The 991,777-nt window shown below is 40.5% G+C and overlaps 163 protein-coding genes, 2 non-coding genes and 1 pseudogene across 260 annotated transcripts; 81 read left to right on the top strand and 85 right to left on the bottom strand.

Annotated features, from left to right (window-relative positions):
* Positions 1 to 22,153: 22,153 nt before the first annotated feature.
* Positions 22,154 to 25,279, bottom strand: LOC108043332 (actin cytoskeleton-regulatory complex protein PAN1). Of its 2 annotated transcripts, none has more exons than XM_017121999.2 (5): positions 24,922 to 25,279; positions 24,719 to 24,860; positions 23,678 to 24,348; positions 23,463 to 23,616; positions 22,154 to 23,378 (listed from the first exon to the last, which is right to left on the bottom strand). In XM_017121999.2, the coding sequence occupies exons 1-5, from the start codon at positions 25,160 to 25,162 to the stop codon at positions 22,562 to 22,564; spliced, it is 2,025 nt and encodes a 674-aa protein (XP_016977488.2). In that variant the 5' UTR covers positions 25,163 to 25,279; the 3' UTR covers positions 22,154 to 22,561. The 2 variants fall into 2 exon arrangements, with proteins under 2 accessions (XP_016977488.2, XP_016977489.2); XM_017122000.2 differs by having other exon boundaries at positions 23,484 to 23,616.
* Positions 25,280 to 25,580: 301 nt separating this feature from the next.
* LOC108043318 (guanine nucleotide-binding protein subunit beta-2) lies at positions 25,581 to 28,657 on the top strand. Its single transcript, XM_017121975.2, has 6 exons — positions 25,581 to 25,720; positions 26,287 to 26,732; positions 26,797 to 26,998; positions 27,654 to 27,783; positions 27,876 to 27,962; positions 28,120 to 28,657. Exons 1-6 carry the CDS (start codon positions 25,652 to 25,654, stop codon positions 28,224 to 28,226), a joined length of 1,041 nt encoding a protein of 346 aa, XP_016977464.1. The 5' UTR covers positions 25,581 to 25,651; the 3' UTR covers positions 28,227 to 28,657.
* Positions 28,658 to 28,746: 89 nt separating this feature from the next.
* On the bottom strand, positions 28,747 to 34,294 carry LOC108043325 (chitin deacetylase 1). Of its 5 annotated transcripts, none has more exons than XM_017121986.2 (6): positions 34,216 to 34,294; positions 34,046 to 34,116; positions 32,126 to 32,237; positions 31,872 to 32,002; positions 30,953 to 31,102; positions 28,747 to 30,437 (listed from the first exon to the last, which is right to left on the bottom strand). In XM_017121986.2, the coding sequence occupies exons 2-6, from the start codon at positions 34,095 to 34,097 to the stop codon at positions 29,287 to 29,289; spliced, it is 1,596 nt and encodes a 531-aa protein (XP_016977475.1). In that variant the 5' UTR covers positions 34,098 to 34,116; positions 34,216 to 34,294; the 3' UTR covers positions 28,747 to 29,286. The 5 variants fall into 5 exon arrangements, with proteins under 5 accessions (XP_016977475.1, XP_016977476.1, XP_016977477.1 ...); XM_017121987.2 differs by lacking the exon at positions 31,872 to 32,002 and adding an exon at positions 31,415 to 31,527; XM_017121988.2 differs by lacking the exon at positions 34,216 to 34,294 and adding an exon at positions 32,707 to 32,778 and having other exon boundaries at positions 34,046 to 34,111.
* A 5,859-nt stretch (positions 34,295 to 40,153) lies between these two features.
* Positions 40,154 to 47,956, bottom strand: LOC108043324 (chitin deacetylase 1). The gene is made up of 4 exons (XM_017121982.2): positions 47,588 to 47,956; positions 46,373 to 46,551; positions 45,678 to 45,927; positions 40,154 to 41,575 (listed from the first exon to the last, which is right to left on the bottom strand). Exons 1-4 carry the CDS (start codon positions 47,640 to 47,642, stop codon positions 40,428 to 40,430), a joined length of 1,632 nt encoding a protein of 543 aa, XP_016977471.1. The 5' UTR covers positions 47,643 to 47,956; the 3' UTR covers positions 40,154 to 40,427.
* A 3,320-nt stretch (positions 47,957 to 51,276) lies between these two features.
* Positions 51,277 to 55,244, bottom strand: LOC108043329 (mucolipin-3). Its single transcript, XM_017121996.2, has 3 exons — positions 54,608 to 55,244; positions 52,999 to 53,849; positions 51,277 to 52,839 (listed from the first exon to the last, which is right to left on the bottom strand). The coding sequence occupies exons 1-3, from the start codon at positions 54,986 to 54,988 to the stop codon at positions 52,101 to 52,103; spliced, it is 1,971 nt and encodes a 656-aa protein (XP_016977485.2). The 5' UTR covers positions 54,989 to 55,244; the 3' UTR covers positions 51,277 to 52,100.
* Positions 55,245 to 55,620: 376 nt separating this feature from the next.
* LOC108043333 (serine incorporator 1) lies at positions 55,621 to 58,392 on the bottom strand. 3 transcript variants are annotated; one of them, XM_017122001.2, is made up of 7 exons: positions 58,253 to 58,392; positions 57,226 to 57,781; positions 57,051 to 57,160; positions 56,808 to 56,991; positions 56,538 to 56,747; positions 56,093 to 56,255; positions 55,621 to 55,996 (listed from the first exon to the last, which is right to left on the bottom strand). In XM_017122001.2, exons 1-7 carry the CDS (start codon positions 58,286 to 58,288, stop codon positions 55,858 to 55,860), a joined length of 1,398 nt encoding a protein of 465 aa, XP_016977490.1. In that variant the 5' UTR covers positions 58,289 to 58,392; the 3' UTR covers positions 55,621 to 55,857. The 3 variants fall into 3 exon arrangements, with proteins under 3 accessions (XP_016977490.1, XP_016977491.1, XP_016977493.1); XM_017122002.2 differs by having other exon boundaries at positions 56,093 to 56,246; XM_017122004.2 differs by having other exon boundaries at positions 56,093 to 56,234.
* Positions 58,393 to 58,470: 78 nt separating this feature from the next.
* Positions 58,471 to 60,135, top strand: LOC108043319 (gastrula zinc finger protein xLCGF3.1-like). Of its 2 annotated transcripts, none has more exons than XM_017121976.2 (2): positions 58,471 to 58,553; positions 58,611 to 60,135. In XM_017121976.2, the coding sequence occupies exons 1-2, from the start codon at positions 58,477 to 58,479 to the stop codon at positions 60,001 to 60,003; spliced, it is 1,470 nt and encodes a 489-aa protein (XP_016977465.2). In that variant the 5' UTR covers positions 58,471 to 58,476; the 3' UTR covers positions 60,004 to 60,135. The 2 variants fall into 2 exon arrangements, with proteins under 2 accessions (XP_016977465.2, XP_016977466.2); XM_017121977.2 differs by lacking the exon at positions 58,471 to 58,553 and having other exon boundaries at positions 58,611 to 58,622; positions 58,852 to 60,135.
* An 817-nt stretch (positions 60,136 to 60,952) lies between these two features.
* On the top strand, positions 60,953 to 69,863 carry LOC108043321 (failed axon connections). 2 transcript variants are annotated; one of them, XM_017121980.2, is made up of 5 exons: positions 60,953 to 61,676; positions 65,323 to 65,661; positions 66,882 to 67,216; positions 67,282 to 67,384; positions 67,719 to 69,863. In XM_017121980.2, exons 1-5 carry the CDS (start codon positions 61,269 to 61,271, stop codon positions 67,770 to 67,772), a joined length of 1,239 nt encoding a protein of 412 aa, XP_016977469.1. In that variant the 5' UTR covers positions 60,953 to 61,268; the 3' UTR covers positions 67,773 to 69,863. The 2 variants fall into 2 exon arrangements, with proteins under 2 accessions (XP_016977469.1, XP_016977468.1); XM_017121979.2 differs by having other exon boundaries at positions 66,873 to 67,216.
* Positions 69,864 to 71,475: 1,612 nt separating this feature from the next.
* LOC108040649 lies at positions 71,476 to 82,099 on the top strand. The gene is made up of 9 exons (XM_044457990.1): positions 71,476 to 72,409; positions 72,867 to 73,360; positions 73,424 to 73,482; positions 73,558 to 73,681; positions 73,742 to 73,922; positions 73,991 to 74,183; positions 74,787 to 75,884; positions 81,440 to 81,580; positions 81,692 to 82,099. The coding sequence occupies exons 2-9, from the start codon at positions 72,886 to 72,888 to the stop codon at positions 81,920 to 81,922; spliced, it is 2,502 nt and encodes an 833-aa protein (XP_044313925.1). The 5' UTR covers positions 71,476 to 72,409; positions 72,867 to 72,885; the 3' UTR covers positions 81,923 to 82,099.
* Positions 75,940 to 78,278, bottom strand: LOC108043330. The gene has a single exon (XM_017121997.2). The coding sequence runs from the start codon at positions 77,955 to 77,957 to the stop codon at positions 76,902 to 76,904; it is 1,056 nt and encodes a 351-aa protein (XP_016977486.1). The 5' UTR covers positions 77,958 to 78,278; the 3' UTR covers positions 75,940 to 76,901.
* A 457-nt stretch (positions 82,100 to 82,556) lies between the features above and the next one.
* Positions 82,557 to 86,837, bottom strand: LOC108043328 (mediator of RNA polymerase II transcription subunit 15). Its single transcript, XM_017121993.2, has 7 exons — positions 86,592 to 86,837; positions 86,207 to 86,534; positions 83,989 to 86,148; positions 83,745 to 83,924; positions 83,497 to 83,680; positions 83,218 to 83,436; positions 82,557 to 82,896 (listed from the first exon to the last, which is right to left on the bottom strand). The coding sequence occupies exons 2-7, from the start codon at positions 86,527 to 86,529 to the stop codon at positions 82,855 to 82,857; spliced, it is 3,108 nt and encodes a 1,035-aa protein (XP_016977482.2). The 5' UTR covers positions 86,530 to 86,534; positions 86,592 to 86,837; the 3' UTR covers positions 82,557 to 82,854.
* An 877-nt stretch (positions 86,838 to 87,714) lies between these two features.
* LOC108043326 (1-acyl-sn-glycerol-3-phosphate acyltransferase gamma) lies at positions 87,715 to 91,612 on the top strand. 2 transcript variants are annotated; one of them, XM_017121990.2, is made up of 5 exons: positions 87,715 to 87,806; positions 89,252 to 89,438; positions 89,496 to 90,031; positions 90,768 to 91,125; positions 91,207 to 91,612. In XM_017121990.2, the coding sequence occupies exons 2-5, from the start codon at positions 89,258 to 89,260 to the stop codon at positions 91,299 to 91,301; spliced, it is 1,170 nt and encodes a 389-aa protein (XP_016977479.1). In that variant the 5' UTR covers positions 87,715 to 87,806; positions 89,252 to 89,257; the 3' UTR covers positions 91,302 to 91,612. The 2 variants fall into 2 exon arrangements, with proteins under 2 accessions (XP_016977479.1, XP_016977478.1); XM_017121989.2 differs by lacking the exon at positions 87,715 to 87,806 and adding an exon at positions 88,961 to 89,090.
* Positions 91,613 to 92,067: 455 nt separating this feature from the next.
* LOC108043327 (1-acyl-sn-glycerol-3-phosphate acyltransferase delta) lies at positions 92,068 to 94,696 on the top strand. 2 transcript variants are annotated; one of them, XM_017121992.2, is made up of 5 exons: positions 92,068 to 92,169; positions 92,909 to 93,080; positions 93,438 to 93,973; positions 94,058 to 94,415; positions 94,475 to 94,696. In XM_017121992.2, exons 2-5 carry the CDS (start codon positions 92,915 to 92,917, stop codon positions 94,552 to 94,554), a joined length of 1,140 nt encoding a protein of 379 aa, XP_016977481.1. In that variant the 5' UTR covers positions 92,068 to 92,169; positions 92,909 to 92,914; the 3' UTR covers positions 94,555 to 94,696. The 2 variants fall into 2 exon arrangements, with proteins under 2 accessions (XP_016977481.1, XP_016977480.1); XM_017121991.2 differs by lacking the exon at positions 92,068 to 92,169 and adding an exon at positions 92,212 to 92,336.
* Positions 94,697 to 95,191: 495 nt separating this feature from the next.
* Positions 95,192 to 101,409, top strand: LOC108043322 (roquin-1). The gene is made up of 4 exons (XM_017121981.2): positions 95,192 to 95,312; positions 96,512 to 96,674; positions 96,743 to 98,941; positions 99,172 to 101,409. Exons 2-4 carry the CDS (start codon positions 96,513 to 96,515, stop codon positions 99,316 to 99,318), a joined length of 2,508 nt encoding a protein of 835 aa, XP_016977470.2. The 5' UTR covers positions 95,192 to 95,312; position 96,512; the 3' UTR covers positions 99,319 to 101,409.
* Positions 101,410 to 103,339: 1,930 nt separating this feature from the next.
* On the bottom strand, positions 103,340 to 104,600 carry LOC108043320 (alcohol dehydrogenase 1). The gene is made up of 4 exons (XM_017121978.2): positions 104,436 to 104,600; positions 104,156 to 104,383; positions 103,920 to 104,093; positions 103,340 to 103,731 (listed from the first exon to the last, which is right to left on the bottom strand). The coding sequence occupies exons 1-4, from the start codon at positions 104,526 to 104,528 to the stop codon at positions 103,447 to 103,449; spliced, it is 780 nt and encodes a 259-aa protein (XP_016977467.1). The 5' UTR covers positions 104,529 to 104,600; the 3' UTR covers positions 103,340 to 103,446.
* A 1,030-nt stretch (positions 104,601 to 105,630) lies between these two features.
* On the top strand, positions 105,631 to 107,174 carry LOC108043338 (trichohyalin). The gene has a single exon (XM_017122008.2). The coding sequence runs from the start codon at positions 105,682 to 105,684 to the stop codon at positions 107,044 to 107,046; it is 1,365 nt and encodes a 454-aa protein (XP_016977497.2). The 5' UTR covers positions 105,631 to 105,681; the 3' UTR covers positions 107,047 to 107,174.
* A 284-nt stretch (positions 107,175 to 107,458) lies between these two features.
* On the bottom strand, positions 107,459 to 110,173 carry LOC108043334. The gene is made up of 3 exons (XM_017122005.2): positions 109,440 to 110,173; positions 108,466 to 108,586; positions 107,459 to 108,136 (listed from the first exon to the last, which is right to left on the bottom strand). Exons 1-3 carry the CDS (start codon positions 110,171 to 110,173, stop codon positions 107,459 to 107,461), a joined length of 1,533 nt encoding a protein of 510 aa, XP_016977494.2.
* An 819-nt stretch (positions 110,174 to 110,992) lies between these two features.
* Positions 110,993 to 111,794, top strand: LOC108043335 (annotated as a pseudogene).
* A 1,683-nt stretch (positions 111,795 to 113,477) lies between these two features.
* On the top strand, positions 113,478 to 117,834 carry LOC108043337 (tubulin polymerization-promoting protein homolog). Its single transcript, XM_017122007.2, has 3 exons — positions 113,478 to 113,599; positions 116,901 to 117,303; positions 117,470 to 117,834. The coding sequence occupies exons 2-3, from the start codon at positions 116,908 to 116,910 to the stop codon at positions 117,650 to 117,652; spliced, it is 579 nt and encodes a 192-aa protein (XP_016977496.2). The 5' UTR covers positions 113,478 to 113,599; positions 116,901 to 116,907; the 3' UTR covers positions 117,653 to 117,834.
* A 732-nt stretch (positions 117,835 to 118,566) lies between these two features.
* Positions 118,567 to 119,651, top strand: LOC108043346 (fat body protein 2). Of its 2 annotated transcripts, none has more exons than XM_017122016.2 (3): positions 118,567 to 118,738; positions 118,797 to 119,195; positions 119,262 to 119,651. In XM_017122016.2, exons 1-3 carry the CDS (start codon positions 118,595 to 118,597, stop codon positions 119,550 to 119,552), a joined length of 834 nt encoding a protein of 277 aa, XP_016977505.1. In that variant the 5' UTR covers positions 118,567 to 118,594; the 3' UTR covers positions 119,553 to 119,651. The 2 variants fall into 2 exon arrangements, with proteins under 2 accessions (XP_016977505.1, XP_016977504.1); XM_017122015.2 differs by having other exon boundaries at positions 118,794 to 119,195.
* On the bottom strand, positions 119,607 to 120,889 carry LOC108043345 (probable tRNA N6-adenosine threonylcarbamoyltransferase). The gene is made up of 3 exons (XM_017122014.2): positions 120,713 to 120,889; positions 119,964 to 120,649; positions 119,607 to 119,906 (listed from the first exon to the last, which is right to left on the bottom strand). The coding sequence occupies exons 1-3, from the start codon at positions 120,825 to 120,827 to the stop codon at positions 119,664 to 119,666; spliced, it is 1,044 nt and encodes a 347-aa protein (XP_016977503.1). The 5' UTR covers positions 120,828 to 120,889; the 3' UTR covers positions 119,607 to 119,663.
* A 51-nt stretch (positions 120,890 to 120,940) lies between these two features.
* On the top strand, positions 120,941 to 124,016 carry LOC108043344 (coiled-coil domain-containing protein 186). The gene is made up of 7 exons (XM_017122012.2): positions 120,941 to 121,754; positions 121,823 to 121,942; positions 122,000 to 122,063; positions 122,127 to 122,281; positions 122,344 to 122,486; positions 122,561 to 122,741; positions 122,956 to 124,016. The coding sequence occupies exons 1-7, from the start codon at positions 121,059 to 121,061 to the stop codon at positions 123,898 to 123,900; spliced, it is 2,304 nt and encodes a 767-aa protein (XP_016977501.2). The 5' UTR covers positions 120,941 to 121,058; the 3' UTR covers positions 123,901 to 124,016.
* On the bottom strand, positions 122,781 to 122,853 carry Trnam-cau. The gene has a single exon. It is a non-coding gene; the product is annotated as a tRNA-Met (tRNA).
* On the bottom strand, positions 123,975 to 124,682 carry LOC108043347. Its single transcript, XM_017122017.2, has one exon. The coding sequence runs from the start codon at positions 124,591 to 124,593 to the stop codon at positions 124,027 to 124,029; it is 567 nt and encodes a 188-aa protein (XP_016977506.1). The 5' UTR covers positions 124,594 to 124,682; the 3' UTR covers positions 123,975 to 124,026.
* Positions 124,683 to 124,863: 181 nt separating this feature from the next.
* On the bottom strand, positions 124,864 to 126,350 carry LOC108043342 (uncharacterized protein CG45076). The gene is made up of 2 exons (XM_017122010.2): positions 126,300 to 126,350; positions 124,864 to 125,977 (listed from the first exon to the last, which is right to left on the bottom strand). Exons 1-2 carry the CDS (start codon positions 126,343 to 126,345, stop codon positions 125,031 to 125,033), a joined length of 993 nt encoding a protein of 330 aa, XP_016977499.2. The 5' UTR covers positions 126,346 to 126,350; the 3' UTR covers positions 124,864 to 125,030.
* Positions 126,351 to 127,416: 1,066 nt separating this feature from the next.
* Positions 127,417 to 133,850, bottom strand: LOC108038064. 2 transcript variants are annotated; one of them, XM_044457698.1, is made up of 5 exons: positions 133,718 to 133,850; positions 130,481 to 132,291; positions 129,184 to 130,083; positions 128,511 to 128,809; positions 127,417 to 128,445 (listed from the first exon to the last, which is right to left on the bottom strand). In XM_044457698.1, exons 2-5 carry the CDS (start codon positions 132,278 to 132,280, stop codon positions 127,842 to 127,844), a joined length of 3,603 nt encoding a protein of 1,200 aa, XP_044313633.1. In that variant the 5' UTR covers positions 132,281 to 132,291; positions 133,718 to 133,850; the 3' UTR covers positions 127,417 to 127,841. The 2 variants fall into 2 exon arrangements, with proteins under 2 accessions (XP_044313633.1, XP_044313632.1); XM_044457697.1 differs by lacking the exon at positions 129,184 to 130,083 and having other exon boundaries at positions 127,422 to 128,445; positions 130,481 to 132,289; positions 133,717 to 133,850.
* A 5,556-nt stretch (positions 133,851 to 139,406) lies between these two features.
* LOC108038065 lies at positions 139,407 to 139,819 on the bottom strand. Its single transcript, XM_017114782.1, has 2 exons — positions 139,787 to 139,819; positions 139,407 to 139,691 (listed from the first exon to the last, which is right to left on the bottom strand). Exons 1-2 carry the CDS (start codon positions 139,799 to 139,801, stop codon positions 139,407 to 139,409), a joined length of 300 nt encoding a protein of 99 aa, XP_016970271.1. The 5' UTR covers positions 139,802 to 139,819.
* A 521-nt stretch (positions 139,820 to 140,340) lies between these two features.
* Positions 140,341 to 141,235, bottom strand: LOC108039457 (retinin). The gene is made up of 2 exons (XM_017116477.2): positions 141,194 to 141,235; positions 140,341 to 141,083 (listed from the first exon to the last, which is right to left on the bottom strand). Exons 1-2 carry the CDS (start codon positions 141,203 to 141,205, stop codon positions 140,523 to 140,525), a joined length of 573 nt encoding a protein of 190 aa, XP_016971966.1. The 5' UTR covers positions 141,206 to 141,235; the 3' UTR covers positions 140,341 to 140,522.
* A 98-nt stretch (positions 141,236 to 141,333) lies between these two features.
* Positions 141,334 to 141,813, bottom strand: LOC108039458 (protein dpy-30 homolog). Its single transcript, XM_017116478.2, has one exon. The coding sequence runs from the start codon at positions 141,758 to 141,760 to the stop codon at positions 141,413 to 141,415; it is 348 nt and encodes a 115-aa protein (XP_016971967.1). The 5' UTR covers positions 141,761 to 141,813; the 3' UTR covers positions 141,334 to 141,412.
* A 442-nt stretch (positions 141,814 to 142,255) lies between these two features.
* LOC108039459 (trimeric intracellular cation channel type B) lies at positions 142,256 to 143,709 on the bottom strand. Of its 2 annotated transcripts, XM_017116479.2 has the most exons (3): positions 143,360 to 143,709; positions 142,731 to 143,003; positions 142,256 to 142,663 (listed from the first exon to the last, which is right to left on the bottom strand). In XM_017116479.2, the coding sequence occupies exons 1-3, from the start codon at positions 143,644 to 143,646 to the stop codon at positions 142,375 to 142,377; spliced, it is 849 nt and encodes a 282-aa protein (XP_016971968.1). In that variant the 5' UTR covers positions 143,647 to 143,709; the 3' UTR covers positions 142,256 to 142,374. The 2 variants fall into 2 exon arrangements, with proteins under 2 accessions (XP_016971968.1, XP_044313976.1); XM_044458041.1 differs by lacking the exon at positions 142,256 to 142,663 and having other exon boundaries at positions 142,803 to 143,028; positions 143,368 to 143,709.
* Positions 143,710 to 144,783: 1,074 nt separating this feature from the next.
* Positions 144,784 to 145,320, bottom strand: LOC108037742. The gene is made up of 2 exons (XM_017114392.1): positions 145,242 to 145,320; positions 144,784 to 145,185 (listed from the first exon to the last, which is right to left on the bottom strand). Exons 1-2 carry the CDS (start codon positions 145,251 to 145,253, stop codon positions 144,784 to 144,786), a joined length of 414 nt encoding a protein of 137 aa, XP_016969881.1. The 5' UTR covers positions 145,254 to 145,320.
* A 1,464-nt stretch (positions 145,321 to 146,784) lies between these two features.
* Positions 146,785 to 147,590, top strand: LOC108036931. The gene is made up of 2 exons (XM_017113345.2): positions 146,785 to 146,796; positions 147,274 to 147,590. Exons 1-2 carry the CDS (start codon positions 146,785 to 146,787, stop codon positions 147,544 to 147,546), a joined length of 285 nt encoding a protein of 94 aa, XP_016968834.2. The 3' UTR covers positions 147,547 to 147,590.
* Positions 147,591 to 147,930: 340 nt separating this feature from the next.
* Positions 147,931 to 148,560, top strand: LOC108036930. The gene has a single exon (XM_017113344.2). It carries the CDS (start codon positions 147,995 to 147,997, stop codon positions 148,364 to 148,366), a length of 372 nt encoding a protein of 123 aa, XP_016968833.2. The 5' UTR covers positions 147,931 to 147,994; the 3' UTR covers positions 148,367 to 148,560.
* A 1,047-nt stretch (positions 148,561 to 149,607) lies between these two features.
* Positions 149,608 to 150,367, top strand: LOC108036932 (calphotin). The gene is made up of 2 exons (XM_017113346.2): positions 149,608 to 149,710; positions 149,774 to 150,367. Exons 1-2 carry the CDS (start codon positions 149,699 to 149,701, stop codon positions 150,365 to 150,367), a joined length of 606 nt encoding a protein of 201 aa, XP_016968835.2. The 5' UTR covers positions 149,608 to 149,698.
* Positions 150,368 to 151,379: 1,012 nt separating this feature from the next.
* Positions 151,380 to 152,046, bottom strand: LOC108036928 (A-kinase anchor protein 14). Its single transcript, XM_044457800.1, has 2 exons — positions 151,980 to 152,046; positions 151,380 to 151,923 (listed from the first exon to the last, which is right to left on the bottom strand). Exons 1-2 carry the CDS (start codon positions 151,989 to 151,991, stop codon positions 151,465 to 151,467), a joined length of 471 nt encoding a protein of 156 aa, XP_044313735.1. The 5' UTR covers positions 151,992 to 152,046; the 3' UTR covers positions 151,380 to 151,464.
* Positions 152,047 to 154,556: 2,510 nt separating this feature from the next.
* Positions 154,557 to 155,018, top strand: LOC108036933. The gene is made up of 2 exons (XM_044457801.1): positions 154,557 to 154,668; positions 154,750 to 155,018. Exons 1-2 carry the CDS (start codon positions 154,657 to 154,659, stop codon positions 154,975 to 154,977), a joined length of 240 nt encoding a protein of 79 aa, XP_044313736.1. The 5' UTR covers positions 154,557 to 154,656; the 3' UTR covers positions 154,978 to 155,018.
* A 469-nt stretch (positions 155,019 to 155,487) lies between these two features.
* LOC108036934 (A-kinase anchor protein 14-like) lies at positions 155,488 to 156,097 on the bottom strand. Its single transcript, XM_017113349.2, has 2 exons — positions 156,037 to 156,097; positions 155,488 to 155,974 (listed from the first exon to the last, which is right to left on the bottom strand). The coding sequence occupies exons 1-2, from the start codon at positions 156,046 to 156,048 to the stop codon at positions 155,576 to 155,578; spliced, it is 411 nt and encodes a 136-aa protein (XP_016968838.2). The 5' UTR covers positions 156,049 to 156,097; the 3' UTR covers positions 155,488 to 155,575.
* Positions 156,098 to 156,473: 376 nt separating this feature from the next.
* Positions 156,474 to 157,083, top strand: LOC108037992 (A-kinase anchor protein 14-like). The gene is made up of 2 exons (XM_017114676.2): positions 156,474 to 156,541; positions 156,604 to 157,083. The coding sequence occupies exons 1-2, from the start codon at positions 156,530 to 156,532 to the stop codon at positions 157,009 to 157,011; spliced, it is 420 nt and encodes a 139-aa protein (XP_016970165.2). The 5' UTR covers positions 156,474 to 156,529; the 3' UTR covers positions 157,012 to 157,083.
* Positions 157,084 to 157,538: 455 nt separating this feature from the next.
* On the bottom strand, positions 157,539 to 158,227 carry LOC123037426 (neuropeptide-like 3). The gene is made up of 2 exons (XM_044458013.1): positions 158,145 to 158,227; positions 157,539 to 158,034 (listed from the first exon to the last, which is right to left on the bottom strand). The coding sequence occupies exons 1-2, from the start codon at positions 158,154 to 158,156 to the stop codon at positions 157,771 to 157,773; spliced, it is 276 nt and encodes a 91-aa protein (XP_044313948.1). The 5' UTR covers positions 158,157 to 158,227; the 3' UTR covers positions 157,539 to 157,770.
* A 2,884-nt stretch (positions 158,228 to 161,111) lies between these two features.
* Positions 161,112 to 161,527, bottom strand: LOC108040368 (uncharacterized histidine-rich protein DDB_G0274557). Its single transcript, XM_017117824.2, has 2 exons — positions 161,516 to 161,527; positions 161,112 to 161,456 (listed from the first exon to the last, which is right to left on the bottom strand). Exons 1-2 carry the CDS (start codon positions 161,525 to 161,527, stop codon positions 161,112 to 161,114), a joined length of 357 nt encoding a protein of 118 aa, XP_016973313.2.
* A 6,558-nt stretch (positions 161,528 to 168,085) lies between these two features.
* LOC108040366 (neuropeptide-like 3) lies at positions 168,086 to 168,588 on the top strand. Its single transcript, XM_017117822.1, has 2 exons — positions 168,086 to 168,097; positions 168,168 to 168,588. Exons 1-2 carry the CDS (start codon positions 168,086 to 168,088, stop codon positions 168,522 to 168,524), a joined length of 369 nt encoding a protein of 122 aa, XP_016973311.1. The 3' UTR covers positions 168,525 to 168,588.
* A 666-nt stretch (positions 168,589 to 169,254) lies between these two features.
* On the bottom strand, positions 169,255 to 169,922 carry LOC108040365 (larval/pupal cuticle protein H1C). The gene is made up of 2 exons (XM_017117821.2): positions 169,865 to 169,922; positions 169,255 to 169,787 (listed from the first exon to the last, which is right to left on the bottom strand). The coding sequence occupies exons 1-2, from the start codon at positions 169,874 to 169,876 to the stop codon at positions 169,371 to 169,373; spliced, it is 429 nt and encodes a 142-aa protein (XP_016973310.2). The 5' UTR covers positions 169,877 to 169,922; the 3' UTR covers positions 169,255 to 169,370.
* A 1,021-nt stretch (positions 169,923 to 170,943) lies between these two features.
* On the top strand, positions 170,944 to 171,573 carry LOC123037388 (pupal cuticle protein G1A). The gene has a single exon (XM_044457714.1). It carries the CDS (start codon positions 171,003 to 171,005, stop codon positions 171,471 to 171,473), a length of 471 nt encoding a protein of 156 aa, XP_044313649.1. The 5' UTR covers positions 170,944 to 171,002; the 3' UTR covers positions 171,474 to 171,573.
* Positions 171,574 to 172,201: 628 nt separating this feature from the next.
* LOC108040367 lies at positions 172,202 to 172,594 on the bottom strand. The gene is made up of 2 exons (XM_017117823.2): positions 172,531 to 172,594; positions 172,202 to 172,481 (listed from the first exon to the last, which is right to left on the bottom strand). The coding sequence occupies exons 1-2, from the start codon at positions 172,549 to 172,551 to the stop codon at positions 172,266 to 172,268; spliced, it is 237 nt and encodes a 78-aa protein (XP_016973312.1). The 5' UTR covers positions 172,552 to 172,594; the 3' UTR covers positions 172,202 to 172,265.
* Positions 172,595 to 173,931: 1,337 nt separating this feature from the next.
* Positions 173,932 to 174,527, top strand: LOC108047375 (cuticle protein 16.5). Its single transcript, XM_017127529.2, has 2 exons — positions 173,932 to 173,993; positions 174,057 to 174,527. Exons 1-2 carry the CDS (start codon positions 173,982 to 173,984, stop codon positions 174,525 to 174,527), a joined length of 483 nt encoding a protein of 160 aa, XP_016983018.2. The 5' UTR covers positions 173,932 to 173,981.
* Positions 174,528 to 175,546: 1,019 nt separating this feature from the next.
* On the bottom strand, positions 175,547 to 176,017 carry LOC108047381 (protein transport protein sec31). The gene is made up of 2 exons (XM_017127534.2): positions 175,980 to 176,017; positions 175,547 to 175,919 (listed from the first exon to the last, which is right to left on the bottom strand). Exons 1-2 carry the CDS (start codon positions 175,989 to 175,991, stop codon positions 175,590 to 175,592), a joined length of 342 nt encoding a protein of 113 aa, XP_016983023.1. The 5' UTR covers positions 175,992 to 176,017; the 3' UTR covers positions 175,547 to 175,589.
* An 8,056-nt stretch (positions 176,018 to 184,073) lies between these two features.
* On the top strand, positions 184,074 to 184,921 carry LOC108047373 (cuticle protein 65). Its single transcript, XM_017127527.2, has 2 exons — positions 184,074 to 184,124; positions 184,190 to 184,921. The coding sequence occupies exons 1-2, from the start codon at positions 184,113 to 184,115 to the stop codon at positions 184,568 to 184,570; spliced, it is 393 nt and encodes a 130-aa protein (XP_016983016.1). The 5' UTR covers positions 184,074 to 184,112; the 3' UTR covers positions 184,571 to 184,921.
* A 3,908-nt stretch (positions 184,922 to 188,829) lies between these two features.
* LOC108051074 (extensin-1) lies at positions 188,830 to 190,226 on the top strand. Its single transcript, XM_017133063.2, has 2 exons — positions 188,830 to 188,904; positions 188,963 to 190,226. The coding sequence occupies exons 1-2, from the start codon at positions 188,887 to 188,889 to the stop codon at positions 189,641 to 189,643; spliced, it is 699 nt and encodes a 232-aa protein (XP_016988552.1). The 5' UTR covers positions 188,830 to 188,886; the 3' UTR covers positions 189,644 to 190,226.
* Positions 190,227 to 191,216: 990 nt separating this feature from the next.
* Positions 191,217 to 192,041, top strand: LOC108047378. Its single transcript, XM_017127532.2, has 2 exons — positions 191,217 to 191,315; positions 191,382 to 192,041. Exons 1-2 carry the CDS (start codon positions 191,304 to 191,306, stop codon positions 191,898 to 191,900), a joined length of 531 nt encoding a protein of 176 aa, XP_016983021.2. The 5' UTR covers positions 191,217 to 191,303; the 3' UTR covers positions 191,901 to 192,041.
* Positions 192,042 to 194,633: 2,592 nt separating this feature from the next.
* Positions 194,634 to 199,582, top strand: LOC108047377 (calphotin). Its single transcript, XM_017127531.2, has 5 exons — positions 194,634 to 194,724; positions 194,799 to 195,305; positions 196,902 to 197,581; positions 198,628 to 198,700; positions 198,770 to 199,582. The coding sequence occupies exons 1-5, from the start codon at positions 194,713 to 194,715 to the stop codon at positions 199,448 to 199,450; spliced, it is 1,953 nt and encodes a 650-aa protein (XP_016983020.2). The 5' UTR covers positions 194,634 to 194,712; the 3' UTR covers positions 199,451 to 199,582.
* On the top strand, positions 196,748 to 197,719 carry LOC108047374 (extensin). Its single transcript, XM_017127528.2, has 2 exons — positions 196,748 to 196,837; positions 196,902 to 197,719. Exons 1-2 carry the CDS (start codon positions 196,820 to 196,822, stop codon positions 197,613 to 197,615), a joined length of 732 nt encoding a protein of 243 aa, XP_016983017.2. The 5' UTR covers positions 196,748 to 196,819; the 3' UTR covers positions 197,616 to 197,719.
* Positions 199,583 to 199,863: 281 nt separating the features above from the next.
* LOC108047380 lies at positions 199,864 to 200,293 on the bottom strand. The gene is made up of 2 exons (XM_017127533.2): positions 200,229 to 200,293; positions 199,864 to 200,159 (listed from the first exon to the last, which is right to left on the bottom strand). Exons 1-2 carry the CDS (start codon positions 200,235 to 200,237, stop codon positions 199,905 to 199,907), a joined length of 264 nt encoding a protein of 87 aa, XP_016983022.1. The 5' UTR covers positions 200,238 to 200,293; the 3' UTR covers positions 199,864 to 199,904.
* Positions 200,294 to 201,491: 1,198 nt separating this feature from the next.
* LOC108047372 (glycine-rich protein) lies at positions 201,492 to 202,242 on the top strand. Its single transcript, XM_044458099.1, has 2 exons — positions 201,492 to 201,525; positions 201,720 to 202,242. The coding sequence occupies exons 1-2, from the start codon at positions 201,514 to 201,516 to the stop codon at positions 202,092 to 202,094; spliced, it is 387 nt and encodes a 128-aa protein (XP_044314034.1). The 5' UTR covers positions 201,492 to 201,513; the 3' UTR covers positions 202,095 to 202,242.
* A 487-nt stretch (positions 202,243 to 202,729) lies between these two features.
* Positions 202,730 to 203,259, bottom strand: LOC123037449 (cuticle protein 10.6). The gene is made up of 2 exons (XM_044458233.1): positions 203,223 to 203,259; positions 202,730 to 203,158 (listed from the first exon to the last, which is right to left on the bottom strand). The coding sequence occupies exons 1-2, from the start codon at positions 203,232 to 203,234 to the stop codon at positions 202,730 to 202,732; spliced, it is 441 nt and encodes a 146-aa protein (XP_044314168.1). The 5' UTR covers positions 203,235 to 203,259.
* A 4,131-nt stretch (positions 203,260 to 207,390) lies between these two features.
* Positions 207,391 to 208,227, bottom strand: LOC123037437. Its single transcript, XM_044458082.1, has 2 exons — positions 208,187 to 208,227; positions 207,391 to 207,941 (listed from the first exon to the last, which is right to left on the bottom strand). Exons 1-2 carry the CDS (start codon positions 208,196 to 208,198, stop codon positions 207,672 to 207,674), a joined length of 282 nt encoding a protein of 93 aa, XP_044314017.1. The 5' UTR covers positions 208,199 to 208,227; the 3' UTR covers positions 207,391 to 207,671.
* Positions 208,228 to 209,432: 1,205 nt separating this feature from the next.
* Positions 209,433 to 210,069, bottom strand: LOC108052954 (vitelline membrane protein Vm26Ab). The gene is made up of 2 exons (XM_017135514.2): positions 210,024 to 210,069; positions 209,433 to 209,946 (listed from the first exon to the last, which is right to left on the bottom strand). Exons 1-2 carry the CDS (start codon positions 210,033 to 210,035, stop codon positions 209,719 to 209,721), a joined length of 240 nt encoding a protein of 79 aa, XP_016991003.1. The 5' UTR covers positions 210,036 to 210,069; the 3' UTR covers positions 209,433 to 209,718.
* Positions 210,070 to 210,496: 427 nt separating this feature from the next.
* LOC108052959 (transcription factor HES-1) lies at positions 210,497 to 210,854 on the top strand. Its single transcript, XM_017135519.2, has 2 exons — positions 210,497 to 210,511; positions 210,594 to 210,854. Exons 1-2 carry the CDS (start codon positions 210,497 to 210,499, stop codon positions 210,852 to 210,854), a joined length of 276 nt encoding a protein of 91 aa, XP_016991008.2.
* A 1,244-nt stretch (positions 210,855 to 212,098) lies between these two features.
* On the bottom strand, positions 212,099 to 212,644 carry LOC108052956 (vitelline membrane protein Vm26Ab). Its single transcript, XM_017135516.2, has 2 exons — positions 212,607 to 212,644; positions 212,099 to 212,539 (listed from the first exon to the last, which is right to left on the bottom strand). Exons 1-2 carry the CDS (start codon positions 212,616 to 212,618, stop codon positions 212,180 to 212,182), a joined length of 372 nt encoding a protein of 123 aa, XP_016991005.1. The 5' UTR covers positions 212,619 to 212,644; the 3' UTR covers positions 212,099 to 212,179.
* Positions 212,645 to 213,987: 1,343 nt separating this feature from the next.
* LOC108052951 (toll-like receptor 3) lies at positions 213,988 to 215,760 on the top strand. Its single transcript, XM_044457769.1, has one exon. It carries the CDS (start codon positions 214,000 to 214,002, stop codon positions 215,719 to 215,721), a length of 1,722 nt encoding a protein of 573 aa, XP_044313704.1. The 5' UTR covers positions 213,988 to 213,999; the 3' UTR covers positions 215,722 to 215,760.
* A 674-nt stretch (positions 215,761 to 216,434) lies between these two features.
* Positions 216,435 to 216,782, bottom strand: LOC108036947. The gene has a single exon (XM_017113359.2). The coding sequence runs from the start codon at positions 216,749 to 216,751 to the stop codon at positions 216,473 to 216,475; it is 279 nt and encodes a 92-aa protein (XP_016968848.1). The 5' UTR covers positions 216,752 to 216,782; the 3' UTR covers positions 216,435 to 216,472.
* A 313-nt stretch (positions 216,783 to 217,095) lies between these two features.
* LOC108052955 lies at positions 217,096 to 217,496 on the top strand. Its single transcript, XM_017135515.2, is given in 2 exon segments — positions 217,096 to 217,307; positions 217,310 to 217,496. Coding segments are annotated over 2 exon segments (276 nt in total). The 5' UTR covers positions 217,096 to 217,136; the 3' UTR covers positions 217,415 to 217,496.
* An 812-nt stretch (positions 217,497 to 218,308) lies between these two features.
* On the bottom strand, positions 218,309 to 219,090 carry LOC108036948. Its single transcript, XM_017113360.2, has 2 exons — positions 219,082 to 219,090; positions 218,309 to 218,752 (listed from the first exon to the last, which is right to left on the bottom strand). Exons 1-2 carry the CDS (start codon positions 219,088 to 219,090, stop codon positions 218,309 to 218,311), a joined length of 453 nt encoding a protein of 150 aa, XP_016968849.2.
* A 114-nt stretch (positions 219,091 to 219,204) lies between these two features.
* On the bottom strand, positions 219,205 to 219,850 carry LOC108036949 (kininogen-1). The gene is made up of 2 exons (XM_017113361.2): positions 219,620 to 219,850; positions 219,205 to 219,558 (listed from the first exon to the last, which is right to left on the bottom strand). Exons 1-2 carry the CDS (start codon positions 219,629 to 219,631, stop codon positions 219,334 to 219,336), a joined length of 237 nt encoding a protein of 78 aa, XP_016968850.2. The 5' UTR covers positions 219,632 to 219,850; the 3' UTR covers positions 219,205 to 219,333.
* A 3,941-nt stretch (positions 219,851 to 223,791) lies between these two features.
* LOC108052960 lies at positions 223,792 to 224,110 on the top strand. Its single transcript, XM_017135520.2, has 2 exons — positions 223,792 to 223,800; positions 223,868 to 224,110. The coding sequence occupies exons 1-2, from the start codon at positions 223,792 to 223,794 to the stop codon at positions 224,108 to 224,110; spliced, it is 252 nt and encodes an 83-aa protein (XP_016991009.2).
* Positions 224,111 to 226,104: 1,994 nt separating this feature from the next.
* LOC108036950 lies at positions 226,105 to 226,442 on the top strand. The gene is made up of 2 exons (XM_017113362.1): positions 226,105 to 226,122; positions 226,194 to 226,442. Exons 1-2 carry the CDS (start codon positions 226,105 to 226,107, stop codon positions 226,440 to 226,442), a joined length of 267 nt encoding a protein of 88 aa, XP_016968851.1.
* A 1,937-nt stretch (positions 226,443 to 228,379) lies between these two features.
* Positions 228,380 to 229,324, top strand: LOC108036952. The gene has a single exon (XM_017113363.2). The coding sequence runs from the start codon at positions 228,380 to 228,382 to the stop codon at positions 229,322 to 229,324; it is 945 nt and encodes a 314-aa protein (XP_016968852.2).
* A 3,986-nt stretch (positions 229,325 to 233,310) lies between these two features.
* Positions 233,311 to 234,445, top strand: LOC108052953 (myb-like protein AA). The gene is given in 2 exon segments (XM_017135513.2): positions 233,311 to 233,968; positions 233,971 to 234,445. Coding segments are annotated over 2 exon segments (960 nt in total). The 3' UTR covers positions 234,273 to 234,445.
* A 12,232-nt stretch (positions 234,446 to 246,677) lies between these two features.
* Positions 246,678 to 248,817, bottom strand: LOC108052952 (gamma-glutamyl hydrolase). The gene is made up of 2 exons (XM_017135512.2): positions 248,626 to 248,817; positions 246,678 to 247,726 (listed from the first exon to the last, which is right to left on the bottom strand). The coding sequence occupies exons 1-2, from the start codon at positions 248,790 to 248,792 to the stop codon at positions 246,874 to 246,876; spliced, it is 1,020 nt and encodes a 339-aa protein (XP_016991001.2). The 5' UTR covers positions 248,793 to 248,817; the 3' UTR covers positions 246,678 to 246,873.
* Positions 248,818 to 249,626: 809 nt separating this feature from the next.
* Positions 249,627 to 252,143, bottom strand: LOC108052963 (gamma-glutamyl hydrolase A). 2 transcript variants are annotated; one of them, XM_044457815.1, is made up of 5 exons: positions 252,044 to 252,143; positions 251,216 to 251,989; positions 250,958 to 251,008; positions 250,668 to 250,897; positions 249,627 to 250,600 (listed from the first exon to the last, which is right to left on the bottom strand). In XM_044457815.1, exons 2-5 carry the CDS (start codon positions 251,422 to 251,424, stop codon positions 249,975 to 249,977), a joined length of 1,116 nt encoding a protein of 371 aa, XP_044313750.1. In that variant the 5' UTR covers positions 251,425 to 251,989; positions 252,044 to 252,143; the 3' UTR covers positions 249,627 to 249,974. The 2 variants fall into 2 exon arrangements, with proteins under 2 accessions (XP_044313750.1, XP_016991011.2); XM_017135522.2 differs by lacking the exon at positions 252,044 to 252,143 and having other exon boundaries at positions 251,216 to 251,833; positions 251,896 to 252,012.
* LOC108052964 (iron-sulfur cluster co-chaperone protein HscB) lies at positions 252,099 to 253,314 on the bottom strand. Its single transcript, XM_017135523.2, has 3 exons — positions 252,851 to 253,314; positions 252,687 to 252,799; positions 252,099 to 252,626 (listed from the first exon to the last, which is right to left on the bottom strand). Exons 1-3 carry the CDS (start codon positions 253,070 to 253,072, stop codon positions 252,239 to 252,241), a joined length of 723 nt encoding a protein of 240 aa, XP_016991012.2. The 5' UTR covers positions 253,073 to 253,314; the 3' UTR covers positions 252,099 to 252,238.
* Positions 253,315 to 253,415: 101 nt separating this feature from the next.
* Positions 253,416 to 254,072, bottom strand: LOC108052966 (mediator of RNA polymerase II transcription subunit 10). The gene is made up of 2 exons (XM_017135526.2): positions 253,833 to 254,072; positions 253,416 to 253,769 (listed from the first exon to the last, which is right to left on the bottom strand). Exons 1-2 carry the CDS (start codon positions 253,952 to 253,954, stop codon positions 253,490 to 253,492), a joined length of 402 nt encoding a protein of 133 aa, XP_016991015.1. The 5' UTR covers positions 253,955 to 254,072; the 3' UTR covers positions 253,416 to 253,489.
* Positions 254,073 to 254,117: 45 nt separating this feature from the next.
* On the top strand, positions 254,118 to 255,122 carry LOC108052965 (programmed cell death protein 5). Its single transcript, XM_017135525.2, has 3 exons — positions 254,118 to 254,314; positions 254,589 to 254,709; positions 254,777 to 255,122. Exons 1-3 carry the CDS (start codon positions 254,252 to 254,254, stop codon positions 254,998 to 255,000), a joined length of 408 nt encoding a protein of 135 aa, XP_016991014.1. The 5' UTR covers positions 254,118 to 254,251; the 3' UTR covers positions 255,001 to 255,122.
* Positions 255,047 to 257,153, bottom strand: LOC108052962 (protein disulfide-isomerase TMX3). Its single transcript, XM_017135521.2, has 4 exons — positions 256,911 to 257,153; positions 256,608 to 256,846; positions 255,852 to 256,475; positions 255,047 to 255,797 (listed from the first exon to the last, which is right to left on the bottom strand). Exons 1-4 carry the CDS (start codon positions 256,948 to 256,950, stop codon positions 255,408 to 255,410), a joined length of 1,293 nt encoding a protein of 430 aa, XP_016991010.1. The 5' UTR covers positions 256,951 to 257,153; the 3' UTR covers positions 255,047 to 255,407.
* A 922-nt stretch (positions 257,154 to 258,075) lies between these two features.
* On the top strand, positions 258,076 to 260,723 carry LOC108052967 (U3 small nucleolar RNA-associated protein 4 homolog). Its single transcript, XM_017135527.2, has 3 exons — positions 258,076 to 258,305; positions 258,374 to 260,207; positions 260,504 to 260,723. Exons 1-3 carry the CDS (start codon positions 258,169 to 258,171, stop codon positions 260,621 to 260,623), a joined length of 2,091 nt encoding a protein of 696 aa, XP_016991016.2. The 5' UTR covers positions 258,076 to 258,168; the 3' UTR covers positions 260,624 to 260,723.
* A 4,242-nt stretch (positions 260,724 to 264,965) lies between these two features.
* Trnam-cau lies at positions 264,966 to 265,038 on the bottom strand. Its single transcript has one exon. It is a non-coding gene; the product is annotated as a tRNA-Met (tRNA).
* An 8,193-nt stretch (positions 265,039 to 273,231) lies between these two features.
* Positions 273,232 to 274,245, top strand: LOC108052949 (histone-lysine N-methyltransferase Suv4-20). The gene has a single exon (XM_017135508.2). The coding sequence runs from the start codon at positions 273,232 to 273,234 to the stop codon at positions 274,243 to 274,245; it is 1,014 nt and encodes a 337-aa protein (XP_016990997.2).
* A 12,860-nt stretch (positions 274,246 to 287,105) lies between these two features.
* Positions 287,106 to 287,807, bottom strand: LOC108052948. The gene is made up of 4 exons (XM_017135507.2): positions 287,763 to 287,807; positions 287,551 to 287,709; positions 287,328 to 287,492; positions 287,106 to 287,273 (listed from the first exon to the last, which is right to left on the bottom strand). The coding sequence occupies exons 1-4, from the start codon at positions 287,805 to 287,807 to the stop codon at positions 287,106 to 287,108; spliced, it is 537 nt and encodes a 178-aa protein (XP_016990996.1).
* Positions 287,808 to 288,187: 380 nt separating this feature from the next.
* On the bottom strand, positions 288,188 to 288,889 carry LOC108052946. Its single transcript, XM_017135506.2, has 4 exons — positions 288,845 to 288,889; positions 288,631 to 288,789; positions 288,411 to 288,575; positions 288,188 to 288,355 (listed from the first exon to the last, which is right to left on the bottom strand). The coding sequence occupies exons 1-4, from the start codon at positions 288,887 to 288,889 to the stop codon at positions 288,188 to 288,190; spliced, it is 537 nt and encodes a 178-aa protein (XP_016990995.1).
* A 440-nt stretch (positions 288,890 to 289,329) lies between these two features.
* On the bottom strand, positions 289,330 to 290,026 carry LOC108052958. Its single transcript, XM_017135518.2, has 4 exons — positions 289,999 to 290,026; positions 289,777 to 289,925; positions 289,545 to 289,718; positions 289,330 to 289,488 (listed from the first exon to the last, which is right to left on the bottom strand). Exons 1-4 carry the CDS (start codon positions 290,024 to 290,026, stop codon positions 289,330 to 289,332), a joined length of 510 nt encoding a protein of 169 aa, XP_016991007.2.
* A 1,020-nt stretch (positions 290,027 to 291,046) lies between these two features.
* On the top strand, positions 291,047 to 314,411 carry LOC108053699. The gene is made up of 3 exons (XM_044457740.1): positions 291,047 to 291,163; positions 313,876 to 314,193; positions 314,256 to 314,411. The coding sequence occupies exons 1-3, from the start codon at positions 291,047 to 291,049 to the stop codon at positions 314,409 to 314,411; spliced, it is 591 nt and encodes a 196-aa protein (XP_044313675.1).
* A 646-nt stretch (positions 314,412 to 315,057) lies between these two features.
* On the top strand, positions 315,058 to 315,707 carry LOC108053698. Its single transcript, XM_017136413.2, has 3 exons — positions 315,058 to 315,117; positions 315,177 to 315,494; positions 315,549 to 315,707. The coding sequence occupies exons 1-3, from the start codon at positions 315,058 to 315,060 to the stop codon at positions 315,705 to 315,707; spliced, it is 537 nt and encodes a 178-aa protein (XP_016991902.2).
* Positions 315,708 to 321,726: 6,019 nt separating this feature from the next.
* LOC108053696 (G-box-binding factor) lies at positions 321,727 to 348,320 on the top strand. The gene is made up of 5 exons (XM_044458242.1): positions 321,727 to 322,976; positions 339,267 to 339,712; positions 346,501 to 346,589; positions 346,745 to 347,312; positions 347,377 to 348,320. Exons 3-5 carry the CDS (start codon positions 346,501 to 346,503, stop codon positions 348,190 to 348,192), a joined length of 1,473 nt encoding a protein of 490 aa, XP_044314177.1. The 5' UTR covers positions 321,727 to 322,976; positions 339,267 to 339,712; the 3' UTR covers positions 348,193 to 348,320.
* Positions 344,874 to 346,428, top strand: LOC108053695 (protein arginine N-methyltransferase 1). The gene has a single exon (XM_017136410.2). It carries the CDS (start codon positions 344,950 to 344,952, stop codon positions 346,426 to 346,428), a length of 1,479 nt encoding a protein of 492 aa, XP_016991899.2. The 5' UTR covers positions 344,874 to 344,949.
* Positions 348,321 to 351,675: 3,355 nt separating the features above from the next.
* On the top strand, positions 351,676 to 352,360 carry LOC108039322 (cytochrome b5). Its single transcript, XM_017116282.2, has one exon. The coding sequence runs from the start codon at positions 351,809 to 351,811 to the stop codon at positions 352,166 to 352,168; it is 360 nt and encodes a 119-aa protein (XP_016971771.1). The 5' UTR covers positions 351,676 to 351,808; the 3' UTR covers positions 352,169 to 352,360.
* Positions 352,176 to 356,962, bottom strand: LOC108039318 (ATPase family AAA domain-containing protein 5). Of its 6 annotated transcripts, none has more exons than XM_017116273.2 (4): positions 356,708 to 356,962; positions 355,771 to 356,613; positions 353,252 to 355,717; positions 352,176 to 352,669 (listed from the first exon to the last, which is right to left on the bottom strand). In XM_017116273.2, exons 2-4 carry the CDS (start codon positions 356,490 to 356,492, stop codon positions 352,402 to 352,404), a joined length of 3,456 nt encoding a protein of 1,151 aa, XP_016971762.2. In that variant the 5' UTR covers positions 356,493 to 356,613; positions 356,708 to 356,962; the 3' UTR covers positions 352,176 to 352,401. The 6 variants fall into 6 exon arrangements, with proteins under 6 accessions (XP_016971762.2, XP_016971763.2, XP_016971764.2 ...); XM_017116274.2 differs by having other exon boundaries at positions 355,771 to 356,595; XM_017116275.2 differs by having other exon boundaries at positions 355,771 to 356,588.
* Positions 356,963 to 357,396: 434 nt separating this feature from the next.
* LOC108039321 (probable trafficking protein particle complex subunit 2) lies at positions 357,397 to 357,967 on the top strand. Its single transcript, XM_017116280.2, has 2 exons — positions 357,397 to 357,527; positions 357,587 to 357,967. Exons 1-2 carry the CDS (start codon positions 357,441 to 357,443, stop codon positions 357,917 to 357,919), a joined length of 420 nt encoding a protein of 139 aa, XP_016971769.2. The 5' UTR covers positions 357,397 to 357,440; the 3' UTR covers positions 357,920 to 357,967.
* A 149-nt stretch (positions 357,968 to 358,116) lies between these two features.
* Positions 358,117 to 359,423, bottom strand: LOC108039320 (translocon-associated protein subunit beta). Its single transcript, XM_017116279.2, has 3 exons — positions 359,303 to 359,423; positions 358,735 to 359,110; positions 358,117 to 358,597 (listed from the first exon to the last, which is right to left on the bottom strand). Exons 2-3 carry the CDS (start codon positions 359,107 to 359,109, stop codon positions 358,400 to 358,402), a joined length of 573 nt encoding a protein of 190 aa, XP_016971768.1. The 5' UTR covers position 359,110; positions 359,303 to 359,423; the 3' UTR covers positions 358,117 to 358,399.
* A 1,008-nt stretch (positions 359,424 to 360,431) lies between these two features.
* Positions 360,432 to 362,844, top strand: LOC108039324 (phosphoglucomutase). Its single transcript, XM_017116284.2, has 4 exons — positions 360,432 to 360,569; positions 360,642 to 360,888; positions 361,300 to 362,518; positions 362,583 to 362,844. The coding sequence occupies exons 1-4, from the start codon at positions 360,492 to 360,494 to the stop codon at positions 362,719 to 362,721; spliced, it is 1,683 nt and encodes a 560-aa protein (XP_016971773.1). The 5' UTR covers positions 360,432 to 360,491; the 3' UTR covers positions 362,722 to 362,844.
* LOC108039323 (WASH complex subunit homolog 5) lies at positions 362,799 to 366,926 on the bottom strand. The gene is made up of 6 exons (XM_017116283.2): positions 366,618 to 366,926; positions 366,458 to 366,560; positions 364,953 to 366,398; positions 363,513 to 364,894; positions 363,072 to 363,443; positions 362,799 to 363,012 (listed from the first exon to the last, which is right to left on the bottom strand). The coding sequence occupies exons 1-6, from the start codon at positions 366,737 to 366,739 to the stop codon at positions 362,859 to 362,861; spliced, it is 3,579 nt and encodes a 1,192-aa protein (XP_016971772.2). The 5' UTR covers positions 366,740 to 366,926; the 3' UTR covers positions 362,799 to 362,858.
* Positions 366,927 to 368,061: 1,135 nt separating this feature from the next.
* Positions 368,062 to 376,065, bottom strand: LOC108039317 (transcription initiation factor TFIID subunit 4). 7 transcript variants are annotated; one of them, XM_017116265.2, is made up of 11 exons: positions 375,920 to 376,065; positions 375,151 to 375,398; positions 374,481 to 374,974; positions 373,379 to 373,540; positions 372,585 to 373,175; positions 371,122 to 371,682; positions 370,827 to 371,054; positions 369,478 to 370,374; positions 369,248 to 369,421; positions 369,062 to 369,187; positions 368,062 to 368,962 (listed from the first exon to the last, which is right to left on the bottom strand). In XM_017116265.2, exons 3-11 carry the CDS (start codon positions 374,826 to 374,828, stop codon positions 368,804 to 368,806), a joined length of 3,246 nt encoding a protein of 1,081 aa, XP_016971754.1. In that variant the 5' UTR covers positions 374,829 to 374,974; positions 375,151 to 375,398; positions 375,920 to 376,065; the 3' UTR covers positions 368,062 to 368,803. The 7 variants fall into 7 exon arrangements, with proteins under 7 accessions (XP_016971754.1, XP_016971755.1, XP_016971758.1 ...); XM_017116266.2 differs by having other exon boundaries at positions 375,151 to 375,387; XM_017116269.2 differs by lacking the exon at positions 375,151 to 375,398.
* Positions 376,066 to 376,910: 845 nt separating this feature from the next.
* LOC108048001 (zinc finger RNA-binding protein) lies at positions 376,911 to 382,723 on the top strand. Of its 3 annotated transcripts, XM_017128448.2 has the most exons (6): positions 376,928 to 376,983; positions 377,205 to 377,304; positions 377,398 to 378,782; positions 379,253 to 379,753; positions 381,515 to 381,705; positions 381,782 to 382,723. In XM_017128448.2, the coding sequence occupies exons 3-6, from the start codon at positions 377,411 to 377,413 to the stop codon at positions 382,334 to 382,336; spliced, it is 2,619 nt and encodes an 872-aa protein (XP_016983937.1). In that variant the 5' UTR covers positions 376,928 to 376,983; positions 377,205 to 377,304; positions 377,398 to 377,410; the 3' UTR covers positions 382,337 to 382,723. The 3 variants fall into 3 exon arrangements, 2 of the variants coding, with proteins under 2 accessions (XP_016983936.1, XP_016983937.1); XM_017128447.2 differs by lacking the exon at positions 377,205 to 377,304 and having other exon boundaries at positions 376,911 to 376,983; XR_006417469.1 differs by lacking the exons at positions 376,928 to 376,983; positions 381,782 to 382,723 and adding an exon at positions 380,297 to 380,515 and having other exon boundaries at positions 377,206 to 377,304; positions 381,515 to 381,623.
* LOC108048003 (MRN complex-interacting protein) lies at positions 382,678 to 383,418 on the bottom strand. The gene is made up of 2 exons (XM_017128450.2): positions 383,313 to 383,418; positions 382,678 to 383,255 (listed from the first exon to the last, which is right to left on the bottom strand). Exons 1-2 carry the CDS (start codon positions 383,361 to 383,363, stop codon positions 382,812 to 382,814), a joined length of 495 nt encoding a protein of 164 aa, XP_016983939.2. The 5' UTR covers positions 383,364 to 383,418; the 3' UTR covers positions 382,678 to 382,811.
* A 171-nt stretch (positions 383,419 to 383,589) lies between these two features.
* LOC108048002 (integrator complex subunit 9) lies at positions 383,590 to 385,798 on the top strand. The gene is made up of 3 exons (XM_017128449.2): positions 383,590 to 383,695; positions 383,747 to 384,904; positions 384,962 to 385,798. Exons 1-3 carry the CDS (start codon positions 383,687 to 383,689, stop codon positions 385,757 to 385,759), a joined length of 1,965 nt encoding a protein of 654 aa, XP_016983938.1. The 5' UTR covers positions 383,590 to 383,686; the 3' UTR covers positions 385,760 to 385,798.
* Positions 385,753 to 388,921, bottom strand: LOC108048000 (isoleucine--tRNA ligase, mitochondrial). Its single transcript, XM_017128446.2, has 6 exons — positions 388,753 to 388,921; positions 388,418 to 388,694; positions 388,158 to 388,362; positions 386,902 to 388,104; positions 386,508 to 386,844; positions 385,753 to 386,453 (listed from the first exon to the last, which is right to left on the bottom strand). The coding sequence occupies exons 1-6, from the start codon at positions 388,915 to 388,917 to the stop codon at positions 385,800 to 385,802; spliced, it is 2,841 nt and encodes a 946-aa protein (XP_016983935.2). The 5' UTR covers positions 388,918 to 388,921; the 3' UTR covers positions 385,753 to 385,799.
* Positions 388,922 to 389,301: 380 nt separating this feature from the next.
* Positions 389,302 to 391,875, bottom strand: LOC108047996 (ATP synthase subunit beta, mitochondrial). Its single transcript, XM_017128441.2, has 3 exons — positions 391,764 to 391,875; positions 391,305 to 391,702; positions 389,302 to 390,950 (listed from the first exon to the last, which is right to left on the bottom strand). The coding sequence occupies exons 1-3, from the start codon at positions 391,792 to 391,794 to the stop codon at positions 389,448 to 389,450; spliced, it is 1,932 nt and encodes a 643-aa protein (XP_016983930.1). The 5' UTR covers positions 391,795 to 391,875; the 3' UTR covers positions 389,302 to 389,447.
* Positions 391,876 to 393,109: 1,234 nt separating this feature from the next.
* Positions 393,110 to 394,650, top strand: LOC108048006. The gene is made up of 4 exons (XM_017128453.2): positions 393,110 to 393,933; positions 393,989 to 394,265; positions 394,326 to 394,519; positions 394,580 to 394,650. Exons 1-4 carry the CDS (start codon positions 393,110 to 393,112, stop codon positions 394,638 to 394,640), a joined length of 1,356 nt encoding a protein of 451 aa, XP_016983942.2. The 3' UTR covers positions 394,641 to 394,650.
* A 4-nt stretch (positions 394,651 to 394,654) lies between these two features.
* LOC108048005 (H(+)/Cl(-) exchange transporter 5) lies at positions 394,655 to 400,450 on the bottom strand. 2 transcript variants are annotated; one of them, XM_017128451.2, is made up of 10 exons: positions 400,044 to 400,450; positions 398,914 to 399,250; positions 397,910 to 398,076; positions 397,648 to 397,851; positions 396,960 to 397,592; positions 396,686 to 396,903; positions 396,057 to 396,617; positions 395,838 to 396,001; positions 395,568 to 395,781; positions 394,655 to 395,504 (listed from the first exon to the last, which is right to left on the bottom strand). In XM_017128451.2, exons 1-10 carry the CDS (start codon positions 400,128 to 400,130, stop codon positions 395,414 to 395,416), a joined length of 2,676 nt encoding a protein of 891 aa, XP_016983940.1. In that variant the 5' UTR covers positions 400,131 to 400,450; the 3' UTR covers positions 394,655 to 395,413. The 2 variants fall into 2 exon arrangements, with proteins under 2 accessions (XP_016983940.1, XP_016983941.1); XM_017128452.2 differs by having other exon boundaries at positions 400,393 to 400,411.
* Positions 400,451 to 400,900: 450 nt separating this feature from the next.
* LOC108048008 (threonine aspartase 1) lies at positions 400,901 to 402,957 on the top strand. Its single transcript, XM_017128457.2, has 3 exons — positions 400,901 to 401,099; positions 401,167 to 402,152; positions 402,225 to 402,957. The coding sequence occupies exons 1-3, from the start codon at positions 401,072 to 401,074 to the stop codon at positions 402,306 to 402,308; spliced, it is 1,098 nt and encodes a 365-aa protein (XP_016983946.1). The 5' UTR covers positions 400,901 to 401,071; the 3' UTR covers positions 402,309 to 402,957.
* Positions 402,958 to 403,173: 216 nt separating this feature from the next.
* Positions 403,174 to 404,646, bottom strand: LOC108048007 (uncharacterized protein DDB_G0271670). Of its 2 annotated transcripts, XM_017128456.2 has the most exons (4): positions 404,478 to 404,646; positions 404,068 to 404,390; positions 403,715 to 404,011; positions 403,559 to 403,646 (listed from the first exon to the last, which is right to left on the bottom strand). In XM_017128456.2, the coding sequence occupies exons 1-4, from the start codon at positions 404,608 to 404,610 to the stop codon at positions 403,644 to 403,646; spliced, it is 756 nt and encodes a 251-aa protein (XP_016983945.2). In that variant the 5' UTR covers positions 404,611 to 404,646; the 3' UTR covers positions 403,559 to 403,643. The 2 variants fall into 2 exon arrangements, with proteins under 2 accessions (XP_016983944.2, XP_016983945.2); XM_017128455.2 differs by having other exon boundaries at positions 403,174 to 404,011.
* A 659-nt stretch (positions 404,647 to 405,305) lies between these two features.
* LOC108047998 lies at positions 405,306 to 406,373 on the bottom strand. The gene is made up of 3 exons (XM_017128442.2): positions 406,207 to 406,373; positions 405,839 to 406,149; positions 405,306 to 405,784 (listed from the first exon to the last, which is right to left on the bottom strand). Exons 1-3 carry the CDS (start codon positions 406,334 to 406,336, stop codon positions 405,470 to 405,472), a joined length of 756 nt encoding a protein of 251 aa, XP_016983931.2. The 5' UTR covers positions 406,337 to 406,373; the 3' UTR covers positions 405,306 to 405,469.
* Positions 406,374 to 406,914: 541 nt separating this feature from the next.
* LOC108047999 (protein phosphatase 1 regulatory subunit 12B) lies at positions 406,915 to 437,284 on the bottom strand. 23 transcript variants are annotated; one of them, XM_044458128.1, is made up of 21 exons: positions 437,103 to 437,284; positions 435,780 to 436,480; positions 427,302 to 427,414; positions 426,690 to 427,244; positions 426,459 to 426,547; positions 425,674 to 425,787; positions 425,208 to 425,298; positions 424,102 to 424,485; positions 423,368 to 423,469; positions 423,171 to 423,299; positions 422,422 to 422,638; positions 420,260 to 421,081; positions 418,903 to 419,047; positions 418,597 to 418,839; positions 417,958 to 418,055; positions 417,729 to 417,788; positions 411,871 to 412,013; positions 411,716 to 411,806; positions 411,219 to 411,305; positions 409,297 to 410,219; positions 408,035 to 408,141 (listed from the first exon to the last, which is right to left on the bottom strand). In XM_044458128.1, the coding sequence occupies exons 2-20, from the start codon at positions 436,032 to 436,034 to the stop codon at positions 410,103 to 410,105; spliced, it is 3,855 nt and encodes a 1,284-aa protein (XP_044314063.1). In that variant the 5' UTR covers positions 436,035 to 436,480; positions 437,103 to 437,284; the 3' UTR covers positions 408,035 to 408,141; positions 409,297 to 410,102. The 23 variants fall into 23 exon arrangements, with proteins under 23 accessions (XP_044314066.1, XP_044314067.1, XP_044314068.1 ...); XM_044458127.1 differs by having other exon boundaries at positions 435,780 to 436,304; XM_044458129.1 differs by having other exon boundaries at positions 435,780 to 436,297.
* Positions 437,285 to 438,332: 1,048 nt separating this feature from the next.
* LOC108038542 (death-associated inhibitor of apoptosis 1) lies at positions 438,333 to 453,854 on the top strand. 6 transcript variants are annotated; one of them, XM_017115469.2, is made up of 2 exons: positions 438,333 to 438,566; positions 452,250 to 453,822. In XM_017115469.2, the coding sequence occupies exon 2, from the start codon at positions 452,318 to 452,320 to the stop codon at positions 453,617 to 453,619; it is 1,302 nt and encodes a 433-aa protein (XP_016970958.2). In that variant the 5' UTR covers positions 438,333 to 438,566; positions 452,250 to 452,317; the 3' UTR covers positions 453,620 to 453,822. The 6 variants fall into 6 exon arrangements, with proteins under 6 accessions (XP_016970958.2, XP_044314244.1, XP_016970888.2 ...); XM_044458309.1 differs by lacking the exon at positions 438,333 to 438,566 and adding an exon at positions 443,253 to 443,290 and having other exon boundaries at positions 452,250 to 453,854; XM_017115399.2 differs by lacking the exon at positions 438,333 to 438,566 and adding an exon at positions 444,870 to 445,241.
* A 1,778-nt stretch (positions 453,855 to 455,632) lies between these two features.
* Positions 455,633 to 457,738, bottom strand: LOC108038273. Its single transcript, XM_017115069.2, has 4 exons — positions 457,615 to 457,738; positions 456,709 to 457,267; positions 456,237 to 456,586; positions 455,633 to 456,070 (listed from the first exon to the last, which is right to left on the bottom strand). Exons 1-4 carry the CDS (start codon positions 457,679 to 457,681, stop codon positions 455,685 to 455,687), a joined length of 1,362 nt encoding a protein of 453 aa, XP_016970558.2. The 5' UTR covers positions 457,682 to 457,738; the 3' UTR covers positions 455,633 to 455,684.
* A 671-nt stretch (positions 457,739 to 458,409) lies between these two features.
* On the bottom strand, positions 458,410 to 458,751 carry LOC108038362 (male accessory gland serine protease inhibitor-like). The gene is made up of 2 exons (XM_017115175.2): positions 458,673 to 458,751; positions 458,410 to 458,609 (listed from the first exon to the last, which is right to left on the bottom strand). Exons 1-2 carry the CDS (start codon positions 458,749 to 458,751, stop codon positions 458,410 to 458,412), a joined length of 279 nt encoding a protein of 92 aa, XP_016970664.2.
* Positions 458,752 to 459,957: 1,206 nt separating this feature from the next.
* On the bottom strand, positions 459,958 to 460,321 carry LOC108037784 (male accessory gland serine protease inhibitor-like). The gene is made up of 2 exons (XM_017114466.1): positions 460,236 to 460,321; positions 459,958 to 460,172 (listed from the first exon to the last, which is right to left on the bottom strand). Exons 1-2 carry the CDS (start codon positions 460,312 to 460,314, stop codon positions 459,958 to 459,960), a joined length of 294 nt encoding a protein of 97 aa, XP_016969955.1. The 5' UTR covers positions 460,315 to 460,321.
* A 4,190-nt stretch (positions 460,322 to 464,511) lies between these two features.
* LOC108041382 (boophilin-H2-like) lies at positions 464,512 to 464,845 on the bottom strand. Its single transcript, XM_017119296.2, has 2 exons — positions 464,764 to 464,845; positions 464,512 to 464,705 (listed from the first exon to the last, which is right to left on the bottom strand). Exons 1-2 carry the CDS (start codon positions 464,843 to 464,845, stop codon positions 464,512 to 464,514), a joined length of 276 nt encoding a protein of 91 aa, XP_016974785.2.
* Positions 464,846 to 466,306: 1,461 nt separating this feature from the next.
* LOC123037395 (kunitz-type serine protease inhibitor homolog beta-bungarotoxin B5-B chain) lies at positions 466,307 to 466,647 on the top strand. Its single transcript, XM_044457738.1, has 2 exons — positions 466,307 to 466,391; positions 466,454 to 466,647. Exons 1-2 carry the CDS (start codon positions 466,307 to 466,309, stop codon positions 466,645 to 466,647), a joined length of 279 nt encoding a protein of 92 aa, XP_044313673.1.
* Positions 466,648 to 466,709: 62 nt separating this feature from the next.
* Positions 466,710 to 477,229, bottom strand: LOC108044777 (palmitoleoyl-protein carboxylesterase NOTUM). Its single transcript, XM_017123917.2, has 4 exons — positions 476,824 to 477,229; positions 470,263 to 470,683; positions 469,211 to 469,723; positions 466,710 to 469,152 (listed from the first exon to the last, which is right to left on the bottom strand). The coding sequence occupies exons 1-4, from the start codon at positions 476,896 to 476,898 to the stop codon at positions 468,098 to 468,100; spliced, it is 2,064 nt and encodes a 687-aa protein (XP_016979406.2). The 5' UTR covers positions 476,899 to 477,229; the 3' UTR covers positions 466,710 to 468,097.
* Positions 477,230 to 490,490: 13,261 nt separating this feature from the next.
* LOC108050635 (transcriptional repressor CTCF) lies at positions 490,491 to 493,392 on the top strand. 2 transcript variants are annotated; one of them, XM_017132407.2, is made up of 4 exons: positions 490,491 to 490,612; positions 490,732 to 491,127; positions 491,186 to 493,098; positions 493,158 to 493,392. In XM_017132407.2, exons 2-4 carry the CDS (start codon positions 490,734 to 490,736, stop codon positions 493,251 to 493,253), a joined length of 2,403 nt encoding a protein of 800 aa, XP_016987896.1. In that variant the 5' UTR covers positions 490,491 to 490,612; positions 490,732 to 490,733; the 3' UTR covers positions 493,254 to 493,392. The 2 variants fall into 2 exon arrangements, with proteins under 2 accessions (XP_016987896.1, XP_016987897.1); XM_017132408.2 differs by having other exon boundaries at positions 490,491 to 490,616.
* A 205-nt stretch (positions 493,393 to 493,597) lies between these two features.
* Positions 493,598 to 499,531, bottom strand: LOC108050636 (geranylgeranyl pyrophosphate synthase). 2 transcript variants are annotated; one of them, XM_017132410.2, is made up of 7 exons: positions 499,197 to 499,531; positions 498,835 to 498,989; positions 496,215 to 496,323; positions 495,892 to 496,152; positions 495,730 to 495,832; positions 495,530 to 495,657; positions 493,598 to 494,913 (listed from the first exon to the last, which is right to left on the bottom strand). In XM_017132410.2, the coding sequence occupies exons 1-7, from the start codon at positions 499,260 to 499,262 to the stop codon at positions 494,755 to 494,757; spliced, it is 981 nt and encodes a 326-aa protein (XP_016987899.1). In that variant the 5' UTR covers positions 499,263 to 499,531; the 3' UTR covers positions 493,598 to 494,754. The 2 variants fall into 2 exon arrangements, with proteins under 2 accessions (XP_016987899.1, XP_016987898.1); XM_017132409.2 differs by having other exon boundaries at positions 496,215 to 496,359; positions 499,197 to 499,530.
* A 446-nt stretch (positions 499,532 to 499,977) lies between these two features.
* Positions 499,978 to 500,702, top strand: LOC108050638 (signal recognition particle 19 kDa protein). The gene is made up of 2 exons (XM_017132413.2): positions 499,978 to 500,155; positions 500,226 to 500,702. Exons 1-2 carry the CDS (start codon positions 500,091 to 500,093, stop codon positions 500,644 to 500,646), a joined length of 486 nt encoding a protein of 161 aa, XP_016987902.1. The 5' UTR covers positions 499,978 to 500,090; the 3' UTR covers positions 500,647 to 500,702.
* A 127-nt stretch (positions 500,703 to 500,829) lies between these two features.
* On the top strand, positions 500,830 to 502,326 carry LOC108050637. The gene has a single exon (XM_017132411.2). The coding sequence runs from the start codon at positions 500,965 to 500,967 to the stop codon at positions 502,180 to 502,182; it is 1,218 nt and encodes a 405-aa protein (XP_016987900.2). The 5' UTR covers positions 500,830 to 500,964; the 3' UTR covers positions 502,183 to 502,326.
* A 481-nt stretch (positions 502,327 to 502,807) lies between these two features.
* LOC108043604 (major facilitator superfamily domain-containing protein 8) lies at positions 502,808 to 506,234 on the top strand. 4 transcript variants are annotated; one of them, XM_017122382.2, is made up of 6 exons: positions 502,808 to 502,883; positions 504,200 to 504,479; positions 504,535 to 505,041; positions 505,100 to 505,251; positions 505,313 to 505,912; positions 505,980 to 506,234. In XM_017122382.2, the coding sequence occupies exons 2-6, from the start codon at positions 504,288 to 504,290 to the stop codon at positions 506,158 to 506,160; spliced, it is 1,632 nt and encodes a 543-aa protein (XP_016977871.2). In that variant the 5' UTR covers positions 502,808 to 502,883; positions 504,200 to 504,287; the 3' UTR covers positions 506,161 to 506,234. The 4 variants fall into 4 exon arrangements, with proteins under 4 accessions (XP_016977871.2, XP_016977870.2, XP_016977872.2 ...); XM_017122381.2 differs by having other exon boundaries at positions 502,809 to 502,852; XM_017122383.2 differs by having other exon boundaries at positions 502,829 to 502,890.
* Positions 506,221 to 508,953, bottom strand: LOC108043606 (RNA-binding protein lark). 2 transcript variants are annotated; one of them, XM_017122386.2, is made up of 4 exons: positions 508,799 to 508,953; positions 507,666 to 508,469; positions 507,324 to 507,562; positions 506,221 to 506,785 (listed from the first exon to the last, which is right to left on the bottom strand). In XM_017122386.2, the coding sequence occupies exons 2-4, from the start codon at positions 508,365 to 508,367 to the stop codon at positions 506,668 to 506,670; spliced, it is 1,059 nt and encodes a 352-aa protein (XP_016977875.2). In that variant the 5' UTR covers positions 508,368 to 508,469; positions 508,799 to 508,953; the 3' UTR covers positions 506,221 to 506,667. The 2 variants fall into 2 exon arrangements, with proteins under 2 accessions (XP_016977875.2, XP_016977874.2); XM_017122385.2 differs by having other exon boundaries at positions 507,666 to 508,548; positions 508,799 to 508,951.
* Positions 508,954 to 509,532: 579 nt separating this feature from the next.
* LOC108043607 (N-acetyltransferase eco) lies at positions 509,533 to 513,184 on the top strand. Its single transcript, XM_044457657.1, has 2 exons — positions 509,533 to 512,692; positions 512,751 to 513,184. The coding sequence occupies exons 1-2, from the start codon at positions 509,643 to 509,645 to the stop codon at positions 512,950 to 512,952; spliced, it is 3,252 nt and encodes a 1,083-aa protein (XP_044313592.1). The 5' UTR covers positions 509,533 to 509,642; the 3' UTR covers positions 512,953 to 513,184.
* A 110-nt stretch (positions 513,185 to 513,294) lies between these two features.
* On the bottom strand, positions 513,295 to 530,194 carry LOC108043603 (CD209 antigen-like protein E). Of its 2 annotated transcripts, none has more exons than XM_044457660.1 (3): positions 530,125 to 530,194; positions 513,495 to 514,609; positions 513,295 to 513,437 (listed from the first exon to the last, which is right to left on the bottom strand). In XM_044457660.1, exon 2 carries the CDS (start codon positions 514,467 to 514,469, stop codon positions 513,558 to 513,560), a length of 912 nt encoding a protein of 303 aa, XP_044313595.1. In that variant the 5' UTR covers positions 514,470 to 514,609; positions 530,125 to 530,194; the 3' UTR covers positions 513,295 to 513,437; positions 513,495 to 513,557. The 2 variants fall into 2 exon arrangements, with proteins under 2 accessions (XP_044313595.1, XP_044313594.1); XM_044457659.1 differs by lacking the exon at positions 530,125 to 530,194 and adding an exon at positions 516,327 to 516,410.
* On the top strand, positions 520,599 to 523,230 carry LOC108038926 (chorion peroxidase-like). Its single transcript, XM_044457658.1, is given in 3 exon segments — positions 520,599 to 520,855; positions 520,858 to 521,094; positions 521,097 to 523,230. Coding segments are annotated over 3 exon segments (2,466 nt in total). The 5' UTR covers positions 520,599 to 520,615; the 3' UTR covers positions 523,086 to 523,230.
* Positions 530,195 to 530,658: 464 nt separating the features above from the next.
* On the top strand, positions 530,659 to 531,729 carry LOC108037376. Its single transcript, XM_017113932.2, has 3 exons — positions 530,659 to 530,797; positions 530,979 to 531,334; positions 531,532 to 531,729. Exons 2-3 carry the CDS (start codon positions 531,041 to 531,043, stop codon positions 531,727 to 531,729), a joined length of 492 nt encoding a protein of 163 aa, XP_016969421.2. The 5' UTR covers positions 530,659 to 530,797; positions 530,979 to 531,040.
* A 6-nt stretch (positions 531,730 to 531,735) lies between these two features.
* Positions 531,736 to 532,619, top strand: LOC108037377. Its single transcript, XM_017113933.2, has one exon. The coding sequence runs from the start codon at positions 531,736 to 531,738 to the stop codon at positions 531,907 to 531,909; it is 174 nt and encodes a 57-aa protein (XP_016969422.2). The 3' UTR covers positions 531,910 to 532,619.
* A 157-nt stretch (positions 532,620 to 532,776) lies between these two features.
* Positions 532,777 to 536,824, bottom strand: LOC108037372 (structure-specific endonuclease subunit SLX4). 3 transcript variants are annotated; one of them, XM_017113925.2, is made up of 5 exons: positions 536,718 to 536,824; positions 536,109 to 536,632; positions 534,993 to 535,925; positions 534,877 to 534,921; positions 532,777 to 534,817 (listed from the first exon to the last, which is right to left on the bottom strand). In XM_017113925.2, exons 1-5 carry the CDS (start codon positions 536,762 to 536,764, stop codon positions 532,956 to 532,958), a joined length of 3,411 nt encoding a protein of 1,136 aa, XP_016969414.2. In that variant the 5' UTR covers positions 536,765 to 536,824; the 3' UTR covers positions 532,777 to 532,955. The 3 variants fall into 3 exon arrangements, with proteins under 3 accessions (XP_016969414.2, XP_016969416.2, XP_016969417.2); XM_017113928.2 differs by having other exon boundaries at positions 534,714 to 534,817; positions 534,877 to 534,916; XM_017113927.2 differs by lacking the exons at positions 536,109 to 536,632; positions 536,718 to 536,824 and having other exon boundaries at positions 534,877 to 534,916; positions 534,993 to 535,153.
* Positions 536,664 to 537,204, bottom strand: LOC108037373. The gene is made up of 2 exons (XM_017113929.2): positions 536,984 to 537,204; positions 536,664 to 536,926 (listed from the first exon to the last, which is right to left on the bottom strand). The coding sequence occupies exons 1-2, from the start codon at positions 537,106 to 537,108 to the stop codon at positions 536,764 to 536,766; spliced, it is 288 nt and encodes a 95-aa protein (XP_016969418.2). The 5' UTR covers positions 537,109 to 537,204; the 3' UTR covers positions 536,664 to 536,763.
* A 367-nt stretch (positions 537,205 to 537,571) lies between these two features.
* On the top strand, positions 537,572 to 539,834 carry LOC108037371 (major facilitator superfamily domain-containing protein 1). 2 transcript variants are annotated; one of them, XM_017113923.2, is made up of 2 exons: positions 537,572 to 537,704; positions 537,775 to 539,834. In XM_017113923.2, exon 2 carries the CDS (start codon positions 538,027 to 538,029, stop codon positions 539,455 to 539,457), a length of 1,431 nt encoding a protein of 476 aa, XP_016969412.1. In that variant the 5' UTR covers positions 537,572 to 537,704; positions 537,775 to 538,026; the 3' UTR covers positions 539,458 to 539,834. The 2 variants fall into 2 exon arrangements, with proteins under 2 accessions (XP_016969412.1, XP_016969413.1); XM_017113924.2 differs by having other exon boundaries at positions 537,577 to 537,704; positions 537,761 to 539,834.
* A 401-nt stretch (positions 539,835 to 540,235) lies between these two features.
* On the bottom strand, positions 540,236 to 542,809 carry LOC108037370 (RINT1-like protein). The gene is made up of 5 exons (XM_017113922.1): positions 542,585 to 542,809; positions 541,704 to 542,531; positions 541,398 to 541,623; positions 540,547 to 541,339; positions 540,236 to 540,469 (listed from the first exon to the last, which is right to left on the bottom strand). Exons 1-5 carry the CDS (start codon positions 542,723 to 542,725, stop codon positions 540,283 to 540,285), a joined length of 2,175 nt encoding a protein of 724 aa, XP_016969411.1. The 5' UTR covers positions 542,726 to 542,809; the 3' UTR covers positions 540,236 to 540,282.
* Positions 542,810 to 543,166: 357 nt separating this feature from the next.
* LOC108037374 (guanine nucleotide exchange factor DBS) lies at positions 543,167 to 545,436 on the top strand. Its single transcript, XM_017113930.2, has 4 exons — positions 543,167 to 543,395; positions 543,456 to 544,013; positions 544,071 to 544,624; positions 544,684 to 545,436. The coding sequence occupies exons 1-4, from the start codon at positions 543,263 to 543,265 to the stop codon at positions 545,335 to 545,337; spliced, it is 1,899 nt and encodes a 632-aa protein (XP_016969419.2). The 5' UTR covers positions 543,167 to 543,262; the 3' UTR covers positions 545,338 to 545,436.
* On the bottom strand, positions 545,309 to 546,412 carry LOC108037375 (uncharacterized protein F13E9.13, mitochondrial). The gene is made up of 3 exons (XM_017113931.2): positions 546,294 to 546,412; positions 546,141 to 546,223; positions 545,309 to 546,087 (listed from the first exon to the last, which is right to left on the bottom strand). Exons 1-3 carry the CDS (start codon positions 546,367 to 546,369, stop codon positions 545,419 to 545,421), a joined length of 828 nt encoding a protein of 275 aa, XP_016969420.2. The 5' UTR covers positions 546,370 to 546,412; the 3' UTR covers positions 545,309 to 545,418.
* A 7,908-nt stretch (positions 546,413 to 554,320) lies between these two features.
* Positions 554,321 to 616,778, top strand: LOC108043413 (BAI1-associated protein 3). Of its 3 annotated transcripts, XM_044457578.1 has the most exons (13): positions 554,321 to 554,559; positions 555,090 to 555,335; positions 573,822 to 573,957; positions 594,721 to 595,313; positions 598,563 to 598,812; positions 601,705 to 601,945; positions 603,788 to 603,956; positions 606,632 to 606,938; positions 607,731 to 608,243; positions 608,751 to 609,224; positions 611,589 to 612,978; positions 613,491 to 613,737; positions 613,815 to 616,778. In XM_044457578.1, exons 4-13 carry the CDS (start codon positions 594,884 to 594,886, stop codon positions 613,904 to 613,906), a joined length of 4,113 nt encoding a protein of 1,370 aa, XP_044313513.1. In that variant the 5' UTR covers positions 554,321 to 554,559; positions 555,090 to 555,335; positions 573,822 to 573,957; positions 594,721 to 594,883; the 3' UTR covers positions 613,907 to 616,778. The 3 variants fall into 3 exon arrangements, with proteins under 3 accessions (XP_044313513.1, XP_044313515.1, XP_044313514.1); XM_044457580.1 differs by lacking the exons at positions 554,321 to 554,559; positions 555,090 to 555,335; positions 573,822 to 573,957 and adding exons at positions 588,608 to 589,459; positions 589,516 to 590,202; XM_044457579.1 differs by lacking the exons at positions 554,321 to 554,559; positions 555,090 to 555,335; positions 573,822 to 573,957 and adding an exon at positions 588,608 to 590,202.
* Positions 616,779 to 619,532: 2,754 nt separating this feature from the next.
* Positions 619,533 to 635,135, top strand: LOC108053677. Of its 2 annotated transcripts, none has more exons than XM_017136389.2 (5): positions 619,533 to 619,698; positions 620,331 to 620,475; positions 632,971 to 633,086; positions 633,142 to 633,564; positions 634,251 to 635,135. In XM_017136389.2, the coding sequence occupies exons 3-5, from the start codon at positions 633,064 to 633,066 to the stop codon at positions 634,768 to 634,770; spliced, it is 966 nt and encodes a 321-aa protein (XP_016991878.1). In that variant the 5' UTR covers positions 619,533 to 619,698; positions 620,331 to 620,475; positions 632,971 to 633,063; the 3' UTR covers positions 634,771 to 635,135. The 2 variants fall into 2 exon arrangements, with proteins under 2 accessions (XP_016991878.1, XP_016991877.1); XM_017136388.2 differs by having other exon boundaries at positions 620,328 to 620,475.
* Positions 635,136 to 635,379: 244 nt separating this feature from the next.
* Positions 635,380 to 636,377, top strand: LOC108053671 (mediator of RNA polymerase II transcription subunit 4). The gene is made up of 2 exons (XM_017136383.2): positions 635,380 to 635,695; positions 635,759 to 636,377. The coding sequence occupies exons 1-2, from the start codon at positions 635,459 to 635,461 to the stop codon at positions 636,296 to 636,298; spliced, it is 777 nt and encodes a 258-aa protein (XP_016991872.2). The 5' UTR covers positions 635,380 to 635,458; the 3' UTR covers positions 636,299 to 636,377.
* Positions 636,378 to 637,039: 662 nt separating this feature from the next.
* LOC108053674 (cell division cycle protein 27 homolog) lies at positions 637,040 to 640,600 on the top strand. The gene is made up of 3 exons (XM_017136386.2): positions 637,040 to 637,618; positions 637,677 to 637,752; positions 637,822 to 640,600. Exons 1-3 carry the CDS (start codon positions 637,595 to 637,597, stop codon positions 640,434 to 640,436), a joined length of 2,715 nt encoding a protein of 904 aa, XP_016991875.1. The 5' UTR covers positions 637,040 to 637,594; the 3' UTR covers positions 640,437 to 640,600.
* Positions 640,601 to 640,753: 153 nt separating this feature from the next.
* LOC108053675 (meiotic recombination protein P22) lies at positions 640,754 to 641,957 on the bottom strand. The gene has a single exon (XM_017136387.2). It carries the CDS (start codon positions 641,874 to 641,876, stop codon positions 640,902 to 640,904), a length of 975 nt encoding a protein of 324 aa, XP_016991876.2. The 5' UTR covers positions 641,877 to 641,957; the 3' UTR covers positions 640,754 to 640,901.
* Positions 641,958 to 642,395: 438 nt separating this feature from the next.
* On the top strand, positions 642,396 to 643,260 carry LOC108053681 (39S ribosomal protein L50, mitochondrial). Its single transcript, XM_017136394.2, has 3 exons — positions 642,396 to 642,475; positions 642,530 to 642,630; positions 642,692 to 643,260. The coding sequence occupies exons 1-3, from the start codon at positions 642,443 to 642,445 to the stop codon at positions 643,119 to 643,121; spliced, it is 564 nt and encodes a 187-aa protein (XP_016991883.2). The 5' UTR covers positions 642,396 to 642,442; the 3' UTR covers positions 643,122 to 643,260.
* Positions 643,252 to 644,768, bottom strand: LOC108053680 (nuclear receptor coactivator 5). Its single transcript, XM_017136393.2, has 2 exons — positions 644,280 to 644,768; positions 643,252 to 644,221 (listed from the first exon to the last, which is right to left on the bottom strand). The coding sequence occupies exons 1-2, from the start codon at positions 644,699 to 644,701 to the stop codon at positions 643,528 to 643,530; spliced, it is 1,116 nt and encodes a 371-aa protein (XP_016991882.1). The 5' UTR covers positions 644,702 to 644,768; the 3' UTR covers positions 643,252 to 643,527.
* A 969-nt stretch (positions 644,769 to 645,737) lies between these two features.
* On the top strand, positions 645,738 to 646,929 carry LOC108053679 (60S ribosomal protein L18). The gene is made up of 4 exons (XM_017136391.2): positions 645,738 to 645,806; positions 645,871 to 645,900; positions 646,187 to 646,273; positions 646,339 to 646,929. Exons 2-4 carry the CDS (start codon positions 645,898 to 645,900, stop codon positions 646,813 to 646,815), a joined length of 567 nt encoding a protein of 188 aa, XP_016991880.1. The 5' UTR covers positions 645,738 to 645,806; positions 645,871 to 645,897; the 3' UTR covers positions 646,816 to 646,929.
* Positions 646,930 to 646,945: 16 nt separating this feature from the next.
* Positions 646,946 to 648,573, bottom strand: LOC108053678 (folliculin). The gene is made up of 3 exons (XM_017136390.2): positions 647,309 to 648,573; positions 647,137 to 647,239; positions 646,946 to 647,081 (listed from the first exon to the last, which is right to left on the bottom strand). The coding sequence occupies exons 1-3, from the start codon at positions 648,468 to 648,470 to the stop codon at positions 646,961 to 646,963; spliced, it is 1,386 nt and encodes a 461-aa protein (XP_016991879.1). The 5' UTR covers positions 648,471 to 648,573; the 3' UTR covers positions 646,946 to 646,960.
* A 527-nt stretch (positions 648,574 to 649,100) lies between these two features.
* LOC108053673 lies at positions 649,101 to 649,863 on the top strand. The gene is made up of 2 exons (XM_017136385.1): positions 649,101 to 649,628; positions 649,681 to 649,863. The coding sequence occupies exons 1-2, from the start codon at positions 649,111 to 649,113 to the stop codon at positions 649,820 to 649,822; spliced, it is 660 nt and encodes a 219-aa protein (XP_016991874.1). The 5' UTR covers positions 649,101 to 649,110; the 3' UTR covers positions 649,823 to 649,863.
* A 1,685-nt stretch (positions 649,864 to 651,548) lies between these two features.
* LOC108053672 lies at positions 651,549 to 652,517 on the bottom strand. The gene is made up of 2 exons (XM_017136384.2): positions 652,000 to 652,517; positions 651,549 to 651,751 (listed from the first exon to the last, which is right to left on the bottom strand). The coding sequence occupies exons 1-2, from the start codon at positions 652,515 to 652,517 to the stop codon at positions 651,610 to 651,612; spliced, it is 660 nt and encodes a 219-aa protein (XP_016991873.2). The 3' UTR covers positions 651,549 to 651,609.
* A 55,925-nt stretch (positions 652,518 to 708,442) lies between these two features.
* Positions 708,443 to 744,241, top strand: LOC108050078 (Down syndrome cell adhesion molecule-like protein Dscam2). 9 transcript variants are annotated; one of them, XM_044458266.1, is made up of 22 exons: positions 708,443 to 709,053; positions 715,226 to 715,558; positions 715,639 to 715,800; positions 716,645 to 716,791; positions 716,914 to 717,031; positions 719,002 to 719,450; positions 720,073 to 720,217; positions 724,587 to 724,738; positions 726,875 to 727,147; positions 727,754 to 728,041; positions 732,374 to 732,493; positions 733,148 to 733,321; positions 733,441 to 733,591; positions 733,657 to 733,937; positions 734,009 to 734,494; positions 735,044 to 736,360; positions 736,967 to 737,254; positions 737,309 to 737,458; positions 738,201 to 738,364; positions 738,836 to 738,962; positions 739,840 to 739,930; positions 741,617 to 744,241. In XM_044458266.1, the coding sequence occupies exons 1-22, from the start codon at positions 709,005 to 709,007 to the stop codon at positions 742,050 to 742,052; spliced, it is 5,901 nt and encodes a 1,966-aa protein (XP_044314201.1). In that variant the 5' UTR covers positions 708,443 to 709,004; the 3' UTR covers positions 742,053 to 744,241. The 9 variants fall into 9 exon arrangements, with proteins under 9 accessions (XP_044314201.1, XP_044314197.1, XP_044314196.1 ...); XM_044458262.1 differs by lacking the exon at positions 741,617 to 744,241 and having other exon boundaries at positions 739,840 to 741,589; XM_044458261.1 differs by lacking the exon at positions 741,617 to 744,241 and having other exon boundaries at positions 733,994 to 734,494; positions 739,840 to 741,589.
* A 97-nt stretch (positions 744,242 to 744,338) lies between these two features.
* LOC108050076 (RNA-binding motif protein, X-linked 2) lies at positions 744,339 to 745,522 on the bottom strand. Of its 2 annotated transcripts, XM_017131565.2 has the most exons (2): positions 745,028 to 745,522; positions 744,806 to 744,972 (listed from the first exon to the last, which is right to left on the bottom strand). In XM_017131565.2, the coding sequence occupies exons 1-2, from the start codon at positions 745,293 to 745,295 to the stop codon at positions 744,941 to 744,943; spliced, it is 300 nt and encodes a 99-aa protein (XP_016987054.2). In that variant the 5' UTR covers positions 745,296 to 745,522; the 3' UTR covers positions 744,806 to 744,940. The 2 variants fall into 2 exon arrangements, with proteins under 2 accessions (XP_016987053.2, XP_016987054.2); XM_017131564.2 differs by having other exon boundaries at positions 744,339 to 745,522.
* A 1,685-nt stretch (positions 745,523 to 747,207) lies between these two features.
* LOC108050080 lies at positions 747,208 to 762,467 on the top strand. Of its 3 annotated transcripts, none has more exons than XM_044457618.1 (8): positions 747,208 to 748,371; positions 757,776 to 759,664; positions 759,722 to 760,031; positions 760,097 to 760,394; positions 760,453 to 760,662; positions 760,722 to 760,893; positions 761,345 to 761,566; positions 761,640 to 762,467. In XM_044457618.1, the coding sequence occupies exons 2-8, from the start codon at positions 757,793 to 757,795 to the stop codon at positions 761,853 to 761,855; spliced, it is 3,300 nt and encodes a 1,099-aa protein (XP_044313553.1). In that variant the 5' UTR covers positions 747,208 to 748,371; positions 757,776 to 757,792; the 3' UTR covers positions 761,856 to 762,467. The 3 variants fall into 3 exon arrangements, with proteins under 3 accessions (XP_044313553.1, XP_044313552.1, XP_044313554.1); XM_044457617.1 differs by having other exon boundaries at positions 761,622 to 762,467; XM_044457619.1 differs by lacking the exons at positions 761,345 to 761,566; positions 761,640 to 762,467 and adding an exon at positions 761,227 to 761,326.
* Positions 762,468 to 762,573: 106 nt separating this feature from the next.
* Positions 762,574 to 771,608, bottom strand: LOC108050081 (protein melted). Of its 2 annotated transcripts, none has more exons than XM_017131577.2 (10): positions 770,848 to 771,608; positions 766,385 to 766,540; positions 766,077 to 766,328; positions 765,192 to 765,993; positions 764,376 to 765,130; positions 764,083 to 764,320; positions 763,806 to 763,975; positions 763,617 to 763,745; positions 763,249 to 763,530; positions 762,574 to 763,186 (listed from the first exon to the last, which is right to left on the bottom strand). In XM_017131577.2, the coding sequence occupies exons 2-10, from the start codon at positions 766,487 to 766,489 to the stop codon at positions 762,929 to 762,931; spliced, it is 2,991 nt and encodes a 996-aa protein (XP_016987066.2). In that variant the 5' UTR covers positions 766,490 to 766,540; positions 770,848 to 771,608; the 3' UTR covers positions 762,574 to 762,928. The 2 variants fall into 2 exon arrangements, with proteins under 2 accessions (XP_016987066.2, XP_016987067.2); XM_017131578.2 differs by having other exon boundaries at positions 763,806 to 763,957.
* Positions 771,609 to 772,887: 1,279 nt separating this feature from the next.
* On the bottom strand, positions 772,888 to 774,843 carry LOC108050083 (acyl-CoA-binding protein homolog). Its single transcript, XM_017131580.2, has 3 exons — positions 774,746 to 774,843; positions 773,909 to 773,940; positions 772,888 to 773,258 (listed from the first exon to the last, which is right to left on the bottom strand). The coding sequence occupies exons 2-3, from the start codon at positions 773,921 to 773,923 to the stop codon at positions 773,010 to 773,012; spliced, it is 264 nt and encodes an 87-aa protein (XP_016987069.1). The 5' UTR covers positions 773,924 to 773,940; positions 774,746 to 774,843; the 3' UTR covers positions 772,888 to 773,009.
* A 312-nt stretch (positions 774,844 to 775,155) lies between these two features.
* On the bottom strand, positions 775,156 to 775,811 carry LOC108050077 (acyl-CoA-binding protein-like). The gene is made up of 3 exons (XM_017131566.2): positions 775,737 to 775,811; positions 775,626 to 775,664; positions 775,156 to 775,479 (listed from the first exon to the last, which is right to left on the bottom strand). Exons 1-3 carry the CDS (start codon positions 775,809 to 775,811, stop codon positions 775,234 to 775,236), a joined length of 360 nt encoding a protein of 119 aa, XP_016987055.2. The 3' UTR covers positions 775,156 to 775,233.
* Positions 775,812 to 777,528: 1,717 nt separating this feature from the next.
* On the bottom strand, positions 777,529 to 778,400 carry LOC108050074 (acyl-CoA-binding protein). Its single transcript, XM_017131562.2, has 2 exons — positions 777,986 to 778,400; positions 777,529 to 777,921 (listed from the first exon to the last, which is right to left on the bottom strand). Exons 1-2 carry the CDS (start codon positions 778,055 to 778,057, stop codon positions 777,682 to 777,684), a joined length of 312 nt encoding a protein of 103 aa, XP_016987051.1. The 5' UTR covers positions 778,058 to 778,400; the 3' UTR covers positions 777,529 to 777,681.
* A 259-nt stretch (positions 778,401 to 778,659) lies between these two features.
* On the top strand, positions 778,660 to 779,021 carry LOC108050075 (acyl-CoA-binding protein). Its single transcript, XM_017131563.2, has one exon. It carries the CDS (start codon positions 778,707 to 778,709, stop codon positions 778,959 to 778,961), a length of 255 nt encoding a protein of 84 aa, XP_016987052.1. The 5' UTR covers positions 778,660 to 778,706; the 3' UTR covers positions 778,962 to 779,021.
* Positions 779,022 to 779,043: 22 nt separating this feature from the next.
* LOC108050073 (Bardet-Biedl syndrome 1 protein homolog) lies at positions 779,044 to 781,592 on the bottom strand. The gene is made up of 3 exons (XM_017131561.2): positions 781,307 to 781,592; positions 779,881 to 780,948; positions 779,044 to 779,513 (listed from the first exon to the last, which is right to left on the bottom strand). The coding sequence occupies exons 1-3, from the start codon at positions 781,584 to 781,586 to the stop codon at positions 779,044 to 779,046; spliced, it is 1,818 nt and encodes a 605-aa protein (XP_016987050.2). The 5' UTR covers positions 781,587 to 781,592.
* Positions 781,593 to 782,091: 499 nt separating this feature from the next.
* On the top strand, positions 782,092 to 784,135 carry LOC108050082 (protein male-specific lethal-3). The gene is made up of 6 exons (XM_017131579.2): positions 782,092 to 782,291; positions 782,404 to 782,582; positions 782,642 to 783,205; positions 783,260 to 783,756; positions 783,813 to 783,897; positions 783,950 to 784,135. The coding sequence occupies exons 1-6, from the start codon at positions 782,190 to 782,192 to the stop codon at positions 784,065 to 784,067; spliced, it is 1,545 nt and encodes a 514-aa protein (XP_016987068.2). The 5' UTR covers positions 782,092 to 782,189; the 3' UTR covers positions 784,068 to 784,135.
* Positions 784,109 to 818,615, bottom strand: LOC108050071 (formin-J). The gene is made up of 11 exons (XM_044457650.1): positions 818,052 to 818,615; positions 800,468 to 800,878; positions 799,522 to 799,696; positions 793,994 to 794,027; positions 791,035 to 791,182; positions 789,488 to 790,521; positions 788,676 to 789,026; positions 788,230 to 788,609; positions 787,357 to 787,921; positions 786,623 to 786,756; positions 784,109 to 786,556 (listed from the first exon to the last, which is right to left on the bottom strand). The coding sequence occupies exons 2-11, from the start codon at positions 800,648 to 800,650 to the stop codon at positions 784,608 to 784,610; spliced, it is 4,953 nt and encodes a 1,650-aa protein (XP_044313585.1). The 5' UTR covers positions 800,651 to 800,878; positions 818,052 to 818,615; the 3' UTR covers positions 784,109 to 784,607.
* Positions 818,616 to 820,234: 1,619 nt separating this feature from the next.
* LOC108042036 (pupal cuticle protein Edg-78E) lies at positions 820,235 to 820,774 on the bottom strand. The gene is made up of 2 exons (XM_017120149.2): positions 820,695 to 820,774; positions 820,235 to 820,635 (listed from the first exon to the last, which is right to left on the bottom strand). The coding sequence occupies exons 1-2, from the start codon at positions 820,704 to 820,706 to the stop codon at positions 820,264 to 820,266; spliced, it is 384 nt and encodes a 127-aa protein (XP_016975638.2). The 5' UTR covers positions 820,707 to 820,774; the 3' UTR covers positions 820,235 to 820,263.
* Positions 820,775 to 826,018: 5,244 nt separating this feature from the next.
* LOC108051138 (pupal cuticle protein Edg-78E) lies at positions 826,019 to 827,045 on the top strand. The gene is made up of 2 exons (XM_017133125.2): positions 826,019 to 826,090; positions 826,155 to 827,045. The coding sequence occupies exons 1-2, from the start codon at positions 826,079 to 826,081 to the stop codon at positions 826,653 to 826,655; spliced, it is 513 nt and encodes a 170-aa protein (XP_016988614.2). The 5' UTR covers positions 826,019 to 826,078; the 3' UTR covers positions 826,656 to 827,045.
* A 1,333-nt stretch (positions 827,046 to 828,378) lies between these two features.
* On the top strand, positions 828,379 to 828,996 carry LOC108051139 (pupal cuticle protein Edg-78E). The gene is made up of 2 exons (XM_017133126.1): positions 828,379 to 828,435; positions 828,513 to 828,996. The coding sequence occupies exons 1-2, from the start codon at positions 828,424 to 828,426 to the stop codon at positions 828,882 to 828,884; spliced, it is 384 nt and encodes a 127-aa protein (XP_016988615.1). The 5' UTR covers positions 828,379 to 828,423; the 3' UTR covers positions 828,885 to 828,996.
* A 9,744-nt stretch (positions 828,997 to 838,740) lies between these two features.
* Positions 838,741 to 864,148, top strand: LOC108039649 (GTP-binding protein Rhes). Its single transcript, XM_017116718.2, has 5 exons — positions 838,741 to 839,029; positions 857,964 to 858,747; positions 859,438 to 859,631; positions 860,547 to 860,730; positions 862,338 to 864,148. Exons 2-5 carry the CDS (start codon positions 858,230 to 858,232, stop codon positions 862,744 to 862,746), a joined length of 1,305 nt encoding a protein of 434 aa, XP_016972207.2. The 5' UTR covers positions 838,741 to 839,029; positions 857,964 to 858,229; the 3' UTR covers positions 862,747 to 864,148.
* On the top strand, positions 840,890 to 842,010 carry LOC108039648. Its single transcript, XM_044457737.1, has 5 exons — positions 840,890 to 841,138; positions 841,191 to 841,335; positions 841,397 to 841,675; positions 841,737 to 841,878; positions 841,976 to 842,010. Exons 1-5 carry the CDS (start codon positions 840,921 to 840,923, stop codon positions 842,008 to 842,010), a joined length of 819 nt encoding a protein of 272 aa, XP_044313672.1. The 5' UTR covers positions 840,890 to 840,920.
* On the top strand, positions 849,939 to 851,777 carry LOC108039652. Its single transcript, XM_017116721.2, has 4 exons — positions 849,939 to 850,632; positions 850,691 to 850,835; positions 851,207 to 851,332; positions 851,397 to 851,777. The coding sequence occupies exons 1-4, from the start codon at positions 850,484 to 850,486 to the stop codon at positions 851,775 to 851,777; spliced, it is 801 nt and encodes a 266-aa protein (XP_016972210.2). The 5' UTR covers positions 849,939 to 850,483.
* Positions 851,786 to 854,351, bottom strand: LOC108039651 (lysozyme). Its single transcript, XM_044457959.1, has 3 exons — positions 853,989 to 854,351; positions 853,124 to 853,333; positions 851,786 to 852,012 (listed from the first exon to the last, which is right to left on the bottom strand). The coding sequence occupies exons 1-3, from the start codon at positions 854,302 to 854,304 to the stop codon at positions 851,792 to 851,794; spliced, it is 747 nt and encodes a 248-aa protein (XP_044313894.1). The 5' UTR covers positions 854,305 to 854,351; the 3' UTR covers positions 851,786 to 851,791.
* Positions 864,149 to 870,016: 5,868 nt separating the features above from the next.
* LOC108039647 (collagen alpha-1(XVIII) chain) lies at positions 870,017 to 937,732 on the bottom strand. 10 transcript variants are annotated; one of them, XM_044458177.1, is made up of 24 exons: positions 937,644 to 937,732; positions 936,769 to 936,947; positions 917,035 to 917,144; positions 915,893 to 916,431; positions 892,365 to 892,460; positions 891,744 to 891,782; positions 891,576 to 891,647; positions 891,219 to 891,285; positions 890,973 to 891,118; positions 890,019 to 890,156; positions 887,791 to 887,937; positions 884,384 to 884,497; positions 881,603 to 881,845; positions 879,952 to 880,029; positions 879,601 to 879,847; positions 878,292 to 878,446; positions 878,128 to 878,220; positions 875,710 to 875,832; positions 874,221 to 874,247; positions 873,614 to 873,628; positions 873,117 to 873,247; positions 872,393 to 872,572; positions 872,093 to 872,326; positions 870,017 to 871,476 (listed from the first exon to the last, which is right to left on the bottom strand). In XM_044458177.1, exons 3-24 carry the CDS (start codon positions 917,123 to 917,125, stop codon positions 871,377 to 871,379), a joined length of 3,075 nt encoding a protein of 1,024 aa, XP_044314112.1. In that variant the 5' UTR covers positions 917,126 to 917,144; positions 936,769 to 936,947; positions 937,644 to 937,732; the 3' UTR covers positions 870,017 to 871,376. The 10 variants fall into 10 exon arrangements, with proteins under 10 accessions (XP_044314112.1, XP_044314114.1, XP_044314115.1 ...); XM_044458179.1 differs by having other exon boundaries at positions 937,604 to 937,720; XM_044458180.1 differs by having other exon boundaries at positions 936,769 to 937,076; positions 937,644 to 937,708.
* LOC108045927 lies at positions 900,243 to 901,552 on the top strand. The gene is made up of 2 exons (XM_017125417.2): positions 900,243 to 900,779; positions 900,932 to 901,552. The coding sequence occupies exons 1-2, from the start codon at positions 900,534 to 900,536 to the stop codon at positions 901,394 to 901,396; spliced, it is 711 nt and encodes a 236-aa protein (XP_016980906.2). The 5' UTR covers positions 900,243 to 900,533; the 3' UTR covers positions 901,397 to 901,552.
* A 4,701-nt stretch (positions 937,733 to 942,433) lies between the features above and the next one.
* On the top strand, positions 942,434 to 944,108 carry LOC108051712 (differentially expressed in FDCP 8 homolog). Its single transcript, XM_017133889.2, has 2 exons — positions 942,434 to 943,244; positions 943,298 to 944,108. The coding sequence occupies exons 1-2, from the start codon at positions 942,503 to 942,505 to the stop codon at positions 944,005 to 944,007; spliced, it is 1,452 nt and encodes a 483-aa protein (XP_016989378.2). The 5' UTR covers positions 942,434 to 942,502; the 3' UTR covers positions 944,008 to 944,108.
* LOC108051691 (protein KRI1 homolog) lies at positions 944,023 to 946,895 on the bottom strand. Its single transcript, XM_017133871.2, has 4 exons — positions 946,725 to 946,895; positions 945,160 to 946,661; positions 944,934 to 945,097; positions 944,023 to 944,873 (listed from the first exon to the last, which is right to left on the bottom strand). The coding sequence occupies exons 1-4, from the start codon at positions 946,840 to 946,842 to the stop codon at positions 944,123 to 944,125; spliced, it is 2,535 nt and encodes an 844-aa protein (XP_016989360.2). The 5' UTR covers positions 946,843 to 946,895; the 3' UTR covers positions 944,023 to 944,122.
* A 256-nt stretch (positions 946,896 to 947,151) lies between these two features.
* Positions 947,152 to 947,760, top strand: LOC108051785 (autophagy protein 12-like). The gene is made up of 3 exons (XM_017134009.2): positions 947,152 to 947,307; positions 947,362 to 947,498; positions 947,558 to 947,760. Exons 1-3 carry the CDS (start codon positions 947,232 to 947,234, stop codon positions 947,678 to 947,680), a joined length of 336 nt encoding a protein of 111 aa, XP_016989498.1. The 5' UTR covers positions 947,152 to 947,231; the 3' UTR covers positions 947,681 to 947,760.
* Positions 947,698 to 948,832, bottom strand: LOC108051774 (NADH dehydrogenase [ubiquinone] 1 beta subcomplex subunit 5, mitochondrial). The gene is made up of 4 exons (XM_017133997.2): positions 948,659 to 948,832; positions 948,359 to 948,588; positions 948,030 to 948,136; positions 947,698 to 947,964 (listed from the first exon to the last, which is right to left on the bottom strand). The coding sequence occupies exons 1-4, from the start codon at positions 948,741 to 948,743 to the stop codon at positions 947,826 to 947,828; spliced, it is 561 nt and encodes a 186-aa protein (XP_016989486.1). The 5' UTR covers positions 948,744 to 948,832; the 3' UTR covers positions 947,698 to 947,825.
* A 298-nt stretch (positions 948,833 to 949,130) lies between these two features.
* Positions 949,131 to 954,040, top strand: LOC108051747 (rho GTPase-activating protein 68F). Of its 4 annotated transcripts, none has more exons than XM_017133963.1 (6): positions 949,131 to 949,242; positions 950,476 to 950,639; positions 951,900 to 952,025; positions 952,095 to 952,130; positions 952,188 to 952,383; positions 952,468 to 954,040. In XM_017133963.1, the coding sequence occupies exons 2-6, from the start codon at positions 950,603 to 950,605 to the stop codon at positions 953,504 to 953,506; spliced, it is 1,434 nt and encodes a 477-aa protein (XP_016989452.1). In that variant the 5' UTR covers positions 949,131 to 949,242; positions 950,476 to 950,602; the 3' UTR covers positions 953,507 to 954,040. The 4 variants fall into 4 exon arrangements, with proteins under 4 accessions (XP_016989452.1, XP_016989466.1, XP_016989460.1 ...); XM_017133977.2 differs by having other exon boundaries at positions 949,171 to 949,188; XM_017133971.1 differs by lacking the exon at positions 949,131 to 949,242 and adding an exon at positions 949,299 to 949,393.
* Positions 954,041 to 954,303: 263 nt separating this feature from the next.
* Positions 954,304 to 956,399, bottom strand: LOC108051737 (eukaryotic translation initiation factor 3 subunit L). Its single transcript, XM_017133953.2, has 4 exons — positions 956,254 to 956,399; positions 955,650 to 956,128; positions 954,616 to 955,588; positions 954,304 to 954,556 (listed from the first exon to the last, which is right to left on the bottom strand). Exons 1-4 carry the CDS (start codon positions 956,284 to 956,286, stop codon positions 954,422 to 954,424), a joined length of 1,620 nt encoding a protein of 539 aa, XP_016989442.1. The 5' UTR covers positions 956,287 to 956,399; the 3' UTR covers positions 954,304 to 954,421.
* A 427-nt stretch (positions 956,400 to 956,826) lies between these two features.
* Positions 956,827 to 967,942, top strand: LOC108051714 (neurexin-4). 2 transcript variants are annotated; one of them, XM_017133916.2, is made up of 12 exons: positions 956,827 to 957,258; positions 959,049 to 959,165; positions 962,687 to 962,883; positions 963,032 to 963,173; positions 963,251 to 964,429; positions 964,494 to 964,619; positions 964,966 to 965,169; positions 965,230 to 966,159; positions 966,219 to 966,398; positions 966,466 to 966,810; positions 966,871 to 967,008; positions 967,068 to 967,942. In XM_017133916.2, the coding sequence occupies exons 1-12, from the start codon at positions 957,153 to 957,155 to the stop codon at positions 967,256 to 967,258; spliced, it is 3,855 nt and encodes a 1,284-aa protein (XP_016989405.1). In that variant the 5' UTR covers positions 956,827 to 957,152; the 3' UTR covers positions 967,259 to 967,942. The 2 variants fall into 2 exon arrangements, with proteins under 2 accessions (XP_016989405.1, XP_016989394.1); XM_017133905.2 differs by lacking the exon at positions 962,687 to 962,883 and adding an exon at positions 961,833 to 962,029.
* Positions 959,204 to 961,015, top strand: LOC108051719 (L-aminoadipate-semialdehyde dehydrogenase-phosphopantetheinyl transferase). The gene has a single exon (XM_017133930.2). It carries the CDS (start codon positions 960,016 to 960,018, stop codon positions 960,883 to 960,885), a length of 870 nt encoding a protein of 289 aa, XP_016989419.2. The 5' UTR covers positions 959,204 to 960,015; the 3' UTR covers positions 960,886 to 961,015.
* An 84-nt stretch (positions 967,943 to 968,026) lies between the features above and the next one.
* On the bottom strand, positions 968,027 to 975,807 carry LOC108051727. Its single transcript, XM_017133942.2, has 3 exons — positions 975,549 to 975,807; positions 970,344 to 970,881; positions 968,027 to 969,286 (listed from the first exon to the last, which is right to left on the bottom strand). The coding sequence occupies exons 2-3, from the start codon at positions 970,776 to 970,778 to the stop codon at positions 968,927 to 968,929; spliced, it is 795 nt and encodes a 264-aa protein (XP_016989431.1). The 5' UTR covers positions 970,779 to 970,881; positions 975,549 to 975,807; the 3' UTR covers positions 968,027 to 968,926.
* Positions 975,808 to 977,741: 1,934 nt separating this feature from the next.
* LOC108051702 (opsin, ultraviolet-sensitive) lies at positions 977,742 to 988,716 on the bottom strand. Its single transcript, XM_044457814.1, has 4 exons — positions 987,966 to 988,716; positions 980,414 to 980,919; positions 979,401 to 979,726; positions 977,742 to 978,773 (listed from the first exon to the last, which is right to left on the bottom strand). The coding sequence occupies exons 2-4, from the start codon at positions 980,641 to 980,643 to the stop codon at positions 977,881 to 977,883; spliced, it is 1,449 nt and encodes a 482-aa protein (XP_044313749.1). The 5' UTR covers positions 980,644 to 980,919; positions 987,966 to 988,716; the 3' UTR covers positions 977,742 to 977,880.
* Positions 988,717 to 991,777: the final 3,061 nt, after the last annotated feature.

The raw sequence follows: 991,777 nt of genomic DNA, 5'->3' as shown, positions 1-991,777 counted from the left end.
CCCCACATCAACTTCTGACATTTTGTGTAAATAAACCGTATGGGAAACATTTTTACTTTTGGCTTTGGCATTTTGTTGTTGTTTGTCGGACACTGTCCTGGACAAAAGTATCTTGGAAGTAGTCTCTTTCTTTTTTGCCCCTGCAGCTGGGTTTTTGCACACCGTCTACTTAATATAGCGCATTACGGTGGTATTTATTGGGCGCGAAGTGGCGAAAATATTTCAAGAGTGAGATGTTTTCGAAATTGGAATTTAATAGGCCATTGCCTTTCCACTATGGTATTTTGACTTAAAAATATTCCCCATTTGGAGCATTTAAACAAATTTTAAAAGTAAATTTCCAATATCATATTTTTGTAACTTTCAGTAACTATTCGAGATATACACGAAAGTTCAATAGCACATGAGTTCAAAGAAAAAGCAGTTCTTAAAATAACTCTCTATAAAACTTTCATAACTTTGGTTATACGCTATTGATCCCAAGCTTTCAAAAGAATCCTGTAACATATTAAAGGTAGGACCTGTGTGGAGAAGATGGCCAAACTTTATTGACAGAGATATTCAAAGAAAATTAGGAAATATTGTTTTGTTATTTTTAAAATTTCTTTACTTGTCCCACTGTTAACTGACGAACAAACTACGTACAAACAGAAATAGTTGTCACACAATATTACTACAAACAGCAACTGAAACTACAACAAGTATTATAGCAACAGCACAGGAGCAACCTACAACAACCACTGTGAAGAGGGGACAGTATAAAAAGCTTAACCCATCTGCGCGCAACTTTTTATTTCGACCTCGTTGCCTTTGCTGTGATTTCCAATATGCCGGACTAACTAAATAAAGTATTTTCCTTGCAATTTACTTGGATGGTCAGAACCACGGGGAGGGGTTCTAGAGATTCGTGTAAAAAATGCGAAAACCTTTCTGACATGTTTATGGGGCCCTGTCTGTCAAATCGAGGCAGTTGACACCACTCGCTCCCCTCTTCTTTAATTGGTGGCTAGTAAATTTTCTTTTTACCATCTTTGGGCCGGGGGATCTACTCGGGAAGATTTCTTCTAATTTTTTGCTCATTAAATTTACATTTTAAGAATTCCTGTGCGAGCAGAGGAGTTTGCACTTTATAATTTCCAGCAGCCTGCCTCTCGGTTTATTATCCATCTCTGTCAGTGGGAGGGAGCTCGCGATGTTTTGGAGTGGGTGGAGTATAAGGGGGTGTGGTAAGTGGGAGCAAGAGCTCAATATGCATTGAGAAAAAAAAACTAGAGAAAGTCACTAGTATCATATCCATGGCAGTTTTTTTTAGTACTATCATAATATTTCTTGTCTAAAATTAAAAATAAATTATTAATATTTAGAATAAAATGTGTTAGTAGGTACAATGAACACTTGAAATCATTTAATGAACATTAAATACCTACGATACTGATTAACCTTTTAAGATTTAAATAAGTTTATTAAGCTGTTCAAACTAACTCCTAACAATATTTTAAACCGCTAAACTTGTTGTTCTAGGTACTGAAGATACATTTTAGAGATCTCAAGAATATCTTGAATACCGATACTTCGAAAATAATAATATTAATATATGATAATAAGATTGGCCCGCAATACTAGAAAAAACATATTTATTTTAATTGTTTAATAAATAAACTTTTATTTTACAAACCTTAATGAAAATGGTAGTTAAATAAACCTATTACTAGACCTACTATGTAAATCATAAGAATAATATTTTTCACTGTACGAGGAGTTAAAGCGAGGGATGGAGTTGGAGGGAGAACCCGAAGTTGGTGACTGTGAAAAAAAAGAAAGGAGTCCCACCAGAGTGCGAGGAATTGGGAGTGCCAGAGTGAGACAGCTAGGAGGGAAACTCGGGAGTTCGGAGCGCATGCGCCGACGTTGGAGGTAGCCTACATTATATGTCTATTTCTTGTACATAGAGTGGAGCTCCCTTGCATCCCCCCCTTTAACTTCTCCCCCGAAGAGGTAACTAAGTCTTCCTTCGACTGCTGACTGGTAACCAGTAACTGGAAACTGGCGACTGGTATCTGGGATCTGGAGGCAACTGGCGAAATCGTAGGGCGAGTGCCATGTACAGAGGGACTTGTACTGCATTTCGGGTTGGCAGTAGATTTTTCATTTTATTTATGTGCTGCCTTCACTCTGCTGATTGCCTTTACTTATTTCCACTTCCACCATCATCAGCGCGTCTTATTCTTCTCCTTGTCAGTTTGTCAGCTTCCCAGCTACAAAATTAAATACTTGTCTCTGGTCCGATTTCTTTTTTGTTATCTTTCGGGTGTGTGGGCGCGGCTCTATATATAACCAACTGTCGTCTGTCTTGGCCACCTCCTCCTCTTCATCCTCCCAATCCTCTGGATAGTATGTACTTTGTACAACTTGGCCTGACAACTAATTTATGTAGTGGCCGAGCAGCTGCTACAACTTTAGCTTTGCTCAGTTCTTTAATAATCTTGCTTTTTTATTTTCGCAAACAATTTCTCATAATTCAGTTTGCCAAGGTGACGTGATACAGTCTTATAAGTTAAGAGTCCACTTATGGTGCCACAAAATTAGAGATTAATTAGTGAACATTTTATGGTTTATATATTATCTAGATTCTTATTTCTTATTCTTTTAAAAAATTAATGTGATAATGTAGAATTTTAGATTTCCTTTTTAATTTATCAATTTATGATTGTTGCTTTTAAAGATCAAACATCATATAAAAACGTTGTTAAAATATCACCAATTCTATTCGCGCCTTTTTTATTAAAAGCGCCAATAATCGATTTAAAGGATTACTAAAGTACCGCTCTGTTTTTTGTTAAACTTTGACAGATAATTTTCAAAACATTTTTTTTGTAAAAATTAAAATCTAATAAAATAAGTAAAAAAGTACATATAAGTTCCAGCTAGGTATAGGAAAATACACCGGATACAAATATAAATTTCCATATTTATAACTTTTGAAATACTTTCCTATGAGTTTTCCTTGCCCAGCCTTTTTTGATTTATCGACATTATAAGGCAGTAATCCTGTCTCGAACGACAAACAGAGCCATACATAATTCCTTTGCTATCTCATCCTCCACACCTGCTTTCCCAGAAAAATTCTAGGAAAATCCGGGTAACGCCTCCGAATTAATTGAAACCGCAGAACAAGTGCCAAAACCGTTCGGCTGTCAAATCTGCCACAGCCAATCCCTCGAACGAACCACCAAAAAAAGTACCAGTAAGGATAGAACCGAAAAAAAACACAGATGGGTCTAACATAAAAAACAAGTGATAAAAAGAAAAAGAGAACCCGGAAACAATCCCCCGCAAATCCCAGACAAATGTGTTGGCGAAAGAGAATAAAAATCGACCAATACTTTGTACTTTTGCCATGTAAATATGAATGGAAATGAATTACAAGCGAAATAAATGTACGAAAAAATAGCATGAAACAAAGCGAAATCGTAAAAAAAAGTATACCCGCAGGATATGGAGTGGGTGTGAAAGAGGAAAAGAGAGAGAGCTAATATGGCTTTTGGTTCGGTCTTTTTTTGGGATTGGGTGTTGGGTATTTTTTTTGCGGTTTTCGGTAGCACACAGTCGCAATGTTGACATGTTCCAAATGCAATTTTAACAGGATTTGCAAGGACACATTTGCACAAAGTGACAGAAAAACGCAGCGCAGCAACAACAAAGTCAACTTTGTCAACCCCATGCCTCCCATCCCTCATAAAAGTCCCTGCACTTGGAGAAAAATGTTTCACTAATAAATAAGGTGAATGAGTTTTTTAATTGTAAATAATTGCATAAGTTTGATATTGTAAATATTTATTGGAAAGAGGAAAATCGTTGCATTAGTAAGATAGATTTATATAAATTAAAAAATAAAGTCCTTGTAAGGATAATTTTATAAAAACAATTCAGAAACTCTAACCTGAATTCTATGCCAATTATATATCTTGTCTTGTTTTTTTAATATTTGCATGCACGTAGATATATTAGACTAAAGACATATTTTTTTAGAACTTCAGGAAGTTAGTTTGGTTTACCATTTATTAAGTGTTAAACCTAACTATTAAAATTGAGGCTTCTTTTACATTGTTTTTCTTTTAGTGTGTGCCTGTTTGATGTGCGTGGCTGGCATAACTTGCGGCTTAAAGGGATCAACTTGTCATGTTTTTGTCGTCGGCATTGATTTTCCACTTTCCACGACCTGCGACCCAAGCAGACCAACCCTCACCTCCTTTGCAACTTCACCCCCCTCCCCGTTTTTCCGAACGGTTTGGGTCATCTGTTGTGATGTGGTCTTAACGCTTCATCAATATGCTTTTCCCGACGTCGCTAATTTTGCGCTTTAGTCAACCTCTGAGCCTGCTACGTGTGGCAGATTTATGTCTCATCTATGCGGACTTTCTCCCAACGCCTGCCCACAGCCGAAAAAACAAGTGGACATCGGTCGTCCTTTCGGCATCTCCCTGAATTCATGTGCATGTGGGTGTGTTTAGTGTTAATCCGTCAATGATAAGCTCAATTTGTTGTGGTCACTCCAGTGACAATGGGCCGTTTGCCCATCGTGGGTGCAAAGGATGGGCAAAGACCATTAAAGTTGTATTGCAGACGCTTCGAGATGGGAGATTTATCAGGCGACTGTTTGCGATAGATATGTTAATATATGTATGGTTTTAAATAAGACTATTTTAATTTATTTAAAAAAAATTAGTTTGATCTATAAATTTGTGACATTTATACTTTAAAGTATACATTTTTGAAATCAAAAAAGTTATAATTTGTACTTCTAAAAACTTAAAATCCAAACCTCTAATACTTTGCATTAATAAGCAAAACCGTGGAGGTATAATTATTTAAGACAAAATCTGTTTCTTATTTATAAGGCATTTTTCTTTGTTTCTGAAAAGAAATACACTAAAGCCACCCATTTCGTGTCACGCCATAGTCCGAGTAAAGTTTTTTCCCATGATTTTCCAAACTCCTTGCTGAGCTGAATCTCTCCCGTAATTATAAGTCCTTCTCTAGTGGTCGTCCCACATGCATCATCTTAATTTTAGTTTGCAACTAGTATTACTCATCCGGAACACATGTGCCATCATAGTTGTAGAAGCACTGACTATACGGTGTCACAGCCTGCGAAGTAATTTAAACTTTGCCTATGACAACAGGCCTTTGTTTTCGGAGGCGAAAGAATCCATGCGGGATTTATCGCTCGAAATATTCTATATATGACGCGAAGCGACTATATTATAAAAGTTTTTGACACGTTTAGTGTTAGTCAGGGGCTTGATGAAGTTTTTTTTTTCTATGGAAACTTTTTATTTATGCACACGTGCTCCTGATGACATTTCACCCAAATTCAGGGTGCGTTCCATCTTTAAAGGACCGCAAATGAACCAAGAAAGGAGGGCCGCCTGGCCACTAATTGGCTTAGTGAATTAAAATAACTTGCCAATAGTTTTGCGGTCCAGAGAGTAAGAGAAAGGGAGAAAGTAAGGAAGCGGAGCTGTTGACAATGTCTCGCTGTCATTGGAAAATTTATGACACTCTGTGGCTAATTTACCAGATAAAGGCCATTGTGTTTGCCTTTGGCCTAAGCCCAGCAGCAAAAGTGGCAAAAGTCAGCCGAAGGATTTTCCCATTGCCAACACGATAAGCCCCTCAAGATGGGGGTCCTTTGGCCACTTAAAGCCTTTTCTGGCCAATTCGATACGTTGGCCTTGCCAGATCTCATATGTCAAATCGCCGGACGGCAAGTGTGTCTAATTATACAAAATTATTTATAATAGCTGGCCACAGTCCTGGTTTCCCCATTTTTCCCTTTCTCTTTCCGAAATGAAAAGTTTCCTATGTGTTTGCTTTGGCACCGAAACAAACAGATTTTGGAATTGCGTAAAAACCTAATTAAATGCGAATTATTCATGTTGAAATTAGGCTGTGGGGGAGGGTGTGGTGCCGTGGATTACTGTGGGTGGGTGGCTGTATGGTGATGCATTGGCACAAAACACTCACATATAGCCAAACAAAAAGCAGTCTGCGATGGCTCCATATGTTGCCAGAATGAATTTGTTAAAATTTTCTTTGATTAATTGGTGGTCAAAAGTTCAACGGCAACATCTGGAATTGCCTATTAAGGGGTGAGTTGGGGAAAAGGGTTAAGAGCCAAGATTTCTTAAACTGCTAAGGATTTTATTAAAATATGTGTTGATTGAATTCTAGCTGGCTACAATATTTTTAATTTATTTAAATCTAAGTATTTGTCTTATAAGACAAATCAGAAAAAAATAATAGGTAAAATTTCTGCATCTATAAATTACTTCACATTAGTTACTCTAGCATTTAAGTTTCTTTAGTTACAACATGTTACGTTTATATGTAGTATTTTTTATTAAGCTTAAGAAAAGGTTTTAACAGATTGGAATACTTAATATTTCATAATTTCCATAAGAGAAGCTTTTTGAAAAATATTATTATCATTATTAACTAAATTGAAACACCGTTTAATAAAAGATCTAATTTAAATTATTACCAAAAGAACATTATATTGTTTTAAGACCTATAATACAGTAAAATAAATAAAATTTACGTTTTTCTTACTTCCTAAGACCCCTGTCTAGATATTTTCACGCCAAACTGCTCTTTTATTTGGCGTCAAACATTAAAGATAAACAACAGGAGGCACCATCAGTTGTTGGTAAAGGATCTGCCCTGGAGTTTTATGTGGTGAGGCAAATTTAAAGTAATCAGCATTCCACATTTCACATAAAAACCAAATGCAAACAGCCGGCTAAACAGTCGAGTATGATGTTGATGATGACTCGTGACTTGCGACTTGCAAAGGGTTGTGTCTGAATTCCCCTCTGCCACCCTCGAAATTAATATTACACCAATAATAATGAGTGCAATTAGCAGTGGAGTGAGTGGGGAATGGCTGTAACAGCTTAATGTGTGTCAGTGTAAAATTAAATTCACGCTAATCTGGCAAAGGAGCTGGGATGCCATTGGTATTGCCCCAGACGGACAAATTAAATTGTCGTTTTATTGTTTTGCCTTGTTAAATATCTCAAATATTCCCCGCCGTCGCCGTCTGGCCAATTTGGTTTTGTTTAGATGGGGTTAAGACATTCCCATATATAACTCACTAATCCCCCTAACCTTACCACCTCTCGCTTTTCATCTCTGTGTGTGTTGGTACACTTGAAAAAATTCAAACACGGAAACGGAAAAGGTAATTTTAACAATATAAGTCTTTCTAACAGTATTAAAGATAAAAGCATCTTAAGAAAAAATGTAAAATAAGAATCGTAACTTTTTCTTTATTTAATGCAATTAATATAGTAATTTTATATTTTATATTATTCAAAATGTTTTTAGAAGGATATAGAATAAGTGATTCACATATAATAAAATATAACAAAACATTTCATTTATTGTAAAGCCAAAATAAATGGGATAATTATATTCCTTTGAAAGGATGTAATTGAAAAACGAAGATGACAGTAAAAAGTATATGTCTTTATCAATGTTCACTATTCTTTGGAAAATAAAGTTCTCATGACCATCTTTAAACACGGACTTATATTAATTCAGCGAAAGTTAAGTATGTTCTTAATTGTGGTCACTGTTTAAGTGTTTTTTCTAAGTGTATGAGGGGTGCTTCCCCCTTTTCATGCGTGCGGCAGTTTGAAGTTGCTCCCTTTGGTTGGCCTCAAAAAAGGTGGCACCATATGGCAGAACTGCCCGTTGTTGTTGCCGTTGCTGTGGCTCTATGAGTTATATTTTTCAATGTTGAAATTGATTTCCGATTTGGTTTATTGTTGTTGGCTTGCTGCTCATTCGATCACAAACAGAATGTGGTTGGCCACACGTCCGCGCCTTTGTTTATTTTTGTTGCCAAAGGGGCGTCGAAAAGTGGGTTGAGTTTTTTTGGCTCTTTGTTCTCGCTTTGAAATTAGTAAAATATGATTTGCTATTTTTTCGCCCGATTATTACATTGCTTTATTGAAAAACAATTGAAATTGTGTTGTTCATAGTACGCCGAATCTTTATATTTGCAATCTTCTGTTTAGATAATATCGCGCCATATGTTAGATATTTGTTTTCTTTTTAAATTGCTTGTTGTAAGGTCATATTTAATTAATATGGTCGAAAATTAAAAGAGCACTTGATTTTTGTGGATGGAAAACTTACCAATATAAAAATTTAGTCAACTTATATTGATTTTTTAAAGTCTAAAATTATTCAGACTACTATTTTTCCTAATTATTTTCTTCACTTATTTATTAATTTATTGAATTTATGTGAGCGTTAAAAATTATATACATACTAGTATTTTTATTTAGTAATTTATTAACTTACTTATCATTTATTAACTTATTTAAATTGAAAAAAAAACTTTTCAAAATCACACTATAGTGTAATATAGGTAGTAAGGCAATATTTATTTTGTAATACCTATTATTTGTTTTTCCAACTCTCAAATATGTTGCCTTCGAGCATCAAAGCCTATTCAGACTTAATCAGCAGTGGCACCATTCCGTCTATATCGATTATTCCTTGACTTTATGTCAATTGTTGGATCCCTCGCTTAGTTAATAACGTCTGATGGCCAGGAGTGCTCTCAAATGTTGTCAGTTTATGGGGCATGAAGGCATTTAAAAGCGCAGCCCGGCTGCACCGAGAGTCGCAACGAGCCGACAGCAATCCAGTGGCAATCTAGCAGCAATCCGACCGTTGCAACCTCAAACCCGACAGCAACTTCTCAACCAGGAGCAACATTAGCGATGTGTCAGTCGTCCAGTGTCGTCATATTGTTGCAATGATGCCTCTGGCCCGTTATTGTTATATTGTCATTAGCATTCCGTGAGATATGTCGGGATGATTTGGATCTGTTTGGGCTATTGTGCCCCCCTACTGAATTGCATTTAGCGTCAGCTTTGTCTGATTGCAAGTGTAAATGTTCCCATTTCCCCCATCCGAAATCCCCTGCGAAGCTCATTTTCAAGTGTCAATTTTCAACACCAACCCCCCAGATTTTCCTTACTCATTTTCCCACTTCCATCTCCTTCCACAACTGACAACAATTCGCGCCCTTGATAACGAAGAGTAAAAAATCTACGAAAATCCCTTAAATTCAACGCGCTTTGACCTTTTTTCTCCTGGCATTCACAAGTTTCTTTCCTCTCCGCCTTTTTTTCGGGTGCTTTACCAAACATTTTTATCTTTACTGCTTTACACATTTAATTTGATTTCTTTTTGAAGTTTGATGCGAGCTCACACTTTATAAATGAGTGAGCGGCATGTGGAGCGTAGTTTAAAAGGGGTCGAGATTTATAAGTTTTTAAAAATATCTTAAATATATTGCATTTAATTAAATAGTATAACAAAGATTAAATATTACAAATATTAATCAATGTGTTTTATTTTTAACATCAGAACCATTCCTAGATTTTCATATTTATTATCAAGAAAAAATTGAATTATTATTAAACAAATATTGATAATGATTTTGAGGTTACAGAACAAATTATTAATTGGAATGGGTAAAGTTCTTAATTTTAATGAAGCCTATAGTTTTATAATCCCCACAAGACGCCCATGTCCATACTGGATATAAAAAATGCCACAGGTGTTGCCACTTTGCCGCTTAGCTGCTCATTTAGCGAAGCCCCAGCTAATTGTCCAAGAATTCTCTGCATTTTTTTCACTTCCAACATTATTTAATTAAATTTGCTGGCAAGAAGCTTCTTTATGCTGATTAAGTGGGAAAAAAGCGGAAAGGCCAGAAAATCTTTGAAGATTCGACAGCGGCTGAAGGAGGAAATTAAAAATTACCACATCGGTTCAAGTCTTTAACTGCGATGATTTTCTTTTCCCCTTTCCTCCATACTTTTCCGGATCTGTATCTGCTTCGTCTATCCTATATCTGTATTTTTCACCCTGGCCTGGCCACTTGCAAATTAAGTAAGTCAACAAAGCACTTTGCGGATTTGACGTCATTCGCCGACTTATCTGCATAAAATGTCCGAAAAGAAAAAAAATCCCCGAAATGGGAAGTGCCAGTGATATGGGTGTGAAGTCAGGGAGTTATTTTATTTCTCCAATTCTATTTGCATTGCGGCTAACGCAGACAGTCGGATTGTCCCAATTTGGTATGCGAGAGCCTAACGAACTTGAAGTAATGCGTTTGAAATGTAAAAAACGTGCAATTTATGTTAAAAATTTAAGCAAACAGCAGCGCGAAGAAAGATTTTTAATTAATCATTTGCCATTTTTTGCCCTCGCCTGCCTCCTTTTCTATAAACACAAACGATGTGTATATATCTCGGATGTATTTGAGTTGTCTATGAAATTGGCATTAAAATCAACATTGGCCCTCGTGTTGTGTTGTACAACTTTTGTACTTTATTTTCTTGACTGCGGCCAGCCGACCAATTAAGAGGACAGGCAGGCCATCAGTTCGTATAAATCGCATTAAGCTGCAAGGACGAGGAGTGTCCAGCTGTTCGATTTGTTTCGATTCGGTTTCGGATTCTTAATTGCCTGGCGATTCCGTCCCACCTTCTCCCCCTCCCCCTTCGCCTTCTCGACTTGCTTGAATGCGTTTTAAAAATGGCTTAAAAAATGGTCGGCCAAACCAAAAATGGTGTTTATTAAACGAATGAATGCGTAAATGAATGAATGTTTCGACAGCCCGCGGAGTAATATGGCAGCAAGCCGCCGACGGCCTCTGATTTATGATGTTTGCAATTTATTATACAAAAAAAATATGGAGAAAAATGGCCTGAAGTTAATGCGTTTTATAAACAATAATTTTAATATTGATGCGTTTAAAATGACTGCAAATATATAGTAAAAGTGCCGAGACTGGCAGGGTGATTAAATCTTTGAAAGCTTATGGGTAACTCTAGTTGAGTTCTCTTCTATATTATTTAATTTGAATTATAGAAAGATTTTAATTTGTGCATATTACAAATCTTTCAATAATGTATTATAATTTTCTTTTCAATATATTTAATATTCTAGTAATTGATAGACACAGAAATAAACACTCCAATTGCATTTTATATATAACCAATCTGCCCATTTGTTATCCCAAAAGATACTGATATCTTTGGAATGTGAAACGACCTGAGGAATGCTCTCCCTCACATCTTTCAACCCATCAATTCAGCCTGAGTAACGATTGTTTAATTGCCCATATGGTCTTGGCATAAATATATCACTTTTACGCTATTTCTAGAAGTCCCCTTTTGGTTCGTGCCCTTGCCCTTCGGCCTGCTTTGTGCCCCTTGAAATCGTCAGCGAACTTTTGAACTCCACGCCGCCTCACAATCCCCTTGCACCCTCCCCCCATTTCCCCTCCCGAATGTCCTCCTCTTCAATTGTCGTGCGTTGGCCACTGCTTCTTTTGGGGCTGACTTAACCCCAAAGAGACCGTTGCACTTTTACGTGCGATTGTCACACCACTTGCTGGCAAGTAAGTACAATCCCCTCCCCCAATTCCCTGCACTGAAAAAAATTACGAACTATAATTAACTCACCAATTTATTCAATTTATATTTAAATTTTATTTTATTGTTATTATTATTTTGATTGCCTTCACTTTTTTCTTGCAACAATTATTAGCAATATCCATTTAAATAGTAATATTATATTCGGGGATAATGTGTGTTTCAAGAAGATCTTGAAAATAGTTAAACGAAATTGAAATTTCCACTGGTATAATCAGTAGCTAAATTATGTAACCCTGATTATGAATTTTGAATAAATGTAAAACAAAACCGAAAATCAAATTAAAATAAAGGAAAGGTTGATTTATCTAAAACTAGTCCCTGTGATACTATTCAAAACTGGTTTTATAATTAAATAAAACTCAGCAATATAAGAACGAGGTTTCTTTTTCATCTTAAACCTTAAAATTTTTTTTATTTCAAGGTATTCTGATATCAAATAAAAAAGTTACAAAACAACCGAACTTTCAAATTACAAAAACATTAATATATATTTAACCTGTTGATAGCAAGCTTTTCATGTCAAGTAAGAAAATGTCTGGTTGTAAACCGCAATTGTAAACTTTCGAGTTCTATTTTTGTCAGTGCATTCTACCTTCTCCCCTGGAAAACCCAGGTCTTTGTGTGAAGCGTCCTTTTTGCCGCTAAGGCTACTCGTGTTGTTGCTGCTGTGTAAAGTAAAAATGTAAACTTGCAAGCCGCCAAAGCGGCCCCAAAACAAGAGTACCAAAAAAAGGCTGAAAAGGGGGTAAAGTGGCAGTCGAAAGGGGTGGGAGGGTGAGGGGAGGGGGAGTTGGCCAAGACAGTCCTAGCCAAAGCGACGTCGCTGCCTTTGCCGCCGCTGGTTGTCGTTGTCGGCTCACGACTGACATGGAGATATTTGCATATAAAATTGGTAATATGCAAATATTTTGATTGTCTTTGACTTTGTGCCTGCGCTTATAAAGAATCTTTGAGCTTGGTCGGGATTCGGCCTTTTTTTATTTGGTCGAGTTGCAACAATTGAGCGCACAGTTGGAATTCCTCGGATCGCCTCCGATTCGCAGCCGGACACAAGAGCAGCAGCCAAAAACTGGAGCAGACACAACGCGTTACACTGAAAAATCAATATCATAACTATAATGGATTGTTAGTTAAGATCTTACAAGACATAATCGTATTAAATGTTGTTCTCCAAAAGAAAGTGAATTTCTATTAAAGATTAGTCTACTGATTCAAAATTGTTTTGACACTTAAGTTGTTTTTTTTTTAAATAGTAATGGTTGCGAAAATTAAACTTTTCAAAATATGTTTTGGAATTAAACGATGTTTAAAAAAAAAATATATTATTTAGAATATTTTAAGGATCCAGTCGCTACTACAGTTTTAAATTTTTAAATCATGACTGACTTAAATTTAATATATTTTATTGTTTTGACTGCATGCATTATCCAATCTTTCACTAGTATTTTTGATACATATAATCTGATGTATATCTTAAAACAATTTTTCTTTTCGACTTTGTTAAATATTTTCTTCATATCTCTCACATCATATTTTTTTCAACGTGTACTATTTGCAAAAAGGGGTCGGAAGTCGAGGGGATTGGGTGGCATTGAATTGGCATAGTTGTTGTCAACTTGAAAAATTATTATCGAACACCTGTGTGTGTCTGTGTGGATTTATCAGCTTCTGGTAGTTGTAAGCGATTATATTTGCCTTTTTCCAGGGAAACGGGAAAAACAATATTTGTCCCTGTCGTAGTTTTTCCATACAATGGAGCTTAGAGCTGGGAGCGTATGTAAATTGATTTTGGGCTAGGTATTGGCCACCGGCGAAAGAAAAGTGTTGCCCATGGGGAATTAATTAGTCCGAGGGGGATGCAAACCCACTTCGCAAAGGTGAGTCTGAGTCTGAGTCTGAGCCTGATTTCCTGTCCTTCTCCCAACTTTCCTCCCCTCGAAAGTGTTTGCGGCAGACACTCTGACGACAAGACAGGGATACGATGATGATGATCATGGTGATGCTGATGGAGGATTGAGGATGAGGAGGAAAGCGAGGAGAAGGGAATACGGCAAACGAAGTTGTTGACAAAAATTGAATACAATACGAGGGGCAAGCACCTAAGCGAAATGGTCAGACAGGCAATCCAAATCGAACTGCGGCCAGTACAGTGGTTCGCATGAAATAAATGGTATTATTCCAAACTGATAAAGGTAAGTACTAAAACGAAACTTAATTTAAAGAAAATCAATGTTTAGCTAAGAACACCAATGGATTTGAAATTTTATAACAAATTCAACGAGGTATGGCATTCCCAGATCTTATCATTATATACAATGGTTTTGATAAAAGACCCGAAAAATCGAGCTTATTTTTTCCGGATATAGGCTATTAAAAACGTATATTAAAAACACATTTTTTGAAGGGTTTTTATTGTAACTTTGCCAAAATAAGGCGCACAGCGAAAAGAATGACTGTTTTGTGCAGCTGAGAACCTATACAATCAATTCAAGGTCCGTTTGTTAAAATTTATTTTTTTAGCGATTTTCGCATTTTTTATAAGGGGTAACATCATAGATTTCTGCCAAAATTGGCCAAAAATTAAATTTTTCAGCTGTGAATGTCAATCGATTGGAAATTTTGTAACGAATTCAACGATGTATGACATTCAAACATTTGACCATTATTTTCCAGGGTTTTAATCAAAAAACTAAAATTTTAGTTGATTTTTTACTGATTTTTACCTTATTTATGATTTTTGTGATCTAACTTCCCCAAAATACGACGAACAGCCAAAAGAATGACTGTTTTGAGCTCTTGAGATCCTAAACTATCGATTCGAAGTTGGGTTGGAAAATTTTTTTCTGTTTGTATTTATTTATTCCAGGTAACTTGAACTTTAAGAAATCCGAGATACCATAATAAGGAAAGTATTGAACTGTAGTCCAGAACTGGCTTGAGTATTAAATTTGTATGTATGTTCAAGCGAACTTATGGCCCACTGTGCAATACATTCCCCTCCCCCAAAACTCCTGCTGCCGACTTTCCGAGACAGCTTGGCTTGGCTTGGCCTTTTGACTTTGCCGTATCGAAAGCATCGGGCGCGGACTTTGGCGGAATGTTAAATGCTAAAAATGAACAAATAATGACGAATGCCGTCGAATACGTTGTCCAGGAGTCCTCGTCCTCATCGCTTTTGCAAAAGCCGCTTGCGATTTTCGCTGGAAATCAATGCGAGAGGGGGTGAAAAAACGCTTGAAGATTTATGCCCGCGCCATTGCGCATCATAAGCTGTCAAAATGCTTTTTCGGCGATTTATTAGCGCAAATTGAGTTTTAAAAGAAGCTGCGACCGGTGGAAAAATAATGCCTGGTCTAGAGGCCCGTCGAGGATTTATAGTTTGGCGACAAGTGTCGGGTTTTGCGTTTGCTGGATACCGAATACCCATGCTGCTGTCGATGCAAAACACACTCACAATCTGTCTGCAACCCATCTTCGGCCCGAATCGCAGCTGCTGGTCATTTATGTAAAAATCTTTTGGTCGAGTCGCGACTGCTGCTACTGCCACTTGACTGCCGGCATGTCAACAAATAAATCGTCATGTAAAAATGGCATTTTAAATTGTTTCTGACGTTTGTACAGTGGCTGTCAATGAAATGAAATGCACACACAGCGAAATCCCCGATAGCCGTCTCAATATCGTACTTTGCCTACCGAGGTTGCAGTTGCAATCGCAATTGCAGTTGCAATTTCCATTGCAGTTCCAGTTGCACTGGCAGCGGCAACTTAAGCAGCACTTTCAATATGCATTCAATAGTCCCGGTGACACATGCAATTGCTCTCAGTTCGACATTGCCAGATGTTGTCCGACTCGCCATGATCATAAACTAAATCGAACTGAAAGCTACAATGGCTCATTTCTGCTAGTTGTTGAAGCTGCAGTTGATTAATGATAATGAGGCCGATTTCAAGACAAATTTATGGCTATAGGATATCGCATATGAAAAGATTTTCATGCATTTGCTAAACAACTTTTAATGCATTAGTCGTAGAAATTATTTCTCAATTTTGTTATATACAGAATTATAATATAATATTTAATATATTTATTTATTATATATATTTTTTTACAAAATCGCTATGAGTGAATACTTTTTCGTATTATTATTCATTTTTTAGCTTAGTATTAGTATAAGTATTTTTGGTTATTAGCAACAAGAACACTTATGTATAAGTACATTACGCATACGCCACGTATGACCTCGTTTAATAGTTTTCCCATTTCCCGTGACTTTGACCCACCATAACAAGGTTTTCCTAAAATCAGCCCACTCATTTATCAAGCTTAAAAGACTTTCATGTAAATGTTTGTGGACCCCCCGCAAAGTGAACTCTGATTACTCGCAATTTTTTCGCACAACCGAAGAAGGAGAAAGTCTAACCCCTGGCAAAACAAAAAGTCACATAAAATTAATAAGGATGTAAGGAGGTTGTAAGGAGTTGGCAAGGAATATGGGTAATGGGCAAGGATACCAGGATGTGGGCGGTAGTTGGAACGCATGCTAAATTATAACGATATGAATTATGATATTAATTTCAATGCGGCGGCGTTTATTAATGTGACATGTAATGTGCCTGTTATTACCTTAAGATTATGATTGCTTGCCGGCCTGTGTGGTTGTGCAAAGGTTCCACTCACATGTGGCGACACGGGGTTCCCCGCTGGGTTTTCTGTGGCTTGTGCCTGCCTGCAATGTGTGGCATTTTCATTTAAATGGCTGCCCACAAAGGTAATTGAAATGTGGCCCTGTGTCCCTTCCTGCTGCTGCCGGTAGTTTTTGGCCCTTTTCCCCCCAACTTGTTTGTCTTGGCAACACCTTAAAGAGTTGAGCTCCACTCAGAAAGACCCAGCAAGCGGTCCGCTACTTGTTTTTATCCATACTTTTCTTCATCAACATCATCATCATCATCATCATCCTCCTGATTGTTTCACTTTTCAGTTCAGCGGTGTCTGAGCTTCGGTTTGTTTTTTTGTTGATTTTGATGTTGTTTTGCCAATGGAGAGGAGGAAAAGGAGATGTCTCGCCTAAGTGGCCTCATTTTGACATCTTTCTCGACCCGCAAGGATCGAGGTGAGTGATACATGCGGGCCTTGTCTGCAATAAATACTTAATGCCTTCCAAAAATACACACATTAAAAGTCGGACTTCAATGCATTGACATCTTCATCTGCTGCGACATGCGATTCCTTCGGTTCCTTGGGCTCGCTCCAGCAGTTTGGATTCCACATCTCCTTTGGCCGGTTTTCATTGCCATTTTTGGTATTTCAATTAAATTTTTTTATGACAACATCAAAACTCTATCATAATTCTAAATGGCCTGACATGAGCTTTTCGTTTCTCTGCGCGTGTGTTTTTTCCCTGTTGATAAAGATTCTTGGACAGTTTTTGGGACAGAGGGTGGGATGAGGAGTATTATGTTAAGATTATAAAAAAACTTAGGAATTATTGTATTAACAAAACTAGAATTAGTATATTGTGATCCAAAATATGATAGCTGTTATTTATTGTTGTATAAATAAAATACAAGATTAAAACCATCCATTTTAAATTTAAGTTTTAGCTCAAAAAACTCATATCTATTTAATGAATTAAATTGAGCATGCAGTTTTCTACATTTCTCATTTTTGGTCTGCAAATGGTTACTAATAATGGAAAATATATCAAGAGATTGTAGATTTTAAAACTTAATCAGTATTTAAGGAGATTTACAACCTATATATATTCGAAATATTATGTGTATATATTTTTTCAAGCCATAAATAGTTCTTAATATAAATAAACTATAGAGACGTAGGCAAAGTGAAGTAATTGATGAGTTGAGAACATATTTATTTCGTGATATACTCGATCACTCTGCTAGACATCCACGTAAAACTTAATTTAGCATAATTTCAGAACATCTTAATTGAAGATTTACAAAATCTATTAAAACTCTTGATCCTGCCCTCCTCCTGGAAGTTTGTTTTTATTGTTACCTTGATGCTTTTTGTCAGTAATTGTAATGGGCTGGACAAAGGCTGCGGCACTTGGGCCCGAAACTCGGAAACAGGAGAACTGACTGGATGGATCTCTCCGTTTTTTGCTCGTTTAATGATGTGTGAGCCTGGAATTTTGCGCGCGGTGTCTGTGAAGTGGTGACTGGGACTCGGTGACTGGGACTGCGACTCGAAACTTTAGACTCGGGACTGGCATACCAATTTATAATTTCTTTTAATAAAGTTGACATTTTGCCAGAGCCGATGATGATGGTTTTTGTGCGTCTGCAACGAGTGGATCATGGATCATGATCATGGAGATGGGTATGGGTATTGGTCCTGGGATGTGGCGATGATTGTTCGATGCGTGCTTTTGGGTCTTCAGTTTTCAGGTGTTGGAGCTTGTCGCGCCTGGCATTTTGGCACTTTCGCAGCTTGATTCCAAAAACCCGTAGTTCGTATCCCCTACCCCACAATTTCCCCCCTCCATATGTATGGTTTCTGGGATATCCTGTGGCATATGCGGGAAAAGTCACCCCGCTAAACGGTTTCCAAATGCCTTCCGCTCTACACACACGTGTCTGCAAATTCCGCAAATATCCGTTATCCGTTTCCTTTTGTCTGAGATTTATTTGTTCCATTCTCTGGCGCGTTATCAGCATGTGCAAATCTTCAAAATTTAAAAATAAAATACAACGAAAAAATCACGAAATTTCTCCAACCCCCTTTCGTTGAGCACTAGAAAGTTGTGTTCCATGCAATGCTTTGACCATATTAGCACCCAATTCGCTACTTTCCACCCCACGTAACTTGTGTGCGTTTTATCTGTTTTCCCGGAGAGAAAAAAGGATGCGATTCGCTTTAAACTAAGGCACTAAGCACTTTTACCGCTGTTTGTCTCGCTGCCCAACTTTGTCAAGCGCACATAACAAAGTGTTATGTGTCTTGTAACTAACACTATGCGGCCTGGACTTTGGAACAAACGTACCCCCTGAAAAAACGCTGTGCTTAGCGCTACACAGTGGGACTAAAACAATTTATATAGTGGTAACAAAATATATCAAAATAAGTATTATATGTTTATTTTTTTATTCGTACTTAATTATCGTTTAATTTATAGACATTTATATTAATAAATGCCATTACTTGTTAAAATGTAACCTAAAATGGTTAAATGAGTCATATAATCTTTTAATTGTTTTATTGTCTCAATTGTTAGAATCCCTTAATTTTAGTTAGGGTAGTTAAAATTAATTTTACAGATACAAAACTTTAAAAATTGAAAGTAATTTAATTAAAACTATAAATCTGCTACGAAAGAGATTATATGAGGTTATGATATTATATTTTTATTTTGGAGTAGTATATTTTTGGATTAAATACCAAATAAAGTGATATTAACATTTTAAAAGTTTTAGTTTTAAAATATTTAATAATCCTTATGGTTTGGTTTCACTGTGCCACCAGTTCTGCTGCCCACCTTCCCCATCTCCCGTATCCCCGCATCTTACATCCTCCGTCCCTCGTGGGGTGTGAAAAAAAGTACATTTTTCAAATGCTACATTTTGCGTTGCCTGCTTTTCGGGGCGAGTGAAAGTGTGGACACTTTCCGGCTTGGCATCTCTCACCCCTTCCTCGATTTATTTTTATAGTTCGGCCAGAGGCGAACCCGAAAAACAACCCACCCAGCCCACTACCTGCCCCACCCACTTTTTCGGCAGTGCGGTCGTTTTGTTTTCTGGCCCATTTGCGGGGCAAAGTTTTGCATGAAGTTGTAAATTTGGCGATTAGCACCCCTCGTCGGGTTTTCGAAGTCGGAGATGGATATGGTTATGGAGATGGAGATGGAAATGGTTTCGAGGCCATTTCTAACAGCCGCACACAAAAGCTTCTTGACAAGATGCGCGTCGGCTGATAAGTTGCATGTGAAATTAGCATAGGTTTCGGACCCGGCTCCACACCAGCAACATCCACAGCACAGCAGCAACATCAACGGCACAGCAGCAACATCGAACGGGCGACGATCTTGTCGCTAAGCTTTATGAATAAAACATTTTCGGCGGTGAACGTGGTCAACAGTAGCTGCCAGTGGCACGTCCATTTGGCCAACTCGGCACTCCGACTCCGGGATCCGAACTCTCGAGTCGCAGTTGCTACAAATGTTTTACAAGCTTTTCAGCGCTTTGCTGTTGCCATTGTTGCTGCTTGTCCAGTTCCCGGAAACAATTCAGTTTAACAGAGAGACAGCAAAAAGGAGTTGGGCAGTTGGGTAGATGGGTAGATGGTAGATGGGCGGTTGAGAGATGGAGGAGGGAAAAGTGCATCGCATATCGGACAATAAATCGTGAATGGTTTCAGCCAAACCGAATGCCGATGCCTCGATTTCGATTCACTGCGCCACTTGCATTTGCTTTATGATATGAGGCCTGTCGCTGACATTTGGCTTGACTTTATTTATGATAACAGTTTGGCTGCGAAAGGAGTTTGGGGCAACAGCACAACATTCACTCAACAGTTTGTCAGCATTTTGTCTTTCCATCTTTCCATCTTGCCATCTTCCTGACCCAAAGCTGCAGGCGGCTCCAGCTTTTTGAATTTTTTCATCATTTTTCTTGGGCAGGAAATGAGTTTCGAATGTATTCTTATTTTTTATCTCTTCTTTTTTTTTGGTCTTGAATGCCTGTGGGCGTGAATGCGGTGAGGCGTCTCCGTAATCGTGGCAAATTTGATATACTTAATGCCAAGGATGGACGGTTTCTGGAATGAGTTGCAAATTGGTTTAACTGTGTCTGAAACTCCTGCCGAAGTGTTATACTTGCCGAGCTGCCCCCAAGCAATAAAAATATGTATTTTGATGTGCTTTTTATGATTTCTCTTCGGGGATAGAACGAACCCGTTAAATGAGCCGCGAAAATAGTTTCCGTGGCCTGGAAATTGCTGGGAAAAAGGTTCGTAATGTGATAAGGTGAGTGAGAATAAATATTATTGCGGATTTACTTCTCGGTGTGAAAATGGCCTTTAAGAGTTGCAAGTGGTTTAGTATAACATGATGATATAGTAAATGATGCAAAAATGTAAGACAGGCAGTTGAAGGAGATATAAATATAATATAAAACCGTTTGCAAAATAAATTGAAAAAAATATAAATATTGAAGATTTTGCAGATTACTACGTTTTTGTAAGTTTAATAAGATCGTTCAACAAATGCAGTAAAATAGGTCACTGTGTGGATTTTTATTAAGCCATATAATTTTGCAAATAAAACCAGGGAACTTTCCTATTCTTTCAGTAATTTTAAGTTTGTAGTGTCTTCTAATTAAATTTATACAAACCTTAATAAGGTACACAATTTAATTTATACGTAAAAAGTATGTCGAAAAGTATTTAAGCCAAATAATTACCAATTTAAAAGCAAAATAAATGCATAATATTATACTAAATATTTAAAAAAAAAATGTTCATCTCTAAACGTTAACGTCAAAAAAGTTTGAATTAGTAAAAAATATTTCAGCTTAAAACTCAGAAAACTGATACATACTTAAAGATTGTCTAGGTACACGCTCTTCCAATCAATCCACCTGCCCCATCGATTTGCAACCCAAACCCACATAATTTTAATTAAAACACGCGCACTCAACCATTTAGCCAAGAATGGAAATTAATTTGCGAGAGCAAACAGAGTTAACCGAACCAAAACCCAGAGCCACCGAACCAATGGCCATTGGTAATGGCCACATGGTAAAGGAATCAATCAGGCGTGTAGCCCATGGCAAATATTTCCCATTTCCAGATCCCGAAGTGCGCCACGTCTGATTAGCCCCGGCAATCGGAATGGAACTTCCGCCTGAAAATGAAAATGTTTATTAAAAAATTTTCACTTTTACATAAATTTTTCGAAGCGGTAGCAGAATCAGTAGCAACAGCAGCAGGTAGCAGCTGGTGCCATCTGCCATCGGGGATGGCCACACCCAGTGTTTTCCAACTTTGGAACCGCCCCCGTTTTCCGACTTATATACGGACAGCACTACGGTTGTCTCACTCGAACCTTGCACCCATTGGATGCGTCACGCGAACCGGTTTCTGCCCAATGCCAAAAGGGAGACCATTTTCGGTGGCACGAGCAGAGAGCTTACTTATGTGTACAGATTTATATAGTCCGTGTACATGGGGGAGCTACGTACTCCTATATACAGTGCTGGGATCCGGGGGTTGAGTCGACTGTGCTCCAAGTGCTCCACTCGAAGGCAGCTGCTCCTACGCTTTGTCGTTTGTCTAAATGTTTGTGTTGAACTGCGGGGGAATCGACTATGCTGGGTGTGGATTGGGGTTGTATGTGGGTGAATGGGGGAATTCCTGGTTGAGAACGGGTCTTGGGAAGGGGGTCACCTTACCCGAAAGCAAGCTACATCAACTATCAGTTATAACTACCAAATACATTGATTTCTATGCGCTGTATAAGGTAGAATTTGGATGGAGGGTTCTTCAGCGGCTCTTTTGTAAAATACACTGCCAAAAATACAGGCAATTATCATAGGAAAAAGAAGGAAGAATAACTTAAAACTCTTATAAATAATAATACTTACATTTCACAAAGTAATTTACAATATTTAAGGTTGCTTTAAAAATATATTTTTTTTTTGCTTTGACATTGTACGAATTGGTTACAATCGATTTTGGTTACAATTATTTAAATAATAGTTCAAATTTTTAGTTCCGTTTCCGTCAAAACCGGAATCATCCTAAGCTAATAAACACTATTTCCTTACGTTTTTGTTGGATTTTGGTCTATGTACACGTAACATTTTAAGTTTCGCCTTTGAGCTGCTTAACCAACTGATTTTCGCATTAAAATTTCGCACAAATTTAAAAGAAATTTACAAAAATATCAACTCGTCTAGAAATTAGAAAAAACACTTTTGAAATAACACTTAAAATCTACAATAAATCGCCCTGAAACCGTTGATGGTCCGCTCAAGCTCCTTCTTCTCTAGGAAGCCAGAGGTCACTGGAGGTGCTAGTGATTCCTCAGTGCCTCGTTAATGACACGCAGAATATCGATTTGCAGTTCGGTAAAAGCCACCGGCTCCAACCGAGCATTACGTATCTTCATGGCCACTGCCTTGAAAAACGCACCAACCTCATCATCGTCTCCAGAAATGTGGCCATTGCTGGGAGGAAACTCCATATGGCTGGGCTTGTTGGGCGTAATGGGTGCCGAGTGATAGCGCGAGGTGGAAGTGGAGCTAGGGGTAGTGGCAGCATTCTGGTAGCGAGGAGTAGTAGGCGTCTGTATCTCCAATTTTTGATATTCTCCAGTTGATTGCAGCTGCTGATGCTGATCCAGGCTGGAGGCTCCCTCGCTGAGCTGCTCCTGTTTGGTCATGGAACTACCAACGCTATGAACAGCCATATAAACGGGTCCCTCATCGTGCTCATAACTCATAACATGCTGATCTTGTTGTTGCGGAGTTTGCTCCGCCGCCGTTGTGGTTTCCATCTCCTCATCATCGTCATCTTCTTCCTCATCGTCATGATGTGCATCTCCGTTGATGTAGTTCTCGATGTCCATGTCATCGTAGGAGGCCACACACAACGCACTGGCCTGTTGCTGCTGCTGCTGGTGTTGGTGATCCTCCTGCTGCTGCTGTTGCTCGGCCTTGTGTGGTCCCGTCAAATGAGGCAGAGCGGGCATGTTGAGCTGGGAACTCGATGAAGATGACTCCAAGGTGTTTTGCTGCGTTGGCGGCGAGTGGGAGTGGCCCATGTGATCCTCCAGTTCTCGTACCGAGTCACCTTTGGGTAACAGCATGCTAAGTTGTGAGTCGGCATCCCTGAAAGGCAAAAATAAATCATTATTAAGTCTGGTTTTAGATTAAGATTTATGATCGGTTTGGCCGGTATATGCCAACTCTTACAGCGTCTTTTGTTGTATGTACTTTTGCAGGAAACTGAGCGAGTCGTAGTGCTTCCAACGCGAAGTGGCGTCTATGTGCATGAGTGTTCTTAGTCGCTTGTGCTCACGTGCATATTGGTCCCTTAAAGCCTTCCACTTCAGTCTACACTGTTTCACTAAAATAGTTAATAGTTAAATAATCTGAATCAATCTGTCTATTCTGTCTATTAAACTTACCTGACTTCTTAAGCTTTCTGGCAATCTCCTCCCACACCTCCATCTTGAGCTTTGCATTGCGATAGTTCTCGTTGCTGTAGTTGTAGATCATGTCCTCCTGCTGGATCAGCGTGATCAGTTCCTTTTCAAAGTAGCTCTCCATGTTTAGGAAGGTGTGTATGGGATCGTCGTCCTCCTCTTCGGCATTTGTCGATTGATTGTGCGCTGCCGAAGTGGCGGATACAGTGGAAGTAACTGTTGCTGTTGAGTTTGACTGATTGGCGGCATTGACACAGTCCACCAACTCGTTGTAGAGAGTGTCCACTACAGTGGTTGAGTTGGCGGTTCCACACTCCACGATGATTGATGGGGTAGCACCGCCTCCCGCATCCGTCAGATAGTTCCAGTTGCTCTCCGGCTGCGACTGCAATTGCTGTTCCTGCTGGTGCAACACGGCCCCAATATGGCTGGCCAAGAAAGTGGCTGCGGGCTTCTTGTCAACTGAATTGGCCGAGCTAAAGCTGCAGTTGTCCAGCAGCGTAGTGGCACTGGCATCTTCAATCTTAATGCTGCCGGAGAGGTTGAGGTTCTGGCTACTGCTGTTGCTGCTGAAGGAGGTGCTCAGGGGCAGCGATATTGGTGTTGCTGTAGTGACTATGCCATTGGCGGTCTGTGCAGATCTTCCTCTGTAACTAGAGAAAACAGTGCGGTTAGTTGGAGGTGTCAATATAAGGGTTATAGGTTTAAATTAAACATTAGTAGCCATATACAAACATGGGTTTTTAGACCAACAAAGGTAGAATAATATTAGTTCATGCCCTAATTTCTTTTGATCAGATTCCATACTTTAGTAGCAGTATAACAATATTTAGAAAACTTTAGAAAATACACCTTTATCTACAGTTAATTAATATAAAAGTGTTTCAAAGCTCAAGTAGGTAGTGTAGATTATAATCTCATTTAGTTAGGAATGACCGGAAAAGCCTTGATAATAATTTCTGAATATATTTCTTGAGTTATAGGGGTTTGTTTTTAGGTCACTTTACTGGCATTCCCACTTACTTCCTTGCCAGCGCATATGGACGCAGGAAGTCCAGTTCCTTGAAGTACTTCCACTTGACGGCTTTGGCGCAGGCTTTGGCGCGTTTAAGCTCCCTGCAGTACTGATCCCTCATGGCCTTCCACTTGGACTTGCACTGCACATCTATGGAAAGGGATTGGGAATCATCTTGGAAGGGGCAATCACAATTGGGACATGCACTTACCTGTCCAGCCCACATTGCTGCCGATCTCCATCCACTTCTCATCCTTGGTCTTGGTGCTCCGGTAGTTGGGGTGCTTGGGATTGTAGAGCGACTGCTCCTGGGAGACCAGCGAGATGAGGATCAGCTCCTTGGGAATGCTGACCACATTCTCGCCCAGACTCGCGTCTATGCTGAGATTCACGAGCTGCTGCTGCGGCTGCTGGTGCTCCTGCAGCTGGTTGGCACATGGCAGCGTCTCCATGGTGTTCCCTACTTGGCGTCCATGCTGGCGATGTGTTTATTTGGGCAATTGTTATAAATAAAAGCAGGGAAAACAAAAATGAGGTGACCGAACAGCTGAGTCTGGAGAGTTGTGTAATTAGAGGGACCAGATTCGTCTCGGCCATATAAACGCATTTCCTCGTTCAAACAAAACCCTTCATTGTGGCCGACCTGGTAACCCTAATCATTTCAGTGTTGTAAAACATGTGATTTATTCTGCTAAGTTGGCAGCCCGCTTATACGTTTTATTTTAATTTTTGGCGCCCAAAATTGCCTTTGTATATATTTGTATTTAACTGCTAATCCAATTAGTTAATTGCATTACCGATGAGGAAAAAAGAAAACATCATAACGAGCAGGCGAAAAAAATTGTTTAACACTCAGTTTATTGTGCGACGCGGTGCGGTTTAAATCTAAAAGCATTCTTCTTGCAAATATTGCGGCCGTTCGCTATAATTAATGCTCAATCATGCCAAAAATTGATGCCGAAACACAGAAACTCTACGACGAAATCAATGGCATGATTCAGAAGTTTAAGGTGACAAAATCCTTGGGATACACACTACTAACTGACAAAATTTTGAAGCTAAGAAGATGAGAAAATGAGAAATGAGATAAGAAAAAAAAACAGGGATTAAAACTTAACCTAATTACAAAAGTTTATGCTAAAAAATAATAACACTTAAATAACACTAACTAAAAAAATAAACAAATTAAATCCTGACCTATTTTGAAAGCCTTTTTCCAAATTAATATACTAACATCACAAAAAAAAAGCAACGAAATAAAATGAGCACATACAAAAAAAGAGAAAAAAAAATTAGTATTAATCAAATAAACTATTACCTTTAAATGTCTTAATTAAATTAAATACACACATATAATAAAACTATATTTAATAATTCAAATTAAATTACAAAACTAAAATATTGGGTTGAAAATTACGTAACAGATTAAAAAAAGAATTTAAAAACATAAATGTTTTAAATTCCTTGAAACATAACATAACATAAAATCCGATCATTTCCTTTATGAAAGGATATTAGATGAATACTTTAGTAATCAAACAGATTTTCATGCGTATTTTCCATCTTTAATTGTTAGGATGACCAAAAAGCGAAAGCGGATTGCACGCTGGCCGACAAATGCGGCGACATGGGCGATGTGCCCAAGATTCGCTTCTCCTCGAAGAAGATCCTCAAGGGGCACATCAACAAGGTGAATTCGGTGCATTTTGCCGGTGACTCGCGTCACTGCGTCACGGGATCCCTGGATGGCAAACTGATCATCTGGGACACCTGGACCGCCAACAAGGTGCAGATCATCCCCTTGAGATCCGCATGGGTGATGACGGTGGCCTTCTCGCCGTCGGGCAACTTTGTGGCCTGCGGAGGAATGGACAACCAGTGCACCGTCTACGATGTGAACAACCGAGACGCCTCCGGAGTGGCCAAGATGGTCAAGGAGCTGATGGGCTACGAGGGATTCCTCAGCTCCTGTCGTTTCCTGGACGATGGTCATTTGATCACCGGCTCGGGCGATATGAAAATGTGGGTTATTATTACATATAAATCACTAAAATGTTTAAAATGCAACTTATTTACTGGCCAACAGCTGCCATTGGGATCTGGAGAAGGGCGTCAAGACAATGGATTTCAATGGACATGCTGGAGATATCGCTGGCTTATCGTTATCCCCCGATATGAAGACTTATATCACCGGCTCTGTGGATAAAACTGCCAAGTTGTGGGACGTACGTGAACAGGGTCACAAGCAGATGTTCTTTGGCCATGACATGGATGTGGCCTCCGTCTGCGTGAGTACTTTTTTTATGTTCTGAAGGCAGTAAAAAGATTGTCTGAAAAACAATGTTGATTCAGCATGTCTTAGGCAGGAAACATAAAAAAGTAGCTACATTTAACGTATAATTTAAAATTTTTTTACCAGTCTGTTTAGCATAATTTTAGTTCTTACAAAAGAAATTCAATATATTTACAGTCAAATTTTTAAAGTTTGAAGTAAGTAAAAGACGTGTGGATTCTTTTATTTAAACACATTTTCTTTAAAAACTTATTTTAATCGTTCTTACTTTTTGAATTTTGTGTAATCTATTTTTCAATTTTTAAAGTTAATTAGATAATTTTACTAAGTGAATTAATTAAATTTGCCCTTAAAGAAATGATAATATTCTAGACTGGCTTAGCAATAAATAAAAGAATTGAAACTTTGTTTAAAGACAGATTGTAATAATATTAAAGTATGGTGATATTCCAATAATTAGTTTATGCCAAAAGTGTGCTGTTAAAATTTAACATAAAATGTTAAATATAACATGCGTCTTAATGAACTTATATAATACTTTATAATGTTACTATATAAAAGCTGTTTTAAAAAAATACCCAATTTATATCTTTAATATGTTTTCATATATATAAAAAAAATATATATCTCTTATTTCTTTCCCATTTTAGTACCATCCCAGTGGCAATGGGTTCGCCTCCTGTTCGGAGGATCAGACGGCGCGCATGTACGACCTGCGGTCGGACCAGCAAATCGGGCAGTATGAGCCGCCCCAGAAGAACACGGGCTTCACTTCGTGCGGTGGGTTATAGTTCTTGTTACCATTCTCGTTCTCCTTCTTGGTCGCCTTGACTTTTGAGGGGTTTTAATCTGATTTTCTTTGTGCCCATTAGCTCTATCGACCAGCGGGCGCTACCTCATGTGCGGCGGCATTGAGGGCAACGTGCACTCGTGGGACACAATAAAGCAGCGGCACACGGGTGGGTATTTGGGATTGGGTATTTGGTATTTGGAAGTGGGAGTGGGTACTGCACTTGGCGGATTCCATGATGAGGAATGGGGCTGGGCAGACTAATGCTCAGACTGCCACTTGACTTATATCGATTTGTTGACTTTTCTTCTTTCTTTCCATTTCAGGCACACTGTCTGGTCACGAGAACCGCGTCACTTGCATCAGCCTGTGCCCCAATGGCATGTGTCTGTCCTCCACCAGTTGGGATCAGCAGGTGCGTCTGTGGCTCTAATCGACTCTGATCTTGGTTCAATATCGTCCAAAACTAAAGGCAACGTTTACACGTGCGATTTATTTGCAAATACAAAATGGGCAGTTTTCATAATGTGCATACAAGACTTTTCCGATTTTCACTTTACCAAGAATTGACAACTTGAATTTAAATGAAATTGAATTATACAAATTTAGCTAATTATTATTGATTTGCAGTTGAATTTTGAAGGTGAAATCAAGAAAGCATTGTAGGACACTAAAACCATTGCTTAATAGTAATATTTGCAAATTAAGAAAAGTATGCAATTATAAAATTTGCATTTGCAAGTAAAGTGGGCGTCTAATTATAATAATTAATTACCTAATTAACTAACGGGAATGTAGCCTCAAGTAATTAGCAAGTGCAAATTAAATGCGCCATAATAAAATGTATGAAGTAGTACCACCAAATCAAAATATTTGTATTTATTTAATTCTCATTACCTCATTAGCAATTCATCATTATAATTGAAAAAAGAAATCCCTGAATTAAAACCACATTTAATTTTTATAGTTTTTTATATTTTTTATATGTTTCTTATAAAAAATACTTATACAATTACGAAGATATTCTTGCTGCTGCGATTTTTGGCGCTTGGTTTTTGTTTGTTTGTGAAAATTGTCTTTGAGCTGGTCAAAGATGCAGCGAAGTAAATTAAAACAAATCACTTTTAAAATCAACAGAAGTGGTAGAGTAACAGGAAGATAGATACAGATACAAAGAAGTAGGTAAAGATACAGAAAATAGGTAAAAGATACATAGAAAGATATAGATACAGAGAAAGTGGAAGGCAGACAAGAGTTGGTGGGAGTCGAAAAATAGAATTTACATAAATAATAGCGGAAAGAAACTGGGGTTTTAGGATCACACAAGAAGCAAGATGCAACAAATTGAGTATTTCTGTAGATGGTTCAACATATTCCCGCATGTACACAGTTTGTTAGGGCTTTCATTGTTTTTAGTTTATCAGACTCTCGGTGGAACTACTGTGAGTTGTTCTCCTGTTTGGGAAGATTATAGAAGGCTGGGCGATCGGGGCTTAGACGGAGAAGCCATCGCCGGTGGGATCGAGGATCCATGGGTAGTTGTTGGGGCACTCCATGCAGGTGAACAGACGCAGGGTCTCTCCAGGCAGCTCCCTGGTGGTCAGAGGACACGCATTGGGCAGGGAGCAGTAGGGCTGGCCCTTCACATCGCACTTCTCCTTCCACTCCTGGAAGTCGCGCAGCGAATTCAGCTCGGTGGGGTTCTGCATCCACTGGATCACCTGCAGATTGGTCACGAAGAACACATCATTGCGTCCCAGCATCTCCTCGATGAACTTGATCAGCTCGTCGCGGTACTCCTTCTTCGACTTCAGCCACGAGGCATGGAAGTGCAGGCCCAGAGGAGCCCTGTTGCTATTGTAGTGACGGTTGAAGTTGTGACGCAGCAGGCGAGCGAACTGATCTCCGCTGGCCACGTTGGAACACGAGTCGACCATGTGGCAACCGGGCAGGGACTCGTCGAAAGTAGGGTCATCACGACGATCCAGCTCGTTCATCACCATCTCCCAAACGGGATGGCTTCGCGACGGGCAGTTGTGCGCATTGCCATTGCACTTGTGCGGCATCCTGAAGTACAGGGTATACGGCCAGATGGGCACACGTCCCAGGGAGGCGGTGATCGAGGCATCATACACGAAGAACTGGTCGGCCATCATCTCGAACTGCTTGTTGCCACCCACGCGCAGGTAGGGAGCCCTCATTCCGATGATCGAACCGTCGGTGATATTGGCGAATCGCTCCACAATCAACCGGGAACCGGCCATCTCGGCCAGCCAGTCGTCGTAGCTGCCGCCGGTCCAGTAGTTGGGGTCATCCTTGTGCGTCAGCGAGAACACGGAGATCTCGTGGCCACGACGATGCAGATCCTGCACCGCCGAGTAGTTGGTGTACTTGTGGGACACAAAGAAGGTGCCCTTGATCGAGCAGCCATTGGGATTCTGGCGCTGGCCATTGAAGATGTCCTCGTACAGATCGATGTTGTCCACATTGACGGCGCCGTTGAAGGTGATCGTGATCATCTGGGGCACCTGCTGGGGCTCAATGCCGCCGGGAATACGGGTTCCATCCGCCGAGCAGAAGCAATCGGGCAGGGCGCACTGCGTGGGATCGCACTCGGGGGCACGGTTGGGATCCTCGTCGACAGCTGTAAATGGGAAATAAGTAAAGGGTAATTTGCTGTAAGGAAGGTTTGTTGTTTGCTTCCCTTAAAATTATTATTGGTTTATGATAACTATCTAGTTTTCCTATTTTTCTGATTTTTTTCACTTTATCGAACAGAATAAATGGAGTTTTATTTGTGACTTACATAAATTAAAAGTCTCTTAAAACGATTTTTTTTTTGCAGCTTTAAGTTCACATACAAATGCTTAAAATTCTCTCAAAAAGCAAATAAAAATGGTGCCGATAATATAAATAAATACTGATTCCAAGTCCCTTTAGAAAAACATAGATATACAATAGAAACCAATTTAAATTTGCACGCCGAAGCATATTAATGAAAGCTCTAATGTTTACTTTGCTTCTATAAACTTTACGCAGGAATGTATGCTATATTTTTTGTAACTGGTATGTCACATATGCTTCCTCCTTGATTTGGATTTCTAACCAAATTTTATAGAGAAACCCCAAAAATAAGAACCAAAGATGAGATATACTTACAGCAGGCATTCTCATCGGACTCGTCCTTGCAGTCGGGCTTGCCGTTGCAGAAGAGCTCCTTGTCCAGGCACTCGCCGTCGCCGCAGGACAGCTTTCCCGAGGGACAGATGGGCTCATCCGTCTTCAGGATGGGCTTGGCCTTGCGAGGCTCTGTGGAAATTACACTTGATTAGCTAAGAGCTTATTGGCCGATCTTCAAAGCCAAGGTGTTAGTGACAACAAATGTCTAAATTTCGAAATGAGAAGTATTTACATGAGTGTGATGGAGTTAGCACAGGTGGTATTAGTTTCGAGCTGGTGGGTTAGGATTTTGTTTCTCTTTTTGGATCTACCAAAGTTCCGGAAGTCTAACATTGCTGAACTACTGTATGTACAGGTGTTGGTATTTGTTTGGTTTTGAATTTGATTTTAATTTAGATTTTTTTGAGTGGTTTGCCTGGGCTAGTTGGTCGTCACACTTACTCTCTTTCTCGTCGCAATTGGTCACCTTGGCCTTCCAGTCGCAGGTCTGCTTGATCACGTCGAAGGCCAGACCCGAAGGACACTGAATTTCTTTCAAACCCGACTTGGTACATCTACAAAATAAAGTTCATGTTCTAATTTCGTTTTGGGCGTTGCTAGCTAAGAGAACTTTGGCACCGATTCGGGGTTGGGTTTTCTGGGTGTTTTATTTTTTTATATATTATATATGCAATGACTCGATCGATTCGGGTATTCCCCGGTTTTAGTGACACACACAAAGAGAGAGAGACACACACACACACATCAGGGAGGGTGAGATACAGATAGACAGACATATAGCGATAGAGGAGAGTGGGGGGTGGATAGTAGGCATGGGGTCGAGGCTCTCGGGAAGTATCTTGAGCCGTAGGCTCATCCGCAGCGGATGCGGATGATTGAACTGGGTGGCGTCACTTACTCTCGAGCACATCGCAAGACTTCACATTCGACTTCCAATCGCAAAGTTGGCGCAATACATCGAATGCCAGGCCGCCGGCGCAGCGAATCGGCGCCAAACGCCATGTGCCATCTTCGCCGGCACTGTCGCACCTTTCGATACCGATACAAGAAGGTTCAAAAATACGTTTTGTAGGAGATGTATTTCGGTGCTTTGCTTTGGCCATCTCAACCGGACGATCGGACAATCTTCGCTAGCCTAGAGTTTCGGCTTACCTGTACACCTCGCGGCAATCGCCGTCGGTCTCCAAACGGAAGTACTCATCCGCAGGACGATCGGCGCACACCTCCTCAACATCAACTCCTTCCAGTTTGTCCTGGCCATGTGCTATAACAATTATAAAAAAAATTGGGAGTTAAAAATGAGTGTCGTTTTAAATAAGTTATATAACTGCGTTAAAGAAAAAAGAAAATTTATAGAGATGATTTTAACAAAATATATTTTATTGGCTATGAAAAATACTTCTTGTTTTATATTAGCAATAAATTGTACTTGTACTTTTTCAGCCAGAATTAACATGAATCGGATGATTTATTTCTATCATGCTGAAATGTTTCCAAATCATTTAATAGTTTTCATTTAATTTGTGTTGGAATAGAATTAAAGCCAACCAAATCTGTAATTTGTATGTTTTGATTGAGTTGAACCAAGTTATAGAGTAGCGTCCTCGGTCTTTAAAAATCAACTCAATCTTTTATTTTGAAAATCTTAGAAATCAGTAATAAGTTTCTCGAAAATGTAAAGGTTTTTAGAAATTAAAGCAGTATATTGAATTCTTTATCAATTTTATAATCACGTTTTCTTTGGTATCTTCGTGATGGGTCCAGATCTCCGTTGGGCACAAATGAATTTTTTACATATATAGCATCTGGTTGAATAAAAATTTGTTTGATATTATCATGCCATAAAAATATAGGATGCATTTTTGACGAACATTGGTTAGACACATATATACATGTATATGAATGGTTTATTTACAAGGTATTGGACAATTTTTGTTTTGCCTTTTGTCAATTTTGCGTTTTGGGTTGTAAGAAAAGAAAACAACAATGGATACTTTAATTGTTAAACATTTACAAGCTTTGAGAAAACCTCTAGTATTTGCAATAATTGCCTTTAGTTTGAATTTGATTTCAATTTGTCTTGGCCAACATTCTTATTTCTGCTGAAATTGTATATCTTTATGGGTGCCATTAATCTCCGGCTGTTCTATGAGTTAATCGCTGGTCTGGACCACTATAATTGGCCGCACCTCATGGGTTAACTGTTAACTTACTCCCAACACAAACGACTTTCAACCGGTTTTGTGTGCCGTTTGTGTGGAAATACGAGTACAACTTCTAGCCGACCAAAACAACTCTCATTTTTGTTCATAACCATTTTGTCTTTTTTATCCCATCTCGTCTCGTCTCGTTCGGTTGAAAACGAAAGGGCAAATGAAAGCGGTAGATGATCCCATTTATAGACGCAGATCCACATTCGTGCGGGTACCGCTTTTCTGGCCACTTGGGAATGCCGATGGAACTGGTGGGTCGGATCGGATCGGATTGGATCGGCTCGGATCATAATGGATCTTATAATATCGGTTTGTCATGTAAGGTGTCCGACCAAACGGGTTTGTGCATTGGCTAACCGTTGATTTTGGTTATTGGAAACCCGTTTTCGGTTTAACATTAAAATGATATTGCATAAACAACGTTGGCGAGTCCAACAAAAAAAATAAAACATAAAAAGTATTAAAACGGAACCGATGGCAGGCGGCTGGTTTTTTTTGTTCGTTTCCTATGCTAATTTCGTTTTATGGCCAACTCCGGTTTCGTCCTCATGCCACAGTTTTATTTATCTCTTTTTCCGCCATCTCTTACATCACTTTGACTGAAGGATAAGTTTGATCGATTGCATGCCGCTAATGACTTGGATCAACTCTGATTTTTTTTTTGATTTTTTATCGAATGTTTTCAAGTTTATTTGCCTTGGCCAACGACCGAGGCGGAGTCGAGTGTTTTGTTTTTATTTATTTATATTTTTCTTTGGCAACCTTGCGAAAAGTGGCAAAGTTTCCACCGCCAAAGGTCAACTGCTTAACTCTAAGTACTAAGTTTCAAGTACTAAATGGAACTAATTGAAGTACTCACCAACTGCAAGGCAGAGGCACACAACGCTCAAAATTGGCCACCAACGCGCCATGATTGATTCCAGAGCTCTTCTGCGGGGGCGGAATTTAATAAAAGTTAGCAACACAAATCACATTCGGAACTGATATAGGATGGTATAGGTGTACTTTGAATAACAACTATCTACTAACTTTAGCCCAGACTCTGAGTGGGAATGCTTGGATCGAATGGAAGTGGAGTGAACGGAGGCACTCTTCCAATACACAGCCACGCTTACACTAGGTGTTGGCCACCAGCAACGAGTTCTATTTATTAAGCCGTGGTGTCTTGGCGCTGTGGTGGATTTCCGGCCCAACCCACCATCATGATGGTGGTGCGCCGGCGCAAGAGCTTTTGCCGAGGGGTAAATCGACCACTTCGGGTCGTGTGGATCGTATCTTTCAAAATGCCAAGGTACGCAGGCGTATCATCGTCTCTCCGTCTTTTCTTCGATGTGTGAAGAAAGGCTAATTAGCATTTACAGGCGCAGGTGGGAGCGGGATTCGTCTGTATTTTTACGATCGATTGTGCGGGGGATTTGATTTTGATTTTTTATGTTTGTTTTTGACAGATCAAGCGAACTGCACCCCATGGGCTTGTTTACTCCGCTAGTTAGTAATCCGCTTAGACATAAATCAAATCCGACTGGCCCATCAATCTTTTTTGCCACTGACCCTGAATTTTCAAGTGTTTTGTTTTTGAACATCTGCGACTTCTCTATCTCTTTATATTCTATCGAAACTATTATACAAAATCTCGATTTCGTAACTGTTTTTTTTTCTTTTTTTTGTTGGTTTCTTCTCTTCCTAAACTATTTTCTTCTGCACGTTTATTGTCTAGTTGATTGTTATTTTCACCCAAACGCAATGGGAATACCAATGAGGACACCTGATGCATATAAAAAAGGGGTTCGGTTCGGTCTGGAAGTTTCCCGATTTGTATGCCAATCGCAGCTGTCGCATAAAATTCTTGTTAACGTGGCTAAGACACTAAAAGGTTATTAAACCTCCGTCGACGACTCGAGTGTTCCAGCAAAAGAGAGTCTTATTTCGAGTGCCGCTGACTCAGAGGGATTTAATTTGCCTGCACTCCCTGCCGAAGATCATAAGTTTTTAAATTAATGATGCCGTTGTTAACTGTTTTGTTAGCCCCCTTCTTTATTTTTCTTATTTTTATTTTTTGCACTCCCCAATGGCTGTTATGTAAAGCAGATGGAGGAGATGCAGGCGCAGCAACAACAAGGCGGTTTAAGGGCCACATGCCAGCCAACCTACCAACTGTCTGCTGCCTGTTATTCAATAAGCCATCCAAAGTGACTACCAAAACCCGTAAGTGTGAGCAAAAAAAAAAAAAACAGCAACAAAACGGAGCATGTTTGCGGATATGAAATTGTTGGGGACACTTTTGTATAAATGGTGGGCATACACAAGCCTCAAGCACCCTGTAACGGAAAAAGGAGGGTCAACAGAAAATACCAATATTTGCTCAATAAATAATGCATTGAAAAAGTCATAATCCTGAGTAGAAGGAAGATATTACTTGAACTTAATTTCCTTATGTTAAATGTTATTGCATACAAAGCTATAAGAATTTATAAAAGATATACCATGAAAGTGCATTTTTTTATTTAATACAGACAAAAGTTTACTTTTTTATTAAATTTGTGTAAACCAAAATACATAAACCCATACATAAAAATCTTAAATCTTTTAAAAAATATTTATAAAATTATTGAAAATGAAATTTATTATTTTACAGTTTCTTATAAAAATACAACTTAAAAATACTTTTTTTAATAATTCCTTTTTTAAAGAACTTATGAAATCCATTTCAAAGCCATGTATATAACTTGAAGCTTCCCCACGACATTTGCCAAGATCCATTGATCATGAGTATCATTGCTGGCTCGTGAAGTATTTTTTTAATATGTCTACATATGTTTATTTGTAGACTGCTTCACTTAGCCACAGATCACTTGAGCGACAGATTGACCAACGGACAACCAGTATAGAATATACCCCAGAGCAATGTCAATTAAGTTTTATTCGTGTCCGATCTAGAAGGAATCGAATGGTGGCGTGTTAATGCAATTTATTCGAGTATTTCCAGTATACTGTCTATACAGCACATTGTATAGTTATTTCCTGAACTTGAAAACGAGTTCTGTCGTGTCGCAAAAGAGAACATAAGTCAAATGAGAATGCAGAAAGGCCAACATGGCGTATGAGTGTTTTATTGTTTTTTTGCAGCGGGTGCAGTGGAAAATTCTCGGAATCGCAACTGATCACAATTATATTTTAATTGCCATTGGGGCCAATTGGCCAATGGAGTACAACTGGAGTGGCAGCGGTGAAGGTTGCCAATTGGCACGAAGATGCTGCAAAAAGCTGTTCACCTTCTTCTGTGCGAAATGCCGATTGCAGCAATTTCTTAGTTACAATTAATTTCAGCGCTGCGCTGGTGATATAATCCCTCAACCGCATCTCACCGAAAGCCAACAAAAATAAAAATAAAAACAAAAACACTGATTATTATTATTATTACTTCTCGTCTTCTTCTTGCCGTTTAATCAACTGTTAAAACTGGTTTTTCAATTAGAGTGAAAATGTTGATGATATGATGGGATGGCACCCCAAAGCGATGAGCAGATGAAGAGTGAAAATCGTTTTATTTTATCATCATCTTTTTTTTTTTTCCATGGGTTTTACGGATTTACATAATTTAGTTGCCCTCGATTTTGGTCGATTTGTAGTTGTTGCCGCTGCGATTGTTTCTTGCCTTTGATTTGATTTAAATTTGTAAGCGTTTTAACCTTTTTTTCGCAGCTGTTTTTTTTTTGTGGCGTTGGAAAGGTCGTCGATACGAGTTTACAGAGTGAGTGACACACTTTTGATTTGAAAAGAGACAAGAGCCAAATGCCACAAGTTAAGCCAAATCAGCAACGCCCATGGGCTTTTCCATAGTCCTTCGACCAATTAACGCGAATTATTTTGCATACGAAATGAAAACTCAAGCTATTTTATATGGCCATCTGTTTGGGCCTATCATATGCAAATCAGAGTATACAATTTCATTTTTTTAGAATTCAAATGTTTTGGTATCTTAAATTTAGAGTCGCATCTATATTTTATTATAATGAAGTGCAGGGGTATGTTTTAATTATAAATTCCATGAAACGAATAAAAACGAATAATTATAAAATAACTTTAACTTTAGTTCACAGAAATAGATGACGTCTGTTTTAATTTTATGTCTTGAATTGGTGAGTGATTGGGTTTTTTTATTTGTACCAAATTTGTATTTTTTTATTAAATAATTTAAGCGTTTAGTAATTATTATTTGGTGGAATTGATTATTTTTATTTGAACAAACATGTATAATCCATGTAAATTTTGCTACTTGGCCTTACTTTATAAACATTGTAAAACTACAATACAACCAATATAATAGTAGCTTTTTTATAGTTATAGTATTTCTAAACTTTAAACCAATTAAAGTTGTTCTTGAGCAGCAGAATATTGTAGGCTAATAAACATAGAAAAATATCGTTATTTAGGGGAAAAGAGAAATTGCTTTTCGGAAAAAAAAACTATACGAAGCGGAATTGTTAATGAAGGAAATGGTGGCCAAGACAATAAACCGGAGTCGAAGTGGAAGATGAGCCTGTAAACTGTAAAAGAAATGCATAACCATAAAAGATACCAATAACACGAGCTGCTGGGTTGCATAACTCCGCTCCACCCTTGCCCCTTCCCCCCACCTTCCCCTCTCCCACCAGCGGATCCCCCTTTCCGGTGGCTATATCTTCAACTCCGATCCGTCGGGGTAGCGTTTAATTTATGGCAAGCCGAGAGCATCGAAGGCCTGCAGCAAATAACGGACTTTCTTTTTAGTTTGTCTTCACTTTATATATTGAAACCAATCTGTGCGAGTGTTTGCCTTTGACTTTCAATTTCCATTTCCATTTGAAAACTCATCAGCGGCGATCTGTTATTTTTTCATTTTTTTTTGTATTTATTGCCTAGAGTTTGCCATCTTCATTATTATGCAATTATTGTGTGTTTCGGCGATGTCGGTGTCTTGAGTTTTTCACAAATGGCCTGTCAAAATTTGCGATGTCTTTTGCTGATCAACCGACAGCTGCAGCGAAACCAACCACTTATCACACACCTGGAAGCTGATGGCATATTACCTTGCCGCAATGACGTCACCCGATCTTACACATTCCAATGAATAAAGTCGCGATACCCAGAACAAGGAAGCGAATTCGAGAATTAAGTATACGACTAGTTGGCTAGCTGGGGCGTCAACTTGTCGAACAGTGGATTCAAATCGCAGAAAACTTACGAAAAATTGGCCACTTTTATTTAAAACTAACGTTTATCTTGGGTAAATTGAATTGACTTTCATTCAAGTGACCAATTGGTATTTAACCAAATCCAAAAGCATTAAATTATGCAGTATTTTAAGTATATGCCAACGGTTTTTTAAAAATTATAGCTCTAGTTCTGAATGAAACCGGTTAATCCAGCACGTTACTCTATATTTAAGTGTGATTATGAATTTGAGATTCTGATAAACAGGATTAGATAATTAATTTCATTCAATGCATACTCTTTAAATTGACAAATTCATAGGGAAACTTATTGAACATAAAAGAAAGTGAGTGAAGCCGACAAATAATATTAATAATTTAAAGAAGAAGAAGATTTTAATTATTTTTTTTATTGTCAACAAAAGGCAACACAAAAAACCAAGTCAATTATTAATTCATAAACAATTTGATGAGTTCATTTAATTTATAATTAATACTTTTCAATCTAATAAAAGTTGTATTGTACGTATACACTTGCAAATCTGTTGATAAATCATAACACAACTTAACATAATATTACTATTAGATAACAAATTGATTTTAAAGCTCATTTTTTCTTAAAATTTCCTACTATGTGCAGATATTATTATTATATTTTGATATTTGACCCACTGTGCCGACCAGCCTACCTGCGAATTGTCGTCTCGTGTGCAATTTATGCAAATCGCCCACTTTGCAACTAGTTCACTTACCTCGGCTCGCAAAAGTAAAAGTTTGCTCGGGTTACAATCATACACACCTGAGCGTAGGGAACTTGTTTTTTGGGCCACTTTTTGAGACTCGGAGAGCCGCTTACCTTGATTGGTGATAAAACTTATTTATGCGTCGCATTCGTACAGAAAAGATACATACAACAAATCCGTATTTATTTATTTGGCCTGCAAAAATGTGTAAAGCATATAAATATAATATGAATTCATATGTGCCTGGTATTTCCAGCCAAAAAATTTGCAATGCCTAAAATTAATTAGCAGCTTTTTCGATTTGTTTGGTATTGCGCAAAGAGCCGTGGGGCTCAGTCAGGCCGAACCAAAACCAAATCGAATCAAATCGAATCGAATGGAATCGAATCTCATCGATCCGAACCGAACCAAACCAAACCAAAAAAAAAAAAAAAAGAAAAGGCCAAGAACCTGTTTTACCATCTCCACAACCAAATCAATATCCAAATCTCCCTCTGCATTGATTTGTGCGCATATGAATTAGCAAATCTCGATGCCTTTTCATACTTTATGTCTGTATAGTATAGACCAATATATCTAATTCTAGACCGGATCGGTGTTAGGTGTCCGAATAGTGACCGAATAAAACCTGTCTCGGCATAGGCGAAATTTACATATGAAATGCACTGAACACCAAAAACGCGTTATTGTTATTCAAATTTGTTTCTTATTTTTTTTCCCTGTCGGATAATTCCGAAAACTGGTTAGTAAGTCAGTGGGTAGATGGCATACAAATTAGACTGTTATTTATTTTTTTTTTTTTCAGTTTTTGGCTTCTTAGAAATCATATTTCTCTGTTGCTAGCTAGATAAGATGCTCGATCGTTTGCGGAACAAAAGAATCGAGATTAAGAAATCCATTATTTTTGTTTTTTTGATTTTTTGTGGTTTTTTCGTTTTATTTTTTCATTTTTTTATTATTTAAATATACACATACAAATTAACGTAAAACTACAAAAAAGAGTGTAAACACAAGTTCGGATGTTGTGGCTTGCAGTTTTTTTGAATATCTTTTGTTGGTTTTCATGTCGAATTTTCATGTTGAATTAACGTAACCGTAACACAGCAAAGACTTGCCTCGAAGTCAGTCATTAATAAAAGAGAACACTCTCGTAAAAGTCTTGCAGGAAATTCAAATAGTCGATAATAGTCGATCGATCGAGTGAGTGTGTGTTGTAGGGTTTGGTGTGAGGTGTGTGTTTGGGTTTGGATTAGGGTTTGGATTGGGGTTTGGGTTTGTAATTGGTTTTGGGACTAAGACCGCTGACTTAGAAGAAACCATCGCCAGTGGGATCGCTGACCCATGGGTAGTTGTTGGGGCACCGGACGCAGGTCTGCAGGTTGATGGTCTCCCCGGGAACCTCCTTGGAGGTCAGCTTGCAGGTGTTGGGCACCCAGCAGGCGGGCTTGCCCTCCACCACGCACTTCTCCCTCCAGGGCTCGAAGTTCTTCACCTCGCTGATGGTGCGCGGATTCTGCATCCACTGGATCACCTGGGTCATGGTCACGAAGTACACGTCATTGTGGTTGGCCAGGATCTCGTCGATCCAGTAGAGGAATGCATCGAGGAACTCGGGATTGTTCTTCAGCCAGGCGGCATGGAAGTACAGACCCAATGGAGCCCTGTTCTGATCGTAATGGCGATCGAAGTTGTGGTTCAGGAAGTTGTAGAACTGGTCGCCGGTCAGGATGTTCGAGCAGGAGTCCACCATGGCACAGCCGGGCAGGTACTCATCGTTGGCGGGATCCTCGCGACGGTCCAGCTCGTTCATGACCATCTCCCAAACGGCATGGGATCGGGTGGGGCAGCTCTGCAGGTTGCCGTGGCAGCGGTGTGGCATCCTGAAGTACATGGTGTAGGGCCAGAGTGGGGGATTCGACAGCGGAGCAGTGATGGTGGAGTCGTAGAGGAAGGCCTGCTCCTCCATCATGGTGAACTGGTTGTTGCCACCCACTCGCAGGTATGGAGCTCGCACTCCCACCACCGAGTTGTCCGTGATATTGGCGAACTTCTCCGTGATAATCCTCATGCCGGCCATCTCCTTGGCCCAGTCATCGACGGTGGCATTGGACCAGAAACGCTCCTCATCATTGTGCGTGATCGAGTGCACGGCGATCTCGTGTCCTTTACGGGCAGTTTCCTGCACGGCGGAGTAGTTGGTGTACTTGTGGGACACGAAGTAGGTGGCCTTGATGTCGCAGCCGTTGGGATTCTTGCGGTTCTTGAACATCTCCTTGTACAGCTCGATGTTGTTGTTGTTGATGGCATCGTCGAAGGTGATGGTGATCATCATGGGCACATCCTTGGCGGGCAGGTCGCCGGGAATCGAGGTGCCGTCCTCCGAGCAGAAGCAATCGGGCAGGACGCACACGGCGGGATCGCAAGGTGGGGCGCGATTGGGATCGTTGTCGATATCTGCGGGAGTATACAAAATATGGATTTAGGATTGCGAAATTTTCCAATTATGATTTGAGAAGATTTTTCAAAATATATTGGTTTTATTGATCCTAAACTAGCGACTTCAAGTTCCTATAAAATGGCCTTTTACTAGTTGTAAAGGTAACGGTTAACACACTGTCGAAATCATTGATTCTATCAGAATTAGTCATTAAAATAGGAATATTCTACAATACAGATATTCTAATGTAATTTTCTTAAATATAATACCGTATGTAAACACATCCCAAACAGAATATATGGTCTTCCAAATAGAGAATACCCATAATCTAAGTGACACACATTTTGGAGGCTAGAAATTTCTTTCAAGCCCTATGGAAATCTTTATTTGCTTTTAAAATCCTCAGCAGCCTAAAAAATAATTTCCTAGAATGTTACCTTCTTTCTATAAACAGAAAACGCAATTTATTTTTATTTTCCAGATTTTCTCTCCCAATCAAATCAATAAAAACGATCACCCTGGCCGCAGTTTTCTTCGGTATTATTTGTTATTGACAATTGGTATTCTGTCCGCGTTCACTTAGCCGGCAAAGGTTCAGTAAACTTTTCATATAAATATTTAAGCAATTAGCTAACTGTGCGGGGGGATTGGGATAGCGAAGGGGTTAGTTCAATGAACCGACGCGGTCTGGAAAAGCAATCAAGAGAGGTGGGAAAACCGAAACGCAAAGTGAATGGAAAATGTCTACACACAATCCTCAAGTCAGTTTTTTTTATATATATACCTATGTTTCTTTCATTATTATTTTGAATTTTTCTTGGTTTTTGTTTTGAGCAATTTTCAAGTGTTGTTAATCAAGCGAGGCTGCTTTGAAATGCAGGGAGCGTTCACTTATTAGCCATACCCTTTCCCCTAAATAATCCATAGCCACCCACATGTTGGCCATTCGTTTATCGGCCAAATGCAAATGATGGCTATCTGCTTTGGGCCAAGTCAATTGGTAAGCCTTGCACTTGCCGAATCAATTGCGAAAGTTTTCAAAGATATTCGCCGTAATTATTGTTGCGGCTGTCTCATTTGGCATTTGGATTTGGCCAAAGTGAAATGGCAGACATCGTGTGGCATGCAAAGGCCAAAGTATTTTGTCCATCAAGTTTTTCACTCTTTTTTTATCTGTTTTTTTTTTTTGCCGGCTTTGTCTCTTTTTGTTGACCTTTTTGTGTGTTGCCTCCGCTTTCTTTCCCCGCTTTTTTCACATTTGCCAATAATCTGTCGCTAAAGTCGAGTGTTATGTCATCGTGGACCGGTTCAGCATTCGGTATTCATTGCTTACCAGATACCCTGGCATTATTGACTTTTTTTAGGGCTCTTCCTTTATTTCTTTTATTTATTTTTGCAAAGATTGGTGGCTGAGATACCCGAACGTATGTAAGCTGGCTCATTATTACTGAAGAGGATGTTGTATGGATTATAGTCGTAAGACGAAGTCAGAGCAAATGAAGATGCTCGAAAAATGATGATGGGGAATTTTGTTTTGTCGAAATTCTGAGAATCAATAAGGCTAAGTGAGAATCTATTCATTGAATAGATTTAATAGATTGAATTCTCGGAAGGCTTCCTCTTTGTTTTTAGTTTATTTATCTTTGTGCTTTTGCATGAATCATGAAGTCCATAAACAAAATGTATTTTAGAGAAATATCATCAAATTTTTGAGTTATACATATATACATAAAATCACTTAAGTAACCAGTCGTCATTCGTTTTTAAAGATATAATAAAATAATAAAAAAATAATAATAAATATTTATGAATGGCAATAGTCAAAATCTTCTTGCTTAAGGTTGTTACTTACATAAAAAACATAAATATTTTTTGAAACTGCGTTCATAATCTATATATTTCTTGCTGACTTTTATGCTTTTGGATTTCAACATTTCAATTTAGATTTAATTTGCTGTATAAATATTTTTTTAATTTTAAAACCTATCAATTATTTAGTGTTGTGATATTATTGAATTTTATGTGTTGTGTGAAGCAACGCAATGTGAGAGTTATATGATTTTCTTAATGTATAATATATTTCTTAATTACAAGTTACTATTCTTTCAAACCAATTTCGTTAGGCTTATGACTCTTTTATGGCTATTGCCCAAGGAAAATCTTTCTACCTGCTGCACTATTTACCAACTTTATTGTTACACTTTCCTCATTACTTTGTCGCTGGCAAACTGAAAAACTACAATGTATGACCAGTTAATCGCTATTTTAATCGCCTGTTATTTATTTTGGCTCCCGGAGACGTGAGCTTCCTCATTTGGGCCCAAAGGCAAGTGGGCTAAACTTGGACTGGAGTTATTCAATTGTTTACGATCACGGGTATGGCTTTATGCTCGGCTGAGCATTTCAAAAGCTGCCGGCAGAAGTGCAAATTTTCGCATTTTATAAATATCCATTGCGATTTGCAATCGCAGTTTGGGATCTAAAAGAAGCGAGGCTAAAGAAGAGGTCTAATGGCTTGATTTGTTTGGCATTTAATTAGCTCGTTAAGTCTGCATTTATATGCCAGTTTAGCCTCTTGGGAAATGTCGTTCGTGTACGGCGAATTATGAGTACATAAATTTATATGTAGGATTGCTAACTCTTTAAGTTTGCTATTGGTATTATTAAAAATTAGTTGCGGTTTTTACGCGGGCTGCTGTTTCGATCTTTTGTTGCCATTATTATTATTATTATTTTGTATTTATGACTGTGTTTATTTTGCCTTTGCTTTGCGGCTTTTTGCAATTGCTAAAAATACCCAGAGCAAATACAACAAACGCTTTTTTTCTTTAAGCCGCTTATGTAAGGCTAATTTACACATGAATCGAACCACCTATGGAGAGGCATTTTGTTTTGCTTCGATTTGATTTCTATTAAGTCCAAGGTTGCCACTATTACGATGTTGTTAATTAATGGTTTAATATTTTTTCACACATGCTTTATTTTATTTTTTATGTTTTGTGCCTGTGAGCTGGCAACCAACGGTGTCTGACATTTTATTTCCATTTCACACTTGACATTTCCATCCAAAAGTCGGTTTTCATTAGAGATTGGGGTTCGTTTCGAGTGGAGTGGAGTTGAGATTGAGACTGAGACTGAGCTAAGGGCTTTACGAAACCGGTTCGTGGGATCTGTGCAACATATCCGTTGCATGTGGGCGTCATTGGAATCCCCAAACCCCCTTCCAAACACACAACAAAAATGCAGACACTTGTGTGTACCGTTGTCAGAGTTTTCGAGAGTGGAGTTTTAAGTATCCCTCCTCCACTGAGGTAATGTTTTAAATGCCGTCAACCGGTTTTGAGGTGCGACTGGGGAATAACTGAAAGAAATTCGACTTGGCGCCGGGCCAAAGATAAAACGGCATGGTATTTGGTTAAACCCAAACAAAGAAGTATACGATCGTTTTGGATCTGCCATTATAAAATCAGTATTTAAAAGTTTTTAATTGCCGCTTTTTTATATTGCTGGCATTTGATCCATTTGTAAACTGTTCAATCTGTCGATCTGAAAACGTATCACTTTTTTGTATGTGTTAATAATATAGACCCCTTGAAGCCTACTATTATCTGAGCCGATGTTGTAATAACATCGGAAAGCCAATCCTATAAACAACACTTGGCGGCGGCTTACTTCTATTGACGCCCCTTCAATTTTTGCTGAATCACAGGGAATTATTGTTGTCAAATGTCAAATTTAAATGAAAAAGTGCCCCAAAATATTTGAACGAGTGATCATTGTGTTTACTTTTGGACCCGCATTATCCGCTATTTTTGATCAATTATTTGTGGTAATTCCATTTTATTGATCCTTGGCGGTAATAGTTAACTTAATACTTAATAATTGTAATTTAGGTGCGTTTGCATTACTCAAAGAAAATATATACTAATATATCTATTACATGCACTAATATAACAGGGCATAGTCAAGGCACTCGACTTGTTTAAGTAGGTTAACTGATCTCTAAACAACTTTCTAAATAATTAAATTCAAAAATGTATAAATTAGAAGATAAGTCATTAGTTATCTAACTTTTTAGAACCAATAATAATAAATGAGGTAATAATATAATGTACTTACCACAGGTGTTCTCATCGGATCCATCTGAGCAATCCTTCTCGCCGTTGCAGAAGAGACCGCGCTCAATGCAGTTTCCATCGCCGCAGGCGAGGAATCCGTCCTGGCACAGAGGCTCATCCGTGTGGAGCAGGGGCTTCACGCGACGCTCCTTGTTCTTGGACTTGCAGTTCTTCACCGACTCCTTCCAATCGCAAGTCTGCTTCTCAATATCGAAGTACAGACCAGCGGGGCAACGAATGGCTTGCAGGCCCTATAAACGAATGGAAAAAGGAACACAAAAATATGGAAATTATAAATCTGGTTTTAACAAATTCAGTACCTTAAGTGGATTAAGTTGTATGTGATAATCTCATTTGAATTAATTGTTATTCAGAAGTATTTACATCTAATTTGCTGTCAGATGAACAATATTGGATGTAGTATTATTTTAATGAGAAAATATTAACCCAGTTAACGTTTCACTTTTTGATCAATTTAAACGGGGTTGAAATGGTTCAAGATGAATAAAACATTTGAACTTTTATTAATAGTATTTTTATTGTTTTGTGATCTAAGAAAAGACAATATTTCCCTTCGTTAAACAAAAAAGTGATGAGCTTCTTTTATATGCACTATACGAATATACTTTATTTTTGATAAATTTTAAGAGCACCTATTATTTGTTTAAATTAATAAAAAAGTAAAGGCCAACTCACCGATGAGGTACACTGGATGACATCGCGACAGTTGTCGCCCTCGCCGGCCACCAGGCGGAACCACTCGCCGGCGTCCTTGTCCTTGCAGAGCTCCTTCTCGAAGGACTCCTCCTTCTTGGTCTCCTCGGTGGTGGCCTGTCGCCTGAATCTCAGCAGAGGATCGCTCTCATTGGCTGTGGCTGTTGGGTAAAGCGAGAAAAAAGAGGGAAATGGCTGTAGCAAAATAGTTGCAGTTGCAAAACCGGAAGAATTTCTACGGCGAATGTGGGTTGGGTTGGGGTTTTGGGGCATGAGGCTTGAAGCTTGGGGTTGGGTCCACCATGTCGCCATGGCCTGGCACTTCCTGTTACCAAAACACAGATACGGCTGGGCTGGATTCGACTCCTATTCGAGCTTATAGACAAGGCATGCGGTCGGGCTGGTTGGTATAATGTGGATGTGGATGTGGTGTGTTGGCCGAAAAAAAACACGTTTGGCATTATGAAATACGATGTCACCAGAGAACCGAAAGCGCAGAAACAGAAATAAATGTCTGTGTACAAAATACAGAAATACAAAAATACGAAAAATACAGAAAGCATTCCGAAACTCGTTGCGCCTGCGCTATAACTTTGACATTTTGCATCTTGCGACTTGGCAACAGTCGAGTGGAATTCGAAACCGAGATGTCGAGGGAGTCGCCGCATTTGCATAACCGTTAATTGACAGTCAGCAACAAGGCAATGTTTATGCTGCGACTTTAATCATGATCGATGGCCTGTCAAAGTCAAGTCGATTCGGATTCCGATTCCGATTCAAATCGAATCGAGTGGAGCTCAGAAAACTGCATTGACAGTGCTCAAATGTCAACCTGAATGGGTTTCTCCGCGGCTCAAGGTTCACGTTTTGGGTACCTAGGTCCCTTAAGCAAATGAAAGTTGTTTTCCGAACTCGTCCTTTTTTTTTCTCGCCTTTTCGCATAATCAAGGTTACCACATTCACATCTTGACAACGGCTTTTCAATTTCATTTTGATTTTCCTCTTTGTTTTTTCTCTCTTGTTAATTATTTTTTTTCGATTTTTTTTTTGCTCTTCTGAAGGCCGAACCAGTCGAGCAGTTTTTAATTGATGTCTTGACAACTTCCGCCAGCCAAAATGCAAATTGCAGTTCAATAATTAAAACTTATGACTATGTTTGAGAGGCATAAAATATACGTATTTTATTGGAGACCTTACCTTCGTTAAAGGCCGCCAAAGCCAAAACGGCAAAAACCACAAAAAGTTTTGCCATCTTAGGTTGGACTTGGGATTCGATCAGTAGATGTCCGTTGTCGCTGCACCGTTTTTATACAGAGTTTTTTTTATTTTGTTAACACACTTATATGGGGAAAAAACACTTGTTCGGAGTTTGGTCGACGGAGAGCAAGTTTTGTCCTTCCGATCGCTATCAAAGCTCCATTTACACTGTTTGCTACGATGCCGCGCACAATTTCTCGAACCCCTCTCTGACACCAAAGCCCCAGACGAAGTCAAAATTGCTTCTTTTATTACACGGTGAGATCTGTGGTGAGTTTTGGAGAGCTTTCCTGCAGCTCGACGATCGGCAATCGGCGATCGTGGATCGTGGATCGGTTGGCGAAAGGGGCAGCCCCGAATGGGATCCACTAAAGCTCTGGAGCTGATCACTGATCACTGCTCTGATCAACTGGCAAGCCCGGCTTTTTTTTTGGTTGCACAAGTCTTGGCCCGATCGTGACCGGATCGTGGTCGAAAAGAAGAGAGAAGTGCGGCACGTACGCGTTCACTCTTTTATATGCAAAATGGTGGCGGCTTTCGACTAGCACATCGGCGAGGTGAGAAGTGAAGCCGCCGTTGTGGATTGCAAGTATGTGCAGAGTTTGGAAGCGCACTCCCCGGTTTGTTTTTTCTGTTTTAGCCATCAAACCATTATGCAAATGGCACCATTGGCCATACATAGTGGCGGTACTACCATCAGTTTCCAGAACGTCTGCGAGGCCTCTTGACTAACCCTCTCTATTTGCTGGTGGAGTGTTGGATGTGTGTCAGGCGTAACACTCCGACTGGGCGTGCCCACACAGTCACAAAAAATAAATGCATTTTTAATCATCCTACATATACGCATCAACGTATTTATGAGTTTGCTTTTTATTTGGCAAACTCATTTGCTTCGGGTATTTTAACTGTTCAGTGGACTTGGTAACTGGTTGCGGACAGGGCGTATGGGTGATGTTATAATTCTCTTTAAGGAGTATTTTATAAGTATAAAGCCATAACTTAGCTTCATGCTTTTTTCCTGGTTTTAATAATGTGTATCTAAATTTTAAAAATTAATTTCCTGTTTTTTTCCTGGCTTTAATATAATATTATTATCCAAATTTTAATAATTTTAATAACTTATTTTGAGCTATTCAACTATAAAATGGGTTTCCTAACAGAATTCTACAATGCCAATATCTGGATAATATAAAGGAAATGTATGTCAACAATATTAGTAATCAGCAAATTAGCATGTAAATCCATTATAATCCCTTATATTATGTTTCTATTTTATTTTCAAATGTATTTCAAAGAGTCTTTAAACTTCGTATTGCTAAAATATAAAAAAAAGAAAGATACATATTACGAATTGTATTTTATTTGTTGGCTAAGTAGTTCCTCTCCGTCGTCTGGTCGTTCCAATTTAAAAGCTGTTATTTTTTTTTTACCCACAGCGACCTTGATCATTTTAAAGCCAAATTAAAGCCATTTATGGCCCACAGAGTGATACGTAGTGGCGCGACGACTGCCAACTGACAGAGAGGCGTCTAAAGGCGTGACGAACTGCCACCAACTTGAGCGTTTTTCTACCATTTTTTTTTTTGGTCCGCTGCCTGGTTGGTGGCTTCAACTTTAAAGTGTGCCAAAGTGTTTTGCCGTTCGACGAGAGACCTTTCTGAATTGTCATTGTCTATTTTTGCCACTCTTGACATTTGCATAGAGGAGTAAGGCTGACTGCCTGCCTCTCGGCTTGAATTTCCAATTAAGATTAAGTAAAATAAGTCTTTGGCTTGAACGGTTTCCGCTTCAACGCATACACAACATAACATCTGCCTGATGGAATTTACGTCAATTGGAGAACCAGTTTTCCATTTCATTAAAATGTGATCATCTCGTTTTCAGCGAATTCTTGCAAAATATTCAATAAATTCATGCTTAAAACCGCAAAACTTAACGATGGGGTAAATTAATAAATTCGCAATTATTGGGGAACCACTAAGCTCCATTCCCTTTTATTACTTCATATTTATTTATCTTTCGTATTAAATCGATTACAAATCAAACGAAATGAAATCCTTTCCCCATTTAAATGTATAATGTAGATTTACAAATGTATTAAAATCTATTCCCTGATTTTATTGAAAATCATCAGAAAATGTACCAATTTCGATATATTGTAGCTATAGAAGGTAAAATATAGTACCTCAATTGTTATAAAATTAGAGATGTCGTATAAAACGACAATAGTCTAAATCATTTGCAGTGATCTTAAATAAAAGAAATGCAGATTTTTAGAGAATCGCATCACAAGTCTTTAGAAGTATGCCACTTTGGAATCGGATAAAATTTGGTAAAGTTATGGACTTTAGAAGTCCAATTTTGAGTCATTATTACAAGACATCGGAAAATTCGAAAAAACCAACATGAAAATGGGTCTAAAATTTGATCAACAATTAGTTGAAAAATTACAATGCAGATTTTTAGAGAATCGAATCACAAGTCTTTAGAGGTATGCCACTTTGGAATCGGATAAAATTTGGTAAAGTTATGGACTCTAGAAGTCCAATTTTGAGTCACTGTATTATAAGACATCGGAAAATTAGAAATAACTTAACATGAAAATGGGTCAAAAATTTGATCAGCGTTAAATTGAAAATTTTGAATGCAGTTTTTTAGAGAATCGAATCACAAGTCTTTAGAGGTATGTCACTTTGGAATCGGATAAAATTATGGACTCTAGAAGACCAATTTTGAGTCACTGTATTACAAGACATCGGAAAATTAGAAATAACTTAACATGAAAATGGGTCAAAAATTTGATCAGCGTTAAATTGAAAATTTTGAATGCAGTTTTTTAGAGAATCGAATCACAAGTCTTTAGAGGTATGCCACTTTGGAATCGGATAAAATTTGGTAAAGTTATTGACTCTAGAAGTCCAATTTTGAGTCACTGTATTACAAGACATCGGAAAATTAGAAATAACTTAACATGAAAATGGGTCAAAAATTTGATCAGCGTTAAATTGAAAATTTTGAATGCAGTTTTTTAGAGAATCGAATCACAAGTCTTTAGAGGTATGCCACTTTGGAATCGGATAAAATTTGGTAAAGTTATGGACTCTAGAAGACCAATTTTGAGTCACTGTATTACAAGACATCGGAAAATTAGAAATAACTTAACATGAAAATGGGTCAAAAATTTGATCAGCGTTAAATTGAAAATTTTGAATGCAGATTTTTAGGGAATCAATCCACAAGTCTTAAGAGGTATGTCACTTTGGAATTGGATTAAATTTTGCAAAGATATGGAATCTGGAAGTTCAATTATGGCACCCCATTTTTTCAGTCATCGAAAACATAGAAATAACTGACATGAAAAAGAATCAACAGGGAGACTAGTTTGTGTAGAAACGGCCTTTTCAATGCAAAGAAAATGTGTCACGTTCGACATGTCACGTATCCACAACTCATTTTTTGTTAATTCAATTGAAAAATTTGTTAACCCTTGTAGAGAGTGTTTTTAAGTAATTTAATATATAGCATAATAGATAAAATAATGTATTAAATAATAATATAATATATATGTATTCAATGCATCTACATTAGATTTCTTACCTCATATCCACGATTAGAGCGTTATCAAAAAATTTGAGTTCTGTAAACAGTTTATTGGTTTCGTAATTTTTGGTTATAAATACAAAGATTTCCTTGTACACATAAAATAACATTACCTAATGTTTTCTTAACTAAGGATTCTGTTTAAATAACATAGATCGACAAAAAAAACCTATTCGGAAATCATTTTTTCTTAACCTGCAAAGTGATTTTGTCGACCAGTGTAAATTTCTAGAATTATTTGCTGTGACTTTCAGATTTGTACGTAAACTCGTTTCGGATGCATTTGTTCCCATGGAAGATCTTGATCAAACCCATGTCGATATCCCTGGCAAAAATAGTTCCCTTTATTACAATTTCTATTGTTCTCCGATTCTGGTTCCGCCTTATATCACACACTTAATATCTTGCGTTACAATAGCAATTTTGCGGCTTTGTGGTTTCGCAAAGCACAGCATTGATTGATGGTGAATTTTCACATTCGCATTTTCGGTTTTCACTTTCACATAAATTATATATATATAGTTTTTAATATTAATTGTTTTTTTGGTGTGGAATATTTTTGATTTATATGGGTAGAAAAAAACTGTCTTTTTGTCAAGATTTATATAGCAGCAAATCAAGTTGAAAGCAAACCTGCGAAAGTGAAAATTGAAACATGCCCAATGTTTGTGATCAGAGCAGCTGCTTTTGGAATTTCTCAAAGGTACGTACGTTATGGTTTCTCTTATCTCGGTTCAAGTGCTTTGGCAAACTAACAAACTAATACAAAAAGCTAACAACAAGTACAACTACACACATAAAGCTGACAAAACAACACAGAATAAAGCCCTGCGACTAGGTATGGCGCACCCATTTACTTCATAATACTCGAAAGGCTGGTGTAGCCGCTATTGGGCTGCACGGGATCTTGGTCACGTTGACATCTTCCGCAGCAGCAAATGCTCTTCACCACATCCACGAATCTCGTCTGTTCGAAGTCATCCAGATCGGTCATGAAGACACCGGAACTAATGTCCTCGGCAGTCCGGGTGCCGACAAAAGCCTTGAGATCGGTGGTGGGGAAGCCATCCTTGTAATACGCCTTAATCGTATCGTAGGCATCCATGATGACGGCAATGAACAGCGACAGGACCACATAAATGTACAGAGAAATGAACGAGTACAAGTAGATCTGGCAGAACCACCACAGCCATGTCGCCTTGCTCGAAAGCGTGGCAAAGGTCGCGAACATATCATCGCCGTTGATCAGCGCAAACAAACACTCTGAAGTGGTGGCCAGCGAACGGAACTTCATGTGGTAGGGCCCAAGAATCAGCCAGCCGCAGAAGACGAATCCCGCATAGATTAACAAGGCGGCGATAAGGAAGCGTAGAATCTTTGGTGCCGCTTTCTTCAGCGTTAGTATTACAACGTTGTAGGTCTTAAAGAAGCCGAGATATCTCAGCACTCCGAACCAAACGAGCAAGTTGCCAATACCCAAAAACAGCGAGCAGGTATCCCATTGGTCCACCACCAAGTACCTTCCCTCGATTTGCTCTTTCAGAGCTGATCCAATAATCAAAAGGACGTCATTGAAAATGATCATGATGTACCTGTAAAAAATATATATATTATAGATTATTTGTTGTATCTTTTTAAAGGTTTTCACTAGGCTTAAAAGTGCATTACTCTGCCTGGGCAAGTATTGTTTCATTTCAATATTGGTCTTTCGAGTAATGCATTCTTCTTAATTCCCTTCTCGCTATACATACCAAAAGTTAACAAACTCCAGCCGCCCATCGAAGCTCAGCTCTTTGCCAAAATGCGACCGGAAAAAGTTGACTGTAGTACATCTCAGCAGGTAAGCCCTCCACAATGCCCTCGTGCAGAGGGCAAACGATAATGCGCAGGTTAGTAGGACGAATATATTGAGTACGCTTCGCAGCATGGAATCGAAATTAGCCTCCGATATGAAGTCAGTGGCTCCATGGCACTTTAGTCGCGTCGCCTCCGCATCCAGTGAGAGCAGCATCTGCCCGTCGTGGTCTCGATTGTTGAACATTATGGAAATGTCGAATCGGAAACAATCGGGAGCAGACAAGGGGCCACCGTTGGACTTAAAATTCACCGTCTTAATCTTAAATGTCAACTGTGCGGAGACGAGCGAAGCAAAATTGACCTCCACATCGCGCTCCTGCAGATATTTCTCCACCCCAATGGTGGTCACGTTCGGTGGCAGCCACTCGCACAGCTCGTCGACGTGTGGATCGAAAATGTACGACTCGTTAAAGCCGAATATGGTGCCCTCCCGGTAGTTCTGCAGGCACAGCTTTAGCGGCGGCATCGTGTTGTTGTGTGTGGGGTAGTCATAAGGTCCAATCGAGCGGCTCACATTGGCATATCCATCAACGGCATACTGGACAGTGTCGAAGAACTCCGATTTTAGGTACAGGGCAAAAGGACCCACCGCTGGCGGATAGCTCTCCACTTCCCGTGAGGAATCCCAGCCTCGCAGGAAGAGGTGCGAGAAGGCAAATCGGTTATCACCTGTATAGTTGATGTGGTTATACCGCGAGTGGGCAAAAAGGCACAGTTGCATCGTCACCAGAAAGATCTTTACAATCTGAAAAGGTTTAGGAGTGAAAGTAATTAACTAATTTGAATGCTAACATACATTGTTATATAACCCAGTTCATTCATTTTAAAATACATAGTGAATATTGTAGTGCTCTTATCTAGTTGCGGTCTCAAGCGTCAGAACCTTATATAGGAGGCATTTCAGTGATCTAGAAAAGCTTATCTATAAATAAATACCAAATTATGCTAGGGCATGCGTCAGTTTTTATTTATTGGCTATATGCAGCGATATCTGATTTTGGTTTAGAATAATCATGACTAGAAGTAAGAATTGTTTTTGGTTCATTCTATTAATCATTTTAAAGCAATTAAAAAATCCCCCCAGAATCGAACATTTATAATTCATTAAATAACATTTAAAATTCGTACGAGTGCGCCCACACGAAATGTATAGCCATAAAATTCTTTGAAATTTCCTATGCGATTACGTATTGTTCTAACTATAGTTAAACCCTATAGATAAGGCATCGATAAGAAAGAAGGAGCTTTACAATGCAAGCAAAATAATCAAGAATGTGTTGACTATACGCCACTTTACATGCTCAGAAACCGAACAAACAATAAGATTGGAGAAGGTTCATTTAAGGCGGCTGTAAATTGAGCAAGCCGCCTAAATAAAGTGGTTCGGATGTGTCACCCGAGATCCGCCCTCCAATCCCCTCGCATCACGCGACATTGTCAATTAACTGGCTTTTTATCCAGATGCGAATCGAAATTAAAATCGAAACCCGGAAGTGTTCTCACCTGCACAACGAACTTGTAGGGAAACTTTCGCTTGGCCTGCCACTTCTCGATGGGATTCATGAAGTAAAACTGCAGTTTCCTACGCATTCGCTCCTCCTGATAGGATGCGGCCGAGGATCCGGGGAACTCGGGCTGCTCCTCGCGCCCCTCCACGGACTGGGGAGCACTGCCACTGGACATGGTATTGGCTGTGGGAATAGTTATGGGCATGGGCACCACAGGGGCCACTGGAGTGGACTGGAGCAGCACCTGGCGGCGCAGGATCCTGGGGTTCACATACTCCTCGTCGCTCTCCGGTGGCGATTGTTGGGCAGCCTCATAGCTATCCGTACGGCGTTTCACGGCCGGAGCAGCGGGTGCTCCGGGGCCGTAGCTCTGCATCTCGATGCGCTCCTCCTTCGTCGCGAGGTCGAATCACCTGCGTTGTTGTTCTCTGTGCTAGCTTTCCTTTGCCCGCCCAGTCGACATGCAAAAGAAAGAATCCGCACAGGCGCAACAAGCAATCGGGGGAGGGGGTGATAAATATAGCTATTTAGCAATTAAGACGCGACTCTTGCCAGCGAAATTAAATTAAATACTGGCCAAAAAAACGAGAAAATTGCTTTGTTTTCAACCATCAACTTAGAGGTGGAACACGAATCGATGTTTATTGGATTTGATAGTATCGATTACAGAAATATGGCAACGCCATTTATTAGCGGGTGTCCACAGCGCAGACTCAAACCTAATCGGTTAACCGCTTCTATTAATTCTTATCAATAATAAGAATTTAAACATAGCCCTTCAATATCCAAGATCAAAAGTTTTAAGTCCTTAAAACTAATTAAGACTTTTACAACGACACAAGTTAACATAATATTAAACTGAAATCGAAGCTCAAAAAGAAAGCATTTAATTTACACTTATGAAAAACCGTACAATCAGCTTAAAATAACTTTGAAAAATATCCTCGAGGTGGAAAAATGTTGAGGATTTGACAAGATCTTGCCAACGAATTAAATGAAAGTCAATAATTTGGTTAAGTTCTGTTGTATTCTGTATATATTTAATACGGATAGATTATTTTTTATATATATTAATAACTTTTGCAATTTGAGAATAAGATCAATGAGTGACACCACAATAAGAGTCAAAATTATGTTTGATTAATCTTCATTAGCTTCAGAAACTAATTTCTCTTCGTTCCATTTTGGCATTCTCGTTTTGCTCGGTTAAGCACCATTCCTAGACAATTAATACAATTAAAGCGCCTAACTAAAGTCGCGATTTGTGAGGATTATGGGGGCTGCAAGGCTCCAGCCATAAATGAAGACACCCAGCCAACTGGAGATGATCTTAACCCACATGGAAGCCTCGTTGCCGTTGAACAGCTCAATATCCGAGTTGGGTCTGAAGGGATAAATATCGAATTAGATTGGTTTATGTGGTAAATGTTCAATGGATATATATTTTGAGGGGTCGAGTAGTATTTACTCTTCTACTTACTTGTACCAGTTGGTCAGGGTCATCATAACGTAGAGCGAGGCGCAGACGAAGACCACGTGGAACATGGACCAGGAATAGGTGACGCCCTCGGTCTCGTTGTCCGTGCTCGGCTTTCCATTGGCATCCGGGCCGGCCTCTGTGTCTGATAGAGCTTCTGTTAAAACTACATTAATCAGAGTGCAAAGAGGAACGGCGAGTGGCCATATTTTTCACACAGTTTCAAATACCAAGTAACCGAGTTGATTAGTTGGGTTAGTCGGAAAATAAATCAAGAAAATAAAGCGGCAATAGCAAACAAGTGTTAATAATCGGTATTAGCTTGGGGTTTTTTGTACAGCGATAAAAATGAAAAGTGAGGGCGATCGAATGCGTGATGGAAACTGTGGAATTGTGGAAATGGCTGCGAATGCGGACGGAGCACTGGGAATGGAAACAAAGCACCTACCACGCTTCTCGCTATTATCATGGGTGATCTTTGAAACCTCCACCGCCGAACTGATGCAGTTGTAGAGGATGCACAGAAGCCACACAACCAGTCCAATGATGTTGGTGGTGTCGAAAGTAACCCTGGAGTTGTGGCTGGGCGGAGCCACAGTGGTGGTGGCATTGCCGAAACCCTCCATCATTCCAAACATTCCGGGATTGCATTCTTTTTCTATGGGTTTACAAGATAAATTATAAACTATATTATATATTTTGCCGTAGTTTTGCCTACCCGGATTGTTGGCCACTGCGGACCAGGTCAGATAAACCGTGTATAAGGTAACCAAGGAGCTCTGCAATAGACCGGAATGGGGCAAACGCTCCTGCACAGCTGGCAAAATCGATATAACGCTGATCACCAAACAAAAGATGAGATTAATGGAGATAAAGAACTTGTTGATGCCGCAGCCAGTGCTCTAACAATAAAGACATCAGTTAAAAAAGCAAACAAATTAGCTTCACAATTTACACTCACAGTGGTGAAGTAGATATAAAGCAGAGTAATCCCAGTCAGCGATAAGATATAACCCAAGAGAGTGACCCCGGCTAAGGCATAATAATAACCACGACTGTTTTCAGCGCTCTCTGGAAAAAACGAATAAGTTAATTAGAAAGATGAATCATTAAAAATGTTTTAAAATACGCCTTACCTATCCAATTCTCCGCCAGCGAATGCGCGAAATCTACAATAATGACCAGCTGTACGAGTATGAAGGCCAGGCCACCTATAAGACCCACCCACATCATGGCAGGACCAAAGGATCCATCCGGTATGAAGATCGCACCAATTGCAGCGCCAAAGCAGATCAGGAATTTCAGGGGCCAAAAGTTGTTCTGGATGTGGGATCGCGGATCCCTGGAGCTCTTCACCCCCAGCATAATCAGCGACATTAAAGCGAAAAAGCAGGCCATTCCAAAGCAAATCCTATAGACAGCCATATAACCCAGAGCATATTCGCAGTCGACTTGCAGAGATCCTCCCGAAAAAGTGTCAAGTGTCTTGGAGCTGTACGTGGAGGTCGAATTGATGCAGAAAGGCAGCTTCTTCAACGTGTCCTGCAATCCTGGAGACAGGGCAATTGCCCCCAGAACAGTGCCAACCAGTAAGATGAAGGCGTACATGAAACGCGAGGAGGAGGCGTTGGTGCAACTGGGACAGGCGGAGCAGCACATGCTGGCTGCAGTGCCTCCGCAGCACATGGCGCACTGGAAAAGTTATGAAAAAATATATTACATTTTTAGATCATAAAAAAGATGTAAATAGAGATTTTCTATTTCAATGACTGTTTTTTTTCTATTTTGTTTTAACTAATATTCAGACCTCATTGATTCATTTATGTATTTATGTTCTATAATGGACTTGGAATATTTTATATCAACATTATGCGGCAAGATGAATCATATTTTCTTGAGAAATTGTGTACATACTTTATGTAGCGCTTAATCAGAAAGCTAGATACCGCAGAATCTTTAAAACTCAGTATAGATTTAAGAGAGAACAATCATCACCCATGAACTTCAGTGAAACATATATGATATTAGTAACTCAATGCATGAACAAAAATATAAATTCCTTAAAACATATGGCTGCCTTTATTGATTTGTAACCAGGTGACCAAAATTACAAATGGAAATTACCCGGTTCATTGGCTACTAATTTGCAATCTCTTTACATACCTGGGCGGCCGAGCAAAGGCCCAAAACAGCTCCCATTGTCGCCGAGATGTAGTTAGGTTTTCACTTTCGTCAAATTGCGTTTTTATTAAATTAAACAAATCTTTGTTTGTGAAAATATGAGCTAGAGCTGGGCTACCCACTCCCGATAGTTTTGATATCGGAGGATATCGAATAGTAAGACAATGTAAAGGCGATTGTATCGATAGCATAGGCTCACATCTCGAATGCACAACCATGGAAGTAAACAATCCGACCTGAGAAATATCCATATTTTAATAAATATTGATATTCTTACACAACCGTAAAGAAATTCATTGAATTTACAGTGCATATCAATTACATTATTATTCATTTTTAGAGCGATGGAATCGTATGTATGCCGAATTTGTCTAAGGACTGGCAAAAACATGGTCAGTATATTTAAAGAGGCGAATGGACTGGGAATTTCCTTTGCCTTTATGATTTCTGACTGTACTGGCTTTAAAGTTGATAAAGGGGACCGATTTCCCAAAGCCATTTGTACCTCCTGCCAACAGGATGCAAAAAATGCATTCGAAATCAAGCAAACTTACGAAAGGAGCCACCAGGTCTTTTGTCAGTTCATGCAGAATTCAAAGGAGGACTTACTCCTGGAAGAAGTGTACAATGTATCAAATTGCGAGAGTATAGTATCAAATGATGGTGAAGAACCTTATAGGAACGTCGCCCAAATTGCGGAAGAAAAATTCGAAGACCTGCGATGCACGGAAAAACCACAATGCTTTTTGAATATCTACGATTCACTTGCAGAAAACTTGTTTTTAGACTCCAATATCGACGATTATGCAGATTGCGATCCTTCAAATGCTGAGACGGATGATGACAATAATGTTAGTAAAGGAAGCGATGAACACCCGCAAACCCACGAAGGAGAAAGACAGCTTAAAGTCTCAAATGCTCTTACAATTAATTCTAAACTAACTGACACACGAGAGCGACCTTTTAAGTGTTCCAAATGCTCAAAGGCTTTTCTCAGTAAATCAAATCTCCTAAATCACGTGCAAGCACACAAGGGAGAACGACCGTATAAGTGTACCTACTGCCCAAAGACTTTCAACAAGACGTCAAATCTTCGGTATCATGTGCGGAGGCACACGGGAGAACGACCGTTTAAGTGTACCTACTGCTCTAAGGGTTTTATAACAAATTCACATCTTCAGAAACACCTGCGAATTCACACAGGAGAGCGACCCTTTGGGTGTTCCTACTGCTCAAAGGCTTTCTCCAGGAATTCGACTCTTCAAATACACCTGCGAACACACACGGGAAAACGACCTTATAACTGTACACACTGCTCAAAGGCATTCTCCAGAAGTTTTACTCTTCAAGTCCATATTCGGTCTCACACGGGGGAACGACCTTATGAGTGTACCCACTGCCCAAAGGCTTTTACAAGTTTATCACATCTTCAAGCACACTTAAAAATCCACACAGGAGAACGACAATTTAAATGTTCTAATTGTTCAAAGAGTTTTATAAGGAAGTCACAATTGCAGAGACACGAGTTAATCCACACAGAAGGAGGACCATTTAAATGTACTCACTGCCCAAAGAGTTGTAAACTTAATTCACATCTTCAGTCACACTTGCGATTGCACACAGGGGAAATAATGTCCTTTAAGTGTTCCCACTGCCCGAAGATTTTTACCCGGAAGTTTAATTTGAAAAAACACTTACGAGTCCACACAGAAGAAAGCCCTTTCACAGCTTAACCAGACTCAAGTCTAATACGACAAATGTGTTTCCATTCTGTAAAAAATCACTCCATTATTAATTGTTATTAAGTATTCGAAATTGTGCAAAAAAATACAATTTTAGAATAGCACAAAACAAGGGATAATAAACAAAACCACCCAGATTTTAAGCTGAGTTTTCTGTCCTTTCTGCATTATTTTGTGTTTTCTAAATTAAATAATTATTATAATGGTCCACAATTACAAATTCTATAGCATATGCTGGAAATTATTAAAAACTAAAAATTCTTTAGCATATGCTAGAAAGTATTAAAAATTAAAAATTCTCTAGCATAAGCCTGACAATTTTTAATTGTGGAACTGAATCTTCCTAAATTCAAATTTGGACTGAGATATATCTCGGGTATACTTTAAAAATCATATTTATCTTTGTATCTTTGCAGTCCAAAATAAATATTGGAGGAATTGTTTTTAAAAACTCCATTTTTATCTTTTGGTTATTGAAACTAACTTACAAAACGCCCAAAAATTCAGAGATTTAGCCTAGACTGCCTAAATGAATGAATTATAAAACCTCCCAGCGGAGTTCCGAACCATGGCTTGAGTCGGCAACGATTGTTTCTATATGCCGTTAAATCGATTGCTAAGTCCGTTTTCATTTCAAATTTTCAAAAATAATAAATACATTTAAATATTATACAATTAATTTTCTTAATTGTATATTTATATATTTCGGCAGATTAGCAAACATTATTTACAGTGCTGTATATGGGGTAAATGGTGCTTTACAACTGGTGTCAAATCGTTAACAGTGCACAAGAACGGGAGGAAGATTTTCGATACCCGTTAGAGACGGAAAAATATCGATGGTGCCCAACAAAGCATCGATATCAACGATATTTTAAAAACATCGATGACATCGATGTTGGCATCGATATTTCTTCATCTCTAAAGTCGCCTCCGCAACGCTAAGTCCGCTCTCATTTCAAATTTTCAAACTCCCGAGAGCGGTTGGAAAGGAAAGCGGCTCCTGAATCCATCCGAAACCGAATCGAATCGCATTCAGTCAAGATCCTGCATTTGCCGTGGAACTGAAAATATCCGAATTTGAATCGAAGCGCAGTGGTGGTTTTCTCTCTCTCTCTTTCTCTCGCGTGTGTGTATGTGTGCGAGTGGCAGGAAAAGTGCGAAGCCGAAATCTGTTTAGCTGAAAGAAAGCGCAACTTCAGTTAGCAAGCAAAAGTTGTAAAAGAAAAGCCAAAGCAAAAAAAAAAACAAGAAAAATGGCAAGCGAAGTGGCCCAAATACCCGCCGAGGAAACGCCCGCAGTGGCGGCGTCGGAAAAGCCAGAAGAGCCGGAAAAGCCCGCAGTGGAAAAAGTGGAGGATGCCGAGGACAAGAAGGACGAGGCCGGTAAACAGCAGCAGGATAACGAGGAGCCCAAGAAGGACGAGGCCGGAAAACAGCAGCAGGATAATGAAGAGCCCAAAAAGGAGGAGGTGGCGGCCAAATCGGAAGTGGCTACGAAATCGGAAGCCCCACCCGCCCAAAAATTCAATGTGCACAAGACCAACTTCGAAAAGGACATTATCTATCTGTACCAGTTTTCGCGCACCCCTCTGCTGCCCTCTTTGTCGCCGTATTGCTTAAAGGTGGAGACCTGGCTGCGTCTTGTAGGCCTGAAATACGAGGTAAGTTCGGAGAACTAAGTAAAATCTATGAAAATCCACAAAAAATATCCTTTTAAAACCCAGATTATCCTGAGCAAACCTACTTTAACATCAGGATAACTCTAGAAAATCCCAGAAAAACCTAAATAGAACCCAAGAAAACCCAGGAAAACCCGAAAAGAAACCCAGATATCCCAGATTTTCAAGACATTTTTGCGGTACAGATTTTTTCCCAGCTCCTGCGGGAGAGGAAGAGAGCGAGAGAGCCAGCGCCGCCATCATGGTGTGCTAAGCCTGCCCGTGTGTGTGTGTGACCTGCCCTGCCCCGTAACTGAAAAAGGGATACATTTAGCCTGCCCTCTCTTTTCCTCAGTCATGTGTGTGTGAACCTGTAGCCTGGTCCTGTATGGGTGTGTGTGCACAGCGTATACATAAAATTTGTGTGTGCGCCGACGCCGCCGCTGCGTCGCTGCTTTATGCTCCACTCTGGCCCCCTCTCTGATTCCATCCCCCCACACTCCCCTTTCGCAAAAGTCGTGCTTCAAATTTTGCACTTGCCGACTCTCTCCTTTTGTCTCGCTCCCTCTCTCACCGTCTGCTCTTTGTCTTTTGTTGCTGCACTGTTTTTTATTTCACTTTTCTCTCGACTTCTTTTTGCACTGGTAAAAAAGTTAATATGATATGATAAGATGATTTTGACATACACAATGTCAAAAAAAACTATCTATCTTTAAATAAACATCTTAAAGCCAGAAAATTAGTTTCTATCCAGCCCAGGAATCCATCTTAGAATTCTTAGGGTATCAATCATAAATTATGAAAAATGTTAATGTTTCCCTTTCAAACCGATATGTTTTTTTCTGTGTACAGTAGCAGCAGCAGCAGCTTGTAATTGCTTTTAATAAAAATTGATGCAGTTTAAGATGGACTCAGAAATAGCTGTCTTCCTCTCCTCCTCGTCCTCCTTTTCCCTTTCTTTTTCTTATCCGTTAAGTAGCTGTAATAGTGTGGGAGGGAGAGGCATACAAACAACTGTCAACGACTTCCAATGGTGCCTTCCATTTTAGTTTGTTTTTTTTATTCTTCACTTTTTAAAGCGCGCGATGCGGTTTGCATATTTTTCATAGTTTTATAGCAGAGGAAAAACTTGTATATATGGCTTGGGGAGAGGGAGAAATGGGTGCGGTCACCCGCACAAAAACTGGCGACGCAATTGCTGTTTAATCTTATTAATTACATTGGTTAATGAAAAACGAGCCCCTTGTGAGGAATGTTAATTGATGCCTTTTCCAGATGCCGATAAGCAATCGCCCCCATATGTTGCATTCCACGAATGCGAGGAGGAAAAGCAATTATGATTGACAGTCCGTCAGTTGGCCCGCAGCTGGAAATTACTTTCCATTTTCATTTTTCCCATTTCCACTGATAAGAAGGCAGCCTAAAAACACAAAAAAATGGAAGAGTTCAACAAACTGGAGACCTTTGACATTTCTGGTTTGTTGTTGCAGCGCATTAATCATAAAAAAGGGAGGGTGACTGTAAATGCAACTGACTAAGCCAGTTTTCCCCCCTCTCGCTTTGCTTTTTTATGCCCCCCGCTGCTCGGCTGCATTTTTTCTTTTCCTCCTTTGTATACACATTCATCAGTGTAAACAAGAGCAGAAGTTGTTTCTTTATTGATGATAAACCAAATGCATTTTTTTCACACCACATTGAAGGCGGCGCCCATTAATAAACACAACAACAACGCATAAGTTTCGCTTTTGAGGCGGTGGCCCGCATTGCTGGCATTCCTGAGTGTCGCGTTAGTAAATTGTGCAATTAATTTACATTTTCTCTGCCATATGCATACGAGCACAGACTGATTAAAATTCAAATGGAAATGCTGGCGCGCCATTTCATTTGTGCAATATTGCCAGTCTACAATTTCAAGGTATTCTGGCAACGCTGCTGTCTTTCCTGCTGCAACTGTACATGTGCGAATGTGTGCGTGTGATTGAGAGGAAATGGAGTTTTTATTTTCTGTCGTTTTTGTTGTTTTAGGTATTGTAGCTGCCTTTGTTTTAATTAATAAACCGCATATTTGCATTAAAACAACACACAGTGGACGGCCTTTGTTGTTGCTCACTCGCTCCAGTGCAATTCTCCCGCTCTCGCTCTCATTGGAACGTTTGTGCAAGGGTGTGGATACACACACACGCACACACAGGCTGCATAATTGCATTGCTGTTGCTTCTTCTTGCCTGATTTTCTACACTGCCAAAAAGCCGAGGGGGAGCCATTGCCTTAATTGGCAAAATGATTTAATAAAAAAATAAATATTTGCATTGTGCGTGGGCACAAGAAGTAGAATAAGAAGATGGAGCTGAATAAGAGGAAACAGCAGACAGGCTGCCTTTTTTGTGGATCATTGGAATTGAAAAATGCGGACTCCACCCTTTTTGCAGAGCGTTGCGATGCTGCCGCTGGAAAGCGAAAATGAAAATCTCTCTCCGCTCTCTCCTTTCTTTGCTCTCTCACTCTCTAGCGGACAACCACACCCTGCCTCTCCCTTTTTTGGCAGAGGGCGCGAAAGCATAAAATATGCCAACGGCCCGTCTCGCTTTTTTGTTATGGCCGTTGTTTCTAATTAGAAATTATTATGTAGATTTGTGCAGCCAAGCTGAAAACGAAAAGGTTCAAACCGGACACCCGCCTATAACTGTCACATAGCTTACGGTAACGCTTCGTGTGGACGTGTGTACACACTGGAAGGCATTGGAATATGTCCAAATGTTCGAATAGCGGGCAATTGGAACAGAGTTTTCCCTCCCGCTGTGTGTGCGTTATAGGGGTGTTGGTTTTTGGGTGGGTTTTCTGTTTTCGAGTCCGGGTTTTGGGTTTTTGGGTTCCTGGGAGGTACAGCTAGCTTTTCATGTAGTGGTTGGTTTTTCAGCATCTGCTTGGCATACATAGGAAATACCCAAATACACACGCAAACAAACGATTGCCGGCTAGATGTATGTCATGAGCGCCATCTAGCGGCCGGATTTCTTGCGGGGGAGTGAACTACATTTCGCATTAGTCATGGCTGTAAAAAAAAGTTCCTTGTTCCATATGGCCATCTCAAGTTTATGAGTATCCTTAACATCTGGAATGTTACGAAAATAGTTTATTGCTTTTTAAAATAAAATGCTTCAAGGAAATAATACTAAAACCTTTCTGATTCTACGGTACAATATTATAAAATAGGAAGTTTTGTATTACTGAGATTATAATTATAATTTTTTAAATATTTATCCATTAATCAGTTTGGTCAAAATGTTAATCAATAATTTTAATTATTTGTGATTTTCAGTTAGAAATAATTTTTAGATTTTATTGGAGCAATTCACAATCTTATAATGAGACTCATAAAAATCACTCTTTGAACCTCTGCTTAGTTATAGTGTACACTCAGGCTTTTTATATATGTAAAAAGAAACCCCAAACAGATATGACACAATTAAGAACTCTGGTGAAATTCCTATTTAGTAATCAAGTAAAATGTGTTCTCATTTAATACCGGGAATGCTGTCCGCAGATAAAGGGTGGAGTAAACAATTGCCCGCTCCCTCACATTCCTTGGACGATTACTCATCCCATGTAAAAATAAATAATATGAATCTTCGCTTCTTTCTCTTTATAGAATGTCGATCATAAGATGCGTTTCCGCTCCAAGAAGGGTCAGCTACCGTTTATCGAACTGAATGGTGAGGAAATCGCCGACTCGGCCATCATCATCAAGGAACTGTCGTCCAAGTACGAAAAGAATCTGGACTCGGGTCTCACCGCCGAGCAGAGGAATGTGTCGTACGCCACGATTGCCATGCTGGAGAACCATCTCATCTGGATCATCTTCTACTGGCGCGCCAAGTATCCGGACAATGTGCTCAAGGGCTACAAGGTCAACTTGCAGCACGCCCTCGGCCTGCGGCTGCCCAACTCGATTCTGAACTTCTTCTTTAAGATCACCTTTGGTCGCAAGGTAACTGGATAGTTTGAGATATGGCGGTCATGATCATGGTCCACGATTTTCACTTTCCCAGAATTTGTATGATTTTGATTAGAATATTCATTGGAACATTGCATACTTTTGGTCATTATTGTAATTAGTTCTACTGAGGTTTTTTTTACTACCAATTATAGTCAATATTTTCTAACTATAACACTCTTTCACACGTACTTCTAGTTTTAAAACCATTGGTTTAAATATTTTTCTAGGATTTCTTTGTTGGTAAAAGTAACGTTGCTTTGGTATATTAAAAAAAACTAATATTTTAATTTTTAATTGTACATTTAATGAATACATTTTTACCTACTAAGCTAATACGGATAGGGTTTTTATATAAAATTTTACTAATGTAGGTACAATGTAACGAAAAATTCATTTAATTATAAACAAATTACAAGTAGTGTGTCACCATTTGTTGTCTAAGTCAGTTTACAATATACTGATGATTAAGTCTGCAACAGTGTTTATCGAAATCAAACAAAATAAGTGAAAGTGAAAAGCGGAAGATGTTGCCTGCTAGACAAGTAGAGAAATATATTTTTTTTTATTTAAAAGTAGCTGTTTTCGATGGTTTCGAATATTTCAAAACGCCAGCTGCTGAGCCTCCAGTAGTTCCTAAAACCGAAGATATCCGCGATTTGTTTAGATTAAAAGTGTAATTGAAAACCAAAAAGGTTCACGAGTTGGCTGGCGTTTTGGATTAGGCGGGGATGGATGGGTAGTGTAAATAAACAATACTTGAAAATTGAAATTAAAGAAGCGGTGGCGTATTATATTGCACCTAGGAGTAAAAAAAACCAATTCCAAACACCACCACCATCCCCACACATAGTTTATCCCGAAAACTCCGTTGGCATAAACAAAAAATGCCTGGCGGGATGCATTTGTTTATATCTCGATCGGTTCTCACATAACCAACCCAAAACCCAAACGGGAAATCGAAAGGAAAACAATCGTTATTTTACCACTAACTCTTGCATGGTTTTTCTCTTTTTTCTTTTTCGTTCTTTTTTGCATACTACTTTGGTTTTGAACATCTAACTGTGTAATGCGTATTGCCCCCCGATCCCAAATAACTCACATCACTACCACCAACACCCCGATTCCGTAACGTATGCTTGTGCATCCCCCGTAACCCCCATCCGTAACTGCTGTACGGCAAAACAACTATTCAACACAACAAGTGGTTCCAGGGCACGAAGAAGCTGAAGGCGCATGGCATCGGCGTCCACAGCGCCGAGGAGATCGAGGAGTTTGGCAAGAACGATCTGAAGGTGCTCAGCGAGATGCTTGACTGCAAGCCGTTCTTCTTCGGCGACGAACCCACCACCCTCGATGTGGTGGCCTTCGCGGTTCTCTCGCAGCTTCACTATCTGTCCAAGGACATTGCGTATCCGCTGCGCGACTACATGACCGAGAAGTGCCCCAACTTGATTGGCCACGTTTCGCGCATGAAGGACAAGTGCTTCCCCGACTGGGACGAGATCTGCACGAAGCTGGACCTCAATGCGCACATTCCCAAGCCAGAGTGAGTGCTCATGGTTCGAAATCCTGATTGCAATGTGTTTTCTAATTACATTTTTTTTACTTTAGGCCCGAGACCAAGGAAGGCAAGGAGGGTGGTGAGCAGGAGAAATCAAACGAACAAGAGGGCACCGAGGGCGACAAAATCGAGAAGGAGTTGGAGAAGGACAAGGTAAGGCCTACATCTTAATCTTAGACGGTCTTTTACGTCGAATAATCTAGGGCCTATTAATGTAGATCTTTTGTTGATCTTTTAAAGATAATACTATTAATTTCTCGCCAAAGAAAAAAGAACATACAAATAACAAAAAAAGAATTAATGCATTTGTTCGTTTAAATTAATTTTTTTTTACCGATTTAAAAATTTTTAAGTTTTGCTCATTATTTTATTATTCAGAGTTTTTACAAAAAAGGTCTAGTTATTCAATTCGACGAAGAAAGAACTTCTAGGCATAATCCAAACCACTTTTCTTCCCATACTAAACAATGTCCTTAATCTTTTCCAGTCAAACGAGAAAGAGTCGACCGAGGAGAACAAAGAGAAGGAGGAAACAAAGTAAATTCGCCGTTAGTTATATGCGTACATATATCTAGTATATGTGTATGATCGAAGGAAACAAAAAACACCCACATACACACACATTATATATATATACATATGTAGTACGATACTATATAGTAAGGCCCTATATAGCTAGGTGCTGCTCTCTCATATATAAGCATTCAGACATCAGAAAACCACTCAAAAAACAAAAAAAAAAACAAAGAAAACACCCATTTACAAACCTAGGACAACTGTAAAGCAAAAGCAGGCAAAAACCATCAGCAAGAGAACGATCCACTAAGTAACGAGAAAAACAAAAAAGCATATACAATAACGTAACGTAAAAACTTTGGACATCTTTTTTTATATATTTACACGACGACGTTTGTATTACAAGAACAAGAAACAAAAAGCAAAAAATTTAAGAAAACGTAAAAAAAACCGTAAAAACCATTTAGTATAAAATTATAAAAGTTTATACGTATAAATATTAAGAAGATGAATGAAAGCGATGAGAGCGGGGGGAGAAATTATAAAAAATTAGTTAAAGAACTCGAATAAAACAAAGAACAAGTGAGCAAAACGTGAGTAAAAAGAGTGAAGCCAGATAGGAGGAAAAGTTAGGAAGGTGTAGTACAGCATACAATACGCATTAATCATTAGTTTTCATTCAAAAGCGATCTATATAATACACTCATCCACACTCACTCTCACAGACACTCACACACATATAGCATATGCAGCAACAATTGCAACTCGATGGTATTGTTTACTCTTCCAAAATTGATTAAGCTTAAAGTAAAGAAAAGATCCGCAACCAATACGATAGAAGGATATGATATGATATGACATATATAGTGATGGTTAGAAGGGATGGCATGCAATGGGAATGAGAATGAGATTGGTTTAGGAACGATATAACGGAAAGACGGCAATTAAGTTTATTTTTTATATATATATGATTGCAAATAGTAATTTTGATTCTCGTGTGCAAATAATTAAACAAAGCGGATAAAATTTATTACTTATAATTATATATATAAAACCTTATATACGCCCATTATGCATAAAGATGTGTATAAAAAAAAACAAAACAAAACAAACAACAAAACATAAAAAACTGTATGTTGGTTCTTTTATTATATTATATTATATTTTATTTCTATAAATATTATTGTAATTGTACTGTGTATTATGATTTTGCTAACCAAAATCCCCTTCTATGAGAAGCTAAGAGCGTTGATCTATCGATGTTTTCACCACCATACACAAAATCAGACTAATTCGAACCAAAAAAAATACTCGGCCATCCATACGAACAAAATTTATTTTTTAATTTGTACGAATTTGTAACTACTTATGTATATTCTCTTTTGGTACGTCCACTAAAACAAAATTTTGTAAGCCTCAAATATTTTTTCTACTGTCTTGTGTTTTATACGATATAATTTAATGATATTGATTATGCAAATATATATATAAATATGAACATAATTTCTACTGTAATTAAAAACGCTGCTGACAACAAAAACGAACGACAAACTCATAGAAAACACAACAAACATCTAAGGAGATGAAGAGTGAAAGAACTGGAAGAATTCTCCGCGGAGAGGTCACTGTCTCTCTCCCTTGTTCTCCGAATCTCTCCACTTTCTCCCTTATCCAGTCGGCCTCCCATTCATTCACGGATTCCTCGGTGTTTATTGTTTTCCTTTTTTTTTTTTGACTTCTCATAAAAAAAAACAAATCATCATCAGCCACAGATGGAGAATGAATGAAATCTTTTAATAGGGTAAAACTCACACAACTAAGAAATAAAAAAATAAAAACGAAAACAAAAACAAATACAGAACCCATTGAGGCGCGACAGAAGCAGTGAAAACAATTTAGGGGAAGGTCAAAAAAAAAGAAATAAGAAGCTGGAGAAGACGAGCGGGCGATCGATCGATCCACGAAGAAAATCTCTATAACGATACGATTTGTAGACTACGCAAGTATTTTTATGTATTAAAGGTTATGTTGTAAGTTTTTATCACAATATTTGTATTGTAGCTCAGTGTTTTATATGATTATATAAAATGGATAAAGAAAAACAAAAATGAAAACGATAAACCGAAAAGAAACCGAAACCATAAAAGCGTAAAAAGCAGAAAAGCAAACCCGGACAGAAAGAAAAATTATTGTATTACATACATCTTATATATAATAAATATGCTTCTTAATAAAAAAACAAAAAAAAAACAAAACAAAGCCCAAATGCGCCAAACTGATTTACGACGGAGGCTTACACGGTGGACACGCACTGTCCCGATAAAGAAGTCGCATCGGTCGACTTTAAGCCGGGGTGGCTTTACTTGCCCACACTACGGGGCTACGGCTGTACGGGAAACAGAAGAAAAATTTAATTATGACACCCGAGTTATCTTTCGACGTACACCCCTGATAACTCTAATTCAAGTTTGCTTATTCATATCTAAACAGTCATAGTAGCCCTCGGTTATATTTATTTCGCCCGATAGCAACCCAGAGAAACCCCAGACCCACGAAATTATTTTGTGTGGTCACTGTTTTCGTGGTCAACAATCAGGCTAGATGAATCAGTTTGGGGCACTATTAATTGATATGATTTTTTCCAATTATAATTGATCTCAGTTAAGAAGTTAACCAAAGCTGGCAATTCAATTAGGTGAAGTGAAGTACTCACAGACACAGCGCTGAACTTTATTCCCCAGCTCAAGGTCACAAAGGAGACCCAAAAAGTAAATAGTTTTACAGCCTTATATATATTTGCACCCAGATATGCCAATCAAATTGACATTCAATTCAATCTGACCCAATATAACGGTTGACGGGGGCGATAATCGATATTTGACCTAGGCCAATAAATTTTCCACCTCCCCCATTTTACTAGAGTTGGAAGTTGTCTAATCAACATTTAATTTGATGTTCGATTCGAACGCTTCGAAGCCATCAAATATCAAACAAATGGCAGGGGGATTTTGGGGGCTCTAAGTCCCCGTCGACTAATCAAGGCAAACACATCGATGAATACCAGGCCCACCCACCCCACTCGCCCCTCTATTTCTGTCAGCGACATTTCTGGCAATTTATTGAAGACGAATTCCAATCAGAGCAAATCATGCGAATATGGCAAACGGAATTTATTACGCCAAGCGTGCAAGGCCCGTAAAAAAATAAAAGGTAAGTGTGATATCGTTTGGATCCATCTATCTGACTCGCAGTTACAGTTGGGGTCAAAGTTGTAGCTGTTATTATTTTATTAGCTTCGGATATTTTACCCCAATAAATTTTGTTTTTCTTAGAGGTGTTCAGTATTCAAGAACTACGAGAAAAATGGTTTTGGGTTTGGGCACTGTTACGATCTTCAAATAATTTGTTGATTACCTAAACAGATAAAAATAAGATATGGCTAATTTATCGAATTTCTATTAAAAACCTTTTATGTGTTCTATTTTGTATAAGCGTATAGTATAAAAACTTCATGTAAATGTCGAAACTTTAAATATTATGCACGATTTGAAATGTAAAAGAGGCTTGATAAAAATCAACAAAATAATTTTGGTTTTTATTTTCGTATCTTATCAATAGATGTTAAATCGTATATGTAACGTATTTTGATAGCAATTAGGTCAAGGACTTAAATGAAAATGATTCTCATATTTTTGCAGGTATAAGTACTTTTTTATACATTTTATTTTTTAATACCAGATATTTGCTTAAAAACATAACTTAATCTAGATTTACCATAGTCATTATTGTTTAGTAAAATGAATATACATATTGCTGTGCTTAGGATCAGTGTTTGTACTTAAAACCTTTTTAGGAGATAGCTCCCATTGAGTTATTGAAGGACTAATTTTTTATCAGTTTCTAAATATTTGATCGCATCTGTATACACCTATCACTCTGACAAACACACTTATCCTGGGAAAGCGTATAACGGTAACGTTTGTCCTTTGTGGCAAATTTTTTTCCAGCTGCCAGAGGGAAGGGGGCCACTAAAGCGAGAGGGCGACAGTATTGGCGTGCATATTGCATGCGGCGACAGGTGGGTGGAAGGGAGAGGGCACGAGGGGGGTGTGCAAAGAGATAGATAAGTAATTCCATGGAGCATGCAGCGCGGTTGGATGTCGATTGGGAGTTCAGAGGCTCCCAGCATTGAATTGGTGTTAAGCACGAACCGAACGAAATGGAAATGGAAATGAGAGAACGAGACTGAGAATGAAAATCAGCAGTTGTCATTGTCATTGGAATTGGTTGTGGAAATGGGGGAAATTGGGGGGATGTGGGCGGTCCCAAAGGCAAAAAGGGAGATGAAAGACACGCCATCGAAAGGAGAGTCCACCTGAGTTCATCCAGTTGCCGCTGTTCACTGCAACTGCTCGGTTCGGATTCGCTCCTGCTCTTTTCACCGTTATTCCGGGAGAGTTTATCCGGGGAATTTTCCGGTTATCCAAAAGGGGCCTTCGTGTGATTTACCTGTGATTACAACAAACTGATCGTGCTGAAATCTAGTGCATTAAAATATAATGGATATACTAAATTAGAGCACCGTATCGACATCTAACTAATTGTGGAGGCTATCCCTCATTAACCGATCGTGCTGAAATTTAGTACCGGTGTGATATAGAGGTTTAACATTAGGCTGTACCAAATTAGAAATTCATTACTCATTGCATGTTACTTAAAATCTTATAAATTCGTAGTAACTTCACTTTGAACTTTTTAATTAACAATTAAAATGTTATTATAAATTAACAGTTAGGCGGTGAATATATTTTCTATGTACTGCTACTTCTAGTGGAACGAAATTAAATCGTTGTAACATGAAATTCCTGGGCAATAAATATTTTATATAATCACGGCCTCATTTTTGTGAATTTGCCTGTTTTAATAACCCACCTTAGATAAAAGTTGATTGTTTTTAGATAGTGGATAACACTTATCACGATAAATTGATATTTTCAAACATGTTGCAAATGTATTATAAGATTCATTGAAATAATAACATTGAATTTTATACCGGTTAATTAAAGCTAATATAACTTAAAGAACATAAATTAAATCATATACGGACTTACAAAATTAGATCATTCTAAACATCCGTCATGTCCAATCAACTATTTTTCCTGAGCTTGGCGGACATATTCTCGGTTTACCCGGCCATTTTCAAGGAGCAGAGCAAGAAGCTAAAGAAGACGAAGCAGATCTATCTGCCCAGCGATGAAGAGTGGCAGGACAAGATGTACTACATGCTATTGGAGATCCAGCGCCACGTGAACGACTCGTCCGATGATACCCTATCCCTACACGACATAAATAAGAAGGAAAAACCTATGTTTGATCCGCTGCGCATCACCAAGATCCTTTCTCCGGGAGTAAGTCCAAATGGACGACGAAGCAGGACCCTGAAATACTGCCATTCCACTACGGTCAAGGTCAAACTGAAGGCTGGAGCTCGTTGGACATTGCCCACCATTGCCAATGCTGCAAAACTTCTTCGCAAACCACCGATTTTAGTGAACTTTCAAAATGAGCATGAGATGCGATTGGCCTTCTCCTTGATTTACGATGTTTTTAGATGTAGGTCCTCAAGATAGGATTGTATTTCACGGTCATCTAAACATTTTGTTTTGTACCTTTTAGATAAGGTTGTTATGTCGAATGCCTTGAATGATGTCTGCTTTTTTGAACAACACAAGGAGGTTAGTGGAGTTTTCTTTATAAAAGTATCGTTTTTTTGGGGATTGGATTTTAAGCTGGATATTTTTCTTTCTTAGTACAAAAACGACGAACAAAGGATATGGTTAATGCTCTTCGAACTCTACGATCGTCAGTTCAAAGGTCGTAATTCCGAGGAGAAAGATCTCCAAGCGAGTCTTTACAAAGAGTCGGAAGTGACTGGTGGGTGTAAACACATATTTCAATATGATAATGTTTGTACTCACCCTAATCTTGAAACAGACCTCGCTGATGTCCTTTGGCAACATCGTGTTCGACTGGCAGCATCGATTTCCCGGATGAGGATTCGGGTGGGAGCTCTTAAGCTTTCCCAACTGCTACCCATCCACCTCCAGAATGAGAAAGTGGCCATCGCAGCTGCTAATCCTGTGGTCACCGGTTGGATTAATCCCTTTTTAGTGCGGTTAGTGAATAAAAATTACATGTTTTTTATTAGAAATGTATAACAAACTTTATAAATTTAATTATTAGAAACAAAGAAGAGGCGGATAAGATCCTTACCGAAATGGGCTTTACTGTCCACGGACCGGACGATGAGGAACAGCTTCTGGTGCAGCACTGTAAGTGGGACAATATATGTCCTCTGGTCATATCCTGTATTCCCAAGGACCGCAGCGAGTTCACTAAATCCGTGCTGATGACTAAGCATTACTTTATAATGCAGGTAAGTCAATTAAAATGTGTTACCAACTATTATATATATTACTATTTTTAAAACTTATTTGTGTGGCAAAGAATCCCAGTTTATATCCTTTTAAAGTATATAAGCTTATGATTATCGTCAACTCAAATGTTGACATTGACTGCCTTAATCAAAGCATTACTATTATCACAAATATTTATTTTTATAATACCATTAAGCTGTCAGATATTACGTATTTAATTTATCTACCAAGGTTTTTTATTTTAAATATAGATTACATAATCTTATAAACAAATACTACCTTTATAAGTACAGTTTTAATAAGAAAACGATACCGTGATTACATTAAACGCTTATTTCCTGTTGCAACTATAAGTAACAAGCTGAAAGTTAGTTTTTCCCGGAAAAAATGCACGTAGACAGCTTGCATTTTCGGTAAGTCAACACTGCGTATGATCAATAAACATTGAAACCAAATCTGGTCGAAATAAAAAACAATGCCCAATAAAACTATTTTCGTGTAATTTAATACTTCACAACTTGAGAATGTTTACACTTTTTTTGGGTTTGCAGAAGTTCCAATGCACTTTTTTAAATGTTTACAAACATTAATGTTTTTTCCAGGACAAGAACTTTACTTTTGGTCCGGCCATTATGTCCAAGTTGATGGATTACTTTGAATTGGATGGCGATATATTGCAGACGCATATAGGTTCCCCTCGATCCACCGCATATTTGGCAGCACTTTTCTACTCCATCAATCGGGTGAATAACTTCTATGTTTATGGAGCCGGTGCAAATCTGAAAGAGTACCGTCGTTATATGGAACTCATAGGGGTTAACAATATCCGACTGTTTGGCGATGCATTCACCTCGTTTCCTATGGAATCTAATCGATTTAGAACGGTTGTGGGAATATTCGCCACTCCACCAAACTCTTTTAGTGCCATTTCGGATCCCATCGATTTGATTTGTTCGAGGGGTGGAGATCTGAGTATGCTGGAGGTGCTAACGGAATCGGAGGTCAGCGATGAAGGTCGCCAGCGGGTGGCCATGATCCTCGAGGAGCAGCTGCTGACCCTCACCATGTCGATGTCGCGACCCCAAGTCCAATTCGTCCTGTACCAAACGCACTCCATTGTGGGCACCGAAAACGAGGATATGGTGAAGCACGTCGTTGAATTGATTAATAAATTGGCCTTGGAGAAGCATCGCAATGCCTACAAGGAGCAGAAGCGATTGGAGGCTATAGCCGAAGCGGAGGCAGCCAATATTCCCGCGGCTGCAATGAGCAAGGATTCGCCCAGGAAGAAGGATAAGCCCTCCACGCAACCGGAACTTCCGGCTCCGGGAACGCCGGCATCAACGGCACCTCCTCTGCCAAGAGTAGATAGCATTGATCTGATAGTTACCCCCGATATCGATGAGTTTGTGCAGGATATAGTCCCAGATATATGCATCAATCAGGATAATTGCATTAAGCAGCAGACCACGGGTAGTTATTTATCCCTGGTTCGCCGGAAAACCTTGACTCATCTGAATGAAAAGTACCTCATTCGTCGGGCGGAACAGAGAGGACTCTTTGGAAAGACCGAAAAGGAAGCCAAGGATAAGTCCAGACCCAAGACTGTGAAACTTCAGGAACAGCAATCGGAACCTGCACCCCAGGATTTGGGTTACGATTCTAGGAACTCTGCCCATCGATCCAGTGCCCAGCAAATAGTGAGTAAACAAATTCCGCCAAAAATCAAACCCCTGACCGTCAAACACAGAAGAAAAGGCTGTTAGACTTTACACTTTATTGTTAACAAAAACAAATTTGAAGGTGGGCGATTGTTGTTAAAATAGGGGATTTGTGGGAGATATATAGGGGTAATGTGACTGAGGCTGAGGTTGAGGTGTGGGGCTATGTACACTCGAGTCTTATGAGCTAATAATTAACATGTCCATACTGTCTGCGGATTGATCATCATCGATAGACACGCGATCGATGTCATCATTATTGAACATCATACCTCAGATCATTTTGATCGGCTTCATTATCTTGTTTATCGACAAGATCATTTCCATCAACTCTTCGTCGTTTTTAAATACTATTATGTCATATACTTTTAGATATTTTAATCGTTAATTTTTAAGCATATTAAATGTATCCCTTTAGTTTTGTTAACAATTACATTATTTTAATTATATTAAATAACATTATTATAATTTTTGTACCTCCTTTTATATCCACATTGTTACTTTTTTAATTGTTGTTCATTTTGTTTAACAGTATGCACACTTTCTATAATTTGAATGTCTTTACTTTCTATTATTTGTATTATCTTCATCTATATTCACATCATTTGTATTATTTGCATGTGCAATCTTATACATTATCATTCATGGAGGTATTTAATTTGTTGCATTGTTTTTTATAATATTAACATTTGTATTATTTAATTATTCACATCATTATCATATTAAATTTGACTGATACTGATATATTTGTTATGTTTATCTGTAAGTACAGAACATCAGCTCCATCTCATTGCACAGTATTGCTCACATTACTATAATCTATATTCACATCCTATAATCTTCGACCACATCATCATCAGCATTAGAGGGTGAGGTTTTAGGGTAATTAGCATGAGGTGGCAAGCACTTTGCCTTGGCTTAGTCACAGGCTCCAAGGGATTAGGTCATGCTCGATCTGCTTATCTCATACTTAGATTGGGAGATCGGATAGCCATGCTACTTCTTCCAAGCACTCGCGGATGAGGTCTTCGCATAGTTCTGGCTCTTCTGCTGCTGGTAGTTCTGCTTAATGTCCGCCTTCTTGCCACTCGCATAATTGGATGCCATGCCGGAACCACTGTTGCTGCTGCCATTGTAACTGAAGCTGGACTTGAAGGTGGGATTGCCGATGCTCTTGAACATGGGATGATTCTTGCCGGCGCCCACTGGCGGTGCCGACTGATTGTAGTAGCTCTTTTGGGAGCTACTCTGCAGCTGTCCCTTGTCCGAGGACATTTGGCGGGCATAGGAGGAGAGGCCCAGACCCACGGCGCCCATGCCCACGCCCAGTCCCACGGTGCCCACGCCCACTCCGCCCATGCCCACGCCGTAGGATTGCTGCTTGTGGCTGGTGCTGAAGGTGGCCGCCTGGCTATCGCTGGCCAGCGATCCACTCTGCGTGTAGAACTGCTGTTGCACCTCCACTATGTAGCGGTAGGCCTCCTCCATGCTCTTCGGATTTCTACGCAGGATCATCGAGTGGGTGGGTTCGGGCAGGTGATCCCTAAACACCTGCAGCGTGATCCTCTCAATATCCTCGAGGCCATACAAAGTGTCGTTGTGCGTTAGCTTTCTATTGATCAGTCTGTGCTTCAGTTTGGCCATCTTCTGGTAATACAGCTCTATGTTCGAGTCCACAACAGCACTGCGTATCTTGTGTATCAGCGAATAGCTGGACTCCCTTTCCGCATAGTTATACAGCAACTGATCCTTGAGTTTCAGCCAGGATTCGGCTTTCAGGAGGTGGCCATTTGCAGACCCATTGCCATTGCCAACGGGAGCACTCATTTGACGTGTGAAAACGGCTTCTCTTGCTCGTTCCGTGCACTTATTTTTTATATGTCCTATTAGCTGAGCTTTATAGTAGTCATCGAAACTATTTATGGCCGGCATTAGGGCCTCGATTTTCTGCAGAAACTGGGGCAGCTTGCCAGGATCAGTGCCATCGAAGTTCTCCACCAGCTTCAGGCGACTAAGGACCTGATTGTATTTGTTCACAAACTCGGGATCCATCGTGGTAATATCCCAGTTTTCACCGCAGCGTTATGCTATAGCTTTACCGTTATTACCGATCGATGCGTTCGCAGCGACGTTTCGGGCGCGACTGCTTTCAAAATTCGAAATCACCGCCAGCTACTGCTGCCGCCGCGTCAATAATTGTTGTGTATGGAAAAACAGATTTTAGATTCTTACAAATGTATAAATTAACATTCATTAACATGAATTTTACTTGCAAGACCCTCTCCGATCCAATCCGACAATGACAACGGAACGGTTGCGAATCCGAAATCGACACGAACCGTGGTCGAACCGACTGAACTGAACTGAACTGAGCTGAGCGGATCCGAACCCGAACAGAAATCAACTGGCAGAATAAAAACAGAACGGAACACAGCGCCCGCCATTCATTGTGGTGGGAGTTGTGGTGCCCTATACATTTGGAGTAGGCTGGGGTGTGCTAAGCCTTTCAGGTGGTACGACACGGACCATTAGAAATCACAAAGCTTTTAGTCCTTAAAACATTTTTAATATGTGGATCCTAGATAAGGCATTCTAACATCGATAGTTCAATGTCCGAAAGTAAATTAAAAGTTATTCCTTAAAGGTACTTATACCATATATGGTTCCCAAGATTGTAGCATTCATTTTAAATGCAACTTATAAGATTTTAAAATTGTAGATATGGTTTAAGAGAAAAGATTATCCAAAGAAAGATTAACTTTTACAAACAATTAGGAATTGTTAAAAAATCGTAACCCTCTTAAGATTTCTTAATGTTGTATACAAAATTATTTTTCGAAATGATCTAGATTTTTTTTTCATAGAGAATCGTTTTAAGTTTCCTTGTAAAAAAGGAATATTATTTTAAAAAGGAATACATTTTCAATAAATATTTCACTAGTGTATAGTCCTTTCGTTTGTTAAAATCATTGCATACCTTTTGGCGACTGATTGGAGATGACATTAGAAAATCAAATCGTTTTCTGATCCAAATATTTTATTGAACCACATACAATTTTGTATGTAGGTGACAATTTGAAGTCTAAATCTTGTTGCGTGGTAATACAATGGGTATCTGAGAATCGTCACGCTTTCCCCTATTGTTGCTATTTGTTTACTGTTGTTGTGTTGTGTGCCCGGCGCTGAATCATAGGCACACACAAGCCCGGCGACACCCTGCGACCGATCGTGCTTAGATATAGCCGGGCAGATAGAGAAGGAGATAGTGCCAGCCCAACGGACACGGGCCCACAAAAACCCCGTAGCACGCACATACCCCTAATACAACATCAAACACAACAACGAATTTCATGAAAAAGCGCGCACAAATCGCTTTAAACGAAGCGTTAGATTTGTTTGTTTTTCCGTTCGCTGTTTTGGTTGCCGTGTTAATTGTCAGAGGGCAAATGGCGAAAACAATAAATAAATAAATAGAGAAAGTGCATGCGAGGATAACAAAACTGGGTTTTTATCGACAGGCAGTCGAAATGCACATGCAGCAACCTTTTAAATATTACACATACGCAGTGATTGACAACAAAAAAATGCGACTTTTCAACTTTATTCACATGCAAATTGTTCGAAAGAGCAATTGCATTCAAGGTCCTTTCATAATTTCAGATTTTTTCGAAGAATCTAATTGTGCACCTCACGCTGCACCCTGCACTCGATTGCTCATCGCTTGATCTGCACTCAATCGACCCCAGCAACATCTAATTCAGCTCGATTGCCTCCAATCTTGACACGTGCACTTGGAGAAAAATGTTTACTGAAATTGGTTAATTAATATATTTATTTGTTTACTCTTCACTGAATTTACTAGCCAATACTTTATCATTTAATAATATTTTACAGCCTTTGACTTGAGTATTATTTGGAATTAGGAGAAGGCTATTGTGACAATGAATCATTTTAGAACTCAACTTTTGATACAAAAACATTCTTAACAAAAATTGTTTAAATTTAATAACAAATTTGTATTAATTTATCATTGAAGTGATTTTTACAAAAAAAAAACAATCAATATTCTATATTTTCATTTAACTTCTATCTACAACTTCTATCTACAGACTTTTAGATAGGAAAGTTCGAGTTATAGAATCTCGACTGTTTCTGGTTAATGGTATTTAAATAGTTCTTAACACGTAATTTCTCGCGGTGCACTGCTACTCATACCAGCGCACACCTTTATTAGAGCTGGCACTGCTTGGCGGTTACCACCGCTTAACCCTCCACCGCCCCCTGTCCCATCGATGGGTCGCCGCTTTTAAGGTCTACTGCGCCGGCGTGCGCGGTTCAACTAATTAGCAACAATTTCTGAGCGTTAGCGGCTTGTAAAACTGTTTAATAATAGCAAAAACTTGTCGGCGTGTAGTCATCGCCGAGGACAAATCACAAAGAAGCCGAGAGACAGGGAAGGGGGCGGTAGATTAAGGGGTAGCGGGGCGGGTTCCATTGGGGTGCTAATTTAAATCGCGTCTCTAAACTGATAAGCGGATTTAATTGCTATCAACTTCGAGTTGGATGACTTCGCTTTTGCCTGTCGCTTTTGCTCACTGCGACAACAATCCGCACCGCCTTGCAACTGTAATTTTTATAGTTATTATTATGTAGACAACAAAAGCGACTTGCTTTGCCGCTTTGATAAGCAAGTTCAGGGACTCCCCCACCACCCACTTACCCACCCGATCCAACAGAACCCCACCCAAACGATCCCCACTTATAAATATCAGAGCTATTGTGGAGTTTTCCGACCCTAAGATAACGATTACTTGCTGAAAGGTGATTAATCATATTGTAGATATTGGCGATATATTATCATTTCATTCACAACTGTTAGTAAAATTTAAATGATAACGTTTTTAGCAAACTTTCTGATATGGCTTATATACACTCCTCAAAACAAATGTTTACTTGAGTTTTATTTAAAAATAAATAAACAAACTCATAAATCTTGTGTTTATGAATCTAATAAATACCCAATCATAATGATTTGATAAAAAAACTTGTATTTTGTGTTTTTTCTTAAATAGATCAAATATTTTTATTAATAAAGGAATCTTTTGGAACGTAGTTTTTCCCCAATATTCCTAGTTTTTAAAATAGAAATTTATAAGATGTTTCAAAACCAACATTAAAGAAATAATTCCCTATTAATGAAAAATAAATATCTATCAATATTCTGTTGAAGTGCTCCAATTAGGCACACTTTTTAATGCAAATGTAACGCATAAATACGTATAGGCCTCCCAAATATGGCTTTCAATGTTCGTATTATTTGCTAGAGCCAGGTGTCTAAACTAATAACAATATAGAACCGAGTATCGGCCATAACTTAAATGAAACCCAGCTCGACTCGAATCATTTGCAAGCCAAATTTGGCGCGAATTCTTTGCAAACATTTTGCGCATATTAATTGTGTTCTCAAAATGTGTTCAATTGTTTGGAAAACTAATTACGTGCGCGCGCCATTTTATTTTATTTTATTTTCGCAGCTCCAGCGTCTGCAGCGATCGACGAGCGCCAGCGCGATCCGTTCGCACCTGACCAAGGTATCATCGACATACCGCCGCCCCATCGCCTTCAACTTTATACGGCGCGAGTGCAAGCGTTTCTACGTTTTGCCCGTCTACATGGTGAGTGTTCTTTCCCTTCAGTCATCTTTTAGGGTCCAATAATATTTACAGCCCCCACACACACACAACACACCCACTACTAAAACCACCCACTGGCAATCCCGATTTCAGAACAGCACCAAACAGAGCATTCGATTATGGTGGCAATACGCGTACAAATGCGTCACGCCCTCCGCCTCAGCCGATGCGGCATGGAATCCGAATCTGAAGTTTAGACTACACTGTAGCCGCCAGCTGCGCATCCGGAAATTGAGACGTGGTCCGTGGTCCAGGAGGCAGCCACTCCGGTTGCATATCAATGACATCAAGCTATTGTGCCAGGTGCGCAGGCGAAGTAAATAAAGCTTTAGGGCTTCTAGACGTAATTCCTAGTTAAATTATGGTTTAATCAAAATTCCACAGAAAATTCTGTTTGAAATTGGAACTTAAAATCTTGCCGCCTTTCGAGGGCATTGCCATACACTTGAAACTTATCGATAAAATGTCAGTGTTGAATAAAAATTCAATACAAATTTTAAATAAAATAATATTGAATTTTTTAGTATATAAAATAAATATATATTAAATCGAATTTAAGCACACATCTGATACTCTTTATTTAATTTTAGTATATAACTAGTTGAATGCATTATTCAGCTTGATAAATTAATTTTAAGTCAAATAAATTTTGGAACAATTAAAAGTTGTTAAAAATTAAAACTAAATGTAATAGTATTGTTTATTTTATCAGAAGCCAGGAGTTGTATATAAAGGAATAGAAAATAAATATATATTGTAATTTAAATATAGCAACCAAAGTGAAAATCAAACTAAATATCTAACAAATTAAGGAACATAATTTGAATACTTTAATAGAACCAAATCAACATTTTAGATAGATTTAAAAATTACATTTCTTTTATTTAATGGAATAATAATATTAACAATAAATGAAATAGGTTTGTTCTGGAACCGAAATAAAATTGTTGTCAAAATGTAAATTGCAAAAAGAGTTTATTAATTTAAGTTTCACGATAATTCCGATCTGAATTTTTTCCATAATATAATAAGTTGTACAGAGTAATCATGAAGTATTTGATTTATTTGTAGGATGAGCGGTGATTGAGTACAAGTACAAAAATTTATTTAATGAATTTTGAATTGTTCGTCAATGTCCTGTATCCTTAAATGACTTACGCGGCTGAGTAAATGGATTAGGGTATATGCGATGCGATACGCTATAGTATAGTCATAGTTTATAGACATAGAATGTTGATATCCTAAGGGCAATCCACCTAAATAGCACAGGTTTGATAATGTGAGTCCCATGCACGCAGCTGAAATGGATGTATTAAAAATAAAACATTTTTATTAATATTTTTTGTGGTGTCGGATAAGACAAAATAATTGTGGTAGGTAAGTTTTTGAAATTGTATATATGTTAATCTTCTCACCAAATTCCGGCCGAATTTAGAAAACGTTTATATATTAAAGAATGAATTTTTAAAGAATATGGGAATTTGATTAAACTGATTTGATTGTTTTGGACAAAAGTAATGTTTTTTTTTAAACGGCCAAACTTATATGAATTTACGCTCGGAAGATATTTCTGTATCGCTTTCATTCATCCTACAAAATAACCGGAAGGTGCGGCTCACCTGGCATTCACGACTGCAGTACCATTGACTCTGGCAGCCGGTGCACAAGTAGGTGGCTTTACGCCGCTTGCATTCGTGGCAGCGTTTATGGTCCTTGCCGTTAGATGCAGCAGCGGACTTGGGTATCTTCTTATCGCCTGTCGTCTTAATCTTGTCTATCTTGCGTTTAATATCAGCCAATTCTTCATCTTTGCGGTAGACGGAATGTGATGCCTGGTACTGTTGAGTATAAATATGAATTTGATGTACATGCACACATTTATTTCAATTTTTTCTTACTTGTTGTTGACGCTGAGAGACCATGGGACTGCTGTTAAACAGCGGTTTGAGCAGTGATTCATTGTCAAAGTGATTGTCCAGGGAAAGGTTATTTAAAGGCTTTCCCGAACCCATAAATTTGTTGTAGGAAGAGGAGGAAGTGGCGGCCAAATTTGGGGTGGAGTTGACCATCTCTTGGTGGTATCTAATTGAAATAATTGAATATTAGTAAGAAGAAAACCAAAGGATCTATAGCATAGTCTTCCCACCTGTCTTGCGAGTGAAATAGTTTTGGCCGCTTAGCAAGTGGAGCTTTATCTGTATTAAGTTCTCGCTGATATTCTGGCGGTGGCTGACGTGCAGGCAAGGAATTTCTTCTGAATTCCTGGCGCTCCTCCTCAAAATTACGAAAAGATACAGGCGGTGCTTGTTCCCTCAAGCCCATTGCTCTTAAAAAAATAACTGGATATTAGAAGAACTCTCTTAACTGGCAATTAAATATTCGAAACTCACCCGCGCAGCAAACGGATGTTTTTCTGGTTGAGTTCTGCGTGATTCAGACATAACTCCACCGCCGACAGACCGTACTTGGAGCCCATCGGCGATTGCTGCTCGTCAACGAGCATTGTTTGCATCTCTAGCAGTTCTTCAGTGCTGCAGCTCTTGTTGAGGAGGGCTGGCAGCATTTCCTTAATGATTGACATTCGTTCCGAGCGTTCCAATCGTGCACGCAGCTCCTCTTTCACGCAACGAAGGTGGAGCAGGCGATTATATTCCTCCTCTTTCTGGGATATTAAATTGTCTAGTACCTTCAGATCCGCAGTGATACTCTCCCGCTCTTCTGAGAATGCTTTCGGTTCTGGGCGAACGGAGTTTACCCTCTCCGTCATGATGGTGTCTATTTCTTCGAAAAGTTCTTTAATGCGATAATGGAAGTTGGCATTACTGTTATTGAGATCAATGTTGGTCTTTTGGCGGGTGCTCGAAGAAGATGGCTGCGGTGATTGCGGCACCTTTGTCTGAGTTGAAACTGTCTCCGAGCGACGTGGTTGGGGCTGCTGGGGTACCACAAAACTTGGGGGAATTGGTGGAGGCAAGTGGGGTTGCACTTGATACGGCATTTGAGGTTGTGGTGTCTGAGTTTCCCTTGGTGAGGCCAACTGCTGAGGCGGAACTTCCCTTGGGGAACTGGCCAACTGTTGAAGTGCACCTGATCTTTGTAGTGCTATCTGCTGTGGTGCAACTGATCTTGGTAGTGTCATCTGCTGTAATGAAGCTGATCTTGAGGGATCTAGCTGCTGCGAAGGAACTAGCTGCAGCGGAGGAACTAGCTGCGGTGGAGGAGCTAGCTGCTGAGGAGGCGCAAGGTTCTGCGGAGGTGGAGCTAGCTGATGCGGAGGAGCTATCTGATGTGGAGGAGCTATCTGCTGTGAAGGACCTGCTTTTGGTGGAGCCATCTGTTGTGGTGGCGCTGATTTTGGTTGAGCCATTTGTTGTGGTGGCGCTGATTTTGGTGGAGCCATCTGTTGTGGTGGAGCTGATCTTGGTGGAGCCATTTGTTGTAACGGAGTCTGACGCGCTGGAGACGTCTGTACTAGATCTTTCAGAGGTGGAACTGCCTTTAATGGAGCAACCTGAGCTGGAAACCTCTGTGCGGAAGCAGCGACCTGGGATATAGCTGCATACGATGTAGCCAATTGGGGTAAAGGTGTCTGCTGATTTGTAAAGTTCTGCATATTGAGCTTTATGTTATTTGGCAGCTTCTCGTTGGAATAGGATATCTCCATTGGAGTTGCTGTCGGTGAAGGAGTATTTAAGCTGTAGGAGACGTTGGCCAAATTGTCATTCTGCTTGGCGGCAGACGAAAGTGCCAAAGAGTACGGTGTGCTAAGTTTAAGATTAGGTTGATTTTGTAGGGGATTAGCAGCTGGAGTGACAGACGTTTGGAGATTTAATGGTGGATCCATCTCTTCTGGTTTGAGTTCCTGCTCCGTTAAGAACTCAATGGTATCATCATCTTCATCCAGATTCTCCACGACATCGGGAATGGGACACTTTTCGGTACTTGTAGGCGGTGTCACTGACCGGCGTCTCTTGAGAGTGGCATTAACAACTAGGGACTCGGCAACCTCTTGCTCATCCTGCTGAACCAACGTCTGATCCTGAAGTGCCTGCTCCAACTCGAGGCTGGCAGAGAGCTTGTCCAAGTCGTAACCCGACTGCTGTGGCTCCTTTTTCTTTAAGAACTCTTCGAGGACAGAGGCACCGTTTTCGTTGCTAGCAGGTGGGTTGGCTTTCAGATTCTCCGGCATATCGTAGTTTATTTGAAGCGGTGCCGCAATCCTAGGTATATTTTCCTTGGTTGGCGTAACCCTTGACCGCTGATTTATCTCTGGTTTCTCAGGGGATTCCTCGTTTTCCGTGTCGTCTAGACAAATGAGTTCCGGCGAACGACTGACACTGCGCCTACTGGAGAAGCTCCGACTGCGACTGCGACTGCGACTACGACTACGACTACGGCTGTGGCTACGGCTACGACTGATGCTCCTGCTGTCGTAGCTCCTACGCCGCCTGGAATAGCGAGCCTCTTGCTGCAATCTGTTCCTTCGTTTGGGCAGCAAATCCATCAGACCCTCAAAATAGGTATTGTAATTTATTTTATTGGGTCGCAGCCTATGATTGATAGGGGCATTTGAGATTTGAAAGGTTTTTTAAATGGATTTTTACTTACCAACGCATGCTACGGCGCTTGAAGTAAAGATTGGGCCAGCGGCGCCGCTGCAATTGCAATTGCCGGATCCGACGAAGAGTTTCGGCCCGAGTGGAAGGCGGTTCCGGTGCGATCTCTGGCATTTCATCCTTGTCTGACGAAACCGGAGGATCTGCTGTTCCATTTCCGGGTTTATCCGATCCGGAATCTTTCAGTTTGGTCTTCTGGGGACGCTGCTTGCTAACCGCCGCGTCCATCAAGGCGTCGTATTCCTCTTCCCCGTGGCTATATTCGTCGCTGCTCAACTGGGAATTGGAGGAGTCGTAGATCTCTACGTTGGACATCGCGGCTGCAATTGGACCGAGTTCAGGTATGTACATCTGGGAACTAACTCCCCAAAACTCACGCGCTCACGTCTGCAAATTTCGCCCAACAAAAAAGCGTCTGCCGGCTGAATTTTTCGTTCCCCCGTGACTCTGCTTTTTGCCGCTGACGAAAACCACTTAAAACCTTGGCCAAAAATCCTAAGAAGTTAAATTCGGGTTTGTCCCAGTTTTTAAGCGAATACTTTCAGCGAAAAACCAATTTCCAATTGCAAAAAAATGAATTTGTCGCTTATTTCGCGAAACAGTTTTGACAGGCATTTAGTATAGACGCAAACCTCAAGTGTTGCCAGGTAGCAGAAGTCTTTGAAAAAATACCTACTTTATATACCGTTTTTCATGAATACCCAACAATTATTTTTAAAAACAAGGGAACCCAATATCACCAGGGGGTGATATCAATCATTTAGGAGCGACATACAAAAAAATTAATTTTTGAATTTTATAATGTATATAAAAAAAATAATATATTTTTTGGCAAAAACAAAAATAAAAATGCAAAATAATCATTATTTTTGATTAAATAAATAATCGTTAGAAATAATGGAAAATAAATTTTAACTCGAAAATTCAGTTTCTCTTTGCTTATTTTAAATGATTTTTTTTTGCATAAAAAGACTCCTAAGGTACTAGCAAAAAATATATTTATATACTCGTACACTTGATATAACCAATACTATAATGTTTTTTATTTTAAAATCAACAATTTAAAGACATTAAATTTAAAAAGTTGGCTTGTACTTGAATTTCGGTATTGGCTAGCCAAACCCCTACATTACATATTCAATGGTTTGTCATCTCGCTTTATAATGCAAACTACTTATCGTAATGGGTTTCATTTTAAGTGTGGTGATATATTGCATTGCAATCAGGGCATTAAACTAATAAATGTATGGTTTTTAACAATTTAAGGCTGTTGAATTTTTTTAATTTAATTAATTTTAATTAACCTAATTGTTTACATTTTCATAGAACAACAGGCAAGAATTTAATAAAGTGCATAGACTTACTTGTTCAAAAGTAAAAAAAAAAATTTTATGAAATTAAAAAAAACTTAATATATTTTTTAATCATAATTCTAAGCATCGTAACTTGGTAATACTGCTGAAAAATACCAACACCAGGAAATACCACGTTTCCTCTTCTTCACCGGTGCAAACGTGATTGCACACAAACGGTCATACCGTTTGGCTTACAAAAGAAAACAAATCAATTCGCACAAAAACATTGCCAAAAAGGTAAATGGCGGGCACGACGGCGCCAAGCTAATAGTATATAGTAGTGTCCAGTGTTTTGCAACTTGTTTCTGCCCAGCGATAATTGTGAGCAAGAACAAGGCCCAGCGGATGGGTGGCTGCTCTGTACATGTACATGCATTACGTACATATGTGTGTACCAGGGAATAACCGATAAGAGAGTGATAGCCCTGCGGGCGGACTTTGTTTTTGATAATAGTGGGTGGCGATGAGATCGCGGATCGTGAATCGCTAAAGCGAGTGATAATCGTAAAGCTATCCACGTCACGCCACACACACTCGCACACGTGGGTCACCTGAGTATATACATATATACATATATATTTATATATACTTATATTTGTGTCTGAGCAAGAACTCTATATATAAAGTGAACGATCGAAAAAGTAAACTAATTTTATGCAAGGGGTTCATCAATCAACGCTGGGTTCACCAATTGAGTGCAACAATAATACAATCAACTTGATTCAGCTGATTTTGGGTTTATATGTATAGGGTTTTTTTGTACTTGCGGTTACTATGGGACTTTGAAAAAGTATCTCTTAATATGACGTTTAATAATTTGTGTCCTTTTAAGCCATTCGTTTCTAATATTATGACTCAATCCATAATGAAGATTTTCCAAATATATTCATTCCAAATTCATAATTAAAAGGTTATAATGTTCCATTACCCTTAACAGATTAATTCAGTTCCTAAAACAAAGAATACTCAATAAATTTTATCTCAAAAATGTTTTAAAATTGTAGTGTTTGGGTTTTAAAGATCAAAAGTTTAACGGTTATTTTCACACACCATAAAAATGGTTGTAAAATATTAAGAGGTTTTTGAAAGACCTCCGTTTACTAAAAGTAGCACTAAAATAACTTCGTTCCCTCCCCATACTAATTAAACACTTTTGTTCCCTATTTAAAATACCCAAAGTGCACATACTTTCAAGATTATTTACTTTCGCGAGCTTCCACCGTGAAGTATCTGCGATGTGCTCTATAATGACTACCCGTCGAACAGCCGGACTTTGTCCACAGCGGCTATAGCTATTTCCAAGGGAGAAGTCATCGATTGCCCGGCGAAGGCTGATTAGATTCCTCCTACGGCTGCCGTTTTAGCAAAAGTTATAGTAGTCCCAATATCTGGGGAATATCTCTGCGGTTCGGTGGTTGCCCCAGTCCGTCGACAGCTGGTGGTGCAGGTGGTTGCCTTCCCGCTTTTCACGCTTTCTTTTAACTTAGCCGCGTGCTTTTGGCCCAAGCTAACTCAACTCGAGTAAGTGCGTTACTTTGTTTAATGGTCATAAACATGGTGTTTCATCCGAGGGTCTATAAAGTGGGGTTTACGAGCACAGCGCTACTAGGGGAACAACATGCAATTAAAATGTTGATTACGTAAAGGTTGCAATTTTATTGGTTACCCATTGCTAATTTTAGATCAAAATGGTGTCGCTGGAGAAGCTGAAACAATTGAGACTGATCCACCTGTGCATCGCGCTCACCTTCTTCACCAGTGGGCTGTGCATCAATTTTATCCAGCTGCTGCTGCACGTGTTTATCAAACCCATAAACAAGCGATTCTTCCGCAAGTTGATGTACTATGCCTGCTATTCGATGTATTCCCGTGAGTATATCCGAAACAGATTGCCGAAAAATGTATTTAACTAAGCTCTTCCTTTAGAAATTATATTCGTTGCCGATTGGTATGCCGGCAGCAAGATGACCGTCTACATGGACAAGGATGACTTTGAAAATTATGCTGGCAAGGAGCATGTCCTTCTACTCATGAACCACAAATACGAGATCGACTGGCTCAACGGCTGGATGATCTGCGATAAACTGGGAGTCCTTGGAAACTGTAAGGCCTATGCTAAGAAGCCTATCCGTTATGTGCCCATCATTGGATGGGGCTGGTGGCTCGCCGAGTTCGTCTTCCTTAACCGCAACTTTGACCAGGACAAGACCATCATCACTGAGCAGCTCAAGGTGGTCTACTCCTATCCCGATCCCACCTGGCTTTTGCTCAACGCGGAGGGCACCCGTTTCACTCCCGCCAAGCACGAGGCATCCGTGAAGTTCGCTCAGGAAAGGGGCATGACGGTGCTGAAGCATCATCTGATCCCACGCACTAAGGGATTCACCGCCAGTTTGGCACCCATCCGGGGTCTTTGTCCCGTCATCTACGACATTAACCTAGCGTACAGGCCAACAGATAAGGTAAATAATATTACGAGCTTTCTAATATCAAGTTTTCTAAACTTAAAACTATATAGTTTAGTTGATTGACTTAAAGATTACATTAAGTAATTCAGAGTTATATAATTACTTATATACTAATACTGTAATATTGTTTTATTAATGCAGAATTTTGCATTGGCCACTTATATATTTTCGATTAGGTTTATCACCCAATTTGATAACGCAGTTGATAGCTTCTCGCTTATCTAATCTTTTTTTAATCTGAATATCTTGTTGCTACCACTTTAAATAATCCTGTCATGTTTTCTCAAGAATGGTTCTTTAAATGATACCGATCAGTTTTGGTAAGATAACATTTCAAGTGAAAGTTAGGTAATATATATATTTATTTGGAAGCTGTTATATAAATGCTTATTTTAACACAAAGCTACACAATAATTTACATAATTGAGTTTAGTTCTTAATTTCTGAAACGAAATTAAATGCATGTCTATTATGTTAATTAAGAGAATAATTTGTACTTAGCAACAAATCTGAATAACTTTTTACTCTAATGATAAGTGCATGAGACTCAGTAAATTGCTATTTATAATGCCTATAAATAATACTTGTGAATTCAGTTAAAGGAGATTATAAAGTTATCGTCGGTTCGTGCAATCGTAAAACTGGCATATAACGTTACTAATAGCGGTGCCCTTTATCTTATATAGTGTTATTTCAAGGTTAAAAACACAATATTATGTTCTTTTTTTAGGTTCCTGCCACCATGCTGAGCCTTCTGCATGGAAAGCCGGTCGAGCCTCATCTTCTTATGAGACGTATCCCCCTGGAACAGGTACCCGAAGACGAGAAGGAGGCCGCCGCCTGGCTGCAGAACCTGTTTGTGGAAAAGGACAAGATCATTGACAGCTTCCTGGAGACGGGCAGCTTCTTCAAGACGTCTGGCATTAAGGAGGTGCCGGCATACGTGAACAAACCCAGGCTGTGTTCGCTGGTCAACTTTGCCTGCTGGGCGACGTTCTCGCTTTTCTGCATTTTCTACTATCTGGTTACTTCCCTGCTGGCGGCCAACTGGACGGCCTTCATCACTGCTCTTTCCGTGCTGGGACTCTGTAAGTTCAGATTGGGCGTTACGGGGATTACCACTTTCCAATCATTTTCTAATTAATTTTCTGGCTTTATTTCAATTTCAGTTTACTGGCTTATGGGTCAGGCCATCAGGAAGACGCAGATTAGCAGGGGATCCAGTTATGGAGCTGGTGGTGCATCCAAGTCGAGCACAAAATAACTTTCGATTTCGCATTTAGTTTCGATTGTCGTCGAACTCAATTATCTACAAGTGACTTTGTCAAGGCAGTCCTCTCGCAAAATCTCTCTGCTAAATGGATCAATTCGCGATTCCTTACCGGACGATTTAAAGTGTTTTTTGAACAGATGTGCATGTTTTTTGTCTAAGTTTATGGTTACGAAGTAACTCCCGCGCACTGGAGCCATCAATTTGCGTACGTAGTTGGTAGTTGTACACTTAAGTGGAAATTTAGTTGTTTGATCAATTGTATTTTGGCGAGCATTGCAATAATTAAATTAAACCGAACGTGAGAAGTTGTTTGTTTCTGATAAGGCAAGCAGTGCGCTGATAAGGGGGTCACAGCTGATGAGTGTGGGCGTTCAAGCAGTGCACCAAAAGAGTGACCCTAACTCAAAATACCAATGGTATTTCTAAAGTTTAAACGTTTATTAGAAAAACGTGGAAATTAAGTTAAAGAATAAATTAAAAATTTAAAATAATTACAATATAATTTTTCAAAAATATAAATATTACGTTTATCGCAATTGTATTGTTATCATTTATCTTGATCACCCTAGCACTAAAATGTACAAAAGTCCTTTGTTTAAGCTTTAATAAATATAATCAACCAGATGCAAGCGTAGAGGAAAATTAACTGCCCTCTATTTAACGATAACATTTACTTCCATATCGTATACAAATAAATTTGTATATATTAGCATGTTGAACACTTTCGGTTGTTTATCAGATTTAACGATCAGAAGCAGCGCACGTTCCGTTAGTTCAACTGCTTGCCCTTAGCTATATAGTACAACCACATTTATTCGGAGATAAGAAGTCCGCCGGGTTTCCTATTGACTGATAACAGGTGATTAATAGTGTTAGTTATAGGGTTCTCGTGTGTATTATCGGCCTATTATATCTCTAGGGGCCCGGACGCCTAGAACAGTCAATTTCATTCAGTCCAATTCTGCTGGTTGGTAGAACAAGTACCAACTTCCTGGTCTCTAGTTTGTTAAGATTGAGCAAAGATAGGTAAGTGTGTGTGTGTTAGTGCAAAAATGAAACAGTATAATTTCGAAAAACTGAACTCAAAGAAAATGTTAAGGATTCTATAACCGGAGGATCATTAATGAAAACCTATTCATCCAAATATGTTATTAATAGACCTTAAATCTAAACAATTTTTCTTATATCACTTTGAGTTTCGACACGAATTTTGTAACAAAATAATTTGAAAATCATTGTGAAAATTGGGGCTATTCATGGGGCTACTCATGGTGAATTTGACATATTATACATACGTTTAACAAATATATAATTCTATCAATGAAAAACTAAAATTCAAAGATAAGGAGTTAAGTGCTCACATAATAGAGTTCTTACTGTACTGATCAGTGTGTTTTCTATGTATGCGTTTACGGTACTATAATTTAAGCAGTTTAATTTTGTCATGACACATTGGGAGCAAAGTTTTAGTGGTGCCATAATTAAGTCGATATCGCGCTGGACATATTTATTAACTGCATTGCAAACAGAAATTTCTAAGTGTATTACGTAAAGCTGACCTTAATTGATTGATTTTATTTAAATGTGCCTATTTTTAGCTTAGGATGTCGCACCTTAGAGGATTGGGGCGCCTGTTGATCGCCGTGACATTCTTCACAGCCGGCTTTATCATCAACATTGGCCAGCTTTTGCTGATCATACTTGTAAGACCCTTTGACAAGCGCCTTTCCCGGAGTCTTGCTTACTACCTACACTACTCTTTCTACTGCAGTAAGTATCGCGAAAAAGCTATGTTCATCATTATCTTACCGTTAAAAAAAATAATTGTATGTAGCAAATTTTTGTCCTGATAAGGAAAAACTGTTACGTCGTACGCCTTATAGAATAAATATAATTCTGATATTTTATTGCTGTAGTTTAAATTGAATTGAAAATTTTGATTTGATTTTGACTATATCGAAAGTTTTTTTTGAAAAAAACGTTTCTTATTATATGTAAGTTAATTTCAATATTGTTCTAAAACCATCGAATTTTAAAACACAATTTCAAAACCATTCTTTCGAAAGTCAAAGTTTTAGCTCTATATATATTTTATGAACGTTTTTAAAAACATTTTCCCTATTTCAGTCTTGGTCTGTGTGGCTGAGTGGTATGCAGGCAGCAAACTTAGGGTCTATATCGATCCAGAGGACGAAGAAAAATTCTTTGGCAAGGAACACGGACTGCTACTCATGAATCACACGTACGAGATTGACTGGCTGACCGCTTGGATGATTACCGACAAGCTGGGAATTCTGGGAGGAACCAAGGCCTATGCCAAGAAGATGCTCCGCTACGTTCCAGTCTTGGGATGGGTATGGTGGATGGCCGAGTTCATCTTCCTGGACCGCAACTTCGAGAAGGACAAGGTGGTGATCAAGACGCAGCTAAAGGAGGTCTTTTCCTATCCGGATCCGGTGTGGCTACTGCTCAATGCTGAGGGCACCCGCTTTACTGCTGCCAAGCACGAGTTGTCCGTGAAATTCGCCCAGGAACGAGGTCTCCCCTTGCTTAAGCATCACTTGGTTCCGCGCACAAAGGGATTCACCACCAGTCTGCCCACCATGCGAGGCATCTGCCCTGCCATCTATGACATTAATCTGGCTTTTAAGCGAAATGCTGAGGTAAGGGTGCCATTTAAAACTTAACTTTCTTAAACTTTCAAGATAAAATATGAACTTAATAATTAACATTTTTTTATTTTCTAGCCAAGACCCACCATGCTATCCCAGTTAAATGGCGAGCCCGTAGAGCCGTACATGTACATTCGTCGAGTGCCACTGGATAAGGTGCCGGATGGTGAGAAGGAAGCCGCCGCCTGGATGCAGGACTTTTATGTAGAGAAGGACAAGATCATCGACAGCTTCCATGAAACCGGTAGCTTCTTCAAAACTTCTGGAATAAAGGAGGTTCCTGAGAAGATCTTCAAGCCGCGCCTATGCACCTTGCTTAACTTTTTGGGCTGGGCCTCTTTTTCTGTCCTCTGCATTTTGAACTATTTGGTCAGCTCCCTTGTTGCGGGCAACTGGATTGGCTTTATCACTGTTTTATCCGTCTTGGGAGGATGTAAGTTAAAAAATGCATATTTTTGAATTTTTGTTATATATTTCATAATTTATTTTCAGTTTATGCCCTCATGGAATACGCTGTTAATGCCTCGAAGATTAGCAAGGCCTCCGCTTATGGGGCTGCTGCTAAGAAATAGACTTTTCTCCCAGAGTTTTGTAAACTCGGCGACATTTTATAATGAGATGGATTACATCTAATTAGTACTCGACTGCAAAACCTTAGAAATAATGTACATAAAGTCAAATGTACAAAGACAAAAATAAAAGTGTTTAAATGAATTGGTTTTACCTTGTGTTTACTGTTTAAAGGCATGATTAGTTAATGAGCTGTAAATATGCGATCTAACCTTGATACGATTGATTGCATCACAAGCTTAAATCGAAATATTTGCGACTACAGCGTAAATCAAGCTAAAAGCATAAGAGATTAAATCCCTTATATAAACTAAGACAGGGGCATTAAATTAATTCAATAAAAATTTATTCATTAACTATATCTCTATGCTACTAATAGATAAAGTACTATAATTTAAGAAATTTATTAAGTTTATAAAAGGGCTTTCATTTTTAAATTAATTTTTACTGGTTTAATATACTAAATTAGTGTATATTCAAGAAATATAAAAAATTCTTTAAAAAACTTTTTTTTAAATATTGATAGTCAACGGGACTACGATAACGGTTTTTCACAATCAGCTGAGAGCATCTAGTAAGACCCTTTACGCAAGCAGTTCAAAACTACATCGGCCATTTTCAGCCAGCCGAATTCAGTATTCCGCCGCTCGTCATCTGCGGTCATACTGATTGCAACTTCCCAATTTTTTACAAAAAAATCCAATGAAAATTAAAAAACATATTTTCGTACCTTTAATGCAATAATATGTGCATTTTGAAGGTGAGTCAGTGCATCGCCAGTGCCGATATCAGCTTTTAAGCGACTCTCCATCGAATTTTGCGAGCAGAGTGAAAAAGTGAAACGTAACGAAAAAAACTTTGGGAGAGAGTTTTGTGGAGTTCAGTGTTTTTCCTGGGGGATACTTGGCATTCAAGGATATGCCCAAAGGATTGGAAACCTACTTGTGAGGTTAAAGAACTATAAATCGCGTAGAATTCTAGTCAAAATTCCCCTTTGTTCGCGATTTAAAAGAAAGCGGATGGCTGATGACGTTGAAAGCGAGTTACGTTTGTGTTTCCCAATTAAAAAGGTTTGCTTGTGTGTGTGATGGGGTCTCCAAGGGGCTCGAAAGGATCTTAAACGATCCACTGAATCCTTAAACTACGGAAAAAGTTCTCCAGGAAGTGCAACTTGGGCATATATATATGCGTTCTATACATATGATATACTTGCATGCGTGTACAAATGCCCCCGCACACGAAGACCAAAGTGTGTGTGTGTAAAGGTGTGCCTGTGTGTGTGAGCGACAGCTGACGTTGGGGTTATTGCAAGAAGAAGAAAAAAACGAAATCGAAACTTTTTTTATTGTGCTACTTTTGGATCGGTGTAAACGGAATATAACTCCATCTTGACTCACGTCACTTGTAATTTTACATCACTTCTGCAATACCATACATTTTTAGGCCTTGTACCTACCGTTGTCACATTTATGATTATTCTTCATTTATTCTTTCTAAAAAAAATAAGGCTTTTTATTTGAAGTTTAAGTTATCCATATAAGGCCATTTGGATCTCAATATCACTTAGAAACGATTTTTTTTGATCTACCATCTTACATCCTTTAGGTACTAGTTGCCTAAATCTATCCACCTATAAGATACATTAGATAGTATGAATTTATTGTCATTATAAAAAAAACCTGTATTTATTACTTAACTCATTAGAATTTAAAATGATTTTATCTTAATTTTATTAATTTAAAAAGCTTGAATACTTGCAAATATTTTTTGTAAAAAATAAAAGGTTTACAAAGTGATAATCTTAATCTTGTAAACAACCATTTTTTTAAGGATTACTGTTTAGTTCATAATAATTTTATATCTCTAAGGTGACTACTTAACTTCGTTACCGGCAGTTGATGTTCCTTTTCCTTTGGCTTAATCATTTTAATTAATGTTTTATGGTTGTTATATTCACAGCATGCCGATTCAGGCTCCCTCATGGACAGATTTTCTGAACTGTCCCATCTGCTGCAATGAATTCGCGGCTAGCCAGCGATGCCCGGTCAGTCTGGGCTGCGGGCACACCATCTGCAAGCTATGCCTGACGACCCTCTACAACCGGCAGTGTCCCTTTGATCAGGTGAGTTCGGCTTTACCCTTATTCAAAATCTCCAATCCTACATTCTATTTCTTCCACCTGTTTCACAGACCGTGATTGTCAGTGAGATCGACAATCTGCCCATTAACCATGCTTTGCTCCAGTTGGTCAAGGACTCGGAGCTCCTGGAGCTGGGACCACCACCGCCCAGTGTGCAGAAACTTGAGTCGGAGAACCTCAAGTGCTACCAGCTGGGTCAGCGATGCATCGAGGAGCTGGCCTTGCACTTGAAGTCCTTCCTCAACCTGAACGGAAACGGCAATCTCCTAACTCGACCCATGCAACGGAAACTGGTTACCCTGGTCAACTGCCAGCTGATGGAGGAGGAGGGACGGGTTAGGGCCCTTCGGGCAGCCAGATCACTGGGCGAACGCACAGTCACCGAGCTGATTCTGCAGCACCAGAATCCCCAGCAGCTAAGCTCAAATCTGTGGGCGGCGGTGCGGACGAGAGGATGTCAGTTCCTTGGACCGGCCATGCAGGAGGAGGTGCTTAAACTGGTGCTCCTGGCGCTGGAGGAGGGATCGGCCTTGTCCCGCAAAGTGCTGGTCATGTTCGTGGTGCAGCGATTGGAACCACAGTTTCCGCAGGCCTCCAAGACGAGTATAGGACATGTAGTGCAGCTACTCTATCGAGCCAGCTGCTTCAAGGTGTCCAAACGGGAGGCAGACTCATCGCTGATGCAGCTTAAGGAGGAATTCCGCACCTACGACGCCCTGCGCCGCGAACACGATGCCCAGATCGTCCAGATAGCTACCGAGGCGGGTCTGCGGATTGCCCCGGAACAATGGTCTTCCCTGCTGTACGGCGACGTGATGCATAAGAGCCACATGCAGAGCATCATCGACAAGCTACAGACTCCCAGTTCCTTTGCCCAATCAGTTCAGGAACTAGTCATCGCCCTGCAGCGGACTAGTGATCCTGCGAAGCTGGCCAGTCTGCATCACCACCTCAAGTACCTGGCTAACATCGATCCCTGTGCGGAGGTGGCTCCCTGGCCGGATTTGGCTGAGGCCCTGGATGCAGTCCGCCACTCGGTTGTGGGACTGGTGAACTTTCTTCAGCACCATGGCGTGCGCAAGGCGCAGGACGGCATCAGTGGCGGTGGCAGTGGTGGCACAGCGAATAGCAATCCCAAGTACAAGATCAGCCTGTGCAGGGACTTGAATGTGCGAAGGGTGTGTCCCAGAGGTGCTAGCTGTACCTTTGCCCACTCCCAGGAGGAAGTAGAGCGCTATCGGGCCCGAAACCGTGGTAAGCATTTGAAGACACCACTAACCCTGCAGGGACCACCATCCATGGTCGGTGGAGCCATCAAAAAGCCACTAGGAGAGCAAGATGGACCAGTCTTGGGTGGGCCGCCAATCCTACCAATGTCACCCATGCACTATATGGGTTCTCCCAGGAGTTATCTGGAGCCCAGTTTGGGTCTATCGCCAGGAGGACTGCCACCGCAGCAGCCGCCACAACCGCTGCTCCATCCCTCGCATCACAGTCCCATTGCCCGACTTATGGTGCCCGGTCGCTATGATCCTCGCTTCACCGGCTACGGCGTTGGTCAGGCGCGGAATCCTACGCCCAGAGAGTACCAAAACAATCCGGGAGCTCCGCCACAACGCAATGCCAACCCACCGAACTTCAGTGTGAACAGCAACGTGCACAAGGGCTTTATGGTGCCCGGCGGCGGCGGGGATGTCTTCCATTTGGGCAATCCATGGGAGCATGCCTACATGGCTCAGCAGCAGCAGCATCCTCCACAGCATCCCCCACAGCAGCAGCCACCGTCCAGCAAGCCGAATCCCAGCCGACCGTTGTCGATTTTAGCCGCAACAGCTGATACCTCATTTTATGAAAAGAAACCGCCGAATAGTGTTAACATAGATCTGGATAGAGTTCCAGAGACCGATGTGGATGCACTGCCTCTGTTCCGGCGATCCAACAACAATCACAATAACAACAACAACAATAGCAGCTCCAACAACAATAACAATAATCATAGCTCGTCGCTGCTGTTCTGGAATAATTCGGGCAAAGAGTCGGCGAACTTTGTGCGATCGGATTCCATATTGGATGACGATGCATCCACATTTGATGTGCCCACCGGCTCCTCCATGCTAAGTCGCTACGGTCCAATTTGTCCCAAGAGCAGCACAGGCAGCAACTGGAACAACTGGCTGCTGGAGAACGACAGTGATCTGGGATATGGGGGCTACAAGAGCGACAGGAACGATAACTTCAATACCAATAAGGTAGGTGTGGTTTATTATGGTCCAATAATCGGGGTGTGAATATTTATTTATATTTCTGTAATCTATTCGTTTTATGGTTTACGGGCCTGGTCACAAGCACACCCTAAATTCCTATAGATAAACGACTTCTTTTTGAGCTGTCATTGAACACTGGAAGTACTTAGCATTTTAGGATTTAGCTGACTATCAGTTTTTTAATCTTTTGTATTTTTTATCTTCCCAAAAAACAGCAGCAGCAGCCAATGTGGGGCAGAAAGCCACAGCTGATGTCAGAGGATAGTTTCGAGGGCGGCATCGACAGTGGGATGATGCTGCAGTTGGAGAAGAACCTGGTGGACATCGTTGATCCCGATGACAGTGGGATCAAGGTGGACTAGCTGCCAACCGGCTCACTCAGCCACAGGATATTTCTATATAGGTGTTTATATAGATCGAATGGGAGGGAAGATAATATGTATAATGCAATCATTTTACACATCGTTAGAGGTTTGTACCGCACAGTTCAAACTTTGGTAGAATTTCAAATGTAATTGTAGTTAAAACTGATCCGACTGATCCGTTATTGGATCGGAGCCAAAACAAAACATCAATTGGGTTGGGTACCGTCTATTAGAATCTATTAAATAATTGTCTACTTAGTTCATTGTTCAAATTTTGTGGAAATGTGTTTAACCATGTTCGTGTTATGTTTCAAATTTGGGGATTGTGTCTAGCAATTGAAAAAAAAAAACTAAAAGCAAAGAAAAACAAATTCAACTTAGATCGTAAAACTTTGTGTCTAGCTTAGAATTGAGCTCAGACTCGTAGATCTGCTATAAATACAATCCGTAGAAACCCTTAAAAATGGTGATCAGAGGGATGAGGATGAGATATGCAAACGCTTGTTGAGATCAGGCAACATCCAGATTTGTATGGCAGCAAAGATTTTAAAGCAATTTTCTCAGAAGAAATAGAAGCTGTGGACTAATTAACTGAATCATGATCACAAGACTTCGAGATCTAAGTAAAACTCAAATTTCTAACCAAAATCGTGTGTATCATCCCCCTCATTATTTGTGATCAAATTTTGATTGATTGTGTAACGCTGTATACATAGATATAAACATATATATTTTTTTTAATTATAAACTATTTCAAAACGCTATTTTTATATATACAAAAATCAGCAGGGCCGAAAGGACCTGAAAATCCTTTCGCTCTCAAAACACAATCACACACATACACTAACACGCATACACACTGAGCCACGGGACACGAACGATCATTTCTATGTGTGTGAAATGAATGTTTATATTTCTTAAAGAAATTTTAATAACGCTATTGTGCGATGTTGTTAACTATTGTACTATATATTATTAAATTTATTGAAAATAAATTAAAATCACGTCCCCTTCTCCCTTTTTGTAAACTGTGAGAAAAGTAAAGTAAAGAAAAATTGACGAAAAGAAAAGTTAAATGTCAGTCAGGGCTTTGAGAACATTTACACATACCTACTCTATGCAAATATAAATTTATATTTATATCTAGAAACTAACCAATTTGTGCGCTCTATTATTAATATTATATATTAATGTCAGTTGAGCCCGCGTTTTGCTTTCAAGACTTTGTGCATCATTTTGATTTAAAGCAAAAATGAAAGATTTTGTAACTTGTATTTGTTAAGCGATGAAATCAGGAACCTTATATATTACTGCGCTTGATCATAGAAGAATATAACATATATATCTTTACAAATATATTTATTGTTAATGAGTTTCGATGCCGTGTGTGTAGTAGAATCCATGTAAAAATATATTCCCCGCCCCCGGGGAGTACGTGTTCAGTTGTGAGCTAGATAAAATTGATCGAAACAATTTTAAACAAAAACATACATTTAAATGTAATTTCCTATTACTCAGAAACTAAAGCATTCAATGTATAGAAGCGAAACAGGGGAGGTAATTGAGATTTCTTCAATCTATTTGTCTCCTGTGAAATGTGAAAATATAGAAGAAGGCTGGGTGGAGAGGCGTCTAACTGCGTACTTAAGTCCCGATTTAGATTCAGATTCAGATCCAGATTAAGCGTCCTCCGCCCGGCCTTTGGCTGTGGTGAAGTTTTTTTTTAGCTTAAACCCAATGGGTTCAGTTCATAATAACGTATTTGTTGAGTTGAGTTTTGTAACTTTATAATTTACAATCAGTCCAGCAACCCGCCAAACCCTCAAAACTCCAAAACTTCAAAACTGACCGAGGCTCTTTTTTATACAGATCGTGCCGAGCAATTCACACGTACACACAGACATTTTCTATTTACACACACTTATTTAAATGCATATATATTTATACATATGTTAATTAAATGTATTTTTGGTATTATCACTCAATGTTTCTACCCTAAGCAAATTTCAAGTTCTGTTAATCAAAGTGGAAAAAAATATAAAAAAAATTATTTATTTTATTTACAAATAAATTTTCACAAAACTTTTAGTTGTTTCGGTTTTTATTTCTACCATTATTTTAAGTTTGAGATGAAAGATAATGTGCGAAACATATCAAAGCGTTGAAAAGCGAAGAAAGCAACCGAGAAACTTAAAAAATAACCACCAGCAAAGTATAAGGAACTAAGAACACCAACAGCAACCACCAGATAGGAAATTGAATGGAATACAATACGAGATCCTATAGTTAACACAACTAGATACAGACAATCCGCTTAAATTAAGAGATAAACGTAAACTATGGTACGATTATAGGCGCTTCTGTTCCTCAACTTAGGGTTAGTGATGATGTTGAACGACCAAGGTCGAATAGATACGTACAGACGATTTTGCAGTAGCTCAGATCCAATAAGTCTATTAAAACCTGCCAGGAAACCGCTTGTCGAACCACCCAAAAACATCCTTGATAGAACTGCACTGCAATAGAATAAGTAGATAGCCAGGGGACTCTCTTTCAGCGCATCAAATGTGTTATGGCGAGGACAATACAATACTCTCAATTTTAATTGTACATCCCATTCCAAAGTCGAAGCTCAACAGAGTATGCTCCCTGTAAGGTCAAAGGTCCCGACTCTGCAAACGAATTGTTGCTGTTTTTGGTGTAATTTATAAGTTGAAGATCCTTGAATTGTGATGATGAGAAATTTACAGTTAACATGCGAAACTAATCCCAGTTCAATGGGAACGAACAAATGTCTTTATATTAAATGCTAATTAAAACTAACTATATACGAGTATAATAATGTATCTAAATACACACACCACCCAAATTGGAAGTATAAATCAGAGAGGCGTATATTGTATCATAGAACTATGTAAGCAGAGATTGTATTTTACATGCATTCTAGGGCTAAAAAAGCTAAAGTCTCCCAACAAATGGGAGACGTGTTTCTTCTTCAACCGATATCCAAAATACCTTTGGGTCTAGGTCCATGTTTATGGTATCCCAGAAAAGAAGAAATTTAATATTTATATCCGCTTGTCCATTCCTCGTAATCATGTATAATAATTCTAGTTGCTATTAGTTTAAACATTCTTTTTATTCCGATTTTAACGCTGCTGGCAGCTTGAAAATTGGCAACTATAAGTAATAACCATTTAGTTCCCTTACTGTATTCCAGATACCTGATCGAAAAACCACTTTCAAAGTTTAATTTGAGTATTAATTGTTAACTCTTCCAGATTATTCCCATAAACTCTAAATTCATTTTCTAGGGTATCAAAAGTTTCGGAGTACCGAAAGCCGACATCTCTTCTAGTTTTGTGGAATGTTAACCGATAATGTATGTTCTTGGATGTGCTGAATATGTATATTTATCTTCAAAATTCATTGTAAATGTTAGATATTGAAAACCAAAAAAAAAATAAGAAAATTAAAACCAAACTCAATTTTGTGTGTGTATGCCTGAAATTTAAATAAAAGAAACTTAATCGAATTCTTTAAATCAATTGGATATGACTAGATATGGTTCTGATTGCTTTGGCAATCTGATCTGTTCTTGCGGTTATTGTGGGTTTGGAAAGGAAAGCTTAAGCAATTTTATTTATTAATCACTTAAAACAGCAATCGAATATGCAAGCTAATTTTCCCAAAAAAATTTCCTTTCATACAATCAAAAGCTGACGATTGAACCTTAAGTTTTTGGTATTATCTTATTTGGAGGCTGAGATTTTAAAAAATCTTCTGTAGAAAGGTAACTTTTCATTTAGTGCTAATTATACTTTATGAATAGTATAAGATTGTTTTATACTATAAAGTAGTAAAGCTTCTTAAATTATATTAATTATGTTGTTCTATTTTTAGAGTGAAGTTTTAGACTGCCAAAATCAAATTGAGTGAAACTAATAGCAATAACGATAACTTGATGTAGTATTGTTCGCTCGGCAATCTAATCTATTCTGCGGTCCATGTGGTCTTATTAAGTATAGAACAAGCTTGATTAAATTTTTATTTAAAGATCACCAACAAACTGAAAGAGATTACATATTTAAGTGTATATACATTAGAAGCAATAACAATGAAAAACTAATCGCTCAGCTGGGGCTTCCACATGACTGGCATATCCACCTCTTGAGATTCACCCAACTCCAGCATTAGAACTGCTCCATTTTGGGCCGTCTCTATAGCTCGTACCAAATTCCTAGCGCAGTCCTCCGGTTTCTGCCGCTGAATTTTGTTGAACATAGCCACCATGGGAGTTTCGTAAGTGAATGTTGTCTTGCTACCAATATCCTCTAAAAGTCCAGTATCCGTAAATCCCGGACAGATTGTAATGAAGCCAACGCCAGAGTGAGCGTAATAAATGGGGTTCTAAAAAGGTTGAAATATTATTAAAATGTAAATAACATAGGTTATTCTTCAACTCAATTCATATTAATTTTGAATATTAATATTTATCTTGCAAACTAATTTGGTTTCACATTGCTTAAAAGGTCAACACATTAATAAATACAAAACAAAATCTTATAGTTCTATCTAGTGGAAAACTCATTACTTACAGCCATTGCCCTAGTAAAAGTGGTAAGACCCGTCTTGGCCGCCGAATAAATGGCCATTAAAGCCGTGGGCTGGAGTCCGGCCACCGAGGATATATTTACTATGAGTCCACCTCTACCACCTTTCGCCTTATCCATGTACTCCAAGGCGGTCAAAGTGCTGTTGATTACTCCCAGCTTTGGGAAAGATAAATAAGTAAAGCTTTTGTCATGTAAAATAAGCTCATCCACTCCCTTACCAGGTTAATTTGAATAGTCAGTTCGATTAGACGATCGTTCATTAGTCCACTGCCATTGACGACCACGTCGAAGTGACCCAATCTCTCGGCGGTTGCCTTATAAGCCGCCTCTATATCCGACTTCTGGGTGATGTCCAGTTTTTGGTAGAAAATATCCGTGTTGGGGTTCTTGTTTTTCCACTCAGCCAAGACCGCGGCATTCTCAACCAAATCAAAAATGGCTAGAGCCTAATGAAGATAATTAGTTTTTATTTTGTTTGTTGCTTGGAGGAAAACCCACCTTTATTTGCCGTTGCAGAAGTTCTTGCACACATTTCTGGCCTATACCGCCGAATCCACCAAGGTAAACCACATTTTTGCCGGTCAAATCCATGTCGCTCTGTTGAAATTGATTTGCTCTACCAGATTCCGTGCAATTCAGTCGGCGGCAAGTGGCAAACTGATTATTGTTAGAGTTTTCGATCCCTTGTCCATACGATCTGAAAAGTGCTAACGACCCTCTTGCTACTGCTCTCCAAAGCTTTTTGGGATACTTTGCTCTCGGAGAGCAAATTAAATAATATTCTTTCAATTATAACTGTATAAGCTTAGTAGTGCTGGCAATATGACTTTTTTTCTTGGGTTAACTATTTTAGATCATTTAATCGTCTTTAACTTACGACATTTTTAATACGATATTAGGTACAATTTATATTTCTTGAATTATACAAGAATTATTGGTCATAATTAAATGAATAATTTAATTAAGATTATTTGTGTCGTGATCTAAGTATTGGTTAAAACAGCAGCACTGATGTGAGCCGCTAATTAATACATGCATGTATGTATAAATTATAATAGTTAGTATTACTGCGCATTTTAAAATGATTAACATGAGTTAAATTGCAAAAAAATGGAAAAGCAAAGTTTTTTTTATCTCGTCCACAAACGACGTTATCACAAACTTTATCATAAACATTTTATTGTGACTGGACTTTTTTTTACCAAACTTTTTGAGTAATATGATGATGATAAATTCCTCTACACAAAACTGAGTGATACGTATTCAAATAAAAACTGATATTTGTAATATTACTCCCTATATACAAAGAGCCACTTATTTAAGCACTTCACGTATCTGTGTCAGCCAGGCGTTATTGAAACCTTTGAGTAATCGAAGATGGCTGTTTATCCCGTAAATGCAACAAATCGACTTCCCCCATTTGTTTTCCGCCCGAATCCAGGTTGCGGTTGCCACATCCGTGGAGACACAGATCTTTGCTGGAAGTGTCGCCCAATTGCGCAACCAATGGATCCGTGTCTCAATATTAAGTTCACTATTGCAACATCCGTGCGGTAGCGAACCGGCAGCCCCAAAAGCAATCGACACCAATCGGATCGTGGCGGATCGACTTGCGGATTTCGAGGTCATTGTGCAGACTGGGCGGTGGGTGGCGCCTCGAATTACCATTACCCGCAGGTGGTATAAAACACCCACCGAAGACTAACTGCAGCATCAGTTCCACAAGAGCAATCAGAAGAAGAGGATGCACTGCTTCACTTGGACGATTCTAGCCGGCCTGTTGGCCCTCACCTCAGCTGCTGGATTGCCCCAGAGGGCGAGCAGTGGTTACCAGGAGCAGGACACGGCCAGAGCCTTCTACTCCTACGGCTATAGTGACGACAACGCGGCCAGGGCGGAATACTCCTCAAGAGATGGCACCTCCCGTGGCTTCTACTCCTACGTGGATGCCGACGGCAAACTGCAAACTGTTCGATATGAGGCCAATGGCATTCAGGGTTTCAAGGCCGAGGCGAGTAACCAACCTCAAGCTCCCGTGGATGAGGGCAAGGCTCCACTGCCAGTAACCGATACGGAGGAAGTGCAGCAGGCTCGTCTGTCCCACCTCAATGCTCTGAGGGAAGCGCGGGAGAAAGCTTTGGCTACCAGTTTGCGTGAGGAGGCGGACAGAAGACAGCTGCAGGATCAGAACAGGAACAACGGGGAGGATCAGCAGTCGGGAGAGCAGAGCCTGACCGATGAGGATGCGGCGATCTTGGAGAGGGTTAGAGCCGAGCTCTCAGCTATGTTGGCCGATCGTCAGCGATCGAGCAATCTTCCCAGGAACAGGGAAGATCAGGAACTGCGACAGGAGCAGGATATCCGACTTGAACAGAGACAGGAGCAAAGGCTGGATCAGAGACAGGAGCAGAGGTTGGATCAGAGACAGGACCAGAGGCTGGATCAAAGGCAGGAGCAGCGACAGGATCTGAGGCAGGAGCAAAGGCAAGATCAGCGAGAAGATCGCCGAAAAGATCAGCGAGAAGATCGTCGACAAGATCAACGAGATGATCGTCGACAAGATCAAGGAGAAGATCGGCGACAGGATCAACGAGAAGAACGGCGACAAGATCAACGAGAAGATCGCCGACCAGATCAGCGAGAAGATCGGCGAGAAGATCAACGTGAAGATCGGCGACAAGAGCCAAGGCAGGATCAAGAATCCCGGCAAGATCAGCGTCAAAATCAACGGCAAGATCAGTCCCGAAACCAAGAAACCTTACGAGAATTGATTAACAACCGGGAGAATGATCGTCAGATCGATCGTCAAAGCTCACAGCTTCTCCAACTGCCGATATCCTCCGATCGTGATGCGGATGATGTACGCCTGCGCACTGTTTACTCCCTGGCCGATCTCAGTTCCAGCAGCTACCTGAAACTCGGCGACTTGGCCAGTACCGAGAAACTGCTCGAGGATCGCTTGGACAGCAGTGATCTTCGTGTGCCGATCAGTGCCTACTACACCCTGGTTTCCCCCAACACCAAGTATAGCGTGACCACGCCCACGGAGCTGAGAACCCTTCGTCCAGTGGCCCTCAGTCGCAGTTTGTTGGTAAGCAAACGCACCTGAAGGATCGATGCTACGGATGGTGGAGATGGATCAAGGCCGGCTTATGATCGTGGAATAGAATGAGGTGTACCTATGACGTGTTTCCTAAGAATAAATGCAAGACAGAGCACCATTGTGCCAAACTTAAATTTTCTTTTTATTTTCCAAGTGTGGGTTTCGTTGTGAAAAAGTAGTTAAACGTTTGATTTTTATTGTCAAGAAAAAAAGATGATTCTAGGAAAAAAGTTCCAAAAGGGATAAGTAAACTACTAGAGTCATCAAATCGTGTTTTGACATATCGAAGAAAATAGATTTTGTAAAGTATAAAAATTAAATTCATAGAACAAATAAAATATATTGATTTTCAATTTAAGTTTGCATCATTTATTGCTCAACAATTAACAGAATTTTTCACAGAAGTTGAATCTCAAGATTAGGCCAATGGCAGGTAGTTTCTGGAGGGAACTTGAGCCTGGGTCTTGGCCTGATAGTTGTAGACGAATCCTGTGGTGGGCTGGTAGACATATATCGGCTGGGAGCGAACGGCGATGGAAGATGGAGGTGCTAGCACCACGACCTTCTTCTCGGCGAGCAATTGATTGCGCAGCTTCTCGGCTTCGAAACGCTTGAAGAACGCCACCTTGGCAGCAGCTACCTCGGGAGTATCCTGAACGGGCTGAGGACCGACGGAGGAGTCGCCGGCTAACCTCAACTTGGCCTGGTTATGGGCTTCCAGATGCTGAGCCCGGAGAGCAGCCACCTCCGGTGTTTCCCGATTGGCCTGCTGGTTGGGCAGATTGGAGGTCACATGGAAACCCTCGGCATCGGCGATGTAGTCCACAGTCTGGGTTTCACCATGGGCATCCACATAGGAGAAGGTTCCCCGGATCACACCATCCAACGTGCGGGTTTCGTGCTTGGAGTACAGTGGAGCCATGTAACCGTATGCATACTGACCATGCTCATCCTGGGTGTGATACTGACTGATCGTATCCGAACTTGGTGGTGCTCCATACTCCAAGGTCGGTGATCCTGTGGCCAAAACAATGGTGGTGAAAATCAGACAAAGATTGAGGAACTGCATCTTCTTAAGCGTGATATTTGTGTATTTCTTTTAATGGGAATCGATTTAAGGCGCTGCTAGTGTGGTCGACTAGTACTCGCTCTAGAGAACTCTGTGCTGGGATCGGTTGGGGATTCTGCTTTTTATAGGCGGCGCCTCCTGCCCAAAATTTACAATTTCGTGCGTTCTCAGGAAGGTCGTCCGGTTGGGTTTTACTTTCATATTCCACCAGCCTGGATTATTGTTCCTTTTTCCTCTTCCTCTGCTTCCTCACATTTTCGTACATAAATATTTTGTCGATTTCGATTTCAACAAGTTCAGCATAAATTTGAGCACAAAAGCCGCAATTTGTTTTCATCTGTGGCAGGGGCAACAACACGTCCCGTATCGTATCGTATTGTATCGGATGTGGACATGCTCGGAGACAACCAACAACGTTCCGCAATGCCGCAATGCAAGAACTTAATCAGGCTGCTTTTCAGTGAGTCTGGATGTGCACTGAAAGAAATAGAACCACAGAAAAAAGCCTATACATTCGTTCATACTTATTGAATGCAAAGAATATTGTTTTATGAAGTGAACTTTTTTCGCAGCATTGATTAGAAAATATTTAGTTTTTATTTTTAGAGAATATAATGTTTTTTTTTTGTATTTTTAAACAAAAGAATAACTACTAGAAATGTAAATGCATTATATTTCCAGAAGAAATTTACAAGTATTTTCTCTCAGTGTAAGCCTGGGATTGTCGAAGAGGGGTCAAGGAACCGGGTTGGGCTATAGGACATGCCGGCTACCATTTCCAGTTTCAGTTATTTCGGTTGTTGCCTTTATGCTGCTATTAAATTTAATTGAAATCAAAATTCGCCTTACATTTATGAAGAATTTATGCTGTATGCGGTATGTGATGGGTTGGACTGGGGCCAAAAGGTTGAGGTAGGACAGGGTCTTAGTGAGCGGGTTCCGGTCCTGGGGTTAGGCTGCCAAAGGGTTAAGTTCAACCGGATTCTGATGCTCAGGTAAAACCAATTTAATACAAAGTATCTTCCACCTAAGGGCTTGATACTAACAAATGAAATTAAACGTTAAGGGATTTTAAGAAATTTGATTAGCAAGGCATTAAAATGTTAAAATAAAGCTGCAAACAATGTGTTTAAGGCTTGAGAGATTTCTAGGCCAGTTTAAGAAGGTTTTAATTTAAATTGAATTCCAGAATAAAATTCAATTGAAGACCCAAACAAAAACCCCACAGACTGATTGACAATTTTTATTTAAATTCGAAGTTCTTTTAAATGTTGATTTAAATCGGGTGAAGACTGCATCCCCTCAGTAGTAGAAACCAGGGGTGTAGTACCGGGGAATGGTGTATCCGTAGACAGGAGCAGGAACCACCACATGGTGGCTTCTGGCCACTGGGATTGGAACCTTGGCCAGCAGCTGGTTGCGGACACCCTCATCCTCGACGCGTTTCAGGTGCAGAGATTTGGCCGCCGCCACTTCCACGGTGTCAGCAACGGGATGAGGCAATTGGACATGGCCACCAGGAGATCCGGATACGGGTACGGAGTGGTCGTGATGCTCCACTGGATGGTGTCCCTCGGGCTGAACACTTCGGGCGCTCTCCACCACAGTCGGGTGGTGAATCTCAACGGGATGCTGGCCAACTGGATGCGGAATGACAGGATGTGGCACCACCGCGGGATGCTCCACAGGATGTTCCACCGGATGCGACGCACTTCTGGGACCAATTCCAAGCGACTCCTGGGGCACTATGGCCTTTGGCAGATTAGTGGCTGCCACATGGAAACCTTCGTTGTCGGCCAAATAGTTAACGGTCTGGAGTTTTCCCTCGGCATCCACGTAGCTATAGGTTCCTTGAGTGGTTCCGTCAATGGTGCGGGTCTCCTGCTTGCTGGACAACGGTTCCGAGTAGCCATAGGCGTACTGACCAAACCGATCCTTGGCGATATACTGCCGCTGGGTGGGCGTGAACACGGCGGTTCCCTCGGCGGAGTACGCATACGGATAGTAAAGGGCCAGGCCGTGGGCCAAACTCAGGCTTCCCAATAACAGAAGTGGATACTTCATGGTTGAGCAATAGAGGATTCCTGCAGGTGAGTCTTGTTCGTAAGTTCACCGGTAACTGTTGGTTCTGAGCCTAGCTCTTCATCCTTTTATACCCAGCAGGTTCTTGTGCATGTTCTAGGTCTGGTTTTGACCGAGGTTCTTGGCGGCCAGCTCCTGCTGTCCCTGCTGATTCTAGTATTCTTCAACACTCGGAAAAAATGCATTGATTACCATTTAAAAAAGAAATTATATTGTATTCCAATCTTTTATATCCAATGGCAACCTAGCTTAGGATCAGTTTTGTAACTAAGCAGTTTTTGTATAAATTATTGAAATAAAAAAGTAGATATAATTATGACAATCGTTAGACCATTTATAAAATAAATGATTTAAATTGTGAATGTTTTAAAATTTAACGTTTTTTAAAATTGATACATTTTTTTCAGAACCTTAAGTTCTCAAATTTTAAAAGCGGAAGATATGATTTTAAATTTAATATCCTCAGAATTTTATCATATTTTAATCCGGTTTCTGAAATGTACTGAAAAAGTTTTAAAATGTTAAATATGTATCTACTCTATTTATAGTATTTATGATTATAGATGAGTTAGTAAAATGTTGAAATAAACATTAATAATTGATTATTAAGTGGTTTTAATTTTTTCTCCAAATGTATCCATCAGATGCACTTCAATGCAAACGAGGCGATAGCGTTGTCTTGTCCACTTGTGTCGTTAACGGACATTGCAGCTCCGCCTTTCACTCCCCCTTTTGGGATCGCCTCCTCCTGAAGGCGGTGTCAATTTGCTTTAATTGTGGCCAAGGCTGGAGTGGGCTCAAATGAGGGAGGATGAGGCATCTCCTCCGCTGGTGGAGCAATCGCTGCCTGCCATCTGCATCTGCATCCGAATCAAGGGCCTTGACTGGGAGTACCATCAAGGCCAAAGACCGCATCCAGCCCAGCGTGTAATTGATATGCAATTGTTGATGCTGCCGCCGCATTGTGGCATCTCAGCCTCCTTTTTGTGTCCGCACGCTGCAACGGGGCCACGACAACAACATCAACAACTGTGGCAACAACCGGCGACGACAACAACGGCATCTCAAGGTGAGTGAAGGCCAAGGGCCACATTTGGCCCCAACTTGGACACTGGAGTCCTGAGTTTCAGTGGCGACAGCAATGGGGGTTTTTTTGGGTCTTCAGCTCAACCGAAATTTGGGTTGTTACTGAAAAATCTTAGGATTTCTTTCCTTCTATGCGTAATGTATTTAAGAGCGAATTCTTGAAAAGGAGGATTAAAATTAACAGCTTAAATAACTATTATCAAATACTAGAACATGAAAATGATTGAACTAATTTGTATGATATACAAACACTCTAAAAAAAAATTCCAATAAAATAATTAAGCGTGCCAAATTAGATTAAATTAATTAAATAAAGTTTATGTGGATAATCAAATTATATGTAGGCAGCTTGTAATAACAGCAAATAAACCCCCCTAGAAATATGCCCTAAGTCCGCCCCTGATGCATCTGCAGCTGCATTGGTATCTCCTGCTCCTCCTTCGCTTGGGTTTTATTTTTAGCCGCGGCTTTATCGGATGCCGCAGATCTGTGGTGCTTAAACTTCGCTCCCGATTAGGAGGAGGAGCAGCTGCAAGAACCACATTGGCCTTGACGGACCCGGCTGATAAGTGCGTTTTAATGTTAGCCCCGTTGGCACTTAGTTTCAATCAAAGCCCAATTCTCGCCATTCCTGCCAGCCTTAATGATCTCGTTAGTTCTGGCCTGGAATTGAAGTCGGATTGGCTATCTGGTCTGGTTTACCTGGTGCCATTCCTTGGCCCCCTGGCGTGGGCTGTTCACTGATTTGTGAACCATCATCTGGTCTTTGGACTGCCTCTCACTTCGCGGCTAATTAGAGTTGTACTAAAGATAGGCTAGGTGGCAAGACTCTTGTTTGTATTTATTGGGCTCTGTTTTTATGCCTTCGAAAGAGCCTTTCATTAACATGGGATAGAATTAATTTAATGTCTTTGTTTTATATTCGTAGATAGTTATTTCTTTGCAATTAAAGTTAATTTAAACTTGTATGTTAACTTGTAAATTAATAATAATACTGATATTAAAAATCAAGCTTTTAAAATTGTTTATTAAATTTAATAACTAGGCATAAAACATAAATGTTAAATTCTATTTTCTAAATTATTATAGATCTTAATTAATAGTCTCCCCAGGGTATTCAAGCTCCGTTTGCCAAGTTAGTCTTATATTCTTTGTATTCTACTTTTGGGCCAGAACTATGACTTCATCATGTGGCCCGTGGTTAACAAAACTAACCAAATAGCTCTGACAGTCAGTTCCCATAAATCAATGTCAAACGTTTCTTTTCGTTTAAGGTTTGTTTTGGGTTTTGGTCCGTGGTTTGTTATTTCAGATTGTGTTTAATCATTTTATCGTGTGCGAAGCAATTTCCTTATGATTTCCTTTTGACTTTTACTTTTTCCTGATTGCCCAAAATAGAAAGGTTCAGAGAACCCATTTACCACATAAGCCGGCTAACAAAACTTAATCGCTGGAAAACCTCGAAACAAAAACTCATTTGAATACTTAAGCATGAGCTCACTGGTTAGTATAGCCCTAGTCACACCCCCTAAACACCTCGAAGTACTATGTAGACCCCCTACCCCTCATAAAACCCCTCATTATTCGAATTGCCAGGCACTTGTTGTGCGTGTTTTTGTCAAAAATTTCACGCATCGTTTTCTGCTTTGGCGGCAGACACATACAAATTGACTGTTTTACTAGCTCAGACTATATAGAAACCCCTTCCTCCCTCTTCTACTACATAAATTCAGTAGAAGCTTTAAGCTTTTTTGCCAGAATTACACTCACAACAAACCAAAAGTTTGAGTTTAACTTGTTGGCCTGATAAGACTTCGGGACCTAACGTCACTTTTGTTATTCTGAGTTGTTTTCATTTCTTGTTTAGTTTTTTTTTTTTTGATAAATGGCTTTGTCGTGTGGCTTTCGCTGTTAGTTTCGGTGTATACAATTTTGTGAAATGAAGTCATCGCTAGGAAAAAAATTGGGGGTCAGTATAAGTGTGTATAAAATCCATCTTTTTCTTTATCTCAATCAGAAAGTTGGGGATTTAGGTTTGCTCATATTTTGTTTTGCCTTCTTCCGTTTGATAAAGTATTGTAGAGGATGTTCTTGCCTTTAAGTTTTTATTTCACTCAACGAAAGCTCACTCAAAACAAAAATATCACTCATACGCCGCTTGGGCCTTTGCTAGCCAGTGACTGCGCATTTGTCCAAACAGTTGAGTTTCGACATCGCCAGCATTCGCGCGTTTGCCTTAAAGTAGTTGAAAAATATCCAAAGAATAGAAGAAACACTTTGTTGGAAATTTATTCTAGAGTTTTGATAAATTTAAAAAAAAATGTAAGTTGGAAAAACACAAAGGAAAATCATAAAATTAGCTTGTTGATTTTTTGAACGTTATATCCTTAACCTTTGAGCAGCCTCCAGACTAAGGTTTATATTTTATTTGAGGCGAAGGTTTTATAGCAGGCATTTCAAGAGCAGATTTTGACCCACTTACCGCCAATCGCGTTCCCCTTTTCTTTTGTTCCTGTGGCATCATTGTTTTCAATTTCCGTTTGGAGGACTTGTATTAGGCACAGTTTCCCCATTTCCGTGTGTATATATGCGTGTGTTTAAATCATCAGTCTGACATTCCAGCCCCAAACCCCCAGAAACCCCTTCTCCAAACTGGCGCTTGCGCGTTTCCCAGCTCCCAGTGATGTCATCTGGGCTAGTGGTGATGTAGGTATAAATTACATACACATATTATGCCCAGAGCATAAGTCCCCTAAGTCAATGATTTCTCCATTGCGTTGCGTGCTGTATCAGAATCCCCTTTGCTTCCTGTTTCGTGCCCCCCAACAAAAATATAAAAAAATCATTTTAATTTATGCATTCAGTCCGAGGCGCTAATATTCCCAAATGTTTATATACACACACATATATAAATATCTGGTGCAGTATTTCATGTTTATCCCCCAGCCATTCCATTTATAAATATAAAACAAGATGACCCAATTTTCCCTTTATTCATTTGTTCTCCGTCGGTCCACTTGAGGTAGGTTGGGTTAATAATTATGGCCTACCACTTGCCCTCCTCTTCAGGAAGTCCATTATTTTCCACATTTGGCTATCTATAACCCATTCATATTCCTATTCAAATTTAAGCCATAAATATTCCCAATTAACTTTTACCATTTTGGTTAAAAAACTAATTAAAATGTTGGCAACGAATTCGCAATGGTCGACTGGAGCTGGATGAGAACTTGTTCCCCAGATCAGAAATACAGAGAAAGAAACCAAGACAGAGATGGGAAAATGAGAAGAAACAAATTATTTATGGTCTGACAGCCAAAGCGGATTATTTCTGATTTAGACTATCCACGCTCCCCATCAGACTGCCTGATTTTCTGCGGTCATGTTCACGAGGGGTATGATGACTATGAGTTGTCAAAGATAATTTAAATAATAAATAATAATAACAAATATAAAATATAAAGATAATTTAAATAATAAATAATAATAACAAATATGTAGTATCCAAATTTGTTCAAAACATATCCTGTGTCGCAATCTTTGAACAATCTTCAGATAAGTTTTTCCGGTTTGGAGTGAGGTAATTTATTACGTCCTTATAAATCATAGATGGATTGTATATTCTTAACATATAAAAAATTGTTTTTCTTAAAACAATATTAATGAATATTAGTCATATTTGTTACTCTTTTTTAAAAACTACGTTGTTCAGAGCATTCTTTCTTCGTTGTACTTTAATATATTTTCATCTTTAAGCTCTTCTTGCATATTCCAACTTCTTTTGTGGTGTAGTTTGTCAACTTTTCTTGTTTCTCAGTATTTATGGGTTCCAATTACAAGTTGGGGCGGAGTAAAGGGTTTCATTAGTCTTCCCCGGGGACGGGTTCGGTAATTTGTTTCGTCTTGAGCGGAGTTCAAGTTCAATGACCCTGGTCCAATAAGATGATTAATGACCGGAGGACTTGCGATGCATGCAATGCTCTCAATTAACCAGTTGGATTGAGTAGATGAATTCGATGGATTATCTGGGGAATATGGGCTATGAAATTGCCTCACCCCAGAGCTAGTTTAGAACTGATCCCAAAGCAGCGTAATCGAAAGCCGGCGTAATGAGGCGATGACATAAGCAATGACTCGATTCACTCATTATTCGATGGGGGGTGGTATAGTATAGTGTTTGACATGCTCGACGTACTGCATCAAGGTCACGGCGATTGGGTGCACACAAGTATATACCCCTTCCTTTTCGATTTGTTAACATCTGTCCAGGCACAAGCCACAGCATCATATCTCACGGTTAGAGGACCCCAAACTGGTTGCAGTCCCATCTTATCGCCGCCTTAAATGGTTCCCCAAACATCTTCCAACTCTCCTGGGGCTCAGACTTTCAACCTTAAGTGGTGCGTAATTAATGGCCCCGCCAATAAATGCTCACGTTTTATTTACTGTTTATGGCAGGATGAGGATTCAGTTGCCCAGCCATGCATTTACGACTTCGTGTTGGGTAGCCTGTAAACACGACGACAATTTATGCTACTAGCAATTTTAAAGCTAAATTATCATCCAAATTTATGCCACGTTCGATGGCCAACAAATTAAGTGAGGTATTTTGGGAAATAGGTTGGGGAAAATTAACTGTTTGCTTTAAATAAGTAAATACAAATTGTTTTTTGAAGCGTTGTACATATTCAGTTTTAAATAAAACCCTAGGGGCAATACTGTTGATACCCAAGATTGAAGCAGTAAAAGATATTTTTTATATTTTGTCTTCTAAAAACCATCTTTCAAGATAATTTTACCCAAAGGCAATGTAACATCAACCAATCAACCAATGTTAACTGTATGTTTAAAGCTAATCATAATAGATCTCGCAAGCTACCGCTAAGTTCTGACCCCCTTCAGAGAAACCTATGTGAGCCCAACCTGTTGACTATTTATTTTTGTTTATTTGGGCTTAGCAAAAAGACGATAATTGGCTTTGTTAGGAGATGGGGGAGCCAAACAGATGACGCCATTTCATTATGGCAAATCTCCCAATTTTGCCTGTGGTTTTCCACCTCTCAAAAAACATCTGAGAGAGCTTTGGTCTAGCTTTGGGTGGCTATTGCTTTGTTATTGTCCAGTATAAATTTTAATATCATGACGATGGGAAAGTGTGTAAAATACAGATAAGCTTCTCGTAAAGATACGAATGGGAATTGAAGCTTGTGAGTTGACAAAGACAGACTAGACCCACCGCAATGTTGGTAAGCGTTGTGGCCCACAGGTAAGAAACTACGTAGGTCGTTTACTTAGTAGATTACGCATAAAAGGAACAGTTGCGTGATAGCAGAGACCACAACAAAGTGGTAAATGAAAAACTGACCTTTCAGGCTATGCGTATTATAAACTTTTAATGACCCTCCTTACTAAAAACTCCTTATTAAAAACAGGAGATATTTCGACCAGAGCTGGGTAATTTTTCTAAAGCCCCTTGACTTTAATAACAAGTTTAAAGGTCTCAAAGGTTATTATTAAATTACTTATTTTCAAATTTCAATATTTCCAATATTTTCTCACAGTGTTTAAAATAGTATAATCTTAACGAAAATAAATAATATCATTTCTTCCAAATATTTTGCAGATCCACCATGTCCGAGGCAGCAGCAGCAAATGGCAGCCCCTCTCCGGCTCCCACTCCCGAGGTTCCGGAGGCCGAGTTGGCCCAATTGGCTCTGGAGGATGAGCCCAAGGTTAGCTTTTCGGATCAGTTTAAGGCCTTCTCCAAGTTCGGGGACTGCAAGTCCGATGGCAAGCTGATCACGCTCTCGCAGAGCGACAAGTGGATGAAGCAGGCCAAGGTCATCGACAAGAAGATCACCACCACGGACACAGGCATCCACTTCAAGAAGTTCAAGGCCATGAAGATCTCACTCATCGACTACAACAAATTCCTGGAGGATTTGGCCAAGACGAAAAAGGTGGAGCTGTCGGAGATCAAGCAGAAGTTGGCCGGCTGTGGAGCTCCAGGAGTTGTTTCCGTTTCGGTTAGTTTTTTAAGATTTAAACTGAAAAACAATTCCTTACAAAAGATTACTTTACTATCAGCCAATCAGTTAGTTTAAAATCATTACTTTTTGGTCCTTTCATAAAAATTGTTCTGCTCTTTTTTCTGTTTATACTGAGAATAACATATTATTTTCGTTTTTCTAGGCTGGAAAGGCCGCAGCTGCCGTGGATCGATTGACGGATACTAGCAAGTACACCGGTTCCCATAAGGAACGCTTCGATGCCACCGGAAAGGGGAAGGGAATCGCCGGCAGACGGAACGTGGTCGATGGATCCGGCTATGTGAGTGGTTACCAGCACAAGGACACCTACGACAACGCCCACTAAATGGGGAACCCCCAAATTTAAAACCGCCCACACACTCACTAAAAATCTGTCTTTCTAACTTTTGTGTTTTCTTAGTTAATGTCTCCCATTTCGTTTGGTAGCTGCAATAATTTATCTTTGTGTACATAATCTAAGTTTGTGATAATTTAAGTGCTTACAAATAAATTAATATATTTTGATTATGCTTTTGAGTTTTTTTATTATGTTTTTCTTACGTTAACCTTAGATACGTAAAACTCTGATGCGGCCCAAAAAAAGTTCAAAAGCAAATCCCAATCAAATTTATATAACTTTCATGGTATTCGAATCCATGTTTGCTAGTTTTAAGATAAGAGATAAACTTTTAATATTGAAATTTGTGAAAGAAATTTAATTATCATATATGGAAACCAAAGATATACGACATACATATACATACATACGTGGATATGTTTTGTTCTCATAAGAGTTTTGCTTAAATAAATACACTTAAAAATGTCTATATTGATTTCTTATAAAACTGGAAGCCATTCCTAAATGGAATCGAAAATATATAATTATTTAGAAAACTAATTCCTTCATGAACAAAAATATTTACATTATATATATTTTGAGGTAAAAAAAAAGTAAAAGTATCTATTGTTTCGATCTCACTGGAAAATGGTTATTAAGAGATCAATGCTTTATCTCTGAAATGGAATTATCAATGATGCAAAGCTGACATCTCAAAAACCAGAGCGCTGTGAAGCAGACTGAACGCTACAGCGACCAGATGGCGATGGAAATCGATATGGCGGCATGAGTTTGCATAATCCTAACCCAGAGCAGGTGGAAAACTAGCTATTGATTGCAGCCGAACCAAAGTCACTCAAAGATATATCATATATCCCTCGGAAAATTGCTATAAAAGCGGCGGTCGGCGGTATTCCAAGTCAGCAGCGCAACTGAGGAGCTCTGAGCTTGATGAAGCCACAAGGAATACACCCAACTACTACAAATATCAGCCAGCCAAAGATGTCCTTTCGCGGCAAGAATGCAGTGGTGACCGGCGGAGCTGGAGGCATCGGTCTGCAGGTGTCTAAGCAGCTGCTGGCCGCCGGAGCAGCGGTGGGTTAATTTCCCTGCCTAATGAATAGTCATTCCTTAAACCTTCGTCTCCCAGAAGGTGGCCATCATCGATCTGCAGGACAACTTGGAGGAATTTGTGAAACTGAGAGCCGCACATCCCACGCAGAGCGTCATGATCGTCAAGATGGATGTGGCCAATAAGAAGGGTGTGGAGGCCACTTACGAGGAGATAGCCAAGACCTTCGGCAACATTGATATTGTGGTTAACGTGGCTGGCATTTTCAATGATAAGGATGTTCAGAGGACTCTGTTGGTGAATCTCGGTGGCATTATCAACTCCACGCTGAGTGCTTTGCCTTACATGGGCAAGGATAACGGCGGCAAGGGTGGCATTGTGGTGAACATGAGCTCGGTGGTGGGCTTGGATCCGATGTTCATCATTCCCGTTTACGGAGCTACTAAGGCGGGCATCATCAACTTTACCCGGTGCTTGGCGGTAAGACGAATCTCTTAGATATCTCGCATATTCTTGAATATACTTTCGCTTATTTTTTCTCACCAGAATGAAAAGTACTATCAACGTTCTGGCATCAAGTTTGTTACTGTCTGTCCTGGAGCGACGATGACAGATATGTTCACCAACTTCACGGAGAAGATCATCTTCCCGGAGACCAGTGACGAAACCTACAGGATCCTGGATAGGTTGAACAAGCAGAGTGCCGCTGATGTCTCTCGCTGCATTCTAAATGTCCTGGAGAAGGATAAGAACGGAGCTGTCTATGTCATCGAGGGCAAGCGCGTCTTTCCTTTGGAGATGAAGCCCCAGTGGACGGGCAAGGAGCAGGCCCTCTGAGCAGGGATAAATTCCTCATATCCTAACCACATACACTATAAACATCTGAACAAATTATGGAAATTAGGTATTTAATAAACAAACGAAGCACACTGTAAAGTTATTTTTCGATTAGTCGTCGCGCCAGCTGACTAGCACTTCGTCAGTGCGGAAACGCTGCGTCACAAAGGCCTCTTCCAGGGGCATCCGGGTGCCAGAACGGAACATCTCTGCTCCGGCGTGGGCAATCATCAAACCGTTGTCTATGCAGTAACGTTCATCGATGGCGAAGAGTTTTCCATTACGCTCTTCGCACATAATACGCATCATCTCCTGAAGTCGCTCATTGCAGCCCACGCCCCCAACTATAAGGACCTGGAGAAGAGGTGGGTTAGCTACGAGTACTAATAACGAATAGGAATTACAGCCCACCTCATTGGAGCCACAGTGGGCCATAGCTCGCTCTGTGATCTCCACCAGCATAGCGAATATGGTCTCCTGCAGCGAATAGCAAAGATCCGCTTGGCTGTAATCTATTACTTCCGCTTCCTGCGGCTTCTTCCTCTTATTCTGCCTCTTTCCCGGTTCAGCCAGATCTTCGATGTAGGACAGAATCCCGGAAAAGCTCACATCCATGCCTTTGACCACATAGGGTAGTTTAATATAACGATTGCTTTGCTTGGCAAGCTGCTCGATGTTGTAACCCGGACTGGGATCGTTGGACAGCTTGATGATGCGGGCAAATCGATCCAGGCAATTGCCCACTGCAATGTCGATGGTTTCTCCAAAGATGCGATATCGCTTATTGGAGTAGGCAATAACCTGGGTATTTCCACCACTTACATAGAGCACAATGGGATTCTGCGCACCGGTGATCAGACGACCCATCTCGATGTGTCCAATGCAATGGTTCACGCCCAGGAGAGGAATGTCCCACAAAAGCGACAACGTACGGGACACAATAGCTCCTACCAGCAGAGGAGGGGCCATACCTGGCCCTTTTGTATAGCAAATCACATCCAGATCCGAGGGTTCAAGTTGGGCCTCCTTTAAGCTGGCCTTCACCAAGCCCAGGATAGCTTCTCTGTGATGCTTGGCCGTCTCCTTGGGCAGGAAACCTGTTGCATAGAATATCATAATGAAATCTTTATAAAAGCCGGTTAAGTAGGATCTTGATATACCTTCTCCTGGTGGCGTTATATAAGTTCTCCGTACATTAGCCAGCACTTCACCATCCTTTATAATGCCTATGCCTATTTTATTGGCACTGCCTTCAATGCCCAAAGCGCAAACCATGCTTTAATTCTAGTAAAATAAAAACAATTTCAATGTAAACAAAAAACAGTATGACCCTTTTTCTGAAAAGAGAATTTTGGTGGATGTAAATTATGTTCACACTGAAATAAGAGGGTAGTCAACCTTAATATACAAACAGCTGTTTTGCAAATAGCAAACTTTGTTGTATAGCTAAAATACGCGAATTTCTTCGTCAAATTTGAATTAATGATAAAATAATTAAAACAAATAATGGAGTCAGCGCAGGCCGCAAAGCCGGCTGAGGTGGAAAGTCCAGACAATATGGAAAATGGAGATTCTGCTCGGCATTTAGACAACTTCGAAGAGAAATCAAATGAAGACGTGGAACTGCAAGCGGATTTTATTGACCAGCAGCTGGAAGAAAGTGCCCCAAAAAGTGGACAGGATGAAGCCAAAATGGAGGAGGATCTCAAGGCAGCCGTCTTGGAGCAATTGCCAATTGAAGAAGGGGAGCTGACCCTGCGATTCAAGGATCTGCAGGCCCAGGAAAAGGAGGAGGAACTGCATCAAAATCCTTCGAAGCCTTCCCAGAACGACATCCTGTCCCATGTCCACTGTTTGGCCCAGTTGGAGGAGCAGCGTCGCAACTACGAGCAACAGTTTGAGCAACTGCGCACCTCCATTAACCAGAAGGACAACATGATCACCCTCATCCAGCGGGAAAACGCTATCCTGGGCAAGGAAAAGCAGGCCTGCCGCAAAGAAATGGACATGGCCAACAAGGAAAAGGAAGCCACCGTCATCAAATTTGCCATGAAGGAGAAGCTACTCATCGATGCCAAGAAGGAAAAGGAGGCGGTGGAGAAGCAACTGGCCGAGGCTAAGAAGGAGGTCAAGAATGTGTCCACCAGATTCCTGGCTGTAAGCGAAGAGAAGTCTCGCATGACGTATATCATCGATGAAAAGGTGGGTTTGAGTTTACACTTATGGAAGTTGGACTACAGATGAATAACCTCTTATCTTGGTCTTATCAGTGCAACGAAGTCAGAAAGTACCAACGGGAGTGCGAAAAGTACAAAATAGAAATGAGTCACTTGGAGTCCAAGCTAAAGTACCACATAAACAAACTAAACATCGAAACGGAGGCCAAGGCGGTATGTGAAGATAATCCAAGCTTTTCGCATTTTTTTTAAACTTGATTTCTATTTTAGGTTGTTGAACGCAAATTGGAAGAGGAAAAGAATGCTCCGAATAAGCTGGAGGAAAAAGCTAATGGTAAGATGTATTTTTAATAAAATAAGTTTAAAAATGTCTTACCTATTTCTTTTCGTTTAATAGAGAAGCTTAAAATGGAATTTGAAGCCAACACAATACTCTTGAAACACGAGATCACTAGCAAAACTGATGCTTTGGATAAAGTCACCAAAGAGCAGCAAAGACTAAGTGAAGCGAACAAGGAACTGCAGCAACAGCTTCAGGAGATTGCATCTGCGGTAAAGTCAAGTTATGCGCACTAAAATATGGCTTTAAATTAATTCGTACTCCTTATATGCAGCATAACCAGCTCACTGAGGAATTTAATCGCTTGAGGGAGCTGCACAATTCCGTGGAGGCTTCCTACAGCGATGAGCTGCTTAACTCCGCTAAACTCAGGGGACAACTAGACGAACTTCAGCTTTTACGAACTCAGAACACTATGTACGTTTTAATAAAAGCGTAATTATGACTATTATTTATTTGAAATGAAAAATTTGTACTTCTTTCCGTTCCAGAAACGAAGAAAAACTGTCGGAGGAGCTAAGGAGGGTCCAGCAACTAGAGGCTTTGGCCCAAGAAAACGATATCGACCTGGAGCAACTCAAAGATAAGAAACAGGAGTTACTTACCATCAACAAGGAAATGAGTGAGCTAATTGTGCGACTGCAGAACGACATTTGTTTGGCCGAGGCCAAGGTGAGTAAAATAAGAGTAAAAAAGGAAAAAAAATGTACATGCCCCGGGTGAGGCTCGAACTCACGACCTTAAGATTATGAGACTTACGCGCTGCCAACTGCGCCACCGAGGCTATGAATATCCAAAGATTCTAAGCAGCTCCTAAAAATGTCGATATCAAAAGAAACCTTATGCAGGCAAAGGATCTAATAATTTACTCTCTGTTTATATGCAGGCCCAAGGCTTAGAGGCTGAGAACAAGTTACTCAAACAGGAGAAGCTCAGCTACGATTCCAAATACAATCAACTGGAGCAGCAACTCAGTTTGGAGGCGGTGGAGAAGGGCGAGGAGCGCCTGCTGTTGGCAAAGCATTTATCCGAAAAGACCAAATTGTACGAGCTGACCAAGCAGAAGCTGGAGGATGTCCAAGGGGACTATGAAGCCATCCAGCACAAGCATGCCACCGTGGTTAAAGAACTTCACCGAGAGCTGAACAAGTTCAAAAGGGGGATTACGGATTCCAAGACACCTATCAGCTACTGTAGCAATTGTCAGCAGGCGATTAATGGTTACCCTACGGAGAATCCTCAGCAACGCAGTCATAGTCGCTCCAGTAGCCATGGTAGCTTGCACAGCGGCAGCCGCCGAGCCAGCGAATCGTCAGAATCGGAAACGGTGGCCAGTAGTGCCACCACAGTTCAACAGCCGCCACCGCAACAAGATCTACAAGCGGTTCCGTCCAAAAAAGTCCTTGTGGAGAGGATACTGCGTTTGCAGCAGGCCACTGCCCGCCAAACGGAACGCATCGAGTTCCTGGAGAACCACACGGCCGCTCTGGTGGCCGAGGTGCAGAAGAAGTCCAAGGTGGTGCAGCACTATATGCTCAGGGATCAGACCGCCGGCGCATTAACCACGTCGCGGAGCGATCAAAACAAGAGCGAACTGGTCAAGTACGGAAATGGGATTATGGCGGCCATCTATGGAGGATCCTCGAAGGCGGGAGGCGAAAACAAGGCCATGTCTTTGGAGCTTTCTCTGGAAATCAACAAAAAGCTGCAAACAGTGTTGGAGGATACGCTGCTGAAGAATATTACGCTAAAGGAGAACCTCGATGTGTTGGGTCTCGAAGTGGACAATCTCACCAGGAAATTGCGCTCCCTGGAGGTCAACGGGAAGTAATGCCAGTCTTCTTACACATTGTATTCCATTCCAGAGTCTAACCCGTGTATAGATAGTGTACAAAATGTATGAGCTTAAGTTTAAGTGTATAATATATGTATTTAATATTTTAACAATGTCCCAGGTTTATAATAATCCCTCGTAAAGTTTGGCGCTTACGGGTTTGGGCTGTCCGACACCTAACTCGAAGTTAATAGAGGGTTTCTCACCATCCTTGGCTAATCTGGACAGTTTGTTGTGGGTTACTTTGTGATGCACCTTCATCTGGGGATTGGGATTCCCCGTCTCCTCCGATACCAGCTCGCGAAGCAGAGGTGGCAGATCAAGTTTGGTGGGCAGCACCACTGGTTCCAACTTCTTGTTGTTGTTCAGGTACTTGCCCTCCTCACCCTGGGGCACCAGTTCGTAGTCCGCCTTGTAGCTGGTGCTGTAGATCTCGACGGGCTTGGGCTGGGTTACTCCCCGCCAGGTCTTCTCCACGGTGACCCGGACCTTGCGGATTTCGCCGGGCTGTTCGTCCACGGATTGCACCTTCAAAATCCGCATGTAGCAGGGCTCCGGGTATCGCTGGAACATGTTACGTATGAGCAGGCGACCGACTCCCCAGTTGGGCAGATCCGAAACCAGCTCCCACAAGGTGTTGCCGCGGAAGTCCGTGGTCCGGCCGATGTACTTGATAATCTTTTGGGCCATCTCGTGTTATTTAACTAGTTTCTATTGAATTTTTGGTAGAAGTTAAGGAAACCGTGAGTTTGCCATTCACCAAGAAGGTCGAACAGCTGGGCCGGCAGCTTAACAGAGCTGTTAGAAGTTAACAGTCTTATGTTGTGGGGAGAAATTTTGTAGGCTGGCAATACTGCGTGGCAACGAATTTATTTTTGAAAAAAGTGTGCCGAATAGAAATTTGTAAAAGTTTAACCCCTTTTCCCTATTAAATAAATCATTCGTTTTTAAATATTTTATTCCTTAAAATTTAAAAGTAATTTATTTGGTTAAGAAATCCATTTGAATGTGCTGACAACTCACAGCCACGTAAGTCTGACTTGAATGCGTTTATTTTATTTACATAAATATTGTTTTCAACTTCAATTCGTGTTTTAACTATTCTCAGTGCAAATGATTGTCCCTCACTAATACGGAGTTCTGACATGTTCGCTTAGTTCCTCGCCGCCAGCTGTGTGGCCAACACCAGTGGGCTCCTGGTGCTCGTCGTAGGACTCATCCCCTCCGCTAAAATCCTGACCATCGTGTCCGTGAGCCGAGGGATTGGTGCTCTCGTGCAATTCAATTGTGGCATGCTGGGCCGCCTTGGAAGCATTCACCTGGGCTGCAGCTGCTGAATTGGCCGCCTTCAAAGCGGATTCCTTGGTGGCCGCATAGTCCACTCGCGCCTGGTGCAACTGCTCCTCCACCTGCTCCAATCGATTCTTGGACTGCCCAACCATCTGGGATTGCGAGGCCAGTTGATTGTTCACCTCCGTGGAGGTCTGCTCCGCCTGTTCAGCCACGGACTTGGCATTATTCACGGCTGCTGTGAGCACGGAGATGTGATGATGGGCCGCTTGAGCCGTCTGCTGGGCCAGTCTAGAGGAGATCTTGGCCGCCTTCAGTTGCTCCAGTTCGCGGGAGAGCGATCGTTGTGCCTCGGCTGCCTGCTGCTCCAATTCCTGGAGCACCACTTGCTTTCCCACCAGCGCCGCTTGAGCAGTGGCCGCCGCCTGGGAAGCGGCTTGAGCCAGGGTATTCTGGGCTATGTAAGCCGCCTGCTTGGCAGCCGCATGTTGGTTGCTCACCGCACTGTGCGCCTGATCCGCCGATCCCTGGGCAATGGATCGCAGGCCACTGCCAATGCTGTAGCCCCCGGATCCCTTGCTCGTAGATGACGATGATCCACCTCCTCCGGATGGACTGTAGTAGCTCTTGGGGCTGTGTTGTGGCTTCTCTGGCTCCGGAGGATCCACTGCTGGGTGGTGGGGTTCAAAGTATCCACCCTGGTGGATTGGTGGCGGCTGCTGGGGTCTGTAGTGATACCCATTCCTCTTGTGCAGGCGTCCCATCACATGGGCCAAAAGAGCCACTAGAAGGATATCGAGAAATATAATTCACTTTCACAGAGATTTTTGTATCGTGTTATTAAATATTAATATTAATTTAAAAAGTATTTACAGAGTGATATTGTGTTTTGTAATATTTCGAAATAATAACATTCTAAAGAAGTTTCTATTAACCACTTTCTTTTTTAAACGAAAGATTTGATTTTAAATTTCACTAAATATTAGGATACATTTATAAACCAAATCGTCTTCTATGGTTTAATTTAGTATTTTTTATGTTTATATGTTATGTTAAGTTATTTTTCACATCGAATCACTTTTGTAAAAGGGTATTTCCCGGCTTACCCAAAACCAGCTGGCCGAGAAAAAGACGTAATCCTTTGCCGAACATCTCGCTATCGCTGCTGGAACTGCATTGAACTTCAATTTCTTTGGAAGTGCCCAATTTATAAGTCTCTCAGAGACGCCAGCCGAGCATAAAGTTTTTCAAGTTGCGGAAAGTCGGTTGCGGTTTTTAAATTTAACTGATCATGGGCATGTTATGATTTTCATACTCCCAGCTATTTGAATATCTCTGCCCACTATATGGAGTTAAGTCCACACACATTGCACCTTCACACCCATTTCTTTTCATCCCATTGAGGAAGCTAGGCGACCACTTTTGGGTCCAAGATTCGGTGGCGTCTTTTAATGCTTCGCTGGCACGCTTTTTTTGACCAAACGGACAGTGTAAAGCGGTCGGCCCCTACAGTTTGTTAATGTCTAAAATTTAATTTGCATTTTATGTGCTGCACTACTTTGTAATTGAACTTTAAGTGGCGCTTTTGGCGGGCTCCGCAGTGCATCGATGCAGAGAAAGCCATTTCGGGGATTACGTTTTCAGGCAGATTAACTAGCTAACGAAATTCGGCAATTTACGAACAGGGGAAGTCTGGGCAAAGTTTTTCAATCAAAATTTGAATATAATTTTAATTTTAAAATTATATAATAATACTATACACTGTTGCAGTTACCATTATTACAGAGTTTCTATAAGCACTGAAATTACAAAAAGAAAATGTACCTATCAAAAATTTATTTTAAAAAAATTGCATTGGTAAATCGAATGTAGGTTTCTTAAAATCTTCAATATTGGAAAGAAGTTCTGAGTTTAATGTCATAATTACTTAGATTAACACAATTGGTCCTTCTTTCTTCAACCCTAATAGTCCAATGTTCTTCAACCTGATTTCAAACTAAATTATTGGTCATCACAAAAATCAGGTTTTACCAAACCTATTGCTAGAAAATATCAGTAAACATTCCAACTTAATAATAATCAGAAACCCCAAAAAAACTTTGTCCCCTCACAACGATAAAACTCATTTTCAGTTTTTTTTTATAAATTATTTTTTATTTAAATACATAATTATAAATTTATTACAAATATATAAATAAATTAATTATGACAAACACTATTTTACAAGACAAAATCGGAACTCAGATGTACAAGATACAAGTTACAATTAATATCAACAAGTGGTGACGCGACGGCTGTGCGTCTTCAATTGAGTAACAACTGTGGGCCGCTAATGAGTGGGTCAACAAGTGAAGTGAACTGAAGTGAAGGGGCGACTGTGGGCGCATAATATAGTATGTAACAAAATATAACAGGTAATCAAAGAGACAATCGTAATAAATAAGAGTGGCGACGCTGATAAATACGATGACGAATGCGACAATCGAAACAATTCGAGAGTAAGCAAAAGTTTGTAGTGATGGCTTCGCTTAGAAGTGGAAAACGAACTCGTCGGAGGAGGAGGCGTCATCTGGTATTGATTCAGAGGGATTCGCATGGTAGGCGGTCACCTCCTGCTCCTCCTCCTTTTCATCATGGTGCTCCGTTAATCATTGATAGCTTTGGGTGATCTGTTGGATCCAAGGCAGATAGGCAGAGACCTTCACGTAGACTCCAGGAACATTCACCTGACCGCATCCAATGCCCCAGGACACCACACCCACGACGTGCATGGCGCCATTCCTGTCGCACACCAAAGGACCACCGCCATCACCCTTGCAGGCATCCTTGCCCTCCTCTCCGCCGGCGCACACGAATCCGGGATTCAGTTTGTAACTATAACCCAGACGGGTGTTCCTCAGCTGCGATTCGCATTGTTGGTGGGACAGGATTGGCACATCCACCTCCTTCAGGATGTTCTGGTACTTTCCGTGCTCTCCAAAGGCATCCTTGCCCCATCCGGTGGTCCAGCAACGAGCTCCAGTGAAGTCGGAATACTTGTCGGGCAGACAGGCGGGACTGATGTGGGGATTCTTGGTGAAGTCAACGGGCTGATCCAGTTTCAGGACGGCCAGATCGTTGTCCAAGGTGCCAGCATAGTACTCGGGGTGGATGTGCACAGAAACCACATCGCGTTCGATGTAGGGGAAGAACTCCACATCATGGTTCACATCCCATTCGCCCAGACGCACACGAAGATCGAAGCCATTTTGACTGGATTAGAGAAGGTAGGAGGTTAATCCACTGATAGAAAGTGGTTTTAGGAATTATAAACTTACGATTTAATGCAATGGGCAGCGGAGATGATGTGCTGGGCATCGATGAGAGTGCCACCGCAGGCGTAGATCGACTCCTTGGGGTCCTTCTTCAGGATGGCCACATGCCAGGGATACTCGCCGAACTCACTGTCTCCGTCCACGTACACGGGATTCTTGATGCGACCGGTGATGCCGGCGGCGTTCCTCACTCCACAACGACCGAATTGCTGGGGAGGAGCCTGGGGGCGAAGGGGACGACGGCAGCAGACCTCGTTGATGCGGCAGGTCTTCTCCACGGGACGGTTGCCATAATAAGCGCGCTAAAAAATATCAAAGATGGGGATACAAATTAGCTAGATGTCAGGGAATTGGGTAGTATCTTATCTAATGTCCAAATTCACATCCAATCTAAAGTGTTCTAGCTTCCTTAAGGTAGAATCTTTGTTTTGATTCCTATCTTTATCATATTAGATACTTGCAATTTTAAAATATTTAAAATTTTCTACTCGAACGTAAAGATCTGTAGATATAATTACTATTGAAATCAGTATAGCGATGATATAAATTTGTTGGATGTTTTAAATGTGTAACTCTATATCCATTTTGGACATTTTTGATTTAAGGACATTTATATTATTTTTTCTTTGAATGTTCAAGCTTAAAACACTGAAATCCTTGATCAACACATGGTTACCTGCTCCTCAGGAGCTGCTCCCGCCCACACACCATCCTCAACGCTCCGGCGCCTGCGATCCCTGGGGAAAGTGATCCGATCACTGCCAGCTGCTCCACCAGGAGCAGGAGTGGGAATGTTGTAGAGAGGTCCCAGGTTCAACTGCTTGCCCCGACGACCGGAGTTCGATGACCAGGAGGAGGGTTCACCACCGCTCACATTGGCACTTCGTTCCACATGTTGCGAGTACTCGCCAAAGCCACCGAAATCGGGACTAGATCCAGGATATATGGAGTTGAAGGAGCTCTCATAGGGAGACGATTCGTGGTGATGATGATACTGCGTAGGTGCAGACGGGCCACTGTGATACTCAAAGATCGGAGTACTTGGCACCATTTCCACACTGAAATGGGGACCAGGACCAGATCCTCCATAGAAATGGGGATGCGAGTGATGGTCGTGGTGATCGTAGTAATCATGGTGACCGTGGTGATCGTAATCGTGGTGCTCATAGCCACTATAGTGATCGTGATGGTGGTAATGAGTGCTATACGCTTCAGTGGGTTTCCGTTTAAAGAAATCTCCCACTTTCTGGATAAGATTCGCATTCGGAGTGACATGGAGATTGACCAGCGGCTTCACCACCTTCTCGCCATATTCTGTTTTGGCCACCTGCACCGATACCAGGGGATTCACATTCACCAGACCGAGATTCAGACCGTTCGGTCCCACTGAACCAAAGTAAGGGTTCTGGGCGGGTACGTGATCGCCCAGGATATTCGAGGGATAACCTCCATATCCGCCGGTAGGATAGGGAAGACCAAAGCTCACACCATAGGTGGGCAGCACTTTCCGTTGGATCAGTTCGATGGCCTGGAGAGCCGGCAATGCCAATGGAGATCCTCCGAGCGGCGACTGTCTCTATTTTATTCAAGGGGAAAACATAAGAACGCTAGAGGTGGAGTTCCATTTCCGTTTGCCGGATGCAGGTTGCAGGTTGCAGGCGTGCGATCACAAGGGTCGTGCTTGGTTAGCTTAGTTCTGGTTTAGTTCTGGGATTAGTGACTGATCTAATCGGAACCGATTTGCACTCTGGTATTTTAGTTGAGCTTGGAGCGTTGAACGATGGGTGCATTTGTCAGATTGGTTGATTGATAGGTTGATTGGTTGACTGATTTATTGGTTGATTGGATGTGTGTGTGTTTGTGGGGGGAGTAGCTTGGCTATAACTCTCGATTAGTGGTCCATGTGAACCATGTGTGATTTGGCATTAGTCGGGCACTACCTAAACTAAGACTTGGGTCTTCTATACACTTACCCCTTGAGCATCGAGCGAGAGATCGCTGGCCTCCTCATCCTTCTGGTCAGCATCAGCCTGGCGACGAGTGCGCTTCTTATCATCCTTGTCCGACTTCTCCTCAGCCTTCTTTCCCTCGACAGGAGTGGTGGCATTGGTGGCCAAAGCATCGTCACTCAGAGCCTCAATGTCCTTGCCCAGGTTGCGGGGATCGATGGGCAGAATGAGATCCTCCTTGCGACCAATGCGATCGGCTGCTGGGCACTGGGAGATGGGCACACACTGGCAATCCACGATCTGCTGGCGGGAGGTGTCATAGCCGCCCTGGTATTGTCCTTGTCCTTGTGCCTGGTAACCACCAGAGATGCCATTGTACTGGTTAGAGGCTCCACTCTGCAGCTCCTTCTTGTAGTAGTCGGGGTTCTGACTGTGATAACTGGAGCTGGGCGATCCACTGAATCCTCCAGAGCCACTGTTGCCAAAGCTTCCCAGGCCGGAGTTGGGTTTGTACAGATCTCCAGAGTTGGGCTTGTACAGATCTCCAGAATTTGGTTTGTACAGATCTCCAGTGGGTTTCTGAGAGAGACCAAAGCCGCTCTGCGAAAGGAGTCCACCCTGAGAGGCGCCATTGAAGCCAGCGTTAAAGGCATTCGACTGGGAGTAACTGGATCCGGAAGAACTCTGAACCGAGGGTGTGTAGGTAGCCGAAGATTGGGCCAAGGCACTGAAGTCCGTGTTGATGGTCTGGCCAGCTCCAATGGGAATGGGGACACTTGGAACCTTGGCTCCCTCACCTCCCTCCACATGGTGGTAGTGATGGTGCACATGCTGCTGCAGGGCATCGATGGGTGCTCCCACCACCACTTTGGTGCTGGAGGAAGTGGCTGAGGAGGAGGAAGCGGAAGACTGCTGCGAGTAGAAGCCATTGGGGGCAGAGCTGGCACCCTGGATACCACCTTCGGGATTCTCAAAGTTGTACGGGGGAACTCCATTCGAGGCACCAGTGAAAACGGGTCCGGCACCCAGAGAAGGACCTCCGGTGTAGATGGGTCCTGGTGGCTTGCTGTCGTAGATCAGAGCACCGGGAGGTGGCTTCGTGTAGGTGATGCCATCGGATGAGCCATCAATAGCAGACGGTGGAGGATGCTCCAGGTAGCCGCCAGGTCCAGTTGGCCTATAAGGTCCAGACATTGGCTTGTAGGGTCCCTCGTATCCAACCTTTCGTGGAGGTCCGAATGAGTTCACAGAGCTGGGAGGAGGTCCAAAGGAATTCAGGGAGCTTGGGGGAGGTCCGTAAGATCCCATTGGCGGACGACCGTTGAAGTAACTGGGTGGTGGCATGGGCTTTGGGGGACCATAAGGTCCACCGCTGAAACCAGATGGCGGTGGTGGGCCCTGGGCGTAGATCGTCGAGTAGAAGGGACGCTTCTCCTCCACATCACAGCTCATCAGACCCAGGCCGCAGAGTTTATCACGGATAAGATTGCGGGCCTGCATATCATTTCCCTGCTGCAGGGCCTGATCGATATTTCCATCGGCATAGACGGCATCGTATTCTCCAAGATTGCGACCTTCTCGGCGGGAGTTGATCAGCTTTTCAATGACCTCATCGATCTGGCTGGTGGTGCTGTTGCTCTGGATGGGTTCGTGGACCAGGTAGCGTCCCTGAATGTCGGCTTGTTCGGCGGGCTTTGTATCCACAGATCGGCGACTGGGCATGGCATCCTCCATGGGCGCCCACTCGTTGCCCCAACTAGACTCCTCGGCCAAGGAGGCGGTGGCCAGCAGCACAACTGCCAACAGGCTAGCTCTTATTCTCATTGTGGAGATCTATAAAGGTAAGAAAACATTTATAAATTAGTTTAAAAGTTCTATAAGGATTTCCTGTCCATAAAAGATTATCATCATAACGTATTGACAAACTATTAAAGTTGATTATTCGTATTTGGAGTGAAAATTAAATGAAGAGGTTTAGTCATGATTGGTTATGACATAACTGCCAAGCTTGACACCATTACCCCAAGTCATTGTGCCAGTTTACATTTCTCCACCCATACACCTATCTCTCCTGCCATCTTCGACTTAACCAATCCGTAACGAAACCGAATCCGAAGCCGAAACCGGTTCACATCACGAAATCTTCACCGTGACTCAGACTCTCGTATAAGACTTTTACTTTCGTTGGAGGTCGCAGACCGTCGCACTTAATTGCTTGATTTTGTACGTTACTTTTGCTCGAAAGGCAAGTCGGAGAGGAGGGAAAAGCAGCCGCTACCTGTAATTTATGAGGTAATTTTCCTCCAGATTTAGCAAGCCTACGTATGCAATCCGAATAAAAGCGACCATCGCTCAAGTTGATCTTTCGCCCTGACAGTTGCTTTCCGCTTCGTGTATCTTTATTTGTAAAATTCACTTTTCTTTTCAGCCTTTTTTATGGTTGTTTGCATTGCAGTTATGTCACCGGTTCAGAGCGAGGGCGGATTTTATAAAAGATCGGGTACACTTAGATAAAAATTGGGGGAATAACATTTGAAACTGGAGTACTAAGAGCAGATTTGAAATGGGGCATGCTGTAATGCTTACAAATAATTTGTAGTTAAAAAAAACTTATAAAGCCTTAGCAGTAAAATCAATTTTTAAGATCTTGTTTGAATTTACAAAAGATGCATCACTTAGTATAAGATTTTTTCTTGAATATTAAAAGGACTTCATAAGGAGTTAAAAGAGGAAATGTATAAGTTCTTGGAAAACCCTTTAAATTTATTTAGATTACGATTTAGTATTTTAAATAGCTTTGTAACTAGCTCCATTATTTTAATACTAAACATTTGATTTTCTTTGTGTTTTGTTATATTTTTAAAGTACATCCAAATCTAATTTTCATGTTATGTAAATGAATCTTTGGATGGCGAGCTGGGAAACTCTTTGGGCGGAAGTTGTGTGCAGCGTTGCATTGCAAATTACCGGCAACTCTTTTGCTTGGATTTTCTTTGGCGAGAAATGCTCGTAAGCGATGCTAAATGTTGATCGCTGGAGGTTGGGAAATTTTTTAGGTTTTTCCTTTGTTTTCGCAGTGAAAGTTTCACTCTTTCTATTGGCTTTATAACGGGAAGGCTTTTGACCAACAGTTTTGATTAAACATATATAACATCCATAATTGTATATGCTGGTGTCTGGCAATTAATCGCTACTAATTTTAATTAGTTTGCGTGGTGTTCACTTGAGTTCACTTTCGTACTTTGCTTCACTTCACTCACCTTTTTATGTCAAGTTTAATAATCCAAATAGGTAATTTTCGCTGTTGTTTCTTTTTGATAATCCTTATGCAATTTATAGAGTCTGTTATCCTTTCACTTCACTCACTTCTGCACCGAATGTGCTTTTCGTTGGTCTGCAGATCGTTCACTGATTTCGCTTTCGTTGGCCGCGCACATTTTATACAAAAGTTGCGCATGCGCAACGTCGACGTCAAGCTCCAACGTTGCGCTGTCTCTCTCTTTGGGGTCTCCATCTCTTTCCCACCTTCAGATCGCCTAAGTTTGCGAATCGGGAGCCCAAAACAAAAGGCACAAAAGCGGCAACGGCGACAATGTTTGGCAACCTCTCTTTCTCACTGTTAGTCGTGATTTTTGTGGGTAATCATTTTTCGTCTGGGTTTTTTCTCAAATACCCAATTCTACTGAACTACTGGAGGTCACTAAACGAGGGTCTAGGCGGAAATATCACTTGGGTAGCTTTATTATCAGTATCAAAACCCGAAAACTATCACACTGAATCATAAAAACCTTTACCGCTCTTAAAAATTAGTAACTATGTTAAACATCCAAATTGGTCTTTGTATTTTTTACCATTTTCTTAAGCGGGCTCTGACCAAATTTTGAATAACCAAATTTAGCTTCCCGGAAAGGCGTTGCTTGAGAAACCGGGATTATGCAATTCTGCAATTATGAATTGGGTCAGAGAGGAGCGACCGAATAATAAAAACAACATCATGAAAAGGGTTAAAATTGGGCATTGCCTCAAACCGGATCTTTTGGCATACATTCATCTTTCCCCATCTCTTTTTTCCCTCTCTTTTCGGGTGCAATTCAGTTAATATCGTCTGGTTTTTAACCCATGGTCAATGCAAACGTCATCAGTCGGTCGTTCGTTTCGTTTTCGTTTTGCTTAGTGTTCAAAACCTAGCTGAATGTGAATCAAAAGTGCTTGGCGGAATTACCCGAAGTTCATAAAAATTAGAGACATTCCCCCTAACTTAATCACGATGATCACGTTCGCGTGCCACTACCTTAAATCCCGATCATTAAGTTTGTGTGTTGTGTGTGGTCAGTGCTGTTCGAAGTGACTCTCATTGTGATTCAGTGGATCCAGTGGCTTCGACTTGTGTTACTGACCTTGGTTCGATGAGCTGGAGTCGTTTATCTAGCCCCACTTAAGTGGCGTTTTATGTTAACCATTCCAAGAAAGTTGATAATGAACAGATATTCGAAAATTATGCTAATCATTTTGATTTGCCGGAGTTGCTATTGTCGCCACTCTGGGTTGTTTGGCAAACACCTCTCGGCTATTTGTTCGTGATTAATTCGTGGAGTTTTTATCAATCAGCGTGTGGCGTAGTTTTTGACCATCGGGTTTTTTATGACTCATTTTTCGAGCACTTTGGGCTTTTCGAGTATTGTTTGAAGGAGGTGCGTCGAACCTGATTCGCATCGCATTTTAATTCCGTTAACGATAGTTTGGTTCACCCTTTAATTGGGCATATGGATGAATTGAGGTTTAGTAGAAAGGAAAAATTATTTAAAATTGCGGAAAGGAATACAACTATATTTAAAACTTTACAAAAGAAAAGAATATCTACTTTTAACATTAATTTCATAGAAAAGCAAATTTAAATTGATTTTTTTAGTTCACAGAATAAATTAAACTTTCTAAACATGTTAAGAAAACATGATTTTAAATTGTTGTAATTTATTGTTATTTATAAGATCGATAATAAATTGTTTTGTTATCTTTCAATAGTCACATTTTACAATAAATTATAGAGCTGATATCCCATTGATAACCAAATTATTATATGTTTAATAAAAATATATAATCTGTTTTAATAAAACATATAGTGTATAATTTACTGCGGTTTGCTGTTTCTTTAATCATTTTTTCCTGATAAAAATAATTTTGGCAGTTAGCTGAAACTAAGCTATTGGTAAATCCCAGTAGTTGGTGAACTGAACTTGAACTTGGACCTCGCCGGTGACAACTAATGCCAGCTGGAGAGTGTGTAATCCGATGGGGTTACAGGTTCAGGGGCTCGCTATTGGAACTTCATTTGAGATTTGGCATATATTCATTTCTATTTATGGTTCGCTCCAACTTTTTGCACATTTCTTAGGCAGGAGTATTTCAACATGACTTATGTTAATTATGGCCAGCTTGTTAATTGTTTGCCCAAATGGATTTGTGTGGGAATCGTGTTTGCTCCACTATGCTAGCTTCCCTTGGCCGAAGCACTATCTCTTTCTCTCTCTCTGAACATACCTTTCCCTCTTTCTCTTTCTCACACAACTTGTCGCAGTTCAAGTCCAAAAGGCAAAAAAACAAAAATTGTCACTAACTCAAGGTCGGTTTATCGGCTCCCCGGCTTAGATTTGTGTCAATTGCTCAACAAGTTGAGGTCTTCCACCCACACGCACCATTTGGCTAAAAATTATTTGGCAATCTCTTTAAGTCGCCCATTATTGGTTGAGTATGGATTTAGAGCTTTGTCTTTGCTAGGATATAAATTAAGCCGAGCCCCAAAAATATTTTTATTAGTCAAATTTAAAACTTAAAAATCTCCTATGTTTATTGTAACTTAAGAAGTAACCAAAAAGTTTTTTTAAAATGCAAGTAAATCATTTATCTACCTCCTACCTTTTTTTAATGATTTTTGTTTAGGTTATTATACTTAACATTTGGCATGAGTATGACTTGTAAACTGCTTTTAATATTAAATTGTGATTTGAAAATCTGGGATGTTAAGTAAACAACCATTTCCCTATAATTTTAAAATATTATTTATAACTAAAACAACCATTTTTATGATTTTTTTGGCTTATTGCCTCTTTACTTGTAAATATAATATTAATTTTTTCCTAGTGCCAACAATTGCATTCCGCATTTTAATTTCGCCAATGCTGGAAAATCCCGAGAAAACCGAAGTTAAGTTTTCGGTCTCTCATTGTTGGCCTATTCAATTCTTGATTGCTTTGGCTTTAACAGCTTTTGGGCCTTGGGGAAACCCCAGTCAAGTTTGTGGCTAGCATCGCTTGGCTGGCTTTTCTGTGCTCTGGGGCTTGCATAACAATGCAGCAGTGTGCGATGCAGTGAGCCGGGCTTATGATTCATATGCGGAGTCGATTTGTGGTAGCTTCGATTTGGTTTTCTTTGACTGGCTTATGTGCCTGGGGTTTGAATGAGTTTTTCGCTTTTGTTTTCGTCTTCGTTTCGTGTTGTTTTTTGCGAAATTGCCTGTAATAAAGTCGATGCGTATGACTATGTTTATTGTTGTATTATGATAATCATTATAGTTGGCCAAAACCGTCAAGGTCGTTCACCCACATTGTGTGATTTGCATACGGATGAGTGATAAACGGCTTTTAAGGGCGGAGTGAGTCATGTCCCCAACAGACAGCTGTTACTCCCTTTTATTCCCCCTGGTTATTACATAATATCCCGAATTATTTCACCCGCATCAAATGCGCTGTTATTGCTGCCCCCTTTCACTGCTCTTTTACTGCCTGGCTCATTTAACACGGCTTATTGTCTTCATCTCGGCTCAAACAAATTTACCTACAAGCTCTGAGCATTTGTAAATTAATTTGAAAACCGCTGCTTGCCACACCGGAAAGTTGCGTGGAGGGGGTGTTTTTTATGCCACAAAACTTCCGTTCTTCCCCTGCCCCCGAAAAATGTTGGCTTTAAGTGAAAGCCTCTTCCCAAAAAGTTATCTAATAATTTCGCTTTAAGTTGAAACTTCTGGATTACATCAAATATTTAATACGTTTCGGGCTGAGTTCTGGGAAAACTTGATTTTTGCGGCGGTCTCACTTATGCTAAGTGGCTTGTCTTTTGATTTGATCAGACGGAATTTCATTCTCCGCCTTTCGGGACTTAAGTTATTAAATTTTTTCCGGACCCCCCGAGAAGGCAGGTCCTTTTAGTGCGTTGAGTGGCCAAGAAGACAGCATAACGATGCATTCAAATGGCGTTTGTGGTAGACAAACAAACCGATTACACAGCAGTCGAGCACCCAAATCACCCACTGTGCCCTATTACCCCAATCAAAGCCCAGACCCAGGGAGATGCAATGAACCTAGAGAGCTGGAAGGGATTGGGAAGGAGACCCCTTCGGGGGCCATTCATTGTCCGACTCTTCGAGGCATTCTTTTGGGAGGCCGCTCGGCTTAAAGTGGTGTGAGCCCAAAAGGCGGCTATGCCGCACTGCAAAACAAAACGCATGATGACGATTGCGATGATGATGATGTTGGTAAATCGAGAGGTGGAGCAGAGGAATATCTACGCCTTTTTCGAATTGCATCATTGGGCTGCCTTCGATTCCTGCAAATGACAAGTATTGAGTGCCCGGAAAAGACAAAGCACTTGTGCATCAATCGATAAACTGTTCGCCCCACCTTGATGCTTTAACCTTTATGCAGCAGTCTTGTGTAATCCGATAATGCCCGACTATACTATATGACAGGGTACTACTTACCCCTCTCTAAGCTTTCTGCGTCATTTTCCTCGGTGAGTTATTCACACGGTTAATTGGCATCAATAAATCCTTTGGTGATTGCATAACCTGTAGGGCTTTACTCTGACAGGAGGTAACCTTTGGCCTTCTCTGGAGTTCAGGGTTTTCAATTTCATTGTTTGCACCGTGTCATTTGAAACTCTATTATCTCAGTCTTCAGAAGACAGTAAACCAAGTATCCAACGGCTTCCATTTGTTATCTTTCGATATAACACGAAGCCAGAACAATTTCACACATTGGGTGAAAGCCCTCACTCAATTAATCTTTATTACTTCTAGGCTTTTCAGGGAGCATACACCGCTGGGTTTTCGGCTACTGACCCGGGGTCATTCCCATCGAAAATTCTGACAATTGAAGAAGATAGAACAACAGCCTCCAAGGGCCTGGAAATAATGCAGAAACATTTGCGTACGGCACGTCAATCATCCGTGCACCAATGCACCCCAAAATAGACTAGAATTAGGGTATGTGTGCTATGGGTTACCCATGCATTAGATTTGGTTGTTACGAATGTTTTATACTAAATATAAAAGATATAATCTTCTTAATAATTTTAAATAATTAAAGTGTGAGGAAAGATAACGCTGTGTTATAGAAGAAATTAAAATATAACCAACGTATGACCTCGAGTAATCCAATAGCTACAATTGAAGTGCATTTATATAAAATTGTATTATTGATGCCAATAAAGAATTCGAACATAATCCATAAGAGTTATATTTCATAAGTTCACATTAGTATGATTATTGTTTACAAACTATTCACTTACTTGTTCTTAATGTAGTTTATACAGAACTACAAAATATAAATGTTCCTATCACCCCAGGCCTTAAACCCTGCTCCCTAAATTCCGAAACCCCCTTAGAATCCTTGAGAACAGGATACCAACGCAAAGCTTGTTGTGTGCGTTTGTTTGCTCATCTGGTGACGTCGGTTGAATAATATTCTGCCACCCCACACTCAATCAGAAGTGCAGCGTAGCGCGAAATCTAATTGGCAGTCGTCTCCTTTCAAGCCAATTGCGATTAGCCTACACAATCCACAAACAATGCAGTCATTTTAGGGGTTTTTGAATTTGTTTTGTTTTATTGTTCAAATCGAAAGTATGGTAGTCAAATTATTAAAGTCCTTATTTAGGATTCTTGGTGTGCAGTGAATTACTTTCTGTACAGGGTGTTGGCCTCATTAAAAAGCGGATAACTCCAGGTGGGATAGTGCAGGTAGGAGGTCCTGAAAGTAGGAGCCAGTAGGGGTGTAATCCTGGGAATACTGCGGTGCACGATGGTGGAGCTCTGGTGGGAAACCGCAGTGGGCACATGATCCACCAGATGACCCACTTTGGCCAAAGTCGGTTGGTGGTGCAGTGTCATCAAGGGATGGTATAAATGCAACTCAGCCCTTGCAAGTGCCAAAAGGCAAAACAGGAGAGCAAAACATAAGTTCTGCAAAGATTAAAGAAGTTTAATTTAAAGTTAAAGATTTAATTACAATACTTAATCTCCAATTCCCTTTATCCTCTAGAAATGTTTTTACTTACCAATCTTTGTGACATCTTCTTGCTTCAGTGCACTTCACTTGACTGTTGTTCGCTGGCCACACAATCCTCCGCTTTTATAGTCCAGCAAAGAACGCCAGATTGGAGAATGGACTAACCATTCTAAATGAGTGGTCCCAGCCCTTGAACATGAGAAGAGACTTGGGCGTCAACCCAGACCATGTGTCAGCCTAATCCTCCAGAGATCTTGATTGCACACAATCGAAGAGTTCTGCGGGAAAAAGGGGGGCGGTTGTGGCATATTTATTGTGGTCGTGGGCTGGCCTCAGTGTTTATTTTATTGATTTCCTGTCGCACCGACAACGCCCAAAGAATCCAGCCACAGACAAGTGAAAATGCAATCAGTTCACAATACGCAAAATACAGAACAATCATTTTACATAAGATGGGTTGAGAGATAGTTTTATACGGGTTAACAAGTACATTTAAATTGTGAGTATAAAATGTCTAAAAGAAAGTAATTTGAAATGGAATTTTAAATTAAATTAAATTCCAATAAATTAGCGAGTTCCAATATTAGTTGCAATGGTAAGCAATTTAAATGCAAATGCGAAATCTTTATTAAAAGCACACTACAGAAGAATTCTACAGAAAATGGCAGAAGAAAGAAGACAGAGAAGAAACAGAGTTTTTTGGGTTAACAGGTCCAGAAAGGGAATTAATAGTAGACGTATTATAGATTTGGCGAGTTCATCTTGTTGATCCTTGACTTAGATCCTTAGTTGCGGATCAGGACCACTCGGGGATCGGAGGCGACGGTCCACAGGAGTGGTGGCTGCTGGCGAACCACTTGGGTGGTGCGAACAGCCGGAGCCACAATGGGTGTGACCAACCGGCGGTGATCGTGCACCACCGTCTGGCTCTGATGCGAAATGGCAGTGGGCACATGCTGCACCACCTCACCCACCTTGGCCACAGTTGGCTCCTGGATGGTCAATACGGTGCGCAGTCCATTACGAGCAGCCAGGATCAAAGGAAGAGGCACGGAGATGGGGATACCCGATGAAACCAGACGGGCATCGATGGGATCCGAACTGCCACTAGATGATTGCGAGAGTTGTTCCTCCTCCCTCTCCTCGGATTGCTCCTCGGGCTGGCTACCAGATGATACCACGGATCCCGAACTGCCCTCGGCCAACTCAACGGAATCCTCGCTGGCAATTGGAAGCAGCTGCGAGGACTTTGCCGAGCTGAGGGCCACCAGATTCGAGGGCCACTCCAAACTGGCTGCCTGGGAAGCTCCGGCAAGGACGAGCACAATGGCCAAGACGGGCAGGTTCTGATAAAAGATTTCACAGGATAGTAAAAAAATATCTTCCCCATTTCCAAAACAGAGTACACTATATTTAAGAGTACCCTATATTTAAATCTCAGGAAGAAACAACTCACCAATCTAAACATGATTATAGAAGTCTTCCTGCAAATCTGTAAGCTAACGAATGAATGATGCAGTTTGAGATTAGATCTGCTTTTATAGTCTCAAAACCCAGAGTTAATCTACACGCATCATTGCCCAAAGAAATGCATCGTTGATTAAACTAAACGTCGAACCAGAAACATTTAATCATCGGATAATTTTAAATTTGATTGGGTTACACTAGATATCGATCAGAGTATATTCTGTGGCAGCTTGATGTCACACTTGTGCTTGTTGTAAAGCCAGAACTTCTCCAGATATCCGATGGGATCGCGGGGCATTTCGCGTGCTAATCCCAGCATACCCTCCGTCAGAATGGGTATCACCTCCTGTTCGAGATAGATTCGTTGGTCGGCTGAGGACTTATAGCTCCCAGCTCGGGGACATTCCTTGACCTCGGTTCCCTCTGGCTTGGTTTCCTTCATGGGCTTAACGACATCCGGACACAGAATCGATCTAATGGCAGAGGGATTCTTTTTCGACTTATCCACGCTTGTCTTGCTTTTCTTGCGAGGACTAACTTTTCGTTTGGTTGACATTTTAAAGGTCTGGTTTGGTCAGGAAATGAAATAATATTATATTTGGAAGAGAAAGATAAATGAAAGGTAACTTTTATATGAAAATTTTTTCTATGAGTTGACTTCGTTTTTTATACCATGTAGGATATACTATTGTACATAATTTTGATATACATTCTACAACAGTTAACTTAGTTTTAGAATTTCTGAAAAATAAACATAATAAAATATTAGCTTATAATACTTTCTTTTATTGTTATGGCTAAAATAACCGGATAGGAAAATTAATTAAGTTTTAGTTTAAATGTGTGGATTTATTCTCGAACAGAAATTTCACGGTACAGCTGGACGAGCACACTCGAGCATCCACCGTCCCGTGGCCGTAACCCAGCACCTCCCCCGCTGCTCCATCCCCTTGTCCACTGTCCACTGTCCACTGTCCGCGAATGCTTCTAAGCTGATTAGCATACGTAACCCGATCAAGCGAGACATCTGCTGCAGTTCTCCAATCGCTTGGCTGGACGAGGCGGTAACTTAAGCCGCTTAAATCATACGCCCCCACCCCACTCGCACCCCCCTCAATCTGGTGGAGAAGTGGGGGAGGGGGTTAAGATTACGCAATACCCACGAGGGCTTCAATCGAATTCAGAGAACGCCCACGTTCGCCGGACTTCAGGCTTCGGCAGGCGTTGAAAGAACTTGCTCAAATCCCTCGAGAGCCCGCCAAATAAGATATATCGTATCTGGTGCTCCAATAGCCATATAAAATGGTCCGTTCGATAGGTCAGCGACAGGAACTTCAAGGCAATGGTCATCACCAGGGTGTAGACTATTAGACTATGACGCGAGAGACCCAGAATCAGAGGACTTTGGTAGATCTCCAGGATGAAAAAGCAGGACAGGATCAGCGCCAGCTTCGAGTTGCTGTAAAATATATAAATAAAATATAATATATATTAGATTTATGTTTATTTTTTCCCTTACAACTCACTTGTTTAGCTTGAGGTAAGCCAACTGGTTGTGCTGACATCTGTTGATCAAAAGACTAGCCACCGGCGTCAGAGCCTCTGCTCCACTTCCCATGACAGTACCAACTATTAGCATTGGAACAGGAGCATTTCCATACACTTGTCCTGCCAAATGAACTCCTCGGTCGATCAGCTGAATCTGGCTGATCGTCGACATGGCGGTGGCCAGGATGCGAAAAGCCATTGTGCTGGCCAGATTGTATGCCAGATCAAAGGGACAGTAAAAGATGCAGTACCTATTTGTGAGAAAAAGTAGTTTAGCTTAAAATTTGACAACAATAAAACTTCATAAAAATTGCCCACCCAAAATTCCAAATTAAGAACGCAAAAACAACAAGTATTTAATCCCTAACTATGCGAATAATGGGGAAAATGTGGAATGTCATACCTCATTGAACTCTTAATGGTATTAAAAATAAATTGACATTCAAAAAAGGAAATGTAGAATTTTTTAGAGAATCAAACATTAAGTCTCAGGAAGTATGTCTCTTTAAAATTGGCCCACATTTAATAATGTTGTGGAATCTATAAGTTTTGTTTGAATTGAAAATTCACATTTAATTGTTCTAAATCTTTATCAGATAACTCTCACCAGATAACCGAGCTAAGCAGGATATCTGCGGTATTGCAGAGTGGTTCCAGAGGCAGACTGCCGAGCAGCAGGTTTCCCAGGATATCGCCTGCGTAGTTCAGCAACAGGTTGGCCAGCCACAGGACGAAGGGTTGCCACTCCAAAGCCTTGCTTCCGCCCCCTTTTAACCTCAACGATCCTGCACAAACTCCTAGTTCGTCCCGCAACTGCTGGGAAATCAGGGAATAGTGCAGGATGCGGAAGACCAAGTGGTTCGGAAGCTGCTTCAGGATCAGCCGGCCGTTCATCCCTCGCTCAGCTGTCCTTCAGTATTTATTTTGGAGTCCTTCGGTTGACTCTGAATTTTGGCTACTGAGATATTTATACCCGTTACTCGTAGAGTAAAAGGGTATATTGTATTCGTGCAAAAGTATGTAACAGCTAGAAGGAAGCGTTTCCGACCCTATAAAGTATATATATTCTTGATCAGGATCACTAGCCGAGTCGATCTAGCCATGTCCGTCTGTCCGTCTGTCTGTCCGTCTGTCCGTCTGTCCGTCTCTCCGTCTGTCCGTCTGTCTGTCCGTATGAACGCTGAGATCTCGGAAACTATAAAAGCTAGAAGATTGGCATTTTGCATGTAGATTTTAGGAGTTCCTACGCAGCGCAAGTTTGTTTCAAAAAAGGTGCCACGCCCCCTTTAACGCCCACAATCGTTTATATACGATTTTAAAAATTTAAATATTTCGGAAAAGTAAAAATGCAGTTTTATTGTGTTTATCAATACCTATCGAAATGTAGAAGAAATTTTTCAAATCGGACCATTCGTTAAAAAGTTATGCGTGATCAAAGTTTCTATCTCCATCTCCCTCGCACTCCCTTTACCTGAGTAACGGGTATCTGATAGTCGGGGCACCCGACTATAGCGTTCTCTCTTGTTTTTTATTATATTATAAAAAAGCCAATTACGCCTTAAAAACTAATAATAGCGAACAGAATTTGCGTAAACGAAAATATTGACAAGCGAAACTTGGGTGTCTACTTTTGTGGAGATGTGTAAATGCAAAAACAAAAAAGAATAGTGCGGTTGATAATTTATGGACATTATATACCATTTGGATTTATAAACTTATAGTTTTGTCTTCTTGAATTTAAGCAAAATAATATAGACCTTTTATATTTATATTTTGGTTTGAATAACTTTTTTTTTTAAGAACAATTTTCAAGTCTGATTAGCACTTATGAATAAAAAGAATCTAGATTGTCTAATTTGTATGTGTGAAGTAATGTTTAAACATGTGTTGAAAATTAAACTTTCCATTGCAAGTCATATTATGCTTAGGAATTGAATGATTTACAATATTTCTCATTATGTTTATGACAAGTTTATAAATGAGATGGGCTTATATCATATGTATTTTTTAGTGAAATCCCAATTGTCCAATCTAAACTGGTGACAGGCTGCGTGGTCCTGGGACGAGGGAGTCGAAGCTTATGTTCCGCACGGGCTTAATCCTTGGCAGCATCTGGTGCACCACCGGGTGGGCGGCGTAGGTGAGGTGGGCGGGTGTCTGGCTGGAGATGGTGGGCAGCTGCTCCTCCTCCTTCTCCTGCCCCTGGAAGAACCTCTTGACCTGATGCCTACTTGCCCCTGCTAAGTGATGGTTGACAATCCTCGCTGAGGGAACGACCAGTTGCTTCTGGGAGTGGAGGATTAGGGGCTCCGCTGAGGACAATCTGGTGAAGCTCTGGTGGGAAACGGCACTGGCCAACTGGCCGTTGGAATGCAGGATTGTGGTGGCTGCGTGACTGCGGCTTAGGCCCCAGGTGAATAGGAGGCAAACAATCTGTTGGGATTGGGAGTCAGGTGGAATGTATGGACACCAGGACGCAGATTACTCACCGTGATGTGCATGATGGTCACTTGAGTGGGCAACTAATTACCGTTAGACAAGTGCCGCTGCCATTTATAGCCGGTCTTGGCCAAGAGGACGGACTCCTTGACCAAGAGGTCGCCCTGTCTTCGCACAGAGAGATTTATGGGCCATTTTGTATGCAGCTAATTAATTAATCAAAAAGTACTCCGATCCGACAGCCTCTCATGAGCTGCGTGCACTTAGAGCTTCCATTACGCGCCTCCGGCTAATCGCCAAATCATATGGCCGACTGACTGACTCAACTTTTGCCGGATTGCCGGAGACTGTGCGAAGCCACGACGGCAAATTCAACTATTGAAACGTCAAGTGAAAAATACATTATTTGAACCGCAGTTTCAAATACTCTACTTTTTAAATTGAAATCCTACTCAGTTTCAATCTACTTTATATATTGCCTGGTTAAAAAATGTTCGCTATAAATATGCTGAGCAGATAGTGTAGTATGACATTTAGCTCATTAGAGAAATATCTGTGAACTTAATACTTAATGACCAAAATTAAAACATATCGTTTAAATATTTTTTTCTGGGAAAATATTGTAGGTTTCATGGATTTTTTTTAAGACGATTGTTTTTAATACAATTAATTCCAAAAATTACTTTGGATCAGAAATTTGTAGCTCATAATTAGGATGACTCCTATTCTTTAAAACAAGTGGTTAAAGATACATTCAAGTAATATAAGACATAAATTATTATCTTAATAAAAAAAAATTATATTCTAACATTATTTTAGTAAATTGCTAGTTTTTAATAGAGATTTTGTTTATATTATTTGTGTATCACGTCAGGAGCAAAATCACAGTAATGATATATCGTATAAATTGTAGCTACTAAGCTAATAAATAATACATATTTTTAATTACAACCTAATAATGTAAAATGATAGATCAATAAACTGGAGTTCACTTCACTAGAGTATTATAGCCCGAGCGAACAGCACAACCACAAATGTTGGTGGTGCGGGGGGCGAGCGGCGGAGGTGCGAAGTGGATCAACCTTCAGCGAGTTGCGCAGACGCCGTCGCATGTTGTAGGCTTTGTTGTTGCGGTGCTATTACTACAATATTTGCGGCGTTCGGTATTTATTTATATTTGATTTTTCTGTTTTTTTTTTCGGTTTATTTCTTTACGTAAAGCTGCGTCCAAGTTGAGACACTCCCACAATTGCAAGATAACCGCGACTGCGCGCGTGTTTCCAACGCTTCGATCGCAGATCGAGCATTTATCCAGGGGCTGTGTGAGTGGGGGTGTATCGATATGGCCACCCCCTCGGCATGCTCCACGCCCGCCTCTGTTTTGGGCCAGCAACTGCTCCACCGCGATTTCATGGCACAGCAATTCACACAGCACTTCAGTTTGACTTTGCCACTCGCTCCGCTTTGTGTTTGCTTCTCGAAAGGGGAACCTCCAGTCCTCAATTCGATTCGATCCGCCCACCTCAGTTCGACGGTGGTGTTCTCAGTGGCTTGCCGTCTTTGTAATCGCCCCATTAGGCTTGGATCGTTACCATGCGGCATCTGGTGAGTGGGATGATCATCCTCTATGGGATCAGGGTGGTTCGATTTGATGGTAAACGAAGAAGTATTAATATCCTACAAGCGATGAGTAATCTTAATAAGTTTGAGACCTTTAATAACTTTGCAGTTGGATAACAATTATAAAACTAAATGTTATAATGCCTATAAACAGTAAATTAAAAAAAAAATGTTCAAGGCTGATTTTTTAGCCGTAAAATGTCTTAAAACGTTAAATTCATGTTAATATCTTAAGGCCTTAAGATGATATGTGCCTTTATGGACTTCTTCTTATAGCGAACAGTGATTACACAATTCTTAATGTTAACTCGAAAACTAACTTAACTTGTTAATAAGGCCTTTACAAACTTAGTTACTAATTTCTTAAGAATACTTTTAAAGTACTTTCGTTAATCACAAATCGATCTACCCTTTTCGCCATTTAATTACTTAACTAATCCCAGATCTTATCACCCTATTTAGGTGCTTTTGGCCGTAATCTACGTGGCTCTAGTTTTGGCCAAACCGGCAACGGAGGCGCCTCGTCTTCTGATCGACTCGGCGCCCTCGGTGGTCTCCTATCAGGGATCCTCCCAAGCGCAGACCCGCTTCGTCATCGCACCAATGGGTCGATCTTTGGGTTATGTGGAACCCACGAACCTTAATCGAACTTTCCACACGAAGTCAACCCAAGAGGGAGGAGCCACGGGCTACGAGCAGCTGAATCTGAGTCCAGTTTATGTGCCCAACAGTTAGACAATGAAGTGGTTTAGTTTAGGCTAGTTAAATGTGTGAATAAAGGCTGCGTTTATAACAGTATAACATTGCTTATTTAGATTATTCTTATGTTTCTTATCTAATAATTAATATTTATTTATCCAAATTTTTGGATCAAAATCTATTGCTGATATTGTGAGTTTGAATTCAACTTTAGGTTTTAGATTGCATACTCAGTAAGACTTATTTCGTAATATAGATAACTAAAGTTATATATGTTAAACTGGATAGAATGTGATTCCGCCATAAGGAATTATTATTAATTGGTTTTCTGTTGACCAAGACTACTTTTTGTATTGCCATGTAAGCTTCTTGGAGATTTGATTTAAAACCCAGTGGGCTGTGATATAACGTTTGAAAAGCCAGTCTGATAAACACATCGAAAGTACATACTCTGGATTAAATAAGATAAAGAGCAACAATAAGCATGTGGAACAGCAGCTGCCGCGATGTTCGGCTGCCCAGTGCGAAGATGATGATACACCAGGTGCAGGCCGTGGAGGAGGATGCCGAGGAACCCGCCCTGGAGTTCCACGAGAACTGCAACCAGGCGTGGCGCGCCCAGTTCCGACACCCCGGGATGGCCAATGTGGCAATCGGTTTCGAGTTCATGAACGCGCCCAGTCGCCACATGACCTTTTCGCTTAGCACTCAGGATGATGATACGGAAAACCAGTTGATCGGTAATTCCTCTTCCAGCACCTCTCAAATGGGGCCCACTCCGCAAATCTCCCAGCTCGAATATCTGCCCTACATGTTCAGCTCGGAGGGCGAGAACCTGATGCAGCATCTATCGTAGTCCAAAAAAAATAATTTTCCCTACCAAATTCCCAATGTGTTTGCCAACAACATCTGATCCGATTTCCCATCACCAGGATACTCCAGCCTCAACCAGCGCTGTCGCATCTGAGCTCTGATGGATCTGGAATGGATCCACGAGGCCCCAATGTTGGGTCATTTATATCACCTCGTTTGTCTCTCAGTGCTTGGAATAAAATTGCATTTCATATTTTTTTTATACCCTTGCAGAGGGTATTATAATTTTGGTCAAAAGTGTGCAACGCAGTGAAGGAGACATCTCCGACCCTATAAAGTATATATATTCTTGATCAGGATCACCTCCTGAGTTGATATAGCCATGTCCGTCTGTCCGTCTGTCCGTCTGTCCGTCTGTCCGTCTGTCCGTCTGTCCGTCTGTCTGTCCGTCTGTCTGTTTCTACGCGAACTAGTCTCTCAGTTTTAAAGATATCGAACTGAAACTTTGCACACACCCTTCTTTCCTTTGCACGCAGTATATAAGTCGGAACGGCCGGGATCGGACGACTATATCCTATAGCTGTCATATAACTGAACGATCGGAAATGCCATAACTTTGGTGTTTGTAAAGTTAGGAAGTTGAGATTTTCTATAGGTTTTATTTTGGGCCAATCAATCTGACCTACCGAATTTCATGAGAATCGGCCGACTATATCTTATAGCTGCCATATAACTGAACGATCGGAAATGCCATAACTTTGGTGTTTGTTAAGTTAGGAAGTTGGGATTTTCTATGGGTTTTATTTTTAGCCAATCAATCCTACCTATTAAATTTCATAAGGATCGGCCGACTATATCCTATAGCTGCCATATAACTGAACGATTGGAAATGCCATAACTTTGGTGTTTTTAAAGTTAGGAAGTTGGGATTTTTGTTGAGTATTAAGAATGCATATGAATAATTTTGGAGAATATAATTTTCAGAGTATTCTGCAAGGGTATATCAACTTCGGCTCCGCCCGAAGTTAGCTTTCCTTTCTTGTTTCGGCCTGACACCAGTCGAACAACCTTCGACTGGGCTCTGAACCTGAACTAACAATTCGTTTTTGGGTGAATTAATCTTTGGGTTATTGTTGGAACTTTGAAACCTTTTCGCGCCTAACGACAATTGATTGTCGGCTGGTTTCGCAGATGTTTAGTTTAGCTCTGGGTTCAAGTTCAATGTAACTCAAACGAGTTTGCCAATTGCTTGTTTGTTGGCTTTCTTGAAGGACAATCTGGCTGGCAAATTTTTGGCCATATAAAGCCGTAGACTTAATTTGAAATCAGCATCAGTCACTCGTCGACTTCAAAGCACCACTCAAACCAACTCAACATGTTCCGCTTCGTGAGTATATGATGAAAGGACTTAAGGATCTATGGCAGGATCTAATTTGTTGTTCAACCATAGATTGCCATCTGTGCCCTGGCCACCATTGCCGCCGCTGCTCCTGGATTCATTGAGGAGCACCATGTGGCCGTGGCTCCAGTTGTGGCCAAGGTGGGTGCCGTGGTGCACAGTGCCCCGGTGGCCACTTCCCACCAGAGCTTCACCCAGTTCCACAACCAGGCGGTGCTCACTCCCGTGGTGAAGCATGTGGTGCCCGCTGTTCCCGTGATTAAGACTGTGGTTCCCTCTGTTCCCGTCTACAAGACTGTGGCTCCAGTGGTTCCAGTGGTCAAGCATGTGGCTCCGGTCTACCCAGTGGTTCCCGTTGTCAAGCATGTGGCTCCCATCGTTCCCGTTGTGAAGCATGTGGCTCCCGTTGTTCCCGTCATCAAGTCCGTGCCCGTGGTGCAGCACCAGACCTACGTGGCTGCCCCCGCCGTCCACCACGTGGCCCCCGTGTCCGTTGTGAAGGCCCTGCCCCACGCCGTATCCCACCAGAGCCACACCCAGGTGCACCACCAGAAGACCTTCATCCCCCCGGTGGTGGCTTCCGTGCCAGTGGTCAAGACTGTCGCCGTGGCCGCTGCCCCACTGGCCCATGTCTACCACCACTAGGAAACTGTTTGATCGGACGGATTGTTATAATTGCTTCTTTGAATAAATTGGATTGTTGATATTATAAATTGTGAAATTTATATACTTTGCTAAGGGGAATGAAAAGATCCAGTTTTTGGCAAAAGCTAAATTTGAATAGCTGATCGATTTGATCCAATTCAATTAGCATCTAAATAACCAATTTGAATGACTTTTATTTGAGTGTCATTCATTAGTATTCAACGTCAAGCTCAAATCAGTAGCTCAGTGCAAATATTTTAAATGAAAGAAAACATAACAAAACCGCAAAGATGCCAGCGGCAAAGCCAAAAATAAATTATGCAAGTCAATTATATTTTTTTTTCTTGTCTGACTTTCTCGGTTAAAATTTCGAAGTGTTAGCGCTGAAGTTTTTCTGTTTGAAACTTTATATGTGATCCATATATACAGAGGCTTTTGATAGTCTCGGAATGTTCTATTTATGGATTAAAAGAAAAGGATATCAAGATGGTTTATTTAGAGAGAGATTTGAAGGAATAAAGTAAACAAACTAAATTGATTATATACAGATTTGGGTGGGCAGTATCCCAACATTTTCATAACAGTTACCAAGGCTATATTTGACCAATTCTGCGCAGATAATCGCGTTATATCGATTAAGACTGCAATATTGCCGACTCATAATTAAACAGAATTGATTGACAACGTGTTGAAAATTGTTAATTGATATGCTGTTCTGTTGAGATATTTGAAAAAAACTAAGGACACACTTTTTTTATCATACAGTTTTTAATTAAATTATCAGAGCTTGCTGACTTTCGGAAATCAAAGGTTATTTTTTATTGCTTACAATTATTTAAAGGCAACTGATAACTTAAAAAATCAAATCAAATCAATGCTCATTACTGAAATAGGTTGAAAACAAAGCTACTATCCATTACTCTCTATACTCTAGCATTAAATATCAATAGCTAAAAATTTAATTAGATTAACAACTCCTTCCATATTTTTAAGAAAACAAATAACACATAAATTATTTTCAATCCATTGTTTTATTGGTTCTAATTTTTTTCGTTTAACAATTTTGTCGTGACCCTATTAAAGCACTTTTAGTCAATTCACTTGTGGTAGGCGGAGTAGACAACTGGGGCACTGTGCACAGAGTGGACCAGAGGCTGGACCTGGACGGAGTGGACAAGTGGGGCAGCTGGGATCACAGTCTTGACCAGAGGAGCAGCGGGGACCACAGTGTGGAGCAGAGGAGCAGCTGGCACCACAGTCTTGATGAGGGGAGCGGCTGGGATGACAGTCTTGATCAGAGGAGCGGCATGGACAACTGGGGCAGCATGGACCACGGGGGCAGCATGGACAACTGGAGCAGCATGGACAACTGGAGCGGAGTAGACCACTGGCACCTTGCGCACCAAGTTCACATTGCTCTGGTGGGTGATGGCCGAGGAGGCGCTGGTGTCCACGTAGGCGGTCTTGGCCAGAATCGCTGGCTGGACAATCGAGTGGGTCTCGGCAATCAGACCGGGAGCAGCGGCGGCCACAGCCAGGCAAGCGAAGAAGGCAACCTGCAAAGGACACAATCGGTTCACACTTTCCATTATCCAATTCCTTGAACACTTACGAATTTGAACATTTTTGGAGGTTTGGTTTTTTTTTGGGGGGTTTGCTTGGATTGCTGAATCGATTGCAACTGCTGATGATGACAGGCCAAACGCTGGGCTTTTATAGTTGCCTAGTTTGGTCCAAACCTCAATTGTTTGTCGCTAAGTACTCGGCTGAACTTGAGACCCGAACCGGTTTGTGTTTCAAATAATACACTTATTCGGGTTTTCAGCTGGCTTTCTGGCTTCTAAGCGCTTATCAAAGACGCAGTTCGTTAACTGACCTAGGTTCCAGTGGCTTTGTGTGGGTGAGATCGAGCGACTGGAGGAGGAAGTCGAGTCGGGAGAACAAGCCAGGCCAATCAATCGACAATGGGCCAAGTAATTGGCCTTAGATGCGGTCGCTTACGCAAATGAGACTGCCTTCAGATAGGAGCACATAGAGTGCGTGGGTTATCCTTGCACTTCCACTACCCGAAGATGCTACATCCTCCTCCTCGCTGGCCTTTCACAATCACTTGATACGGCAGTAATTGAGTTGCACTCACATTATTCCCCCCAAGGAGTCCATCCCGTGGATGTGTGTCCTCTAGGATGCTCGTTATGTGACCTTTTACCACATAACGCTAATGAATGAATGTGGCAATGTGTAAAAGCGTAACTAATATCGATGAAAACTCGATAAGGATTGTGCACATAACATGAGTAACATTGGCATGGATTGTACTGATAATTAAAGGTTATGACAGTTGTCAGTGAAAGGACCTCGTCTTGGTAATGAACCAAGCACATGAGCTAAGAATAAATGTGACCTTTTAAAATCATGTAAGAAGATATAATTCAAGCCAACTTGGTCAAAAGGACTTAGACAGTAGCAAATTACCTTGAATTGGTTATGAATAAAGCACATGGTCTAAATATAAATGCAAACTGTTCAAATCAATTGTTCAAGCAGTTCTGGGAAAGACGGTCAAACTCTTAGACAAAATGATGTAATATTTTTGGCAATGCAAGTCGACTATGAGATAAGAGCAAATTTAGGTTCTTGGCTTGGAATTCTGGGAAACAAAAATTAAATCAAAACAGAAATTATGTCTTGGCGAGCGTGGAAGTCGTACTTGTTATATATAACATTTTTATTGAATACTTTCCTTTGTTCTTATAAATATACGCAGAATAAAATGACTAACTAATTTATTGGAATATACTGAAAAGCATGGAAAGGCAACAGAAAAAAAAACATATACGAAAATAAAATCATTATTATGTTAAATTACGTAAGAGTAAAGAACGCAGTACTTAATCAGATCCCCGAACTTGACCCAAATCAGAACCCTCGAAGCCATCGACTTTGCCCTTCATTAAACGGGCCACAAACAAAAGCGCAATAAATTATATGCGTACGTCTGCATTCAAATTGAAGCTGGAGCAGTCGGAATCCGATTGCAACATCGACGGGTCCAGTTGATGGCTGCGGCTTCTCAAGTGATTCATGGCCAGGCCATAAAGACCCGGCTACCAACTGCAGTGAGCAGCTAGCAGCCAGTAGATGTTAAGTGCCTGGTCGAGTGACAGATAAAGACCCCCGATTCGGTCCCAGATTCAGTCCCAGTCCCTATGTCAAGGCCATCCGCCGGACAAGCCCCACGCGCACTTAACCCACAATTTCGAGCTGGACGTTGTTGTTTCGACGGCGTCTGTGTCATTGTGTTTTTGGTTTTTTGGGGCTCGACTTTTGGATCGAGCGACAGTTACACGTACTTAAGATAAACATCTGGCGGTGGTAATGTGAAAAATGAATACCCAGAAAATTATACACAGATCCAGATTGAGATTCAGTCCGTGCTCTCGTAAATCCTAATTTGAGGTGTCTGTAATTTTATGGAATGATGCTTGCCGATCGTTCGTACAATTCAATCAGTCATCGCAGGATAAGATACACAAGTTGTTGTTTTTATTTATTTGTAAATATGTTTTGTTAATGCTACAAGCTTTATTTTATGGATTGAGTCACATGCTAATGCGGTTTAACATATGTATATGTTAATTTAACTTATTAATTACCAACTTTTACCAGATTTTTTAACAAATAAATTAATTTTTTTAATTAATACGAATTTTGCAATGTAATTTAATTGTCAAAGCTTACCTTTTTTGGAATTTTTATTAGTACATCGTTTACATCTGTATGTTTATATAAATTTAACTTAGTTTATCATTCTTACTTCATCATGTTTTAAAAGTATAATGCTTTGGGTTGATTGACATTTAATCTGATAATTTGTTTACTTTATAAATAGCAGAGAAGAGTTTTCTATATATTAACATTGTTTCACAGTTTCTTGCTGTTTTTGTTTTTCAAGACAAAAAGAATAAACTCTTGTTGTTCGTCTAATTTTTATACTTACGTGTCTTATAAGTTTTGTTGTATATTTTGCTTTAGACTCATTGTTATATTTTAGGGATCAGTGATCTGATCAGGTCAACAACTGTTTTCTGGTCTATTCAATCGTTTTGCTAAATAGGCCCGTTGTAAGACCTTCGTTAAATTGAGCATGTCATTTGTCATTTTGGCAAATCAATTGACAAATTTGCTATATAAACGTTGCGTAGGCCTCAGTGGGTCATGAGTTCTTACTGGAGTTTCGCAGAGCCAAATTCAAACTAAGACTAGATCCAATAATCAGCTGCCTCAATATGCATAGAATGGTGAGTAAAACAAAATATGAAATATTTATTTTATTTTTACGTTTATAAATTTATATGAAATTTATTTAAATATTTTTGTAGTTGCTCTACACCTTGGTTATCGTTGCCCTTGCTTTGGTTCAGGCCTGCCAAATCCATCATAATCTGACATTTCCTGCTGCGCTCAAAGTTTCCGACTGTTCTGGCCACCAAATCAGATTTCTTAATCGGAGTTTGACAAGGGATCTGCCCACATTAACCTCAGGCATCTATATGTCTCCTCGGCTTGAACTTTGCTTTTATGGCAAACCTTTTACGTTAGGCCACTAACCATGCATTGTTGTTGCTCTTGTTATTGCTTAAATAAATTGTTGTAAATTATTTATCCCATCAAAAAAAGTTGCGAATGTTTTCTATTGGGTAAATTTAGACTTTTGACTTCAAATTGAAAGTGAAGTTTTTATCTTTTATGTCGTTTTCAATATTTGTTATTTCATCTGTCTTAAATATTAAATGAATGACTTGTGAAATCAAGATTGTTCTATATTTGTAAACTTAAATTATCTGTTACAAAGTTCTAAAAAAATATTTAATATCACTTTATTTAATTTTCAGCATGAGATAAAACTAAATGCACGCGACGTGTATTATTAAATACCTATGAAAATTATATTCTTATTAAAATGAACAAATAAATCAGGCGATTAATTTTCGGAGTTACCATGCCATTGTTTTATGATTATTGAATAAATTGAGGTTTGCTGCTGTTCTTGTAAATTATAGTTATCGTTTTTCTCAATAACTTTATTTTACTTTTTAATATTAAATAAAATACAAATATTTTTGTTATTTAAGGATCAATAATACTTTTCAGATTTTTATTTAGTTTTTTTATACAATTGGTTAACAAACAATCAAATTAAGGGTTTTAATGGTGCAGGGTGTAGGCCAGAGGAGCGGAGTGCACCACCGACTTCACGAGTGGGGCAGAGTGGACCAGAGGCACGGAGTGGACGACGGGAGCGGCGTGCAGGGAGTGCACCACTGGAGCGGCATGGACAACGGGCACGGAGTGAACCACTGGAGCAACGGGCACGGAGTGGACAGCCACCGCGGGATGGGAGTAGGTGGTGGTCTTCACGATGGGGGCAACCACCGGCTGCACCACCGCCTTGCTGTGCACCTGGGTGATGCTCTGGTGGGAAACCGCCGAGGGAGCAGAGTGCACCACCGATCCAACCTTAGCCAGGACGGGCTCATGCACCACATGGTGGGTCTCAATCAGTCCAGCGCTGGCGGTGGCAACCAGGAGGGCAACGATGGCGATCTGTAATTTAGAACCTTTGATTGCTTAAAGTTCTAGAGGATAATGTTTCTTGTGTTACTCACGAATTTGAACATTTTGGTAGTTGATTTGTTGAAGCAACTGCTGGTTGTTAGCTTGAAAAGATTCGTGGGATAACTGGTGATGTTTGGGAACAGCAAACCTCACTTATATAGAACCCCGAAAGCGCAGCTCAAATAAGCCGATGCTTCAAGCCCAACCACTGACCTTCAGTACGCCCCTGCATGACCCGACTTTGATCATATTGAGAGTCGAAATCGAGGCGAAGTCAGCTCATTATGATTACTCTTTGCTGCAGCAGCCGTTGTCGATTGCCGATTGCCAAAAGCTCGGATCGCTGGAGCCCGAAGTCTGAAGTATCTCGTGCCTTATCAAAAGCCCCTCAAGGTGGACAACTTCCGAGCCGAAGTCTCTGTCTGTTTGAGCCCTTAGCCTGCGTTGGTAAGTCGCTATAAAAGCCTCATCTGCAGGTTCCACCAGCATCAGTCATCTCTTTGAGCTTACCTCAAAAACAACCAACCAACAAACCCACTCAAGATGTTCAAATTCGTAAGTCTAGGGGATATTTAAGGAAAAAGAAGATCTCAATTAACAATATGTTACCAATCCAGATTGCTGTCATCGCTCTCCTGGTCGCCACCGCCAGCGCTGGACTGATTGAGACCCACCATGTGGTGCACGAGCCCGTCCTGGCCAAGGTTGGATCGGTGGTGCACTCTGCTCCCTCGGCGGTTTCCCACCAGAGCATCACCCAGGTGCACAGCAAGGCGGTGGTGCAGCCAGTGGTTGCCCCCATCGTGAAGACCACCACCTACTCCCATCCAGCGGTGGCTGTCCACTCCGTGCCCGTTGTCCATGCTGCTCCAGTGGTGCACTCCGTACCCGTTGTCCATGCCGCTCCAGTGGTGCACTCCCTGCACGCCGCTCCCGTCGTCCACTCCGTGCCCCTGGTCCACTCTGCCCCACTCGTGAAGTCGGTGGTGCACTCCGCTCCTCTGGCCTACACCCTGCACCATTAAGGATTCAAATGTGATACAGTACTTACGATTTTTTGTTTAAATAAATGTTTTTAGTTTTTCAATAACAAGTTATTTTCTGGTGTTTTTACATTTCTGGATTGGAGGGCTTCAGCATTAAGTAACCATTTGACAACTTGTGAAATTACTTTGCCTTTGTCAACATCGTTCTTTTTATATACTTGCTTTATAGCTACCTGTTTCCCTGTGGCTTTTTATTAAATTAAACATTGTCATAAAAAAAGATGAATTTGGTTAGCCATTAAATGTTCAAACGGATGTTTTGGAAAAATAAAGTATACCGAACAATACATAAGTCATATACCCTTTAACATTGTTTTTTCATTTAATAAAAAATAAAAATATGGTTAATATTTAAAGTCATCAAAATATAGTGGTTCAATCAAATTGATTGTTTTGTATATCTCCCACTCTTATACAGGTCTTATACTTACTTTTTGCTTGAGAATTTTTAAAGCCTACTTTTAGGCTGCTTCAAACGTCAGGTTATAATAAAAGAAACTAATAACTTTTACGCTCGCTATAACAAGTATGGTAGGTAATTTATTGCTTGGAATGTATTTTAGTGTCTAAACATTTTTTTGTGATTTTTTCTTCTCATTGCTGGACTTGCTTGCTTTATAAACAGGGCACAGGATGCGTGATTGAAGTAATCCGCAGGGAAATGGCTAAAGTTGAACAGGAGCTGGATGGCTGGCGTTTTGGGTGAGATATTATGGGTGGCTGGATCCAGCAGAAGGATTAACCGATCACAACGGGTCCCAGGCCGTGGATGCTCTTGACCAGCAGCGGGGAAGGATGCACCTGGGTGATGGCGGCATGGGAAATGGCTCCGGGCACCACGCTCACAACCTGGGGAGCGAGCAGATGAGGTCCGGCCACGACGGTGGGTCCCCAGAGTCCAGGTGCCACCAGTCCAGGGCCAATTAGTCCAGGAGCAGGAGCGGGCACAGGAGCAGGAGCTGGGGCAGCAGCAGCCAGGCTAAGGAGAGCAACGAAGACGCACTGGAAAAGGAGGAAATACTATTATCAGAAGGTATTTCTTACGGTTTAAAAACCCCTTTTAGAATTCCTTTTTCATCATTATTTTCCTTTTCCCATTTTAAGCCACTTACCAGCTTGAACATTTTGTTTTGTCGATGGTTTGCAACGATTTGACATAGAACTGCACTCCCGACTGGCCTATTTATACAGATTAATCAGAACTGCAGTTGGGGCTCTCTAAATGGGTCGCCAACACGCCTCTGCACTCTGCACTCATTTGGCCCGGCAACAAACACATTTTCCACAGCCTTAAAGCCAAGTTAAGCCACATAGAACCAATCTGAATCGAACCGAATGCAAAACCTTCCGGGGGCAGGTTCTCGTCTTTCACTGTCACACAGTCAAAAATTAGTAATAATAAAAACAATAAATAATGTGAAACAACAAATAATATGAAACATTCAATTAGAGACTAATTTACTAGGAGTGGGAAAGTTAAGATTATTGAAATTTTTGTCTCTCAAAAACCCAAAGAAATGTGTTTGAATCTCAAGGTATAATTTCAATATTTTTTAACTGTATTAGTTATGTATATTATATTATATTTCTTTAAAAAATTAACTAGACTACGTTTAAGTAAATTAAATTAAAACTGACATATTCCTATTATTAATCATTATATTTTTATATACATAATTGTTTTGTTTTTTAGAAAGAACAGAATATCATATTGTAGTTCCTAGAGATTCATATAAACATCTATGTATTTTTACAGTCCCAGAATATTGTGAAGCTATGCTACTTTTTTCCAGTGCACTTGTGCAGGTTCTCCCTCAGTTGACTGACCACTTCAAAGCGATCTGATTCGATTGGATTTCGCCGCCTTATGATTTATGCAATGCGAGACATGTTCTAAGTGGACACAATCCCCCTTCCCCCTTCAAAAATCTCACTCGGGGCTATGCGGCGTATACTTGACACTGTTGCATGCGTCGCACAATTAAGCAGACAAATAAATAGAATCATGTCAGGGGGAAAATATGTAATGTGAGCCCAGCGAAAAGAATCAATTCAAGCGGCTTAGTTGAGGGAATAAGAGGCTTGCTCTTTGCACTTTTGGCTTGCATAAATTAAGTCCCCAACTTGGCGAAACGTTGATTAATGTGACTTGCCAATAACACCGGCGGGCATGGCAGTTGCTAGTTGGTCAGCCAACTTGCCTCCGGGCTCGGCCAATCGACAGAGATTGTCTCCAAAGCGATTTTGTCTTGTGCAATAGTGCGACACTAGCACATCAGACACATTTTATGATCGCTGTCGGGGGCAGTGAGTTATTACAATGCCGTCATGCAGTACAGATCAGGAAATATATTTCCATTTTGAGAGAAATCTTTTCTAAAGGATTTTAATTTCGGTAGCTACTGGTTTATGAAGGTTTAACACATTTCACAGCATATTTATTTCTGAATTCTAATTATGCTTATCTTTAAAATTGTATACAAATTACATTGCAAATATTTATTGGCATCTTAAAACAAATATAAATCCCAATGCTATCGGTTTCCAACAATAAAAAGACCACACCTTTTTATCTCAACGTCTTTCCTACTTTTGCTTTTTTTTCGTTTGTTTACATTTAATGAGCTACCGAATCACGTGTCTCTAAAATAATACAAAAACCGCAGTTACCTTGCCGAATCTATTTACTTATTATTTTATTTTATTTGCCTCGTTTGCCGGTCAGCGAACCACTCCGAAAAGTTGGCTTAAACCATAACCGATTTGCGGCTAATTTCGGCGATGAAAAGGCAGGCCAAAACAAAAAGCGAAAAGTTTTCAGGGTTATAGTTTTTGGTAGTTGCTGATTGATATTGATTTTAATTTGATTTTAATGCACCAAACAAGGAAGTATTCATTTTGTGTGGTAAACAGAGGCGTACTATAGTTAAACCCTTCTATAGAAACCCTCTGAGCAACACCTCTGATTTTGCTAAAGCCCACTATCTAAGTATTCATTGCAAATTGATGTTTATGTCACATTAAATGTTTGAATATCCCATTTGACTGGCTTTATGGCAATGTTTGCCGATTAAGCTAATTCTGAATGTGAATATATCGCTGGGTGTGTTCAGTGTGGGTAAAATACAGGGGCAATTTGCATTGGCTTATGCAAAACGCTTGGGCAATTGCAAAAGCTAAATAGACTTGAACTTGAAATAAATCTGGATCCCTTCTGGGTACATTTTCACAATGAAAATGGATTGCAACAGTGGCAACAACAGTGGCAACTATTTATCACCTCTCTTGGCCAATACCAGAGATACCCCCTCCTGTCCCGCCTGCATAGGCATTCATCATCTGCTTATGCACTGATTTGCATAACACAGAAAAAGCATTTGGTTGCCACATGAAGTGGCAACTTGTGTTGTCAGCATGGGAAATGTGCCATCCCCCAACGAATGTATCGAATGGTTTTTTCGGTTAATTGCGATGGCAGAGTAATTATGTCACCTCGATATGGGGAAGTGATTTTTCTGCGGTCTCGCGACTCAAATATCCAATCTCATTTGACGTCACTTCCTTTATTTGGTTCCTACTTAAAAAAGAAGATTAGTATTAAGTGATTATCCAAATAATTAGTTGTGCTATCAAATTTATTAAGTAATTTGATAAGGTAGGAAAATAAAAGTTGATTTCTCTTTGTGATTGGAAAATTCGATAGAATCCATAAGAAATCTTTGTCTTAAATATTTCAATGTTAAATGTTTTTAGTCGTAGTTCCAATTGCTTATATTTTATACTGTTTTGAAACTGTTTTACTGTCTAAGCTCAAATTATTCTTTTCCATTTCTGTGTACTTCTTTATCCCAAATTAAAACGAACATTTTAGATATTGTTTCTTTTATGTACAGTATTTAAGATAGAGGGAATAGCATATTCAGCAGCTTACAGCGAAACTTCCTTTTGGACTTTACATTTTAACAATCGACACACGCAATCATACACAGCATTCAAAGGTTGCATCATCCCCGTCGTCGTTATCGGTAGTCAGTGTTATCGTTATCGATCGTCAGTCATCGTCAATTGCCAATCGTCGATTAGTGGAGGTGGTAATCGTGGAAGTCGTGGTGGTGGTGCAGATGGAAGGGATCGAACGGGTGGTAGGCCTTGATGATGGGCGCAGGATGGTAGGCCTTGATGATGGGCGGATGGACCACGGTCTTCACCACCGTGGGCAGAAGTACAGGCTTGATAATGTGGTGCGGCACACTGTGCACCACCGTCGAACTCTGGTGGGAAACGGCAGCGGGCAGATGGTAGTGCAGCGGTTCCACATGGTGGTGGTGTGGATAGTAGGGTAACTCCGGATAATGATGGTGGTGGCCGTGCAAGAATCCAGGACGAGCTGCCGCCAAGGCGCAGATGGAAAGTAGTGACACTATCTATTGATGGAATATCCTTAGACTGGTTCTTCTCAAGAGTTAATCCGCGATATCCTTACCAGTTTCATCATCTTGTTGTGGGTGGGTGGCTTAATCCTTGGTGGTGGGTCTCGGTGGCTCGCTGCCTGCAACTGATGCCACTCGATGGAGTGGAGGTGGCTTTTATTCACTTGCCACCTAGCCACCAACAACAGCTGCAGATGCAGATGCTCTTGTTGCCATATCCGCCGCTGCTGAGAGGCTTCAATGTTGTGGAACTTTGCGTTTGCATCCGCAGTTTGCAGTCTACCAACTGCAGTTGTTGCCGTTGTAATTGCAGCTCGTTTCGTTTTCATTTCAATTGTTGTTTTTGCGTTGTCTGCTTTTTTCGCACAGAGTTTTGTCAAGCGCCGCATTGTTTACCCGCAGCCATCGCTCCGTGTCTCAGACGCTCCATCCATCGACCCCTTCCAATCCCAAGTGCTGAACTCTGCCACGGTTGGGTTCAATGAGGTGGCAGACACTTTAGACAATGTTGCCATGGGTATGCTCTAACGTAAATAGCTCTCAATGGGACAAAACATCTAAAAAACACACATGTTTTATTCAAGTTTAAGGAACCTACAATTCCTGAATCTCAGTTCGCTTTGTATTCTTTCTGCTAGTTGTCTATTTTTCTATTTTACCTTAAGGGAAAAACAGGCATTTTTCTAGATTAAAACTAAAAAAAAGTTATTTATCTAAACATTTAGTTAGCTTTTAATTATCAAATAAATATAACATTGTATTACTGCGCAATGCATATTTATTATTTCCTTAATTTCTTTAAGCTTTTAACATTATTTATATATCTAGTAAGCCTTCCCATCTTTGAAACAAGTACTATTAAGTTTGAGTTATTTTTAACCAGTCGTAACCCTTTACTATCGCTGGTGTACTTTAATTAATTAAAGAGTAGCTGCTTATGGGTTCAGATTTTGTTAACTTGCTATAACCTCTTTCCCAACTTTTTCCCATTGCTGATGTGCCTTAATTAATTGCAGAGTAGCTGCTTATGTGTTCATTCAGAAAGCTTATCTTAAGGTTGTCTTTTTGCCAGTCTTATAGTAATATCCCAGCGATTGTCGCCGTTCTCGATGCTTGTCTGCAGCAATTGGCACTGGTAATTGTTATTGTTGCTGCTTCTGCTGGCGATGTTGCTGCTGCAACTTCATTGCAATTTGCGCTGGCAATTCGCTCGTACCGTTAGACCAAGAGCAGTGGCAAAGTGTCTCTGTGTTTGCTTTTGTATCTGTGTATCACCATAGTAGCATAATTTATGCTAGTGTTACATTTGCCCCGCTGCGACCTTGACTACTCGCAAATTGCTGTTGGTTTTACAGCATGGCATTTTTGTTTTTCGGCTCCTCTGTTTTTGTTTCTTGGTCAGCGGAAATTCACACTTGCCAATTTAATTGTTGCATTTTTTTTCCGTGGAAATTAGTTGCCTATCTCTATGTCTATGTTATCTTTTTGTCTGAGAATGCGCCATACAAAATAGTTTTTTCTTTAAGTGTGTGGAAATCAAGATCTAGACATTGCTGTCGTCATAGAAGAACATACAGTTGCAATCAAAATAAAAGCTTTACAAATTTTTCCAGATTTTTAATTTAATTTAAATTTCTAAGACTTACTTTTATAAAAATGTTTTTTTAATTTTTGTTATCTCCGTTGTTTGAATCTATAAATTTTGTGAAAACCTTTGGATTATTCTCCCCGAATATTGAGAGGAGAACAACAATTAATAAACCAAAAAATGTGTATCTTATTATCATTAGACTTACTTAATAAAAGAGGCAGATGAACAAATAATACCATCCATGGTGTATAAATAGACCTAAAATAAAAGTTATAATAAAATCAACATATACTTTAGATAATTCTTACTTATAAGCCATATTCTATAAAAGTTGTACTCGCATTTGAAGCTCATCTTTGGTGCTATTATTTTGACTGAAGTTTACTTGGCTTCGCTTCTGTCTGCCATCGATTGTGATATTTAAGGCTTCCATTTGCGCCCTGTCATCTGCTGGAAAAGTTCACGAACGGCAGCAGATTCAGCGCCATGGCAAACTAGAACACTTGAGCCGAGAGCACGAGCTCATTAGAATGTCGTTTGGTATTTTGACAGCCAACACGGACGGCAAGTGCTGAAATGTCAGCCTAACAGGGAGTCGGGGTCTCGTAAATTAATCATGATTTGCATTTAGCGGGTAAATATTTACACAACCATTCGCTGGGGTCCCTGGTCAGCACTCCCCGAAAAATGGGGCCCAAAATGAATTCAATTGCTTGGCTTATCGCGACCAGGAAGCACTGCATCTAAACGGGTTGTATGCATGTTGCAACCTGGAGTGCACTCCACCCAAAAAAGTTCGATTCAGTTCAGTGGGTTAGTGGGGGCCCCCGAGTCGAAATAAACTCCACCATGGAATCTCGAGTTATTTTCAATGTTAGTGCAATTAAATTGTGAACCAAGTCAGGCATCCGCTGACGCAGCACTTCCAATTCTGTGCCGAGAATGCCGCGGCTCAATTGATGGACACATCTGACCTTAGCGAGTGGCCGATGGCCAATGGCCAATTGGTCGCCGGCCACCTGTTTCTCTGGGTACTGGATACTCGTTAAGTATCCGCCAGAGTGGCAGCGGCAGGCAGCTCAAGCTGTGACTTAGTCGAACGTAATTACTCGGGGGGCCAAAAGCAAATGAATTTTGTATGCAGCCGCCGCTCTACTTGCCGCAGCTGCAGCACATTTTTCATTTGCGTAATATGCTGCTCCTTCTGGCCAGTTTATCCAAGTTTCTGAGTGTCCGGCGCTCTGACACCTGAGTGAACTGTGCCAACAGGACAGGTCGGAGTCAGATCATTTGTGCCCGGGAGTGTTTGGCAACTACATCGCCAATCTGACAGATCGGGCTTGGCCAACAAAGCTCTTTTTTCCCGGCCCGCAAAAATATTCAATTTCACGTAACACATAATGGTCAACTAATTTTGAGTCTTGAGTGGGTTTTCTGGGCCGAGAGCGGAATGCTTTTGTACTTAAAGTTTATGGACTAGTTAATGGGTTAAGTTTTGAATTACATTGGTAGGCGGCTCACTCGCTCGTTAAAAAACACACCATGGGAGATTTTTTATTCTCGACATCTGACATTTTTATTATATTAAAAAACATGTTTATCTAAATTCAGATTCTTGAGATTGCACTAATAAAGGAGTCACGAAGTAATAAAAGATGTAATTGTATTTGATATTGTACCAACTACAGTTTAAGGCTATTAGTAATATTGATGAATAGGGGATAGGTGTAGTTCCATCCGCTTTTCAAATCAATAAGTTCTATTAACTTATTATAAAAATAAAAATTTTGCTTCATTCTCTTTAGAACTTAGAAAAAAGTCGGAGTCTTTTCTTAATTACTAAAATTGGTAGATTAGGTTTAATTTAAGTAGGGAAACTAGTTATGTTTAAAAATTCCTAATCATTTAAAGTATGAAGCTGCGTTATCATATTGTATTTTTCTTTACTTCCACTTCGTTAGCCGCAATTTTCCAATTAACTTCCAATAACTACTTCCTGATTTATGAATTCCATTCATTATTTACATCATATCAAACGCTATTCATATTCTTCCGTCTGATCTATACCGACCTTCTAGTCAATTGCCTGTATAAAAATAACAACAGCATAAAGGCAAATCAGAAGTTATAACTGAAAGACTCGGAAACACTGAGAATATTGAGATAATTAAGGAAAGAACAAGTCAGAAAAGTAATGACGTTTAAAAGACTGTCAACAAGTGTTTCTTTACCTCCGAGTAATTGATCTTTAAGCGCGACTTAATTGTTGTTCATTACGTTTAGACTGAGATCAGCTCGAATGTCTCTAATTAAAAGCGAAATTGAGTTTGGTGCTAAACGGCGATAAGAGTCGATCGAAACAGAGTTTTGCCCGGGGAACTGGTTCCCTGCATGATAATTGCCTGGCAATTTCTTAATGTGGTTAGTGCTCTTGTGTCTAGTGTTATGCAATGCACTGGCAGAAACAGTAAAAGAAACAGAAAAAACGGCAGAACTGTCACTTGCCTGCTGGCCATAAGGCGTACATTACCCCCAGAGCAGTATAAGCCCGAGATTCCATAAAAGATATCTGCCACAGATGTTGGCGCACAGCATGTTGGTAAAAACACATAGCCCGGATATTGCCAAGGAATTTACCAGAAATAGACTCAAATCTATTAAAAGTCACTCAAGAATTTCGGCTAACAAGGAGGTGGGGTGGGGGGTGTTACGTCGCCAGATCGAAACATTCATTAATCATGCTAAAAATTGCTGACAAATCACCATAACGGCGGCAAATACAACTCAAGTTGAACACTATTGAAAGTACAGTTGTGTTTGTTGCTAATGAACAGTGGCGAATGTGGAAAATAGTTTAAAGGGGATTGAAATAAATTTATGGTGGAAATTCTGTACCTATCATAGAAAGCGATTCTTCATTCATACAATTTTGACTCCCAAAAACCCCCTCTTTCATCCACCACTGTCCATTTACGTATGTGTGATCTGTGCGCCTGCGCAATCGCAATCGATGTTTGCTTATTACACAAAGCGGAACTCCAGACCAGTCCCGAGTGCGGTTCTATGTGGGATGTGGCTGCGGCTGTGGCTGTGGTGCCTTCTGGTGCTTTATCGCTGGCCCGTCTAGCTGGCCATTGTTATGCCAGACAATTGCAAGCCGAGATTAGCATAACCTGAAAAATACAAACGGATTAAAAGGGGTGGAGAAAGGCAGGGTGTGCTGAAGTTTGCCAAGAGCTAAAAAAGGTACGGTAAAATAAAGTAAGAAATTTTGGGATCACAGGGATATACATTAATTTTTTTCTAATTTTTCATCGGTACAGAAGAAGAAAACAAATTATTCTATAATCAAATATTTAGATGTGACAAACCTCTGTATGTTTTACAAGGATTTTAAAAAGGGTCCTGGAAAAGTCGTTAAACATCCATCTATTGGCATTTAGACGCAAAAACCAAATTTTCGGTTTTTGGATTAAAACCATGGAAAATAAAGGTCACATGAAAGAATGTAATACCTTGTTGAATTCGTCATAAAATTTCCAAACGATTGGCATTCACAGCTGTAAAAATCAATTTTTAAACAATTATCGCAAAATTTGATGATGTAAACCCTTAAAAAAAATGAAAAATTGGCAAAAAAAAAAATTTGTTCTAAATCAAGCCGGAATCGATAGTTTAGGTCCTAAGTTTCACGAAACAGTCATTCGTTTGACTGTGCGTCGTATTTTGGAGAAGTTGCAACAAAAAACTCTTAAAAAATGGCCAAAATTCGTACAAAATGTACTTAAGCTTCCGTTTTTTGATTTAAACCCAGAAAAATAATGGTCATTCTTTTTGCTGTTCGTCGTATTTTGGCTATTTTAGAACCAAAATGCCCCTATAAATATTTTCTTCAATAACTCTTGAATTGCACATTCCTTACTTTCGGCTTACCATTCTGCGTTAGTTCTGGATTTTTAATTAACTCCGTTGATATTATATAGAGTATTTATTTTTTCAGTCATTTGGCTGACTCAGAATCTTACCTATACCGAAAGTGAAAATAAGTCAACAAAACCCTCCGGAGCTTGCTAAAAACATGAAGATATTCATTTTTATTTCGTTTCGCATTCGTGGGCCGACGTGATGGGCAAACAAATTGCCCGGTGACTTTGCGCACATTCCTTTCCCAACCCGCCTCCAATGGCCTTCTCCCGCAGACGCAACAACCGGAGACACAAATCCCCCGGCCCAATCCCCCTTCCCCCTCCCCCTCTGCAGATTAGAGCCAGTTATGTTTTGGCCATGACAGATACACGCAAGTGCGTTTACATTGAACTTGGGCTACTTTGGGCGGGTTGTTGGTGTTGCTGTTGTGCCTGATGTTGCTGTTGTGCCTGATGTTGCTGCTGTGCGTGTTGCAGCCACGGGAAATTTTCACGGTCAACTGCGAGGAGGAAAATGACAAGTGTGAAGCACATTTTTAGCGACGCCCGTCTTGGCCTGAAGTGATGCAAGTGGCGGCTGCTGGCCAACTGCCCGAGTGGGCCAAAAGCCCAACGTCCGCGAGCCAGACATTTTATTTTGACTGGTTTCTGTTTCTTTTTTTTTTTTTTTTTGCAACCTAATGGGGTACGATGTCTTAGGTGGGCTGTGGCCACTCGGTCAGTTGGCCAGTTGGGGAGTTGTGAAGTGTGGTCAGAGGGGATTTGGCCAAAAGACAAAGCGAATCAGCTGCTGCTGCACATGCAAACTTTGGCAGCTCTGCCGCTCGATTCTCCTCCATTTTTCGTGTGCCGTTGCCGTTGGCGTTATTTTTCAGCTTTTCTTAACGATGCTTGAAGAAGGAGGAAAAAAGCAACAAAATTATTATTATTGTATTTTCTGCATCTTAAGATTCGGTTGCACATGGGCTCTGCTCGCATTTTGGCAGTATAAAAGGCGTTGCAAATTTGGAGCTGGCAACACAATTCGGCGAGGCGTCAACACAGACCAACAGTTCAGTAGTTCAGTAGGCAATAGCTAGCGCACCAGGATCGCAAGGATTAGCAAAATGTACAAGTTGGTAAGTTGGTTGAATGCTGTTCAAGTAACTATAACTCTGTGAATTAATATATATATATTACCACAAAAAGGTGGTGTTTTTCGCTCTGCTCGCCGTAGTGGCTGCACGTCCGGGTTACCTGGAGGCCGGACCGCTGCTCCACAGCTATGCCGCCCCTGCCATCATCCATGAACCGGCCCTGGCCAAGGTGGGCGCCATCATCAAGACCGTTCCCAGTGCCGTCTCCCATCAGAGCATCAGCCAGGTGCACAGTTCGGCCCACATTATCCAGCCGATTGTGGCCCCCGTGGTGAAGACCTATGCCGCTCCCATCATCAAGACCTATGCGGCCCCGGCTCTGCACACCACCCTCCTCTCGTCCCCGTGGGCCGGACAAGGTTGGTCCGGACATGGTTGGTCAGGACACGGCTGGGCACCGTCCTGGTAAATGGTGGCCATCAAAGGAGGTCCTGTGCGGCATTGCGTGGGCCAGCAACTAGGGCTTAACCTCACCCCGATCCCGTGCTTATTCTATTTACCCTGCTGTTTTGTTTTTCTTCTTTCACATTTCGACTGATGTAAATAAATCCATGTTTCATGCTCAAAATAATCCTGTGTATTTAAATTTCCAAGCGACTAGAATTTCCGAATGGTTGTCTAACAATGCGATTGTTGATTGGGATTCAATCTGCTAAAAAAAAGGTATACGGTTTTTGAAATAACTTTTTTTTATTGTGCAAAATAAGTAAAGCAATAAATTCAAGCAATCAAAGCTTAGCTTACCAAATTAAGCAGCATTTAAATACATTCAACGAATTACAATTTATTTTTCAATGGTTTGATTTTTGTCATATTTACAAAGTTTAAATTGTGACATCTTGGAAGTTCTCTGATATGCACTCAAAATCTGGTAAAATGCGGAAGGTGTCTTTAAGCAATAGAATAGTACATAAAATATTTAAAACTATAACATTTTGCTTAATAGTGACAGGAAAAATATTGGGAATCCAAAAATAAAATATATTTCTCATTCAAATTAAAATATTTTGTTGTAAGATGTTCATAGTGACCTCAAAGCTTATTGACTTAAAAATGTTATGTTAGCCCAACCTTTTTTTTTAGATTTGGTTGCTAAGATTATTGACCCAATTTATTCCAAAGAGAAAAACGAACATAAATTTTCTTTAACAATCACATTTTACTCGCAATTAAACTCGTTTATATACAAAAGGAATCGCTTTTTTCTAACCATCCAGATCGCTCGAATGAGCCCCCAAAAGTGCAGATCTCCCGATTACCAGCTGGAGTTGTAGACGACGGGAGATGCGGCGGCATAGGATGTGTGCACCACCGGGGCAGCAGCGGCGTAAGTGGTTTGGACGACTGGAGCAGCAGCAGCGTAGCTGGTGTGGACAACGGGAGCGGCAGCATAGGAGGTGTGCACCACTGGGGCAGCAGCGGCATAGCTGACCACTGGAGTGGACTTCACCACCGGGGCCACGATGTCCTCCACCACATGGGAATGGCTGTGCACCACCGACTGGCTCTGGTGGGAGACGGAGGTGGGAATGCTGTTCACCACTGCACCCACTTTGGCCAGAACTGGCTCCTGGACAATGGTTGTGGCAGCTGGAGCGGCATAAACCAAGGGGGACTCATAAAGATGACCGGGACGAGCGACAGCTACGGCAAGAAGAGCAGACAACACCACCTGGAGGATGATAAAAAGAGGAAGGTTATTATATGATTGCACTCCAAAAGATATATCTAGTTCTTTAGTTAACTCACCAATTTGAACATGTTTAAGGATTTTTGTTTCTTGGTCTGTGTTGTGCTGCTGAAGCGAACAAAGTTGACTGATAATTTGACAACCGAAAGTGCGGCCTTATATATGGTTAAAAGTTATTGTCCATCGTCGCCCCAACGCAGCTGCAAAGTCGGAAAGAGTGGTTTAATTAAAACATTTACGAGGCGAGCAGAGCGCAGTCGAAACCAAATGAGTTGTACAAATCTGCCCTCGCTGGGACAATAAAGCATGAGACTTGCAATTGGTCACTCTCAGACCCGAAACCTCAGAAACCATGAAGTACCCAAAAACCCAGAGCTCACGCACTGCACGTTGACCCTGACTCACGCCCTCAAAGTGCAAGTAATGCAGTCGCCGAGGAATCACAGTCTCTAATGGCAGTCAAGGGGGCCAAATGGCTGTGATTCGGTTTCATATTACACAGAAAAATATAATTTTTACTTCATTTGATCATCTCTTTGACGATTTACAGCTTGACAAATTAATAAGCGCACATAAATCGTACATATCAATATAAAAGGCTGTCATTATTTATTTTCAATAAAATGTTTAATAGATTTTATTTAAGTTTTGTGGTGATAAATGGTGATTAAATAAAATTGTTACAAATTCCAATTATATTTTTATGTAATTCCAGTAAGAATATGGTTGAAATATATTTCAAGAGTACCTTATGAAGTACATATGCAAAAAATACGTATTATAGTTTGTTTTCTAAAAAAACAAAGCAAAACACTATAAACAAATATTTTTCATATTAATGAAAACAAAACCATTGGTAAATGGAATTGTAAAATTAAAAACGAAATTTCCCATTATATTTTGATCTATTAATACTTTTTCCTACTCCTATTTTTCCGTGTACTCGAACACATAGCTCACTTGTCTCTGCTGCTGAGCCGTCCACCGACGCTAATTGTTTATTGATCGTTGGCCAGAATCTGATATGGGTTTAATTTCGAAATATTACGCGCTTTTGTGCGCCGGAAGGCCAAAGCCAAGTGGCTGCTGTATAAAAAGATAACTGCAGCCCGGCAATCAGCAACAGTTCTCGCAAGAAACTCAAACCGATCACTCGCATTCCCAAACAGTCAATACAGACCTAACCCATTTCCCAAAATGTTCAAGTTGGTGGTATTGTCTGCTCTGCTCGCCGTAGCCGCTGCCCGTCCCGGTCACCTGTTGGAGTCCTCCCCGCTGGTCTATGCCGCCCCAGCAGCGACGACCATCGTCCAGGAGCCCGTCCTGGCCAAGGTGGGAGCCGTGGTCAAGAGCGTGCCCACCTCCGTGAGCCACCAGAGCCAGTCGGTGGTGCACAGCTCGGCCCATGTGGTGGAGGACATCGTGGCCCCGGTGGTGAAGTCCACTCCGGTGGTCAGCTACTCCGCTCCCGCTCCTGTCGTCCACACCTCCTATGCCGCTCCTGCTCCCGTCGTCAGCTATTCCGCTCCTGCTCCTGTCGTCAGCTATGCTGCTCCTGCTCCAGTTGTCCACACCAGCTATGCCGCTGCTGCTCCCGTTCTGGCCACATCCTACGCCCAAGTGGCCGCCTCCTCCCCGCTGACCTACACCGCCACCGGTGTGTGGTAAAGCGATTCCAACTGCTCCCAGGTGACCAGGATGCGAGTGCATCGCTGGACGGTTTTGTGATACGAATTTTAAATAAATAAATGTTTTGCTTTGAAATCGATGATGGTGTTTTCTTCTTTGTCCATGTCATTAATCTTCCTGTAGGTTGCAATTTGAAGAGCCAATAATGCCCGAGTGTTGATACATCGATGGGTTATAAGCATATTGTATTGCAGATAAAAAATAGAGTATATAATAAATAAATTCTTAAATTGTGGTGTATTTATTTGTGGGAAAGGTTGCCAACACACACAACAAAACATTGAAACCTTGAAAAATTAAACACATTTTAGGTTGCTTCAATACATAAGGCATAGCTTCGGTAAATTAAAAAACATGACATTACATTTTGGAATTTTTGACGTCAATTGGTTTTACTGTTGACATTCCTCACTGCCAACTGGGTCTTGGCTTGTTTTCTATTCTAAAAGTGTCCTAGTTCATTGCCCTCTGTCACGTACACGCACTTCCTGCTGCACCTGTTTCTTAAATAAACATTGGACATATGTCTAGAACTCGACTCACATGTGGGTGAGAATTACTTTGGTGACAGCATTGGCATCCCACTGGTTTGAAAATTACTGACATTTCCGGCCAGTGAACTCTGCTTTGCATTAGCCATTTTGTTTATCAAGATGTCAAGGCTAAATCAAAATGTCATTGCACCCAAGTAAATTGTTGTGGGTGTGTAAGGCTCAAAAATGTATTTATTAGTATTCATGAAATTTTTAAAATGGCTGGTGAACATATTTTTCATCTGCTCGATTCCTTGGTTCGGAAGTTTGATATTAGGGGTATATTGAGGTTAACCTTGTCAGCTAAATCCGCCAAGGGTCCAAACACCATACTCAATGCTCCCCCCAAACTGTGATCCACTGCGGTTAAGTTTACATCCCGTCTCACTATCTCGTGACGATCGCGAACATATCCGCTGGTGCAGTGGAAATACATGAAGAGTAAGAACAACATCTGTACAGAAATTAGATAGTTTCCAAAGGACTTTCACATTTCTGCTTACCGCTTTCCACGGGAAATCCATTTGTAGTGCAAACTCTAGAGGCTCAAATCCAATGACTGGTGCATTGTCGAAGCTCACTGCTTTTATAGAACATTTTCTTCATTTCTAGGGACGTGTGTTCTTGATGCACAGGTGCACTCTTGATAAAATCGAGACATAAACACAGGTTTCATGGAAATAAACTATAATTCAGTGGGAAGGTTTTCTTACATTTGGTTAAATGAAACTTCAGAAGTACCCTGTAAAATCTGTGATTTTGTTTCAATTTATCAAGCCAATGTAAGAAATGTTAGTTTCATAAATATTCATAAAGTATTATTTAAAAAATTTTATAATGTTAAGATATTTGTCTTTAATTGTGGGTTTTAATAGCACTCAGGCCCACACTCTTTTATTATTAATTTCATATTTAAATAAACACAACTTACACTTAAAAGTATTTTAATGTATATATATTTATTTAATTTTATGTAGTCCTTAAAAAATCTATGGAGCATATGTTTCGTTTTGGGCTAACAAGGGAGTCGAAATAGGAAGGTGACTAGTGAGGTTTCCTAGATCGGTGATATTCGATAAGGTGTCTACATATCCACTGAAAAAGACCCAATTGGAATATGACAATGCAGTGAAGTTTGAATTTCTCTTTACAACTCCATGTGGGTTCTGATTTAATCCAATAACATATTGAGCGCACAGGCATAAAACGATCTGTGGAAAAGTTCGGGTTTCACTTAGTTAAATTGTAATTATAATTTATTATAATTCCATCTTACAATATTTAAAGCTACCTCCATTTCGCTCTAGTGTTGCTTGCAGTTCTATAAGCTGCATTTTGAGGAGCTTCTCTTTTATAGTGAATATCTATATAGTGGCAGTCTGTTTTTTAAGCACCCTGCTTACTTAGTGATGTATTCAAATGCATTGCCGATTCTTTGAATCGAAGTAAAAGTTTCTTGGAATGAAAGTATGTTTCTGTCATCGTACAACTGGCCTTGACTTGAGTCGGAAGCGGGTTTAGATTGGCTCGCAATTAGAAGTAATCTCGGACCCTTTATTCTCCCTCCACGCCAGAAATCGATCTTCGGGTGAGTACGTGAGTACGACTAATGAGTCCGAGTTGTGAAATGAAACCAAGAGTGGCTTTGGCAACAAGTGCGAGGCCGAAAATAAGTGAGGTAATGAGTGGCAGAGGAGAAGAAGGCGAGCCGAACAGAAATTGGCCGCGAATAATAATCTGGTTTATGGCCAGAATCAGTTCAGGCACGTTCGACTTATGGCTCATTGTATCCGCCTCAATGGACAAAAGCCGGCAAAGTGCGTATGTATGTGTGGTAGCTGCGAAAGTGAAGTTCAAGTATAAAAGACGTTGACAGTCCCTCAACTCAACACACTCGAAGTTTGTCTCCCTTTCAAGCGACACAAGTCGAAGAAGCCAACTACCAACTACCAAAATGTTCAAATTGGTAAGGATTTGAGAGGATCTGCAGCTCGATTGGATTACTAACTGGTATTTATCTATCCTCCAGTTCGTTCTCGCTGCTCTTCTGGCCGTGGCTGCCGCCAAGCCTGGTCACCTGGCTGCTGCTCCTCTGGTCTACAGTGCTCCTGCCACCACCGTCGTCCAGGAACCCGTTCTGGCCAAGGTTGGAGCCGTGGTGAAGAGCGTCCCCACTGCCGTCTCCCACCAGAGTCTCACCCAGGTGCACAGCAGCCCGGTGGTCGAGGATGTGGTTGCCCCAGTGGTCAGGACCACCGCTGTCCACTCCGCTCCCGTGGTGGCTGCCGCTCCGATTGTCAAGACTGTGGCCCCCGTCGCCTACTCCGCTCCTCTGGCCTACTCCGCCCCGGTGGCCTACTCCTCGTACTCCTCCCCCCTCACCTACTCCGCCCCCCTGAGCTACTCCGCCCCCGTGGCCTACTCCGCACCCCTGTCCTACGCCGCCCCCGCCCCCCTGCTGCACCAAGCCCCCCTCACCTATGCCGCCAGCTCCTGGTAAGGCGATGAGAACAAAAGATTTTGAACAGTACCTTGTTTACCAGATTGCAAAAACTGAAAACGAAGAAATAAAAAATATATGTGAATTCTAAAAAAATACTGTGGTTCTTAATAATCTATGGGAATTAGGGTAAGGCTATACAGAATATATTTATATGGCTTTTATAAGTTTTGATTTATCATCCCTCTTCTTTTAAACTAAACTAAAAAGGCCGAAATCCATACAAAAAATCAAAAAAATCTTCGGTTTTTTGATGAAAACCACAAAAAATAATGGTCATATACTGGAATGTCATACATCGTTGAATTCGTTATAAAATTTCCAATTTTCCCAAAAATAGATGATGTAACCCCTTATAAAAAATGCCAAAATCGGTAAAAAATTAAATGTTTCCAAATCAAACTGAATTTGACAGTTTAGGTCTTCAGCTGCTTAGTAAAGTCATTTATTTGGCTGTAAGTATTATTTTGGCTGAATTTAAGCAAAAAATGATTAAAAAATTCACTCAAGTTTCTGTTTCTTGATCAAAACCCAGGGAAGAAACTTTAATATTTGAAATAAAAATGTATTTTGCTAAAATAATGTTTAAAAAAAAACTATATCTACAAAATAACTAAATCTCTTATTTTTTGCATACCAAGTCTTTTAATTTTAACATTTTAAGACAACGTTTTACGACTCATTCAGAAATAGTTTAGAAATATGATCTACCATTTGGTATTAAAGTATAATTGGTATTTTAAAATTTGAAGTCGTTGAACAAATATTTTTCAATTTAGATTGCTAACTGAGCTAAGATTGGTGATGCTATGTCATTATCCGATCCAGTTTATTTAATCAATTTCAGTCAGCTGATTCAATTTTTACCTCTGCTGAAATGTGACTAAGACAATCCCTTCTGGGCTTTTAAAATAATCTACTCATGTAAGAACAAGAAAACAGCGGTTTTGAACTTGTCTTTTACTTTTATTTATTGCAAATTTTGTGAAAATTAAGATGTTTGAAATTTTGCGTTGGTGCATCATGAGATTTATAAAGGGAGGTATTCCTTTGTGGGCTCCTCTACTTCAGGTAAATGCTGGGATAACTGGCTCCTCCCCAGACCTCCGGCTCGTACCAACCCGCACTGCTGCCGGCGTAGCCCAGTGGGGCATAGGATATCGAGGTGGCAGGGGCATAGGCCGCCTTGAGGAGCGGAGTGTGGTCCACAATGGGTCGCCAGTAGGGACGCTTCTCGTGCACCACCGTGGAACTCTGGTGGGAAACGGCGGCGGGCAGGGCATAACTTTCATATCCCACCACACTGGGAGCATATTCCACGTGCTCGTAGCTGGGCAAATAACTAGGGCGAGCCTGGATCAGGGCAGCCATCAGTCCGCACAAAAGAAACACCTAAATAAGAGTCATATTACTATAGATACTCCTTTCTACTTTGATATCGTGGCAACTCACAACTTTGAACATCTTCGCTGGGGGAACTCTGCAACAATGTTTGGCAGTTGAAGAAGTCACCCGGGTTTTATACAACCCCGACCAAGGGAATTGGCTTCTTTACGTTAGAATTGGCACAAACAATCGAGCCATCATCTCAAATTTGCCTGTCTTTTTTTTTTCTTAGCTGTGCTTGTGTTTTCTGCGTTTTTCCTCAACCATATTCCCAGGCCCAGATGGCTCATTAGTGACCCATTTGGGCGTAACTGAGCGAGCGGCTTGGACCGAGGCGAGGCTGAAAGCGAAATAGGCAAATAAACAAGCCACCCACAAATGATACCTGCTGTAGCACCCACACCCACCAAATCCACTTTGGGTTCCTGTTCATTTCTTCTACTTGACTGAGCCAGATGTGGGACAGCATTCCAGCCATTAGCATAACTAACAGGCCAACTCTTTTCAGCCCGATTGACTGAGTTTTCCCGACTATTTTTGGGTGCCACCAACGCAAGTCGTATACCAAACACCATATGTCGTATATGGCCCATTTTGCCATTTTGCACGCCAAGATTCCCAGCCCATTTGAAGCGACCTTGGCTCTAATTTAATTAAGAAGAAAAACCGAAGCAGAAATGAGAAAAAAAATGCCCACAATGAGCTTGTTCAGAAGCGAGAGATACATATAACATGGCGCTGACAGGCCCCGAAACGATTTAATCATTGGCCAAGTTGCTCTTATTGTTGGCATACATGGCTGCTGCTACTGCAGAATGCCATTGTTACTGGATTCGGTCCACTTTGACTTTTGTGCCCCCCAGTCTTCGCCTTTGGTCTTGGTCAGCTTGAAAGTGTAAATCACTGGAGTGTTTAGCAGCAGTTGGCATAAGTCTTTGACTTGCACTTACCGCCGGGTGTAATATGTTTAGCTGCACAAATAAATAGCGAGATAAATAAGAAACAAACGAGAACGAAAGCTATCTTTGGCAAGTCGAAGCTTAAATACCCTTCCAGTCACACCCAAAATTTACAGCGAGTACTGCCCCTATGTATAATACTGTCTATAAGTCTATTTGTTAATTTGTTTTCTCAAATCAATTTGCAGAAATCAGACATTCTTTTGGCTGTGCGTTGTATTTTGCCGCAATTAGAACAAAACAATCTTTAGAAAAGGGCAAAATCCTTAAAAAAACACAAATAAATCTTCGGTTTTTTGATGAAAAGCCCAAAAAATAATGGTCATATAATGGAGTGTCATACCTCGTTGAATTCGTTATAAAATTTCCTATCGATTGGCATTCACAGCTTAAAAATTTCATTTTGGCCCAATTTTCCCAAAAATAGATGACTTAACCACTTATAAAAAATGCAAAAATCGTTAAAAAAATAAATTTTTCCAAAACAACCTGGAATCGAAAGTTTAGGTCCTCAGCTGCATAAAATAGGTATTCTTTTCGCTGTGCGTCGTATTTTGGCTTAGTTATAAAAAAACAAACTTTTTTAATGACCAAAATGCGGCAAAATCTACTTAAGTTTTGGGTTTTTTAAACAAACCCCCTGAAAATAATGGTCCAATGCTGGAATGTCATACCTCGTTGAACTCGTTATAAAATTTCCTATCGATTGGGATTCACAGCTTGAAAATTTTATTTTGGCCGAATTTTCCCGAAAATAGATGATGTTACCCCTTATAAAAAATGCAAAAATCGTTAAAAAAATAAATTTTTCCAAACCAACCTGGAATCGAAAGTTTAGGTCCTCCGCTGCATAAAATAGGTATTCTTTTCGCTGTGCGTCGTATTTTGGCTTAGTTATAAAAAAACAAACTTTTTTAATGACCAAAATGCGGCAAAATCTACTTAAGTTTTGGGTTTTTTAAACAAACCCCCTGAAAATAATGGTCCAATGCTGGAATGTCATACCTCGTTGAACTCGTTATAAAATTTCCTATCGATTGGGATTCACAGCTTGAAAATTTTATTTTGGCCGAATTTTCACAAAAATAGATGATGTAACCCCTTATAAAAAATGCCAAAATCGGTAAAAAATTAAATTTTTCCAAATCAAACTGAATTTGACAGTTTAGGTCTTCAGCTGCTTAGAAAAATTATTTATTTGGCTGTGAGTCTTATTTTGGCTGAATTTGAACAAAAAGTCCTAAAAAATATCAAAACCCTGGGAAGAAATGGTCATATGCTATCATACCTCTTTTAATTCGTTATACAATTTCCAATCGACTAGCATTTTATTACTGACCAAAATTAATATAAATCTAACTTGACCCAGTTATGCATGAAAACTTTTAAGCCCTCTTCAAAGGTATAATAAATAAGTAGACAATGTAAACTACTGACTTCTCCCATTTCGACCAATTCTTGGTTGTTGTCAAATAACTTTAAAAATTTCCTAAGAAATACTTGTCTACTTTTGAGCTGCGGTCTCAAAAATGAAGCTTGAATTTTAAGCTTTTACTAGCTTATTCAAGCTTTGTCTTTTTACTTAACCCATGATTGCCGATAAGCAGTTTTTGAACGACATACGATTTGGTTTTCTAGGAAATACCTAATCAATGGGGAATTTCTTACAATCAATTAGGCCTGACCAATCAATTCATTTAATGTCTTTAATTTGGCCTAAGTTAGTAAGGTCTTGTGGCTTAACTGCATAAGGAAATGAATGTTTCCACGAAGAACTTAAGCCCCAGCTAATCCACTTTTCCAACACAATTCCATACACAATTCCATACACAATCCCCCAGTAATTGGAATATTGACAAATGGACAAGCGTTTTTAATAGTCTGGCTAACAGAAATTGACTGTGTCCATTGGGACTGAGTCGAGTCTGCATTTGTATCTGTATATATGAGCTTGTCAGCATGAAACATGCAACTTAATTAGCTGTGCTAACCAAAGTTGGGTCTAAGATTTTTTGTTGTAATTATTGGTGCAAAGTAGCAACACTCTTAGCTGGCCTTATCTGCTCGTTATCGGTGGGACTCAGTTTGGCCTGGCTGAAACAGCATTGAAAATCGCTCATACGCCATGTAATTAGATCTGTAATAGCCACATCCGCCTGCAGGGTAAACGTTTGGGAAATGCCTGGTTTGGCCAGTTCTTGCGCCGCCTTCGAGTTTTTCTGTCAGCGCGTTTTTGTGGGGCGTGTGATCTGCATTGTCTTATTAATTTTAATGACTGAATTATACAAAACTCGACGCACAAGCAACTTTTTGCCGGTTGCAGCTTGCCAAACTCCAGAGCGCCAACAACTTCCTTGATTACACACAGAATTCGAAGTAGTTTTGTCTGCTAGGCGTTGTTGTTCTCAAATCGAATTCGTTTTGGTTTTGTTTTCTTGTAGTTATTTCGTTTTTTTTTTAATGTAATTTACGTACATGAATTTAATGTTTAGCTGCGGCTATCATTAAGTCTAATTGACTTTTTATCGCTTATTGTGTTCCCAGCTCATTTTTGCTTTTGTTTGTGAGAAATCCAAAGCAGAGCGAACTTGATCATGGCTAGCAGTTCATAAAGAGCGACCTAGGGATGGAAAAATATCTTTGTGTTGAGTTTATTTTAGTTGGATTATTGGTAATTTAAGACATACAGAGTATGGAATTAAAAATAGAGACTACTGTTGAAAAAGAAGGAGACGATGGCGCCTGAAAATGAAATAAAATGTTGCCTAAACTTTCTTTACTAAATCTCGTGATTGATTGATTTACCACCTCTAACTTAGATATAGATACTGCCCTCACAGGTGTGCAATCATGCTTGGATCTTGCCAAGTAATTTGATTTCAGCACAAGTTCAGGGTGAGTAACCAAACAAGTCACCGAATTGCTCTAGAACAATCTCAAATCAGACAGACAATAAGTGGTGGCAAAAAGTGAAAGTCAAATTAGATGCATTAGAACCTACTGGAGTGCTAAAACAATAGGTATAAAATCATGTAGAAAAGGGGAACGCGCAGTGCGCACCCACACGAGAACCAAATTCAATTAAAAAACACTAATCGAGTAACGAATTATTTGGACAACCCCTCGCATAAATCTCCGCAACTGGGAGTCAAACGATTTGCATACAATTTGGCGACACACAACTTTAATTTACGAGCGCCAAAAGGGGCGTGACTTGTTTAACGTGCTGTTTTTATTGTTGCAACTCAAATTCGAGACACTGAGCTCCGATTTAACTACTTAATTATGAAGCAGATTTCGGTGTATTTGCATTGGCGGCCAGTGAAGCTGTCAAATGATCTGTGACCAAAATAGTTTGAACATGCTGCAGGTTGATCAAAACAACAAGTATGCTACAAAAACAAATGCTTTGCGTGCCAAGAGCCGAATTGCGCAATGTCCCCCGTACAAAAAGAACTTCAAAGCAAAATGAAACCAACTTTGCAAATGATAATTGTTGGCCCAACCTCGAGTCGAAGGTAAAAAAAACAGCTCTGGCTTAGTGTAGTAGCCAAAAGAATGGTGGTAAAAGAGGGGGAGGATGGGGTTAATCCACCTTAGCTCGCTTTAATTCCATTAATGAAAACTCAGCTCTCTGTCGGCGAGTGTGTTTCTAGAGCTTTTCACAGCGGTGCCCGCCTGACATTTGCTTTATCGAAGGTGGAAAAACAAAGCGTTGATTGGTACCCTAGAAGCATAATCACGGAATGATATTTCAGACCCATTAAAAAATAACTGAAGCCAATCTAAGTTCCATATGATTTTAGTAGTTTAACTGTTTAATAATTTTCTAGATGAATATAAGTTAGACTTGAAAGATTATATAGTCTATAGGCATTTATTTTGTTACATATAAAATTGTCTCCAAGTTAAATTATAAAAACTTGTTCAGACAGTTAATAATAAGTTAATAACCCAACTAATTATACAAAAAACAGTAGCTTAAAATCCCTCTAAAGCTTCACATTTATTTGATCTTATTTTTGGAAGGTTTCCAGGGTAATTTACATTCACAAATTAGATTTTTTGTTGGTATTAATCATTATAAAACGAGTAATTGTCGGTGTTTTCGCTGTACACATTGTAATGTGCACGACATTGTGACAAAGGCTGGGGTAAGCACGACCTTGACCGAGTGGCGTCCAACATGTGGTATACTTAATACTTAATTGGCCACACTCGAGTCGCACAGCCAACGATCCGCAGATGGGAGTCAGCAGCAGGCTTTATGGGATATGGTATGCAAATTGGCATCCACCCAACCGACAATTATGCAAAACTATAACAAATTAAATAATAACTTTTTGCGGTCACATGGTGGCCAAATCAAATGCAAGTTAGCCGAACTAATCACCTATGCTCTGTTTGCCAAATTCCAGACCTCCAGACTTGTGAAATTTCCTTTAGCCAGAATTCGCCAGACAAATTTCAGGTCCGACTATTTCCCCAGAAAAGTCGCATAAATCATGAAAGGAAAAAATATTGAGCGGAGCCGCGAGTAGTTGAGTTTGGAAAATTGACGGCTTTTAATTTCGACTTTTGAATGATTTGTTGGCAATCAAAGTATTTTGGGCGTCGCTTGGGAAATGCGAATCCAAATCAGAGTCGAGTGCATGGATGTTGCCCAATGTCAGTCATACAGAATGCAATTGGGAGGCCATTAAAATGCAATTACAGGCTAGGTGGTCAGCTGCAATCGGAACCAGAGCCAACCTAAAAACCCAAGTCAAAACCACCGAGTGGGTGGCAGTTTTGGTTTCTGTGGCTGCGGATCGATCGATAGCCACGCAATTTGGCATCCTGTTTGGTGTCAATCAAGCCGCCTTCGATTTAGATTTATGCGACAATTTGGCTAGCATTTGCATAACGCCGCGGGTCGAAATCACGAGGTGTTGGCTTTTGGTGAAGGGTTCGGTTTAGTTTTGAGATTTGACTTGCTCTAAGCCCCGTTGATATGCAGATTGTCCATTCGGGTCCAATCAGCAATCAGATGCCCAGGGTCAAAGCCAAAGAATTGTCGCCATCGTAATTGTTAATTGATTTATGGGCCATAAACTTTAAGTCGCGCTTTGTTCGCCCTCTGAGAATTTCGGACTTTTGATACAAAACACCGATTCAAGGCCCGAAACATACATTTTGCAATTCTTTTCACGCCTCGTGTTCTGACTGATCTTGTGTGATATGATTTCAGAGCTGCCTAGGAATTAAGCATGGCTATTAGGAAATCTGGCAGGCCATTCGAAATGCAGGCAAATATGATTTACCTCTGTTTTCAATCGATTCGGCTCCCTCCACCCAAGTTACGCATGCGCCATGTGCGCGATAACAAATCAGTTAAAAATTAATGCATGCAAAATATAGGCGAACCAGCTGCCGCTTATTGGCCACCGACTGACCAACTGCACCAATCTCCACTTTATGTTTGTCAGTTATTAAAGTGAGTAATTTTTCATGGACCGCTTGAGTTTATTTGGTGCGTGGAGAGGCAGCTCCGATTGACCATTTGCATGTGAGCAACAGCATTTTCCACACCTACGGATCTCCATATCTGTAATGAGCTGTCAGTCAGTCAGTCAGCTGGTCGAGCTGATTGATAATCAAGTGCGTGTTAGCATTTAGAAAGGATTTACAGATCAGTAATCGGATAACCGATATGCCTAACAGGCTTAAAGGCTTTTACTACTACTTTAAAAAGTATATCAGACAGGGATATAAAATTAAATAAGACAAGTATTTATTTAATTAGACAGGCAATCAGAAAATCATTATAAATGACTTGGTAACGAAACTTAACTTAATAAAAAACTTAACAAAAAACAAGAAAGAAAAGCTAACTTCGGGCGGAGCCGAAGTTGATATACCCTTGCAGAATATTCTGTAAATTATATTCTCCAAAATTATTCATATGATGCAATCTTAATACTCATAAAAAATCCCAACTTCCTAACTTTAAAAACACCAAAGTTATGGCATTTCCAATCGTTCAGTTATATGGCAGCTATAGGATATAGTCGGCCGATCCTTATGAAATTTGATAGGTTGGATTGATTGGTTAAAAATAGAACCCATAGAAAATCCCAACTTCCTAACTTAACAAAAACCAAAGTTGTGGCATTTCCGATCAATCAGTTATATGGTGGCTATAGGATATAGTCGGCCGATCCTTATGAAATTTGGTAGTTCGGATTGATAGGCCAAATATAACACCCATAGAAAATCCCAACTTCCTAACTTCACAAACACCAAAGTTATGGCATTTCCGATCAATCAGTTATATGGCAGCTATAGGATATAGTCGGCCGATCTTTATGAAATTTGGTAGGTCGGATTGATTGGCCAAATATAAAACCCATATAAAATTCCAACTTCCTAACTTAACAAACAGCAGAGTTATGGCATTTCCGATCAATCAGTTATATGGCAGCTATAGGATATAGTCGGCCGATCCCGGCCGTTCCGACTTATATACTGCGTGCAAAGGAAAGAAGGGTGTGTGCAAAGTTTCAATTCGATATCTTTAAAACTGAGAGACTAGTTCGCGTAGAAACAGACAGACGGACAGACAGACGGACAGACAGACGGACAGACAGACGGACAGACGGACAGACGGACAGACGGACATGGCTATATCAACTCAGGAGGTGATCCTGATCAAGAATATATATACTTTATAGGGTCGGAGATGTCTCCTTCACTGCGTTGCACACTTTTGACCAAAATTATAATACCCTCTGCAAGGGTATAAAAACTATCACACAGAACCAGATTTAGCAGTAGAATTTTCTCAGCTGGAAACCGCTAGAAAACAATTGTCCATTTCCACGCTAAAATGAATGGAAATATAAAAATTTCCGTTACAAAAAAAAAAGCCAACAATAGCTGACAAAAACACAGAAAATACAAATTGAATTAAATGCCCAAAGAGGAGGTTTTCCATGAAAAGCTGGGATACGGTGGCTCAAAAGTTGGCGGTGGGTCTCTGAGCCAAAGTCGCCGCGTGACTGATCTCTTTCGCGATCTGCTGGTCGGCCAATGCACAAAGCTTCGGGCGTGTTTGCTCTCCCTCTCAGTCGCTCTTTGGGCCAAGATTTGTCAGAATATTTCTCATGTTGCGGGTATAAATAACAGGCAACTTGAGACGTCCAAGCATAGCACACTCAGCTCTTCAGTCAAGAAGTCAAAGCAACCCAAGACCAGCAAAATGTTCAAACTGGTAAGGCGAGGACTCAAAAGGATACCCACGATATTGGAGATTATTAACTGAGTTTTGTTCCGCAGATTGCCCTCATCTCTGCCCTGTGCGCCGTGGCCAATGCCGGAGTGATTTCGCCTTATAGCCATGGCTATGGACTGGGATACGGTGCTGCACTGGCTCCGGCTTATGCCGCTCCGGCCGTGATTGCCCACGCCCCGATCATCAAGAGCTACGCCACACCCATTGTGGCCCATCACCCGGTGGCCACGTCGTATGCCAACACCTACAAGGTGGCCACCAAGGCCTACCCCGTGGTCCATGCTGCTCCTCTGGTCCATGCCGCTCCTCTGGTCCATGCCGTCCCAGCCATCCACTCCACCTCCACCTACCACGGTGCTTATGGCGGCTATGGTGGCTACGGACTGGGATACTCCGGCTACGGACACGGAGGATACCTGCACTAAGGATCTACGATATGAGATACGAACAGCCCCCGTTGACGACCCCTGAATTGAGTTATTCCAGCGGATAATTCGCATTTTGCTGCCGTCAAAGTGTTGAATTTGCATTTCGTAGTCAGAGGCAGAAAAATATCGGGTCTATTCCCATAATTGTGTACAAAAACCCCTTAAATCCCAGAAACCCACTTAGAGACAGAGACACTTAGAGAAATAAGGATCACTAACGGGAGGCGGCGAGAGCGAGAGATTGACGGAAGGATCAAGTTTCGTTGATTTTGCTAGCACGGTGCAACTCAGTGCACTTGTGCACTTCAACACTTTCTGTAAATAAACGATAAATGACTCTAAAACGAATATAATTGTTTTCTTATTTTTTTGTTTAATGAATCCATAAAAGGAAATCTTCCAAACATTACTGTTCTAATGGGTTTCAAAGTTTAACCCTTTGAAAAATGGAAATGTTTGGTTTTACCTCGTCTTTTAGAATAAAGCGAATGAAAATCCTAGAATATAGGAAGTTCCTTTTAAATTTATTTTGATGGAATAACTATTGACTTTTCAAATTCTAGATGCTTTTTAGAATTCATAGTTTAGTATATATAGATATAAAAATTGTATAATTATATAGAGCAATTTGTTTTTGATTAATTCTCGACACTGATACTGAATGAAAAAATATTCAATAAAGAATCTGGGGTAGTTAAGTGTGAACTGCAAAGTTCTATGAGTATTTATAAGGATTCCAGATCGAATTGCAAATCGTGGCATCACGAATATTTCACACCCAACTGCTTGTTTGCTTTTGAATCACCAAACTATTAATTCAACCGGACTATTCCCCCGAATACAACTCCCATTCAGCATTCAATTGCACTTCAAATTAATTTTACTTGAGCAACTCGCTCGATTCATATCAACGCCCGATGTGTGTTTTGAAATTTCGCAGGAAAAAGCAAAATACCGAAAAAATTGTTTTATTGCAACGCCTTGCCCAGCCCACCTGCCCCTCCGCCCCGCTGCCCCTCTGCCCCCAGGCAATTATGAATGCGGAGAGACGAAAGACTCAAGCGACAAACGCGTGCGCCTTTTCAACAGGTTGACCAGTGAAAAGTGCGTTGAAATATAGTTTTATTAATGCCTGGCCAACTGTCACAGCTAAATGCTTTTTGCCTAGTTTCGTAAGTGAAAAATTGGAGCACATCAAGAGCTGCTGAGTGGTGAATTGAGCCACTTAATTACCTTTTTAGCCGGCCAGCTGATCCTGGCCCGAAAAAACAACTATAATTCATGCGAAAATTGAAAAGTCGTGTATTGATATTTCCCTGCTGGCGGAATTTAAATCGATTTACGATTTTATTTAATAAATATCATTTCGCAAAGTGGAAATGTTGTGCTGATGGGTGGGGTTTCTAAATTTAATTCATAACGCCCATAACAATAAGCCATTGTTGGCGGCTCTTCGACCTTGACAACCATTGTGCCCAGCCATAAGTTTAATTTGTCTCAGTTCAGTTCGGCATAAATTATGTCCCCTGTTCATAAACCATATCGTAGTTATGGACTTATGAAGACAGTATTACCGTTAGCTAGTCAAGCGATAATTTGGCAACGACCTTCAGCAATTTGCAGACAAAGGTGGGCCCAACTTCTGCTTCCTACATCTCGCAGGCCATTGAATATTCATTCGAGCTCGTCGGTTGACACTAAGTGGATGCATTTTGTGGCAGGTGCTCTCGTGGCACAGTTGCAGCTCTCATGGGATTCCCACAACCTCGCAAATGCAACACACCTGTTGTTGTTTATCTACCGCACTTCAGATTGAGTGGAAATTCGCGGTTTCTCTTTGAGTTTTTTTGGTTAGCCCACGAGTATGCTAAGCTTAATTAAATTATTCAAGCAGAATCAGCATTTTGTTTTGCTCCTGTTCTGAATTATTAACAAGCCACTGGTTCGAGCCAGGGCAAAGACCCTTGACAGAATTAAGGGACAAAACATCACATCCACAGGACTTGCAATTAAAACTTGCATTGAAACCACAATCCGAGCAGGGGGAAACTGGATTCCGAGAATGGGAAATTAATTTGAAAGGGTCGGGAAAGCTGATCCCTGGCCGCAGGAACTGCACGTACTGGGAAATGCACACGTTTTCATCTTGACCTTGACCAGGACATTGACTTGAAGGGAGCAGCAACCACACACTTTCTACCATAGCTCGTAATTATTTAGTTGTTATTTCCAAGAAGGATTTGCAACCAAGCTCTTGAATGTCATTGCCTTGAGTTCAACGACTGCCCTCACTGCGTATACGCAATGTGTACCTAAGAATTATATACAAGTCGTATACGTAATATTTTATTCCTTGTCTTCGAAGTCTTCCTGTATAAAATAAATTATTGTTCTAATATTTGTAAGACATGATGGTATTATTTCTTACATACTGAACACCTTGAATAAATTTTGCTGTATGGCATTATATTTTATTTAACTCTTTATTACATATTAGTATTCCTGGATTAAATTTTCATGGATAAGAAAATATGCATATATTTAAAAATTGTAGCATATTTTCCACCCGATATACAAACTGTATGCCCAATCAATTGAGTGAATCAAATCAGCAGAAACTTCAAAAGCTTGCAACAAAGTTTTTCCGAGGGGGAGCACTCACATTTGTCGCTGGCAAACACGTGCAGCGATTTAGCTCGCATTACATTACAATGCGGCTCCAACTCGAGAGCACCTGTTGCCACCGGCGGTGGAAAATCTGTGGGAAATGGGTGGAAAATGTGTGGAACTCGCGGGGCAACCATTCGAGGGCTGGGGCTCGGGCTCAAGAGCTGGGCGTGTGCTCCACTTAGCCCGGCAAGGGAAAATCTTCGTGGAAATTCCCGCTTTTAGTGCCCGCTTTTCGGTTCAGCGAAGGTGAACATATCGATTTCTGATTTAGCCACTTTGTTATGGTAATTTCGTTAGCCACCCTTCCTGCGTTTCCCTTGTTTTTCTGTGTTGACAATTTCGATGAGCGCGTGTCGCGCATTTGGCAGCCAATTTAATTGGCCACCCGTGCGGGAATTTCGGCTGTTTACGACAGATTCTCTTGAAGATTTTATGGGAGCAGTGCCTGGCACGCGTTGCCGACTTTCGGGAGGCTTCGAGCCGCAGTAAAATGCGCTGCCAACTTTCGGGCTTTTCCCGGCTAATTGAGAGCTTCGAACCTGGCTTTGTTGGCGGCGGTAATAAATCGACTTTTAACTGGCGTGTGATATTTTGGCATTTATATTTCGGCAACGGCCATCAATCAGAGTCATAAGGCATAAAAAGGTGCCTGGAACGTGATCGCAATGGGTTTCTTGTAGCTGCCCCTGCTGCTTGGTTGTTTTTCTTCTTGGGTTTTTGTTTTTGTTTTTGCAGCTGCTGGCGGCAGTAAAAGTTTCTGCAATGGAGCACGTGCATTCATAAATGTGATCCATGGATTTGGCAAATGAAGTGCACATGCTAATGGCTTCTGTAGTGGGTTGGCCTAAGCCGTTGCTCTTATCTTGAGATAATCCGAGTGCAGCGGGGTATCATAACATTTTATGATCATTGAGAAATGCAGTGGGCGTTAATGTCCTCATGTGAAACAGAAGTTATGTATGTCAGGCTATGGATTATACTGGAGTTATTCTCATAGTATATTTTTAATCTTTCATAATAACTACCTTTTTGTAATACTGCTATTAAAAGGAAATCAGAATCTTTGTTGAGTAATCGAGGAACTCTGCTCTCTATCCACACATTCCACATGGAAAATTTTTTCAAGCATTATATTTTTTATATTTATTATATATTAGAAATCATGTCTTTGAAAATAAAAGTTTTTGTGTGTTCAAAGAAAATTGAATAGTATTATTAGACTTAAAATTAAATAAGTTTTAGATTTCAATAGCATTCTACAAAATGTGTGCAAAAATGTATAGTATGTAATCACCTTAATGAACACATTAAAATTGTTGACCACCGGCTGTGATTCGTAACCCTCCTCCGAATTTCCCTTGAGGATGGGGCATTGCAAAACTTGTCGCATGCATTTGCCGCACGATTCGCTTGTCGATTGCACGTCGTGCGCAGATCCCTTAATGGAGTTTTTACTTATCGCCTCCTCTAGTTTCCAGACCTCCTTCTCCGCCCCCGAAATCAGCATAATGTGAGCGACGCAACTCTGATCGTGGTATATAAACCTGCAATGGTCAACCAAAATCGATTCATTACGTGTGAAAGTGTCGAAGAGAAGTGACTTAATACGGAAATCGAAAACGGAAGAAAGCATTACGAGAAAAATGAGACAAATTTCAAAAGCAAGTGTATAAAGGGTGGTTTTTAAAATTGTATAACAAATTAATTTCTTATATTTAGAGTGCTTTACTATGTGTTCTGATGTGTCTTGGCTCACCCGCCTTGGGTAGCTTCTTCCATGGTCCATCGACGGTGGGCGTGCCCGTGGGAGTTCCAGTGCCAGTGCCAGTTCCGGTTCCATCTCCAGTGGCTGTTCCTACTCCAGTAGCCGTTCCTACTCCAGTAGCTGTTCCTGCTCCTGTAGCTGTTCCCGTTTCGGATACAGTGACTGTGCCGGCGGTTTATAATGTTCATCAACCATTTAATACCTATGAAACTCCACATCATTATGCTTCTGCTCCCCCTCCTGCGATCTATAAATATGCTGCAACTTATGCTGAACATCAACCTGTCATTAAATATTCCCTGGGAGCTCCAGTGACCACCACTACTACTACATATACAGGATTTGCTGCACCACCGACGGCACAATTTGCTGCACCACCGTCAGTTCAATACGCACCATCAGCTCACTTTGCAGCACCACCATCAGTTCACTTTGCAGCACCACCACCAGTTCATTTTGCACCACCACCACCTCAGTTCATAGCCAGATATGCTGCCCCGCCCACCGGTTACCAGTTTGCCGCTGCTGCCCCCTCCTACGGAAGATACAAACTCCACTTTGGGGCACCACCTCATCATTCTCCGGCCGCCGTGTATGGAGCTCCCCCCTCCACATTCAACACTCAGGGCTGGTAACTCGGGTAACAGAAACCCCAGATGGGACCCGGCTCATTATGCATAACTATGAATGATAATTTCCTCAAATTAGCAATTAATTAAATCTAAATAATGTTGTTATGTTTCGTATTATCCGCGACTCGTAAATTTATGCGCAGAACGCGCAGCGTAGCGATTAAATTATGCTTATATTAAAACATTGGACTCCGCCAATTTTTGTCCAAGGCGAGGCATGACTTTGAGAGGGCCTGAACAAAGTACTACCAGATTTGCCGCTATTAACTACAACTTTTGACCAACTGACCTAACTCAATGAATAAAAGAGAGAAGGAGCAGAGCTCTCTGATAATTGGGTCAACAGCTTGAACTTTAAAGAGCCATTCAGTAAAAGATAGACAACTTAATTACTCTACAAACATGGGTTTTGAATAAATAAATCAAGCAAGCTGATGATTTCCGCATTAAACGATTGACTATTATTTTAATAGGTGTCATATTTTACAGTTTTCGAAAAAATGTTTAACTAAAAAAAGTTGTGTGATTTGAAAAATGTGTAATAACTTTAAGAATTCACAGCGATTGAAACTCGGCTTTAAATAACTGTGACAAGAAGGAAAGCAACATTTAATAAATAAATAAATTTTAAAATATTACATCATTACACAAAGATTATCAGACGATTCAATTATAATTATATTTCTAAAAAATAAAATACAAAAATAATCAATCATTTTTAATATATTACATCATTATTCAAAGATTATCAGACGATTAAAAATATATAAATTTCTAAAAAATACAGAAATATTATCCCACCTTTAAAAGTATATCTCAACATAAATGTTACAGTTGAAAGTTATTCCCCTTTTCGTTCAGTGCTTATTAAAATTAGATGCGCATAGATTTTGACTAAGTCCCGCCGGCTGAGGTCAATCTTTGACGAGAGACCCACACAGTCAGAGCGGCAATCAAAACAGCGAGATATAGACAACAATCGGGTCTTTAGCATGCAAATCTCGCACCGCTCCGTCAAAGTCCTCCGTTTTGGTTGGGGCTAATGGCTTTTATGTTTGTGCGGCATTTCTGGCTCCTGCTGTCACATGACGCTCGATTCGATTTGTGTTTAATAAGCTCAAATGCTGTCGACATGCCTGAGGTATGCAGATAAGTTAAGAACAGTGGTGGAGCCGCAGGGGGTTGGCCAAAATACAAGTCACCTCACCCTCTTCTTCAGTGATCTCATTAAGCCGCTGCTAATTCATGTAGTTGCATAGTTCGGATGCCAATAAAAATGACCAACATTGATTTATATGCAAGGCAGCCAAATATCAATATTATCAATAGACAAAACTGCTCGGCAACAGCTCGATTGAGCCACCAACAAATAAACAAAGTAAATAAACAAAGGCAACAAAATGCCAAAAAGCTTCGTCTTGGCCTGCACTCAAGTGTTGGCCCAAAGCATTCACTATAAAAAAGAGCCAAAAGAAGACCTGAAAAGAGTGAGAGAGTGAGAACCGATCGCAGCTCCTCCATACGCATATAAAAAGCATCTTCAGCTGGCTCACAAATTTTAATCAGCTGCCAAAGCTGTGCCAGTGAACATCAAATCTACGAACCGATCGCCGTTTAAATAGTGTTTCAATTAAGAACAAGAACTGAGAAAAGTGTGGTGAAAATGGCACCCAACGTGAGTGTTTGTCGATAGTGTTTGAATATCAACACAAAAGTTTAACTCTACTAAAACCACTTTCAGTTGACCTGTGTGGGGATTCTTCTACTGCAACTCATGAGCTTGGCTTTGGCCGATGTCTCGCACTTGGATTACTCCATTAAACCGAGTTCGCAGTTGGCCTACTACCACTATCCCGCTCCCAGTCGACCAGGTGTTCAGCGGACAGCCCAGAGAACCCAGTACCAACAATCCCAGCAGCAGCAGTATCCCCATGTGGCTACACAGTTTGCTGAACCCGCTCTGGAGCAGGCTGCCTTCACCCAGGCCTTGACCAGTCAGGGTTATGTGTTTGGAGCACCCTCGTCGTCACTTCAGGTGGCTCCATCGCAGCAGGTGGCCAGGTCTTCCGGATCGGTCACTGGTCGCTCCATCGCCTCCGCCGTGGATGCCAACTCGCTGAACCTCAAGTTGCCCGTGCCCTTTGGCATTGCACCACTGAATGTGGCACAACTGCCGCTGCAGGCTGGTGCCCCCTATGCCAGTGTGCCCCGGACTACAGGCCTCACTTCCTATGGCACACCGCAGATACAGAGGCGTTGATACATTCCTAGAATAATAATAAGTTTAATAGCAGAGCCAGAGCCATCCCGACTGATCATCAAACTGCGATGACTTCTCCTCTTAGTGAATATACACATACATTGATAATAAACTTGCCATCTAAGCTTAGTCTTTTGGTTGAGTGTCTTTTTATTGGCCATTTTTAGTCTCATTGCCATCGATGGAGACTGCATTTGCATAATGTTTTGAAGGTTGAGCAGCAGACATAAACACAAACGAAAAAAAAGGGTCTTCGTCCATTGGGTTTACACCTTTCACTCTCCTCCGATGGTTTAATGGTAGGCATTAACATACACACAAATCGGGCCAAGAGATCTCCATCATCCGCTCCTCATAATGAGACCTTAAACTTGGCATTGGAAATGGCTGTGAAAACAAAAGAAATCAAGCGACCGACTAAGTTTTGACGTATATTTATGAAAGCCAATTAAAGTCAAGTGTCATTGATCAGATCTGGGAACGGAACTGGGATTTGCTTATATTCATAAATATATTTATTGCAGGGGGGATAGAACCTGCTTTCCCACGAAAACAAAAACAGGAATTAGAATGTGATCTGCATAAATTTGGATTTCGAAAATCCATTAAAACAAACGGTACTGACGACAGCCAAATAATTCTTAAGAGGGATGGAGCATCTGAGGGGGCTCTAAATCAGCTTGCAATCCAATTAAAAAGGTTAACTAGGAAGTGAGCGGTTCGCACCGCTGTGAAGTGGAGTGCTGAAGACAAGAAGGTGATGGTGATGGTGATGGCTATGGCTATGATGAAGATGGGTAACCATATATTTCCGTGCTTGACTCACTGGAAAATCAAAGCGTCACCAGTCAAGAATTCCAGTCCAGAAATTGTCTTAACAAGTGAGAGGTCAGCCTCGGATTCAGATTGTACCACCTGTGGTTGTGATGTCTGCCAAGATTGGATCACTCAGATCAGAAGTGGCGGCAATGCGGATACAGAATACCACATACAGTATACAGTTACATGCGTGGGTCAACTATAAATATATATATATATATATCTGGCCCTCTCGACTCGTCATCGTCACAGCCTTGAGATCGGCGTCATCATGGGATTGGATTCCAGAAGCAGTGATGGAATATCGAATAAAAATATGCTCTGTCCAAGTGGAATTTTATTTATTACACTAAAATAAAAAAAATGAAGAAAAATTACATAAGATACAATGGTACGGCCCATATTGTATGTTATCATACTTATATGAACAGTGAAAAATTAAGTTTATTTCATAGATAATTGTATTTGAGACTTTCGTCTTAAAACTTTAATAAATGTTAATACTATGCATAAGAACAATTTAAGCTGTGGAAGTTAAACGAACCAAACTTTGAAAAAACGTTAGAAATTGAATAATTCAGATTTCATTTAATCTATAATTTTATCTCATGAACATATGTTAATATATGCGTTGATTAAAAAACAGCATCGCTCATAAATAAATCGCACTTATAATTAACTCATTATAAACACAAGAGACCAATCTTAAGAGACAAATAACTATCATTAATCTGCAATAAATATTTGGAATTCTCTTCCGAAAACGCCCCTTATAAATATTTGAAATAGCAAAAAACTGACTTTTATAAAGAGTTATTTTATATAATTGAGTGAGTTATAATAAACTTTATACGAGTGGGATAAGATAAAGTAAGTTCGATACGAAATCATTAAGACTTTTACTGTACAAATAAAAACATATCTGAATTGAATCCCTGAGACTATATTTTTGTGTGGCATTTCCTTAAGAGGTGTAAGCTTTGGTATATAGGAAAAATACCCCCAATCGTGAAGAGCACAACAATGCAATGGCAGATCATCCACATCAGATGACGACGATGCTGCTGACCAGGCCAGCACGTGACCGAGTCAAATGCGATGGCTCATTAAGTCCGCAAGCCGGTTTCGGCTGCTTGATCCCTCACACCCCTCACCCTCGTCTCGTTGGCCAATTAAACCACCTCGAAGTGATTGAGCCAGGCCAGTGGATGAGGCAGCTACATCCACATCACATCCTGCGGCCAGATGGCGCCAAGGTCAGGCCAACACGAAAACAAACGGAGCTCCGGCGGCAAGGATGAGAGGCAAATTTACGACCGCCTTTTATTGGCGGCTCTGCGAACCATTAAAAAGTGAACTAATGAGACATTTAGTGGTGCGGACTTGTGGCCTAAAGGGGGGTGGCGATTTTTATAGCCAATTTGGCTTAGATTGCGGCCAATTCAATGCAAGGCGGCGCACATTGATGGCCCAAACAGACTGCAAATTACGTCAAGACGGCCCAACCACCGAGGGGGTCTTCAGCTGCATACAAATGTGGATCACTCCACTCGAAAAAATAATTATTTATTTATTTAATATGATTTCTAATGTTAGTTTCTGTATTCCTTAATTTATTGATATAATTTAAGTAGTGCTGGGAAAAACAAATATGATTGTAGCTTGGAATTTGTGTATTAAAATATGTCTGGGAGTAGTATTATAAAAAATTACCATTTTTTTGTAGTGCAGTTAAATATCTGAGTGACAACTCGGACGACTTCCGACAATACATTGGGCAATTGAAGGCGGAGCACGTCTTGGCCAAATGGCGATCATGTATGCTACTTGGCACTCGACCAGGTGGGCCAGCAAAAGAAGCGACCAAAAGTCGGCTCAGACAGAATGTCCCCCAAAGAGCACGGATATGGGCACGAGCTATATAAGCTACTGAGCTGGCTCTAAATGAACATTATCGCTCAAGAGCTTTAGACAAACCCAACTCACCAGCAAAATGTACAAGTTTGTAAGTTGAACTGAGGGACTACTACTACCAAAAAAAAGCAGGATTAAGTTAATGATATTTTACCTATTTTCCAGTTGGTTCTCGCTGCCCTCATTGCCTGCTCTGCGGCCAAGCCAGGAGTGGTTGCCCCACTGGCTGCTCCTCTGGCCTACGCCAATGCTCCTCTGTACGCCGCCGGTGGCAGCAGCCAGGTGGATGTCCGCAACAACTACGACGGCACCCTGTCCTCCTACACCACCGCCCCCTTCGAGTTCACCGCCCCCTACTCCAGCCGCTATGTGTCCGGCATCCCAGCTGCTCCCGCCGTAGTGGCCAAGTACGCTGCTGCTCCTCTGGCCGCTGCTTACTCTGCTCCTCTGGCTGCTCCTCTGGCTGCTCCTCTCGCTGCTCCTGTGGCCGCTCCTCTGGCTGCTCCTCTGGCTGCTGCTCCTTACACCACTCCTTATGCCGCCGCCGCCTACTCCGCCTACCCCTACGCCTCTCCCTACTCCGCTCCTTACCTGGCCTCTCCCTACGCTGCCCCCTACGCTGCTCCCTACGCCGCCCCCTTTGCCGCCGCTGCCCCAGCTCCAGTGGTGGTCTAAGGACACAATAGCCTAACAAGCCAAACTATAGACAAATTTTGTAAACAAACTTGAAATTAAACAACCATCAAATAACTAATCATACAGTGTGTATTATTTCTATCGGGTAAACAGGTTTTAGTAATAAAGCAGTTACAATTGGTAATGGTCTCATAATTATTATTATGTATCGTAGATTAAAGAGTCTTCCAAATTAACTAAAAATCGTGTAACTTGTCCAAAAATAGTGACACATGCAAAATATACACTATTTTAATCCGCTGACAGACTGGGTAATCGATTAACAAATCTTTCCGGACGTTTTAGACAAAAAAAATTTTGTTGCCAATTTTCTAATTTTTTATAAGGTGTTACCCCTTAACTTTTGCTACCCTCGTTAACTTTTGCAAAATTTCCAAAAAAAAAAAAAATTTTTTTCTTGAATGCCAGTTAATTGGGAAACGAGCTCAACGAGCTCAACGATGTATGACTCTCCATTATTTGCATTGCTAAGGCCAACATACAATGTTTTTAAAGTCCAAAATGAGGAGTAATAGGATCAAAAATCAAAGATACTATTTATTGTGTTATTTTTCCTTGAAAAATGGCCAAATGAAGGCCCACAACTAAGCGGCGTACTGTGTTTCACAGCTGACGACACATTCTATCCCTTTCAGAATGATAAAAACAAAAATGTTTTCTTAATTTTTGCATTTTTTATGAGTTTTTGCCAAAATATATAGAAATAATATTTTTCAGATAAGAATGCCAATGATTGCGGCATCATATTCACACATTTGGCCATTATTTTCCATGGTTTTGATAAAAAAAACCGAATCAAGAGTTGATTTTTTCGGGAAATTTTTCAGTTGCGAATGCCAATCGATTGGGCATTTTATACTTACTCGCTTACTCGCGCACTGTGAAAACATTAATTTATAAAGATTTAATCATATTTTGGACGAACCAAGACTTACAGCTAAATTTCTTGAACTTTAAATAAACGACAATATAAATTGGTTTTAGGGAAGTTCAAGCCACAGAAGTTGATCAGTTTGTAAACACTTTTTGCTGTGATTGTGTTGCCACCTTAGGCGCAAAATCGATTGTTATTTATGGTCAAAGCAATATTTATGGGTTATCATAATCATATTCCACTTATGGGGAACTGTCAATGCCTGGGCTTGGTTTGGCCCCATGTTATATAATCTTGGGCCGTGCTTTCGAATCGCCCAAGAAGTTATTGGCCCCTCGATCGATGGCATTCGCAGTCACGACTTGCTGACCAACTAAAGCGGATTGGGTTACCTCACCTCGAAGCGAACCAACCCATTAGGTTGAGTGGGCCAAGTCGGCGCGAAAGTGAAGAAATGCAAGTGCAAGTCTTTTGAATAAAGACCCTCTCGATTCCCCTATAAATATTAATGGATCTTGACAATGGAATCACATTAACAGCCGAACCAACAGGTCGAGCACATCGATCGAGAAGCAAATCCCCCAAAGAAACCAAAACCACAAATCCCCCAAGCAAGATGTGGCAACTGACATGGGTGAGAGGATTTAAGGAAATCTATTATTTGGAGTTTGATTTATTTATTTATCTGTTTTCTTTAGGCCTTTGCCTTGGCTTTCCTTTTGGTGGGTGGTGAGGCCAAGCCCTCACAATTCTTCAATCATCACTTCAACCACTTTGATCCTCATCATGTGAATCACTTTGATCCTCATCATGTGAACCACTTTGATGGGCATCATCTGGATTCTCTACATGCTCTGCCACACCACTTGGATTACGCAGTGCAGGAATCAGTTCTTCCTCCGCCGGCTCCTTTGCTTCCTGCGGTGGCACCACCACCTGCATTTGCTCCTGCTCCTCCAGTCTATGGTCCTGCACCACCAGTTTATGGACCACCGGCTCCTGTATTGGCACCAGCACCACCTGTATATTCTCCTGCTCCTCTTTTACCCGCTCCTGCACCACTTTTACCCGCTCCTGCACCCCTTTTGCCCGCCTCGGCACCATTTTTACCCGCTCCACAGCTTTTACCAGCTCCTGCTCCTCTTTTACCAGCAACTGGTCCCTCCTTCCTACCCGCTGCTGCACCACTTCTGCCAGAGTTCCATGTGCCCAGTGTCACCCACCAAGTACTGCCACCCATCTTGGAGGCGGTGCCCTTTGCACCCACCTATAGAGCCATCCCCGGACCCAAAACCACCACCCACCGCGTGTCCATCGGGTATGCATTCCCCAAACTGCTGGCCGCACCACACGCCCACCTGAAAGCCCTGCCCCTGAAGTTAGCCCACCACCATCACCACTCGTTGTTCTAGGACAAGGATGAATACCATTAGGATGATGGAAGCCTCACCAAAGAGTCATCAAAGTCAGCTAGTAAATGTTAATCTACAAGTATACCTGCTAATTACAATAATTTATCAAATAATTATAGTAAAATAAAACGAATTTTAAAAGTATTTATGGTTTTCTTATAAATGGGATAAGATAAATAGTTAAATTAAATTAATCGAATTCTAAAAACCCAATCATGTTAAATGTCTGAAAATGTCTAGATATTGCACAAAACATTCTTACCAATTCGTACCAAAAATAGAAAAAACGCAAAGAATGTGACTACGTATGATAAAATCTTAGGCACAGTACAAATTAGGCAAAAGAAACATAACTGATATCTGATTCAGACTCTCATTACGAACCAGACGCGTCGTAATGTCGCCAAATGGGGTTTCAGTTATTCGGCTAACACTTACATACAGACAATTGGTAACACACATACACTTGCGGGCGTCACAAAATGTTGCTAGTGAATTTCCAACTGCACGCAACAAGAAATCAAATCCGAAATTCCAGACACAAACCCGGCCCAAACACGCGACAATTGTTGTAACAAAAAAAAAAAAAAAACAAAAGTGGTAATTCAATTAAATGATTTAGTCATAAGGCGGCAGGGAAACACGTATTTTGGGTAAATAATTGCAGCTCATTTCGTCGCACCACCCACACAAAAAAAAAAAAAAAAAAACAAAAATACATATCTGAAACCCGAAACTGTCATAAAGCGAACCCAACGAAATCTTGCCCAATATTAACCTAGGTTATGGTCGGAAATCGCGTGCAATTATGAAAGTTTTCGGGGGCGATCGACGTAAGAGGCGACCAATTGATTATTAAGTACATATGGTATATCGGCCCGATCCAGCAACGCCCTTCATCCGACGCCCAATATAGAAAGTCTTCCAAGGTGTTTTCGTATGCTTGTCCACGGATAATCCGTGGGCTACAGAATTATAAAAGCATTGGCCAGTGGCCAGTTTGATATCACAGTTCAGTCTGCCCTCAAGCTAATCACACCCAGTTGACCATCCCTAATCCAAGCAATATGTTCGCCAAGATTGTGGTGAGTTTGGCAGGATCTCGGTTGCTTTCGAGGGGTATTTCTAATTGGTTTTTAATCATTTTATTGCAGCTCGTTGCCCTCTGCGTGGCCTCTGCCCAGGCTGGTCTCCTGCCCTTCCATGCTCCTGCTGCCCTAGCCGCTCCTCTTAGAACCCCCTTCGCTGCTCCATTTGCTGCTCCTTTGGCTGCACCTCTGGCTGCTCCTTTGGCTGCTCCTCTGGCTGCTCCAGTGGCTGCTCCTGTGGCCACTGCCGGAGTGGTGGCTCCCTATGCCTCCAGCTTCAATGCCCATCGCATCAACCACGCCGTGGCCTACCCAGTGGCTCCTGCTCCAGCTCCGGTGGCCTTTGCCGCTCCAGTTCCCGCTCCTCTGCCAGTGGCTGCTCCTGCTCCAGTTGCTTTTGCTGCTCCTGCTCCTGCTCCAGTAGCCTTTGCTGCTCCTGCTCCTGCTCCAGTGGCCTTCGCTGCACCTGCTCCCGCTCCAGTGTCCTTCGCTGCTCCCGTTTCCGCTCCTCTGCCAGTGGCTGCTCCTGCTCCGGTGGCCTTTGCTGCTCCCGCCAAGGTTGGATTCGGTCTGCCCGCCTACGCCGCCGCCCCAGCTCCCCTTGGATTCCCCCCAGCTCCGGCGCCAGTGGCCTTCGCCGCTCCCGCCAAGTTTGGATTCGGACCCTTCGCCGCTCCCCTGGCTGCTCCACTTCCCGCGCCCCTGGCTGTGGCCCCCAAGTTCGCCCCCGCCCCGTACTTCTTCTAGGCATCTAAGGATCACAGGTTCACCCAGCTCACTCCCATCCGTCCTATTAGCTTGTAGAACTTAGCCCAAATCTTCATACCTAGAGCGCAGCAATGCTTGGCGAATAAAAAATTAAAACATTAATCAATATAATATCAAGTCTTTTCTTGGGGCGATTTATTTGATAGTTTTCGGTGATATTTCCTATCATAGCTACCTTGGGTTATACCTCCTAAAATCATGTTTCAAATGATTAATGCTTTGACAGATCAACGACATTTAACGGTTTGTAGATTTTAATGGTATGTGAAAAATTTCCTATAAACAGTTGTTATAACATACTTTAATATCGCTTTTCCGGTAAAAAGATAGTATCTAACTTATATTAATTAAAAGTTCATTTTTTAATCTTAATAGAAATACGTTTAATTATATTTTAAATATATTTCATATATATTATACATTTTATTCCGTGTTAAAACCTCTTATTCTTGACATGACCAATTCGCTGGAAAAGTGGAACATGCTCGTAGGGCGTGTGCGAAATGGGCACGGAATCGTAGGTGACGTGGGCAATCTTGGTGAGAGGTGCCACAATGGTGTAGCCAGGATGTTGATCCAACTCCTGGCGAGCGGAGGCAACCGGCAGGGGATGATGGTAGATCACCGGGTGATGGTAAATGACTGTGGCAGTCAAACCTCCACTCAGTAGGGCGAAAAACACGAAAAGCTACAGAACGATGGAAAGATAGTATTACCAATGGAAACCAAGAATTTAGTAAGAATTAACCCTGTTTACCTTGAGCATTCTCTGGTGAGATTCTGGCTGGAACTGCACTTCAACTAAACTGAATTCACCCGAAGGCCAATCAATTTATAGGCTCGTCTTCATCGCTGGATTTTCAATCCTCTTTAAAACAGTTAGGAACCGGTTGGTTGACAATCCCCTGAGATCCCCAACTGCATTTCCTTCGACACCGGGAACCTGTTGCAACATCTATATAGTGGGAGCACTACTCCACTTGGCCTTTTGTCCCCTTCTCTTCGAAAAACCCGTTTTCAAGTTCAAGTTTAAAGCGTCTACGCCGAAGATTGTCAAAGAGTCAGTGACTCTTTTGTGCACTTAATTATGGCCCATCGTTGGTTTTTGTTGTCTTACATTTCTCTGTTTTTGTTTGCTTATGGGTTTTGAGTTAGTTGGTCGCACGTCTTCGCATTTGCCTTTGTTTCCCCGTTTTGATGTCTTTTTTTTCCACAAATTTAATCATTGCCCAATCTTGTGTTTTTCATGCTATTTTATGTTCATTTTGGAGGTGTTAAGAATTGATTAGTTTGACTTTATGCGGCGGCGACTGGTGCTCTTTATGCTTAAGCTGTTATAATCGTTGTTTTAAGCTTCATACTAGGGCATACCCTATATAGAAGGTGGTTTAATGGTGTTTATTCATTAACTGAAGATTTACATAAAATAGTTTAAGTGGAAATGGCTTGCAATGTATTTTTCCAAATGTGTATATTTCCAAATTAAATTAATTTCATTAAAGTTAAGTTATACATTTTAATTTATATATATTTGGATTTTACCTTTTAAGAGTCTCGTAAAAATCAAGTTTGTTTTTTCATCTCACTCCTCACCAAACATCTAAAGCCCATTGACCCCAGGTTCTCAATCTAATCATATGATCTGATCGGAGTCACATGAATGAATCTATGGAAAGGCCACCCACAAGGCTTAAACTGCCCGCAGGCCAGGCAAAAAACTGGAACTGGAACCATTGTGGACTGGTAAATGCCAAACTCGATTGCAGGTTATACAATAGAGGCCCAAAAGGCGAAAAACAGGTGTTGGAATTTGGTTTTATTTACAGCAGCTAAGGATGGTTTTGTGGCATGCCGCTGACTTGGGCAACATTTTTATCAAATTAGACTTACATTGTGGCACTGTTCATTAAGTCATCGATGTCCATGTGGGGATGCAATCCAATGCACTGGGCGTTGGTATAAAAGAGCCGGGCTGGGATCAACTGCAGTGACACTTTTGGTTCAGCATCTGCAGCAGCAGCCGGAAAATTACCACCATCGAAATGTATAAAGGAGTAAGTAGTAAAAGGATATCCTAAAAGGATTACTTAAACTCTTCAGAGAGTTAATCATTTATTGGAAAGATATATATAAGCAAGGATAATACAAGGATATTCAGTTAATAATTACTTCTTATAAGATCCTAATGATGGAAAATTGATTGGGCATTTTTCTTAAAACAGCTAATATATAATTTTTTTATTTCCAGCTGATACTTGTGACTGTCCTCTGCCTAACGACCTGCAGCCTGGCAGCTCCTGCTCCAGATCCTTCACCAGAACCAGCTCCTGCTCCCGCTCCGTCACCCAGCATTGGACTTGGCATAGGTCATGGCTACGGTGGATATGGCCTGGGATTGGGTCTAGGAATCGGGCACTATGGAGGTCACTATGGCGGCCATTACGGTGGACACTTTGGAGGACTGGGATTAGGCTACCATGCACCCATCATCTCCAAGACGATCATCGGCGGTGGCTATGGTTACGGCCTGGGGCATGGATATCTGGGAGGCTACGGACATGGACTCTATGGAGGACATGGCTTGGGATACGGACTGGGTTACGGCTATGGCCATGGCTGGTAGAGATTCAGTTCTGCCAGGTCAAGTGAAGTCAAGCCAAGTGGAGCCAAGGCGAGCGTGCAACATGTGAGAGTTTTCAATCGAGTCATTTACTTCGCAGTACCCAAAACATAACGATAGCCTTAATCAGTCAATCACTCAGCAAGTCAATAAATCAATAAAGACAAAGCAACACTGTATAAAAAACTAGTTTCAATGGTCATGGGTTGTTAATTTAAATATTTATGGGCTTAGCTATATTTTTCAATCAAAATCGCAAAGTTACAACAAATATTGTAACCTAACAAGATAAAAAAGTAAAAAACATAGCCATAAAATTATTTAAAATTTAATTCGATGCAATATTTTAATGAGTTCGGTTTTTAAGAATTTAAAAATATGATTTCCCTTATAGATACAAATATAAATATGTCCCATACTTTTAACAATAAATACAACTTGTTTTTTTATTCAAACGAAATATATTTCAACACTAACCCACTTTTTCACACCTTTGATAGTTTAATTTAGTTTCACAAAAGCTCCGCTATTTTCTCTCTCTATCTCTCTTTTTCTCTCTGTGTATTTTCCTTCTCCTCTCTCCGATCCAAACGAAACGAAAGCATGCAGAAAACGATGTGGTACAGGATGGACTCCCCTTACCAACCATGAGCAAGTCCATAGCCAGGAGCAGCCAGAGCGGGATAGGCCGACTTGTAGCCCAATCCCAGGGGAGCAGCCAGAGGAGCATGGGCCAGACCGAGGGAGCCATGAGCCAGGCCCAAGGAACCATGAGCCAGACTCAAGGGAGCATGGGCCAGACCCAGGGAACCGTGAGCCAGGCCCAAGGAACCATGACCATAACCCAATCCGTAGGCCGGAGCAGCCAATGGAGCGTGCGCCAAGGCAGGCGAGGCATAGCTAATCCTGGGGGCCAATCCATAAGAGGCGATGGATGGAGCGGTCAAGGCGTGTCCATACGAGATCGCCGGAGCAGCTGCAGCCAGCGGCAAGGCCGGACCAGCCAGTCCACCCAGATATCCAGGAGCAGCAGCAGCACTGGCCAGGCAGAAGGCGGCAAAAACAAACTATTTCGAATAAAGGGGATATAGTTAAAAAGAACTATCTCTAAAGGACTTCGATTCCACTCACGTATTTGAACATATTGGGTTTTTGGTGCAAGTTGAACTCGTGGCAAGAACACAATGTTGAATAATGCCGCTGTCTAAGGCACAAATGCTTTTATAGCCCAAAGACCTGGCCAAAATGCTGCACGAGAACGGATCCAAGCTGGAGACCCAGAGACTTTTACTTTTGTTCGACGGAGAGACACGGCCCAAAACTGCGTCCAAGAGAGCCGCATGCAAAGCTGGCCGGTCGGGTATCGAGATAGTCGGGTGGCGATAGAGACCTGGGCCTGGGAGCCGCCACAGAACCGCCCTGCCCCTCCCGGTCCCTCCCTGCCCCTCCTGCCCCGCCTTGTGCAACGCGGATGTTTGCCTGGGCTGAGATTTCGACATACCCTTTCGGTGGGTGCTGCAAGATTTATCAAGGAGCAGGAAAGTCACCGGTATTCCTACGATACTGAGAACCCAGTAAAACTAAATAACCTCAAATGTCAGTTAAAACTTACTTAACTCTTACTAAATGATCTTTAGGCCAAATATATAGAGATATTATTATCTGCTAAAACTCGATTCTTAGTATCAATTATGTATGTGATCGCCGAACTAGAACTCAGCTTATCAGTAATATTCTTGTAAGAACATATACCACAACCATAACATTGATCTTAGTTGTTCATTACGAATAATGAATTATTACCTAATCAAATTTAGAATACCTATTATACCTTTTATTTACTTATATATATAATATACGATATATTAAGTTAAAATTTCATAGAAACAATGTCTTACTATTAAAAAACCGCATAAACTCCGTAAGGGTATCTTTACACAGTCTAATTTATTAGGTGATCATTTGATTATTTCTGATATATTTGACAATTAGACCTGATCTCCTAAATCAACAACTCATGAGAAGATCCTTAATTATAAACCAATTTTATTTGATGCCCGTATTATTTCAAAATAAATCTATTAAAAGTGTATTTCCATTGCGATCATTAATTACTTATGTTTTGATTTTGAATAGTTTCTGATAAATTTGTTTTGGTCTATTTACCTTATGCCGAAGCCGCGACAAGGTGTGTGTGAGAAAAACTTAAATTGCATTTTGTATCTTGCCTTTTTCGGTTCTTGTATGCATTTATTTTCGAGCAGGCAACAAGTTTCGCTCATTCCGCCGTTTAAAATCATTTAAATGAGTCGCTGCGAATGCGTGTGCCTATTATGCTGGTAGAAATTTTTGCAGTAAATGCTTGAGCATTCAGAGCCGAAGTCTTAATTACAACACAGACCGGCGATGAATGGGGCGTGGCAGGTACACACCTGTGCGTAAAACCGAAGTCAAACCAGATCCGCCTCGAGATCGTTTTATGTGGGGCAAAGCCAATGCGGCACATGTGCGATTAGAACAATAACCGATCGCAGGCAGGGGCGTGGGCAAGGTCGTTATTTGTCGAGCGGGCGGGGATCCTGGGATAAACTACGCCTCTGGCGGAGGTAACTTATGATCTGGTGCACCCATAACTCATGCGACAGCCGCAACAATGCCGAAGGAACTGCGGCTGCCAGTTAATTGCCGGCGACCCACTCTATTCATAATTTGCAGACAGCGTTTTACGCAAGCCCAAAGCACTTAACACTTATGAAAGGGGCGTGGTTTTGGAAGGGGGTAAAGGGGGTAAAGGAGGTGAAGTGGACCGGAGACTCCAGCACTTGTTGAAATCCCCGCCCTGCAGGCGATTGTCGTACCCACGAATGCATGCGTAAAGTTAACCCTTTATGGTCAAGTTAAATTAAACTCAATTAAATATGTACATATGTTTGATAGTAAACAATATTTTCTACATTAAGAAGAAGATTTCTGAACTCCCAACCAAATTAAGCAAAATAAAACAATTGAACTCTAGACTTCGATATTTAATTTTCAAAAGCACAACAAATTATTTTAAAAAGAATATATATAAAATATTCAACTTGGTTTTTGCTAGTTATCCCGATTTAATTACATAAAATAGGTCTTTACTACATATACCTAAACCTGTTACCATATTTGCCTAAGATCAACCAAAACTAATTTGAATAATTATGGTTTACCTACTTTATTTAATTTACACTTATAAATTGTTGTCAGCAATGAAACGAAATACAATTTTTAAAGTAAACCCTAAATCACTTTGTATTGTGAAATCGGCCACACGAGTCCCATAAGGGTTAAGCAGAAGGCTTAGCCTCGTCCAGAAAAGCCTGCAGGCAAATGGAAAGGCAAAAAGCTGGTGACAACAACAGGGTGCTCAGAGGGGTGAAAGGGGATGACCAGGGGGGAGGGGCCAGGTTCCCAATTCCAATGCGTAACTTTGGAGGGGATTTGCATACGCATACGCCGTGTGGGCGCTGGCGACTGGACTAGCCGAAGTTCTCCACCCGATTTGCGATTTTCGGTTGTAAATCAAACTCGCCAAGCATTTCAATTAAGAGCCTCCTGAGATCCGGCTCGACTCACAGTTAGTGGCTGGCTGCTATCTACACGGTGCGAAAAATCGCTGGCAATTAATTTTGTGGCACTTGTGCAACACAGCGATTAAATCAAAATGCAATTTATTGGGCACCCGAGTTGAAATGCGAGCGCTCACGGATCGGGTTTTTTATTGATGTCTCCGCAAATTGATCGCAGCAAGTTCTAATCGCCGCAGACTCGCCATTATCGTTTCAATGCTCTCGAATGACAGTGTACAACTGTCAATTAGACAAGATTGTTGTAATCGCTCGAACAGCGGGGGGTAATTATAGCATATGGGCCTAGAAGTCTCCTTGTTTATAAAGTGGATATGCGTAAGGCTAATTGGAGGTAGGTGGGACTTTATATTTAATTGTAAAAAGGGGTACCTATTACATATGTTTGTTTATAAACAATTTATTTGGGGAACACTATCAGTCCTTTTGAAATAGGTAGCGATGAGATTGCTACTTATTTTAACTTATAAACACACTTATTATATTCCACAAACAAATAAAATATATAACATTTTCAGATACTTTCCAGAATCAAAACTATTTTAATAGCAATATCCATTTAAGCCCACTTTAAGCAAGCCATTTGCAGAGTAGCCTGGGAAACGGAACGTTTAAGAGCAATTTCTGGGGCTTCGGCAATTATAAATCACCACGAGTTTCGCGAGGGGCACCTTATTAATGGGGCGTGACGATCGAGACAAAAGGCAGCGCTAAAATTTGAATTTAATTTTCTGACTGCAGCCACAAACAAGTAAATTAGTTCCAAGAAGTGCAACTACACGTGCAGGGCGTGACAAAGGCGTTGAAAACATCGAAGTGAAAATCAAATCAGCGACTCAAAGACTTGAATTAATTTGCAAAGTTTAGTTTTTAGCTAAATGTCGTTCTGTTGATTTGATTTTCATACTTTGTCGGTTGCACGCCGCCTATAATTAATGCCAAAGTTTGCAAGGCGGGTTGATTTGAGGCGTGGCTTCGCTTAGCTTATTGATTGTTTGTGATTAGCAAAATGCAATTTAAGCGGCGCCTTTTAATTGAGTGCAATATTCGCAGTGGCAGTGCCAGCCAACGACCTCTAAGCCCGGACACACGCAACTTGTAATCAACATGATAAACAATGCCGCCAGCTGGCCATATGAACTATGAAGGGCCACAGTAGTAAAGGGGTTCGAACTGCGTAAACAAAGCTCAAGGATTACCTCGAGGAACGTGGCAAAATGTCGATGAACCGGAATAAGCACACAAACAGGATAGAGTTGAAAACACTCTAAGGGCACTCTGTCATACGACAACAATTTTAAAAGAATAGTGGTTTAAATCGTACGCATAAGTTTCTAAAGGAAAGTTATATTACACAAAAATATTATCACGGATAATCATAATCTAACCGTTTAAAGTTAAACAGAAATAGATTTGAAATAGAAAAATTAAATCATTCAACACCTAATATTCGTGGCACCAAACTAATATGTTCTTAAACTAGAATTTTCAAAATGTAATCAAAAAACAATTTGCATCATTTATAATTTACGACTAATTTGTCGTTAAATAACTTCCATATTCTATAAGGATTGACTGTAATTTAGCTAGATCCTTTGACGTTCTCTACTTAAAGTTACAAATAAAACTAAATATATATTTTACATCGTAGCTAAGCCTTTCCAGGTGTCTTTCCAAAATAGATTTATCTTAAGTTTCCGATGAATATAGTGAGCTGGAACAAATGGTTTCCATGGCAAGCAATTCCCACTTCCCACTGTAAGATTAATTTCAAACGGAAAGAATAAGACTCGTTTCATTTCTCAGTCGGTCAGTGCGTGGGCCTGATGCATTGCGTTTTTATTTGTGTTTGCCTGCGAGCGTGTATCTCCATCTCCATTTGTATCTGAATCTGCGACAGTGACGATGTCTGGGGACACGCGTCACATCCTTGCGGAATCCCTTCGGCTGCCAGGACCTCTCACTTCTTCAGGATGGTGGCCACGGGGGCGGCGGCATAAACGGCGGGGAAGGCGGCGCTGTGGGCCACGCTGTGGGCACTGTAGCTGCTGGCGTAGGGGGCGACGTAGGGGGCGTAGGCGGAGGTGTAGGCGGCGGTGTAGGCGAGGGGGGCGGCAGCTGGCACCGAGCTGTAGGCCAGGGGGGTGGAGTAGGCCAGGGGGGCGTTGTAGGCCAACAAACCTGGATTGGCAGCAGCGGCGGCGAACAGAGCGCACAGGACGACGGCGAACTAAAGGATAATATTTGCACAAATTGTAAATTAAAGTAAATATACAAAATAAATTTCTAAAACATAAAATATTATTAAAATAAGTTTTAAAGAATTTGTTGTTCAACTTGTAATTCAAATATAAAAGGCTTATTGAATGATATTTTCTTATCTTTCAATGAACCTTCGTTTCATTTAGTATTCACATATCAGCACTTGATCCTGATTTTATTAATAATCCTTATATTAAATATATTTCCACTTACGAATTTCATCATTTTGCTTTGGTTGGTTGTGTTAACTTGGAAGTTAGACTTCTGATTGATGTCTTTGGTTGGGTTTGAAGTGGTTTATATAGTCAAATGCCCATTTTATCCTTGACAAAGCCCAGTTAAAACTCAAAGAAAAAACCCACAAAGTTTAAAACATTTCCATCACGTACCAGGTTAAAATCAGGGCCAAACATTTTGTCAGTTTTACTAGCACACTTAAAATTAGCAGATCAGAGTTTGGAATGCCTGCAGATAGTAGGAATTTCTGGTGAATTTATTTTCAATAAATGTTTTTATTCCTCCCCTACTCGAGCATTTCCGCGACTGGCGTCAGCAGCTGCCTGTTGCGGATTGAATTATCATAATTTAACACTCAATGCGTTTTGTGGACTACCGACGTGCGTGCCATCCCAACCGTCTTGGCCATCTTCGGAGTTCGGCTCACTCTTAACGTTTCAATTGTCAGCCACTCGAAAGCGCCGCTTTGCATTCTAATCGGGGATGCAAATAAAAATAGAAGCGGTTTATCCAGTATCGAAGGACGTCACCGAGTTGAACCTCTGGGTGAAGGTGGAGGACAACCGAGGCGGGGAATCGTAAACAACAGATCAAGGGCTTGTGGGTTCAATAAACCTGCAGACTAGTTGACCCTTCTAGTGTATTCTTGTGTAAACACGGCCATCACGACTAACAGCGCAGTTTCCTTTTGTTTTCTATTTTAATTGGTCAAATAGTGATTTAGAATAATGGCAACTAAAGGTGCACTATGATATTTTATGTTTTTTAAGTGTAGATAGAGGGTAAAATGAACTAAACGAATTATATATGAAAATTAAAATCATTCTGAACGATGCATATAATAAAACATTTAGAAACAACATATTTTAGGTTTTCTTTTATATCTACAAGCACTATTGTTTCCATTTTGGCGAATAATTTGTTGATCTAATGATTAAAACTAAGTTCATAAATTAATGATATTTGTTAACCGAAATTTTACAATCCCTTCTCTTGAATTGAAAATATACATCATGTTCAGTAATAATCCTGTCAAGTTGTTAAGCCTTGTATTTTTATAGCCAAACAAATTGTTAAAAGTTATTTGTGGTATAACATTTTATTTTTTTTTGAATAGTATTTCATACATTTACTTATTACAAGTGAATGCAGCCCAAAAGTATGTGATTATATATGCCACCCCACATTAAAGTTTAATAAATGTTAAAAGAAAATCCATAAATTCATTACGATTCACGCAAAATGCATTATTTATTTCAACAATAGTATTCCTTTTACATTGGTGTGTCCTGTTCCCGTGACTTAACTTTCAGCAGTCGGCAGAGGTGGGTGAAGTATAGAATCCGCCCAACTAATACCAGGGATGTAGATGTACATAGGTGTATAGCACTGGGGTGTAGTAAGTTGTTTAGATCTTTTCTAATAGGGAAGTATCCTTGTTGTAATAGATGATTTTTTCAGGTCGGGTTGAGCAGTCAGGGTTTTACGGGTCCTCAATCATTCCAATTTTAACGGTAGTAGGCGGCATAGGGGTAGGCGGAGTAGGCGGAGGCATAGGGATACGAGTAGGCGGAGTAGGCGGCTGCCACGGGGGCAGTGTAGGCAGCGGTGTAGGCAGCCGAGTAAGGAGCTGCTGCCACATAGGGCGAGGAGTAGGCACTGTAGGCCAGGGGAGCGGCGATCACCGCCGGCTTGGCAGCCACACAAGCCACGATGGCGAACAGGCACAGAGCGAACTATAAGTATTGGAAAAAAAAAACAATTATAAGTACTCCTTTGATCGCCGAAAATCCAGTTATCCTTTGATCCTTACGTATTTGAACATGTTGATTGGTTTTGGTTGGTTGTGAACGGTTGGTTCTCAAGTACTAGACTGATATCTCCTAGACTCCAGGCCCTCGGGTATATATAGCAGAATCGCTTGTGAAAATTCCAAGCCCCAAAACAACGAAGGTGATGCCTGGGCATTGGTATGCACAAGCCATCCCCAGATCGGTTCCAAGTCCATTTCAGAGCCAACCAAGGAGAATCTTGAGCATTATGGCTTTGCACTTTTGGTTTCATTTGGTATTTTTAAAAGCGTGACGAAAAGCGAAAAACAAATCGAATGTGAAGGTGTGTTTTGCATGCTAAACATTGCTGGATATTGATCCATCGATCGACTAAGTCTGGAAATGACCTACAAAAACTGCCGGGTTGAGTTCAGAAGTTTATAAAGCTGGGTTCTGTGCCTCAAAACATGTTTATTTCGTTTTTAGAACGTTGAGCAATCAGATCTTATCAGCTATGTACAGGAAATTAGTAAGTCTCAAGCGGTTCACCGCGGAGAAGTCGATGCAGTTGCTCAAAGATGATGAGGCCTCGCCATCGGTGGCCATTTCAGGTGGCGCTCCTCCTCCTGATCCACTTGGCATCGGCGGGTCAGATCCAGGATGCTGCCGAGGAGATCGATGTGCCGCCTGCCCATCGAGCTGCACCACCACCGCAGGCGGCTGGAGCTGCTGCACCACCGCAACCACTGGGACCACCACCACCACCTGTGGGCTCTGCACCGCCGCCGAATTATCCTTTGTTCTACCCAGCTGCGTGGCTGCCATTCGGACGCTTCAGCGCCTCCATTCCCGTCCAGGTAGTGGCTGCTTGAGGACCGCTCCTGCCACTCACCACAAAGTGGTCAAAGGACACTGTTGTCCTTCCTGTTGAATTGTTTTCCCTGTTACCGTTACTCGTCTTGTTATTGTCTTATGGTTTTGAATGAAATATATTTTTAGATACAAAATGCATAATTATTTACTCATGGTTTACGCAACTTTCAGTCGGCGATTTTAAATAGCCAACACGTGATTCTCCTACGATAAATGCTCTGTAGCAATTTTGAGAAATCTAACATTTTCCCATTTGCATTTTGTCAACGGATTATGACGCAACTCATCTGACATTTCCGCATTTTCAGTGGGCAGTCTTAGAATTTTATAGTTTGGAAATGCATCTTGTCATAGAAAATGACACTCGAAATATACCCTAAGTAAAGGAGTACTAAAAAACTTAATCTCGTGTTCATGTTTTCCGGAATTTTGACAGAAAAAATAACTACTTTTTGATATAACTTAGCCAAAATACGTCAAAAAGCCAAAGAAATGGCCGTTTTGCTTAGCTGAGAACCTAAGCTATTAATTCCAGTTGGATTTGAAAAAAATTTTTTTTTTTCATTTTTGAAATTTTTATATGTTTTCATGTTTTTTCACGAAAGTTGGTCAAAAATTAAATTTTTAAGCTGTGAACGCCAGTCTATTAGGAATTTAATAACGAATTCAACGATGTATGACATTCCAACATTGGACCATTTTTTTCCGGGGTTTTGATTAAGAAACACAAAACTCAAGTAGATTTTGCCGGATTTTGGTCATAAAAAACCTTTATTTTTGTTTAACTTAGCTAAAATACGACGCACAGCGAAATGAATACATGTTTTATGCAGCTGAGAACCTAAACATTCGATTTCAAGTTGGTTTGCAAAAATTTATTTTTTTTAAGATTTTTGCATTTTTTATAAGGGGTAACATCATCTATTTTTGGGAAAATTGGGCTAAAATTAAATTTTTAAGCTGTGAATGCCAATCGATAGGAAATTTTATAACGAATTCAACGAGGTATGACATTCCATCATTTGATTATTATTCCCAAGGGTTTAAATCAAAAAACCGAACTTAGAGTTGATTTTTTCGGGCTTTTCGGTATAAAAACAATACAGCTTCTTATGCACTTTTATGCAGAGGGTAGAATATAAAAAAATTTTGAATTTATCTATCTGTATCTATATTAATAATTGTTAATTTAATAATGTTCTGAAGACCAACCACCCTTTCTCAAAAGAATATTGTTTTAAGCTTTAGTTTGAATAGGTTTTATTTCCAGTCAGGGCTATTTTTAGTCAATTTCAAATCCATTTTGAGTCGTTGTTAATCCTTTTTACACAACAGTGGTGTAGCCAGCGGCGTATGGGTAGGCGGCATAGGGATAAGCCGAGTAGGCAGCGGCCACTGGAGCGGTGTAGGCAGCGGCAACCGGAGCGGTATAAGCGGCAGCAACAGGAGCGGTATAAGCGGCAGCAACAGGAGCGGTATATGCGGCGGCAACTGGAGCGGTGTAAGCAGCAGCAACAACTGGAGCAGCAGCAACGCCGTTGAAGTTGCGTGCGACGTACTGCGAACTGGTGGCGGTGACGACTCCTGCAGGGGCAGCTGCAACCACTGGAGCGGCAGCGAGGATGGCGGGCTTAGGCTCAGCCACAGAGGAGGCCACCAGGGCGCACAGGACAACGAGGGCGGACTGTAACAAATAGATAACCAGTTAAATCCTCTTCAGAACTCAGAGTATAGAAAACCAAAACACCTACCAGCTTGAACATATTGGTTTAGTTTGATTTGAGCTAGCAAATTGGACTATGACTTGATTCGCTGGGACATGCAACTTTTATACCCCATGGAACTCTAGGGGGATGCTTGAATTTCTGGGCACACACGGTAATCGGGCGAATGATTCTATATACCGCCTGCATGGGAATGCAGAGCGGCCTTTGAGTGCCTCAATTTGCCGTTTGGCTACGTGCCCGTCGTCCGGGGAGGTCGATCGGAATCCGAAACCGAATCTGAGTCCAAACCCAAACCCATCCATTATTTCGGGCACGTCCGCATTGTGGGCCCATAAACGTTGTCGCCGCGAAGGTAACCAGTAGCCCGATGTGATTGATATTACCAGACAAAGCTAATTGCCGATGAGTAACCTCTTATGCCAAGAGTTGGCCGGCAATCTATGCAAAGTCCCGCTCCAATCCGATTGCGATTGCGATTCCTATTGCATTGTTTCAGGGTTACGTTCCACGAATGCAATGTTTCCTTTATGCAACCGAAACCCACGCCCAGATCCTCTGTTGCCAAAATCTAATCTGTCTCACTGATGCAACGACTCAATCCTCGCCCACTGGTCAAAAAAACAGTTACGCGCCCACTCGTATCGGGAGGTCATTAAACTAAGTGGAGAGTTGCAATTGCGAGGGGGTCGACTGCTATCAGTGCGACTATAGTTAGCAGACAGCCTTTAATAAGCGTCAAGCTCAACTTACCAGCCATTCGGAAAAGAAACCAGACAGATAGAAGGGCTAAAACAGGCATTGTTATGAGCAGAGGGCGAGGCAGTAATACCCTTTACACAATCTAATATTACTTTCGTTTGCTGATTAACATCAAAACAAACTTGAGTTTCATAAGTCAAACTTCCGCAATTCAAAGGCTCATAAGTACTATTACGACACAAATAATAATCCGTATTTTAAATTATTATTTTTCGCTAATTGTTATAAAATATATTACATACAATTAACAATGTCATACAAATCCGTCTTAAGATTCTTAGTAGATTAATATGTAATCTTTAATCTTTGTTATTTTAAATTTTAAAGTTAAATGCATTTTAATCAAGAAATATGCCCCCAGTTTCTTAGCTCTTTTCTTTTATTGAGATTATTTTTACCCAGAAAAAGATTGGCAAACTTTACATTTCAGTTAATATGTAATATATCTCTTATAATAAGACTTTAAACAAAACAAAACAAAGTGCAGACCGACAATTTTTATCTTAAAACGGCGCTGGACTACTGAGAGCTCACAATCTTCGGGGAGTCAGATAAAGTCATTTAGTATATGCATTGATTGGAAGCTGGAGTGCAGTCTGCGAAATTGCAATGCCTTCAGTTTACAATGTTGATTGACGGCGAGCGGTTCGTGAAAAAAATGAATAAAAAACGAAGGATCCTCGAAACGATTTTTATCCTTATTCTAATGATAACGGGTAGCAGGGCGAATGGAGGAGATGTCCCTTTAAGATGCGATGAGTACGATTCCATGGGATTTATGGACGTGAACGAGGCTTTTTGCACAGTCACCGGATTCACGGTCACTCACAGTCAGAATATCGTGATCAAAAATATACCACCCGGCAACATGGTCAAGTTCATGAAGTTCTACGAGTCAACGCTGCTATATATGCCCTTCCATCTCTTCGAAACGTTTCCGTATCTGAAGACCCTGGACGTATCGAATACGAATATTTTGGAGCTCACTAGGAATGCGTTTAGTGCGGCCAGCAATCTGACCTACTTGAATCTGGCCTATAACAATCTGACCTCCATTCAGACATCTGTTTTCATCGGAGCTAATGTCCTGATGCGTTTGGATCTGTCCTATAATGAGATATCTTCGCTTAGTGTTAATGCTTTCTGTGGCCTGCAGACCATCAGTCAGATATTTCTCACAGGCAATCTGTTGGAGGAGCTGCACAATGATATTTTCAAGGATAATGAGTATTTGGAGAAGGTATCCTTCGAGGGCAATCGACTGACCAGCGTTCAACCGGAAGTATTTCGCAATATGAGGCGTATTAAGGAGGTGAATTTATGCAACAACCATCTGGTTTCTATCCATCCGGATACTTTTGCCGATGCTGCTAGCTTGGAGAATCTGGTGTTGTCATACAATGAGTTGAAAAGCTTCCAGTTGGCGGAGAAAAACATAGTTCATCAGCTGCACTTGGATTATAATAATCTGACGAGTTTGACCATTAATGCAACGCGATTTGTTCGCGCCAGTCATAATCAAATTTCGGAGCTGTATTTACACCAGAGTTTGCATATCGAAACGTTGGATTTAAGTGCCAACAAATTGACTAGCATATCCAACATCACAAATATCACCTACATGCTGTATCTGGATGTGTCGGATAATCCCATTGGTCCACTCAATGTCAGCACTTTTTCGCAACTCAAGAGACTCAGAGGATTGAATCTGCGAGGAACTGGCATTCGAGAGCTCATGTTTGGAATGTTTTCGAAGCAGAAGTACTTGGAGGAACTGGATCTGTCGTTTAACAACCTGACCAGCCTCAATCTGGATATGTTTGTGCCGTATTTGACGAATCTGAAAAAGTTCCTAATAGACGGCAATGGATTGACTGAGCTGCGAGGAAATCGCACGTTTTCTGACGCCTTTCCGCAACTTCAGAAATTGGGAGTTTCGAGAAACAGCTTCAACTGCTCCTATCTGCACCACCTGCTCATTCCGCCTTCGCTGCCCGAATCGGTGGTGCTGAATATCGAACCGGACTCCAATATGGAGGAGACGCCGCATATCCGAGATGTATCCTGCATCAGTCAATCCCAACAGGCGGTGAATGCCTCCTTTACCGCCGAGGAATCCCTTCTGGAGTCGCAGATCAACAAGTTGTCGAAGCAGTTGGAAATAGTCGTGTCCCATTCGAAGAACCTGGGACTTCATCTGGCCTTTATGCAGGTCTTCGCCTATGTCCTTGGAGGTCTGATCCTTGTGGGCGCGATGGCACTTGTAACTCTCAGGTACCTGAAAAATCGCCGAACTGGTCGATTCGATCGCAGCAGCATTGTCTTCCACTCCAGTGCCACAATGGAAGCTAACCTCACCCTGGGCAGTGCAGATATGTAGTATTAACACGAAACCTTAAGGCTAATGTTTGATGTAGTGCAGCAACAAAATTTTAAAGAGCATCCCTAAAATGTTTAAAATGATTTATAATGTACAAAAGTTTGCCTCAAAAATTTTCAACAATTTAATTAAAAACTAATAACCAATAAAACAAAAATATTTCCCATAGATTGTAAAATAAATAAGTGAAAAAATCTCAAATATAAAACATATATATAAGAAGTAATATTTACTTATAATGTAGTTCTTGCTTCCAAAGATCTTTAAATAAACTTCATACATTTTTTTGTATTTTAATAATGAACAAAGTACGGACTTGTATGCATATAGAAGATACACAATGCGAAACGCGGAAAAGAAATTGATAACGTACCAGTCGGGGAAGTGGAGAAATACTTGCACCAGAAAATTCACTTCCTGTATTCATTTGAGTTCTGATAACTAAGGGATATAAGCCCTTGAAAAAACAAAAGAGAGATCAGAAGAGAAAACAATAATAATGTTTCCTTGTAGAAATAAAACATCCAATCGAAATTAGAACTGCTTTTTTGATCACAATCATTTTTAAGCTGCTTGGGATTAGAAAGTCATTTTTAAGTCATTCAAAACAGTTTCTTTTTTTTTGGTTCCTGAAATTAAACTTTATAACAAATAAGTAATGCTTTTGTTCAATTTCAATAATTCTTTTATTATTTTCTTTATTTCGGTTTTGGTTGTCCTTTTGTATCCAGTAAAGCCTTGATGGTCCTTTCTACTTCTTCAGGAGCAGAGGAGCGGTGTAGGGAGCAGCCACATAGGGAGATGCAACATAAGGAGACGCCACGTAGGGAGAAGCCACATAGGGAGAGGCCACGTAGGGGGATGCCACGTAGGGAGCCGCGAAGTTTCCGTGGTATTCCCGGCTGTAGACAGCAGCCGCCGGAGCAGCAGCCACCAGAGGAGCGGAGTAGGCCAGAGGAGCCACGATTCCGGGCTTGCCAGCCACGCAGGCAATCAGAGCGAAGAGGGCGACGGCGAAGAACTTGAACATCTTGGGAGGATTGACTTGTTTTGATTTGCTGACAAACGAAACTGATGACAACTGCCGGATGAACGCGACTTTTTATACCCGAACCACCGCCCAGAATTAGCCTTGGCACTTAAGCTTGGTAGTTGTATTTCTTGGCCCACCATTTAATTAGCCAAAGTACTCGTACTCGAACTCATACCTAAAAGCGTTCGCTGAAGCCAACTGCGAATGTTACGTGACCGGCCTAAGCAACATAATTTAGTTTTTCGGCCGGAGACCTTGCAAGGTCGCTAGGCATTCGGTGGCGCATTGTGGGGCTATAAAAGCCACGACTCTGTACAGTTTCAGACATCAGTTGCATTTGTTCAATCCGACAAGTAAAACCAAATAAACCAATCCTCCCAAGATGTTCAAGTTCTTCGCCGTCGCCCTCTTCGCCCTGATTGCCTGCGTGGCTGGCAAGCCCGGAATCGTGGCTCCTCTGGCCTACTCCGCCCCCTACGTGGCCTCTCCGTACGTGGCGTCTCCGTATGTGGCATCTCCCTACGTGGCGTCTCCGTACTCCGCTGCCTATGCCGCCCCTACACTGCCGCCTACACCGCCTCGTACGCCGCTCCCTACACCGCCGCCTACGCTTCCCCGTACGCCGCCGCCTACACCGCTCCCCTCCTCCTGAAGAAGTAGATTCCCGAGGGAACCGTCAACATCCCAGGAAACCAGATGGACACTCGCAATGAAATTTGAATAAAACTCGCAAACAAACGAACTCATTTGTTTTTAAATCAGTAAACAAAAAGGGGTTGTATTCAGTGGCAGAAGTGGGGGCTTTAAAAACATCAGCAACAGGCATTCTAGAAAAAATGGGTATTTCATAAATAAAAGGGGTATAATAACAATAATGGTTGTCTCAACATTTATTAGTCTCTGTGACTTATTTAAAGAAAAATATCATATTAATTTGATTTTTTTTTCATTAAATCGGGTAATTTTTATACTTCTTACTTTACCTTACATTTTTGAATAATCGATTCGCCATCTAAATTGATTAATAATATACAGACATCATTTGTTTTGTGTAAATACATAACATTTTTGTCATAAAATGATATTTCTCATGAAAGGTAAATGATATATTTGACCTGCGTAATGCTACCAATTCAAATTTAAGTCATTCCCAAATGTCAGTGTAAATATATTTAGCTGTTTTGAACAAAAAACCACCACAACCGCAAGCTAATTGAACTCAGTGAACTGAGTGACAAGAGAAAAGGTTACAAACTAATAATAATTAGAGATAATTATCCGTGGCCCGTACACATGTTGTCAGGCGTGCTGCCATTTGCCATCCGGATACAACACACAGCGTTTAGACAATGCAACGTGCGGAGTTTAAAATTAGATACCTGGCGTATACGTAATCAGGGGCAAATCACAAACAGAACCAAACCGATTCGAACAATGGGCTTGCATTTATTTCGTATTGCATTATATAAAATTCAGTTTAATTTTAATTATAATGTCATGACCCCCGCCCAGAAGTATGCTATCATTTTTGTATTGATTTGGCCAATCGGTGTGTTAACCCTTAGTCCATGCATTGTAGTTGACCAGACTCCGAGTCTTACTGAAACCGATGCTATTGAACACCTGCAAGTTGGCTGACCAGCCCAAGGTGAATGAAATATTTCCAAAGGGGTCAAGAACCAACTTGTGTTTCACGGGCTTCTGTTTCTGGTGATTCTTTTTGCCATTACTCTGCAGTTGATTGAACGCACTGTACAGTGAAGTCGGTGGATTCTGCACAAACTGTTGCACGCCAATAATAAATTTGTGGACTTCACCGAAAAAATCATTTGGTGTGTATACTTTGGCGGGATCTTTAATAAATTGAATGGTTTCAATTGGTTCTTGAAATAGAGGTTCTTGGCTTAACTCCAAACTTCGGGGTACTTGAGTTGGTAGGAGGATGTACATCGGTTGACTCCTTTCCGCATTCGTTAAAATTAACCATGTGAAAATAATCTGTTCAAAGAAACAAAAATTTAGGGTAAAATATAAAAACATATTTGGCTTAGTTTTTAGATTTGATAAATAAATATTTTAACACGCGTAAAAAGAAAAGAAAACTTGTTTATTCAATTTACTTTAAATTTCTTTTGCAAAGATTTTTCGATTATTTTCTTTGTTCTTAATACAAAAAAAAATTATAATTTTCCAGCTTAAAATTTTGTTAAAATTACAAATGAGATAATAAATTTTAGCTGCTATCATAATAATAAATTCGCTTTTAAATGGGCTCTAAATTTTGATAATAGTTTCTTGTTTGCCCGACTTTTCCTGAGTGTACTTACAGCCAACATTTCTCAAGTAAGTCAGAACGATAACTAAGGCGCGGTAAGATAGCAACGGAGGCTTAAATAGCCCCTAGGATGGAGTCCCCCAACTCCCCAATTAAGCAAATTATGACACATAAATTTGAAACCAATTTTAGAACTTTATTCAAGGCATGTCCGTCAAAGAGTACGCTAAACTTCAGGGAATAGCTTCGGGCGACAGGTGATCTGCCGGCTGCTCGAGGACGCCCATTTGTGAGACGCCTTCTCCTAGATCCAGCCATAGCCATGACCATGACCAAGACCATGACCATGACCATGTCCATATCCACCGTAGCCGATGGGGTGCACAACGCTGTGCGAGGTGGTCCATATGGGCTGGTGGATCACCCGCACCGAGGGCAGACTGTGGTACGAGCTGGTCAGGATGGGCGACGAATGGAGCAGGCCAGGAGCGGCACAGCTCAAAGCCAGGCAGAAGGCGAGGAAAACGAACTGGAAGTGGAAGTTAGTCACTTAATTAACTCCTTTCAACTTGAGGCTGGGATATCCTTACCAGCTTGAACATTTTGAAAGGGTTTTGATTACTGAAGAACTGCTTGAACTCGTTGAGAAGCTGCCAAAAGATGGTTTGATGGCTGGCTGAACGCGTTGCGGGTTTATATAACGCGGCCCAGAAGGCAAGAAGGCAAGAAGCCCCAGCAATCGCTCGACCTTGGTCCGATACACAAGACCCTAAAAGTCTCTTTGAAATCTTAGCGGACGCGGAGTGCTCATATTTCCCAGCTCAAGAGCTCACTTGAGTGACTGACTTCGGTTTGCAGTTGCCCACCCACCGAAACTTGCAACACAAATGCGATTGTGATATTGGCAAATACGCACCGCAGAGGTCCAAAATAAAATATCAGCTCAGACTGCGCAATTTATCCGGTGAAAAACAAATCAACAACCCGCAAAAATACAAAAACATTCACTAGAATTATACATAATACGAAAAATAAACAATAAACTCATTTAATTGATTTCGGCGTGGGTGTTTGTTTTCATTGGTTCCAAGACAAAAGAAAACTTTTTCATTTTTCCCGCAGCACCCACACTGACCTTGAAAGCCTCCCCACAGAAGGCGGGAAAATTCCGGAAGTGCGTCTCAATACCGGACGCACTTAATTGTTTATTTTGGGCCAAGAGCGAGACCCAAACCAAATCGAAGGAAGTAAACAAACAGCAAAGAGATGCGAACATTTGCGACTTAGCAAAGATTGAGGAGAAGGAAGTACACTCAGAGCAATGGCATTTAGAGGTACAACTTTCTCTGGTTATCTACTTTAATTTATTCTGATGTATATTTAAGAAATGTTCGAATTGCGAGCAGTGATTTTGGAATTTAAAGAGTTATTTTTATACCCTTGCAGAGGGTATTACAATTTGAATTAAAGTTTGAAAAGTTTGAAACGCTGTGAAGGAGACATTTTCTAGTCCCTCAGTTTTAAGCCAATCTGCTTGAAACTTTCCAAAAAGTTGTCTTTTTATTGCATGCAGTATATAAGTCGGAACGAGCCTGATCGGGCCACTATATCATATAGCTCCCGTGGGAACAATCGAAAAAAAAAATTTTAAAGTATAACTGTTATTATTAATTTTGTTGTGTTCTTTGGGATTTGGCAATATTTAAATACTATTGGATTACGGTTTTAATTAAATTAAAATCGGATATCTATTTTATTAAGCTCCCATTGAAAAATCTAAAAATTAAAAAAATAAAAATGAAAAACAAATCTGAATTCAGTTGGTAAAGAAGATCAACGCATTCCATATATGTACATTAGGGCGGACCAAATTTTATTGAACATTTATAGGCCATTCTCTCAATTAGTTAAGAGTATACCAAAATATATTTTTTGGAAAACATGTGTTTTAGGGTCTGCAAATTGACAAAGCACTCACTTATAAAATGTATCACTGATCAAATAATTTGTTAAATGTGGAATTCGATACGTACAAGTAATTTTTATGGAAACATTGCTTCTAAAACAATAAAAAAATTTTTATTTGATAACTAGTATATAATATAAGAAAAATTTGGTTCTGGGGCTGAGTAAAAACTGCTCTCAATTTATTTATTTATAATTAATCTTTAATCACAGTGCTCCATATGAACTTGAGTACACGTAATAAAATTCCAAATTCCCCCTAATGACGAAATTTTGATAAGCGATCGAAAGCGAGCGTTATCGCTAACACAATCCTACAAATGTAAGAAACTAGCTATAGATACATATATTAAATCGGTTAGCTGAAAATCAATAAAAAAAATATAATACAATAAAAATACATTGTAAATATATATGATTACAAATTGTAAGTTTTATTGACGGAATCAAACTATTGACACTCTCTTATTTAATTGTGTTAAATAGTGTTAATTATTCCGACATTTCAACTGTATTCAAGATTCCCTATTTTTTAATAGTCTTAAACTTCTCGTCGTAAATGAAAAAACAGTTTCGGACAAAATGCGGTACCTTCTAGTACTCATCCTTTGCGGGATTGGCGGACTTACAAAATTCACAGAGGGACAGGTGAGCTTATTTGCTTATTCGTTTCCATGTTCACAAAGAGTAAATTATTTTTCTGTAATTTATGACAGCGTCTCAACAATTTTGACTTTGGCCCTGACTTGGGCAGCATGAATAGAAACGAAAAAAAAAAATTAATAGACCTGATAAGAGACTCTTCTTCAAAATATGACGAGATGAAACGGCTACAAGATGAAATGAGGGAGAAAATGTTTTTCAGAGTGATAATAGGTGAAAAGGCGTACCATATTGAAAATGATGAACGACTTACTTGGTCAGAAGCTTGGGATAAATGTACCAGCTATGAGGATACTTACCTAGTTAGTCTAAAAAATGAACAGGAATGGAGCGCTTTAAAGGAACACTTGGATTCGCAAAGAAGTTATTTTCTGGATATCAAAACCTCTAATTTAGAAAAAGAAACTTTCCTTAAATGGGAATCGGGCACACCAGATATACTGAATTCAACTGAGGAATGCGTGGAGTTGCAATCAGGAAACCACTTTATGAATAAAGTGAGCTGCTCTAACAAAAAAAATTATATATGCGAATTTAAATTGACTGCAGAGGAAAAAAAAACACAAGAAACGATTACAAATTATAATAATTGGGTAGAAGATGAATCAAAAAAAAAATTCTAAATGGCTGATGTTCAAAGTAATACTTTTTATAGTATTTGTAATAGCATACGTTTTACAGTTAGCAAATTCAGATTCTTAAAAACATTTTTTTAAATTAAAGTTTTGTATCGCTCAAAATTGTTGTTCTTAAATTTTTTTAAAAGAATTATGTGTTCAGGAAAAAAATACAATAAATACCCTATGCAACTTTTTGAAATATTTTGAATAAATTTGATACAATTTGTAATGTCCATATTTACTGTCTCACTCTCACTCGCAATTGTAAAGGGCAAGAACGACATTTGCAGCATTTTCCCCAAATTCATTTGACATTGCATTGTGTACCTTTTTCTATGGGAAAATCCTTAGCAAGCCGGCAACCAAGTGAATTTTGACGAAATACTAAGGAATCCAATGAAGCGCCAAGGATAATGGAAGGACTTCGAAGAACGCGATGAACAGCTGCTGACCGCACCATTAATTTTGTCATTTTGCAAACAAGTCGCTGTAAAAGATAAGTCGCGCCAGGTACGAAACTTAAGTCACTGAAGCGTAAGATACACACAACAGCAACAGGACAAAGATGCTGCGAGGCAAGTGGAGCAGTATGAAGATTTACAACAGGAAGGAATAAAGGAGCAGCATTAAGAAGTACCAGCAAAGGATAATTTTCCAAATAAGAGACATTCGATAAAATTCCATAGAAAACCTTAATCTGTCAAATGAGAACATTTTAACTAGTTTAATTTGTTTAACTTACATTTAAAGCAAGTAAACAACTTTTATGTTTTTTAACATTCATTAGTAGCGGGTAATTGAAGTGTAATTTTAATGAAAAGGTTCAACATTTTGTATAATGATTTCATATTTGGAGTTCTTTTCTCAACAAAGCAAGAACAAAACTGTCAACCTTTTAAAAAATGCATATTTTTGGTTAAATCTAGCTTAATTTTAATGACAGGTATTTATACAGCTTTTTTAATAATTGAATTCTTAATTTTATTTCTTTATAATATTTTTGCGTTAGTAAGAAAAATATGTTTGATTCACCAAACTATTTTTATTTTATTATAGAATCAAATTAAAATATAGCTACTTTACATTTTTAATATACTCCAAATCTGAGAATAGGATTTATTGACAAGACTAAATTTTAGGTAAAGGCTTTTGACTTTTTTGAGTGCAGGGAAGGCTTTGGTGCGAAATAGTAGGAGTTGGCTAGAGTACTCCATGGTAAGAACCCAAGCGGCATTGCTGGATTCACTGTCTTGTCAGAGGACTCACGACCATCCGATTCGCATCTGGGTTCTGAGTGGCAGGAACGAGTTCCGCTGGCAATTGCAATTGCAACTGGCCCATTCAAAAAGAGTTAAGGGCTTCTTTCATTTGCCGACTGCCGTCCAAATGCCTTTGACCTTGGCCACCAGCCAAAGTGAAGGTCCGATTGAGAGTGGGCAGCTATAAAAGGCGGGATCGGCCAGAAATGGGTATTCAGTTGGATAGGTGATCTCCAGTGAACTGCAACAAGAGAAATGAAGCTGGTGAGATCGCAAAACCATTCCCTTCCAACTATTTGTGTGTATTTCATTCTTTTCTATCCACAACCAGCTAATCTTCGCCTGTTTACTTGGTCTGGCTTTTGGCCACGAGGTGTACTACTATACCCCGACTTATGGGTATTACCCCGGCACTTTTGCCAGGACATCGCCTGTTCTACCCTTGGCCTATTCCCGATTGATTGCCCCGGCAGCCGCCGAATCGCATCTTTATCACAGCGTTGAGACACCCAATTCATTCCAGCAGCAATATCGCAGCGAATACAAGCCCCTGACCTATGAGTATCTCTACTAAATGGTGGAGAGCATCAAACCTTCGTAGGGGAACATTTCGGGCATTGTAAACAAGTGAAATTTGAATAAAGTTCGACCACTCATAATCGAAGCAGTTCAACACTGGATAACCCCTATTGTATGGAGCTGTCTGTGAAAACCACTTTCCTACTTCCCCCAATAACCAAGTGACCTGGCTCAACTCTTGAACTCATTCAGCCTCCTATTGTTCAGATATAAAGCCCCGACAATGGCTGGCTATATCGAATAACCCCGTCCTTGCTTTCAGTTATTCACCTATGCTCCGGGAGGCTTGTCTAAATTTACACAAATCTCAAATTGGCAACAAATCACGACTCGTGTTGTACGTCACTGGAGCAAAAAGAAGCCGTAGTGCAATGTGACTGAATGGAAAGCTGTGTGAAAGTACGTCCCCACAGATTGCTACCACAATTTTTGCACTTTGCTGCGTGCGTTGCAGATTTTAAAAGGAACTCCAGAACGTGACTTGAGGCTGTCACATGGCACCCACCATTGGGACATACGCAAATCCATGGGACGGAAACCAAATCCTAATCGAATCACCCACATTAATTAACATTTGATTGCTCGATGGCGACTGATACTCTGTAGGCATTTTCGTAGGCTGATAATGAACACCTAAACAGCTTTGACGACATTTCTATGTCCTTGGAACATAAGCTTATCATTTTTGTCGACCACTATAAATAAACAATTATTTAATTACATTTGCATTTAATTACAGCAGAAATAGTTAACTCATAAGGGATGTCTTATTATTTGATAATATGTTTGTTGTTTCGGAAAGACTTATTTAATCTTCTCAGGTTTTCTTTTACAAATTATTGTATATATTTAATATAACAAATTCAAATTTAATTAATATATAATCATAATGTTCGTTTGTATTGAAGAAAAATGGCAGAAAATGTCTAATAATTTTTACTTCGCAAAGAGACATTTTAACCACATGTTAAATTCATACTGAAAATAAACTAATCCTTTAAACAATAATAAACTTAAAAGCACACCGTTTTCGACACACCTAAAACCAAGAAAGATATTTTGCTTATATTATATTATAATATATTATATTATATTATAATATATATTTTGCCTTTACGTTTTTACGTAAATTTACGTTTGTTAATAAATTACCATCGCTTAAAAAGTATTTTATTTCCGATTGCCGACAAAGATACCTTCTTGCCATATAGCATAATCTCAAAATAATTACAGCGTATTTCCCTGGTGATCAATAGAAATGATGGATGATTACGAAACCAGACTGAGCTCGTGTTCATTATGCAAAGCTAATTAGAAGGTACTCGTGTGGTCAACTGAAACCGCTGATTGGGTGGAATGCCGGGGGAAGGTGGCAACGATATCTGTTTACTGGTGCCCATCATCCGCCAGGATTTCCAGACAGGAAAACCTGTTTCTGCAGGGTGAGCCCAAGGAGCACTGGTGGAATATAATCAGCATCTGCATCGGCAACTGGAAGTTCAAGGTTTTACAATGTCCAATTAATGGCTAAAGAAATCGCAGTCCATGGCGGGTAAATCTATTCGAACAACCAACTTACATTGCACAGCAGAAAAAGAAACACATAAAAAAATACGTTACATTATGGTCATTATTCTTCATAGTTTTTTAAAGGCGATTTAACTTTTAAACTTTCCATCACAAAGGTTGATTTTAAGGATATATATTATAATATAATATTAGTTTTTGGTAACTGGAAAATCTTTAAAATAAAATTTTTAGCTGTCTTTATAACTTGCTACTTTTTTTTGGCATGCTGCTGGCAAAATAATGAAGAGAATTTAGAACGGGCTGCAGGGAGTGGACCCCCAGCAAGTTGTTTACCCAATGTTAAAACAGGCTTTGGGTTCTGGGGCCCCCAACCTGCGATATAAAAGGTCTTTGGGAATGCAAAGAGGAGCTCAAAGTGAAAACGACACTGGACGACGTAGTTGGCAGGCTGTAGAGAAAATGCGCAATTATCTTTGGGTAGGCAGCCTTACTACCTTTCCTCAAGATTCCAATCCTCACCCAAGGTCGACCATCTACTCCCGTTGCAGTTAGCAGTGCTCCTGGTGGTGGCCACCACCTGCGCCAACTCCAAGCCCCTGGTCTCCTTCGGTGTCGGCTATCATCAGCCCTATTTGGGACCCCAGCCAGGACCCTACTACTACGGAGGTCCTTATCAGGGAGGCAGCTACTACCACAACGGACCGGGTCCCTATGGATACCCCTATCCGTATGCCAATCGCTATGGTGCCCTCGATGTCGGAATCGGTGCCCTGTCGCTTTCCTCATTTCTGCTTTGATTGCGAGTAAAAGCCAAAAGCCACAGCAAATAAATGCGAAAATCATACAAAAGTCTTTTCACTATTTTCCTCGGCACGCACTGTTAAGCCTTATTTTCATGTCCAGGTCAGGTTGATATATGTAAATATTGTGGGAGGTGGACTTCGAATAGAGTACGTGACATATCGGAGGCTCTGGTGACCCAGTGACTGAATTTCTGGATTTTAGTTTTCCTATCACAAAGCCCTGTAATTAGTTTTCACAGAGGGCTCTCAATGTGGGAGTTTTAATTTATGTTAGAGCCTTAAACGCAATATTCAGAATTATTAACAGCTTATAGGCTATTCGTATTTAAGCCAGAGTATTTTAAGCTGCGACCTTTTCGATTTGCCGATTATGCTAATCTCCTCGGCGGTGTCTTTTTTATTTATAGCTATTGTATCTTCAGGGGGCTCTGCATAACCGAAATGCGTTTGCAAAACGTGCAAACTCACCTTGAGTCTCTACAAGATTCTTCCTGTAAGGCTTAGCCACTAGCAGGACTTAAATGAGCTCATCTGGCCATCATCTCATCCTTACTCCTTCTTGGCGACTCGTGACTCGTGACTCTGGACACACGGGGATATGCTTGAGACACGGCACTAGCCACAACCTGTCTTAAGTTAAGTAATAAAATGTGCGACTAACTTTTTCATGTGAAGGTGTCAAGCGGGCCACACTGAACGAAAAAGCGAATAATTTACAAAATATTGAGTCTTGAGTTTTAAAGTTAAAATTTAAAAAAGTGTAAGTACTTTTATTTGTAATATTATTTATTTAGAATAGCTCAGTAATAATGTTATGGAAAAGAAGATTAGTTAATTCTATAACCCAATATTAAAAAATATTAAGGAAATCTTTTTTTCCCATTGTTTTTCATTTAATAAATTACAAAAAGTTATTTTGTCTAACTTTAAAATATAACTTTTAATTTATTGGAAAGTTCTCCTATGAAAATCTTTAATATTCTTGTATACGTTAAATCCTTAAAGGTTTAAAAAACAAAATTAAAAGTAAATTTGATGAAAAATGTTGAGACTATAAAATTCATCCTTGAATAATTTAAATTCTTTGATTGTAAGTATTAAATACATGATTTATCCTTAAGGAATTTATTAACAACTTGAGCAAGATAAATTTGTAGAAAACAAATAAGACTAAGTAAAATTGAAAACATTTTTGTTTATAAACAATACATAATAATCAACTATCAGGCGACCAGTAAATTCTGGTTAAAAAGCCAATCTCTGACGGCTTTTGCTATGTTTTCGAGCCCTTTTTCCTAGGCAGTCTTCTTCCCTAGTTAACTACCATTTTCTAATAGTGTTCACCAGGAACCCCGTCGCACGGGTGAATGACGTGCACGGATCACGTTCCCAATCACGCACAACAATGCTAAAAACTCAAAAGTGCAACCAGCGACGCCCAAAGTGTTGTTAGCTGGCTTTGTTGGCCCGGCCCAAAGGGGAAGCATCAGCAGTCACGTTGAGTGGAAAAGCCCAGAGCGAGCAACAGGTTTCTCGTCCCCAAACCGACTGGGAGAACTCCTTCGTGGCAGCGCCGTGTGTCCTTCTCGACGGCACACTGGCCACTGATTGCCGAGGCGGGTGTGTGTCAGTATGGCAGGCGAACTGGGATCGGGAACCCGAAGCAGTGTGGAAATGTCCTCGTGGGGGCGAAGGTTAGGATGCGAAGCTGCCACGACATTGAGCAGCTGTATAAAAGCGGGTGCCAAACGCCTGCCACTGGTAGTCTTCATCGAGACTTCAGCGGTTCGCGTTAGCCAGAAACCAGTTAAATTGGAAAATAAAAATTGAAAGCCAGAACTCGCTTCTCAAAGAGAACTGAAACATACTGTGCCAGTGCCAGAAAGTGAAGTTACAAAATCCAACAAATAATAAAAACACAAACTTTTGCCATGGATACTCTGTCACCCAACAATGGCTCCAAGTCGAGCTCCAGCGGCAGTTCGGCGGCCAGTTCCTCAATGGATCTGGGCAAGCAGCAGCAGAAGGAGAAGGTGCATCGCCATCCCAGGAATGGGCCCAAGAAACTATCACGCTCCCGGAGTTTGCTGCAGCTGCTCAGCAGGCACTTGGGCAGGCATTTCCACCATCAAAACCAACAGAACGAGACGGTCTACAGCAGCCAGGACGATATCAGGAGCAGCTCCACGGATTCGTTCAGTTTGAGCTACGAGCGGGGCAGCCACGAGTGTCCCATAAATGGTTCTTCGCTGGACTTGGAACACACTTCCCGGACTTCGAGCGCCTCGGCCTGCTCCAGATATTCACCCGGACTGGATTACTACGATCAGCAGGGACACATCTATGTGGAGGCCGTCTACAGACCGGGCAGCGCCATGGAGCAACTGCATCCGCAGCTGCACTTCGAGGAGGACACCAGCGAGGAGGGCAGCAGCAATGAGGCGGAGGACGAAGTGGAGCTGGGCAACGATGAGAATGAGAATAGCAAGCCGAGATCCGCTTCCGCCGCATCAGCCAAGTCGCCGAGACTGCATCTCAGCCGGATTTCCATCTCCTCCTCGGTGAGCCGCATGCTGCAGCACTTCTCCAGTCCCACGGGCAATGCCTCGATGCGCTCCTTGTCCTGCAGCAGCACTCCCCTGCGGCAGCCCAAGAAATCCCTGTCGCCGAACAACTCGAACAGCAGCAGCAGTAGCAGCCACTCCGCATCCAGCTCCAAGTCGTCCGGTGCTCCGGCTGCCAAGAAGGACAAGAAGCAGCAGAGCATCCTGCGGCCGCCAGTCCAGTACGTCTACATGAAGGGCATGTCGGGGCTTTATTCCCGAGTACCCAGTTATGCGGTCTGCTATCCCTACACCCTGCAGCATATGTACTAAGCAAAAAAGAAAAACCAAAAAAATAAGGGAGTAATACGAGAAAGCTGCAAGCTGGTTGGGGGTCTTGAACAATATACTTAGGAATTTCTAGTGATGTACGAGTAGTGCCTGAAAAAACCGAGATTTGAGTAGAGAAAAGCGAAACATGGGGGTTTACAACAAAATGAGCAGCAAACATATTTTATAAATGTGTCAAAGCTGAGTTCGCAAACACCCTGCGAACTGGGCCCAATATGTGTACCTAAAACCAAGCCCCGAAAATCAAAAAAAAACCTATCAATGTGCTACGATATACACCTTAGATGATCTAATTGTCTTGGGCTAATTTAGGGACTTTCAGTATACAAACGAAACTTAATTAAATTAGCTTAACGTAAAACAAAATGTTATTTAGAAGCCCTCACATATCTTTCGAAAGTAGCTCTTAAAAATACAATTTTGGAGTCCTTAAGTTGAACCGTAAAAGTATACTTTAAATGATAAACCCATTTTTGCACTTTTGAACTAGTTTATATTATACTTTGCACTGATTTCAATGACTATTCAAACCAAAACCAAATTTGACGAATTTATACAAAGAAAAAGAGAAAACCTATAAATTCTTTAAGAACACACTAATAGAGGAACATTTTACAATAATTCACATTCCAATAAAACGAAATTTTTTTAAAACAAACCAATTATTCTGAATAATTAAATATCATGATGAAATGTAAATGGTATAGTAGATGATAATGAAAAACTTAGCGAAAATGTTTAGAGCCTATATATTTTTAGATCCTAACTGAACAGAGATAATCTACCACTTAAGTCTAGCTGTCAATAAAATAAAATATACATGACTATAAAAAAAACCGATTTTAATTGCATTCAAGGTGAAGGGAGAACAAAGGGAATGAACCGAATTTCACTGGCCAAGGAGATTCGATTCGTAACGGTTTAGCGAAAGCTTAAGGACACCGTTAACGTAGACAAAAGCTCTTGCCGAAGATGAGAGAGGGAGAGAGAGTGGGGAAAGAGAGCCTGCGAAAGAGAGCACATCCTCCACGTGGCCTCCTTTTGTTTGGGTAACAGTCTGCGGCACTCTGTTCCCTGGGAACAGAGACACTTTGGTGCTGCCGATGATGTAGGCAAAGTCCTCAAAATCAAGTTTCCGAAGGACTCGACCTTATAGTTTTGACATACTGGCGCATATCCGTGTGACGTTAATCGACACCGCTGCACTTGGCGGGCGTGACAAACGAAAACGTTTAAAATTTGATGACACCTCAATTATTAAGGTTCCTCAAACCGAGGACGCCAAAGGTCCCATGCCCAAGCAATCATTTCGAGGTCATTGTATCTTTGAACACCCTTTTTTATAATAGCAACCCATAATAAACAAGCCTCAAGCTCAAAGGGTTGGATATCCTTGGCACAGTTTGTCCTAAAAAATCAAATTAAAATGCATGATTTATCCGCAAACAAACAAAAGCCTTTAACCCAAACAACTTTCTGTAAACAAAGGGATACAGATTCATTTGTCATCCGAATAGTTTTATGACGCAGTAAGGAAATGAATTTCATATATTTGGATTATTTTATTCGGAATAAAATTGCGTTTTAATAAATACATACCAGGAATGCGAATGGGATATGGTTGTGGATTTTGCTTCTAGTAGTTCCGAGAAAGAAGGTCAGAGTCAAAGATAACATACATACGTTCTAGGAATCCTGCATAATAAGTATTTTGCTATAACAAAATACTATCAAAAAACCAATTTAATTAAATTAAGAAAAAATATTCAAGAGCAGTTCTTAAAAAAAGGAAAAATTAAAAAAAAATGTACAGGCCAAATATTTTTTGAAGTAAAAATAAATATTCATTAAACAATAATAATCTCATGAAATCAAGTGTGCCATATGCCCACAAAAACAATTCAATAAACATTTAACAAGAATTACTATAAGTTTTCAAAGTCTATTTGAAATTCTGTGTCAATTTCTGGCAGGACAACAGATAAGCTCATTCATTAATCTGTTGACAAACTTGATTAAGTCGAAATGAGTTAATGCGCCGCTAAATGGATGCGACAAGCGCTTAACAAGTCTGCGACAATGGATCCCCAACTCCCGACTCATCGCATTCCAAATTGAATTCCGAGTTGTGTCATTTTGGCCAAAACAAAATCACTGGCCGCTCTGACGTCAGTGGGTGTCAACAATTGCGCCTCTAATTAGATGTTAATGGTGGAGTGGGTAAATCCTTACGCCGTCGACACCTCCTGATTCCTAGCTTTTAATACCCCCCATCTTTCGGGACTTCGTGCCATCCCATTTTATCATCTCAAAGTCAAAAACAAAGGACTTCATTAAGCCTCCTCCGTCTTAGCTTGTCTTAAAATGCGTTCACACAAAATTGGTATTCGACTTTATTTATAGCGCATTAAAATCAATTTTGGGCGCAATTAAATAAAAACCAACAACAACAAAGGACCAACAGGGGACCAGGCAATCCGAATCTATTTTTGACCCTCCACTTAAGTTAGGTGAAATTTTGATAAAGTATTGCTTTTGGGCCAAGCCCCTTGGTTTCTTAAGTACATTGCCTATAGCCCTTGAATACTGTCGTTGTCAAGGATATTTTTAGGCAAATCAAGCACAGGTCTCGCAAAAGTAAGCACCACCGACAGCCCTTCAGTGCTATTTTCGACAATAGCAAATTAAATCAACCAAGAAAGTCAAACGGAACAAAGTGAAATGAAAACGTCTGGCTGATTAATAATTTATAGCTCTGTGGGGCGAAAAAGGAAAACAATTAAAGGCAGTAGAACTCTGTTTCGAATAACAGATGCCTAATACCTCGTTTGATGGGTTATGCAGTATTAATTTATTTTATTTTAATCTTTAAAAATAAATTAGCATCCTGATTTTTAAATAACAGCCTATACACCGTCATAAACATAGCATGTAATAACTGTTTAATTTTACTATATTAACTTTATGATTCAAAAATTACAGTACAGAAATTTATACAATTTGGCTAAGATCCCTAAACTAAAAATTTGTAGTTTTCATATTGAAAATAAATAATTAAATGATGCTTACTGACTAAATTATTAGAAACATATTTGGTTAACTTCACACCTAAAATAGGCTTACGAAAATGTTACAAATAATATTGTTAATGGTTTACAATCTTTTCCTTTATCTTATTATTATTTTGCTCTTTCGGGATTGTTAAATAAATAGTTCTTCTCGAAAGTTTCTCGAATGCACTATACCCCCGATTAAATACCGGGTACATGGCCATCAAGAGGTAGCTGGAACTCAATCCCCGACTGCGTGCATTGACACCACCTGGCGGCCAGCGGCGCAAGCTGCAGAGGAAAATTGACGGTGCAAACAAAAAACAAAACAAACCAACAGCGGTAAACAAAATTCGCTTCCCGTTTTATTATTAGGCAACAATGCAGGAACAAAGGATGTGCAAGGGGGCAGGGGCAGGGTGTAGCGGGTACTTTGCAGAGGCGCCCGCTCTCTCTAAATCTCTCTCTCTGCGCTCTTTTACGCTCTCGTCAAAGGACACTTTGCAGAGTGCCGGGCGAGGCTATAAAAGCCAGCGGCTTCCGATTTGCCGACTCACAAGCGGCAGGACAACGTGCCCAGTCGGTTCTCTCTCACTCTCGCTGGATGAACGAAAGGTAAACAGTGGACAAAGACACCGGCTAGCATAACAAAGGAAGCGGAGAGCAGTTGACCGGAAGCGGAAGTGCAGACATTTGCAGTGTCCTCACAAACAAGGAAATTACTCATACGCACCAGTAAAATTACGCATACGCACGGTTGGCTGAAGCGGAAGCCAAAAGTTAACTCACTGCACTCTTAATAAGGAAATTACGCATACGCACGGGTGCCAGCTGCGTGGTAATACAAAAATTACTCATACGCCGGAGTGGCCTTAAATGCGATAGGTGGTTGCCTAACAAAAAAACAAAGCAAACAAAATGGGTACCCCGCATGTCTGCTTCGCCGATGAGCAGCAGCACTTGCAACACAAGACCGCCAGCAATGGCAGCCTGAACAACAACAACAATACCAGCAGCGGCGGCGGCAGTGGCAGCGGTAGCCAGTCGAAACTGGAGGTGGGCTACAACAACACCCCCTCGCCGGGCGGCAGCCTCAGCGTTTCGCCCACACCCCGCTACGAACGCAATCTGGGCTTCTTTCGGCAGCTGAGCCGCCGCTTCGGCCTGAGGTCGCAGGATGACCTAGTTCAGTCGGATGACGCAGCCAGCGTTGCAACATCCAGAGGAGTCGGCATCGCAGTGGCCGGGGTCACGACGCTCCAAGAGGAGGACGCGCACAGTTCATCGACCGACTCGTGCTCCTCGGGGCGTGGCCTCAACGCTCACCAGTCGCGACTGGAGCTGATGTCCATGTCGTGTGCCTCCAGCGAGACGAGCAGCACCCTGGACATCGAGGAGCAGCAGGAGCAACTGCAGCAACAGCAACAGCAGCAGCAGGCACAACAGCCATTGCAATCGAAGAGGAAGCCGATTAGCCGGGCAAGTTTCTCGCGTCTGCACCGCCGCTCCACCTCCTCGCTGCGTCGCGCCTTCGAGAGCCTTTCGCTGACCTCGCGTTCGCTGTCCTGCAGCGGCCCCTCCCCCCTCCGCCGCCGCCGCCACCCCCATCTGCATTGCCCCTCAAGTCGGCTCTCAAATCCGCCTCGAATGTGGAGCTGCACAGGCAGCAGCAGCAGCAGCAACATCAACACCATCACCACCAGTCAGCTGGCAGGTCATCATCATCGAGCTGCAGTTTGGCGTCCAAAAGCAAGGTGAAGCCGCCGCCGCAAAGGATCCTGCGGCAGCCCGTCTCCTACACATATCTCAAAGGGATGTCCGGCCTGCCGACGCAGCGGGTGCCGCGCAGCTCCGTCTGCTGTCAGTATGCCAGGCGCTAAGGATCTCCAACTAAGTCGTTTATCACCCAAGATAGCCAGGATTCAGCACTGAGAAAAAAGAAAGAGTAAGCGCAGTATCAGCATCCAATAATCAGCTAATTGAGCAATCACCTTTACTCAAGTATCCTTTTTTCCAATTATAATTCATAGGGTAAAAACATTTTTTAATACAAAAACAAAGTAAGCATATAAATTTATTTAATAAAGGTAACACATTAAGAACAATTTTAAGATTAAAAAAAAATAATTTGATTATTTTGCACTAAAATATTCTGTTGATAAATTCATATGCTTGGTTTTTAATATTACTTATTTAAATTAGCTTACTATACCAATATTAATTCTAGTTCATACTTTACTTTTAGACAACAACAAACATAGTTTTCTGAGGTTTTTAATGTTTCCATTATTTTTATTCAAAGTAGAATATTTAAAAAAATTGTAATTATAAGATCCAAAAATCCTTACAATAAGTTTAGAAAGCCTTTAAGGAAATGCCATTATTAGCAAAGGCTTACAAAATTACTAACCCCTTCAAATCATTATCAACCATTCAACTGCCCTACCCTTTTCCCTGAAATTCATTTCAAAATCTGTGATACAACAATCGTAACCCTAACCCCAACCCCAACCTCAGCCCTCCCATAAATTATTTCCTATTCAAGTCCATCATATCCGAAAGTCTTCAACAAAACATTGGCAGAATTGGTAAAGATCTAACAAACTTACATGATAAAGTTTTATAAAAATTTAAATAACTTTTGCACCTAATATATAAATTAAATCGTAGATGCGTAGAATTTGTCAGATATAGAGCCTATATACACACATTTGTCACCGCTTTGATTTTAGATCAAGATCATTACACGCATACCAAAGACTGTAAACGCAAAACAAAATTGAGATGAAATTAAGAAGTTTGATTGAATCGATTGGAAAAGTTACCATAGATTTCCTTTTTGTATAAATTCTTATACAATTCGTGCCTTTATCAAAAAGTCAAAGCAAAAGAGATTCACATAATAAACATTTGTTCCAAGAGAAATCACTTAAGAAGAATATATAATAAGTTTAAGTAAATTTCCTTTTAAATGTTAAATGGGATCAAAATTTGTCAAGCATTTATCTATGTTTCGCAATCCTAAGAGAATCAGCCCAAAAATCTCCTAAGAAACTTAAATTATTTACTTTAAGACTCTTTATTCAAATAAATCTAATTTGCCAAAAAGAATTAACACATTCCAAGAAAAATATAATAAACCAGCACTCCAGTAAGTAGAGTTCAGATGTAGATGATATATAGCAAGTCTAACAAAGCCGCGAAACTGACTTAAAAGTATTCAACATATACATTACTTTAGCCGTTATAGACATTTACAGTTTATAGAGAAAAATATTAAAGAAAATGCAAACCAAGGCCTAACTATATATATATATATAAATGCAAACGCATTGAATCGCAAGCCAAAGCAATAAAAGTTGAAGGATTATACAGAACAATATCAGCATTAATATACACATATATACAGCAGCATCTACTTATTAATAACTATTTACCTAAGCAGCAGCAAAAGCAGCAATGAATTGTAATCATCTGAAAGGCCCATAGCCACAAAGCAAAGAGAGTTCAATAAAAGTGAAATAATTTACACCAAAACTAAAGTATTTTTATTTGGGCTTCGAACTTCTACTTCATTGAAAGCCACTCAGACTTCAGTCCTTCAAATGGTTCCATCTTTCATTTCATAATATCATAATTTGTATAGCAGCTTCAGTATTCAGCCATCATAATTATCTTTTCCATGTAAACGAAACTTACGCCCTCATATACTGTTTACATTATATCTACTTCATCTTCTGGTGACACCAATCGAAAAGTTTTTCCATAAAAAAGTTGGCCAAAAATAGCTACAAATCAATGATGATGATTATGTAGAAACTGCAATTAGGAAAGTCTGGCATGGAAGGCGAGTCCCCAACGCTCGGGTGAACCTCCTATAATGGCCCTAACATCGAACCAATCCTCAACCCGTCGCCATCGAATAATATGTGTTGTGTCCAAGGAAAGTAGGTCAACGATTGAATTGCCATTAGGATTTCTCTGTTGCTCTGTTGCTCCGTCGCTACTCGTATTCGGTTGTCAAGACGCTGTATATCTTGACGGGGGTTTCATATTGAATTTATAATGAGTCTGAGGATGTCTGAAGGCGTTTGATTAATACGCTTCCAACCGAATTGGCAGACAATAAATATCGAATAACCCGAGCTCCAACCGCACCACACTGACAGTTTGATTTGACATCGGATCGGGAATGAGTTTGAATTTTGCATTTGATTGATTTGTGGCTGAGCGACAGATTTCAAATTAATAGCGGATTCCCGCTGGGAAATTGAAACCCAACAATCATCATAAAAATCCATTTGTTTGGCAAATCAAATTAACGAAATTAGCAGGAATATCAAGCATAAAGTGGTGGAGGCCGCTGGGAGATTGGCATTGTTTTTCCCCCATGCCGATTTAATGGCCCATCGACGTTTCTGCCGCTAAATGGCCGACACAGTCACGCACTCGATGGTCCTGCTGATTTGTTGTGGCCCAACAACAAATTACTGCGCGGCCAACACCGCACTCACACACTCAATCACTTAGGCGTCCTTCGTGACGTGACCGAAAAGTTGATGAAAAATGTCAGAATCTAAATATTTTCGCAACACATCCCATATCAGAAAAAATTGGCATACTCACTAGTCTGGGAGCTAAAAATATCCTTTGACCTAATTCTCGTTGACAGTCGACAAATGTAGGGGCATTAAAGTGAGATGAAAAGATACGCAACCAATTGTGGGACGACTATGGGGCGTATGTGTGATTTTTACAGCTGTGATTGTTGCTCATACGAAGCGTTGGCCGCTCTTTGCTTCGCATTTGCCATTTAAGTTGAAATTGCAAATGCTCGTAACAATAAAGTGAGCATCTCCAGCAGGCAGATGCCGCAGTCACGTAATCATTTTGACAGCATTCAGGACTAGTTCCCTCCTCGCATCCTCTGCGGTCGACTGTCTTTAATATCCCATTCCACAGCAGCCGCCTCTTCCGACCATAAGAATAGCTATTTTTAAGCATTTAATTAAGTGTCTGTGCTGGGGTGAATATTTTTAGCATTTTCTTTGCTATTTCTATACGGGTTTCGCTTGGGTTTCCACCCCAAACTGTGGGTTTAAGTTTCATCTTCGTACATACGGCAGCTGAAAGTTCCTTATATGCTTATTAATAATAAACGGAAATAATTTTTACATTCGTTTTTGTGGTGGAGTCTCGAGTTGCTCGCTTTATGGGCCCCTCAAGGTAACGCAAGGATTTCATGGAGGGAATCGAATGCGGGATTCCTTTTAACAGGTTACGCGGCATTAACTTCTCGCAGGCTTTTTTGGTCCCTCAGCCGCCAACTTTCTCCACATTTCTCCAGCCCCTTTCTCCGTATATTCATCGGAATGGGGGCTCTTTATGAGGCAGGCCGTGTTAATTTGCTGCACGCGCCGCGCATGAAAAGTTAAGGCGGTGGAGAGGGATCAAGAATGTGGTCAACTTGTTGCCACTCCGCTGATTTCAACTGATTGACTGCTGGAAATACCCTGAGAAGAACACAGATTTAAAAATGATCTATGCAAATTTGTATGTATAATTGTTAAATAATTTATTCACACAAAAATTAAAAAACTTAAAATACAATCACAAGTTCTTTTAAAATTAATAAGTTTCTACACATTTTACATTTAAACACCTTTTTCCCAAATAAATTGAAGCGCTATTCATATTTCATATTTCCATAAGCTTATAAAAGTTGTATCTCTTCTTAATTGTGTTTTATGATGTATTGCTTTTATTAATTTATTATCATTTTATTTTTCAAAGTCTCCCCAACTTATTTTAGTCTACTTGTAGGGTTAGAACATGCAGATCGCTGTGAACAAACAGTAACAAAATAATTAATCTTCTTTTTGGCTTTGCCACACATGAGGGTGAGAAAATATTGGAGGCGAAACACAACAGCGGAAACTTGAAGAACAATCTGAACTTGTGGCCTACTTTGTCAACTTTTTGACTGTCTTTTAGTGGCGGCCTTCACTTTTGGCCACCAAAAAGGGAAGGAAGAAGCCCTGCATCATTTTCATTTTTATTTCCATTACATTCCCTGTTTATATGACTGCCGACTTCCATGTCAATATTTACTTGTATCTTGTTTACCTTAGCCATCTCATCATCAACATCAGTATGACTTTCCCTTCCATCTTTTTACGCTTGCTCTCATATTTTTATTGTGTATTTTTATTGCTCATGTTTCCTGCTTGTTATCTTTGTTGTTCTTGCCGCTTCTTAATGGCACTGGGCCTGTAATTTCATTTTTCAAGTAAGAACTGTGTAGGGGAAAATTGAAATGAAATTTTCAAGAGTCCTTTGGTCCTTGGACTGCTATTTTTAGTTCGAATTAAATCATTGGTAATTGCCAAACATCCCACAAGCGTCGACGATTTTCGGAAGGCATCACTTATGCTAATTCGCACTTTGACCCAAATATAGGGCTACGTGAGAACAATCAAGTGGCCGCCTGGCAAATACTGTGCTATATTGTGTGGAGTGGCACTCGGGCTGGATATGTCTCTGATTCTCATTTGATATGCAGCCTGTGTGTCGGTAATTGAACTTAATATGCATACAAAATGTCTACATTTCACAGCGACAGCTGACAAGGAGTCCCAAGAAAATAGGCTTCGGAAATTGAGCAGGTTGTTGGTTGATTGACGAAAGGAAAGATTTACGCAAACACATAGAGGCAAATACATTTTGAAAAAAAACAAATAATTAAATGTTTTCATAGACTAATAACTAATTAATTTGCTAACAACTTTATTGAATACACCTAAGACTTAAATGTTTTACCAAGCAAGATAAATTGGTATTTTCTTTAAACCCAAGATATCCTGCACTTTAATTTCACATAGGTAAAAGAAAGCATTGCATAAATTATTTACATATTATCTGGACACTCCAGCATTTTAAGTTGGCAGGCCCTTTGAAGTACCTATTTAAGCAAAACATAAATAACAAGTTTCCCTTATTCTGCTCCCTTTTCGTAATTAGCCATGTACTCAGGCTCTTTAGGCCTATTCCCAGGGGAATTCAATTATTTATAAGAAGTGACCCAAAACGAATGCATAAGCTGACATCTGCAGTCAGTTCTCGGGAATAACGAGCTAAGCAAACTACGTGCCTGGACCGGCGGCCAAAAAGAAACCGAACTAGGGCAAAAATAAACAAAACATTTATTCCAAACGCAGTCGAGCGGCCAAAAGGAAGGTAATAGACCGCACAGCTAACTGGGCCAATGCACGTACCATTTGTCAGGGCGAAAGAAGGCCTAAAGGAGCGCAGTGTGTTCAGAGCTATTTTCCCACATTAATTAGTCTCCCACATAGACATAACATAATCACTGAAATTGGGGATAAGTGCGGTGGCTTTACTACTAATTTAAACAAATGGGTCATACATGTGGCATTCCGTTATGAGAATTTCTTTTAAGTTTTTAAAATTGGGAAGATATTCAAGTTTAATATTTGATATGTATCCAAGTAATAGTTCCATGATTTTCTCCTACTTACAAGTTAATATTTCCAAATTAATTAGAAGAAAAATGTATAGAAAGTTTAATACACTATTTATGTATTATTTGTTTACGTATTATTGTAATACTTATAACTAGGTCATTGGCTGCTTCTTTTTAATTAGAAGGGTTTTTAAAACCAATTGGAGAGGGAGAACTGGGAACTGTTTTCATTCACAAATCGGGTGATGCAGTCGTCGACGTTGCCATCGCCGGTCGAAGGTTAACGCCTGCCATGAAGGTCGTCCGATGACGATGACGTTTACCGCAACGGGAGCTGAGCCGAGCTGAGCTCGTTTCAGCCGGGCCAGGAATCCTTGAGCGGCTCCAGAGAAGAGAGGATGAGAGGGGGAGAGAGGTGGAACGACCTCGAAGCGACTGCCGGCGGAACGGACTTCGTTCCTGAAAGGATTTCATTCATAATTGCCGCAAGAAGCCGTTAAAGTGCCCATTCCTTCTGGATCACGCATCCTGTCCTCGACCTAGTTTTATCTACATGTGGGATGCCCTCGGGAAACCCCACGTACAAATTGGCAACTTTGTGTGCCTCATTGCTCCACACGTCGCCTGGCATTTAATACAATTTTCGAATTTGGCTCTGGTTCACTGGGCTACCAGTAGTTCGCCTTTTATTGAGCCAAGGTCCTTGGGAGGAACTGCCAATGTCTGGATGGGCTGGGAATATTCTGGGGCCACAAGGACATTCGCCAAACAAATTCCAAATAACTTGCGAATAAATCAAAGTTAATCGCCTGAGTATTAAAGTTCGGTATTTACCTTCCTAACGAGGTAGATATTGTCAGGATTTCTTGGAAACTAAATAATGCAGATATTAAGTTAATAAAGCCTTTGGAATAATTAAAAGTAATTCCATTTCGAGCCAGAAATATTTGCTTATGAATTTCTTCGAAGAAAACTTATACTAAGCTCATTAAGGAAGTGTGAAGAACAAGTGCCATAGCGAAATATTAAGATTGCTGTTGATTTTCAGGAATACCAGTGTGCCCTTTGGAGCACACTTATGGTAAATTTATGTGTTCTGACGTAAGCTCCCTTAATTAGCGAAAGTGCAAGGACAGCTGAATCGCAGAGTGCTTCATATGAATCCTGGGCAGTAAGTGACGCATGGCAGAGTCATAAAAAATCAATCGATTCCTCGAGAAAAGTGGATTCATATCTCAGCTGAATCTCTGGCTCCCAGCTTCCATTTTCCACCGCTCTGGCATTTTATGCATTCCACGCGTTTGCCGCAAATTGAATTTAAAACTCAATAATAATCAGTTTATTGCGAATACGACCAGTGGAGCGGAAAGTAGACATTTGCCTGGCGGTCTGGGGTCAAAGGGTGCTCTTGGGTGCTCTTGGGGGAGGGGTGGGATGTTGGGCTCTGGAGGAGTATCTCCGCTGTTACCGCTGCGATAAGGCAAATGGCAAGGGCATCTGCGCTAAGCATCGTCATCCGTGCACCTAACGAAGGTTCTCCAAATGGTGACGTCGGCACAGTATCCCCATCTCTTTCTCTATCTTTCTCTCTCTCTCCCACAGTCTATCCCTCTCTTTCGCTCTTACTCTATCTCTCAGTTATTTAACTGGGTCAGGGGCTAACAGCTCGTCGCCGTCGTTGTTGTCCTTAGAGTCGTTGACGTTTGTCGGTTGCGGTTTTCCGCCGCCATTTCCACACCTATTCGGAAAACCCCTTTTCCTACGCCGGAACTTTAAAGCGTCATACACAGGGCATAAAATAACTATTTGCAATATACTATTTACAACATACTTTTAATAGCTTAAAAAAAATGATATGCTACAAAAAAAAATATAGTGAAAATCCGTAACAAGATCACTAGTTCTTAATCCAGTTTGATCCATATTTAATTTGATACTTAACTTAGAATATAGTTTACAAATAAAATCAAATCATAAAAGTCTAGAAACTTATTCAGAAATTGAGTTTAGGCCATTCAATAAGGAATTGAATAAATTTAACATCAGACAGCGACACATTGGAGGACATTTTTGGGAAACCCAATTATGTCTAAGTGAACTTTTTTAAACTACACCAAATTATGTACAGCATCTGGAAAGTACTCGATAATTAACTTCTTATATGACATTTTATCTTTTTAGGATATTTCCTTTAAAATTTATCCCTAGCCCTTTTAAATCGTATCAAAATGCTTTCAGTGTAGGTGTGATCAGGCTTGTTCAGAGATGGCCTCCTCATTTTTGCCACATAATTGAATCGGCTGTGAATAAGGCCACCGGCTAGGGAACTGCATTTGGTACAGTTTCCTTGCTGCGGCTTCTGGTCTCTCGGTTTTTTTTTTTTTGGTTTATTTATATGCAAGCCACGCCCCCATCTGCCCTCGAAGCATTCATGTTCAGCTGAGCAGTCACCGCACCACCACTCGCACTTATTAATAAACCAAAAACCAAAGGCGTCATTCTGTCGCGTCGTGACTGGCATAAAAACCGGGCTAAAACGGATACTTGGATGCCGAGACATAAATAAAATGCAGCTAATTTGAATGCACCGACCTTGAGACGAGCACCCCCGCCCAAAGACAATTGCAACAATTGTGGCGCACAAGGCAAGGATTCTTTTCGATGTCTTGAGATCGCTTCAGCCAGAGGTCAGAGCTCGAAACAATCCGAAATCCTTAAGGACACTTGACCCACTGAATTTCTTAGAGACACCTTGGCGAGGTGACTGATGAGGATGATTAGATGAAGATGAAGATGAGGCCCACATCCTTGGTCTAATCCTTTCAAGGGATGCCACATGGGCGCGGACTTAACCCAAATACTCGTATGTTTGCAAATAATGAAGCTTTTGTGTTGGCCCGCTGTCGATTGGCCTTCGAACGTTGCAAGAGCGCGGATGACGTCACAAGCAGAGCACTCACACACACATATATATACATATATATAGAGCCGATTTGGTGGCTTTGCTGAATGTCACGCCCCGCCTTTCAGGTTATATTTAGTCAAACGCGAGGCGACAGCCCATAATTGCCGGAGCAATGTAAAAATAAAATACCAAAATCAGCAGCACCAAATAGGCCGATAGCATTTGGGCCTTTAGCATTTAAGAGGCTTACCGCACCACACGCGCCCATTCCATTAGACCAAAAACCCGGAGCCTCCGCACCACCGCCCCTAAAAAGTAGGCAACGAAAATGGGCCAAAGTGAACGACAAATGTTTATGGCCCAGTTGAAGCCAGAGGCCAACAAAAACACGATTTGACAAATGAGCGCATGAAAATGGCAATTTTAATTGTTAGGGGGCGGCAGATAGTTAAAAGCTGTATGGGCACCGGCAGTGAGAAATGATATGATCTTTAAGTGCTAAGGACGAAATTTCAAATTGAAAATAAGAAAATGAAAACAGAAGTGAGGCTTTAAAACCGAGGGACTAGTTTGCCTAGCAACGGACAGACGGACATTACGAGATCGACTCACCTGGTGATGCTGATCAAGAATATATTTATTTTTCGACCCCAAATTTAGAGAATTAAACCTCGATTATTTAGAAGTATGCCACTTCGAAATCGGATATCTGTTAGAAAAGTTATGGGCTTAGAAGTGCAGGTTTTGGGTCACTTTTCTACAAAGCCAATTTTCGAAAATTTGGAAAGGGGTAACATCATTAAAATGACGAAAAATCGACCCCAAAATACAAAACAAAGTGAAAACACAGATTTTTAGAGAATTTAACCACAATCATTTAGAAGTATGCCACTTCGAAATCGAATATCTGTAAGAAAAGTAATGGGCTTAGAAGTGCAGGTTTTGGGTCACTTTTCTGCAAGGCCATTTTTCTAAAATTTGGAAAGGGGAACATCATTAAAATGACGGAAAATCGAACCCAAAATACAAAACAAACTGAAAACACAGATTTTTAGAGAATTAAAACCCAATCATTTGGATATATGCCACTTTGAAATCGGATATCTGTTAGAAAAGTTATGGGCTTAGAAGTGCAGGTTTTATAGTCATTTTTCTGCAAAGACGGAAAAGTCGGAAAATCGACCCCAAAATACAAGTTATAAAAAATATATGTTTTAAGCATATTTTTATATTTATTTTTCCTATAGTAAACCAAAGGAAACGATGATTCTAATCTAATGTAGAAAAATAAAAAGTAAATAAATATTAAATACAATTTAGGACCCAGTGAAATCTAGCCAGAATCGTGCTCTAATTAGACAGCTTCAAAGTCACGCCCATTTGTCGGGTCAGTTAAAGGGATTATCAGAGTCCGGCTCACACGCACGCAAATATCACACACTCACACAGCCACACTCGACGGCATTTATAAAAGCTGGGTGTGTATCCGTATCCTTCAACTGCAGTTTAAATGCCAAATCAGCGTAAATTGTTCGTCTAGTGGGGGCTTACCAAATAACTGCTGGGATGAAGGAGGGGCACTAGTGGCCAAAGGACCTTTGGCTTCTGCAGAATTTGTCAAACTTTTGCTGTTGTGGTTGTTGTTGTCCTGCCCGCTGTTGTTGCTTTCGTAATGTCACTCGACGGCATCTGCAATGTCCTTGCAGCACGAGTTCATTGGCCCAAACGCCGAGCTGCAGCCTGCAGTTGCGCTCTCCTGCGAGAGAATTTTACCAGAGATTGGTAGTACAAGAGAGAGAGTTATCTGTGGGTGAGAGAAGCTAAGAAATGGGAGGGGGAGGTAGGGGCGGTAGAAAGCTGTTCCCGAGAGAGTGAGAGAGAAAGAAGGCCGGTTCAATGCACGGCAAGTAGGTTATAAAAAGGCAAAAGGCCGGCCCTACAAGAAACATAGCTATGACGTCATTGTGAAAGCCGCACAAACACACACACAAGAAGAAAAGTAGAAAAAAGAGAACGGGAGAATAAGTGGCAATCTGCAGTTGAGTGAGTGTATGTGTGTGTGTGTGTGAAAAGGCGGCTTAATTTTCAGTTGAGAAAACAGAAATATGCCAACTTTTACTTTTAGACTTTGGCCCGGACTACCTCAATTTTCCCACCCCCTTTTCCAACCCTTTTCTTTACCCATGCCCAAGTGTGAATGTGTGTCTCTGCAAGTGTGAATACACTCATCTATGTGAGTGAGTCTATAAAATGGGCACAAGGGCATTTAATGCGGCATTTATGCTGACAACTTTTTTTTCCAGTTAGGATCACACAATAACATAAGTACACATAAAGCGAAACAAAAGCAGTGCCAGTAAATATGATAGTAAAACACAAATATGCAAATCCATAGAGACTGTTGTTTATAAATGTCTCTAAATTTAAGAAAAAATGTTCAATATATATTGATTGTTTTTCAAAGAATTAAAAAATTTCTTTGGCATGACTTCAACTTATGTAAAATACCCAATTTTTCTTAATTAAAACATTCCATTTATGGAAGTTGAACTAATATTATTCAAGATTTATTTCCAAGCAATTTCAAGCCACCATTTTCCGTAAAGGACCAGAAATAAATAGAGAGTAAGGAAAGAAAAGTAAATCCAAGCACATGTTGCGACTTAATAGCAATGATTAACAAGTAAAGAAAAGGCTAGACAGTCACCTAGACTCATTAGCATGTGATTCCAGATCAAAAAGAAAATAGTCACAATAGAGGGGTAAAGGAAAAGCTAAAGGATGGGACAAAGGAAGCCAGACAGTGCGGAAAAGCCGGAGACCCAGACGCAGAGATACCAGGACATAACAATGAGAGTGCCAGCACCAAGAAGCCGCACACAATAATGGGAACCGGACAAAAACATGTGCCATAACAAGCTCCTCCACCGAAAGCAATAATTTGTGTTCACACCTCAGACTGAACTTTAACCGTGGCGCGGAAAAAACCCTATTAAATAACCAAGCCGGTGTCCGCCTAATGGAATATGCTGAGGAATTTACAAATAACCATAAGCCTGACGGGAAAAAATTCCGTTCTGTCATGCGCTAATTATGAGCAGCCAACCTTTTGACGAGCCGACCGAGTGGAAATTTTAAAAGTAAAAGCACCAAAATGGGCTTTCCAAATAATACACCCAATGAATGGACAAATTTTAAATCTTGGGTTAAGAAATACCCTTAAAAAAATAACAAAATCTTTTCTTTAAATAAAATGCAAAATGTTTAGGGTATAACAAAAATTCAGAGAATAAGTAATATAATGAAAACTAACGTATAATTTATGTTTTAGAACATTGAACTAAAGGTGCGTTGAAGTTGATAATCAAAATTAGCTGGCGCTTAATTTAATAGTTTAATTACTTAAAGCTTACACTACTTAAAACCAAATGCCTGACAATTCCATTTCCACATCACTTTAAAATATACATACTCTTGCCAAAGAAATACCCATAAAAATGAACAAAAATATTCCATTTGCTGAAGGAAAAACAGGAGGCAACAGAAAATAGCTTACCCCCACTGAAAATCCTTGAAAAACCGAAAAATAAAAGCGCGTACCAAAATTGAACGGAAAAATACAGCGTGAAATTTGCATGAGACAAATGTGGAAAAGTACTCACAACTACTCCATTCGCAGAGGAATAGAAATGGGAAAAGATAAATACAAAAATTTGTAGATAGGCAAAGGCAAAGACCGAAGATTCAAATCAATAAGTTATCCTTCGAATAACTTTCACAGGAGCACATAAAATGCAGGCCATTAACCGCATTGTAAACCAAACAAAAATGCATTTTAAGGAATCATCTCAATCAATAATTCCTGTAAATTTGAAATAACAACAAATTAGAAAAAAGTATGTATTAAATAAAACATTGACTTTATTTATTAAAATGCTGCATATGGCCTGAGTAAAATAATATAAATACAAATTAAGTATTGTTATTGGGTAACAGCGTTGGATATAACTTACAAAATTACAACATACAAATTCATCGATTAATAAATATTTTAGATCATTTTTTTCTTTTCTATTTATCACAAATCACCAGTTTAGGTAGATTTCACAGATTCGTTTCGATCTTCCGGATAGTCCACGTCCTTCTCAAAAAGATAGCACTGCAGCCAGTGGGAGATCTCTAATTGGCCGGAGAAAACGGGCTGCCAATTCCAGATGAGATGTCGAGCTTTTAATTTGGGAGTGTCGAATCGATTACTGTTGCGACGACATGCTTCAACAAATCGGCTGCCGAAAATTTGGGACAATTCGATCCCAGAAGCGGTATGCGCCAAGTAGTTGGAGTCCTTCGAGACAAAGAGCTGCTCAAAAGCAGCCCGCTCCGGATGAAACTGGCAGCCGAAGATGGGAAAACGACGGTGCTCGATTATTGTAATGAACTCCAAACCCTGCGAGTCACTCTGTGTGGCCAAGGGAATCCAATCGTTGGCTAGACCATAGGATTCCAAACTCTCTTTAGTGATACAATAGCGATGTTGATGGCAGGCAAAGGGTTGCTTTCCCATCTCCTCAGCCACGGAATCCGTCAGAGTATTAAGTAGCTGAGATTTGTGGTAATCCGTGGATAATTTAACCGGCATTGCCATCCGCATAGGCTTGCAATCAGTCCGAATCTTGGGTTCTCCGGCGGCATGGATTAGGAGCAACTGGAAGCCAAGACAAGTACCCCAAACTGGAAAATATCCGCCGGCATTATCCTGCTTTCTTGCCCTCTGATTCCGCTCCATGGCCAGCTGGTAAATGTGTTCGGCACTCTGGACACAATCGCTGGTCAGATCCGGATTGGCATTCCTATCAGCCTCGTCAATGAATACCGCTCCACCCGGCATAAGGATGCCATTTAGCCGGCCCATCATCGATTCGTAATATGCTCGATCCCGACCGATCCTGCAAGAAGATCAGTCATTGTCAATTATGAACTCATTATTTCACTATCTCTTAAAATACCCCAAATATGTTTAAAATATTCAAATGTTTACACATCATTAAATAAAATCGAAAGCAAATGAAAGTACCATAAATATGTTTAAAGTATTTAAATGTTCACACATCATAAATTAAAATCGAAAGCAAAAGCGTTCGATGGCTACAATAAATAAACCTTAAGTGTGAACACTTTTTCGCCTCATTCTTTAATCGCATTGCATTTTGAGAAATTGCTTGGCACGTCGCCCACTAAGATAATTATTTCTCTTAGCTATCGGGCGTTCGCGTTTTGGTACATTTGTTTATGCAATTTGTTTATCATTTAGTCTACTCAACCCACCCGATGGGCACTGCCAATGCCCCGGCCTCCAAGCGGGCAAATAGTCGTGTCACTTTTGGCCATAATTGTGGCCCAGTGACCTGGCCAAATCGATGCACATGATGCGAGGAGCGGGTTCCACTTTCTCTATCGATTTGTTTTCCAAATATGTAAGTCAATTCAAATTCAAACAGCACCGACAAAGGCCACTACGTGACTTTGGAAGATAAATGCTTGAAATGCAATCGGCTAATATAACAAAATATAAACGTATTAAACCATAATATAAGCATATAAATCGATTTTATACCCTTCACTTATTCAACCGTTGGCTAATCATAAAGCGTTGGTCGCAACTTAATGAGCAGGAAAATCTTTTTAAATGCCACTGATAATGCCACTTTTTTTAAGATAGTACCAATAATTATCAGTGGCAATTAAAAAGATATTTCTGCCAATTAGGTTCAAGTTTTATTAAGTAGTTTAAGTTCAAGTTTTTGTGTAAGTTGACGTTTTATCAATAAGTAATAAGAAGACTTACCAAATGGGTACTACATGGGCACCGGATGTTTCCAAAAATTTCACATAGGACGCTGCTATATAGCTATAGAACTTCCGACCATAGTGTTCCTGCAATTTACTGCTAATATCAATGCACAACACGCCAATTGTTGGTATTTGGTTGAGGGGTTCCCAACTCTCCGCCATCGTCGTTTTCCGCTTTGCGACTACGGCCGACTGAGTAGCCGTACAAATGCAAACTAAACGTAAATCCGAATACTTTCGCAACTTGGCAGAATCTCAATTGCAGCGAATGTGAAAAATGACTCTAGAATTTTGTGGTCTATTTTCGGGGATATTACACATTTTTAAAGATAGAAAACGAGGAATAAACAAAACGACTTTAGTTCCTTAGCACTTTATGTAGTAAGTCATATATATATACATGGAAACATACATGACCTGCACATAGAGGGTGTAGCTTATACCTCTTTCTCAAGAATACATATCAATTTTCCTGCTGAATTAAAGTATTAATTGCATTTAAGAATATTTAAAAAATAACAAGGAGGAACGCTATAGTTGAGTGCATCGACTATATGATAGCCGTTACTCATCTTAACAACTTTAAACTTTGCAGTCCAAACACCACGGACATGGCTTTATCGACTCGGCTACTCATCATCTTCAATAATATGTATATATAGGGTCCGAAACGCTTTCTTTAACCTGTTATTTACTTTCCAACAAACACAATATGCCCTTTTACTCCCGTACGCATTTCAGAACACATTACTCGAAAGCACTCACTTAATTGATCAACATACATATGTACTAAAGAGCTTAATGGCAATATAAAAGATTTGTGGTTTGCTTAATATATGTATTTGAATGCAAAATTAGTAACTCTGAATTAAATTTAAGCTTAATTCGCTGAAACTTTAGTGAAACTAGAATTCGAAGCTACTTTGACATTTGTGTTTTTTGTGTTTTTATTTCGATTTTACTATTAAAGGCCAAAAAGGCAAAGAAATAAACTTATTTATCAATTTATCATTTAAAACATTTATTATATAATCCCTTCTTATGAAATATATCTATAAAAAGAACCATTAATTAACCAATTGAGTCACCCTTGGCGACAAAGACAATCTCTTTTCATATTTTGCTGTCATGTAAATAGCTTGAACAATAATTGCAGGGTCTCGAATTTCACATCACATAGACAATAGCAAAGATAACAGTTTATAATCGATCAACGAGAATGAAAACTTAATTCGGTAAATATCTAGAGCGTAAACAAATTTCATTTCATTCTAGATATGAAACTATACGCTAACTTGAGCAAAGTTCATGCCACAAATTAACTGAACACTGCTAAACAATCAATTAATTATTTGATAGGATCAGCAAGGTAAGGAGTAATCCACTGAAGAGAGGTAGTATGCTGGAACTACCACCACCGCCATCGACAATAATGGGAATGTAGCCATTACCATTACCGCCCTCATCAGGGTCATCCGGAATCTCTGGAATGTCGGGAATTTCCATTTCGTCATTAGTGAACAAATATTGCTGGATGTAGGAGGATCCCAAAATCGAAGTGTACTCCGGCTTGAAGTTGTAGATTAGTGCCCTGGCCTGCTCCGTGGCATTGGCGAAGCTCTGATTACTTTTCCTGGCCTCATTCACAAAGAAATCGGCAAAGAATTGACCACTTATTACAGCAGCTGCGGTATGCGGAATACTGGCCTTAGTAAACTCATACATGGGCTTCTCCGGATGAAATTGTACTCCATAAAAGGGGTACTTTTTGTGTTCCATTGTGGAAATGAACTCAACGCCATCCCAGTCATGATTCAAAGACAATACACGCCAAGTCTCGTTTAAAAGATCCCTCTCAAAGTCCTTTTCCGTATAGCAAAACTGATGCCAATGATAGGTCACATTCTTGTTGACCATATTTGCCACTATGTCATCACTGATGTAGGCAAATAGACGGCTCTTGTTGAAGTCTAGGCGAAAATAAACATATTTACAACTTAGAGATGAGGTTATTTTCATTTATATTTCCAAATATACCTTCTTTAAACTCCATTGGTAGCGCAATTCCCTTTCCCTGGCAGTTAATACGATGCTCACTGCCGTCAGCCAGTTTGTAAACCATCAGTTCCATGCCAAGACAAGTGCCCCAAACCGGCATAAAGATTCCCTGATCGTTCAGTTCCATTGCCAACTGTACCAGATGTTCGCCGGCATCGGCATACCCGTTGCTCTGATTGAACCAAGTGGCACCACCGGGCAGCAAAACTCTATCAAAACATCAATAAATTTATAAGCGGAATCATTCCTGATATTTTATTTATACTGACCCATTTATCTTGTACATGAGATCTTCATAGTAGCTGCGATTACGTCCGATCCTGGGGAGGGTTTATGAAAATGGATTATTAATTGTTTTGGCAATCTTATCAAGACGACGCCACCAAATCAAATTTGATCTTATGTGAATTTATGTTCTATAAATAATTCAACCTTATCGAGGTTTGGGTAAATTTGCTAAGCAACGATAAGATCTCCCAATTTTTCACTGGTCAGTAAGCTGTCACTATATCTGTCTGCTCACTCACCAAACGGGCACTACTCGTGCTCCGGCACCTTCCAGATACTTCACATACGAAGCGGCTATATAGCTGGTCTTGTTATCAAAGTGTCGAGAGATCAAGCCATCGGTGTACACCTCCTGGGTGAGAATTCCAATGATGGGTGATGATATGGCTGCCGAAGCGATCAGCAGAGAGCCGATGGAAATTAGCAGGCTGATAAAGAGTTTTGGCATTTTTGATTCTCTGTGTTATATATCTTTACAACTTTAAGTTATCTCAGAGTTTTCCAAAACTCCAGAATCCAAAGAGGTTATTGTCCTGAGAAGTATCTTAATCTTAATGCTTCAAAGTATCTTAATCCAGAGATTAAAGTATTACTTCCTATGTAATATTTCCATTGTTTACTCTGCTTCACAGATAGTTCTTATCACAGATACCTCTATTGATTTCTGAAGTATTTTTAGCGAATTTCTTTCTCTAGATAGTTGGTTCAGAGTTATTTTTGTGGGTTGGTAATTATTTTATAGTATCGCTGCGCTTATCCAAGAGTTTTCCGTTTTCCAGAAGTATAGCCCAGATAGAACTAGGCTTTTCTACCACAGGGGAACCCAACCGCTGTCACCAGTTAATAAGAACTGTCCGCTGGAGCGGCAATCGATTCAAATTTATAGGTAAACACCGCCGATTATTTCTTTCATACTTACATAGGTTTTTGGCTTGTGTGAGTGGACATGAGTTTGCGTATGACGATTCAAGACTAAGTCCAATAGATAGTGGCGAGATTAATTGATATATTGACTGTGGAACAGGGTGCTCGATGAAAAGGGGAACTACTTGAAAAGGGGAACTTACATAGAAAGGTGGATAAAAACCTGTTTTAGTCGGTTACTAATTGAAAATTAGCTAATTTACTAATAACCGATGTATCGCTACTTTTATTCACGTATAAAACAAACTAAGTCATTGTTATTGTTTACTTAACAGCTGATAGCAACAGACTAAATTGTGCATGTGATAAGAATCGATTGTCGATCGCTTAATGATTTTTCAGCTGCCCAGCAAACTTTGCTGCTTCTGCTTGATGCCATTCTGAATACTCAGCAGGTACTTCATCTCCACAAGAGTTCCTTTGACTCCCTGAATATCTTTGGCTGCGAAGAGGGAGTTTAGTTTCTGGGCCATATCCTCTAGTTCCTTAACAACTTGGGCATTCAAGTCCTCTAGAGTTTGACTGTCTACCGCATCCTCCACTTCCTCGTTCCGTTCCATCATGGCCATTAGGAATTCCTTGTTTAAAGCGCTATTATCCTGGGGCATCTGCTCACCCTCCAATTGGAGAAGGTACTGACCGCGTTCAATGGGCGTGGCAAGGGTCTTATAAGCCTTGTTGATCAGGGAACTCCAATCCGCGGAGTTGGTTTGCTCACGGGAAGTTCTGCAAACTCAAGGACTTAAATGTAAATATCCAGGATATATTATTCTTAGCCATGCCTACTTATTACTAAATTTATCAGGATGCACTATTGTCTGCAGTTGGCGAAAATTTTTTGTTAACTTCTGGGACTCCAAGGAAAACTTGGTGGGAAAGCTCAACAAGTCGAAATAATTCTATAAAAATAATGGTTTCAAAAATGAAATTAAGCTTGCAATTATTCTTACTATTTCCGCATCCACATCTTGCAAATGTCCACAATCCGAACATATCATATTCTGCCTTAAATTTGACTTCTTTTGGCAATTCCAACAAGCCGGCGAGGATTCTACTGAAAATTGTCGAACTGCGTGCAATCGAAACCGTTCAAATTGAATACTATTTCTGGCGGGTGATAAATAATTTGTCACCCTCACAGCAGTCTTAAAGCCATTTATCACACACCGCATTTTGTACACTAAATTTAACCTTTTTATAAACAACTAAAACGTTTAAAAATTACACAAGCTGACGAAAACAACGGACAGCTGTTAAATAGCAAGTGTGGCAACGCTTTTTGAGTAGGGTTGTAGAGCTCGAAAATTATTTTAAGATTACTAAATTCATAAAATCAATTTAAAACTTTAAATAAGTTAATTTTACACTATCCCACAGAAACAAATCTCTGCTTTGTTTTGCAATACTATAAAAAATTGTTTGAAATAGATCGATCACCCTCACGAATATTCTTCAAATCAAATTAAGACTATAAGGGTATTCCTTAAAACAAGTATTAGATAGGAAACCACCGACTTGTATGTACATAAGTATAAAGTTTATTCCAATATGTGTATTAAAAACTATAATTTAGGTGGCCTTTTCTCGGCTTACATAGAGTCCTTGCGGTAAGCGCGATAGCTGTGCATCTCGTTGGGAAAGGTTTTGAACAATTCCAGAAGCAGATTTGACTTGAACTTCTTTAGACTTTCGATCTTGCCCTTGACCTCCTCGTTTTTGGCCAATGCCTTCTCCACACAGTCCTTAGTGTACAGCTGTGGATTCTTGTCCTGGTCGATGTAGTCGAAAAATACCTCAAACGGCACGTAGACGTCCTGCACCTGGGAACGTAGCTTATCGATCTCCTGGAGGCCGGTTACCAGGCTGTTACTATTGGTGGATACATTTGATATTAATAAAATTACAATTAACCATGCTATCATTTATCTTTACATCTTTTGGTTGAGAACGTTCTGCCCCTGTGGCTGAAAATCGCTGACGATGATGCGTATCTGTCGCACATTCTCGATGAACATCTCCAGCTGGGTCTCCAGGTTCTCCAGTGGAGCAGACATTTTAAAATGATTTTAAAGGCTTCTATTCTCTATTATTTCGTTTATTTGTTTGCTTTTCTGCGGTGATATATTATTTTCCTTTACTCCTTCTTCTTCTTCTCGAAATAAACCAGATAACTAGGGCTGCTACAACGCATTTATGAGTTTTGCGACTTATCGATAGCCTCCGCATAGCAAGGTCACACTGCTTGGCTGCACACTATTTGGTCAAAAAGTGCGTGATTTTAGTTTTTTGAAGGAAAAACTGAAGAATTGCCTTAATAACTGCCACACTTTATATAAAATTAAGAACTCAGAATGTCGGATGGAGATTTGGATGCCCTACGCGCCCAGCGCATGTCCCAAATGCAGTCGCAATTTGTAAGTAAAGTATTTTGGTAGGCTTTCAACCGGCTAGATTCCTCTAGAGAATTCTAAAAATAGCCATAACTTGGAGAAAATAGTGAAGATATAGATTTTAAAAATTATATTGCAATAATATAAAGACAACAATAAGGAGGTTTGAATAGTTTGTTTATATTCTTGTCGTGGTAGGTAGCTTTTAAGTCTTATGAGTCATCTTGTATAACTGAGACACCTGTTCCTTTAAAGCTCTATCCTTCAGTGACCTTTCAACCCTTTCTCCTGTTTTTAGGGCGGCGGCGGTGGCAATGATGCAGAAAAACAACAGGCTCAGCAGGAGCAGATGCGGGCCCAGGAGGAGATGAAGCATTCGATATTATCTCAAGTTTTGGATCAGCAGGCCAGAGCACGACGTTAGTGCATTAAACCTTTTCTAAATCTTATAAAAGTACGCTGAATAACACTTAAAATCTCCCACAGTGAACACCCTCAAAGTGAGCAAGCCGGAGAAGGCGCAAATATTCGAGAACATGGTCATCCGCATGGCCCAGATGGGTCAGGTGCGTGGAAAACTCGATGACGCCCAGTTCGTGAGCATCCTCGAGAGCGTCAATGCTCAGATGCCGCAGAGCAAGTCCTCCGTGAAGTATGATCGGCGTAGAGCTGCCATCGATAGCGATGATGATGATGATTACGGCTGCTGATCGGGTCGCATTCCCGCCCAACTCTTAATTTTAGTTGACCCCACTCTTCGCATCCGCTAAAACATGTTTATTACTTTTACTAACTTAAAACGAAAAAAAAGAACCAGACGCACGAATGCGAATTGATTTCATTGTGTCAAATGGCGATTCTTTAAGCAGATTTGGAAGTTCTCGCCCAGCGGAGATGAGATGACATAGGACTAGATTTGGCTTACATATATATACGGTAGAAAAGTTGCTCTAGGGGATGGGATCTGCTACGACTTCTTTTCGCTTTCTTCTCTTCGTACTCCTTTTGGTTTGCTTTAATTTTTTTCTCGGGATCTTCTACGAAACTTAAAATTCTTCTCGAGATCACCTGATTTACCTTCATCTAATTGCTTTCGGTCTTTCTGTTAGTGTTCTTTTTACTCTTTCTTTTCGTGATCTTCATCCTGATCATCCTCAGTGACCAAACAATCGCCACAGAAAATGGAATACATAATGAGCGAGAGGAATCCAAGCGGCAGACCAAAGATAACAGTGGTCAGCACGGGATTTCCCAGCCACATATCCCTAAGGGCTCTTCGCACTTCGAATAGCGCACGATTCACTCGCACAAAATACGTATCTCCTCCATATGCAATCGCACTATCATTACTAATGGATTCCAGGAAGAGATGCAGTGCCTGCGGGGTCATCTGAATGGGATCATCGTCTGGTAAGTAGTGGTGTTGGGTGCTCGAGTTAATCGCTATCAAATGCGGCGTAGGCAGTTGATCCAGAATGATGGAGTGTGCTATAGATGGCTCACCGATCTAAAAAGAAAAAGTTCGATAAATTCATAAAATGTGAGTATTTATAACTCTTACCCATCCGAATTGGAACTTCTCATGATATCGTGCCCTGTGTTTCCTTATCACGCCCTCGACCATGTCCCGGAACTCCAGTTCATGGGTGGCTATCTGATTGAGCTTATCCTCCTGCACAACAGCCAGAACTAGATACTTATTTGTCTTTAGCAGCTGATGAATGTTGAATCGAGTGACCTTCGGGAAGAGTGTGAACCTCTCAACATTCACCCACTGGAAAACGGTCTCGTTAACTTCATTAGGGTCCATTTCATGCGCGAGGTGTCCGTGCGGATAGAAGTGGTGCTGTTCCTCCTTGTAAACAATAACTGCTGGTAGTTTCTCAAAGTCAAAGTGCTGGGCTGCGATATCCTCACTGGTGGCATAGAAAAATCCATGCTCCTGGTAACCCTCCGCTGCAGCATAGTACGTATCCCACACCACGCCCTCCTGCTGGCCCACAAAAATAAAGAAGATCGTATGGGATCCCTTTAGCATGTCCACACTCTCCGTTCGCGTAACCAGCTGAACTGGAGGACCAGACATCCTCAAAGCATAATCGACCAGCTCATCACGACCGCGATCTCCATTGTAGGTGAACTCCATGTTGCCCTTGATGAACATGATGGTGGGATAACCACGAACCTAAAACAGATGTGATATTTAGAGGTTGTACTCATCAAAACCTAGAAATCAATGTAGCAGTAGTCTTTGATCCTTGGTTAAAGATTACTGTGACAATGTTTCTAATTATATTAAGTAGTTCCCAAATCGCACCTTGAACTCCTTGGCTGCTGCTGGATACTTGGTGCAATCTAGGCGACCCACCCGCACATTGGTGGCATGGAGCGCCTGAGCCACCAGAGCGAAGATGGGCTCTGTCTTTTTGCAGTAGCCGCACCACGGTGCATAGAACATGACCAGCCACTGACCCTCGTGTCGCACATCGATAAACCGGTCGCTAAGCTCCAGAACCCTCGAGGAAATCGCCGTTGATCCCAAGGTGACAAGAAAAGCTATTGATTTTTTAAATAATTCATAAACTGCCTTTGCTTTTTCTTTTTCTCCTTATTTATTTACCACTCAGGAGGCCGAAGGTCCATATAGAACTTGGCGTCATCTTTGCAGCTACTTTTATTTGTACTTCCAAGTGTGATTTCTCGATTCTCCTCTGCTATATCATGCTTTATGATATTTTATTGTTTTTTTAACTTAATTTAATTAGCTGATTGGTTTAATTTTCAGTTGAAGTTATTTTCCTTCGGGCAGCAACAACAAAAGAAAACATTCGCAAAAACCACCCCCGCCCTTAGAGTGACCAGATGCGGGTAGGTTTCCGAAACTGGAAATGGAAGATAACACTGTTTAACCCACTATGGTTCTATATAATATATACTTTACAAAAAAATTTACCTGTTGTGCCTTAAATCAATAGTATAAGCGGGTGAAAGTAGCGTTTTAAAATATAAATTATGCAAATTTTGAGCGCCCAAATGTACATATTATAATTCACCTTGAAACTTGAACAAATTTGGTTTGATGAGATTTTTGTGCATATTAAATTTATAGCTACAAGGGTATATAAGCTTAGGCTAGCTTACTTTCTGGTTTTTATATTTTTGCAGAGGGTATTATAATTTCAGTCAAAATTTTTATATTTTTGATCAGCATCACCAGGAGAGTCGATCTAACCATGTCCGTCCGTTTGTCCGTCTGTCCGTCTGTCCATCCGTCCGCCCTCATTTTTAAAGCTACATATCTGCTGGAAACATTCCCGAAAGTTATCTTTCTATTGCAGGCAGTATACAAGTCGGAACGAGCTGGATCGGACGATTATATCATATAGCTCCCATAGGTAAAATCGGAAAAAAAAAATTTTAAAAAATTATAACTGTTTTCAATTTTTGTTTTGTTCTTTGGTATTTGGTACTATTTAAATGTTATGGAATTACGGTTTTAATTAAATTAAAATCGGACAACAATATCATATAGCTGCCATAGAAATGATAAAAAAATGCACGACATAGCTTCATTGTTTTTAGTAATATAGGCATAGAAATCGAAATGTAGTCGATTTGTAATAACTGCAAGGGTATATAAACATCGGCGTGCCGAAGTTTTCTTCCTTTCCAGCTTTTGTCTGAATTTTAAGTATATGCGGCAGCACAAGGGTTATGCTAGTATATTTTCACCGAAGTGGCAACTCTCGCGGATTGTTTACTTCACGTTTTCGAACATCTGGCAACTCTTAGGCACACACGTGCAACTCCAAAGGAATTTTGTTTAATTTTTTATTGCTTATTTCTACGTATTTTAATTATTATTATAACTAAATACAATGAAGAATATTTCGAAGACGGATCCCCAGGGAAAGGGAAAGCATCAGTTGCACAATGTTCGATTCTACACGATAAAACCGCGTGGTATTGTTAGTTTGGCCTATAGCAAATTGAGCAAGTGCCTCGCTTTGAGTCGGTAAATATCAAAAATCACGAAACACTCCTTAAAAAGATGCAGATTACTAATCAGAACATAAATATTAGCGAAACCCCCATTATAGAGCTGTGGAACCTGGAGCACACCCCCTATTTGGATCGCGTTATTCATCTGCCACCCGAATCTCCAGTGGAATCTTTATCTTGGGCAGGAAATCGTCTGTTTTCCGTGGATCTGACGGGTAAACTGATTGAGTGGGATGTGGTAAACCTAAAGCCACGCTATGAGCACTCACCCACTGGAAATGCCCTCTGGAGTCTCGATGTCAACCACGCAGAAACTGAAATCGCCGTGGGTTCCGAGGAGGGTCACATCAACATCCTGAGCATTGAGAATGACGAAATCACCTATAAATCCCTCTTCAACAAGCAAAAGGGTCGCGTTCTCTGCATTAAGTTCGACAAATCAGGAACAAAATTAGTTACCGGCACCGAAGGATTTGTTCGCATTTGGAATGTCCTTAAGGGAACCACTCTCCACACAATGACTCTTTCCGAAAAGGATGTGATTGTTTGGTCCCTGCAGGTGCTATCGGATAATACCATTATTGCTGGCGATTCCGCAGGATTTATAACCGTTTGGAATGCAGAAAATGCTACGCAAATCGATTGTACACGAGTTCTAGATAAAAACGTATTTGCTATGGCTGTTAATGAAAAAGAGGACCGATTGATTTGCAGTGGAATGAAGCCACCTCTCATTCGCATTTTCAGCAAGACGAAGATCAAGCGAGAGGAATCCACCAGCGAGAGATGGATCAAATTTCTGCAGCGAGATGCCCACAAACACTATGTGAAATCCCTGTTGGTCATAGATGGTGAAATATTTTCTGGAGGATTGGATGGCATATTGACTGTCACCTCCAGCGAAAGGATGTCTGCACATCTTGCGCAGCACGCTCCTTTTCTTCAAGGATCCGTAGCTTCATTAGCCATCAGTGAAAAGCTATTGCTTCTACGTTATCCCAACAGTCTGCACCTGTGGCGCTTGGGTTCTTCGGTTCCACGTGAAGCGGAAAAGAAGAAGCACGGCGTACAGCCAGTTGGTCACTCAGAGGAACTTCTTTTGGAACAACCTCCCCAGAAACTGCTTCAACTAAATGTGAAAAAGGACAACTTCATACAGGCTGCTGCCATTTCACCAGATGCAAACTGGATTTGCTACTCTACTTTGAAGGAAATGCGTCTAAATCGTTTGGAGAGTGATCCCCTGAAGGTGGAGCGTCTGTCGGAGGATCTGCCCGAGGAACTCAAACCAGCCAGCCACATTATCTTCACGAAGCAAGGAAGACTGGCGCTTCTCGATCCCCAAAATAATCATCTTAATTGGTTTAATTTTAATGAAGATCAGCTTATTTTCCAAAATAGCATCGATTTGAGTGACCATTGCAAGAGTATCATTAACCATTTACTGGTTTCTTCAGATGGCGATTACATTGTTGCGGGAACCTCGGATAGAATAATATCAGTTTGGAAACTACATGGAAAAGAGTACAAGCACCTGCTGAACTTACCAAGACATCGAGCAGGAACGACTGCTTTATCCTTGCACGAGGGTCTTCCTCGGGTGGTGGTAGCCTACGCCAATGGCCAGCTCGTGGAATACGATCTGGTTAATCGGATCTTTACCTGTGAAACTGATGAGTACCTGATACCGGACACCATACACCACTGCATAAGTGGTATCACCTTGGATCCAAGGAATCCTAATATATTTTTGGTTCATACCGAAAGCAATTTATATGTTTTGGAGAGAAATGAGCATGTGGAGCCAAAGGAGCATGTGATCGTTAACAAGTCGAAGAAGTTGTCAGACGGAAAGCGATCCTCAGTTGATGGCGATTCAAAGGGTTTGAGCCTTAAAACGGAGCTGCCGCGACAGGTAAGATTGGGAGATCCTCCTTGAAGCTTAAAGACTGCTTCTCATTTTGAAGATTATCGTATAGATTATCATTTGTTTTAATAAAGCTCTGAAATTGACAAGTTCTTTGTTCCATATTGAACCAAAAACATATTTTATTTTATGAATATTAAAAATGTCAAGATGAAAGTTTAACAGTGGGCATAGAAGCTCTTATCCATTTTCAACACCATTCGACTATCCCATAAGGGCACTTAATCCTTTATTTCTCCCATTATTTGCGTACATTTTCTCACCTCTATTTCTCTTTTTTGCAGCACCTGGTGCACGTGTCTCGGCTGAGCTCTAACGAACTTGTCAACGTCAGCATTTCGACAAACAATCTGTTGGCTCCGCTGCCAAAGCCGTACCAGCGGAAGAAGTTTGGTGCCGGGTAAACGGAGCGCCGGAGGATAAAGTGGAGTGGAGCGTCTCCACTTAGGTTTACCCAGTAGTTTCCACTTAGTTACCAAATAAAATCAAAAAAGTAGAAAACAATGGTGGAGTGAATTTTTCGAAGGCTTGCTGCGCGGCTCGCACTCGGCATTCGCACGGAAATTTGTCAAATGTATTGCCAAAAATTTGTCTCCGCCGTCTCGTCGACGACGACAATGTCTCCCGGGCCCATTTCCCTGATTTCTTTTTCGTGGGGGCTACGTGGATTGTGCAACATTTCGTTTCGTTTCGTTTTGTGTCGCCGGCATTTACTGTAATTGTTGTTGCTGTTATTTTTTGGTTTTACACTGTCTAGCCAATGTCTAGACAAGTGCATACCACACAGACAGTCGAAAACACACGCACACAGAGGCGGCGTGCGAGGGGATTTTTGGGGGGAGTCCTGGGGGGACGTCGATGCACAATTCAACTTTTAGCTCAAAAACTCATTGGCCGGCTGGGTCTGCCGTCGTTCCACCATTGTGCTGCAAATGGGTAATGGGTGGGAGCTCTGAATCTCGGCATAAAAAGTCCGAGTATCCCGCAGCCATATTCGAATGCCAGGAGAGGCTTTTACTTGGGCTGGGTCATGACCACTTTGGGATCAGAAAGGTGATTAAAACTTTGCATTGGCAGCGCAAAATAAAGTTTCACTTCTGCATCACCGGAATTATAATAAATGAAAGGCTTTAAACAAAAGCTAATTTGGTGATCGTGGGCATTGCTTATAGATGCGGAAATATTTAACTTAATTTGATATATTATTTGTAAGCCAACATTAGCAGCACATTTCTTAAAATAAATGAAGAAAATATTATAAAAAACGTAGTTCTTACATGACATACTTTGTATAATCAAATTAATTTACTTGTACCTAATGAAATAAGAAATTTTAATTTCTGAGCATACCCACATTATAAAGTAAATCTAAACTTGAAATAAATAATTGTTAAAGCATTCAAAATTCGGCTTAGTCCTGGAAGAGGTGAACCATCTTGTTATGTGCACTGCAATGTGCAATTTTTTGGCTTTTGTTTTTTTCCTTTTTGCATACAATTTTTTGACCAGGATGAAAACCCCCATCCGCTTTTCCTCAGCTCCGTAACTTTTCCCGATTCTGACCATAACCGACCGGCTGGCTGACTGCGGTTGCGGGGGCGTGTCATTTTTGTGAGGCGACAGTTTTCGCATAGCAAAGCTAGTGGCGAACAGACATGAATAATGAGTGAATTGACTGAAATATTCAAACTGAGCATACAAACTATAAATGCACACATAACGCATACGCAACGTATGCCAATTTGGCTGGAAAACGCAAACCCAAAGTTCCACCCTTGGGCGCTTTTGTCGGCATTAAAACTCACTTAGCCGTTGAAAGGCGCTGGGCGAAAAAGGAGGAGTTTGGTGGAAAAGTTATGCAAACTACGCAATGCAAACTACGGGGAAAAGTCGGGCTGCATTTGAAGGAAGAAGTCGTGAGAGTCTGCCAAAGAAGTCTAGACAGGCAATGGGCGAAACTTTGGCGGTGGCGAAAAAAACTTTTTCCACATGGGGTAAAAGACTTAGAAGGTGTGGTGGAGAACGAGAGGTTAAAGAACAATGCCTCAAATTGACATTTAATTGGTTTGCAAATTAGCCAAGAAACGAAGCAACAAAAGAAGCAATGTTCGCATGGGAATTTGCACCTCAATTGCACTTTTCACCCTTGCATAATCAGGGATGCGAAGGGGATTACACATAAATAAATAAAATATCCGTTTCCGTATCATTTGTCAAAATTATTTACTAAAGAACTAAATATTCTAGTTTTTTATTATAATTAATTAAAATACTTCATTAAATTTTACTCACCAAAAACAATAATTACTGTTTGTTTCAATTTGAAAAATGTAAGCTAAACATTTTTGTGTACCAAAAGAATTAGGATAATTATTATAATAGTTGTTCGGTTACACCATGGAAAATTAAATAAACTAATCTTTTAACGGTTTGTATTCCAGCTTTTTTACATATTCTTCTCTTTTAAGGATTTTTGCATGAGTGGTCTCAATATCAGTTTTTGGTTGATTAGCTAAAGTAAAATCTTAAAATCTGTGTAAATCTTTCTAAATTTCAAAGCCGTTTGCATCCCTGTTATTTTCGTGTGAAACCCCAACCGATTTGAGGTGCTAATAAACAAGAACTCTTGCGGGGCTAAATTACAGCCGCTAATGAATGAAATGGGATAAAGCTTAATTTGCATTTAATAATATTAACGCGTGGGAGAGTGCAAGGGGTGCTAATTGGGGGATGGGTGGGCCAAAGGGGGTAAATGCTCGCATCAGCATAAATCGCATGCGGTTGTCATGACAGTGGTGGGAGGGCAACCAACTCAAGTCTAGACAGGGATCCATGGGATGCAACAGCAACCGACCAGAGGACAATATAAGGACAAACGTGTCCTGTCTGTCTGGTAGTTGTCGGGGGGTTAAACGGAAAGGAACGAGATCGGGAATGGGAATGGGAACTTAAGGGGTAACTGCTCTCTTGTCTGAGGCATCGTAACTTTTGGCCCAACACAAAACTTGATTGAATTTTATGCTCGCCAACAACAATGAAGCAAAAGCAATGGAGGAAAGCCAGCACTTAATTGGTCTGAAAGAAAACTCTTTGGGATGCCGCAACAAAAACACAGTATTAATGAAAGTGCAGCTGTGCAGGTGGTGAAAGGTCAACTGGGAGCTGGCGAACTCAAGTGGCAGCGGGTTCATAAAAATCCTTTTTATGACCAATTTTGGAGCATCAAACGTTTTTATTCTATTTTTGGTCATGATTTTCATTCATTGACACTTAACACACTTGAGAAAAATATGTACATTTTGTCATCACCAAATCTTATTTGTTTTTGTTTAATAATAGATTTTACAATTCAAATTATTAAACCATATTTAACAAATTATTATAAATAACAATGATTATAGTACTTACAATTTTGAATTTAAAGTTATATGTTTATTTAATTTTTTTTAAAGAAAAAGTAACAAGCATTTAAGATATTTTTTAGAAATTATTTGTTCTCTGGTTTCAAATTATGAAATATCGGAAGTATATTTTTTAGTGCATCAGCGAAGACAGGAAAACGTTCATTGAATTTTGTCCTTCGCTGAGCTGCCAAAGGACGAATGCACAATAAAGAGGGGCGAATAAGGAGTAGTGAGGAGCTTAGTTGAGGTTCCTTCGCCTCACACAAATACCAACAATTTGATATGCCTGACGCTTCCTGGCTTGTCTGGAGCAAGTTTTGCAGTTTCATTGCACTCGTCGGCGTCGAGTGCAATGTCATCCCGCACATCCTGGCGAGCACCCACCACCCACCGGCCACCCCTCTGCACAATCCTGCCAAGGAGTCAACTTGTCAGCCAACTACAATTTACGAGCATTTCACTTCGTTTGCTTCGATTTTCATTGCATACTTTTTGGGGCGGCAAATGAAGAGAGTTGAGCATTTGCAGCTCCAGAGCATTTTCCTCCGATTTTGTTGGTGTCGAGGAGTCCTTGGAAATTGCATTGCATTTCCCGTTGGATTAAGCTTAAGACTTAAAGTGTTCCCCCATGAATTTCAGATTACTACTCTGTTCCATCGAGTAATTCCTTCAGTTCTCTGTGGGACTCAACACTGTTATTTTTGCAAGTTAACTTAATTGCTGTTACTCAGTTTATTGTTGTTGTTGCTGTCGTTGTTGGTTTTCCTTCCAGATTTTTGCATAATGTGACTAACGTCATAATCTCCATAACGATGTTAGTCAAGTTTTTGCTGCCCTCGTTGCGGTTTTTGTAGATGTGGTATTTCTGCGGTCTATAGATTTAATGAGGGAAAATCATAATGTCTGCTGACCTCAGCCGACTTTGGGGTGCTCTTCAGATGTTTACAACCAATGTTTTCTTATAACATTTTTTTTATTTATTAAATTTATGTTGGAAAGATAATTAAAACCTTATTGATCATCAAAATAAATGAATTCTTGAATTTTATGCTTTTAGTTTTTAAAGAACTTCAAAGTTGAACTTTTATTTTTATAAAACTTAAAGTATAAGTTTGTTTAAAATTAAAAAATATTGAATATCTATACATTGAATAACTGATTTTTATATTGCCTTCGCAGGAAGACAAATTTTAATAAGTATGTCCTTCTTAGTTGTTACATTTCTGTCTACACGTTCAACAACAATGACATGTAAGAAATTATCAATATACATACATATATTAAAAGTTAAAATTTTAAATTCATATTAAATAAAAACATAAACTAATAGGAAAAAAGTACATGCCCCGGGTGAGGCTCGAACTCACGACCTTAAGATTATGAGACTTACGCGCTGCCAACTGCGCCACCGAGGCTCTAGTTATCTGCCATTTCTAAGTAGGCTTTATAAAGTGATTAAGAATTTAATTTTTAATGCATTAAGGAAAGCTCCATTTAATGATCTGAAAACGCAGAAGGAACACCTGAGCTCGAACTCATGTTTTCGCCCCAAACATAAAGTACAGGGTGCTTCGTGCTAAACAGCGCCTATTAAAAACGAACCACAACAACCGCAGCTAGAACAACAATTGCAATCATAAAGTGCCAACCGCACTCGCTTCTCAGCCGTGTTGTTGTTGTGTGTGATTTTTGTGTACGCGCTTCGCTTCGCAAGTTGCAACCACAATTTAATTAAGCCAACAGCAACCGCCCAGGAAGGCGGTGGGGTGAGGTGAGATGGGCGGGGCTGATGGACGCCGGTCCAGTAGATTGGACAACATTAGCATTGGAAACATTGTTGTTGATGTCAGGGCAATGTGTTTACTTTCTAGCTCAGTGCACTCAAAAAAATGTATGAGTATTAGTGTTGTTGAATGCCCATTAAAAAATAGTTTTAAAATTGTTTATATTAAAACTACAATACAATCGTTAATATTAAAATTATTTGAAAATAGGGACTTGTTTCAATTAGCATCTTATTCTTTAATAAAGTTAACAGCTCAAATGTACTTTTATAATTATTTAATGTTATTTGAAGATATACCTTTATATGAAGAACGATTTTTTTGGTAAAACTAATTTTTAAAATATACATTATTTTTTTATCTTAACTCTTAGATACAATTTTTAGATTTACTTATGCATACAATGTTAGTAGATGAAAATACATTACATAATTTAATTCTAAATATTGTTTTACTTACATAATTATGATAAATACGATTTTGTAAATTGATAAATTTATCATTAAATAAAATATTAATTACAATTTAAATTAAAATTAAAAAAAAAATTTTACTCACTTTTGACTTTTTTTTCATGTGCATCTCCATGTCCAGAAGTGACCAACTCCAGACCAGGCTATCACTTTAATAGACACGTTCTCATGGAGCCACCATTTCCTACCACTGCCCATTGGCTTCACCCCTTTATGGAAAGCTACTCGGCGGCGCCTCCTCGAGTGACCGCAAACAGAGAATGTGGAAAATGACTTGTCGTTGCTTTCCTTTCGTTGTTGTTGTTGCGGTCTATTCTGGTCGCCAGTGGTTGTCCCCTCCCCACCTCCCCTTTGCACCTATTACCATCTCTTTTTTCAATGCTTTTCCAGATGGTTGTTGTAATAATTTGATTAAATTGAACGCTTTAAGTGATTTGCATTTTAAATTTCAATCAATATGACGTGACTTCTAGTTGAGGCTGCAACAGCGCGACAGGATGCAACTACCGCCAATGCGTGATAGAGGGGGGAAGTGGGGCTTAGACAGGAGAAGACGGGGGGAGGGGGAAGAGGAAGTCTCTGTCTGGTCAACTGGCGCCAGGATAGCGCTCTAATGTACATTCATCAACGGGTTCTCCCCAGGTTCCTGCATCTATCGTTCTGACTTTGTCTTTGCCTTGTTATTTCTCTCTTTCCAGCATTGAATTAAGTTTTTTTTCATGTGGAAACTATTATTTCTTCGGAAAAAATCGATCTAAGTTTGCGGCCAAAGTCAAAGTCAGTTTTAAACAAGTTAAAACAAAGTTTGAGCTTTGATTAGATAAATTAAGCTGGAAATCAATATTAAAATTGTATATAACAAACTTTAAATTAAAGTAAAATACATTTGTAAAGAATACAAAATACATTGTTATATATAGGCAAACGAATAAACTTAGATAAACTTAGAAATAAACTAATAAATACATATAAGTTAACCGGTTAAGTTTCCTATAGAAGAAACTGCAATCATAATGCGCCAAATTAATTCAAATTATAGTTCCCATTCCATTCTCGTCCACACTTACATTACGTATACGCACCGTTGCTAGGACTGGAAAAATACGTGAAGTTAAAAACACAAGAATACAACTGCTCCAAACAGCAATCCAGGTACAATAATTGACAGAAATTTGTTATGAATAACCATCTCCTCCATCATAATAACGCTGGGCTGAACAATAACAACACCATCAAATTACTGGCAATGGATCCAGAGATCCTTGGAAGTCGAGATATTCTGCTCCTTTAGTTCTAGTTTCGCTGATTGCATTTTCCACATCAATGTTGATGTTGTTGTTGCTTCGCTGTTGCATAAAGTGCAGTCCTTTATTGTAATTATGTATTATTGTTGTTAGGAGACTGGATGTTGCTGGTTCTGCTGATGCACAGGGAAAAAAATTAATTTTAAAAATTTATTCAATGGAAAATTACGAATTTTTGTTTAAAAGGTTTGTTAGACTATGTTATTATAATGTAACATGAAATATTAAAATAATATAATGACTTTATTTTTATTTAAAAATCATGAAATTTATTATTGATCATTTAATTATTGTCAAAATTAAACAATACTCTTTTTTTGTAAATTTTTGCTTTAATCATTTAATCGCTGTCAAATTTAAACAAATTTTTTTAATTTTCTATAAGAAATCTTCTATGTTTACAGTGTATTTTCGCCATCACCAAGTTTGCGTAGTTTTCTCTCTTGGCTTACTTTTTTGTGTGGCCTGGCATTGTTCTTAGCCAGCCAACGTCGCCGTTGCCGTCTGGCAGTTTCCTGCGCTGCATCTTGCAGTGGCAACTTCCTGATTTTCCCAACCACGCCCCCTTTTCCTGTACCGCCCGTTGTGCATTATATTTGCCGAAATGCAAAGTCTAAGGACTTTCGTCTGAGTGGATTTTTGCCTGGCAGTTCCTTCCACGGTTTCATCATCATCATCATGAGCAGCAGCAACAGCGGTTTCCTCTTTCCTCGTTTTTTTGTTTTCTAATTCATGCAATTTTCACATTGCAAATTTTCTTTTTTTGGGCCAGGCGTTACTTTTGTGCGGGGCTGCTGCAAGTGGAAGATTTTCAGCGGTTGCTGGCACATTGTTCTTTTCGTGGGGAGTGCGAGATGGTGGGCGAGGGGGCAAGAGGATCGGCTGAGGTTGAGGGCGAGTGAGTCAGATGGGTCTGAAAATAGCCCAAGAATCCCCACACATAGACTCCCATTTGGCGACCCTATCCAAGAGAATGGGGAATTATTCTTTACGCCATCCCTTTCCATTCTTTGTGATACTTTTGTAGCCAGCTTTGGTTTTAATCGAAAACAATTCAGGATCAGAGGTCTTAGGTTAGGACTCCAGCAATTATTAATGGGAACAGAATTAATAAAAGTAATTATATTATAATTAATAATATTTGTTATCACTGTTATTGCCTGTAATTTGAACTACCAAACCAAATTCTCCAAATTCTATCAATTCTCTGAGTTAAAGTAGCTTAAACAAATATCAAATCAGTTCAGTACCAAATAAATTAAGAAAAGGATATATATAATGCACATTTTTCAAATGGTCTTTGTAAGTTTTAATTAATTCGCAACTTAATGATTGTTTGGAATCATTAACATTTTATTTTATAATACAAACAAAAAATTATATTGATTAAATGCATAAATAAAACTTACAAAAAGGAATTAAAGTCCCAATTAATTGATTATCTTGGCATTTAAAGAGCATTCCCCATTCGGCTTTATTGCCAGCAAATGTTTTATTTTTGTTTTCACCCTATTTGCTCCTCGGGCAGCACTTGTTTGTGCAACAATATTGCAGAATTCTTATTCTCTATTTAAATAGGAATTATGCTGCTTGTGTCTGCGTTGTTCATCCTACTCTACCCCACTGTTAGAGGGTATTTTTGGACCAGGTTGTTGTTCTTGTCGCCGATTCTGCGTCTCTCCCGATGATAGCAAAATAATGAGCAGGGCCAGACATTTGGACAGACGGGCAGACAGACAGAGACGAAGACGGGGGCAGGGGGACAGCTCTCGATCCTCGAAGAGAAAAACATTACGATGCACAGAACAAAAATATTTAAGTCACATTAAATGGAATTTTAACAACTCTTTCTGTCTTCTGTCTTTAATTACAGTTTAAATTCTTATTGTTTTCTTGTATTCCTGATCTTAAAGACATTTTTAAGAGATTTCTACTTACTTAACACACTTAATTTAGTTTAATAACAGTCAGTAAAATCAATTTAAAAAATGAAATATATCATTAGTATTGATATTTGAAAAATATGATCATATTTTTTTTTAGTGTGGCCCTTTAAAGATGGAAGAGAGTGGAGACTTTAAAGTGGAGATGAAAATTGAGGGAAGGAGTGGCAGCACGCTTTTCACGCTTGATTTTCCTGCGGCCGTTGTTGCAAAAACAGATGAAGAAAATGCTTTTCAATTTATTTTTAAGTACAAAAATAATTTTGCTACTTTCTAGTGTTTCTTTTTTTTGCGGTGCCCGCGAACAACAACAAAATGAGCGGTAAAAATAAAAGGCCCGTCTGTCGCCGCGTCGGAGTCTTATGCCGCCCAGACCCTCCTCCACCCCCCCTCTATATTCCCGACCAGTGCAGGGATATATATCGTCTATATAGACGCCGGGGCCTGAGTGTGCGAAATGTGTGAAATATTGGAGACAAACGGGCAGTTTTTATGTTAGCTGCGAAAAAAAATCGCATCTAGTTCAGTGCGGCGCAGGTTGGCGGCTAGATCGGATCGGTGAAAGCTATATAGCCATATGGTAACGGATATTACGGGGATAAGCGTCTTATCTCAACAGTAAATCCAAAGTTCACATCAAGTGATTTTATTTTTTTCACTTTTTTTGGCAACATTAAAGTACGAAAAACTTTAAAGTAATAATATACCGTAATAATTGCAATAATCAGAAGGTGTAGTTGCAGTGAGAGAGAAAGATAGAAAGTGAGTGAAAGCGAGAGCAAGTCCAAATACTTGGTTGTCATGTGTGAAATTCCTCAAGTAGTGTGCTCGATATTCGAGGCGTGACGTGACACGGGTTCGAAAGTCGTGCGTGAAATAGCAAAATAGTGCCGTGATCGGGGATTTCGAGGGGCATTTGCAGCGGTACTTCTTCCTCTTTGCCGTTGGGAAAACTTTTCCTGGGCCGGAATTCTTCGAATTTACGTTTGCTCAATGTCAAATCGAGCGTTCGACTTTCTGGTATGTACGAGTACGAATTTACCCGCTTATCTGGCAAATGCCAATGCTCGCTTTTTGGTGTTTTATCGATAACAGACGGCTTCTGTCGATTACATTCAAATTCCTGGGATTTACCCCCCGCCGCCCTGCTCCATATGTTGGAAATTGAAAATAAAAGCATTCGATTTTGTTTTTGCCGGCACAGAAATAAATACAAAAATGTAGCGTTTTGTTTAAAAATAAACTGGAATGTGTTTGAATTAGATGAAAATGCTTATGCTCATGTGAATGTTTTGGCTTATTGATATTGCTGTTATTGCTCTATGGTTTTTGAAATAGTGTTTTTCAATTATAAAAAAACTTTTATTATGTGGGAAAAAATTTACCCACTGTTAAAACCGTTCATTTATAACTATTATTCAAGCGTATTTTAAAAAGACCAATTTACAAAGATTTTATATAAAAGCATTTGTGAGCTATTTTCCAAATGTTTGGTTATTTATTCCAAAAATTAATTTAAAGTAACATTTAAAAGTTTGCATTCTTAAGTTTACTTAATGATCTTCATTTGATATGTGAATATTTTTAGCATTGAAAAAAAGTAATTTATTTTTATGAAGGAGACATTTTATTTTTACTGCCACATTCTTTAGCTCTGAGTTTACTTTGTATGGTAATTTCTTTTCATAAAGGCCCACATACATACCTTTCATTCCCATCACATTCAGTCCAGCTGGTGCCAGACAAAAAAAGGTCCAAAACAAACTCTGTCTCAAAATGATCTTGACTCACGCGAGCCTTTTTGTTCGAGGTCTGCCGTTGGAAGGCAGAAAACACTTGTCAGCACTTTATGGCCACATTTTGGGCTCGTTTTTTGTATTTCGTATTTTGCATTTCGGATTTGGTCTTCTTTCGTTCCTTTCTTTTTTTTTTGCTTTTTTTATTAATTATGACTCTGAGTCGGAGATCGTGTTTTTATGGCAAACATAAATTTCGACTTACGGTCTGAGCCAAAACGAAGTGGGGGAAGGAAAGTGAAGAGGCAATCAAATAAATTGCTGCGGCTCAAGAGGGCTCCAAAAAGGGGAAACAGTAGCTGCCGTCGAGTGTCCCTGTCCCGCCAACTTTATTTGTCTGTCTGGGCAACGAATGCAGATCAAACACAAACACTACAGCAAAGGTTGTTAATGATTATGATCGTGATCATGAGATATATATATATGGGATATAGCAGGATGATGACGATCGTCTCCGACACTTGAAAGGAATTTCAATAAAGCGAATACAAAAAGAAAAACAACGGACAAACAACAGAATCAGACGGAGATGATGAGGATGAAGTTGATGTTGTTGACGGTGATTCGTCTCCACAATGCGATCCATCTTAATGCTTTTGTTGTTTTGTGGCATCAATCTGTCTCAGACACATTGGGGTGCAACATTGTCGTTGCATTATCAAGAATAAATAAAAGGGACAAATGATCCTAAAGGAATAAAAGCTGAAATTATACAGGTCTTAAATGTCAGCTTTGATATTTAAGTTAAGCTTTAAAGGTCCAAAAACAATGTAGCTGTTGCTAAACTTTTTATAGTTCATTACGTATTGTATCAAGATTTTTTCTTGAATATTGATTTTAACATCGTTAGCAAGGCAAACAAAATATTTGAAATTTGAAATCGCTCTTCCCATATTTTTTTAAACTTTATTTTTACGTACAACAGACAATTAAAACCTTTCTGTCTTCTGTCTTCCGTATTCTATATTTTTATCTCTCCCATTCTTGTTGATGTTTTTATTTTCGATCTTATTTTCCTTGACTTGCTTGTAATTTTGCGGAATTTTTTGTTGTTTTTAATAAGTTGGGGCAAAAGTAAAGTGCATAACGAAGAAGTTGCCGCTTTCCTCACTTCTTTGTGTTCCTGTTGATCTGCTTTAAATATAGAAGTCGGCGATGATGATGATGATAATAAAAACGAAGTCGCAAAGAAGTGCAACATAAATTTCTGCAAAATATTACGCATACGCAACGTGCAACAACAACAATGCTTAAGCATTTGTACATACATTATTGTTGTTCGTGGTGCAGTTCTTGGGGTTATTTATGCCCACAGGGCGATGCTCAGACACTGTCTCCTCCTTTCACGCCCCCCTTTCTCTGATTCTCTCCCGCCCATGAGTCACTATGTATTTTCGTCGGGGGTTCGGGAGGAATCATTGTGGGACGGTGGATACTTTGCAACAGACTTAGGGACAGACTCGCACAAAACAAAAGCAAATGCAGCTAGTAAACGCGACAACAAGAAAAGAAACTGACAAAACACAAGAGCCAAGTGGGCGACCACACAGCATAAAAACACTGCAGGAAAATGGGAAAGCCTTTGATTTGAGCATGATGTAATTAAATCCACCACTTTTAAAATCTATTCGCTTTTGGGGTATTTTTATAGAATTTTAAACTTTTTAATCGATTTTAATTCAAATTTAAATAAGTGTCTAAGATATAAATTGTAATCAGATTTGAAAAGTTCATAATGGTTTAAGGAATTATAACCAAAATAAGTGTTTAAAAAACGTAATACTCTTCCCCCTCTTCAAATGAATCTAAGATTTCTTATTATAATTATATTATAAATAATAATTTTTTTATTTTTAACGGATTTTCAATGAAATGTCCTTTAATTATTAAATTAAAAATAATATTCATCTTAATCAAATTGTACATGCACATTAATATGTATTTAAAACCCAACTATAAATTCAAAAAAATTTTTTTCACGTTAGAAATTTTATAACAATTTGTTAATATAGAATTTTGTTTTCCTCTCTTGCAGCAATAATCACCGCATATTGATCAGTTACTAGCACCGCATTCGACCATGCGAATTGGGGGATTTCCGGACGAAAGCACGGCGTAAACAATCCGATCGCCGGCGGCGGACGACGCTGTGGCCCCCACGCATGCAGATGCAGCCAGTGGCGCCGCGGGGGCCCGCTGCACATTGTGGTGGGGCACAGTGGTTGTGATCAGCCTGGTGTTCGCACTGACCACACTGACGACGCTCCTCCGGCCGGCCTCAGTTTCAGCCTCAGCCCTCGCGGTGCCAATGCCGGGACCGGGCGTTCCTCGTCCCAACATCTTGCAGCAGGATCAGGATCAGGATCGGGGTTCCAGCGGTAACGTAGCACACCTATGGGCGTCGGTCATAGAGAAATTAAATCGCGTACCCGGAAAGCAGCTGAGACGAAGCGGTGACAAGTGTGTGAAATGCCAGACAAGCGAATCGATAACCAATTCAATATCGAATGCAACTGGAAGCGGCGGAGAAAGTGAAAGTGCCAACGAAAGTGCGCAGGTGCAGGGTGCTGTAAATAGTGGTAGTGCAATTTTGTGCAGTGTAAATAGTGCAAATAATACGCGTAAGTTAAATTTAATTCTGAGCAAGTCGCAGCAGCGAGGGGAGCAATTCGTTGTTGGCACAAATTTGCAAAATAAATTACCAGCATCGAGTGCGGATTGCCACTTAAGTCCAAGTGCCGAGACAAATATTCGTACAACCCCACCGCGATCCCCCCCCTCCACGCCGTGTCCATATAGTCATCGTCATCGCCATCGCCATCGCCATCCCCAGCATCATCATCATCATTATCGTCATCGTGGTTGTCGTTGTCGTTGTCGCGACGCGTCGCAGTCTGCATCTGCATCCGCATCGCCCGCGTCTATGGTCTTGCCATATCAAATTAATCAACGTGCTACATTGTTGCAGCAATCTGCAGCAGCAACATCAACTACATTGCCACATGTGCCCGGGGCAACAGCGACAACAACAGCAACAGCAACATCTCTGCGTACCGTGCCTCGTATTTTTAAACGCAAACGTGATACGGTCCAAACAGCAACCACTGCATCACCTTTGACCCCGCAGCAACATCCAACAGTCGCAGCAGTAACATCAACAACATCATCAACATCCACAACAACCACGCGAAGATCGCGACTGGAGTTCATACTTTACACGGAAGTTTATGAAGTAGAGGAGGATTCGGTTTCCCCCGGCGATTTCCATTCAAAATCAAACGTGGGCAGCAACGAATCCTTCCGGCAGAAATACGGTGAGTAGGTAATATATATGACAAAAGCAAAATACCATTATCAATTACCTTTAAATTGAAAGGTGGACTAATAAGAATAATTTAAATACTTACAGCAATATTTTAAACATTAGCTTTATGACAATTCAAGCATTAAATATGTAGGTTATTTTATATAATTTTAAAACAAACCCATTTCAAAAGACAATTTTATATTTAATAAAAAGTTATGAATCTGATTTTACTTACATGAGAAAAATGAGCTCCATAGTTTCTTCACCTGTCTAAAACAACATCCAAATGAAACAAATGTTCAAAAACAAACGAGGCATACCAATGCCAAAAAAACATATTCCACTTGCACGTCGCAATTGTTAAAAAAAGAGACTGAGAAAAAATAAACAAAAGGACAGAAAATAAACAGCAAATCGCAGCAACAATTGCCCTGAAATATTCCAGTACCAGACATCATATCTGAACATTTTTATGCCTTATGCGATGTGGCATTTGTCGTCAGCGAGAAGGAGGGAAAAATTCGGTGGGAAAGGGGGTTCGAGGGATATATGGATATGATGTGGGATTTTTAACACAGCTGGCTGGTTAACATAATTTTCGTGGGCATCTCTTTTTTTTCGTTTTTCCTTTTTTGCAATTCAACGGAAAATAAAGCGAACAACGACGGTAAAAACAACAGACTGACTGAGGGAAAGGGACGGAGAGTGAAAGAAAGAGAGAGGTGGAGATTGTGGAGAAGAAGAAATAAGAATGCAGCAGCTGTCGAAAGTGATAGACATAATGACTATCCAGTAATTAAGACAATGTTCAAACGGATTAATGAAAAAGATTACTTTGAGTTCCCCATCGACTTAAAGTAATATTGTTAAAAATGAAGCTGATAAAGGCTAAAAATATTTTAAACACAATTGGGGTTTCTTTCCAAAGAAATGATTATTGTATTATAACCAAGATATGTAACAGCTTATTTCTATGGATTTGTTAATGGACTTAGATGTCTTGTGGACCAGTAAATAATAATTACGACATGTTTATATTCGGACATAAAATTGATGAAATTGTAAAATTTTTGCTTTGATTTTTATTATGATGATCTTAAAATAAAATTACAAATCCTTTCAGTTAAATAACTAATACAAAATCTAAGTATTATTTAATTACCTATATACCCACAATTCTATTTGTACCACTCAAAAAAAAGTGGGCAGAAAAAAGAAGGCGACAGAAATCAACTTTTTCCAACGAATAAATTTCGAGTTTTCGATAGTCTCGGTCTGCCACAGACAGTGGTCGTGGTCGTCGTTGTTGTCGATGGTTGTTGTTATTATTGTCGTTGTACTTGTCCAGACGGTAAGATCTGGCCATCGGGGAGGGAGGAGGAAAGGGGCGGGGCAGAACGGTGGGAGAAGCGGGACGAGCGGGTTGGCGGGGGAACTGGCCCATTCGTGGGCTCCAACAGCGTCAGACTGTCTGGTATGCCACTTTGCCTGTGCAGCCAGCTCTCTCTCTATCTCTCTCTTTCTCTTTCCCTCTCACTCCCGCCCTCTCACTCTTTGGACAACTCCCCGTCTCTGTCTGCTTTGCGGTTGCTGCCTTTGCCACATGTGGCGTTGTCGAAAGATAGTTGTAGTTCTACACTCGAAAATAAAATTGATATATTCGAAAAAATCATAATTTCTTACAAGTTTTTCTAAGTTGAAAATTATTTAAAATTGTATATTGAAGTATCTCCTTTGTTTAATAAGCTGCACTCCCTGTTTAAGAAGCGTTGCATACTTTTTGGGGCTGTGTTTAGACTGCAAGTTTGGTTAAATAGGAAATCCGATTTTGCAATTTAGTAGGTGGCTAAAAATTAAGACAGTCAATGTCATTGTTTCCTTAAAAACAATAACGTCCATCTCTTTATGTTAAACGTTTGAATAGACAATAAAATAGTATATAATAACAACCCAAATTTTATGAAAATTAAAATGTTGAAAATTCTTAAAAATATATGAAATAAAATCCTGATTTTGGATAAAACATTTTTCAAAGTATTTTGCAACTTTTAGGTAAAATTAAAAGATTTTTTTTTGTTGTGTAGCTATAGTTTCGGTGTCAGCTGTCTGCCGTCTAACTCTTGCGCCTCTGTGTAGGCGTCATCGTAATCATCATCATCATCATTATTCGTAATCATCATCAGTTTCATCATGGCGCTTGGATTGGCCAATGCATAAAATTATACAGAGACATGACATGGTTTTGAATAATTAAACACAACGACATCAAGTCGAACTAAATGGCTGCCAGCACCAGCAGCGGATACTCCGAGTACTCTACCTCGTACTCCATGGTCGAAAACCAAATGAAGGGGGAAAGCCCCAGACAGACAGGAATGCAATGTCCTGAACTAACTGCCAAATCACTGGCCGGGAATTTCTCCATTTCCACGTTCCACTCTCTACTCGAGTTAAACTAATTAAGCTGGTTAATTCACTAAAGCGAATTACAGTTGCCTGCGCAAAGTAGGTTGTCATAAAAAGGGGGGAATGCTTCGCCTTTGGCGGGTTTTTAATAGAGTAATGTTGGAAATACATGCCATAAATTGATAGAAAGCAATATGATGATCAATCTTGGAGATCATTTTCTTCTTGAGGTTAATTAAAACACCAATATACTTAATTTTTATTATAAATTATTTATTAACCTGAAAGGGAAGTAATATATGAATATATTTAAACTGGTTTAAAAAAATTATAAGCGTATATTGTAACATAAGCTTAACTCATCAAAAATATTAAACAATTTTTATTTTTAAGATTTGGGGATAAACATGACAGAAATTCATTAAAATTCCGCATTTTAATTTTTTCAAGAGTTTTGGTAATTTTTATAACATGGATATTTCACACTTGAAACTGGACATCTGGGACCATAACTTGACCTATTGAAAACGGACTTACCAATGTAGCTTATTGTGTTTCTATGATGATCAAGCCTCCCTCCAATTTGGCAAATTTTTTTCAAGAAAACTTAAACCCAAAAAGCAGCCCAAAACTAATTTCGCCTCCAGACATTTGACATATTTTAGAAAAAGTAATGAAACTGAACAAAGAACCGAACTGACAAGAAACAAAAGACCCAAGAATAAAGGAAGGAAAGATGGCACAAGCGACAAAGTTGACAGACAATATTGACAGCCGAGAATTGTTCGCGCAGTTTGGCAGTGTTTGCCCAATATGTTGGATGTGGAAACCCATTGTTGCTGCGCTGCTACTGCTGCTGCAATGTTGCAGCACTGCAATTGAGGTTGCTAGTTGCTGGTTGCAAGTCGCTGCTGCTGTCGGCTCGTTTCAGTTGTTTGAGCTGTCAAAGAGGTCTGCCCGTCTGTTGTCTGCCGGCGTTTCCTGTTGTTTCCTTTTTCCCGTCTGCAGTCCGCAGTCTGCAGTCTAGACACAAGTCAAAGTCGAAGTCGGCTGAAGACCTGAACGAATCATAAAAAAAAAAAAAAACAAACAAAAAAAAGCAGAGAACAAGGCGAACCCTAAAGCTCAGGTGCATTCCCGCAAAATGGCATCAGCGACCTGGAAAGCCTCCGTGTGTGAGAAACTCAAACGAGAATGGCAACCAGAACCAGAACCTGAACCAAAACCGATGCCGAAGCCGAAGCTATAGCCCAAGCTAAGCCCATAGGTGAGAGCAGACCCAGACCAAGACCCAGTCCCCAAGAGCAGACATCGCAATCGACAATTCACATCAACGACAACGGCGATGTTGTCTGTTTGTCGTCTGGAAAGTTATGGGACAAAGTTGTCGCTGTCGTTGACTGTTGCAATGTTCTTTGAAAGGGTGTATTGACTATAAGACAGGGGTAATAATTTACATAACCATTGGAATTATTTTAAACAATATTTGGGTATTAGCCGTAGTTTGAATTATAGCGTTTAAGACCATGCCTTACTAAGTAAAAAATCGTACTTTTGTCCTTCAACAAATTAATGTTAAAATTTAAAAATTAAATAAATTAGTTAAAGACTCAAGATTAATGAATGGGAAAACGAATTTCAAGTAGCTATTCCTGTTAGGTAACAAATGTGTCTTTCTAAAACAAAAAGTTGTTTACCAAATTAAGAAAATAAATGTTACCCGTTAATTATTTAATAAATAAAGATATGAAATATGTATATTCTGACCAAATATATAGTTTTCTCCCAGTTTAAAACTAGATTTAACAAAATGTTGTCATTTGTATATGAAAAACACAAGCTTTAAGCACTTAAGTGTGGTATCTCCTAAGTCGGCTTATTATAAATTTAATTTAGTGACTTGGGTTATTCTTGGTCGCTATCTGTCGCTCAGTCGCGCTGTCTGGTGTCTCTCCGCGCTGACAGCCTTAGATCATAGGGCAGTTGATTTATGGCGGCGTTGAGTGGCTTTATGCTCACCTCAAATATGACACAAGGCGGACATAAGACTGAAAAAAAGACCCCTGCATTCCAGGTACATATATGTGCATCTACGTGCAAGCGGGCATGTCCGCGTGTCCAGCAAACGGAAGTTGTCCTTTTTTCACCCTTTCGCCGCCGAAAGAAAAACTCCCCTTTTGTAATCGCCGCCACTTTCCGTCTGTCCATTCACGCAACAAGCAAATTGTGGCAATTATTGTCGATGTACACTAAGGGAAAATTATCTTTTAATTTTTATATAAAATATGGGATTTCTTTTTACCAAATTCTTATGAACTATAGTCGACATAAAAATTCATTTGGGTGTTTCTTTCTTTTCCTTCTTTTCAGGATATAAACGTTATTAAAAGTAATAAATTATCACATCTTATTTATATATTTTTAAGTAATAATCTATATACAAGTATGTTACAAACAAATTAATACTAATTCATGAATTAGAAAAATATGATCCTACTTGTCTTTATTTTTCCTAGTTGTTCGTAATTGTAAGCGTACTAAGTTACATCGAATAGCTGGTTTTCTATAATACATACATATACATTTTCAATATCCCATTTATCTCAGTGTTTTCTGTGTGACAACGTGTGCATTTGCCTTGCTCCATATCCAGGGAATAGAAATAGAGACCGATGTCCACTGCATGTCTGCCCAGCGATGCGTGACGACATGTCGCCCCATTCCCTGCACCCCCACCCCCTGTTCACTCCCACTCCCCTTTGTCCTTCTGTCAATGCATGTTCCGTTTGGCAAACTTCCCCTAGACACCTCCACCCACTTGGAACACCCGCTCCTCCGGCGAGCAGTGCGCTTTTGTATTGCAATAAATGTAATTATGGTCTCGAATTGTATTCAAAAATACCCACTCTTTGCTCCGATGTCTGGCACATCATCCAAATCGTTGGGGTTCCCAGAAGGTGGTGCCTTGTGGCTTGACCACCTGCAATTTGTGTATGGCTCTCGGGCATTGATTTTGCCGGCAATCAGCAAAATAAATTGGTTATCAAAGTGAGGCCACTGTAAGTGGACGGTGTGTGAACCAAGTAGTAATAGGGCATATTTGAGCTTGGGGTTACAGACAGAGGTTAATAAAACGGACGAATAAGTGAAGGAGACACGATGAATAACAAATCAGATTTGAAACAGTTAGACACTGAACGCTAATTAATTTAAGTGGGGTTGGGTTGTATGTGGTATTAAGATAAACAAAAAATTAAACGTTTTTATTAGAAATACAAATTAATAATCATATTTCATGGGAACACAAAAAATAGAAAGAAATACAAATTAATAATCATATTTGATAGGAACACAAAATATTATTCATTATTTAGATACATAAAAACATTTCTTTATTTTAGTTTTTTAGAAATAATATTGGCTTAAGAAAGAAATATATTTATTTTTTTTATTTACTTACATAAATAAAGTTTTCTTAAATATGAGGTGGAAAAGATCTATATAAAGCAGAAATGAAAAATCGCTGTACAAAACCACCATCCTTAATGCACACCAACTAATCCGCGGCATTCTCACAGGACTTGAAGTGACTTAATAAGGGTCCTGGCAGATTCATTGACTGCATTTACCCCCTCAATCCCCGGGGATATCTATTCCCTTTTCCCAGTGAGCAATTGGATATCAAAGGCAATTTGCCACATTCTGGGGATTTGGTGTTAAATATTCAATTCCGTCTGCAGCGGACGTCTGCGTTTGCATCGCGTTTCCGTCTTCGTTTCATTTCGTTTCCCATTGCAATGGCATCATGATGCTGATGCTGATGATGATGGTGATGCTGATACTGGTGATGCTGGAGCCTGGAGACCTGAGACCCTACAGAAGGAGCTAGGGGACTGCCAAGTGGTCGAGTCTGTGGCCATTCGCTAACAAACAAACAACAAAACGTACACAAAGAATAAACTTTTGAATGGGTGAACAAAACGGGAGAGATTTTAGGAAAGTCGGAAAAATGCACAAGCACTCCAAAAAATAGAAAACATTATATTTTTTTATGAAAGTTTTTTTGTAAGCAGGAATAAATCATGTCACAATGGTGGACAATATTTAGTAAGTCAATTGACTTTTATAAGTTAAATTTTATTTGTTTTGTTAAATATTTTGAGAACAATAAAATAGTTCTATGTATGTTTTTCCTGACGCTTTGGTTTGGGAAAAGAATCATGCTTATAAATTTATTTTTCTGAAGGTAAATATTTGATTTTTTTTCTAATTCATTCTGGTTTAAATTTAATTAGAACTAAATAGGATTAACAAGTAGAAATAACTTTTACAAATTTTATGGTTATTATATTAAATTGTTATATTGCTTGCTATGTATTTCTGGAGTTCCCTACTTTTTGTTTAACGTAGTAATGATTGTTCTTTATTGTTTAAAAATTAAGTTAAACATTTTTCTTGAGTGTAACACTCTGAAACTGAAACTGGTGTAATGTGAAGCAGATGAAACGGACAGCGGCCAACGAACGAACGAGACGAACGATTTCAGTCAGTGGGACTGGATGGACATTTGGAGGCGTCGAACGGTGGAGAAAGAGTTTTGGTATGATGAGGAGGAGGAGGGGGGGTTTGGGGGCAACAGCAGCAGCAGCAGTCTGAGCAACAGAAATTGCAACCGATAATAATTATTTTTATGGAGTCTAGTCTGTGTCTAGACGATTTTTTTTTCTGCCTTTGCTGCTGCTGCTTACTTCACTTGCTTTCGACCTGGCTAGTATCAGCCCTCTCGCTCTCGCTCACACTGCCCCGTCTCTTTCTACTGCCGTCTAGCTATCTCCCTCCTTTTACGGCCTCTCTTCGGTTGACTCCCCTTACTAAATGCTCTGCTAAAGCTACTGTGTCATTGTTTTCGCTTTGATTCCGATTTTAACTGGTAAACTGGCATTTAACTGTTTTTCTGTTGCTGTTTGACAAACAAGGCAGACGGACTGGCGGGGGGGGAGGAGAGGGGCTTGAGTTGATGGGGGAGGGGTGTGTCAAGGGGGGCTCTTCAAGGAGCCCGAGTGAGACGACAAAACGGCGACGACTGCAATGAGATAGTGAACGTGAGCCAGGCATGACAGACTCCAGCTAAATGCGGCAACCGAAATGGACACAAAAGACAGCCGAAGGGGGGTAGTTTTTAAGGGGGGTCGGTAAAGGGGGCAGACAGTGAAACAAGTCAGGCAGTGAGCCAAACATGCGGAAATGTCAGATCAACCAAGCCAAAACTTAGCTCTCTACCATGATTCAAAACAAGGCCATTTACATAATATTACATTGAGAATATAGAAACAATGTCACTGATTTAAAAACCTAGCGTATAAGCATTAGTTCTTAAAATATTTATTTTCGTCGTCAAAAGAAAATAATTTTTCTACTTTTAACTATCCAATAAAAGTTAATTTAAAAGGTCTAAAAATAAACACTAATAAAATTAATTTACTGAAAGGCCTTTTCGAAAAATAACTAAAATTCCTTACAGAAAAGTGTGTAGAGAATTTCAAGACATTTTTGACTAGCAATATATATATCAGAGCTTTTCCAATATTTCTTACGTATTTTGTTGAAAACTTTATTTTTCAAATCAAATATAAGGATGTTAGAGAGTATTAAAAATGCGAATATTAATCGAGTATATTGAAAATTATATACAATAATTATGTCAAAAATATACATTATTTTGATTGGTCTTCATCAAGATTTGAATTAAAATTCTTAAATATAAATCAAGAAACTGCTCTTTAAGTATAAAAATAAAGGGATAGTGGACTATCCTAATAAGAGATGTGCAATATAAGCCAACTTGGTTAACTATTTTTCCACACCACTGTGGCAGGTCCACTTTGCAACTCCTGCTGCTGAAGGCGCTCCATCAACTGCATTTAGCTATTCGCTTCGTTGGGCATGAGAAAAATGTCACCTCCACAGCCTCGGGTCCAAAGAATAAAGCCTGGGGATTGGGAATCGTGGCTTGGGACCGAGACAGGGACAATTGTCTGGTGCTGTCCGCTCGTCATTCCGGCATTCTGATGCCTTTTTTTGGGTAGAGAGGAGAATACGTCTAGGCGAATATGTCTCTCGACACCTTTCGGTCGGGGCTTTTGTTGTGGCAGCTGCTGCCTCGAGATATTATGTTATTATGGCAATTATAGTTACACGACTTTGGCGGCATCTATGGCATTTTTGGCCCGACGACAGCTTGGCATGTCTGCAGTCTTGCCCCTCGCCCCTCGCCCACAACCCTGGGCATATATGTATGCCCCGACTTCTATCCCAGATTCCCGCAGATAAGAGAAAGGCAGGCTGACTGCATTGCAATTACAAACATTTTAATGCAATTAACACACACCTGAGACGGGTGGCAGTTGGATGGAGGGGGTGGAGGGGGTAAAGGGGTGGTTGGACCATCTCATTTGCCTGGCTCTTTTGCAATCCGAAACTTCTCAGGCCGAAAAAAAAAAAAATCAACAACTGCAACAAAATAAGCAACTTCAAAAGCCGAAAGGCGACATTCGGTGCGTGTGTCAGTTCCCTGGGCCAATCTCTTGATGACGCCGCCACCGCTGCAGTTACCTGACCCCCTTCCCCCCTGTCACCCTTCACCACCTCATTTGTGAGGTTTTCATTATGCCCTTTAAAGGGGTATGCAAGTCTGTTGGAGAGGCTCACTGAAAAAGGGTTAGGTTTAGAAGAGTGCTAGTAAGGGCCCTCTTAAATATGAAGAATTTAAGTTTATAACAAGTGCTTTCTTTATTTATTTTGTATTCAGCTACTCCAGTCTCATCTTATAATAAATATCTAAGACATCTTAAACCATATTACAGTTCCATAATAGTTTTTCAAGGTCATCACACATAAAACTCAAGAGGCCTTTAATAAATAAACACCATAAAGTGGGACGTTTAAGTTACCGTTAGAAATTTGCTAATATGATATAATTTTTACAGAAACAATGAACTTATGGATAAAGTTCTTATGTCAGAAACAAAAGTTAGAAAATCGTAAAAGTTTGATTTATATGACAGATCTCTTATTATTCTTTATTGATAAAATCAATAAAATTACTTTTGTAATTTATTCTTTTCAATCATAGAAATATAATTTAAATTTTAAAAAACCAAAATAAAAGGAAGGTAAAGTAAAACTCCGCAACTGTATTAAAAGAAAGTTATTTTTATTTTACTTTTAACTTATTCTCTAAAATGGAAATTTGATTTTATCGTTTTGGCAACGTTTTTGTGCTGTCTTAGGAATATATAAACACAAAATATAATAATAATTCAATGTTAGTTTATAATTAATTAATGACTTTAAATTATTTTTATTGGAATTGCTAGTGTATAAAAATCGTCGTATTCGCTGAGTAATCTCCCCCTTGATTTGCCGCTCCAGTTGTTATCAGTGGCTGTGGCGAACCGGCAGATACTCAAAACGTTGTCGTCGTCGTCTGTCGTCGGTCGGCGTCTTTTGTAGTTGCCGCCTTGGGCTGCACTTACATGTGAAAGGTGGGAATGGACTCGGCGAGGATCCTGCTGATGCCGGAGGAGGGGGGACAGGGGCCGGGGAACTCCCCTTAATGCCATGTCCAGCAAATCGTTTTGACCATAACCCCACCACCAGAAAACGAGCACAATCAGTTTGCGCTTCATTTCATCGGTTTAATATGCAACACAAAAAAATTGTTTGTCTTCATTATCGCTGGGGAAAAAGGAGACACACACACATCCTGGCGGCCTGCACACCCTTTTTTTCCCATCCACTGCAACTGTCGCCAGCGGCATTCGAGGCCTCTGATCATCTGCGGCTTCCTTCGACTTCGGCTGCATTGTTTTGGCCCGCCTTTGGTCTTGGGAATTGGGAATCGGGAACGGGGTATATTCGTATCGATTCACGTCAGAGCTCTGACGTCGCAACGTCAGCCAGACGTTCAATAATATTCAAATCAGACGAAAAAAAAAAATCTTGCGCCAAAAACATTGCTAAGAATCTGGGGTTTGTGCAAAGCAAAGCTAAGATACTCTTACTTAATTAACAAAATATATTATTATATATTTTAATATTATAAATATGTAAATATATAAAGGAACACATCAAATCTTGAAAGTAAACAATATGTGTCTACTAATAATTTAATTGCAAAATTATTTGAATTAATGCTATTTTATTTTGTTATATTCATACGTTGTTAACCTAACTCAAATTAAAGATTAAAATAAATAATACCATTATCTACTTGATCTTTTAATTTAAGTGCCATTTAAATATAGTATTATCATTGTTCTTAACTATACTTAAAGGGTTTTAAAAATTCTGATAATTCTATGAACTTAACTCTTTAATGCTGGTTAGATTAAAAATTATAAATTCGTCGGCTAGAATATAAAATGCCTATCTAATTTCTGCGAACTTAGTTTATTTATATCGCAGTTATGTAAACATTTTATACCATTTCGCATTCTGAAGGCATTATACCCGCATTATTTGCGTTCGACTAAGTGTAGCGTATAGAAAGCAAAAGCAAAATGAGGCAATAATACATTTATGGAGCTATCGTCTAGACATTTGGCAATGCCGCCAGTGACGAAAGCATTTGGATATCGGAATCGCGGTGCGATAAAGTGAACAAAGCCACAAAAAAGCGTTATCAATGTAATCAAATGATATTGATTATTCACTTCTGTCTGACTGCCCGACTACCTGCCAGCCCAATGCCGAATGTTAATGTTCTCCAGGTCTGCCTTCTGTCTGCCTGCCCCTGGCATTTGTGTAGAATTAATGGCAAATCATTTATAATCCGACAGACAAACAGTCGAAGCCACAAAGCTTCCACCTTGACCGTCGGCATCTGCAATGTATACAATTGTGGCCAGACGCTTAGCACTAAGAATTGTGAATGTCTTTTTCTTAAACAGCTAAAAATGTAATCGTTTTATAAAGATTATTTTGTTGTTCCCAAGGCAAGTTAACTTGTGTACATCTTTGTTATAGATTAACTAATTTAAATAATATAATAGGATAACATAAAATCAGAAATATTTTAAAACAATGTAAAGTATATTATTTATTTAAAGAATGCTAACTTATAATTATAGCTAAGAGCTAACAAATAATGGTAGTAGCCTAGTAGGCTAGTTCGCCAGTTGTAATTATATTTATTGGGGGTATGTTGATTACAATATTTAAGTCTAGTAGTGTGGTGAAATATATATATATTTAATCTAATTATATTACCAAAAACCAATTTGTTGTTTCCTTAATTATGATACAAATATTGTCACTGTAACATTAAGAATTGCGAAATTACTGAAGTGGTGCTAATATATTGACATCAGCTATATATATTACGCAATCCGCTAAAGATTGGGTCAGCCTGAGGAGTGGGAACTAAGGAACTTAGTCAAGCGATTAGCTTCCGTTTCAGTGACTGGCTGTGGATGACTTGGCAGCCTTGATAGCCCGGGGATTTCACTAATCGGCGAGTGGGGAACGAAGGTAGCCTGAATTTGTATTCTAGGTCATTAGAGGAACAAAAACACCAACAACGAGGCTCACAAAAAACATTTCTGAACCCCATGAACCAACTGGAAGGGGAGTTGGTGTCACTGGGACTGGCAAAGGCATGCCAGGGAATATGTTTAATTTATTATTAATGGACAGACCCACCTCCTCTCTTACGGAGGTTTTTTTGATGAATTATTTTGTATGATGCTTTCAGACGTTCCTGGAAAATACCTTACTACCAAAAAAATATGTATGTACGATATTGAATTGAATTAAATTTAACTGAGACCAAGCCACAAAGAAAATACGAATGGTATTTAAAAGCAAGATTTCAAGCATTAATGCATATATTTAATTTGCAGTTAGGGTATTAAAAAAACTTCAACAAAATATCTGCAATACGTAGAAATTTATAAACGGAATAAAACAGGTCTATACTTTCCCAAATCTTAGTAATTTATATAGTTAGCTTATATATTTATACCGATATATCAAGCTATAGTAACTGCAGTTCAGGTTGATATATGTCACATGGCCGAAACAGATCTGGGTTACAATTAAAATATACAATATCAATAATTCAAGCAGCAATCGAAGCTGATTTCGTTTTTTTAATAATAGGTCATTAATTTGATCAACAACCGTAAACATTTTGTTTTGTATTTTTAAAATCATTAATTCCTTAAAAGATTATAGTAATTGCTCGGTATTATATAAAAGTATAAGTATTATTTTTGAAACGTTGCCTAAGCTTAGATTCTCTATTGTATGTAAATTTTGTACACTTTAAGCATTAAAAATGTAAAAGTAAATAACCATAAAGTAAATCTTGACAATAAATATTACTTTAATAGATTTATTTTCAGTCAAAAAATATTAGCTTATACATAATTTTGTTGCAGAAAATTTGCCAATCCTCTCAGTATATTTTAGTTCTGTCTATCCGATATTCTTATGTACACATTTACAACCGCCCGAACAATATTGTATGCGGACCATTCGGTAAAAATTGCATAGTCGCCATTTAACATGGGCATGTATTTCCCAAAATTCGAATCGATATTTCCAGTCCAAAGATGATCCACAATTATATCGTGCTTGTAATTGTTAGTTGTTAGAATGTGTTAATTAATTTTTATAGATTTACTTACATTGTAGGGACATGTGTGGTTGATGTTGGAACTATCCTTGTATGTATCATACAGTAATTTTATAAGCGGATGCTTTTGATTTTTAAGGAACTTGCAGGCATTGAAGGTAACGTCTATGAAAAATGGCTTATACCCGTGATCGTGACGCATGAACTTCAGTGTAAGCTGCAAAAAAACCAACAAAATCAGGTCCATGACATTTAAAAAATATTTTCAAACTCACTGTGACATTATCCACTGGTGTTTGAAACAAATTTGAATAAATATCGACGTACTTATGAGTACGGTTTACCGCCTTGATGTAACATTTTGTGAAATTAACGAACTTAACGTCTTTTGAGCTGCACTTTAAATTGGTAAACGTCACATGGCTTAGAGTCGTCTAGATGGAAAATATGTTTATTTTTCTACACTTGTATCACCTCAGAGTTTTACCGTCAGAAGCCCCAAAATAGTTAATATATAAAGAAACATTCGCATTGTGATCTTCACCAGTTAAGTTCGAATGTTATACAATGTTTATTTTTTGGTTGAAAAGTTTGAACAATGGTTTCTCATAATGACCAAGCCGATTAACCATTTTTCAGATAATTACGGGGAATGCTTATACTGCTAGCGATATATTAAAATCAAATCAGTTCACTGACAAACCATTAAACAATCGATTACGACTTGTTAAATGTAGTTCAAATTTAAGCTTTACTAATTTCAGGTTCATTTTAAAAAGCAATTCTAAATTTTTAAGTATAAAAAGTTGTGTTTTAGTTTTAAATTTATTATACATTTTAAAACAGATATGACAAAACTGTATGTGTACTATTCAAATTGAACACAACTGTATTTAAATTAGTTGATGATAATTATTTTTGTCTGTCCGATATTCTTATGTATATATTCAAAAAAGCCCGATCAATATTATTTACAGACCATTCGGAAAAAAGAGCATAATCGCCATCCATCATCGGAACATATTTCGAAAAATCCGATTCCAAATTTCCAGTCCATAAATGATCCAAAATTATGTCGTGCTAAAAAATATATGGTTATTGTTTGTATCAATTATGTTTTAATAGAGTTACTTACATCAAAGGGACATGTGTGGTTAATGTTTGAACTATTCTTGTATATGTCATAAAACATTTTCACAACCGGTTGCCGTTGATTTTTGAGGAACTTACAAGCGTTGAAGGAAAGGTCTACGAAAAATGGTTTATAGCCATGATCGTGCCGCATTAACTTTACGTTAACCTGCAAAACGTAAGAAACTTTAGGCTCACAACTTTTCTTTTTTATTTGAACTTACTGTGATATTATCCACTGGCTTTTGAAAAAGATTCATATAAATATCGATGTATTTATGTGTACGGTTCACCGCTTTGATGTCGCATTTCTCAAATTCCATGAAATTTCTGTCCCTTGATCCGCACTTAAGATTCGTGAACGTCACATGGCTGAGGATCGTCTAGATGGAAGAACTAAATTTATTAACCTCCACTTTAATGCACTCTGAGTTTTACCTTTAGGGATCCCAAAATAAATAATGTATAGAGAAACAGTCGCATGATCTTTACCAGTTGGAATGAAAGTTAACAATATTTGATTGAATTTTTGAACCAAATGAGTTTTTCAATAATGACCAGTTACATTAACAATTGTGAAGTTAATTATGCAAGTTTAGTTCACTTAGAAAAACATTAACTGTTTCCATCAAACAAATGTTAAATAAATTACATGGAATTAAAGGTGTGCTATTTTATATCCCTTTTAAAAGTCATGTACGCAAAAACGAATTTTTGGAGTTAAGCGAATTATAGTTTAATAATTACCAGGGTTAGTTATAAATTTAAATTTTTCGTGTGGACAAATAATACATTTTAAAATAGAAATAAGAACCAAAACATTATGCAACAAAATTTGTATAGTTAGCTTTAAAATGAAATAAATTTAACAAAATTTAATTAAAGCATTTCCGAAATGCCTTTGGTATCCTTAAATAAAATCTTCAGTTTTTTATTTTAAAGTAAGCATTGATCAACAAGCGAGGCTTGTTTGGAATATAATACGTTGAGTAGAGGGCATACTCTCCATTGGGCACCGGAAGATATTGTAGGAACGCCTGTTCCAGATTGCCAGTCCAAAATTTGTCAACCAAAATATCATGCTAAATTGTCAACGGCTTTATTAGGATACAAAAATATCATTTTTTAATATACTCACATTGTAAGGGCAAGTATGATTAAAGTTTGAAGCATTGACGAACGTTGAGTGTATTTCTTTTAAAAATATCATTGATCGATGTTGTGGATTCTTCATATACTGGCAAAAATTAAACTTCATAGCCGTAAAAAACGGCCTATATCCATTGTCGAATCTCATAGCTTCTAATTTTACCTATAATGTTCACAAAAGAAGTTACTCAACCTCTTAGATCTTAGATATTAACACTTACCATTAGAGTATTGATGGGAAGTTTATTTAGTTTCAAATGTAGATCAATGTATTTATGCGTTCGATTCACTGCCTTTATTCGACATATTTCAAAACTTCCAAAATTGCTGTCGATCATTTCGCACTTCAAATTGGTGAAGCTGACATGACCTACAGAGCACTTCAAAGAAATAATTCTTAGAAATATAATGATTTTATAAAAGGCTGCTTACGGTTGCAAAGCAGCTCAAAAACACCCAGATCTTCCACATTTTTGGTTCTTTACTGAACTGAAACTTTTCATATGTTTCCACTTTAATCTTCGTTATCCATCTAGATTTAATGGTACCTAAGCAGTTTAATGATATCGCATCCATTAGCTTTTAATAACAATAGATAATGGCAGCACAAAAAATATGTGTTCGTATTTCGATTTAAATTGAGAAATTATACAATGTTTTGAGTAGGTTTTATTGGTCCACGAAAGTTTGTGATTACTAATAATTACAGTTTAAATTCCACGGAGGACAGGTCAGAATTTGCGCTCATTAACAATAATGTAAATCCGGTATTTGGAAGAGTTAACATATAGTAATAGCACTTTGATTAAATCAAATAAAAACTAATGTTTAATAATCTTCTGTTAAACAAAAGTGGAAAATTTTTAAATGTTAGTTCCAACGATTCCCATATTTCCTTTAATGAAAAAGATCATTATTCTTCCTGATTCAGACAAGTTTCTACAAGGTTTTTGGATTTACATATTTTTCGATCTAACCGGGCCAGAAAACAAATCAAAAAACAAAACCCAGACAAAACCGAAACAGAACCTGTAAAATTAATGTGCTGGCAGAAGAGATGACTTAAGTGAGGCCTGGCTGAGAAGTTGGAAATGGAAATAAAACTGGCCAGAAGAGGTAGCTGCCCCGCCACAAAAATACACTCCAGACAAAAGGAATTTTATTGGCCTTCACTTAACGCTCATAAATTTGTCTGCTGCGAAATCTGCGAGACGAGTCCAGAAAGCGAGGCAACAGAAATTAAAAGAATATTGTTTATAGTGCCACGCTTCCGCAGATGTCTGGTTGTCTGATGTCTGATGTCGGGAACTGGTTCGGAAACACACAGTTTGCCTTTCGAGGCGAGAGACGTTTTGTAAGAGTTTCCCATTTCCCATTAAAATATTGTTGCAGAATACACCAGATCCCACCCATTTCTTGTTCCCGCTGCCAGTGGCCGCGGGTGAGTGCCGAACTTCACGCACAAATCTGATTAAAACTCGGTCCCAGTTAATGAACCAAGACCCCGACTGTTGCCCTTCTTCCCCCTCTGGAGTCACAGTTCTGGAGTGCAGTTCGAGTTCGGGAAGTCTGCATCTGGATGGACTGCAGCAGGAAGATGGCCAGCCAGTAAGTCGCAGAGATAGCGAGCCGTCTAAAAATAGCCACCAGAACCACATGTTGGTCAAGTTTTTGACTCCTTTCCCCGGTTTTTAATACCCTCGCCGAAGAGGGTATAGCTGAACTACAATAAGACACATTTTTGAAGCTTATTTTTTAAGGATAGGTATTTATTTGATTGACTTTTATGTATGGATAATATTAAAAATTGCTATCTTACTTTAAATGTATTATTTAGAAAATATTATGTACTAATCCATATATATTTATATTTATATTCAATTTACTTTAGATAGAATTAATACAATATATAATTTAAGATATTTAACAATGATCATTATATACAATATATAATATTATAAAATTAGCTGGTTAATATTGAGAATTATATTTTAAGTACAACTTTACTATGAAACTTTATTTTATATAATAATTAAATTTACTATGAGACTCTATTTTAAATGATTTAAAGTGACATTTAACAATTGAAAAAAACAGCCTAAATACTCTTCTTATGGTATTATTTCCCAACTTTAGTTTTCCTTTCGGATGCCCATTTTTTGTTGCCTTGCCTAGCAAATGTTACCCACATCTGTCTCCATGCTGCAGTCGCAGTTTTAGTGGCAGTCCGAGTTCGAGACCTCGCTGCAGCACGAGTGCCCCAACCCACCCCAGCCCACCCCATCCTATCCCATCCCATCCAATCCAATCCCATCCAGTCGCCGGTGCAACAGCAACCATCTTTTAATAAATGCGAACGTGATCGCGTTTCGTGCGTCACTGCATGCCCAGACAACTCACACCGGCACACACACATACTGTATGCCATATACTGGAATATAAAGACCCGACTTTTCGAGGCGTTGCACCTTTGGCAAAGGTGCATTGATCGGGATTGGGATCGCTGTCTGGGCAAGTTTCTTCTGCTCCTCCAACTCCTCCTTGTCCACCTCCTTTTTTCCGCGGCCATTGGCTGCGCTTATTTTGTGTACTTCTTTTTTTTGTTGTTGTATTTTTTGTATTTTTCTTTCTTTTTGTTCATTTTGTAAAACGAAATTATTATTGTATTATGCACGCGTATACACAGCCAAGTATCCGGAGACAGAGCTTCTTTTCCCTTATTTTTTCCTTACATTTTTTTGTTAACGACGCGTGCGTCGAGAGCCGAAAGTGCGTTCAATGAACGCAATGCGGAGCAACGATCGGGAATGGGAATGGAGATGGGAATGGGATCGGGATTGGGATTGGGAATGGCCAGACGATAACGCCGGACATCGGGGGCCGATTGGGGGGGATAATGGGGAAGGGGGGCGGTCGATCTGGTGCGACTAACTTGAGTCAGCGGGAGTGTGTTTGTACGCCCTTGGCATGGAATGGCCATATCATAACCGGCTGGCTGGCACTTTTGTGAAATCACTTCGTGGAGCACTCCGATATGCAGCAGGGTCAATAGTATTATTAAAATAACATTGTATTGTCAACCAAGATAAACTGGTTATAGCAAATGAGTAAGTTAAACTGCGTTATAAAAATGTTAACCTTTTCATATCATATAAAGTAAACATTTATTTTTTTAATTTACTAGCCAGACTACACATTTTTCTATAGGTTAGTTTATTTGTAAGTCCTTACTGATATATCCTGGTACGTAGATATTTAAACCATAATTTACAGTTAATCTATAATAAATAAAACATTTTTAGTACTTTCTATATAGTAATGCCATTTTTGTTGGCTAATTAAAAGAGCAGTTCCAAGAAAAGTGTAAATTTTTATTTCATTTACACTTAAGTTGGGAGAGATAGTTGCAAAGATAAACCGCGGCTATCAGTGAATGACTCCAGCCAGAGATTCCAATGGGATTCCGTGGAAAAACGGCGACACGTGCGCATTGCCATTTGAAATTTGGATGCGACAGTGCGTTATCGCAATCGCAGGGCACATGCAGTTCATCGAACGAAAAGCGCTGATTACGACCCAGTCGAATCGAGTCGAGTTGAGTCGATGAATGGGCCTGGCAATCTGGATTACAGGGAGCCAGAGCCAGAACTCCTCCTGCCCTCCAACCGCCGACGACGGCTACCCACAAATCAGTAAATGAAATTAACTCGCTTTCAATCGAGCAACGTTTAAACACTGTCTGATGGCATCAATCGTGGCTACGTCGCCGTTGATAATAATAAACCAATAAAATTAATACAAATTGCAATTGTTGTGTGTGTTGTGGCTCGATTGGCGCGACACACTTCAATTGGTTTGCTCTTTTCAGCCTTTCTGCTTTGCGTTCGCCCGGCGTTCCTTCTTTTTTTTTTTATTTGCCTTTTATTACGCACATATTTATTTAATGCAGGTCTGTCTGTCTAGAGGCCCTTCCCCGCACTTCCCAATCCCCAGTTGTCCACCATTCTAGACTGTCATGTGTGCGTCTGCCGCGTTGCGTGTTTGTTTGTTTGTTTATTTTATTGTTTGCCCTTGTTTTGCTGCTCCTGCCGACGGCTGCAGCAATCGAATGTCTGGATGTATAATATACAGTAATATTCAGAGTGATTCAAGACTTCCAGAGGTGTTTTAAAAACAATGTGGGGAAATTGAATTTTGATTATTTGGCAATTACATTTTCTACGATCTGTTTTATTCAATTCATTGATTATTAAAAAGCAACGCAGTTATTTAAATATATTAATAAGTTAATAAAAATATTTCTCGTATGGTCTTTAAAGTTAAGACCCAATCGCAAAAATACCTTCAACTCATTTGCATAAACATTTACAAATTCGTAACTTTTCAAATTTCAGTTAACTGTTTACATACACCCAAATAACCCATGGGCGCAACATATAAGTAGCGAAAAACACACAAAAGTTCCATTTTAACCAAACAACAATTTTCCCCAAAAAAAGTCTTTCCAGGAAAATTGAAATCAAACAGTTTAGCATAAATGCGTATGAAAGTCTAAAGCTGTCATCAAACACATTTCTTATGTTGTCATTTATTTTCGAGGCATATTAAAATAAATAGCAAGGCTCAAAATACAAACACTCACAAACACACACACACGCGCGTGCGAAAATATCTAGGATCCTTTTTTATTCGAGTGAGGCCACGTGGTATTTGTTTAGGAGGCAAGAACGCATTTTTGCGGCATAACTTTCGATGAATTCCGGCTAAGTCCCGAAAATTTAACGTCATCAACAGCGACGAGGGAAACACGTTGCGTATGCTTTATTTTGTTGGGCCTGCCATACAAACACGTTACGTATACGCCACCGTCTGCGCCAGACCGGAAGAAAGAGTGGGATGCAGAGGGAAAGAGGGAAAGAGAACTCAAATATGCGTAGGCCGCATACATACAAACTCGACTGTGTCCTTGAGAATTATTCCCAGCACCTTTCCCACATTTTCCGCATTGTGGGCACTCCAAGTTTATCAGCTGCGTTCAGCTCTCAATTGTGAGCCGCCGGCTTTCTCGTGTTTCCCGCTTTGCTCCCTCTTTCCGAACCCCCCATTCCCCCCCCCATATTTTCAGGCTCAGCTTAACGCGTTTGAAGCGCATATCCTGCGTCGTCATCCTCGCTTATGCGTAGTTAGTTGTCTGCCGCTTTTGTGGCCTAAGCTTTTATTTTATTCTACGACCCGAACTCTTACTCCTTCTCCTGCTCCTGATCCTTGCTCCTCGTTAATCCCATACTCGTTGTGTCTGGTCCTTCCAAAATTCCGATGCCACAACGCACACACAGACAGACAAACAATTGTATAAGCGTCGAGTGGAGGAAAAGGACTCCGAGAAGGGGACAAACTGGAGTCTCCGGTGTAATGTAATTTGGTGGAATTCCATGGAAAATAAGGTAGATTTCAGTCACGCTACCCAAGTTTTGGATTATGAAATACATTCAGGCACTTAAGCTAAACAACCTATTACAGTAGCAATTATACACAATACGATGTGAAAACTGTTTAAATAAAATTTAAAATAAATATAAAGCGCTAGAAATAAAACCTAAATTTGTAAATAATATTATCATCAAAACATTGAATTTTTATAATAATGTAATGAAACCGACTTTTAAAATTCACATATTACAAAGCATTAACTATTTAAATTACTCAGTTTCTTAGTTATTGTAAATGTAACAATTTTCCACAAGACTTTTAAACAACTTGCCAAAAAGAAAAACAATTAAAACTTTGGCAGGCAAATTCATACATCACTTGATATTTACAAATAATGAATTCCTTGGCAGGCTGTTTCAAATATTTTCATATATGCTCACCATACTTAGCATATTCTTGGCCCAAATAGATTCCCAATATGTCATAAAAAGATAAATTGTCGTACCAATATTAGGGCATTTCAAAAGTCCATGTTGTCGGTCGCTTTTGTGGCAGAAATGTTTGCTGGCATATTTAGTCTGCGGATCTTGAAGGTTAAATATATGTAAACACACCTTTTGTATATCCCATGGGCATTATGCAGTCGCCAGTTGTTGTTGTCCCACTCTGCCCCCAGCCACGCCCCCACCGCCCCTCTGCCACCCCCTCTGCGGCTGTCTGTCTGCGCCACTGCCTGCCAGTTTGTCTGGCAGTTTTGACTTGTTTGCCAAATGGCGTACAAGATATTTATGCATATTAAAACAATTTGCTTATTATGCCTGAATAATTGAGTGAGCACCAGAGCCGACGAGTACTGAAATCCGTATCTCAATCTAAATTTGAATCAGACGGGGTATGAATATACAGTACATGATGCTTAAATGCTAAAATTATAAGCTTCGCACTTTTGTATGCATAAAAAATGTATTTGCATACAAACAATTGGATAAAAATAACTTACAGCTGCATGTATTTATGGTCATAGTAGAAGTTTGTTCATTATTCATTTCAATATGTTCAGATATGTTTTAGTAATATTATATAACAATGTTAGAAATATACAGCATTGAAAGAAGTATCAAAACAAAATGTTAAACAATTGTTGATATACTTATCATCGCATTGTGGACCAGATCTAAAAATATCTCAGCAAATAGAGGCAATATCTACTGTACTGAAAAGGGGGCGACAACGGGTTGGCTACGCAATATTTGCCAGGCATTACATTTGACAAAGTCTACGTCAAACGTCTAGGTCTACATCGATGTCTGGGCGGCGACATCGAAGCGCAAACTTCAACAAAGCGTTAATTAATACTCGCAAATGTTTGCGCTTCGTCTGGCAATAAAAAAGTTAAGCGAGACAACGGACCAAGGCAAATACACCCATTCCGCTCACCTCTTTTTTTTTTTTTTTTTTTGGTACCAGCAAGAGTCAGTCGCTAGTCGCTGAAAAAAAATAAAATAATATAATGCAGATAGGGAACAAAGTCCCGTCATAAGTCAAATAAAAAGCGCAGCGGCAACAACTGTGTCGGAAGTGGTGGAGTCATCCAATGAATAGGCGCGCACACAATTTTCCGCTGCTCGCGAAATTATTGTGGGCCAGATAAGCAGACAGGTGAGGGGAGGCAGGTGGGGGGGCAGGTGGGTGGGAAGGTGTGGCGAAAGGTGGGGCGGCAGGTGAGTAGGGCCTATCTAGTGGCAACAGCGGCGGAAGCTGAGTTACAGTTACATTGCCCACACAATGTAAAGTTCTCATGGTTTATGTTTGACAACTTAATGGACGAGAGAAATTGCTACTCGGGAATAAGCAAATTAAACAACTCTATGTTGCATTTTAAGAGCTGTATAACAGCTATGAATATTTAATAAAATAATAAATAATATCGCAGTCATAAGCTGTAAGGGGATAATACAAGTAATTTATGTGATATGAATCAAACATTAAAATTATAAATATAATACATTTATTTCCCTGTACATCAAAAAATGTTAGCCCTTTATGTAAAAACGGTAAAAGTAAAATTTAATGCAGATTTTTAGAGAATCGAACTACAAGTCTTAAGAGGAATGTTTCTTTGAAAAGTTATGGACTGTAGAAGTCCAATCATTGGTTAACGTTGTCAAGCCAAAGAAAACCTAAAAAAATAATCAACATGAAAATGGGTCAATCAATTTATCAATTGTAATATGACGAATTTGAATTCAGATTTTTGAAAATTAAATAAAAAAGTCTTAAATAGTATATATCACTTGAATCGGCCTGAATTTGCTAAAATTATAGACTCAAGAAGTCCAATTAAAAACCTAAAAATGGGCCAAAAAATTAATCAACGTTAAAATGACAAAGTTATAAAAATAAGTAAATAATCCTTGATGCTTAGGAACTTTTTGTTTTTATTTATCCAAGTACAGTCCCACAGCTGGATTCGCAATCGCAGTCGGGTCAGTGAGTCCGGCCGATCCGCTTGCCACTCGCAACAAATTTTTATTTGACGGCATCAATCAGTCTCCTCACCGTCTGCCCCCCAACCACCAACCCCCATCCATTCCCATCCCGACTCCGTCTGGTCGGCTTTCGGTCCCTTTTGTTGCCCCAAAAGCGATCCAAAGTGCAGCGGCAGACGGAGCAACGCGGACTCAGACTCACAAACAGACACAGACAGAAAAGCAGCCGCAGTCGCAGTCATTTTTAATGTCTCGACCCCAAAAGCAGAAAGGGAGAAATAAGAAGGTGGAGTGGTGAAGGCAAACGAGCGAATTGCAGACGAAGTACACTTTAAAAATTATACCTACCTGTTTCAGGTATTAGTTTAAAGACAAGTTTCTAGGAATAATTTGTTTTGTCATAAGACGCCTAATATTTGAAACAAGATTAATGGCCGTGTTAAACTATATTTTCAAAGATTTTAAGGCACAAACAAAATAAAATATATATGTTAATACAAAATTAGGCAAGTATAAACAGCCCTTTTTAAGAAAAAAATAAAAAAAATTGTTAGTTTTAACATGTTTTTAATCTGCAACTAAGACGTGGTTAGGATATCGGTAATTCTCTGCCAATTGAAATTTTCAGAGTGTAATGGTGGTCGCTTTTCTGCAGACGACGCCGGCAATCATCAATTTCTCAGTGTCGCATTAGTTTTCATTAATTTGAGCGGCGTCGGCGAGGCAAGCAGATGGACCAGTCGCAGGCCCACCCCCTGCTAACCCCCCTTCAGCCCGCCGCCACCCCCTTGTGGGCCAGACAACAATTGCAACTCACTGCAGCGAAGCAACAACAATTGGATCCGCTGGAAGCATTATTGATGCATTTGGCGAGCGGCGGCGACAGAGCGTCGACTGACGATGACGTTGACAGCGATGAGAGCGATGGCAGCGACGTTGCGAATGAAGTTGACGTGTGGCGGACTCGATGATCCTGGACAGGAGCAAAGGGATGTGCCACGGGCGCGGGCTGGGAGGGGGCACAGTCCGCTGCAGCTGCATGGCTGTCAGGGAGCAGACAAACTCATAAATAAAGCCACGTAACGTAACCAGGGGAATGGAAGAAAAAAAACAAAAGTCGGAGGAAGAAAAATCAAGAACAAAAACCAAGTAAAATTAAAGGAAGAAGCGGCCCATGAATGATTGCCAACTAAAATATCTTTTTACTTGATCTCATAACTCATGGTTCTCAAAAATATGGTTATAAAAGACTTCTTGTTTCTATAACACCATTATTTTGTTCTCTATCTTTTATTAATTTATATTTCTAAATAAATAAAAGGCGAGTAAAATAAATAATAAAATCTTGAGTAACCACGTTAATTAATTAAAATATTTTATTAACTCCCTGGATAAATTGTAGCTCAGACGAATAATTCCTGGCTCAGACAATTCCCAAAAACTCATCTCAATTTAGCTAAAATTTCGTAATGATAATAAGTTTCTTTCTTGGCCCGGCCAAAGCTCAACTTTGACATTTTCATTTTCCTGGAACATCAATCCGTATGCAAAGTCAGTAGAAGCAGCGGCGGCAACGGCAAACAAAAAGTGTTTGTAATTCATTTTAACTTGGCCCAAGGGGTCCGCAAAGTATTTCTCAATCGCAATGTGGACAGGGGCGTTGTGGGGTGCAAACCCTTTTGCCCCGCCACCCCTGTCTGTCTGGATGTCTGGCCAGACTTTCAAGGCAACGCTAAAAGGGGTGCAAAAGTCACTTCTTCGGTACTCTGCTCCTCAATCCCAATCTCAATCTCCCGCCCACCACAAAAATATTGAATTCAATTCCGAAAACTCAGCCGCAGCTTCTGTTGCTTTAAATGTCCAAAAAGATGACGATGATGAAGAGGGAAAAAATATAAAATAATATAAGGGCAAGGAAAGAAAAGAAAGGAAAATTTTTACAGTATTTTCTCGAATAAAAGGAGTGTTTGCTTGTAATGCTGGTAGTTAAACAATAAGTTTTAAAAAATGTATAAGGTAAATATACAGTTTTGGATTACAAAATTTGCTTTACATTTAGTTGCATCTATTAGACATTAAAGAATTTTCTTTTTCAAACAATAACAAATTTTAAACCAACGTTTTGTTTAAAAAAAAATCAACAGATGAAATGAATTTTTTTATTAGGCATTTTATCACGAAAATAATTTTTGAACAAAATCTTTAAACTTTGAATTTAATTTTATAGATAACATTATTTTTGTTTCTCAACATTATTTTTCACAATATTTAATTCACTCGAATAAATTTTATTCTAAAATAACTATTATTTTTTATTTTTAGTTCCTAAATTTCCAGGCTATATTGATTTTTAATTCTTAAATTTAGGTATCAACTAATATCCAACATTTTTTCCAACCATATAAATATCAATTGGCGAGCAATCACTGTACCATATTTCGTAAATTTCATTTTGCCAACTTGACTCGTTGAGAGAGGATGAAAATCGTCGCCGGCCTGTCAACTTTCCGGGGGGTGGGCCACAAGGGGGTGGTGCAGGGAGGAGTTGGGGTCCGACTGGACTCGTTCGTTTTTCAAGGTTAAGCACACACACACCCACACCCGCACACATACACTCCTACGATGGCGCAGACGGACCAATACCAATGCAGTAGCGCCAAGTGGCAGACGGCGAGCCAGACGAATTTGGAAAACGGGGGAGTTGGGGTGGGGGGTGTTGCCTCGTTGAGTGGGAGTGCATTTCAGCTTACGCTTCACTTAATTTTCGGGCTATAAATGTGCGACTTTTTGTGTGTCTGTGTTCGTGTCTGTGTGTCTGCGTCTATGCCCCCGATGTGTGTGTGCGTTTGCAGGCTCGAGGGTGCAATATTTTCGACTCTGGATGAGGATGAATGACGCGCCAAAGTTTCGCAACGCCTTCTGGCTTTGTTTGCACTCGCTCGTGTCCTCCTCGGTTTTTCTCCTCTTTTTTTTGTGTTTTTTATTTTCCTTTTTTTTTTTGCTTTTTGAGTGCCTTGCGGCGTTTTAGATTGTCGCCGACGTCGTCTCAAATTTTTGTATTTTTTAGTGTGTGCGCCAGAGTGCAACTTACATGTGATAATGTGATTTACTAGGTGAGTTCCCCAGAGTTGGGTGGAAAACAGGAGTAAGGGTCGCGCCAAATAGTTGATAACAAGTTGTAACTGATTGATGAAAGTAGTTGGTAAAGTTAATACAGTCTAGAAGAGTAATGGATAGTTTCTTAAGTATTTTATTGCAATCCATTAGTGACGTTCAGTTATTCAGATCTTGATCTACAAATGAAAATAAATGAAGTTTATTACATTTTCCTTAAAACTTTTATCTCAAAAACATTATTTCTAGCTTCAATGTCTGTTTCTTTTAAAATGTTAACTTTATACTAAAATTCAATAAAGTAAAACAGTGTCAAAAAAAAAAAAAAAATACATCTTCTAAATGGATTTGGCTTAAGGAACAACCATTAACAGTAGTTTCGTGAATCCCAGACACTAAAAAGAACATAAAGAAGCTCTTAACAGTTTGTAAAGCTCATTCGAAGCCAAAAAACCATCTCAAATGATTGCTCTTAAATTCCTTTTTTCGGTTTTCATCCCACTGTAGTCGAGGCCTCAAGTGCCGCCCGGCAAGCAGCAACAACAACGGCCAAAACAATAACAACAATGCAAAATCGGCAATAATAGACGCCGGTGCAGACATCGTCAGACGTCCTCGTTCGCCGTTCGCCGTTCGTAGTTCGTCGCTGCCGACGGCAGTCAAAGTCATAAACTTTATTTTCTGTTGCCTGCACAAAGGCGCAGCGCACGTAGCAATGTGCGAGAGCGAGATGGCATTCGTTGCACATGCGACGAGTGTCTCTCATGCTGTATACACTGAGAAAAAATAATTGGAATAACTTATTTAACTCCTTTTTTTTTGATTTCTGGCATATTTGTTAAAAATAAGATAATAAATATGTTCATGAAAATGTAGAAAATAAATACGTCCATAAAATAAACTTTTATGTAATTACTTAAAATAATAAAAGTACATAAAATGCAGATATATTTTCAATTAATGGAATTATTTCTTGGACAGGATGAGAACAAATGAGCAGAGATCAGCTTAATGTATGTTATACCTAATAGCTTTTTAAAATCTTAGAATATATGTATGAAAACTAAGGACTAAGCCTTAATTGAAAATTTATCTAGACAATGCTTAAAGGATGTTATACCTTTTAATACATTTTTTCATAGTTAATTGTGCAAAACTTTAAAAAAATTTAGGAATGGCCAATAAGCTTTGCCATAACTAAATTTGTATTATTTCTAAACAAAAATGTTGAAAATATAAATAATTTTCTTCAGTGAATCCCTTGTCCTACCTCTGCTGCTCCTCTCCCCTCCCATTCCCTTCCCCTTCCAATCCCACTACCGGTGTGTGGGCGGCGAAACATTTCATGCGTTTTGTAGTCTCAATTCGCTTGCAGTTCGACAGCAGCCGCCAGACATTTTGGGATTGGGTAAGAGCAGCGACAATGATGGAGGAGTGGGGACTCTGTCTGGCTTTTGAGGCCCTGTCTGGTGTGTTTTACTTTCCTTTTGTGCTTGTTGCTGCTCGGCATTATTGTGTATAATCAGCAGCTCTGATTGTGCTCCAGAATCGGAGACAGACGGAAAGTTACCTCCCCCATCCACGGCCGCCAGTGATATCTCCCCTAATTAGCTGGCCATTAAACATATGGCCACCGTATTTATCTAGCGGGCAACAGGTTCACAATTGAAATTCCATTCAAGTGCCGCAGTGAGTCATAACTCATCCACATGAGAGCTATTCCAACCCCTGTTCGCAGATAGGGTAGTTAATATCATGATTAATTCGCTGACGCCCGACGACCTTCAACCTGCCCGCAAACAACAAATGCCAGCCAACCAGACACATTTTCCAAATCAAATTTTCAAAAAAAAAAATATAGTAAAACAAAAAATAAAAAAAAAGGTACAACAGGCGAGAAAAAATACCAAAGTGAATTCCACCTTGGGCCCAGACGGTTAGCAACCCCCTCAAAGGCTGGACCAAGCCATCAACTTCAACCCATCCGAAAAATCCGAAAACCCCACCCACTTCCGTCTGCCTGTCTGTCTGGGTTTTGGCATTGAAAAGTTTCCCTAAATTTTTTGTGCTGGCTTTTTTGGTTTTGGTCGGTGGTCAGTTGGCTTGGGTATTTACGAAATGCAATTGCATAACTCAAAACGGAGGGTGAGCTAGGGAATGTCTTGCGATTAATAAGGTGGGTAAGGTTACCTAATTTATAAACACCGCAACTATAACATGTATACATTTTACATACTTACCATATATAATATACAATTTTGTAATACAAATACATTAAACAATTTGACAAAGTGATCTCAACATATTTTTCGGCTGTCAATTTTTTTAATTACCTATTTTGTTAAAAGAGATATTTTAAAACTGAATACATAATGGTCTGACCGCCATTAAATAAGATCAATAAGAGATGGTTTTCCTGCCAAGCGATATGCTGAATTTGCTATGTCTTAACTCGAATGAAATGTGGCCCGAATACTTTAACAAAAAAAAACCCGAAGAGGAAACAGGCCAAAGGAGCAAAAAAGGAGAGACAGAAAGAACAAACAGGCCAACGGAAGCCGAGGAGTCTTGGACATGTGAATGTGATTACATTGAAATTTATGTGCATTTGTAACGTGGCAACGTGCAACATGTGGAGCGCTTGAAAACTCTTTTTTTGTCGTCTAGATTGCAGGATGTTTTGTCTGCGATTCTTTGGGGGAGCGTCTTTCAATATCCTGTTGCCGGGCACTATAAATCTTGAGAACAGACACTCTCAAAACCCAAGCCTTATCAACTGTAAGATGCTAATTATACACAAGCTGCCCCAAAATGGCAACAGAAGCAGCCGCATCATCATCAACTTCATCATCGGCTACTGGGCATGCGCGACGTTCTCCAAGGACGGAAGAAATAAAAAAAACAGGTTTTTCCATGCCATTTAATTCATAACTCTTAATCGCCGGCCAATTAGAATAACAACTACCTTCTTTGGGAAATTTATTAAGCATAATACAATGTCTTTCGAACGTTTATCAATTGATTGCTTGCGAATGCAATTACACGATCCGAACTGAAAATCCCCTTCTGCCTTTAGCCCTTTGACTTTCAATTCAATGTATTCCTCGCAGTTTTTTTTTCGTTTTTTTTATGTCTGGCCGAGTCTCTTCGACCCTCCCCTCTGCACTGCAACAAAAATAGGCGTCTGACGTCAAAATGCAAGCCAGACGGAAAAAGGGAGGGGGACCGAGAAAGAGACCGAAAAACCGAGTTGGAGTCGCCTTTGAAATTTTGTTGGCGCGTTCAACAAAAAAAAATGTTTTTTGCTCAAAAACCTATTTCAACATACGACAACAAAAAGTACAATAAAAAAAATGGGAAAATTGTTTTTACCAGACGTCTGATACAATGTTGAAATGCCCTAACCATGTCATAAAAATTATATTTATAACGTATCTAAATAAAACCTTTTTTCATCTGCAAAACATTTATAATTTGTGTGAGGATTACAATAATAAGTAAACGGATGCTACATGCAACATTCTATCAGATTTAAGATATGGGAGTTCATTTTTGAAAAATTAAATTATATAGAACAAATAAAAAAGAAATATGCTGACAATTTTATAAAAAATTGTAATGTTAAGTAGTTGTAGTTTAAAACTCTTTGATGCTATAAAATATTTTAAAAGTACCCCAAAAATGATATTGAAACCCTTTGGCTTGGAAGTGTATGAGTTCGAAAAAAAACCTATCCAAAAAAAAAGCTCAAGAGCAGCAGCAACAACAACAGCAGCAACAGCAACAGCAAATTGTGCTCAGCAGACAACAAGGAAAATGCAGACGGCAACAACAAGCAAACGCAAATATCGGCTGATGACGACAGCGAAACACAAGGACAAGCACAAACACAAACACAAACGCAAACAAACACAAACAACCACCGACTGAAGCAGCAGACTTTATGGTTTGGCGTCGATGTTGTTGCTGTTGTTGTCGGTCTGCAGATGAGGAATACTTTTCAAGGTCACGCATAGAATTTCGGTATTTTGTTTCATGCGTCTGCTGCACACACACAAACAACACGGGCACGGAGTGAGTGAGAAGGAATGAGGCCAGACTGCGACTAACGCTATCCCTTTTTGGTCCTCGGCCCAGAGCTTTTAGCATACCCTGTAAATAAGAAATTTAAAGGGAGTCTAGGATGAATCAAAAACCAATCAGTATTCTTATGAAAGATCAAAATTTAGTTTTATATAGTTTTGTAATAGGTAAATTATGCCTAAAAGTCATTTATTTTTTTTGAAATATGATAATTTATTTTGCCCATTGTCAAGTTTCAAGGTAGCAACATAAATTCTAACGCTTTCTTGAGCCGTTAAGCTAAAAATCTTAAGATTACTTTGTTTAAAAAACCTAAACGAACAATTAAAATTCTACTTATACTTATCTTGTTAAAATAATTAAGAAAGACATCTAAACATTTTTGTTTAAGCTGCCAAGTCTGAAAGAAATTGAGATAAGTTTGTTTGAAGCTATAAAAAGTATAGGTCAAAGTACAACTTTCTTTCTTGCAACTTTTAAAATTATAACTAGTTTACTCACTAGCCAGATAATAATTTTACAAGGTGGTCTGCTGACTTCAAAGTGTGACTATTATCTATCTCGATTACGAAAGTCATCTATAAGATGGATCTGCTGACTTCAAAGTGTGACTATAATCTATCTCGATTACGAAAGTCATTTATAAGATACAAATGTATCTAATAGATAATTATCTTTCATATAGTAGGGTTGGTAGGTAGTTAGGTTCACATAGTTTAATACCAATAAGGTATCCCTTGAGTCGACTTCCCTTATAAATCCTCCAAAAATGTCCATGCATTTTGTGTGCTATATGTTGCATCGATGGGAGCGTAAAGAGAACCGGAGCCGGAGCATTTGAATCACTTTGAGGCGTCTGGTGACTGTGTCTCGCTGTCTGTACCCGCGTCTGTGTCTGACATTGAGCCACTTTGCGACCCGTCGCCTGTCTCTTGTCTCCTGTCTCCATTCTGCAGTCTCCCGATTCTCCCTTCTCCCCTCTTCCCACGGATTCCCTCCTCGTCGCCAGTCCCCTCCGTCTGGTGGCGAAGCTGTAATCGTGGGCACACAGAAAAAATACGTATTCCCTGTGGATCTGACCTTATGAGATCCTTATTTAATGCCATAATTCATACGAGCTTAAGCTTAAGTTTATATAAAGTTATTCGTTTTTCGTATCCTTCTTTAAATAGGATTAAAAAATTTCAAAATTACGACTTATAAAAGAAAAAGTGAGTATTTTCTAAGAGGCTTGCATAAATTAATTAAATTGAGCTTATCTATAAATTTCTGATTTAATTATTAATTGGAAAATCCATTTTTCGATTTAGTTTAATTTTTAGATCTTTTTAAATTAATAGATTAAAGATCAAATATAGAATACTAATATCATATTAAAATTAAAATGGCTACCTTTATGAAAATAAAGAAAAACAATGATATCCGATTTTATTAATTTAATTTAATTTTGAAAAGCGTAGATTATTTTCCCTGTGCAGGCTAAGGGTGTGGTGGGAATGGGATTTCGGGGATTGTTGGATTCCAACTGAAAAAATTGCCTTAAATGCGCTATTTCGTTGATTTTTTTGGCACTTGTTCTTGTTACTGCCTGTAGTTGTCCTTGAAGTCGCTCACGTTGCGACTGTCTTTCAATCGCCCTTCCCTTGCAGTCTGCCATCCCGCTCTCTCGCTTTCGGAATCTACCCGTCCTTGTCGCCTGGTAGGGATTTGAGTTGACTTTAAGGACTTCGTCGGCGCTTGGCTTGTCCTTTATTTCTTTTAATGAGACACTTGTGTATCCTTTGCACAGAAGGTACATACAAGTGTCCTCTTCTTAAGCTTTGTTCGACTTTTTCTCAGGTTATTTTGTCGTCTTCTTTCGCTTCTCTTCCTCGTTACACTGCAAATTAATATCCCACAAATTGTTATGTAATTGTCCATTTTGTAATAAGAAAACATTAAAACATTACAACTATTAAAAGAATATAGGTTCTAGTACCTTATGATTCAATTCCTTGCCATAAGAGATGTTCGTTTAAGCTTTATGTTGAAAAACTTATAATACAAATTATAATTTAAGAACCTTGTCTCCTAAAAGTTATTTTTTTAAGCAATAGTGTTAATAAAATATAAGTTTAAAAATCTATTGTTACAATTTTTTTTAAGATATGTATATATATAATAACACCCAAACGAATTGTTTATTAGGCAGTCTTTCTTCTCTGTCTGTTTTTCCTCTGTGTACGTTTTTCGTGACTTTTTTCGGCCTGGCATTTAATAGGATAATAAGCAAATAGGCTTATGTAAGGCAAGGAAAAAAGGACACACATACCCAGCGAGGAGCCGTTGACAATGACGTTACTCCGGAGAGTTGTGGGCACACAAATAAGAAGCCCGACAGTCAACAGTTCATCTGGGAGTTGGAGGAGGACGGCGGGGTTAGGTAAGTGAGGTGAGTCTCTGCCCTCTGGACTGTGGCCTCGCCTGCACTTATCGTAATTTTATGCACAGACCGCAGACGTCTGCCCAGCCCCTCCCCCACACCCCTGGCCACAGTGAGCTCACCTCTCAAGCGACCCCTGGTCCGCCAGCCAATTGCTCCGACTGCATTTTTTGCACTGCCCCCTTTGGACTCTGAGATTGTCTCGTCAAAAATTGATAGGCTGCTTGCAGATGGGCCCCGATGTTTGCTCGCACAGTGGTAAGGCATCTATAATACACAAATATTAACATATTAAACTGGAAAACTGAAGAAGCAATAAAAATCTAAGTTAATACATTTAGACAGTATTTTCTATTAACAAAAAAAGTTAGTACCATTAATTAACATCTTCCAGCGACGAAGACATATCTTAAATGTAATATTTGTATTTTAAGATTTTAGAGCTTTTAAAATGCAGCAATATCAAACGAATTCAATGCCAAAACACTTAATTTCTAAAAAACTAATATCAAAAGGAGCTCTAAGCCCTAAGAAATAATTATGTTCATCCGATTTTTTATTCACTTCCATTCCACTGTGCTTAATTTTTTTACATTCACTGAGAGGATGGAAAAAGCGCGCTCAAAACAAGCTGCAAGTCCCAATTCCAGTCCCCAATCCCAATCCCATGTCCATGTCCAGCTGCAAGACCAAGACGGCGACTGACTGTAATTATGGCCATGTCAAATATGGGCGACGTTGACGCAACAGCAACAGCAACATCAGCAACAGCAACAGCAGCAACAGCAACAACAGCCACAGCAACAGCAGCAACGAACGTTGCACCAGCAACATCAGCGGAGATGCAAGTGGATTTCGACTAAAAGCTGCGTCTTTAAGGATGCTCTCTTGAGGGAGCAGCAAATGGCGGGCAGCAGTTGATTGATGTGGTCTGGCTGCTGGAGAATTGCCATGGTCTCTGGACTGGGCCGAGTGCAGTTGAGGCTACGATCTGGCCCGAGTTCGTGTCCGTGTCTGATCTGCTGTGGGTAAGAGTCTGAGTCTCCATCTGACTCTGCATCTCGGTCCCAATCCAAATCGGTGCCTTCGCCCCTTTCCATGTGGAACACATGTTGCTGCTGCCTTTAGTTTTCCTGTACCCTTTAAACCCATAAAAATAAGGGTATATTATCATAAAATGATAATGATATGATATGAAGCGCGATTTGAGTAATGGTATAAAGTACTAAATGGCAATCTGATGAGGCAAAATAAAAAGTATCATTGTAATAGGGCTTCCTTTTGCTATTAAAAATTATGTTTTTAAGAAGAGTTAAATGGTATTTATAACAAGATTTTGGGAATGAACTTGGTTAAGATACTTGAAATCAAAGAAACATTGAAATCTTTATTTATTTAAATTTAAAATTAATGAAAAGGTTTGGAGTTCTTTGATTACTTACTAATTGTATAAATCAATGAAACCATGGCGTATGAGTAATAAGATCTTGGTTGATTGCCGTTTAGAATGCTTGGAAACTGCCAAAATAAAAATACCAAATAAATAATAAATATAAAACGAATATTGGTTATAATTTTAACCAAAACATATTTAAAAATTTTTGATCCTACAATTTAAAAAGTGAATATGACATTACAAATTAAGTATTTTTTATAGGGTGTATTTAGCGAAATACCAGGTACCTTCTAGCCCTTAAAATCCACCTCACAAACTTGTTTTCTGTTTTTTTTTTCCATTTTTGTTTTTGATTGGACATTGCCTTGATTAAATCACTTTTCAGTCACTGACAGTTAATCAAGGCGTAGGGCCAAGTGAAGCTGGGAGCGTAGATACGAAAAGGAAGGAATTTTCAAGGTGCACCATGGGGTGTTCGGTCGTGACTCGTCCTCTCCCTTTTCCTTGCCATCCTCTGTCCCACTCTGGCTCCTGGCCCTTGGCCATACCGCTCACTCTCACTGGCTGTCCGGACAACCGAGAAGCGTCGTCGGTCGTCGGTCGTCAGTCGTCGCCGCCATGCAACTTCCGCCTGCTCCAATTGTTTGCGCATACAAAGAAGCGACGTCGCATCGCTGCAACTGTGTGTGTGCTGTGCTCGTGTGTGTATGTAGGATATAATCCAAACAAACATATTGTTTTGTCTGCCACGGTCTGCAGTTCTACCCCCGCAGAAACCCCTCTGTCCCACTGCCAAGCCGCCCTTCTCCGCACCCCACATACAAAATAAAAAAAACCAAACCCTTCGCGATCCCGTCTGTTGTCGTCAGCACAATCCCCCCTCTCCCCGATCCCCTTGCATTTTTTGCAACCCCCTCACACCGCCCCTGTCTGTGTGTCGATTGTATTGGGCTGCAACAAAGCGTCGTCGTCGACGTCGTCTGAAGTGCATCGCAGGAGAGGTAAAAGCAGCAGAAGCAACGACAGCAACATCAGCAACATCAGCAGCAACAGCAACTACAACAGCAGCAACAACAGCAGCAACAACAACGGCAACTACAACAACTACAAAAGAAACAACAACAGAAACAACAACAACAGCAACTACAGCAACAACAGCATCAAAATCACCAGCAACAACATCAGCAGCAACAGCAACACCAACCGAAGCAACAGCAAAGCTCAGCATGCAATTTTTTGTAGTCGCTGCAATGCACTTGGGTTTTTTCGTTTTTCCTTTTTTTTTAGTTTTTATTTTTTTTGCCCTTTTTAGTTTTTGTTTTTCTCTGTCCAGACAGTGGGCAATTTTTGTGTCCAGAAAAGATCGGGGTTATGGGCTTATTGACAAGAGGCCAATGCCTTCTGCGGAATTGTGGCGTCGCATCAGTCAGCTTAGTGTCACAGCAAATGGCGACTAACTGGCCGATTTTACGCGGCTTCATATAAATAAATATATATATAATCAAATAATGACATAAGGTGAGAGGAATAGAAAAGTTTTTAAGCCACGTTAAAACCAATATATGACCCTTTATGCTATTTTAGGTTATTTAAAGTTTATCATCACTTTATTTCATTCCGTACTTTAGAATAAAAGATTTAATGTTCTATAAGAGTACTTTTATCAAAACGATTGACTACTTTCTTGGAATCTTATCACAAATTGGTTTTAATTTGTTGTAGACGTTATTAATCAAGTCTTCCTTTACTTTTTCTAGAAATAAAGCTCAATCTTTTTAAACTATCCAACGACCACGTCATTAAGTTTTTCTCTAAAAACTTTTTTTGTTTAATGAGCGCAGTTCAGCAAGTCATATGGCTGTTTAAAAAAAGTTCCATTCGGTTCAACAGCATTAATTATTCCCTTTCTATGTATTACTTTCACCCAAGCTTTGCATGTCTCATTTGTCCTGGCAAATCTGTTCCTCCGCTCCTTCGTCCTCATCTCGTGTTCTTCTTCATTAAACTTTGCAACAAAAGCACTTTTGTGTCAGTCAGTCCAGCCAGCCGTCGACTAGGGCCACCGGAGCTATTCTCCGGCTCCATCTCCAACTCCATCTCCTTCGCCAGTTCCAGCTCTGCTCCATTTTGAAGTTGTCTGCGTCTCAGACACCGGCGACAACAACACAGCGGCAACACCAGCGGCAGCAACACCGTGGTGCAGCCTTTTAGTTTAAGTTGTAGTCGTCTGGCCCCGGCCAGAAATACACTGTGGAAAATAGAACGATTAAAAGACCAGATCAAAGTCTGCACTTAAAACGGTTGTCAATGAAAATAAATTATATATTTTTAAGCATTCATAAATAATAATAAGCTTTAATAATATATAACTATTAGATAAAATCAAACTTCAGTTAAATTGGCGGACTAAAACATTTAGTACAAATTAACTAACAGCAAATAGATAATTCTCAATATATATTTTGGTATTCCAATAAGGTTAAAGAGGTGTTCGTCATTTTTTTGATTGTACAAATCTGAACGGAAGACTGGAGAGCGGAGTCTGGGTCTCTAACTGCGGCTTAAGTAGGTTGGCTGGCTAACCACCCTGTGTTCGGCCCTCAACCACCCACTGAACCGCCCAACCTCCCACAACGCCCCCTTTCTGCGCCCTCTGATGTGGCCTCTTCTCTCGCCTTCACTGCCTTCTGCTTTGTTATTCATATTATCCGGCAAATATTTGTCGTTGTCATACGAAAAATGTCTACAAAACGAACGAACGGAAAAAAAACACACACGCAGGGCGAGACAAGAAAAAGGGTTGCTTTGGCATCGACTACCCTACTCAGCCTCATACCCCCAACCCCCTTGCCATTCCCATCCCCCCTCCGCAGACCGAGTTGCAGACTGAGATTCAGATCCAGAGCCAGACTGCCGCTGTTCGTGCCCCTCGATCCGCACTAATGGCCGCAATTGTGGGCTGCCTCCGCGCCAGCTTCATCCCGACCCAAATTGTCTGGCAACAATCGCATGGATGTGCACTGATTCACCCCTCCTGATAACATCTTAATAGATTCTTTTGCCCGGCATCGGGTTCATTTGAATTTGAATTTGAATTCAGTGCGACTTTCGAAGGATTGCCAGTCAGTCTGTCAGTCAGTCAGTTTGTCAGTCATTGCATCAATGTCTCTGCGGCTTTCCAAGGTGTGTTGTCCAGGGGCCTTTGGCTGACTTCTTAGCGTTCCCATTTTCCCTCGTTTTGTGCCAGGATCTTTCGACTCCTTGTGCAATTTGTATAATGAGCATTTGCCACACAACTCCTTTGACTTTCAGCACCTTTTTGTGCCCGCTGGCTGGGCCCAACTGGATTTTATTGTAGGAATGAAGGCTCTTTCTTTCTTTTGATACATTTAACACTGCTCTTTCAATACAACCTTTTTTATTAACTTCGATTTGTGGCAATTGCAGCGTAATCGGTAACTATGATTACATTTAAGTTATAGGCAATTTGATTAAATTATTGTATTTTGAAAATTATTGAAAGTGTATAGCTGGTTTTTTGTATTTCCTGAAAATACTTTTAAAATGAATTAGTTTTTCTATATGTAATGTATTTTGTAATTAAATATGTAAAAATGACTGCAACGATATGTGTATTTAGTAAACATAGGTACATAAGTACCACAAAATAATTGTTAAGCATTTTTCCATTTGAATAATCTGTTTAAATACCCATATCCAATAACCATATACCAATATTTTCTGTTTTTAATTATAATCAAATATAATTGTTTTTGCCAGTTTTAAATATGAGAAATAAATTTTATAAAATTTATTCAACCTGTGAAAGTCATGCAGAACACACTAAAACTTTTCGGTATTCTAACATTATTTTTTACCTGGAGATTATGTGTAAGTCCAGTAATTATATTAATACGTTTTTGGTCAATCAAGTGTTTATTAATTAACAGGATTCTGCCACCTATAAACTCACGAACGTAATATGTGAGAGCTTCAACAAATCGTGGGTTACGATTAATGAGTGTCGCTTGAAGGCGATGAGCAGAAATAGAACTGTTTTTAATTTCAATGCCACATTTCATCATCCGGCTAGCCACATTGTTCAAGACTATAGATTGTTAAAAAGGGAAAGTGGGTATAAACCATGGCTGTACCGAAAAAAAATCGACAGCTGTCGATTTTTAAGGAAACCCTATGATGCGTTGACGATATTGATATACAATGCTTATAAGCCCTTTTCAAATATCAATCACACTTGCCCACTTAACGTAAGTACTTGAGTATTTAAAACTAGATAACCTTTTAATTCTTTTGTGTAATTTGCTTAAAGGGTGATATTCTAATAAGAGGAATGTATCTCACCACTGAGATTAGAACACTTCCGTATCCAACCGGCCAATATATGGTGCAATTGAATTGGCTTTTCTATCAGAAAGTTCAGTTTGTAACCAATATTAGTTTCGAATTCGTAGAAGATTTCTTTTGATGGTCCAAGGCATTTTTTGTCAATGCCGGAAGAGAAATAAAACTAACATATGCGTATAACCTTATCGCCTGTATTTATTGCAAATTTTAGAAGCTGGAGGAAAATTATGCACTTTTAAAAAGCGTTCATTTAAATATGAATTCGGTGCGACTTTCGAAGTGTGTCAGTCAGTCTGTCAGTCATTGCACCAATGTCTCTGCGGCTTTCCAAGGTTTGGCTGACTTCTAGCGTTCCCATTTTCTCCCGTTTTGTGCCAGGATCTTTCGACTCCTTGTGCAATTTGTATAATGAGCACTTGCCACACAACTCCTTTGACTTTCAGCACCTTTTTGTGCCCGCTGGCTGGGCTCAACTGGATTTTATTGTAGGACTGAAGGCTCTTTCTTTCTATTGATACTTTTAACTCTGCTTTTTCAATACAACCTTTTTTATTAACTTCGATTTGTGGCAATTGCAGAGTAATTGGTAACTATGATAGTTATAGGCAATTTTATTAAACTATAATATTTTGATAATTAATATGTATTTCTTGAAAATACTTTTAAAATTAATAATTTTTGTTTACAAAATGTATTTTGTAATCACCACAAAATAATTGTCAAGCATTTTTCCATTTGAATAATCTGTTTAAATACCTACATTCAAATAATTTTCTGTTTTTAATTATAAAAGGCACTAGTTCCATATAAATTTAAGCTTTTAAAAATAGATTATAATTGTTACTTGCCGGTGTTAAATATGAGAAATAAATTTGATAAAATGTATTTAACCTGTGAAAGTCATGCAGAACACACTAAAACTTTTCGGTATTCTAACATTATTTTTCACCTGGAGACTATGTGTAAGTCCAATAATTATATAAATAAGTTTTGGGTAAATCGAGTGTTTATTAATTACTAGGATTCTTCCACCTATAAACTCACGAATGTGAATTGTGAAAGCTTCAACAAATCGTGGGTTACGATTAATGAGTGCCGCTTGAAGGCGATGAGCAGAAATAGAACTGTTTTTAATTTTAATGCCACATTTCATCATCCTGCTAGCCACATTATTCAAGACTATAGATATTTTAAAAGGGAGAATGGATATAAGCCATGGCTGTACCGAAAAAAAATCGACGGCTGTCGATTTTTAAGGAAGCCCTATGATGCGTTGACGATATTGATATACAACGCTTATAAGCCCTTTTCAAATATCAATCACACGTGCCCATTTAAAGTAAGTACTCAAGTATTTAAAACTAGATAACCTTTTAATTCTTTTATGTTATTTGCTTAAAGGGTGATATTCTAATAAGGGGAATGTATCTCACCACTGAGATTAAAACTCTTCCGTATCCAACCGGCGAATATATGGTGCAATTGAACTGGCTTTTCTATCGGAAAGTTCAGTTTGTAACCAACGTTAGTTTCCAATTCGTAGAAGATTTCTTTTGATGGTCCAAGGCATTTTATGTCAATGCCGGAAGAGAAATAAAATTAATTTATAACAGATAACCCTCTCGTCTGTATTTATTAAATATTTTACAAGCTGTGGGAAAATTATGCAAAATATATAATAAATATCTATACCAGCACTTTTAAAAATTGTTTAAAAGCAAAGCACAAATAAAAAAAAACAAGAAATATATATCCTATAGACGCCAAATAACTGATTGATCGGAAATGCCATAACTTTGGTGTTTGTTAAGTTAGGAAGTTGGGATTTTCTATGAGTATTAAGAATGCATCATATGAATAATTTTGGAGAATATAATTTACAGAGTATTCTGCAAGGGTATATCAACTTCGGCTCCGCCCGAAGTTAGCTTTCCTTTCTTGTTTGTTATAATAATAGTAAAAGAAATTCTATATGTATGTAACTACGATTATTGAAAACGATTTTAAAGCATAATTATTATGGCATTTACATTTGCTCAGATATATCAAAGTATAATACTTATCAATTATAAAAAAATCATATTATTTAATAATTGAAACCATTCGCGGCAGTCCCAATTAAATAAAAATTATATTTGTGTTACAATAAATGCTATAAAATGTAGTTCCATCTGTTATTACGTTTATTCAATGTTTATAAATCATGCGGAGCTCTATAATAGTGGTTGCATCCCTAACATTTTTATTGACTTGTGGGATAAGTGTGAGTTTTATTTTTTACCTACATAGAAAAGAGATCTCTGAATAATATTTAATTTCCAGAATTCTGTCATATTTAAAATGACCAATGTGGTGTGCACAAGTCATAATAAATCGTGGGTGCGGGTCAATTTGTGTCGTTTGAAAGCGATTAGTCGATCCAAAGTAGTGTTCAACTTCAATGCTACCCTATTATACCCGACCTCCGACATCAGAGTGACTTACCGGCTCTTCAAAAAGGAAAGTGGCTATAAGCCCTGGCTAATTAATGTAGAGATCGATAGTTGCCGATTTTTAAGAAAACCCTATGACTTCATGGGTGTTATGATATACAACTTTTTCAGAAACTTTACAAATGTGAATCACACTTGCCCGTTATCCGTAAGTTTTCTATACATCCGATAATACCATCCTTAATATTTATTAATTTTCAAGGGTGATTTAATCATAAAGAACATGTATTTGACCACTGAACCGTTCAAGGGACTTCCTTGGCCCTCCGGCGATTATTTATTCGCAATGAATTGGAAGTTCTTTAGGAAGCCGCAGTTCGACACAAACGTCAGTTTTCAATTTATTGAAAATCTTTTGTAACTGAAAATCTTTTTCATCTGTTATGTTATGCCTTAATATTTAAAAATGCAATGGTCGGAGGAGTATAATATCCTCTGCTTAAAAATGGTTTTGTAATATAAAAGCATATATAAAATTGTTTTCATCTGTTTCTTTTTGAATTCTGATTTCACATTTCCGTTTATTTTTATAATCAGAATTTATAATTTAATTGCGTGACGCCTTCTCTTCTAATGTCGCCGTTTTCCACACGTGTTTTTAACAGAGAATTATTCATAAATATTAAAAATCAATTAATTTAAGCCAGTGGTATTTAAAAAGTGATCAAAAGTAAAATGAAAAATAGATGAAAATTATTTCTGTACTAGAAATTAATTCTACTTTCACTCATCGATCACATCCTCACCAAAGGACATCCGTATTCGTCAAAAGTGGCTTGTGGTTTTGGTCTGGCACAAAAGGCGTGCAATAACCCGTCATAAGCAGGCTTTTTGTAATAGACCTGTCGCCTCGACGGGCAACTCCAAAAGCCATCCTCAGCATATGTTAGACATTTATGTCTTGCTTTTCAACACCAGCCAATGGCCCGAATGAACCACCACCACACTGAGAGGAATTTTCTAAGATTTACAAAAATTGAATCGAATTCCTTAAATCAAAAATAACATAACTGAAAAATTCTTTATTTACAGTTGGATAATACAAAAGATAATAGCATAAAAACAAGAATATAAAAAATACTTAAAAGTTCAAGATGAAAATATAAAACAGTCCCCCTTGGCGTATACGCAATATTGCCACAATCCTAACTAATTTGCTTTAGTAACACCGTAATCTTTTGCAACTCAGTTTTAGTCTTAACTAAAGTCGTAATATTAATTTAAATAAACAATTATTTTAGGGAATTTATTATTAAAAACACTGGGAAAAGATTTGTTTTTGAAAATATATTTTTTTAACGCATTTGACATTCATTGGACTTTCTTGATATTTTTGAAAATAGAGTTTTAGCCATATAAGATACATCTGCAATCTGAATCCTAATCCTAGATTTCGATTTATCGCTCAGTGCATGATGCGCCGTCCCACCCCCAAGAAATTACGACCGCAACTAGCAAACGTTGCCGTTGGCCCTCGGCGACTATTATTACTACATTTACGACCCTGACGTCTGCTGTTTCTGCTGTAGGTCCTCCCCCTGCCCCTCCCCCTTCAGTTGGAGCCGCTTACTCTTCTCCAGCTGCTGCCACATCCCCGCCAGCGGTGTCCATAAAAATGGCATTGTAATGGGACTTTGGAGGCGTCGCCATCGTTGCCACAGCAGAGTCACTGATTGACACTTTTTATGTTTCAACTGCTGCTGCCGGCAAAAGTTCAATGAGTTATGATTCGGGCTCCAGCCCGGGGTCTTTGTATTGGCCATTGTTCCATCTTTAGCCAGTCAATGGAGGGCTTAATGAGCTGGCTGCCTTTGAGAGCGGAGAAAGGCGGCAGGAAATTCATTAGCGCGAAGGAATCTTCGGGGTGCCATTGGCCACGTTTGTACCTGTTGCATCCAATGATAAATCGAAGTTTGTGCACCGAGCGAATAATTCCTAAGATTACAAATTACTAAAAAATGTTACTGTGAAAAAATCATTTTAATAAGAAATCCTAAATATAATACATACCAAAATTGTTGTGCAATATTTTAGACACAGTTCTTTTATGTTATATTAATTATAAAATATTATTTTTTTTTAAATACCTTAAGCTAAGAAAATATAAATTATAATAACAAAACATTATTTAGTTGTTTTATTTCCAAATAATATGTTCCTTTGAATATTTTTTTTAAATTTATGTGCCCAAAGTTAGAAGACCTGTTTGAAATCTGCTTGTAAAAAACGATTTTGATCACCTGTCTCTGTATCCAAATGTTTTTCTCCGTGTGCTAACTCATCGATGCATCATCAATTGTGGCAAATTTTGAATGAACTGGGTGAACAGTCGTGTGTTTCGCAATCAGCATCTGTATCTGTATCTGAATCTGAACCGATGCCCGACTAGACTTATTGTCTGGCCAGCTTGTGAGGCGATGCGATTTGTGTGTGAGATGTGCCAACGCCATTTGCCTTTGCCTCCGCCTTTATTTTTTATATTTACTTTTTTTGTATATATATATTGTTCGCCGCGGCAGGCGGACTGGCGGTGTCTAAAAATATCAAAAGCAGCACCATCGCATCACATCACATCACATCGCATCGGTACAACATCGGTACATCGGTGCATGTAAGTAAGTGCAAACTTGTCTGCGATGTCTTTTGTTGTCTCGCCACAGTCTGCTTATCACAGCAAGCCAAACAGCAGCAGAAAAGCAGAAAAGGCTGAGGAATCGGTGGGTTGACGCTCTGCCAAAGGCAACAATGAGTCAAAAGTAGTATTTTTTCATCAGCCACAACAATAGCAAGTTAATGACTAACACTCTAGCATCCCGATAAATGCACACATGTGGGCGATCCCCTTTATAAAGGAGGAAACCAGGGTGCATCTCTTAGTTTCCCAGAAGTTGGCTAAATTGATAAGCGGTCGAAGGCTGCACTGATCGCAGAAAGGACAAATAAAAATTGTCAGTTTTTTTGGACCAGGATAAAGTGAAAGTTTAGTTCATATTATCACAGAAAAGAGATATTTTTAAAGTGTGCAGAATGATTTGAAACATTACAAACACTGACAGAAAATTATCACATAAATTAAAGTATTTAAACTTCAATAAACAAATAGTGAGGTGATGATTATCCAATTAATTGAGCTCATTGAACATAATTTGTAAGTTTTTAAATATGTATTGTGCTATTTCTGAAAAAAACATAAGTAAATTAAATAAAGTGTATTAATATTATCTTCGTAAACTCTTTAAAAGTCTAACAACTTTGTCTGGTGGATAAATTGTATTCTTAAAAAGTTTATATTAATATTTATGTTAAAAATGTATTCTGTGCCACAAAGTTTTCGAAAACAAGAACCCTGAATTGCGATTCTCGTGGCAAAGTTTAATTGATCGCCTGGGGGATGAGGTAATGGTGCCAAAGGGTGACTCTAGTACTTATTACGTATACGACACGTGCACCGCCTCAGCACTGGCTGACAATTAAAAATGCACGCATATGCATCTATTTCATTTATTTAATTGCCACAATTTATTTATAAATGCAGACAGACAGCTCACAGCCTTGGCACGATCACTTGATCGCATCGATCGAATCGATCCAACCGATCAATCGATTGCCCGGCCAGGTGGCTCAAAGCAGCCGCCAAAAAGTCAACAGAAAACAAATTGCCACCGCACACAACCTGCAGACCCAGAATTCGTCTTCCCCCCGCATAAAAAAAGAGGGGGAAAAAATAAAATAGGAGATACGTCAGCACATAGTAGATTATCAACATAAACAAAAATGTTCCGTCTCGTCGTATGTGTACACAATTATTCTTCTTTTTTTTTTTGTACATAAAATAATTTTTCCCCAACTTTTGGGAATATTCATGGTAGGAAAAAAATAAATAAACGTATTTCTTTGTATGCCAAAAAAAGCAAACACAGACGAGAGACGCGACCAAGTGCCAGTTTTGGGTGAGTTTTGTTTTTTTTTTTTCGGTCGACTGGGTGGGTTATAGGTGGTGCCGGTGGTGCTCAGGGGGGCGGTGGTGCAGGGGCGGCGTTCTCCTAGTAACCGCAGGTAGGTCGCCAGACATTGGCATACGTGAGAGACCCGGCCAGACAATGTTAATTAGCACTTCATGATAAGTTGTCTCAATTGTTGCCGTCGTCGGTTGTCGGCTGTCGGCTGAAAAGTGCGCAGCGGGGGTGCTGTAGTTACAGGGGCGGCCCACGAGGGGGACAGCACTGGCGGGGGCGGGGGTCGGTGATTGGTGGACCCCAGCGACACAACACATTCGATTAACAACAACCGGCTAGCCAGCAACAAAATAACAAATCCGCAGACATGCTAATACATTTGAAGTTTCTATTTTAAAACAAAGCAACAATGTCTGGCAAACAAAAATGATAATCAACTCAGTTCTAGAGATATGAGGTACCCAGTATTCATCTTAATTGAAAGAAATGTGTATGAAATATTTTAAGCGTAAAACAGTTTTTATTGCATAAGAAATAAATAAAATAATTTATTTCTTAACAAAATACGTAATTTTTAAATTGTAAGATCTTACTATTTGAAAACATTGTCCATTGTGATAATATATAAATACATTGGTATTTATACTAATTATAAGCTTAAATCTAAAAAATGGCATGATCATGTAAAGAATGTAAAAACATCCACATCTGTATAAATTATTGCAAGCAGAAATTGTGGATTTATTTTATTGAATTTGTATACATTTTGCTGCGATTTTTTTATTAGAGTGGTGATCAAAAATGCATATACTCCACAATCACCCAGTAATTGGGACACTAAAAAAATGTCGAATCCCGTATCATCAAAAGAATGTACATGTGAATCATATCATTAAAAATAAAGGCAAAACAAAAAATAAAACAAAGGCCAAATAAAGCTGCATAAATAAATTTAATTAACGTGCGGTTGTCGGCGCCCCTCCCCCCCCCCCGCAACACCACCACCCCGACCGCCCGTCTGACACTTTAATTTCTTGGACTTTGCACGGCGGCTCAAGTCGGCAAACAGAAAAACCGCAAAAAATCGAGTGACAATGAGCTAACCGAAATTCAGCTTAACAACAAAAAAGTGAAATAAATATTTATGAGCAAATAAATGTGTGGCAAGTGGAGAAAGATAAAAAAATGTAGACAAATTGTGTAGTAAAGGAAAAAGTAAATAGGAGATAGCACTCACACAATACAAAAACAAGAGAGAACGCTATAGTCGGGTGCCCCGACTATCAGATACCCGTTACACAGGTAAAGGGAGTGCGAGGGAGATGGAGATAGAAACTTTGATCACGCATAACTTTTTAACGAATGGTCCGATTTGAAAAATTTCTTCTACATTTCGATAGGTATCGATAAACACAATAAAACTGCATTTTTACTTTTCCGAAATATTTAAATTTTTAAAATCGTATATAAGCAATTGTGGGCGTTAAAGGGGGCGTGGCACCTTTTTGAAACAAACTTGCGCTGCGTAGGAACTCCTAGAATCTGCATGCAAAATGCCAATCTTCTAGCTTTTATAGTTTCCGAGATCTCAGCGTTCATACGGACAGACAGACAGACGGACAGACAGACGGACAGACGGACAGACGGACAGACGGACAGACGGACATGGCTATATCGACTCGGCTAGTGACCCTGATCAAGAATATATATACTTTATAGGGTCGGAAACGCTTCCTTCTAGCTGTTACATACTTTTGCACGAATACAATATACCCTTTTACTCTACGAGTAACGGGTATAAATATATGAATACAAATAATTTTATGAAATTAAAATTACGGTAGATAGGATCGAAATGCACAAGTACAAAAAAATTGAATATTGTTTTGATTTGGACAAAAAAATGTTACACATTAAAGTAAAATATAAATGCTTTCCTAAAAATAATATTTTCGTATTAGAGTCACAATTGATAGTCTAAATATTTGTAATTTAGTAATATAAATTTACAAAGGTTAAACAAAACAGAGAAAGCCTAACTAAAGCAATACTTAACAAAAAATTGCGAAGAAAAATAAAAATAAAAAAAGCCAAGCTTGTGAAGTAATTTTTGTAATGAATTTGCAATTCGCCAGTTAACTTTGCGCTTTCTCTCTATAATTTTCTCTCTGCTCTCTGGCTGCATTTCCTCCCCCTTTCTCCACCGCCCCCCCTGTTAACAGTAACATTAACAGCTGTGTGCTCTCGGTCTCTCACTCTTGGTCACTCCCACCCCCAAAGCCCGTTTCTTTGCCATCGTTTCGGTATCCTCTCGCTGGCGCTTTAACAGCACTATTTTCGCTGTTAAAAAGGTATTGGGGGGATGGGGTGCGGTGGTTAATATTTCTGCGCTTCTCTCTCATTTCATATTAAAACGGTCAGAAACTCTCCGACGCTGCGGACGTGTGTGTTGTTCGTTGTCCGCCAAATATACAACAATAAAATCCAGCGATCGCCAACAACAACAGCAAGATAATGTTTGTGTGTGCTTGTGTTTGTGCCTTAGTTAATTTGAAATCAAATGATTGATTCGAAACCAAACAAATAAATGGAAGTGTAGCAACAACAAGGCGACGTTACGTCATGACTGTCACTGTCGCTTTTGTTGTTGTGTTGGCATACTTTCAATGCTAGTGTGTGTATGCGGGAAAACAATTGTTTTGCGCCAAGCCAACAATAATTATTAAAATAAAACGAAAAGAGAGAGAGAGAACGAGACGGCAGGCACTCGAAAGCTTGGCCCCGTTCCATTGCCACTGCGTTCCAAATATTGTTTACAGTGGGACAACAGCGGCGAAAACATCTACATCTGCTGCGCTGCGGCGAAAACATCTATCTGCTGCGGCGTTTTTAAAGCGAAATCAGTCGTCAGTCAGTTCGGTTGCGGACCGGACGTCGTGATATAAAAATATAAAATAAATAAAATTCGCCCAAAAATGTGCACAGAAAAGTGTCTAAAAGCCAAGTTTAAACAAATTTAATATAGCGCAATTCCTAAATCAATTTTAATCGGGAAATATTCAAAGCAAAGTTTTTTACGCTCATTGAAACTTTGCGTATTAAAAATAAATGCAAACCAAGCTTAAAAACACCTAGAAAATCAGTAGGAAACCCCAAACAAAACAACAACAAACAAGCGTTAAGCATCAACAAGCAGCAACAAAACAAAAGTGAAACAAAATAAATACCAGCAAATAATAAATAAATAAACAAAACCACAGATACAACACACATACACACATACATAGCCAGCGTTCCTGTACTCAAAAGCATTCCTAATAGCCGCAAAAAAATAATAATAACAAATACAAAAGAAATAACACAAATTCAAAGCAGCAATAATAACACTAAAAAAAATTAACAGAGATCAACAAAAGCAACAAATAAAGTTAAAATTCAATTTACAACTGAAGAGCTACAAAATAAAGCCATGTTTATAAGTGTTGCATAGATAAATTCGTCAAAAAAAGTGTCACAAAAAGTGTCGAAAGAGAAGCCTCAAGCTTAAATAAATTTAGGAAATTTATGCCCTTAAAATAGCGCAATTCCTAAATCAATCTAATCTTCAAAATATAGTTAAAACCAATTTCCAACAAAATAAATCCAAGAAAAGAAAAGAAAAACGTCGAATAAAGGTGAGCAAGCATATTTACAAATGTATATAGGGGAAACACCTTCTTCAAAGACGATTAGCCATAAAAGTACAACGTAACTGAACTTCGGAGCTGCAAAAAGTGTGCCCAATATTCAGTAGCCGCACTGTAGGCGCTATCTAATTATATGCTATTCATGTTCTATCTTAAATCTGCTCTCTATAAATCGCATTCCGGCGACTTCCTGTCAACACTCACACACAAATAAAAACAAGAAAAACAATAAAAATTCACAAAAAGAGCAACAAAAATCCAGTCGCAAACTGTCCACTGTCCACAGAAATGCAATAAATTTTGAAATCAGCTCTGGTATTTTTTACTAGTTCTCACCAGACGACAGACATCACGCCCCCTCGCCAACAATTCCCCTTTCTACAAATAGACGTGCGAAAAAAGTATTAAGAATATATAAAACATTTGTTTTAAAGCAATTTTGAATGCTTTTAAACCCTTTAATAATTTTTGTGGCTGTCATAAACCATCTTGTAATAAATTAGTCGCGAGGCGGGAAAAAATAAATTATTATTTGGGGGTCAGAAATTTCACAAAAGGGGAAAATATAACAAATATCTGTATATTTTAATTTTGTTTGGGGTGTGTCTTTGGTGGATTTAAGGGGCTTAAGACTCATTTCCTTTTCACCAAAAATTAATTGAAAAACTTTGAAAAGAAATTAGATAAAATTTATATTTTCAAGTTAAATAAATTGGGACTTAATATAGGGGATTAATTATTCAAATTTATATGAATTGAATCTGCAAAGGAACACTGTCTATTCCAATTCTTTTAATGTTAGTGCTTAGCCCATCTTTGTTTAAAGGGATAACGTCATTTTTTAGCGGCCTTTAAGAGAAATAACTCTATAAAATTGTGATTTTCTCGCCTAAAAAGCAAAGTGCCTGGCTTAGCTTCGATTAAATCTTACCAACTCGGGCTTAGGTTGCGAGAAAAGCTAAGAACTTCCCAGAAGAGCTTTATCTTTTCTGCTCTATCGGAGCCACAAGGTTTTGGCTTCGGTTTGACTTTGGCTGTGGCTATGGCTATGGCGATGAAAACAAAGGCCCGGGCCATGGAGTTTTAATAGAGGAACCAGAACAAAACCAAGTCAAAGTCGCGTGTAGTATCTCCCCTCTCTCTCGGTAGGTGTCTCACACCCTCTCTTTCGCACAGCAGTAGGCAAATCACTTCCGTTCAATGAACCCATGCGTAAGCCAGCTCTTCATCAGCTCTTTTGCTTTTGCTTTTGCTCTTGCCTTTTGCTTTTCCTTTGCCATTGCTATGCTATTGCTATTGCCATTGCCTCTTGGCTATGCCACACACACTCACACACACAAACACTCACACTCGGCAACACACAGAGCCGCACATGTGGCTCAGTCTCAGTTTTTTCTCTTTGCTTTTTACATACAAATGTGGTAATAATAATAGAAGCGAGGGAAATGCAATATAAGAAATTGTTAACTTTTATTGTGGGTAATACTTTAACTCAAAAAAAGTATTAGATTTCAGTTAAAGTTTCTCCATTATAAGCTAGGTATGCACAAAATATTTAAATATTTAACTATATGTCTCTTTCTCTTGAATTTATCTTGCCATTAATGTTACAGCTTTAAAAAAAATAGGAAAATTGCTTGGGAAAACATTTTAATACAAGAAAAATCCCAGCGCTTCTATTATTTCTTTGACGACTGTAAGAAATTCCCACACTCGCCCACATAAAAGTAGAAGAGTTCTCATTGCTTTGTCGTCTTTGGTTTACCTTTACAAATTCACCTGGCCTCCCACCTCGGTTTTTCCCTTTTCCCCCCACCGAGCATAGGAATGTTACGCATACGCCTCGTATGCTGTCACGGAAAATTTGACTCACTTGGCCGGCACATTCCAAACATCTTTACGACTGGCCATTAATATGGTTATTATGTTTTTATGTTACACCCGCTACCCTTTCGAAAAATGCAAAATATTTGCGTAAAACCGAAGAAAATAAAGCAAAAATTTTAATTAAAAACTTCATGAGAAAATCACGAAGCAGCGACAGCAGCTCGATTGACCAGTGAATTAATCGAAAGCTAATTAAACAGCTGACGACATGGGCACACACATATATAGGGCCAAATCAAGGTCTTTTGTTTTTGCCATAGTGCCGTCTCTGTCGCGCGATATATGTATATCGCTCATACGCCCCATGGCCGCTTATCAAGCGTCTGGTCTGGTTCTTCTGTCTGCTTCTGCGTCGCTTCTTTGGCTTCTGGACGGAGTGAGAAAAGGTAGAGCCAGGCAGTCGGTCTTATCAGCTGAATTCTTTGCCGCTCTATTTTGTTTTTTTATATAAAAGAGCCAACACAAGCGCACAATGCGGAGATACCCATGGACTTGAGCACCTGTCCGACCGGGCGTCGACGTCAACAACACTTCCCGCGCCACCCACATGACCACCTCCACGAAATCAGCCACACTAAACACCATAGCTCTAGCAACACCACACTTGAAAAAAAAATCCATGGGAATTCCAGAAAAATAGGTCTGGAAATCACTATCTCGAAAAAACTCTGACATCTAGAAAATAATTAAATAATAATTTTAAAAATATGTTTGCCTTTTAAAATTCAGCTGTTTTTAGTAGTTTTCAATTTTATTTATTTTATTTTATTAACTTAACTCTTTGAAAATTAGTTTTTATATTTTTTTGAATCGAAAATATCTTTTTAAGAAAATTAAATAAATGCTTTTAAGAAACCATTATTTAAAACTACAATAGAATACAGAACTACAATCTTAAAAAGTGATTGAAACATTTTCTAAGTGCATCACCATAGCACCACTACAACCAGCAACCGAGCATGAGATTAGAGAACGGACGAGCGACGAACGACAACATTCCCCAAGGTCATTATTGGTCCTGCAGTGGAGCAGCCCAAGGGGGAGGGGATCGGGTGGGAGAGCCCCCGCTGCAGGCGGGTGGCGACTGATTGAGGGAGCCCCTGTTCCTTCGATAAGAAAATCACCAGCGAGATGTCCAGCCAGATAATCACGTGTTGCGGCGACATTGACGCCTGGTCATTGACTGACCCCCAATAATTTTGGAAACAATCGTAGGGTTATGATTATGGCTTCCACTCTCTGCAATCATATTTAGTCAGGAGAGCATTTTTAGTGGGAGCCATATAAAGAAAAAATTTTCATTGACCAATAATTTATTGAGAAAAAAATTGTTTAAAAAAATAGGTAAAGGCTCAAAAGAAGGTTTATTTATCGTTGAAGGTCGATAATGTAAAAATCTCTTCTATTGTATATGTGCAAAACCTAATTTAAAATTGGTTTGAAATGTATGTATTTCTGTATTGAATTCTAAGTAAGGTTTTTTCAATAAAACCATATTTCTTTGAACCTTTTTATTTACCATTTGCCTGACAAGATAACAAGCCATATTATTAACAGGGAATAAGAGGATTATAATATTATGTATGTGTGTAAAAAATGGCATTTGAATAATCCAATGACGAGTTGGGCATACCCGGTTTATGGCTCTCCCACTTCTACCCTATAAACCGAGCGAATCATTAGAGTTCATAATCAAGTTTACTCACACACACGCCGATTGAAAGCCTCATATATAGTCATCAGTTCATTCCAATCGGAATCGGCCAGTTGTCTGGGTCGAAGTCCGAAATTTGCTGCTTTATTTCGTTTCGTTTTTACTGTTTCTGCCGATTGTTGTTACTATTTTTGTTTTTTTTTGTTGTCGTTTCTTCGACTTTTTTCGCCATTTGTCGTCTTTTCCATTGTTTTCGTTGACGACTTTTCTACAGACATTTGTATATTTGTATATATTTTGATCTGCGTTTCTTCTCTTTTTGCCCCCAGTCTTATCTGACTTGTTGAAGTTTTTTGATATCCGCCAGACGCGAGACTTTTGCGCCTGCATAATTTTTCCCCCGACGCCTTCGGCTAATAAATGCTAATTTCTGTTAGTTTCTATAAAAAAAGTATTTTGAGTTTTGGGGGCTTTCTTTTGTCTAAAGTCTATACGCATTCCCAACATCTTATCAATTTTTTTTTTCATTCAGAAAAAAAATATAACAAATGGAGATTTACACAAGAAACAACAAAAATATTATATTTCCGAACCGGACAGACGAGCAGCGAAATCGCTAATCGATTGACATGCGGTCTTTGCCTGATTGTTTGGGAACGTCTCAAGAGTCCAGCTGAAAAGTTGAGATAGAGACTGGGAGATTCGCAGCGCTAGAGATAGAGAAAATGAGAGAGAGAGACAGCTGAGATTAGTCAACAAATTCAAATCAAATTATAGCAGTGCAGTGAAATCGGGAAAGGCTCTTTGCAAAAGTGAAAATACAAATGTTCTCCCAAATACTTAATTACAATATAAAAGCGAAGCTTCTCTCTTAAATAAGCAAATATTTTGATTATTTATTTGTATAGGTAAGTGTAACCATGATTTGCAAATATGAAACAAAAAATTGTTCAGTTCTGATAAGCCGGGAAAATAATCAAGTTATGGTATTTCGCTGAATCGAATGTATGCCGTTTTACGAAATTAGCATATTGATAAGAGTAATTGCCAAGCCGATCCTAATAGTGTGGTGATATTCCCTGTTTCTTTCATAACATATTTCATAAGTTTTCGAGTACTTTTACTCAAGCCTTATTTAATAAAGTTTAAGTGAAAATCATTTTTTGGAAACCTGGGAAGATATCCTTATACAATTGATTATTTCCATAAAATGTATTTATTTCTCAATAAATCTCTATGAGGCAGTTATATAACTTTTAAATTTATTTACCAAAAGGCTTTATCGACAACCACTTAGAGGAACACCCTTACTGCCTTAATATCCTTCTAGAAGACTGCAGAATCTACGAGAGGAATATGTCTGGGACTGAGAAGTATCCGATTACCCGGAGCGACCCTGACTTGTGCCACGTCATGCCACTCACTCCATTTGTTTGTGTGTGGTCGTGGTCAGTATTGGGTATATGGTGAGCAGTCAGCCAGACATCAGCGGATGCCGGCCTCAAAGGGGTGGTGCTGAGGGGGGGCAGGGGCGGAGCTGGGAGGGGGCCACCTGATAAGACCATGAAAAGGCGAGTTGGGCTCTAGAAATGAAACGGAAGCTGACTATCACTATGTGGAGCGAATGGGACAGATCTGAGTGTAGCTAAATCCCAGACACTTGACTAATATTCCCCCCTCCATAACTCCTCCCACTCACAAGCTCACTATATTTACCACACAATAGCGCGATAGCTGAAGAAGAAGAAAAAACGACAAAACTCTTTCGCTTCTTGGAAATTTGTCTCGACAATCAGCAGACTCCCAAGACCTAAGCAACATTCTTGGGTTTCTCACACAGTAAAAAATATTGTCTCAAATTTGATAGCCCAATTAAATTGAATACTTCAGACATATGTGAAGCTTAAATTTGATAGCCCAATTTAGATTAATATGTCTAAAGTCTATATGAAGCTTAATAATCTGATGATATATACTATAAATTAGAATTTAAGAATTTAAATTTAAAAAAAAACTGAAGTTATACATTTAAATTTGAATAATTACACTTTTAACATTTCAATTGCTAAAAATATATATATTGATATAAAACTTATTTGATTTATCCCAAAACAAATATTTATTGAATGGTTAAATATCATAAAAAGAAATCTGATATAATTTTTTTGTGTGCACTTTTATTTTTTGGCTTGGCAACCGCCCCCTGGCCACGCCCCCCGAGTTAAGCTTAGGGCCACTGGCTGCTTGTGGCCTACATTTCCATGAAGCACGAACCCATGACTTGAAGCTCCCCAAGTACGAATGTGTGTGTGTGTGTGTGTGGTTGTGTGTGCGGGGACTTCATCAATGATTTATTTGCGTTTCGCGTGTGTCTGTGTCCTGCTGAAACTTCCTGCTTGAATGTTTTCGGTTCCTCGCACACAAAAACCCATACCCCCGTTCGAAAATGTAGGTCAAATATTTATCTTCCGCCTGATATTACGTAAGATTATTTCTGTCTGGGGCCAAATCAGTTTTAGTTTTTTACCAGACAGCAATTAAGGCCCATCATAATTTTCTGAAAAAGGAAATCCCTTCAAAGCGCCGACACAAAAGCGCTAAAAACCCATTTATAATCGCCCCATGGCGTCATAGTTCAGTTAATACCTCCCGGCCATATATACTATAGGTGTTTTAATGTCTGGTCCCATCGCGAATCGATATGGAATCGCAATGGAAACGCACACGTGCAGTGGAAACTCGGAACTCTGAATCAATGAGCGATTACAAATGGAACGAAATAAAATAATACAAAAAAAACTATATGTCTGCTGATAATGCCTGCAGACAGGCGGCAGGGGGAGGTGGAGAAATCGGGGGGGGATCGAGGGCCTTGCCACACCGAATAATTCCACGTGCTAGAGCCCAAGCAAAACTAACCGCCGAAATGTTAAAATTTGAAATTCAAATTAAATAACAAGAGCCGGCGGCAATTTTTCGTTTCGTTCCTTTTTCTTTCTTTTTTGTTTTTCGTTCATAAAAAATCAAAATAAAATTCCGCAAAAATGTATTTTTATGTCTGGCTGTCGTCTCATATAGGCCTCGAAAAACATTTTTTTGTTGTCTTTTATGCAGATGAATGATCTCTGAGGTGGTTTAAAGGGGGGTGTGTATATATAAAAAATGTTATTTTGTTCAGCCGAAATGTCGGACACAATTTTCTGACCGCGCCAATGAGTGAGGGCGATGGAGGGGTGGACTGAAGAGAGCATAGTAAAAATAGACAGACAAATTGTCGCGTCATGGTAAAAACAACAAATAAAACAAAAGGGAAACAAAAATTCATTTAAAAATAAATTTGAAAACATTGTCAAATGCCTTTGTTGTTCTTTACTTGTGCAATGAAACTAGAAAAATACAATTAAAAACGAGAAAGGAAAGCTAACTTCGGGCGGAGCCGAAGTTGATATACCCTTGCAGAATACTCTGTAAATTATATTCTTCAAAATTATTCATAAGATGCATTCTTAATACTCATAAAAAAATGCCAACTTCCTAACTTTAAAAACACCAAAGTTATGGCATTTTCAATCGTTCAGTTATATGGCAGCTATAGGATATAGTCGGCCGATCCTTATGAAATTTGGTAGGTCGGACTGATTAGCCAAAAATAAAGCCCATCGAAAATCCCAACTTCCTAACTTTACAAACACCAAAGGTATGGCATTTCCGATCGTTCAGTTGTATGGCAGCTATAAGATATAGTCGGCCGATTCTCATGAAATTCGGTAAGTCGGATTGATTGGCCAAAAATAAAACCTATAGAAAATCTAAACTTCCTAACTTTACAAACACCAAAGTTATGGCATTTCCGATCAATCAGTTATATGGCAGCTATAGGATATAGTCGTCCGATCCCGGCCGTTCCGACTTATATACTGCGTGCAAAGGAAAGAAGGGTGTGTGCAAAGTTTCAATTCGATATCTTTAAAACTGAGAGACTAGTTCGCGTAGAAACAGACAGACGGACAGACAGACGGACAGACAGACGGACAGACAGACGGACAGACGGACAGACGGACAGACGGACAGACGGACATGGCTATATCAACTCAGGAGGTGATCCTGATCAAGAATATATATACTTTATAGGGTCGGAGATGTCTCCTTCACTGCGTTGCACACTTTTGACCAAAATTATAATACCCTCTGCAAGGGTATAAAAACAGAGCAACAAATGGATACGTGCAGAGTCGGCGTCTGGCATTTTAACTTTTGTTGTCTGCTTGTTTTCCTTTTGTCTTACCAAGAAATTTATGGTCTTGCAACATTTAGACAGATTAACTATCCGCCTCTCTCTCTCTTGGGTAATAAATGAGTTGACCCTGCTCGAAGTTGGACGCGCCAACATTAATTTCAATGAAATGCAATTAGCATAGATAGATCGAAATTCCAAGACGCCAGCTTGATTGTCTAGATCTCTCTGCTTTTAGCAAAAAACAAGAAAGGAAAGCTAACTTCGGGCGGAGCCGAAGTTGATATACCCTTGCAGAATACTCTGTAAATTATATTCTCCAAAATTATTCATATGATGCATTCTTAATACTCATAAAAAATCCGAACTTCCTAACTTTAACAACAACAAAGTTATGGCATTTCCAATCGTTCAGTTATATGGCAGCTATAGGATATAGTCGGCCGATCCTTATGAAATTTGATAGGTCGGATTGATTGGCCAAAAATAAAATCCATAGAAAATCCCAACTTCCTAACTTTACAAACACCAAAGTTATGGCATTTCCGATCAATCAGTTATATGGCAGCTATAGGATATAGTCGGCCGATCCTTATGAAATTTGGTAGGTCGGATTGATTGGCCAAAAATAAAACCCATAGAAAATCCCAACTTCCTAACTTAACAAACACCAAAGTTATGGCATTTCCGATCAATCAGTTATATGGCAGCTATAGGATATAGTCGGCCGATCCTTATGAAATTTGGTGGGTCGGATTGATTGGCCAAATATAAAACCCATAGAAAATCCCAACTTTCTAACTTTACAAACACCAAAGTTATGGCATTTCCGATCAATCAGTTATATGGCAGCTATAGGATATAGTCGGCCGATCCTTATGAAATTTGGTAGGTCGGATTAATTGGCCAAATATAAAACCCATAGAAAATCCCAACTTCCTAACTTTACAAACACGAAAGTTATGGCATTTCCGATCAATCAGTTATATGGCAGCTATAGGATATAGTCGGCCGATCCCGGCCGTTCCGACTTATATACTGCGTGCAAAGGAAAGAAGGGTGTGTGCAAAGTTTCAATCCGATAGCTTTAAAACTGAGAGACTAGTTTGCGTAGAAACAGACAGACGGACAGACGGACAGACGGACAGACGGACAGACGGACATGGCTATATCAACTCAGGAGGTGATCCTGATCAAGAATATATATACTTTATAGGGTCGGAGATGTCTCCTTCACTGCGTTGCACACTTTTGACCAAAATTATAATACCCTCTGCAAGGGTATAAAAAACCCCTCACGCCCCCAAAAAGGTACAGGGAAACAAATTTGTGTATGGTAAACAAAAATGTAATAATTTCGTACTAAATTGAGCCATATATTGGCAAAATTAACGAAGCCAGAGTAAATGAAATAGGAAAAAATTGTATTATATTTAAAATGAAAGCTATTTATTTTCCTGTGTAAGCGCACACTCCCCTCTCAGCTTTCATCTTTCAAGTGCTGCCGAGTTTGGGCAAAACGACTTGGATTACAATGGCAAGAGATTGACTTCAAAGTGGAAGCGCCGACACTTGTCGCGGCTAATTCTCCGTCTCTTTCCGTCTGCCTCGTCCCCTCTCTTTCCTTTGAGACTATGTCTGCCTTATTTGTTTATTGTAAGAAAAATCGATTCTCTAAGCAAAAATTTGTTTGTGGTAATTTACTTCCTAATTCACTATGTATTGATGAATTAGATTTCCTTTTTTTATGAACTGCTATTTCGCACACATATAATGCATTTTTTTTGTATTTGAGACAACAAAATGTTTAAGAATTCGGTAGCCAAATATAGCGAAAGGCCATACCCAACCCAGACAGCGTAATTGCCGGGAATTTTCGGCAAACATATAATTAATCTTTCCCCTGTCTGCCTCTGAATCATGACGAACAAAACTAAATTTTAAAAGCATTCCGAGCGAGAACTGGTGATTAACAAACGCGATTAATGAGCTTTATTGTTTCGTGGTCAACTAATCTGGCATACAAATACACCCATTGAGGCCTGACAGCAGTATATATGCGTTTAGTATATACGATACCACAAAATTGCGACTTATCAATCAATTAATATTATTTAAAAACCATTAATAGGCTTTCACTAATCATTTTGTTTGGCCAGAATCGGAAACTAAGCCAACAGTTTTATATAAACGTTCGTTGGTTGAAAATTATAAATTAGCCACACGCGCTGATATCAATTTGCACGCCTCAACTTTGTGATAGGCGATCGATAAAAACTAAATACGAAACAAAAAAGGTAGTAACAGCATTGAATCATAAATAAAAGTAACGAATAAATGCCAGTGACTGACTAATTGATTGATTGGTATACTAAAGAAAGTTTTTAGTTTCTGATAAGAGTTATAAATATGAAGAAATTAATTGAAATGGGCTTGCTTATCTGCAGACAGTTGCAACAGTAATGCAACAACGCAATTCCCGCGTGCTGTGACCCGTGGCGTATGAGTAATCGATGGGATTACGATTACGTATACGCCATGCCAAATGCCATATATCATTCTGAGCCAGAAAATCATCCGAGCCGAAGAAACTGGAGCGCAGACAGTGCTGTAAAACGCCAACATTTGACACACTTTGCACAGGGTGGTGTAAAATTTGCTACTTGAGGATATATTTTCTATTGTTCGGGAAAAGGGCCTACGAAATAAAAAAAAAATGGCAAACCCCCTTCCCCTCCCTATCCATACATGAACTAGATTTTTCGGTCTGAGAGCGCCATCCACCGCCCCCTTTTCGACACGCCCACTGACCCAGTTATATAGGGTAAGTAACCAGCGGTGGGGAACTACAAAATCTAGACAGAGGGAACCTAAACCAGGTCAATGAGTCATTGGCCGCAAGCAAGACGGGGAGAAAATAGAGGAGTCCACAGTGCAAAAAAAAAAACGAGAAAAAGAATAGGCAAAAACGTGGCAAGCTAAACATGTGAATCTCCCTGAAAGGCAAGTTTTTGCGTAATATTTCGAAGCCTCTGTCAATATTTGCCAGCCAGAGCGCCATCATAATCATCATCATCACCATCATCATTGTAGCCATCGTCATCTGCAGTGGCTCAGGCAAACAGAACAAAAGTCTACATCAACATCAATTTCTGGGGTGTGAGACGGGGGCGGAAGTGGAACCGAAGCCAACGTCAAGTCCAAATGGGGAAAAAACCAATCGGCAAATAAACAGAAAGACAAAATCAACAAAAAGTATGACACAATGTTGCAATAAGCCAGGGGAACAAGAATAAAGGAGCCGCAAAGTGCAGGAGGTTGAGTGTGGTTAGATACTTAGGCAAAGTATGGAAAAAGGAACACAGAATAATGCGTAAATTGTTTAAGTAGGTTTAAAAGTATATCTATGGATATATACCTGTACAAAATAGGAGCAAAAAATGGTATGGTATTTAACGATGGGAAAATGTCAATTAAAAAGGACTTACATTTAAATTAGATGAATTTGAATAGTTGATTTAAAAAATATATATTTATATTTACCTTTAGTTAGACAGAGTATACCATTTTAATTCATGGCTTAGCCAGCTTATGTATATTGAACACCTGTAATGCACCAAGAATTTGCCTACTCTATTATCAAGTCGCTGCTACGAAAAAGATGATGAAATCGCAAACACACTCAGAAAAAGCAATACGTTGCGTATACGTAACCGTTGAATTATTGCGCATACGAGGTGTTTGCACAATTTGCCACGTGATTTCCCATTAATTAAATGCGTTTGCAAATTATGAAATAAGTAAAAATACATTAAAACAGAGTAGGCCCAGACGTCAAAAGAAGCGAAAAGTAAAAAATAAAATTAAAATGGGATTCTCCGCCAGGTTGTGTTGTGCTGGTGAAATGCACCCGCTTCGCTTAAAGGTCAAACGACATCCTCATCATCGTGTTGATGATGACGATGATGATGATGGGAAAACGCTGCTGCCTGGGCGAGGTCGACGTCGCTGTTTTCTCTGTCTGCGGTTTGTTTCAGTTTTTATTTTGCCTCTTTGCATTTAGCTCATTCATTTGCATTCCCTGCCACTGCCTCTCGATTTGCCCGTTTTTCTGTCTGTTGCCGTGCGCAGTCTAGCTGCAAACAAAAAAGCAAAAAATGAAAAAAGGGTTGGCCTCTCACACGGGAATCAAAGAAAGGGATAAAAATGCTGACGGGTGGTGGCGAAAGAGCGGGCTTTCCTACTTTTCATCTTCTGCGCCAGACAACATTGTAATATTTTGCACAAGCTAGACCAAAAAAAATGTTGCCAAAAACAAATCAGCAAATATATAAATAAATAGAAACCCGATTGCAGACGAAGCTGACGTCAGCTGATGATGCTTCTGCTTTTACATCCTATATATTGGCTGTAGAAATCCCTTTTGCACCAATGCTAAACAAAATATTACACAAGTTGGGAAATTAAATCTAAACAGCCTTATATATCTATCCATTATTATATTTTTTCTTTTCAAGTTCAATATCAACCCAATAGTTTATGATTATATTTTTGTTTACGTTTGGATATCTGAAACCAGTTTTGATTCCCCCGATAAGTTCTACTTTTACGATTTCAGCTAAATTAAGCTAAATTTTCCATTTGATCCTAAACTGCTTAAATGTTTCTATTATTATTCTCTTTGTTTTTTGTTCGCGCATTATTAATTTTCTTATAAAATATTTAGTAGTGGTTAAGAAATTCTTTCTTGTAGTTTAATTCCCCTAAAACCTAGAAAACACTTTCTGTAGAAATCGCGTTTTAGTCCAACGCTATAAATCGCTTTTAAATTGCATCAAAAAATCACACAAGATGCCGAGAAAATCTAAACTTTAAACAACAAAGGCACACAATTTAACTGGATTTTTCAAGTTCAATGTCACCTCAATGTATTATGATTGTTAAAGCTTATGATAATGCCTCTAGTTAGTTTATGTACCCGCGTAGAATGCGACGATCCTCGCACAACCTTGACATCCAATCAAGGTGTCAATGGCATTGCCTTCAAATGTTTTTTTCGGGCCGGTATACCGGGCATTTTGGGGCTTTTCGGGGGTGGGACCAAGTGCTGCACTTGACTGTCATTAGCGCGGTGATCATAATCATTGAATTAATAACTTTTGTTGTGCGCCAGAGCGGGAAGGAAAGTTGATCGAAAGTGATCTTGTTTCGCGGCTTGAATCGCCCACTTAATCAAATGCAATTGTCATCACCGCAAAAGGACAGAGATTTGATTATGTAGAGACATTATCATCTCCCTCGGTCAAGGAACCTATTCAATTTGGATGGGTATGGAGATGGAGATAGTGAGAGATCAAAACAAGTTTCCCCACGATTTGTAAGCTTGCCCACTGTCCGTTCAATGTCCGTTCCACTATTAAAATAGCCATGAAAGCCGTTTGGTCGTGGCTATGGATCTCTGAAAGTGTTAGCCAACTGTCTGATCTGTCTGATTTGTCTGGTCGGGCTGGTCCGATTTGATGTGGTTTGGCCGGGTGCGAGGTCTGTTGTATACGAGTATATGCCGTCTGGGGTCTGCCATTCGCCGACTTGCGTCTGGTGTGATCAATTCAAATATTGAATCTGTATTCGCTCAATTATTTTAGCACTTTTTCAATAGTTGGCGGGCACACGTGCGTCAGAGGTCCAATCAAATAGAAACCGGCGGACAGTTGAACTGTTGCCAGGTAATCCTCTCTCTCTCTCTCTTTCCCCGCCCCGGTTTTATAGGGTATCAGGTGATTTGTCTAGCTGTACACCTGTATATATACATATTTTTTTTTTTAATGCATGTTTTGTGCGCGGCTCCAGACGTAAACGAAGTCCCCAGACGTGCTCAATCATTTCACCTGCGATAAAAATAATTGCAACAACCTGAAACGAGCGGCACAATTAAAAAATACAAAATAACGATCAAACTGGGGAGTGATCCAACTAACAATTACCCTATGAAAGCGGCTTTAGTCCCGCTGACTAGTTTTAACAATGTTAAGCTTTTATGATCTTAATGGCATATTAAAATACAACTATAAACGTAAGTTTATTAAGGCGCGTAAACTTAAAAATTATCATTAAAAATAACACGCTCATCAAAATACAAGTATAAGACTGTCTAGAAACTTTGACTAAAAAAATAAATTTATAGACTTAAATTTATGGAAATAGAACATGATTTGATGAAAATAATGATATGAAACTTCAGCAATTCTTAACTTAGGACAATTTAAATTTTTAGAATAATAATTAAGGCTTATATCTTTGACCTTGGCGATAATAATTGGGCTGAAAGTATAGGAAAATAGATGTCGACATCAGCTTTTGTCACGCTCCACAGTTCGTGGTACAGGGTAGCTGAGCAGGCAAAAATAATTATCAGAAAACAAAGGCCATAAAAGGCAGACCGAAAGCAAATGACAGCCAGCCAGGTTGAGTCACCTGAGACGGTTGAATCCGAGTGACAGCGGCTGGGAATGCGCAAAAGTCTAAAGTGCCACTTGTTGTTGTACCTGTTAATATAAGTTTTCTTTTTTTTTGTCGCTGTCTCGCCTGGGTTGAAGTCAGACGGAGAAAGAGTCATAGAAATTGTTGACATATTTTAATTGGTTGCCGTTGTTTTGTGCCTTTTCGCTACGTACATTTTAATTTCAGTTGATTAACTCTTGGCTTGTCTGGCATTTGTTGGCTAATTCGTTCATGTCTGGCTGGCTTCTTTTTGTTTTCGCATTTAATATATGTATGTACATTTTCTCTTTTTTTTCCACCGTCAGAAATCATAAATTAATGAAAATCCAAATATTTATGTTTTCATTCACCGATCGTGGGGAGACAAAGATAGAAACGTTTACATAGCTGCGTCATTTTTGCCCTGATGAAATTGCGCTGCGGATCGGTGTTGTTTTTGTAACCGTATATCACAGAGACAGAGCGTCATGATATTATTCACTATATGTAGTTGTAAAATCTTGTTGCGCAAGCTTTTCGCGTGTATCTGTATCTGAATCTGTATCCGTATCTGTGAGTTTGCTCTGTTACAGGGTCTGCGACCGCGACGGGTGGCCTCCGTCTGTCTGCCATTCTATCAGCAGTGTCTGGCCCGGCGATATCGTCTATATAATACCCATTACTAATCAAAGCGTTTTGGCTTTTGTAATGGCGATTTAAAAATAGCCCTAGATATTGAGGGGATTTTTTTTGTGAAAGCTTGTAATGCTACCAAAATAGAACTTGTAGTGCAAAAGCTGTAAGTGTAAGATTTAACCATGACAACCACTTTTGGCACAGTACTGCGACAATTGGATTATTTTTTTGTGGTCTGACACAGTTGAATTGGAATTACATTGTTAATATTTTATAAATATTAAAAAGTGAAATAATTTCTTTGCGTATTAAAATGATCTGAATATATCTCTGTGATCTTAAATGTTCTTAGACAAACAAATTAAGCGAAATATAATACTTTTATTTGATCATTAAACAAGCAATTCAAAAGTGTGCCTTATCTAAGAAATCCTTCACCTACTTTCCCCATTTTACAGGGTACTTCATGTGTCAATCAATCCCTTAAATGGTTTTTTTTTTATCGAACTGCTGTCCGCCTACATTTGCTGGCCCGCTCGCACTTACTACCGCCCGATCGCGCATGTGTGCTTGTATCACTTAAGTCGTCTGCTATCTAGTCTAGACGCAGTCGCCCGTATATACGTGATGTAGGCATATATGTATGCCTATCCGTCCGTAGTCGTAGACATTGCGCGGGGTCTTTCTACAGGGCGAATTCGGCGAGAGAGTCGAGAAGTCGAGAACGCCGCGCACCTTGTAGATACGGATACAAATACGTGCGAGTATCTACGAAATACAACAACTGGGCGACAGTTGCACGGGCTTTGCTCTTTTTTTTACATTTTGTTGCTCTTTCATTGTTATTTGGTCGGTGCTTTGGGCCGCATTCGATTTGTTTCATTTATTTATAGTAATTAAAAGCGTTCGTGAGTGGGAATAAGTTATTCAAATTAAACATCAAAAAAACCGAAAATTAAGATCGAATTTATAAGTTGTAAGTAAGTGAATGGGAAATGGAATGCTGTAGAAAACTTTGGAGGACATTCAATTGAAGGGGCTTTTTGTATAAAAATCAGTTATAAATATGACTGGAGTTGCAAAAGTAATGCAACATTTTAGATAAAACATAAAAATATATTTGAATGGTTTAAAATAAATTCAGGTTCAATAAAAATATTTTTAATTAGGATACATTATCCTCTTATTACAAAGAACTTTAAATTAACTTTTCAGCTTAAATAAAAGACTACTTACTTTCAAGTTAGTAAAGTGGTATTTATATAATGAGAAAATGATATAGCTTTATATATTACCAATTACTTACTGCTTATACATACATATAACCGATAGACGCACATTCAAAGCCCACGACTTATATTTATTTTCCGCTTTGCAATCGTTTTAGGTCGCTTGTTGCTAATCGCCATTAGTTTATCCGTGTGCCTGGCCTGTGGCAGTGTGTTGGTGGCCGCGATTGCCCTGCGCCGCTCAGCCAACGCAACAGCAACACTAGCAGCAGCAGCAGCAGCAACAGCAGCAACATCGACAGGAGCAACATCAACCGCAGCAACAACGCGCAGGATACGGCACAAACGTCGCTCGTCGCAACGACGGCGCAGCAACAACAGCGCGGTGCTGTCATCTGGGATTGGGATTGGCATCGGGATCGGGCTTGGACTGGAAACCAACTCGGCTCTGGCCCTGCCACTGGCAACACCATCAACATCGGGCTCCACAGCAGCGGATCACACGGCTATAGCAGCGGCAGCAACAACAGCAACAGTATCGACAGCAGCAGCAGCAACAGAAACAACAACACTTTTGCCAAACGAGCCGGAACATTCTGTACCCGTAAGTACTTACCCTTCGCATTAGAAAAAGTAAAGGAAAAGAAAAACAAGCGCAAGAAAATACGGGAAAGAAAAAGAAAAGAAAAAGTTTTGCAACTACCGATGGGTGGGAAATTGGGTGGCATGTCTGTCTCTAAAATGCACTCGTCGAAATTGTATAGGTAAATTAGAATGGATACGATTTTGTAGAATATTTTCTATGTAACATTTAACTAAATAGCCAAAATAATTAATAACTCGCTAACTCTTATATTCAAAGTAAATTTTCTTAAAGCATCTTAATTATATTTTTAAACATTTCAAAGTTTATCAAAACTTACAAAAGGTATGACTCAATATCTTCACAAAGGAATTTTCTTATATAAAAATATCATTGCCTACTTTCAGGTTTTTTAGCGACATTACAAAGATTTTTGTCTTAAATGTTTCGCTAAAAATAATTTGGTAATTTAAATGTACATTACAGTTATTACAAATAAGAAGCAAACAGGCAAAGGCAAAAATATGTTTATTACCAATACGTGCTGGGATTTCACTATGTTGCTTAGTTTACTAATTACCTCTTTAGCCCACTTAAAATAAATATGAGCTTTTCTCTCAGTGCGGCCATAAAAGCAAGGGGACACGTGTCGTAAGTTTCCTCTTTTCCATCTTTTTTCTGCACTGCCTTTTGCCTTTTGCGTTTTCCCTTCGCTCTTGCCAATATCCTATGCAGTCCCTTTTCGGCGAAATGGAGAGACAGTAGCAGACAGAAAGAGTGGGGAATGTGGGCGGAAAAGTGAGAGAGAGCCTGCTCATCGCTCACTCTGCCAATGCAGTAAAAGTCCTTGAAAAGTGGGAGTGAATGGGCGGGAAAGCTGGGTGGCAGCAGCATGGCAGACAAACCTAAATTGCTTTCGTCGCCGCCCACGCAAAAAGTCTTATGTAACTGCGCCTACACGGAATTATTCCCTTTACAGCTGCTACCACATCTCCAGCCCCTATTTTTTCGTGTGTATTCCGGAGTGTTATGCAATGTTTGTTAAATGCACAGCACGTCCTTTTTTTTGGAGGGGTCTCCATTTGGTGCCTGTATATGTACGTCTTTATTATAATGGACAAGACATATTCAATTTCTTTATCAGCGCTTTGCTTTGTCTATTTGCCCGACTTTAAATGCTTTCCATTTGTCTACATATTTTATTTATCTCCGCATTTGGTTATTGAATTTGCGCTAGACGCCGGCTTTAACCTTGAGGCCATGGGATTTAATTCAACGACAGAAAAAGACACTCTTCAAAATAAAAAACGCCGCCCCCACACGTGTGGATTTTGTGGATTTTACGTCGTGGGCTCATTGGGCCAAAGTTGTTAAGGCGGCTTTTCAGATTGTGGTTTTAAGATTTCCCAGAACGAGGGGCTGGTGATGGGGGAGTGCCGGTCCGTGTGACGCCCATTACAAAAGATTAAAGTCGGCAACTTTGACAAATTGTTACTCGCTTTGCTGACATCTTCCAGTGCGCATTTGCTCATTTTTCTCCACATCTAGAATCTTGTTTCATATTTTTTCTCGTGTTTAATTTGCCCACGCCAAATCAACATTATGAATAAAACACATCAGGTACGGTGGGGACTCAATAAATACAGACGTGATTGACGACAAATTATTATAATCATTCAAATCAAGCAAATTGCAAACAAATACTGGCATAATCAACTTATTGAAGCGAAATTATTTAAAGAATCGTTAAGAATATATTGATGAACATTCGTGTTCCTTTAAACCAATTCATTTTTGTACGTATTCTTCTCTAAAAGTAGGCAATAAAATATTTCTTTTGCATGTAAAATTTTTTTTCTTAATGAATGAAAGAGTTTTAGTATTAGTTTAAAATATAAAAGTTAGAAATTAAACTATTTGGGATTACCCCAGAAATATATATATCAAACTGATCATTCCTTTTTTGGGATTCCTGCGACGTACAAAGTAGTTCTAAAGTAATAATGATAAAAATCTAAAATTAGACAATTATTGCAAAGAGATAATGATAAGACGGAGAAGATTTATGGGGTGTCTTGAACAATAAAACCCTAAATAGAAGGAGAAGCGGGTTTTTACTGTAGCGCGAACATAATAAATGAATGTTTTCCCAACATTGTTCAGCCACTCTGAACCATGGGCAAAAAGCCATTTAGAAGCCCAAGATGCGGATGGTGGCATGGAAATGGAAGTGGATATGGATATGGATATGGAAGCGGTGGAGACAAGTGCGTGGGCGGGATGGTTGGGCGGCTGTGACGGCGGGAAATGCGAAACACAATTGCCGCTAATAACCCAAGGCGTTTAGCAGAAGCAGAGGGAAAAGGCAGCGACGTCGGCAGCGGCGTTGTGTTTTAATCGAATTTTATTTGCCGCCGTTAGCCAATGAATAATTCAAATTGATTATTAAAATGTGCGCATGTGTTGGAGTGTGTGAATTTCTGCACACTTATACATACCATGTAGGCGTCGACATTAGTAGCATTAGGATGTGGATGTGGATGTGTGAGAGCGGAGCGGGCTTTCATTAAAACCGTTATCTATGCCAGACGCACGCACCAGACGCAGACGTGCATAAATTAATTACAATTACACACAGCGCGTGAGAGCGAAACACGCACGCACACACATACAGCTGTTCCTGTTTCGGAACTTTTTGGCGGCCTCCTAATATTATTACTAATACTTTATCAAAATATCCCAATTTAAAATCTTATATATTTTTGGAGATTGATTTTATTTTACAACTGGAAAAATCTCTCCGAAAACCAAATTTATTCACTTATTGATTTGAGAACTTTCAAATCAATCTTTTATAATTAGCTTTATTCTTCCAAATTTAAAAAAAAAAAAATTTTTAAATATCAATTCATGTCGTGGAGCAAACCAAGTATCAGAAAGGTAATTTTAAGCTTCGGGTAGTTGCAAAATTTTGGGTTGGCCTAAACAAACACAGAGAAAGTCGGAAACTTTCAAGGATTCGAACAAGGCCAAAAGCAAACAGAAGCGGGCAGAGAACAACAACAAGGGTTTACCCTCAATATTATGTCACTTTACTTTATTCCCAAAAAAAAAGAACCAAAAAGATAAACAACAACAAGCGACAGATGCAGAGCAGTCGGGAAAAGCATGTTAACTTATGGCTGGGCTTAGGCCAACAAAAACAATAACAATAACAAAAACAAAGACAGACATTTCTCTTACGTCAGAGTCTGGCCCACACACACAAATGCACAAACGGAAAATGAGGTTATTGCCAATCCCGTCTGCAATGCTCGAGTAAACATTTTAACCTAATTTTTTTTGCCATGGGAGCGGGGTTTGGGGGGTTTGTGATGTGTTTGCGAGCGGAGACGCCCCAGACAATGTGATGCGATATTTTCTGATGCCTCAGATTACCCAAAAAGAAGGAAAAGATTGCAAAAAGAGTACAACAGTCTAACGTCAATAATGCAAACTTTGCATCTGCCATATCACAAATATTATTCAAAGCTCCCTACAGTTCAGGTATCATTGTGAAATTCAGTTTTTTGGTTATTTTGTGCATTATTACTAAACACCTTAAGGAAACTTTTAAAAATGGTTATAAGCTTTAGTTTCTAGCTAAACTAACATTTATAAAATATATAAATTCAGCATTTTTTTCAATTTTTTTAAGAGTTTTAAAATGGTCATAATTTATCATTATCATTTTTAAGTTCATTCGCACCGAGTTTATAGATTGCCTTTTTGCACCAGAATGGTGTTGAAGATTACTTGTTGGTATACCAACTTTATGGGCCTTAAAATGGTAATAATCTTGGTACCCAGAAAAAAATATTTGTCTATTAAAACTTAAAAACTTAGCGCAAGCAAATAAATGAATTAATTAATTATGAACTTATGAAAGGGTTTAAGGGTTGATAACCTTTTCTTCCTTATTACAAAGTATAATTGAAAATAAAATATAAGCATTAACTTGAAGTAGTAAACACAAATACTCAATAATATTTGTACTACAAATAATCAATGTTGTAAATCCAAGAGATATACAATTAGAAGCCACGAATTAAAATGATGTAAAACAATGAAATTCAAGTTAAATAAATTGGCATGTACAATCAAATTAAAAGAAACATGCTCTTGCAGAGCTCTGACCACAAAGTTTCACAAGTTTTTAATTTACAAAATTGCATTTGCATATTTGTATAATTTACAAAGTCTGCGGCCGCCGACGTCGCCAAAAATATTCGTGCTCTATTATTTGTTGTTCGCGCAGAGATTTGTCATTTCTTTCATGCTCGCTTGCACACATCAATCGCCAGGTGGTGCGGTGGGGCATGGGGGTTAAAGACACAAAAAAAGAGATAGAAAAAACCGAGAAAAAGGTGGCCAACGGAATGTGGAACATGTTGAGTAATGCGAATCGCTTTAGTAGAGAATAGTCATGGTGTAAAAATCGTGTATAAGGGAGATTTCAAATTATTACTGAACACTTAAAATAAAAAGATATTTATTTATGAAATGAAAAACATTTAAAAAGAACCGCACAAAAGAACATGATGCTCTTTAAACCCAATTTGAATTTCAGTTTAACTTTCAATACGAGGGTCGCCAAAAAAGCGATCGGAAACAGAGCTGGGCACATTATTCTTATCGATATATCGCTATAAATAAATGGTTGAAAAAGAGAGGTGCCAACACTCGGTTTTACAAATTATTTAAAAAAAGAAGCTGTAGGAAACAATTTAACAAAGACTAGAAAGATAAAATAATATAAATTCAGAACATTGCCCTATATTTCGTAACATTTTTTGTTATAGACATATACTAACATAAACTATTTAGTATTGAAAGCCATACTTATAAGGATACCAGAAATTTCAAAATGCAGTAGTTATTTTAAAGAAAATTTATAAAAACTTATCTATATGATAACTTCTCAAAGGATTGATCTTTAATGATCGTAATTGAATTCAACAAGTGACGTCACAATAATTATCTGCTGCGCCACCTTCTCTCATTTTTCCTCTCTCTGGCTTCCTAATTCGCTCCTTGTCTCTTAAGAACTTTTTGGCATTTTTTATTGAACTGAATTTACCGCTATGACGAAGAATAAAAAAGCACTCAAAACGGGAAATCAAACAACCAACGCTCGTAAGAAACCTGTAAAACTAAGTCTGGCCGATTTCCACAATAATCTGGATCAAAAATTAAATCCGAAGAAGAATAGCGAACAGATGGACTCGGCAAATTGGGAATGTTTTCACAAAAATGGTGTATTTGTTGGCGGAACTCGCGGTCGCGGCGTTTGTTGTGACAAGCTTCCCATTATTGCCAAAAATGTTGGAGATCCTACGGAACAGAATGTTACCAATAAATCAGCAAAGAATGTGGCTGAGCCAAAGAAAATACGGGGAAATCTGGATGATCAGAAGATTCCTAAGCAAAATGGGAATGCTAATGGTCGTCTCATAAACCAAAGAAATCAACGGGAAACTGGAAAACCCAACGAAGCTAGGATATCAGTATCGAGGACACCAAATCCCTATAATGCTTCTCATAGTCGGCCCAAGACCCTAGTGCGATCCACTCCACGGATTCCCACGCCTCCAAGATATGTGCCCCAAGAACTGAAGGAAGTGGATCGCATGACTTCAGCTGATTTCCGGCATGATTACGGTGCTCATCTGGATAATATGCGAACCCGGCAGAAGGGACAACAGCACATGCTTTTCTTTCAATCGGCTATACATCAGAATCGACACCTCTTCAAGGGGCATACGATTTTGGTGCTTTGCTGTGGAACCGCAACTTTGGCCCTCATGGCAGCCAAAATGGGAGCCAAAAGAGTTTACGCCGTGGATTACTCCAAGGTCACTTGTTATGCGGAGCTGGTGGTGCGCGAAAATCGCTATGAATCCATCATCAAGGTCTTCCACGGACGCATGAAGGATCTGAAACTACCGGGGAAAGTTGATGGTATCATATGCAACTGGATGGGTCACTGTTTACTCTACGAATCGGAGATAGTGGAGGTTCTTGAGGCACGTGATCGCTGGCTGAAGAAGGGCGGATTCATCCTACCCGATCTGGGATCGCTTTATCTCGTGGCTTCCGAGGAGCACATGCTGAAGAACGATCGATGCAATTGGTGGAGGAGTGTCTACGGATTCAACATGAATGCCATGCGTCGATATGCCCTGGCTGAACCACGCTATGCCAAAACGACCGGCGAGAAACTGTTGACCCTGGCTCATCGCATTTTAAGCATTGATTTAAAAAAAGCTAAAATAGAAGACCTTTTTATAGATCGAAATATAAGATTGAAGGTCAATAGAGAAGGCTATCTCGAGTGCTTTCTCCTCTTTTTCGATGTGGAATTCAGCAGTTCCCATATACCCATCAAGATGAGCTGCAATCCGTGCATTAGGTTGCCTTACAAATCGCTTTGGTTGCAAACCGTACTTTTTGTCGAACAGCCGTTTATAATGCGCAGTAACCTTCACTACACGGGTAACCTGAAATTCAAACCACTGAAACCAAATAACTTTAAGGAAATGGAAATACGTATTGAGTTCTACGAGGGTCTCGAATATGATGACTTATGTACTCGTCGGGTGGCCAAGAGATGGCTAATGTTGGAGCACTTTCAGACATTCAGTGAGGTGGAGAGCTGTCAGGATGAGCAGGGGGAGAATGGTGGCCACGATTTTTAGGTCTTGTCTAAGATTATTAATTGCACCCTTTTAATTAACTGTATACTAATGGTCTTTTCTCCTTTTTTGCAGATGCTATCGGTACAGACGGCCGGCTGCGCGGGAATGGAGCGGCTCGGCGTTCCGACCCGCACATCTTTGAGCACACCACCCGATGATAGGTAAGTCGAGGTCCCTGTTTTAAGGGCTTAAATGTAGTTGAAAACCTTGGATAGTTAAAAAGAAAAAATCAAATTCGTTGTGTTCCTAAAACAGCTTTTAACCTCCTAATCTTAAATACAAAATAAATACTAATTTGTAAACACTTCCATTTTAGGGATCAATTTAGATGTAGAATGCGCGTGGATGCGCTCCAGGCACGTGAGCTTCTGGCTGTACGTGGCGAGACTGTGATTCGTGGCGCCGGCAACAATCAGCACCAGCAACTTCAGCAGCAACACCATCTCCATCACAGCAGCATCAGCAGTAGTAGCAGCAACAAGCAACAACATTCCCACCACCAGCAACAACGCATGACAACTCCAAGCACGCACAGCTCCGGCGGAGGAGGAGGAGGAGGCGGTGACCACCACCAGCTGAGCAGCAGCAGCAGCAACAACAACAATAGTATTAGCAGTAATGTGGCGAGAGGCGGCATAGAAGCCACCACCCTCAAGTATGGGAACACGGGCAGCGGGAGCGGGAGCGGTTGCTACAAAGGCGACTGCGGCAACTCCTCATCCGGATCCTCGTGCAGTTCGCTGCAGAGCCACAGCAACGACCACCACCAACATTACCAGTACCAGCTGCAGCAGCAGCAGACGCCCCGCTGTCCCCATCACGTACCACTGCCGGACAGCGAGTACGGACAAGATCGACACCTGCAGATAAGGAGCAGCTATCAGGTGGGTCTCCGTAAAACCAATATTTAATTTCTTATACTAATGATTGCGCTTTAACCCCAAACAGCAATCGGAAATCACTAGATCGTACACTAAGCCGCCGCCCAACAAGACGGTGCGGGATGTGCCCGAGCAGATCTCGGCGGGCGGCTGCGGCATCTCCAGCTCCAGCTACCGTCTCACCACGCTCCAGGCGGCCTCCTCTACGTACACGCCCGCGGGCGTGTCAGTGTCCGCCTCCTCATCGTCCAGCAAGTCCAAGCCGAATGTCATAACCAAGTTCTTCTCACGGATCAGTTCGCCCAAATCGCCACCGAGCTGTACGATGTCCTCGGTCGCCTCTCCATCCCCTCCATCCTCCGTGTCCATGTCGTCGTCTGCCTCCTCGCTGGCCTCCTCCGCCTGTGTGTCCACCTCGTCGTCGGCTTCTTCCCTGGCGGCTGCGCCCCTGCCCACGCTGCCGATATCCAATGCTTCGCTGCTGAAGAGCACGGCCTGTGGCTACGGCACAAATCCCAGCGGGACGCATATCTACGCGGGATTGGGGCCCAGTACGCAACTGCTGACCAGTCTGGGAACCGGAGCGAGCGGCAATTGCAGCCCCGAACGGATACCCACACCGCCGCTGTCCGTCTCCGTGCCAATTGGAGCTGGCCTGCAGCCGCTGAGGAGCAGCAGCAGCGGGAGTAGCAGCAGCACCGCCAGCCTACCCGCCGTCGAGACAAGCACAACAACAGCCACCACTCAGTCTTCCTTTGCCGCCGGAGCGACGGGGGATTTCCCGCTGACCACGATGAGCCGCAATAATTCCAACTCTAGCATGATGAGCTGCCACTGCAGCTGCAATAGCCGGAATTGCAGCCACTGTGCGGCCAACTCATAACTGAGCTCGTGTTAAGTTTAACTACATTAAAATATAGGCGGTGGTGCAGAAACCACTGGAGATTTTAGAACATTAGTTAAGTTTTAAGTTTTTACTAGCCCTGCTGTAACGATAAATACTAAATGATTTGATCTTCCCAAAAACCAACGTCATTTAAAGTAAGCGGAGAGTGGGCCAAAGATAGTTAGAAAAGTTTCGTTAGATACAACAGTCATATTTAAAAATACATCTGTTTCCTTTTATTAAAAATATTTTGGAAATTTCACTAAAGATAATTATAAAACGATTTTAAAACGTTTTAATCCTCAAGTCAAATATAATATAAACCATTTTTTAACCGGGTACGCATTAGGACAACTTGAGCTGTAAAACCCACTATTTATTCTTGTTCCACTATCCCTAACTTTTTGATGAGGTATAAATTGTAGAGAGCAAAATATACACTTCTAAGGGATTTTCAACTGTTGTTATCGAATCTCCAGATATTTTTGCAGCACCTCCAATATATATATATATCTACAATATATACACATATATTTTTTTTATGTTAGCCTATGTTTATCTATTATGTTAAAGTTTAACAGATTTATTTAATGTAGGTCTGTCGCCAACTTTTGCGCTGGTACGAAAAGACTGTTTATTAGTCAGAATTTAATTTGTAAATTTGAGTAACAAGAGAGAAGGAAAGTTAGAGAATGAGAAATGGAGAAGACATATAGCTGCGCTGCCGCCTTTTGAGCACTCACCACAGACCATAAAAGGTTTTCTTTTAGTTCTGTAACATCATTTCCATTCATCGCTTGCTAATCGTATTGAAACGTAAAATTTTTGTAAAATCGAAGAAAGCAACTGACTTGAAAGAGACAGACACAATACCACAAATCTTGAAGAAGGGAAAGAGGAAAGTAAATAACAAAATATAAGTGAATATATAATTGTAATTTTATGAATGAATATTGTATACACTTTAGTTTGAATAACTCTAGTTTTAAATCAAAGCCAACCAACTCTTAACTATACTCTATCCCTACACCTATCCATATCCCCTATCCCCTATTATTATTGTACGCATGGCCCATGTGCTGGAACACACGAAAAACACACACAAACAATTTTTAGTTCAATTGAAATTTGTATTTGTATATTTGCTAACGGAATTACAATGTAAAAAAAAAACAAAAAATGAAATGAAATCTATGTAAACCAAATTGTAGAAAAATTTTCGTTTTTATTTTTATTTGGCTGATGCTAAGTTTCGGGATTCAGCGGGATTTTAATTTGAAATGTAAAATTTTGAAACTTAAACGATCGTTACTTTAACCATTATCGATAACAAAATGTAATCTGGCCGCGCCGGTGGATCCTGAATGTTGATATGCAACTCTGGTCGATCTTTGACAAGAGTGGCAACGCCGAACGATCAAGGCGGATTTTTCAAAAAAAAATTGTAGTCTTCTTTTTGTGTGTTTAGTTTAGGTTAAATAAAACGTTTAATCCCACTGCAATGTAAGTTATAAGCACACGTAATTGATTTTGGTACATGTAATTATTATTCGATCTTCACAATTATAATTTTGTGAACCAATTTCTTTCAAAAATATTACCGAAATTCTTTAAAGTGTAATTTCCAAGCATCCCATAAATATTACAATTTTAATTATCAAAGAGAAGAAAAAACAAAAAATGGTTTCAAGAACTTACGATCCATTAAATCAAATTTAAACCACATTTAACCAACAATTTAGATGAGAAATCGATGCGAAAAACTAGGAAAATATGATAACAAATGCATAATAATGGAAAACACTTTACTAAGCCAACAAGTCCTACAAGCCTACATTTTAGAATTTAAATTCATAACAATATAGTTCGATGTCTATGGATCAAAGAATACTTAAAGTAATGCAACCGGAAATAGCCCGAAATATCACAAGACCGAAGAAAGAACCGGAGACAATGAATAACTAAATTAAACACGTAGAAGTTAATAAATTAATTAGTTATAAACAAATTAAGTCCAGCTAAAATATCGAAGCGACCAAATTCGTTCGATCGTTAAATCAGCTACGCATATACACATTTATACAAATAATTATATACATACATAAATATAATTTACGTAAACAGGCCTAATTTCAACTACCTCCAAAACTGTTTTTTAAATTAAACAATTAAATTCTAAACGAAGATCAAGTCTACGAATTATGTTTAGCAAAAACTAAACGAAAACTAAGTAAATTAAATGAAAAACAAAACGATTAAATTATAGTAAATCAATTGATTGAATTACAATTTTTTAAAATTCAAGCAGATCGATTAATTCAACAAGAAATCAACAATCATTGACAAGTAATTAATTTTACACTTTATATATACGATATATATTACGATATCTGTACATTTAGATCGAGAATACAAATGAAAGCGCACACGAGCTGCGTTTTGAAAATGCAAAACCGTCGACTGATATTTATAACAAAAACCTAAATAAATAAAGAAGTAAAAAAAGAAAGAAAAAATATTAATTTGTAAATACACCGAATGCAAGACAATGCGCAGAGGAGCATTATGTTAATGTAAACACACCTACTCCCAACAGTTCCCAAAGTTTTCCAACCTATCCGTCTTCAAAATCTCCCAATCCCCAAGAAATCGAATATGTATTTCGATCCCCTGCAGGAAAGTTGCACCCAACACTAGCGAAATTTTTTAAAGCGCATTAAGCAAAACGTCTAAGATACATAAATCTATATAAAAATCGATATATATCTAAATACATATATATTAAATGAATACCAATTATTGTTGTTGTCTCATATAAAAAAAAACAAAAACCAATAAAACCGAAAACAAAAATTGAGAAAATGAAAGCAAATTTAAAATATATTTCCAAAATATATAGAATATAACTTTGAAAGCCAAAAATATTAAAAATAGTTTTTTCATTAAAGAGGGAAATTTGGTAACTAAGGGAAAACTTGTTTTGGCTTTGATTGACACCTATGAACCTTATCTCAGATTATATGAATCACTCCCTTAATGCATCATGCCGTTGTTATCAAAAAAGTCAATGAACGAAAGTGATACAGAGTAAAATCCCACCATAAATTTTATCAACTGCCCAGAAATCAATGAAAATTGGCCAAACTTATATTCTGGTGAATCACAAATTGTTTTTAGATTCTGCCAAAGATAGAACACCACTCCAGGCCAACATGCTCAATCAATTTGCATTAATGAGTTGCACAAATCCACGAAAACTTATTAGACACCACCTACTTTAGTAGGTCGCCTTGGCAAACGGCAAATTCTCACGTATTTCTTATCAGCCACAAGTCAGACAGATTGTGGAATAAAACAGCAAATAAGAATTGCCCGATTTGGGGAACAGCAGGGTAAGTACAACCGATCTAAACGATATTTTGCAATATTGGTAAATGTTAAACATAAGCAAGGTGGGCCATTGGCACGCGTCCAGTGCTAGCAAGTCCGTCCAACGGTTAACAGCTCCTAAAATTATAAAATCAAGTGCAGAACTTATCACACGACAAAATTTACAGCAACCATTAAAAAGTAGTCATCTACATCGAAAAGCACTCAAGCAATCAATTCAATTATGTCACAGTTGTACGAACTTTCCGAGGTTGCCCAGCAGAATGGCAAGAATGGCAAGCCCTGCTGGCTGATCATCAAGGGAAATGTCTACGATGTGACCAAGTTCCTGGCCGAACATCCTGGTGGTAGCGATGCCCTCCTCGAGTATGGCGGCAAGGATGCCACCAAAGCCTTCAAGAAAGCGGGACACTCCTCCGATGCCGAAAAGGACATGAAGAACTATAAAATCGGAGAAATAAATTCAGCGGAACCCATTCAAATCCAGCCCACGTCCATTGCTGCAACGAAACCCGTGGAGAACACAATATCCGGAGATCCAGAACCGGCCAAGAAGAGCTCTTCCGGTTTCTGCTGCTGTTAGTCATCGATTTACATGTTATTTAATTGATTTATTACTATAGTCCTAATTAATTTAGCATAATTAACTTGTAAATAGATCTAAACTCATCTCATATATAGCTACGCATCATCGTCGTCAGCACAAAACTATCCTATAAAGATCAACTCTGATTACCGCGATCTGAATAAATTGCAAACAAATTCGATAGAGCAACTCCACCAAATTCAAAAAATTAAACTAAGTCCCACCGCCAGTTAATCCTCTTGCGCGACTTCCGCGGGTGCATCACTGCTGGGCGTCACTTGGAACGCACTGCACGCTGCATCGAAGCACTCCATCGTGAAACTGGTCACGTTCGCCGTGTGGTTGCGCAGATAGTGATAGAATCTACTCGACTTCCGCTCCTGTCCAGCCCGCTCCTTCTCACTGCGGCAGATGTTGCGCAGGGTGGGCTCAAAGTCCAGCGCTTTGGACGAGGTGGAACGTAGAATTCCATTGCCCAGGTAGTCACAAATAGTTACCCTAAAACAATAAGAGAAAATTATTAGAGATTTAAGATACTTGGAAACGATCTTAAAACTATTGTGGATATTGCTCTTTGAATAAAAAAAAGTTTCTTAAAATGTCGTTTAATTTAACTAAATTACTTAAGATATTACCTTCCTTGTTTTATATCTTATCACTTCCCAGCAAACTTTATAAACGATTGTGCGCTTTAGGACAGACGTACGATCGGTCATTTGTATGACATTGCTTATAAACTACAATAGCAAACATATCTTGTGACTGGTTTTTTTATAACTGCTAAAAGATGGAAAAACCCGATTTTCTATTTCCATTGGTTAATCTTGACAGCTAAATAAGCATAAGCATTTTAAAAATCTGTGATAACATTTAAAACTGATAGTGTTAACACATAATTAAAAGCTTTTCGAAATCTTAAACTGATAGTAAGTTAGTATAGAGTTATAAATATTAATTATCATTCCCTTTAGTTGGATTACATTTTAAGTTGAAATGAAAACACCATCTATTGAAACTGTTGTTTTACAAATATGAAAAATTAATGATCGAATATTTCCTACATATTTTTAAGTAAATTACCTTTGAACTGGTTTGTCGAATAGGTTGTAGGGACAATCCTTGGCCGCTAGTCCAGTTTGGAGAGCCTGCTCCACCAGCAGGTGCGCGATATCCTCGGACGGGTGCCACTGCAAGCGATCACTGCAATCGGTGTCCATCAAAGCAGCCACCGAAATATTGTCATAAAAGGAGGCCAGTGTGGCTAGGGGTGAACTATGGGCATCGTTCTTTTGCCCTGTGGCGCTGCTCAGCCATGCTTTCTTTGGTGAGCGAGATTTTCGCTTGGCAGTGTTTCTACTTCCTCCACTTGGTGGCTGCTGCTCCTTCAGCAGCGGAGAATTAGATATAAGCTCGGGGAGATTCAAACGCAGAAGGCAAAAGTCCACTGGGAAGGGTATTCGATGCTGGACATTCTGCGGGCTTGTAAAGAACTCAAAAAATCGCTGATGAATGCGACTGCCATCGACTGTGGCCAGGCGGCTATTTGAGGTTTTTGTGGGCGATTTGATGGTACCCTTTCTACTCCCACTTGGATCTCCACCACTTTGAATGTAAAATTGCAGTTCCATTAGCGTCTTGCGTAGATTCTGCTGATTATACAGATACTGGGATATCAATTCATCCAGCTCAATGGGGCAGTTTTCTATAAGCGAAAGAACAGCTAGGAATCGGGAAATGTTCAAAGGATTCGGGGCCTGGAAATGAATGGTGTTCTGCAGCATCAGACGCTGCAGATGCGCGCAGTTTGGATCCGTGGCCACCACAATTACCGGCCTCTTTGAACTGGCAGCCAGAGTGTAAATGGCATCCGTAAAACCAGCATCCATGTTATCAAACAGGATATCGGCATCTTCTATTAGTATGAGGGATTTGCGAACTTCGGATGGTGGTTCCACTGCAGCTGCTTTCGCTTTGAAACCACTCTTTTGCAATTTTTGGAGCAGCTGCTGTGAGGATCCACCGCCCGTTTTGCTGTCTTTTCTTATCTGATGCGACTGCGTGGCCTCTTGGAGTTCCTGGATCAACTTCTTGCCCGTACGCTTCATCCCTGCATTGATCTCCAAGACATTAAAGTTCATATCATTTGCTAAAGTAAAAACTGCATTGGTTTTCCCACTGGATGAAGGTCCCACGAGCACCATTGTGTTGCTATTTGATCCCATAGACGCCGAATCGTTGCTCATATCGAAGGTGTCGTCCATTCCCTGCGAGTTGCGATTGCTGCCACCATTGCCACTCCAGCTCGACAAAAATTCCCGAAGCTCCTGCACTGGTGTTAGATTCACTAGAACTTGCTCGAACAGCAGTGGTTTGTACTTTTCGGTAAAGAGCAGCTCGCCATTCGGAGCCGAAGGTGGTGGCTTCGCCTCCTCGTCATTCTGAGCCATATGCTGCTCCATAGAACGGCGGGTGCGCCGAGTAACCACTAAGGATTCACCCATTTGCTGCGTATCCTGCGCACTGTCAATGGCGCTAAAGTGACGATACTTCTCCCTCATTTGATTATAGCACTTAAAAGTAGGAAATCGATCAAAGTCGTTCTTCCAGAGTTTCACAAAGCCGCGCTTATTTTCCAACTGCGGTAAAGTAGCGTAGTTGAATGTGTTCAAAATTTTACTGGAGGTGAAGTCCGCAGGCACACAGCTGGTCATGCTACTCGTTTTGGAACGTCGTTTGTTGGGAACCAAGGTTGTCGTAAATTCCAATTCGTCTTCTGCCCTTAAAGGAAAGGGTAACTCAAGTGGATCATGTTTGGATACAAATTTTTCGCAACCTATATGAGCCAGTCTTGGGAAAATCTCATAGCTCTCCTCGTACAACTGCTCGTAGGTTTTTTGACGGCTCTGGTCCTGACGAATTTTATCGGGAACCCCAGATTGCAGAAAAGCCATGCGTGCTTTCAAAACCGCAGGATCCGGGCTGGGCTTTGGCAACTGTCGTACAAAGAGCGGTGCTAGTTTCTTTGGCGTGGCAGCCGGGTTACTGCTGTCCAGATCAATAGTCTCTACCGATTCTTCGGCCTTTTGAGCCTTGGGCTTTTGTTGCTTGCCAGGACTCGTTTCCAGGTCGTAATCGTAGCGCGCCTTTCCCGCACAAGAGCGTCGTGGTCTTGAGGACGGCGTGGATTCAGTTTCTATAATAGGGGTCTCCTGCTGGCTCTTTCTGCGTTGTGTTCTTCGCTTAGGCGTCTCCATTGGAGGAGTTTCTATCGCTATGGTTACCCTTTCGGCTACCTCTTTGGGCGATTCCACCTTGGCAAAGTAGCCCAGCAGACTGTCACGTTTTTTTGTGGGCGATGAAAGCTTCGAGAGGAACTCCTCTGTTTCAGCATCTTGAGGTTTGGGTTTCAAGCTGATTGCCGCATCCACGGAACTGAGCCGTCGCGAGCGCGGCCTACCTCTTGAACGCTTTACAGTTGGCTCTGTGGGCGCTGAGGATGGTGCAGTTTCTTCCTTCTGGTCAGTCTTGGTCAGCATTTTTCTCAATCTAGAAGAACACACATTTTTAAACGTTCTAAGTCCCTTTAATACTTTACTCACCTCTTGGCTCGTTGCTCCATCTGCAGTTCGATAAACTCCCCGCGAGACTCATCCGCCAGTCTTCTCTTGGCTCCTCCTTTGCGTTCGTTCCACTCCTGGAGGAGCAGTTTTCGCTTTGTCGTTGGAGTGGCTGCTTCACTAGCGACCTCTTGATCTCCAGGGGATTCGGCGCCACCATCGTTAGCCCCTATAGAGCGATTCCTGGCATTCATCATGAACTCGAAGACATTGGTGGCTGGCTTGGGTTTGGATGCTGTCACCGGAGATGCACCCAGATTTTCCGGCTTTCCCGCCTTAGCGAAGTGCTTCATGATGCTCTGGTTCTCGGCCACTGGAGTGCTGCACTTTAGCGGACTGGAACGCCGTCGGCCACCGTTCTTGAGACCATTTTCTTGAGAGGATTTCTCTCGGAGTGGTTGCGGCTTCTCCTTGTCCGGTTTGCCATCCTTGGAGGGTTTCTTCTGATCCTCCAGGAGGGCTGCCCTTCTCTTTTCCTCCCTCTTTCGCTTGTGTTTCTCCCTGTGCTTCTGCTTCACCGAATGGAGCACCTCCTCCATGTTCTGCAGGATCAGTTTGGATTTGGCGCTGGGCGGTGCTCTCAAAACGAACGGGGATGTGGGCTCTACGAGATCCTTGCCAGCATTCCTGGTGGGAGTTCCTGGTGGACTCGCTGGGGCTGTAGTTGCAATGTGCTCACTTGTAAGACAATTTACATCGGTCATTTTCTTGGATCTCTTCTTCTGGTTTTATTTTTTGTTTTAATGCATATTGCTGAGTGTGTGCGTGTGTGTGTATGGTGTAGTTTTCTTTTGTAAAATCTAAGTACTTAAGCGGTTGATATAACTACAGATTATACGGAAGCCAAACTCATAAGATCGCAACAGAAGATCGGGGGGCAAAAAGCAAAAGACAACAATACAATAATAATGAGATCTACCTTCGTAGCGATTTTACGTTTTTCGTATTTGTTACACTCCCGCACACGCACACACACTGCCGCGATCGCACTCTCGTCGCGTTGGTCACGCTCCTCTGGCTGGCGGTATTGCGGCCCCAATGGATTCCAGCTTTCCAGTATCCAATTCAGGCGTTTATAATCATTTTATCTAAGTTTTCCGGTGTAAAAATTGGTCGCAAAATGTGCTAGGCGAAAAAAGGCGCGAACAAATGGTGTTGGTAAAGGTTAGGAGGGGGTGGTATTTTCCAATACTATTTGGTCAGGCGTTGGTATTTTTTTGTGTCATCAGTTTTTAAACCTCTTTGTTTTTTCAGTTATTTCACTAATTTGAGCAAGCTTTGTAACTCATCTGAGAATTTTATTTACACTTTTCAATGAATGAGAGAAAAAAGGCAATGGCAGTACATATATTAAACACATGGCTTCCATTTATGTGACCAGAATAGATCAGCCGACATACAGTTGCAGGCAAAATAATAATATTGTAAATATAATAAATAAATTATAAACAAATTTGAAAAATGTATATCACAAACTATGTACAACAACAAAAAAATGTTTACTGTAAGTAATTTCAATAGCATATTTAAATAAAAAAAATGCACTATTTCCATAGCCGCCACTGTTGAATGGTATATTTAAAATGACTGGTATTTTACCAGTATACGTTTTAAGATAATTGATATTTCTTCTTTGGTCACGCTTCGTGAAAATGTCCACCTACTACTTTGTTATTGTGGGTCATAATGATAATCCCATATACGAGAAGGAATTCAGCACGGTGAACAAGGAACTACGGGTTTGTGGTCACAATCTACCATTGTTAGAAATAGCTAAAAACCCCCTTTCGATTCGCAGAAAGAGGACCATAGGCACCTGAGCCAGTTCATTGCACATGCCGCCCTCGATTTGGTGGACGAGCACAAATGGAAAACGGCTAATATGCAACTGAAATCCATTGACAGATTCAACCAATGGTTCGTTTCCGCCTTTATCACCGCCAGCCAAATTAGATTTATTATCGTTCATGACAACAAAAATGACGAGGGCATCAAGAACTACTTTAACGAGATGTATGACACGTACATCAAGCACTCCATGAATGCTTTCTATCGAATCAACACACCCATCAAATCCCCTATGTTCGAGAAGAAGTCCGAGATCTTTGGCCGAAAGTATTTGTTATCCTAAATTTGTTAAAATCTGTATCTAATAAGTAATATAATCTTGGTATAATTAGTTCTCCCTTTCTTTTTATGCTCAAAAGTACAATTTGTTTTTACCATAAGCTTGCGGGAAGAACAACATAACGACGTTGGTTCAAAAACTAAACCAACAGAAATTATGGATTATCGCTATTTTTTCGAAGCCATTAAGTAATTTTCCAGTTTACATTTGTTTTTTATTTATTTAGAAAAGCAGACTAAGCTTAACTCTTGATGAACTTGTTTAATTCTCTTTACTCGATGCGTCCTCGTATCAAATCTAAAACGATTTAACGCTCCGTCTCCAGACGACAGTCCCAGACTGACGTAAACTAGATGTGTTGTGGGTTGAATGGATGAACAACGCATGGAATCGATTGGAAACTAAAGCAACAAAATTATACGGAATTTGTAATGGGTGTTCATTTAAAAATCTCTTGAGGTGAGGAGGAAACCGTTGCGCAGCTTAGTGCTTCTTGTTCTTGCCAGAGCGTTCGTATTTGCTCTTAGACTGGTGCCACAGACCCAAAGGAATGGCCAGAGAAGGCAGGGTCATCACGGCGAAGGCCACCCAGTCAAAGAAGTGGGAGGAGAAGCGCTTGTTGTACTCGTTCAGGTTGACAATGCCACCCTCACCGGGCTCGGAGCTGACGGCCAGTTGGAGCTGCAAGAATATATGGTTTTTCGGTCAAATAATCATTCATTTAATTATTTAAAATCTAAGATTTTCCACAGCCATGGATGAGATTTGTAAGCCGCTAAGATTTGATAAGGCTCAGAATGAAACATTGTATAACTCACCGTCTCTGACTCCTCGACGGCCTTGTAGGACACCTCGGCGGCGGTGAAGTTGAAGTAACCGAAGGCCTTGGGCCTCACCACCAGGACGTGGGTGAAGTTGGTCTGGGGAGCGATCCTGTCGACGACGGCTGTGGGCTGTCCTCCCACCACGTCGAAGGCCTCAGGGTGGAAACCGGAGTCTACCAATTGCACCTTGGTGGCGGCTCCACTGCCCACGTTGAAGATGGTGTAGCGCACCAACAGGTCGCTCTTCTCCACCAGATACTTGTTCAGGATCTGCTTGGAGACCAGGAGACGGGCACGGGTCTCGTCCTCCGACAGGCAGGTGCTAAATACCGCGCAAAGTGCGCACAGGGCTAGCAGGTGCTTGAACATTCTGAAATTACATATTACAGTAAATCAGAATTTCACGTTTCACTTTTTTGTTGACGTGGAAGGGTCGCCGAAAAATGGGTAGCCATAGGGTAGCATTTTCTGATGTATTTCCCCTCGATATATAACTTAAAGGTGGCGCTTGTACTCATTGCACATAAACATATACTTTTTATTTCATTATTTAACTACTTACTTGTACGTTGGTTATTTTACGAGTATTTCAATGCAACTAAACAGCAATCGTAGCAGGCGGCCGCTTTCTCGTTGGTTCGTGACGTGGAATGGATCCGCTGTCAAACTTCGTGCGTCAGGGTTGCCAGAGGTGCTTTGAAGTATCGATATATCGGGTTTCGACGGTATATTGATTAATTTTGGTATTTTATTAGTATAGTTTTTAAATAATTTAATTTTGTCAGTTACATTTACTAAAATAAAATCGACAAATAAAACCAACGAAAATACATGGATTCCTGCTTTATTAATACCTTAGCAAACTTTTAAGAACAGTCCTCAATTAAAAATGAGTTTTTTAACACTACCAATCTTTTCACAATTTTTCTGTGTTTCATAGTTTATTGGGATAATCCCAATTTTGTTACTCCAGCTGCAAGTACATATTAACCTTCAAATTTGTACCAATTTAAAAACACATACATTTGATATTAAGAGATATGAAATGTGTTGTATTTAATCCCATTTAATATTCTTATTTTGTTTTTTTTTTGTTTGATAGACGCAGTTATTCCCTGCGAGTAAATATTTAAAACAACTAAATGCAATGATTAAAAATCACGATTCGACAACCCTACCGCGCTAGTTCTGTTAACCCACTGTAAGATATTAGCAGCTGTAGTTTAAAATACGACTAAACAAAAAGTAAACAAACCCATTTATTTGGTTATTATGACTTTAGTTATTGTTTAGTTGGGCACTTGTTATTCATTTTAAAGTTTTTATTAGGCTCTAGTTTAATACTTGATTCAAATTTCGTTTAAAACAGCTGTTTGCCGGTACCTGGGAATGCCCTTGAATGACATTGCACCCTACGGCAAGCTTTTCGGCATATGAGTTCGCCCAATCTTAATGATTAAATTGCGATAAATCATGATGAAAAAGGGAAATTTAAGGGGTCTAGAAAAAGATAACCGAACGTTCGGTTTCTTTAAGGTTTAAATGACACACCCCCAACTTTAGATTATGTCTGACTAGTAGCACGCATCAATGATAGCGCTTATCGGGATCGTTATGGCCGAACCGCTTTGGCTTATCAGTGGGAGGCGAATTTCGCTGTGCTGTGCCTGACACTTGATTTTCATCGTACGCAAACGCGGTTCATTCGTCCAGTTGGAATTCAGCCAGCAGCCGGAAAACTCCAGTGAGACATGTCGCTAACGGTGGAAATTGTAGCCACAAAGCCCTATGAGGGTCAAAAGCCAGGCACCAGTGGATTGCGCAAAAAGGTGGGGTCCGAAAAAATAGTGCAAACCCCCGAACATCATTTCTAACTTGTGGAACCACTTTTCCGATCTCAGGTAAAAGTTTTCACTCAACCGAACTACACGGAAAACTTTGTCCAGGCCATTTTGGAGGCCAATGGAGCTGCTCTGGTGGGATCCACTCTGGTGGTTGGTGGCGATGGACGTTTCTACTGCAAGGAGGCTGCCGAGCTGATTGTTCGGTTATCTGCCGCCAATGGAGTCTCCAAGCTGCTGGTGGGTCAGAATGGTATCCTGTCCACCCCAGCCGTTTCCAGTCTGATCCGTCACAACAAGGCATTAGGTAAGTTTCCGAACATGCAGGTTCTACTGTGCTCGTATAGATTTTAATTGATAAGAAGCATCTTTACACAATCAACGGGTGACGGGCTGTTAAGTGACAGAGGTTCCTGGGGTCGAATATCAACTTCAGATTCAATCGGTTAACAGAGGCTTCGTTATTCCAGGCAACAAAGTTTGAATCGGTTAGAAACATAAGCAATGAATGAATTTATCTGTATCTTTTTTGGTTCTAAAAGAAACTGGTGGTTTAAAATTTTGTAAAAAACAAGCAAACAAGTAAAAATGTTAGCTATTTATTTTATTTACGGATTTATGGAAATTCGTAATAAATTATTCTCTAAAAGTTATTTAGATTATAGGCTTGTTTTTTATAAAGGTTATTAATGATTTATGTATTTACTATGTCCCTTAGGTGGCATCGTTCTGACCGCTTCCCACAATCCCGGTGGCCCCGAGAATGATTTCGGTATCAAGTTCAACTGTGAGAATGGAGGTCCTGCGCCCGACGCCTTCACCAACCACATCTACAAGATCACCACCGAGATCAAGGAGTACAAGCTTGTCCGCAATCTTCAGATCGACATTTCCAAGGTGGGTGTGACTTCATTTGACATCGCCGGAAAGCCCTTCACCGTGGAAGTGATCGATTCGGTGGCGAACTATGTGCGTCACATGGAGGAGATCTTCGACTTTGCCAAGCTGAAGGACTTCGTGAGTGGCAAGGCTACTGGAAAACCTCTGAAGATGCGCATTGATGCGATGAATGGAGTTACTGGCTCATATGTGCGCGAAATCTTTCTAAATCGTCTGGGGGCCACTGAATCCTCTGTGGTCCACACGACTCCCCTGCCGGACTTTGGTGGCCTGCATCCTGACCCGAATCTGACCTACGCCAAGGATCTGGTAGACACTGTGGCCCAGGGAGACTATGACATCGGAGCCGCCTTCGATGGTGATGGTGACCGCAACATGATCATCGGCAGCAAGGCCTTTTTCGTGACCCCCAGCGATTCGCTGGCAGTGATTGCCCACTATCTGGAGGCTATCCCATACTTCCAGAAAAATGGTGTTCAAGGATTCGCCCGCAGTATGCCTACCGCTTCCGCTGTGGACTTGGTGGGCAGGAAGTTGGGCAAGGAGGTGTTCGAGGTACCCACTGGATGGAAGTACTTCGGTAATCTCATGGATGCCGGAAGGTTGTGCCTGTGCGGCGAGGAGAGCTTCGGCACCGGATCCAATCATATCCGGGAGAAGGATGGAATCTGGGCCGTTCTTGCCTGGATCTCCGTGATGCAGCACACGGGCAAAGGTATCGAGGACATCCTGAAGCAGCACTGGTCTGTGTATGGACGCAACTACTTTACCCGCTACGATTACGAGGAGTGTGCCTCAGATCCTTGCAACGAAATGGTGTCCACCATGGAGACGACTATCACTGCCCCGGAGTTTGTCGGCAAGAGTTTCTCCAGCGGCGGAAAAACCTACAAGGTCAAGGAGGCAGATAACTTCAGCTACACGGATCCCGTGGACAAGTCGGTGGCCACGAAACAGGGTCTGCGCATTGTCTTCGAGGATGGCAGTCGCATTGTCGTGCGTCTCAGTGGAACTGGCAGCTCTGGAGCCACCGTGCGGTGAGTTACGATGAGATTAATTCAAAGTATTGCTTTTTATAATCTAAAAATAATCCTTTTGCAGCTTGTACATTGATTCCTATGAGAAGGAGAACGTGCTGGGTCAGGCCAGCGTGATGCTGAAACCTTTGATCGACATTGCCCTGGAGATCTCTCAGCTGCCCAAGTTTACCGGGCGCAATGCTCCCACCGTCATTACGTAAAGAGTTCCTGCCTTAAAAGGATCACTGAGATTACCAACCCATCCAACTAAAATCTCCACTTGTACCTCAGCGAGGCATTTCCTTGTTATGTTTTCGGATTTATTAAAGTTTGTGTAGCCCAAACTGAATGTTAGTCCTCATTTTAGTGGTGTCGATAAGTACTCGTACTCGCTGAGTATCATGTTGGGAATGCGCTGCTCCAGTACTCTCAGAGGTAAACGAGCAATGCGTATGAAGGCTAGCAGAAAATGTAGGGCGGTAACCACCTCGGGGCCCAGGATTTCCTTATCCCTAAAAAAGGGTGAGGATTATTTATATATTTCCTTAAATATCATGTTAATATCACTCACAATAATTGTGCCTCCGATACCGTCACCACATACTGACTCATGTAGGATATATACAGCATCTTAACGTTTTTGTGGTATTGTTGCAGGATCGTAAGTAGACCCACAATAAAAGGCACATTGTCAATGTTATCTTTAGCTGATTTCGGCAACAGACAATCGGTATTCGTGGAATGTTGCAGACGACCCAAATGGGCCATAGTGAAGAGAAACAGAAACAGCGACATGTTGTGAGTGTTCTTGGTAACCAGGAAGACCTGCTCCAGGGGCTCAAAGTTGCCTGTATAGAGGAGGGTTTCCTGCAGCTCGCTCAGCATAGCTACGCCCTGCTCATCGCAGAGGTCCTTGCTGAGGGAGAGTTCCAACAAAAGAGCCCTGCGGTGGTAAAATATATCCAAAGACATAAAACGTTAAATTTTTAAAAAATATTACAACTTTTCTTACTTGTTTAGAGTATCAGCCGTGTTCTCCAGCAGCTTGGCATCACATTTGCTGCTGAAGCTTAGCTCTCCGGCGATCTCCCGGCGGAGCAACTGCTTCTGGCCGATGGACAGCACCCAGTCTAAAAGCGTGGGCCACACCTTAAGCCAGCGTTGTGTATACGCTTGATAATACTTCAACGGTTGCTTGGCCACATCGGGCGTTGGAAAGTCCCGTGCCTCCAGTTCGCGAGTAAGGCTGGCTAAAGCGTCCACCCACATACGATCCGAAATTAGGTTTCGTTGTAGCCTTTCCAAGTTGCGCTTCAACTCATCCGCTAACATATGCGCGTAGAGGTGCTCCAATCCAACCATTCCTGCCGGTGCCAAAGCTTCTCGTAGTATTCCAAAGAATCCAGAACCGGCTAAAACTTCCTGGTGTGGAGCTTTTTTCTCATACCAAGTGCTCTTGTAGTCCAGAAAAATCGTATTTTTTGGATCCGTGCAGCGCAGGATCTCGTGGGCCAGCCGTCCAATAAAATTGTTAGAAGGATCTCCTAAAAGCGGCGGGAAGTTGGGAATGGGAATTATCTGACTTTGGTGCTCCGATTGAAATTCCTGCACTTTTTTTTTTAGAAAGCTATTGCACTCCTTCTCCACATTGTAGTTGATGATGCGCTGGGATTCCTCCAGCAGGATACGAAGTCCTTGGACTCTCAAATAGTCCTCTATATATTCAAATGATCTGCGATATCCTTCTATTGTTTTGGCCAATGCTTGCAGTTTTTGTTGGAGGAGTTGTACAGGAGTTTTCCCTTTTTCCGGTGTAAAAATCAGCCCTAGATTGTAGGCATTGGCCAGGTGATTCACCAGCTCCTTGCGTATCCCATCCTCCAGTAGTTGCTTAGGATCTAGTTCGATTACTCCCACTAGTGTCGTTTTCATCATGAGGATTCCCTTAGTGAAAACGGCTATGGAATTGGTTAGTTGAGCAACCTTGGCCCTTTCCTCGAACTGTGCGTAATCTTTCAGACGCTCCTTTTCTACTCGAGTGGGAAACTCTTTGATCACGTTCGTCAACAGATAGATGATCCTTGCCAAAATGCTGAACATGGTCTCTGGAACGATTTGCAGAACACGTCGTAGAAAGTTGGCAAGCTCTGTGCTGTAGTAGTTGGATACAGAGGCTAGATCCTCGCTCCTGGCCTGATTGATTCGCATCAGCGGCACCTCTAGGGTGCTGGCCAGCTTAAGGAATACCGACCGAATTCCGATCACCGCCTGCGGTTGTCGCTTGATGTGGTCCTGCATCAGGGGCGTAAAATCGCGTTGCAGAAGATGCCAGGCGTAGCTGAAATCGGTGATCATCTGGATTTGGATCTCAATATCTTCTTTCAGGTTGATTAACTGCCAACAAAATAAGAAGTTATTTTTATCACTGATATAATCCAAAAATTAATCTTACATGCGCCATTCGATTCAGCATGTCCCGTGTCTCCTGCAGCTGTTGCTTAACCAGCATGTTGGAATGAAGATTGTGGTACTCCTGTACCTCGTCCAGTGCCTGCATCACCTGAATGATCAGCCTTCCGGACTTTTGTGGCCTGCTCAACTCGAGTTTCTGCAGACGTCCTGCCACTTCTCCAAACCACTGCTGCAACTGCGGATTCTGCTCGATCTTGGTCAAAGGTCTGGAGCCGGCAAAGGCTTCACTTAACTCCTTTAGCCTCTGCATGGCCTCCTCCCTACTCTTCGTCCAACGATCCTCTCTAGTCTGCTGAATCTCCGTCAGGAATTCCCTCACACTCAGCTCCATTTGGCTGCAGTTGAGCAGCAGGTGATACAGCTTATTCCTATCGAACTGAAGTTCTTGGAGCACCATTTGTTGAACTTGTCCTGGTAGAGTGGCTGTGTAAGTAAATACGAAAACTTCCGTTGAGGTGTGAAGGCAAAACCAGCGGAGCAGGACATTCGACTGCCGCATCATCAGTATGATTTTGTTCACATGTTCCAAAACAAAGTCATCACTCAGGACTCCTTCACGAACAATCTCTTGGGTCTTTTGCAGGATCTTGCCTAACTGCTCCTTTTGCTGCTGACAGAGGGGTTTTATCGCAGCCGGATTTATCACATTTTCTATTGCAGATCGAGCAGCTTTAAAATCCAACCAGGCGTCCACCAGATTAACGGTGATGCCCATGTACAAGGATATAGTCCAGTTGTCGCAAAAGAACTTGTCCACAATCTCACGCATCTGGGAGCCTTGGGAATGGAGAACTTTTGGGCTGAAATACAAGCACACATACAACATAGCCGCTTGAGTGGACAAAGCCGTGGATCGATGAGCAGGATGCGGGTACAGGGTCAGCTGGTTGTATATATCATCGCAACGGAGGCGGGCCACCACCAGATCCACAAAGTTCTCATCGAAACGGAAGCGCGAGAAATAGGCCTCCGGATACCTGGGAACTACCAGGCTCGCAGCTGCAGCAGCCGCCTGTTTGCCACCCAAGCTCAGCACTTTAGTTGCCTCCGAGGGATGCGTATAGCCTGTGGATCGAAGGAGCAGGCAAACGTCATGGATATTACTCTCATCTCCGCTGGGCGTGGCATCTCCTCCACTATAGCGATAGTAGGCTATCAGCAGGCGTTCTCTCACATCTCCCGGAAGGTGGAAGTCGAGGAGAAGGAGAATCACGCCAAACAAATACAGGGATTCGCAGAGCAGTTGCCGGCCCTCCTCCTCCTGGAGAACAGTCTCCAATGTCTGCTGGATATAGTAGCCACTGTTCAGCTCCTCGATATATTGATGCAGATCGGATGCATAGTGGTGGATGCTTTGGAAGGCCAGATAAAACCGGGTGATCAGTGGAAGCTGGGCACGCACCTCGTCATCCAATTCGGTCAGCTTCTGGAGGAGATAAAGGGAATTTTACTTCATGCTTGGACAATTGTAACCAATATCCTTACCAGGCTCTGTTCGATCTTCTTCTCGTGATCCTCGGCCACTTTAAAGTAGCTGAAATCCAGAATAATCTCGCCATATTTTGCCTTATCTGCCTTAGTCTCCAATCTACAAAACCGAATGTCTTATATTAATCATCGTTTTAAAGCATTTAATGTATATTACCTATAAATACTGGGTACGTAGTCCTTGAGGCGCAGGATCTCTGCTATTATAGAATTTCCCACCGACACAATGTTCAGCAGATTCTGGCCACAGGCATTATTTTCGTCTAGGAACTCAGTCATTTTGTAGGGCAAAAATCATTTTTCAGGCTTCTGGAATTGCAATATCTATCACTCTGGAGAGAATTTTCTCGGGAAATATATATAAAGTTAATCAGCTACGTTGTTTTATTATAGTTAAGTTACTCCATGTATGAATATTTTCATTTGTTTTCCTTTTTGCAATTAATCTTATCTTTTCTGCACTAGTATGAACGTGTTTTATTATTTTGAAAATACTTACTTAAATCGGTCATACTAAACTGATTCCATAGGGCTGTCAACCATTTCGAGTTTTTCGGCGCCAAAATTGAAATCGATAAAGCTTTATATTAACAATCTGCAAACGTACAGACTCTAAAATCAGAAAACAATTAATTTCTTTGAAGAAAAAAATGTAAGCTTTCAGGTTTTCAATTAAAAAAGAGCAAAAGTATTTAAATAAATATATTAAAAAAGTGGCCAATCCGTTAGGTGTTTCTGGTTGAATCCAAATGTAAATTTGGTTCTGTTTATTTTGTGTTAGATTTTCATTCTATGGGGGCTACACAAAATATCAGTAAGATTAATTAACATAATAAATGAATATAAAAATATCAATAAAATTAATTAATTCATCTACATAAAATTTAATGATTTAACTAGCTAATTAACTGAGATACCGTTACATATTTCATCCGTAATAAAATAATAATTTGTATAAGAAAACACTGCGCACTTACATAAATTCTGCATTTTCCCACTAAAAATTTCCCGCGCTCAGTTTAAGTTTTCTGAATTTTTTCTTTTATTTTTTTGCTTAAATGTTAAAACATAATAATAATATATATTCAGTTATATGCCTACCAAACTATGCGCTGTGTTTACGGTTGCGTTTGCCTGCTTTTTTTTTATCATAATAATTTAATGTACACACAAAGAGTTTGTTTTAGAATTGTTCCTTTTTGCTTAGTTTTACTGAATTACATCAATTGTTGTCAATTTTTTTGTTAAGTTTTAATTTTTTGGGACTTTATTTTACAAGATTTATCTGGCTAATTGTATAAAATTTGTCTATTTTGTGTGTAGGCGGGGGTTGGATTGGGGACGTTAGGGAGTTGGGAACCGTGTTTCTTAATGGATGAACGAGCGCCACTAATAAAAACATATTTGATTTCGGTGTGCTAAGATGTCAGCGCTCGCGGCCCATCAGTTCCTAGCCATCGAGAATTCGTTAATTACGTTTGCGTTTACCTAGTTATCTAATAGAAAAATCGTAGCCTAGCATGTATTTACAATTTGTTGGGTTTGTTGTGGTCTTGATTAACGATTTGTTTTCCGTTTATACATTATAGGTAAATAAAAAATTACATTGTTTTGTTTAAACAACTAGAACTAATTCAATGTATGTTTTAAATGGATATTTTGTCGCTTCTTTTTTTGATGTGTTTTGTTTTGTTTTAGCTGTTGCTGAACTTGTTTAGATCTTTTGGTTTTAAAAACCATTTATCTGCAATTCGGTTTCGATTTCTCTTGTTTTTGCTCGCGCGCACTTTCTTTTCACTTAATATCTAGGAATTATGCTTCGTTTTCGTTTAACAAACTAAGCTAAATAATTAAATATTAATAATTATGTTTATATCGTTTAGATAAGGCCGTCAATGCAGTTGATGCAAACATTATGTTACAAATTACAAATCAAACGCCCGCTGACTGCGCGTTCTCTTTCTTTTATATTCCTCTCTATTATTTTATTTTCTTCGTTTACTTCACGTTACTCTGGTTTTGTTTTGTTTTGTTTTTGGATTGGTTTGGTTTAAGTTTTACAGACAATTTATTGGAAAAAATAAACGAGGTTTAAATTATGCTTAAAATCAAGTACGATTAGAATTTAGGATTTAAGTATGTAAACGTAAATATAGAAATTAAATAGGAGCGCCTAACTAAAAAGAAACAACAACAGGGGAGACGCGACGCAGTTAAATTTGAGGCTAAATTATATTGCAAATGGATGAAATCGTAAAGCTGGAAACACAACGACAACGACAGTCCACGGAGTAGGAGGATCAGCGAGGAGAAGACGGTGCGAATGATGGGCAACAGCAGCGATCACTTGAGGTATGTCTTGAACAGCACGGAGCTGCGACAGAACTCGCGCTCCTGCTCCATGTAGAATAGCATGTCGCGCAGGTTGACGCGCTTGATGCGCGGCCGTAACGTGGTTGGCGCAGATCCCGAACTGCTCATAGCTCCACCACCACTGGAACCCTTTTTTGGAGAAATCATAACTTAATTAATAATCATCCTTGGATTGGGCTAGATTTATATTCCGACTAATATCTCAACAAAGGATTTCAATGTACATACCACTCCCGAACTGACTGCCTCGCCGTCCAGCTTCAGCTTTTTCCGAGGACCAATCGCCTGTAACGCCGTCAGATTGGCATCTCGCTGACGCAGCTCCTCCATCTCGGCGCGCTGCATCTCCTTGGCCTAGACAATAAGAGAAAGACTTAAGCAAATGGCTCGAGGGAAAGGCGATTGCGCTCCTACCCTCGCCTTCATCTTGGCCTGCTCCGGATCCTCTACCCGCGAACGTGACTTCGCCGCCCGCAGCAGCATCTCCCTCTCCAACTCCTCGTGTCGCTTTTGCTCGGCTTTGTCCAGCTCCTCCAGGAACTTGATCTGACCGCGAACATCCTTGGCCGGCTCGTAGCGTGGATCCAACTGTTTGAATTATTTTATTATATAGTTTTCCTTTAACAAAATAGGATAAAACCCACCTTGATAACATCAATGCGGTGCTCCGCTATCACAGCCAACTTCTCCACAATGTTCTTTAGTCGTTCCTGGCATGCGTGCGATATCAGAACGGCCACATCCTGCGACGGCTCATCCAGGCCGGCTTCCGACGTAATAGCCCGTATCCGGGCTTGTAGGGCGGGCAGATTGAGAAACACCTCATCTTTGCAGGAACGAATCTGCGTACCGATGTTTTCCGTGCAGCCCAGGATTCGCTGCGACTCCTCCGCCAGATTAACGCCGCCCATGGCGGCCACGTCGTTGATATCATCGTCGCCGTACATCGACGAGGACATGGAGCTCGGCTGGAAAAACGAGTTGGCCGCCGCGGCTACCGCTCCGCTTGAGCTGTTTAACTTTCCGTCCATTTCCATTGCGTCGCGTTTCTTTTTGCCCAGCGTCTTGCTGATCGCCGGCGGTGGCCTCGGCATCGTCTTGGCTCCAATCGGCGTGAGCGACGCGTTGATCCGCTCCATATGGGGTGGATGCAGAGACTGCGCCTTGATCTCTACCAGCTTCGCTTCAAAGTGATTGTTGTTGTGGTTCAGTGAGTTTTGCATCTGCTCACGAGCTCGCAGTGCTTCAGGCGGAAGGTGGACCGTGGGCAACGACGGTATCGGCAGCGATGTGGTCGAGGCGGAGTTTAGAGTGGACAAAACGGACAGCGTGGGCGTCGGCGGTGGTCCGCCAGAGATGGCGGCCAGTGAAGGCGGGTGCAGGCTGGGCGTAATCGCTTTGATCTGCGTCTGGCCCACCTTGACGGCAGTGAGTTTGTTCGCGGTGGGCGCACTGTTTGGCGGCCGGGTGGTGGCCCGGATCTGGACCGATCCCGTGCGCGGTATGTGCGCATGCTGCGGTCCACGAATTTGCACAATATTCTGTGTGGGGGAAAGACGTGTTAGAGTTAGGAATTGAATTATTTTGATAAAAAATAAATAGCTGTTAATAATTTTGTTCAATACATAATAAACGGCATTGCATTTCTAGTAACTGATAAATTGAAATGGGACAAAGCTAGATGGATTTCCGTCCAATTTCAATCGAAAAGATAGTAAGCTTTTAGAATTTGAACTCAATAAATGTTCATGTGTGTATAAAATTATTGGTATAATATATTGTCGTGGGGATATCCCGTAAACAAGTTGAAACAATTGATAAGGGTGTTATTAATCTATTCATTAAGCTTTGTAAAATTTGTTCAACGTTTTTCTTAAAATCAGAATTTAATAATTTTAAAGTGTATAAGGTTTTACTATGTAACTTGTAAACAAGTCTTTTTAAATTATTTTTTATATAAAATGTATGATTGATATGCCAAATGTCAACTTACCGCCTGTCCAGGCACCTGTAACGACGGAATCTGGGTGCGAATTCCACCCGTGTTAATAAGACGCGGTGCCGTAGGTAGCCGGATGTTGGGCGGCTGCTTGGATATCGTCGTGTGGCCAATGGTGGGTCGCGGCGTGCCCAAGGCATTCGGTGTTATCATGCGCACTTGCGTCTGTCCAATGGTCGTTGTCTGGCTGGGACCGATGGGACGGATTTGCGCTTGTATTTTCTATAATAAATCGAAAAAGATAATGTAATACGGTACATGCGTTTGTTTAAAATTTTTCTTGACTTACAGGCAGCTGTTGAGAAAGTCCGGCCAGGCCGAGCACATGCTGCGGTGGCGGTTTGATGCCTTCAATTACCAGCTCCTTGGTGTAGAGCGCTTGCCGGAGCAGAGGCAAACTCTTCTTGAGGAATCCAATCAGGCACGGCTGCGGGCTGGCGTTGAGCAAGCGCTCCAGGCGGTCACAAAACTCCTCCGGCTCCACATTCGCATTGACCAGCTCCTGGATGAGGGTGCGCACATTCTTCTCCACCGGCTTCGGTTCCCGTGTCGACAATTCGATTAAATTGGCTAGAAACTTGCGACACTTTTCTTTGGTATTGCCCTGCTGCGTCGTCGTTGCTGCCGTCGTGCTGCTCACCGCCGACGCCACTCCACCCGCGGAGCTCACGTTGTTCACTTGCTGCTGGGACTGCTGGGCCGGTATCGTTTGGATTTGGGTTATCTGCGGCAGGTGCGGCGCCTGCGAATTAAGTTGCGTCAGGTGCGGCGGCTGCGATGAGTTCGCATAGCCACTGCTGGCCACCGAATTGACAATAATGTTGCTGGTGGCGGTCGTGTTGGTCATAGACTGCAGCGGAAAACAATACATTATTTATTAAATGGACCAAATATTATCATACATAATAGTGCAAAATTAAGACTAAAAAGCGTTAGAATAATTATTAAAATATTGTATAGTAGAATAAGGATGATGATGGTTCTTTTTTTTAAGGATGGGCAGGTTCTAGGTTCCTGTTCTCCAAATATGTGTGCAGGGGAGAGGGCTATGGCTGGGGCATGGATAATGAGATGAACTGCATAAGTAGTTACAGTACAATACCATTCCTTAAAATCATTTATTCGAATATAATTTGAGCAGTTATTATGAATTTAATACAAATTTAAGGTTTGATATATTTAAATTAAATATGGTTCAAAAAGACTTTAAAAAAATTAGCCCACACCTGTATTAAGAACTCTAGTAAAAAAAACTCTTTCAAAAGAAAGATTAAATTTGATTCTTAAAAAAATCTTAAATTTTCCAATTTGTTTGGATTCCTCTAGTGAATTTGTTTAGATAGGGAATTCTCAAGGAATGAAACAACAGCCCAGCACACATCGTTGGTTGGGGCAGCCCCAATAGCCAGGCCTATAACATGATGATTGGCCTAGAACAGCAACTCGTGGACAGCGCAAAACTAAATCGAATCGAAATAAGGAGTATTCAAAATACACAGACAATTACACAACGCAGCATGCATTACATTTACATATATATATTATATATGCAATTACATATGAGAATATTCTTGATAAATCAAAATTAAATGTTCGCAGATGACGAACCAAAACGTAACTGAAGCGTAGGCGTAGTTATATATATATATATAAATAAGAAGATCAAATCCAAATGCATAACAGACAAAGGAGAACAGAGGAGAGAAGAGCAAAAAAAAGTTAGAGGAATATATCCTGCTGGCTTCTCTTTACGTTTTGCTTGATCTTTATGGTGGCTGCCACATTGGCGGCAGCTGCTGCAGCGGCAGCCGCAGCGGATGCCTGTTGCTGTTTATGTTGCTGTTGGGCCTTGAGATGTTGCTGCTGTTGGAGCTTCTGTTGCTGCTGCTGTTGCTGGTTAGTAGCGGGTTTGTTGTTGTTGTTGGTAGTGGTGGTGGTGTTGGTGGTGGTGGTGGCATTGATAATACTATTATTATTATTATTGCTGGATGGGACTGTGGATGAAGTACGGACAATCGTTTTGCGCAGTGCAATGCTAGTGCTGGCGGTAGTGCTGGTTGTTTGTTGCTGCTGTTGCGATTGCTGCTGTTGTTGCTGTTGCTGCTGATGTTGTTGTTGTTGGTATCTACTTACAGCTGCAGCCGGCACAGTTTGCAGACGGATCTGTGTGGTTGTAGGATGGTTTGTGGTGCTTGTTGTGTTGCTGTTATTGCTGGTGTTGGTTATAGTCTGTGTCACCGTCGGCGGACCCGTCGTCGTGCCCACGCGCAACAGCTGGAATCCGTTATCCGTCTTGACCAGCAATGCCGGGGTCTGACCCGTATTAAGTGTGCTTAAAGTTATCTAAAAGTAAAGAGAGAAGACAGAGAGACTCGGTTTTCATCTGCTGGACCATGGTGTGTATGGTGTACATGGTGTATGTGAATGGTGGGCTGTGCACATGCGCGTGTGTGAGGAGTGCGGTTGGGTTAGGGAGCTCTGTGAGTTAGTAGAGAAGAACCCACCACAACAACCGTAGTAATAGCTTCACTATCCTTCATACTCACCGATGGACTCTGGGGTCTCACGCCTCCCATGTGGGAGTTGATCACCACACGACTAAGCGGGTTGGTGGGCACATTCTTCTGCTGCTGCTGTGAAGGCGCCTGGTGGCGCATGCCCACCACCACGCCCGCTGGCAGCATCGAGTTCAGCAGCGGTTGACCAGCCTGTGGAATACACATCATCATCATTAGTTAATCAATCGATCGCTACACTATCTTGTATTTCAAAGTCTATTTAGGGCAGTGGAAGCATTGAGAGGAGTTGCGGGATTGTAAGTTGGCCTACAGCATGCAGCATTTTGCGTTTATCGCTCGTCGGAGGGCCCAAAATAAAGTGGGCTTATGTTGTTTAACCGATTCTTGTTGTGCTGACCAAATTTGAAGGCGTGTGATCTACTATTTGTTCTATAAGCAAGCGTATAAAGCAAAAGTTCTACAAATATAATAGTATATATCTTGTGTAAAATAGGTGGGACTTGTGCTTGCGTTTGTTGGAAAAAAGGATTTTCGGGATTTTGACTAGGGATTCAATCTTATAGAATGTTTTCGGCATTGGGGTAGATTTGAAAGCTAATAGTGTTATTTTTAAGTTATATTTTCTCAGATGGAATACAAAGGAACGAAAATGAAGTAAAATATAGTGAATTCGGCGAGGAAATGTATGGACATTGTATTGGTAGAATGAAATTAATATTTTATAGATTGAATTCGGATTTTGAAGAATTTTCACACTAAATTATACAGAATTGTTTATTTTCCTTAATAACTTAAAAAGCTGTGTTATAAAGAGATAGATTTTTGATTAAGCCTAAAACGAGTAATGGATTTTAGAAATCTAGGAACGAATGCCTGGATTTTTGGTGTGTGAGAATGATGATTGGGTTTTACCCCATTTGGACAAGGATTTGGGATTTTCAAACAGCAGAGATAGCCATAGATGTAAGCGTAATAAAAGTAAAAGGTACAACCAAAGTGTGTGCGGCCACTACTATCCGATTTGAGCGTGGAGTTGAGGAAGTTTCGGATAAGGATCAAAATTGGACGACTGATACGGCCGACTTGCGATCGCCTAGCGCCCGAATGGGTTTAGCTTTAATGTGGATACCTGATTGATGGTCTTGGTCATGGTTACGATTCCTGCTGGTGCACTTGAGACTAGACCCGCCGGCAGGGTGACAGCATGGTGGTTGGATTTAATAACTAGGGTTTGTGTTTGGGTGGCACCTACGGATTGCTGCTGCTGCGCCTGCTGCTGCTGGACATGATGAACCTGCTGCAGACCCTGATGCTGACCACCGATCCCCGCCTGTATGGTCTTGATGGTGGTGGTGTTGGGCAGCTGTGCCGTGGATATGACGGCTCCAGGATTGCCGGCTATGTTGATGGTGCCATTGGGCAGCGGCTGGCTGGTGAAGGTGATGCGATTGCCGGCTGCTGTCTGGCTGGTGTTCATCGTGCTGTGTGGTGTTTATGTTTGGCGACTGTGTGTGTTCTTGACTTCTGTGTGTGATCCTGTTCCGATCAACTAGTGTCACACATCCTGTGCTGGCGATTCACACGTAACTCAGACTGTTGCATGCTGTGCGCTCCAGAAGCGAACTGCAAGGCAAGAGGAGGCGCTTATAGTATTTATACGAGGAGCGGAAAACGGAGGGAACAGGTAGGCGGAGGAACTGGATTGCAACTGCTACCTGTCTCCCGTCTACCTGGTGACCATAAACCAGATGCAGCCGAACACCTGGACGCGGGGAACACAGGTAATCTCGCGCATTCACCTTGGCCAAAAAAGCGGGTGCTCCGCTGATTTAGTGCTGCGCTGGCTCACTCGCACTCTCACTCTCGCCTTTCTCCTGGCGCATCCGTCGTCGTCGTCGCGTGTGTTGTGTGTTATCTTGCTAATTCGCTGCCTTTTGTTTGCCTTTAAAGGCTTTTCTTTTTCCACTTTTTCGATCGGCGGTTTTTCCTGCGCACACACACACACGCGCGCGCTCGCACGGACTGATTGTTGAGCACTGGAAGAATGCTTTATTTTGATTATTTTGATGTACAAAAAATTTGGCAGCGACGGTGCCAGAACGCCGCCATTTTCACGAATGCGCGTGCAAAGCGAAAATCGAGGGAGGCGGGCGTTGCCAGATAGCGGGCGAAAAACTCGTAACCGACGATCTGGCAATCCTCGATGTTTATGCGGGTGCGTGTTCGCAATCTTCGTTTATACGTCACTTTCAGTATTATATATTTATTTAAACACAAAAGTAGAACACTAAATTGTAACTATAAGCTCAGAAAAAATTATCTTTCTTCTGCATAAGTCGGCTACTTGAATATTAAAAAAAATAACAAAAAACCCCAGTTGCAACTTTTACATAGTTCCAGTGGCAATATGGAGCATCGTGCCAGTTGTAGTATTAGTAATTTCCACTTTAGTGGCCAGCGGGTGGTGGCATATACCCACGTCTGTGTGCGTACGTGTGTGTGTATCAGTTTTGTACAGCCTGCAACTGTCGGGAGCAATTTTTAAGGCTCTGCGGCCGATGCACTCACTTCAATTCATTTTGCGTTCAAACTCGGTGCACTTGGGCGCATTTTAAACGATTTCCCGTTGCGTTTCTCTGGCGTTTTAGCCGAAAACCGATTAAATATTGTTGACGACCGCCGAGGTACTAGAGCTGGGACAAAAATCGATGTTTACTCGATAGATTTTGGGCAGCATCGATTATTTCCCTGCAAGCATCGATTGTTTTTTACTGAATCCATATAAATACCGATAGCTATCGACGTCTCACTATACGAACAACATCACATCCCTAATACACAAACGTAAACAAATACAAATTATTTTTAACACGACCGAAATTAGAAAAATATAGGTGTTTAACACTAAGTTACGACAAGCCCACTCATTTTAGTGTTACCCAAAGATTGTTCAGGGAAACCACTCATATTTATTCGGCCAAAGGCTTGTACAGTGGGGACAAAGGAATCAATCATAAAATTTGATTCAATCCTTGTTCAAACATATTTAAAAATTAAAAAAAAACCCTATGTCATTTCGTTATGAGACTTTATTTTAAATGATAGGAGATTATGACGCTGCTTCTCTTAACTGGGTATTATGAAAATATTTTCGGATATCGCCCATCGGCTTTCTAGCAAGTTGAATGATTGATAATTTAAAATAAACACATACTCTCTTCATAATCAACACATTTTACCTTTTAAATCTAATATTTTTTATCATAAAAAAATATTAAACTTCCAATGTCTAGCAGCACTGACAGGTTAATGTATTTTCTAATTCGAAAGGCGCAATTACAAATGATACTTATCGATAGTTGTTAGCTTATTAAAAAAGTTCGACACTAGGTTATTCAAAATATATAATTTTTCCTTAAAAAAAACACCAACTAATGTTTTTTGATAATTTTGTAAAATGAAACAGATATTTTAAATATTTTTCTGAGTGGTATATTTTAACTGTCAAACTATCGATTTTTTTGACAGCCTAGTTTTTCGATATCTAGATAGTACCACCAATGCGGCAGCACTCTGTCCATCTCTACCGGCGCATATAGAAGAGAACGAAATTTTAATTTCACCGAATTGAGGTAATTAAAAATACAATAACTGTGCTGCAAGCATGTGCTGGTTTATCTAAAAGTACCATTCGAAAAGGGTTTCCCATGTGTGTTCGCTTCCATGTTGGATAGGCACGCGAAAAGTGCGTCTAAATTTGCAGGGTAAAAATCGATAGAGAAAAGCGAAAGAAAAAATGGAGGGGGCGCTTCTTTTCGACATGACGTGACTAAGACCACTTTGCCTATTACAGCTATAAACAGGCTATTACGGGGAAAGCACATATAAATTCCCGAATAAGTCCGCATAAATATTGACAGTAGTTGGATAGGAAAGTAAAGTTAAGAGCTAACGTAAGTAGCGCACACAACGTGGGGCTCCTCAAATGCAAATTGTGAACCACAAAAAACAGATTGACAACAAATTCGATTTCCGTATAATTGCAGCACACCGACGACAATGGCCAATAACAACTACGCCGGGTTCAACTACGGCGGCACCCAGTACAATACGGGTCAGGTCTCGTACCCGGCAGTAACCAATGCCACCTACGCGAACGCTGCCGCCTATCAGAACGCCGCTGTGGCCGCCGGACAGGGTGGTTATGGTGGAGCAGCTGGGGCAGGCGGTGGCTACGGCGACTACCGAAATGCCATGCAATCGTACGATGCCACCAAGACATTCTATCAGCAATCGTCGGCCAGCTACAACGCCTCCGGTTCGACAGCCTCGGTCAGCAAGACACACTATTCGGCGCCACCCGTCAAGAATCAGGTGAAAGGCAAGATGGACAAGTCTAATGGTGGACCAAAGCCGCCGAGCTCGGCTGCTCCGTCGGGCAACAATTACAGCGGCTATGATACGGCCCTCTACAATGCAGCTAGCATGTACGTGGCGCAGCAGCATCAGGGCAATCCCAACCAGAAGCCAAATGGCGGTGCCAATAACTGGTATCAGCGGAAGATGGGGCCAACCATTCCGGGGGCTCCGGCTTTGAGGGGTATGCGTCCGAAAGCGCCACCACGCCCCCAGCAGTTGCACTACTGCGAGGTGTGTAAGATCTCGTGCGCCGGACCGCAGACCTATCGGGAACATCTGGAGGGGCAGAAGCACAAGAAGCGCGAAGCCTCGCTGAAAATGTCCGCGAGTGCCACTAGTACCACCCAGAACAGGGGCAACAACTACCACTGCGAGCTGTGCGATGTGACCTGCACTGGCACGGATGCATATGCCGCCCATGTGCGCGGCGCCAAGCATCAGAAGGTGGTGAAGCTGCACCAGAAGTTGGGCAAGCCTATTCCCTCGGAGGAGCCCAAGAAGATGGGCAAGATCAATTTTGTCCCCGCCGCTGCTGGGGCTGGTGGATCAGCAGGAGCTGCTAGCGCCGCCAAGACTGATGGCGGTTCAAACGATAGCGATGCAGCCGGAGATCTCGATGATAACCTAGACGATTCACTGGGAGAAAACACGGACAACATTAAGCCGGTGGGCGGCGAGTATATCGAAGAGGTAAAGGACGAGGAGGGCAAGATACTGAGCTTCAATTGCAAGCTTTGCGACTGTAAGTTCAACGACCCCAATGCCAAAGAGATGCACATGAAGGGCCGCCGCCATCGGTTGCAGTACAAGCGCAAGGTGCAGCCCGATCTGGTGGTGGACTTCAAGCCCACTCCTCGTCAGCGCCGCCTGGCCGAGGCCCGTGCCAACCGGGCTATGATGTCCTCGCACCGTGGTGGTGACGACCACGATGGCAACTACTGGGAGGAGCAGCGGAACCGCCAATACAACGAAGAGTATGACTACAACAGCTGGATGTCGCGCAGTTTCGGAGGTGAGTTCATACACAATAATCCTTGGGGTGGCTTAATGCACCAGTTTAAACCACCCCTTTGTGACAAAAATAGCATCATTGCCAAGTGAAATCATAAATATTTTATAAACCCTTTCTCACCACAACGAGATGTCATCAATTGCGTAATAACATTTCAGGACGTTAATCGCAAATTATTAATTTCGATTCAGTTGAGATTTAATCATAAGCGAAACGTTTTTAAAACAAATTAGTCATATCTAGTTTAAATTCAATTGCAAATTTTAAAGGTTTTATAAACCCCCATTAATAACTTAATTAAAATTACTTAATAAAACTATATGACTCCAAGTAGTTTTATTAAGCAATTATTCTAAGCACATTTTAAGCACATTAATAACTTAATTAAAATTACTTAATAAAACTATATGACTCCAAGTAGTTTTATTAAGCAATTATTCTAAGCACATTTTTCAAAAATATCATTTTAGGTGCTCAGCGCTTTGGTCGCATGGGCAATGGACCGCCGCCACACTTCGGAATGATGCCCGGCGGAAATGTACGCCGACCGGAGAGCAGCGACGATCGCCATGCCATTGCGCGTCACGCCGAGATCTATCCCAAGGAGGAGGAGCTGCAGACGATCCAGCGCATTGTCTCACACACCGAGCGTGCCCTCAAACTGGTCTCTGATTCCTTGGCCGAGCAGCCCAGCGATGCCGGAGCGGCTAATAAGAAGGACAAGACCGACAAGCCTTCCGAGAAGGATGGGCGTGACAACCAGATCTTTTCGTTCCACAAGGACGCCGACAATGGTGGCAATGTGGTGCGCATTCTGAAGGGAGTGATGCGCGTGGGCTACCTAGCCAAGGGGCTACTGCTCCACGGTGACAACGCCGTCGAGTTAGTCGTTCTCTGCGCTGAGAAGCCGACGGCTGGTCTGTTGCAGCGTGTGGCCAACGTGCTGCCCGACAAACTCAAGGAGGTGGCAGGTAAGTGAGATGAGGCAGCTGCCATGGTAGTCCTTGCATAGCACTATTCTTAAATGACATTTCGGTTGTCCTATTGAGAGGAACAGATGAAAACTTTTTCCAGAGAAATGGCTTGAGTGAAAAATGCGGCTTAAAAGCATCACTGAATCAAAACAAAAAAAATAAATAAACACGTTCTAAGCTTGGCCAATTTCACTCTGACCAGCGCAGGTGAATTTGGCCAAATGGAAGCGGCTTAAACTAGTCAAATAAAACTAACAAAAAACGATTTTCGGAGCGCTAAAGATGCAAGATGAACGCAACTCACGATCCGTTCACATTCGCTATTTATTACGTTCACGTTCGACGGGCAATTTGTGTGGAAAAAGTCAGCAAAATAAATCAAATTTAATTAAATAAAATTATTGTACATATAAACTAGGACAACTAGAGTTGAGCCCTGTTGTTGCGGTGGATATAGATTGCCACGCCCGCCAAACCGCGCCCAACGCCCCAGTCAACATAGCAACTAATTGCGAATAAAAACGTATTTGCCGTTTTCAGCTTCTCTTTCTGCAGGATAAGTTTCGTGCCTCGAGCCTTAGCCTAGAAGCTCTGTGAGTCTAGAGTCTAAAGTGTGTGTCGTTCAGTTAGCCGTCTGTAGCCGTAGCTCAGCCCTCCCAGGTTGCTCCTCCTCCCGCTCGGCTGTTGCTGCTCTCTGCTCTGCTCCACTCCGCTCCACAAGCACAACCAACCAGCAACCACCAGCAGCGGATCGTCACGGTAACAAGCGCGGACTCGGAGCCACAAGTCAGCCAGCCTCCTGCAGTCTAATGTGGTGTCCTTGATGAACAATCAAACCAAACTCTTAACCAACTGAAATTCGAACCAAAGGAATATATTTATACAAAGTTTGCGCGTTCGATTCCGATTCTGATTCCGGATTAAACTTTGTGTAAATAAAGTCCTTTGATGGCCTGGCCAAGAAGTTGAACAACACAACAACACGCCTAGAAGCAATGCGATTGATCCACACACGAGACGCGATTGCCAATGCAAATGCAAGTGCTTGAGCCAAAATTGCAGCGCCGATGTGGCGCCTCATCTCTCACTCGAAAACAAGCAAATATATTTATACTCTATAATCTCGTATACATATATATGTCCAAGCGGCCGAATTGTGTGTATCAAGCTTGATTGTCAAATAGCAAATATATATAAATGCAAAAACAAAATTGCGAGCGAAATTTGAGTTGTGCACGGTGAATGGAGAATACTGAACGAGACGTCTGGTCAAAGTTAACCGCAGCCATAAATTTCGTTCAATATTTTAATGCAAACTAACCAACAAAACAAACAATTCAAGTCGAAATTCAGTAAAATACAGAAGTGCGCGCTCTAAGTGGAATTGCAACGGGTGGATGACGCCGAGTCCGAGTCTCGAGCTTGCAATTCCGTTTACGAGACCCGAAACGGAGATACCGATCCCAGCACGCAAGTCGAACGAATCTCCTGTTTGCTGGGAGACGAGCGAATACGAGGATCGTGGGAAGAAACAAACATTATTCGTGCTTTTCATACCGTGCATCAAGTCCCATTTGAACAATTGTTGCTAATCACTATTTTACAATGTATTACGTGAATTTTGCGGGCCCACACTGGAATTTTATTTCACCCACAATGTTTGTCTCTTTTTCCAAGTCGAATCTAGTATTTCAATTTTTTTGAGCTCCCTTAAAGGCGCCATTGTGACATTTTCTACTTTTGCTTTCTCGATTTCAGGCGACATTCAGGTCAATTATCGCGTTGAGGTCAACGCCGAGGATGCCGCATTAATCGTGCTCGACGAGGCTGTTTCGGTTAAGATTACACTCACTTCCCCTTTGCTGCGCGATACCAATCCAGGAGAGGTTTCCACCAGCGAAGATAACGAAAGCGATGTCGAATTCTTGGCTCGTGAGCCTTGTCTGCGTGTAAGTAGCCCAATGAAAAAACCTTTCTAACACTGAGTCTGTAGATTTTCTAACTAAAAATAAATATTCTCTGTAGGCTTTGGCTGATTTGCGCCACGCGAAGTGGTTCCAGGCTCGGGCCACTGGCCTGCAGTCGTGCGTTATGGTTATTCGCATCCTCCGGGATCTGTGTCAGCGCGTAGCCTCCTGGCAGGCGCTGCCTCAGTGGTCCTTGGAACTGCTCGTGGAGAAGGTGATCTCGTCGGCTGGCTTTCCAATCTCACCCGGCGACTGTATGCGCCGCATTATGGAGGCTCTTTCGTCTGGCTTCTTGATCAACGGACCCGGCTTGCTGGATCCCTGCGAGAAGGACCCGACCGACGCTCTGCTCGATTTGACCAAACAGGAACGCGAGGATCTCACTGTGTCGGCACAGCTGTTCCTGCGCTACATTGCCTTCCGCCAGATCTACAAGGTGCTTGGCATGGAGCCGCTGCCGGCCATGAAGTTTCCCATGCGTCCGTGGCGAGTCAACCGCAAGCGGCGCAGGTCATCGGGCAAGGCAGGAGGCACCCCCGGCGGGGAGACCGAGTCCAATGATATCGACGAGACAGGCTCTGACGAGAAGGTGGCCAAGAAGGAGGGCGCCTAGATGGCCGAAATAGTTTATATACACCTAGTTGGCTACTAATATTACAATTTCTCTCAAGATAAACAGGCGTCCAAGCGTCATTTAACTATAACCAACTCTTATCTCTCCACGAGTATTTAAACCAATTTGGGGTAAAAGGCAGGAGAGTTGCATGTGCAACATTTTTCCCGATTGGCGATTAGAGAACCCCCCTATACAGAAAACTTTAACTTACTATATTTAGCGGATCATGCAACTTGTATTTTTTTTAGCATTAGTGCAACGGAAGCAAATGTAATCAGTTAAGATGTTAACATCTTGGTTCTCACAAATCACACCAATACAATATATACATACATCCATACAAGAATGAAACGGATTTTAATAAAACGTAATGAACAACTATAATCATCAAAATTGGTTATTTTTTGAGGACCAATGTTATTTCTAATATATGTATTTTTATGGGACTTAAAATATAAATTCTGAGCAATGCTTATACGAAGTTGTTCCACTTCGAGCAGCTTTTCTTGTCTGGTGGCATACTTTCTGCAGGACGTTTTAAGGGTCTCGATACTTTGCTCCTAGAATTATTAAACATTTTCTCGGTGAGTTCTTGCTTTGCAGCTTCGATTTTCAGTGGTCCTGTAGAAGATTTGTTTGTACTCTCATCCACATAGTTGGCCCACTTATTTGTTGTCTTCTGAGGCGAAGTGTTTTCCTGTTTTGTGGGGCTGTTTTCCTTCTGCTCCAACTGTTGCTGGGCTGAAATAAATAAATTCTCCTCCAGTTCTTCCTCCATCATTCCACGCTCCAAGTTTAGTTGTTGAACCTTTGCCCGGCATTCTGGTCCTGATCCCCGGAAAAACTCCTTGATCATGTCCTGCTTTTGGCGGCAAATTTTGCATTCCCATTTCTTCGCCTTTTTTACCAAGTCCACCTAAATAAACAAGTATATATGAGGACTGGATTTTAATTGAGTAATTTGTTTACTTACTTGATACATTTTGCATTGCATGCATTGTAAAACACGAATTTGTTGGGACATTTTTGAATCGGCAGTAAACCAAATAAACAAAATAGACTTACAAACCAGGGATGGATAATCCAAAAATATGGAACCAGAACTATTTTTAATATATCAAATAAAATTAATAAATTACAACTATATTATATATTCAAAACATACATATAAATCAAGTTTAAAACTAACATTTTAATAAATGTGTTAAAAAACACATGTACCAAATTACCAGGGACTACTGGTTTCGGTTTAAAAGGAACCAGTCGGAAATAAGGCGCTCTTCATCCCTCGTGCAAAACATAAACAAACTTATAGCGTTTACTCATTGCGACTGGCAGTTTTTAAAAATGCGTTTGGTAAGTCATCTTGCCAATAAAATGAAACGGAAGTGACTCTCGACTTTGCAGTACTGCCTCAGCGGGGACCTGGCCAAGCCATGTTACATCATTACCTTCAAGGGCCTTCGGATAATGCTGGATTGCGGGCTCACGGAGCAGACGGTGCTGAACTTCCTGCCACTGCCCTTCGTTCAGTCCTTAAAATGGTCCAATCTGCCCAACTTTGTGCCCAGCCGGGATCACGATCCCCAGATGGATGGCGAGCTGAAGGACTGCTGCGGAAGGGTGTTTGTGGACTCCACGCCGGAGTTTAATCTGCCGATGGACAAAATGCTGGACTTTAGCGAGGTGGATGTAATACTTATCTCGAATTATCTAAATATGCTGGCCTTGCCGTACATCACGGAGAACACGGGGTTCAAGGGCAAAGTCTATGCCACGGAGCCAACACTGCAGATCGGCCGGTTTTTCCTGGAGGAGCTGGTGGACTATATTGAAGTGTCGCCCAAGGCTTGCACGGCGCGGCTGTGGAAGGAGAAGCTTCATTTGCTGCCCAGTCCCTTGAGCGAAGCCTTCCGGGCCAAGAAGTGGCGCACTATCTTCAGTCTTAAGGACGTCCAGGGCAGTCTGTCCAAGGTGACCATCATGGGCTACGACGAGAAACTGGACATTCTGGGAGCCTTTATCGCCACTCCTGTGAGCTCCGGCTATTGTTTGGGGTCCAGCAACTGGGTGCTGAGCACGGCGCACGAAAAGATATGCTACGTGAGCGGGTCCTCCACGCTGACCACGCATCCGCGGCCTATTAATCAGTCGGCGTTGAAGCATGCCGATGTGCTCATCATGACCGGATTAACGCAGGCTCCGACGGTCAATCCTGACACCAAGCTGGGCGAACTTTGCATGAATGTGGCATTGACAATCCGGAACAATGGATCCGCTTTGATTCCCTGTTATCCATCGGGGGTTGTGTATGACCTCTTCGAGTGTCTCACCCAGAATCTGGAAAACGCAGGACTCAACAATGTGCCCATGTTTTTCATTTCCCCAGTGGCAGACAGCTCCTTGGCCTATTCCAACATCCTGGCCGAGTGGCTCAGTTCGGCGAAGCAAAATAAAGTATATCTTCCAGACGATCCTTTCCCTCATGCCTTTTACCTTCGCAACAACAAGTTGAAGCATTATAACCATGTGTTTTCCGAGGGCTTTAGCAAGGACTTTCGGCAGGTAGGTTTAACATATTAAGAAATAAGATTCAGTGTTGTTAATTAAACTCTTTTGCAGCCCTGTGTGGTCTTCTGTGGGCATCCAAGCCTGCGCTTTGGCGATGCCGTGCACTTCATCGAGATGTGGGGCAACAATCCCAATAACTCCATCATATTCACAGAGCCGGACTTTCCTTATTTGCAAGTATTAGCGCCTTTTCAGCCACTGGCTATGAAGGCATTTTACTGCCCCATCGATACCTCTTTGAATTATCAGCAGGCTAATAAGCTCATTAAGGAGTTGAAGCCAAACGTGCTGGTCATTCCAGAGGCATATACAAAGCCACATCCCTCAGCCCCTAATCTGTTCATAGAACAGCCGGATAAGAAAATAATAACGTTCAAGTGTGGCGAGATTATACGATTGCCGTTGAAACGGAAGCTGGACCGTATTTACATCACCTCGGAGCTGGCACAAAAGATATCGCCGCGGGAAGTGGCTGCAGGCGTTACTTTCTCCACGCTGACGGGAGTTCTGCAAGTGAAGGACAAGGTGCACTGCATCCAGCCATGTGCGGACAGCATTAAAGAAGAGACCAGCTCGAGTACCAGCGCTCCGACGAAGGAAGACGTGCTGAAGAACGTCAAGTACGAGTACGGTAGCATCGATGTGGAGGCTGTGATGAAGCGGCTGACTCAGGATGGCTTCTCAAACATCAAGTTGGACCGCACTGGTGGCGCTCTGACTCTGAACCTTGTCAACGAGGACACGGTTATCAAATTCGAGGACAACGAGACGCACATTATCTGCGGTGGAAAGCCAACCACTCGTCTCAAACTACGGGACACCATCATGAAGTGCTTACAGAGTTTTTAAAAACATAAATATATTCCTTACACCTAGAAAACAACAAAACTTAATGCTTTACATTCATTATCGCAGAACAACGTTGACAGGTCTCCAGCTCGCAATCCTCGTCCAGACTAAATCGACGACAACGTGGACACAACGATGTCTGTAGTGTGGTTATGGCTATATCCAGCTCGTTATCATCGGACTGTATAAGTGTAACAGACCCCACTTGCAGTAACTCACATAACTCTGAATTTCTTAAAGTTTCTCCAAGAGTGGGGTGAAGTTCTAGCAGTAGCTCCAACTGGCTGCCTTTACGTCCTTTAATGGTCACAGCCAAATGCCAAGTATTTACCTCTCCAGCCTGCTGGTTGATGAGACGTTTCACATCGAGCGCCGCGTTAACCAGCTCAGTGGCTTTTGTGTCCTGCCATTCTGGTTTAGCACGAACACTCTGCTCATGGAAAGCTGCACCCGTGGCATCGTAATAGCTCCAGCTCTCCTCCACTAGGAAGGGAACAATGGGCCATAAGCTTTTGCAGAGTTGCTGATAGCAGTGGGTAAGCGTCTGACGAATGGCAAGCAATTCTTGATCGTCACCGCAGTAAAGACGATCCTTAATGAGATGCACATAGATGGCGGACACCTGATTGGCAAGGAAGTTTTGAACACAGGCCACTACGCGATTGTACTCATAGCCTTTGTAAAGATTCTCAACCTACAAAAGAATGAAAATATTATTTATAATAAGAGGATTTAATTAATCTCCTACCTCAGACTCAAATTCAACCAACTGGCTTAGCAAATAGCGGTTTAAAAAGCTCTTATCGGAAGTTTTTAACAGCTGTTCATTTGATTGTTTCTCTCCAATTACACCGTTTAGATATCTAAGGGTTCCACGGATCTTGCTCAGATTCTCAGCTGCCTGCTGCAGCAATTTGTCGCTGACCGTAATTGACATGTGCTGGGTTCCATGGGAGGCCACCCACCACCGCAGGGCATCTGTTCCATATTTTTTGGTTATCTGCTTGGGTGAGATGACATTTCCCAATGATTTGGACATCTTGTAGCCCTTTTCATCCACTGTAAATCCATGTACAAAGACGGCCCTTTAGGAGATGCACATTAAAAGAGTGTTTCCTTAGTTTTCTTAAAACTTTACTCACTTGTAGGGTGCACAACCTCGAGCAGCAATGCTCATTAGCAGGGAAGATTGAAACCAGCCGGTGAATTGGTCATAACCCTCCAAATACAAATCGGCTATTTTATCCTTCTTCAGCACTGCAGACCATGTGCTGCCAGAGTCGAACCAGATGTCCAAAATATCACTTCCCTTGACGAGATCTTTAGTTTCGTATCCCAGCTCGCTGAGTATATTAGGGGGTACCATTTCCTCCACCGACTTAGTCCACCAAAAATCCATGGATCCCTCCTGGCGCAACAGATTGCAGAGGTGTTCTATTAAAGCGGAATTAATTACCACTTTTCCAGTCTGCCGACTATAGAGAACGGGAATGGGAACACCCCACGCCCGCTGCCTGGAGATGCACCAGTAGGGTCGCTTCTGGAGCTGGGTAAGCAATGCCTTCTTGCTAGCCTCCGCATTGCTGCTGGGATAGATCTCCACGCTCTCCAGTGCCTCAGAGGCAGGCGCCTTTAGCTTCTCTGTATTGATGAACCACTGATCGCTAGCCCTAATTATTACAGGCTGCTTTGTGCGCCAGTCTATGGGATAGGAATGTTCCAGCTTGGCGGAGTGCACTACATCCTTTGCGATGTGCTCTAAGACAAGAGGGTTTCCCTGCTCCAGCACCGATTGTCCGCGTAGAAAATTGGGAGCTTCCTTCGTATAATTGCCGTCCTCGTTTACTAAGCATTTCACGGGTATTTTTTTGGTTAGACTAACCAGGAAATCCTCTGGTCCATGGGCAGGAGCAGTGTGCACCAAGCCCGTACCCTTGCTATCCTGTACATGACTAGCGTCGAAGAAAGGCAGATTAGACTGTTCTTTGTCTATTGGATGTTTATAAGTGAAGTTGCTCAAGGAGTTGCCACTCACATTCTGGACTATCTCACATTTGAGCTGTGTATTGGCTTCAAAGACTGCCAAGAGAGCTGAGGCAATGAGATATAGCTCATCCGGATGATTGTGATCCGATAACCTGACCAAAACGTATTCCAAAGAGGCATTGTAGCAAATGGCTTGATTACTCGGCAGTGTCCAGGGAGTTGTAGTCCACACCAGGGCATATATCTGCTTATCCTTGGCTTCTACATTCAACCCATTGGGATTTAGAGCAAATCTCAAATATACCGACGGACTTATGTGGTTCGGATCATATTCCAGCTCCGCCTCCGCCAGGGCTGTCCTAAAGGAACATTCTATTACATTGCTTATGCGTTAATAGTCTTCCCAACTTACCTGGAAGAAGGTGACCAGTAAACTGGCTTCAAATCACGATATACAAGTCCTCTCTCGTAAAGATTGTGGAACATTTGCAATTGATTGACAATAAACTCCGGCTGAATAGTCATATATATATCATCCTTCTGCCAGTTGGCCAATATGCCCCAGCTCCTGAACTCCTCCTTCTGCGATTTAATGGCCTCCAAGGCAAAAGCGCGAGCTGCAGACGATTGTAAGGGATTATAAATGAATCTCTATTCCAAGGAAGCACTCACATTTCTGCCGGATCTCCAGAGCATTCTGTCCCGGAGCGGTGCTAGTGGCCTTCAGTTCAATGGGCAAGCCATGGCAATCCCAGCCGGGAATGTAGTTTACCTGCTGACCATGTGCCACCCGCTGGCGCAGAGTGATGTCCTTTAGGATCTTATTGACGGCGTGGCCCATGTGGAGCTGTCCATTGGCGTAGGGAGGTCCATCGTGAAGCACAAAGGTGGGTGGTCCCTTCTCCGCAAGTCGCTGCTCCTGGTGTTGATACGAAACAGCAATCTTATTCTGCAAGATGTAAAACATAGGTAACTTATGATTTGGTAACTTCACATATTCAACTTACCTCCAAAACCAGACGCTCCTGTTCCTCGCGTTTGGCTGCTGTCAGACGATTGGGAAACTTGGTCTTCGGCAGATTGATAGTGTCTGTGTATTTTTTTGCATCTTTTTTAGCCGCTTTCAGTGAATATAAGCGATTTCCGATGCGAAAATTTAGAATCCGTAGCATTTTGTAGTCGAAGAAGAAGACATAAACGTAACAGCCGGCAAAGTGGAAAACATATGTTCATGTGGAACGTAAGCACTGTTTACACTGCACTATCATGTGGACTGTAAGTTCAAAAATTATTAGAAAATTTGAATTAAATGAAATACATTTTTAACGGTCTCAAGTCTTCTGACTTCGAGGGAAAATCTGTTGGTTCTCTCTGAATTTATAAAAATAACTACAAATTAATCTGACATCTGTATAACATAGCATGTGAAATTTATTAAGGAATCAATTTGTACCAAATTCTTCAGTTACGGATGTAGTTTCCCCAAGGAAATTAGTTTTAACCCTCAAATCGCATTGAAAAGTAAAAAAAATTGGGACCACATTTTTTTTGTTCAATTAAATTTTAATATGATTTGTTTATGAGTAAATTATTATTTGTATTTGTAAAATTACAAATCCTAACATTCTTAAAAATAATTAGTAAACTAAATCTTAGAAGTTTACTAATAAATCCCATTTTCGGTAAAACGGCGTCTTCAAATTCACTTATTTTTCTTTTCCGGATCTTTTGGCTTGTCATCCTTAGCCTCCTTTTTAGCCTCTCCTTTCGGAGGTTCCTCCTTCTTGCCCTTTTCTGGCTTGGCCTCCTTCTTGCCCTCTTCTGGCTTGGCCTCCTTCTTGTCCTTATCGTCCTTCTTGTCCTTATCGTCCTTCTTGGCCTCACCCTCCTTGGCCTTCGGCGGCGGTTCATCACCAGACATGCTGGCGGCCAGTTGGGTGGCCTTGGCCAGCACCTCTTCTGCATCGCCGACCATGTAAAAGGCGATCTCCGGGATGTCATCGTACTCTCCATTTAGAAGCCGCTTAAAGCCATCAACGCACTTCTCTACGGGTACCAGCTTCCCCGGATGTCCAGTGAAGATTTCGGCCACTTGGAATGGCTGCGAGAGAAAGCGCTGCATCTTGCGAGCCCTGGCCACGGTCAGCTTATCATCCTCGGACAGCTCATCCATTCCCAGGATGGCGATGATGTCCTGCAGCGACTTATAGGCCTGCAGGGTCTTCTGAACAGCTCGGGCCACGTTGTAGTGCTCTTCGCCCACAACATCGGGATCCAGGATTCGGGACGAAGAGTCCAATGGGTCCACAGCGGGATAAATACCCAATTCGGCAATGGGACGGGACAGCACGGTGGTGGCATCCAAATGCGAAAAGGTAGCCGCCGGAGCAGGATCACTGAGATCATCGGCGGGCACGTAGACAGCCTGAACGGAAGTGATGGAACCATTGCGGGTGCTGGTGATCCGCTCCTGCATGGTGCCCATGTCAGTTCCCAAAGTCGGCTGATAGCCCACCGCCGAGGGAATGCGTCCAAGTAAGGCCGACACCTCCGATCCCGCCTGGGTGAATCGGAAAATGTTATCTATAAAGAGCAGCACATCCTGCCCGTCAACGTCGCGGAAATACTCAGCGATGGTCAATCCGGTAAGGACCACGCGGGAACGAGCGCCTGGTGGCTCGTTCATCTGGCCAAAGACCAGCACCACCTTCGAGCTATCATCCTCCAAGGATATAACCTTTGACTCAATCATTTCGTGGTACAGATCATTTCCCTCACGGGTGCGCTCTCCTGCACCCACAAACACGGAGTAACCGCCATGGGATTTGGCTATGTTGTTGATCAGCTCCATGATGAGCACCGTCTTGCCCACTCCGGCGCCACCAAACAGACCAATCTTGCCGCCCTTGACATAAGGAGCAAGCAGATCAATCACCTTGATACCTGTGACCAGGATCTCAGGCTTCACGCTCAGATCAGTGAGCTCCGGAGCTTCGTTGTGGATAAAGGAGTAGTATTCCGACTTGATTTCACCGCGATCGTCGATAGGATCGCCCACCACGTTCAGGATGCGTCCCAGGACAGACTTGCCCACCGCCACACGGATGGGGTAACCAGTGTCGACAACCCTCTGACCACGTCGGAGACCCTCCGTGGAGTCCATGGCCACACAACGTACGATGTTGTTGCCCAGATGGTGGAAAACCTAAGCACAGAAAAAATGTAAGTTATATTTTATCTGAATTATGTGCATTGTAATTAATATACTCCCAAAATTAAATGCCATTTCTCATTTCAATCTTAAAATAATTCTTAAATTCATTAAATACGCGATTATTAATGAATAATATGAAAAACATTTTTAAAAATGATATTCCTATTTTACAAAGGTACAATCAGAATAATCAGTTCAATTGAAAAATTATTCATTATATGTAAAATGTACATATGTATGTATATACAAGTATAATCATAAATTAAATTAAGCTTTAAAAACCATTTTTGGTAATTTTTTTTATAAATGAGAGTTAATTATAATTTTACAAGTCTGGTGACTTACCTCCAGCACCAGGTTATCAATGGGTGAGTCCAGCACCTTGAGGGCATTAAGCACCTCCGGCACTTCCTCCTCGAAGTACACATCGATGACGGGACCAATGACGGCGTGGATAATACCCTTGCGACCCTTACTCTCCAGTTCTTTCCCCTTTCCTTTGTCGCCCGACTCGTCGTCCTCACATTCATCCTTCTGCTTGACCAGCTCGGTGTCCGTCTTGCATTCGTCCTTCGGCTCGGGCTCGCATTCATCGCTCGACTTGTCTTTGTCCTTATCATCCCACAGGGCCAAGGATGCGTGCAAGGAGCGGGCGTGGTTGGGAAACTGCCCAAAATTACCCAAGAATCTTCCACCCGGACCACCATTTGCCTGACTAATCTTTAGGCCAAACCTTGCACACGCTGCCATGGTTTTCGTATTTCAGAAAAAGCTGAGGCAATTCAATTGGTCTAGACGACTTACCTGTAGCCATTTTAGCCCATGCCACCAACATTTTTCTTAAGTTTTTTTTTTCTTTAGCTCCTTAAACGTCTTCGCTGCAAATTAATTTTGCTGGTAATGGCAGCTTTATTTGACAGATGTCATAGCCTACTACCGTGACTTTCAAATTATCCTAGGGATTTTCTATGGGTTGTCACCTATTGTACTGCAATTGTATTCCCTTTCCAACACTTGTCTTTAGATTGCCACTTTAAATATAAAAAAAAAACAATAAAATATTTATTTATGTTTTCTGATGTAACCCCAAATTTTCGAAAAATGGCTTTGCAGAAAAGTGTGAAAAAACTGCACTTCTAGGCTCATAACTTTTCTTACAGACATCCGATTTCAAAGTGGCATACTTTTAGATGATTGTGGTTATATTCTCTAAAAATCTGTGTTTTCAGCTTGGTTTGTATTTTGGAGTCGATTTTCGTCATTTTAATGATGCTTTTCGAAAAATGGCTTTGCAGAAAAGTGGCCCAAAACCTGCACTTTTAAGCCCATAACTTTTCTTACAGACATCCGATCTCAAAGTGGCATACTTCTAAATGATTGTGGTTTTATTCTCTAAAAATCTGAGTTTTCAGTTTGTTTTGTATTTTGTGGTCGATTTTCCGTCATTTTAATGATGTTAGTCCTTTTCAAATTTTCGAAAAATGGCTTTGCAGAAAAGTCTCCTAAAACATGCACTTCTAAGCCCATAACTTTTCTTACAGACATCCGATTTCAAAGTGGCATACTTCTAAATGATTGTGGTTGAATTCTCTAAAAATCTGCGTTTTCAGTTTGTTTTGTATTTTGGGGTCGATTTTCCGTCATTTTAATGATGTTACCCCTTTCCAAATTTTCAAAAAATGGCTTTGCAGAAAAGTGGCCCAAAACCTGCACTTCTAAGCCCTTAACTTTTCTTACAGCCATCCGATCTCAAAGTGGCATACTTCTAAATGATTGTGGTTTTATTCTCTAAAAATCTGAGTTTTCAGTTTGCTTTGTACTTTGGGGTCAATTTTCCGTCATTTTAATGATTTTACCCCTTTCCAAATTTTTGAAAAATGGTTTTTCAGAAAAGTGTCAAAAAACTGCACTTCTAGGCTTATAGCTTTTCTTAAAGACATCCGATTTCAAGGTAGCATACTTTAAAATGACTGAGGTTTAATTCTCTAAAAATCTGTGTTTTTAACTTGGTTTGTCATTTTTATGATGTAAACGCATTCTTCAGACAGTTTCCCTTTTAGCCATTTTTAAGGGTTGGCTATGTTGGTTACCAAGGCTACCCATAACCAAGTCCTAAAACCAAAACAGGAGTGTTTGCAAGCTCACAGAGAATGGACGTTTTATCGCATTACAGCTCTCCCGTGGTTGAATTTTTGGCTACCCAGCCGCTGGAGAAACAATACGCCCTGGTGGACAACTGCACGGGCACTGATCCACCGCCTCCAAGCAAAGATGCCACCACGGGAACGCAGGAGAAGGTGCATGCAGCCACACAAACAGAGCAAAAAGTGGTTAGCAGCAAGGATGTGGAATACGATGAGAGGGCTTTGGCCAAGTGGTTGCGTCAAATATGTCCAATGGTTGAGCGGGAGCTGATGAATCCCACTCCGCTGATGGAAGACCTCGCCATGAGCCAGTGCCGCTTGGAGGAGGAGTTGCAGGTTTACACCTACCAAAAGTTGGCCATGGGAGGAGCGGAGAACTCGCAGGGACTGGCCATCTGGCTGTGTGTTCACACCAATAATGCTCCTGTTCTCGTGGCCACCACGGTGGCTCCCCATGATGACTGGTGTGAGCATGTGGATCAGCAGCTTAAGCTCTTTGTCCCACAAAGGATGTCCAATGGAAACTTTGTGATTTTTTCTGAAGAAAAAACGTTGCCATTGAAATCCTGCCTGCGAAGTCTATGCACAAATCCTTTTAACAAGAACATGTTTGCGGGTTCTACAATGGATGGTGAGCTCTTCATCTGGCTATACGAACAGGCGAGGGGTTCCGATTCCAGCGTGGAGATCAAGCAGCTTCACAGTGTGTCCTCAACCCAGGGAGCAGCTGTGGCTCTCGACTGGCCGAGGGAACAGCTACTGATGGCCTGTTATGCCAATGGCAGCGTTCGCCAGTGGGATTTGAGCAGGCAGATGACACTGGATTGGGAGTGAGTGAGCCTGGTACATTTGAAATAGAACAACAATACTGATTTATTTCACTAGGTATTCCCTTCCCGCCACGGTTACTTCAGAGCCCACGGCTATGGTGGCACTGGGACTCGATGATTTTGTACTCGGCACCAATGATGGTAGCGTTTTCCGCTGCTGGAGCACCGGTCGCCAAGCTGCAGCCACTAAGCAGATCCAATTGTTGGCCCTACGACGACATCGTTTCATGGTGTCCACGCTGCTCCGAACGGAGATGGGAGGCAACCAATTCGTCCTCAGTTGCGATCTCAGTGGACAGGCCTTCTACCACGATATGCGAATTGTGGATGAGGTTAGTAGATGGCAAAAGGTTATCCTATCACGTTTGTACATTTACTCTAATACCAAACAGGATATGGCTCAGTTAATAGTGCAGATCCCATTGCCCTTTAAGAACGTCATCGCCTGCAGTCGGGATGGCAATATCATCTACTGCCCAGCCAATGATGGAGCACTAGAGGTACACAGGGTGAGCGATGGAGCCCATGCCCACGTCAAGGGAGGATTGCGTGGCAAAGGAAGTCTCATTCGAAGCAGCGACAATGGGTAAGTTAAATATACATGAAATAAGAAAATTCAAATATTGCTTAAAAACTACCCTTACAGCCGCTGGTTAATAGCTGGCATCTATGGCGATGAGTTCCAGATTTTCTACGTCGTGTATTAAAGAGTCACATTTAATTTCGTTCTCAGTTTTGAAATAATCGCTTATATTTGCATGACTGCTTATGTTAATATGTACGGTTTCATCTTCTCTTAGGGTTGCTATTTACACGAGTTTATTTTAAAATTTCTCAGATCTCTAACAAATACCACATGTAAATATAGACTATATATTGTATAAACAAGAGTTTCTTTGTGAAGAATTTCGAACAAAATGCATAAAAACTTAAAGCCATTTCGACAATATTGCGTAAAAATAAGACTGATTTTCTCCGGGGGATCTCGTTAAAACGGCGCAATTCTCAAGCGATTCACAAAATAAAATGTACTTTATATCAACTTCTAATCATTCCATAGTTTACACTCTTCATTAGGCTCGAGGTGGACATATAAAAGTAACATGTGGTGTGTAGAAAAAGTGTTATAATGACATAATTACAAAATGGCAATAAATGAATACACATCTTTTATAACCATTTGCCTAGAGTAAAATAAATTATGCAATTAACATTAACGAGATATACGATATATAAATATATAATAGAACTGCACACAATTTTGCTAAATCTCTCACGTTCGAACGTCCGATCCTAACTGTCCTAATCACGCGTTTCCACTCTTATCCACTTCAGTCCATTCTGCATCCACACGTTCAACTTTTCACTTAAGCTTAGATTGCAATCTGCATTTTGCACATATCAAATATTGTTGTTTGCGATAGTTCACATAATAATAACTAGAAGCAGCGCTCGCCCAGCTTCTGATTGGCTGATGAACTCAGTTGAAGAGCACTGTATTGGGGTCTTCGTTATCCATCTGCTTCACATGACGCAGCACATCTTTCTTGGTAATTACTCCGAGTAGGCGACTGTAATGGAACATAGTTTATAGTACTTACTCCATGTTTATCGACTTATTGTTAAAAACTCACCCGTTATGTGTTACTAATGTTTGTCGCAGACCCAGCTTGCGGAACATGTCCACTACCGTTTCCATTGGCGTTTGATCCGTCACTGTTATCGGCGCCATGTCTAGGATCTTCTTTAGTTTAAGCGGCTGGGGTCCCAGATTTTGAATGGGCTGGGTCGACGTGAATAATACTATGGAGCTGCTGCTGATGCCCTCGATCAGGCGTTTGCCATTGCCTAAAAAATATGGTATTTAAGGATCGAAAATAAGGATCGAGCTAAGTACAACTCACCTATAGCCAAGTTAAGATCTCTGCGCAGCACAAAGCCCACCAAATATTGATTCTCTCGGGACACCACTACAGGATAGCCATTGTGTTCGGTTTCTTTAAGCAGGTTCTCCACATCGTCCACCGTCATGGAGTCTTGTGTGATGACATTTAAAGTTTCATTGCGCCTGAAAGAGTTTTTATTAGTTAATTTAGAAAATAAAACCATATTTATGTACTTACTTTGGCTGCATCACATCTGCGGCCAGTGTTGTGTGCGCAAACTCTTCTTTGCTGTCTAGGAACGGATAACCATTCAGCGCTATGTGCGCATCGTAGATGCCTTGCCTGCCCAGAGCATCGCCCACCCACTTGGAGGCCATGGCAGCTGCCATCAGTGGCACAATATATCGTACTCCGCCTGTCAGCTCGAACATGATCACCACCAGGGAAACGGTCATGCGAGTGACACCACCCAATACAGCTGCTGCTCCCACCACCGCATACAGTCCTGGAGTAATGAGATTGCTGTCCGCACATTCGCCCGTAAAGAACCAGATGTTGGGATAGCTGTAGGCAAATTGCTCCACGCCAATGCCCACGATGCGACCCATGATGGCGCCCAGCAGCAGGGACGGAATAAAAAGGCCAGCCGGCACTTTCATGCCAAACGTAAAGATGGTCAGGGCCAGTTTTAGAATAAAGGTAAGCATCAGCAGCCAAATGGAACTGTAGACACCCGGACCTGGCTCTGTGACTTCAATGATACTGTTGCCCATCGTTATGTTCATGCGCTTGTACTCGCTAAAAGAAAATAGTTAAAAATAGTTAGAATTTTTATAAAAATAGCAATGGTTATTTTGAAAACTCACCACAATGGGTTGGTTACATCGCCGGGAGAGCACTTGCTGACCAACAGGAATATTAACTCGTTCATGTTCATGCGGGTAAAGGGATTGGGGTAGCAAATGATGCCAGTGACCAGGGTGACAAAGAGCACCTCCATGACGGGATACTGGCCCAGCTTGCTGAACTTCCTGTAGCGGCACCACCACAAATTGGCCTTGATGAAGAATGTTCCAATTACACCCTAATGGTAAAATCATGTCAATAAAATATTTTGATTTATAATTACATTTGACTTACCCCCATTATTCCCAGGAATACAAAAGGAATGAGTTCGAAGAATATCCAGGGCTTATTGTACTCAACGAAAAAGAGCACGGAATGCTCGTTACCAAAAGGAGTCAGCGAGCGAAGGACGAATGCGGCAATCAGTGCACAAAAGAAGGAGCGCCACAATGTCTTTAGCGGAAAGTAGTAGGAAACTTCCTCCAGGGAGAACAAAACTCCACCAATCGGTGCGCCAAAAGCCACAGAAACACCTGCCGCTGCTGCTGCCGATAGAATCTCACGCTTCTTGGCCTCATTCCGACCATATTTGGGGAATACGTGCGAGAATATATTGCCAATGCAGCTGGCAATATGAACCATTGGTCCTTCCTTGCCCAGAGTCAGGCCAGCGGACACGGACAGCATCAGGCCCACCGATTTGATCAGCAGCGTCCATTTGCCCAGGTAGCCGCGTATAATAAAGCCCGACAAGATGGTCTTGATCTCCGGAATACCCGAACCGCAGGCATACGGTGCAAACATTCGCACCAGAGATGCGCTGAGCGACGCGAATAACAAGGCCCACAGCACATACCAGATGTAGGCGACGATATATGGTCCGGTGCCATTACGATCCAGGCCAAAGATCTCTGGCCAGGTTTTCCACTGTAATAAAAAGCTGTATAATTGGTTTACTTATATAAATTATTATTGCACTCACCGTCGAACAGTTCCCTTCTTCGAAAACCGACTGCTTCGCCGGATAGCAACATTGCTCGCGATTAAACCAAAAGGCAGGTGGACAAATGCCATGCTTCAGATCCGACATCCAACTGGCTCCAATGTCTACCATGCCCGCCACACAGCCCGCGGCAATACCGACAAGCAAAACGCATAGCCAGCCAGATCCGGCATCAATGGACCCCTGAAAGAAGAAGATTGATTAGTCAAAGTTTTCTTTTAAAACATATTCGATTTTTTACCTTTATAAGATCCCACAAGGAGTCCTGCCGTTTCTTGACTATGTAGCGATGTCGCATTCGGTCACGAGCAATGTCCCGCTGCCAGTCGATGGTGTGGAAATCTTCGTACTGCCCAATGCCAGGAATATCATCTTGTACATCCGAGGAACCGTAGAAGGATAGTGCTCCTAAGGCAATAAACATGAGAATAGTAAGCATTTATGTTCTGACACTGAAAGCTCTGAGTCATATTGTCTAGATTGAGTGGCATTAAACTTTTAATTTAAATGGTTTTGATGTCAAAGTCCACTGAGGAACAGAGCTTCCCAGTTATAACCATATGCCCTGAAACTCTGAGTATTTTAATCGTGTTGCATTCCTATTTTGATACTACACACATGAATGTGTGTCTATTCTTTTCTTGAATGGCATTTGAGTGATTGTTTATTATTGGTAATAATAGTATTTTTCGACACGCAGATTATTTTATAAACATACATAGCTTATTCGTAATCATCGTAAACAGAATTTTTTTCGAGCTTGAGCTTCTATAAAGTTTAATATTTCTATTGATATTGATCGTTTTAGCGTGGCGTTAACATCATAATTTCCATGCGATTGAAATGATCATCGCATATGCGAATTGGTATTTACCCAACAAACACAATGAATTTAATGTTCATTCCGATTAATAACTTTTAATGGAAGTGCCAGCTGGCTCTTTGGACTATTCTGTGATTATTTTTTTCTAAATTAGCATCACGTGTGCAAACTATAGGCTTGTGTTGGTGCTTATTTGCCATATATCAATAATTTAACTTGAATCCAAGCAGTGCCGCCACAATTATGCATATGTGTCTGTATGCTAATGATCGTACGTATTAATTGAATTGCCTAGAGAGCGAGTACAGCAGTGTGCCACGCCACCGACGAGGTAAGGTGACGTCGCCTCACTCATATGATCATGATCTTGATTAACACCACAGACAGTGGATGCTTTACGCAATGGATATCTCTGAACTCACCGTCCATGGGATCGCCGAAGGCACTGTGAGTTGGCACATGCTGGTGGTGCATTGTCCGCTGATTGTGATGATTGCCGCCGCCGATTGAGTGTCCGAAATCTCGTTCGGTGTCCGATTCGGTTGCCGTTTCCCGGTGATAGCCGCTACTGCTTCCTCTTCCGCCGCCGCCGATCACGTCGCCCGGACTGGAGCGCGGTGTGATGTCGATCATGTCCTCGTCGTCGGTGCCCGTCGCCGTCAGCGAGGTAGTCAGTTTGGAGTGCTGGGCCAGCGGGTGGTCACGAAAAGCTCCGTCGATGTCGCCGTCGCCGCCCGTTCCGTTCGTATGTCCGTTGGACTGGAAAGAGCGAAAATGACAAAAAGCTATAAGATACGGTTTGACTATTTGGAGAGGTTGGAAAGCGCTTTGTTTACGCATTAAGTCTGATAAGATTAAGATCTCGGACAAATCGAGCTCGGTAATAATTATTCATACATATGTGTTTAATTCTATATCGTAGAACTACATTTGGCAACATTTCCGCCCCCTTATGCCAGATGTTGCTGGGTAGTTTCGAATAGAGAAACAAGCCAATCACAAAAAAAGCCCTTTATCTTGTAGTTTAAAAATAAATTTGAAACTATGCAAGATAATTGTAATTAGAATGAAAAGCAGCGGATATCCTGAAGAATTTGATTCATGAAACCAAACAGTTCGTTTAAAAACCTTAACTTTTAATATACCAAAAAGATTTTGTAATTTAGATCGTATATGTTTTTAAATCGCATATAAAAACATATATATATTTTTTTGAAGTTTCATAAATGATAACTTTTATTATTATATGTCTGAATATTTAATATTTTTTTCTTTAATAGAAAACCTGGCCGCTCCTATGAAGGAAGCGCTATACTTAGATGGGTATCTTTATTTAGGAAGCACTTCCAACAATTTAAACGTAAATTAAACAAGAATATTAATTTTTATACTGTGCACATTTAAATACAGATGTACCAGAACGTATTTTCCACCATATTTATCTAAAATTAACTCGTATTTCATGTTTCCCAACCGACATTTATTGTGGTGCGTAAGTAGGTAGGTGATTGGGGGAAATCCAATCCCCTTGGGCTTATCACGAACGGCGTACCTTTTTCATCACCGTTTGGTAGGCGGTTATGTAGCTGTTGCCCTCCGCGGCAGCCTCCCTGCTGCCCTTCAACGGAAACTTTTCCATGGCTCAATCCAGCACTACGTGAGTAATTCTCTAGCTATCCAAAATTTCTTGTTTTGTACTGTCTTTTCCGTCGCAGTCGAGTAGAGCAGCACGTCACTAAATACAAACACACACAAACTGTTGTTCGTGGGGCGAATCGAATCACTTTCTTTCCATTTCACTCGGTTCGCGGGAGTAGTTGATCGATCTCAGTGGCATTGAGATGGCTCGAACAGGTATTTGAACGATTATATAGTACACATAACATTGGTAAAGTGCTTACTTTGTGTGCGAATATTTTATTTGCAAAAATCAGAAATTCAGTATGACCAGAGCGGGAAGGAAACGAAATATTGATGTATCGAAAAAGGGACGATTGTGAATATATTCGATAGCAAGCCAGCTGTACTAATCGACCGTTAAAATAAATTATGAATTTTCAGGCATATTCCTATTTATATACATTAAATTTTACAAATTAATTTTGATTAGATATTTCAATATAAACATACAAAATATAATAGTCCCCCATTCACTTTCTGTCAATTTCAAATCAAATAAAATATTTGCTGAGCATTCGTTTTGCTATAGAAAGTAAAAATAAAGTTCAAATCAATTCATACTATTACATATACTTTTATTGATGAGAGGTGTGGAAAATTGATTTAATTATATTAGCAAATCACAATTTTAGTTGATTATATTGTTTCGGTGTTTTTTTAAGCCCTTGGATATACAAATCATTTAAATCAAGCAGTTAAAGCTTTAATTTAAGAACATTTTAAGTGCAATTGCTAATTTTTCTGTGTGCAGTTTTGGTGTTTTTCCAATATCAGAGAGATCGTGGTATATTTAGAGGAATCCCGCAGGGTCACTCTGGTCGCCGAGTTTGTTTACGCCGTACAGCGCACGGATTGCAGTTGGGCCAACAACAAGGCGCGAGCATAAACATCGATATTAACATGGCCGGCTTCGTGGCGGTGCACACAGGTTCGTATTCGGCCAAGGCGGTTCCGACCCGACAGCCAGATGATTGATGACCGCCATCCGTTTTCAGGGGCTGGGAACTGCATCGACGAGACCAAGTACCAGCGGGTGATCAAGGAGGCGTGCCTGCGGGCCACGGACATTCTGCGCAACGGAGGATCCGCCGTGGACGCCTGCGAGGCGGCCATTGTACGACTGGAGAATTGCGGCTACACGAACGCCGGCTACGGCTCCAATCTCTGCTTGGACGGGTCAGTGCAGTGTGATGCGGCCATAATGGATGGCTCCACTCTAAACTTCGGAGCATGCACCAACGTCAGCCGGGTAAAAAACCCCATCCAGTTGGCCAGACGCATCTGCGATGCCCAGTCCACTCCACAGCTCTTGGAACGCATTCCACCGATGATCCTCGCCGGCACTGGAGCGGAGCGCTATGCCGACGAAGTGGGCTGCTCTATGGTGGATCCCGCCGTCCTGATCTCATCGAAGGCCAAGTTCCAGTTCAATCACTACAAGAGCAAGTACGATCTGGTGGTGAACAGCAGATTGGGCAAAGCGGCCTCCGAGGAACCTGTAGCCGTCCCGGAACCCGGAAACGAAGTGGAACTGGCCGCCGCCCTGGACACAGTGGGTGCGGTGTGTGTCGATGGGGCGGGAAATACGGCGGCTGGATGCAGCTCCGGCGGTATACTTCTTAAAGTTCCAGGTAGAGTGGGCCAGGCAGCCACCTATGGAGCTGGCTGCTGGGCTACCGATACAGACGAACTGGCTATCGCCACCTGCACAACCGGCAACGGTGAGTACCTGATGAAAACGCTGCTGGCCAGAGAGATCTGCCACGGGGCCTTCAGCAGCGACTGTGCGGTGACCAGTCTCCATCGGACATTCAAGCAGAAGTTTCTCGACTCACCGCTGCTGCCCCGACAGCAGGATCTCTACGCCGGCGCACTGACCCTGCTCTATTATCCGGGCCAGAGCAGCGGCGAGGTGATGTGGAGCCACACGACGCAGTCGTTCTGTGTCGGCTATATGGCAACCAACCAGAGGGTGCCAAAGGTTCGTACGCCCATCCATCATTTTCCGATTTTGAATCTATATCTAGTTTGGTGTGTGTTTATCGTTTTGCAGTTTGTGCATTCGCCGCTGCCCACGTACAGCGTCCCCGGCCGGTCGTGCGTCGTCAATGGCCATAATTTCCATTTGCGCATTTAAATGTGGGCTGGCTGGCCAACTAGCGCCAGCGGCATCCCCCTGCTGCTCCTGGTCCTGCTGCTCTGCATCTGCAATTCATTTGATTTAATGTTTAATTGCCGCGACAATCGCTGCCAATGGCAAATGGCAGAAAGCGGCTGAAAGCGCCGGAGGAGGAGAGCCGGGACAGAATTATGTACATGCTGCTTTCTCTCGACGAAATATTAAGATAATTAAGAAAAAACTTTTATTGTAAATTCTCGTAGATTGTAATGTGTGCAGTACTAGTAGCAATGAAATAGGATTTCGAATATTGTTCTCCTCGTCGAACCGGGTGCGCTAGATAAATCAGCCAGCGGTTCGGAATATCATATTCGAGGGGGCATATGTTTGTATCCGTTTGTATATTTAGACGCGCTGACTTGTGTGCGCATCTGTGTGTTTATGTCCAAGTGTTTACGGCCATCAATGTACAGAACTTAACCCATTAATTTCAGCGAAACAGAAGCCACAGCATGCACACACAATATCAAGGTCTCTAGTATCATCAGTTGTCCTCAACATGAATATGTGATCATTGTGAAAATGCTTTTACTTTTAGCGTAAACCGATTTGTACATACAAACACAGATATGACGCGAACTTTTTTTAAATACAACATTCATACGTATTCATTTCTCCGTTTATGGGGTTTCGGCTAATAATCCCATGGTATTTCATGGCATATAAATTCCTAAACATCTCGAGGCTTTTTCAAACATACATACACCCCCAAACAAATGAGTTCCATTAGCTGACTGCCTAAGTTCGTGTCCTTGAATTTAGTAATATTTAAAATCGTAAGGTCACAACGTATAATCAGCAATAACTAATTCGTAAATGTACCGTAATTATTATTTCAGTTTTATTTAATGATTATTAAAGATTGTTTACAAATCTAATACTTTAAAAACTTTGAGAAAACCTGTTCTGTATTTATTGGAGATTTATCCGGAGGATTCTGTAGCAGTTGTAGTGGTAGAATCAGTCTCGGATTCAGCAGTCGTAGTAGATGCATCCGTGGAAGAATCACTACTGGTAGAATCAGTTGCGGACGGATCAGACGTAGTAGTGGTGGAATCAGACGTAGTTGAGGTTGTTGTGGTAGATGCATCAGTGGAATCACTACTGGTGGAATCAGTTGCGGTCGTAGTAGTAGTAGAATCAGTCTCGGATGGAGCAGACGTAGTAGATGTTGTTGTGGTAGATGCATCCGTGGTAGAATCACTACTGGTAGAATCAGAAGTAGTAGTGGTAGAATCAGTTACGGATGGAGCAGGCGTAGTAGAAGCGTCCGTAGAAGAAACAGTCGTAGAATCACTTGAGGAAGAAACAGTCGAAGAATCACTTGTAGAAGACGTTGTTGTGGTGGTTGTGGTTGTTGTTACCGAGCAGCTGGCAGGCTTGGTCTCCACACATTTGCTGGTGGTCGTGTCAAAGAACGGCTTCGAGGAGCCACAAGTCATGAAGAGGGCCACCCAGTCGGTACCAGATTTCTGGCAATATAGGTAACTGTTGCACGTGGAGTCGTCCGTGTTCCTTACGAAAAAGTAAGAGGCACTGGAACTGGCCTCGCCAACACTGCAAGCCTGCTGTTTTTCCTCAGCACTGGGCGTTGTAGCCGGAGCAGCTGTCGTGGTGATGGGCTCGTACACAGAATTGCTGCAAGTGGCGGAAATGTCCACCTGTAAAGAAATCAAATGTTACTCAAGATCGATTTCCATATCCCGAAAATACTCACAAATTCGGCGGCGCAGGCAGGCACACAGAGGGTATCATAAATAGAAAGTGCCTGGATAACACAAATCTCATCGGTACCACAGCTGTACACATTGGAAGTGAGTAGATCTCCGCTTGATGAGCAACGGGCATAGGAAGAGTTGCTCACACAGGCGTATTTGGCGTTAGTAGAACACACTTCGCACATGGCGCCGTTTGAGCCAGAGGTTCCACACACGTCCAGGATGGTTGAGGTCAACTGAGAGCTGCTCACACAGACCTCGTCGGAATTGGAACAAACCGTGCCATTGGGACACTGCACCACACTTCCAACTGGAGCATTTTCTAAGGACACAGGCAGGCATATTTATCTTTCAATATCTCAGAACCTAGGGTATCAAAAAGGATTACCCAAATATATTCAGGACTTACTCATGCAATTCTGATATGAGGTCTGATTGTGGCAGTACACATCGTTATCCGACAAACACGTTTGACAACTTTGGGCCGACGCGAAAGATACTCCCAATGCCACAATGGCCACAATTGCGATTATCCTCTGCATGTTTTTTCGAAACTCTTCGCGGTAATGTTGCTCAACCTGAACTAAGAACTGATATGATCCCAACCACGGATCGACTGCCTTATATAGCGGGCGAGCTTGCTCTGCTTCAACCTTCAACTGTTTATGGGACCCTTTCTTGATAATATTTTTGTCAAATTTGGTTCCGTCTGTGCCTGCCAAAAGTCTACCATCATAAAGAAATATAGAAGCGTTCTAAAAGAGGCGGTATTGCCTATCAGCAAATGACAACAACATGCTTATTTTATATACTTCTTACCGAGAATTAAGGTTAATAAACAGTACTATTATACGGCTTTTTTGAAGGTTCACTGATTATTTGTGGTTTAATAATAAATGTAATTATACAATTTTCCTATAATGTATTAGATGGTTAGTGAGCTAAATTTACGTTGATATACAAAATTCCAGCAACGAATTAAAATACTCTCTTTAAGTTGGGCTTATCTGCTAATAACAATAAATACAATGCTTTTTAAAATCTTATTTTCGGATTGTTAATCCCAGAAGCATTTAGCTATAAAGTTTTAACTTATTTTATGTGGTACTTGCTTTGCAAGATGTAGTTTGAACCATAAATTTGCTATTATTTATAAAATAAAAAAAAATTTCATTCGTATACTCACTTTAAAAATACCAATCAAAAACCACAAACCTTTATAAATATTTTTGTAAGATAAGATAAGATGGTTTTGTAAGTTATAATTACAACAATTTGTAGTTACATTATATTTTATTAAAGGAATAAAATATATTTTTAAGTTTTTAAAAAGTCGCCATTGTCATGCAATCGGCTTTATTTAAATAACAATGAATGTTTATAGTCTTCTAACTAGTCGGTTCAGGTGCAACTAGATGGTTTAGTTGCCACACATAAGGATTTAGCAGAGTCAAAGAACGGCTTGGTTGCAGGGCACGGCACATATACGGTGTCCCATTTAGCTGTTTTTTCATTTTTTTCGCAGTAGAGATAACTTCCGCAGGTATCCAAGGGGTATTTGGTCAGGAAGTACTTGGTAGTGGCTGGTATTTGTAAAGAAGTTTCTGCTGCGGAGCACGCACTTGCTTTTTCATCCGGACTGGGTGTAGTAGTAGTCGGAGCTGCGGTTGTCGTCGTCGTGTAGTCGACGTTGCTGCAAGTGGCTTTCAGGTTCAACTGCCAATAAATTATGATTAATTCAGATTTAGTTAACTATCTATAAGTACCCACAAAATCACGGGCGCATGAGGGCACACAGATGTTTTCATATTTGCTAATTGCTTCAGAAATGCACACTTCATCAGTGTCGCAGTTATAGATATTGGAGTCAATTAAAGTAGTGCCAGAACATCTAACGAATTGATTTTGGCTGACACAAGTGAACTTGTTAGATGTACACTGTCCACATCCGATTCCTCCAGAGGTGCCACACACATCCTGTATATCTTCATTTATCTTCGAACTTTCCACACACACGTCATTAGAATTAGAGCAAACCGTATCAGCACGACAGTTTATAACATTTCCAATAGGAACGTTGTCTGGGTGAAATCTAAAGTGTCAGCATTGAAGACTAAAGATAGATGTCCTTGACTTACTTATACAATTTCTATATGAAGTTTGGTTGATGCAGTAGACATCGGTGGTTAGGCACTCCTTACAACTCAGAGAAATCACAACTCCTAGGCCACATAAAACAATGGCCAAAATCGATATTATCCCTTGCATCTTCCTTGGGAAATTAAACTGGATACTCTCTGGTAGAACTGCAAGATAGTTTAATGACTTCGGCAATGCACTTGCAGTCTTATATAGCTGACAATACAAAAGCTCAAAGAAAATCTACTTTTAATTATGCCTGTATGGCTATTGTGATAATGCTGTTTGTCAGATTTTGACACAGGCGTCAATTTACATCAATAAAGTAATATTGAAGCTTTTCGCCAGTTGAGGTTTATCGAAAAAGAAGGGATAAAAAATATATATTTTTAAATTTTTCTTCTTCAAAATTGAATTATTTTTTAAAATTATTGACAATGCAGATTTATTAAAGAATTACCATAACATGGAAAATTAACACATTCCAAGCGAATTTCTAATCCCAACTTTAAGGTAGATCTTATCATGGGTAAAATAAATAACAGTGCTGAATGCTGTCAATAAAAAAATAAACCAAGCCACCTTGAATGAGAGATATCAGCGTCAAAATAATTGACAGTTTGTTATCTACACAAAAATAAACATTTCCGAGAAACTACAGTAGAATACCCATTTATCCTTGAAAAGTCCAATGAACAACAAATTAGTTTGCTTGCGATCACATTTATTAAGTTTCGTATTTGAATCAAATTTTCTTAAATATTTTCTCACACAATTTTACATATTACACAATTCACGTTTTTATGTTTGTTTATGCTTGATTATCGTTTCCATTTACGAGTAACACAAAATCTCTTAGGCGAATTTAATAAATAACAGAAATATGCGTATGATCATTTGTTTCGTTATAAGCGAAAGTAAAATATAGTACGATGTAAATGTATATAATACGTTTCGAAGTGAAGGAGAAAACTAAAAGTGTCTGCTTAAATTAAGGTACTCAAATAATAGAATAATTAGTGCATCTGGTGTAAAGCACATCTTGATCTATAGATTAGCGCCATGGAGCTTTAGCAACGAAGTCTCCTTAGTTTATGGGTGCACATACTATAGCTTTTGATGGCCCCACCGATGCCTATATATCTGCAGCACTAAACACAATTACAATTGGATGATAATGATTACACTTAGTAAGTTGACGCGTGGGCTGGTTTCGACACATCTCCGGACTCTCTCAACTGGCGGTCGGTCTGGTTCCTTGATGATATTACACATTGAAATGTTGAACTTATGATTCTGTTGCTTTAAATATATATTATGTAATGTGTATATATAATTTATATATGAAAAAATATATATATATTATGTATCATGTAGTTAAACTAATCTGTAATGTAACTAGGGCTCATTTGATGAATATGTTCTCAGTTTGTATGTAAAGGTTTTTGTTTTTCATTACATTTCTTGCGATCTTCTGATCGTTATACACTTCGCGTATGTTTATGTAAATATAGTTAAGCTTGATTTGTGTAAGTTTATTTATAATTTGCTCTATTTCGTATATAAAATTTGACCAAATACATTAGATTTTTTTTTAGATAAAAACGAACGAAACAATTCTCAACGATATTTGAAACATGGTTTCACCTAATTCTTAAAGGCCTAACACAAATAATAAACAAATTTTGAAATTTTCACGCGAATATCCCGCTTTCGCTTACATCGCATTTTGCTTTAACATTCTCTTCTTTTTTTCAGCCTTTTTCGAGCTGGTAAATAAAGTAAAATTGTTGCTTCTCGATGATATAGGTTCTCAGACATACATACACTGAAAGTAAAACATAATTTCATTTACTTAATTTGCTAATTACTCTAATCAACGCGGCATTCTCCTCCTTCAGGCGATGATTATCCGACTTGTAGGCATCAAGTTGCTGTTAAACGGATGAAATGAAATAAAATTAGTTTATAAATTATGCAGAAATCGAAATCAATATACGATTATGGCAGGGGAAGCACAGTTCTTGGGGTTAGGTGTGCATGGGGCATGCTTCGTTAATCTATTGGGGATGCGGTAGCCGCAGCCACAGCAGCAACAACAACAGAAACAACAACAAACAATTAGTAATTACCTAAAAATGGAACTCATCTGGACGGACGCCCTAATCTTGAGGATAAAACCAGTTAACATGCAACTTAACCACAAAACTACACTCGAAACATAGGCGCTTAGATAATTGTCTCTGCGGAATCTGATTCGTATGTTCTTTATGACGCGTGTCGTGTGCTGTGATAAGCGAGCTATAGACGATCTGTCATATAATGTCGAATATAATGATGGATCTCATGAAGTTGGATGCCTGATAGAAGTGTTCCGTAGACATACACCCACCCAATGTGGCGTATTCAAACAATAAACAGCAATAAGTTGAATAGAACGACAATGAGCAAAAGTTTTTGTTTATTTCATATATATATATAACTCAAGATCGGTCGATGGTGTTGTGGTCAAGAACACACAAAAGGATAAAGAAAGTTGCAGATAAAACTGGTAACAATATTAACAACAAGAGGTATAAATCCATAGTACAGTTTAATAGACATTATTTAAATAGTAGGGTATTAAGTAAGTATTGTTTATATGTACATTCAGAGTGTTTCAAAAAGTTGTCCACGGTCAATTAATATAGATAGGGTTTAAAAATGTTTAAAAAAGCACAATTTGGCAAACAGTTCTTAAATAAATATAAAATAGATTTTAACAATTTTATTTAAGCATTTACATTATATTCTAACTTATCAAAGTATGTGAAATAATTATAGCCCTCTTTAAGGAGCCATAGAAGATTAAAAAGAAAATAAGATCTAAGGAAATATTTGTTTCTCTTTTTTATTTAGCTTATTACAAACTTTTAAAGAAATTGAAACATCATTTTGAAACACTCCATGTTACAGTTATAGCTAAAATATATTTTATTATATTCTTTTTATGTGGTATGTGTATAACAACAAAACAACAGCCAGCTCATAATATTTGGGGCGCAGGTTCTTAGAATGGCTCAATTCAGTGTCAGTGGTGGGGCATTTACCGTTAAGCTTCCAGCATCACCAACTGGACCACTTCGTACTCCCCGATGTTCGACTTCTGGAGGAGACCCTATATATAGCCTCCATATCCTTGGGCCGCAATTCGCTGATGCTGTTAGTTCTTTTTTTATATTGTTTTGGTGGTGGGGACTTGATGATTGATCTCGTTGGTTTCGATGAGCTTTACTTTGATTCGAGTGTGGGCTAACTTTTGATTTATAAGTACTTATTAACCGTACAGTGGTCTGCAGTGTCCATATGATATAGTTCGATATATTAATTACATTATAAATTCGCAAACATTTTCTCCTAACTCATATTTAGGTTACCAAAAACGATCAAGCCGTGAGATTAATATTTAACTATTTAAAAATTAACTACTTTTGAAGTTTGCTGTTCTATAAAAGGGTTTCATAGTTGATAGTAACTCCCATGGAGTATATAGTAATGTTTAGGGTTTATATTACCAAGTGACCAGTCCTAAGCCAATGAGCTCAATGTGAACTTAATTTAGCTACGATACATTTAGTTATTGTGTTTTCGGTTATGCTATATATATCCATATAATATTGGTAACGACATCGAGGTGTGTTAAATATTGTTTAAAAAAAAACATGAGCAGGAAAAACATCGATGATTATTGATTATCGAAGATTACCTGAAGGACCATCGATGTTTTTCCAGCTTAAATAGAAACGGTATAACGATATTCGCGACATTGTGCTCGTGAGCAAGGGGGGCGTGAGAATTTTCTTTTGGGTGTATATGGGCTGGTGTGCTGGGCAATCTAAATGCTTTTGATCTGCGCCTATTTGGTCTTGGCCAGCTGACTCTGAGCCGAGGTGGTCAGCTTGGAGACGACCCGCGTGAGGGCCCGATTCTCGGCTCGCAGACGATCGTTCTCAGTCTTTAGCTTCTGCAATAGCTAAAATCACACATATATATAAAAAAAATAAGGAAAACAGCGGCGACGCAAGAAAAATAAGTGGAGAAAAACGCATGTTTTTATTTGAGCGATTGCGATTGCCGTGTATTGATTTTATCGACAGTTCGATTGTTTGTTCGATCGATGAGGCGCGTGGGAAGAGAGAGAGAAAAGAAATCAAATTTGAGTGAGCGTATTGAATGAGAGCGCTTTTGTTTTTAATTTTTAACAATTAGGTGAGTGCGATTGGTAGACGTATAACGGTAAACGTATAACGTATAAACGCATGGGAACAGTGACCAAAAATCATAAAAGGTGGCGAAATGACAGAGCGAGTGATGATTTTGAGATGATGACAGAGAAACATAATGGTCAGAAGATGAGAACATGTCTGATGTCTGGTTGTTGCTGTTGTGTGATATGAGAAAACGATATAAAACAAATATACATGATCTGATCACAAGGCGGAGGTGGGGCGAAAATAAATAGGCAACGGAAATCAAAGCGATCGCTTCAATGTACAGCGGTTTGGCACAAAAAATTATATATATACTATACACAGGTCTTGGCAAATCAATTTCAAATTAAATCAAGTGCCATGGCATTCACACACAGACAGCTAGTCAGCTAGGTGTTCTATATGGTGTATAAAGCGCATCTGGCCAAAAGGGTAAAGGCAATAATAAAAGTTCGTTTAAAATATAAGGGTGAGGAAGACGTTCGCTCCAACTCAGTGCAAAGGGGGTTTTATGAATTTGAGTTATAAGAACAGAACAGTTCAAGTCGAATTAATCAAAACGGGTTAATAAATCAAAAATTTCAGACATGCAGCATAGGTTGTTTTCGAGGTGTTGGTATCAAAACTTTTAGAGAAATCATAAGAGGATAAAACCAAAATAGCAATCAATTTCGAGTCCTGTTCTCAGAACACAAAAACAGCAAAACAGCGGCGGCAACGTTTAACGCTTATGGTTAGCAAAGGGACACTTTTGTAATTACCTTGAGCTCTTCTTCCAACTCGGAAAGCTTGCGTTCCATAGCTCTTCTTTCGCGTTTCTCAAGTTCAGATAGTGAATTTTTCGTTGTCTGCGAATGTGAAATGAAACAAGATGTTTTTTTTTTTTTTTTCTGTTTTTTCAATCGGGTCTTGGTTTTTTCTTGTTCAGTTTTGTTGTGTTGTTTTTGGGGTATTTTTGTTGTTCAAACAGATCGAAAAGATATATAAATATATACGAGAGCGGGGTGTAAAGAGCGAAAGAGAGCGCGAGCAGTAAGCTTCACATGAGGGGGAAAAAGAGGCAGCGAGGTGGGTGGTTTAAATGTGATAAAGAGATACATTTTTGTGGCATCCTTTAACTAAGTTTATGGTGTTGCGTGTTGTTTTGTTGTTGGTTACTGCTGGCAGTTTGATTTCTGTTTATATTTGTTTTACTGCTTTTTGGATTATAGTGGGCTGATGTGGGCGTGGCTTGTTAGGGGCGTGTTTCTGTACTTACGGCATTGGCGAATCTCTCGAGCGTTGCACGTGTCTGCACGGCTTCATCGTCCTTTTGCTTGAGCATCTGCTTCAGCTTATCATTCTCCAATCTAAGTGGGATTAAAGATTATTATGGGTTTATAGTTTTGAATCCTTTGAAAAGGCTCTACTCACTTGGCCGCTTCCCAGAGCGCCTTGTAGTCAATGCCATCGCCATTCTCCGCCTTGTCGTTACTGCTGGAGCTCTTCGACTCACTTGTGGTGGCCGTACTCGTGGTACTGCCCAACCGGGAGCGAGATGTTCGCTCACTGCCACTCTATAAGGTAAACAAATAAATAAAACGATTTTAGTAATAAATAACTATAGCAAGACTTAAGATCTATCAGTAATAAACACTTAGTTCCAGTTCTTATTATCTCTATGATTTGATCTTGCAATCCATGTTAGATCGGTATCATTTATATAGAAAGCTATTAATATGCAAGATTGTATTGCAACTGCTATGCAATCTTAACTTTCGTTGAGTTGAAAAAAGTTCTGAGATATTCTAGTGATAAATTAATAAAAATACCTTTAAAATATAAATAAAAAGTTATATGTGCTTATTTTTCTACCAACAACAACAGCAAGATAATCTCCAAACATATATTCACTTAACCAAAACACCGGCTTACTTCATATCCCTCACTCTTCTCCGAGGAGGCACTAATGGATCGCTGAGCGGCACTCTTTGATCGCGTGCGATTACGAGATTTGCGCTCCTGTTCCCGCAGAGAGTTACTCCTCGTGGCTGCAATGGCCGCCACAGTGGCTCCGGCACTGGTGACTCCATTGCTGGTCGAAGACCCACCGCCATAGGCTGCATTCAGGCTACTATTGGATGCCGACAGGGATTTGGTCTTCAGCAAACGGGAACTCTTGAACGAATTGGACGAACTCAAGCCCGGCGACTTGAAGCTGAGCGAGGCGGTGGTCACCCCCTTATCATAGCTGCTCGAATAGGGACTGACATAGCGATCGCTGGTGGAGTACGAAGATCCCGCCGAGGAATAGGAGCTGGGGTTGTACCTTGAACTATCGTAGCCACCATTGCTGCCTGTTCCATTGGAGGCGGAGGACGAGGACGTCGAGGACGAGACGGTGGACAGAGAGGAGGAGAGAGCAGACGCTTTAGACTGGCCATAATTGTGGCTTATATGCTTGCCCACCACCAGGTGGCTGTAATGGTGACCTCCACCGGCCATCGAAGCTGACGAAGCGGATGATGCGGTGGTGGGCTGCAGCTGCAGATAGTAGCGATTGCCCTGGTGCGTTTGCGTTTTAGTTGCTGGCGTGGCATTGGCCGCAGAAGCTATGGATGGGGCGTGGCATGTGGAGGCGGATGAGGTTACAGCCGTCGATGTCGATGATGGCCCACTGCTTGCGGTTGGCTGATGGGAATGCTGCTGATTCGAATAGTGGTTGTTGGTGCTGGTGAACTGCTGATGATGATGATGATGGTGGTGATACTTGGACGCCCCGTAATCGTAGCGACTGCCCGCATTACCATAGGAACTCCGACCAACACCAGTTGCTCCTCCGCCGCCGTACAAACTCTCCCGCGAATTATAGACACTGGCATAGGGACTCTGGTAACTGGAGGTGCCGCTGCTGCTGGGGAAGTAGCCCGTGCTCAAGGGACGACCAGTGCTGCTGGAACTGTTGTAGCTACTCCCATTGTAGTTATACCCCCCGGATGACCCGCCCGAGGGTGCCATCCGGGAACTGGAGGACAGCGATCGCCGGCGACTAGGCAGCGGCGCTTGGGTGCGTGATCTAGAGCGAAAGGACATCTCGCTGATGGACGCTATAAGGAAATGGCCCCCATTAGATTGTCTAGCATCTCGCCTGGCACTTCATAATTCAATCATCAATGCCAATGTGCAATTACGCTTAAATAGTCCAACCAAAAGGCACATGACTTCAATGCCCTTTCCTAGCAGAGGGGATTTTCCAACTGGCCACAGGTTTGCAAAAAAAAAAAAAAAAAAAAAAAAAAATCCCTTCATATGATAGTTTAATATAAACAAACAATCGATCTATTAACCATTAAAATACTCAATATAAAAGTGTTTATGGCAATGAATTTTATTAACGTCGAAATTTTAAAAGAAGATAATTTTAAAAGGTAATTTTATCTGATCCAAATTCAAGAGTAACTTAAGTTGTTTAAATAAGCTCTTAGTTGAAACTTAAATTATAGTTATCAAACTTATCTATTCTGAATGTTTTATTTACTACACTTAAAAAGAAAAACCTTTTAGGAACACTGACAGCTGCCATTCGAAATTCTCTTTGATTTCGGTTGCAACATGCTATTTAAAGACATGTATCAATCGAACAAGACCCCTGGGGATGATCCGCAAACTTCGATTCTGATCGATTTGTGTTCCATTTTTGGACGCGCACACAAAAGGCAATTACAATTATAATCAAAGCGAATACACAAAATGTTCATGAATTCGGCATAAACAAAAATAAAGGAAAACAAACAACTTTTGTGTGTGTTTACATGTGTATATATCACGGGTATATACACGAGGGATATTTCGATATGGAGAACGCAATATTGACATGTGGTTCGGGAATTGGTTTTGGCCGTGCACCGGGAAAACCGAAAATGACGTCAAGGCATAAATTTTGACAATTTTCTTGTCGGATTTCGACGCGTACCTCCACTAGCTGGCAGTGGATCTCGCCGGGATGCTCATGATGGGATTGAAAACACATACAAAACGTGATAAATGGGGCCGACTATCCCGCAGCCGGCCTGTGTATTTATTTGTTTCTCTAAGTTGATGCCTCTCATCCTCCACCCACGCGATACAAAACAACAAACATGAAACCGACCGTCAGACCAGAAAACGTTTTTCTTTTCAAGCAATTTTCCAATGCATATAATTTATGACGAACCGCTTCTGTTTCCTAGTAGATCTATTCTATGTATCTTTCTATATATAAGACCCTATCTATAGGACAATCGCACATGAATGAAGCGGCGTTTTAAACGTTTTTCCTCATTTATGACTTCTGTATTGTGGCAATTCAAACATTTAGCTTGGCTAATATCGCATAAAAAAGCATGAAAACGAAATGTTTTAAAAATACGATTTTCTGTTGTGTCATGCCGAAGATAAATGAACTAGCCGGGTCGCAGGGGCCTCATAAAATGGATTAACAAATGGAAATAAATTGGAGGAAGGATAAATTATGTGGTAACCACTTTTTAATGAACTAAAAAATGTCTTTATAATCAAATTAATCATTGGTAACAAGTTATAATGGTATTTAAGTACTCATTTAATAGTTTTATAAAAACTGAAATTAAATTTATTACAACACTCTTAAAAACTCGTATGAAACAATTGGTAATCTATATTTTTCAACTCTGTTAAACTTTGACATTTTAAGTCACGAAACAAAAAACAAATCAATTAAATTAAGCACGTTCACGAAATCAAATTAAAAACTTATCAAAATAGTTGACCATATTTGAAGAAGCCACCTTAGAGAGAATCAACTTGAAATGTCCAAAAAATTATGCGCAGTTAACCAAAAAAGGCAACGCGGAGCGATTTGATCAAGTGAAAAAACTGGCGAACTTGTTGTGGCTGGCAGTCAAATCATCAACTTCGGTTTGGAAAATCCCCTCCGGCCACAATGATCCCAGGGGTAAACTGAGCTAAGCGTATTGCAATTTATTTTTCCCCCAACAATTCTTTGACACGACGTTCGACAGGTCTTGTTGTGGTTTTTGGTCTCTCGTTGCACTTGACGTATTGAATTCTTGAGTTTAATTGGGATTTACATTAAGATTTAGACTTGTTTGATTGGATTAGCTTGGTTTGGATGATCTGAACTGAATCGAACTGAGATGATCCGCTGTGCTGGGCGCACAAAACTCAACTGTGTCGCTCGCAGGCGATTTGAAATGTTTTATTTGAAAGCGAATGATCGGAAATAAACTGAAAAGAGCAGCGAAAGAGCTGGCCACATAGAACTAAGAGCAAAGTGAAGAGAGGAAAAGCCGGGAAAAAATAAAACAAATCATGGGAATATATTTTGAACTCAATTAAACAAGAAACAAGAAATAATAAGAGCAGGGAAAGGAGCCAAATTTTCACTTGAAATTGCGCACAAAATATTCGCTGTTCGAGTTTTTCACCTGGTGGGCCCCGCGTCTAAATTTAGTAAATCGCACACGTATTTGGCCCAATGTCCGAGACGCAAGATTGTTAACTATGCTGGGGTCAGAAAATCAGGGGAACGCAAGAAAAGAGAGCACTACAAACTGGGCCAAAAGGCGAAGCACAGTCATTGACACATGACTGCACCGAAACAAGAAAAAGCGCGAGCATAGAAAAACCTATTTCTGTTTTGGTTTAAATTTAGCGTAAAGTGCGCGACAGGAGAATCCAATTTGGGGAGTTGCTGCCTTGCTGTCTTTGCTCCCCCTCCATAACTGGGCCAAAAACATTCCCCTCCCCACAGAGTTTACACTTTCGTTGAATGCATTTTCCGGCTATAAATACCGAATGACGATCCGTTTGCCGCAGGGAGAATGAGGAAGCAAATGCCTGCAAACTGTTATAAATTTAGCCACACATATTTTCGCTTTTCTGCAAAGTTCAACGTACGTGTGCCAGCTTTTCTTATTATTATTCGGTTCTTTATATATTGCCTTTGGTTTGGGTCGTGCCTCTGTAATTACCCAATTTGTTACAGAATGCAAACTGTCTACAAAGACGATTGTGAAAGTGATTTTCTCAGATGCATTTGCAAAAAAAAATAAATAAATATAAAATGCACACTTGACATCGTCAATCATAGATCGTCTGATGGTCTGCCATCGTTTTGGATTGATCGCCGGAGGAACCACATGTCGAAAAGTGCATATTATTTAATAGTTCACGGAAAGTATAAATACAAGCAGTTAAAGTTTGAAATTCTTGGAAAATATAGTTTTTAAAATGGAATTTTCTCATATTTTCTAAGGTATAAAACATATTTAGACATCCTATTACATCATTCACTTCATGGAAATGTATATTTCAGCACAATTTCAGACAAGGAAATGACCAATTAAATTCACTTTTAACGATTGTCTATGATGAGCAATAAATAACAATGAGGACGTATAAATTGCTTTGTTGAATATTTTAAACAAAGTGGTTATTGCTTAATATCTGTATTCATGTATTAACAAATTTTAAAATTAATTATTTAAACCAGCCTTTAAAAATCCAGCATTATATCTATTAATTAATTGTTGTCTATTCCCAATTTCTTGTTAAAATTCAGGCCATTCAAATCTTTGGTATTAATCAATGCTAAACCGAACATTAGATTTATGGTATAGCTTTAATTGTCCAATGAGCAAAACAATTAATAACTTTTTGTAGAAACAAGCAATTTGCACGTAAATGACAAGATGCACTCAGAAATGTTGTCAGTTTTTAATAATAGGCGACACCGGCGCTGACACTTGCTCAGATAAATTGTTAACAGGTTCGGGGCAGACTCGCGATTTCTTTGGACGCAAATTGGATGCGCACTAATAGTTCTGACCTCGGCCATGAAAGGATTTGCAGTTGCCTTGCACTTACACTTAAATTCCCACACGAAAATTCCGAACCCACAATGCCACGTGCGCACTTTCAAAGTGGCAAATCATAATTTCGTTTTTGGGTCGACCGCTAATTGGACCAGACATACGATGGGGAAAATTGTAGGCCAGATAAATGGGTGGGGGGCATCTCTTACCTACTTTGAAGGACGCGGAGCGGTCTAAAACTGTGACAAGGTGTGACGAAGGCAAAGGCAAGAAAAAAAGAAGAAAGAAAATGTAGTCAGGTGCAGCACGGAAATAAGCAGCTGACACAAGAATTCTAATTACTTGCCAAGGTGTGAAATATTTAATGGTATTGTTGTTGCTGCTGTTGTTGTTGTTGGTAGCTAACATATGCTAAGCACTAATTATCAGTAAACTCACCTCCTTTTCCTTCTCCTCGTTGTCGTTGTTGGACTCGCTTTGTCGCTCGGGATCCAGTTCCTGCAGCAGAACAAAAGAAATTTTCAATTTAGCATTTTCCTAATCTCCCGACTAATTAGCAATTTGGCTAAGAATAGTTGGCATACGGCTCTCGGGCCATGGACCATTTATTCTGACAAACTGCCTGGCAATTAGGCACACAAATGATGTATCCCCGAGCTATACTTACATCCATATCGATGTGCACCACGCCTGTTGATCTGCGCTTCGGCTTGCGTCGCCTCTGTATGACGGTCTGTGTGCGATTATCGTTCTCCTTGTCGTTATCTGTCGGATACAAAGTTCAAAATATACAAATAAATTAAAGGGAAAACTTTGAATTACTCCTGCATTGGAACGTCTGCTTTGGACTTTTAGACCATTTCCTTACTGTTACCTTGAAGAACTACTCAAATATCAAGTTTCATTTAATCTTTAACACAGACTTGTTTTTACACAACAGTGTAAGAAATCAATTAAATAAGAACATGATAAGAAATCATTAAAATAATATAAAATAATAAGCATAGCCAAGGACATTTAATTATATTTGGACAAATACATAATTTTGAGAAATTTGAAAGAACTTATCAAGCCTAATTTCCAAACCAATTTAAAATTAATCCACAAACTGCAAATCTTAAATGCATTTTTACTAAACATTATTCAAGCCTGTACAGGGATAACTAATTTAAATTTGTAAACAATATTTTTATCGCGGAGGCCAAATAAATTCAAATGAGTGTTTTTAAAATAAATTAAGATATTTCTAACGGCCTTAAGTCCTTGTAAAGTGCCTAAACTCTGCATTTCCCCGACTTGTCCTTACCCTTATCGTCATGGTTTGACGTGGCATTAGTTGCCGTAGCCGCGGCATGATTGGCACTGGTTGCAGACACTGAATTTGAGGTTGAGTTAATAGTCGTGGCCGCTACTGCATTCGCCCCCGCAGATGTTGCATTCGTTTCGTATTTGCGCGCTGATGGCGTTACATAGGCGCTGTTGTTTGTGCCCTCACTGGGCGCGGAAACAGGACGACCCACAGAGTTGAGCGACTGATTGGAAGCATTTACTGAAACGGAAATAAACATTAAAATATGAACCAAAGGTAAGCAGAATATCATAGATAACTTACGTGCATTGGGACCGCTGCTGATGCGCCGCTGGACACCAGTTGTGGTGGACAGATTAACTGCGGCCATCACTGCCGGAGCACTGGGTATAATGGTGCTGTTGTTTGGCGGATATGTGCCACCGCTGGTTATGTCCTCCAGCTTGAACTGCATGAAAATAAATTATATTACTGTGTGTTCAATTCAATTTCCAAAACACTTTGTTAAATATAAATTTATGTTTTGAAATGTTTCTCTATAATTGTCGTTTTGATTTGGTTTGTGTGCAATGTATTTGTTCTTACAAGAAGCTATGCCGTGTCTTGTATCATTCGAATGCAGCGGGAGTTAGTTTATACTAAACATTTAGTAGTAATTAACAAGAATCAGACACCATTTGCATTTAGGATCCATCAGTTAGAGCCCGCAACCCATTACCTAAGCTAAGCAATTTCTGTATTTCCTTGAACCATTTGAGTATAGTATTTAATTGAAAGAAAATGTTGATGTTTATAGAATAACATGCAAATAGTTGGTTAAACATTTATTTGAATTCAGTTCTTGTTAAATAGAAGTTCTGAACATTAAGTAGTAAAAGGCAACTGCTTAAACAAACAATTATAAATGCAAGCAAAATCAGCCAGATTAGTAAGACATCTTTCGCATTCTTTATGTAAATATTATTTATACATCAATGTTCATCAGCAGAAAGAAAGAAAAATTATGTTTGACTATATACACATGAAATATATGGAAATAAAGAATAAATGACTTCGTAAAATAATACATAAATTAAAGATAAGATAATGATTTATTTAATGATGCAGTTTCTTAGTTTCTTATGATACATATCAAGCATAATTTCTACGAGCAAATTAAAACATGAAATATTTCAAATGCCTAACTACAACTAAAATCTTAAAATAAATATTTCAGGCCGTAAACACTATAATAAAATACATATTTGTATTACCCTTGCAAAGCGATATGATTTCTTTTATGGCTCTTCATAGATGATTATTTTTTCATATATTTTAATTTTTGGTTAAAAAAATATAGGGTATGCGTTAATCTGGCAGCAACACTAAAATATTTTGTTTTCAAAGAAAGACTAAACTAAAGTTCAAAAAGCAATATAAAAACGATGTGGTTATTTATGATATCGACCAAAGCAAGGACAATTTCGACTTTGCTAAGCCGTAGTTCTCCATTAATTATACACACACTAATCAAAATAAGTCCATGCTACACTTAAAGATTAACAAAAATGTTTATGGCGCACACGGATTGGGCAACCAAATAGAAAAATGGTCTTGTCATATATTGTGGATTAGGCTATCGGATTCGCTTAGAGGGCTGAGTTGGGTAGTGTGGGCATACCTTGGAGCCGGCATCGAATTTCAGGCGCCAAGATGGACGCCGTTCTGCTGCCGAAGTTGAAGAAGTAGAAGCAGCACCACTCGCACCACCTGCACTACCACCCCCTCCTCCTCCTCCTCCTCCCGCGCTGCTGTCCGTTGTGCGTCGGGCGTATAGACTTAGCAGCGAGTCGCGGGCATTGAAATCCGGATGCGAGGACACGGGCGAGGCGGTATCGGACTTGGTTTCCGACTCCTGACTGCTGCACAGACCCCGCTTGTCCCGCAAGCGCACTGGACTCTCGAGGGCAGCGGGTGTGGTGGCCGCCGAGGATGATTTGATAGCTTCTGTGCTGGCAGCAGGAGCTGGGATCAGTGGAAGATCCGTGGGTCTAACATGCGGTGGCTCTTCGACCTTCTCTTCGCTGGAACTTTTGGCAACTGGGTCAGTCTTTTGTGGAGTTTTAATGCTCTCCACCTTCTCTGGGCTGTCGGGAAGTTTATCCCGCCGGGGCATTATCGTATAGCTGGCACTGACCACCGACTGATCATGATCCCCCTCCGGATCACTGTTGGCATCGCCCTCGCCCGAAATGGATCTTCGCACCGGAGTGGATAGTGTAAAACTAGCAGTGGTGTCGTTCAGACTTTGACCAAGTGGAGGATTGGCGGTGGTCACCACCTCCTCGATCTCCGTCTCATCGGTGGCCGTCGTTGTGGTGGGTATTATGGCTGGCGGTGGTGTGGTGGGCGGTGGCGGCGGTTGCGACTCGTCCCGCTGTTCATTGCTGCCGAGGATCAATGATGTTGGGGCTGTGGCCGATGATGCTGAGCTTGTATCGTTCTGTTAATAATATTAGTTCGGAACAAATAAAAACCAGTTGTCCTGACGCGATGGACGCGAGTGTGTTTCAAACAAAAATCAAAAAGGGCTCTCGCTATATACATATATATATATATAAATATCGATTGCATACTATAACGATACTTAGGGTGACCCGATTTGATTGCGCATGCAAATGGGACATGCAAAATGATAATCATCAACATATTCCATAGACATACAGTTTATTGCTATATAAATATATAGAGCCTAGTGAGTAGTACGAAAACTGAACAAAGAGATAACTTAAAAACTGTAACATAGATACGAGTCGGAATGGTAATTACGCTATGGTTCACTGATATGCAGCTGCTTGGAACTGATACGCCGATGATTGGAAATCATAAATATAAAGCTACGCTATAACGAGTACTCAACATTGATGAGGCGGGGGCGGGGCGGGTCAAAGGGGCGTGGGCGTGGCAGGGCGGAGCGGAGCTGGGCGAAGGCGCAAAACGCACAAACTGAACTCAACTTAATTGGTTAAGTGTGATATTGCGATCGATCACGAACGAATAATCAAACGGATGGCAACGTACGCTAAATGAGCACTGATTGATCGATTGGACTCTGATTGAAATGATGACAGCTTAGGGCTGCTTTTTATGGGATGAGACAACAGAATGCAGCAGATTCAAATTTGATGTGCTGAGATCAAGGTCTCTTTATATCAATCAAGGTGACTAAAGGCGTTGAAAGCCCGTTGAAGCACTTGATTTATTTATATTTAACAATAATAATTACAATAATTAATAGTTGAATGGCATAATAGCATACAAAATTTAATTTTTCTTTAGATTATTGATTGCCACCCTTAAATTTCAAGGTGTAAACAATGAGTTAAAATGCATAGCATACTTTTTAGGGCACATTTTGGACCTGTTGCATTCTGCATACTACATGTTATTTTCTAAACTACAATCACTATTACAGTTAAAAACTCACTCACACAAACAATTAATAAAATGATTCGTTAATTCTTCTTTCTATGAAAATGCTTGTGTGAGAGAACATAATGAAACACATAAACAGAAAAGGATATCCAAGAAATGGGGACACCATAACCATAAGCATTTATTTTTTCGGTTTTGATTTGGTGTGTATTGCTCAACGTTTGAGTGGGTGTGAACTGCATGTGGACATCGTGTATGGATCCTGTAATCCCATCTAAGATTACGGGTATGATCTACTAATGATTCTATGAAGAGAGCTTTCTCAAGTGTGGATGTTTTGGTTTGATTTTTGTTGTGACTTCGTGGATGATTCGGTTAGAGTATCCATTTGGACACTGGACTACTTACGCCGCTGTTGCTGATGGTGTTCGTAGTGGTGGTGCTGATATTGTTATTATTGTTGTTGTTGGCCATTCCCATGTTCTTCTTCTTGACCAACTCCTCGGCACTCTTGATCTCGTCCAGGGTAACGCCCTGGGTTGACCGGCGAGTCTCCCTCACGCGCTTGGCATGTGCCTTTCGCTGCGTTTCACTCTCCTCATCGCGTACCGGAGGCACAAAGGATCTACAAGTTGGGATAGAAATATACAGTTTAAGAAAAGGATTAAACACACAAAAAGATACAAAAATAAAATGCTGGAGGAACGTATTTCCTTCGAAAGTAAGTAGCAACAAATCGAGCTGTAGTCACTAAAATAACTCAAGCATGACTCTCCTTAGTTTATCGACAGTCTAGTCATATGTGTTTTATAATTTTAGGAAGAAAGTAATACGTTAGTTATTAAAGATTGAATGTTTTTCTTAAAAAAAAAAAACTTTCAAGATGTTATTTTTTATACGGGGTTAACCTTAAATCACATATAAATCTTCTTGAACCTTCAAAAACATTACAATTGAATCGTAATTTGATATGAACATTTTAACAAGAAATTAATTTTAAATAAAGACTGGTTTCTCCTTCAATACTTTCTTATGTTAATTTTGCGTACATCATGCTATACAAAACAAGGCTTTAAGGGATCAGAAATCGGGTTAGCAGCTGGCTAGCGGGGTTAGCTCAACGTCAACGAGAACAACACTTTATTATCTCTCATTACTTGAAGAAGTTTTTGATCATATTGCTGGTGGATTGTTTGGGCGGTGGCTTGGAGCTCTCCGCATCGCTGACACTGGCCGTGGAGGAGCTGCCGTTATTGCTCTTTTCTGCTATTTTCGCTGTAACTTGGCTAATCGATCGACAACGGAGTTTTTAAAAAGAAAATTCTATAAAAGATATACCACAAAATAAACTCACCTGCGAATTGGTGGGGTCTGTACAGTTGTCGATGGTGAACTGAGCGCCGTGTTTGCCGTGGCTGCAGTACTGGTGGGCGTGGCAATCGTAACGGTCGGTTTCCTGGGGGCAATTAAAATAAAAAGGTTTTACAAAAAGGGTTCATAACTCAAAGGGGAAAACAGCCAATAGAAAGTAGACGACATTGGTGCGTGGCCTAGGAAAATATGTTAAATAGTTTGGTGCAATGAGTTTGGGTTCTGAAGGTGTAGACGAGAAGAAGCTAAGCAAAAGCACAGTTAGGTTAATAGTTACAACAAATTAGGTTCGTGTTAACAGCTATGAGTAGGCGTGGATCCTTGAACTAGATCAGATTTACGGTATTTACTAGCTCTTATAAATTGATCAATAATAATATAATAAATATAAACCTGGTTCCTTAAAATATAATTGTCAAAATACTTTTTAAATTACATTACACAATTTTGTTGATATTTTTGGTGTTTAAACTCGTAGTTTTTGATATTTTGGATTTATCAGTTTTTGACTATCTTAAACGTTAATTGATTTGTGTAAGTTTTAGGTATGTTTTTAACTCTATTATTATAAAATAATGATTTAATCTATAAATTAATAGTAAAATTTAGTGAAAATACAAGCTAAACTCTCCTTTTCTAAACGTTAGCAACTTTTACTTAATATAACTAACAAATCTGATCTAGTTTTTTATGGGACGTGTTGTATGCAAAACAAACCTGTAATACATTGAGTTATCTTTGAGTGAGGCCGATCTTTGTACGCTATATAATTGATTTGTTGCCGATGCTGCTGCTGGTTGTTGTAGTTGTTGTTGTGGTGTGCTTGTGTTGTTGGTGTTCGAGTGGTTGAATGTACTGGTTGTTGTTGTTGTTGTTGTGGAGGTGCTTGTTGTCATTGTTTTTGTTGTGCCAGCAGCATATCCCAATAGCAGATCGCTTTTATTATTGTTATTGTTGTTATTATGATTGTTATTGCTACTTAGATTATTATTGTTATTGGAATTATTGGCAGCAGCGGCATTAGCATTCGCATTCGCCGGCAGTATGGGACAGGAATTGGCCTTTATGCGTGCCCGCAGCTCATTGTACTTTTGATAGAATCTGTCATTCGGATTTTCGGGCGATTTTCGAGTGATTTTTCGAGCGTTTTTACAGGCGTTTTTTCGAACGTTCGTGCGGGCGTACAGGTGGGCGGGCGGAGCGAGCAGGTGGGCGAGCGGGCAGGTTAGATTTTCGGGATAAGCGTTTTGATGAGTTTGTTGTTTTTGGTTGGTTGTGGTGCGTTGGTGATACAATTTGATTTTTATTTATTTTGAAGGGTGGGAAAAAAATAAAGCAAAACAAAAACTTTAAAATCAATACAATACTTTGTTTTCCCCTATTTATTGCTTTCTGCAGTCAACGCTTCACTTTGCCAAATGCGAATTGTGTTATGGAAAAAGCTCATTACTGGAAAGCTTGTGATTCATGGAGATTCAGGAAGCTTTCCCAGATCATGATACCACCAGTGGTAAATTTAAACAATTACCCATACAATTTGTTTTTATGTAGGTTATCAATATATGTATTCCGACAAAGGCTGAATGACTGGTTAAACATTGGAGCGTGAGTGTGTGTGATAATGATAAGCAAATGCAATCGGCAAAAGTGAAAAGCAAACTGCAAAATCAACCAATAAATTAAGACCTTTCGGTGCATTTTGGCCCATTAATGTTTGTATGTATACATGTATTATCATTATATATGTGGGTTATTCAGTGATGCGAATGTGTTTTTGTGTGTGAGCAGCACGCAATGTTTTATTTTATTTGGATTCAACTCACTTTTGATCATTCTCAAAGCTTTGCGTGCGTCGCAAAATGACGTCGTTGGCGGTTTCCGAGCTATTGCTGCTAAGCTCTCTATCAGGAACTTCTGCAAGTTAATTATCAAAATGATTATTACTATCAGATTTGATTATGGGTATTTGGTGCAGTGCGTTTTAGAGCTTTCAGATACCTAGGACTTTTGTAATCGCCAATATTTAACTCGATAGTTATTAAAATAAAGTTAACATTATATTTGCAGTTATATTCATTTAATTAAATTTGATTGCAATTGATCATCTTAAATGAGCTCTATTTATTTGATTTTTAATAAATAAAGGGTTATACTATTATGCAAATTAAATAAAAGTCTTCTTTATTTTGTAGAAAGATTTAACTATTAACTTATCTAGTAGAAACATATTTTTTCTAATATTTATCTTGAGCTTGTAAAACGCACTCCATGAACTTCAATTCGACTTACGATTATTAGTGGGACTGTCGTTGGGTGTGCGTGGCAGCTTGCGTCGCCAGGGCGCCTCCTCCTCGACTGGATGATCGGCTGCATGGATCTGCTGATTGGGCTTGACGTTCTCAGCTGGAAGAGCAATGGATAAACCAATTTTAATAAAAAAATCAAGACCCAAACACAAGTAGGAGAAGATTAGTGGCTCATGGACGGGCTTATCACAGACAGGGATCGACGAGGAACTACTCCTCAATCAGGACGCAAAACAAATGCCGACTACCTTCACTCTCGGAAAGACTGGTCGAGTGTGAGCTTTCCGTGGAATCGCTCAGCTCTTCTGTATCGCTCTGGCCACTGGCCACCACTCCTCCACCGCCATCATCATCATCGGCGGGGCTTGGAATCGAAGACTCAGCTTCGGCAGCCTCACTTGAGCCACTGGCAGCTGCAGTGTGCGTGATTTACAAGCAAAGACATTACACAAATACAGAGAGAGAGAGAAAGAAACACGATACAGATACAGAGAGAAAAAAGGGGTTCTACTGATGGATGATCATGATCATGAAGGCAAATTAAACAAGACAACGTAATCTTGAGTGACTAAAATACGAGAGGCAGTGGCAAATGTTTTACGATTAAATGCTCCAACAACACAAGATTAGCGCGCATGAGAACCTAAACAGGATAACAAACAGGACGAACACAAGAGTGTGTGTGTGCGAGAAATCAAAGAAAGCTTTTCGTTTATATTATGCAGCCGTGGTAAGGTAGGAGATAACTTAATATCGCAGTATACGCACCATCCTTTGTGGCATCAGTTCTCACTTCAACGCGCACCAGTTTGGTTGGCGTCTTGTCCACATGATTTTCAATCGTATCTGAGATTCTGCTAAAACGATAAACATTTCGTATTTTACACATTTTTACTTTTAATGTATCTTCTAGCAGGTTAAACTACGAATTATATGACACACAGTTTAACAGTTTGAAGAGCAGATTTAATTATAAAATTTGTTCTAATTTTTCCTCACCTGATTTGACTAGATGGTCGCCGCTTGTTGCGCTTGTTGGCCCGCAGTTCTTCCAGGAATTTGACTATTTTGCGATCGGCCACATCAATGCAGGACTGACCGGCGTAGTTGCGTATGTCCATGTCAGCCAGTGACTCCACGAGCATCTCGGCCGTTTCCCGCTGACCCCAATGCGATGCCGCGTGCAGTGGCGTCCAGCCATCGTTATCCTGACGATCCACATTGCCACGTCCGGCTAAAAGCAGTCCCAACACTTTCGTGTAACCCTTTGCGGCGGCTACGTGCAGTGCCGTGGCTCCTGTTTTCGGATGCGGTCTGTCCACCTCGGCGGCATCGCTCCTCAGCCACTTTTTGGCATCGTTCAGCATCGCCTGCTCTTCAGCCTTTCGAGCCTCATCCACATTTATGTTCAGCTCCTGCACCATCTTCTCCATGTAGTCAATCATGGCCATGTGCTGCACATCGATGGCCAGGTCCAAGGCCAGATCGCCATCGCTGTTCACAGCGGCCACATCAGCGCCATTTTCCACAAGATACCGAGCTATGCTCACAAACCTAGAAAATAAAAGTATATTAGAATGGAATAATTTGGATGTGGGGTGTATTACTCACCCGCAGGAGGCAGTGGCATGGAGGGGCGTCCACCCCTCGTTATCCTGTCGGTTTATGTCGGCACCTCGCTCCACCAAAAACTCCACCATATCCAGGTTGTCGTCTATACACGCCTGTAAAATATTAATAAAAGAAATACATTAGTCAATAAACAAGGAAACACGTTAAAACAATTGATATCCCAGTTTTATTTATAATTATTTAGAAAAACCCATTAACCTAATTTTCAATATTTTAAAAGTCTTGCTTCTTTTATAGCATTAAGAGTTCTGTTAAAAATTCCTTCCAGTTTTATTTTGAAATTAAGTATTCCTTTTTAAAACGACTGATGCAGTTAAACAATCTTTATTAGTTGAAACAAATAATTACAAAAACTATTAAAGTCTTGTCAATTTATCATAATGGAAAGAACAATAAAGTTTAAATTGAAGATTATAAATTTGTCAAACAAAGATGATAATTATGAAGTAAAAATAGTTAAATTGGAATGTGTGGGGCTAAACGAAATGTCAATGAGCTCAAGACAAGTTTATTGTAATATGTTGTTGGGTCTTCCCTATTGTAATTCAACTTCGAAAGGTCAAAACAACAATCATCGATCCTTGAAACGGTTCTTTTTTTGCCAAATGAAATGTATTTATTTACATTTTTATGAGCAGACAAACCATTCGATTTCCCGAACGGAATCGTAAATGCAGTGCATTAAAAGTTGAATCAACTTTCGTAGAAGAGTTGCGATGCGGTGTACTTTCGTTTTGTTTTTATAAGAGCTAGTAAAATGTTTTAAAATTTTTGTGTTTATCTTGCTAAAACGTTAAAGTAAACAGCCAGTAAAGACACAAGCCAAAGCAGAGAGTCTTCAGCATGGTTGGGTTGTTTATGCGGATTTCCGCTGAACCCGCCTAGACATCTTCGTTTGGTTTGATGGCACATGCACGGCACTGAACGATGATATCATCGCCCGCGACTACGGCGCTTCTTTGGTGCCGCAGCTATCTGTAAGCCAGCGAAGAACTCAACCCAACCCAACCCAACCCACCCGGCCCCAACCCCACAACAATGTCGGACTGAGTCGAATCGAGACAACAACGCCTCGTAGTTGCAAATGCCGATAAGCATTCTTTGGCGCAAAAGCAACAGCACAGCCGAAAGAAAAGAAAGTAAAAAAAAAAGAGGTTCACAACAAAAGGCGCTAACTCTATCAATCCACAGAACAAAAAATCTACCGAAATCACATTCCCCTATGGAATCTTATCAGTGATAAGATAGATATTCAAAGGCTATGTAGCTTGGCCAGTTGTCAAAATCACTCTATTAACATATTTTGCTTATCTGTAACACACAATAAAAGCATCAAACTTTTAAATTACAGATAATTATCAAAGGTGATATATATATTATGTATATTTATTGTTTACTGAAACTAAAGAATATTTTAAGAAAAGATCATAGAAGTTATAATGGTTATAATAAATTGTGGGGATTAAATAAGTGAACCACTTATCAATTAAATATTTTAATTTGTATGTTTAGGTGGACTTCTTAGCTACTGCTTTTTTTTCCGTGTATTACCCTTACCCTCCCCTTTCCCACCTTGATAACAGAGCACGTTTGAGGAGTGGGGGCATTATAAAAATCAAATGACCGATTCTTGTCTGTGTCTCTATATCTTTCTCTTCTTTTTCTTTCCTTGGCATATGTTAATTTAAATTTTTACTGGCCGGGCTTCAAAGTGACTTTTTTGCCGTTGCTTTTAAATCCAAAAGCAATTTCCATTTCGCAGTAAAACGCATAAAAAAAAAAAAGGAGGCTAGAAAGAGAGAGACGGCGGGTGGGCCAAACAATTTGTAAATCTGGAACGCAGCCAATTAATTAATTATGAACAATTTTGATAAACTGACCGACCGGCAGGAAAAGGGGGTTTGCGGAGCGGCAACGCCCACGCGTGACCATCCAAAATCGACTCGACGACAATGTCCAATGACTTTGTGGTATGCAAACATTTTTGACAAGAGATATTCCATCAGTGAATTCCCCCGATTCCCTAGACTTTGGGCCTTAATGTCAGAGCAACGGATTCTACGCTATTTCCATTTGCATTGCCAAACGAAAAGCAGTGAAAAAAGCGAAATGAAAAAAAAAACTGCATGCTAAGTTTAGCCTTTTGTTTTGGCACGCCATTGAGCGGCATTTTCAGCCGTTGCACGCCAAATGTTATTCACCTCGCCGCATTACGTATACGCCGCGTAGGCCAACAGCGACTTGTTGAGACGGCTTTCAGACTCTGGGCCGCCAGCTTAACGTGGCTCATTACGCGGTAGTTTGCCAGGCGCCGAGCTCCATTTGGCCCCCGCTTTGTTAACCATCAATGCACATAATTCTGGCTTATAACTCAATAGCCTGAACAATTCCTTTGATGAAGAGGCAGGCTCGAGAGTTCCGTTCAAAACACTGTTTGAAAGTACAGGCTAGGGGCTTTCAGTTTTGGTTTAACCCAATTTAATATTCAAGTCATAAACTTTAGAAGAATAAACCATTTTTCATTTACAAGCCCTTCCAATATGAATTACAATTATTTAAATTTCAAGACATTTTAACTGGTTTTTTAATGATATACAAAGAATAGAATTTTAGATTTATATACAATACTTTTGAATTTATTTTTAAATGTTTAATTCCATTCATGTTATCATCCCCAATTTATTTCCCCTTGATCATAGCAGATTAAGCAATTTATTGTATTTTAAAATACGTTTTAAAAAAACATTCGTTGCCACTCATTGACCTGCCCTCCCTTGTTTGCATATTTTCGTTTAAGCAACCAAATGTGTATTATAATCGAAATGCCAAAATAGACGACCGAACCGCTTGAGTTCAATAAATTACAAATTTGAAATAGCGCCACAAGATAAAAGTGCGAAGAATCTACATAAACCATATGATATATAGACATACATATAGACCAGTATTTATATCTAGTCGTGCCTATATCCAACCGATTTTGAGGCATTTGCTCTGTGTGAAATGTTCTAGCATATTGCAAAGTCTTTAAACAATTTTCTTCGTATCTTTTCCTTTTATTTTTTTTTAAAGAAAAGTTCTCATGTATCTCAATAGCTTTTCGCCACTAAAAATGCCTGGCATATTTTTGCCAAATTGTATAACGATTTATACAGCGCCGTATGAGTAGGCGCTTGTGGTCAGCCGAATTGTTTCCGACATTTAATATTTCTTTTTTGACTGGGCCAGGTGGAGCCAAGACATCTGGCTGGACTGGAGAGTGTGAAAAATAATGAACACAAGCGATTGCAACATGAAAAATAAACAAACGAGAAGAAAACCCAAACGGAAACAAGAATCTAGCCAATTTCCTTATGATTTCAAAGATTATGGCGTGCACTGAGAATTTCTCTCGTACTGTTTTTTATAATTTAGTACATAGCCATTGATTAAATCAATATTAAAATATTTATTTCTTTAAAAAGAACAAGTTTAAAACCACTTTTTAAAGAAGTGAATTACCTCACCTTTGAACGTTACAAAATATTAGCTTTTACTACTTGAAAGTAAAATCTTATCATTTTAATGTTTATTTGCTTTAGATTTCAAGTGTGAATAAGCTGATATGAAAATCGTTGTCCCTACACGCAAAATTTCACCCTACAAAGTTGTATTTTGTAATATATATTTATCTAAAGTAAATAACTAATTGTCAATACCAATTAGTCAAAAGAAATTCAAAGAAATACAATCTAACCATGTGGTATGTGTAATAAATATATTATAACAATTTATATTAAGAATCACGAGAATTTTTTAAAATATATATACAAGCTATAACATAAAATACATATATCATTTAATAAATTGTTCGGTCGAACTATTTCTGAGGTCATGTCGTCATGGGTTGGCAAAAAGTATAGTATTTTCCGAGAGTTCCCGCTGGTTTCATTTCGTTTATCCATAAAACAGAAGAGTTTAAATCGTGTGTGTGCGGCACGGCGCGTGTAAGCTAAATGTATAATAAATATAATCGGGAGGCGGCAGAATTGGCAACCAGAAACAAAGAAAAAGAAAAGATTGGATAGGCCTAAGATAGAGAAACTTGGTTGTAAAGCGAAACATATTTAATGGCATACATTTTGTGGCTGGCTATGGCTAGAAATGGTATTATGCAACGCACACATCAGATACTGGCAGATACAGATGCGGACAACGGACTGCAGACATCACATCAAATTGTATCTGGCATAGAGCGAATTTTCATTTTGATCATTCGCATTCGTTTGTTATTTTGGGTGTAAAACACGAAACGAGAAATAAATCAAATCAAGTGTAGCGACCGCATCCATTTATATACAACCTAACAGATACATCCAGAGATCATTCCGTATACACGCGCTGCTGATTCTTGAGGATATTCGATTTGTATCTGTGAGTCTGTAGCTGTGCGTTTCAACAGCTGTCCGTCCCGTCAGTCCGTCGAGAACCGGGCCAAGGTTAGAAAACACGTCAATAAAGCGCGTTAGCCGACAGCAACAAATCTACTAGCGAATGTCTCTCACAGTGCGTGCGTGTGTGTGTGCGTGTGTATTTTTATTTGGGAAAACTCACGCAGCTTTTCCCAACTCCCCGATCGATCAGGACTCGTCATCGATCCGCGGCTCACGATCGTCATGTCAACGGATCGGCGATTGTTACGATTATTATGCACTCAACACTGACTATAGCTCAATTTGAGAGAAGTCTTGACAGAATAATTTCTTAATTTATGCGGCGCCGTCTTGCCTCCCCTGCCCCTTATAAAAATCGAAATATATCAATTGCTAATTGGCAAAATGTATGTATATAAATCAATTCTTAATTTGTGCACATCATTGAAAGAGTCTGATTAATGAAGAAACATAGATTGGCACTCAGGGGGCAAGAAAACCAGATTTGATAGTTAAGAGCCTAATACAAATGGGTAAATTAAGCAAAACAGATGGAAATTTTTATCACAAAACAAACCCAACGACCGTTAAATAAATATAATTAATAAACTTTTTATAACCAATCAGAATAATTAAGTTTTATCAAATTAATACTTTTCACTGTGGGTAAGGTCGTTCCATTTGTCTCATCTTAATAGTTTCACCTCAAAGTTACAAAATGATTCATTTGATTATAATTAGTACGTATTTCGTAGAGCATATGGAATGAAATATACATATTGAGGTACTGCCCACGTATTTCCAAAAATTTCTATTTATAACGCTCATAACTAATTCAAGTGAAAAATGTGTGGACCATGAAATACAATTCTATAAAAGATACATATTTCGAAAAAACCTCACATTATCCTTGAACTGTATTTAAATGTAAATATCTGAGTCTGAACGCTTGTAAACACCCGTAATTTATTGCCATTTCTTTGATAATTTCCCACTTGTCCCCCAGCGGGTTTGAACGTCAATGCACGCCGCCAGCAAAATCAAAGTCAGCCAGCGGCATGGATACACGGTCACTTGCAACCACCTCCTCTATCCACCGTTTTCTATCTTCCTCTCCATCAGTCAACATCATATAAAGTCCAAGGTAGCGGGGCTACAGTGGGCCCAATTAACTGTTTTTCAATAAATTTATTCAAATCGTAGCAAATTGAATTGAAATTGAAATAAAATATAAACACTTGAATAAAAACACTAGTTATCAAATCTAAGTTCCACATTTTTGTGCTTAAGGGAGGTTATTTCTTATCTAAGCTCTAGTGCATTTTAGTTCCTTTTAAATTATGCGATTATAAATTTTATGACCAAAGGAAGGTCGATATTCCTTATCTAAACTCTGGTTCTTTTTAGTTCTTTAAAAATGTATGCGTTTAAAAATTAAATTAACTTAAAAATAAAAGGTCTTTTCAGTTTCTTTATTGAATACCAAAATACTGCTTTATTACCGAGCTTTTTAAGAGTTGTACACTTTGATAATCTTAAAAAAATCAAATTAAAGTCAAATCATTTATTTTTATATTAATAAATAAAATATGGTAACGATTTATGCTAGTTTCGGAACCACTGTAGCCTATCCCGTCTGCAGAAATCGTGTCGCATGCCATTGAAAATGTGGTGCAGGTGTGGTGCTCTCGTTGTCAATGCTTATGAATGGAAGGCCCAAACATTGAATGTGAAATTGGTGCGGCATGGGTTAAAACTACAAAGAAAGTGCGGGGGTGGACTTTTGCAACCATTAGAGGACTTGTAAGTGCAGGCGATAAGATAATTATTTTAATAAATGCAATCGAAATTCTGCCCTGCGGTTGAGCAAAAACGACAACAGCAGGTGGAGCAAATAGCCGCAGGTTGCGACCGCAGTTGCACCGCACACAATGTGGCAGGTAATTCAAAACGTTTGCACTGTTCCCATTGTTATTATTATTATTTTTGTGTTGTTGTAGTTGTAGTTGCTGTAATTACAGTGCACTCCCAGACAGTGAGCCCTCCCCGCGTTGCCCGCGTTGAGCAAATTAGCATCTGGTTAACAAGTGCGCCGCGGTTAAACGGTGAAAATCTACGACTCTTTGCTGGCGCAGCATAATTAGAATCAATTATATTGAATTGGAGCAGACAATGAGTGCAAGATGGGAGTGGACTGGCAACCGACTTCTTAATTGGAGAAAAGCCGTTGTTTTGTTTTAAACATTAAAGTAAGAATTTCGGTGATGACCCCAGGGAAAAGCTATCACTCGGTGGCATGTTTAAGTTTTTTAAATAAAGACCTTTGAGTTTTAAAATAAAAACTATCAGTTTTTAAGTTTCTAAATTAAAAACTATCAGTTTTTAAGTTTCTAAATTATAATCGTAATTAAGCATTAAATTGTCAAAAACTTTTAAATTGAAATATATTTTTGATTTCCCTTTATTATTATTATTTTAGTTTTTATCAGATCAGTATTTCACTCTTTCATAGAACAGAAACATAACATTTATTTATAAAGAAAATATATGTCTGACAATAGAGAAAACATTGTTTAACAGTTGGATTAATATCATTTATTTGCCGGCGAGAGTCATTAAATTTTTTTTGTTCGACTCTGTACAAAAACAAGTCAAACAAATGAGAGGAAAACTGAAAATGATTTTGCGAAAATCTTTGGGCTTTCAATATGTAAACTCGCTTTTATGTGTATGGGTATTGTATGTTTTTCTTGGTTGTTAAAAATAGAACATTTTGTATTTTTCTTATTTAATGCTTTTGGCCGTTGCCGTTTGCCTTTCGCTGGTTGTTGCTATTGCTGTTGCTGTTCTGGCCATTCGACTTGTAAATCATCGGCTTGCATTAGCCATGTATTTTTTGTATTTGTTAATATTCGAAATTCGAATTGTTGTTGCGGCGGCGGTGTTGAAACCGCAGAAAGAGCACGAAATACGCAACAAAAACAATGGTCGAGCGTCTAGCGATCGGCGCTGCACAGTGGGCCTAAAAAGGAGACCCCTCTTTGACCTTGATTAGGTCAATGGGATCCTTTAAAAGTTATGTAAGATTAAAGGCATTTAATTCATTCATTGCAACGTTACGAATAATTTTTAAATACATTTTTTTCTTGGAACTTGTTTACTGTTTACTATTGTCCTTTTCATTCCATGTCTTTATTTTTCTATCCTACCCATTCATAAATTTTACAAATTATGCTTTGACTACTCTTTCAAGTCAAATTAATACCTTAACTAAAACCCAATTGTGGAATAACTCTATCATTCTATACGTTATGATATTCGTATCACAATCTGATCAGTGGACCTTGGAGTTTGACCCACAGTACGGCCCACGTCAGCGCTACAGTTGGACGCAACAGTGTCGAAACTGCAGCCCCCTGCGCCCGTTCCACCCCCACCACCCCCTCGCCTGGTCGCGTGATCGCAATTGCAGCAGACTGACGCAACGTTTTGCCCCCTTCTATAAGGAAATCAGACACTGGCAAATAGGGGATGCAAAATGAATATACATAATTCATTCAGTGGTCACACATGCACCTAATGCAGGATCCAACCCCTTTTAGAGGATGTAAAAACTTTTGGTACCTTCTTGGAATTCCTACATTCCAAGTAATAGGTCACGAAATTTGGCCAATAGGTAATTTCTTGTTTTGACCTGTCATTATCTTTTTCATTTGTCCAATTTAAATCAATAAATATTTTAAATGAATTTTTTCTTGTGACTTGTGTGTGTTTGAGTACCTTTGAGAATTTAATTGAACTGTTCAAGAAATGTTGTATTTAGCATTGTTTTTTAGTTTGACTTTCCGCGAAATTTAATATGAACATTTTGGAATATCTATTAAACCAACACCAACTCTTTTGCCAAATTTGATGTCTTGAAATAAGCCATAGTTGTAATGCCACTTCTTGGATTTTATATGTGGATAGTGAGCTGTATAGATTTGATCCTTTTTCAAGAGATCTTTTTTCAAGAGAGAAATCCCTCATTAAAATTGTTACGAACCTGATGCAGGGCGGTAAGTCCGTCCACGTTGGCCGTGTTGATGTCGGCGCCCTGGTCGAGCAGCTGGATGACCTCGTCCTTGTCGCCGGAGAGGCAGGCGGCGAGGAAGACGCACCCGGAGCTGAACTTGATCCTGCGTCCGTGCTCGTGGCGGGGGGTGGGGGCGGCTCGGTTGGTGTCCGACTCCTCCCACCGCTTCAGCTGCTCCGCCCGCTTCATCATAGCTGAGTTGTTGCGCGCGTCCAGCGAGGACATCTTGGTGATCCTTTTTTAGACGATCCTTCAGATGATCCTGCTATTTGAGGCAGAGCGCGCGCTCTGTGAGATCCGACTGCTCCAGATGTATTCGTATTTATATGTTCGCTGTTTTTTCTTGTGTTTTTTTGTTATTGCTTTATTGCGTTTTGTTTGCACTGGGAATTTGATTTTGATTTTGCACTATTTATAGAAAATGCTTCACACTTTCGATTTTCGATCACAACTACACTTTGCTGTTTGTACTTCTGCTTCTTCTTCTCCTGCTTGCTGATTATTATTATTTTTCGATTTTTCTATTTTCCTTGCGTGTGTGTGTGTGCGTTTGCTTTATCAGCCAACTTCTTGTCGTTTTCTTTACCACTCACTCACACTAGGGCAATCTGGAACGCTCCCTCTCTCGCTTTCTCGCAAAACAATGCTATTTGTTGTTGTTTAACGCGCACCTTTGTTGTTGCATTCAATGGAAATTACACATTTAAAATGCAAAAAGAGAGGGAGAAAATTAGTGGAAGATAAACAGTTAAAAACATAATTTTTTGTATAAAAAGGAATATTTGTTAACTGCTTTATTCTTGGTTTTGCAATTGTTAAATTAAATTGTTAAGCAAACATATTTTCATATCAATTAAAAACACTTGCGGGCATTTTTACAGCCGCTTGTTTTTTTCACTTTGTTTATCATTCTCCTTTTCGCTCTCTCTCTCTTGCGCACTCACACACAGCCAGATAGGGCCTGCATACGCGGCATGTGTGTGTGTGTTACCAATTTGACATAAATTCAACAGCCGCGAGTAAATAGAACGAAAATGGAAGCCGCGTATTTTTTTCACGCACTCAATTTTGTAGCTTGTGTGATTTTATATAATTCTGCCAGCTAACGGAATGCACAAAAGTCCTCAAAATCGCCTATGTAATTATGTAAAGGCATTTTTACATCGCCCCACTCCACACACACTAGCTCGCACACACACACACTCAGGTACGTACGCCGCACACGCACGTAGAGAAAAATGGATTGCAGTAGAAACTTTTCACACACACCGAAAAGCCAAACGAAAAACGCACCTTTCCCCGCGAAATTTCCAGCTCTCTAGAGATTTACTGGCTGCAGGACGCTCCGCAGGGGCGCTCCTCCTCCGTGAGGCACTGGTGTTTCACTTTATTTTGCATATTTTCGCTAGCGTTCAAATCGAATTTCATCCGCACGAAGTTCACAGACCAAAAATTTTTGACGATTTAGAGGTGGAGAAATATGGATGTCATCGATGTTTTCAAAACATCGGATATATCGATGTTTGACAGGGCACCATCGATGTTTTTCCATCTCTAACTAGTCTTAAACTTTACAAAATGGTCACCCAAAAAATATAACCTCCGTTCTTACGCACGATTACCGATAACGATATCAATTATAATTCAAACTAAATACAATTACTTAAAAAAATATTAAAATGTACTGATTATCCCTCTAGATTCTGAATCGAATAATCACGAAACTAGTATATCGGAAGCTCCCAAAAATACTTCGATCCTCAAGAAACATCCATCACATAAATTTAATTTTACATTTTTAAGCCCAAAAAATAAACAAATATAGTAAATGGGTTCTGAATAGCAACTTAAATATTAATTTATTCAGTGCAAAAGCGAACAACACATTCATATGTTTTTGTAGCAAGTTAATTAACAAAAAATCTGTGGCGATAAGAACAAAATTTTTGGTATTAGCTTACATGTCGTATTCGTAATTTTTAACGTCTCGAAAGTTTAAGTATGTTATGGAATTTTAAAAAAATACTAAGAAGATAATAAAATACTAAATACTGCGATAAGACAGCTGGTGCGGAACATGGATAGATATCCATTTCTCGATCCAAAATTTGTCGGAGAATTTAGCAAAAAAGTGTGACCCCAAGCAAATCATATTTCCAAAGCTTACAGCTGTAACGGTTTTATACCCTCCAATTTTGAAATGTTTAATGTATAAAATCTGAAAAAGCTGCAACAATCTTACTTATTAGTTTGAAAAACTATGAAATAACCAGATGCTCGCCCACTTTACAACAGTGAGAGACAGAGCAACGGAAGCACTTACCCACCCTCCAAAATAATTGCGCATCGCCTGGGTGGCAAAATTTTATTCGTTCCACCCCGCTAATTTTCTCTCTTTCTCTCGCCTGCGCCCTCCCCTTCTCTAGAAAGCCAAGCAAAACAAAACAAATGAGAACGCAAAACAGACTAAAAACAAATACCTATAGGAAAGTAGGCTAGGCGGCTCTATAAAATAGTTTTTGAATAGTCGCAGCATGACACTCAACCCCAACGGACGACGCGTGCACATCGTCGAGTGGAATAATTTTATCTGTGCATTTGTAAAAACTTTGCCGCAATCAATTTAAGCAAGCAGTTTTGTAATCTTATCGTGCCGTGATAAACAAACTGAAAACAATTTATTTTGAAGGTCAAAAAACACAATAAATCAATTCAATGATAAATTGATAAGTTATCTAAAGCTTAAAAATGTATCTGGTAAGTGATATTTTAAGTGAATTATTTTGATTTTCTAAAGAGCAATTAAATCGAATTCGTATATATTTAGCATTTATAACATTATAAACAATATAAATGTTTCCCTTATTTTAAAATGTTTCCAAAGGATACTGTTTTGCTTTGTCTGCTTTTTTGACTTTTTTTATTAAAAAAGTCTATCGTCTAGGCGAACTCTTAAATATATTAAAGCTCCTCTAGAGTTAAAGGATTTATTTTAATATATTGCCTATTTGTAGGCGCTACCCGACTCCCTCTCTATTTTTTCTGATTTTTTTCCAACAACACTTTTGTTTTGTTTCTTCATTCATGTCCTCACTCACATAAACACCCCTTGGAAAATGCACACGCACACCACACTACACTCTTATACTCTCTTCTCTCTCTTCCTCTCTGGTAATTTCCAGTTCCTTCGAAACTGTATGCAACCTAGAATCTCTTCCTCTCTTTCCATTTGACTCTCAACCCGCCCCCTGAAATCTATCTATCCTGCTCTGACGCACACAGCCGACATTATTTTACTTTACATTCTAAATTACGCCATTGTACCTTTTATCTTTGCCGATGCTGAGCATCACATTTCATTCATGATGAAATCTACCCCACCCCTTTTGAAAACCCCACCCACTCGCAGAACGCGACTAGCTAGAATTTTCCTATTTGTAATTACTCATCAATGTCATTTCCATTTACAGAGCTGCGTAGGTTCCAAAGATTGATGGGTTTTCGCTTATAGAATACGCTGCTTACCTCACTCATTTTACTAGAACGAAATTCTACTTACCTATTTGCATTTGCATTTGCATTGCGTCATTGTGTGCTAAACTTAGCCAATGAGTTGGTACACTTATTCTAATATTTACTTCCGTTTTCTCTGGCGCCAAGCGCTGTCGAAAAGATAAGACTACGGTGACACAGATGTTTCTTTAAAACAATTGTCATAACAACCTGTAATCTTTTCCTTTTAACAGTGACTAGATTACTAAAAAAACTTTACGAGTCTTATTCATAAAATTATCAACCATATTCAACCGCAAGTGCTCCAACAATCTTCGGGTCCAATGTCTACGAATCGATCGTTCTTATTATTATTTAAAACAAGATTTACTTTCCTTATATAACTTTGAAACAAATTCAAAAACATTCGATATTCGGTAAAATCTATTAAAATCAAGATTTTTTAAATAACTTTTCAATAAGCAATAATTTAATATATTAAAGGAATCACAATAAACCAATAATAAAAAGGGCAATTCCAAATAAACATTCCTAAGTGTTATGTCAAGACAAGGGGACACATGTGTAACTTACAGATACGTAAAGTCTTGGGGTTCCCTGGGAATTGTCATATAAACCAGGGTCCCTGAAAATTGATTTTATTTATTTTTATTTAATCAATTCTATACATGAAACTTAAATGAAGGTTAATTAAGCTATTTTATTGGTTCATCTAACTTCAATTAAGTAATCTAAAGCAATTAAACACAAGGACTTTCGGAATACCATTAGAAGACAAACAAATGCAGTATCTTAATGACTGCTTGTAATAAGAACTGCTTGCTTACATTCTGTGTAGACTTCATTTTACATCGAATAAAAATAGTAAAATACGATCAGTTTCTCTTCCATCAATTTACTTATATTCATCTATATTTTTAAATTTTTTTAAAAAAATTTAAAATACATATAAAAAAGCTACTGGACTGTATTTTAGCTTATATATTATTATTGTTAAAAAAAATAAAAGCCAAGTAGATTCGAACTAGGAAGCAAATGTCAATGTTGTGAGTATCCAAAAATATTCTGCCTCTTAAAATAACTCTCTCTGTTAATTTGTTGAAACTTGTTTCAAAGTCTGTGATGCATTGTCGATGGTATTTATGACTTAAGCTCTATTCGGTCATCTACCAATTTAGCCAAGGCATCTTTGGATTAAAATTAATGGCTAACTGCCATACACAGTAGATCAGGGATCTTCATATGACAGCAACTGATCCACAGGACTGACCCATTATTGGGCTGTTCCACACATACCCCAAAGGATCTTGACAAAGGATCGAAGGCAGCTGGCGACGTCATGTGCCGCGCGATCCTTTCACTGGAAGCAGACACAATAAGGATAAGGGCCTGCCCCAGGAGCAGATGTTGGCTCACCAGCTCCTTTTTCGGCGATCCTCTGATCGGTTTATTGTTGTCTGCCCCGCTTGCAGCTGCCGGCACACGTTTGCAATTGTCGATCCAGTTTCTAGTCCTGATTTGAGGCAGGTAATTAAACAAGTACGGGCTGAAAAGGGACCGATAGGCAGCACATGTTGCAATAGGTAATAGGCAATCTAGTCGAATCGTGCCCAACCCGCTGTTATGACACCTTTTGCTTTTGCCAATCGCCGTGCAAAAGAAGAGAATGCAAAAATGGAAAACTGGTTTTTAGCCCGATGGCTGCATTTGGCTGTCAATTAAATAACCACAGACAAAGTTTGCAAAAGCCAGCTCAAAAATTACAGTCAAATGTCTGTAACACGTCCCTTTAGTCGTCCAAAAACCAACGTCGCTCGTTTATAATAAAACAGTATATTTATATTGCAAGATGCCTATATAAATATCTAGTGATTAATTATCTACTTTAAAAAAGGTGTTTAAAAATATACAAAGATACATTTTGTTTGTATTTGTAAACGATAAATCGAAACGTAAAATTTGTACAGCACACTTTTTGACATAATTTTTAAATTTTATCGAAGAAATCGAGATTTCATTGCGAAAATTATTCACTAAATATTAATTTTAAGTCATATTTGTAGAATTCTTTTCGGTAAATAGTAGAATATGAAAGGTTATCTATTAATTCTGATTAGCTAACTATTAGAAGGCAATGATGCAATGTAGATATACATAATATTATTCATAAGAGATTACCTTAAGAAAATGCGCTATAGAGTGCCAATACAGTAGATGAGATTAAGAGTATGGGTGAGTAATCAAAATCACAATAAACAGCAGCACCAACAAGAACGGGGCGAGTGCAACAACTTTAAAAGGCCTTGCAAGGCCGTTTGTCTCTGAGCCAGGGATTTTTCAGCTCAAACTTGTTCGCCGACTCAAGATCCAAACTTTGTGTGGTCATCGGAGTGATCTTTTGAAACAGAAAATAGCCAAAGTGCCGACGGCACTTCACTCTGCCACCATCCGCAAAAAGAATATATACATATATCGCCGCCACAGTTTAATTTAAGTTCCACCAAAAGACCGCCTGCGATAGTGTCGGCTTGCAACATGTCAAAGACGTCTAGACTCTTCATTTATAGGCAAATTTCTCAAATGCGTCGCGACATCTTCGTGGTAAATTTAACTGCGTGTATTTTTAAAATCCCAAAAGTTCAACCCGTTTGCGGGCGGACGCAATATGCACACGTCGCGCACTGTCGTCGGGGCACTTTCCATAAGTGATTCAAGTATGCAATCTTTTGTATTTCAGTATTAACGCTCGATCGTGTTGGCATTTCCTTTGCCTTTCTTACTTAAATATATGTGACTACGGAGCCATATCATGGGTGCTTAATTAAAAATGTTTTTGCTATCGGCAACCCACTGCATTTGATTAAATCTAAGAATAAAAGGGGTATACGTGCAAAGACCGTATCTTAGGCCAACAAAAAAATTACCGCATTGTAAAAAAATAATGTTCAGATAGTAAAAATAACCAATTGACTATTTAACTAATAAAAATGGGGTTAATTTAAAAAAAAATACAGAAATTAGTAAAACTACTTGCTTTTAATTTTAGAAAATATTGGAAAATGACTCGGTTATTATGGACGCAGCAAACAATGATAGTAAAAATAACTGTATCTATAGACAATACTGAGTAATATTGACCTAAGGTGTAATTAAAGAATGTCCGAACATAAAACCTGGTGACATATTACAAAAAAACAATGACTCAATATTATTACAATATAAATATTGGTGCTAAGTAACCTGACTTTCTGTGTAATCAAAACTGGCTTAACTGTGTCGGTTTTAATTTGTCACTACAAAAGTTTTTCTGTTTCAAAAGATCATTCAATCAATATTAAGAAATTTAGAATTTAAACGGTGGCGTTATAAATATTAAATTAAAGTGAAGTGCCGTCGGCACTTTGATATTATCTGTTTCAAAAGATCATTCAATATTAGGAAATTTAGAAATTTCTACACTTATGTGTTTAAACACAGTTATAGATTCTTCCAAATGTGTTTAAGCAAAAAATTCTTATTAAGAATCTACAATCTTGCAGACGGAAAATACCTGTTAAATCTGACCGGCAAGGCAAATGATTCTAACTCTATGGCCTGAGTTTAAATGTGATCGCCTATAAATCTGAGTTTGTTTTGGTATACATATCTGTGCTCACTCGGCATTGTGGCAAGTAAATATAAATGCTTTTATTTTGTGTTTATGTTTTGACTTATTTATTCTTTATTGGACTTAAGCAATATATGAACAAAAAAATGCGACAAAAAATAATATTATTATTATTTTGATTGGCTCTGCAAAGGAATTGGTTTTTTGGGCAAGCCAATCTGTCATTTAAAGAACATTAATAAGCTAAAAATAGATCTGACCGGCAGGGCAAATGATTCTTACTCTATGGCCTGAGTTTAAATGTGATCGCCTACAAATCTGAGTTTGTTTTGGTAGATATGCTCACTTGGAATTGTGGCAAGTAAATATAAATGTTTTTATTTTGTGTTTGGGTTTTTTGGGCAAGCCAATCTGTCATTTAAAGAACATTGATAAGTTAAAAATAGATAAAACCTCTTTTTTAACTTGCATGCAGTAATCTATGACTGACGCATAAAATACTTGATTTTGGTGTATTACATTTTTTTGTATATATTGTTATTTTAAAAATGTGGGGCAGGTCGACAAATTTTTGAAAAATTGTTAAAAAAGTTGTTCCAACACGTCAGTTTCTAGAAACTGAAATTAGAAATCCTTTACTCCTGCGTACCAAATGTTTTGAAACAACAAATTCTTATCTGGCTTTGGTGATAAGGAACTTTCAGGATATTTCCAGCTGCTTTATGGAAACCGAAGAAGAGACAGGTAAAACAAAATTTAGAGAGAGTGGGAAGGTGAGGTCGGAATGAGAATGAGGTGCATACACAAAAAAAACTGCAGCTGCTGTCTGCTCTGGCTCTCTTCTTCTCTCTTCCAGCAATGTCTGAAAGGTGCATTGACACGCGCCACATTCATATTTCGGCGCATGCTCTTCCAGGAGCATAAAAATCAATGATCCTGGCTGCTGCTTCTGCGGGTGGAAAAGGGACAACCATACTGCTAACAGTTGTACGGTTCTTACGGGTTGCGTATTAATACGAGTCGTAGTACAACGACACTATTCACTGCCCATTTAGATATTTAAATTTGCACTAAACAATACCCACTGGCCTAACTGATTTTAAATAAACTTATAAGCGTTGCCTTTGCAAGCAATAAAGGTTTCTACTTTTCAAAAATTACAGCTGGGAAATGGAAAGGCCGACGATACTTTACTGCAACTTGGTTGCTTCGGGTTTCGTGCCTCGACTCATGATACAATAACATAAGGTAGTCTCGTCGGCTGTCTAAACGTTCGGGTTTTGGTCAGTGCGTGTTCGTCTTTCGAAGGGAAAGGTTGTCTGCGGACGAATTTTTTAGGAAATTAACCCTTGAGCAACATGACATTTTGCAATGTGTGCCGCAAACACGTCGATGGCGTAAAGGCACCGAAATGTTTGGAAAAAAGAGCGCTGTGGGAGGAATCGCTGTGATACTTTTAAAATAACAAAGAATGTAAAAGAAACTTTAATAATCGCAACCGAAAATATTAGTATAAGTTTTTATGTCTAAACTTATACTAACATTTTCGGCTGCGATTATTAAAGGTTCGTTTACATTCTTTGCTATTTTAAGATTAGAATATATTTTAAAATTAAGAATCTCAACAAAAGACTCAGTATTCAGAGGCAAAAACAACGCCTAATTTCAAATTCAAAATTATTAAAAATTAAATTATAAAAAAAAATTAAACTCCTTTTATTATGAAAGGCAAAAAAAACCCCCTGAACCATATAAGGGTTAATCCACACATTCTATTGTCGCTCTGCTCGCACTTACTAAACAGTTGCCATTTCACTCGCACTCATTGTTTTAATAGTAGGGTTCCAAAATTTGCCGACGAGACTACCTTATGTTATTGTATCATGCCTCGACTCGTTCACTGTTTGCTCGCTACGTTGGCCGCTCTCGTTCGCTCATTTGTCCGCTCACTTCAGTTCGGAATCGAAACTCAAGACGTAAAGAAGCAATGGATTAGCTTTTCAGCGCTATCTTGATTATAAAATTATGCATTTAAAGCTAGAATAAAGTACAAAAATAAAGTATTTACCGGACTCAATTGTGATAGTTGGCTTTATAATTGTCGACAACAACAAAAGAACGCAAACGATAATAGCAATCGAGTGCTTGTCTAATTGTAACCTCGCTTTGTTTTTCCGTTCCTTTAATACACGGAAAATCAATAGTGACTGTGAAAGCGCATAATATTACGATTTCCATATCGCCGAATCTCATCGCAGAGGATATTTTTGGGAAAACTTGAGTTTTTCAATAAAAAGAGAAAAGCTGTCAAGGTGAGCATGAAGTCTATAGTGTACAGTGTAGTATTCGGAATCCTCTTAACGAATTTAACCCCAAAAATTTTATGAAAACGTGACATCAGAAGCAAGAGAGCAACCTAAAATATATTTTTATTTGCTTCGCTTTTCGTTAACACACTATCTTGGAAAAAACCACTCGCATACAAGTTCACAAGACAAGTTTGTCGTATTTGATTTGGTTGTTTATAACAAGTTTTCTTTTTAAGACCTATGTACTTTTGTAAACAAAAAATAAAGACAGAACCCATCAGTAAATAAATGTATATACAAGAGTGAAAACTTTTAATATAATTTCCAAGTTTTACTTGGCAATATAGAGCGAAAACGTTTTCTTACTTTCCGTCGGCTATGCGCCGTCTGTTTTGTGTTCCCGTTTTTGCTGCCCTGTCTCGCTCGCACCTTCAGCAACGAGAGATTGTTTCACAAAAAGATGGCGGCCGTAGAGTTGCCGAATACTTGCAATGTTGTTTTACTCCAAATTATTTACAAAATTACGAAGTTTTGTTTACCGAGCGAGTTCGGCGAATTTTTCTGTTTTGGTTAATACAAATTTTAAAGACATGCGGTTATTTGCGAGGCTTTTGAGGCTAAAGAAACCTAAAACTTTCCGACATATGGTAGCCCTCTTTTTCCATTGAATCATTTCATACGAAATTTCACACCCCGCAATTCCCTTGCGATCCACAATGCTGTTTAAAAACAACATTCTCAATTGGGTATAATCTGAATGATGGAGAATAAGGGGCGGTTTTTGTACAATACAATGCCATTAATTTTGTATTCATTCGAAAATTCGAACAACGCAATTCGCTGTTTTCGGCTATGGATAAAATTAAGCGATGACTAAAACATCAAAATATTTACCCAATTTTTAGCAGACTCGAAGGTCACCCTATGAGTCAATGATCAAAAAAGAATTTCATCCTGTTCTAATTAAATTTAATTTGCTTAATTTGATTTAATTTTCTGAAATATTGAGATCATATTGAACATGGTTTTTTTTTTAATTTTTTTTATTTAGTAAACTGAACAAAATTAAAAAAAAAATTGTTTTGAAACTTTAAATTTGGAAAATTAAATAAAAAACAATTTTTTCTGTGCATCAGAATAAACATGACGCGTTAGTTTACTCGGTATGTACACATACACTACTCCATACGATATACGATTACCCTTATGTGTAAGGCACTTCCTCCTTTACGCACACACTCACTGGCATAATCCGGTCCCAACTCACCACCGATTCCGGACTGTGGAGCATTAGCTTCTTTGTCTGGTACATCCGCTGCCAACGGAAGTGGTGCACTCATGCGTGTTTTCCACTCTGCAGAAATGGAGAGAAAAAGAGGCCAAGAATAATGGTCGAGAAACCATGGCCATAGAGACGATCCTAAAAACCGTTTGGGCTGTTGCCAATTTTCACTATGCTTCTTTTTGCGCCGACTGCAGTTTTTATTTTTTGCGCACTGTGCCGTTTTTTATGCTTCATTACTTTGAACTTTTGCGTTCATTTTTCGCCGAACAAAGAGAAAGTCTCGCCAGTCTCTCAGTTTCTGAGCTAAGCTCGGTTTCCAGTCCAATACAGTCCAACTTCAATATCTTGAAAATATATCTTTACAACAACTTGTTGTCTAGCCAAGTTATTACTGTTCATACAAATAAATCCATAGTTTTAAAAATATTAAAAAAAAAAACAACAACTTGCAAAGCCATAAATATAACCTTTTATAAATGAATCCAAATAAATTTGTTGTTACAGAATTACAAAAAAACCGAATAATTTATTAATTTTCCTTAACATATATTTGTTGGTATTAAGACATTCAAAATAATAAAAATATAAGAATAATATTAAAAAAGATATATAAAATATTCCTTATAGAGGGGTTATTGAGTTATGGCCTGTATTAATTGCTAGTGTAGTGCTACAACTTTTTCCATTATCGTTGCACCCACACAAACCATCGATGGTGGTCCCTGTGCCCACTTTCCTACTCCCACGAATCGGATCAAAACGAGAGGAGTCGAGACAGTTCGTTAATAAAACGATAGATAAGGTGCTTAATAACAACAAACAGTTCTCACGTAAATGCCCGGGAAGTAGAATGTTCCCGAAAATGGAATTTATTCTATTGTCCTCCTCCCGTCGTCCTAAGTTTCATTTGTTATCGCCAGCAGACGCGACGGCAATCAGCACATGAATGGAAATGGACCAAAGCGGGCCTTGAGAAAGGAGATGGAGTAGGGAATCTGGACAAGACCAAGCATAAGATGAAGAAAATTACATTTCGGAATTCCCGGAATTCTCAATGCTCTCAAGCTGAATCATCCATCGCGTCGCCAGCACGACCTTTTGAGCCTGGGCCGCGTGAAAAACGACCTTTCATCCATTATTTCCCTTAACGAGGCCCCCCCTGGCTTCTCCTGATATCCTCACTTTTCCATGAGATCGTAACCACATTCCAAGTCCCACAGAGATGCTGCAAAGATAAATGTTTTAACCTCTCGCTCGCACACGACTTAACTTTGGATTTGAGAACAATTTTCCTTAGGTTTTCCTAGGAAAAATGCTGGCGGCGTCGGCGGTTCTACGACTTTGAACTAAGCCGCCGTTACTTTTTTTTTGGACAATCGATCAACGTTCAATAGGGAAGAGGGAGAAAAAAGAGTGTAGCCGAGCCGATTTTAATGCATTCTTTAGCAGCTCGGATCGGGGCGCATTTATTATGATTACAATATTGCCCTTTGTTGGCGTTGGCCAGCATCCCAGAATGGTTGGTGTTGTTTTTAGTGTTGTTGTTTCATCTCTCTGTTTTCTTCTTGTATTATCGACGTCGGCGGTCGTTTTGTTGCTGCATTTCTTGGAAGGCCACAACACGCACGCACACACATATAAATATCATGCAAGAATGTTCTTTGTGTGTGTTGCATTTATTTATTTTTCTGCATTCTCCTGTATGCTTCTTTTTCTTCAGATTCTTCCACTTTGAGATCTTCCTCTTCTTGAGTTCTGATCACGATGACGACTCATGCAGGAGCAGGGGTTTCTTTCCTCTCGCTCTTTTAACCCCGGATTCGTGTTGTTTTTGTTGGTCTTGTCGTATCTGGTATCACCGCATTCCAATCTCGGTTTTTTGTCGAAGACAACAACAAAAAGAATGGTAAAGTGTTTATAATAGTTTCCCACAGTCGAGCTCATGTCTCCGGGGCTCCCAAGGTATAATCAAAACAGCTGTGTTCAATATTTTAGTACCAAAGTATTTTCCCAAAAGGTACCCAAGGTACATTTAAATTTAACTGGATTTAAGCATTGACAAATAAAACTAGAATTAGGGATCCAAGGAATGGTGTGTCTCAAGGATATAAAAAAAATGAATTGTAGGAACTGTAGTTACAGTCCTATTACTTTGCCCTCATCTGTAGTTACAGAACGTAGACCTTTTCCACGGCTTTGGACCTCTGCGGTTACCTTCACTTACTACAACGATAACAACAGCTTTACTTACAGACTGAGAACGGAATGACTAGCCTTCCCAATCAGAAAACTCGAAAGGCAGCTCGAACTACTCCATAGCGCTCCAACCAAACTCCAACTCCAGTTTAATTTTCTGTGGTGGAGTTTTTTAGAAAAGCTGCCCGACGGCATTCCATTGTAGATTCGGTCGTTCGGCCGTTTGGTTTTGGTCTTGTCTTTCGTGATCGTTTCTTCTTTCTGTTTGTTGCCTTGCCTCCTGGGCACAGCCTTTTGCTTTGGCCTTTGATTATGATTTTCTTTGCTGCGGAGTGGTATGGTATGTGGTGGTATATTCTTCTGGTCTCTGGGATCGAGTGTTGTTGTTGTTTCCATTCGCCGCCCAGGAGGCCTTGTCTTTTCAGTCGGTCTTCGGTTGGTGTTGGGTGAAGGCGCTGCTCACGGTTCTCAATCGCTTGATTTAAAGTAGTTCCTTGTTTTCTTCAAAATCTTAATTTATTTCGATAAAAAATTAATTCAAAAAGTGTATTGAGTTTTTTGTGTTTGTACGAAAACTGGTAAGTGCAAAAGTACCCTGCATATTTAGTGATTGCAAATGTTTGACTTTTGAACTTTTCACGCAATTTCCTGATAGCCCCGGCTAAGTTCCAATACTCGGTATATATTAAAATTGTTAATGGGCTTGGAATTCCACAATAACAAATAACAGACGTCCGCAGAGACAGCTGTAATTGCACTTTGTACTGGCTAGAGAAGCAAAACAAACAATAATAAGGGAGAATAAGGCCGAAGATTCTATACTCTTGCTGAGAAATTTTTACAATGGATTGATATGAAACTTGTTGGGATCAAATATAATCTCATTATTAAGCCAACTACAAACTTTCTATAAAATATCTTTTCAAACGGCAAAGATATTTAAGTTTGAAACCCCAAACGAATGGAGTTCATAGTTGGTAATGGTTACAACATTGATTTTGCACTGTAAAATAAAATGTTAATTCTCCTTGCAATATTGCAATACCTTTTATAAGGGTATACAAATTGCAATTACAATTGCAGACAGCATCTCAAGCTTTTTGTGTCCATGTCTGTGTGCTGATGGCTGCTCCACTTCAAAAACAATGCGCAATCTCTGCACAGAAACAGACCCCCATCTTCAGCATCCCCAGATCCAGCAGCATCATCATCAGCTAGTTCCTTCATATGTATATCCCGGACTCCAGAAGTCAGAATTTGTAATTTACAATTGCTTTTGTTTTTGGTTTTGCTGCACTTTGTGTACTTTTTTTTCTGGCTCTGCGCTGCACTCGGTTTTCCCTGTGGTTAGTTGTTTTTCCCATTGATGGTTTCGTCTTGGCACCACATGTTCGTCTCGCTTGCTCCACCAGTCTTCCAATATGCATTTATGCTGCGCTTTATGCTGCAAGTCGGGCTCCATGGTGGTGGTGCTGGAGTTACCGAGTGCGCCGTCGCCAGAGTGGTTTGACTGCATTCCATTAAAACTTTCTCACAGTCGGCTAGCTTGCAGTGCTCCACAGTGCTTGGCACTGCCAGCTAACCCACCAATGCCTCCTCCCCCTTCCCAGCACCACCATAGCCCCAACCGCTCGATCCGTTGCAATTGTTTCGCGAGTTTGGCTTGTTTGTGGTTGAAATTTGGACTTTGAACGGGGCCCCAACTCGGCGGTCGTGCTGCATTTGCTGGTGGCTCAGGCGAGAAAATGTCGAAAAACGGCTTACAATCTCCTTGGAGGAGACCACCGCAGATACAGTTTAGGTCCCCAGGCAGGGTTGGATTGCCATCGATAAGAAGCAAGTTAATGGTGTTTACCGAAAATTTTATCCTTGTTTGAAAAGTCTACCTTGAATATTCCCTTTAATATCTTCTTTATGTTTAAATAATATATATTAAAAGTTCCAGAATAGTTTGTTTATTTGCCCTTACAAAAATGTTATCCATTAATTCCAGCTGATTTAAATATATTTGTCTGCTCTTGTTTTTATGTTATTATTTTTTCGATTGCCAATAAATGATGGATTCACAAAACCAATATTGAATGAGCTTTTAATAAGGATAAAAAAAATCATTTACAGATATTATTATTGTTTAAAGTAGATAACTAAAAAATCCCTTATTTAGCCTATTTGAATACACTTAAATCTAAGTATTTGCTTTTCCTGTCATTAATATAATTGCCAACTCACCAACTGACGGGCAATTGAAATACCCGTGTGGGTTGCACTTCGATTAGCATACTGCTTTATCTGTTGCCGCTTGTTGTGACTACAAGTTTTTGCTATTATTATTGAAATTATTAGTTCGGTGAGTCAGAATCGAGAATAGTTATCGGGTAACGTCTGGCTGGCGCCACCCACCAACCTTCCATCCAAACCACCACCCACCACCCACTCACCCACTGAAGTCTGGTGGTGCTGTGCTGTGTGCAAAATACTAATATTCACTGTGCTTCGGCGCACTGGAAAAACGAGCGGTAGTATTATTGCGTACTCTATAATACACTACGTATATTTTTTCAGTCGCAACTCGGGAGTTTTTCCCGAAAGGAAAAACCACCCTCGGCTCGAGTGCGAGCGGGACAACCGCTGTGTTTTCCATCAACTAAGGGCTCTTAAAGTTCGTTGATGCTGCATCTCCAGTTTCTTGAACTGCGTTTCAGTTTTTCCTTGCATTGTACATACACACTCTGAAAAACGTAGAAGTGCGACGAAAAAGTGTCTGAAGTTTTGCTCAAAAATATTTTAGGTAACAAATATAAAGTATTTATAAAGCTAAAAAATATCCTCTAAGATAGGAAAATCGTGGTGCTTATTTTTAATGCTGTAGGCGAGATAAGAAATTTTTTGGCAATCTATAAATTAGTCATTCACTAAGTAAAGGTTATCATTTATTTTTCTTGGTATTTTTCCAGCATTGTACTACGAACCCTTTTTAACAAAAGATTATATTGTTCCGTGAAATCGAATGTTTCTTGCAAAAACATGTTTGTCATAGATGTTTTAAAGTGAAAATGTCAAGGAAAAATTATTCATATTCTAACATTACATTTGCCATTTCGTTTTCCCATTTTTTTTGTTTAATTCATTACGTGCTGTAATAATTGTGATTTATAAATTAAATTGACATTATAAAAAGTCAGGGATGGTTGCAAATTGACGAATCCATCCCTGACTGTTTATAGAATATATTTGTATTCCCATTGGCGTCTATCAGTTTCGTCGACCTTATCAATAATTGTCGTAGAAACAACCAGTCGGGCAAGTCTCAGCGGTCTATGAACACTGTGTTATTTACATGCCTGCCAGTTTGGAGCGCACTCTTCACAATGACGCGTGCTCGAACCGCATAGTACGCTCCAGAAGGAGCAATTCGGGGTCGGTTAGAAATCTCTAGGTCTACACTTATCTTTATCAAGTTGATAACCCATATCTTGACTTGCACAGTTTATATTTATACTGATTGCATTCCTTGTTTTCTTTCATTTCAGTTTGGAGCAACTGGAGAAATATTTAAGGATCAACAGTCTAGGAGAGATAACAACAACCGGAACGCAAAATGGCAAATGTGGTAACCAATCCCCGGTACATTCATGTACACTCCGCCCTCGAGCCACCAACGGTTACCGATCAGGTGGACAACAATACGAACGCGACGCAGCTATTCAAAAACAACATCTTCAGTATCATGAACGGTCTAAATCACGAAGAGGCGCGCCTAAAGACCTTCCTTGCCTGGCCGCTGGAGTGGCTCGACAAACGTCAATTGGCCCAGACGGGCATGTACTATACAAACGTCGACGACAAGGTGAAATGCTATTTCTGCGGTGTAGAGATCGGACGCTGGGAGCGGCAGGATCTGCCGGTGCCAGAGCATCAGAAATGGTCGCCAAACTGCCCGCTACTGCGCCGACGCACCACAAACAATGTGCCGTTAAACATCGAAGCATTGGACCGCATCCTGCCGGAGATCAGCTACGATATTTGCGGTTCCAACGACTCCACGACAGCGGTGGAGCTGAGGGAGGACTCCTACGCCGAAGGAAGTATCCCCATGTCACAGATAAACCAGTCGCATACGGCGAATGCTACAGCCACTGTCGTCGGAAGCGCTTCCCACCCGCCGATGAGCTCGATTGCCACCCAGGCAACGACAGCCACCCAGGCCAGTGGCGATGTCCAGCCGGAGTTGTGTCGCACCCCAGCCGCCAGTGGCAATTATTTTCCCGAGTATCCCGAGTACGCCGTGGAGTCGACACGGCTGCGCACCTTCGAGGCGTGGCCGAGAAACTTAAAACAAAAGCCGCAGCAACTGGCCGAGGCGGGTTTCTTCTACACGGGCGTTGGAGATCGCGTCCGCTGCTTCAGTTGCGGTGGTGGTCTCAAGGACTGGGACGACAACGACGAGCCCTGGGAGCAGCATGCCTTGTGGCTAAGCCAGTGCCGTTTTGTCAAGCTGATGAAGGGTCAAGTCTACATCGATACGGTGGCTGCGAAACCGGAGCCAGCCGAAGAGAAGGAGGAGAGTTCGTTAAGAGCCGAGGTGGCCAGCAGCCAGGTCACATCAGACGAGGCTTCCGAGGCGGCCAGTTCTGGGGATGTGCTCCCAGCCACGGCAGCCACCCGCATCTTAGAGAAGATTCAGGAGGCGTCAGCAGCTGTGCCTCCGTCCGCCAGCAACAGCGGTCCCTCCTCCATACCCGAGGAGAAGCTGTGCAAGATCTGCTACGGTGCCGAATACAATACGGCATTCCTGCCCTGCGGCCATGTGGTGGCCTGCGCCAAGTGCGCCTCCTCCGTAACCAAGTGCCCGCTGTGCCGGAAACCCTTCACCGATGTGATGCGTGTATATTTTTCTTAAGAACGCAAACACAAATAAATGTTAATCAAAACTTTAAAAAAAAATTATGTTTCAACAGGCGATCGCAACGGCCAGCTGTTGGTAAGCCTGGCAGCTGGCCGTTGCATATAGAAAGCCTGGTAGAAATAGAGAGAATAAATTGTAATATTAGTTTAGGTCACCACTTGTATGGGTTATTTATAATAAAACTAACATATAATCAATGTCGTTCGTCATGTGGGTGTGGGGATTAATTACAAAAGGCGTCGATGAGCTAACGCACAAGACCGGGAAGTCATCGAGGGGATTCACAAATGCCGATTGCGTCTGAAGAGTAATTACCCAAGAAACCAGCTGGCTTGGCTTTTCCGGAATTCTATAATATCGCTCGAGATTGTATAAGAAACATTTTTAAAATTAATTCTAAATTAAACATTGAACTCATCAATAATTCCATATAAGTCACAGTTTAAATGATAATGGTTTTTGACATGGGGACAAAGTATTTCTTTTTATTTCGTCCACCGACATACCAAGTTTTTTATCGATCGGTGAAATACTACCAGCAAAAAAGCGATTTAAGTTGGCTTCGCTGATAGTCGCTTAGTGCTTACTTCATAATATTGGTAAAAGATTAAACAGGTGGCGTACGCAGGAATTTTTTTTACTTATAGAAGAAATTTATTGAAGTAGTATTATTTTCACAAAGAAATAGGAAAAAATTTAATCTTTTGCGTTCTTTAATAAAAAAAAAGTAAACGGTGTAGATAAAGATAAAGAACAATCTAAATATCGGCTTCTTAGCCGACAGTTGACCCCGAATTTGCTACACTTCACCCTAGATAATAGCAATCTTTTTGTAATAAACATTGCGAAATACGCGACGATATATTGTTATTAATCTTATCAGGTATTTAACAATTTTAAAAATCCAACAATGATCTTACTATATGCACGTGTTGAACCCTTTGTTGGTAATGACTTAAATGCAGAGTCTCTTATCAGTCAATGGGTTTCTACGGCGCTTGCAATTAATCACCGCCCACGCCTAAACAAAGTGCATTCAACTGCATTTAAGTGCAGTGACAAATCTCATCTCTTTGTTGTCGCTTCAAGCCTTCAAATTTGCTGAAATTTCAGGTTTTTTGACGGAATGTTTTATTTTGGATTTTGAGATTCGCTTTTAAGTGATTTCCACCTCATCGGATAAGCTCGCAGTGCCTTTCAATTGGTTAACTGCGATCGGACAGATCCGGTTTCGGATTAGCCAAGGTAAGAAATACTGAGTAAGTGCGACTTATCGGTTGCATCACCATCACCCCCGTATGCATATGGATATGCAATCCATCGGTTTGCACACGTGCCGAATATCAGTCTTATTGGAATTTATTATTATGAAATGCCTTAATGAATGAAACATTTGCCTGAGTCATCTGTTCCTAGAACTGAAAGGAATGTCACTTGCTATTTACTAGTGGGTTTCAATTATCAGACATCATAATGGCATTTGTCAGTCGATGTTATGCAAATTACTGATCTAGTTGCGAGTGATCGTAAAGTCAGGCGCTGACCTTAGGTTGCGTGTGGTTTTCAATTATCAGGCGAAGGCCCCGGCAAAAACTGCCTTCAACTTGTGTGAGAAACTATAATTTTTCACCTAACCTCAATTAAAATTAGAAATGTAGTTAAAAAACTTGGAAAATAGAAAAAAATCTTTAATATTTTCCTAAAAATTTAAATTTAGCGGGTATGACTTGGATTGTATATTTAATGAAAAGGTTTTCTAAAATTGTCGATTTGGCTTGGGAATTTGATGCAGCTTTTGTATTCAGGTTCATTTACTTGCTTTTTGTTTCATTGCCTTTGAGGTTAGGTTGTTGCACTTGCTAAAACTCCAGATGGAAGCATTTACCAATATGGTTTATGAATAGGCTAAAGGACTGTCCACTTTTAAAAAATCATGCACTGAGCAAAATTCGTTTTATCTAAAAGAGTTATCACAACTTTTCCAGCCAAACCACTAATCGATATATATTGCTCTTAAAAATATCTTTTATTGGAATGTGGATTACGAATTTTATACTTTTCAACACAAATTGAAAATATCTAAATTAATGTAATCCTTGTTGGCCATGACAAACGCCTTGTGGGCATTCACCTGTATGGCCAGATCCACAATATTCGTATTGCTAAAATAGTCCATGGCCACGACGTTGGCATTGTTGCCCCAAGGACCTTTCAGCCACTGATTGACCTTGGGATTGAGGACCGCCGCCCGCTTCTTGGCCGTCTCAAGTTTCTGGGTGTTCAAGGTCTGCTCCATGCTCCTCACAGCAGTGAATATCCAACCATCGTCGCGCACCGGCGAATCTGGTTTCTTGCTGAAAAGCAGCTGCATGTAGTCCAGGGTCTGAGAAATGTTCATAAAGCTGGTGCTAAATCGTTGCCACGGTGGACAGAGCATAGTTGATTCTGGAAAGAAAGCAATAAAAAAATGGTTCTTTAAAAAAAAGAAAATTACTTCGAAAAACGTATATAAACAGATTCCTGGGACACCTCCGTTAATATATAATAAAATAAACATAACTAATTCTTCTTCAAAGTAAAATTCTACTTCTATTTACATCTGGTTACCTACCACTCGCTGGATAGGGCAATTCCTGGGTGGGGAACAGTATCAATATATGCCTATCCTGCTGCAGTATCTCCCGGATATTTCTATTAGCACAGTGGTCGTCCTTGGTGACATTGCGCCGGTAGGCCTCATAGCCCAGCTCCTGGCGAAGAAGGCGGTAAAGTGAACTATAGATCTCCGGGTGCTTGTAGAATCCGATCGGAAAACTGCTGAAATCCAGTACTATCATCTCCCCAGATCGCTTGACAAACAGACAAACATCACGCAGAATTCCGACCAGAGGAGTGATAAGCATGTTCTCGTTGGCTATCCAAAAATTGTCGGCTTCATTTTCGGTGTTCATGTTCTTGTAACTGGCAGGGAAAAAAAGAAATTATATTAAATTTTTTTACTTAGATTTAGGAAACTAACACAGATGTTTATGTTTTAGTCCCATAGTTTTTTATTTCTGACTCATAACTCGACTTAAACTCACCCAATGCTGAAATCCAGATAGCGAATGCCAAACACGAGCTGAGACCAAACATCGAATTGCTGGACCACCAGATAATCCCTGACCAGAATAGAATTACTCTTGTTGGAGCTTCCAAATACGGCACCCGAGGCATGAGTGCCCGGCAAAAAGATGTCCTTCAGCGGCAACCGATTGACGTCCTTGATCTGGGCCATCCAGTTGGGCTGAATCTTGAGGCAATCCACGGTGAGCAGCTCAGTGCCATTGTAGCTGGCCACAAAATGTGGCAGGCACTTGCCAGCGGGATACTGGGTTGCAGGTTGATCGCTAGCATCCTGCCGATTCCAGCCACCAGGGAAATGCAGTTTGCCCAGCTTGATGGGCGTTATCAGCTTGCCCGTCCTATTGGCAATCCCATCGATACGGAAATCGGGTTGGAAGTTGGAGGTGGTCGGATCCTTGGCGTAGATGCCAACCCACTGGGGCGGTCCATAGCAGTAGGGACCCCAATTGATCTCCAGGAGGGTGTCCTGCAGGGTCTTGCCAGTCAGCGAAACGGTGAGGTATACAGGACAATGCGCTGAAACAATTTTAAAGATGAATAATAAATTTAATATTAAGTAGAAGATTTAAATCAATGTTAAGTACCCATTCCTACACATGTTTATGATTGTTAATTGTTTTTTAAATAATTGTTCAAGTACCCAAAATTCTTATTGTTCAATGTGATATGTGATATTTTCAACGGAAATAATTAAGTAAAGTTTTACTCTACTCATAACAAATATTAATTATATTAGAATATTGTTCACACAAATTAAAGTAATGGATTGAATAAGTTTATTTATTATTTCTGAATTCGAAGTCAACGTAACCAAATTATGGCATTTGATTGATGGTATTTAAGTAACAGAACCTAATACATACCTTCCAGGGAACCAATTAGTAGAATTGACTGCAGGAAAGGCACAACTAATATTTTCATTTTGTTCATCTTTAAACTTGACACTCAATTAAAAATTACGTGCACTTTGAATGGATTTGGCGTGTTGTTTGCTCGGCAGCCAGTGCCGAATTGAGAACAGAGATACATTTCTCTGCATTTGGATCTCGTTTTCCGACAATTGAGATTCCCTTCCTCCACACTGCTCTTAACCGCCTTCTTTTGAGCTTAGTAATTGAGCGTTTTCGCATTCCCAGCTTTGAGATCGTTTGACCTGAGAGAGAAGTCCGAATTTCGGACTAAAGAACTTTTTTTGTAGTAGAAAATTTAATTTCTGACATTTATTTATTGAAGAAAGAAAATATTTTCGTAATCAAAAGGGTTTCCAAGACTCCAGAATAAACGTGATTTATAATATTGGTCAAAACTCAAACTTTTATAAAGTGGTAGAAAATTATTATATTTCTTCATAAATGTAATAGTTCTATTAGAACACACTCGAATTCCCATGTTTTCCATTTATATTTATACATATGTACCCCCTGTTATTAGTTGATTAATTTAAAAATTCTTCAGAAAATTCAAATCAAATTTCCACTTAATAAAATATGTGAATTAAAGTCAATAAACTTATTTTTTAATTTAAAGTTAACTGTATAAGGTTTTTTTAACAAATAAAAAACCAGAAGCTAAGAAAACAAAAGAGTTTAGTTATGCAGTTAAAATACATTTTATTGCATTGGGTCAGAGAAAAAAGAGGTGGAAAAACTGCGTTATTTTTATGTTCGATGAACGCAAAGCCTTTGACATTCGTTTAAAGTGCAGTAGCGGTTGAAATTGCCGCCACATCCATGGTACTGCATCCTGAAGCATTCGTTTGTGTGATGGTTATAGTACCACATCAGATCATTGGGCTCACTATTGCAGCCATGCAGATGGCGAACTCCTTCGTCCCTGCCGCCCAAACAGTTTTGGCGTTCTATTTGTAAATTAAATCAATATTTAGTTTACTTTAATTTCAAGTAATCAGTATTTAACTTACGGGGACGTCCTTGGCAACTCTGGGCTGAAGTGAGGGCCACAAAAAGGACCAGGCTGGATAAAATCAGGAGAAATTTCATTTTGAATGGTTCCTTTTCGAATGATCGATTTTAATTGATTTCCCGAAAATGAACGGGTGTTTTTATAAGGGAAAAAGGCCTATACATATAGAACATTTTTAAATAAACCATCGATCACACGTGCCAAGTTTATAATAGGCCAGATACAATGGAATTTAATTTTGCTTAGTAACCCCAATTGATGAGATACACGTGTTTATCGATTCGCTAATAAACAATACCAAGGCCCCAAAATGTTTTAAGGCAAAGCTGTGATCCACTTGAGTAATATATATGTATATAGACCTAGTCAGAAATGCATTTAAAAATGTTGTAATACAAAAATGCAGTGGAGTTTTTTAACCTCAATATTGGGATTTTTATTCATAAACAATGTTATATGTTTCAGTTTTGAAATATGTGGAAAATCAAATTTTTGGAAATTTAAAATCTTTATTTAGCTCAATCTCTTTTTGGTTATTTTAAAATTTTAGTAACAATCATTTTCGGACTTTCAACAAGCAAAAGATCAGTACTAAATGATTTGGTTATCTGATTTTGTTGATTACTATGTACAATTATTATGTACAATGTTTAAGTAATATTATTAAATTACAAACTTCTATAGTTTATAGAGTTCTTGACTTTATTAAACCTTAAAGACCAAGCTCAAATGTAACATTTTGCAATAATTCATTTCGTAGTTAGTTCCGACTGTAATTGGTTTTACACTCCCTCAAAATACAATATCAGTTTCGGTTTCCTCCGCAACCAAAGTATTTCATTGGCTTACAGTCATTGGCCCTCTGGTCGTAGTACCACACTTTGTTATTGTATCTCCATTGGCGCATTACTGATTGGCTGTTTGAAAATGTATTCAGTACTAATATAAAGTTTATTTACCTGAGCTTCCGGCGCAACACAATTGGTCATTGGCAGCCAATCAAAATTAAGACGATTTTCATTGTTTTCCTTGGTTTTGCTTGTTCTGCGTTTACTAATTTATTCATCTGAATTCTAAATGTCTGATGGCTAAACAATGAAAGAATTTACCAAGACATAATATAGTTCACTCAACTTACAATCCTTGTTGGATTCAAATATAATGTAGAATGAAACTAGCAATAGTTTTGTTTTTTATATTCATTTAATAACAATCGAAATTTCGATTTATATATAACTTGTATAAAATTTTGTTGAGCAGTTTCGTTTAATTAGGAGTTTGCTTTATGGGCGGGTAACGGGGCATGCTGCCTCACAGCTTCGCAGGGAGCAGTAGCGATTATTGTTGCCGTAACATCCTTTGTAACTCATCTTAATGCATTTTCCAGTGGGCCTGTTGAAGTACCACATACTGTCATTCGGCTGTGGATTACAACGGGGTCCTCCGGGAGCCTGCCTTGCTGCTCCTTCATCCCTGCCGCCGTTGCAATTCGGATTGGCTATTTCAAATTAAATGGAATATTTGAATCTGTTAAATTACAAGTTTTCGAGACTAAACTTACTGGGTGCTCCACGGCAAGTTTGGCCAGAGACGAGGGCCACATAGAGGACCAGGCAAGACAAAATCAAGAGAAATTTCATTTTTGACAGTTTATCTTTGAATAATCGTTTTCAACTGATTTTACAATTAATTGTTGCGGCTTTTATAGGGAAAAATCGGATGTATTAGCGAGTTTTTCCAGCTTTTTCGCAGTGCCGATTTTGAATAGGGAAAAGACAATGGAATTTAAATCAACAGCTTTTGTTTTTGAGCTCCATTTCTGTCAACAGTTCAGTTCACTTGAATCGACATTTTTAGTGTACTGTTTCCAGAGACAATATCAGTTACGTTTTATAATTTTTAACAGTTTGAATTGTTTTTGTACCTTGAAGGTATTATTTCAGTTAAAAGTTGGCACATTTCTGACCCTTTGAATTATATATTTGACAGTCAACTGTGGTGACCCACATTTAAACTTGTAGAATGCATAACTTAAGCCGATTTTTAAGTTAGAAACCTCGTAAAATTTGTGGTTTGATTCTTAAATAATTTGCGTTCAAATTTTTCGTTTTAATATTAATCAATTTTTTGACCCATTTTCATGTTTGTTATTTTAACTTTATGGACTTTCAGAGTCCATAACTTTACCAAACTTAACTCGATTTCAAAGTGGCATACCTCAAAAGACTTGTGGATTGATTCTCTAAAAATCTGTATTCAAAATTTTCAATTTAACGTTGATCAAATTTTTGACCCATTTTCATGTTAGTTATTTCTAATTTTCCGATGTCTTGAAATACAGTGACTCAAAATTGGACTTCTAGAGTCCATAACTTTACCAAATTGAATCCGATTCCAAAGTGGCATACCTCTAAAGACTTGTGATTTGATTCTCTAAAAATCTGCATTCAAAATTTTCAATTTAACGTTGATCAAAATTTGGACCCATTTTCATGTTAGTTATTTCTAATTTTCCGATGTCTTGAAATACAGTGACTCAAAATTGGACTTCTAGAGTCCATAACTTGAATCCGATTCCAAAGTGGCATACCTCTAATGACTTGTGATTTGCTTCTCTAAGAATCTGTATTCAAAATTTTCAATTTAACGTTGATCAAATTTTTGACCCATTTTCATGTTAGTTATTTCTAATTTTCCGATGTCTTGAAATACAGTGACTCAAAATTGGACTTCTAGAGTCCATAACTTTACCAAATTGAATCCGATTCCAAAGTGGCATACCTCTAAAGACTTGTGATTTGATTCTCTAAAAATCTGCATTCAAAATTTTCAATTTAACGTAGATGTAATTTTTACCCATTTTCATGTTAGATATTTCTAAGTTTTCGATGTCTTGTAATACAGTGACTCAAAATTGGACTTCTAGAGTCCATAACTTTACCAAACTGAATCCGATTCCAAAGTGGCATACCTCTAAAGGCTTGTGGATTGATTCTCTAAAAATCTGCATTCAAAATTTTCAATTTAACGTTGATCAAATTTTTGACCCATTTTCATGTTAGTTATTTCTAATTTTCCGATGTCTTGTACAGTGACTCAAAATTGGACTTCTAGAGTCCATAACTTTACCAAATTTAATCCGATTCCAAAGTGGCATACCTCTAAAGACTTGTGGTTCGATTCTCTAAAAATCTGCATTCAAAATTTTCAATTTAACGTTGATCAAATTTTTGACCCATTTTCATGTTAGTTATTTCTAATTTTCCGATGTCTTGTAATACAGTGACTCAAAATTGGACTTCTAGAGTCCATAACTTTACCAAATTTAATCCGATTCCAAAGTGGCATACCTCTAAAGACTTGTGGTTCGATTCTCTAAAAATCTGCATTCAAAATTTTCAATTTAACGTTGATCAAAATTTGGACCCATTTTTATGTTAGTTATTTCCAATTTTCCGATGTCTTGTAATACAGTGACTCAAAATTGGACTTCTAGAGTCCATAACTTTACCAAATTTAATCCGATTCCAAAGTGGCATACCTCTAAAGACTTGTGGTTCGATTCTCTAAAAATCTGCATTTAAAATTTTCAATTTAATGTTGATCAAATTTTTGACCCATTTTCATGTTAGTTATTTCTAATTTTCCAATGTCTTGTAATACAGTGACTCAAAATTGGACTTCTAGAGTCCATAACTTTACCAAATTTAATCCGATTTCAAAGTGGCATGCCTCAAAAGACTTGTGGATTGATTCTCTGAAAATCTGCATTTAAAATTTTCAATTTAATGTTGATCAACTTTTTGACCCATTTTCATGTTAGTTATTTCTAATTTTCCGATGTCTTGTAATACAGTGACTCAAAATTGGACTTCTAGAGTCCATAACTTTACCAAATTTAATCCGATTCCAAAGTGGCATACCTCTAAGGACTTGTGGTTCAATTCTCTAAAAATCTGCATTCAAAATTTTCAATTTAATGTTGATCAAATTTTTGACCCATTTTCATGTTAGTTATTTCTAATTTTCCGATGTCTTGTAATACAGTGACTCAAAATTGGACTTCTAGAGTCCATAACTTTACCAAATTTAATCCGATTCCAAAGTGGCATACCTCTAAGGACTTGTGGTTCAATTCTCTAAAAATCTGCATTCAAAATTTTCAATTTAACGTTGATCAAATTTTTGACCCATTTTCATGTTAGTTATTTCTAATTTTCCGATGTCTTGTAATACAGTGACTCAAAATTGGACTTCTAGAGTCCATAACTTTACCAAATTTAATCCGATTCCAAAGTGGCATACCTCTAAAGACTTGTGGTTCGATTCTCTAAAAATCTGCATTCAAAATTTTCAATTTAACGTTGATCAAATTTTTGACCCATTTTCATGTTAGTTATTTCTAATTTTCCGATGTCTTGTACAGTGACTCAAAATTGGACTTCTAGAGTCCATAACTTTACCAAATTTAATCCGATTCCAAAGTGGCATACCTCTAAAGACTTGTGGTTCGATTCTCTAAAAATCTGCATTTAAAATTTTCAATTTAATGTTGATCAAATTTTTGACCCATTTTCATGTTAGTTATTTCTAATTTTCCAATGTCTTGTAATACAGTGACTCAAAATTGGACTTCTAGAGTCCATAACTTTACCAAATTTAATCCGATTTCAAAGTGGCATGCCTCAAAAGACTTGTGGATTGATTCTCTGAAAATCTGCATTTAAAATTTTCAATTTAATGTTGATCAAATTTTTGACCCATTTTCATGTTAGTTATTTCTAATTTTCCGATGTCTTGTAATACAGTGACTCAAAATTGGACTTCTAGAGTCCATAACTTTACCAAATTTAATCCGATTCCAAAGTGGCATACCTCTAAGGACTTGTGGTTCAATTCTCTAAAAATCTGCATTCAAAATTTTCAATTTAATGTTGATCAAATTTTTGACCCATTTTCATGTTAGTTATTTCTAATTTTCCGATGTCTTGTAATACAGTGACTCAAAATTGGACTTCTAGAGTCCATAACTTTACCAAATTTAATCCGATTCCAAAGTGGCATACCTCTAAAGACTTGTGGTTCGATTCTCTAAAAATCTGCATTCAAAATTTTCAATTTAACGGTGATTAAATTTTTGACCCATTTTCATGTTAGTTATTTCTAATTTTCCAATGTCTTGTAATACAGTGACTCAAAATTGGACTTCTAGAGTCCATAACTTTACCAAATTTAATCCGATTCCAAAGTGGCATACCTCTAAAGACTTGTGGTTTGATTCTCTAAAAATCTGCATTCAATTCTGATCAAATTTTTGACCCATTTTCATGTTTCGATGACTTGTAAAAAGGTCACCCACAACTTGACACCTAGAGTCCATAACTCTATCAAATTTAAACAGATTTCAATGTGGCATACCTCAAAAGACTTGTGGTTTGATTCTGTGGAAACCTGCATTTTAATTTATCATTTTAACGTTTATACATATTCTTAAGACTTGTGGTTTGATTCTCTAATAATGTACAATCAAATTTGTCAAAATTCTTATCGCATGAATGTTCCTACGCGCAAAACTGTAGTAAACATTTGAACAACAATTTTCAATCCATCTCATGAAAACACATTCTTTATATTTTAAAAGCTAACTTTCTGACATACTCCTCTAGTTATATTAATATACACAGACCCATTATAAATAGTAATTGCATCCTCAAAGTATGTTATAAAATATTATATTATTTTGAAAAGCATTTTATTTTATTTCTTGTTTAAAAGAAGGCAACAACATTTAAAAATTTTAAAAAGGCAAGACTGGAATCATTTTTTTGTCGAGAAATTTAGCGTCTGCACTTTGTTTGACAATCTTGGACGCTACAATAGCGATTGTTGTTGCCGCCACAGCCGCGGTACCTCATCTTTTCGCAATTTCTGTTCCGGGAATTAAAGAACCACATTTCGTTCATGGCAGTCAGGCCGCACCAACGTCCATTGTTGTTTCCTTCATCCCGATTTCCAGTGCATAGCTGAGTAACTGCAATTTTTTTTTGAGTATGTTTCAAAGCTCAATCATGTTATCCTTCGGCACTTACACGAACGTCCTGGGCATACGTTCTGGGCTTCAACACAAGCCACATAGATCGTCAGGCAAACCAAGATCAAAAGGCACTTCATTCTGAATGGGTTAGTCTAAGGTGTTCGCATTCAACTGATCAATTGATCAATTTTCGTGGATTTTATAGGAAACAGCTCGAAAAAAAGAGCTATAAATAGGATTCTACTATAAAAGCGTGTTCTAGATTTTAAACAATACAAACTTTTAAAATAATCGCATATTTTTAAAGCTTAGTTTGTTTATCCTATTTGCTTAAAAAAATGTGCATTTTTTAAATGAAACGCTGTTTGCTTTTATGCATACTTTTAAACTTTTGATAAATATTAACAAAAGCTTGTTGAGCTTATTTTAGGAAGAATATTGTGTTGAAGGTAAGGTCGTATCGACGGCCTTGAGACGGTTCGACTTCAATCTGTGCTTTAAAATGTTTTTAGTTTTTCAGATCGTATTGGTAATATAAGTTGTATTTTAGCTTAAGGTAGCCTTAAAATTAGCAGGATTTTTTTGAGATGAAATATTTAGATTATGTTTATCATAAATTAATTTTAATTTATTTTAATTTAATTTTAAAGGCCAAAATTGAGGAATACACAAGCGGCGGCAGTCTTGAAGAGAACAAAATCGATTCTTATTTCCTCCGCATCCCAGAAACGACATTTTTTGGCATTCTTTGGCGTTGGTGTTGAAGTACCACATTTGGGACATGGAGCTACGAGCACAGTTCCATCCAATGGCATGTCCCTCACTTTTCGGACCAGTGCATTTCGGGGACACTAGAAATGATTTAAAATTAGCTGAATTACCAATCTAAACTTTTCTTGATGACTTACTTATTCGTCCACGACAGGAAACTTGGGCCCTGGTGCATCCCACATAAAGAACGATAAGGGCGAGTACTAGAAGGAAATTCATGATCAACCTTATCTCCTGTAATTTTTCAAAACTGAATTTTAATCTTTATATAGCGTCCAAAGTCATTAAAGCTGAGATCAAAAGCTCAAATGATTAATAAGGGCATTGACACAAGCATTTCGTAATTATACAGAAAATACAAACAAATTAGTTGTCATTTAATTATTATAATATTTATATTTGTATTTATAAAACACAGTTAAACACTTTTTATCTCTTAATCTGTCGATCTTAATATATTTTTAGACTATTTCAAAAAAGGTTCGATTGGAAAAAATTTACATATATCACTTAAGTGTTATATTGACTCCTTAAATACTTACTTTACTTTGTCCCCAAAATAACAAATTTTTAATTCTGATAAATCAATGTTAAATATTGGTTTTTTTATTGAAAAAAATATTTGTTCAGTTAAGGGCACGTGTATTTTGCACAATTCGATTCACCCACCATTCATGCATAAAACACATGTGTGCTGAAAATTAAGTTGAAAGGCAAAAAGAGAAATCGATGACAATATAATTGAAAGTGGGCCTTATAAAGACCGTGGCAGTAGAGTTAAGACCTTATTTCCACCTTGCAATATATGAAACGAAGTTACTGCCAAAATGCGACGTGCCACATTGATTCTCATTTCTGCTGTTATGGTGGTGTACTTTGTAGTTGTTGTGGCAGGATGCAAGGGCAAACCTGGTAAGTAGATATAAACTCCAAGATTACTGAGGATGTTTTCATTTGGAATTTGGATTTTATAGGATCGCCAAAGTGTGTTGGGGCACCAGATGGTGGTAATAATCGCAAAAGAAAGTGCAAAAAATCGGCCAATAACGATATGTGGAATTATAATGCGGTGACCAAAAACTGCACCAAAATTAATTACCTTGGATGTGGCGGTAATGATAATCGCTGGTGCACCAAAGTATTATGTGAGACCTGCCGATCAAGGTGAAATTAATGAAATAAGGAGATAATAAAACAACATTTAAAATAATTAATTATTTTTCTGGTTTATTCTTCTTCAAATATTGGTCGATTTCATCTTTTGAAAATGATAACCAGCTTATTTGAACAACGCTAACAAAAGCTAACAAGCTTGGAAATTGCATTACGTTTATGATTATCACTAAGTTTAAGTACAACAATTCTTAAAGCTAAACTTCAACCAGTTCTGTACAGGCTTAACATAAATTACTAGTTTTAAATAGTTTATTTTTGTGCGATTTTTCTCGTTTATCTAGAAATTCTTTACAAACATTGCTACAATTATTTATTCGATTTGTTCACTTCGCTTCTGGTTAGCTATTTTCGCATTTGTTTAATATTTATGTTTATTTTTGTTTTTGTGCTGTTGTATTCTTTGTTTTTTTTATTTTTTCATTAACGGAATGCGGGCGGTATTAAGTTAAGTATTTGATTTTCGTTGCACAGGTACGCAATGATTTATGTGAAGGCAGCTGTTAATCAATTTCATTCTTACTGATCTGAGGTAGGTATAATACAATGTATAAAAAAAAAAATAAAAAAATAAACATTGCGTGGGGCAATTGAAACAGTCTAGATTCCACACAAAAGTACAATCCTAAACGGGCCATAAAATTATCAAATAAATTACATAAACAGTTACGATTATTAAGCATATCTATGTAAACTATGCTATTATTATCAGTATACATATATATATATATAAAAAAAACATAAAAACAGTCTTGTGGTTGCATTTGTGTTTAGTTTCTCGTTAAGCAGATTTCATTTCTGTGATTGTGATTGCAGAATGCGAATGAATAAATATGTGGCGTGCGAATGTGAATGTGAATACGAATACGAGTTGCATTTCGAGTAGGACTATAAATAAATTCTGCTTAATTACTGGGTACTATGCGCATGTCTTTTTCTTGGTGTGTTCTAGGAATTGGAGCTATCTCCACTTATGTGAGTGTGTGTGTGTGTTTTGGGGTGGTGTTATGCAATATTTACAGAGCGGCCCCACCTACAAACTATATATACAGGCCACTTATTTACAGTAGGGTGGGTCGACTTATATTTAGACCCCCAAAAAGCTAACAAATCGTAGGGATGTACACTTTATCGTATTCACTTGGATTTTATGATGTCTCATTTTGTAATAAAAAAAATTAAGTACTTTAAAAGAAAGAAAATCAAATTTAAAAAATTATATAATTCAAAGGCCTATTGATTTTTTTTTTTAATGTGTGTTTTAACCTGGTAACTAATAATTTGTTTTAACTATTTTAATAAAGGACACCAAAGTAAGGACTTAAGAAATGTTTGGCATGCCCCTGAAAAATATATAAGATAAAAGCCTAAAGTATCTACACATTACCCCTACGATTTTGGTCACTATTCTGGATCCACCCCAATTTACAGGGTATTTGGTGAGTCTAGTTGGCCTGCTGGGTGAGCAGGTTGACCAACTCGGTGCGCTCCATGTTGTTGAGGGTGTGCATGTCGACGCCCAAGGCGGCGGCCACCGCCTCGATGTCCAAACCGAAGGCGGTGAGGAGCTCCAGGAAGCGCATCTCCTCGCCGGTCATGGGATTGGTGAGCGTGGGACAGGAGTGGTTGCACTGCGGCCAACTGCAGCGCTCCAGCAGTCGCAGTCCGCACTTTTCCGGCACTCGTGGAACTCGTTGCCGTTTCTTGGCCTTGCTGTTGCCATTGGAGGCGGAGGCGTTGTTCGAGGAGCGTGTCTTCTGGGGGGGTTCCCCCGTCTCCAGGACAACATTGGCAGCTCCTGGTTGCTCCTGCTGCATCTGCATCTGCTGCTGCTGCTGCGCCTTGCGGCGTCGCTTGCGTTGCTCCTGCCTCTGCTCAGGTGTCAATTGCTGACGACGTCGCTGTTTCCGCATCTCCCGATCATTACCATTATTCGACTTGGGGCTATTGTTCTTCTTATTCCTGCCCTCCAGCGCTCCATTGGCCTTCTTGTGCTGCTGTCGCCGGCGTTGTTTCCGCCTCTGTCGCTGCTCCTGCCGCACCCGCTTCCGCTCCTCCCGCTCCTCCTTGCTGAGGTGATTGTGTTTCCGCTGGCCGCCCGTTTGGGCCACGTTATTCTGCTTCTGGCGGTGCTGCCGCTGACGGTGCCGCTGGTGCCGCTGGCCATTGGCATGCGGCGGCAGCTGGGTGACCGCCGTCGATGGCTCCGTCGAGCGTTTCAGCTTGTCGTGCCGCTTGCGACGCGTCGAGTGCTCCCAGCAGCGCAAAGCCGAGGGCAGCGATATATCATCGATCTTGATATTCACCCAATCCCTTTTCGACAAGACCGCATGGCCTATGCAACTGGGTGCAAACACGGCACTCACATTGTCCAGCGAGGATCTCAGAGCACCACCCATCTCGTGGATGAAGTTCCATTGCTGTGGGGTCACGGGTGCTCCAACATTATCCGCTCGCATTTGGGCCTCGTCGAAAAGCCATTGGAAGACGAAAAGGGGAGCTGGTTGGGAAGTAAAGTGGGTTAAATAAAATTCGAAATATTCAAAAATATAACTTACTTTTCAATGTGGGATATAGCCTGTAGCCAAAGTAACACCTCCATGGCTCCGTGGGATGCGCTTTGGTGCACTCCTCGGGCAGCAGACCCTGCCACAGCTTCCAGCCCTGACGCACTGCCTCACTGGAGGCCACGGCCGCCGGCGTGTAAGGTTCCCTGTCCAGGAACCAACCCGAATCACTCACACCTCGCACAGTAACCTGCAGTTTCTTTTCGTTGACGAGGAAATCTCGGATGCGATCCAAATTGAGCATTACACCCAGACCTCCGGCTGAGGAGCCTACGAGGAGCAGTTCTCCACCCGGCACTCGTCCCAATCCCACCGGAATCAGTTCGGCGATCACCTGACGCAGGATCAGTGCTCCCATGAACCTCCAACTGTTCTCCGGATCCCGGGTATCCGGCTCCGTTCGCGTTCCCGACCACGAGTCACTGCTGCAGTACGGGATGAGCACGTGGTTGGCGTTGTGCCAGTAGGGATTCTCCTCCGGATGGGGAGACAGGATGCCTCCAACTGAAAGTGGGGAAAGTGGGGAAATAATTAGATATTGTTGGTGGTGCTCAAAATGCAGATATAATTTCATTGCTTATATTGTACTGATTGAGTGGTACTGATCTAATTATTGTTTTTCCTGTGATTTGTATATTTATGAAATTAATTTATGGATATTCTTTAAGTTACATGATGCTTTATTGGTAAAAAAAAAAAAAGTAGGAAAAATGTATTTTAGAAAATAAATAACAAGGCTTTAATTTAGATAACACAACAGATTTTATGTATTCCCTAATATTTACTGATTGAAAAAGAATATAGATAGTTGTGTATTACATATGTTATTAAAACAACTCAATCAAGCTACAATAAGGGAAGTAATAGCATTTATAGATATTTTCCCAATTATTAATGAAATCTTTTACATTTTAAATGTTTATTGCATGTTAAATGTCTATTTTTAAACAATTTATCAGTTCTGTTTTTTTAAGTAGGATATTTGTAATAACTTTTTAGGGACTGTAAACCCATCTTTTTAGTATTTCTAGTGGCAAACTCACCATCTCTCGTTTCGGGCCACTGCGAGGAGGTCATGAGGTGGCGCAGTCGCATCCACCTGGCGCGGCAGGACCTCAGATCGAAGCAGTGCCAGCCGCCCTCGAGGAAGACGATCCACTTCTTGGAGCTGGGCTGCTTTCGCAGGTAGTAGCCGGCATGGGTGCCGTCGTTGCAGGTGATGCTCGAGTTGGCCAGGACGGCGCGTTTCAAGGAGCGACTGTGGTCCCCGGATCCGCTGGCCGAGTGCATCACCATGTAGTTGCGCTGGATCATGTTCATGCTGGTCTCCCGCAGCGGATCCTTGTCCTGGAGACTGGAGGATGCTCCATCCAGGCTGCTAATGCTGCTGCTGCTGCCACTCGCAGTTGGCAGCTGACTAAACGTGGCCAAGAGCAGCAGAATCGTTAACAGCGGCGTTGCTGTCTGTGGGAGAGAATACAAAAAAGGAGAGTTGCTTTATGTACTTTTCCAGTTAACAACAATAACAGAGATGCTGTGCTGCTCTCCATCTCGCTTTGGGCCACAAACTCTGGGCTCTCTCTCTCGTGACCAGTTGGCTCTTATGTTTTTTTGGCGGAAAAACTTGCTTTGATCAAAATGCGAGCAAGAAGCTTTGCGATAAGATCAAAGAAATTTTTGCCGCTTGCCGTTTGGTTGTGTTATTTCCCACCCCCCTTTTTACCTTTACCCCTTCCCTTCCTTATTTGTTTGTTGTTTTTATTTTTCGTGTTTTTTTTTTTGTGGTTTTTACATAGAGAGAAACACAGAGACAGCCTCAAAGTATTTAGTCAAACATGGCGAGAAATTGTTGTTAATCATACGCCCCGTGGGCCAGTGCCAGTTCCAGTTCCAGTGCCAGTCAAACAAATTTCAATTTCACATTGTCATGGCCGCTGACGCGTGGTAATCAGCAGTTCTTGGCTTTGAACTTAAGGCCGTTTTTGTTGTTGTTTCTTTTTTACACACATCAATCAAATGAGCTATCTGGCGATTTGTTTTGTTGTTTCGCTGATTCTTCACATTTTTTTTTGTTGTTTAGCTATTTTCCAGCAATTTGTAAATAACACAATAACAATAACAATAACAGCAAAAACAACAACAACAAAAACATTTGCCGACAACATGGGCAACGATTTTAGTGTCTCAGTGTGTCAGTCTGTCAATTCTGTCTACGGTCTTGCCTCCGCATAAATAACCATTCAGAAATCGTAAAGAAATCTTCAATCAATGTTTATACAGGCCTTTGAAGTCCGCCGACTTCTGCCGCTGCCGCCGCCGCCAGCAACGACAATTTGCAGACAGAAATGCAAATGACACAAACACGAAACGAAAACACTCTGGCAATTATATTGGCCAAAGGCCTACAAAGTATAATTTGGACTGGCCAGCTCTGATCTAACGGTAGCCAGCCAGTCGTCATTGATATATATATATATTCGCCGATATCCAGTGGCTTAGCTATTTATAAAGCAAACAATCTGGTTCCCCAGATTCGAATGATATATGTGCATAATGTACGAAAACCTAATCTGAATACAGATAAATTAGTTTTAACAAAATCATTGACAAATACCTTAGTTGATAACATTTTAATAATAGTGAATTGATTTTATTTGACTAAGATATGTGGAAGCTTGATTTATGAAAGCCATAAATTTATTTTGTTGGATTTAAATAAATATGTAAGCTAATAAAAAGGCATATGTTTTATATTATATTTATTAGTTAATGTGTTGATAATTAAGTTAGACAAAGGAAACGAAAATAATAATTATTATTAATTTAAAAAATATTGTTATTTTATTAATAGATACACCAATCTTTATTTATTTATTTAACTTGTATATATTTTGTTTATAGCCTTTGCCTTTTAAACGAGCTTTGCTTTAATGTTTTACTTAAATTCGGATGAGTTTTTGATTGAATATGTATTTAAATGAACGAAGATTTATGTAAAGTACAAAAATAAGTTTTTATATCTTGGTAGAAAGGCCAGTTAAAGAAATTAAAAACTAATAGTTACTATTATTGAAAACAGGATATAAAATACATTTTCATTTTAAAATTTCCTTGTAAATATTTCGTTTATATACTCTTTGCCTTTTTTACCCACATATTTCGCTCCACTCTTCTAGTTCTCACCCCATCCCCCCTTTTTTTGGCCGCTCTGCACGTCTCTTACAACAGGTTTAGATACTTTGTGGCCCGTCTTAGCCGCTCGTCGTCTGATGTTTGCCGCCAAACAACGAATTTGACAAGAGCTCGCTCCTCAACATCAGATGAGTAGTTTCCATTGTTGATTAGTTCAACTGCGCCAACGACTGCGGCCACAATGAACCTCCAAAAAAAAGGCAAAATAAAAAGAACAACAAGTAAAATAAATATAAATAAAAAGATTTCACGTGTGCGTGCGCGGATTTACGTTTGAGTAAACACCGATACAGATACAGATACACCGCGAGATACGGGGTGAGCGTACGTTGCACTTGTTGTGTTTACCTGTTGAGAAAAAACGGCAGCGCCGCCGAATAAAAAACAGAGAAAAAAACGAAAACAGAGGCGGCGTGGCCAAAGGAAAAATGTTCACAAGCGCCGCTTAATTACCCTATATAGAGTCTTAAGTTGCGCTATTAATTGCGGGCAGTGCTTATTAATATTTTGCCTTATTTTCTCCCCCCCTCCCCCTTTCCAAAGTGGCGATGCCGACAAAGGAGCGCTACTCTACTCGATTCGAATCGAATCGAATGTCTGGGGGCTGGATGGCAGCCAACTACTTGTCGCGCCGATTATATTGTCAGTTTTTATTAATTGCTGCAAATACTCGGTCGCGTTTGCGACGCGATGGCGCTAAGCGTTCTTTATTTTTCCACGTTTTTTTTTTCATTTATTAAAAAAATCGAGTATACGCCCCGTTGTGACTGGAATTGATTTGATTCCATTTGATTCGATTGCGGTGGCAATCGACTGCGGCACAGTCGCCCGTCTAAGTGTTTTAATCGAATTGCAATTTGCATTAGGTTAGGGATTGCTATCAATTATATTTGCTGATAGTTGATTTAGTTTTTAAAAGGTTAGCCATTCATACATTTCAGTGAACTACAATATTAAAATTGGCCTTTGTTTTGGTTGCAAATATTTATTTTTTCTTTTGTTTATTTGTAAAGTGTGACTAGAAATAAAGTTTAAAGGTTAAGGTACGAACTTGACAGTTAAAATTAATCAAATTTGTGCTAATAAGAAAATTAATGTTCGAAATCCTAATAAGCATATTAATACATGAAAGCCTAATAAGAATTTTAATAGCCTTCAGAAATAACTGTAAGATTTCTAAGTCTGCTAAATAAAAGTCTTTGTAAGTCATAATTGCATTGGAATATAAAATATACTTTTAATAAAAAAAAGACTTGATTCTTTTTAAGAAAATAGTGGTTCGAACTAAGGAAGTTTTACTGTATATTTAGTTATCTTAGCACAATTCATAACGACCTTGTCCAAATCAAAGGGAGGCCGTCGCCGCTTGGATCTTAAAGGTGAAGGAAGCTCCACTTTAATGTTGTTGTTGTTCTTGGCGCACTTGCAGCGGCAACAACAGCAAAAACCAAAACAACAACAGAAACAACAGCAACCAGCAATAACAACAACTACAAACGGACTAGCGCGTTCTCAGTTACTCGCAGCTTATCGCAATACGCTTAAGTAAACAGCGGTCTGGGGCATAAATAAACTTCCGTTGCCGTTCTCATGGCACTTGTTATTGTTGTTGCTGCCATTGTAATTGTTGTTATTGTTGTTCCTGCTGCCAGTTTGTTTGATTTGCGTTTCCCCCCATCTCTTTCTCCGCCCAATATCTCCGTCTCTGTCCCGGTTTCTCTGTTGTTTGCCGGCTTCAATGGTTTCAGTTTGCGCGCGTAACCAGAATCGTTATGAAAGAGAGCGCGCTCTTCACAAAAAAAAAGACTTTAATAAATGGCATATAAATACACCAACAAATTTTCACGATTGTGATAACAATGGCAATATTTATCAATATAATTTCAAGGAAGTGTTATTGGATAAACGAGATGCTTTTGGTACTTATAGAATGTGATATTTTAGAAGCCGTTATTGTGCTAATCAACAGTTCTCCAAATAACTACTTGTATAAAAAGGAATTAAATTCTTTTGTAAATTCTTAAAAAAAAGCTTAAGTTAGACGGAAAACAAGTCATTTTTAAATTCAGTAAAATATATTAAACAAAATTTTTGTGTTATTTAGTATTTGATAATAAAGTTAAAAAAGTTAATCCCTATAAAACAATAAATTAATTGCTTTAAAATTTAAAGAATTCAAATAAGAAAAAGTTTATTCGTTGTATTGTATTATTATCTTAGTCAAGTTCAGATAAGTTATTATTTATTAAATATTTTCAAGGACCAAAACATTATTCCTTCTATAAGGTAGTGCAATGAATACCTTTTTGAATCCCATGTTCCCTGGTAAACTGCAATCTCTCCCACTTTTGCCAGCTTAATCCTTGACAGCTGGAAAAGATTGATTTGTTCTCCGATTCTGACCTGAATTGCGCTTTATTGTTGTAGTTAGCCTGCCTGTGGCTGAGTTTTAGAATACTTAAAGCCATGGCCTAGGCGCGCATAATTGCAGTTCCCGAAACCTGAACGATCCGCCTTATGGTTTCGGTTTTCTGCCTGACGGGCATAAAAATACACCTGTTTGCGGCAATTTAATACTTTTTATGGCAGGGAAATAACGCGGTGGCTGCTGTGCTGCTGTTGCTGCTGCGTTTCTGCTGCGTTGCTACTGCATTGCTGGCATGGCAAAGGCGCAGGTAATTCGGAAGCAGCCTCAAATGAAGCCGCAGGCCAGCGGGAATGGGAATGGGAAGGGAACGGGGAGTGGGGAGCGGCAACAACAAAAGCGAAGCCGCCGAAACGTGTAGCCAGTGCCAACAGCAGCGTTATTAGACCGGCCTGATCTGAGTATCTGTGTCTCTGCCGTAGTGCCGTATCTGCATCTGTATTTGTATATGTTTCTCTGTATTTTCGTATCTGTATCTTTGTGGATGTGCGCACGTCTGCCAAGCGGTCGCCGTATTGTTGTTGTTGTTGCTGCTGCCGCTGCGGCTGCTGCCCGCTGATCGCTTTTTACTCCGAGCGCGCTAAACCCGTGCCGTTTTCGGCTTTGTACTTTGCCGCCCGTGGACTCGTGTATGTTTGCGGCATGTTGCAAAGCAGATCGAAGCTGGCCAAGTAACACACAGAGAAAAAACGAATCATCTTCAACGCGATCCCAAAAGTGATTAGGATTTTGGCAGTTGTTTGTGGTTTCACCATGCTATTTTTATGAAAATAATCATGGACATCATAAATGTTACCACAGTTTTTCATTAGAGATGAAAATATGCATCTCAATTTTAACTGTATTTCATTAAAATAAATACATTTTCTATGATTCACAAGGTTAAATAAATTTATTTGTTTTATTATTTATTTCACTATTTTGGAAATCCCTTTGTCAATATCTGAGACAATTTAATTTGTCAATGAATTCTGTCTTGCTTTAATTGTTATTAAATTTAATTAATATAAGCCACTATGCTTAAAACAATGCTTTTTCTTCAATTGTTCTCTAGGTGGAAAACTCTGTGAATTACAAAAAATTTGATTTATTAATACCTGTAACTCTAGCTTATCTTGACATTTTAACTACTTCGATTGGGATTACACAATGTTGTAATAGTCACGCAATCATAATTTGGTATTTAAATTTACTCCTTCTAAAACAACCATCAGATTAAAGTTACTGGAAACTAAAAAAAAACGCCTACTTTATCTTGAAACACTAAGAAAATTGTTTTCTGTGCTGTTCGGGCCAACTACAAAAAGCCAAGGCATCGTCGTCGTCGTCGCACTCATTGATCTTAACTTTGAAAACAGTAGCTACTACGACTGTGGAGTGGCTGTGGATGTGGCCGGAGCAGTATGGCTTTGGGGATATGGGGTCTCGAGACTTCAAGCGAAGTGGGGCGCACGAAGGCGGCCTGCACTTTGTTGTTGCTGTTGCTGCGGCTGCTGCTGCTGATGAGGGTTTTTGGTTAGCTACACTTAAAGTCCCATTCCCCGCTCATTTCTGTCGGCCTTTTTGTTTTCGCTCCCCTTACCGCCACTGCTTATTTTTCTTCTGCTGTTTTTGTTTTCCGCCTTTTTCGCTGTGGCTTTTTTTTTGCGCACGCAGGCAAATTTAATCTCGTTTTTTATGCCCTTGCAAAGGATTTTCAAATTGATTTCGAGCGACTATGCTAATGTCGTAAATAAAGCTGTAGAGGGTTTTGGTTTCGGTTTCGATTCTCGGCCGAGTTCTCACAACTTGGCCAGCGGCTTAAGTCGGAAGCTATTAATTTTAATTGACGTGCTACTGTATTTTTCGGTTTTCTGTTTAAGCGGCAACTTTTGATATTCCCCCTACGGTTATATATATATATATTTTTTTATTAATATTTCACCGATCGCGCAGCAGCTTCATATTTCATTTCTGGGGCTACCGAATTGCGGCGTTGATAACTCACCTGCTGGGTCTTAATCCATTTATTTGTAGCTTCTCCGGCTTTAGCTGCCATTTTAGCGATTTGTTCGGCTGGCATTTTCGATTCGATTACACATAGATATATATGAATTTAAAATAGATTTTTGATGTTTGTTTTTTTTTTTGTTGTTCAGCACAGTTCTGAGCACTTTTTGGGGCGCTGCATTGTATGCGATCGGTATTGATTTTTGTTTTGGCACTTATCAACTTGTTGTGATTTCAATTTTGTTTTGGGCGGGGGTTCTTTTTTTGTTGTTGTCGTTTAACTGTGAAGTAATGTATTTGATTCGTTTCGATTTGTATTTTTTTTCTGGTGATATGTGATAGCACTGCGATGTTTAGTTATCTGCGGCACGGCACACGCGCTCAAAACGTCCGCTCACGTCGAATGCTCGCCACGGAATGAAATTTTACCTTGCGCTGGTTGATGCCGAAGTTGCTGCTACCGCCGCTGCCGCTGCCGCCGACGCAGTCGCTGCCGCTGCCGCCGACGCAGTCGCTGCCGCTGCCTCAGTCGACGCCGGCGCTCTCTCACGTGCTCACCGCTCACTCTCCGCATATCTCCCGCTCTTTCTCTCTCTCGGCGGCGGCATTTGTCCGCCTGCGTTTTTGTTTAGAATACGCAAAATAATAACAAAACTAATAATAAACTGCAGGGCAATGCAATTTGAGAGAATCGCGGGCAGCGCTGCGACTGCGACGGCGACTGAGAAAGCGGCAGTGGCAGCGGCAGAGGCAGCGAGTGCAGCTACTTGTTAATAACCGTATTAAGGTTCCCTTTGATCTGCTTAATCGAAAGCCGAAATGGATTTCGCTTCTGGTCTTCTCGCCCAAGTTCGTTGCCTAAGTCTTTTGTTTTTTTTTCTTTCCTTCGTGCCTTCTTTTTTCGGTTAATGCTAATTTAGTGTAATTGCAATTATAATGCAAACTCTCATAATTCGCTCATCGCATTTATTTTTGCTGTTTTGTTTCTTTCGACTGTGTTTTATGGCTTTTGGGCATTTCGTGGAATCGGACCAATTTTTGATATGGCCCTGAACATTCGCGATGCGGCTTAAAGACATAAAATCTCAATAAAGTAGCCAGCGACTTTTATCTAATTGTAAATCTAAAGGCAAATTCCCTCGTTTTTAACCGACCCTTTGCCGACACGCTTTTCTATATACGAAACTCAATTAATGACAGATCATTAAAAATTCTTTTTTTCGGGGCCTTTTGATTTTTGCCGTTTGGCCCCGAAATCGAAATACTTTTACGATTTTCCCCCCACCCGTTGCCATAAAATTGATTCGTTTTTGCAAAAATTTTATCACTGACCAAATTGATTTTAGCTGTTCGCCGCCGCAGCGCTGCTCCAATAGAAATTGTAGGCCTAAAGGAAGAAGGCAAAAAGTAAAAAAAATATAAAGAAGAAAAATGTCTGAAAAAATGATGTCCAACTGGCGGCGGCGGCGGCGAACTTAAAAGTGGCAAATAGAAAGGAGCCGACTTGGTCGACCAGTCCGATTCAGTGCAATATTTATGCATTAAGTACACGCAATTATTATGCGACAACGACGACGACGGCGGCAGCATCTCAGGAGATTATTGATGCTCGCATTGCTCATACGCAGCGTGGCCACTGACCACTGGCCACTAGCCACTAGGCGCTTGTGCCGTTCGGGCAATTAAAACGCCGCCAGCACGCGATGAATGCCATAAACATTTGACGCGCAATCAGCATCAGCAGCAGTTGCAGCAGCAGTTGCAGTTGCAACTCCTTTGGCTGTTCAGCAATTACAGCAGCACAAATTCAAAGACGCTTCAGCGGCATAATGATGATATTGCCATCGGGATGATGATCTGGCTGTGATGAGTGCTACTTTTACTGCACAGTAAAATATTTAGGTGCTATGAACATTTATATTAACCACAAATTAGTACATGTTAAAAATCAATTTAATATTTTTAATGCTAAGAGAAAGAAACCTTGACTTTAAAAACCCAAAAATATTATTTGGAATGTTTTTCTTCGGCGAATTTCCTTCAGAGTAAGTCCTTTTCTATTATCTAAGAAAAGCAATTTAGTACCAAGAGAATTTAGTGTACATTTGTGTTAACAATATCTTTATTTGTAATGCCCATCTCTTTTTGTTAACTTAAAATAATAATTTGCTTCACCAGACAAAAATATGACATTCCCATCGTAATATTACTCTGGCATTAAAAAGTTCTACTTTTACTACACTGAAAGATGTTGACCAAAAAATAATCATTTAAATTTATTTATCAGTTATCAGAACTCAAATTATAAATGCAATGTTGATTAGATCAAAGATGAAGATGAAACTTACTTTGAAATACAATAACGACAAAAAAAGAGTAAAGTTGATAATGAGTCGGGGAAATATCTATAATTTTTTGAGCAAAAATTATACAACATGAGAGTGCTCCAGATTTTGTTGCGGTGTGGGGCCAGGAAAACAGATCATGGGCGGACGGACATGGACATTCATTTCGCTTAAGCGCACTAACCGGGTAAACTGGTCGGTGTCTTTGATCCTGGCATTCTATTGTTCCGTTTCAAAGGCCACTATTATGTAAACAATCGGCGGCTTTGATCTTGGCCGCATCAAAGTGTTGCCGCCGCGTTTCATCTTTAGCCGCATGCAGCAAATAGCGAGCGGCAAGCAACAGCGCCAGCTGATGCCCCAGCCAAAAGATGATGATGATGATGATGATGAGGACGGCGAAGAAGCGACAGCCCCTGCGTAGTTAAAGCTGCCGATCTGCCGATCTGCCGCTGCCACCACTGAGCTATATAATTTCGCATAGGCCGAACTGATCACCCGGAGCACCTGGAAAACGGAGCTACAGCCTCATAACTTTGGGCATAATCTTCAAAGCGCCGACATCGCTTGACATCAATCGAGTCGGCCATCAGGCCGCTCTAATCCCAACAGATGGGCTCCCGGATCGCTGGTCGCCGATAAGCAATTAAAATTTCATTTAATGCACAACTTTATTATCGTTTCGGCCCAGTCACGGTCACGTCCTTTGATCCTTTCCCAGATTCCAGCCAGTACAGGACATGGACACTAACACGGACACGGACACCATCGCGCAACTGTTCCCGTTTTGCGAAATGCAATGCGGCATCGCACTGTGGGAAACGCAACAGGTGCGCCAAGGATCCAGGCATCCAATCTCCAGTCTGCAGCATTACTCATCAGCCGGCATTGCGGCCATCTCTAATTTCATCGGCCAGCGATCATAATTGCATTGCTCTCGATTGATGGAGGTCAGTGATGTTGCACCAGGCGATTTAGGGAAATTCTTTGCGGAATTTCCATAAAGAAACCATATTGTGTTATTAAAATGTGGAAAATTGGGTATTTGCTTCCAAACCCTAATTAATTATAAAGATTTTTAAAAAATAACCCCTTAATTATTTTCATCGTTTCGGTAAGTAAAACAATGATTTTTGAGGACTAATTTTTCATAAGTATTTTTCATTCCGGTTAAGAAATAATATTTTATTAAGATTAACAAAATTTAGTGGTAGTTTTTTTTTTACTTTTGGAAACCAAATATTATATTTACTACAGTAATTATTGTAGTTTACTCCAGGTTATTTATTTTTCATGCCAACTGTATAAATAATATTTGTAAAATACACCATTAAAACATTACTAAGTTCATTTCGTAATATAATATATTGGGGTGGATAATAATCCCGATAAGTATGCAGTAAAGTTGACTTTCGCTGGCTTGTTTGTGTTTATTTTCAATGTGTTTCAGGATTCTTAAACTTCCCCACAGCAGAAGCCAAATGGTCAGCTCTGGCTGCTTCCCAAAGGCCGCCAAAGTTGGCTGAAATGCTTTGAACACTTGGCCAAGGGGCAACAACTTTCTGGTGGCACTCTCTCGCATCGCACGCTCCACGTTCCACGCTCGTCGTGTTGTTGTTGCTGCTGCTGCTGCGGTCCACTTTGCGGCAAATTGCTGTTGCATGGCGATGATGTTGTTGTTGGCCGGCAACGAAGACGTAGACAAAGTCGGCGAAACAACAAAGCGAAAATCTCTGCATTGGGGCACACGCCATTCCCAACATCAAAGCGTGCCGCCAGCACAGATTTTCTGAGGTTACCGTCGCCACCGTTGGGGCAGCAGCAACATCACCAGCGGCAACATCAGCAGCAGCAGCAACATCAGCAGCAGCAGCAGCAACGCATGCGCAGAACTCCGCTCATTTGTGTTTTGAGGCGCATTGTGCGACGCGCGTGTTAAGTGGACTGTGAATATGAAAGGAAAGTTCCCAAAGGTACCAAATAAAAACAGTAAAGAACCGACTATGAGGTACCCCCTATTTACCATTTTTATTATGAACTATGTTGCATAACTGTATAAGGGAATTATCCGATTTTGACAAAGGTTTCTGACTTAACAAGTCTATTTCGACAAGAAATTGTAGTTTCCACATAAATATACTTGTTTAGGATCTGGTCAAAGCATAAAGGTTAGCTTCTTAGCTTTTTAAAGGTATATATCTTTCTTAGTTTCAGAGATCTCTGCAATCAAATGGATAAATGAGAAGGAGGAAATATTTAAACTATACTTATATATAGAACTATACTTATGTATATAACATACTATCTATGACTGCAATATACCCTTTTAATCTACAAGTAACGGGTATAAACATTTCTTGCCGCCAAATAAATGCAAGTCCAGCTCCTGCTCCTCTTTCCCCGACTCCTTTTCCCAGCATCCCCTCGTTCTTAATCAAGAAACGCATCGGCGGCGTATCACGGTAGCACTTTAAACGTAAATTGCTTTTAACATGGTTATTACAATCTTAACGTTTGTCTGGGCCACGAAGCACTTCAGGCAGCAGCGGCAGTGGCAGTGGCTGCGGCAACCTGTTGTTGATGTTGTTAGTGCTGCCGCTGCTGTTTGGTACAGGCAGCAATAGAATTCCGGCTAAGATCGCTCCGTTGATCTTTGTTTGTGTCTCTGGGACTGCAAATGCTGCTGCGACTGCCACTGCGACTGCGACTCGAACTGGAACTGGGTCTGGATTATGCTTTCGGAAGATTGTTGTAATTATGATTGCGCGATTATGTTTGGATTGAATTAGTTGTCGGTAGATTTTGCTTTAATCGAAATTGTTTTGTTCTTATATCCACCGCTCGCTCACGGTTTCCGTTTCTGTGGCTTCCATTGCTAATTAGTCGAGCGCACGGCAAGATCAAAAACGACATAAATTCGTACACAGAAAAAAGTTTTAAATTTGGGTTTCCAAAAAAACAACGTAATTTTACTTATCTCGCTTAAATGTTCATCCTTATATCTTAGCTTAATAATTTCAATTATTTTATTTAAGACAGTCAAAAAAGTGTAGTTGAGGTGGTTTCTTTTTGGACCAAATTTGGTACATAGAGAAAAAATGTATTTTAAATTGTTATAACATTTAAAAACTGTTATTTATCTATCTCTTTTTGATTATGACTTAAGCAAATAAGTATTTTGTTTTATAATTTTTTTAATACGCATTTTAATTTTAAACTGTATCATATTGAACAGACTAAAAAGTTACTTACAAAAAATGCATGTATGTATAAATCATAATTAAATAGATATATGTAACTTTTTTGATCGCAAGCTTATAAAAAATTGTGGCTTTTTAAGCAGTGCAAAAGCATTGATCGTATTGAAGTCCCCATATTAAATTTTAAGAGCCTGATAGTAATTTGGAATTTTCTCAATGTATGTTGAAATGGGAGAGCCTGCAAAAGCGGCAGGATTAAGTGCGGCGAGCGAGCCTTTTTGGGCGATAATCTTGCATTTTAAATATTTCGCAAGAAGCAACACGCAAATCCGCTGACTTGTCACACCTTCGGTCGCAGGTAGGTGGGCAACCTGGCATCCAGGCAACCAGGCAGCCAGGGAGGGACTTAAACGTAGCACCTTGTCAGGTGGTGCTGATGGCAATGGCAATGGCAATGGCGATGGGCGATGCCGATCCCGAGATGGTGATCAAAGCAACAGCCGCTGATTAAAGACAAAAAATGAAAACACGACACACACATGGCAAAAGGGGGAATTTGTCGCCTTTTGTGTAGCTGCATTGCAGCGCCGTCAAACGAAAGTATTTAATTTCAGGTAAATTTGTAAGATAAATAATTGTCGCTTACCTGAAAGAAATACGACGACAACGACGCGCTTCAAAGAACTTCATTGTGTTTTGCATATGTTGGCGGCGTGTGTGTTCGCCCTCACGGCAGAACTTTGGCCAAAAGGACCTTCAAAAGGTCCGCCGGTGGTGTAGATTATGGGACAGCGATGCCATTGTTGCAAGCGGCCTGGCCCATGTGCCGCATGCTGTGACCGGATCACAACAGCGGGGCACGGACGATCAATAATGCCCGGATCAGCCCTGCTCGGCAGATCAACGGCAGATCACTTTTGATGGCTCAAATTCACATGGAAATCGGCCAGCGAACAGATCCGAGATCCCAGTTTCGAGCGCCCTGAAATGTCAAAACACCCGCCACACACGACGAGCCATCATAACTCCGATTGAATCCTCAAGAATCTCACAGCTGGGGGCGATGATGACGAATCGGAAATGGAAATGGATGCGCCGATGCGTCGGCCATAATCAATAAGCCGAGAAATTTAGGACCACTTACAGTGCAGCACAGTGGGAAAGAAGTGGCTGTAAGTAAAATCATGGAATGTACCATCGAACGGAAATCATAAGATTGATTTTTTGAGACAGGAGCTATTTAAGGACATTTTAAGATCATATTTTATTTTATTTTTTAAACTAAATGCAACTAATTAGATACGTAAACCTAAATAATAACATTTTAAAGCATTACCAAATTGACGTCTTAATTTAATGATAATCTAAATATTCAACATAATTATAATATTTTAGAACGTGAAATTTTCTAAACGAGTAAGGAATAACGATATTATAAGGATTACATAAATAAAAACTTCTAAAATATATTTACATTATAGAATAACTAAGGGCCAGTTGAAAATCAACATTTTTATTTGACAAAATGTAAGACAGTATGGAAATACTCCAGTAAAACATTACTGTGTGATAGTGCATCCCACTGTGCAGAGGTCACGGCCTACGGCCCATGCCATTGTCTCCCACTGTGCACTCATCAAATTGTGCCGAGATTTACGAGGCCCTTGATTGAGTTTTCTTGTGCTTTGAATACGGCGAACTTCACACAGGACCACCGCACAGCGAACAGTGCGAGATGGGAGATTTGGGAAAACGGTTTCCTGGTAGTTGGCCATTGTGGTGTTCTGCTGCCCTTGCAGCCACTGCCGCAACTGCTTCTGATCACGATGCCTGCCCGATGGGGCATCGGACCTGGTCAGAACTTTAGCCGCGCTCCGTTGTTTATAAGATGACAAATTGCGCTGATATCGCAACATGTTGATTGAGCGCACACGCGGCAACATTGTAAGGCTGCGGTGAGGGCGGGTTTTAGGGGGGGGGTGTGCGCGATGGATTGGGCGGCCGGTGAGTTGGCCAGATCGTTTTCCAGTTCGGGGCCCCGGGGCCCAACGACCATCGTCCCGTTCTGTGCGCGTGCTCACTCGTTAAGCTCCATTTCGGGCCAAAGTCGGGGCTAAAGTTGTATCTCAAGTCCCGGGCTGCAGCATGAAAACCCAGAGAAATAAAGAAATAAATAAAACAGGCAACGGCATAAAACAGAATTTAACAACAACAAAAACTGCACGCAGAAAAATATTCCACTTTTTTTCAAAACCCAAATAGCCTAATATTTTTTTCTTTTCATAAACAAGTTAGTTTTAGAAATGTTAGTTACAATAAATAAGCAATACAAAGAGTATTCAAATTAAATATTCATAGAGTCAATGTTAAGTTAAAACACAGCCTTATTATTCTTATCTAAAAAACCATTAATGTTTTAATAAATTATCAAATAAAATTATTTTCAATTTCTTAAAGCAAGTAAATTTGGTTCATAAAACTAAGAAAGTTTAAAAAGTTGAAAGGACGTTAAGTATTTTTATTTAAATATATTTGTTTTTTGTTTTATGTTTTTATTTAGTTATGGATTTAAATGATATTGTATATGTATATATTATAGGCAACTATAAATATTATAACATTTAATGCAAGGCTGTTGTTTTACCCAAAAATATATAAAGTTTATTTTTCTGTGCATTGAGAGAGGAAGAGCGATCTGGATAGGTGGAGAGAAAAAAACAGAAACACAAAGAAGACTCGAGATGCCGACAAAGTAATAAACCAATTAGGACATCAAAGTGTTCAACCGACAGCGGCAGAGGCAGCGCCGTCGACGCCAACGCCGACGCAGACTGCGGCCGAGGCAGCGACGCCGGCAGAAAGCAATGATCACAGAGATTTGCGCTGATCCCGACTTTGATTCTAAGCTACTAAACGCAACCTACATATGTCGCTGCCTCGCCACGCCCCTCGGAGCCCACTTCTTTTCTATATCCAGAAACATCCTCTATTTCCTCTTTCATATGCCGAAAGAATGATTTCGTAGATGCTGAGAAAAACAGCTTTGATCTCTTCAAAAGGATCAAATTCATGAGTGACAATAGAAGTTACTGGAGATCCTTCTACTCTATAACGTTTTATTTATAGCCTCGCTTCCTTTAGCCTATATGCTTTTTAATATTGTGTTTTTTGTATTTACATATTCATTTAAATTTCGATTATTATTTTCCAATAATTTTCTTGTTAAGAACTCTAGTCATATATTAAATGTTAATACTTAATTATTTAACGACTATTTACCTGGAATTTTTTATAAGCTTATATTAAAGTTTAACAAAAATAATAGTCATCGATCAATACTATATTTAATTGAAACAAGATTTTTTAATATTCTTTATTACTGGGTTCTTTAGCCAGTTGGCCAAAAAAGTATTCCTTAATATTCTTGACTTTTGCTTACGATGTTTTGGAAGTAAGAATCTGGAATATATAGAGGTTAAATAGGTGTTCCACAAATCAGTTTCAATTTTATTTTTTATCTGTTTTTCACCCTATTTCTTTTTAACGAAAGACCTATTAAATGACTAACTCCATATTTTATCACATCCAATGCAAATTTGCGGAATTTCGCGATTCACCGAGACGATCCACTGGCGTCGTCATGCCGGCGCCTCCTCGTCGCATCTGCCACCCGCACATTATCGGCATTATGCAGATATCTCAATTCGTTATCATTTAAATCATCGGCACATGCGCGCCTACGCCAAACAGGAGCTGATCTGCGGCGGAGCTGGCCAAAAGCGGCATTCATTAAGAATTTAAATCGCACATAATTAAGGCTCAATAAATAGCCGAGCCGGCTTCAATATGGGGCATATATTATTAGCTGAGACCGATAAAAGGCGGAGACAACAAAAAAAGGCGAAGATAACAAACGATAACCGCAACAACAAACGGCATAATTAAATCATAAGACGTTGAGCACATCATTAAAATCGTTAAAATCGCTACTCGACTTGAAAACTGGCTGTGGAATCTTTTTTTTCTTTCTGTTAAACCATATAAATAAACATTTATAAAATATATGTTTATTTATGAACATTTTTGTTTATTAATTCAAATGGGGGTCTGTGTGTCGCCGATTTGATTGGATCATGTGGGGATCAGCGGCGTTGTTGATTTTGGCCAAAGCTCCACCCGCGATCGTTGGATGATTGAGATTGGGATTCAGGAATGGGGGGTTTGGGGGTTGGAGGTTGGGGTGGGGGGAGTTTGGGGTTGGCGGAGTGGAGTGATGCCACGGCACGTGGTAAACGAGATGCTTCAAAGGCGCCGGCCACGGCCCACCTAAACTCTTGAATACGAAAAGCTGGCTTTGGTCTGGCGGCATAGGCTTCGGCTTCGGCTTCGGCATCCAAGATCCAACATCCAGCGGCGGCATCAATATATAATCAGGCCGCTCCGTCAGCCTGCGGAGGCGATGTCCATAAAACTGGTTGCAAACGCACATAAACCATTTAAGCCGAAAAGAAATCGGCGCGCTGGCAACTCTAACGAGATAAACAACTCGAACTCGGAGCGCAGCGGAGCCCACTTTGAATGGTATGTATTTTGTGTTTTTTTTTTTTCTGAATTTCGGTGCGCTGCTGCTCGTAGTTTTTTGTGTAAGAAATCGATTTGGCTCTCGGTTATATTTCGCCTTTTCGAATTGGAATTTCAAAGGGGCCGCATTTCATTTCACAAAGTCAAAACAGTTAATTTATATCATGTCGCGACTACTGGTCTTACTGATTTTGCATTTTCGACACAGCTCCGGCTACCGTCTTTCGAAATTGAAATATGAAAATGAAATCAATTTGGGGCCAGAAACCTGATTAGCACCCCCCACTGCAGGCGGACATCGGATTGGGCATAGAAGATTGAAGTCGAGATTGGCGGCGAACGGAATGGATGAGTCTTGGATTTGGAAAATCAAGAGATCCCAAATTAGTCACATTATAAATGTACATACAGATATGTGCGGCCATAAATTTGCGTATATCTCCATGGCGTTCATTTACTGAATGGATCTGAAATCGAAAATGAAATTTCACACAGAAAAAAAAAAACTAAAGATATGACTTATTTTTAAACTATCTGTAAGGAGATAAAGTAATGTTTTTTACATTACATTTATTACATTTTAAATTTGTAATTACGTTATATTTAGATTCGGATAAACTTATATTTAGAAAAAAAAGTTAGTCTTGACAAAAATTTTTAATATTTTTCCTATTGTTCCAAGAACATCTCAGAAATTGGTAAACAAATCTTCAATTAAATTTAAAACTTTTCTCACAATAAAGACAGTCCTGATAATATTTAATTCTTTACTAGTGTAGTATTGTAACTTTATAAGCCTCTAATCTAATCTAAATGCAAATATTTGTCATGAAAGGACATTAAAGATGTGTTAGTATTGCCAACATTATATGTTTTGTGGGAATAAAGTGTCTATAATTAGTTATTAAAAATAAATAATAAAAGGCTTTAATGAGTACGAATTTTTTCCTGTGCATCGAACTATGCTGGATGAGATGCGGGGGATGGAGATGGCTGGCCTTGACGCTGCGGTGCGACTGCGTAACTGAGTAGCCGCCGCAGGACAGCCGCACTGCTGACACCGTCACCGTCACCGTCACCATCACCATCAGCATCAGCATCGCCATCCCATCAGCAGGTGCACCAAGTCAGCCCGGCTCAAAAGGTGCCGCTGAGCCTGAGCTAATTTCAAATTACACACTTCATTCGCCCGGGGAACTGGGACAGTGTATGGCGGCGACTGCGATTGGGATTGAAAACGGTATTGGTATCGGGACATGGGGTTCAGTAAGCCGCTTTTGAAGCCAACCACAATTGACAAGCGTGCCCCGCACCGCACCATTCCGCTCTGATCCTTGAGATCAAAGTCGCCGGCCGCCCGCACGCTCGTTCCTCGCTCCTCGTTCCACCATCCTCCATCCTCACTCCTCGCTGCTCAATCTCGATCAACCCAATCCTCCAGTGGAAAAGGTCCGATGTAGTCACTTGCCTAACGGTCGATCGATGGGCTCGTAATGTGCGTGCAAGATGGATTTTCGGGCACCGTGGGTGTGGCTTATTTTAAAGCAATTAGGTCCATAGTGAAGCGTGTCTTCGTCTCTGATGTACGAGGACACTTTCGACTATTGTCCGCGCCCCTTTCATCTCGCCCGCTAACAGATCATTTGAGCCGGCCATTTCGAGCCATTAAATTGATTAGTTGCAGCAGCGGGGGACGCTTGGAAATTACTCAAATCTCGTGATTGATACTTTACGGTGGCACTTATGCATGCTGTTAAGCAGCAAGGACTTTACAAATCGAATGCTGTTGTGTTTGTTTGGGGACATAACAGTTGACAGTTTAATCTTAAGCGCCTAAAATTGGTAACTAACTTGTGAAGTTAAGCTTTTTGGAATAAATGAACTTTTTTTGTTTTTACTACAAAGTACTTTATACATAATATAAAGATACATTTAAACAGCCGATAGATCGATTTTCGTTTAAATTTTTTAAAGACATCCCCTTTTTCAACTAGATGACAGCTCTATAAGTACAAGGCAAGTTAACCCACAGATAGAAATAAAAATAAAAACCTCAAAAGAGACATTTTAAAAAGGTTATTTAAAAATTATATTAATTAACAAAAAATTAATATAATATGTATTTTGAAACAATTTAACAAGGAGTATAAATTAGACCCTGGGTAAGAAACTTTCTGAAATGCAGAAATGAAATTTTAGAGCTTGAATGCCATTCAATTGGAAATTCCAACATTTGACCATTATTTTTCCAGAAAAAGAAAATTAATTTTATTTTTTTCGGGTTTAGATAATTTTTCAATAGTTTTTTGTTCTAACTTCTGGGAAATTTGAACGACAGCCAAAAGAGTGACTGTTTTAATAAGGGGTTACCTCATGATTTTTTCCGAAAATTCAACCAAAATGAAATTTTTTTACTGTGAATGCCAATTGATTAAAATTTTGTAACGAATTCCACAAGGTATCAAGGTATATTCCAACATGTGACCATTAGTTTCCAGGGGTTTAATAAGTTTAATACTTAAGTTATTATACCCGTTACTCGTAGAGTAAAAGGGTATATTGTATTCGTGCAAAAGTATGTAACAGCTAGAAGGAAGCGTTTCCGACCCTATAAAGTATATATATTCTTGATCAGGGTCACTAGCCGAGTCGATATAGCCATGTCCGTCTGTCCGTCTGTCCGTCTGTCCGTCTGTCTGTCCGTCTGTCTGTCTGTCCGTATGAACGCTGAGATCTCGGAAACTATAAAAGCTAGAAGATTGGCATTTTGCATGCAGATTCTAGGAGTTCCTACGCAGCGCAAGTTTGTTTCAAAAAGGTGCCACGCCCCCTTTAACGCCCCCAATCGCTTAAATACGATTTTAAAAATTTAAATATTTCGGAAAAGTAAAAATGCAGTTTTATTGTGTTTATCAATACCTATCGAAATGTAGAAGAAATTTTTCAAATCGGACCATTCGTTAAAAAGTTATGCGTGATCAAAGTTTCTATCTCCATCTCCCTCGCACTCCCTTTACTTGAGTAACGGGTATCTGATAGTCGGGGCACCCGACTATAGCGTTCTCTCTTGTTTTTTTCCTGATTTTGGACAATTTTAAAGAGTTATTTGTTCTAACTTCTTCTAAATACGAAACACAGCCAGGCAAAAGTCATTGGACTGCATTTTAACAAGATTTAAAACTTTTTATTTTTAGTATTTATTGATTAAACTCATATTTAGGAAAAAAAAGAAAGTCATAACATTTAATAGTGCAGCCGTTTTAAATTCAAAAATTATTGAATTCACGGTAAAAATGTATTAAACATAAAACATTTCATTTTCTCTTAAAACCGTTATTGATTAATCAAATATCTGCAGAGATAAATGCTAAAATCGAAAATAACGGTTATCAGCACTTGAAACCACGAATAAAACAGGAATTGGTACACCTTTTTTCATAAATCACAGTGCGCATAAACGTAGCAATTGCATACATAGGCATTCCAAACAGTGGGCGTATCGATATATCGATAACTACATCGGAACCCTCTCTAAATGATGCTATATGTCGCCATCTTTTATTAGAATTGGGCAGCTGTTTCGCCTGAAATCGTAAAATTAAGGCAAATAACGAATTCCGGCGTCCTTTTCAACTCCTTGTTTATTAGTAATTAAGTGCCGGCAAGTAATTAATGAACGGAGAACTTCGATTGATCTTGGCGAGAAATCGATAGGCGCCCTCTTCAGGGCCCCCGATCCGCTGTGCGTCGCCACTTCTAAAAAACCTTGTTTTTGTACAGAAATGCCGAGGAGAGGGAAAAAGGACGAGGACTCCGAGGATCTGCAGTCCTTCCTCAGCAATTTCCACAAAGAAATTGAGGGCAGCAGCGATGACAAGGTGGTGCACACAATCCTGAAGGCCATTCGCGCCGAGGATGGCGATTTGGACGAGGAGGAGGAGCAGGACGCGGAGGCTGGCAAGTCGAAGCCGGAGGAGGAGGAGGAGGCAGAGGAGGATGCGGAGGAGGAGGATGACGACGACGACGACGAGGATAAGTACTTCATAGATGACGAGGGCAACTGCTACATCAAGACGACGCCCAAGAAGCAAAAGGAGCTGCAGAAGAAGCTCAAACAGGCGGCAGCGAGGCCCGGAAGACCAACACGTTCCGTGGTCAGCAAAGCCACCAATAAAGGTGGGTATCCGTTGGCATAGATAACACTCTGATCACTTACATGCCTCTTTTTCCTTAGCCATCAATCTACGCCCGGCCAAATCGCCACCAAAAGCCGCCGCATCGAAAACTTCACCAGAACGCAAACCCATCAGCGTTCGTCCAGCGCGAGCAGCTGCTGTCAAGTCCAAGCAGATTGATTTACCACCTCCAGCGGCTCCAGCTCCCAAAGTACCAGCCACCAGGGGCAGGCCCAGGAAGAACCCCGTTGTACCTAAACTCGAACCCATGGATCTTGAGCGGGAGATCGAGGAGCTGGTGGATGATCCTGACATCAGTTCAGTGGTCAGCGATCTGGCGGACTATGCAGTGGACAGTGCTGCCGTAGAAGCAGCTACCTCTGTCCTAGAACCAAACGAGAATGAGGTGTACGATTTCGAGGACAGCGCTGCTGTAGAGACGGCAGATGATAAAAAGGACCTGGACTATGTAGTGAGCAGCAAGGAGGTGAAGCTGAAGCCAGCCGCCCAGAATGCGACTGCCTCGGGAAACAAGTACTCATGCCCGAACTGTCCGTACACGGCCAACAAAAAGTTTTTGATCTCCCGCCACTGCCGGAACCACGATGTCGTGCCGTCCTTCAAGTGCTCCATCTGCGAGAGGTCCTTTCGAACGAATGTGAGCCTGCAGAACCACGTGAACACACACATGGGCAAGAAGCCGCACAAGTGCAAGTCTTGCGAGAGCGCCTTCACTACCAGCGGCGAGTTGATCCGGCATACGCGCTACAAGCACACCAAGGAAAAGCCACACAAGTGCACGGAATGCAGCTACGCCAGCGTGGAGCTGACCAAGCTGCGCCGCCACATGACCTGCCATACGGGCGAGAGACCATTTCAGTGTCCGCACTGTACCTACGCCTCGCAGGATATGTTCAAGCTGAAGCGGCACTTGGTTATCCATACTGGCGAAAAGAAGTACCAGTGCGACATCTGCAAGTCGCGATTTACGCAGTCCAACTCGTTGAAGGCCCACAAGCTCATCCACAGCGTGGTGGACAAGCCCGTCTTTCAGTGCACCCTCTGCCCAACCACTTGCGGCCGGAAGGCTGATCTGCGCATCCACATCAAGCACATGCATACCTCGGACCAGCCGCTCTCGTGCCGGCGTTGTGGCCAGCAGCTGCCCGATCGCTACCAGTACAAACTGCACGTGAAGTCCCACGAGGGCGAGAAGTGCTACCGCTGCACACTCTGCAGCTACGCCTCGGTCACCCAGCGCCACCTGGACTCACACATGCTCATCCACCTGGACGAGAAGCCGTTCCAGTGTGGACAATGTCCGCAGGCCTTCCGCCAACGCCAACTGTTGCGCCGCCATATGAATCTCATTCACAACGAGGAGTATACGCCGCCGGAGCCGCGCGCCAAGATGCACAAGTGCCCCACCTGTTCGCGTGAGTTCACCCACAAAGGCAACCTTATGCGGCATATGGAGATGCACGACAATTCTGTGAATGCTCGCGAGAAGCAGCGCCGCCTGAAAATGGGCAGAAATCTGCGTCTGCAGAAGGATGGCACTGTCGTCGCGGTAGTCAAAGAGCAAGACTTCATGGAATTGGACGAAGACGGTGATGAGGACAATCCGGAGAGCTATGACCTGGCTGAAATTGAACCGGAGAACTCAGAGGAAGAGAACATTGAAGAGGAGGAAATCTTACCTGACAAGCCCACACCCGTTATTATTAACAAACAGGCCAGACTTGCGGGCTCCGACAACCAGCCCACGATCATCAATCGACGCCTTCGAGCCCACGGCAGCACCAAGACGTTCCATATCAAGGAAGAGCCGGACAACTCGGACTTTACAGTGGAACTTCAAGACGGCGGGGTAATGGTCGTTGAACTAGTTAACGGAGACGAGGAGGTGGTGGTTAAACGCGAACCGAGCGCAGCCTCCAAGATTAGTGCCAGCAACTGCTTTGGTTTCGAGGTAGGTTTAAAAACTAGTCTTGATTTCTGATCCATTAGTTAAAACTTTTTCTCATTTAGGAGGATGATGATTTTGATGAATTCCCGGAAAACGAAGTTACTGGAACTTCACAGGAGTTTCTGCAACTAATGGATATGATTGAGCAGGATACTTAGTCCCCTGAAAAACAAAATGTGGAGGAAAGTAATTAAGACTAACTTATGTACATACCAAGGATACGATAACGATTACACGTTACATTGTTTTCTAATTAAATACAAACTAAAAATGTTTAAAAATATATTTCACGGGTAATTTTGAGTTTTTAACCATAAATTTTGCAATTTTTTTTTGTTTTGCTAAAACGAATTCTGAACGTTCAGATTAGATTAGATTCTAAATGATTTAATGCCAATATATCGAAATAAGCAATAATGTATACCTTCATTTCAAGAGCCCAATTTTATTTTACCTGTAAATAGCCCACAGCGATTAATTATAAAGGATCCCAAACTCTTAATTTTTAGTTGACAACTTGGCATAAATATTTATTTAAATACATACATATTTCAATGTTTTCATTAGTGGTATATGGGCAAAATGTTAGGTGCGCTTGCGTTTGTTAGCTGCATCCGGGCGTGCACTGTAAATTCTCGGCTATTAGTTGTCGTTCCTACCATAAAATGTTTGCATAGTTTACAATTTGTTTTCATTTTCTCTTCAGCAATCTGGTTACTCCTCTTGTTCTTTTTTGTGGTTTCTCTTGCCGTTTTTTCAAGTGTATAACTACAATAAAAATATATATTTATATATAATATGTATATAATTTTTAGGTGGTGCAATGTGCAAAAATCTGCTGTGCAGTGCATCATTATCATTATTTCAATATATAGTTGTTTTCTTTTTGTGTTGATTTTGTAGTTGTTGCATAAAACGTTAACAATTTGTCGTTAATAGTACGTATGTATACGAATTGCCTTTGTATAACAATTAAAATGGAACAACGTCGATAAAGGAAGTGCACATTGAGTTCCGAGTGAGTTAGATTGAAAAATGACACTTAGAAATCGAAAATTGCTTGCAGAATCGAGTTACGAATACGAAACACACTTAGAAATACAAGAGCTAAAAAATTGCATATCCTATAATTAAGTTAATGCTCCGCGAGATTTGCTTGACCCCATTCGCTGGGCAAAGGAAGAAAACTAATCGAGCCCCCGACTGTCGTCGTGGCCCCGTAACTAACTACGTAACTTTAAAGCGAAATTAAATTAAATGTAAACATAAACAAATTCTTGGAAAGCTGTGCTATGGCTCTTTGCTAGCTCACTGATAAGCTTGGCTTATATCAATTTACTTTTGGCTTAACAATTTTCTGTAAGGCTGCTGTTGGTTTTGTTATCCATCCCCATCCTTTTATTTCCATTTCTATCCTTCCATTTCCGTTTTCATCGCTCTAGTTTTGGTTGAAAGTAAAGGGTTCTCTGTGGGTTTTCCGGGTGGCAAAGGGGAACATAAATCTCAGAATATCTTCAGCTTCTGCAGGAAACGCAACAGGGGCGCACTGAGGCAGGCGGGCGTCGACTGGCTCCTGGCCTGCTGCTGTCTGGGATTGGCGGCAAAAGAGGCTATGCCGTTCGCAATTCACGACTGCTCCCTCTTTTGCCTCTTTGGCTGCTAATTGCAATTGAGCGTGTTCTGGTTGGGGCTGCTGCGTGAGACGTTGTTGTGATTGATCTGGTTCGACTGGGTGATGCTGGCGCTGTCGCTCGTCTTCCACGACAGCAGCTTGTTGAGGAGTCGGTCCATGTACGGATTGCTACCCAGCCGAGTCACCTGTGTGGAATGAGAGCTATTAGCTGGGAACAAACAACTTAGTTTATGACCAATGATGGGGAACATATTTATAAGTTAAAAGTGGGAGGATAACTCCAAAAACTAATCTTTTATATTCACAATTCATCCACAATATATATATATTTTTTTTTTTTTTTACTTTTATAAATGTGGAAATTTTATTCTTAAGATTAGCACACTGCTACCCAACTGGCAGCTTAATCTAATCGGTTTTTACAAAAATTATACAATAATTACAATACAATAATTAGGGCAAGAAGTAAATTCGTAATATATATATATATATATTTTTTTTATTAATTAAAATGAGTTAGGTAATGTTGCTAGGTCAAAACTATCCACAATATAGGATTTTAAATAGCTATACCTTTAACATATTGTTTTCATTAATTAATTAGTTCTGTAGTCAAAGGTTGATTCCTATTAACTCAAATGAAATGTTTTTTTTTAGATCGGTCGAACTTTTTGCTGAACTAAAAGGACATATTTCACTCAAGCGAATCGTTTGCACGTTCATTTACAGACTAAGAAAATAAGTACCTAATATGCGTTCCTAGGAACTATTACTACCCATCACTGGTCTTTGACAACTAACCTCCGCCCGCGCCTCCGCATCGAGCGTCTCCAGAACCTTGCGTGTATACTGAAAGCTGCCCAGCTTTTCCAGCAAGGTGATGCAGTACTTCTTGACCTCAATGTCGTGCGTGCGCTGGCGTAATATGTCTGTGGATACAAGCATAAGCCCCAGCTTGATGAGTGGAGAGCCTTTGGGTGAGGTCAAGACGTTGGACTTACGTAAAACCTGTTTATCCTGCTTCTGGGTGCGAACCGCATGGATTACCGGGAAACCGAACTTGCCCTCCGTCAAATCCTCGGCGAAGCTCTTGTTCTCCGTGTACTGTAGGGAAATGTCATTAATGATTAACTGATTTGTGCACATCCATTCCTTCTACCCACCTCCTTTAGACTCAGATTGCAGTAATCGTCGCGTATCTGAAAGTACAGGCCCAAAATAGCCGTCAACTTGGAGTAATCCTCCTTGTTGGAGCTAAACAACTGCATCAGTCGGATGGCCAGCATGAAGAGGCCGCCAGTCTTGCGCACAGTCATCATCTTGTAATCGGACTCTGAGGGACACGTGAAGCTGTCGCGCCAATAGATCTCCATGCCCTGTCCCCGATGTAGTTCCAACAACTGTTCCGTGTACACCTTGGTGGCCTGCAAGAAATGCGGATTAATTTGCATTCCCCTGAAAGCTCAATCTCTGGTTTCCGTCGTACCTCCGGGTGTCCCAGCTGCTGCACCTTCTCCAGTGCCAGGAACAGAGCGTAGTTGGCCGCATTTATGGTGCTGGCCACGCCGTAAATGGAATGCGCCACCGGCACACCTCTGCGAAGGATCGAATTGTCTTCAATATCATCAATGCTGTAAGTTAGTATCAAGAACACATATGTAGGAGCAGTGAGTTAATTGTGTCTAAGGCAGTTTAGTCTATTCTACTTTAAAATAATAAACTTTTATAGATTTTAGTATAACATGTTTGATTTTTTTTAAAGAAATATTTGTACATATGTACACTTGAGAAGCTCAACTTTCAGAATTTAATGGTAGAAAGTCACAAGCAATCTGTTATATCAAAAAAATGATGATTTCTGCAAAATTTAAATAAAACTTTATAAGAGGCTCATATGTCGATATACTTATGTATAAAATTTAAAGCAAAAATGATGACAAACAAATATGAAAAAGAACCATATACATATGTGTTCGTCGAATTATAGTCGAATGAAATATTTGCAAGCTTAAGTAACTGTTTATATAGTCAGCATTCCGATTCATTTGAAAATACGATAGTTTACCAATCAGCAGATGTTTTTGTTAATCTATAAACCACAAATTGCAGTACATGAACACGTACGGAATAAGAAAATATGGGTTTTTAAATAGAATTTCATAATTCAAGCGTGAATAAAGTGAGGGAAAATCGTCACGTGTCCAGCACCGATTCCCCCGCAATAGGTGTGTCCCCCCCTCCTTTTGTCAGGCTAAACATACATATTTATGAACATACGGTGGCCCCATAATAGATGTGTAAATTTAAGCCTCGCTTAAAGGCCGCCATCGCTTCAATAACTACGGTGCCCGGCGGGTAAAACGAGCTGGGCAGCCCAACATTTGCGTAATTAAAAAATGTTTGCGCTCCGCCAAAGCTGGCAAAGCCATTGGTAGGGAATATGGATGGTATGGGACGGGATTGGATTGGATGGTACGGTACGGTTTGGTATGGCATGAAGGCGTGGGCGTTGAAGCGACAACGCACAAAGGGGCTGGGGACATGGGAAGGATGCGGGGCACAAGGAGGCTGGATGGTGTTGGGGAAAATGAGGAAAAAGGGGAAAATAGTGGGCGTGCTGCGTGGCAAGAGTTGTGACAATGCCTGTCGACTGGCGACGGGCTGACTAACTGACAATGGGCATAAGTGCATGAATGACGGACGGACGAGGGTCGGGGTACTTGGGCAGGACTGACTGCTGTAACTGCTGGCATCGTTGTAAAACTAAGTTTTTGCCAATATGAAAATGCATTACTATAAAAAGTACGAAAAAAAAAAACAACTAAGAACATGCAGGCCACTTGGGGGAATGAGAAGGCATCCAAGGAACAATGCTGGGGATTTTAAGCAGAATTAAGGCCGTTTCTGAGTGCTTGCCTTTGAATTGGAGGCGACAGGTGGCCGGAGGCAAGACAAGATTAGCCCGAAAGCGACATGAATACTTCCTTGGCTGCTACTCATAGATAGGCGAAAGTCCCTAGCCACTTCGACTCAGTTTTACTGACTTTAATTGAAAAGCCGCAGACACTTCAATTGGCCGAGCTCAAAGTTTAATTGTGGCGTTTCGTTGGCTCTCTCATTGCCTTGCTCACATTTTACCCAGTGGCCCTCTGGAGAAAAATCTAAATAATTTATGCAATTTCGGATCCGGCAATGGAATGCAAAGAAATTCAATTGTAAACAGAAAAAGCTGCGGGCTCATGATGAAATTTGGAATTGATTTGAGGCTAACACGCACTCTGCCCAAATAACCAACAAACGTCCGAGAACATTACTCAATATGGCCAAATCAAATTGGGGGAGAGGAGTGAGTCACCATCCGAATGATAATGCATAGAATTTTATGTGTGCGTTATGGAAATGAACTGCTGATGATGATAAGAACTTCTCGAGCGAGCATATGGCGAGCATTGCTATATATTTCGACTAGAGGGGAGGTTTTTTTTCCTTCATCACTTCCACAAGAACTTCACACATGATTAGACATTTAACTGGAATCCATCTAAGCAAAAGCAAATAAACTAAATGTATACAAATACAGGCTGTCCAAGTGTGAAAAGAGATTAAACATGCAGGAGAAGGGGTGAAAAGGGGGTCGGGGTTTTTTTGGGGTACAAACAAAAGGTAAACAAAGCCAAGCAATTCAGAGCAGAAAACACAGGAAGGCAAAGGTCAAAACTTAAAATTAAAACGCGCTACATTATTAGTTTACATACAAAATCGACAGGTATTTACATACGGTTTCCGTCAAATAATTAGCACAGGGAATTAATATGGTTTCATGGGGTCGTACATTGGTTTTCTAATTGTAACAAAATGTTTATGTTTCAATTTATTTTATAACATGAATGTTTATTTTTGTACAATATAATATAATTTAAATTTCAGTAAGTTCAAAAAGTAGTCTTGAACTGGACAATGTAAACTTTCTCTGACAAAATTCTAGTGTATATACGATAAAAGCCGACATAAACGACATTATATTACATGTTGAGATTTATTGGCATGCATTTTAAAGGCTATTAATCTGACCGCAACTGTATACTGTATTTAAATGATATACTCACAGCAAACTGGAATTGTGCAGCATCTGCACAATGTCCCCGATCTGCGCCAACTTTTCGGCCGGTATGAGCAACCAGTGATTGAAGGCCAAGGCCAACTCCGAGCGGAATTGCTTGCCAGGAATCTGCTGTATGTATGTGAAGGGTTGCAGCAGAATCTGGATAACGTTTAACCATCGGGCGCCATGTGGGAGTGGGTTTTTGTGCGTGGGCCACATGTAAATAAACCCCAAAATAAGTGGGTTGAAGAAGCAGAGGGCGAAGGAGAGCTGGTTAGTTGGTGTTTTTTCGGGGGGGTGGCCGTGGTGCCACTTTCAAATGTCAAAGTTCAGGGGTCCGGAAGGATTAAGCCGTGGGATAAGTACCTCATCCTGCTCCTTTTGCGTTGATTTATCTTTGGTCTTCTGCAATATGCTGTTCAGTTCTTCCATTGTTGTTTTTGTTGTGGTTGTTGTTGCTCTGCCGTGGCCTTGCGAATATGCTTTTGTTGTTTTGATTGCGGGGGGTGGGCGAACGCGGGTGGTGGCGTGCTTTTTGTTTACCGCTTGGCTCCGCGACACGCGTGACTAGAATTGTTTGTGAGCCGCTCGTCGACGGTTAAACTCGAATATTCGCGTTTTCCGCTCGGATCAAGGCAAATACTCCATGGAATGGCCAAAAACAGACTGTTATTAAAGTTCTTCCGCGGCCTGCACATTAGAGGTGGGAGGTAATCGATACAATCATCGATACAATCATCGATACAATCGAGGGTGCTTTTCGGGGAATCATCGATTGCTCCAGGGATGCACATTCAAGTCTAGTAAAGTTGAGGGAAGTGTTTCACTAAAACATAAAGAAAAATACTCAAGCAAAACGTTAATATTTTTAATATCTTAAAAAAAAGTGCATTTACAATAATTTGAAAAAACTCAAGTATATATATACTTGACATGTCATATTATTTCGATTTCTGTCACTAACAAATTGGACAATGGTTATTCAATTGTTATTTCGTACACTTGAGCCAAGGCTGTTTATCTCCGAGGATTGCATATTAAATATTTGAAAAGTTTTGAAGTACAACACTAATTTATTAATTATAAAAAAGCCATATTTGGCTTGAAAAAAAAATCTTCGGTTAATATCGATTACTCAGTCTTGCTCGCCGTGCCATCCCTATTTCAGTCCAGGTTGCCTGCGTGGAAAATAGCTTTCTAGCTTACTTTTTGTTAATTACACACAAATTTCACTCATAAAACAAAGAAATCCTTACGAAAATGGCTGCGGCAGTACCGATGCGAACCAACTGGAACTCGAACATAAAACACAACGAGATGGAGCGGTAGCAAACACATAAAAACGAGCAAAACAAAGTCCGAACTCACATGTCCCCATTATTATTGTTATCACAGGTGGATATGCATCTATCCCGCCTACATCAACAGCAAAAGAACTCGTCAGGAAGGCCGCCGGCTGCCTAAGGAGAACTGCGTGGACAATCCCACTTATGTGGAGATCCGGGACGTGCTGTCCGTGAGCAACCTGCAGTTCCTGATGGAGAACATGAAGTACTGTCGCGAAAAGAGCAGCGAGCTTCAGTTCCGTGGCCGTTTGCGCGTTCAATTGCGCAACGCTGACGGAACCCTTTACAATAAGGACTTTCCATCACGGGAGTCCATCATGTTGCACATCGCCAGCAAGATCCCGCAACTGAAGACGCGCCAGAACAAATCCGGCGACTCGTACCACCAGCAGTCGCAGCCACAACCCAGTGCATCTGGATCCGGAGGTGGTGGCGGTGGTGGCAAGAAGGGAAAGGGCAAACGCCGCTGATAACTTCGGTGGTTTCTTGTTAGTTGGTTTCTTTTGTAATAAATGCTGTAGACAAATGTTATTTGTTCTGGGCCAAGTTCAAGTGCGGGAATTCGGCCTTGGCACGCCTAAGTGTGCCAAAAAAAATCAGCATGTAGAACTCAATTGGAGAACCCAGTTGGGAAATGTCTCAAGATCACACGAAGTCAGCATAAATTCCGGCGAACTAAAATATAGAATCAACTGTCAGTCACGAACATCTACGATTTCACCTGGTCAGCGTTATAAAATCGGTTGGGCATCGCAAATGAACAAACAGTTTGACTTGAAGCACCCACAATGACGAAGGGAAAGAGCAGCCTCTGTGGCTGTATGGTTATACTTGCATTTGCGGCTATCCATCTGGCCAACGCTGTTCCCTCGACGACCACTACCACTCAATCCCCATCGACAGGGGCCACCTCCACAAAGGCTACCCGCCGCGTGAATCCCCTCACGGAATCAAAACTCGAGAAGAATTGCAAGGCTCTTTGCGAGCACTGCGGCTGTTTGGGTTTCTACTGCGGGGAGGAGTGCCTTTGCGAGTGTAATGACGACAACTCGGATACTGAGTGCATCCGCACTATGCAGACGAACGCCAAGACGCTGAATATGCCCTTTGAGATAGTCATCCAGGGGCCAAGTAGCAATCGCTTTGTGCGCAACGCCCAGCAGTTTGAGCAGAAGCGGGATCTGGTGACCAGAAGTGCGTTTGGTTCAGGAAAGGCCTTACGAAATCGTCGCTCTAACATCACCATCTACAAGCCTTCCAAGAAGTCTGCTCCGCAGCCCAAAGCCAATGCCCTAGAGACGGCTTCCAAGACTTCGGAGCTGGAGCTGGCCAGGCACAAGAGATCTGTGGATCACTTGGAGTGGTTTAATGACTTTGCCAGCTCACTGGTGCGTCCCTCGCCGTTGGGTACCCGAGCTCAAAAGCAGCAGCGTGAGTCCAGGCCATCGGGCTTCAAGCGCCAGGCTGCTTTGGAGGAGCCCGCTCGTCGGGAACCTTGGTTCCTGGAGCAGGCTGCTCCGCGTCTGACTCGTCCCGCTCCCCTGAAAAAGGAGCCAGCTTTCCGGAAGACCAAGAAAAGTCCTATGTCTCGTAAGATCACCAAAAGTAAAACCCAACAGGAGCAAATTCGCAGAGAGCCGGAGCGGGAGATTCGGCCACTTCGTGATGCCCTCCAGGTGGTGGAGCGGATTCCCAGGGTGCTTCAGGATACAGTGAGTCATCTGTCGGCAGATTCCCGAAGTGGAGATGTCTTTAGCCTGAACATTATGAACGAGGCCTTGCCCCAGCAGAAGGATCGCGAGGATGAGGAGCCTAAGCCCCGAAGGCCAAGTGCCTCCTTCCGGGATGTCCGGCGTAATGAGATCGTTCCAGAGGCTGTGACCCTTGCTGCCCCAATGGATCTTCCTGCCCGAGCTCCCCTTCCCATCCAGCCAGGTGGTCTCCTGCTGCCCTGGTTACGACAACGGCGACTGATGCGTTTGCAGCAGGCCCGGGGAAATCTGTAGAGGAAATTAAATTAATCCAATCCAATATTTCCTACTTTTATTATTATATATTGTTGTATATTTTTAAGACGTCATTGGGTCTCACAAAATAAATTTACAATTTTGTAGTTCCTGCAGTTGCAGGAATTTTAGGAGCATTTCAAATTTTCTGTTTTTAAGCTTGTCATTTGTGAAAAGCTAGACTTTGAAGATACTAAACTTAACTGGAATGCGATTATAAGTTCATGCAGTTACTGGTTTAGTTCATAAATTTATTTTTTCCCTAAAAATTTAATTTATAATCATATTCACTATTTTTTTCGACTTTTAAAAAGTAAATGCCCACTTTAAGGATATTATATTTTATATTTTTTTACATAATTCCAGGAAAAAACAATTTTAAATTCCAATATCGGTTGCAATTTTTAAAATTATGAAATTTTCAAAAGGTATTTAAAGTTTAGAAATGCGTAATTCGAGAAAAAATACGTTACTGCAGCAACAATTAAACAATTTATAAACATATCCATAGCATACTTTCGGGCTAAATGTTTTGTGGGGGGCCTCTCTTTTTAGCCCCATCCCGCTCTCTCCCGACGCCTCCATCTGATTTGTTGGCAACACGACGTGCGTTTCTTTAGTCTGCCGCGACCGTTCATCTTCAGTGGTTGTCGCCGTTCCGCTGCAACAGGTAGTTGTGACTCCGAATCTGAACCCAATTGGTAATAGGTGCATTCCCCTACGTGCTCGAAGCCTTACAAAGGGATTATAGAAAAAGGGAGGATCAGCGGAAGGGGGTTACATTTTCTTCTTACTGGGGAGAAATATATACATATATATATATACCCATTGGGAGCAGTGCAATCTGACCAGAGAAAAGCGTTTTGGATGATGTGTGTGTTTCAACGATACAAAAACCAAGAGAGTAAAAGAGTAACAACAAACGGCGACAATGCCTGAAAAGTTAATACAAAACAAAAGAGTATATCATTTATTTATATAGATGCGTGTACAAAAGCAACACAGTAAATTGTCGTGCGCCGGCCAAATAAGTTCAAGTGCCAAAATAATTATAAATCAAAGAAGAGAGTAATACAAAGCAACTTTTCAGTCTAACGAAACCAAAGATCAACGGTCGCTATCCAATATCTAGTATTCAAAAGACAGTGAGTGTATGCGTGTCGGAGAACCAAAACGAGAATCTGGCCTCTCCACAAACAACAAGTGAGTGAATCAATTGGAAACATATAATCAATCTGAAATTGATTTACGTGACTTTCCATTGAGAAACTAGGAAGTAGAACGTTTTCCCAATACCGATTGATATGGCTAATCGCTGCTACTCCAAAACACCTGTTGAGCTTGTTTTGTTTTAATTTGGTAACCACTAATTGTTACTATTTAAGAGCCTGTACTGGAGAAAAAATCAAGTGGTCTAGGCTTCTATTTCTCTGATAAATAAAATCATGTAATAAACTGGCGGGTTCTGGTCGAACCTTATCATGCCATATACATAAACGAAAAAAAAAACAAAGGCAAACTCACAGTGATAGTGACTTTTACTAGGGAATGCACAAACCCAGGCACTTGGTAACCGGTACCAAACCCGATTGCCTCTATCTTCCGAAATTACTGTGATAAGTTTAACCAACAGTTTCCGTATTTTCGGTAATTCTGAGTATAGTCTGGAGATAATCCACTTAATATTCAAGTTGCCAAGAAGACTCTGTTTGGGGTTTTACAAATAAATAAATTCACTATCCAAGTTTTAAAAATCCAAAGTTAAAAGTATTGATGTTCGAAGAACGATTTGAGTTTTTATAGTCTAAATTTAAAGAACTTTAAATACTGATTAACAACATTAAAGACTATTTAATTATTCTATAAAAAAAATTATTTTTTAGAGGAATAATATTAAAATCTATTTTTGAGAGACTGTTGAATATTTTACAAAAGTAACATTAAAATAATGTGTATAAGCATGTCTAAAAACTGACACAATCATTTACAAAATTCCACACAACTTATTCGAAACCAGATACGAAATGATTCAGCGGTGGTAAAATCCCACAAAGACTTCTATCACAACTAACGCACCCACCAAAATACAAATCAGCAAAACGACCATGGAGTTTGCACGACGTGTGTCCGCTCGCTTTGAAACCAAAAGACTGCCCGAGGACGTGGACGATGGCCTGGAGACACTGGAGGAGTACAAACAGCGCTGGCGCTCCGTACGAATCATCTACTTCACCATGTTTCTAATGTCGCTGGGCTTCAGCATTATTCTCACAGGCATATGGCCGTACCTCAACAAGGTACGTTTGTTATGGATGGCTCATCTACCGATTTTTCGTGACCATTACTCTTCAGCTAGATCCCTATGCGGGCAAGGAGTTCATGGGTCTAATTGTGGCTGCTAATCCACTGGGGCAATTGATCTTCAGTCCGATATTTGGATGGTGGGGCAACAAGCTGGGCAAGATTCGCCTGCCCCTGCTTATTTCGCTGGCCCTGTTCACCCTCGCCAGTGGCATATATTCCTCTCTGGAACTGCGTCCGGATAATGTCAAGTACTGGATGCTTTCCTCTCGGTTCCTCATCGGTGTTAGCTCGGCGAATATAGCCCTGTGCCGGTCTTATTTGTCGGCTGCCACGCGATTAAGTGAACGCACCCATGCAGTTTCAATGGTGTCGCTGGCTCAAGTCCTGGGCTTCATTATCGGACCGGCTCTGCAGGCGGTGGTAACACCGCTTGGCGAGCACGGACACGTTTGGCTATGGGGCATGATGCACTTCAACATGTATACGGCATCCGGATGGATTAATGTCCTGATGAGCATAGGCAACTTCATGATGTTTCTTCCCGGAGTGTTTGAGGTAAAACGAAATGTAACTTAGTTGAATAAATGTTGCGTTAATATGAACTTGTTTTTAGGAGCACAAAATCGCTGCCCGCGAAGTGATGGTAATGCAGGGCGGCACCTCGGAGGAAAGCACATGGAAAGGCATCAAGCCGAATTATTTATCCGCCTGGACTTTGATTGTCGCGTTCTTTGTGCTGGTATTTAACTTTGTATTGCTGGAAACGTAAGTTGTCTTAAACGAGAGTACTTTCCAAGCTGATTTGACTTTTTTCTTCGCTTTCCAGATTGGGAACATCCCTGACGATGGACATGTTCGCATGGACCGACAAAGAGTCGCTGTGGTACATGGGCATAATGATGACCACAGCAGCTGTAGTCTCCCTGATCACATTTGTTTTGATTGAACCCATGTGCAAGCTCCTTGCCGAACGCTACGTACTCATCTGGGGCGGTTTCTCGTTGATGTTCCTCGGCCGAGTACTCTTTGTGCCCTGGGGCCCGGATCCGCCCAAATTGGCACAGCCCTTCGATCCCAGCTGGAATATAAGCAAAAACGATTCTATCTTTTTGGGATGCCCGGTGACGACGCAACCGTGGTGTGCCGAACTGCCGGCCTTAACATTGACGCAGTTTATCATTGGATTTGCATTAACCTCTGTGGGATATCCCATTGGGGTGACTCTCATCCAGACCATCTTCTCAAAGGTTCTGGGACCTCGACCGCAGGGCGTCTGGATGGGTTGGATGACCGGTTCAGGCTGTCTGTCGCGCGTCCTTGGTCCTGTTTTTGTGGGATCTATCTACACCCGTTTGGGCACATATTGGACCTTCGGCGTAACCTCATTGATGATGCTAGTTTCAATGTTATTGCTCCACTGCAGCAAGTGAGTTTAGTTAACTTCTTCAATGGGGGTTTCCTGGTATTAATCACACTTTCTTATCTTGCCCCAGTCGACTGCTAATCCCACCGACATTTGAAAAGGCAACACCGGTGGAACTGCAAGAACTAAACAAGCCCAATGGTGGTAAACAGGAAGATCACTCACCCGAAGGCTCCCTTTTGGACAAGGACGAGCGCCATCCCTCCATTTCGTCCGAGCATCGCAGTCATCACTCCACATCCCACGCGTAACGCATGGGCTGCTTCAACGTCGCTGCAATACTGCCCCTTAATCTAGCTTTAAAATACAGGTTTATTTTTGCATATTTTTCGACTGCTTATGCTTTTATTGGTACTCGCAAAGTCTACTGTTGAATCGATTCTCTGTGGATGTGTGGGGGGAGCACGTCGTTGTCTAGTCTTTTAGGCATGGTTTGCTTATAGGGAGGATGCTTCGACAAGTGTTTCCATCTTCTTGTTTAAGTATACGAAATATGGTTAGTTTAGGCTTAGTAAAATACGCGTGGTTTACCAAGGCGGCAGCCACAAATGTGAAAAAGTCGTTGGCATCAGCATGTGCTGTTGGTGTGGTTGATGGTAGTAGGCCGCTGGCGACCAACAGAGCATCCAGCAGTCCCCAGCCGTCATCCTTAGGTTGCTGGCTGTGTTGTATAAAGTGTGGGCCATGGGTAGGGACATGGGCAGGGGCATGGGTAGTGCAACCGCCACTCAGCTGCTGCCGTTGTAGTAAAACTCATCTCAGTAGGGCGCATATCGGCGACCCGGAGGAGAGGGACCACGCATGCCGCGCGACGAAATCATGCGCTCGTCGAATGCGTCGCGGCTAAAGTCCTCGTAGCCGTGTGGAGTGGGCGAGCTATTGAGGAATAAAGTAACACATTAGAAACTGATTTATTGAGGTTAAAACTATAAATAGCTTTGAATCATTGTTTCAAATCCTAAAATATTCTAGCTTTGATATAGTTTAGTTTAATAGAAAAGAATTGAATTGAATGCAAATTTATGTAAGCACGTCATTATTTGTTATTAAAATTTTACCATTTTCTTAGTTCTCGTTCGCTAGTTTCATTAAGTAAACAAAGACCGACAAAGAACCTTCTAGAGCATTATTTGCAAGTAAAAATAGAGAAACTAAATGTCAAAGGCTAACAGCCGACTAGAAGTTTTTTACTAGACTTGAGAGCTTGAATAACTTCACATACAAATGCGGACTGGCTTTAGAAATGGTCTAATGTAGGTTTAAGAGTAGGGCAAATGTGTTGATTGCCTGCAATCTTTAGGTGCAGAGTGAATAATAATTCTCCAAGTGCAAAGTATCTTATACACAGGAAAAGACCTTGAGTCCTGCTCTGCTTTATCCTGAATACAGTCCTAGAAATCGATTCAGCACCTACCCGTAGCGACTCATCCCGTTGCTGCTGCGAGGCGGAGGCGGCGAGCGACGGCTGAACATGGTGTCGTATCCACGTGAGACGCTGCAGGAGCGCAGGCTGCCACTCAGCGGGGGCGGCAGGGGCATGGGCTCGCGGCGCGAGATGGGCGGCGGCGGGAAGTCGCGCATACGCGAAGTCTGGTAGCGACGCTCGTACAGATCGCGTGAGTCTTCGAAACGGCGGTCATAGTAGTCATAGTCCTGCGGGAAAGAAAACAGGTATTACATAAACGGCTGCTCAAGGAAAAGATGGAAACATGGCAAATGAATGATTTGATTGGGGGCAAATGGATGCTGAATTTACCCTAAAGCCATCCATGATGCGGTCACGCAGGAATGGCGGCGGCGGTGGTGGCGGCGGATACGGGTCACGACCGTACATGCGATCTCTGTAGCCACCGGCGCTGAGCGGTGAGGGCGGCTCGCGTCCGCCTCCGGCGCTGCCGTACAGTCGCGGACACTCTTTCGACCAATGCCCGGATCTTCCGCACCGATAGCACTGCTCCGGATCGCCCATGCCCGGCTTGGGCCGCACACGACTGGTCGACACTTGAACCTTGAGCGGCTGGCCGTCGACGACGCGACCGTTCAGCTCCTTGATGGCGTCCTGCACATCACCGACACAGTCCAGATGGACGAAACCATAGTTGCGCACAATGTCGCACTCGACGACGGTGCCGTATTTCTGAAACAATTCCCGCACCTCCGGCGCCCGCGTCTTGTCCGTTAGATTTCCCACGAAGATTTTCGTTGTCGGGGTATTGGGCGCCCGCCGGCTCTTGGCCGCCTCCACCTTGATGGCGAACTCGTTCAACGTGTAACCGTTCAGATTCTGTATGGCATCGCGACCCTGCTGCTCCGTCTCCATGTGGACGAAGCCATAGTTCTTCACCACGTCGCACTCGACGACGGTACCGTACTTCTCGAAGAGCGCCCGCAACTCGGTGGCCTGCGTCTTCTCGTCGAGATTCCCGATGAACAACTTGAACGTGCCGGCTCCGGTCATGGCGGCAGCGGGTTCCGCAGCGTGGTCGTCCACGGTTATTTCGTTTCTAGTACTCTGGGTGGGGGAATCCCGGAAATATGGCTATCTACGCGGCGGCGGCGGCTGCGTCGGAAATATAGTTCTGTATATATATATTTGTATATCGCGGTTGAGCGGCGACGGCGGCGGACAAACGCGTTACCTCAAGGGAAGAGAAGACAGGCAGGTTGTTTTCAACTATTTACGAGCAAGGGGAAACATTTAGGCAGCAGTACAAGGAGCGCGATTACCAGTAATCTCTACAAATTCCGGTTTTTTTTTTCTTTTGCGTTGGCCCTAACGCATACACAAAAAAAAGATGGCGGCGATTGGAGTTCACATTTTCTCACGGTTCTCGTTGCTTTCATTGGCGTGGCTTTCAAATGCGGTACGGATAATGCGGGGGGACTTACCTGATCTTCCGGGATGTAAATTAAAATTTAAATGCACAGCTTTTACAGTTTTTACTTTCCAAACAGGACTGTGCGGGTTGAATTTTCCAAATCGATTTGATTGATGTATCACAGTATGACCGTGTGGCTTTCGGAGGGGTGTGACCAGAGCTCACATCTGTTTAAATGTCCGAAAAATGTTAAGCTGCTAAATTTATTGAAAACCGGTAGAGCTACTTGATCACTGATTACTGATCTTTGTTCTTCTGAACAATCAAACACAATTTTTCCATTAAATCATAATTAAATTTAAGCTAAATGGGAGTCTTCTTTTTTTAAAAATACTTGCCGTTTCTGTGCAACAACTCAAAAAATTGTGGGAAAATAACAACAGACTTAATATAATAATAATATATATTATAATTATAATAAGATTTAAATGGCTTCCCTGTTTATTTGTATCGATATTTCATCAAGTATTTCATTATATAATAATTAGATTTACATAAGCTAAATGGCTTTAGGCGCCGTTTGTTAAAAAATTATTCGAAAATTACATTTCCAAAATAAATTGTGTTTCATTTTGTATCGATATGCCAAGCCAGAAAAAATGTAACATGTAGCAAGAGAAGGTAGCGTCCTTGTTTTGAGCTCCTTTTTTGTGATCATGGTTAACATTTTTAGATCATTAACATAGTGAGAGTGGCCGTTCCGCGAACTCCAAGCAGCTGATTGTTTTGACAAGTGTTGGTCAACACCAGCAGAACCCACGATCGGTTAGAATATTTCCAACACTAGGTAGCTAAAAAAGCGGGAGTCTCAGTTTGGACAAAATTAATGCGAAATAAAGGAATTGTGAGCCATCATGGAGACGCCGAAGGGTAGTGGGTGCTCCACGCGCCCCGCTCGCACGGCCACCCCGCGTCTCTCGGAGCGCAAGCGGCAACTGTTCGGCAGTCCGGTCTCCAGGCTGCGCAAGATAAATGACGACGACGAAGATGAGGACGTAGACAGTCTGGGAGTCTTGCCCTTGAAGCCCCATGTGGCGGCCAACAAGCAGGGCAGAAGCCTCTTCTCCGAGGGCACGAGGAAATTGAGGAGCAGCTCCAGCAGCAGTCCGGAAACCAACAAGGAGAACAAGAAAACCCGTGGAGGAGTCGTCGGGGCTGCCACCGCAGAGCAACTGCCTCATTTGTTTACCACAACCATGCGGCTAAACAGCAATAGCAGCAACAACAGTAGAAACAGCAGCCCCCGCACACCCAAGGTGCAAAGAAAACGGGCGGATTCGTCTATGTCTTCGCCGTCCTCTTTTGAGGAATCCCCATCCCCACGGAAGGAGCGGGCCAATCCCAGTCCCACAACGGCGATCAGGACCAGCTGCCGACGCAGCCCACGTACCTCTAATGCGCAGAAGAATCGGGAAGTGTTTTCTTCACCAGAAACTTCCATCCAAGCCACAGGAAGTAGACAAAGCAAGGTCAGAACAATTGGTATGGGCACCCAGAGTGCAACCCCTGCTGTAAAGTCTCCTAGAAGCAGGCAGAGCAACAATATAAGGACCACTGACCAAGTAGATACCATTAAACCGAAAAAAAAGAGCCCGGAGAACAGCAGTAATGGGCCAAAGTCTCTTGTTGAAATATCCCATTTGAAGGCCGAAGTAATCCCAATTGGTAAAACCTCCAAGAACAGAACCATAATAACGGAGAGCAACAGTCCCAAATCTGCCATTAGCCCATCAAGACGTGGACACTGGAAAACCACATCTACTGAAAAAGAAATACCTATTGTTAAAACCAGATCAGAGAGCTTGACCAGAAGCAGTGGAAGTCCATGTTATCCTACTGAAGCGCCAGCCTCTAATGACGATGAAAAGCCAATTATTGAAACCCCAACAGTGAATCTAGAAAATAGCACCAAAAGAACCGACTTCCCAGTTGAAGTGCCCAGTGATGTCAAAAATATTAAAACCACAGTAAAGAGCCTTGAAATCAGCAGCAGAAAAATTAAATACCCAGTTAAAGTGTCCGATTCGGATGAAGAAGAAAACATTCGTGTGCCCCTAAAGCGAGAGCACCCAGACACTTTATCCACCAAGGTTTCCTCTTCTACAGAATCCGACTCTGGATCGCCGCAGAGCAAGATGCGCAAGATGACGCTGAAAAGCAGTATTCCCACCATGGCCTTCTATTCCCACAGTGGAGCAACTGCTACAAAGTCGAGAGGCACGCCCACCACATCTAAGACTTCAATACGGCGAACGACAAAAACCTCGCCAAACTCCCGCCCACAACTGGGTATCAACAAAGGAGTAAGCCACAAAATACGCAAGCGCCAGGGACTTCAAAAAAGACTACCAGCCACAGATTTGAAAAACATCCTCAACAGTCTGAGCAACGAAAGGCTGAAGAACCTGATCACCACCAAGCGGGAGGAGCGCGCAAAGGTGGAGGAGGTGCACCAGATCCTGCGTAGTGCCAGGGATCCAATCAAAATGGCCAAACCATTAAGTGTGATTGAAGCTGACGATGCCAACAATAACAATAATATGCCAGTGACCATGTGGCAAGAAACATCCGCCGACTTCTCCGACCTCAGTGAGGATGAGGACAAGGCTCTGATCGATAGTCCCATCATTGAGTTGGAGCCCATTATACCACTGATTCGGCACGAGCCGGTCTACAATGCCCCGCCAGCCGAGACAGTGGATCTCAGCAAGCGCAAGTTCTTCAAATCCGGCCGGCGGAGCAGCACCTGCATGGAGGTAAGGATCACGGACAACATCCGAGCCAGTGTCAGCAATGGAAAGATCGCCCTGGTCCAAACGCCACGCCGGAAGCCACGGACAGTGCGCGTCAAGTCGGCAACGATATTTTCAGCAGAGCAGGCTACGGTGGATGCGATCCTGAAGAACTTGGATGACACGGTGATAGACGAGATTGTTGAATCAAAACCGATGGCTGTGTTCACGCCCATGGTTACGGAGGACACTCCCATGGACATAGAGCCCTTACCCGATATAATTGAGTATGCGCCAGAAATGACGGATGCTGAAATTGATCCCTTTGCTCTATTTCGTCAGCGTTTGCCCTATCAAACAGATGATCCCGACGTCGTGGAGCAGCAGAAAATCCTACTGGAGTTTCTCATTAGCAACAACATTTGCACAGAAGAGAATTTTGATATTTTCATAGCAAATCCGGACAACCACAAGGAGGAGGCCAATCGGATTGTTGATGATTTGTACATGGTAGTTAATAGCGAAGAGGCTGCGCAGGTGGTTCAAATGGAAGCTCTGCCGGAACCATTACTAGATAGCTTGCCACAACAGGATCCTCAAGCAATAGAGGATGTTCAGCCCAGGCTATTTCCCATATTCACGCAGCGCTTGCAGCCCGTTGTCCAGAAGTCAACGCGGCGTCGCCCGGATACATCCATGAGATTACTATCGATGGCAGCGGGGGGATCCAATCAGTACCAGATCGATGCGGGACAAAAGGCCTATGGAGCCCGGCAGTGCCAGCAGTGCGGATTGGTTTACACCGTTCACGAACCGGAGGAGGAGCAGCTGCATCGCGAGTACCACAACTCTATTCATGTCTTGCGATTCAAGGGTTGGATCGACGAGGATATTGTGGCCGTTTATCCGGAGTGGGCCAGCGATGGTCGTATCATTCGAATCAACGAACGCGCTCCGGCGGCCAGACTAGAGAGACTCCGGGACCTCATCGGGGTTGTGGATAAGGAGCTGGGCTACTCCTCGTACTTTCTGCCAAAGATCTTTGTGGCCTTCTTGGCGGTGCGGAAGCAGCAGATTGTGGGTTTCTGCCTGGTGCAGCCCCTGTCGCAGGCCCATCGGTTCATCCAAGTCGACGGCACGGACTACTTCAGCGAGGAGAGCTACGCGGCCAGGTGAGGATCTTTTAGATAATTTAGTTTTGTCAACATATAAACGTTTCCGCTTTTTCAGCTGTGGTGTGTCTCGTATTTGGGTTTCTCCCCTGCAGCGGCGCTCCGGGATTGCCAGCAAGCTCCTCCGTGTCGTCCAGTGCCACACTGTGCTCGGTCAGGAGATCGCCAAGGAGTACATTGCCTTCAGCACGCCCACCGACGATGGGCGAGCTCTGGCGCGCCAATTCACCGGGTTAGATAACTTCCTGACCTTCGACTAGTGATCGGGGAAACCGGCTATTGAATAGCTGAATTATTTTTGAGTTAGGATTGCTTCGGAACCTGTAATAGTTGATAAGAAAGAGCGATTACGTTACGAGCGGCAAGAAGGCGCGGTATTTCATTTTTTTCAATTGTGGGCCTGAATATGCCTGTTTTTTGCAATAATTTTGATTTCTCACCCTTGTTTTGAATCGCGTTATTTTCGAAAATATAGATAATTATTGTTTCATATTTGGCTTACTTTTTCATGGTTGACTTTGGTTCTGTTGCAGTAAATTGCAGTATCTTTTACAGTTAAAAATTTATCAAATATAAAGGTAAATTTTCTGTTAAAATGAGTGGCTCGAAAAAAATATATGATTTTGTTTATACGACTTCTTTCAAGAAAAAAGAGATTTCTCTTTTATTCTTTTTGATCCGATTGCGATGAGTTTGAGAGTTTTCCATGCGGCTGCTGCTGCTGTCATGGTGCTGCCTTTTGGACCTGGGGGGAGGTATTCATTTTTTAACTTTTCACCTACTTTGATTTTGTACCACTTACTTTTTTTTTATTTTTGTTCGTGTGTTTGCAGAAATCGTTTTAAAATAATTTATTAATTTTTTACTAGACTAAATTGTCTAATTGGCAAATGAAATACTTTAGATCTTCGCATGCTGCATCATACATTTCATCATTTATCATTGAAACGCAGTCCCCCTCGCCTTCGAAGGAATTGGGTTCGTAGTGGAGGTCATTCCACATAAAAAATTGGGCAAGGTGTCCAGAAGCCACAGATACATACTGGCCCCCTTCTTTGATATCGTTAACACCCAGCCAGTACCAAGAATTTTTCATAAGTTTCGGTTTTATGGCGTCATACTCCTCTTGATTTTGGATGGTTGCCAAATAACCTCCCCTTTGACGACAGGTTACTTCAGCATCAGCCCAATTTTTAGTATCTGTTACAATATTAAAATATCTTGAGCCAATTAGTTCAAATCCTGGCGGAATGAGTCGACTTTCAATTTGCTGTCTCTTAGGTGTATTCGCTTCATTTACTTTTTGAATTGCGGTTAATTTCAGCAGGATTTCTTGTAGTATCTCCAGTGTTTCCTTCTGAATTATTTTGATATTGGCCTGGCTTTCTTTTTGACTGTCAATTTCTTTCTGAATGTAACTAATATCATCAACTAAAGGATGAAGTGCTGAAAGACAGAACCCCCCACATTGAATTGTGGCATCCGTCACAACACATCGTTCGTCTTTTTGCATTCCGTTCATTTTTGCTAGTGTTTCTTTATGAATTCTTTCCATATTCAATAGATTTGTTTTTTTAATTTGTTCCAGCTTCTTCAGGGTTTTCATTTGAACAGCGCTTATATGGGCTAGTTTTGCATTAAGATTGGATTGTGGAATTTGTGTCTGCTGGGGTTTATTGGCAATGGGATATGCATAACCTGTCTTTTCGGAATACACATTTCCATACAGATTGCAGCCTACAATGGCGTAGAAGATACAAAATCCGAAACAATACATTATTAACACGACAGAATCGAATGCGTGAGTGCTGCCAGTGGCATGTGCGAAGCACAAGAATCCTCAGGAATAAGAGTGACCAGTGCAGAAATAAGTATTCCCAACGGGACTCGATTCGATTCTATTTTAGTAGCCAATGCCTTGATATAAAATATTAAAAAAGAAAAAATGTAAAAAGTTAATTTTTTTTTGTTAAATCTTCCATAAAAAGTTTAGTTTCTACGAAATTTTTACATATTGCAAATATTGCAACTTTGCATGCAAAAATAACGCTTGCAGAACTATTATATCACGAATTTTTAATGAGGAAAAGCCAACTTCGGCAAGCCGAAGTTTATGTACCCTTGCAGTTATTACAAATCGACCAAATTTCGATTTCTATGCCTATATTACTAAAAACGATGAAGCTCCGTCGATTTTGGCTGCATTTTGCCAACATTTATATGGCAGCTGTATGATATTGTTGTCCGATTTTAATTTAATTTAAACCGTAATTCAATAAAATTTAAATAAAATCAAATCAAAAAAAAATTAAAAACAACAAAGTTATTATTTTTATACCCGTTACTCGTAGAGTAAAAGGGTATATTGTATTCGTGCAAAAGTATGTAACAGGTAGAAGGTAGCGTTTCCGACCCTAAAAAGTATATATATTCTTGTTCAGGATCACTAGCCGAGTCGATCTAGCCATGTCCGTCTGTCCGTCTGTCTGTCCGTCCGTATGAACGCTGAGATCTCGGAAATTATAAAAGCTAGAAGATTGGCATTTTGCATGTAGATTTTAGGAGTTCCTACGCAGCGCAAGTTTGTTTCAAAACACAAGCCACAAGCGGTGGCCACAGTTTTGATGCTAATATGAAAATTTTAATTGATATGTATCTGTTTCGTTAATACCTATCGATTTGCCTAATAAAGGTTTGCCACGCCCACTCTAACGCCCAAAAACCCATTAAACGCTTAAGCCTGGCTAGCGCCTACATTTCCGCCTTTCACGGCGCCATCTAACGGATGACTTTGGAACAACTGGCCAAGGTGCTCAACAGAGTCAACGTTAATGCTCGATAAGGATTTCTATTAAAGGAAATTGCGATGGTTTTCATTTGTCAATACCGAACTTTATCCCAAGAACTATGCAAATCAAATCAAGTTAGCCAAATTGGAGGTCTGAGTCAAACAATGGCGTATGTGTGTATGCTGGTGCAGGACAAAAGCTACCTGCGCTAAAGCAGCGCTGGTGCTGATGCTCGTGCTGTAAAGCTGCCAGCTCTAAGAGATCGCCGAATTCAAATTGATAATTTAAACTTTTTGTCCTTTTTTCCTGTGGTCACTCTAATTCACATTATGTTAATGCAAAATCTAAAGTTGTTTAGCTAAGTAACGGGTATCTAATAGTCGAGGCACTCGATCCGACTTATATACTACCTGCAAAAGAAAGACAACTTTTGGGAAAGTTTCCAGCAGATAGCTTTAAAACTGAGCTACTAGTTTGCGTAGAAACGGACAGATGGACGGACATACGGACATGGCTAGATCGATTCTTCTGTTGATGCTGATCAAGAATATATATACTTTATAGGGTCGGACTTTTGACTTAAATTATAATACCCTCTGCAAGGTTATAAATATGGCGAATTTCTTGTTATACCCTTGCAGAGGGTATTATAATTTTGGTCAGAAGTTTGTAACGCAGTGAATGAGACGTTTCCGACCCCATAAAGTAAATATATTCTTGATCAGGATCAATAGAGGAGTCGATATAGCCATGTCCGTCTGTTTCTATACCGTTTGTGAGCTCAGTTTAAAAGCTAGCGATCTAAAACTTTCACAGTCGTCCTAAAACATGTTGTAATAACTCACAAAATGGATATCTCTTAGCAAAAAAACACGTTTATATTCCAAACTGAATTCACTCTTTTTATTCCGAGACCACACACTGTTGGTTTGCTAGCGGTATATATTAGACTGCCCGCATTCCTCATGCCACGTTGTCAGGGTTCCCACCTTCGGAACCGCTGCTGTAGGGTTCGATATTTGCAGCGGGTTGCCACATCCCTCCTTTTTTTTCCAGTCCCAGTTTCAATCCTTGGTCCGGGCTCGGTTCTTTCATATTGGATGCCTGCGGTGGTTGAAGTTCAGACTGCTGTGCATGCTGGAAATCTTCTGGGGAAATCAGCTGTGCTTCGGGTAAGAGACCAGGTTTGGATGTATCGTTCGGTGACCTCTCACTGGGTACCTTTTTAAGGTGACTAATGATCCGCGTTAAAACGCGACCATCTCCTGACACTGTTACGATGTTCCTCTTCCTCTCAATTACAGCATATGTAGTGGGGTCGAAACTAGGTGTTAGTTTGTGCGGGAATTCAACATTCTTGATTAGTACCTTGTCTCCTACTTCGATGTCGATATCCCTCTCCCCTCTCTTTCTGTCAGCTAAATCTTTTCCCTTTTGCTTAACACATACATCGCGGTCTCGCTCAGCCGAATCTAACATTTCGCCTCCTAAGTTTGGCATCTTATCTCGAATCAATCTGTTGAACATTAACATCGTGGGTGCAGTGCCTGTACTGCCATGTGGAGTTACGTTATACATATGAACAAACTTTTGGATTTCTTCTTTATAGTTAGCCTTGTTTTGATGAGCTATCTTTAATCTCTTCCCTAGTGACTTGTTCATATTTTCTACCTCGCCGTTTGCCTGGGGCCAGTAGGGCGGAGTTCTAATCTGTTCGATTCCAGAGATCTTACAATATTCTTTAAATTCGTTGCTGATGTACTGTCGTCCATTGTCTGTCTTTAAGTATTTTGGAAACCCAAGTCGGCAGAAAATTTCTTTCATAGTGTTAATTATGCTTGTGGAAGTTATAGTACGAAGGAACTTAAATTCCATGTAACGTGAAAAATAGTCGATGAATACGAGCAAGAACTCGCCGTTTGGCAATGGACCCAGTAAATCGAACGCCACGTAAATCCACGGACCCGTTGGAAACGTCGTTCTGTTCATCGGTGCTGGATTGCTAGCTTGGGAGACTAAAAGGCAATCTTTACAAGACTTTACGAATTTTTCAGCCTCCCGGTCAATCCCAGGCCACCACACCTTGGAACGCAATCGGCGCTTCATTGCGGATTCGCCCGGGTGACCCTCATGGGCTAACTCCAGTGTCTTCTGCCGAAGAGAAGTTGGGATTATTATTCGGTCTCCTCTCAATAAGATTGAACCAACTGTCGATAACTCATGCCTGAATGGGTAGAGCCTTTTTGATATCGCCGATGTCCAAGAATCGTCATTCAGGCAAGTCATAGCATCGACTATTTCTTCGTCCCGTATGCTCTTCTCTGCTACTTCGGATATACTCATTGATGCCGGGATTGAGCTCTGTAGTATGTGCAGAATGCTATATTCTGCTCGTGGCTCCAAATCCTTTGTTGATGTTATGCAGCATAGTCGAGACAAAGAGTCTGATATATTTTCTTTTCCGGCTTTAAAGATAACCTTAAATTTGAAAGCCTGTAAGCGAAGAAGCCATCTTTCAATGCGAGCTGGTGGTTTTGATGACGGTTTAAATATAGTCTCGAGTGGCTTGTGGTCGGTAACTAATTCAAACTCCAATCCTGCTAAGTAGTAATAGAACTTTTCCACCGCCCATACTAATGCCAAGCTTTCCTTTTCCGTTTGCGAGTACCGAGTGCCACAGGGCTGGCATCGGCAATCAGACGTGTTCGGTGGTTTATGTTGAAATACGAGAGTCTGGGTATTTCGGCCAATCTAATTTTTAAATCATCGAACGCTGCTTTCTCTTTAGGGCCCCAAACAAATTTAATTTCTTTCCTTAACAACTGTCCTTTCCACTTGGGAAACGGGGTAATGCATTCCATTCGATTTACTTGCAATCCCAATGCGAGGACCTTCAATTGTATGGCGGTATCTCGGCCTAATAGTGATTGTGTCCCATTTTTAATTACATAAAATGATGCGACTACCTCTGTGTTTGAGCCGACTGATATGGGAGCTCGAAAACACAAATTACGCTGAGCAATTTGTTTGAGGCGTAGCCACGAAACTGTCTCTCGGAATTTGATCTGATGTTGAAGACTACTGCTTTGTTTTGTTCCATTGACAACCAATCCAATTGACTGATTAAATTAAAACGGGATCCTGAGTCAATTATTAGTGAAACAAGTTGGCCACCGATGTAGCAATCAATGAATTCATCGTCTTCACCATCACTATAGATACGGAAACAATTATCTTTCGTTGCCTTTACTTCAGAATAGGTATCTGCATCTTGAACCCATCGTACGTGTGACCGTACTGGCTTGGCGCCATTATTATTTGGCTGTGTGTACTGGCGTTTGAAACTTGTTCTGCATTTCTGGGCGAAATGTCCGATGCGAGTGCACTTGTTGCACTTAACCTGCCGTGCAGGGCATGTGGCGTTATCATGCGCGTGCCCGATGCGACCACATCTGCCACATTCGGTTTCCTTTTCAGAGTTTCGGTTGAATATCTTATTTATTGTCTCTTCCGATTTGGCTAGCATCGATTTGGATTGCTTACTAATTTCCTTGTCTACTCGACAAGCTTCAATGATTTCAGCCAACGTGTGTTCTTTTTCCAATAGTTTTTTCTTTAATTGAAAGGAAGTCCAGGAATCCATAATTTTATCTTTTAAACAAATCTCTTCAATTTCGGCCTTTGTGGTTCCGAAACAGCATTTCTGCATTTGCTGACGCAAACGGACAATAAATTTCGCAAAACTCTCGCCCTCCAAAGGAGAAAGGCTCCTAAACAGATGCCGTTCGAAGGTTGAGTTTTGCTTTGACGAAAAATAATCATTTAGTTTATTCACCAACACCAAAAATACATCAGTCTGTTTATCCTCGTCTGGATCGATCAAAGCATCGGGCAACGAATAAGCGACCGTTTGTAACTCAACGCCTCCCAAGTGAAGTAATTTGCTCCGTCTCTTACTGGGTGTTTCAATGTCCTCTGCGTCGATATATATTTTGAATGCCCGAAGCCATTTTTCCCACTCGCTCCGCAATAAAGACCTTTCTATTGTTTCACAAAGAAATGGTTTAATAATATTTTCGCACATCTTGTTATTTATTATCTGAAAGTAAAAGAAAAAAAAAATTTTTTTTCTTTTAACTTTTATTAGGGCTAACTGCCTCTGACCGTGTCAGCTTGTGTTTTTGGCTAACTGCCTCTGACCATGTCAGCTTATGATTTGGCAAACCGCCTCTGACTGTGTCAGCTTATGATTTGGCTTACGGTTTCAACCGTAACCAATAATTCGATTCAAAATTATTTTCATTTGTTTTAACTTGAAACTAACTGTTCCTCAGTTAATTATTTCGCATTTCTGTTTTGCGTTTTCCTCTGCTCTTTTACAATAATTCTCATGACTTGCAACTTAGTGTCACTCAGTCCCTCTCTTAAGTGGAGCTATGTATTCGTTTTTGCCTTTGAATCAAAATTCTCTTTTTGACTCAATTGACTTTGTTTCGATGTATTCTCGAATTCACGAATTCCTCTGTCATTCCCACCATTCGGCAACGAATGACCGAAAGGAAGAAACAGAAGGACTGTTCTTGCAAGTCACACATACATGCGCACTAAAATACTGCAATGCCAATAAAACTATTTTCATTTGCAGCCATTCCTCTTAAATGTATGTTTAGAATTCACCAATTATAGGTCTCTGTTTTACCTCGTCGCCAATGTAATAACTCACAAAATGGATATCTCTTAGCAATAAAAACACGTTTATATTCCAAACTGAATTCACTCTTTTTATTCCGAGACCACACACTGTTGGTTTGCTAGGGTATATATTAGAATGCCCGCATTCCTCATGCCACGTTGTCAGGGTTCCCACCTTCGTATCCGCTGCTGTAGGGTTCGATATTTGCAGCGGGTTGCCACACATGTGTACGCAGATCAAGTTTGAAAACCGACCGGATGGTTATATCCTATACCTCACATAGGAACAATCGGATATAACTTGCAAGAATGGAAGATATTTCGGGCAGTGTAAAAGCTATTGACATAAATCTATCCAAATCTTATTTTTTTATGAATACCTTGATCAGGGTTAAAGGGCGTGCCGATCGGACGTCTATATTTATATTCAATTAGGTACAAAATGAGACCAATTTTGTTTGTTTCCCTGCTATTACTTGTGGCGCAAATTGGTGAATCCCAGGCGGCGGCATTTTCCGTTCGTCAAAACCGCTTCGATGAACTTCCAGATCCACAAACTGCAGCTCCAGATCTTCCTGAACTTCCGGATCTACAAACTCCAGCTCCAGTGGCCAGTTCAACAGAAGCTACTGAGAAATCTGAAAAAGTCACCAGCGGGTTGCTAAAAAAATGTGAAAAGTGCATTTTCAAGGTATAAAATGTGTGCCCCAATTCCAGTGCCCCGCCCACGTTCGCATGGAAAGCCATGAGAAGCCGCAGATTTGCGATCTTCCGGCTGGGAAATTCGGCTACTGCTGCCAGACGGGACAGAATCACACTGGTCCACGGTTGGAATTTTCAGCCAAGGAGCGGCGATCGAGATTTCCCACCATCCTGTCACCTGCAGTTCTGGATGAGGCACGTCGCAATTTTGAGCATCTCCTCTGCATGGAGTGGCACAGATTCCTGTTCGCCGTGGTTTTCCCGATTTTGCCCACGGCCTGGTGTTCCATTCGACGGCCAAAGATGATTTTCACAATTTTGCCATTTCGAACAGTGCCATCGAACAAGTGATGACCACTCAGTTGTTTGGTAAGAAGGAGCAAGTTCCCTTGGACGATTTTATTACCAACAATGTACCGATCAAGTTCACGGAAACTCCGTTGGCTCAGCATTGTCAGTCGAATGCGATTTGCCGGAATGTGCGTTCGGCTTATCGCAACTTAGATGGCACATGCAACAATCCCCTCCCTCAAAGATCGCTATGGGGTGCTGCTGGTCAGCCCATGGAGCGGTTACTGCCCCCCGCCTATGAAGATGGAGTCTGGACACCGCGAGCCCATTCATCCGACGGAACTCCTCTGCTAGGCGCCCGCAAGATCTCACGAACTTTGCTTTCGGACGTTGATCGTCCACATCCCATGTACAATCTCTTGGTGATGCAGTTCGGTCAGGTCTTGGCACACGACATTTCCCAAACTTCTTCGGTGCGTCTCGAGGATGGAAACCTTGTGCAGTGCTGCTCGCCCCAGGGAAAAGCAGCTCTAAGTCCGCAGCAAAGCCACTTTGCCTGCATGCCGATCCACGTTGAGCCTGATGATGAGTTTTTTGCAGCTTTTGGAGTGCGTTGTTTGAACTTTGTAAGGTTGTCCCTGGTGCCCAGTCCAGATTGTCAACTGAGCTATGGCAAACAAATGAGCAAGGTGACGCACTTTGTGGACGCCTCTCCGGTTTACGGATCAAGTGATGAGGCATCTCGTAGTCTAAGAGCCTTTCGGGGCGGACGTCTGCGCATGTTGAATGATTTTGGACGTGATCTCCTGCCCCTTACGAGCGACAAGAAAGCCTGTCCTAGCGAGGAAGCCGGAAAGTCATGTTTTCACTCGGGAGACGGGCGGACTAATCAAATCATATCACTGATTACCCTTCAAATTCTGTTGGCCCGCGAGCACAACCGTGTGGCAGACGCTTTGAACCAACTTAATCCTTCCGCCAGCGACGAATGGCTTTTCCAGGAGGCTCGACGCATAGTTATTGCCGAGATGCAGCACATTACATACAACGAGTTTCTGCCCATTATTATCGGTCCGCAGCAGATGAAGCGCTTCCGTTTGGTGCCACTGCATCAGGGCTACGCTCACGACTACAATGTCAATGTGAATCCGGCTATAACGAACGAATTCTCAGGCGCCGCCTATCGCATGGGTCATTCTAGTGTCGATGGCAAGTTTCAAATACGCCAGCAGCATGGACATATCGATGAAGTGGTTAATATCCCGGATGTGATGTTTAATCCTTCGCGGATGCGCAAGCGAGAGTTCTACGACGATATGCTGCGCACTCTTTACAGCCAACCCATGCAGCAGGTGGATAGCTCAATAAGCCAGGGACTTAGTCGATTTCTGTTCCGCGGAGATAATCCCTTTGGGCTGGATCTAGCTGCTATTAATATTCAGCGAGGACGCGACCAAGGACTGCGCAGTTACAACGACTACTTAGAATTGATGGGGGCGCCCAAGCTTCAGAGCTTCCAGCAGTTTCCCAGTGAAATTGGCCAGAAGCTGTCACGTGTTTACCGCTCCCCGGATGACATTGACCTGTGGGTGGGCGGTCTACTTGAGAAGGCCGTCGAGGGCGGCGTTGTGGGAGGTACCTTTGCCGAAATCATAGCCGATCAGTTCGCCCGCTTTAAGCAGGGCGATCGATACTACTATGAGTACGACAATGCGGTCAATCCGGGCGCTTTTAACCCTCAGCAGTTGCAGCTGCGCAAGGTGACCATGGCCCGCCTGCTCTGCGACAATTCCGATCGTCTTACACTTCAAGCGGTGCCATTGGCCGCATTCATAAGATCTGATCATCCTGGAAACCAAATGATTGACTGTGATGATGCCAGCCTTCCTGCTGTTAATTTCGAGGCATGGCGCATTTGATATCATTTTTTAAATCAATTTTTAATTTATTTATCGAGCTTTTACCTGTATTTATATATGCGAATGTTCCTCCGAATTGTATATCCCCGTTTTATGAAACTGCGGCTTAACAAAGAAAGCAAAATAAAAGCCACATCGAATTGGATCACACTCCGCCCGATTGATTAAGCTGATCCACTAAAAAAAAAAAAAAAAAAAAAAATATCCTATAGCTCCCATAGGAACAATACGGTGAAATCGGTCCAAATTTAATGATTTTCTGAATATTTCGTGCAGTGTGTAAGCTATTGACAAAAATTTTTCCAAGTCTTATTTATTTACGCATATCTTGATCAGGGTAGTTATAGTTTCTGTAGGAAAAATTGTTAAAGGCGGCGGAAATATCCCTTTTTATACCCTTGCAGAGGGTATTATAATTTTGGTCAAAAGTGTGCAACGCAGTGAAGGAGACATCTCCGACCCTATGAAGTATATATATTCTTGATCAGGATCACCTCCTGAGTTGATATAGCCATGTCCGTCTGTCCGTCTGTCTGTTTCTACGCAAACTAGTCTCTCAGTTTTAAAGCTATCGAGTTGAAACTTTGCACACACCCTTCTTTCCTTTGCACGCAGTATATATGTCGGAACGGCCGGGATCGGCCGACTATATCCTATAGCTGCCATATAACTGATAGATCGGAAATGCCATTACTTTGGTGTTTGTAAAGTTAGAATGTTGGGTTTTTCTATGGGTTTTATATTTGGCCAATCAATCCGACCTACCAAATTTCATAAGGATCGGCCGACTATCCTATAGCTACCATATAACTGATTGATCGGAAATGCCATTACTTTGGTGTTTGTAAAGTTAGAAAGTTGGGATTTCCTATGGGTTTTATTTCAAATTTTCATATTTTCAAATTTCATAAGGATCGGCCGACTATATCCTATAGCCGCCATATAACTGATTGATCGGAATGCCATAACTTTGGTGTTTGTTAAGTTAAGAAGTTGGGATTTTCTATGGGTTTTATTGAGCGGAATTGAATAAATAAATTGCATTATTTAAAGGACTAATTTCCCCAGGTAACGCTGTCGAGTTTTTTTCGATTTTTAAAGGCAATTGGAAGTTAAAAACCTCGATTTTCGCCCAAAAATCCAAGTTATTTGTTGTTGTAAAAATTATATAGTGTAAAAAAAACTAGACAGCGTTATCTAAGGAATTTAGTTAAGAAGTACTGTGCAAAATTTCAAAACGATTCGTCCTGTAGATTTTACAGGATCGTGTTCACCGACTTTGAAAACGGCAACTTTTCAGGAGAGCGTTTTAAAGTTTCAACTGCTTGGATCAATCTAAAATTTTAACACAATATTCTAGATATGTTGTACATTCAGAAAAAATATTTAAATACTGTCACCCCCTAGACTATCCGTATTTTATCCTTATTTAATTATCCATTCAAGGACGAGCATTGGACGGATTATAGATATTTTAATTTCGTTCAGTTGTTCCCCTTAGAGTATTTCAGGTTCGACTTTAAGTTATATTATGTAGAGGCGCTTGTCGCTGCAAAACAAAATTCTAGGCCTAGTAGTAGACACAGATCGCTGCAGCACACCGGTATGCGAGAATAACAGCCAATTAGCAGTTGACAAAGTTAATCACTGGCTCAGGGACATATACACCCATATGATTAGAGGAAATTATCTATGAATTGATTAAAACTGAATTGTGAGTAAAACCTAACAAGAAGGTAAAAGGAAGAAAAATAATGGAAAAAATGAAATAATATATGGTATAGTTAAAAATAGTAATTGAGGTAAATAATACTAGAATAAAAATATGCGATTTAATTTTGGAGTTTTAGCAGATTTGATTTCTAGGGCAGAAGTTAGCCAATATGTGCACCCGTCGACACTGGAAGAAAATAGCTAAATTTCCTCTGTCACTGTCAGTTTGACAATTCGAAAGCCGCGTGTCCAGGAAAAGCCGAGGTTACGGGCCCGATCCGAACTCTACTCTCTGCCTATTTGGCGAACACTCTTGGACCGACCACATCGCAGCCGCGCTGCACTAGTTTCCCCAAGTCCAAAATCATAGAAATCTTAGCGGCTTATATCCATCCATCGACGGCAAACCCCTAAGTGGGTATATAATTACCAATTCTCATTGTTAATATAAAACAAAAGGTAATTTAATCAAAGGCCGAGCGATACTGTGAAGTGGTAAATTCTAACCTTTTATTTTCTAGAGGCGAGCATATCGCTTAGCTTCCTTGTTCTGGGGGCAAAGCCCAGCATATGTTGCGACAGGCCGATATCGGCAAACAAGCAGCTCGCAAATACGAGGGAGGGAAGTAGCTACAAAAATTATACTTTCTGCGTGCCCATAGCAGCACCCATACCTACACATAGGCAGCGTCGGATCAGCCGCGGCCGTCCAAGCCGAGCTTTAATTGCTTCTTCAGCGCTCGCTGCAGCTGCAATTTAGTCTTCGAAAACAGCGCTCGCATTAAGGGGGTCTTCTAGTCTAGAAATTTGTGAAAATCGAAAATTTTTTTTTTCATAATTCGATAGTTTGGATATTCAAAAATACTTTATTAAAAGGATTTTTCAAAACTCAAATTATTTTCAAAGTTATTGCCGTTTTAGTGACGTGGCAACTAGACCAGTTGAGCGAACGACTGGAACTTTAAACGCGTTTTTCTCGAAACTACTTTTTTTGATGCGGTCGCCACTCTAACTCAAGTTCTAATCAGTCAATTTACTTGAAATTTGGCATGAATATTCTTTAAATATATCGCTATCGCATGAACCAACAAAAAATAAAAATTTTAAATTTATAATATTTTTAAAAATTCGACAAAGTGGAAAAATTAGTGAAAAAATCGACTTTTTTCTTTAAGTAGCCGCCATTTCATGAAAAAAAAGATTTTTTTTTTTGGTGGTTCATGCCATAGCGACATTCGTACTCATTAATAATCTATCATTGTTTTATTTTTCAGATAATTAAAAGCATAGATATCATGGCGAAGCGGACACGCCCTCTTTTTTTTCCCCTCTTCTTCAAGAAGGAATAACTCAATGAAAACTAATTTTTTTTTTTTGAAATTTATTTTTTGTACTCCTTTAAGTTTAATAAACAAATGATAAAAAAACGGATAGTAAAAATATCTATTGATTTTTTTTTATTAATCGTTAAAAAAGGTCGAAATTCGAGCCTCTAGACTAGAAGACCCCCTTAAGTCGGCTGAGGCTTACAGAGGCTCTACCTAACCCCAGGCGGGGTTAGGAAAGGCGCCTACAAAGGAAAAGCGACTACAGAAGTAAAGCGTCTACAGAAAGTGCAAGGAAAATCTAATTTTTTTTAGTTGGCCCAATCTATACTCTCTTCCTAGAGAAAAAGTAATTTTTTTTAGTATTTAAAGAAATGTAAAGTCCCAAAACCCAAGCAGGGAAAGAAAAATCAAAAAAGTCAAAATGTAAGAGAATGGTGCAGTGAAAAGTAGTGCGGAGAAAAAAAAAGGAAAATACGGAAAAAGTGAAATCAAAAGTTATAAACCTTTTTGGCAAGAAAGTATAATGCTAAAGTATTTTTGCTAAACACGTTAAAAATATAAACAAAATAAAAATGTATTTAATAATATAACAAAATAATTGGCAAACAAGAAAGGAAAGCTAACTTCGGGCGGAGCCGAAGTTGATATACCCTTGCAGAATACTCTGTTAATTATATTCTCCAAAATTATTCATATGATGCAACTTAATACTCATAAAAAATCCCAACTTTCTAACTTTAAAAACACCAAAATTATGGCATTTCCAATCGTTCAGTTATATGGCAGCTATAGGATATAGTCGGCCGATCCTTATGAAACCCATAGAAAATCCCAACTTCCTAACTTTACAAACACCAAAGTTATGGAATTTCCGATTAATCAGTTATATGGCGGCAATAGGATATAGTCGGCCGATCCTTATGAAATTTGGTAGGTCGGATTGATTGGCCAAAAATAAAACCCATAGAAAATCCCAACTTCCTAACTTTACAAACACCAAAGTTATGGCATTTCCTATCAATCAGTTATATGGCGGCAATAGGATATAGTCGGCCGATCCTTATGAAATTTGGTAGGTCGGATTGATTGGCCAAAAATAAAACCCATAGAAAATCCCAACTTCCTAACTTAACAAACACCAAAGTTATGGCATTTCAGATCAATCAGTTATATGGCGGCTATAGGATATAGTCGGCCGATCCTTATGAAATTTGGTAGGTCGGATTGATTGACCAAATATAAAACCGATAGAAAATCCCAACTTCCTAACTTTACAAACACCAAAGTTATGGCATATCCGATCAATCATTTATATGGCAGCTATAAGATATAGTCGGCCGATTCTTATGAAATTTGGTAGGTCGGATTGATTGGCCAAATATAAAGCCCATAGAAAATTCCAACTTCCTAACTTTACAAACACCAAAGTTATGGCATTTCCGATCAATCAGTTATATGGCAGCTATAGGATATAGTCGGCCGATCCCGGCCGTTCCGACTTATATACTGCGTGCAAAGGAAAGAAGGCTGTGTGCAAAGTTTCAACTCGATAGCTTTAAAACTGAGAGACTAGTTTGCGTAGAAACAGACAGACGGACAGACAGACGGACAGACAGACGGACAGACGGACAGACGGACATGGCTATATCAACTCAGGAGGTGATCCTGATCAAGAATATATATACTTTATAGGGTCGGAGATGTCTCCTTCACTGCGTTGCACACTTTTGACCAAAATTATAATACCCTCTGCAAGGGTATAAGAATGAGTGAACGAAATTAAATAATTCTAAAACAACCAAGCATAAAACTCGGCAGCAGCCAGCATTCCCCCCCTCTCTCCACAGGATCGTCGAAAGCGCTTTCGTCGCGGGACTGCATACAGAGCGGTGTGTTTAAATCACAAGCTGGGCTTGCTCTATTAGATTTTGGTAAAAAGTACCGTTCATTTAAGTTTGCAAATTTTGAGCCGGCAAAGTTACGAAAAAAAAAATTAATAAAAACCAAAAAAAAAAGAATGCAAACAAAAGAAAATATGCAAAAGCAAAAACAATGCAAAACATAAAACACATTACTCGTGCCATGAATAGCAGATACTCTATATTTTTTCTTATAACTTTTGATATCAACTTAAATATATTTTAGAATATTATATTATTACACTTCTTACTATAATATTATTATTGTAATGATTCCCGCCATATTATCTTTCCCACAGCTCCATTCTCATGACTTTTAAAATAAAATTAGTTTCACTTCATAATAAATATAAATAAATTGTTAAATATAGTAAATTCAATTATATCTAAATTTAATAGCTTTAATATTATTCCCATCGAAATCTTTAAATGAATATATGTTATGAATAAATACGAGATATACGAAATGAACTTCCACTAGTCGGACATAAAAGGGGTCATGCAACATAGAAATATGGCAGGGTATTAGAAGGTCGACTTGACCAAGGGACCATTCTCTTCAAAATAATCTTTTTCGGAACGAATGGTCAAGGTAGGGCGGGCATATAGCGTTGCTACAACAACACCAACAGCAACAACAACAAGTCAACATGTTCTAGGGTATTTGTTACTTCTTATTGATTGTCTTGATTTCTTTTCTATTTGTTTTTCCTTAGTTGATTAAAGTGTATATCTATGCCCCCTATTCCCCCTAAGCACGCGAAATCAGATATTAGTTACGTACGCGAAGTCAGCAGTACGAGTAGTTAAGTTTTAACCCACCACCACTTTCCCGAACGATCAGAATCCGGTAGCAACGCGTGCTGAACTACGATCGTATCGACCATCCGCTGACCTATGAATTTTTTTCACCCGTAACATGCTACAATTATTTGTAATTTTACGAGTTTCTCTGGGAAAACTTTGCCAGTTTTTGGGCTGTGTTGTGGCAGCTATTATTGTGGCTGCCTTTTGGGAGCTCATTCTCTTGGAGTGAAACCGGCAACTTGCTACCTGCGACCTGCAGTGCTCTTTTCGCATGGCCAATTACAGTTTGAAGTCCTGCTGGCTCTTCGCTGTCCTGTCTTTTTCTTTGACTTGAACTTTTGCTTTCGTTTCGCCCGTGCTTTGTATTTTCCTTTAATGATTTTACCAAAGTCCAATATAAACTCTAAGATGCGTAAAAAATATTATTCATTCGAATAATTAGTAAATAAAGTAAATATAAAGGCAATACAAAACAAGAAAGGAAAGCTAACTTCGGGCGGAGCCGAAGTTGATATACCCTTGCAGAATACTATGTAAATTATATTCTCCAAAATAATCCCCCGCTCATGGCACATCAACTATAGTATTAACGACCGAACTCGAGCGCGAGCGTCAAAATAAGAATTAGAACGAGAGCGAAAAAACCCGAAGGCACACGAAGTGTCGGGGCCTGCCGATTCCAGCACTGGGGCCCCCCGAGTGAAAAATTTTGTGACCAAATTCGTTGTATGAAATGACGTCTATATGTTGTATGGTTAGTGCCCACGTTCAACTGCATAAATAAAATGTTGTGCATTCAGAAAAAATATTTAACGTTAACTTAAACCTTTTTTGCTTGTGTTTACACCTTCCCGAAAAACCAACAACAAATTACACAGTTGGCCATTAGAATTAATTAAAAAGTTGAAAACCAATTTTTTAAGTTTAAATCAATAATGAAATTTTGTTTCTTTTTCAATTCAAAACCAGCTAAATTGGCCAAACAGTTGCGCTAACCTTTACAAACAAGCTATTAAAAAGGGAGTGGCAACCATTCTAGGAGATTCGAATTAGAGGTTTACGCCGATGGCTTGGTCGTCGGCGACGGCGTGAGGGCCGATATTTGCGCCGATATTTTCGCGATTCGGCGGCGGCGCCTTAAATGTGTAATTCTAATAAGCTGGAGGTCGACGTGTGTGTGTGTAGTTGGTTTTCTTTAAATACAAGAAAAAACTTTTAAAACTGAATTTCCCATTATACTTTTTTAAAGGAATTATTAACACTTGGACTCACCGGTACTTCGAAATTAAAAATAAGACTTAGAATCGTTTATTATATAATCGTTTATAAGAACAGAACTTCTCTGCAGATATCACAGATTAAATCTAAACTAAAAAAAGAGAATATACATATGTATAATATTTTCTGTTGAGCAGTGTTGAGTAAGAGCGGAATGAGAAACGGTCGCAAAAAAAAGTCAGCAAAATACCGATTGACCTAAACACTCAATGCAAACGTTCTTTACATTTACTTTTGTTGTTGTCAAAAAGAAATAATATAATTTGTTTAATAGAGAATTTTTATAATTTTACATATATGCAAAACAGAAGCTTAACGAAAAAAACGCAAAAGAGCTTTTGCTCTTTTTGAAATGGCACATATATTTGCAGACAACATGCTCTGTTGTTGCGAGCTCTGTTTTAAATATATTAAGTAAGCTACTGATTAAGAAATCCCCAAAAATATGCAATCAATTATTTCATGACGATCTTTAGACAGTTACCGATCACTTGCAACCCTGCGGGAAAAGCCAACAACTACCACCACTAACTATCTGAGCCAGGTTTTGGGCGTTGTTTTCGTAACTGCAAAGTGGCTGTAATTGTTGTATTCCACGACTTTTAAAAGTTAACACACCTGAATGGGACTTGTGCCAGTCTCAGTGACCAACAATCGTGCGCAGATGGTAAGTAAGGTCGACGTTTAACTGGGACACCCGAATTCCGGTACCATGGCTAAGTTTGCTTTGGTGACGCCACGCCCAATGTGACAAATTAGAATTGGTGGCAATTGGTTTCACGGGTTGCAAGCTGCTAGTAACGTGGTGGTTGAACTGTTTTGTCATTTTTACCTGTTCCTGTTTGCAGACAATTGAGCCCTGTGCAGCAGGCTATTGACCGCTTTTTAAGTACCACACCCCTAAAAGACTATGTCCACAATCGAAGAGGAACGCAAGGCGTACGAAAAGAATCCCTACTTCACCGGCCACATCTACGGCAGCTTCTCGCCGTTTTATGTGACCATCGCCATTTGCACAGTTGTCCTGGGCACGATTATCATACTGAACATTATCCTGGGCTGCTGCTCCAAGCACCGCAAGTACTGGCAAGATAGGCACACGGGCAACCGCTGGTTGGTTTCCATTTGGTCTGCCACACCGCATAATCAGCCACCACTGGACTTGACCGAACTGAAGGACGCTTCCTACTTTAGTCGTTTGCATGTGAGTCAATATACCATATTTATTGAACTTTATTAGAATGTATATTAATAAAAACATATATGTCTGAAGCTTATTATCTTTAAAAACTTTCGATCCTCAGAAATACTTTTTATTCTATTTATCATTTAATTAATTCTGTAAATTAGTATTTAATAATAAACTTAGAAAGATGTACTCAATATTTGTGGTTCTTTCAGCCCACTACCCATCAACAAGTGTTTCCCGACGACGTACTTATTGGCGTTGACGACTTGGAGCCTGTGCACTCGGCACATCATCATCATCAACAGCAGCAGCAGCACCAGCGTCCACCACGCCCAGAGGGTCGCACCCTGCACCAGCAACGCCAGCGCGAAGAATACGTGGAGCTGCAAAAGCGCGAGAGCGACATCTAAGTAGCCATGGCTCTTTACTTCCTTTATCCCGCCGTGGCCTTTTTAGCCCTGTTCATCGTGGGCGTGATAATGGTCATGCTGCGCTTTGGACCCCGTTTGTGCGGTTTGCGCCACCATGCCCTCCCGGATGACGACGACCTGCGGGAGAAAACGTACGAGCATGAGATAAGCTATGCCTAATCTCACACAGGGATGTCCCAGAAATCTCATCCAACCAAAAGAGTCCCTGAAACTTTAAACTTTTAGTAAATATTTTTAATCAGCGCAAATAGTAACTATTGAAATGTCGAAAACACCCCAATATCAAATTATGGAACACGACGTCATTTTTATGACGGTTTTCCAACCAAATGTCCCGAAAACAACTTGAGAATTCTGGGACAGCCCTGATAATAATGTTCATACTTCTTATACATGCCGGCAATATTATGAATTGCTTCTTATATATCTCCCTAAAACTAACCCTAGCTGCTGTAAGACACCCACTAACCTTTCTGCACCCAAAACCATATCTATTTTGTATGCAGTACAAATAGCTTCATTTGGCAACAAATATGGTATGACCCGTTTCCATTCCATTTACTTCAATCAGACAATGTGCCTTCAATGTAGAGACTCATAAGAAAATTATACCGTCCAAGTGTCTTTTAGTGACCTAAGATCGAACTGTATTTAAATTATATGGTAAATACCCTTTTTGGGTAGACAACATAGGCTGCATTTAATGTTGACCAATTTTCTATTTTTATTAAACATATCTTTTGTATTGTATCTACAACAGTAAATGCAAACTCCATACATTTGTATTTGTCCGCTAAGTTTTCAATATTGTCTTCAAAAAATACATTAAATAAAGCTACACTTTATGGCCACAAAAGAATAAACAAAAATTTTCTTGTTTACTTGAAAGCTAATTGGGATATGGTTATTTTTTAATTATAAGTAGTAACTTTAGATAAAAGGAGAAATAATGCATACCACGCCTTCTTCATCCCAAATTTTTGCATTTAATTTTTGTTCCCAAACGTATTCATTAAAAAAAAAGCAGTACGTGTTTCGACAGTGTGGAATACATTTTTAGTTGATAAATTTCACAAGAAATAATTTTAAGGCGGTATATGCCAAATAACAATGTCTTACTCAATAATCCATTCTAAGGTTATACTAGAAATTAATACAAAGCATTCGGTAAAGGGTATAAAGTATAATTACAAAGAAATCTTAACCTACTTCCTTCTAGATGGCTTCTTTGGGTGCTTCCGCACATGACGATCCGCTTGCTTGCCGGGAGCGGCCAGTTCATAGCGAAAGATAATGCACCGTCGGTCAAAAAAGGTTTTTAAATCCTTGGGATCGTAACGATGTCCCATGTGCTTTAAGTATAAATAGACCTCCTGCAGATCAATGGGTTCATACCTAAGAACACTCTCATGCAGTTGCGTATTTGCGCAAAGAAGGTTGTGCCAGGCGATGTGGAGCGGAACCAGTGGCTGTGGAGTTTTCTTGGAAATGTTTGTTTGCGTGACAAATAGCTCAAAGTCATCACAGAGACCCGCCGGAAGAGATTGGGAAAAACGCAAAAGTTCCTTTCCGGTGGCATCGTTAAATTTGAAATCTTTTTTCGGCTCAGTTGGCGTCAGGGAGAACGAGGCCTCAGTAGTTGATTTGACTACTTGGTAGCGGGGTTCCGCCATCATCACAGGAGTGGATTTAGATCGGCCAAGGGGCTCAGTTCTGGGTGGCAAATCCTGATCAACAGCAGTCTGCATAATGGGATGCGTTTGATTGTATATAAACTCTAGCATTTTTATGGCCTGCTTGCGTTTAAGGGGCTTAATTCCGTAGTTGTAAAGTTGTTGTAGAATCTCCGACTCGGAAAGGGTAGTGAAATCGGGTTTGGGGGTTTGACACACACGTACGGTGTACACATTTCCATCTACCTCTACTTGATCCGGCACTACAGGAGATTTTTTTTCACGCAAAGGCTCTGGCCTTGCTGGTGTTTTAATTTCCCCCTTCAACAAAAGATCCAGACCACTAGGCATGACATCTGCTTCCGCCGCAATAGTGGTATTTTTGGCGTTTCGGAAAACCATCTGATCAAATTCATCAAAGTCGTCAGGTTGGTCGATTTTCGCCAGAAGGTCATTGAATTTGTGACTACTCCTGCGGGCAAAAGGCTTCACTGGTGCATCCAAAAACGATGCTTCTGCCCAGTTAATATCGATATTCGTTGGCGAGTCTTTTATGACGGGGCTCTGCAGTTGTGAAAAAATAAATGGCTGTGATGGAGCCGCATCTAATATCCCAAACTCTGCACGCTCCTTGCTAAGGACGCTCTTGTTGGGCGAGTGTGAATTTCGTAACCCATCCCTATCCGAAGGAAAGGCCATTAGGAACGCATCCAGATCGTCTTCAGTTTGAAAATGTGGAACAGCTCGCTTCTTAGATACTGGAGAAGCAAAACAACTGTCCGAGCTTTCGTCCTCAACATCCTGAAACTTAACCGTCCTATTGGCCTTCCAAATGGAGTAATTAATTTCCTCATCGGAAAGCAAAATCACATCATTTTCGTCATCGCTGTTTTGGGTTAAATCAAAACTTGTATCCGAGTGCTTATAAGCACAAAGAGCTGGGGATACCCTCTTCTCAGCTGATAGGTTGATTTTCCAATTAAGCGGACTCTTAAAGCTGTGATCAGTTGATAAGCTAACGCTCCTTCGCATCGAGTTCCTAGAAAAGTTCAGTTCACTAAAACTCGAACTTCGTTTAGTGTCATTTGGTGTGGTGATAATGTCTAGATGAAATGATGACTGCTCGGAACTTTGGGTGTCTTTTTCCATGTTTAAGGAAATGTCTTCTTTATCTTCATCGTCTTCTGCTGTCCACAAAGAAAATTTATGCACTTTGGAAATAGGACAGCTTTCTTCCTGACTACTGGAACCTAACAAAATATCCTCATTTAAGTTCTCACTATTGAAATCGGTTTCAGATGGTGCAATTAAACTTAGGATCTTCGAGTTTGGGTCATTAAATTCTATCATTTCAAACTCTTGAGTAAGATCAATAAAGTCTTCTATAGGTTTATCTGGAAATAAAATGTGGATTAGAATTTGTTCATACAAATTTCTAAAAACTAAAACTTACCCTCAAAAGCAGTCATTTTCTGTGTAGCGTTGGATACAATCTTTACTAGAAATAAATTAAAATGTTTTTAGCATATAATTGCATTAGCATATAACTGTAAAAATATATGTTCTTACCTTCATCACTGGAGAATACCTCATATGTCGATATTTGAGTAGGATCTTCATTGCTGGATTGAATTTCCACTTCCTTCACCGGAGACGATCGTTCACTAATACTAATGTTCTTGTAAACCTTCATAGAAAAGTCCTTTACATCCGTGGGTTCGTTAGAAATAGAATTCGTTGCCATATCCAGATCATCATCCGAATCAGCAAACAGATCGGGCGAAGTGCATCGAGTTATCTGATTGGGAACGCTTAAGCAAGCTGGTAAAGTTGCTGGTTGCATGTTTTCTTTATCATCCATTGACCTTTTTGGTCTCTTATCTGGCGGTTCCTTCGAAGGACTGCTGCTAGTCGAGGATGTTTCTGCCTCCAAATTATAATCCACTTTGGAGTCATCCTCGATCATGTTCTCTGCCACCAGCTTTTCTAGTTCATCAAGTGCCTCGATCACTTGTTGATCTAACTTCTGTTGATCTCCGAAATGCTTTTCCAACTCCTCGTACACAAGTTCAAGCTGTAGTCTCAGTCGGCGGGTTTTCTGGGTCTCACGCTCTGGAGATAAATCCCTTCCTTGTATTGCAGCCCAATTCTTTAGAAGATGGTGGGCAGGCGCTTGGCTAACTTCAATCAAGTCGGTTACGTAGTATAAACTTAAATCTTCTATGACACCTTCGTCTGGTTCCCGTATTATTCGAGATTCACATTTAACTTGGAGTTGATGAAGGTATGAACTAATCACTTTGTAAGTCGGCATCAAGCTGTCTTCGCCCTGAGGCTTCTTGGTGCGCACTTGTTTAGCCAGCAATGCGGAGACTTTCTCATCCAGCTTCTTCTGTTGCACTTCCGGATTGCGTAAGGTTAGGGCAGTGAACTTATTAGCCCACTTGCCGCGTCTACCACCCTTTCCTGCCACAACAGGCAGTACCGCCAAGGATTTGTAATCTGAAATTGGATAATAAGTATTATTGGATTTTATTTTGCAAGAGATAACAGAGCATGTCTTCTACATTTGACTCTATTCATTGTGACAGTCATAGGTAGAAAATAATTAAATAATTTATCTAAGAAAATAAACAATAGATTCGTCTACTTCCTTTGGATGAACTTTATTTTTGGATGACTTACCTTCCTTGGCGGCTGTCCGAAAGCCATACTTCTGCAGTTTCAGCCGTATTTTTTCCGTAGACGCCACTTCATCATCGACGAGGTTAACCACTTCGTCCTCATCGTCGTTTAAGCGCAGAAGCCCCCGCTTCTCAGCCTCCGACTTGGACAGCGCCAGCGCCATTTCAATGTCATCCGGGCTGAAGTTGTCCGCCATGCAGTGCTGGGCGGTCACCTCGGCGAAGATCTGTTCGTTCCGCAGGAAGTTGCTGATACTGGGCTGTTGTTTGCTCTTTCCGCGTCCTCGACGGGCACCACCCGTGGATGAGGCACTGCTTCCCTTAAGTTTGGGTGCCTTTTTTGGCTTGGGACCAGGTTTTTCGAACACATTGCTGGTGCGTATTGGTTTGATTTTGGGTGCTGGAGGATCAGGCTCTGCAAGAACTGCAGCTGGAGATGGAGGATTCTCTCCAGCTTCCTCGGGTGTGGCAAAAAAGTTTGATAGCAATAATGTATCAGTGGGTGCTTTAGTGCTTCGCGTCGATCTTAGGATGGAAAGGAAAACCAAGTGTTTGATTAGATAGCTACATACATTTTATTGTTCAACAGGTAAGGTTATATTAAAATTACCGAGGCTGCAGGTTTTTGAAGTTGGCCCGACGCGTCTTGCGATCCATTATTTATTCCTCTGCTCCTCGCTTTCCTTGATCGCCTCCCTGATGAATTTTGAAGTTCTCGGGGCTGCAAAATCGAAAAGTCCTTTTCTATCGCGCTCTTGTTCCGTTTGAGCCACAACCTGGGAGAGCTTTTCGTTGGCGATGCGTTGTATGGGCGTCAGACTGCAAAAGATTTCCCATTAAAACCCTATTTATCAGAAACTTCCATGTACAAATCACCTCCAAATTCCGAACAACGCAGTTCCGGCAGCCAATAGGGCATAGGCAAATCGATTACGGTACGCATAGGATGGTGTGCCGTGGGTGCGTCTGGGTTTACGCTTGGTGACATCAATGCGATCCATCGCTGCACAGGCCGCTGGATTATATAATTAAATACATTTTACCCGGTAAAAATCAAGAAAACATGCTTCAACTTGGCGTTGCTGAGATAGAGTTGCCAGGCCTTTCTAAGAAAATCAAAACAAGTTGAAATAATGTTTTTTTTTTAACGGGATTAGCTTACCTAACACAGGTTTAAAATTATGATTCTCTAAATAAATTAAGTTATTTAATTTTGCTCATTTTATTTAAATTAAAAGTGGTTACGTTAAGGGTGTTCCCCTACAATTTAAATTTGTCAGTAGTCTTAAACAATTAAATTTTTTCATGTGTTCACAATAGTTTGTATCTTTTTAATTTTATATATTTAATCATTAATTACTCAAGATTTTAGTAAATCAACATTAAAAGGAATTACCCAATTAATAATTAATTATCGATGACCAGCTGTTTTCTTACACCTGCAGCAAATTCGACAGCCCTGCCCGCAAACGAGTTGGCAGCCCTGCCATTGTATATGCGTAATTAACGCTAATTAGGCAGAGAAAACAATTTAGTTTCATTTGAGCAGCAATAAAGTGCGGGTGCACACGTCACTGGGAATTTGCATAATACCGATGTAAGTAGAGTGTGAAAATTGATAGCCGATGAACTTAGACAAACAACTACAAGAAGTGTAACCCATACAGGCAACAACTATCAATAGACAAAGGGTACTAGTGCGAGTACAGTAAACAAAAACAAAAAAGCAGCGAGATAAGCGAAGACAAAGCAGAAGAGTTCAACTCGCTCGTTCGCATAAATTCATTTGCAAAAGCAGCAAAAAACAAAAAACAAGTGCAGCAGGAAATCAGAAGGCCGATTAATCATACAGTTTTGAATACGCCCATTCTGCGGAACATAGTTCCAATCACTGGTCAGTACGGATTGAGCCAGCAGAGATGGCGCGCGAGGACGAGGAACGTATCGTGGACAACGAAGAGGTGTCGCATCCGACCGATGTGGACGAGGTGGCCGGCGGCCGGCAGGACAATGAGTTGAGCCTGCCCTCCGGTGGCTGCTGCAATCCTGCCAGCAGGGGTCACCGGTTCTTGGCACTAGTGTTCATGTGCTTGCTCGGATTTGGATCTTACTTCTGCTACGATAACCCCGGAGCCCTGCAGAACGTTTTCAAGCGGGATCTGAACCTGACTTCCACCCAGTTCACGCTCATCTACTCCATTTACTCGTGGCCCAATGTCGTCCTGTGCTTCGTGGGCGGTTTCCTGATCGACCGGCTGTTCGGCATTCGACTCGGCACCATTATCTACATGCTGGTCCTGCTTGTTGGCCAGCTAATCTTCGCCTGCGGCGGCATTTTGGACGCTTTCTGGATGATGATCCTCGGACGGTTCATCTTCGGCATTGGTGCGGAATCGCTGGCCGTGGCTCAGAATAGCTATGCTGTGCTTTGGTTCAAGGGAAAGGAACTGAACATGGTCTTCGGCCTGCAGCTATCGGTGGCCCGTTTTGGCAGCACCGTCAACTTCTGGGTGATGCAGCCCATCTACGACTATGTCAGCAACTTCTACAAGGGACACCGTGCTCTGGGCGTTGTGCTGCTGCTGGCCACCTGCACCTGTGTGATGTCCATGATCTGCGCCCTCATCCTCGGCTGGATGGACAAGCGGGCCGAACGGATTCTGCAGCGAAACACTAACCCGGCCGGACAGATTCCCAAGCTAACGGACGTCTTTACGTTCAAACCGCCCTTCTGGTTGGTGTCCATCATTTGCGTGGCCTACTACGTGGCCATCTTTCCATTCATTGCCCTCGGACAGAACTTCTTCGTCGATCGCTTCGGTTATACGCCGGCGCAGGCCAACACCGTGGACTCGCTGGTCTACCTAATTGCTGCCGCATCGTCGCCTTTCTTCGGATTGATTATCGACAAAGTAGGCAAAAACGTGACCTGGGTGTTCACTGCGACACTGACTACTATTGGAGCCCATGCCCTGCTCACGTTCACCCAGCTGACGCCCTATGTGGGAATGTCCATCATGGGACTCTCGTACTCTATGCTGGCGGCCAGTTTGTGGCCGCTAGTGGCGCTCATCATTCCGGAATATCAGCTGGGCACGGCCTACGGCTTTTGCCAGTCGATACAGAATCTCGGTCTGGCCGTCATTACCATCCTCGCTGGTATCATTGTGGATCACAGCGGCGGAGAGCACATGTGGCTGCAGCTGTTCTTCATGGGATGGCTGACCATTGCCTTAATCGCCACCGGAGTCATCTGGGCCTACAACAACAAGCACCGCGGTAATCTCAACATGACGCCAGCGCAGCGGGCACAGTTCGTCAGCGCCGAACTTTATCAGCACTTTGAATAGAAGGGATACAAAGGCGAATGGCACCCGCAGATCGCATTATTATCGTTTATTTAGAGTAGACATAAACTTTCCTCTGCGGGCAATGCGCCAAGATCTTATTCCACGATGTGATGATGATGTGTGATGTGCACCTCGAGTCGCAAATTGGTATTTACTAACTGCAATTGTTTGTCAACAGAGGACGGGGAATATACAATGCGCCCTGATCAGCCGTGAATCAGTATTGATGTGTCAAACGCGCTAACTGCGATTCGAGCCCGATCAGGCCGGTTTAAATGCTATTTTACGCTATATATTTTTAGAGCAATTTATTATTAAAGTTACCGCATGTTTTTATGTCAACGTTTTACAAATTAAACTAAACATTCAATCCTAAACCCAAGTAGTTTACTAATAATAATTCTATGAAAATTTGTGCCCACAGGGTGAAATTTCGGTATTTAATTGTAAGTATGAATGTTACTCGAACTTATAACTTGGTCGTTAATAGCATTTTACGGGTTAAAAATATGACCTGGTGTAAAAATACAAATAGTTGAATCTCCGTCTTGATTACCTAGTAAATACATGCCTTTCTTGCAAATAAAAATAATGTAAATTACAATTTTTTTTAAGATATTTTTAATTTCAAAAACTAAGTGAAGTACAAAACAAGGAAACACACATATTTTTTTATTTAACTTTTAGTTCAATTAAAAAAGATTTTATTTCGCAAAAAGCCGGCGTATAAACGTTGTATATATTTGCAAAAATTGCCTAAGCCCAATAAAAACTAGGATTTTCAGGTAAAACAAAATATTTATCTACTTTGCAGTTTTTCATTGTTTAAAACATCTTTATGTCCGTTCTCCGCTCCAGAACCTCAATGCACTGTTTGCTATCCAGGCTGAGCACATGCAGTTCCCGCAGAGGTTTCGATTTTTCCTCCGCCGACTGGCTACTGCGCAGCGTTTCCAGCAGTAACAAAGCCGTTCCCCGTGCCGCTGTCAACAGCTTGCTTGCATCGTGTATTCTGGCAAACCGAATCGAATGTAAAAGGTGTCAGATTTATGTTTATTGTGCAGTATATCATATTTCTGGTTGACTCACCTTTTGAAGAGCAGCTCCGGACGTCGCGTATACTGTCCAAAGAGCGCAAATAAATTGCGCGTCATGTCGTAATTGAATTGCGCTGCTCCCGCTGGTGCGAATTTCGTGTTCATGACCATGCTCTCGAGCATGAAATCATCGATTTGATGGGCTATCAAGCGTAGCGTCTGGTTGAACAGGTTGGCGGAGAGTTCACGCTCCAGATTGTGGAGCAGGGTGACCAGCACCTGGAACATTTCGCCACCGCTGGGCGAGAGGATAAACGGCTCCCGGCTGTTCTGCTCGGGCATTGTGGGCCAGGCGTCATGGCGATAGCTCATCGATTTTGCCTTCATCTCGTTGGTGGCTTTGGTGGCCAGATTCCGCATCAGTTGCCTGGCCCAGTGCTCTAACTCAGCAACGGCATGCTCAAACACCGAATTAATCTCCGGTGCATTTGGACCGGAAAGTGCTGCGTGCAGGTGCAGATAGTGTACGTTCTCTCCCCATTCCCGCAGTACCATCACTAAGTAGTTGATGGCGTTCAAAACGGGAATGCTGGGCACGGCTCCACTACTGTGGAGCTGCACCAGACGTCGTCGGAAGCTATCGATCAGTTCCAGCTGGAGTTGCAAGAACTGCAGTTGGTGGCCGGGCTGAATTAATCCATAGTAACGATCTTTAATAGCGTCCAGCAGTCGCATAAACTGATCCGCACATCTGGGTATCTTTAAATCATCCTCAAATGTGTTGGGATCGATTAGCTGGAAAGGCGTTTCCGCCTGGAGAATGTCATCCATTTTTTCCGCACAAACTAAGTAAAGATTAAATTATTAAATAACAGCAAAATGAGGACAACGCCCTTATCTCACATCGTTCTTCCAGTGAAATCCAGCGAAGCAAGTACATGGGCTGTGTGATTACGGAGATGGCGCTTGGAAAACTCGCCGGATAACCAAAAGTCTCTCGTAGTTCAGACTCAAAGGCCAGTGTCTCATCGAGCAGATGGGCAAAAAGTATTTCGTCCTGGGCAATCTGCTCTATGTCCACCGCAAGCTTTTCGATTGTTAACTGCACCAGACCTCGCATGAACTCCAGCTGAAGGAAATAATGATTAGAATTTATTATGTTACGTTATGTTATGTTATGTGACTTATTATGTTATAAATAGTACCCACCCTGAGATTATAGTCCAGTTTGCCTGCCTTTATGGCAGATGGCTGGAATGTTTTGCCCACGAAGAAATGCGTCTCCTTGCCCCAGTTAAGAATCTGTGTGTAGAACCACTCAGGCTTATCCAATCGATTTGTTTGCCTGGCGCCTGTAAAGTGAAATGTGAAACGCTGGCGATAGGGAACCAACAGGAGCTGCACCACCTGGTTGATGGGTTGGCACACGATGCTAGGCGTGATGCTCAGCAGCGGCGCGTGCTCTTCGGCTGGAGATTTGATCAGGAACATGTATTCGGCCAGCAGCTGGGCCTTGGCAGTGTCTCGAGTGGGTGAATAGTTAAGGGCCTGCTGTTCCAAATGCGCCCAGCGCATGCTCTTCAACACAGCCTCGAACTCGCTGGACAGGCGCTTGAGGAGCAGCTTGTGCCAGTAGGTGGCAGTGCGTTCGGCGAATGATATTAGGGACTGGGCCTTCACGGCCTGTAGTCGTCCCACCACGCTGTGCTCGCAGTCGTTGCCCTCGTACAGGGTTAGGTAGATATTGACCAACTTGGCCTCGTCCTTGCCATTAATGGCATTGCCCAGGGCGGCGCTGATCTCCTGAATGTCCTGAACCAGGCGCAGATACTGCGTCAAACGCTGCAGTTGTCGTACTTGCGTCAAATCCGCCGCTACTCCTTCCAAGACGGGCTGGCACTCCTTTAGCTTCTTTTTCAGCTTGGCGCCGAACTGGGCCAGCTTCTCCAGCTCAAAGTCGATGCTTTCACAGACCTGCTGTTGGCACTGGAAGGCGGATTTGTAGCAGGACACGTTCTGGGCGTCCTCGTAGTCAAGCTGGTTTATAAGGGTGGTTAATAAACATGTTTTTTATATAGTTTTCCCCTTACCGTTTGGGACAAAACTTGGAGGCGCTCCTTGTAGTGGCTTACTAGGTGACTGGCCCGATTCAGCCGACTGGCATCCTTTCCGATCTCCTCGTTGAGTCGCGCCACAATGCGCAACTCCATTTCGCTTAACTTTGCATGCATTTTCGTGCAGCAATTGCTAAAACAACATTTAATTATAATCTAATGGGGCCACGAACCACGTATAAAAATAAATAACTGTGACAGTGTGACCATGGCGGAAAAGCGAAGAATCGTATCTTTGAGAACCTAGATATTCGCGGGTTCAAAGTTTTTGAATTTTATTAATATTTTTAAAATTTAATTAAATTTATTTTATTTTAAGTTTTGTTTTATGCACTCTGTATAAAAAACTGAGCTTGCGAAAACAAATTCTGTTCGAATTCTCTAACCTTAAGCCGCGGTCCAAATATGCTTATTTGTCACTATTTAGACAAAGAAATCTGATTAATATTTTATTTTAGTAACAAATTATTTATTTTTCATTAAATTTAATAACTCCTCTCGGATATACGGTCTTACAAAATTCGTGTCGCAAGTACGGTCACACCCAAGCTGCTGTTGACCTACGGTTACACTGTGAAAGCGGGCCTTGTTTAAATGAACAGGTGTGGCGTCGTTTTTTGTTTCAGTTTTGCTTAACGGAATCTTAGTTGAAAAATGTTTACGCCGAGGCAGAAAGGATTCGGAAATGGCTTTATCCCCTCGCCCCAAACACCTCTTAGTTTCAGCCGGGAACTGCGGCAAGTCCTGCAGGAGCGTAATCTCCTAACCGCCAAGTCGCGCAGGAAAGGTGAGCAAATAATAAGGCGACGCCAGGTGTTCATGTCCTAATTGTGAATTTTTTTAACAGTTTGCTCCATGCTGGACAGCAACAACAGCAGTCCCATTGGCTCACCCAATCCAGAGTGCGGAAAACGATTGGGTTTCCGGCGGCAGGCCATCCAGGAGATCATCTCTTCGGAAAAGTCATATCTGGATCAGTTGGAGTTGCTGATGAACTTCTTTGTGCGCCCTTTGAAGGAACAGGCCATCATCGATTGCAACAATCACACGCTGCTCTTCGGGCAGATCGAGATGATCCACAACTTGAATGGGGAATTCCTGCGGGAACTTGAGGCTAACATGGAGAATGTTGCACATGCTTTTCTCAAGATGGCTCCCTTCTTTAAGCTGTATTCGGTGTACGCCTTCGACTATCGCGGAGCCCTGTTCATCATCCAGGATTTGATCAGCAAGAATCCGGTGTTCAGAAAGTTTCTAGAGCAGACCGAGAGTCGTCCGGAGGTGCAGCGTAAGCTTAACTCACTGATGATTGTGCCAATCCAGCGGGTTCCAAGGTATAAGCTACTCTTAGAGCAAGTACTACTCTACACAAGTCCTGCAGATGCGGATTACAAATTATTAAAGGGTAAGATATAAGAACTGAGCTAATTCTGAATTCCAATTGATTACCAAATCCTTCCAGAGTCCGTCAAGGAGATCGAGGCCACAGCCTGTCACATAAACACCTGTGTGGAGGAACAGGAAATTACACAGTATCTGATCCACTTGCAGAATTCTCTGGTTAATCGGACTCCCAATATTGTGAAGCCATCACGACGGGTCATCAAAGAGGGCATTCTTCAAAAGATTACCCACAAGGGCACGGAAATCAAGCGCTATTGCGTGCTCATGTCGGACATATTCATGTACTGCAAGATGGTCAAAGAACGGGCGCCCAATACTGTTGTGGAAAACTCTCTGGAGTGCTGTTGTATTTTCCCTTTGAAAAAGTGCAAAGTGTACGAAATGCTACCGGGCAACTTTAAGCTTACTTGCCAGAATGATGGAATCATCTTTGGCAGCGGCGATGTGCAGCTGTCGCGCACTTGGGTAGGCTTCATCCGCGATGCCATAGATCTGCACGTACAGTGCCGCAAAACTCTTCGAAAGGATTCGAGTAAGAGGACGCCCATACGCAAAAAGGACATGAAAAAGTTCGGAACTGATTATGTACTGAGTCCCAACAAGCGCAAATGCGTGAGTAGCTAAAACTAATGGATAATAAGACAAAAGTTAATTATTTTAATGTTTTTCAGGAATATGAGACTGTTTTTCGCAACAAAAATCGTAGCACTGATTCCGAGGAGGAGACCGATGAAAGTGCTTGCTTTCCGCGCAAGCGAAAGATACCCAGTGGCGTTTTAAAAATTCCGAATTCAAATCTAATGGGGAAACGTGTTGCACCACCTCCACCACCTCTTCCCCCTAGCGCAGTGCAGATGCGTCATCAGGCAGGAAGACCAGGAGGTATGGCCTGCAAGGAGAATCGTATATCCAAATTGTACAAAAAGATTGCCACCGGTGACAAAGTGGCCAATGTTCGGGGCATCCTCAAACGCAGCAATGTGCCGGTGCCCAACAATGACCACGACCCTAGCTACGGGTTTGCAAGTCGCTACTCGGACTCCAAATCCTATTTTCGGGCTCATAATGTGGACAACACCATTCCTACATTTGTGAAGCGCGAGGATTTGTTCAACGGGGAAAACATGTTTCCCGTACATCTAAAGAGCCACGAGGAAATCTGTTCACCGCCGCAAAAGAAGCGAGTCAAGTTCGACGATACATTGGATGCAGTGTCTCCGGTTCTCGACCAGAAACCCTTTGCATTCTCAGACGACGGGGTTGCCGTACAAAAACCCGCTTCATTACGTGAGCGAATTTATGATTTCTTTGCAAATCTATTCTAGAATTAGATGACTTCAAACCTAATCATATACATTATTCATCGCTTACAACATTAACATCAATAAAATCATTTACAATTCTAATCATTTAGACTGACGTAACTGGCAGATCTTTTGCATGAAATCGTCGACAGCTTGTTCACTTATCTCCTCCAGCCAGCTTCCATTTCGCTTGAAATGCGAGCCAATAATGACTGCCTGGGCATCCTTGTAATAACTGTCAACGTTATCCTTGGTCACCCCGGAGCCAATGATCAGTGGAACCTTTACCTTTCCAGATAGCTGTTGCAGATCCTCTGGACTGGCTGCATGACCAGTTGCTGTCCCCGTGATGATAATGCCGTCGGTGAGAAAGAACTCTGCCGCATGCGAGGTTTCCAAGAGACTGACATCAGCTGTTATGGCATGTGAGCTGTGTTTCTTCTTCAAATCGGTGAAGATCAGTACATCCTCCGCATCGATGAGCTTGCGGTACCGCAGCAAATCCCCGGCGCAGGCGTCAGTGTAACCTTCATCCGCCACGTGGCCAAAAACGAATCCCTCACTTCGGATGAACTGCAGTTGACTGGCTTTGGCAATGGCCAGAGCTTGTTTGTTGCCGCAGGCTAGGACCTGGACTCCACATGGAGTTTCCTTGGGCATCACATCCCGCACTGCCTGTCCCAGTCGAGTCATGCAAGCCACTATCTCGGCACCAAGCAGACGCTCTGGGACATAGGGAATATCGTGCATATTCTCTATGAGAACGGCATCCTGTAAAGGACTTTCATGAAATTTATACGAGCAGAATGTATTATTCACCCTACCAGTTCGTGTTTCTTGTACAGATTCGCCTCGTAGATGGCCTTCTCAATCGTTTGCTTCCAGTTGCCGGTGTATCGTGGTGTTCCTGGTGTTGCGGTTCCGGATTAGAGGCTATCGGTTTTCGTTGCTTTCCACTTTTGAGAAGCTTTCCTCACCTGGCAGCGCATCCACGTGTATCATGCCAATTACTTTGCATGTTTGCTGATTGAACACCTTCAGGAATCGCTGCATATTTAAATTTAAAGAGGAACAGTTGGTTGAATAAACAATATAATTTGCCGGTAAACAGCTGATTAACGTACCAGGGATGGAGCTATCTTTATTTATGTTTTTTGTTAAATTCATTTTTTTTTTGTTTTAAAAAAATTTTTTTTATTATATTTTATGGTAGTAAATAAGTTAGGACCCTGTGTGTTGACATGAAGTTAATTATTCAGATTCCAATTATTGAAAATCAACTACGAACATTAACGATAATTCATCGAAAAGATTTCGGTCTGATTTTTCAAAGATATACACAAATATAAATGTTTCTGATCGATTGTTTTTTAAATTTGATTTAAATTTTTCTGAAATATTGAATTTATCAAGTATTCTTCCACTTAGTTGAATGTTTTTGAATCTGACACTCGAAGCCAAGAAAGTGTCCCTCCAACCATAATAAAATGTATATATAGCCTGCGTTTGAAACAAAGACCTCACGAAATGGCACTTTAAATAAATGGAGAGTGCAAACGAAAACAATTATGACACTTTGGCGGAACAATAAAGGCCGCTATCGCCCGCATGGAAACAGGAATAGGACTAAAAATAGGCGGGGAATAGGAACTGGGGAAATCCGCCTACAAAGTTGCCGAATGAAAGGCTTCCCATTTGGGCTGTTCACAGCTTCTGTTGTTCCTGTCGCCACTCAATTACATTGTTTCAGGAGCGGGGCGCCAGTTGTCCTCGAGTTTGATTTGGTCGGGCTGGTGTGGTATGGCCATGGTATGGTCTATATAGGATGGGGGTGGGAAGGGGCTCGTGCCCACTTCTGACTGCCAGTGCTTAGCGGAAACGGTGTCGTTCGTTCGCTGCGCGCGACAGAATTTCAATTATCACAGCGTGCTATCTCCCTTCGGCCTCACCTTCGATTGCCACACCCCTTAGCCCACAATCCACGTCCATTCGCCATTTGTTTGTTTGTTTGGCATTGTTTTCCTTCGTTTCGATGTGTGTGCAAGTCCTTTGTGCAAGTAACAATTGCGCTTTGTCCTGTTTACAATATGTAAAAACGATTGTTGTAATGGACTCCACTCCTGCGTGCCCGTTTGATCGAGTTCCTGTGTTTGCCCCATAAAAATGTGCAATCTAATTGAATTTGGTTTAGCAATTGATTGGTTAACAAGGTCAAAAATAATACAGCACATAGAAAAATGAATGATCCAATTCAAAGTAAAAATATTTGCATATTTCTTAAAAATTTTAATTGCATCTTACAACTATATTTTTAGTGCTAATATCAGAAGCAAACGAAAATAAGAAATCTGTAAATGTTACTTTTACATAGTGCAATTTATTTTCCAAAAGATTTGTTGATAAAATCGAATTTCATTCTCGAATTCCACCTGGTTTCACCGCTTCCTAAAGGACCTGAACAAATATCGCAGGCAGAGTGGAAACTCTTTACCTGTTCGGCAAACAGTATAAATAATTTATAATCTGAGCCAAGCGTCCTTTCGCACTTCCAGCCCTCTTCCGGCCGCAGCTCTCATTCCCCATTCCACGTCCGCAGGACCTTGTGTCCTCTGGTGTCGACTCACATGTACATATGTACCCACTTTGTTCTGCTTGTAGTTGCAACAAGTTGTTTCCGTGTTTGCCTTTGGCCCCCGCCCTTGATTATGCGAGCTGCAAACAACCTTCCTCTGTGCGTTTGTCTGAGCCGCACGGAGGTGGTAAACAGAAAACATAATGTGCAGGATATCCTCCCTGCAAGTCCCTCATCAGGACCCTATTTTTCTAATTAGCTGGCAGAACAGAGTTTAGGATAGAAACACTAAAAGAAAAGTGTAGAAAAGAACCCCAGACCGGCATATATTAAAAAAGTTGTGTACATTTTTGGAAAAATTAAAAAAAAATTACTTTTGGTTTTTTTAATCTATTAATTAATTTATTAGTGACAAGCGTGAAAAGTAACAATCTTAACAATCAAATTCTTATTTCTCTGCTCTAATTAAAAGTTCTTTCGAGTCAAAAAAATATATTGCTTTAGAGAATAGAATATATTTGGGAAACGAAAATTGTACCTAACAATTTTTTATTTCAGCAAGAAACTTTAGTCAATCAGATCATATTTCATTCAACATTTTTCGACCGTGCACCATTTAAACAAACTTTTAATGCTGACGAGGCTAAAGAACCAATTACTGGCCAACTGGTGAAAGTTGGCCGAAGGGAAACCTTCTCGAATTCGCACTAATTAAGCTGGCTGCAAGTGCATAAAATAATATATGCCATGCAATAACAAAAGGCTTTCCAAAAGTCAAAAACAAGCAGTTGATAGCCATGTGGACATGGCCAAAACAATTCAATTATTTAGCAGGCAGCAGGGTAAACTTTTTATAGCCTCTAATTGGAAAGTTGCCGTCAGCCAGGAGTCATCTGCAGAAGATTGGGCGACAGGTGGGGCAGCCTGACCACAGAAACTTGCAGACATTTATTTGACAGGAGACAGTCGTCGAGAAACAGTTCTCGTGACGAAACTAAATCGGTGCGCCTCAAAAACTCTGCTCGGAAGTCAGCCTAACGAGTTTTCCATTAATCTCCGCGTAAATTACATTTTCACACCTAATACCGCTCACCTGGGCGGAGCTCTTTATCATTGTCGAATCAGCGACGACCAATTTATAAATTAGCATTTCAAATATTCGGCCCTCACTGCGACGTTGATTTGCCATTACTCATGCGCCCCGTTGTCCCATCGAACGAACCAAGGACGACGCGTGAGAGAATTTGATAAATTCGCCATTTTATTTGGCATTTGAGCGTTTTCATTAGCCAGTGTAAATGCAATTAGTCAATAAATTGAGTGAATATTACCAATTTTCATGCGAGCGAAGGGCAAGGACACTGGCGAGCCTGAAAATGTGCGTGCTGCCGCTATCGATGGTCATAATTCCTGACCGCCACCACATCAACGCATCGATCATCATTGGAAGCGGTAGTGGGTAATAGACGCAACACGCAACCAGGCCAACAGCTCCACTGCAAATTGGTAAATGAGCGAAAACATTGCCGAAATGTGTGCACAGAGGGCGGGCTTGTAAGCTGCGAAACCTGCGAATCGATGGTCCACAGTGGGTGGCTAAAGCAGGTGGGCTATTTCCCTTCCGGCCAAAATAAATCCACCTGCACAGCGAGATGGCGAATGAAGTTCTGGCCTTGAAGGAGCGGTTTTATGATGTCTTATATATTTTATCTCTTCCGGCTTTCAGACCCATGTTTTAAAAAGATATTTTGCCTTGTTATTTCCAGAAAGTTATAATGGAAACTATTTGCAGAAGAAAAGGGCAACTTATAAAATGATGGATTACGTTGCTAGAGAAAAAATAAAAAGTAAATTATTAAGGGTATGGGAAAAGTAATTAAGTTTTAAAGTTTCTAAATTGGTTAAAAATATATAGTTCAATAATTCAAAATTGGTTTAGATATTAAAGTACTTCTATTACTTATATTGGTATGTATTTGCTTAAAAATAATCTAATAAAAAATTACTTTGACCATATTTTTTTATACTTTTTAAGTAAGCAACTTTAGAATAATGTCCCTTTAAACCACACCTTAGCAAGAGACAAAATAACAATATTTTACCAGCCTGCGACTTAAAATCTTGCACCTCCAAAGTATAACCAGCTTTATGGCTCTTTCCATAATGAGCAAAGCTAAATTTTAACCATTTCTCAGCGGTTTGTGATGGCGCTTCGGTACTTCGTTTAATGTCGTCTGCTTTACAGCCCCGGCAATATTCCACTAAATGATTTAGGTGACAAAACTTTGCAGACAACGAGGGCACAAAAAAAAAGACAAGGAAAATTCAACTTTTTGGCAATAAAAATATAAATATGCCATACCACGAAAGTGGTCTACGAATTGAGACGGGGCGTAAAGTGAAATTGCAAGCGCTGCATGAACAATTAAATGCGAACAACACGCATACGCCACGTGTGCAAAATTTGTTGCAGCTGCCTGGGGAGAAATAAATTACTCAATTCGCCATTTTGGCTGACAGGCAGGCAAGGCAGACAGGCCAGCAAATAAAGCCATAACACTGACGTCGAATTTTCAAGAGAACTTTAATTAAACTAAGCCACAGAGCGACGTTTTCGTGACCTCAGGTGGCAAACACACACGATGGCGCACCCTGCCAGTCGGACATCCAGTGGTTGACCAAGAAAAAAGCCAGCCCCAAAAGCAGACAGATGGATTCGGGGAGCGGCCGGTGGCCCAGACATGGCTAGGTGGACTTTGGCCGACTATCGCCTCGATTTATTTTGGCCAGCTAAAAATTGTCGCAACGTGTGGCGCGCACCTTGAACTGCCTGCAAATGTGTGCTATACTTTTTCATTTCGCTTTAATTTATTTTTTTTCGAAGAAAGAACTTCTCGTGGGTGTATTAAAGCCACTGACTAGAGATTATTTCCGATAAGCTCGGACCCTGAAACTTAAAACCTTTTGCTGCCAGCTCATTTACACTTTTTTCTGAGAACTTTTGCATTTTTTTTGTACCCTTGATTTCTGAGAAAAACAAGGCAAACTTAGTTTGCCACTTGATCGTGACCAGCTGCGTTGGGCTCATCCTTGACTTTCGACATGGTTTCCTGCGTGTCCATTGGCCTTTTAGCCGGACTCTTTAGATAACTTACTGGCCATCAGTGCAAAGGCATAATTAGTGAAAGTGATTTGTATCGGTTGACTTGGCCGGTCTAAAAATAAGTGGCATTTCAAGCGCACTCTGGCATTTTCCTGGCCATTTAATTTGCATTCCATCCCCTTCAATCTGCTCCTTTTATTACATCTTAAGCCGCTGTGGGTCCCGGCTTATCTTGGGCTTCGAATTCAGCTCCGGGATGAGTTTGCAGCGCACCTGGCTTTTGTCTTTGCCAGCTGCCTAATGAAGCTGGGCGAGTGCATTCTAGGCAAATAACTCCTGGGGGATATCATTGGCATTCCATTCCAGGAGCTGGGGTATTTAGCTTGCATATTTGGATTTTTAATTTGTATTTTCTTGTTTTTCATTATCCGGAGCTTGAACGATGCTTGCAACTTTCAGTTTAAATGGGAAGTAGTCATTTCTGCAATCAAAATGTATTAATGCAATGTTTTTCTCTAAAAAGTAATTAAACCAAAATAATTAATTATTGTTATTTAATCTCTTCTAAATTGTTCCACAAAAGAGATATTGTCTCCCCAATAATTAAATTATTTTAGTCCTTTTTCCAAATAAATGATTAAATTCCTGTTTGTTGCTGCACTTGAATTGTTATTTAATTTCTGCACATTTAACTATAAATTTTGGTTAAGTCAAAATTTAAAGCATTTGAAGGTGTACAATCCCGACTTATGGCTTGCAGTATAGTATGCCTGTGTGTGGGGCAACCAATCAAAGTTCAAAAGTTCACATCATTGACAGCGAACAACTTTGGCTGCTTTGGCCCAACTCAAATTAAGAAAAGATAGCTGGCAAGCAGAAGAGACGCAAAAAACTTTTATCATTTTCACAGTCCAAGAGAGCAACGAGAATAGTTAGTTACGGCGTACTTGCCTCCGTATACCCATACCCTTCGAGTCCTTTTGGCAAGGACTCCTGTTCACCTCCTTGATATTGTCGCTTATTTAAGCAGCTTAATTTTGATGCCACGTTGCCAACGGCAGCAGTTTGCCCTTCAGTGGGGGGAATCCAGTGCAGTGCAGTGTTGGCCAACAACCGGGACAATCAATCACCGACTGCCTGCCAACAATGCATGATGCAAAAATGTGTCGCATTCGCACCTTCGAAGGCCCGCAAATGCCAAAGTCCCAAGCCAATCAAGCGTAAGGTATGACTGCAAATCTGTGGGCACGGAAAATGCCTTCAATCCAGGACCTTCGTCCTGCCAATGTGGATGCTGCTGCTGCTACTAGTACGGCAGGATATGCTGTCTCCGTTGCTGAGCGCCTTGTACGCGGAGGCATGAAATTGGGTCACCAGGCGAGAGGCGGGGTTCCGGGTCGTGGCGTTCCGTTCTGCACGGATTCAGATTCGGGTTCGACCCGCAGACGCACAAATAGCTATGGTACAGGAAGAAAAAAGAAGGAGTTTCTTAAAGTTAATAATACAATCTAGAACCTCAGATAACAAATTTAAAAAATAGGTGGATTTTAATGATGAAAGGTTTTATAATTAGGTAGACAAGTGTCTAGACTTTTTATCAAGTCAAATTGTATATAGGTGTAATGTTTTTATCGTAAAGATTTGTGAAATTATTTGACATAAAGTTGTGTATAACCAGTTAATTTAAACTTTCCAAGTACCGACCACTATTTTCGTTAGAATACGAAAACAAGTTTCTTTATGCAATTAAAAGTATATATTTTAAAAAACCAATTGTAGCTATTGGATTAAGGTCAATACAAGCCATCTTAAAAACCAATAAAATGTAAACGTAAAAAATTTCAAAGATGGTAAAAAATGAGGGAAATTAATGAATGTTATGGTATTAATAACATTTTCAATTATGTAGCTATATTGTTCTTGATACGAAGGTAAATTTTTTCCTTTGTGTAATCTTTGGCGGCAGGATGTGGGTGGTGCGTATTGTGGCGAGCAGGTGTGGGTGGTGGGTGGTGGGACGTTTTCGGTGGGTGGGCGGTGAGTGGCCAAAGCGCAGGAAGGAAGCCAACGCGCGCTAAGCGCCGTCGCTTGATGGAGCTCATCATAATTTTGGGGCGCCATGGTGGAAAACGAAAAGGAAACAAAACAAATCGAAACGGAGCGAACAAGAGCAACATGTTAGGGAGAAAGAAGACGAGAGAGACAAAGAGAGCGGAAGCGTTTTGGAGAGCAAGAGCTTTTCCGCAGCTTTTCGAGTTTTCGGCGCTAACCTTCATCTTGAACTTCACGGAGAGGGGAGTCATATGCTTGTGTGTGTGTGTGAGTGGGTGGGTGGTTGGTTGGGAGTTCTATGTTTCATTTCTAGGCCAAGAACCGACCCTCTTTCCATCCTTGGCCATAAAAACATATGCAACAGGAGGGAGTTCATTCATGACCAACCCACAATCTAGCGGGGAAAAAACTTAGAAAGGAAAAAAGGGTTCTATCCAAGACAGTCCCTTCGAGTTTAAATTCTTTGATTACCCCTTAAAACTTTTAATAACTGCAGAAATGTGAATTTTGTAAAGGGTATGATTTTAGAAATACTAAAAATTAAAATTAAATTTTCTTTTTTTAAAACAAAACATTGCAACATATTTAAAATAATTATTTGTAACCAAATTAGAAATGTATTCCTAATTGTTAATATTTGCTTTTATTTAATGGAAACAATTTGGAATGAGGAATATTGAAACCGAAAAAAATATATATTTATTTTATTGAGCTTCATAAATAAATGGCTTGTAAAAAATCACCATACATATTAAAATCATTTCCTACAACTTCAAATGTTGCAAATAAAAATCAGTACCAAAGTTTTTTTGTAACAAATTCTTTATAAAATATTAATATTAATCAAAGTAAGAGTCGGTGGTGCGGAAAACGGTTCTGATGGACTTTTTGACAATTCAATGCTTACCACTTAAGAAATGGGAATTATATTATAAATTCGCATTAAGCATTAACATATGCTATGTATTCTGAATTTATGAAGGACAAATGCCAGATTTGGCAAGAAAATATGAAGATAAAATTTGAAATTCAAATATATTTGTAACGGCTGAACTCCCCTTCGAGCTTTGTTCCCGAGAGTTGGGGAGAGAGCAACCCGATGCCGAAAACATCGCACTGACCCCTCTCCGAGCTTTTCACACACTCAATCACACAAACACGCTCTCTCGGGCGCTCTCCGGCACGCACACCATCACCAGCTCTTATCAAAGGACAACGGCTGGCTGGAAGGCAGGACTCGCATTAAGGATAGCACGGGCACTGCCACTGGTACTGGTACTGGCACTGGAGCAGCAACAGCAACAGTGCGATGGATGCACGCAGCTTATAAGGTGAAACACGAAACTGGAGCAGCTCAGTTCGCTGTTGGCAGGCGTCGCCGAAGGTAGTTGCTCTATTCAACCAGCGGAACCAGCTGAGGAGGAAGTCCAGTCGGAAGCCGAGGAGCCAGTGTCTCCTCCAGTCAGGAGTGTCAATCAAATCCATTCCAAGACCTACACAAAACGGCAGTGTGAAAGTGAGTGCGCGAGTGCCAAATGAAATGAAATGAAACGAAACGATTCGAAAAACGAATAAGCCAAGCGAAAGTAAACTCGACCAAACTAAAACAAATTGAATTGAATTAAATTGAGAGAGAGGTGGAGCGGCAATTAAAAGCAAATTGCTTGGGGCCTCAGGACGAAGGATAAAAGGCAAAAAGCGACGGGATCCGCCCGTTTATGTCACGCTGCATTTGCACATAATTGCAAACTGTTGCTCGGCCTGCAGTTTCGCTTTTTATTGCCAGGCGATAAAATAAAAATCCATTTGGCCCGAAACCATTTCCCCCTGTCCACGGAAAAACCCCGACAACTGTTGCACATAGGACACCATACACCATGTAGGACTTAGGACGTGGACACCCGGTCACAGAACGCAGAACACGGAACACGGAACACAAAACTCTACACCACACTGCACTTGGGGGCCACAAGACATAACCATTTCTTTTACGATCTCAGCCTTGGTCATGCCCCATTAAATATGCTTCTGAATGTTTTGTTCAAGTTGAAACGGAAAGCGAAAAACGAATTGCGAAATACGAAAAGTGCACAGCCGAAAAATATGCTAAAATAAATATTACAAAGATATCCGCATAAAAGACTAAAAAAAAAACAAAAAAACACTAAAGGAGCAAGTTTTGTTCAGAAATTTGCATCAGAATTTCCGAGACCAGCGTGTCAATTTATGCAGCCATAGAAGTTAAAGGGAAACTCGAGAGCACCAGAAAGGAAAAGCAGTCCCATTCACCAGGTGAGTCCTTGAATTACTACCCACTATTCATGGGAAATGGTTCATCAATTGACAATCTGCCATCGACATTGCCAATGCAATTAATGATAACAACCAAAGCATTCATTGGTTTTTAATTATTGATGGCAGTCTTCGTTATTAATTTAAAGCTTGTAAATTCCACACACACTCCAGTGTATTATTCATGACTAACATATGTATGTGCTATATATATATATTATTAACACCTGAGGGCCATTGGGAGTTGGGAATGTCCAGCTGAAAGTTGATTCATTTCTAATAACATCAGACAGAACGCGCGAAATTGCGATTTGGGGGAAATAAAATCTGTTTTATTATAGCAATAAAGTATTCATGCTATTTTTGCAAATCAATATTTATGTTCACTCTCAGCCACCGATGCATTTGTTGGGATAAATCCCGGAAAGTCGAAAAAGCCGCCGCGGCGTATACGTAATGCGTGTTTTCTTTAATCATGGCAAACAAATATTTACGCAGAGCGAGAGCTGGCTTTAATGTTTTGATGATACTGCCTTGGGCGACTTTAATGACCTATCCTATCCTTATCGCGACAAACTATTATGGCCACCTACACGAGTATTACGCGTACTATATGGAATGTGTCGTGCAATTTGCTGCCTTATATCATTTACCGTGGTGTCTGCGAAATGTGCAGCTGTTGTTTTTATGGCCTTTGGGTGGAGATGGGGGCCTACAGGGATATAAAACGGGTGATATACCACACATATGCCAGCAAAAACGTAAACAAAAACAGCAACAGGCGAATGGGTGTGGTATATCCACAGTTAATTAAAACTCAACTTCAATTTGGCAACTGTTCAGCCATAGATCCCTAATTAAATTTATGCTAAATCCGTGTCAACCACATCGAAATGCAAATTTCGAATCAAATTAAACGAAGCAATACCATTGTGGCCCACCTGGCGTATGAGTGTCGCGAATCAAGAGGTGCCATCTGTTTTGCTTGCTCGATTACAAAGGAAAACAATTAGGCGGCAAGATAAAGGCGAAGGAAAAAGGAAGAGCAGTCTGAATTGAAAGGTTTTTTTCCAATACCCTTCAGAGTGATTAATATCCTGACTAAGCAATCAATTCTAAAAATAATCTTTTAAGCAAGGGTACATCTTTCATCTCAGCCCATAACAATTGGTTCTAAAAATAGTCAACAAAAACAGGGTAAACTTAGCATCAAAGAGCATAAACTCCCACTTTCGGATAGGGTATAACTAAAAAGCGAAACCGTGAACAAACGTGAACAAAAGTGCGGGTTGACAATGGTTTTGGGGAGAGGCTTTCATGTCAACTTTGTTAATTAAATGAAGCACTTTCTTTCGGTGTGCTGCGTTTTGTTTTCACTGTTTATTTTTTTTCATTTTATTGCTGACTACATAATTTGGTGTTCCATTTAATGACTGTCCAGTTCCGAACTTCTTATCATAATTTCCATTCTGCTTCCGTTTGCCTTGCGCCACTTCTGTGCTTTATTGCTCGTCCTGGCAACGCCCCCACCAACAAACCCCCCAGCCCCCCTCATCCGATCCCCCAAGCCAATGTCCTTAGACTCGCCAATTGAATGTGGACAACTTCAAAGACTTTCGTGGGTATTTCATTAAAATCATTCTCGGGCGCTGCGACTTTTGCCTTTTTCGCTGCTGTTTTGCATAAAGGTTACAAAACAAGTTGTCGTTCAATTTCGTTTTTCAACAATAATTGCAAGAAAATTGTTTATTTTTGATGACAGCACAACTTTGCCTTCTCGTAATTATTTTTAGTTTATTGCTGTTGGGCAATTACTTTTTTCTGGCTATTTCAATTGTTTTTGACATCTCTTGTTTGTTTGCCAGCTGCATTTGTTGTGGTTTCTGTGGTCGGAAGGTTAGGGAAAGGGCATAAAACGAGTGCAGAAACAATTGCACACGCTTTACAATACAAACAAAATGTTTAGTTTCAAAACCACAACTTTATTGCTTTCCAATTTTCGTTTCTACGAATTTTTTTCTAAAGCTGCAGAAGGACAAAGAACAACCAGTAAAATGCAGATTTTTTAGTAATAAGTGAAAAACTTTTATTAAATTCCAAAAGAGGAAATTTTGTTATTTTATTACCTTTTGTTTGTTAGAAAATTCTGTAACCCTCTTTCAAGCCACAACTGAGCAATAATTGTTTATTGATTTAATGGTAGTTCGATCTAGATAAGTTGGCCAAAAAGGTTGCTTCTACATTTAGTTTGTTTGTCTGCAGCAAAAATAAGGAAGTAAATATTTTTGGTCCTAACAAATTTAACATATGTTTATAAAAGCCTTAAACCATTTCTAAAATGTTTTGTGTAGCAAATAAAAGCTTGCGTATAAAAACAAACTGTTTTTACATGTTATTCATTTTAAAGTAAGCTTCATAATTATTAATTTTAAGCCTAATGCAGTACACATATAATTCAGAAGGTAGTACATATAAAAGGCATTCGTAATGCGATCTCATTTGGCTTTGTCAAGTTGTGAAACGCCCACTGGCAAAATGCCCTTTGTCGGTTATTTCGGTATTAAACTACCAACGTAAGGTTGCCATGTCAATGAGCTCACTTACATTGGGTATTCAATTCATATTGCTCTAATATGTGACAATAAGTATCCTTCATAAGCTTGATATTCACATATCGAGCCGCCCATACACCCCACTGATTTCCGATGACCTCTGGCAGAACTGTCGCAAAATGTTGTCGCCTGCTGTGTGCCCAAATATTTGTGTTATGTCGCCGACGATGAGCGTCAAATCAGAATTCGATATGTGCGACAGCCAAAAGACATATAAGAAATGTGAGCAAAAGAATGCCCATACCCAGAACGAATCGAAAATACCCTCATCGCTGCAGTTGAAACATGTTCGGCACATCAAAGAGTCCTTGAAGGAGTTATTAGCATGCCCATCCAGTTATGAAGGGTATGACAGAAATGGGCAATTAACCTTATCAAGGCGCTGCGCTCCAGCAAAACAAAAAATGTCAACGAAGCTGTGTCCTCAACATCGTTAAGATGTGGGAGTGAGGAAAGGCGACACAAATAAAAAAAAATATAAATAAAACAGGACGAAACCGAAACCTGAAGCAGCTACGGTAGCCTAAAATGTACGCCATTAGGCAGACGGAATGCCAAAGCAAAGGCTTTTGGGGAAAAAGTGGGGGGGAGAGAAGTCCTTCAAGGGGGTGGCAAAGGCAAAAAGCAATTTCAAATATTTTCGTTACCTGCTTGTAGAAATTTTTACGTTTTTCTGATTACGGAGCAAAGCTTTCGCTTCCTTCTTTTTATTATTGTTGTGTAATTGTGCGCACCAAAAAAATAGGAGAGACACGAGGAAGACGATGAAAAGGGGTTAAGGGTAAGGAGGACGAAAAGGACGAGGACGAGCACGAGGACGAGCACCAGGACGAGTAAAGCCTGGGCGGGAGCACTTAAAACCCGACTCTGACGCTCCATTCTCGACATTTGAAATGCAAAGAAGCATTGCATACTTTCCACTTCTGGTGGAGCAGAATGGAGGCAAAACATTGCATATTATAGCCGAGTGGAGATGGCCAGGAACAGGTGCACTGGCATTTCGATGCAGAACAACAAACAGCCGGTGAATGGCAGCGAAATGTTCCTTTCAAGGAACCGGATTTGTCAGCCACCCAACAAGGACGAAGAGGTTTGTTTATTAACCGTGGCATACTTAGCAGCTGAATGGAAATTCCAGAAATTCAAGGGTTGCAGTAGAAGTCAAGAGTTGTCGGCAAAACCTTCAGATATAATTGAAATTTGTCTTATAATTTGTACAAAAGTTGTGAACTACGTTCATGAGTATGCGGGTAAAGAAACATGATGATAGTCAATCTCAAGGAAATCTTACGAAACTTAAGTAGGGCTTTCTAAGAGACTTAAATCGTTTAGTATACAAATTTAAATATTTTCTTTAGCTAGAATAGTAAATATGTAAGACAATAGTTAGACAATAGTTTCCAGGCAGTATAGGTATATTCAGCAGTAATCTTTCTGGTGATTTTAAATCAACTGAAAGTGAGTTTAAAAGTATGCAATGGTTATTAAATACAACAGTTTTCTAAGAGACCTTTGATAATCAAGTAATTTCATCTATATTTTCACAATAAAATTCGCATGTCATCTGCATTTATATTTATGTATCTGACTTTGGAGCGTCATGTCCATGCCAAACCGGAATTATCCCCAATATCTCTGCGGAAAAGCTTTACGGGTCTATTAATAGATTCAGCTCCGGCTCCAACTGTTGCGCAGTTACGGGAAACTAAAAATAGCACCCAGCCGTGCCTCTTCGCAGAGCCGCATAAAATCCAATAAATGCTGCTGCTTCTGCTGTTGCAGACAAACCCAAATTATTCCACACGTTTCGCTGTCCTGGACAAATGTTGACGTGTTTTAGTGTAAACACACGCGGATACCGCTTCGCGTAAGCACTTAAATACATATTTGTAGAGCTGTTGGATGTTTATCAGCTTGTCGCATGATTGATTTATATGCCTGCTGGATTATTAATGGACGAGGCCAAGTCAATTGGAACGACTCCGCAAGTCTTGGCTCATTCATTATTGATGGCCTGCATGAAAGTGACACACACGTTCACCGGGGGAAATATCATCATTGGACATCAATTCGCTTTTTTACCATGTCCAAATGGTTCCTATTTGTGACCATTCAACATTCAGTTTTTGCTAAAGAACATTTTAATATTTTTTATGCAATGTGCTACTAAATTTCTTTTTTTTTTCTTTTTTTCTTTTCCATTTTTTTATTTTTTAAGGGTTGTTCAACTGCTTACGACCATAATATGGCATTGAGGGAATAGTTTTTTACACTTTCCGAACACGGATTGCCTAAAAATCTAGTGACAATTCAGTTTTTAACATATGGCAATATTCCGAAAATATTTCCTTGCTATTAAAACCATAAACTGTCTGTTAACATATGTTTTGCTTGAGGCTTTTCAAAACTTCTCAGAGCAACAATCTGGAAAATACAAGTTATATCAATATTTTCTATTGATAAGATTCTCCAAATTGAAATTGGCAAGATGGATCTGACATTGTTATGTTTTTCTCTGTGCACACAAAAAAAAGGGGAGAAAAACAAAGGGTAAAATTGCAGGTATCTCGGTGCTTAATTGCGATTCCTCTGGGAGAAAGCGACGCCCGGTTGACTTTGTTTGCTCAAGCAGAGCTGGAAAATGGAAAATGCCAGGGAGTGCAGTCAGCGGAAGCGAGACAAAGTGAAAATTTCCTTTTCTTTCACCTGAGCCAGAGCCCCAAAATAAGAAAAACTTTCTCCTCCACAGATGGGACTCCCTAGGATACACACGCGAACTCACGCATGTGACAATTCCTTGGAGGTCCTAAGTAAACCTGGTGGGAGCAGCTGACTGTTTTATGGCTCAATCATAATTTTTCACACTGTTAATGTGCAAATGCGCCGCCAGACAGGAGGTGGGTGGAAAAGGGGGCGGTGGCCACTTGGAAAAGCGGCAAACACTCAGACAGAACAAACACAGGCGAACGAGTGTGTGCGTGGAAAAGTTTTTCAAGTGTTAAATGAGATAACGTAAACATTGTGAGGCTGCCAGGACAATGGCAGGACTGGCAGTCCTCAGTCCTCAGTTCTCATCTCATAGCAACACGTTGACAGACTGACAGCCACCTCCTCCATTCATCCACTCCTCCGCGGTCATAATAATTTTTAAAAATAGCTGCTGCCGCTCGAAAGTTCTTAGGCAAAGTGAACATTTTTATGGCCTACCAGGCAAAAAAGTTTTCCTTTCGGTCGGTGTAATTTATTGTTGAACTGACGTTTTGATTGCGCTTTTTTATGCGGAGTATCTGCAAATACTCGTGAGCTTCCTTTGACACTCGCAGGCGCAACACTTTTGCTCCTCCAAGTTAATTGAGTTACAACAAGTGGCTGAAAAGTGGCACAAATCGCTGTGGATTGAGTGAAATCGAGCTGCTGGGCGGTTAATTCAAGTGATGCAGCCTAATGAATTGCATTGGTTTCACCGGTCTAATGGAGTGCACTTCTGGTCTTGCCTGCAGTTCATTTCAGGCTCAGTCATTCGCCTTTGGTTAGGCTAAACTGGCATAGTTTCTTCGATTCCTATTTGCCGATTGCTGTTTGTTGGCTCTGCCAATAGTAAATGTTGATGGCTGCACTACACTAGGGAAAAAGAAAGGTTGCCATAAGGATCTATCTGTCATACATACAGAAATACAGAAAAATCAAAAAGACAATTTTAAATTTTGAATCCTTTTTTTCGATTTAGTTTTGACTGCTCAAAAAAACTTTAAGATTCTGCTTTTCATCGAATTTCCCTTGCTGATATCACCTAATTTGTCTAAGTGATAAATATTAGCCTGCCCAGAGATGCTTCTGTATTCATATGTGTTTGGTTATATCAGGATATACATCACAAGGCAACCACCTGCAAAGTCAAATGTCAATTTCAATTTATTGAATATGCAAAGAGATCAGTCGCCCGACGAGAGGGTAAACTGAAATAAACGGGCGTTAGAATAAAAATTGAAAGCGATGCCAGCTGCGAGGACCTCGACTTGTTGTCAGCCTCGTTTGGTTGCTTATTAGTTTAAATTGTAAACAGGAAGTGTTGCGGCACCGGATATAAGACCAAGGCGTTTTTAGGCCAAGGAATCGAGCGGAGTGGGAGGATATCAAGACGGAGGATTCAACTTGCTTTTCGCCTGTCAGCGGCAGACGAGGAATAAACTTTTAAGCGAATGACAACAGCGGAAGCACTGTGCCAAGAGATGCCTCTTCACTTGGCCTTGGCTTCCTCCCACTTCCTTCCACTTCCCCCCGCCCCCCCTCCCTTTCACCGCTCACTTTGGCATCCTTTCTGTTTGCCGTTTGTTGCAACTGTCGAGCATTTAGTTAACTCTTGGCGGTGTCCTTGTAGTTGTCAGTGAGTCGGTGGTCGGTCGTCAGTCTTCAGTCAGCGGAGGAGGAAGTCTTGGCCGCCATGGCGAGTCAGTTAGCCATCAGGCCGGCGGCTTAAAGCTCGATGGGGTCTTTAATTTGCTCCTGCAGCTGCCAGCGGGGAGGTGCTGGCCTTCTCCCCTGATTTATTCAGCATTTTCTTGCATTTAGCATGAGCTGCTCATTGTTGTTGCCCATGTTATAGCGATAGTGTACGTGTGTGTGAATGCACTGGAAAAAAAAGTTGAAGAATTCGCTTTCGGCCAAGGGTGTAATCTAATAAATGTGTTTAAATATTAAGATGTTTTATTTTCTTATATTGATTAAGTAATTTAAGTTGATGTTCTGGATATTTCAAAAAGCAAAAATTTATGAAATAAATGGTATAACATTGGAGTGATATTTTTAGGTTGCTCAACTGGAATGTTAAATAAATCCCTTAGCTACACAAATTTAATGAACTAGATATAAAATATAATTCTAGAGATATTTTTGTCAGTGCATGTGCCTTGTGCTTTGGCATACAAAAACGAACAAATGCTTTCATTCATTTCAAGCTGCTCTTAAAGACATGCCAACGGGGCGGATGGATAATGTGTGAGCAGTCGAAAAAACGACCGGCGAACAAATAAATTGGCAGGGGGAATTAAGACCAACAAGATAACAGAAATTAATTTAAAAATCCTTGAGTGAAGTGAAGGTTCTCCAAATCGCTTAATTATATTAGCAAACATTAAGTTTAAAGCTTAAGTGGATGGTGGGAGAATTTAGAACATGGGGGCGAGGAGTAAAGCTTCCGCCTGTTTTATTCGCTTTCATGGCGAATTTACAAAGGAAAATTGTTGCTATAACAATGACAGAGAGGAGTTTTCCCCCCAGACGCTTACCATTCAGCGCCCTGAGCCTATTGTCTCGCTTTTCTTTGCCACAATCCAAGCGCAACAATGCGACGTTTTAGGCATTTATGGTGTTCCAAAAGTTGTTGTCAAAGCCCGATGATATAGACATTCCACCCACCCGACTTCCCCCACCCCTTGCCCCTTGCCCCCTGGCAATGGTAATTGAAGTTGTTTTTTTGCCTGGGAATCCTACAATGTCCTGCCGTTGGGCCGAAATCAATCATATTTATGCAGTTACACGTACGACAGGACTGGCACCTTTCGTCCTGTTTGCGTGATTTATGCGCCCCCTCCTCTTGGAAAATGTGGAAAAGACTCCTGTTTCCTTTTTTTGCCAAGCTGATAACCAAATTTTGAACAACGCAAAAGTTGCTTTTGTCAGTTGACAAACAATGCGCATAATGCATGAGCAAAGGATCCTCTGCCCCCCAAACAAAAAGTGCCCAATCTCGACCTTAGCTACACATCTACCGGCCAAATTTGAATGCTTTTGTTGGACCCCCTCCCCCACCCCCCCCTTCAAACTGTGGGGCAAGTGGCACGGACATGTTGCGGAATAATGGACAGCTTACTTGCGCATTAAGCTGCTTTCAATAACGTTGGCCCCAAGTACAAGTTTGATTGGAAAACTCTCGATGGGTCAGGAACGGGAACAGGAACGGGAGCCATTGTCAGTCAACTTGTTTGTATCATATTTTGACCATTTTTGTTGCTCTTTGCCGTCGGCCCTTGGCAAATCGATTGCCAAAACCGGGACAAAGGAATGTCATTAAAACAAGCTAGCGAAAAGGCTATTGTTAATTCAGCGAATTGGAGCAAAGTCAAAAGGCTTTCCCATTAACATGGTCATTATTGCAAAAAGTAATCGCTTTTCCATGTTAAATTAATTGCAAGTCAAAATATAAATTGAATAAAAATTCCGTATCAATTATCACCTACTGTCCTCGCCATTTATCGTTTATTTTTGGTATAAAGTGAATAATTGCATGCCAAAACATCACACTTGTCACTAAAAATAAGGAACAAAAATGTAAATTAAATTTAAAATTTAAATTAGATAGTGATGAATTGACAGACAGATGGACATAGCTAGATCGAATATATATACTTTATTGGGTCGGAAAGTGCACTTCACTGCAATGCAAACTTTTGATTTTAATTTACTAACTTCTGCAAGTGTATAAAAATTCTTGACAGCTATAAATTTCTACTCGTCTAGCCAAAGTCTGTTAGTAAACACATATTTTTCTGGACATAATGCGATAATTTTCTGTCTCATAGCTTTCCAGCACCAGACTTAATCTGTCTTTCTTCTTGTTTATAGCTGAAATTTAATTTTCTTCCTAAGGTTAGGCATATGCATACTCTTGTCTGCATATTTATGTACTATATGCCCAATGTTGGTCACGCTTGGAAAAGCAAAACCGAAATGCGCCACTCCATAAAGGTTAAAACTTTATAACAGACAAAAGCGTGGGGCAGACAAATGGCCAACTTTTTCTACCTCAATTTTCCCTTGTTTGATTTTTTTGTGTTCTGTGAAAGGCCTGTCAATTCGGCCTAGGGGCAAAAGGAGGTGCCAAAGGGGGCCAAAAGGACCATAGCCCAACACGAAGACAGTTTAATGGGCTTTGACAACAAAAACATAAAAATTTAATTGACATAGACAAGAACTGGCAGAGTTGCGAGAAAGAGATAAACAAACATAATATTATTTATTTTCTCTTGAATGTGTTGTTTGTGCATGAGAATTGTGTTTTGGTAATTTGCAAATCTCAATGTGGAATGCGGGAGATTGCTCATTTGGCTGGCATTTTCCAAGTAGGCAAATGGGTATCCATTATGGAGCATGTGTTTTTCGAGATGTTTGTGCGGCTCATTTGGGCTACTATTGATCGAAGTGGTTAAGAAATGAGCTTACAAAAAATGGCAAATGACGTGTGATTTATTATTTAGCTTGTAAAATAATAAAACAATTTTGTTAGCTTTTAAATGAGTAAATATGTTTAAAGAAATGGCAAATGCCAACAATTTTCTTTATGCTTAAAATAAGATACAAATTGTAGTTAATATACTGTTATTTCATTTTTTCATCTCCTAAAATGTATCTTATCGGATCTAAAATTGATTCTTAGATGGCTAATAATTAGAGTTATTTAAATGCAAGCACCTTTTAGCCAAAAGTGGCAGATTTGCTGTGTTAGGAAAATCATTTTCAGACCGTTTAAGCCATTATCGTAAAGCAGTTTCCGCATAAACGAGTCGCGAGAGCTCTGTCCTTGGCTGTCTGCCTGCCAGTCTGTTGCTTACCATTTTTTGATAGAGCCTGTCTGTCAGTCGTCCTTTCTCCGCGTCACAGCCCCCTCTCCCCTCCCCCCTCTCCACCCCCCTCGCATGCCTTTGTCCTTTTCATTTTCTCTGTTTGTCTAGGCAGCCATTTTGAGTGTTGTTAGTGTTGCTGGTGCGCTGTTTTTGTTTCTGCTGCTGCTACCGCATTTCTAATTGAATTGCTTGCTACGTAAACGTTGCCATTGCTGTTGCCATTGCCGGTGCTCCTGACACGAACAGGCTGCCTCCAGGACATCCAGGACCTGCCGCACACACACACTCACATAGACAAACAGGCACATACACACACAAACAGGCTCACACACACAGAGACACCCGCTCACGGCCATAATCGAATTAGATAAGTTAATAACTTGATAAAAAGTTACAGCGTGTTGCTGTTGTTTGGCTGGCTGCCTGCCTTTGTTGGGCGACCGTTTGTCATTCATTGTTTGTCAGTTGTCGCTGTCAATAAACGCCGAAATGAAGTTGCCAAACAAAATTTGTTCGAAAAAATCATGGGCTACAAACATTGAATTTGCAAGTTTTTATGTTGCTGGCGGGTCGATCCAGCCGTTTCCAGAAATGCTCATAAACATAAACTGCTTTATTTTAGTATACACAGGGAAAAATATTCAACTTAAGAAATTATAGTTTGTAGGATAAAAGAATATGTTAAAATCTTTTTTAAAACTCCAACGATTAAATTCAATTAACATTCTTTTTTTTTAGAAATTGTGTTAATAGGTGAAATAATAAATATAAATATATAAATTTAAAAAATTTTGCAGTAACATATATAGATTTGAGCATTTAAAAAGTAAATTGAAATAAAGTAAAATCTTCTTTTAAACAAACAAAGTTAGATTATAATTTTTTTAGATTTTCATCTAGAAGGGTTTGTTTTTCCAAATATGATGAAATCTGTTTGCTTACCACCAAATGTAAAAATGCTATCTCCTTCTGCATATAAAAAAAAGAGAAAAATAACACATAAAAACCTCTGGCCTTAGGGCCCAAAACATCAACAAGGAAATAATCATGCAGAGAAAGCAACAAACCGGCAAGCAAAATGAGAAATCAGGAGGGAAAATGTGGCGGGAATTATTCCCTGAATTATTGGCCTCGTTATGGCAGGGGCGTGGCATAATTTACGACCCACCACCCCACAATCCCACCCACCCGGACCGCAATGTCCTTATCGATTTTGTTGCCCAATTTATGCACAATGTCTGCGGATTTCGGACCGCCGGACATATGGCTTTAAGGAACGTGATGAGGCTGGCCAAAACTTCAGAAAACCGCCGATTGGCGGTGGTGGTGGTGGTGGCTTAAAGCCCCTGATCAGGTTGCGGCCAGGAAACGAGCCACTGGCACTAGACTGACACTAATCAGTTCAAAGCACATTGACCCACTTCGCCGCCAGGGAACGAGGCTTACGCCCATCAAATGTAAACACCGAACAGCTGAAAGGGGAGACGCCCTTCTGACCAGAAACTGCCGTGGGCCAACGGTGCGTATGCAAACCAACCACAAGAACTGTCAAGGCGAACCACCAGGCCATATGGACCCGCCATCGACCATCTACCGTTGACAGCCCGCCAGTTGTCCAGCGTGCTGCATTTTAATGAGTTTATTATGCCCATAATAGAGCGGGCGAAGTCGAGCGAGCCAAAAGGAGCGAGCAAGGCAAACATATTTAGCTGGTTGGGCGATAAATTAAACAGCAAGGAACCACCGCTCCACTGGGCAGCTCAAACTGGGGCACATAATAATAATGATGTGTGCATAAGTGGACTCTGCCCCAGGGACGCTATTCCCCAGCTCTCCAAAGTCACTATAGTGGCCACACTGAAAGAAAATTTTTGTAGAAAAGTTTGCATTTATAGGTAACCTAAATAGGTGAAAAGAAAATACATTTGCAGACTTGTAAAGTTAATATGATTTATTTGGATCACACATTTTTAAAGCATTTACAATTTTAATACAAATGTTTCCAAGTATGTATGTTAAAAGTTTAATTTTGTAAGAAATAATTTGAAATTATTGTCTTAATCATTATTTAAAAATATTTAATATTTTTACGGAAGTCTAGGGACTCTGGTTTTAATCAAAGAGTGAGACGTACTCTAGTTTAAGTTTGTAATTGTATTTTAAGAAATATAATTATAACATTCAACGATGGTTCATCAGTTTCCATCTTTAATTTACTATTTTATAAGTGTCACTGTTAATTTCAAATATAATATTTCTCAGTGTATATTCCCGCTTAAAGTCCTGTCCAGGGATCTTGGGCAAGAACAAAACAATAAACACATCTGGCCTGGCTGACGTCCATCGCACCTGGGCGTTTTCTAAGCTCATTAAAGTCTTGGCGGCAATAAGTAAATCGCTTTTAAAGGTGTACCAAAACACCGTTTTCCGAGAATTTTGTGAAAAGGTTAAAAAGGGAATAACAGATTTATTAAATTCTGATAAATTCAGTTCAAACCCATTGCAAATGACCGTGAATTTCCCTTAGCTGGCCAGACAAAAGTAATATTTATGTATTGTACATAAAATACGCAGTAAAAGTGCGCGGGGAAAAGTAGGCCAAGTTTTTAATAAACACCCGACACGCAAAAGTTTTTTGGCACGCACTCACTCACACCCAACACACATACACATACAACCAAACTAACACACTTACAAAAGAATATTTATATGATTACTCTGAGGAACAAGTTTAGAGAGCAACAAAAGAACGTAACGAAGAATAGAGTGGCAATTTGGGGACTGGGGTGTAACCTGCATATGTGACCGCGGCTGTGCGTCCGTGTGTGGTCCTAAGTGCACTGAAAAAAAAATTAGGAAATTTTGAGATCATAATTTTGTTCTTTTATACAATTTTTCTGATATTTTAAAAATAATAAACAACGTAAGCAAAGTAAAGGATTTAAGAAATTAAGTTATATGTGGCTAATCATTAAAAAAACTTTTATTTCCTAACTATTTAAGATTATTTGTAGTGTATTTTTTTTCTGTATTTCTGGCGTTGAAAAGTAGCCACATCGTCGCGTTGCCTTATTAAATTAGTGAGCGCACTCAAGTCGAGCTGGAAAGCAGCTGAAACGGAAGTCGGGCATATACAAGTTTTTCAATTTCCTGCGGCGTGTGCGTTTGAGTAACGTGTGATACCACACCATTTTTAGTGGCATTCACCAAACGCTGGAGAGCTCAACACCGGGCCAAGCCCCTCCGATTACCGCTGTTGTTGCTTCCAGGTCAACTAGTCGTCCTCGGGCTTATCCTGTCCCGAGTTTAGCTTAGCTAAATCAAAAAACCCCCAAGCTGCCCGCTTTGCTAATATACCGACGGAAATGCTGACCAGCTCGCCAAGGTTTCGCCCCTCTTTTGCAGGTAGCTCACCTCGCTTACACATATTTTATCTCATTTATTTCTGGTAATTTACTTTGATTCATCGATTTTGTAATATATACGTGGTATGGGCAAGGAGGTGAGCTGGGGCAACACATTTTTATTACACTAACCGTGGGTAGTATAACATTTTTACGACGTTTGTTATGCACTAGGGAGAATCGTGTTTACACCAAAAATGGTCTTAAAGTTTCCGAGAAAGCGAACGAGTTGAAAGTAAAAGTTTTTAAGTTTAAAATCTTGGAAATTTGCAAAACTAAAGAGTGAAACTTGCAGGGAAAGTTGTTCACATGCTTATATTATTTCTATTTCATGCATTAATGATTAGAATCTTTCAAAATAGCTAATCAGTTATCAAACTTTTTCCCAATTTAAAATGTTTCTGTTTGTGGTACTTTGTTAAGGGCATTAAAATCCACTTCTTCATTCACTTGCGAGTTCCTTTTCAGTCATTTTATATTATATATTATCTTTCCGATGTCGTATTTTATTTTGCCCAGGCAATGCATCAAAATGTTCCTTTCCTCCCGTGTATGTGTGTATATACTGTGTCGAAATCTGATTGAGTTATTGAGCTAAAATTTCGTGGAGCTTCCAGTTATTGTTGTGCACATCACAATCGTAATAATAATCGTATATTTTTATGCGGCAGATAGAAGTCCAGAGTCTATAAAAAGCCATCACTGGATTAGGTTTTATTCGCAGGTTTGCTTCCTGTCCAGAAAGGCTTTAATGCGATTTGTACACATTAATCATACGCCATGATGCACAGTACTAAAACCAATAACAAGGATTTATACTAATAATATTTCCTGGGCTTCGTTGGGAAAACGTATGACGGTCATTTGAGATGAAGTGTGGCAGACAATGAAATCGAATTTCATTAAATTAGCAGGGGCGACTAGAACAAGGACTCGATGCTTATTGGATGCTCGAATCAATGACCAAAACAACAACGGGCAGGCAATTAACAAAAGAAAATACGACGAACTTTCCTGAAGGTAAAAACAATCGATAGGGGAGAATGAACAACATCTTTCCCAAAGGGCGATTCCATTGACAATTTGCCAGGGCGGAGTCTGAAGTTTTTGGCACCTGATTGGGGAGTCTCCAAGAGACATGTGTCGAAGGACCTTCCAGCGCTCGCTTTATTGTTTGCAATTTGTTTTTAGCTGCCCAAACAGAACTTTATTTTTATGGCTCAACCTGAGGCTAGGACACGCCCTTTTGCCCAGCCAGAGGCTAAAAATAACCGAGACGTGCCGCTCTATTTATAGCCCTCAGCATATAGGCGACCATAACACTTGGTGGCACAAACAACTAATGCCGATTGCCATAACCGAGAAATCGTGGATGAATCGTATTGACATTTAAGCTGCCACAAATTGCTTTTCTGCGGCGCCAACTCCTTGCTTCCTGCCACACCTCATCCATGTTTTTTGGGCCTGGTCATGTGTGGGCATTTCTTTTATTTTCCACGCATTCGTCTGTGGCTTATCGAGGCATTTACATAACGAAAAATGAAATTTTCAAATTATAACAAATTGAATTTTCCCAGAGCGTGGCAGAAACACAAAACAAAAATGGAAGAGAAAGCCGGCTAAAGAGGATAACCAACAAAGGGAGGCGCAAAAGCCTTATCTAAATATTGACAACTGCCATAGGCCTGCAAAGAAAATCAAAAAGAAAAACAGGTGGAAAGGAAAATGTCTAAGAGGATTTACCAAGGGATTTCATAGTAAAAGAAATTGGCATAGTAATAAAATTATTATTCATTTTATTTTTCTTATTACTTATCTGAATATCTAAGAAAATTAAGATCTTGGAAATTCTTTTTAAAGCTAAGAGACAAACATACAAAATAACACTTTTCAAATAAAATGTTAAATTGCAATAAGTAGGTATTGCTCTCCAAAACTATCTTATTATAATTTTTCAATTTGTTTTTTATAGTTTATGATATTTATGGTAGATGAATAACAAATGTAAGTTATCTTTATTTGTCCGAAAGATTATCTGAATATAACCAGCCCTAGGAAAACTACTCCTTGAAACTATAAACACTGTAATTCCAATCTGTTCTCCAGTTCAATGATTCCTCAATCGGCTGTTGTCTGGAGTTCCGAACCAGTTCCAATCGGATGCACTCCGAATCCTTGTGTCCTTGTATCCTTGTAGGGCAATCAGTCACCCGGCTACGTGTTCGGCCCAGGAATCCAACTTGTGAGCCCGACTTGGCATCGCATTCGCGGCACATTGTGTTGTCTTTTGATCGGCGGACGCCATTTCTTTTCCGTCTGTTCGACAGCTTCAACTTGCATGGAGAGCCCATGTTTTTTTTTTCTCGTATTTATGCGTTGATGTTTTACGTGCCCGAAATGCCAAAAAGTCCGGCCATCCGGCTGCTACAATATGTATGTGCGAATGTACTCCAGCCGTATGTGCGATGATTGTACGTGAAAAGTTTGTATTGTGTGTTTACTGGGTGGGTGTGTGAGAGGTAACTCGGTTAGATGCTGCCAAAAATGTATGTATGACCCTGGAAAAAGGGTTAGCATGGCAAATGAATTTATGTGGTTTTTCTGTTTCCCCATTTTTTGGCTTGGGTTACATTCATATTTGTATTCGATTCCATTCGTCAAATGCAGAAAGTGAATTTAGTATTTTTTTTTCTTCCCATTTTCGGATTTCCTGATTTCCGTTCTCCGGTTTCGCCGTCCTTTTCAGTGTTATTAAAGCATGGCAAAATATTGACGCAACCATTAACAAAAGCTTTTAGTGCAAATACAGCTGGCAGTGGCACATGGCCATCGGCGATGGCATCGTCGAAAAGGCAGGCCAGCAAAAAGGACGGTCGCCACTTTGACAGTCCTGTCGATTTAAAGCGCTGCTTTGTGTGCCGCACTGCGTTGCACATTTCCATTTGCATTGTTGCTGCGGCTCCACAGTTGCCCCGAAAAACCCCAGGATCAGAGGAGCAGATGGTCAGCGGGCTATCTATTTTAGCCACCCTGCAGGTTGGCCGTCCTACAGGGCTTCTTCTGCCGTTCCACATTCGCTTTGGCATGTGCAATTGCCTGCTGCAACAGCAACATCCATGTGGCAGCAACACAATCACACAGCAGCAACAGCAACACACATTGCTGACGTGCATTTGTGTTTGGTGTCATGCCAGTCTGCCTGTGGCTTTGATTTGACTTTCAGTTGCCAATTCAAAACGTTTCTCACCAAGGACGAATAGTTTTAAATCCGGACTCTGACAGTATTGTGATGCGAACATTAAAAGGATATTCAGACAGCTCAGCGTGGCCATTAATATTCACCGAGCAAGCTTGATGCTTGATTTGATTTGGGAAAGTAAATTAATTAACTGACTTATATTGATTATCGGTATTTTCAAATTTCTTAAGCCAATTTTCGGTAACTGCTTTAATGTGTGAACATGCATGCACAAAATAAATACTCAGCGATTCGAAATATTTTACCATTTCTTGTTTTAATTGATGTTTTAATTTAATGAACTTATCGATATGATAAACTTTTATTGTCATTTGTCGATTTGCCAAAGTCTAATAAATGTTTAAATAAATATCTTGGAATGTGAATAATTCAATTAAAATTCTAAGAATTAGTATAAATTTGATTAGCATCTATTATTGAAAGCAATTTAGTTAGCAGCAGCTTTGTCTAAATTTCTGTTGGATTGTCTGTAAACTTCATCAAGAATATTCTTTCTTTCAATTTCAGTATGATTTTGTTTTTTTACAGAAGGAGAAGTGTCTTCTATTGAATGTTAATTTATTCATAATCAATAGATTTAAAATTGAAAGCCTAAACCATAAAAGAAATGAATAAATCTCTAATGTCTGAATATTTCACTTGAATGATTCTCCTAATGAAATCCAATTTATTTTCATTCCAATTACGCCAAGATTTAATTTTGAATGGAGATGAATTAATTTACAGTTCGCTCGAAATTTATGATTTAATTTTATCCAATTGTTTTAAAGTGCCACTCAGAAAGCATAATAGAAATGAATAAATCTCTATTGTTTGGGAATGTCGGAGAGCATTTCAACAATTTCAAACGTGGAATTGTCAAATGACCAAATTCCAATCTCGCCAATCGCCCAATCACATTTCCCACTACCTTATCCTCTTAAGGCAATCAAACATGGACGTTGGGAGCCCGTAGAGCAGCACCCTCAATCTAAAACAGGCAAACACAATTAATGGGATAAAAAGCGAACTCGAACTGGAGTCGCGCACTCTAATTTACTTTATTTTTGGACACGAATGGCGGACCGAGCTAAGTGCGTGGACTCCGAAAACGGAAACGGATACTCATGCAACCAAAGCGGAAATGTTATGCCGACGACAACGACTTAGACGGTGTGTCTGTGTGAGTGTGAGTGAGTGATTGTATGTGTGTGTGTATGGGTGCCGGGCAAAAAAAGGGACGAAAATAACACCCACGAAAACGAATCCACAGACACAGGGTCGAGCCGTGTCGAGCGGAGCATTTCAAGCATTAAATTTATGTACATGTCATTGGGGGCGTATACGTAACGTGCCCGAGGGTCCACAGTATTTTTGGCCGGTCTTTCAGTCTTTCTGTCTTGCCAGTCTGCCTGGGCGGGCGCCCATAAAGTGTTGCGAATTCCTTACCTGTATCTCGGCGCAATTTGATGGCTTGGCTTAAAAAAATATTTGCTGCCGCACCGCACAGCGCCTTAAATCCACACAAATTAAGCCCTAAATTAGAAAGCCATCACTTGAAGTAATTGCCGGGCCGATTTTTATGCTTTATATCTTGGTTTTTATCTTTGCAGTCGCAGCATTAGAGGACGTGCCCGGCATGCCAACATGATGTAGTAGACGAGGAGACATCGCAACAACAAATACACACACAGGCTGTTGCGCTGATGATGCCCCATTTCTATTGCCATCGACTTGTTTGCGCCTGCGGTATGTGTTTAAAATTTAATTTTTATTCCCTCGTTTTTATTTCTCATTTAATGTGAGCTCTTGTGTCCCTTTTCGTCCTGGGACAACACGCTGTGCCGCTGCAGTTCTCGGCCGGCCACATGAAACTTTAATTTATTTTTGCATAATTTCCAAGGTGTGTGTGTGTGTGAGTGTCGGAAAATGTTCATTAAACACCCGCAGGAATGTGTCTGTTCTCCCCTTAAATGTTTTTGTTTTAAATTGAGGTAGCCTCCGCTTGGGTGCGATGCTCTACGGGATTCAAAGTCCTCGGTGTCTGCCGAAATGTGAGCCACTGTGACAGTGACACCAATTATGCATAATTTTCATGGCAGACCCTGGACGAAAAGTGGCAAACAACAATAACAACTTTATTAATCATGCATAACGTTAGCCTAGGCAGATAATAAACACCAAAGTTATCGTTATTATAATGATTGCTGGCAATGGACAGGAAAATGACAAAGTCCGTTAAAGTTATTTCATTAGCGATGGAAAATTAAAAGATTAACGTTAAATCATTTTACTCCCTTACTAAGTTAGCAGCTTGATAATAATAATTAAAAACATAATGAATATAAATTCAGTTGCTAAGGAAATGCGACAATAAAGTAGTGATGTTTTACGGAAGAATTTTTAATAAATAAACGGAATAATAGCGTAATGAAAATACAAAGCATAAGATAATTGAATTGCATTAAGCCCAATTATTTATTTTTAATTTCTGTACAAAAATACTTCTCCTAAAGTTATCACTATACCAACAGAACATGAAATCCAACATGTTTTCCCAGGTATTTTAGATATATCTATTTTTAAATTTATTCTTTATGGTCCTTTCGTTTTTTCGTCATGCGACATTAAAACAACACCTAAATTTCGTTTAGTTTGTGGGCTTTTCCGTTGTGTTTATTATTATTTCCAACTGCCACGCCCACAAACAAACCATAACATGCACCACAAGAACGCCCCCGAGTGCCACATCATTCCTCATCCTCAGCCCGGAGTGATAATATTTTTTCCATGGCCTGACCGCAGTTTTAATGCCTTTTTCATTGTCTTTTCATCGTCATGGCCATTGTCGGGCCCATGTCCCTGGTCACGCCCCCAGTGGTTGGGTGGGCTGTGTCCCTTTGCATACTTGGATACTTGGAGTTGGAACTGGTGGGTCGGGGGACTCCACTTCGCCGGAGACTGAGTGGCTCGGGCAAATTGACGTCATGTCATCAATCAATCTTGCTGCAGAGTTGCGAACCGCACGCCAACGCATCATCACAGTTTGCCTTTCCTTTTCATACTCTCACCCTGACAAGCTGTGAATTTTTTCTTTTAATGTTGCCCCGCTCAAATCCAAGTTTAGTCGGGTAATTTCAATTTACTTTTGAATTCTTTTTCACTTTGAAAATGTTCATTATGCAATGGGAAGAGCTTTTAACTGCAGGCCAACAGTGCGGTTTGATTTATGTTTTTTTAATGAGTCCTTGCTGTTTAGCTATTGTCTGGCGAAGCGTGAAACCCAGGCAAATGTTCAGACCTTGAAGTGGTTCCCTTTGAGAGCAGAGGACAAAGGGTTCAAGGCCACAGCATTGACCTTTGCTACGGCTACAATAAATATTCAGAGAGTGTCCTGCGGACAAACAAAATAACAAATAGCAAACGAATTGCGTTGGGGTGTTGTTAAATTTTAATTGCGTCGGAGGTCTGGGCTATCATGGCGTATTCGTTATGCATGTGACCAGGAGAATTTGTCGCTGCTAATTTCCCTTTTAACATGGCTCCCTATATACACCACTCCCTTCTTCTGTTGCGCTGTTTTATTGCTCGGTTATTTTAATTAAAAACTTTGCTCAGCTGACAGTAGCAATTGCTTCCCCTCTCCAAGATTCTTAACCCATTTTGCTTGCCTACTCAGCAACTTTCTACCGGCTTTGCCTCGAAGTTTCCAGCGCATTTTGGCAGCCTCGAGCAGCGTGTGGCATCCAGACAACAAAGCTGTCGGGACAAGAGCTACTTTGTGCGAGCATCTTCTTTGTCTTGGCCTGGTTCAAATGTCCCCCCCTCCTCTACCTCCACCCTTCGCTTTAGCGACTTCTGCTATTTTTACGCCGCTAAGCCGCCATTAAAGCCATATGCAAAATATGGCCACGTTAAGATGTGCAAACGTCTGTGGAATGGGCCGCACAATCTTGTTGCTCTCTTTTTTTATTTATTTGTTCACTGCTCTTATGTCACCTTGTTGATGATGTTGACGACATTCGAAAAACAAAAGCGCAAAGCGGCGGTCCTAATCCCGCTTAACGTTCTGTCGACATTGCCGTGGCAACCGAATGCCATCAGGCATTTCGTCACATAAAAATACATGGCCAATATATATACGGAATACAGAATAATGAAAAATGTATATGAGGGCGGACAGGAAAAAAAAGGGTCCTTAACGAAAATAAATCATAAAAAAAGAAAGAAATGAAATACAGATTACTTGGGCACGAACCAAGCCCCGTTTTAAGCGGCATTTCACAGCCAATCGGCTAATGGTTTGTCGCAGAAATGGTTGCGGAAATTTTAACAAGAGTATTACGATCTTAGATTCCGGGAAATAAAATTTAATCCAAATTAATTAAGGTCATTTGGAGACAAACTTATTAAGCAATGAACAAAGTATAAAAAGGAGATTAAGAGGGATTTATTAATGCAAATATATGGTAACGTTCGGTAAAATTATAAGCAATTACTAGTTAAATATTTAAATTCGCTGAAAGCAACACTCTGCGAGCAATAAAATATTATTCTTTAACAAACAATTACATTTTACAAGTTTGTAAGCTAAATTAGTTAAGTTAAAGAGTTTTTCACTTTATAATTTAAGACAAACTTTGTTTTGAAACTCGTTTCTAATTTAAAGCAAGCTGAAATTTTCAGTGGCGAAATGCACCTGACCTTTACGAAAATTCCGTGCCGTATTCAGAAATAACATCCTCTACTTTTGCAGAGCAACTGGCCCTAGCACATTTTAATTACCGAGCATTTAAGCAAACAAAAGCGTGAAAATGCAGTACAAAAATACATTTTCATTGCCGCACACAACGCTTGCATTGCGCATACGCCGCGTACGCCGGCGAAGTCCGTAAATAAGCTGCGGCGCCCTTAATTGCAGACTTTGTGAAAGGGGCGGTGGTGATGCGAGGGTGCGAGGGGGAACTGAATACAAAGCGCAGTTAAAGCAAACAATAAACCCGGTCGGCATAAAGGCCAATGGAGAAAAAATACAGAACATAACAGAAGCTGAAAAGCAATTTTTACGATGGTCCTCTGTTAACCCAGTAAAAATGAACTTAAAGCCGGAGAGGCAACGAGTTGGAAACATTGAACGTCTGGCAGAGCCATAACCCATCTTCGCCCCATCCCCACAGTCGGCCCCCCGAGGAGATGTTGTGCATTGAGCCGTTTTGGATTTACTTGTAATTTGCAACAATGTTGAGCTCTGAAAGCTGCTGTTGCAACGTCTTCGTTTGCCCCACGCCTTTGTTGTTTGCTGTTTGACATGTCAGAGCCAAACAAAGCGCCCCTAGATACACACACACATACGCCCTGTTGTTCGGGGAGCCATCCACTCCAGCCATCCATCCATCCAAACCATTAGCACTCCCCATGGCTTTGATTGGCGTCAAAAAACGCATCAAGCGACGGCAAAGGCAAGGTGACTTTCAAGTTCAGCGAACACGGATAAGAGGTGGTTCAAACTTAAGAGAAAGAGTTTACAAGCTTTTAACGACCAATTATTTTGAAATACAGCAAAGATCTATCTGGATATCTTCAACAGATAACACAGAAAAAGCAGAACGTTGGTTTAAAGTAATAATCAATTTAAAAATGGTATAATCAAAGGGTCGAAATTGAATCTATAAAACTTGTTTATGGTACTGCACTATTTACTGTACTATTTAGGAGATAAAGTTAGTAGTAATTAGTATCACTTAGATCTTTATATATATTGGAAGCTATATTGATATTAAATATTCAAGAAAAAGTTATCCAGCGTCCTTTCCTTAATGAATTTATTTAAATCCTAATCAGTTAAAATTCTAAACAAACATAATATAATAAATACAAATATATAATAAATATTTTAGTAAAAGTTAAACTCTTAAAACGCAGATACTAAATAGATTTCTTAAGAAAAGTTTAATTTAATAAAGTCTTGTTATCACTTATAAAATAGAAAACCCAAATAAGATTACCCTTAGCCAGCAAAAATGTATAGAGCCAAAATTAAAAGGAGAGCTGTTAGAAGTTGCCTGGCCAGAAGCTCGCAGTATTCTGCCAATCTATGCATTAATTAAGAGCATAAAGAGTTTATCGAAAGTTTGTACTTAGTTTTGGGCGAAAACAAGTACTAACAACAGGCGCAATTTGGCCATCGATTTTGAATGAGCCAGGCATGCTTGGAATTTGTAATTAAAGCGGCCAAGAGGCTCTGTGGTGGGGGCGTTCGACCGGCAGGCACTTTTGAAATTGTTGCAATGTCAAAGGCGCCAATTAAACGTTGACTCCGCCTGTGTGTCGTCTCACCCACTTGGCGGTTTGGCCACGCTTCACAATTAGTTCAAATAGAACACACACATCCCACACAGCCCACACAAAGCACATTAATTATGCATGCGTATGTGTGTGACGCGCCTCCAATTTCCTGTGCCACATTCCTCATTGCCGAAAACATTTTTGCGCCACCGCAAATATAGTCTATCAACGGATCTGGTGTCCTTTGAGAGTGTGAGAACACGGAAAGAAATTTAATTTGTCAAAGTTCTCAATTTAATCAGAGAATACAAATTTATTCATTTAATAAATATATTAAAGAAATTATTTAAAAGTTGTTGTTATAAGAACATGATTTGTCTTTAAAAACATATTTTTAGAAAATAAATAGTTAAATAACATATATAAAGTATTTGAAGAATAGAAATGCATGTCCTTAAACTAGTGATTTTGTAGTTTGTATTTGCCTTAAAATTAGATAACATTTTATTTAATTTAAGGAACTAAACTTGTTTAAGAAATCATATCTTAAGCCGTTTTTTTATGTGTGATTCGGGATAAAGCATATTTGAGAGTTGTTGAAGACCTGCGTCTAATTAGACAGCCTGGTTACGCCTCGCTAGGCGTATATGTAATTTGATAGTTTTAATTGGACATTCCATGTACCCCACAGATACACGATGGAGCGGGAGTGGAAAGGCCCACCCTTTCATGTGAAAATTTTGATTGGAATGCTAGCAGTATTTAATTAGCTCTCTGCCGGCACACAAAAACACCTTGCATTTAACTTTTGGCAAAGTTGTGAGTACTCAAATCTCGAGTGAAGATTCTTATGTTGATTTTCCTACTTAGCTGGCTAATTAGAAGGACTCTCCAAGGGATTTACCCTTGACATGGTAACTCCGCTGGCAAATTAATCAATGGGGATTTGTTGCAGCCGCCATAAATGCACCGTTTTTGGAAGGCAACCCTTGTAATTAATAGCCGCAAATCCAGCAAGTTAATTGAATTTTGTGTTGCATTTACCCAAATTGCCCATACGCCCTGGTGTCCCTGAACGCAAGGGTGTGTGCGTGCCTGTTTTTGTGCCCTAACAAATTAAGCAATTTACCAGACAGCTGCACAAGGCAGGTGACCCTTCTTGGGCGCATTTATCAAAGGCAACTCACTCCTTCTCCAGGGCTTTCAGTTCGGCACTTTTGCATGCTCGGGCCACATTACTCATGGCCGCTTGGCCCATTGTCCTGGACAGCTATTCTTGGCCTGGCATCTTGTAGTGGCCCACACAAAAGGATCTCTGGTTTATTGCATTTGACAGAGAACTAGAGCCGGAGTCCTTGCTTTTCGGCCCGGCAACATGCTGACTACAAATTGCCAAAGCAAACAAAGAACGGCGAATGGAAAGTGTGGAAAGCGTTGCACATGCTGCACTTTTCTGATTTATGGTGATGATGACGATGATGATGCCAATACTGATGAAGCGGAAAAACGAGAAATCCCTGTGGGCGGCCACAAATCCCCTTTCCCTGGTTTTGTGGTATATGCAATTTTTTCGCATCATGTTTAACGCAATTTATGCTTAACGAATCAGCTTTCGGTTTCTATGGTTACGAACACTTTGACACAGGTTTTGTAGTATAAATTATGTACCTCTAAAGCACCTTAGTAAAAGTAAACTTCTTATCTTTGGGAAATCAAAGTTAATTATTTTTTAGTGATCAGAAAAAAACTGGGTCCATTGATAAATTTTAATAAATCATAAGTAATGATTAAGCCTTTAATTTGTTTGTTTTCTATAAGATATTTTGCTTAAGTAATAATTTATTTAAGATTGTCATGTTTATAATTACTAAAAAAATAAAGAAAAGTATATTTCCAATTTTACTTGTATTTTCAAAAACACATTCAATAAAAGAAATTCAGTGGCACAGTGTGGTACTTAGTAACAATTGTTACTGCTGCCATGGCCAAGATTATTACCATTATTGTTTGTTATTAACATGACTGGTTGCCACAGTTGCTGGTGGCAATTAAATTATATTTGGTCACAATTGCTCCGTTTTTAGGCCGTTTCGCTTTCCAAACTGTAGCAGGGCCCTGAAGGGACTTTGAAACATGAACCCAAAAAAAAATAAAATTCAAGCGAAGAAATATAAAGTAGTTAGTTTGAATAGCTGTTAAATTATTGCAGCCGTTGCAGCGGGCGTTCCGAGTAGCCAGATCGCAAGGATCTAGGTTTAGTGCCAGTTTTAACTAGGCATTGCCACCTGATCACGATCGCACCAACGTTGCCACTGTGTTAGCGTTGCCAATACGGTAGCGTTGCCGACCACGTTAGTGTTGTCAACCACGTTAGCGTTGCCAGTTGGACCTATCGGTTGAACTCTGATTGGGATAAACGCAATCCTGAGCCAGGGCTGTGTTGAGTAGTTGGACTAAAATTTTAGGAACCACGTTCCTGGAGAATTTTCGCTGCATCCGAACAGATAAAAGCTCGAATTCCAATTGGGACGACCTTTTTACTTTGTGCGCATCCGAAACCGACAGTCCGGTCCGTGTCCGTTGGCACGGTAAAATATAACCTCTGTGCGGGAAGCTAATGTGAAAATTTAAATCAAATTAGTGCTGAGAACTTGGCTATTAGTGCCACCGCGTCGAATTCCCCAGGCCAAGGGTATTTTCGGTGGTGTTTGCAGGAAGGTGTTGTTTGCAGAGAAAAGTGAGTTATAAGGGGATTCAAAGTGAACCCGCGTGGTTAACCTAATTTTTCTACAGGGTCAAATTTTGGAAAAGTCGGATCACGGGATAGCTTCGTGTCCGGCTTAAGATCTCACGACTGCTGAAAGTGGCTGAGAATTCTGGGAGTAAATCAGGCTTTCGAGGGGCAGGATCCGGAGGTATGTAAACGAGTGAATAGTGTGGATCGGCCAAACCTAACCGCAGTGCTTTTTAGTAGGTTATGCCCCTAAGCCTCGGGCAAGGGGAGAGAAGTGAACTAATGTAGCTAGCTAATACAACGCTCCTAAACAAGTCGCCGGCATTAACCCATTGCTGCAGAAAAAAACGGAGGAAATTTAATCCCCAAGACCGTCGTCAACCTGCAGCCGTTATATATATCACCACGATGCTCGCGATCGAACCCTTCTCACATGGAAAATCCACACGTTTTTAAATATGGAGAGAGTCTATAAAAATTTTATTTTTATTCCTTTTGCTCTTCTTATATAACCTGCCAAGACAAAATTTCTGAGCCCCTTTGAGGAGCAGCGTGTTCGAGTTACGCAAATAAATTTTTTTTTTGTAGATATAATATTATTTTAGTGATGATCATTTCAAGAATCAATTAATTTAAAGTTGTTTGAAGTTTCTAAAATATGCTTATATAATATTTCTTGATTATCTAACCTAAATTTTTCCAGTGTATGCATATGCGCGCTGTTAAGTCTAAAGCTCTGACCAAACAATAACAATGCTCTTTTTGCATTAAGTTGCATTCTACACAGCGTTTGGCCAATTACATTTTTTTTTTTTTATGGTTTTCGAGTAGCCAACAAAGCTCCCTATGCGACCTTTAAATATCTCTTTCAGCTTTCAGCCATCGGGAGATCGATCTTTCGTCGCTGGATCTGGATAAAATTTGTGAGTTATATTGCGCAAGCTTTACTTATGTTTACTTTATTTACATAATGAAAGAAGAAATTTTTACATTGAATTTTAATGAGAATTTGCCAAGAGTTGTGAGAACGCAATTAAAACCGAAAATTAATGAAGTATTTGCATAAAAAAAAAAATAAAATAAATAAATAAAAATAAATAAAAAAAAAAAATAATTTAGAAAGAAAGTGCACAAAACTTGGGTTAGATGAAGTGGAATTCAAAAAATAATTTTTATAAAAAATAAGTCACCACGCTTGGAGTGTTCTAAAAAAAAAAATTATATTCTTATATTTATTTTGTTACAAATTTATCTACTTACTCTACCATATTATACCATACCCTATCATTGCTTATATTCTTTAGAATTATTTGATAATGTTATACCCTAGATTTAGCCTGAATATTAAATTGTGTTGAATTTGAATTATGAAAACCAACTAAACTAAACTATCTGAACTCAGCTGATGTCTACGCGGTGGTAGAATAAAAGGGATCATCAGCAAACGCTAGAGGAAGATGATCACAGGTTGGGAGGGCAAAGTGCGACCACATTTACATCAGTGGCTTCGCCTTGTTTACTTTCTCGCGCAGCTTCAATACTTTCTTCGCTATTCTTTTAACTCTTGAATATCTATCAAATTCTACCGGTTATTTCTTGCATTTTTTTTTTTGTCGCTAGCACGCAAATTTTCTCGACTTAGTATTATTAATGTGTAACTAGCATGATCCGTCCGAAGCAAGACCTCCACCCCCAAAGCCGACGAGCAAGAGCCGGAACATAACGCGTGCCCCAGCAAGGACGGGTCCAAAGCATTCCAAACCTCGTTGCACGTTACAGTATTATTCTCATTAATAATCTAAGAAAAGTGGCGCTCAACGTGAATGGGCCTCTGTGAGTAAAGTGAACACTCACAGGGACTTACAAATAGAATATTCCAATGTTATTTCCTTTTCCTTTAAAATTTCATTAATTACTACTATTCATTCTTTTAGTCTAAAAACAAATGTCTGTCTAAAACAGGAGTGTCAGTCCGGAAAACAGTAACGAAGATATTAGTATTTTCTTCTGGCCGAAGCTAAAACTCAGAGATAGCTAGATCATTTCCTACCAATAGCCATCGGACTTAGCGTCTTTAAGCCGTGAAAACAGATTGCACGCAACCCTGGTTCGTCGTCTGGCCGGCTAATGCTAACAATAGAATTATCAGTTCAAATGGATAGGAACTAGATGCACAAGCTTACGAGCAGTGCACTAGCCACAATTGACTTGAAAAAAAAAAAAAATCGAATTTCTAACTTATTTTCAATTTCCTGAGATGAATCAAACCCCTGGTTATACAAACCTGGAATTCAAAGGCTACATTTTAGAAAAGGCATTGACCAGGCTCAGTTGAAGGTTTGATCGTCTCCCTCCACGAGTTTCCTGAAATATTAGAGGTGGCAGTTCTCTAAGCAGGAAATCGAATCTCTTGTAAATTCTGCGAGAAAATTTAGTAAACAAATAAAATACTGCTATACGCGTAGCATCCAGCTTGAGTTCAGTTCAGATTATATTTTTTTATCTTACCAAATTTTGTTGAGTTAGTAGAGAGTGTTAATACCAACAAGATTCTCTTATTTTATCTAAGTTCTTCTCTTTAATTAAAATAACACTACATAAATTTACAATGGGTTTGGACCGATCCCCTGATAACACCGCCGCTGGGGAAAACCCTAAGCCAGTATGTCCCATTTGTAAGGCAGAGATTGAATCCGTAGCTACAGCACTAAAAACACCATGTAAGCACGATTTCCATAAGCTATGCTTAGAAGCTCACTTTTTGAAAAGCACCCTTTGTCCAGTTTGCAAGGTTCAATGCGGTCCAACTGGGAGTGCCCGTGAAGCCCGAGCTGTCTCCCGAGCACAGCAATCCGGAACTAGCAAGAGTGTAGCAACAGGCAGCAAAGTTCAGAACACAAGTACTACTCCTAGTGTCAGCAGCGAACCATCATTTGATACAGCTAGGGCTGTAAACGATATTACATTGTTGGCAATGGAAAAGCGACTTTTAGCCATGTTGACCGATAAGCTGGAAAGCTCCGTAGGAGAGTGTATACAAAGAGTATTAGAGGCACAAAATTCTATCGCGGCCGAAGCCGCAGGCAGAGCTTATCAGAGATCACAGTCGAATTCAGACGAAAGATCCCATAGACGAAGCGAATTAGATATGGAAGACGGGGAGTTTCCAAACCTGAGAAACCCTAACCCAACCAGGAACAGATCAGGATCGATAGTAGCTTCTCCAGCATCACAAGCTAATAGCGGTAGTGAGTTGTCGCAAAGACCCGATAAGGTAGCCCAGATTTTGAACAGTTGGAAAGTCAAATTTTCCGGAACAGGGGTAACTGTAGACAATTTCATATATAGAGTGGAAGCTCTTACTCATCAAACCCTAGAGGGGAATTTCGGGATATTGTGCCGCAATGCAAACGTTTTGTTTGAAGGCAAGGCGAATGATTTTTATTGGAGATATCACAAGTCAGTAAGATTAGTTCGCTGGGACAGTTTATGCGAAGCCTTACGCATGCAGTTCCGTCAGGGAAGAGATGATGGAGACATCGAAGAAATGATTCGAAACCGGAAGCAGAAACCTGCTGAAAGCTTCGAGAGTTTTTTCGACAGTGTATCAGCGTTAATCGACCAACTTGAGCAACCGTGGAACACCGGAAAATTAGTCCGAAATACTAAACGTCGAAATTAACACGGTTTCCGCGTTAAGGGAGATCTGCAGGCGGCGTGAATCTTTCTTGGAAGACGTTAAGCGGAGTTACGGGTACTCCAAAAATAACCCTTTTAAGAGAGAGGTTTCCGAATTAGTACAGAGCGAGAAGGAGAGGTACAGTGAATCTGAGGAAGATGAGGCAGTAGAAGCCTTCACCTTAACATGTTGGAACTGTCAAGAAGAAGGACACCGCTACCAAGAGTGCGTGTCGGAACGTAGAGTGTTTTGTTATGGATGCGGGGCCGCAGACACTTATAAACCTAGCTGTTTGAAGTGTTCAAAAAACTTCAAAGGCAGCGCTGCGAGGTCAAGGTTCAAACCGAAGACATCCAGTGCTCTACGCAGTCAGTCAACGATGACCGAGCAATAAATGAAGCCTCTGAAAATGCTTCAAAAGATATACCGGACGAACAAAATAAGCCTGAATTTTCGTTATTACATAAAAAGATAGCACAAATTTCGGAAATTAAAATTTCTGAGGGAAGTATTATTACTCCTTTAAAACCTTCAAGAGGGCGAAACGCTTCTAGATGTAGATCCTTTTGGCAAAATGTTCGAAGTTGTCGAATAGGTATCAAACAGATCAGTGAAGTTCCTATAAAATCTCGAGACCCTCGTCCTTTCCTGCCAGTAAAATTATTAGATCGCACTGTTTACGGCCTGTTAGATTCAGGAGCCTCGATATCCTGTATCGGAGGAGAGCTAGCCAAAGAAGTAATAGACAGCCAAATGGCTTACAAGCCCCTTAAACAGAAAGCGAGCACGGCCGATGGAACCGTTCAACAGGTATTAGGATTAATAAAGGTTGATCTGGAATTCGAAAAGATAAAAAAACCTTTTTCAATTTATATCGTTCCCTCATTGAAACAACAATTGTATTTAGGAGTGGATTTCTGGAAATCCTATGATTTATTTCCAAAGCAATTTGTCAGAAGTGGAGAAAGTTCCTAACTGTTGTGATGAAGGAGTCGATGTCAACAGACATGAATTAACTGACACGCAAAAAGCAAAGTTAAATATTGTTGTCAATTGTTTTCCATCGTTTGTTCAAGAGGGCTTGGGGAAAACGAATTTAATATCCCATGCCATTGATGTAGGCGATGCAAAGCCGATTAAGCAGCGTCATTTTCCGGTCTCACCTGCGGTGGAGAAGTCAATGTATGCAGAAATAGATCGCATGTTGCAACTTGGAGTGATCGAGGAGTCGGAAAGCTCGTGGTCTTCCCCAATAGTAATGGTGACAAAACCAGGCAAGGTGCGGATATGCTTAGACTGTCGCAAAGTTAATAGCTTTACTGAGAAAGACGCTTATCCACTTCCGCAGATTAATGGAATACTCAGTCGCTTGCCAAAAGCTGAGTTCATTACGAGTATAGATCTAAAAGACGCTTATTGGCAAGTTCCGTTGGATCCCTTGTCTAGAGACAAGACTGCTTTTACTGTTCCCGGTAGACCTCTTTATCAGTTTAAAGTAATGCCTTTCGGACTGTGCAATGCGACCAGCACAATGTCAAGATTAATGGACAAGGTTATTCCTGCATCCCTTAGAAACGAGGTTTTCATTTATTTAGATGATCTTTTAGTGGTTTCCTCAAACTTTGAAAAGCATTTAGAAGTCCTTAGAGAAATAGCCCTGCACTTAAGGCGAGCTGGACTAACAATTAACGTGGGGAAAAGCCATTTTTGCATGCGGAGTGTACGTTATTTAGGCCACATCATCGGCGATGGCGGCATTAGAACAGATCCTGAGAAGATTTCGGCGATAAGCAACTTCCCAGCTCCAAAAACCCTCCGTAGTTTGAGAAGGTTCATGGGCTTATGCGGATGGTATCGCAAATTTGTCTCTAATTTTGCCTCTTTGGCTTCACCACTTACTGATTTGATGACAACTAAAAGGAAATTTGTCTGAACCGAAGAGGCTCTCAAAGCATTCGACGAGTTAAAACGTTGTTTGTGTGCGGCTCCTGTGCTGAGTAGTCCCAATTTTTCAGAGCCATTTGCAATTCACTGCGATGCCAGTAAGACCGGAGTAGGTGCTGTACTTGTGCAAATATCCAAGGAAGGGGACGAACGTCCTATCGCATTCATATCTAAGAAGTTAAATAAGGCTCAGCGTAATTATACGGTGACGGAGCTAGAATGTTTAGCCGCAATTGTGGCTCTCAAAAATTTTAGAGCATACGTAGAAGGGCATGAGTTTCGAATCATCACTGATCATGCATCATTAAAATGGCTCATGTCTAACACCGACCTTAGTTCTCGTTTGGCTCGGTGGGCGTTATCTCTACAAAGGTTTCGGTTTACTATTGAGCATCGGAAGGGTTCGCTGAACGTGGTACCTGACGTGTTGTCTAGAGTAAACGAAGATGAAATCGCTGCATTGGATATACGAGAGGGTTTGTTAGTCGACTTAGGCTCAGGCCATTTCAAATCACCAGAATATTTAGAACTATTGAAGCAGGTAAAAGCCAATCAAAACAATTTTCCCGATCTAAAAGTAGAAGATGGATATCTCTATCGCAAAGCGGAACATCTCTCTGGCATGCAAGTCCACGACGAGTACGCTTGGAAACTGTGGATTCCGAAAGCCTTAGTTCCTGAAATCCTTATGAAAGCACACGATAGTCCTATTTCTTCTCATGGTGGAATTCATAAGACGATTGAACGGATTAGGAGGTACTATTTCTGGCCAGGGTTAGTATCCGACGTAAGAAAGTACATAAGCTCTTGCGAAGTTTGTAAAACTACAAAGGCTCCAAATCACGTCCTTAGACCGCCGATGGGGAAATCACCCGAAACTCAGCGTTTTTTCCAACGGTTATACATCGATTTTCTTGGTCCGTATCCAAGATCAAGGAGCGGAAATATCGGTATTTTTATTGTGTTGGATCACTTTACGAAATACGTATTTTTGAAGCCTGTTCGAAAGATAAACGCAGGAGAAGTGGTAAAATATCTCGGAAATGATTTGTTTATGTCATTCGGAGTACCGGAGACGATTGTGTCCGACAATGGATCACAATTTCGCTCAGAAGAATTTCGGAAGTTGACCTCCAAGTATGAAATTGCGCACACTTTTACCGCAGTGCATTCGCCTCAGGCCAACGCCTCGGAGAGAGTCAATCGTTCGGTCATTTCCGGCATTCGATCTTATTTGCGTCCAGATCAAAAGGATTGGGATGAGCACCTCAACCAAATATGTTGTGCTTTGCGATCCTCAGTACATTCGAGTATAGGCACTTCGCCCTATTATATGACTTTCGGTCAACATATGATAACCTCGGGATCAACTTACGCACTCCTCAGAAAATTGAATCTGCTGGATGATCGTTCTATCCTTTTTAGTAGACCTGATTCTTTTGAAATCATTAGACAGCAAGCTTCTAGCCACATGTTAAAGGCGTACGAACAAAACGCAAAAAGATATAACTTGCGGGCTAGGCATGTATCTTTCACAAAAGGCCAGGAAGTTTACAGGCGTAACTTCAAACAAAGTTGTTTCCAGACAGGATATAACTCCAAGTTCGGGCCTGCATTCGTTAAAGCTAGAGTTCGTGGAAAAGTAGGAAACTCATATTACGAGCTCGAAGATTTGCAAGGACGTTCAATAGGGAAGTACCATGCTAAAGACATTCGACAATAGCGTCCCTTCAGTTGCGGTTTCAGTCTGGTGTATCAATGCTAATGTACCCCAGCCTGAAAGTAGTGGGGGGGCTTTGTAGCAGGGCCCTGAAGGGACTTTGAAACATGAACCCAAAAAAAAATAAAATTCAAGCGAAGAAATATAAAGTAGTTAGTTTGAATAGCTGTTAAATTATTGCAGCCGTTGCAGCGGGCGTTCCGAGTAGCCAGATCGCAAGGATCTAGGTTTAGTGCCAGTTTTAACTAGGCATTGCCACCTGATCACGATCGCACCAACGTTGCCACTGTGTTAGCGTTGCCAATACGGTAGCGTTGCCGACCACGTTAGTGTTGTCAACCACGTTAGCGTTGCCAGTTGGACCTATCGGTTGAACTCTGATTGGGATAAACGCAATCCTGAGCCAGGGCTGTGTTGAGTAGTTGGACTAAAATTTTAGGAACCACGTTCCTGGAGAATTTTCGCTGCATCCGAACAGATAAAAGCTCGAATTCCAATTGGGACGACCTTTTTACTTTGTGCGCATCCGAAACCGACAGTCCGGTCCGTGTCCGTTGGCACGGTAAAATATAACCTCTGTGCGGGAAGCTAATGTGAAAATTTAAATCAAATTAGTGCTGAGAACTTGGCTATTAGTGCCACCGCGTCGAATTCCCCAGGCCAAGGGTATTTTCGGTGGTGTTTGCAGGAAGGTGTTGTTTGCAGAGAAAAGTGAGTTATAAGGGGATTCAAAGTGAACCCGCGTGGTTAACCTAATTTTTCTACAGGGACAAATTTTGGAAAAGTCGGATCACGGGATAGCTTCGTGTCCGGCTTAAGATCTCACGACTGCTGAAAGTGGCTGAGAATTCTGGGAGTAAATCAGGCTTTCGAGGGGCAGGATCCGGAGGTATGTAAACGAGTGAATAGTGTGGATCGGCCAAACCTAACCGCAGTGCTTTTTAGTAGGTTATGCCCCTAAGCCTCGGGCAAGGGGAGAGAAGTGAACTAATGTAGCTAGCTAATACAACGCTCCTAAACAAGTCGCCGGCATTAACCCATTGCTGCAGAAAAAAAACGGAGGAAATTTAATCCCCAAGACCGTCGTCAACCTGCAGCCGTTATATATATCACCACGATGCTCGCGATCGAACCCTTCTCACATGGAAAATCCACACGTTTTTAAATATGGAGAGAGTCTATAAAAATTTTATTTTTATTCCTTTTGCTCTTCTTATATAACCTGCCAAGACAAAATTTCTGAGCCCCTTTGAGGAGCAGCGTGTTCGAGTTACGCAAATAAATTTTTTTTTTGTAGATATAATATTATTTTAGTGATGATCATTTCAAGAATCAATTAATTTAAAGTTGTTTGAAGTTTCTAAAATATGCTTATATAATATTTCTTGATTATCTAACCTAAATTTTTCCAGTGTATGCATATGCGCGCTGTTAAGTCTAAAGCTCTGACCAAACAATAACAATGCTCTTTTTGCATTAAGTTGCATTCTACACAGCGTTTGGCCAATTACATTTTTTTTTCTTTATGGTTTTCGAGTAGCCAACAAAGCTCCCTATGCGACCTTTAAATATCTCTTTCAGCTTTCAGCCATCGGGAGATCGATCTTTCGTCGCTGGATCTGGATAAAATTTGTGAGTTATATTGCGCAAGCTTTACTTATGTTTACTTTATTTACATAATGAAAGAAGAAATTTTTACATTGAATTTTAATGAGAATTTGCCAAGAGTTGTGAGAACGCAATTAAAACCGAAAATTAATGAAGTATTTGCATAAAAAAAAAAATAAAATAAATAAATAAAAATAAATAAAAAAAAAAAAAATTAAAAAAGAAAGAAAGTGCACAAAACTTGGGTTAGATGAAGTGGAATTCAAAAAATAATTTTTATAAAAAATAAGTCACCACGCTTGGAGTGTTCTAAAAAAAAAAATTATATTCTTATATTTATTTTGTTACAAATTTATCTACTTACTCTACCATATTATACCATACCCTATCATTGCTTATATTCTTTAGAATTATTTGATAATGTTATACCCTAGATTTAGCCTGAATATTAAATTGTGTTGAATTTGAATTATGAAAACCAACTAAACTAAACTATCTGAACTCAGCTGATGTCTACGCGGTGGTAGAATAAAAGGGATCATCAGCAAACGCTAGAGGAAGATGATCACAGGTTGGGAGGGCAAAGTGCGACCACATTTACATCAGTGGCTTCGCCTTGTTTACTTTCTCGCGCAGCTTCAATACTTTCTTCGCTATTCTTTTAACTCTTGAATATCTATCAAATTCTACCGGTTATTTCTTGCATTTTTTTTTTTGTCGCTAGCACGCAAATTTTCTCGACTTAGTATTATTAATGTGTAACTAGCATGATCCGTCCGAAGCAAGACCTCCACCCCCAAAGCCGACGAGCAAGAGCCGGAACATAACGCGTGCCCCAGCAAGGACGGGTCCAAAGCATTCCAAACCTCGTTGCACGTTACAAAACTTAGATGGCAGCCCGTGCGTAAAGTAATTTATGTTTTGCAACGCCCACACACACAAAACGCTCAACCAAGGAAGACATTTGAATGCCGCACATTTGTTTGGCTCAGTTTTTAGGACCAACCCCTGGCCATTTTTGCCTTTTCAGATGTCGAATCTGGAATATCTGCCGCAATGTAAACGAGTTCTTTCTCTGCTTTTCTGACGGTATGCTGGCTTTTCTTTCATTCCTCCTTTTTTTTGCAGATATTTAAAGCCACATATCATGTCGGGACGAGAGGGAAAATAAATTTTATGCCAGAGCATGCGTTGCCGTTTGTTGTTGAGCAGCTGCTTTGTCATTTTCACGTACCACCGTGCACCCTAAAATCCCCATTTCCACCTCCATAACATCCTGAATTTTCCCCGCAACACATTCATCTGCCAGTTGCCTGGCAAAAACTTGGCTTTCTCTACAAAAAAATGACATAAAGCGACATAATAATTTTGCCTTTGAAATTGCCTTACAATTGCTTTTTTTTTGTATGTGCGCGAATTCCTTTCCCTTTGGGGATTCTGCGTTTTTTTTAGCTGTGGCTTTGTGATATTTTTTGCACAATATATGGTATATGGAAAGGAACATTAAAATTTAAAACACCCTAAAATTTATATTTATCTCGAAAAATATTTTGGTTCCAAGAAATCTTTTATTAGCGGTTTATTTGTTTTCCTTCCTGTTTTGGGCTTACCAACATTTAAGCTTTGGTTAGCGTATCACAAATTCCACTTCGCGATGGCTAAGATTTTATTTTTCAATTTTCCGCCTTTTATTTGGATTTCGCAACTTTTTGGTGTGCAACTTTCTACCGCAGGATTGTTTGCACAGGTGGGTGGGCACAGGAAATGCTTTTAAATTATGCGTGGTAACCAAATCAGCTCACAAAATGTGTCTAAAATTGACTTGAACGTGAAACAGTCAGCCAAACCCTCGTCTCAGTTCATTTCGAGGCACAAAAAACGATAATTACTGGGAGTTGATGGAGAGCGCAGTGTTGTGACAGCTCTCCGGAATATTTGGGAAGTCACATTAATGCAATCCACATTTAATTTAGTTTTTTCCTCCGCGAGCTGGGAAAACTTTTACGAACAAGGGTTGCTGTCGGTGCGCACATCCGGACACACTTCCCTCATTGGCCCACATGTCGTATGCGCAACCATTAATAAAAACTAAATAGATTGAAGCAACAGCGAGAAGAAGCTGCCTTGTAGACTTCCTTTATGGCTTACATTGGAACACTGTGAAAATTAATTAGTCAAGGAAAAAGTTGTTGATTCATCAGAAAATTACTTAATTTTTTCAATTATTAAAATTAATTATTAAAATAGTAACGCTCTTGTAAAATAATATACTTCTATTAAGAACCTTAATTTAACTTTATTTAGCTCGAAATTGTTATATAGAGAGGTTAAGTAGTGTTTAACGATAGTGGATTTATTGCAGAAAAGTAAAAAAGTAAATAAGCATTTTTAATAGTATTAAAAGGCATTTATCTTGTTTCTGAACTTTCTGTGTATGTAACCCACCCGCTAACCCACACACATGGTACTTTCTACAGCCTGACTTGGCCAGTGACTAATTAATCTTAATTAAAGTCTAAGTTGGCTGCGTATTTATACCTCCCACACACACACACACACACACACAAATAAACGTATAGGTGGTGGGCAGCTGTTGCTATTGGGGCACCGCTTCCATTTCATTTAATTGCAATACATTTGTCTGTCGCTTAATGGCAAATTTACGTGCACCATATAAATCAACTTTTGTGTGTTGGCTGATTTATTTTTAGCATTTTCCAAAACAAAACAAAAACCAAATAAAACGAGCCACACACAAAACAAGATAATAGAAATGCTTTGCAAATGATTTTCAGAGTCCGCTAATTATGGCACCAGTAAGCGGGATAACATGCGGAAGCTAAAGCCGCCTAGAAAGAGAGGGGTATATGCAGCAGAGAGAGAGAGGGAAATAGGTGTTAGAGTGAGACAAGGAGAAAGCACCATGCATGAATGCGCTGATTACGCCCACAAACGCAATGGCTTACACATCGCAATCATCGCTGTTTTGGCCATTGTTTTTGCTGGCTGCGAATTGTTTGCCAACTGTAGTTCCAGTTGCTATGACTGCTGGCCATTAAAGGACATATCCTGACCCTGGTTCAGCCAGTCCCCCATTGCCTTTATGGCATTTAAAGCCACTCAGCCCAGAACATAATACCATTCATTGTCCCCGAGAGTGCTTAACTACACCATCCTGTGTGTTACCAGCTACGATAATATTGTGAATTTAATCAGTTTTATTCTTGTGACGACAGTAAACAGGTTGACATTTGTCGAGTATTTTGTTTTTGGGCCAGCTTAACACCAGCTATTCGGAAAAATGTTATTGATCTCAGTAAAACCTTATCATGACATTATCTCGATAGATATTGGAATGGTGATAGCAATAAATGAAGGGTAATAACTTAGATTTTATGAAATAATACCACTGTGGAATGACTTTTCATAAAAGGCAAGGTAAATCAATGGCCATAATTAATAATATACATAATTCGACAAGAATACATGAACATTTGGAATTAAAATCTTTAATTAACAACACTAAGCTTGAGCTTCTTCTTAAATTGGAATGACCTAAGAGCCTTCATCCGGCTATATTTCCATGGTGATTTTAGCCAACGAAAAGACGGACAACTAAGCCGGTCACGTTTGAATAGCCTGGGAAACCAGGACCAAATCTGGTGTTCAATTTGCAATTTCATTTTCGCCAGCTGATTTGCTCATCCATAAATGCGAGCCAAACCTGGCAAACTAATTAATTAACTACTTTTCTGCTTGGTCCAGCGTTTATTTTTGGTCGTATAATTATTATTATTAGTATTTAGGGGCCGGGCTGCCGCGGCGTTCCAAAAAAAAAAAACTACATAGGGGCTAATTTATGGGCCAGGAAAAGTGTGTGGCACAATTATTCATACAGATCGATTAGCCATGAACCCAAAAACGGATCATTAGGCTCAGCTGATTAAACGTTAATTAGGACAGCGGACTCGGGGCGTACTTGAAAAGAAATTTAATTAAGAGCCGTGCCTTTAAGTGAGCAATACGACTCCGTCCAATCAACCGATGTATAGTCACAGCCAATGCCTAAATGCAATCGCTTTTTCCCCTCGATATTTGTACAGAATTTGGCTAAACAAACAGGAGTTGGAGCGGCAAGTCAACAAAAATGCTGACGAAACGAATCAAAGACAAATAAAATGGTGGGAGAATTGGGGAAATTCCAGGGGGAATCAGAGTCCTAGAATGCAGTGACTATGAAAGTGCCAAACAAGTTGGCTTAATTAATTTTTTGTTTGGCTCCGATGAAATTCCAAAGCTGCAAAGTATGCTACGGCAAAAAGGCAAATGAAGAGCCTATCGTCTGGCTTTTGTGTTTTGTAATTGCTTTTAATCTCTGAACACGAAAATGTTTACATATACACATAATTCCCCATCTTCGGCATCGGCTTAAGTCCCGGGCCCGGAATTCAATTATTGCCAAAAATAGCAGAAAACCATTCTCCAGTGGATAGCAGAAGTTTTACCTTAAACAAACAATTCGTTTCCTTTTTATCCTTGCAGAGCCTTGATAAGACAACAGCAGCAAGAATCTGGACCAATTTATAATCGGAGAAACATAACGAATTGCGTAGGCAAAGCAAAGTTTCCAAGTGATTAATTTCACAAAAAGACAAGAGGAACAGACAGCAACTCGAGCCAAGCGATAAGAAAGCCAGATGCCGCCATGAGTTTCCTCAGCTCCATGCAGCAATATGTAACAAGTGGCATCTCCAGTTTGGGCCTGGGCAATCGCCGCTTCTCGCTTTCCCGCCAGGAGTCGAGTGAGCAGCAGTCGGGCTCTGGTGGCGCCCCACCTGGCGGCCTCGTTTCCGGTCAGCAGCAGCAGCAGCAGGCGCCGTTTCCGCAGCAGCAACTGCAGCAGCAGCAGCAGTCACTTCCGCAGCAGCAGCAGCAGCAGCAACAGCAGCAACAGCAGCTGCAGCAGCAACACGGACATGCCCCACTGCAGCAACAGGCGAGCATTGGCAGCGGACTGGGCGGCTACGGCACCCCGGCCCCGCCCACCGGGGTGGTGGCCGCTTCGGGGGGCGGCGGTAATTACCCCTCCGGCGGCGTGGTAATCGGCAACCCAAATGCCACCAATCCATTACTGGGTGAGTTTTATTTCGGATCTGCTTTTCGTTGCCTCACCTAGACACTTAGGAATATACTTTTTTATTTAAAACATAAGTACGTTATATATACATATTTTGAATTCTTTGTTAATATTTTCTATATTTATAATCAATGTAAAACTTAAGAAATTAAGAATATTGGTATTGGCAGGCTGAAGTTGTTGGTGTCCGATTTTAAATCAGATAAAATATACCACTTCTTTTTAGGTATTATACATTTTTGGTATAATCAACAATAATTTAAAATTTGAAAAAAGTTTGTTATCCAAACAACATTTTTCAAAGCTAACATTTTTTGTCTTTTGCAACAGTACAATAAGATTACATACATTACAAATAATTTACACGTCAAAAATATTACACAAAATGATTTTTTAAGGACCCTCAAGGAACAGAAAAATTCAATAATATATTGGTTATTTCTATATGCAATTGGGCAAGATCGCAACAATAAATAATGTCAAATTAAACGATTTAATATTGACAATACAATTTAACTATTGACAGGCAGGTAGTTCTATTACCCAAAGCATTTGCCATTTGAATTGATTTAAAATATCAAGCTGTCTGGTGTTCATGTATTTAAATCCTTTTGCTGATTCTAGCAGTCCTTAAATTTGTTTTCTCTCTGTAAAAGCCTAAGCGTGATAAACGCTTTGCCAAAGGTCACGTTCTCGCAGATAAAAAGAGAGGGTTGGCTGAAATCCAAAAACAGCCTTGTCCTAATTAAGTTGCTAATGGAGTTTTCCGATGTGGCTTTCACCCTCGGGACATATTGAGTAAACATGGTTAGAAATGCCTAAAAAGAAAAGTAAAATTCACCTTTAAGTTGGCACTGAGTTCACTTTTACTTTCCATCAGTCGCCATAAGTTGGCCCAAAACAATTTGTTTGCGTATGCGTGCCACAAAGATGGTAAACATGAAAAAGTTTATTGAATCCGCCAGACGTTATCGTCATCGGGTCTCAATATGAAAATTACATTACATGTCTTTCCAGCCACCAAATGCTCCCAAAGTTTCGCAGTCGCCGAATGTTTTGTAGGGAAACGGCAACGCCTTTCGCATATGGATCAACAAATGCACAGAAAAGCCACCGCAATGGGGTGCCAGTTGGTTCTGGTGGATGATAGTGGATGTTACACAGAGAAAAACAATTCAGGAAGAACATTTATTGATTTAGAAATAAAGGTTTATTTTATATCTTCAAGTTAAGTCATTATAACTTCAAGGAAATCGTTTCAAGAGCAACACAAATCTTTTAAGCATTTGGTCAACACATCCTTATATTGGCAGTAACTAAAATATTAAACCAATTTAAATATTTAAAAACTACATATAGGCAACTACAGTGTTCTGGCTTCTAGATGTTTTTATTTCCCCAGAGAAGTTCAGAGTAATTCAAGATTGTTTATTTATAATTTAAAATATACCCTTCAGGCGTGAATAGGACTTCAATCAATAGTTTCTGAAATACGTTTTTCCCAGTGCAGCATGGCTGGCGAAGCAAAAGCAATCAACATGCATATGTGACTTCTTGTGCGGCTTCGTTTCCGCTTTGGCTCCGTTTGGCTATGCAAAACTTGTTTGCCAAGCTAAACGATGTTCGAGGTTGTTGTTTCTGTCGTAGTTGGCAAATGCAAACACATTTAAATGTCAAGACGCAGCAGGAAGAGCAGCGTGTCCCGGCCACAAAACCGCCGAAGCCTGAACTTTGCAGCTTTCCGTTAAAGCCATTCGCCATTGCTATTGCCATCCACATCGACATCGACATCGACATCGCCAACTTGGCATTTTGAGTCACCGACGTCTGCCGCATTTGAATCAAAATTGAAATTGGCTTATCTTGTTGCACGAGCCAAGAACGAGCGGTTTTTCTGGCCATCGGGGAATTCTTTAACCCCGGAAAAGCCATCAACGTGTAAGCGCTTTTTCCAATTCGAGTCCAGTGGCAGTCCAACTTTGACTTTACGCTTCCTGCACACTTTTAAACTAAACCGAAATTTCTGTGCATATTTGGTCCTTTTTCCTGGCTGCAGTCAGTCATGGCTTCTCTGCTCCGTGGCCAAAAAAAGCTTTCTTTTCGAAGCCACAGTAATGGTGTGCTATTTCCATCCGAAACCATGCACTCTGTGTAGCCAGCTGTAGTCCTTGTAGACCAGGAGTGAAAACGGGACCATATATAGGAGCCGCAGGAGATGCATGTCAAGGTTGCGGGCTGCGGTTGCATTGCCGTTGCCGTTGCCTTGAGCACGGACCACTGCACCACACGGCACCACCCTGCTCCATCCTGCACCACCCTGCACCACATCGCACCACATTGACTTTGACTGGCCCGTTTGCAACCTGACTTTCGTGAGAGCCATAGCCATCATCTACCTGTGTGCCGCAGATATTTGCATTGTGGGAATTATGGGATATGGCCCAGGGGAAACTGTTTCCAACAACCGACTTGTTGTATAACTTTGAACTGTTCAATCTGCTTCGAGAAGAAAGTTCATTAAAGTAGTTTTTACCACAGAAAACAAAACAAAGATATTAACGAATATATAAGAATTCCTGCTGTTTAAGTAAATGTTTCCTTAAGTAACAGTAATTAATTATTAAATTTAAGTTGTTTGTAGTTGGCAAGATCGACTTTTTTAAAGAAAATAGCTCAAGCTTTAAATTGATTTATATAAACTAATCTAATAAGGAAACCCATAAGAAAAGTTATGTTCTTAAAAGTTAAAAACACCCACAAAAAGACACACCTAAAATGTATAATTTAATGGTTATTAGCAATCGGTATCAATATTTTAGTTAATATATTTTTGCAGCATCCTAAAATTGCTTCCTAAATTTATCTAAATATTTAAACACCAATTTTATAAACGAGTAGTTTAATGAAATTACTGATAAATTGGTATATTCGTGTGAATTAAATTCATAACTAGATTTAGTTTGAAATTCGTTCAAGGCCTTTTTAAGCTTTATAAATAAGTTGGTAATTATAACTAGCAAATATATTTATTGGCCCACACAACTAGTCATTAGTTTGCTAATTAATAAATTAAAAAGCTTTATGAATAAGTTTTTAATGGAAAATAGCTTATGTTTCCCCAATTAAACCAAATCAAACAAGATAAAAATAAAAATTAAATTGTATACATATTTTTCCCGCCTGCTTTAAATTAATTCCCTTCTATTTTGCTCATGCTTTTACCCCTTCTTTTTTTCTCTATCAAAAGGATACCCGAAAATACCAGGTGGGGCTGCGGGACCCGGCAGTCCCTCGACATCCGCCTCCGGTGGGAGTGGCGGTACGCCCCAGTCGCGTCGTCAGTCGCGGGCGCTGGAATGCCTGGCCCCGCCCCGAACCGGATCCTTCAGGCAGCGCAACTCGCCGCTCCACCAGCCGGATCCGCCCCCTCGTCCCCCGTTGGCCTTCTGCAAACGCCGGCTGAGTTGGCCCGAAGTGGACCCGCGCTCCGATTCCGGGTGAGTCCAAATCCACATCCAAGTCCAAATACCAAGTCCATGCTGGGGCCATCCTAATGCATAGTTGATGAAGTGCGAATGGCTTTGGCAAATTAAATGCCTGTCTGACGAGAAGGCCTCGGTTGAGCATGTTTGCTGGAGGTAATTAACCCACAGAGGGAAATGCTAATATTTTGCCCAAACTTGGCTGCCAGATATTTACACGCCCACACACACGCGTGCAGAGAGACAGAGGTATTCGAATGTGAAATGCATAAATTAAATAGGCTGGCATAATGAGCCTCTTCTGGGATTTGCTGGGCCGTAAATAAGCGGGTGGAACTTAAAGTCACAACTGCCGAGCAGCTAAAATAAAATTATATACCAATTAATTAATGTACTTCAATTTCAGTTGTGTTTTCGATTTGTTTTCCGAATTGCCAAACGAAACTTTACCGCTCGACCTTCATAATTACGTAATTACAAAAGTTCTTTCAGTTAGTTCGGTGTGGAAATTTGGGAAAGAAACTTTCGCACCCACCCACGAACCAGAAGACCATGGCAACTTCGGATGCGGGCCAAACCTTTTGAGTGTGGAAAAGTTTTATTTTGGGGCAAAAACCTCCACACACACAACCATCGTATAGAGTCTTGTTCTTTGGGGGAGACTTAAAGGCACCCTTTGGTCCTTGAGCGCCTAGATTGCTCTTAATGTGGCCAAGAATCTGGCTGACAGGTGCAACATCCTCCAGCCGCTGCAACATCGACTTTGTGGCTCAAAGCCAGCCCTGCCACTTTGCATAATGCGGCATCTGCTTAACCTGGAAATGTGCGCTCGTCGCGAGTTTTGGATCACAGGTTACTTTTAATTAAGCCCGAAAATGAGGTTTACTTTGGAGAATGGCGAAAAGAAATATAAGGTTTTGATGAGCCGAAAGTGTGAAATGCGTTCTGAAGAGGGCTGTCTAGAACTTTTTAACATCCATTAACATGCTTGGCTTTCCTGCATAATTGGCCTCTTCGTAACGAAGTTGTTCGAGGATGAAATTAATTTGTGACGCTTTGTAAACTTTTCACCTGCAGCACTTCAACAATATTGAGCGAATATTGACCACTACAAATTAATTTTTCACGAAATGCTAACGAATTTTCCACCTGTCTGATTTATCTGCATTTAATTGCAATCCATTTAAAAAGAAATTTCATCTACAATTAGGAAGTCAAACCAAAGCATTTAGCTTATTAAAATCCAATTGATGTACGAAATTTCATATTTTATGCATTAACTGAAAATTGCCACAAAATTGATTTGTCACCACAGGCATTAAATTTAGTAAAATGGAAATAAATAACGAACGCAGTGTCAAGAGGCAGATAAGTTGTTATCAACATTGTGTTGATGCTTATAAATTATTTAGCATGAATTAAAATTCAGAAAAACTAAAAACCAATATTAATTATGTGCTGGAAAGTCCAGAGTATGCGTTGTAAAAAAAACTTTTGCGACTGAAAATTGTTTATTTAAAGTTAAATACAAAATAAATATTTGCGACAAAATAAATGCCAAAGAAATAAAAAAAAGTTCCTCAAGAACTTTTCCCTGAGCCACAAAAAACAAATGGTAGAAGGAAACTGTGAAAAATCTTAAAAATTGAAACCGAAATTGAGTGTCTCTGTAAGCGATGAAATCACAAAGCAAAGCGACAAGAAGAAAAATAAAAGGAAAACAAACAGCTGGGCGAAAAGTTTAAAATTAAATTTTTTACAAACAACTTTCGAGAGGGACAAGTTCAGACAATGCAGTTAGTGTCCTGGGCTGACTGAGTCTACCCCATCATTTACGGCAATTATGTTGACCATTTTCACACGCCTCCCGCCCCGAAATACACACCCATGCCCACGTCTATATATAAAAGTGTGTATTAACACCGAGAGGTGTTCACGGAAAGTGTTATGGGACCATGGCAAAAAGTGCCGACAGAAAGTGTTGCCTACTTTCGGGGGTCTCTTCAGTTTATTTTTCACCATAAACGTAAACGTAAAAAATCATCAACGCCGGCGACAAAGTTAAGCCGCTTAGCTGTTTCCCTGCTGAGTGGGCAAAAGTTTTGACCAACTTTTTTTGCCACAGCTGCTCGGATAAATCCGGTGGGCTTTTGCAAAAGTGAAGGGGGCTGCAAATCAAATGATTAGGCAGAGCATCAACTATCGTGACTAGCCCTAGTTAGGACCCAAGCACAGACAGTTTCAATCCCTTATGCACTGTGAAAAAACAGGCAATCTGGATAAGAAAACCTGAATTTTAAGTGCTCATCATTTTTTCAATAATAATATTAAAAATACTCAATATAAATTTAAATTGATTCAATTTAAAAAACTTATTAATGCTTAGAAAAAAAACCGTTGATTCTATTTCTTTAATATAATATTAATTAAAGTTAAACATTTTTGAAAAAGCAATAGTCGTTTTTTTCAAATAAATGTTGAGATATATTTTATACCATCTAAAGTTTAAATCCTGGTCAAATTTATTCAAAATATTTAAAGGTTGAAACATTCACTAAAAAGCATTCCATTGTGCAAAATATTTTTTATCTGTATGCAAACTGGTGAATATTTGTATACAATTAGCGGCTCAGGGTAAGCCTTCGCTTTGGGGCATCAAGCATACGCCGAGTGGTCCCCGGCAACAGGCGACGACCCTTATCAATGTTGAAATAGGTACGGCAATGTCACATTTGTATGTTGGCAACGGCATATTGACAGTGCCAATTAAAGTCAGACACCGAACTGACAACGGCAGCAGTTGATTTGAATATCCTTTGAAATCGAATCGAGTGAGAGTCTATAAAAAATACACACACACACACACACATATATAACCCTATTTTTTCATACATTTTCCATTCACAGAGTTCAGGAAACGGACGGCTCGTACTTCGAGAACTTTACATCGCTCGGCTGGAAACGTGAAAATCGTCGCATGTCGGCCACGCGTGCCGCCGAAGCACGTGCCGAGGCTAATCCCGAGAACGAACGTGATCCGCCGGCGACCGAGGAGACCATTGACCGCCAGGACGAGAAGGAGAAGCTGTACGCGGAGGTCCTGCACACCATTGCCAACACGGTCGGTGCTCCGGCTCCGGGCGGCCAGGTAAATCAATATCTCAGGGATAGTTGCTCCTGGAATAAAATTATGATTTGGGACACGGGAAACGGGACTCGGGACTTTCGGGGGAGTTATGCAAATAGTTGCAAATTACACAAATTAAGGCGATTTAAGGGATACCAAAAACATTTGCCTTCAGGCCGGGGACACCACATGATTGAAAGGCTTAATCGCCGGCATTAGGCTTTGAGACGTTTTGCAATTTGAATGATTAATGCTCGGGTTGCCCAAAGGCAAGAAAACACATTCCGGGATTTGCTGATTTTGTACTAAGGAAGGGAAATCAAGGAGCAGGGGTAACATCATTTCGTTTCCGAGCTCTCAAGTCGATGTCGAGGAGCAAAAATTCAATTAAAAATGTGCTACTTTTCCTCTTCATTGCTGATTGCCATTTGAAAAGGAATTTTCCAATATTTCTACCATATTTCTGCAATGGCCGGGGCCCCAGCTTAACTAGAGTTCATTTTTCAATTATCGTTTTTAATTTAGCAGTAAGAAAATTGTTAGACGCCCAGTGCACAACTAATGAAACTTGAGCAGCTCCCCGATGGGAATGGAGTAGAGTGGAGTGGAGTGGAATGGAGTGAAGTCCTGGATGGCAAGGTTATGCCAGCATAACAAAAGTTTCAACTAGTAGCGGAAAAATAACGTTCGTCCTCCTGCTGTGATTGAGTTGAAACCGGTCAAATCTCGCGGGTCCCCGCAAAGCGGATAGAGAAATGGGCAGGGGAACGAGGAAGTGAGTTGGCCATGTCAGCAAAGTTATTGCCTGGCCGTCTCTGCGCTCGAGTTCCTGCATTTAATGGTAAATAATTACAAATAAATGCGATTTGCCCGGCCAGCGCCATCAGAGGGTTAAGCCTGCTCTAATGGAAATTAATGAAAAGAGAAAAAATAAAATATAAAAGTAATAACGGAATGGAAGTGCAAGAAAGTTGCACGAACAGATGTTGGTTGTTGAAGGTTGCTTAGGTATAATCTGCCCAAGTGGTGTTCATTAAAAAGATAAACAAACTGAGTTGAGCTGCCCTTGAATGAAACCGAGATTACTTTCAATTATAAAGAATTATTTGCAGCGTTAATAAGGGAACTCGCTTATAAACTTAATGAGGTTAAACTTAAGCTGATAAATGGAGCTTTAAACAGAAATGTGTTCCTTCTCTTGCAAAGCACACATGAGAAGGAATATTTAATTTGTCTGCTTAAAAATTCCGTGTGTTGCAAATATACCCAAATCAATCTTATTCCAGTTGTCTCACATTTTCTGCCTGCTCATTATTCATTCTGAAACCCAATCATTGATTTGGATTTCGGCAGTCACGCCCGTCATCTTCTAAATAAGAGGATTAAAATAAAAATAATGTAATTAGAATTTCATTTACAACTCACACTGAATGCAGGCTGTTTGCACTTTTATAATTCATAATTTTGACTGCAGCGAAAGCAATCAAATTAAAATAACATCCACGTGATGAAAGCGCTTTTTGAAGCGTGATCTAAATCAAAAGTCGACAGGCTAATAAATTCAAGGGAGATAAATCAATAGAGATGAGAGAAAAACGAAAAGAGAATGAACGAAAACAGGATTCTGTTTAATGGGTGGCTGAAAAGGGGGGCAATAAATGAATTTTCTGCCAAAGCAAAATATGCAAATTCAGTCTTAAATGAAAATATAATTTTGTTGACACCCAAAATATTTACAGATAAATGACAATATAATTAAATTAAATTTATAAAATATTTACTTTTCCCCATGGCAACTTGCGGCGTATACGTAATGTGGCTCACATGCTTCTTCGCCTTGGCAATGGGAAATGGCGAACACAGTTTGCACATTACAAGGACGAAATGTATCTGCACGCACAGCGCGCCTTCGGTGTCAATCCGGATCGTCATTATCGCCTGCTGCACGCCTCCGCCGAGGATAAACCAAAGATAATCGTACTCTCTGCGGTGGTAATCGAAGCTGATGGCCTCGAGGCAAAGGACGCCAATGGTAAGCCATCTCCTCCACCACCAGCTTTCCGCACAATCGACACTTTCCACACTCTGCTTTCCACCCCATCCACCCCCCATCCACCCATCCAATGTGTCAATCTGTCTATCTATGTATAGTGTGTAAATATTTTTAGTTTGTAAATTGATTTTGCGGCGACTACTGCGGTAATTGCATTATGAAGCTCTGTGGCGGTGCGTGTGTGTATGCACTTGGGCAAATCAAAAAGCCAAACGAGCCATCCATAAACTGAGGCACCATGTGCGTTGACTATTTCCCCCAATTATGCCATACTATATGGTATGTTCTGAGCGATTTCGTTGTCCTCCCTTCCGATCCAAGTCCAAGTCAAAGCTACAGTTTTGGTTATGCCTCTTCTGGCTCCATCGCAGTGTGCGTTCAATAAATTTGCAATTTAATGCTTCCCATTTTGTTCATTATGCTCGAGAGCCAGAAGCCCCACAACCAGAAATAGAAATGCACGGGGAGAAATCTCACTTAATACTTATTTATTCATTAATTTTACTCTGATTTTAAATAACTTAAAAAGCTGATTTTCAAAATACGGTAGAATAACTATGACTAGAAGCACAATACAATATTAAGCCACTGAGAATTTTCACTGCATTCTTATTTCTATTGTGATTTTAACTAATTCTACTTCGATTTAGGCAAACTATAAGAAAAGGAGCTATTATTTTATTTTATAAAACATTTTAAATCAATTTATTTGCAATTCACTATTTATGAAGAATTAAATTTTATTTAATTTAAATTTCATTTATTAATATGAGATGACTTTATAGTGATACCAATATTTACCAACCTACCAAAAGTCTAGTTATTTTTTAAATATCCATCCGCACTCTGTTAAAAGAATAATAGTTTTTATATTTGTTATAATTTCCAGCTTTTTATAGTTATATAAAATAAGACTTAGAATTGTTCTCTGTGCAGAAGCAGCAGCAGCCTCATCGAAGGCAACGCAATTTCGCATTTTAATGTGCTCAAGGATGTGTAAGGAATACGTTGAGTGCTCCTTCGTCTACGTCTGCTTCTGTTGGAGCATTTTTCCACCGCCCGAGTGATTCAGTGCCCCATTCCCCACCGCCCCCCGCAGTAGTGCAGTGTTAGTGTGCCGTCTGCCATCTGCTAAATGTACTGATGACGGCCACCGTCTGGAGGCAACACCAAATAGGCCAGAATGAGGCATCCGGTGGATGAGGATGAGGATGAGGATGGGGCCCTGGGCAGATGGCAAACAACTCGTTGCCAATGAAACGTGGCCGATGAGAGCGAGAGCTGCTTTTGTTTGGGCCATTCTCGATTGGCAAATAAGCTGCGAAAGCGGAGAATCAGGTTCAGTTCCGTTTCGTTCGGTTCGGTTCGATTTTCATTAGCAGCCAGTGATTCCTTGCAGATTGGTCAAGCATGAAAGGCAACAACCAAATTGCCCATTACAATGGCTGCCTCGATGTACGGGTCTGAATTTCAAATGAATCATTTTTGTGGCGTAATCGATTTACCGGCGAAAAACCAACTGAAAGTAAATCCAAATCGGAAGGAATCGGTTTTAGTACCTAATCAGTATTGGGCAATCGGATATGGGCCGGTCTTATTTGCTGGCATTTTGAACCCAATTAAATTAATCGCCATGAAATAATACCAATAACAGAAAATTGTCCCCAAGGCAGCGTAATTGTTTCAATTATGGGGATCTTCGTGCAAAAATCTTAATCTTGGCAACGGACATCTGAGGCTGCTGTGCGCGTAAATCACAGGCACTCAATAATTGAGAGGCACTTTATGCAAATGAAATGTTAATCATACGCAATGTGTGACTGGGACCAGCTGACGCCACGTTATCCCCGCGGGCAGTGCCATTAATTGGCATTTAATGTCATCAGGCGAGCTCTTCATTAATGCGAAACCATTTCCCATTCCTTTGCCTACCCCTCCCTTTTCCACCCCCCTTTTCCCTTCTTTTTGTCTTGTCCTTCAGAGAGATAAAAACATAATATCAGTTACATTATGCCACATTTATGGTCTTGTAATTAAATAATCATTGTGTACATTGGATTATTATTTAAATTATAATTTAATAAATATTTAATATTGTAATGATATTAGTTTTTCATTTTAATGAATAGTTGGTATTTAACCATAACAAAAATATAGAATTATATTGAAATGCCATACAGTTCGTATTAAAAATTTCGGGTTTTTAAGAAATTTTCGCTTATACCGGAGTGCTAAAGAAATTTCTTCCAAACAAATTCCTTTGCACACAAAAAAATCAATCCCAAAATCACTACGACTAGTTCGATTTATAGAAACATTGACTTTACAAGGTTCAACTATTTTTGATTATAATAAATCATTTAAGTTTCCTTGAAATAAGCTAGATTATGTTAGATTTCAGATAAATAATGAAAATTATAATAATGATTAAATCTGCCAATAAGAGAACATAAAGACTATAAGCATTAAGCTACTCTATTCTAATCTATGTCATGTTTTTTGATCCCTTTCATTGAGATCACATTTATCAACTTTCCTAATGTGAGCACAATATTTTTCTCTTTGTATTTCCGTTTAGTCCGTTCTGTGAATAGAATTCTACTTGATTTTTTCGAGCACTACTAATGCTACTCATTTATTTATGACCTGCACAGGTTTCTCGGATCCGTACTGCATGCTGGGCATCCAGCCGGACGAGAACGGCGGTCCGCCCGTGTCGCCGCTGCCGCTGCCGCCGACGCCGCGCGCCCTCTCCGCGGACATGAGCGGCGGATTCGACAATAGCGCCACGGACTCGCCGCCGCACCGCAAGCACAGCTTCCGGCTGAGCTTCAAGCGGCGGGAGGCGGGACGGCGGGAGCAGCGCGACTCACTGGGCGGACCGGTGCCGGCCAAGCTCATCAAGGCGACCAGCATCAAGCCCCACACACTGACGCCCAAATGGAACGAGAAGTTCAAGTTGTAAGTTCAAATCTAATAGCCAAATCATCAGGACACCCGTCACATTTAAAGACAGATTTGTAGATATATAAAATTTAAGTAAGGAGGCAGGATTCATTATTTGCGCCTGACCTCCTGATAAATGAGAAAACCAGGCCACAGCCACGCAGAAATTCAAACAAATCATTGGCATCTGTGGACTCTGAGCCCTGTCACATGCTCAACGATTCGTTTCAATATCGTATGTAATTTACGAGTTGTAAGGCATAAAAGAAAGAAATTCATTTACATTTCCCATAAAATTGAAACACAAATGCACAAATGAAATGTTCGATGAGAAATGCAATGAAATTTATGTTGCAATTACAATAAAAGTGGAATAGGAAAATAAAAAAGCTACTCATACGAATATAAAATACCCTGATATACCAATAAATAATCAGGTTTATATTTACATTTCAAATTAAACATATATTTATACCATTTAATATAAATAAATACATTTAATTTGGTTTGCAAACTGTGAAAAGCCAGTTCAAAAAAATAACAAATTAAATATTATTTACGAATCAAGGAGAATTTTAAAAATTTCTTGCGTGTCCTTTCTGAGAAATAAACAGCAAGCCTGAGGGAAAGTGTTCTCAATTTAAAGACAGCAATGAATCATGTAATAAATTAAATGGAGCAGCAAAACCCAGACAAGTGTTTTAGGAAAAACCATAAACACATGCTAACATGTGTGAATCTTTTAAAATTTAATGAAGTGCATAAATCTTGCAATCACTTATTCGAATCTGGAATTATCTCCTGCAGCGACATAGATGACATCAATACGGACACCTTCCACCTGGACATTTGGGACCACGATGACGAAAGCTGCGTCCTGGACGCCGTCTCGCGACTGAATGAGGTCCGTGGAGTTCGTGGACTGGGGAGGTTCTTCAAGCAGGTGTGTCAATCGGCTCGTCAGGGTTCCCAGGACGATTTCCTGGGCTCCGTGAACATTCCGCTGTCGGAAATCCCATCCACCGGACTGGATGCCTGGTTCAAGCTGGAGGCACGCAGTCATCGGAGCACCGTGCAGGGTCGCATCCGGCTCAAGATGTGGCTCTCGACCCGCGAGGATCGCAGCACCGTCGCCGAGGAGAACCACGAGCAGCAGATCCACAAGGTGGAGCAGCTCCAAAGGGTCTTCATGCAGCACGAGGTCACCACGCACGAGCCTTCGTGGACCTGGTGTGGCGACCTGCCAGGACCTGCTCTCACCATCCTGCATCAGTTGGCTGTGCAGTCGGATCTCTCGGACTTACACTGCGCCATGGCCAGGTGCGTTTTTATATAACTTTAATAGCAGGGAAAGTATAAGTATAAAGAGACAAAGGAGTTCGTAGAAAACCATATTTAAAATATTTTAATAATTTCTATCAATTAAACTTACAATTAGTTAATTTACTTGTTTCACATGTCTCCTATAAAAGAGCAATTTGAATAAACCTTTGAATCAAAGCTGAGAAGTTTTAACCATTACTAAAAATGCAAAAATTGGCTATGAAATATACTTTTTAGAAATCAACAGTAAATGTAGTTTAGGTCATCGAATACAAACGCCTAATTCTCGTCATAAAATAATAAGACATTATAATATACCTATGCCAACAGTTGCTTTTATTTTGTAATAGTGGTATATGTTATATAACTTATGTGTAAGAACTAACTATCTTACAATGGTTACAAATGGTTATTATATTTTATCCAAATTTTCCATTATGTTAAAGCTTTTCTTTAATAGCAACTTCCACAAATCCTAATTCCCTAAACTTCTCGCCTTTGCAGATATGTGGCTGCTGCCAAGTTGAATCGCTCCACCCCGCTGGACCCCAAATTCCTGCACCGGCTGCTCAGCGACGTGGAGAAGCAGTGGAACCAGCCGAACCAGGAGGCCCTCAGTCGGGATCTCGAACAGTGGCTGGCGGATGCCATGAACGGCTTCGTGGAGCGCTCCCTCAACCAAATCCGTCGGCACCGGGACATCTTCCCCGCCCTCAATCCGCCCTCGCTGATTCGCCTGGAGTTCCTGCTGCGCTGCCTGGGACTCCTTGGTTCGATGAGGGCCTTCAGGGCCGTGTGTCCTTTTAACAAGGGCGTGAGGGGCGAGGTGGTCAACGCCCTGCGCAAGGGATCCGTGATGTGGGGCCAGACGGTGATGCGGGAATCGCAGGGCCTGCCCAATCCATTATCGAATTTCGTAACAACATTAACGGCCGACATTCAGCTGGGACAGACCTACTATCATGCCCTTTTCGACAAGTGAGTTGATTTCGGATATCACATTTAGTTACCTTTTTGCAACCTTGCCACTGGATTTGAGTATGTGGCACACGTGTGGCCCATTAAACGGGTCCAAGGTCCACACTCCCACCGAACAAATAAAATGTCCCGAGCAGTTTAACAAAAGTAAAGCAATGGGGATGGGAATCCGCACCAAATCCGCGTTACCATGTGAACACTGCACTCGGTGTTGACGTTGACCCAATTGAATGGGGTAAGCCCCCCCAAATGGCGTCATTCCATTCGATTCCAACTAATCCACCATCGTCGCCGGGGGCGGAGCACTTTACAGTTGCCAGTTCTCTAATCAGTTGGGGCATTTGTCAAATGGCCGAGTCAAAGTCATAAAGCTAACGAGCATTAATGAGGGCCACAGAATGTTGTCATGACAGATTGCCAGCAGCGCTGGGAATATAGCTCTAGAAATAGTTACCCCGAAGGGGAGTGCTCTGGAGAATTGTTTGTCATCTCAACTATTTTCGTAAATGTAAAGACCGAAGCCATTTCATTGAGCAGGTAAAAGCTTTATTCTTCTTATTTGATTGGTAAATATTTAAATTAAGTGCCGGAGGGAAAACATATATTTATGGAATTTACACAGAGGAATCAATACTTCGTTTTATTTGTCAAAAATAATCAATTTACCCGTGCTACTCGCTTTCCTATTTGGATTAAGATAATTATGATTGGCTCATCTAAATGATGTTTATAATATTTACAAATGTGCTTTGTATTTGGGGTTTGTAGTGAATTAATTATACAAAAAACGCTTCATCATACCCAAAGAGAACCTTTGATAAGATGTGATTTACTTTTCATTGAGAGTGAGCCAATAGAATTTTTTCTTGTCACAATTTCAAAATACCTCTTAAATTAAATGATAAATCGATCCGCTAACGGCACAGATCACTTTACGTCATTGAAAGGAAACCGGAAGGGCTTCAATAACGCTTCATTTATAGGTAGGTCCTTGGTCCTCCCGCCGGACTAATCAGTCACATATTTGCCAGTTAGCGTGGCCATAAAAGGACCTTAATGAGGACATCAAGTGGCTTACACACATAAGCCCCAAATTAATTGCGCTGTCATAAAAATGCTCTCACGTTGCCCGTTTTTCTTTTGGCTGGACGAGCAGCCCGGACATCCTGACGAGGCATTTAACAAATGTCCAGAGGCTGTCAGCCAAAGTGTTGAGTGTTGAGTGTTGAGCTCCGAGTCGGGCAGCATTAGCAAAATTTACTTACGGGCTAATTGCCCCGCTTTAAACTCAGGAAGCCATAATTTGCTGCCTCAGGCAAACAGACGACTTGAAGGGCTATCTCTAGTCATGACTTTTTTATGTAATCAATTTTCTAGAAATTTTGAAAAATAAATTAAAAGCAATGGGAAACGTATACTATAATTCGTTTTTTAAGGTAAAAGCCCGAAACAATCAATACGAGTTTTGGTTTTTTAATCAAAATCCTGGAAAATAATGGTCACATGTTGGAATGTCATACCTCGTTGAATTCGTTATAAAAATTCCAATCGATTGGCATACACAGCTAAAAAATTTCCTTTTGGTCAAAATTTCATGAGTTTTCTCCTTATAAAAAATGGAAAAATGGGTGAAAAATATTTTATTTCCAAATCAACATAGAATGGATAGCTCATGTCCTTAGCTGAACAAAACAGTCATTCTTTTGGCTGTGAGTCGTATTTGGGCGAAGTTAGAACAAAAAACTTTTAAAAATTGACAAAAATTAGGACAATATCCACTTAAGTTTCGGCTTTTTGACCAAAACCCTGGAAAATAATGGTCACATAGTGAAATGTGATACCTCGTTAAATTCGTCATTAAATTTGCAATCAAATGGCATTCACAGTTAAAATTTTTTATGTTTGGTAAATTTTTGCAAAAAATCATGAGGTAAGCCCTTAAAAAAATTATAAAATTGGTTGAAAAATTGTTTTTTTCCAAATCAATTTAAAATTGATAGTTTAGGCCCACAGCTGCACAAAACAGCCATTCATTTGACTGTGTTTCGTATTTTGGCGAAATTAGAACAAAAAATCTCTTAAAAAAGTGTTAAAATCGTCATTAAATGACCAATCAAATGATGTAGTTAAGGTTTTCAAATCAACCTGAAATCGATAGTTAAGCTTCTCAGTTGTCTTTTCCCTATTTTCTGTAACCTAAATTACTGGCCAGCCAGGTTTAAGTTCAATAACACAGAAAAGAAGACAGAACAAAGTAAAAGGGCCACAGAAGTAATTAATGCAATAACATTCAGAAACCCCTGAGCCAAAGTAATCCCATAAATCGATGGCCCACCACGTAAACGCCCCTTTGTTTCCCCGCAGCACGAACGGCATCCAGTACTTCAGCATCATCTACAAACAATACGATGCGATGGTGGGCGAGGAGGTGTACAGCCGGATGGCCGCTGGCCAGGTGCCCGGGGTGCGGATGAACCTCTCCCAGTACGCCGTGCTCGAGGGCGATGCGGAGCCGGTGGACACGAAGCCGTTCGAGCTTTTCCTGGCCCTGCAGGAGTTCTGCCAGCTGAAGCGACACCTGTCCGCCCAGCCACAGCCGCCGGAGAAGCCGCTGGCGCTGAGCAACAGCCACGAGTGGTTCATCCCGACGCTGGAGCGCTGGATGATGGTGAGCAAGGCGAAGGCGCTGCAGAGGATTAGGGCGGCCATTAGGATGGACGCCATCTGCGAGGGTGAGCGGATTGTGCGGTACAGTAGCTCTTCGGTGGACACGGCCAGCACGCTGCTGAACATCAAGGAGTTCTGGAAGGTGATGAACTGGCCGGACGAGGACACGGCCATCATGATGGAGTCGCAGCTAATCGATGTGGTCTGCTCGGCGGCCATGCACTACTGCGACCTGATCCACACCGCCCTGGCGGACAGTGGCTACTACGAGCAGCAGGGTCCATTCCGGTGCTCCGACGACATGTGCGTGACGGTCAACAATGTGGAGTATGTGCGTCGCACTCTGGCCGAGTTTCGATCCGATGAACAGCCGCTGGAGGAGTCGGCCGACAATCTGCTCGAGTCCAGTCTCACCCACATGGAGAACCGCTGCGAGAGGATCCTCTCCAAGCTGGCCCCCCTCATGCAGATGTCCCTGCAGAAGGCCATGTTCCATCTGGCCTGGTCACCCGATTCCCTGCCCGCCAACCAGGCCATTGTGCCCCTGCTGGAGTACCTGGATTGCCACCTGGCCGCCCTGAACAGCGCCCTGCTCACCAAGAACTTCAATCGCTCGCTGCGATTCATCTGGAAAACGGTTCTGGGCGAGATGTCCCGCCAAATGGAGACGGGCGATGAGACGGACAAGCCGACGCATTTCCACAAGCGTCTGTACGAGGCACTGCAGCTGCTCATCGACTTCTTCCATGCCGAGGGTCAGGGCCTGCTCCTGGAGTGCCTGCACACCGAGGACTTCTGGCGCATCGAGCAGAGGCTGCAGTTCCACAAGACGGACACGGATCGGCTCATCGACATGTTCTACATGCAGCGACTAAGGGAGCAGCTGATGGCCGTCATGCCCTCACCCTACGGATCCCTGGCCGTGAGGGCCTACTTCAACCACGACTCGCTCTGCGTGGAGGTCCTGCATGCCAGGGATGTGGTGCCTCTGGATCCGAATGGTTTCAGCGATCCCTTCGTGGTCATAGAGCTTCTGCCACGGAGGATATTTCTGCACTGCATGGAGCAGCAGACTAATGTGCACAAGGTGATTATTCAATTATATATTTATAATTCACATTGCTTCGAAATTCAGAAGGACATTTAACAAATACTCAGATATAATTAAACTATTAAATTCGAAGTTTCATGTCAAGAACACGGTAAACGCATTTTTCAAATTACAACAACAAATTTATTTTATTTTTATTCAATTAAATATTTATAATTATCATTGTTTCTGAGACAAAATCATAAAATTCAGAAGAACAATTACTATATAGTCTAAAATTACCACATTTTACCACATTAAAACTAAACGATTTTCTTTAAAAAACTCACATAAAAGTAAATATTAAATTCAAAGTTCGTAGTTGAAAAGCAGGGTAAACACATTTTAAAAATTAAAATAACAAAATTAAGTATTCGAATTAATAATAGTAATCGAATGAAACGAAAATATTTTAAATGGTTTTCTACGTATAGGCGAAATATATCTTAAATTGAGCATAGCCGTAGGTAATTATTATTAATTTTTTTATTATTATTTTCCAACTTTAGCGCACTCTTCACCCCGTGTTCGACGAATGCTTTGAGTTCTCCGTGACATTGGAGCAGTGTTTAACCGAGGGTGCCATGATCTGCTTCACCGTGATGGACCACGATGTCCTGACGGCCAACGATTTCGGTGGCGAGGCCTACTTGGCACTGGGCAACATTCCCGGGGTGGCGGACTACTCCACAAGTGTGGACAACTTCCATGGGCTGAAGCAAATCGAACTGCCACTCATGGAGCAGAAGGATAAATGTGAGTTAAATATTTCCTGACAACCCAAATCTCCTGCTCGATGCCATGTAAAATGTTCTTCCCCTCCCACAAAAAAGGCAATCCTATTTTGCAAATCCTCGAAGTGCGAATCAACGACAAACAGGCCCAGGATTTTGTGCGCAAGCAAAAGGCGCGATTTATCAATTGATTCTAAGAGGGATAGATACAGATGAACACAGGACTACCGAACGAACCGTTTGTAAAACGTTTTGAACGGATCGATCAATGAAATTGCATCGATGGCGACGATGATAACTTAACCAAAGCTAAATTGTATCCAATCCAGCATTGTATGTATTGTACTTAATCTAGTTGTTTGACAAAGACTCCTCCTTCTCTTCAGTTTGTAAATGTTAGCGAAGAATCGAAATTCAAATGGTGCAAAAGTGACGAGCGGCAGGAAATGGGAACTCCGTTTCCCATTGCTCTAAACTAAACGTTGCTTGAACAAAATTACGGATAAATTAAAAAACAAAAATTAGGGTCTTATTAGAAGCCAAGCCTATTGCTGAAATTGTCACAACTGGGCAATCAAAGAAAATGAATTAGCCAGCAAAATCTCATGTACGAACACACTGAACTCGAGCTACCTACTCCAGCACCCAGATGCGTTTTGAAGACTTTTACCACGAAAAACACGATTAAGATATGTAACTAAGGATTTGCGGATTACTACACATTTTTTGGGTCAATTTAAACTATACGAATATATATCAGCAACATGTATACCTAAATATACAAAGGACAGTTCAGCACCTTTTCTACCAAACGCCAAGAAACAATCAAAAATCTGCGTAACTCTGAGCTTCTTTGAAACCCCCCAAAAAACAGAAAACACAAACAAAGAAACAAACAAACAAACAAACACACACGGAACATAATCACATCCAGACAAACAGGAGAAAGCTATTTACAATATATATGAAAATACATGAGATGCATGTACATGATTTGTACATTTTATATCACGCCCAAAGGACAGTGTAACTAAGTCTAAAGTATATTTGTAAACTATTTTCTGAGCACAGATTTTGTATAAATTTATTAGACACGCGCTTGTCCCCCGAGAGGCAGCCTTCAGCTCTTTTGCTTATACACAACTTAGGGCTTTTCCCCATTTTATCCCCACCAACTTTTACCAAAAAAAACACTTTTCACGAACACCCCTCCCCAATTGGTTTTTCCACCCCAGAAGGTCTCGCTTCTATTGTAAATTTTGTACTATATACAATGGTCTCTATAATGAAGGAACTTAAACTTAAACTTAAACCCATATGAATAAAGAAACAAAATTGTCGAAACTGTATAACTCTAAACTGTAAACTAAATGCAAGTACTTTTTATACCTTTCGCAAAGGAGGCAGTGGGCGTGGCTGAGGACAATTTTAGAGAAGAAAACTAAAGTTAAACTACTTAAAGAAATGCACAACAAAGAAATGAAAATCCAAGTCAAATTACAACTATTTTTAATATTTACACTTAACTCAAGCGATCAGCAAGAAATTTCATGATTGTTAATTACAAATGAATGGAGTATTATGCAAACCAATATGAATATATAGATAAATGGATTAATAATTAATCGGTAATCAAGCATTTAGTTTGTAAGATAATCGTTTGGTATGAAATATTTGCACAGCCTTTCAACATCTGAATCTACTACTGTAATTTTTGTTGAATAAGTTCGGTTTTTCTTAAACTTTATTTAGTCTGCCATCGCCAAGACATCGACAGAAGTTAAGATCTCCAAGGGACAAACATCGAAGTAGAGTCAACGCTGTACAATCATAATTTCAAATGCTCTATATGCTATGTTCAACTAAAGCTCCTAATTCACTCAGTATCTTCCAAGGGCACTCGTTATTTTAAACTCCTCACTTTCAACTGCTATCTTCCATACTTTGTGCAGCAAAACCAGTATGCAAATAAATAGTTAAATGGATAAACATAAATGTAGGCAAGCGTTTGCTGGACTAACCAACCATAACTACTATGTTGATATGTGTACCTATGATAATTTCCTAATATCGAATAGACAAATTCAAACAAACATGTGGGCAAACAAGAATAAATGAAATCAAATTAAACTATTCATGTTACTAGCACTAGCTAAAAAATATGTAAATCGCGAGCAGAGTAGGATAAATATAAACAAATGTGAAATTTTCATTTGAAAGCGAATCCGATAAGGAATGCGAAAATTGGCCAAACAAAGAGACCAAACGCATTTCCCAAACCGCAACAAAACCCACAAGCAACTGAAACTATTGAAAATCAAGGCCAAAACAAGCATAAAACCCTATACTATAACTATATATATATATACATATTTGAATGTGCAATTGTTGTGCTAGTTACAGAATACAAAGGAAACCAACAAAAAGCCCTCCTACATATACAGAATGAAAATGAAAATGCAAATAAAAATATTTTTAATTGCCACATTTGCAGTCGACCAGCAGAAATAAAAACGGAAACTATTTTCGATAATATACGTTACAAACATTTATTTTCCCGTTCCATTTATAGCGGACTTTTACAAAAAACCACACACTTTCCCCCAGATACTAAGTATTTACAACTATTGTATTTTTTGTATGCCAAGACAGAACTATAAAACACTCCACCGCCGAAACTTGATACAAATATTTTGAAAGAAAAACTACTAACTGAAAAGCAAAGTAAATATATAGTTTTTTTTAAACGTGAGTGCATATAAATCGTATGTGTGTGTATTGCAAATACCAACGGGCCAGAATTCAGGTTCCTAAGCTCCCCTCCGTAAATATCTGAACAGATATCCAAATAGCAAACACTGCAATCTGTTAACTAACCCTAGGTGCATAATTGTGTGTCTGTGCAACAGCTTATATCAAATCAAAACAAATCGATGCGAAAGCGACAGGAGAAATAAGTACGAAAACGAAGAAAACCCTTAACACATATTCAATGTAAATTCAACAAAATGCTGCAGAAAAACCATTATCAAATTCAATCAATAAATGTCAATGAATAATTAACTGGCAACTGTATTTTATTCGGTGTGGAATCGATGGAAATTCAAAAGGGTTTGACTAAAGGTGGCTAAGATAAATATTGGACAGCAATGGAATTGATTTCTGTTTTCTTTTCAGTATTTATAAAGAATAAAGAATAAAGAAATTTATTAAAAAAGTTAACATACTACAAAAGTTAACTACTGACAGTTTTTATTGGGATTTACTTATTTAAAACTATTAAAGTGATAATCAGATCAATTTTATTTATTAAATTATTAACAGTAACACTAAATATAGTGCCAGGTTCACTAATTTTATTTATTCTAGCTTTCTGGTTATGCAATTAAAATGCAATGAATTGGTTCATTTTATGGTAATCTCTTGTATACGACTCAGGGAAATTCTTAATCTTCAAATTATATTTTTTCCAGGACCTTTCTTTAACTGATAAGCTAGAATCAATCCTGGCAACAGGCCAACGTCGGCGGTATGAAAATAAATTGTCGTCTCGCTGGCAGGGTTGCGGCCTGGAAAATGTGTACGGAATTGATTTGAGGCACTATCTGGTGCACGTCAAAGGTCTGGAGTGAAAGTGTGGAAAAGCTTTTATCAAAATTAAATCCTGACACATGCGATGGCGCCATTTTTCCCTTCTTTTCAGCCGTTTTTTTTTCCAGCACATGACGTACAAACGTCTTGCTATTTAAAGCAAGTGGCAAGGGTCACGTTAAAGCGATCCTTTGAGACATAACATACATACACACGTACGTTTAGCTGCGCCATTGTATTTAAGGCATATCCCCGGAACTTTTTCACGACACTCTGTTTGAAAAATCTGTGCAGTTTTATGCAACTTTTATGACACCAGCCGAGGACACAGAGCGCACACAAAAAACTTTTTACGACTTGCAGTGCCAAAGAACAAACATCAGACGTTCTCGAGTTGCGCCTGATGCGTAAAGTAAACAAAAAGTAACGTACTACGAGGAACTGAAACAAATTCCACAAAAAAATGCACACACATACAGGAAACCTGAAATAGAAAAGAAAGTGTGCACAGGATCCTGTTCGTGTCAGTTTCAAAGATATCAAACATAGAAAAAGCTTGACATCCGCTTAACTGCAGAAATATAAGAAATGTATGGGGCTTGTCTCCCACAAGCTCTAAAAAATTAATATAAAAATTACCCAGAAAATAAATATAAAAATTACCCTGAAAATAAATATAAAAATTACCCATTAAAAATGCGTTTAATTAATGATAAAATTATAGCTGGTATATTTATCTTCTGCACTTAACACGAGAAATTAAACTGAAACATAAAAACATTATGAGTAATTTCCTTTTTTTCTGTTTTCCCAGTTATGATGAAGTCTTTTCACTCCCCTTCAAATATTTGGATGCCAAATTATATTTCAACCATTATAATTCAACGAAATAAACTGATGCAAACTGCGTCAACGGAAGTTGTACAAAAGTTGTTGAATAATTTCAGAAATATTTTATTCTATGGCGCGAGGGAAAAGTAAAAGCTGGTGTTTATATTTGAGCATGTAACGTGAACTTGCAGCAGAAATGTGGCATGCAATTTTTATTTACATGAGTAACCATTTTGAATACCATCAACAGTATAAAATGCAACCTTAAACGTTGAATGAAAGGGGTTTTTCGGGAAAAATGACCCAGAGAGCCTGAGGTCTGGCCCCATTATCGATGCCACTCATCCTAATGACATGATGCAAATTAAGCCCCAACTTATACCCCTCCGCCTGACCCCTAATGCCCCAACCAACAGTCAAAAGCATTGCACAGTCACGTGCGGCAGCTGGCCAAAAGTGGTGCCTGTCAGGCAATGAAGCCTAATGTAGTAAGCCTCAAATGCAACTCACCTCCAACCTCCGTAACGTCTACCCCCCACTCGACCTCCCACTGCACTGAAAAATGTTAATCGATTCGATATTTAATTTGATTGCATAATTATCAGTAATAATATGAAAACTCTTTTTAAGTGAAAATTAAGTGGGATCACACCAGCAGATAAAATTAAAAAATTATCAACACGAATTTTCACAAAGAAATGAGTTACCAAAATCGAATTGAGGTAGGTTAACAAAATGGTTTATCTTTAGATTGATTATAAATATTATTATAATTTTTTTAATAATAAAAATTATAGGTGTGATAAATCTTAAATAAACACATATAAACAGAAGCAATCGCGTGTCAAAAATGATATATAGAAAATTGCAATTACACTAAAGGGGTTGTTTTTTGCACAATATATTAATTAAGATCCCCTTTTATTAGAATGACTGAGCAATAAGAAATAAATTATGTATATATTTATTTTAAATATTTATTTGAGGCATTAAAATCATATAAGAAATCAACTAAATTGAAATCTCTAGTTTTGACAAATGTTTTGATTATCGTTATCCATTTCTTTATTATAAACACCGGAATTTCCACCCCATAATTGTTTTCTGTGTGCAAATAGACGTGCACGTGTTGCAGAAGTTTCGGTTAACGGTTATTAAATGCAGTTTTTGCAGTTTGACAACAAAATGCAGTCGCCAAAAGTGCAAAGTGCAGATGGTGGAGACCGGCACGGCCACTAAAGCCAGAGAGAAAAATTGGGAAAGAGCCCGAAAAGCTTTGAGAGACCTGAGTCTTGGCCAAGAGCAGAACCGGTTCGAGCCGCGTTTTAGACCAGTTTAGACCACTCACAGGTGCTGGAGCGTTGTCGCAACTCCCGAGCGATCAGTTCGAGCTGAGATCGCGACGCGTTCGCTTCGATTTTTAAACCCGATCGCGGTGCATTTGCAATCCCCGAGATTGACAAACAATACAATCGCAAAACAAAGTTGTACTCCAACAAAAACAAAAAAAAAAACGAAACACAAAAACGGGCAGCAAATTCAACTATTTTTAGCGGATTACGTGAGTGTCATTTGAATTTTTTCGGCGTGAAGTATACGCCCGATCTGCTGGCGAGAAAGAAAAAATAGAACAGAGTGCTGGCCAAAATTGCTCACCATCTGTATCTGTGTCTAAGCCAGAGCTTTGCCTGTGTGTGCGAGTGTGTGTTGGCCAGCTCCAAAACCTGCTGCTATTATTAGCCTTAGCCAAGATTATGGGCCATTTCATTATGGCGCTGCAATTTGCTGAGCCGCCGCAGAAAAACACAAAAACGCAAAAAAAAATAGAGTTTGGGCCGAGAAGATTTGAGCTTAGTTAGACGAGTTCCAAGTCTTGGCCATTGTGTTTGGGCCGCCTCAAACCGATTCGAACCAACTTGGGAGAAGCTGCAACGCCTTTCATTCATTCATTCATCGCAAAGACAGCGATTATATCATACACCTCGCGATCTATTCCATGTATTAACGTGTTGGCTGGCATTTTGGCCAGAACCAGTAAAGGTTTTTGGCCCACACACACACGTACACACACTCACTCTACAGACACCAACGCATTTGCATATCTCTGAAGGAGACTACGTCATCGCCTTCATTTATATTAATATTTCTCCACATCTCTTGCCATGTTTGTTTTTCCGATTTTCGGTGCAGCAGCCAAGTGAAGTGTAATGAAATGTGTACAGCAGCCAGAAACTAACAACCTGTCGCTGTGGCTGGCAAAAAGCGTTAACAATAAATAAGCGAACGAAACAATACCAACAGCACAGCCAGTTCAACTGTATAACAATGAGGAGAGAAGGTAAGCCAGTTTTTGTATTTTTATTTATTTTGTAGCCCACAACAGTGCCGTGGAATACATTCCCATATATACATATTTAGAGGAAGTTGTGTGGATGCACCGACGAGTGTGCAGGGCAAAAAACTCAAGGACAAATAGCTTAAATCAATATTAGACAAGCCTAACTTTGTTAGAGATATTCTAAATCGATTTGGATGAAATAAATAGAGTTTAGGTTTTAAAGCACAGAAATAGTGTTGCTTCAAATATTTAAAAATCTGTGATACAAGATCAATAGTAAGTTTTTAACACATTTTGGAAGATCAATAGGATTTTTTAAGGTTTTTTTAAATATAATTACTTATTACTAATTCTTTAATAAATATATAATAAGCTTTTAACACATTTTGGAAGATCATTAGGATTTCTAAACGTTTTTAAAATATAATTACATATTACCAATTCTTCAATAAATATTTATTCCTCTGTTTCTCAGACAAATCTGCTTTTCAAGATCAATAGTTTCCTATCCAATCTGTTAACACATTTCAAATATCATTAGAATTCGTTAGTTAGCATTTACTAATTGTATATGTATAATTTTAATATATTTATAATTCTTAATTTAAAAGTAATTTAACTGCTTTCTCAGTGTAAGCTCAACTTGTTTATTTGCCATCAATTTGTTTTTGGCTCAGTGGAATTGCATTTTGAGCATCTTAAGGTTGTCTTCCACCTTCCACCTTCGGTTTCGATTTCCGCAAACGTTGAACTGTTTTGCGGGGGCGGTGATTCCGATTCCATTGGTGATTCCATTGATTACGCACCGGTTGACCCTGAAAGTGTCAGCCAAACGGCGGCTAAAGACTGGCCTTATATGAGCATGATTTGCTCTTTTGTTGGCCACACAACACACAACACAGTTTGTTCGCCTTTCAGTTTGGCTGCTGGTGGTGTAGAGTGCTTATGTCATTTGTCAACCGACCAAACGTAAACCAGAAAAGGATCCAAAATGAAAATTCGAGTGAAAAGGCACTTTGGTCATTTGGCAGAAAACTGCAATCTGTGGAATTGCCTTAAGGCGATGATGGACCCGTACAAATGCCAATACCAAATGGATCAATGAGTGAAATTTAATGGCTTTATATGCATTTAATTTATTGCTTTCTCTTTTTCTCTTTTTTTTTTGGTTTTTTGCCCCGAATGACAATCGTGATGGCAAAAGGCAACCGGGGAAATGCTTTGACATAAGCCCTTACCTAACGATATTATCATATCGCAGACGTCGACACAAAGAAAAGCGTTTTGTGGGTTTATCTGCAGTAGGTATGTACATCTGCAGCTCCCATAGTTAGTCTGTTTTTTTTACCCATGCATCCCACTGTGCATAACAGAACTCGCTTTTCGGTGCGGTTCAGTTTGGTTTGGTTTGCTTTGGCTTGGCTATTTTTCTTCTGTATTATTTTTTCGTGTCTTCGCCGCTGGGGATGTTTATGCTTAAAAGCCAGCCATGCTTAGCACGCTTGCCATCCAATAAAAGTTGCACGGACGGCAGCTAGAAATTCAAAACCATCGCCAGCGGCCAAGTGTTTCTAGTTTTTCTCTTCGCCTTCTTGCTTATTTCGATGACAATGTTTTGATAATAATGATAATTTTCTGTGTCTTTTATTGTGCCGGGGTTTTGTTTTTTCTTGGGTTTGGGGTCAGCATGGAGTTGTGCTCGTGATTGCGCCAAATTCGGTAACAATTAGAGGTAGCGATGATAAACTTTTGCACTCAACTTTGCGACTGCTCATGGTCATAAAGCGTAATTCAGCGGGATGCAGCGAAAGTTACGTAATGTTCATGTTGCGGTTTTTATTTTGCAGACAGGTTTTTAAAACGGCCAATTTGCAGCTGCACATGGTGCGTATACGTGTTAACCGAAAACAGCGAAATCTTCGCTGTGAAGTGGGCATATGCAAATGCTCGTCGACGACCATCAAAAAACACAAATCAATCAGTGCTAATCACCCTGGGCAAGTCGGTTATATAAAGTCAAGTCACTACCCACAAATGTGCAATCTACAGACACCCAGCTTTCGCAATCTTTTCCCATCTCGAGTTTGCGTGTGAATTCGAAAAGACAACTGAAAACTGAAAACCAAAAACTAACCAACAATTATGCAGGTACGAATTATTAAACAAGCTGCAACTTTCATTTGACATTTGAGAGCGTACACATGCAATTGAAATCTGCAAGTCGACAGATGACGCTGATGATGTCATCACGTGTGTGTAATTAATGCCCCGTGTCGCTTGCACACTCATTGCGTGCAAATTATACAAAAAAAGTATCTGACATTCCGCGGTTGCAGTCGATCGAATGGCTATATAAATCAACGATCGACTCGCAGATCGATGCTAAGTTGAATGCTTATTGAATCAATGATGCCAACCGGTTTTGTTCAGCGATTGCTCAGTCGAGATTCGAATTCCTTTGGCTGTTTTTTAGGGTATCGCTCGCCAGAAAATTATGGGTTTCATTTGATTCCCAACACCGATGTTATGCGCCATTACTGGCGGTTTTATTATATTTGTTTACAAAGTATTTGCATATTAATGAAGGAATAAATTGAAAAACAGCAATGCTTTGTTTATCAAAAGTACACTAATTATATTGTTTGTTTTTTACAATTTTAAACATGTGTAGATACCTTTAATAATATATATTTTATCTGAAAATTGTCTTTGTTCATTCTAACAATCACCAATCAAGTGAATAATTTCCCTATTTTGGTATAAGAAAATTGGCTCTATTAAAATACCATTAAAAAACTCTGAGCAATTTTAATTTGTTAGCACTAATTTCAGCAGGTATGACCTCACAAAAAAATTAATCCAAAGTAGATCTAATTAAAGCACATATAAGTGTATGTATATTTTATGTGTTTTGCCGTTTTTACGATCTACTTCCTTTAATTTAAATTTCCTCCGTTTCCACAATCAAAAAACCACCAAGGAAACTTATAAATAGCCACATCTCGATTCAATTGGTTCTGTTTGGCATGGGAAACCATTAGAAGTGGACAAACAGTAAACAATGCTCAATATTCACAAGCTCTTCACTGTTCAATCCATAATTCAGTGCGCTATGGCAACGTCCTCAGTTTCAACATCTAATTGAGTGAACAAGCATTTGATGAAATGTGCCCAAAACAGAGAAGCAATCAACAATCAAGTCAAGAAGTCAAAGTAAAAAATACAACAAGACTTGTTGAAAACACAGTTTTTGGCTTCTCGAGTGCCCTAAGCCTTAACAATTCCCCAAGCCAACTGAAATTCTGTGAGCCACACTTGACATTAAAACATTTTCTCAGGGGCCAAATCCACGCCCCCACAGATCTTCCACATCGGCAGATAAGTGGCTTGAAAATTATACATGTATTCCGAGCAAAGGCAAATATTATACAACATCAACTTTGCCAAATTATAAAAGGCAACACCCATCTCTCATAAATCGCCGTCTGCGTTTGCCGCCAAAAGACCTTGACGGCGGTCCAAAATACACAATAAAACGAACTGAATGAAGAAAAACTTTAAATACAAATAAGCAAAGCCGACAACAAAAGGCAAAAAACTCTCAAGATTGTGTTTGATATTTAGCGGACATTCAACATACATATTTAGTTTATTTTCCTCTATGGTCATCGCCACGAAAGTCGCATCATTAGTGTTCACATAATACGATGATTACTAAGAGATGTCATGCAAACATTAAACGATAATTAACTTGAGCACAGCTTTTTAAGGAAACCCAAATGGAGTTCCTGAAAGGAGAAAAACTGGTGCTGGAATTTCCGCCATGCCGCGAAATAATTGTGGAACAATGAATTGCGAAAAAAAAGTCTGGTCGCCACTTAACGAGTTGCAATATTAATTAATCTCTGGCCGTGTCCCGGGCGCATTAGAATATTCGTATCAGCCACCAACTGGGCATTCTCGATCCGATCCAATCCAATCCAATCCGCTGCGATCGGAGCAGCTGCAGCCGAGCGTGGGAAAACGATGGCGGGAAACTGGCCAAGGCGGACACAAGAGGCCCGGGATGCTAGATACTAGATGGTGGATGTGGATGTGGATGTTGATGTGGCTATGGATGTAGAGCCACGATCTCCAGCTTGCATTTGCCTACATATGTGTCGATTGCTGGCTTATTACTTGATATTTAAGGTCTGCTCTTATTTGCCCCCACTTTTTGCCTGGACAAGTGTACCCACAGACATTGTTGTCAACTTGCCAGTTGTGCAATCGAAATGAAACTAATACACAACTACAGGCAAGCTTCTTTAGATTAAACCTATTTATCCTGATTAGTGCAGTAATAATAAGTTCCGACTTGTAGCTCTCTAGCCAAATAACAAATATTAATAAATAATAACGAACCAAATATAAGATTTGCGGAAATGTTATATTCTAACAGTTTTTTAATTGATTTTAATGGAGCTTTAAATATTTTTAATTTAGTTAATTATTTATAGGTAATTAAGTTTTTTATGTTTGGTATTTTGGTTTCTTATTAAAAAGTTTAATTAAACATGAATCACAGGGAAGTTCTGTTGCCATAATATAAAAACTAGTTTTTGCTGCAGAGCCAAAAATACAAGTATAAAAATAACTCTTTTATGAATATAGCTTTAAATGCCAAATGATCAAGAAATACATAATATTTTGAAACATTTTTTAGATAAATCTTAATCCCCACATAAGCATAGGAGTAAATAAAGTTTTATGGAAATCCAAATGCTATATTGACACTAAAATTATTTGCAGATTAACTTTATACTCACTTCAATCAACAAACCTTTCGAAATGAAAATTTCCATGCAAATTACAGGTAATAAAAGTTATCTCCTGTCATTTTTGGGTGTACATATTTATTTCGTAAGGTTTTTGATTGTAGTGAAGTTTAGGGCTTAAGGCTTTTGATTAAAGTGAGAAAATGTTTCTGAGTAACTTGTTCTAATTCCATACTGTCTTAGGTAATTTCGACTGTATTTGCATTACGCCGCTTGCGATTGTAACTCGATCTTTATGAAAGTCTGTAGATCAATATATTACAGCTGCGGCTGGCTTTATGGGGTCGTAAAAGTGGCGCACAGTGAGTGTGTCTGCCTTTGATGGCTCGCCGGGCCACTTGTGCAGTTATTTGAACTATTAATGAAACCGAATTATGTGCACAGGCGGCAGTCGGAAAATAGGAGAAAAGCGGCACACGGGGGCAAAAACAAAAGTTATAACGGTACGGTTTTGGCGGTGGCATGCAGTCAAACAGATACAGATACATTTGGGTTCCCTACCGCCTTGGCTGACTGCCCATAAATAAGCCGAACAGGTTTACTAACCGCCAAGCCACCAAGCCACCGAACCACCGAATCACCGAACCACTAAACCACCTTACCCCCAAAAACCCACCGCCAAGAATATTTATTATGCGCATTGTTTTGGGTGCCATTTAGACCGTGCGCCACAGATACGAATCCACGCGGATTCAAGAACGCAGTTGCTTAGAACGTCGCACTGAATGAGTGGAAAAAACACCTGACGATCTTTATCTGTATCGGTTCTGCTCGGAAAACTGGCTAATGTTGGATACGATATGGTAGTAGTAGTAGTACCACCATCACCACAAATCTAGCCATTCGTCTGTCCAAACAGATCATTGTGTTGGAAAATGTACGGCACCCTTGTCTGCACTCAAGCCAAAGTGAAAATCAATTTACTTATTTACTACGTACACTGGAGTGCAATTATGCCGGAAGGCGACGACTCCATTAACCCAGAAGGGAAAACAGCAGGCGCCCACATAACCATATTGGAAATGTGTGCTAATGAAGTGCGAATGGAGCAGGGTGCCCTTCACTTATATTGATATAGAATGGTAGTGAAGTGCAGGAATGGGGGACACTGTAGTTTTGGATACTCTGGCAGATAATTAATATTGTTTTACCCTCTGAATTCTACTTATAAGTTACATTCTTTGCATAGCAAGAGTTTGGTATTGCTGAACCATTAGGAAATGTAAATTGATAGAAAATATCATTCATCAATCATATCATTCATATCAATTATTATCTTGAATGGTATTGTATTTTTGGTTTGTTACATAAATTTAGGTCTTTAAGGGAAACCTAATCTCAATACAAAAGAAAACCAAAAACATTTAGAAACTGATATTATACATAGAAACCATATAAATTATTATTAACTTTTCCTAATAAGCTTAACAATTTATTCAGATAGAGTTTTTTAAACTAATGACATTCAAACCTATTTAGCATGATATTACAACAAGAGACTAGTTTATGGAAACGACTGAATAATAGAAATACTAATACTTTAAAACTCCATTCTCCCATAGGATTATCTTGATCTTCCAAAAATAAGAAAACAATAAACGTTAACTTTGGGCACTGAATAGCATTTCCCAAATTCTTCAAATCATCCCGGCCTTTGTATTCTGAAGTATGCTAGCTGAGCTTCTAAGTCCTTGATTTGAGTTAAGTTTTGTGGAGATGGGAACCCAAAGACAATCCCGACCATAGAGATTACGACCAGACAACTGTTGCGTTTGATGGGGAATGCGGGCCATATAGAACCATATGTGTGTAGTTCGAGCACTTGGCATTCCCATTCGCAGGGAGTGGAGAAAAAGGGCGTAAGACGGGGTCAGGTTGATTGAAATTGATGTGGCAAACGTGACGCAGTCAAAAAAAGGGACCCAAAGACACCTTGCTAGCCCACTTCATCTGTCTTGGCCAACGAACAACAGATGGCCAACGGCTTCATTTTCATTTGCTTTTGCTAGTTGCCACAATTGCAGAAACCAAGGCGTAGCTCAAATAAAAACAACACCGAACTGTTGTAAACCAATTTTTTGTTGCTTAAAGTGAGCTTGCAAAAAAAACAGAATAAAGGAAAAAATTAAAAGGTTTTTTTGGCTGGAGGAAGTGGCCTTAGCTTAGGCCGTTAAGTCAACTTTCTCCGCACGAGTGTTGAGATTTAATATTGTTTGCCCACACAACAACGACGCCAATTGTAACCCTTTTTTTTAAGTCCGTCTCTCCGTTTCTGTTCGATTCTTTTCGACCCAAACCAACCATTGATTTTAATGGCTTACTTCGCACAGCACAACATCAAACGCCGCAATAAATGGCTAAAAAATTAATAAAAGAAATATGGCATCTTTATCGCACTTTCATCGCCCAATGCCGCACTTGGCCATAATTAATTTCGTTCCCTTGCCTTTTGGTCGACGTGAGCGGGCATTTATGGCTAGAAAGTTTTCGGGTCTTACACATTTTTTTCTTTCGGTGTTTCGGGTTGCACAGCTATTGTCGTTGTCAAAATGTTTTGCCAACTGACCGCCCATTTGAATTTTTTGGCCAACTTGTTGGAGCACTTTGAAATTTGCTACAGTGGAATTAACGACCCCTTTTCGTACAACATGTCAGCTAAAAGTTTACCCCAGATAGTTGCCAAGTTTTTGGAGAACTTTGCTTTCTTAGCCAGTGCTTTATGAATAATAAATAGTATATAATGGATACTATATATATATATATATATATGTGTGTGTGGGGAGGAGGTCGAGGATCTGGCCCATGGTACCGGGAACTGAATAATTTTAAACGCTGCTCATTTTTCAAGTCTGCGCGCCCTTTTCCGAATGCCTCTCGCTCCTCGGCGGCCTCTTTCTACGTCTGTTGTGTCTTTAATAGCCTGCAGGGTTAAAAATTTAATGGAAAAACGTTTTAATAAATCAGTTAAGTGGTCTTGCCGCTTTTTTTTTGCGGCTAATTACACGCATTAGTGTTGGCCAGTCCCAGATCCCGGCTCTTTGGCGTGTTAACAGCCGCAGCCGTGTCTCCAGCTTCCAGCATCCGACTCTAAGCACCAACTCCGACTCCATTTGCCACCACATACAGATATATATATCTATATATATATATATATATAGTTGGCAGACCCTCGTCGCAATGTCGGCCATGCAGCGCGTAATTTAGCAATTAAAAGCGATTAACGCGCGGCAGACATGGCTACTTAGTGTCTAAGATCGGAGACGAGACCACGCACCGCATACATATAGATATATAGATACCTCCATATATGTACATGTATATCTTACATATCCAAGGCGGTCCCATCCAGTCCTCTCGAAAGCCAGTTTGAAGACCAAGACTAATCAGCATTAAGTGTTTGGCTCTTAACAATGCAATCAAATTTTATGCTGATTATCGAAAACATGCTGCAAAAGTTAATAGTCGTAGGCAATTAAGCAAGGGTGTTTTCTTCGAATGCATTTCATGATCTCAATCCAATTTGAATAGCTAATAATGTTCATCAGCTTGGCACACTTAACAGCTTAAGAGATTAGCATAAAAAACTATGGTTTTTTACAGCTGTCAGGTCATCGATACATTTAGTTTTTTCATTCCAAGACATTGTGATTTATTGAGAAATATTTTACCATGTTTTAAACTATGCATATTTTTATATATTCCAAAAACATTAATCTTGTTAGATTGGTTAATATAAACCTATAACCTATACATAACAATCAATCACTAAATGGACCAAAAACCAAATGATAAAATAAACAATTCTGCAGATATTGATAATCATTGCAAATTATACTTCAAAATGCCTTAAGATATTGTTGAAGTAAAATATATACCTATAAAACATAATTCTAGCTTTCATGTCAAACATTTTCAATTATCTATGTGAAATATGTAGATAGTTGGCAGCCTTTTCTTGTCATCAGTTGAGGCCATAAATTTATCTGGACTACAAAACTAAATCAAAAACAATGGCTGATTTATGGATATTAAAAGATCACTTACTGCGCAACCGTATCGAATGGTAATTGTACAATGCAAATCACAAGCAACTCAAATTCCGCAGAATGACAACGTAAAGTGTGTTATTATTTATTCTATCGACTACTTCTGGGGGCAATGTGGGGATATTTATTGGATGGCGGTTTGGCGAACTGCAATTTTCGGTCAGGTAATGGAGGCTAAGACCCCGCCCCGCATCCTCCTGCGATCTTCACCGGATTGCTTTTTTGTGAAAGGCACTGGACTGCGGTTGAGTGGTACAGATTTTTTCGGTCGCAGGCTGCCCCATTCTAGTGAATGCCTTGCCTTAGTTTTGCGGGCAGATCTATCTGCCACATGTACAATGTACACATTTGGGGGAAAACTTTCTAAACCACGCCCCGAAAATATTGAGCTCTGGCCATGAAATTTGCATGCTGACCACAGGTTTTGGTCCCAACAGCAAGTTCAAGTCGTTCGTTCAACCTTTATGACACTTGACCACAGCCACGGAGTGCAGTGCATTGCTGTGGTCACTCTCGTGGCGCCTCGCCCTGTTTTTTCTCACCTGGGCGTTGGGTGTTACACAAATTGCCGCGAATTAACCTCTCGTTTTCGCTGGCAACGACTTCCGCTCTTAACCCATTGTTGCCACTGCCGCAGCGGAAGCAGCGAAAGTGGTGAAATCCATCGAAGACAATGGCGGAGGCGCCACCTCTTTAACGGTCGAACGACAAAATGCAAATCTCGTGTAACCCGGTCCATCTAATATGCTTTACGAGCGATGGGGCAAAAAGGTATAGTACACAGAGAGGAATATTAGCTAAAGCTTGGTATTAATATATAAGATCTGTCTTAGATGATTAAGGTCTCAATAATTAAGGCTGGAAACATCAGATGGTCTCATAATATTATATCATCTTAATAAACTGAGCATTCTTTGTTCTAGTCACCTTAAATGATGTCTTAAGTCTTTAGAATTTTCTTTATTTTTTAATAGGATTGAGTTTATTTCTATTTTAAGTTTTATTTAATTAATAACTTCATATGATTGTAATATATTTGTTTGCATAATGAAACCACCCATGTGTTTAGATCCTTTTAAACATTTGGTGTTTCTTTGATAAGAAGAACTTTAAACACTAAAATAGTATTCTTTTTAAAATATAAATAAATTAAATATGGATTTTTGCGGTGTACATATAGCACCGGCTTATAAGAACATATAGTGCATAAATTTTTGTGCATGGCGACAAAGATAACGATGCTCTCGAGTGAGTTCTCGAGGCTTTCACGGTTTATTAAGGCTGTTTATGTGGCGTTAAATGTCGAGGCCTTGCTGAGCCAAGGTGAATGCGAGAGCAAACACATTTTAATGGCATTCGCATTCCATTTGCCGCCGCCGCAAAAGGAAAAGGCTTTAAGGCAGGCAGGCCTAACAAAACAAACCCCAAAAACCGCATAAACAAATCAATGTGCGGAGTGGAAATGCGACGCATGGGAGTTGCAAGTCGCTCCGGCTTTGATGGCCGCCAAGTGATAGAAGTGGTCAGAAGTCAGTGAGGAGCGGGATGGAGCTGGATGGAGCAGTCCAAATCCAACCCAGAGCCATTGGGACCACACAGGACCTGGACCAAGAAGACCAGATGAAAGGGTCGCTCTTCCTGGGTTTCTGTCTCCCAAACCAAACTAAACCAAACTCCCCGAACCCCAATTCGATTTTTCATTTGACGACGTTCCCGCCCACACCATAAATGTGGTGTGTGTGTGTGCGAGTGTGTGTCCCCAGGCACTGAAATCACCGCATTGAACTTGAAAGTTTGCTGTGCGAAGCAGAGAGACCCCCACACAGATCCACAGATCCAGATCCCAACTGACAATTGTATCGCGATTGACCGCCGGGCAGGGCACAAATGTAAATGCACTCTGAAATTGGCTTCAGCTGAAATAATAAGAAGGCTGGCCGGCAAAAGTAAAACGGAGGAGGAGCAGGATCAGGAGCAGGAGGAGGAGGAGCCTTGGCCAACTGGCCAGATAACGACACCCTTTAATTGGCCTAATCGAGGCAATAACTCAATTTTATCAGCTGCCAGGCGTTAATGATATGCTGCCAAAGAATCTGGCCAATTATAAACATATTTGCCAGGCAGATTCGTTAAAATACCTAAATGAAAATATATATATCTGATTAGAATTTTTCCTGATTGACACATCCATTTTCTTCAAAGCAATATGCTAATAGTGTTCTCCAACCAAAGAGTCTGCAAAGTATGGACAGAATACTCAAACAGGTTCGTTAAAATTCTATTGAAAAAAGCTTAAAAATGAGATGAACTCTTGCTTTGGCAAAATATTGCCTTTTGATTGGCATATTCGAATGTCATAAATAGATCTGTTTTGCCAGAGCAATGCTTTAATGATACACTGGAAAAAATCGGAAACTATAAATATTTTTATAAGAAAATAATAGTTTTTTATATACTTGTTTTTATTATGTTAAAATTGTTATTATGAAAAAGCATAGAAAAGGTGATACAGTATTATTATTCTTTTATATATATTTTTACAAAATTGGTTTGATGACTTTTAGAGCTTGAATATTTTTCCTTTGCAATACTATAAGAATGTAAGGCATACATGTCGACCAAAAACTTAAACTCGATAAGAGCAGTCCTGCGGTAAATATGTTACCTGTTGATTGACACATTCGAATGTCATAAAAATGCTGATTTATTCGCAGGCAGGGTGCGTAAACAAATTCATGGGAACATCGGCCAGAGATTAAGTGTGCGGCCGGGGGAACCAGTTTGCCCTTAACCCGCTGGCGCTCCCTTTATCAACTGTCACCTCGGTTGGAGTGACGCACCCAGAACCGAGCACTACGTGACCAAGTGACAAATTGCAGGCGAACGGCGCCGAAGGACGGGCAACTTCAATTTCCCTGCCATGAACTTGAAAGAACGAATTTCTCCAGCTTTTTGAGTGGCTGCGGTGGGCCAAGGAGGATTTAACGGGACGACGAGGAAAGTGCAACGAACTGCCATCCAAATCATTAAACTGGGCGTGCCCTTCCCTCGCTGAAGAATCATAAATTGATATAAGTTATGCGAGGCGTTGAAGAAGTTTACGCAGGTCTGTTCTGATTGCAAAAAGGGAAAATTAACAGCAGCTCGACTTTATCCTGCGTCGACTTAAGGCTTATCGAAAGACCTTTTGTTTATGATCCTTTGTCTCCGATTTCAATTAACACCCACGCTTGGCTTTAAAAGATTGAGAAACAGAAATAATATCTGTGCCTTCGAAGGTTAAGTCGAGTTCTAAAATTACACTTGCATTTATTTATTTATATATTTACAACTTTCCGAGTTGCATGAAACTTGCATAACTTGGTGTTTTTACGAGCCAGATGGTGTTTTTGCGTTCAAACGTAATAATAATAAATATTTTACTATTAGCCTTTACGAGCACAGAACACTGACCCATAAAAATGAACGTTTTAGAACTAGTTACATAGAATTAGGGTGCAGTATAGATGCAATGCCAAATACAAGTTTCATCGTTCTAATTAAAAGTTCGAAGCTGTCCGATGGAGTGAAGCTAAAAGCTAATTGCCATGAAGCCAAGCTCATCGTGTGTTTGTTTTATTTCCCCGTTGCAGGCACCTCGAGGAATTGCTAGTCGGGTCCATTAGCAGTCAATCAGCCGAAGAGGCAGCAGAAGATACAGATACAGCCAGCGGAGCAGATACAGAATGCACGAGAGACAAGTGAAGAAGTGAGTCGCCACTTAGCGGCCAATCGGCGGTATAACATCTTCGATCCAATTACAGGTTGAAGGGCAGCCATTATGTTGCCACGCACGGTCGCCTCACTCCCGATCCGCCCTACGTGCACTCGAACCGGGGCTACTCCACGGACGGGGACGAGACCCACTCCCATCGGGCGCCCTCGGAGCGCACCTACTCGGAGTACACCCTGACCCACGAGCGCATCTCGCCGCAGTACAATCCGTCGCGCAAGAAGCGCTCCTCCTCGTCGAACGGCCACCACCAGCACCTCCAGAGCAGCTACAGCCACAGTCAGATGGGCCTCTCCAGTTCGCCGGACAACGGCGGACCCCGCTCTCTCAGCGGACCGCCGCCCACGCGCCAGCCGCCGCGTGCCCCGTCCGCCCTCAGCTACGACCAGGCCGGGGACGCCGGCAGCGACATCTATGTGACCAGTGCCGCCTACAAGGCGCCCTCCGAGATCAGGCAAGTTACTAGCAAGATAATTACATTACATTATCGGGGGTTTACCAAAAATCTCCTCCAACCTAATTCCAACCTAAATTCAAATCTCAGTGTCCTAGAAACCTCCTCAGTTTTGAGTAATAATCATAAAGTCAACAGAAATAAATGGTTAAAGATAGATTTTTTTAAATTCAGAGGAAAATATACTCCAAAACAAACCCAAAACTGTACAAATGCTGGGTTTTCAAAAAAATCCTTGAATAATTATTGCAATAGAGTTACAAAACTGGTGTTTTTGAAAATAGTGTTTTGAAGATGGATTTCCAATTTTGCAGGGAATGAAATATGTAAATTCAGAATTTAGTTAATATAGTAAAAGAACCATTTTATTTTTAAGACGATTTTAGATTGGTTTAATAGTTTCTATATTTGACAAGCTTCTTTTGTATACAGATAACTTGTCTTGAAACTACAAATTTGGTATTGAATATAAAGAATTTATTTTGTTTATGTATAATATTTATAGTTGATAAAATTTTTTGATTGAATATAAAGAAAGTATTTTGTTTATGTATAATATTTTTAGATAATAATTTATTATTTTAACTTGTTAAGGGATAGCTAGTATTGAGAGGTACCCAAGAACAAGTCAAATACTTACATTCCTCATTTCTATTATATTTCTAATTAATCTTTCTCCATTGCAGTCGCTACAGCCAGCGTCCAGTGTCCCGAGGAGCACCGCGGAGTGTCTACTCGGTGGCCAGCACGGCCAAGACGGGACGCAGTGCCCGTTCGACGACCAGGAGGGGTGCCAAGATCGAGACGATGTCCGCCCCGAACCCGTTCTGCCCCAATGTGAAGGGTGTCTGCTGCCTGATGCTGCTGCTGAATCTGGGCCTGATCCTGGTCACTTTGGGCTTCGTAATCGTGGTGCAGTTCTACGAGCCGCTCTACGTGTGGATCCTGGGAATCGTTTTCCTGATCTTCGGCTTCCTCACGCTAATCGGCTGCATGATCTACTGTGTGTATGTGTTCCGGGACGCCAAGACGCCGTCCCAGGTGCGAAACGAGGATCTCTACTGGACGCGCCACTGGCAGAAGAACATTGGATACACGCCGCAGGAGATCAACTACAAGGCGGACAAGTACGATGCCTACTCCGATCGCTATTCGGTCAGCAAGCTGAGTGGCAAATACTCGGATCGGGAGAGCCAGCGATATTGATTCTTTTTGTTATATACATAGACGGTTCGATTAGGGGGTCCTTCAGCCTGGGACAGCGAACAATATCCATAGAGACGTATAAACCACTTATATCTTAACTAATTGTAAGACTATCTACTAGTTCTAAACGGTTATTAACAAGGCCCCTCAACGTACCTGCTGCAAGTTGCTTGCTAGTTTGTATGTTTTAAGAGAGAAACTGGACGGAAACGAGAGGATACATGAGAGTATTGTAATCTGCCATATTTGAGAAGGTTTTACGTTCGTTCGGCTAAACAAAAAAGAGAGTTTTATGCTAAAATTGTAACTCCAATTGTAACACATGAGAAATAAACAAGCGAATAATACGTAATACGGACAAAAACCAATACTTCTTTAATTGATTTTTCAGTAGTCTTAGTGTTTACCTAGTAATGTCAGATTTTTGGACAGTGTAATATTTGAATGTGCCAGAGAAACTTCAAATTGTACCATCTCTAACAGGCAGTTAGGAAATTTATGTGGCAACGCCACATCGTCTGGCAACCTTAGCACTTGGTATTTTCTAAACTAGTCATAGTCAGTATGACCACATGTTAACTTTCAGTATTAATGGTATATTTCCGCTAGCCAAGAACGGCCACCTCGCGGTGTGGGAAATAAACAAATTGCAAATTGTTGGCTTACTAATTTGCCAATTGCCGTGATAATGTCGTTCCACCTGAGCACAAAGGAGCGCCTGCTGCTCCTGATCGACGACATCGAGATGATAGCCAAGGAGTTGATCGAGCAGGCGCATCAGAAGATCTCCAGCACGGAGCTGGTGGACTTGTTGGACTTACTGGTGGCCAAGGACGAAGAGTTCCGAAAAATGCTGGAACTGGCGGAGGAGCAGGCCAAAGTGGAGGAGGCAATGGACCTTTTGCGTGCCAAGGTCGAAGTCCATGTAAGTAACACCCTCCCAATGCCAAGCAACCATTTATTTAAAGGATTTTGCCTATCCAATTAGGACCGTGAGATCCAAAAGCTACAGAAGTCTCTGAAGGATGCCGAGCTCATCCTGTCTACGGCCATTTTCCAGGCCCGGCAAAAGCTGGCCAGCATCAATCAGGCCAACAAGCGACCGGTTTCCTCGGAGGAGCTTATCAAGTACGCTCATCGGATTAGCTCTGCCAATGCGGTCAGTGCTCCTTTGACTTGGTGCATTGGTGACTTGCGACGTCCCTATCCCACGGACATTGAGATGCGCAACGGGCTGTTGGGCAAATCCGAACAGAATATCAACGGCGGACCAGTGACCCACCAGAACAGTGGGATTCCATCGGAGCAGCAGAGATCGTTGTCCGGAAGCGGAGGAAGTGGGAGTGGCAGTGGCGCAGGCAGCGAAGTGCCTAATGCCTTCCAGAACCAATTCAACTGGAATCTGGGCGAGCTGCACATGACCATGGGTTCTTCGGGAAATACGGTGGCCCTGGAAACGCGCGCCCAGGACGACGTGGAGGTCATGTCCACCGACAGCTCGAGCTCCAGTTCCAGCGACTCACAGTAGGATCAGATATACTATAATTAAATCTCGTATAAGCTAGTGGTACTAGGTATTTAATAAAACAGCATTATAAGGAAAACAAGTTTTATTATAAATATTATTGTAAATGTGATTCGGTTGCAGGAGCTAATAGTGGGATTATATAAATATTTAATATGAATAATTTTTACGAAATAGCCCTAACTTAATTAATGTTTTTAAAGCGTATATCAGACTATTTTATTAATATACAATAGATTGGGTGGTTTTCTAAGTGAACGTCTAACCTTTAAAATTAACTTTTAATTTGTAAGATTATTGGTCAAACAAGTATTCTTAAGAGCTGAATAAAAAAATGAGTTAAAATATGAATTATTACGACATGTACATGTTTATTATGTTTATTAGTTTAGTAAAATATAAACATTTTACATTTAAAATGTGCTCGATTATTAAGCATCGATAACGAGTACTTGGCCATCTTTTGCTGTATTCAAAATATATAACATAACTATCGACGTCGGTTGTTGGCTAAGCTTTGATATCGATATATTGTTATTTGCATCTAAAATAAATGTTAAAAAGTTAATTTAAAGCCGATATCAAAGAAAATTTGAAATTTTAAATAAACCTATTTTTAAAACCATTAACATTAAATAATACAAATAAAATATTACCTATACTAGCACGATATCAATGGCCTTGACATTTTTGTGATACCAAGGTACGGTCCCACTAAACTAGACAAACACTCGATTGGCAGGGTCGCGTGCAATCGATACTTTGACAGCTCTTCTCTGAACATTCGTAATTTAGTTTTGCTTTTAAAATTTGGAATGCAACGCGAATGCAGCGTGTTTTAAGTAGCTAAAATGTGGCCAAGGTGTAGTCCAGTGTCGCCGCCAATATCAGATTTAAACCGTGTGCGTCTGTAACAAAAGCAAAGCCCCGAAAACTAAAGTAGAAAACCGAAAACCCCAGTCCGCAGTGTGTGTGTACAGAAGCGAAGGCTCGACTCAAACCAATTGCAATATTAAAAAGTGGAAGTGGAGTGGTCAGGGAGCGAGACACCGCCATCGCCACTTGGAGCACCCCGCATCTGCATTCGATTCGGGTTACATATATACACCTACACAGCACACAGCACACCACACTTTTACTTTTCCGTTGGAGAAAATTTGCCAAAAAAAAAAGCGTGTGGCGACATGATAATTTGTTTGATTTCTACACACTGCATGTTTGAATTATTGTAAAGCCAAGAATTATAGTCAAGCCATAAGACCCTTAAGCCTAGAGCCCCTAGAAAGTCAAACAGCAGTCATGATGATTCAAGAGCCCGTGCAGGTAAATCAATAGCTATTCGGTCCACCTGGCCTCTAAAAAACTCTCCCTTTTTTCAAAGGCCGCCATATGGCATTGCCTGAACTACTACGACTTCAAGGATGCTGTTTTCCTGGCGGAGCGCCTGTGCTCGGAAGGTAAGGTCAAGGTCTTTGCGGTTTCCATGTACATTGCTGATTTTCGCCCGTTTATTTTATTCCGTTCAGTTGAGAGCGACGAGACGATATTCCTGCTGGCCACCAGCTACTTTCGCTCCAATCAGGTGCACCAGGCCTACTGGCTGCTCAAGGAGAAGCCGCGCCGCTCGCCGCAGTGTCGATTCCTGCAGGCCAAGTGCGCCTACGAACTGAAGAAGTACGCCGAGGCGGAGAGCGCCCTGATCTCGACAGGATTCGCGGACGCCAAGAACTGCGATGAGCTGCAGCGGGACTTTGGAGATCTGGCCTGCTTCGCCTACCAACTGATGGCCCAGATCTGCGTGCGGACCGAGCGCAATAAGCTGGCCATTAGTGCTTTGAGACGGGCCCTCAAGCTGAACCCCTTCATGTGGCACGCCTTCTCGGATCTGTGCCTGCTGGGCCAGGACACAGATGCGGCGGCCATATTCCAGATCCACAGCACAGATGTGTTCAACACCTGCCAAGGCAGCAGCGCCAACGCCAATGCCATGGTGCTTTTCGGCGCCGAGCAGCAGAGCCAGCAGCAGCAGGAGCGCCAGTCTCTGATTACCAACCTAAGCAATATCTCCAACTATATACTAACCACCCCCGTGGATCAACAGCAACAGAACCAGCAGCAGGCGCAGCAGATCAACCAGAATCAGAACCACAACAGCAACAGCAACCTGGTGACGCCCATCAACAATAATAATATTAACAACAATCTCAACAGCTCGATCAGCATGCTCCGCGGCGGTCTGGTGCAGAACTCTAGCATGCTGGCGATGCTGGAGGACACCCCCATGGGCTATCCGCAGGACCCGGCCGGCCAGCAGCACCAGCAGCTGTACGACATGAGCAGCGGTACACCCTTCCGAAAGCAGTTCAAATACCTTTCGGCCATCTCACCGCCCACTCCGAGCTTCGGCATTATGCCACTGACTAGTCCCTGCACCGGAAACGATGGGTCCTTCATCGGCAACCATACGCCTGTCATGAACATAAGCTACTCGCCGATGCCACAGATGCTGGTCGAGGTTAACCAGGAGCCAAAGATGGTGGGCAAGAAGATGAAGACACATTTGGGCGGGCTCATCAATCGCAAGGAGGGCAGCCTCAATAAACCCGCCGTCTTTACCCAAGCTGGAAACATAACACCGCGCACTCCGAACAACAATAATGTGGGCAACAATGGTAACTTGAATGTTCCGCCCAATCCGAATGCTGCAGTGCGTCGCAGCTCGCGGCTATTTAGCAACTCGTATTCGGTGAAGGAGAACAATAAATCGCCCAACATAGCCAACAAGTTCGTGCAGCCACGCTCGCCGCCCCGTAAAACCAAGTCACGGATGACCAAGATTTGCCTGAATAACGAACTGATAGAGGAAAAGTCCCACCACCTGTCCGAGAAGCGCAAGGAAAAGGTGGAGACCATCACCTCCTCGGGAGCCAATAACAATAGCGGCGGACGCAGTGCCGCCGAGGAAGCCAAGGTCTTGTTGAACAACAGCCTAAACAATGCCCAAACAATGGCACACCAGCTGATGGGATTCAAGAAACAGTCCGCAGATGGACTGATGACACTGCTGCGGGATTTGGCTGAAGCCTACCAGCTGTTGTCCAACTTCCAGTGCAAGGCGGCTGTAAAGCAGCTGGAGACGACGATACCAAAGCACCAACTGAACTCTAGCTGGGTGCAGTCACTGATCGGACTGGCCAGGTACGAGATGCGGGACTATGAGGCGGCGGTGGGGATCTTCGAGAGCATCCACAAGGCGGAACCATGTCGCCTGGACTTCATGGAGATCTACTCCTCCTCCCTGTGGCACCTGCAACGCGAGGTGGAGCTGTCTGCTCTGGCCCAGGATCTGATTAGCCAGGACAAGACCAGTCCGGTGACCTGGTGTGTGTCCGGGAATTGCTTCTCCCTGCAAAAGGAGCACGAAACAGCCATCAAGTTCTTCAAGCGGGCAGTTCAGGTAGATCCAGACTTCGTCTACAGCTACACACTTCTGGGCCACGAACTCGTGCTTACCGAGGAGTTCGACAAGGCGATGGATTACTTCCGGGCCGCCGTGGTCAGAGATCCGCGGCACTATAACGCCTGGTTTGGCATCGGCACCATCTACTCCAAGCAGGAGAAGTACGAACTAGCCGAGATCCACTACGTGAAGGCACTGAAAATCAATCCGCAGAACTCAGTAATCCTGGTGCACATCGGTGCCATGCAGTTCTACATGAAGAAGAAGGATCTGTCGCTGCAGACACTGAATACGGCCGCCACGCTAGATCCGAAGAATCCACTGACCCGCTTCCATCGCGGCTCGATCTACTTCTCGCTGGGCAAGTACCAGGAGGCGCTGCGCGAGCTGGAAGAGCTTAAGGAGATTGTGCCCAAGGAGTCTGTGGTGTTTTATCTGATCGGCAAAATCCACAAGACGCTCGGCAACATGGATCTGGCCCTAATGCACTTCAGCTGGGCCACCGACCTAGATCCAAAGGGTGCGAACAATCAAATCAAAGATGCCTTCGACTCAATGGCCCATCCCAGCTGCTGTCCGGCCAACAATACTGCCCTGGACGTTGATCTGGAGCCCACCTCGGAGCGTTCCGATGACTCTACGCAGGCGCAGCAGGATGGCAGCTACGACAGCGACTACTAGGGAGCTGCGACTCCAAATCCACGCGGTTGTATATACGTTAAACAGAAACACAGTAAACAAAGGAAAACTTAGAAACAGATACAAAAACCAGATCGATTGCTGCTGTATTGTCGTAGCGGAAAGCAAACCAATTATGAAGTATAATAAAGTCTAGATAACGTTTAGCATTAGTAATTTAAAATATACAACAAAGTAAATGGTTTAAACAAAATTGTGCACTCTGAAAGTCTAAGGCAAAATAACAAAACAAAACAAAAAAAAAAAAACAACAAATTAAATACCACTTAAATATACAAGAAAAGGATACATTTTAAATGTTAAGTTATAAGAACATGGATCTTATGGGATTAGCCACTCAATTATACATGTTGGACTTGGTCAATTGGAATTATCCTATTAAAACAATACAAAGCGGATACATTTTAAATGTTAAGTTATACGGAACTTATCTACATGTGAACACGATTAGTTTGTCTGATCCTCTGTCTCCTCCCTTTCTTGTTTAATTGAAAAATTCAGGATCTGCTCGTGGCTTAGGCCCTGAGTTATATCCAGGACATTTTGGAGTCGCTCCAAATCCACATTCAACATGATTGCCATGGCGGGCAAGTGCTCCTCAATCAAAATATATTGACGCGGCTGTCGTATCGCTAGTATGCGACTTATGTCCTTGGTGCCGAAGATTTCGGCAATGGAATCGCTCAGCGAAAGGTTCATGGAGCTCTCGGAACCGAATACCAATGGCGATAGGAGCAAATCTCTTTCCTCGGGTGAGGAGCGCAATTCACAAAGCTGTTCGGCAGGAGCCGAAAAAGGACGAAGGGGAACCACATTGGTGTCGTTTACAGGCGGCAGTTGATGAACAAAATGTGCCGGATATTGAGGAGGCAGCTTCGATGGAGAGGGCGTGGTCCCTAGATGATCATCGGAAAAGGTGGATTGGAGTTTGGTACGCTTTTCTTTAGCCGGTTGTTTTGGTTTTGGCCCAGGTTTGGCTTTGGTCTGAAGAGTCCTCTTCCTTTGTGTATTCTTTGGAGAAACTAGCTTTCGAGCCTTAAGCTTTTTGGTCGCTGGTTTCTTGCCTTCATCCTGGGTCTTTAGGTGGGTAATCTTTTTTGAAGGCTTCAAATGGGCCACTTTATTTGCTGGCTTTATGGGCTCGACTTTATCTGAAGTTTTCAGATGGACAACTTTCTCTAAGGTCTTCAGATGCACAACTTTATCCGCAGGCTTTAAGTGCTGAGTTTTTGACAGAGGCTTTTCCTGCTGGCAAATTAGCTGACTGCATTCATCTTGCGTTTCTCCAAACAATTGGGGAGAACGGCTTTTAGGTGGAATCTTCAGCAAATCCCGGTTTTCCTTGTCAATAAGTCGCTGTGATCTCCTAATTGGCGAAAACTGGGAACAGTATGTCGAGGCGGGACTTGAAGTCCTATCCATATTGAAAAATCTTACAGAAACAGCGCGTAATACTTTAAAATACGTTTGAAAAACTCCATTGAAGGCAATTTAGTCAAAGGACTTCGTCCGTAACAGGTTTTTTGATATCAAAGGAGCAAAATGTGGTCAGAGCTGCCACGTTTTGTAATTGTTGAAAAATGCCTAACGGTAAACTAATGTTTTAACCATATTTTCTTATAACTGCAATCTTTAATCGAAATCTTTTAACAGATACTCAAAAGCTCTTTTAATTAATAAAGATATTTTCAAATTTATGTAAATAAAATTGTACTTTGTTAAAAACAGCATTGTAAAAAAAAAAATATCAACCCACGTTGATTTATCTTCATGTCAAAGTTAATTAAGTTTAAAACTGAGAAGTCTTTTGAAATTGTTCAGTAAAAACTTTGTTATTGCTTACTAAAAGTTAATTTTTTAATTAAATAATTTAACAATCAGTTCATTTATTATTGTGTGGTAATTTTAGTATGGCCTGTACTTGTACAGTTTTAGTATTATCTCCCATGCACTGACGAATATTTGTGTTGGTCACACCGGTAATAGCAATGGCAGCGACTACTTTACGTAAAACCCCAGGGGTAAATAAAAATATAGATTATTTCAATTAAAATAAAATGACTCTGAGTTTTTAGCTTGTGGGAAGTCTGCAGAGATGTTTTGCCTCCGTTCCAAAGGCGAAGCCAACAAAGAACAAATCTTTATCAGCTGTCGGCGAGTCGATTGCCGCCAAGGGGTTAGTATTTTGTACTTATTCATCCAAAAAGTAAATATATATATTAACCCCATGTTTTTAGTTTCCTGCGACCTCATAAGCCGTACTCCCCACCTGCAAATGCAGCAGAACGTGTACGCTCGGTGGCCGCAGCACTTCAGTTAAAATCCGATCAGTTGGGGAATCTTTCCGAGAAATTCGAATTCCTGGCCGCCTGTTTCCAGGAGCTGCAGCACGGAGTACCCAACTCCCAGGTTCATGAACTGCGCACCATTGGCGATGTCATCTCCTTTTATGAGACATCCGTGGACACAACCGTCCCACTAGACGCACTGAAGCGCATTGAGCTGCCGGAGAATCTGCACATCCAATACGAGTATGTGCGCTTCAATCCCGAGACAGACACTAAATTCGATGGCAAGACGGCCTTCCCCAAGAGCTCCACGCTGGTCACGGGTCTTAAGTACCGCTCCAAGTATGAGGGACACGAAGCCAAACGATCCTGGCCTTAGAAACACAAGTCTGTTAGTTGTTAACTCCTACACTTATAAAATGAACTCAGTCTGGCCAAGAATTGAGTTAAAAATACAATTTTTTCATTTGAAAATTGTGTCGTTTTTGAGTAACTTAAAATAAAAGAAGTTTTTAATACTTTTTGCGTCAAGTGCAAAGCACAAGGAGCATTGCAATCTTGGCCGGCTGTCACTTGACGCTTTACTTTCATTTAATGCCAAGTATCTTTAAGAATTTTGGTTATCCTGATCCTGGCCTTGCACGATCTTACATTATTAAGATCCTGTTGTCTATTAAGACTGGGCTACAGTACTCTAAAATTGACTTAGAAATACACTTCGTTCATATTGAAGGGATACGAATATTTTAGTGGTTAAAAACTAAGATTTAGGAAACCCAGATAATCTATAGGAACTCTGCTATAGTCTGCTTGAGATCCGAGTTGTAAACACTTTCCAAAGCCGCCAAAACACGTTCGTCGCCTAGCAACTCCATCAGCCTCTTGTCCTCAGTGACGGCTTCGAAAGTGGGATACATGAGCTCACAGTTTATATCGGTAACCGCCGGTTTGTTCATGATGCTAAGGATCTTCTTCTGCAGCTCGATCTCTGGATCAGGGGCCTTCAATTTGGCCAGGGCATTGGCCTCGCCCACCTCACGCTTCAGTTGCTCCTCGCGTTCGCCCTCCAAATACTTCAGGATTACCTCGTACTGTGAGGCAGTCAAAGGATGATTGTCAGCCAGCCTCTCCAGGAGTTCCTGCATTTGATCGGGATGTCGTCGCTGTCCCTTGTGAATTGCGCTTACTGGCGGTGGGGCGACAGAATCGCGCTGCCTCTTCAGTCTAAAGTCGGTGGCCACCAGGGTGATGGCGTCCTCCAGTGGCATGTTGCGATGCTCGGCGGGCACGCCGTACAGAATGTTCACTGTGATGCTGTTGTGCTCCTCGTGCTGGGGCGTTACCAAAATCGCATACAGGCAGCCGCGCGATGAGATGTTGGCCAGGACCTTGCCCAGCATGACGTCCTCGTTCGGGAACAGGACATCGACCCGCATATTGCCATTTCTTAGCCGCTCCTCAATGTACTCGGCGTATTTGCTGTTGGCGAAAAGAGTGAATGATAATCCGATTTAGGATTTGGGCTATTATTACTCACGTATTCTCCCGATTCACAACTATAATCTCGCAATCGTTAATAAGCGGCTGGCCAGCAGCCGCCGCCGCCGCGGACATTACAATCCCACCTTGAACTGTGACTTGAGCTCCCTGCATCGGATTCCTTTTGGCATTTGCGTTTGCGGCCTTTGATTTTATGCTGGCGTTGCGTACGGTAAGCATGTTTTGCTTAAAAGTCGACTTGTGCAAGGCGGAGGCTGCCTTATTGGCCAGCTCCTCCGATTCGAACTGCACGAATCCGTAGTTTTTCTGGACCATTGAGCCGAGGACTTGGCCGTACGGTCGACAAATGCTCACCAGCTCCTCGCGCGTGCATACTGGCAGGTTGCCCACGAAGATGCGACTCTTGGCCAGGGCAGGATCCTTCGTTATATTGTAGCCAGCGTTACTGGGATCGGTCATATTTAAATGCTCTTCAGAACCCACGGAGATAAAATTGGAGTTTACTTAAAAATTCCAGTGTGACCAGGGATATTTGGCCATATAGGGCATTCTTTTATTATGTTCAATAGCTTCAAGCCAGAGTTGTCGACGTTGGTTTATTAGAAGTTGTTAGAAGCGGAGGTATTTCCCCTTGTTATATATATTTGCTTGGTTATTTGCTCATTTGAAAGAATTTTTTTGTTGAACATTCAAGAATTCCGCAATTCAAAATAAATATAAAATTCTTTAAATTAATTACTTCCATTCTAAACTTATAAAATATTTGTTTATTTAAATTTTAATTTAATGCAATGGGACTAAGATTGAGTAGGTATCAAGGCTGCTAACCAAAAAGTGTATAAGATATAATCATCAATTCGATATCTCATTTTCCACAGCTTTTCAATTTGGCTCAAAAAATGTTCAGCGAAAATGTCACCAAATCTTATTTACATACTTATTTTCATTTATAAAATGTTAAGTTGTTTCAATATGCATTGGGTGTTGATAAGCAGGTTCCTATTTTCGTATTTCCGTATTTTTTTGTATTCCAAAACTGATTGTTTTCTCTGCATTGCGATAAGTGCTAATTATTATTATGTTTCCTATTTGGGACAAGAAGGTTAAAAAATTATTTTTGACCTTCCTTCCTCCTATATAATACAAAATAAATAAGAATATCAGAAAATGACGTAGTTTTATGCAAAGCCAAAAAAATCTACATTTAAATTACTCAAAAAATTAAATATTAAATCATTTTCAGAATCTCCCCAATAATACCATAACACAAATAATGTTAAATAGATATAAGCGTAGCCAGACAGCCGCACAAAGCAAAAATTGTTCAAACATTTTATTTGAAAGGATTAAAAAAGATATGTAAAAAAAGGAAAGTAGAAGCATACAAAGTGTTTGTTCTAAGCAATATTCTTAAAATAACTAGGTTTACCTCATGAAAAGTTCTTAACAATTGCGCCTTAACAGAACGCTGTTAAAATAACAGCACCCGCGGATATTTTAGCGTCTTGTTTGTGTTTGGCGCAGCCACACTATTTTCTTTCTTTTGGCTTTCGTTTCCGGCGAGGTACGTGCAAGAAATTTCTGCTCCACGTTTTTGGCTGAAAATAATGTTTAATTCTCAATTTTAGCGTTGATTAATACATTCAACAAAAGAAATGGTGGGTTCCCGACAAAAACTTCCAGCCATCCTTACAGCAAATTGGCAAATAACCTGCAAACGCCATCGGAGCCCTAGCCCACGTGCACTATGAAGCCTTCTGGCGATAAAATGCCGAAAAAGAAAGTTTATTTATGTGCGCCATAAAGTTTGTGGTCTTAAAATATCATAAAACCCGGCAGCAAAACCAAAAAATGAAAAGAAAGAATTGTAAACATTCCACGAATGCTGGCAAATTAATTTCCGGTCGCAAACACCAATGCTAATACATCTATTTTTGATTGCAGGGTATTGATATCAACCACAAGTACGATCGCAAGGTTCGCAGAACCGAGCCCAAATCCCAGGATGTGTACCTGCGCCTGCTGGTCAAGGTAGGTCTAGGATTTCGAGGATTCTCCAGTGAATTAATGAATGTTTTTTCCATTTACCCCTGCAGCTGTACCGCTTCCTGCAGCGTCGCACCAACAAGAAGTTCAACCGCATCGTTCTGAAGCGTTTGTTCATGAGCAAGATCAACCGCCCGCCGCTATCGCTGCAGCGCATCGCTCGCTTCGCCAAGGCTGCCAACCAGCCGGAGTCGACTATTGTGGTCGTCGGTACCGTCACCGATGATGCCCGCCTTCTGGTGGTCCCCAAGCTGGCCGTCTGCGCCCTGCACGTCACCCAGACCGCTAGGGAGCGCATCCTGAAGGCTGGCGGCGAAGTGCTGACCTTCGACCAACTGGCCCTGCGCTCGCCCACCGGCAAGAACACCCTGTTGCTGCAGGGCAGGCGTACCGCCCGCACTGCTTGCAAGCACTTCGGCAAGGCTCCCGGTGTGCCCCACTCGCACACCCGCCCCTATGTCCGCTCCAAGGGACGCAAGTTCGAGCGCGCCCGTGGTCGCCGTTCCAGCTGTGGCTACAAGAAGTAAACGCCTGGCTGACTGGACTGGATTTGGAATCCTTTTGGTTAAGATATTGATTTTTCTCGCCGTCGCTTAGGCAGCACACGGCAATAAAGAAGTTTTTATTCCAAAAGGTGAAAACGAGTGGTCCTAAATCTATATATAATCTATTCTAGTGGAGGTGCGTGCTCCAGTAGTTGATCAGCGGCTGATCCTGCGGTTGTACGCCCAGCACCTTCTTCAGCTTTCCCTGAACGCTGGTGGATTTGGCATGGTTAAGGCAGGTCACTTTGCTGTTCGAGGGAAAACGAATGACTTGTGGAACTTTGGAATATTTGCAAGACTTACTTTTTCCACTCTTCAATGAGCACTTTGGTCTGCTTGTTCAGCACCAGTTCTGTGAAGTTCTTCTCCTCCACCGCCTTCAAAAGTTTTACCATGAGGTCCGGCACTAAAACATATTGATATATATATAATCGGTTTAAGGAATTCAAAAAACACCCCCTATAGCAATGCTTACATTTTCTGGGCAATTCTCCAGGCCATTTCACCGACACCTCGTGTCCATTGACGTGCTTGTCCAGGAAGTCAATTCGAAAAACAGAGCCACTGGCCATGGGCACCGCTATATCATTGGACACGGATATGATCTTATATTCGGAGCTAATGGAGTGCTGATGCTGAGCATCAATTCTCATCAGATTGTGCATGGGCTCTGGTAGCAGTTTCTTTAAGCAGACCATGAACCGGAAGGTCTTCCTCGGATCCCCTCGGACTACGATCTTGACCCCAGTTAAAGCGCAATAGCACACGGTTGCAAACTCATCCTTGCGCACGACACTTTTTAGATGGCGCAGCGAGAAGAACTCCTCCAGATCGGGGTCATCGATGCTCTCGATCATTGGCAGGGTGGAGCTGTTGTAGGTGAGTCGCTGGGCGGGAGGACGGCCACTACTTTGTGGCGGCAGCCAGGGCAGGTTGCCAAAGGTCACGTGTTCGGTGAGGAAGCGGGATCCGGCTAGCAGAAGCCACGAGAAGTGTGAGTGCAGCTGGGCGAAGATGTGCTCCTCGCCTGTGAGTTCCAGCAAAGAGCGGGAGGTGTGCATCAGGAACTGGGCGCCGGATAGACGCCTCTGCCTTTCGGAGTATGTTAACTCCTCCGTCTCCTTGGTCTTTTTAGCAGCCGCTTGCAGCTCCGACGAAACCTTCTTTAGGTGCTCGGCCAGAAAGGGCTTAATGTTCAGCAGGAAGTACTTGTCCTTCATCAAGACTATAATGGAGAAGAGCTGGGAGTAGCCGCGGGCCTGAAGGTCGCTCACCCGAAAGGTGTGACTCAGGATGTGGCCCCTAGACGAATCCCCGAAGAACACAAACTCGCCATCCTTGCTGGGATCCGTGCCATTGCTTAAACTCAGGACCGCCGCCTGCTTGACCAGATTAGCCACTTCCGGCAGCACAGCCACCTTGGTGCTCACAAATGTCGCCCCGCTCTCCGTGTCCCTGCTGTAAATGGCGTTGTTGTTCTTGCCCATCGAGTAGTTGCAGGCGGAGCAGGACTTTTGGGTCTGCTGCTGCTCAAGGGGCAGATCCTCCAGCTTGGTGTCCCTCAGCGTCTGGGTGCAGAAGATGGCGCATGGACCGTGCGCCTCGCAAAAGTGACACAGCGCTATTACGGCGTTCATTTCAGTGAACTGGTTTCTAAGGTTTTCTGTATAATTATTCGCCTGTTTATTTATTGTTTACCAAGTCATAAGATCTTCAGTGTGGCCAGCCACACGAAAGCGTCTAAGGCCTAATAATGGCCAGCTTAGGTAGCTCTTGTAAATTTGGCGGTATAATCAAAATATTGAATTATTTTATTTTGTTTAATTTCAAAAATCAACGGAATACGGATTGTATACAACATATTTTAACCACATAATACCTTACACATATTGCTCAACCGTTTATTAATTACAACATAAATTCAACAAATGGGGAAAATTCTTGTAGAAAACAAAAACGTGTTATTCAAAATGAATATTTTTCATTTAGCAAAGAAAAATAACAAAATTACGGAGAATATTTTTTTAAGTGGAACTAAATATGTAAAAGTATATTCCGATCGCGGGAAGATGGCCTGTATTTACATACAAAATTATTTATGCAGAACGAAGAGAGTTGAATCAGGCACATGTTCTGGAAGTCTTTATAACCTAATTTGTTCAGGATGCTAAGTGGCTGGGTCAATATTTGTTTAAATCACAACGCAGCGCTGATCGGAACCGACTTAAGTGATCTTTATTCTTGAAAAGGGTAGTGCCACTGTCAGACGCTTTTACAATGCACTTGGTGGCTTGGATATATTTATTAGGTGGCTTTTTACCTTGGGTTAAAAGTGCATACGATGTGTTGGACTCTTCAGTTGGTCAGAATATTACGGAATATCTGCACGCGCGACAGAAAAGACATCAACTGATCTACAGGAATGGAGGAACTATCCGTTTGGTAGTCGGTCCCGTAATGGCCACCCAACTTGAGGATCCTGTGGTCTGGCGCAGCATGGTTTACTATTATGTCCTTCATTTCGGAGCATTTACGCTACCATCAGCTCCACTTTATCCATGGGACAAATGGGAGACGATCTTCACTCGATCGCTGCAGGAGAAGATCAGGAGCTTGGATGAATCTCACGAGGACGACACTCGGGTATTTGTTTATGCTACTTTGGAGAATTATATGGACCAAGTCAGTGGATTAATGGGTCGGGGTCGGCAGTGTTTGTTGCGAGGGATCTGCGAAAATGCACAGGTCCATCATCATGTGGGAATCATGGCGGAGCTACTAAACGTTCTACTCACGTAAGTTTTAATTTTTGAATTTTTTGTTTAACTATTAACCATTTCTTTTTAGACCTGGTAAAACGCGTTTGGATTTGGCCTATACGGAAGCCTTATCAGCTGGAAAAGCTGGGACCGATTGTTTATCTCGCTTTTCGGATTGTCCGAAAGGTGAAAGTATCTTTGATGCCTATTCTGTAGATGTGGATTATTAAAGTAACAACGGCTTTGCGGGCAAGGCTTAATCAATTTTATAAAAAATGCAAAGGAGTCGTATAAAAAAAATATAAAATTAATAAAATATTTTTATAATGACAAAAAATCCTATAATGTAATGTGCTATTTAACGTAAAGACCCAGAAGAATTTGAAATAAATCCTGTTAATTTATAGATTACCGCTGATAGCACTATTCATTTAGCTCAACAGCAATCACTCGTCAACCTTACAGTAATCACTACCCATCTGAACCATCTTGGTGCACCGATGAATTTTTAACACTAATTGCAAGTGATTTGCGCCCTTGTCACAGCCACGCCCTCCCAAACTCCTCCAACCTGGGGCTTTCTCCTCTGGTAAACCAGAAACATGAGTGCATCCCAGAATCCCCCAGTTTCGCGGGGAAAAATCCGTTAACATTAATGGCTTGTGGCTGGTGAAACTTGGGCTTGGAAAGCGGTGCAGCGAAAGCCAACACACGACCGCCATTTTGTCAACAATGGCGTCAATTAAATGGAAAATGCAGCACCACCAACAACCGTCAGGCTGCAAGCTTCAAGAACACCAGCAGCAACAACGAAAGACAATAAATGCGTCTTAAGTGGCACATTAGGCTTGCAGACGCTGACGGGCAGAGAAGAGGGTGGGGTTTTGTACAGGGTGCAGCAGGTGCCATGTTTCCACAAAAATTTTTTTAATTTAGTTTAATTTTTAATTTAAAATTATCAATCGTAGATAAATCGGAATAAATGATTATGACACCGATGAAAAACCCTTTTCCAACAGAAGAAAACAAATTATAATATACTTTTTTCCAACTTAACAAATTCATCTTAAAAAAAATTTATAATGCATTGAAAAAATCATTATTTTTGACTATTCTAAATTGGATTTTAAACTTGATTTGAAAACCTTCGTGAGTTTAGGACATGTTGAAATTCGGTTGGAATAAACTTAAATGATATTGATAAATCGAGCATTTATGGCACCCTGTTTAGAATCTCTCGTTCTTGGCTCAGCTGCGCCCTGTGTGCACAGCTAATTCAAATGCGATTATGACAACGCGAACAAGGAAGGGGCTAAGCGGCGGAAAAGACAAGGAGGGGGTGAAAGTGGGGCGAAGGAACCATGCAAAGTGGTGAGAAAGGGGGCGGGTTGGGGGAGGCCTGCACAACTTTGCGGTGTTTGAACTTGTGATGGTGCAGAGCAATAGGTAACTAATGTCTGCGGCTGCCATGTTCATGCGGCATCATTATCGTGATGACAGCAATACAAAATGGGTAGAACTAAGTTTTGGGAGATTACATAATGATTATAAACAAATCGTCCCAAAAATCAGAGCCAAAAAAAATTCAATTCTATTTCCCCAGCTTACGGGGCGTATGATTAATGTTTCATGTTTGCTCTTTGGATTTTAACTTATGCATAAATTTAATTGCTAATGCGGATTCTGTCTTAAATATATTTCAACAATAAGGTGAAAACTAAATTTTTTTATGCTTACTTTCAATTCTAGCAACTTACCAGCATAAACTGTCATGCATCTGGTGCGCCTGCATCGGTGTGCACACATGCTCATCCTCGAGCCGAGTCAACACAGTTTCCTGCCCCTCAGACATGCTTCCGTGCATTTCCGCCCCAAATTATGCAGCAAGAACAAGCGAAATCCGACATCAGGACAAGACCCATTAGACATGCACTTTGATTTGGCTGAAAACTTTATTGCGGATAGCTATTCTCTTCCGTACACCACAGAAATCCGTTGCGGCTGCAGTAGAAGTAAATCAATCATCTTCCACAATCAAAAGCCCATCTAGAAAGTTAAGACCCCGAGGACAAGACTTGTACAGGCCCAGGCAATTGGCTCCAGCCCTTCCGGCAGCAAAGGCCTCATGATAGGAACTATCCAAATCCGCTTTTCCGGGACTAAAATGATAGAATTATACAGGATTAAAATGTTGAAAATTTGCCAAGGTTTTCTTATATAAAAGCCCGAACAGCTTAAGCTTTTTTTTATTATTTAGCAATTTAATTTTAAAGATATTTTTAATTAGAGGGTTTCTGTCAAAAGTGTACATCATTATATAACAGCTATTGGTATTATTATTGTAATAAAATTTTATATTTAGCTAGCAGTATTTAAAAGTTATTAAAGGGATAAACATTTCGCTCACCTGAGTACAATATCCATAATTTCCGAGAACACCCCGATGTGGTGATGTATCTGGGCATTTTCGCAGATGGACCTCAAAAGGCATTGTCTGCCCATGGAAGGGTTGTTGTTCCTTCTGCCAATGTACTCCTCCAGAGCAGTGTAAACCAGGAGTCTGGCATCGTCTGCATATCGCACTTCTCCATTGGCCGTATGCCGCTCGATATTCCTTCTCATTTGCATCAAGGATCGGGCGAATGTGCCCTCCCACTTATCCCACGGCCATATGGGTGAAGTGGGCAGGGAATAGGACCCACCTTGGAGCGTAAAGGAGAGCACACAGGATCGAAAGGACACCTTATCCTCCAGCGGTATCGGGGTCGAAGGACCAATGCTAAACTTGAGGGACCCACTATTCTGGTAGATCAGATATCGCTTCTGCCGATGTCCCATGAACTCGGTGAGATTCCGGGAGGTGAGTCCGGGGGATGGCAGGGTGAGAAGACCCACCGCCAAGAGCAGACCCGTTGTCCACTTCATACTTCCAACGACTAACTGCAGGTGTAGGCGTCACAGCCTTAACTCGTTTTCAAATCTCCCGTGAACTAAGTGAGCCATCAACTCTGGATGACAAGTGGAAATTTCGGAGGCACAAACATTTGGTCAGGCAATTAGCATTATGAATGTGACAAGAATTGGATTACACTGATACAAAAATTTGGAGAAATACTATACACATCTAAATAAATAAACTGATATATTTCGTAAGTTTAATTTTCAAAACCTCTTTATTAACATTAATGTATATCATTTATTTAAGTCAAAAGTGAAAGTTGCCTATTCTTATTTGATAAAAAAGGTTGACAATTGCATATAGGAATATAATTCTATCTAGCACAAGTTAAATTTATTGTTATTATTAAACTCTTTTTTTTCCATGTGTGCCCAGTTGCTTTTGGTTTTCTATTTGCACACGTGAGTGATAAAACTGAGTGGACAACAGCAACCTATTTGGGTCCGGTCCAAATGAAGTGACCCAAACAGCCCAGATCAAGATGAAAGGTCACAAAAATATGAAGCAAAAAGACCCACTTAGAAGACCATTTAAAGGCTGGGAATCTTCGCACACAATCAGCTTGCAGAGCGATGAAACGAAAAATGTTTTGCAAATTATTTAGACAAATAGGGGAAGTGGCACCAACCACTGCCCCACCGCTCGAGGCGGAGATAATATCCTTTTTTGGTTTGTTTTGTGATTTGTCGACGTGGCCGGAAATGAAAAGCAAATAGCTGTAGCAACAGCAGCAAGCAAATAAATTTGCTTAAATAACAGCAGTGGCAGTAGCAATAGCAGCAACCATCGGAAAACAGCAAACAAAGCTGCAAACCGCAAAAGATGAAGGAATGGGGAAAATGGATTCAGAACCGCAGTGGCACACACAAATGGTACACGATACAGAAAACTCATGTGGGTGACAAGTCTGACAAAATTACAATGCCGCGCAACTTTTCCAGCTCCCATCTCCCATCTCCATCCATTTCCCACCTATTCACCTGTCCCCCGGACATTTCCGTTTTGTGCGGACAACTGGCAACTCGCACAAGAAATAAATTCATGTTGACAATTTGAATGGCTTATAGAAAATGCGTGCAGACGAAATTTTCACATCTCTCAAAAAGCTAAGAAAAAAACACAACCCAGACTTGTGCGTAGGCGTAAATAAAAAGATCAACAAGACCCACCAATTTGGAGCAATAAAGCTCTGAACTAAACACGTTTTTAGCTATTTATATGAATGACAGACTTCTTGAAATTTGCCAGTCATTGTTGATATTTTGGTGTAGAAAGTGGCTGTGTCACATATTCTAAGCATTTGTTAAAAATAGATAGCTTTAATTGCTCTTTTTAAATGAAAAGTAATTGTTTAAACTATATAATTGGGAGTAGTTTACATTGTAGGTTTCTTTTAAAAAACTAGTTTTCTAACCAAAAGTATACCAAAACTAATATAGAGTTTAGATCATAACCCTTTTGCTTCGATTCCAAAGGCCCCAGAATGCAAAATTTTTAAGTCCCTTTGTTCATCTGCATTACTTAAAAGTAGTCCTGATTTATTATTGCATATGTGCTTCTGTTTGCAATATTTTTGCCAAAAGCTTGTTACATTGCAACATCGCCGTATCTCAAGCACTGTCATATGACATTGCACATGTTTTTCCCAGCTGCCTTTCCATATTTTTAGTTGGCCTGTTCGCATGCTCCTTTTGCCCAATTTGGCACAGCCAGAAACTTTATTTTCCTTGGCCGCAATTAGGCAGCGGGGTGAAGGAGGGAAAAGGAGCTGGAAAAACAATATCTGAAGAGTGGTGGCGACTCCACCCCCAAGAACATTTCTCCAACTGTCACAGGCAGCCTGAAAAAAGGACGAAGGATAAAGGGAAGTGACTGTGACACCCAATGGACTTGTAGCTACCTCATTCGACCTTCCTTCCCCAAAAAAAAAACGACTCCCCAGAGCGAAGTTCTTCTTCTTCAATTTCTCACACAAACTGTATATAATATTTATTATGTTGGCATAATAAATTGCAACATGAGGCAGATTCATTTTCGCACTTGCGGACATTTTTCATTTTGTTGCCCGCCGGGCAGCAGCTGCTTGGACTTTGGCGGTGCGACCGGAAAGGTGGCGGTGGGTGGGTGGGTGGGTGGTTGGGTGGTTCGGTTTTTTGTGAGTTCGTGGGCGGTGCTTTTGGGCGGTGGCTGAGTGCGAAAGAAGCCTTGGCGCCACATCCATGTCGCCACTGCTGTCCTCGTTGCGGTGTTGCAACTGATGAGCAAAAAGTACTTGTTGCCATCTTCTAGTTCGGTTCAGCGGCTCTGGAAGTTCAAGTGTCCCTTGAATAGAAATGAATATTGAAGATAAATGTTATTTTTATTCATTTATTTATTCATAAATAATGTTCCTAAATCGACCAACAATTCAATGAATTTGTTTAAATATAAAGGTGATAGTAACAACGCACTAATAAAGCTTCTAAGAGTTTTTCTACGATGAGAACTCTAAATAATTATTTGCCTTATTAAATTTTATATTTACCAATATTTTGATAACAAGAAATGCTAAAGACTTTTTTATCGTTATAAGGTATATTTTCTATCTAAAAAATATTCTGAAAACATTCATATTTTGGTTCGAAAAAATAATTAAAAAACCTCAAGTGTTATTGAAATGTTAAAAAATTTAGTGTAATGACATAAAATATTTTTAAATTGTAAAACCTAAAGGTGATATAACCAAACTGGTTCCCTTCTTGGCTGCACTGTTTCACCTGTGTTCTTCCTTCGCCTGCTGCCTTGGCATGTGCACATTTTAAAAGGGAAATTTAATAAACCTTGTCCTATTTCATGCTCATTAGTGTCATGATAAATTGTAGAGCCACGTAACCGGAGCGAAGAGGAGACCCCGATCCGTGGCCATTTCTCAGGTGAGAACGCTGAATGGAATGGAATCGCGGAGTCCATGTAAATGTGGTATGGGGCAGAGGAGCTTAAAGGCCAGCGGTGCTTAACTGTTGCACAATGCACACCCCGCACAAATGGCCATAAATTAGAAAAGTTCTCCTCTGATGCGGACAAGTTGCCTTTGATTTGCCAGTTTTGTTTGCCGTTTTATAGCCGTTTAATGTGCTGACATGTCGGCAATTACAAGAGAAAGATTGTCTGCGATTGGAGGGCGGGAAATGTAAATGGGTCTGGATGGGTAAGCGAGTTCATAGAGCTCACATAAATTCAAGCAATAATCTCATTGTTTTCACATGCGCTTCATTGCGCGGTTTTTATCACGCATCGTTCGAGGCGAGAAATCGAGACACTTTTCCCCATCTGTTTGCTCCTTTTTGTCTTTTTCTGTTGTCAACAAAGTTTTGCAGACACAATATGTCTGCGGCATATTTATATATACACATATATATCTGTACGTCCGTCTAACTGAGCTCTGTCTGTCCCTCCAGTTGCTTCCATCTGCCATCTGATGTAGCTACTTTTATGGTTGATGTTATTACTTTTTTGTTGTTGCCTCTACTGACGTTCCGTTTTCCCATTTCCTCCAATTTTCCCTGCAGGATTCCCTCTGGCTGATACTGCGTCATGCAACAGCATAAAAAGTTGAAGGTTGTTTCCCGGAATGGGAATCAATTCCTCTCTACCCTAGAAAATGTAAGGCATTCAAGAGATTTATTAGAAATAAGTTTACTTTAAATGTCTTAACACATTTGAGATATTTTATTACATCCTAAGTGTAAACAACTTTTCAAAACAAAATTCATTAATTTTTGGTAGTCATTTGTATTTATTTTGTATTTGTTCAAGTGTTATAATACTCCAGGTTATGGCTGGCTTTAATATTTATTTAACACGTTTTTTTTTTGTATCTGTATGGGATCGATTATATATTTATAATAATGAAAATTAGGCATTCAAAGATAAATTATATAAAGAGTTTAATACTAAATATTTCAATATAAGGTTTTAAATTATCATTTTAAGATATTAAGAGTTTGTTTTCAGTTACAAACTGAAATACTCTTTGAAATATGCCTTAAAAAAAGCCAAAATATTTGTTATTAACTCCTGTTGAAGCAGGGATTACCTTCTTTTCAGGGTATCTAACTTAACTAACTCCAGCTGCTGGTTATTGTTTTTTCCGCTTGCTGCAGCATTGCTTTTTGCCTTTGTGGCTGCATCTGCACTTCAGACGTCGCCGTCCTCGTGGTTTGGCGACGACATTTAAAGCGCCATGAATATGCAAAACTTTTACACTTGCTTTTTATGCGCAAATGTATAAATTGAGGAAAAAATGAAGAGGCAAGGAAAACAAACGCTGCTGGCTGCAAGGATATTTTTTGTGCTCTCCGGGCTCAGCACTATTAGTCGCCAGCATTGGCAACTGGCAACTTGTGCCGCCAGGATGCCAGGATGCCAGGATGTTGGGATGCAGGGATGCGGGGATGTTGAAATACCCACCCCCTTCATCGCGTAATAATTCTTCAATAATAACGGAGAAGAGCTGGCGGAGGCCAAAGCGTTTGTCGGTTAGGTGGGAAATGGGATCCGGCAGATCCGGCAGTTCCGGGGTTTCCACTGCTGCAGCCAACTCCATTGCGGGCTATAAAATAAACACTCACTCACTGCTGCCACTGCTCCTTGTCGCGTTATCCTTTTTCCTGCAGCTTCTCATTGAGCACTGATAAAAAATTATATCAGTTTCCACCCCATATTAACGAAATTGGAGTCAGAACATTTAAATTTCGTTTTAACTTAAAAATCATTAAATCACCTGTTAATTAAAGAATTAAAGTGTCTGTCTTTCAATTTGTATACGAGTATTCTTAATATTAGATAGACCCTTGCTCATTTGATTGTCATTAAAACATAAGAACTAATATTTATTTTGAAATTATATTTTTAGAATGTGCATAAAAAGATGCAAGTAAAGAAATAACTTATTTAAAAATATCTAAATTGATCCAAGAATATACAATTTATTTGTAGTGTTTAGTTTCTTCTTCGAGTTTTTTGTCACTAGCTGCGGTTTAAGTTTTCGTGCTTCTCCCGCGGGTTTTTCCTTTATTTTTTTTTTGCAAATGCGGCTTGGTGAAATTTGTTTGCATTTGCAATGCAGAATTAAATTATTGCTTCCTCTACATCCATTCCCGTCTAACTTTCTGTCTGCTGCTGTTGCGGTTTTTTCATGATGTTGCTGCTGTTGTGCTGCGTGTTGTTGTTTTGCGCACCGCAGCAACATTATCGCCGGGTTTTGGCTTGTTATTTGAACGCCGCTCAGAGACACGAAACTTTGGGCCACGAAGCACTGCGGTGTGCGGGCCATATTGATTGGAAGGCTTTTAAAGTCGCCAAGAGCTAGCCAAGAAACTGTGGGTCCCCGAACGCGGTTCAAGATGTTGCCGTAAGATGTTATTGATAGCAATCTCGGCTATTAAACGCTTTTAAAAAGTAATTGCTTCGCGGAAAAGGGAGCCCGATAAAAGCCTTGAGAATAGTCAAGATGGGAATATCCTTGTGCTCCAACCAATTTGTGGAAAAAATCCAATTATATAATATTTCTTAATGGCGTAAAGCTTGCCGGACAGATAAAATAATTTGTTTATTTCTCCGTTGTATGTATTTTTTAAACATTACAAATATTACTTAAAAACTAAATTAAGAATAATTGAAATGTCTTCAACCTATATAACAACCTAATTTATCTATAAGACTTATTAGATAATTTACAGGTGATTTTACAGGTTGGTCATCTCCAAAAAAAAAAAAGAAACTGTTGACTAAAAACTATCCTGACATATTTTGCCACGTTAAGCACTTTTCGTGGAAAATAAACAAGGAATTCTGTGCATTTTGTTTTATTTGTGCGCCATTTTTTGGCACATCCTGAACCTGTCGCTGTCCTGTCGCTTATTTGCCGCTTTGCATTCATTCCAAATATTTACCGCCACATTTTCACAAACAATTTTCGCATGCATACTTTGGCAGAGTCAAAAAAAGCCAGTCGACTCCAGCAGAAAGCCAAATCCGGCAGCAGTAACTATCTTGAGTCAGGGTTCAAGAATAACCAAGGATGCGATAGCTACCGCACACCCACAACAGGATTCCCGCTCGCAGCTCCCAAGGTTCCTTAATGCGTTTGTCTAAATTATGCGCCGCTGTTGGAAAGCAAAAACGAGGAAGTAAGTAGGACGAAGATTTTATACCCTTTCAGATTCAGAAATCATTTCTAATTTGTCTCAATAGTTGATTAGGATTCAGTAGGATTTAGTATGTTTCCGGCAAAGTGGACAATCTTTTAATATATAATTACTAAAGTAAAACAAATACTCTAAATGGCCAGATTATATTTATATACTTTAAAAAACAACAGAAATAATCTGGCTATACTGGTTAATTTGGTTGTTTTGAGTATTATTTACAAATTGATTATTACAAATATATTGACGAATATTTATCCTTTATTACATGATAATCGTTAATTATGAAATCGTCAGATGATTATGTCCTTATCGAATTAAGATATCCTGATCAAAACTATATAATACTTTCTGGAAAGGGTATCAAAATTATAAAAAAGAGGAAATAAACCCAAGGAAGGAAAAGTGGCGACGAGGTAACAGCTCGGGTCCTGTCCTGGCTGGCGAAGTTTGCCAGCTTGCAGCCCATAGTCGTGCCCATGGATGAGTTGGCCCGGGCATGAACTGTGACCCCGGACAGGGAGCACGGAGCAGGGAGCACGGAGCAGAAGTCAAAGCGTGCGGGGGTTAAATATGTTTTTTGTTATTTATGCAAATTCGTTTCTGTGTTGCCAGCGACCTGGGCTTTGTTGTAAGTCATAATGGCCTACACGCGGCGCGGGCTAAAGGGGCGCTCCAAAGGGGTTTTCCTGGCTTCTAACCTGTTGGCATTCGGGCTTCGTGTTTATGTGCCAAACACTCGTGCTTTCCCCTTGTTTTATGCAAATTTCCTAACCGGCCGCATTTTCTCGTACATTTTTCACAGCAGCTCGGAGGCTGAGCCATAGCAATACAGCACTTGGTCTACAACTTTGTTGCAAGTTTGTCTTTGCCGGCATTCTATTTTCCCTGCTACATATTTAATGCCCAACAATAGGCTTGAATAATGAATACGTTGCCCTGCGACATTCAACACACACAGATCCATACTCGAGTTCAATATTTGACACTCTTGTGGTAGCACTTTAATCTCAAATTTGTGCCCTTCTCTCAGTTTATTAGAGTTTATGTCATAATTTATAATATGCCCGGGCCTACGAATTACTCAAGGACGAACAAGAGCCCAACGCCCAAGTCCCAAGTTGGTTGGTGCTCGAGGACATGGGTAATTCCGCCCGCCTCTGGCTGCATAATCACAAAAAACACTCCAAACATTTTTAATTAAAATTTGTGTTGTGTTTGGGCTGAAGTGTTGGGTCGACTTAATGGGTTATAGGGTGTTGCTGCAGGTCAGCTCACTTCACATTAATTTATGTACCCGAAAGGTGTGCCCATTATGTTAAATCAATTAAAACGAATTCGCTTACCTGGCCATTTAATGAGAACTAATTAATCAGATTGGGCTTAATCAACGAAAGGTTATAAATCAAATTGGAATGTACTAGTATACATTGCATATATTTTAATGAGCTTAAAGTTGTTTAAATGTGATTAAAGCATTTATAAGAAGATATTGAAATCATTTTTTGCATACAATTTTTATAAATTTTAAACTAAAAACAAAGTTAAAAGTTGTTTATGACTATTTTAATTCAACTTATTATAAGAAATACGACAAAATACTTATTAATCATATCAATAACATATGATTAGATATATTTGTGTTTCAGGTTTTTAAGCCTCATATTTTTAATTAAAAATAGATGTTTAAATTTGGGAAAAGTAGTGGTTTTTTAATGAGATATATGAGATCCTTTATTAGCATTGACAGGAATAAATTTACCCACTACGTAAGGTAGGTGTAGTATGAGTACAAGCGCGAACTTCCTTTAAAGCTGAATACCATATATCTAAGAAAATTAGTTGCCTTAAAGCTATAAAGCAACCTGACTCCAGTTAGAAAATAAGAGGTTCCACCTCTCCGTGCCTAAATGTTGAATGGTGGCTTCGTTGTTTCGGGTAGTTACTCTTTTTCGCATGTGCGTGAGTTAATTTATTTAAATCTCACTTGTAATTCATATTTCAGAGACGACGTAGGTCGCATAATAAGCAATTCCAAGGCTACACACCCGAGTAATGGTGGGCTACGAAATACGAACTGCAGCAAAACAGCCAGGATCTAAGCTCCTTTCGTTTTGTCCGTAAGCATCCTTATTCGTAGGTGCGTGTGCGAATATTTGAGACATAAATTTGGCAAATTTCGGAACCACTACGTGTTGTTGGGTTTTTGTGCCCGGACAGGATTCGTGTCGGGTGTAAATTCGCAGATAAGTAGCATTAGTTGGGCCTTCCATCCTGCTGCCTCAGCACGGTTATTATGTAGTTAACGAGTGTTTATTAGCATTTTAATTACCTTTTGGGCGCGTGAAAGCTGCGCGCATTAGCAGACCTTTAGTCGCAGATATGCCGGCGGGGTGGCAATTTCCCCTAGGGACTTGGCCGACAATATACGGCTAAAACTTTAATTATGTTTTGAAAGTTTAATGAGCGGCATCGGCTTTGAGCTTTGAGTGGTTTTAAAATATTTGCTCATTTTAACAGAAGCATGAAATACAACAAAATTATTTAATCTAAAATTCGCATAATATTCCGGGAGGATACAGTAAAATCACCTTGAAGGGAATTATTGTTCAATGCTTGTAATTGTTTTAAAAATTTTAACAATAACCAAATAAATTATTTAATTGTAATCATTTAGGCATTTATAATAATGATGTAAAACATTTATAAATTATTTTATTATCAATTTCTTTCTCATTTAGTTAAGGAGTTCAGTATAAATAATTTACACTCTTCAACTATCGGTGCAAAACTTTTGGGGGTTTCATAAACTCTTCGGAAATTACGCTTTTAAGTAAATAAAAAGTTGTTTGCATACTTTCAGCCCTTAAAACTTTGTTTTGTTCAACTTTATGATTTTTAGGTTTTAAATTACTAGTTCAGTCAAATGTACAGTCGAAATCAACTAACGACATGAACATGAAATGAAACAATATATAAACTATTTTTATCTCCATCTATTAAAAGTATGCAAAAGGGTTTTATTTAAATGGACTTCACTACAACATGTTCCATATGGTCAAATAGTAGAGAAATATTTGCATTGCGCTAATAAAAGCTAGGAAAAAATTGCGAAAACTAATTGGATGTGCTGGGCGGAAAAAAAATGCACCATACAGCGGTAAGCGTAGGAACCGGTGGGCGTGGCAGGGGGCGGGGCTCGGGTTGCTTGTTAAAAGTTCATTAAACTCATAGAATGCTTGTAAAGCGAGATGATAAATTAATCTACCGCGGGCAACGGAGCGCGCTATTGAGTGGGCGCAGCGAAAGGGACAAAAAATGGGGAGTGAGAGAGGGAGAAAGAGAAAGAGAGAGAGAGAGGGGGAGAAAAAGTGAAAAAGAGGGGGAGAGTGGGAGAAAGAAGATGGAGAGCTAACATAAATGACGAGTTTAATTTGTATGCAAACAAGTTGGCGGCGTCGTCTCGACACAAACACGGTGCTGATGTTGGACCTACAGTAATTACGCACACATTTAAAAAAAGGAATGCAGCGGACACACACACACACACACACACACACGGAGGAAGAGAGAGCGAGAGAAAGCAAGATGGCGAGGTAGCCATGATGGTTGCTAACTGTTTCCGCTTGATGCTGAGTGACGTGCGAATGCCAGGAATGAAGAAGCATTGCACCGAGAGAGAGAGAGAGAGAGAGGAAGAGAGAGGGTGAGAGAAAGAGAGGGGTGAGAGAATTATTGTGATGAAATAGTATGTGCATTAGTTAAAGTTGGGGGGAAAGCATTTCACTAGGGTGCATGATAATGCCAGCGAGGGGACCCTAAAGTAATGATGCAGACAACATGGCAACTTTGTCATTGGTCGTCTCCTTTGAATGGCAAACATATTTCAAAGTAAACTGTATACACTTTGCATTAAATAGGTCAGTATTGTGATGGACTCCATTTAAAATTCAGAGACAAATATGATCCTGTCGACCAACACTGAATGAATTAAAACAGCAATCAACTAAGTATCATTTTATGTAGTTTAGATAGCATTTTCTTTTGAAAGAAAATTACATTTTTTATTACAGATAAATGGGAACTTTAAGAAAACTCTCTTAATAACAAGTGTGAATAAGTATTTCCAAGCAAACAAACAAATATGCTTATTAATTAATCAAACAAATCAACATAGTGCTCCAATTAGGAAATACTCGGACTTTATATTTCAAAGAAGCAATGGGATTAACCTTTTAATTGGATTCTCGGCAATGGAATGATTCGCTCGACTTGCAGAGCGTAATTAGCATAAACTCGAACAGTTAATTAGCGTAATAATTGCGTTCATTCAAACACACAAAGACAGTGGGGGATTTTAACACCGACAGTAATCGGAGAAGCAAAGGAAAACCAAAATCCAATGTGTAACAAAAGCTAAAACTATTGGCGTCTTAATTAGCGTGCGTGTTCAATTACAATCAAGAAAGCTAGTGCTGCACCGAGGAGGTGGGGATTCCGACGCAAGTTGGCTGAGATTGGGTGGTGTTGTCGTCCTGGTAATAAGCCATTATCAGCTGCTGTTACTTGAATTTATTTGCCAGACAAAACACGCAGAAACAAAGCTGAAAACCCGGGCAGCACGTAACCAAAGGAGGTGGAATGGGGGTGGTAACAAAAAGGACGAGTGCCGTGGGACAGGCTGCCATTCATGAATTTCAAATAATGTCGAACACTTTGACTTCGTCCCGGTGGCGTGCAATGCGATGCGATTGAGGCAGGACCTTCCTTCTACCCTCCACCCCCCGTACTATGTCGTGATTCCATTCCGTGATGCCTGGCATGCCAAAATCCAATGAAAGACGTTTAGTTCGCCTCGGTGTCGTAGTCCTGCGACGTCTCAAGGAATTCGCAAAGAAAACAAGCAATGAAATCGCATAACTAACAATGAATTCCTAACTTGAAGCTACTTGAGCAGCCAGCCGCCAGCAGAAAGAAGCCAGGAGATGAGATGAACGTGGTCTGTGTCTGTGTTTCTAGCTACGCTGTCCCGATATTCCTTCCATCTTCGCTTGTCCAACACACACGTAACTATACAGAGAAAATATATATTACTAGAAATGGTCATCAGCTGGGTTTTATAGTTGTTCTCTTTCCTTAACAACATCATCAGGGTGGCAATATCATTAGCTTTCTTAAAACCCCAACGGGCTTAAACTATTACCCCCAACAGAAGCCTAAATTCTTTAAATGGACTTATTTTTTTTAGAGATTTTCTTAATTTGTCTAGGTTTCTTAAAAACTTGAAATCAATATTTGAAAAGTGAGGTAAAGGCTACATTTGAAACGCCCTAGAGATAATGAATGCTTTTAATCGATTATATCCATGTTGATTAAATTGTTTATTTGTCGGGTCACTTTTTGTACAGACAATATTTCTTAAATTATAGTTAAATTTCTCGAAATATTTTACATAATTTATATATAAATTTAAGTCATTTCTTTCCGTGCAAAGTGTGCAAAAGTCGACACGGAGTTCCTTAGAGATTTCATGGCAAAAAATAACTTGAAGCGTGCTATTTTCCCGTGTGTCCTGCGGGTGGGGCTTCATTCCTATGCTGCCTGTGTGCTGCCGGTCGCGATTTTCTTTTGCTTTTCCATTTTCCAACTGCTCTGGATGGAACGCGGATTCTTTGCTTTGCTTTCTGTCCGCCGCTCGGTTGACTTGTGGGCGCATATTTGATTTCTGCTCGCTGGCATTTCAAGGGGGCATCAGCGCCAGTTCCGGCTCGAGATTCATATTGCAGCTCAGTTTTTACGCCATTTGAGCAAATTCAGTCGATGCATTGCATAACATTGAATTTATCTTATCATCAGGCCACTCCCATAAGTCAGCAAATATTTATGGAAACTGACGTTGGCTTTCCATGAGCGTATATAATGTTTGACCCTTGGGAAATTCTTTTCTCGGAAAAGTAAGCTGCTTATCAATTAATTGCTAGCAATTAATTTAATGTTTGAATTTTGATGGTTTTCGTGCCCAAGATGCTTATTTAACTCTGGTTGGGTCAAAAAAGGTTGATTTATTAGTTTGGACGAGGATAAAACCAATTTTGCATTCATATATATGTGCTGCTCCGAAGTACATATATGTATTTGAACCAGCTGCCACTAAACCAATAAACACAAGAGTAATTTCATCAGCAAACAAGGCACAAATCCCTCGTTGTTTTGCTTACTTTTAGCCAGAAAGAACAACAAACGAAACCAATTCGAAATTGAAGGTTTTCGATTCCAACTTGGAGCCCGAATCCGTTGCATACTTCAAGGGGTTACTGGGATCGTATGCGATGGGATGTGGATGCGGCTGCTCTTGACTTGCATTTCAAGTGCATGTCGGTTTTCTGTCGTTGTTGCTGTTGCTGCTGCTACACCATTGTTCCATCGCATTGTGGTCTTCTTCTTGGCCAGCTTCTAGTTCTAACAATGCCACTGACTGCGGATGACAGCATTTCGTGTTCCAGTTGTTGTTGCTGTGTTAGCGCCAAAGCCTGCGGGCTTTGAAGTTTTGTATGGCCATATGTATGTAGATGCAGCTAAAAAACATGTTAATTTCAATCCCAGTGAAGAGGGGAACTGGGGGAAACGATTATTACCGCCTAACGCAAAGCACCGCAACTGTTGATGCATAATTTAGACGGAAGACTGGGTTCTAAATGAAAAGTCGGCTTATCAGCAACGCCTCTAATCAGGGCAAGGTAACGAAACTTCCTCCCCCGCCAGACATGTTTGACTTGCAACCCACCCAACAACCCACAAAAACATCAACAACAACAACAGGAAAAAAGAACACCAACGCGGCAAGCAAATAAGCGTTATAAAAACACGGAGAAGACAGGAAAAAGTGTGTACAAAATAATTCCGCAACAGACAGAGGGTAAAGAATAAACAACAAGAAGGCAAAGGTGCAAGTCAGGTCGCAACAATGGGGGGAATGAAAATAAATTTGATTTCTAGAAAATATATTTAGCCTTAAACAGTGAAATAAATATTATATCAAAATACTCAATGGTTTTTTTTAGGTATAATAAGAAAACAAAAAATATTTTTAAAACAATAAATTGGACAAAATTAGTTCTTGTAACCATTTATTTTTAGAAATGTATAATAAGCAATTTCATAATTTTCAGTATGCACTTCTGAACTTGCGTCTTGGATTTGGCATACTCTATAGTTTGTATGAAATTAAACCATTAAGAGTTGTGTGATAGATGAGTAAGTCTATTGGTGAATTGCCTAAGGCCTCTGTATTTTTGTATTATTTTAATGTTAAAACTTTTGTCGCCACACCCATGGTGTCTGGCCCATTTGGTGTGCCGTTCCCGTTGTCGCCAACGACTTGTTGGAAAAAGGCATTTTACGACACCTAAACAGAAGACGGTCGCCCAGGCAGGAGATCCTTTGGCCCTTGCTGGTGGGAAGGACTCTGGCAGGAGTTGGCGAAGACGACGATGTTTACATACAGGGATACAGATACAGCGTCTGACGGCAATTTTGAGTGAGGAGAGGAAATGTAAAGAGCGACTGCTCGCAAATTCTAATAAATGTAAAAGAAATTGAATGAGGTTATGGGGAAGGTTATGCCACGGCAGCTGTGAAAATGGCAGAAATTGCCAGGCAAACGCAATTTTTAGACTCATCATTTCAGTTTTTTTTTTTTTTCATTTTTTTCTTTAGCTCTGTGGGTAAAATGAAAACTAAACGAGTTTGTGCTGGCCTAGGCAACATCATCCTTGACTCGGATTTGATGGCAGTCAGCAAATTGCCAAACGCACTGCGGATTCGTGGTGCTGTCGGCGACAGTGAAAATTGCTGAGCCAAAATGGATATCGTTTTAATTTTTTCAAATTGGGGGACTCAACATCGTTAGGTGGATAGACAGGATGGCTGGCAGATTTGCCGTCGGAATTTATGACCAGGAATTTATATTATAATTGTAAGCGATGGGGGCTTAAATGCAACAGCGACTATTGAAACTCGATAATGTTGCAAAGAGGAATTCCTGATTTGCAACCGGATATGCAGCTCTCGAGCTGTATGTGTGTGGCAGCAGCAATTTGGAAACGATTTAAATTGGGCTGTTCAAACGCCGCATGGTGCAGTAGAGCAGTGTCCTGCTGGCTGACTGACTTTACATAATGCCTGCCTGATTAGAGCAAAGGGCATGCCCCACGCTGTACCCCCTGCCCCTTTGGACTGGCCGCAGTTAATAGCGCCTGCATCTAGGCCTCAAAATATATAACCAGAGCATGTGGTCATCATGTGCGTGTGTAACTACATAATGCCCAAAATGTGTATTTGTATTCCAATGTGTGTGTGTGTGTGCCGAGTGCGTACGCAAAATTCATGTCTCTATACGCACAGGCGGCAACATTGGCGAATCAATAATGATGACCTGAATACGCAAAAGCTGCAGCCGATTAACTCTGGACCCAGCATAGCGCACACAACGACAAGCCGATGGACATGCATTCAGATATTACGTATACGCACAGATATAACGTATACGCACGCCTCGAAATAGGCAACGGAAATGCCATTTGTTTTGTTTGGTTTGCAGCCGCTTTTTTTTTGCTCTGCTTTTTGCCTTTTCCAATTGCTGTTTTGCTTCAATTTGCTGGTCTTTCGTTTGCCAGCTCCCCAGTTTCATTTGCGCCCTCGCCAGCGTCTTGTGCCTTGCTTTTTTGTGTGTGTTTTCCAGCTCTGTGTTCGGTGTGTTTTCATTGTCTTGCCGCTTGATTGTTCAAAGCGCAGCTTTCGGCTGAAACATTTGCAAAGTACTATGGGAGTGGAGTCCCCGCCCCCACGTTCTCCCCTTTTGTTGTTGCAGTCACCTGCCAGCGCGTTTTACTACGATACTCGGGCTATATACCGGGATGGTCTGGTTGTAGTGCCAGTACATAGGCCTCTCCCTCGCCGGTGGATGTGTGTGCTATATTTATAGGCATGTGCACTCCATGTGCAGTCCGTTTTCATTGTGGGTCATTCCCGTTCCCATTCCCATTCCCATGCCATTCCCATTGCCCGTTTTATCCATCCGCACCCTCCTCTGCTCTCAGGTTTTTATGTTTTCGACGCCTGCCTGCTTCCATTTGCATTCGCACTGTGCACACGAAATCCGCTTTGCCAGATGCACAGACAGATATACGGCTAAAAGTACACAGATACATACAATCCTCGTCGGTCCAGTATCCGTCTGCCATGTGTGCCTGTATTGCGTATACGCCGCGTGGCCCATTGTGAGCCGCGCCTCGCTTCGTTCCCCCTTCTCCTCACCGTCGCCTGTCCACTTGCATTACTCATATGCAACAGCAAACCAACGAAATACCGAAAAAAAGGGAAAAAAAGAAGGCGAATCGCAAACGAAGAAGTAATACAAAAAATTGCACAAAAAATTTATTCATTTACGTGGCGAACCAGGGCTACACCACAACAGACGATAAACGGACTGAAAGTCGAACGAAACTGGGTCAGCAATCGAAGCCTTTAAAATGCATTACAAATTGATGAAGTCCCACTCGAAAATATTTTAATTTTAATGTGCAAACAAGCAGTTGGTTGCGCTCAAAGCCCACAAAGGGCATATATACTGCCACTGTTATCAGAATATTTTATTACATGAATTTATATGGGTTTCTCGACCATGTGTATATTTTATGAAACGATAATAAAATAAAATTTAAAGATTGTAGATTTAATATTTATTAAACAAGTTTTTAAAACTAATTTTATTATTTCTCGTATGCTAAAAAGAAAATATAGTTAAAAGTGTTTTTCTTATTAAGAAATTAAATTTATTGTTTCTTAATATTAATAAAAATACAATTTTTATTAAAAGAAAGTATGTTATTTTAAACTACATTTTTGATCGGTTTTCCGGCAACGTAATAAGAGAATAAATTCATTGAATTCTGTTTGCTTTCAGTTTCAAATACTAAGCTTTTACTTGTCTGCTATGTAATTGTTTAAGCATAGCTTTAATTGCTTAAATATTCTTATTGTGTCCGGACAGGCGTTTAATAGATGGTTTGCACGAGTAAGTGCCATCAATATTTAACTTAAATATGAGAAGACTGCCTTCCCCATCTATTACTTTCTAATTCTGCTGCAAATTTCTGCATCGATTCCTGTGATATGCCATTTATCTTTGTTATGCATAACAGAGCTACTTCTCGTCCTTCCTCCTGATACCCTTTCCCCATCTTCCGTCTTACTTAACCCATTTGTTATGGCTCTTAAAGCCTGACCCCTTATTGCATTCTACGGGCACACACACACCCACACCTACTCTATATACGACTGTGCACATATACGTTTGCTCCAGCCCTGTGTGGACAGTGTGTGTGTGGGTGTGTGTGTGTGGGTGTGTGTGTGCTGGTCGTCATTCGGTTCTTCTTCTTTTTGTTCATCTTCTTTGCAATGCATTTTGCTGCATTTTATTTATTGTTCCACAGGCTGGATGTTGTTGCATCCATACATTTTGCATTGCCACCTCTGCATGCGTGTGCTTGTGTATATCTCTCCCCCATCATGTGTGTGTGTGTGTCTGTTTTGTGTGTGTATGAGTGTATGCATTTTGTATTTACGCCTGCTCCAATTTATTTATTGTATGTATATTTGTTTATATCGTATATAGAACTCTCAACAAATTGCCGCTCCTGCTGTTGCTGTTGCAGCTGCAATTTTTTCGACATTTTTTATTGGGCGTTGGCCGCTTTATCGATTGATTTTCAAGTGTTTTGCGGCTGCCTTCGCACCACTCCACCTACGATGCAATTTCAATTATGCACGCACAAATAATTAAATTGTTTTAATTGCCAGAAACGAAGTTGCCATGTTGTTAATTAACGACGGAGGGGCTGGAACACTAAATATTTATCAGTGGCCTGCCACACAGGACACATGTCCATCCTCTTTTAAGAGTTGTACTATATACACTTGAAAGAAAACTTAAGTTATTAATGGAAACTTCCAGAATGTTTTACAATTGACGTCTTAAAGCTGGCAATTATATAGACATTATTAGGTACTTAAAAATGTGGTGGGAAAAGTATTTTCGGTCCCTCAATTATTGTTTCGACCATCATTTAAGTTCATTAGTTTGTTTTCTGTGCATATTTGTAACAGGGAAACATTCAGTAAGCAATGGGCATGAAAAGTTTTCATTTTCATTTCCTTTGCTTCGTTTTCAGCTTATCTAAAATTACTCCTTCACACACTCACGCAAAAAGGAAAATGGGAGAGGAATGTGTGGATAGCCTGGCAGCCAGATTAGAAAATATTAAGGTCAACAGGTTAGTGTGCTGTCCCCAAAGGACACAAAAAACGGCAGCTCCGGCAAAACTGTTTTCAAATTTTTCTCTAAAAAAGTAGGTTGAATCCCGCCCCCTTTTTCATTTTATTTATGTTTGTCCCTTGGTGTGTGTGTGTGTATTTTGATTACTGCCTAATTTGGTGACGGAGCGAATGTAACATGGCGTATACTTAACGCGGCGTCTGCAGCTTGGCTCTTTCATGTGAAGTGCGGTTTCTTGCTTGAGTGAATGAGCGAAACCTTTCCTCTTATCTGCCACTCCTCCTCCTCGCCGCCCCCATCGCAATTTACGTACAATTGCTCTATGTGTGTGTGTGGGTGTGAGTGTGTGTGGGGGCATTCGGTTGTGTTAGTCAGAGGGTGAGTGTGTGCGTGCTGATGACGATGCCAGCGACATTTCAGCAACACTTGTCGCAAAATGCCGCATTAAGCAACGTGCGTGGTATATAAAGTCGCCATGGGTGCTAAGCCATGTTAAGGCAAAGTGCTGGAATATCCAAAAGTTTTCGGAGGAAGGGGGCTACGACGGGGGTCGGAATTTGGTGTGTGGCTACGGAACTTGGCCAGGGCGTAAAGCTGATGAGAGGCGAGAGCACTCGGTTTGCCCGGGCTCCTGCCACTCGAGTGGAGTCGGCTTCCCAGCCACGATCGGTTAACACTAAGCGGTCGTGCACTCATATGAAAGCTTAGTACCAGATTAACGAGAATCACACGTACAGGTTTTTACATACAAATGTATGGAATATTTCACAAATTTTTTAAGAAATGATTTCTATTTTATATGGTTTTTCAATTCTTTCTTAATTAAATTTATTTTAAATATATAATAAGCAATTCCAATTAAATTGATTATTGGCAAGAGCTTAAGAAAGTGAAGCATTTTCAAATATTAAAAAAATTTTTAAGTCTAAAGCTAGTTTATTCTGAACAATAAATAAGTGAAGCTACAAATTAATAAAAATGTTTGTTTTACATTTAAAAGCTTAAAAAAATATTACAAAATATTACAAACAAACTATTTATATTTTTGGAAACTAAACATTTTTTATTATTATGCTTATCTTAAAGATATGTTTTGTTATGTACCAGATACAATTTACGAAAATGAAGCGATTTTGTGATTTATGGGCTCAACTAACATCATAATTAGCTAAGTTGCTTATCAAATTTTCTTGCTTTCCAGCTTGACAATGATTTAGTAGTTATAAATAAATTTAATTTTTGTTATAATATTAATTTGACTTGCATTTTTCAGGATAAAACAATTTTTAACAAAGTTAATAGGCGACATATTTTCGGCAGTGCATTTCCCAAAACGTTTATACAAAAGCGGCTTTTCCGTCCTGCCAAGGAATACAATACACGCACACTTGGCAAGCCCGTAGACGTAGGAGCTGGCAAACCCTTGCAGGACGAACTGAGACCGCCTCACGGACAAAATGTTAGCATAATTTTAGGCACGAATGCGCTGCCACCGTCCTCTATCTGTCTCCATGTCCTCCGACGTCCTCCGTCGGTTTCCGCTCCTTTAACCCTCCCCTTGCCCACTGTGCTTGTGGTGGTCCTCTTCCTAGTTCAAAATTGTGTAACCGAGGAGAGTGCATTCGGGGGAAATGGGGGAGGTATTGTGGAATGGAGAGTGGCGGGGAGGTGAGGTGTACATCTGAGCATAACTCAACGAGTCAATGACTTCTTGGTGGCAACGTTGATGTGCCTTAATATTAACAACATCATGGGCAGGAGCTCTGCACATGAGGCGGCATTTGAAGAGCCACATTGCGCATCAAACTGCCACTTACCCGAGCACACACAAATAAATTTGCAAATGAACACGTTCCGAGCGATGCTTGATGGGTGGATGTGGCTGTGGATGTGGGTAGTGGGTGGTCGGTTGCCTCCCAGGCTCCACTGTAGATGTCTGATAAGTGTGTCAACAGCTCGGTATCCCCACCGCTCCTCCAGAGAGAGAAATAATTTAATTAAAGAACTAGGAGTTCAGGGTTACATTGAGATGGAACCCCGCTAAATTCCGATGTGTCCAACCCATTTTAATCCATACAGTATATCTCCAAAACATTTCTTTAAAACAGTTTTTCTATTTTAATTTACACTTCCATTTCTTTTCTCAGTGCCCAACTAAACTAAATCAGCAAATTGGCTCCACTCGACTCGTTTTCGCTCCCTTTGGCCTGAGCCTGCTTATTAATAATCATCTTTTTTTTGGGTCTCCTCTTTGGGGAATGGTAATTAAGGAACACAATAATAATTATAATCATCATCCGGCAAGAGATGCATAAATCAGCAAATTACCAGCGAATGCCGTTGCTGTTGCTGCCGCTGCTACTGCATAATTAAATAAAAGGCGAACGTGATAAATAACAATCTTTCAGCAAATACGCTTGGGAGATTTTTGCATTAAATTGATTAAATGCGCAGCACATGCAAAATGATAACAACTACAGAAGAGCCTGAAACAGCAGCAACAGCAGCAGAAATTATCAACTTGGACCGAAAACCCGTTGAGACTCATAAAAATGTGCCACTTAGCAGGGAAGTTGGGTGGCAAACCGGGGAATTGGTTAAGAGAGGAGGCTGGGGATTGATAGGAGGTGGCAGTGGGTGGCAGTGGGTGGCTGTGGATGACTAAAAGGATGGATGTCGCACGCACACTGCGGCATAATATGTTGCCCGTTGGCTTTATGCGGCTATGTGGCTTTCAAGAGCGCTTCTCTCTTTGTGTCATGGTGAGCATGCGCACTAGAATCAGCTGCCAAAATGGCGGCCTACACCAACAAGAGAATTCTAGGGGGTAATCCGAGATGGGGGTTACGAGGGCTCTGAATCAAGTTAACAAGAGAGTTGAGTTTCTGCCGTTCGGTGCCGTAAATGTCAAGTGTAATGTCACAATCAGCAGCAGTCAAATACGCAAACACACACACACGCACACACATTCGCACGCATGCTCGCAAAATACTTATGCAACATGCACAGGAAATGGAAAGGCAAATCCTGCCGAAAATCCTTGCCACAAAATCTTCCACACACATGTTACTTGAAACCGAAATATTCTGAAAAGGACAAACAAATCGGTTAAAAAATGCAAATCAATTTACAAGAAAATACATATTTCAATGGATTCAAATTACGGTTATTGCTATTTTTGTAATTCAAGTGCTATTGATTAAGGACAAAACTAAAATTTAATTGTCAACTGTTTGAAATTGATCTTTAAATTGTTTGATATTGATATCAACATTTTTGAACGTAATGAATTTTTTTGACTTCATTCGAATAGTACTTAGCATCATATTATATGTCTGTATAAAACTATTCTAAAACCATAATAGATAATGCAAGAAGATTGATACTTACAGCTGTTAATTCCACGCATTATTTATTTTTTTAAGTAAAAGATTAAGCAGATAATAATAGAACCGCAGTATTTCCTTGGCCCTTGAAACAAATTTGGTTTTTATGACTTTGCCCTTTGTGAGCGCACCAAAAAAAGTCTCACTCATTATGTGAGTTTTGTTGGCATTTCCTTTGGCACATTTTTTTTGGTTTTGTTTCTCTTGATGCAAAACTTTTTCGTAAAAATCATAGAGCGCGGGAACAAAAATATAAAAACTGGAAAAAGGGAAAACAAGTATAATAAAAAAGCTGCTGCCCAGCTGGCCAATCTTCTCTGGGGTCAACCTCAAGTCTTGGCTCTCAAGTTTTGTGATGGTCCGAGGGGAAGGTTTGTTTGGTGGGGGAGGGGGAGACAGTGGGGTGCAAGGGCCAAAAGTGTTATTAGTTTTTGCGGTGCATGCTCATAAAATGTTGTTCTTTTTCAAGTGGCCGCAGCGCGAAGTTTGGAACGTTCTTTTTGTTTAATTTTTTTTCGTTACTTGCAAAAGAGGAAATAATTAAAAATTTGAAATGGCTGGAAGCCTCTTAGTTAGAAAGTTTTAAAGAGCTGCTGCAAGTAGCTAAGCGGATATCTGGCTTGGTCATGTCGGAAATAATATGAAATATAAGAACAGAAGTCCGTTATTTAGTCAGAAGTAAACGGAAATATGCTGAATGTTAGTTAACTATTTATATTTTAAATAAAACATAAAAATAAATGTATTTTGTCTCAATTTATTTGTTTCATCAATTTAATTTATTTTCTTGGCTTTTATTAAGCAACGACATTAGCTTCAATTATCGTTCACGTGGGTTGGCCATTAAGCACTTTGATTGATTGCCCATAATTTATCTTCTTGACTTCTGGACAGGAAAATATACTTATTAAGTTAGAGCCGTGAAATTTTCCCAAGAGCTTTAGTGTGTTTGTTTAAATGAAATAATATTTGTATATTTTGTTACAAGAAGTTTTTAGTTTTTGTTATGTCCTAAAGAATAAGTTTGCATTACCCAGCTAATTAGCTTAAACAAAATCATTTTTCCACTTTAAATGTCATATTTCATAAGGCGAAAACCCTTTAACGCAAAATTAAAGCTTAAATGTCCCCATTGTCTTTCTTCCCTTATTGACAATTTTGTTGCACTTCATTTTAAGCTGTTTATGTTTGGTTTGTAATGCATGATAAAGTTTCATTTTTGTCATCACATTACTGCAACACGCATACACTGAAAAAAGCATAAAAGTTGTTTCAGTGTGTGTACGGCATATGCATGTCATAGCCCATTTCCTTCGTCATTTGTGTGACTGCTGCACTTGGAAGAATGCTTTGAGTTGGCCAAGCAAAAAAATTGTGGGAGGACTTGGGACCAGACCTCCCAATTCCTCCTCCTGGCCACTCAAGGACTGTTGAAGTGTGCCAGTGTGTGTTTGCTTGGGAATACATGGACATTATGGACACAAGTGTCAAAAGCCTTTGTGGCAACACTGAAAGGCGTCGGATTTTGAGAATTGCATTTCTTCCAGCTCACCATACAGTTTGGCCCAAGTGGTTAGCTCAAACTTTTGAGTCCGCTCACATTTTTAGTAATTAACAAACCCCCTTTCGCGGGTATGAAATTGAAGAGCTTGGCTTTCCCTTCCGCTTCTGTGGCGGCCACAATTTTCTTTTATTTTCTAACGTCTCTTTCACTCTCTCATAATTCTGGTTGTTTTCCTTGGCTTCTGTTTGGCTTACTGCTGGCACTTTGGGGGCTTTGCCACGCCCCTGGGAAGAGATGAAAGCCCTCAGTTGTGGCATTTGCCAACGTCAACTTCAACGCCAAAGCGGAAGTTTTATTGTTATTTCCCCCAAGTGCGTGCAGGAGCGCTTTATATTGGCCATAAAATATGTCATATGAAAAATGTCGCCCACATGAACCTACACAGAAACATCGGACCCTTGGTTTTATTTTTTTTTTCTCTTAGCCCTTTCCCTCCGACATTTTGCAGTTCAATCAACTTTTCAATGCCCCGCTTTTGTGCGCAAATTGTTTACAAATGCAACAGCAATTATGCAATCATTTGTGGCCGGCAAATGAAAAGAGATTTACATGGTGGACCTCCCCCTTCTCTTCCTCAAAAAAAAGAAGCTACAAATCGATGGTGCAATAGAGCAAATATATATCGAACTGTGGCTATGTGTGTGATTCGGACTGTTCCAATGGGCCAGGTCAGTATTCAACCGGCCAACGCCCAAGCCTCGTCCTCGTCCTCCACCTCCACCTTCCCCTCCACCTCGTCCTCGTGCCCGATCATGGGTCCACATTCTGCCTGGCTCTCTGATTGTATGCAATTGTGTTCTGCGTATGAATGACCAGAGACCACATTGCGAATGAGTGCTCCTGACTCGGCCTCTCCGCCTCCGCCTCCACATCCACATCCTCACCCATCTCCTTTTGCCCTCCATCGCACCGCAACACCCACACAACCCATGTGCATGTGCCTATTTGTATGTATTGTATTAGCCAACATAATGGCCGCAACAGCAGCAACATACAGCTGAAATGGCAATGGCAAAAGCACACAGAAAGAATATTTCAGATGTGTGGCTAAGAAATATTATCAAACCTTATATGTCGGATATCAAAAAACAAATGTTAAAATAGTTTAAACAGTTGAAGATGACATATTCTGAAATATTTATTCATAGTTTAAGGTTATATTGTGCCAGTAAAATTATTATTATTAAAAATGTATTATATTATTTAAGTTTGTGTTTAAGCCATGAGTATTTATTGCAGTTAAATTAAACCTAAGAAGTTTCTTTTTTACAAAACATAAAGTAATCTTCTATGTTAAGTTCCTTCCTATTTAAAAATGTATAAAAAATAAACACTGTCAAAGGAATTGGTAAATCTTATTTATAAATACTTAATAGTTAATTTATTGATATTTTTCAAATATGGAAATACTAATCAATATAATAATAGTAGTCAACTTTTAATAAACTATTTAGTAGTTATATTAGCTAGTAAACTCTTCTATTCCTTAATTCACTTTTTTTGGTAAGAAGTTCTAAATATTTCTCCCTGTGTAATACAGCATCCTGTTAACAGCAATTTCGCATTGGTCATAACGCTGGCTCCGCCATGGGTCAGGCCGCTTCCGTTTCCGGCTGGTGCCCGTTGGTCCTGGCATCGGTGGCATTGGTCGAGGTGAAGGAGTGGGTGCTGGCTGCTGGCTGCTCTTACTGCAATCCAATTTTCGTTGCTGCTATGTTTTTGACACTTACAAAGTGGTTACGGCTTTTGCTTTGGCATTTCTCACTTCAGCAACCGCACAAGCAGCGCACAATACCCACACGGCGCCCAAACACAAACAAACAATGTCGAGCGGCCCGAGCAATTTACCAAATGTGTGTCAAAATCCTCCCTCCGGCTCTCCTCCACTCGGAATGCCAGCCTCTTCTCATTGACGAGGTCAGTTCTTAACAACTTATTGGATTGCCATTAGCAGGCGGCCCTCCTCATTTCAATTAATTTGTTTATTGCCAAATATGTGATTGATTTATCTTGGCCAGAAAACGAGATAAGACTTCTGGAATTTCCATCAAAAAAATAACTTGCTGCAGTCTGAAGTTAAAGTATTTGTAGTCTAAGCCGGTATTTATTGTACACAATTAATTTAATTTAAACATTTTCTGACTTTGCCATCAAAATTAAAGGAAATTATTTAACTGATTTCTAATTCATTTGTTCCCGTAAAAGCTGTAGAACAGGTTATTAAATTAAACACTTATCGGCTTCGTATTAATTCCCATTTATTCTTATTTATGACTATAATAAATTGAATATGATAAATTTATTATATAATTATATATATAAGTTTTTTTTATGGAACAATTTAAAAAAGTTCATCAGATAATTAGATTTAGTTGAAAATGCTATTAAGGACCATTTTGGGTCTAGATTAAGTGAACAGTTTTAGTTTGAGTTTGTTTTCTTATTTTAAAATGTATATTATTGACTATTTAATTTTAAAACGGTTATTCTCAGTAGGCAATAAATTTATTATGAATTTATTTGTAACACTGGTAATCAGTTTTGTTAGGTTGAAATTGCATATAATCAGAGAGATAAGCTTACTCCTAGGAGATACCATTCATTTCATATGACTTGCTTCCTTCATTTTAAAAAGATAATGCTGAACGTTAGCCAGCACATATTACAAATGTTGTGCATTAGGGGCATTAATTTTACACACTTATGACACCCAAGCGACTCGTAAAAGCGAACCGCACGCAAATTACATTGGGCGAAGATGTTTTGCCTGTGAGGGTGGTGAAATGGGGAAAATGGGGAAATGGGAAAATGGGGGGCAGTTGCCGGCTGTCATGGCTGTCAGCTAAGCTGTGGCATTTATTAGAGCTGCCACGCGACAGTCGCTGGATCCGCAGCCACAACCACAACCGCATAAGCTCATTTCCAATGGCTGGCTGGTTGTCCATGTGACAGCTATGAAAAAGCAACGCAAAAGGACACCAAGCCCAACGTCTTATTGTTTTGCAAGGAGGGATAACCCGGCCAGAAGACAGGATGCGGATGCTCGGAACCCGAGCAGTTGCTAACAAGCCAGCCAAATTGTATTTGCATGCAGGGCGCTACATCCTTCGTCCTGTCAGCTACAAATGTATGCAGATGCCTGCAGAAACCAAACCAACGCACACGACAGCCACGACATTCTAAGTGAATTTTATGTCGAAAAGTTTGAGAAGGGTAGGGATAGTGGGTTGGTGGGTTGGTGCCTTTTCCTGTAAGTCGGCCAGGACATCTTCCATCCGCCATCCGCCATCCTCCTCCGGAGGCATATCCTTGGGCGAGGCGCAACAAGTGCCTCTGCCGAATGTTGCAACATGCCGTGAGTCACAGGACGAGAGTGGGTCCTATCTTCTCTGGCCCCGTTGCGGCATTTGCATTTTCGGCTTTCCCGGTCTGGTTTCGGGAGTTGTGAATTATGTAAATGCTTAAATAATAAGATTCACCCTGGTCTCTATTACCCCCTGGCCCCCTTCTTCGTCCTGGCAAATGCGGTGTGGCTTAACCTAATTGAAATAACAAATTTGATGCAACATGGCCTCAAATAAAGTCAAAGAGATATAACAAATTTAATGTTATACAGTCCTCAACCAAGTCAAAGTATATTAAGAAACCGAATGCAATATGGCATAGCTTATTTAAAATTGTATATTGGAATACAAGTATTAAAAGAAGGCAAATAGATTAAAACTGTGGAAAAGTAAATGGCAATAAAAAGTACCTGCAAATTAAGGACATTTTTTTTACTAAGGAAAGTAGTTTCCTTAAAGAAATTATCTTTAGTTGAGTGATATAATTAAAATAGTTTAAAATTCTTTAAATACAAAATTATACTCAATACAACTTTAAGTAACAGCAACTTTTATTTGCAATAAACTCCCAATCTCCACATTGTTTAAATGCATCAGTGTAATTAACAGAAGAAGCAATCGCGAGACTCATAAAGATAACAACCAATTAATGTTATGAAGCTCAGCTCAGAACTCCCATTAAAAATGGTACTGATTTAGTGGGTCGGAGTTTCCACCCGGACCAAATGGAGTTGGACCCCCAACAGCTGCCACATAACAAGTTGGGCTAATTAGAAATATTTCGAGCCATAAACAACATTCGTTGGCCATATCGCTGGCATGTTTCAGTTTTTATTAAATTATCCGTACGCGCTCCTCTGCGACAATAATTTCTTTTCCCGGCGTCTAATGAAACGCAATAAAATATGAAACAGCCTGACGACTTGGAGCAGCTTCAAAGGTTTTCCAGTTGTGTCTTAACTGTGGGGGAAAATGTTAATGAGCCTACATTTTTGATGACAGAGCTTAATAAAGCATGAAAGGGGTACGAAAGTCTAGCTCACTTTAAATATTATACTAATTTATTAAGTTGAGCTAACGAAAGCGAACAATTAGGCAAAAAAAAATTTGCCATAGGAATTATTAAATTAAAACTTGGCTTTTTCTTAACATATAGCCATAATCTTCGGGATATAATCATATTTAATTTTCAGTTATCTCTAAGTCTCGGATGAATTGTAAAAGAGGTGACCCAGAATTAGACCAAAGTCCATAACTTTTCCAAATATGACCCGAATTCAAAGTGGCATATCTCTAAAGACTTGTGGTTCGACACTCTGAAAATCTACTTTCAAAATTTTCAATTTAACGTTGATCGAAATTTTGACCCATTTTCATGTTAGTTATTTCAACGATTATGAGAACTTGTAAAAAAAGGTCACCCACAACTGGACTTCCAAGGTCCATAACTTTTCCAAATATGACACGATTTCAAAGTAGCATATCTCTAAAGACTTGTGGTTCGATTCTCTGAAAATCTGCATTCAAAATGTTCAATTTAGCGTTAATCAAAATTTTGACCCATTTTCATGTTAGTTATTTCAACGATTATGACAACTTGTAAAAAAAGTCACCCTCTACTGGATTTCCTGAGTTCATAACTTTTCCAAATATGACACGATTTCAAAGTGGCATATCTCTAAAGACTTGTGGTTCGATTCTCTGAAAATCTGCATTCAAAATTTTCAATTTAGCGTTAATCAAAATTTTGACCCATTTTCATGTTAGTTATTTTAACGATTATGAGAACTTGTAAAAAAAGGTCACCCACAACTGGACTTCCAAGGTCCATAACTTTTCCAAATATGACCCGAATTCAAAGTGGCATACCTCTAAAGACTTGTGGTTCGATTCTATGAAAATGTGCATTCAAAATTTTCAATTTAACGTTGATCAAATTTTTGACCCATTTTCATGTTAGTTATTTCAACGATTTCAGAACTTATAAAAAAGGTCACCCACAACTGGACTTCCAGAGTCCATAACTTTTCCAAATATGACCCGAATTCAAAGTGGCATATCTCTAAAGACTTGTGGCTCGACACTCTGAAAATCTGCATTCAAAATTTTCAATTTGGCGTTGATCAAAATGTTGACCCATTTTCATGTTAGTTATTTTAACGATTATGAGAACTTGTAAAAAAAGGTCACCCACAACTGGACTTCCAAGGTCCATAACTTTTCCAAATATGACCCGAATTCAAAGTGGCATATCTCTAAAGACTTGTGGTTCGACACTCTGAAAATCTGCATTCAAAATTTTCAATTTAGCGTTGATCAAAATTTTGACCCATTTTCATGTTAGTTATTTCAACGGTCATAATCGTAAAACTTGTAAAAAAAAGTCACCCACTACTGGACTTCCAGAGTTCATAACTTTTCCAAATATGACACGATTTCAAAGTGGCATATCTCTAAAGACTTGTGGTTCGATTCTCTGAAAATCTGCATTCAAAATTTTCAATTTAGCGTTGATCAAAATGTTGACCCATTTTCATGTTAGTTATTTCAACGATTATGAGAACTTGTAAAAAAAAGTTCATCCACAACTGGACTTCCAAGGTCCATAACTTTTCCAAATATGACCCGAATTCAAAGTGGCATATCTCTAAAGACTTGTGGTTCGATTCTCTGACAATCTGCATTCAAAATTTTCAATTTAACGTTGATCAAAATTTTGACCCATTTTCATGTTAGATATTTCAACGATTATGACAACTTGTAAAAAAAGTCACCCTCTACTGGATTTCCAAGGTCCATAACTTTTCCAAATATGACACGATTTCAAAGTGGCATATCTCTAAAGACTTGTGGTTCGATTCTCTGAAAATCTGCATTCAAAATGTTCAATTTAGCGTTAATCAAAATTTTGACCCATTTTCATGTTAGTTATTTCAACGATTATGACAACTTGTAAAAAAAGTCACCCTCTTCTGGACTTCCAGAGTTCATAACTTTTCCAAATATGACACGATTTCAAAGTGGCATATCTCTAAAGACTTGTGGTTCGATTCTCTGAAAATCTGCTTTCAAAATTTTCAATTTAGCGTTAATCAAAATTTTGACCCATTTTCATGTTAGTTATTTCAACGATTATGACAACTTGTAAAAAAAGTCACCCTCTACTGGACTTCCAGAGTTCATAACTTTTCCAAATATGACACGATTTCAAAGTGGCATATCTCTAAAGACTTGTGGTTCGACACTCTGAAAATCTGCATTCAAAATTTTCAATTTAGCGTTGTTCAAAATTTTGACCCATTTTCATGTTAGTTATTTCAACGATTACGACAACTTGTAAAAAAAGTCACCCTCTACTGGATTTCCAGAGTCCATAACTTTTCCAAATATGACACGATTTTAAAGTGGCATATCTCTATTTTTATTTCTAAGTTTTCGATGAAAAGAGGTGAACCACAATTGGACTTCTAGAGTCCATAACTTGACCAAATTTGAGCCGAATTTAATGTGACAGACCTGTGGATTGGTTCTCTAAAAATCTGCATTAATTTTTTTTTTTATTTTGAGGTTGATCATTTTTTTTGGCAATATTTATTATAACGTTGTTATTTCTATCCATTTACTTTGATATAGTGACAATTTGAAATAGGACGACTTTAACATAAAGCTGCAAAGAAATATATAGGGAAATCGACTTAGCTATTTGGGTTTTTAAGCATCAAAATATAGAATATTTAATTTGTGTAAGAGCTGAAAGGATGTATAAACTCGTCTTCCTCATTTTTCTTAATAGATTTCAATGATTTCTTGATGCTGAAGTTCTTAGAGATTTGTGTTTCATAATAGTTTGAACGGACTTTCCCAGTAAAGTTTAAAATTCATATATGCAGCGGCATTGATCAGAAAAGCAGTCGAGCACTGAACCAATCGTAAGCGGTGCTCGATGGGAATAACTTGCTAAGGAGCTCTAGAAACCTCCTACGCCACCCAATTTGGCGTGTGTTCGACCCATTTCCTCTTCCTCTGTTTTCGGGTTTTGGTACGCATGTTGCATATTTAATAGATTTTGACAGCCTAATCCATTGCACACAGGAACGGCGCTGTCTGGGTTCCTTGGGTGGGCTATGCCCGGAATTTCAAGCATAATTTGCCGCATATTTCTGGCTACTGTATTATTTAACTATTAACGTTCAATTGCCGCCAAGATTTATCGTTGGGCTTACAGTCTCGGCATTTTTTCATATCACCCTGGCACTCCGGGTGGCAAGTGAGAGTCTATCCGTGTCCGTCTTAGTCTGAGCTGCACGAACAGAAAGAAAAAAAAAGAAGGTAATTCAATATCTTAATATCCGCATAGATCAAGTGCAGGTACGTGCAGGTTTGCACAGTTTGACTCGGGCGCCGTTTAACGTGGGCTTGGCTCATTGCTGGGGCTTCTTCTTTGGATTCCAGCTGGCTTACAAGGTTTACAAATGGGATGGGAAACGGTTGGGAAAATACCTTTCTCACCTGGCTGCTTTTACCGGGTATTTGCCTACACAGAAAGCAATATTTACATAATCAGCGGTATTTTGTTTAAAGGTGTTCTTCTATTTACAACTTTAATTTGAATGTTTAAGTCGCAGACTTCGACATAAACTTTTTAATGTTTTTTTTTCATATAAAATGATAAAATATTAAAAAAAAAATAAGTAATTTTAGTCTTAGGAGGAAACTTTTCTCTGTGTTTTGTCTCCATTCTGTTAGTCAGCAACTTGATTGCCCTGCGTTGATTTTCAAATAGAATGGGAGAGAGAGAATTTTTCCGAATAAGTTCTGCTGGTCACCAATTATACCCCAAAATGCTTGTGCGGTTATTATTATACATTTACGAATTTCCTTTGTTTTATTTATTTTTTTGGTCTGCATTGGCCTTTTTGTATTTCGTTTCGACCGAAAATCTCGTTGAAAGTTTTGCAATAAAACTAAAAGTTTCAACGTTTATTGTCGCCAACTTGAAAGTTTAAACAATGAGCACAGTTCATGAGCCACAATTTTGTGAGGGGGCATTTGCGTGGGTGGTGCAGTGCCAGGATTGAGTTTTGTGGCAAAGGGTTGTCGGCATCATCAGGACCAGCAGCATAATTAAAAGCCTTCCCCGAGTGTGGGGCTAAAACTTTATGTAATTTTAGTTTTTATTTGGTTTTTTTTCTATACAGGATCAATTAATGCCGAGAGGGAGATAAGCCGCAGCCCACAGGCATTATAAAGTTTTATAAATTATGCGGAAATTATGAAATATTAAAAATGTCATAGAGGAAGCCTATGCTGTATAACGGAGCTTATATTTAATTTAAAACAACAAAATTATTGCTGTCGCTGACGTTTTTATTGACCCAGATGCTGGTTGTGGTGGAAGTGGGTTTAACAAAAAGAATTAACAAAAATGCCAACTAAAATTGCCATTTGCGGCAGCTGAATCGTTATAGTCGTCGGCTTATATACACACACACATACACACATGGGAATCCCTACATATCGTTTTAAATCTCCTCTTTTTTTAGTGAATAAAAATAAAATTTATTTATTTAATTTGCTGTTTGCCGCTGCGTTTTGTGCAAACAAATGCGCGAACAATTCATTTAAAATGTAACGTTCCCTGCACACACACATACGCAGATCGTACCAAAACGCATAAAGCGGAGTGTATTTGTACACACACACACATTTACATACACATATACATATGTGAGGACCAAACACACACGTGCATAAATTGCAATCGCGATATTTGCATTTAAAATTGCCAGGCAACGGAAAGCCAACTTTTTACGAGGTTTTTGGCATATTTTTTCGAGGTTTATTTGCGGCAAATTTTTGTAGGAATACCTTTTTTAAATCGATTTTTTTCCATTTTCAACCGAAGTGTTTGCTTTAATTTTATTTTAATTGAATGATAGGGATGATTTGAAATAGAAATTGGTATACGATAGCCTATTAGGTAATTAATTAAATCTTTAAAAGCAATATAAAATGGTTATCAAATTATTGGAAAATTTTATGAGCAAGAGTTTGTTCTGGAAAAATTAAATAACAAGGTATTGAGATTAATATACATACATTCAAAAACAAATGTAATGGGTTTAGTTATTTTACATATTTATAAATGATTCCTTTGTTTTTTTTATATATTTTATTTGAGTAACACTTCAAATAAGTTTGTTTAAATAACAAAGTAATGAAATTTAATATCCGTTCCCACTTAATGTATGCATATTTATACAATAACTTTATTCAAAAGACCCTCTTTTTTAAAGTTAGTTTTTTAACCTGACAACCTTTCATTGAGTCCTTCTCAATTTATTTATCCTCCAACCGCGAGTTCGCATCATTTCGAGCCCACGACAAGCAAAACTAATAACATCCGTTTTGCGGCTTGTTCGTTTTGATTTCAGTTCAAATGCTTCAACTGCGAATGCAAAGCGACTGTCAATTACACACAATTAAGCCGGATTTCTATGTATTTGGATTTCCATTTCCGCTGCGTGCTCCGATATTAAACGTCGGCCGCAAAATCCACAAACAAAATTGAACGATCCAAAGCCCCTGTCTGGATTTCTGTTTGTACATAAACGAAGAACGGAAATTGATTTGGTTTTTATTTGTTGTTATGGAAAATCAACTTTGTTTAGGTAACATTTTCGATTTGTCCGCCTGCACGATTCTCGGGTCAATGAACTCGGGTCAATTCAATAAGCATATTATAATAATCAGGCCACAATGATGATGACCAATCCCAAATGTACATAAAAGATGTTGACAGAGGGGGATGAGTGAATAGAAAAACTTTTTGATATATTTTGCAAACAATAATGCCCAAGGCAAATTGAGATTGTGGGTGGTTCGAGGTAAACCTGCTGATGGAAGTGCAAACAGCAAGGAGAAGAAGGAAAAATGGACATTCCGCATCTGGGATTGCGTATCATATGGAAACCCGGCGGGATTACCCTAAACATAAGCTACACGACCAACTCTCGAGGCTCTCCGAGCAAAAAGTATAAAAAAAGAACGAGGAAAAAGTAAAACAATCATAAGCAGCACAACTTTTCCATATTTTGCCAGTGCTATCCATCCTAACTATCTCCACTTTTATCCCCTTCTCCAGTTTTGTAGAACTTTCTGTAGCATACATTAGAGCGTGTTGAAGCGCATTGAATTGTGTATTGGGAATTGTTTACAATGCTGCAAAAGTTTTTACGTTCGCTTAGCCAAAGGCAAAGCGACTCGAAAGTTTCTTAAGCAATTGCCAGGACCCTCCAGAACAAAAGGCAGTAAAGGATGGCAGTCGGGGATGCGGAGCATTTGGCATTTATTAGATGCACAACCCACAGCGATCCACTGGCCTCTGTGTTCTCCCAGTTACCAGTTCCCGGTCCTTCAGCTCTGGGCCATGACATAACTTTTTAGCCACAGCATTTCGCTTTGCGGCTGTCACCGAAGGACTCTGGCCTGGGTTTTTGGTCCTTTTTAATTTATTTAAAATACTTTTAGCTGCAGCTCTGCGAAAAGTTGCAGTGCAACAAGTTGTAACCAAAGGGAACAAAGCCATTCTGTGCTCAATAGGAAAACGGACTAAATGCCGAATAACTTTACAAATTCCAACTGAACTTTCTTCGTTACTTATGCAAATTCCCCAATTATCTATATGTTTTTCTTTCATCAGTTGTGTTAATAAATCAAACAAATTAGTCTGGGTCTTGTCCTCCATGGACAAAGTCAATTTCGGCTTGACTTTCAGCTAATATCCTGTCGCCAAAAACTATAATCGAGATAGACTATCACAAAATGCTGTTTGGATTTGTAATTGCTTTTGCTGCGGGCAATGTTCTCTTAATTATATCCGAATGGCTTTTTTCCAGGACCCGGCAATTATTTTGATTGCCTTCCACTGGCCGTTTGCTGTTTAGTTTTTGCCATGATGGCCATGTTAATTTTTGGTTGAAAACTTTTACGACATATGCGCCATATTGCTTTTTATGACCATTAATTAGGAATACAATTCGCCCGGGGGCGATGTGCTTATGTGTGCAAGGAGTCAAACCGGATGCAGGACGCTCTGGGATATACTTGACACCTGGACAACAACTGATTCTCGGTCTGGGTCTCCGTCTCAGTTACATCCGCCCGAAGGACAACGATGTGAAAACTCTGGCACTGATGCTGACTGATGAGATTAATTAAGCAAGGCAAACAAAAGGATTTTAGTTTCATGTAGATGGATACTCCTGACACACATGCTACGAGCGTACATTGTTATTGCTGCTGTTATCCTTGTTGGATTGACAGGCAGCATTGCGTATGCCTGTTGGCATTTTTATTGACAAGGACACATTAATTACTCAATGACATTGTAATCAAATATAAGCATTGCCTGAAAGCATTTGCTGGTTCATGTTGTTGTTGTTGTTCTTGTTGTTGCTTTTGCTATTATCCTTGTTCCTGACTTTTGCCAGCGCGTGAGTGTGCGTGCGTGTGCGAGTCAAAGTTCACCGTGGGGCCTGTAAATCTTTCCCCGATGTCAATATTGCGCATACGCCACCGACATCGCCACGATGCACTGGTGTTTATTTAAGCTATACCGCCTGTCCTATAAGCCTGGACACGCCCTTACATATATGCATGTGTGTGTGCTTGCATGTGTGTGTGTGGGTCCTGGGGTCCTGTGTTTTATTAATTACGTAATTATGTAACAAATTAAATGCATGTACAAGCGCAACGGGAAGGGGAAGCCGAGGCACCGAGCTACTTAGACCGTTTGCGCTGGCATGTCGATGGAGTTAAGTGGGTTAACTTGTGCCCGAGCATGCTCCATGTGATATGATGCATCTCCTGACACACATCCTTCTCAAAGGATTTACCGCTCCAGGAGAGTGCATCGTGTTTACTTGGTCCGCAGTGCCGGAGTTCAGTCAGGGAGCCCAGGTACAAAGTGGAAAACATGTTTTGAAAACGAGCTATGAATGGCATGCTCCAAAATGCGAATACTTGAAATTCAGGATAAGAGGTTGGTAAACAAGCTGGAACTAAATGAAAATGATAGATAAACATGTCTTGGAAATGTATTGAGTTAAGTGAGCGGGGTAAAATTGACTTTAATTAAGCGGTCCGTACAAGTTAAAACAGAAACATTTGGTTAAATATAATAAATAATAATAATTGTAACACATACGAAATAAAGTTATCTTTTGTTTATTTTATATTAATTCTCCAAGCTGTTCAATTTTTAAAACCAAATGAATTTTGTTTACCAATGAAGCACATATATATTTCAATTTATTTTATCAAACAAATTAAAAGTGTAAACCTCTCCAGGACTTCAAATCAGAAAACTGATTTGTTTTTGGAGCTAAACAAAGATAAACAACCTGAAGACCACAAATCTTCAACCACCAGACGCCACACAACTCCCAAAGAAATCTGAGTAATTACAGCTCCGACACTCAAAGTTTATCCAGTCCTGCACCTGCGATGGCAAGGACATTCCAACTCCATCCAACATCCAACATCCAACAGCCATAAAAAAGTTTCGCTCATCGCTTTCCGCTGCGAGATGTGAGGTGTGGGTGTGGGCTGCGACATTTGTCTCATTTTCCCTGTCGCCGTCAAGAGTCTCCGGTGCTCACCACCTCCATCTCCATCTCGACGCTGGTCCTGCTCTTCTCACATTACACCACGGCACGCATTTAAAATCCAAATTAAATATTTCCGCATGAAACTCAAATCTTACAACTGATTAAATAACCCGCGACCGGAAGGGAGTGAGAAAGAGAGATGGCAGAGGAATCCTGGTGCTGAATTGCTGCCGGGCAAGTCAAAAAGGCAGCGAAGACAGGGACTTAAAATGCGACAAATATGTGAGTATGCCAGCGTATGTACACAGGGAAAAATATTTCATTTAATTAAACAGATCAAATTACTGTCAGAGATTTTGGTTTTTAAGAATGAATGATATCGATTCATGTCCCAGGTAACCAAGACTGATTTTAAAGATTAAATATTTGTATAATAAAAATTAGATCAAATTTTAACTTTAAACTTTAGAGGGTTTGTGCTTAGAAAAAGGACATGAATTAAATATAAAATAACATTTGTGTGTATTCTAATCTTAATCTTATTTTCAAATAAATACATATTTTTGTGTTTAGTATTAAATATATATTTTCTTTTTCCTAGTGTTTTTCTTAGTGCATGCGTGTTAAATGTGTTTGTATAATTGGCATGCCAGCAGACATACGTTTGCGGGAAGCTGCTGTCTCCCTCGCATTTAATCAGTCTCTCTCTTTCTGGCTATGTGTTAAGAATTTTTTGCCATTTAACAAAACCCTGCACAGGCGTCGTTGTCCTGGGGTAATTGTGTTGTTATTTGCCACCGCCCGAAACTCGCTGGCTCCTGTTTGCGTGAAAACTCATTTGGCCTGGCCAAGATGCGGAGCAACTACCTGGCTAGATGTGTGTCTGATTGTGCGTTTTATGAATGAATTTAGCCTTCTGCCAGTGGCAACTTCCACCACACCTGGCTGATTGCAGGACGAAAGGACGAATGGAAGATGACAATCAAGGGATGGGAGCGAAACTTTGCCCTCAGCTTTTGGCCAACTTGTGTCCTTGCTCTGTCACTCACTCGCCCATTGCTTACAGTTGCAACTTTTTCAGGCAATTTTTCGCCGGCGTTCACAGAAAATATTATTTATTTCCCTTGAGATTGACTTCATTTTTCATTCCCACTAAAATTTATTCCTAAAATAAGCACGATAATCATAATTATTCCTTATAACAATCAATATACAATTAAAATGATTAATTTTGAACTAAATATTCATGTTTTATTATTAAGTTCAAGGAATTGTTAATTTTTTTCTGTGTCGGCCAGGCTAAGATGTTCCTGGACTTCTGGTTATCACGGGCCAAAGTGAAAATCATTTGCACGGTAAAACGTTTTTCGGTAAACTCGTCTTGACTTGGATTTGGGAATATAAAATAAAATTACCAACAAATTGAAAATTGCATCCTGCGTGCATCCTTCCCCTGTCATCCCATGGCGCCCGTTCAAGTTGCTACACGAAAAGTTTTCTATTTTATACCCAAGGATTATGCTATGAATATAAAATCTTGCGAAATTACACTGGCACAGACACAGGCACACGTGCCTAAATCTACACGTAGAAAGTAACTGAAAGTTGCGGTCGTGACATTGCAGTGGGCGGGCCAAAGGTTATGACTGTGCGAATGTGATTTCAGATTGTGTGACTTAGTTAGGAGTGCACTGGAAAAAGTGATGGTAAACATAACATAATTGACACTAAAAGAGATTACAATTAAAGCAAGACAATTTCAAATGTAAAGAAGAACATTATTAATATAACTATGGAATGACTGACTTACCCCGAGAGTTATAAATATACATTGCTATTTAAGCAAATAGTAAATATATAAACAAGAACTTAATCCTTAATCCTCATATTCTTTATTTTAACATTATATTCAAAATGTTTTTAAATCAGGGTCAAAGTAGTTTTAATTTAATAAGTTCCCCCAAATGATGGGGAAAAAGCATTTACTTAGAATTTAAAAATGAACAGCTCATTAAACATTGTTCAAAGGACTGCCAAAATAATTCTCACCTTAAATTTAAAAGGGTTCTTGCCTCTTCAGGACTCAGTGAAAAAGGAAACTTGTTATCGGACCGGTGAATTGACGTTCGCAAACAAGTTTGTGTCCCCCGGCAAAATGCAACAGCTGGCATTTAGTTGAAAGGTCGCACCTCGTGCTATCGTGCTGGCCGCGGGCTAAAAGCGCTCAGTGTAGCCTTCAAATTTGTAGCAATTTGAGAAACTTACTTGCAGTTTCTTCCGCTGCATCCTCAGGCATCTTGGCTACTCCTTGGCGAAGGTGGAGAAAAGTAGCATCTGGCAGGGCAGCTGCAAGCGCAATCATAAGCCAACACCTAAGCACGTCAACAACACGGCTCCCGGAGGCGGGAAAGCTCCACGAAAAAAGGGGGGGAACTCCCATCCACATCCACCCTCATCAAGCAACACTATTTAGTGTGAGAAGCAGCGAAACTTTTTGGAGCTACTACAAGTAAAACTAAAATTTGCCAGATCATTGCTTCCGCTACGTGCAAGGATTCCAGGATGCAGGAATGCTGGGATTGCTGTTGCAACATCTTTCGAGAAAGGTTTTCCGCTCCTCCCCATGGAGCTCTAACGTTATTATGCATATGGAGTCCTTGCTTGCTGGCATCCTTGTTGTGATTGTCAGTGGGAGAGAGAAAAACTTAATTCGAATGCAGTCGGCATGGGTTTTCTTTTTGCCTAGGCACAACTTTTAGCCCAAATTAAATGTTAATTAAAACGTTATCAGCCGGGATGGTTGCTGGTTGAATGGGGGAAAATAGAAAGAAAAACTGGTCGGAACAGTTGTTGAGCATTACTTGCATTGCTGAAGCTTTGAAACGAAAGTTAAACATAATTTCTGCACGAATTGCCACTTGGCAAGTCTTCGCTGGCTGCTTACTGCTTACTGGCTTGCTCGCTGTTTGCTGCCAGCTACTTGAGCGTAAATTGCACAGCTCCAGACTCGAAGTTGGAGTCAGTTTCAGAGCCACAAACACATACCCACACACCCCACATCCTGCCACACACACACACACAAAGCCGGGCAGTCAGGCGAGTAAAGCCCGAGGGGTCGGTCCAAAAGGGCAGCAAATGAAATAAACGTGAGACCAAGGAAGGCATCGAGGCAAGTTCCAGTTTCCAGTTCTCAGTTCTCATGCACACAGAAAAAAAATAACTTTATCTTATCGTTGATTTAATAGTTTCCATGAAAATCTATAAATAATCAATATTGCAGCTTATTCCTAAGAGTTATTGTTCCATTTCCAACGCTTTTTTCTTGTTTCACTTTCTATTTTTATTATTGTTGCTATCTAAAAGATCATAATGATGTAAATATAGTTTTTAAGGAATAAAGAGTTTTTATTGACATATATATTATTTATTTTAAATATATTCCAAATAGTATAAACAGAAAAATACATAAAATGTAATTGTTAGGCAAATGGGCTTAAGTTTTATAATTATAAATATGAGAGTTTTTCAATTCTGTGATCTTGTGAGACTTACAAGATAAAGAATAAGTTTATAGACTTAGTTTAACCTGAATAAGCTTTTGCAATAAAATTTAGATTACAATACAAAGCAGATATGCTTGTATTTTTCTTTCTGTGCATCTCTCCCATTGAGCCACTACAAAACTGCAATGAATGGTTAATCAAGCAGCCGGCTTGAACAGCTTTTGGCTTCATTTTACAGCAAGTTGCACTGGGAATGGGAATGGGAACGGGAGTGGGAGTGGGCTGCCTTTTGGTGGTGAGGAGTTCCAAGTGCCGGCTGCTTAACTGCAAATGCAGGAGCGGGTATATTATGTGCAGAAAACGCACATAAACAAAAGCCCAAAGCCGGAGCTAAATAGGCCGAGTGCAAAGAGGCAAGTGCTGGCAAAGGTGTGCCATGCTTGACATGGCCATGTCCTGGCCGCAGAAAGGACCTGCAAAACTATACGGGAATTAGTATAATGCCTGGCTAAACTTTTAAGTATATAGGAAAGGCTGCAAAAGGCCATTGTGCACTGATATGTAATTGATGAATGCACTTGACAGGCAGGCAGAAACAGAGACTTTGAACCACTTCGGCAACGAATTGTTCGGTCAATAAGGGAACTTGATGAACAATGGGTTTTATGAAGTTCAGTAATTTATAGTTCTCCCTTTAAAACATCACATTTTGACAGGTTTTGTAATGTGGAAGTTTGCTCTAGTTTACTCGAAGCTCAGATGATTTCGTTTAACAACCTATTGGAGTATTAAAATGTCCGGTTCTAAATCAAAAACTTAATATTTATCCCAAACGAATTTCGTTCCGGCTGGAAATATATATTTTTACGACTGCAGTAAGCTGCTTTATGGATCAGGCTAGGCAAAAGGTGAATAAATAAGACCAGATGCGGCATTAAATTCCGCAACTACCCTGCATTACCTTCGGCCATATAACTGACAGTTTAACTATCTGCTAAAAAAAAGAAAGGGGATGAAAATAAATTTTTTCCGTTTTATTGGCTGCGAAGCTTAAAAACGTTGGATTTCTATTAAATAACTGGCGCACACGTCGTATACGTTATATCAGATTACGGGAACGGCTTAAAGGAAAACCAAAAATAAAAAAAGGGAGGGAAAAAAAGCAAAGCGCGGAAACAAAACAAAATAACAAAACAACAAAGGTAAATACAGAAAAGGAAAGAGTGCAGCAAATACAAAAAACGTTCGCATAAAATAAAATGGGAATTACACGGAGTGAGATGGGAGTTGGCTTGGTATAAAGGTGCTTACGTTTTTTAATTACCTCGTTTAAGGTACAGTGTGTGTGTGTGTGTGTTGTTGTGTGTTTGTGTGTGTTGTTGTTAGCTGAACCAGCTCCACGCTTTTATCAACTCGTTTCGCCGTGTTTTACTCCACTCGCAGACGTTGCCATAAGTTTTAATTAAAATTACTTTGCACGCTGCCTGCCGGCTGATGATGGCTGCCGCTACAGCCACTTTTCCATTACGGCCACGATGAAGCTGCCACCGATGCCGCTGCTCCTTGTGATCCTTGTGTTTTGCCGTGTGCTTTTTGTTATTTGCTGTTTGCCACTCACTCACTCATCACCTGCCCACTGTTTACGGCGGAGTTTTTGCGGTTCAGCCTCGGCCTCGGTTTTTGTTTTTGCCCCTGCATAGGCCCTGCGGCGAAGTTTTTTGCCGGATTGTATACACCGGCATTTCCAGCCCACGCCTCTGACATTGCCCCGTTGCAATGACAATGCCACTCGCTGGTCGTTGGCCGCACTCGGTCCTGGCCGGATATTAAAACGCTGCGGAAGTTGGCAAAATATTGAACAATTATCAAGCTGCATGTTGGCTGCAGGACGAGCTTTCAAAATGGGTTCCGATAAATTGGGGTGTCCCTCAAATTGGACAATAAAATATATAATACCCTGAACTAGTGGTGGAAATACTTTTTCTTTTACAATAATAAAATCATTTCTATTAAATTAAGTGCATTTAAATTTACTGTTTTCGTTTTGATTAATCATACGCCATGTTAGCCAGTTCGAAGGTCAACTTTAGGAAATGTAGTTTATTTTATTTCTATTTTTTTGGTAAACAAAAGCTTACTTTGTCATTTCAGCTTAAACTATGAATTCATAACTGGTTCACTCTAAATAATTTGTAATCATGGCGATACAAACAAATAGATAATATTAACCCAACATTTTTAAAGCAAAAAAAAATGTAACAAGAGAACATTTAAAGTTTAAAATATTAGTGGTTTTTACAGTTGTTACAAAAAAAAAATAAATTGTTACATTAAATTGCCAGAGTATAAGTGATAAAATATATATACATGATACATAGTGTATTCTGGGATGAGCACTTAAGTTTGAACAAAAATTATAAGAAGCGGATGTATTTATTGAGCGCTGATACTCAACTGGGCATGACAATCCGCTGGCATTTAGTTAGCTAGCGACTTTGTGGACTGCGACTCCGACTCCGACTCCCCAGCGTCGCCGTCATCATTCAAACAATCAGCCAACTGTGAAGCGGAGCAACCAAACGAGCGGTTCTAAACGCGCAGTTCAACGCTTGGCTTGTGTTGGCCCCAAACGCGCGGGGGTCCTGCCGTTCTTGCCGTTCCTGCGGGTCCTGCGATGCCTGCGGATGGAGCTGGAGTATATTTGCCACATGCTGATAAGCAGACATAATAATAAAAAATGTATGAGCTGCCTGGCAAGCGGCAGTCATAATAAAATGTGCAAAATAAAATGGAATGGCGAGCAACCACAGCGAGGGAGCCAGAATGGCAGGACTTAGGATGAGGATCAGGACCAGGACCCGAACCAGAATGTTGGCGGCAACGGATGTGCGCCAAAAGCGGCAACGGAAACGTTGCACAATTTTGCGGCGACAGCGCTAAGATGGAAGGGGCGTGGCCAAAAGGGGGCGGAGGGACAAGGGACAAATGCGACATAATGAAGTCAAAAGTTGTGGCGGCAACCGGCCCAAAAGAGTTTTGAACGTTTTGCTAATGAGAGCTCAGAAAGCTGGCTGCGATTATCAGGGCCAACATCCTGATGCAGGCGGTCTGAGACCAGATGATGGCTAATACCATCTCTCAACTGGTCCATCGCAATTTCAGCGCAAGTTATTTTTCGAGGGAAAAGCAGTTGTAAACTATGAAAAAAAACCATTATTAGTTATATATTAAAAGTTTATTGGTCCTTAAAATTTTTATCGGGCTCATATTATTCAAATGAAATACGTTATCCAATCGTAAAATATTGATTAAATAATTTCGGCTTAATTTAGGGATATTGTATTGAATGAATTCCTAAATATATTACATATCACTATGCCTTAAATAATTGGAGGCCCCGCTTAAAATAACTCGACTACTTGGAACATAGAGCCTTCAACCTATCTCAATTTAGCATTTTTAATTAGGCTCCAAACACATATTGAAAGTAAGAGTAAAAGTTTAATTAATCCAGACATTATTATACACTGATTTATTACTTTCAAATTATTGTCCAATTTTTCTCTGTGTACTGCAGCTAGGAAAAACAACATGTTTGTTGCATAACTTGCTTAATATGAAAAACCAAGAAGGAAAAGGAGCAAAAACATCTCCACATTATGCCACTCAGCGCTGCTCAGTTGGCTGATGCCGATGCTGTTCATACTTTGCGACAGGGGCGACAACATTCATGGCCTTTGGCATTAAGAACCTTCATAAATTCCAGAGAGCAGTCAATGAGCTGTGGAGCCTCAGTCTCCTCGATGATATGCTGTCGTTTTCGGGCACCGAAGTCTGCATTTGATTGATACTTGATGGGCGGGATGGAGGAGGCACCAAAATGTGCGACCAGGCGATGGTGTTGATGTTGTTGACGTTAGTTCTGTTGTTGTTTGTTTTTTTGCCCCCATCATCGACACCCATCCGCTCTTGTTTTTGTTGTCACATGGAACAACAATTTAATAATAGATTCATTACACATACACACATGTCGAGGTTCCATCCTCTGGGCTAGAAAAATAACGAAACATCTTTCACTTGACAGTTGGGAGGGCAAGTCGCATCATGCGTATCATTATGTCAACTGAAAATAAGTGTCTCTATATCGAATATAATAAATTGAATATATTTTCATCAGAAATAGAAGCATAAACAGCCGCAATAATAACAATGCCGGCAGGAACAACATGTTAACAAATATAGTCGGCATTGGGATCCATCAATTTGCGAGGAATTTATGCAGAATGGTATGTGAGTTGTAAACAATTCGTGTGTTAAAGAAATTTTGTATTGAAATATACTAATATAAGGATTTTAATAAATTTTGGGAGAATATTTTAAATTAAAAACTTACATTTTAATGATGTGTCAACAAGTAATTTTTCCCTTTTGAATTAATATTGTGAACTGATTTCATTCTTGCAAAAATCATGAAAATAATTTGACAGAGATATTTGAATTTTAAATTTTTTGTACATTCCATGGCAATTTTTCTATTTCTCGCGGTTTGCCTTTCCCCAACTTAAAATGTCTCGCAAGCAAAAAGCGAAAACATTGGCCATATCCCTTTTTCAGATCCTGTAGCTGTCAGGATGGCAAAACTTAGCGGAGGCGTTGAGGCGCTAACAGTTTTGAAGTTTATTTGGCATGTGGCAACATTCAGCCGGCAGTCGAGAGTGGCGGCTGCTGTTTATCTGCGGCGGAGGACTATTATCTCCCGACAGTCACTCGGGGCAGGATATATGTAGTATTTTATATATGTAGGTCCCAGTCCTTAGACCCTTCATCGGAGACCCTTTCGCTGTTTTTCAATAACGTTCGTCCCGGGCAGCGGTGGTATAAAAATTTCATGGGAACTTGCTTTGATATTTTATTTATTTTTATTTGCCCTGCCACTACCCGCTTGGCTCATTTTTCTTGCTTCTTGCCGTTTGCTTTTTGCTGCTTCTAATCAATTCCAAATCATTTAGCACACGCATGAGCTGTCAGTGTCTGCATTAGTGTGCCTTTGCTTGTATGGGTGGTGGGTGTACCCCATTTTGATTGCGTTAAAGTTGTGCGGCTTTAAGCCGCTCAAAGGCAAATGGCGGTCATAAATCAGGAGCGTGACAGGGCGCAAAAGCCAGCCGACAAAAGCCAAAAGCTGTGCGGGTAATTATGGCTAATTAACGTGCAGAAAGCCAGCGGCATTCGGCCAGTCGATATTACGAGCCAAATATCGCAAACTTCTTTTAATAAAATCATCAAATTCGCCTCGAGGCGGCATAAAAGGCTTTTGCGGCAGCCATAAAAACGTCGACGTTGTCGATGTCGATGTCAATGTCGAATGTCCAAGTCCCAGCCCTCGAATGTTTATGGCCAGCACATGTTCCTTTTCTGGAGTGGAGCAGTAGTGCCGGCAATGGGTCTGTAATTTAAGTGGCGTAAATTATGGTCAAGAGGTTGCCGGCCGCCGCCTTGAACCCTTGAACCGAAAAAGGGCAACAAAGATGGCCCATTATCCTGGTCCCTGGTCCTTGCTCTGTTACATGTGTGAAGCTCCTGCCCAAGGCAATTTCTGGCCATTTTATGTGCGTACCAGACCAGGACATACCAAATATGACAGTCCCCACCGCAAACACACACAGAATGTAATTTCAGCAAAGAAATTATAAACAGCAGGGACATTTTCCAGTCTCAGTTTCCACCTTTTTTTTTCCACCAGCACAAAAACTTTCGCCGAAGTTCATTTTCTCAGCCAAAGTATTTTCTCTTACGGTATTTACTTTGGTCCACTGCGGAATGCGCAATTCAGCACGTTTCCATTGTTCATAATAAATGTTCATAAATAAGTTGATTAGTTTTTTATGTGGTTAGCTGGTGGAACGAGTGGCATTTCGGGCGCCGTCTTCTGTCCTGATTCCTTGAGGACGGTAATTGAAAATGGCTCTTAGTGCGTGATTATTACATTTTTTTGCGCCACATTACAACGTGATAGGACAAAAATGGAGGGGACTGTCTTCACTGCCAGGATGTTTATTGTGCATTAACTTGAAATGGAAAAGTGCGATGTAAGCTGCTTTTGTGCTGATCGAAATTGGCAGAGTGTTTTGAAAACATATTAAAAATTGCATACGTTTTTCAAGAGATAAGGAAGTTTCGAGATTTATTATGTTATCGAACAGAATTAATTTTACATTTTAATATTTTTGTTAGTTTCGTTGTGAATGGCAATCAGCTTGGTAGAAATCCACGTGTAGCTCCTAAATTATATTTTGTGTTTTTTAAACATCTTCTTGGCTCGTGGGCTTTTCTTGCACACGAAGTTTATCTGCAGTCACTGCTGAGCGGTGACGGTATTTTACCGCGATTCTTATAACAATAAGCAAGTTTTAAGCTGTTTTGTGCTTTGCCCCTCGCCCTGCGCGTCTGCGCGAGCGAGAGGTTGTCATCGACCTGTCTCTCAGACTTACATCGTCCGATATAATGGAGAATTTACCTGCTCAATTGCGCCCCAGTAATGGATGTGATAAGTTTGAGGAGATGAGGAAAGTAGCTGATGCAGACCCTGAAGAAATACGCTGCCAGCTCCGCGCTAAGCGTACAGATGTAACTGCTTTACTCGCAGGTATGCCAACACAAACAACGACCTCCTCGTTGGTGGCAATCAGCAGCAACGCCACTACAAGTGTAACCTGCACCATCTCCAACGTCCAGGCAAGCTTGGTCTGTACTCCAACATACACTGGGTCTGCAATCGTGGCACCTAGCATTTACCCAACTATGTCTGACAATAATTTAACAAAATGCATCTTTCAAGCAGACAATCGGAGTATTAATAGGAAACGCAAAGGAGTGACTAACTCCCCTTTACCTGTCCTGTCTCCTCCTCCGATTCGCAAAACTAAACGGCAGGCCACTGCGACTCCCAATGAGGCGGCCTCTACATCCGCTGCACCGACATTCGGAAACAATCGCTTTGCGATTCTGGCTGCTGAAGCGGAAAGTATGGAGCAAGACATGTTGGATGACAATGATGAGTCTGATGCCCCCAATGGAGATAGACAGCCTACAAAATCTAACAAGATCCCTGCTATTTGTGTACCGAACGTAAGCGATCCGGTCTTATTGGAACAATCTCTTGACCTTAGCATTGGCTCCAAAAACTACAACATCCGCACTTCCAAATTTGGTGTATCCAGAATATATACAGCCAACTCAGACGCTTTTCGGCTAGCTGTAAAAACACTGACAACTCTTAAGTGTAAATTTTGGCACCATCAGTTAAAAGAAGACAAGGCCTACAGAGTAGTTCTGAAAGGACTCCATACAAACGTTCCGAAATCTCAAATAACACAGGGATTTACTGAATTCGGCTTTGAGGTACTTAACATATACTGCCCCAAAAAGACTGATTGGAAGAACATCCAGGTGAACGAAGATGATAATGAAGCTACAGTAAATTATAAAACTAGGCAGAATATGTTTTATATCAACCTTAAGCAGGGTGCAAACGTCGCAGAGTCCCTAAAAATTACGCAACTCGGGAGATACAGAGTCACTGTCGAGCGTGCACCCCGTAGAAAAGAATTACTTCAATGTCAAAGATGCCAAATTTTTGGACATTCTAAAAACTATTGTGTTCAGGACCCTGTTTGTGGTAAATGTAGTGGTTCTCATGTTACTGGTTCCACACTCTGTGTAAGCGATACATGCTTGTGCGTAAACTGTGGCGGTAACCACGTCTCGACAGATAAAGATTGCCCGGTCAGATTAGAAAAAAATAAAAAACAAAAGCCGAGGCCTAGACTCCCGGTAACAAATGATCCAGGACGCGTATCGCGTGGATTTATACCAGCTCAGGCATTAAGAACGAATATATCGTATGCTGATATAGCTCGACCCAAGGATATGCAAGCAAGGACTGGCTCAATCTCGCAGAGTGACGCAAGCTCTCCTTCAGACCCTAGGCTCACCCTTAAATTCACAGCGTTAGATAATGCCATCCGCGACATTAATAGCAAACTGGACACTTTATTTAAGCTGATGCAGGAAAATGCTGAGTCCAACAAGGCTTTCAGAGAGCTGGTTCACGTTCTCATTGCGCGATTGCCGAAATGATTCAATCAGAATTAAATATCGGATTGTGGAACGCTCGTGGATTAGTCAGAGTATCTGAAGAGCTTCGAATATTCCTCAGCGATCATAACATAGATGTAATGCTTGCCACAGAAACTCACATGCGCCATGGTCAGCGCATCTACTTGCCAGGCTATCTTATATACCATGCTTATCACCCTAGTGGCAACAGCAAAGGTGGCTCTGCAGTCATTATAAAGGATTCCCTAAGCCATAATCCCTTGCCCGCCGCCTCTAGCAATGACAGGCAGATAGCGAGCATTCAATTACAGACTGCAGACGGAAATGTAACATTAGCAGCTATATATCTACCTCCAGCAGAAAGATGGATCCAATCAGAATTTGAGTCCTTGCTGGCCGGACTTGGAAGCAAATTTATTGCTGGCGGTGACTATAATGCCAAACATGCATGGTGGGGAAACTCAAGAGCCTGTAGAAGGGGTAAACAGTTGCAAGATGTCATTGCAAATGGGCATTACCAAGTACTTGCCACAGGTGAACCCACTTTTTACTCATACAACCCCCTGATAACACCGACAGCGCTTGATTTTTTCATAATCAACGGATACGCTATAAACAGGCTAGAAGTAAAAACACTCCATGAACTCTCCTCGGACCACACTCCAATCCTGGCCAGATTGCATGCCACACCAGTGAAAAAACCACAGCGCACGCAACTCCTTCCCAGAGGTGCTAATACAAATGCATTCAAAGCCTACCTAGAGCAGCTGAGCGAGGTTAACATAGAAGCCCAGGAACCTTCTGACATTGACAATGCCATCAGCCTTTTCATGCGCATGATAAACCAGGCTGCTGAGATAGCTGCACCTGGGAATCGCCAAAATACAGAGACCTCTAGACATCTCCAGCTACCACATAGAATTGCGGCACTTCTCAACCTAAAGCGAAGAGTAAGAAGAGAATATGCAAGAACGGGAGACGCTCGAATGCATCAGATACATAAACGGCTTGCTAACTGTCTAAGCAAGGCGCTCGCCCGAAGAAAACAAGAATCTATTGACAGCTTTTTGGAGAATCTGGGCACAGACGCTAGTTCCAACTACTCGTTGTGGCGTATCACAAAACGGTACAAGGCTCAGCCCACCCCAAAGTCAGCAATTAAGAATCCCTCAGGTGGCTGGTGCCGTACGAGCCTGGAGAAAGCTGAAGCGTTCGCTAACAACCTCGAGCAACGTTTCAAGCCTTACGACTATTCACCTGAAAGCATACGTCGACAAGTTGAAGACTTTCTAGAATCTCCATTTCAAATGAGCCTGCCTGCTAGCCCTGTCACACTGACAGAGGTTAAAGAGCTTGTAGCTAAACTTCCACCGAAGAAAACTCCCGGCGAAGACCTGCTCGACAACAGAACGATTCGACTTTTACCGGATCAAGCCTTGCAATTCCTGGTGTCATTATTCAACAGCATACTAACTCTTGGATACTTCCCGAAAGTTTGGAAATCGGCGAGTATAATCATGATCCCAAAACCAGGTAAATCGCCGACTGACGTGGACTCATACAGGCCCATTAGTCTTCTACCAGGCCTGGGAAAAATCATGGAAAGGCTGATCCTAAATAGGCTGCTCACTTACGAGAATGTCACCAGTGCGATCCCGGAATTTCAGTTCGGCTTTCGTCTTCAACATGGAACTCCTGAGCAATTGCACAGAGTTGTCAATTTTGCTTTAGAAGCCCTAGAGAAGCAGGAGTATGCAGTTGCTGCCTTCCTTGACATCCAGCAGGCCTTTGACAGAGTGTGGCACCCTGGGCTCCTGTACAAAGCCAAAAGTCTTTTTACGCCACAGCTGTTCCAGCTCGTGAAAAGCTTCCTGGAAGAACGCACTTTCCACGTATCTGCTGATGGGTACAAGTCGTCAACCAAACCGATCTCTGCCGGAGTTCCCCAAGGTAGCGTCCTCGGCCCTACTCTCTACAGTATTTATGCTTCAGATATGCCTACACAATCTCCAATCACTGAAGTTGCTGAACAAAACGTGCTAATTGCGACCTACGCCGATGACACTGCTGTCCTGACAAAAAGCAAAAGTATATTGGCTGCCACATTTGCATTGCAACAATATCTGGACGCATTTCACCAATGGGCCATGAACTGGAACATTCGAGTAAACGCAGACAAATGTGCCAATGTAACGTTCACCAATTGTCGAAGTAGCTGCCCTGGAGTCAGCCTCAACGGAAGTCCAATCAGAGCCCTTCCTGCATACAAGTACCTTGGTGTCACTTTGGACAAAAAACTAACATTTGGCAGGCACATTACTTGTATCCAACACTCTTACAGGACCAAAGTTTCTCGGATGGCTTGGCTTCTCGCACCACGCAACAAGCTCGCACTTGGCTGTAAGGTCCAAATTTATAAATCCATATTAGCGCCAACTCTTTTCTATGGACTCCAGGTTTATGGCATCGCTGCAAAAACCAACCTCAACAAAATCCGGGTTCTGCAAGCGAAAACACTTCGAAGGATCTCTGGAGCTCCGTGGTTTATGCGAACCAGTGACATCGAACGTGATCTCAATGTGCCCAAACTTGGAGACAAGCTGCAGGAACTTGCTCGGAAGTACATGGAAAGGTTAAATGAGCACCCCAACAGCCTAGCCAGGAAACTTGGAACTGCTGCCATTAATAACGCTGACCCTCGAACAAGAGTCAAAAGAAGACTAAAGCGACACCACCCTCAAGACCTACCTGACCGGGTTTTGACCTAAACATCATCAATAACAACAACAGCAATATTTCTCCCTAAAATGTCTAGGTTAAATTATTAGTCTTAAGCAACAAAGAAGACCCAATGAAACCGATTATATTAAAGACTGATTAGATTAAGTTGCCAATTGAGTAGCAGTGCGCTAATCAAATAATAAATAAATAATAATAATAAAAAAAAAAAAAAAAAAAAAAAATTTTTGTTAAGAAAAATAGTTCTATGTTCTAATTTACTTTAAATTAAATTATGCAAAATCCTTTTGAGAACATATTGGAATTTTCCTAGAATTTTTTAGGCAAATTGCTTCATTTTATGAAGTTTCCATTTCGCAGCCGTAACTTAAATTCGCAATCAATTTCCTCGCTTTCACAAAACTTGGACTATTTGAAAAAGTCCTATTTTATGACCAAATCATGTCAACTAAACTTTTCTTTAATAGACTTCTCTGTTAAGCCGTTATAGTTTCTCAATTGTCTCTGGCTAAAACGGAAACTAAGTAACGGTTATTTCATCTTAAAGTGTGCATTTGTGTATGTTATTTTGGCCTTCTACATCGCAATTTCCGCTTCGCCAATAGAGAGTCTCAATTCAGAGGAAAACTTTAGAAAACTTTGCCACATTCGGCAAGAGTCTCAGTTCAAATGCTTAACAACTACTTGGCAAATTGTTTGCCATAGCAATTTCCGTTTGATAGAGACAAAAACGATCTTAAAACAATCTATTTTTTATGGCTGGTAATAGATTTTCTTTCAGTCTGTTTGGTTTTACGCTTTAATAGGGTATCTTCAGATATTTTGTTAAATGTATTTAAGTGAGTCATAAAATAGGCATTGGCTAAATGTTATTATTATTGTCAATATAATCATTTTCTTTTTAAAATTAAAACCGAAAATAAGTGGAAATATAAATATGAAAAGAGTGATTTTAAATTATTTAGCATCAACATGTCTTTTAAGTATTTTAGGTATTAAATAATTTAAAATTTACCAGTTTATATATAATTATATATAATAAGCTATTTTATTGTTCTTTAAAGTAGTTTTCCATTTTTGTTTTATAACAAAATCATTAAGGACAACATTTTGGGTATTTAATGCTTCTATTTGAAATCCTCCGTCAGCCTTCATCTGTTGCTATCGAAATTGCAACAAGCTGGGATATTGAGTGATTGTTGCGACAACTTTTAATTATTTAACGTGCTACGTTTGGCACACACAATGCCATCTTCGACTTGGGCTGCAAATGCATTTTGCATAATTTGTTTGTGCGCTGGGGCGTGCGCAGGCTTCATCATTGTCATTCAGGAGTCCATTCGAGTTCTCGTTCCCATTCCCATCGTCATTTTCGAAGCTTGTCATATCAATCTCATGGCTCAACCCATTTGCTGACTGTCAACACGGGCAGGGTGCAATTGAGGAGTTGTAGGGTGACACTCTATATACATACTGTGTGTGTGTGTGTCTCTGTATCTGTGTGTGTCAAACATCAACCCTCTCTTGCCACACACACTTACACTCTCACTTTAATTTATGTGCCACGACCCTCTGCGTGGCCCAAACAATGTCACTTGGCTTTTGTAAGCTCACGTGTTACATGCAAATGCGCTTCCTGACTTGCCTGCCTTGCTTTTGTCTCTTTTCTTCGCCATCGAGGGGTTAAGTGTGGGTAAATATTGTAATGAAGTATGTGATACCCTTTGTGCCAAGCCCAGGCTCCCCTTCTATCATCAGTTGATTGAAATCACTCCTTATCCCATCCAGAACCCCCTCCCCTCCGCTGCCTTTCTCAAGTACTTCCAACCACTTGAAGAAAATTTTCGAAAAACAAAAAAAAAATGCTACATTTTTGCAAAAAACATCTCAAACATGTCGCTTAATGAAGTAACAACATGGTTGAGGCGAAAAAAGTCATTAAAAAATGCTAAATGCAAGTGCCAGGCAAAAATCAATAAACAATCAACGGTGCGCCGAGGAGGAGAAAAAAAAGGAAATATGAAAATATGCCTGCCACAGGCCTCAAGGCTGCAATTATGCTGAATGACGTTTGCCATGTTGTCAAAGGAATTGCGGCAAAAAAAAAGGAAAAATATATATATGTATAAGGGAAAAGGCTGCAGTTGAAATTGAAAAACCTGTAAAATGCGTTGACGATTGCGTTTTTCAAGTGCAGCCGAGAGCCGCCGTCGTCGTCATCGTCACATTTCAACTCACATGAGTTCGCGCACGGCCAGCTGTATACCAATTAAAAATGCAGTGGACAACGCCCAAAAAAGTATGCTATGCTGCAAGATGGGCGCGTTTGCTGGGAAAATGCTGGAAAAAAGCACTCACCATGTGGCGACTGCTGTCAATGACAGGGCAAATAAAATGCAACAAAGCATGTTGTAAAACGCGCAAAAATGAAAATCAATAGTGATGCCACGGCCGCATACACATTCATGATTCTACCTATGTATATTGCTCCTATATAACGCATATGCTGGTTGTGGCAGCTTTTGGGCCTGGTCAGCTGCTACTGCCGCAGCTACTACTGCAACCTTTTACATAGGCTTCGTGGGTGTTTGTCATAACAACAACAATAATCACAGTGATAGGTAGTAAGGGGAAGGGGCGGTAGGTGTGGCAACAACAACATAAACACGGGAAACGGAAACGGACAAGAGAGCAAGAGGGGGAGGCGGGGCAGGGATAATGGGCGGGGTGGTTTTTGGGGTGCCCAGGACAACATTCCCGGTCCATGTTGACGTCAGTCATAGAGCGTGCAAATGTTGACCTACATACAAAACGTTGAGCAAACAGGCGCATAAATGCCACGTTAAACAACTGCAACAGCAGCAGCGGCAGCAACAACAACACCGCGCACTGCAGATAAGTCCGGCTTTTTGCCCAGCTGCCAACGCATTGTTAGAAATTGTCGGAGGACATGGCCAGCCGGCATAGTTAATAGCCCATAGTCGTATCACAGCCATAGCCACAGACAAATCTATAGTTTTGCATATGCACTGCTACAATTCAGTCTGAAATCGAACAGCCACTCGAAATTTAAAGAACAATCTAGAAGATGTGAGAATCTTTTTCCAAAAAGTAAACTCTTTTTGAACTAGAAAGTAACAGAAATATCTAGGGATTTTTAAACAATGGAATTGTAGTTCATTTAATTGAAACCATTTGGGTAAAAAATGTATATAATAGTTATTTAAACTAAAAAAAATGAAAGAATTGTATAAAGAAATGAGTTAAAATACTATAATTTTCAGCTGTTAAACACTTTTAAAAATACATTTATTATTTTTTTATAGTAAAATGTTAAGGAGTCTTATATTTCATCGTTTTTCTGGAATTCTCTAAATAACCACCATTTGTTTGCCGTGCACTCCCATTGTTGTTATTGTTTTTAATACTTACCAGCATCATAATTGTTATGTAGATTTATAGAATTGGGTTGACAGGCCAACGGTGACCAGTGGCCAGCATCGGATATGAACTAAGCCATTGAATGCATCCGAACAATGCTGGTCCGCATTGTGAGCCAAGAAACGAATGACCAACTGAACTGAATAGAATAGAATTTTAAAGGAGAAGTCTCGAAAGTAACTTTTCCAACCGAAATTTACGACACCGCTGGGTAGATTTCCCCCTTTTTGGCACGATGCATGGACGGAGAGTGACCGAAACTGGCAAGGCAGCTGGGGCAACCACCAACCCACGAATGTATCAACCTACCAATCCACCAGCCCCACCTGGCCACGTCTAATGATGACAGAGTGGGGCGAGTGGCCCAGAGTGAAAACAGTGGCCATAACGCTTGACGCTTTCCTGGACGCCGCCGGTGTTGTTTTTGCTGCCCGGTGACTGCATTTACTCCTGTTAACGCTGCCAACGTGAGCTGACACGCATTGGCAGTCAGTCAGTTTGCCAGTTTGCCAGTCTGACAGTTTCTCAGTTTTTCAGTTTGTCAGTTTGTCAGCCATCCAACCAGGCAACCAACAAACAAACAAGCTCACACTGCTTGAGTCAAAGAGTTTGGTGGCCAAGAGAAGGGGAAGAAAGTCCACAGATCGAAGATTAATATACCCTTGATAACTAAAAAGATTATTTATTGTAATTAACAAACAATTAAAAAGATTAAACGCATTTCAAAACAAAAATAAATCAAGAATTTTATAGAATTTTTTCAAAGTCAAAAACTATTCTTAAATGTTGACATGAATGCTTTGCTCAATAACATAAAAGGTAAAGTAATTCCCAGGATCAACAATAAATATTACGGCAGACTTACAACTGTATGCATCGCATTATTTTGACTATACATTTGATTATTCTTGAATTGCCTAACTAAAAATACAATATTCTGAAAATATATGGATATCCTGTTAAGAATGTGATGCCTAAATGGTTATAAAGTTTTCCCCGAGGGTATAAAAAGGGTCTGCCTGCAACGATTGCTAACACACACATGCACCAACACACACCGGGACAAAACTCAATGAGTCAATGACTTTTTGGTGTCGTTCGTTGATGCGCAACGCGGTGCCGTTGTCATTAGCAGCGACACCAGCACCAATACCAATACCAATACCACTACCAATACCACCACGCTCACAAATGCAAGTCACAATCACTCGCACACACACACATATACACGCTCAAATACAGGACATACAGGACTCATGAATATGGTTACTGTTGCTCGTTGTTTGTTGGCTGGTGTTTGGTGTTCCATCGTTGTTGCTGTGGGAAATGCTACCGGGTACGAAATAAATTTGGCCAGCAAACACGTTTTTGGCTTATGTTTTATTGTTTGTTGCCTTTGTTGTGGCTGCGGCTGCGGCGACCACTGTCCTTGGCACGCCTAATGTGGGCCAAAACCAAGCCTTCCGCATCCTCTTCTCCGCTTTTTACGCATTCACGCGTCCCAAAAACAAGAAATTGGCCAGCGCCACATGTGTACAAAAAATCAGTGCACTGGGACTAAAATATGGTTCAAGAATTATATGAAAATTAATCGGTTTTATGTATTAAGATACATTTATCTCTAAAGACATAATTTACTTATTTAATTCTATGATATAAATTTGATTTAAATTAAAGGAGAAGGGTTTAGAATGTAAAAAGTATATTTCCAAGCCTTAAAACATATCCTCTTGCAAAAAAAAGGTTACTGCTATATTGTTAAAAAAGACAATTTTAGTGTTTTACTTTTTAAAGATTTCTTAGGATAAATATTCTTTAAAATATGTGGTAATTTTATGAAGTAATTATGGTTTTCTCTTAGTGCTAAAGCTTTTAAAACGCACGTTTTTAGGATAAATGTTTTGATTCTTGGCAGCTGCTAAAATGTGATGTTGTTGTGGCTCTTTTTTCCTTTTACGGGTAAATACCCGCCTTGTTGGCCATAATTTCCCCTGATGGTCATTAGCAGGAACGTCCAAAAAAAGTAGACAACATTTATGCTGCGGCAGGAAGAGACCTAAATGCAAAATTGCTTTGCATAATGCCAAGTAAATTATGCGAGCAAATATTGAGTAAATTAACAAGGGCGATTCGGTGTGAAGTTATCGAATTGCTTTATTAATTGAATGCAAATTTATAGGATGCTTTATAAATTGAAAGTAAATGAGATTGTTAACCCATTCCCAAATCCGAAAAAGCCATCAACATCACAGAGTTCATGATGCCCTAATCTATGCCAACGAAGATGGAGCTGGCCGAATAATTGAAACATTGAGCTAGGCACTCACGCATGTGGCTGCACCATCCTCAGTTACTCTCTATCAGACTCTGCCACCCTCAGTCACCCACTGCCACCCACTGCCACCCACTGCCCCCCACTGCCTCCAACTTTTATAACCATTTCCCACCCAACTGGTCCAGTGTAAACACAGCTGTTCGAAGGCGCTCGCAAAAACGTCGTGCCTAACCACAGACAACAAACGGTGGTGCGCATGCGTGGAGAGCACCAAACTGGCGGTGCTGCCAACTGCACCACTGAAAATGCCGTGGCGATGGAGATTGAGCCACCGAAGAGCTGCTGGCCACCGCATCCGGCAGTTGCTGTTCGAGGCTCGAAGGATACGCACGGCTCTGGCGGACGACGGAAGTTGGATAGAAAATGCATCGGGACTGAGTGCGAAAGTGAGTGCGCGTGTGGTGAATTTCCGCCGAAGAGAGCCCCGAAGAGAGCCGCTAAGTGTCCCTATCGTTTCGAGTAAGAGCACCTAAGTTGGCCAAAAAGTAGTCGCTTGGCGGCGCAGTCAAGTCGAGTCCTTGCTGGCAGTCGGTTGTGTCCTGGCGGGAGTGCTTTTTTCGTGTAGGAGAGTGTGCCGGCTCCGGGCCATGCAGTCCCTTAAAACATAACAAAACATCAAATCATCAAATCACCCGTATCACCCAAAAGTGGAAAAGAAAATCAAAAGGATACAAATGTGCCAAAGAATGAGAGGAGATGAAGAGTCAAGTGTCTGAAATGTAAAACCGCTCAAAAAGTGAAAGCCAAATCAAAATTTGTACAAGTCACTGCCACACGGAAATTCCTGAAAGCAAAAAGCTCAGTTTAAAAACGCAGCAAAACAACAAAATCAAATCCACCAAAACTCAAATTCAAATTCAGATCAGAATCAAAACAGAAGCCGGAAAACATGTGGATTAGTAGCCGCTTTTTTGTGATTTTCCTGCTGCTCCATCTTGGTAGGTGCCACCTTACTTACCATTTCCCCTCACTTTTCTCCGGGAAAACTCTTAAGCCGGGCTGCCGGCATTTTAGGCGCCTCTTCTTGGTTTTTCCTAAGTCGCTCGGCACGCGCCGCAAAGTATGCTTAGTGCTTTCTGTTTTTCCACCGGCTGCTGTGCGTGTGATTTTGTTGCCATAAGTCCCAACAGCTGCCGGCATGTTCTTTTTTCCCCTCCTTGGATCTCGGTTTACGCCTCCGAATCGGAACTTATTATTAAGTCTTGCGAGTGAAACAAAAGGATTTGGGGGCTTTTGCGGGATATTCATGCCGGCTTAGGCAGACAAGAGAAAAAAGCGGCAAAAGAATTATCTTTTGGCCCGGGCAATTACTCACTTTATTATCATTCAAAGCGGAATCTTCAGTGCCGCATAGAGACCTGAATTTATGGTGATTCATACGAGTGAGGAGGTGCCATAATTTATGATACGTTTGAGTGTCTCTCGCCCAGAACTAAGTGCAAATGACTTGGTGGCTTTATGGAGCGGCAGCCAAGACTAGAGACCATAAAATTGCCGGCAAAACTAAAGCCGAAATGCCCCTACATAATATGAAATTGCCTTATGATAAAAACCAGGCGTCAATTTATGCCACACAAACGACTACCCCATCTCTGCGTTATGTGTGTATACACAGAGAAAAAACTTTTAAGGAAAGGAATAAGAAAAAGGTTTTATTTAAGAACGTTTCAAGATCTCAAAATTTGCAAAAATATTTAAATATTTCGAACACTAATTTATCTTTTTTTGGAAATTGAATATGTGGTAAATAAAAATTGATTATCAAATATCATTCACCATAAAAAATTGAATTATTCTTTACAAACTATATTTAAAACCTAGTTTTAAAATGGAGTCATACTATGAAATCAAAGATTTTACTTTAACAATTTTCCCCAGTGTATATATGAATGTGTGTGCGGGACAGCCTAATGAAATGTGTCAGGAGCAGAGCACTCGATCGACCCACCGACCTTTTCATATCCGTTGAACTGTGTGTGCGGGGAAAACCTCTTTTGGAAATTTGATATTTTCCAATTTTCATTGCCTAGTTCTGGCATTCGATGGGGACTGGCTTACATATCTATTCCGTATAGAAAAAAAAAATTATCAAAATGCCGCACAGATATTTCATGTTCCATACTCGCCCACAAACACACATATTCGCACCCTCGCCGAAACTCGGAGTTGGGAGCAAATGAAAAATATGCAAATGAAATTGTTGCTCAATGTCTAAGCGCACACACTTTTTGCTCTGGGGTTGTGTGAGATGGCTCACATTTTTCGGTGTTGTTATTCCATTTCCATGCAGATAAACATAAAATATAATACGTTATATAAAATCAGCAGCACCAACAGCAACAACAGCGCCACAAATCCGATTAGAGGCGAGCTGGGGAAAAGCTTCTGGATTGCGATGGGAAAATTATGAAAAATTATGGCCAATGGCAAAAGTTGCCAGCATGCTATGATTGATTATGTTTTAAACCGTTTATGAAAAACGCTTTAATTTGTTGTAGGATTAATGAAGTGCAAGGGATAAAGTTTAAATTAAATGTTCACCAGATGGCAATCTAACTTCGCAAAACCGGATGGATGGAAAACCGTAGTTTCTGTAGCTGGCATTATTAATGATATAACCTACCGCATTATAAGTTTGTTAAGTTTCTGCTCACACAATAAATAGAGTTGCAATATCACATCAATTAACTTAAAGCTCGTCAACAAAATAAATAAAATTGTGGGTTTTACATTTATATGAAATCTTTTAGTAAAAAAGAATTATACTAGTGGCTTTAAATTTACTGCTTATAATAAAATTCTATTATTACTATATATTTTTCATTGAAAGTTATTTTAATTTTTTATTTTCCATTTTATGATGCAAAAGGAGATTTGATTTAGCTTTAAGGAAACTTCTGAAATTCCACTTTTGTTCACAAATATTAAAATAGGAAAACTTTTTAAAATAGTTTAGGATTACCTTACTATGATCAAATATTTGTTTAATTTATTGTTGACTTTGTGAAACTTCAAAGACTTTGAAAAGTAGTTTTCAAGCTATGCCCAACAAAAAATTTAGTCTAAGACTGATCAAATCTCAAAAACTTTTTTTTTTGTTTTATATGTACGTACAATGCTATTTCTAAAAATCGGAGTAGATTTACCTAAAAATATTTAAAAACTATAATTTTACTTAATATGTAATTAAATATTTACTAAATTTATAGTCTGCTAATAATAACCAGCCGTATTTTAAGTAATGTAAAATGAATTAATTATTATATTTTCATATTGACTTCCACGGAAATTGCTTAGATTTTCGAACGCCCACTCCTTGTTTCCTCAATATATTCCGTTTTATTTCTTGCTCTTATTTTGCCAAACAATTCGGCTAACAAAAGATTTTGGACGTCTTATTGGACTCGTCCTGGCCCTTGGCCCTCCTGCCACCCGAATCCTGTGTGCACTTTGAGCCAACTGGAGCACATCTCACTAGAACTCCGGCCAAAGCAGCAACAAAATCAAGTTATTTACAATTATTATTCGGTCCGTGGCTGTTGTTGTTGGGCTGCGCGTTGGTCTGTAAACGTTTTAACTTCTTTCAAGTTTTCCTTTTATTCTTGTTGTATTTTTTAGCCAAGCAATATTGAGTCGATATCTTTGGGTGTTTGGGTCACGCCTTCCCACCGCTTGTTTTTGCGCATAAAAATTGAATTTCCTGTATTTTCCGAGCTGATTGCTTACAAGGTTCGTCCCCCATTTCCGGCAGAGGACCGGGATTTTTTTCTGTGGTCTTAAAGTAGACTACATTTTTGTTTTTGCCATGCTTTAATGGGTGACTTGGCCTGTCCCTGGATCGTGGGCCATTAGAAATATTACCACTGCATTGCCAGCCGAATGTAGACACACTGCAGCCACACAACATGCATCACACCCGCCCGCCTGAAGGCAACGAAATAATTTCGAAAAGTGCCAAAAGGGCATAATCCAAACAGCCCAGAAAAAAAAGAAAAAAAATTCGAAGAGCAGGAAAAAAAGAAATAAAGAACACACACACACACGGAAAATAATGTCTGAGGAGCTTGGCAAAGTAACCCCTCAAGACTCGCACAAGTGGATGGGAAACACATTCGGAGTGAAAGGAGTGAAATGTACGACACAAAACGAGCGGAAATGCGAGCCAAAGAAGGCAGGGATGCGGGGGCGGTACAGGAAAAGGGGGCGGGGCCGTGGTCGGAGGCAGTTGCACATGCAGACGTAGACCCAGAGTTCCATGACTGCTGCAGGTATTACAGAAAACCGAGCTGGGAAAACAATTTGGAAAAGAAATTTGTGGCAAATGGAGACAGTCCAAATGCGCTTTTGCATTGGCCAAAGAATGCTGTCTGAATTGATTGGGGAACACTGAATTCTATCGACATTGAGGTAATGGAATTGTTTTTTGTTAAGTAAATATACAGATAAAATCATTGGCAAATTACCGCAATAGAATTTCATTTGCATCTACAATTTTTTATTGAGTTTTCGATCATTATAACATTTATATTTATTGAGGTCAGTTATAAAAACCTGAAAGTAGGACTTTCTAGTCGATTGCCATATGATATCCAAATGGTCTTAATAAATATTCAACATCCATCCAAAAATTACTAACATAAAATATTGTCTTTTTTTTTATAGGTTATTTAGCGACATGAAAGGTTTTTAAAATCTGAAAACATTTTGTATTATTAGTTCTACATTGCAATTTTTTATTTAAAATAGATGCCATTGTATTTAGAAACTAATTTTTAAAGTCCTGTAACGCTAAGTCGAATATAATACCTTGTTTGATTTTTGAATTTGTCATTGGAGTCTTTTGATATAAGCCGAATGGCAAATGGAGCAGGCAACGAAAAAAGAGTCCGAGTCGGAACAAAGCTTATCCACACATGCATAAATGCAGGACGTTCAGGAAGAACAAACGCACAGGAACCCGAAGAGGGTGGACTTTTTGTTTTCGCAGGAAAGAATAAAACCCCTACAAGTGGATGTATACACAGGCCTACTCACATGCTCCCAACCACATAGACATATGTACACACATGGGATCCTGCTCTAAGGCACAGGCTCGTAAAACATACCCTTTCCACCGAAAAGCTGAAAAAATGAGAAACGAGTGCCAAGCATACTCAAGACATACTTGCAATAATTTTATGGCCTGCCAGAGGCCTCGTCTTTATCCGCCTCCTGGACCAGGAGCTATTTTTACACAGAAGAAAATGGAAAGGATATAGATCGGAATCCTTTATTTTAATGGTTTTAATATTTTATTAACTTTAATACTCGTATACGATTTTATTAAAATCATATAAGGAAAATGAGATGACCAGTGTGCTTAAGAAATTCCAATTGGCTTACACCATATTCAAATGTATTATAAGACACCTAAATAAAACATATGATTGCTAACTTTATTTAAAAATATTTTCGGAGACAAAAATCTTTTCCGTAATCATTGCTTTGTGGAGGTTATGATATAATAATTATATTGTCCAAAAACCAAAGAAGCTTCAATTATTCTTTATAATAACTTTTGATATCTTAACAAATTTAATCGAACTTAGTTTGAAATACCAGTGTTAAATATAAGTTCGCTTTGATTTGCGACATTTACCAACTATTGTAGTATAACTAAGCCCCAATTTAGGTATTTTCGATACCGATCTTTCCAATTTTTCCCCGTGTGATTTGAGCCGGTCGAGAAGCAATGGAGAGCCATGAAATCAGCGGGGAAAAGAGGAATGGAAGCATCTCGGAGAACGAGGCGATGAGACAGACGGAGACCAAACCAGAAAGCAGTTACATAAAAATCCATGCTGTCGAGCATAAAACAAAAAGCGCCTGGCCGGGCACAACAAAAAGCGTACAAAAGCAAAAAGAACAAAACAGAGAAAGGCAAAACAAAAAGGGGAAAAAGGAGAAAAAACAAAACCAACAAAAAACAACTCTAATTGCAGACACAATGACTTGGGGGGCGGGAAGCAGGGAAAGCGGGGGGATTCGGGAATTCTGGGCAGGACGAATCCTGGAGATTGAACGAGTTGCAAGGATTTGCACAACGCCGCAGGGAAAGATGCCCGCTCCGGTGGCAGACAGACAGCCGAGGCGCATTCATGTGGAATATGAAGCGAAATGTCAATTTGGAGAAATATATATACATATATAGATATATACCCGAACCACTCCGCATGTATTTATTTGGGTCTGGGGGCCATTGGGAACTCTAGCCCCAGCTAAAGATGGAATTGTTATTCTAATTTGGGATAAGGCTAAATCTGTTTGCTCGCGAAAGGGGCTCTCTGATGAAACGAAAACGGGTTTCAGAATGCGACAATGCCCGGGTTTTATAAAAAATGTAAATGGTTATTAAAGTGCAAAAAGGTTTCAAGGGATTTAGCCCTCCCAAGAAGGCCAGCGGCCTTTTATGAATTTTTGATATCTCTCAGGGATTATTGCTTTTGTTTATGGCAGCTCACCAAATTTAATATACGGTTTTCCTGCATTTTTATGCGCTTTGTAAATGATGTATGGGCCAGTAAAAGATTTTATACTCATAAATGCATACATTCAACAGAAAATCTAGACCAGAACCCGCAATGTTTCCAATTCTATGCATTTATGTCTTTATGAGTTTTTCATTAAATTGAATGCTTCGAGTCGAGGCATAATAGATCTATTTGTGATGCTTCCATTTCCATTATCGTTATTTTTCCATAATATTAATTTAAAATTTCTTTTTTCTTTTTTGAATTAAATCCTAGAAAAACTTGGAGGAAATTAATAAAAATAATTTTTTGGCTTATCTGATCATTATTATTTCTGAATCCTCTTTTAAGCTTAAATTTCAGATATAGTGGTGGAATATGTGTGGTTACTCATATTCTTTCATTAATTTGAAATGCCACTTTACCAAGAATTTTAACTAGAAATAACTAAATGTAATAACTTCTTGATATAAAAAATTGTATTGGATCTTTTGTCTTGTAAGAAGTCCTTTAGATAACCATTTTAAAGATGAGTCTTTGATCCAGTTTAAATCTGTGTAATATTGATTAAGCCTTATTAATATTTTTGTACCCATTCTAGATACCACCTGCAGTGAACCATTCGAAGCCCACCTGCGCGGTCCCGGATTCGTGATGGAGCCGCCCGGGCGGGTGGAGTTCTCGAACTCCTCGGGCGGCTGGCTGGACTGCTCGGCGTCCGGAAGTCCGCAGCCGACGGTCGACTGGGTGCACGCGGACGGGTCGGCGGTGACCGAGATCCATGGCGTGCGGCGTGTCCTGCGGAACGGGACCCTTGTCCTGATGCCATTCGCCGCCGCCGCGTACCACCAGGATGTGCACAACACGATCTATCGCTGCATCGCCAGCAATTCGGTGGGTCGCATTGTCTCGCGGGACGTGCAAGTGCGGGCGGGTGAGTGGCTAGAGTCTTGGAAACGGGGCGAAAGATGGCAAAACAGCATTTTGAAAATATACATATACTTATTTCTGCAGTCGTGGCTCAGGCCTACAAAGTGGATGTGGAGGTGCTATCTGCGTCCCGGGGCTGCACCGCCATCCTGCGCTGCGTGGTGCCCACGTTCGTCAAGGAATTGGTACGAGTGGTCTCCTGGGTTCATGAACCCGCTATCTACATCTATCCCTCGTTGCAAGGCGGTAAGTTTCCCGGGGCTCTCTCTCGTCCTTTCGTCATATCCTCCCTCTGCCAGAAACCGAAAGGAAAGCTCTGTCTGCATCCTTGTCCCTGTGCCAAAGCCAACAAAGTGCATTGTTTGTTTGCAGTATTTGCCTCACATGTTTGCCTGCTTAACTGCCATTTTCATCCGCACCTGCTTCACTCTCCGGTCCTTTGGTGCATAATTAACATTGTCCTTTAGCAATTTGAGACGAGCTTTTGGCTTGCCTTAACCCACTCCTCAACGAGCTGCCACTCCGGGTTGTCTATATTACAAAGAATGTTTTCTCTATTTTTCTAAAAATTGGTTTTTTTCTTTTGTGACTTTTGTGGCGGGTAAACTATTCGGAAAGGTCAAGAGTGTCTGGCGGAAGATTTAAATCAAAATCATGCGACACAACAGGGGCATTCATCTTGATTAATATTGTCAACAGGAATGTCAATTTAGACTATCTCTTTGGTTTTGTTTGAAGTGTATTCCAGTAACAACTTCAGATGTAATTTTTTTTGGATTTTTTAATTCTTGCAGTTTAATTTGATAAAGGTGATTTTGCTGGTTTTGGTTTTTCATTGTACTATATCTAATTAAACTGATTCAATTTACTTTTTCATCTGGATCATGTTAATTATGGGGGAAAGGAAACTTAAATTTAGAGAAATAAAGTTTCATTTAAATCTTTGTAGAACGGATTTTTATATAGTTTCCCTTTCTTATTCTCCACTATTTTAACAATGCTTTGTGTGATTTTTCGAGTAGGTTTCTGGCACCACTTGTTCCCAGAGTAGCGAAATCATCTCTATTTTTTCTCGTTTTCTGTCCTCCAGATGGCAAATTTCACCTGCTGCCCACCGGCGAGCTGCTCATCCACAATCTGCAGGAGAGCGATGAGTCGCAGTCCTTCCGCTGCCGCAGCATGCACCGGCTCACCCGCCAGGTTGTCGTCAGCTCGCCCACCCGACTGCGTATTAATTGTGAGTATATCCATACCCAGAGCCACAAGCCGAAACCCGAAAACCGAATCCCAAAAACCCAGACCATAACCGACAACCAATGTCGCATATATCTGCATCATCTCTATCATCCTTTGAAGCAGCGCATCGCGGCATCATTTCGCCGAGCGTGGTGGAGCACACGGCTCATGTGCAGGTGTCGCAGGACGAGGGCGCCGTGCTCCTGTGCGTCGCCCAGGGCTGTCCTTCGCCCGAATACAGGTGTGTATAGTGTATAGTGTAGAGGTGCCGCAAATCGATGGCATCCACCTCCGCCCATTTCCACTCCCACTTTCGTATTCACTTCCTGAGAGCTTTAGCACACATTTCTGGCGAAACTTTTGACGTTGACAGGTCCTGGCCACACAAACACCATAACGCCGTGCTATTAGTTATTAGTGCACTTGGGAAAACTGAAGGTTCTAGGATCTTTGTTTTAAGAAGACATTGTTCTTGTAAGACCAAAAGTATTTGAGGCTTTAAGTATTGACTATATCCATGTATACTTAGGTACTTTTTAAAAAATGTTTTCATATTGTTGGGCATAAATTCAAATTTATAAGGATGCATTCCCTGAGAGTCCAACAGATCATCTTTTAAAACTAGATTAGATGAGATAGCAATAATAAGCAGTGAACTAAAATGTTTGCGAAATTTTCCTTATTGCACATTGCTTAAAATACTGAACAAAGTGAATCCGCCAACAAGATAAATGGATTTTATTTCAAAATGAAAAGTTCCTTTTTATTTAACAGCATATTAACAGATGTATCTATATTCTTTAGACAAGTTAAATTACTTTAAGAGTCATTATTAATTAACAAACTTGCTATGTGAAACTTAAACACTTACCCAAATTCATAATTTGAGGCCATTTTCCCCTGTGCAAAGGCATCCATGGTCTGCCGGTGTGAGTTAATTGGAACGCATACATCTATAAAATGTGCGGCCAGGGCATTTAGTTTGCCAGCCAAATAAATAAACAACCGCTTTGGGGTCAAAGGGGATGTTGAGGGGGAGGGGGGTTAACTGTGAGCTGACGTGCACATTATTTTGTAAAATGTGTCTAAAGAGTTGGCAATGTGTTGCCTTAATTGAAATGTGAACTAAAAGCGTTAGTTAACTTTCTCGACAGCCAACGGGTCGTATGCGTTATGCAGCGTAACGTACACCCTTGCACGGCAACAATGGCCTACGTAATGGTGTGTTTCTATCCGTACCCTAGGATAGAAAGTCTGCTGCCACATCGAACACACTGACAGCATATATGAGCCCATAATTACGCTTTGATAAGCAGACAAGTAATGCAAGATCCGAGGGATTTTGCGGCGGAGGACGAACAACAATGTCAGACTGATGACACAAAACAAAAGAATCTATAAGCAGTGGGATGGTGAGGGGTACACATATAGATAGATTGCTGTGCTAGGGAAAAAAAACTTTTAGCCATTTCATAATTAATACAACAGAGTGGGACGAGGTCCTACGAGAAAAAGGGATAATGAGCGAGGCAAAGGATTAATGCAACATTAAACAAAGGCACCACCAACGCAGACAGGATGGGATGAGGCCATACGGATAAAGAATCCCAAAGGTAGTGCATCAGGCCTTGAACTTCGCCTGGTTGGCTGATAGTTCCAATGAAACTACCCTCTCAATAATGTGCAAAACTTTGACAGCTATCGGCTGCTAGATTTCGTTTCTGGGAAACCAGATGGTCCGTGATAAATGGGCTACAGTTGCCCAAAAGCTGAACGCCATTAATTTAAGTCAGCTCGCAAGATATGCTCAAATTGCAAAGCAAAGCTTTTAATTATAAATGTTATACACTTGGAAACAAAATGAGACATGAAATGATGGGTAAAAAAAAGAATCACCTTTAAAATTTGGATGCAGATTTTTAGAAAATCAAGCTACAAGTACTAAAGGTAAAATCAGATTAAATTTTGTAAAGTTAGGGTCAAGAAGTCAAGAATTTCTGAGTGTAGGTGTGTAGTTTTAAATTCTACATTTCTTTTGCAGAATATATGTTTTAAGTCGTCAATGAATAATGGAAAAGATTACAGTAACCACATTTTCTCTTACCTTATATTTTTTTTAAATTTTCCAATTGAAAATCGCGATTAATGGAGTCGATTTACAATAGTCTGATCCACATAAATCTTCCATTTCCACCTCCCCTCTCCACGCAGCTGGTACACCCACAATGGAGCAGGACCTCTGCCCGTGCTGAGTGGTCCCCGTGTCCGACTGCTCGGCCCCATCCTGGCAATCGAGGCCGTGACCGGCGAGGATTCCGGCGTCTACAAGTGCACGGCCGGCAATGTGGGTGGCGAGGCCAGTGCCGAACTCCGGCTGACGGTGGCCACGCCTATCCAAGTGGAAATCTCGCCGAATGTCCTTAGCGTTCACATGGGCGGCACCGCGGAGTTCCGCTGCCTGGTCACCAGCAACGGCAGTCCGGTGGGCATGCAGAACATTCTGTGGTACAAGGACGGGCGTCAGCTTCCCTCCTCGGGACGCGTGGAGGACACGCTGGTGGTGCCACGAGTGAGTCGGGAGAACCGCGGCATGTACCAGTGCGTGGTGCGACGGCCCGAGGGCGACACGTTCCAGGCCACCGCCGAGCTCCAGCTGGGAGGTGAGTTCATAAAGTCAATGAAAATATACATTTTGGGAAGGGATTAGCTATATGATGATAGTTAGAATAAAATAAGATAACTTAAGGCTCCGTATTTATTTGCTGTGTATATAAAAAAAGCTTCTTTATCAACTTTTAACTCTATACATTTGTGAAAGTTATATAACCAGCTCAATGATTTGAAGTACATTAAATAAAGAAAAATATAGAATTTTTGTATTTTAAGAACTTTAGTTATTAGTTTGGTCAAAGCAAAAAGTTGCGATTAAGGTTTTGTTCTTAATATATTTGTTACGATAAAGAACTTCTAACAGATAAATTTAGGACAAAACCTTAAACGCGACCAAACCAATTAATTTATTCCAACAAATTACCAAAACTTCTCCTTAATTTTTTATTTGGAAATTAATAAATATTCCAATGTTTATTGCAGAACATATTATAGAAAATAAATACTAATTTTTAGTTTCAAGATTTCCTTTTTTTGTACTGATTATAAACCGTTTTGGTTCCGATTTGGAGGTCCTTGATTTTTGTAGAGCCCATAGTCCCCTCCCGTGAATGCGACTAGCTTTTGGTTAAAGTATTTATGTGACCTCTTGCCACCACACTCTGCCCCCAGATGCGCCGCCCGTCCTGCTGTACAGCTTCATCGAGCAGACCCTGCAGCCAGGACCAGCTGTGAGCCTCAAGTGCTCCGCTGCCGGCAATCCCACGCCGCAGATTTCATGGACACTGGACGGATTTCCGCTGCCATCAAACGGAAGGTAATTGAACTTGTTGAAAGAGGGTGCAAATGGGCGGGGTTTCGTGGGGGGCTTGGCAATGGCAACGCTGCGGGTGCCCTGCAAAAATTTATCTCAACTGCGGCTACCGACAGTGGCTGCGGTTGCATTTATTGCACTCGTTGTATGTGTGTGCTTTCTGCCTTTTTTCCCCCTATTTTATATTTTTTTTGCGCTTTCCTTTCAAAAACATTGCCCCACGAATATATAGAAAAACATATACATATATAGCAAGTGGCTGCCGACTGCCGCGCCTACAAAGGTGGGTGGTTTGGGTCGGCCTCGTCTGCTCCAGCGTTCATTCACTCCTGTTTCTGCTTCTGTTTCTGCGACTGTAAATGTATCTGAGTATCCGCATCCGTATATGTATCTGGATCTGCATCTGTGTCTGCGTCTGGCCCAAGGTTTCGACTTTGCCTTTCTATTTGTTAATTAAGCCTGGTCGGCCGTAGTTGCCTTACGCATTTAATTGCATTTTTAGCTGGCCCGTTGCCAACTAAAATTAAATGGCATGCCGGTCTTTAATGACATTGACATTTGCATTGGCCGAATAAAATCGAAGAGATCGAATCACATCGGGTTCAGACTTCGCAAATGGCAAATGGGAGTGCTGGCAAATAAAATGCAACAGCGAATCGATTGATTGGCAATTCGGTCTGCGACATTGTCAGTGCGGCATTCATTTGATTTTTATCGTACTCCCTTCACCTGCTGGCAAACTCTTTTTTTTTTTGTGCGGCGGTCCTGCTTCATTTGCAGTTCGTTGGCAGCTTCCACTAATTGTTTGAGTTACGTCTGTAATGATTTGCAAGTCAAAGTTTTCGCCCCGCCCACTGTTGACTTCTGTTGTTGATTAAAAATACCAGCACCATCATGGAAATCAAACGCTTTTTATTTGCCATCGCTTTTTGGCTTTTGCTCTTGCTTAGTGATGCAGACCGTCGCAGGGAAATAAAAATGTAAAATAAAGACTAAGGCAACCGTGTCCTGATTGTTGTCCTGCGTCGACCAGCTGTGCAATATTTTAATTAAAACTTATGCGATATGTCAGGAGCAGGAGACAAGATCCAATCAACTCGATAGGATGTGGATTTTATAGAAAATGGATTAGACTTCAGGGTATCTTTTAATTTTTAAGCTTGGATATATTTGAAATATGATTTATTTTATTTAATGTAAATATAATGGCATTTTTCCTTTGCCTATTTTAATACAGTTAATAAATTTGACTTTTATTGAATAATAATAATATGGAATAGAAATAAGTTAATTTCTTTAAAAATAGATTATGTTCATTTAAAAATCTTTACATTTAGATAGTCCAGAATAAAAGACTTTTAGCCCATATACTTAATATGAACTATAAGAGCAACCTCCATTAGTCCTAAGCCATTTAAGAGTTCACTAAAATATGACTGGATTTTATGCATGTAAAGCACTTGAAAGTGCAACTTAAGGCTCTCGACGACATCGCCATGAATTTGCTTCGCTCAAGTGGTCAACGTTTCCTGGGTCCTTTGGTCCTGACCATTCCACTCGGAGATGGGGGGAATTGGGATGGTTTCCAGGAAGATGGCCTGACCACAAGGCAAAATTGATTACAAAAATTTGTGTGTTATGTGGTCGGTGTGAAAATTTGCTTTCTGAAAACTTGTGCGGACATGCAGACGCCGATGGCTTTAATTTAAAAGTTATCTGAGCAACACAATTTTGACACATAAGACCCGCAGGCAATATCCTGGCGTCGCCGGCAACCTAATTTGCCAGGCAGCCAACATCCTTCGCAATGCTGCACAAATTCTCCTGCTGTTTGCGTTGTTATTGCTGAGTTTTAAGTGGTTTACATTATTCGGTTTAAAGGTATATCAACTTGGTAAGTGTATTTATTTAATACACAGACATGCACACACAAGTCAAAGTGGCAGACAGACAGGCAAACAGGCAACTCGGTGGAAATGGGTGGAAAAGCAGGAGGCGGGGGGTTAAGCAGGGGCGTGGCAGAAGCCTTGGGGCGGAAATTAAATGATTGCGCGCACGAGGTAACGCAACACTCAAACGCTCATTTTACGCCATTTTCAAAAGTTTGTCTGCGGCGGTGCCAGAAACTCAGGCTCAGTTCGTCGAGGAGACGTCTTCCTCCTCCCGTTTCCTCAGCCATTTCCCCCAGCTTTCCTCCGCTTTTCCTCCGCTTTTCCTGTGGAGCTGTTAAGACGCCGACGGAGGCGTGTGTGCGTGATGCGTTTGTCTACAACTGCAGGCGTTATGGAAATGTGTGTAATTTTGGCCTAAATGAGAAAACGCTTAAGCTGCAGGAGGAGCGCTTTTTAAGCAACATAATGCCATGTGAATTAGAGTGAACCCCGTTTGTAATTACAATTTCGGGTCGTATTTTCGCAGTCTGTTGACTTCAGTAAGTTATCCTGATTTTGGTGTAGATTTGTAGTTTACTGTAATAATCAATTTTGAGAGGTAGCAACAAATAAGAGAGTTATTTCGGGTATACCAATGATATACCTAGGGTGATACCTATAGGTATATTCATTTAATTTGTATTTAAGAACAAATGTTACAAGTATTATAAGGAAACTTTGTACCAGAATACAGATTTCTTTTAAAACTTTGTCATATGTTTCGTATTACTAATTACTTTTTTAAAAATTGAAATCAGTCGTGAAACAATAAATAATAATTAAAACATATGGAAGATAATGAAATTTAATATTTTTTAATACAAGTTTTTTAAGTGTTGATTTTTCTAATATTTCCGTATGATGGTCCACCCTTTTGTTCATATGGGAGCGCATAATCCGTGCTTGCAAACTAACCTGATTGGGATCCAAGTGCAAACTCGATTCGCGTAAATTGAAATTCATAATTTTTTCGTAAACTTTAGTCACCAAACTTCTGCCTCCTGAGAGAGGGCCAAACTACAAGTGGTGGCACCTACGGAAAGTCTTATTCTCGCCTCCCCTTTTTTTGGCTAGCTAGCTGGCTGACTGGAATTAAGCCACCCACAGAGTCGGGCACTCACTCTGCAATCAGCTAAAACAGCACACAAAAGCCGCGCCAAGCTATTAGGTTTATATTGTTGCAGCCAAAAGCGTTTTACGCTCCACACACTGCCAAACACACACAGTTAAACTTCAGCAATGCCGTTTAAGCCGGCGTTGTGCGGATGCGGATGTGGATGCGGATAAGGGATGGTGATGCGAATGCGGATGTGTACGACTTTGTTGCAATTTTGTCCTCGCATTGTTTCAATGCGCTCAAGTGCTGCAGTCCACGAACGAGTGTCGTCCCCATGCGACTCTGTATTTCTGCCAGCTTCATTTTCATTTAACTACAGTTGCTACTTTTACAAGCCTGGGCACACTCTATAAAGATTTTTCGGCTTGACTTGCTTGGCCACTCTTTCTGGGGAAATCAGCGTTCGCTGGCCGGGCTTAATGCATTCATAAGCTCTACGTTTCCGTTTCTCTCCTTTCCCCTCAGCCACAGGATGCGGCTGCTGCAAAAGTTAATTAAAATTGTAATTACTTTGCCTCCGCCATTATTGTTCCGGCTCCAACTCCAACATTCAACTGCGGCCGTAGTGCCAATTGAAAAGTTGCCACCGAGCCGGGGCCACAAACTAATGAGCCGGCGGGTGTGTGGTGCTGGGCTTAGATCGCAATCCCGGCCATATAAGATGCCGCAAAAGCCGATTGTGTGAGTGCCACATGGCGTATGCGTAACAATGTTGCCTGTAATTAATGTCTGTGCCAATAGGAGAAGAAGGCGAGGCAAACAAAGGAACAAACGCAGAACTTAATGCCAACTTGAGCGCTTCGTGAAATCCTTTTTTCCTCTCATTATTCGAGCTGAGGCGTAACGGCCGCATTAAGTGGAAGTCGACTGTGTGTGTGAGTGTGTGGGAGTATGAGGATTCGTGGGCGTGGCACATGACATTGACAGCAATATGGAAACTATGCTAAGCTCCGCCAGCTCGACTGACAGCCTTCATTACGACTAAATATGCCAACGGAAAAAATATGAAAAAAATACGAAAAACTAGTGCAAAAATACGACAGAAAAAAAAAAAACAAAATGAAGCCTACAGCCAAAAGGGATTTGGGTCAGGCTGTATTTTTGAAGTGTGCCTAGCTGATGAGTGTGCGAATGCAGTGGTGTGTGTGTGCTGCTTGCTTAAATATGCAGCGACAGCTCGAAAACAAGAAAACAATTGTAGAACACCCGCACATTGCGCATACGCCGCGTGCACCCGCTCAAATCGCAACCAACCCAATATTAATGTGTTTTTTGCGCTCTCATCCAAAACCATCTATTTTTTTTTTGTCTTTTGCCATTGCAGATTTATGATCGGACAATACATCACCGTGCATGGCGATGTAATTAGTCATGTTAACATAAGCCACGTCATGGTCGAGGATGGCGGCGAATATGCCTGCAACGCGGAGAATCGGGCGGGACGAGTGCAGCATGCGGCCCGCTTGAATATTTATGGTATGTTGTATTCACACTTAAAGTGTGCCCTCAGACATAAGAGTTACAGAAAGAAAAAATATCACCAAAACTAGGGGTTAAATATGAAATAGGTAGTTTGTTCTAAGCTCACGAAATTCTTGAGTTTTTAGTAACGTAAAATTAAATTAAAGATTTTAGAGATAGTCTCTTTCTTGCTACAATTGCAAATGTAGTATTTTGACAGATTTTACATTTTATTACCAACTCAATTAAAGCCTTTATTATTTATCAACAAATAGAGAACTTGAGTTAACTTTAAGTATAGAATTTGTCGTGAAGAAGTACGATTACTGAAAGCTTTAATTTTATATGTGTTTTACCAGTTTTTAGTGAAAATCCAAAAATGCAGTCGATCATTTAAAATGGAATTTAATTATTTTCCCTCTGTGCAGATACAAATATGGGCAGCTACTTACATATGCACTTAAACGTTCACCATGCTCGAGGCTGGGCTCCTCTTTCTTTTTGGCATTTGCCTACTTTCGCTTGATTTTGTTTTACAACACGTTTGCCATGTTCTTCGCCGTTCCCCCAACATGCCAAGTTTGCCCAGATCCTTTGGGTAGTAAAGACCCCCCTCCCCCCACACACACACACACACACAAGTTTACTTTTGTGCCTTTGCAGCAGTGAAGTGTTGTTCGAGGCGCACACTTTTGTTGAACATGGCTCTCGGCTGGCTGCAGTGCTTTTCCCCCTACAAAGGGTCCTTGCCAGTCGAAAAATCCACCCGAAAAGCCACCCATATTTCAGTTCTCAGTTCTCAGTTCCCCAGCAGCACGCGCACCATCTGCCTTGTTTTTGCAAGAAATCAAATATTTTTGTGTCGCCAGGCAAACAAAATGGCGTTGCCAGCGAGCAAGAAAGGCGGGAGCAGGAGTGCAAACACAAAACGACAGCGGCGGCAAAAACTGCGCCATGTTTACAAAGTTTTGCAGTGAAAAAGTTGAAAAATAAAGTCAAGTAAATTCACCAAAAAAAAAAGCCTTTCTCGACTAAACGATGCTCTGCTATTGAAAGTGGTGCGGGGCAAATCCCAGCTTTCGTTGTCCCTGTTCGACATTTATCACTGAAATCAAATAAGGGATAAAGTTAAGGACCCAAGTGATTTGGTTTGATAATCAAATAAAAACAAAAAGTGTGTCAGAAGTACTGCTCGTACTTGTGCCTTCCTTTCAAGTCCTTTGATAATTTCCGCATACCCTGCAAACATTGTTTGCCATTGGAACACAAAAAACAAAAAAACAAAAAGGAGGAAATGAATCCCGCTGCCACCATCATCATTTAGTTTAAAGCTCGGCGATGTCGCTGATTGCGCGACTTGGTAATGGCGGTGATTACAAAAATCTCCATCTCCACTCCGCCGAAAGCACGGACACACAGGGACCACGTATGACATGCTCGAAAATTATGCATATTCCGCAGAAAAAGCTCAGCCCCACAAGGCAGCCGCTCCTTCAGCTGCTGCCGGAGTCGACAGTTGCTGCATTATTTCCTTCCACGTTCCCGAAAAGTGTTTTGGCGGAGGCCACCGGAAGACAGGACGAAACGAGCCAGGATATGCATATTACATTGTGCTTCGCTTCCTGTTGTCTGCACAGGGAGAAAAATTTAGGGTTCTAGGGGTTGTTATTTTCAACAATTGCTCCTGTGTAAAACTAGGACCCAAATACCAAAATCATAATATTTTTAAGTCAACAGAAAAGTAATGTAATTTTGACCTTTTATGTTATCAAATTTAAGTCATTTGTCTAGAAGTCTAATTCCAATGAGTTGTTTGTATATTTATCCTTATCATATCCACAAATCCATAGACACTTAGAGTAATTACTTGTAATCATTTTAAAAGGCAAGAAAGTCACAGTTTTAGATATTACAAATATTGTTATTAAATTTGCAGAAATCATTTTGATCGTATTTAATTTAGGTGATATATTTTTTCTCCGTGTAACTGCTTCTTGCGGTGCCCGTTTTGCTCTGTTGTATGTGCAGTTGTTTACTGCATTATTAAAAAAGCAACGTGCGCGCAAATCTGTTAAGCATTTGCATTCCCCCATAGCTCTCTTGCCATCTGAATTTTCCTATACCATTCCCTCGTTGTGCCTTCCATGACAGGTCTTCCGTACATTCGACTGATTCCGAAGGTAACCGCCGTCTCCGGCGAGACATTGAATCTGAAGTGCCCGGTGGCGGGCTATCCCATCGAGGAGATCCACTGGGAGCGGGGTGGCCGGGAGCTTCCAGATGATATACGGCAGCGTGTCCAGCCGGATGGCTCACTGACCATCAGTCCCGTGCAGAAGAACTCCGATTCCGGAGTGTACACGTGCTGGGCGAGGAACAAACAGGGTCACAGTGCCCGGCGGAGTGGCGAGGTGACGGTCATAGGTTAGTATGTGAGGCCTTTGCCTTTGCCCGAAAAAAACAAAAAACAAAAAAAAATGAAAAAACTAAAAACCCAAAGAAAACCCAGGAAAAACAAACAAAAAATAGATGGACAAGAGGAGGTCGAGGTTGGTTTCTTTCACAGCTTTTTCCCCAACGATGACATCAAGCAGCGGGCTACGAAACGAAGTGAAAATTGCATTTTAATTATTAACAGCAAACTAAGTAGTTTCCTATGGCGCTTCAAGTTGTTCCTCTTTTTCGCCAACCTTTTTGCATTTCTTTTGCCCTTCTTTTTTGATTCTGCTTAATTTTGTTTTGTTTTGGCTCTCAGCCGTTTCGGTGTGTGTACTTTTTGCTTCTGCTCTAATTAAATATGCGCAATAATCTAAGCTTAAAAGTTGGTAAATTAAAAAAGGAAGCCGAAGGAGAGCAGCGGTACCCTTTTTTTTTTTCATTAGTGTTAATGTTAATGAAATCGCGCCCTAATGAAGCGCCGGTGCTGATTAAATTTTCATAAATCGCGGACCTTTTTTTTGCCGGGCGCCGTGATTGCTGCTCCTTTGGCTTCCCTTTTTGGCTCATCAATCCTTGGCTGATCCCTTGCAGTGCCGCCGAAGCTCAGTCCCTTCCAAACGAACATCCTGCAGCTGAACATGGGCGATCGCGCCTCGCTCACCTGCTCGGTGGTGAAGGGCGACCTCCCGCTGACCATCAACTGGCGCAAGGATGGGCGCCCCATCGATCCCACTCAGCACATGTCCGTGAAGCAGGTGGACCAGTACAACAGCATCCTGGTGATCGAGAACCTGGGCAGCGACCACACCGGCAACTACTCCTGTGTGGTGCGCAATTCCGCCGCCGAGGTGGAGAACTCGCAGGCCCTGCTGGTCAATGGTAAAAATAACGAGTTGAGCGACTCCACGAGTCCAGTAATCCATCCCAGTATCCGTATTCCCGTTTAGTTGCAAGTAGTTGAGTTTTCTTTCGTATGCACTTTGATTCATGTACCATGTAACACAAATGCAGAAATCATTATATATATATATATACATATATTTACATCCTTGCTATCCTTTGTAAATGATGTTTCCACTTTCGGAATGTTTGTACAACATTAAGTAGCGTTTTCATTCGAATGTGTTAACAAAACTGCGAAGGTTTACAGAGCGAACAAATTGACAATCAACAATTAAGGCAACGTGGGAGTAGCAGGTGTCCTTCGTTCGATGGTTTACGCATCCGGTTCCGGTTCCGGTTGCCAATCTTAACCCTTTTCGCCTGATCTTTCCTCTTGCAGTGCCGCCGAGCATAGAACCGTTCGCCTTCCAGGAGGGCCTGGCCGAGGGCATGCGGACCAGGACCGTCTGCGGGGTCTCCAGGGGCGATCCGCCGCTTAAGCTCATCTGGCTGAAGGACGGTGACCCGCTGCCCGACCTTTGGGGGCCAATGTCACCATGCTAGACCAGTACAGCTCGCTGCTGAGCATTCCATCACTGTCCGCCACGCATTCCGGCGAGTATACCTGCGTGGCCAAGAACCCGGCCGCCGAGATCAAGTATACGGCCCTGTTGCAGGTCAAAGGTAGCGTACTAGCGTACCCATCAACACAGATATACACCACACACGAAGAGAAAAAAAATAGAAAAATATCAGGCCATTAACAATAAAGTTTTAGAAATCTCTCAAAGCTAAAAAAACAATTATTAAGCCGTCTATAAATATGCAATGCAGTTTTTCTATACAAAAGTCGAAGGATAGTTAAGCTGACCTTATAAAAAATAATTTAATTTAAAATTCATTGACCACTCTGAAATATTTTATAACCCATGGAATTAAGTATGACTTAATAAAAAGGTATTGCATACTTTTAGGCGCGCAGAATTGTTTTGTAGTGCACAGAAAAGTTAAAAGTACAATCCAGTATAGAATGTAAAGAAATAAATTTAAAAAAATGAAATAATAAATAAAACATTATTTGGGAAATTTCCAAAAAAAGTTCCCTTTTATACAACAAATTGAAATTACGAACAATGGCGATATTATTTCTCTACACACACACACAACCACCAAAAACACACGCATACAAACTAAGCGAACTTCACTTGCCCCTCAATAACTTTTTGCTTTTCCGCTGATGTATTCAAGAACAGCTTCTTAATGGTATTTTCAGTTGTTGATGATATTTTTGGTTGATTTTTAACAACAAAGAAAACTAGGCTAACCCAGCTTTTTTGGAGCTCTCTGTTAGCTCCGGTGTAACTGAACGTTGCCTAGCCCAAAAAAAGGTGCTTTGATTTTTTGACTCTCACTAAGAAAACTAACCCCCCACCCCGAAAAAAATAAAAATAAAAATATATAACCCCATCTCATAAATACGTACTGCTTAAAAACCCCCCGAAAAAACCCTACTAATCTACAATTAAGAGTTCCCCGCCACCCTTAAGTCGCTTTGGCACGCTGTGGGTTTTTTTGACAACCGTCTCACCAGGTAAACCGTTTTAACTGCACTGCTTCTTATGCGCTTCGTAACCAAAAATCTAACAAAACTAAGTATCAAGCTTATGAATATCCATTTTGATTTGCTGCATATTATTTAAACCGCTTCTTACACGACAAGTCGGGTTTTTAGATGCATAAATTAAGTGCGCTCTCCGGGTGAAATTCAATTGGCGGTTAATTTTCATTATTTTGGCTAACTTGGAGAGCGCACAGCGTTCGTGATTAGCTGTAATTTATAATTTATACAAATACTCTTGCATAAACATGGAAAGATAAGCTGCTTTAAGATTCATTTGCCTTATTCGCTATATACTCTTTTTGGTTGCCGTCAGCTCGGTCTGCAGGACGAAATGCAGAAACTCCTTTGTTACCCTCGGCTCCTCTCTTCATTTTTGACTTGCAGCTTCCGAAAACTCCACTTCATCTACTATGCTCAATGTGCTGTGCTTAATTAACGAACGAATAACCAAGGCGAACGCTGCAAGAGAATGAGTTCGCATTAAAAAAGCAACGAATCCGCCCAAAATCCTTCGGAGATGCTATAAAGCTCACGCTTATGCTTCAATTTGGTTTTGGCCTCTCTAACCGCTTACTATATTTCCACACCGAAAAAAAATTACATCAAAGGATCTAAGTTTTTTTTTGAAAAATAAACCATCTTCTTTCAACTTTGCATAATTTGTTAGCATATGACTATTTTTTTGAAAAATTTGATTTTAAAAGAAATAATGATATTTTAAGTAGTCTGGTTTTTGATATTCATACTTTTATTGCGATAAAAGACAAAACAAAGTTAATATCAGTTTTTTGACTTTTTAAAACTTATTAATGGCTTTATATAATAAAAATGTAAAAAAAATATCAACAAATGTTGTAGATGCTATTTTTTTAAAAATTAAATATTCCTCTAAACCAATTGCTCAGATCTTTGATTTTTTTTCGGTGTACAATAAACCCCTTTCGCTTGTGTGAGTGCCTGATTGCCTGTGTGTGCGTGTGACACAACGCTTAAAAATAATCTTATTGCTGAGCAAAGTGTATTAAACCACAAAAATAAAGAACATAAATTACGGAGAAACCAACCGAAACTAAATGGATAAGAAACTTAAAGCTTCGCAGTATTTGCTAATGTAGTTGAGAATGAATGTTTTTTCTAGAGAGCGGCCATCGGCACTTTTGCCCGGCTGCACTTTTTGTTTCTGCATGCGGACTGTACATACAAACTATATAGTAGAAATGCAATTTTTCGTTTGCTCTGTGCCATCTGCATGCGCGTAGTGCTGTGACAAATGAATTTTAATTTCCATTTATTTATGATTTGCTCTCCGTTTCGTTTTCCTCGGTTCTTAAGCTCTGGTTTTAATTCGTTTTTGGATTTTCCCTCCTTTCACACACAGATTGCTCCGTTAAGCTTTTTCCACCCGATTTCCCACCACTCAGCCAGTCTCGGGGGTGGGCAATTATATTTATTTTCGTTTTTCCGAGCGAAGTGCTTGGACGTACACAGTTTTCAAAATTTCATTTATTTATTTTGCCAATGCTCCATTTCCCAGGCTGACGCTGCTGTTGTTGTGTGCAAAGATTTTTTTCCCTATTCGAATTAGACATGCTGACATCAACTCCTCCCCCAACCGAACCGCTTTTTTACTATGCAAAATAATCCATGAGAAAAAAAAAGAACATAATAACCAGAAATCATTTTAATTAATACTAGGCCCTGGGCCAGATGTTAATTTCATTTGGAGCTCTTTAATTTGCTCCTTGTTCGGGTTTAATTTTTAATTAATATTTTTTATTTCGTTATTGCTGCACAAACAAAGGCTGGCAATTAAATGCAGCTGCAAAGTAAACAGTTTATAATTTATTGAAAACGCCAATGGGCGAAATGGTGGGTTGGGAGATTTATTCATTAAAATCCATTTTTATTGTTTCGCTTTTTTCGTGTTTCGTTAGCTGCGTGTCCAACTATAAAACTCACACTACGTTCACATTTATGTTGCGCATTCTATAATTTCTATGCAAATATATTTTCCATTTCGCTTCTGGCATGCCTTTGTTATTTAATTTATGCGCCGAATATACCAGAACATATTAAGCCTTTTTTGCGATTTTTCGAACAACCAACAACGAACAGCGAGGCACAGAGCGTGGGCGAATCAAAGAAAACACACAAAAGAGAAAGCGATCAATTTGAATACAAGAAAGAGAAATAAAATTAAAATCCTTGCACACCAACAAATCACAATAATTTATTTTCCCCACGGTCATTCCTAAACGATTTTCCTTAAACAAAAACCAAAAAAAAAAAAAAAAAAAACATGAAAGAATCAACATTAATTTTTGTTCCATTTTTGACTGAGTTGCATATGAAATTCTTTTTGTATTTGATTTTGAAGCAAACCACCCAAAAGCAAAATATCCTTTTGTATATTAGTTGAAAAGTTCCTACTATATTGCTACCACTATTCAACCAGTTTTTACCATTGTGCTAGGCACAATGAAAAATTCTAAGATCGTAAGCAGCAAAATTCTTTATGCCGTTTTTTACTTTGCCAGAAATCTTCACTTTTCCTCTCTGTCTCTGTCTCTCTCTATATCTCTCTCTCTCTAAGAACCATTACTCTTACTGTATGTCTTAGCAGTTATAATTTGAATCATTCGTTCTGCGTTCCTAGTTATTTTCTGAGATTGCTAACCAACTCTTCCCATCACCCATACGCCCCGTAGTGCCGCCACGCTGGATTGTGGAGCCCGTGGACGCGAATGTGGAGCGCAATCGCCACATCATGCTGCATTGCCAGGCTCAGGGTGTTCCCACACCCAGTATAGTGTGGAAGAAGGCTACAGGTAAGACTCAGTAAGCCGAACAGTGGGACAACTAGGTCTTCATCTTAAAAGTTGTATATGAAAGCTGGTCAAATTTTAATAATAATAATACCAGCAGTAAATTTGTGTTATTTTGCCTACTATACAAAACCTGAATTCTATGGTAATATTAAATATAGTATTTGCTTATAAGGAATGATATTTTTTTGTATATATCAAATGTTGTGTTTATTATTAAATAAATGGTATTATAGAAATAAACCTTAAAGCTTTGAAAATGTTTTCGTTTACAATTGTAAGGTTTTTTGAATAATTTTAAGATACTATAAAAAACCAGAATTCCATAGTAATATTAAAGATAGCTAAAAGTGCTTATAAGGAATAATATATTTTTTTTAATATTTCATATGTTGTGTTTTAATAAAAAAAGAAGAAAATACTATTAAAGAAATAAACCTTCAAGCTTAAAAGATGTTTTCTATTACTATCAATATTGTAATTTTAATGTTTTTTAAATTATTTTAATAATTTGAAGATAAGATATACACATTATAATTATATTATTTTAAGAAATAATATAGTGTATTGTAAAGTTTGACTAAAATTTAAGAATTTAAAGTGCCAGTGCAAACGTCTTTATTTGTTTAACCTACATCTTATGTGTCCCATTTATAGGCAGCAAATCGGGCGAGTACGAGGAGGTTCGGGAGCGTCCCTTCACCAAACTGCTGGGCAATGGCTCTTTACTGCTGCAACACGTTAAGGAGGACCGCGAGGGCTTCTATCTGTGCCAGGCCAACAATGGCATCGGCACCGGCATCGGAAAGGTCATCCAGCTGAAAGTGAACTGTGAGTATCTTGGATGGGGCGAAGGCTGCCCTGGCAATTTGGTTAATTGCAGTGCCAAAAGGTGCCCCCGAGGGAATCCCCGTCGTAATTAAAATGGGCAAAATGTTTGCCATTTTCAGCCTCGCCGTACTTCTCCTCGACTTCCCGCTCGGTGATGGTGAAAAAGGGCGACACGGCGTTGCTGCAGTGCGCCGTTAGTGGGGACAAGCCGATTAACATTGTTTGGATGCGCTCGGGCAAGAACACTCTGAATCCATCAACCAATTACAAGTGAGTGCTTTTGCCCAAATTCGGGGTTGGCAAAACGAAAGTAATCCCATCACATTCACTTTCAGGATCTCGGTGAAACAGGAGGCCACACCGGACGGAGTATCCGCCGAGTTGCAAATCCGCACCGTGGATGCCACCGATAGTGGTCCGTACTTCTGCCGGGCTAGCAATCTGTATGGAAACGATCAGCAACTGGTGCAGCTGCAGGTCCAGGAGCCACCACTGCCACCCAGTGTCCTGGAGGCGGCCATGATCAGCAGCCGGTCGGTGAACCTCAAGTGGCAGCCCAAATCCTTGGGCACCGGCGATGTGACCAAGTATCTGGTGGAGTTCCGCGAGGCAGATCGTACGTATAGGGTCAAAGTTTAGTGGAATAGATGATATAGCCTCCACTTGAATAAGGTTCTCTCCCACCAGCTTTGTTCGTGGAGCAGTGGCAGCAGATCGAGGTCAAGGATCCGCCCCATTTCAATGCCCTGATCGAGAACCTCAAGCCGGCTACGCGATACGCTTTCCGGGTGATTGCGGAGGGTTCAGCCGGACGCAGTGCACCCAGCCAGGAGCTGATCGTTCGCACGGAGCCACAGCGACCCGCAGGACCTCCGCTGAGTCTGTCCGCCAGGCCATTGTCCTCCACCGAGCTGCTCATCAGTTGGGTGGCTCCATTGCCGGAGCTCCGACATGGTGACATCCAGGGCTACAATGTGGGCTACAAGTTGTCCAGCTCGGGCAACACTGTCTACAACTTCACCTCCATTTCCGGCGATGGCGATGGTGGTAATGGAGAGCTACTCCTCAGCGGATTGGCAAAGTTCGCCCGATACACTGTCGTGGTGCAGGCTTTTAATCAAGTGGGACCAGGACCTCTTTCGGAACCCACCGCAGCCCAGACAATGGAAGATGGTAGGTGGAATGTTTATAAAATGTAAAGGGTTTTCAGAAATCTTCATAGCTTTAAAGTCAATTTTAAGCGAGAATTAAATATAGTTGGCACATAAACTTATAAAAAACTTATATAAAAAGATAAAAAGATTTTGTTTAATTTATAAACATTTGCTTTAAGAAATTTTAATACAAGCTAAACTTCTTCAAATTCCTTAGCACCGACGGATGGTTCAAAAAATCATAGGACAAACAACAAAATTGGAGAAATAATCAATTTGATTAAAGATACAATTTTTCATATCATTTTAAATATAAATAAGATAATCTTAAAAAGATAATTTTGATCATCTCTTATTAATCTATTAAACAAAATCATATAGGTCTTTAAATGTCAGTTTGATAAAGAGATCAATTTAAAATATTCCAAAGGAACAGTGTATAATACTTTCATTAAATAAGATGAAATTGACCCTCATTACATATGGATTTTTATGTGTTTATTGATATGGATTTTATTTAATTATTTATTTTCAAAGACTAATGCGTGTAATATTTTCTCCTCCCCAGTTCCAAGTCGTCCCCCAGAGGATGTGCGCTGTGCCGCCTTGTCCTCGCAATCGCTTCAGGTGTCCTGGCAACCACCGCCAATCTATCACACTAATGGCCTGCTGCAGGGATACAAGCTGATATTTGAGCCCATTATCGACGACATCCAGCCGAGCAAGGATGAGGTGGAGTCCCGTAAAACCACGGCACTTACAATGGTGTTGACGGGTCTTCGAAAGTATACCAATTACAGCATCCAGGTCCTGGCCCACACGCGAATGGGTGATGGTGCTGTATCAAAGCCATTGTTCTGCCACAGTGAAGAGGATGTGCCCGAGGCCCCGGCGGATATTAAAGTGGTTTCCAGTTCATCGCAGTCCCTGTATATCTCGTGGCTGGCGCCCACTGAACCCAACGGCGTGATCACCAAGTACAGTCTGTACACGCGTGTGGTGAACGGTCGCGAGGAGCTGAACAATGAGAAGCGTAGTCTGCCATCGCAGCAGGCCTACTACGAGGCGAAGGGTCTGCATCCGCACATGGAGTACCAGTTTTGGGTGACGGCCAGCACGCGAGTGGGTGAGGGCAAGAGTTCGCGGGTCTCCTCACAGATCACCACGAATCGAGTGCCGGCCAGGATCATATCCTTCGGCGGTCCAGTGGTCAGACCCTGGCGATCCACCGTGACCCTGCCCTGCACTGCGGTGGGCAAACCCAAGAGGGAGTGGTTCAAGTCGGATGTGGCCCTGCGGCAAGGTGGCATGCACAACTCCCAAATGCTGGACAGCGGAGATCTGATCATCTCCAGTTTGCAACTGGCGGATGGGGGCAACTACAGCTGCCAGGTGGACAATGGCATCGGCACCGACCGACTGACCCACACACTCTTGGTGCAAGTGCCACCCACATCGCCCACCTTGTATGTGACCAGTGCCACCTCGAGCAGCATCCTGATGCACTGGAAGTGCGGCTTCACGGGCAATGCACCCATCACCGGTTACACGCTGTTCTACCGGCGAGCCAATGGAAACACGGACGAGATGCAGTTGTCCCGACACGCCTCGAGTCACGAACTGAAGGGTCTGGTGTGCGGCAGCACGTACCAGATCAACCTGAGTGCCCAGAACAAGGTGGGCACCTCGCCCCCTAGCACCATGCTGCACGTGCGCACCCAGGGTCAGTCACCCGGCCATCCCGCCTCCACCGCCCTGCTGGCCCCCAACTCCACCTCGCTCCTGGTTCGCCTACACTCCTGGCCGGACAATGGCTGTCCGCTGCTCTACTTCGTGCTGCAGTACCGGGCGGTGACCGAAGAGCCGGATGCGGAATGGGTCCTGGGTGAGTGCAACGATTACCAGTATTCCTTACATGCATCACCGAACCAAAAATTTTCTTGGAAACATTTATTTTTACATGAATTATAAATTATTGAACTTGGAAAATGTATTCGACAGTATTCCAACGAAGCTTTCGATAAAGTAACACCTCAGAACGAAACCAACTAAACTAAAAAGTATAAATTTAAAATTATTTAGTATGGATTTATTACTATCAGTTTTGTTCTTCCTAAAGTTTTATTTTAAGACAACTTTAGGCCCCACTTTCCCTATTATCTTACCTTTATATATGGTAAACTAAAAATCTGCCAAACCTCAAAATACTTACGTCCAAAGAAGATATTTTAATATATTTTCTGTTTCAAGTCAAAGTATAAAGATAACATTTTAATTAATAGGAGTCTTATAAGCTACTTTTAGAACTTTTACTATTTAATATGTTTACTATAACAAGTAAACCTATTATATCTCTCATAAAATAATAGTACAGTACTTTTTTTCTCAGAGTTTATAGCCAATATTTAAAACTTTGAATACCCACAACTCATCAATGATATTAAAGGCATGTCATTTAATTTTATATATTTTATTTAACTTCCCTCTACAGTATCGAATGCCTTGAAGCCCCAGCGACGCGTTGTGGTAAACAATCTGCGACCTTCAACACTCTACCAACTTCGCATGGAGGCGCACAATGTGGCTGGAATCTCGCAGGCAGACTTCTCCTTCGTGACCCTGACCAAGGATGGAGATCCACCACCACCGGGAATCATGCATCGTGGCCATCGTCACACCACCGTGGTGCTTGGGAATATCAATCTTCTAATTCCAACCATTGCCTCAGTTTTGGGATTGATCTGCACCATTATCATGGTCATCGTCTGCTACAGACACAGTAAGTATAGCTATACATTATTGATTAAATTCAGTGATCCAGTAATTGACTCAGTGCTCAAAAATGCACAACCGCTCGCAGAGCAAAGCAACCACATTCAAAAGGAATCGCTGGAGAATCGGGCTAATTCAGAGGCTGCTCAGCGGGAGCGATACTATGCCACCATTCACAAGGTGTCCATGCAAAATAACGATAAGATTCCAGGTAAGTTACTGTCTTTTAGGGGTGTCACAGAAATTTCAGACATTTAAAGGCTTAATTTCGAATTCAGATATCTTAAAAAAGTACTAACTAAATTTATACGACATTATAGTTACGATTCAAATATTTATTAATATATAGAAATATTTGAAGATTTTAAATAGTAAATAGGAGATCTTAAGTATTCCAGAAATTAAACGTAAAATTAGAAACAAAGCTTAAACCATTTAATATGTAAATATAATTAGTGAACATTAGGAACTGAAGAATAGAATACTTATTAATATATACGAATATTAGACGATTTTTAATGGGAGATCTTAAGTAATCCAGAAGTTCACCGTAAAATTAGAAACAAAGCTTAAAACATTAATCTTGAGTATGTAAATATATTTAATGAACATTAGGAACTGAAGAATAGAATACTTATTAATATATAAGAATATAAGACGATTTTAAATAGTAAATAGGAGGTCTTAAGTAATCCAGAAAATAAACGTAAAATTTGAAATAAAGCTTAAACCATTAATCTAAAGTATGTAAATATAATTAATCACATAAGGAACTCAGGTCTTGAACAGCAATTCCAGGAATTAAACCCCTTGAATCCAAGGGATTTCCAACAATTCCTTGAAAGCTTTGACAATAGCCCAATGTGTGAGTCCTTGAGATTTCTGTGACACCCCCTGCTATCCCTTATTATCCACTCGATCAGCTCCGCTCACCGCCCAAGGACTTTCCACAGAAACCTCCGAGGACATCTCGCCGTACGCCACCTTCCAGCTGTCGGAGGCTGGGGGCAACATGTCGCAGCCGCACCACGGCGGTCCGGCCAACACGCTGCTCCACTCGTTCATGTACCACGAGCGGGCCTTGGCCGAGGGCTGCTCGTCGCCACCACCAGCCGCGGTACTGAACCCACCAACAACCACCACCACCCATCACCACCACCACCACCAACGTCCACTAAAGACAATTCATAATTATTATCAGACCTCACCGTTCCATAATATCGTGCGTTTGTTTATTCATTTCTTTGATTTAGCTCTCTCTCTCCATCTACTCTCTACTTCAATTGATCTGTGTGGTCCTGCCACAATTAGTGTTTTCCTAAGTGTACTACGTGCTTTTTTTGTTGTTCCTCTGCTCGTGTATTTGTTTGCCCTTCAGTTCACATTAATTGCAATGCCGTAAGCCATGCGAAGGGAGGGGGGGTGGTTGACCCCTCCGCCCGGATTCATGTCACCTGCCAATCTTGAGTTACCCTTTCTTTTGTTCGAGAAGCGTTCCATTCCCCAGGCGCTTTTGTAGTCGCTAGCTGCCACATTCCCGCTGCGAGATGCAGATCCAGACTAATTTCCCGCTCTGTTCCATGTGCAGTCCAAGAACCGGAGGCGCCACTCGCGGAAGACGGAGCCGGAGAGCGAGGAGTCGGAGTCGGACCAGGACCAGCTAACCTCCAGTCGCACCGAGTCCTCCAACCAGCACGAGGGCAAGATCAAGCACAGTAAGTCCGAGTTTTGGGGACGTCTGTATTTCATTATATGTATTTGAAAGAAGGTGGAAAAGTCCCTTCTCTCAGATCATCATATAAAGTTTTAGCTTTTTTGATTTCCTTTCGCAGTGAAAGCTTTAAAAAAACAATATTTTGATTTTATTTCGATAAACAGAAGTTTAATTCTGATTCCTGTAAATATTTAACTGCAGCTTAAATAGTTATTTAAAGTTGATTAACCATAAAAACCTTAAATAAACCCTTTAATTGAGAAACAAAATATATTTATTAAATTAATTTATTTAAATTTACTTTAATTAAATACAAAGGGTATTCATTTATCGCTAGCATATCAATATCTTTACTTTCTCAGCAGTGCTTAACTTATAATTTAAATATTTCTGAAAAACCTAGACATAGTATAAATGTATTTAATTCTATAAGATCTTAGAAAAGCTTTCACTGCACCCATTATTTGTTCTCAGTTCCCAGGCATTATGCTTAAGTAACCTGCCAGCTGAACTCTCTTTTTGTGTTGCTTTGTTTTTGCAGACTCTAGACTAATACAACACTTTCCAAACCACAATATCTCGATAACATATCTGTAGTAGGCCAAACTGACACAGCACCAAAAACTCAACACCAACTACTTTGATCAGGCCAACAAATAAGACTAAGCCACCCACTTTTGTAATACTTAGTGTTAAGTTAGACATAAGTTTTGTTTCAACGTTTTGTACGTTCCCCCACTGCCAAAAAAGAACTCTCTATCAGCCCGCTCTTTGTTTTTCTGTTCTTTTCTTCCCCACTAACATCTTCGCCTGCGCTGCGATCCACCATTGATCCGTTGATCCGATGTTGCGAACTGCAATCTGCGATTACATCGCAGGCATCATCTACCATGGAGCACAGTCGAGCACCTCCTCCGATCTGTCACCAATGTCCGAACAGAAATCATTGCCCCGCCGCGGTCGCTCCAGGTATCATCATCAGCAATATCAGTTTTCCACCAATACCACACCGCGCCACCACAACAGCAACAAAATGAACAACAACACCACCAGCAACACGAACACCACAGCCACCAATACAACAGCACAGACACCATCGACATCGAACAATTCGAACAAAATTCTATCGCCACGCGGCGGAAATCTGAAATCCATATCGAGCACATTCAAATCGCAAGACTCCATACAGTGCCACATACCCACATTGGTCAAATCGCCATCGATCAGTACACAGCAGCAGAAACAGTTCCACAAACAGCAGTTGCAGCAGAGTAGTAGCAATTCCCAGCATAGTAGCTCCAATCCGAACAACAGTAGTAGTTTGAAGCAACAGCAGCCCCTCCTGATCACGCCCAAGCTCCATCAGCTGGAGGCCACCAATGGGAACGGCGGTGGCCACCAGGAGCTGATGGGGCTGGACGGGATTGGCAATAGCCCGTTGGTAGCCTGCATGCCGCCCTCCTCACAGTTCCGCCCGATACCCCACAAGACCATAATGCCCGCGCATGAGCCACCGCACCACCACCACCAGAACCTCAACCACCAGCAACCACATCCCCACCAGCAGCAGCAGCAGCAGTCGCAGCAGCAGCAGCAGCATCCTGGCACACTGCTCAATCCCTCGACGGCCATGCTCTCCTCCAAGTTCTTCACAGCGCCCACGCTGCCCAAATAGGATACGGCCAATGGGGGGAGTGAATACGTTGGTGGTGCCATGGAGGCCATGGACGGTTTCGGCTACGACAGCGGCGAGATCTCCTGCACCTACATGGACCCGATAGATCAGACATGAGACCTGGCCTACGGTGAGGTGTGTGGTCCCCCCGAGGGGGCCCGTTAAGGCCGCTTTTCACAACCTGATTGCTCAGCTGGGGCTCTAATAATAGTAACATATATTTCTCTAAAGAGTGTATTTGATTGCCGATTTAAGGTAACTTTTAATATAAATTATATTTAAATATTTTGAAGATTAAATCTGATTGTCCTTGAATAAATTAACATGATGACGGTGCCAGTGAGATCACTAGGCTTTTAAAAGCTTTATAAAGGTCTCTAAAACTATGCAAGAATATATTTTGATTTCGAAAGTCCGATGTCTGCATTCCAAAAGACGAAGATATATTTTTCACTGCATACTTCGTAAGTTATTTTAAAACAAAAGAGAATTCTTTAGAGCCTTGTATATAAAGGAGCTGCCAAAAAAAATATCCAGAGGTTATAAACCTCTTCCAAAGAAGGTGTCAAAATTTTATTTGGCGTTTATACATCGAACTCTGGCTTCAGAAAATGAATTGGCATACTTGTATGCCCCTTTATAAGTTTTTTGAGTTCCTATAGATTGCTGTGGCTTCTCAGAGTAAATACAAATTTATTGAGACAATCTTAAGTAATTTAAAAGATTTAACATTCCCCGAACAAACTCAGCTGATGGATCAAGTCGTGAGAACCGAGCCCACCCACGCACACCCAACCACACAACCAGACTAGAACTACACCACTAGGTCTTTAACCGAATGAATGCTTGAATGCTGTGGTTGCAATCCGAAAACCAACTCTGGACCCTTTCTTGTACTTGCACCCCCTCTCACCCCCCAACGAACGTCACCTACCAACCTCCCAACCCCCAAAAAAAAAAAAAATGAAACACGCATCCAGGGCCGGCATCCTGCGCACGCTGCATCCGCTCCAGCTGCAGGCCGAGTGCACCACGGGCGCCTTCCATCGCACCGAGGACGGTGGACTGGGCGAACGGATCGAGCTGGCCGAGGTGGAGGTCGATGTGGACACGATTAAGAAGCTGAAGCTGGGTCAGAGGTCATCGCTCTGGTCCCGACCCTCCTCCACCACCTCCCAGCTGCAGCAGGATCAGCACCACCAGCAACAGCGGCAGCAGCAGCAACACCACCCACAGCAGCAACAGCAACAGCAACAGCAGCAGCAGGCACCACAGCAACCACACAAACGAGCGCATTCAAAGTCACCGCAGCCACAACAACAACAGCCACTGCAACAGCAACGCCAACAACAACATTCACCCGCTCCTGGCCAGAAATTGCTTAGCGAGAAATCGGATTATTCGATATCCGTCTGAGACATTGGTAAGATCTGATCGCAAGATCAGCAGATAGGATGAGGCCAGGCCCCCCGATAGCCAGAAATTTAGAAGGATGAGGATTTGGGCCCGTTTTTGTACATTTTTGTAATGCATTTGTTACCTTACCAACCCCAAGTTCTTACACCCCACAAAAACCTCAACTCCAAAACTTTCGGAAGAGCCCCTGTACCCAGTAATACATTCCTGCCCCCCCATAACAAAATTAATAACACTCAGTAAACTTTCGGACAATCAGTATCAAAATTTTGCACCAACCATCCAAAAACCAAGCATACCGAATCAAAACACTTCCCATTATAAACTCCTGCCCGTATTTATAGAGGTCATACTATATCTAAGTATTAACGATTGTGCATGCTATATACCCACGTATACACATATGTATGTGAATGAATATGGCATGTGTCCAGACAGAACCCAGGTCAGTTGTCGAACTTCCAGAAATGTTGTATGTATATATACTAACGTAGTCTCTTAAGTATCCATAACGACTAATGCGTATATCACTCGAAACTGTAACTCAAACTACTAACTGCAAAACTATCGCAAACTATCGTATCGTATCGAATCGAAATCGAAATCGAACTCGAACTCGAAACTTGAAACTGTTTTTCATCGTATGTAGGAAAAGGATGATCTTCTATGTGTGGGTATCTCGAATTAGTAATGAGTGTTTGGCCTATAGCTACTCCTAAAGTAGTTCTATAAGTTTCTGTTTTGTAGTGCACCAGGACGATGTAACGAGGAATTTAATCTTGAAATTTGAACTAAACCAAAAACTCAGATATATGCTGTGTACAAATTTATATGAATGTATATTTATATGTGTCCGTGTGCGTGTCTACGTTATGAGGCAGTCGTGTGCTCATGTATATAGGATATATACCGAGATAATATACAATCGCAGAATACTCATCTAGTTGTTAGCGAATCCAAATTCAAATCCAAATCCATATACATGTAGAGTATTGAGAATATTTTGTAAATAATCAAAAGTAAAACCCTCAAAGGACTGACAATGATGCATCATGACTCCGCTGAGAAAACTGACACACAGAAACAAAACCAATTAAAGCCACAATGAAAATGTTAACTAAATGTATTCGATATAGCCGATGTACACACACACTCGAATATGTCGCCAGCTGAATTTGAATTCAAAGCAGTATTCATAGATAATATGACATGATATCGCAGTAACCACGCATTAGTGTTTCCATTACAATAAACTGTCATTCGTCGAGTTGTAGATAAATGTTTTTAAAAACGAATTAAAGGAAGGAAGGAGTATGAGAATGAGAATGAGCCTGTAGGAGAATCAAATACAAGTCGTAATCAAATTTCGAATTATTACAAACACTCAATCAAGCAGCAACAAGAAACGAAAGCCAAGTTAGGAGCAGACAAACAAACTACAAATTAATATAACTCTTAGTTCGTATCGAATAATCCAAATAATACGAGTACATAGCTGTATTTTAACTAGCCTACGAAAGCATAAGGAAACCCATTAAACAGTCAAATAAAAGCGAGAAGGATCAGAGGGACGGATCGAACCCATTTCGGAAACCATGTGCCAAAATTTGTTTTTAGACAAAGCTCTCTTAAATTACGAGTATACAATAAATAATGCAAGCCATGAAAAGCGAGTAAATAGCAGCAATGAAATATGAACATACAAATTAGAGAAACAGAATCCACAAAATAAAGTCGCAGATTAAGGTGTTCACTTGGGGGAATTTATTGGGCCCAAGCCCCAGAATAATTAATTTGTGTCTCATTTCAAATTAAACGCAAATTCACGAGCCAACAGCACTCTTTGTTTATATAGCGATTGCGGCATTAACGCCGCAGCGGTTTTAGTCGGTTTTTATATGAATTTATTTGTACGAAGCAATGAAATGGTTTATTACATTCAACATCGAATTTTACGAATTTATTAAAAACAACAACAGCAAGTTGCGACTGCAAAGGGGCAACCTCACAGCAAAGTCTACAAATCAAAAGATGAAATTAACTTAATAGATCACAATCAAAACGAGAAGAAAACCAAGTACTTATACGAGAGGAGAAACAATTTTTATGTTTAACATATAATTAGCACAACAACTACAAAATAAAAACTATTAATGTAAAAACAAACGGCATTTAAAAAATATAAGAAATATTTAAAAATAACAAACGTGTTTCTTTTCTTCAATTGTTTACCAAAAGGTAAGACTACTATTTTATTGAACATTCTAAGTTACTCATTAAAAAACTGTTCACTTAGCTCTATAAAGTTTTTTTTGTTTGTATTAACTAAACATCAATTAAATAACAAAGCATATATCGGTTTATTACAACTCTAACTTATAATTGCCTATTTGAACGCTGGCAATATATAAAATACATTGAATTTCATCAATACCCGAAATACCTTTGTTGAAACCTTTTTCAAAGGTTGAATTTCATTTAAGCCTTAAAAATATTTTAAATAAAGGTTAAAAACATTGTTTATACAATTTTAAATCCCATTAAAACCAATAATAAAACTCACCTTGAAATTTATTTATAATCATTTTTTATTTTGTATTTTTTTTTTGGATTTTTGTTTATGCGCTTATACACTTAATGGATAATATGGATATTTGATAATGGATAATACTGAATGAAGCCAGATACTCACACTGAAATCCGAACGGGCAGAGCCAGGGGCAGTGCTCGGGATCGTCGGGAATCGGTGTAGGACCTGGAACGAGAACGCCCATGGGAACGACCACGCGAGTGGCCACGGGAACGACCGCGGGACCTGGAGCGATCCCGCTTGCGATCCTCCCGAATGTGCCTCCTCCTGGGCAGGATCTCCTCCCTCTCGGCCAGAATCAGCTCGCAGTCACTATGGCCGGAACTGGAACTGGAAGATGAGCTAGAGTGATGACCATGTTTGCGTCCCCTGTGTCGGCTTTTACCTCCATCGGAAGATCGGTGTTTGGACTTGGTCTCCTTGGCGGATACCTGAGATTCCTTTTGCTGCTGCTTCTGGATTTGCTTCATCACATCGTTAAGCATTTTCTGGGCCATGTTAGCCTTACGGATGAGCTTCTCCAGCGACGGGGTGGCCATGTCCTCCACTTCCACTGGCGTGGCACGTGGCAATTGGCCGCGGCAACCTTGACAAGCCTCGGGCACCGGGTTTGCCGCAGTTTGCTCACGTGCCGCGTTATCAGATTGCGACATTTTCGCACTAGTGTACACCTGACTCGATAAGAAGTTCACTTAACACCTTGCTTTTCGATTTACTGCTGCTGCTAAACTGGATTTAACTGCTGTAACTACTGAAGTTGCAGCGGACACTACTGGTGTTGCTGCGGGAACTGTTGATGTTGCTGCGGGAACTGTTGATGTTGCTGCGGAAACTGTTGATGTTGCTGCTGGTACTGTTGTTTTTATTGCTGCTGCTTCACTTGAACACTCAAATTTGACTGGCTTCTCTGCTGTTTAGTTGCTCAGCTTTTATAGGCAACTTTGGCGGCATGCTTATCACGGCTTTCGCACTGTAAACATTTGCTTTTGTGTATCAGTCACATACACATGCAAATGTACAATAAAGGTGACGTCATCTTAGCTATTTTTAGCCTAATCGGTTTCATGGAATTGTGAAAATGTTCCTTCTGATCACGTGTTTTCACGGTTACATCATAGACAAATGTAACCTCAAATATTTCAACCTTTTATGAAATTGTTTTAAAAATAATTTAAATATTTTTTTAATTTATAAAGCAATTTGAATTTCTTTTAAAAACCTATGCATGTTTGCAATTAAATACTAAATCTTTAAACAAGAATTTTTTTTTAATCGAAATCAAAGATAATCGGATGGTATTCGCATTTTGGATAAGTTAAAAAAAAAACCTTGAAGTCCGAAAAACGTAAATCGAATTTCGGTTTTTTAATCAAAACCCTTGGAAATAATGGTCAAAATTTGGAATGTCATACCTCGTTGAATTCGTTACAAAATTTCCAATCGATTGGTATTCTCAGGTCAAAAATTTTATTTTGGGCCAATTTTGGAAAAAAATCAAGTGTTACCCCTTATGAAAAATGCGAAAATCGGTCAAAAAATAATAATAATAATAATGAAATCGATAGTTTGGGTCCTCAGCTGCACAAAACAGTCATTATTTTGGCTGTGCGTCTTATTTCGGCAAAGATACAACAAAAAAACCCCTAACAAATGTGTTTTAAATATATGTTTTTAATGGCGAAAATCCAGAAAAAAACAGCTCGTTTTTTCAGTTTTTTAATCAAAACCCTTGGAAATAATGGTCAGATCTTGGAATGTCATACCTCGCTGAATTCGTTATAAAATTTCCAGTCGATCGGTATACTCAGCTCAAAAATTTTATTTTCGGCCAATTTCGGAAAAAAATCAAGTGTTACCCCCTTATAAAAAATGCGAAAATCGGTCAAAAAATAAAATTTACCAAATCCTCCTGGAATCGATTGTGTAGGTCACCAGCTGCACAAAACAGTCATTCTTTTGACTGTGCTTCATATTTTGGCTTAGTTAGAACAAAAACCCCCTAAGAAATGTTTCAAAAGTTGGAAACCCGATCAGCGCCGTTTTTTAATATTATTATTTAATATATGACATTAAAATGTAAAATAAAATATAATTTTAAGGACACCATACTTGTAAGCTTATGCCTTTAAATTCGACTTATCTCAAAACTAATTAATTTAAATTTAACAGTTTCTTTAGCGTATAAGATAGCGTATAAGACTGTACCGCATCAGATTAGTATCTTTTCTGGTATTTACAGAATCGCCTTTTGAAACTACCCGCCAAGAGAATGCTGTCATACCAAAAACAGGTTTTTTGTTTTGTTTCTTCTTAATGTTTAAATAAGAGATTAATTATTTAAAAATCGTAATATTTGATCTTTTCTATAACTAAAATTAGGTATTAAAACTTTAAAATACTTTTTGTGCATCCAATAGATACATTTAACAGCGGGAGAAACTTAACAGTGACACAAAACAGCCGGCTAACAGACCAAGAGAGAGAGAGAAATTAAACTTTGGTATTTATGCGTTATATTCATTTGGTTTCTTTAACAATTCAAAAATCTATATAAGCAAGCCAAACCTTTATTCTCTCTGTAATTTTTCGAGAGAGCGCTGCAGCGCGCGCTGTTTTCGGTTCCCATTAAAAAATATTATTAAAGAAACATCGATATTCCTTTAAAGCCTGCGAAGTTGCGGCATTCGAAGGGATTTGCAGAGGAACCGAAAGGAAAACCGTCGCGATTGTGTGTTTTTGTTTGCCTTTAAAAACAAAAATCATAAATATGGATACTTAAAACAAGTATAACGATGTGTATTATGATTTAGTAAATATATATCGATTTAATTAATAATTAAACTTGTTGTTTTCCGCGAGTGGGCGCGTTTTGTTACCTAGCCGCTTTTCGATTTTCCTTTTTCCGCTTTTCCTGCGCGCGGAACGGGTTTTCCAGCATAGCCTTGCGGTCATTTTGCTCTCGTGCAGCAAAAACAAGGCTGAAAAACTAAATTAAAGCGACAGGCTTTTGCGGCAAATTAATCGATGTGCGGTGTAGACTTTTAATTCGCAGATTCATCATCGATTTTTCCTTCGAGCACAGTGTTGGTGTCTGTGTGTGTGCGTGTGTGTGCGAGTCCTGGCAATACAAATAAGCAGTTGGGTTAGGTAAACGAAACAACAAAAGGAAGTGAACGAAATAGAGGCAGAGAGAGAGAGAGGGAGAGAAAGAGAACGACAGAACGAATCCTTGAGTGATCACTCATTGTATCCTTTTCTCCAACTGCAGCTGTCACGAAAATTCGCGCGTGTGTTTGTGTGTGTGTGTGGGAGAAAGAGAGAACACCGGGTGATAATTTCACTCCACTCCCCTGTGTTTGTGCATTCAAATTGCACAAAATTCAAGCGGCTCGCCAAATTCGCCAAATTCGCCAAATTTCCGTCCGCGAATTGCCATCCATTTTTTTTGCACTCCCCCCAAGAGAGCGAGAGCAATAATAGAATTATCAGGCAGCGCTAAAAGAAATAACAAATACGAAAAGAGAATGCCCTGGGAGGCCGTAATGCCGCGACCCTCTGACATTTCCATCGTCGCCCACCAAAGGAACAGCAACTGAACTGAAGAAAAACAACAGCGGCAGCCCGACAAACAAACAAACAAAACAGCAAAAACGAGCGAATCAACGAACGAAACTCCAGCAGCCTCAAAACCGCTGGCACAGTTTTCCTCCTTCAACTCCAACTCCGTGGGTGAGTAACTACAGTACGACTACACTAACACGAAATTTTGAAAGCTCGAACTTAGATCTATAAATTATCCCCTTTAGCATTATGTATTCTACTCTTTTATATTACCAATTAAAAGTCAAGCTTGAAGGCATTTTTTTTACAACTTGTTTTCAGTTGTTTAAAGCCCATCTTACAAATTTTACAAGATTCTGAATTAATTCTGATCGATACGATTTCATATACTATTCGAGATGTGAAGAATAATGTAATAATAATGTACTAGATGATAAGTTCAATTTACTTAGTCTCCACTGTAACTCATTGGCGGGTAGAAAGTGGTTATCGAATATGAGCTGCGACTTGGGTTGAAGCCGCATCTGAGTGTGGGTGAGGGGGTGGTTGTGGTGGGTCAGAGGTGGCAAGCCTCATGTCTTGGCGTCGTGTGGCTTTGGTTTTTAGCTGAAATTAAAAAGGTCACTACAGCTCGACTTGGTGCTTCCGGATTTTGTATCCTAGCCACGTCCTCCGATTCATTATGCAGCGTTAACTTTGTACATATATACACATACATAAATATATGCATGTGGCAAGCGATGAATAAAATTTCAGTTGCATGACTTCGGCGATAATCGATTTTGAAGCGACGAAGCAATCAGGAAGAGTGCAATTTAATGTCAGTCCGCCAGTCAGTCACTCAGTCAAACAGTCACAACTTGACACACTGAAAAAAAGTTATGCCGGCAAATGGGGGTCAACGTGACATGTTTGCGATTTTGTTAGAAAAAAAATCAGCAAAAATCGATTAAGTACACTTTTTGCTTAGGCTTATAAGAATATGTTACATTTAGAGTTATAATCCTATCTTTATAAGAAATTCCCCTCAATTATTCCTCTGAATGATCGTTTATAAGGCCATAATATAAATGTATTTGATCTCATTTTGTGCAACTGCAAAAGTAGTAGAAAGAGTTTGATTTTGTTTCATTATTGATTTGATTTTTTTCCCATGTAAGCCGGCTGACTTAAGTGGCGTTTACCATATTCATAAGCCCCGATTGATGGGGCAGCGGACATTGCAACCGTTACTCCATAATGCGACAATTTGCGGCTTAGATTGGGGGAGGGGATGGCATAATGGAGAGTGAGCTCAGGAAAACGCTAATTAAGCACCAATTAATGCAGTTTCCGCTGAGAGTCGTAAGAAACAAGCCTCCGTTCTGGCGATTTCCACATTTTTACAATTCGTGTGACACATTTCGCTTTCCCACACGCCTTTCGCCGATACGACGTATCAGCACTTTCCAGTTTTAGCACTTCTTACCACTTTGGCTTCCCCGAATGTACAAGATAAGCACTGCATTTTCTATGTATTTCCTTTGATAACCAACAACCGACCGGCATATAAATGTCCGATTAGCGAGTCTTTCAATAACAATGGCAATAATTTATGATAAACAAGTTTTTTAAGTGTGCGAAATTTAGCAGCTCGAATCAGCGAGCCTGTTTTTTTGGCGACACTCCCTCTCTCCCCCCCAAAACTTGTCCAAATTTCGCATTGTTTATAATCAGTAACGGTCTGGGTGGTTTTCAAGGTCAGTTGAATGGCCAGATTTGCTTCGTTTTCGATTTGCTAACCCTTGAAACACGATAAACGAGGGCAAACAGAGCAGAATTGAGGCGGCTGCAGCCTCATCTCGTCTTTCGCCAGACAAAAGGCATTTAGTTATTGCGTTTCAGGGGTTTGTGCCTTGGAGAACGGTTCTGAAATCCCGCCTGGAACCTTGCCAAAGCTTTAGAGACACGCGTTGACAATGAGCGAGGCTCTCAGGCGAGACTGCCAGGCGTCTCCAGATGCTTTCCCATTCGCTTTGTCTGTGCCGCTTTTGGCTACTTGTGCACTAAGAGAAAATTTGAGGGATATATTCAAAGTATATTTATGATACATTACCCTTTAATATTATTAGTATTTGTGTCTTGTTCAAAAAAGGTGATGGTGCATTAATACTGATATCTACTTAAAGTAATCATAATATTATTATTTATATTATTTAGAATTGAACTTTCCATTGAACTTATCTTTGTCCTATAGAGAAAAGATATCACAACAATTTGATTAATGGCGGTATTTTTTTATATCGGAAAGGTGCCTAATTGTGGCTTATCTACTAGACATTTCTGGTTCCAAAAATATATTGTTATCATATCACAAAATGTATCTTATTGATAGCAAGTCAATAATATTATCGGATGTTTCTCTGAAATGCCTAAAAAATTAAAGTGGAGAATCTATAAATAAAATTAAAAAAGTTCTTTTGGGTTAACTTAATATTTAGCAATCTCGATAATTAAATTATATTTACATCTAAAATATGTTTTGTTATTCAGATTTTAAGAACAATTATTTCCATTTTTAAAATGTATAAATAGACCTTCTAAATGTTTTTTTTTCGGTGTTGCTATGTTATGTTTATGATTTTATTCGCTGTGTGGTCTTTTGGCTTTGCCTTGGTTTTATAGATGCCTCCAGTCAAGCTCAACTTTGAGCGGTGCTGGTCAATGGTCAAGACCGCCGCCCCCCGCTTTTCCGCCACTTTCCCCCACTTTGGGCGGTGGAGAGTGTCGTGTGGCGCATGCCGCTGAAAAACTCCGCGGAGCGTGAAGTACACCGCTCATTGTTTTTACTCGCATTGGTATGAAAACTATGTGTATTATGGCATGCCGTAAAGAGCCATTTTCTTGATATCCAAACTGTTAAAAGACCAGGTTGCCATAGGCCAAGTATCCAAACGTCGCGATGGAGATCAAGCCGCAGCCGCGATCCCGACTTTCTCCGCCATATGACAAATAATTTTAGTAGTTGGCGTAATTGCCAACGCAATGAGTTGTTAATTAAGCCGCAGAGTTTCACAAAGAGACCAGTGCAGCGAGTGGGAAAGAGAAGTGCTAGTCACCATTCCATTCCGGTCTACGCCGGTCTATTCCGGTTCGCTTTTGGACCAGGCCAACGAACGATATTCCGCCCTCAGCGGTTCCGCACATCTAAAACAAATCAAGTGCGGCACATTTGTCACAAAAACTCCATTGGCAGGGTACATTTCAATCGCTGGCTGCCCATAAAAAACTATTTATAGACAATGCGGGAACAATGATTAATACGCACTCTCTCAAATGCAAAAAGAGTTTCAAGATATGAAGAATGTTTTGGTAAATCAAATGACTCTTTCCTATTTCCTGCAAAAAATTTGAAGATTATTTTTAGCATAAAGAATATTTCAATATCACAATCTAAATTACATAAATTAATTCGGTTAAGAATTAAACTTAATTGTAAGGGAATTCAAATTAAAAGTCATGGACAATAATTTATGGGTGAAAAGTGAGGATCAAAAACAATCAGTTCTTAACCTTTTTTGGTTGTAAAAGATTGTCTACATTGTTCAACTTAAGACCAAAGCCAATGATCGTCATCTTTTTTTTAACTGATTTTAAAATACGTTTTTTTACACTTTTTTCATTTTGCAAATTTAAAAAAAATATATAAATTTACAGGTTTGAATGGAAATTGATTAGGAAATTGTTGAAATTTGTGCAAAAGAATGTTTTTTGCATTCCAAACTTTTTTAAACAGTTGTGTAGGCCAGTGTACTCCTCAGAATTTGAAGTATTTCTTAAGCTCTTGGAGTTGCCTACTTTTCACTGTTGCCCAATCTGCTGTTCGAAAAACTTTCCAGTAAATGCAAAGCGAAACTTTTGCGTGCCGTTGCCGTTGACTGAGAAGCCGCCAAAAATTGTTTATAGTCTGCGGCACTAAAGAAATAAAACAACAGCAACATGTTCGTCTAAATCAACAACAACACACCAGAGGCAAACTTCAAAACTTCAAAAGCGTTGAGCGATTCAGTTGGCCGCTTCTTCCTGCTCCGTGGACTACTCGTATTATTGTTGCCCAATATCGAATGCCTAATACCTAATGCCCAATACCCAATGCCCACTGCCCGATTCCCGATATGCCTATCCCCGTTACCCAATATTCCCGATCCCCAAGAGACCCAAAATCCATGTTCGTGATAGCCAGCTGGCACCGGCACGCCCCTAAGTTCCCCGCTTTTAATACCCCGCCTCTTTTCGGTTTTAGTTCTTCTTTCTTTGATACCCCAAACACACACACACACACACAAACAGTCTTGGGGGTGCTAGCCCCAAAACAAATTGAAACTGTTTGTAAAAAAAAAATAACAAAAATGAAGAACAGCAAAGCCGCGAAGTAGAGACAAGGCAATCGGCTAAAAATTAGAAAATCATGCTTACAATTTTCTGGTCCGCTCTGTGTGCATAATGCGCGATAAGTCGGCAGGTGCAATTCAGAACGAAAACACCGAAAAATATGGGCGAAGCCAGAAAGAGGGAAAGAACCCGGAAGAGTCGGAAAGTTCTTCGACTTCCCCCACTGCCCACTGCCATGACTCCTGCCCCTTCTCCGAATAATAAACTCAGTGCACTGAGGCAAAAATCTTGGGTTAAGATCAATAATGTAGTCTTCATTATTTCATTACAGGCTATTTTCGTTCTATCATTTGTCTATCTTAATTAAAATCAATCTTATATTTCTATATCCAAATACCAGTTAATTCTGTACCATTCTAAGATTTGTATTTATCACATATATTATATTAGTTCATTAAGCCAATTTTATATAATAAAATATCATTCAACAAACAAGATAAGTTTTCTGTTATTAAAGATTAAATTTGTAGACTTAAAACCAAATATTTCTTGACGATTATCTTAATAGGCCATCCATTTTGATTAATGAGCTTACCTTCAAAATATATTCTTGTTTATTGCCTTGAAATGTCGCTCAATTATTTTTGAAATCATGAGTTCAGCCTAATAACGAAATGTTCTGTTTTGAGAACTTATCTATTTTTAAACCATAAAAATAAATTTTAAATTTAAATAAATCACAGGAAATCTTAACTACATCAAACTTTAATTCTTGGTTGACATTTAAATGTTTTGTTTGGATTTTGGGTAACCGTGTTAGTTTTAGAATATTTTATTCTCCGTGTGCGCAGTTTTCAATTGACGTTCGTCCCCAGACGAAAACTGTGCGCACAACTTGCAACTGCAACTCATTATAACTGCAACGGGATGGGGGGTGTTTGCCTGAGGGGTGAGGCGGTGGCGGGGGGAGAGGGGCTGGGCTGCTCAACAGATGCGGGCTGCAACTAAAAAAAAAGGGGTGTGGTTGGGGCAGGGGACATCGGCCGGGGGCAACTCGATTGTAATTCGCAGCACAAATGTTTCACTTCATTTGAGTTTCGTGGATCGCTGACACTACAGGAAGTGCTTTGACAAACAACAAAACGTTTTTCGGGGAGTGGAGTTCCAATCCGGGGGCGTGGCAATCGCCCACGCACGACCACCTGTTCAGCAGTTAGAACGTGGGTCTCCAATAACACTCGTTTCCATATCAATTAACCGTCGCCAGAACTTACTCCCTCCCAAAAAGAAGCCCTATCAATTGAGTTCCCCGAGCTGCAAGTATCTGGGATAGCAATTGCAGCAAGTGGGCATTGGAAAAGGGGTTCCGCTAATCCCCTGCCCCAAACTGCGACACAGAATAAATTGCTGTAAATACTGACTGTATGTGGAAATAAATTGTTTTCAATGCAACTGCCATAACAGACTGAATAAAACGGGAGGAGAAATTTATGCAAGCGAACGTTTGTATTTCCCCTTTTCAGTTTGGAAAAAAAGTTCAGAGCATATGGTACAGAATCACTGGCCAAGGAACTGCAATCGCATAAATAATCGTATGCATATGTAGGCAGTGCCTACCGTGAGTGTAAGACAACATAATGGATTATCAAAAATAATATTTGACATATTGAAATTTAAAACAAACAATTCCTTACTTTAAACATGTAAACAAAAAAGCCTTTTTACTTTGACAAAATTGTTTTAAAATACCATAAAGTCATACAGTCATATACCGCACTGTTTATGCAGATACAGGTCTGAATTGTCATGCGATTTGGAGTACATATACTCATATATCTGCTTGTATGGAAATGCATAATTGAGGAACAAATTGCTGAGCGGTTCCCAGAAACACGTTTGACCATGGTCTGAGATGCGATAACCAATTGAAATCTGCTGATCAGCAGATATGTTTAGATAGGAAAGAACTATATTTAGATACTATAGTATGCCGATAAGGAGAGAAGGTGTGCTCTACCTGCTGTGAGTTTTCCAAATCCAGATTATCCTAACGATCCAAAACTCTCACCCAGGAGTGGGTTGTAAAGTCTGTGAAATCTGTTCAATGAATGGATGCTAATCCGCGATGAATGGAAGATGTCTGCGAGATGGTGGGATTGGAGTGTGACCGTTGACAGTCACCGCCAGACGCATCAGAGACATCAAACGCCGCAATTAATGCCGAGCGAAGCGTTAAGCGCAACACTTGTGGCACTGGCAATCCCCTCCAACATTTCCCATTTTCCATTTCCCATCCACACAGCGCGGCTAAGTGCAATTAACTTGGCAAAGTCGGCGACATCGCCGCGTCGCCGGTGCCCTGGCTATATAGTCTATATATTCTTGCTCTGCCGAGCGCCTTAATCGAATTAGCGGCCCCTCGGCGGGGAAAAGTTTACCCATTGATCGAAGTTAATGTGCCGTGACGAAATCGCCCTCAAGGGTTTCTATTCTCCAGGCGCAGTGAGTGTGGACTCCTATGTATTCACTTATATAGCTTTCGCCTTGAACTATTACTCGCTAAAACATTTTTGCATCTTGCAACATTGTATGAACACATAGAAAAAACATTCACAACTGAATAGCTAAGATGATATGGTCATCAATTTGTTCGTGGAGCAATAAAAAAATGTATAAACGTAACAAAAACAAACTTTTCTAAAAATAAAATTAATATTTTTAATGTTTTGGAACAAAAACTTGTACCTGCACCTTACTTTGTGATTCAATAGCTAATGTTGAAGAACACGTTTAAAAAAATATTTACAAACTAACATTTTAAATGACTTTAAACAAGAAATGTATGATATTTTAAACACAAATACTAGCAGGAAGCTTTAAATATATAGCAATATATTGCCTGAATTAAGTAGTTTCCAGTTTTTTTCTGAGTGCAAAAATGCGACGTCAGTTCCGGTTTATTCACACAATTCCGCCAAGCGCCTTGGCACCGACATAGTGACAGAATCGACTGCAGCCTCAGTTGTGAAACGAGTTTTTAGTGGCATCTCGGCAGACTTGCATCTTTCACTGCCAGGGCCACGGCACTCCGATCGATTCGTGGATTAGCGGCGACAACTTCATTCCCGTTCCCGTTGCCAATCCCGACTTTTCTTCCTTTTCCCTTCGCCGCCGGCGACTGAATGGCTCAATGTGTATCCAGTATCCAGTATCCAGTAGATACTGTGTGTGTGTGTGGATGGCATTGCATCTTTGTGTGGACATGTGACTGTTTATGGCTTCGCTTTGCCGCTCTTAGCACCCTACTGGGGGGCCAGTTGGGCTGGAGGAGGCTCTTCTGCGAGTCTTCCCCATCAGCGCTTTCGAGTGGTCTTCATTAGAGGGCTGTCTTGTCTGGATGTCGAGATGGGAAAACGACAACGAGCCAAGCCGGCTGCAACGTCTCTTTAAAGTCAACTCGAGCATGGAACGAGTGGAGGGCACGACTTGAGACAGCCTTTAACATATCGTAAACAAGGTCGTTTGCAGGATCTTCCATTCTGGCTGGAGAAAATTGAAAAAAAGGAAAACCGGATAGAGAAAGAGGGGTAGGGCATTCCTTTCCAAACCGGTTGGCTGTTGGCCAAGTCTGGTCGTCTGGCCACTCGCAATGTACGGTAATTCGCTTCAAATAAACTTCCAATTTGCTGAAAACTAGAGCAACTTCATTAAGATCTCCCTTCGCACTCAAACACAACCTCTGACGTGATGAAATTATCAAAATTTGCCCAAATCTCTGGGAGATCGGATAACAAACATGACGCTAATGACGTGTGTCTAACTGGGACTGTAATGTAAAGCCAAACAAGCAGGAAATTTAAACCAGAGTATAATGTTTCAGTAGTGAACACTTGATACTCTTACTCGCCAATAAAATATATGTGAATTATATTTATTAAATCGTTACTACTTTCGAAGAATTTGAACAATTTTATATAGTTTTGAGAATATCTACTTTCAATATAATGTAAAAGCGTTTAAATTGCATGTACTTTATCTTATTCATTTAAGTCAATACTTTGTTGAAGTAAGAAACCTTTACATATTGATTAACGTACGAGATATTAGCTTATATTAACACCTTTTCGACTTATTTACCCCCATTAAAAATACAAAATCACTTTTCAATAACCGCGAATGACCTGGTCCTATATAAATCTTAATGTGAGTCAACTAGAATGATGATGGCTGTGATAGAGTGCGAATTGCAAAGCGAATTTCTGGCACAACAATGTGGCATACCAAATTGGATGCGAATTTGGAAAGTTCCGTCATGATGATGGGCCACAGCTGAATGCGAGGTGGGTCAACGTGCCACAGCCACAACCAGATAAATGTGTGTGCTGGCAACCTCAAGTATTTCGACGGTGACGACCCCACGAGACAATGCTCCTCATAATTTATTTACGACAGACCCAGGCGATGGCCCAGTTCGTTGGGATGTCGGCAGGTGCATAACATTTCGTGTTGTGTCAGTTCCCTGTAAACTAGTTCAAGTCAATCATATCCAACCGACTTGTCCTGGTCACGATGCCTCCACCCGTCTGTCCTCTGTCCTCCGCCGTCCATCGTCCATCGTCCATGGTCCATCTGTTCGGGTTTCGTGCCGGGCAACTTGACCGAAAAAATGAATTGTTTTCGACAAATCCTATTTTTGCATTCGGGAAAAGGTCGGTGGCATGCAACTTGTTTGTGTCGCATGCCGAGAGAATGGGAGCGGGAAATGGGGATCGGTCCGAAATGCCAGCATCCCAAAAATACGCATCCCGAAATGTGGGTCGCTCAAGTGAATCACTGCACGGGAAAAAAGATATTGCAAAAATAAAGATTTTATTAATTATTATGTCAGAGTCTAAAGAAGATAATAAGTTTTATGTTTATGTTTCTTCAATATGAAACTCAATTGAAAAATGAGTCAAGTCATTAAAACTAAATTTAGCTTTTGATATAGCAAATTAAAAACCAATTTTAAAGCTGAGTTTTGTCATCTTAAGTTCATTAAGGCAATACTTTGATTACTTGGGATATGCAAAGCAATTATTGGTGAATTAGGTATATTTAATATATGGTTAAATTTATTTGCTGAACACATTTTTCAACCATATTTTTTCTTCAGTGCCATGACTAACAATCTCTCCTTTTATCTTTTATTACCTTCCCAGAGGACCAGTGCTCGGCCATGTCCGCCACTCTCTTTGAGATGGCATCGCAACCGGAGGAACAGCAGCAAGTAGTCTGCCTGGAGGAGCAGCAGCTGATTGTGGGAATGACCAGCTTGGAGCTGAGTGAATCTGTGGTCACCCCGAGCAATTGCGATGGCAGTGACAGTGGGTTGGATGTGGCCAGTTGTTGCCTTTCGCGGGTCACCCTACAACGTGGACTGAGTAGCACCAGTGGCGGGTACACTAGCAGCAATGGTCTGGAGGAGATCTACGATAGCTGTGAACTGAAAGTGACCTCGGTGACCCAGACTCCCAGCGAAACGGGCAGTGAAAAGACCTCGCCTCCAAGGAGAACTGGTTCGGTGAAAAAGAAAGTGGCCATGTTTGAGCCGGAGCAAATAGGAACTCCTGCCAAGGATCAATTACGTGGTCGAGTGGCTAACTTAAAGAGAGCAGAGAGCCTGCCCAGGAACAGTGCGGCGCCGGGAACACCTGTCACGCCCTCCAACAAGTCGCGCCTTTCGACCTCCTCCTCCTTTCGAGTGCCCAGCTCCACGGCCACGCCCACTTCGGCCCGCCTGGCACGCCCCCAGAAACCGGATACGCTGCCCAATGCCCTGAATCGGGCGCAGTCTGTCCAGCGACTCGCCCAGGTGCAGAGGACTCCCTCCCTGAGTCGAGCCAGGACACCGGGAACTCCCTCGGACGATGGTCGTTGGCCGGCGAATCGAGGAGCAGCACGTCGCGGAATGTCAGTGACCCCCGAAGTGACGGCCAATCGAATGCGGGGAAGTCCTGCACCAGGAGGAACCCTTCCACGTCGCCGGAAACAGCAGTCCGTGGAGGATCTCACTGGGGGACGTCTGTCCAGGAGCAACTCCATCAGCCGAGCGGCCGTGGATTCCCGCATGACTTCCTCCGTGATGGTGATTCCCACGAGTCGCAGGAGCTTGGCTCCAGCCACCGCCAAGGTTAATTCCCTGAGGAGACCTCAGACTGCGACTCCCAGAACGCGAATCTATCACGAGACTGCCGTGCAAACAGCTCTGACCAGTGAGGACTTGGAGCAAGTCCTGGGCGGTGGTATGTTGCAAACCCGTGCCCTCGATGCTGTGGAGCAGCGCAATCAAAGCACCCAAGCGGAACCCGACCAGCGGGACTTCGAGCTGGAGCAACTGCGTCAGGAGGTGCGTCAGCTGAGTGGAAAACTGCAAAGGGAACGGGAGGAGAAGCTGGCCATGCAGCAGGAACTGCACCTGAACACGGAGCGGGTGATGGGGATGCTGGAACTGGCGCGAGTGGTCAGTGCCAGTGCGGGAACACCCACATCGGAGGACAGTGGCGATGGCAGTGGCCATGATAGTCTCCTGATGCTGGAGTCCCAGATCCAAATCAGTGGCCATGAGCTTTTCGAGCGCCAGCAGGAGATCGGCCAATTGAGGGCCATGTGCCGTGCCTTGCAGTTGGAAATGCGAAGATCCCTGGCCACTCAGCAGTTGCTACTGCAGGAGAAGGCCGCCATCGAACAGGAGTCCAGTGAACTGCAGGACTTCCTCCAGCACGAGAAGGCGGCTCAGTGCGATGCTCTGCGGGATTTGGAAGCGGACTACCAAGCAGTCAAATCGCAGTTGGCCAATCGCGAGGAGGAGGCCAAGGTCCTGCGCGATGAGTGTCGGCATCTCGTGCGGCTCAATGAACAGCGCCGCCAGGAGAACCGCCTGTTGCAAACTAAATTTTCCGCTTTGGAGACCAAATCCCGGGAGCTCATCCACCAGCAGAATGCCTCGGTGGCCGGGGCATCCACTGCCCTGTCGGGATTGCACTCCCGATTGGATGGTTTGGTGGAGCAACTGGTTTACTCCTACAGTATTTCCGAGCAGGACTTGGAGGTGAGTGTGAAATATACAAAAAATGTTTAGCACTTACTTAAATATTTATTATTGCAGGACATTCGCTTCCAAGCGGAATCGGAGCAGGTTCAGAACGGCCAGAGGCCCAATGGCCTGGACTTGCCCATTTGTCCTGCAGCCACTGGCGATACCATTCACACTTTGGTCCTGGCCAGTGATGGTTCCTTGTCCCCCCAGCGCAATCAGTCCTTCATAGCCGCAGTCATCGGTGCCATTCGCCAGGCCACCACCCATTCCGGCAAGCGATTATCCCTTCGCCAGGCGGGAAAGAGGAATGGAGTGGCAGCAGGTTCAACTCAGGTGACGACCACTGGCACCACGGGTCATGAGCCTCAGGGAAACGGAGGTAAACGGATCTTAACCTACCTAAATACCTTTTGTACTTATATTCTCTCCATAAACCCCTTTCAGATGATTCAGATTCTACGGAAATGCTGGACTCTGAGACGGAACCCTGCCTGCTGATGATGGACAACGTGTTGGAGGATGTGGTTCATCCAGATTCGCATTCTCACAACATGGTCTCCTCTTGCACGGGAATGATCTCCCAGATAGAGCTGCCCACGGAATTGATTAGTCAATGTAGCCATCAGAACAATATAAATGGAGGTGCAGGAGGCGACGATTCCCTGCAGCAGTTGTCCCAGGCCATCACCAATCGGCAGCAAATGGAGCTGCATATGCACAAGATGAATGGCATGCCCATGAAGTGAGTCACTATAGCAGGTTCTCTAGAAGATCTCTTACTTATATTGTTTCTTTTACAGCCCTCGTGATCAATGCAACACAGAGGAGCTGAGTTGCCATGATTCACTGGCAGAGCTGGCGGAATTGCCCTCGCTGATGGAATATAGTACTGCTCAGGCTGTGGTGGATCAGGTGATCGAAGTGGACACCTTGGTGACCAAATTGCTCAAGGTCCTGAGACTGGTTCAGCTGGACAACGACAATTGCATACAGCAATTGATAGTTGATAAGTAAGTTTTATTAACTTAGATGCACAATTGAATTGGAAGTAATAAATATTCTTTTTTAGAAACAAACTGCAGCAGCACAAGGAGGACATGCTGGAGAAACTAAAAGACTTGGAGGACGTCAATCTGAAGCTGCAGGACGAACTCATGGACGCCACCCAGGAGCTGATGATCAAGGGCAGCGACCTTGGCGGCGCCAAGGCCGAAATGCAGCGCCATCGCAACGAGATCGACGTAAGGTTTTAAGACTTGATCGCCGCTGAGCATTATGTGGACTTTTGTGTTGCGCATCCTTCGAAGACATTTCTATATATCATTATCGTTTTACCACGTCAGATATATTCTCATATGTTGTATACCAATCTCGATCGCGATCTTATTTTATTTGATTGATTTAGTTTAGTTGTAGACCTTATTTTGAATAAATTACTTGGCTTATTTACATCTTGAGTTGTGCTGTAGTCGTAGCTGTTGAACGATCTTTCGATATAATTTGTTTCACCTTGTTTCACCATCACCCAATCATCAAACAAATCATCATCAAACGACATCTCGATGATACGACAGTCGCAGATCAAGTTTAAAAGTGCACTATTTCGTTTAAAATGAGACTCCAAACTAATTGCCATGTAACCACTACGCTACCGCTTCTCCACCGCCACTATTGTTCGCTAATCCTGGCCAGCGTCTGAACGAGGACATCTGCACTCTGAGCACACTCTGCAGCAGCTACAAGAAGCTGTCGCCCAGCACGGAGTTTCCTCCCATGCGGCTGCTTTCTCCAAACCAGGATTCGGAGCAGGGCGATGTCCTGGGAATCCTTAATCTGCTCAAGATGTGGCAAGCCGGTGGGCAGCTGCAGGACCCGCGAGTCAGCGGCTACCTTCAAATGGTCGGTGGCAACCAGGTGAGATTAATCACATTTGGTTTTACTCTTCACCTTAAAAATGTATACTATTTAGATCCAAACTCCTCATCAGGATAACAACAATGTGGAACGCCTTAGGATTTATGCCAATCAACTGGAGCATGTATCCCGCGTCCTGGACGATGGACTGCCAATGGAGTTGCATGCCCCGCTCAGGCAGTTGCGGCAGGACATCGAGGTCGTCAGGACGAATGCCAACTGGACTCAACTGCTCGAACCAAACGAAACGGATCACAATGCCAATGGCGATGTGTCCACCACGCCTTGAATTGTGTCAAAAACTGTTGTTAATTGTCTAGTTAACTATTAGATCTTGAGCGTTGTTTACTTTTACGTAGTTAGTTACAAATGTTTGCGTCCAATTCAAAGCGAAACTGGCATCGATTGCAGTTGTAGATGTTTTAACCACGTCCAAAACAAAGAATATTTTAATGAAATCATGGCATTCCACAATCCGACTAGACTTCTTGAAGCCACTGCACAAGTGATTTAGAAATGAATTTCAGTTAATTATTGCATTTACCTTATATAGCATACACTGCAGCATTTTAAAATTTCTGTGCTGCATACTTTTCGTCTGATACTGTTTTTCTGTAGGCCTATTTAATATTAATGGGTTAACAAGTATTCGGTCCCAAGTATTATGGAAATTCCTAGAATTATTCTTATCCTAAAGTTAAGTTAAACTTTGTTGGGTAGCACTTTAAAAAGAAAACGCTCCATCATGCCACATCAGTTTTGAAAATATAGCGCCAATCACAAAGCAGACTTAGAAATAAATTAACTTTGTTTAAAGAAACGAACATTTGCTTATGAGAAAACGCCACAAATATCCTTGAGATATGGCACGCCTCAAACAGAATTCCTTGCCGGATTGCCAAAATTATAATTGCAGCTACGATTTGCTATTCAGTCATTAGTGGAAGGTGAAAAATGGGTTTAGTCTAGGCCAGACTCCGTGTACTGAAAATAACTAATGCATTCGATTTCGAAAGCAAGCTGTTTGTTTAATACACGTACAATAAATAAGCATAAACTAAATACATATGTATAAAAATCAACTATAAATGATAAAAACAATTTCGCAAAATTTTTGAAATCCCTTGAAATGGTAAGTACACGCTAGATAAGTCTATGGGCGTAGGCCTAAGGTATATATCGATATATATAGAATGATATATATTATATATGGTGTGTATATATATAATAGACAGCAGAGTCCTGTGCTTGCCGCTCCTTTGTCTGTTTGTCTTTTGTGTGTTGCCGTTGCTCTGTCTTTACATTTACAAATAATCTCACAATGGGGTTGGGATGGATATGGATGGGGATACGGATGCCATCCTAAAAGGAGGGCTTGCTGCTCCCCATGCTGCGGGCCGGCAAGCTATTCGTCTTGGCCGTGGGATTGTCGCGGGCCTGCGAGTGGGCCACCACGATGCTGAGGCACTGCACCCACTCCTCGGCATTCTTGCCGTCCTTGGGCTTGAGTATTAATGTCTGGTCGGCGGTGAAGATCTCGAAGGCCTTGGGTATGTTGCGTGCACCGCGAGACACCTTCACCGATCGTATCTGGTTCACATCGATGCTCTCTCCACCGCTCTGAAAATAGTTGGGAGTTTAGTATTTTTTAAAATAGCTTAAATATCAGCTAATATACTAACAGATCCCTTGCAGGACAAATGTGCTCCGGATAAAGTAAAGTAGCGCGTGCGCCATCGCCTGAAAAGTCGCCACTTGCCCTTTTTCTCCTTTAGCTGACCCTCGATCATGGGCTGATTGCTGCCATTCAAGAATCCCACTGCCTTATCCGGATGATTGCACAGGAAGCAGCCCCACTGGTACTCCAACTCGTTGCAGTTCGGATTGGACTTGTCAGTCTTGGAGACCTCGAATACGTCCAGAAAGCCCGAGTGACGCAGCTCGTTCACCAGAATCTCACGGTCCTAAATAATAATAAAATAAACATATTTATTTTAGGACCTCAATTTAGATTTTCCAGTTAAAAGATTTGAAATAATTATGTACCCACCTTGACCTGTGGAAACTGGCTGGTGACCAGTTCGGTGAAGCTGCGATTCTCGCACTTGAGTATCTGCCAGATATTCTTGAGATTGCTAATGCCAGACTCTCGTGTGCTCAGCACGCACTTTTCCTTGACCTAAAGCAATAAATCGGTATTAAAAGGATGTCGTCCATTTACCAGATGACCAGAACTTACGAAATGCCGCACTTGGAAGTCCAGAAACATCATATGTATCCAGGTCTTGGGGTTCCGCGTTCGCATCGTGAAGCAGGTCTTGGAGTACAGGCAATGGGGTCCACGAATCTGGCAGGCGAAGTGCAGTTTGGCCACCTTTTTGGTCCGACGTTCTGCGAATTCATTGGAAACTGTGTGATGTGTTTGTGTGTGTGTGTGCGGGGATGTGTGTGTTTATGTGAGGGATGGTTGGGGAAAGGAGTTAGAGATTGAGGGAAAAGGACCTGCAAGGACTTACCCTCGATGCTGCAGCGCGTGGGCGGTGGCAAATGCTGCGAAACCTCATCCATATAGGACTTAATCGAGTTGAAGTTCTTCTCGCAGAATTGCTGGACAGGATCACGCATTATCTGGTATGGCTCGAAGGTGCTCATCCGCTGGTCCATCACACTATTGGCATTCAGCAAGGTTCGACTGGTATTATCGCTGCGCCGAGGTGCCACATTGGTGGTGGGTCCCGAGACAATCACTTCGCTCTGGAAATATATTAATAATTATTAACTGATTCAGTTATATAACTATTGCACTTACATTCCCATTGACTGGCAGTTTCATCACCGACTTGGCGTTGCCGTTGCTGGAGGATTGGGGCAATGCTGGAGAGGCATGGTGCACGGATACCGCATTCTGTGTCTGTACTGGCGGCAAAGTGGCCGCCGTTGAAGTTTGTGGTATGGAGATCGAGCCCACCGACTGATTCAGTGCATCCGTGCTGTATTTCATCAGCACCGTACTCGAGTTGAGCAGCGTCGAGGGTCCTTGGGAGTGGGGTCGCACCTTCGAGGGCGACGTGGTCACAGTCACTCCTCCGGAGGTCACAGGTATTCCATGTCGGTTGTGTCCAGTGATGACCACGTTGTTACTCAGGGGCGGAACTGGTGTCACGGGCGGATTGCTGAAGGCACTTGGCGTCTTCGGAGTGGCTCCCGACTGGACCACCACATTCCCGTTGGAGCTGCCTCCAGGCTGTTGGTTAATCTGCGAGTTACTCAGCCGCGTCATGCTCTTGTGAAGTCCTCCAACGGATCCGCTGGCCACATTCAACCGGGTCACACTCCGGTGCGTGTTGCTGGCGGGATGCAGGCGACCCGTGCTCCTGGAGTCTCCCAGTTTCACCCGCCGCGTATAGCCCGCATGCTGAGGTGTGGGCGTGGCAGCGGATACGGGCGTGGACGTGGCAATGGGTGCTGAGGAGGACGCGGTGGCAGGAGGTGCTGCGGGCATGGCACTGGCTCCACTGGCCGGCTGGATGATCGTGGTGTTGATGGACGGTGCGGCAATGGGTACTAAAAAGTATTTAAATTAGTCATTTAATAAATAACATTAAGCAAATAAAACTAAACTCACCTGGCTTTGGAGGCGGACTGGGACTGGAGCTGTTCAAGCTGACGATAGTGACGCCGCCGGAGGTCTTGTTGCCCAAAGCATTGCCCACATCCTGTTGCGAACTGAGCGCTGCATTTTTCTGGCGGACGCAGGCCAGGACCTTGTCGGTGAATAAAACGGGATAGGCGGAGCAGAGACGAGTGGCCTCCTGCTGCAGGAGTGCCTGGGTGGGCAGGTGCTCCAGGACAAAGTCCAAAGCCTGCTGGGCCGTCTCCTTGCTTCCGATTCCCGCGGTAGTCATGATCTGAGCGCACAGCGGAATAGTTCCTGGATTTGTCTTGGCCGCCAGTCGCAGTTGCTCAAAGTGATCGATGAGCAGGTTCGGCGAGTGCTGGGACAGCTTCAGCAGTATCTGCATGGTGATGCTGGAGGTGTCACTGTCGAGCAGGAAGCCACATAGCTGCGAAACGCACGATTCAAGGACCTCGGGTGACTTCTGCACGATCAGTAGATACAGCTGGAACACTGCCATCCGCTCCTGGGGATCACACTGCGGCAGCAGGGGCATCAAAAGAGGAGCATGTGGTGTCACCGCCTCGGGAGCCACCTCGTACACCTGCGAGAGCACTCGGAGCAGCCCATAGTTCCCTGACAAGATGGATTCCATCACGGACTCCGTGTGAGGACTCAGCAGGCAGGCGTGATCGATGGCCGCCAGGGACAAGTAGCTGGCTAGGTTTCTCGATAGCTCACGGTTTCCTTTTGGCAGGAACTGCACAGCGACGGGAAGGGCTATTTTCATCAGTTCTTTCTTATCGTAGTTCTGAAAGTAGTTAAATAAAAAATAAATTAATAAGTGGCAGTTCTACTGGCTTTTTTTAATTTAAGAATTTTAGTTAATCTTACCAGGAAAATGCTAGAGATGATATCGGCTGCGATCTTGGCATGGGGTGGCTCTTCTTTTGTGGTTCCAGAGGGTTGTAGGTTCCACAGCAGGCAGGTCTTAAGAAGATCCACCAGAGCAGCACAATACCGCTCCGCAGTCTTCGTTTCCCGAATGCATGAGAGCACCCTCGTCACACAGATCTCTACCACACTCTGGTCATTATTGTTCTTCACATAATCCGCATGCGAGATGATAGGACTGATCTCGGAGAGCTTAAAAATGTAACAAAATTAGTTTGGATTTCAGGGGAAATTTGGGAATTACTTACCACCTCCGTGATGTCATCTACAATATCCGCATCCGGCACAGAGAAGAGATCTCCGGCTCGGGAGAGATCGCGCTTGGCGAGCACTTTGTTGAAGAGTTCGTGCATTCTGGAGAATTCTCCCTATTAAGGTTGTTCAAATTTCCTCATCTGTAGCAACTAAAAAAAAATTACATTTAAGTATTCGTTGCAAAAATGAGAATTGAATATATATGGTAAAATTTTTATATGGTCAAATTTTGTCATAAAATGTTGGATAAATTTATAAAAAAATTGATCAATTTGCATCAAGTATAAGATACTAAAGGAGTGATATGGGATCTTTTAATATTTGTTTCAAAACAATTTACGTTTTATATTGGTTATTTTTAACTTTTAAAATCAAGTTGATAGCCCAAGTGCAAAGGAAATCACACACCATTGGAATGCGACTAGATCAAATGAGAATTAGTCGGGTGTATTTGTTTATTTTAGTCACTGCATTTTTTCACTGCCATGTTTTGGAGTTGGCCCATTGCCAAAGTTCAGGCGCCTCTGGCAGCCACTTTTTTATCTTATCGCCAGCATTTGCTAGTGCGAACTAGTCCGAAAGTAGAGGTTCGCCCAAAATACTTTCTGTTCCAGAGCAATTCTATACCCTCGTTCCGCGAAAGTGCATGTATAGTTGTATAAATATAGATATTCCGCGGACACTAAATACTTGTTGCATTGCCTTGATGCTTATCTTAGATACTCGCACCGAGATGCCCTTGCACAGCCTCTAATGGAATTTATATAAAAGTACTTGACTAGGAGTAAATACGATATATGTACTTTCAAATATTCTTTGTGATACTAGAAATCCTAGCGAATTATGATTGGACATAGCTCTTATCTTTATGACCATCAAATATGGGTCGAATATCTTTTATAGACCTTCGAATTATTGGCAAAGAGTGCAGTGCTTGTTTACTCAATAATCTGCACCGTATGGCCTGGCAGTAATTCCGCGAACAATTTGCTCAAATGATTCGTTTCTGTTTTCCGTGGGGTTTCCCGCAAGAGGTGTTTGTGTTTGCCCACTTGCACTTGGCCGCTTGTTTGTCCCGGTAAATTCTTGGCCAACTTGCCGTCGACTTCTTTGGACCTTCGTGGAATGCAGGCAACACGGTCTTTTGATTAGATGCGCAAAATTCCGGCATGGGATTAGCCGCGACTTAGCGGATCACCCGGGAATTTGCTGGCTGGCCAAATGAGTGGGCGCTGAAAAGCTGGCAGAAAAGTCATTTCTCGCCTCTGTCGCGCCATCAAGGAAGCAGACGCCAACGCCAACGCCCGGGTTATTAAATTTTCAAATAAAAACCAAAACCAAAACCAAAACCAAGAGTTGCATAATCCATAGAGGCCAGTCAGGCAGGCAAAGCGGCTCTGCACGCGAATTGCAGACGGTTTTGGTTTGGGTCTCTCGACGGGCGGACAGGCGGACAAGCGGACTGGCGGACTGGTGGACTGGCGGACGGACAGACATTTGCTTCCTGGAAACCGGGACAGAAGACAGCAACTGGGCTGCTGTGGTTGTTGTTGTTATTTATGGCTCATTCGCGCTCAGGTTGCAGCACCAACAACAAACAGAAAAACTGGTTAAAAAATAAATAAAGAAGCAGCAACAAGTCGCAGCAGCAGCAGCAACAGCAACAGCAACAGCAGCAACTTTGAGCGCCCGAGAGAAAATTAAAAGAGAAATAGAAACACACATATGTGCGGGCAGGGGTACGGGTTCGGGTTTGGGTATAAGTAATGGATGATGGCGTTGGCTAAAACATAAACCGAAACCGGTGCGGCAGGTTAATACACACGAAGCCCCAGGCCCAAGAAACGTGAGGAGGGGAGGGAAGCGGGGGTATAGGGTATGGGGGCCCCGTGGTCTCCAGATTTCGGAGACAGAGTGGAAACAAAGGCTGTGCCAAAATTCGAGGCTCCATAACTCTCCGCTAAGATTCTATTTGCATTGCTCCACAAAATGGCAGAGTTCAGAAATGGTAAAAACAGTCACCAAGTATATTATTTCGTTAAGCCTTTTTGTTACAGTCCAGCTTCTTTCAATCGAACAATATTGGCTTGCTAATTCATGATTTCCCGACTTAAACTACATTTTCGGCTAAAAATTATAATTTAGTCAATTTAACTTTAATTGCCTAGCCCTAAGCTCTTACAAATCGCAATCAAAAGAATAAATATATAAACATTGAAAGGTAAAATAATTCGCCATTTGAAATCCCTTACTAAAACTACTAAGTAATTTAAAAAAAAAATTTACAAATATTAAAAAAAAGGAACACACACAAGACAGTAATTTATGAAACAAGATCGTTATAGAAGCACGAGCTTTAAAATATAATAAGGTATACATTTTAAAGAAAAACCTTTTTAATGCCTGATGACGCAAAATTCATGAATATTCGTAATGAAAACGATGTGCACGCAATTTCTAGATCTTGAACGTGACAAGATCGCTGTTCGATTTATGGAAGTTCGTCTGTATTTCATAAGAGCGAGCGAATGACTCAATTTTCCGATGGAGACAGAGCTGAGATGGTCCGCTATGAGTAACCCTACCTGTTGGCCAGGGCTGGACCAACCGGCCAAGTGGCACGGCCTCCGTGTGTCTCCTTGTAGGGAGTTTCCGCGAAACGGGCCGCCGGCTCACATAACCGTCACACTGGACGTATACGTATTCTGATCCAGCGAGCATTCCGCTTTTCCGAAACCGAGTCGCATTGCGTGCTTGGCAAGTGTTTGGTTCTTGTTTGTGCATTCCATTGTCATACCTGGCCAATGTGCTCGGAGGAGCGTCAAGTGTCTCGGCAGTCTGCCACTTGGTTGCCAGTGGCCAACCTGCAACCTGCGACTTGCAACTTGCAACTTGCGACTGCAATTACACGTCGTCGTCGATTCAAAGTCTGTCCGGCGGCAGAAAAGGGGAAAGGAGATTTTGGCGGCGGGCAGTCGCAAAACATAACTAGTATTAGTCGCTCTCGGAAAACTCGTTTTCCACTCACTACCTCGAACAATCCGTTTCTGGCTACCCTACGCATGCGCAGACAGTCATCGCCACCGTTTGGTGGGATGGCTCGGATTGATAATATATTTGTCTGGACTCTGAAATCTGGGTTGCAGATGTCATCGGTAGTTATTGGCTATCGAGTGTGATAATGATTGCGAGGGGACGGTACTTGAGTTCTAAAGTAAGTAGTCGGCCAACCAAAAATATATATTAATAACAAATACATATCCAAAAGCATAATATGTTTATCCCTATAATTGCCGGGATAGGCAATCAAGAGGAAAGCAGAGTATTGTAAATTTAGAATAACAAATAATTAATTCACAAATATAACAGACAATGCGAATATACGGCGCTAAGCAATCTGTTGAAATAAAAATTATTTAAAATAACAAATTGCCAAGTCAGCTGTAATTGCTCCTAAGTAACACTAATTTATAAAACCTGGTAGCGATCATGTTTGACAAGTTTTATTCTGGATATTGGTAGTATATTCTTTACTTAACAAATTCAGTAGCTCGGATAATATTAAAAATCAATCATCGAAGTTCTTAGCCAAGTCTTTGAGTTGATTGCATCACCATTAAATTTATGTTATCTACCCCAAAAACTACCTACATGTAGGAATTAGCAAAAATTATAATTTATTTGTCCCGCTAGCCCCTTTGCCGGCATTTGGGGACTGCGAAAAGTAAAGACAACATCAACACGGTAATCCGATCCACAGACGAGGTGGTTTGAGGGGGACAGGAGTGCGAGTATGTTGAAAAATGAGCGGCGCGTGAAACTTATTAATGAAAAGGCCGCGAACGAAGAAATTGCTGCGAATTAGCACAACAACAAGAAGCTCACACGAAAATATACAAAAAGCCCCACTAACACTGGCGCACATATTTTGGCACTTTATAATGGGTTTTGCGGAGCCTGCGATCGACGATTCTCTAAGGCTGCTGCTACCTGGCTAAATTTTTACCTGCCCAACAAGAACAAATACATATTGGTGAAATTCTATTGCCAAACATTTTAACTTTAAATAAAATGACTCCGATCTATACAAGTTTTAAAGGACACCAAATGTATATATTGGTTAAACGCGCACTCATATTAATATTCTTTATATTTACGCTTAAGATTGTCGTCTTGGAAATTTGAAGAGGTATATGAATTAAAACTTGTTAAAGCTTTTGAACATAATAAATTAATTTGAGTTAAAATAAAGATAATTACTAATGATAAATGTTCACTAATTCAATAACATCATATTTTAATATTTACACTTTTGTAAAAATTAAGCATTAAATAAAATGATGATGGTTTAAAAACGAGAAGGAAATCGAAAGTCGTTCAAGATTGCTTAAAATTGTATCTTTGAGTCTGAAATTTGAATCCGTCAAGCCAACAACAGTGAATGGGCGAAACTCACCGGATTGCATCTGTGGCTGCTGGCGGACAGCTGGTCATATCAGTATCACTACCAACAACTGGAACTGGAACTGGTCGAAGTCGGAGTTAAGCCCCGATCTCTGGCACTCTCTTTGTCTGCGGTTCCTGCTCTCTCAGTATATCTCTCTTGCAGCAGCAACAAAAAACACTTGGAAAGGGTACAAAAAAAAAGGTAGACAACGCTGATAGTTGTTGCTGTTGCCGCTTTTGTTGCTGTTGTTGTTTTGGCCAAGTCAGCCGCAACCGTAGTTTTTGCTTTTGTTTTTTTATGGCTGCTACTTTTGTTAACTTTGGGTGTAGTGTAGTTCAATATTAATTTAATTGTTGCTGCCGTTGCCGATAAAGCACAAAATTCAGAATTGTCGTTGGCGTTTATTTATTTTTTACGGCCGCGCTTTGTTGCCGCGCCAGCGCATTGCTTTTTATGCAGATTTTCGCATTTCGTGTATATGTTTAAAGGTTTGTTTTTTATACTTTGTTGTGTATATTAATTTTTTTGTTTTTTATATTTATGTGCGCTGCGCCGTTGACTGTTGTTTCAGCCACAATGCCTTGTTCCACTATGCCTGATTTCTTTGTATTTTTGCTAATCACATTTTGTTAACACACACACACGTTATAGGTATGGGCGCACGCACACACCGAAAGGCGAGCGGAGAGCGGGCGGTAAAGGCTAGAGAGAGCGGGAGGCGGTTGGGGGGCAGAAGCGGAGTTACGAGCGCGCTGGCCAAGCGAACGCGTTTGGGCCCGAATGAAGACTGAATGAGCGGAATGGCAAAAGCAAAGGCAAAGGCCCAATTGTCAGACTGGCTGACACCGACTGGTTGTTGTTGTTGCTGCTTGTTGTTGCCTGTTTGTTTTGCACGATCACTGGACGCTCGCTCTCTCTCGTGCTCTCTTGGCTCTCGCTCTGGCGGCCAGGCTCTCTGTTGGACTACCTTTCTTGTGCGGAGCACCTTTGCTACTGTGTTTTGGAACAGGTTAATCGATTCTACATCCAAAACGTTTTCCTATTTTTAACCAGAACTTTATTTAAATTCACTAGCTGTAAGTAACTTTCGCACTTCCAGTTCAAAATATAAACTAAAGCATACATTTAGGCAGCATTTATGTTAACCAAGTTACAAGAACCTTAAGCATTTTTTGAAAAACAAATGTTTCTTTGTTATCTATATTTATACATAAATATTGCGTTAAAAAATATTATTGGACACATAATATTTTAATTTTTGTACATAATTTAATAAGTACTTTTACAATAAATGAGTTGAAATGTTATACATTTATGTAAATTAATTGACCAAATAATAAAATTTTAATATTGTAATTTTTAAAATACGAATCATATATGAAATCCTTTTATCCACGACCGTTTAGGATCCTAAAATTTGGTTAAGATACGTTTTTTAGGGTATCCAATTATCGACCCACCACAGTTACCCTAGTTTGCTGCTCTTTTTGCCCACACCAGTTTATCGCCGTTTTGCCTTTGCGCTTTTCATTCATAAACAAAAAACGCAGGCGGAATTGTTGTTGCTCTGTTATCCTCTTTCTCACTCTCTGTGTGTCTGCTTCTTCTTCTTCTGCTTCACCTGTTGCGCGGCTGAGCAACTAGCAACATGTTGCTGTTGTCAGTAGATGTTGCTGGCGGCTTTGTTGTTAGGGCGGCACTTAAAATGTTGCAACTAATGTTGCGGAAGCATTTAATGTAAATGCCACTTAAGTCACGGAAAATCGTGGCTAATTATCTTGAGCTTTTCGTTAATTTTTTAAGGCGTCCTAAGCGGATTTGGATGGATGCCTCAAGGTCGTAGATTTCGGATATCTTCCGCTCGAAACTGAACATGTGCAAACACACTCGAAGATCCATTAACGATGCGCCGCTAACAAGCGCCACATTTTGGTCCAAAGTACAGACAGAACGGTGCAGCGTCCCAGCCACTTCCTCTATTTACCAGGTAAATACCGCCGACAGACTAAGCGAATGCAACGCTTGAGTCATGGGGTCAACACATCTTTAAGTACAAAATTAACATACAAAGTTTATTCCGCATTATAGGTAACATTATGGGTGAATAGTCTCTAGCTGGTTTAAGATTGCTAATTGGTGGTTGGGTGGTTCACTTCTTTGGCACTAAGCCCTTAAGCGTACTTGGCCACCAGGCCCTCCACGAAGGTGACGTAGTCCTGCTGGGCGGCCTCGCTGCTCTTGCCCTTCTGCTTGTTCCATGCCTCCCACTTGGCCTTGCCCTTCAGGTCCAGGAGTCCCGGCTTGGCGGTGTCGTTGTCGCCCACGCTGGCCTGCTTGAACAGGGCGTACAGCTCCAGGAACTCGTCGTCGCTGGGACGCTTGGTCAGGCTCTTCACCTTCTCGGCGGCGGCGTTGAATTGCTGGGGGAAAAAGGGGTATATTACTAGGCAACCAAAAATAGAGGGTTCTTAAATCAGGACACTAAGAAAGCACGGCTGCAAAAAAAATGTATATCATTTAAAACAAGGTATTTCCTTTTAGTATTTCACGAAACTATAATGGTCCTTAAGCATCCACAATTATTGACATATTCAAAATTCCTAGTTTTTATAGTGTGCTCATATAATATCTTATTTTGCTTTTAGTAAGCAAACAGTTTCAAATATGGATTTTCAATCTTTGAGTGCACATCTTTTGCTCAAGCAACTATGTTTATTAACTAATATTCTTATTGTTAAAAACGAGAATAGTTGTTAAAATATATGATATATATGTTGATAAATTTGTTAGCAATATATTAATATCAAATAATATGCTCTTTAATATTGGATTCATAATTAAATTTATTCAAAATTTACACTCCTTGAACACGTGGAAGTTCACTGAATTTTAATCTAATCTCATTTGAAGATGTATAATTTGAGAATGAAATGCTCTTCATTTTGTAAAGTATTTTTTCTGAGTGTGGAGCAATCGAACAGGTGATTAGCAGCCGGCTTATCGCGCAGTGTCGCCCTAAATTTAGTGGACTGTTGCGATCAGTGCACAATCTTTTGGGGGAAGTACTTACCTCGGAGAGGGACATTCTGGGTTAGATTTAATCTGCAAGAAGTGGAAGTGTAAAAAAGTTAAATTAGTCTTGTATATAAAGTGCTTAGTTTTATGTTTATTATCATAATAATTAAAACCAGTTCCGAATGAGGAGGCTGGCGTGTGCCAAACAAAACCAGGTGGGACTGAACTGAACTTTGGCCCCCCAACTGGTGATCTCGAAGAACTAATGGATGTTCTGCTAATGGGTGTTTGTTGGGCCACACAAATGTCCGACTTTCACCGGGCAGAAATACATAATTTGAGTAGAACTTGGAAATTATGCTGCGGAAGCAGAAGGCGCAAATATTTGTCTCTGAACCGAGATTTTTGAAAGGGAGCGGGCAACCGTTAGCGGCCGCTTTTGGCCGGCAAATTTTTACCAATATGGATTCGGGCGTGGGCTTTGTACGTGACGAGCACTGAGCAAAATAGTTGCCAAATATGGTCGGGCAAATTTATGGTTACAAAAGCTTGCAATCTGGGAATGAGTTCGATATTTGTAAATACTCATTTATTTTATGGACCTATAAAATGACAAGACAAAAATACCAAAAATTCAAAGTGACTCAAACTAGAACTCAACAAAGTTCTAGAATATTTGTTTTTAAGATTACATTGTTTAAGCACTGAATCACTTATTTTGCTCAGTGCCTCGTCGGTTTGTTAATTTCCATAATTGCAGGTGTCCAACACCTATCACTATCTAAATGTTGAACTTTTTGTGTCACAACCACAACTAGTGGGCACTGATAGGTGGTGAGTTCTGTTGGGGCAATTGAATGCAAGCCGCGGGCAGTGGAAATTGGTCACTTACTTTTGTGTTGGCTGTCACAGAACTAAACACTGTCTGAATTCCATTCCGGCGGTGACTTTCAATTTAAGTCGTCCCATATCGCGCGATCGCCCCAACGAGAAAGCTTCTACCCGGCGAGAAATCGAGAGAGAGGGAGAAATTCTCGGTGGATCTCGGTGAGCTTTCGCTCGAGTGGGTTAGGCAATCGCGGTGGTGATAATGCAGCCCCAACTGATAGCAGCACCGATTCCCTGATAGACCAACAAACCAAACCGAAGCGGAGCCACGTAATCGTGTTCGGATCGAAGTTCGAGCAGTCCCCTCCAATCGCGAAAAACTGGGGATATTCGAGGGTCAGGCCGTCGGGGGAATGGGCCTTATTGCACGAAAGCTCCAATAAAATGCCGGTCAGCCGGACAAACACCAGATTATTGCTGATATATCGGATAATCTTTATTGTTCAACTAGGTGATGGCAGGTGAATGGGGGGTCCGGAAACGGGATCCAATTTAGGCGTACTTGGGGGCATACTTCTCGTACACCTTCACGTAGGCCTCCTTGGCGGCCTCCTTGGACAGACCCTTGTTGGAGTTCCAGGCCTCGTACTTGGCCTTCTCCTTCAGGTTCAGAGCGCCGGGCTTCTCGATGTTCACATCGCCAACGGTGGCCTGCTTGAAGAGGCCGTAGAACTCCAGGAACTCGGCATCGGTGGGCTTCTTGGTGAACTTCTTGGCGAGTTCAGAGGCTTCTTCGAACTGTTTGACAAGGAAAAGTTTAAGATTATTTAAGGATCCAATAGCTATTTCTTTAGAACTGTCATAGTTCTTTGAGTTCAAGGTTTTGATTCCTACTCAATACTGTCTTTCAGTAATTAGTTATATCCAATGTGCAGAATACTTACGGAGACCATGTTGATAGATTTGGATTCTTGTTGGTAATGCTGACGTAAGAAACAGAAACGTACAGAATTAAATATAGTTTAACAACAAGGATTCCTTGCTAATGTGCTTACCACTGGAAAAGGCAAAGACGATTGAATACTTCTAGGCCTTTTGGCCGCGTTTATATAGCTTTGAAACCCTTTCATATTTCAGTTGGTTTATTGGTCCAAGTAAAGTATTCCCATTTTGCTGATAATCAGCAGATATCGATATCTTTATTTCGCTAATTTCGTAGCCCAACTACAAGCGGTCGACATTGTCAAAGGTAGCGATATTGGAGATAGCCCCCGGATACACTTATCGTTTATTGTACTAGCCAATTCGATGACCATTTTTTAGAATCCAAGGGCACAGTTGGATTCACCAGCGAATTCGTCTCTGGGCTGGAAAACTTTTACGATTAGCCATAAATAATGACGAATTTCTTGGCTCATTCCCGTATATACGACGTAATAATAAATCTATTAATCTACGCACATACGTGGCTTCTTGATCAGCATCAACAGTAGATTGAAGGATTGGCCTTCTTTTTGTTTCAATAGGCACTTTTTAAAACCAATTATATATTGGAATGGTTATATAAATTGATAACTTATAACCGAGGATTAGAAAGACAAAGTTTTTGTCATTAAAACATTCTTTTTATAATATCCCTATTAATAAACTAAAAGTTACGGATCTTAAAGATAGATGTGTATAATTATGACTAGATATAAGTAAGTAAGTAAATAGTCTTGTTTTTTATTTTTCTTATACGTAACGATTCTTTTTATAATACCCTGCCTTAATCATGTGGAGAAAAGAATATGATATAATGCATAGATGTTTTAGATAAACTGTAATTTGTTTAATTATTACGCTTCACATTATATCGAAAATATTAAAATAAAGCTATAATTAAACTTAAGAAATAAATTATCCTAACTGAGAGCTAAAGGCATAAACGTTGATTAATAACCTTTAAAAATACATCTCCTAAAAGTATGCTTTAATTTCATTGAAGATACGTGTACTATTTTTGTAGAAAGCGTGTAAATAACTTTTCATATTTGTCCAATGTAGAAAATTACTTCAACTATTATTGTTAATATAACAAACCAATATTCAATTTTTTAAAACCAAATAATACTCGCTCGTTTCATTTGTTTTCATTTGTTATAGACACATTATATATAAGTTATAACTTCAAGTTTATGGTTCAAATTTAATTCGCTTAGTTGGTTTTTACTTGACCGGAAATTCTTTTTTTCCCACCATGTTGATAATATTTATCAAATTCGTTGATTCATACTATTGTGAACAAAGTCTTCGACATGACTAACTTTTCAAAATATAAAGTAAGAGATGGGATAGCAGAAAAATTATATTTATTGTTTTTTATTTTCAACACTTATTTATTTTCCTAATTAATTCTCAAGCACATGCAAAAAAGTTCAGGGCTTTTGGAAGGATTTGCTCCAAACATCAGCATATGGAATTTATTCGGAACCGGGTGGACCGAATATACCTTTCTTGATGATGCAGAACAAGTAGTATACCAATACTATTTAATACAATAAGGGAAGCTAGCTTCCGCAAGCCAAAGTTTGACTACTCTTGCAGTCATACCAAAAATGTAAAAACTAATATTAGTAAATCTAAACAAATATTTAATACTCTAAAGTCTTTTCAAAGTACGATAACGTTTGTAACTTTTTTTATAAAATATCGTCATAGTCAATTAATTTCTTTTTTCTATATTTATACTTTTCCAGCTTACAAAACATATCAGGTTAGGCGTTGACGGAAAGCTGATAGCTCCTAATCAGATTAAGATAAGTGTGTAGTGGGTCGCATGATCGCACTCGGCAACTTGAGTGGAAAGTTAGGAACTGATAGGCTTTTATTTATGTTAAATGCATAGGTGTTTGGTTTATTATAAATTTACAATAAATACAGGGAGTTACAACATGCATCATTAGAAGGGTCACAGAGTAGGTCTAAGTCTAAAAGGTTCCCAGATGGGAGATGCAACGCCTATTCGTACTGGGGAGCGTACTTCTTGTAGACCTCGATGTAGTAGGCCTTGGCATCGTCGGCGGTCAGACCGGCCTTGCTCTTCCACGCATTGTAGCGGGCCTTCTTCTCCTCGTCCTCCGGCTCCTCGATGTTGCAGTCGCCGACGGTGGCCTGCTTGTAGTAGCCGTAGAACTCGAGGAACTCCTCCTTGGAGGGCAGGTTCTTGAAGTTCTTGGCCTTCTCGACGATCTCCTCAAACTGAAGATATGCAAAAAGAAAATTGTTACACAATCGAAAGGCCATTTGGTGGTGTAAGACTTACGGTGGGCATGTTGGTGGCTAGTTGGTTTCGGTAAACAAAAACAATCTGTGCAGACTTCGTCGTGAACACCATTTATATATTGGCAAACATGGCTCACACCTTTCGCTAATCTTATCAGGCCCCCACTGCAATTGTAGTTCCCACTTGGGCTTATCGTAAAAGTATATATTCGGTTAATCATGAAAAGTGAGAGTTCCTCTTAGGGGCATTGAAATATATAATTAGTCAGACGACAGCTAATCAGCGCTCTTGCACTTGCCAAAAATGAAATCAGCCATATGCAAAACGCTATGTACTCACTATCTGCTTGATTGATTAGGTCAGGCCTTCAACTATATAAAGAAATCTGGATAACCAACAAACCAATAACTTAATTAAAGGCTTTCCCGTATTTTGAACTGTCATTGGTACTTCTTTTACACCTAACTCACGTGAGTCAGTTCCTAAGATATGTTATCATGGTGAAGTCGCACGATCTTTCGGTTACTAAGAATAGTGCTTCTGCCGAGCAGATAGTCGTATCTAACTTTAAAGAGCCACAGAAAATATTAATTAAACTTTTTGAACGGCATTCGGTTCTCCGAATGTAGATATAAATTGGGCAATGCACATGGCCATATTTAAATTAATTAAATTTCGTAATACCCACAGGAAAGAGGGTCTATAAAAGGCAGCTGTTGGCGGGGAGAAGTTACTTAGTATCACTCGTATATCCAGCAAAATGGTCAGTTTTGAGGAAGCCGCCGAACTCGCCAAGAACTTCTCCAAGAAGCCCACCGACTCCGAGTTCCTGGAGTTCTACGGCCTGTTCAAGCAGTCCACCGTTGGCGATGTGAACATCGACAAGCCCGGCATCCTGGATCTCAAGAAGAAGGCCATGTACGAAGCCTGGAACGCCCACAAGGGTCTGTCGAAGGAGGCGGCCAAGGAGGCCTACATCAAGGTGTACGAGAAGTACGCCCCCAAGTACGCCTAAATCCGGACATTCGGACTATTCTCCATCTGCCAAATAAACTCGAAATCTTATTATGACGAATCATTAAATAGTTCTTGCTCACTTAGAAGGCTGCCTCGGATTGTGGCATTGAAACAGCGGCTGCGATGAGTGGCTTGGCCTGGCCGGCCTTCATCAGCATGACCCGAATCAGGGAGTTATCCGGGCTTAGAGTGGACGGGGGTAGTTTGTCCATGGGATCCAGCACGGCCACCACCTCGAAGTCCACTCGAAGTGGAACTCCCGGCAGAACACTGGGCAGCCTGGCCATTGACTGCGGAATGGTGTAGTGTCGTCGGTCCGCGTGGAGGAGAACCACCAGGTTGGAGGCCATTTTGAAGGTGGACAGGTTCTGGACGGTGAGGTAGAGGCGAAAGGCGGGTCCACTGCCGCAGACCTCGGCGGATAGCTTCACGGGGGCGTGGGTGAGGTCCCCGGAAATGGTGCTCTCCGAGGAGTTGATGGCATCGATCGTGGCACGGGCTGCCGTGTGGCGAAGTCGCCAGAGTTCCACCTGAAAGCTTCCATAGGTTGCTGAAAGTGAGAATTAAATATGTTTATTTCAAACTGATATAAAAAAGATTTTATCCAATTGATGTTTTATATAGCTTCCTTTTGGATTCATTATTTAAATAAATTTTTTAAAGTAGAACACATAATGTATTAAATATAGTAAGTTTACTCAGTTTTTAATCGAAATTCGTGGGTATTTCAAGCGCTATCAACTTTACGAAGTAATCTACAAACTTATGAAATAACACACTATGAAAATTGGAATTCATATTTGTAATCAAAATAATCAGAAATAATGTGACTAGTCTGTTAAAAATAAGTTATTGCTGCTATAGCCAATAAATAATAATATAATTCAATAAACATGATTAATAAATTTTCCACTTACATTTGGCCTGCTGCTTCTCCCGCGCCGCCTGCTCCACAAAAATGGAGCTCTTCTTGGGCTTGTCCAGAATAGAAACATCCACGATGGATTTCTGATCACCACCCGATCGCTTGCTTCCCAGATCTCCGGTTTTGGGTTCGAACCGGGATACCCGTCTCAATATCTTCACCACGATTCCGCCGGATTGGGTAACCAGGGTCAGGACGTGATCCTCCATGCCCATCCGACCGTATAGCATTGCATCCACTGTCTCGTCCAGAGCGAACTCATCCACCAGATAGCGCTGCAAATAGAACTTGACCACGCCCCCTTTGAGGGCGATGGCCACCAGGGTGAGTCCCAAATGGGTCATGGGCAGCGGAAGGAGGCAGACGGGCAGCTCGGCCAATTGCACCTGATATAGCAGCTTGCCCCGCTTCGAGTAGCACAGATAGCGATTGTCCATCGTGGAGGCGATGATGGTCTGATCGATGGGCAGGAGTAGCAGTCCGGTGAGTGGGATGCCCAGCTTGAAGATCTCCTGTCCCTCGGATTGGCTCTTCCGCAGAAGGTATACACCGCCATTCCGAGTGGCCACCACGATGCAGAAGTCCGTCTCAAAGGTTCCCTGCACGGAGATCAGGCTCGGCACGGCGGTCTCATCCTCACAGGTCCTGCCCTTGAAAACCAGATTAAAGCCCTGCGGCTCCAGGATCAGGACATGGCCGATATCCGTGGCCAGGACCAAGTGGGAGGGGGGATTCGAGTCGCTGGAGATGCGCTTCAGGCAGCACATAGCCACTATGCTGCCCACCCGACCCACCGGCGAGTCCTTGTGGGTGTTGATGAAGGCCTCCCGCTCCTCCTCGCCCATCTGCAGCAGGCGCTGCGACTTCCGCGACAGCTTGGAGTGGTCAATCTTTCGCAGGGAGTCCAGCAGGCCGGGATGGGTGTCCGTTTTCATCACCGGCAGCTTGCGCCACACCTCCAACTCCAGGTCCTCGGATTCCTGGGCGGGAATTGTGTACTTGAAGTACGGCTTCAGGTGGCGGTAAAATAATACGGATTCGGCAATGGCCACGGCAATTACTACAAAATTGAAGTTAACAAAGGTCAAGACTTATGGTTTACCTTTTATTAGAATTAGGTATCTTGAAAATCCAAAATAATATTATCCATTACATTGCCTTTAGCTTTAATATATAGGTATATTTTTTTAAATACTTTCCGGCAGCTAAAAGATTAAAATTCGGAACTACAAAATTCAAAAGAACTTCTCGGTTTATAAGCCACTTAATGATATGAAAAACATGTTATTAAATCCAAAATAAATATATAAAATAAAATATTTATTAAACTATGAAAAATATTAAGAGCCTTAAATTGTATATACATATTCTCTTAGCAGGGAGAAGTTTCCCCCAAAGTCCCCTGAAAAAAAACCTACCCGGCGTCTTGGGTTCCGACTCGTCGATGTAGAGGCTCACGATGGCCGTGGGAATCCCCGGCAGCGGCTGCTCGTGCTTCAGCTTGAGTCCCCGGAAAACCTTCAGGGTGGCACTGGGCTCCTCGGCGGCGTCGTCCAATGAAATGTCCGCCGCCAGCAGCCGGACATATCCGTCGCACTGCACGTCGCTCAGGGCCATGCAGCTGGACAGGGTGGTCAGCTGCTGACGAGGACTCTCGTCCTCCGTGTCCACATGGAGCCAGTTGGGGGCACCGGCCATGGCAGGATCTTGCGGAATACTTGGCAGCGTAGTGTGAAAACGAACAGGTGATTCAGGACATGCCTTTGTTTTGGTTTTCTTTTTCCCTAGCAACCAGGATGACCGTTTATTCGTGGTATGTAGGTAGCTCTGCCTTTGACAAGGGCAAATTAATTTAAAGTAAAATGTATAATAAGAAGAAAAAAAGGAGGATATTTACACATAATTTATTATACCTAAATCACTTATGTTCTAAAGGAATTCTAAATAACTGAGGTAAAATGGTTTTTGTGTTTCAATCTTGGATTAGCCGCGGAACATAAGAATGAAATTTAACCAATAGAACGAAATCTTAACCTAATTTCATTTCATTATCTTTATTAGACACAATTTCGTTTTATTTTTGAATATCATTGTTTACAATTTGAAAAAACCGCAATATTAGTATTTTTAGTTCCATGTGGAATTTCAGTTTTATCAAAGTCTTGGTATAAAAAGTCTGTAAGCCGGAAGGTTTATTTCCACTCTCCCGACCTGGTCACACTGGAATAGAGACGCTAGTCGTTGATTTTCTAATATTTACTAGTCTTAAGTGAAATATTTACCTTTTGTTTTGCTCAAGTGATGACGGAGCTAAAGGACGAGACGCCCCTTTTCCGCAAGGGCGAGATAGTCCTCTGCTACGAGCCGGATAAATCGAAAGCCCGAGTTCTTTACACCAGCAAGGTAACGCGTTTACCTACACAAACAGACACACGCACACACACAATCCCATGCTGAAACGTCAGACGAATGTCAAAATCTGAGTTTTCACAGCAAATTTTCCTTTTTCCCGCAGGTTCTGAATGTCTTTGAACGCCGCGACGAATATGGATTGAGGTATTACGACTACAAGATCCACTTTCAGGGGTGGCGGCCCTCGTACGATCGCTCGGTTCGCGGCACTGTCCTGCTGAAAGACACCGAGGAAAATCGCCAGTTGCAGCGTGAATTGGCCGAAGCGGCTCAGCTCCAGATGTAAGTATAACTAGATATTGACATGCATATATACTTACATTCTTTTATTCAACATACAGCAGGGGGGACTACTCCTACAAGGGGACGCCCGATAAGCCGGTGGCCAAGAAAAAGCGCGGGGGGCGTGGAGCCCACGTAGAAGACCCATTGGCAGACCCTCTGGACACGGGGCACCACCCATCCGAACAGGAAATGCCGCCCACACATCGCCCAACTGGTGGCAACCGCTCGCGGGACAACAGCGGTGGCAACAAGAAGGAAAAGCCCGCACCCGCCGAGGGTAGGCCAAAGGGAAATCTCCGTGGACGCCCAACAGAAGCCAGCCAGCACAATGACATAATGGACCCCGCTGCCGAGCGCATTGTGCAGCAGGAGGATCGCATTATAATGCGCGTCAGCGAGCGGCTGCGCGAGATAATCGAGTACGACCGGAACATGGTCAAGAAACTGGGCAAGCAGCATGCTTTGCCCGCCCGCATGCCCATCGTTTCGATCATGGAGAACTTCGTCAAGCAGCGGGCCGTGGAGCTGGCCATTGGAATCAAGCAGGACAGCTCGAGGGCCAGGAACACGCAAAGTCGCAATGCCCGCATGGAGCGGGAATACGATCGAGTCATGTCCAAGTTGGTAGCCATGTAATCCCTCCCTTAGCAATCTACTAACTTCGTTTTCTACAGCGTCTGCATGCTGAAGGAGGTGGTGGATGGAATTCGCATCTATTTCGAGTTTCACCTGGACGATCATCTGCTTTACAAGGAGGAGAAGGAGTATATCCACAACTACCTCACCGACGACAACATGCGTAATTGCAGTTTAATACTGAACAAATCGTATGACTTTATCAATCCCAGCGGCGAAACGGAACTGATCTCGCTGGACGGCACGCCCGTGGGCGGCGGACCCGGCAAGACCAATGGACAGATCGAAGGCGGCATTCTCGGCGGCAAGGAGTACGAGAAGCAGCTGCAAAAGTGCCTGCTCTACATCGTCAACAGCAGCGGGAAGAATACGGCACAGGCGTACGATCGCTCATCGCCATACACGGCCGCCTACAAACTGCCGATGGAGATGCGCGGCTTCCTCAATGAAACATTCAACTGGCGGCTTCTATCAGCAGAATCTTCGCCGGAAAAGTCGATGGTTTTTGGCGCTCCACATCTGGCTAGACTGATGAGTAGGTCTTTTCCTTTTTTTAGTTTTTGGCATTATTAAATTCCGTGCTTCTTTCAGTTAAAATGCCCATGTTTCTAAACGCCTCGCCAATTAGCAATAGGAAGCTGGAAGATCTACTACCCCACCTCGACTCCTTTATCAAGTAGGTCAAGACCTTTCTGAGACTCCAAATATCTAATTATTTGTATTTGCAGCTACCTGGAAAACCACAGAGAGTGGTTTGACAAGGAAAACTATGTAAATCCCACCGCTCAGCCCCAGGACGCGCTGCAACGAGAGCTGTTTGACTCCCTGGATGGCATAGCTGCTTAGCTTTAGTTATTCGTAGTTATCTAGTTTATTTATTATGAAGATTAAAGCTTATGTTCTTTTATTTTAAAGATTTGTAATTGTCGTTTTGGTTTCTTCAACTACACACTTTGTAAACAACGCGCTTCTATAAAAAAGTCTCCTAACGTGATCGTATAATCGAATAATGCCTACAGCTATATGTTAAATATGGAAATACGAGTTTAACATTTTTTTTTTCACTTATCCTAAGTTTTAGTTGAGTAGTACATGCTAGTATTTTTGTCTCGTTTTCTGTTTTTTGTGCTCAAATACATTTAAGAGTTTGAAAGTTTTTGTCTTTTGTATTAAGGGTTTACGGACCTTCGGTTGGAATGTGCAGGGAATTCTTAAGATTTGTATAACTTCTCAAAATATTGCAACTGTAACAATTATGTTTTTTTGTGCTTTTAGATCCTGCTTAGAAATTCGAAATTGTCGCTTGGACGGCTTGGATTTGGATGCATTCGCGTTTGTAACATGTGTAAACTGGGACGTTAACTTGGACGAGGACTAAACTGGACCTCACTTCTGGCGCTTCGTCACGCTGCTGGCCGTGGGTCGCATGAAGCTGCTCACGGATCGACTGCTGCTGGTGCTCCTCTGCTGGGGACTCGGATTAGCATTCATCCTGGCCTGCTGCTGCTGGTTCAGGGCATTCTTCACCAGGACCACACTGCGAGCGGCGCTCATTCGAGATTGGGACTGGGATTGTGGCTGGGACTGGGACTGGTTCTCTTTGAAGCTGGTGCTGCCGTTGATATTCGTTCTCGGTGCGGTACTGCTCATCTTGCTGCGCACCAGGATCACACTGGGTCCCACGCTGGAGCCACTGCTGCTGCTCCTGCTGGCCGGCACTCCACGTCCTGGCGTAGGTCGCAGATTCTGGGCCGCCAGAGGTCTCTTGCTGGGCGACGAGTCCACGGATACAGTGGCTCCCGCTCGTTGGACGGCAGGCAGACGCCTCACCACCGTTTGCGTGGAGGCTCCACTGTTGATGGACGATCGCGACGAGCGCAGGCTGTTCCTCGAACTGCTTCTTTCCACTCCAGCGAGGACCTGTTGCTCCTGCGGCGAGCGTCTCACAGCGGATGCGGATCTCAGCGGCGCGGCACTGACCAACGGCTGACCATTGGGCATGCGCAGCGGTCTGCTGGCGGAGACACTCCTCTTGACCGTAGCCGTTTGTGTGGCAGGGATTTGGTGTTGGGACTTCATGGCTGTCGATCCCGGGGATCCGGAACCCTTCAATCTGGCCTGCTGCAGGCGATCGGCCAGGCGACTGCCCATCTGCGTGATGCTGGTGGTCGTGGGCTTTTGTTTCTGCAGCGGACGCTGGCGGGCTGGAGTCTCGCTAACTCCCTCGTTGCAGGAGGAGTTGGTGCTCTCACCCTTTCCATGGGAGGGAGTGTCCGACACCAGACTCTGGGTCTCCTCGAAGCCCTCGTCATTGAGCTCGTGGTGACCGCTGGCCGTGAGCTTCAGCTTAGAGGGCGTGATCTCCCGCGGTGGACTCCAAGGCCGCTCGGGTGTGCCTGTGGGCGATTTGAGATTCCGGATGGCCTCCCTCACATCCTCCTGGTTGATGGAGCTAATGTGGCGACCCACCTTCTCCAGCTTGTTGATCGTGCGCTCCTTCTGCTTGGATTTCTCGGGCGGAGGTTGCTCTGGTTTCGAGGGAGAGGCCTTCGGCTCTGGTGTGCTGGTGGTCAAGAGCTCCTCATTGCCGCTGCTGTAGTCCGTGGGTCTCTTGTAGCGACGTGTGCGACGCCCCAAGGCATGGCGATCGAAGTGGCCCGGGGCATCCTGCTCCGCTGATCCAATCTTCTCCTCCGTCGCAGCCTTTGGCTTGTCCGTCATGCTCACCGTGACCACTGTGGTGGTGGGCGTGGCTATCACCCGACGGCTCACGGGCGGTGTCTCAATGTTATCCGCGTCCACGTCTTTGGAGGAGGCCTGCATCTCGTTCTGGCTCTTGTGGTGACTCAGCAGGCTGGCGAATGTGTCATCGGACACCGGTGGCTTTGGTGACTTGGGTGGCATTAGCTGCTCCTCCGTTATGGCCGACTGCAGCTCCCTGCTAGACGATCTTCTTATAAAGATCTGCAACCGCTCGTTGCTCATGTCCCTTTCGCCCAGTTTCTGGATCAGCGACTTCCTCCGATCCTCTTCAGCTATCGATTGGAGTGTAATAGGACTAGACTGATCCTGCGATCGCTGGCGGCGATACTGACGCAGTGCATCCTGGGGCTGGGCATCAGCTATGGCCTGCAGATTGGCCACCACATCTGTTTGCTCCAGCGTCTTCGAAGGCCTCCAGTCGGCGTAGACGCGCTGGTATTTCCCGGAATCCTGATCCGGCCTGTTAGTGGAATTAGTGGGATTAGTGGTCGTGGGCGTGTTCGTTGGCGTAGCTGTCGTCGTCGAAGGCAGGATCTTCTCCTCCGGCAAGGGGTCCAGTTTTCGTTCGTTTTCTGTGGACAAGAAAGAGGTTATAGCTCGCAGATCTATTCAACCATGGATTCTTGACCCTTTATTACCAGTTTCGTTTTCGAGCGATCTCCGATTGGCGTTGACCAGACGACGCTTCCGCCTGTACTCCTCGTTCTGCTTCTCGTCGCTCTCGTTGGACTGCAGCCACGTCTCGATCTTCTGGCGCCACTCACGGGATATCCTGGAAGGAAAGGCATCACATGGGTGTTAAAGAGATGCAAGTACATATAAAACGCAATTGGGTGGAAAAAAAAGATCATGAATTTTAAAAATAATACTATTATTTTAATGTTTTTTGGATGAAATTTGGCCAGAATAAGAGCCTCATCGAAAATATTGACAGTTTTGTTCAACCTAAGACCTAAGCTAAAGTTCCCTATATCTTTTTGGCTGATTTTAAAAATAAATTGTGTTTGTCGATTTTTGCTTTTTTTATAAGGGGTAACATCGTAAACTTTTTAAAAATCAAAAAAAAAAATTTTTTTTTATCCTTGGATGCAAATTGATTGGCAATTTAATTAACGAAGTATGACATTCCATAAAGAGTCCATTATTTGCATTGTTATGGTCGAAACAATGATTTTTTGGTTCGAACATCAGTCCAATTCCTTGGCACTTCGGTTAAGCTGCAGTTTTTAAAGCTCAATAATTATTATTTTGAAATTAAAAAAAAATTTTAATGCTGGTATCAGATATTTGAATGTTTAACTTACTTATTGATTACCATACATTCAACTAAACCCGTTTTTTATCATTTACTTATTTTATTATGATCACTCACCTCGGTTTCGCATCCTCGTTGACGGACTGCGTCTGCGCAATTGTTGATCCACTGCCCGTGGGCGTATTCCCTGCCGTTGTGGGTGTTCCAGCTGCACTGGCCAGTGGGGATTGGAGGCGCTCCTGCGCCTGCTGTTGCTGCTGCTGGAGAAGAGGAGCCGGAGAGCTGGCCCGCTCCCGGTCCAGGCCAAAGTCAATGTTGAGCAAGTCGGGACGCTTCCGGCTGGAACTTCCTGAGCGGGCGCGACGGGCCCATGAGCGATCCAAGCTGCCGTAGGCCGCCTTCCGCTCCCTGCTGTTGTGTCCATCATGGGGACCCGTCGAGCTGCGCAAGAACTCCATGAGGTCATCCTCCTCGGCCAGAACTCGACTACGCCGGCGCCTCAGACTTCCGTTGGGTGTGATGTCCGGCGAGGCTCCGTCCTGTTCGAGACGAATGAAACCATTGCTGATCTCTCCGGATCCCAGGTGCCTGCGACTCAGCGCAGGACTAGCCCGAGGATCGAAGATGCCGTCGCCCAGGAAAGAGTGCTCCGAATCGGACACGGGGGTGCCAGCCTGACCAACTGAGAATTGAATATAAGGATTAAGATATTGTTAAATTTAAGGGACCCGATGTTTTCGATTTAAGGGTACTCATGTTCTTGCTTTAAGAAAATCTATTGTTTTGGAATATATTGGCATTTAAATATGGCCAAATAATTACTTTTTGATTTTTTAATAACATGTTTAAGTAAATACTAGCCGTTTTTTTTAATCTTTTAAGTAATGAGTTACTGGAAGGAACATATCCAATTCTTTGAAATTTTTGTTGATTTAATTCCATGAATAGGAGTATGAATACCCTTTTTTTTATAACTTTGGAGGCACTTACTCTGCCTGGCTCTGCGGGCCATCTGCTCCTCCCGCTGCTTCCTCCTCAGAGTGGCCTGCTGCTCCTGCTGCTGGCGCCGCTCATTCTCCTTGACCGCCTGCTTGAACTTATCACAGAAATTCTGGAAGATCTTGAAGCATTCCTCCAGCCGGAAGGTGGCCGCATCGTCGCAGAAGAACTCGGACATTTTGAGACGCATGGACTCTACCTGCTTCATGCCCGCCTGCAGCACAGCCAATTCCGATTCGGCGGCCTGCAGGAAGTCGGCCATTTGCTCCTTGATGTCTGCATCCGTGGCAGGTTGTTCGATCTGCCTGGCTATTCTCCGGATCCGTCCGTCCAGTGTGTTGATTTCATTGTTGATCTGCTCTGAAGTTGTCCTTAAAGAAATGGGCAAAGAGTTTAACAAGTGTTCAAATTACAAGAGATTTTCCATTTCCACTTACTTGCTGGCACTTTCGAGGGTGCTCAGTTGTCCAGTAAACTGCAATAGCTCCGGATTGCGTTTCTCCGCCTGAAGGGCCACAAAGTGGATGAGGTTCATCCCCGGCTTATTCGCTCGGATGTCGGTGAGCTTTTGCAGTGAGGACAGCTTGACACCCGCAGCATTGCCCGCATATCCGCCGGAGTTAAGGAAGTTTCCGGCCACAACGACCATGTAGAGGACCTCCTGCAGGGTCTTGTTGTTCAGCAGATCGTCGCCCGCATAGAGCATCGCATTTATGCAGGGCTCCAGATAGGCCACATTCGCTGCAAACTCCTCCTTCAGCAACATGCTCTCAATGCGCAATTTGTAGCTGCGAAAAAACAAGAAATATAATGGAAATTATTCATACTAATAACCGTTTTTAATATAATTCTTTTGAGAGTAGCTTAATAAACAAATTAACAACTTTTATAGCTTGGTCTTAGAAAGATTATTTTTTTAAATCAAAATATTAGTAACGATTCGGCGTCTTTAGATAATGATATTTTAAAATATACCCCTTTCGTATTTTCATAATGAATTTTTTGTGAACGAACTTTTTTTAAGGACTTTACGGCTATATTGTATTTGTGTTCTTGATATACAATTAATCAAATAGAAAACTAATTAAGAAACCAAACAACAATTTGAAATCATTTTTAACTATAACTTAAAATGCTCTTTAATTTTATAATTTGTAAAATAGTTAGAAAGATAAAGTTTCTTTCAAGCTAATGGATCATTAAATATTACAAATTAGATTTTGTATTAATAACACTTAAGGACACTCACTTGGGAACCTCCAGCAGTTGTAGCAGAAACTTCTCGGCATTGCCCAGTCGTCCTTTGTCCCCGTTGAAGCCCTTCAGCATGTCCAGCTCGTCCACCTCGGGCATAATCTTGAGCAGACCCCTCAACCGCTCTGCTCCGATCTCCTCGTGGACTCCCTGCCGGATCAACTGGATGATGTCGTCGTTGCTGGTGCGGAATTGCTTGAGGAAGATGTTCACATTCAGACTCCTTTTGCCATCGAGCAGTGTGATCTCCGTGCTCTCCTTCTTGGACTTTCGGTCCAGGGTATCGCATCCATTGGTGGCGGCGGAGGATTGACTGCCATCCCGTCCCAGTTTCGGTGATCCCTGGGCACTGGCCGTCTGCAGGCAGAAGAGTCCCTCCATCTCGTTCCAGTCGATGTCCTGCATCGGGCTGTCCTGGTGATTGCTGGCCACGATGCTCCAGATGTTCTGCTTGCCCAAAACCTTGTTGTGCGGAATCTTGCCCCAGTTGATGGTCTTCATCTTGGCCTTGGGAGCGGGTGTGTCCTGTTGCGGTAGCAATATGGCAGTAGCCACCGTCTCCGCGGCCAGAGGATCGGGTGTCCTGGGGCGAGAGGCCAATTGCATGGCCGGAGGAGGCGGTGGAGGGGGCAGGGCGCCACCATTGATCATGGGCGGTGGCGGAGGGGGCGGTGCTGGGCCATTTATCGGCGGAGGCGGGGGCGGTGGTGCAGTGGGCGGTGCGTGTCCCATGGGCGCCGGTGGTGGGGGCGGTGGCGGTGTCGCCTTAGCTGCCACGCCCACCGGCTGGGCGGGCTTGCGGGTGGGACTGCTGGCATCGCTGCCGCGGCAACTCTGGCAGGCGAACTTCTGGCTGCTGGGCGTGCGGAGCAGGCGCACCGAGTCCTCGTGACTCTCGAGGAGCGTGGCACGGTGGACCAGGCGCTCCGCGGTGTCCCAGATGATGTCGCTGACCGGCTCCTTGGGATCGATGCGCAGCAGGTGCTGCAGGATGTTGAGGAATGGCACTTCCTGCGGCGTATCAGCCACCTGTACAAAAGCCAAAATTTGTATTAAAAGATTTGAAAAGATGAGCTTACATGTAAAGGAACTATACCCATTCTTCTACTTCTATAAAATATTATATGTATAATACTTCCTATAAATAGGAAGAATATAATCTATTAAAAAGTTGGAAATTAAAATACACAAAACTTGTAAAAATGAACAATAAATTTTCCTAATTTTATTAAAATATATAAAGTCTGACTTCCATAACCTCACCATTTGCCACCAAATAAGTTTAAACTAAGGAGACATCGAGTTGTAAAATGAACTATCTAAGTGTAAATAGATTTAGTTTTAGGCATCCGAATTAAAATGTACAATTTAATTTTTTTTCTTAGTTGACATCATTAGCATTTAAATTGAGTCCTTGAAGTGTTTGCATGGCCATAGCCTTGGTCAATTTCTAATGGCCACCATGCGTATACGTAACTCTCTGTCCAATGCCAGCCGAAATAACGCATACGCTCTGATGCACTTTGTTGCAGCAACACTCACCTGTCGCAGAATCGCGTAGAAGACATCAAGATGCGAGCTGAGATTGATGCCATCGGGCGCCTGAAGGCTCTGGGCCTCGTCGCATTCCTGCTGCTCCACAAATACGTCCAATTGTACGATGATATCCCCCACACTTTGTGCGACTTTCCTGCAATGAGAGAATTGCGACCCATTGGTCATTAGTGGGTTAAGCTCTGGAAAGTCTCGCAATTCCGTCCGTCTGTCCGCTCTAATTATTCACAGCAATCGCAGTTGGCAATTTGTAGTTAGTAGGTTTTTGTTTTGCATGTCGTTGACAATTCTCACTGCCTTGTAATTGATTTCTTATTTATGCAGAAGTATTTACAATACATTGCAATAAATAAATAGAGATATATTTATGACCCACGAGATGAGAGGAGGGGTAAGGTCCACAAGTAGTTGCCAGAATCGATAGAGAAAACAAAATACACCACTCCCCGGTTGACATTGAGTAACCTCCGGAGGCTGCCACACGGAAAAAAAGAAACACAAAACAGGAGACTCACTTGAGATTCTGCACCAGTTGCAAGGCGGCGCAGCTGTAACGGGACAGCGAGCCGCAAAATGTTACCCGCCGCTGCAGGTGCAACGGCGATGGCGCGGGCGATGGCGTCACGGAAGCGGAAGCGGAAACGGATGACGTCGCCGAGGAAGCGGAGGCGGAGGCGGATTCCGATGAGAGGGACAATGGCGGCGAGGGCGATGCTGACGACTCCACGTTGCCTGCCTTTTGAGCAGCCTTGGCAATCAAAATCACAAAAAAAAATCAACACTTTTAGTGGCACACCATTTTCGCGGCGTGCAAAATCGTTAGCCTTGCGCAATGTCCTTGCTCAGCAGCTCCGCTTTTGGCCAGACAATTGATATCCATACATCGACTACAACTGGCACTTTTTAATTGCTTGCCAAAATCGCTTTCTATGCGGTTCGAACGAGAGAACGGCGAGAATGGCAATAACGAGGACGAGACAGCCTGGCACGACACATATTTGAGCTATATGCCACGATTTGGCGGCACGGAGAGCTTCGGAGCCATCCGAATCTCCTTGTTGTTTTTGCCTGCCACGTGCTGCGCGCGCAGGAGTTTTCCCCAGGCGGCCTCTTTCCCATTTCGTCGAGCAACTTCGTCCACATCCATCGGGCACATTGGACACCCGGACACTGGCACGTGATTCTCCATTGTTTTATTTTGCCTTCTGGCCAGCAGTTTCTATTTCGGTCCGTCACGGAAGTCGTTACGGTTTTGGGGAGCAGCGGGGAATTATTTGCAGGGCCAAGGAAATTGGGCAACCAAAATGCCAAATTACAAAACTCGAAACGGAAGCCACGACTAACCAATAAGAAGAAGTTAAAGCTGCCGATTTGGGGGCAATATTGTTATTACAATACTTAAAGCTTGCATTTGGGGAGTTTGTTATTGCCTTAAAAGATAGATCAAATAAAGTTTTAGACAAAATGGTAGACTTTAATAAATGTTTTATGAGTAATAAGTTGTGGAATTTTTTTATTACATTTTTTGTATTAAAGTATTATTTGTATTAAAGTATTATTATTATTATGAAAAGATAATTTCATCTCAGCCTAAAGAAGGTTTTTTATTAGTTCTTCAGCGTGTTCCTCCATTGGATATACAAAAATTAATAGAATAGAATTAACAGACATGTAAAGTTCCAAAGTTGAAGTGCCTTCATCTTAAGAACAATACCCATTTCAAATTCAATTTCCGACTCCTCAGACTGCCCATAAAAATAGCAATCGAAAATGTCTATTCTTGACACGGTTCTAATAATCCCCATGAAATGCGATACTTTAGAGTTTATTTTTAGCAGACATTTATGAGTTTGACGGTAATTCGATACTAGCACACATCCATCATTCTCGGCCTGATAAACAACTGAGATTCGGATTTCGATTCGATTAGAACTCATTATGAGGGGAACAATTAAAATCCGCTTAAAGCATCTGGACAGCTTCCAAGCTACGCGAAGTCGAGTCTCCAATGAATCTCAATGGTTTTCGCCCCTCGAAGGCGGTCTCAAATCAAAGCGCGTCGTGGCTGAATGAAAACGTTTAAAGCGATTCGAAATTCCAAATAAATTAAATAGCGCCAGAAACTACGCGTTAAAATTTTAATAACAATAGAACTGAAGGGGGTCCTCACTCGAGATGAAAACAAAACAAAAAAAAATGCCACAAGACAAATGGGCCGGGACAATCAATTAGTCAACTCTGCTCCAAACTGACAAGCTGAGGAATCTGCCAATGCGGACAGCTTGTTTGTTATTGTTCGCTTTTGGGCTTGAACTATTTCGGAAATTAATTGAATTTGCTAGTTTTCATCGTTTTCGAGGCAGCCAACACAGAGCCACAAATTTGTCAACCAGAGGGCCATAAATAAACCCGTTTTGAAAAAGGGTAAAACGTTGGGGGAGCCGACTAATTGATTTATTGTTGACTAATTAAATATTGAATTAATTGGTTGACTCGAAGGCGGCGCAAATTATTTGCATAAGACCGCGATCATCATCGGGCATCCAAATGGACATCTCCTCGAGTTTGACGAGTGTTTGACAAGCATCCCAGCAAAAAGTCTTGAGCGGTCATTAGCGATTCGCCCAGAAAGTCCAAATAAAACCACTGACAATCAATGGATACCTTGATCTTGTCTTGTTGGTCGTCTCGTCATGTAGTCGCATGCAAATTAAATGTGCGTCCGATTCGAATAAAGCATAAAAACAGCAAACGGCAATCGTTAAACTGTTTGCGATACTCATTTGCTTGATTGTGGGAGAGTTTCAGGGTTTTTTCACCCAAACGGTCTTCACACGCTCGCATCGAAATAAAAACGACGCCCTCAGCAAATCTGGGTGCTTAAATGTGTCTCGTCTTTGGGTTTTTATTGAGCCTCCCGATCGCTTCACTTGAACACCACACTCACCTTAGGTTATTGAGCAGCGGCAAAACTTTGAGACCTGCAAGACAAAGGAGAAAATCATTAATTGAGGGAGGTGTTGAGAAGGAACACTTAACTGGGAAAATAAATTATATTTACTGGCAAATTTTTATTGGAAGAATTTTATTATACTCTGGGTGTCATAACTGAAATTGTACAAAATGACATTTCCCATAAAAAACTCTCTGCTTATATATAAGTTTTATTATTTTAAATAAATGGCCTATTAAACTGCAGTATTTTGAGCCAGCCAATTTATACTCACAGACAAAAGCAAATATTTTGACCATGAACTTACAAATTGAAACATTGCTGTTATTAATAATAACAATGTGCCAATATTAATATTACCATATATAAACAAAAGGACTTTTTAGTTTCGCTCTTGGATCCAACAAAGTTACATTTACATACAACAAAAATAATTAAACAAGAACATGCTTTACTCTTTCAATCTTTTTATACCCTTGCAGAGGGTATTATAATTTCAGTCAAAAGTTTGCAACGCAGTGAAGGAGACATTTCCGACCCTATAAAGTATATATATTCTTGATCAGCATCACCAGGAGAGTCGATCTAGCCATGTCCGTCTGTCCGTCTGTCCGTCCGTCTGTCCGTCCGTCTGTCCGTCTGTCCGTCTGTCCGTCTGTCCGTCCGTTTCTACGCAAACTAGTCCCTCAGTTTTAAAGCTATCTGCTTGAAACTTTCCCAAAAGTTGTATTTCTATTGCAGGTAGTATATAAGTCGGAACGAGCCGGATCGGGCCACTATATCATATAGCTGCCATATAACTGAACGATCGGAAAAGCCATAACTTTGGTGTTTTTAAAGTTAGGAAGTTGGGATTTTCTATGGGTTTTATTTTTGGCTAATCAATCCGACCTACCAAATTTCATAAGGATCGGACGACTATATCCTATAGCCGCCATATAACTGATTGATCGGAAAAGCCATAACTTTGGTGTTTTTAAAGTTAGGAAGTTGGGATTTTCTATGGGCTTTATTTTTGGCCAATCAATCCGACCTATCAAATTTCATAAGGATCGGCCGACTATATCCTATAGCTGCCATATAACTGAACGATTGGAAATGCCATAACTTTGGTGTTTTTAAAGTTAGGAAGTTGGGACATTTTATGAGTATTAAGAATACATCATATGAATAATTTTGGACAATATAATTTATAAAATATTCTGCAAGGGTATATCAACTTCGGCTCCGCCCGAAGTTAGCTTTCCTTTCTTGTTTTAAACAAAATATTATTATTAGTGTATAAAATTCATTTTAAATTGCTCTTTATTCCCAAACTTAATCCTTGTAATGTATATAATTATAAATTCTAGTTCCATGACCTGTGGAATATTCAGTGAACTTCATTGCGATTTGATGGGGTTATTTTCTTGCCTACTTGTGACTAATATGGAGATGATTCGTTGCCCCCCAGACGAGCGGTATTTCCATAGGCAGTAAGTACAACTAAGGCCCGCCCAATGTCCCATGAATCCCGACCGACTTCCGGTCAAGCTCGTTTTTTCGCCTTTTTGATTTTATTCGCGCACTCACCAATCAATTTATGCACTCGTACACAGAGGCACACTTCTATCCGTGTGTTGTAAATACAAATAATAATAATAATACCAATAAAAAACAAGAAAGAAGAGCTAACATCGGACGGAGCCGAAGTTGATATACCCTTGCAGAATATTCTTCAAAATTATTCATATGATGTATTCTTAATACTCATAAAAAGTCCCAACTTCCTAACTTTAAAAACACCAAAGTTATGGCATTTCCAATCGTTCAATAATATGGCAGCTATAGGATATAGTCGTCCGATAACCATAGAATAAAACCCATAGAAAATCCCAACTTCCTAACTTTACAAACACCAAAGTTATGGCATTTCCGATCAATCAGTTATATGGCAGCTATAGGATTTAGTCGTCCGATCCTTATGAAATTTGGTAAGTCAGACTGATTAGCCAAAAATAAAACCCATAGAACTTCCTAACTTGCTAACTTGAAAAACACCAAAGTTATGGCATTTCCGATCGTTCAGTTATATGGCAGCTATATGATATAGTAGCCCGATCCGGTTCGTTCCGACTTATATACTACCTGCAATAGAAAGACAACTTTTGGGAAAGTTTCAAGCAGATAGCTTTAAAACTGAGGGACTAGTTTGCGTAGAAACGGACGGACGGACAGACGGACAGACGGACAGACGGACATGGCTATATCAACTCAGGAGGTGATCCTGATCAAGAATATATATACTTTATAGGGTCGGAAATGTCTCCTTCACTGCGTTGCAAACTTTTGACTGAAATTATAATACCCTCTGCAAGGGTATAAAAATTAATTACGAAAAACTCGTGAAAGTCGTTGTCGCTTCTGTGCTATGTCCCTCGAATCCCCTCGATCCGCCTTATTTGGTGCCTTGACGTTCATAATTTCGTTTTACGACTTCGCTCCGCTGTCATTTTATTTGTTTGAAATTGAAATCCATAAAAGGCGTACAATTAAAATGCGTGTGCGATTCTGTATGTGAGCGTGTAGTAAAAGTTTCTTTGTCCCGATCTTTGTTTTTTTTGGTTATTCGGAAGTAGAGAGATCTTAACTAGAAGGAGAGATCGCTGATCGGTATACTCATGCTCATACTATATACATATTTTTTGTTAATCTATATATATACATATATTATCTTTTTATTTTTTGTTCTGTGCATAGTTCGATTGGTCAAGCTCCATCATCTATGCCCTACAGCCAAATTTATGTGTAGAACAATGGTTCAGATCGGGGACACGCCCAAGTCCACAATTAATTGTTTAATAACATGCCAGCCAAAGAAACTCAACAAACTCAACAGCTCGAAAATCAATTCTCGCAAACGATTTAAATATTTCACTCAATACAGTAAATCTGTTGATGATTTATAAATCAATGGAAATTGAATTTTGCCAGCGAATAAATTTATGGTCAACTATGGGAAAAACTGTTGCGTGCCAAAGTGGAAAATCATGGGGCATAAATCAGGCACCAGCAAATGCCTCCCAGCTTGACAGATGACATACAGCAGATATGATGGCTATATGGCCGGGGAATGGGAATGATTCCGAGTTCGAGCCGATAATTGGGCACTTAAGTGGCATTAGCGAGCCTCGCAGAGTTTTTGAATTGTATTGGAAAATATGCAAATATTTGCTGGGGCAATGTTCCTGGAAATCCAAACAGACCGAGTGAAAAGAGAGGAGCTGAAAAACTGAGAAAAGAACTGAATCGATCGAAGACAAAGTCAAAGTCGGGCCAACAGCCTTGAAACTGAATACTTTGTTTCATTGCCAAACAAAATGCGGCCGTTGCTTGTCAAAAGTGTCGTTCAGGAATGCCCCAGGAATCGGTTTGGGATCGGAATCGAAGTTGGTGGAAGTTTTACGGGGGCGCTGACGGCGTGACTTACATTTTGTCGCCGAGCCGTTGAGATTTCGAATTTGTCTTGCTACTTCTTTGCCTTGTCATTCTTGTCTTGTGTTCTTGTAATGCTGAAAAAGCGCAGCTCAATTTATTTTAATTAAGAACAATAAAAACGCCGCTTCTCGGTAAAGTTGCCCAGCCGTTTTCCCCCCCGATTTTCAGGCAAGTGCAACACATTTCGGTGGTGCTGCGTCTGCGCAGAAGAAAACATCGAACACAACAACCACCACGCACGCACAACCGCGCTCAATCAAAGTCAGAAAGTCGGGTTGTCGACTGCCAAGTACAGTGGAACTTGCCTACAGTAAAAAAACTGCTCTTAAATTGGGGGTTTTACATAGGATAATGGTGTTGAATATGGCACTTGGGTTGGTAAAACCTGGTGATGTTTTTTATTTTTATTTAAGAGTATTCAAGCTAATAAACTTTTTATGTGTTTACTTATTTTGCTCTTTGTAAAATCTCTTTTATATAAGGTAAAACTTTAAGACTTATTAAATTTATTTTTACGATTTTGCAAATATCTTTTAAAACTAAAATTAATGGCTTACAATTTCAATAATTTAATTCTATATCATAAAAATAGTTTAAGATTTTAACCACAATGAAAAAGTTGTAATATTAAATTCAGAATATAAATAAAATCTAGTAGTTCGATCTATAGAAATTCGACTGTATTGGATAGAGAACTCTAGAGGAGATGGAGGTCGGGTTGGGGGTTGGTGGAGTTCGAGGGCAGTTCATGAACTTTGAACAACTAGGGGCCCAGAGTCGCCGACAAGGGGGCGCTGAAAGGGGGAGTGGCATCTGCCACTGACAGGATGTAAACGAGTCCCTTGTTTGTCAACAGACATCTTGTTACATATTAAGTACATTTTGTTTATTGGGCGCTTATTCTCCTTTTGCTACTCATCTGTAGAATGAAAAATAAATTGAAAGGGGTTCTGCAACGGTTTTGTGGCACGTTCGAAGCATATTAAAAATCTAACTACAAACACGATTTCATGTTTAACTTTAGCGGAATAAATAAGCAAATCATAATCTATGCCAGGCATTAAAAAAAATTGTCACGTTTCCCTTTGTTAATAAAATCTGTTAGAGTGCCATTAAATTTGACAAGACAACCATTTTCTCTTCAAGGTTTTTTGGTGATTATCTTTACAAGGGATTTTTAAAAAATATAAGAATAATTATAGGCTATCAAAATTAACTTTGTCTTTAAAAATTACCAATGTGTAGGTTACTTGTTTTAAATAGATCAGTGGATTAAATGAATTGCATACAAAAGTAGATCAACAGAGATCAACGAGATAGATAAGTGCAAAAAGCAATAAAGCTCTCTTTAATCGCAGTTTTACAAGTCATTAAGGTGTAAATAAGCATTCAAAAGTCTTGCAGTTACCCAGCAAATAAACGATTTAATTTTCGAAATCTTTGTTTGGAATCAAAACGTCCTCAATGACCCGACAATTTTTTGTGCCACAATTAATAAATCAGCAATAAGTAAACATTGTTCGTTTGACCGATTTCCCCAGATCCAGTTCAAATGACAGGCCAAGCAATTACTGGCTTAAAGACGCGCCTCTAAATCGCCTCTAAATCGGCACGTGCTAAGGTTACTCGACTCGACAAAAGGCGATTTGGCATTTGGGGCTCTACGAACCCATCATTATCCATCTATCCAACCTCAAGTCAACGATCAGCCCCCGAGGGTCGCTGGTGTGGCTGCCTAAAAACGCGGGGACTTGAGTCTCTGCGACATGCAAACAGTATATATGGTAGATAGATATACATATATATACATATATATTTTGGCCAAACAGACAGCCGGGCACATACGGTCAAGGGCACTGGCACTGGATCGGCGGGCACATCAATCACAAATCAATGGAATCGAAGACAGCACCAATGGCATAAAACAATCGCAGGGGAACAACCCGTTGACTTTTGTGGGTTTATCTCCTTTGTTGCGAGTTGTGTTTCATTTTTTTTTTATCATCTGGATATTAGATTATGGGAATCGGTAGATGGAATCTCACCTATAAATTCGTTGCGAATGCGAATGCGCTCCTGCAGCGTGGCCGCCGAAATGATGACGCAGTTGATGAAGGCCAGCAGGGCGGCCTGATATTCCAGGGGCGGCTGAGGGGCGGCACTCGACAGCTCCAGTTCGTTGGTGACAATCTTGAAGCGGTATCGCTGCTTCTTGAGATTCTGTGGAGATTTGGAGAAGTGTTATTAGACTTAATGTTTTTATTTTATGGATTGTTATTATTATTGGTTAAGAATTTGCATTAAATTGAAATTATCCAATTTCTTAATGAAACTAAAATGGCAAAAACAAGTCTAGCTAAATATAATATTTACTTATCATGATCATAATTTGACTAAAAATTAAAAAAAATCTTTATGTTTATGTGAGAAATATTCATTAGTACCTCAGGACCTTATCTAAATAAAAAACTATCTTCTTTTCAAGGTTATCTATATTATTTCGATCAGTAGTTCAATTATTAAGTTAACTAGCAAAATGTTGTATTACTAGGTTTTCATTTAAATTACTTAGAATATTCCAAAGTTGAAAGTGCCTCAAGCTTTTTGCATGATACCAGTTTCCATGTGAGATTTTGGATATCTGAGTCCAAGACTGCATTTGAGACATCAAATTAAAAAATATAAATATGTGCTAATTTATATCTGAGAATAAAATTTAAAAAAAAATACAAAATGCTTAAAGCTGTTTGCAATTCAACTTTTGATCCACTACGTCGACAAAGGCCTTATTGATGTTTTAAAAAAAATATAACTAATAAGAAAGTGAGAATAATGATATATAGTTTATATATGTATATACAACCTTTTAAATATGAACATTTGGATATGTATTGCATCTAAATTGATTAAATTCTTAGAAAATTCTTTAATTTTATCCATTCGTTTTTTCCCCAATGAGTATGTTAACTCCCTTGTTAATACCCCTCTCACCTTGTAAAATTCTAGGGTTTCGATGGCACGCGCATAGCCATCGGGGCTGTAGGCGCACAGCGCCGAGAGCAGCTCGAAGACCTGCTTCTTCACGGTGGCGTTCTGCGTGTCCAGGGCAGCGCCCAGTTTGGCAATGTAGTCACGATTCTCGACAATGTAGTCCAGGCCGATGCGTGAGTCCATCGTGGCGGTGGTTTCTGTGGGCTTCCACTTTTCTAGGGGGAGCAGGCAAATCTTCTCCTGATCACGGTCTGATCACGTCCCCAAAGCGGACACTTTTCGGGGGCAATCGGATCGAATCGAGGCGAGACGATCGATTGGGGCGGTTAGTTGCAAAGGTTTGGGTTCTCGCATGGAATATCTAAGCAGTAGTTCACGTCATGCCGAACGAACGCTCCTCGTGCTCAGAATCTACAAAAAAAAAGGGGGGAAAATGGGAAAATTCAGTTAGTAACTGGGTGGAAATCGGGTTCAAGCTGTGATTGCATTTCGGGGCCCTTCAATTGTCGCCCTGTCACGCGTTGTTCCATATCTTGTGGGCTTTGCAGACCAAATACCCCTTCCACCCGAAAACCCGAAAACCGATTTAATTAATTTACGATCGGTTCTCTAGGCCTCGGGTCGCAATTGTCATAAATTAATTTGGCCCAAACGAAACTGCCAAAGGGGCGTAACAGATTTTGAATTTTATTCGGTTTTCGTTTTCTCAGATCGTAGGATTACTTTTGGATTGGGAGGCACGATCAAAGGCAACCTTTGGCAATGGCGACGGGTTCCGCCTTCTAGATCGACATCGGCATCTCAATTACCAGCAAACGATCTCGTTAATTTGTTTACACTCGCCGCAGTCTTAACTTTCGATTAGTCGCCGTCTAAACTGCCGACAAAGTCTGTCATTTGGGTTCCCGCATATTAAGATACGATTTTTCATTATAAATACAAAAACGCCGATAAAATGCTTAACATTTTTGTTAAGAGCTCTGATCTCAAGTGGCACTTTGCGTTATTTGAAATTATAATTTGTGTGTGCGCTAAATGCTCATGTTATTGCCATTGTTGCTATTGTTTTGCCTGGCTTATTGAGTTGACTTTTCGAAAAGGCTGAGATTCAGTCAGATAGGCTGTGAAATCGACGACGGAGGCTGGTGGCATTTGCCGCTAATGAAATCACATACAACGACTTCAAATTAATGGACAGACATCACAAAGTGACATCCTTGCGATATGCCTTATTGTCGCTCGTCACTTAACATGATATTTCCGATAATTCCCGCAAAGTGCCCGTCCCTCGAGTGGATGCTGAATTCTCTGGAGAAAAACAAAAAACAAGTTCTCAATCAAAACACAGATACATTTGCCACTTCGTATCTTGTTCACAGCTTGGCTTTCTCATTGGAACTTCTACTTTGAATGTAGATCTACACTGTGCTACACAACTGGGCTATGAGCTTTACCAATTAGCGAACGATAGTAATCTCATAGTTAACTTATGTAAATTTCCCTCTTTAAAGCTTTAAGTGTTTTTTTTTTTTTCGATCCAGTCGATAAAAACTGGGAATTTTGCCAGACCCTTGTGAAATGGAACAGATTATTGCGATGGATAAATATTTGTAGGTTTCATAAGGAGGATAAAGATTCGACATGGTTTAGCTAGTCATATATGACTTTATTTAACTAACAATAAAAAAAGAAATAATAATTGATATTTATAACTTTTAATGTGGTTTCACTTGAAAATACACAGTTTAAAAATCTTTTGGTGGCACAGAAGTCTTATAGTTTTAAAAGTTATTTGAAGTGATATAGTAATGTTACCTGAATTTAATGTTATAACAGGTTTCTTTATGTCAGATTTTATTTTTTTTTCAAAATATTCTATATAATATTTTACCTTTATTTAAATAAAACTTTTGTGAGGTAGTGTGGATAGTCCGAGTGTGCTGCGAATGGGCTCTTGATAATTTAGCACAACACCCGCACATACCGGCAACATCCGAGAGTGATAGGACGATAAATTAATAATGCTTATCTCCAAACTGGTTCCATTAGCCCAGCCATCGCATTATTGTTGCTATTTATTGCAAAACAGCAGCAGCTATGTGAAAGCCAATTGAGTTGTTGAAAAACTGCCAAAGGGAATCAGATTCGGAATGGAAATGGAAATGGTCCAGACGAAATGTTAATGAACCCGCCCATAACTAAGGGGCTGAGCCTAATTAGAATTTGACTGAAACCCCGGCTCGGTTGCCCATTTATCTTGCCACGGAGCCGAGACAAAAGCGTTTTTTGGGCGTTGACATGCGCAAATGAGTTGCCTCCTTCAGCGGACAGGTGCCGACTCACTGGCGTCGTCAATAAAATGTCAACCCAATGCTTATGCCCACAAATTGCCATTGTGGCGATATTTCCCCTCGTCATCGTCTCGCTTCCAGCCATGTTAAAGTGCAAGTAATAACTCATGAATTTCAAAAGTTTCCAAGTCTCCGCGATCGTTTTCAATGTCTCGCGACATTATAATATTGTTGTATAAATTATGTTGTTGCCCGCGGGGCGTATGTCGAATGGCTAAATGTGATTAAATGTTGTGCAAAGTGCATGTTTCTGGGCTGGGCTTTTTGGGAAAAACAATCTGGGTTGGGCAGGTTCCGCTCATCAGCAGGAAAATGTGTCTAGCAGCTAGGACACTTGACCAACTTTGGCTAGAAAAAAATCAAGAGAAGTGCTGCAAATGTAAACAGTTGAAGATCAACTACCGTAGCGGCGGCATTAACAATATCTACAACATCTGTGTTGCAATAGGCGCAAGGTCGTTTACCTACTTATATATATATATTTCTGATATTTCTCTGGTCCCTCCGACACCTGTAACAAATTGTAGCAAATGAAGTGGTCGTCTCTGGGTTTTTCTATCAACATTTGTTGACGGGTGTGTCCGCACAACTCTAATCTCATAGCAACTGTTGTTGCTCTTCGAACTGCTAAGTTTTCATAAATTTTTATTGAATTTTTATGGCTGCAGGCAGCCGTCATCGTCGCATTGAATTTGCATGTTGATGTGTACACAAAAGCACACAAAATAAATAAACATAAAAAATAAAATAAACAGCCATTGAGAAAAGTGTTTTGCACTTAATAATAAATGCTGCTGATAAAAGTGCGATGAAAATGGAATCTTGTTAAGAGTATCATCAGGCTAATAGTATAATTTATTCCTGTCACCCTAGCTAACATCTTGATCTCTTGGTTTATATAGTTTAATCTATGTTTGAGCAACTTCATTTGAGTTGTTTATAAGCTTCTTATCAACAAATCCCAACAAACTGTGAGAATGTGTCTGGGAACCAAGCTGAAAACAGAGCAGACGCTTTGTTGCGGCTTTCGATTTGAGAAAAACAAAATGAAAAACGAAAACAGACAGACTTGGAGTTGGAGGAAAGACAGAACGAGTCATAACACTTGACAACAGACGACGCCAGCAGCAGCAACAGCAACAGCAATAGCAACAACACAGCAGCAACATCGCAGCACGGCAGCAACATCGCAGCACAGCAGCAACAGCGACGATGTCTCCGGCTCCGAGTTGCAATCAAAACACGATCTTGGCGCTCAGCATTGACCTTATGACTTCTAAAATCGGTAAAAACATCTTTACAGCTCCATGTGGCTTCGCAGTTTCGATGTGTTTCCAATATGAGCTAAAAATACGAAACTCAAGCTGAGAAGCCGCGTACTTGAAATTGGGATACATTTTATAGCCTTTATATATATATATATATATAAATTGCCATTTTCAATTCGATGCGACTCATTCATGAAGCGAAAATGTGCAAGGCACTCGTGAGCTGTACCATAATTTTAAAGGATATACTGCCTTGCACATTTTCGGTTATATGTCAAGTTTAAGTGGCAGATGCAACGAAGGTCGCCGCAACAACTCGAAGGCGTCGCAAATTGAGCAATTAGGGCGTGGCCGAGTACGCCTCATTTGCACTCACTTGACTTAATTCGCCAATTAGCCGCTGAGGTAAGGTAATCACTGTTCCAGCTGCTAAAAACCAGCTGGCCAACTGGGCAACTGGACAACCTCATCCACTTCAGACTGAGATTCAGATTCCGATTCAGATTCGTGGGCGTTCAGCAGCCAAATTCAAGAGCCACAACAAAGCAAATAACTTTAATGATTTCGTTCGTCGGTTTTGTATGGTCAACAAAGAACGTTTGACTACGAAAATAAATAAAATGCAGCCCACGGACCAGAAAACAGACGAAAAATTAGTAAAATAGTGCGTAGGTTTTGCATTTTGATGATGACCACTACGACAAAATTCGACCGCAAAACCACAAAGACCCCACAGACAGAGTTCGTTTGAAACTAGATGATTCTATTTGGATAGAGATTGAGCTGTGAATGGGATGTTTTCTTAAATTTTGTAACTCACCAGATTTATCTTCTTCAGCTTTAAAGAAAACAAAAGGTACTTATTGTAGCTTGTAATAATAATAATATTTACAGAAGAAACAATCACGTATTTATCGATGAACCATATTTAGTAACCTATGATTCCTTACAGATATATTTATGTAATTCTGTATTATGTAAATTTAAGAATTGTATAATTGTGTATAAGTACCTATAATGGTTTTTCTCTGAATTTTGATGTCTCTGTTGTTTAAAATGCGTTATAAAACTATATTTTAAATTTGTTTAAATAAAAGTTCAAGCCATACAAGTAGTCTTCCCTCTTCAAAGTGAAATGTTATATTTATATTAATATCCATTCTTTTCAAAGGCCCTCTTCTCATTTAAAAAAGGGAGATTATCCGTGACTTTCTTGATTGGGCTTCATTGAGATCGCCGCGTGGCGCTAGTTGACATCTGACAGCAAACGCGGGCAGTGTCACATTTTGGGGAATAAACACTGGGGAACTCCCCCAACTCTGTTTGCCATTGATGAGAATTTATGAACAGTCCCACAGACTTTCGGGTTAAATAGACTCAACTGGCAATGACGGAGCCGTGCACTTGGAACCTTATGAAAAACCCATCAAATGTGTCAAAAGCCGCTGAATTGGAAAATTTTCTATTGTTTTTAGGGCTTTCGTTTTCGAATTTCTTTTTGGGAAACTTTGCGCAAGCGCCGCAAAGTGTGAAAATAAAGCGAACAGGTTGGCGATTCAGGAATTAAGTCTGGGCTGTGTTGTAAGCCTATAAAATATAAGGCGCTAATGGACAATTTTCACGCTCATTTACACAATGGAAAAGCGAAAGTTTTATTTATGGTGGGTCATGGATTTCGACTGTTCGCATGCAGCTGGTCGTTGGTTCCAGGTGCTGGAAATTCTACGGCCACCAAAGTGCATAAATATGTTCAAACGCTTATGACAGCCACCCCAAAAAAAACATGCAACAAGTTTGGCCGCATTTACAGGTGCCCAAAAAAATGAATAACAAAATGTGAGACAAACAAATGTACGTGTAAAGTGGTCAATGTCCACTTGAGTGCCCCAAAAAATATTTCAAAAAAAAATTACCCGACATGCCAACTTCGGCACTCAGGGCCAATCGACAATGAGCGCTAATTATGCTGAGATCGCTGGCCAAAAAGGTTCAATGCACCACTGCAGCATTTCAAATCCCTTGTTGACCTTAACTTTGAATTGTCAAAATACAAAAGTTCAAACAGACACAAAGCTGCAAACAATGAGCACAAAGCATAAGACACACAAAAGAAGTGAGCCACGGAAACCTACATACTTTGGCCCAAACTCAAATGGCTACACAGCAAATAAAATTGAGATCAAATTGGAGTTTAAGTTGCCATATTTAATATCTAAATGGAATACATATAATTTATATATTTTAGCCATTCAAATTCTTTAATTCTTTTAAATCATTACTGATTTTGTTATAAAAATATTTAAATATTATTTAAATTTTTAAATATTTTTTCTGTGCATCTCTGATTCATTTGAAAAGTGTTGGCCATATGCAGGCTGCATATGCCGCTCGGATGAATTTGGATGCTGCTGCCACCGCGTTGACATTGACTTGTGGTTTCAGTTGCCGCCGCTGCCGCATTTCAAGTTTTCAGCCTTTCAGCTCTTTTTTTCAGTTTCCATCATAGAGACCATGTGTGTGGGCTGGAATTGTTTTCCTCACTTCATTCATAGAGCCGAAACTCGCGCTTAAATGATTAGTCAGCTTCTTGGCTTTTGGGGAGCAGCTCAGCTGGTTTGGCTTTGCTGCGATTTGGGTGCGATTCTTGCCACAGTTTTTTTTTTTTGCGTGGTATCTGCATTTGTCCTTCACAAACATTTGTTTGGATCACGGCTCATAGTTTTTGTGGTTTGCGGCATCTGAGCTCGAACTTCCGCATGGAATACTCGTACATCATACATGGCTTATCGATATATCTTGTTACTATATTTAGCCAGCCAGATTAGGCGAGTTTATCGCCTTTATATTTCTGACTTTGTTTGTCATTGGGTCGCCCACAAATGGCGGCAGTGAGTCACAGAGGGAGAAATTCGTCGTCATCAATTCAATTGATAAACTACATTGGCACAAAATGAAGTGATATATTATATTTTTTTATACAATAATGTTTTATTTTGAAATTTTGAAAAAACAAAAGAATACACTCAAATATTTTGCTGGCATTTATTTTATAAGCAGTCTTTATCTTTGTACATATTTTATTTGTTCATCACTTTGGATTTAATAGCTATATATTATATTTCAAAGGTTGGTACCAATTTAGAGTTATTAGTAATTTAATAATATACAAAATGAAGTTTTTAATTTAAGTGAAATTTGTTCTCTCTGCAGCAAACTACATTTAGTGTTAGGCAACCAGTTGCCATTTATGTAAGTTCAACATTTTGCAGATCTATCCCGAGCAGCTGCACTTGACTATCGCTAGAACAACAAAGTTAAACAAAGCTCGCACTGGCTGCATAAATTAAGTGTCGAAGGGGGAAAAGAGATATCAGGTGACAAGCGTGAAAAGCGCTGTTCTGACAGACAGACAGACAGACAGTTAGATAGACTCACAATCGCATGACCACGCGGAGATTAAAGGCCAGGCAAAGGCACCTTCGTTACTTTTACCTTTCGACCGCTGCGCTTGCGCAATTCGCTTAAATCCCAATCCCAATCCCAACGATCCTCACAGCGCCAACTCGAACTTGAACTACATTGCATTGGACATCAAAATAAATACATAATCGTAAATATAAAACCAGCGTGGCTTGCTCCCATTTCTTGAGCGGCACAGGCCACACCACGTGACTGGCGAATTCGCTGGTCAATGTTTGGGGGCCGTTGTTGCTTTTTTTGGGGCACAGACCGAGACAGATTGGGCAGCTTATGAGGCAGCTGAAAAAGAGATACACGTATGCACATCCACAGATCTCCAGGCAGCCGCATCGCCCACAGCGCCGCAGGTTTGCCTTTGTTGTTTACCACTGAGTGGCAGTGACAGGCCGGAAAAGGTATACCAATATTGCATTCTTTATGCCAATATTTAACAAGGGAATCATTTAAGGTGTAGGAAAAAAAATTAAAATAAAATAATACTAAGAGCTAAGTACTAATTAACTGTAGTCCTATTAAATCAAACTGCTCAAAAAAGTCATATTCAAAAAACAAATATATTGGTTTTCATTATGTGAAATACCAAAAAAAAAAAGTCTAAGAAAACTATTTTTTTTAATATATAGAGCTGAAATTGTAATTGAAATATAAAATGTGAAATGTAAAATAAATTACAGAGATTTAATATGAGTTCAAGATCGTTTTTTGATTAACAAGAAATTTCGTAAAATTTTTTAAGGTTATTTCCCATCGATAACTTTAAAGAAATGTTTTACAAATATTTTACAACTTATACTAATTTACAAATTATCCATCAAAAACACGAGTGTATTTCATATTCGCCACGAACCACTGACAATTTACAGCTCATTGTTGCCTCGTGAACTTGTAAGTTGTAACCTGATATTTGCCAGCATTAACTTTGCTTTTCAGTTGCATTGTCTTCTTGGCGATTTTTTGCTCGCTTTGGGCTATTTATAAAATAGTAAACGCTTTGGCTGGGCTGCGTTAGCTGCGGCCATTGTCTCACAATTAAGATTTCATTGTGAGATTTCGTGGCAGGGGCCACACGGCGTATGCGCGATCGAATCAAAGGCAATTTACGCTGCCACTTGCAGCGCCCTGAGCATCAAACATGCAATAATTTGTTTAATTAGGCGTAAATGACGCTGACAGCGCTGCCAGCGTCGTGGCTCTAATGGAGCGTGGCTGATTTTAATGGCTTGTCGGGTTGGCTTTAACCTTACAGTGCGGTGCGGCTTGTGGTGGTTTGTGGCAAGTGATTCGCCATCGCAATTCCACTGGCAGTGCAACAGCCACACCCCGTCGATCGGTTTTGCCATGCTAATGCCATATTCTTGCAAAGCTGCCGAGTTGCAAGTTGCAACCGCAATCCGAAATGCCATAAAAGATATGTATGAACAGACAACACATGACTGGCGATCTGGCGATCGCATGGATCGCATTTGATTGCACCCCAACGATCGATCTTTGGATGCCTTTTTGCCATTCACGACGATAATTCAATTAATTGCGAAAATGTCCTAGAGACAAATTCATATTCACAGCAGACAACGACGGCGATTGCGATTGCCACAAAGTGCAAATGTAGCGGTCGTGTCTGCCATCGTGTAGCTTTTCATTAAATTTCATTAAATTCTTTTATGCGATAGCAAAAGCAAAATCAGCAACATTAGGCATTGCAACATTTTTGCGATTGCGATTGGGATTGCTATTGCTATTGGATTGGATTGGCGTGGAGTGTTGGAGAGCGGAGCGTGGTGATTGGTGATCGCTGGCTGATCTTCACTGCTCGGAGCTCCGTGCATTTTATGACTTTGATTTATTTGTGCAAATTATTTTTAAGCTGTTACATGAACAGCAGGCTCTCGAGGAAGTGTCTGCATGAGCAGATCGTCTAGACGATCGTCGATCGGCAATTTGCCATTTCCCATCGCTCATCGCTCATTGCCCGTCCAAGTTATTAGCTGTCTGCAATTGTCAGCGTTTGGTTTGACGCTTGACGACTGCGCTCCCAATCCAATTCCCTGCTCCTGCTCCTGATGCTCCTCCAATCCAATCCAATCCATCGCGATCCGATCTCCTCCAATCCCCGGGCAAATTTCCAATTACATAAGCGAGTGAGTGATCTCTACATCTGTCTGGCTGAGGATCAGCTGTATCGGCTGTGCATAATTTCAATTTGACAAAGCACATACGATCGATGGCTGTGCTGATAGGTCTCAAGTCCTCAGGCTAGGGTTTTTCCCCGATTTACCCCCGTCTTCCAACTCCAAAACTCAAGACCATTGCACGCCCATCCAGCGTGCTTAATTACTTTTGGGGGAGTTTTTGGCCATTCGATAATAGAGGCGGCATGGGAACTGGGATTGGATATGGATTTGGGATGGGTATTGGGCACGGACATCCGCGTACGTGCCGGGCATTGGCAAACTCAATTTGTGAACAGGCGGCAGCTGGGCAAGTCCACACTGCCTCTTTTTGGGTATGCTGACCCATAAATTCCTAGCCAACACTATCGTTATGAATTCTTAGTAGTTAGCACATTACCTCGTTAATGCAGCTTAACAATTTGTAAGATAAATGAATAAGTTAATTACGATTTTACTTTGTTAAAAATCTACGTTTAAATTTTCGAAAAATGGCTTTTCCAAAAAGTGACCAAAAACCTGCATTTCTAAGCACATAACTTTACTTACAGACATTCGATTTTAAAGTGGCATACCTCTAAATGATTGTGGTTTAACTCTCTAAAAATCTGTATACTCATCTTGGTTTGTATTTTTGGGTCGATTTTTCGTTATTTTCATGAGCTAACCCCTTTCCAAATTTTCGAAAAATAGCTTTGCCAAAAAGTGACCAAAAACCTGCACTTCTAAGACAATAACTTTTCTTGTAGAGATCCGATTTCAAAGTGGCATACCTCAAAATGATTATGGCTTAATTCCTTAAAAAACTCTGTTCTCAATTTATTTTTTATTTTTGGGTCGATTTTTCGTCGTTTTTATGAGCTAACCCCTTTCCAAATTTTCAAAAAATGGCTTTGCTGAAAAGTGACTAAACCCCTGCACTTCAAAGCCCATAACTTTTCTTACAGACGTCCGATTTAAAAGTGGCATACCTCTAAATAAGGGTGGTTTAATTCTCTAAAAATATTTGTCTTCATTTTGGCTTAAAATACAGAATATTTTATTTTCTTTACAGCTGACTTCGTCTTGCCGAAGTCTGCTTCCTTTCTTGTTTTTAAATTGCTAATGCATATAAATAAGGTCTTAACGCTTTTATTCACATGTACGCTTAAAGACAATGGCCTAAGTAAACAAATTTACAAAGTTTGGACAGCATGTGAATTGCTGCAAAAATTACCCGCCCACGAGTTGAAGAGCATTCATGTTTCGATAGCTTGTTTCCTTCCTGTCTGAGGCCTACCCCTCTCCCTTCTCCCCTCTATCCACACCCCCATCCTCGATCCCCGAATCAGCAAACTGTTGCTTAATGAAAACAAATGAATTTATGAGTCGTTGCCGTCTGAGCTTGCCCCGCAAATCCCCTCGGAAGACTTATCCCAGCCACATTGGCATTGGCCGAGCCATTCTGCTTTGTCTCCCACGATTTATGGCTGAGCAGCGTTTACGCACTTTTTCGAGTGGCGAGCACTTTATTAGCCACGGTCGTGTGTTGTTATTATTTGAGTTATTGTAATGCCAGCGAGGCGGTCGCATAAATTATTGTAATTTACCGTTGCAGCGGACGGGGCCACACAGTTACATTGCGAGCCACCCCGGGGTCTAAGGTCCACCCCATTTGGGGACGATCGATGTGATTGATCGGTTTGTAATTGGCTGCGGCAGTGTTTTGATGGGCCCACGGCATAATAACAACAAAAATGTTCAGCTTTGGCCCGGGATTTTCGCTTTGGTAGCAAAGTTCAAACGAGCTTCTTCCGACGAACCTTGGACCGATGGGCTGTTTGGGCCACATTGGTGGCGAGCGCTATTTCGCTGAGTGTAGAAAGCCAGGACATAGTACCAAAAAAATACTGCAACTATTTATTGAATTAAGTCCCTGTGTCGCTCGCAATTTCGCTGAGTGTAGAAATTCAGGACACAAAAAATACTGCAGCCATTTCTTAGGTTAAGACCCTAAAACTTGTTTACAAATTTATTAAAATTCTTGAAAATTTTAAACTGTCTTATTAACTTGTTAACTGCTTATAAAAAACAAAATCTTTATTACCAACTTTCTTGATCTTTAAATGTATACAAAAATAAATGTAACTTCTACAAACTGAATGTTTTAATTCCCAATAAAACAAAGGTAAAAAACAGCAATTAATAAAAAGTAACCCTGCTATTTGCAAACAAAAAACTGTATGTTGGCTTTTAAGCCGTGTAATCCAGAGATTCGGATCCAAATCTAGCCTTTAAAACGATTTTTTCTCCGTGGAAAGAACAGTAAGTTGGCAGAACAGCCGGCAGAGAACGAGATACAAAGATACAGAGATACTTTCAGCCGCACACGCAGCTGCGGAAACGTAAAACAATGTAGGTGAAACAAGTTCCCGCAAATGCCAAACTTAAGAGCCCGGCAATCCACACGCTCGTATAGATGCAAATCAATAGCAGATTTCGGGCCTTAATAGAATTTTGAGGCGGCAGTTGAAAACCGCAACGAGAAACCGCAGCTCAGACAAACACAAACCCAAAGGCGCCGTCGAAAACACTTTGCTCGCAGAAAGCAGCACAAAATACAAAATAAAACCCCAGGGCGGCACTTGACTCGACTTGAGTGAGGGATTAGCCGTCTAGAGCTGTTTATTTTGTAAGCCAGTCGCTGCGATTAGCCGAGAATTTCCGCTTTCGATCGAATGCTGCTCGTAAATTAACCAAAAATTTAATAAGAATCCGCAAATGCAGAGCTCTGATGTTCCCAGAATTAACCAGCGACCTTGGACAGAAATCTCTGACAAAAGCCAATCCACCATATGTCGTTCTTCCCCGGCGAATCAAATAAATATTTATGCTCGTGTTCGAGGGTAATAAAACTTCAGAAGTAGGCAAAAATAAATGAGCTGAATTAGCAATGCGATGTCGGCTACACCCTTGTCCATTGATCATTGCTGCGGGAATATTATATTATGCAACTTGTGGTGCACAAAACGAGTCTTTATTAGCCGATAATTGGCGAGCAAATAAGGCCCGATCGGATCGTTCAAACAAGTACGTTTCCATAGATCAGCTTGATTGATATTAGCCCCATCCACAAGGCATCCAAATATTTTCCCAAGTCCCATTAATCGATCGTAACATCCGTGACACAGTCTTTGTGACCCTGCGTGATTCACAATGTTCTTTACACTAATGTGATTTTTGTTTGCCTGTGCGGGAGGGTAATAACATTAAATAATGAATATTTTCGCCGTTCGTCAATTGTTTGCTCAACCTTCGATGTTCGCTTGACATTTTATTGACGCATTATTTGTCTCGGGCTTTATGAATTTGCTGTATTGCGGTCCTCGCAGAGAATGCAAATTTCTGAGATCGGTGATTATGGACAAATTATGCAGAAAACAGATAAAATAAAGAGAGAAAAAAATGGCAAACGGCGAGGCAAAACAAATTAGGCGGGCGTATAAAAAATTTCACCTGTTGACAAGTCGGGCCAAGGTAATCGACTCTGCAGCCAAATTCGGACAAAGCCGCCCTACAAACCGTTTTGCAGATATTGGCGAACTCGGCTAATGGATGGCTAGAAAGTGGCGTGGCCCAAAAAGCAAACTGGGCCAGCTAATCGGGGGGCGGAAGTGCCAAACTGAACCCTCCTCGTCTCTCTATATCTTTCCCATATCGGAAATTCTACGAATTATCTGCAGCTGTCGGCTCCACACAAAGCCAAAGACTAAGTCAATAATTACACAGTTCCCCACGATTCCTACTCCTCCAAAATGGCATTAAGCGGTTCGAAGCGTGAAAAACGCTTCCTATTATTAGTTTAATTTGTTTTGGGCGCGCAATTTAATTTATATAACAATAATCGTTTATAAATGATAAATTAATATGGGAAACAAATTGCATGGGCGGTCGAGAGCTCGCAGCTCGAAGCTCTCATCTCTCGATCGCTGATGTTGAAGCGCCAAGTGGTCGACAAGTTGCCAAAATTGGCAAGGCTTAAATGGACAAAACAACAACAACTTGCATAGTAGATGGCTGCCCGCTTGTAATCAGTATTGTTGTTGGACCTGGTTAGTTATTTCCTATCCGCCTTTGTTCGGCTATTTTGCCAGAGAGTGTGTGGGTTGCCTTTGGATGGGTCAGTAGTCAGTAGTTTGCAGTCTTTGGGCTTTCGCATTACGCATACGCCACGCTGGCTTTGATTTCTTATTCGCTGCTTTTGAATGGCCAGGCGAGAACTTCCAAATAGGGAACTTAACTGAGCAAGGCGAATTTGGCTTTGTTGCGATTTCTTTTTTAATTCAAATTTTCAGCTAACAAAGGGGAAAACTTCGTCCCATTCACATTTAATTCTCAGCTTCCTGTATTTTCAAATCCTAAAAACTATTATTTACAACATCCACACCTTACACCATTTCATTCGGAAATGACTTTTCAGTTCTTTCAAAAATGTTAAATGAGCTGATTTATGGCTATTTGATGAGCACATTAACCGGAGGAGCAAAACACCCCCGCTCTCGACTTTTGTTTATGCTACTGCTTAAAAGTTATTACACATTTAAGTTTATTGTCGCCGCTTCGTATGCCAGGCACACGAAATAAAATAACCAGCAGCTTCACTAAAATTCTTATGGGCTTTTTTCAATATTCAACTCTTTCGTTGCCCCAACTGTGTGTACTGAGTGTGTACTTTATTATTAATTTTAAACGTGGGCACACAACAACACGAACACCCACAGCATTTGTCAAGTTGCTTGGATTCTTTTCTTCGTCGCTTGTTCTTTTTTTTGTTTTTTTGTTCTTGGCTGCTGGCCGCATTTGTTATTACTTTTTGTGGCTTTGCTGGTGGCTTTTCGTGGCTGCAGTGCTTTTGTGTCTGTGTTAGAGTTGTATTCTTTGAGATTAATACTTGCAATTTGAACATTTCAGCACGTCGACGAAGTCGGCGCCTGTTTCTAATTGCGAACGCAAATTACTCATACGCCGCGTTGTGCTCGCATAATTATCGCTTATTGCCACATCAAATCATTGGCTTGCGTGGGCAGTTGACTTGGCTCACAAAATTATAATGAATATGAATGAAACACCGCAAAAAAGTGCAAAAAGTTGCAAAAAGCGGTTGCCAAGCGACAACTGCGCATCCTCCCGTCAACTGCGGAATAACAATTATTCTCGCATTTCGCAGCCATTTTACTTATTGTTTAGCAAATATCTTGGCTTCGCTCTCCCTGCAAATGAATTGCCTTTATGCGCTCATTTGCATATTAAATAAGCGGCTGCCACTGCATCGGTGTTGGCTGCACTTCGTGGTTGTTGTTTATATTTTTTTTATATTTTTTCTGCTTAACTTTTTTGTTGTTTCTGTTTGGTTAGTTTCTAAGCGGCAGCAGCTGCCGTCAATGCAAAGAACATTGTCGCTCGATCGTAGGTTGGCCAGCGTATTACGCGAGGGAGCCGCGATTTTTATTAGTATTCTCCATTTGGCTCGTTGACGCAAAGAATGAAACGATATTGCATAAGCTGGAAGTGGTTTAGTGTGCTACATGCCCTTCGCCGTAAAAGCCCACGGAATTTGGAAAAATGTGAAAGATAAATTGATAAATCACTAGGGATACTAATGAAATATTAACTTAATTTCATAATCACGTAGAGATTTTCAAATGGGATTCCGTTTTTTAAAATAAATAAACTACATATAAGCATTATGAAAACATTTTACCATTTTTGAAAATGTACAAAATAATTGATTAAAAACATTATTTTAATTAATTTAAACTTTTTACTTTACCATTTTGAAGGTAGTTATTTTCAGGATAAAAGTATAAATGAGCTATTTAAAATCTGTTGGAATTCAATCGATTTCATTAAGAAAGTTATATTTAAACTAATTAGCATGGAAGAATTTGTAAGACAGGGAGGTGAAAAGCAAGACAAATATAATTAAGTGATCAAATTTATCAAGATTAGCTGTTGACCATAAAATGCTGAATATTTGGGTTATGATTATTTGGAATATTTTTCGCATAAATAAAAAATACCTTATCGAATCGTTAGAAGTGTGGAATATAATCAGAAAGTTTAAGATTAGAGAGACAATCAGAAATGGATTAAAAATCGTAAATCAATAAAAACAGAAGTGATTTTCCCTGCGCAAATAGGTTGTATTGTAGATCACTAGAACACTTAATTATTGACTAACTGCCTGATGGCCCATCCCTCACTCGGATGCAATTAGTCAAGCTCCCCGCCAATTAGTCACAGAGAATTTCCAGTTGAGGACCAGCTGAAGCCAGCTGAGCTCTTTTGTAATCTGTTTTGGGTGGTTCGGCACACTCATCCGCGGATCGGGTTGGGACGTGGGATGCCTTTTAGGGCCCCAAGCAGCTTAGATAACAATTAGAGAATAAATTTATTTGGACGCTTGCTAATTTCAATATTTATTGTCGGAGACAAAGGAAAGGCAGCTAGCGAAGCGCCAATGTTGGGTGACTATTTCAGCGACTTTTGGTGAAACAAGTAGTTGAATTTCCTTTTTCAAAGTTTAGCTATTGACAGGCAGAGAGTTACACTTATCTCCGCCGGTGTGTGTGAGTGTGTGTGTGCTAGTGTGTGTTCGAGTGTGACATTAAACCACACACAAACAAGTCCGCCATATTTGGCAATTGACTTTGCAGCCAGCCAACAGTGCTATTCGCGATATATATCTACATATACACTGATCCGAGTGCACAGCAAAATAATAAGACCACTTCAGACTTGATATCGCAATTTTGTCCAATTATGAAAAAATATAAACAATTTTTCAAGTCATTTCGATAAAAAATGTATATAGTTAAATATTTGATTAATATCAAGTTTATTTGGTTTAAAAGCAGCTTTATTTCTCCCTCTGTATTAACGAAATATATATGCGTGCTTGGTTTTTTCTTCTTTTAACTGTTTACGCTGCCCACATGCGATGGCCTGTGCTTGATAAATAATTTTAGTTTTATAAACACAAATTGACACTTCAAATTGTTTGCCAAAAAACCGAGAAACAGAGGGAGAGCGAACGAATCGAAAAATGAAATCAATTTGAATTAAGCCGCCGCGCTTTGAAGAGTTGGCGGAGATTTCTTTGGCCTCAAGGGGTGGACACCGCCTTGATTCGGATTGGGCATATCATGACCGAAAACACTTCTCGGAATCCGAAAGGCAGGTAGCCGCCCCACTTGTTCTTGTTCTTCCAAACGCCCTGGGCTCCCATAAAAAAAAAAAAGGCGAATCCGATTCGTATCGGCAAAGATCAGAACACGGCTTCTAATTCCCCCGAGCAACCAAGTGGAACCGAACGAAACCGTCGGCTCATTCGAGCACATTTAAGAGCTAAAGATTTCCAGATTTAAACAGCAAGGTGAGCTCCGTCGGGAGATGGTCGTTATTGCCGCATTATGCTCGCGTTAATTAATTGTTTATTTGTCTGGCGATTACCGCCGATTTTCGTCATACAAGTGGGGTATTTGTAATTACAGATAGGCTTCGCTATAGGTTACTCGTAAGTGGGTTAACTTAAGGGAAATATTATTATTTCCCATGTTTTATTTTGTTTTTTTTGTATGATTAAATAATAAAGTGCAGAAACGATAAATAAACCGAATGAATATGAATTCTAGTTTTATTTGACCGACGGACCTTTAGTAGCACAATCCAACGTTGATTTTTGGAATAGTTTATAATTAACAATATAATTTTTTAAGCTTATAGAAAAACAAAATTGGGAACTTAAGGTTTTAATATAACAAATTTAGCAGAGACTGTATTTTTTATTTATGAATCATAGAAAAGTTGTTCCTTCTTAAGGACTTAAATTCAAAATGCTACATTTCTTCTTAGTTTTAAGAAAAATAGTACAACATTTTTTAAAGAAAAAAATACTTAAGATTTTTCCTAAACTGTTTTTTTATGTGCCATTAAGAACACTTTCTTGATTCTTTGAGATGATTTAAATTTTCCAATTTGAAAAACAAGCAATCGATCATCGCTTTTGTTTATGCGTAGAACATTTTGTTTAGGGTTTCAATGAAAAAGTGCATTACTGATGTTTCAGAGGGGCGCCAAAGTCTTATCAGCATTATGGTTCCGCGTAATTGATCTAGTTTTGTGGCGTTCGCCTTCCGCGCTGCATTGAAATGGAGTGAAGTGTTGGGGGCGATTGGTAATAAATATTATCACAGCTGACCGCGGCTAATGGGCAAACAAAAGCGCTTAATAGGCCGCTGGTCAAATGGTATTGATAGTGGCCGCGTGGAAAACTCACCATGGAAATGCGGCAATGTGGGGAAAACACCTGTCTGATGTCGATCCAATTGAATTCGGTGTGCAGATCGGGTTTGGATCGGGAATGGATTTCGTTTATCGTACTTATCGAATGCACTTTGTTTCGCTTTTGTCAGGGGTTCTTGTTGCTGCCACTTGCGGTTGCCTTTGCTACTTGGCTGCCGATTTAATTAGCAATACAAACACATTAGCTAATGCACACACGAGACACAGCCACACGAATTGGCGCCCACGCAGCGTGCAAAAAGCCAACAGCAAACGCGTTTATTGAAAATGCAACGCGCACAGAACTCGAAGTCGCGCAGACTCAAATCGAAAATCGAAAATCAAAACCAAAACAAAATAAGTGCCAAACAAGCTGGCTTATGGCAGCAAATGGCGAATTCTGACCGCTGCACATGCACTTTGCATTTGCAATTGCATTTGCCTCTGCCAGCGGAGTTCTCAAAAAACAGCTCAAAACAGCTCAAAACAACTCGAAACAACACAAAACACCACAAAACACCTCACAACACCTTTGCCTGCTGCCGGATAACCGATTCGTTCGAGTGATCGCGAGTGACTGAAGTAACGGCGAGCTTGCGCGGTTTGATTTTCCGCCGAGCGCACGATTGCGCGCGCCTCTGTCTGAGCGACAGTGCTGAGGCGACTTTGAAGACAGTTCAGATCGTTTAAAAAAGTCAGAGAAAATGACAAATAAATACTTAAATTACATATAAAAAAACCAATTAAATTTAATTTTTACTTAATTTATTAAACTTTCACTAAGTAACTGCCATAATATTCACGTTACCATTTGACCACAAAATAATGCAATACGTATACGTATTATATACGTATTATATACGTATACGTATTGCATTATTTTGTGGTCGTATACGTATACGTATATAATACGTATACGTAAAATTTCGTATACGTAATTTTATTTATTTTTAAAAAATCATTTTGTCATTTTTTTGTATATGCACTTGGCATATTGATTGATCTATAAATGTATATAAATATTAACAACAACAATTTAGGTTGTACTGTGAGGAATGATTTGGACACTTATGTATTTTCTGCATATGACTGTAGTTCCAAATTAATTAAACAAAACTTTCAAAGCCTATTAAACTATTTTCGAAAAACAAAAGTAATGTTTGAGAAATAGACAAATGGACAGCACTGTCGAGCTCTGCTAACCGCTTCGCGAACCAGCTCCAAATAACAGAGCCGCTGTTAACAGTTACGATCAGTATACAGCAACAAGCAAGTAGGCGCCAATTTATGTTTAAATAACAGCTACAATTGTTGGAAACACAATTTTGTCCGGTGATAAAAAATGTTAAGCAAGTGTTTAAAAAAAAAATCAATCAATTTTGTAATGAATTAAAACTGCTATTAGCATATTATAAATATACATTTTTTGTTAATTTTGTCTTGACAATCTAGAGCGCCGTTTACTTATGTGCTTAAAATATAAAATAACTAAATGATATTTTATTCATTAAGTTATAAATTACACTAATTTTAAAACTCCCGCTCACTAGAGTAACGATAAGATAGATATCGATATATGCATTGTCTGTGCTTCGCAGTGACTGGCAATGCGCTGTGAATGTTTTACGATAACCGGAAATGTAGCCCTCGTTGACTTCAAAGAACTTATCGGCGCCAATTATTCAAATTCAAAATTGAATTTGACTAGCTTATATATTAACAATTTCATATTCACATATTGATTTGTTTAAAAATTTATTACCTTACTTCGAAAAACAGTTTATTTTTAGTAAATTCCTCTGTCTTGTTAAACCATTTATTAATGGAACTTTAAAAATAATTAATGAAATAAAAAGGTTTTAATTGAGGCAATGTAATTTGCAGGGAGTGGCTCTTGTATTTCGTTATATAAATTTGCAAAGAAAAGGGCCCGTTATAAGAGTTTTAAAATACCCACCTATGTATAAATTAAAATACACATGCTTAAGTTTAAATTTAGAGAAACTTACGAATGCAAAAACATCCCAAGCCAGCGAATTAACCAATTAGCTAATCTTTTGCAATGCCCTAATTTGTGCACTGTTAATCCAAATTGAACATCGACTTCGACTTGTTTATGGAAATGTTTGAAGACTCAAACGATGTTTATTTGCAAATGACTTAAGCCTAGCTCGAATAACGCTCAACATGTGGTTGCCCCACGTGGTCTAGAATCGACCCTGACCCTGACGCGACTCCTGGTGGGGATGGGTGCGGATGTACTCCAGGGACTTGAGGATGGCCGCCGGGATGGGGGGAGGGGTGGGCAGATGGGCGCCGGCGGGATGGAATCCATTGGCATCGGCGGAGTAGGTCAGCTGGATCAGCTGGCCATCGGGGGCGTAGTAGGCATTGGAGCCGCTGGCATAGTATCCGCCCACGCCCGACTCCTGACCAGCGATTCCATTGGAGGTCTGGTACTGATAGGCATAGCTGCCATCCTCCTTCAGATCGCTCTTGTACTCCCTCGTCTCGGCTGCCGCATCAAAGGAATCAGCTCCAACTTGAACGCAGGCCAAAGTGGCAACGGCAAGGACGAACTGTGGGCCAAAGGATACTTGTTAGTTTTGGGGGGCATCCCATCTCCTACTCCACTTACGAATTTGTTCATTTTTTTTTGTGGACTTAATTGGGTTGGGCCGAACTGACTTGTTGTCACTGTGAACTCGCAACGAGAATGAATGTGACTGAATTGGCCTGGCGGCGCATTTATAGCATTTTGGCACGCCAATCATTTTGGACCAGGCCAAAAGCACTCGCAGTCGTCGCAGTCGCCGAAAACGCGTATAATTTGCAGCATTGAACATGAACTGCCCCTCACACATACTAAAAGCTAAACCCACACATTGCCACTAAAAATCGCCCGCTGGAGACGCTTCCGTCGATACATTTTTTCGGTGTGACTGTGAGATAGTTTTTTTTGGCCATAAACTTTATGCTCCTTTTTGTTCAAACTGTGGTCAGCCGGTTAATCAATTCCGAGTTTGGTGGCAGGGGGTTAATTTTTCATTAACACCTACGGTAATTGTTTAGTTAGAGCAATTTGTAGTTGCCCCATCAAAGAGTCCACTTTATTTCCTGGGACAGGTATTTTTTTTTTGGGGTCCCATGAACTGGCAAATTATTTTAAAGTGCCTGGCTTTGTGGCAGCATCATTTATTAAATGTAACGCCTAGTCCTTTACCCCAATCATATGCGAAAGTTTATAATAAATCGTTCACAAAATCGGCGAAATCGATTAAGAACCTCACATGCTAAGGTCAACGGATTCATTTATTACAAAATCACCGAGCGCGCCCAAAAATGAAAAAGGCAACCTCAACTTTGCAGCAGACGAACGACCTTGCCACCGCGGCCCAACATTTTAGCAGACTGTCCGAAAGTACGACAGTTTATCGACAGCGGAGCGGCAAGTTTGTATTAAGTTTTGATAAGAGAACTTGCGATGAGCCGCCGATGACGTGACTCACGGGGAACACGAGCCAAGAGGGGAAATACGAAATTAGACTGGTAACCAAAGGGTAAGCCTGTTTAGTTGGGAATTTATGGCTGAATTTTCAGTATAAGTAATATAGAATTGTAGGTATTTCAAAAATATATTATATTGATTTTTACAAAAATTAGAAATAAAAATAAATGTATATAATAGCAGTCACAGAACCCAATCAAGTCATCTAAAAGTTTAATTTTCATTTTAAAGTCGAAATTAAAATCATATAAGATTCTTACTATGGTTTATATTTCAAAACATAAAGTGAAATTATACATCACACATATAAAATGAATTATTACAATTTATTTATTTCGTTAAATTTTTGTTGCTTTGGACATACATTATTAAATATGTTATACAACTCTCTGCAAATTTGCCTAAAATGTATATTTAAGAATAGATTTCAGTTTAATCTTTTTTTCAATAAAATTCCTTTTAATTGTTTTAGTATTTTTTTAAAATATATTTTACAATTTGATAAAAAGATCGAAAAATGTAATATTTTTTATCAATTTGTGGAAATCACACGCATTTCTAACTCAATTTTATATGAGTTAGTATAAATGGTACATACAAAATAGATCTATAAATGTAAATCAGCTGGAACTTTATTTGGCCATAAAAGAACTTTACAAAATACTTCCATTAACACTTTTTGCCCAATTGGGTATCCACTTTTATGTGGGCCATATTAAAGGTGTTGGTGTCGGTCTGCCATCTCTAAAGTGGCCAAAAGGCAGTTGGCCGGCAACAAGAAGAGCTTGACTCGGGGCGCTGGCTGTTTCCCTTACAAGATTTGTGTTGGCCTTTTATAAGTACATGGCAACCAGACTGCGTCTGCGACTGCCCCTCAATTTGGGGGCACGAATGGGAAGGAGGAAAGTGAATGTGCTGGGGGACGATGTCGCATCAGAAGCAGCATTATCTGCTTTTTGCTGCCCTCTGTTTTTCTGGCCTTTTTGGTGTTACTTTCGGCTTTTATGCCCCAAACCGGCTGTTCGGCAATTTGGCTTTTTTTTCTCTCTTTGGTCAGTCGACACAATTGTCCGGTGAGTGCCGCTTGGGCGGCTTTAAATGAAAGCAAAAGTTGTTACGATTCGATGGCGTTTCCTTTCCTTAAGCCGCTTCCGCTGTTCTCAACCATCCTGTCCATTGCTCCTCCCTCTCCTCTAGCTACTGACCCCCCTCCATCCATCCATTAGGGCATCAATCCATCTTCGCGCGCATTAAGCGGAGACAAGAAGCACCAGCGGAAAATAAAGGGGGAATTAAAGGGGACTCGCTGTGGAGCAGCGACTCCTTGACCAGCTCCTCACGCTCACCTGCTCCACAGCAGTTGACCCACATTCGGTGGCGGCCACTCTTCCCGTCCACTCCGTCCCAGACTGGAACTGGTCCCATCCAGTCCCGCCGAAGGTCGTTCGGGCGCAGCGCGCGTATCTCCGATTTTAGCCTTAGTTTGGGCATGTCTTTGGAAATTTATTTAACGACCACTGCCGCATCTGCACGGAGAAAAAAATGTACTCTAATTTCTAGTAGAATACAAACTTTTCATTACTTAAAAAAATATTCCTTTTTATTTTGTAAATGAATGGTCTGGAAAAATTAAAAACATATTCCGCGATATTCCCCAAATATTTAATAATGTTTTAGGTATTTAATGCGTATAAAATTAGGTATCAACCCTTTTAAATATATGTATATATTCCAACAATGTCAATATGAAAGTCTTTACATACCACCGAAAACAAAAAATTAAGTAAATAATTAAAGTAAAGATTGCTAATAATCAAGAGAGTTAATCAACTTAATAGAAAATCAATAAACTCAATTCAAAATTTAAAAGGTTGTTTTTCAAATCTGATAGTTTTCCTACCAAAATCTACAACAAAAAACTTACAACAAAATTGTGTAATAAATCCGATAATAATTAATATTGACCATAGGAGAATATATGTTGATTTTAAAAGTCTTAATGTCTTAAGTAAAATATGTAAACTATTTTTCGTTATAATAAACAAGAATTTATTAATTTTTAATGTGAGTGTTTAATATTTAACACATTTCCCAGCAACCAATACTGCTGCGGCTTTCTCTCTGTCTACTTCGGGCAGGTAAGCGATTGGCATTTGAATTTTTATGGCCAATCCGTTGCTCTACATTCACTCATCGGCTACATTTAGCGATTTTAATTAATTAATACACTGTCAACGCAAGCGACGCTTGCAGACTGTCTGGCCACTTTTTATGGAGCGTTTATGCAGTTTCATTCATTGGTTGGCTATCTCCAAGACCCGGGTCCAAACCCATCCGATTCTGCCGAAGATGTAACCCTATCTAACGTCTTAGAGCAGAAATCCGAGCAGAAAGCGTTGGCGTTGGGCGTGGAAGGTCGGCCCTTGGGGGGTTTTTTTTATGGATGGATGGATTGCCGCCAAACAAAGTCAACGACTTTCGAATATCTTGCCGCAACGACCTTCAATCGCTTGATATGAAATGGGTCTGCTAATTGCTTGTAGTTGCAACTTTCATTTCGATTCGCTTTGGAAATTTGTTAGTGGCTGGGATTTCGGTCAGTTCGCACTTGTAGCTTCAATTTAAATCAGCACACGGCTTCATTGAATAACCCAATTAATTGGTTTTTCATCCATTTTATTTATTTTTTTTGTTTTGGCCAGACAGATATGTATATGAAATTCTGGTGTGGCCAATTTTTAAGGCTGGCTGATGGATTTTTAATCAAAAACTTGATTCAATTTGCATGTTTCAAGTCCGTTTCCTCTCGCAGTCACACCAACTTTGAATGGTTCGCATCTCTTGACAATTCATTTGAATGCGTGAATATGCCATAACATCGCACTACTAATTGATTTGACTCGTAGGCGATGCAATAAAAGCTTTGGACAAATAAAACCAAATAAAAGTTTAACAGTGGGTCTCTATTTATGTCGTATCTTTGCTGTTTGCTGGCTTTCATTATATCCAAGCTTGAATTAAATTATCGGAGGGCTAGGCACTCAGAAGTATATTTTATTTATTTAAACGTATCAAACTGGCAGAATATTTATGAACATGCGTGTACATGTCAGAGGAAAAATAACGACAAAAATTATATTGGCTTATTTATGACGTCTGTGCATCAGATGCAATTTTAATGCACTTTCACAGCTTTTCTGAGCATAACGACAGAAATATGGCCTTTTGGGGCATCATGAAAATGCGATTATTTTTACATATATATTATGCGGGAAATTCGTGAACTTTAAGGATGTGACGTTTATGAATTCTGTTTGAGAGCTTTACTGTCAAGAAGGTATTTAAAGAATATAAACTGAACTGGCTATAAAAGAGAAACTCTTAGTATTATATAATCATTTATTATAGTTAAAATTACAACATAACAGAGAATGGAATATTCTTCTATCGTAGGAAAATTTGTGTAATTCCTAGTTTCTTTTCTTTTGGTCTTCTAAATAAAATTTTTAATATAAATTCATTATATTTTATAAAGAGAGAATTGTATGCAGTAAAAATTTGTAAATTTAAGAGTGTAATATCTTTACTTGAATTTCATTTCCACAATTATCATAAATCTTCCTCTTTTGACATTATAAAACATAAACTATGCAATTTCGTAAATTAATATTTTGTATTTTGTGCAACATGCAGTCGCAGCACTATTCATTAAGTAATATTTATGAGTGCAACCAGTTATTCAGGCTCATTTTGTGGTGAGTTATGGACAGACTGCTTTGAAATTCTGATCGATTAGCATCTGCCTTTGGGAGTGGGGGAAAATTAGCAATAATTTGTTTGGGGAAAGAGGAGCTCCGTTGGCCATTTCACGCCCCATGCTCACACACCAATCCAATCCAATCCATTCAGCACGAGCCATATGCACATATATACATATATGCTTAATGTGTTCACTTATCGCGATCCGACGGCATTATGCCATGCTCTGTGGCCTGATAAATGTTTGGGAACAGCGCATCCATTACAGATTTCGTAAAATGCGAACGAGCAACTTGGCCGTGGATAATTAATGAATTAACACAAACACTTAATTACTCAAGAGTTTCTTGACCGGCGGGGGATTGGAGTGGAGAAGGGTCGGCCAGGTGGTCAGTTTGGATAGGTTTCGTTTTCACTCGAAACTTTTAATGAACATTTGCTGGGGAAGCCACCTAGAGTCGAGATAATTGGCGTTGCAACCGTTGCTGCCTCACGGCTGTGAAATCCGAAATGAGCTGCCATATGTGATGAGTTCCCTCAGTCCCCTTCCCCATTCCCCATTCCCCCGATTATCATCACCATCAGGTCTAATGGCTGCACACCACTTTCCTCACTTTCGTTGCAGATCAATTTGGATTCTGTGATGGGTATAAAAGCGCCGGGTCGAGGTTACCGAGGCATCAAACACAGCTTAGCTCTTAGGGTCAAACCAGCAAACAAACCATAAACCAAATCTCAACCTAAGCCAGGCGAAAATGTCGAAGATCGTAAGTCAAAGACAAAGTCCCTGTGAAAGGGCTACAATAATAATAACAAATCATGTGATTGCAGAGCGTCGTTGTACTTGTGGCCGTGTCCGTGGCGGTGCTCCTCGGAGCACAGGCTCGTCCCTCCGATTCCCCGGATGCCCATGCCGAGATCCGGAGCTTCGTGAACGAGCTGAAGCAGGAGGATGGGAGCTACAACTACCAGTTCGAGACGTCCAACGGGATTGCGCAGCAGGAGCAGGGAGTGGGTGGCTACTATGCCAGCGGCTCATCGCAGTACTACACCCCCGAGGGTCAGCTCATCCAGCTGACCTACACGGCGGATGAGAACGGATTCCAGCCGCAGGGCGAGCACCTGCCCACACCCCACCCCATTCCGGAGGCCATCCTGAAGTCGCTGGAGTACAACCGCAACCACCCGGAGGAGGAAGAGGAGTACAGTCACGGCCATGGACATGGACATGGACATGGTCAGGAGCCGGAGCAGGGTAACCAGTACCTCCAGCCAGCTGCTGCCCCAGTGGTGTCCGTGGGCCAGGTCATGCCCTACGACAGGAAGGTGTAGGTCACCACACCAGCCCTGGGATCCATAGCAATAGCAATAGCAATAGCATACGCATCCGCATCCATCTTGTCCAGACTGCCTCGTGTTCGGATGTGGAGGGGTCATGTCTGTTTGCCTAGTGAAAGCAGCCAACATCCCGACATCTGAACAGCCAGTGCCCATCAAACGGCAGAAAGAACATCGGGGGGCGGTGGCACACCCACACCCACTCACACTGTATATATATAGATAGACGCTCATACATTTACATCAACATGCTCCCGGGCTGGTCGGAGGTCCTTCGTCCTGTCCTCTGACCCGTCTCCTCTGCGTCCCCGTGAACGGCTCGACTGACGTTGACATTTATTGCCAGAGATAATAATAATGTAATAAAAGAAAAATACAATTTAATATGCTTGTTTATACTATGAATGCCTTTGCCGAGACGAGAGCATATGGCCCCTGCCTTAAGCCATCGCACGGGGAGAAAATATATATATCGGCAATATGGTGGGAAAGTAAGTCATCTCCATGGCACACTAAATCTTAAAATAAGATATGATATTTATAATACTTTAAACGTTTCATGGTAATCCCCGCATCGCTTTTTGTGGTAAATATGAAAATTAATATACATTTGAACAGAAACTTAAGGGTAATCCCCTCGGCAAGGCAAAAGTGATTAATTCGCTTACAAGTGTGAGAAAAACAAGTTTATCACTTCAACAAATCTAGTCAATAATTACATAAACCAATTTTCGAACTGATAATTTATGTGGTTATGACTTTAATTTAAAAAAGTATTATTTTAGGAACATATGATAAGCAAATAAAAACCTTTTTTCTATGTGCATCGCCCACATGCATTATCGCAGCGACTTACCCCTTGAGATTTCCCTTCAAGTGTGCAGATCTGGTTTGACTATATCCATATCAATTCACGACGGGGAAGTTCAATCAGAAATTAATAAATGCACACTGGCATTTGTTGTTGGGCGGTTGTTTTATGCAAATTTTAGTTGGCCCTTCGAATTCAAGTTGATTCGCGTTTCGGGCTCGAGAAATGTTGTAACTTCAAATATCATTGTTAAGTTGATTAAATTAACAAGTAGTTGCTGTTGTTGTGCTGCTGCTGCTATTTGTTGTTGATAATTTACCATTGTTGGTGTTTGCCGAAGAGCAACATTCGACTTTGATTTTGATTTTGATGCATTGAGGTTGTGTCATCAGCTCCACCCAAGTCACTGATTTTAATGGGTATACTTAGTATGGCAGCCGATTTGCAGATTTAAATTATATAAACTTAGCAGGCTTAAATATATGCTCTTAGCTTTTAATTATAGACTGAGCTTAAATGACCTAATTACGCGGTAAAAAGATTTCTGAGAAATAATAGCCATTCCATTAATATAAAATAAATTAAATTTAATAAACCTATTCAATTTAAATGTATACATATATTTTAATTATTAGCAATAAATTAGGTATTAGAGATCAAGTACGTTCTATATTTATATATTTCAATTAAAAACAGTCCCTTTTATTTATAAAGAGTATCTAGCAATCGCCATTCGCCCACTATGGGAATGTCTTGCATTAATGACTCAAAACGTGTGGCCAAAAGCAGTTCGATTGGGCGAAATATGGGTCGCTCTGCATGCTCGACTTGTTTGCATATTCGGAGTCTGCATATTGGCTTTGTCTTTGACCATCGCAGCACTATAAATAGTCAATCGAGGGCCCAGATTGACAGCATTAGCCTCTCAGTCAACAAACTAGCAGCAGCAACATGTACAAGCTCGTAAGTGGACAGTGGATAGTAGTCCTAAGTTGTGATTGCAGCGATTTAATTGACTTCCTTGGACCAATCCAAAACAGCTCCTCGTCGTCGCCCTTTTCGGATGTGCCCTGGCTGCCCCCTTGAACGATGATAAGATCACCAAGTTCCTGGCCAACCAGGACACCGATGGAACCTACGCCTACGATGTCCAACAACAAAGTGGTCTCCAGATCCAGGAGGAGGGTCAGGCTGGACATTATGCTCGCGGTTCCTTCTCCTACACCTCTCCCGAGGGCGTTCCCGTCCAGCTGATCTACACTGCCGATGAGTTCGGCTTCCACCCACAGTCCAACCTCCTGCCCACTCCCCCACCAATCCCAGAGGCAATCCTGCGCTCCATCCAATTCATCCAGGAGCATCCCACTCCCGAGGAGTTGGCCGATCGTCAAGTCCGCGCCCAACAGATCTAAATCAGGATCACCAATTAGTCTTAGTCTTAAGTTTGCCCAAGAAGTCTACGCATGATTTGTTAATCCATTTCGAACGATTAAAGCCATCCAGCATCCGCTGTTGTTAATTGAACTTATTTGCGCCTTATGTAATTTGCTTGGGAAAGAATTAATTAGCAGGATAGAATAGATTTTAGTTGGCCTAAAGCAGAGACAATGCCTCGCTCTTGATACTGAATATTTAATGGCGACACTGCAAAGAGCGTAACTTCTTCTTATTTTGTGAACAGTGGTTCCAAAGTTATAGTTCCAACTGCAGCTGATTTTCAAAAGTTTTAGTTTTGGAATACAAAAACTAAGTCTAAGGTAGCGAAACAAACTTTCTATACAAATGAAGGTCAAGGTGAACGCAAGCAAAACCTTCAAGAGGGAGACTTTGTTTCAAATAACCTAGGAAATTGTAAAGAAATTGCTGTTAAACTTGTTTTGAACCCAAAACAAGTCTGCAGTTTCATTTTGTGTATGTTAACACATGTGCTGGTGGTAAGTAAATTTAGCCTTATTTTACAAGGCTTTGGAAGACTTCACATAACAAAGATTAAATGGGACTTAAGCTGAAGTTTTCCAATAATTCTTTAAGTGTAAAAAAGTTTGTAGGAAACCTGGAGTTTAAGTAACTAAAGAGAAGTGAACAAAAAAGTAACTTGAATTAGGTAGGGACTGTTATAACCAATATGTTTAATTAGCCAATAAAATACCTAAAAATATTTAATTTCCTTAAATAAAATATTCATAAACTTAAGCCATATTCACCATAAAAAAAGCAGTTAAATTGGGCGACGAAAACACTGTGCTTTCGCTGCTCATTAACATTTGACATGAGGCAAGTTAATTTCTGCTTTTGGCTGCGATTTTATGGGCGGGAATTGAATGAGTGTCTGCTGGAAATGGAAATTCATTAAGACACTTACAGAAGGAGCAGTAGAAGGAGCAGGAGTAGAACGACTGACTTGGCTAACACGCACACAGAGCCATTGAAGCGAGTTGGCTTTTGGAGGGGAAAATCGCAGGACTCCGAATTCGGGCTTCTCATATCAATTAGGCGGGCACGCTCAGTGGCTCATCGCCGGATATGAGTAGTTAATTAAAAAGATTGGGACGCAAGGAGCGTGAATATGTGCGATGTGTGAACTGCTATAAAATTCAGCCAGTGAAAGGACGACCCCCCAGAGCCATTGTTTCCACACGAATTTCGGGCTTCAATTTCGGTCTTTAACAACGCTTATGCTAATGTCAACCCATTATATTATATATCTGTGGATCTGCGGATCTGCGGTCGCCACTTGAGGCACAGGTGCTTCAGATTTCTGCCACTGCCGGCGACAACAACACAAAGCTGCTGTGTAATCAAAAACTTTTATTTATCATTTTGCTGAAAATCTAATTATAAATGCGTTGTGGAAATGTGGCTCTTTTTTTTTTGCCGGTTCACCTCGCTCGTGGTCGCCCGGAATTGTTTTTTGTGAGCTGCCGCTGTGAGTATCCGCATCCTGCTGTTTACTCCCGGCGATTGTCGTCCATGTGGCAAGTCGTAAACGGGAAGTCTGCTCGGTTCTGATCTGCCGTTTGTGCTGCGACGGCAATAAATTTTTAAATGAATGCGAGATTTGAGCGAAATCGTAAAAGGCCAAACATGCATAAACAGTTTGTAAAGTTTAAATAATACCGCGTGCCTCTAAGCATTTAAAGGTTTTGGCCTTATGGTGTGGAAAATCTAAATAACTAATTTATGTACTCTTGAACGTCCAATAAAAGCCAGTCTTTTAATCAAAAATCAGTTGGGTTCGAGTGATAGCCGCCAATGGCAGTGGCTAAGCCTTTGAGTAATGCGGGTGCAGATAAGCCGGTGCACTTTCCGGAAATTTAGCCCGTATATAAGGGCATTAAACAAATAGGCCAATAACCCTAAGCTCACTAGCCGTGCAATTTACTTTTATGGTCAGTATAAACTATGCACCGAATTAGCCTTTCCTCTGTTCGTCTTTTATTTGGCCATAACTCAACCAACCAACTGTAGCGCATTTGGGCCGATGACTGGCCCACTTTCTGTCCCCTCAAAACAAGGATAGACAAACACAACTACCCTTTTGTGACCGTTTCAATGTAAATACGTTTGTGGGGAATAGGAATTGGGATAGGGATACCTTTTCTATTTGTCGGGATTCGGGAGTGGACAAGCGAGGGTTATTGAGGGGCCACCATGTCCATATTTAAGCAGCCAAACAACGGCGAAAAGAATAAAAAAAATTACTTTGTTTGCAGCTCCCAGGAACATGGTCACGGCATGTGTCACGTAGCTGCCAAAATATGCGAGCGAGTGCTTGAAAATGACACGGACCACGCCCACTCCGGACTCCCTTTTCCGTGAAAAACCCGTTACGGGCTGGAGCATTTCAATTAAGCAAAAAAAAAAAACTGAAGCTAGCAAAATGATGGCCGGTGTGGGAGCCCTTTTGTTATAGTCATATTTATAGGGATTCCCGGGAAATGAAATTTCCTTAAACATTCTTCAGCTGGCGAGGGACCATGACTATCCAACTTTAATGCTTTACTTTTCACTTTTCAGTTTTCACTTTTCATTTGGTGTGCAATTTTTCCGGCAGCCAAAAAAAATAAGAAAAAGAATAAGAGTAACGAGGAAAGAAAAACATTCACTGGCTGTATTAATAACAATAGTTCCGGCCATTTGCGATGGCCAGTCGATGGTGGGGATGAAAGACCAGAGATGCCGGGAGATGCTTGTGCTGGCAAAATGAAAAATAATTTTCAACAATAATTGGCAAAGAAAAGTTTTGGGGCCGAAAAGTGCGGGCGCCCATTCCTTGGACATACCAATACGGAGTGACAACAGGCATAGCTAGACAGACAAACGAAACCAATTTATTTCCAAGTAAAAATCAATAGTCAAGTAGGAGGAGCAGCTCGACAATGCGCGGGATACGGGGTCAACTAACGTGGAAATCGTAAAAAACGTCAAATTCTGGAGAGGCGACAAAATTGTGTGCCAAGTGAGTGTGTGTGTGTATGTGTGTGTGTGGCCCATCAACGTGTGTACGTGAAGATGCCACCTCGAGTCGTGAGTTTGCCGGACACTCTGCGTCATTCGACCAAGAATGGTCGACCCCCATCACCCATAACCTGAACTTTGCAGTACACGGTGCACTTATATCCGTATCGGTTCGGTCGTTCGGCTTCCGGAATCCGTTTTCGTTAACAACTGCGTCCCAAGTAGCGCACAAGGATAGCAACAACAACAGCAACAGCAACAATGTCAGCCAGGACGACAAGGACAACAACGGTGGCGCTTAATAGTAAAATATGCATTTGACATGCGACGAAGTACAATGAGTGCACCGAGAAAAGTGCCAGCGAAGGTGGTAGTTTTGCATATTTAAAGCTCTTTAATGTCAGTCATATATAAAGGGAATATCAAGACTATTTTTTATGATTTCTCGCAGTATTTCATTACCGTAAATATTTTATGGCGTACTTTCGACTACCTGTATCTTTAAAGAATATAATTAATGTTTCTTGAGATATCACGTATACGTTTTTCTTTCATTTTGTCAAAACAGCTGAACAATTTCAATACATTTATCCAGTGCTTATAATCATATTCATTTAATATTTATTAATTTAAAATAACCTTTACAGACATATCCCTGCTTAAGTTGAATTAAAATATTATATCGAATTGAACATAAACTTCTATGTATTTTTAAAATTCAAGTTCCTACAATACTCCCCTATATTTATTAAATTTTTAAATATTCCGTGGGACACCACAAAAGCTCGCCCAAAAATTTAATTGGCAGTGTGCAGCATAACGTAACATAAAACATCAATATTTTATTTTCAATTTAAATTAAGCTGAGAAGCGTTTTTTTTTGGCACTCTGATAAAAATGGTAAATAGTTTTTTTTTCACGGTGTGTCGCAGCCCCGAGTGCCAGCTTTTTCGCGGTCATTTGTTTAAAGTTTCAATTAATTGGGCCGCATTTGTTGGAGGCAGTGAAGCGAACGAGCGATAAGCCAGAAATATGTTCTTCACTTTAGATGTGACATTCTGATTGCGACCGCATACAATAATTAACAACCGCAGCTGAAAAGTATGCCATGTTTAAGACTACAATATAATTACGCACGCATTTCTGAACATGGAAATTTAATAATGCTTTCTTAGTGACACACATATGGCTAGGAAGAGCACTAAATTTGATTTCAATAATTCAATAGGAGACATAAAGTAACAGCAACAGTCAGTTCTGTCAGTTAAGAGCGACTGTTGGCTAACAGATGAGAGGACTCGCGGCTCTTAACTTGGCCAACTTGGTGCTCGTGTCCTCAGTTGTCTGTTGTTCGTGAGAGGAGCAGGATTTCCCGAGCTCCTCGATTTCCGCCTTTTTCCCACCATTCAAAAAACGACTCGATTTCGTACGTAAATATTTATGTTTGGGAATTTCGCGTTTCAAACTCGAAGTTCACGAGTGTGAGTGGGTATAAAAAACTACGAGTGCGTTAAAAAGTTCACACACAAATTGCATTATTTCCGAGCTGCGATATATATTGGCGCGTTTTTCATGCTTTGCATATTTTTTTTTTGGTCGGTCGCTGTAACTGGAACAAAAGCGGGGAGAAAAAGTTTATGGCGATTGTTGTGGATGTGAATTTTGCATAAGGACATGAGGAGCAGCACCCAGGAGAAATACAAAGCGGAAGGGGACGCTTTCACTCCGGACACTCAGCACTCGGAAAAAATAAGATAATTATGCAGCTGAGGGAATATTTAATTTGTAACTTTATCAGGGTATATATTTTTTTCTATATTTATGTTTGGTATATTAAAAACACCATCGAAATGGCTTTAAATATGTATGATCATTTTTGTAATCTAGCTCTACAAGTCTGAAAACTGATGCATTAAAAAAAATATAACTGTAAAATAAAATATTTTATAATAATAACAACATTTTTTTCAATGCATAAAAATTCATCCGTTCTTCTGTGGCATGCAGCTCGTTTATTTCAAAATTTTCATTTTAACCCACTGACTTACATGTTGCTGTTGTCGTGGGGATCAAGTAACTTGTGATTCGTGGGGCCAAGTGGTTCCTTGCCACCAGAAAATTAGTCGAGAGTTCCCTGATTTACAGCGAATTTAAGTGTATTAAGGCATTAGGCCAGGTCTTTGCCGCTGGCTGAGAACTTCTCCCTTCCATGTGGCCAAAATGTAATTTTCTTAGCACTTTTGTTCACGCCCGACGACACATGTTGTGGTTCACACACCAACTCACCCGCATTTACCGCACCCATACAAAGAGACTTGACACAGACACAGATACACATACACACACCCAGAAACCGCAGACACCGATACTAATGCCCCCGGCAGCATTTACATACTCGCCCAAACATAAGCATAAGCGCAACTTAGCTTGCCAAAGTTTTTTGTTCAACTTTCCGTTGCCAGAAGCGAGCTTTGAATGGGAGTGGACTGCTCCTGACTAATTGATACCCTAACAGTTTGTGACAGGCGAGGAAGGATAGTGTTTAATGACTGCGAAAGTGTACTCAAGAATATCAATCATACGCAATGTGGCCTTTACTTGGTTTCTTAAAATCATTCAGGATTTTTTCTAATTACGAATCCAAGATTTTGTTTTATGCAAACTGACTAGACTTACAATTCTTTTTTATAATAACTAAATGTAAAATTAATTATATTAGAACTATAACTTATAACAAAAATGGTAATTTTACATTTACCCTGAATTCATAAATATTCGAAAGATACACATATTTGCTTTAGGGTTTTGATTCCTTTTGATTTCTTTGCTGGAATGATTTTTTGGGCTGTCAAAACAGTCACAAAAAGTACCTTAAAAAATACCCTACGATTGGCATATTTAAATGCTTGAAGACCGGAGCTCGAAAGTAGCTGCCAGAATAAATGCTTATAGTACAATCTCCGTCCTCAAATCGTCTGGTTGACGACACGCTTTGCTTCAGCCCCTGGGCTGCGGCACTTTGGCACTTTGGAACTCTGGGATTGCGGTGGATTTAATCGATAGCCACGCTAATAGTTGTGCTGGGCGACATATGTGAATATCTGATGGGGCTGCATTTCAACTCCTGGCTGCCAATCATTTCACGCTTGATTGCCGTCCAAGGCCGGAGGCTCCGGAATACGGAATCCGGAATACGGAATCCGGCATCCAAAATCCGGTGGCATCCGATGTTGTCCATGGGATTTGGGCTGCCAAGTCAGACATTAAGTCGATGGCCGGGCCAATGCTTCGCCCAAACTGCCGGCAATTCATCTAAATCAGGTTCGGCCGGCCAGCTCTGCGGTTGTGGCTTCAATTAATTAAAACAAATTGTATTTGCCCGTGGCCCTGAAACTCAGCCGGCTGCTGATGGCCGGCCATCTCCCGTATACACACTCATTCTTTTTTCAATTAATTGTTATTTCATTAGCTTCCATTACTCGCTGAGCCACCCACGCGGGCTATTAATGAAGTGGGTCGCCCATTCACCTGGCTAGAAAAGCGGAGTGGGTTCATCCTGGGGAGTTGAGCGTTATAATTTTCACTTTTATTGGCTTTTAATGAATGCGAAATTGCCAGGGATTATGAATACACTTGCCCATTATCTGCTGCAGGGCCATTAATTAGATTACAAAACGTTTTACGGGCTTTGGTTAGGGTCTTAGTGAAATCTTCACACAAAGTTGTACTTTATGTATGAAGGTGTTTTACTCTATACATTTTCATTAACGGGTTTTAAAATATCAGTTTTTCTACCTTAAAATGATTTTATTTTGCCTGGGCCTTTTTAACAGAACAAATCATAATTTTTGTTACGAGATTCACAATTTCTTTTTCATATTTTAGTTGATTTTGGAAGTCTTCCTAATTCGCTTTAAATTAATTTTAAAATTATTGGTGATTACTTTGAATTCTTCGCAATACAATTTCCAAATTTTATTTATTTTATTTTTATTCAAACTTTTTTTTTACCAATTTTTAAAGTTACTACATTTTTTGTAAGAATTTATTCTTGTGCTTTATAACTATCATTGATTCCCCCATTTCATTAAAAATGTTTATATATAAAAATAAACCTTTATTAGTCTTAGTTCTTTAAAAAAAAGTTTTAAAGAATCATCTTTTTTTGAGTTTATAGTGTTTAATACACTCTGATCTTATCATATTGTTCTCTTACAAAGAGCTTATCAGTTTGTTTTTAAGCAATCGCAAGTTGAATACACTGCCTTTGTGTTGGCATCAGGTGCACAGAGCAAATGTGATCGGATTGGCATTGCCACCGAACCATTGGTCTGTTTGTGGAAGGCTGCTACCGCTTGACTTGCATTCAGGAGCCGTTCCATTGACTTGTCAAGTGATGCTATCAAGTCGGGCTTGTGGTCGTTACACTGAATTCGCCCGCTTGTTTGTTTGTTTGTTTGTCCGCTCGACTGCTGATTCACTTGTCTGCCGCTTGGCAATTGAATGCCACTCTGTGGCAGTGCACTCCTGTGGGATCCTGTCTGAACGCCTGCCAGTCCGACTGCCATTCTGCGTGAGTCCTTTCAACACTTTGCACTTCCCGGCAAACAATCACATTCATTGACTTGCATTACGGTGTTTTACGGTGTGGCACGAGCGTTTCACCCACACATCGGGGACTTTCACCGCAAAAGGTATTCCCTTTCAACTGGGGCGCCACTCGGCTGATTATTGCTTACTTATTGATTGCGAAACTGATTCGCCAAGTATGCGGCAAAAGCAGCGATAAGTTTCTTCCCTGCGGAGCCAGTGAAGCGTGCCACTTGGCAGCAGATACTTTCGTATCTCTCAGATACGGCGGTAATTAAACTTACACATCACACATATCCTGCTGAAAGGAATGCAGCTTAATCCGTAATGGATAAAAAAAAGAGACTGACTGAAAGTAAATATTTTGCCTGTCAGTATATGACGTTAAAGTCAATAAATGCAGAAATAACAAAGTAAAAATCACAGAAATATTTAAATTCCCATTTAGACTCTTAAATCAAATGAGCAAATATTGAACTCATGCTAAATTTTATTTACTTGCATTTTCGCCTATTTAATATCCCTTTTTCAATATTGATTTGGGAGATAGATTGCATTTATGTTGGTGTTTATTTATATACATATATGAGATTTATGGAAAACTATTCAACAAATGGCAAACTAAAAACTAGTAAAAAGTGGTTAGCCGAAAAAGACCAACTGGGAAGCTCTAACCGCAGGCATTTCATATTCTCTGAAATATTTCGTAACAAATTATACTTTAAAGTGAGCATATGATGGGCGTACTGCTCTCGTGCTCATCCCCTCAAGTGGCAGTTAACTTTTAATTTCCTCACCTGAGCTCGGGCACTGCCATTTGCCCCACGGCGGGGGATTTCCCCACGCAGTCGTGAATCCTGAATCAACGCCGCAAACCGCAAAGGACACGCGGCAGACCGCACCGCAGACAACAAAAACAATACAGTTGAGCCCACTTTAGAGGTAATGAGGCGGTGCTAGTGGGTCGCTGGCATTAGCCATTCAGCGCAGAGGCACTCGCTTATTTTCATAATTGCCGCGGCTAAGTCGCGTTCTTAGCGGCAAAAACCGGGGAAAAACGGGGACAACAGCGCAAAGAGCGCAATTGCCGCTAATCAGGACGTCCCCTCTTTCATGGCCCCATCCCCCATCCAATAAACGACTTGATAAACATGCCGAAATGATTACAAAGTCAACAGTTTATTTGCCATGCCAGAGACATTTCAAATTCTCAACTCTGCACTCAACCGAATCAAAGTGCGTGGAGTAAGCACGATTTCTTAATTATGTGTACACACGACTGCACGGCAAGAAATTAAGTTCTTGATTTCCTAGGAAAACAATTAACGATAATACATGTTATTTCTCTTGCAGGGCTTACCCTATTCACCTGTTCCTTTTTGTTTAGCTTCAAAAGCATTCAGTCCTTTTCAACACCTGAATCTCAGCTAATTCAAAAGGTTGTTTCACAAATGTTTATGAACTTCATAACAGTATTTATGACCATAGAGCACAAATATGTAATCTCCAATTTGTCAAAAATGGTGCACATTCAGCCATTGAGCGCTTGTGATTAGTTTTTATTCAGGCCAGGCAATCACAACTTCAAGCGGGGCACTCTGTTTTATTAAAAATATATTTTATTTTAGCTTAATATTCAAGCTAGGAAAATAGCACCCAAAACAAAAATCCACATAAAAACTTTTGACATGCAAAAATTTGTTTATGGAATTTTAATTTGTTTTGGAAGAGATATTATTAGGTGTTGCTGTTCTGTATCTTTTTGATATTTTTGCTTACCGAATTTTACAATAAGTCTGCAATATTTAAGACCTTTTTAAGACCTCTGCATCATTGATACCCAATAAAAGTCAAACTCAAAAGAAGTAATGAATCGATCTGAGAACGTGTCAAAATTGTTTTGTGTGTGCTGTGGTGTTGACATTTAAGTTGGATGAAGAATAAAGTATCCATTGGGGGAGGCGGAGATGAGCTATCCACCCGCTTGTTGCTGGCGAAAAACTTTTCATTATATTTATGATACAGCTTGACTTTTGTTTTGTTTGTTTAACTTCTTGTCAACCTACATAATCTCGGCCTCTCGCCACGGCTCTGTTAACAAGAAACTCTCTTTGGCTGTTAGCCAGTGCGCAGGTCGCCGGAGTTGGCAATTGAATTTCACAGTAATTTCCTGGCCACGACTGGCATACGCTTCAGATAATCGCCCGTCGGCCTGCGAGTCGGACGTGTTTTGGCCGCAAAGTTAAGAGCCAAATAGAATTCAAGGGGAATACCCGTTGATTTCGGAACCCGTTTGTTCATTCATAAAGCCGTGTGTTTTTACGCGAAGCCCACAACAAACTCGCAATCGCAATCGCATTCGCATCCTGGAGGACAACGACATTTATCTCGTGTGTGTGTGAGTGCTGAACTGTGTGTTTTTGTGCCGACAGGAAATACACCGACCAAGGTGATAGAGAAAACACATAGTAATTGCTAAGGAAAACCGAGTTAGTGGATGTCCTTTCAGGTGAGCCCCAAAATTTGTCAAAAAGGACATTGTTAACGCGGCGCCATTATGTTGTGTGATTTCTACTAATGCAATTTGGGGACGACTATTTCATTCGATTTGCCTTGCTTTTATTTGATTTTATTGTGGCTCCGTCTTTGATTTGTTGCTGGACACCTGCGGGCAGGGCGTATACTTGATGTTAAGACGCCCAACTGCCCCATAAAAGGCTTCTTCGGGGGCTCCTTGGGTTACGGCCACATTACCCACTCGAAGTGGTCCAAATATTTTATGGTCAACCACTTAAGTGCATCGGTGTCTTGACTTTTGTCTTTCCTTTTATAGTTGGTGCTTGAATTTTAAACGGCTGTCATGCGTCTCTCGTGTTTTTTTGGTAAGTGAAGGGCTCGTAAATCTCTGCTGATTAAGTTGCTCCTTCTGCAGTTTAAAATTCAACAAGCCCAGCAGAAAATATATACTTATGCGCCAGCAAACAGCAGTCTCACATGTTTTGCATATTGCTTATCTAAATTGTTTTCCTCAAAACCCCGAAATTCAAGTAAGTGGGAAAAAAGGCGGTCGGGCCATTAAACAGAACACACACACACACACTCTCGGCTAGGCAATTTTTCAATGTCATTTAAAGGCAGCAGAATTTTGACATTGGCCATTAATAAATTAGTGAGCAGTATCCCCAGCCTGCTAATTGAGTGGTAAATGCGAGTATGCTTTGAAGTCGAAGTCCTGGCAAAGTTATCGTGTGATATCGCAGCTCAGGAATCAGCATCACGCAAATCTAAATTAAAAAGAAAATGCCCAAGATCCAGGAGCCATCAACAGCTGCGCCCACGCCCCAAAGAGAAAGTAATTCGAGGCGCTTTCCCCAAAAACCTTTCACCCCCATCTGTCCCCCACTTCCGTCGCAGCCTTTCGCAGCCTTTCACACATCTTTTAGCACTTTTGGCCAAAACTTTGCAGCCGCTTCGACTGTGGGTGTATATAAATAAATATATATATATATGGGTATGCTGGATGTGTGCGCGTTTGTTTGCCTGTCTTGTTTTCCTACAAATCTTTTTAACAATTCAAAAATGTTTACTGGAACGAATTTATGGTATCCCTGTTGGTTGGCTCTCACATCTGTCTCCACTCTTGTGTATCTTGGCTTTAACCCTTCGAGGCCGAATACTCATTACATTCTTGTTGATTTTGGATTGAATGGATTTATAAGAAAATATCAGGAAGCCCATATCAAATGCAGAACATGAGAATTCTGGGAAGTATTTTTCAGCGCAAGAATAATGCGTGCTTTTTTCCAGCGAAAAGGCAAACGTTTCTTATAAAAAATTTCGGGCATTTAAGAAGGAAGGCCAAGGAAGAGAACTTGTTGAAAAAAAGACTGTAATTTAAGATACATGAACATGAGCTTTATTTAAGGGTGTTACAAATTGTTGTGCGCTTACACAAAAGCGATATAAAAATCTGAAGGGCATGGGTATTTCAAGTAGATAAATCAACCTGCGCCATAATCCTTGAAATTTACCCATTGAAAATCGGTCCATCTATCATTCGGGAAATCTATTCAAACCGAGTACAACAAGGCAGCCCCTCACTCAATTCAAAGAACTCCCTTTCTGGCTGTCATGTGTTGCCGCCGTAATCATTTGATTTGGATACGGCTGCAAATTCCCGCAGAGTGTGTTATCTCCTGGAGTTTGGGGTATTGTTATGGGGGAAAATAACTGAAGATACCCTTTAAAATGCCAGATGTTAATGCCGGATGTGGCAGTAAAGTGAGTTGTATGCTCGAGCAACAAATGCTTTGCGTGTCAGGTTTCTTTTGTGTTTTTTTTTCGTCCTGTTGTAACTCATTTTCTCCGCTCTATATAATTTTGGGGTGTTAATTCACAACATGGCATTGCCAAGTTCCCGGAGTTCTGGGGCTCACAATAAACCACAGCCACCGCCAGTTCCACCTCGTTCTGTTGTTGTGCCACGCCCCAGTATGCTGCAATTTGAGCCCCATGAAGTGCAGAGCATATCCAGATGCAGGTATATGGTGCTGGTTTATCTGCTCGTCTCCGTATTACTATTGCTCGCTTTGGTCCAATGGGAAGTTGTATCATCTTAGTAAGTGTCAGTAAAGCTAATTAATTTAATATTATAACAGTTTTTTATGCAGTGAACCATTAACCAAGTTCTTTTTGGACAAGTACTGGCTGAGTGTTGGTTGTATGCTGATTTCAGTTCCACTTCTCGCTGTCTTTTTGCTCATCCGCCAAGCTCGATATATGCCGATCCTTGGATGGGTACTCTTATGTCTCATTGTGAGTATATTTTGGCAAAAGTTTCCATCTGAGAATACGTGGACCACATTTCAGATTACAGATAGAGCTAATGGTCATTGGTATTTGCACATTTGCCGCTTATTGTGATGAATGGCACTTCTTGATATACTTTATCATCACTGCAGTCCTCGTGGTGACCTGTGTGCTTATTGGTTCCTTTATTCCTTGTGATTTGACTGCTAATGTGGCTGTACTTTTCCTGGTCAGCATGCAGATATTTCTGGTCAGCATATTTCTGCTAATGACCTTTATGATGATTGATTCAGCCGATGGATTTTTTTATCCCTTTGCCTCCTTGGTTTTGGTGATTATTTGTATGGTAAGGTGATCGGTTGAACTTTGTTGGATTATCGTTATTATAATTTATGCTAATTTCCCAGCTCACCATGTACCATGCCCAACTGATCCGAGGTTGGCGGTATGCAGAACTATATACCACCGATGGACTCTTTGCAGTGATCGTCCTTTTCTGTCATTTCTGCATTATCCTGATGCTCTTTTGCTATTTGGACTGGTCGAAAAGTAAAGATACTGACGATTGTCCCTCTTGTAATGAAATTGATAATTTCTCTGAGGAAAATAGTGAAAGTAATGAATACCCTGACAAATTCGGTTTAAGAATGCCGAGTACTGAAGATTATATTGAAGGCCTAATAAACCTTTAATTTATAGCTCAATCAGTTTCATTTCTGTTAACAAAAGGAAACAAATAATTGCAAATGGATATTTCATTGCCAACATTTAATTATTTATTTAAATGCCAGGGGGGCACTTTGTTTTAATAAAGTTGCCATTAAGGAACCTAACTGACATGTAAACTTTAAAATGCTGCTTCAGTTGTCGGGCAGCAATTAATTCGAATTTGCAGTGGCAACGTTCTCATATTATGGTCAGAATTATCCCTGTGTTGTTTTAATCAAATTGAGTCGGGCATTATCTCCCCTTTGGAATCATCCACAAAGACAGAACGAGCGAGTAGTGGCCATCTGGCAAGTGGCTCAAAGGATTCCCCACCAGGGAATATAAATTATCGCATTATGCTTGCAGCTCAGCTTTTTCGCCCGCCGCGCCATGATACCAATTAGTATAATTACCAGGGGAAGGAAAATAAAAACAGTACTTTAAGTTGGTAAATAGTTCATGAAAAGCGCAGTGCTGGCTAGTCTAGTTTCCCATTGCTGTGCAGTGGCCATTAATTTTTATTAAATTGTTTTAACTTTTAAGCAGCTTACAAGGCTGTGTGGCCTCAACTCAACTGTCACTGGAGATTTTTGGGTCAGGCGTTTTCGGTGACCTCTCAGGATGACAGGCGCCGGCTAAGCCTACTCGTCGACATTATAATAACATCCATCATTCTGGACCATATACAAATGACAACAACTGCCAAAGTAGCACACAACTAGAAATATAAACAAAACGTGGCTGAAACGGGGAAAAAAACAGAAAGCCGAAAAACAACTTTTGCTCGGACTGCTCGCTGAGTAAACATGACATATTTTTGTTTACCCGAAACGTTTTCCTCGTTCTACTTGTTAGAACGGCTGCTGATGGGCCTTTTAGGCCAGAAATGAATGGGCCCTTTGACCACCATTTAACCTGCCGTTTCACCGCCTTCATTCACTCGTTTTTATACGCGTGTATAAGGACGTGTGCACGAGTATGAGTGTTTATGCATCCAATAATAAGCAATTTCGTGCACATAATTGGCTGTGGCAGCATGAGTCGAAGTGGACAAAGTAAATAGCCATAATTAATGTATACAACATAAATGTGACCTGACCGAAATACGAAAAAAGCGGTCGAGAAACACGAAACGGCAGAGCCACGAAAATTGTTTGTCTTCAATGGCGCACAGTGGTTCAAAAGTTTAACTAAGCTTTACTTTTATTGAACAACTTATATCCTGCGTGCAATTGAATGGGACAAATGCCTTAATAGCATATAAAATTCACTTTATGTTAAGCTTTTTAAATAGTATAAATTACAATCACTTTTCAAAACAAAATCCATTGGTTTTAAGTCCTTTGAACAATTTTTAAGATATTGTTATTTAAAAACAAGAAAGGAAAGCTAACTTCGGGCGGAGCCGAAGTTGATATACCCTTGCAGAATACTCTATAAATTATATTCTCCAAAATTATTCATATGATGCATTCTTAATACTCATAAAAAATCCGAACTTTCTAACTTTACAAACACCAAAGTTATGGCATTTCCGATCAATCAGTTATATGGCAGCTATAGGATATAGTCGGCCGATCCTTATGAAATTTGGTAGGTCGGATTGATTGGCCATATATAAAACCCATAGAAAATCCCAACTTTCTAACTTTACAAACACCAAAGTTATGGCATTTCCGATCAATCAGTTATGGCATTTCCGATCTATCAGTTATATGGCAGCTATAGGATATAGTCGGCCGATCCTTATGAAATTTGGTAGGTAGGATTGATTAGCCAAATATAAAACCCATAGAAAATTCCAACTTTCTAACTTTACAAACACCAAAGTTATGGCATTTCCGATCAATCAGTTATATGGCAGCTATAGGATATAGTCGGCCGATCCCGGCCGTTCCGACATATATACTGCGTGCAAAGGAAAGAAGGGTGTGTGCAAAGTTTCAATACGATAGCTTTAAAACTGAGAGACTAGTTTGCGTAGAAACAGACAGACGGACAGACGGACAGACGGACAGACGGACATGGCTATATCAACTCAGGAGGTGATCCTGATCAAGAATATATATACTTTATAGGGTCGGAGATGTCTCCTTCACTGCGTTGCACACTTTTGACCAAAATTATAATACCCTCTGCAAGGGTATAAAAAAAATGAATCGACGACAGATTCTAAATGGAAAACAATATCATATAGTCCGCCGATTCTTATGAAATTTGGTAGGTCGGATTGATTGGCCAAATATAACACCCACAGAAAATCCCAACTTCCTAACTTTACAAACACCAAAGTTATGGCATTTCCGATCTATCAGTTATATGGCAGCTATAGGATATAGTCGGCCGATCCTTATGAAATTTGGTAGGTAGGATTGATTAGCCAAATATAAAACCCATAGAAAATTCCAACTTTCTAACTTTACAAACACCAAAGTTATGGCATTTCCGATCAATCAGTTATGGCATTTCCGATCTATCAGTTATATGGCAGCTATAGGATATAGTCGGCCGATCCTTATGAAATTTGGTAGGTAGGATTGATTAGCCAAATATAAAACCCATAGAAAATTCCAACTTCCTAACTTTACAAACACCAAAGTTATGGCATTTCCGATCAATCAGTTATATGGCAGCTATAGGATATAGTCGGCCGATCCTTATGAAATTTGGTAGGTAGGATTGATTAGCCAAATATAAAACCCATAGAAAATTCCAACTTTCTAACTTTACAAACACCAAAGTTATGGCATTTCCGATCAATCAGTTATGGCATTTCCGATCTATCAGTTATATGGCAGCTATAGGATATAGTCGGCCGATCCTTATGAAATTTGGTAGGTAGGATTGATTAGCCAAATATAAAACCCATAGAAAATTCCAACTTCCTAACTTTACAAACACCAAAGTTATGGCATTTCCGATCAATCAGTTATATGGCAGCTATAGGATATAGTCGGCCGATCCTTATGAAATTTGGTAGGTAGGATTGATTAGCCAAATATAAAACCCATAGAAAATTCCAACTTTCTAACTTTACAAACACCAAAGTTATGGCATTTCCGATCAATCAGTTATATGGCAGCTATAGGATATAGTCGGCCGATCCTTATGAAATTTGGTAGGTAGGATTGATTAGCCAAATATAAAACCCATAGAAAATTCCAACTTTCTAACTTTACAAACACCAAAGTTATGGCATTTCCGATCAATCAGTTATATGGCAGCTATAGGATATAGTCGGCCGATCCCGGCCGTTCCGACATATATACTGCGTGCAAAGGAAAGAAGGGTGTGTGCAAAGTTTCAATACGATAGCTTTAAAACTGAGAGACTAGTTTGCGTAGAAACAGACAGACGGACAGACGGACAGACGGACAGACGGACAGACGGACAGACGGACAGACGGACAGACGGACAGACGGACAGACGGACATGGCTATATCAACTCAGGAGGTGATCCTGATCAAGAATATATATACTTTATAGGGTCGGAGATGTCTCCTTCACTGCGTTGCACACTTTTGACCAAAATTATAATACCCTCTGCAAGGGTATAATGATAAATGAATTGCTTATAACATAAATATAAAATGAATATTTTTAATAACATTTTCCATATGGCAAAAGTCTTGTAAAACCTTTTCCACTGTAAGCTGCTAAACGATATATGCTGTATAATGCGTATACGCCGTGTTGTACACATTGGAAAATGTGCAATAAAGACGGTTTCTTCATTGATACGCAAAGCAGGGATATGGCCATCTATATTGTATAATGCAAACTGTATATCGAGTGCCGAATGTTTGAGCCAGCAATCGTTGAAATCGCGGAGGATGAAAAGCGGGCGAATGCGGACAAAAAGCGAGGGAAGCAAAAAGGCATCAGCCGCAAAATTGGCAGAAACAACAGGAAAATGTATTTCGCCGGCGTCGCGATCCTGTTTCGTTGATGTCTTTCCGGTTGATTGCGTTGACGAAATCGCATTGACGGGTAACAACACAGCGAAAAAAGGACCGAAATACAGAACATTTATTCAAGTAATCCATCAATGAGTGTTGTTTTTTTTAATTTGACCTATTTTATTTAATACTTCAACCGTAAAGAGCTACCAAAATTGTTGATGAAATTATGAAAGCTTTTAGAATAATTTAAGCTAGTGGGTTTTCATACAGACAGTAGCAATTAAGTGACCAAAAAGATTGGTATGTGTGGGCCATTTTTGATGAAAATTGTGTATAAAGGCAAAGCCTATGGGTAATTATATTTTTGGGAGGCACCCAAATTGCTGAACAATGATATTTTTCCATGTGTAGCAGACACATCCTGCGGATATTCCCCGGCCTAGGGTGGAAGATTGCAGGAAGTGCTGCTGTTTGTGTGTTTTTGTACTTGGACACCCATCAAGGGTCTGAAGCATTCTCATTATTATAAAAAAGATGGGAAAGCTGTGGTGCGGGATGAAATCCAAATTAGATTTGCACGTTGTGTCAATGAAGGTTTGCTACAACGCCGCCTGGGCGTCATTTAATTATACCCTTGCAGAGGGTATTATAATTTTGGTCAAAAGTGTGCAACGCAGTGAAGGAGACATCTCCGACCCTATAAAGTATATATATTCTTGATCAGGATCACCTCCTGAGTTGATATAGCCATGTCCGTCTGTCCGTCTGTCCGTCTGTCCGTCTGTCTGTCCGTCTGTCTGTCCGTCTGTCTGTCCGTCTGTCCGTCTGTCTGTTTCTACGCAAACTAGTCTCTCAGTTTTAAAGATATCGAATTGAAACTTTGCACACACCTTTCTTTCCTTTGCACGCAGTATATAAGTCGGAACGGCCGGGATCGGCCGAATATATCCTATAGCTGCCATATAACTGATTGATCGGAAATGCCATAACTTTGGTGTTTGTAAAGTTAGGAAGTTGGGATTTTCTATGGGTTTTATTTTTGGCCAATCAATCCAACCTACCAAGTTTCATAAGGATCGGGCGACTATATCCTATAGCTGCCATATAACTGATTGATCGGAAATGCCATAACTTTGGTGTTAGTAAAGTTAGGAAGTTGGGATTTTCTATGGGTTTTATTTTTAGCCAATCAATCCAACCTACCAAATTTCATAAGGATCGGGCGATTATATCCTATAGCTGCCATATATGTAACTGAACGATGGGAAATGCCATAACTTTGGTGTTTTTAAAGTTAGGAAGTTGGGATTTTGTATAAATATTAAGAATACATCATATGAATAATTTTGGAGAATATAATTTACAGAGTATTCTGCAAGGGTATATCAACTTCGGCTCCGCCCGAAGTTAGCTTTCCTTTCTTGTTTTCATTTAATTTTTGGGAAAGCACATTTAGGCGAGCGGCAGGCTCTAATCAGGCGCAAAGCCTTTTTATTCTGATAATAGTAAAATTAAATAAATGCAAACTGCTGTGAAAATTTGGATTTGAATTTGGTGCCCGGGCACAAAAGAAGTCTGCGAAATTTATGCGTTTCCCGCCGCGGTCCTTGGCCCTCTCGGTTTAAGCCATTGTCATTGTCAAGCGACGGCGTTGACAGCTGCTCCCCAAAAGGCCCCCCCTCAGTCACCCCTCAGTCTATGTTCTAGAAGGGAAAAACTCCCTACACACCCCCCTTGATGGCTGCCTTTTGTAGCCGGCATTGCTGTGACATTTTTATTACAAGGGCTCATGAATTTTATTTCGCTCGCAAGCAACGGCTGCCGATTTTATGGGAATTTCGCTCCCGCGGCATCAAATTTTCGGTTCCTTGTCCACCGAAACTATTCGCCCAAGACGATCGAAAAGAAATTGTGTGCACAATGCGCTGCCCGCAAACAACTCTAATTAAAAAAGTTTTACGTTTAACCACTTGAGTTGGCTCAAACACACCCATGCCGGCATGTGTGTACGAACACTGGGGAAAATTAAGGATAGATTAATGTATTTAAAAATGTACAATAAACTCATTTATGTAACTTTTGCAGCTGCTTATAAATTATAATCTTTAATTAATATGGTTAAAGAAAATGTCTTAAACTTTTTAATAACATGTTGTTCAATTTGTACACAACTCTGTGAACTTCCTAGCAACTCTGTGTACATAAAAAGGTTTTTAAGAATATAAGAATGTTACAACTTATATTTAAAAATATCAGTTTAATCAGTACCTAAATATGTGGTACAATTTGCCTATAATCTAAAAATAATGAAATTCATTTTAAGACTTGCTGAAGTCTCACAAATAGGTCCCAATTGCGTTCAGAATGTGACTAAATGAATGACAATTTAAAGTGATATTTAATCTCCGTGTAGCATGTTTGCGGCATGTGAGTGTGTGGCTAGACAATCAAAACTTTTGCCACAACCGAGGAAACTTCAAAGCAAAGACAACAGGCGGCCTATGCGAAATGGCAGCGACTTGCGGGAAGTGGGTGTGGCAAGGGGAAGGGGGAGGGGGAAATAGGAATGGTGGGCAGGGGAAGGCGGCAATAAAATTAATGAAGCGCCTCGGCTTTTAGCCGGCAGCCATGAGAGAGACATTAAAGCGGTTCGCCGGAACAGTTGTAGGTCATGTCATTGGCAATGTCTGTTTAAGTATGCGCACAAAGGCTGACGTTTTGCAGGAATTACAAGGACGAAAATGGGATGGGGTCCAGAACCAGAACCAGGATCAGGATAATTCCCCCGCGGGACAGCGGCCGGCTTGTTTTTGTTGATGGCGGTGGCGGTGGCTAATCTCTGATGTACACTTTATTATGTGGCACACTTTTGATTGCCCGGGGGACTTAAGCGGAGTGTCCAGCCGGGAAACGAGCAACCCTTTCAGGTTGGTCCACCCTTTTTGGCCATGTCATGTAAATTTCATTTGGCAAATGCTGTTAGCTTGGCAGTCGAAAAGTATGCAAGACTTTTTGACATTTTCATTCAACTTGGCAATGCAAACAGACGGGTGGAGTGCGGGGTGCGGGGGGGGGGAATTTGAAAATTCATGAATGATAGAGGTTTGCAAGGGACACCGAAAAGAGCACACCTAATCCAACTGCCAGCTGAAAAAGTTCCCAGCAAAGTTTCCAAGTTGAGCGCCAAAAATTCTTATCACAACTTGCAGTGCATTCCATCAATTTTGCACCACCTCTCCCCTCTCCCCTACATCTTTCACTCTATCTCCTCTTAGTGCTGCAATAAAGCAATCAATTTTGAGCCCCTCCCTCCGCCATTTCCCGCCTCTCGCACTTTTTCAACCTGGATGAACGACACCTTTGACACGGGCCAGTGAAAAAGAAAAATATCGACGCGCAACGAGTTATTCAACCGAATTCGTAATTGTTTTTAAATGAAACTCTTTGTCCTTGGCCATGGCGAGTTGGCGGCAATTCAGCAGTTCAGCAGTTCAGTTAGCCCAGCCCTCAATCAATCAAGCAATCAAGCCATGTTTATCTGCAGCGCTCGATATCGACAATAAGTAATGAACACGAATCGCGAGTCTGAGTCGCTGAGTCTAAGCGGATTGTCCCTGCCGTATATTGTCTGCTCATTTGGACTATTTCTGTTTGCATTATGCGCTATTTGCACATTTGATTGAATAAATTTATATACACTTGTCATGCAATCGACGGATTAGGACTAAGGCAAGGTCCTAGAGAAACTCTGTCTGGTTACTAGAGCATTGGTCTTTTTTTAAGTTACAGCTTATATAATTATATGGCAAAAAGACTAAAGACTAAGAATACTTTCTTTTAAGAAACAACAAATGCATAAAGTAAATTATTTAATTTATAGAAAACATTTTAATATCCTTCCAGAAAGCTTTAAGTTTCAAAGAGTAAAGTAAATCATAATCAAATTAAATAGTGACAAAGTGCAATTTTCTCTGTGTGTCCATAAACTTAACAAACTTAATTACATTTATAATACAATCAAAAGTCAAATGACATTTTTGAAAATAATCTTAGAAAATCCTTTTATCCAGCAATTTAGAAACTGCCAACTCTTGTCAATATTAAATAAGCCATAACGCAAACTATGTATAAACGCATTGCGCATACGCACTGTTTGCCAGCTATCAGTCCCAACAAATTAATGCGACATGGCAGCAATTAGTCCGACGCTGCTAAATGATTTAAAACTTGCCCCAAACTTTGTGCCCCCCGCCACTTATTTGTCCGCAACATTTTGCGCAAACTTTTAATTATTACACACTTGCGACTTGTTGTTCAATTTGTTCGCGATGCTGCCAGATTATAAACTTTTGTCGAGTTCAATTATGTACGTCGAATCGCCGACATTGTTTGCTCTAATTCGCTTGGGAAACTTTTTGCTTTTTCGGACGGCCCATTTTGATGTGCAATTAGTGCCCGAAATGGCGTTAATTTTTTATAAAACATAGACATACTGTATAACCCAGAGCTCCTGGCGACCAAAATCAAACTATTTATCTATCGCCATGTTCGACGCAAATATCAGCATCTGGCCGTTTTATCACACGGAAACGGTCGAGGAGCGCCGAAAATTCGTAATAAAGGTTTACCTGGAGTTTCTTGGATTCCTCGTGCTCGGATTTGTGCATTGGATCCTAATGCTAACGTTATTGCAGTAAGGTTATTGATACAAATTTCTAAATTTTTTTGGCTATGAACCTTTTTTTTGATAGGGATTGGATTTCCGATTTGGTAAGAGAACACACATCCGCGTTGCTTTTGGCCTTTGTCGTGGGCATGTTCCTGCTTTTATTGTTTGCTCTTAGTAAGCCATTGCGGAAAATGACCTGTATCAACTGGATGGTTGCCTTGATTATTGTGAGTAAGCTTAGCAAAATTTTATATAATTTACATTCACTAAAAATAAGAAAAAACTTAATCGAAAGACAAAAAAATTATTTTCTGGAATAACAAATGTTTGCCTCAGAGTTAACAGTGTTAGGCTTTAAATTTATATGGCATATATAAATATATTTTATATATATATAAAACGTTACAAGCATTTTTTTACGAAAACATTTCAATTTTTTTCTAATAAAAGGTAGTATTGGCTTGAATAAAATTGCTATAAGTGTAAAATAAATAATTTAAATTTTAAGCTTACAAGATGTAACTGTAAAGAAGGGACTAAAATATTTTCTCATCAGTAGTATTTTCCAAAATTAAATTTAAGTGCTTATCTTATTCAGGTGGAATGTGTGGTGGTTTCGCTAAGTGTACTCATAATTACATCAGGAATGTTGTATATGCTAGCTGGATTTTTAATTGTCGCCGTGGTGGTTGTGTTTACCACTTTGATATCAGCTTTAATGACGGTGAGTGGGTACACAAAATGAATTAAAAAACCCGAAAAAATCGGAAAATCCTTGCCACCCACAGTACGACCTCACAGGCACCGGAATTTACCTATATATGTTGGCTTATGGCGCCTACATGCTGAGCCTATATTCCCTGGTTCTATATACTGTTCTTGATGTGTTTTGGGGATTTTATCTCTTCGCTGGCTTAATCGCTTGCGTTGTGCTGATAGTAAGAATTTTCCGCTTTCCATTTTCTGCAACTGTCTGGTGCATAACCACAACACATCACTTGCAGTTCCTGATGTATCATGTGCAGTGCATAACGGGCGGCAGGAGGGCCTCAACTGCCCTTTACGATGACAAGTTGGCCGCCTTGCTGCTGTTCCACGAGTTCCTGGGTCTCTTTGTGCTGACCCTCTACTGGCGACCCATAATGGAGCGCCTGCAGTTGAAACAATAAACGGCCAGTCGGTGCTATATAATATCCATGTATTTGAAACACTTTTCCATGCGAGATTTATGCTCGTCCTCCAGGGACTCTCGCCGGCGACAGCCTCCGGGTCCTCGCATGTGCAGGATCACATGATCCCGACACTCGATCCTTCCGTCTCCGTTGCAATCCCAGTCATAACGCTCCACATAGCTACGCACAATTCTCTCGGCGCACTCCCTATCCACCACGCATTCCTTGTAGTCTGTGGGGCAGAGAGAGGGGAATGGAGTGGTTAGACGATGGTCATTACACGCTTGTGGCAGCTTGCCAGCCAAAGACACAGGGAAAAATTTTAAATATTTTATGAGCTTTTCAACAAATATTCAAATATTTCAGACCATTCGATCTTATTAAAGACACAATTATTATAATGAACATAAACAAGAAAGAAAAGCTAACTTCGGACGGAGCAGAAGTTGATATACCCTTGCAGAATATTCTGTAAATTATATTCTTCAAAATTATTCATATGATGTATTCTTAATACTCATAAAATGTCCCAACTTCCTAACTTTAAAAACACCAAAGTTATGACATTTCCAATCGTTCAGTTATATGGCAGCTATAGGATATAGTCGGCCGATCCTTATGAAATTTGATAGGTCAGATTGATTGGCCTAACTTAACAAACACCAAAGTTATGGCATTTCCGATCAATCAGTTATATGGCAGCTATAGGATATAGTCGTCCGATCCCGGCCGTTCCGACTTATAGTATATATGCAAAGGAAAGAAGGGTGTGTGCAAAGTTTCAATTCGATATCTTTAAAACTGAGAGACTAGTTTGCGTAGAAACAGACAGACGGACAGACGGACATGGCTATATCAACTCAGGAGGTGATCCTGATCAAGAATATATATACTTTATAGGGTCGGAGATGTCTCCTTCACTGCGTTGCACACTTTTGACCAAAATAATAATACCCTCTGCAAGGGTATAAAAAGATAACCATCTCTCATATTATTATTGTATATTATTGGCAATAAAAAATTATAATAAGACTTTTAAATTTGATTTTATACATCATTATAACTGAAGCATTAAAAAGCAGGCTATGTTTAAGAGGCTTATTAATTGCTTTGATTAATAAAAGATGAGTTTAATTATCGTTATATATCAATCATCTAGTAAACAATATTACAAAATCTCGCAAGACTAAAAGAGGGTTTGTTAAGTAACTAATAATTGCCTGGAGATTTAAACAATAGATGGGTTTTAATTTTCAAATGAAGTGCAATCCTGTCATTAGGGTAATTAATGTTTGTCTACATTGCATTCTGATTGAAGCCCTTTCCCTCAGTGTATGCCTTACCCTGTGCGAGTGAGTCCTCCGGGTGAATTAACCCCAGTGTGTCCTGCCAGTAGTCGTAGGAGATGCGATAAATGCCGCATGGCTCCTTGCCCCTTCCTCGATTCGTGCAGGTTGCAGGAACATTATTCGTGGCAGTGGTGGCTATGCAGGCCAGGCACTCGGCGCTCGGCTGCGATGTGGATGGCTGGAATGTTGTTATCGTCTGGGCAGCTGCAAAACGCATTCCAAAGACACGTCCAATTAGCCCTTTAATCGAAACTATTTACCACACAATATAGCTAACAGCATAGTTGCGAGAGGGTGATCCATGACTAAATTACTTGCAGACCTCACGTTCCAGCCACAATCTTCTTAAGTTGAAAACTTTTAAGATAACCCCAACTACAAACTGGGTATGTTTTATAAGCCGTTTTAGTAAAGCAACTTTAAATTGAAGTTTTAGCAACTTTAAATTGCTGTTGAACATACCAAACATACATAATCTCTTTTTGCGCACAAAACTAAAATTACTAATGCCCTTTAAAATTTACATAAATACACTCTTAGCTGCAAATAAAGTTTGGATTATGGTTGTTGTCATTGTAATCAAAAATATGTGTATTATTCCGAAAAGGAAATGACTATTGTTATTAGGCAAATAAAATAATGAAAACAAATCACACATGTCACAATTTTTAAATAAATTAAACAAGCTTTTATTTCTTATCGCTGTTATTTTGGAATGCTGGCTCTCCTAATGGCAATTCTAATCAGTCAACTGAGGAAGAGAGAGAGAGTAGAACGCCCCAACAATATAAGCCGCTTATAAAATTATCTGATGGGGAAGAGCTCTCGGCAATTGAAAAAGGGTCCTTGAAGCACTCACCCACTCCTGCAGCGGTGACCACATTGAGGTCCTCGTTCTTCTTGGGCGGGATGTTCAGTCGGCCCAGGCGATGCTTCTGATTTAAGTGCATGTAAATGGCGCCGATGACGAGCAGCAAGGCGATAAAAATGGCGCCCACACTTATGACTTTCCGGACATCGCAGGACCTTCTGCTCCATATCCGTTTTCGACCTCGGCCGGACATTGACAGGGCATCGGCGTACTCCTGATGCTCCGCCACCTTGGAGGCATCCGTCTCGAAGCCCTCACCATTCTGGGCCAGCTCAGCCACACTGCTGCTGGTGACTGGATTCATCGCCCGACAGCTTTTCCCTTAGGCCGTCGCAATCTGACTAACCCGACTTGGTAGTGGCTCAGTCTGGCATCATCGAGCTCCAGGTGCTGCCCGAGATAACCTCCATTCGATTATCGCTCAATGTTGTCGGCGTAATTGAAGCTCGCTGTTTGTGGTTTCTCCGCCGCTCTGTGTTTTTCTCGCTCAGCTAATCTGTTCCAGCTTTTGTTCTCCGCTCCTCTGACATTTCGGCGATTTTTCTCCCATTCAAGTGGCGCTCATTCTATCAGTTTTTCTCACACAGTCGTACACCTGAACAAATCCGAATTCGTGTGGTTTTCATTCGCCAAAGTTGGCTAAAATTTAATTTAGTTCTATGTTTATTCTGTAAACACATTTTTGGGGGACCATTGGCATCCATTGTATGTTTATTTCGAAAATAATACAGAAACTAATTTAAGGCAAATTGTTACTAGAGAGTGTTTTCACTACTTTGTTGTATTATAATACTGGACATTATTTAAAGCTGATCCGGAATCCGTTGACTTTTTGAAGCTCTTTTAGCTTGAGCCGCGTGGGTAGAACTTGTATTGTGCATATGTAGTACACTTATTAAAAACTAGTTTACTTATCGGAATAACTTATTGTTCTGCATCATGGAAAAGTTTTCAATGACTTGGAAAGTTAAGTAATTTTCTAATATATAATATTTGACACTAAAAAGATTTTTTTTTATATTTTTATTTAACAAGTATTGTATAATATAGTACTGAATTTTTTTTTATAACCTTTCATAAACAGTTCATCAAAAAAATCATCTTTTGATTATGGCTGATTATGATTAATCATCAGTTGTGAAATCAAAAAGGTACGCTGTTGATCTTGAATCATACATTTATACTTGTTTACTAAAAAAATAGTTTTTTATGTGTATCCCTTAAATTGGGTGTCGATTACACTCCGTTTCCATTTGCGACATGACAACTTGTGGCAGGCGTCCATTGAAAGGGGCGGTGGGTGGCGATGTTTGCCAAATGGGAGGTGCCGGGTGCTTTTGGCGGACAACCTTGCGCATTTGTATGCGCGAATTGTAAACAAATATGAGAAATTGTTGAGACTCTTGCGGCGAAATTGGAACGTTAGTGGGGGCAGCAAACAACAGCAGGATCCAATGGCATGGGCAGGGGGAGGTGCCATTCAAAGGGGTGTGCAGCAGACGTGCTCAGAGCCTCCTGAAGTGCCACTTCTCATACGCAAACTTACTCCACGACCATCGTAATCTGTCAACAGCAAAGTGTGGACTCACGCGTGCATTGCATTCAAATATTATATATCCCCGTTTATTTCCCATCGATTTATATTATTTTTAAAATTTCATCGATCAAGTCTAGGCGAATCCATGTGTCGGATTTTTATATCTTTTTCCGAATCCGAAGAATAATAAAACAAAACGATTTTAAAAAAACTTTTCCATGTGGTGAACAATAAAGAAAGTTATCGACACTTTCGCGCGAGTGCAGATGTGTTGCATCTTAGAAGTTTTAGTTAGTTCAGGCAAACAATTTTTCACAAGCTGTCAAGAAAAGTTCGAGCATTGCATTGAATATCAAGCAAAACAATAAGAAATCAGGTATTGAAAAATGTATAGCCTTTTAATGGTATCTGCCGTAAAACAATAGTTTGTTTAATATTTTTGGATACATAGCGAAATCAACAGTTGTGTTTTGATAATTTTATTATTTATTAGAAAATGATTTAACAACGATTTGTTAACTCAAGCAAGTTTCAATATTCTTAAGACTATAAAACGGAATAAAATACTTTCTTGTATATATTAGGGCTTGGGTAAAACTATAAACTATGAACTTAAGTTTCCGAAAAAGTCGGCTCTTGGAAAGATTTCCCCCTTCTTGAGGGGACGCCTCTGGGAACCTCCTGCACAGGTGCTCGCCAAATAACAGAACTGCTCCGTCACTTAGTTGATTATTCTTTCTGTTTTTGTACAGCAGCCATTTCCACATTGCCTCGCAAATGTCGCCATTGTCTCAAGGCGTTTCCGCAGCCATTTCTGTATGTTTTTCCTCTTACGGCCATGGCAAAAACTCATTTGTGTGTGTGGGGGGGTGTATGGCCCCCTGCCCCCCTTTATAACACATGGCCATTTCAGAGGACAACCGCAAGCTAAAATCAATTATGGAAAAATTACCAGTAGTTGGGCTAAATGGCCTTTATTCGGCTGGGACTTTGGACTTGGTTTTTGGATGGGGTGTCGCCTTGTGTGTATAATAATATGCGGTGAATTCGTTTCTTGCAATTTTTCCACTCGAATTGCCTTTGTGAGCTGGCATTTAAGCCAAAAGCAAAGAAAAAGGAAGTGCACGAAAACGGGGAAAATGAGCTGAAATCTGAACGCAAGTACGAGCACTTGGTGCACTCGATTATGGCTGGCGCCAAGCTCCCGTTCGGCGGTAACGGTAACGGCTCTTTCCGGTCTGATTTCCCACCGCCCACTTCCTCCTTTCGCCCCCATTTTCCCCCTCCCCCTCCGCCCGACGCTGCTGCTGCATGCGATATGCATGAGTTGAGCCAATGTGGCCATTCCGGCCCATGTACACGGAGCACGTAGCATGCTAAAACAAAGTTAATTAGATTTGTGGCAAGATGCCCATTATGACTTGAATGAGGGGGGTTACGGTGAGCCCAATAGCCCTTTTAATGTGAAGAGTGCAGCTGGTTTTCAAATTTTCCTTTTCAATGACTTTGATGAACTTGGGGCATTGCCAATTTTTCGCGGAAAACGCTATTGACGCCTATTTTACATTTTGAAGTTAAAAAGAAATATTATTTTTATTTATAATAAAATTAGTTAATAACTATTCTTGTTAAAAATGTAATCCAATTTTTTTATTTATAATAAAATGGGTTAATAACTGTTCTTGTTAAAAATTAAAACCATCGTCAAACACAATATTTCTAAACCTAGGCCTAAAAAAACAACCTACAAATTTAAAATTATTTCCTCTTGAAATTTTTTTTAATAAAGCTTCATTTTTTTGTTGTCTATTTTATTTAAGCCTTCTGGGATTAAAATAGCTTAAAACATAATTTTTGCCAAAATCAATGCTGCAGCCAATTGGCAAGCACTTAAAACAAATGAAAATTGAATTGAATTCTGTGCAAAACTCGAAAAAAGCTTAAGTTTACTTTAATTTTTTTATATTCAATCCCTTTCACATGCTTACTTTTATAAAAAAAGCACAAGAAATTCAGCTTTTTCAGACTTAAGGTAGTTAAAATCACAAAGTTCACTACTTGAGCAGCAAAGTGGTGCAAATGTTAAGTAAATTCGCCAACAATCGGATTATCATTGCATTTGGCTAACAAGAAGACTTTTCCCAACTGCACTGATAATCTGGTTTCGAGTGACGGGTATGTGGTAGTCGAGGATTCGTTTTCCGGTTGCATTTTCCTCTTATTTTCTCTTTGGGTTTTTGTGTGGTTTATTCGTCTGGATGGGCCTGGGGCAATTACCGTGCTTAATGGCCTCCAAAATGTTTGACGCCCCCCCCTAGATTTCCCTCCCACTAACTTTCTTGCCGGCTCCTTTGAGCATCTGGCGTAACTTTTTTATATGTATTTACGAGCTGAATGCATTTTTACGTCTTTACATCTTTTTGCAGTTTGGCGCGGAGAAAGCGCGCGCGGCTAATGCATTTCGCCCGCGATAAAGTTATACCATTAAGGCGTCGTGAGGTATAGTACATATGCAAATGTCAGCTTGTTAACGACAAAGTTGAATGATTGAAAATGCAAATTGCGATTGCAACTGACTTGCTGCCGTGGCTGTATATCGTGGAAAACAGGTGCTGCACCGCCATCACCACAAATTAACCCACCGGCGGTGCCGACGACAACTAGTTAAAGTGGCGGAAATGACACAGTCAAAATGTATCGCTGCAAAAATTGGTTTTGTGCTAGGAGCAACAACAACAACTACGTCGATGTGGCACTAAATGAAGCGCCACCAACAACACCCAATAGCCGCAACAACAACGCCAGCAACAACAACAACAACGCGAGAAGCAACAGCAGCAAAAGCAATCAGCAGCCAAGCACCACCACAGCGGGTCACAGAGCTGCCACCACCCACTCCAACCACCCAACCCATCCAACCCATACCACCCACCCCACCTATCCAACCCCCTCCGATGAGGCATCACCGCCACAGGCCCACGTGGTCACCTTTCTGGACGAGACCACAGCGAGCGGGAGCAACGGAGCCGTGACCAGCAGCCGCCTGGTCACCACCGCCGAGCTGCACCAGGCCCACATGCTGGAGCACCACTCGAATCTGGACGCCATCGAGCAGGCGGACGACTTCATATACGGCCCCGGTGCAGGATTGTCGCTCTGCGACGACAGCCTGCCCTCGGCCAAGAATTGCTATCGCCTGGTCATGCTCGGGTACGTATACGACCTGTGGAATCGCACTGACAAAATCGGGGGCTAACTTTGTTCTTAGTTACTTAATCGAAATTTTTTTTTATTTTTCTTTTTTTTAATGTATTTAAATACATTTGAGATGAAAAACCCCAATGTTACATGAATTATAAAATTAACCAGAACCATGTGTTACATTTATTCTTCAACCAGTTACTACAGTTCACTATCAGTGATTTGTATCTCGATTTAAGAATAAATGTAAAACATATTTTTATAGGATTTTAAAGAAAAGGAAAAGCTTTTTTTGGTTTCAATTAAAAAGAACCAATTCAGCCAAAGCAAATACCTAGCTTATAATATTAAAACTTATTAAGGAAAATATCCTATTAGATATGAATCGAATTAATTAATACCCCAAAAAGTAAAAAATGTTTTTAAATGTATTTACAAGCAAAGTCAAGTTAATCTTTGAAAGGTGTTTGTCTATATGGATTTTGATATAAGACTACAGCAAAAAATTAAAAACAATATTTTTTATCTGTTTCTCATTTTCCACAACCTTTTTGCAATGCAAAAATCATCGAATGAATGACGTCCATTCGAGTTAATGTTGAGCTTTTATTGCCGTTACTCTGCATTTGCCAACTGGACAGTGTCAACTTGAAATCCAATCTCGATTTGCAATTTTCCTTCCCTTTTCCCTCCATGCAGCTCATCACGCGCCGGCAAGTCCTCGATTGTGGCACGTTTCCTGGGCAATCGGTTCGAGGAGGCCTACACGCCGACCATCGAGGAGTTCCATCGCAAATTGTATCGCATACGGAATGAGGTCTTTCAATTGGATATTTTGGATACTTCGGGCTATCATCCGTTTCCCGCAATGCGACGTTTATCATTTCTAACTGGTGAGTGTGACGTCTTGGCAACCAAATAGTTGCATGTATGTGCGACATTCCAAGGATATGCGGCAATCACTGGGAACGCACGTTCTATCACTTAAGTTGTTGACTGCGTTCATTGGGTGCCATTTAATGTCCTATAAATTATCATAAAAATCAGGCTCAGCTGCTGGTAAACAAAGTTGGGTTCTATACCCTTTTGAAATCATTTCATGGCGTGGGCGCAGTTTTGTTAACTTTCCTGTGACATCAAGGGTGTCGTTAATATTTGAACTAAGAGACCTGAAACTGAAATTAGGTCAAACGACCTAGAAACTAACTTTCCATAAATTAGTTTATAGTTATGCATAATTAATATAGAAATACGAAGATAGGACACAATATAATTATTATTTATTATTTATGTATAATTATATTAAACAACGTATGGTTACCATTTTCGGCCAAATTATTAAATTATTAAATTAATAGTGAAGTAGGTAAATATAGAAAAGACCAGCCTATCCTCAAGTTTTCTAACAATTCGTTCTGGTCTCAATCAAAAACATTTATAAATTGATTAGTCACGCCCTTCCAAGAACTTTTTTTGGCTCATAAAAGCGTACAGAAGTATAAATATATATGAATTGCAAATAATAAGTAGGGTATTTATATATCAGTGGCATGCGGCTATTGATTTTCCCATTCTCCAAATTCGGCTATCCGAATTACCCTAAGCAACGCAGCCCTCACACACAATCTCAAATACATTAACACTGCGGAGATGAGCTTCAGATGTCAGGAGCGTTTTATATAGTGTCTGGAAAATTGCGAGTGCGTAGGTCATAGATGCGGGGCCATAAATAAGCAATAAATTTACATTTGCTAAATCAAACGACGATTAATGTTTCCCTTTATGGTTTTCGGCATCGGCGTTTGCAGGGGATCTGTTTATCCTCGTCTTTAGCATGGATTCCCGAGAGTCCTTCGAAGAGGTGGTGCGCCTGAGGGAGAATATCCTGGAGACCAAATGGGCGGCCCTGAATCCTGGTTCCGGCTTCAAGAAGAAGAGCCTTCCGAAAATACCCATGATTCTAGCGGGCAATAAATGTGATCGCGACTTCAAGTAAGTACTGCGTATAAGGTCTATCAGGTGTCTCTAAAATAGTTCTACAAAATGTCTAAAACAAATTTTAAGTCTTTGGTTTTGAAAAAAAATTTTTGTTTGATTTTAATTGTTTTGAATTTCAAAATAAATATATATGGCATACGTCTAAATGATTGTGGTTTAATCCTCTAAAAACCTGTATCTTGGTTTGTATTTTTGGGTCGATTTTTCATCTTTTTTATGTGATAACCCAAAGTAACCAAAAACTTGCACTTTTAAGCCCATTACTTTTCTTATGAGAACTTGTAAAAAGGTCACCTACAGCTGGACTTCCAAAGTCCATAACTTTACCAAACTTAAGTCGATTTTAAAGTGGCATACCTCTAAAGACTTGTGGTTAAATTTTCTAAAAAAATGCATTCAAATTTTTCATTTTGACGTTGCTCAACGATTATGACAACTTGTAAAAAGGTCACCTACAGCTGGACGTCCAGAGTACATAACTTTACCAAACTTAAAACGATTTCAAAGTGGCATACCTCTAAAGACTTGTGGTTTGATTCTCTGAAAATCTGCATTCAAATTTTTCATTTTGACGTTGGTCAAAATTTTAACCCATTTTGATGTTAGTTATTTCAACGATTATGACAACTTGTAAAAAGGTCACCTACAGCTGGACTTCCAGAGTCCATAACTTTTCCAAACTTAAGACGATTTTTAAGTGGCATACCTCTAAAGACTTGTGGTTTGATTCTCTGAAAATCTGCATTCAAATTTTTCATTTTAACTTTAGTCAAAGTTTTGACCCATTTTCATGTTAGTTATTTCAACGATTATGACAACTTGTAAAAAGGTCACCTACAGCTGGACTTCCAGAGTCCATAACTTTTCAAAACTTAAGACGATTTCAAAGTGGCATACCTCTAAAAACTTGTGGTTTGATTCTCTGAAAATGTGCATTCAAATTTTTCATTTTGACGTTGGTCAAAATTTTAACCCATTTTGATGTTAGTTATTTCAACGATTATGACAACTTGTAAAAAGGTCACCTACAGCTGGACTTCCAGAGTCCATAACTTTTCCAAACTTAAGACGATTTTTAAGTGGCATACCTCTAAAGACTTGTGGTTTGATTCTCTGAAAATCTGCATTCAAATTTTTCATTTTAACTTTAGTCAAAGTTTTGACCCATTTTCATGTTAGTTATTTCAACGATTATGACAACTTGTAAAAAGGTCACCTACAGCTGGACTTCCAGAGTCCATAACTTTTCAAAACTTAAGACGATTTCAAAGTGGCATACCTCTAAAAACTTGTGGTTTGATTCTCTGAAAATGTGCATTCAAATTTTTCATTTTGACGTTGGTCAAAATTTTAACCCATTTTGATGTTAGTTATTTCAACGATTATGACAACTTGTAAAAAGGTCACCTACAGCTGGACTTCCAGAGTCCATAACTTTACCAAACTTAAGACGATTTCAAAGTGGCATACCTCTAAAGACTCGTGGTTCAATTCTCTTAAAATCTGCATTCAAATTTTAAAATCTCATTAGATTTTCGTGGCACCTGTCATCATCTTTAAGACATAGTTATTCCATATGTTTCATGCTTTATTTTTTTTAGAACTGTGCAAGTGGACGAGGTGATGGGCTACATCGCTGGCCAGGACAACTGCTGCACCTTCGTGGAGTGCTCGGCCCGTCAGAACTACCGCATCGATGACCTTTTCCACTCGCTGTTCACGGTGTCCAATCTGCCGCTGGAGATGACCCCGAATCACCATCGTCGACTGGTGTCCGTGTTTGGGGCACCCTCGCCCCTCCCTCCTCACGGATCCGCGGTGGGCGGAGCCAAGAAGAACGCGCTGTCCATCAAGCGGAGATTCAGCGATGCCTGCGGGGTGGTGACCCCGAACGCCCGACGTCCCAGCATCCGCACCGATCTCAACCTGATGCGCTCCAAGACGATGGCTTTGAACGAGGGCGAGGGGGTGAGGAGTCCCTCGCGATGGAACCGCTGCGCCCTGATGTAGATGATGTGGAAAACGAGGGCAGTGTGATAGTAGTGATGAGCGGATCCTTGGGGATATCAGCTAGGTCCCAGTTAATGGAGCAGCAACTAATTATAAACGCAGCGTTTGGGTGATTTCGATATTATAGTGTATATACTCGTTTAGTCTGGCCGCGGCAAGTGTGTTGAAACTATTAATTAATTATGCATTTAGCACTTTCTCGCCATCAATGGACACAGGCAAAAACCGCACAATATGCATAATTAAAATTTGAAGAGATACTTTGACATTGCCTACCGAACAGAAGCATCCACTCACCTCTGCCTGACCAATGTCCAATCTGAATACACCCACGCACTTGATGCTCAGATTTTACCTCTTCATTTTTGTATTCAATTTTCCATTTTAATTGTATTTGTAATTGTGATCGTTGTAATTGCACATTTACTTGACGCACACACAAAAACCAAAACGCAGAGGACAATAATGTTAAAACGTATTCGGAATTGCGGGATTCGTAATTGTTATTCAAATTTAATTTATAGATTTAACTAATTGAATTTACATGAATTTATATTGAGCTAATTTAATGTTATCGTTGATTGTTGAAGATACCAATTTGAATATTTGAGCATTAGCAAGTCGTTCTGTTTCGATACACACACTCAACTCAACTGTCAACCCACAAAACCTTTCGAAAGATTGCATATCAGCCAAAACTGGAACCGAAACACACCGAATCAAAACTACTGAAGGAAATCTTGACCAACAAACATACCAACTAACTCTACTGTAACACTTGTACACCGATTATGGTTAACTATCTTGCAAAATTAAAGAAAAAAACCTATAATATACACACTTCTAGCGTTAAACCGAATTTATCAGATCTGTTCTCGATTCGATTAGGGTTCGATGAGGCGGATTTCCAATCGAGAACAGCTCCGTAAGTTTAGCAAATTCGAGTTTCAATCTAACCTAAGCAACAGCAACAATTTTCGCGAGTTTAACATTTATCAAGTATTATCGATAATGGAATTACAGAAACACATGCGTTTCATCGCGGCATGAAACCAAGACCAAATGATTATTCTAGCTATACTTACCAGTGACATAAACGCTAACCTAAATATGTATTACCTTACAAGTTAATAAGATTTCAAGCATATTTTAGGCAATTATCGTTAATGTAAACATAAAAAAAAAGCAAAGTGCAAATATTTACAAATTTCGCGTTGGGCCAAAGTGCACGAATATAAATATATAAATTGAAATAAGAATAGTACCCCAGATTTGGGTGATTATTCGACGAAGTTAAAATGATTTACGATTAACCATAAAAGCTAACTTTTTAATGCTTTGGATTTGCATTGTTTATTTACATATTACGTATATTGCAAACGATTGAATTACGATTAAATAAAATATAAAACACAACTTAAAATGAGGGTTTGTTTTTTTGGTATTCACTGTAAAAGCTTTAAAAGCATTGGTAGAAAGCCGACATCCTTAAAGCCTTCCATGGAAGTGAAACTTGGGAAAAGCTCTTATTTTTGGAAGGATAACAGTGCTGCGAGTCCTGGCTGTCGTGGAACCAGTGATTCCAAATTTGTTAGTTTGTTTTTCTTTAATTTCTAAAAAAATTCTGGTTGGAAAATAAGTCTTGAATTACTAAAAAAATATTGGAAAAAGGTATCGCTTGGCACTTTTCCAGATATACACTCCTTAAAAAGCCTGAAAAAATGTTAACTACTTTTGCTAACGTTATTTACCAAAGTGTAAAGCAAAAAAATGTAATTTTAATTCCGAATTTAAGTCTCAGAGGATTGTGTATTATCCTAAAAGCTTTAGTTTAGGAATCATTGTTATTTCCCGGCTGAGATTGGTTTTAGCCACAGGAAAAGCTTAAATTTAGTAACTAAGAAGGACGAACTTTAAAAGCTTGCAAAACATATTTCAAAATAAACATTCTCTGCAGAGCTTTTTCTTCCAAAACAAATACGTTATTATTGAAAGCACTAAGGATTTTGATAACTAAATAGCCACTGTTTAATTTGATTAATATTAAAATTGGACTTTCTACCTTTATTCCAACCAACTTTGTAGTCATCACTCTAGGCGTATACTTGATGTGACAACACATCCATTCTTATATTCCATAACAACAAATCAAAGTCTATCCTGTCAGATGACAACAACAATCTGCCACACATTGGCCCAAATTGCAAGTAATTTCGTTGAAAAAAAATTTATGTTTTGGCGACGCGACGGCCTGAACCTAAATAATTGCCAGTTGCCGGTCTGGAAAAGTAACAGGAGCACGTGCACGTGGCGATGACGCCGACACATTTACGCCCAATTGAACAATTTTCCTGGAAAAGCGGGAAAAGCGGGAAAATCGGGGAAAACTGGGGAAAAGCTGGGAAAGGCGGCAACGCAGAAATGCGAGATGACCCATGTGGCTGGAGGGCATCCGCTCGAAAGTGCAGTCAATTTTAATTGCTTGTCTGATCGCAGACAGGGGCTATTAATAGGCTTATGGTTTGCATGATATACCGATATGCGAAATCCTCCGCCGTGTGGCTTTTGGGGGCGTTAGCAGTTGCTCGCTTATGCAAGTGGATTGTTCCTGCCGCTGCAGCTGCAGCTGCCCCCCCGCATCCCCCATCCCGATAATCGGTGCGGTTAGCTGGTCGCCCCCGCAACAGGCCATTCCAAACCGGAATGCGACCGACCTCCCCTGATACCTAATACAATTTGCATATGAAATTTCCGTCTGCCAATTACAATTCGCCCAAAATAGATTAGTTCCCAAAAAGCCAAATCATAATTTTAATTATGTATTTGCTGCTGGTGCTTCGCCTCGACTGCTAATTAAAAGTTAAGCATTTTGGCAATTCGATTTGATTGTTTTATTTCGATGATCCCGGATCCCAAATAGTTTAATTAGGGGAAGATGGGTAAACGCTGTCATGGCCATTGCACCTGCACCAGCACCTGGTGGTAAATGCCGATTGCCAAGGTGGTAAATATTTGCCCAGCAGCAAAATGGAAAACTTATCGCACGTTTTCCCGGCCAGACTTTGCTTAGCGCTGTTTAACTATCAGTGGGCCGAGGAAAAAGAAACGAAGAGCGGAAAAACTTTCGATGTAAACAGGAGCCGTGTTGACGATGCCGTCTTTAAGTCAACTAAACCTGTTCACTAACAACGAGCAGCGCCACTGGAAGAAAGATTATACTATATAGGGAAAGTAAAAATTTAAAATATTTCTATTATCCAAACAATATTAAAAAAAACTTTCACTTTTTATCTAAAAATATAACTCAATATATGTATATTATTGTGAAAATTGTTAATTAAGAAAGCTAACTTAAGTTTTTAGCCGATTGAATTATTTAAAATTGAGTCTTACAAAAATGTAGTAAAGTTTCTTTAATAAAAATAAACCTTCTTTTATTTCCACAGATAAGACCTATATCATCAATAAATCTTTGTTAAGGTCAATTTATTAAAGTATTAACACCTTAAGATAACAAGAAACTAAACTTACTTTGTAAAATATGATTACTTAAAATAAATTTAAAAACAAATTTAAAATTCGATTTTGAAAATTGAAAAAATTGTATTATAATTCTTATCTAAGATCGTCTGAGTTTGAAAGCAATAATCTCCTATATAATCGACTATTTAATCTGCTTGGCTTAATACCATCTTACTCTCGTCCTTCAGAGCAAAATCCCTATCTTAGAAACTTTTGGTTCAGTGCACTTGTTGGTGCTCGCGTATTTGCTTATTGTGTTTGTAAACATTGCTAACAACTTGAGTAATGCCGGCGACAATGCCAGTATTGCCACTTGCCACTCTGCCACGCCCACACCTACACCTACGCCTGCAACTGCTAATAGAGAGAAGAGGGGTGAGGGGAGGGGGCTTCACCACCGCTGCCTTGCAAGTTGTAAGTGCCCAAGTTTTTCAATTAAAAGTTGCTACCTTTTGTGTGTTACTGCGGCGGCATAACATAAATACGCATGTGTGTACACACTCTCTGCGAACGTGAACTTATTTATTTCCTGACTTTTCGCCTAATCACAATGCCGCTGATATATCAATAAACCACAGGGCAGAACGAAGGAGGATCGCCTGCAATATAAATCAACAGCAAACTCCGGGCTAAAAACCAAACCGAAGCCAAACAAACAAAACAAACGGCGAACGACAGGTGTTGAAGTCGGGGGCATTATAAATTCATACGAAAAAATACCGAAACGTCAAACAAATTGCAAGTTTTCAGTTGCATTTCCGCAAAACGTAACTGAAATAATACGTTTCCCAGCGAACGCAGCAAAGTATGCAACAAAAGCTGGTGTATTGTGGTTGGGCTTGGTTCTACGTACTACGTACTACCTACTACCTAACTCCGTGGTTATCGGATGGCGCGGCACACGGACAAATTGAAGGTAGGCCATGTGGCAGCCCGGGGCAACGTCTTCGACTTTGCGGCACGACCCTGCCATGCCCACCTTTGCCCCGCAGCCCCCTTTTCCACGCTCTGCCCGCTCGCATGACAAGTTGAAATGTTGACGGCTCACTGACATTGTCTGGCAGTGTATACGTGCCCTGCCGTATGGATGCACTCGAAAAAATTATGATATTTAATACAATTAATTGCTATGTTTTTACTGCATATTACAAGGTTTCAAAAGTCAGTTCACATTCTCAATCGATCAACATGAAATTTAAACTTAAATGAAAGGGATCAAATAACACAAGAATTTTATATTTATAATATCCTACTGTATGGGTACACTGGAAAAATTAAATTGTAAAATTTAAATATATATCTTGCTTATGTAAAACATTTAAAATGGTCTTATAAGCCCCCAAAGGTCCTTCTTACTCTCCTAATAATTTATAAATTGATCTAGATATTGAACTTTTTACAGTGCACGTGTTTGTGAACTGCATGCATGTATGAATGATATTGTGGCTCGACATGGCTGCGCTGCAAGAATCTCATACAAAGTTATGCAAATTCCGATTCCGTTGTCGCTGTCGCCGCTATGTTGACGTCGCGAGGGCTTTTGGATGTGGGATGTGGGCTGTGGGCTGTGGGCTGTGGGCGTGGCATCGGTTTCTGCGGTTTGGCATGCATAATTGTTGGTTTTTAGTTACACGTGAGAGCGGCCGTGCGGCCCCGCCTTCAAACTTTCCGAACGCCCTTCCGAGGCATATTCATACATGTTATTTGTTCGCAGTAATTGTCTATCTTGGGTACTGCCAGCATATGAGCGATTAAAAATTAAAAAACAGCATTTAAAAATAACCAGAAAGGGAATAGAAAGGAGAAAGTCTGAGAAAACGTCTTCATTACACCCAAATGGCATATATAAAATATAGACAAAGGGAATGGAAAGGAGAATGTCTCAGACAAAGTCTGCATTATATCCCAAAATTATATAGAAATATTCAAATATAAATGTCTGGCAAACATTTATGCCTACTCATTAAAAAGTTACAACGAAATATAATCTTTGTTACATGTGAAACACCATTTCTATTTGTTCTTTTCTAATGGATAGCTCTAGCACTCAAGTAAACTTCATTGGCCCATCTGCTCAAATTAGAACCCATTCATAACTTTGCGTAATTCGAATTTCCCAATGGCTATGATAGATTGTAAATCACATGCGGGCAGAACAATAATCATTTCTCAGACATTTGCTATTTTCGTGTTTGTTCACCTAGCACCCGAGGAAAACCCACACACTTCCCATTCCGCAAAAAAAGTAAGACTTACAACTGGGGGCTATCATCAAAAAACAATTCTCTGCGTAGCGTCCGCAAAATAATGGACGTTAGGCCGCGCGTCTTGATAAGCTAAATGATAAATTGTTTTTACTCGTGACATATGTACGCCCTTGTGTGTGTGAGTGTGTGTGTGCGGAAACTTGTTACGGATGCTGGCCGCGTATGTGTGTGGGTTGGGGAAAGTTGTTTTGTGTTTTCTCTGCTTTCAATAAAAAGAAAAAAAGAGAAAGGAGAACAGGTCCAAAGAATAAACGAAGTAGCTGGAAAACAAGCTGGGAAAACTTGTAAATGCGCCTGGGCACAAAAGTGGAATCTAATAAGCTCACGGCTAAATGTGTTATGATGAATGACATTGTCAGCCGCACACGGAATTTAAACTTTTTTGCCCTGGGACTTCGAGCAAGGCTTATAATTGAAAACTCAAAATACTTGGCCTCGTGCAGTTGGAGTTTTTGGGGCTGCCGAGATTTGATTTGGCTTCGCAGCTAATCAACTAATACAGCAGATCCGCATTCATTCATTAAATTAAAATTTCATCCCGCTCATCTGGTTTGATTGCTTTGTGCCTAAGTGGCGGTCGTTCCTCCAGAAAATCCCCCTCCCTTAAATTCCCCGTAATATTGTGGCTTCCAACACAATTGGAGCTGGCAGTCCCAATCCCAAACCGAATCGCAACTGTTGGCACTCGGCGGCTTCTTGGCTTGTTTGTTTATTTGCTTGACAGCAGACATCATACCACCGGAATAAGTATCTGTATCTGTATCTGCAGAATATCTGAGCATCGCCGGCAGGACCAAATCGGCATCCGGAAACTATGTTAGCCTGCCATTGAAATTCATAAAGCATCAATGGCCCCGCCGAGCATCGAAGCTCTTTTTGTTTGAAATCATTTGCTTTAATTCAAGTGAAAAATTATTTAAATTGGTTATCAAACGTGCGGCTGAGACAAGCATCAATGTGGCTATGGATGCAGATACAGATTCAGGTTCAGATACAGATACAGATATAGATACAGGAAAACGCGCTGCAGACATTCGTTTTGGGGAAATGGCCAAATATTCTTTGTTTTCCCCCGCATAAAAATACCTGGGTGGAAATTCAAATTGATTTCAACTTAAATGAAAAATATTGATCAAAGTAATTTCTTGCCATTTGCCCAGGTAGATGAATTTGTAATATTTTTTATTTAGTGAAAAATATATGAGCCACATAAAATATTTTCAATGCAGATAGACAGCAATTGCGCCTGGAAATCCATGGGGGATTTGCCGATATGCCAAGTGTGTTCAGCTCACTCTGAAATTTCAATGCGTGTTTATGGATATTAATATTGCAAGGCCGAAGTTCACCCGAAACCAATTTTGTTTGATTGCCTCATGTGCAGCGAATTTTGTAGTACTTAAATTAAAACCATTAAAATAAATATATATTGTGCGGCATTGTTCTTACCTCTTTTAATTTCCAAAATGAAAGGCGTTCTATTGCATTTGATAGTTTACTTTTTATTGTTTCGTATTATTCAATTATATTATGCTATTATGTATTTCTGTTATGCTCTCTTTTCATCATATTTTAGGCTTAGGACTAGAGGGTTCTGCACTTCAGTTTTGATTTCACTAAATATAATATATATATTTACTTTAATCGTACTATATTATGTCACCTTGCGGCTGGCTACCGCGCCATCCGCTTTGTGTTCTGCAGTTGTGGTTTATTGTTTTAAATTAATACCTTAACTGTCATTACAATTACGTTTAATTACATTACAAATTTTGTAGTTGGAAATGCATTGGTTAAATGCAAAAAGAAATTATTATGTAACTAACTATGCTCGGTAATTATAATTAGAATTTAGTTAAGTATTCGTTATCGAATGACAATAAATTACGAATTTACCATCCACGGATGTGCATGTATTTACGAGTACGAGTATGTGTGTGTGTGTGGATTATGCTATAATTTCATTATCGTTTCTCATCTGATGCATATAAAAAATGCGATCCGAATTCGGATTTCGATTTCGAGTTTTTTGTGGGAATACACTGTAGAAAATCTCTGGCCTACGGTAGGAGTAGAAATCGGTCGTAAAACATATATCCTATGTATATGTATAGACTGTATAGACTGGGCAGAAAGGGCTGCATGCGATAGTTAAAAACGGTTCGTATCGTACCCACTCGGGTTCCTTATAATGTACACACACCTAGAAGTCTTTTGACAAAAATACACATTTATACACGCATATACAGGGTCCTTGTGAAGAGATCCTCGCATCTCGCATCTCGATTTTTGGGTGCATTGCCATACGAGCTAAGTAGGATACTAATTTGGCCAGTATTGCGTAGGCGGAGGCGACTGGGTGATCCGCTGCTGTGTCGGGCTGTGAGCTTACGTAATTACAAAAATTACATTAGTTCGGTAACGGCTATCGGTAAGTTACAAGTTACAAATTACAGATTACAAACTACGAATACGTTTCCTGCTTGTACAAAAATTGCTGTTTGCTGTTTGTTGCCTTGTCCTGAACATAAAGTACAACTCATATATATCCACGATATATACTATTTTGTTTTTATGATATATGTGTAGAAATATATTAGACATTACCTACGAGTAGTGTTTGTATGCGTATGGGTAATATAAGTATGTATTTATATGCAACATCCAACTGTCGTCTGAGTATTCTCTTTTTGGTTTTTGTTTGGAATTCGCTGATTATATGCATGGCCATGATTTACGTTTACATTCAATGTATGTACGTGTGTGTGCTGTGATTTGTTTTGTTTTCCGCATGAGAATGGTTTGGTGTGACTCGCCTCTTATTCTTCCTTCCGCTTCCGCTTACAGCAGTAAATTTTCTAAATGCGCTGCATACTCCTCGGCCGTGCTGAACTCCAGACTTTCGCTCTCGTCGTGACTGTGACTGCGACCGTTGCGGTAGCTGTGATTAAACACATTGAGAAAAGTATAATAATATTAATATCATAAAATATCAAAATAATATTAATATCATATATGTTAATATATATTAATATCATATATCATTTATAAAATTTAATATAGAAAAATATAAATAAAATATATAATGAAAATAACATATTATTTTAAAATTTGTCATATGAATTTTTACGATTATATCTGAATGATGCCAACCACCTATACATAAAATTAAAAAATCTAAAAAGTGATAAGTTAAACTATAAAAGAAGGCCTTTAAATTAGTTACTTGTAAACTAAATTCTGGTTAAGAATTAAATTTTAAAAAATAATGCATTTTTTTATTCAAACAAAATATATGTAAGCATATTCTGAAATATTGATTAAAAATATTTAATTCTCTTTGAAAAAATTGAATATAAAAAAAATTACTTAAAATCCTACTTGTAAAGCAGCTAACATGAAAAAACTTTGTTTTTGATATTGGACAAAACACAAAATAAAAATTATAAATAAAATATTTTCTCCCTGTGTACAAGTGTTTGCGGCCACAAAGGTAATGAGCAAAGTTGGCGGGTCGTAAAACGTTAATGCCAAATCAATAGGACACGTGTAAGTACCTGCTGCCGCCGAGGTCCCGCTTCTTCCGCTTGCGATCCTGCGACAGGGCCTCCACGCACAGGATGATCAGCTTGGAGTCGCAGGACTGGCGCTTCTGCTCGAGCAGCTTGTGCCCGTCGAGATTGCTGGCATAGCCGGACTTCAGATGGTCACCCGAGTGCCAGGCGTCGCAGTACGTGTCCATGGAACGCTCTCCATTGGGCAGCGAGCCATGCCACACCATCTTCATGGGCCTGAGAATACAATTAATTATGACCATTTAGTTTATAAATTTGAGAAATATTTATAGGCCATCTTACCACGACGAATCCGTCATCACATTCTTGCCACTGAAGCTGTAGATCCGCGGCGCCTGCGAGAAGAATCCACCTTGGCCGTTGAAAATGCCCTTCCAGGAGTTGAAGAGCACATCGCCACGCGTATTTACCACGGGCAGATCCCGGTCCGCCGGACGGACAATCGTGTCCAGATTCTGTACCCTGCAGACGAGAGTTAAGCATTTCGTTTATGTACAAGTTATTGCCAGCATACGAGCGGCAATTACACGCGAACAAACAAACTGCCATCAAAAGATGTCTGAAGGGCAGGTGCTGCCTGCCTGCCTGCCTGCCTCCCTGCGTGCCAGCTCTTTGTTCGTTCATTTATTTATGTTTTGCCCTCTCAAACCAAAAAAAAAAAAAAGAAAAACCCTGGGAAAACTCCAACTCTCGTTTTGCCGAAGCCACTGGGTAAATAAATTGCACGAAATTGTTTTCACAAGCTTTTGTTTTCATACTTCGAGCGCGCTTTCGCCTCGCTTCAAATATCAAGATTATGCGGCAACTAATGAGTTCCCAAAGTGTCGGCTCAGCCCGGCAACGTGGCGTATGAGCAACGCCGAGCATTGAAGCGGCAAATACTCTACCACGGGATTTTGCGGGGGAAATCTTAATAGCCTGAGCCGAAAAAACTAAACAGGAAAACAGGCCTAATACGCGTGAAAAATCTAAAGAAAGATAAGACACACTCGCCAGCAGTACTTACCTGGATGAGAGGAATGCCTTGAAGGTGCCCAGGAGGCCTGCCCGTCGTCCTTGCCGATAGCAGGCGAAGTCCGCCCCCCGGATCCCTTGTAAATCGCCGGTGGAGGGCTCGTTCAGCGCGGCCACGCGTAGCTATTCCGGATTCAAGAAAATATGGAATGAAATTAATGCGGAATTTATGTCAAGCATTTTAAGATCTAATTAATACAGAATTTAATAGCCAGAAATTGTTTGTTTAACAAAGGTCGCCGTCAGCTGGATGGGATGGAGCAGGAAAAGCCTGCGGGGTCTGTAAGGAAAATGATAGGTGGGAGTATAATGGATAGTAAAATATTTCAAATAATTGTCGGGGCTCTAAGGAAACAATAACAAAAAATGCTGAAACCTCCTTCGGGGCAATAAAAAATGAAGCACTCATAAAATACAGAGACGTGGGGCAGGAGTTCAAAGGTCGGAACTAGCTTAATTGAAGGGCAACAGGAAGAGAGAGGCACTCACCATTCGCGGATACCACTGGAAATGCGAATTTAATTTGATTTTATTTTCGATTCCGTTAATTTTGTTTGAAGTCGCAGCCATAAGATGTGGGACAAAAATATTTGTAATTTAATAAATCCAAATGGAAATTCTGAGCATTCTAACACCGAACACACAAAAAAAAGGAGCTCTCAACATTCTTTACTTTCGTGTGGGATTCGAATTGTTGAGAACTAAGCCTCATGGATTACCCAAATAAAAGACAAAATTCAATCAAGAAGCGTCTAGTTAAAAAAGCAAATCACACAGAAACACACAAGAAAATGGAATTAAACATATAACTTATTGAATAGGAGAAAAATTGAGTTTCCATCGGTTTAATAAAAACACAAAACCATCAATGGATAGAGACAAAAGCAGAAAATCAAACTACACCAATTGTTCCGCGAACAGCAGAACTTCAAATGCAATTTTCGCTAATTAGAAATATTTTCATTGGCCAGCAAACAAAATCAAATTATTTATTCAACGAGTGTATGCAAGAATCGTTGGCTATTTTAAATTCTCCCGTTGGTTTTTGTTATTTTTTAGTCGACACTACGATATGCGATATTATGGATTTAATTACCGTTTCGTATTCGGGCGCGGTTGTAAACTGCATTTAACGACAATTAATTATAAATAAGTTTAGTAGGTTATAACGATAAAATTTGCTTCAGTACGTTTCACTGAGTATTAATAATGAAATTAGGAACAAGTAGCGTGTATATTTGTGGTGTATTTTTGTTGCTTCTTGGATGTTTAAAATATATGTGGTGTTTAGTTATAGAGCTGACAAAGCATCGAATGCAAAAATTAATATTCTATATATTTTAAAAAAGATTAAGAAATACAATTGTTTAATCTTTTGTGTCATTATTCAAGCACTTATTGCATTTGTGCTGAAACTATTGGTAAATTTATTATGACCATAAATTTTATAAACGATGTTAAGTTTGCTATAACTGATGTCTTTATTAAACAAGAAAGGAAAGCAAACTTCGGGCGGAGCCGAAGTTGATATACCCTTGCAGAATATTCTGTAAATTATATTCTCCAAAATTATTTATATGATGCATTCTTAATACTCATAAAAAATCTTAACTTCCCAACTTTAAAAACACCAAAGTTATGGCATTTCCAATCGTTCAGTTATATGGCAGCTACAAGATATAGTCGGCCGATCCTTATGAAATTTGGTAGGTCGGATTGATTGGCGAAAAATTAAACCCATAGATAATCCCAACTTTCTAACTTTACAAACAACAAAGTTATGGCATTTCCGATCAATCAGTTATATGGCGGCTATAGGATATAGTCGCCCGATCCTTATGAAATTTGATAGTTCAGACTGATTGGCCAAAAATAAAACCCATAGAAAATTACAACTTCCTAACTTCAAAAACACCAAAGTTATGGCATTTCCGATCGTTCAGTTATATGACAGCTATACGATATAGTGGCCCGATCCGGCTCGTTCCGACTTATATACTACCTGCAATAGAAAGACAACTTTTGGGAAAGTTTCAAGCAGATAGCTTTAAAACTGAGGGACTAGTTTGCGTAGAAACGGACGGACGGACAGACGGACGGACAGACGGACGGACAGACGGACAGACGGACAAACGGACATGGCTAGATCGACTCTCCTGGTAAAGCTGATCAAGAATATATATACTTTATAGGGTCGGAAATGTCTCCTTCACTGCGTTGCAAACTTTTGACTGAAATTATAATACCCTCTGCAAGGGTATAAAAATCATTTGCAATCGGTAATTTGACGGCTCCACTGGAGTAGTAGTTGCTTCTGTTAGAGACTATCGGCGGGAAAATGACATTCAGGCTGGTACATCAACGTCAGAGCTTTTTGATTTATAAATAATTCATTTTGAACTCATCAAAGTCGAGTACAATTAATACACACACAAAGAGAATCGCAACTAGGACTTCTGATTTCCATTCGAAGCGCTCTTAATTTTCGCCAGCGTCAATGTCATTATCCCGCCGACGGATGCGAGTAGATGTGGAAAACAAAATGCGGAGAAAAAGGAAAATAATGACAATTTCCCATCACTCACCGTGGGCGTATTGATCAGGGGCGGTGGACTGTTGAGCAGGTTCTTCGACTGCAGGTCGAATCGCATCGATGGGGCCACCGTGGTGGGCGGAGCGGGCGTGGCTATCGGGACCAGGGTTCCCAGCTGCGTTGGGGAATGGTGAATGGAGAATAATACAAAGGTTGAATTAAATGTGAAATCGTAATTAAGAGGCGCGGAGACAAACAAGCGTTTGACGAATTTGTAATTAATAAAACAAGAGCTCTGCGCAAATATGCTCGGCAGACCCTTTCAAGTAGTGAATATTTCAGCAGGAACACAAGGCAAACAGCCGAGCACTCCAGCCGTTATGCGATGAAATCAGCGTTGTATTGAAACTTTTGCTCAAATATTTGCATTACGTGTAGGAAAATATGTAGCAATCTGTCCCAGGCCCAGTTTCAGTACCAGTACCAGTACCAGTACCACTCCGCATCCCAAACACCAAACACAATTTTGAGTCTCAATCCCGGGCTCCACCTCGTCGCCGGCACTGTATTAGGGTCAAATTTTCGACAGCCATAATGCGCGACGTCGTCTGACAAAAGTTTTAATTACTATTTTGAACTTTAAGTAGTCGACTCGTGTACTGAAATCTAATTAGGCTGGCGCCTCGGCTACCATCTCGGTATCTCGGCAGACAGCTGTGTATTTCGCCCAGACGAATGCGAAATGCAAATGGGAAGCCAACTACACAGGAAAAAAAAATGTTGCCTTTTCCAAATTTAAAATAAATAAAAAATACACAACATATATAAACAATTATAATATAAAATATTTCAAAAACCATAAAAATAAAAATAGTGTTCTTAAAAATGGTTTTAATGAAGGCTTTTAAAATTATAAAAATATACACAATATATATATAAGCAATTATAATATTGAATATTTCAAAAACCATATATATACAAATATTGTTGTCAAAAATGGTCTTAGAGAAAAAGCTTGTAAAATTATAAAATACATATTGCTGTGTAGTCAACTTCCTGACTCCCCAACTTCCTCAGATTTTGGCAACAAAGGGTCCTTAGCTTGGGCCCGATTTTGCCATATTATTCGGCGCACCCTGACTGTTCATGGTCCTGTGCCGGGTTTTTGTTGTCAAAAGTATTTAAATGCTGCCGTCAAAGGCAAGAGATTTCGTTTTCATTCCGGGCTGCCTTATGCACATGCCAGTTGCCAGTTGCCAGGATCCGGGATCCAGGAGTCAGGAGTCTGGAGCCAGGAGCCAGGAGGCTGAAGCCGGCGCCACGCCCACCAGGCAACAACCCTGCTGTGCTGGCTTTTGTGCCCTGCAACAACGGAAGCGGAAATCGAATCTCGAGCAGTTTTTTTGCAGCTCCCCAATTCTGAGAATATTGTACACTTTGGCACAATCGAGCCACTAGTTTCCTATCGCTTGCCTTTCATTTTCCAATTTTTTGATGATTTCAATAACGCAACAAGCAGGCGAAATTGTGGCCACTTTAATGTTTAACAACCTATTGAGAAATCGACCAATTTCGGGTGTAATTTCGCCAACTTCAGAGGCCTGCACAAAAATGCTGACCCGAGCAAATTGGCAGGAAGAAAATCGGGGTAATAAAAGGCTCCCACTGGGCCAAGTTCACCTTGGACGAGGGGCGAGATTAATTGGCATGTGGCAAAGGAAAATTTCGGGGAGTGTCCAGGGGACGACAATAAAACCTTCGATATCCGTTTAATATTATTTTTAATCTGCCGAAAAGGAATTTATGACTCCAAGGAGGGTCCTGCCTGCTCACTAATCCCCATCAAGATCAACCGATGCATGTTTTATATTTCTTCAATAAATGTTTTGAACCTTTGAGTGACTTGCCGGGCCATCCCAAATTGCCTGCCACATGCCACATGTCTCTGGATATTCCTTCTACCATTGTATCCGTTAAGCGGGACAAGTGAAAAGCCAAGCGCAAGTCAATATAATTGAATAACGCAGATACACATATAGTATACACACATGTGACGGGTGGGAATCCAATGGCAATCAGTCTGTACGTCTGCAACATTTAATGTGCAAATAAAAAACGAGTCGATACAAGGGCAATGCCAAACAAACCTTACTTTATGGCAGGCAAGAAAAATAAATAAATAAATAAATAAGGCGAGCAGAAGACAAACAGCCCAGGCTTCTGGCCAGGGTTGGCTACTATTTTTGCATGCATTTGTCTCTTGGATTTTTCGTTTTTTTTTTCCCCGGCGTGGGCTTATAGCCATAATGGCGGAGCGGGATCTATAAAATAATAACCGCCTGCCAGCGGGCTCAGCGCCTGTCATATTTGGCATTTTAAAAGTGCTACCCGAAAGTCCCTGTGTTTGCTTAGGAGCCAGAAATCAAATCCAAGCCCCCACAATCGAAGGGATTTGGCCCAAAAAACTCACCGCAATATACTGCCAGCCCTTGTTGACGCGAACCAAGAGCGCCTCCTCTTCGGTGATGTAGGCCAACGTACCCGGCGGACTGAGGGCCGATTTCTGCGGCAAAAAAAGACGAAAAGAGTTTAAAAATACATGGCAGTTGCCAAATTTAACCAATCGACACCCACTTTTGTCATCTCATCGATGTTCTGGAAGGTGACTGCGCCGGGCACAATCTTCATGTTCATGTTCGACGAGGAGGCCGAGTAGGTGGGCTCCTCGCCCTCCAGGAGCCCCAGGGTCTCCTCATGTTTGTGGGAATGTCCTGTCTGGCGTGGCGTCTCTGAAAGGATAATTCATGCATTATGGCACATAACTCGATACCCTGCATTCACTTAAATGCTCGCTTTCCATGTGCTAAATCACAAGCGGTAATAAATATTTATTTATAAAGTATCTCTTTGTATTTTGAGTATTTGTGGTAAAGGAAATATATAAATTCATTTTTACAAACATTATTTTCATTTTATTTGATATTTGATAATATCAAAAATATGCCAGAGCTCATGCATTTACAAATGTAAATTAATACTTTTAACTGGGTAGGCAAATAATAATTATCATGTTATCAAATTTGTAGTCCTCCAAATGCTATTTGTTCTTTCTGCATTTTATACAAGAAATATAAATAAAGAGAAAAATAAAAATGGATAACTACATTTGTGCCTGAAATTATGTACCGAAAACATTGTGCTTAAATTTTTCATCTGCACATTCACCTATATTCTCCAAGCTGACTAATGGACCAAGGGAGTCAAATGCTCGCCAAAAATATGCCAAACACTAGTATTTCAGGCTACTGGTAACTGAAATATGTAATATCTGTGTGGGGGCCATGAGTCGTGGGTTTTCTTTTTTTTTTGGCGAAGGAAAAGTCATGACGGTGTGAAAATACGCGCATAAAGAAAATGTTTACACGTTGTACTCTATCAACGGCAAATGAGTTAATGATGATGTGCAAATATGAGGAACTTGCTGCCCCATTAATGGGTCTAGTTCATGAATGGGTGTGAATAAGGCATGCCGGCGAAAAGGTGTGTATAAGTTTGGGAACTGAAGGCAATTAGCTGGTTCAACGGGGGGAGTCATGCAACATTCACAAAGGCCACTACGGCTAATATGGTGGATGGAGTTGAGATTGTAGATTGTAGATTGTATGTTAGTTAGTAGTTCGATTACCGGCTGTGCCATCGGGCCGATCGCGCAGATCTTGCAGTTCTCGCAGTGCTTTGAGTTCGTCTAAGGATGAGCGCGCTCCTTGATGACGAGTGCGATGCAAATGACATGGATTGATATCGGTTGGATTATCGGTTAGGTATTGGCTCTTGGGCAAGGATAATGCTAACTATGTACACATACTGACCACTAGCCCACTAACTAAGCTCACATTTCACATATTTACAATAGTTTTGTAAGGATTTTTTTGGTTTATCTCACCTGGTCGCCCGTAATAGGAGGCATCGCCATAGAAGGGGCTTCGCGAATCCATTCCGGGATCTCCTTTGGGCCCCGAAATCGATAGACCCGGCAGGCCTGGTGGCCCCGGAGGTCCTGGAGGTCCTGGCATTGGAATGTACTGCACTCCGCTGCTATCCCCATCACCGCCGCCAGTGGATGGAAGTCCTGGAGGTCCTGGCAGGCCATCGCGACCATCCTGACCTCGGTCTCCTTTGTCACCCTTGACCTGCGGACAAGTTTTGTGAGGTCAGTAGCCCGATACCCTCGGTGATCCATCACCATTCTGCCGTCAGACAGGGCGTATACTTGACATCGACTTTTGGCACTTACCCCTTCGCGTCCGCCGGATTCGCCTTTAGGTCCTTTGGGACCCATCTCACCCTTTGGTCCTGTCATGCCAGGGCGCCCCTGCGAATCAATTAGATTAAGGCTCTTGAAAATCAGGGAATCAATTTATATAGAAAAATCCCAATAATGATTACAAAGCTTTATGCAATATGGTAGAATTTTGTCCCTGTTTAAAATTCGTTCAATTATTAAAATGATGTCCTTTAGATTTCCTAAACGGTAGGAGCACGTAGCAAAAAATCACATTCGCCTGTTCGTAAGTGGGGAAGTTGGGAGCAAATTATAAGATCATTGCCGGCAAGAACCAACAACAGCCACACGAAGTTGGCTCGAAAGCAGTTTTCTAGTGCAAGAAATCGGACCAAACTGCCAACTTGAACTATGGCCAAAACGGGCAAACTTTTGCCGTTCCGAAATGCAACAATTCTCCGGTCGCAGCGCTTTCTGTCTCTCCGCTCGTTCCGGCAATTGAGCCAAAGTTCCGTGTCCTGGCAGCTCATGTAAATACGTTGCTTGATTCTGATTTCGGGCGGTAAACGATGCCAGTTGGCACAGAATGCCATGGAATGCCAAAGGACACTGCACAGCACACGCGCCTGCTGCCTCCCGATTCACTGACTCCGTTCCAAAAAGGAAACTTTGCTCCTTTTTGGCCTTTGCTTAGCTGTTGTTATTGCGGAACAATGCCGGAAATTCGGGGTAAACTGCAATTGGAATCGTGCAATGCGATGTGATGCGATGCGCTGACTGCCGCGTCCCGAATAACCGTGATGAAAATGCACTTAAAATACTTTTCGTTTGAGTTTATTCCGAAGCTCTCGTCCTTTTCTTTTTATTTCAGCTCCTCTTATCCTGTGTCTCAACCACTTTCAGTGCCCTGATTGTCTAGATCGCGAATGCGGCCAAAAAATGTCTGTTTGTCTGAAAACTTTGTAAGGCAGCGACAACAATGGAGCCTGAATCATGGGTGTAGCAAGGGGGGAGAAAATGTTCATTTACAAATTTAATACGGCTGACCTTTACTTAAAATATTCCTGCCATTAAAGATCTCAGCTTATTGCCTAAGTGACCATTATATTAAGAGCAAATAATTTCAGCCGTAATATATAAGATATATTATAATCAGAAAGATGTTCTAATTTTATCCATAAAGATCATTTTATATATTTTTTTGTTTTAATTGCTCAATTTTAATTTAGAAACAAAATTAGACTTTTTTCAGCCATGATTTTACAACTATATTATTGATTAGGAAAGTTCAGTTTCAAAATTTATCAAAGCCTTTCAATTAGAGATACAATTTTTAAATTTATTAAGTTTTCTTTCCATTTTGTAACTTTAGAAAATGTAATTTAAATTAACCCCTTATTTATTGATTGGTAAAAAATAAATAACAAGTGTTTAAAAATATACGAAAAAATTAATTGTGCCATATTATTATTCCGTTAATGAAACAATGTTTTCAGTCATCCGCAAAAGGAAAGCCTGAACCCATGATATGATTTTGGCTACGCTCCTGGCCAGAATGGGTGAAAGCATGTGAAAGTTGGTCAATCTCATGAATATGCATGCAAAAGTTGCGAGGGTTCCCGTTTTCCCTCCTTTTCCAGTTCACCCCCCCACTCTCACTTACCGAGTGTCCAATATCGCCCATGGCGCCGGGTTTTCCGGGAGGTCCGATTGGTCCAGTGGCTCCGGTGCCTCCACGCCGCCCCCGCATGCCCTTCTCGCCCTTGTCGCCCTTGGTCCCGTTGGAGGAGAGGCCCTCGAGTCCGCCGGGCTGTCCGGCCTGTCCCGGCAATCCCGGCAGTCCGGGCGTTCCCGGTTCGCCGGGCTCACCCTTTGCGCCGCTGGGTCCGTGCGCACCTTTGTGACCCTGTTTTTGGGGCACGAGAATATGGTGGAGAAACGAAAGCAAGTGTGTGAAATGATTTACGGTCTTAAATATACGGCTACATGTGCCCCCGGGGGGCAAAAAGGATCTGGGGATTGGGCATCGGGATGGCAGCTCTCTCTCTCTTTTCTCGCCTAATTTGGCCGTAAAACTCAATTTCAAACGTTTTGTCGACGACAGAAAAAATTCAATTCAAACTCATTTTGAAATCAAATCAATTCCGAAATCCCGCACACACGCAAAGGAAATTTATGCAATGCCTGGTGACAAGCCCGAAAACACAAAACCATATTCCCTTCGCCGGGTCCTTTGCCTTTGTGCGAAATTTCCTTCCTTCCTTTCCATCGAAAACTCGCAGAGGCCCGACTCAATTCATCCCCAGCGTCGTCTTCCACATCATCAGCGCCTTAAATGGTTCGCCATAAATTCGCACGCTTGATGTTGGGTAAAGTTCGGGGAGTATGAAGGTCGACTGGATGGCTGATCCAGGCTCCTGTTTTCCTTGGGCCCTGCTCCATATCGCCAACTTAATACCAACTAATGAATAATTAATAAGGCAACACACACACTCGACTGCTCCGCCGACTGTCTCTCAAGATCCCTGTGTGCGTCTGTTTTTTAGGCTTAATGAAACGTACCTAATTGTGCGTGTATTCATACGTTTAAAATGCTAATTTCCATATTAGTTTTCCCCGAAATTTTGTAATGCAATAACTGGAGATTGGGGGCCCGCCGTCTCCCTGACAAATTGGGCGTAAATTTATCATAAAATCCCAATCGATTTTTTTTTTTTTACGTGTGAGCTTCGTGGATGGGCGGCTGTTTGCATAATTTCTTTTTATTTCACGCACGATTAATTCCAGGTGTGGTTACCAGGGGGAAACTACTTAAAAGCGACCTTGTTACGCCAGATTCCCTTGCCACAAGCCGCATAAATATTACTTATGTATATCAAAGGTCGTGGCCGTGTCTTTATGGGCCCAATTTGGATGCTGTTCCGAGGAGTAATTTGCGACACCGGAAACCGTCCACGTGAGAGGAGACCTTTCCACAAAACCGAAGGCTAAAGCCGGGCAAAAACCGACAAACAAACAGACTAACAACAAGCACATTATGCGAGCCCTGCTGCCCAGATTTAAGTTTTGAGGTTGCACATAAAAGAAATACGTAGGGGCGATCCGAATACGGATCCGCATCCTGAAGAGTCCGAGGGTGCAAAGCCACCCCAACTAAGCTGCTAAATGGCATACAGGGTAATGGCTGGGAAGTAAGCGTCGCCTAAGCAGGATGAGCTCCCCAAATGGCAAAAACTTATTATGAAAGTAATGCCAAACGAGAAGTGAAAAGAAACGAAACGAAATAGTTTATGTTGGGGGGGGATGGACATATATACACACCCCCTTCCCCACCTTATGATCATCAACATATCCAGTGAAAATCAAATGAGCTATAAATGCACACAAATTGGCCCCCGACCAGACAAGAAATCAGGAGACATCGGCATCGTCTCAAGTGACGCATTCCGGGCCAACTGCTGATAGAAATTTATGTCCCAAATTGTGTATTTCCTGCACAAATGACTGCGATGCCATAAATATGAAAGCGGTCGGACGAGAAGCTCAGCTGGAGCTGTGAGCGCCCCAAAAGAATTATTACTATCTATCAAATTGGGTACAATTTAGCTTGAACTCAAAGAAGTAATTGAGGAGCTGGGGCGTTTATCCTTTCACGGGGTTAATAGCTTGGAATTTATTTGCCGGATATTTATTTTTAGAGAGCAGTAAAATCTCAAGAATTTTAAGCTTTATGGACAGGCAGTAAGCCATTCGTACTTTGATTATTCTCTATATTTTCAATAAATCATAATTTGATTGTTATTTATAAAAAGGATTTAAGTTTAAATTTAAAATGTTTTTTTATTGTTATATCAATCAATAAAACATTTAACTTAATGGTGGAACTATGCTTATTAATGCTTATTCATTTTTCAAGTTCAAATATTATCAAAATTTGTAATGTACATTTACTTAATTATCAGACCGAGAACATATATCAATCTTAGTTTGGTTATCCAGGAATTGAAAATGTTTAGCTCACGACTTTATAACATATGTTATCCATATTGCTAATCCTTTGATTTCTGGCTACCTCTCTTTGAAATCGATAACCAACTCACATTCCTAAATCATAAATGTAGGCCCCAAAATGGCCTGCCAAACACGATTATTGCTTTGGTCAAAAGCAAATTTTCGTCGCAGCCTGTGTTTGCTCATTTGAAGGAGAACGGCAAGCTGCTTGGCCCGATTGCCCTTTTAAGAAGCCTCAAAATCAATTGAGTAGTCAATAGGGCAGAAATTATTAAATGTTTGAAACAACAATCGTGTGGGCTCGAGAAACACTTTGTAATGCATACACCCACGCACACACGACTAGGGACAGGGGACAGGGGAATTCGGGGGTGGTGGGGAAATAGAGGTGAGGATAGGCCGGGCCATTTATTAGACATGCCCTCTGACTTACCGGATCGCCGCGCTCTCCTTTCTGGCCGGCATCACCTTTCTCGCCGGACACTCCTTTGGCCCCCGGCTGCGTCGTGCCCCGGAATGTGCCCATCGAGTTGACCATTAGGGATTCCTGTGCGGGTATGTGTATAGGCATAGTAATTTGTTAAATATTTGCTTGTTGTACAATTTATTTTCGATACATGGCCCCATTTCTCTGATCTTTTTTCCGCAGCAGGCGGCCCTTTTTTGACGAAGGGACACCAACAACACACACACACGGCGGAAATTTGATTAATGATCTTTTTTTTTTTGCTTTTAAGGGGGCGTACCGGCACACTCAGATTTCGGGGCGTGGCTAATGATGCCAAGTGGTTCTAGTCCATTAAAGGCTGGCTGGCCATCGCTTAGCCCCATGGCAAACCTTTTGGTTTTGTTTTATATAAGTGGTAGTGATGGTGGTAGGAACATAAGATGAAATTGTTAAAATGTTTATACCTTGAAGGTCCTGGTCGGATTCCAATTTATCTGTTATTTATGTGTTGATTGTTACAAGAATACATAATTTTTTTTGTGGATACGATATACGTTTTACAATAATATAGAGCAATGGGCGTGAAATTAAAGCGTATTAGTAGATGATTTCACTGGTTTCAAATCAGAAAATGTTTCAAAATTGCAACTTTTACCGGGGGGACACTCATGGGCGTGAATAATTGGATTTGTGAATGGAACATCTGAAAAAGTGGAAGTCGTGTCGACAATCAAAAGTCGTTCTAATAAACATAAAAGCATTTCCCTCTTAAGGACTCTAAATGTGGCCTTAGAAAGTCGTGTTTATTTCCAACTTTAAGCTAATTCTATACCCTGTAACATTTTTTAATAAATTATTTTATGTTTAAATATTTGTTAAGTGTTTTTCATTGACAATCTCCTAGCGGGTCTTCCCCTTTTTTTTCTGTTTCCTATTTTATTATTGTTTGCCCAAACTCAAATCCATTTGTTTAACAGCCAGTAGCTTCCTAGTTGTGTGTCCTGGCACCGCCCAATCCTTAGGATAACACCGAGGGTATGACACCCACAGAAAGCTTTTAAAAGGCCCTGGCTCTGGGGCGCTGATGATAATGATGATAAACCCTCCGACATTAAACAATGGGCGGTGGGCCGCCAGGCGAGTGGATGTCTGATTTTTACTGCCGCCTCGTCGACCACAAGTAGCTTGACACTTTCATAAACGTAACAGTGCGATAATGATTACGGCCCAACCACCCACTCAACCCCCCACCCAAATCCACAGTTAGATGGAAAGCGGGCAACATACGGCGTTGAAATGCGGTGATAAAGCCGAGGCGGCAAAAAGAAAAGTTTCACTCTTGCATGAAAGGGTTCAAAGTGGCAACGGTGCGGATACCAGGATGCCAGGACGCAGGACTCCAGGACGTCAGGACTGATGTGTTCGCCTTTGTGTGGGTGACTGGCTGCTCCTGCTCCTGCTCCCTATCTGTATCTGTATTTGTATCTGTGTGCGTGTTACCGCATTTAACCGCGTGAACTGAGCGCCGTGCGCTGATAACGGTAATTGCCACCAGCTGGAACACCGCCATCGACATTGCCATGTGGCATGCGGCATGCGGCACCCGAATCATGAGTCCTGAAAGCTGAAAACTGAGCCCATGCCAGCCCAAGGGCCTCAACCCAAGACTACAACTGCACCGAAAATATTTACATTCCTTTCCTTTAAAAAATTCAAGAAGATAGCTATTTCCTAATTATTAAACATTAATTCAGACCTCGAAGAATTTTGTATTTTTTTTAGTAGAAAGTGTTAAAGTAAATTTGAAATCACTAAATATGGATATTGTCGTTCTTTCCCAAATAACCCAAAGGAAGTTGGATTAAATTTAAAATCATATTTGAGAGATCCTATTCCAATCAATCTTTCCTTTAACTTTAATTAAATCTTAAAAACCAATATAAAAAGCCTGTCTAATCAAAAAACTTTTAGAGACAAATGTTCAGAATTTTGTTATACCCAACGTTTTTTAATTAATATTATTCATATAACAGGTTTCTAATTAATGTTTTTCAAACACTTAATCGTTGTTTTAATAATTTTCTTTGGTTGAATTTCTAGGATACTAGAATAAACCGAATATAACTATTTCCAAGACAAGATATTCTTGTTAATAAACTCTACACAAGGCTGCTAAATAAAAAGGTAAATTACTAGTTTCTAATAGGTTAAATTTTTCCTTGTGTACACTCCACTTGACTTCGACGTCGACACGGTGACTCCACTTCAATTTGGGTTAGGTCGGTCGGCTCGCGTGCTCAAGACGCTTATGTTTCGGCCCTTTTGCCAGGAGATGTTGCCGCGGAACCTTTGCGGTCTTAAGATTATTAGCTGAGATAGGCCATTTGTGGCATTCGCGACAACGACAATGGTGGCCAGTGAACGTGCCTGCTTTTGGCAGACTCTGAGCCGGAATCTGAATCTGATTTTGAAGCTGGCGTGACGCCATGACCCACCAGCAGGGTGGTAATTTTTCACAGTTACTGCGCGAGTCAGGAAGGAAATTAGTTTAGGCAAATTGTGCGGCTTGTAAAACACGTCGGACGTTTACCTTGGCCAATCGCAATTCATAAGGATGTGCGTGATTGAAAACAGACGGACAAGGAGTAGCAGAAGGACGACGAGGAAGGATACGGGTCCAGACATCGAGCAACTGCATTAGCCATCACGCCTCTGTTTGTCCAATGTAAAGGTGCAATTTTGATCGAAAGCATAGGGAAAACGAAGTAAGAAAAATTTCAAATAATATCTTCGATTAGCCGAAGAATAAATACTCTTGCTCGCTATAAATACATTTGCTTAGTATCAACTCATAACATTCGGAAAAGTTATTGACACAGTTTTATTTTTACAATTTAAATCTTAAATAAACAAGATTTAATGAAATGTAGAAATTATGTAAAAATTACAAGGAGCAAATGTATTATGTATAATTTATTACCATATTATATTAAGGCATAATTAAAGACATAGAACTTTGGACGATCCAAAGAAAGTATTGAGCGTTTCAGTGGAGAAATCTTACACAATTATTATTAAATATTGTTCAACTTTTTTAAAGAATTTATTTATCATAGTTTTCTTTGAATAATTATAAGCTTAGGAGACTTGAATTGATTTATTTTTGATTTTACTATTAACCCCCTGACGATCATATTTTCGTTATAAAGCCTTGCATGTTTTTCAATTATTTCGGACTACAAAACCAAAAGTGAACTCAAACTCCACTTGAAACACACAATGCACTTTAACATTTGGTAATGAATTCATCGTGCAAGACCCGTGAAGACGTAATTTAGCATTTAAACTTGTAAATAAATTCAAATAGGTTCTCCTTTTTTGGGAATACTTACATCGTAATTCTCGGGCAAACCAGGCGGACCCGGTGGTCCCGGCGGACCCACGACTCCGGGCAGCCCGTCGACGCCTGGCTCGCCCTTCAGCCCCTGGGCACCTTCGGACCCCCGGGCGCCCCTCGCTCCTGGCACTCCGGTGGCTCCCTGGATAAATGTAAACGGAAACGGGACGGGGAGAGACGGGATGGGGGGAGAAACGTCGCCGGCAGCGACAGAGAAATAAATCACATTAGTGGGCGTGCATATAACGTGTCCTGCGTCCTTACGGCTACAAATCTACGTCTACATGGCAAGTTCTACATGGTCTAAGGCGTTCGACTTGGAGTTCGAGTTTTGGGGGTTCTCGGGCTTCCTAACCTGGCTGCGGTCGATTTACATAATCGTTGCGTTTTAGTCCGAGCTCATTAATCTACGCGGCTGGGCCCGTCTATTTGGTATGTGCTTCGGTTTTCGAAGCCCCTGGGATCGGGATAAGGTTTTGGGCTTGGGTTTGGGTTTTTGGCGGTCGGTCGGTCGGTTGCTCTTCACATTCCAATCGCCGACATGGATGGGTACACAAAAAATGTGTCTCCCGATGTTCTTAATCTTATGCAAAATGGTCACGCTGTGAGCCATTTGCGTGCCTTGTTCTTATTTTGCTGTGTAGCTGTTGCTTATCGTCGTCCTTTAAATTAATTGCTATTAGTTAAGGGATTAGCAATGGGGCAACGAAGTTGTCGCAGGAATTTCCGGTATGCGCGCCAGCTTGCCATATTTCACCGTGCCAGCAAAAAGCCTTTTGGGAGCTTTGTTTCGAAGGAGGTGGAGGGATTTTGGGGCCGGGTTTTAAGGGTAAGCTGGCATATTTCCCTAGCAGTTAGCTGCTGGCGAATGGACCACAGAATGCCCGGCATACCGCTTTCCTTTTGATGTATTGCATCGCATTGAAGAGGCTGCGTTCCACAGGTTGCTGGAGTGCCCCAGAAAATGCGAGATTGAATGGAGACGGACGGCTTTAGAACTGTAGTACTGTCTGTCTTTGGCCTGCTTTCGCATTTTGAATAATTCCCAGAGTAATGGACATGCATTCAAAGCTTTCTCTATTTTCGGTTAGCTGCTCAAAGTTATTTTTCATTTTTTTTTTCACTTTTTTTGGCCCTGTTGCGTGATAAGCACTTAAGTGAGGTTGTAACATTGTGGACTTTGCCTTTGACCCGCACTGGGTACACACACGGCATGGAGTAAAGTAAATGGCAAGTACATAGTCAAGTGTAGTTCAACACATGGCGACATGGAGACATCCTTTGTGTATCCACAGTGAACTCTTATGGTTGCCAAAGACGTTACCCGTTTGATGAGATAATATAACGAGTAGCACCCGAAGAGAGTGGATAAGTGTTTAAGCGTGAGCTGGCGCATAAAGAAATTTTCGTTACGATTCGGTCCCATTTTCCCGTTTTCCTCATCTTCTGCGCGATTGTGAGTGTGATTGCGTGTGTGTGTGTGAGTGTACGTTAACGTTTTTTCCATTTCCGGCTACATGCACAGGCATACGCACACACACACACACACACACAGTGCAAATTATGATGTTTGACATAGGAAAACATTCAGCTCCTTCTGAAATCTTCCTCTATCTTCACCATTTCACAAGTCCATCCTCCTTCAGCCACTCACTCTTGGAGATTAGACGATGTGTGTAATGAAATTGAAAATGTGTTAGATTCATGTCAAATATTGCCTTTTTGCCAACCCGTTGTAACTCGAAATTGCCGTACACACTGATAATCCCAACGAACGGAAGAAAAACATAAAAGAAAGTTTAGTTCCAGCTACCGATGATTTAAGTACCTTTTAGATTGATTATAAAGTTCGTATAAGACCGATAGTCTATAGACGATAGATAATATGGTTTAAAAAAAGAAAATGTAATTGAAATTTTGCCGTAGTCTTATCAGTCAATTACTATATTTTTTGAAAATTAGGTAGGTTACTCAAATACTTAGTTGGACAAAAAAGGTAGCATTATCTCAAGGTCCTAAAATGTGTATTTGCTTTTATTGCTATTAGGAAAAAGTATTTCGATACCAACTAATGATTCTCATGAATATGAAAACAATAAAACGAGCTTCTGAACTGCTGTCTTTAATTTCTTCTTAAATTGCTTGCCATAGTTAATAAACCCACTGCTATTGTGTGAAAATAGATAGAGAAATTCACTCTAAGTGAAATGGAGCTGTACTTACGGTGTGACCAGGGGTACCTGGCTTTCCATCCTTGCCCGGCGTTCCGGGCACTCCTCGCAACGTTTCCCGCAACGACTCATTGTCCTTGATGGCCTCTAGGATATCAGACGCATTACATGTACACTCGCCAGTGTATTTCTGGGTAGAAATGGAATACAAACTTAGCACCTCGCTTTGGCTCGGATCACATTACCACGGCACATCGTCATCGTCATCGTTATGGCAGGCAGGCAATTTCGCGTTGCCCGCCACAACGACACAGAGAAAAAATTGTAGCTTTTCAATTTCATAATGTCAACAATTTCTTTTTTATACCAAAACAATTAAAAACATATGTAAAGGATTGCCTTTTTGTATTAAGAATATTTCATAAATTTAATACTTAATTGAATAACTTTATAAGTATCGCTTTTAAAATAACTTATCTCAAAAAAAATTGTACTTCAGTTTTACGTTCTTATCCGCTTTTTTTCACCTACCCTATTTAAATTCAATTACTACACTCTTTGTAACAGGGAAATATATTATAATACTAAGGTTACTGGGCCTTTCTTTCAATACTCAAAAAAAAATAGCAAATATATGTTCTTTATCACCAAACCTCTTTTCACATATTTGTAACATTAAAATATAAGTTGTTTGAAAACTTGAACAAATTTTAAAATGAATTATTCTATGGACTTTCGGAACATCTTGGAAGTGAATAAAAATCTTTATATATTTCTGTGGCATTTTCTATTTATTTTTGTTAGTACGTAAAGAGATATCATCAAATATTTGGTATTGGTGTTTATTAAATACTTTTAGGAATCTAAACTATTGTGTTGGATAGCCCATTTAAAGATTATTAGCCTACCAAAAATGTAAATCATTAATCAAGGAGACCTTTGTTGACCTATATCGGTGCCATTTTTTCTCTGTGCAGATGCTTAACTCTCAATTCGCAATACTCACAGCCCCCGCACTCGTAGTCTCCACAAAGGGCGGATAGGCGGCCGTCTCACCTTTGGGCCCGGGCGGACCTGGCGGTCCCGGCGGACCGCGAATGCTGTCGCCCTTGGGCCCCCGCTCTCCCTTCTCGCCCTTGGTGCCGCGGTACGCTGTAAAAAAATAGATAAGAGTACGGAAAAAAAAATTAGCATTGCATTAGCAGAGGACACATTAGCTGGAGTGGATTGGATTCCGGCGGGATGCACTTACGCCTTTCGTGCGTGTACTGCGTCTGTCCCGGGGGCTGCATTCCACTGGCGTCGAAGATGTCCGTCGCCTGCGGAGGGGGAGATCGAAAACTCATTAACACCAGAGTGCAAACTGTTGTCGGATGCATTGATTTTCACTTCGTGGTATTTACTTATTACTAAATATAAATATTCAATTATGCAAAGTGCAGCCACACGGCTGACCTCTCTGCCTGACCAAATTCCCCATTTTATGGCTTTTCAACAGCACTGTCAATAGCAAAAGCAAAACAATGGCAGCTCCAACTGAGCTGTCCTTGCTTAATGCAGTGACAAGTGCTTTATTTAATTTCACTCTTAATTCCCACTGCAGACTAACCTCAAAGTCTGTATTCCAAAATTCCTCACTTCCAAAATTCACATCCGTTACATCCTCGAAGTTTAAACCACTCTTGGGGCCAAAAAATATAGAAGGAAGGAAAGATAAGTGAATAAATGATAGAGGAAAAAAGGTTTAAGTAAAAAAACAATTTGGAAATTAACATACCAGATCTCCAGATCCTTCAACATAAATGGGATCCAGATCCTTTAAAACACAAGCAAAAATAAAAAATAAATTGCCAAAATTATAGGAGATACAAAATAGGAGAGAAAATTATAAAAAAGAAGGATAAAATAAATAGTGATCAAACATGAATAATTTTTATTGAGTTCCAGCCATTACATTAATAAAATGAATATAATTTGTATTTGACCTAGCCCATTAGTATATATTCTTAAATGTAAACCACTTTGTTAGTTAAATAAATTTTATATGATAGAGTTATTTACATATTTGTAGTGCAAAATGAATATTCAAATTTGCCGCCTGAAAAACCAACAAGATTATCCCGATGAGCTTATTTAATTCACAAATATAACTTTAGTGTGCATGGATTAAAAATACATCATCACATAAGTGTATCTGATTACATGTTATTTGCAGCATTAGCCGTCTCAATAAATAAACGCAAATCCCATGCAAATGTACTCTCACTTAGGCGGACATAATGCAATTTTAATGTAATTTATCAGTAAGATGATTTGCCCGGCAATTCATTAATTAATTTAAATGCCAACCATTGCCGCGCTGTCTGTTGGTTTATTTTCCTCGCCGATGATGACTTACCGCCGTGGTGGGAGCGACCGTCGCCTTTGGGGGCGGCATGCATGTGACGTTTATGGCATCGGGATTGCCATACACATTGATTTTTTCTAAATAGCCCTGCGTTAAATATTAACATTTGTGTTAGCAGGGAATATAAATACGTACAATGTAATGCGAGGGGGATAATTTTCGAAACGCAGCCTGCACAATGAATGCCCACCGGTCTATACATAATAAATCAATCAATTTGTATATACCATATATGCATAGATAAAGTATATCCAGGACTAGACCCATCCGTAATTGCCGCAAATCGAAATTTATTATTGATGTTAATTTGCAACAGTGACTGCTGTACGGACAACTAATGTGCCGTGGTTTCGGATTTAGAATTACAATTAAGCATGCATATTTCACATTAGCCCAGAAGGGGCCTGGATAAATGCCCACTTGCAAGCTGGCAGTCGAACTGCTAACCGCAGATCCTAACTACGGACTGTGGGAATGGGCCTATGAAGACAATGAGCCACAAACAATGCGCCCAGGTCCTGAGTCCTGTGCCAGCTTCTGTTTCTGGCCGCAGACCCACTTCCCCAGGAATAGAGACACAAATGCTCAATGCACATTTGCCCATAAACTCAGCCCCTGCAAATAAAAATGGCAGCAAACACTCAGGGCCAGGACTCCGGAATGCAGGACTCAGGGACTCAGGACCAAGCCGGGGATCCCAAGACTAAGCCATCGTAATAGCAGCCGGTTATTGTAGTTGTTGCTGCTGGTGCTACTGCTCCTGCTCCTGCCACTGAGTCCTGTGAATGATAGTAATGGCCGAAGAGCTTTTATGCTACCAGCTCAGTTAAAAAAGTTTTGTCTGAGACGCTAACTCGTTGAGTTTCGGGTTAAAAGCGTGCTGGCAAGCCTTACAATGGCTTAATATCCGCAGAGTCTGTGGCAGACTCACTTTGGCTTTTGGACCCCGGGTTTATGGCGAAAGAAACTAAATATATAGTTTGCCCGAATCGTAATAGCGGAAATATACTACAAAAATAGTACTAATGCTGAGTGAATTCTAGTTCCCTAAGCGAGGTTTGTTAAAAGGTTTCCCAATTAAATTTCTTCTTATTTGTATGCCTTAATTGTAAGAATTGAAATATTAAATATGGTCTTAGAAATATATAAAGCAATTGTAAATTGAACAAAGATTTTTATTAAGTTGCAAAATAATTGAATTCGTACGTCTGATAATAAAATTTTTTTTATAATTCTATTAAAAATAAAAACATCTTAAAATTTTATTTGTAATTAAATAATTTTGGTTATAATCATATTATTTAATTAGTTAATTTCTATAAGAAAAAAGTAATTCTTAGCCAAACAATATCATATGATTTAAACAATCCCCTGCAAATTCTCGAACTCCTGTAATACCTTCATTTCCTGCGCATAAACGTCGCCAAACTTTGGTCAATGACAAAGCGAGGGATTCGGCTAGGATATACATAGATGGGAACCGAGGGGATGATAGTGGGCTGTAACACACACGTGGCCCATCAATAGACATTGAAGTGAGCATTGTTCGCCATGTAGCTTGTTGCTGTTGTGCCATTGAGTGCGGATATTAAAGTTTTCGCTTTGTTTCTGGCTTTGCTTTGTTTTGGTCTGGTTTGGTTTGGTTCAAGACAACTATGCGCTAAACAAATGGCAAGCCGGCGAAAATCACTGGTCGGAGAGCCGAAGCATGAAAGCAATGTCCGTGTTTGTGTCCGGGTCCGTGTCCGTGTCCGTGTCCGTGTCCGCGTCCGTACTCCTGTCCGTCCTCCTGTCCGCCATTCCGTCCGTGGTCGCGTCCGTGTGGCCCAGTTTCCATTGGAGCACGTGCTCCTTAGTAATATGTGTGTGCAACAAAATTAGCGGCAAGGAAATTCACTTGAAACGGAAATTAAGCCGCAGGAAGTGGCATTTTTGGGCGTGAGTCGACGTCGCCATTTTGAATGTTTTCACTGCCGCTGGCTTTGCTCTCATTATTACCTGCATTTTTGGCTAAGTAAATTGACAACCGTAACCATTGTGCACTTGCGGAATAATGGAAAAGAAAATGTCCTTTCTGTATCTCGCATTTCTAAGGAGGAAACTAAAGTCCCTTTTTAAGGCTATCCCATTTTTCGTCAGAATAATAATTACTGTCGGTATATTATTACATGTACATTTGCTTAGCCAAGTATAAGCTTTCCAAATTATCCCTTATTTCAATGCGGATCTGGAAAAGAAAAACTATCTGGGCATCGCAAAAAGGGCTTAGCCTCGACATCACCGAGAACCTTTTCGACCGCTCCTTAAGTACGACAGAAATTCAGGACGATGAACTGATAAGGGGACATCAAAGCCGGTCGCCTCTGCAATATTGTGCACGACAACGAGCAGTTGCAAGGGCAACTGTCCAACGAAAAGGCGTAAGTAAATAAGAATACGGAAAAAAAAATTCAATAGCAATCGGAATAAAAAACATTTGATATATCAATATGAAGTTGTTTCAATATGCTTTGTCACATAAGTTTTTTAAGCCAAAGTGAGTTCCAAAAATGAACTCTGACTGTCTTACTAAATCATGAAATTCAAAAACCAAGAAATCAACATTTTCGGCTAGATCTTACATTTATTAGTAAGTACGTTTACACTAATTTTTGCATTTTAAAATCTTGTTGTTTGTTACAAAAGAGCTATTAAAACTATTCTACTGTTTATACATATATATATACAGCATTTAATCTAAATGATTTTTTTCATTTGAATATCCAAATTTAATTTAGGTAAGCTTTTTTCTCAGTGCAGACAGGGATTTGAGAGGCGGACGACAACAGCTTTTGTGACAGAGGGTCAAGCGCAGACAAAGGCCGTTTTAAATAACGAAAAGCTGGCCGCAGGCAAAAGAAACATTTTCGGTGCTGCTGGATCCTGCTGGAATATGATTTTAAGGTGAGCATTTAGTTAAAATAGTGTCAGCAGGATGAGGAGAGGGATGGGGATGGCGATGAGGATGAGGATGAGGAGGGGGATGTCAGGACGGCAGACGCAGGACGTCTCAGCAGCGGCAGCTCGGTCAAGTGGCGCAGAGTGCTCCGAGTGCCATGAGCAATTAACTGGGCTGAAAGTGCATGTGCACATGTGTGCTTCTGCTTCTGCTTGTGCATTTGTTGTTTGTTCTGTGCCGCACATAATTAAGGCCAGAAATGAACTGAAATGCGAAAGAAGCGGAGCAAGGACACAACATGCCGGCAAGGAGAGCGAGCAGAAGGATAATATTTGCGCAGTGGCAACGAGGCATTCATTGCCTAGCAATGAGTCCTTTCCTCCTGACGAGGGTTCGTCCTGCGTATTGAAAATAAAGCAAATAATACGCAAATCGTTGACCCTTTTCCATTCGCCATTCGCCGGAAAACCAGAAAGGTAAACCGGCCCTTTGTCCGTGCTCCTCAAAAATGCCAGACACGTTTCACTTGCGAGTTGCGAGTTACAGGACAAGAAAAAGGACTCACGAAAAGTCCTACCCACAGATCCTGCCCATTCTCCGCTGCGGCTATCTGGCAATTTGTCAAAAATGTGTCAATAATAGAGATCGATTGGGGGCTCTTAAAAATTAACCGAAAATGGATTCGATTCGAATGTGTTTGCAAGTCGAACGAAATCCATTGCCAGGCAATAACTCTTGAATTGTCTCAATCAGAAAGGAACTTTTTCAATCGATGTTTATAGAAACTATAAAATGTTATTTGTGTTTATTTACTAAACAAGATTTATTTATTTAAGTCGCTGGCATTGAGAGATTTACTACACATTGTTTGACAAATGTTGGCACTTGTGTATTTCAAATCAATACTATTTCATGCTTTGGGTCTTTTTATTTATATTAAATTTCTATATTTTACTGACCACTACTTAGGAAAAAAGGTCATGCTTTTAGAAATCACATTTATATTTGGAAAGATTTATAATCCGATTTTTAAATTAATTTAATAGTTTTCTTCAACTTGTTAAAAGTGAGTCAAAGTTTTAGCGAAGGTCATAACTCGTGGTAGCTTTACATGTGGGGTATTATACACACGTACCCTGGCCTGAATTATAAACAATAAAACTTAAAGCCTACTTTGAACTGTGCTCCCAATGCCACTGAAAGTTTGGTCCTGATGCCACTTACCTCACAACATTACTCTGGTTGTAAGAGTTAAATTCTTAATTAAGCACAAATATTTAATAAGTGAAATTTACGGCATGCAGCGGCATCAAAACAAAGGAAAGCTTTAGGCATCAAGATTACCATAAACTTGTTTCCGCTGACGCTGCTCATGTACTTATAAATTTTACTTCTGAAATGTAGTTAGAGGTATATGGACTGTATGATTTACCTTGTATTTATTGTCTCTACTACGAAAAGAAGCCCTTAAGTTTTATATTAACTTTAAATAAAAACGAAATGGAAATTCCTACACAATGTATGGTTTTATGATAAATATATTTAGAATTTGTGTGGATTTGGTTTGTAAAGTTTTTAAGAAAACAATTACGAATTTAAAGTTGGATTATTTAACTGTGTGGTTAGCCTTTATAGCTTTTAAACTATATAATTTATATGATTTTGATCTGAATCAAAAAAATAGTTATGCATTTCAATAACAATTGGATTCGTTGATGTTATTATTTATTTGTTTATAATTCAAATATGGCAATAAAAATGGATAAAATGTAAAATAGAAATTCCGCCCAATGTTCATGTCCTATGTCCTATGTATAAGGTATTAACAATTTCGCTTGATTCCTTTTAGCTTTTTAATTTTTCGCAGTTCCCTTTACCTCTTATATAATGAGAATGGCAGCCAGAACAACAGCGGAAGTGGATGTATATATTTTCGCCTGGCGCCGGAACAGTTGGAGGTTCCTAATTCGCGTGTGCTTGTGTTTTTGCGAGGGTATCTGCATTTGTGAGCAGTGCCGAGTCCTGAGAATCCTGAGAATCCTGCACTCGCACCACCCAAAAAAGTTATGCTCAAGTTAATAGATAATTAACCATGCAAATTGCCGCGCAACAGTTTACAGATACGGGTCTCATCCTCGTCCTCATCATCACTGGCATCGTCATCGTCATCGCCATCGTCGTTTTCATCGTAATTTTCATTTCCATTTTCATCGTCACCAGGTTCAGTGTCACGGGGCTACATGCGTAAGCACTTTGACTGCGGCGACTACCTGAGCCACTTCCACCAAACTGCCAGGTGTCTGTGCGCTCTCGAGTACAAAAGAATTAACTCTAATTACTTTGTAATGTTGATTAAGCCTGTTAGAGCGCATTAAATATGTAAGCGACGTTTTGACATTTTCAGCATATTTGCCACCGGCTTTTTGCGGGCCCAAAACTATATGAGTTATGCGCATTTGCCACTTGACTACCGAAAATATAATTTAGCAAACTGGAATTTGGCTTCAATTAGCTAACCGCAAAAATGTGCAAACAATTGGGCTTCAATTCGTTTCAAGGTATTTCAATAGCCACGCGAATGGAAATGGGAATTGAAGAATTGAAAATGGGAAATGGGAATACCGAAAATGCTAAAATTTAAATTCAACTTTATAGCCGCCAAACGACAGGCGGCCGACAGTCGACAGTCGACAGCCGACAACAAACAAATGCCAACTCGGAGAACTCGGCTCTCGACCTGGCCAAGGTACCATTACCCGGGTCATAGCATAGTTTCTAAATCACTTTCTGACAGCCGTTTCGGCCCCTTAGTAAAAAGAAAAAAAAACAAAAAAAGAAAACACACCGGAGCAACGAGGATAACAATCGCAACGTCAAAAAGTTGCGCACTTTTTGTAATTTTATTTTATTTCCGTTTAAATGCGTGCCGCCCACTTTTCACTTTTGGGATGAGCTGGGTTGAGGTTTGGTGCGATTTTAAGGCTAAATTATAGCAACATAAATTTTTACGGCCCTCCTTCAAAAGGCGGATTGCTTGGCAAACCAAAAATAAGACTGGGTTCAGGTGCAAGACTTAATTCTCTTTACTCTGCACTTGACTCCAGAGCTCTTTTTTTGACACTCGGCGGCCGTTTCACATTTTATTTGATGCCCATTTTCATTTTTTTCTCCGGTTCTTGTTTTGCATATAATCAGAATAAATTACTTTGCACATTTTGCGGCACATAAATTATTTAAGACATAGTCGCATCAAAGCGCAGAGAGTACATAATACAAAACTCGGATACGGATCCTCAGACACATACGCAATTTTATGGTCGCAGCTCCAAAAAATATCAGTTTTTGAGTGCTCTTAAGCACCAAATAATAATGGCTTTGTCGCAATTCAAAAAGTTTTCAGCATACTAAACTATATCAAATAATGGGTTCAGTAATCTATACAAAGCGAATTGGTGTTTTATAAATACCTGTTATTAAAAGTAATTTTCAACAAACGCATAAAAAAAATCTATTCATCTCTCAGGAATAAAGAGTTTTTTTATTTCCAGGAAATGTGAGTAAAATGAAGTATTGCAATTTAGGTTATTAGACCTCTTAAAATCATTTGTTTTTATGACTCGCCTCAACCACCAAGTAATAATAGTTTTAATGCAATTAAAAAACTTTTCAAGTTAACTAAGGAGATAATACTTAAATTATAAAACTGTTATTAGTTTTGTTATTATTAGTTATTATTTTTTTAAACTCACAAAGCAAAAGAGTATAGAATTTTAATAACCATTTAATAAAATTCATATTTATGATAAATCTAATATTAATTTTAACTTTCAATTAATTTAGAACGGAATAAAATCAATACAAGTTGGTGGGATTTTTGTTAATTTTTTAGTACATATTTTTGTATTTTAAATGAATACAGCTTGCAGTGTCCGTGTGCAGCAAGCAGAAGTGACTATCTAAATGGTGGCAGAGAAACAGAAATGGAAACACAAGCTAAATCTGAAGAGGAGCGGGGGAAATGGAAATGGGACTGAAAAATTGGGGAGTGGCGGAGCAAGGGGATCGGGATCTCCGTCAGGGGACCGAAAAACAATGAGACGGCAAATGCCAACCGCATAGTGACAGATTTTTTTAATTTTGCTAAAAACCTACGACTAATTCTCAAACGAGCTGACACAAATCTCGCAAAGTTTTTGCGCCAACGTTTTTGCAAAAGCGTCTGTCTCCCCCGGTCTCCTTCAGTCACTTTGTCCTTCTGCCTCTGCGACTGTCACAGTGCCTATCTGCCAGTCTGTTTATCCTGGGGAGTACGAGGCATATATACAAATATATACAAGTGGATACATATGTACCAACTGCAGCGGAAAATCAGAGTAGAGAAGCTTCTGGGTTTTGAGCAAGTGCAGAAAGGATTTTAAACTAAATTGCTCAATCTAAATATAATAAAAAGAAAGAGAACATAAATTTAGACATATTTCCAAAAAGTAATTACTAATTAATTTGCTTCAAAAGATAAAGTAATTTGCTTCTTTGCACAGACCCAAACCAAACAAAACTTAAACTATGCCGAAACTTTTAACTAAATAAATGTATTAAAATATTTTTTTCTTCTTATTTATTTAGGATTTTGTGGCACTTTTCTGGTCAATGAATTTATTACGATATTTACACCTCTATATTTATGCTTTTGTGGCCCCAAGTCAGAATACGAAAGCTCAAGGGTCACAATTGCATTTTATTGTTGGTCAAAAGTGCCGGCTAAAATTAGTTTAAAACGAGAAAAGCTCACAAAAACACAGAACGAAAAAATACCATTGCGCATAAACAAACATGTTATGTGTATGTTTAAGATTTGTCAGTGTTTATGTGCCTTCGTGTATGTCTATGTTTGTGTGTTGATTTAGACAGTTTTATAAACCCAAAGCAAACAGACTGTGACAACGTTGCGTATACGCAGCGTAAACCGTTCTCCTGAGGCAGCTGCAACTACAGCAAAATATTCACCACTCGAAATATATTTCCAAGCGGATGTCCAAAACCTAAGCCCAGAAAACAGGAAGGATGGGAAAATTCTGGGGGTCATACATATTCCGAGTTTTACTTCAAAACTAAAGTTAAAATGGTGCAATAGAAAACCCTTCATAGAAAACTCTTCTCTGCTCGAGCTATCCCCTTACAACTTCAATAGACTAACTTACAGCTTATTATTATTTATTTTCAACATGCAGTCCGCCAAAATCCTAAATAAACTGCTTAAGGAAGCCCCCAAAAATACCAAAGGTAGTAAAGAAATCGCCGAGCTACAAAATCTAATTGTTGAAGTAATGAAGCCGCGATTGGACAAACTTGAAGAAATCTTGAGTTTTCGCATCGTGCCTGCCATCAGAGATGATTTCCAGGATGAAGAAGAGGACTGGTGGCCAGATTATGAACTGTACTCCGATTCCCATGCTATCACCGATATGAACGTGAGTTGTAATTTATAACAATAGAAACAAATAATATTTAATATTTAAATGATAAAAAAATATTGTGATGTGATCATTATTAAACAATGTAACTTAATATTTATAGGACCATTTCATATTTATTTTTAAGACTGTTTTTTCTCTCATTAAAGGGTCTTCTAGTCTGCATCCAGGTGGCTTTAAAGGGCATGCCTGATGATCTAAAAGCCATTGGCGAAAAGTTCGATTTTGCCTATTTAGCTGCAAAGCCAACAACTATTCAGAATAAAACCAAGAAGTACCTTTTGGTGGACGAACTAATAGAGGACATGGAGGACTTTGTCACGCACTTCAGTCGCCTGTGCACCAAGATTCTCGACGATCGCAGGAATCTCCATGATCTGGCCTCCATAACCATGGATACCGGCGATAGAATCAAGCTGAAGATCTTCGACGAACAAACTTTTGTGCAACTGCAATCGCGAATTGCCAGTTTGGAAAACTACATCAGGGATTTCTGTGCCCTTTTCGAGGCCCATGTGGAGTGCAAAGAGGAGGCCAGGGATGGAACCCTCTCTAAGTTTGCCAAACCCCAGGGACCGCTTTCGGCAGGAGCCGTCAAGGAGGCCCGGACTTAAGCCAGATCGATCAGGAAGTCATCTCGTGCTTTATTCCCAAGGCATGGCTTCCAACGCGTCCATTGTACAATACCCACACTAGCAGATACAGTTACATGACTCCGGCTTGGGCGGTAATAAAGAGTTCGCCTCCAGTGTATTGGAGTATCTGGGAAAGCTTTTTATGCTTCAAAGTCAATATAGTAGTGTGCCATGCACAGAGCGCACAGTTTTAAAACGGTAAGTATGCCTTTCAGTTACGTGGTCGTGTGTGGTGACACACTTGCCCCCTCCATCCCCATCCACATCAACATCCACATACACCCACCAAACATCCCAACAACCCCCCAAGCCACCCACCAACCACCCACCAACGGCCCCTTGTCAATGGGCTGTTAGTTGCTCCGAGCACAGACGCCATTCAAGCGGAAATGCAGCACCGAAAGCCGGTTGCGGACCACACTGAGAAAAAATCGTTCTTAATTTATAAATAAAATTGTAGTTTTAAGTTCCATTGTATTGCCTTTTAAGGGTGTGTGTAGTTAATAAGTCTATTCATAATGTCCTTTCATCTTACATACTTTACTCATTTAATATGCCTACATATCCTTGTTTTCAACTAAAATTTCAATTTGTTCAAATTACAAATTAAAAATAATATAAATAATAATATAAATAAGGATAAAAGTTACATTGGATTTTTCGTATACACAAATTCTGCAGAGATTCAGGGACGATCTTGCCTTAATAATAATATTTGTTTAAACGGATTTCGAAGATGGGATTTTAAGGACCAGATAAAAGTAATTTTATTTTAAAATGATACCAAAGAAGAACTTCGAGGCCTTTGTTATACATTTTCGATGCCAAGATCTTGAGCTGAATCGGGTTTTTTTTCTCTGTGGCCTCTGTGAACGGGCACACGGCAACGAAAAAAGAGCCAGAACCAGAGCCAGAGGCAGAAACCTCCATGTGAAGTGTGTCATCAGTTTAAGGTTTTTGTGGGCAGCACTCACACACAGGCGGCAATCCACTCTGCCCCATACACACACACACACACACACAGATACACACACACACAGGCTCAGAGGGCCGGAGACAGCGATACGGATACGGAGGAGCTCCACTCACGAGACCGAGCAGCCCGTATTTTCATAATAAACAAATGGGTTGTATGGTTGGTTGGCTTAACTTTCGGGTTGCCAGCAAGTCGCAGATAGCAGATAGCATATAGCGACAGCCACCGCTCCGTATTTGTTAGCGCAAATCAGTGCTATTTATATTGCGGCGGAGGAAAGGTATATCCTGGCATATCCCCCACCATATCTGGATGCCCGACCCCCGGTGCTATCGCGTTGCGTGGCGCTTGTCAACACGCTTGCCAACTGCAGCTCGGCTGCGAGGACTGCATCCAATTTGCCGCAGAAGCATCCACGCACTCCGAAAAAAAAGACAGACAAAGAAGTTGACTATTTGCATAACTTATTTCAAGAACGGTAACATTTGTCTTCAAAAGACAATTCCTTAAGACTGTAACACTAGATACTACAGAAACATTAATAAAATTCATGATGGCGTTTTTATACCCTTGCAGAGTATTCTACAAGGCTTCTGCACTTCTAAGCCCATAACTTTTCTTACAGACATCCAATTTCAAATTAGCATACCTCTAAATGATTGTGGTTTAATTCTCAAAAAATTTGTATCATTATCTTGGTTTGTTTTTTTGTGTCGATTTTTCGTTATTTTTATGAGCTAATCTCTTTCCAAATTATCGAAAATTGTCTTTACCGAAAAGTGACCAAAAACCTGCACCATGAGCCCATAACTTTTCGCACAGACATCCGATTTCAAAGTGGCATACCTCAAAATGATTGTGATTTGACCCTCTACAAATCTGAATCTCTATTTTAGTTTGAATTGTTGGGTAGATTTTTCGTAATTTTTATGATGTTACCCCTTTCCAAATTTTTGAAAAATGGATTTGCAGAAAAGTGGCCCATAACCTGCACTTCTAAGCCCATAACTTTTCTTACAAACATCATATTTTAAAGTGGCATACCTCTAAATGATTGTGTTTTGATTCTCTAAAAAACTGTATACTCATCTTGGTTTGTATTTTTTTTGTCGATTTTTTGTCATTTTTGTAAACTTGAACTTTTAAATTTTAAAATCGATTTTTGTTACTCAAAGAAACCTCTCTTTTTTAAAGAATAGGGTAGATATTTAATACCAATTATTTTTTAAAAATCATGACTTTATTCATTATCTAAGAGATACCTCACAGTTGCAATCTAAGGGGCAACTTCTGCTGCAGGTTGTCAATGCAACAAGTTCCAAAGGCAAAACTTTGTTGCCGCCTATCGCAGCGTCAAGACCGCAGGAGTCGGGCCAAAGTTGCGCTATCTATGGCATCGAAATTGAACTACCACCGTCCTCGAACTTCTGCCGCAGCACAATAATAAATTTATTACGGACGTTTGGCGGGGTGTGTCGACGTCATCGTCATCGTCTTCAACATCCAACTTGCAAGTTTCTTCTGCGATTCTACGACTCCTTGGGTGCGTGCAACTTCCATTTGCCTTCCATTTGCCTGCTAACCCGTAGTTATAGTGGCATGCTGCGCTTTAATAAAATATTATCATAAACGTAACGGAAGCTAGTTTTTCATATGCTTATTCCCAGACCGTGGAAGGAGCTTCCACAAATATCCGTGTGTTGGCTCCGGCAGTTTCCTTTCCCATTGCAGGATAGCAACGGGAGTAATATGTTTTCATAAATCAAATGTACGGAGCGTTGCTCAATATTTAATGTTTTGCCTTTCGGAATTTATATACATCAGGAATGTGGGGATTAGATTTGAAATGTTCTAAAGCAAAGCTTCAGAGCACGACACTCATGAATATACAAATCGTTTCTTTTATTCCAGGAAAAGCTTTGAGCTAGTAGGAATTACGTTTAAGCCACATGCTTTGGATTTTCAGGTATTTAAAATAGTAGGAAAATATTTAATAACTGCCTTTTAAAAAATTGAAACCATGAAATTTAATTCCAAAATAAATAAACTGAAATAAGGTTTATGTGCTAGGAAATACGGATTCGTTTCCCAACATTTTCCCTTGGCATTTTTTGTTTCTGTGTTAGCCGGAAACTTTTCTTCTGTTTCTGAGGCACTCGGATATTTTCATTATTTATTGCCAGCAACGAATGCACATACACGTATGTTTGTCTAGGTAAATCTAGGGGAATGCTTTTCCGGTAGTTTTTTATTGCTCAATCGAGACGGGGATAGTGGGTGTGGTGTGAGTTAATGCTAATGGTTGGCTACTTTCTTTCCATTCCGCAAAAATGTCGATGGGTTGTTATTCCTTGGCTCTGACTACGAATGTGAATGCCTTTTTTATGCCTTTAAGGGATACCACATAATATATCTGCTTTATTAATTGGAATTGCGCAGCAAGCAAATGGAAATCGAGGAATAAAACTGTAACACAATGCTTGACAGCCCATAAATGTCCAACAACTTTCGATGAATCGTATGGCTAAATGCATTAACTATAATTGGCTTTCGCCTAATTTCGCTTTTGGGTAATTAGAACACTAATGAAACCTAATAGACCTTGCTCGTAAGCCACATATCTAAGCCCCGGGAGTTCGGGGAATCAGTCAATAAGCCAACTGCCGCTGGCAGTGGATAACCACCTCGTATTAGGCAAGGACAAATTGCCTGTCAATCTACGTGTAATTTTTATAAATTTTCCAATTGTGCTGCAGCCACTTTTTCCTTTTGTTCCTTACCCATTTTCCCCTTTCTTTTCCCCGTCTCAACTTGGGATCGTAATTAACAGCGCCAAGGAAACTAGGAAAATAGCGACAACAACCACGTTGGGCCGAGCTCGTGTAATGTAAGCCACTGCTAATGAACCCATCGCCTTTTGGTAGTGGGTGGTTTTTAGTGGGAGGGAGTGGGTGGTAAGAGGTGGGTGGTAGATTGTAGGTGGTAGCTGACAGGTTAGACAGCCCATGCAGAAATGGCTTTATTAACAGCCTGGCTTCACCCCAAAACTCACGCTCTCATTTTTGGATTTTTATTGCTAAACTTTGTTTCTTTGGTTGTTGGGCTCGTTTTACTTTTCGCGCTCACCACCTATATTTGGTAATGCACTGCGAGAAAATCTTTTTAATATAATTTGTATATTATATTTCAATTTATAAAAAATTTAATCTATTAATATCATATTTTTTTGATATTAAACCATTAACTTTCATACTTGTGGTAGTTTCTTCTTTCATAATTGGGGCAGTGTATTGCATTGAGATTAATATCTTTGTTAATACAAATAAAGTATGATAAAATATCATTCCTAACACAATAACAACGGTGTCTACAAAAATATACACCTAAAATCAATTAAAATAAGTTTAAATCTAAAACTTGATTGCAATTTCTTTTACTGTTATTGATAACTACTTTTGTTTTGTCTATGGAGATGGAAATAAATGGAAAAATAGAGTCAGCGACCATGTTTCCATATCGAAGCCAGCCCGTTAACGCTTGTCGACATTCACTTCGCCCGTTCTCATGCGACACTTTGAATGTTTTAAATGGTTTTTTATTGCCTCGCCCCTCGCCATTTTCCCGCATTTCCTCGCGTCCTCGCCGGTATCCTTGTTTTCGCCCTCGTCCTGCTTGCGCTGCTGCATAAAATTAGTTTAATCACTGTTTTTTCAGAGTCCAAAGGGGGGAAATGGCAGGTGAGAGTGCCAGCCAAACCCATAAGTAAGCGTAAATAATGTCAAAGCAGTGCAACTATAGGGAAGGACATCGCCTGTCCCGGCCACGCCCCCCGCCTCCTCGGCATCCTGCTGGTGTCAATAGAAACATTAACTGAGCGTGCTGACAAAATTAGCACAACAATTATGCAGGTATTAGTCGAAGTTTGCTCGTATTGTGGCTCTGTATTGGCTGGTCCTTTGGGGAAGGCCTTTCGAGGTGGAAACAATGGAGGAGAACGCTTGACAGCAAGGTAAAGTTCTATCAACATGGGAATAGGGTCCCATTGCTCTTTTCCAGTGCCTTTTTAAGGTTTTATCATTTGCTTAAATTATGCAGAGCTTGTACAATGTTGGCGGAAAATAAACGATTCGTTTATGGCCCAAAAAATATACCCTATTTGTTTATTTAATTCTTAAAATCAAAATTCAATTATAATAATTGAATTTTTTTTATAAAATAAGAGACTTGAATAGTTTTAATCTTCGTTATCTAGTTTATAGTTTGATTAAATTTATATATATTCTTAACCACTCAATAAGTCGAGCAGGATTCTTAGTCAAACCAACATTTTGTTCAATAACTTGCCTGTTTTGCATGTTAAAGAAAGTACAAAATACATATAAGAACAAACCAAACTAATCAAGTGCAATTCAACATTGAACACAGTGAACTTAACTGAGTTAAAGTATGTTTTCTCATATTATATTTTCTAATCACTATTAAATTATTTCCCCTTTGATGTCATTAGATAATCGTATTGTGTGAAAATTCAAAATATTTTGTGGTAAATCAGTTAGTTCATGTTTTCATCAAATTAATTTTATATAAATAATTCTAACAATGGTTGGCATATCACAATTTAACTTCCAAGCAAGGGAAATTATGGTTTGGTTGTGCAAATACTTGCGCAATACTTTTCAGAATAACAATTTAAGAAAAACAAGCAAAATCCATTAAAGGGCCATGTTAAAAACACTTTGATGAAATATCATTAAGCATTCTAAGCCGCAATCAACCCATCCACGAAATGGATTCCGCAAAACATTCGCAAAAACTCCCATTGCGTATACGCCGTGTGGACAATAACAAAACCAACTGAACTTAAACCCAGCTCGTTACACAAAACACAAGAAGAAGTGCTGGACAGGTGAGCATACCCGTGTCAGGTTTATCAATTTATCTTGTGACCGAGCGTCGGCAGCAAAATGCTTATAATGTGTTCTAATAATTGCAATGGCTTTTTATTTGTACGCTCCGCAACAACAACGCCAGTCTTTCACCTGGGGCAGAAAGTGGTAGCAATGGGGGGCAGGTGTGCTCGACCAGAGCGAAATGTGCTGTTGTCATGAAACATTTGTCACAATAAACTTTATTTGTTTTCGTGCACTGCAGGTATACGTGCACGGCAAATAATAGTATGACAGTGTAATTACAAGTTTCAGTTCTTCATCTCAAGTTACATTTTAAATTTATTTTACAAGAAAAAAAATGTTTTGGATTATAAAAATATATAGATTAGCATATAATTCATTTGTTAGATTAATGATTATCTACGAAATTATCATAATACTTTCATTGGATTTTAAAAAATTATTGGAATTATAAAAATTGTTTATTAAAAAAGGGTAAAAATGTCTACGAAATCATTAAAGCGTATTTCTAAAGGGTTAGTAAGTTTTACAGATTGTTTTTAGATTTAATATATTATTTTACGGCTTTCCTTACTGACAACCCGATGTTTTTTTAAAAAAAAAAAGGGATATTCCAATTCTTAGATAACAATTTGAACTCTAGGGATTTCTGCGATCAAAAATATTTATTTTGATTATTTTAAAATCACAAAACGGGACTTTGGTTTTGATTTACAAAACGTATTTTCCGTGTATATCCTCGCATGGTTTATTTGCTCTGCGCTCGCCGTGGCTGCGCCGATGTTTGCCAGTGTGTGTTTAAAAGTTTCCCTAACTTGTTGTGGGTGCTGGCTGTTAGTTCTCGGTGTGCTTGCTGTGTGCGTGCTGGAAGCGCATAAGCCGCGATATAGCTGTAGCCAAAGCCCCCTCCCCTCCCCACCCCTCCCCGCCTGACCAGAGACCCTCGTCCTGGTCACTACAGGAGCAATCCCAGTCCAGGAGCTCACAGCGGTGACATTTGTTTGCATTTAAAGGGGCAGGATGTCAAGCATTTAGCATTTAGCATTACACATTACACATTACACAGTTCGTAATGTTTAGATGCTTGACGAGCCTGGTAAAATGGTTGTGGAATACAAAAAAAAGGCCAAATTGTACGCCAGACACGTGTTGATTATGATTATAATTAATTGGCTAGTTCTTTTTAATTAGTCTGAAATGCCTTTCAGTTAAAACGCAACCCAAAACTTGTTGCGGCCGAGTGTTGAGGTTTTGTTAGTTACCTGAATCCTAGCTGCCACCCGTTCGCCGTTGTAGCGGTTGGGATTGAACCATCCCTTTGTGGAGCCCGTTACGAGGACGATGCCGAGCAGGAAGAAGAGAATCAGCGCGGTAATCACGAGCTTGGCACGCGTCGAAATAACCATTGCCATTTTGTACGATATTTACACGTCCCGATGCGACACCGATTCGATATACAACACTTAAAGCACTACGAAATCAAATGCAAACGAAACGAAACGAACAACGGGCGAACAACCGGCGACGAATCGAATTGCCTGAAAGAAAATGCATAAATTGGAATATTAATTAGCAGTGGGTGGATATATTGCTTTGGCACCCGCCACACAAATGGTTTGGATTTCGCTGCTGGTTCGATTTCGGTTCAATTTCGGTTTTTGACAGTGATGGGAAGGTTTCTCTTGTAAAACCACCTTTTCAACAACATTTTTTGCAAACTAACCACAAAAATACGCCATGAGTAGGAAGTGCCATTCAAATATTTGTTAGAAGAAAGCTAGTGTTATTTAAGACAGCTTTATACTAAGTACCTATCTAAGTATCTAGGTACTATTAGAATCTTGCCATCTCTGGTTATTGAGATGTCGGCAAGTGTATTTGACCCGCTTGGACTTTGGCTTAAGGATATTGCTGGCTCTGATGCTGATGCCTAATGGCTTTTGTGGCCAAGTCTTAACCTTGTAAACCACCTCCACCCGCCAACATCTCGGCCGGAATAAAGGAAAGAAGGTGCTTTTCCCTACCACAAAGCGTTTTTGTACACATGCCACAAGCAGTCGCACATGTATGTTTGGGAAGGAACTTACACTCACACGCACACCCACACGCACACTCACACTCACACGCCCCTTAACAGGCACTCGACCAAGGACCCCCGACCCTCAACCTCACGCTCACTTCCTGTAAACGCTACAAATGTAATACGTTTTATTTAATTCTGCTTCCCGTATTTTTTTCCTTACACCCGTCGCTTGTCAGCATTTTCTCACTGATTTGCGGCGCCAAGGGTGGCGGCTTAAAAATATGGCTTAAGGCATGGCAAAGCCATGTTGACACCCTCTAATTTTATGGCGTTACTCCACCAATTAATAATAAAATTAATAAAATATTTTTACAAGTATACAATAATTGATTTCTTGACCATAGGTTTTATATAGATCTTTTATTTTTTTGGCCACCTAAATTATCTCTAAGGTTACAGCCCAAAAACAAAATCCCAAAAGTCAGGGGTAGCACTTGAAGTAAACTTTTCGAAAAGTTAAGCTGCCAAGAAGTTTATTTGGAAAAAATATTGAATTATAGCAACGTCAAAGGCAAGGAATGAAGGCAGTTCAGAAAATTGGTCACATGTTCGCAAGATGTCTTGCTGCAAGTTTTTTTGCCTCTTTCCTCTTTTTTTTTTGGCAACCGCATAAAGGCATAAGCCGAATGTTTTGCAGCGGGTTATGAGGGTGTCCTTGAGCGAGTGCACCCCCGAAAAATGAAAGTAAAATGAAAATAAAATAAAAATAAAAAGCCAGCAGTAACTTTGCCAACCTACATAATTGCGGCAAAAGTTGGGCCAACATACACACACACAGATACAAACACAGATACACTCGCAGAACAACAACAACTTATTACGAGGCTAAGAGTTGGCTCAGAAAAGTATGCTACAGCCAGCGCATAATTACGATAATCGTGTCAGTCTAGAGCCACCAGCAGCGTCCATGCTCTCACCTTAAGTCTTTAACACCAGGGCCACGCCCCCACCTCCGCAGCCAACACGCCCCCAGCCACCAACGCCCACCTTTTGGGCCTTCTTCGCCTCTTTTCTATTTTTTTTTTGTATTTTGGGGTAAAGCCAAACAGTTATTGAGTCAACGAGTCGGCGGCGGCGGCGGCGTAACACAAACTTTTGTGCTCGCCCAAAAAGTGGAAGCCGAAAAGAAACTTTTTTATGCCAAGTCAAGCGACTGGGCCCACACCTCCTAACTTGCCGTTCTTCACGAAGCATTAAAATTCTGCGACTGCAGGCACACACCCACCCACACACACACACACACACAGCCCAGTTTCAGCTTAAAGTTTGACGCGGTTCAAGTTTTCTAATGAAATTACCTTCTGCGCAGTCCTCAGCCTTACTTTTAATGAAAAGGGGCAAGCTTGTGCTGCTGTCTCACGAAGCAAGAAAAAAAAAACTGAGGAAGGGCGATAAGAAGGAAATTTCATATCTTTTACCAAATTAAGTACACAAAAATGAGTAACGACTTTTGAAGTTGTCATGGTAGCCGGTAGCCAGAAAGTTAAATCCAGTGAAAGGGGCAAAAAGTAAAGTTACAAAGGGCAATAGTTGGGCCGGGAAAACCTTTTTGGACATTAGCGCCTAATGAAGATAATGGGGCGACATATTTAAAAAGGGTTCTTCCTCCCAAAAAAAAAGCACCCAAATGCAAAGCTTTGTGCTAAGTCATCTCGTAGGTAAATGTGTGCGTGTGAGTTTTGGGTTGTGAGTTTCCTACGTCGCTTTTCCGTTTGACATGTAATTTTTAATAAGCACCGTTTTCCGCACAAATTTCCCTTTTTCTGTGGGTCTGTCTTTGTCTGCAGTTATCTGTGACAAGGTCGGCGGTGGAGTGGGGGAATGTGTCACACATGTATCCTTAATACGAAGGCGGAACAAAACAAACCGTCAGTGCAAGAAATGTCTAATGTCTAACCTCAGGCTTCTGTGACTTTTGTGAGCGTTTGATCGATAAGCAAAACTGGCCTGACAGCTCCTCCCGGTCTTTTGAAAACCCCAAGATATCCCCACACACACACAGCACACACACACACACACCCACACACCACACCACACAACATATATGGGTTGCACAGATTATGGGAACGGGGACGCGTGTTCCCAATGATTAAAACGCGCACATGAAGTCCCGGCTTAATTAATAACAACCCAAATAATCGGGCTGGAATGTGGGGCGGTGCTATCAGCTCGTATAATTAAAGTCAAAAATTTGCATAATTTATGTTTATTGGTGACGCCCCATTGGTTGGGATAGCTTTCCGCCCTTCGCCATCGGGGGCAGTCATAAAATTACAAAATAATCATAGTTTGTCGTTACTCTCCGTAATCTTATGTCATCGAAGACATTTCCGTTGGGTTCGCATTTTTGTAAGGGTTTTATGTGGCAGCCAGAAATCAGCAGCCCCACAATGTCCATAAAATAGGCAACGAATATGTACGACTTTAACGACCTGCAGCTATAGACGTAATAAAAAACCCATTTATGGACATAAATACAAAAGGTATGTGTACATGTGTTCTTGCCGAGGGGTTCAAATGCAGTCACGGCCGTTCTTCAAGCAGAAATAAATTCGGTAAAATGAGTATTGAAAAGCAGATCTATCGGAAATTAATGGTCGAGAAATCAAAGCCACTGCTCTGGATGTCAATTATTTATTTGAAATTTCCAATTGACATATGTCGCTCTGTTAGAGGCCACCATTAGAAAGAATTGTCCAGCCATAGAAGTATTTATGTGGAATTTAAGGGTTTGGGTAAAATAAAATTTAATTTAAATTTTTTAAAGAAGCTTTTTGAAAATTTTACCCTAACATTTTAAGACATAAAATCTTATATCTCAATAAACTAAGAAAATACAACAAGAAAATAAATGAAATCATTTCGAAAATACAACAACTTATGCTTTGTTTTGAAATTTGCAAGTGTAAGCAGTATGAGATTATAAATAAAAGATTTCCAATAAAAACAGCAAACCAATTATTTGTTAAACCATGCTCCTTTGTATACTTTTCAACATGTAGCATATTGCCCAACTATAAACTAACAAAACAACGTCAACTGGTCAATTTCAAATATGTTGGGCATTGAATGGCCAGGACCTGAGTGTTTAGTAGAAAACTAATTTCCAACACAATTGAGTGGCAGTGGGGGAGTGGATTTCACCAAATATGTAAATAAACATTTCAAATTGAATTTCGAAAATTGTGTCAGCATAAATGGGTCCTAATATTGCATTATGATGATAAATTGATAAATTTACAAATCAAAATTACATATTACTGAGAGCGAGGCTGAGTGACGATGCAAGTCAACGTTGCAAACAACAGCAAAACAATCAGGCTGTGATATTTAAATGCATATTAGCAGCAAACACACACAAACACACATACAGGCTGTACAGGAGGTACATGAATATTTATGATCACTTAGGCCAAGAAGTGCAGAGCAAAGTTTGTTTTGTAATTGAAATTTTCCTGTGCCTCTTGTGCAATTAAATGCAGGCCAAATGGCCGGAGACTTTAAAGTTGAAGCTCTCCCAAAATAGTATTGCCATTCATGTAGTCTCTAGAAGGCTTAACTTTCACTTTATGGCTCGACGAGAGCCTTTTGTGTGATCCAAGCCGATGCCCATTAAAATCCGAGCCTCGGCTGCCTTCGTTTTTATTTAATAAATAAAACGTATTTTCCTTTTGCCTTTCGGCCATATGCGAAGAACGCGCCGCGCAGAAGGCAAAGACAAAAGGCGGGCGGGTAGCCCACAATATTATAAATGTATACATATACATATTACGCATACGCCCCAGTGCTGCTTTAATATGCATATGCAGGAGCATTGGGTGGGAAGTGGGAAAATGGGAACTGAGAACGGAAAGCGGGGGAAATGGAAAATGGGATGCGGGAGGAGCCAACTCTGTCAGTGGTTAGTGACGCGTCGGGGCAAAAACTGTTTTCGCTGGCACTTTAATGAGTTTGCCATTGATTTAGGCGTGCCAGGCAATCCATGAGGCCCTATATCCTGGCAGGACTTTGGGTTTTGACCCGGCCTAGCTTGTCATAATTTATGCGCCAACCATGTTCAATTTGATGGGCGAAATTCCAGACCATTTGTGTGTGCGAGGGGCCTATATTTCTGGCCAGCTGGCCATATTTACCTTTAAGCCGAACGCACTCGCACTCGAACCTCACTTTTCACGTTAAATTATTGGACACGGGATCTGTATTTATGCACGCGAGCGCGAAATATATATTCAATATGTTGACAAAAATCACAGATAATTTAATTGCAAATACTTTGCTTTATTTATAGGTATGAGTTTTGCTTTAAAATTTATTGTAATTGTGAATTATGTACGCTTCTTTTTTCCAGGCTCATTTGTAATTACAAATGACAGCCATGTTATGTGGGTTTTTTTTTTCTGCGATATTATATTTTATTGTTAAATTGCTGTTCGGTATGTTTCTTAGCTTTGACGTCGTGCTGTGCAATTAATTTACTTTTTCACACCACACTGCACTCTGGCATTGTGCAATTGATTGATTTCCATTCGAACAAGCTCGCTGAGTGGAGTTTTTTTTAGGTGGGGGTCGGACAGTGTTTGGGTTTAGTTTCGTTTTTCCTCCACTTCTTGAACTTTTACAACCGGCAGACGCAACGCGAAAACAACAACGACCACGACGACGACGACGATATAACAATTGCAACAAACAGAACAAGGGTAAAAGTAATTGCAGTTTTGATATCTGGCGTATATCCTTTGCAGTTGATAAGTCTGGCACAGGGATTGTTTTTTTTTCACGATATGTTCTTGGCTCTGGTGATATGATCGATTGCTAGGATTATGCTTGGGAACACACTTCAATGGCAGTTTAGACTTTAGATTTCAGTCAGGAGTTCAGCGGTCGTATTTTCAAACGCTTGCGCGGCCTCTCCTTCATCTTTGGTCGCATAATTGAATTTTAATTGACTCGATTCCGGGCTGGTCGGTTCACTTAGGCGAGCATATTTCATTTGGCCATATAAATCACTTTCATTTTTTGCGGCTAAGCCAGCACAAGGGCCTTGTTTGCAGTTGTTTTTGGGGCTATGGTATCTACAGGAGTAGTAGCAGTAGTACCAGCTGCCACCGCACTCACGACGTCCGGAAAACAGGACGAAGACGAGCAGGACGAAGACGCAGACGAAGACGAAGACGAGGACGAGTACCGACCGCACGGCAGCAATGAAAAGCTCATCTTAGACCCGGCCGCGTGGCCATCTGAACTGCTGGGAAACGCGAACGCAACTGAAAAGGTAAACGCACTCGCAGCCCAAGGAGGCCCATCAAATCACAGCAATCTGTTCGGGCCACAGACAACACATTGGGTCTCGTGCCAGCCACGAGTGCACTCGGTTGCTGAATAAGGGCGAGTGCTGAATACCCATTTCCCAAAGAGCGACTCGAGTGAGTCACCGGCCCACGGGGGGTATACGCAACGTTTCGAGTCCGACTCAAGCCCACATGGCGTATACGCAAGGAGGAATATACTCTGAAGTTCTCAGCTCAACGCTTGAGTGGATTTTGTTGAGTGGAATTAGAAGGGGGTGGTTTGAGTTCCCCTGAGTGGCTGCCAACTACCGCCGCCAGATGGCCAAGTGGCGCCACTTAGGGGTGGCTCAAGAGTGAAGTGGTGAAAAGCTCTCAGCTATGCTGGATGAAAATACACAGAAAAAAAATATGTACAATTTGCAAGATTTCAATCTCATTAACACTGTTTAATAATTTATATATAGTTCAAACCACTAACTGCCCCAACATATACATACGAATAAGTTATACTAAGTATTAAGCGTGTATTTCACTTTTCAACAAGGTTATAATTATTTAATAAATAAGAGGTGCTCTAAAATCTTTAAATCACATTAAATTTTGATTGAATTGGGTTGACAGAGGTTTCAGCAACATAATAATAATTGCACAAGTAGTTAATAATAGTTTCTTCGATTTGATAATAGTTAAAGTATAATTTCTTTAACTTTAAAAAATTAAAAATTATACAACACATGAGTATTCACTCATGGAAAATAGTCAATAATAGTTTCTTCGAGTTGAAAATAGTTAAAGTATAATTTCTTTACCTTTAAAAAATTAAAAAATATACAACACATCCAGCATTGAATACTCATGGACAATTTGTAAAAGATAAGGACGATACCCGTATACATTACGCAAAAGTAAAGTAAAAAAATAACACTAAAACACAAAAATACTAGCATTCAGATTACATTTTGGTTATTAAAATACTTCTAAGAAAAAAACATATTTTTCCCCCCACCATAGTAGAACTCAAGCAATTAAATCACGTTTTGGTTCCGATTATAGTTCTAAGAAAACAAATAAGGAACCCACTTAGAAGGGATAATAAAATTCCACTTCAATTAGATCTTGGGCAACTTGTGAGTGCCCGCTTGCGTTTCGAAAATTATTCCCCTGCGATATGTGGATCATAGATCAAAGGTAATCAAACTGGCCGCCGGCAGAACTTACCTCGAACTTGCCGCCAATGATGGAGCCCGCCTGGCCAATGTAGAGGGTGGAGGCCGAGTCGAACACCAACTCGATGGGCTCCCTGGTGACCGGAGTGGTGTTGCGCAGCTCGCAGTCGTAGTAGAAGGCCACCTTGTCGCTGAGCACCTGGAGGGCAATCGAGTTCCACTTGTCCGGCACATGAGCCACACCGAAGCTGGCCAACTTGCGGCCGATGCTCTGGTCCGCCTGCGTGTAGACCAGCGATACGTTGTAGCTGTTCTTCACGACAGGCGACAGGTGAACGCCCAGCTGGACGACCGTGTCCAGGGGATTCACCACGCTGAACAGGTAGCCGCCCTTCAGCGAGCTCTGCCGGAAAGTGATGAGGATGGCGAACTCGTACAGCTTCTCCGGGAGGAGCATGCGGTACGGCGACTTCACGTCCGCCGTCTGCAGGAACCGGAAGGCGGGGAAGCCGTCCTCCGCCTCCCCAAACTCGATGCCCGCAAATTGGTTGTTGTTCATTATGTCCGTCAGCGTGTATTCGGCCATGGCATCTGAAATGGGCCCAAAACGGGGGAGGGGGGTGTTTGAGTCGAACTAATTGGAACACCGAATCGCTCTATATTGCAGTTTGGGAATCATTGGATTTCACTTGGGAGTTCCTAAATGTATGCTAGGCTTTTTGATAGACCAACAGTGATCTTTCTTCTCCCCGAAAGTATGCAATGAATTTTTGGCGCGTTTTTAATAACAAATAATATAAACTCTAATGCGTACTTATGAAAATATTAAATGGACCCTAAAAATGATTTTTTTAGATTTCTTACTTATGATTATTTTAATTGAAGTAAATAAATAAACAAATGACTTTTACTCTTTTTAATTTTATAGCAATGGCTTTCATTTCATATTCCAAATTTAAAAGTAATGATTTAGGTACAAATATAATATCAACTTCTAAAAATGTTAAGTTAAGATAAATTTAAGACTTCATTAATTGAAAATAATTATTCATATTCTTATTAACCTTTTCACCTTTCTGTAAAATGTAGTAATTTATTTTAATAAACATTAAAAACCAGGGAAAATGAATACCAAGAACGATATCTAAATAAAATTTCCCTGATGGTAAGATTAAAAACCAATAAACATCTTACCTTTAATAGACTGTCCGACCAAGTCAAAAGAGCCCAGTGCTGGTGCCAAAAGCGTTCCAACTAGGCTCAAAATCAGCAATAGCACACGCATCTTGATATAAGCCGAAATCCTGCAAAAAGTAATATTGAGTAATTAATATTAGCTATCCTCCGTATGAATCTGTAAAATGATGAGATTTAATGGGCACTCCGTTTTCATCGGTAATCAATACACAAATGTGGCCAGTTCCGATTGCACCCACAAACAATGCCCCTCGAATGGACACTTGTGCGTGGAAATAAACCAACCGCAGACACTTTATCCGCCGCCCGCAATTATGGGCACCAGTATTGGCAACACGAGTCGCACACTTGACTCAATGCTGAAATTATATGCGCACGGGCATCCCTCGGTTTTGGCCCACTTGGCTGGCAGCATTTTGTAATTACCTCCCTGCAAACCGCAAAGCCCTTGTCCCATTCCCTTTCCCAATCCCACAGCCATTCCGATTTCCATGCCATCGCACACACCCAAAAGATAGTTCATCTGGAAGCCACACAACTTTGCGGTCGGTCTTCATTCGTTTGGCCAACGAAAATCGCAGACTTCAACGAAACGAACTATGAATCACTGTTTGGGATCGAAATCAGGCAGATCGCCTGGCAAGATTACTAAAATATAGGTAATTAGGAATGGCAGAGTGCTACACACAAAAATTCCCGTCGAATGTTTTATATATTTGTGATTCTTTGATACTTTTTAAAGGTCAGACCTAAGTTTAAATGTCTCTAATGAGAATTTTTGCAGAAAACAAATTATTATTATAGGCTATTTATTCTTTTTTAATTCTGTTTAAAAATTGATTTCCTAAGTAATAATATTTTTAGTTGTGTAGGAAGTTTAATCATGTCAAAAGTGTGTCTATTATAATAAGCCTAATGATCATTTTGTACATATTTATAAAGGGAAATATACAAAAAGATCATCATTATTATTTTCCTCTGTACCAGTTGGCTTACAAACTTAGGGACACACCTAGAACTGAAAAGAACCGAAAATTAAAATTACTTTGTTTATGAGGGGCACTGTGTCAGTTGGCATGTCAGAGATCAATGTGAATCATTATCCCTTAAATACAATATTTGTCAAATTTGCAGCGTTAAAGCTGTAATCCGTCAACCAATAAATCATTTTGTGATCCCAGCTTTTAGCCATTGCGTAATTATCCGTGGCCAAGGGCAGTTGATAGACACATTCTTTTTAATGTTCCCAAGAAACTTTCAGTTTCTCAGCCGGTCATGTGTGCATAATTTTAACACAATTAATGGGCGCCAGCTAACCAGAAAATACAGATCCAATGTACAGATACAATTTACATTCGGAAACTATGTCGCTGACCCCGAACTGTCGCCGGGCAATTAATATTTATCAAGCGCGACTTAGGCAGCGTAACAAGAATCGAACAAGAAAAAATATATTTGGAGTCAGCACTTTCACGCCACTTTGCTGGGTCTGGAATGCAAATTACTATCAATTGTGAGCATTAAGTAAAAGTGTATTCTTGTCTCAATTAGTCGGCTGACAGCTCCCTCAAAACATTTCGGCAATCGACGGGTTCTTCAAATAACTTTCCATTTCACATGACAACTAATTGAACTACATCAATGAAATTGCAGTAATTATACACTTGCAACTGATCTATATCTTAATTTGTGAGCTTAATATACATACTCTTAACGAGCGTTTTTTAATCAAGAATAGTCATAAAATATGATGATACATTAACAGCATTCTTTTCATTAATTAGGAATTTAAAATATAGGGTTTTGCAAAATTAGAATTTAGTAAGAAACAGCAACTTCTTTTCCTTCACTAATAAGAATGCAGCTGGACCAATTTATTTTGTTTTGTTTTGCAATATTTTAATTTTTTTTTAAAAGTAAGACTAAACATCCAACATGTGCAGAATAATGGTCGAATTGAGTCACGTATAAATCAGGAATAACTCAAACTTTTGACGCGAACACAGTCGGAATGAAATATTGTAATCTTAAAATTTGACAGGTTCTTTTTTCAAGCAACAACATATCAAGTGCTTTCTACATATGTGTGCATATCATTCTGGGCCGACAGACTTCCTTCTCCAAACAGCTTGTTCCGCAATTTGCTCCAGACACTTAATGGCATCATTAGACGCCAAAAACAAACAGCTAAACAAATTGAACAATCCCCGCAGAGGAATTTGATTTTCAGGCATTATCATACGAATTCCTGGCGATTCTGGTTGCATGTCTTTCCAGATTCTCGGCATTTTCACAATTGGCTCCCTGACATAATGAGGCAACGTTTATGCAGTCCACAGACGGAAAGCCGCCAGCACGTGCAACATGGACCGCGTGGCCAATGTCAGAGGCGACCCCTTCTGGTTTTGGTCCCACTCCCAGTGGAGATCCCCCGACACACCTACAACTGGGGGTAAATTAATAGCTCTGAAGATGCGTCTTTGTTTTGAAAATAAAAACAATTCTAAAAAAAAAGGTATACATATATGAAAAAGCAAAGAAAAATATATATGAATTTAAAATTATATTCAAAAACATCATTGACATTAATAAAGGCAAGGCCTAAATTTAATTAAACTAAATAAAGAACTTTAATATTTTTCAGGCGATTACGTTAGTTGATAATTTAACAGAGACTTAGCATATATTTAGTTTTAGTTTAAGTCAGATTTTTTTAAAAGTGTATGGTTGAAAAAAATACTGTCAATGGTTCATTTAAATGTTCATAATGAGCACTTAAAAATAAATTTAATAACCCCTGCTCTTGTTTTCAAACCCAAACTTATAAAGGCGAGTAGAAATAAACCAGCTCATCATCTCATCTCACCATTAATGTTTCCTATTGAAATTAAAGTTATTAAAATCAAATTAAAAATTACAAAAAATAGCATCTTTAAATGTGTACTCCCAAGTTCTGATGCCGTGGCCTTATCTGTGGTATAATCGCGCAATTGCCTGTCTCCCGGGGAGGCCAATAATAATACTCCGCCTGTTTGTTTAGAATGGGACGCACGTACGGCCGATTATTGGGGCCTAGTCGGCAAACTTGGGCGTGGACGGAGCGCGGTTCATGTAAATGCCCACGAATGTGTCGAAAGACGGGTCATAATAAATAAAACTCTCTGGCCCAAATCAAAGCTCCCATATATTTCACTTATGAATTTACGAGTCATTATGATTTTCCGCCTTGCATCCGCCGGTCGTACTCATAGCATACTCATGCCATTTGCCCCGCACCATATGCAATTCCTAAAACCAATAAGCAATAAAATTTTATTCAAACTAGCAGCAACAGCTGCGTGAACCGGCAAATATTCCCCAGATTTTTTTGTTTTAAATCAAATTCGGCCCCACGGCCAACGCAACAAATCGGAGTGGTTAGTGTCGTAAAAAAGTTGCGCACATCAAATTCAAAAGTCGTCAGAGCGTTGCACATTTAAAGGCGGTACGACCGCCGGAGAAGACCCAATGAAGGGGAAACCCCCGAGAACCTCACGAGGCACGAAAAAAAATGGGTGAGAAAAATTCTAATAAAATTTTATTTTCAATAGTAAATCGGCTCAATGTGACTGGGGGGCATAAGAAAGGGCTCTCTGGTCGCAGACCCACCAGACGACCAACGACAGAAGGAAAACTGTGCCACTATGTCATACAAAGCAGGGACCAAAGACCCATCTTTCTCTGACAGCAAAGAAGGCAGAAAAGCTGCAGCAACTGCCACAAAGACAGCCGCAGTCGGGGAATACCCTACACTAAAAGTACACGAAATACAAAAATATTGGTCAAATAATAAAGTATTTGTTTATACATACATTTTTTATATAGAACTGCATTTTTAAATTATTTTAGATTATTAAAAATGTAATGTCTTCAGTATTTTTTCTTCGAGAGATAGTTAATTAGGTTTATCTTGAATAAAATTTGTATTAGTTCGAATAAAATATTATATTTTAAATTTTAATATATAGATTTATACTCATTATCCATTTAAAGTTAACCCTTAATAATTTCGATATTAAAGAAAATATGTAAAAGCTTTTTATGGCAGATTAAATTTGTATACCTAATAAATTCTTTAACAGAATGTTGTATTCCCATTTATAATTTAAAAGTTTACTATTTGAGCTGAAACAAAAAAAGATTGAAGAGTATTCAATATTCCACCCCCCATATTTCAAATTTCCGGGGGCTCTGTTCGGTTCGTCGCGTACTTTTTGTCGCCGGTTCTGCGCCCTAAGTGAACTATTAGCTCTGTTGATTTTATGTTTTCCAATTTGTTTTGTGATGTACTCGCTGTGGGGATGGAAGGGGGGGATGATGAAAAAAGGGGCTTGGGGGTGCCAAAGAGTTGGCTGTCAGCTGGCGTGTCGCCTGCCGACGTTTATTGGCCTTGGTTTATTTGCCACGCCCACGACCGCCCCCTTTGCGATTCCTTTTGTTTGATTTTAAGGATTTGCATGCCAAATTTGACTTTATTTATTTTTAAGGTTACCACGAACACGCACATCCCCAAAATCCAAACACATCAACGTGTTTGGCATGTGATTGGCCCGAGTGTTTAACATTTTAAGTGCCTTCATTTAAGGCGGAAAATATTTTACAAACTGCTTTGCATAAATAAGCGAGAATGCATCGAAAGACAAGTTGTCAAATCAGAGCAACAGAAACCACTTTCCGACATTCAAGACCAACTGTTGCATATTGTCCAAAATTGTGTGAGTGTGAAATGGATGAACGATAAAAGCCCAGAGCGTAATTTGATATTGGCCAGTTGACAGCCAAATTCGGAGTTGAAGAGTGGGATTGAGTTGCAGAAGCATAATCATAATAAATGGATGATAAAGACTCACATTCAGGCCAAGAAATTGTAATGTCTGAATGAAAACGTTGTCCGAATAGAATGGAAATTGAGTTGAGTAGGTATACAATTAAGACATTGCTTTTAGGTGCTCCAATTACTTTCCAGTGGGAATAATAATTCCCACTCTCAAGGTTTTTTATTAAAAGTAAATCCATTAGACAAAATCTCTTCGAAAAAAAAATTATTTATGGGAAATAAGAGAAACATTTAAAATATAAATAAGACCATGTTGCACAGGTGGAGTATTTTTCTTTTCTTTGTATATACAACCACTTTGATTTCGAAAATTTTATTGTTAATTTCTTAAATATTTACGTTTTTGCTGTTAGGGTCGTTGAAACTTCAAGTGTGTGACTGACAGAATGGATGGCAGACAATTCTATATATATAAGAAAATTCGCAATAAATTTAACTGATTTGTTTTCCCAGACAAACGATTAATATTGCCTTAAAAATGGCAATAAATAAATAAATCTAGTGCTCAGGAATTCAGGCCCAAAAATATGTTTATTGTTTATGGTAGTATAAATATTATTAGCCTTTACTTTTTCGACTTCTTCTGAACCACAGAAAGGCTTCATCTCTGTGTTTAGCATTTGGGTTAATTCCCTTGATAATGGTGTTGGCAAATGGCAACATAAAAACGGAATCGCCAGACAAAGGCCTACAAAAAAAAAAGGCAAAACAAAAAGTATAAATATCCACTGATCTCGATTTTGATTCCAATTTACTTTCTGACCCCGATCTCCCCAAGTACGTGGCTAAGTTGCAGTCCTACTAATTGGCCACATGCCTCGGGCAACCAAGAACAGAAGCTAAAACTGCCATGGTGCCACTTGCTTCCAACTTCTCCCTCAACAAAGTACTTTCATTTCCTTTTTTATTGCACTGTGGAAAATATGTGGTATAAAGAGAAAATCGCTCAAAAATATGAATTTTTTAAGATATTTTAAATTTATTTGATGAATTTCTACTTAATTAAAATATATACTGTTTTTAATGTCAGTAACTTTAAAAATCTATTAAATAATAATACGCTGAGATATGAATAAATAAATTAAAAAATATTTTCTGTTTAGTATGCATTTAAATTTCATTTTAAATGCTATGCTAAAAACAATAGCCCTACAACCTTTAATTTGTGGGAAATCACTTATGGATCAAAAAATTATTTGCTGACACTCTACTTTTTTCTGTTGGCAGTTTGTAGGACTTATTGATGATAGTTTGTAGATTTGTTTCTAGTGTGAAACAGCTGCCGGCGAGTGATTTAAATAATCTCTAAGCGACGAGTGCTACTCATATTGCACTTAGCTGGAAGGCTGCCCCCGCCATGTGCAACATGTTGTCGCAATCCCGAAATCGAAGGCGCAGACAGCGAAAAAGTTCAATGAAATGTGCATCATGAGGGGATGCGGATTGGGAATGTAAATGTAAATCGTATGGGGCATCGAAATGGGAGATCTCCAGATCTGAGGCATGCGGCCGTGCGTGTCCCATCGAACTTGATGAATGGGGTGTGCCGAGACATCAGCGTGTTCGTTATTGCTGTCATTATAATGCTTTGCATTTATTTATAGCTCCTTTCCGCTTATCTCGCATGCAATATGTGTGTTTTTCCTTTCTTCGGACATTTCTGGCCGCTTGAAAGTGGCAGTCAAAAAAATAATTGATCAAATAGGTAGCTGAACTCTGGATTCAAGGTTGACTGGGTGGCACTGGCTCCTCCATTTCACGCAGTCTGCTATCGAAAATCGCCTGCGAAAGGAGAGTTGCTTACATTTCTCTGGTGTCTCCGTATCTGGCAGTTGGCCAGCCACGCAATGCAAAAGTATAACTCGAAATGGAGCAAAAGTTCATAAAATTCTGGCTACCAGTCGCCGCAATATGTGTGGCGGCTGATGAAGAAAATAGTCAAATTATTTATTTTGCTTGCCATGGAAACTTCTAAGAGCACTCGTCGAGCCGAAATGATACCCTTAAATATTTTGTTTATTACCTTAATAAAATATATAGCAATGTGCCCGGAGGGCAGATAAAAAACATCAACCGCTCATAATTTATTTGGCTTTAAAAATAGGCATGATTTTCACACTTCAACAGACGACAGCTGTCGGGGAGACAATTATATGTCCAATTGTTATGGAATAATTTTTCCACACTGACCTTGTGACAACAGATGTAGGGCCAACTGCATGGTCCCCATAAAAGACCTATAAACATTTCAGTTTATTTTCCAAATTGCCTTTGTTGTTGTCATTGCCTATTTTCGCATAAAATTAAAATGTTAGCGAGAAAAATATTTTATATATTTGTATGTCTCTTTTTTTTCTTTTTTTGCCCACAAAAACAAAACCAAGAGTTATGGAATGCATGGGTTGGGGGGAAAAATACATTCATCATGCTAGTTTGCGGTCTAGGATTCGGTGGCGTATGCGTAATGCCAGCACTGATATGCGCTTGCCACAGGCTGGAAAACGTATTTATGGCCTGGAAGCGGCTAAAAGCACGTTATCAGCTTGGCAACAGAAATACAGCAAGAAATCCGAGTTAAAGCGAGGAATTAAGGCCGAGCGAAACCCATTTGATTGGAGTTGATTGGCAATCAATGAGTGGGCCCCCATGTCACCGGATAAACAGAAAAAATCTATTAACCGGACTTGGAGTCCTGGCCAAACGAAATCTAATATCCATTTGGAAGCGATGCCTCTGCTCGGGGCAACATCTCCCTTTGCCAGGACACGCACACGAAAGGCGGCAATAAAGCGTCCTGCGTCCTGCGTCCTGGACTTGTGTTAATAATCAATGCGTGAGTGGGTGGCGTTGGAGGGGCATTACTCCTTGAAAGGTTAAGTAGCGAGTTGTCGAGTGGCACTTGACTGCCAAAAGCAGGAAACGGAAGCCAGGACACGATAGATGTCGATAAGTCACATCCTCGCCCGGCTAAACTCGCATTACGCATACGTGGCTATTAGTCAAAGGCTCCTCCATCCCATCGCCTAATTAAAACTGGTTCCATGAATGCTCCACAGACGACTAAGTGACCCCCAACCCCGCTGTCTTGTCCCTGCCAGCGATAATGAAATGAAGTAATAAATAAATATATTAAAATGCTGGCACGTCGCGCGTATTTAGCTCATTGTCGCCCTCTATACGTAAGAAAAAGTATAACAATAAGTATTATAAATACATATTCTCACAGATAGCATTGCTCACAAATGATTTCATAGTGTAATCTGATGTGTTCACAGCCAGGCGGGAATTTATTGGACAGCTGGACCATCAAAGAGACGTCTTCCTCATGCCAATTCACCAGTGTATACAGTATTTTGTAGGCCTGCACATTAAAATTGAATTTATGACGAGCACGCGACGAACAGGTTCATGGGATGAGATTCCATCGCTGGACTATTTGCAGCCATCTGCCTATCTATTAATACCCTTTATGCCATGGAAACAGCGAAATCAAAAAATAGCTTCTTCGATCTAATTGAAAATATCAATCTGCATGTCAAAAAATCCACAAACTGCCATCTTAAATTACAGAATACATCCAACACATCAACGGATTACGCAATCTATTTAATCTGCATAAGCATCTTAATGCACTTTATTTACGAGTACACTGACGCCTTGAAAAGCCGAGAATAATATTAATGAACTGCCAAGTCATTCAATAGCAAATGGATTTCACAAAAGAGCCGATAAAAGAAGCAATCTTCAAGTTTACCTTCTATGGAATCTTATAAATGGTATCTACATTTTGTTGTTCGCTAATTTACAAATCGTGACGATACTTTGGCGAAAGCTTTTACCAAGTGTCACACATAAATTGGCGGATAAAAAGTCTTCATATTTTATTTTTCTTTATTGATATTTTTTTATTAAAAACTTTCCTATGCCCACGTGCGGGTATGAAAATACCATTTGTTGATGTTTATATTTATGTTTGTTTATATTTTACCTGAACTTATTTATAAATTTAAATTTGTGTTCGTGTCTGAGAGCTAACATCATTAGGCAAGGAACTAGTTTTCACTAGCCGACATTGATCGAGAATATATAATATATATCTTCTGTAATTGCACTCAAACTCCCGATCGAATGGAGGTCTAAACTAAAAGCACCAGCAAATTTAGTCGTAATATGTAAAGTAATTCCCATTACGTCAAATTGATGTCTAGTCAATGAGTATGCATGAATTTCAATTTCCAAAGTTTGCATAAATTGGCGAATGAGAAGTTGGAAAAAGATCAGCGGCTAGAGGACAACCGCAATCCGATGGAAACCAGACTCCAACTCTAACAGATCTGATAAAACTCATTCAAGATTTATTAACTATAACTCAGCACAGAAAGAAATCTACACTTGAATATATAATGTACATTTTTAATAGGAGTCTGAAACTTTTAACTATTTTATTAGCTTGAAACCACTAACTTCCGAATGATATTTACAGGGATCAATAAATTATAAAGTTTAATAAACAATTGTAACTCATTGATTTTTTTCTAGTTCTAATCTTATAGTTCTCTTATAAATTATGAAGAAAATATCATGTGTTGATCTATTTTTACAATGGAAAACTACTGATTAATACTTTTTTTATATATTTTTTTCAGTGTAGCTGAAGTGGACTGCAACTTTTGCATAACTCCTTAGTCGCGCCAATCGAATCGCATAATCGCTGCCAACTTGGCATCGCATCAAGTTGGCAGCACACACAATGCATGACAATTAATTAAGACCTGGCACGGGTCTCCCTCCTTCCCCGTCGACTTATTTGGCTAATTGTCTTGCGATCGCCCAGATAGTGACCAAAAAAAAAATAATATATATATATATTCCTGCCCACATTCAGTCGGCAAATTTAGATTAAACGGGTTGCGTTGCGCACGCGCTTGAAAGGCAGCCGCCAATTATTGTTAACACGGGCAGGCGAATCGATCGAAATACTGATTCAGAGGCGCCAGTTCAGGTGACGGCGCTGGGCGATTTGCATAAATTAAATTGATATTATTTAGCTAGAGATTGCCATCGTACAAGGGCAATTAAAAGGTGCGGGCTGGACAGGGGCTCTTGAAATGGTTCTCGTAGGTGATGAAAATGTAATAAGGCAAAACGTGCAATCACTGGGAATTATGATTAAGAGCGACATTCAATGTACCTCTTTGTTTGCATTTATAGCTCAAACAACAAGGGACAATGGCCATTGTCCTGCACCCGTAAACAATGACAACAAGTTCCGAAAAAAAAACGAATGCCTGCAACGATAAATGTTTATTGGCAAGGTCAGCGAAATAACGACTTGATGATTCACTGAAATTGCAGGAGACCATATTCTGAGGAAGTACAAAAATTAATAAGAAAATAAAATGCCCTATCTAAATTCAATATGGGGTCTTGGGATCGTGGGAATGTAGCCTCAAATGCAAATTGCTGATTAGCCTAATCCAAAACCCTCATGCCACGCCCACCGCGAATAATTCACTTTAATCTTTCACAACAATTATGCGCAACACTTGCGAGCTAATATTTATGTAAACACGGACACGGACAGCTATTTTCACTTGGCCCGAACACGTATCTGTGGGATGCAAATGCATCTGCATCTCGGCATCTCGGCATCTGAAAGTCAATCGGAGTGTAAGGCCGCATTAGTGCCGCAAACCTGTTCGTCTTCTGGATATTTATTTTGCGGCACATATTTTGTTAATTTTGTTACCTTTCGAGCTGTTATGACCGGCTGGTTGGCTACTTGATTTAGTAGTTTACCTATGGCCATGCACAGACAAAAAAAATATTCTAATTACAAGGCTTAATAACAAGAAATTAAATGAAATATATATATGCGGGTATTTTATCTTAAATTATTGTCGGTTTTTATGAACCGATCTTTCCGATCTTGCTGATTAAAGCTTAAACATTTCCCCAGAGAAAACTTACTTCTCATAATTAAATTTCATCTATATTTTCCTCTGGGAATTAAAAATATATTTATATATAGCAATTTATTTTTGATAGCAATTTCGTATATAAGTTTTTATTTTTATCAATCTCAACAATCGCCGACAAATGCAAAAACATTTTTATCAATCGAGGTCCTTTTTTTAACGCAAAGCTGCTACAAAATATGCAGACCAAAACTATTTGTTATTTTTTAACATTAATTTATGGACAGGATTTAAAAACGTGCATATCTTAATAATTAAAAATAATAAATGCATAAAACTCGAATTAAACAATTAAAATGCAGTGAAAGCAATGCTCATTTATATTTGGTTGCTTTCATTTTTAAATATATAATTTGATTTGAATTATATATTTTTCTCCCACTGTATCACTAACTTGCAGACGACTGGTTGTTGAGGGACCCTCGCGATCTTTCAACGCCAACTGCCTGGTTTCATTTAACAATATTGTAACGATTTTGCCGCCGTGGAAGGGCGGATCTCGTCACGGAAAGCCGAGCGGAACTTCTTTTTAGATCGGTGTGCGGTCACGATCCCGTCAATGCCCACTCCCTCGCCTAAGCTCCACCAAAAACACACGCGTAGTTCTTAATTATTTCGCAGCTTTATTGGGTCTCCTACTCACAGAGCGCACGAGGCGCCATGTGCTTTTTTCTGATCTCGTTTTTAGAAGAAGGAAGAAGGAATCAAGGAATAAGGGAACAGAGAGAAAATAAAGAGACCAGGCAGCCGGGCTGTCAAAGTCTCATTTTGGCGCTGCTTGAAGCGTTGCCACCTAGCCGACTATCGAAAGCCCAAGGTTTTCGGAGGCTTTCGTTACATTACCCCCCTCTCAGACTCGAGTCTCCTGGCCGAGTACGGCTGGACTTGGGCCTCGGTAAGGGGCCAATCGGTTGACATGGACGGTCCTGGTGGCGCGCTTCCCTGGTAGTCGTATCTCGTATACCAGGTCGGAGTGACGGCGGGTGACGACGGCGGGTCCAATCCAATCAGACTGCAGTTTCGGGCATCGGCCCACTCTTCGTGTAGGGCAGTAGAGCCAAACCTCTTCTCCAACGGCGAATTCAACTGGATGCGATCGAAGGTCGTAGCGTAACTTGTTAACGTTAGCGGCTGCCATCAAGTTTCGTCGTCCAATCTGTTGTGTGAGTCGGAGGCGATTCTGCAATTGTTCCACGTAGGCGGGATAACTCTCCGGATGAGGGGATGGTCGACCATACAGCAGTTCGCTCGGTAGCCGGAGTTCCCGTCCCAGCAGCAGTAACGACGGTGAAAACCCAGTTGCCTCATGTGGAGCCGATCGATAGGCCCAGAGAGCTAGCGGCAACAGTTGGTCCCAGTCGCGTTGATCGGTCGCAACAAATTTGGCCAGGTAATCCAGGAGGGTCCGATTAAATCTCTCGACCATCCCGTCCGACTGAGGGTGTAGCGGTGTGGTGCGAGTCTTCTCCACGTCGAGGAGGCGTAGGCAAGCTTGGAATACCTCTGATTCGAAGTTGCGGCCTTGGTCCGAGTGAAGGATAAATGGGGCACCAAAACGGCAAAACACTTCTTGGATGAGTGCTCGAGCTACAGTTTCGGCGGTTTGGTTGGGAAGGGCTATGCACTCCGGCCATTTGGTGAAGTAGCACATCACCACAGCGATGTAGCGATTTCCGTGAGTGGTAGTTGGCAGAGGGCCGAGTATGTCGATCGCAAGTCGTTCAAATGGAGCACCTAGGACGCGGGGTTGTAGTTGGCCCACTGTACGGCGAGTAGGTCCTTTTCTGGCATTGCATTCGGTACAGCGTGCGCACCAAAGGGCTACGTCTGCAGTCTGTCCGATCCAAAAGTAACGTTGCTTGAGCTTGGCGACTGTCTTCTTAATTCCGAAGTGTCCGCCGGTGGTAGAGTTGTGAGCGCTGCGCAGAGCTTCTTCCTGAAGTGAGCGAGGCACTACCAAGGCTTCGTCCGCTGTTTTGGTTTTAATCATCAGAAGACCCCTTTCCATGAAAAGGTGTTCGAACAAGTGCCAATACGCTTTTGTCTCGGGGCTCTCACTCCATGTTGTGGATTTAGTTGGTCGTTCTCCTGTTTTTAACCACTGCAGGATCAACGACAAAGTGGGATCTTTTTCCTGGCTGATAGCAATGTCGACTGGTTGGGTCTGTAAGAACAAAATCCCTTGACCATCGTTTTGTTCTGCCTTAGTGCATATGCGGCATTCAGCACAGGGGCGGCGAGACAGGGCGTCGGCGTTACCGTGCAGCTTGCCACTGCGGTGCTGGATATCCATGTCGTATTGCTGGAGGCGTTCAATCCAGCGAGCGAGTTGTCCTTCGGGTTCCCGAAAGTTGAACAGCCATCGGAGAGACGAGTGGTCCGTGCGCAGCAAGAATTTCCGGCCATATAAATAGTGATGGAAATGTTTGGTAGATAGAACCACGGCTAGCAGCTCTCTCCTAGTTACGCAATAATTGCGTTCGGCAGCATTAAAGGATTTGCTGTAATACTCCAGTACACGCTCCTGTCCTTCTTGTTGTTGACTGAGCACAGCGCCCGCGCCATGGTTTGACGCATCTGTATCCAAAACGAATACACCATTAGAAGTGGGAAACGTTAGAATGGGCGGTGTAGTGAGCTTAATTTTAAGCGTTTCAAAGGCATCGTGAGCCGATGAGGTCCATGTGAAGGCACGCTTAGTTTCCGTTAGTTCATGTAGCGGGCGAGCGATGGTGGCGAAGTCCGGGATGAATTTGCGGTAGTAGGAACAGAGGCCCACGAAGGATCGTACCTCTTTCTTGTTACGGGGGGTGACCAATCGATGACTTTTCGAATCTTTTCCGGACACGCCCGTAAGCCTTTGTGGCTAACTATGTGGCCCAGGTAACTAACCTCGGTTCGGAAGAAATGGCATTTGCGGGGACTCAGCTTTAGTCCTGCGCTTTGCAATTTATCCAAGACTTGTTGCAAGTGGTCCAGATGGTCTTCCGCTGTCCGAGAGTACACAATGATGTCGTCGAGGTAAACCAGTGTGTATTTCCAGGCAGGTCCGGAGAATAGGCCGTCCATTAAACGCTCGAAGGTCGCTGGCGCGTTGGTCAGGCCAAACGGCATCACGTTAAATTCAAAAAGACCGGCATCACACGTAAAAGCGGTCTTGGCTCTTGAGGCGTCGTCCATTTCCACCTGCCAGTAACCGCTCTGAAGGTCCATTGTGGAGAACCAACAGGCGCCGTGCATCGTGGTTAAGATGTCATCCATCCTTGGTAGGGGATAAGAATCCTTGATGGTGATATCGTTTAGACGTCGATAATCCACACAGAACCGGGTAGAACCGTCCTTTTTCCTTACTAGAACGACCGGTGAGGCCCACGGGCTCGTGGATGGGCGAATTATGCCTCTTAGCTTCATGTCGGCAACCAGTTCTTCCACTTCAGCCTTCCTTGCCAGCGCAAGACGACGCACTGGTTGCTTGATAGGCCTAGATAGACCCGTATCGATCACATGGCGGGTTAGGTTGGTATGCCCGGAGTCGACATCGCTTCGGGCAAACACTCGCTGGAAGCGGTTCATCAAGGCCGTCCACTTGGAGCGAAGAGGGGGTGGCAACTCGGGGGGTACCTCCTCATTGTGGGAGGTTGCTTCATCGTTTCCGTCTTGATCCTGAGGGGTTTCCAGAACCTCTACTGCTTCCACTTGTCCCACAATTGTTTGCGCTGGGAGAACATACGTGTGCGCGCTAAGATTTACTAGATGCAGTGTGCTGGTGTTGGTCGTGGTGTCCAGCAGGGTGCTGCCTAGTAGAATTTTGGGGGGCAATTGGGAGTGAGCTCCACGTTCCAACAGAGCTGCGGGCAGTTGCTCCTCCGACATGCATCGAACCGTTAAGTGGGTGTCGCTATATGGCAGGATGTTACTTGGCGCGGTCGAATAAAGTAGATTTCGCTGTTCCGTAGTCGGGGCATATAGCGGCAAGGATCCCCACGGGAACCGTAATTGAAGATCTTTCAAGTCTACGGTTGCCTTATATTGCAGCAGAAAGTCCATGCCTAACAGGCTTGGGGTGCTGCCTTCCACTAGCAGGAATTCGTGTTCAACTGGCCTTCCGGCAACAACAAGTTGGGCGGCGACTCGTGCGGTTGCCACGAATTTCTCGGCTGATGGTCCCTGCAGAGTCACGCGGCAAGGTGCACTGGGTAGTCGCTTTGGCGTATCCCGCTCGTTCAGGAGGGAGACGGCGGCACCAGTGTCGACGATTAGCCGTATAGGATGTTTCTGTAAGAAGATCAAACAATGTAAATGTTGGCCTCCAACGGCACTACAGGTATACGTAGCTTCGGCGGGCATAGACTGGCTCCCGCGATGGTCATATTGTATAGGGTTTGTAGTTGTCCGTTTCGCCGCGATTGACGACATTAGTGGCATCTTTCCGGATGGGTGTTCAGCGAACAATCGGCCCAAAACGGTGTCCACGGGGGGTGAATTCAGTTCTTCTCCTTCAGCAAGCGGCGTCGGTAGTTTCCCATAGGACTCGGCGGCGGCGGCATATCGGATGGAACCGGTTTCTAGTGGAGCGGGCGGCGGTACGTTGGCGATCTCGCCGGACGGCGGCTCCGGAGTAAGATGTAAACTCGTTGGTCTACGTAGGGTGCGGGCGCTCCGGAGTGCGGCAAACTCTATTTCCTGAGATTGTGCGGCACTTTCTTTGGGCGGCGGCAGTAAGGGAAAGGGGTCCACGATGTCTTCGACTCCACTTGGAGGAGCATTTAGTCGGGCGCCGGGTTGCTTGGTTGGCGGCGGCTTCTGCGACGGCTGCGAACGGACGGCCTTCGTTTCGTCGTAAGGTGGGCCCGTTCTGGCAGCTACTTGGTGGGGAGGTCTCGACTGTTGGGAACCCGTCGGTCGGCGTGCTGTGTGGGTATTCCGGTTCGCTGTAAGCTCGATGTCCGTGAACTGCGCGGCACTCTCTTCGGGCGACGGCTCTGAGGGCAAGGGGGCCACGATGGCTTCCACTCCATTTGGAGGAGCATTTAGTCGGGCGCCGGGTTGCTCGGTAGACGGTGGCATCGAGTGGAGGTGCGGCGGGGCGTTACAGGTGTTGGAACCGGATTCAGTAACCCGGGCAGGCGCGGTGAGCGATTGAGGGTGAGCCGGAGACGTACGGTGGTTGCGGAACCGCCGTTGGGGAATGGGGGGGGTGAGCGGCTGCTCACTGGGGCTTACGGTGTTGACTGTCAACCTCCGCCCCGAGAGGCTGACCGTAGCTAGTTTCCCGATAGCGGCACGGAGTTAGTGGAAAACCCCGGTCCTCTCGGGTTATGGCTTCCTGATCCTCGGGCTCTTCTTCCTGGGGAGACTAGGGGATCTTCTATGGTTTCGGCAGCAAAGTTCATTACTGCGGCGGCTGTACGTCGTCGGCACTGGGCTTCAATGCGGCACGCCATATCGAGGGCATCCGTTAGAGAGCGCGGGTGGCTGCTAATGATAGGGACCTGGTATCCCGTCTCGCGTATCCCGTCGATAAAACGCTGCACGATGATGCTGTTGTAGGTGGCGGTTGGTAACTCCCCAAATACAGCTCTTCCCAGGCGTTCCAGCTCTAGTGCAAAGTCCTCGAAAGACTCTCGTGGTCCCTGCATACGATTGTGGAAAGTGTGATAGCCAGTGTGCTTACTGATTGTAAAGTATTCGCGCATGGCGGATGTCAGGGAGTTGTATGAGCTGAGAGTGGCTTCTGGTAGGGTAGCGTGAAAACGCTGAGCACGCCCACGCAGACTCGTATACAACTTTCTGCACTTCTTCCTCTCTGACCAGTGGTATTCTTCGGCCATGTCGTCCAGTAGGCGTTGAAATTCGGGCCAGGGACGTGTTCCATCGAAGGTAGGAGGCGGCTCTGTATCCGACACCTCCAGAATTCCCCATTGTGAGGTTATGTCTCCGACTGGACGATGGGCAGCCATCGACGCGGTCCCTGGAATGCCGTTCATTCTCCGTGGAAACACTTGCTGCGGCTGTCCTGAACCGGCATTGGCCATTTCAGCTAAGCACGGGGTGCTGGCAGAGTGTCGCTCACCCCCAGTTTTGTTCACGCCTTCGCTGTTGCCCAGCATGGTCCTCTCGAACGTCGCCCACATTTGTTCGAACTTTTGCTCGAACTTGAGGTTGAGCGACTGATCCAACGCCTCCACTTTTTGTTCGATAAGGCGGAACGAGCGGTTGATGGCGCGGCCCACTGCATCCAGCGCGGCAGCTCCATCCTGCGGATCTTCTAAACTACACCCTGCTGGCGATGCTTGACGGCGGTGGCGGGAGGAATTCTTAGGCATTTTGACGCAGGTCAGGGTTCTCGCAAACCCTAGTGACCCCACACCTGGCACCAATGTAACGATTTTGCCGCCGTGGAAGGGCGGATCTCGTCACGGAAAGCCGAGCGGAACTTCTTTTTAGATCGGTGTGCGGTCACGATCCCGTCAATGCCCACTCCCTCGCCTAAGCTCCACCAAAAACACACGCGTAGTTCTTAATTATTTCGCAGCTTTATTGGGTCTCCTACTCACAGAGCGCACGAGGCGCCATGTGCTTTTTTCTGATCTCGTTTTTAGAAGAAGGAAGAAGGAATCAAGGAATAAGGGAACAGAGAGAAAATAAAGAGACCAGGCAGCCGGGCTGTCAAAGTCTCATTTTGGCGCTGCTTGAAGCGTTGCCACCTAGCCGACTATCGAAAGCCCAAGGTTTTCGGAGGCTTTCGTTACAATATTATTATGAGATGCGAATATGCGGCATTTATCGGGCAACAAGTTGCGAATACTGGGCATGTTTCTAATTTAAATATTTCGCAAGTGCGCGAATCGAACTCGCGCAAGACCATTCACCAATGACCTAATTGAGACGTAAGTTCTCCCAGTTATCTCGAGCCGTGATTGTCTACCCACTTTTGCACTGAGTCACTGGCCAACTGACGACATCCACGGGTGTGGAGAGGGTCACATGCAAATGCGAATCCTATTTTAATTAATGTCTACATACACTTTTCTGTTTATTGCTTTTTTAGTGAAAAGTCATGCAAGATGCCAGTGATTCATGAAGATTTATACTTGTTTTTGCAACAACCGCTTAAATTGGCACACTTTGTTCTGGTTTCATTGCTGGGTCTATGACAAAACCCCCCTTTTCCACCTTTTTTTTTAGTTTTTGATTTCCCCGGCCTTTTCAGTTTTTGCTACTAATATTGGTGGCGTTCCCTTTTGCCGTTATCCGCATCGTGCAAATGTTTATGTGCATTACATCAAAGTACATTTGTTTTTCAGCCGGTTGTCGCTGCCGGTTGCTGTTGCCGTGAATTAGAGTCACAGCGGCAACAAAAAGGGGGACTTCCACAGTGTTTCGGCCATGTCAGCCCACGAGTGTTAACAAATGTGTACCGAAAATGTTTGTTGTCAAAACTTTTTGTCCTGCCATTTTGGGGAAAGACGGGACACCGAGGCATATGTCATTTAATTAAGACAAGTTGGGACAACCAGCATGTAGATAAGAATTGCTTATTTGGCAGAAATTGGATATTCTTGTATACCGGTTAAAAGTCTTTAAAACAAGAATTTCAAGAAAGATCAATGAGTCAGCCGCTCAATTAAATAGTATTTACCATGCATATCACGCATTCCTATAAAATTCAAATGAAAATAATATTGTCAAAGAAAACACAATAATTGTTATTTTCATTACAAAAAGGGCATTCAATTTGAAAAGTGACAAAATCATCTTTTTATTATTAACTATTTTTTTGCATTTAATCAATGCAATTCCCATGCCTTTCACGCATTGCACAATAATTCACCAGAATATCAAAGTGTCAAAGAAGCCACCCAAGAATTAATAATAGATTCAAAGAATTGCGACAGCTTTCACTCAAGATTTATGTGCAACAATTACAAGTTTATTTCGACATGATTGCAATATGCAATTATCGCGTTAAAAATATATAAAGCTGTGCCCCTATAAATCGGAAAATCGCAGGCGGTTGGTTGACATATTGCCTAGCCCCGGCGACAGCATCAATTTCCGCTGCTGCGCCAAAGATCGTTCAATCAACATAATGCCGTTGGGAGATCATTAATGTCTGAAACTCTTAATGCCAAGAAAATATTGGGGGAAAAAAAACAGCAAAATCTGCAAAAAAAAACTTTGGCGATGGAATATTGCAGTCATTAAAAGATTACTTAGTAATTAAGCAACTATTTATATACTCTTCTTTTAAAACGGAAACCATTATAAGTTTCCGCTTTCCTGTGTTGACCGTGATTGAACTTTAACTTGATAAATAATAAGTTTTTTTGGATATTACCAGAACACTTAGTTTTTTTTGGCATAGCTTTCAATCAGTCAATCTTACCATACGTTAATAAAATATATAAACAAAGAGGATGAGTTTTTACCAAGATTACAGACATTTGCCAAATATTTGAGACAACAACTGGCCAACAATTCCATCAAGGGCAACCAAAAGCCGAATTTACCTCATCTCTTTGTATTGACTCCAAGTTATATTTATTAATGAGCTGCGCAAATATGCATAGTTAATTTTCAGTTCATTGCCGTTGTTTTTGCTTTATTTGTTTGTCGAGTATTTTGTTTGCTATGAATGGGTGATGATATGGGCAGAAATGGAGAGAAAACTAAATGTTATTTAATAAGTAAATGGAAATTATCAGTTGGGGGAGGGGCAGAGATTACCACAAACTAAAATGCATTTCCTCAACTACCAATTATCATTCGGGAATTTTCAGACATCAAGTGGACTTTGTGGGCAATGTGGAATTTTCGGACTTTTACCCATTTACGTGACCGAGTAATGCCATTTAAAATAGTTTTCGGACTTACCTCAGCCTCCAGTTGAATTGGCAATGAATATTTCCACGTATTCCCTGGCGGATGTGGACTTTTCTACTGCTGCATAGTTTCGGGCGACAGTTTCCGGTGGCAGGACACTTTTCACAATGCCTTCGTATAGATCCGTTCTCCTTATACCCTTGGGTATTCCGTTCTTGCAACTCACTACACTGCACAAAACGGGGCGAAAGGGGGTTGATTAGGGTGGAGGAGTAGTTGGGGAAGATCAATGCAAACGGCTCATGTTAAATGGCATTGACATTGGCCACTCATTGTCCGGCAGTGGGACAAAGCAGGCACTACAAAGGCAATCCGAAGGACTTATGAACACAAAGCACAAAGTGGACCGATCGGGAACGACTAAATTCCACACGCAGAAATACACTGACGAAATGAAAACTTTTATTTACTAATAAATCACTTGAGATAAAGGAATAATTTGAAAGGGAATGCTGAATATTTAATAATTTGAAAGAATGATTTTATTAAAATTCTAAAAATAGAGTCAGAAACAAATTTATATTTGTTTAATATATAAGTTTAAAATATGCTGTTGTTTTTATAAGATAAATAAATATATATAAAAAAACAAGAACTTTTTTCAAACTTATAAGCAACTTTAATATAAATTCCATTTAACAGCCTGTATTTTCCTTTCTATATATTTTTTTAAATAAATATAAATGTAAGATCTACATTCAAATTTGATTGTAAAATAAAGTTCAGTCTTTCGAAAACAAATTTGCGTATTAAAATTTTCATTTTCTATTTTTAAGCTATAATTTGTTTTTTTGAAGCCACAATCCTTGTTTTTCTTTCTGTGTACCAATCACAGCCGGCAATAACGCGGCACTCGCGATTTTTACGTTTTTATTCGCAGGGGAAGCACGCTTTGAAGTCACCGGCACTGAATTCGCGTGTGGATGCCCCGCGATGTGCTTCGTTCAGCGGTCAGACTGAGACTGAGGCCTCAAACAGAAACCGAAAACGAAACTTTCGACTGATTGCGAGAAGGAAACTGCGTCGGCGGCGACGTCGACGTCGACGAAATGGAGAGAAAATGCCAAAGCTAAAATGCTACTGTTTTCCGCCTTTGGAAAAACATTTTGGCAGATACTTTTGTTGCCGATACTGATGGAGCGCAAAATTCGAAATGCAATTAAAAGCATTGTTTGAAAGAATTCGAAACAGCAGATAACTTTTCAATGCAGCGAGAGAGAGCGCATTAAAACGAAAACAAAAACTCTTTTTAGTAAACAACAATGTCGGCTTTTTTAAAATCTAGTTTTCGGTATACAAATTAAATGATTTTGATTGACTTTCCATCTAAAGTATTTTAATTCAGTATCTTACTGATATTAAAGGCATTAAAGAGTATTCTAGTATCAATGGAATAGATATAATACTTCCTTTTTTTTTTACTTTCAATAAAAATTAATATAAACGAACTTAAAAAGTATAACATTTTATAATTGAATTCATTGATGTCCCCATTTAATGACTATTATTTTGTACTACCAATACTTGTACTTATAATAATTAAGATTGTTAATAGACTAGATAAAAAGGTAGGGATCTACATAAATATGATTCAACGAAAAATAAATATTATTATGCTACTAATCTTATCTTTTCGTTTAGCATACAGTATAGTAAATTATCTTTAATCTTATCTGACCAACAAGTTGGCCAACAGGTATGCTAATTATATGGATAATATTCGTTAAGCATTTGTGTTTTCCGTCTAGACAATTGGTCCATGAAAAAACGCATTTATAGTTATATTTAATACAGTTTAAATTATATTTTATGTTTTGTTAGTTACCCCTCTTCCTAAAAAAGATCTCCATAAATAGGAAATATATTTTTTTCAATTTGTTGTGAGATGCCTGAAAACAGAGCTCAAAGTCTCGAGTGAAATCAAAGTGCAATTCCGTTAAAAACAGTGCAATTTTCCGCTGCAAGGCGGTCAAAGACTTCAGGTGCTTTTGGCTTCTGCACTTCCCGGCTTTTCCCCCCAGTCGTCCTGGCTGCAACCACTTGGCTATAAATAGGACCAACTGAAGACGAACCCAGGCGGCAACACTTTCGTTTAACTTTTGTGGGAAAACGGGGAGGACAGCAGCAGAAATTAGTTCCCAGGCGGCCTTATAAGCCTGGCCAAGTGTGGAAATGGTAGGAAATTGGGGTGGGGGGGCTGACGAATGCCAGTAGTCAATAGACAACAACATGTGCCCATGGTCCCACATGTGCCGTGGCAAGTTTGCAGTCTTAATTATTTATACGTAATAAAACTAAGCATAATTTTCCAGCGAACAACGCACTGGCGCCTCATTTCAAATTCTATAAATAATTTGAAAAGCAGTTGATACGAATCGCAAAGGGCTCTAAAAGGCTCACACTAAAAAGCCGGAAAAACTGAAAACACATTCATACAAGTTGTTGGGAAAAAAGAGGGAAAGCCGGAGAGAGAGAAAGAGAGATGAAGAGAGAGTGATTGAGAGAGCAGGGACAGTGAAAGAGAGCGCTGCAGACGTCGACTGCGCGGCAGCAGCGTCACATGCGGCGTATGCGTAATTTTGTCAGCCTTATCAGAAAGCCATTGCAAGCAAACTTTATTTTAAAGAGCCGGGCCATTTATCGAACTTGCAACGTGTTGTCTCCTGCGGTTACTCCCTCCCCCCGCCAGTTACCCCCTTTGTGTGCCCCTTTTTCAGCCATTTCTGCCACAAGAGTCGCGTTGTTTGCACGCCGGCTGCCCAAAGCCCGCCAATTGTTTATTCAAGCAGCATCGCAGCATCCCAGCTCATGTTGCCCATGTGCACTTGAACTGCCTTCGCCGAGCCCCTCCATCCTCAGCTCCCTTCGGCCGCCATGCCTGTGCATTCATTTGGCCGGCGATGTGTTTGTCTGGCCATTTTTTTCCGGCTCTGAAGCCAGCCTCCGCCTGGTACACTGAGAAAAACTAACAATGTAAGCCTCCAAGTCTTTGCAAACATGGCTTTAAAGGGCTAAACTATATTAAATCTATAACTGATAGTCTCCAAAACTCAATGTTCGTTTTAAAGTAGAGATTTGATTAAAATAGTGTTTCAAAGTTTTAGTTTTTAGTTACTTATCAAATAAATGAATTACACAGAACTATGATCTTTTTACATTCAACACTCTATTAAATCAACTTTTTGTAAGAGTTTAAATTTGTAACATTTTTATGCTTGGCCTTTAGTTAAAATAAAACAAATTCGAAACAGTTAGCACTGTAAGCTTATTAATTTTGGTAAGTATAAAAAATATATTTATTTATATATTATTTTATAAATATTTTTTAACCCTTGAATTTTGCTTAGGAAATTAAAATGGAAGCATTAGTTTTGTTCAATCTTGAGTGGTAATGTAAATTTAAATAAACTTGTTGGGCATTTATAATTGTTTTTTTTCCCAATGCTCAAGTTGACCAGTTAAAAAGTATTTTTCTCCGTGCAGGGTGCGCTCATTGCAGTTGTTATCGCTGCAGTTTGTTGTTGTCGCCGGGTTTAAGCGGCTCTTAGTGGCAGTGAATCAGTGGCCAAACATGTAATCTGTTTAATGGCCAACTGACCGTGCATCGGAGCCGGTTGCTCCTCCACGCCCCTGAACCATTTTAGCCGGTCGCGTATACGCACCGTGAGCCGGACAAAGTCTTGGAATTTGCATAGATCTTTTTTTCAAATACTTGTACCCTTTTTTTGGCGGCTCTATAAAATGCCCACCTGTTGAATATGGCAAGCCGGACAAAAAAGAAACAAAAATGCCACTTGGACATTTGGGGACAAACAAAAAACGTGAAAAATCGTTAAACAAAATAGCCGCAACAAAAAACAAAGCATTACTGAAAGCGAGCGCAAACTTGTTCAGCTGCGTCGCCACTGATTTGCATAAACCGCTAAAACGTAAGCTGAAACAAATAAACATTTGCCATATCTCTGAGTAAACAACAAAATTAGAAGCATTGCAATATAGTCAGAGTTGATTTTTCAATTAGTCGGGGGAACGAGTTGGCTTCGTAAAACCCTTAATCTGAATCTCCGATCTAGACTCTTTATTACACTGGTGAAACCTGGTCTGCAGGCCTTTTCGGGTCTTTTGATTTTGCATTAATACCTCGTTTTAAACACCGTTTATCGGCTCCAAAAAAAGTTCTAATATAAATGATCCAAAAATTCCATACTCGGAACAAAATCATGGCTAATTTACATAAACAACGATGTGAATCGCCTTGACTTGCCTTACTCTAGGTTTTTTTTCAATTTCAAATTTGCATCTCGGCAAATAGATAAGAATCTATAATCTGTACTATCGTTCCGTTTAAAATCCTGATGTGCTGATCAAAAGTCATCTTTTCTATGGATTTAAAGTTACTGTTTAGAATGTATTACAAACTGATAAAAACACATCAAATTTGTTCTTTGTTTTGGTTTTGGAAAACCAGCTTGTCAGATTTGATGACCAAGTTTATTATATTCAGACCGTTTATGGTTTTCATATTAAAGCGCTTAATAAGTGTTAAATATGTTAATACCGCTATTTTAGACTAATTAGCATTAAACTCGATTCGCGACGATTGGGATAATCCAATTTATGTGCCCTAATTAAGTGAAAAGATCATTTGCATTTCGGATTTATTAACCGTTTATTAAACAAAATCTTTTAGAAAAAAGTTGTCAATATTGTATTAAAAAGATTGAGTAAAACCCGGTTTCTCGAGTACCTGTTAAGGTCCTAGAAATCTATCTGCGCGAAAAAGTTAAGGAGCAGATAAATTAATACATAATCGCCAATGAACAGAAAGTTCTGTAAAATCTGGTAACAAACACCTAAGTTATGGCATTTCCGATCTATCAGTTATATGGCTATAGGATCCCAAGCCTTACGACCGAAATCATACCCTCAAGACTGCCAGCGTTGCCCCCCTCAAGACCCACCCCATCACGGCGCTGCCATTTCACAGTGTGTTCACCCGGCTCCGAACTGATTAAGGGCGCCATCTAGTGAGATTACTAACTAGTAAACTGTTACCAGTGTTTCGACTTCGAAAATCAACACTTCCTGATAAAATCCTTGTTCTTAATTCATCTCAAAATAATGGCTTATTAATATTTCCCCGTACATTCATCGAGTATAAGACTCTTCTTAGACTGTCACAGCTCGAAAGCCAACTATTACAATTTTGTACAATACAGGGACCACTAAGGCTTAGTCAACACAGAAAATGAGATAATGGACAATTGAAAGTTCTCTTATACTAAGAATTTTGCATAGGAATTTTGTTACCGCCACCTGTCGACCTTTTAATTCGCAGTTTCCCCCTACTGGAAATTGTAAAGTTCTTATCAAGTACCCAAACCTGTTCGCAGAGCCATCTGTTGTCGTTTTGATATATTATTTCTGGCAACGTCAACCAAATTTTCTTCGTGCCCTTAAAAAGATATTGTTTCGTCGATAATTAAATATTGATTATTGGATATTGAATATTATTTATCGGCCATTTGACTCAGATATTAAATATGTGGTTTTTCTTAATTCAATCCAGCACTCTTAAGTCGTTATTTATTTTTTTGAAAATAACGGTTACAGTTCAGCTGGCAACGCTGGTAAAACAGCTGTTGCTGCAGCGCCCCTCGCCCACCAACGCCCATCGTCATTGTTTTTCTGTTTTCTCGTATATAATTTGTTTTTCCCCTTGGAAATGAGCTCCTGGCGAGACAGTCTGACCAGCATCCCGGGCACGGTGGCGCAGTTGATCAACGAGAGCGCCAGCAGCCTGTTGCACGCCTCGTCCTCGCTGGGCTCAACAGTTGGGCCACTGGGATCGACGGGTTCTGGATCTGAAGGAGGCTCCGAGGAAAGTGCGCCGCAGGGAGAGTACAGGGCACTGCCCATCCCAGCTTCCTTGGTGCGAGAGCAGTGGCGGCTGATCTTCACCAGCGATGCGAGTATCCAGGATCTACATGCGGCCATTGCCCATTGCAGGGATCTCGTCCTGCTGAGCGAGGAACTCAGCGATGAGCGACGCTGGCTGGTGCGACACCTGGTGGATCTGCGCTACTCCCTGCAGGAACTGGAGGAGGCCCAGGAGCAGCAGTCGTTGTCCTCCGATATCGTCGTAATGAATGCCATCCGGGCGGTGGTGGGCCATCATTTTGTGCCCCACTATCCGCATCACGGCAAGCGGAATCGCCTGCAGGCAGCAGCCCGGAGGAACTACTGTGACCACTGCACCGCCATCATTTGGAGCGTGGTTCAGGCATCCTATGTGTGCAGCGATTGCGGGTTCCTGGTCCATCAGAAGTGCATCGACAGCGTGATGAGGGTGTGCGCCCACGTCCAGGTCTCTGAGCGCCAGCATCCCATATCTGAGATCTGCCCGGAAATAGGACTGGCTGCCCAGGGATACAAGTGTGCCGAATGCGGAACGCTGCTTAATCTGAGTAAGTTTTCTTATACAATTTCAATTCCATTTTATTTAAATCGTCTTCTGCAGAAAACACATGGATTGAACCACGTCTTTGCGACTATAGTGGATTGTACTACTGCCCTCGTTGCAACTGGAACGATAGTAACTTCATACCAGCCCGCATAATCCACAACTGGGACTTCTCCCCGCGTAGGATTTCGCGGGCAGCGCTTCAGGAGATCAGGCTGTTCCTTAACAAACCCCTCATCCGTTTGGAAGAGGACAATCCCAAGCTCTTTGTGTTCGTGGAGAAGCTGTGTGCGGTGAAGAAACTGCGCCAGAATCTGGTACACATGCGCCACTATCTCGCCGCCTGTCGGATCGCCAGCGAGCTGAAGCTTGTGGATCAGCAGCTGGGCTGCAGACGTCACTTGGCTCAGTCGAATGAGTTCTATTCCCTGAAGGATCTTACGCAGGTGGAATCTGGAGCCCTCACCGATTTCCTGCAGGGAGTGTTCAAATCCTTCGATGAACACATTCGGTCCTGCAAAATGTGCCTGGCCCAGGCCTACATCTGCGAGATCTGCAGCAACATCAAGGTGATCTTCCCCTTCGACGACGGATGCATCAAGTGCGACCAATGTAACTCCATTTTTCACCGTGTCTGCCTGACGCGGAAGAATATGATTTGCCCCAAGTGCATCCGCATCCAGGAGCGACGCCTCCAACTGGATCGCATAAGGAGCACGGAGGAAGAGGAAGTGTCCACCGATGATGAAGTGGCTCTCGCGGAATAACTGATTTAATCAGAGTTTACTCGTATCTGTGCTGGATTTTAATGTTATTATATGTACATAAGATTTAACTACAAAATGTATATCTATTATTACTACTACTATTTATCCTGGCATTTTACTTATCCTTCTTGCCATACTTTTCCCGCTTATGGAACTTTCTGGGATTTATGCCGTAGGCTTTCAATCGATCGTCGGTTATTCCATTGTTGTTATTGTTTATTTTATTTTTAGCTTTGAAGTTATTCGTTTTCTTTGCTGGGAAGGGACCGCTGGCTTTTTGATTCGCTCTTTTAAATGGATTTGCACCTGTAACATTCTCAGGAGCTTGTTTGTTGTCGCCTTTGTTGTTATTAACTGGAGGTTGTCCTTGTTTCTGGTTGGGTTTTTTCTGTTGCTTATTAAAAGGATTATTTCCATTAGTTTTTTCCGTTTTAATAGCATTGTTGGTCTGTGTGTTATTTTGAGTTGGGTTTTGCGTCTTTTTAAACCCATTTTCTCCATTTTTAGCTTTAATATTCTTTTTGCTGAAGGCATTGTTAGCTTTTGTATTTTCTGGTTTGCTCGGGGTTTGCTGTGCGGGTGATTTCGCCTCTGTTTTTTCATTATTTTTGCTCTTCTTAGGAGCAGGAGGATCAACCTTCGTGGAACCATCCTCTGTCTGCACTTGTTCTGTTGATTCCTTGGGTTCCTGTTTGGAAATCTGTGGGGAACTGGCTGCAACAGCTGCTGCAGCTTTCCGTTTTAGGCGTTTCCTCTTCGATTTCGATAAAACTTCTGTTGGGACTTGACCATTATCAGCGGCAACTGACGTTTCAGCTGGTTTAGTCTCGGGAGTCTCTTCCGCTGGCTGATCCTCGTCATCAGATCTGCAAGGAAGTCAAGTTTTATTCCAAGTCTTGCCAAACAAGGATATTAAAACTACTTACCCTTCGCCATAAAGACTTTTAAATATCTTTCGCTTTAGGTCTTCATTCTTGGCCTTCATCTTGTACAGGCGTTGCTCCTTTTTCTCCACATGTTCGGGCCTGTTTTGAACAGCTTTCTTAAGGCTAGCCCACTGATTGAGCTCTTTATTCTTGGCCAGCAAGATCTATAGATTATTAACAAATAAATATAATTTTCTTTGGTTAAAAATGAATATAAAATAAGTACCTCTTCTATCGTCAAACCAAAATCGTTGGGTGTGGTTTCCACATATTTGAACCGACATGGCTGATCTCCCACGATATCCTCGCAGTCCATTTGGTAGTACTCGTCGATGTACTCACTGTAGGTTTTTTCGTCCTCCGGATTGAACGCCGGCTTCTCCGCCTGGATCATTTCCATGAAGCGATTTCGCCTACCCTTGCGGCCTTTTCGACCGCGTGTATTTTCGATTAGCTCCTCTTGAAGTTTCTGCTTGGAGGTGGACGGATCGAAGTCGCAATCCATGTTAAAGTCATCGTCCTCGCAGTGGCCTTCGTAGTCCTGATCGCCCCCATTGGTGTGCTTCGTGGGGTCGTAGTTATCCCAATCTTCCAGCTCGAGTTCATCGATGTCCGAGGGACATTCTGGCTTCTCCTCGCCCTCATCCACATTGTAGTACTCATCGTCGAAGAGCTCCTGCATTCGACGATCGTGGGCCGCTGGATCAAAGTCTTCCTCGAGTTCTTCGTCCCGGAAGCCGAGCTCATCATTGCCAGTGACGGCTTTCAATTTGCGTATCTTCTCCTCGATCTCCTTGCGCTTTATGTCCTTGATCAGGTCAAGTTCCTTCATCTTCTGCTGCTTCTCCTGATCCTTACGATCCTTGAGCTCCTTGCGTTTTTCTTTTCTCTTGTCATCCGTGCGACGGATGGACTGTTCAATGGTGCGGGGATAGCGCTTGATGAACTCAGCATCGGGCTCTTCGAAGCGGAAATTATACTTTTGCTCAAACTCTGCCTGTTTCTCCAGCTCCTGTTCGTCCTCGGAAAGTGGAGCCGCTTCTCCAACGATCTCATCGTAGGTGGGAATGGTGGACTCATCGGTGTTAGCATAGCCCTTGTTGAGGATGTAGTCCCTGAGGAAACTCTCGCCCTGCGTCAGCTTGCTGCTGTTCCAGTACTGCTTCAGTGGCTCCAGCTGCTCCTTGTCGGTCTGCTGGATCTCCTCTTGTTTCCCCGCTAGCCACTTGGCAAAGTCCGCCTCCTCGGCTGCCGTTTGCTCCGTGGTCTTGGAGCGTTTCTTGAATATACCGCCGAATTCCTCGTCTTCGCCATCATCTTCTTGGTTCATCACACTCCGGAACTCATCCTTGAGTCGCCGCTCAGCCTCTACGGCGGTGGGTGACTGGGCCCTTTGGAATTCCTCCTGCTCCTTCTCCTGTTGCTCCTCATCGGAACTCTCGAACTTGCCATTGTGTTCCAAGATTACTTTTCGTTCGTAGTCCTTTAAGGTGACTGGCTTTGCTTTCTTCTTCTTTTTTGGCGACTCATCATCCTTATCCTCCTCGTCGCTGGAGGGTTCATTAAAGAATCTCGCATCCTTGTCGTAAATCCGAGGATCTTTGCTTTTCAGCGAAGACAGAGTCTTGAAAAAGTCCTGGTCGAATTGGGGGTCCACCTCGTCCTCCTCGGAGGACTCACTGTCGCTATCAAACTCCGATTCTGATACATCTAAGCCGCGATCTTTATCTGTGGAATATCAAGTGATATAATTGAAAAATGCCAAATGATCGTAATGTGTTTTGAAGTTACATTTCTGTAGCAGCTCCTTTTTGCGCAGGATGTTGTAGGTCTTGGCATAGTCCTTGTTGGTGGACAACTGCAGGTCTTCTCCGTCATTATCGGAGCCCTCAAAAAGTTTATTATTCATAATTTTGTTTATTTTTCCCCGGACTGTTTTACAAACTTCCACACGTGTTTACGATAACAGCCGAATGTTAAGTAACATAGTCGGTGCTATCGCTAACGATGGACCATTTAAAAAAGTGATTTTTGTCACGAAGTCATTAAAAAAAATGATTATCAATCTAATAAATTTAATATAAAAAGAAAAATGTCATAAATACCTATTTATAGACATTTGTTATTAAAAAATTACATTTATTTATTACTTGAAAATATTTGGTTTCACAAATCCCGTGACTTGTATCGATGTTGTCATCATAACTTTGCCATCTCCAATATTTTATACTTTATTTACAAATTGGCATTTTTAACACATCAATTTTAAACTAAGCGATTTAGCCACATTCCAAATAGATGGCAGACACACCCGAATCCCAGGCAGCCTTGAGCACCTCCACCTCCACGCCCGCCGACAAGGATGGTTCCAAAAGTAATTTGTATTATTATCTTTGGGTCTTTATTCTCACAAGGTTTTCGTTATCAGTCTGTATCCTTCTGAACGCCACTGGAAATGTGCCCATCATCAAAAAGCGAACCTGGACCGTTGATCCCAACAAAACAGTCAGCTGGATTCAAAAGTTCATCCACAAGTTCCTGAAACTTGATGCCAATGAGCAAATAGCAAGTACCGCTTAAAAGATCTAGAGAACCCTATCTTATTTCGAATCTTTATATTGCAGTTCCTGTATGTTAATCAGACATTTGCCCCCGCTCCGGATCAGATAATCAAGAACCTATACGAGTGTCACGGCACCAATGGGAAACTGGTGCTCTATTACTGCAAGAATCAGGCGTGGGGCTAAATCGATACGCACTTGACTACGCTAAATCTTAAGTATTTATTTGTATATTAAATGTGAATAAGCTGATGTTGCGAACTCGATTTCACACTTTATTTCCCCCAAAACGGGAGCCTAACAATTGTATTTAATGAATATTAGAAGGGGTCTAGTCTCCACGCAGGGCTTCCAGTTCGTCGGCAGCCTCTTTGGAAACTCTGTGGTACTTGGCCACCGATGGTCGGTAGTAGTACGCCTGGTAGTCGTTGCGCTCGGACATCTTGCGACGAACTTCTTCCTCAAGGAGGCTAGAATATTAAGTAAATTCATGAGTTTAAAGGCAGGTTACATTAAGCTATATCTTCAGACTTACCGAATCTGTGCTTTTTCGTTCTCCTCGAAGAGATAGTGCAGCGATTTCTCGTAGTTTTGCTGCTGCGAGTTCAAGATGTAGCGGCAAATGAATCGCGAGATGGGGTGCTGCCAAAGAAAGAAAAAACTTGGAGTTAGATTTTCTTAAGGTTTAAGGTTGATTAAAAATGGATTATTAACACGAAGAACCAAGTTAATTTCAGAATGGATACTAAAAGCTAAATAAAATAAAATGGGTTTGCTGGGAAATTGATTGAGCTGGGAGTTCTCTTTGGAATTTAAGAATTAATTATTTAGGGAGTGGTATATCTTGCAAGACACCTTTCATACCTTCTCGTACTCCCAGTGCTTGGGCACATAACCTTCGGGAGTCTCCGCCAACTTCGCCGGACCAATGAAGATGTTCGCGTATAGAACCAATGCGGTGACTGGAATCACGCCGAGCATTACGTAAAAGTGCATCAGATCCTTGAACTTGTCCCACTGGAAGCGGGATGGCTTGATGGTCATGTGGTGGTGGCCATGATCGCCTCCCATCCGGCGCAGCTGTTGCTGCAGGGCTAGAAATCCAGAATATTTGGTTGCGTAATGTGGAGTGTGTTTACGGCTATTTTTCCACAGAGTACTTACCATTCCGGCAAGCGGGCTCCTGCAGGACAGCCCGGAAGTTGGCAAACTTTGCCGCCGGCGACAGCAAACGGCTCCAACCGACCATTTTATTGTAGTTTTTTGTAAATCTCACGATATTTTGGAACTGGTCGTGTCAAAGTTGTGAGCAGCACGGCGAACGGTCACACTTAAGAGGGACCGTTGATGTGTTTTGATATATCGATAACTGCAGCGAAGGCAACGTAACCTAATTTGTAACCGTCCCTCAGACTCTAAATAAGTGATTATAAACTAACTATATTCATTTTAAATAAATGTTTTTAAGGCAACGGAATACAATATTTCACAATGACTATTACGATTTTTTAAGACAAATAAAAGAAAGCTGCCATTTTGAAATTAACCGAAATTCCGTCCAAAAAAGTCGTGACACGAATAATTCGACCATCTCTTTTGCGCCATTCAAGTTTGGTCGATTTTTAGCTTTTTTGCAGCACTAATGGGCTTGCCAAACGTTTACCATCACTAACCTATCCATCGACAAAAACAACGTACGTCTGCACAGCAGTAAAATTAACGAAGATTTTTTTCCGTACTGATAAAAGGTACTTTCCTCGCCACTTCTCTGACTCACAAACATAGTGTAAACTTCAGGGAAATGTGAAACGAAAGCGGGGTAAATTCAAACAATGGCAATCGTGAAACGGGATGTTTTCTTCAGGTTGACAAACGTTTGTAGCGCAGTATACAAAAAAAGTAAATATCATTAAGACGAGGCAATACACAAATGCGCAGTTTGCTTGCAATTATTCCGGCTGTGTGTGAGTGTTAGCAATTGCGTTTTTCTTCCAAGGAACTTGTGCAAAATATACTTAACTCCTGTGTGTGTACGTGCAAACAGTGGCGGGACAAAGGAGCCTACTCCCTTTTACAGTGGTGTCAAAAAGGATCTGCCTTCTTCCTATCACAGTGATGGCAGAAAGGACCGTTACAGTGGTGCCACTAATGTATACTCAAAAATCTTCAAAAAATATTAATCTGCAAGGCGTTTAAACACTATAAAATGCACCCATAAACGGGTGGTCACTTGTGTTAAAAACATTACCAAGTTAAAGAATGCCTTTATTTATATTTGTATTACTTAAGCATGATATCATTTTTAATGTAAAATAGAAAAAATAGTTTCCAGACCGGGCTCAAATACCACTGCTGTGCAATGAATATTTATATGTTTTGATCTTGATAAATACAGTCTTTATATTAAAAGGTATCAAATTAAAATGTGTGAATGTTTTTTTATATGTATTCTTGTATTCTTATTTTGTCTATGTACTTAAAAAACTGATACACACTTTCCTTTTCCCATTAAGAGCGATAAGATAATCTTTAAATATTTGCGGAGAACAGCCCTTTATGTAAAAAAAGAAAAACAACCGGAACCAGTACCTATTGTGCCACTCTGTGACTTTGTGATTTGTGAAACTTTGTGTTGGAATTGCGATAAGCAGCCTCATTTCTTTCCATTCTGTGTTGTTATCTTTTAAAAAGCAATTCATTTGTCTTGAAACCACTGACATGACCATTTTTAATGTCCCCACTGTTTGTATTCAAGGCAAGGTGGGCGTGGGCGTCTTTCAGGGTTAAGTTACCAAGCTACCAAGTCTTTGGCCAAATCCATTGATGTGAATGAATGTGAATCAGCAATACCAAATAACATTTACTATTTCCAATACCATGAAATAACAACCAATCAACAACCAAGAAAACTAGCTGGCTAATGACGTCATCGATAGAGTACTGGCACTGCTGCTTTTGGCTAATTTATTCTCACATTTCAGCCGCATATATTCTACATGCCAATAATCGAGCCCAACGACTGAGCCACGTCCTGCGTCACCGCGAGAATTCCAATCACATCGAACGGACAGCACCTGAAAGCACCCGACATTCACATACCCACCCGCCATGGACGCCCATTCGCGTTTCGCGCCGAGATTTCCAGGTAAGTCCGCCGGCCGATCGGCCAAGTCTTGCTTTTCGATCCGAATATACCTAGTTTTGATCTTTGGTTTTGTAACTGCTTAGCATTTTGAGCGCAATAACAATCGATTTGCTTGTTTGGGCGGAGAGAAAGAATTCCCAAAACATTGATCAAACACAGAAATACAAGTGAAATTCCCAAATACTTGTCTTTGTCAAGAAGTAGCTTTTAGATTAATAAACTTTGTTTTTTTTAAGATACATTAAATTTTTGCGAAAGGGGAAATTTCAAATGTTCATAATTTCAAAATTATACTTTGCTTATTAACAAAGAATTAATGTATTTACATCATTACAATAATAATAAGTATTTAATTTACTAAAAACCCTTTGCTCATTTTCATATTAAGCTAAGACCAGATTTAAAATTGCAAGATTTCACATCTTTGTTTAATTAGCCCTTAGCTTACCATCAAGTTGATAAAAACAGGCCTAAAATATATAAAAAGAAACCTGACTTGGACAAGTTTAACTTTTTTTAATGCCTCTAATCTGTGTTTCAAGTTTTGGGAGTCATTTCATTGCGCTGCTTTGTTTTCTTTTTATTACCGTATCGTAGTTTCTTTGAAGGGAGAAGTGCCCTCGTTTGAGAACTAACAATAATAGCCAGCAATTACGACTAATTTTGTGCCCCGCCCCCGCCTTGTCTAACCCACAATCGCCCCCTATCCAACCTCTTTGTTTTTGGTATCAAGTTGCGCTACTAACCCCATTTCAAACTGTAAAACCCAGCCTATGTGGGCAGCTCACCAACTCTGTACATACATATATTGCATTTTTAACTATCCAACGTGTTTGCTTGGTTTGTTGTGGATCCTATTTGTTTTCTACTTTTCGCTAGCTGTGTTGTTGCCAATGTTTGTTACCGAGGTTTGTGTGATCGTGTATTTGCCCTAGCTTTACTAGCCCTAACCTTAGCCCTTAGTCCTAGCTTAGAGTTCCCTAATCGTCTCTGTTCTGTTCTGTTCAGTAATCGTCTGCCAATAATATCGAAACAGTAAGATACTTGATTATCCAATCAGATGCCAACGTACTCATCAAATTAAATTTTTCTGATTCATGTCTATTCACTTACTCAAACTCAATCCGAACTAAACTTGTTGCCTCAGGCCGTCAAAATACTTAACTGAAAGCATTACTTGTAAGATTACGTTTTTGGAATACCAGTCCGCGCCAGGGAAACCTATGAGATTTATCAATGCCTTCCCTCTCGCACCCCAAGGTCCAGCCATCAATCCGATCGTCGACAACTCGGACGAGCCACAGCCCAGTCTCTCCGATCTGCACGACTTCGAGCCGAAGCTAGAGTTTGACGATACCGAGCTGCTGGCCCCATCGCCCCTAGAAAGTAAGTTATATTTGTGTAACTTCCCTGAAATAATACATTAACTTATTTATTTTGTCTTTTTCTCCCCAGAAGATGTTATGGTCGGCGACTTTGTCCTGCCGGATGGTGAGTAGGCGAATCCTTTCCTGTTAACCAATGCATTATGTATCATAAATCGTTTAGAGTCAGCACTAGAACCCGAGGAAGATGTAAACCCACTGGAGGACGATTTTGAGGACCAACTCAGGGAACAATCTGAGAACTTTCAGGCACCCAGAAACAAATGCGATTTCCTGGGGACCGACAAGCAAGGCCGTCACATTTTTGGCATTTATGCATCTCGATTTCCCGAAAAATCCCAACTGGAAGGCTTCGTGCGGTAAAATACATTTTTGATTCTTTAAATTTAATATTCAATATATTTTAATTGCTTAATATAACTTCCTATTTACTTACCGAACAGTGAAATCATCAAAGAGATTGAACCATTTGTGGAAAACGACTATATCTTGGTATATTTCCATCAAGGCCTCAAGGAGGACAACAAACCATCCGCACAATTCCTTTGGAACTCGTACAAGGAGCTCGATCGTAACTTCCGCAAGAACCTGAAGACGCTGTATGTGGTGCATCCCACGTGGTTTATACGGGTCATCTGGAACTTCTTCAGCCCCTTCATCAGCGATAAGTTCCGCAAGAAGCTAGTCTACATCTCCAGCCTGGAGGAGCTGCGCCAGGCGCTCGGTCTGAACAAGCTGAAGCTGCCGGACAACATTTGCGACCTGGACGACAAGCTTAACCCAAGTCGGAAGCCATCGACTCCACCACCCAGCAGCAGCAGCATAAATGCATCCCGGCAGCAGCAGCACAAAATGGCGACGACGCATCAATTCGGTGTGCCCCTTAAGTTTATCGTGATGAACAGTCCATGCCTGAACTCCATTCCGCCTATTGTGCGCAAATGCGTTGACTCTCTGTCCATAACTGGCGTAATCGATACGGAGGGCATCTTCCGGCGATCCGGAAACCACAATGAGATCATGGCGCTTAAAGAGCGCGTCAACCGAGGCGAGGATGTGGATCTGAAGAGTGTGAGTGTACACGTGATCGCCGGCCTGCTGAAGAGTTTCCTGCGTGATCTCTCCGAGCCGCTGCTCACCTTCGAGCTGTACGAGGACGTGACCCGATTCCTGGACTGGCCCAAGGAGGAGCGTTCCAGGAATGTTACCCAACTGATACGCGAAAAACTGCCCGAGGAAAATTATGAACTGTTCAAATATATCGTAGAGTTCCTGGTCAGGGTAATGGACTGCGAGGACCTCAACAAGATGACCTCCTCCAACCTGGCCATCGTGTTCGGTCCCAATTTCCTGTGGTCGCGCAGCACCAGCACCTCCCTGGAGGAGATTGCCCCCATCAACGCTTTTGTCGACTTTGTGCTGCAGAACCACAAGGACATCTATTTGATCGACGTCAATCAGCGCACTGTGACCGTCGATTAACGACTGGCCCCCCACAAACAAGTCCGTAATTGTAAATTGTTTGATTTTAATGTTAGTCCTAAGTGAACCAATGGTTAGCTAAAAAGAGAACACACAAACTAGAGCAGATGGCAGTTTCGTGTATAAAGTGTACTTTAATCTTAAGTGAATTTAAACTGTGTGTAAGTGTGTGGAACTGCTTGTAGCCCCAACTCCACGCCAACTTCCCCTAAATCACAATTATTTAGCCCCACCCCCCACTAAGCGCTTAGTACGATTGATTTACCAAAGAAATTTGCTTGTGTTCGTACGGCGACGAACAAGAGAGAAATTTGAAATGAGATGTTATAATTATAATATGTATTAACGCACATTCCCCATACCCGGAAACGAATCTTGGTTGCGTTGCTGAATGCACCTGCCACGCGTAAGTGGAGTTGTGGCAAACTCAAAAATCGTATAATGTGTAGAATTTTGAATTTCCTTATAGTCATACAAACAATTTTTATAAAATAACGGTATTGTTAAAAATAAAGCAAATGTTAAAACCATGAACTGAAGTAGATCTTTTATATTTTTCGGTTTCAAAAATTAGTTTTTGTATTTAAATCATGGAGAAACTAGTAAGTAAACCTCTAAAATGTTACTGATATCTCATTGACTTACTCGGTTGGGTTTTTTTTTGTGGCAAAAATTTATCAATTATTCTGTTGGCAGGAAATTTAATCAGCATTATTAGCTGGCAGGCTTTGAATTCATTCATGGAAATTTATTTAATTCTATTATCGAAGCGAAACCGCAATTATTTGAAAAACATATTTGAGGACCAAACTTGCGCATAATCGCAAGCGATTTTTTATTGATATCAAAACAAATCGGTCCAGTTTGGAATATTAAATAGATCATTAAGGGTCACAAGGCGTCGACTTAAATGGCTTAAATGTTGATGTTCTTCAGTTTGCGATTCAGATCGTTAAACTTAAGGATTTTACGCACAAAGAAGTCACCATAGCGATGAGAAACCTTGGTGTCAGCTATGTGGATCATGTCGTCGTCGATGTAGAAGTCCAGCTGGAATATTAAACAACGATTTAATATCCATTTTCAGAATCTTACTGCGTAAAACTCACCTCAGAGCCCGACTTGAAAGTTCCCTCCAGGCCACTGGGTCCCTTACTCCATACCAGGTTGCGCATTTTGTGCTTGAAGCATAGCAAACGGATCAGTAGCTTCGACACGTCGTCCTCGCTGGCATTGGGGTCGATGAACGAGGCCAGTTTGGTCAGCGGCAGGGTGGTGTACAGTTTCAGATAGGAGCGCGTTGTGGGCAGATCCTTTTGCTGGCGCACCTCGTCCATGAACACTAGCAACTGGTGCTCCATGGGGTCTTTGACGTAGTCCTCCATGGGTGCATCGGCTGCCGGCGGGCACGGGCTCACAAATCGCGGGCATGCGAACACAAAGAACGATTTGAAGACCTCCAGGTCACCGCACTGCATCTTGAACATGGCATCGTGGTAGTTCTTCTCGCGCAGCACCTGCTGGATGGACTCGTCGATGCACTGGGGATGCAGTACCAGGCAGATGGCCAGCAGGTGGTACATCTGCTCCGCCTGCTTGTTGATCTGATCGTTCTGGTACGAGCGCGTGCTGTACAGCTGCTTGGTGCGCTGGATGTACAGCAAAATGTCGGAGAAAGTGCGGATGGCATCGGCATAGCGGCGCATCATCATGTAAGCGAAGCCCACGTAGTAGGACGTGGAGATCTGGCAGGCGGGGATGTGCGAGTAGGCAGACTTCTTGTGGATCTCAATGGGCTCCAGAACCTTGATGGCCTGGTAGTAGTCACCCAGCAGCGAGTGCACGCGCAGCAGGCCGACGAGGGAGAAGTAGCCCAGCATCTTGTAGAAAGACAGCTTGCCAAAGTCTCCGGCAACGGTCTGGGGATCCACGCCCTGCGAGATGGCCTCCAGCTGCTTCTTGATGTTCGAGATGTCCACCAGAGAGTGCAGCACGTTGAGGATGCAGAGAATGCTCCACACATTGCTGTGGTTCACGCACAGCTGCTGAATCTCGTCTTGAGATTTGTCCGTCAGGCGGGCACTGCAAGAGATAGTGTATTAGGTTAATCAAAGTCACATGGAGTATGAATGTTTATACCCACCGATACTGCGCAAAGTTCTGGAACTGATACACAAACTCATCCACCAACTCCCACAGCCAGATGTCGGGCAGCTCCAGCATCACCGGATTCTGGGCCGAGATGATCAGATTGAAGAAATCGCAGTAGTTGAAGAACGAGTTGATCCTCTGCTCTAACTTAGGGCCGCCGGGAATGCGGGCATGGATGTGGCGGTAGTACAGCTCCTTGTATAGGATCAAGAACACCTTGTCGTTGTCCACGATGGCGGCCACCTCCTGCTCCTCGGGCCAGGCCGTCTTGTCGAAGTGGTGGTCGCTGATCTGCGGGAAGGTGTTCTCGTACATGTTCTGGATGTCGTACAGGTTGCCTTCCTTGATCGCCTGGCAGAAGTTGATCAGGAAGTACTTGACATTGTCCGGCATCCGGGCGGCGAAGTAGTTCCTCTCGTACTCCATGTCCAACTGGGGATCGCCGGTGTGTGCGAAGTCATCGTAGTACTCCTGAAATCCCCAAAAACCCAATGAGTTTCGATTTGTGTGTGGGGTACAAAAGTTGGGTTATGTTGGCGACGGAGTCTCCGATTTGGGTTTCCCATAGGGGACCACTTCGAAGTTCCTGCACTCACCGAATTGCTTGGGTATTCGTCTCCGCCGTACATTGTCGCTGTTTTTATCTTTTCCGGTTCTAAACAAGTCGTAAAGCCTACAAAAACGATGGGGAATTTGACAACACGCCAACAAATTTTTGGCGAAAAGAGTGTGACCGACTATCGATAGCACCGGGATGACAAACTATCGATGTTTTCGCGCCCCTATCGATTGGGGTGTTCTGAAGGCAATTACAAATTTGTGAATAAATATTTTTGAAATAAAACGAAAATGAGATCTTTTCAAAAATATTTGTTTTGCTATCGATTCGGAATCGCAACTTTTTTTTTTATCACACGAGTCATATCGTTTTCAGCTTGATATACATATAAATTGCTTATTGTATTAAATAAAAAAATTAAAATCAACTGAGTTTTTTTATTTTTTAAAAATGTGGTTTGTAACCAAAAATAGATTTAATATCTTATCGCGAAATCTTTGCGAAAGTGAAAATCAGAACATAGCGATAGTATCTGGTATACTTTTATTGGACTCATGGTATTTTCTTCGAAGCCCCTCGGTATCTTGCCACGTTTTAGCCACGGTCACACTGGCAGCGAGACGGAGTGGAGTGTTCGTGTGTCATCCGCGTTAATTATTTTCTTAATTCAAACGAAACTCATTCGAAGTGGGCGTGATCTGCAGGAGACGCAGTGCAACAGAGGCGTCACTATAAATTAATTGAAACCGATTAGAAACAAACGCGAAAAGTGTTGGAGTATAATTCCGGACTCCGCGGAGGCGTTGCAATAAATCATCAGCTTTTCACGGTGGTTTTTACAACTGAAAAGTGCATTTAGTGAAAGATTTTTCGGAAATCGGATTTAAATGTGTTTCTAAGTCGATTCCGCGGAAGTTTTGATCAACAGTCTCCAAGATGAGGCCGCCCAGGAGCAATACGAAAACAGCATTTTCTTCGCTTCAGTTTGGATTATTATGCCTCCTATTGCTGGCCAATAATGGCATTATATCGGTGCAAGCAGGTAAAAACAGTGTTTCTTATTGAATAACCCAAGAATTGGAATGGGTTCTGTTAGATTTTGTTAAGAAATGTGACATAAAACGTCGATTGTTTGTAAGCCAACATTTTGGGCGTGTTCCCCAAAGCTGAAGACTCACTCTTCCATTTTCCTTTGCTCCATGCTTCGCTTTTTAACTCGCTCTTTTCGATCGTGTGGAAAAGAGAGAAAGAGAGCGCCGGAGAGCGATCAAAACGTTGCTTACGAACAGCGGTGGCAAAACAAAAACGTCGATTAACAACGCCCGTTTTTTACTCGCTCTTTTTTGAAATTGACTTTATTTTTTAGATTTCTGTTTTTTTACGAAGCTTTCCCAGGGGAACAAATTCAAAGTTTTGCCGGCCGCATCCCTGCCTATCCTTAGTTTTCCGGCTTTTTTAATGCGCATGCGGCGAATAAAGCATCTGCTGATTGATGATGCTGGCCAGGGAACACGTGCTTTTTTTCATTATCCTTCCATATGTCAACAGACTCCAGTTGTTGTTCCCCCTGATTTTCCCCGTTTCATGGAAAGAAAAACAATCCAAACATTTTTATGACTAAAAATAAACAATGCCAAGAAATTAATTTGCCACTTTCACGCCTTGAAGCGTCGAAAGCAGACAGCCGACATATATCCTCAGTCTTTGGTCGATTTTCATAATTTATTTGGGTTCTTATTGCCCCGAAAATAGAATCATTCGCACTTCAAGTTTCTGCAGATCGGCGGAAATCGCCTATCATAGACCTCGTCATTGTTTTATTGAGAACATTAGCCAGATTTCTTTGAATTGTGCAATTATGTAGCGGAAAAGTAGTTCAAACTTGCTGCCTGCTCCCAAAAGTATTGATTATTTACCGAGATAATGTCGTGCGTGTTTCGCTCTGTTTCTTGCCAGGCTTATCAGGTTGATTTTACCCACTCCATACAAGGCTCAAAGTCAGCTTAAAGTGCTCACGAACTCTGGATGACCTCGCAAGGGTTGTTTTCCCCCACTGCGATAAGGAGGAAATGCCAGTGTGTTTGCCTAGGAGCTCCTGCTGCACCCATTATAAAACATTCTTCTTGGGGGTTGCAACAGACAGGGGCAATTGTCTGGATTTCCGTCACGACCTGCCCCCCATATCCGCTCATTTTTCGTCATGGATCCTATGGGCCGAAGGACTCTCGTCACCAACAAATATTATGGTGAAAATATGAGACAAGAATCTGCACTTGCCGGCACAGTAGAACCTCAATAGATCTTTTAATTTTCTGGGGAATGTAATAAAAATGTATTCCTGTTCTGAGACAATAAGTCTTACTAATAGGAATAGCAATTTACGTTAATAGAATAGTGAAGGAAAATTCACAAAATTGCTTCTTTAAATTCTAGTGAAATCTTTAATTCAATCACACAAATTTAATAGTGTAAATACTATTTATATGATATTTATTCATTACGAGCGATTATGTATAAAACATTCCTCCTAGAAAGCAGAGAATAAAGGATTCTAACTGTTTGCCAAATATTTACCCTTCAGTTTGAACTTAGTTTGTTTACGTATTCCTTATTGATGTGGCTTTTTTATGGCCCCATAAAAAGAGGCCACTGGAATGATTATTGCCCGAGTGAAGTGCTTAAAATTATTGGCCGCCATCCAAACAGATTCTTCATATCTCAATTTTAATTACGCCCGTGACAGTTTACGTTCACTTTTTCCCCCGTCAACGAACAATTGAATATGGGTCACGGATATTTTGATATTTATAGATTTTTTTTGTTTTCTTCCAGATGCCTTAACTGACTATTTCTCCGACTATGAGTGTAACCAGCCGCTCCTGGAAAGAGCTGTCCTCACGGCAACATCATCCTTAACACAAAGAGGTCCCGACAAAGCACGTTTAAACGGTGAGTAATATTTTTATTTCAAATGATTTGATCCTTGTATGAGTTACCCCCGTTGCCTTTTATTTGATACATTAGCAATTATTATTTTTAAATGCTGGCCCCAAACCCATAGAGATTTTATTTGATTAAATAGATTAATTATTGCCTTTATTTTTGAGTCGTGCCCTGACATTTTAATTTAAGCATTGCTTTTTTATTGAGTTGATAAACAATATATAAAATAAATTGGCTCTTAATATTGTCATGAAGTTGCCTATTATTACTTTCTGAGCTGTTTAATTATTTTTTTTTTTCGTAATTTCATAAATATAAGACATAATAATGTATAAGTTTTATTATTGCTAAAAGAAGGTGTATTAAAACCGTGTGTCTTTGTTTCTTGAAATTATATATTTAAAAGTTAAATTGTTATACATTAAAATTTACAAAATATGTTATAATTTTTCTGAAAAGGGGCAACAAAAACAGTTTTAAGACTTGTGATTTTAATTTAATTTGTAAGTACTTGATTAAAGCCTTTTACTTAAAATACATTTTTGTTTTCTTTACTTACGAAGCTAATAATTTTAAATACATTTTAAAGAGTTTGTTAAACAATTAAAATATTAAGTCTAAAAATCGTATCAATCAAAATTACATCAAAATCTGAATTATAAACGGGAACACGCTAAGTTTTGTAGCGCAGTATTTTTGCAGTATATTTATTAAGCGTAATCAATGGGGGATTTGTACCCTATCCACTTCTGGCCATACTGCCATACAAAAGCGAATTAGCAAAAACATTGCAAAGCGAAAACGCCCCAAAAACAATGACTGTGAAGGCAATTAGATAGTTTTAAAACTTACCAAGATGAGCAAACACATCTGCACCCGCTGGGCCTTTGACCTGGGCAGCTGGAAGCCCACACTTCCTCAACTGAGTCAAGCGGTGGCCTCAATTCAGCCGGAGGAACGTGTCCGTCTCATGAAGTTCCACTTCATTGATGACTTTCTGTCCTCGCTAATTGGCCGTCTATTGATGCGAAAATATGTGAGCACATGCAGCGGATTGCCGCACCACCAAGTCAAGTTCGCCCGGGATGTGAGAGGAAAACCCTACTGGGTGAGGGAGGATTATGCCGGGCCACCTCTCAGCTTTAATGTCTCACATCAGGGCAGCTTAGTGCTCCTGGCGGGGATTACGGGAGATAGCAGTGATTCCGACTTTGGCCTCGGCACGGATGTCATGAAGATCGAGTACAGTGGTGGCAAATCCCTGGCGGAATTCTTTCGCCTGATGAAGAGCAAGTTTTCGGCCCAGGAATGGAGCTATATTGCCAGACCCCTGCTTGATGAACGGGAGCAAGTGAAGGCCTTCATGCGACACTGGTGCCTGAAGGAGGCCTACGTCAAGGAGCTGGGCGTAGGCATCACGGTGGATCTGGAAAAGATCAGCTTTTCCGTGGACACCACTCACTCCCTGGAGGCGGAGGTTTCCCCTTTAGTCGGCACCAGCCTGCGTTGCCACGACAAACCCATGGATAACTGGCGCTTCGAGGAGCATTTACTACAGGAAGAATACTGTGCGGCCATTGCTTTCCGGAATTGTTTGCCACAGGACCATGGAAGATTTAAGGTCCTTCAAGTTGAGGAACTGCTTGTTAAGAGTCCGGAATCAGAGCTGGAGGAAGTGCTGAGCTACTGCCAAAAGGCTCTACTTAAGCCATATAAGCGAACCTAAAATAATGCTTTTTGAGGAATTTCTTGTAAAAAGGGAATGTGGTGGCCCTAGGTTCTAATTGAGCCATCCATCCTATATCCAATAATTGATTTGTTATCCTTAGAATAAACATGCATTTATATTTTTTCAATAGTTGTGCCAAATAGGAGTAATTTGTAATCCTTGTGTTGTCATGCTGCGCACACCCCACCAAAAAATGGCTTGTTTGCCTGGCACTGGATAAACAAACTATACGAAACGAAGCCGGAAATATGCTTAAAAGGCCATAAACCCAAATTTAGGAACCCGTAATGGGACTCAGACAGGGGCCAGACATTGGTTTGGTTCAATTTATGCGCCAACAGGATAGCTATCCGTAAGGGTAGCTCTGCTTGGCTCGTTTATTTGAATTATTTTTGGCATTCCCGAAAGTTTTATCGATGGGAACGATGGCTGGCTGATATGCACGTTGCCAACGGCTGACAAAGGAAACTTTAATGCGGAAAAAAAATAATAGGGAATGGGTTTGCCATGAGAAATCCCTGCAGTCTGGTCTTTCTCACACTATTTTGTCACACCTGCTTGCAATTTGGCGCGGATTGCAATTAAAACAAAGGCACACGGCCGCGATTGTTTATGCTTAACCATTTAAGAGCTCTCTCATTTTGTGTTGACACCAACTCAACCCCCGGGATTACAAAATCCTTTTTTTTTGGCAGGGGTTGAACCCCGCTTTGAAGGACTCGACCACTTGCAGCTGTCAATCGAAATCGCCCCTAAATTATGGTTTATTAATTGAAAACACCCCCCGGAATTTGGGCAATTTTAAACATTCAGTTGTAACCAATTAAATAGGACAGATATCCCTCTCCCCACTTTAAGTGCATTTTATTTTGCTTTTGTTTTGGTTTAAAATGTATTATTTTTGTTTTATTGCCCATCATCCCATGACCATTTGCGAACACCAGCTGGCACCTCGTGGTCCGCCAAGAACTCGGACTTCGACCAGCGTCTGATTGTTGACCTGGGCGTGGTGCGGAACGTGACGCACATCGCCCTGCAAGGACGACCCCATAGCAATGAGTACGTCACCGAGTACACCATTAGCTATGGCATAACCGATCTAGAGTTTGCCGACTATAAAGAGCCGGGCGGCAATGTCAAGGTAAACAATCGATCTCGAATATAATTGCGAGTGTGTCCTTAATCCAAACTGGAAGAATATTCTTTTGGTGGTGGCTTACTGCACGGAAAAAACTGCATTATCGATTCGATTTCTTTACTAAAAATCATTATCATAAAAATGAAAATAAGTGATCATTAAAAATCCGTAAGAATGGATATTATTCATAATAACATTTCTTAAAGAATTATAAAATTATAAATTTTTATAAAAATATTTGATCTCTATAAAAAATATCTGGTTATCAAATTTTCAAATATTAAAATATTAATAATATATTTTTTAATCATCAAAGAATATAATATTTAAACTGTTTTAAAAATCTTAAAATACAAAAATATACATAATTTTTTATTATTTTTATTTTAAGCTTAAATTTTTATTTTCTGTGTAAAAAACAAAAAACCTTGGTGCCTGGGAAAATTGTTTAATCTGCGAAAGCCGATTATTATTTCATAAATACATTTCGCTTGCTTGTCTTTGCAATTTGTTATTATATCAATTCTTTATTTCACCCCGCATGCATCTGTTATATGTTTGGTTACTAGTCCTGTAGTTCACTTCCTATAAAACACACCCCTACCATTTTCTACACTCTGACACTGCAACTAACTAGATTGGTAAATGCACCTTGTGCAGGTAACGCTGCTTGGACACCGGTCGAGAATACCTATAACCACTTTCTAACACTCGACCTGGGGGATCCCCGCATGGTGCGCAAGATCGCCACCATGGGACGCATGCACACGGATGAGTTTGTGACGGAGTACATTGTCCAGTACTCGGATGATGGCGAGTTCTGGCGCTCGTACGTGAATCCGACAAGCGAGCCGCAGGTACTGTGACTAATGCTAGTTTAAGATACAGACACATCTAATCCGGGCTTGAAGGTTGGCGGAGGATTAATGCTTTTGGCTTTGGTTGCGCACTACTAACTAATAATCTTATGTATGTAATTAAATATCAATATGTTATCCATCACAGATGTTCAAGGGAAACTCTGATGGGGACTCTATTCACTACAACGTCTTTGAGGTACCGATTATCGCACAGTGGGTTAGGATTAATCCCACCCGGTGGCACGATCGAATTTCCATGCGAGTTGAACTCTACGGCTGCGACTACAGTAAGTTATTTAAAATCCCTGGGACATTTCTACCTTAAAACAAGTCCAACTGCTTATTTAAAACATATTCCTTGCAGTCTCTGAGAACCTGTACTTCAATGGCACTGGTTTGGTGCGTTACGATCTGAAACGGGAGCCCATTGCGTCGTTGAAGGAGTCGATACGATTCCGCTTCAAAACAGCCTTTGCCAATGGAGTGTTGATGTATTCGCGTGGCACCCAGGGCGATTACTATGCCCTGCAGCTGAAGGACAACAAGATGGTGCTGAATCTGGATTTGGGATGGCGGGTAATGACGTCCTTGTCGGTGGGCAGTCTGTTGGATGACAATGTGTGGCATGACGTGGTGATATCACGGAACCAGCGGGACATAATCTTCTCGGTCGATCGTGTTATCGTACGGGGACGCATCAAGGGCGAGTTCAATAGGCTGAATCTTAATCGGGAGCTGTATCTTGGTGGTGTGCCCAATGTTCAGGAGGGTTTAATTGTCCAGCAGAATTTTTCCGGATGTCTGGAGAACATCTACTTCAATTCAACCAACTTCATTCGAGGAATGAAGGACAGCTACGAACTGGGAGAGGCATATCTTTTCCAGAAGGTGAACACTATCTATGCGTGCCCTTCGCCTCCAATTTATCCGGTTACATTCACCACCCGCTCATCGTTCGTTCGTCTGAAGGGCTATGAAAACTCCCAACGTCTAAATGTATCGTTCTATTTCCGAACGTACGAGGAAACTGGAGTAATGCTGCACCATGACTTCTATTCCGGTGGTTACATAAAGGTCTTCCTGGAGTTTGGCAAAGTAAAGATTGATCTGCAGGCCAAAGGAGCAGCGCGTATTATCCTGGACAACTACGACGATCAGTTTAATGATGGCAAGTGGCATTCATTCGTGATCTCTATCGACCGGAATCGTTTGGTTCTGAACATTGACCAGCGACCGATGACCACAACAAAGAGCCTGCAGATTGCCACAGGAGCACAATACTACATAGCTGGTGGAAAGGGCAAAGACGGATTTGTTGGATGTATGCGGTTAATTTCGGTGGACGGAAACTACAAATTACCTCAGGACTGGGTGAAGGGCGAGGAGGTTTGCTGCGACGATGAAGTCGTCGTGGATGCCTGCCAGATGATCGATCGCTGCAACCCAAATCCCTGCCAGCACAAGGGCCTTTGTCACCAGAACTCCAGGGAGTTCTTCTGTGACTGCGCACACACAGGCTATGCCGGCGCAGTTTGTCATACATGTGAGTGCACATAAATTACTTACTCAACATTCTTTTGACTTATTTGTTTTCATGTTGTGTCTAGCCAACAATCCATTATCCTGCCTGGCTCTAAAGAATGTGCAGCATGTACAACAGCGTGTCAACCTGAACCTCGATGTCGATGGCAGTGGTCCTCTAGAGCCTTTCCCAGTCACCTGCGAATTCTACTGTAAGTCGATTCTGTTCTTTACAATTAAATACAATTTAATTCAAAATTTCAACGTAAAACTCTACATGAAAAGCTTTATAATTTTTAACTCTTCAGTTTTTCTTTTAAGATGTATCAAAGTGCCAATTGTGTTTAATATAAAACAAACTTTGCCTTTAAAAGAAATGCTATCAATCAAATTCTGATGGCATTATAAAGGGGCAGCATTATTAAATTCCTTATCAAAATGTAGTCTCCACAGAATATTAAAATTTGTAAAGGCCTTAAACATGACTTGAGTTAGAGTTGTTAGTATGTAATTTTGCGTTTCTTTTGACATTGATTGATTGATATATTGTTTCTGTAGCGGATGGACGTGTGATCACCACCCTCAGTCACAGCCAAGAGCACACCACAACTGTTGATGGTTTCCAGGAGCCGGGTTCTTTTGAACAGTCCATTATGTACGATGCCAATCAACTGCAAATCGAAGCTCTGCTAAATCGCTCTCATAGCTGCTGGCAGCGCCTTAGCTACTCCTGCCGGTCCTCCCGACTCTTCAACTCGCCATGTGAGTAGTTTCGGCTATCTTCTTATTAAATGATTATAATAATGCAATATTCCCAAAAAGCTGAAGCAGGAAACTTCCGTCCGTTTTCCTGGTGGATCTCTCGCCACAATCAACCCATGGACTATTGGGCTGGAGCTCTTCCTGGTTCTCGTAAGTGCGAGTGTGGAATACTGGGCAAGTGCCATGATCCCACAAAGTGGTGCAACTGCGATACGAACAGCCTGGAATGGATGGAGGACGGTGGCGATATCCGGGAGAAGGAGTACCTTCCTGTGCGGGCTGTGAAATTTGGTGATACAGGAACTCCGTTGGACGAGAAAATGGGTCGCTATACCTTGGGACCACTGCGCTGCGAGGGTGATGATCTGTTCAGCAATGTGGTGACCTTCCGCATTGCCGATGCCTCCATCAACTTGCCACCATTCGATATGGGTCACTCTGGAGATATTTACCTGGAATTCCGCACAACTCAGGAGAACTCTGTGTTGTTCCATGCCACTGGACCCACGGATTACATAAAGCTAAGTTTAATTGGCGGTAACAAGCTGCAATTCCAGTATCAGGCGGGCAGTGGTCCACTGGGCGTGAATGTAGGCACCAGCTATCACCTGAACGACAACAACTGGCACACAGTGAGTGTGGAGCGTAACAGGAAGGAGGCTCGTCTGGTGGTGGATGGTTCTATCAAGGCCGAGGTCCGAGAGCCGCCAGGTCCAGTGCGTGCTCTTCATTTAACCTCGGATCTGGTGATTGGAGCCACAACAGAGTACCGTGATGGTTTTGTGGGCTGTATTCGAGCTTTGTTGCTTAACGGAAAGATGGTTGACCTGAAGGATTACTCGAAGCGTGGATTATACGGCATCAGCACCGGATGTGTTGGCCGCTGTGAGTCAAGTCCTTGCCTTAATAATGGAACCTGCATTGAGCGATACGATGGCTACAGCTGTGACTGCCGTTGGAGCGCGTTCAAGGGACCCATTTGCGCAGATGGTAGGTTATTCGATGCAGCCGACATAGCGTCTCATTTAATTTTCATTAACTTATTGCAGAGATTGGTGTCAACTTACGTTCCAGTTCGATTATTCGCTACGAGTTCGAGGGCTCCTTCCGCTCGTCGATTGCCGAGAACATTCGTGTCGGATTCACAACCACCATTCCCAAGGGTTTCCTGCTTGGCTTCTCTTCTAACTTAACTGGCGAATATCTGACCATACAGATATCGAATTCTGGTAAATAGCTTTAAATACAATTGCATTTAATGCGCACCGCTTAATTCATAAACACATTTTCTTTTAGGTCATTTGCGTTGCGTATTTGACTTTGGCTTTGAGCGACAGGAAATCATATTCCCCAAAAAACATTTTGGGCTTGGTCAGTACCACGACATGCACTTTATGCGTAAAAACGGTGGATCTACAGTGGTTTTGACGGTTGACAACTATGAGCCTGTGGAGTATCATTTTGATATAAAGGCCTCAGCAGATGCTCAATTCAATAACATTCAGTATATGTACATTGGCAAAAATGAGTCTATGGCAGATGGTTTCGTGGGTTGTGTTTCGCGAGTTCAGTTCGATGATATCTACCCCCTGAAGCTGATGTTCCAGCAGAATCCACCGAAGAATGTTAAGTCTTTGGGCAGTAAGTATTGAAATTTAGCAAGACTGGAAAATAAATATCTAACCAACTTTTACGTTGCAGCCCAATTGACAGAAGACTTCTGCGGAGTCGAGCCAGTGACGCATCCGCCCATTGAAATTGAAACTAGGCCGCCACCTTTGGTGGATGAGGACAAGTTGCGTAAGGCATACAATGAAGTGAACTCTGTGCTGCTGGCATGTAAGTGGTGTTAATTTTCTATAGCTAAATCAAATTGATAATTTATTGATGCACTTTAGGTCTGCTAGTAATTCTCTTCCTACTGCTGATCGTTATGTTCTTCCTTATCGGTCGCTACTTGCACCGGCACAAAGGCGACTATTTGACGCACGAGGATCAAGGCGCCGATGGAGCCGACGATCCGGATGACGCTGTCCTGCACTCAACTACTGGCCATCAAGTTAGGAAGCGAACAGAGATCTTCATTTAAACCTGTCGCAAAAGTATGCACACAAATCGTTTTTAAATCGCCTTAGACACGCAAAAGCGACGAATTAGACTCACTAAAAAAAGATACAAACAAAATCAAATGAACACGGAAAATCTCACAACATATTACAGACAGAGAATCTTGTTTCACTTTTCCACGCACTGCCAATTGTTTTGCGCAAGTGATTGCTAACTATTTAATTTAATATTGGTTGGCTGAATTCTCAAAGGATTTTTTTATTTTTTGGTTCTGTCTGACGGCATTTCACCTTATTTTACTTTTGAAATCCCTCAAAAGTCATTAAATACCGTCCATTTTTAGTTAATTTTATAAACATATTTTGTTTGCGAAATTAAGTTAAAAACTTATATATTTGGTTGCTACCCGCGCAGCTGAACGTAGCCAGCTAATTATTTGTATTTTTTTACGAACATTCCATTATTATTAATGTCGCTCGTTAAATAAAAAAGTCTTCTACTTTACACACAAAAGAACACGAGAATCATTTTGTGGCTAAACAAACTCGGCTACTTTAGTAACAACAGATTGTATTTTTGGAAAATACATTTTGAACGTCTTGACTTGAAATTTGCAAATATACATTAGCATGTGTATATAGATATATAGCTATATATAAATATATATAATTACGAAAAAAGAGACAATGAAAACATTAATATTTTTATCTTTCAATAAAAGAAAACTACGAATAATTTAAATACTTGTGTTGCACTCACCGTTTTGGAACTCTAAGGAAACTATGGGATATTCAGTCTCTTAAAGTTTATTCAATATAATTTTGTATACTAAAATATATATATGTGTATAAGTATAGGCTATTCCAAATATTAATATCTGCATGTTTTTGATTTCCTTGATGTAAAGTTAATCGTAACAATATAGTATAACGCTATTTTGATTACTACGGTTTTGGTTTTTTGTTATTTGTTAATTTGTTTGTGGTTTGTCTACTAGATGTACTGGAATATATTGATTTGCATTAATGAACATGTATAATATTGTTATTATCTAACAACAGTCTAAGTCACATGTAACTTGTTAAGGTAGTATAACACTGGGTGGGTTTCCACTTCCACTATCCATAATCCATAATCCATAATCAATATTAAGTATTCGCATCGTTGTTCCATAACTTATCAAAACATGTGTGCATGTCTATGATAACTGTTAATCGTTGTATCTATCGGGGCTATACCCTCTACTCGTATGATTTAGGGACTTTCAGGACTGGATTTCACTACATTATACCTAGGTTCAACTATGGGTTATGATAATGCACTTAACATCGGTCAACGGTTCTAAATGGAAGATTACAGTTTTGTTGTATTAATTATGTACCATGGTTAGCTGATAATTACGCTTATCGATATGGTCATCTTCAGGCCACTTCATCTTAACAAAAAAACTATCACAAAAGGTAAATGAAAATACAGAAATTCTACAGGAATTCAGGATATTCCGCACTTACTGCCGGTAAGTGCCGCTATTGTCCACCCACAATCCGTTCAGTATCAAAAGCAATCTCCATTAATTGTGCACATTTCCGCTGGCCAGCATCCGGTAGCGATTCAGCAGCTGCACCGCCGCATCCTGCATGGGCACGATCTTTCCGTGTCGCTCCTCGTAGACCTCCAACATGATCCGCTCTCACAAAACCGTGCAAATGACAAAGAGCAGCGATACAAGGCACAACATAGCCACAATATCCCGGTGAAGTTTCCGATCTCGGTGAAAAGGTCGCGTGGTGTAACTCTCCCGACGCGCCTGTCTTAGCAGCCAAACTGGAACAAAAAGCTGGAGAAGATCGGGAATCATGAATCCGATGTCCCGGACTATCTGGTGGGCATAACCCTCGCCGCGAACCACATTCATGAAGAACTGGTCGAAGCTGCTGGCCAGGATGTGAAGTAGGGCGATGCCCACAATACAGAATACTTTCTTTGGAGTAACCACATTGGTTGTGTTGGCCAGGTGCATCACCAGGACCGTGGAGAACAACTCGGTTATCTGCAGGAGTGAGGTAGTTAATAAAAAAGATAGTTATACTTATACATCTCTAAAATATAATTTATTTAAAAATTACTACTAATCTGTAATCTAAATGTAATTGCTTAAAATTGAAGAAAAAAGGGCATCATTTTTCTAAAACCTTGTAAAACCTTGTAAATTTATCAGAAAGAAAGAACATTTTTAATTAGAGTTTAAGTTAAGTTTTGGTTATAAAAGCCACAATTTAGTGAAATTAAAAATGTTGGCACACCATAGGAGCACTTGCTAGCTATAAGTAGCTATCGGCTCCTGTTCATTTTCCACTTTTTATATTCCCACTAGGTATTTTCACCGGCATGGCGATTTGCTCATTAGCAAGGCTAAACTTTTGAGTTTAAACTTTGGTTGGATGAATGGATTTTCTCTTGAAACTTATTACTCTGCCATACTTCTATTTCCATGAACACGGGCTATCTGCTGAGCTGGCCAGGATCTAGATGATGGGCGGTCTAGTGCGGAACAAGTGCGAGAATTGAGCGGGAAAGTGTTCGAATTGGAGCGCATATTGTGCAAGTTTGGAGCGCACTCGCGCAGGACGAACTTTGCCAATAAATTATGGATGGCCGGTAACTGGCTTAGGGCACATATGACGGCACGTACCTGCTGTATTTGACATTGACTTGTAAGTTGCAAGTTTCATGTTGAATTATGCACATAACAAAATTAAAACAATGTCTATGTCAAATCATTTTCTATTAAAACCTCAGATTAAAAATATCAAAGGATTGATCTTTAAATGGCCTTTTTTCAAATGTGAGACAAATTTAAACAAAAATTTGATAGTTTTTAAGTTTCATTGCACAACAAAATTTTAATAATCTAAAATAACTTTTTTATTATAACCATTTTAAATGATATGCTTATATTTGTATGATTAAGTTAATATTAATATGTTTTGAAATATTAACATGACCATAGGTAATTTATGGGTATTTATTTTTAAAATCCCTTTTGTGCATTCTTAAATATGAATCCCCAGATTACATTTTTTTCAGTGTGCCAGTTCAGAACTCACCGTGAAGAATAGCTGGTGGTTCCACTGGTTGTAGTAGTCGTCGTTGTAGTAGTTGATGTACGCCCACCAGGCGTAGTAGTGCGAGAATATGGACAGCAGGAAGAGCAGGAGCATCGAGTACCGCACGCGCTGCTGGAGGATCAGGGCGATTAGCCTTTTGATGCACTCGTAGAGTGCAATCACGGCGAACACGGTCAGAATCCACATCTTGAAGCTGTTGGGCGTGGCATTGAAGTACATGTGCTTGTAGGCGGCCACCCCCGACTCGTAGGGTCCCTTGAAGACGGTGTCCCAGCAGGAGCAGGTGCAGAAGTGCCTGTCCACGTAGCGGGCGTAGTTCTCCCAGAAGTACCACAGGATGACGATGTGGGCCGGCGGGATGAGGGCCGGAGCCAGCGATCCGCAGGCGGTGGGCAGCCAGGTGATGTCAAACATTTTGCAAATACTTATAAAAGTTAACCGGCTAATGATATGTCGTTTCGTTTGCTGGCTCCGTTTTCTACCCTTTTTTAAATTTCTCTGGTCATTTCTTTCCAGTCTGAAGAGCAAACAAGTTGATTAAATTACAGTTTTTTAATACAAATATTTTTTGTTAATATTTAAAGAAAAAAAATATTATATATACTTATAAAAAAATGTTATTTTTGGATAAAATATTTACAGATAAAAATAAAAATCTACAGAATACACAGTTATAGGAAATTTATATAAAGCCATTAGAGCAAAGATCACCTCAATAGAAAAGCCATGAATTGGCTTTTGCACATTTTAACCAATGACAACTATATAATAAGTGAGGTCTAATAAAACTAGGTTCTGTTTATTTATTCCTCAGACATTTGACAAGATATTATTTTTAAATGTTTTTTTCTTTGTGGCACAAAATTTGTTATGTGAACATTACAAAGAAACAAAATTATCTCATACAAATGTAAATATATCTCAATTAAATGTCGTTATTAGTCAAGACAATTAATTCTGTTCGTTGCACCCTTAACACCTATTATAGAAAAATAAATTGGAGGGGGTTTACAATTCATTGTTCCAGTAATATATTCACCATTGACATACATGTGATTTCAGTATCAATTAATCAAATTGCACCAAGTCATATAATTTTAAATCATCTTTTATTGAATGTGTTTACGCTTCCGTTTTCATTAAAATTATTCAAATTTTGTTATGGAAACTGCCAACATTTTGTAATTACTTGTTTGAATAATTATCACATGTGCCCGATGAAATGTTGAAAGGTGAAGAAAGTATTTTGCATAAAAGAACATTAAACTTAAGTTTACTTTGAAACTAAGAGGTTTCCGAATCCAAGAAATCTGTGTGCAATTGGTATTCGAGTGTTTGTGAGCATTTCAATATTTGGCTTTCGACCAGTGTGTTATTTCTGTTTTTGCATAGTTTTGAAAATAAACAAAAAGGGGCGCCCTGAAAATATATTCCGCCCTCCTGGCAGTGCATTGCATCGGCGTGTTTTTAAAACAATCCCAGAGAAGGCCTGCCAGTTTGACGCATTGCTATGGCTCTTCGTGGATTCACATGCAAATTTGCGTGCAACTGCGAATGCAACTGCAGCCAAGTGACCAACTGAATGTCATCCGCACGTACTTGTGTGTCCAAAAATGATGCAATTATAAATTCATGTGCTGCAGGGGCGGGCAAAAGGGGCAAGGGATGGCCATACATACGTATACGCACGGTGAATGGCATTCCAAGCGGTGGCACGGCTGCCAAAAAATCAAAAAGCAACGCGAGTGGTCATTAGTGCGGACACGAAGCCAGCCCCTCAATGGGAATCTGAATGGGAACGGGAGTGGAAAAGCCAGCAACTGCAATTGAGACAACAGCGAGAGGTGCAACCAAAAAAGTTATAGTTCGGAACCGAAGCTTTGAATACCCTTGCCTAACGATTCCCTTGAAGATTGTGGATTAAAGTAGTCCTCTTCCACATATTTCGATTCCCAAATTAAAATACAATAAGTCGTTGGAACTTAAAATATAATATATGCTTCTTTAAAAAACGTTCTTTAAGAAAGGGATCAGAAAAGTTAGGTTGTCATAGAAAATATTGGGTGTAGCTTATCACCAGATAGGCAATATATATTGTTGCAATACATGTAAATATAATTTTATCATTTAAAAGTGTTACTTAAATAATACATTTTAGCCGTAAATTAATTGCCATTAGGCAGTATTTTCTGTATTATTATTATTCTGTAAATTAATTAATGGGAAATTTGTGAGCTTTAGTAAATATTGAAAAAGGCTTACAAGTTGAAAGTCTTGTCATCATTTCATATGATATCGAGTTACTTGGAAAATGGTTTTATTCATTTGGAAAGCCATTCTTGCAAGCATTCTATACAATTTTCAGTAATTAAAAAAAAAAACATTTGAAGTACTATCTTTAATTACATTTTGGAAAGTCCCTTTTTTCCGTCTAGTAAGCCTTAGCCAAAAATAATAGCCCCGGGTAGAGTAGAAAAAGTAAAAATGAACCTCGAGTACTGGGCGCCGCTGTTCCTCAACTTAATTAATACAACGCCCTGCGATGCGCAGCTGCCAGTGAAAAACTATTTCGATTTGTTTTGATTGCCGCTGCTGTTTCGGCTCCTGACTTGCTTTTGTTGCGCCACATCGCCCTATAAAAACCAGGCAAGCCAAGCCAAAAGAAAAAACATCCCCAAATGGAAGCAATCGTTTACAATTGACGTCACGGCGGAAATCAGGAGCATTGTATTGAAAACTTAGCTGAGCATAAGAGTGAAATCAGTGCAGCATACGATATGAATTTTAAATTGAGAACGGAACATTGTAAACATCGTATGAACTCTACCCGTAACTTTCTGCAGCTGGAAAAGAATTTATGCTACTTCTCCTGAACTGACCCCAAATTGTGTCCGAAAAATGAATAAATGTGTGTGAGGAAGACCCTTAATTTGTCAAAGGTATGAACTCATGCGGAAGGAGTCAACTTTCATTTCCTATTATATCAATTTCGGGGCATTTGGGTCAGGAACGGACCAGACTCAAAATTTAATGTATTCAGTGGCAAAATAAATTCAGTATTTGATTTGCCATAATTTAAGTAAACATTTTTTTTTGTATATTGTTTGTTCAGATGTTACAATTTGTAAAAAAAAGGTATTTTATTTGTATGTTTTAAAATTCATTTTATTGGAATTTAATTGAATTCAGAGGGGAAATGCATTGGGTGCTTGAATTTATGACATTTTTATTGACCCTTTAAGTTTACATTTCTGCCATTTTACGAGCAAAAACTTGAAGTCCAATTTGAAAAAAACAGCCTTTAAATATGAATGAGATTTCTTGGAATTTAATGGCTTTTTTGTGCAATATTTTTACATTGCACATGACATTAATTTTGTTGTATAAAAGGGGTATTTGTTTAAACTGAAGTGTGGTTATCTATAAGAGTTCTGAAAGTAATGTGGTGAATTTAAGTTGGCAAAATGTAGGAAAGTTTTAAAATTATTAAAAGGATTGTAAGTCGTTTTCTTTCCAAATATCCTTTGAACTTTTGAACTACTTTCCCATTCAAAGTTAATTTTTTGTTTGGAATAGGGATTCGTTTCTTAAACAACATAAGCTGAAAACGTTAAAGAAAATAAAGTACTGTGATTTACCTTCCAAATTACATTGGATAAGCTCTTTAAAATGTTGTTTCTAAGACAAAACTTTGGGCCACCCGCATCTGAGGGTATAAAATCAAACACTTGCCATTCCGACTGACTATTATCCCGTATATTTGCCCCCTTTTGAATCGCGTGCACAAATTCACATTTCTCTCAAAGGCTGTGTGTAAACAACACCTCGGGCTATGGAAAAAAACAACCATTTCAACTATAACTTGGTGTGAGTGGCGGCAAAGCTGTCAACAGTCGTCGCGTCATCACTTGAGCTGCATTGTTGTACAAGTATTTGTCGCACAGGCAACGCGTCGTATGAGTAATGTGGGAGCGAGGAAAATGGGGTCGGGAAATCCCACACCGGGAGGCAAGTCTATGTAGTCGAGTGGCGTTCTTCGCATGCTCATTTGTGTCCCTTTCAATTGTCATTCGGGCTGCTGTTGATGTTTTCGTTGTTGGCGTTTGTCGGAGTACGCCAGACACTTTGTCTACAAGTCGTGCGAGTTGTAAGAGGTATGGAAATGTGGCTCCTCCCAAACTTGAGAATAAATTTCAGGCACACGACCCTAATAGTCGTTGCAATAGCAGGTGATAAACGAACTAGCGATGAGCATGCAAGGAAGCCGAATGTTGTAAACACGCAAACACTCGAACTCGAATCGCTGCTCGTATCTAGGTGGATACATAAACACATGAGCTTGGACGAGCATTTTAATAGTGTTTACATGGAGAGAAAGTAGTTTTATAAACAATTTTGGAAAGAGAGAATAAATAGACTAAGATATCATTGCACTTGTTTTGTATTTGCATCAAAAGAAAATGTTATTCTGTCATAAGATCTCTATGTTATCTAATTTATTTCATAAAATTCAAATTAATTAAATGTCGTTTAATACGTTACTTTACTTCTGATAAGATTAAGTATTTCAGGTTATTACTCATTTTACTAAATAAGACTGAATCGAGTTCTTGTAGATGGTTTCCATTTTTTAACTGATAAGATTAAGTATTCCACTTTAATTCTCACTGAATTGAGGTCTTGTAGATGGTTTCCATGTTTTAATTGAATAGTTGACTATCATTTATATATTGAATTTTTGATTATTATTGTTTAACTATAAAAACGTTAAGCTTCAGATCTTATTTCCATCTCTAAATAAATCATTTCCGGGTAAAAATTGTCATATTGTTAATATTGTTATAGATTTCCCTTAGTGTATTACAGTCTGGCAGAGTTCATGCCTCTAGGCCCCCCTGTAAACGATGTGGGCGGCTGGCTTTGCACTGAGATAAATCGCAAGCAATAACATTGCCTGCATGCCGTTTGTTTAGTCAATAATTATTTGGGCATTAAGCAGAGCACACACATACACACACTCGGAATTAAGCCAAATTATATCGAACCATTCGAAATGCAATTGCACACAGATTAAAGACGATGGCCAATGGAGCAAAAAAGGGATTTTCCGGTCCGTTGAAAAAGCGAAAAATCGAAATACAATTAGGCAAAGCACTAGAATGGGTACATAAAAGCGAACCGAACCTAATGCGCGGCAGTTCAGAGTTCCTTGGGCTGGGTTCACTGGGATGCTGGCTCTCGGTATCCCTTTATTCCGCCCGGCTTTTCCGATTTTCTCACTTTTGCGTTATATACAATATTGTTTAAACAAATCCGTTTGGTGAATTTTTTGGAGGAAAAAAGAGGAATTTTTGTTGAAACAACAACCGCGGGCAGGTCGTGAAAAACGCGACTGAAATTATTGTTATGCTGCGTGTGAAATTTTGCTCTTGTCTTTGCAGCCGGCGCCGGCGTCGTTGTCTGGCCAATGTTTCCCAACAACAAAATAGGGGGAAAGCTCTCAGCTGATGAGAGTTTTCCATGGTTGCTATGTTTATGTATGAATGACGCGCACTGTAGCCGGCTCTCTCACAAGTTCTCAGCTGCGCTCTCATTTGACCAAAAGTTGCGCTGAAAATAGGGGGAAATGCATGCGGCTTCCTTCGTCGCACATTAAGTATACGCGGCGTGGACGCTCATTGCAATATCATCAGCCACCAAAAGGCAACGGACTCACGTGGATCCTTCATTCATACAAACCCATGTTTACCATCTATACTTACCCCGCTATAACTATTTTCTTTTGCACCTGTTGGCTGGTGGGCTTCCCTTGATTTACTTCCACTCCTTAAAACACTTTTCTTTGGTATTTTAAAGTTTTTACACATTTATTTCGAGTTGCTTGGCTTTTGAACATTACCACCATAACAAAAACATAAGTACTTGTCAAACAATTACTGAGTTAAACTAATTTAAATACAAGCTGCTTAAGTAAAGCACACACAATGCACACAGAAAATTGCTGTCAAAGTGCATTTTAAATATGCTAATTAAATGGTTTTCTCCCGCATTCTCATTGTTTTTCCCTTCTACCTGTTTAAGTATTTTTCTTCAATTTCATTTTGAGCACAGTTAGAAACTGCAGTGTCCATTGTTCGTATAAGTTTGTCGCAACAATGGCTTAAATTTGTGTTCTAGTAATTAAAATGCTGGCCGAGACTTATTCATCTGGCGTTACCATTGTTCTCTGGCCCATTGTGGCCGGAAATTCTATCCCCGGTATACATGTACATATATAAAATGATACGGCTAAGTAAGTATCAAGAGTATAAATTCGATATATATTTGGCCTCGCTCCATCGTATTATCCTTACAGGTACAAGTACTCGATGACTTTATTAAAGTCGTTTGCTTAGTTAGGTGTAACAGTAGACATTGTATACAATCTATAATATCTATACATAGAACCACCGGATTAGACATTGAGACATAAACGCAATTAATTTAATTTATCGAGAACTATACAATTGAAACACAAGCAGTCCGCAATCTGTTTTGATTGTGTTTTACCCAATATTAAACTACAATGCAAACATGCTGCAAATCCGCTTGTTAGCATTTAATACCCGCGGCGGAATCATGGTTCTGAGTGACTTTCCCTGAAATTCTGCATAATTTAGCTATCGAATTACCATGCCGTCCTCCAAATCCCGCACCCCACCCTTTCTTTGTACTAATTTCGACCTTGCCCTGGTCCTCTCACAATATGCCTCCTATTCATTCGCTGTCTCGTATATTGACTGGGTGTCCATTCTATATGTCATCCTGTCGGCTCCTTTCTTCCCCTGTCTAAACATCACAAAAGCTCATTAAATATGTTTACTATCACCAGTGTGTTTGCTTCTGTCGTTGTTCCTTGTCCACTTCCCACTGCTCGCCGGAATTCCCTGCTTCATTTCTATTTATTATTTTCATTTCAATTGTAGGTCCATCAATGACATTGCATTCAGCCTACTGAATAGTGCCATTGATATCCATTATTGCAGAGAGAAATTACTTTTCGTATGCCCTGCCTATTATTTCCACATACAACTTAGTTAAATTAGTCCAACAATGAAGTCTCTACGGATTTGGAAAATGACTTGATTCATTTCAATTCATGATTAGGCATCTCAATCAGACTGAATTATTATTGCGGGTTTCCCATTAGATTAATTCAATTTTTATATGCTTTGGATGTGAAGTACAACTTATTCAGATAAGGAAACTATTTATATATTTATGATAGGATTAAATTGAGTTTAGTTTTAAACGAATATCTACTTGTCATTATGGTAAAGGAAGTTCAGTTTCAGACAATATATATTAAGTTCCTGATATGTGTGCAAAAGTAAATGCTAACTAAAATATACTTTTTAAAAACTAACTAAAAGGAATGCAACTATTTGTTTTGAGTTTTTTGGTCTTTGCAATACAGAGCTTAAATGGATTTCTCGGTTTATTGTTTTTTTAGATCTGTTTATTTTTTAGTGTCGTTTCAGAACTTACTCTGTTCCATGACACTGCTCACCGAATTGTTGATCTCGGCCACCACTATGATCTCCTCGTTCTCCTCCGTTTCCTCGGGCACCATCATGAGGTTGTTGTTCATCAGGTAGCCCTCCATTCGATGATCCCCCATTCCTCCCTCCCCAGTGTTGCTGTTGCGCAATCTGTGGGTGAACGAGGATCGGGATCGGGTCATGTACGAAGATCTGGTGGTGGAGACCCTCCTCAGGACCCCGCGACCGTAGATCAGCATGCGCACCTCGACGCGAAACCGCGGATGGGTGGCCGCGTATAGATAGGGATCCACGCAGGCAGCTGTCTTGCAGAAGAGCGCCGGAATCATCGAGCCCAGTGGTGTGATGTGCCGCTCCAGGCCGAAGACTCCCATCATGGCCACCACGGCGTAGGGCGACCAGGCCAGGAACCACAATCCAATAATGGCCGCCACAATGAAGGCCAGCTTCTGCTCCGTCTTAGCCTTGTCCTTGTTCGACTGAATGCGACTGGCTGTGAAGACCACCTTCAGGATGTAGAAGTAGGAGTACACAATGGCGGTCAGCGGGATGCAGTAGGCCGCCACGAAGAACAAGGCCATGAAGATGCGGGCGGGGGTCTCTTTGTTCAGGTAGTCGAAGCTGCAGGTGGTCAGGAATCCCTCAGGCACATACACAGAGAGTCCAATGTCCAGGGCCGGCATCACCGCAAACAAGAAGCTATAGCACCAGATCAGAAGGATAATCAGATAGGAGCGCAGGCGGGAGCAGCGTCTCAGTGGCTGCAGTGGATGCACCACCACATTGTACCGATCCAGAGCGATCGCAGTGAGGGTTCCGATGGCGCAGGTGCCACTTAGACCGCCCACAAATCCGTAGATGCGACAGGCTGTGGGTGGAAAAATAGTGAGTTTTTTGAAAAAATCCTTAAAAAACAAATAAACAACCAGCACCAATTTTTTGTGCATGGGACTGCCCCTAAAAAAATCGGAGTACATTCCTTAAATATCTAAAGGACAACAAAGTTGTATTGTCATAAAGAAAAATCAAGTGCTTGTAAATCTCTTGAAAGGTTTTAAGAAATAAGCGTTAAACTTATATACAACCAAACATATTTAATTACTGTGATTAAAAAAAAACTTCACTAAAATCTTTCATGAAATATAGTAATATAGGTCAGATTAAAATTTAATTGCTCAAATAGTCAATTCGATTTCTATCAAGGTGGCCAATTAACGTACAAAAAAAAGAAAAACAAAACAGGTGACTAAAATATAAAGTCTCAGATTTTAAACTTGCTATGATTAATACTTGAATTATAAAAGCACCGAGACTTTTCCCAGGAAATGTTAAAAAGAAAAATCTTTTAGAAAATCGTACAAATTGGCAGCACTGATTGGATATCCAAAATAATGAGTGGTTTTTGTTGATTTCTTAGAAATTGTTTTTTAGTTATAAAGAGCTTAAAAAACCAACCGCGTTTGTTTTTTTGTAGGCTTCTAAGCTACTTACTTACCAACGTCTCCCAAAGCCGGTCCCTCTTTGATGTTGTTGTAAATGGCAATTGGACACTTGACGAGCATCAGGAAATCGCAGATGGCCAGGTTCATCACCAAAATGTTGGCCGGCGTTCGCAGCGATTTGCGGTTGGCGAACATGAAGATTACAAAAGCATTGCCCACACATCCCACCACCGAAATCACGAAATACAAGGTGGCCATCACGAGGAAGGTACTCGATTTAGGAGGTTCGAACTGCAGCCAGAAGGGATTAACTTTCGCGATGTAGCTCAGATCGTATTTGTCCCGGTAGTGAATGTAGCTGGGGTATGACGTGTAATTACTGGAATCATAAAACGAACATTATTGAACTGAAGAACAAATTCAAACGGGGCGTATACTTAATTTTGGAAATATATTGGAAACGGGGCGTATACTTTTTTTTAAAAATATGTTATTACCTTTTTTGCTGTTCTATGATTTAAATGCCTTAAAATTTAAAACTCATTAAATTTAATTTTTTATATTTACACTTAAGCTGCTTCAGATTAATTTAATTGGTTTTCATTAAAAGTACTGATAATTAAATATTTCAATAAGAGTAATTTAAGAAGAAGTAGCTTACTAGATTGTACTCTTCTTTACAGTTGCCCTATTGAAATGATAGTCAATGGAATTCTAAGAATATTTGTTGAATCGCGATGCCTTCTTTTGTATAGAAATTATACGTTTTCTATTATTACCAGTGTTTAAATTGTAAGTGATTGTCAGTAAGGTAATTGATGGTTCCACAAGCATTCATAAAATTTAGAACCAGCTTACATTAAGTAGCTTTTACCTAATTGTCCCTCCCTAAATATAAGTAATCTGATTATTCTCCCCTTTGCAGAGATATCTAGCTTCTTATATGTTATTCAATGCATGCGGGTCCTAGAGAGTTAGGCCGAGCTTATCGCGATGTCTTGTTGAGCTGGTCGTGAGCATGAATATGTGGATTGTTCGTGAAAGTGGGTACGCGTTTACCCCTTACCTTAGTGATGTGGAAACGCTGTCATTCACGTGCTTGTCATGGTCCTTGCCCACATTCACCGCCGAGGATGCCGCCGCCGGATTCCCTGCCGCCGAGGATGTGCCGCCAGTTGGGCCGTGGCTCGAGTTGGCCAAAATCTCGGAGAGCGAGAGGGCTCCGGTAAGCCAAAAGCTGCTGTCAGCCGCATCCGTTGTCAGTGTGGGCAGGGTCGTCATCATGATGGCCTCCATGTCTGGTTGGCCTCACCCAGAAATTTACTAGCTTCTCCAAACTGGATCCGGAACGTGCTCGCAAAGGTGGACGCGAAAGTGGCGCTTATTTACTTGCCGGTGCCTCAACTGCCGCATTTGGCAAGGATGTCGTGTGTCGCCGCCACGGGATTGCCTTCAGTGGAGCGGTTGGTGGTGTTAGTGGTGGTGGTGCAATGTGGTTGCTGCGGTCACGAACCATTTTCCGTTTGCCAAACGCCAATGGGGTTAGCTGCAATTAGCTATCCGCCGGTGACCCTAAACGGGGGACATATAAAAAAACAGTTGGCTTAATCGACGCTCTTATTTAATTAACCGCATCGGGCTTAAAATGTCTTACAGTACTTATCCCAATCTCATCTTCAGGATATAAAGTTAGTCTTTAAACTCGCCTCTGCTGAGGACCTTTCCCTGGTAAAATTCAGTCCCAACTTAAATCTATAACCATTACAAAAGTTGGTAATGGCAGGTGCTCTCAATAAAGTTGAATTTTTTTGTTGAAATGCCAAGAATGTAGTACTTATTTGAAGCAGGGTAAAATTAATGAACTCGTGCTAACTTTTTTTCAGACCACTAGACCAAATACCGTAGGTGGGCTTCCAGCGATGAAGTTATTAAAAGCAGCAGGAAACCAATAACATTGTGTTAACTATTCAGCTTCAGGTTAACACAATGCCGAACATAATATTTCTTCTCCTCTTTACTGATTACGAAAGTTTTTAATGCATTTTGCCAGCCCAACTGAGCTTAAACGCAACTTGAACTTAACTCAATTGCTTTTAAATGCTTTAAAGTGCAGGGCACAATTTTTGTTTGAAACCCTTGTAAAGTTTTAGTATACCAATGCACATTGAAGAAATTTGCAATTATATCTTATATTCTAGGGTAAAGAAATTGCTGGCATAGTTTAAGGCAGTAAAAAAAGTATCTTCTGTATCAAAAATTATAAATGGATATTCATGATAAACATAGGGTTTTGATTTAAAAATATTTTTATTTTGGTTACTAATCATAGACATAATGTAAAAAAATCAATATACTCTATTACATTAAAAATAAATTTAAAATTTGGTCAAGGATCAAAGAAAAAGTTATTTGCTGTTTTCTTTTAAGACCGGAAGAAGGTAGATTCTTATATACATTTTAAATCAAATGTTGAACTTATTTTTTATTTCTTCCTCCTAAGAAGGTGAACATTTCGGTCTTAAATAAAAACAATGCCGTTAAAGGTTAAGGCGGATCTCGTTTTACCTTTGTGTTTCTTGCCACTTGTGGCACAAAATAAGACCAACCGAGTTTTCCTGTTCCGGTATTTTAACTAGCCATCCCCTTGGCTTATATTTGAATTAGTTCCCGGTAAATGCTTTATTAATAGCCAACCAACCAACTAACAACCAAAACACAATTAAGTTTCGGAAATGTATACTTATTGTAATCGGACGTGGCAAATCAATTAACATCTATTTGAGGAGGTTGTTGGGGGCGATTACTTATTATGTAAATCTCTCAGAAAATGTATTTAATTAGCGAACTTAATTGCTTATTAAATAACTTGCAGGCGGCCACGTGATCCCGGAAGGCTTTCAGAATTTGAGGTCCTGCCGCAAGTGATTCTCAACTGAAACTCAAACACGAACTTCTGCCAAAGGAACCCGAGCATAAACAGCACTTGGCCAAAGACAAACTTTTGCCAACAGCAACAACTGCAGCTGCACAGGAACAACTACAAGTGACCTATGTCCCGGGAATTGCCGCTCAAGCGTTTGCTTATTATATTTACAACAGCATCTGAACATCTGAGCATCTGAACAGCAAAACAGAGTCGACGACTCTGCCTTTTGTGTAATATCCGCTGGAAAATGTATAGTACGGCTTTCAAAATAGCGCACTTTCCCATTTAAATATCGCTAATTGGCCAATTGAAATTTGTCTTTGCCCTCAGGGCATTCACAAAGGGTACTGGGTTTTGTTTTGAAACTCGTTCTCAATGCCATCAAAATTTCGTTGAAAATCTGATGCATTTCCATGGGAGGCAAGCTGTGGCACTGGCAATTAATCATTCAAATAGGATGTGGAAGTAGGTTCCTCTCCGTAATATTTGCCTATTTGTTAGCAGTCAACCAGCTTACACTGTTATGTATGTCAGCTGAATTGAGACGTGCACAGGCTGCTTTTGAATGCTCTTAAAAATGTACGAGTTTATGACTTTTTAAAGTTGTATCATTATATCAGTGATTTTTAAGAAAAAATGAAAACAAAGGAATCTTTTTTGTAAAATGGTGCTCGAATAATTGGTCACAATTTACACGGTAATTATTTAATTACAAGTAATCACATGATTTGTCTGTTTCTATACCCTTGCAAAAGGTATTATAATTTTAGTCAAGATCACATTTCCGACCCATCTTTTATTAAGTTCTTCTAAGCCCATATCTTTTCTTACAGACATCCAATTATAAAGTGACATACCTCTAAATGATTTTAGTTTAATTTTCTAAAAATCTGTATCCTCAACTTGGTTTGTATTTTCTTGTCGATTTTGCATCATTTTTATGAGCTAACCCCTTTCCAAATTTTCAAAAAATGGCTTTCCTGAAAAGTCACCTAAAACCTGCACTTCTAAGCCTATAACTTTTCTTACAGACATCCGATTTTAAAGTGGCATACCTCTAAATGATTGTGGTTTAATTCCCTAGAAATCTGTGTACTCATATCGTTTTTTATTTTTGGGTCGATTTTTCGTCATTTTTATGAGCTAACCCCTTTCCAAATTTTCAAAAAATGGCTTTCCTGAAAAGTCACCTAAAACCTGTACTTCTAAGCCTATAACTTTTCTTACAGACATCCGATTATAAAGTGACATACCTCTAAATGATTGTGGTTTAATTCCCTAAAAATCTGTGTACTCATCTCGTTTTTTATTTTTGGGTCGATTTTTCGTCATTTTTATGAGCTAACCCCTTTCCAAATTTTCAAAAAATGGCTTTAATGAAAAGTCACCTAACACCTGCACTTTTATGCCCATAACTTTTCTTACAGACATCCGATTATAAAGTGACATACCTCTAAATGATTGTGGTTTAATTCCCTAAAAATCTGTGTACTCATCTCGTTTTTTATTTTTGGGTCGATTTTTCGTCATTTTCAAAAAATGGCTTTCCTAAAAAGTCACCTAAAACCTGCACTTCTAAGACTATAACTTTTCTTACAGACATCCGATTATAAAGTGGCATACCTCTAAATGATTGTGGTTTAATTCCCTAAAAATCTGTGTACTCATCTCGTTTTTTATTTTTGGGTCTATTTTTCGTCATTTTTATGAGCTAAACCCTTTCCAAATTTTCCGAAAATGGCTTTGCTGAAAAGTGACCAAAAAGCTGAACTTCTAAGCCCATAACTTTTTTTACAGAAATCCGATTTTAAAGTGACATACCTCTAAATGATTGTGGTTAAATCATCTAAAAATCTGTATCTTCCTATTGATTTGTATTTTTGGGTCGATTTTTCTTCATTTTTATGAGCTAACCCCTTTTGTTTGACTTTAAAACTAAACCCGTTCATATTAAAATGCACTTTGTATCTTAAAAAGTAAATTGCTCCTAGCCATTTAAAAGTCAATCATGTGCACTTTAATTGAGTTTTTGTTTACAGCATCTTAAATTATACAATGGATTGATTAAGGTCCCAGGGCAATTGAACATAACCTGTTGAATGTCAAGTTTATGTCCGCCTGTTTACCCATGTCAAGTCGATTGAAATTGTTGGACTTGAAACTGACAGTTTTAAGCTTTAAAAACATTTTGGGTATTACGAGATTGTCTTTTATGTATATACAAAAAAAACCTCCTCAATGGAGGCTTCTTGGAACCCGATTAGCCAATTGAGAGGCATTCAGGATCATCAAAGGACGCAACTAAGCAGAGAGCTATAAAGAAACCTCTCATTCCTCTAGAAAAAACGCAAGCAGGCGTGACAAGTTTGGACCCATTCGACATTCATTCGATTAGACCAAGTTCTTTTAACGGTCAGGGCCATACTTTTGCAAATTATCCACTCCTATCAGCCGCTTTTTGTGCGGCAAGGACAAAAAACAAACGGAACCCTCACTTAGGCGCAGATTTTTACATGGCGGATATGCGCAGTTTTGTTGGATGCACAAACGTACCACAATGCATTTAGTCCTTTAGTTTTCCGCCACAAATTCATCTGCTCTCAAAATTTAATTACGAGTGGAAATGGTTTAAAGTGAACAATTCTGTTCTGCTCGGCTTGTCCTGCAGCAACTGGGACCGCGGGATGATTGCGCGGAAACAATTATCCAGCCACTTGCTGAAAAAGCGGGAAATCGCTAACGGTTGCAAAAGAGCAAGAAAATAATTTATTTAAATTAAGCTTTAATTTTTGCTGGTTTCGGATTCGCTGGTCGCGTGTAAAAGAAACTATCAAAATAATTGCAATGCAAATGTCCTAAGTGACAATGCAAAAAACTGGAAGTACTTTATTAATATAAAAAATAATATGATTATGGTTCACCTCTTAAAATTTATTCAATTAGTCTGTTGGTTTTTTGGGTAATATATACAAATGAATTCAGATATATTGCTCATCATATGACATCACATTACAGATTACACTTTAATGGCCTGAAATACAATACTCACTTAAGGTCCTTTTTTTAACAAGTAAATATTTTGAACTAAGGAAAGGGATAAATTTGTACGCCTAGATAAGGCTTTCCCAATTTAAATGGCGCACAGTCATGAAATCACATTCATCCACAAGCGAGCTAAGTCACATTTTTATAAAATCAAATTTTTGCCAGAGTTAACACAAGCTTAGCCACGCAAGCAATCACATGTTTCCGGATCGGACGTGTAATGTGCCATGTATCCTGTATTCAAGGGGTAACATCAGCTGGGGGACACATTTCAAAGCTAATTCATAAACATGCAAACTAGGCGATGTATAGACTTTAAGAGAAGGTAAATCTGAGTCGGGGACAATTTTTATTTTTGCTTTGGGAGCCCATGACCCCCTGGGTATATTGATTTATGCTCGCGCAAGTTTTCATTTCACAATTTTCACTTATGTATGCCAGTTTATTGCAGTCCTCATCTGCACTCAGCCTTTTCCCCCTGCCCTTCCTCCAATCCCCTTGTCGTGTCCACTGCACGTGGTCTGGTTGGTCTGGTTTTCCCACCAAATGGATGGAAAGCGATCCAAGGCTATGAAAAAACACAGATTTTCATGCCGCTATCATCAACAAACGCCTAAAAATGCATAGGAAAAATATTCCTAAAATAACTTAAGGTTTACAAAAGTAGAGAAAGCAGTTAGAGTTTTAAATTTCAATCATAACCAGCATAACCCCAGCATATTATTACTCAATTTAGAATTATAATATTTTTTTATACATTTTTTTATTCTATTTTTTTTTTTTAATGGAAGGGTATCTAACATTATTTATTTATAAAAACATTATTTTCTGCCTTGTTGTTGAGACTTGACATATAAATACATATATTTTACCCCTAAAATATACAACAGTGAAAAATGGAAAAGTTTGATTAACTGTCATTTCCGGAATCAAATTTATGCGCATCATGTGTGTAAATGTACATGTCAGATAAGTGAACATAAAATATAATTTTGTTTGGAAGATTTGCAGATTTCTAGACCATAAGTAAGAAATAAACAGTTCAAAATAAATTACTTATATATTGAAAAAAAATTGAGAAAATTAGGAAAATATAATATTGACATGCTACTGTAATTCATTTTAATTTTATGTTAAACAATGTTAATTATTTTGAAGTGCATAATATTTTCTGTCAGCGTAAAACATAGTATACTTTGCTATAGTGTAGCGGCAATGAATGCTAATGCTGATGGCTTAGGCGACTTAGATAGGGGACAAACTGAGATATGCACTGCATTAGAGCATGTCAAGTATTCAATCTGGCCTGAATTAAGGCAAGGCGCCTTTAAGATGCGAATTGCCATTGTGACCGGCCGGCGAACCATCAGTTGGTGCAGTGGCCGGAATGTAGGGAAAACAGTCAAGTGCACTCACTGCACTCGTTGCATATGCGAAATGTGGGCTAGGGAAATGAAATGGAAAGGCTGAGCTGCGTATCTCCAAGACATCCAAAGAGTCTTCTCCGAGGCCAACAGCTCGAGATGCGCCCCCAAGAAATGCGACAGACGTCCGCTGAAGACCACTTCAGGGGGCTTACAGTTCGACCAAACCCCTTTCTGGGATGCCAGGTCCTATTTGCCCGGCAAGTGCTGCACAGAACACCGCCACTCAGGTGTGTCAGTGGACTCACAAAGAAGGCCCCGAAACCAGAAAGGAATCAGCCGAAAGGACTCGGATTGCCAGAAAGTGAGCAGCCTGCACTTGGCCATTAATTCTTAGGCAATCCACTTTTTCCCATTAGGAAAAGCCGCTTATTGCCAGCTGGCTGCCTGAAGTGTTTTGTTTGAATATATATATTTTTTGCTAATAAATAGAGGCCCTCACCAAGTAGACCTCAATCAAATTAATCCCAAATTAAGCAAACAAAATCCTCTTTTATGTAGCTAATCTGAAAAACAAACAATAAAAGAATTTAAGGTATTTAGTTATTAAATGAAATGGATATACATTAATATAGGGCAAATTCCGGGTCTCGAAATTAATTTCGGTAGAATACCTTGTCAAAGGAAATTCGAAATTATTTTTTTGCACTTCCCTTTTAATTTAATATTTGATTTCCATCGTTTGCAGCTCAGTTTAATGGCCAACAAGGGCAAACTAATTCAATTCGAGAAAATAGCTCCTGGAAAAAGGTTCATTCACAGAATAATATTTCGTATTTGCTCTGCGTTTGATATGAAATCATGATTGTGCTGCGTTAAGCATTTAAATACTATAAATACAAATGCGGGTCAAATTGACAGGACATTTAATTTGCGATTCGCTTCAAATCGATTCAAAGAGTTGGCAAATACTTTTGTATAGAACGAATCAGAAAGTAAATATTCGACCAGTTCTGATTGATAATATTCTGCGACAAGAATCAATGAAAATAAATTGTCTTTTTGTTTGCAAGTAAATAAAGTTCAACTCATTCCAAGACAAACAAGTGTCATCAGGATTTCGTGAGGCTTCAATAATAAATTGTTGTAGTATGGTTCTTAAGGACCAAACATTCTATTAATTTTATGGTTATTTTATCCCCAAAGCCCACTGACTATGATCAAAGAGTACGAGCTGATTGCATAAATATGTAAAAATGATTACAGGAATTGGCTGTGCTTACCTGCCGTGATTATTGAGTTATTTTGTTTTCGCAAACTTAAAGGTCACTCTACTTATTTTTGTTTGTGCCTTGCATTGCAACTATTTTTCAACAAATTTGTGTCCTTTTGAGTTCTAAATTTTATTATTTTTTTTTATGGAAAGAGCTGAGTCTTTAGAAAGTTCACTTTTCAGTTTATCATCGGTCAGGTCCAAAACTTGGTCAGCACCAATGGCCAAGTGGCGCCAACCGGACACAAAACTTTAACTCAATTTCCGTCGATTATCCGGAAAAGTTATTTTCGTAAAATTTTAAATAGCTTTTAAGCCGTTCCTTTGACAACTTAGCGGCTTTCAGTGTGTTGGCAAAGCCATTACTTGTTGACACGCGACGTATACGCAATTTATAATTAAACCGCCAATGGCTTAGAGATTACCAGCATCCGAATAGTCCCCAGAGCTGCAAACTGACTAGACTGAGGACTCGCGTGCGACTGAGTCCCAGGACACAGCAGCTGGTGGTTTTATCAATGAAAATTGTTGCTTGTCGGCATCCTTTTTCCGAACGGAGGATGGTGAAGAGAGATTCCACGAGCGAATAGGCGCGAAAGAGAAAGTGCTTTCTCCGCTCTTAAATGCAGGATGTGCTTCTATCTGCCCTGGCATAAGTTGGCTTGTTGGTCCATATTTGCCAAGGCTATTCACTTTTCATTACTACCACTTGTGTTTTGTTCTTCAACTCGACAGACGAAGAAGCCTCTAAGGAAATGGGTGTTTTTCAGCACACTCTATTTTTGTGTTGGTCAGTCATTGGCTTCTCCACTTCGTGTGGTTAAAACTGTTTGATTTGGGTGGCTAAGTGTGTCACCATCGAGTGGGTGTTCATTGATAAGCGCTGCTCTGCTCTTTTCAAATACCGGTGTGCGTGCCAAAAGAGCCGCAATCCTGCAGTGCGGCTTTTGAAGTAATACAGTCGCATATTATCATGATTATGCGGTGTTTTAAAGCGGTATTTGAATCGGAGTGCGGCAGCAAAACTCGCATTTACTTACGACTCACTACTTTATGTTGATAAATAAATTGGTAATTTGTTTATGTTATTATATGAATAAATGAATGATTTGGTAATAAATCATTTCCAAAAGTCATCTGAGGTTTTCTATTTTTTTTACTTTACCAAAAATTTTAAGAAATTAATAACTAAAGGTTTTCTATTGTACATTTTATGGAAAGGAATTTAACATTTTGTATTTATTTTATTTTTTTATTTTATTTGTATAAAAAGTTAACTAAAACGGGCAATAGAAACTATTAAAATCTCACACCTAAGTTCAACATTGGATTGCAATTGAGATTTACGTGGTTCAGTTGGCACATAAATCAAATAAATAATTACACAGTATTAAACAGCTCATAAACACCTTGGTATATTATTTTTCGAGGAATTTATGCGGTTGACTGCGGTACGAAATAGTAGAGTTCGAGCGGCGATGACAAACTGGCGGCGTTTTTCTGGTTTAGCATCGTCATGAACCATTTGAGAGCCCGTAAATTGAGTAAAGCCAGCCGCAGCCAGTCGGCAGTTGCACTTTAATTAAAAATAAATACGGATAAAGGCCGCTTCCCTATGTTACCCCTCCCCCTCCCTCCTGCCCCCTCCCCCATTACCCCCCTTAGCAAATGCCAACGAGTCTAATTCTAATGATTATTGATGTGGCTGCTGATGGCTTGACTGTTTACTGCCGCCTTTATTTCTGATCTAGCTCTCTGACCTGTCCAACAATGATTGCAATGCAGGAAACCTGGCCACAATCACGGTTAATGCTCCGAGTTACCTTTGCACGCCCAAAACTCTTTACATTTGTGCCCATTTATTCATTTGTACCCATTTTACTTTTCGTAATTCCCTGTTGTGTTTCTGTGTTAGCTGTTGGCAAGTGCTCTTGGTTTAACTTGGCCAAAGTGAGGGCTTGTAATCAGTGAAAATAAAAAACATTTAGCTCTAATGGTTGTTTACTTACTTGCCAATGTGATACTTTAATACCCTTTCTTGTGAAAAAAATAACCTGAAAAATGCGATGAGCTACAGCAGTAGTTTTTGTCAATAATCTATTTATATCTTACATTCCAAAATGTTTTTTATTTCATTCTTTAAAAAAAACGAGCACAATCCACAGTTTATTCTTTTATTTATACAAATTTAGATATACCAAATTTAAGACATAATATTCTAAACGAAAAATGTTAAATATTTTACATTCTAATATTAGATTTTAAGAACTCAAGAGAAATGAATGGCGCTCGTTAAAAGTCCGTTTTATTATAAGAAATATATATATTCATGTAAAATTATGAATAACTTGTAATTCATTTATTACTTCTAAGCTAAATCAATTTTAAAAATTTTAAGTTCCCCTCGAAAGGGTATTACAAAAATTGTCGTGTTACAAAAATACATATTTATTTGTGCAGGATACACATACCTTCAAATTTTTGTAGGTTATCTTCCCGGGTTGGATATTAAAAGTTTTGCTTTGTGGCACTAAATTATACGACGTTTACGCATTCGCCGCCGGTTGGTAGTATATTTTGCTTTCAGTTTGTAATTCAAAGCACGAAAAAAGCACTTACTCTCTCTGTTTATGTCGCTGTCCCTGTCTCGATGTGTACTTCTGGTTCCGCCGCCATTCCCCCACCCATTTCCTATCCCAAAAACCCGAGCAGAGTAATTAGTGACTTGTACAAAAAATAAGAATACAAAAAGCGTCTATGTATTATAAAGCGGGCATAAGCGTAAGTGTTCTCTGCGCAACTTTTCCAGATTGTAGACTTTGTGCTCGGGGAACCAGACATTTATGTTCCCGCTTGACATATCACGGAGGTCGTTTTAATACACGCCTCACTCATCTTGCCCCGCTGAACGACAATGCAAAATGCCTCACAGCTCCCGTAAAAATTTCCATTGCTAAAGCCCAACTTCGCGGGATGAGTCAGTCGGTCAGGTAGGTGGGCTTAAAAAGTACCCGCGAAGTGTAAAAAATACATTCCAACTGTGTCTAAAAACCATTGGGATTAACTGATTCCTAGTTTTTGTGAATCAAAAACATTAATTAATTAACCTTAATTTCCACTTTGTTGTAGAAAGTTGAATTGGAATCTTATCCATTTTTTAAATCGTATACGAATATATTCATGCTGTTTTTATAGGATTGGTAACAAAATTTTCCGTTTGAAAAAATAAATACCTTTAAAACCATCGGGCTATACAACATAAATACTGTCTTGAAATCTGAGAAATAGAGCTTAATTTATTCAGCTATCTGGTTTGGACTATTTTGACCATTTAATACGTTTAGATTTATTAAAACGTATTATAACTACATGCTCAAAAGCCTGAAATGTGTATAAATTAAGGGCTCGCATTAAAATTTCCACAAAACAAATTAATATAATGAAAAGTATTGATCGGTTCGGATGACAGTGAAAAGCTATCGATGTCAGGGGAAATGGTTACGCAGTGCAAAGCAAACAAGCTGCACAATGCGATTAGCATGCAATAGTAATGCCATTTAATGTGCCCAGTGCATTTACATTTCACTACGATTTGTGGCTGCGACATGTGATGCAAAGATAAACAACAAAGCAATCTGCCTAAGTATCGCACAGATATAGAGATAAGCCCTTCATGCCCACACATTTCAGCAGCCGCATTTTAACAATACACTTGGCTGTCGATCATTGAAAAACTGCGGTTTTGTAACCCCCTCGACTCAAGTCCCCCTATCTCTTTCGAGTGCTTTCAACGGTCGCTTGAACAATCAAAAATTTGACTTT

Source organism: Drosophila rhopaloa, unplaced genomic scaffold, assembly GCF_018152115.1.
Source record: "Drosophila rhopaloa isolate 14029-0021.01 unplaced genomic scaffold, ASM1815211v1 contig_163, whole genome shotgun sequence".
Lineage (NCBI taxonomy): Eukaryota > Metazoa > Arthropoda > Insecta > Diptera > Drosophilidae > Drosophila > Drosophila rhopaloa.
Note: the sequence above shows the minus strand (reverse complement) of the source record. Positions and strands in the feature narration are given on the sequence as shown.

What these genes read in the sequence shown, in the direction of transcription:
- LOC108052962 (XM_017135521.2), bottom strand. Translation starts at nt 256,950, where the DNA reads ATGACGCCAAGTTCTATATGGACCTTCGGCCTCCTGAGTG. An exon ending in CAGCAGCCAAGGAGTTCAAG is followed by an intron (nt 256,476 to 256,607) that starts GTGCGATTTGGG and finishes CATCTGTTTTAG; the next exon opens with GTTCGTGGTTATCCCACCAT. An exon ending in AGAAGTTCCAATTCGGATGG is followed by an intron (nt 255,798 to 255,851) that starts GTAAGAGTTATA and finishes TTTTCTTTTTAG; the next exon opens with ATCGGTGAGCCATCTATAGC.
- LOC108043320 (XM_017121978.2), bottom strand. Translation starts at nt 104,528, where the DNA reads ATGGATTTGACCGGCAAAAATGTGGTTTACCTTGGTGGATTCGGCGGT. An exon ending in TGACTATTCAAATTAACCTG is followed by an intron (nt 104,094 to 104,155) that starts GTAAGGGAGTGG and finishes TCTTTCCCAAAG; the next exon opens with CTGGGAGTAATCAACAGCAC. An exon ending in CTTTTACTAGGGCAATGGCT is followed by an intron (nt 103,732 to 103,919) that starts GTAAGTAATGAG and finishes CAACCTTTTTAG; the next exon opens with AACCCCATTTATTACGCTCA.
- LOC108039317 (XM_017116265.2), bottom strand. Translation starts at nt 374,828, where the DNA reads ATGAACACCAGCCAGACAGCAGCCGGCAATCGCATCACCTTCACCAGC. An exon ending in TGAGACCCCAGAGTCCATCG is followed by an intron (nt 373,176 to 373,378) that starts GTGAGTATGAAG and finishes CTTTACTTTTAG; the next exon opens with ATAACTTTAAGCACACTTAA. An exon ending in TACAGGTGCCTGGACAGGCG is followed by an intron (nt 370,375 to 370,826) that starts GTAAGTTGACAT and finishes TCCCCCACACAG; the next exon opens with AATATTGTGCAAATTCGTGG.
- LOC108037784 (XM_017114466.1), bottom strand. Translation starts at nt 460,314, where the DNA reads ATGAAATTTCTCTTGATTTTGTCTTGCCTGGTCCTCTATGTGGCCCTC. An exon ending in AACTTGCCGTGGAGCACCCA is followed by an intron (nt 460,173 to 460,235) that starts GTAAGTTTAGTC and finishes AATTTGAAATAG; the next exon opens with CCAATCCGAATTGCAACGGC.
- LOC108052948 (XM_017135507.2), bottom strand. Translation starts at nt 287,807, where the DNA reads ATGCGAATGTTTCTTTATATATTAACTATTTTGGGGCTTCTGACG. An exon ending in CACCAGTGGATAATGTCACA is followed by an intron (nt 287,493 to 287,550) that starts GTGAGTTTGAAA and finishes GTTTTTTTGCAG; the next exon opens with CTTACACTGAAGTTCATGCG. An exon ending in ACCACACATGTCCCTACAAT is followed by an intron (nt 287,274 to 287,327) that starts GTAAGTAAATCT and finishes AACAATTACAAG; the next exon opens with CACGATATAATTGTGGATCA.
- LOC108043329 (XM_017121996.2), bottom strand. Translation starts at nt 54,988, where the DNA reads ATGCAGAGCTACGGCCCCGGAGCACCCGCTGCTCCGGCCGTGAAACGC. An exon ending in CCTACAAGTTCGTTGTGCAG is followed by an intron (nt 53,850 to 54,607) that starts GTGAGAACACTT and finishes AAACCTTTTCAG; the next exon opens with ATTGTAAAGATCTTTCTGGT. An exon ending in CTGGAGTTTGTTAACTTTTG is followed by an intron (nt 52,840 to 52,998) that starts GTATGTATAGCG and finishes TATTTTTTACAG; the next exon opens with GTACATCATGATCATTTTCA.
- LOC108050636 (XM_017132409.2), bottom strand. Translation starts at nt 499,262, where the DNA reads ATGGAAGAACTGAACAGCATATTGCAGAAGACCAAAGATAAATCAACG. An exon ending in CTGCACAATTCCAGTTTGCT is followed by an intron (nt 496,360 to 498,834) that starts GTGAGTATATCA and finishes ACTAACTTACAG; the next exon opens with CATTGATGATATTGAAGACA. An exon ending in GCAATCTGAGTCTAAAGGAG is followed by an intron (nt 495,833 to 495,891) that starts GTGGGTAGAAGG and finishes ATTTCCCTACAG; the next exon opens with TACACGGAGAACAAGAGCTT.
- LOC108052963 (XM_044457815.1), bottom strand. Translation starts at nt 251,424, where the DNA reads ATGCCAAAACTCTTTATCAGCCTGCTAATTTCCATCGGCTCTCTGCTG. An exon ending in GCACGAGTAGTGCCCGTTTG is followed by an intron (nt 251,009 to 251,215) that starts GTGAGTGAGCAG and finishes AACCCTCCCCAG; the next exon opens with GATCGGACGTAATCGCAGCT. An exon ending in CTCATGTACAAGATAAATGG is followed by an intron (nt 250,898 to 250,957) that starts GTCAGTATAAAT and finishes ATGTTTTGATAG; the next exon opens with AGTTTTGCTGCCCGGTGGTG.
- LOC108043321 (XM_017121979.2), top strand. Translation starts at nt 61,269, where the DNA reads ATGGCAAGCGAAGTGGCCCAAATACCCGCCGAGGAAACGCCCGCAGTG. An exon ending in TTGTAGGCCTGAAATACGAG is followed by an intron (nt 61,677 to 65,322) that starts GTAAGTTCGGAG and finishes TTCTCTTTATAG; the next exon opens with AATGTCGATCATAAGATGCG. An exon ending in GCGCACATTCCCAAGCCAGA is followed by an intron (nt 67,217 to 67,281) that starts GTGAGTGCTCAT and finishes TTTTTACTTTAG; the next exon opens with GCCCGAGACCAAGGAAGGCA.
- LOC108037375 (XM_017113931.2), bottom strand. Translation starts at nt 546,369, where the DNA reads ATGCAGCGATTCCTGAAGGTGTTCAATCAGCAAACATGCAAAGTAATT. An exon ending in ACACGTGGATGCGCTGCCAG is followed by an intron (nt 546,224 to 546,293) that starts GTGAGGAAAGCT and finishes CCGCAACACCAG; the next exon opens with GAACACCACGATACACCGGC. An exon ending in TGTACAAGAAACACGAACTG is followed by an intron (nt 546,088 to 546,140) that starts GTAGGGTGAATA and finishes AGTCCTTTACAG; the next exon opens with GATGCCGTTCTCATAGAGAA.
- LOC108036952 (XM_017113363.2), top strand. Translation starts at nt 228,380, where the DNA reads ATGGATACTCTGTCACCCAACAATGGCTCCAAGTCGAGCTCCAGCGGC.
- LOC108053696 (XM_044458242.1), top strand. Translation starts at nt 346,501, where the DNA reads ATGCTATCGGTACAGACGGCCGGCTGCGCGGGAATGGAGCGGCTCGGC. An exon ending in AGCACACCACCCGATGATAG is followed by an intron (nt 346,590 to 346,744) that starts GTAAGTCGAGGT and finishes CTTCCATTTTAG; the next exon opens with GGATCAATTTAGATGTAGAA. An exon ending in AGATAAGGAGCAGCTATCAG is followed by an intron (nt 347,313 to 347,376) that starts GTGGGTCTCCGT and finishes AACCCCAAACAG; the next exon opens with CAATCGGAAATCACTAGATC.
- LOC108053698 (XM_017136413.2), top strand. Translation starts at nt 315,058, where the DNA reads ATGCGGAGCTCTATAATAGTGGTTGCATCCCTAACATTTTTATTGACT. An exon ending in TATTGACTTGTGGGATAAGT is followed by an intron (nt 315,118 to 315,176) that starts GTGAGTTTTATT and finishes TTTAATTTCCAG; the next exon opens with AATTCTGTCATATTTAAAAT. An exon ending in ATCACACTTGCCCGTTATCC is followed by an intron (nt 315,495 to 315,548) that starts GTAAGTTTTCTA and finishes TTAATTTTCAAG; the next exon opens with GGTGATTTAATCATAAAGAA.
- LOC108053681 (XM_017136394.2), top strand. Translation starts at nt 642,443, where the DNA reads ATGGCAGCGACTACTTTACGTAAAACCCCAGGG. An exon ending in CTTTACGTAAAACCCCAGGG is followed by an intron (nt 642,476 to 642,529) that starts GTAAATAAAAAT and finishes CTGAGTTTTTAG; the next exon opens with CTTGTGGGAAGTCTGCAGAG. An exon ending in GAGTCGATTGCCGCCAAGGG is followed by an intron (nt 642,631 to 642,691) that starts GTTAGTATTTTG and finishes CCATGTTTTTAG; the next exon opens with TTTCCTGCGACCTCATAAGC.
- LOC108037374 (XM_017113930.2), top strand. Translation starts at nt 543,263, where the DNA reads ATGTTTACGCCGAGGCAGAAAGGATTCGGAAATGGCTTTATCCCCTCG. An exon ending in CGCCAAGTCGCGCAGGAAAG is followed by an intron (nt 543,396 to 543,455) that starts GTGAGCAAATAA and finishes TTTTTTTAACAG; the next exon opens with TTTGCTCCATGCTGGACAGC. An exon ending in GGATTACAAATTATTAAAGG is followed by an intron (nt 544,014 to 544,070) that starts GTAAGATATAAG and finishes AAATCCTTCCAG; the next exon opens with AGTCCGTCAAGGAGATCGAG.
- LOC108036947 (XM_017113359.2), bottom strand. Translation starts at nt 216,751, where the DNA reads ATGTTCAAGTTCTTCGCCGTCGCCCTCTTCGCTCTGATTGCCTGCGTG.
- LOC108051714 (XM_017133916.2), top strand. Translation starts at nt 957,153, where the DNA reads ATGAGGCCGCCCAGGAGCAATACGAAAACAGCATTTTCTTCGCTTCAG. An exon ending in GGGACCCATTTGCGCAGATG is followed by an intron (nt 966,160 to 966,218) that starts GTAGGTTATTCG and finishes AACTTATTGCAG; the next exon opens with AGATTGGTGTCAACTTACGT. An exon ending in GAATGTTAAGTCTTTGGGCA is followed by an intron (nt 966,811 to 966,870) that starts GTAAGTATTGAA and finishes TTTACGTTGCAG; the next exon opens with CCCAATTGACAGAAGACTTC.
- LOC108050073 (XM_017131561.2), bottom strand. Translation starts at nt 781,586, where the DNA reads ATGGCCGGTGCCCCCAACTGGCTCCATGTGGACACGGAGGACGAGAGT. An exon ending in GTCGGAACCCAAGACGCCGG is followed by an intron (nt 780,949 to 781,306) that starts GTAGGTTTTTTT and finishes TCAATTTTGTAG; the next exon opens with TAATTGCCGTGGCCATTGCC. An exon ending in GGAGAAGCAGCAGGCCAAAT is followed by an intron (nt 779,514 to 779,880) that starts GTAAGTGGAAAA and finishes TCTCACTTTCAG; the next exon opens with CAACCTATGGAAGCTTTCAG.
- LOC108048005 (XM_017128451.2), bottom strand. Translation starts at nt 400,130, where the DNA reads ATGGAAAAGTTTCCGTTGAAGGGCAGCAGGGAGGCTGCCGCGGAGGGC. An exon ending in AAGAAGGGAACTGTTCGACG is followed by an intron (nt 397,593 to 397,647) that starts GTGAGTGCAATA and finishes TTTTTATTACAG; the next exon opens with TGGAAAACCTGGCCAGAGAT. An exon ending in GATGTAACCAACCCATTGTG is followed by an intron (nt 396,618 to 396,685) that starts GTGAGTTTTCAA and finishes ATTTTCTTTTAG; the next exon opens with CGAGTACAAGCGCATGAACA.
- LOC108043330 (XM_017121997.2), bottom strand. Translation starts at nt 77,957, where the DNA reads ATGGATCCCGAGTTTGTGAACAAATACAATCAGGTCCTTAGTCGCCTG.
- LOC108043325 (XM_017121983.2), bottom strand. Translation starts at nt 32,833, where the DNA reads ATGCATCCTATATTTTTATGGCATGATAATATCAAACAAATTTTTATT. An exon ending in ACGAAGATACCAAAGAAAAC is followed by an intron (nt 32,238 to 32,706) that starts GTGATTATAAAA and finishes TAATTGTTATAG; the next exon opens with CACATGGCCAGGACAAACTG. An exon ending in GTCCGATGAGAATGCCTGCT is followed by an intron (nt 30,438 to 30,952) that starts GTAAGTATATCT and finishes TCCCATTTACAG; the next exon opens with CTGTCGACGAGGATCCCAAC.
- LOC108043606 (XM_017122386.2), bottom strand. Translation starts at nt 508,367, where the DNA reads ATGACCGGAGCCGGCACGTTCAAGTTGTTCATCGGGAATCTCGACGAG. An exon ending in GCATCATGGATGGCTTTAGG is followed by an intron (nt 507,563 to 507,665) that starts GTAAATTCAGCA and finishes TCTTTCCCGCAG; the next exon opens with GACTATGACTACTATGACCG. An exon ending in AACGGGATGAGTCGCTACGG is followed by an intron (nt 506,786 to 507,323) that starts GTAGGTGCTGAA and finishes ATTCCTCAATAG; the next exon opens with CTCGCCCACTCCACACGGCT.
- LOC108043318 (XM_017121975.2), top strand. Translation starts at nt 25,652, where the DNA reads ATGCCAAAAATTGATGCCGAAACACAGAAACTCTACGACGAAATCAAT. An exon ending in GCATGATTCAGAAGTTTAAG is followed by an intron (nt 25,721 to 26,286) that starts GTGACAAAATCC and finishes TTTAATTGTTAG; the next exon opens with GATGACCAAAAAGCGAAAGC. An exon ending in TGGATGTGGCCTCCGTCTGC is followed by an intron (nt 26,999 to 27,653) that starts GTGAGTACTTTT and finishes TTCCCATTTTAG; the next exon opens with TACCATCCCAGTGGCAATGG.
- LOC123037395 (XM_044457738.1), top strand. Translation starts at nt 466,307, where the DNA reads ATGCGACGTGCCACATTGATTCTCATTTCTGCTGTTATGGTGGTGTAC. An exon ending in AGGATGCAAGGGCAAACCTG is followed by an intron (nt 466,392 to 466,453) that starts GTAAGTAGATAT and finishes TGGATTTTATAG; the next exon opens with GATCGCCAAAGTGTGTTGGG.
- LOC108052966 (XM_017135526.2), bottom strand. Translation starts at nt 253,954, where the DNA reads ATGTCTGCTCCACTGGAGAACCTGGAGACCCAGCTGGAGATGTTCATC. An exon ending in AACGTTCTCAACCAAAAGAT is followed by an intron (nt 253,770 to 253,832) that starts GTAAAGATAAAT and finishes ATCCACCAATAG; the next exon opens with TAACAGCCTGGTAACCGGCC.
- LOC108040367 (XM_017117823.2), bottom strand. Translation starts at nt 172,551, where the DNA reads ATGGATTTCCCGTGGAAAGCG. An exon ending in TGGATTTCCCGTGGAAAGCG is followed by an intron (nt 172,482 to 172,530) that starts GTAAGCAGAAAT and finishes ATTTCTGTACAG; the next exon opens with ATGTTGTTCTTACTCTTCAT.
- LOC108053675 (XM_017136387.2), bottom strand. Translation starts at nt 641,876, where the DNA reads ATGGATAGGACTTCAAGTCCCGCCTCGACATACTGTTCCCAGTTTTCG.
- LOC108050635 (XM_017132407.2), top strand. Translation starts at nt 490,734, where the DNA reads ATGCCGAGGAGAGGGAAAAAGGACGAGGACTCCGAGGATCTGCAGTCC. An exon ending in CAGCAAAGCCACCAATAAAG is followed by an intron (nt 491,128 to 491,185) that starts GTGGGTATCCGT and finishes CTTTTTCCTTAG; the next exon opens with CCATCAATCTACGCCCGGCC. An exon ending in GCAACTGCTTTGGTTTCGAG is followed by an intron (nt 493,099 to 493,157) that starts GTAGGTTTAAAA and finishes TTTCTCATTTAG; the next exon opens with GAGGATGATGATTTTGATGA.
- LOC108043342 (XM_017122010.2), bottom strand. Translation starts at nt 126,345, where the DNA reads ATGTTCGGCAAAGGATTACGTCTTTTTCTCGGCCAGCTGGTTTTGG. An exon ending in TCTCGGCCAGCTGGTTTTGG is followed by an intron (nt 125,978 to 126,299) that starts GTAAGCCGGGAA and finishes ATATCCTTCTAG; the next exon opens with TGGCTCTTTTGGCCCATGTG.
- LOC108050638 (XM_017132413.2), top strand. Translation starts at nt 500,091, where the DNA reads ATGGCTGCGGCAGTACCGATGCGAACCAACTGGAACTCGAACATAAAA. An exon ending in AAACACAACGAGATGGAGCG is followed by an intron (nt 500,156 to 500,225) that starts GTAGCAAACACA and finishes TTGTTATCACAG; the next exon opens with GTGGATATGCATCTATCCCG.
- LOC108043324 (XM_017121982.2), bottom strand. Translation starts at nt 47,642, where the DNA reads ATGGCAAAACTTTTTGTGGTTTTTGCCGTTTTGGCTTTGGCGGCCTTT. An exon ending in TCATCCAGTGTACCTCATCG is followed by an intron (nt 45,928 to 46,372) that starts GTGAGTTGGCCT and finishes ATTCGTTTATAG; the next exon opens with GGCCTGCAAGCCATTCGTTG. An exon ending in ATCCGATGAGAACACCTGTG is followed by an intron (nt 41,576 to 45,677) that starts GTAAGTACATTA and finishes ATACTCCCGCAG; the next exon opens with ATATCGACAACGATCCCAAT.
- LOC108045927 (XM_017125417.2), top strand. Translation starts at nt 900,534, where the DNA reads ATGCAGTCCGCCAAAATCCTAAATAAACTGCTTAAGGAAGCCCCCAAA. An exon ending in ATGCTATCACCGATATGAAC is followed by an intron (nt 900,780 to 900,931) that starts GTGAGTTGTAAT and finishes CTCTCATTAAAG; the next exon opens with GGTCTTCTAGTCTGCATCCA.
- LOC108050074 (XM_017131562.2), bottom strand. Translation starts at nt 778,057, where the DNA reads ATGGTGTTCACGACGAAGTCTGCACAGATTGTTTTTGTTTACCGAAAC. An exon ending in TAGCCACCAACATGCCCACC is followed by an intron (nt 777,922 to 777,985) that starts GTAAGTCTTACA and finishes GCATATCTTCAG; the next exon opens with TTTGAGGAGATCGTCGAGAA.
- LOC108043603 (XM_044457660.1), bottom strand. Translation starts at nt 514,469, where the DNA reads ATGTATTGTTTCGGATTTTGTATCTTCTACGCCATTGTAGGCTGCAAT.
- LOC108038273 (XM_017115069.2), bottom strand. Translation starts at nt 457,681, where the DNA reads ATGAACAAAATGAAAATATTAGTTGTGCCTTTCCTGCAGTCAATTCTA. An exon ending in ACTAATTGGTTCCCTGGAAG is followed by an intron (nt 457,268 to 457,614) that starts GTATGTATTAGG and finishes AAATTGTTTCAG; the next exon opens with CGCATTGTCCTGTATACCTC. An exon ending in TATCTGGATTTCAGCATTGG is followed by an intron (nt 456,587 to 456,708) that starts GTGAGTTTAAGT and finishes TTTCCCTGCCAG; the next exon opens with TTACAAGAACATGAACACCG.
- LOC108043345 (XM_017122014.2), bottom strand. Translation starts at nt 120,827, where the DNA reads ATGGTTTGCGCTTTGGGCATTGAAGGCAGTGCCAATAAAATAGGCATA. An exon ending in TATAACGCCACCAGGAGAAG is followed by an intron (nt 120,650 to 120,712) that starts GTATATCAAGAT and finishes TCTATGCAACAG; the next exon opens with GTTTCCTGCCCAAGGAGACG. An exon ending in CCCACTGTGGCTCCAATGAG is followed by an intron (nt 119,907 to 119,963) that starts GTGGGCTGTAAT and finishes CCTCTTCTCCAG; the next exon opens with GTCCTTATAGTTGGGGGCGT.
- LOC108050082 (XM_017131579.2), top strand. Translation starts at nt 782,190, where the DNA reads ATGACGGAGCTAAAGGACGAGACGCCCCTTTTCCGCAAGGGCGAGATA. An exon ending in GAAGCGGCTCAGCTCCAGAT is followed by an intron (nt 782,583 to 782,641) that starts GTAAGTATAACT and finishes TTCAACATACAG; the next exon opens with CAGGGGGGACTACTCCTACA. An exon ending in TACGATCGAGTCATGTCCAA is followed by an intron (nt 783,206 to 783,259) that starts GTTGGTAGCCAT and finishes CGTTTTCTACAG; the next exon opens with CGTCTGCATGCTGAAGGAGG.
- LOC108053680 (XM_017136393.2), bottom strand. Translation starts at nt 644,701, where the DNA reads ATGACCGATCCCAGTAACGCTGGCTACAATATAACGAAGGATCCTGCC. An exon ending in GTTGTGAATCGGGAGAATAC is followed by an intron (nt 644,222 to 644,279) that starts GTGAGTAATAAT and finishes TTTCGCCAACAG; the next exon opens with CAAATACGCCGAGTACATTG.
- LOC108047999 (XM_044458128.1), bottom strand. Translation starts at nt 436,034, where the DNA reads ATGTCCTCGCTGGACGCGCGCAACAACTCAGCTATGATGAAGCGGGCG. An exon ending in AATTCGATGCCGGCTCCAAG is followed by an intron (nt 419,048 to 420,259) that starts GTATGCCCACAC and finishes ATTTTCATGCAG; the next exon opens with TTCAAGCTGGAGGACATAAC. An exon ending in CAGCAGCGGTCCCAATGCAC is followed by an intron (nt 418,840 to 418,902) that starts GTAAGTTATCTA and finishes TTTCCGTTTCAG; the next exon opens with TAAATGCTTCCAATCAGTCG.
- LOC108051774 (XM_017133997.2), bottom strand. Translation starts at nt 948,743, where the DNA reads ATGGTCGGTTGGAGCCGTTTGCTGTCGCCGGCGGCAAAGTTTGCCAAC. An exon ending in GGAGCCCGCTTGCCGGAATG is followed by an intron (nt 948,589 to 948,658) that starts GTAAGTACTCTG and finishes CTGGATTTCTAG; the next exon opens with CCCTGCAGCAACAGCTGCGC. An exon ending in AGCACTGGGAGTACGAGAAG is followed by an intron (nt 948,137 to 948,358) that starts GTATGAAAGGTG and finishes TTTCTTTGGCAG; the next exon opens with CACCCCATCTCGCGATTCAT.
- LOC108039318 (XM_017116273.2), bottom strand. Translation starts at nt 356,492, where the DNA reads ATGACCGATGTAAATTGTCTTACAAGTGAGCACATTGCAACTACAGCC. An exon ending in ATGGAGCAACGAGCCAAGAG is followed by an intron (nt 355,718 to 355,770) that starts GTGAGTAAAGTA and finishes GTGTTCTTCTAG; the next exon opens with ATTGAGAAAAATGCTGACCA. An exon ending in TTCGACAAACCAGTTCAAAG is followed by an intron (nt 352,670 to 353,251) that starts GTAATTTACTTA and finishes TTATTGTTTTAG; the next exon opens with GGTAACTATTTGTGACTACC.
- LOC108050071 (XM_044457650.1), bottom strand. Translation starts at nt 800,650, where the DNA reads ATGGACTCACGCATCGGCCTGGACTACATTGTCGAGAATCGTGACTAC. An exon ending in TCTACGCGATTCTGCGACAG is followed by an intron (nt 790,522 to 791,034) that starts GTGAGTGTTGCT and finishes GCTTTTGTACAG; the next exon opens with GTGGCTGATACGCCGCAGGA. An exon ending in GGCCCGCAGAGCCAGGCAGA is followed by an intron (nt 787,922 to 788,229) that starts GTAAGTGCCTCC and finishes TTCAATTCTCAG; the next exon opens with TTGGTCAGGCTGGCACCCCC.
- LOC108050081 (XM_017131577.2), bottom strand. Translation starts at nt 766,489, where the DNA reads ATGCACGAACTCTTCAACAAAGTGCTCGCCAAGCGCGATCTCTCCCGA. An exon ending in AACTGCCAGTCAATGGGAAT is followed by an intron (nt 764,321 to 764,375) that starts GTAAGTGCAATA and finishes ATATATTTCCAG; the next exon opens with AGCGAAGTGATTGTCTCGGG. An exon ending in ATTTGTCCTGCAAGGGATCT is followed by an intron (nt 763,187 to 763,248) that starts GTTAGTATATTA and finishes AACTATTTTCAG; the next exon opens with AGCGGTGGAGAGAGCATCGA.
- LOC108053671 (XM_017136383.2), top strand. Translation starts at nt 635,459, where the DNA reads ATGTCGTTCCACCTGAGCACAAAGGAGCGCCTGCTGCTCCTGATCGAC. An exon ending in GTGCCAAGGTCGAAGTCCAT is followed by an intron (nt 635,696 to 635,758) that starts GTAAGTAACACC and finishes CTATCCAATTAG; the next exon opens with GACCGTGAGATCCAAAAGCT.
- LOC108051702 (XM_044457814.1), bottom strand. Translation starts at nt 980,643, where the DNA reads ATGGAGGCCATCATGATGACGACCCTGCCCACACTGACAACGGATGCG. An exon ending in AGCGTTTCCACATCACTAAG is followed by an intron (nt 979,727 to 980,413) that starts GTAAGGGGTAAA and finishes TTATGATTCCAG; the next exon opens with TAATTACACGTCATACCCCA. An exon ending in ACCGGCTTTGGGAGACGTTG is followed by an intron (nt 978,774 to 979,400) that starts GTAAGTAAGTAG and finishes TTCCACCCACAG; the next exon opens with CCTGTCGCATCTACGGATTT.
- LOC108039320 (XM_017116279.2), bottom strand. Translation starts at nt 359,109, where the DNA reads ATGTTCAAGCACCTGCTAGCCCTGTGCGCACTTTGCGCGGTATTTAGC. An exon ending in CCGTCGAGGAGTCAGAGACG is followed by an intron (nt 358,598 to 358,734) that starts GTGAGTTATACA and finishes ATATTCTTGCAG; the next exon opens with CTCCAACTGGCCGTCAGCTC.
- LOC108053699 (XM_044457740.1), top strand. Translation starts at nt 291,047, where the DNA reads ATGAACCAAGACCCCGACTGTTGCCCTTCTTCCCCCTCTGGAGTCACA. An exon ending in AGCAGGAAGATGGCCAGCCA is followed by an intron (nt 291,164 to 313,875) that starts GTAAGTCGCAGA and finishes ATTAATTACTAG; the next exon opens with GATTCTTCCACCTATAAACT. An exon ending in ATCACACGTGCCCATTTAAA is followed by an intron (nt 314,194 to 314,255) that starts GTAAGTACTCAA and finishes ATTTGCTTAAAG; the next exon opens with GGTGATATTCTAATAAGGGG.
- LOC108053677 (XM_017136389.2), top strand. Translation starts at nt 633,064, where the DNA reads ATGCACGAGAGACAAGTGAAGAA. An exon ending in CACGAGAGACAAGTGAAGAA is followed by an intron (nt 633,087 to 633,141) that starts GTGAGTCGCCAC and finishes ATCCAATTACAG; the next exon opens with GTTGAAGGGCAGCCATTATG. An exon ending in AAGGCGCCCTCCGAGATCAG is followed by an intron (nt 633,565 to 634,250) that starts GCAAGTTACTAG and finishes TCTCCATTGCAG; the next exon opens with TCGCTACAGCCAGCGTCCAG.
- LOC108052965 (XM_017135525.2), top strand. Translation starts at nt 254,252, where the DNA reads ATGTCGGATGGAGATTTGGATGCCCTACGCGCCCAGCGCATGTCCCAA. An exon ending in CCCAAATGCAGTCGCAATTT is followed by an intron (nt 254,315 to 254,588) that starts GTAAGTAAAGTA and finishes TCCTGTTTTTAG; the next exon opens with GGCGGCGGCGGTGGCAATGA. An exon ending in TCAGCAGGCCAGAGCACGAC is followed by an intron (nt 254,710 to 254,776) that starts GTTAGTGCATTA and finishes AATCTCCCACAG; the next exon opens with TGAACACCCTCAAAGTGAGC.
- LOC108038064 (XM_044457698.1), bottom strand. Translation starts at nt 132,280, where the DNA reads ATGAGAATAAGAGCTAGCCTGTTGGCAGTTGTGCTGCTGGCCACCGCC. An exon ending in TCTCGCTCGATGCTCAAGGG is followed by an intron (nt 130,084 to 130,480) that starts GTAAGTGTATAG and finishes TGAATAAAATAG; the next exon opens with AGACAGTCGCCGCTCGGAGG. An exon ending in GCTGCCCATTGCATTAAATC is followed by an intron (nt 128,446 to 128,510) that starts GTAAGTTTATAA and finishes TCTCTAATCCAG; the next exon opens with TCAAAATGGCTTCGATCTTC.
- LOC108053678 (XM_017136390.2), bottom strand. Translation starts at nt 648,470, where the DNA reads ATGAACGCCGTAATAGCGCTGTGTCACTTTTGCGAGGCGCACGGTCCA. An exon ending in TGGAGAATTGCCCAGAAAAT is followed by an intron (nt 647,240 to 647,308) that starts GTAAGCATTGCT and finishes AATATGTTTTAG; the next exon opens with TGCCGGACCTCATGGTAAAA. An exon ending in CTCATTGAAGAGTGGAAAAA is followed by an intron (nt 647,082 to 647,136) that starts GTAAGTCTTGCA and finishes TCCCTCGAACAG; the next exon opens with CAAAGTGACCTGCCTTAACC.
- LOC108043328 (XM_017121993.2), bottom strand. Translation starts at nt 86,529, where the DNA reads ATGTCCAACGTAGAGATCTACGACTCCTCCAATTCCCAGTTGAGCAGC. An exon ending in AACATCCGTTTGCTGCGCGG is followed by an intron (nt 83,925 to 83,988) that starts GTGAGTTTCGAA and finishes TATTTTTTTAAG; the next exon opens with AGCAATGGGCTTGAGGGAAC. An exon ending in ACTGCAGTCGTGAATGCCAG is followed by an intron (nt 82,897 to 83,217) that starts GTGAGCCGCACC and finishes CATCCATTTCAG; the next exon opens with CTGCGTGCATGGGACTCACA.
- LOC108047998 (XM_017128442.2), bottom strand. Translation starts at nt 406,336, where the DNA reads ATGCAAGGGATAATATCGATTTTGGCCATTGTTTTATGTGGCCTAGGA. An exon ending in TTCATATAGAAATTGTATAA is followed by an intron (nt 406,150 to 406,206) that starts GTAAGTCAAGGA and finishes GATTTCACCCAG; the next exon opens with ACAACGTTCCTATTGGAAAT. An exon ending in CCTCATGCGCCCGTGATTTT is followed by an intron (nt 405,785 to 405,838) that starts GTGGGTACTTAT and finishes ATTTATTGGCAG; the next exon opens with TTGAACCTGAAAGCCACTTG.
- LOC108039321 (XM_017116280.2), top strand. Translation starts at nt 357,441, where the DNA reads ATGTCCACCTACTACTTTGTTATTGTGGGTCATAATGATAATCCCATA. An exon ending in CGGTGAACAAGGAACTACGG is followed by an intron (nt 357,528 to 357,586) that starts GTTTGTGGTCAC and finishes TTCGATTCGCAG; the next exon opens with AAAGAGGACCATAGGCACCT.
- LOC108043413 (XM_044457578.1), top strand. Translation starts at nt 594,884, where the DNA reads ATGAGTTTCCTCAGCTCCATGCAGCAATATGTAACAAGTGGCATCTCC. An exon ending in GACCCGCGCTCCGATTCCGG is followed by an intron (nt 598,813 to 601,704) that starts GTGAGTCCAAAT and finishes TTCCATTCACAG; the next exon opens with AGTTCAGGAAACGGACGGCT. An exon ending in TATCATGCCCTTTTCGACAA is followed by an intron (nt 609,225 to 611,588) that starts GTGAGTTGATTT and finishes GTTTCCCCGCAG; the next exon opens with CACGAACGGCATCCAGTACT.
- LOC108052964 (XM_017135523.2), bottom strand. Translation starts at nt 253,072, where the DNA reads ATGCGGTGTGTGATAAATGGCTTTAAGACTGCTGTGAGGGTGACAAAT. An exon ending in AAGATGTGGATGCGGAAATA is followed by an intron (nt 252,800 to 252,850) that starts GTAAGAATAATT and finishes TTATTTTTATAG; the next exon opens with AATTATTTCGACTTGTTGAG. An exon ending in CCTGATAAATTTAGTAATAA is followed by an intron (nt 252,627 to 252,686) that starts GTAGGCATGGCT and finishes TTGAGTTTGCAG; the next exon opens with AACTTCCCGTGAGCAAACCA.
- LOC108047377 (XM_017127531.2), top strand. An exon ending in CCCCAGCTCCAGTGGTGGTC is followed by an intron (nt 195,306 to 196,901) that starts TAAGGACACAAT and finishes TGTTTTCTTTAG; the next exon opens with GCCTTTGCCTTGGCTTTCCT. An exon ending in CTGAAAGCCCTGCCCCTGAA is followed by an intron (nt 197,582 to 198,627) that starts GTTAGCCCACCA and finishes TTGATATCACAG; the next exon opens with TTCAGTCTGCCCTCAAGCTA.
- LOC108037376 (XM_017113932.2), top strand. Translation starts at nt 531,041, where the DNA reads ATGTCCACAATCGAAGAGGAACGCAAGGCGTACGAAAAGAATCCCTAC. An exon ending in CCTACTTTAGTCGTTTGCAT is followed by an intron (nt 531,335 to 531,531) that starts GTGAGTCAATAT and finishes TGGTTCTTTCAG; the next exon opens with CCCACTACCCATCAACAAGT.
- LOC108051719 (XM_017133930.2), top strand. Translation starts at nt 960,016, where the DNA reads ATGAGCAAACACATCTGCACCCGCTGGGCCTTTGACCTGGGCAGCTGG.
- LOC108051747 (XM_017133963.1), top strand. Translation starts at nt 950,603, where the DNA reads ATGGACGCCCATTCGCGTTTCGCGCCGAGATTTCCAG. An exon ending in GGCCCCATCGCCCCTAGAAA is followed by an intron (nt 952,026 to 952,094) that starts GTAAGTTATATT and finishes TTTTCTCCCCAG; the next exon opens with AAGATGTTATGGTCGGCGAC. An exon ending in CGACTTTGTCCTGCCGGATG is followed by an intron (nt 952,131 to 952,187) that starts GTGAGTAGGCGA and finishes TAAATCGTTTAG; the next exon opens with AGTCAGCACTAGAACCCGAG.
- LOC108043334 (XM_017122005.2), bottom strand. Translation starts at nt 110,173, where the DNA reads ATGAAGTATCCACTTCTGTTATTGGGAAGCCTGAGTTTGGCCCACGGC. An exon ending in TACGGATACACCATTCCCCG is followed by an intron (nt 108,587 to 109,439) that starts GTACTACACCCC and finishes TATTTCTTTCAG; the next exon opens with TGCACATCCAGACTCACTGA. An exon ending in TACGATACGATACGGGACGT is followed by an intron (nt 108,137 to 108,465) that starts GTTGTTGCCCCT and finishes TCCCATTAAAAG; the next exon opens with AAATACACAAATATCACGCT.
- LOC108037373 (XM_017113929.2), bottom strand. Translation starts at nt 537,108, where the DNA reads ATGGATCGCATTGATGTCACCAAGCGTAAACCCAGACGCACCCACGGC. An exon ending in GCGTTGTTCGGAATTTGGAG is followed by an intron (nt 536,927 to 536,983) that starts GTGATTTGTACA and finishes AATCTTTTGCAG; the next exon opens with TCTGACGCCCATACAACGCA.
- LOC108052952 (XM_017135512.2), bottom strand. Translation starts at nt 248,792, where the DNA reads ATGGCGGAGAGTTGGGAACCCCTCAACCAAATACCAACAATTGGCGTG. An exon ending in GCCCATGTAGTACCCATTTG is followed by an intron (nt 247,727 to 248,625) that starts GTAAGTCTTCTT and finishes ATCTTCTTGCAG; the next exon opens with GATCGGTCGGGATCGAGCAT.
- LOC108039649 (XM_017116718.2), top strand. Translation starts at nt 858,230, where the DNA reads ATGTATCGCTGCAAAAATTGGTTTTGTGCTAGGAGCAACAACAACAAC. An exon ending in TATCGCCTGGTCATGCTCGG is followed by an intron (nt 858,748 to 859,437) that starts GTACGTATACGA and finishes CCCTCCATGCAG; the next exon opens with CTCATCACGCGCCGGCAAGT. An exon ending in AAATGTGATCGCGACTTCAA is followed by an intron (nt 860,731 to 862,337) that starts GTAAGTACTGCG and finishes TATTTTTTTTAG; the next exon opens with AACTGTGCAAGTGGACGAGG.
- LOC108037377 (XM_017113933.2), top strand. Translation starts at nt 531,736, where the DNA reads ATGGCTCTTTACTTCCTTTATCCCGCCGTGGCCTTTTTAGCCCTGTTC.
- LOC108048008 (XM_017128457.2), top strand. Translation starts at nt 401,072, where the DNA reads ATGGCCGGCTTCGTGGCGGTGCACACAG. An exon ending in CTTCGTGGCGGTGCACACAG is followed by an intron (nt 401,100 to 401,166) that starts GTTCGTATTCGG and finishes ATCCGTTTTCAG; the next exon opens with GGGCTGGGAACTGCATCGAC. An exon ending in CCAACCAGAGGGTGCCAAAG is followed by an intron (nt 402,153 to 402,224) that starts GTTCGTACGCCC and finishes ATCGTTTTGCAG; the next exon opens with TTTGTGCATTCGCCGCTGCC.
- LOC108051691 (XM_017133871.2), bottom strand. Translation starts at nt 946,842, where the DNA reads ATGAATAATAAACTTTTTGAGGGCTCCGATAATGACGGAGAAGACCTG. An exon ending in AAAGGAGCTGCTACAGAAAT is followed by an intron (nt 946,662 to 946,724) that starts GTAACTTCAAAA and finishes GATATTCCACAG; the next exon opens with ATAAAGATCGCGGCTTAGAT. An exon ending in TTGGTTTGACGATAGAAGAG is followed by an intron (nt 945,098 to 945,159) that starts GTACTTATTTTA and finishes AATAATCTATAG; the next exon opens with ATCTTGCTGGCCAAGAATAA.
- LOC108043319 (XM_017121976.2), top strand. Translation starts at nt 58,477, where the DNA reads ATGCACAACCATGGAAGTAAACAATCCGACCTGAGAAATATCCATATT. An exon ending in ATTGATATTCTTACACAACC is followed by an intron (nt 58,554 to 58,610) that starts GTAAAGAAATTC and finishes ATTCATTTTTAG; the next exon opens with AGCGATGGAATCGTATGTAT.
- LOC108038362 (XM_017115175.2), bottom strand. Translation starts at nt 458,751, where the DNA reads ATGAAATTTCTCCTGATTTTATCCAGCCTGGTCCTTTTTGTGGCCCTC. An exon ending in GAGTTGCCAAGGACGTCCCC is followed by an intron (nt 458,610 to 458,672) that starts GTAAGTTAAATA and finishes ATTTACAAATAG; the next exon opens with AACGCCAAAACTGTTTGGGC.
- LOC108043344 (XM_017122012.2), top strand. Translation starts at nt 121,059, where the DNA reads ATGGAGTCAGCGCAGGCCGCAAAGCCGGCTGAGGTGGAAAGTCCAGAC. An exon ending in TCGAAACGGAGGCCAAGGCG is followed by an intron (nt 121,943 to 121,999) that starts GTATGTGAAGAT and finishes TTTCTATTTTAG; the next exon opens with GTTGTTGAACGCAAATTGGA. An exon ending in TTTGTTTGGCCGAGGCCAAG is followed by an intron (nt 122,742 to 122,955) that starts GTGAGTAAAATA and finishes GTTTATATGCAG; the next exon opens with GCCCAAGGCTTAGAGGCTGA.
- LOC108043332 (XM_017121999.2), bottom strand. Translation starts at nt 25,162, where the DNA reads ATGGAGACGCTGCCATGTGCCAACCAGCTGCAGGAGCACCAGCAGCCG. An exon ending in CAGCAATGTGGGCTGGACAG is followed by an intron (nt 24,861 to 24,921) that starts GTAAGTGCATGT and finishes CCCTTTCCATAG; the next exon opens with ATGTGCAGTGCAAGTCCAAG. An exon ending in TACATACAACAAAAGACGCT is followed by an intron (nt 23,379 to 23,462) that starts GTAAGAGTTGGC and finishes TTTGCCTTTCAG; the next exon opens with GGATGCCGACTCACAACTTA.
- LOC108039651 (XM_044457959.1), bottom strand. Translation starts at nt 854,304, where the DNA reads ATGAATCCAGTCACCAGCAGCAGTGTGGCTGAGCTGGCCCAGAATGGT. An exon ending in GGTCACCGCTGCAGGAGTGG is followed by an intron (nt 853,334 to 853,988) that starts GTGAGTGCTTCA and finishes TGCGTTTTGCAG; the next exon opens with CTGCCCAGACGATAACAACA. An exon ending in GGAGGACTCACTCGCACAGG is followed by an intron (nt 852,013 to 853,123) that starts GTAAGGCATACA and finishes TCTGCCCCACAG; the next exon opens with ACTACAAGGAATGCGTGGTG.
- LOC108039458 (XM_017116478.2), bottom strand. Translation starts at nt 141,760, where the DNA reads ATGTCAACCAAACGAAAAGTTAGTCCTCGCAAGAAAAGCAAGACAAGC.
- LOC108050080 (XM_044457617.1), top strand. Translation starts at nt 757,793, where the DNA reads ATGTCCGCCACTCTCTTTGAGATGGCATCGCAACCGGAGGAACAGCAG. An exon ending in TTTCCGAGCAGGACTTGGAG is followed by an intron (nt 759,665 to 759,721) that starts GTGAGTGTGAAA and finishes TTATTATTGCAG; the next exon opens with GACATTCGCTTCCAAGCGGA. An exon ending in CAGCAATTGATAGTTGATAA is followed by an intron (nt 760,663 to 760,721) that starts GTAAGTTTTATT and finishes ATTCTTTTTTAG; the next exon opens with AAACAAACTGCAGCAGCACA.
- LOC108043347 (XM_017122017.2), bottom strand. Translation starts at nt 124,593, where the DNA reads ATGGCCCAAAAGATTATCAAGTACATCGGCCGGACCACGGACTTCCGC.
- LOC108043326 (XM_017121990.2), top strand. Translation starts at nt 89,258, where the DNA reads ATGGTGTCGCTGGAGAAGCTGAAACAATTGAGACTGATCCACCTGTGC. An exon ending in CTGCTATTCGATGTATTCCC is followed by an intron (nt 89,439 to 89,495) that starts GTGAGTATATCC and finishes CTCTTCCTTTAG; the next exon opens with AAATTATATTCGTTGCCGAT. An exon ending in CGTACAGGCCAACAGATAAG is followed by an intron (nt 90,032 to 90,767) that starts GTAAATAATATT and finishes TTCTTTTTTTAG; the next exon opens with GTTCCTGCCACCATGCTGAG.
- LOC108051712 (XM_017133889.2), top strand. Translation starts at nt 942,503, where the DNA reads ATGAGCTCCTGGCGAGACAGTCTGACCAGCATCCCGGGCACGGTGGCG. An exon ending in CGGAACGCTGCTTAATCTGA is followed by an intron (nt 943,245 to 943,297) that starts GTAAGTTTTCTT and finishes CGTCTTCTGCAG; the next exon opens with AAAACACATGGATTGAACCA.
- LOC108043337 (XM_017122007.2), top strand. Translation starts at nt 116,908, where the DNA reads ATGTCCGAGGCAGCAGCAGCAAATGGCAGCCCCTCTCCGGCTCCCACT. An exon ending in CAGGAGTTGTTTCCGTTTCG is followed by an intron (nt 117,304 to 117,469) that starts GTTAGTTTTTTA and finishes TCGTTTTTCTAG; the next exon opens with GCTGGAAAGGCCGCAGCTGC.
- LOC108048003 (XM_017128450.2), bottom strand. Translation starts at nt 383,363, where the DNA reads ATGTCCCAACAAATTCGTGTTTTACAATGCATGCAATGCAAAATGTAT. An exon ending in TGCAATGCAAAATGTATCAA is followed by an intron (nt 383,256 to 383,312) that starts GTAAGTAAACAA and finishes TTGTTTATTTAG; the next exon opens with GTGGACTTGGTAAAAAAGGC.
- LOC108043346 (XM_017122015.2), top strand. Translation starts at nt 118,595, where the DNA reads ATGAAGCCACAAGGAATACACCCAACTACTACAAATATCAGCCAGCCA. An exon ending in TGCTGGCCGCCGGAGCAGCG is followed by an intron (nt 118,739 to 118,793) that starts GTGGGTTAATTT and finishes TTCGTCTCCCAG; the next exon opens with AAGGTGGCCATCATCGATCT. An exon ending in ACTTTACCCGGTGCTTGGCG is followed by an intron (nt 119,196 to 119,261) that starts GTAAGACGAATC and finishes TTTTCTCACCAG; the next exon opens with AATGAAAAGTACTATCAACG.
- LOC108048002 (XM_017128449.2), top strand. An exon ending in TTAGCAAGGACTTTCGGCAG is followed by an intron (nt 384,905 to 384,961) that starts GTAGGTTTAACA and finishes ACTCTTTTGCAG; the next exon opens with CCCTGTGTGGTCTTCTGTGG.
- LOC108052958 (XM_017135518.2), bottom strand. Translation starts at nt 290,026, where the DNA reads ATGTGGAAGATCTGGGTGTTTTTGAGCT. An exon ending in GATCTGGGTGTTTTTGAGCT is followed by an intron (nt 289,926 to 289,998) that starts GCTTTGCAACCG and finishes AGTGCTCTGTAG; the next exon opens with GTCATGTCAGCTTCACCAAT. An exon ending in ATCATACTTGCCCTTACAAT is followed by an intron (nt 289,489 to 289,544) that starts GTGAGTATATTA and finishes TTGACAATTTAG; the next exon opens with CATGATATTTTGGTTGACAA.
- LOC108051727 (XM_017133942.2), bottom strand. Translation starts at nt 970,778, where the DNA reads ATGTTTGACATCACCTGGCTGCCCACCGCCTGCGGATCGCTGGCTCCG. An exon ending in ACCACCAGCTATTCTTCACG is followed by an intron (nt 969,287 to 970,343) that starts GTGAGTTCTGAA and finishes TCACTCCTGCAG; the next exon opens with ATAACCGAGTTGTTCTCCAC.
- LOC108040649 (XM_044457990.1), top strand. Translation starts at nt 72,886, where the DNA reads ATGTCCAATCAACTATTTTTCCTGAGCTTGGCGGACATATTCTCGGTT. An exon ending in GATTTACGATGTTTTTAGAT is followed by an intron (nt 73,361 to 73,423) that starts GTAGGTCCTCAA and finishes TGTACCTTTTAG; the next exon opens with ATAAGGTTGTTATGTCGAAT. An exon ending in TTTTTGAACAACACAAGGAG is followed by an intron (nt 73,483 to 73,557) that starts GTTAGTGGAGTT and finishes TTTCTTTCTTAG; the next exon opens with TACAAAAACGACGAACAAAG.
- LOC108039647 (XM_044458177.1), bottom strand. Translation starts at nt 917,125, where the DNA reads ATGCGTGTGCTATTGCTGATTTTGAGCCTAGTTGGAACGCTTTTGGCA. An exon ending in GTTTGCCCGAGAATTACGAT is followed by an intron (nt 884,498 to 887,790) that starts GTAAGTATTCCC and finishes ATACCCGCACAG; the next exon opens with GAATCCCTAATGGTCAACTC. An exon ending in AAGGAGAGCGCGGCGATCCG is followed by an intron (nt 881,846 to 884,383) that starts GTAAGTCAGAGG and finishes CCCCAAAAACAG; the next exon opens with GGTCACAAAGGTGCGCACGG.
- LOC108048007 (XM_017128455.2), bottom strand. Translation starts at nt 404,610, where the DNA reads ATGCAGAGGATAATCGCAATTGTGGCCATTGTGGCATTGGGAGTATCT. An exon ending in CTCATATCAGAATTGCATGA is followed by an intron (nt 404,391 to 404,477) that starts GTAAGTCCTGAA and finishes CTGTGTCCTTAG; the next exon opens with AAAATGCTCCAGTTGGAAGT. An exon ending in CTGCCTGCGCCGCCGAATTT is followed by an intron (nt 404,012 to 404,067) that starts GTGAGTATTTTC and finishes ATTTCTTTACAG; the next exon opens with GTGGACATTTCCGCCACTTG.
- LOC108051785 (XM_017134009.2), top strand. Translation starts at nt 947,232, where the DNA reads ATGGCAGACACACCCGAATCCCAGGCAGCCTTGAGCACCTCCACCTCC. An exon ending in CGACAAGGATGGTTCCAAAA is followed by an intron (nt 947,308 to 947,361) that starts GTAATTTGTATT and finishes TTTCGTTATCAG; the next exon opens with TCTGTATCCTTCTGAACGCC. An exon ending in TTGATGCCAATGAGCAAATA is followed by an intron (nt 947,499 to 947,557) that starts GCAAGTACCGCT and finishes TTTATATTGCAG; the next exon opens with TTCCTGTATGTTAATCAGAC.
- LOC108043327 (XM_017121992.2), top strand. Translation starts at nt 92,915, where the DNA reads ATGTCGCACCTTAGAGGATTGGGGCGCCTGTTGATCGCCGTGACATTC. An exon ending in CTTTTAAGCGAAATGCTGAG is followed by an intron (nt 93,974 to 94,057) that starts GTAAGGGTGCCA and finishes TTTATTTTCTAG; the next exon opens with CCAAGACCCACCATGCTATC. An exon ending in TTTATCCGTCTTGGGAGGAT is followed by an intron (nt 94,416 to 94,474) that starts GTAAGTTAAAAA and finishes ATTTATTTTCAG; the next exon opens with TTTATGCCCTCATGGAATAC.
- LOC108044777 (XM_017123917.2), bottom strand. Translation starts at nt 476,898, where the DNA reads ATGCCAGCCGAACAAATCGCTAAAATGGCAGCTAAAGCCGGAGAAGCT. An exon ending in AATGGATTAAGACCCAGCAG is followed by an intron (nt 470,684 to 476,823) that starts GTGAGTTATCAA and finishes TCTCTCCCACAG; the next exon opens with ACAGCAACGCCGCTGTTAAC. An exon ending in GCTATATCCCACATTGAAAA is followed by an intron (nt 469,153 to 469,210) that starts GTAAGTTATATT and finishes CTTCCCAACCAG; the next exon opens with CTCCCCTTTTCGTCTTCCAA.
- LOC108038542 (XM_044458309.1), top strand. Translation starts at nt 443,268, where the DNA reads ATGCTCACTTGGAATTGTGGCAA. An exon ending in CTCACTTGGAATTGTGGCAA is followed by an intron (nt 443,291 to 452,249) that starts GTAAATATAAAT and finishes CTTTCATTTCAG; the next exon opens with TTTGGAGCAACTGGAGAAAT.
- LOC108043322 (XM_017121981.2), top strand. Translation starts at nt 96,513, where the DNA reads ATGCCGATTCAGGCTCCCTCATGGACAGATTTTCTGAACTGTCCCATC. An exon ending in GGCAGTGTCCCTTTGATCAG is followed by an intron (nt 96,675 to 96,742) that starts GTGAGTTCGGCT and finishes CCTGTTTCACAG; the next exon opens with ACCGTGATTGTCAGTGAGAT. An exon ending in ATAACTTCAATACCAATAAG is followed by an intron (nt 98,942 to 99,171) that starts GTAGGTGTGGTT and finishes CCCAAAAAACAG; the next exon opens with CAGCAGCAGCCAATGTGGGG.
- LOC108052951 (XM_044457769.1), top strand. Translation starts at nt 214,000, where the DNA reads ATGAATAAAAAACGAAGGATCCTCGAAACGATTTTTATCCTTATTCTA.
- LOC108039322 (XM_017116282.2), top strand. Translation starts at nt 351,809, where the DNA reads ATGTCACAGTTGTACGAACTTTCCGAGGTTGCCCAGCAGAATGGCAAG.
- LOC108053673 (XM_017136385.1), top strand. Translation starts at nt 649,111, where the DNA reads ATGCACTTGGTGGCTTGGATATATTTATTAGGTGGCTTTTTACCTTGG. An exon ending in CTACTAAACGTTCTACTCAC is followed by an intron (nt 649,629 to 649,680) that starts GTAAGTTTTAAT and finishes ATTTCTTTTTAG; the next exon opens with ACCTGGTAAAACGCGTTTGG.
- LOC108053674 (XM_017136386.2), top strand. Translation starts at nt 637,595, where the DNA reads ATGATGATTCAAGAGCCCGTGCAG. An exon ending in TGATTCAAGAGCCCGTGCAG is followed by an intron (nt 637,619 to 637,676) that starts GTAAATCAATAG and finishes CTTTTTTCAAAG; the next exon opens with GCCGCCATATGGCATTGCCT. An exon ending in GGAGCGCCTGTGCTCGGAAG is followed by an intron (nt 637,753 to 637,821) that starts GTAAGGTCAAGG and finishes TATTCCGTTCAG; the next exon opens with TTGAGAGCGACGAGACGATA.
- LOC108053695 (XM_017136410.2), top strand. Translation starts at nt 344,950, where the DNA reads ATGGACTCGGCAAATTGGGAATGTTTTCACAAAAATGGTGTATTTGTT.
- LOC108053679 (XM_017136391.2), top strand. An exon ending in ACCTGCGCCTGCTGGTCAAG is followed by an intron (nt 646,274 to 646,338) that starts GTAGGTCTAGGA and finishes TTACCCCTGCAG; the next exon opens with CTGTACCGCTTCCTGCAGCG.
- LOC108048001 (XM_017128447.2), top strand. Translation starts at nt 377,411, where the DNA reads ATGGCCAATAACAACTACGCCGGGTTCAACTACGGCGGCACCCAGTAC. An exon ending in CAAACTCAAGGAGGTGGCAG is followed by an intron (nt 379,754 to 381,514) that starts GTAAGTGAGATG and finishes TCTCGATTTCAG; the next exon opens with GCGACATTCAGGTCAATTAT. An exon ending in CTCGTGAGCCTTGTCTGCGT is followed by an intron (nt 381,706 to 381,781) that starts GTAAGTAGCCCA and finishes TATTCTCTGTAG; the next exon opens with GCTTTGGCTGATTTGCGCCA.
- LOC108041382 (XM_017119296.2), bottom strand. Translation starts at nt 464,845, where the DNA reads ATGAAGTGCCTTTTGATCTTGGTTTGCCTGACGATCTATGTGGCTTGT. An exon ending in CGTATGCCCAGGACGTTCGT is followed by an intron (nt 464,706 to 464,763) that starts GTAAGTGCCGAA and finishes AAAAAATTGCAG; the next exon opens with TTACTCAGCTATGCACTGGA.
- LOC108037371 (XM_017113923.2), top strand. Translation starts at nt 538,027, where the DNA reads ATGGCGCGCGAGGACGAGGAACGTATCGTGGACAACGAAGAGGTGTCG.
- LOC108052967 (XM_017135527.2), top strand. Translation starts at nt 258,169, where the DNA reads ATGAAGAATATTTCGAAGACGGATCCCCAGGGAAAGGGAAAGCATCAG. An exon ending in AAGTGCCTCGCTTTGAGTCG is followed by an intron (nt 258,306 to 258,373) that starts GTAAATATCAAA and finishes CATAAATATTAG; the next exon opens with CGAAACCCCCATTATAGAGC. An exon ending in AAACGGAGCTGCCGCGACAG is followed by an intron (nt 260,208 to 260,503) that starts GTAAGATTGGGA and finishes TCTTTTTTGCAG; the next exon opens with CACCTGGTGCACGTGTCTCG.
- LOC108043338 (XM_017122008.2), top strand. Translation starts at nt 105,682, where the DNA reads ATGCACTGCTTCACTTGGACGATTCTAGCCGGCCTGTTGGCCCTCACC.
- LOC108052946 (XM_017135506.2), bottom strand. Translation starts at nt 288,889, where the DNA reads ATGCGACTGTTTCTCTATACATTATTTATTTTGGGATCCCTAAAG. An exon ending in TTATTTTGGGATCCCTAAAG is followed by an intron (nt 288,790 to 288,844) that starts GTAAAACTCAGA and finishes TCTTCCATCTAG; the next exon opens with ACGATCCTCAGCCATGTGAC. An exon ending in AGCCAGTGGATAATATCACA is followed by an intron (nt 288,576 to 288,630) that starts GTAAGTTCAAAT and finishes TACGTTTTGCAG; the next exon opens with GTTAACGTAAAGTTAATGCG.
- LOC108039323 (XM_017116283.2), bottom strand. Translation starts at nt 366,739, where the DNA reads ATGACTGAGTTCCTAGACGAAAATAATGCCTGTGGCCAGAATCTGCTG. An exon ending in AGAAGATCGAACAGAGCCTG is followed by an intron (nt 366,399 to 366,457) that starts GTAAGGATATTG and finishes TATCTCCTCCAG; the next exon opens with AAGCTGACCGAATTGGATGA. An exon ending in TGCTGAATCGAATGGCGCAT is followed by an intron (nt 364,895 to 364,952) that starts GTAAGATTAATT and finishes TTTTGTTGGCAG; the next exon opens with TTAATCAACCTGAAAGAAGA.
- LOC108039648 (XM_044457737.1), top strand. Translation starts at nt 840,921, where the DNA reads ATGGCATTGCCAAGTTCCCGGAGTTCTGGGGCTCACAATAAACCACAG. An exon ending in TTTTGGTGATTATTTGTATG is followed by an intron (nt 841,676 to 841,736) that starts GTAAGGTGATCG and finishes CTAATTTCCCAG; the next exon opens with CTCACCATGTACCATGCCCA. An exon ending in CTATTTGGACTGGTCGAAAA is followed by an intron (nt 841,879 to 841,975) that starts GTAAAGATACTG and finishes ATTCGGTTTAAG; the next exon opens with AATGCCGAGTACTGAAGATT.
- LOC108047996 (XM_017128441.2), bottom strand. Translation starts at nt 391,794, where the DNA reads ATGTTGGTGGCATGGGCTAAAATGGCTACAG. An exon ending in ATGGGCTAAAATGGCTACAG is followed by an intron (nt 391,703 to 391,763) that starts GTAAGTCGTCTA and finishes AAACCATGGCAG; the next exon opens with CGTGTGCAAGGTTTGGCCTA. An exon ending in TTGATAACCTGGTGCTGGAG is followed by an intron (nt 390,951 to 391,304) that starts GTAAGTCACCAG and finishes TTCTGTGCTTAG; the next exon opens with GTTTTCCACCATCTGGGCAA.
- LOC108037370 (XM_017113922.1), bottom strand. Translation starts at nt 542,725, where the DNA reads ATGCATGCAAAGTTAAGCGAAATGGAGTTGCGCATTGTGGCGCGACTC. An exon ending in TCCAAGTTTTGTCCCAAACG is followed by an intron (nt 542,532 to 542,584) that starts GTAAGGGGAAAA and finishes CTTATAAACCAG; the next exon opens with CTTGACTACGAGGACGCCCA. An exon ending in CCGGAGCTGCTCTTCAAAAG is followed by an intron (nt 540,470 to 540,546) that starts GTGAGTCAACCA and finishes TCGGTTTGCCAG; the next exon opens with AATACACGATGCAAGCAAGC.
- LOC108050077 (XM_017131566.2), bottom strand. Translation starts at nt 775,811, where the DNA reads ATGAAAGGGTTTCAAAGCTATATAAACGCGGCCAAAAGGCCTAGAAGT. An exon ending in CGTCTTTGCCTTTTCCAGTG is followed by an intron (nt 775,665 to 775,736) that starts GTAAGCACATTA and finishes TTCTTACGTCAG; the next exon opens with CATTACCAACAAGAATCCAA. An exon ending in AATCTATCAACATGGTCTCC is followed by an intron (nt 775,480 to 775,625) that starts GTAAGTATTCTG and finishes CTTGTCAAACAG; the next exon opens with TTCGAAGAAGCCTCTGAACT.
- LOC108051737 (XM_017133953.2), bottom strand. Translation starts at nt 956,286, where the DNA reads ATGTACGGCGGAGACGAATACCCAAGCAATTCG. An exon ending in ACGAATACCCAAGCAATTCG is followed by an intron (nt 956,129 to 956,253) that starts GTGAGTGCAGGA and finishes TGGGGATTTCAG; the next exon opens with GAGTACTACGATGACTTCGC. An exon ending in CTTTCAAGTCGGGCTCTGAG is followed by an intron (nt 954,557 to 954,615) that starts GTGAGTTTTACG and finishes TTAATATTCCAG; the next exon opens with CTGGACTTCTACATCGACGA.
- LOC108043333 (XM_017122001.2), bottom strand. Translation starts at nt 58,288, where the DNA reads ATGGGAGCTGTTTTGGGCCTTTGCTCGGCCGCCCAG. An exon ending in GCCTTTGCTCGGCCGCCCAG is followed by an intron (nt 57,782 to 58,252) that starts GTATGTAAAGAG and finishes TAACTTTTCCAG; the next exon opens with TGCGCCATGTGCTGCGGAGG. An exon ending in TGATAATAGCGAGAAGCGTG is followed by an intron (nt 56,256 to 56,537) that starts GTAGGTGCTTTG and finishes TGATTAATGTAG; the next exon opens with TTTTAACAGAAGCTCTATCA.
- LOC108050637 (XM_017132411.2), top strand. Translation starts at nt 500,965, where the DNA reads ATGACGAAGGGAAAGAGCAGCCTCTGTGGCTGTATGGTTATACTTGCA.
- LOC108039459 (XM_017116479.2), bottom strand. Translation starts at nt 143,646, where the DNA reads ATGAACGGCCGGCTGATCCTGAAGCAGCTTCCGAACCACTTGGTCTTC. An exon ending in CTGCTTAGCTCGGTTATCTG is followed by an intron (nt 143,004 to 143,359) that starts GTGAGAGTTATC and finishes TCTCACAAATAG; the next exon opens with GTACTGCATCTTTTACTGTC. An exon ending in GCTTACCTCAAGCTAAACAA is followed by an intron (nt 142,664 to 142,730) that starts GTGAGTTGTAAG and finishes TATATTTTACAG; the next exon opens with CAACTCGAAGCTGGCGCTGA.
- LOC108043604 (XM_017122382.2), top strand. Translation starts at nt 504,288, where the DNA reads ATGGAGTTTGCACGACGTGTGTCCGCTCGCTTTGAAACCAAAAGACTG. An exon ending in TATGGCCGTACCTCAACAAG is followed by an intron (nt 504,480 to 504,534) that starts GTACGTTTGTTA and finishes ATTACTCTTCAG; the next exon opens with CTAGATCCCTATGCGGGCAA. An exon ending in AACTTTGTATTGCTGGAAAC is followed by an intron (nt 505,252 to 505,312) that starts GTAAGTTGTCTT and finishes TTCGCTTTCCAG; the next exon opens with ATTGGGAACATCCCTGACGA.
- LOC108048000 (XM_017128446.2), bottom strand. Translation starts at nt 388,917, where the DNA reads ATGCTACGGATTCTAAATTTTCGCATCGGAAATCGCTTATATTCACTG. An exon ending in TACTGGTCACCTTCTTCCAG is followed by an intron (nt 388,105 to 388,157) that starts GTAAGTTGGGAA and finishes ATGTTCCTTTAG; the next exon opens with GACAGCCCTGGCGGAGGCGG. An exon ending in TGGTTGAATTTGAGTCTGAG is followed by an intron (nt 386,454 to 386,507) that starts GTAGGAGATTAA and finishes ATTCTTTTGTAG; the next exon opens with GTTGAGAATCTTTACAAAGG.
- LOC108037372 (XM_017113925.2), bottom strand. Translation starts at nt 536,764, where the DNA reads ATGGATCGCAAGACGCGTCGGGCCAACTTCAAAAACCTGCAGCCTCG. An exon ending in TCGGACAGCCGCCAAGGAAG is followed by an intron (nt 535,926 to 536,108) that starts GTAAGTCATCCA and finishes ATCCAATTTCAG; the next exon opens with ATTACAAATCCTTGGCGGTA. An exon ending in GAAAATGACTGCTTTTGAGG is followed by an intron (nt 534,818 to 534,876) that starts GTAAGTTTTAGT and finishes TTTTATTTCCAG; the next exon opens with ATAAACCTATAGAAGACTTT.
- LOC108039324 (XM_017116284.2), top strand. Translation starts at nt 360,492, where the DNA reads ATGTCGCTAACGGTGGAAATTGTAGCCACAAAGCCCTATGAGGGTCAA. An exon ending in CCGTCACAACAAGGCATTAG is followed by an intron (nt 360,889 to 361,299) that starts GTAAGTTTCCGA and finishes TATGTCCCTTAG; the next exon opens with GTGGCATCGTTCTGACCGCT. An exon ending in AGCTCTGGAGCCACCGTGCG is followed by an intron (nt 362,519 to 362,582) that starts GTGAGTTACGAT and finishes ATCCTTTTGCAG; the next exon opens with CTTGTACATTGATTCCTATG.
- LOC108039652 (XM_017116721.2), top strand. Translation starts at nt 850,484, where the DNA reads ATGTTCGACGCAAATATCAGCATCTGGCCGTTTTATCACACGGAAACG. An exon ending in GGATGGTTGCCTTGATTATT is followed by an intron (nt 850,836 to 851,206) that starts GTGAGTAAGCTT and finishes TATCTTATTCAG; the next exon opens with GTGGAATGTGTGGTGGTTTC. An exon ending in TGATATCAGCTTTAATGACG is followed by an intron (nt 851,333 to 851,396) that starts GTGAGTGGGTAC and finishes TGCCACCCACAG; the next exon opens with TACGACCTCACAGGCACCGG.
- LOC108052949 (XM_017135508.2), top strand. Translation starts at nt 273,232, where the DNA reads ATGCCGGGACCGGGCGTTCCTCGTCCCAACATCTTGCAGCAGGATCAG.
- LOC108053672 (XM_017136384.2), bottom strand. Translation starts at nt 652,517, where the DNA reads ATGAAGTGGACAACGGGTCTGCTCTTGGCGGTGGGTCTTCTCACCCTG. An exon ending in ATTATGGATATTGTACTCAG is followed by an intron (nt 651,752 to 651,999) that starts GTGAGCGAAATG and finishes CTATCATTTTAG; the next exon opens with TCCCGGAAAAGCGGATTTGG.
- LOC108050076 (XM_017131564.2), bottom strand. Translation starts at nt 745,295, where the DNA reads ATGTCGCAATCTGATAACGCGGCACGTGAGCAAACTGCGGCAAACCCG.
- LOC108050078 (XM_044458258.1), top strand. Translation starts at nt 709,005, where the DNA reads ATGTGGATTAGTAGCCGCTTTTTTGTGATTTTCCTGCTGCTCCATCTT. An exon ending in GGACGTGCAAGTGCGGGCGG is followed by an intron (nt 715,559 to 715,638) that starts GTGAGTGGCTAG and finishes TTATTTCTGCAG; the next exon opens with TCGTGGCTCAGGCCTACAAA. An exon ending in CACCCGACTGCGTATTAATT is followed by an intron (nt 716,792 to 716,910) that starts GTGAGTATATCC and finishes CATCCTTTGAAG; the next exon opens with CAGCGCATCGCGGCATCATT.
- LOC108043607 (XM_044457657.1), top strand. Translation starts at nt 509,643, where the DNA reads ATGGAGACGCCGAAGGGTAGTGGGTGCTCCACGCGCCCCGCTCGCACG. An exon ending in GAGGAGAGCTACGCGGCCAG is followed by an intron (nt 512,693 to 512,750) that starts GTGAGGATCTTT and finishes CCGCTTTTTCAG; the next exon opens with CTGTGGTGTGTCTCGTATTT.
- LOC108048006 (XM_017128453.2), top strand. Translation starts at nt 393,110, where the DNA reads ATGGACGTTTTATCGCATTACAGCTCTCCCGTGGTTGAATTTTTGGCT. An exon ending in CAGATGACACTGGATTGGGA is followed by an intron (nt 393,934 to 393,988) that starts GTGAGTGAGCCT and finishes TTATTTCACTAG; the next exon opens with GTATTCCCTTCCCGCCACGG. An exon ending in ATATGCGAATTGTGGATGAG is followed by an intron (nt 394,266 to 394,325) that starts GTTAGTAGATGG and finishes AATACCAAACAG; the next exon opens with GATATGGCTCAGTTAATAGT.
- LOC108050075 (XM_017131563.2), top strand. Translation starts at nt 778,707, where the DNA reads ATGGTCAGTTTTGAGGAAGCCGCCGAACTCGCCAAGAACTTCTCCAAG.
- LOC123037388 (XM_044457714.1), top strand. Translation starts at nt 171,003, where the DNA reads ATGTTCAAGTTGGTGGTATTGTCTGCTCTGCTCGCCGTAGCCGCTGCC.
- LOC108036930 (XM_017113344.2), top strand. Translation starts at nt 147,995, where the DNA reads ATGTGGAACAGCAGCTGCCGCGATGTTCGGCTGCCCAGTGCGAAGATG.